Source organism: Anabrus simplex, chromosome 2, assembly GCF_040414725.1.
Source record: "Anabrus simplex isolate iqAnaSimp1 chromosome 2, ASM4041472v1, whole genome shotgun sequence".
NCBI classification, from domain to species: Eukaryota; Metazoa; Arthropoda; class Insecta; order Orthoptera; family Tettigoniidae; genus Anabrus; species Anabrus simplex.
In genome coordinates, this window is record NC_090266.1 from 1193913383 (window position 1) to 1195066815 (window position 1153433).

At 39.6% G+C, this 1153433-nt stretch overlaps 7 protein-coding genes across 14 annotated transcripts in view; 3 read left to right on the plus strand and 4 right to left on the minus strand.

Annotated features, from left to right (window-relative positions):
- Adat1 (Adenosine deaminase, tRNA-specific 1) overlaps positions 1 to 10347 on the minus strand; it is a 278918-nt gene extending 268571 nt beyond the window's left edge. Inside the window, exon 1 of one of the 2 annotated variants that reach the window (XR_011017860.1) lies at positions 10238 to 10341. The gene's annotated coding sequence lies outside the window, so the exon portion shown is untranslated. Of the gene's footprint in view, positions 1 to 10237 lie in introns of both variants that reach the window. The other variant, XM_068226422.1, reaches the window with a different exon arrangement.
- Positions 10348 to 62374: 52027 nt separating this feature from the next.
- Positions 62375 to 198666, plus strand: LOC136863831 (tektin-1). The gene is made up of 6 exons (XM_068226106.1): positions 62375 to 62409; positions 62857 to 63126; positions 67758 to 67980; positions 114482 to 114618; positions 176109 to 176190; positions 198400 to 198666. The coding sequence occupies exons 1-6, from the start codon at positions 62375 to 62377 to the stop codon at positions 198535 to 198537; spliced, it is 885 nt and encodes a 294-aa protein (XP_068082207.1). The 3' UTR covers positions 198538 to 198666.
- A 40546-nt stretch (positions 198667 to 239212) lies between these two features.
- On the minus strand, positions 239213 to 771291 carry LOC136864785 (phospholipid-transporting ATPase VD). The gene is made up of 21 exons (XM_067142172.2): positions 771158 to 771291; positions 769955 to 770881; positions 623757 to 623961; positions 486242 to 486434; positions 478962 to 479206; positions 478329 to 478478; positions 478119 to 478232; positions 458612 to 458773; positions 433748 to 434315; positions 432345 to 432500; positions 417011 to 417232; positions 409001 to 409253; positions 401200 to 401328; positions 353922 to 354076; positions 336862 to 337064; positions 321434 to 321557; positions 277914 to 278071; positions 277721 to 277825; positions 271134 to 271321; positions 270906 to 271046; positions 239213 to 243494 (listed from the first exon to the last, which is right to left on the minus strand). Exons 2-21 carry the CDS (start codon positions 770869 to 770871, stop codon positions 243437 to 243439), a joined length of 4446 nt encoding a protein of 1481 aa, XP_066998273.2. The 5' UTR covers positions 770872 to 770881; positions 771158 to 771291; the 3' UTR covers positions 239213 to 243436.
- LOC137498633 (putative nuclease HARBI1) lies at positions 390437 to 394634 on the minus strand. The gene is made up of 3 exons (XM_068226506.1): positions 394334 to 394634; positions 393519 to 393805; positions 390437 to 391026 (listed from the first exon to the last, which is right to left on the minus strand). The coding sequence occupies exons 1-3, from the start codon at positions 394549 to 394551 to the stop codon at positions 390437 to 390439; spliced, it is 1095 nt and encodes a 364-aa protein (XP_068082607.1). The 5' UTR covers positions 394552 to 394634.
- An 840-nt stretch (positions 771292 to 772131) lies between the features above and the next one.
- Gdi (GDP dissociation inhibitor) lies at positions 772132 to 774720 on the plus strand. The gene has a single exon (XM_067139811.2). It carries the CDS (start codon positions 772211 to 772213, stop codon positions 773537 to 773539), a length of 1329 nt encoding a protein of 442 aa, XP_066995912.1. The 5' UTR covers positions 772132 to 772210; the 3' UTR covers positions 773540 to 774720.
- A 73047-nt stretch (positions 774721 to 847767) lies between these two features.
- On the minus strand, positions 847768 to 885552 carry LOC136863402 (PCNA-associated factor). 2 transcript variants are annotated; one of them, XM_067139813.2, is made up of 4 exons: positions 885229 to 885552; positions 869876 to 869944; positions 865639 to 865910; positions 847768 to 848027 (listed from the first exon to the last, which is right to left on the minus strand). In XM_067139813.2, exons 1-4 carry the CDS (start codon positions 885260 to 885262, stop codon positions 847983 to 847985), a joined length of 420 nt encoding a protein of 139 aa, XP_066995914.1. In that variant the 5' UTR covers positions 885263 to 885552; the 3' UTR covers positions 847768 to 847982. The 2 variants fall into 2 exon arrangements, with proteins under 2 accessions (XP_066995914.1, XP_066995913.1); XM_067139812.2 differs by having other exon boundaries at positions 847768 to 848030; positions 885229 to 885544.
- A 65139-nt stretch (positions 885553 to 950691) lies between these two features.
- Positions 950692 to 1017865, plus strand: LOC136863403 (uncharacterized). Of its 6 annotated transcripts, XR_011017801.1 has the most exons (4): positions 952818 to 953026; positions 991113 to 991243; positions 1017169 to 1017323; positions 1017421 to 1017865. XR_011017801.1 is itself a non-coding variant. In XM_068225925.1 (3 exons), exons 1-3 carry the CDS (start codon positions 952857 to 952859, stop codon positions 1017477 to 1017479), a joined length of 360 nt encoding a protein of 119 aa, XP_068082026.1. In that variant the 5' UTR covers positions 952818 to 952856; the 3' UTR covers positions 1017480 to 1017865. The 6 variants fall into 6 exon arrangements, 2 of the variants coding, with proteins under 2 accessions (XP_068082026.1, XP_068082027.1); XR_010859214.2 differs by lacking the exon at positions 952818 to 953026 and adding an exon at positions 950692 to 950831 and having other exon boundaries at positions 1017169 to 1017853; XR_011017803.1 differs by lacking the exon at positions 952818 to 953026 and adding an exon at positions 950723 to 950765 and having other exon boundaries at positions 1017169 to 1017859.
- Positions 1017866 to 1153433: the final 135568 nt, after the last annotated feature.

Consider the following 1153433-nt stretch of genomic DNA (forward strand, 5'->3'; position numbering starts at 1 on the left):
ATATAATTTTATTTTTATAGGTAGATCTATTATAAAGAAATGCAATCCTTTAGGGTTAGTGTTCTCTTTTGATTCAGATAATAATAATAATAATAATAATAATAATAATAATAATAATAATAATAATAATAATAATAATAATAATAATAATATGGGAGTGACGCCATATTAGATTATTCAGCTAATAGCAGTGTTCCGTCACCCGCCTACTCTCCAAAATGTCTGCAGTTTCATGATATTTTACTATAAAAGAAAGAAAATGTTCCTTATTAGGGCATCCCTCTCTCCTACATATCACATGAAGTAAGATTTATAAGATTCCACATGGTAAGGGTAAGTTATGAATCACAATCTGGAGTACAATATTGTACTTCTACCAAGATGCATATTAGTAGTTAACATAAGTTAATTATATTATTTCAGTTTGGTATACAGTAAAATGCATTGATGATGACCAATTTTCTTTCCAACTTACCGGTAAATTCTTTTAAACTTTGGCTATCACTAATACATGTTCACATTTCAAACATGAATTAAACTTAAATGTGAATGTAGAACTCAATTACAATCTGATGGCACAAATGTGCATTGAGCTAGGAAGAGGAGAGAATTAAGATTCACCGGTACACTACTAACCAAACTGAAAGCAGAAGAAAGAATTAGTGAGGCAATCAGTTTTTGAAAGCATTTAAAATGAATGCTAGTGATTATCACTTTTTTGGCAAGCATTTTTAACGTCACACTAACACACACATTTTCGGTGATGAGAGGATGGAAACTGACTAGGATTGAAACAGATAAAAAAAATTTTTTTACAATCTGTTTTATATATCCGATGTAAGTCTTTTCAGGAGTTTGCTCTATTAACCAGCGTTTCGTCTTAGGTCTGACACTAGACTCATCAGAGTGGGATGTGTCAGACCCTATCCACTGACGCTGGGGTGTATGCAGGTGAACTTATCAGAAGCCCATATAAGAGGCAAACTGCATACGGGAGATAAATCTCCACAATGGAATTATTGCCCGCCTAGCAATTTTCCAATCTGCTTTATGTCGCACCAACACAGATAGGTCTTATGGCGACGATGGGATAGGAAATGGCTAGGAAATGGGAAGGTAGTGACCGTGGCCTTACAGCCCCAGCATTTGGCACGAGTGAAAATTGGAAACCACTGAAAACCATCTCCAGGGCTGCTGACAGTGGGGTTCGACCCACTAACTCCCGAATGCAAGCTGATAGCTCTGTGACCCAAACCGCACAGCCACTTGCTTGGTTCACTGGAAAAGTAATAGCTGTAGGCTATGATAATGTAGACCTATAGCCCCAGAATTTTCCTGATGTGGAAACAGGAAACCAAGGGAAACCATGTTCAGGGTTGCTGGTAGTAAGATTTGAACCCAGCATGTACCAAATGCAAACTTGCATTTATACAACCTGTACCACGTAATCTACACGCTCAATGATAAAAAAACTTTATGAGTAACGGCCATCATCACAAAATGGATAACGGTTCATAAAAGGGCAAGATTTGTTTTCTCTGAAATGTCTTACAGAAATTCCTGGGTGCCAGAATTTTATCATGAGGAAAGTTCTTATGATTTGCTACCAAATCTATAAGCACAGCCACAGATTTAATTATTGTGAAAATATCAACCATAGTCCTACCAAAATTCCACCCTACAAGCTTAAAGATGTGAAATGGGGCTCATGTAGCCAGTCGATATTTCACTTAGCACAGTACAGTATTATGAAAAATTAAGATACAGTGGAACCGTGGATTGCGAGCATAATTCGTTCCGGCTACATGCTTGTAATCCAAAGTGCTCGTATATCAAAGCAAGTTTTCCCATAAGAAACAATTGAAATGCAGACGATTCGTCCACAACACAAAAATATTTATTCGCATACCATTTCTAAAACAAAATATAACGTAAAACAAATTAACAAACAAATTTAAGTGCACTTTTCCTTACAACAGAATCATTGTTGGTGTGAGGGAGACGAGAGATGACATGAGAAGAGTTACTGTGTACCACGTATTTCACTAACGGAATCACTGTTATCTGTTGGCTCACTGGAATTGTTTTCTTTTCATGCAACTTTAACAAGGAACCTGCCCAATGACTGTTGCTTTTGCCTCTTTCTGAGGATTTCACGAAAATGCGACACTGCATTGTCATTGAAATGATTCATCGCTCCCACTGCTACAGCCTTATTCGTGTGGTGTTTTCTAAAAAAAAGTGCACCGTTTCCCACATTTTGCACTTCTCCCGAATCTCAGTTTAAGTGAGAGATTCCACTGACTTTTACTCCTTCTCTTCCCTGGACGAGATCTCCATAACCTCGTCCTATTGTTTGCGATGCAGGTCCATCTGTTCGTTGGTGGTCAGTTCCTGGCTATGTTCTTCCACCAGCTCTCGAATGTTCATGCCATTCACCTCCAGTCCCATAGTCTTCCCTAAGGATACAATTTCATCGACAATCGGCGGCTTATTGTCATCAACAATCCCCTCAAAGTCACGTCCAGGAACACAGTCAGGACCCAGCTTTCCCCGAGCGGAAGTGAGAGTTCTCTTGGTGACTCCATCCCGGGCTTCATCGATGATCTTCAAGCAGTTCACAATCGGGAAATGGTTTCTCCCAAACTCTCGCAGGGCAAGGTTTGTTCCTTCGGTCACTTCAAAGCATCGCTGAGATAGTGCTTTGGTGTATAGCTTCTTTGAGTTCGAAATGACTTGCTGATCCATAGGCTGGAGTAGTGTTGGGAGGAATGAACTTAACCTTAACGAACTTGAATTCCTCCAGTAAGTCGTCCTCAGGGCTTCACGGTCAGGAGGATGAGCAGGAGTAATGTCCATAGCCCGTGAGCATTTGAGCGGCAGATTATTTTCTGAAAGGTATTTCTTCACTGCAGGACCAAAGACCTCGTTCATCCATTCAACAAACAAACAGGGGAGGGGAAAACATAGGAACACGTGACGCTCGTATTGCGGAACCTCACTCGCTTATCAAGTTACAATTTATTTAAAATGTTTGCTCATCTTGCAAAACACTCGTAGACCAAGTTACTCACATTCCGAGGTTTCACTGTACAAGAATTTCCAATTACCAAAAAATATAAATCCAAAAGTTAAGATTACTATAATATGTATGTATGTATGTGTATGTTTAGTCCTCAGTCCAAAGGCTGGTTGGATCCTCAACACCTCCGCCATCAGCTGTCATAGATGGCTTAGGCATCACTGAAGAGGCGTACTAGGGAAATGAGGGGTGAGGTAGTTTCCCGTTGCTTTCCTCACCGAGCCAGAAGTTGCTATTACATACCAGTCTGCCATGCCCACGGAAATGCATGCACCAACTGACCCTATGAGCAACATTTTCACACAATTCTTAACAGGGATTGGCTGCATAAAGAATGGCATTATTAGCATCATTCATATCTCAGTCATTTTCATTTTGTCAAAGCTAAGGATAAGCTGAAACAGATCAAGAAAGTAACAAAATTGCTCTAGCCCATGTTGTTGTTTGAGTCATCAGTCCATAGACTGGTTTGATGCAACTCTCCATGCCACCCTATCCTGTGCTAACCTTTTCATTTCTACGTAACTATTGCATTCTACATCTGCTCTAATCTGCTTGTCATATTCATACCTTGGTCTACCCCTACCGTTCTTACCACCTACACTTCCTTCAAAAACCAACTGAACAAGTCCTGGGTGTCTTAAGATGTGTCCTATCATTCTATCTCTTCTTCTCGTCAAATTTAGCCAAATCGATCTCCTCTCACCAATTCGATTCAGTATCTCTTCATTCGTGATTCGATCTATCCATCTCACCTTCAGCATTCTTCTGTAACACCACATTTCAAAAGCTTCTATTCTCTTTCTTTCTGAGCTAGTAATGTCCATGTTTCACTGCCATACAATGCCACGCTCCACACAAAAGTCTTTAAAAACATCTTTCTAATTCCAATATCAATGTTTGAAGTTAACATTTTTCTTTTCTTAAGAAGGCTCTTCCTTGCTTGTGCTAGTCTGCATTTTATGTCCTTACTTCTGCCATCGTTAGTTATTTTACTACCCAAGTAACAATATTCATCTACTTCCTTCAAGACTTCATTTCCTAATCTAATATTTCCTACATCACCTGACTTCGTTCGACTGCACTCCATTACTTTTGTTTTGGACTTATTTATTTTCATCTTGAACTCCTTACCCAAGACTTCATCCATACCATTCAGCAACTTCTCGAGATATTCTGCAGTCTCAGATAAAATAACAATATCATCGGCAAATCTCAAGGTTTTGATTTCCTCTCCTTGGACTATGATTCCCTTTCCAAATTTCTCTTTGATTACCTTTACTGCCTGTTCTATGTAAACATTGAAAAGGGGAGGGGACAAACTGCAGCCTTGCCTCACTCCTTTCTGGATTGCTGCTTCTTTTTCAAAGCCCTCGATTCTTATCACTGCAGACTGATTTTTATACAGATTGTAGATAATTCTTCGTTCTCGGTATCTGATCCCTATCATCTTCAGAATCATAAATAGCTTGGTCCAATCAACATTATCGAATGCCTTTTCTAGATCTACGAATGCCATGTACGTGGGCTTGTCCTTCTTGATTCGATCCTCTAAGATCAGACGTAAAGTCAGGATTGCTTCACGTGTTCCTACATTTCTTCTGAAGCCAAATTGATCTTCTCCCAACTCAGCTTCAACTTGTTTTTCCATTCTTCTGTAAATAATACGTGTTAAAATTTTGCAGGCATGAGATACTATACTAATGGTGCGGTAGTTTTCACACCTGTCAGCACCAGCTTTCTTGGGAATAGGTATAACAACATTCTTCCGAAAATCGGATGGGACCTCTCCTGTCTCATACATCTTGCACACTAAATGAAATAACCTTGCCATGCTGGTTTCTCCTAAGGCAGTCAGTAATTCAGAGGTAATGTCATCAATTCCAGGTGCCTTGTTCCTACTGAGGTCACTCACAGCTCTGTCAAACTCTGACCTCAAAATTGGGTCTCCCATTTCATCAACATCAACAGCCTCTTCATGTTCCAGAACTAAATTATCTACATCTTTACCTTGATACAACTGCTGGATATGCTTCTGCCATCTTTCTGCTTTGTCTTCTTTCCCTAGAAGTGGCTTTCCATCTGAGCTCTTAATATTCAAACACCAAGATTTCCTTTCTCCAAAGGTTTCCTTGATTTTCCTGTAGGCAGCATCTACCTTTCCCAGGACCATACAACCTTCGACATCCTTGCACTTCTCCTTCAGCCATTCTTCCTTAGCTACCTTGCACTTTCGATCCACTTCATTCTTTAATCGCCTGTATTCCTTTCTGCCCTCTTCATTTCTAGCATTCTTGTATGTTCGTCGTTCATCAATCAGGTCTAGTATCTCCTGAGTTATCCACTGATTCTTAGTTGATCTTTTCTTTCTTCCTAACATTTCTTCAGCTGCCCTACTGACTTCATTTTTCATGACTCTCCACTCTTCCTCTATAGTGTTTCCTTCAGCCTTTTCATTTAGTCCTTGTGCAACATGTTCCTTGAAACAATCCCTCACACTCTTTTCTTTCAACTTGTCTAGATCCCATCTTTTTGCATTCTTTCCTTTCTTCAATATCTTCAACTTCAGATGGCATTTCATGACCAACAAGTTGTGGTCAGAGTCCACGTCTGCTCCTGGGAAAGTTTTGCAATCCAACACCTGGTTTCTGAATCTCTGCCGAATCATAATGAAGTCTATTTGATACCTTCCAGTGTCTGCAGGTCTCGTCCACGTATACAGCCGTCGTTTGTTGTGTTTGAACCAAGTATTGGCAAGGACTAAATTATGATCAGTGCAGAATTCAACCAGCCGACTTCCTCTTTCGTTCCTTTGTCCCAATCCAAATTCTCCTACTGTACTACCTTCTCTTCCTTGACCTACCACTGCATTCCAGTCTCCCATCACAATTAGATTCTCGTCACCTTTTACATATTGTATTAAATCTTCTATCTCCTCGTATATTCTTTCGATTTCTTCATCATCCGCTGAACTAGTAGGCATATAGACCTGCACTATTGTGGTGGGCATTGGTTTGGTGTCTGTCTTGACGACAATAATTCTTTCACTATGCTGGTCATAGTAGCTTACCCCTGCCCTATTTTCTTATTCATTATTGAACCAACTCCTGCATTTCCCCTGTTTGATTTTGTGTTGATAATTCGGTAGTCGCCTGACCAAAAATCTTGTTCTTCCTGCCAATGTACTTCACTTATACCAACTACATCTAACTTTAGCCTATCTATCTCCCTTTTCAGATTCTCTAACCTACCACAACGATTCAAACTTCTAACATTCCACGCTCCGACTCGCAGAATGTCAGTATCCGTCTTCCTGATGATCGCCCCCTCTCGTGTAGTCCCCACCCGGAGATCCGAATGATGCAGATAGCCGAGCCACAGGTGCAACCATATCGGATGGGTATCTGTTGAGAGACCAGACTAACGAATGGTTCATCGAAAGGGGGGTAGCAGCCTTTCGGTAGTTGCAAGGGCGGCAGTCTAGATGATTGACTGATACGGCCTTGTAATAATACTCAACATGGCTTAGCTGTGTTGATACTGCCACACGGCTGAAAGCAACGGGAAACTACAGCCGTAACTAACTCCCGAGGACATGCAGCTCTCTCTGTATGAATGATGTACTACTAGCCCATACCAGAAGACATAGAGCACTGAAAAACACTAGGTCCTGCCAGCAAAGGCTAATGTTATTTAAAATATTACTTATAAACTTAACACTGCTCTGATTCTAGGTCTTTCCCAGCAGAATGCAACTGCTAACATACTGGGCTAAACACTGATCTCGAACATACATTTGTGCCAGCTCTGGTGATTATTGTTTTAAGCGCAAGCACAAAAGAGCACCATCCTCTATACATTTGTATCATGTTTATCTCTTTAATCTTATCGATCAAACCTGTTTGGAATTTGAAACATTTTTGATATCTTAATTCCTCTGGTATTCATGTTGAGAGGAACAAATTTTAGCTGAGAAGATTAAGTGCTAGGTTTCTTTTATTTTTACAGTATTAATTGAATCGTATATTTCAGAAACAACCTAAGAGACACTTTTACCAAAATGGAATTTTTGACAGGATGTTACTATTCGGAAGTAAATACATTGTTTTTTTTTGCAGAAACAACGTATGTTCCATATAAGCAATGCTGTTAGGCAGCTATGTAAATAATGTGTTTATTTCAGAAAGAACCCAAGCGCCGTCGCTTTCGTTCTTTCTGCGGTAAATTCATTCCTTCACTCATGACGGTTGGTGGATTGTTAGGATAACCTGTTTTGTGACTCTTCTTTTGTTTTTACTGAGTTTGTTGTTGTTGTGACATTAAACACGGAGTGGTCGAGTGTGCATTTGTAGTGGAAATAATAGTGTATTTAGTGATTATTAAGTGGTGTTTAGTTCTTAAACCATCTCTGACAGTTCAGAAGATGAACGTAATCCTAAGCGTAAACGTGGTGTGAGACATGAATAAAAATACAAGCAGAACGTTGTTCGGAAAACTAGAGTACAAGAATTGAGGTAGGTGTCCCCAAACGGAAAAGAGGTCCCCCAGAAAGCCCCGCCGAACAATGTAAACTGTATGTGTAGCTTTAAACGTCATTTAAAACTTACTGACGAAATTATACAGGATCTCTGGAATAATTTTTATTCTTTGGAGAGTAAAAATACTCAAGACACCTACTTACAAACTTTGTTTGCGGTTATGCCAGTAAAACATAGGTGTAAAAACCTAACATAAAAGAACAAGCTCAAGATGAAATTCAAGAACACCTTAACATGCCTATTGATGAATTGCCTAACAACAAAAAGACACACTGTTATAAATACAACTTAAAACTGAATGGTGTTCTAACTCAAGTATATAGAAATGTTTTCTTGCAAGTTTTTGGCATTTCAGACAACAGAATTATGAGAATCATTAAATGTTCTCTTCTTGACAAAAGCCCAATGAACATGATGGGGAAGTCAAGGATTGGGAGATGTATTCCAGGTGAAATTTGTGTACGCATTCATAAACATATTGAGAAGTTTGATGTGAAAGTAACCCATTATGGAGGAAAACCCAAACAATACCTTGATGCAAGACTTGATGTTGTAAAAATGCACAATATGTTCATTCCAGATAACCCTGATCTAAAAGACAAAGTTAAGTACAGTTTCTACCACAAATACTTCAAAGAGAACTTCTCATATTCTTTTGGTGGGCCACAAGTCGACGTTTGTTCAACTTGTGAGAGATTATCTCTAAAATTGAAAGACAAATCTTTGAGTCAAAACACTAAGCTGAATGTAGCAGCTGAAATGGTTGTGCATAACAAAAGATCCAAAAAATATTATTCAGCTATGAAAGAAGCAACTCAGAACAAAGACGATGACACTGTGGCTTTGGCATTTGACTTTATGCAAAACCTACCTTTGCTTCATATACCTGTACAGGAGGTGTTTTATATGAGGCAGCTCTGGTTAAATGTTTCCTCAATACCCGACTTAAAAACTAATTGTTCGAAACTGTATGTGTACCATGAGGGAGAAGCAAACAAAGGTCCAGATGATGTCTGTTCGATGCTGCTACATTATTTTGACACTGAAATTCTATCTAATGTCAAGCACATCATATTGTTTTGTGATGGGCCAACAGGCCAAAAATAGAATCACACAGTTGTGGGTTTCTTATTGCATCTCAGTGACAGAGGTCGGCTTGAGACGATCACACATAACTTTCCTGTCCATGGGCACTCTTTTTGGCCTTGTGACAGGAATTTTGGGAGTATTAAACGGCTCTTGAAGAAGGTGGACAGAATTTATACTCCAGATGAGTATGCTGAGCTCATCTTAAAGGCAAGTGTGTCTGAATAATTTACCATTTATCATCTCACCTCGGACGATGTTTTAAGTTTTAAACATTGGAGGCCTACATCGTACAAGAAAATAACAAACTCTAATGAAACATCAGGCAGGGAAGTACCAAGAGAATGTAAGGAGCCATTCAAGGTTTCTAGTTACGAATAGTTTCTGTACTCTAAATATACTCCAGGACAAATTGTGGCAAAGGCATTTATTGGAGGATTTTCATCTACTTTTGCACTACTGAAAACTGACAGCCCACCTGAACTACTTTCCGAGAAGGCTTACCCTTGCTAAAGGAAAGTTGATTACAATAATATTATTAATGGGATATAAAATTATTGAGCAAGTAAAAACAACATTTTGCAGCCTATAACTTTATAAACTTTTACTGGGTTCTGCACAATGTAATTTTTGGTTTTAGGTTCCAATCAGCAAAAAGAACATTGAAGACTTGAAAAAATTAATGGACTACACCGATGGTTATGAAGACTTTTATGACAGCATCATTCAATGGCCAACAACCAAGAGAACAAGGCAAGGACATGCCAGAGGCTGAATAAAGCCAGAAAGCCTTTTATTGTTCTAATTTGTATTTTGTGGTTCATTAACTGATGTCTGTTAAATTTGAATGAATAGAACTGTGTTATTTACTTAACCTTTCATCTTAAAACTTGCATAGATTAATCAACTGCTATATAAATTAACAGGAAAAGTTGTTTATTTCAGAAACAACCTAAGTGCAATATTTTTTTTTTTTTTTTAAGTTTAAAATTTTTAAATAATTAAGTCGTGTTTACTACACTTTCCAGTTACATTTTTAAAAAATAGAAGGAGATCAGACTTCAACATACACTGCCACACAGTATTTATAATTTTCCCCACAGTTTGAAAAAGTGCACTTAGGTGGTTACTGCAATTAGCGATTCAATTTTTCCTGGCAAGGATTATTATTATTATTTTCTTTTTTTGTTAATTGTTTTACGTCGCACCGACACAGATAGGTCTTATGGCGACGATGGGATAGGATAGGCCTAGGAATGGAAGGAAGCGGCCGTGGCCTTATTTAATGTACAGCCCCAGCATTTGCCTGGTGTGAAAACGGGAAACCACGGAAAACCATCGGCTGCCGGCAGTGGGGTTCGAACCCACTATCTCCCGATTACTGTATACTGGCCGCACTTAAGCGACTGCAGCTATCGAGCTCGGTCGCAAGGATTATTAGTTATCTCATCTGTTTACAGAAGTTCATTGCTTTGTCAGTAAAATTTCTTCTGAACTTTTGTTAAGATATATTTTCTAGGATCTTAATTACCTAGTAGTACAGCGTGATGATCCAAAAGGGAAGAATCACTCTCAGACACACAATAACAAAAACGTTTAAATCTAATGACAAGTACAGAACTACCCAATGCCCACGTGACTGTACCTAATCAAAAAGCAATAATCTTCTTCTTCCTCTACTTGGTTAGTGTTTGGCACTGCCTGCTCGATCAGCATCCGATGGCTGCTTATCGTAGGCAACGCTGCTTATAACCAGCCATCGGATGCAGATTGAGCAGGCAGTGGTTTTTGGACTTTGTACCAAATACAGTATTTGTTCGTACTCACTGGTTTGGGGATTAGGTACTAAACTAACTTAAACAAGATATGAATTAGTGATGTGCGCGAGTGATGCCTGGAATCGCGGTACTCGACTCTTTCGAGTCCAGGCTCGGGCTCGTTTCGCTTGCGAAGACTCGATGACAGCATGACGTCACATGTTCGCACTCTCGCCCGCTCTTGGATGGATGGAGCGTGGTCGCCGAGGTTTTATGGGATTGCGATGGACCGGTACGATATAAATATTCGTAACGAGTGAGCAAATTAAATAATCTGAATTTGATGATGACTTGCGAAAGATAATACTACAACTATATACGCATAATAAAGTATGAAAATATCCGTTCACGGCGTCTCTCGCCGGGCTGAGTGGCTGAGACGGTTAAGGCGGTGGCCTTCTAACCCCAACTTGGCAGGTTCGATCCTGGCTCAGTCCGGTGGTATTTGAAGGTGCACAAATACGACAGCCTTGTGTCGGTAGATTTACTGGCACGTAAAAGAACTCCTGCGGGACTAAATTCCGGCACATCGGCGTCTCCGAAGACCGTAAAAGTAGTTAGTGGGACGTAAAGCAAATAACATTATTATTATTATTATTATTATTATTATTATTATTATTATTATTATTATTACGGCGTCTCTCACCCACTCCACTGAATATGCCCAATAATCTAACAATGATAGCATAGCCTCTCTGGCCTTCAGCCCAACTTGGCAGGTTCGATACTGGTTTAGTCCGGTGGTATTTGAAGGTGCTCAGATACGTCAGCCTCGTGTGAGTAGAATTGCTGGCACATGAAAGAACTCCTGGGTGACTAAATTCCGGCACCTCGGGATCTCCGAAAACCATAAAAATGTACGTAGTTGGACGTAAAAGTTGTGGTGGTGGTGGTGATTATTGTTTAAAGAGGAAGTAAAACTAGGCAACCATCCTCTATATAAGACTAATCAGAGAGAAAAAGGAAGGGATCCAACTCATAACATTGTTATTATTTAAAATCACTGTCACGGTGTCCGGCTCCATGGCTAAATGGTTAGAGGGTTGTATATAGTCACAGGGGTCCCGGGTTCGATTCCCGGCAGGGTCGGGAATTTTAACCATCGTTGGTTAATTTCCCTGGCACGGGGGCTGGGTGAATGTGTTGCTTCATCATCATTTCATCCGCATCATGATGCGCAGGTCGCCTACGGGAGTCAAATCAAAAGACCTACACCTGGCGAGCCGAACCCGTCTTGGGATCTCCCGGCACTACGCCATTTCTTTTTTTTTTTTTTTTTTTTTTTTTACTGTCACGGTATGCTTACAATCGTCCGAGGGGACAGGTGAATAGTTTATACCGACATCATACTTTCGGTAGATATAATGCAGGGTATTAAGATTAGGCGTCCGGAATGTGATGTATGTACACGAAGCAAATTATCAGACAGAACGTCATTCTGTTCTGGCTAAACAATGAACGCAGTGAACAAAATACACCCTCCGTTTTGACATTTATCATTGCAACACATGACTGTGCAAAGGAACTAAACCGAGTGTAGTCTTTTTAAGTTGAGCGAAGGCCGAATGATAGCGGCGGGAAGTAAGCAGTACTTTTTTTTTTTTTTTTTGCTTTACGTCGCACCGACACAGATAGGTCTTACGGTGACGATGGGATAGGAAAGGCGTAGGAAGTGGAAGGAAGCGGAAGGTATAGCCCCGGCATTTGCCTGGTGTGAAAATGGGAACTCACGGAAAGCCATCTTTAGGGCTGCCGACCGTGGGATTCGAATCCACTATCTCGCGGATGCAAGCTCACAGCCGCGCTCCCCTAAACGAGCTGCGTGTTTCTGTGGTAATTTGTAGTGTAGTGTGTTGCGTGAATATGAAGAGGAGAGTGATTAAAATCTCCGAACCGGCCGGGAATCGAACCCGGGACCCTCTGATCCGAAGGCTAGTACTCTGACCACTCAGCCAACGAGTTGGACAATAACAATAAGTGATACTACAGCACATGTATGTTGCTGAACGCCCTACACAATCATGTGTCTTTGCAATAAATTCTCTGGCAGTAATATTGTCACTATTTCGCACAATATGATTGCACGTATTCCTACAAGGACGTCGCGGGAATAATATTTCATAGCTATCAACAAATCCCTGGTGGCTACTTCCAGGCTGCACAGTAATAAAAGTAATAATAATATTAACAATAATAATAGAACGCTTCCGTTATCGACATTAGAAAAGGTCCCCACCACAGTGTGGACATTGTCACCATCCCATGCTCATCTTCGGTCCTACGTGTCTATCTTTCAAGTTGACGGTTTGTTAGTAAGTCATAAATGTTTTGCCTATAATGATAATAATTATCGTAACAATCAAATTATTGACGACCGATGACTCAATGAAACCAATCATCAGCAGCAAACATATTGCAATTCACATCACAAAAATATTCTGTGAATGACCCTGAATGCCGTGCAATCCAGTACAATAGATTATAGTTCTAAGACATGTCAACAGATAGCGAAACTAGTATGCTTGGACTCGAGTCTGGAGTCGAATATACCGATTCTAAGAGCACATTACTCGATTCCGTCGCTAGCCCATCACTAATATGAATTATATAAAGGAAAGGATAGAATCTCCTTGGGAATATTTCATGTTGGGGAAAATGGGGAAAATAATAAAAAACAGCTGATCCTCGGAATCTATACATATTCATGGAATGAATTCATAAACCAAAGAGAATACAATATGACATCACGATATGAGGGAATATTGAGCAGACTACCCATTATTATACACTGGAACAATAGCTGCACAATCAATTTCAACGTGTTCCTTCTTTTTTCGGAAGAATATTCCACTTGTATTGACTCTGTTGATGTTTCATGCGTTGTATTCAAGGATAACTGCCATGTGATATTTTCATCAACATTTGTAGGGGAAATTCCTAAGAGAAAAGTCGTGACTGAAAAAATAAGGAACGCGTTGAAATTGATTGTGCAGCTATTGTTCCAGTGTATAATAAACACATGGGTAATGTGGACATGCTTGACAGCAACGTGGGAAGACATCACAACAAAATGAAGTTGAAAAAATGGTATTGGTCTCAACACTCTACTCCAGCTAGTTAGCATGGAAAGCTTTGAAACAATTCTTTTCTCTGTTCAAGCAGAGGTTCACTTTGCATTTCTCACACATGATGAAGGTGTAAACCTTATATAAAGGCATCTTACAAGTTGTACGTTTCTTATTCCACAGGGGCCAATGATCGTTAGAATCCTTCCTTAAGCCCGGTCTCCACTGATTAACATTTAACAACAACATGTTAAATGTTAAAAGTGTTAAATGTTAACTGGTGACACCGTCAGCATGTTAAATGTTAAATGTGATAAACGGTTTCATTTAACATTGTGTCCACACTTAATAAACATGTTAAACTTGACATCCTTTGTTTATATACAAGTAGTTCATCATATCATTTTATGGTAATACATTTAGATGGTGTCTATTAAATAAGGACAATGGACTCAGATGAAGAGGAATTTGCCTTTGTTATTGCCACTGTTGCTTCTTGTTATGATTTAGAAATGCACTTTATTAGGCACATTTCCTCCCCTCACTCTGCTCATAGCTTCAAAAGCAAACCACTTTGAAGTACAGGGTATAAACTTCGTCCGCTCCCGACTACCGACTTTTCTGAACTTTCTGCAATTCTCGACTGTACTGGGAGCGGAGGGAAGCTAGTTTTTTTTTCGATTTACTCGCGGGAACAATTATAGATATTTTCGAGTTCCTGGAAACTGTCGGCTTTCTTCGCTTTATATCTGTATTCCTCTGATGAGACATCCCACAAATAAGGCCTTTCTATTATATCATTAATTAAGTCCAGAGTAATCTCCTTGCTCTACTCCATTTCTGACTATACATTTTAGTATAGTGCAGAGAGAACTACACACGTGCGTGTACTGTATTTGTAGCTTATAACAAAGAGAAGGAGTGTTGCGGAGTGTTGTAATTATAATCCTACTTCATGAGGAGCACGTCTTTTGCATCGTTTAGGTTATGTGTTGGCATGGAAACATCATGGAAGTTACCGAAGCTGTGCCGACAACGCACGAACAACGAATTGACTTGACATGTTTTCCACTTGGAGCGGAAAACACGCCAACATGTTAAAAGTGTTAACTCAACATTCTGAGTTAACATGCAAAGTCAATTGGAAGACACAATCACAATATACATGTCAACTGTAACATGTTAAATTTAACATGTTGGTGTTAAATGTTAAACAGTGGAGACCGGCCTTTACGTCAATCGATAGAATTGATGATCTTCGAAACTTTTTCTCTGCTCCTCAACGAAATCTGAACTTGGTCGACCTCGCCTAGAATTCTTTCTTCCAATTTTACACAGAGTTTGTGAAAGATCAATGCGGAATTGTTTCTGGTTGAGAAGCTTACCACTTGCTTGCTTACATTCGTTTAATTTCCTGTACATAATCCAAGCATTTATAACAGTTATGTCAACCAAGTGGAAAAGCAACGGAAAACACTTATATGTTGACATTGAATTTGATAGTTTAATTTTTGTATTTTATTTGGTGATTATTTACCATAATTGTTACTGCAAATAAATACATTTTTGAAATTAAAAAATTGCGCATTTAAGGGTACCCTAATAATTTTAATAGAGCCACTGGCTATCAATTAAGTAATACGTGATTGCTAGCATTAAGGATTTACGTTCTTTCACTATTGTTATCTCGTTTCGGTGTTTTCCAAATTTGTACGTTCCTCATCACTAGATGGTTTATTCCAGGCTATGTGTTACGTGTCATACATTCATAATGTTTGTTCACCTGTTATCCCGCCTCCTCAGACCGACTCACACTCGTTTTCGTCTGTTTCTTCTACGCACTTCCTTTCCATATTTCAGCACTGTTCTATTCCTCTAACGTGACAGTCCTTCGTTGCAATTTATTTTATTCCTATGTATATTTTCTACCAGATACTTCACTGATTCGTCAGATGACCTTCCTGTTATTTCACAGAGCATCTACAGTGTAACATGAAACATCTTAACTGGAGCATAGATGGTGTCGTTATCTCCCACGTGGAATGCTAACGCATATGCTAGGGTACAGTGCGTCGTCTGTGGACGAATGAGCGTACCACTTACTATAGACCAACGGGAAAGTATTCTTAAATTCAAACCTTCATTATTGGAGAAGTCTTCCTCGTTAACAGTCGAGATTTTCTTCTGAAGACGTGGAGCAAATTTTTCTGCGATGCGTAAACAATTTCACCTTGCTTTATTGACAAGGCAAAAGCCCAAAAATTTATGTCTACATTTACACAACATATTAGCATCACATTCTTTGTAAGCAGTATCCTGATCAGAATCAGCAGCTAAATTTATGGTGAATTGATCGATGATTTTCTCTGTTAGCTAGTTTCGTTCCCAGTATACATCCTCTGTTCTTCTCGCGTATCGGAGTACATCTTCCACCGCTCAGTAGTAATTGCACGTAACCCATCTTGAAAAATGATAACACGAGTTCCTGTGATAAATGTTGAATTCCGTTTCCGTATAATGTCTCAATAATGCTCATGTAAGCTCGATAACGTTAGATTCCCAATGGTACGGATCTAATCAAATACACTATATCTGAATTTTCCTGTACAATTATGTATTCCGTACGCTCTGTATTGCGGTTTAAACCACTGCGTTAATTCATATAATTTTGGCCTAACCGTATCCTCATCCGCACACGCCCCTATCCTTAACGCTTCCGTTCCGAGCTCATAATATTACATGGAGCACGGGCGCTGTAACAACCATATTCCAGAGACTGTTCCTTATCAGTGGCGGTGCGCTTGCGCAGGAGTTTAAACTTGCTCACAAGCCGCTGCTTTCGTCACAACTGCTTCTACTGTGATGAAGATTAGACGCTGTCGGATAAAGTATCCTCTATATAGGGCTCCTAGGCCACCTGTGAGGAGGAAGTTTATATAATTTAATGGCAACAGCAGTGGCGATGGTGTTTACTGTTTTAACATTGATGTTTCAGAGGATTGATCTGTTATTATGGGTTGGGACATGTGTATGGCAGTGTTAAAAGTAGGTGTTTATGGTTTAATGATTACTGACATGTTTCTATGTGTTTTAAGGATTTTCCAATTAAGTGGACTGATATTGACTGATATTAACAACTTCTTCATTTCCGCTTTAGAACTATTTCATGTGGATGCATTTTCTAGTTCGCAGGATTGACAGTTCGCATGTCTATCAAAGTAAAAGGCTTGAGAGTACCCTACATTGCGGATTAACTGCTCTTCAAACCAATTCTACCTTTTAAACCTATCATTTCTTCGCGGTAGCCTTCGGCAGATTTGGGCAGAAAAACAAACAGTCTGACTTCTAAGAAACTGTCTTTATTGACGGCACGAACTCCGATTATTCAAGAATATTTTCTAATGGGAACGTATAAGTTTTCATCAATAATCCACAATTTGCCTCGCGTGAGATTAACATTAACAAAATTTCTTGTTTACTCTCTCGTCTTCGTTTCATATAAAAACTCATTCCTCTTCGAAACGATATAAGTGCCTTCCATTAAAAACTTTCTGTTTTGAAGCGTTCGCTTTATAATAGAACCCAATCTCACGCAAATATTCCATAGAAATCATAGACTAATTTCAATATTTAACTTCCCCTTACAGGCAGTAAGTGTGTCAATTAAACTGGAAAAACCCTCCCCTATACATATCTAAAAATCTCAGTGCATCGGGATCAAAATCATCAGTATAAGTTGTATTGATTTATTGATTTATTGATTTATTGATTGATTTCTTAAAGGGGCTGTGAAGAGAACCGTTTTTCCGTTTCTCATGCAAATAGTTTATGTACCGGGCGGTACACCTCCATGCCGCTTATTTAAAATTTGCGCCAGTTGAAACTCCTCTGCTGGAGGAAGTCTGAACTTTATCTACGGTATTAATTTTCTACTTTCTCAGAAGATGTCACTACCTGGAAATTTTGGAGTTTTTGAACTGTGTCATTTTCGACGTATTTTTGTTTTGCTTGTAATAAGAAGTGTGAACTTTCTCTTCTAGAGGACACTACTGAAGATCAACAATAGTGCACCCTAGTGCGGAGTGAAAGAACTGTTTTTTTGGAGAAAATTTAATTTCAAAAGTTTGTTCTTTGCTAAATTTCCTTCAGTCATTGTTTAAGTTGGCAATATTAACCCTTTCTTTCCCCTTGTTTTGAATTTAGCCAATCCCGAATTTCTTGAATTAATTTTCCACCAATTATGTGTTTCTTCTTCATATTGTGTAGGGGTTTTCTTGGTTAGCCAATAAAGTTTTTGTGGGAGGGTGTTCTCATTCCCCAAACGCCTCGAACTTTCCGCGAGAGTATATAAACTGCTGATTTTAGGGTCTCCGGGCCACTTCTGTTCCATCTTTTCGTGTGTAAAGTACATAGCAGGGGGCGGGAAGCGCCTCTTTCTTCGGCGGCAGTCAACAACCAGGTAATGGCCGATTAATTACTTCTTTTCTTGCTTGCTCAGCAGTTTAACTCTCGGGGCGGGTCCGAAGTTTTTCCATTATGTAACCTTCCTTAAAATGTAAAGAAACTTGTATCTATTCTATCTTTTAAACTACATATTGGGATAGAGAGTGCTTTACCCTCTCGAGCTCCCACTCATATTGTTTTGAGGTGAACTTATTTTTTTCTCAACCTATTCTTCTTTAACTTAATGTAAATTGTTTCCTTCTTAAGTCACCTCTTTATTATGGGATTAGCCCTTGTATTAACGGCCTAGTGCCAAGTAGGTTTTAAACAAAGCGTATTAGGAGCGCAAGTTCGCCTCCTCTCAAATTGTTATTTTAGAGGTCATGTAATTAATCTTTTCTCACTTAATTGACCTCAGTAGGTTGGGTATTTTACCCCTGTGTCTATGTCCAGAGAGGACAACTTGAAGGTGGAGTTTGGTGTGGCCTTTGAGAGGCTTAAAGTTTGAGAGCGAGCGGCTCTTTCTGAAAATTGAGTGTTGTATGCCTCGAGGAGGCTTTTCCGTGTAATTTGGAGCAAGTGCTCCTGAGCATGAATGGGGTTTTCTGCCCCTCTGTTAATACTTATTTTGAAGTAAGGTTGGGCTGATTGCCCAAGCATTGTGAAGTCGGGGCGCGAAGCCCAAATCCTGTAAATATTGTAACTACCCTTTTTGACTTGCTACTCTGTACCTGCCATGCTTGTTATTTCTTTATTTTGAAAAGAAAATATAACCTTGTTAAATTTTAAATTAATTTTACTTTCGTAGCTTGAGACCTGTTCACCACCCCGCACCTTCTTTCACCTCTAACTACCGCAAAAACACGGTAACAGTTTATATTCCAACCCAAAACAATCTCGTATTTGTAGTCGTCCTTTTCCACACATTACTAACAGAAATGTGTGGTCTGCCGTATTTAGTGTTCTCGTATTCACTTTCGAAATACGCATGAATATGACACTCCAGTTCTTTCGTATTGCAATGCACTGTTTCGTCCTTCCTTCCAGGAAACACACAACAGCAACTAAACACAGCAAAAACAATGCCGAACTTACTTATCCATTGTTTTCATTTTGAAATACACCACTATAGTTTCATAATGACAGAAAATCACCTAAAAAATAGAAATATACTAACTTGCTATCACTATACACTGCATTGTCACTGACCAAACCACACTGGGTAAGTGAAAGTACAACTTCTTGTAGACGCTTATTTTCGCCCTCCCTGTCGATGTCTCTTAGAGGTGGTAGAAATTCTCCACTCTTCCTTGCCTGCCTCGTTGAAGTGGAAATCTTCAAATACTAAGCGGAAAAGTACATCAATTCAACAAGCGGACCATAGGTATTGTGAGACATTTAGCGTGTATCTATCTACTGTGAATGGCAGTCGTGTGGCCAAACTGCTTTCTCGTCTATCAGTTGTTTCCAAGTTGATAAATCCTTACTTCGTACACTTAGATGAGGAAATCACTCTTAAGGGCCGCCAATAAATTCCCGTAATACAAAAACTGCTGTTGTCTTAGGAGGGTAAACCAATAAGGAATTGATTCCCTCCCCATTTAATATTATGTTTATGGGGAATTTTGAACTATCAAACAATCAACTTTCTAAACGGCGACTAATGTCAGAATGTCCCTCTTACTTTCATTTCGGCAGTTACTAGGTGGAATCTCTTTAGGTATTTTAACAAGGCACAATTAAGGTCAGTACTATTGCAGAGAGTTATTTTTAAGGCTAGGCCATGGGTGCCGTATGTTACATTGAATATAACGATGATCGAAATACGACGGTACATGGAGGATGCTATTTTCATGCCAAACTGATTTAACAATAGTTGCCAGATTTGTCATAGTTGCACATTTTTACATATGCCATTATTTTAATATCAGGAAAATTGTCGTGGTGGTTCTGGTACGGTAGTTTTTTTTTCTTATTGCTTACACTTTATTACAAATTTATATTCTTTCCTTGCAGGAAAATGTCACACCTTAAGGCACCTACCAACTATTCTACATTGAATGAGTGGTATGATCACAATAAAAAACACTACAAGTTTGCCGATGATCTCCGCCAACTCGCAGGAAGAATCATCGCTGAATCGGGTAAACTTTGCAACGAAACAGAAGACGCAACCAAATTAAATAAAAATGAAGTTGACATGAGACTAAAAGAGAGAATTAGTGATATTGAATTTAGAAAGCGAGAACTTGATAATCAAAAGGCTGAATGTTGTAAAGAAGAGGAATCCTTGGTCACTTACAAAGAAAGGATTATTGGAGCCCTGGGAGCAATACAGGAACAAGGACTGACGATATGCAAGAAGTGCATTGTTATCAGGTATGAACACCGTCTGTAATATTTCATACTAAAGCACATCGAATGATGATTGAGTGTGGCGGTGAGAATATTTAGCTTAAAGGTTGTACTTACAGGTAAAATGCATGCAATTCGGAAGGGAAATTCAAACTATAAAACACATCGCAATGAAAGCTACACCAAACTGTACAATAACTTAAGTGAAGAAATTAACAAATGTACAGAAACTGGCACGCAGAAAGTGAAAAACATTACATGGCACATAGGCAAAGTAGTTTTCGGATCAATATTAACTTCTAAAATTATGGTCGACAGATGTAGCAGACACTATCACTAACGAAATAATTCGTAAAACATCAGATAGGTTTGAATACATTTTCATTAAATAATTTAAATGATGTTCTTGAATGCTTTATCATTTTTTACTTCAGGTATACAGTACTTCTTGCTTAGATTCTCGTTTATTTTAAAGCACATCACCCATTCTGTTGATGTGTGACATATCTTAAACTGTAGGTACGGTACTTCTAGTGTGTAGTAGAAATGACGAAGAAGTAATTCGCCGAATTTGCCCTTCCAAGATTTAAGGCTGTAAAATAAGTCAAACTCTCCAGTCCTCTCAAAAGTGCAACATCTATAAACTACTAGTGTCAGTCGCCAACGTACACGTAGGCTCTTCTGGAAACACCATCCTCTCTAATGGTGCTTCCTTCATCACGTCATTTTTCTTAAAAGAGTACATTTCTACCCAGAACAAAATTTACTTTTCTACCAGGAACGAATTTTCTTAAACTCTTTCGGAATCTGATGTTCATTAGTTTTTCATTTGCTGCGATCTTGGTAGAGACAATTCCCTGTTTTCCATATTCTGATTGCATATAGAGATAGGTATATAAATCAATCTTGCTGTTTTGCGGTACTGCTGGTTTCATAACCATAGCTATGAAACTCTAGTTTAATACGCAATCCGAGACAGAGGAACGTGAGTTTTCCTTTCAAAAATCCCGTATGCACTAACCAGAGAAAGGCCGTGGCCGTCCTGATGGAAAGCCAGAGACTATGTAATTCGGTTAACACGCCCATCATAAAGGGAGAAAATGTTTGAAGCGATTGGCAACTGTGCCCAACTTAATTTACATCCTCAGCCATTATCCACTTATGAAACTGATCTAGCTAAATAATTATCCCACACAGAAATGGAAATAACTGCTCATACGGTAGCATTTTCATATTTGTGTGTGACATTTCTAAAAGTACTTTTGCAACTTCCCAAAACTGACGTCAAGCAGCCATAACACTCTCCAAATTATAATTTATTCCGATCAAAAACTACTTATGCCCCTTCTTCTTAATATGTTCAATATCGGTAGGGTGGCTGAGAATATAGAATAAAGGTTCCGCAATTTTAAAGATTAAGTCAGTTTGAAAACTGTTTTGATCATATAACATAACAGCGAAACCAGTAGCGTAGGCAGGATCGTCCGAAATGGGGGGAGGGCTGGTATAGTCACAAAATGATGATAGAACACAATGAAGGTGTATGAATGACTTGTCATTATTAGGCCACTAATATAAGTGAATTACAGATCTGTTGTTTCTATAATTATGTCTCTGAATATTTACTTATTTTATTGTTTATTATCAGTTTCTGTGTTTTTTTTGTAAAAATTCCATAGGGGGTTCTAAACCACAATAACTATCCCCCCGACTACGCCCTTGAGCGAAACAGTTTTTAGCTGTGACGGTCAACAAAGAATAAATAACGCCAAAGAATTGTCTTCCAGTACTTCTGTCTTAATAATATCATGGTATATTTCCTTCATGTTGGTGGAACGTGGCCGCAATTGCATACAAGTAAAAATTACCAACACATCCCTAATTAAATTTCGCCTGTAGTCAACAGGCAAAAATTCGACAAAATTCTCCTTTATATTGCTAGACAGACACATATTCTATGCAACTGACATTTCTAGTGCAATAAAAGTTATGAGTAATAATTTGTCTCTTGATCTTCTTGAGGATTCTTTGTTCGGCACATTTTTCCGTCAGTTCAATTGCCTCCTTCCGGATAATTATTCCGAGAAAGTGGTTACGTAGGCCGATACTCTTCAATTCGCAGACCTTAGTGAAGCAGTCCATTAATCGTTGGGATTCGGTTCTCAGGATAGCCGAATCGATCAACATGTGGTCGGTGGCATTTATGGGAGTTTGTGAGGGGAAAGTTCGCTTTGCTAGCTTCTGGTAGACCGAAGAATTTGGAGACAAAGTTACGACACACTTGCGCCGGTGAAGTCCATTGTCAAAGGAACAGGGCGTTAAACACATTTTTACGTTCAATCCGTTTTAAGTGACCCGTTATTATATTAGGTAAAAATCAAGGTTTCTCCAGTAACTTACGTCACTAGCTGTAAAGGGAGATATATATATATATATATATATATATATAAGGTTTATGAAAGAACGACAAGAAAACAAACAAGTTTTCATTTTTCTTGCAGTATATTAACCACCACCTATCCTGTTATACGCTGTTCCTAAGATCCATTGTGCAACGATTTTGAGGAATATATGTTATTTATAATCACACTTCAAAATGAGTTTATTAGTTAGGACAGGACATCGGTGAATTAAACTGGTTATGACAGACTTCCTCCCCTGTGAACCATGTGACCTTGCCACGGTGAGGAGGCTTGGGCGTTCCAATGAAACAGATAGCCGAACCGTAAGTGCAACCATATCAGACAGGTATCTGTCTAGACACCAGACTAACGAATGGTTCATCAAAAGGGGGTAGCAGTTTTTCGGTAACTGCAAGGGCGGCAGTCTGGCCAATTGACTAGTATGGCCTTGTAATAATACTTAACATAGCTTAGCTGTATTGATACATCTACACAGCTGAAATCAACGGGAAACTACAGCCGGAACTAAATTCTGAGGACATGCAGTTATCTCTGTATGAATGAATGATGTATTGATGATGCTTTCCTCCCGGGTATATATTCCGGGGGTAAAATAATCCCTCATTGGGATCTCCGGGTGAGGAGTAAACGGGAGGGGCAATCATAAGAAAGATGAATACTGACATTCTGCGAATGGAGCGTGGAATGGTACAAGTTTGAATCGTTGTGGTAGGTTAGAGAATCTGAAGAGGGAACGAATTATTGTTGTCAAAATAGACGCCAAACCAATGCCATTCAAGATAGTGCCTTCTAGTTCAACATATAATGAAGAAATGAATAAAAAATGTATAGATAGAAGTTTTAATACAATATGTAAAAAACGACGGGGAGCTAATTGTGATGTGAGACTGGAATGCAATAGTAAGTCAATGAAGAGAAAGTAACACCGTAGGAGAATTCGGACTGGGACCAAGGAATGAAAGAAGAAGTCGGCTGGTTGAATTCTGCACTGATCATAATTTAGTCCTTGCTAATACTTGGTTCACACACCACGAAAGACGGGTGGACAAGGCCTAGAGACACAGGAAGGTATCAAATAGACTTCATTAAGATTAGGCACAAATTCAGAAACCAGGTGCTAGTTTGCAAGACGTTCTCAGGACCAGGCGTTGACTCTGACCACAACATGGTCGTCATGAAATGTCACCTGAAATTGAAATAGAAGAAAGGAATAAATTCAGAAAGATGCGATCTAGATACGTTTAAAGAAAAGAGTGTGAGGGATTGTTTCAAGGATAATGTTGCACAAGGACTAAAATGAAAAGTCTGAAGGAAACACAGTAAGGAGAAGAGAGTGGACAGTCGTGAATAATGATAATTATCAGTAGGGCTGCTGAAGAAAATTTTTGAAGAAAGGTAAGCTCAAGTGAGAACCTGTGGATAACTTGGGAGATGTTAGACCTGATTGATGAACGGCAAAAAATACAAAACTGAGAAAATAAAGAGTTCAGAAAAGAATACAGGCGATTAAAGAATGAAGTAGATAGAAAATGTAGGTCAGATAAAGAAGAATGGCGGAAAGAGAAGTGCAAGGATGTTGAAGGTTGCATGGTTGAAGGAAAGGTAGTTAATGCATACAGGAAATTCAAGGAATTATTTGGAAGAAGGAAATCCTGGCATATGAATATTAAGAGCTCAGGTGGAAAACCACTTCTCTGGAACGAAGACAAAGCAGTAAGATAGTAGGAACATACCAAACAATTGTATTAAGGGAAAGTAGTAGATGATAACATTCTGGAACAAGAAGAGGCTGTTGGTGCTAACGAAATGGGAGACCCAATTTTGAGGTCAGAATTCGACAGAGCTTTCAGAAACAGAAATAGGAACAAGCCACCTGGAACTAATAACATACCCTCAGAATTACTGGCCGCGTTTGTAGAAACCTGCATGAAGAGGTTATTCCATTTAGTATGTCAAATATATGATACAGGAGAAGTGCCGTCCGATTTTAGACAGAATGGTGTTTCCAAGAAATCAGGGGCCGTCAAATATGAAAACTACCGCACAATTAGTGCAGTATGTTAACACAGATTATTTACATTAGAATGGAAGGGCAAGTTGAAGCTGAGTTGGAAGAAGAGATCAGTTTGGCTTCAGAGGATATGTACGAACACATGAAGCAAACCTGACTTTACCTCTGCTCTAGAGTATCAAATGATGAAAGACAAGCCTGCCTGCATGGCATTCGTAGATCAAGAAAATGCATTCGATAATGTTGACTGGTCCAAGCTATTTGAGATTCTAAAGTTGATCGGTATCAGATTTCGAGAAAGAAGAATTATCTACAATCTGTACAAAAATCAGTCTGCAGTGGTAAGAATCCAAGGCTATCGAATAGAAGCAGCAATCCAGAACAGAGTGAGGTAAGGCTGCTGCTCGCCCCCTGTCCTTTTCAATGCTTACATAGAACAGGCGGTAAAGGAAATCGAAAAGAATTTGGAAAACGAATCACAATGGAAGGAAAGGCAATCAAAATCGTTAGATTTTCCGATTATATTGTTATTTTATCTGAGTTATTTCATCAGAGTGCAGAAAATCTGGAGAAATAGCTGAATTGTGTGGACAGAGTCTTGAAGGAGTGCAACATGAAAATAAATACGCTGACTGACAGAGCAAATGCAACACCAAGAAGGAGTGGTCAGAACTTTATGCCAATTGCAGGGTAGACTGACGTCACTGAGGTATGCTCATGATGTGAAATGCGCCGCTGTGCTGCGCACGTAGCGAACGATAAATGGGACACGGCGTTGGCGAATGGCCCACTTCGTACCGTGATTTCTCAGCCGACAGTCATTGTAGAACGTGTTGTCGTGTGCCACAGGACACGTGTATAGCTAAGAATGCCAGGCCGCCGTCAACGGAGGCATTTCCAGCAGACAGACGACTTTACGGGGGGTATGGTGATCGGGCTGAGAAGGGCAGGTTGGTCGCTTCGTCAAATCGCAGCCGATACCCATAGGGATGTGTCCACGGTGCAGCGCCTGTGGCGAAGATGGTTGGATAAGGGACATGTGGCACGTGCGAGGGGTCCAGGCGCAGCCCGAGTGACGTCAGCACGCGAGGATCGGCGCATCCGCCGCCAAGCGGTGGCAGCCCCGCACGCCACGTCAACCGCCATTCTTCAGCATGTGCAAGACACCCTGGCTGTTCCAATATCGACCAGAACAATTTCCCGTCGATTGGTTGAAGGAGGCCTGCACTCCCGGCGTCCGCTCAGAAGACTACCATTGACTCCACAGCATAGACGTGCACGCCTGGCATGGTGCCGGGCTAGAGCGACTTGGATGAGGGAATGGCGGAACGTCGTGTTCTCCGATGAGTCACGCTTCTGTTCTGTCAGTGATAGTCACCGCAGACGAGTGTGGCGTCGGCGTGGAGAAAGGTCAAATCCGGCAGTAAAGGTGGAGCGCCCTACCGCTAGACAACGCGGCATCATGGTTTGGGGCGCTATTGCGTATGATTCCACGTCACCTCTAGTGCGTATTCAAGGCACGTTAAATGCCCACCGCAACGTGCAGCATGTGCTGCGGCCGGTGGCACTCCCGTGCCTTCAGGGGCTGCCCAATGCTCTGTTTCAGCAGGATAATGCCCGCCCACACACTGCTCGCATCTCCCAACAGGCTCTACGAGGTGTACAGATGCTTCCGTGGCCAGCGTACTCTCCGGATCTCTCACCAATCGAACACGTGTGGGATCTCATTGGACGCCGTTTGCAAACTCTGCCCCAGCCTCGTACGGACGACCAACTGTGGCAAATGGTTGACAGAGAATGGAGAACCATCCCTCAGGACACCATCCGCACTCTTATTGACTCTGTACCTCGACGTGTTTCTGCGTGCATCGCCGCTCGCGGTGGTCCTACATCCTACTGAGTCGATGCCGTGCGCATTGTGTAACTGCATATCGGTTTGAAATAAACATCAATTATTCGTCCGTGCCGTCTCTGTTTTTTCCCCAACTTTCATCCCTTTCGAACCACTCCTTCTTGGTGTTGCATTTGCTCTGTCAGTCAGTGTACATCCAAAACAAGAATAACGACGTGCAGCCGAATGAAGTCAGGTAATGAAGGAAATATTAGATTAAGGAATTACAGTAAGTCTTAAACGAAGTATATTAATATTATTATTTGGGTAGTAGAACAACTAATGATAGCAGAAGTGAGGAGGACATAAAATGCAGATTAGCACACGCATGGAAGGCCTTTATTTAGAAGAAAAGGAATTTGTTCACTTCGAATATTTTGCATAGAAATCATAAAGATGTCTTAGAAGACCTTCGTCTGGAGCGTGTCATTGTATGGCAGTTAAACATGGACAATAACTAACTCAGAAAGAAAGATAATAGAAGCTTATGTAATGTGGTGTTACAGAAGAATGTTGAAGGTGAGATCGGTAGATCGATTCGCGAGTGAAGTGATACTTAATCGAATTGGTGAGAGGAGAACGATTTGGTGAAATTTGACCAGAAGAAGAGATATAGTTATAGGAAACACCTTGAGACACCCAGAACTTGTTCAGTTATTTTTTGAGAGAAGTATAGGCGTTAAGACCGGCATGGGTAGACCAATGAATGAATATGACAAACTGATTAGTGCAGGTGTAGCAGCTATGGTTGAAGTGAGTATGTTAGCACAGGATAGGGTGGCATAGAGATCAGCATCAAATCAGTCGATGTACTGATGACCCGAACGACAACAAGAATAACATGATAGACTTTATAAAGCCTGAAATGTGCTGGTTCTTCCAGGTAGGATCCAAACGATCGAGGACTTGGCGTATAGTTCCTTACTATAAATATTTTAAAACTCCGAAGCATAATTACCGCTAGGATGAATAAGTAAGCCCTTTTGTCACCGTCGATATAGCTTGACTGCTAGATGACCTCCATTCCAACAATTGTAATGCCTCCTGCAATTCTGATTTTACCGAAATTCGTGATACAAAATTCGTCCGGTCACAGTTTCATCCCTGGAAAGAGGTAAAATTCGTTTGGGGATACGTCGAGTAAATAGGCGGAATGCGAAGTGCAACGTTTAATGTAATGTAACCATGTTGCTTCAATTGAATGCAAGTAGATTTGAATACGTAAATTAAAAATATATTTTAACAAATGCAGAAATATAACATGGAAGGTATAAAGTAAACTGTAATATCGATCGTATATCAGTAATTATGAAGATAATGCAGTATCAGTTCAACATATTTTTTAAAATTTCATAGCAACTAAATATTGCTCTAGGGTTCTCAGTAATGATACACCCGTACACCGAGCTCGATAGCTGCAGTCGCTTAAGTGCGGCCAGTATCCAGTATTCGGGAGATAGTAGGTTCGAACCCCACTATCGGCAGCCCTGAAGATGGTTTTCCGTGGTTTCCCATTTTCACACCAGGCGAATGCTGGGGCTGTACCTTAATTAAGGCCACGACCGCTTCGTTACCACTACTAGCCCTTTCCTGTCCCATCGTCGCCATAAGACCTATCTGTGTCGGTGCGACGTAAAGCAACTAGCAAAAAAATAAAACACCCGTACAAACCTGTCACGGATCAACGGGCATGTGTTACTGTCTGTGAACACGCGTGCACAGACTACTCGAAATCATAGTGATCCACCTCCTCGCTTAACGGACTGCTGCATGTAGACAGTCAGCTATAAGACCTTGTTGTGATTGAAATGGGCACAGTGGCAGATATATTGAAGTACAGTAGTAGGATACCCACACTGATAATTACAGTATCAAAAGGTAAATGAGATCTATAACCGAACATTATTTGATACTAGTTAGGAATATTTTGTAGCTGCGTGATGTAAGGTCATATGTTGAAAACATCATTTACTGGCTCGTAACTTGGTTCTTGACGTTACTGAAGTTATACCATCATAATTTACCAACGCGGATATAGAATTACGATACATTCTAAAGATAGACAATTAATATGCTAAAATAAGATGTTGATTAATAAATTATTATAACTGTGTAAATATATCTTTATATAAATAACTGAAAATACATTTTACTTCTTCAACAATAAGACAATAAATCTGAAATCTCTTGTTATTTTATCTTAAAATATCCAACAAAAATGCTGTTGTTGCAAAATCTCGACATAAATATTTTCTTTTTCTTTGAGTAAGCACGGACATAAGCCAGTCGTGGTATTCTTGTGAGGGGTGTAGTGAAGTGAGTTATTGTGTCTTTCGTCAATTTATTTGTGAATAACGATTTTCATAAATATGTATGCCATCAAACAAACCTTTACGCGGAACAAGTTATTAGTGCAGCACCGCGCCCATTTCTTAAATGTTCTATTTTCAGACGTGGAAACCAGTCGGGGTAAATGAGATAAAAAAAGGTTAGGACAATTTTTTCTAACCGGAACAATTCAAAAACCAGATCTGAAAATGTACTGGACAGAGCACACTATTTTCGGCTCGCCGAGTTTTTCGAAAACCATGGCACGAAACCGGTTCGAAAACATATTGTCATTCTTGCACTTTAGCGTCAGCAGTCATTATGAGGGGAATCCTGATAGGCTATACAAAATTAGGCCGATTCTGGAAAGTTTCAGCGACCAGTTTTCAGTTGTGTACACTCTGGATCAGAAAATCGCCCTTGATGAAGGAATGTTAGCTTGTAGGGGTAGCTTGCGTGTCCGAGTTTGCAATCCAGTAAAATTTACCAAGTATGGGGTTTTGGTAAGGATGGTGTGTGAATCCCCTGCAGGGTACATATGTAAGATGAAAACCTATGATGCAAGTGGCATGATCATCAGAGACACTATATTTGACTTATCTGATCCCTACCTCAGCCAGGAGTATACAGAGAACATGGATAACGTTTACAATAGTGTAGGCTTAGCCAAGGAACTGCGTGAACGAGAAACGGCTCTATGTGGGACAATAAGACAGAATATGGTACTTTACAAGGAATTCAGTGAAAGGCAGGAGAAGCTGAATTCAGGAGAAATGACTTTCAATAGGGGCAATAAAATACTGCTATGTTCATGGAAGTACAAAAGAGTTATTATCAAGATTTCATCTGTACGTTCTGCAGAAATGGCTGAAGCACCGAACAGGTTTGGGAAAATAAAAATGAAACCTGTAAGCATTATTGAGAGAGAGATATTATTAAAGAAATAAATCGTCCGTCCTCCAATGAGGGTGACCATTTGGATCCGAAATACAGTTTCAATTCCAATGGAGTTTAAAAATATTAAGAAATGAAGATTTAATCGTTGAAGCTGTTATCTTCTTTTTTCCCGGGGTTGGTGGGGGAGAAATGTCAATCACGTTCTCAGGTACAAATGGAAGTGAATGATTTGCAGAGAGTCCCTCAGTATCTGTATTACTATTTTTTCTAACTCGCAGAATGGAACTTTCAAGTTTTGTAGGAAGTTCGATGTCTGACTAGGGAGGGCGCCTCTTGCTCCGAATAGCAGGCCTCTGACAATCCACCGATCGATAGGTATTTCATACTTAGATGAAAGGTAAGGTAGTTTATGCACGGAGTGGATACTGCCGACCAGTATTTGGCAATGTATCCATTCATGAGAAAAACAATGAAGAGGCCGAAAATAAATGTTTTTCTACATTTTTCATGCATTCAGGATTTCCCTAAAATCCAGTAACTCAAAAGCAACTTTCCTGACATTCATGCAGACAATATATAGAAACTCCTTACAAGAGAGTGAACATGAAGAATCATCAGAAGCCGCGAATATTTCTGTGTCGCCGGTCCCATCCCAGTCTTCAGCTGGCTCATCGGCACCTATGTGTAGTCCATAGGTTCAGCCTCATAAGCGAAATCCGGCTAATGACCCACCATTTCGACTTGATGGGAAAATAAAATAGCCTGTGCTTCATAAATTCCCAAGCATGAAATCGGACAATTTCCCAACTTGACGATGCAGAGTTTGCACGAAAAGCAATGTCAGGCGTGAAACCAGGTGGTTCTGTGGAAAGCGTGGCGTGCCTGTCCATCCAGGAAAATGTCAAACCCGGTACCATAGCCTCAAGAAATACTAGTAATCATCCTCAAGGTATGTTGAATATTTCAATATTGTACCTAAAATTGTTTTCGCACAGAAACATTAATATAAAATAGTGCGCTATAGAGATTAGAGGATTTAAAAAGGCTGGGCTAGAGGTTTAAATCACCCAATGAGGAACTGGTAGTCAACGTGATAATAAACTTAATGCACTGTCCCTATTTACTTAATTTCAGCAAAGAAAACATAAATTGTGAAATGTGAACTAAATAAATAAACATTTGCGTTAAATACTGACTTTACGATAAATGTAAGTGACGAGTTTCTCCTCCTTTCCAGAAAATTAATAATTAGTCCATGCGCCGTTGCTGTTTATCTCTTGCTTTAGCCGCTTGGAAATGGAATATATTAGATGTCGGAAAAAAGTCTGGTACATTCCTCAGATTCGCCCAAACTCGATGGCAGTGCAATAACAGAGCCTATCTTGTCCTCTCCTGATCTACTATGTTTAAATCAGCCTACTTGGAAGGCCAGAAACCACGTGAACGTCAGGATGCTATACAGTGTGAACAGAGCAGTTATCTTGCAAAAACCTCTTCCACGGGGTAAATACTGAAGCTTAAACACTATGAAGAACAGCAGCTTCTAAAATATCCACATCTTCCCGAACAAGCATATGTGATACATACTCTCCTGGACCGGCACCACTTATCCACCCCAATAAGCCACATGTTACGCAACCCGACTGATTACTTACCTGGACAGGCTTTCCAACTGGACGCTAGCATTTCAGCTGTTTACCTGGATCGGAGCAAAATAAGTTTCCATCCAACCAGATTGTAATTTCCCATTACTGTCGCAGAATAACACTTTCTTGCAGTGCAAATCCTACGCGAAGTTCTTTGTGGATAGGTGTCAATACAGCCTCATGTCATGTTAAACATGTGTGACCATTTGTAACTGACGTGTTGCTGTCCGGCGCCAGCTGTTGGTCATTTGGTGTACTTTATTTTGGTGCCAATAAAACCCCATGCCATACCAATCATGTGTATCAATTACTACCTCTCTACCTCCAATATTCCGTGAAGTATTGCCCCGTCATATGTTAACGGACTTTTGGGTCACGTTGTACATCAAAAATAACATGGCCATTTCTTGTTAAAGTGTCGATGCCCCTCGAACATTTTTTTTTTTGCTATGGTAGAGTCACTGAGCAGTACCTTTGGCAATCTGAAAACATCCGAAGATTTTCCCCTAACCTCTAACATAATTTAATATTTGTTCGCTGTTCTCAAAAATACATTAACTTATTTCGCAGTATAAACACACGAACGGTAGAGGGACACAGCTGCACTCGCAACTGTTTCACTGTTCACTGTATAAACAACTCTGATCGTAAAGGGTACGCATTGCAGGATATAACTAAGACACCATTACTTCGACTGCATGCCCGTGATTTATCACAGATACTCACGCCTCTTAAATCTTGACGCACAACTATCATGCCTGATAAACAATTAGTAGTACTACCGAATTAACCATGATTGACTTGTTTCGAAAGCATGCCCGTTATTTATCATAGACCTTCACTCCTGTTGAATCTTGACGCACAACAATCATGCGGTACGCATTGCAGGATATAACTAAGACACCATTACTTCGACTGCATGCCCGTGATTTTTCGCAGATACTCACGCCTCAAAGCAGGCGGTCAGTGTTCCATATAAAATGATTTTGCTCTAATATTGTAATCAACTGGGTACAGTACACCAACATTACAATCAGTCATATCGACGTAGACCCAGTGATGCAGCAAAAGGAAAACGCTACTTTTTATATATTCTCACTTAATACATACAATATGATAACACGTAGAAATATGTACACCGTAATTCACAATTGATCCACAGAATGGCATCGATACAACTGAACTATTACAACTCGCTATATAACATCAACTGAACGCACTGAACTCCACCAAGACCGACTCCAAACCTCAGACCTTAATGCTACTCTCGATCGTTCAAAGATGGTGAATCGAGTAGCCGAAATTGTTGGAAATCTGGGTTTGTTTTGGTTTGTTGTTATGGTATGTAGTCTTTGTAATTTTATGAAAGTTGTCGATAAATGTTTGTTTCTTTGTAGAATGTAAGTGTGCGAGTGTGTTTATATGAGTCATTGGACACATAGGATCTGTAATTATACGCAGTAATGTGAGAATAGGCTTGTTTTGATCGTGTTTTTACACAGAACATGAGTGCACTAGGTGGAGCAGGTTTTAGTCTAATTATGGCAATGCCTCTCATACAACTATTCTCAAGTTTCCTACGGAATATAACATTACGATAGAAATGGATTAGGAATTATCATCGTGATTATTTTGAAGTCCATGACAAAACTGTAGCGTACATACATCATTTTGAGAATAAATCCGAGGTTAGGTAAGCTATTTCTCTACTTCCAAATTATTCGTGCTCCTCGAAAAATTTAATTTAGATAAAATATAATTGATATTGTGTTATTCCGTCAGTGTCCATATGCTTCAAATTGTCGAGTGATTTAGATGCAAGTTTATTTGACAATAAACTGTGCTTTGCCTGCGTAAATGTTTGGGTGGATCTTGGAGTATAACAAAACTTATAAGTGTGGCAGTTGGAGCAATCTGTATACTGTTACACAGAAGAAATAGTGACTTAGAGGGATTAGCTGGGTTTGTAACGTATGGTTTTACACTGCCAACAACCTTCCGATTCATGTCGTGGCTATCTGCTATCAAGCAGACTGCGCCGAACTGAAGCTCGTGCATGTGGTTAAATATCAATGTTTAGTCAATAGAGTTTTTGCACTCATGTTCTTTAATGGGTAAAACCTATTATATCTTTAGTGTCTGAACGTTTCATTACTAAGGTTACTATCATTGTGTGAAGAGCTGTTATGCCACATATCAACATTATGTTAACATTACCAGGGCCGTTCATTGGGTTAACATAATCATTTCGGGTGTACTTGGGCTGAGTTAAAGCGCTGTCCTTCTGACCCCAAGTTGGCAGATTCGATCCTGGCTCAGTCCGGTGGTATTTGAAGGTGCTCAAATCTTCAAATACGTCAGCCTCGTGCCGGTAGATTTACTGGCATGTAAAAGAACTACTGCAGGACTAAGTTTCGGTACTTCGACGTCTCCGAAAACCGTAACAAATGTAGTTAGTGTGACGTAAAGCCAATGACATTATTATTTCGGGTGTATTTCCTATTCGTTTGGTGATGAATTTAAGAAATTGTTCACCACTTCAAAACTAAGGCAACAAATGGTGTTTCACAGTTCTCATGAGAGCGAATAAATCGAGGAATTTCGTACCTTAATTTATTTTGAGTCCGCCTCTGTGGTGTAGTGGTTAGTGTGATTAGCTGCCACCCGGAGGCACGGGTTCGATTCTCGGTTCTGCCACGAAATTTGAAAAGTGGTATGAGGGCTAGAACGGGGTCCATTCAGCCTCGGGAGGTCAACTGAGTAGAGGTGGGTTCGATTCCCCTTCAGCCATCATGGAAGTGGTTGTCCGTGGTTTCCCATTTCCCCTCCAGGCAAATGCCGGGATGGTACCTAACTTAAGGCCACGGCCACTTCCTTCTACCTTCCTTGTCTACCCCTTAGGAAACCTTCCCATCCCCCACCAAGGCCGCTGTTCAGCATAGCAGGTGAGGGCGCCTGGGCAAGGTACTGGTCATCCACCCCAGTTGTATCCCACGACCCAATGTCTCACGCTCCAGGACACTGTCCTTGAGGCGGTAGAGGTGGGATCCCTCGCTGAGTCAGAGGGAGAACCAACCCTGGAGGGTAAGCAGATTAAGAAAGAAAGAAAGAAAGAAAGAAAGAAAGAAATTTTGAAACATTCAAAATGATGTTAGAAGTATCATTTTAACAGTTTTATCGTGTATTTTCATCTATCCAGCGAAGTGAACTGAAATCTAAGAAAAAGCATTATTTGACGAATTGAAATTTGTTGGCCTCTTTTCTAGTGGAATATATGGGATTCTTGTTTGCGAAGCGTTTTCGTACGTGTAAAAGTGATTTTTCCCTATGATGTTACATTTTTTTATTAAGATAATTTAGAGTCACTTTAACCCTAAGGTTTTATCGTGACTTCTAACTGTAGAATTTACATTAAATTACAGTAGGGTGAAGAATGAAAAAAATATAAAAGATTTTGGTATTTTAAACTGAACAGTTAAATTTTTGAATACAGACCAGTGTCTTTGAAAAACTTGATAATTTGTTTGCACAGTGAAGGAGATGAGAGTGCCCCCTTAATATCCTTAGGTATACCGTGGTACTGGCGCCATTTGTCATACAGTGAACAGTCTGTTATGATGTGCTTCACAGTCAACACACTATTGCATGCTGTACAGATGGGAGGCAGTTTCTTCTCATGGAGGTAGCTGTGACTTATCTTGGAGTGGCCGATCCGTATTCTAGTTATGAGGACTTGATCTTGTCTGTGAAGGTTGTGAAGATAGTGTTGTACTGTAGATTCCGTTGTTACTTCGTGGAGTTTGCTGTTCGAAGTTTGAAGCCATTTTATCTTCCACTGTTGGTATAATTTTGTTTTAGCATAGGCAATAATGTCAGTGTGAGGGGTAGCTATTGTTAGATCGCCTAGCGGGAGGTAAGTAGCGTCTTTAGCTGCTTGATCAGCAGATTCATTGCCTTGAATACCTCTATGAGAGGGTATCCACACAAGGATGACTTGTTTGCCTTCTTTCATGATGTTGTTAAACAACAGTTGTATTTCTTGTACAAGGATGTGTTTCGATGATGGACTTTCTATTGCGTTTAATGCACTTTTTGAATCAGAAAAAATGATGGAGTTATTACAGGTGCTGGTTTTCAAAATATATAGCATAGCCTGCTTTACTGCGTACAGCTCATTAGAGAAGACTGTATAGTAGTCAGGCAATCGGTATAGCATGGTACGTTCAGGATATATAATCCCACATCCATTTCTTTCCTCACATTTTGATCCGTCAGTACAGATTGCAGTGTGCATTGGGTATTTATTAGAAATTTCAAGAAATAATTGTTGGTAGTGAGATCTGTCAGTTTCATCTTTGACACTGTAATTTATTTCAAAGTTAATTTTTGGAACCGGTCTAGAAAGCCAAGAATAACGGCCGAGAGGATTCGTCGTGCTGACCACACGACACCTCGTAATCTGCAGGCCCTCGGGCTGAGCAGCGGTCGCTTGGTAGGCCAAGGCCCTTCAAGGTCTGTAGTGCCATGGGGTTTGGTTTGGTTTTTAATTTTTGGAAGGGTAATAGTCCATGGTGGGACATTAAGGTTGTTGTCTGCGAGGAGTATTGGAGGGATATTTAAATTTAGTTCTTCAAGAAACTTGGCTATTCTGACATTGAAAGGCTGTGGTTGTGATCCTGATTTAATGAGTGTACCTTGATGCTTGTTAGGAAAAGCATACAACTTAATTCTTGATTCACTCATAGTTGCTACCTTGAGCGCATAAGTCAAACTTAGTTGTCTACGTCTAATTGTGAGTGGTGGTTCATTTGCTTCTATTTGAATGCTGGCTACTGGACTGGTACGGAAGGCTCCTAGAGCAATTCGAAGAGCTGTAGACTGGATGGAATCAAGGATTTTGAGTGTAGACATTCTTGCGGAATTGTATACAATGCTGCCATAGTCTAATTTAGCCCTAATAATGGCTTTGTACGTGTTCATTAGCACTTGGTAGTCTACCCCTCAGTTCTTTGCTGCCAGGATCTTCATTATGTTCAGCCTTCGCAAGCAGTCACCTTTAAGGTTTTTCAGGTGAGGTATCCAACTTAACGTAGTGTCGAATAAAACTCCTAAGATTTTCATAGTTGTTACGATTTCAATTTTGTGATTGTCCATGTACAGCTCAGGGTCTTGTACAGTATGTTTACATTTGGAGAAGAGTATGCATTTGGTTTTAGTTTTGGAACTTTACCCCATTTTTGGATATATTCTTGAAGTAACTGTTGAGTAGTTAATTTATTTCCTCCTGCACTTTGTATAGTCAAATCATCGGCAAAAAGGCAAGCCTTTACTGGTAGGTGAATGTTGGAGACAATGCCATTTATTGCAACGAGGAATAATGTGACACTGATGACTGATCCTTGGGGAACTCCATTGTCAATGGTTACTTCATGTGAAAGAGTTCCATTTGTCCTGACTTGAATTCGGCGATCTTTAAGGAAATTATAAATGAAGTGAAGCATGTTTCCTGAAATATTATGTTTCATCAGTGTTTCAATTAGATAGTCTTTCCACACCATGTCATATGCCTTCTCAATGTCTAAACTAACAGCTATGAGGTGCTGATTATTTAGGAAAGCTTCTCGGATTTCTGATTCTAAACATATCAGAGTATCTGTTGTTGAACGTGCTTGACGAAAACCATTTTGTGCATCACTAAAAAAGTGTATATGTTCCAAATACCAGCGTAATCTCTTGTTAACAATTTTCTCCAGTAGCTTACACATTGTATTTGTCAAGGCGATGGGACGATAATTATCTGGGATCAAAATGTCCTTTCCTGGTTTGAGTATAGGCACTACAATAGCACAACGCCATTGATCTGGAAATAGTTTGGAACTCCATATATAGTTGAAAATAGCAAGTAGATAATTGAGTGCACTATGTGGAAGCTGTTTTAAAAATTCATATGGAATAGTGTCTGGGCCAGGACTATATCTGCTGCATTTGTTGTGTTCTGTAATCATTTCTTGTAACTGTAAAGTATCATTATAAGCATAGTTCGGTGTAGGTACAGTTTCACTTAAGTCTATTGGATCTCGAGTTGTTTTCATGCGAAGAAATTCAGGTTCAAAATTGTTATCGCTAGAGATTTTTGAAAATGATTTAGCCAGTTGATCAGCTATTTGTTGAGGTTCATTTACAATTGACCTAGCGACTGGATCTCTTAGAGAGGTAATACAGAATTTATTGTATTTGCCACTTAGTCTTTGGATTTTATTCCACATAACTTTTTGTGAAGTTTGGCAGATTAAGGAGGAGACAAATGTTAACCAGGAGTTTTCTTACTTAATTTTATTTTATTTCGTGCTATTGTTCGGCATTTTTGAAAATTGACTTTATTTTCAGGCGTAGGATTTCTTTTGTATAGGTAGTAAGCACGGTTTTTATTTTTGATAGCCTCTTTACAGGAGTCATTCCACCAGGGAACCGTTTTCTTGAAGGGCATAGGAGCTGTTTCTGGGATGCTCTGGTCAGCAGATTTGATTATTACTTCAATGAAGTCTTGAACAATATCATTGATGTGCTTAGAAGGAAATTTATTTGTTGGAGTTAGATCATTTAAACAGTTATTTACAATCTTTCTAAATGATTGCCAATTTGCCTTATTTAAATTCCATTTACAGTATTGGGGTTTTGATGTGTTGTCTGGAGAACTTTGATCATCATTAATTATGATGGGGAAGTGGTCACTTCCTTGTAGAGTTGAATAAATGGACCAGTTAAATAGTGCAGCTATGTCTGGCGTATATATAGTTAAATCTATGCTACTGTATGTTCCGTGTGCTATATCAAAACGAGTTGGAGCAGTTGAGTTCAATAATACTAGAGTAAATTCATCTAGTATCTTCTCTATTTCTTTCCCCCTTGCATCAGTATTGCGACTACCCCATAAACTGTTGTGGCTATTAAAATCACCCATCAAAATGAAGGGTTTGGGGAGTTGATGTATTAGGTTTCTTAAACCATCAGCGTGAGATGTACTATTCGTAGGAAAATAAACATTACATACACATATAGCTTGTGGTAGGTATAATAAAACCGCGACTGCTTCTAAATCAGTAGTTAAAGGAACTTCTTGATGGTGTAAATTATTTTAACATAGGTGGCCACGCCCCCACTTGCATGATTTGGATTAATTCGGTTTTTATAATGTACGTTGAACTGTCTTAAATGGGAAACAAAGTTGTCTCTAAAGTTAGTTTCTTGTAGACAGACAACTGAAGGCTGATGTTTATTTAGTAGAAGTTGTAAATACTCTCGCTGTGATCGAAAACTGTTGAGGTTCCATTGAAGTAATGATATAGTCATAAGAATGACAAACAAGTGTAGAGGGAATTGTATCATAATTATGTGAGGGAAGTAGAGTCATCGCTGGAGTAATCTGGAACTAAACTGTTAATTGCTTCACCTCGGTTTTCACTGCTAGCCTTAAGCAGTTTCTTGACTATTCGAGTACTCCTGTTCTTAATGGATTTTTCAGTGTAGTATGGATATAGTTTTTGAAGGGCTTGGGCTAAACCCTCTAGATCTTGGGTGTAATTGGAAGCTATTGCTGCAATGTCATTAACTCCAATACTGTTTTCAAAAAGGGATTGGAGTTGTAAGTAATTGAGGGGAAAGGACTGAGGGTTGGCTTCTAGAACTTGCTTAATTGGCTTAAGCATATCACTAATAGTTGTGCTTTATTTTTCTGTCTTTGGTTTCTTGTAAGTTTGTTTTGTCTTGTGTTTCCCTGCCTGTTCACTTGTCTTAGGTTCAGTTGTTAGGGGAGGTTCCTTAATATTGCACCCGCCTATCGAGCGGTCAGTGCAAAGTTCTCCCGGTAACTCGATTTCTTCTCAGGGTATTCCATCTATCGCTCATGAAATCTGTGATTTTATATGTTTAGTTTTTTACGTGGTTTCGCAAGAGACTCGGTCTGTTGAGATGCACATCATGGGAATACCTATACGCTCAAGTAAGGACCTGTGGCCGAAAACCTCAAAAAGAATCTCTTTCTTTTTGTCAAACTCATCAATTACTTATATCTACAAAACTTATTAGTTTACAAACTAGCCGTTACCCAAAAGGAATTCAAAACACAGGCACTTTCTAAAAGAAAAATATAAGAAAATTTATTGAATAAATCATGTTCAATGTAAGTTAATGTGAATTCTGGGTAGTATTATCTTAATAATATTAAAGCATAAAGGATTAGAGTCAGCGCTGGCTCAAATAAAAGTAAAATAATTAAGCTTTAAATTATTTACATTCTTTCCCATTTAATGTTCCAGTTCATGTTAGTTATTTACTTCTATATTCGTAGCCATGTTCCGAAGTGAATTTGATTTACTCAAATTATATTCAAGAGATCACTGAGCAATCACGGTCTCCATATAAATACTCGTTGTGAATACTGTCACGCTAATTATATAAATTACTCTCACCACATTTAAGTCATCTCACTGTGATAAAAAATGGATAGTTTGCTAAATTGAAACGTAATAAAAATTAAATGGGATAAAGTCAGATTGCGAATGTAAATCTGATTATATCTTTACGTATGTATTTCCCAAACAAACTCTTGCGTGAGTATGAAATCGTAAAACTGCTCTCAAAATTTTCCATTAATAAATCTGAACTCTGATTATTTGGTCACTCATCTTGAATACGCATAAATAACACCTTACGGGCTAAGACAATACCTTCCTAGAGCCTACGACATATGGCTCCTAACTAACCATTATCATATTCTTTATATTTAAAACACTTCAACTGAAATCATATCTGCGTGAAAAGAAATGAACATCTATCTAACTGTTCAAGTAGTTTCCGATCCACACACTCCTCCACCAACGGCTCAATGTGCTTTAGCTAACTGCTCTTACTCAATATCTCTTATGTGTACGAGCTACTCAACTCGTATGGACAGTACAGAATGAAATTAATACGTATTATACTGAAACGTCACCGCACCAAGGAATATCACATGTATACTTAGTCATGAGCCTAGTAAACCGTATGTTAAAGAACTCTCTTGTACACGGCACATGCCTTTTACTAATGTCATATAAAAACTGTCATGATTCACAATTCTACCACAATACATGTCAATCTTACCTTAAAATGGTCATCTGCGCGATGTTCACACTTTGACATATTCTTTCCATTTGACACAGAAACTCACCTCATGCAAATCTAACACAACGTTTCCTCGGCGAATAGCAATTCTTTCTCTTACCGCAGAAATATAAACAAACATCTGTATTTCAAGTATTCCTTAATATGCTCCAAGAAACAACCACATTTCAACAACATTCCAATATACATTATCATACCACCGGCATACATATTGCCGTACGCATATAGCCGATTACACCCAAAACTATATGCCAAACATCTTAGAATTGCCTTATAATAAACGCATTTTAATAACCTCTTATCTTAAAAACAGCAGTTTGAGTTCAATGCCCTCTTTCTATGAAGAAAGGAATACGTAACTTAACTATATTCATCTGCGTCGCGCAGGTAAATTCGTGACGTAATCTTTGGACAAGTAAAACGAGATTAATCGAAGTTTCACTAGTTATATAGACTCATAGCTATTAGGTCTTCACAAGAAATACTTCTTTCATTTACTCATGCTAGTTTCTACGTTATGTATGCAAATGCGGTACCCTGTATATGATATAATAGAATTCTAATTCTACACTGCCATCTTATCTTATAGCCTTAAATATCTCACACTTCACTTTATGTTTCACACACGTTCTTAATTAATTCATAAATATCACCAATTATTCAGCACATGCCGAAGTTAGAGTGAGGGTGTAGATTGCAAGAAACTACTCAACTAAAAAAATGTATGGACTTAGCTCGTCAGATGCTACGTTTGGTCTGGTTGTTGCTCCATTCCTTGGTTGTGGTTAGACCCTCTGTTAGGATCTGGATCTCCGGTTGGATAACGTCTTCCCGGTCATCAGCTGGTCACATGGCTCGTCGGTCCAATCCTCATCGGCCGGTCCTCTGGCTCGCCGGTGCTCATCCTCATCATCCGGTCCTCTGGCTGGCCGGTCCAATCATCATCAGCTGGTCCTCTGGCTCGCCAGTGCTTATCCCCAGTTCAGTCCATCATGTAGATCTAGCAAGCAGTCATCATTCCAAATCTGCAGTCAGCGTAGAAAATTCTTTTTGCGGAGCAGTCATGATATATTCCATAGTTCTACTGCTATTCTAAACGACGAAGTTTTCTTCGGTTGGAATAAATTCTCCGTATATAGATATTAAGTTTATAACCACAGGGTTAACTTTCTTCTCATACGAAATTATCAGTTCTGTAATATGGTGTCTCCTTTTTCTTCAATCGCAGAGTGGCTGCTCACCGGATCCAAGTCAGTCGTATCTCACCACGAATTGCTTATTTCTATAATATTTCGTCTCTTTTATAACATACGCCGGTAAATTATTTTATCAGATGTTATCGCCGATTGTAAAACAGTCAATATCTTCCTCAGGAGTTTAGGATAATCTTGAGATGTAAAGCTTGGCTTGTATTTGCGTCTTACTTCTGCAGTTGAAATTTTTAGAGTATATTTTTAAACAATCATTCCGCTGCTACATTTTTTTTCAAAACAATTCAAAATGAGCCTCTACTGTCCTGCAGTGTCTTCCAAATCAGTCCGTTCCGTGACGTGCATGGTCTCCTATATGCCGTATTAATAAGAAGTTCATTGCCTTAATAGATCGCATGGGACATACCTTCCTACGCCGCCATTTTGTAAATGGTCTACGAGATGCGAACGGGCACAATATCAAGGTCTTTTCTGCCTGTAGTTTCACTGCTAGATAGTGATATTGGTCTCTTCGATCCAGCAAGATGGACACATGAGGGGTTTTGAGGGCATTCCAAATGAGAGGTTAGAGTCGTTTCGCCTGAGGGTAAAGGCCCACAGTTTTGATTTTGAGAACACTGAAGATATGTAGATGTAGCAGTTGTCTGAACAGTAGTTTGTGAGGGAGTACAGGTAATATTTTCTTGACAGTTTGTTTTAATTTTTTGTGTATCCTCTACTAGTTGGGGAAATTCTGTTAGATTGATCTTGCCATGAGAATGACTGTTTTGATTTAATGAGCCTTCATTTATTATTTCATCATTATCAGGACAGTTTCTAGCTAAGTGCCCCTCAGTTTTACAAAGAAAGCAGGTGGGTGTGTCAGAGGATAAATAAATCCAGTAATTGGTACCCTCATATTCGATTTGGAGTGAGTATGGAAGTTTGTTAAAGCCTTCATTTTGAATATAAATCTGTCTCCGAAAACTGAGAATGTCAGAAAATCCGGGGATTGTTAAACCTGCTCTAATAGGTGATATCTTTGACATTGGTTTAATGCCGAGTTTGAGAAATTCTTCTTCAATAACAATATTGGGAATCACAGGGCAAACATTGGATAGAATAACTCGTTTGTTTTTAGTTAGGAGAGGTCTTATTTCCAAGGAGACATTATTTATGAGAATCTTAGGATGTTTTGAAATTAATTCTTCAACACACTTTTAACGTGCAAGGAAGATACATACTCTTCCATTAGATATCCGTGAGACAAATCGGATGTTACTAGGGCTAGTGACTTTTCCAATTGCTTAGTATATAAGCTCGGATACTAATACCATCGCAAGATTCAATAACAATAGCTTGATCTTTGGTAGGGTAGGATTGCATTGCTGCAGAGTAACTTAACCTTGGATTGTTAGGAGATTGCTTAAGTGTGTTAGGAACAGTAATAGAGGTTGTCATGAGGTTACCTGGTTCACCGGTACGGGTGGGAATTATGCTTTCTTTATTCTGTCGATTCGTGAGGTTACTTGAGACTTGCTGATTTTCATTATTTAGATTCAGTGAGTTAGAAAAAACTTGCCGACCTCCATCAACAGAGGCGGCCATTATCGGTTAGCTAACAAGATGAGGTTATATGTATGAGATTGGTCCTTTAATGAACACTAATCTCCACAACGCAGATTTAAAACTACACTCACTACAAAAGTACTTAGCAGCTTCACTCTGGTGCTTCAGACGGTAAATTTTAGCTTAGAATGACCGATTATTCAATAGTTCCAAGCGACAATATTACACGCGAACATCATGTAAGTCACTGCCATCTTCAATAAAAATGATGTTACATTTATCATGTTAATTTACTGCCGTTTATATAACATGTACGTGATATTTTCGTGTTAGCCAATACCAGTAATCCGGCTACTTCGGCCACCATGTTTTTTAATATTACGGTCTGAGGATTGGAGTCGGTCTTGACTCCACCTACATCTAACTTAACAGAACCCATATACAACACACAGTGAAAAAATGGCGTATGGGTTTTAGTGCCGGGAGTGTCCGAGAACATGTTCGGCGCGCCAGGTGCAGGTCTTTCGATTTGACTCCCTTAGGCGACCTGCGCGTCATGATGAGGATGAAATGCTTATGAAGACGACACATACACCCAGCCCCCGTGCCAGAGAAATTAACCAATGATGGTTAAAATTCCCGACCCTGCCGGGAATCGAACCCGGGGCTCCTGTTACCAAAGGCCAGCACGCCAACCATTAACCATGGAGCCGGACACAATAAACATTAAAACACGACGATCGCGGTGATGATATAGCTGACTTACTATAGCTCGTTGCATAACGATACAACGGTTCCAACTCCACTCACTCTCTGTGCTACTTTTTTCAACTCTCCGCTTACGTTGCGCTCCCACGCCTGGAATAGAATACAGGCGTCCTTTAAAGTCTTCAGCGATCACTTACCCCGTCAGCACACATATAACTGGAAATTTCCTAGACACTTAGAACACAAAAACGATTATTTACAAATGATAAGCATAACGTGACCTCAATCCACAGTTCTTGAATTCGCACACATACAGCCAGATGTTACCTGAACAACTTAAAACATACAAAAGATTATTTACATGTGATAAACGTCCGCCCCTGTGGTATAGTGGTTAGTGTGATTAGCTGCAACCCCCGGAGGCCCGGGTGTGATTTCCGGCTCTGCCACGAAATTTGAAAAGTGGCACGAGGGCTGGAACGGGGTCCACTTCGGCCTCGGGAGGTCCCCCCCTCAGCCATCCTGTAAGTGGTTTTCCGCGGTTTCCCACTTCTCCTCCAGGCAAATGCCGGGATGGTACCTAACTTAAGGCCACGGCTGCTTCCTTCTCTCTTCCTTGTCTACCCCTTCCAATCTTCCCATACCCCCGCAAGCCCCCTGTTCAGCATAGCAGCTGAGGCCACCTGGGAGAACTACTGGTCATCCTCCCCAGTTGTATCACCCGACCCAAAGTCTGAAGCTCCAGGACACTGCCCTTGAGGCGGTAGAGGTGCGATCCCTCGCTGAGTCCGAGGAAAAAACCGACCCTGGAGAGTAAACAGATAAAGAAGACATGTGATAAACATTGCCTAACTTATACCTACAGCCCGGATGGTTAGGCTGTAATAGTTTAGAATGCAAACACTTCTTCTTCTTCGTCTCTCATACCACTTTTCAAATTTCGTGGCAGAGTCTGGAAACGAACCCGGGCCTCCGGGGTTGGCAGCTAATCACACTAACCACTACACCACAGAGGCGGAATAGAATGCAAACACACTAAAGGAAATAACAAGTCTACTCTACCCGGACGACAGTTCTGCTATGAGATTTGCATAAACAGCAGCGTCCTGGCAAATACTTTAATACACCAATACCGGACAGCTCTATCTCAACAGCATTGAGTGGAGTGCGAACAGCGACGGTGGTGACATCTAGCGTGTTGGTGTGAACTGCATACTTGTCTGTGCTACAGTCAAGACCAACGGAAGAGGAATGCACTACACTCATTGGAAATATTTTTGCTAAAATAATTGAATAATAATAATAATAATAATAATAATAATAATAATAATAATAATAATAATAATAATAATAATAATAATAATAATAATGAAATTTTAATATATGAAATGCCTCCTTCATAAACCTCCAAACGAGCATTATGTTAGCCGTGCCTTTCGCTGATATAGATGTTGATTCCCTTTCGCTGTCTTAAAAATTATAAAGCAGAATTTGTTTGAGGATCCACCCAGCCTCTGGGGGAAATATTTAACCTCTCTCCTCTTCTTTTTAGCATTTTCTCAATTACCTAGCGCAGGATTTTGTATGGACTTATCCTAGTTTTCCGGCCGGATGCCTTTCCTAACAGCAATCAAATGTGGAGGGATATATACCGTACTCACTATCGCGTGTTTTTGTGGTTGTTTTCTGTATGATGTGTTGTATATACTTGAAGATGCGTATGAGTACGAACACAAATACGTAGTCCTCGATCTACAGGAATTAACAGACGCGATTAAAATCTCCGACTCAGCCGGGAATTGTACCAGCGCCCTCTGAACCGAAGGCCAGTACGCTGACCATTCCGTGGTGATGATTATTTTAAGAGGAAGTACAACTGGCCAGCCATCCTCTATTAACACTAATCAGAAGGGAAATGGAAGAGGTCCAACACAGAATTCCTTCCGGACTATATTCCGGAACCTCGGCATCTCCGTAAAAGTACTTAGTGGGATGTAAAAAATATATTATTATTTACTTACAGTAAAAAAAGGTGACTGGATTCGAAACTCATGTCCTTCACTTTTCAATTTCAAGACTACCACGATAACCATTACGCTACAGGTCCACAAGCTTCCGATTGTGAAGTATATGGTACTGTTTAACAATGTGGACCCTCAAGTTTGAGTATACTAGAGTTCCATATTTGTTAATATTATTGGTTTTAGGTACCACTAACATTTCAGTAGAGTATTTGATTGATTTTCTTAATATAAGGAGCATAGAATGTAACCTCAACACAGATATGAGGTCATTACTTTTTTTAATACTTGCAGTCCTTATCAGTTCCCATGCCCATTATCTTGCTGGGTAATTTGTTCAGCGCATAACACTTTTCTTGGAATATAACTGCAATGTAAGATTATTTAGTGACAAACACTGATACATTATAAACAACACGGCAGTGCGCCAAGAATCATACATATGGCAATATGTTATTGAAGAGTTGGTCACACCAAGCTGTGTAGGTAGCAGCACTATCGACTTTCTCGCTGAAAACAGCAAGCTGTCCCGTATTGTCATATTAAAGTATTTGGTCCTGGCCTGGTAGAATCCCTGAATGTTATATTACACTCGCAACATTACGGAAAAGTGGATGGACGACAGTTTCTAACTAGCAGTTTGGTTTGCATTCTAACCTACCGTATTACTGTCTACATATAACTCACGAGCTAAACACAACTAATTAAAACTAAATATACAATCTAGCCTATAACGTATGAAAAATTATTATCAGTGATTCACACACACAACCTAACTTGAATCAATATAAGGTTTCATACAATTCCCACAGTTCTTTTCGGTGCCCGAATTTCTTTGCCAGGCAGTGCATATCCCAACCCACTGTCTTTATGATATCCTCAGAAATCTAATCAATTCCAGCCACATTTCTAGTTTTCAACATGTGTACCTTTTTGCAAATAACTTTTACTGTAGGTAACTTTCAGTACTTCGCTAGTATTATTCACCTCCTCTACCTGGACGATAACCTTATATACAACAATAATTACATATTGCTGTCTAAATACTTGTGCCTTATGTAATTACTGACATATATTGTAAAGACACCTTGTTTATTAATGATCCTGGAATGCCATTCCTGGAATCTGTTTCTGCCTTAAATATACCAATTTACCAGGTGGTTCACCAGCCCTTTATTTTTTTCGGAGGTAGGTAACCCAACTGTCCGCCTCTGTGGTGTAGTGGTTAGTGTGATTAGCTGCCTCCCCCGGAGGCCAGGGTTCGATTCCCGGGCCTGCCACAAAAGTTTTGAAAAGTGCTACGAGGAATGGAACGGGGTCCACTCAGCCTCGAGAGGTCAACTGAGTAGAGATGGGTTCAATTCCCACCTCAGCCATCCTCGAGGTGGTTTTCCGTGGTTTCCCACTTCTCCTCCAGGCAAATGCCGGGATGGTATCTAACTTAAGGCCACGGCCGCTTCCTTCCCTCTTCCTTACCTGTCCCTTTCAATCTTCCCATCCCTCCACAAGGCTCCTGTTCAGCATACCAGGTGAAGCCCCCTGGGCGAGGTACTGGACATTCTCCCCAGCTGTATCCTCCGACCCAGAGTCTGAAGCCCCAGGACACTGCCCTTGAGGCGGTAGAGACTGGAGGGTAAACAGAACAAGAAGGAAAACATTAGTATCTGCTTCTTCATGGCCTTAGTACAACCAATTATAATGCTCGCGAATATTGTAGAAATCATTAACGGCAGTGTTATTTCTATTATTTAAGCTATAATGAATGTGTAAAACGTTCACAGCTGCGAAAAACTCCTTTGGGCAGGAAGCGTCTTTAAGGACAGGGATGCACCGCGGCTCGCGGTAGCTAAGCTGGCTATGTAGGCTGTCACACTGAGCATCGATCGATTAAGAGCGACCGACTACCATCGAGCGGGATCGACTAACTTTTTTCTGCCTGTCACATAGGATAGCGATCGATGGCGATCATCCGCGTTGAAACAGCTGTACGTGTGCCTTGCGCGGGAACTTATGCGAACGGAGTCATGACTACTGAGAGTGATAGTTCTGGTGAAGAAATTATTTTGATTGCCGAATATCTTAAGAGAAAGAAAAGACGTAGAAGAGCACAGTGGACAAGACAGATATTTCTTAAACGCGAAAGCTTGGGGGAGTTCCACCAGCTTGTACCTTTCTTATGGGATGACGAGGAAAAGTTTAAGAATTATTACCGAATGTCCAGTAATGCATACAAGGAATTAGTGGAGAATGTGAGACCACTAGTAGATATTGGACATTCAAATTTCAGGAAAAGCATCAGTTTGGAAGAAAGGATGACTGTAACTTTAAGGTGGGTAAGCATTTTCAAACCATTCTGCGATTTGTGGTGTAGAAATTGAAGATAATCAACTTGATTTGTAGGAAAACAATTAGAAATAAAACAGTAAAGAAATATACTATTTTTTCTAATATTTGCTGTGAACTAAATAATAACGGTAATGGTTATTGGCGAAATTGTACTTTACCACTGCTTTGACCTTACCTGGATAATGCTGTGTTAGTATGCGCAGAAATTGTAGGTTAGATTAATGTTATGTCAGTATGGAAAGGACCTATTTAGCCAACTGAAATGGTCGTAGATACGTGAAGTATCATTTTACCATTTCTAACTTCTAGTCCCTACACCACAATTAATAACTGTCATATTTATTTATAGGTTCCTGGCAACCGGTGACTCCTACATGTCTGCATCCTATAGATTCAGAATGGCACACAATACCATCAGTGGATTCATCCCTGAAATTTGTGATGCCATTTATTCATCACTGCAGCCAGAATTCTTGGGATGCCTTAAGAAAGAAGACTGGGCAATCATCGCACAGAAGTTTGCAGTGAAAAAACAATTTCCCAATTGTGTGGGTGCTTTAGATGGGAAGCATGTAAGAATACAAAAGCCAGACAATAGTGGTTCGCAATATTTTAATTATAAAATGTACACGTCCATTATCCTTATGGCACTTGTATCTGCAGACCTTCGTTTCATCGTAATTGACGTTGGGGCATATGGGAGAAACAGTGATGGTGGGGTGTTTGCTAATTCGGCATTTGGGAAGAAAATAATAAACAAACAGATAGACTTCCCAGATGATAAGCCACTGTGTGAAGGAGGACAGCCAATGCCTCACGTGCTAGTGGCTGATGAGGCATTTAGATTGTTACCCAATCTTATGAAACCTTATCCAAGGCGAGGGCTCACTGATGATAAGCGACAGTTCAACTTCTGATTGTCACATGCAAGAAGCACAGTTGAGTGTGCCTTTGGGGTACTGGCTTCTAAGTTCAGGATTTTCCACTCACCTATATCAGTAAAACCTGTCAATGTTGATAAAATAATAAAAGCTGCCTGTGTTCTGCATAATATGATATTGGGTAGAGATGGGGAATTGTGTGATGAACTTCTGCCAGTTCCAGAAGCATTTGCAAACCTCACCAATGACACACCAGTACACAGCAACAAAGAAATGAATGTGAATGCATCAAGTCGTTGTTCAAGAGAAATTAGAGACAATTTCAAGGAATATTTCAACAGACTATATTATGCAGAGAGATAAGCAAACATTATAACAACTTTATCATTTAGACTTTCACAGCCCGTGTAACTATTCATGAGGTATATTTTTGGGCTTATGCCGTGTAATTAATTATAAAAAAACACTCAAGAAAGGCAAGGTTCCTTTCGAAACGCGTTGAGTGTGTTTTTATAATTAATTACATGGCATAAGCCCAAAAATATAACTCATGAATAATTATAACAACTTCCTGTTTGTTCACTCAGCCAGTTCTACTTTATTTTTTTCCATTAGCCCCATTGATATTGATAGCTCCCCTTCAAATTCCATTTCGTTCACCAAGTTGTTTCCAAGGAGTCCCTCACCTGTCAAATGGAAATGGGACTCTTGTTACTCCCATAGGTTCATAACTTACTTAAAATGTTCTGAGCATGCTTGAGAAAAATTCTGCGAAGCAGGTTGCTACCCTACTTACACTTTTAGTCAGAGTGACAATCTCTCCCAACAGGTTAGGGACCATCAATGGATTGTATAGTCCTAGCTGCTTGAGCACCAGGAGGGCAATGACTCAGAATATCAATAAATCAAGCAGGGAAATTGTTCCACCAAATTGATACTTGTTATTTTGCCTTTGGCAAATTTTATTTACAAGTAGTACTTATTTTGTTTAGCTTGACTAAATATCATCAACTTTTTGGTATAGGTAGAAATTCATAAAAGTAGAGACATGTAATTTTAGATGAATCTTAAAAAAATCTCTAACATATTAAGACTTTTAAAGGTTAGATCTTTAAAAACATTGGAAGGGGAGAGGGGCTGGGGGTGGGAGGAAGGTTAAGAACTCAGCTATATATGTTTTGGTTAAAACTCATGGCTAGTAAATATTTCTAAATACATGTTATAACTGATTACAAAAAAAATCTTCGCTCTCTTTGTGTTCCCATACCTTGGAACGTAGAATGTGACCTGTATTCTTATAGCACTGTGTTTGAACTGGAAATTCCTAGTTGTGTCTTATACGTTGAGAATGGTATTTATGGTGGAATTTAATACTGCTCCCAGAATTCAAAAGTTTGAGCATTGAATGGTTAGTTGGTTTGCGATACGACCCCGAATATAGAAGTGTTACCCCACGTTCTTACTGCTTTGGGAGTGGCCCTGCACTCCTAGCCTCAGCTTTTAAGATTGGTGGAAAATTTCTCTACTTGTTTTATCGATATGGACCATGAAGTTATCACGGTTGCAAAGTGGATGGTTTACAAGGCTCGTAATATATCAACTCCTGTTTCATAGCAACTGGTGTCCCAACTCTCAGGGCTACTCACTAGGCCAGGCCCATGTTCCTCATAGTTCACGAACTAGGAGGTGACTACGGTAACCCACACCACATATCACCTTTCCATTTTTTCACTAAACTTCATAAGACTACCAATTATGTTTGCTGTCATGGTATTCTTAGCCAAAAGATTTGATAAATTCAATTTTCTAGTAAGTTCCTTCGATCTCTCCTTATCACTCAATTACTAACACAGTTCCTTTTAAACCTGGATTTCATACTTGTTCTCTCCTACTGAAAATATTTCTGTTACAATATAGTGAGTCTTACCCATTACTTACCACCTGTGCTGTACATACCTGTTTTCACACTCTTCAACAGTAAATTATATATAGTTCATGCACCTTTATAGCCCCCCAGAACCTAATTTCGAGCACTTTAATAAATGGCACACAGGTTCCATCCCCCCTTCTGTTTATGCAACAAAGTTCATCAGTTATTTTAAAGTTGTATATAATTTTTGTTGGACAGTATTAATTTCTTCTGTTGGTCACACTGTCAACAAGCTGTATCAGTATATAAGAGCTAACATGATATGAAGACTGAAACAAAATAATGTGCAGACATATATAGAGGAGCCTTCATACATGCCTGTATCAAGTTAACGAAGATGTCCCAGAATTTGGACATCAAAATTGAACATTTCACTGCATGAATATAGGTAAACTTGATGTAATTTTTCCATTGTTTAATGTATATATCCCTTAAGAGTTAATGTAGCAAAATCAGGAAAGTTTGACTTAAAAAGTGAGAAAAATATATTAATTTTTTTCCTATTACACTCAACGATGGGACATTAAGTGGCTACCATTGCTAAGTGAGACTTAAAATGTCATCGTTTCCCAAGTAGTGTTAGTTAGTGACTTTAAAATTTGATATGACTTGCAATTTGAGTTACTTTACAATATAATTAATTCTTAAAATTTTTATTGCTAATAACCCTTGACCTCGTGGAAGAAAATACATCTTTACATTTGCTCAAAAGTGGTACTTTAAGGAGTAAGAACATCCCCATCAGTGAAGAATATTGTAGGTTAAGATTGATGTATTTGGAACTACTTAATAGGTACAAACCTCATCCAGCACTAGTGAAGCTACTGGTTCTGCTGTGGTGCAACTGAAAAAAGTTATCGTTATCACTTAAATTTTCCCATGCAATGTACTCCATATCAAGTCCTAAAATCTAATAATTGGTATCAAATTTCAAGAAGTAAATTACAAGTTACATTTTGTTCATTAAAAATAGACTGATACTTCACCCTCAACAAAAACATCTAGACTAACGTGACTAAAATTTGTCATATTATTGATAATATTTCATTATTTGTCGTGTAGGTATTGTTGTTTGTCACTCTGTACACAGACTGTAAATTGTATTTATTTTAAAGATATTCAATAAAATGTAAGTTTCAGCTGATAACTAGCTCTTAGCACATATTTCAGCTTAATTCAGTGAACAATGCTTTTCCTATGCTGTGAATGAGAATCATTATGATTAACCCTCTACTTTTCTCATAATGTATGGTACCAGTACAGTACACACAGGTATCTTGCTGACAAATTCACTCGCGTTCCATTTAATTATGCTTTAATGACTTTAAGAACAAGAGTTATACATGTTCTGTATGATTTTGTAATATCAAATATACTTTTGATTGTTTCTTAAGAGCCCTATGTGTTTCTAAATACACACCCTCTAGACTTGTGTATGAACTGACCCGAGAACCTTTCTTCATTGAGGACTTGCGACATACAATGACTCTACAATCAACAAAGGCATATCAAGAGCTCTTACATGAATTAAAATTAAAGACAAAAATTTGGAGTGATTTCTATATAACGGATGCAATGACAACAGTCAATTGGTGTCAGAGTTGCTTCGACCTCAGACATACAGCTGTCAATGGCTTCCATCACAAGGGATGTGTTGTACCTAGATTTCACGATCCAAACCATGACTGTGTATGTCGATGGTGTGAGAAGTTCTGTGGTTGTTACCACGCACTGGAGTGCCCGAAGAGACCGTGTTCTCTGACAAAACTTTGTATAAACTAAGTTTATACCCCTGCACATTGTGCGCTTTTCTGTGTAAATAAAATAAATTCTTCTCACTGTTACACACAATTTGGCATGATGTTTCATGGCAAAATAAATTTTTTCTTCAACTTGGCCTACTGCAAAAACTTTTAAATATAACCATAAGATAAACAAAGTGTAAATTGAGAAGCCTGTGCTACATAATGATCTCCAGAAGTGAAGAATAGTGTAGGCTAGATTAAGTTTTATGTATTTGGAAGTACTGAACATGTAGCAACCTTATCCAGAACTAGTGAAGCTACTGGTTCTACTGTAGTGAAACTGAAAAAGTTTTCTTTAATATGGGACCATCTAGCCTACAAGGTGTCTAATCTTCTTGCCCTGCTCAATGCAAAAAATAGTTACCTTTGACTCCGTCTGAAAATGTAAGACACTAGATTCATAAAAAGCAATACATTTATTAATTAATTAAAAAGAAGACTTTTATTTTAAAATCACAATACACCTTCAGCATCTAATGCATTGTTTAATAGTTCGCGTACCTCCAGCTGGAAGTTTCTTTGACCTCTCGCACTAAGTTTCTCCACGTCCCCAACTAAACTTTCAAAAAATAATAATGTATATGATTTTTTATTATTGCTATTAAGTTTTTTCTTTAAGTACTCGTTTAGCACATCACCATCACCTTTCTTCCTTTTTCCGCTGCACTTTCGCATATCTCCACTAGACACACGATTTGATGAGGTAGCAGAAGTATCTTCTATCAGAAGTTCTGTACCGTCATTGTCCTGCTCCTCATCTGCATCTTATGATGATAGGTCTGCTTCCTCCTCGGGGGCCTTCGATTTCACTGGGATGTTTGTTATAGCACTAAAAAGGTAATTTCAACTCATGGTCAGCCACAAACATTGCCGAGGTCCTCTGTCTCTCTTCTTTGCAATGCACATGATAAAGGATAAACACAAGATGTGTTACATAGAATACAAAAATATTTGTCTGTGGTATGAGACCCTTCTCTACTGCATTCATGGAAGTGAAACACTTTGCTGGCAAAGCAAATCACAATATGTAGCAGATCAGAATCCCCTCTAACCTATCCCAATTATTTTAGTTATTGGTAACTATGTACCGTAGTAAAAATAAATTGGGTTCTCCTGGATATTTTCCTAAATTTCTTATGGGATTTTAAAGAAATGAATCTTACCTTCTTCCAGCAAAAAATGGTTCCAGAAAACTCAGGGTATCAAAGTAAGCCCATTTCTGAATTTTTCGTGCACCAGAGCCTGATGGGTGCATGCTGCTTCTTCTACTTCTGTAGCCAGCTCTCAAAATTTGCCACTTTTTGGCACAAAGTTTTGCTGAAACAAAGATTTACAATGTTATTAAAGTACTGAAATTCATCTTGTTAGGCTACTTTTTGTCTTTAAAGGAAATACGGATGTCCATTAGATTTCTTAACTATGACAGAGGTTTAGTGTTAATTTTGTTTCTAATTTTTTAGGCCTACATTGAATGTACTGCGAGTAGTATATTATATCAATTAAGGAAAACAAAACTTTTTTTCACTTAAACGCTAAGATAAATATGATTACAGTGCTTACCATTTTTGGTCTGGATTCTTGACGCTATACAATTCCATATAAACTCTACCGTATCCCTGTTGCGGTATCCCGGAAGCTTCGGATTGTACAGCACTTCATTCTCTCTAACTAAACAAATTAATTGATCAATTTCGTCAACCGACCAAGTACTTTCGTCCGCCATTTTAGAATGTTGCATGCTTGTATCGGATGCAGAACACCAATCACAGATCATCGACTATCGCTTGAAAACGAACACGTCTGTTTTCACAAACCAGTCGATCGCTGTCGCTCCCTGTTGATCGCTGACGATCGATGCTATATGACTGCTGCCATTAGACACAACAGGTTTGTTTCTTTGGTCGGTTGATCGCAGTCGTTCGATCGATCCAGTGTGACAGCCCCCTATGGCATGCGTGGCTGCTATTGCATCAGCCAAGCTGTATAGCAGTGGGTTCGAATCACACGCTGGTACTTTTTTTTCGATGAACGCCGTTTACAGTGACTGTAATATGGCCGCATATCGTCCTGTTCCAAAAAGTGAATTTGTATTTGGTCTTGAAAAGGGCCGTTTTCATGCGATGATATGTAACCTGGTTGGACTACCACGTGATGGTCTGTAGGTAGGAAGTAGTACCCTGCACATTCAGAATAACAAGTGCGTGGCGCCGGGCTGAGTGGCTCAGACGGTTAAGGCGCTGGCCTTCGAACCCCAACTTGGCAGGTTCGATCCTGGTATTTGAAGGTGCTCAAATACGACAGCCTCGTGTCGGTAGATTTACTGGCACGTAAAAATAACTCCTGCGGGACTAAATTCCGGCACCTCGGCGTCTCTGAAGACCGTAAAAGTAGTTAGTGGGACGTAAAACAAAACAACATTATTTAATAACAAGTATTCGGAATGTTGACTATTTTACAGTGTTCATTTAACTTTTTACCATTACGGAGCACGTGGCATACATTTTAATTCGACCATACTTTCTTTCTTAATCTGCTTAATCACCAGGGTTGGTTTTCCCTCGGACTCAGCGAGGGATCCCACCTCTACCACCTCAAGGGCAGTGTCCTGGAGCGGGAGACATTGGGTCGGAGGATATAACTGGGGAGGATGACCAGTGCCTCCCCCAGGCGGCCTCGCCTGCTATGCTGAACAGGGGCCTTGGTGGGGGATAGGAAGATTTGGAAGGGATAGACAAGGAAGAGGGAAGGAAGCGGCCGTGGCCTTAAGTTAGGTACCATACCGCCATTTGCCTGGAGGAGAAGTGGGAAACCACGGAAAACCACTTCCAGGATGGCTGAGGTGGGAATCGAACCCACCTCTACTCAGTTGACCTCCCGAGGCTGAGTGGACTCCGTCCCAGCCATCATACCACTTTTCAATTTTCGTGGGAGAGCCGGGAATCGAACCCGGGCCTCCGGGGGTGGCAGCTAATCACGCTAACCACTACACCACAAAGGCGGACTCGACCATACTTTCTCCATAAATCAGCAACAATTCAACGTACTCTTCATAGGAATATATCGTGAGGAAATGAATAAATGCTGTGATGTGAACTGGTAAGTGTGGATTATTATTTGTGTGCGTTGGATTCGGTAGGTTGTGGATTCAAATCCCATGCTGGCCGTCCTGAAAACGGTTTTCCTCGGTTTTCCACGTTCACCATCAGGCGAATGCCGGGACCGTACCTTAACCCTGACAGTAACACATCTATAAATATCGCTTTAGTTACACCGCACGTCTCGAAGACGTGCCACTCAAAGCCTTTTATTTAAAGTTACGTTCCGGTAGGCGTTATGCTCTAGAAATTGTTCACGCCAATTGAAAGTTTTATTCATTTCTATCATTTTAATTTACAAGGAAATGGAACGACTGAAAAAGTAAAGGAATTGTTTCAGCTAGCATATCTATATTACCATTTGATATTGAACAATTTAAAACCTTTCGTTGTAAGAAGTGACTGCAATAAAAAGTCTGAATTTCATTTAGGCAAACGAGAAAATACTCGCTAGATGGCGTTCATTCGCACGACACGTCAGAAAGTCGTATGGTGTAATTGTCAGGGTTACTAAAAGACTAAAGCCGATTTCCTTCCCAATCCTTTCCCCGCCCATCTTTAGGTAAGCGACGCCAAATCAGAGTGCACTCCATAAAATCAATAGCAAATAAAGTATTGTTTACTATTGTATCCCCGCTAAAATGGAACACCTCTCTCGCTCAAAGAAACCAGCTTATGCTGGATTCGAACCACTACGCTGCCGATACTCACACACCTTGTGCCCCAGCACTTAATCGCTTCACCCACGCACTCAACACACTTAACCCTTGGTAGAGGTTCAGAACTTAGGGACGGCCGCTCCACCTCGAAAGCTAACATACGTGTCAAAGTTTTCAATGAAGGTTTACAGTGTTCATTTAACTTCCTTACGTTGCAGAACACGTGGCATAACCTATTAATTCGATCGTATTACGGGTACCTGTGTTATTTCAAGGTACAATAAATCACATGTTTGCAGAATGGTCCTTAGTGTTTGGCGCGGAACTGTGCATAGTAGTTTTTCCTTTGCTAGGCCCATGGATCAATTTACAGGATCCCTGCTTATCATCTCTGTAAATTGATCCTTCTTGATCGAAACATTTCAAGTGATTTGGTCTTCTTCTTCTTCTTCTTCGCCGTCGTCTGTTTACTCTCCAGGGTCGGTTTTTCCCTCAGACTCAGCAAGGGACCCCACTATACCGCATCAAGGGCAGTGTCCTGGAGCTTCAGACTCTGAGTCGGCGATACAACTGGGGAGAATGACCAGTACCTCGCCCAGGCTACCTCACCTGCTATGCCAGGGCCTCTCAGGGTGCATGCGCGTGGTGCATGCACTGTGCACGGTGCAAAAGACGACTTCGCTTGGTTGACCAGAGTGCAGACCCCCCACTCCTCTCTCCCTACACCTGTCTCCCCGTTCGGCCTGTCTCCGCGTTCCTCACCTTCACTGCTGTTTCTCCCCCACTGCGAAATGTTTACGTGTGGTGAGCGGAGACGCACAGTTGTATGGGACAAGGTTACCAGTGTTATTAAAAAAATTAAAAAAGTTAATTAGAAATACACATACATGTTTGAGAGGAATGTAAACATAATTTAAAGAAAATGCAGAACCTGTAACCAAAATGAAAATGCTACAGTACTGGAACAAACCTCATTTGTGGATATAGAATGCTCTTCTTCAAGCTGTTTCAACTTCCTTAATTCTTTCTCTCTGACGTCTCCTATGATTTCACAATAATTTTACGAATGTAGTCTGTTGTAGCGTCTTTCAATAGATGATTTTCTTACGCATGTAATTATCGTCCCACAGATTAAGCATTTGGCTTTATCGTCACGACAAACAAACAAAAAAAATACGAAAGTTCCCAGTTCGATTGAAATGGACTTTTGGAAGTCTTTGCTTTCTTCGAAACAGGTTGCTCCATTATTATGTTGTTGTCGTACGCTTGTCTATTTCACTGATAAACACGTCGTCTACCACCAAACGCTTCGTCGCTCTCAGCACACTACACCATCCGAGTCAAGCCGAGTTGAGGCGAAGCGTACCGATGCACAGTGCACAGAGCCTATGCACCTCGCTCTGCACGCGTGAGAGTTTGGGCGTTTGAGAGGCCCTGTGCTATGCTGATCAGGGGCCTTGTTGGGGATGGCAAGTTTGGAAGGGATAGACAAGGAAGAGGGAAGGAAGCGGCCGTGGCCTTAAGTTAGGTACCATCCCGGCATTTGCCTGGAGGAGAAGCGGGAAACCACAGAAAACCACTTCCAGGATGGCTGAGGATGGATTCGAACCCCCCTCTACTAAGTTGATCTCCCGAGGCTGAGTGGACCCCGTTCCAGCCCTCGTACCACTTTTCAAATTTCGTGGCAGAGTCGGGAATCGAACCCGGGTCTCCGGGGGTGGCAGCTTATCATACTAACCACTACACCACAGAGGCGGACTTTTGGTGTTCATAAAACGAAATTATACGGTGATAAAGCGGCCCCGGTCTAGAACTCTAAGAATAACGGCCGAAAGTATTCGTTGTGCCGATTACATGATACCTCGTAATTTGCAAGCATTCGAGCTGAGCAGCGGTTGTCTTCAAGCTGTTGTGCCATGAAGTTTATATTTTTAAATAAAGTGGGACCTTCTCATTATCTATCACCTTTTAAGGCGCATACCTAATTTCACACTCCTCATCAATTATTGCTCTAACCCATCACATAGGTTGTTTACATTTTTATTTACCGTTTCCCACCATCCATGATTACTTTTTAAAAACTCCTTAATATCTGTCATCAAGCATACGGTGCTGCTTAAAATCCTACCTTAAAAACCTCCCTCTCTATAGCATTTCTTTTAATTATGAAAAAATAGCTTCGTGATCGCTTATACCATCCAACATTTTACTTTAGTTCCTCTATAAAGCTCAGCTGGTTATTTCAGCACCACATCTAGCGGTATATGTCATCACTATACTTGGTTCTATGACTTTCTAATTCACCTGTCATTCCCAAATTAACCCATTTATCATTTGTTGGTCATGCTTTTTGTCATTTGCATTAGTTTCCCACTTAACGTTCGGTAAATTAAAATCGCCCGCTAAAATCACGTTCCTTTCTGTGTCGTTCCCCAGACAGCTTATCAAATAATTCAGCGTCAGCACCACACTCTCCAGGTCTGTACACCCCAGAAACATCATGTTGCCTATTATCTTCTGAGATGAGCCTTGCACCTAGAATTTCATGTTTCTCATTCTTAACTTCTTCGTGAATTAAAAATTAATTTTTCATCAGCTCGAATACCCCCCTCATACCGTTCCCAACCCGTCTCTACGATAAACACTCCAGTTCCGGGAGAAAATGTTCGTATCCGTTATCTCACAACTTAGCCATGATTCAACTCCTTACAATATCTGATATACATATAAATTACTTAATTCTATTCCATTCCTTATACACTTACATTTTAATACTAACAACTTTTTGTCATCCTTACTGGACTTCCTCCTTCCTACACTTTCATCACCGCTTCCTATTCCATCCAATTTCGTTGAAGGTAACTGCCTATAACTCGTCAAATCAAACCGCCTAGCTAATACGTAGAATTGGGGTCCAAGTGAGAACCCTCTGAGAGTATATCGCTATCTTATGCCCAGCCATTAGGCTCTACAATTCTCACTTCCAATCTACCACATACTACTCCATAGTCTCATTTAAATCCCCGATCACCTTCCAGTCAGTATCACATCTAAACAGTCTTCCACTGATAACAATCTCCACTTTTTAAAACAACTCCGGTGCTCTCATAACCGGTTCTAATGCATCCCCACCCATGTTTGTATCTATTCCTGCTTGCTTTACGTTTTAGGTACCAGCGTGGAATATTACCACTTTCTCTTTATCATCCTCCTTCCCTTCTACATTCATCAACATCTGCCTTAACGTAATTTCTGGATAGTGCACTCTGCTTGTTCCCTTTCGTCCAATCCATTCCCCACATACCTAAGAATGGAGTCACCCATGACCAGAGCCTCAACCCCACCCATCTCATTAGACCCCTCCTTCCCTTACCTCGCTTAACTTCCCTGACAGCTACAGAGTCTTCTTCTCCTCTTATTTTCACGAGCATGTTCACCTCCCTCTTTCTATCATCAAATCTACCTTTCCCTTTCCTACCGTCGCATGTCCTTTTCCCTAACCAATCCTCTATAAAAACTGCCCTGTTCGCCATCTTCCCACTGCTTTTCTATTCGCAGTGACTCAAACTGATTCCTCACGAATTCCTTTCTTGAACTCACTCCCTGAGGAGAACACTTATACTACATGTTCCTTCCCTTTGAAACATTAGCCCATATTTCTTACACAAATTCTCCCCTTCCTTCCACTCTCTATCGCTTACCTACTATAAAATTTGCATTGATTGGAGACATACCTTCCTTCCTGTCCTCAGTTAAAAGCCTAATTATATCCCTCAAAATCGCTATCCCTTCCCTCATTTTCCTCAAAGGCCGCTCATATCCAAAGTCTCTGCATGTGCCTCCCTCAGACATTCTTTCGCAGTATAATCCTCTTTTCCTGAGAACTTAGCTGCTTTCTTGTCTTGCACCCTTAGAATGGTAGTGGTACTGCAGTTCTTTCCCAAATGCCCTGCCGAATCGGGCTAAAATGTTGGAAATTCACGGCGTTCTATATTTGAGACTTTATAATTTGAAGTTTCGATCCTTTTCTCGAGAGCTCCTTTCACCTTTTAATTATGCTCTTGTACTGCTCCTTTTATGATTTCTACCTGCATTTGTATTGTATCTTCTTTCGCTCAGACTTCGCTATCAAGGTCTCACTTTAGATCCTTTACTTTCGAATTGTGTCGAGAACAGTTTATTGAATTTTCTCTATTAAATCTTTAACATGCTAAACTCATTAGTAATCTTTCCAATGTCATTCTTCTCATATTCGTGTGAAGAGTCCTATATTACAGCCATCTTAGCCTTTTCTTGGTATAGCTATCAATGTGACTGTTTGTACTCAAGATTAAGACTCTATCTCTTCAGTAACCCTTTTGATGTTCAATGTTATTTGTTGGAAATCTTTAATGTTTTCTATCAATTGGGTTCGAATGTCTTCTTTGACAGTTTCCAAGTGGTGTGTAAACTGTTTCTTAAGCTTAGCGTGAGATTCTTTCCTAACTGTAAGTCATCTTCACCAAATTTGCACTCTGAGTTCGCGTCTGACTCGGAAAATTTCTGCTCGGTTTTCGTACCTGCCTCATTACATCTGTGTTCTAGTTTAGTAACAGTTGGAGTAAGTCTTTGTTCAAAGATAACGTTAGTTTCTCTCAACTTCTCGTCCATACTAATCCTTAAAGCGTCTATGGCAGCCAATATATCATCCATCTTGTCTAATTATTCTACGAGTTATTAAATTAAAAATTTGAATAATCTACTCGGACAGGTGCTATTTGAAAGTTATAATCGAGGCCTACTAATTGGTCGCCAATTTTTACAACCTCCTCTCTGTACCAGGAAAAGACTTTAGAGTCGGCTAGCTTCAGCATGGAATCGTAGGATGTGCAGGGTGTGTGTAGCCCGCTATTGCAACTAGGTACAGTCAGAGGTTATCTTGAAATATCGTAAGGGCATCTCAGTTGTAGATAATTATTTATTATCAAATGCATTGCAAAGTTTATGAATGCTGTTTTTATATCACCCGTTACAGTAGATCTTGAAGAGACCCCAGCTTCGGGCCAGGCTCGATTTCTCCAACACTCGAACACCAAGTCACCATGAAGTACCAATCATCGTGAGGTACAATTAACGTGAAGTTCTGGAAGATCCACTCCATCACCATGAAGTTCCGATTACTATGAAGTTCTGGAAGATTCACTTCAATCACCATGAACATATTACATTAGTGACCAGCGTTACGATTCTTCAGCCATTCTTCGGAATAGACGTTCACGTAAATCAAATAAGTCACTATTCTTTTACATTGAACTCCATCACTAAGCTACTATGTGCAGTGTGTGATTCAGGAATAACTTTAATATGTTGACAATTATTTACACGACGTTAATTACACTCGTGTCACTTGAAAAAGTCAATGAGTGACTCCCGACATTAACACAGAAATGCCTCCTGGCGCCCTGCCTTATCAAGGCTCAAGGTCACTACAGATGCAAGCACAACCCTGTGCAGTCATCTGTTGTCACACAACAGAAGTAGTCCGTCAAAATTTGATCCAAACTTGTGTCTGCCAACCAGGGTATAATATTTCATCGTTTCGCTTATGTGCTTCAGGCAGTAGCGAGCCCATAATCCAAACAATATTTCAACAGCTATCAATAGTTGGGCGTTATATCGTCAAGTTATTTGGGCTACTCTGCCTTGGATAAAACAAGCACTTCTTTTGCATGTTGTTCTTGTACTGAAATGGTTACTGAATATGTCTTAATGCCGGAAGAATTTAGATTCAAACCCTAAGGACATTTTATATTTTGTTTCAGTTCAACTTACTTAGAATATTCTGATTAAGCTATCATTCTTATCCATTTCTAGCTAAATTCACATTAACACCAACCAATTAACAGGCATTTTATATTGTTAATTTCAGACAAAGTCGTCTTGCTATTGATCTCACACGTGACAAGGTGGATGAAGAGCTGCAGAAAGAGAAGGAAATAATCGAAGGTGTCCTATCAATTCTACGAAGGGCACTGCAGCAGACCAAGGAGAAAATTCGTGTGCTGCGTTCTTCCAAGTATTTCATTGACTGCGACCGTGAGGGCAAAGATAATGCCCTCGCAATAGATGATCAATGCGCAACATTCTGGTGTACTGACAACCAGCCCATTCTACAAATTAATTCTTCTTTAGATTCTGGGTATGTGTGACTATTTTTAAAACTCATTTTATTCATTAATGGATTATGTAAAATGCATAGAACCACGTAAATATGTGATGAAATATGGCTCCTTAATTCGTCCAAGCTTGTTTTAACCAACAACGGTTTTTAATAAATGAACATTTTACATGTATTAAAATTGTTATCAGGTTATCTAGCATATGTATTAAACAAGGAGTCGACATAGCGGTGTCAGAATATTGTCCCACGGAAAAGAAGGAAAGGAGATTAGATGGCATTGTATTTGCATTTCTTCCGTGGAGACCAGAGAAAACAAAAAGTTGTAAGAATATTTTTTTAGAGAAGCGAATTCGGAGATAAGAAGAATATGGAGTCAGTACTAAATTAATTTTGGTCTAGAATTAATAAATGATATAGTAATTTGATAACCCTGACGTGGTAGTGGAGATAGAATTTAATCTAGTGAACTGTGAGACGCCCGCCTCTGTGGTGTAGTGGTTAGTGTGATTAGCTGCCACCCCCAGAGTCCCGAGGCCACGAAATTTGAAAAGTGGTACAAGGGCTGGAACGGAGTCCACTCAGCCTCGGGAGGTCAAATGAGTAGAGGTGGATTCGATTCCCACCTCAGCTATCCTGGAAGTGGTTTTCCGTGGTTTCCCACTTCTCCTCCAGGCAAATGCCGGGATGGTACCTAACTTAAGGTCACGGCCTCTTCCTTCCCTCTTCCTTGTCTATCCCTTCCAATCTTCCCATCCCCCACAAGGCCCCTGTTCAGCATAGCAGGTGAGGCCGCCTGGGCGAGATACTGGTCATTCTACTTTGTTGTATTCCCCGACCCAATGTGTCACGCTCCACGACACTGCCCTTGAGGCGGTAGAGGTGGGATCCCTCGCTGAGTCCGAGGAAGAAAAACCAATCCTGGAGGGTAAAGAGATTAAGAAAGTAACAAAGATAGAACTGTGAGACTGTGAGTGTGAATTCAGCAATTCCAGCTGATGCACCATACAAGTTCACATAAAGGTAAATGATGTTTCAGGGTAACGAGAACATTAACTCCGGGGTAAGTAATAAGGAAGGAACGAAGAAAGCGAGCAAGGTGAGTGTGAAAATACAACGTTTTGGTTAAAACGTCCAAATGATTGATTCCGCCAAGTTGAGGCGCAATTCAAGCTTAGCGGAATTAAAATAAAATGCACTACCAGGCAAAGTTGACGTCATTGTAAGCTTCAAACTGTCAGAAATTATTTAAGGACTCAGATCATTTTTGGGAATGGTTAACTTCTACAGGAGATACCTTCCGAATGCTGCTGAGACCCAAGCTGTTCTACACTAATATCTAAAATGAGCAAGAAAACGTGACAAGCGAAAAGTTCAATGGAAACCTGAAGCAGTTAAACAGTTTGAGAAATGCAAACGGGACCTAGTTGAAGCAACAATGCTTACTTATCCCAATTGAAATTACACACTAGCTCTTGTGACTGACGCTAGTAACTACGCTATTAGAAGCGTCGTACAACCTTGAAGAATGGATGGAAGCCCCTAGCCTTTTATTTAAAAAAATTGAATGACGCACAACAGTCATACAGCATTTATGACCGGGAAATTCTAAGCATCTGCCTGTCTTTAAAACATTACAGACAGTACATAAGGTCATAATTTTGTGATTTATACTGACCATCGACCACTGTTGTATGCAATCAAGCAAAAGAATGAAAAGGCATCGCCTCGACAGCAACTACAGCTGCAATACATATTAAAATTTTTAACAGATATCCGTCACCTTAGTGGAAAATTAAATATGGTGACTGATATCCTGTCAAGGATTGATTCAAATACCACTCTCGACCTACGTCAAGTAGCTGATGCCCAAGGTAATGATTCTGAATTCATAACATTAAAGAATGACATTATATCTCTGAAATTCATGCCCTACAAACATACAAGTGGAGAAAGCTTGTGGTGTTATGTCTCGATGAACTCCATCAGACCTTTCATTCCTTAACAGTTTCTGTATGTGTGTCAACTAAGTACTGATATCCCTTTAAAATCCATATTATACGTCGTTTTGAGCCAGTTAAATTTTACCGACTCCTCCCTTTGTATCTGAAGTTGTTAAATGGAAATATCCAGCTCATCGAATGTAAACAAGAATTATATGTGTTTCTTATTACAAGGAATTTGAAACTAGCAAAAAATTAATTGTAATAATAATAATAATAATAATAATAATAATAATAATAATAATAATAATAATAATAATAATAATAATAAAGCTGTGTTAATTTTATTACCGTTAGAATGTTCTTGTCGGCCTTACTGTAGCCGATGCATAGTGCGTAGATCCTTCTTCTGCGTCTTTGAATCAAGCATTCTGTATCATATTTTTTTACTTCGTTGCTATACACATTTCCCGACAAAAATGGCTCACTGGTTGTGACGAATAACAAATGTAATGCTGATGTTTTAGGATCATTAACACTACAGTTGCAGTTCAATTAATAGAACCCATTTAAATGCATGCACTCTTATGTTCTGTTGGACAGATTATATGAAGGTCGTTCATGCTGTTTATAGACGACGTTGGAAAAAACGAGAAGTATTATTGTGAAGTGAAGTCTAAAAATCGGATTATCAGTTCCTATATATTAAAAATGTGTGTTGTGGTAGTTCCTTGACAGCACTGAACTGACTAGTTGCCTTTTCCCATTAAGCTGTGATGCAGCTCCCTCATCAGTATATTATGCGCCATATCTTACATATACAGATACTCCCATAAATATTCGGTCACTCTGATTTTTGACACACTTTTATTGGGTAGTTATTCTTACGCTATAATGATAACGTACAATACAACGAAACATGTAGGAAAACATAATAACACGCTATACAAATATTGTGATTAAGTCAACTCTTCTGACAGTCATTAGTACGCCATTTGTCTTACATTAAATAAAAGCAATTCCAGTGCCGCCTCAAAAATATTCGGCCACTATACACAAAGCAACATAAATTCGCATAATTCACAACCCTGTTACACATTCAGTACTTTTTAGGTCCACATTGATGTTTTATGACCTCTTCCAGTCGATGCGGCATACTGGCGACAACTTTCTTGATATAATCAGGGCTTAATGCCGCCCATTCTTTTAGCATTATCCTCTTCAAGTCTGTGAGGGAACTTGGCAGCCGCAATTGCAGAGCTGCCTTCATTCGACTCCACACATTCTCGATGGGGTTCATGTCGGGTAATTGTGGTGGAATCTCCAAAACCTTCGGGCAGTTGTACAGCAGCCATTCCCTGACAAGTTACGACTTGTGCTTGGGGTCGTTATCCTGGTAGAACTTGAAAGTACGCTGTAAACCAAGTTGTTCCACAGATTGTCACAAATTGTTTTCGACAGTATCCAAATAGCCCTCTTCTGTCAAAATATATTCAGTGAAACTCAGTGCACCACCCCCTTCGATGCAACACATCCCCACACAATTGCACATCCTCCGCTATATTTTACAGTTGCTTGTTTCCAGTTCCTCGTGACGTGTCCGCCTCTCCAATTGCTTTCCATCGGACCCGAAGATGTTGAACTATGACTCATCAACAAATAACACAACCTCTCACTAAGCACTGGGTTTGCTTACGTACGTTTTTGCGAACTCAAGCCGCTTCTTTTTATTTACCGCACTAATGCATGGTTTCCTTCTATGTTTTCTCCCACAGAACTCATTCCTTATCAGTATTCTTCGCTCGGTCACAGTACCCAGTTTCTTTTCACACTCCTCTAAAACAGCCGCTGCCAGTTTCGGAGCACTACATTTCGGATTTCTTTTCAATTTCCGAAGCACAAACTGCTCTTCTCGTTCTGTAAGCCTTCTTGGTCTTCCTATCTGGGGAACTGAATCAATTCTGTCTTCATTTTTGAATCCTCTGATTATATCTCCAACTATTATTCTGCTTATGTTAAGCATCTGCGATACCTTTCTATGCCATTTACCTCGAGCACGATGTAATATTATCACGAGCTGACGTTCTTCAGATATGGTATAGTGTTGTCTTCTACATACCATTTGATACCAGTCCGCAACACTGCAGCAAATGACTTTGGCACGGCGTGTCTTGAGGCACCGCACTACTGAACTGAACGTTTTGCAACGCTATCTGCCTTGCCTCTGTCAATGAACACAACGGCAATCCCGACCTTTCCGTGTGACCGAATATATTTGAGGCGTGTTATTTCACCCATGTGCGCAATGCCATTTCTTTTACAGCATACTGTATATCAATGCTCCGTGATTCGTCTTCGGCATAAGCAACCACATGTAGTTCCATTACTTAGACACATTTGGTTTCACATTCTGCTCATGGTTGCGTTATTGTCATCACTTTTTCGCGGATTTTAGCAGTGGCCGAATATTTATGGGCGTGACTGTATATAGGCTGACGGGGTAGCCAGTTGGTATTGTCGTTAGCTTCTCACCAAGGCAGACATAATATTAATACCAGTAAATAAATAAATAAATATAGAAGGAACGTACAGGAAATTAAGTCTAAATGGGTTGGATTCCAAGCAATGTAGGGAATCTCATAGCTAGCAACCACAAAAATAATAGTCACGGAAAACTGCAAGCTTGCATGCTTTCCTTTCGTATTTCAGAGACTTAACACTGGATGAATGGGCAAATTTCTCGGTCAAGAACATCGAACGTGCAGTAAAGGAAGTGAAAGACGGACGATCTTTACGCTCATATGTAGATATGTTAATGAAGCAGACGACTGAAGATTTGTGGAAACAATACAATACTACTAATGAAGCCTTCTACAAGAGGATAGAGGAGACCAAAACTGCAAAATCCAAACTAGAAATTCAGCATTATGAGGTAAGACATTTTCGTTCTTTAAAATCTGGAGTTGTCATTCTGTGTGCTTGTGCTAGAATTTTCACTAAATTGTTGATGGACTAGGTAAATGAAACATTGTCTATTTGAACTACCGATACTCAAAATAGAAATTGCAATGTCGAGATAGAATTGGTGGTTTGTGCAAATTATAGAGATCTGAAATGGTGTAATATAGGTGCTAAAGGAGACTGGTTTTAGCCCACTGGATAGTTTGTACGATGTAATTCTTCATGAGAAAACGATTTTCAGTATGTGGACACAGTGTACTGTACCAATAAAATATAGTCCAGATTTACTATTTAATTTATAATCGCACGAGTTATGTCTCAGGGCATTCCCAGGTAAATTATAGCTAGGGCTTGGTACAGGAGGAAGGGTCATATCTACAAGAAAACTTGAAACTTCTTTAAAGAATGACGTTTATTCAAATAAATGCATCTTGAATTGCATATCACCATGGTGTAGATTTTCGTCGTCTTCAACATCGTCTACCAGGTAACCCGTGCTCCAGGTCACCATGCTGAACTGGATTGGACCTCGTTCTGCAGGCCTCGTTCGTCACCATAGAATGGAGATGAAACATCCAGGTTGTCCGACAGGGTATCGAACTCGTACCTCTGAAGTTCTAGAAGGTCTCTGACGCTCACCGACTATCTTGCGGGGTAATCACTCGTTTTATTACCGTACTCGCACGAGCGTCCACAATTGCACAGTCCTCCGACACGTATTTGACACCAATGTTTGATTTAATATTGACGTAATATGAGGCCGACCCTCACTAGTCCCTTGTAGATAGAATTTAAATGTTATTTAAATATGAAGGTGGGGATAGCATCGAATTTAGAAAAGAAATAGATCACAGTCCATGAACATGAGCTTGTAGAAATGACGAAACTGAAGACTGATCACATATCATGTACAGTTCGTGGTGGCTTTCCACTAAAATATGGTCGCACTTGACACTAGAATAAACATACGATTGCTTAAGAGTTTATCCAAGAGACACTGCTGTCAGTAACGCACTAATACATTATTAAACACTTTGAGGAAACAATAGCATTGGAAATTATTCTGCACAGTTCAAAATTCAACTCAGTTTGAATTAAGTATCGTTCACTTCAACCCAGAATTTGAAGAAATAATAAAGTTAGCAATTATTATACACAGTTGTAAATTCAGTTCATTATGAAATGAGTGTCATTCACTTCTACCGAGAGTTAATCACTTGTGTCGAAGCACACGAGTATAAATTGTGTAATAAGCAATCACTTTCATTCATGGTATTGAAAATGTTTAAACACTTTCATGATCACTTCTACTTAATAAATGAAAGAATATAAGCTGACTGAGTTTTTAGAAATTCCACAGTTAAGAATATAATACAGTAGTGTGTCACTTTAACACTCGTTGGTAAGAGACTAACTTCCACAATTGTAAAGTGGTAAGAAACTAAGTTCCACACTAATAAAGACTTGTCACGTCTAAGTTTCTACTCGCGCACAATTTCTAAGTTTCAATCAACTGTCAGAATCTAAGTCCACTGTAAGACCTTTCACATATCGAAGTTTCTACACGCGCACAAAATCTAAGTTCCAATCAACTGACAGAATCTAAGTCCACTATGCAGACTTGTAGAATTCGAGGATAAATTTGGACAGCACTTTGTCTCGACGAACGGAGTAATGGTGCAGCGTGGTGAGTCAGACTGGACTCCCAGCTGTGACTGACTGACTTCGTTGGGTTGAGCTCGTCTTATATGCGATTTGTGCTTCTACGTCATCAGACATCATGACTTCTATGAAGTGGAATAACTCGAGAATTCCTTGAAGGATTTACTTGGAACTTATTATTAGAGACTTTTATATGATTATCTACGAAATGGCGTATCCCTCGAGTTGACACGATCATTATTATAGGAGTTTTGAAAATTTCCTAGTCGAACATTTGGGAAGGTGTGACGTTTCTTCTATACTGAGAGTCAACTCAAGACCTTAGCGGTCCCTTTGATGTTAGTCAGATTTCTGGTCGGTGAAAAGGCTTCCGCAGCGCCAAATAGTTCCCCAGGTTTGTTACTTGTTCCTGAAGTCAGGAGCTTTCTTCAGTTTGGTTAGATATTCTGGCGAACTGACTTGACGAATTAAAATTTTTGACATGTATAAATATGGGAAATATATCACAGGTTATATGTTATTCGGGTTCGTTACCAACTCTTATATTTCATACGTAGATGGCTATGAATAGTTATTGTTTTCAGTGGTGTATGTAGCAAAATAATAATAATTTAATATGATGTTGGTATCTTATTGCACTGTGTACTTAGTAAGTTTGTTCGAGTTCATTCCACTGCTGATAAGTTCGCATAATATGTGCGACGTGGAGGCTGGATCCAAGAAAACTGTTGGCAGTACTGGCTGCATCAGCATGTTGAGTATTCATAATGGCTGCCAGCTGTGAGCAAGACGTGTGTGATGCTGTGACGCTTGAGTCCCCTGTGAAATACTTTAAAGCTAACAAAAGTGGAGAAAAATAAAGTAGAAAATCTAAACCAAATTGTTTTAAACGTTTACAGTAGCCTACGAGATTAGAATCCACTGTGGACTGTGGAAGACGTGAAAAAGTCCGCGCAGCTGATCGGCGTTTCTGTGTACAGTGTTTACGCCGCTCGCGTGGAATTTAAACTTCACGGAAAATCCAAGTCCCGAGCGAAAGATCGATGTGTCAGCTCAGCATTCGCCGTAAATAAAACAGGAAGGGCCCTAACACGGTATGGGAATAGGATCCTTGGCTTATTCGATGATGATGGATGATAATAATAATAATAATAATAATAATAATAATAATAATAATAATAATAATAATAATAATAATAATAATAATGTATATTTACTTTATATTTGTAACCGCCCTCTACCTGCAGAAATGTTGTCATGAGAGGATCATGAGTTCGTTTTTACCTTCCGAATGACGAGACTACAATATTCATAACATTCCTGGAAGCATGTATTTTGCAATCCCACTCACGGGTGGGTTTTTCAGCTTTTTTAACTGTGAGAAACTGCCACTGACAGTCATTGCACGAGAGCGGAATCGTCTACTTATGTTGTAAGTCTCCATGTGCCTCACAAAAATTGCATTATGAAATAAAAATAAACCTTCTTTCTCTTGCCTCGGTATTCGTCAGTAATCTGTAGGTTTTACATGGCCAATAAAGGAATAAATATGTATGGTACGTAATCAAAGTACAGCTATGTGAAAGGAAGTGATTTCGTTTGATGCTTCACTATTTCAGAATGAAGTACTGTACTTGTCAGATGGACGCACGGCGTTAATGATAAGTTGGTTGTGACGGAGATGGAGAACGGTGACGAGACGGGAAGGGGGAACAGGGGGCATGTTCACATGCGGAAGGATACTTTTCCTAAGCTCTTGACTTGAATTTCAGTATAGAACACGCCAGTCGTTGCCGGGTAGCACGTGGCATAATAGGCGGGTAGCCTATCTTGCTCCTGCGTCCACGTCACTCGTACAGCTGTAGCTGCCTCAAGCCGGCTCGCTTCACCGAGCGTAGACAGATCAAACTCGCAGTAAATGTCTCGCGTGATGATTAAATATCATTTATATAAAAAATACGGCACGTACCGCACATTACCGGTACAATACTTTAAATGATAGACAAGCTGCAGACTATCAAGTAAAATGATCCTCTATCAAACATGCACTGAGGACCGAGAAATGCATGAATTTTCAGCAGACGAAATTTGAGAAACGCCAGGTAACTTGTCTTTGTGTGATTAGTTACCTCTAAGAACAGTAACTACACGTGTTTGGGTGACATGCATTTAAAGAACTCTGCATATGGCAGTAGTACTCAAATGAAGCCACACAAGCTGACAGACCTAGCACAAGATAAATTTTGCAGGCGACAGTGCGGAAGGATTGCCATATAATTCGGATGGACGGAAGGGATTCTCGAGCACCATTAGCACAAATTTTAGCAGTTCGATAACTTCACGTTACGCGACAAACTGTTAGTAATTGTTCGCAAACAAATGGATTAGGGTCCTCATCTCTGAAACAGGTGGTCAGTTACAGAGCTGTGTAAAACGACACGCAGAATCGTTCAAACTCATTTACAAGACAAGCGTCCAGCTCAGTCTAGACTCGTACAGAACTTCCTGCACGAGCACTCCCTTCAATGAGTATTTGGAAGGACCAACCTCCAAAAGACGGTCATATTCAGAGAATAAATGAGTCTACTGTCTGGTGACAATTAGCAGAAACGAGTGACGACACACCCAGCAGCTCCAAAACTCGGATATTCAAGTAACTAATTTATTGGTACACTATTGCATTCATTGGTTCTCCGCACATATTTCTTGTACAACCATTGCAATACTCGTAACGTATACGCGTGAAACAGAAACATGGCAATAATTCGGGATCTGATCATCCACCAAGTGCCTGAACAACTGAGTGGACTGTTATACCGAGGCTGTTGTTGAGTTTCGAGTTTAGGCTGGGTCACACTGCTTAGTGTTCACGTACAGCCCATGAGTCCGGTTAGAGTCTGCCCAGACACGTTCATTTATGATCCTGACTCTGTTCGTTCTAGCAGGGACTCGTTCTCTGACCTCACGAGCTGGGTAATAGAAGTGTAGGCGGAAAGAACTCCCCACAAGCTTGAAATGTAACGTTGGCCTGTTTTTGGGATAGATCACGCTGAGGCGGCAATAAAGGCATATTGTCGTCTTAAATAATGAATTGCACTTTTGTCTCGGCCGCAATCATCTTCACAACCGTGTCCAATGACATGCTATGGATAGGAGTTGAGGCGAGGTTACAGCAGGAAATCCACAGGTTCAACACCGGGTATTATGGTCAGGGAAAGCATAGGCTATTATGCGAAATCGCAACTGGTGGATGTTCAAAGTAATATGAGTGTTCGACAGTATGTTAACAGAGCGTAAAAGGCTGACGATGAACGTTAAAATGGGATATTTTAGTAGGAGATTGCTCGGACAGACACTTCTCCAGGGAAGCACTTTCATGACATCACGACATGACGATAGCCCCCTAAGTCTCTGATCACAAGTCCCATTGAACGTGTGTGGGATATGATGGCTAGATGACTAAACAACTCTCTTCAGTTTCCTCAAAATGTAGATCAACTGAACAACACTGTGCAGTAAGCACGGGTCAGAATCCTCCAGGATCTTATTGACACCATGCCTCGAAGATTTCAGCAATGTCTTGCAGCTCGAGTTGGTTATAACTTATACTGCTTTTTTCCAAACGTGAGCATAGAGGAACCAGATAACTTTATCACCGCATCACTGTCCAGTCGTCCTGCTACATGCTCAAGAGCAGCCTGGAAGTCACACACCTTGTATGATAATGCTATTCCAATTCTAGGTAGTGTTTATTGTGATTTACTTTAAAAATATAAATATATCACAACACTGACAGCAATATTGAGAGGAAGGCTTAAGAATCAGCTGGATCACCTCACAAGGCAAATCACGATTACCTTACTGATAATGAGTTTTCCATGCGAGGACACAATATTTTATCATTCTTCGTACATTAGTAATTGCCTTATACTGTCCTGAAATATATCTATCGGATGGGTGTACCCATATACGCCAGGAGGTCGCTGGTCAGGCATACAGTACTAACTCGGCATTTCTTTGTGTCATGTGGTAGATATTTATTTTGTCTTATACCAGTACCAGCCAAGGCCGCACTAGATAGACAGGCCACAAGGCTCGGACCGTGACGTCACGCCAGTGGCTGGCGTTCAGCATGGTAGTATACGGCCCGCTCTCACTGTCTCCATGATATTATTAATTTATTGAACCTTAACGATATAACTGAACACGCCTTCAATTGTGGTTTTATATAGGCTTGTGCACTACATGAGTTTTATGCGGGGGAAAACTAGCGGAACAGTTTATGTACATTTATTTGCGTAAAATTAAGCTGACATCTGTCATTTGTAACGGAACACGGTTTCATGCAAAAGATTAAAACCCATAATACGTATAAAATAGTTTTAATGTTACTATGCAAATACATGATAGCAATTCACAACAATAGTCTGGAACATTTCTTAGAAATTAGGCATCAACTTAAAAACTTATCTAACAATTCTTAAGGTTTCAGTTTATCAATTTTCCTTTTCTTTGCCGATTTATGGCTATCCTTACTTGAGGATTTCTTCTTCTTAGCCACGAGTTTGTCTGCGATAACTTTTCTATAGTTATTCAATAATATATTACAAAAGATGTATATACATTTGTCAACGTAATCTTTAAAACTACTTCTAAAATCACTGCATGTTTCAAACATGACGTTTTCATTTTCCAGAACTTTGTTGACAAGCAAAATCAGAATGTTTCTTTGAGAATCACCATGTAAAAACCTCGATTCAAATTTATCTCTTATAAGTACACTAAATAATTTAAACTGAATGATCAAAATGTTAACAATAAAATCTGATGGATATTTCAAAGCTCCCCTGTCAATTATATTGAAATAAAAATTGTCCTCCGGCTTTAACAAATCTGACGTTACATTATCATTATTTAACAATAAAATATCTTGACAATTTATACATGTACAATTTTTTTATAATTATTTTACAAATATATCCACCAATATAAACTAGACCTAACAAAATGTTTTCAGATACAATAACATCATTTAACTCAACTACCACATTTTCAAAATGTGAAATGTCTGTTGGTTTGAAGCTTTTACAATCTCAGCTCTTGCAATCCACATACTTACTTAATGAAATATCACTAATAGGGATGGCTGCATGTTTAGCAGAGTATGCATTTATTACCGTCAGGGCTTTCAATTTTCGTTCTGACTCAAGGATTTGCTTCACTGAAATATGGTAGCAGGCTCCACTCATTTCCCTGTACTGCCCAAATCTTCCTCCCAATTCGTCAGTTTGAAATTTTCCTAACAATACATACTTGAATCCTAAACTTGTTTTCAAGAAATGTATTAACTCTAAAATAGCTAGTTTTTGTAGTGTGAACTATGGCTGTTTGAGTTTCATTAGTAAGTTTTCCATGACGACTCTCTGTTTTTTGTGTAATTTCCCCTTGAACAGACAGATTATCCCATCAAATTAACCATGTTAAAAACTTGTGCAGAAATAAAACATTGTCGTCATGAATTGAAAATATTGTGTTACAGTGAGTGTCGTTAAATCTGTCGCCTTTGAAAGCATGCTTAACATTAACAATCTTCCACCACTGAAGAATTATTTCTAAGAATACAGCTGTGCTTTTAAAACCATCTCCATTTTTTATTTTATCAAAGTGTTTTAAAGCGGCGACATTTTTCTCATCGAAGAGCTTAGAACAAAGGTTTACATTTTGTCGCTCTAAAGAATTTGGGTACAACACTTTTTGGTTCAGGGCAGGAGCAAGCTTAACTACATCATTCTCCTCTGTGGAGCTGTTTAAGGTGACCAACACTAGCAAAACATTTTTTGTCTGAATCAGGGTTGTCAAAGTCAGGAAACAAGAAAGTTTGTAAGTTATCGGCTTGATTAAGCCAGTTATTTCTTAAGCTTTAAATAAATGAACAGTATCGAACATTACAAAAATCTTTTGTGCTTCGTCAAATGGATTTTGAAAGTGGTTTGTAAATTGCTTTTGCACAGCTTTTCAAACATTTTTCTATTAACACTGTTATTATCAGAAATTATGCATACTACCTTATAACCTATATCTGTTAATACTTTAAGGACTTGCAATGTTAGTTCTTCTAAGAAATGTGACGTTAGGTTTTTACATGGAAACAAACCAACGTCGTCTTTATTTTTTTTAAAGAATGGATGACAACATAAAGGCTTGTACAGTTGTAGCTAATGTTGCGTTATTTTCTCCACTTTTACTACTAAAAGCAACTCCCTCTACCTTTCCTCCTTTATAGTTAAGCTCAGGTTTTACATAGACTTCATCCAACAACAAGTTACCAAATCGTTCATGTTCATTTAACAATTTTACTTTCTTTTTCAAGTAATTCCAATGTGAATCATCTATACCCGAATTTTCGGTGCCTAGTTTTGAGGTAAAAGACTGCAAATACACAGGGTGAGGCTTTGTAAGGAACGTTGACTCTCTTATCTTCTTATACGCCCCAGGAAATGCGAAAAATATTGAAGCGAACCATGTTATTAGTATACAGGAGTAAGACACTTTCTTTGCAAAGGCTAAATTTAACTGCTCCTTGCAAAATTCTAATTTATCAGTAATGATACCGTCATCAACTTCACTTTCAATTTCATCGATTATTTTCTTCACAGTTTCTATTTTGTCGTGGACAGTCACATTTGAGTCACAAGCAAGACTAAACAGGAAGTTACAGATACTTTCCAAATTTGAACATTTTAATATCTTGCCCCCGTTACCTAATGCATGTATATCAGGGTTATCATTCATGAAAATACCATGTTTTATGGCTTTAAAATCAAGAGCCTCGTTTAATGTTAAAGAAGTACCAATTTTCGGAATATTTTCCTCAGTCATATAAATTTTGAAAATACGTAGACTTTGGCTGTCGAAATTGACAAAATAGTAGTGAAATTACCTTTAACGTCATCGAAGTCCTTGATCCTGACATCTTCTTCCTTAGCTTTATTTCTTTCTTCTTCCCGTTTTTCAATTTTTTCTTGTCCTTGAATAGGAGTTTTCCTCGGTCTTGGAAGATTTTTAGACAGATAGGCAGGCACATTTTCAAACTTAGTAGGAATAGCGTCGTTTGAGTGTTAGTAGGAATAGCGTCGTTTGAGAGTTTTAAATGGTTACGTTTTACTGTTAAAATAGACCCATCCGGTCTTTTAACAGAATCCTCACTAATTACGAAATGTTCGTCGAAATGTTTTATGCATACAACTGAGCTTGCTGAAGGGACAAATTCTGTTCGATGGATGGCTAAGATCCACTTTTGTTTCCGAACCAGGTCAGTAAGAAATTTAAAAATTGGAATATTGGGCTCTTTGGAACTACAGTTGCTTCTACAACCAGGTACACAACACGACGCGGGCATAATGTTCACACAAGTTTAAGTCATTCAACACCATTTATAGCCTTACTGCTGTGAGGTTCATATCAGCCTACATGTCACTGGCGAAAAGTGAAACGGATGGCTATTCGTGTGACGTAGCGCCGGAAGTGGAGGGGGAGCCTTATGGCCTGTATATCTAGTTGGCTTTGTACCAGCTCAATTGTGCTAGTATTGTACCGGGAAATGTAGTTTCAGCGTATTGTTACGTGCCAGTCCTTAAAAGGGCTATAGGTGGGCCGGCGTAAGGTTGCACATGACAGCTGCGCACAATATTGGTCACACTGCAGTGGCGCACGAAGCGATGTTGCCGCCGTAACAACAGCTGATTGCACGACACATGTGTTTTTAAAAACATGGGAGAAATGTTTTAATGTCATCGCGTTGATACACAATACAAATGAAATCTGCCGACAAAAATTGAACTTTCAACTCACCGATTATTCATCACACAAAATTATACGAGATAAATATACTACGAAGTTCTTATTATCGCGATGTTAAAAAACACGGAAGAAATCGGCCAACAAGGATCTCACTTCATATACACCTTCACCAATAAATGTTAGAATAATATACACCGGTGCTAACACAAAATGTTTCATGTAAATTCTATAAAATTTACGACAATTCAGAAAACTTATTTTCATACATGATTCACAAAGGCAAAGGCTCGATACCCTCCAGTTCACTACCATCTCTACCGTCGCCTTCGTTATCACTGTCATCATCGTCTAGGCAGATCATCAACTGAGTAACTGATGATGCCATGTATTGCCATTGCCGAATTAATGAATGCTGCAACATGGCTAAATTTCTTCCTACACAAAGCCGCATCCATTCGAGCAATACTCTCCCGGAACAGTCCTTCCACTTCAGTAACTGTGAAGGTCGTGTTATAAGTGCGTACGTAATGTTTTACTTCACCCCATACCGTACCAACTCAATGAGGTTGAAGTGACAGTGGTACGGCGGCAACCTAATAACCTCGTGCCCTTGTTACTTCGCTACCTCGTCGACTACTTTTTTTGCTATTTGCTTTACATCGCACCGACACAGATAGGTGTTATAGCGACGATGGGACAGGAAAGGCCTAGGAATGGGAAGGAAGCGACCGTTGTCTTAATTAAGGTACACCCCCAGCATTTGCCTGGAGTGAAAATGGGAAACCACGGAAAACCATCTCCAGGGCTGCCGATAGTGGAATTCGAACCCACTATCTCCCGGATGCGAGCTCACAGCTGCGCGCCCCTAACCGCACGGCCAACTCGCCCGGTGTCGACTAATTTAGTCATACACATATGCGCTGGGATATTTCTTTACTGCAGCCATTCCACTTACAGTTCTTTACGGGTGCTCGAAGAAGGGGTCTTGTTCATTATTACGGAGTGGTAACGTGCATTGTCCATAACAATGACAGAAGGGACTTTGAGCTGTAAAAATCGTACTCGTGTCTTCGTATTGCATCAGCCTGGAAAGAATTAATTCCTATTACAGGAGATAGCTTAAATTCGTTTCTTTCTCGGAGTGCTGTGAAACAAGTCCCTACTATCAGCCCCGTTTTCGCTATTGCTATGTACCCCCGTCACTTTTTCCTTCTGTTCTTGGAGGCGAACACCTGTTTGAATGGCAGTACGCTTTGAAAGCCCTAATGTTTGAGATTTGCGATCCACAACATGATCTATAGGGACGGAGAGACGGCTATACAAGTGTACGAATTTCGTCTCCCTCTCGTAAAATTCACGATTTCTCCGCACTAATTCTAATGCCTGACTATTAAGGGACACTCCCCGGCTCAAAGGATTATCACTTCGCGCTTCATGACTATGTTGTCATTTCCGAGACATCGCACTGCATTCGTTAAAATAAAATTTCACAATTATCTCAAAATGAAAACAAAACCTTCATAAACGCGCGAATCACACCTGACCACGTGCTAGCGGCGACAGACAAAACGGCAACACTTCAATACAGTAGTCAAGCTACTTATAGGTGGCACCACTATACTACCTATATTGCCAACAACAATCAACTGAAAATAGTTCGTATTTATTTTGTAGCTCGCTTAAACCTTATAATATATTTTAAATTCTCATATTTGTGTAGGCAAATAAAAGATTATGAACACTATACGGAATTAAATACGAATTAACATGAATAAAATGCGTAACTGTATCTGACTGTATCTGACATATGATTCTGACTGACGGGTGACGTTCTTCATTTCATTTTTGTAGTGGTGCCAACATGACTTACAACTGTCAAGTGCAACCTTGTGCCGGCCCACCTATAGTGTGTCAGAATACCGGGAATCTCCCCGCCGGCGTGTCGATAAGGGCCAGCTTTTCCGTGCAATGTTCTCGTCGGCTGATTTACCTTTGAGTTTCTGGGAGATGCAACGAGGATGTTCCGTCTCTAGCCACGTCGCTAATATGTTGGTACACATCAGCCGAACTATAAAAAGTGATGCTAGCCGCAAACAGTCGGTCAGTGTTGGTCTCCGTGATGGATTCAGTGCTGGATTCGGAGTCGCTGTTAGAGTCACTGTGGTACTCAGTGCGTTGGAGTTCGGTGGCTGGGCTGAGGGCTGTCGCTAGTGTCCCACCGAGATCTAAACGAGGAGTTGTGGTTGTTGTGTCGGTGTGTCAAACGGGCAGCTGTTCTGCAGACGGCTTACGGGACGGAAACTGTGTACTTACTGCCTTAGAGTACTGTGTGTGTGTGAACTATTGTACAGTCGTGTGTCAGCGATTGTAGGTGTTATCATGAGTGTAACTGGATCTGTGTTAATAGTCGCTGTTGAATACTGCTGGGCTATTGCTGTTTAGTTGTTCACTGCAAGTGACTGTGTGAATTACTGGACTGTCTCTGGAGTCGAACCAAGGGATAATCGTCGTGTGCTGTGCGGATAGTAGCTCTGTTTTTACATTTAGCTTTCTACACGCAGTTGCTGTGTCGAGTGTCTGAACTTGGAGAAGTGAAAGTTAAGGCGAGCAAGTGAGAAGAATTAAAGTAAAGACTGTTCGGCTGGAGTCCTGCTTTGAGACTTGTAAATAGAAGTTAGTGAGTGTGGTCATTCATGATTGAATATAATTATTTTGTGTATATATACTGAAACGGGAATGTCACAGCGACATTCATTATCAAGGTATTTCTGGTGCAAAAGAGCGCAACTCGTAACAACTGCTGCACGAGAGGTTTGAAAAGACCGCTCTGCGCGCAGGTGACGGATGTAGCAGCTATCACGTAAACTGCTTGCTGATGGAAAGCCAGCCAGGGACTACTTCCATCGCATGATTTCCAGAACCGAATGTGATACAAAAATTTCAATTATATCGTCGTGTAGCCCATAATAACAGAGGGTAGAATACCAAATTTCGTTAAAATCGGCGGTGTGATAACCGAGAAATTGAAGATCGAAGATTGATGAGTCAGAAGCCACGATGCCAGGACTACGAGTATAAAAGGAGCTAGTTGAGTTAGCTTAAATCAGTATCCGTGTGTGTTTCCAGCTGCCACGGAGTGCGGGCCAGCTGTGGATGATATCCATCAGAGGTAGTTACTCTGTTCGTCAGACTGCCGACGGTAGTTGTGTTTACGGAAAGTACAAGTGTTTGCGTCTGTGGGCGTACAAATGTCTAAGTGTCGAAGGTGGAAACTTTGAATTCTATTTTTTTTGCGAGATAGGAAGTGGTATAATATTCTGAGTCGTCAACGGCTGATAGACTTGTGTATGAGAACTTGAAAAGTTCGAGTAATTAACATTCTCGAGAACGGGACTAAATTCTCCAAGTGAATAATCATAAATTATTATCAACTTGAATAAACTGGGCGGACTCGCCACATAATAGTTTATCGTCATGTTATTGTACATATTCAGGCAAGTGAGAGTTCAGTTAAAAACGAGACCATTTGACTCATGTCAGTCTTTCGCAACGAGCTGTATCATAATAATTTCTAAAGACTGTGTCGTTATTTGTTGGACAGTGCTATTTTTTTCCTTCGAACTATGCTGATCACGTTCTAATCATAATTTTTAGTTTCATAAGAATGTGTCTTAATTACTTAATTTATTTCGTGAAAACAGTGCTTTAATAGCAGAATTTATTTTCATGAGACTGTGCCTTAGTGACAAAATTTATTTCGTGAAAACTGTGCTTTAATAACAGAATTTATTTTCATGAGACTGTGCCTTAGTGACAAAATTTATTTCGTGAAAACTGGGCTTTAATAAAAAAAAATTCCATGGGACCGTGCCATAGTGATAGAATAGACTCGAGGTTTCTGAACTGTGTTCGCTAAGTAGACTTGCTGCACTAGAACAGTGCATCGAACGACCTACATTTCATTTATGTTGAACTGTGTTAATCCTCTTCTTTCGTTATGAACTGTGGAACTTGTAATTTCTACGAACTCTGTTGAGTAGTAATATTCAGTGAAGGTACTAATTCGCAAAATGTGCAGTGCAGTAAAGAAATGTCGTACCATATCTCATTGACATTCTGTGCGATGCCTATGCACTTCTTTACTCCTTTCATGGGACCGAAGTGGCATCAAATGATAAATCAATAATTCCACATTGCACGTAATGGATCATCAGGCGTCAGACTCTCAGGTTCGATCCGGATCCTCATCGGACCTTCAAGACTTGTCAACCGCCTTGGGATAACGTGGTGCCATGGTGCTAAGAGGAGATCCATGGTGAGGGGAAAGGAGTCCGGCTGTTACGGTGTTACGGTGTTACGGTGCACTGTGGTGGTGTTATTCACCACAGCATGGCCCGGAGGCAACATTTGGATGATTTCAGACGGGGAAGAATCATCAGGAAACTGGAAGAAGGACGAAGTGTGACGAGTGTATCCCAGGAGTTTGATATTGCTCATAGCATTGTTTCACGTGCACGAAGAACATTCAAAAACACAGACAATGCTGCCCGAAGGAAAGGAGAGGGTCGACCACGGTCAATTACAACAGCAAATGACCGCCACATTGTGTTACAGGTAAGAAGAGACTCACGTCAAACAGTGGGTGCAATTGTATCCACATTTAACAGGTCTGCAAGGCACCCAATCTCACACTCCACAGTGGCACGGTGACTGCACGGGGGTGGTCTGTTTGCCCGACGACCATTACGTTGTGTTCCGTTGACAACCGCACATCGGCGGCACCGTTTGCTATGGTGCAAAGAGCATCAGGTCTGGACCGACGAGGAGTGGGGTCGCGTGCTCTGCTCAGATGTGAGATGTACCCAGAAACATTGTCGAACGTGATCATTTTGGTGGTCCAAGTGTTATGGTGTGGGGAGGCATAATGTTGCATGGGCGTACCGACATCCAAATCTTTGAATGGAGTACACTCACCGCTCAACGTTATTCAACGTTATTGTGACGGTGTACTCCTTCCCCATGTACGTCTTTTCAGGGAGTGTATTCGGCCCTGGCGTTATTTTTGTATGACAATGCACGACCGCATAGAACGGCGCAGGTGGAGGAGCTCTTGTAACGAGAGGATATTCGGCGAAAGGACTGGCCTGCCCGTTCTCCCGACTTAAATCCCATCGAGCACGCGTGGGACATGTTGGGCAGACGTATTACAGCACGTCTACATGCACCAACGACCTTCCAGTAGTTATCAACCGCGCTGCTGGAAGAATGGAACGCCCTACCACAAGAACTCCTTACCAATCATGCGGCAAGCTTGGGAACACGTTGCAGAGTATGCATCGCTATCCGTGGTGCACACACACACACACTTTTAAGGATCATGTCCCTTCTTTTGTGATGTCCATGGTGTCATCAAATTTTGCAGTGTCTTACGTGTAATTTATTCTATGTATAAGAGTGTCATTTATGTTCATCTCCTCGCATATTACTTTCAGTTGCCTACCATACCATACCGTAGCAGTTCTTTCTATGTATGGTTCAAGATTCATCGAGCTATGTTGCTTGACAGTGATACAACCTGCGAAAGTTAATTTCGTCCTTAAGTTTTGCACAGTAGTGTACTACTACTCTTGAACTTCGTAGCCAATCAACAACTAAACATCATTGGGTAGAATACTCAAGTAGTTGAGGAGTAGGTAAAAATTAAAGTATACAGATCCTTCAATGAAGTTACCGGTAATAATTATTCCTCACAATTAATGGGTTGTATATGTCTGCTGATAAAAAAAAACTTGAATGCGATAATAAAATCAGTTGCACATTCAAATATTATTAATGATTAAAAGTCAGGTTGTGAGTTTCACTAATAGGAAATGACTTCTCAGTTTTAGTTACTGCGTTGATGGTGTGAAAGTACCTAGGTATTAATATAAGGATACATTTTCATTGGGATAAACACATAAATGGGATTGAAAATGAAGGGTACAAATCACTTCACATGGTTGCGATGGTATTTGGGGGTTGTCGTAAGGATGTAAAGGTGCATATAAGTGCTCCTGGTAAGACGCCAATTCGAGTACGGTTCCAGTGTATGGGACCCTCAGCAGGATTACTTTATTCGAAAACTGGAAAAAATCCAAATAAAGCAGCTCGATTTGTTCTGTGTGATTTCCGACAAAGGAGTAGCGTTACGAAAATATTGCAATGTTTGGGCTGGAAAGACTAGGGAGAAAGAAAACGAGCTGCTCGGCGGGGTAGTATGTTCCGATCTGTCAGTGGAGAAATGACGTGGAATTACATTTGTAGAGTAATGAGCTTGAGTGGTGTTTTCAAAAGTAGGATAGGTCACAATATGAAGATAAAGTGGGAATTCAGGAGGGAAAATTGGGACAAATATTCGTTTATAGGAAGAGAAATTAGGGAATGGTATAATTTACCAATGGAAATGTTCAATAAAATTCCAAATTTTTTGCAATTATGTAAGAAAGGACCAGGTAAGCAACAGATTGGGAATATGTCACCTAGGCAACTGCCCTAAATGCAGATCAGTGGCGATTGATTGATTGATTGATTGATTGATTGATTGATTGATTGATTGATTGATTGATTGATTGATTGATTGATTGATTGATTGATTGATTGATTGATTGATTGATTGATTGAAGATAGTTTCGGTGGAAGCCTGGAAACTTAGAAGCCGCGGCTACTCACTTCACCAATGTTAGTTCATACTTTGATTAATAAATAACATATATTCGCTGCCAGTTAGTGGCAAGTGCCACTATATTGAGGACCAATGCAGTACCATAAACCACTATGAATTCTGCATGCTATTTAAAAACTGCATTTATCGCCTCGTTTCTTAGCTCCATTTAACCAGTAGGAGAATCGAAGACATAGCGATAAAGCTTTAGTGGCGTCATGCGAAACTGGCGAAAAAACCCTACTGCCACACGTTGAAACTTCGCTGAACTTAACCTTTAGAAATGGAATTTAAGCAGGTTTTAATCACTTTTTGTTCTTTAGTTCAATAAGTGGAATGAACAGCTCAGTTACAAATGGTCTGCGCCCGCTGCCAACTCTGCTTTGTAAGCTGGCGTCGTCACTAATCTTAGATTACCATCATGACGTTCAGATGGTTATTTATATGAACAGTCGAAGGATAAATCCGTGAAAGTCGTATGGCTATGAAGGGAATCCTTCATTGAAAGTTGGAGAAAGATATACACATAAAGAGCACCTTCCAAAGCCTGTGAAGTGATTCATGCTTGTTTGTGAAGTGTACGACTGTCGGTTGGCAAAATACTTCATGCTTATTACATGACATTACTCCAAGTTAAGCAAAAATCGTAGAATCTGCAAAAAAAAGTATTGAACAGAGTGACGTTGACTTTGTCTTCTTACCAACGCTACCGCTGTCCAAATCCAAGCCGATGCATATGGAAATTTTGAACATTAAAAGTCGCATCTTTGTGATTCGGATTTCACGTAAAGTTGGAGGTCCCATGACTACGGTAACTATATCTACAGGCACGTAAAACAACAAGTTTGGAATTATTATTATTATTATTATTATTATTATTATTATTATTATTATTATTATTATTATTATTATTATTATTATTATTGTACCGGGTGGTACACCTCCACGCCGCTAATTCAAACGTTGCGCCAGTTGAAACTCCTCTACTGGAGGAAGTCTGAACTTTATCTACTGTGTTAATTCTCAAGTTTCTCAGAAGATGTCCCTACATGTAAATTTTGAAGTTCCTGAACTGGGTCGTTTTCGAAGTATTTTTGTTTTGCCTGTGGTGAGAAGTGTGGACATTCTCTTCCAGATGGCACTACTGAAGGACTACAATTATGCACCCTAGTGCGAAGTGAAAGAACTGTGTTTTTGGAGAAATTTTGGATTCATAAGTTTGTTCTTTGTTAAATTTCTTTCAGTTATTGTTTAAGTTGGCAATATTAACCCTTTCTTTCCGCCAGTTTTGAATTTGACCAATAAGGAATTTCTGTAATTAATTTTCCACCAATAATGTGTTTCTTCTTCATCTAGTGTAGGGGTTTCGTTGTTAGCCAATAAAATGATTGTGGGCGGGTGTTCTCATTCCTGAAACGCCTCGAACTTTCCACGAGGGTATATAAACTGCTGACTTTCGGGTCTCCGCGTCAATTCAGTAACATCGATCAGTGTGTAAAATACGTATCAGGGGGCGGGAAGCGCCTCTTTCTTCGGGCAGCAATTCAACCACCAGGTAATGGCCGTTTAATAACTTCTTTTCTTGCTAGCTCAGCAGTTTAACTCTCGGGGCAGGTCCGAAGCCTTTTTACCATGTAACTTTCCCCTAAAATGTAAAGACACTTGGTATCTATTCTATCTTTTTAAACTACATATTGGGATGGAGAGTGCTTAACCCTCTCGAGCTCCCACTCATATTGCATTGAGGTGAACTTATTTTCACAACCGTTTCTTCCTTAACGTAATATAAATTGTCTCCTTCTATAAGTCACCTCTTTAGGATGGGATTAGCCCTTGCATTAACGGCCTAGTGCCAAGTAGGTTTTAAATAAAGTGTATTAGGAGTGCAAGGACGCCTCCTCTCAAGTTGGTATTTTGGACGCCATGTAATTGACCTGTTTCTTTACTTAATAGGCCTCAGTAGGTTGTGTATTTTTACCCCTGTTTTCATGTACTTGGAGGACAGCTTGAAAGTAGAATTTGGTGTGGCCTTTGATAGGCTTGAATTTAAGAGCGTGTTGCTCTTTCTTATAATTTGGTTTCTGTGTGCCTCGAGCAGGCTTTTCTGAGTAATAGGGAGCAAGAGCTCCTGGGCATGATTGGGGTCTTCTGCCCCGTTGTTGAATCTTGTATATCGTAAAGTTGGGCTTATAGCTCAAGAAGTGTGTGTCTGGCTCTCGGAGCCCAAATCCTGTAATCACTGTAATTGTACATTTTCGACTTGTTACTAGGCTACTAAGTACCGGTACCTGTTATATTTGTTTTTTCTTGATCTTAAAAAGAAAATATAACCTTGTTAAATTAACTTTAATTTCGTATTTTGAGACCTGTTCACCCCAGCACCTTCTTTCACCTCTGCACATCCACAATACTCCGTAACAATTATTGTTATTATATTATTATTATTATTATTATTATTATTATTATTATTATTATTATTATTATTATTATTATTATTATTATGGAATTATGGAATTATTAAATACAGAAGTATTACGGACTTCAGTTGAAATCAGTTTGGTGAGATGGAAGTCGAGAATATTGACCAAAGAAAGCTGTTTAAATAAAACCGGGTGCATTATAATTAATCCGTGAACTCTAGAGCAAAATAGTTACGCTGAATTCACCAACAGCTTCATGCTCGAACTGGCTCACACCATGATGTGGAAAGAATTTGTCCAAATGGTTGTAGATTTGGTTGTGGAAACCGCTGAGTAAAGTCATGATGAAGGAATGGTAAAATACGAAATGTATACCTAGAGGACTACACAAGTGGACAGCATACGCGTATTAAAATATTCAGCCATATGGATGTTCCAAATGAATCAAGAAAGAAGGGGAATCCGAAAGGAAAAGAAGGGACGTATTTATCGATTACTCTTATGTTGTGTATAAGTCAGAGAAAGAACATGGTGCTTGAATACCATCAGGATAGTAGTGTTATTTCCAGGGGGCATTAAAGGTGGTTCAAAACCGGAGATGGTCCTGTGAACGCTGGTGAGAATGCAGAATTCGAATCTGCGTCCTCATTTTTGGGATATGCAATAGTATGCAGTAATTCCTATTAATCCCCACAGCACGACTTTAAGGACAACCTGCCGGACTGAGTGGTTGAGACGGTTAAGGCACTGGTTTCTGAACCCAAGTTGGATGGTTCGATCCTGATACAGTCCGGTGGTATTTGAAGGTGGTCTAGTATGCCAGCCTCGTTTCAGTAGAAATAACTCCCGGGCGGTTCATTCCGCTACGATAATGGAGTAGGCCGTACAGCCAGGGTCTCTACGCCGAATGTCGGGCGGCAGTAACTAAGTCGGCTCCACAAAGGCGCCAGCTGCTTCGGGAGGATGAGCTCCTCTGGGTGGAGTGACGGTCCCCATATTGAAGGAAATTCCACAGAAATCCGTTTTGCAGTTTCTGTAAACCACGTAAGGAGCGGCTGCAAAAGGCGCCTTTACTCCATGTCAGGAGCGCCCTAGTATTATTGAAAACCATGTGACCACTGCTTAAGGGGTCCCCTTTACTAAGGTCCAACAGCCTCTTGGGAGGGTGGAGGAGTGGGTAGAGAAATCGCCCCTAAAGTTAGTTGAATCTATTCGAGGTCAACGGCATAGGATGAGGAAGGAAGGGGGAAACAAGCGCATTAAAGACTCTTGTAGTATCCCAAGTCCCACTGGACAAAATATATTTATATGGCTGTTTCTGATAAGCAATTAAATTCCGGAGAAATACGTCCTAAGTCGGATCTCCGGGTGGGCGCTCTATCAAGAGAACCATGTGTAATGCAAACTGAGCATGGGAAAAGAAGACATCTGAATTGTTGAGGATTGGTACTTGGAATATAAAAACGATGAATGAGAAAGCTAAACTGGATACTGTGAAGAAGGAAATGGAGAAATATAACATCAGTATTTTAAGATTGTGTGAAGTGCCATGGGAAGGAGAAGGAAAGCTTGTATTTGAGGTTTACAAGATGATTTATAATCGAGGAGAACCCAGACAAGAACGTATAAGACTATTTTGTAGCAAAGATCTAAATATAGTTAAGGTGATGCCTGTAAGTGATAGGGTATTGGCAATCAAGATACAGGGTGACCCTGTTGACACACTGATCATTCAAGTGTATACACTCACAACGGACCAGGACGAGGAAGACATAGACCAGGTTTATGAGCAGGTAGAGGAGGTGTTTGAGGAGAACGTAAAAGGTCAAATGAGAACTGTGATGATGGGAGCCTGGAACAGTAATGTGGTTGGAAATTATGAATTAGGGGGAAGAAATGAAAGAGGAGAAAAACTACTTTATTTCTGCAAAAGTCTTGACATTTGGATTGCTAACACATGTTTTAAGAACCATAAATGGAGGCTGTATAAATGGAAGTGTCCTGGTGATACAGTCAGATATCAGATAGATTTTATTATATTCAATCATAGGTTCAAAAACAGCATCAAGATGGCCGAAACATTCCCTGGGACAGATATAAGAACGCGACTGAAATATATCAGAAGAAAACAGCCTGAAAGGAAGTGGGAAGTAACAAAACTGAAGAATGAAAATTTTGGGCCTCAGGTAAGAAGGACTGAATAAAAGTCAGAAAACTCGGGAATGAGTATAGTTGTATTGCAGGAATGGGTTACCACCAGCACTGCAATATTAAAAGCCTTAGAAGAAGAAGTAGGTAAAGTGGGATGGAAAATAAATAAAAAGGAATGGATCATGAAGGATATGTTAGATAAAATCGAGGAATGCAAGTAATTGTAAACTGTCTCCACAGATGAAGAAAGAAGTCAGTACAGAAAACTAAATAATGAGCAGAGACGGAAAACTGATGAGGCCAGAGAAGAATGGATGAGAAACCAATGTGAAGAAACAGAAAAGTTGGAAAAGGAAGGAAAAATTGAAGAGATGTATCGAACAACGTGGTGTCTGATGCGCAGATATCCAAGGATTATAGGCAAGCACCGAATAATGAGCAAAGAGTGGTAGATTACATCAAGTTTAGAAAAAGTAAGGAGCTGTGGACGATATATATAAAATATTGATATGATTATCAAACTTTCATGGAACAATCCATTGGAAAATGAACAGGATTGTGACGAAGTGTTCACAGGACCCATAACAGAAAAATGGGAAGTGGAGAAGGTAATCCACGACCGAAAGGAAAGGAAAGCTATAGGCTGTGACCAGATACCCTCTGAATTATATTTTTCCAATTTGTTTTACGTCACACCAACACATATATGTCTTATGGTGACGATGGGATGGGAAAGGCCTTGGAGTGGGAAGGAAGCGGCCGTGGCCTTAATTAAGGTACAACACCAACATTTTCCTGGTGTGAAAATGAGAAAGCACGGAAAACCGTCTTCAGGACTGCCGACAGTGTAGCTCGAACCCACTATCTCCCGGATGTAAGCTCACAGCTGCGCGCCCCAACCGCACGGCCAACTCACCCAGTTCTAAATTATTAAAGGCCTTACGGAATGGAGGAAGACCATAGCTGTCTGCTATGCTTATAACGCCTTGCCATTTGCCTCCGCTTCCATGCTAAGCAGCGAACTGCTCGTAGTGAACGTTTTTCTCACAGGAACGCTGGGGGAATGTCCCTATTGACAGCCTTCTTATTCCACTAAACGCAAGCATTCCCTTTGTTATTGTATGAGTTTCATATTAATTAGCTACGACTGAATAAGTATCGTGCTTTAGAAACCTATGCAGGAATGTCTTTTCACGGTTTTCCAAACTTCAGATGGATTAAATGTTTCAATATTTTGATTAATCTGCGCGTACGTATGAATCCAGGAGACCCGATAATTTGTAACTGTGTTAGGTGGATGGTTATCTACAATGGTATACTAAAGTATGACATACTTCCGCAGCAAGAGCGGAAAAGTAAACGGGATTCAATTTCACGAATGTACATGCCATCCAGAGCTCAGACAGAAATGGGTCTGTGCTATTTCCACACAATTTTAAGTCATAAGCGGTACTTTCTTCATTCTGATTTCCGCCCAGGACTGAGAATAAAGAACCTGAAGGATAATGTTTCCCTCACTGTGTTCGAAGGTAGGATATGCAAACCCCCTAAACTAACCCCAGAAGGGAGAACAACTGTAAATCATGTGATCCGTCAAAGAAAACGGAAGTTGGACGATGACTAAAACCAGTACCGGTATATTGTCAAGTTGCGAATTACGTTAATACTATGGCAGAACAGGTCTTTTGAAGATCAGGCCGAAAAATAACGTTCACAATAATGCTAATTATTTAAGAGTGGCAAAGCGTTTATCGTCACAAAGAATCAAACTGTGGCATGAAAGTAATACGGTAACATTAAAAAAATAGAAACGGAGCTAGAATCCCAAGAGAGGCAGTTGCACTAATATAACAACCAGCATAGCACAGGTTTAAATTCGCGCTAGAAATTAACGAATGTAACCCTCCCAATATAAAATGTTCGTTAATTTTAGATCAAAATAGAAACTTAAGTTTTAAAAAATCGCAAAAATGGCCAGAAAATTCTTTAAAACAATGTGTAATCTGAGAAAATATTTCACCTAAACGTTATAGGTACGATCGAGAAAAATTGTTTAAAATTCCATCAAGGAGCACACTGAACCACTATATAGGGGATACGCCACGTGAAACAGGTCAAACAACCCTAGTGAAAGTCACGATTCTAACAGAGCGGGAAAGACTTAATAAAGTCCAAAGAATATTATTTTTTTTCTAATTATTGACGAGATGTCTGCTTGACAGTAGGTACAGTACAATAACAGGTTAGTTACATTACTTAGTCCTAAGCACACTTCACCACATACAAAACATCTTAAATGTGGAAATATATCCATTGACTTACCTATTCTTCAAGGTGCAAGAGAAAATAGGACAGTACGGTACTTATGAATAATTTATTATCATGTCTATTAAATTGATTATCAAACAAGTACCGAATCCCTGTGACGTATTTCTTCTCAAAAAATTGTCTTGTCTATAACTTCATGCCCTGGCGCTGTCGGTAATTAAATGAGGTTTGTGGGACAATTGCAAAACAAATGCAAAAATGATGAGATGATTGTCGAAAAGAAAAGCAATATAGATACAAATATGTCATCTAGAAGACCAAAACAGATCATTATTTATAATTTTAGACTAATGCTACATCTTAAATAATGTTAGGAACGTTTATCTTTAAAAAAGACTGCGACTGATGAACAGGAATAAATAACAAGAAGGCATCTAGAAACCTTGTATAAACTGCAATGAAAAACAATGTTTACGCCTGTTTCCGTCCTAGCAAGGGAAGGCGTTGTAGGATACCTACAAATTTAGAGAAGATGAATGTAAAAAGAGCTAAAGAAGTACTATTTACAGAGGTCATAATTGCTCTAGGCTATTTTCGCGTTTGAAGCAACAGTTTTCCAAAATTTTATTGAAATTCATAATGAAATGGTTCGGTGTTCAGGACATAAACAGCACGAATGCATGACACCATAAAGAGAAAATGCTATTTTCTACTTAAACGATGAGATACCATCTGGGTTGGAAAATTTATTACTGATGAAACCGGCGGAAATAAAGAAATGCAGTCAAGAACATGTTACTGGGTTTCTGGGTAAATAAATGTATGAAGCTATTCTACCGACTGCTTCTTCGATCGTTAAATGTATTCAGTACAGTTTGTCTTCTCCATTTCATTTTGCCCTAACTAGAACATTTTAGAGCTATTCAATAGAGACTTTGTTCAATAATCAAGACACATTTCATGAAGAATTGGTAGACAAGTACTGGATAGTAGGGCTGTTATTTTCAACATGAACTGGATACTGAAAAGAGGCTTATTTTTATTATCATCCCTCACACACCGAAATAAAGGACAAATTGATATAAATATCACATCAGGTAGGATTATGCACAGGAAAGTGGTTATACAGAGTTATATTCCAAGCTCAGGGACGAATATCGTAAATAACTTTAATGAGTCCGCCTCTGTGGTGTAGTGGTTAGTGTGATCAGCTGCCACACCTGGAGGCCCGAGTTCGATTCCCACCTCAGCCATCCTCGAAGTGGTTTTCCATGGTTTCCCACTTCTCCTAATTTAAGGCCACGGCCGCTTCCTTCCCCGTTCCTTGCCAATCCCTTCCAATCATCCCATCCCTCCCAAGACCCCTGTTCAACATAGCAGGTGAGACCGCTTGGGCGAGGTTATGGTCCTCCTCCCCAGTTCTATCCCCCGACCACAAGTCTCACGCTCCAGGACACTGCCCTTGAGAAGGTAGAGGTGGGGTACCTCGCAGTGTCCGAGGGAAAAACCAACCTTGGAGGGTAAATAGATTAAGAAAGAAAGAACTTAGGCCTACCGAACTCCACGTAACTTGAATTTTCGTCAAGTCTTGATTCGTATTCTGTTATGTTTATTGTAATTTACATGCATTCAACATTTATCTAAATGTCAGGTCTTCGTTTCGTTACTATGGAACAGGCATGAGTGGAGAGCGTTGGAGGATTCACAGTATGTCAAATACAAATGGAAACTCAGTGTAAATTGACGTAACGGCTGTTTGCCAAGAATAAAATTAGTTCCCCACTGATAGATTCTCTTCAATATGCTGCCTTATCCATTTGAAGTATTAGTGTGGGTAATGATCGTAATTTCCTCATTCGTGTGCGAAGCTGCGAAATTCGTGTCTACCAGAGTTTGTGGAGTAGCGACTTAAGTTTTCTGATTGTAATGAAAAATCTCCTTCACTAATCTGCACTTCATCTTCTGAATGCAATCATAACGTGCAGTTAAGCGAATTGAATTTAAAAATATGAACTCCAAACTTCTTGTACATCCTTGTAGCGCTCTGAGATGCATAGCAGAGGATTGTAGCACTACTGAGTGTGCGCGGTTCCGGCTGAAGTGGCGAGGCGTTATAAGCATAGCAGACAAGGCGATCAGACTGAGCAATCTAGTGAACACAATATACGACACTGGCATTTGGCAAGAAGACCTTCGTAAGACCATTACGGTTCCTTTGTCGATGAAAGGATATGTTTATAGTAAACAACGTATAGACTATAGAACAGTTAGATTTTTATGTCATGTTACAAAGGCTTATTACTATTATAGTGGTGAGAAGAAAAGAAAGGAAAATAGAGGAGAATATGGGAGATGACCAGTTTGGTTTTAGAGAGGGAAGAGGAACCAGATACAAAATGGGATGCCTAAGAAGGATAGCAGAAATGATATTAGAAGTGAATAGGGAAATGAATATATTTCAATGAATGGAAAAAAAGCGTTTGACAGAATGAACTAATTTATTCTGATGAAGATTCTGAAAGATATTGGTATAGACTGGAAAGACAGACGACTGACAAAAGATTGTATATTAATCAGAAAGTGATAGAGTAGAAGAATATGAAACAGAAGAATTGGGTATTGGAAGAGGAGTGATACAGGAATGTTGCATGTCAACGACGCTGCTCAATATACCGGGTGGTCCACCAGCCCCTTGTGATCTGTTTTATGCTTCCCTTCAAATTTACTACAATTCTGAAAGGTATCGGTCCCTCTACATAAACCGGGGTTTGTAATGAGATGTGTGCTTACGGGCTAGAAGACACTAGGAATCCTGAGCGCCAATATTAATTCATTATGGGTGCCTCTAATTAACCAGTAAAACGGGTACAGATACGCAGAACACGTATTTTAAAAAAGCAGGTGGACGCACAGGCCGGGAGCACGGTACTATATAGGCTGGGAAATGGGCGCCGTAATTCAAGTGTCAGAATAGCTAACATGGCCAGCGTGCGGGGAAATATGTGATAGTGGACAGTGCTCGAGGTAGGAGGTTCGAATCCCACATGAGAATTTTTTAACAGCCATTTGTCTGGGATGTGGTAAGGTTGCATACTGATAACTTCCAAAGAATGATTTGCTTATTTGGCCCTGTTAAAGACCTTATGTATCGTTGCATTGGGTGCCGGGCTGGACGAGGATGTGGAGATGATGGTCTGTAACCAGTATAGGCTGGGAAGTCGGCGCCATAGGTAGAATTTCGTAGTAGTTCACATGGCGAGCGCGGTAGGATGTGTGATAGTTGACAGTGCTCGAGAGCTAGAAGGTTTAAGTCCCATGCAAGAATATTTTAAGCCAGTTACGTGGGATGTGGCAAGGTTGTATACTTAATACCAGTATTTTTCACAAACTGATTTGTTTATTTGGTCCTGAGAAGGGCCGTGTGTATGGGGCTGGTTTGATAGAGGCCAGGAAACATGTGACAAGATTTCAGTTATCCATGTCGTCTAACGCAGCACCTGCTCGAACTGACGACCTCCGTGGTCGATAAAGAGCTCCGCGCCATGTTGTAAGGACCGTCAGGTCCGTTGCAACATCTCTGGCGAAACGGATCGGCATGCCTCGGCGATGAGCTGTCTAAGGTGACAAGGACTGGCTGGCTCTTGTGCATACACCAGTTGTTTTACATGGCCCCACAGAAAAAGGTCCAGGGGCGCACGATCGGACAGTCTGGCGGGCCAGGGGCATGTCCTCCCCTTCCTATCCTTTTATCAGGATACGTCGCATGGAGATGGTTCCGGACGACCACCGCCGCGTGCGGTGGAACTCCGTCATGTTGAAACCACATCCTGCAGCGTTTAACGAGTGGCAATGTTCCATAAAAGGTGGTAGTTCATCTTGGAGAAACCGCAGATAGCGTTGGCTGGTCAGATGGCCTTAAAGAAATGGGGACCGATGCGATGATCACCCATGATTCCACCCCATGCAATCACGCCCCACTGTACCTGAAAAGCTGTCTGTCGCACCCAGTGGTGATTATCCACACTCCAGTAATGCATAATATGGCGATTAACGGTTACATTGTTGTGGAACCGTGCTTCGTCCGTAAACAAGAGAGTCGATATAAAAGTGGGATCAGTGTAAACATGCTGTAGGATCCATTGAAAGAAGGCCACCCGGGCATCGAAATCATGACCATGGAGCTCTGCAATATCCGCATAACAGACGGTCGACTGATGTTCGTCTCCTGTGAAATGTCCCGTATGCTAGTATGATGGTTACGCCGGATAACGTCACACGTGACCTCTTAATTGTCAGCATACGTTACGGGATGATCTCGAACAGACTGTGTCCTTCCCAAGGATCCAGAATCCCACAGGCGTCTTTCCGCACTCCGAAATATCATGCCCGTCGGTGGTGGTCTATCCGGTTAGCTTTCTTGGTACAGTCGTTCTGCCTGGTACGCATTCTGTCTAGCTTCTCCATAAATAAGTAATATATCCACATACTCGTCACTAGAATACATCTCGAGGCAGTGAATAAACTTTGTGTTGTGAATTGCTTCGAAGGAGGGGAGTTCGCGCAGCTACATACTTAACCGCCATCGCATGTTTTTATCGTTCCAATGGGGCATACCTTGCCCGGCCTGTGATCTACGAAGCTTGGAACATGTACGACGTAGCTAACTGGCCACAGACCATCATCTCCTCATCCACACCCAACCCAGCACCATACCCAATGCAACGATAAATACGGTCTTTTACAGAGTCAAATAAACAGATCAGTCCGAGGAAGCCATCCAGTCTGCAACCTTACCATATCCCAGGCAACTGGATGTTAAAAAATTCTTATGTTTGATTCGAACCTACTACCTCGAACACTGTCACTGTCACATATCTGCCCGCACGCTTGCCATGTGAGCTACTGCGACACTTGGCCTACGGCGCCCACTTCCCAGCCTATACAGTACCATGTTCCGGGTCTGTGCATCCACCTCCTGTTTTAAAGTACGTGATCTGCGTATCTGTACTCGTTTTACTGGTTCATTCGAGGTACCCATAATGAATTAATAGTGGTGCTAACAATTCCTGCTGTCTTCTAACCCGGAAACACACATCTCTTTATATTACCTCGGTTTAGGGAGACAGACCGATGTATTTCACAATTGTAGTAAATGTGAAGGGTTGCATAAAACTTGATCGCAAATGGCTGGTAGACTAAGCTGTATATGTAGAAAAACTATTAGAGAAGGCCCAGAAAAATACAAGGGGCGTTGTAATGAGTGCAGAACTAAGAAAGACGTAACATACGCAGATGATGTGGCGGTATTAGCGGAATGAGCAAAATATCTGCATGTCATGTTGGAAAATAATGAAAGTGTGGGAAAAGAGTTCGGAATGAAGGTCAACATTGGCAAGACTAAGGTGATAAACGTAGGGAAGGAGGAAACTCCTGTTAATGTAACACTACAGGGAAAGAAATTGGAACAAGTAAAGTCATTCAGATATTTGACGAGTTCTTTTACATGGAATGCAAGTTATACAGAAGAAGTAAGAAGCAGAATATATATGGGAAAAGGAAGCTTTCGAAAAAGTTTCTTTTGTTAGTGGCTTTACGTCGCACCGACACAGGTAGGTCTTATGCGACGATGGGAGAGAAAAGGCCTAGGAACTGGAAGGAAGCGGCCGTGGCCTTAATTAAGGTACAGCATTAGCATTTGCCCGGTGTGAAAATAGGAAACCACGGGAAACCATCTTCAGGGCTGCCGACAGTGTGATTCGAATCCACTATCTCCCTGATGCAAGCTCAAACCGCGCGCCCCCAACCGTACGGCTAACTTGCCCGGTTTTTGAAAAGAGTGAGAGGACTGTTGAAGTCTAAGGCAATCCCTATTAATTTAATAAAGAAGTTCGCAAAATGTTTTGTGTGGAATGTGGTGTCGTACATAAACCTTAAGAAAGAAAGATACAAAGTATTTGTAAAGTATTGAAATATGTTTGTGGAGAACAGGAAAAGTGAAATGGAGAGATAAAATTAGAAGTGAGGAAGCACTAACAAGAGTAGCAGAGAAGAGACTCGTGATGAAAACTAAAAGGAAACGGAAAATATCCTGGTTGGGTCACATACTAAGCAGAAATTATCTTCAACAGAGGGTGATGGAGGGAAAAGTACATGGAAGATGAGAAAGAGGGAGGAGAAGGTTTGGAATGTTAACAGATGTCAAGTAAAGTAGAAGCTATGAACAAATGAAAGAAGATGCTCAGGAAAGAGAATCATGGAGGATGTCCAGTCGATACCAGACTCAAGACAGATTCACAGAAGTAGGAGAAGGAGAAGAAGAAGAAGAAAATAACTTCTGTGGCACAAAATTCCGGAACTTCGGCGTCTCAGAAACCGTAAAATTATTTAGTGAGGCATAAAACCAATTATGTTTATTATATATTATTATTATATTATTATTATCAATGGCAACAAGATTTTCTCACCGTGCGTATTTTCGAGTGTTAAGCTCTCTTTTGGGGTTCCGTAGGTTGGGAAGCAGGTAGGTGGGACCATTGGCTCCAACTCGCAGTGAGCGAATTATAAACAACGTTGTCTTTGCAGGGGGGTTGGTATCCATCGCTACAATCAGCATCGAGTGCCAGCAAAAGACGAGGAGGGAGACGTAATTGACAACTTGTTATAGAGCAGCAACTTGCAGACTGACAATGAGTGACATTGTCATATGCTAATCAATAATGCATGCAGTTTTCATAAAGTGCACTGCCGTTAGCTTAAGTAATCGAATTGGAATCAAAAGTGACAATAGAACAAATGATTACGGCAATTTTAGCATTGGATCCTAAACATCCTTGACAAGTTTCAACCCATTAATTTACATGTGAATTACCTGATCATGCTTATTTTGTTATATCAATCCATGTATTGTTATATAATGTATTTTAGTTCGTTCTTCGAGAGCGAAATTGGAAATGAAGAGGGCTTTCAATCTAGCATCGCACCCTAGTCAAAATAAGTACGCTCCCACCAAAACGTGTGATTATTACTAAAATGCCATTCTTCTTACAGCAGCATATATTATATTTTGTCGGTTTTTTGTAATTATAATTTACCTTCTACAGAATTTAAGGCTGAGATATTTTCGAAAAGAGTATTTACCTGTTGCTGAGGTAGTAGATACCAGATACAGTAGAGACAATACGCGACACTTCCGGATTTAGCCTTGTTAAAATGGGAGACAAGTGGCGTTCCTAGTGGCGTGACCTGAAATTTCGGGCTAAATTCAAATATCAATGGAAATGTATATACGGAAATGGATAAATAAATTACGTCTATAAAGAAAGTGTTGCTAAAATAATAACTTCAAAGTTTCTAAAGTAATTCTGGGTGCATGAATGAAGAATTATTTACCAGGTTATTATTTAAAGACTGAAATTGGCCATATAATCAAGATGTGAAAAGGACTGCTGTGAAAGGGCTTGATCTTTCATTTATGCATTACTTTTTTAGCTTTAGCATACCTGCCTGAACTTTCACGGCTAGATTTGTCTTTTTTCTCATTTAAAAGCATTGTACATCACATTAGGACACTTGGAAATAAAAATATCGGCACATTCCTTACACACATGATTCAATGAATTTACATTTAAGAGCTGGACTATTTTCCTTTTGAACTTGAAGCCTACTAACAGAAATAAAATCTGTAAATTTAGCCGCAAAACCATTCAAATTTTCCCTATAAGCAATACTTGCCATTACATTAGGGTAAAGCAAATTTGCATCATCATCATCATCATCACATTTCTTAAATCACCCATATTTTCTTCAGTGCTTGACAACGCATTACGGCATTCCAAATGGGGTAACTTGGAACACAACCAGCCACACACATATGCATATGCTTTTTCCTGAATTAAATCAAAACCCACAGATCACACCTACAAAAACACACCGGCGTTGAAGTTTAACTACTGCACTAATACAATAAAATAAGCTTATTATATTTTAAGCCATTTAAAATGTGTGTCGCGCAGGTCATATGTTTAGGAAGTAGGCCTTCTATAAAAATATCTTTGTAACTGGAAATATATATATGCAACCACAGTATTTACTTACATTTTCTTGTCACGAGGGAAACGGAAGAAAGACCGTGAATCCTTCTGCACTTCATAGTTATTGCAGCCAAACGCAGCACATATATTTCCATTGATATTGACAGGAGATATAAAGGTATGACACACGCTACTATTTACTTATGTCAACTTAAAGCAAACGCATAAATAACCACAAAATTTTGCAAACAAATACACGTACTCTTATGATAGAATCAGTAAGTCTCAGGTCACTCCACTAGATAGAGCTCTAATCGCTGTCCCTCGATATCTCGCAGAGTGTCGCGTATTGTTTCTACTGTATTTGTAGATACTAAACACCACTGAGTGAATTACTCGAAGATCAAAAAAGAGAATGTCATACGGACTTCAAGGAAGGATTCGGAGATCAAAACTACCAAGTTGTCCCAGATGAAAAGTTAGATTTGGGAATGCAACTTCAAACAACGGGAACTCTGCGACGACAACATTTTACTAATGATACTGTAGGTATCATTAGAAGCAATATTCATTTCCCAACCTGGTACAAGTGTATCAATAGCCGTTTCACAGAAGTCGTACCGTGTGCACGTAAAATATTATTGGGTAGCGTCTTTGACGGCTGTTTCATTGTTTTTCATTAAATGTTTAAAAACGTGGTGTTCAGTTAGTGAAAGTTTGGAAAAGCATGATGGATGAGAAAGGGACTCAAGTAGCATTGGAGGGACGCGCATAGTATTTAGTCATGCGTCATCACGCGGCTTTATAACTTAATATGTATTTACACATTTCTGTCACTTAACCCCTAACTTCTGATGCATTTCATCCAGCTGTGAGCCATACGTATCGGCATTAATTGCTTCATAACTTTGCATAAAGGAATAGTGATTAATATACGTCACACGCCACCGAACAACCGAACAGTATCGATCGATTGTTTGGTTTTAGAAAATGTTTTGGAGTCCCATCAACATCTATCCATGATTCAGATAAAAGAATGTGTACTTTTCGCATATTTGACCATCTTATTAAAACGAAATGTTTTGTTCGAGGAGAACAGAGAAATGTAAATTTAAAAGAAATGCAATCGTGTTTTTTCCGGCGATCGAATGGGGAACCATCTTATCATGTTTACTGTTTTTTTTCAAATTCTAATAATTAACAACTAACTGTCGAATAACAGTCGATCCAACATAGTTATGAGGGTATTTAGGGATTGTAGTGAGGATGTAAAGGAGAGGACATATAAGTCTCTAGTAAGACCACAACTAGTGTATGGTTCTAGAGTATGGTACCCTCACCAGGATTACTTGATTCAAGAACTGGAAAAAATCCAAAGAATAGCAGATTGATTTGCTCTGGGTGATTTCCGACAAAAGAGTAGGGTTACAAAATTTTTGCAAAGTTTGGTCTGGGAAGACTTGGGAAAAAGGAGACGAACTGCTCGACTAAGTGGTATGTTCCGAACTTCCAGTGGAGAGATGGCGTGGAATGACATTAGTAGATGAATAATTTTGAGTGGTGTCTTTAAAAGTAGGAAAGATCACAATACGAAGATAAAGTTGGAATTCAAGTGGACAAATTGGGGCAAATATTCACTTATAGGGAGGAGTGTTAGGGATTGGAATAACTTACCAAGGGAGATGTTCAATAAATTTCCAATTTCTTTCCAATCATTTTAGTAATGGTTGGGAAAACAACAGACAGCGAATCTGCCACCTGAGCGACTGCCCTAGATACAGATCAGTAGTGATTGAATATACGAGCAGTTTCAGTGCCATGTACCGTTCTGTTTGATGAGGATCAGGTGAAACAATTGGATACGTAATCGGAGATTTTGGAAACTTCACTGCATATGTATTTTACCAGCTCTAAATATTCTACCAATTGAGTTGTTGCCTTGCTTAAAGTCGTAACAAAAAGAGTGTCTACTTTTGCTCATGCTTATGCCGTGTCTATCCAATCACATCTTGCACTAGAACTCAAATGATCTCATGCACAGCCCCGGAGACGTGCTACCCATGACATTTGTACCATCTCGTGGTATTGTTTGATATGAAAAATATTTAATCCGAAAATTCATTATTTTGTGTACAAAAATTTGATAATGACATAAACTGAGGAGTAGAGATGAAATGAAACCGTCTGAACGCTTGACCGAAATGATGTATCGGAAACTGATCAACCAATTAGTTACGCTGAGGCCATCAATTCAATGGAACATCAACATAGCTGAACTGCAATCCAAAGGAGAATAATGTCATTAGAGGAAATATCAACCTGGACTTTGGTGAAGTTACCTGTAAACCAGAAGATGGTTTATATTCATTGGATAATTGTATCAAGAGCAGGGCTGCTAGTCAAGCCAGCTCTAACAAAAAATGATTGTTCTTCGTGGACATACCAGAGAAGCAACTTGTACAATGAAAGCTTCAACAGTTTTATTCGTTTCAATAGAATTAGTACAATGCTGGAAGCGTCCGCTCTCAGGGACGTGAAATCGACTCCCAAGAATGCTACTCTTGATGCAAAGATCCACATGTGAAGGTCTGAGTGATATCAGATGGTATCAGTTGAATCTACAAACTATATAGCAGAATGTATGGGCTGGAGACGTTAAAAATCTACTGGGACCGACACTTCAGGGTCATGCGGTTCAATTGTCCGATTCTCAAAACGAAATTCAAATCCTTCCTTATATTGTCGAGAATCTAGTGGGGACAAGCTCTATGGTTGGCAGCGGATGACTACTTTGTAGTAGTTACATGTAATACGATATCTAAATGTTATAATAGGAACTGGAGATGGAATTTAAAATCATAACTGAAACAACTGGATACTTATTAAATTACAAATTGAGTGTTAAGATGTTGGTTCAACAATAATTGTAACCGTACAAAAGTACGATCTCTCGACATTAGGTTAAGAATTTTCCATAAATTAATTAGTAATATTAATGTAGTGAATATCATGTAATTTTGTTAATTTAAAATGTAAGAACGTAATATTATAAGAACAATGCATAGTAGGGAATATTTTATCTATTTATCTTTATATTGTTGTAACTTTAATTTGGGGTAAGAGTCCGCACAGGGCATGGCAGTGTAGATTGCTCAAGATTGTACAACACGAAACCTGTGGTTATATCGGGAAAGACGGTTGAAGTCAGTTGAAAATGTTGCAACAAAGTGGCTTGGAAACCCGCGGTACGGCCGGGAAGTATAGGCTGAAGATTGGAATTGATCATTGTGTATGTACATGAGTGGACGTTCAATGCCGCATCGCCGCTCGATAGCCAATACGAGAGCTTAGTTTCGAGGCGGTTGGGTTGACCGAGTGACGAGTTAAGATGGGCCCGTGAGGGCGTTGCTACCCGTAAACTTTTCGCGACGCTGTAACTACGTGTAGAAAGCCTATATTTAAGTGTGTATGTGTGCGCGGCAAGTCATCCTGATTCTGAATCTCAATCGACACATGTGATACTATTCTATTGTCCTTCAGTATCCTTTGCAGAGTGAGCACTACTCTGTAACTACAGATGCTTGTAAGTTTGGGGTGGGCATTCTGTCAAAGGCACAACTGAGTGTTTATTTGTTAATCAAACTCTGTTTTATTCTTGGACGAGATAATGTACTGTGGGTGTGGTGGTGTACACCGCATGCACATTCTGGAGCGGATATGTTTGTTGTGCACAAAACTAATTCTAGCTAGAGAAAATTGACGGACGCGCATGCAGTACTTCGGTTGGAGAAACGTGACGGGCCACTTTAACCGGTGTTGAAAGCTGGGATGACTCAAGACATCGATGAAGGGGAGTGTAAATAAGGTTAGGGATGGCCTTCGTAAATAAGGGTGCATAAATACGTAAAGAAGCTCTAGTGCTTACCTTTACTAGATAAGGGTTTTCCTTCTTTAGCGGTTGGCAGAGCAGATGGACTGTTACCTGGAAGAATGTCATATAACATGCATATAGTGAAACTAATTGTATAGCCTACATATTGTTGGTAGATGACTCACTGGTGGTTTTTAGATGTTTGTATATTTAACTATTAGTAAACGGTAAAGACGGGTTGGTGTTTTTCTTTTGTTTTTGTTGTTTGTAGAGTAAAGGTGATTAGTGAAAGTTAGGGCAAATATTGCTTATTGGTAGAGAAAACAAAACCTGACATGTAATCAAGATTCAATTTCAGGGGTATATGGTATCAGGTAAGATAAAAAGCAAATCGTAGACCTCGTCAGCCTGATGATCGTCACCTTGGGAGAAAGAGTTCATTCATGCTCTACAGAGTCGATTATTCCTGTAAATTTTTCGCGGGTGGCAGCCAATTTTTTTAATTATTTACTTTATTAATTAATTCCAACGAACCAAAGGCTCATATACAGGAATTGTACAATACAGTTTGTTTAGCGTCTAAAATTGATATAATACATATACATTGGCTGCAAATAAATACATTGTTATAATGAACGTTACTCTAAATATTCCAATATTTCCTTTACGTTACAATTACACAAAGTCTTCTCAAAAAAATCGTCTACTTACTTAGGTACTGATTCCATAGCACATTCTTTACTTTCATTTTGAAAGATGACAGATTGGAAACTGACTTTAAATGGCTTAGAAAATGATTATTTCGATATTTATATTTTGTTCAAGTTAATATTTTAATTCATTATCCAGATTGAGTGTACAAATTTCGCCGTAAAATTTCATAATCAATGAAAGAAGATTAGCTGGGGCCATACGTGGACATGGCAGACGTAAATCCTGTTTCGGCTCGTGTTCAATAACATATAAAATAGAAGGAAGAGGCTAATACTAAACTGTCAACTGCTCCTTGTCGAGGGGCGACAAGTTCCTAAACGGATCTTGCAGCTCCAGCAAGGCTTGCTATTTTCTTTGGCGACATTTACGCACCGCAGTATCCGGAACGATCGGAAGGGAACCATAGGACATTGACAAAAATAACTCTCAACGTATCCCGAGGGTTTGAAAACTGTGAGTATTCGCTACCAGAATACTACTTTATCGGATAGAATTCAGATATCCATGGACTCCAATTATGCTGGTGAATCAGTGACTAGAAAGTTGCAAGCAAATTCACTAAATCCACCCTACATTTTCGGTTTGTTCGGTTGTGACATCCTGGATGGTTAAATCGCATGCTAAGTTTCGATTTTCGTATCTGCATAATGTGTAAAATATATGTTTTGAACGCATTAGTGGCTATGAGGGCAATGTACGTGCTACATTTATCCATAGATGATGTATTCACTTTGTTCTACTAAACGTATGTCCAGTCCCAATGAGCGGTTTACTGACAAAGCAAAAATACATTATAATGAAAACTTTCGATTCCGCCATAAAATTCAAATAATTATGTACCGGGGTTATACATTCTCCACCCCATTGAAGTGCGCGCCTTCTAGAAGGCCATCTGTTCTAGAAATCTCGAACTAATGTAACTCAAGATACTTGGACCTTTAACCATTAGATGTCTCTACCATCGGCATATGTGCCCACTCTGGCGGGAGTAAGGTCAATTAATTCTGAAGGAAATATCTATTTTTTAAAGGTGACAAACCTTAAGTTTTGTATATTGTTTTTTAAATGTATCAATGTTGTCAAAACCCCTACGGCTTCCTCCTTCCTTTACCTAATAACCAATTAGAAATTTTGTGCACATTTCTCTAGCTAATTCCAATTGGGGGTGTGTACAGGCATTCTGCCTATCTAAAGAGAGTTCTGGAATCTTCCCCTCTGATATGCTATAAAAGGTGGGCGCTTTAGGGCCATATGGTGATCTTCGTCGCTCCGATCTACTGTGTGTGCGGCGTAATAAGAAGGCAGGAGTTGCTTGCCGCAGTTGGGAAGGCCAAACAACTCAAGGTAATAGTAGTAATTTCGTAACATTGGGGGCTCAAGGCAGATAACTTGAGGGGAAGGTTTCTTCAATTTTTTTCTTAATGTAAAGCTCTAAATGCATTGTTTAGATATAAATTTTCGGTAAGTCTGAGGATTCTGTTCAAATCCCTGCTGGAAAACACGTATATTAAGGGAACAAAGAGTGTTCACCCTCTATTGATTCCCATTCAACATGGTATTGAACCCTTGAGTTACCATTCCATCGTTCGTCGGCCACAGCTGCTGCAGTAGAGCAATATTGAACTCTTAAATCTTGGGGTCGTAGCGGGAATAAATCGGTCACAATTTTAACCAAACGATGGGGTTCAGAAGAGAGCCTAACTACTTGAAATGAGGAGCAAATATGTGCTTACTAACTTTTATTGAATCAATTAACTGCACAAGAAATGTATTTATATAAAATCCTTGATCAAAAAATATTAAATGTTTCAAACGCAGTCACATTGCATGGTGTTATTTTTATTGATTACAATATCGAAGAATTTTCTTCGGAGAAAAGTAGAAATCTCACAGATTAGTGGACAGCGAAACTGAAAAAGTGAAAAGAAAACCTGAAAATCGGGCACCTATTGATCCAAACGATAACTGAGAATTAATCCACACGATCCGTGGAAAATCTGACCTTCAACAAGTAGTAGAATGCCGGATTTACTCTTAACTAAGGTTATCCACCAGTCAAATGCCCTGTCGGATATGGAAACACCCGCCGAATGGACCCTTAATCGAACCAAATTGACTATCAGTTGCTGTGGATGGATTGCGATATATTATTGGAAAGCATGGTGTTCACTACAAGTTAACAGCAGCATTCACAATTGAAAACAAAACTCCACCATGTATTGTCATTTCATGACACCCTTAAGTTATAAAATAATCCCTATGCTGAAACGTGCATCACCCAAACAGCTGTTCAGAATGAACAAACAACAACACGATCCGAGAGGATCTTACGTTACGTCGTTCGGAAGGAACAAAACTGCGAAATGCAGGAAACACTTATTCATCACGCATTTAGAAGAAATGCCAAACACTGAAATTAAATAAAAAGTGGTAAATCACTTCAAAAATATTATTATATAACAACTTTCAGGTTATAAATGGTTACGTTACGCTTAATAAAATTACAAGTCCACGTGGTAAAATAAAATGAAAACCTAAGAATTCTTTCCTTTATAACAATGACTACCATCACAGATCCATCTACTTATTGTTTGTCCTAACACACTACCTACAAAGTTATCAACTGACCACACTCAACTACGTAAAAAATGAAAGAACGACAAAAATTGAAAATAGAATATATTACCGGCTGACGAATCGAACCCGCATTCGTAACTCAAGTCTCACCTATTACTAAGTGTCAACACGCACACTAGCAAAGCACTCGGACGCCAGAACGACAAAACAAGTAAATCCGTAAAATAAAATACTGAAGTTCATTGAATTCAAACACGCGTGGAACTCTGCAGTAAATATTCAATCACCGTTAGCTCAATATCCAATATTGGACAACCCTCACGTTGAGGCCATTAGTGGTTCCATAATCTTAGGTAAACACCATCCAGCTGGTGAGGGCTGCGCGCAAGCATGGCATCAATATTAGTTAGCTAACACTCCTCGCATCGCATACACGACTGCAGACACTACCATCGATCAAGTCACTTCGCAAAAACATCTAATCTAAGACTTGAGTATATACAGCCGACATCCCAGACCTATCGTCGGGCCTACCTAATGTATCTGCACACCCTAATACTAACCTCTATGTACACACACACACCTTTCTAAACCTATCGTTGAGCGTGAACTAGGACGTCTCATCATCAATATACACCTAGAATAGCATGGTACGTCCTAAATCTATTGTCAAGCGGACATTGGGTCGTATACGCCTCCGCTAGCATATCAGGCGAAATCGTAACTTCAAATACACTCTTAGATATTTCAGCTGTAAACCTGGTCGAAACTAATAGCACACAATGAAACGAATCTTGCCACAGAATGAACGCAAGTCGAGGAAATGCAACTAAGTCCCTATCTTGTTATTAATAAAATATGAAATTGAAAATAAATAACGCGTGGCAAGCAATCCACAACTAAAACACGATCTCGGCATGCGCAATGAAGTTTGGAAAAATAATAATGACTTCCAACACACGTCTACGTGAACATCGCCAAAAACAGCAATCATCACCACCGCAAAAATCCACACTGTAATTCTAGGGTGAGGACCTCAAATCGCCAACCATCTTACCATTCCAAACATCCATATCCATTAACTATCCAGTGAAGCGAGATTCAATGAATCTACACAGCCAAACTATCGCTTTAAAAACGTCCAATACCTCATCCCACAATGTGTCCGATTTAATGATAAATTATCGTCTCGTAATTTATGAAATTTACTGATTGGAAACTTGTAATTACAGTCAAATAACACCAACCGTGTATTCAGAATTCTCTTCTACCATTGAGGTCGTATTACTATAATATTCATTATACTGACTTTACGTAAACTAGTCACTTGTTCTTTAACTACCACGAGCTACAAGCTTCACCAAAAATTGTTTTTCACTTGGGATTTTAACTTGAAATCTTACTGTGTGTCAGAGAGCACTCACTTCGAACCAACCTTCTGGCGTTGTCCCGGATTGTAAGCGGAATATACAACAGCCTGCCAGATACAGCCTGTCTCAAAAATTCTTAGCCATCAACAAATATAGCCTGTCTCAAAAATTCATTCTCAACGCCTCCCACGGCGGCATTACATGAAACACAGGCTTCCTATGCCTTCAACATCTATACAACTCTTATCTCAACATACATAAATTCTTCGCCATCAATCCCTTTTCGTATATTTCAAGACTTTTCAAACATCAATCCTCTCGTGACAAACAACTTTTATAAAAATTCTTTTTCATTTTTATTTTTACTACAACTTTCGGACCTCAGGAATACAACAACACACCGTGATTTCCCATATCACCGACATACACGATGTCAAAAAATTTAACTTCCCATGAATAAAACATAACTTTATCAGATTTTCCTGGATTTCGAGACACACGCAAACCTTATTGAACATAACTGTTAAAACCATTTTTAACACAGAAATTTTTTATCCCGCGGTAAACATTATTATTATTATTATTATTATTATTATTATTATTATTATTATTATTATTATTATTATTATTATTAGTTCGACAAAAAAATTCTGAATTCATACGATATTCAAAATTAAGACATTCATCACGACTACATGATCGTTATCACCTTCCTAATTTTACTCAATTTGGCCAATATCTCAAAGAATATTAACACAATATTTAAACTTCTCATTTTATAGTTTCTCGACGTGAATTTTACAGCCCTGAAGAGTTTCACACGACGACCATAAATGGAATACCTTCGCCTGATCATTATTAAATATCAACCCGACACACGTAATGAAAATTGGTTGGAACAAACAATATTCTAAATACAACATTGATACAAAGATATTTACAGACCTGCAGTCGTAGACATCATCCTGGATTCTGGCTGCATTTCAACCGGCAGGCGTTGTGCCTAGCCCTCCATGGTTACATTGGACATAATCTTCTTATATATATATAACTTAAATTACACAACAATTTACACTCGGGGTCGATTGACACCGCAAACATCGCACTTTCAACACGTTTAACAGGCGACGAGCACACTTCTCAAATGGCAACGGCCATTGTTTTCCCAAGATTCTGCTTTCGTTCACCCAACTAAGGGCCAGGCGTTCCAAACAGGTAAGAAACCAGACCTCGCGGCCAACCTCCAGACTTCTCTTTGACAAATATTAGACGCACACATTGAGTACAGAGAAAAACTCAACTACGTATTTAACCAAATCTCTAAACCTTCAAAGTTTCCATCGGCGGCAGCTCAGGAAAATTTCTATCATCTTCTACTTTAATATTATATTTGAACCATAGACACGAATATGTAACAAGTTACATGGAGAACAAATCTAAGCACTTTCCTGCTGACGAGTGACGTGAGCTTCGCCGCTCAGACAACCAGACAAAGTGTGTACAATAGACGGAGGGGGATTTCTTTTATACCCTATGGGAGGGACGCCACCCTTTCAACGAGGCTAGATTGCACAATCTGTTAATTCCACATCCAAGGGACCAATTTTCTTTAAATTTGTTCCATAACTTCGAACAGACTTACGATTCATTACGGTGTTAATTTCATATTTTTCCTATACTCGCAACGGGCGAAATGAATTATTTCTGCCCTGGCGTTTCGCGGCATCTTCTTCAGGCAATGACCTTGACTCGTGTCTCCGATCCGCGAGAAGGAGGCAAACTTTTCTCCAGGCTTAACTACATTTATATTTACCCTGGGGGTTCTATCTTCACATACGGTTCATGAATAATTTAGATCCTTTATTCTTCGATTTACCATGTCGCCAAAATCTCTCGTTATGAAGAATTTCTTGAATTTGACAAATTGTTCAATATTCGAAGTCCACCGAAGTGTCCCGGTATTTCACGAGCTTGTGGATCGCTCGTCACGGAGAGTTCGTTCCCACGAGACAAAGCCAGACTCTTGAAATAAAAACATGGCTGCTCTCAAAAAGTAGTTCGTAGCTGAAATAAATATTTGGAATAAAAAATTTTTTCTCATCGTAGAATTATGGGTTCAGTACGGGTTGATTAAAATTTTCTAAACATCTAAATTCTTCACTCGCCTTCGGCATTTAATAGTCTTCGTTTAGTAACACCTCTGTAGTATAGGCTTAGACTCTGCAACTTCGGGCTATGAGCCCATTTAGGATTTTAATTTTTTTTCTAAAAGGAATGAAAGTATTTCGCCTCCTAGCCTTTTGCTCATAGTCAATCGTCTTAAAACTTTTAATGTTACATTACGGGCACTTAGTATGGTCATTGCCCGAGGTTAAAGTGTAATTATTGATAAACGAATGTGTAACAGCCTGTCGACCACTGTGACGGCAAAAACTCTCTTTGAAAGTTATTGGACATAATTTTTTAAGAAGCTTGAGCCTCTTACAGACTGGACTTCAGTAACCTTTCGGAGCTAAGTGTCCTAGAATGTAAGTGAATGGAGCAAATATGCTCTTGTAAAATAGTGTTCCGTCAGAGCTACAATGCTCATCTCTTATATATCATCTTGTTGGTATTACTATCCAGTTCCTGCACCTGATATTTGGACTTATAGTCCACTGTAGTTATCAGAGCTGACGAGCTCATTGTTGTTCCATTTAACTGTTATTTGTTGTTCTTTACTCAGATTATCTATCAAATTTTAAATCAAGAAACGAAAGAATTACAATTTCAAAATTTAGTACTTTTAGGTATACTCTGGTCATTTCCCTGTCCACCCATTCACCCCGGCACCTTCTTACCCCTCTGCGTTCCACGAACTCCCCCGAAACAAATTCGAATAAAATATTAAATTGAAACTAATTTAAAATCGGAGAATCATTTAACATTATCATATACACTAGCGTTTTCCAAACACCATTAAGTAAGGCATGTAGAATGCGGACATTTTTGCAATATATTAATTGAGGTAATATATTCAGTTGATTAAAGGTACAAGACTTCAGGTTAATATACGCGCGAGAAAAGTCGTCGAAAGTGTGTCATCCTGGACCATTAATAACCAGTGTAATCGCCTGACTGTTGAATGCAGGCATGCAAACGTGCATGCATTGTGTCGTACAGGTGCCGGACGTCAGCTTGTGGGATAGAGTTCCGTGCCTGTTTCACTTGGTCGGTCCATACAGGGACGGTTAATACCGGTCATGAATGACGCTGGAGTTGTTGTACAACGACTCACATACTTGCTCGACTGGAGACAGATCGGGGTATCGAGCTGGCCAGGCAATATGTCGACACCCTGTAGAGCACGTTGGGTTACAACAGAGGCATAAATGCATGCATTATCCTGTTGGAAAACACCCCCGGTTATGCTGTTCATGAATGGCAGCACAACAGGTCCAATCATCAGACGGACTACACATCTGCAGTTACGGTGCGTGGAATAACCACGAGAGTGTTCCTGCTGTCATAGGAAATTGCTCCCCAGACCAGAATTCCCGGTGTAGGTCCAGTGTGTCGATGCCCCAGTCAGGTGGAATGCAGGCGCTCACCTGGCCTCCTTCTAACCAACACACGGCTATCACTGGCACCAAGGCAGAACAGCTTTCATCAGAAAACCCAATGGACCTCCACTCTATCCTCCAATGAGCTCTCGCTTGAGACTACTGAAGTCGCAGGCGGCGGTGATTTGGGGTAAGTGGAATGCACACCACAGGGCGTCTGGCTGGAAGTTGTCCTTCAAGTAACCGATTTAGAACAGTTCGTTGCGTCACTGTGATGCCAACTGCCGCTCGAATTGCTGCTGCAGATGCAGTCCGCTGTGCCACAGCAATACGCCAAATACGGCGGTCCTCCCTCTCGGTGGTGCACGGAGACATGCGGAACCCGGTCTTCTTGCGAGTGTATCTTCTCGTGACCACTGCTGCCAGCGCGCATGCAAGGTGGAGACATTCCTGCCCAGCCGTTTTGCAATAGCGCAGAAGGAAGATCCACCTGCACGTAGCCCTATTATACGACCTCGTTCAACTGCACTGAGCTGTTGATACTGACCTCTTCGTCATCGTAAAGGCATTCTTGACTCACTCATAGTCACTCCATCCAATCTCACAGGTAGCTAACGATCCCGCACAGTACAGCCCGTATTTAAAGCAAACCTGATGCGCAAGGTCATGGGGACTCTACAAGCGCTACGCTAAAGCGATTTGCGGGAGATTTGAAACAACGTCATCTTTCAGATGTATAAACACGTCTACCAACGTTCGTTAATCTAGCACAACCCCTTCTTAGTAATTGGATATTTCTTTCCGCCAGTGTATTTCATTTATTAGTTCTTGGTAAGAACCCTTACATGTCACATATAAACAGTAACATAGTTTTATCAAAGCCCTTTCTTTACTATAACGAATTGGGCTCGAATACATTTTCCAGTGTCTAAAACCTATAATGAAGACCATCGTAAAAAGGCTTATTATATAACTGTAATTAAACATGTAGCTTCGGCTACAAATAAGGACAACTTTTATATATGTATAACACAAAGTGATATTTTTGAGAAGTATATAAGAGAGGTCATGGAAAGGAATGATAAGCAACGGTGAAAAATTCAGGTGAAAAATAGACGAAGATTTTTTGGACATAAGTTATCGAATGTGTGAGTCAAAAATGATTTGCAACATAAGCATCGGAAATACAAATGAAAGAGAGCAGGAACAGAGGAGTACTCAGATTTTCGTAGATTGACTCAATTAAGATCAGCCGCTCGACTCTTTCGCTGAGTGGTCGTTGTACCGTACATGAGTTCCTAGCGTCCCGGGTTCGATTACCAGCCGGGTTGGGGATTTTAATCAATTCTGATTAATTCTTCTTGATCGGAGACTGCGGGTTTGTGTTTGCCCCAAAACTATCACCTCCATATTCAGACATCACACCACACTATCAGTCACTACATAAACACGCAATGGGACTTAACATCGCTCTATATATATGGTTGGCGTCAGGAAAGGTTTTCGGCCGTAAAACAGGGCAATATCCACATGTGTGACACAGTCGCTCCCGTTACCCAACATGTGAGGAAAAAGCTGTAGAAAAAAGAAGACCTAATTAAGATCAGCACATCACAGGCCTCTAAAACTGGTCGAGAACCGGCAATGTGACCCCCACCGTGCCCAGGACAAGCTAAGGGTCATTTCCTCCTCGCCGTATGTTTGCCTCTGCAGTTACGTCATTGTCTACTTCACAGCATTCACAGCCCTTCTTTCTTCACCGATCGAATGCAAGGTCCGCAATTCTACAAGATGATCGGCGAATCCTAGAAAACTATCAACGTGAGAATGTCTGCTCGAATTTATCAAAGATTTTCTGAAGGAAGATTTCCGCGTGCTTAAGATTGGCTGCCAAAATATTTAGTATGTTCGGTACTATGTATATATATGAACAGCTGTTTCTGGAGTGAAATAAGGTAAATGGCAAATCCGTTCGCTCATGTGAGATATTCACCTCAAAAAGAGTTTATTTTCGTTGCAAATAATAATAATAATTGATAATTGTACGAGACCCACCAGTGCGCAGAACTTGCCTTCGAACAATGAAAGACACTTCCAACGAAGAAAGATGCCGGACCTCTCAAAACAACCACGAACAAATGTGACATATACGTCATTGTGTCCACTTTTGCGTTTTATTTATTATTTTGTGCTGTAAGCGATACATTAAATAATATGTTCATAATTTTTTCATTGCCTTTGTTATTCACATGAGATTTCACTTGGTTCGCCGTGAATTAATTGTCACCACCTAACAATCCGGTAATCTAATTCACATAATAACTTCTTGCTTTTGTATTATGTAGCAGCTCGTATTGAAACCATACGTCCTGGAAACACTTTTCGTGATATGCACAGGAAGGAGACAGTTGTACGACTTCACCTCCTACAGGCGATTGGCGGCCTACGGCGGTGAAAATTCTGGACTGTTTTCTATTTATGCACTTCAAACTAACATAATGGAACTTCGATTAAACCAGAGTTTTTAAGGAGGAACAGTGAAGAAGAACCATATCCTCCTCAACCCTAGTGCATTTCAGTAATGGAAATAATGATAGAGATTAAATCTAGATATTTGCTGATCTCTAAACTCTCATACAGTTCCCCCGCAAAATTTCTAGATCGCTTTTCTATATCACAAGAGAACATAATTAATTACATTAATTACATTTAATTTAATTACATTTAATTACATTTCTACGCTGGAAATCTATAGTTTGATGCTATATTTCAGCTTTTCAGCGAGTTGATGTCACTCGCGCAAGCCAATTCAGGCAGCAACTAGATGCGTTTCTGCTTTATAGTACGAAGAACTTTAAAGAATCATACCTACAAGATTTTTATTCCTTTGAAGCTTGCTGGAATTAAGGAAGAAAGTATGATCGTATGTAAACATAATGAATAGGCTATGGAATCTATTAGGTAGCTACGAAAGAAACGTATGTTGTACTACTATGCGTATTTTTAGTGTCGCACACTTCTTAATCTTCTTCACTCTAAAAATAAGTTCGTGTTAAGTTTAATAAAGATGAAAGAACTAACTATATTTATAATATCTGTGTAAGGTTGATTTTGAACGAATACTACCTATATATATATATATATATATATATATATATATGTGTGTGTGTGTGTGTGTGTTATTGAGAAAATGTACGATATTTAATTATGTAGTTTCCTTCTAGGCCTGTATGAAATATTTCTAAAATTCTCACAAAATCATTCAAGTTTAGTACGAAATAATTTAGACGTTAAAAAGAAGCTTATATTGTATTTCAACGTTCAGGTTGAATCTCGAGCTACTGATTTGTTATTTTGTTTTTTACAGACATTGCAAAGGGCAAATGAGATGGTGCTCAGCATTGGAAAATTAGAGAAAGCTATTAAAGAGAAGGAAGAATATTTGGCACTAGCTCAAATTCGCCTGTCCAGCAGAAAACAACGGCCAAAAATTGAGCTTACTAAGTAGGTCATTAGATTAAGTGTTCACTCTCACTATATTAGTAATAATTTTTCAATACTTTGTTTATGAATTGATTACGTGGCATAATTTTCAGGCGTATAGTCATGAAGCAGAGGATTCTTACTTTTAGTTAGTATTTGTAACAGGGACCCTTGAGAGGTTTATATCAACAACATTATAATAATTCCTATACAAATAAAGTGTTATATAGGCTGCTAGCAATTTTGGACAGCATAAACTCTTAGGATAATCATTTACCTATACAGACGAATGCAAATTTGTACAGTATATTTCTCCGTCCTTGTTGTGATCTTTCTTTAAATGTGGTATAGTTCTCAAAAGGTGAAAATAAAATTGGTATTTCTAGGAAATGGACCTTTATGCGCTTGAATCTTATTTAACGATTCATCAGAGTCCTGCTGTCCGGAATAAGTTGACGTTCTAACTCATCACAAAGGTGTTCCATTGAGTTGACGACAGGACTCTGGGAAGGCCAGTCCATTTCAGGGACGTTATTGTCCAAAAAGGATTGCCTCGCATATTAAGCTTTATTAAAGGGTGCACTGTCATGCTGATACAAATAATCGTCTCTGACCTGGTCCTCTACTGTACGCAGTAAACAATGGTTTAACATTTGGTCATATCCTTCCGCATTTAGAGTTTTCTTAATTGCAATACGAGGACCACACCTAACCACGAACCCACCTCCAGTACCATAACCCCACCTCCTCCGTAATTCACTGTTGGCAATAAACAGGATTGCAGGTAACGTTCTCCATGCATTCATCAAACACGAACACTTCCATAGGATTGTCACAGAATATAGAGTGATAAATCGCTCCCAATCACTAATTTCCAGTCAACCACTATGCAGTGGCGTTGCTCTTTACGCCACCACAAGCGTCGCTCTTTACACCACCTCAAGCGTCACTTAATATTGACTACAGTAATATATGGCTTATGAGCAGCAGCTCAACCATTGTATCCCATTCTATTAGCTCCCGACGCACAGTTATTTTTCTGGCTGGACTGCTGGTAGCACATTGGAACTCATGCGTGATCCCTTCCGCTGATTTCTTCCGATTGTTTATAACAACCCACCACAATGCTCGCCGGTGCCCGTCCGTCATTAAATGAGGTCTGCCTCGTCTAGGTTTAGGTGCAGTTCTTCCTTCGCACCTTCCATTTCACAATCACATCATAAACAGTCGACATGACTGTGTCTACCGTGTCATCAGCATATGAGTTAATTTTTGCATTACAGTGTAGCTCACACAAATCACTGATATATAACAGAAAAAGTATTGGTCCTAACACTGTTCCTTAGGGTACTACGATTTTTTACTTGAGCACTTTTAATTAGGGTATCCTTGATTCTTACATTTTATATTCCATTCGAAAGAAAGCTTGTAATTAGATTTGGAAGAAATCCACGGATGCCTACTTTTTTAAGTTTTGTAAGGTGTTTATTGTGGTCTTCGGTATCAAATGCCTTTGTGAAATCCAAAAATGTAGAAATAGTCCTTTTGGAGCTATCAATGGTTTTATACAAATAACCAGTTAAAGAGAATATTGCATGTTGAGGGCTAATTTTTGGTCCAAAACCAAACTGGTTTGTCGACAATATGTTATACTTATTCAGGTAAATAAGTAATCTGTTTTAATGCATTTCTCTAATAATTTTGAAAGGTGAGTTGTGAGAGAAATTGGGCGATTCTTATCGGCTAATGTATTGATGATAGCCATTTTGAATGGGTCTGAAAATTGTACTTTAATTAGGGAGGGAATAAAAATATATTGCAGAGGCTGTAGAATATGTGAACTAATCGTTTTAAGTATTTTACTAGAGATGTTGTCATAGCATTGGCTGGGTTATGTTCTAATTCACCTATCCGATTCGATATTTGTTTTTGTTATGGGAAGAAAAAGATAGATTGTTGTTGAGGTATTGCATGAATGGCATATGTCTGTCATTAGGTTCTTTGCACGTATTTATTACTTTGTCAGCAAGTTCAAAACCGATACCACTGAAATAATCTACAAATTTGTCTGCAATGATAGTTGATTGGGTTGTTTCTTATGAGTCTGTAAGATTTATGCTATAACTTCTTTTCTCCTTCCTACATGTTATATCGTTTATGCTTTTCCAAAGGATTTTAGAATTGTTTGAGCTTGACATAATTTTATTAGAATAGTACTTCTCTTTTGCTACTTTAATGAGTCTGTTTATCCAGTTTCGGTACGTTTTATGTTTTTAAATAGCATTTGCGATCTCGTCATTATTTGAGGACCTCATCTTTTGTTTTACAATTGTAATAATAATAACAATAATTAAATAATGAATTAATAAATTTAGCAAGTGAATCATGATTAAGTTGAGAATTAATCTAATGGAATACATCAATTTTGTGAACACGATCGTGTGATCAATTTTGCCTAAACAATCCAGTGACAAATAATAATAATTAATTAATTGTGGCTTTGAAGTTGACCCATATTCAATATTAGGATTTCTACTGACTTCATTAACGAGTTTTACCTACCTTAAGTAATGTATTTGATCGATTACTAACAGTGACCACGTGTTGAATCACAAATAGATGAATGGAATTTTCAGTTTAAATTGTTTTTGAAATAATAACTGTGATAGCTCCAGCTGATTTTTGTAAATGCTACTGTGAACTATAGGAGGCTCAGGTTATATTTTCATTTAAAAATTTTAAAGGCAGTAAAGGCCTAATCTAAGCTGATATTATTTGATTTCAGTGCCAAATCGTTGTCTGCATCGACGGAGATCATTTTTGATTTTGTAAATTCACTACTGGAAGTCAAGAGAAGAGAAGCTCGCCTGTATAATTTCTGTTTACAATCAGGAGTCTTTCCAGCTGTATGGCAAATGGCCAATATCAGACTGTTCCTAAAGTTCCTTCTCCTCAAAAATTTGATGATTTCAGGCCTATCAGTATTTTGTCAATATTAGGTAAAGGATTAGAAAGGATTGTTTACCAACAACTCACTTCGTATTTAAATACTCATTGTATTATTAACACATTTCAGTCTGGTTTTCGAACAGGCCATAGTACTACGACGGCACTTCTCAAAGTCACAGATGATATCAAGTTTGCAATGGTACTATTCGATTTAAGCAAGGCATTTGATAGAGTTCATCATGACCTCCTTCTGACTAAATTACATACAATGGGCATATCTCTATCAGCTCTCTCTTGGTTTGAATCTTTCTTGAAAGGGAGATCTCAGCCTGTAGTATTTGACAAACAAATTTTTCTAAGTGATCTAGTGTACATTCTGGCGTCCCTCAGGGGTCCGTGTTGGGTCCCGTTTTGTTTTCGCTGTATATAAACGATCTGCCTGGAGTTTTACGCCACACGAGACATCATATGTATGCCGATGATTTACAGATCTATTAACATTTTCCTGTGTATCATGTTGTCGAAAGTATTAGTAAAATAAATCTAGATATAGAAAGACTACATCAATATACACTAAGTCATAATTTACTAATAACTGAAAACCTTAGCTATTTTTCTAGGATATCGAAGAAACTTATCAAATCTTTTCAACACGGACATTCATCCAGTAATTTTAAATGGTTCTGTAGTCAAGTATGAGGAATGTGTTAAGAATTTAGGTATTCTAATGGATAACACTCTGTCCTGGTCCTGTCATGCCAAGTACTTGGTCAAGAAACTGTTTGGCATATTGCAACAATTTCGACGAAACTTGCCGTATCTTCCTTTCTCGATGAGAAAGATGTTGATCCAAACTATGGTATTTCCTATTTTAGATTACGACGCTATAATTTACAGCGATATCTCCGAGAAATATAATAGCAAACTCCAGCGTATTCAGAATGTCTGTGTTCAATTCGTCTCCAATATTCGTAAAGACTGTCACGTAACATCTTACTACAAAGCCGCAGAGTGGTTGAAACTCAGGGATAGACGATCATACTCAGCTGCTTGTTTAGTTCTGAGAATTTTAAAATCTAATGCTCCCTCATATTTCACCAAGGTTTACAGCTAACGCCCTTCAGGTTCCACAGCATCGTACGGTAAAGAGCAGTAAGTCGTTCATTGTCACTGCCTCTCAATTATACAACGATCTTAAACTATATGAAATTCAGCAAAGTAGGGTGGGAACTTAGAAAAAATTCTTCAATACCGCTACCTTTCCACTTATTAAGCCACGTAAATGAATTTTCACCAAATTAATTAAATAGTACGAATAGGTACATTTTAAATGCTCAGTTTTACTCTTAATTCTTCCTCGGCTTTAAAATTCTTAGGTTTCTCTTTCGTCTTCTCTTCCTTGTTAGTATAGTGTATGTTTATGAAATGTTAAAAGTATTATTGTAATCTCCTAGATGTTCAGTTTTTAATCTTATTCTTATATCCTCAGTAGGAAAATGTATCTTACGCTTTTTATGCATTCTTTTATTAGATTTTGTATGTTAGGTGATACATTTAATTTAAAGTGGCAGTTAGTTACAGCCAAAGGGACCTCTGGTCCTACTTGTCATTAACTTTAAATTAATATATTTCTATTTCTATTCTGTGTCGATCTCATAAACACTCTGAGAATTATCTTGGAACAAAGTGCAGAATGGCAGAACACCCTCTACTTGACTTTCATTGATTTTGAGAAGGACTTCGACTCTGTAAATAGAAGAGTTGTGTGGCAAACACTTGAAGAATAAGGTATACTACAAACGATTCTGAATATTATAAAGGATATGTACGAGGGTTATAAATATCAGGCTCTGCATATGGGAGATCTTACTGAACCAATAGATGTGACCTCGGGAGTTCGACAGGGCTGTATTCTTTCTCCGACGCTTTTCCTACTTGTGTTGGATAGTGTGCTGAGGAGAGCGTATCGAGGTCGGAAAAGGATGATCCAGTGGGGCGTACAAGATAGCTTAGAAGACCTTGTTTTGCAGATGACATCTGCCTAATAGCTCAACGGTTCATTGATATGGAAGAGAAGGTTAAGCGGTTGAAGGAGGAGGCAGAGGATGCTGGACTTTAATTAAATATTAATAAGACCAAGGAGATGAGAGTCAGTTCCAAGATTGACGATAAATTGTCTATAGATTATAAAGAGGTAGAACAAGTCGACTCCTTCATATATCTTGGGAGTATGGTTACTACGACTGGAGAAGCAGAAGAAGATATTAAGATTCGTATCAGGAAAGCAAATGGTGATTTTGTTCAATTGTATCCTATGTGGAGAAACTAGAACATTTCCAGAAAAACTAAGCTGCGACTTTTTAACAAGAAATGCGAAGTCCGTTCTGCTTTACAGCTGTGAAACGTGGAAAGTTACCCAGAAGGCGACTAAACAACTGCAAGTCTTCGTGAATCGCTGTCTAAGACGTATCATCAACAGAAGATGGCCGGATGTTATTTCAAATGAAGATCTATGGGAAGAAACTAATCAGCAGCCAATTGAAATGCAGATAAGTGAGAGAAAATGGCGTTGGATAGGACATACTTGAAGGAAGCCCGCTGGAGCCATTGAAAAGACAGCGCTCGACTGGAACCCGCAAGGCGCTAGAAAGTGCGGACGTCCGAAGGAGACCTGGAAAAAGACGATCGAAGAGGAATGTCTAACAGTGGGAAAAACTTGGAATGAAGTGAAGAGGTTAGCCAACAATAGGAACAGATGGAAGTGTTTCACGTAAACCCTATGCTCCAGGAGGAGCAACAGGTAATAAGTCAAGTAAGTCAAGAATAATAATATAGCTTCTAAACTTAACTAGGAATGATTTTAACAGAAAAAAAGTTTTAGTTTTAACAGTTATTAGGGGATCCGAAATAAATAAATTATGAATTGCAAGTAAAGTTTGCCTGCCGATAAAATCGACACAGGAATTTGCCATATATAAAACTAAGATTTAAGTATACCAACAACAATTTTAGATCATTAATTTTAAGGTTCCGGAATCAACACTTAGTTAAGTAGAAATACATAATGGAATCAAACTACTACATCGGCGTAAGAAAAATAATTTGCCCAACATTAATAAACCTGCAAAACCAAATTTCGGCGGCTAGCGGCGACGAAAAGGCTTTTTCAATCCTGAAACCAATTGTGATCCTTAGTGAGAATCATAATTCACTCCTCTAGACATCCTTTTTGTGAGGAACACGAAATTCCGTCAGGCGCCGACTCCATGGTAGTCCAGACTACAAAAGTCATTCGTCTTTTGTCTGTATCAAATTATTGCCACATTGTCGCAGTTATGGATAGCTGCCGCCAGGTGGGCCACCAACTGGATGAAGCTTTAGTAATTAGTCACGCCAACAGGCAGCGTTGAAATGCACTCCAGCTGCACTTCCTCGTAACTTAAGAAATGAGACGACACAAATTTCCAAGTATTTCCTGAAATATTTAAGTTCTTTAGTAACGTTATATTATCCTTCCACGAAACTCGATCGAGGGTAAGACTAGGGAACTGACATGGGTTTTCTCAATGTAGAGATGAGTAGTTTAAACTTTTCTACTTAATATTCCAAACATTGCACCATAATAGGCAAAATAATTTCAATCAAGAGGTACCAAGTATAAAATTTCAAGCAGAAATGTTCACAAGATAGGACAATAATAAGTACAGAACAGTCCCCAACCAGAAAAATAACACTGAAGCATGCGTCTTACTTTAAGTCATCACAGGTTCCAAAATGGTATGTCAATATGGAAGGAGGTACAGGTTCGCGATGAAGATATGGCCAGTACGATCATCACATTGCCAATGTTGTTGTTAATTTATTTAAATATACCACAGAAGAAGTCCATGACGAGTTCAAGCAATTGCACCACCAGATCTTCGATTACTTCTTCAGAAGATATGATGTTAATTGGACGTCCATATAGCTACAACATAACCAGAAGGCAACAGCGAAGTGCCGGAGGAGCTTACAGTACCATTAAACTGATTAGGAAGTACTAGAATAACTATGGAAGTATCCTAAATTGTTTGTTGGACTAAATCCCATAGTACCAATGTCAATTAGTCTGCTTAATTCCAGTTTGGACAAGCAATTTCTTTTAACTGACTGTAATTTGAATATAAAATTGCTAATCGTCTACTAGTGCGATGACGTCACACAATCAAAGGTTACCTTGTGGATCCGCAATATTATTAATGAGGTATTAATACCTTTAACATACATTTCACATACAACTTTAAGGAATAGTAAATCAATAATTCCTTGTAATACTAATAACACACATCAAGTCATTCAAGATTATGTGACTGCTAATACAATTCAGTTCAAAGAAGCTTGAAGCTATAATCTTAACATTTTTATCTACACAATTTCAAGTACATTTGATTTGGCTAAGGTGAACTCGCCTAATACGCATAGTATTAGGGTCACCAACTAACAGAGTAACAGGGGTTAAAAATTCTAGTATAGTGCTAGGACCACTGAAACGAGGGACTAATTTAGAAGCAAATTTATTTACGGCCTTGCTATGTGGAAAAGTTCTCACAAAGACTTCATCACCGATAACTAATGTAGTAGGTCGCCGACCTTTATTGTATCTTTTAGCAACTCTTTGGTAAGAAACAGTTAATCTCTGTTTAGCCTTACGCCACATTTGGCGATTTTCATCAGGATTCTTGTTATCAGGGAGAAGCTGGTCAATATCCATTAGGTTAGACAGAGGAAAATTGGGTGTAAAATTAAACATGAGTACCATGGGAGTTTGCATATGCGATTCGTGTACCGCAGGGTTAAATTCATATTGCAACCAGTGAAGGGAAGAGTCCCACTTGGCATGATTATCACTATGAAGTACAATTAGAGCATAATTTGCGTTTCTATGCATCCCTCACTAAACGAAGGCTTAGGATAATATCGCATGGTGGTAACACGAGATATAGAAAGGTCAAAACAGAACTTTCTAAATAAATGAGAAGTCAACGATTTCGCATTGTCCGAAACAATGAACTTGGGAGGACAAAACGATGAAAAGAAGGAGTTTAAACAACCAATAATAGTGAGAGGGTTAGTAGAACGAGTCAGGAAGTTCCAGGAAAAACTGGTACAACCGTCAACGCAGACAAGCATAAACCAGTGCCGCCGGCAGTTCTAGGTAACCGTCCCATATGGTCTATAAAAAGCCTCTCAATGGGCCAAGTTGCATGTAATGAATCTAACATGCCGATACGAGTGTTGACAGCAGGTTTACTAATGGCACACGGATTACATGTTTTTAACAATTATCTGATCTCAGTATCCATATTTTTTCCAAATTAAGAAATGCCCGATCTTGTGTCTAGTTTTAAAAACGCACAAATGTCCCCCTGAAGGAGTATCATGATAGTATTTGGGAATATGAAGGCAAACGACTTTCATCTAAAGGTCATTTCGCGACTTACAACACAGAACGTTATTCTTGAGAAAATATGGTTTAACAGGTTTACCAGCGTTAAAACTGCCAATGATGGGTTTCAATTCAGAATCAGCATAATGAAGCTTAGTAATATCCTGATACAACAGGGGAAAATCAGTCATTAATGCATTAACACACCCAGATGAGCACATACATGAGTCGGAAATGTAGGGGTGTGAATTTCGTTGGTATTGTCCGAAACATCACCAAACATACGACTTAAGGCATCCGCAGTCACATCATCTTTCCCACGGATGTGTCGAACATCAACATTGAAAGATCCAATTCGAATGGCCCATCTGGTCAGACAACCAGAACTACGGGGTATATTGAGTACCCGAGACAATGCGTGATTGTCGGTCTCCAAAAGAAAATGAGAATGCTCAATATATGAGCGAAACATTTCCAATTAAAAGATCACAGCTAAACATTCCAGTTCATACACTGAATACTTAGATTCAAATTAATTTAGCGCTCCAGAAGCGTATGCGATTTGTCTCCTTCCAAGTTCAGTTTCCTGAAGAAAGGCGCCAGCAATAGCGGAGAGGGAGCAGGACGCATCAGTACGCACAATGAAAGGTTTGTTACAATCCTGGATGGCAAGGACTGGAGTATTAGTAAGAGAGAGCTCAATGTTTCAAAGGCCTTTTCCTGTGGTTGCTCCCAGATGAATTTAGTATTCTTACTTCGTAGGTAATTGAGTGGAGTAGCGATCTTAGAAAAATTTGGGACAAACTTTCGAAAAAAGTTAGCCACGCCAACGAAACGAGCAATACCTTTCTGATCCTTGGGTGGGGGAAAGTCGTGAATAGGTCGAGTTCGACTTTTATCGATGGTTACCCCATTAGGAGAGACAATGTGTCTAGGAAGCAAATATGTGGTTTAGCGAATGAGACCTTAAGCAATTTTACAGTTAGTCCAGCACGTTGTAATCTACTGAGGACTTCCTCGAGATGTTGGACGTGTTCCTCAAACGTCTTCCAGTACACGATTAAATCGTGCAAATAATTGTAGACATAAGATAATTTAATGTCCGATAAAATGGAATCTAAAAGCCTAGTGAGAACCACCTCACCTGCCGATAAACTGAAGAGGACACGTACGAATTCATAGAGGTTGAAGTCTGTACAAAATGCAGTTAGGTGTCTTGACTACTCAGCTAGCAGAATCTGACAATACGCTTGGTTCAAATCAAATGAGGTATAAAATCTAGCATCACGGAACCAGAAGAAACAAGTATTGATATCAGGAAGTGGTACAGATTGTGGAATTATAATTTTTCAAGGTTGTATAATACAAAAGTGCTCCATAACCACCTTGAGGTTTCGGAACCAGGAAAATAGGGGATGAATAGGCTGAGGTTTAGGTACGGATGACTCCTTCCTTCAGTAAATAACCAATTATCCAGTTTGATATCTTCATACGTGGAGGTGCCAGTCAATAAGGGGGTGATCTTATTGGAATGTTGTCCGAAATATCAATTTTATTCTAAAAGATTTGTTAACCCAAGACGATCAGTTAATACAGTTCCGAGGTATCTGTGGAACAGCAGAGGTGAAAGAAGGTGCGGGGGTGAACAGGTCTCAGGCTACGAAATTAAAGTTAATTTAAAATTTAATAAGGTTATATTTTCTTTGCAAAATCAAGAAATAATAAGCATGGCAGGTACAGAGTAGCAAGGCAACAAAAGTACAATTACAGTATTTACAGGATTTGGGCTTCGAGCCCCGAACTCACAATTCTTGAGCAATTAGCCCAGCTTTACCCAAAAACAAGTTTCAACAGAGGGGCAGAAAACCCCATTCATGCCCAGGAGCACTTGCTCCAAATTACACAGTAAAGCCTCCTCGAGGCACGCAGAACCAAATTTCAAAAAGAGCAAACCGCTCTCAACGTTCAAGCCTATAAAAGGCCACACCAAACTCCACCTTCAAGTTGTCCTCTAAGGACATAAACACAGGGGTAAAATACCCAACCTACTGAGGCCTATTAAGTGAGAAAAGGATAATTACATGGCCTCTAAAATACCAATTTGAGAGGAGGCGATCTGCACTCCTAATACATTTTGTTTAAAACCTAATCTGGCTCTAGGCCGCTAATGCACGGCCTAATCCCGTACTAAAGAGGTGACTTTAGAATGAAACAATTTACATTACGTTAAGGAAGAAACGGTTGAGAAAAAAAATAAGTTCACCTCAATGCAATATGAGTGGGAGCTCGAGAGGGTTAAGCACTCTCTATCCCAATATGCAGCTTAAGAGAGAATAGATACTAAGAGTCTTTACATTTTAGGGAAAGGTTACATGGTGGAAAAGCATCGGACCTGCCCCGAGAGTTAAACTGCTGAGCTAGCAAGAAAAGAAGTTATTAAACGGCCATTACCTTGTTGTTGAACTGCTGCCCGAAGAAAGAGGCGCTTCCCGCCCCCTGCTATGTACTTTACACACCAAAAGATGTTACTGGAGTGGCCCGGAGACCCAAAAATCAGCAGTTTATATACTCTCGCGGAAAGTTCGAGGCGTTTCAGGAATGAGTACACCCGCCCACAATCATTTTATTGGCTAGGGTTAAGCAACATATCCCCTTTGGGGAAGATACACCTGATTGGTCATAAATTAACTAAAGAAATTCGGGATTGGCTAAATTCCAAACAAGGGGAAAGAAAGGGTTAATATTGCCAACTTAAACCATGACTGCAAGAAATTTAACAAAGAACAAACTTATGAATTCAAATTTTCTCCAAAAAACAGTTCTTTCACTTCGCACTAGAGTGCACCATTGTAGTTCTTCAGTAGTGTCCTCTAGAAGAGAAAGTTCACACTTCTTACTACAGGCAAAACAAAAATACATCGAAAACGACCCAGTTCAGAAACTTCAAAATTTCCAAGTAGTGACATCTTCTGAGAAACTTGAAAATTAACACCTTAGATAAAGTTCAGACTTCCTCCAGTAGGGGAGTTTCAACCGGCGCAAAGTTTGAATTAGCGACGTGGAGGTGTACCGCCCGGTACAAATACATTAGGAAACGTGGCATATAAGGCGCGTATCTGATCAGCCTGTACCTTAGGTAGATGATCTAAATTGATTTTAGAAGGTGTAACCTCTCCCTCAAGTTCAGTAAATGAAATTTGATTGGCTGCAACTATGCATCTTCCAATTAATGGAATCACAGAATTAGGAGCAAATTTGAAAAATAAGATCCCATGCTGAAGGTTAATTATCAATCCAACATGAGGTAAAGAGAATCAGACCCCAAAATCATATCATAGCACAAATCCTTCACAAATATAAGCTTAAGTTTCCATGTGAAATTCTCAATTAGAATTTTGACATTAATACAACCTAAAACAGAAACATTTGATCCATTAGCAGTGAAACAATTTATTGACATGGGTTGAATTGAAGGTAGCTTGCAGGTTGACTTAAAACGGTTATACCACGACACATTAAGTAAGGAGAAAGCACTGCCAGAGTCAACAAATGCTGACACAGGTTCACTGTTAACCTCAGCTGAAATAAAAGGTAAATTATGGCACACATTAGATGAAATTCTTTGAAAATCAGCTTGACGTACGGAATCAGCACTAGCAGAGAAATTATTTAAATTCATTGAATTATAATGTAGTGAGTCAGCTTCTGGTTTATCTACAGTGGCAGCGCGTGACTTTTACAGTAAGGGAAGCACATATCATAAGCTAGGAAGATTTATAAAATAAATATAATAACTCACATTATCTTGTGCTATTTGAATGTTAATTCAATCCGCCTCTCCTTCTTGATGAATTCTTCTATGACATGGCTGTAGAATTCTTCTTCATTCTTTGATGACTTAAATTTTAGTAACGTCTTCTCAATCGACAGTAGAGATAAGTTCGAGAGTCTCTGTTGTCCCTGTGTGTTTCTGCAGTAGGTGTGGATTCTCCGAAGTGCCGAAAATGAACGTTCGGCACTAGCACTGGACACTGGGATAGTTGAAATCAACGCACATAACTTAAACAGTTCAGAAAAGGCAGAAGATGGCAATCCACTACTTTTTAAATAAAACAAAAGTTTTAGAACTCCCATCGTAAGATACTCATCGGAGGAATAAGCTACGCTGAGCTCGCTTCTGAGACGGGCGAAGTCAAAATGCTGACCGTAACTTTGTTTCAAAGAAGAGAATGCTGCTTCAAGAAAACTTTTTTTCGTGTTCCTTTGATCAACTAACTGTAAAAATGTTAATTTCTCGAGTGCTTGGAATCGAACTTCTAGTTGGGTATGTATATTGTCATATATCTCGCAATATATGCGACGGTAGTGTGAATTTATGTCGCAGGTTTCATTTTGACGTAGCCTCTTCTTTGGCAGCTCGCAGCTCTCTTGACATTTGTTCCATACTCTTTCAAATTCATTTCTTTTTCCCGGAATGATACTTTTTCCCCCTACTTTGGCAATACAGAAATTTACATCCAGTGCTTTCGTTTGAAGAATTTCAAAGAGAGAATCGGTTAAGCAAAATATCTCGCTGAAAACTAATAAAATGAAATTGAACTGGAATTCTGAGAGAACGCTTTTAAAACCTCGAGCTTCGTGATACGTTTGACTATCCCATTGCTCTGGATTATCAAGGATATTCTCGAACAACTGAACTAATTCTTCTTCTTGTTCACGAACTGTTTCAACAAGTCTTCCGTTGTAATTCCATCGTGTTGGACACACTTTAGGAAATCGTCTCTTGACTTCTTTATCTAATGCAGCAGTTCTCTTCGTCGAATTAGAAAAGAAAGAGGCCAAGCTACTCAGTCATGAAGAATATTTTACATTCCTTTATATTAGAAGTTGTCTGTGTAAGGACAAGGTTCAGTCTGTGAGCAAAACAATGTATGAATATAGCGTCGGGATATTTGTTTTTCACTCTTTTCTGTGAACCACTGAGGTCTCCTGACATCACTGCGGCTCCATCGTAACATTGAGCGACTAGTTTAGTACCACAGTTGAACTCGTCCATTATGTGGAACACGTGATCTGCAAGAGCAGGAGCACTGCGATCGGCGCTTACGTCGGTAAATCCAAGAAATCCCTCCTGTACTTCTCCATCAGCAGACGTGAACCTAACAACAGCTGAAAGTTGGGAATGGGCAGAAATATCAGTAGTTTCATCAATAATAATCGCCACGAATGGTGACTGTGATATTTCTTTCTTTATTTCGGTCAATAACACACTGGCTACTCCGTCAATTAAATCATTTTGTATTTGATGTGAAAGACCTGTGAACACAGTTGCTTTCTGCAAATGATTTGCCAGTGTGTCATCATACTTGCTCAGCAGCGTTATGATTTCTATATAATTTCCACGATTTAAGGAACTTTTATCTTCTGCAAGCGCTCTGAAAGGAAGTTCTTGTCTTGCAAGATACATTACAACGTCAATCAGTCGTTGGATCACCTTTCTATTCTGTTTTACCAACTCGTTATGTTTTATTGTCTCCAGTTTACGCTGCTGCTCGAGTTGCAAATCTATTCGGGTCGTTCCGAAAGTTGTTAACAGAATTTCAGCTCGGATATGTGTTTGTGATTGCTGATGACGCTGGGATGCTTTAAGCAAGTTATTCATATCATCGAAGCCTACACTATTCCGCACCCCCTTTTTATTTGAAAATAGAACGGAAGGCCAACAGTAGAGTTTTGATATGTTTTGACAACCACATAACCAGCCTATTTTTCCATACTGCTCTGTATTAAAGTGTCGAACACAACGTTTCGTTTTAGTTTTTACACCCGGTAAATCAGGCATTGGCCTGCCACCGGAAATTATATTACTCTTCTCCTGAAAAGCCCTCGAACTCATGCCCTGGATTAGGAGAGATTCTAATACGCATCCACATAACCCCTCCGCTCTCCTCACTCGCGGCGACAGTTGCCATGCTTCAGAGACTCAAAGTACGGAATGAACACAGTCAATGCATTCCCTTCTAAGCCGGCAGAATCGCAGTAGTTCCTTTAATTTACATGTGCGCACGTAAATTTGGTGTAATTTTCACAAATAACACAAAGTAAATTAAATGGTACAACTCACAGTACGATATTTCACTTCAGTTGGAAACACAAGCACAATTAAATCTTATTCTCACAAGTTTTATCACAATTATCACATACAAATATTCTCGAACGGAATGAGTAGTCAGATGCATTCCCTTGGCTCGCTCCACGAAGCTTGCCGAACCCAAACGAATAATTACGAAGGGACCATAGTGAAGCTAACGTCGAGTCAGGCAAGCCACTTGCTGACGAGCGGCCGTGATGTGAGTATCTCGCGAGCTCATGGAGACAGACGTATATTTGCAGCTCTCAACTGTCCATGCACACCGTCACGTTAAAATAAAGTTAATTATATATTATACCAAACGACACAAAACTTAAAATAAATACTGGTTGCTATAACATGCTTAATTTTTTTCTTTGTGTAATATTTTATAAGGGAATGACTCATTCCCTTCATTCCATTGAATAACCGCCCCTGTTTTTCTACATATTTCATCCTTTGTCACATTTGCGGTTTAAGCGAGGAATTACTGGAACAATTTTGGGAGGCCAAATGACAGAATCTCTTCACATGCTGTTTAGATCCACATAAATATCATGCAGCATTAGCATATAATTTACTGGTAGGATTCCTCTTTACTAAGGAACACGTATTCCTAATGTGATCCTTTGATCCACAGGGATAACATTTTCTTTCAGTAGCAAGCATAACGGGTTTACCAGGAACAGAACTCTTACTAAGAGGAACCAGCGGTGGAATGCCCACAGGACCACACAAATCACCATATCTAATACTCTCAGCATCAACATGTGCAGCTTCAAGTTCAATAACATTTTGAGGTTTTGAAAAAAATACGACCTATACGATGGAGAAATATCTCGTATAATATTATATAGCATCTCTTCTTCTGACATAGATACTTTAAAGACCTTGGAATAAAATTTAACATCTCGCGCATAAGATAACAATGTTTCATTCAACGAGTGTGGTCTATCACAAAAACGTTGGATTAATGTCCTTCTGGCAGGATTAGGGGTATATTTCTTAAGGATCACTTCATGAAAATCATTAATGGGACAACATTGTGATATATCGATCGATATCTCATCTTTTAACACAAGACCCTAAAAATAGTAGAAGAATTCAAGTTAAAAAACTTTAGCAGATTCTAACTGTTCCACCAAAAATCTTAGGAAACAGACAGTTTCTTCTACTGATTCTACAGTAAAATCAGAAATCATTTTTAAAAAATCCATAATTGATGATGGGACAGCGTTTAGTTTCATTAAGTCATGCTCATCTAAAGGAATAACACAGTACTTGGCATCTGTTCTACAAGAAAAATGGTCTGGAGACCTTGAAGCAGAATTACTTTCCTCATCACACTTATTATTCTGGTCACGTAAGGATTCTGAAAATGTTATAGAGAAATTTTGCAACTTAACATTCATAATTAATATGTCAATATCGCATGATTGATAGTAACCTCACTTAAAAACATTGAACATTTTTCTAGGTAACTGGGGTTGAGTTTCAATTTTAAGAGACCCCTTAATCTATTCAGGTAATGTGTTTCTAAGCAAGAAACACAACATCATATTTCATTCACAGCATCTGCAATAAAGGAGGTCGACTTACTCACCTCTTCCTCAGAGAGATCGGGGATGATAACAGGAACCTGCACAGAATCCTTGAGCAGAGAAATATCTCCCTGGTTAGTGCCAGTGGATTGCAGTTTACGATTGGTCAACTCAGAACAGAGTTCAGTTTTTCTTAACAGACAAGGCTCTGGAAACAAGCGTGTGCTCAGGGCCATTTTTACATGAACATAAAACAAATAGTATGAGACAAGTTACCATTGCCTTACATAACAATTTAACACTATCTTATGATATCAGTTCACAATTCATGGGAAAAATGAGCTGATAATATGAAAGATTTCAGGCGACAGGAGTGGCATCTAAACAGTAGTACAAGACAAGAAAATAATACCACCACGCTCTGCTACCAAAAATTACTGTCATGAAAACAGTACTATACTTACCAGTGACAATAATTGCATGTGGAAACGGCACAAGCTCTCTCTAGCGGGTAGACCTGAGAACCACTGATTCTGTCATAAGAGCACGTGTATTTGTGTGTGAAGTTTTTGGTGTTATTTATGCGTTTTCAGTAAGTTGACATAATTAAATAGTAGCGTGTGTCATCCCTTGATATCTCCTCTCAACATGAGGGGAGATGTATGTGCTGTGTTTGGCCGCAGTAACTATGAAGTAGAGAAGAATGCGTGGTCTTTCTTTCGCTTCGCTCGTGACAAGAAAATGTAAGTAATATTGTGTTTGCATTATATTTTTCCAGTGACAAAGATATTTTTATAGTACTTCATATACTTCTGACCTGCTCGACCCATGTTTTAACTGGCTTAAAATATAATACGCATATTTTATTGTATAGTGCAGCAGTTATCCTTCAATACCGATGTGTTGATGTAAGTGTGATCTGTGGGTTTTGATTTAATTCAAGAAAATGCATACGCATATGTGTGTGGCTGGTTGTGTTCCAGGTTACACCATTTGGAATGTCGTAATGTGTTGTCAAGCACTGAACAAAATATGGGTGACTTATACGAAATATACACATTTTGTTGAAGCAGTACGATGATGCAAATTTGCTTTACCCTAATGTAATAGCAAGTATTGCTTATAGGGAAATTTTGTATGTTTTTGAGGCTAATTTTATAGATTTTCTTTCTGTTAGTAGGCTTCATGTTAAGAGGAAAATTGTCCAGCTTTTAAATGTTAATTCATTGCATCATGTTTGTAAGGAATGTGCCGATATTTTTATTGACAAGTGTCTTAATGTGATGATAAAATGTTTTTAAATGAGAAAAAAGACAAATCTAACTGTTAAAGTTCAGGCAGGAATGCTAAAGCAAAGAAAGTAATGCATAAATGAAAGCTCAAGCCATTTCACAGCAGTCCATTTCACATCTTGTTTATATGTCTAATTTCAGTCTTTAAATAATAACCATTTAAATAATTCTTCACTCATTTATCCAGAATTGCTTTAGCAACTTCGAAGTTAATGTCTCAATAACACTTTCTTTCTAGACGTAATTTATTTATCCATTTTCGTATATGCATTTTCATTGATATTTGAATTTAGTGCGACTTTTCAGGTCAAATGGGAGCGCCACCGTCGAATTGTCTCCCTTTTTAACAAGGCTAAATCCGTAAGTGTCGCGTATTGTCTCTACTGTATTTGTTATAATTATACCAGAGTTGGCGCTTCCATCAATCATTCCCTTGTTTTGGAAAGATATAAATAATAGAAAAGTAACGTGAAACGATACCATACCTGAAATAATGTAGAGGAGATATCGTTCCTTTTTGCTTGCCAAGGACCGACCAATCAACCCCTAATCGCTATTGGCTTTACGTCGCACCGACACAGATAGGTCTTTTGGCGACGCAACCAACCCCAGGAAGCGTTCTTACTGGCATAAAAGAATTAAAAGGAAGACACTCAAACACTAACGGTACTGACCTGCATTTGGGGTAGGGCAGTCGTCCAGGTGGCAGATTCCCTATCTGTTGTTTTTCTAACCTTTTCTGGAATGATTTCAAAGAAATTGGAAATTTATTGAACATCTCCTTTGGTAAATTACTCCAACCCCTACCTCCCCTTCCTATAAACGAACACCTATTTGCCCCAATCTGTCCTCTTGAATTCCAACTTTATATTCATATTGTAATCTTTGCTACTTTAAGACACCATTCAAACTTATTCATCTACTAATGTCATTCCATACCATCTATCCACTCTCCACTGAGAGATCGGAACTTACCACTTAGTATTTACAAATCTTGTATTTATTATCCACACTAATTCAATACATAATGTATTGTACATAATGTAGGCCTATGAATTGAATTGTATTGAATTGGTGTGGATAATAAATAAAAGAATTGTAAATTCAAACGGGTAAAAACATGAAATTGATCTTATGCAACATACCACTTAGTCGAGCAGCTCGTCTTCTTTCTCCCAAAATTTCCCGCCCAAACTTCGCAGAATTTTTTAAATGATACTCTTTTGTCGGAAATAACCAAGAAAAAATCAAGACGCTTTTCTTTTGATTTTTCCAGTACTGGAATCAAGTATTGCAGGTGAGGGACCCATACACTGGAACTATAGGTACTCTATTTGAGGTCTTACCAGAGACATATATGGCCTCTCCTTTAGATCCTTACTACAACCCCTAAAAACCCTCATAATCCTGTGCAGAGATCTATACCCTTTATTTATGTGATTACCCCAATGAATATCTTTCCTTATATTAACACCTAGGGTACTTACCGTGATTCTCATAAGGATCTTTCACTCCATCAACACAGTAATTAAAACGTAGAGGACTTTTCCTATTTGTGAAAATCACAGCCTGACTGTTAACCCCGTTTAACACCGTACCATAGCCTGCTGTCAATCTCACAGCATTATCAAGGTCATTTTGCAGTTGCTTACCATCTTTTAACTTATTTATTACTCAATACAGAATAACATCATCCGCAGAAAGCATGGGCGCCCATATGAGAGTTTCTAGAGGGGGCCCAGACCTGGGGGTACGTAGTAATTTTAATATTTTGGAAGATAAATGGCTATTTCTATCCTGCGGTAGAATAACTCGCGGTATCCCCTGCCTGTTGGTGGGGGACGGTACAACCGCTTTTACGTAATACTGACTTTTAAGTCACTTACATGAAAGGAAAATACGTGACTACACTAGATTTTTGCCTTTCCGTGAGAGCTAGAGGGGGCCGCGGCCCCATCTTGCCCCCGGGTATGGGCGCCCTTGGAAGAAAGCCTTATCTCTGATTTCACTTCTTTACTCATGTATGTATGTACATGTTTAGTCCTCAGCCCGAAGGCTGGTTGGATCCTCAACATCTCTGCCATCAGCATCACTGCCTAGGCATCACTGAAGAGGTGTACTAGGGAAATGAGGAGTGAGGTAGTTTCTTGTGGCTTTCCACACCGAGTCAGAAGTTCGTATTACATATCAGTCTGCCAACCCCACTGAAATACATGCACCAACCAACCCTATGAGTAACAGTTTCATAGCATTCATAGCAGGGACTGGCTGCATAAGGAATGGCATTACTAGCATTGCACATAGGTCTACCTCAGTCACTTTCATTTTGTCAAAGCTAAGGATAAAGCTGGGACAGATCAATGAAAGTAACAGAATTGATCTAGCCCATACCAGAAGACATAGTGCACTGTAAACACTAAGTCCCACCAGCAAAGGTACTATTTACACATAACATATATATATATATGTGTGTGTGTGTGTGTGTGTGTGTGTGTGTGTGTGTGTGTGTGTGTGTGTGTGTGTGTGTGTGTGTGTTGTACCAGCAAGGCATAGGCCCTGGCACATATAAATTATAAATTTTGCTTTCTAGCATACAATTCAGTACCGCTGCATGAACAGCTGTGTGAGAGAATGATGTCGTACCTACTGCACGACACGAGGGAGAAGGCGAGTCAAGCAAGGTCAAGTGACGTCACCGCCGCCTGAAGCTTATTTCCCCTACCGAAGTTTCTCGATTATATTTTTACGAACATTTTAACGCCTGGACCGATCAGCACAAGACCAACGCCGAATTATAGATAATGTTCCGGAAGTAAAACACTGTAAATTTGAAGTAAATCCGTCCAGTGGTTTCCGAGATATGACAATTCAAAATTTGGGAGAAATACTCGCCCCTCATCACCTGATTCCAAGCGCTGCCCACCAGACGTGTATATATAGGCCTTGGACCAAGGCCATAGTCAGTGCAATCCCGTGTACAGAGTCCTGTGTGGATAGTGCGTGCAGAAAGTATGCTCCGTCGCGATTCGCGAAGACATAATAGTGGCCGTACTCAAACGCTGTTGTAATAGTAATAGGACGTCGTACCGTACGTGAAGTTTCCGCCACACAGCGACGACTGTAAGATTCTAGACGTTTTTCAAGTAGAATTAGCGTGATATAACACTTGCAAATTTATTATAAAGGTGAAGCTATAATAGGAAGTAACAATTGAGGTGTCTAATATTTCACTGACTAAAATACGACACCGTGAACTGTAGTAATTCCACATAATTCTAAACTGTTCTAATATCATAAATCATTGCGTGTGGTAAACTGAAATCGTAATTTAAAACCACTTCTAAGACATATTTCCCTTACAGTGAACTGTGTGAGACTGTATTTTCTCAACATTCGTCCCATAACAGGGTAAAAATTAACTATTTTAATTGTGCACTGTCTCGATCTTTCGATCACTGCGGTGAGAAATCCAAAGAACATTAAGGACATTTTTCAATAATACTAAGTAGTACGGACTAGTGTGGTGTGAATACAACCTTAAAACCGCCTAATCTGTTAATAATATTTGTTCAGAGACTGTGATAGAGACTGTGATAGAAACTGTGATAGATCACGTTTTCAAGTGCTTGTTAACTGTGTATATAAAAACTGTTTTCTACAGCATGGACTGTGAATGTTAATTCAACTTCCTTAAATCAACATAAAAATAGAACTGTGCATTACGACGGTGTGTAATATTAATAACCACAATATTTGTGAATTCAATAGTGCCAATTGAACTTTCCGTGTTCCGACATTACTTCCAAGAACAACGGAAATCTTGGTAAAAGTGCTATGAGATCCTGCTACATTAAACGTCGCTTCCAACGAGGGACTTACATGGTTTCTTCAGTTATGGTACCCATCGAGGGACGTCGACGAGGGAGATTGACGCGGTATCTTCACTGAACATCGCCGGTGCTGAGTTCGAGTCTTCGTCCGCACTCCGGGGAATGTTCCAGACACCGTACAGCACAACTCCAACATTAGTAAGCAGATCTTCCTGTAATCTGAGTGAATAATCACAAGTGACTGACTTTTTACCAAGCACTTTGTTCAGTACAGTGTTCTTAAAAGTGCTGCGTGTGGATATTAATTCATAATTTCATCGTCAGTTAAAAGTTCATATTTTGCTGTAAATTCCTTTCTAAGTCATTAATTAATTGAAGTGCTTTATTCGTTTCATTTTTTCAATTTAAATAAACAGAAAGACATACTCCAAGAGATCAAATATTTAATTTATCAAACTTTCCATGACAAGTGTGTGTTTATTTTGTGTTTCAAAATTTAGAAAGACTGTAGGTCAGCACCATAAATGATGAACTGACAATTTCCAAGGTGCTACGTAATACGTGTGTGGTTTAACATTTAGAAAGACTGTAGGCTGTTCATGATCTATAGAAGAACAGTAATTATTTTTGAAATTCTCAAGCATACAGACGTCAAGAAAATCATAACATAAATCTTTTCTTTTACATATTGGCAAATATTAACTACCAAATTGAGTTGCAAGTGCAGGGTGATACATCTGTGGCTATTATTAATAAATTTTATAGAAAAAAGGATTACCATCTATTATTCGCCCTGCGATATTATCCGTCTCTGTACCTGCTCCAAAAAACACCGGACACTACCTGAGATCCTTCCCATGCTAAAACCCCAAAATCATTCCCCGGTACAATATATATATATAAGAAAACATAACGGTCCAATTATACTGCCTTGAGGAATGCGATAAGAGAGTTAAACAAATATCGCCCAATTTCTCTTACAACCCACCTTTCAAAATTACTAGAGAAATGCATTAAAACAGATTACCGGCACTTAATTACCGGAATAAGTATAAGTATAAGTATCAAGTTAAACATTTAGACCAAAAATTAGCGCTCAAGATGCGATATTCTCCTTAAATGATTATTTGTATAAAACCACTGATAGCTCCAAAAGGACTATTTCTATCTTTTTGGATTTAACAGAGGCATTTGATACCGTAGACCACAAAATACTCCATAGAAAACTTGAAAAAAAGGCATTCATGGAATTCCTAAAATCTAATTATAAGCTTTCTCTCTAACAGAATACAAAAGGTAAGAATCAAGGATACCTTAAATAAAAGTTCTCAAGTAAAAATCGGTGTATCCCAAAGAACAGTGTTAGGACCAATTCTTTTTCTGTTATATATTGTAACCGTAAAAGTTTGTTTTGATGACTAGCTGAACACAAGACTCGGCCCAGGGGTGACCGGTCACTATCTGAATTCTTACAGAGGAGAGGGAAGTCAGATAAGTATAATGGAACACTAATTATTTTTTAAAAAGTTTATTCATGAAATAAAGTCAGATTTCAACATAACCTCAGCACAGCAGTTATAATGAGTACTTCTCCTTGGGGCGGAATTGGCCCTGATACATTGCGGGTCACAATGTCTGCTTATGGTGCCACCATCTTCCGAGCCGATCTTGAATATCTGGAAGGTCTCGAATATCTCGGAGGTCTGGATGGTCTAGGAGCAACCGTAGTCTTGGTTGTAACGTGGCACTGGGCATGAAATAGCTTCAAAGTAACTGGTCTGCACAAATGAGATAATAGTTAGTAGTGGTCTGCACTCAATTGTCTTCACGGTGGGATTTCACTAATGAACACAGTTATTGCTGATGGCTTGAACTGAACTCAAAATTAAACCTGTTATGTATCAGCCACGGAAAATAACAAGTCACTTTATCAAGTTAAATATGAGAACTTCGGCTGAAAAGTGACGTAGAAAATAAAATATTCCACTTCCAAACTTTACACAGTTCAAGTTCGAATTAATTCTAGAATTAAATGAAACCAAAGAATTTGTTCTGGGGTGAATTTAGTCCCGTTCACAAAATAAAGAAACACTGTCCTTTCAAGACCCGCCCTGGGTTCAACACAAGAAATGTTAACTGTACCAGTTTATTTAACCATAGTTCTAAATCTATGTTCTTTCGTTCGATAGCACTGTTAAATTCAACTACTTGTGTCAGTAGCTTGTAACATAAACGTATAGTTTGTCGAAATGTTCTAACACCTTGGTAGAGTAACACTGTCACAAAATTCGATCACCTGTACAGTTTGAAATACTGAATTACGTCTCGCTATTAGCACAGGTTTATCACTTGTTAGGGTTAAATACAAAATTATATACAGTTTTGAAGTTCCACTAACGACAAAGTTTTATCACTTTTAGCATTCAATGTTAAATCACTTTGTGAAGTTTAAACACTGTCATTCAAATCCTATCAACTCTTGTAATTTAAACAGTAAATTACATTTAAGTACTTGGTAGCGTGGTATCGTACTAGTTCGAATCACACTGTTCCTGTAAATAGTTAAACACCTTAACTGTTCACGTCTCAACTCATACACAACTTCTATTACCACACGCAAACGATGCTGCAATACTTCTAAGTCTTGTAGATGCGTTGTAGAATCAGAGTTCAATAGTACGCGAACTTGAACTTCCATCGGAGAGTCGAACTGGCGACCAACATCACGGCAGCAGAATGACCAACAGCCGACCGACCGGCCTCGACTGTGACACAAGATAGACTGGCTTGACAAGCGAAATGCCTGCCTATTTATTCAGTATCCCCTGGGAATTATAATTGCTAATATCTTTCGTACATTTTAACGGATCTCCATGAAACTTGGGAATTATGACTATAAAAAATTAGGTTACACAGTGATGTGATTCATTTCTTCATATTATTAATCCATATGGAAAAACTTAACGGTGGAAAAGAATGGAACATTCCGTCTGACGTAATACAACCTTGGCCAAGTTACCCAGTTGTGACGACTCACTTCCCCGCTGCTCACAGCTGACATGTTCGCCGGGGAAGCGTGTTCGGCGGGTAGCATAACTCCGCATACATCGGGGACTTTGAGTGAGAACCGTGTTACGCGTATAATATCAATGATCTGTGTGAGCTAAACTGTAACTTAATGCAAAAATTAGTTCATACGCTAATGAAATGGCGTATGGCTTTTAGTGCCGGGAGTGTCCAAGGACAAGTTCGGCTCGCCAGATGCAGGTCTTTTGATTTGACTCCCGTAGGCGACCTGCGCGTCGTGATGAGGATGAAATGATTATGAAGACAACACATACACCCAGCCCCCCGTGCCAGCGAAATTAACCAATTAACGTTAAATTTCCCGACCCTGCCGGGAATCGAACCCGGGACATTTGTGACCAAAGGCCAGCATGCTAACCATTTAGCCATGGAGCCGGACACTCATATGCTGATGACAGGGTAGTCACAGTCACAGGTGAAACTTGGGAGGACACTTTCAACAGAGCTCAAGAAACCCTAGTCATAGTACAGAACAACCTACTTACTTGAAATGAAAATAAAACAGAATTCCTCTGCTTTTCGCATAATAAAACAATGCAACCAACAGAAAACCTAACACTAACTCCACACACCAACTTCCAAAATAGTGAAAGCTGCAACTGTTATACTTTACAGAAATCAATAACTGTTACACACCTAGGAATAATTGTAGACAGGTATCTGAAATGGAATTTTCATGCAACAAATTTGATCATTAAATTTAAAAAACTTATTTATATATTTTACAGAATTAGAAATGTTATTTCATCAAAAGCCTTGAAGTCTGTCTATTTTGCCTCAGTTCAATCGCAACTGCAATATGGAATTAACAGTTGGGGTGGAATACTTGATTCACACTTGGCTCAGGTAAATACATGCCAGAACTACATACTGAAAGTAGTGTACAAAAAACCACTGATGTTTCCAACATATGAACTGTTCCAGCAAAGCATGGTACTTAACATTATTATTTTTTATTATTACTTTATTAATTAATTCCAACGAGCCAACGGCTCATATACAGGAATTGTACAATGCGATTTGTTTAGCGTCTAAAATTAATATGATTCATATACATTGGCTGCACATAAATATATAAGTTGTTACAGTGAACGTTACTCTAAATATTTCCTTTACGTTACCATTACACAAAGTCTTGTAAAGAGAGTCATCTACTTACTTAGGTACTGATTCCATAGCACTTTCTTTAATTTAATTTTGAAAGAAGACAGATTGGAAACTGATTTTAAATCTCTTGGAAGATGATTATATGATTGAATGGCTGAGAACTTAAAGCTACAGTTGCCATACTTATATGAGTGTATTTGAAAGAGACCTATGTCACCTGTTTGTCGTGTGTTATAATTATGAATATCTGAATTCAGTGTGTAGTTACTATCGTGCAGGACACTGTTTAGTTTAATTTTGTGAATTAATATTGATGATCTAAAAGCAGTGCACATAGATAAGGGCATAATTTTACTATTAGCGTATAGAACTCGAGTGGGTGTGTCAAAAGGAAGATTATAGATATTTTTGATTGCTCTATTTTGCATTACCATAAGTTCATGAAGGACTGTCTTTCTGCAACGAGACCAAATTACGTTTAGGTATTGTAAGTGACTGTGGATGAGTGAGTAATATACTGTAAGTAGAACTTCCCTACGGACAATATATCTTAATCTTCTCAAACGCCCAGATACTGGAGCTATCTTTTTTGCAATGTAATCAACATGCTCTACCCAGCTTAAATGTTTATCTATTATTAGACCCAGATATTTAAAGTGATCGACCTCACCTATTTCCGCGTTGTTAATATATATCTTTGAATGATTAATATTTTTTTATACTCGGCTTAGTTATAATCATATATTTAGTTTTATTGACGTTCATGGTTAATTTATTGATACTGAGCCACTTGTTTATTGCGATGATGTCTTCTTGCATATTTTTGATCACCGAGTCCACTTTGTCACCAGTGTAGAATACATTTGTGTCATCTGCGTAAAGCATAATTTTACCCTTTAAATTTAGAATATTTATATCATTTATGTATATCAGAAACAAGGTAGGGCCCAAAATAGACCCTTGTGGAACCCCACATTTCACCTCCTTGTCCGGGCTCTGATAACCATTGACGGAAACAAATTGCTTTCTTCCGCTAAGGTAGCTGCGGAACCACTCTAATGCAACACCACGAATTCCAGCGTCTTCTAATTTAGATAACAGAATTTCGTGATTTACCGTGTCGAAAGCTTTAGCGAGATCAATAAACAATCCGGCCGCAATCTGGTTACCGTCAACGCATTCCTGAAGCATCGACACAAGATCAGTAACTGCCAGTTCTGTGCTGGAATTCTCCCTGAAGCCATACTGGGATCGATAAAAAATCTGTGTTTGTTAAGAAAAGCCATTAGTCTTACCTTTATAATGCTTTCTAATATTTTGGAAATGATGGGTAGTATGGATATAGGTCTATAGTCCCCTGCGTTACTAGTGTTCCCTCCTTTGAAAATCGGGATAACTTTAGCAATTTTTAAAGCCTGCGGTACGACCCCAGTTGCCATGGATTCATTAATTAATGTAACAAGCTTAGTTATTAGCTGTTCATCAAAACTTTTGATCATAGTAGCTGTAATCCCATCTACTCCACAACTTTTTTACTTTTTAAATTTTTAATTATGCATTTGACTTCCGCGTTATCTGTTGGATAGAAAAAAAGGGCCTCAAGCTGGCGGTAACTATTCAGATCTATGATATCATGTGTGGTTATCTGTGATGCAAGATTATCGGCTATGCATGTAAAATATTTATTGAATTCGTTAGCAATTTCTTGTTTATCATTAATTACGACATTCCCTATTGACAGAGTTTTGCAAGTTTCTGAGCTGTGCTTTTTGTTATATATAATGTCATTCAAAATTTCCCACGTTTTCTTAGGATTCTTATCATACACGTTTCATTTTTCCGAATAATAATTTGTCTTAAGTTTTCTTTTTAGGAATGTTACTGAATTTCTACATTTAATGTATTCCTCTCTCAAAGGAATATTATCTTTGTGTTGCCCAATCTTAAGTTTAGAGTGGAGAATGTTCCGTCGCTTAACGAGTTTTTTCAATTCAGATGTTATCCAAGGAGTTGCCACATCTACTGTGAATGCGTTTTTCTCCTTTATGGTATGGTGATTGCGTATTTTTGTGTGTGTGTTTTTTTTGGATTTGAGTAATAAGGGAGTTGTACATCTGGTTCATCTTAATATCCTGGGCAGAATGTCTTGCATTCTCTGGCAGGAAATTAGTGTTATTTAAATTAATTTTATCCCTGCATTTTAAGGGTAAAGTAAAAGTGTTGTTTTGGATATAGCTTCTCTTATGTGGCTATACAGTATCTGTGATAAGGATGTTATGATCACTTATGTCATTATCTACATTCGAAACTGTGAAATATATTTTATCTGTGTTAACTGCTACATGATCCAGAAGAGTTGATGATTTATCAGTCGTGCGTGTTGCATAAATCTTGTTACACAGTGTGAACCCATAGCATGAAAGGATATTTATATACTGCTTTTTTAAATGATCTTCAGTAAAAGTGTCTATATTTGTATCACCAATAAAAAAACAAGGAGCATTGTTAGTCTGGCAAAGGAAATTTTCAAAAGATGTTAAAAATGACGTTGCATTGCCCCTCACAGGATTGTATCCTCCAACTATATGCAGACTATCTGAATTGGAATTACCAGCTAAGATGTCTCCCCAAATCTCAACCCAGATCAAGCTATGTTTCATTTCACATATGTTAAGAATTTTAAATTTCCACTTTTTATGGATAAATATCCCTGACCCACCACCCCCTTGTGTATCTCTGTGAGCAAACAAACATGAGTAGTTACTTAAATTGTAATATTTGGCCTCGTTGCTTTTAACCCATGTTTCGGATATAACCAAGACATCGATTTCGCCTAAGATATGGAGCAGTATTTCTAATTCGTCTAGCTTATTTTTAACACTTCTACTGTTAATATGGAGTATTTTTATCTTATTACAGTCAGGAAGAATGTTATTACTATGAATAGCGTAGTCATGCACACTCACAAATTTTAATTCCCTACAGTCGTAGGTATTAGTGTAGATAGTGTGGTCCGTCGGTATCGTCCCTGTCGTCATCGCCGTTTTACCGCCAAGGCCATCTTGAATGTCCATGGAGATGTTGTTTCTAGTTGCTGCTAATACGGCTTCCATTGTCTTGATAAGATGTCTTGTTCGTTATTTCTGGTTGGAGTTTGTAGATGTCATCTATGCAGGTAATACGCGTAGTCCTTCCACTGTCGTCCTTTTTAACATAAATTTTGCAGTCCTTCGTCCAAACATACTTAAATCCGTGCTGTCGAAGATCCCTTGCCTTTTTGTGGAGATATTTATTCTGGGATGTCAGGTGTTCGTTGATATATATATTCCGTGACTTAGCTTGAATCCCGGCATCAGTGGAGGTCAGTCTTGGTTTGTTTCTCTTTGCTGTTAGTATTTCTTCTTTCTTCAAACGACTGCAAAATTTTACCAACAGAGGGGGCGGTAGTTCTGTTTTATTCTGAGGAAGTCTGTGGCACGCGTCAATGTCATTGGTGTTTATGTCAGTGTCGTGCGAGCATTCAACCGAAGCAGATCGTTGATAGTGTTCGCTGTTCTTGACTGGTGCTGAACTGTTCGGAGTGTGTGACGCGACTACGTCCTGTCACTGGCTACCTATAGATAAGTAATAGAGTGCATAGTTTTACGGGATGTCTCTAGATAGTGGAGGTGGTGGTTTGGGTAGACCTCCAGATTCGATTCCAGTATCGAAAGAAAACCTAATCCTGGAACAAGTTTCTTTAGAAGGGATGATTGTGGATAAAGATATACCTAATCCAGAAGTTATGGATAGAGGCAGAGTTACAACTCCTAACACTAATAATAATACAGTGTCTCACAATGATAAACCCAACACTTATTCAGACATGCACATAGGGCCGTATATTGTCTATGTCGAATCGGATGATCCTGAAAAAAATAGGATACCTACACCCGATGGCTTTAGGCAGACTTTTTTATGAACAGCAGATTCCCAACATCAAAGCCATTCATAAAAAGGACCGAAATCGAATTCAAATTACTTTTAGCACTCGAAAGGATGCCAATAATTTTCTTTCCAACCCGATTCTTGCAGAGAAACGCTTGAAGGCATTTGTACCTTCCTCAAATATCCACAGAGTTGGTCTGGTGCGGGGGTAGATACAACTATATCAGAGACTGAACTATTACAGTACATTGATTCACAATACCCAGTGATCAAGGTTCAAAGAATGAATCGCAGATCGTCCAAAGAGGGTAAGACCGAATACATACTGTGCCCTTTTCAAGGCAACAACTGCGGTGATCTCTTCCTTCTTCTGTGCGCCGGCTGCTCCTGTAATAGATGACATGTACATAATACTCACCGCTGCATGTAGACTCTTCTTCCTCAGTCGTGCCCGTCCGTTATCCCCGGAGAGGCCACCCGCTGATTAAGGAGTGAGGAAATGAAAAGAGGGGGGGGTAAACTAACTAAAATGATGGTACCCAAGACTGAATTAAAATTTAAATAAAAGACTAATTTATTAAATAAAATGCAAAATGCTAAAATAATGAACGTAACTGAACTAGTGAAAATGTAAACAAAATGAAATAAGTGAGACTAATAAAATTAAAGATTGAGGATCTGCCTAAATAAAACAATCATAATCTGCCTAATAAACTGACTGAAGGTCAAACACATTAATTAACATTATTCCAAACTCAGCTGACACTGTCCTCAAATTAAATAACATGACTCAATTTAAAACTCTGGTCAGAAAGACCACCTTCTTGAAATACAGAATTACATTACGGAGAAAATAATATCTCTCAAAATAACTTTTAAAGTCATTGAATCATAATAAAGTAAATTAAATTCGTTACGTCATCAATCCACTGACTCATAGGAGTTATCAAATATTCTATCACATGTGGCTCATTTGGGAAAATACCCAAATTTAAATAAATCATGGACTGCACTAACCAAGTGTATCACATAAGGAATAATTCGAAGAAAAACAGCCATGAACATCACACTTCATTTCCTACATAACCTTTGTCTTATTCAACATCTCATGATTAAACAAAATAAATTATTGAAACATCAATCTGAGTGTATCCAACCACTCATCTAAATTTTTAAACTTCACTTGCATACCAGTGATAGACTGGACTTCTTAAGAATAAACCAAAATTTAGGCCAAGTGCCTGATGTTAACATTTCAAATGATAGCGATCCTTGTACATTAACATTTCTATTGGATTTGCCGCTGACTGCATTTCATTATCAACTCATATTGGGGTACCACCACTAGATGGAGGCAGATGCCATCTTGTTTATCTCGTTCATTGCGGCAGTTTATACAATTTATTTATTTTAGGATCGCTTCATTTCAAAATAAAATGTAGTGGATTTTAAAAGGAAAGTTTGGTAATTACTTAAATGCCTGGTATGAGCATACCACTACTATAGTTTCGACTGTGACATAATCGATGATCCATAAACCTAACATCTGAGATCTTATTTACATCATTACATTTAATTAACGGAGAAACACTGCTCCGACAAAGAGAATACAGAAATCAAAACTAGCCTATCTACACCTATCTATTTACATCAAATCAAATATAAATAATTCACATACGCTTACGTCCTACAAATGAACGGTAAAAAGTACAATCAAAATGAAAAACAAATAAACAAAACTAGATCCCACCATCGCGGCCTACTGGAAATTAATAAGGATGGAAGTGCGCAAAATAAAATCGGAGTCTCCAGAAAATATACCCCGCTGCGAGTAGCAAAAATATAAATATTGTGAATTTGACGGCAATCTGTAACCTCAGACGATAAATGTCTGGACATGCTACTATTTAACCTTGATGGACAAATTACTGTTATTTCATGGCATCCATGACTCTACATGATTATTCAAAACACATTGACTCGTCGCTCTGCTCACATTGTACACTGGCTAGCATAATTTGCCGAGCATCTACCTTCCCTGGAATTATTTAAACAAATACAGGCTTCTGCCTACTATCATAACCCATGTCGTAACACCTTTAACACTCGTGGTTAAATTCTTCATTTCACATTTCTATTTACTCATTAATTCTCGACGTCATTATTATTCATCATTCTCACAATACGGCCTCGCTCGTATCCGGCGGGCAAAATATCTGTCGTGCGCATTACGACTTCTTACAACAATTCATGACATGGTCCAAATCATATTTCCATTATCAACGTAGATCATCAGGGATATTAATCATCTAGCTCGATCTCTCGATCATTCTCTGCTTAACACATCACAAAAATCTCAGAGCTGACTCATCAATGGCACTCACTGCTTCTTAAAATAAAAAAAGTGACGAGATTGCCTCTCAAAACACAGATGTTGAAACATGCGTAACCGCAACTACACAGAAATAAATACTCGCGTCTACCAAAAATCGTCGCAAAATACACGGGATAGGTACAATCAAAACCGGTCATCTGAAGGATGACTCCACAAATAAAACAAACTGAAATGCGCAAACATAGCAAAAATAAACATTGAAATCATCGCGGCGGCGGCGTCTACAAGATCAAAACTCCAACAAAATGTGACTCAAAAACCAACGATCTAAACACATGATGAAAATAATAATAAAACGACATTACACTCAATAGATCAAATATCATAGCTGCCTAACTGTCAAAGTGACATACCACAAAAATAAACCAAAAACACGCAAACAAACATCTACCTAAACAAAGTGCACAAATAATCCTAGCTGAAAGTGCAACATTAACATTTTTTTTTGATTCGTTGTGCCCAGCTGTGGAGCGCGTTTGAACTTATTTTGCACAATGTTTCTTCTTATTTTCTTCCCAATATCTCTTCATTTTTCACTGTGTTCCTTTCTGCGTGTTTCTGTCCAGCCTGTATTTTTTCTTGTTGGTTTCTCTGCAAATTTATGTTTGTTTACTAAGCTTCTAAATTTCATTCTATCTTGAATGGTTTCGTCCTCAATACCCATTTCTTGTAGATCTTCATGTATTTCTGCTAACCAATTGTTGCGGATTTTCAGGGTTAGAGCTAGGTTTAGAATTTTCTTTGTCAGCCTGTTGTTATCCATTCTGTGTAGGTGTCCGTAGAATTTTAGTCGTCTCTTTCTGATGGTATCTGTGATTTTTTCTGTGAATTGAAAAATTTCGTGTGGTTTCTTTTTCATCCAAATTCCATTTTCGAACTTTGGTCCTAGGATATTTCTGAGAATTTTCCTCTCTTGTTTCTCAATGCTTTTCATTTGTGACCTGCCGCCAATGATCAGTGTTTCAGATGCATAAAGTGCCTCTGGTTTGATGACTGTATTGTAGTGTCGTAATTTTGCATTTTTTGATATACATCTTTTGTTGTATCTGTTCCATGTGATTTTGTAAGCCCTTTGCAGTTTAGCAGTTCTTTCTTTGTTAGCTTCCTGATTTAACCCTGCTGGCTGAATAATTTCACCTAGATACTTGAATTTGTCTACTTGGGAAATTATTCCACAATTGGTGATTAATGGTTGATTGTCGAATCTTGATTTAGTTCCTTCCATAAACTGCGTCTTTTCAAATGAAATTTGAAGTCCGGTTTTTGCGGCTATTTCATTCAATTTTTCTATGGATTGGATTGCTTCTTGTCTGTTGTTCGAAAGGATCGCAAGGTCATCTGCGAAAGCTAAGCAGTCAAGGTGAATTTTGTCTTTAAGAAGTCTGCCAATGTTTATACCTTTAGTTTCTTTTCTCCATTCACGAATCACTTTTTCCAAAACTAAATTGAATAGTAGTGGGGATAGTCCATCTCCCTGTCGGACGCCAGTTCTGATTTCGAACGGTTCAGAAATTTCTCCCAAGAACTTTTGATGTTGTGTTGGTCAGAGTTTGTTTAATCAATTCCCTCGTTTTCCTCTCGACTTGAAATTCCTCTAGTATGTTGAACAGGGTCTGCCGATCTATGGAATCATACGCTTTTTTGAAGTCAACAAAGGTGATTACTGTTTGTTTGGTTTTGCGAATCTGTAGTATGGTTTTTAGGTTTAGGATTTGTTCTGCGCAGGATCTCCCTTTTCGGAATCCAGCCTGATAATCTCCGATCAGGTGGTCTGTTTGTTTCTCTAATCTATTAAGTAGAGCTTTAGAGAAGATTTTATATACGAGTGAGAGGAGAGAAATTCCTCTGTAGTTATTAATATCTGATTTGTCTCCTTTCTTGTGAAGTGGGTGAATCAATGCACATTTCCAATCCTCCGGAATTTCTTCAGAAAACCAAATGTCCTGTAAGATTTTTTGAATACTCTGGGCCAGTTTGTCACCACCAATTTTCAACATTTCAGCGATTATTCCATCTTCTCCTGGTGCTTTGTTGTCTTTTAAATCTTTGATTATTTGTTTGACTTCTTGTAATGTGGGGGGTTCTGAATCTGGATTAGGTGTTGGTTTTTCATAGGTGAATTGTTCCTTTGGAGATTCACAGTTTAAAAGGTCCATGAAATGGTTTGCTAGGAGTTCACAATTTCCCTTATTACTTGTTTCTAAAGTCCCATCTGTACGTTTGAAACAGAGACTAGGTGCCTGGTAATTGGATAATTCTTCTCTGAATGTTCTGTAGAAGTTCCGTGTATTGTTTTTCTTGAAATCTTCTTCTATTTCTACCAGTCTGTTTTGATCATATTTTCGTTTTTCAGATCTGATGATTTTTGAGGTTTGTTTCTGTGTTTTGAAGAATTCATCACGATTTTGATCAGTTTTATGGGAACTCCAGTTTAGCCAGGACCTAATTCTGACTTCTATGGCCTTGTCACAGGTGTCATTCCAACACCTGTGTTTGCGTTTCCTTGGGGGATTGCTGATGTTTTGTGAAGCATTCAAGAGTGTGTCCTTGAGTTCTAGCCAGTTTGAAGGAGCATCGTTGGAGATATTCGCAAGGAAATTGTCTGAGTTCTGTCTCAGAAATTCAGGGTCGATTCTTGGGTTTCTGATTGTTTTGGTTTTCTTCCTGTTGGGTTGAAACTTTACTTTAACAAGAGATAGGTGGTGGTCGGAGTCAATAATTCCCTTTTTGACTTTAACGTTCATAATTTCTTTTTGGTTTTTCTTGGAAATAGCCACATGGTCTAGTTGAAATTCTCCTAAATGCATGTTCGGGGATCTCCATGTCATTTTCTTTTGTGGAAGTGCCAGGAAATGAGTTGACATCAATTTTAGATCGAAATTCTCGCAGAAGCCAATTAAACGTTCTCCATTTTTATTGGTTCTTTTGTGAGCAGGGTAAAGTCCTACAGTGGTCCTTAATTTCTTCTCTTTGCCAATTTGTGCATTGATGTCCCCCAGCAGAATTTTGACATGATGTTTTGGAACTTTGGCTGTAGTTTCTTCTAGTAATTCCCAGAAGTCATCTACCTTCTGTGGGTCTTTTTGATTGTAATTGTTTGTAGGTGCATGTGCATTGATTAGTGTATAAGCTTTGTTTCCTGATTTGATTGTCATTAGCGAAATTCTTTCAGAAGGAGATGCAAAGTATAATACCGAATTTGTGATATTTTTTCTCACTGCAAAACCAGTGCCAAATTGTAATATTTTGTTAGGGAGGAGGGTAGCTGGTTTACCTTTATAAATTCTATAGTTTCCTGATTCAAAATGATTTTCGTCACTATACCTAGTTTCTTGGAGTGCCAGAATTTGGATGTTGAGTTGGTCTAATGTGTCTGTTAAGTGCTTCAACTTTCCAATTTTGCGAAGCGTGTTGATGTTTAAAGTGCCAATAAAATGTTTTTCCTTTGGGCGAAGAGATTTGGGAAGCTCCGATACATTCCCGCATGATGTTCTCGGTCCCCCAGAATCCGATGACCGAGAAAACCTAGTATGAATACTAGGGCCTGGGGTAGTAGTATCATTAACTGACGTTGCCATCATGCTAGTAAGTTGAAGATAATGGGGAGATTGATCTTTGTCAATCTCATAGTTACAACTAAGGTATTGAGCCTCAGAGGTTGCCTCAAGATGTTTTCTGGCTGTGCCTGTTTTTGGTCCGCGAGAGGTATTTTATTTCCCTCAAGCCCTCCGGACAAGTCCGGCGAGCCCCCCGATCCGCCACCTGGGACGCGCCCGATAGGGGAACAGGCAAAACCCCCAACATTAACATTATTATTATTATTATTATTATTATTATGTTATATTTATTATTATTATTATTATTATTATTATTATAGTTATAGTTATCAACCGTGAATTATTTACAACCCTACCTAATACTCTAAACTACATTGATCATCGATTAGCCACGGTCCTACATATTTATTTACATTATTTATTGATGCTCATACCTGTGTGATGGAGGCGTGGTTGGCTCACCCTCCAGCCTCGGTCATGGTGAAATTAGAATTCCATCTTCAAGCTGATGTGGTATTCCAGATTTTTACACACGCAAATTTGACACATTTTTGCCATGCCGCGACACACGCTTATATTAGCATAAAACACTCGCATTTCTCTCACTCCAGTGAAAGTTAGATGATACCACTGCAGACTCCTGTACCTGTTGGACGGTCGTCTCGCTATCTACCTGGAAATCACCTGCTGGTCTGCTCGCCGGTCTCTCAGCTCTGTTTACACTGCAGCTTACAGAACATTAACCCCACCGGGACATAACTGTTTCCTCAAGGTTTACTACTGCGGCCTGCATTGAAGAAAGTCAATCTCCTCCCTGTCCGTCTTTACTAGTTTCTGGCCGTAAATATCTCGCTTGTTAAAACAGTTTATTGAATGGTAGAAACAAACTAAAATACAGTTTATGTTGTGGAGAAAATTTATGCTGTTAACACATGTGAAACTACCCGTTGGTTAGAGATGTTTTTATGTAAATATGCTGAAAACATGGACTTGTTCCTCTCGACTCGTAATGTGAGTTTAATTAAGTTGAAAGCGTAGCCCTTGCCTGTTCTCTCTGCATTTTACAGTAAAAGTCTGTTAAAGTGTTCATTTTCTGAAATGCTATTCTCCCAAGTAAATAATACAAGGCTTTCTAAAAATGCCTACAAGTGTCTAATCGCTTTCTTACCAGCCAAAAGTAGAGCTGACTAAATGAATTTGCTGACACACTCTGTCACTCTGTCAAACGTAGATACACTGAGACTATTACAGAATCACTGCGAAAATTAAAAAAAACACTGAGAATACTCAAGACAACAACTGAGAGTTCAAGAAACACACACTGAGAGTTCAAACCTCTGGTCGCTGGGTTTTGTAAAGAGTCCTCCCACCACCTGGAAAATAGTTCCGTGGAAGGGATGTGGCGTAATAATCTAGTCCTCGGGAGCGCTTTATCGTACATCCGTAGGTTGTAGTTTTCAAAATTTATATGCAGAACTTCCTAAATTTTGTCTGACTCACATGTGATATTGCGCCGCGGGAAATAATCACAGGATAATCCACACGACGGCGCGCGTCACTGGTGTTATTTTCTTCCGGTGGATGGCTCCATCCCGCCATGACAGCTCATTCTTCTAGGTCCTCTTACTCCTCCGTGTGAAGTTAAATTTTATTAATTAGGCACTAATTAACCACAGATTCGCACTGATAATTCACCAAATATTATAAAGAAATCAGGACACTGTTTCTCACCACCACAACGGGCTTCAGATCGCGAAATACTGACTGTAGATTTCCCGCTGTGACAGTTCATTCAAATTTAGAATTTTCTGATTGGCTGAGACTTTCGCGCTCTTCCAAACGTGGGTACTTCCACTTCCTCCCAAGGATTGGCGGTTATTGTCGTTGTCCCTTCTGTCCTAGCTAAGTAGGTCAGGCCTCAACGCGTGCTTTTCTCGTGAGAACCAAACTGCAAATCGCCACTCCTATGTGGTGTCATAAAATTTATTGGAAGGAACCCTTAGGTTGGTTTACAAGTTGGTCGTGCTTAGAGAAGAGTTTCATGGATACTTCTTGCCGTCTGACTGGCGCCAGAAAGTTCCTTTGTGACTGCTAGTTCCACAGCCTACTGCAATATCCCATATGCGAAATATTCAACATTCAATTGTAAATTAATTAGGCAAATTCGCTTATGGGTGCAATACCTACCGGTACGGTAAAGGTCATCTTTCAATCTCAACAACTACCAAAGACCGTTTCTATCTTTAATGTCATTCTGGAAGTCCAAGCATTCATTTTTGCACCTCTCATTTGTCGTAAATGCTAAAGATATGGCCATCCATCGACAAATTGCAGAGCTAGGGAACCTCGCTGCGGGAAATGTGCATTAACTCATAACACCCAGGAGTGTACACAGACATTGGTGAAATGCATCCATTGTGACGGAAATCATCCGGCAGGGGATGAAAGGTGTACCGAACATCAGAGACAGAAGGCAATTAAACGGATCATGAGTGTTGAGAATAAGTCTTTCTTGGAGGTAAAAAAATATTTTGCTCCTTTGGAACAGGATTTTAATCCTTTAACATTACCGCAACATTTCCCCTCGTTGGTACCTTCTTCTAGTACATCTGAACCATTAACCCCTCGTAAAAGGAAGTTTTCTGCTATTGTAACTAGCCCACCCCGAAAACCATGTACACCAGTTTTCGATAGAAGTAACTACATGAATTTGATAAGGGACCCTCCACGAGACCAACAATCTATTCCGGCAATCAGATCTCAGTTACTTTCTAACTCTGGGAATGTACCCCAAATTCATAGTTCTACTAGTACAGACCAAGTCCGTTCTGGGAACTGTGTTCCTGAGGCTTCTGTCTCTAAGAAGGGTGAATCTTCTAATGTACGCATTCAGTCTGAGGGGAAATTTCAAGAATTATCGAAAAAATTTGACTTCATAATGAATCAAATGGGACAAGATGTTCAGTGGCGTCATTTACTTAAAGTTTTACACGATGAAGTTATTACTCTATTAACACATCACTAAAAATGAGAATTTTGCAGTGGAACTGTCGGAGTATTTTAAACAAGAAACACGAGTTAATTCAGATTATACAAGTTTTTGATCCACAAATCGTTATCCTTAGTGAAACATCGCTCAAACGAAACTATCACTTCCGAGTCACTGGTTTCAATGTCATACGTTTAGATGGTTATGTTGCGAATGGTGTGTGTATCCTTATTAAAAATAGTATCGATTTCCAAGTCAGAGAGATCAAATATGAAATTCCCAATGTTCAAACAATCGCACTTACTATCAATAATTTAACCGTCGTTTCCTTATATTGTCCTCCTAAAATTAGACCGACATATGACCAATGGAAGAATTTCTTCGCACAATTCCCCACGTCCACTATTATTGGGGGAGATTACAATGCCCATAATCCAATTTGGGGAAGTGTTTCTTGCTGCAAAAAAGGCCGGGATATCGAGAACATCATAAATAAATCCCCTCTTACAATTTTGAATGATGGATCACCAACACGGATCACTGCGCCCAATACTAATCCCAGTGCTGTCGATCTGACTATTGCAACTATTGATTTGGCTCATAAGCTTTTGTGGCAAACAGGGAATGATACCCACCAAAGTGATCATTTTCCTATTTTTATTACTATCACATCCACCGAGCTCCGAAAGCAAAAAAATTTCCGAAGAGTGTACGACAAATGAAACATATGGATACTTCCTTATTTCAAAGGTATATTCAGGATAACTTGTCCATTGTCGATAACGAAGGGAATAATGATCAATACCAGAATTACTAAATATTATAACGCTGTATTTAGACACGTACCATCCACCTGAAATTAAATTCCCGTCTCAATATTCCCCACACGTTCGTTGGTGGGATGAAGAATGTTCGGCATGTGTACAGCGTCGAAAAAATGCTTTAAGGAAATTCCGGCATGACGGGACAATGGCGTCTTATCTTCAATACAAGAAAATAGCCGCCCAGACCCAAAAATTATTCAATGAGAAACGACGATTGGCTTGGAAAATGTTCACAACTTCATTAAATAGGCAAACTTCTCTTCAAGACGTCTGGTCTGCTATTCGAAATTTATGCAACTCCAACCGCAATAATCCACCCCATAACGACTGGGATAGTACGACTCTCCTTCAGTTTTATCACACTCTAACTCCTGATTATGTCGTACCTCAGCTCCAATATCCCATAACTGGTATTACGCATAAATTTCAAACCTTGCTGCGACCAATAATCCCATCGGAATTCGATGTTGCTCTATATCATACGAAAACCACTTCCCCAGGACTGGATTATATATCCTATCATATGCTTAAAAGTTTACCCCCACAAGCGAAGAATATCCTCCTTCACAAATTTCACTATATCTTGGAATTTGGTACTATACCTATGGAGTGGAACTATTTCGTATTAGTGCCTATCAAGAAACCTGGTAAACCGAAATATGATCCAACTAGTTACAGAGGAATTTGTCTAAGTTCTTGTATTCGGAAACTGTTTCAAAAGATCTTACTCAACAGAATAATGTGGGCTCTAGAATATTATGACTTACTACCGAAGTACCAGTTTGCATTCCTCAAAGACCGCAGCACGACAGATGCTTTGAATATCTTATTAGTCGATATATTGTTAGCAAAATCCAGAAAACAACACGTTATGGCTGCCTTTTTAGATATTAAAGGGGCTTATGACAATGTTCATATTCCCATCCTACTCCAGAAACTAAGTACTATGGATTTTCCTTCCACGTTGCTTAATATCTTGGGACAATTATATACGTATCGACGCGTAAGTCTCCCTCAAATCGCTCATCAAAGCAATTGCCGCTCTGTATCCGTTGGGCTTCCACAAGGGGACATTTTATGTCCGATTATGTATATGTTGTATACTGCGGATCTTGAAAAGGAAATTGTAAAAACGGCTCGGATACTGCAATATGCCGATGATATAGTCATCTACTGCACTCAAAATACCATAGAAGAATGTCGTCTTACTCTAGAGAAGAATTTAGACTTCCTGCAGACGTGGATGATACAACATGGTTTAGAGATAGCACCGGCAAAAAGTTCAATTCTCATATTTACCCACAAACGTATATATGATAAGTCTCCCATTAGATGCGGTGAACAGGAAATCTCCGTCAAAGAAACCGTTAAGTATCTAGGGGTAACGATTGATAATAAACTATCGTGGAAAAATCATATTGCAGAGATCTGTCGCAAAACGGAACAAAAGCTACATGTATTAAGATCCTTAACGAACAGAACCTGGGGAGCTGACCCAGCTACCCTTTTAACTGTATATAAAAACATTATCAGGTCTGTTTTTGACTATGGTAGTCAGTTTATTGATATGGCTTCGTTGGATCAAAAACAGCGATTAGACAAAGTACAGTACAAAGCTGCTCGACTGATTACAGGTTCAATGAATTCGACTCCTACAAATGCTTTACTAGCTGAAATTACCGAACCACCGTTACATTTACGACGCAAACATGTAGCTACTAAATATATTCTCAAGAAAATGGCCCGACATCATCATCCGATTCTTCCCAAGCTGCAGTTATTATCTGAATATTTTGGAAATGGACCTGTAGTACAACACAAATATCCGGCACTCCTGTGGGCTTATGTTCAGTTTATATATTTACGACCTCACGTTGTTCAAACAAGAACTCACCCTAAGTACTCTATCATGTTTCCTGCGACTGTACAGTTACCTAATATCATCCGTACAAAATTCGATGATTCCAGTATCTCCGAGAATTTAAACAGACTGATAGCAACTAAGTCATTCAAAATTATTATAGATCAATATAATCAATACATTCCATTTTATACTGATGGATCAAAACATCAAGACACATCCGACGTAGGAGCTGCTTTTTATTCCCCTCTGCTGCAATTATCCAAACAATTCATCTTACCCCAATACGCATCCATCTACACAGCTGAAATATTTGCAGTTCGTCAAGTGTTACTATATATTAAACATTCTACGATCCAAAAGGCCCTCATCTGTACAGATTCTCTCAGTGTTCTTCAAGCATTAGAAAATCCTACAAAGGCGGACAATTGGTATATAGAAAATCTAAGACAACTATTGTATGATCTAACTATACTAAATCGTTCCGTATTATTTACATGGGTGCCAGGACATTCTGGCATAACAGGCAATGTCATGGCCGATAAACTGGCCAATGAGGCAGCTGATGGACAAGGCCTACGCTACCATATTGCACTCCCACACAATGATGTATGGACAATTTGTCAGAAATTTCTCCGAGAAAAGTGGAACGAACATTGGCGTCAATCTGCACAATTTAAAGGTACACATTTCTACAATATTCAAAATAACATTGCTATTAAACCATGGTTCGCAAAAGGCAAGTACACTCGACGTCATATCACTACTCTAGTCAGACTTCGCTTGAATCATGCCTGTACACCGGAACATCTGTATCGTTTAAAGATTAAGGAAAACAACTTGTGTAATTGTGGTCACTATGTCGGCACTATAAATCATATTTTGTTTCAATGTGAGAAATATCCCCGACAGCAACAACATCTCATTTCCACTTTACTATCACTCGGATTTCAACTTCCTCTCACTATTTCTTGTTTAGTATACCATCCGACAGTTCGCTTAGCTGAGTTACTGACTAACTTTTTTCGCGCATGTAATATCCTGATTTAATCTGTACGATCCTGCCTCCCTTATTTGTGATCTGGTCATGTATGTCTATAGTAGTAAATCGCCGTGATAGATCACACTGGCGTGAAGATGTAGAACCCTGTGTCCCCGTGCTAAATCCCTGCAACGTAACACATGTCAACTTGTTCTGTTGTACATATCTGTAGTATTAGATAGGGATGGGTGCGACTGAAGCCTGGAATCGAGAGCGTCGACTGCATCGACTCCGAACACCGGTCTCGGTTCGCACAAATACAGTAGAGACAATACACGACACTTACGGATTTCGCCCTGCTAAAATGGGAGACAGTTCGACGGTGGCGCTCCTAGTGACTTGACCTGAACAAATCGCGCTAAATTCAAATATCAATGGAAATGTATATACGGAAATGGATAAATAAATTACGTCTAGAAAGACAGTGGTATTGAGATATTAACTTCGAAGTTGCTAAAGCAATTCTGGATAAATGAATGAAGAATTATTTAAAAGGTTATTAATCAAAGACTGAAATTAGACATATAAAAAGTTGTGAAATGGACTGCTGTGAAATGGCTTGATCTTTCATTTATGCATTACTTTTTTAGCTTTAGCATACCTGCCTGAATTCTTACGGTTGGATTTGTCTTTTTTCCTCATTTAAAAACAATGTATCATCACATTAAGACATTTGTCAAAAATATCGGCACATTCCTTACACATATGATGCAATGAATTAACATTTAATAGCTGGACAATTTTCCTCTTAACATGAAGCCTACTAACAGAAAGAAAATCTATAAAATCCCGGCTTTAATCTGAGAAGAGGGATAAAAGAAAGAAAAGTTTGAAAATGTTGTCGATAGTGATGCTTTGAGGAATATTTACGTACAATTAGAGTAAAAATGTAACATACCCTTGGTTGTATAGTCGAGGATTTTTAAAGTCGCTGGCCTGGAAACGATCTGAACAGATCTTATAATTCTCATACAAGCGTAACGTCCCTTCTTTCTTGTACACTTTATCCAAATCGCTTCTGTGACATTTCAAAACCCACAGATCACACCTACAACAAGGTTAACTGCTGCACTATACAATAAAATATGCGTATAATATTTTAAGCCCGTTAAAACATGGGTCGAGCAGGTCAGAAGATTATGAAGTACTATAAAAATCTGTCACTGGAAGAATATATATGCAAACACAATATTACTTACATGTTCTTGTCACGAGGGAACCTGAAGAACGAGCGCGCATTTTTCTCTACTTCGTAATTACTGCAGCCAAACACAGCACGTACCTTTCCCCTCATGTTGAGAGGAGATATCAAGGAATGACACACGCTACTATTTAATTATGTCAACTCACTGAAAACGCATAAATAACACCAAAAACTTCACACAAAAATACACGTGCTCTTATGACAGAATCAGTACCGTTCAGGTCTATCCGCTAGAGTGAGCTCCAATAGCTGTCCCTCGATATCTCGCTCAGTGTCGTGTATTGTCTCTACTGTATTTGGTTCGCATGAAGCCTCTCGACTCCAAGTAATCTTGATGCGCATTGCGGGGCCGCACGGTCGCTTCGCATGAAGCCTTGCGACTCCAAGCGAACTTTACTCTCATTGCGGGGCCGCTTGCGTGTCGAGGCGCGGAAAATAACATGAAATAACATGAAATAACATTCTTGTTGCTGCTCATTTGCCCATTGGGTTTTTTAAGAGTATTGTAGAGTGAAGTACGATATCGTTAACGAAGACGACGAGCGTAATGGTGTAGGTGAAATAAAATTAAACGTGTCATGTCAGGAAGCATCGGCATAGCAGACCACGGACATTTAATTTCACGCCTTTACTTGTCGTGATAAACAGATAAATCATTATGAATTGCACATGAACGATGAAAACAAATCTAATATGGGTAAATCCTCTAACATAATTCGAACATAGATTACACCATTACAAGCCTCCGTGGCTCAGGTGGCAGCGCGTTGGCCGTCTCACCGCTGGGTTCCGTGGTTCAAATCCCGGTCACTCCACGTGAGATTTGTTTTTCTTCGGGTACTCCGATTTTCCCTGTCATCTTCCATTCTAGCAGCACTCTCCAACATCATTTCATTTTTACTGTCAGTCATTCATCATTGCCCCAGAGGAGTGCGACAGGCCTCGGTAACCGGTACAATTCCTATCCTCGCCGCAGGATGGGGCTTCATTCATTCCATTCCTGACCCGGTCACTGACTGGAAAACAGGTTGTAGGTTATCATTATAATTCAAGGACCACGTTAAGTCTTGTTGCATTATTATTATTATTATTATTATTATTATTATTATTATTATTATTGTTACGGAGTTTTTCCGTGGTAGGTAGAGGTGAAAGAAGGTGCGGGTGTGAATAGGTCTCCAGCTACGAAAGCAAAATTAATTTAAAATTTAACAAGGTTATATTTTCTTTTCAAAAACAAGAAATAACAAGCATGGCAGGTACAAAGTAGCAAGTCAAAAAAGGGTAGTTACAATATTTACAGGAATTGGGCTTCGCGCCCTGATTTTACACAGCTTGGGCAATCAGCTCAGTTTTACCCCAAACACGAGTTTTAACAGAGGGGCAGAAAACCCCATTCATACCTAGGAGCCCTTGCTCCAAATTACACAGAAAAGCCTCCACGAGGCATACAACACTTAATTTTCAAAAGAGCCACTCGCTCTCAAAATTTAAGCCTCTCCTAGGCCACACCAAACTCCACCTTCAAGTTGTCCTCACTGGACATAGACACAGGGGTACAATACCCAACCTACTGAGGTCTATTAAATGAAAAGGGGCAATTACATGACCTCTAAAATAACAATTTGAGAGGAGGCGATCTTGCACTCCTAATACACTTGTTTTTAAAAACCTAATCTGGCTCTAGGCCACTAATGCAAGGGCTAATCCCATACTACCGAGGTGACTTTAGAAAAGAGCAATTTGTTTTACATTAACGAAGAATAGGTTGAGAAAATAAGTTCACCTCAAGACAATGTGAGTGGGAGCTCGAGAGGGTTAGCACTCTCTATCCCAATATGCAGCTTAAAAGAGAATAGAAGAAAAGATCGTTACATTTTAGGAAAAGGTTACATGGAGAAACGCTTCGCACCCGCCCCGAGAGTTAAACTGCTGAGCTAGCAAAGAAAGAATTTATTAATCGGCCATTACCTTATTGATGACCGCTGCCGAGGAAAGAGGCGCTTCCCGCCTCCTGCTATGTATTTTATACACTGAAAGATGGAACAGAAGTGGCCCGGAGACCCAAAAATCAGCAGTTTATATCCTCTCGCGGAAGGTTCTAGGTGTCAGGGGAATGAAAACACCCTCCCAAAAACTTTTTATTGGCTCGGGTACAGAAACGTATCCAAGTTGGGGGAAGATACATCGGATTGGTCGGAAATAACTCAAAGAAATTCAGGATTGGTTAACCGCAAAACAAGGGGAAAGAGAGGGGTATACAGCCAACTTAAACAATAACTGAAAAAAATTTAGCAAAGACAAACATTTGAAATAAAAATTTCTCCAACAAAATAGTTCTTTGACTTCGCACTAGGTTGCACTATTGTTGATCTTCAGTAGTGTCCTCTAGAAGAGAAAGTTCACACTTCTTACTTCAAGCGAAACAAAACCACATCAAAAATGACACAGTTCAAAAACTCAAAATTTTCCACGTGGTGACATCTTCTGAGAAAGTAGAGAATTAATAGCGTAGATAAAGTTCAGACTTCCTCCAGCAGAGGAATTTCAACTGGCGCACATTTTAAATTAGCGGAGTGGAGGTGTACCGCCCGGTACAATTATTATTATTATTATTATTATTATTATTATTATTATTATTATTATTATTATTATTAGTAGTAGTAGTAGTAGTAGTATGCACAAAAGCCCCTTTTTGCGACAGCTCTGGTAGGCCTTGGCCTACCAAGTGACCTCTGCCCAGCTCGAAGGCCAGTAGATTACGAGGTGACATGTGTTCAGCACGACGAATCCTCTCGCCCGTTATTCTTGGCTTTCTAGACCCGGTCTCTACCTCAACGTGATCACGAAACCTGAGATGTAAAACTCCCTGACCTGGCCGGAATCGATCCCGGGGCCTCCCTAGACTGCGGAGGCGGCTATTATGACGCACAATGTTTCGTAAGATATTTGTTGTAAAATGGTACTCTAAGCACTCGTTTCTTTTTTTCTGTTTTATGCCCCAGACCGGGGGCATTAATCATTTAGAATTAAAAACGTAACACCGCCGAGAACAGAACCCGGGACACCCGGGTGACAGGCGTACACGTTGCCCCCTACACCGCAGAGCTGAACTCGTGAATATTAACATTGGCGATTATGTAAACGTATACTGTCAGATTATTATTACCACTAAAATTATCATCATCGTCGCCAAAATAGACCTACAACATTAACACTAACGATAATAAAATCCCGAAACAATATTTAATGTTTGCTGGCTAATAATCACCTTGTATTCATCGTATCACGAGTTACCAAGGGAGGAACGTGGAACTATAATTCCAAGCAGTTCCGACAATAGTTGATAGATGGCGTTACTGCATCAGTGGAGTCGACACTGGAGTCGAGAGTGTCGGTTCCAGAGGTAGCAGTCTCGACTCTTCGCGACTCCGTTCGCAGCCCATTCCTAGTATTAGACGCCTCGAATATTCCTCATGTCTCTTTCCTACACAACCTCTCTCAATACACTAGTGTGTACTTCCGTTTCCCACTACCCTCCAATCTATCCCTTTTTGTAACAGACACTTTGATTGGTGAAGTTTAACACAACCCAGTGACTGGACGTAGTGCGCTGCGCAGAGTCCAAGAACAAACAAAAAAGTAGAAGAAGAAGAAGGTGTTTATGTCTACTCCTAGACACTTGGCAACATCTTTCACGATTTGGACAGGCTTCTCATTGATAACAATCAATCAATCAATCAATCAATCAATCAATCAATACTGATCTGCATTTAGGGCAGTCGCCCAGGTGGCAGATTCCCTATCTGTTGCTTTCCTAGCCTTTTCCTAAATGATTTCAAAGAAATTGGAAATTTATTGAACATCTCCCTTGGTAAGTTATTCCAATCCCTAACTCCCCTTCCTATAAATGAATATTTGCCCCAGTTTGTCCTCCTGAATTCCAACTTTATCTTCATATCGTGATCTTTCCTACTTTTATAAACGCCATTCAAACCTATTCGTCTACTAATGTCATTCCACGCCATCTCTCCGCTGACAGCTCGGAACATACCACTTAGTCGAGCAGCTCTTCTTCTTTCTCTCAATTCTTCCCAACCCAAACATTGCAACATTTTTGTAACGCTACTCTTTTGTCGGAAATCACCCAGAACAAATCGAGCTGCTTTTCTTTGGATTTTTTCCAGTTCTTGAATCAGGTAATCCTGGTGAGGGTCCCATACACTGGAACCATACTCTAGTTGGGGTCTTACCAGAGACTTATATGCACTCTCCTTTACATCCTTACTACAACCCCTAAACACCCTCATAACCACGTGTAGAGATCGGTACTCTTTATTTACAATCCCATTTATGTGATTACCCCAGTGAAGATCTTTCCTTATATTAACACCTAGATACTTACAATGATCCCCAAAAGGAACTTTCACCCCATCAACGCAGTAATTAAAACTGAGAGGACTTTTCCTATTTGTGAAACTCACAACCTGACTTTTAGCCCCGTTTATCAACATACCATTGCCTGCTGTCCATCTCACAACATTTTCGAGGTCACATTGCAGTTGCTCACAATCTTGTAACTTATTTATCACTCTATAGAGAATAACATCATCCGCAAAAAGCCTTACCTCCGATTCCACTCCTTTACTCATATCATTTATATATATAAGAAAACATAAAGGTCCGATAACACTGCCCTGAGGAACTCCCCTCTCAACTATTACAGGGTCAGACAAAGCAACCCATTCAGTCACTCTTTTGTCTAGTCCAATTGCACTCATTTTTGCCTGTAGTCTCCCATGATCCACCCTATCAAATGCTTTAGACATGTCAATCGCGATACAGTCCATTTGACCTCCAGAATCCAAGATATCTGCTATATCTTGCTGGAATCCTACAAGTTGAGCTTCAGTGGAATAACCTTTCCTAAAACCGAATTGCCTTCTATCGAACCAGTTATTAATTTCACAAACATGTCTAATATAATCAGAAAGAATGCCTTCCCAAAGCTTACATACAATGCATGTCAAACTTACTGGCCTGTAATTTTCAGCTTTATGTCTATCACCCTTTCCTTTATACACAGGGGCTACTATAGCAACTCTCCATTCATCTGGTATAGCTCCTTCGACCAAACAATAATCAAATAAGTACTTCAGATATGGTACTACATTCCAACCCATTGTCTTTAGTATATCCCCAGAAATCTTATCAATTCCAGCCGCTTTTCTAGTTTTCAACTTTTGTATCTTATTGTAAATGTCATTGTTATCATATGTAAATTTCATTACTTCTTTGGCCTTAGTCTCTTCCTCTATCTCGACATTATCCTTGTAACCAACAATCTTTACATACTGCTGACTGAATACTTCTGCCTTTTGAAGATCCTCACATACACACTCCCCTTGTTCATTAATTATTCCTGGAATGTCCTTCTTGGAACCTGTTTCTGCCTTAAAATACCTATACATACCCTTCCATTTTTCACTAAAATTTGTATGACTGCCAATTATGCTTGCCATCATGTTATCCTTAGCTGTCTTCTTTGCTAGATTCAATTTTCTAGTAAGTTCCTTCAATTTCTCCTTACTTCCACAGCCATTTCTAACTCTATTTCTTTCCAGTCTGCACCTCCTTCTTAGTCTCTTTATTTCTCTATTATAATAAGGTGGGTCTTTACCATTCCTTACCACCCTTAAAGGTACAAACCTGTTTTCGCATTCCTCAACAATTTCTTTAAACCCATCCCAGAGTCTGTTTACATTTTTATTTACCGTTTTCCACCGATCATAGTTACTTTTTAGAAACTGCCTCATACCTGCTTTATCAGCCATATGGTACTGCCTAACAGTCCTACTTTTAAGACCTTCCTTTCTATCGCATTTATTTTTAACTACCACAAAAACAGCTTCATGATCACTAATACCATCTATTACTTCAGTTTCCCTATAGAGCTCATCTGGTTTTATCAGCACTACATCCAGGATATTTTTCCCTCTGGTTGGTTCCATCACTTTCTGAATTAGCTGTCCTTCCCATATTAACTTATTTGCCATTTGTTGGTCATGCTTCCTGTCGTTCGCATTTCCTTCCCAATTTACATCTGGCAAATTCAGATCTCCCGCTACAATCACATTTCTTTCCATGTCGTTTCCCACATAGCTGACTATCCTATCAAATAATTCCGAATCCACATCAGTGCTACCCTTTCCCGATCTGTACACTCCAAATATATCAAGTTGCCTATTATCTTTAGAAATGAGCCTTACACCTAGAATTTCATGTGTCTCATCTTTAACTTTTTCGTAGCTTACAAATTCTTCTTTCACCAGAATGAACACTCCCCCTCCCACCTTTCCTATCCTATCTCTACGATACACACTCCAGTGTCGTGAGAAAATTTCTGCATCCATTATATCATTTCTCAGCCATGATTCAACTCCTATTACAATATCTGGTAAATATATATCTATTAAATTACTTAATTCTATTCCTTTCTTTACAATACTTCTACAGTTCAGCACTAACAATTTTATGTCATCCCTGCTTGATTTCCAGTTCCCTGTTCCCTTATCACCGCTCCCTAGGTCATCCCGTTTCCCTGAATGTACCTCCCTATTACCCTTCCAAACAAATTTCCTAACTTATACGTACCACTGCGGTTTAAATGAAGGCCATCCGAGCGCAGATCCCTATCTCCTACCCACCCATTAGGATCTAGAAATTTCACTCCCAGTTTCCCACATACCCACAGCCCATGAATTTCTAGGTTATTTATGCGAACATATTGGTGGAGCTCGTTGTTAGTTACTTCACGCTCGTTCTGAAGTGTTTGAACATGGTTTCGCAGAACAGTGATTTCCGTCATAGCTTTGTTGAAATTATCACTCAAACATATGGCAGCTATTTGTGCAGTCAGTGACCCTATGCATGCATAAAAATTTAAAGCTCTTCTGCAATGAACACAAGTCAAAAATTTGCACTAGGCTGCAAGACAGAACTGGAATAAGTATATACGACGCCAGAACACTTTATTTGGAGAAAGATATCTAAGTTGTCTAGGGCCACGGTTATACACTGCATTACCTGCGGACATGATCAGTGGCAACCAGAATACCCTGAAGAAAAGGCTATTCACATTGGCTCATTAACAATCATTACAAAGTACGGTAGATCAACTTATAAATTTCCATTATAATATTTAAATCAACTAGCACACTATTCCTTCCTACTAAGAAACCAACCTTCACCTTAACCCATGTCTCTCATTTCCAGCTTCCTGTTTATTACACCAAATGCTGAAAAACAGTTCATAAAATTACTGTAGTACAGTATCACTAAAATGATATTGGAGTAAATGATATTCAATAGATGCCATGGTGCACATAAACTACCTATTGTATTTTTGAAGCCCATACACAAGTTTATTTTATGTGGGATTCACACTGTATCTTTTACTACCTCTGTATGTATAATGTAAGATATTGATCGTGAATAAAAATGTTTAAAATAAAAATTTAAAAATTATCACAGGGTCAAATAAAGCTTCACCTACCCTAATTCTCTGAGATCTATTTTCTAGAAACATAGCCACCCGTTCAGTCACTCTTTTCTCTACTTCAATTGAACTAATTTTTGCCAGTAGTACCCCATGATCCAGCCTATCAAATGCCTTAGACAGGTCAATCACGATACAGTCCATTTGACTTTCTGCTATATCTTGCTGGAATCCTACAAGTTGAGCTTCAGTGAAACCTTTCCTAAACCTGAACTCCCTTCTATCGAACCAGTTATTCATTTCGAAAACATGTCTAATACAGTATAATCGGAAAGATTGCTTTCCCAAATCTTACATGCAATGCATATCAAATTGACTGGCCTGTAATTTTCACGTATACGTCTATCAACCTTTCCTTTGTACACATGGGCTACTATAGCAACTCTCCATTCATTTGGTATAGCTCCTTCATGCACACAATAATCAAATAAGTACAGTACTTCAGATATGGTACTATATCCCAACCAATTGTTTTTAGTACGGTATATGACCAAAAATCTCATCAATTCCAGCTGCTTTTCTAGTTTTCAACTTTTGTATCTTATTGTAAATGTCATTCTTATCATGGGTAAATTTTAATACTTCTTTAGCATTAATCACCTCCTCTATCTGGACATTATCATTGTAACCAACAATCTTTACATACTGCTGACTGAATACTTCTGCCTTTTGAAGATCCTCACATACACACTCCCCTTGTTCATTAATGATTCCTGGAATGTCCTTCTAGGAACCTGTTTCTGCCTTAAGGTACCTAAACATACTCTTCCTTTTTCACTAAAATTTGTATGACTGCCAATTATGCTTGCCATTATGTTACCCTTTGCTGACTTCTTTGCTAGATTAAATTCCTAGTAAGTTCCTTCAATTTCTCCTTACTTCCACAGCCATTTCTAACTCTAGTTCTTTCCAATCTGCACCTCCTTCTTAGTCGCTTTATTTCTCTGTTACAATAAAGTGGGCCTTTACCGTTCCTTACCACCTTTAAAGGTACAAACCTGTTTTCACATTCCTCAACAATTGCTTTAAAGTCATCCCAAGAGTCTGTTTACATTTTTATTTATCGTTTTCCACTGATCATATTTACTTTTTTTAAACTCCCTCTTGCCTGATTTATCAGCCATATGGTACTGCCTAATAGTCCTACTTTTAAGACCTTCCTTTCTATCACATTTATTTTTAATTACGACAAAAACAGCTTCATGATCACTGTGTAAATCTGATAAATGAGATCATTTTTTGTGTTGCTATTGGCCAGCTGTGATGAAGACTAGTTTGCTATTTTCTCCGATGGAGCTCCCATCATGTCTGGCCACAGAGCTGCCTCATTCGGTGAAATTTAGAAAACCAAGCAGTTTGAAGTTGTCACGGCGAACACCGGATGCGACAGCCCCATAGCCTTACATTTCGTCTTTATGTAACTTTTGTCACATTTTAGCAGGACTCCACGTGATACTAGAGGCCTGTAGGCCACTTAGCGTTCCTGACCTGTGGTCTAGCTCTTTGTTTGTCCTCAGACCACTGATCTAACCAATTGCCCAAGTCATATCTTGTTAGATCTCTAACCTATGATTTGCAAATTGTCAAGAAGAGTTTTACTGATGGCATTAAAACAAGTCCTTGCTTGTACAATCAGTGGAGGAGCCTGATAATGCTGGCAGAACATGTAAAGTTGCTGAAGACAAGGTTTATGTGATAATGCATAATCCCTGAATTGAATATGTTCATAAATGTTTGTGCAAAGTTAGCAGTTATACTCTAATTACAGTAACGTAATATAAGAAGTTCTTCATACTATAAAGAATGGAAAGCAACTTAAGCATCAAACCAACACAAGTAGCAGATCCCAGGGAGAGGACCACGATGTCACAAGCTTTCGTTCTAAGAACATGTACACACATAATCTTGAAGTGTACTGTGGAAAACAATCCATGTCAGGTATGCAACAAACCCGATTCAGTTGTTAGTTTAGCAGAGCCAGTTCAAGGGAGTAACCGGAAAATAACAGGTGATAACTGATTCTCATATCTACACTGGTTTTTGACCTAGTTTGGAACAAAAAACTTGCGTATATTGGAACTGTAAAAAAGCGTAGTCCGCCTCTCTGGTGTAGTGGTTAGTGTGATTTGCTGCCATCCCCAGAGGCGGGAGTTCAATTCCCGGCTTTGCCATGAAGTTTGAAAAGTGGTACGAGGTTTGGAATGGGCTCAACTCAGCCTCGGGAGGTCAACAGAGTAGTGGGGTTCGATTCCCACCTCAGCCATACTCGAAGTGTTTTCCCGTACTTTCCCACTTCTTCTTTGATGGTAACTAACGTAAGATCACGGCTTCTTCCTTCCATCTTCCTTGCTTATTCCTTCCAATCTTCCCATCCCACACAAGGTCCCTGTTCAGCATAGCAAGCGAGGCAGCCTGGGCAAGGTACTGGCCCTATTCCCCAGTTGTATCCCCAATGAAATGTCTCACGCTCCAGGACACTGCCCTTGAGGCGGTAGAGGTTGGATCCCTCACTGAGTCCAAGAGAAAAATCAACCCTGAACGATAAAAGGATAAAGTAAATAGTAATAATGAATAAATAACAGAACCCAAGAAACTTTTTGACAATAAGAAACTGAGAAGTAAACAACAGCTTGTTTGGATTTCAAAAGGCCCTTCCTATCTGCCGGAAAATAACAAGGTTGTTTTATTGATATCCACTATGCATCATGATTATGCCATTGATGCATATACCGGTAAATTGAAAAAAACTTCTCATGATCACGGATTATAATTCCTCGAGTGCAGAGTAGATGTTGTGGATCAGGTGTATTCTGTATCCACATGGCAAGCAATTCTTGAAGATGGCCTCTCACTGTCTTTTTCAATATTTTGAATATAGTGTACCAGGAAAAGTTGTGGGCAAAGGGCATGAGTAGGACCTCAGGGAGTGGAACTGGGTTTTGGAGCCGATACAGAGAAGGATAGTCTCGCAGAGCGAATAATAGATGGTAAATAATTTTTTTTCAAAACAATTTATTAATTTCTCACCCTGCGGTATGATTGTTGACTCAAAATTTATATTGAAATTAAATGTTGAAAATAATCTTCTTGAAAAAAAAAAAAAGGCATAAATATCATTGGTTTCAAAGTCTTTCATATGTGTGAATTTCCACCTAAAGTCTTTTTAAACCTAGGCACACTTTTATAATGGTAAATGGATATGAGAAATTATTAAAAGTTTTCAGTTCTCAGTTCGTCAATCTCGTTATACAGCACACTTGAAATCCTACAGTCTTTCTACGAGAAATGAAATTGAAATTAAATTTATCACTTTTGAGAAATTATGAAAATTGTTCACACGCGACACTGAAGTTTCACTGTTCAAAATAAATGAAAAAGTTTAGTCAGTTTGTTACTCACTTATGACAAGAACTGTTGTTACCAAATGTCGAAAGATGGACATCTGGAATGTTCCATGTAGAATCAGGATCGGCGATGTTGACGTTCCCGATGAGGAGATGACAGCTGGAACTGTTGAGTTTCGCACACGAAAATTCATTTAGTGCGACTGGTTATCACTTACACTGTTGAACACTATTTATGGCGTATGAAGAATCACAGTCCTTTCTGTACTAAATACTATTTACAGTCGTTATTGAAACGTTCTTAATCACACAGTTCACACTTGAAGAAAGAAAAAAAAAGAAAGCAAGTCGATAAGCACAGTCTGTGAACACAGTCATTAAGTTAGATTTTCTGCTAATCCTGTTATATTAACTCAGAAAAGTTCTTACTTTTTCACTCAAAATATTGATGTGACGTGAATAAAGAAATATAATGCAATACTCGAGAAAAAAAAAAAAAAGTTCTGGTGATTCTTAAGTATTAGGCTCTGTAGAAGTTTAATGTTACTTGACGTTGCCTAAGTCCACACGTAATGAAATAGTTAATATTTGTACTCCAATAAGTTCACTCGTGTTACAGTCTTAAATGTCTTTTTAGGATTATATTGTAATCGCGACGCGACATACTAACTGCAGTGCGACGTCCTTTATCGGCGATAGAATTTCGCGTTCTGGAGATACGACGAAAGTACTTCTACCGTGACTGCGCGAACATACTGTACGCGGGCCGGTCTCTTCACTATCTCATTCACACAGTTGTCTGCTTGTCCTTGTACGGTACTGTACTGTACTGCACTGGTTTGCGGGCTATCTGGCCTTGACATATATAGATACCAGCGCAGGGAGGGGTGGCAGCTCTCTCTCGGCCATGTGACCGTAATTACGTAATTTCGTTGAGACTTTAAATTGTTATAACTCAACAACCGTTTGATGAATTAATTTGAAATTTACAGGGATTAACTTTTATGATGTTTGCTATAATTCAGCGTTTGTCCCGTTGAAATTGGTTAAGGTGTTAAAAAGCTGTTAAAAGAAAAATTCTTTCGAGAAATATCTCTAGGGGAGGTGAGCTTCGAGCGACAGGTGACGTCACTTGATTCCGCCTAGCGTACTCGTAGGGTCTGGCACATACTGGAACATTCTTTACATGGATGTTCGTACGTCGGTCGGATCTTTAATGCTGGAAATAACATTTCTTTCAATTATTATGGACCAGGACCTAGGCCTTCCTGGTACAATAGGTGACATAAATTCATTAAAAATCTTCAAGGCAGCCCATGGGTAAAATAAGGTAGAAAGACGAGTATTCTTTTGTGTTCACTTTCTCTCAAATTGATGAAGCCAGAGATCATTAAGTTAATAATGAATGATTCTGCAAGAAATAAGATGACATAGACGCCTTTTTCCTAAACATCAAGTCCAGAAAACTATTCCAGGAAAAACAGCGAAAACAGGTCGCTTCTATTTGTGTGCTCATGGTAGGAACAAAATAACAAGAACGACCTGCTTGAAGTTTAAAGACTGGGTATGTCTTGAACATAAAAATGGAAACATGTGAGTCATATTTTGCAAACGAACACAGCGGTGAGGAAGGCATGAGTGAAGAAACTTTAGGGAAGTGAACGGTTGCAGAGCAATAAATGTGCCCAGATGAACTTGTATCATTCTTTTCCTAAGATATGATGGTGTTTCTTATTTCTATCAAGAAATGATTTATTATATTGCATACAATGCAATACATGAAAATAACTAAGGACCAAAATAGTGCTCCGCACATGTACTCACCTCATAATAAAATGTGCGTATTCTGGAGAATCAATCAATCAGTCAATCATCACTAATCTGCATTTACGGCAGTCGCTCAGGTAGCAGATTCTCTATCTGTTTTTTTTTTTTACCTAGCCTTTTCTTAAATAGTTGCAAAGAATTTGGGAATTTGTTGAACATCTTCCTTGGTAAGTTATTCCTATCCTTAATTCCCCTTCCTATAAATGAATATTCGCCCCAATTTGTCGTCCTGAATTCCAACTTTATCTTCATATTGTGATCTTTCCTACTTTTAAAGACATCACTCAAACTTATTCATCTACTGATGTCATTCCACGCCATCTCTCCACTGACAGCTCGGAACATACCACTTATGATATACAGAGTGAACAAAAAATTCCGCACTTGGAGGTCAGCATGTGATTCCTCATTCCATTGCAAGACAAAAGTTTCTATAGCCAAATCAGATCTGGTGCTGTTGGAAAACAAGTCGAAAACAAGAAGCTGGCAACACTGTCACACCCTGCAGCGCATTGGAATGTAATAGAGAAACGTGCATCATCCCACTCTACCACACCCGCCATCGCAGCTCACTGAGTAGACGACTGGGTTATCAAACCCACATGCACCATGGAGCTACAGCTCGAATCTACGTCAGGTTGTTTTTCTTTCTTTCGTGTGTGTGACGTCAGGTCCCTAGTTCCCGTCGTGTAACTGCGTTTGTAAGCATGACATTCTGTTGTCACATGACAATAGTCGAACATATGACAGTGTGATCCATTCAACTGAATGCATGAGTCGACGAACCACGCAGTGCACAACCATAACTGGTCCTGTCAAGTGCGTGTAGGGCGGCTTCCTGATGGAGTACACAAATGGCGAATACGTCAATATGCTTTTAGTGTTGGGTGCATCCGATAACCAAGCTTCTGCTGCTGATCGTGTGTATGCAGCACGGTACCCTCAAAGGCGCCATCCCGATAAGAATGTTTTTCGTCGCCTTGAGCAACGCCTGCTGGAAACCAGTAATTTTCGTCCACAAGTAGTGGACAGAGGTCATCCAAGGACTAGACGTACTTCACAAACAGAGGACGACATTCTTGAAGCCGTTCACCAATCACCCCTGCGAAGTACCCGTGATATTGCAAGGCAGTTCCTGGTATCTCAAACACTGGTTGTTGACGTGTTGCACGACAAAAAACTGCATCCATATAATTACATGTTAACTCAACACCAGCGGCCAGAATACCGCATTCAACAAGTACAGTTCTATGAATGGCTTTTGCAACAAGTTGAAGATAACGAACATTTTATAAAGAATGTGATATGGAGCGACGAGTGTCGCTTCACTCGGGAAGGTATTTTCAACCATCACAACAGCCATTGTGGTCTGACCACAACCCATATGTCACCCGTGAACGTGGCTTTCAGGCACGTTTTGGCATAAACCTGTGGGCTAGAATCATGGGAGGAGTGCTTTTAGGCCCTTACCTATTGCCGGACAAGTAGAATGTGCCCCGCTACTGTATGTTTCTGGGCAATACTTGCCTGACGCTTTAAAAAATGTTCCACTTGGTGTTGGGAGACAGCTATGTCTATGTCTGTTTTAATTACTGCATTTTTGGGTGAAAGTTCCTTTTGGGGATCATTGTAAGTACCTAGGTCTTAATATAAGAAAAGACCTTCATTGGGGTAATCACATAAATATGATGGTAAATAAAGGGTACAGATTTCTGCACACAGTTATGAGGGAGGGTATTTAGGGGTTGTAGTAGGGATGTAAAGGAGAAGGCATATAAGTCGCTGGTAAGACCCCAACTAGAGTATGGTTCCAGTGTATGGGACCCTCACCAGGATTACCTGATTCAAGAATTGGAAAAAATCCAAAGAAAAGCAGCTCGATTTGTTCTGGGAGATTCCCGACAAAAGAGTAGCGTTACAAAAATGTTGCGAAGTTTGGGCTGAGAAGACTTGAGGGAAAGGAGACGAGCTGCTTGACTAAGTGGTGTGTAATTTATCTCTAAGGTGGCCACTCAACTTTCATACCTTTCCAACATGATTCGGGACTCAGCACCATATGCAAGAGTAGGTACGAAAATCATATTGTAGATTTGGATCTTGTTTTTCTCTAAGACAACCTTCTTCCCAAATAGACATAGAATCAACCTAATAATACAAATTGTTAGCCCTCCTATTCATACGTTGACCTCTCCACTTATTCTGCCTCCTCTGTCCGTATTGCGCCAAGGTAGGTGAAACTAGTGACTTGCTCCATGGTGCTTCCTCACCACTTTATACCAACATTTCTTCTTTTTCTTGTCCTGTCTTCATCAGCTTACTCTTGCTGACTAGCAGGATGCTTGCCCATTCTGTGACTACTTCCTGCATATGCCATCAGCGTATCAAGTGATTGGAGATAAACTGCTCTCATTCTCAGGTTACCGAACTTCACTTGCTTTATCCTAGCTCTGCACTGACTGATCACTTGGCCCATGATCATGATGAAGAGGAGTGGACTCAAGCTGTCCCATCATTTCATGCCTCTGTCCATCCTGAATTGTCTACTTCTGTGGCCATCAAGTTTCATACGATCCCTTAGACAACCCTGCACACACTTTTGATTACTCTGAGCAACTTTCCTCTAGTCTGTAACGCATGCAATGCCTGTCATATTTCCCCTTTCAGAACAAAGTTGAACACAGCCGTAATATCAAGAAATGCCGAATGTCTTTCTTCTGCTGTTGGCCTGTCAACAAATACAATTCTTTGTAAAACATTCCAAATACGGTTGTGAAACCTCAACAATATGGCTGGCAGAAAGAAAAAGACTAGAGGAATCTGAGATCTACAGTTACAGGCAAATATTAGAAATCGCATGGTAGATTGTGTTGTAACAGTGAGGTACTCGGAAGAGCTGATGATGAAAGCAATATCTGCAAAACTATTCACAAAATTGAGCCAGGATGATAGGTCATACTCTGTGACATATTAACCTACTTAAAACGATAGTTGAAGAGGAAATAAAGAGAAAAGTATAACAGAGAAAGGAAATCAAGTTACAAAAACCAAATTATAAGCTGCCAAGAAACAGGCTCAATTTCTAGGCTGGTACATTATTTTTTCCTGCTTTATGCCATTTACAGTAGATGTGATATGGCCACATACTACTTGTTCCAACGAGTAAATTTTTATTTGGTCCTGAAATGGACCGTTTTTATTGGATGTTACGTAAGCAGGTTGGACTACGACTGATGGTCATTTGGTAGGAATCAGGGTACCCTGCATATTTAACGCAGCAAGTGCTTGACATGTTGACATCCTTGGTTTATGCATATTTCAGCATGGCGTAAAGACATTCTTGCTCATAGTAACACATGATGAGTAACAGCTTGGCATGCCTTGGTGTTCAGTTGCCAAAGGTAACCAGGACTTTCAGGCTCCTGTGCATACACTACCTGCTATATAAGTTACGCCACATGAAGAAGTCAAGTGGTGTAAGATCGGGTGGTATGGCGGGCCATGGAATGGGTCTTCCCCTTCCTATCCGTTTATTAGGATATGAAGCATGAAGATGGTTCTGGATGACTATTGATTTGAGAGGTGGGGTCCTGTCCTTTTAAAACCACATTCGTAATTGGTCAAGCAATGGTATGTTCTCCAGCAACTGTGGGAGTTCATTTAGAAGAAAATGAAGGTACCGTGCTCCCATTAGACGGCCATCAAAGAAATATGGTTGATTAGGTAGTTGTCCAGGATCCCACACCAGACATTTACTCCCCCCTACATTTGTAATGCAGCCTATTTCACACAAGAGGGATTCTCCATGGTCAATTAGTGCATATTGTGCCAACTCACAGTGTCATCGTGAAATTGTGATTAATTTGAAAACAGGACTCTTGACAAAAGAGGCTGTATCATTGGTCACACTGTGTAATGCCCATTGACAAAATGTTACTCAAGCATCGAAATCACATGTATGGAGCTGCTGGTTTTACTCCATATGGTACGGGTAAAATGTATTGATATGCAATATTTACATAACAGACAGCCAGCTGATGCTAGTCTGTCATGTAAACTTTCTTTATATAGTTATGAGGGTATTTAGAGGATGTAGTAAGGATGTAACAAGAGAGGACATTTAAGTCACTTGTAAGACCCTAATTTGAGTATGGTTCCAGCATATGGGACCCAGACCAGGATTACTTGATACGAGAACTGGGAAAGATCCAAAGGAAAGTGGTGTGATTAGTTCGGGGTGATTTTCGAAAAAAAAAAAAAGAGTAATGTTACAAAAATGTTGCAAACTTTGGGCTGGGAAGACTTGGGAGTACGGAGATGAGGTGCTTGACTAAACGCTTTGTTCCGAGTTGCCAGTGGAGAGATGGTGTGGAATGACGTTAGTAGGCGAATAAACTTGGGTAGAGCTTTTGAAGTTAGGGAAGATCATAATATGAAGATAAATCTAGAATTCAAGAGGACAAATTGGAGCAAATATTGATTTATAGGATGAGGAATTAAAGGTTCGATAAATTTATTTTGTTTTGTTAATAACCTATATTACATTGCTTTACATTGATTTAGACTAAAATACACATGTTATTATAGTAACATTTTGCATAAATAAAACATATATACTGTAAAAAGTTATGGAAATTCATTTTCCAATTACTTATTCAAGTGATATCTCTAGTGCTCAGTGGCAACTTTGGCTGCCATTAAATTTCTCGGTGTACCAGTGCCGAATTTTTCAAAAATTATTTTCTTGATAATACATGTAATCGTTACGACAATTATGAACTGCAATCAACTACAAAATACAAATAAAATAATTCTGAGCACTAATGGGTTAAGGCCATGGTTGCTTTCTTGTCACTCCTAGCCCTTCCCTATCCCGTCATTGCGATAAGACCTATTTGTGTCGGTGCAACATAAAGCAAGTTGTAAATGAATACAATTTAAACTGAAAGAAAAGAGTCTGAAAAAGATCCAAATTATGATGAATGGACTTAGGTAACAACAATATAAGGCAACATGACCTGAATTTCAAAGTGATACAGGAGGAAAAGTGATATAAAATACAGTAAATTGGAGAAAAGCCATACTTGAAATGATGATGAGGAAATATTAAATCTGGAAGGGTCAAGGTCTTACTGAAAAGTTTTCAGGCAATTTCTAGAAAGACAAGTATCAAGTCAATGGGATGGTTGTGCAATTGAATTCAAAAGATTGAAGCTAAAGTGGATAAACTATTTATTCCTTTCTTTAATAATATGAAAGGCTTGAATCAACACGTAGATAATTTCTTCAATCTTTTTTTTTTTTTCATGATTAGGAATCATCTTCGGAGTACTTTTACACTGTAATTTGTATTACACTGTGTGTGGGAATTCAGGATTGATAAACAAATATACAGTTTTAATGTGCTATACATTGTTTCCACATGAATGCAGTATTTAATTCTTTACATTTAAATCATTTCTCTTTGGGTTATGTGCTTTTGGTGATGACCCCAGTAAATCTGATGTATCATCAGAATGTTTGTAATAATGACTGATTTAAAAAAATGCAAAGTATCCTTGGGAAATGCTGTCTGTCCTTCTAGCCAAGGGTTGTACAAACATTTCTTGTATGGTTTGATTACAGGGATGATGTAGAGAGAAGTCTTTTAATAGAAGTTCAAGATCTTCAGGAGAGTATTTCAAAACTTCAAGAAATGCTGTATGAGGTAGGTTCCAGTAGGACATTTCCTTTAAGAAAACTAAAGTACTATAATGAAGCACAGTTTCACTGAAATGTAAACACAAAGTTCTTAATAGACTAGAAATTGTATCTAGAATATTCACACAGCATTTATTTATGATGATAGTAGGTAACATGCATTATAGTATTCAAAGGGTCAAGATGGTGGTGAGTGAGCGTAACTGTGTTTTTCCTCTATGTTCTTTTAGATGTTTTGGTGTCAAAACAAACAGTGTGTACAAAAGAATATACAGTAGTGATGTTCATCTAGATGATCCAGGCAGTGATTCAATGTGTTGTGAAGTGCTCAGAAATAAGTCTCTACAATTTAAATGGCTTTGTTTTTATTCCACGTGCTACGGCGGCTGCTGGCATACCCAAGCCTCCCCTGCCAGGAGTGTACGACTCGCCGTCTCGAGATGGAATATACCTCAGGTTGGAAACTGGTTGACTGCCGTTCGTGAGTTTCATTTTCCTTCACTGGCGACAGCAAACCTCCCTTGCATTCTTGTAGTACCGGCTTCAATTCCAGCCTCCAGTAAATTATCTCTGTTTTCTACTTGGTCTACTTTAAGTTTATTATTGACATTCTTACTGTTAGCTGGTGATGTGGAGGTAAACACGGGACCTGCGGCAGATAGTGCATTCTCATTTTACCATCAGAATATCTGCTCTCTTAAAAACAAAATTACTGACTGTGAGCTCTACCTACAAGAACTATCTTCTTTCGACATTGTCGCCTTTTCTGAAAGTTGGTTAACTGACTTTGTTTCAGACGCGGAAATCCTTCCCTCCAAAGAGTTTTCCATTTTCAGAATGGATCGTGGATCTCAGGGCGGTGGGGGGGGGTTCTCCTGCCTGTTAAAAATCCAAATGGCATGCTAACCTAGTACTGATTTAAGTAGTGACTGTGAAGCCGTCTGGGTAGAAGTGAAACTTCAGCATTCCAAATATCTATTTGCTTGTTTTTACAGACCACCTCGATCAACCCTCGATTATTCTGAAATTTTTTTCTCTTTTGTAATGAAAGCCATTAATCTGAATCCTAATGTAATTATACCGGGTGACTTCAACCTCTCTATATCTTGAAATTCCCCTGCGCAAGGTGTCCCTTGTAATAGCCTTGACAAGTGGTATCTCGACCATTATATTACGGACCTAGGACTCCAACAGTACGTCCATGAGAACACCTGCGGGGAGAGTCTTCTTGACTACCTGCTCTGCTCTGTTGAGCCTTCAGTTATTTCTGTGGGACGAAATATTTTTAAATCGAACGACAAGTCTGTAGAGGCAACATTCCCTGTTGCCCCTCCCCATCCCCCGAAATGTCATCAACCCTATAACAGGAACTGTGTACCCATGTGGCGAAAGGTTGATTGGCAGGCTGTCAATCACACCCTCTCTCTTCTACCCTGGCACTTGCTGCAAGTGGGTGAAGTCCAAGAAGCAGTGGACTTGTTCTTTGACTGGACTCTTGCTGTGATCTGTGACCTTGTTCCCACTCGTAAAACATCTGCCAGATGCCCACCATGGAAGAAAAGTGACACCAAAATGGCATAAATTAATAAAACGAAGAAAGCCTGGAAAGACTAGAAAAGGTCACCTTCTGAAGCTAGCTTTTTCTGACTTTCGCAAACACCATAAACAGCTTCTTAAACGGGATTACATGGACTACATAAACTCTGCCTGCCTAGAAATGAGAAGCAATAGCAAACGATTCTGGTCTCTGATAAACAGCAGGAAAAATGTAAAGAGTATGCCAGACACAGTAACTTGGGCTGATAATTTAGCCAGTGGTAGTAATAGACCGGAAATTCTCAACGATTACTTTGGGTCTAATTTTGTTGCACCTGTTCAGTTCCCAGATTTTCCATGTATTGATTGTTTTCCTTCTCATAGTCTCAGTAATCTTTCCACCTCTGAGTCAGAAGTCTATTCTTTACTTTCCTCCCTGCCAGAAAATAAACCTACTGGACCCGATGGCCTCAGTCCTGTCTTCCTTAAGAATACCACTACGACTCCTATTGCTGTTATATCGAACTGTTGCTTCTTAGCCGGCTACTTTCCTGACGACTGGAAAATCGCTAACATCACTCCAGTTTTTAAAAGTGGAAAGAGGTCTGATGTTAGAAACTATTGCCCAATTTCTAGATTACCAACCGTATCTCTCATCTGTGAAAAGATTGTCCACCAGCATCTTCTTTCTTTCACCCTTCCTTATATATCGTCCCAGCAGCATGGTTTTCTTCCTGGTAGCTCCTGCCTAAATAATCTGGCTGTTCTTCTCCATTGTGTAACATCTGCTCTTAATACCGGTTCTCAGCTGGACATGTGCTACATTGATATTGCAAATGCTTTTGATACCGTAGACCACGCACTTCTTTCCTATAAACTCTTAGAACGTTTTAATATCCATGGTCACTTCCTAACACTCCTGCAGAGCTTCCTCAATACCAGAACTCAGCGTGTGGTTCTTGAGTTCGACTCTTGTTATGGTACATTCTGGCATCCCACAGGGTAGTATCCTAGGTCCCCTTCTTTTCGTCCTATTTATTGATGATCTCATTAATACTATATCTTCCGTTTCATGTAAAATTCTATTATTTGCAGATGACTGTAAAATATTAAAACAAATCGATTCTTTATCAGACATAAACTCCTTACCGAGTGGGCTTAACTCACACTCTGAATGGTGCTCCACATGGCATCTTAAGCCTAATCCTACCAAGTGTTCCTCTATTTCGATCATGCTTTGTAAATCCCCTATTCTTACTAAATACTTAGTAAATAATCCCTCCTCGGTAACCCGTTCCCAACTCTAACAAAACAAAATGACTTAGGAGGGTTGTTTGACAGTAAATTGTTATTTGTGCCCATGTATAAAAGATAACCTCATGAGCAATGTCACTTCTTGGTTTGTTGTATAAATTTTCTGACATCACCAATATCCATGCCCTCAGAGCCTACTATGTATCTTGCATCCTACCGATTATCGAATTTGCGTCTCCCATTTGGTCTACCTCTTCACCCACTAATCTGAATCACATTGACCGTGTGCAGTCATTCTTCTGTGCTATTGTTAGAGTCAGAGTATCTGATTGTCGAAACTTGAGCAGTAATCAGATGCTGTACAAGTTAAACCTTCGCCCGTTGTCTGGTCGCAGGAAAGTAGCTAACCTTAGATTCCTATATAACACTGTTAACAGTTTATTTCATTCTCCTAAACCTGCATCCTTCTTTTTCCTACATGTTCCAACTCACAAAACCAGGATTAATCCAGCCCTTCATATTCTGTATTCCCGCCTCTCTCTCATCCAAATAACTTTATTTATCTGCATACCAACCCTCCTTAACTCTTGATCTTCTGACAGGAACTTGGATGTTTTTTCTTCGTATGCCTCCTTTAATCGATTCTTCCTTAACCTAGTTCATTTTCTTCATATTCCTTTCTTCTCTTCACATTACATAATGTAATATTTATTTATTTTTACTGTACTATATAATTACTTACGTGTTATATCTGTATTTATCTTACTGTGCCTAGCTATAAGTTCTTCTCTTCGTTTTACATTCAATCTTTAATTTTCCTTGTTGTTTCTTTTGCTTTCATGTTTTGTTGTTAATTGGTGTCTCTACAGTTAGGTACGGTATTTTATTAGTTTTTAAGTTTTTCCTCTATTTTTATCATTAAATGCTTTTTTTTCATTGTTCTTCCACTTATTATTTTATGTTGCTATGTCCTACTCCCTTTTAATTTTTTATCATTGCAGAACTCTGTAACTTGGCTTCTCGCTGGTTTAACAAACAAACAAACAAACAAACAAACAAACAAACAAACAAACAAACAAACAAACAAACAAACAAACTTAGTTTGAACAAAATCTACAATTTTTCTTTTGTAATTTTGATTTTGGTATCTAATTGATAAAAATACAGAGCAAGAAATATTTCCAGAAAGAAATCCCGGTTACAATGTTCCTTCAGTTTCATTAGCTAACTTTTTCTATGGTCATAACTATAGTGCAGACTTTTATCTATTCCTCTCCATTAATTTCTAGGATGAACATAATTTTTATAACCTGAGATCCTTACACTTTCATTCACTTCATCAGCAGAATGCCTCTCTTAATTAACCATCCACTCATTAACGTGAACTATCCTGATCATACCAATAGTAGACACTTCCCTGATTAAAAACATAAAAATTCATAAATAGAAGCTGATGACCATTCACTTGGTATATTTAAAAAGGAAGCATTCAATATTTCATTTTCAAAAAAGGCCTTGACTTTAAAAACATTTGGTGGATTACTCAGTCAACAAATCAAGTAACTATTTCTTTTGTTCTTTGCCAACAATCGACAAACTGATGGACATTAGTTACCAATTGCACTTGCAACTTCACATTATATTCAACAGCACTGCAGATCATGGACGCTTAGAACTTATCAAAATTTAAATGTTTTTCTTAAAAGTAATGACACTGTGGAATAATTGTTATAAAATAAGGATGTTGAGACATAACAAATAAAACACATGCTAACATTTCAGTTTTTATGAGTTCTAAGTACCGGGAGAGTTGGCCATGTGGTTAGGGGCGCACAGCTATGAGCTCGCATCCGGGAGATAATGGGTTCGAACCCCACTGTCGGCAGCCCTGAAGGTGGTTTTCCATGGTTTCCCATTTTCACACCAGGCAAGTGCTCGGGCTGTACCTTAATCAAGGCCACGGCCCCTTCCTTCCCATTCCGAAGCCTTTCCTGTCCCATTGTCGCCATAAGACCTATCTGTGTCGGTGTGACGTAAAGCAAATAGAAAAAAAATGTTCTAAGTGATAATATTCTCCGACCAATGCTTGTATTAAGATCAAATAAGGCTGATGATGCCCAATAAAAGAAGGACAAAACATGTCCCTTCAAATTTAGTAATTTCTATGTTTATTTAACCACATAACTGTGGAATTAATTTGTATTGAATAGGTGGGGTAATACAAATACTCTTTTTGTAAACTTAGTGAGATAGCTGTTTTTAATATGGAACAAAGATGAGAGTTATGGTTTGTAATAAGTGGTATGTACTTCTTAAAATTACAAATTATTTATTATATCATCCACCTATTCAATACAATAAAATCCTTGTGATTAAGATTCAAACTTTGTTACAGTTGTTTCTAATGGGACATGTTTTGCCTGTATTTCAGGTATCATCAGCCAGCATATCACCTCTAAGTTAGATCAGGATCCTGATATTGTTCTTACTGTATATGAGACTATCACATCGTTTAAAATCTTAACTACTTACAAATTTATATAATAAAATTACAAACAGTAGTGGTAAATTAAAAAATATAAACAATGAATAGCTAGGCTGTGATTGTGACTGACTAGAAAAAGCACATTGAATAATTCTAATGTAATGTAAGGTATTATGGAATGTTAAAAATTAATAAATTACAATAACTAAACCTTTCAGGAAACTCATTCCATCTAAACCTCTTTCAGAGAATGGTTATTGTGAACGTAGTACCAGTACCATTTAATTGCTACTGTTGTGAAAATCTGGTTAAAAACCTGTGCTAATATTTTATAGTAACAGTCTGTCATTAAAAGATACTTCTACACCACCACTGACAAGAATTATTTGTTGGAACCAATGTTAGACTCCCTTCTTAGTTGTATTATTGATGCTGTGAAATAAATGTGTGTTGAAGTTCTGAAATTAAAAGAACGCTGTGTAAATTTAAGAGTCAATAGGAATATCTGATTTAATTGGTGATGTTGATATTTTGTCACTTACCCCCTTGACTGTTGCAGTGTTGTCTTGCAGCGTTAACCGCACTGGAAAGTCTGACAGTCACTACGCTTCTGCTTCTCGTGTTATAGCAGTGTGAATGTTGCAACGGGGGGTTTGTTGGGGAAGGAGGGATGGGCGGGGCTTTGAAATCGCTAGTTGTGTGCGGAGGGGAATTGACGTAAACTGAAGGGGGGGGGGGGTTGCTTTCGCTGGTGTAGTGGGAGTGTTTATAGATGTAGAATTAAATGCTTAAAAAAAATCTTTATCCTTTAAATTAAATGTTTGTAATAATTCCGGACTCATAATGATAATGATTACTTGAAATAAGTGGTATGTTCCATGCTGTCAATGGAGAGATGGCATGGAATGACATGAGTAGACAAATAAGTTTGAGTGGTGTCTTTAAAAGTAGGAAAGATCACAATATGAAGACAAAGTTGGAATTTACAAGCACAAATTGGGGCAAATATTCGTTTATAAGAAGGGGAGTTAGGGACTGGAATAGCTTACCAAGGGAGATGTTCAATAAACTTCCAATTTCTTTGAAATCATTTAAGAAAAGGCTAGGAAAACAACAGATAGGGAATCTGCCATCTGGGCGACTGTCCTAAATGCAGATAAGTATTGATTTACTGACAGAACCTTGGACACATTCACACATGGTTGCCATGTATCCTGATTTAACCAGGATTCTTCTAGTTTTCTAGATAGGCCGACTCTTCATTACAGGCAGCTGCGATCAGTAAAAGGCTCATTTTCACTAACAATGGATGATATTTAGAATAAATAATGTAAAGGAATAGGTAAGTGAAAATCATACATTCGATTAAAAGGCAACTCAATTGGCAACAATATGACGAAACTGCTTACAACACAGTACTTCTCCCAAGTGCTGTCATAGCATGTTCATCTGTCTTGCTTTCTCTGGTCATTGCTCGCATAACATGGTACTAACCCAAAGTTCTGCATTAGTCAGAGCTATAAACAACACCAGTCATCAGCATAATGATTGCAAATTCATTTAATGACCAAAAAAGTTAGTAGAATGTGTGAAATGATACATTCTGCTGTTGAGTGTTAATGTGTATTCATATTTTACAACAGAGAGTCAATCAAAAGATTTACATGATACAGCTGGAATGGACAAAGCAAGACGGTCCTTGACTATGCCATTACAGATGAAGAAAGAAGTTAATGTTAATGTTATTTGGTTTACGTCCCACTAACTACTTTTACGGTCTTCGGAGACGCCGAGGTGCCGGAATTTAGTCCCGCAGGAGTTCTTTTACGTGCCAGTAAATCTACCGACACGGGGCTGTCGTATTTGAGCACCTTCAAATACCACCGGACTGAGCCAGGATCGAACCTGCCAAGTTGGGGTTAGAAGGCCAGCGCCTTAACCGTCTGAGCCACTCAGCCCAGCAAGAAAGAAGTAGACTTGTGACTGATGGCAAGGTGATTCCAGGTGAGAACCTCAATAGCAACTGCTGGTTATTATCAATCAATCAATCAATCAATCAATCAATCAATCAATCAATACTGATCTGCATTTAGGGCAGTCGCCCAGGTGGCAGATTCCCTATCTGTTGCTTTCCTAGCCTTTTCCTAAATGATTTCAAAGAAATTGGAAATTTATTGAACATCTCCCTTGGTAAGTTATTCCAATCCCTAACTCCCCTTCCTATAAATTAATATTTGCCCCAGTTTGTCCTCTTGAATTTCAACTTTATCTTCATAATTTGATCTTTCCTACTTTTATAAACGCCATTCAAACTTATTCGTCTACTAATGTCATTCCACGCCATCTCTCCGCTGACAGCTCGGAACATACCACTTAGTCGAGCAGCTCTTCTTCTTTCTCTCAATTCTTCCCAACCCAAACATTGCAACATTTTTGTAACGCTACTCTTTTGTCGGAAATCACCCAGAACAAATCGAGCTGCTTTTCTTTGGATTTTTTCCAGTTCTTGAATCAGGTAATCCTGGTGAGGGTCCCATACACTGGAACCATACTCTAGTTGGGGTCTTACCAGAGACTTATATGCACTCTCCTTTACATCCTTACTACAACCCCTAAACACCCTCATAACCATGTGCAGAGATCTGTACCCTTTATTTACAATCTCATTTATGTGATTATCCCAATGAAGATCTTGTAACTTATTTATCACTCTATAGAGAATAACATCATCCGCAAAAAGCCTTACCTCCGATTCCACTCCTTTACTCATATCATTTATATATATAAGAAAACATAAAGGTCCAATAATACTGCCTTGAGGAATTCCCCTCTTAATTATTACAGGGTCAGATAAAGCTTTGCCTACTCTAATTCTCTGAGATCTATTTTCTAGAAATATAGCAACCCATTCAGTCACTCTTTTGTCTAGTCCAACTGCACTCATTTTTGCCAGTAGTCTCCCATGATCCACTCTATCAAATGCTTTAGACAGGTCAATCGCGATACAGTCCATTTGACCTCTTATCCTATCTTGCTGGAATCCTACAAGTTGAGCTTCAGTGGAATAACCCTTCCTAAAACCGAATTGCCTTCTATCGAACCAGTTATTCATTTCACAAACATGTCTAATATAATCAGAAAGAATGCCTTCCCAAAGCTTACATACAATGCATGTCAAACTTACTGGCCTGTAATTTTCAGCTTTATGTCTATCACCCTTTCCTTTATACACAGGGGCTACTATAGCAACTCTCCATTCATCTGGTATAGCTCCTCCGACCAAACAATAATCAAATAAGTACTTCAGATATGGTACTATATCCCAACCCATTGTCTTTAGTATATCCCCAGAAATCTGATCAATTCCAGCCGCTTTTCTAGTTTTCAACTTTTGTATCTTATTGTAAACGTCATTGTTATCATACGTAAATTTCATTACTTCTTTGGCCTTAGTCTCCTCCTCTATCTCAACATCATCCTTGTAACCAACAATCTTTACATACTGCTGACTGAATACTTCTGCCTTTTGAAGATCATCACATACACACTCCCCTTGTTCATTAATTATTCCTGGAATGTCCTTCTTGGAACCTGTTTCTGCCTTAAAATACCTATACATACCCTTCCATTTTTCACTAAAATTCGTATGACTGCCAATTATGCTTGCCATCATGTTATCCTTAGCTGCCTTCTTTGCTAGATTCAATTTTCTAGTAAGTTCCTTCAATTTCTCCTTACTTCCACAGCCATTTCTAACTCTATTTCTTTCCAGTCTGCACCTCCTTCTTAGTCTCTTTATTTCTCTATTATAATAAGGTGGGTCTTTACCATTCCTTACCACCCTTAATGGTACAAACCTGTTTTCGCATTCCTCAATAATTTCTTTAAACCCATCCCAGAGTCTGTTTACATTTTTATTTACCGTTTTCCACCGATCATAGCTACTTTTTAGAAACTCCCTCATGCCTGCTTTATCAGCCGTATGGTACTGCCTAACAGTCCTACTTTTAAGACCTTCCTTTCTATCACATTTATTTTTAACTACCACAAAAACAGCTTCATGATCACTAATACCATCTATTACTTCAGTTTTCCCATAGAGCTCATCTGGTTTTATCAGCACCACATCCAGGATATTTTTCCCTCTGGTTGGTTCCATCACTTTCTGAATCAGCTGTCCTTCCCATATTAACTTATTTGCCATTTGTTGGTCATGCTTCCTGTCGTTCGCATTTCCTTCCCAATTTACATCTGGCAAATTCAGATCTCCCGCTACAATCACATTTCTTTCCATGTCGTTTCCCACATAGCTGACTATCCTATCAAATAATTCCGAATCCGCGTCAGTGCTACCCTTTCCCGATCTGTACACTCCAAATATATCAAGTTGCCTATTATCTTTAGAAATGAGCCTTACACCTAGAATTTCATGTGTTTCATCTTTAACTTTTTCGTAGCTTACAAATTCTTCTTTCACCAGAATGAACACTCCCCCTCCCACCCTTCCTATCCTATCTCTACGATACACACTCCAGTGCCGTGAGAAAATTTCTGCATCCATTATATCATTTCTCAGCCATGATTCAACTCCTATTACAATATCTGGTAAATATATATCTATTAAATTACTTAATTCTATTCCTTTCCTTACAATACTTCTACAGTTCAACACTAACAATTTTATGTCATCCCTACTTGATTTCCAGTTCCCTGTTCCCTTATCACTGCTCCCTAGGCCATCCCGTTTCCCTGAATGTATCTCCCTATTACCCTTCCAAACAAATTTCCTAACTTATACGTACCACTGCGGTTTAAATGAAGGCCATCTGAGCGCAGATCCCTATCTCCTACCCACCCATTAGGATCTAGAAATTTCACTCCCAGTTTCCCACATACCCACTCTATAGTCTCATTTAAATCCCCAATCACCCTCCAGTCAGTATCCCTTCTACACAGTATTCCAGTAATAATAATCTCCGCTTTCTTAAACTTCACCCGTGCTGCATTTACCAGATCCCACACATCTCCAACTATGTTGGTACTTATATCAGCTTGCCGTACATTGTTGATCTAAAAGACATTAATGTACTAAAGTTAACAACTATGAAATTACCTAAGATCATAGCATGGGATGTACAACAGATTGGAAAGGGAGCTGACTGTTGTCCATAGACTGGTTTGATGCAGCTCTCCATGCCATTACAGGCAGCTGTGATCCGTAAAAGGCTCATTTTCACTAACAATGGATGATATTTAGAATAAATACTGTAAAGGAATAGGTAAGTGAAAATGATACATTCAATTAAATGGCAACTCAACTGGCAACAATATGAAGAAACTGCTTGCAACACACTACTTCTCCCAAGTGCTGTCATAGCTAACGTTTTAATTTCTACATAACTGCAGCATCCTACATCTGTTCTAATCTGCTTGTCATATTCATACCTTGGTCGGTCCTACTGTTCTTTTCCCCTACACTTCCCTCAAAAACCAAATGAACAAGTCCTGGGTGTCTGAAGATGTTTCCTAACATTCTATCTCTTCTTCTGGTCAAATTTAGCCAAATAGATCTCCTGTCACCAATTCGATTCAGTATCTCTTCCTTCGTGATTCGATTTATCCATCTTACCTTCAGCATTCATCTGCAACACCACATTTCAAAAGCTTCTATTCTCTTTCTTTCTGAGCTAGTTATTGTCCATGTTTCACTTCCATACAATACTATGCTCGAGATGAAAGTCTTGAAAAACATCTTTCTAATTCCTACATTTCATCACCGTAAGACCTATCTGTGTCGGTGCGACGTAAAACACCTAGCAAAAAAAATAAAATAAAAATTTCTACATCAATGTTGGAAGTGAGCAAATTTATTTTCATAAGAAAGGCCCCCTTTGCTTGTGCTAGTCTGCATTTTATGTCCTCCTTACTTCTGCCATCATTAGTTACTTTACTACCCAAGTAACAATATTCATCTACTTCCTTTAAAACATCATTTCCTAATCTAATATTTCCTGCATCACCTGACTTCATTCAACCGCATTCCATTACTTTTGTTTTGGTCTTATTTATTTTCATCTTGTACTCCTTACCCAAGACTCTGGAGCTGACTATATGGACAGTATAAGAGGACAACTGCCTACAGGTAAAATAGAGAGCAGTGAAGTAGAGTGGACCCGATTTAAAAACACCTTGGTAAAGGAAGCAATTGAGGTTTGCAGGAAGATAAGTGGTCCGAGTAAGCAGGTAAAAAAGACTCTGGTGGAATGAAAGAGTAAGATCCTTAATAAAGGAAAGGAACACAGCACAAAAAGAGCAAGATAGAAATCCAAGCCAGAACAGATAAGGGACGAGAACAAGATCAAAGACTTCCAGCAAGTTTATCAGGACAAGAAACTGAGGTTAAAAGAGTTGTCAAAGAGAAGATGAAGTACTGGGAGAACTTTACTCAAAAACTGGAGAAGACAGCAGAGGCAATATGAAACTATTGCTTAGAGTGATCAAAAACAAAAAGTATGCAGTTTGATACTAACAAGGCAATTGAGGATTGCAAAGTAAACCTGGTCAGTGAAGAAGAAGACATTATGGTCACCTATTGAACAGGTCAGAAGCAGATCAAAAAACAAAAGAATATTTTTAGATTTATTTTTTGTACTTGTTTAACATCGCACTAACACATCAAAGGGTTTTGGCGATGGAGGGATGGGAAAGGGCTAGAATTGGGAAGGTAGCGACTGTGGACTTGATTACGGCACAGCCTCAGGATTTGCCTGGTGTGAAAATGGGAAAAAACGCAAAATCATCTTCACGGCTGCCGACAGTGTGATTCGAACCCACTATCTTCCGAATGCAAGCTCACAGCAGCATGACCGTAATTGTACAGCCAACTTGCTCGGTAGAAGAATCATCTGTTAAAACCTACACAGAAGAACTTCCCATTACATGGGCAAAAACAGAAGCAACACTTATGAAGTTGTCACATGGGAAATCGCCAGGAATCGAAGAAGTCAACACGGACATGATTAAAGCAGCAGGAGTCCAGGGTTTGCAGTGGTATCACAGGGTGCTCAATGCAGTGTAGAAGGAAGCATCATACCCACTGATTGGAGTACGAGTGCCATTATCCCCTTGTTGAAGAAAGGAAAACCGGGTGAGTTGGCCGTGCGGTTAGAGGCCCGCAGCTGTGAGCTTGCGTCCGGGAGATAGTGGGTTCAAATTCACTGTCAGCAGCCCTGAAGATGGTTTTCCATGGTTTCCCATTTTCACACCAGGCAAATGCTGGGGCTGTAACTTAATTAAGGCTATGGCCACTTCCTTTCCACTCTCAGCCCTTTCCTGTCCCATCGTCGCCATAAGACCTATCTGTGTCGGTGCGACATAAAGCCACTAGCAAAAAAAAAAAAAGGAAGAAAGGAAATCGCTAAAAATGCCCCAACTACCAGAGAGAATAACGTTCCTTTCTCATCGGCATAAACAATTCTCAAGAAGATCTTGGAAAGCAGATTGCAAGTCATCTTAGATCCACAGTTAAAAGAGGAACAGTATGGCTTCAGATCCAATACGTTACCAACAGACCTAATCTTCAGTGTCCAGTATGTTAATGGAGAAATATTGGGAGAAAGGCAAAAATCTGTTTGTGGGTTCCCTGGATATTGAGAATGCATATGACAACATTGCAACAGAGAAGATATGGGAATGCCTGAGAAAAAGGAATGTGCTGGAGAGAATGGTGAGGAAAGTTCAGATGCTGTATGAGCACTGTACAAGCTGTGTGCAATTCAATGACAAACATTCAACCTGGTTCCAGGCCAAGAGTGGAGTCCAGCAAGGCATTGTTGTTTATCACAGATGACATAATGAAGAACATCGAGAAAACCTCTGGTGAATTTAATGCAGTGTAGTGTTGGCTATTGAATGCATGATTTGAAGCAGTGTATTGATTCATTCAAGTGTCCGAGTGAATCGATTCACAGGAATGGCAAGCTCACAGCACACAATTCAGCTTACTCCCAGCGGACAGTGCTGAGTGGCGCATTCACTGGATGTTGACGGGGAGCTGAGCTTCCGCTGCAGCGAGACAGTGAATCATGGCACACAGAAAGAATCGTGAATGAGCGCGGCACAGTGAGACACAAGATACACACAGCTCCTTATCAGCACACTGGACACTGGCGGAGAGCCGAGCTTCCGCTGCAGCGAGACATATAGTGAGCCATCGCACACCGAAAGAATCGTGAACAAGCACGGCTCAGTGAGACACAAGATACACACAGCTCCTTATCGACACACTGGACACTGGCGGAGAGCTGAGCTTTCGCTGCAGCGAGGCATACAGTGAGCCATAGTACACTGAAAGAATCGTATGCTATAATGGACTCTCGAGCTCAGCTCATTTGAAAATAATACCCACTTGCAATCACTGTCCTCTTCTTACAGGGAGGTTTAAATAATAGATGGATTTATTTGCAGTGTGAAAAAGGTAGTCAAAACATAATTCTGAAGTAGCTTGTAAGTAGGTAGGCTATTAGATTATACTATTTATTAGTTTAATGAATCTTAGTATTATAACTTAGTTGACATTTGACAATTAAACTCGACTCTAGCCTGCCCTATGACTGTGAGTCATGCTCATGACCACTCAAAAGTACCTGTTTTATATTGGGAAGAAAGGCTCAGTATTCTCTCAGTTCATATGTCACATCGTTGCAAAAGACTTCAATCATATGTGGACAGTAAGTGAGCTGAATGACACAATAACTTAACCAACAGTATGTCGAATCAGAAAACCAGCAGGCTACTGTACATCTCGGGTAGCCTATACAAAATATGACGATTTAAAAAATCCTCAGCTGATACAAATACATATTTTCAAAAATGACTGAGCGAGTTGGACGTGCGGTTAGTATCGCGTAGCTATGTGCTTGCATTTGGGGGAGAGTGGGTTCGAATCCCACCATCGGCAGCTGTTAAGATGGTTTTCTGTAGTTTCCCCATTTTCACATCAGGAAATGCTGCGACTGTACCTTATTATGGCCATGGCTGCTACATTCCTAATCCCAGAACTTTCCCATCCTGCATCGCCGGAAACCTTCAATGTATTAAAGTGACTAGCATTTTTTTCTCAGAAAGGAGTTCATAGTATGGAGACCACATGGCAGCTGCGAGCACTGAATGCAGTTGCTGCTGTCCTACCAGTACATACTACACAGATGCAGTAGGAGCGGTGACTAATGTGCCGTGAATCAGATCACTGTATCAATTCAGTAACGTAAACGGAATCAAATGAATCTAATGTCCCATCACTAATGCAGTGGCTTTCGCTGATGACGGTTCATAAGAAAAATACAGTAAAGCACATGATTGCTGTGCCTTGTAAATCATTTGTTAACTGCTTATAAATAATGGTTTTTCCATAAAAATGAATTATTATTATTATTATTATTATTATTATTATTATTATTATATATTTTTCAACTTAGGATGACTTTCCCTGGGCAAAATAAAATTTAATTCTTCTTCTTCTTTTATGACCATGTAGGATCACGTTAGTCAGTCCATCATTCAGGTCTCTTTGAAGGGATTGTTTGGGCTTTGCGGTCCTCCCAGTACTTCTTCAGGCGTGTTGTTGGTTTGTTTTGTGTAAGGGTTAAGCGGAAGTTTGTATTCTTGAGTTTTGTATTCAATTTTATCTTATTTGTGGTGTCTGCTGTTGTAAGGCCTATTTCCTTCAGATCCTCTCTTGCTTCTCTGATCCATTTACATCCTGTTGTGGTATTTTTTGAGATGAGATTCTGTTGTACTAATTGTTTCAGAAGTCTCGAATCCTGCATCCTCATGATATGTCCAAATAATCCCAGTCTCATCTTACGCATAGTATCTGTAATGGGTTCTAGCTCTTTGTACATGACTTTGTTAGCTATTAACTGCCACTGTCCATCTTTCTGGTATTTTTGGTTGATGCAAGTTCTTCCAATCCTCCGTTCAATTTTCTGAAGTCTGTCAGTCTTTGATTGTTTATTCAGGTGAAAAAGTGTTTCTGCTGCATATGTAGCTGCCAGTTTTATAACTGTGTTGTAGTGTATTATTCTTGCATTTATTGATAGACATTTCTTTTTGTAGATATCCCATGTAAATTTTTGTGCTTTGTTCTTGTTTGGTTTGAGATTTTTTAATTTAGGTTATGTGTTATTACTTCTCCCAGATATTTAAATTGAGTTACTATTTTGATTTTATTACCATTTATGGTAACTTCTTTTAGTTGTGTTGGTTTTTGGGGCATAATTTCTGGGGTTTTTTCAAATGATATTTTGAGGCCAATTTTATTTGCAATGTTTTGAAGTTCTGATATCTGGGTTTTTGCTTCTTTTATGTCCACTGCTAGTAACGCTAAATCGTCAGCAAAACACAGGCAATTTGTTTTGATTTTTTGGCCAATCTTTATTTTGTGGGGACATTTCCTAAACCATTTCCTCATTAACATTTCTAGAGCACAATTAAATACGTAGGTGGACCAAAAGGTTAGTTGCACTAACGTGCCGCAGCAGCGCGCTGTGTGTCGCAAACGTGGGCAGCGGAGAAGGGGCAGACACTGCCCGCACGTCTTTTAGGCAGGTAGCTGTGGTGTCTCGTCTAGTATTGTGTGAATAGCAGCCAAATGCAACAGCGCGTCAAATGGACGTTTACTCCCAATATGAGATGCATGCGACAATCTGATTCCTATGGGCCAAAAGGAAGAATTGCACAGACATTCATCGTGAAATTGTGCTATGTATGGAGAGCAGGACATTTCCCGGCAAGGTATCGTAAAGTGGTGCCAGCAATTTAAAGCCGGACGCATGGATATCTCGGACAGCCATCGTGCAGGCAGGCCTGCAACGTCCAGGACCCGTGCAAAGGTCAACAGTGTGAATGCGATAATTAGACAGAACCGGCGCATTAAACTGAGAGAAATCGCGACACAGCAGAACATGTTGTATGGCAGTGTGTTCGCCATGGTTCACGAGGACCTTGGATATCGTAAGCTGTGTCAAAGATGGGTCTCACGTCTTCTCACCGATGAGCACAAGGGACAAAGTTTCCAATCATCCCTGGCATTTTTGCAATGCTATGCCACAGACGGCAACGGGTTTCTGCTGCGAATCGTCACAGGCGACGAAACGTGGGTCCATCACTTCACCCCCGAAACGAAGCGAACATCAATGGAATGGGTGCGCCCCTCATCACCACAACGAAAGAAGGCCAAGGTTCAACCTTCGGCCGGTAAGGTTATGGAGACAGTGTTCTTTGCCATGGAGGGTTTGCTGTACGTGGAATTCATGCCAAAAGGGACGACGATCAACATGGCATCGTACTGTCAAACATTGCACCGGTTGCGCAAAGCGATTAAAGAGAAGCGCGGGGGGAAATTGAGCGCCGGTGTGATTTTGTTGCACGATAACGCAACACCTCACAAGGCCCGCCAAATGAGAGAACTGCTGCAGCGTTTCAAGTGGGAGGTCTGGCAACATCCACCCTACAGTCCCGACCTAGCGCCATGTGACTTTCATCTGTTCGGTAAGCTCAAAACGGAGCTCGGTGGTCGACGTTTCCAGACCGATGAGGAGGTGAAGGCCGGTCTCTGAGTGGTTGCAGAACTCTGGAGGAAATTTCTATGCATCCGGCATCGACAAATTGGTTGTGCGTTCGCAGAAATGCTTGGAGTCTCTTGGAAACTATGTGGAAAAGTGACGTTACAGTGCATGTCGTTATAGTCATGTTGCTGTTGTATAGGTGGTGTAATAAATGGCCATAACTGGGAAGTGCAACTTTTTTCTGATCTGCCCTCGTAATAGTGGTGAGAGCCCATCTCCCTGCCATAGTGCAGTTTTAATTTCAAATGACTCTGATGTTTCACCCCTAAACTTCACTTTTGATTTGGTGTTAGTGAGAGTCAATTTTATCATGTTTATTAATTTGGGGTGTAGTCAAAGGTGTCTTAAAGTTTTAAACAGAGATTCTCTATGGATGCAATCATAAGCTTTCTTGAAATCTACAAATGTTATCAGCATATCTCTGTTTCTTCTCCTGTTATAGTCCATTATCAACTTAAGACTCGTGATCTGATCAGGACAGCTGCTCCAGGGTCTGAAACCTCCTTGATATTCTCCTAGTTCTTTCTCAAGTTGTAAACTTATCCTATTAAGAATGATTATTGAAAATATTTTGTATGTTATGTCTAGGAGCGAGATTCCCCTGTAGTTATTAGGGTCATACACCACGAAATTAAATATTATATGAAATGAAATCATTATATGAGTGTTTTAACTATTATTCTACTACTACTACTACTACTAATTGTTTTCATTTTTTACCCTGAAGGGGTATAGCAGGCCTCATAGAGTGTTAAGCCCTCTCTCAGGCCAGGAGATATGGTACGGTGATTTGTGATGTGGAGAAGAATGAGGTAGGTGCGGCCATGGCCCAAAAAAGAATCTGTCCCAGCATTTGCCTTAGTGCAGGAGAATAGAAAACCATTCTTAGGACAGCTGATGGTGGGGACCAGCCTCACCATCTCCTGAATGTAGAGCGACAAGGCTAGCCAAAACTAGCTGCTGTGCCGAAAACTTGGTGTTTTGTTCTGTAAAGTCCTACAATTTTCTTGAATTTTTGGATACCATATCCTCTTTTCTATTTATGATATCTGGTTGCCTTGGGGAAACTGAAACTGTAAAATGATGATGACGGTATACTTCCACAAACGGATTTGGTGTAAAATAGTGAAATTAGGACTAGTATCAGAAAAGAACAGTGAATAGTGCAAAATATATTCGTGGCTTAAAAAAGAGAAAAGTACCCTTTGGACACATCCAAGAAAGAGCACAGTAAAACACTTCCAGTTACAATTTTACCTATGAACTTTCTCATAAAAACAGTGAGTATATAGAGCTTCTCTCATTTTGTAGTACTGGCAGTGAGAATGCAACATATGATTTGGTTGCAGTAGAAATCAAGTGATCACAATTATACACCTGGATTTCCCCCACCTAATCAATACTTGATTTATTTTTGATGAATTTAATACATTTAGCAGTACAGGTTTCAGCCTCTATTAGAGGCCATCTTGAGCTGTTAAAGAACTTTAATTTGATAAAACAACTTACAATACTGTTAAAACACTACTTACTTCCATGTTTAAATAATACAACTACTGGCTAACAGGAGAGTAAGTCAAAACACACTTGCGTTCACAATGCACATTATATAAACATTCTCTAACAAAAAGCACTTTTCTCTTTCTTTTATTTAGATATCTGACACAACTCATTGCCACCTTCCAACAGATCACAATTTATGCAAAAAAAGTCAAAGTGATGTTTCACCATTTCACTTCCAAACATTGGACAATTAAACCCACAAGACAAATCTGATGTTGACATGCACACAATTTTAGTGATAAAAAGATTTTAACTCATTTTACCGAAGTTTGCATCCTTCAAAACATGCTAAAATACGTACTTGTTTTAATAGAGAAATGTACAATTCATCAAGTGTTTGTAAATGGAGCATCAAGGCCATACCAGTGACACTTCACAAATGAACTTTTAGGCATAATTTTAGACCTTTATAACTCGATGCATTGAAATAATGACGGTGCTCCGCATGACATTGCCCTGAAGATGAGCCGACACTCGTTAACAGATGCTTCATATTCTGAAATGCAATTCAGGTTACTAAAAGAACAATGTGCTCCGCAGTGTAAGATCACAGAAAAAGGATATTAGTGTTTTCAAATCAGTCGTACTATAACAGAAAGACACTTCCATTTGTCAAGTGCAAAATTTTTGACAATCATGTTTTTAAACTTCAGTTTGAAGTAGATTTTTAAACTGGATTATAGATCAATAAATTCTGTTACTTTACATATAATACTGTTCTTAGATTTAATCTCTCATTTCATAATCATTCAAATTATTTCATTTAGTTTATTAACTATCTTACTACGCTTTCGTAACTGGTTTAGGTTGTTTGTTAGTGTACATAAATTTTCGATTTTGGACTCTTCCTGGATTTTGTTACTCATTTTATAATTATTTGAGTTAGTTCATTTACTTAGACTAGTATTTTACTATGCTTTTGTAACTAAATTAGGTTAAGTTTGTTATTGTGTGTACTTTGAACTTTGTGTGTATTTTGAACTCTTCTTAAATTTCATTAATCATTTTAAGTTATTGAAATTAGTTGCTGCTTCAGTGCACTTTTAACTATAAAAATGATCCCTTTTAGCATCATTCTAAGTGCTTGGTGAAGAAGCAAATGCATAATATTACTATATAATAGTACAGTACTTTCTTACTGTACATCATCAATTTATCATACTGTATTTTGTACATTTGCTCATGTACCTCATATTTTATTATTATCAGAATATCAAACAGTTTATTCAGTGAACTTATCTTGGCTATGAAGTGTTCATGTTTCACCACACCACTGCGAGACACTGTCCAGGTAATGCGTAGAGGAACACTGTTTCTGCATAGAGTAGTAAAATTAGCATGGAGTGTTGGTAAGACACCTTCAGATTGGACAAAAGCAGTAAATGCACCTATCTATGAGCAAGGGAACAGGAAGGATTGCAACAACTATTGACGTATCTCATTGATTAGTGCTACTTTTGCTTTACGTCGCACCGACACAGATAGGTCTTATGGTCATTGATTAGTATCCAAACCAAATCAAACCCCATGGCACTACAGCCCTTGAAGGGCCTTGGCCTACCAAGCGACCGCTGCTCAGCCCGAAGGCCTGCAGATTACGAGGTGTTGTGTGGTCAGCACGACGAAACATCTCGGCCGCTATTCTTGGCTTTCTAGACTGGGGCCGCTATCTCACCGTCAGATAGCTCCTCAATTCTAATCATGTAGGCTGAGTGGACCTCGAACCAGCCCTCAGGTCCAGATAAAAATCCCTGACCTGGCCAGGAATCGAACCTGGGGCCTCCGGTTAAGAGGCAGGCACGCTACCCCTACACCACGGGGGCCGGCCATTGATTAATATACCAGGCAAAATATTCACTGGCATCTTGGAAGGGAGGGTGCGATCGGTGGTTGAGAGGATGTTGGATGAGAACCAGTGTGGTTTTAGACCACAGAGGATCAGATTTTCATTATGCACCAGGTAACTGAAAAATGCTACAAGAGGAAAAGACAGTTGTGTTTATATTTTGTAGATCTAGAGAAAGCATATTACAGGGTACTGAGGGAAAAGATGTTCACCATTCTGGGGGACTATGGGATTAAGGGTAGATTATTAAAATCAGTCAAAGGCATTCATGTTGACAATTGGGCTACAGTGAGAATTGATGGTAGAATGAGTTCTTGGTTCAGAGTACTTACAGGAATTAGACAAGGCTGTAATCTTTCACTGTTGTTGCTCGTAGTTTACATGGTCCAACTGCTGAAAGGTATAAAGTGGCAGGGAGGGATTCAGTTCGGTCGAAATGTAGTAAGCAGTCTGGCCTATGCTGATGACTTGGTCTTAATGTTAGATTGTGCTGAAATATCTTGGAACTTGAAAATAGGTGCAATGTGCATGATATGAAAATTAGCCTTTCGAGGACTAAATTGATAATACCAATATAAATGGTCCGTTATTGGACATTATAAATTTTCCAGCTAACTCATTCTTGGTTGCCAGCGTTTCGCCCTCGTGTGCTAGGGTGGGCTCATCAGTTGGTATCAGTTGGTTGAGTTAGCTGAAAAATTTATAATGTCCAATAATGGACCATTTATATTGGTATTATAAATTTACTCATTCAGGACAAATATTTCAGATTCCCTATGGGAATCAACATCTATATCATCTGATGGCCAAGCAGGCATCAATTTTTGGTAATGAGACAAAGTCTCTAAGTGCATTGGCACTGCCGGTGGCTCCAGTTAGCCTACGCAGTGGCCTCCACGGTATGCACTAGCCAGCGTATTGGTAGGTGTGCTAGGTACCAACTGATGAGCCCACCCTAGCACACGAGAGTGAAACGCTGGCAACCAAGAATGAGTTAGCTGGAAAATTTATAATGTCCAATAACAGACCATTTATATTGGTATTGTAAATTTACTCATTCAGGACAAATATTTCAGATTCCCTATGGGAATCAACATCTATATCGACTAAATTGATGTCAGTAGGTACGACATCTAACAGAACCGAATGTCAGATTGGTGATACAAAGCTGGAGCAGGTAGATAATTTCAAGTATTTAGGATGTGTGTTCTCCCAGGATGGTAATATAGCAAGTCAGATTGAATCAAGGTGCAGTAAAGTTAATGCAGTGAGCTCGCAGTTGCGATCAACAGTATTCTGTAAGAAGGAATTCAGCTCCCGGATGAAACTATCTTTGCATCAGTCTGTTTTCAGACCAACTTTGTTTTACAGGAGCGAAAGCTGGGTGGACTCAGGATATCTTATTCATAAGTTAGGAGTAACAGACATGAAAGTAGCGAGAATGATGGCTGGTACAAAGAGGTGGGAACAACGGCAGGAGGGTACTGAGAATGAGGAGATAAAGGCTAAGTTAGGAATGAACTCGATGGATGAAGCTGTGCGCATAAATCGCCTTCAGTGATGGGGTCATGTGAGGCGAATTGAGGAGGATAGGGTACCTAGAGAATAATGGACTTTGTTATGGCGGGTAAGAGAAGTAGAGGGAGACCAAGATGACTATGGTTAGACTCAGTTTCTAAAAATTTAAAGATAAGAGGTATAGAACTAAATGATGCCACAGCACTAGTTGCAAATAGAGGATTGTGGCGATGTTTAGTAAATTCACAGAGACTTGCAGACTGAACACTGAAAGGCATAACGGTCTATAATGATGTATGTATGTATGTATGTATGTATGTGATTATATAATCTCAAAGTGTAATTATATGTATGACTTTTAATAACAAAGGTATTTTTATTTTTCAGTCACAATCATCACTACGTTCCCTGCTGAAAGTGCAGATGCAACTAGAAGAGGATATCAATATTAAGACCAATACCTTGAAGATAGATGAAGTTGACTGTATGACGCTTAGACAGAGCATGGATTTTCACGAGTACTGATAATTCATTCTATGTTAACTCTTTCTCCTTTCATATGTTCCAGGTATGGTGACATACAGCATTACAGATAAGAGCATTCTTCTGTGTCACTAGTTAGGCAATGAATGTTGTGTTAGTATAATTCAGGATTTTAGCACCAATATCCCAGATTTATCTCATGTGAAACATAGAGTTGGGTATAAGCTAGAGTAAGTTTGCAGCTTTATAGATCTGTCTGTCTTATCTTTGATTTCAACAATGTAAAAGTAACTGAGGTATGAGGTTCATTCATTCCTTATTCAGCTAGTCCTAGATGAATGATGCGAAGATGTAACTCATAGGGTCAGATGGTATATGCACTTTAGTGGATTTGACAGATTAATATGTAATAGCAATTTCTGGGTCAGTGGGGAAAGCAATGGTAAACTACCTCACTTCCCTAGTATGCCTAGGTCATTTATGACAGCTGACAGTAGAGTTGTTGGGGATCCAACCAGCCTTCAGTCTGAGGACTCGACATACATACCATGAAGCAGTCTAGGGTAGTAATGATTTTGTAGTAGTAAAATTAAATGCCAACACCAAGAAGACATTAGTTTTTTTTTTTTTTTTTTGCTATTGGCTTTACGTCGCACCGACACAGATATGTCTTATGGCAACGATGGGACAGGAAAGGGCTAGGACTGGGAAGGAAGCGGCCGTGGCCTTAATTAAGGTACAGCCCCAGCATTTGCCTGGTGTGAAAATGGAAAACCACAGAAAACCAGGGCTGCCGACAGTGGGGATCGAACCTACTATCTCCCGAATACTGGATACTGGCCGCACTTAAGCAACTGCAGCTATCGAGCTCGGTGGACATTAGTTTACAGCAAAGGCAGGCACAAGTAGGTTCAATAAACAGCACTCCAGCTCAGGCAGGAAAAGGAGCAGAGCATGCACTCTGACAGAAGGTACAGTCTAGCACAGGGCCTCTCAGGGTGCATGCACTGTGCACGGTGCAAAAGACGACTTCGCTTGGTTGCCCAGAGTGCAGACCCGCACTCCTCGATTTGGAGCAATAACGCTGTCTTTCCCTACACTTGTCTTGCTCACTCCCCCTGTCTCCCTCTTCCTCACTTGCTCCGTAGTGCTCCAAATCCAAACCGAGTTGAGCCAAGATGAGCCAAGATGAGCCGAGCTTAGCCGAGTAGCCCAGAGACGAAATGTTGGTCCGAGCCGAGCCGAGTGGAACCGATGCACAGTGCACGGTGCTCTTCCGCCTCGATTTGCATGCGTGAGATTTTGGGCGTTTGAGAGGCCGTGGTCTAGCAGCTGCTTACAGAGCTCGCAGTTACAACTAGGGAAGGGACGCATGTCTAGACAGATTTAAACTTTTAACCATTTTATGGTACGGACAAACGACGTGACTTTTGAAGCGTCAGCGGTGTCTCGCCACTTCATTGTATAGCAACTTGACTTGTAACTTTTAACAGCAACACAGTATTTCGCAGTCAAGGAAATGGACATGGAAGAAGTAGCTGCTTTAGTGTATTTGACCCTTTTGCAGAAAAAGAAGAGAAGGAAGAGGAGGTTCTGGATTTATCCTATTAAGCAAAAGTTAACATTGATGAGCAGATTTTATACAATGTACTCTTTGTCTCAGAGCAGATGCAGTGGAATTCTTTAATTATTGTAGGATGTCCATCAGATCATTTGATGAACTGTATGTCATTCTGAAAGAAAGGTTGACTCGTCTCTTGTGAAATCTAAAACACAATAAAGTGATGAAAATTAGAGATGAAGATGAGGAATAGGAAAGGTGAATAGCTATTGAATAAAATTTGTAATATTTAACTATACCATTTAAGCCACTATTACTCTAAAGTTACTTTAATACAAGAACACTACAGGCCTTGAAGGGCCTTGGCTTTCAATAATGGCTGCTACCCAGCTCATCACCTGCAGATACTGGGTGGCTGTGTGGTCAGGACGACACATCCCTCAGTCATATTGCCTTGCCTCTGTGACCCCAGCTCATTGTAGTTTCCCAATTGTCCTCACGATTCTGGGTCAGCGATATTCCAGACCTCATAGCCTTCTAAATTACTGCCGGTACTGGAAATCAAACCCAGGCCACCTGGACGAGGTTTCTAAAGCAAATTAAAGGAGCCAATATTAAAACCTTAGTTTTACATTCATATGAAATTCAAGATTTATGCACATACCTGTTTACTGCAGTACTGGCAGAAAATAATCTTGACATCAAAACTCATCACTGGAAATTGTATAAGTGCACTCTTAGATGATTTCGTTTTAGGCATGATGAACTACATTCACTAAAAGATTTTCTTTCACTGGTGGCTTGACACAGCCTCTTTCCAGTCATTCGACCGGGTCAGGAATGGAATGAATGAAGCCCCCATCTAGCAGCAATGTTACGAATTGTGTCGGCTGCCAAAGCCTGTCGCACTCCTCCGGGGCAATGATTAATGAATGATAGATGAAATGATATTGGAGAGTGTTGCTGGAATGAATTATGACAGGGAAAAGTGGAGTACCCGGAGAAAAATCTGTCCCGCCTCCACTTTGTCCAGCTCAAATCTCACACGGAGTGCCCAGGATTTGAACCACGGAACCAGCGGTGACTGCTCCTTGTTCTTCTGAGATAATCCTCTCCCTCCCCCAGTCACTCAGCATTCTTTTGGAGACATTTGTCTGGGAAGATTCAAGTTTCTGTGAAACACCTGCCCTCTGCTGTTCTCATCTTTTTAGGGAAGTCCATTATATGATTGTAAAATTACAGAAGTTGAATTTTATTTTAAATGTATGAAATAGGCATTTTAGGCACTAAAATAGTAAAATAGGCTCTGAAGGTCCAAATAGGCATTTTTAGGGCACTATAAAACTCTACAAGTGTAAGGAATTTATCATCAAACATCAACATATTAAAACAAAATTCATGTTATTTCATAAGGAACAAAATAGGCATTTGTCTTTAAATCCCAGATCTCGTAATAAGTAAATATATATTATCACATTAATTTCATTAGGTTATGCATAGGAAACAAAATTAATTATTGTGATATCTAATAAAAAATACTCCTCTGACTACTACCTGTAGTCACGGAAATACAGTAGGCTTTCATAAAAGCTTGCTTAGGAATACAGCATAAACAATGAATGACAAACAAACTGGATGATTGTATTGCATAAGCATAATATACTCAGGCAAGTACATTGCTGTAGCTTTGAATGCAATCATGCAAATGTGCATGCATTGTGTCAAACAGATGCCATATGTCGTTTTGCAGTATGGAATTCCATGCCTGTTGCACTTGGTCACTCAAATCAGCAACGGTTAATGGTGGTATTGGTTGATGCTGGATTTGTAGTTCCATACATGCTCAATGGGCAAAAGGTCTGGGGAACTCTCAAGCCTAGGCAACTGGTCCACGCTGTGTAGAGCACGTTAGGTGATGGCAGCAGTATGAGGATGAATGTTATCCTGTTGAAAAACGTCCCATTGAATACTGCCAATGAATGGCAACATAACCAGTTCGGTCACCAGTCTGATGTACAAATCTGCTGTCAAGGTTTTTGGGATAATGCCAAGAGTGCTCCTGTTGTCAAAGGAAATTGCTTCCCAGACCATAATTCCTGGTGTACCGGACAAGTTGGCAATGTGGTTAGGAGCACGCAGCTGTGAGCTCTCATCCGGGAGATAGTGGGTTCGAACTGCACTGTCGGCAGTCCTGAAGATGGTTTTCCGTGGTTTCCCATTTTCACACCAGCCAAATGCTGGGGCTGTACCTTAATTAAGGCCACGGCCGCTTCCTTCCCATTTCTAGGTCTATCCTGTCCTATCGTCACCATAAGACCTATCTTTGTTGGTACGACGTAAAGCAAATAGCAAGAAAATTCCTGGTGTAGGTCTAGTGTGTCAACACTGCAGACAGCTTGGTTCCAAGTGCTCACCTGGCTTCCTTATCAACCTACAGCTGGCACCAAGACAGAAACAGCTCTCATCTGAAAACACAACAGATCTCCACTCCATCCTCCAATGAACTCCAGTTTGACAGTGATTCGGAGTTAGTGGCAAGAACACTACAGGACGCCTGGCTCGGAGTTGTCCCTCAAATATTCGATTTGTTACATTCGCTGTTTCACTCTGGCGCCAACTGAAGCTCTAATGGCTCTCCGTAGTGGCCCGTGTCTTCTTGAGACAGTTCCCCTTCCTGTGACCATTGTTGACAACACTGATATACTGTGGATACATCCCTACCAAGTCCTTCCGCAATATCATGGAAAAACATCCATCTTCTCGTAGCCCTGTTACATGGCCTCATTCAAACTCAGTAAGTTGCTGATACTACCTTATTCATCTCCTTAAAGGCATGTTTGACTCACAATCTATCTTACAATATCAACACCGGACAATGACTAACGTTCACGAACTATAGAGCGCGTATTTAAAGCAAACACTACTAGCACACAAATCTGAATAAGCGTCAACTTTCAGACATGCAAATGCCTCCCAAAGTTTGTTTATCTAGCAGAACTCCTTCTTGGTGTTGGGATTTCGTTTTCTGCCAGTATAGTAGTAATATTAGTAATAATCATCTTTCCTGTCAAGCAATCCTTATTCCATTTCTCACTCAGTACATAGCTAAGAATTTTCCCTACAATTATATGATATTGGGATCTTCCTTGCAGTAGAATTGTAAACTATTTACATAATTTTAAATATTGGTAAATATCAGTACTCTTATCTGGATTATTATTACTATTTACTGCATAGAAATGACATTTTTATAGTTACAAACTGGGATGTACAGTTGTATGTTAAGATAGAGAATATAGACAGTACAGTGGAGTTACAGTTAAAATCAATTGTGTAAGTCACATTTATTGGTTAAATGCAAGGCGGATGTCAAGTACCTCAAACTTTACCAGGAAAATATGCTACGTAAGGAATCAAACAGAGGTTTTATGATAAAATATTAAGCTTTTCAAATGTATTCAATCTATCATTTCCCAGGTAATATTTGTAATACGGTGTATTTCAGTTTAGTAGACCATTAATAAAATTTGAAAGTCTTTATTGTAGCAATAAAAGTTCGTATGGTATTTATTCAGTCTGAATTTTGAATGTTTTGTAACACAATTCCCTCCTGACTCCCCTCCCCCTCAATTTAAATTATAGTTTACTGATAAGGGGATATACTACAGAACTATCTTACTTGTTGAACACATTGTGGTAGCCAGGATATTAAGGGAAAGCATTCGAGATTCATTGAACTGTAGGCTATTGTGACAGACAAGTTTGAGTTTCTTCATGTTTACCACTGCTCTAGCTCAGACTGCAAGGCAACACCGTTTGGGGATATGGACTTTGAACTGCAGTCCTAATAGTGACCAAACTCTAAGCAGGTCATATGCCCGCCCCTTATTATCGAGTTTTATGAAACCCACCCAACAATAAATTTCTCCCGAAGGTCGATATTGCTCTGCATGTTGCCTACATGTCAACAATGTAAATGAGCCACACAACTAGCAAAGAAAAATGATTATACACAATTTCCCCACCCAATCCTATGAACCTTTGTGCAAACATGCAATTTATCACTCCCTAAAATAACACATGTATCCATAATACATTTGAATTAATAATTTATTCCATGTGATCTGTAATGATAGAAAGTTAAATAAATGCCGTAAACCATGACTGAAAACTATGGCACGGAAATTAACTTTCGAGGGGGAAGGGCCGTAGTTTAGTATTATACTTCTGGAAAGAATCACGTATGTTTTCTTTATGGCAGAGTTAGTAATGTGCTGATCGCCTGTGGTATATGAATATCAGGTAGTGTAGTGGTTCGAATCCAACCTTATGCAACTTTTCTTTGAATGACAGATCATGCTCCAGTGTAATGGGGCACAGTGTATATCCACACCTACTAGGGCATGTCATAACACTTGTTCATTCATTCATGATGTATTCCAGAGGTGGAAACGTTGATACGTTGCTAACTTATGGTGAAACAAGGCAGAACGCACTCAAGTCGCAAAGCCTGTATCACGAGTGGTTTCCTCACGGAAGACTACTGACCACCGATATATTCCAAAACCTTCAATGATGATTGCGGTCAACTGGAACTCATGGAAGGGTACCTCCTGTTAGAGATGCTCCTGTAACGTCTGGTTCAAATGAAGAGGCCGTTTTGGATGCTGTCTGGAACAATCCTCATATTAGCACACAAACACTTGCATGCCAGACCAGCATCAGCTGGTTATCTATTATATAAATATTGCATATCAATACATTTTGCCCATACCATCTACAGTTACACAAGCAGCTTCACGGACATGATTTTGATGCTTGATTAACATTTGTTTCAATGGGCATTACAGTGTGACCAAGTTTTTGTCAGAAGTCCTCTTTCCATATTAATCATGATTTTGCAGAAATGACACTGTGAATCCCCATTGTGTAAGATAGGACACAGTACAAGTGCAGTAGGGAATACATGTCTGGTATGGGAGGATCCGTACCCTGTCCTGACAGAGCACCCGATCTTACGCCACTTGACTTCTTCCTTTGGGGTCACTTAAAGCAGATAGTGTACACACAGGAGGCCAAAACTCCTGGTCATCCTTGCCAACTTATCAATGAGGCATGCCAAGCTGTTACACCCTGTGTTACAAAGAGCAAGAATGTCTTTACACAGTTGTGATGAAATCTATACAACCAAGGTGGTCAACATTTCCAGCACTTGGTTGCATCAACACTTGCTGGTTTTTGGTAACCCTGGGATAGGAAAGGTCTAAAGAATGAAAACATAGTTGCTGTGGACTTGATTAAGGTATAACCCTGGTATCTATCTGGTGTGAAAATAGGAAACCAAAGAAAATCATCTTTAGAGCTGTTAATGGTTAGGTCTGAACCCAGCATCTCAAGAATACAAGCTTACAGGAACACCAGCAGTGTCATGTAACATGTTCACTTGGTTTTAAAATATAATACAATATATAATATAATAAAATATAATATAAGAATATAATTTTTTGTGAATTTCTCCAAACTACTGTCATACTTTTAACAGTTGAAAGAACTGTCTTGGAATTAATGGAATGTTAGAAGTTTGTTACGCTGTTCTAGCCGTTTCCTTACTTCTATGTCCTCTGACTGAACTGACTTAGCTAAAAATCGGTTATAATTCATCAATGCTCAAATCAACGGTGTCAGCAGAATATAATACAAGCTTACAGGAACACCAGGAGTGTCATATAACATGTTCACTTGGTTTTAGAATAATCTAAAATGTCAACCGACTGATCTAATTACACAATCTCGCAACCAACAGTAGCAACTGAGTCAGGAGGCTTTGAAAGTGTAGCAGTTCCAAGACTATTGAAGTTGCACATTGCACACATTTTGACTTCATACCCTGAAGGTATTTTGGGCATGATACAGTAGTCTACATGTTGCCTTTTATTGTGAATTTCTCCAAACTAGTCATACTTTTAACAGTTGAAAGAACTTTCTCGGAATTAATGGAATGTTACAAGTTTGTTTTGTTGTTCTTGTCGTTTTCTTACCTTTATGTCCTCAGACTGAACTGACATAGCAAAAAATTGGTTATAATTCATCAATGCTCAAATTAAAGTTGTCAGTAATCCATTATTTGTCATTATTACGAGAGTAAAATTTTCTTGTGAAAAATCAGGAAGAGTTTTAAAATGCTGACTCAGATAATGAATTTACAACTTTTTGGTCTGCTGTTTTTATGATGTATTAACTTCAAATGTAATTACCTTGAAAATTGTGTGTGTTTTTTGCTCAGAATGTCCTTGCTATTTCATATTAGTTCAGGGATTTGTTTACTAATTTATAGAGTCACTGCTTTCAAATACTTCAAAACCTTCAGTGATATCCCTATTGGTTGAAAGCTGTTCTTTGATATGGATTGTTCGAAGTTACTATTTGCAATTACTATCTTGTGCAATTTTCTCTACAACATATCATACAACCACCATTAGCAAGAGCTTACAGCAAACTCAAGTGAGGCATGCATAGAGAGCAGACAGAAAGTATGCCATATTCCACCAGGAGACAGGCACAGTTCACTTCGACAAGAAGGAATAAGGAAACAGCCTCGTTATCATAAAAAACAGGGAAGAAATGAAAAGCAGGCAATGATTTTCCTTCACTTACCTCTATGTCATAGCAGCTGTTGAAAATGATTTCTGTTTTCATTCATCCAGATCTGGTATCTTGGAAGTAAATTCTGACACACATCGTAACTTGTCTTCTGTTATTTTACTTTGCACTCTCCTAATTTTGTTTCTCAAGGCCTCAGCTGTAAGCAGATTGTTCTGATAGATTTCTGTTTCAAATTTTCCCACAGTCACACATATAGAGATCTGGAGAACAAGCTGGCCATAAATCTACTACTAATTATCTGGTCACCAAACACATTCCTGATTGCCACCATAAAATTACATGCAGTGTGGGCTGTAGCACAGTCTTCCTGAAAGTAGGCATAGTCTCTCTGTTTCTCAGTCAACATGTTAAAGAAGGGATGCAAAATCGTGTCCAGGTACAATTCAGAAGTCAGTATTTCATAATTTTAAAAAAAAAGGTCCAATTATTCTTCATCCACTAACTGCACACCAAACACTGACTTTCAAGATGTGAAGAGGTACCTCGTGTATTGTGCGGGAATTATCAGTGTCCTAGTGTAGAATGTTCTGAGAATTAATGTACCCACTGAGGTGAAACCAAGCTACATCAGTCATGATCAAAGGCAAGGATCAAATCTCCATCATGCACTGGTTGTAGCACCCACCAGCATGAGTTAATATGAGTGTCATGATCTGCAACATTTAACTTGTGCACTACGGAAACTTGATAGGGAAAAATTTTCAGAATTTTAAGCCCTCTCAGGAGTGAAGTGGGCGAGATAATACAATCCTGTGCTAAACAGGTAGAGAGTTTGCAAGGGCTAACCTGAAGTCTGGCTTGCATATCTTGAAGTTTTTTGTCATTCAAGACTCTCTCTTTATAATGTATTTTTGTATTTAAAATGGATCCAGTTGTGTGCCACTTTTAAAACAAAGCATGGACATATGGTTTTGATAGTATACAATTTTCCATATATTGTTTGCAATACTTCCGAGCACATCTATAATATGATTTCTTTTTTAAAGGATATGTTTCAATAATAAATAATTGTTGCTCAATAGTGTACTTAACCATGATGGATAATTGTTACTGTGAACTTTTTAATCACAATCACCGAGCATGTCAAGTAAATCACATGTCTCACTTGCACAAGTAGAGAACTCTACAAATGACTGAGTCTTACAGGACAAAGGATGGGACAAAAGACAAATAAGCTGTTGTCTCCTGCCAGGGAGCTTCCTGCTCATCCCTTGAGAGGAGGAATACAGCCGCTCCTTCCTGTCAACTCACTATGCGCACTATTGTGGTGCCCATTTTGAAACTGGTGTGCTACAAAGAAAGTTCTAGTTTGTGCAAGCTGGTTTGATCACTGAGCAGTCAGCTGCACTCACATCATCACCGAGCCCAGTATATAAAGAAGAAGAAGGCACAGCAGGAGAGAGGAGATAGCCATCCAGCAGTTTTGACTACACTGTACTGCAGATGCGTAGGGCTACTCCCTATTCTGAAGTAGACGAAAGTCAACCAAGAGGTTTCACCTCAGGGCATGCTCATCGGCAACAAGAAATAACCGTACCTTTACAGATTTCATCTTAACCAGCAAGATATTTTCAAACATCTAGCCAAATATTTCCTTTCAGAGACCTTATACTTTTGCTACAAAACTATAGTTTGTGTTCTGCCAACACAGAATTGTGTACATTGTATACATATACAAGGGCAGATCAGAAAATAAGTTGCACTTCCCAGTTATGGCCATTTATTTCACCACCTATACAACAGCAACACAATTATAACGACATACACTGTAACGTCACTTTTCCACATAGTTTCCAAGAGACTCCAAACATTTCTGTGAGTGCACAACCAACTTGTCGATGCCGGATGCATAGAAATTTCCTCCAGCGTTCTGCATCCACTCGGAGACACCGGCCTTTACCTCCTCTTCGGTCTGGAAACGTCAACCACCGAGCTCGGTTTTGAGCTTACCGAACAGATGAAAGTCACATGGCGCTAGGTTGGGACTGTAGGGTGGATGTTGCCAGACCTCCCACTTGAAACGCTGCAGCAGTTCTCTCGTTTGGTGGGCCTTGTGAGGTGTTGCGTTATCATGTAACAAAATCACACCGGCGCTCCTCTTTAATCACTTTGCGCAACCTGTGCAACGTTTGACAATACGACGCCGCGTTGATCGTCGTTCCTTTCGGCATGAATTCCACGTGCAGCAAACCCTCCATGTCAAAGAACACTGTCGCCATAACCTTACCAGCTGAAGGTTGAACCTTGGCCTTCTTTCGTTGTGGTGATGAAGGGTGCACCCATTCCATTGATGTTCGCTTCATTTCGGGGGTGAAGTGGTGGACCCACGTTTCGTTGCCTGTGACGATTCGCCGCAGAAAGCCGTTGCCGTCTGCGGCATAGCGTTGCAAAAATGCCAGGGAGGATTGGAAACGTTGTCCCTTATGCTCATCGGTGAGAAGACGTGGGACCCATCTTTGACACAGCTTACGATATCCAAGGTCCTTGTGAGCAATGGAGAACACACTGCCATACGACATGTTCAGCTGCTATACAATAACAAAGTTTTATTATGAATCCACCTGTTCAATACATTATAATGTTGTCACAATTAAAATATTTTCATTAGTTAAAAGGTTATATATGGGACATGTTTCGCTCCCATACAGAGCATCATCAGCCAATCTGAATCTCAAATAATTGTTATGTACGTAAATAATGACTTAAGAACTATACATTGAAATTGTATCTTCCTATTAAGCACATGTAATTAAGGCATGTATACAAAGATTTTGTATTTTATGATATTCTAATAGAGTAAGTTTTAAGTTTGTAAAAAATGGCCTAATAGTTCTTAAGTCATTATTTACGTACATAACAATTATTCGAGATTCAGATTTGGCTGATGATGCTCTGTAAGGGAGCGAAACATGTCCCGTATATAACCTTTTAACTAATGAAGATATTTTAATTGTGACAACATTATAATATATTGAACAGGTGGATTCAAAATAAAACTTTGTTATTGTATATCAACAGATTTCAATACGGATTAAAACATGAGATTAGTCACTTGCAATGTTCAGCTGCGTCGCGAATTCTCACAGTTTAATGCGCTGGTTCTGTCTAATGATCGCATTCACACTGTTGACCTTTGTACGGGTCCTGGACGTTGCGGGCCTGCCTTCGCGATGGTTGTCCGTGATATCCGTGTGTCCGGCTTTGAATTGCTGACGCAACTTTACGATACCTTGCCGGGAAATTGCCCGCTCCCCATACACAGCACTAATTTCACGATGAATGTCTGTGCAATTCTTCCTTTTGGCCCATAGGAATTGGATTGTCGCACGCATGTCATATTTGGAGTGAACGTCGAGTTGACGCGCCATTGCATTTGGCCGCTATTCACACAATACTAGACGAGACACCACAATGACCTGCCTAACAGACGTGTGGGCAGTGTCTGTCCCTTTCTCTGCTGTGCCCACGTTTGCGACACACAGCGCGCTGCTGCGGCGCGTTAGTGCAACTAACCTTTTGATCCACCTACGTATATATCATTTGATAGAAGTATCATAAGACAGCAGTTTGTGCCACATTCATAGAACCTAAATTTGTATATAGTGAACCCATGACCTTTGTGCAGTAAGAATTTTAAGTATGAAAATTATTACAGGAGGCCTATGTCAATCGTAATAGGAAGCTTGAAATTTTTTTATATCACGGGAGTGACACGTGGCAAGGAGGTAGCTACTTTCCGTCCCACGCTGTAAGATGTGACGTCATCCACACGCGTCGAATGTGGAAGGATACAGAAGAAAGTTTATGTTGAATAAATATAATTAAATGAAAGAATTAGTGGTGAATGCAATATAATGAGGATCCTGTATTTATCTATAAGACAACTGGTCTTTAGTAAGACGGATTTAAGACTGCTAAGCCATTTCTGGGGATTATTTCAGATGGACGCGCGTGTCTAGCTTACCCACGCCAAGTCGACAAAAAGTAGTGTCTACCAAATGAGGTCATTTAACCAGTTAATTTAATAAGAATAAATTTTAAATGTCCAGGAACACTACTGTTAGCAATGTAGCAAGTATGTGGTTACATCAAAAACTCTTAAATACAGTTAATTTAAGTCGAAAAAGTTACACAAATTTCCTTGGTGGCAAAAGGAAAATGCCTGGAGAGAGGGGGTAATGGCTATAAATATAGAAGGGAATCCATGTTAAAACCCCCCTGCATTTTGTATCATGAGGCTGAAGACAGAGGGTTGAACTGCTCTGTAAATCGATCGACAAGTAGACTAAGTCCAACCAACAGATTTTAGCCAATGTGGCTGGGGTCTTGACTCCATGTGGAGATAGTTTTTCTTTGAGCAGAAGTAATTGTATAAAAAGGACGGTCAAGACACCGAAGAAGTTTTTATAAAATTGTTGTGTAAGTAATTCGTGTGCGGGAAATAAATACTATCAGTCGAGTGCGATCAACAAAATCAACAAGTGAAGGGCATTTCTTTTTTTTTTTAATGCTTCATTTCCAGGAAGCAGGAAGAAAAATGCTATGTAAAGCCAAAAATGTAAGTATGGCTAATTAAAGGAAAAGGGGTCGCCGGTGAGTCCAAAGATGAACGCTGGCGTGACTTTAGGTAGGTGACATGCCATCGTAACGCCTACTATATCTTGTTTCGTGATGTCAAACTTATATGTATTTGAAATGGATATTTATGACGCAGTTGGTCACCCATATGTTTTTTTGTAAATGTCAGAAATATGACGAAAAAGGGTCATCTGTTTTATTTTCTGCTTGGATAAAATTTTAAAGTATTGCGAGTGTCGTGTAATGTTGTAAAAGTTATTAATGAGGGTTTCGAAGTGATATCATGTCCAAAGTAGATCGTCATTTTCTGTGTATTTATTGCTTATATTTTGTGATATCAAATTAAGATGTTTATTCGATGTAAAATTTTCAGTTGGAATTTTGATGGAATTGGTGCAAAAGGGATCCGTGGTTACCCGTTTTCAATCGGATGGAAGCGCTGTACATAGTGCTGTGTAATGCAGATCGGTGAAATTTGTCACGAAGTGTAATGTATTCTATGTCCGTTTAAACCGTGTCTGAGTGAAATAATAACAGTAAATTTGTCAGTCACTTTCGTGGAAATCCAGTTTTAAAATACGAGATCATTTTATGCCAAGTTGTTCATTATTAAAGCATTGTGCATTATTAGGCGTCAAGGATTCTAGTAAGGATTTTTATTCCAGTTCTTTTGTTAGCGAGAGTCGTCGAGTTTGAGAAACAGAGATTAGATTTGTTGTATGAGTTGAGATAGGATTTGTGAATCAGGTGATTGGAAGCCTGTAGATGAAGCCGGGACTTTGTGGGAGCCCGAGGAAGATTTTATAATGTTTGGGATGGAAGGTAGAGTACGAGAATCCGCGCCGGTATTAATTTGCGATGTGTACAATTGTTGTGGGACATTTAAAGTAAATCTATGTGCATATTTGTTTGGTCAGAATATCTTATTTTGTTCTATTTTGCAAAGTCAAAGGGATTCATTCTTTGAAGCTAGTCATGTATGACCGCAGACATATGTTTCATGTCGAAACTGACAGACAGGGAAGGGTGGTTTGTGTCCAGTACCGCCCGCTGATCAGAGTTCACCGTTCGAAGGTAACGGGGATGGGCTCGTGCTACATGTTTAAAACGAGATTGCATTTCTTGGCAGTGAATATCATCAACTGTTGGATCTAGTTGAAATGTTCATCCGGGAATAACATGTAAGTTATTAGATACTGTGAATTTGTTTTTTTTTTTTTCTTGCTTTACGTCGCACCGACACAGCTAGGTCTTATGGCGACGATGGGACAGGAAAGGGCTAGGAGTGGGAAGGAAGCGGCCGTGGCCTTAATTAAGGTACAGCCCCAGCATTTGCCTGGTGTGAAAATGGGAAACCACGGAAAACCATTTTCAGGGCTGCCGACAGTGGGGTTCGAACCTACCATCTCCCGAATACTGGACACGGGCCGCACTTAAGCGACTGCAGCTATCGAGCTCGGTGTGAATTTGTTTAATGGAGATTGTAATGTATATCTGAAACCCTAAAGTTAGAATATAATGAGCAAGGTTAGCCAATTTCAGGGTTATCCAAAATATAGAGTGGTGGTAGTGATGATTGTTTTGTTTGTGAGGGTGCACAAACTTGATATGTTATGACAAGATATGATATCGTAATCGGCTTACATTATACGGCGAGATACTTTTGGTTTGTACTAGATTATTAGGGTTATCCAAGTATTAATAAAGGCTAGGGTTAGGTTAGATTTAAAGTGTGATGTCATGAAACAAGATAAATACTGGAAATGAATGATGTAAATTTTTTCAAGCTACATAATGCCAGAGGATAAACATTAAACACCGGGCGAGTTGGCCGTGCGCGTAGAGGCGTGCGGCCGTGAGCTTGCATCCGGGAGATCGTGGGTTCGAATCCCACTGTCGGCAGCCCTGAAGATGGTTTTCCGTGGTTTCCCATTTTCACACCAGGCAAATGCTGGGGCTGTACCTTAATTAAGGCCACGGCCGCTTCCTTCCAACTCCTAGGCCCTTCCTATCCCATCGTCGCCATAAGACCTATCTGTATCGGTGCAACGTAAAGCCCGTAGCAAAAAAAAAACAAAACATTAAACATGAATAGAACTGCGTCAAACGTTCAGTAGGGACCTGTGAAAGAAACCATTCATCCGTGGAGATAGAATTTGTTGTTCATTAAGATTTCATTAAATAATTTTTTATTTATTTAATTATTAAATTCAGTGGAACCGTATTTGTGAAATAACTTTAAAGCAAGCGAATAACTTGGAGATGCATTCTGGAAATCTTAGTTTATTTTTCACCGGGCGAGTTGGCCGTGCGCGTAGAGGCGCGCGGCTGTGAGCTTGCATCCGGGAGATAGTAGGTTCGAATCCCACTATCGGCAGCCCTGAAGATGGTTTTCCGTGGTTTCCCATTTTCACACCAGGCAAATGCTGGGGCTGTACCTTAATTAAGGCCACGGCCGCTTCCTTCCAACTCCTAGGCCTTTCCCATCCCATCGTCGCCATAAGACCTATCTGTGTCGGTGCGACGTAAAGCCCCTAACAAAAAAGTTTATTTTTCTGGGAATATTTAAATGTTAACATAACGATTAAGGGGACATATCTGAAGGTAATGGATTTTACTGCCGTAAAGTATTGTGAGCGTTGTTGTTGTTGCATTATTTGACTTAGATTGATTGAGCAGTAAATGTGCTGGGGTTAGTAAAGTGGAAACTTTGGTCATCAACTGATGTAACTTGTGTTTAGCCTTCAGCTTAGAAACTTGGATGGTCATGGGGTCATCAACCTCAGGGACTTAGATTAGGGCCATATGCCACTGTAACATCATTTTCCTTGCGGTCATCATCCACAATGACTTTAAAATACCTTAGAAGTTTAGAGGTTGGTCCATGACATAGTCACAGGTCACATCGATTCAATTAAGGGTCCGCCGTGTAACCACTGTGTGGCACACACCGATTGGACTGCCTTAATATATATATATTTTTTTTTTTTTTTTTGCTATTGGCTTTACATTGCCCCTACACAGATAGGTCTTACAGTGGCGATGGGACAGGAAAGGGCTAGGACTTGGAAGGAAGCGGCCATGGCCTTAATTAAGGTACAGCCCCAGCATTTGCCTGGTGTGAAAATAGGAAACCACGGAAAACCATCTTCAGGGTTGCAGACAGTGCGGTTCGAACCCACTATCTCCTGAATACTGGATACTGGCCGCACTTAAGTGACTGCAGCTATCGAGCTTGGTGGACTGCCTTAATTATACCCAGAGTCCAGAGTTCGTGTTATGAGGACTGGACCATCAAGAATCATTACGATGGTACATGTAGTCTCACATGGAAGCCGAATTTAAGGATTTCCAGACTTACTTTCTTTAGTTAATAATTGAGACAATGGTTTCTAGTAAGGATGCTCATCAGGCAATTAAGTCAAAGGCTCAAACCAGTGTTTGGTCCCTAAGTGTAAAATGATTGTGAGAGGGAGTCTGAATTATACATGGGTTTCAAATTATTAGTTTCTTCAGTAAATTTTTCCTAAATAAAATTACAGATATTTTATGAATAAGACCTTTCATTTGAGTAGATAGATTAGGATTACTGAACCCTACCTTTACCTCACCAAGTGACGAAGAACCCGATACGACCCAAGAGACAGATCTCATGAAATTTTGCTGATAGGTAAGGAAGGTAGGTATCCTTCAGAGTGGACCAAAGGGTTCAATAAAAAATAAAATATTTATTCATGTTGTACTTTGAACATTTCTATACAATACGCACCCCACTTCAGTTCATCGTAACTCTTGTTTGGTGATCACTACATATCATAAAGTCATCAAAAGCTTTACGTTCCTCCTCATCATCATCATATAACCTATGAGAATGTGAGTGATGTCTTGAGGATCTGTGTAATAATATAAGACATAAACACAAACAAGCAAATAGAATTGTAGGGTCTTTATTTTACAAGATCGATGATCTTAACACATGCTGTTTTTTTTTTTTCTTCTTTTGAAGCCATTTCTTTTCAGTTTTGACTCAGTCAATTTATAACTGTTAGGTTATTCAGTCTGTTAAAACTAATTTATGAATAAATAAAATTCAAAAACTATCTGAGAAAAGAAAACATACGAAAAAGAAATAACTAAATTTAAAAATGTTATTTCAGGAATGAAACATGTAATTCTATTTTTAATTAAGTTTTTTTTTCCCAGGTATAATTCTGTTATCATATGTTTTCTTATTCAGGTTGTTTCAAAATTTTATTTATTCATAAATTAGTTTCTACAGACTGAAGAACCTAACAGTTATAAATTAACACGCACAGACGTGACAGCGGAGTTATGTGCAGCTTCAGGCCAGCAGGTGAGTAGGGTGATGTAATGTTATTGTAAGAGACTGATAAATGAAGCCACCTTACTAACTTAGGAAAGAGTTTAGTATTGCTGCTATCACTCTATAGTTAACATGATTATTTTGGCAGTGCAGTTTGTGAATGAAGGTTCTTTAGTACAGTTTTGCTTAAAAAGGTACGTTATATTACACTGGTGTCCAATGAGTAAGCATGATTAAGATTTACAGAAATATTTAATGAAGGAACTGTCAGAATTATACACAACGTGATGAAAATTTATGACACAGTTCTCTGGTGTACAACAGAGTGAACATGAACCTAACAAATGTTTTCCATTGCAAAGACACACAACCAAAATAAGCATCATACTTCAACAAACAGAAAAGAAGTTAATATGGGGTGTGACCATCTCTCAACAGCCGAACACGCCTCACAACGACATAGCATATTATCTATGAGATGGTTCAATAGCTCTACTGGCGGCTGGTTCCATTCTTCATGGAAAACAATGTGGAGCTCTGGAAGTGTCCTCAAAGGAGACTGGTGGGCTACACCTAATCTCCCTAGCAAATCCCAGGCATGCTCCATACAGTTCATGTCTGGAGATCTTGGTGGCCAGTCCATGCGGCAGATATCTTTACCTCCAAGGAAATCATCAACCAGGTTGGTTCTATGCAGACATGCATGAAGGTTGAGTCTGGGCCGACTGCACCTCCAAAACGTCTTGCATGCTGTTCGAGTACCTCGTCTCTGTACCTCTGGCCATTAAGCATGTTCCCAGCCATGTATTGAGCATGATGCCCACCTACACCATTATGCCACCACCACCAAACTGATCCTTTTCCATGATATTACTGGGACTGAATTGTGCTCCATATTCTCCTCAGATGAATACACGATGGAAATCTATTCCAAACTGAATCTCGACTCAACTGTAAAGAGCACATTACTCCATTCATTCAGGATCCAGTTATGATGGTACTGAGTGCACAGTAATTGGGGGGTCTTCTGCGGTTTTGAGTAAACGGGACACATACTACTGGACGTCTGGCAAAGAGACCTGCTCTTCTGAGTCTCCGGTACATATGTTTCAAATATTATTACAATATTTTAAGTCCACCTATTCAATACAATACAATATGATCCACTATTTCATATGGTTAAAATTTTATACATAATACATAATACTTAATACTTAAAATATTGTAATAATATTTGAAACATACGTCAACTTCAATACGGAACCAAAATAAGAATAGTTACTTGTATCTCCGGTACATAGCCGAGAAATGCGAACTCCTGCGGCAACTGCAAGTTCTGTAGAGAGTTGCCTTGCAGGCATCATCTGGTTTTGTCGTGCAGTTAATGACAGATATTGGTCCTGTTGTAGAGTTGTAACTCTTGGATGGCCCTGTACTGGCCTATGATTAACATCTCATCTTTCTTAGAGCTGTTGCCAAAGCCAGGAAATGACACACTGTGGCACATTCAGGTCTACAGAAACTTCAGTCTGTTTCCAACCTGCTTCCATGCATCCGATGATTCGTCCCTTTAAATCCAGCTGGCTCCAACTAATGCCTACGTGCCATATTCTCAAAACACAGTACACGCTGTACCTCCTGAACACACAGAGGCGAATACAGAATGAAACACACATGGTCAAATGTACCTTGGTTTGTGTACCATCCAATCGGGAGGCTATGTGATATTGATAACACATTTGCGTATACAAGGAAGGCGACTTACACTCCATAATATATATTTATGGCAATCGTGCATAAGTTCCCGAGTTTTCCCATGCTTAATGTTTGGACACTAGTGTAGAACAATGGCACACAATGCTTGGTCCACAATAATAATAAAGGATATTTTCGAGGATCGTGTATTTAACCAGTTGTCATTAGCTTTCAACAACCCTTACACAAGAGAAGAACTATAGAAGAACATGTGGCAAGTTATATAGAAAATCTTAAAGGCTGAGATTCGCAGTATGTCTGTGAACCACCTCAGGAGGTGCCAAACCTGTTCGACAGCTGAGGGACATTACTTTGGGTATCTCCTTCAACGCCAAGCAAGTTTTTAGTCTCTTAGTCACACAAGAAAAAGCTTCTTCTGACTGTTATTTGACGCCAAGTAGCACGTGGACATAGCATGAATTTTACCAGGTGAATTTTTCTGGGCAGCTGACGAGTGCCAGTGTGGCAACCTGCTGTGGCTTTGGTAGTGCTGCTGCACAGTTATAAAATGAAGACCCTGTTATTTTCTGAACTAAACTGAAGCAGAATAAATAAAACAGCAGCTGGAATTTTATACGAGTGACAGTACAGCAGAATAAAGAACACCTTCCTAAAGAGTATTGGCAAATTGAATGAGGAAACTGTTTCATAAATAAAGGATTCCTGATAAGTTTCTGTGATATCTAACAACAATTGTAATAGTAATCAAGTAATATGAATGACTGGAAGTCTTTTCTAACTTCTTTATTAAAGACTGTTATGCCTTTCAGCATTCAATCTGCAAGCCTCGGTGAATGTATTAAATGCCTTCACAATCCTCTACTTGGCCTCATTTAGTTCCATATCTCTTATCTTTAAATCATTAGAAACAGAGTCTAATGATCGTCACATCTCCCTCAACTTCTCTTACCATCCGTGACCGAGTGTATTATTCTCCTAGGTAACTTATCCTCCTCCATTTGCCCAAAATGACTCCGCCACCGAAGCTGGTTTATGTGTACTGCTTCATCCATCGAGTTTATTCCTAACTTAGCCTTTATCTCCTCATTCAGAGCACCCCCTTGCCATTGTTCCCACCTGCTTGTACCAGCAATAATTCTCGTTGCTTTCATGTCTGTTACGTCTAACTTATGAATAAAATGTCATGAGTCTACGCAGCCTTCACTCCTATACAGCAAACTTGGTCTGAAAACAAACTGGTGTAATGATAGTTTAGTCTGGGAGCTGACATTTTTTCATACGAAATACTGTTGATAGCAACTGCGAGATCACTGCATAAGCTTTAGTGCAACTTGATTCAATCTCACTTACTATATGTACTGCCTAAGTTCTGTCAGTAAACTCTAAATGTGCTATAGTATGGTAACTGTGAAATCAAGAAGCATGGCAACATTGTATAGTTATTGTCCACAAGGTCACCTTCATGACTCCACCAGAAACCGGCTTGCAGTGTGCCAACAGCAGGCAGCAGTGAAAGATGAAGTGGGGATTGTATGAGAATTGCATCACTGTATGGCATTATTTCGTTGCAGAAAATAAGCTAAGGAAAGTTTTTCTATGTTGAAACTTCTCGGCATCGATGAACGATTTGCGTTTCGGACAATAGCACGATTTAAACAAACAGGTGCAACTGTTGATCGTGTCAGATCAGGCCGTCCTAGGTGTGTATGCAGAAAAGAAGTTGTGAATGCTGTTTGTGCAAGGATTCGACGTAATCCTTTGCGTAAACGAACAATTTTGTCTCATGAAATGAATATGTCTCCACGAACTATGTCACATATTTCAAAGGATAATTTACGTACTGGTGCATATAAAAGATACACACTGTACTTACTAACTGAAAAATTAAAGGAAATATGCCGGGTTCGATCCCAGGCAGTAGCAAAAACGGCGCAGCAGTGGTTGGCAACCAATGTCCCATGGTTCATCGCTGCTGCTGACTGGCCTAGATGAAGTTCCGACCTCAATCCATTGGATTATTCTCTGTAGCAGAAGCTCGAGGCGATAGCATATCAAAAACGGCATCGCAATATTGAGATGTTAAAAAGTCAATCACGTCAGCTGTCAAAATACTTCCACTGGACACGATTCGTCCAGCTATTAATGAGTGGCCTCAGTGTCTTCACCACTGTATTACCGCACATGGTGATCATTTCAAATACGAGTATATTCATTCTGTAGCATTTTTTGTGATTTTTCAGAATATATGTATATTAATGGTTTTGCGCAGTTTTACTTAGTAGTTATATGCATTCGAAGTACTGACAGAACTTATGGCAGTACTATGTATACAACAAAACTGGGAGGATACATCTCTAAAATACCTGAAATGATCTACCTGTTCTGATTTTGTATTCCCTACCTACCATGTATTTTCCTTACTGATATCACCTTAAGTCTTGGAATTTTCATATCATACTCACTGCATCCATTTCCAAGCTCAAAGATGATGATTTGTTTTTTTACAATCTGCTTTATGTTGCACCAACACAGATAGGATTTATTATAAGCTATAAATTTCATTTCTGTTCCGTATTGAAGTGCAATTATAAGAAATTGAAAAGGTGGACCCTCTTGTCAATTTATTTCTTATGATAAGATTTATGGCAATGATGGGATAGGAAAGGGCTGCAAGTGGGAAGGAAGTGATCGTGGCCTTAATTAAGGTACCTGGTGTGAAAATGGGAAACCACAGAAAAACCATCTTCAGGGCTGCCAATAGTGGGGTTTGAACCCACTATATCCCAAATGCTCGTTCGGTGTTCTCCCCAGAAATTTTCGTTAGCTGGTTGGCAGGAGTGAGTAGTTGGGCGAGGAATACTACGTAGAAAATGAACATGATGAAATTTCAACTTATTCCTCTCAGGCCATTAACAATAATATTAGACAGGTAAACATTAACTGCAAAAATGAACCATTTTAGTGTTATCACAAAGAAGACATAACAGAGTAGTTTGAACTAATAGTGTTCTACTGCTCGTTCATAATCACTTGGATGCTGTAGAGAGCCAGACGGGTTTGTTACGTCCCACAGAATCGAGTGCTCACATGCGATTCCACGCTAATCCAAACACCGCTTGCGCACAACACCGCCGGTTTTTCCAGTCATCTTCCATTCAAGCAACACTCTCCACTATCATTTAATTTCATCTGTCAGTCGTTAATCATTGCCCCAGAGGAGTGCGACAGGCTTTGGCAGCCGGCACAATTCCTATTCTCTGGAGTACCTGGAGAAAAACCTGTCCCGCCTCTGCTTTGTCCAGCACAAATCTCACATGGAGTGACCGGGATTTGAACCATAGAACCCAGCAGCGAGAGGCCGGCATGCTGCTGCCCGAGTCACGGAGGCTACACATATTTCAGTCATTATGTGTTCCAAATTAAAATGTAAACACTAAAACTGTTTATTTAAATTAAAAATCTTCATTATTGTCAGAATAATTGCGAGAGTTACATCAGACTTCAGCACTGAAGATGGTTTTCCATGGTTTCCCCATTTTCACACCAGGTAAATGTTGGGGCTGTACCTTAAGGCCACGGCTGCTTTCTTCCCACTCCTAGCACTTTCCTATCCCATCGTCATTGCAAGACCTACTGTGTTGGTGCAAAGTAAAGCAACTTGAAATATTATGTAACTAGCAGATATCTAGATTATGATAGCTGGGTGGTCAGTGAAAACGCCCATTAGAAAGGTCCTAGGGAGAACACTGTCTTGACAGCTATGTGACCCAAATTGCATAGCCACTCCCTGCTGCTTTATACATTTCAGTAGATAATCCATGTAAACTATGAACAGCAAAGGTGAAATATTACAGCCTTGTCTAACCCCTGTAAGTATCTTCAACCATGAACTTCTTCTACCATCAATTTGCACTGAAGTCGAATTGTCAACATATATATCTATGACTGCTCTTAATAATCTACCCTTAATCTCATAATTCCATAATCCCTCAGTACAGCTAACATCTTTTCCTTTGGTACTCTGTCATATGCCTTCCCCAGATCCACAAAACACACATAACTGTCTATTCCCAACTTACCTGACATGTACTGAAAATCTGATCCTGTAATCTGAAACAATACTGGTTTTCATCCATTTTACTCTCAACCATTAATCACACTCTCCCTTCCAAAATGCCAGTGAACACCTTGCCTGGTATACTGATCAATGAAATACCTCTGTAGTTGTTGCAGTTTTTCCTGTTCCCTTGATTATAGATCAGTACAATTATTGCATTAGTCCAATCATTCCACCAATTCAGGTATAGTTTCATCTATTCCTGCTGCTTTATGACAATGGAGTTTATTTACCATCCTTCCCACTCCCTCGATTGCAATTTCACTATCATCATCTTCCTCCTCCCGATTAGCTCGGTTGTTTGCAGTGTCAACAGAAAGATTTCCTCAAACACAGGGATAGAATAAACAGAAGGGAAAATATCTGGCTTTTGGTCATTAGTGAGTTTATGTACAATATTCATGGATGTATATGAGATAAAACATTCAGGCTTGGTTTCTTCAACTCACATGTTAAATTCTATTTAACACAACACTTTGGTTAAAAGTACCTTGTTTCATGAACACATTTCCAACATTTGTTATGAAACAATTGTTAAAGAAAAATTAAGACACTTATGTCAGATTTCTGAACACGTTTGGCAGAGAGCGTCTTTTGTCATACATGACTTGCACATGGTTGACATAAGTTATGGTGAGCAGAGACTGCTAAAATGTAAACAGGTCAAGTAAGGCAATAAGAGCGTTATTATGATGAATGCGAGACAAATGTTGTTATAGATTTAATTTGAAAATATGCGAGCATGATTAGCTGCCACCCCCAAAGGCCCGGGTTCGATTCCCGGCTCTGCCACAAAACTTGAAAAGTGGTACGAGGGCTGGAACGGGGTCCATTCAACCTCAGGAGGACAACTGAGTAGAGGTGGGTTTGATTCCCACCTCAGCCATCCTCGAAGTGGTTTTCCGTGGTTTCCCACTTCTCCTCCAGGCAAATGCCAGGATGGTACCTAACTTCAGGCCACGGCCGCTTCCTTCCCTCTTCCTTGGCTATCCCTTCCAATCTTCCCATCTCCCAACAAAGCCTCTGTTCAGCATAGCTGGCAAGGCCGCATGGGCAATGTACTGGTCATCCTCCCCAGTTGTATCCCCCGACCCAAATTCTCATACTCCAGGACACTGGCCTTGAGGCAGTAGAGGAGGGATCCCTCGTTGAGTCTGAAGGAGAAAACCAACCCTGGAAGGTAAACAGATTAAGAAAGAAAGAAAGAAAAAAAGAAAGAAAAAAAGAATATAAGAGTGTGATTGAAAAAAGAAAGAACAGACTGTTATATCACAACATTCAATATATTCTTATGTGAGTGCAATCTAAGGCTTCTACACCACCAAGGAAATGTAATGGTTGGATGGTTTTTGGGCATTCTTTTACTGTAAGGAAAATAATGTAATGCCTTGTTAATGCTGCAATGGCAACAGGAATTCTTGGCACAATTCTTATCTTGCAGTCATGAACATAGTCACCTACAATTATATGAAGGGAGTCTGATGCATAACATCAAACAATATTAATATAGGCTTAGTCCGGCCCCGCGGTGTAGGGGGCAACACGTCCGCCTGTCACCCGGCGGCCCTGAGTTCGATTCCCGGGTGGGTCAGGGTTTTTTAAATTGTAAATGATTAATATCCTTGGCCTGGGGACTGGGCGTTTGTGTCATCCTTAACGTTCCTTTCCTCACATTCAACACTCTACACTTCCTCCATTCCAATTACATGCAGGTTCATATCACATGGTGCAAGTAGGGGCAAAAGATCTCTATAGGTCGATGCCCCGAACAAATAGCATTAAAAAAACAGGCTTAAATGTTCTCACAGTTACTGCTGGATCTCTCTCTCACTCTATTAATTTGAGGTAGCAAATAAAGTTCACTGCAGTTTGCATAATAATTTTATTTGCAATTTTATCTTCTTTCAAATAATAATTTCTTTTGTAAAAAAAAAAAAAAAAAAAAATCACAGCTATGACAAGACTTGAACTCACATCGACGAGGTTCATAGACAAGTACCGTAACCACTCAGCCACCACTCCGCTTAACTATGTTGTAACTCTCCAAGTATCTATGCATTGCATTGCATTGGAATCAGGGATTAATTAACTTTTCGGAAATTATTAGGTACCGGACCTGACGTGTAAAGTAAAATGTGTTCACCTTTTAGTGTTCTAACACCTCACTTGGTCCGAAGCGGATCCTGCATCATGACATTTGTCCTAAATTCTTTCAAAAACAAAAGCGTATTGACCTAAACCCTTATAAATTAGTTAGGTATTGTTGAATGCCCCCCAAAAAAGTACATTGAAGTTCATTAAAATCAGTTGGACACAGGGTCTGGCCTCTCCTTGTAAGAACAACTGCTGCAATGGAGAACGGAGACTGCAGTTTCAATCTGTTGGAAACTCTAACCTATGTATTTTTAATTTCTTCTAGCACCTTGTTCATTATGGCTTTGGTAATTAGATATCTTTGTAGAAAACCTTCTCCTAACAACTCTCAAAAGTAGTTTTTTCTTAGTATGGGTCGCCCTTTGCCTTCTTCACTTTATAAACAGTCTTCATACAGCAGTAAAGCTTTAAACTTATGTCTTCTACATGCTAACACTTTGAAATTTTAACAGCTGTTAGGAGATTTAACACAGGGCTGATGCCGTGTTACTTTAACACAAGTATTAACAATTTGTTAGAATTAACAATTCTTGATGAGATGGGCCATTTTGTTAAATTATGTGTTAACAGCAGTGTTAACACTTAACATTCATTGAAGAAACAGGGCCTCAAATATGTTATGTGTGACACAAAAATTGAGGACCAGGAATTTGACTAATCACATAATATATTTACACTAATCCATAGTATTTTTCCTTATGCAAACTAGCCTATTAATTTGCACATTGGGATCAGGAGATACAGTTAATGGGCAGGTTAGGAAGAAAGCTTTTGTAATGTTTGTTTAATAAACTAAAAATACCATTTGGTTTTAGGAGAATAGTACGTTGAATAATGTTATTTTTAAACAGCAATGTATAATATAATAATTATGTTTTATTCAATCAGACTGTAGTAACAAAACATTAAAACAGAATGGTTGGAGTGATGGGCTTGAATGAATGCTCATTTTATTGTTGAGACATTGTAGTAGATTGTATAGTATTACTGTACTAGTATACAACCGCAAGCCTACAAACAGCTGTTATGAAAAGAGAAGAACTAAAAATTCCAAGAAAGAACATTAGTTACACACCAGTGATTCAAAGGTATGGCCTGTCAGCAGCCATCAGAAATAAAAAAAGAAAGTACTTTTGAAGAGATAACAAAAGAATAGGTCATAGGAACATAAAAAAAAAAGAAGATTAAAACAGCCACCATCACAATGCTCAAGTAAATAATACATCACTTGTTTTGCATAATAATACATTTTAAAAATGCTTTGGAAGGGAAACACTTCCCCACTACTCAGTCCTAATCATTATGGGACAATGCCAAAGTAATTTCAAATTGAACATACAGACAAATCTTTAAGATCAGACTTAGTACCTTGTCAATCAAAGAAAAAGAATTAAATTTTGCAAGATGCATCCAACATCCAGCATAAGCTAGATGGTGATGTGAATTTTTCATAAAAATACAATTAACTTCCACATTAGTCCTAACAATACACTACCCAGTATGAAAATAAAAGACATATATGTATATACAAAAAACTTCAAATCCCCACGAGTTGTCCTTGACTGCGATGTGATTTCAACTTAATTATTATGTACCTTCTTGTCATAATAATTAAAAACAAGCCACAGTTTAGCTATATCACTGTTTCTTGACCACATTCAGATACTCCTTTCATACAAAAATAATTAATGATATTCTCAATTTGCACACATCTAACATTCTACTGTAGTTTACAATTCCTGACATTTTAAACGATCCATTGAAAAGCATTATATTGTCTGGAAACATCTGAGTTAAATTATAAAAGGTTCAAGTAAAAATATTTTCTTCTTTTATACAGATTTTATTTTTATGACAATATGAACATCCCATACTGCCAGAAGTATTTTGGCTTTAAAACACAATGACCAAGGAAAAAACATGAAATTCCAATGGCACAATATTAATATTTTTAAAATTGTTCAAATTTCCTTGTTTAAGATAAGAAAGAACAGTAAGATGGACCCATATTTTGAAGCTTAAGTTTCCCACGCGCGCGCGTGTGTGTGTGTGTGTGTGTGTGTGTGTGTGTGAGAGAGAACAGCATGAATTGTTTTATAAAATTAAAATTGGAACACATTTTGACCAACAATTAACCTGGATTGGGAAGCTATTTATTGACATCAGGCTACTCATAGTGCCATTCTCAAGAAAATGAAACTACGAGTGGATTTCATGTGATGTATTCAGTCAAATATATGGTGGAAACTAATATTGCCAGTATTATGATAATTTTTAGCTAACATGTACGAAAAATAACTATTCATTCTATGGTAAAATTATAGAATCTTTTCTGAAAATTCATACCAAATAAAATTTTAATTACAGAAATATTACAGGAAATTTCTGCAGCAGATATTTTTAAAAATAAGCAGGAATGTTGAAAAAGTTCCCTATTTGGGAAAGTGTATCCAAAAAATGGTAAATTTGAGACAGGGAGTGTAGGAGGATCTTTCTTACCTTAAGCCCTGAAAAAATATTAGAAATATATTAAACATATGATAATTTACTAACATAAAATACTTCTCCAAAGTATGTTTTCTTTCTGAAATGCATAACTGAACTAGTAGCGTGGATTACTAACATATGCACAATGTCTATCACATCACAATACAATTATTGGACCCTTTAGAAATGTTTATTTACACAAGCAATGACTATTATCATCATCACTATAAGGCAATATCCTGTGTAATTTTTCTCCAATGTTAAGTACATTTATTTTATATCATATAATCAAACCACAAATTTATCACTGCTCTATGAAAGAATTGGAAAGTCTCTATTATCTTTCTAAACAAAAACATTTAATTATTTGATATACACACTGTATAACTCACATCGTTTATGTTCTAACTAGTACAAAAAACAAGATTTATATCTGTCACTGAACAAATCATATGCATCTTACTAAAAAAAAAAAAAAAAAATTCACAGCAGAATTTTTCTGTCACATGGAGAATATTACTACAATGGTATGACTAGATGATTTCCAAAATACAGTTCAAGTCCATTCCAAACAAAACATATCAATTCTTTGACCCAGATGATGCTAGATCTTTCCTTTGCACTTTTATTGTTTGTACAATAGTGAAAGGAGAACATCACTGAACACCTTTCAACTAACAGTAATTATGCAAGCAGGAATCTGATACTCTATAAACATTAGCGAGGGGAAATTACATTCCTCACAAGAGAAATAAATAGAAGAAAAAACAGTAGTAGTATTTATCACTATGTAATAGATATTAACAGCAGAATATTAAAGAATTAAGGAAATAAACATCACAGTTGAAACTTGTACTATATTATTAGCATACCATTCTATAGAAGAAGAGGATGGATGAGAACCATTACGTGGAGGAGATGTCACCATGGATTTTTCTGTTTATTGAGTACCAGATATTGTAGTAAATATTATCTAATAGGCAATAGCTTTTAATTGACGATAAAACAGAGGCACTGCACATACAAGTACAGCTTCCTTCCCCTTTCATGAACAACTTGAAGTTTAAAATCCAGGACAGAATGAGCAAAAATGTTTTAAAATGGATTTATTTTTGATCTTAACCCACTCTTTAACTATATCAATGAAGTCAAGTCTGCTTGAATATTAAATCATTACCATAAACCTGAAAAATATTTCAGTGCATACCTCATAACACTTCTATCTTTCCTGGATTTAAATCAGGAAATAAGAGTGTAACATGAGATTTTACCATGTCTGGTAGCATAACAAGCAGAAATAAATACAAAACAAAGTAAAAAAAAACAATGTATTATACCTTCCCCTATTATTATATTGATGGTGCTACGACAAAGTATCCAAAGCAAAATGTGAATCTCCCGCACACAAGTGTATGTTACAACCTCTAATCACTAAGTGCATATGTAAAAACTGCATTCACAGGTGTTCTGCTGTGCATACCATTATTATGTACTGTTAGTTAAATAAAAGACTGGTAGAAAAGAAATGCAAAATTTTACCGCATTAATTTAAAATGCTCTTAACGAACAAAATTTTTATAAGGAAAACCAGCCAATTCTTTTAAGAAACTAATTTGAAGTAGTTAAAAATTTAACACCTATCAAATTTTGATTAAAGGGAAGGAATGACATTCATCACAAAATTATATAATGATAATGAAATCGTTAGATACATTCAAAACCTTCACACTGGATTGAATATACTGATAATTATGATTATGAGTTAGGTACTAGAATCCATCATGAAAATGTTCATACGTATGTGACATCACAGCCATCAGCAAAATTCTAATAATTTTTTTTTTTTTTTTGCTAGTTGCTTTACATCGCACCAAGACAGACAGGTCTTATGGCGACGATGGGACAGGAAAGGTCAAGAGGTGGGAAGGAAGCGGCCGTGGCCTAAATTAAGGTACAGCCCCAGCATTTGCCTGGTGTGAAAATGGGAAACCACGGAAAACCATCTTCAGGGCTGCCGACAGTGGGGTTTGAACCTACTATCTCCCGAATACTGGATACGGGCCGCACTTAAGCGACTGCAGCTATCGAGCTCGGTAATAATAATTTTAAAAACTTTCCAAATGCATAATTCTCATGTTCCTTCGAGAAAATTTTGAGAGTTTCTCCAAGCATTATATCATGAAATAATGTGAAGCATTATGTATGTGGAGCATGTGAAGAAAAGTCAATGGAAACAAAAAACAAAACTCATCACGAGAAAATTAAGATACAGTTGTAATTCTTTTTAATTATTTTATTCTTAGATGCTTGGAACTACATGCTTACAGTTCCATGTATTTGCAAAGTGTGGCAGTTGTGAAATCTCCCGTATATTATTGTGCTTTACATACTCTTGAGAGGATGTGTAATTAATTGTAGTCAGAATGGGAATAATAACCAAGGAACAATAAATGAAGTAACATTCCTGCATTTACCAGAAGAGAAGTGGGAACTAATGTTCCAAAGAGTACAAAAATACATAGTTTGATATAAAAATGTTCACATCTTATAAGTGCAATACTACGTACTATCTAATTGAATGAATGATTGAATGAATGAATACACTTCTCTCCCAGTCACGGATGACCACCAACTGGGGAGAGAGTATTAGTTTATTGTAATCTAAAACATTATATGTAGTTAAATTTGACCGTACTCCAAACAAACCAACAAACCAATAAACGAAAGCAAGATACAAAAAATCCAAAGATATTCAAATCCGTTAACAGTTGTACTATTTGTACTATCTAATTACAGTGTACAATTTACCCACCAGTCCATTTCGTTAGGCAGCAGTGAAAACAATGGAGGTTGTAATACCAACTAATAGAGAGTCATTTCCGTATCACGTAAGAAAACCTAGCGAGTGGCTGTGTGGTTTGGGTCATGTAGCTCTCAACTTGCTTCCTTTTCGACCCTAGTCCCAATTAAATACACACTGGTAGAGAAACCTAGTAAAACAAAACAGTAAATCCCTAACATAGGTTTACCAAATGTCCCTGTTTTTCAGATTTTATTATAATTTTTTTTTTTTCTTTTTTTACATGCATGTTATAGGGTTTAATGTCTGATCAGTAATAAAATTATAATAATGAAAAAGAATAACGATATTAGCAAGAATGTCGGTAATAGCAGCAGAAAGAATAATAACTAAATTAACAGTACTGGCGATATAGTGATCGTAACATCTAGCTGACAAGTGTCCCCAGATTTCAGGTAAGTAATCTGGTAACTTTACACTACAGTAAGTAATAACTTTACCTGCAGGATTATTTTAGATGGTCCCAGCATATACTAAGCTGAGAGACACATTACTTTATTTAGAGCTTCTTCAAGATTATGTCGTTGCTTTATGAAAGGTTTGAGACAACATTCTTAATTGCTAGCGTGTAAAGGAATACCTGTTGCAAACCAGCTAAGTTGTTGAATGAAGCCATGAACTTACTTTGACCAAAAGCTGTAAAGTACGACAATGTATTGCTTCTACTTACCGATAGTGCTGCTTAAATGGAAAACATAGCTGAAGGCCTTTCTGTAAGCTTTCCGAAATTGGTACATGTAACTTGAGAGCCAAGAAACTTTTTTCTTGACCCTTTACTATATTTTCTGTCCTACTAATGTTGTGAGATTTTAATATGGTGGTCACAACAGATGGCAGTGAGATCATTCTTGTGATCTCTGTTGTCTCTGTTGGAATATCTTTTGTCTCCTGCAGGAATGAGCTACACTATTCTGTGAATTTTGCTAACTGATTTTGTCTTTTGCTGTCCCGATTGAGGATTGCGTTCCTTATATTGAATGTTACAATTCATAATCCGACTAGGATGGATGCTCTAATAACCTCCATATTTGTATGACATGTAAGGCATTATTCCAGGTGGAAGGCTCATAATGTATGCTTAGTAGTTTCTTCATCTGACGTGGAGTTAATGTTTTCCTTCTCGTCTATGCGGGTGTCATGCCAGGCACAATAACCTGAATTATTGTTTCCTTTTGACATTACTTTATGCAAGGTGTTTTAGTCATTTGGATTTTATTCTTTCTTTCATTATTCAGCCAGTCCATTCCGAGTGGCGGTGTCCTTGTTTTCCAATAATGGACCATTATATTGGTATTCATCATCGCCGAGCCAAAACTAATGGAGATAAAAAAATGAAATTTTGGGGATACATTCATATTAGGGTGTAGGTGCTCACTAAGGGAGGATTTTCGGGTATTCCATCGCTAAGGGGGTGAAATTTTTAAACGAGGATATCTATATCTCAAAAACTTAAAAGTTTAGAGATGTAAAAATTGGTATTTGGAATCCCCTTTTAAAATAGAAACACCAATTTTTCCCCGGAAAATACCATTAAGGGGGTGAAAAAAGGAACAAAAACGGGTTGAATACCTTTCATGAGGATACTTATATCTCAAAAACTAAAGATGTTACAGACATGAAAATTAGTATTTGGAATCTCCTTTAAAAAGAAAGAAACACTTATCTTTTTGTTTTTGGAAGATCCATTGAATAGGGGGTGAACGGGATTGAAAAACTGAGTGAATTCTTAAAAAGAATATATGTAGGCCTACAATATATCTCAGACATGTAACATGTTACAGACTTCAAAACTGCTATTTGGAATCTCCTGTAAAAGTAAAGAAACATGGATAATTTGTTTTTGGAAAATCCACTTAAGGGAAACTGAAAAAGGGGGGTGAATTCTGAAAAGAGCACTTGAACATCTCAAAAACTTAACATGTTACAGATGTGAAAATTGGTATTTTTAATCTCTTTTGAAAATAAAGAAACATGTATTTTTTGTTTTAGGAAGAAGCCACTTAAGAGGGGGGGGGGGGTAAAGGTGTGAAAAGAGGGTTGAATTATGATTATTAGGATAGTCATAACTCAAAACCCGAGGATGTTACAGATGTGAAAATTGATATTTTAAATCTCTTTTGAAAATAAAAAAACATGTATTTTTGTTTTAGGTAGAAGCCACTTAAGAGGGGTGGGGTGGGGGGGGGGGGGGTAAAAAGGTGTGAAAAGAGGGTTGAATTATTTTTATTAGGATAGTCATAACTCAAAACCCGAGGATGTTACAGATGTGAAAATTGGTATTTTAAATTTCTTTTGAAAATAAAGAAACATGTATTTTTTGTTTTCGGAAGAAGCCACTTAAGAGGGGGGTAAAAAGTTGTGAAAAGAGGGTTGAATTATTTTTATTAGGATAGTCACATCTCAAACCCGAGGATGTTACAGACGTGAAAATTGATATCTGGAGTCCCCTTTAAAAATAAGGAAATGTATTTCTTTGTTTTCGGAAAATGCCCTTAACAGGGAGTGGTGAAGGAATTGAAAAATTAATTGAATTATTTGCATGAGGGTACTTATGTCTAAAAAATCTAAAGACATTACAGACGTGAAAACTGGTATTTGGAATATCTTTTAAAAAAGAAACACATTTTTGGGGGAGAAACAACTTTGGGGGGGGGGAGTTGAATTCTTTTTATGAGGATACAATTATCTCAAAAACTGAAGCTGTTCCAATCGTGATAATTTGTGATAATTGGTATTTGGATGCTCTTTTATAAATAAACACTTTTTTCTTTATTTTTGGAAAATTCACTTAAGGGGTGAGTGCAAAAGGAAGTGAAAATGTTGAAAGATGGCAAGTGCAAATACTTAGGCGTGAGATTTGAAAGTAATTTGCACTGGAAGGGTCATGTTGATGACATTGTTGGGAAAGCATACAGACCGTTACATGTCATAATGAGGCTACTTAAAGGATGCAACAAAGAATTAAAAGGAAAAAGTTACTAAAGTATGGTTCGTCCATTATTGGAATATGCAAACAGTGTTTGGGATCCTCACCAAGAATACCTAATAAAAGAAATAGATAGTGTGCAGAAGAAAGCAGCAAGATTTGTAACAGGGGATTTCAGAAGAAACAGTAGTGTATCAGAAATGTTAGAGGAACTTGGGTGGGAAACTTTAAGTAAGAGAAGGGAGAAAACTAGACTTATGCCCGGTTTCCGGAACGTGAGATATCGAACCTATAGCGGTATCGAATGGTTAACTTGTGTTTTGGCGTTGCACGAACGTAAGATAGATCTATCGGTTCGATAAATCGCTTGCTAACTTAGAGGGCCCTGAGCAGGAGATATCTATTTGTTAACTTGCTGGGCGCGTGCGCAGTACTTCAGTATCAGCAGCTAACATTGTGTTTGTTAAAATTTTCTATGGCTTCCTCATCTTCTTCCGACGAACACTGTAGAACGACCACGATTATATCATTGTCGGCCTAATGATCTAATGAAGTATACAGTAGTGAAAATGAATTCAAAGACAGATTGAGGCTAAACAAATTACTGTCATAGGTTTGGTAGCGGTTACAGGCGACAATTTGCGTCCTGTGACAAATAATTTTCCATTGTCCCCTGTTGATCAATTATTAATTATGATACCCTTTAAGATTCAGTACTACTGAGTCTTATCGTATTTGTATCTGTGACTGCATTCGTGTCCATGAAAGCACTGGTACCAGTAACTGAGTATAACCGATAATTGCACATTTATCGTAGTAGGCCTACTGCAGGCCTACTTGCATTGGCAGTAAGCATGGTAATTTTATCATGTGATTGTTTTTAATTAACGATATTACATACAAGGTACTAACAGGTTATATTACCCGATATATATCCTTATGCTGTGATCAAACACTGTCCATATTTTGTAATAACAGGAAAGATATACGGTATACTTATAAGGCTCAGTGCAAACTGGATTGCGCGTGACATGTGTCACTCGTGTGCATATTTCATTAGGAATCCTCAAACAATGTCAAATTCTTCTGACAGTCCTTAAATACCACGAAACTGACACCCACGTCTGCAAGAACTAGTTGAATACCGTACCCATTTCTCGCTGCATGGCAAAGATGGGATAATAGGAGCTGCACAGAAAGCTCAAATGCGATGCATTACTTGTGCGCATGCGCCTGACAATATGGGGAACACACCTAACGCACAAAAACAAAGCAGTACGAGGGGTGGCATCTAGTGTGTATTTATGAAACTTGATCAACAAGCCAATAGTTGACAGTTCGATAAGTTAGCTGTCGTTCCGCTGTGCAACGCAGCGAAGATTTATCGAGTCGACAGGTCTAACAAAGCAATAGCTATCGGAAAGATATCCCACCATTCCAGAAATCGGACATTATAGAATTATAGAGAGCCTATACAGGAGAAGAAGCATGGGGAGAAATCCGTGAGAGGCTTCAGTTGAAAAATATTGGCAGAACTGACCACAAGTATAAAATTAGAAGGAATTTTAGCAGAAGCGACTGGGTAAATTTTCATTCATTGGGAAGGGCGTGAAGGAGTGGAACAGTTTACCAGGGGTAGTGTTTGATCCTTTTCCAAAATCTGTACAGGTATTCAAGAAGAGAATAAACAGCAACAGGGAAAATAAATTAAATTTTACAGGGCATTCGACCAGTGCAGGCTATTGTAAATAAAAAATGTGTGTTTAAAAAAAATTAATTCCATCCCCTGGTCCATGGAGTTTGGACAACCAAAGTAGGGGACTGCCTGTTGGGGTGAAGTACAGTGGGGACTTCGAGGGCCCTGGGACCGCTACGGTAGCTGTGAGGGCCCTTCAGGAACTCTGAAAAGTGGTGGCAAAAGGGGCTCTGGTTAAGACGCAGCAGGTCGTTATGCTACTTAGGTTCCAAAATGGGTAAAAAAAAAAAAAAGTAAATAAATGCAATGTAAATTTTAATCTTATACCAGTTGCATAGTATTATTTGAAGTAATTCCACATACTGTATATGAGTTGACTATATTTGTAAGTATAGGAGATATTATAAGTAGAATTTTGTAAACAATATAAATTTATTAAGGATGATTGTTTGTTAATAGAAAAAAATTGTTAGCATAAATTGTATATTATTGTATTCTAGAAAGTTTTTTTTTCTTCTCTTGTTAATTTAAAATTTAGTGCTTGACAATAATGTATTTTAGTGTACCATTTGCCACCGATGTAGACACCTCATTTGCAAATAAAGAGATTTTGATTTGATTTGATTTGAAACCTGGCAATCAGAATCTCCTCAAAAATAAACACATATTTTTTTTGTTTTTGGAAAATTTACTTAAGGAGTGACAAAAGGGGTGAATTTTTAAAATGAGTATATCTACAATATATCTCAAAAGTACCATGTTACAGAAGTGAAAATTGGTATTTGGAATTTCCTGTAAAAGTAAAGGAACACGCAAAATAAGTTTTCTGAAAATCCACTTAAGGAGAAGTGTTAAAGGGGATCAATGTTTAAAATGAGCATATCTACAGCATATCTAAAATTTTTTATGTATTACAGACATTAATATTGACATTTAAAATCTCTTTTAAAAATAAAGTAACACATATTTTTTGTTTTTGGGAAAACACTTAACGGGGGGTAAAAATGACTGAAAGCGGGGTTGAATTATTTTTATTAGGATACTGGTATCTCCAAAGCGGAGGTATATTGTAGCCATGAAAATTGGTATTAGGAATCTCCTTTAAAAATAAAGAAACACATATATTTCTTGTTTTCAGAAAATCATTTAACACTAGAACCGCCGGAGCGGTCAAAATGACCGCTACACATTTTCAAAGCCTTATTTTGACCACATTTTTTGTCCTATTATAAAGAGCTTCAGTGACTTTTCCTGATTACCGGTCAGAATCATCCGTATTAAATTTAATTAATTTTGAGTCATTGGATAGGACGTAGGTAACGAGTATACCTAGAACCGCCGGAGCGGTCATTTTGACCGCTGTATTGATTATCATAATAAAATGCGTTAGAACATGTGCTTATTCCTCTGGTTGAGATAAAATTTGTTTATAATTATTCTCCCTGCAATAAAGTAAGCACGACAATAAAACTCTGATGGTCTATGCACGGCCATTGTTCAATTTCCTCTTTATTCATTTATTGAAAGGCGGCTACGAGGGCTAATGGGTCACTCTCCTCTGAGAGTAGCGAACATTCTTCCGCTCTCACAATCCCCTTCAAGGCCTCCCTCATCCCTCCTCTCTCCGTGAGGCAAACACTACCTTGGGACAACTGTCCACTAATCTCTCTCGTCAGTCTGAAGCCACAGCTTCGTCAGCTTGTCACAGACCATGGCTCGTAGACCACCGACCCTTACCGATGAAGAATTACTCACTCCACTGCATGACATTCCAGATGATATGTCTGAAGTTGAATGTGACCCAGATGTAGAGGACCTATGAGAAGAAGCTGCGGACGAAGATTACTACCAACCAAGTGTCCATTCTGAAAGCAGTGATTCTGATGATGCTGAATACCAAATTGTTGAACCAGGTAAGTTACAATAATGATATACGTTATCTTGATGTCAACATTTCAACTTTGGTACTGAAATTCAACATTTAGACTGCAATTATGCCTGGTATAGGCCGAGAACTGAAAGTTATCAATTGTTCTATTACAGCAGCAGAAATTGTAGTACGAAAAGCTGGAAATAAGAGGGGACGAATCAACACAAGCCTCCCAGGAACAAGTAATACGTTACTAGGTACAGACGGCATCACGGAGTGGACTGTAGGAGAGTTTGGGAAGACTACACCTGGCAGGATGGCTTGTCACAACATCTTGAAAGAAAATCCAGGACCTACTCCATATTCAAAGCGGTATGTTTCTGACGACAGTGTAGCGAGTGCATGGCGTCTTGTTATTGATGAGTCTACATTGAAACACATCAAACACTGTACGGAAACGGAAGCAAAACGTATTCTAGGTGATGAATTGTGGAGTGTAAGTTTAGAGAAACTGGAGGCATTCATTGCCTTAGTGTATGCTCGTGGTGTTCTTGGAGCCAGTAACACTGAACTTGATGAACTCTGGTCTAAAAAGTGGGGGCCACCATTCTTCAGTGAAACAATGGGGAGGAATTGTTTTCGAGAAATTCAAAAAAATTTGTGTTTCGACGTCAGAACTACAAGATCAGAACGTTTGAAGACTGATAAATTTGCGTTAGTATCAAAAGTATGGAACAAATTCATTGAAAATTGTCAATTGACTTATATTCCAGGTGAAAATCTGACGGCTGATGAGCAGCTTTTCCCAAACAAAACAAGGTGTCCATTCTTAAAGTACATGCCGAACAAACCAGATAAATTTGGAATTAAGTTTTGGCTTCCTGTGGACGTTGACTCAAAGTTTCTGTGCAATGGGTTTCCATACCTAGGAAAAGACGATCTCAGAGGACGTGACAAGACTCTTCCCGAAAGTGTAGTAATGAAGTTGATGGAACCATTTCAAAAGAAGGGGTGAAACGTGACTACAGACAACTTTTTTACAACAGTGAAACTTGGTAAGAAGTTGAAAAGTAATGGTACGAGTATTGTTGGAACCATTAGACGATCAAGGAGAGAAATACCTAAAGCTGTGAAGGCTATGAAAGCTAGTCTTTACGACTCAACTCTCCTGAAACATTCCAATGACACACTTACTGTTTATCAAGGTAAACGAAACAAGAACGTCCTTCTATACAGTACTTTGCACTCAGAAGTTGAAATTCAAGCTAATCCCAAAAGGATTCCCGAAACAGTAGACTTCTACAACAATACAAAATATGGTGTGGACGTGGTGGATCAAATGGGAAGAAAATATACTGTTCAATCCACTACCCGAAGATGGCCTGTTCATGTATTTCATAATATTCTTGACTTGGCAGCAATCAATTCCTGGATCATTTTCAAAAAAGTGACCGGGAAGAAGATCAGTCGCCGAAATTACATCCTGAAGCTAGCAGAAAAGCTTCGTATGGTGTACATGGTATCGAAACCTAAGTATGTGGAAAGAGAACCCGAATTTAGGGAGCCTGTGGAAGGAAATGTACAGAGGAGGCAATGCCAAATGAAGAAATGCAGGAATAAGACAAACTTTACGTGCAGAAAGTGCAAACAGCGAGTGTGTGGTTCTGGCTCAAAGGACATAACTAAGGTCGTGGTATGTAGTTCCTGCTTCTAAAGACGCAGAATTGCATCAGCATGTGCAAATACACTAAAGGAAAAGAAAGACTGTGTTTCAAAAATATGGTGTGTTACGTGGATTTGGCAAACGTGTTTCAGGTCATAAATTACACTAAATAAAATGTTACAGTAATTTTCTTTTCTGTTAATGTGTAATAACTATTTTACAGTTTAGACTAAAAGAATTTGAAGTAAAAGCAATGTTTGTTTATAAGATAAGTGTGTTTTAGAGAAACATATCTGTGTTTGTAATAAATTACGAAAATATTACATTTGCAATACAATGAAACAATTTGTTTCTTTTCTGCTTTAGATCCCATAATTAATGTTTTATAAACTTAGTAACACATATTTGAAAGTATGACAATGAGTTACTATACATATTTAGAATAAAAATTATAATTCCAATACAGCGGTCAAAATGACCGCATCGGTGGTTCTAGGTATACAATATGTTCCGGCGGTTCTAGTGTTAAAGGGGGATATTTAAGGGGAACTGAAAAAGGGGGTGAATTTTAAAAAGATCATATCTACAGTATATCTCAAAAACTTAACATTGCTATTTTCAATCTTTTAAAAATAAGGAAACATGTAATTTTTGTCTTAGGAAAAAAAAATTAAGGGGCAGGGAGAAAGAACTGAAAAATTAGTTGAATTCCTTGTATGAGGATACTTATATCTCAAAAACTAAAGATGTTGCAGACATGAAAATTTGTATTTGGAATCAACTTTAAAAATAAACGCATTCTTTTGCTTTCAGGAAATCCACTTAGGTGCTGAAAGAATTGAAAAATTAGTTGAATTATTTGTATGAGAATACTTATATCTAAAAACCTAAAGATGTTACAGACGTGAAAATTAGTGTTTAAAATCTTCTTTGAAAATAAAGAAACACGCATGGGGAGGTGGAGTTAAAGAGGAGTTGAATTCTCTTTATGAGGATACATATATCTCAAAAACTGACTATGTTACAGTCGTGATAATTGGTATTTTGGATCTCCTTTATAAGTAAAGAAACTTGTATTTTTTGTTTTCAGAAAATTCACTTCAGGGGAAAGGTGAAAGGAAGTGAAAAAATTGAATTCATTTTATCAGGATACTTATATCTCAAAAACTGAAGGTGACAGATGTGAAAATTTGTATTTGGATTTTCCTTTAAAAAATAAAGAAACACGCATTTTGTGGGGGGGGGGGGGGATGAACTTAATGGGCAGAGAGAGTGAGAGAGAGAGTGTGTGTGTTGAATTATTTTTGTGGGGATACTTATATCTCAAAAACTGAAGATGTTACCAACGTGAAAATTGGTATTTGGAATCTCCTTTAAAAATAAAGGAACAATTATTTTTTGTTTCTAGATAACCCACTTAAGGGGCTGAAAAGAATTGAAAAATCAAATGAATTTTTAAAATGAGTACTGGTATATCTACAGTATACCGGTATGGTATATCAAAAACGTAACATGTTACAGACAAGAAACTTGGTATTTGGAAAGTACTTTAAAAATACAGGAACATGTACCTTTTTTTAATTTCAGAAAAGGCACTTAATGGCGGTGAAAAGAAGTGAAAAAAAGAGTTTAATTACTTTTTATGAGGATACATATAACTCAAAAACTGATGATGTTACAGATATGAAAACTGGTATTTGGAATCTACTTTTAAAATAAAGAAACAAGCATATATTTTTTACGGAATATCCACTTAGGTGAGTGTGGGGGAAGGATTGGTAAAGGGATTGATTTCTTTTCATGGGAATACTTATATCTCAAAAACTGAAGGAGTTACAGACTTGGAAATAGGTATTTGGAATCTCCTTTAGAAATAAAGAGGCATTTGGCACCTCCTTTAGAAATAAAGACATTTCTCTTTTTTTCCGGCTTGAGAGAAGACTTTCTCACATGTACAGTTCTGTCGCATGGTTGTCTTAGCCCCAAAAGGCAATACCACAAATGGGGTTAGTAAAGAGTTTGTGGGGTAAATTAAAATCAGTTTTTCGGTGAATTTTTATACTTCTGGTAGTTTCAGATAATGTCTTAGCACACTGCCAAGGAACAATTACTTTTATCAAATTTTGAAATCCACGCGAGCGAAGCCACAGGTAACTGCTAGTGTGTGATATAATTGTGTACCAAATCCGATATTTTCTTGTCTTGCTTATCTCCCAACTTGTGTGAATGAGATTTGAATGACTGTGTTAATGTCTCACCTTCTAATTTTAATACTTTTTTATGCCGATACTTAACCTTCCCTTTTCTTTTCTGGGAGGACATTTTGTTATTGTGATGTCAAACATCTGGGTAGACGTAAACATTTTCCTTATTCATTGCCCTTTCATTTTACTCCTTGTGGTGCTTTGCCCGCCCCGTTCCAAAATAGGCTTTACACCAGGAACGTTGTCTTGGAAACGAGAATAATAACTGATTATGTGGTGAACAAAAAAGAATGAAAGACAATGAGAAGAAACTTAAATTAGATTAATATTGTTCAACGACGTCTATCACAAGAGTGACTTCGAGAGGGAGAATTTCAGGTGAAAAGAATTCTCTCTTATGATCTTAAAACTCCAATAAATAAAGGAATCAGAGTCCGTAAGTTCTAGCCTACCGCCATCCTTGTATCGTTTATCCTGTGTATGCCATGTTATTAATGAGTGTTCACGGGCCCTGTGCTGCAATCTTTCAATTATGTGTTTGTATATATTAGTAATAGAATTACTGGGCTTCTTTTTTTTCTCAATTTCAACTGAATGATCATTAATTGGTGCCTTAATAAATACATGTGACTTCATCTTATCATTTCTATCAAGTAGACCAGTTTATTGATGCTTAGCATGGGTCCTAAGAGCCTGGATCCGGACAGTTTTTGGTCCGTTCTGAACCATGATCACAGCCATTTTATCTAACAATTTAGGTAGCTGGGTACACTTGCGTATACTCCGCATGGCTCTACTCCTAAATTGACGTTTTGGCAGATTTTGGCTCTGTCTGGTGGTTATGCGCTGAAGCATAGACATCCAACCAATCCCAAGCTGCCATTCATATCGATTTATATCGGCAGAGTACGATCTCGAAACCTAGTTGCCAAATCTAATATTTACATTCACCACGTGGTTAACCTATCTCGCTCAGCGTTTATGGTATTCGGTACGGCTCGTGATCTTTTGCATTTTCCTTCAATAATTAGTGTGTTTTTCATATTGTTGGAGGGTTCCAGTGACTCTGAGATCAGTAGTGTGTTCCCTTTGTAGGTCATAACCTCCATCCTGTGCCAGCCATTAGCGGTGAGTGATGTGTTATTTCCTCATTCTCTTTTATTCTTAATAAAATATTCTCTTTTAGTGTCAGATGTTGTTAGTAAGTGTATTTTTTGTGCATTTGTTTTCAATCCATATTCATTAGTTTTTCTGAGTACGGTATTACATTTGACAAGGGCTGTTTACCGCGGTCGTATTGCATCAGCTGTTCTCGCGGGTGTAGCGCGCTGGCAACAGAGAAAAGGCGATGCTCATTTGTTTTGCGAAACTTCAATTTAGAAGTAAGGCTGTGCGGAGTATAGTTCATGCTCTACAGGTTATGTGGAACTGTACAGGCTCAGTATCCTCTAGTGGATAAATTAGTGTCCAATTGTAAAAACAGTCAAAGCACCCTCAAGAATCGATCTTTTAAAGAGAAAAATCCAGGTCTTGCGCTTCCTCCTCCGCCTACTGTCATGCAGTAGGGTACCTGGCTTAGCGCTGTGGTATACTATGCAGACAATTTTGAATGTTTCACAACCATTATGAATGCACGAGATAAAAACTATGCATCGTCAATTGAAATTTTCCAAGATTTACTGAAAACAAGCTTGCTGTAAAACAATTTGGCGTTTATATTTCCTAATCTAAACTTCTTGTGTACAACCATAGATATACTTGAGAAATCCACTAACCTATGTTCCAAAACAGTGAAGGAAGTGCGTGCTGTTGAAAATGAATTAGATTCACACTCGGCTTCGCAGGTACAGGGACCGACACGGAAAGGGTTAAGGAGAACATCTGGTATTTATTTACCTCTTGAATGCAAGTGATTAAAATTTTTATCAAATATGTTTACGTATTTTAGCACATAAAATATAAATCTCACATTTTTAGCACATAAAAATCTGATCCCTTGTAATAATAAAGAGTAAGGTTTTTTTCTAATAGGGAACTACTTCTGTCCAGTTCACTCAGCTTATTGTCAGGAAGATTATGGGAGATCCTCATCTTGCACAAACAGACTACAGTTCATGGATTGCATTTTTTGTTTATCAGATGAGAAGTCAGTATGTACTTCAAGAGAACTTATGAAGTGCTGTGATAAACAAGAATATTGATACTATTAACGTCAAAAATGAATTAAACCCAGTATATTATATTTTGATTAAAGTATAGTCTACTTTCAGTAATGTTCCTCAAAATTTAAAATAAAATAATATGACAGCAAGGAATCTTTAGTTCACTTACCATATTTACATTGTGTGACACCAAACTAAAATAATCCTTCATTGCTAGACTTGTATATGAACAATGTTTTCAACATCTGAATATAAAATAATAATAAACAACAATTCATTGTTATAAAAAGAAAATCATTAAAAATAAAATCAGCAGCTCTTACTTGAAGAAACAAATAAATAAGAACTTATTTAACAGTAAGTACTTATCTGTAACTTTACTAAGTCCTGTTCTTGTAAGTTTAATGCTGATGACTGTGACACCCAAGCTAATTTATAAATATTTAATGGCTCTGTTCGAAGTAAAAGAAATGCCTTCATGGAGAGTCTTGAAGAATGAAGAAATAATGACCATTTTCATGACTGCAAAAATGATGATTTCTACAACAAAACATAATGGATATACCTCATACCAGTATCCATCCTTAACTATCTATTAAGAGAAGTCACAAACCTGTGAATATAGGGAATGATTAGGAGAGCTTGGTAATACTCTACATAAATATTGCAAGTACTAAGACAGCTTAATCTGATGCCAGTAGATTATCTTTACCAATATCACAAGGGTTTTATAATAAATCATCTTTGTTCATTTTTCAGTGATAGCTTTAAATATACTTCAAGTGAATCATCTTATCTATCTAAAATTGACCCTTCCTACATCCTGTGGATGTATAAACTTCCATTCAATGAACAACAACAGGTCATTAAGGAAAAATAATGTGTTCACAGATCAAGGGCAGTCACCACTGCACTTCAGGATTACACGTCCTCAGTTTGTTTTGTTCAACCATACTCCATTCTCAATTATTTCAAAAAATATTGATCTATTTGCACTCAGGATAACACTTCCAAAAAGAACATGAAACAGATCAAAATAAGGAGATCTGTTCAATAATATAAACAATAGCAGGCAAAGAATGACATGTATGAATTTAGGGATAGAACAGCAATTCTTTTTCTTTTTCCATATTTTTCAGATAAAGTATAAATTAACTTCCTCATCAAAAGCAAACTTATACTTTCAAATAATAGATATATCTACTTTGAAATTAATATTTCCTTCAGTGCAATGGATGTTACTCATTCACAGGTCAGGACTACTTTTTATCGAATTCAATGTACTAGATAAATGCATAGAAATTATATGTATACCTTTAAATTAAACTATGGGGAATAGGGAGAATATGGCCATGATTATTAGCTGTGGAGAATTATCATCACCTTAATTTGCAAACTGGCTGTATTCACATTCTCTCTATTCTCTTCATACTGCTTTAATACGACATATGGTTTCATAATTGGCAAACTGGTAAGTTAACAACACCTTTAGTCTGTCACTATCATTGTGTATTGTTTCTCTTTTGATATAAAGTAATTAGCTATGGTACACAATACCATATAACTGCAGGAACTTCATCTTTTTTCAACACAAAGAAACTGTTTTTCATAGCACCCATTACTTATATTCGATCAAAAATATTTATATATAAACACATTAGCAACTATGTACACAAACACACAAAATCATTCACACAGACACCAAACAACCAGCCAGCCAGCCGGCTGGCCACCCAATAACCCATATTCTCTCTCATTCAGCTCATCATTTAAATAACAATAGCAACAGTGACCTTGATTAACATGAGCCTCCAGCTTTAAAAGCCGGAGGCTTCAATCCTCCTCTTGATTTATCCAAACAAGGCTTGCCGCTATCTAGCAATTGTTTCAATGGTCCACTTGAACCTCACAGCCATGCTACGCGCAAACGTTTAATAAATAAATGCTGAATGGTTACTTCTTATCCAACAACAGCCAAATTCCTTGGATTCACATCCTTAGGTCCATAATCTGTGGTCCTAAAAGAAAAACAAGAGAGAAACAACCATAAGTTATGCAGGAGTACAAGCACAAAAAGTGACTGATCCCTAAACATAAGCTGCCTTTTTCATGATACAGCCATATAAAAACAGGAGAGAAACATTCAGCAACAAATTAACCATTACAAGGTTTCAACATAATGTCACAAAATCAATTAACTGAATGTATATATGGTATTAGACAATGACAGGAGCCTTAACTTCTCTGCTGATTGATTTTTATTAGAACAATTAATTGTTAATTTTCATTACTACTATTAACCCCTAAAAATGACATTGGATAAATACTAAATCAGCCCCACCTATTAAGGAAAAAATGATTAAGAAAGGATGCAACATATTCCAAGAGAAAGACACAGCATTTTTGTTCACAATGTATTCATGAAGGAGTATACTGGAAAGTCCCTCCTTCAATTCTTACGGTCACAATATTAAAATATAAGAAATCTGCATTTGGTTCCTGCAAATAAATTAAAGCAGAACTTCAGCATATCCCAGTTACCACTTGAATTGCCATAGCTATCGAAGATAATTTTAGGTTTTAGCCTGGGATTTAGAACTGGATCCTTTCTGGACACCACATAATTTTTGGGGAGAAAAATTTGCCTTCCAGTAATTCACCTTCTGGGTGAATATGGATTATAGTGAGTGAAAGTACATCAGGCAGACAGAACCAAGAATTGTTACAGAAACGAACTACAGAGATCAAGGATTTAAAAGATAGCATAAAAGATGAACTTGGATTCATTATGTATGTGTGCATCTCTCTCACTCACTCTCAGAAAAGCTGACATCCCAAGATGAAAAAGTGAGAAGTGTGGTGGAATAGGAATCTAAAAGGTTGTTTTATGAGAAAAAGAAGTTTAGAAGTGTATCATTGTCTACAATACACAAGAAGAGAGAAAAAGTGATTCTTCTGAATACTGTCCTTGAGATATCAAAAGACATGGAAACAAAATGCAAGGATTCAGCTACTGGAGAACTGTGGAAAACTGGCAAGAAATCAGACAAGCATCAAACAGTTACCAGCAATGAAAATGAACAAAATGAAGAAACCTCTCCAAGGCACAGAAGTATAGATAATGAGATGGACCTGAAAAAATTCAGTGAAAGAAGATACATAAACTTCCATTCAGGAGCAGTTCAAAATACAGGCCTAAGATCTCTCGTAATGGGTAAGTGACCAGTTACGATGGGAGATAGCTGGAAAAGATTATTCATTCTCTGTAAACCAGCTTCAGATGACTGCACAGAAAAGGGGAATGAACACTGATATTCGAGTGCCCCAGTAAGCTGTATGGAGACAGTGGATCCCACAATATCTGCAATGAGAAACTTACTTCTCTCCACTAAGGAATTAAGAGGTTTAAAAGAACATGCTGGCTTATTAACTCAAACCAATCAGCCAAATTTTGGTGGAAGTGCCTCCAGTTCCACATATATGGGTGAGGATTGATACAAGGAATAGTACTTAAAAGGAAGGGACCTGATGGGAAGGAGAACTGTCAAGCAAGGTGGACAAGGATTCATTGCACAGAGGCATAATACTAACAGGAAAGTCAATACTTGCTTCAAGTAAGGCATAAAGTGCAGCTGATTTAAAAAGAGCCAAATGTAGATAATATGGAATATAACTTTTTAAATACAGAAGCTTTACTCACTGAATTATAAAGTTGGATCATTACATATTTCGGATATACTACCCCTATCCTAGACTTCTAAAACATGGATTTGGGTGGGTAATGATCCTAGAATTTAACAAATTTTTAAGTTCATGAGAAATGAATGAACAGAATCGTCTACAAATGAAAGAAACCTGATTGAAGAACACAAGGAGGGAGGAGGAGTTGAAAAATCAAACCGAGCTTGATTGGTGTTGGTTTAACGTTGCACTATCACATCCAAGGTTTTTGGCATAACTAATCCCTAAGTGCACCAACATCAGTAAAGAGAATGCCATGGTAAACTTCATAATTTACCAGGGTAAAGTTGTATTTCTGTTACACCAAGCTCGGTTTCAAATTTACCAACTCCTATGAAGGAGCGGTTATCTAAGAAAACCGTGATAAAGTTTTAATTATTTGTGTTCTGTGGTAAAGATTCCAAAATAGAGCTTAACAGCTACAGGTTATATCTCCAAGTATCTTAATCAGTTTGAAAGGAATGAAGAGAGAATTATAGAAGAGGCAGGATTTATTTGAAGAACTAAGCAATGCTTTGTTCCAGAGAATATTTCGATTATGAAAGGAAACAGTGTTATATTTTAGATATAAATGGTGAACAATTGGAATTCCCTACTCGGAAAAGCTATCCGATATCACCTAAAAATTGCCTTCTAATAGCACTGCAGTTCTATCCAACTGGAACATTTGAAGGAGTGATCGGTGATGTCTGTGATGTTGACAGAACAACAGCATGCCGCATAATACATGAAGTTTCTGATGTAGTTGCCTTGTTATTGTCACAGTTCATTAAACTCCCACTTATGCAATGGGAACAAAGAGATGTTATGGAAAGCTTTCACAGAATTGCTGGGTTCCCCAATGTACTGGGTGTGCTGGACCACACTCATGTGAAAATACAGTCTACTGGAAGTGGAAATGGGTAGGTATTGGGAGGTAGGTGTGTGTGCGTGTGTGTGTGTGCGCGTGCGTGCGTGTGTGTGTGTTTTTTATACGAGAAGATTTTTAAATTCTTGCCTTTCTTAATTCTTACCCACACAGTATCATGAGCTTGCTAAGACCAACTCAAATAAATAAGAAGGTACCTTACTAATATTCTGTGCTAATTATATTACTCTGTAAAGCCATTTCATCCTCGTTTCCCACTATATTTCACAATTTCAAGTCTAATTTCATCTATTCCTGCTGCTTTATGACAATGGAGTTTATTTACCACCCTTTTCACATTCTCAAGTGTAATTTCACAAACATGAGATTGGTTATTCACAATGTCAACAGAAAGATTTCCTTCTATGTTCTGAAGATTTTTGAAGTATTTCCACCTGTCCTGTGATTCTCTGAGAGAGATCTACTATGAGTTCACCTGATTTACCTGAAACTACTAATGATTTCATTTTCCCCTCCATTTCTAAGATTTTATGTTACTATCCAGAAAGGTTTCCTTGCCACTTGACCAAGCCTTTCCATGTTATTACCAAGATGTCCACGACTTCTTTGGTTCAACAATTATTTGTTTTGCTCATTTCTTTCATCTGCGTACAATTCCCTAACCGCATCAGTCCTTGTTTGGAGCCAATTCTTATATGCCTTCTCTTTTACACATACAAGCTGCTCTCACTTCTTCATTCCACCCAGATGTTTTCTTTTTCCCATTTTTACACGTACATGTTCGTAGACATTCTGTTGCTATTTCTACGATATCATCCCTGTATGCAACCCATTCTACTTGTATATCCTGACCCTGCTTACTATCTATTGTTTGGAACATTTCACTGATCATATTCATGCACTTCTAATATCCTAATTCTGGGGATTCGCTACCCTTATTTGTTTGCAGACAGATTTCACTTTCTCTATCCTAGACCTAGACACACTTAGTTCACTATAGATCAGATAGAGGTTAGCATTATCAAAAAATCCTTAGAATACCTGCGCATTCCCAACATATTTCCTGAATTCAAAGTCGGTCATGGTATAGTCTATTACGGATTTGGTGTCCCTACCCTCCCATGTGTACCAGTGAATAGCCTTATGCTTTGAGAACGTATTCGTAACTGCTAATCCTATATTAGCACAGAAGTCGGTAAACAGTTCCCATTCCCATTAGCATCCATATCTTCCTTACATTTACCCATCACCTTCTCATATCCTTCAGTTCTATTTCCAAATCTCTCATTGAAATTGCCCATTAGCACTACCCTATCCTTTCTGTTGACCCTGACTATGATGTCACTCAGTGCTTCATAAAAATGTGAACTTTACCCTCATCTGCACCCTCGCTTGGTGAATAGACTGAGACAATTCTCATCCCAATTCCTCCAACTGTTAAATCTACGCAAATCATTCACTCATTTGCATGCCTAACAAAAACTATGTAGCGTGCTATAGTATTCCTAACATCACATTATGCACTTCCCTTTTATCATCTGTTAAGAACACTTTATAAGATCCTATCTGTTCCTCATTATCTTCTCTTACCTGAGTATCATTCTATTTTCTACTTTCTTTCATAACCTCCATTAATACTGAAAACTCCCAAACGAATTCAATTTCGTTTGCCAAGTTGTTTTCAAGGAGTCCCTCACCTGTCAAACTGAAGTGGGGCTTTGTTACTCCCATCAGTTCCAGGCTTGCTTAAACTATTCTGAGCTCAGTACACTCCGTGAAGCAGGATGCTACCCTACTTAAATGTAGCCCCAGTGAGAATCTCTCCTCTAACGGGTTAGGGACCATGATGGACTGTATAGTCCCAGCTGACTGAGCACAAGGAGGGTCAGGATTCAGAATGTTTGGGATACCACTCCTATTCCATACAATTTAGTATCACAACTCTCAGGACCACTTACTAGGCCACTCGGCCATTGCCCATGCTTCACGAATTAGGGCATGACTACGGTAACCCATACCAAGAACAATATCTATTAACATTCTATAGACTTCTATTACATTTACAAAACTAAATCAAATGGTAGACAGAAAAGTAATATAGGCCATGTGTAGAATTGTCCAGAGGAGTCCGTTGATGCTAATTAGTTTAAAGTTTTAACTGAGGAAATACATAATATGTATGAAAAATTTGAAAATGTAGTAACAGTAATTATGGGAGATGGGAGAGCAAGAATTAGTGAAGACACTACAGCTAACAGCAGTGCAATCTTAGCCAGAGCAATAGCAACTAAAACAAATCAAAGTAAAGAGCAAAATAAATACAGGGAAGAAAACTACTGAAATCATGTACTGCAGGAGACCAGTTTATTTTGAATGCATGATGAACTAAACTGAAAAAGGCAAAGTAACGTACTATTTTAGTAGCAGGAGTTACACAATATATTTTGGTCCTGAGATCTAGAGAAGCTTCTGAGGTAATAAAAAATACAGAACTCGAAAGTATGGGTGCTGTCGACATCTTCTCCCACAGTTATAAAGCTAACAGTAGGAAAAGGCAAACAGGCAATTGAGAACTTATTAGATGTCAATGGTAAAAGGCAATGCTCGAGAGTAGCTGAGCTAATATTTTGGTGATAAGGAATATGAGATAACCATGCAGGGTGCAGAGTAATTATGGGATAATCAAATACTTTTAATAATCGAATAAACTCTAATTATTTAAATAATCAAATGAGTTTCAAATATCATTCAGTTTAGTGATGGAATAATCAAATATTGTATAAGGGGCAGTTAAATGAAACTGAACACCCACCATAATACACATTCTGTGTGAAAGGTGGCAACAATGTTGTTACATATTGATACTGCCATCACTGTGGTAGCAGAACTATATAGTGACAACTCACAGGTGCATGCAGTTGTTGGGTTATGTCTTTGTTGGTGCACGGATTGGTCTAGTGTGTTCGTCCAGCTGTAGAAATGGAGGCAAGCAAAGAAGAGCAGAGAAGTGTGGTTCGCATTCTGGTGGCCAAAGGTGCTGGAGTATGCGAAACTTATCACAAACCTGCTGTGTATAGCAAATGCGGCATGTCCATGACGAGTGTACACGACTGGCATAGGAGATTCCGAGAAGGGCGCAGATCACTGCAAAACGATGCACGCTCAGGACAGGTCCATCGAGCCATTACTCCTGATGTGATAGGGCAGACTGATAGCCTTATCCGGGAAAACTGATGAATCATGGAGGAAGAAAGACATTCGAGGATGTCGATTTCATTCAGACGAGGAAGTGCAAGAGTGGGTGCAGTTGTGGATCCGTCGGCAACCTACCTCTTTCTACAAGACTGGAATTGATCATCTTGTCTCCCAGTGGGATGAACGTATTAACGCTTTTGGCAATTACTTTTGAATAAAACCATTCCATGGTCACGTTGTAGCATGTGTTCGGTTTTCATTTGACTGCCCCTTAAACTTTAAAAAATAAAATAAAATGATCAAACGAGTTTTGAATATCATTCAGTTGTATTGAACATAATAATCGTATACGTCATGAATAAAGTTTTCAGTTTAAGTGAGTCGGATAGATAAAAGATTGAAATAAATGAACAGATGAACTCTTATGAAAAAGGGAGATATATGCCCTTTCTTTTTCCAAATGAATCTTCAAATGTTGAAACTACATTATTAAATGAACTGTCTTAATCTTTAATATCTGTAAAATAAAGCTCCTTATTTAAGGAAATGCCATATTCTGAGTACATAACGGAAGTAAGTCCCAGTACTACCAATTGACAATTTCTTTTAACTAGCAGTAAGCAATATATCTACCTTAATTTTATGTAAAAGGAATATATATATATATATATCAGCTTTAATGTCACAGAAAAGTATGATGATGATGATGATGATTTTCCCCTGAGGGTTGGGGCGGTGGAATAACATCCACAATATCCCCTGCCTGTCATAAGAGGAGATTAAAAGGGAACCCAGGCGCTCTTAAATTATTTAAGAAAATACTAGGTAAACAACTGATAGGCAATCGGCCACCTGGGTGATTGCCCTAAATGCATATCAGTGGTGATTTATTGATGATTGATTAATTGATTGATTGGCCATTTTTTCCCCTGACTAGTATTAATAGAGAATGGTTGCCCATTTGTACTTCCTCTTAAAACAGTAGACTAATCACTGCCACCAACTTTTCTTTCATTGTTTTCAACCCTTACTGATTTTTATTGACCATATACACATTTTCTTGGCTGGGGAAAAAACCAATGTCACAAAATATCATCATCATCATCATGACCAACTGTAGTGATCTGGAGTCCTTTTGAAGTCATTTAGCAACAGAATTTCAAAGCTAGTGACTTTGCCATTTAGACAAAATTCTGGTGAATTTTAATTTATAACTTGATAAATTTGGTGAGCCGAGTAGTCAACACTAGCATTGCACTTTGTGTAATCGCGTGGGCACGTGAAGCAATATATTAATCAGTCTTGTGTCAGCATATTTACCGTCACATAAAAGAACTCCAGCGGAACAAAATTTCCAACATCTTGGCATCCCTGAAAACTATAAAAGTAATAAGTGGGATATAAAACCAGTAACATTATTATAATTGATACTGTATTACAGAAAAGAGCAAATAATATTATTTAAAAAAACTTCATTCTTTACCCTATTTGTTAGCACAACCGGATTTGGGCAACGGTGGGAAAGGAATGACTAGAAGTGGGCTTTATTTAAAAATTTGTCTGGCGTAAAAGTGGGTACCATGGAAAACAATTTTCAAGGCTGCCAACAGCGGATCTCAAACAAACATCTCTCAAATGCAAACTTACAGTTACATGACCTGTACTGCAGAGTCAACTCTGCCTCAGGACCAAAACGATTCTAATTATTTTATTGCTATTTATTTTATGTCGCATCGACACAGACAGGTCTTATGGGGACAATGAGATAGTACAGAGCTAAGACTGGGAAGGCAGTGACCGTGGTCATAATTAAAGTTACATCCTCAGTATTTGCTTTTTGTGAAAATGGAAAACCTCCTTCAGGTCTGCCAACAATGGAGTTTGAACACTTCATCTCCAGAATGCAAGCTCACCACACAGCTAGCTCATTCAGTGGATCAAAGGATTAAAGTATTAAAGTTCTTAGAAAGCTTGGAGAAAGAAGGAATCAAGAAATGAAAACTGAATTTTGTAAACTGACATTTGACATCATAAATCAGATAAAAAATGTGCCAAAACAAGGATTTATAGACTAGGTATATTATTTTAAGAAACTGTGTAGTTATCAAGATAGAAAGGCTCTCAAAATTCCTGAGAGAGTTGGAAATTCAAGGAAGGAAGGAAGGAAGGAAGGAAGGAAGGAAGGAAGGAAGGAAGGGTTATACAGTAGTTTTACATGGCTATATATATTTCTTTTGCGAGTGGTTTAACGTCGCACCAACACTTTAAATGTCTTTGGCGATGCAAGAATGGGAAAGGGCTAGGATTGGGAAGTAAGGGGCAGTGGCCTTAATTATGGTTCAGCCCCAGTATTTAGCTGATGTGAAAATGGGAAACCACAGAAAACCATCTTTGGTGCTGCCAACGGTGGGATTCGAACCCACCATCTCTCGAATGCAAGCTCACAGCTATGTGACCCTAACAGCAAGGCCAACTTGCTTGGTTATGCTACTATTGATATTGTGATCATAGTCACGGTACCTCCAGTTTTACGTGGAATCCAAACAATAGGCATGTGACTTTATTTTTTAAATCCCATGTGCATTGTCCAGGATTCAAACCACAGTCGCCCCTGGTGAGAAGCCAGTGACTATGCCACTCTGGTATCATGCTCAGAATTGAAAGTTCATCTCTTGTGTTTGGATCAAGTAATGTCTGTAGATAAGGTACTTGATGTCAATGATACAGTGAAACCCAGGAAGGCTTCATTGTTCAGTAGAACAACAAATGAATTCAGGAAAGCAGAAGCTAAGTATCAACAAGTGGCGAGTGTGATCACAAAATTACCCGTCATAATCAATTTTAAAAATGATAAAGGTTCTAAATTAATGAACCAACCACTGTAATATTATGGAACTTTTTCAGGAATGCACTGTTGCAAGCAAACATACCTTTAGTCAGTTAGCCAATATCTTTGAAATTCTACCATTGGAGTCTGACTATCCTCCACATATTACTCAATCAACACTGCGAGGTTCATTCTGAGATTGCAGTTATTTGGAGTGCTAGAGGCGAACATTTGAATGGCGTTCCTAATGTCACTGTACATGTCAAGCGTCAATGGAAGCCATCCTGTTTACAGAGGAGAAGTTATTACTTATAAAGATACCCTCCCTACATTGCTAAATTGCGTTCTATACAACTTGTAATCTCATGAGTTATTAGCCACAAAAGTGACTATTTTCAAAGGAATCCAATCCACAGTTATTCAGGTTTCAATTTTCAATAGGCTTATGTTCCGCCTAGCAAGTCGTCCTCTAACACAAAGACCACACATGCCAATACCAGGAGCAGTTCAGAGATTTATCCAACATATTCTGTGGTCATTACTTCAACAGTCCCTGCATAGGTGATGCTGACATTGCTTAAGGGCCAAAACAGATAGAATCCTTTGCAAGGTCTACATCTGAAATATTACACCAAATACCAGATGGCAGTCCTTTTATATATGTTTTGATTTGACATAAGGAGTATTATTTTTATACAGTATATAATGTTGCTCATTCTCTCTGGACCATCATGACATAATCCAGCATCTCTCTCAGGGTTATTCTTTTAACAAATCATCAGTGATAAACTTATTTCCCTTTATTTTAAGGGACTCTTAAAAGCTTCTACTGCATTAAGTTAATATTCAACTTGTAATTGAAATTCAGGTTTTCAGAAAAAGGTGACGAAAGAATGGAATTGTAACAATTATGATCCAGAACTCTAATTCAGTGAGACTAGTCCAGTTTTTTATTTCCATCATTTTCACTCAATACGGGTTGAAATAAATAATATCAATTTGAAATAGCTGTATGGACGACAGTCTGATGGATAATAAGACATCCATTTTCCCTGTCCCTTACACAATAAGTTAATAATAATGTTATTGCTTTAATGTCCCACTAACTACTTCTGAAGGTTTTTCGGAGACGCCGAGGTGCCAGAATTTTGCCCTGCGGGAGTTCTTTTATGCGCCAGTAAATCTACAGACACGAGGATATGAGCAGCTTCAAATACCAATGAACTGAGCCAGGATCGAACCTGCCAAGTTGGGCTCAGAAGGCCAGCGCCTCAACTGTCTGAGCCACTCAGTCCAGCACACAATAAATTGTATGATTTTGAAACAGAAAGCAGTGTTTGCTTTTCTTTGACATCATAAGTTGGAGGCCAACATGAAGCAAGTGTAAGACCTTCAATATTAACATAGTATAATAGTCTAACCATGATTTGGGAATACGTGTTTTATACTGAAACTTTCCAGAATTCCATCTCATGTCAAAATGTGCAACTGTGACCTAACATTGCCAAACAAAATTGAAGAGAAGATTTCACGAGTGAGATTTAAGAAAACAATAGCAGAATTGGAACAACTACACATAGCACACAGTCACAATTCCTTTCTAATTCTTCACTGAAACATATTTCACCATCAGAGGTCAGTTTTAAAATACAATCTCAATGGACTAAAGAAATACTTTTGTTTGTTAAGGACATGCTCTTGTTTAAAATAGGTTTCAATAAATACAAGTTTCAATGTAATTTTTACATTTAACAGTGCCATATCTTCTCTTATGATTCAGAATTGCATACATCAAAAAAAGTTTTGCCTCACCTTGGACCAAAGATTTCCTGACTTAAAAAAACATATTGAGGCATACAGAGGTACTGTACCATGAATGAAAATGAAAACCTACAACCTGTTTTCCAGTCATGGACCGGGTCAGGGATGGAATGAGTGAAGCTCCCATCTTGCGGTGCGGATAGGAATTGTGCTGGCTGACGAGGCCTGTCGCAATCCTCTGGGGCAATGATTAATGACTGAGTTGAAATGAAATGATATTGGAGTGTGTTGCTGGAATGAAAGATGACAGAGAAAACCGGAGTACCCGGAGAAAAACCTGTCCTGCCTCTGCTTTGTCCAGCACAAGTCTCACATGGAGTGACCGGGGTTTGAACCACGGAACCAAGTGGTGAGAGGCCAGCGTGCGGCTGCCTGAGCCATGGAGGCTTACAGAGGTACCATATCAGTGTTATTTATTACTCAACAAAACAACAAATGAGAGCCTTTACTACAATATAGCATTGGTTTCTCAATTTGAGTTACTGAATACAGCATACATCAGTACCTTTAATACTGGGCAACACGTCCCCATGCACTGATGCATGCATTTGTCTTGGCATACCGATCACTAATTCATCAAGGTAATGTTGGTCCAAATTGCTGCATTCCTCAATGGTGATTTGGTGTATACCTCGCAGAGTGGTTGGTGGGTCGTGGCGTCCATGCACAGACTTCTTTAATTCATCCCAGGCATGTTCAATACAGTTTATGTCCAGGCAACACAATGGCCATTCAAGTCAAATAATATTGTGATTACGAAGGAAGTCCTTAATAAGAACTGCATGATGGATGCATGCATTGTTGTCCATTAAGACAAATTCTCCAAAATGCTGGTGATATGGTGTCATCATGGGTCAGAGGATGTCGTTCCAGCATTGTACAGCCGTGACAATGGCCTGCATGAGTAGGAGTGGAGTATAGTGGCCCCACATAATACCACCCCAATATATCAGGGAATCACCACATTGCTGCATGTGACGGACAGGGTCCCGAGACATAAAGCCTGATCAGAATGCTTTCGAACATGTTTACGACAGTCGTCAGAAACAAGGCTTATGCGACACTCATCGGTGAAAAAGACCTTATACCAATTCTGAATAGACCATTCGGCATAATGTTGGGATCAAATGTAGTGCACCCCATGATGTATACGTTTGAGAGCTAAATCTCGACATGGGCATCGAAAGGGAAGTTTTACCTTGTGCAACCTATTTCTCACCATTTGAGTTGAAGCACAGAGGCATGTGGCTGCTTGAAGACCATTGTTCAGCGTAGTGGCACTGCAGTCGGGTTTCTGAACTGAAATTCGAAGGTAACAGTTATCTACTACAGTCGTAGCCCTTGGACTACCTGTACAAGGCAAATCATCAAAAGTTCCCGTCTTCCTGTACTGCTTCCATATTCAAATATTATCATTTTGATTACAGCATACACATTTAACAACTGCCCTTGTTGACCATCCTTTTTGATATAATGTGATTATGCGTACACATTCACACGTCGACAATGCACGTTGTGCCATCCAAGACGTTCACTACACAGCTTGTAACACACCTCTAATGCTTCCAAACTAGCGCTAGAACTTCAACTGAAATACTACCTCCCATTTGAGCGTGGCATTTACCTGTGGGTTGGTGTATGTGCAGTTGCAAGTATGTTTACAAACATCCTAACGGTCATCTTTCAGGTCTGCACGTGCCAGTCAAAGATGGCAACACAATTAAATGACACACAGGGATGATGCAAGAATTTTTTAAATGCGTTTATATTACTGCTCGTCATTATTTCCCCACAATAAATCATAATTTTGTCACACTTTCTCATGAAGTGATTTGATTAAATCTACAAAGGATCTCCTCCAGTCATATTTCACTGTCACAGCTAGAGAAAAACAAGTAATCCGTTGTTATAAATTTACAACACATATACCCAGATTACCATTGCTTTGGAAGGCTGAAGCAGCAGCTGCTGCTGCTACTACTACTACTACTACTACTACTTCATGGCCTTTATTGGGGCTGGCATTGGGATGTGGATCTGACCCAGTTTTATGGCCGGGTGCCCTTCCTAACACCAACCATCAATGGTGGGATGTAACCACTATTGTTCCTCTAGTGGTTGGTAGTGTGGTGTGTTGTGAGTGCATAAAGAGAATGTATTACGACAAACAGACACATACTTAGACCCCCAAGCCAAAGAAACTAACCATACATAGTAAATCCCCAACCCAGCCAGTAATCAAACCCAAGGCCCTTCGAACTGAAGGCCAGTATGCTGATCATTCAGCCAAAGAGCTGGACTTTTATAAATTTCCTTGTAAGTTGCCAAAAGTAATGAAAATATTTTAAAAAGATTTTCATTAACCAGTATTATCTGAGCACTTTTTATCAATAGATTTGTGTACGGGTTTGAGGAGTAAGGAGGGAGCAATTCCGGTTCCGTAAGTATTGCCAACTGAATGGAAATGAAATCTGAATTGAATCGATAATATGATCGATCGATATGAATTTTGCTAAACCTTTGTTATCTTAAGCCAACAACTGTGTCACACACACATTATATAACATTACATAACATTTCTCGATGCGAATCTTATTCCTAGAGTGAATTCTATAGTTTGGCTTTGCTGTGTAAATAACAACAGTACTAGTACGTAAAGTGTACGCCAGATGTTGCACAGCGATGTATAAGCGATTCATAGTTTGTGTTTCAAAGGTTGCCAGTACGAATCTCGAAGATTGCCGAGGTCGACCAATTCAGCACTAGGGTGTAAATCTATCCAGAAAAGGTGCGCAGATAATAAGGACTATACAGATTTAGTTTTATATTTTTGATATACACTTCCTCAAACAGAGTGAAGTGCCCCAGCAAAGAAATAAAGAGCCGATCGAGCACTGAGCAGGACAATGCTAGGGAGATGATACAAATTCCTACTCTGTCACAACATATGTAAATGACTCAAGCTGGAGAAATGAGACAGAGGGAGAAAATAAAGAGAGATGACAAACTGGAAATATCCCAGTTTGGAAACAACACACGTGTCATTGTTCTTACTGATTGTTTTTTTTTTTATTTCAGAAGAATGCATCAGCTATCCAGTTCCTTTTTCTCTCAACCAAAATGTAAATCTGAATCTGCCACAACCAATGGATCTTATTGTTTGGAATTTTTGCAGTACAACACCAGGGCACTGCTTCATGCCCTTAGATTCATTTCTATATGTACTGGTGATTTCATTACCCCCGCCTCCTTTCCCTAATTCTCTTAACTTTTTACCTATTCTTACCATCGTTTCTGTCCACCTATTTAATATCTTGTTCCCCCTTAAACCATCCTGATTCTATTTTTCTGTCTTTTTCATGGATTACTGCCCCTTCTTTTATTAGTCAGATGATATTTTCTAACTCACAGGTGAGAAAACAACAAACTACTGTTAAATGAGACACAGTTTCATGAACTACTTTTTCAAATGTAATAACGCCATCTGGTGACCAAAAGGATACCTATTTTATCAACAGAGTATTAGTCAATTGAGTTCAAACTTTTTGAAATTATTAGAGCATTTTTGATTGGTTGCGATTCACTTCTAAGGTGGTATAGTAAAATCCTTGCAAAACAAGGATTTCCTGCAGTTTCTCTCTCTTTACATGGACGAAATATTATGCCTATTATTTTAGGCTGTGAAAGCATTAATCTGAAACACAGTGTTTATCATTTGCTATCAAATGAAAATATTTTGTTGGTACACATAAAGGTAGGATGTTTCCCATAGCAAAAATCTCTAGTTGAGGGTTTGGAAGACAAGTTACCAGATTTGTTTTAGATAAACACACCTTCATTATTTCCAGGATTTCTTGGAAGTATATTCAAGTAAATGTAATGTTTATGACCTTTTACATACGCAAGACAAAACATAGCAGAATGTAATTCAAAGCACATATTATCAGTAGGGAATGAAGTCCGGACACCAAAGCATTGCCTAAAGGCAGGTACAGGTACAAAGAATGCTAGTTGAAGGATTGATGTCAGTTTACTTTAATGATGTACCTTAAGGCTAAAATGCAAAATGAAGGATGTTGCGCGAAGGGCATTCTGTTCATTCAAAGTTTAATGTACACAGTTGGACATTGCAACAATATTGGTGATATTGAAAGTACAACATTCATTTACATTTAAAATGTATCACCACTTTCTAGAAATAAGAGAATGAGGCGAGTCATTTTGTGAATGTGTCTCATACCCTAATCATTTTAGTCACCTAACTACACTAACCAATGTTTCGATTCAAGTAGAGAGGCGCTCTGTATATGTCCCAGTACCACCCCGAGTTGATGTAAACAACACAATTTGTATAACACATGGTGTACTTAATTTCATATGTTCGGTGTCCGAACTTTCATCCCTAATTATTAGTTACATAAAAACCTCCTACAGAATCCAATGCCAAGTTGGCTACAGGAAATTGTAATTTACCTGATGATTACTAATATGACAGAAGCTGCATTTTATGTATTATTAGTAGAATTAGATACTCAAGAAAAAGAGAGCTTTGAATAAAAGAGACTTGTTTAGCTGGAGGAAGATGGGTCAACTAGGTTTTTTTTAGTGGCTAAATACCTACCACAGTGTAAGATAATAGAACAATCAACAAGAGATGAGACTACGTGAAAGTTACCTGTTTGTCCTTACTCCTCAAGATCGCTGAAAATATGAAAGTACTGACAAGCACACAAGTGGGATGCACTAGTGCGCTAGAAAGCATTGTGAGAACTCTTGAGTACACTGTGTTACCCTAATGGAACGGACAACAAATCCCATAGCACAGCACTGAATTCTATGAAAATTCTTATTAAATGACCATCTATAATATCACAGTTAACCCTATTTAATATCATGTTGAGAAATAAAATTGCTGCAAACAGCAGTTGCTGACTGAAACCAGGCTAGAAATGCAAGTTTAACTATATCGATATCAGCACAAAACTAAAAGCAAGGGACAGAACAGCTGCAGTTTTTTCTCTAGTACATGCATGACTTCATGGTGATAGTGTCCTTTTAAGGAAAATCTGGAGTACAATAGCCCGCCACCTCTCTACAGCACAGCACTGAATTCTATTAAAATTCTTATTAAATGACCATCTATAATATCACAGTTAACCCTATTTAATATCATGTTGAGAAATAAAATTGCTGCAAACAGCAGTTGCTGACTGAAACCAGGCTAGAAATGCAAGTTTAACTATATCGATATCAGCGCAAAACTAAAAGCAAGGGACAGAACAGCTGCAGTTTTTTCTCTAGTACATGCATGACTTCATGGTGATAGTGTCCCTTTAAGGAAAATGTGGAGTATAACAGCCCGCCACCTCTCTACAAGAAGCAGTATAAAGTGTTATAACTAAGTGAATAGCCACAATTTATTAATATACATTAGTACAGTATATGGTCAATCATCAGATATGCTAATTTAGGTGAAATAATTAAAGATATCTACAAAAATAGTACCAGTTTATAAAATGCATATAAAATTATCATTGGGGTTGCATCTGTAAAGGAGGGAACCTTTCTTCTGCAGTTTATTATCATTATTATTATTATTATTATTATTATTATTATTATTATAAAGAAAAAAGAATCTTGGTTCTGGGCCATACAATGGTGGTGATGACTGACTGAACACCCTACAACAGGCCTGGCTATTTCAATCTCACGCCTTGCCGACGCCAGAAGGAAGCCTTGTTTCTGGTGTTCTGGAGAATATCAGAGCGCGTGAGAATGATGCCAGAAAGTGTCAGAGTGTTCTGGCAATTGCCAGAGGGTGTGAGAATGTTCCACCCTCATCTAAGACAATGCGAATGCTGCCCTGGCAAAACTCCGCATGTGAATGGTTGACTGGTCCCCTTGTTTTGGAAGGGTGATGCATGCAAACTGGGAGTTTATATCCTAAGGCAGGAGTTAGCACCTTTCATTCTGATCTTGATTCTCTTTGTCAAGGCAGACTCATCCACTCCAAGCTCTCATTCCACCTGGGGAGTTCCGGCCTACGTAACGCGATAATATAAGTTTTATTTTCCTTTACACAGCTTAACTTAATCTTTTCACTTGCAGGAATTTTGCGGGGCAGTCTCGCATCTTCGATGATTTAATTTAATAAAAAAAGTGCTTTTCAGCGCTTTGATGCATTTTTATTTGGGGGCATACAACCTTCCCATACACATTGTAATATTTAAGTTACCCAACTCACAACAAAAATTATGTTATTGTAGTTTTCTTTGTTTGCCTGTTTCTAGTAGAATGGGACTAGCCACTGCAATAAAAGAACAATTCCGAACTAGGTCTGTAACTGGATATGCCGCCGCCTCACAGTACGTATCCATTATATGGAAGTAATTTCACGGTCATGTTTATTAGAATCCCCCTAATACCTGCTAGCTTACTTGTGTATTCTAATTTGCTACTGTTTAACCTTTGTTTCTAAAATTTTAAATTCCTTTCTTATCACTTTTAAACCTGACTGCATTTATTTGGTGCATGGAATATCACTCGGGTTCTGAAGGCACGACTATCAACCCTCCTACACCTGCAAGCACGGCTCAAGTTGATGGGTTGCCTTCAATTGTTTTTTTTTTTTTCTTTTTTTTCAAAGTGTAGTATGTTAATGTTATATTTATTGTTCTATAATCCTAGACCTCAATTGTCATCTTATTCGTAAGGCAGACAATGATTTCGGTTTAATAACATAAATAATATCTTCAAATCATTTTGTGAGTGCCACCGAGCACTGTGTCAATGTCTGTTAATATAGTTAAGCTATGTAAGTTTTAACAACAAATTTATGAAGGTTATTAAGGAATTTTATGTTTAATAAAAGATATTTTAAGAAACCTGATAGTTCTGCTTGAGAATGCACTACCAAGTTATGGTCACGGTAGGGCTGTCCAGCATCTTCCACATCCTGTTGTCCATCTATTCATATTACTTTTAGTCGTCCTTGTTTTGTGTATTTTGTTTATCTTCCTCTTGTTTATTATTATGTTATTGTTTTATGTGTATAATGTTCCCACATGGTACAAAAATAATAAAAGCATAACTCAAGGGATTGTGTCTCCAAAAAACAAGCACAACCATCAGGGCTATGGGAAAGAGAGATCAAGTATTTAGAAAACAAAATCATGGCCATGTGAGCAGAATGTGAAGAAATCAATGACAATACTGGCAGAGTTCATCAACCTCAGGAAGAGCAAACAAAAATGGGCAATATATGAGCCACTGAGAGCCAAAGTGGTCAAGTCAAGAAATGTCAGTTTTTGAGTTATACTACTCAATACACTTATAACGCATGAAAATTTGTTGTGAAGAAGTGGTATAACGATAACTTTCATGGGAGACGCTGAGAGCGCTAGATGCATTCTTCCCATCACGCCAGAGTGGAGCGCATTTACAGGAATAGTGGTATAAGTCGAGCGTCATGGCCATGTGGTTGTGTTGTTCTGTGTTCATTAACCTTGTTATTTAGGTTCTAAAATCAAAAAGCCCTGGTAACTGTGCTAGTAAGTATCAGTATTCTTTTCTTTATTTAGATTTTTAACATTCAGGTGTTATTAAAGTAATTGGCATCAAAAGGCTCCCAAAGAAGCAGGGTCCTGCCTTCTAAAGCATGTTGAACTCCGTGCCCATGATGCTCATCATGTGATAGCATACAGTGATGCAGCAACTGGTCAAATTCGGAATTCAAAACTTGCACTAATTTGGATAGAGATTGTAAAGAACTCAAGAAATGAAATCCAAGTGGTTGACCATGCTATCAGGACACTCCTTTTTTCCAAACGATTGGGATTTTGGAGTTATCGAGAGAAATTCAAGAACTGCTCAAATTTTCACTGCGGATGATTGGTGTAATACCATTCAAAAGGCAAGAAGAAAACAACCCTTTGCCGTTTATAGAATGGCTCTGAATGACTGTCTCAATAAAGACAGAGAAAAGTGTAACATTTAGAAAGATGAACACGCAAAATGAAAAGTTCAGTTGGCTTCATGTTCGACGGCTTCGTTTTCAGAAAGACTCTCCTCATCTCATTCTCTACAAGGAATCCCTTTCAAAACATTGGACATTACTCCTTCACATCGTGTTCATGGCCATGCTTGTTTGTCTGGTGTTCAACTCATCCCTCTCAACAACGCTGTGCGACCTGTCACCGAGGCTAACAAGAGAGACACGATGACCCTTCTCCCATACATCCCTCCGGTACACCACACTTTCTTCAATCAACTGACAACTGTGAATTCGGCTGTGGAGTATGGACCTGATTATGTCGATCCATTACAAGAGATTGTTAAATTGAGTAAACTGCCATCTCCCATTATAAAGTCTGTTTAAATTTCAGCATGATAATTTAATTTTCAGAAATTTTGACATTTGGGCAAAACAATTTATTTATAATTTATGAGTGTCCGTACTGATGAACTATTAGACTAGATTGCGTAGCTAGCATTTAACAACAGAGCAATTATTTTAACTCAATCTGCGAGAGAAAAAGTTGTAATGGAAGCCGTATGTGCATTTTCACATCTACTGTACAACATTATGTTTCTATAACAATTACTTTATAAATACATTGCCATATTAGATGTTAAAACACAACCTATACATTTTCCTTTTACTCAACTTCGCCAAAACATTTATCGAAAGAGTGGTACAACTCTTGATTTGTACCACTTTACCTTTCGCTATGAGTAAACTGCTGACAGGAAAAGATGTACTCCAAATTTTAGGAACGATAAAAAGCAATTTAAGGAACAAATAACTAAAATGTCTTTATTAAATATAATTTTAATATATCGTCCGCATATTTCATCAAATGAATCATGAATTCTTGTAAAGCCTGAATTTACATGAAACTAAATGCAAAACCTTTAATTTCTCAGAATGGGAAAAAATTGACTTAGACCACTTTGGTTCTCAGCGGCTCATATATGAAAATGATAAGAAAATGTGGAATAAGCCTTCAAGCTAGAATATTGCAGTAAATCTAAGACAAATAATATGGCAGCAAATTAAAAACAAAGAAAAAAGATGATGGCATGAGAGAGTATCATAAGACAGGGCCAAAACATAGTTCACAAAAGTTAGAAATTGATTTACAATTAAATAAGAGAAAAATAAAAAGAGAATGAAAGGAAAAACTGCCTTATAAAAGGAACAACAGATTTATCATGAAGTCCAGATGATAAATAACGGATGAGGATGTAAACCAGTATTGTGGACATAGGATGACAGAACACATACATCATGCTGAGATCATAACCGAAAGAGGCCGGAAGATCAACAGAGACTAAAAGTCCTACGTAGCCCTAGGTGAGGCATCACAAATTAAGGGTATTATTCCACACGTACTTTGTTTTCTGCAAGAATGCTATATTATTCAGGGAGTGATTAAGAAGGTTTTTAAAAGAAAATAACTTTCTAATACTTTATAACAGGGCCACTCAGGGTGCATGCGCTTTGTGTATGCACTGTGCAAAAGACGACCGCTTGGTTGACCAGAGTGCAGACCCCCACTCCTCGAGCAATAGTGCGGTCTCTCTCTTTCCCCGCGCCTGTCTCGCTCGCTCCTCCTGTCTCCCTCTTCCTCACTTGCTGCATAGCGCTCCAAATCCGAGTCGAATTGAGCTGAGCTTACCCGAGTAGCCCAGAGACGAAGTGTTGGTCCGAGCCGTGCCGAGCGGGAGCGATGCACAGTGCACGGAGCTCTTGCGCCTTGATTTGCATGCACGAGATTTTGGGCGTTTGAGAGGCCCTGCTTTATAAGAATAACTCACAGTTATGAAAACGGTTGTCTTCAAAGGCCATTATGCGAGGGTTGCATGTTGATGTAAGCCTTGTCAAAACACAAGACACAATTGACTTCTTCTCATATACATACTGTGGGTGGAGGAGGAAGCATTCATTGCTCAGTCTGTATTCCTGGAGAAATCATACCATGGGTAAGATACTGTTTGATTTATAGTACTGGGAGCCAAACTCTGGTCAAATACAGGCCTTCTTTGATTCAACCGAAGATGCAGCAATGGTATTCTACTTCAATCAACTCTAGATATAAACGAGCACAGACAAGGCGTACGGCAGTCAGAACCTCAGTTTACTTATTTTGAGGGACAGTTGGTCCTCCCCTCCTCCAGCTCCAGAATTTACTGTATTCCTTATTCTTGTGGGATGGTGTATAATTGAATTACCAAGTGCAGTATTTTATTTTTCCGTGTGGCTATTTCTAGCCGAGTGCAGCCCTTGTAAGGCAGACCCTCCGATGAGGGTGGGCAGCATCTGCCATGCGTAGATAACTGCGTGTTATTGTGGTGGAGGATAGTGTTATGTGTGGTGTGTGAGTTGCAGGGATGTTGGGGACAGCACAAACACCCAGCCCCCAGCCCATTGGAATTAACCGATGAAGGTTAAAATCCCCGACCCGGCCAGGAATCGAACCCGGGACCCCTCTGAACCGAAGGTCAGTACGCTGACCATTCAGCCAATGAATCGGACTACCAAGTGCAGTACGACAACACCACAATTGAAGAACACAAGCATCAATGTCACCTGAACCAGTATGAGAAATCGGTTGTTACTAAGCAACAACTGAACGATCTGGATCAGGACATAAAATTTAAAGAAACGAATGTTCTGGTTTCTACATGCCACTTCGATACTCGTTTACGCTGAGATCATGATGTCTCATGAATGAGGCAATGGATCTTCTACTGCCCATTTCTAGGTCCTCCATTGATTCCAACTTCTAGCTTCTCACTAAGGATCTTACTATAAGCATTCCCATTATATTGTGCCCCTGGAGTAGTAAATGCGTACGCATTTCTTTAAAAAGTATTCATTCCTATAGTCGAGCCACCAGCTGTCCGGCTCTGACTTATTGTGATGTAAAGAAAAAAGAGAGGAGAGAACAGTATTGCCAACCTATTAGTGTTGGCTACTGAATGCATGATTCGAAGCAGTGTATCGATTCATTCAAGTGTCCGAGTGAATCAATTCACAGGAACGGCGAGCTCACGGCACACGATTCAGCTTACTCCCAGCGGACAGTGCTGAGTGGCGCACTCACTGGACGTTGACGGGGAGCCGAGCTTCCGCTGCTGCGAGACGGTGAATCATGGCACATCGAAAGAATCGTGAACGAGCGCGGCTCAGTGAGACACGATACACACGGCTCCTTATCGGCTCACTGGACACGCGGAGAGCCGAGCTTCCGCTGCAGCGAGACGGTGAATCATGGCACATCGAAAGAATCGTGAACGAGCGCGGCTCAGTGAGACACATGATACACACGGCTCCTTATCGGCTCACTGCAGCGAGACATACAGTGAGCCATGGCACACGGAAAGAATCGTGAACGACCCGGCTCAGTGAGACACAAGATATGCACGGCTCCTTATCGACTCACTGCAGCGAGACATACAGTGAGCCATGCTACACTGAAAGAATCGTATGCTATAATGGACTCTCGAGCTCGGCTCATTTGAAAATAATACCCATTTGCATTCACTGTCCTCTTCTTACAGGGAGGTTTAAATAATAGATGGATTTATTTGCAGTGTTAAAAAGGTAGTCACAACATAATTCTGAAGTAGCTAGTAAGTAGGTAGGCTATTAGGTTATACTATTTATTAGTTTAATGAATCTTAGTATTATAATGTAGTTGGCATTTGACAATTAAACTCGACTCTAGCCTGCCCTATGACTATGAGTCATGCTCATGACCACTCAAAAGTACCTATTTTATATTGGGAAGAACGGCTCAGTATTTTCTCAGTTCATATGTCACATCGTTGCACAAGACTTCAATCATATGTGGACAGACGCAATAACAGTATGTTGAATCAGAAAACCAGCGGGCTACTGTACATCTCGGGTAGCCTATACAAAATATGATGATTTTAAAAAATCCTCAGCTGATAGAAAAATACATATTTTCAGAAATGACTGAGTGAGTTGTCGTGCGGTTAATACCACGTGGCTATGCGCTTGCATTCGGGAGATGGTGGGTTTGAATCCCACCGTCAGCAGCCGTTAAGATGGTTTTCCGTAGTTTCCCCATTTTCACACCAGGAAATGCTGGGACTGTACCTTAATTCAGGCCATGGCTGCTACCTTCCTAATCCTAACCTTTCCCACCCTGCGTCGCCGGAAGGCTTCGATGTATTAAAGTAACTAGCATTTTTTCTAAGAAAGGAGTTCATAGTATGAAGACCAGACGGCAGCTGCGAGCACTGAATGCTGTTGCTGCTGTCTTACCAGCACATACTATACAGATGCAGTAGGAGCGGTGACCAATGAGCCGTGAATCAGATCACTGTATTGATTCAGTAAAGTGAACGGAATCAAATGAATCGATTCAGTAAAATGAATCAAATGTCCCATCACTACAACCTATGGCAATTTGAAACTATAGACATAACCTTGAAAACACTATTATGAATTATCATTGTGCCATATGATTTTAATATTAAATCACTGAAGCCAACACCCTTCGTCGATTTGATGTTATTGTTTTAATTAAGTTATTTTACAGCAAAATATACTAAGAGTTCTGCTAGTGGTAGAATAACTGTCACGGTTTGCAATGCCTGGCGTCACTGCCATGCCAGATTATTATTATTATTATTTTACAATTTTGCTTTATGTCACACTGCACACTGACATATATAGGTCTTATAGCAATGATGGGATAGGAAAGACCTAAGAGTGGGAAGGAAACAGCCTTGGCCTTAATTAAGGTACAGCGCCAGCATTTGCCTGTTGTGAAAATGGGAAACCACGGAAAACCATCTTCACAGCTGCCGACCGTCAGATTTAAGATATAACAGCAAGCAAGAATCACCGTTCAAGTTGCCAGGGTACCGTCTACTGCCGGTGCGGTGATGCCATCGGTTTGAAGATAAACATATGGCCTCATTTGCTCTCTAGCCTGCATGAAGTGCTTGTGTTCACGCTTTGTGTATACCATTCTTTTTTCTTAGTGTATCATGGCCAGTGGATCATCAGAAACGATTTTTAAAAATCAGTTATTATACAAGCTAAAGCCGTGAATTTATATGCCGGGTACGTGAATATTTTGAGAAAGAGGGTGATAACTGTGGGTCACTTCTTTCTGTTACAAAAGTGATGGATTGAGTTTGTGACTCTTTAAAAGTAGGTAAGATGACTGTGAAAAGTGTAACGAAAGAAAAGTGTCCAGTGGATCATAATACACCTTCTGAAGTGGTATGTATTCCTGAAAAACATAGACCAAGACATCACTAGATGCATTTCAGAAGAATGCTATAAGGTGACATTTAATATGATATGAGGAGGGAATTTCCCACACATGAGAAACTACTTTCCTATTTGGAGGAATCTCACTTATTCAGTGGAGGAAAGACCAGGTTAAGTACAGTACTCGAGAGAACTTGGCTTTCATTAAAGTGTGGCTTATTCCCTTTGGAATAGTTGATGCGAGTACATAAATTTTTTTCATTTTATTGCAATATTTTATTATTTCAGTGCTACTATTCCCAGGGTTTTACGAGGGCAGATCAGCAAATAATGTATAACAAATTTTTTTCCCAAAACATTCAATATATACCAAGGCCAAACAAATCACAAGCCTACTTTTCTACATAGTCACCAAGTCTCTCAACACATTTCTCCCATTGTGATACCAGTTTCAATATGCCCTGTTCGTAGAAGTCCGTTTGGTTGGAGTGTAAGTCATCTGCAGACTGATGATTTCACTTCCGCATCTGTTGCAAAGTGTTAGCTGGCCAGGAATTTCTTCATGGGACCAAACAGATGAAAGTCTGACGGTGCCAGGCCCGGATTGTATGGTGAATGCTGGAGCACCTCCCACCCAAAATTTGGCGAGTTTCTCATGAACAGGAGCAGCAACATGGAGACGGGCATTGTCATGAAAAAGTTTGACACCGTCGGCATTAATGTTGCAGCGTTTGTTACGAAGGGCACGATGCAACTTAACCAAGTTTTAATGTAGGCTGCAGCATTCAATGTAGTCCTGTGTTCAGCAAAGTCCATGAATAACACACCAAGCATGTCCCAGAATATTGTCACAAGCACCTTCCTAGCAGATTGAGTCACTATGAATTTTTTCATACTGGGGAATCAGCATGTTTCCAGTCTATAGAGGCCTGCTTGGTTTCAGGCGTGTAGTGGTACGTCCATGACTCATCACCAGTGACGATTCCCTTGAGAAAGTCATGCCCTCCTACGGCATAACGCATTAAGTGATCCATGCTTGTCATCATTTGCTGGCCCTTGTGATTGTCTGTCAGGTTCTTAGGCACCCAGCGAGCACTAACTTCATGGAATTTCAACGTGTCATGAACAATGTCATACACCGCACCATAGGAAATGTTGAAAGTCTGGGATAAGGTTCGCAGATGCACACACCAGTCATTCAAAATTGCTGCCTCAATGGCGCAGACATTCTGTGGAGTTAAAGCTGTTACCGGCCGCCCGGAGCGTGGCGAATCGCTAAGGTTCACATGGCACTCTTGGAAGAATGCACACCACCTGGAGACATTGCTACGGTCCAGACGGTCATCCCCATACACGCCATGCATGTCTCTGTGAATTTCACTCTGTGTATGCCCATTGGCCCACAAATATCGAACTACACTTCGCTGCTCTTCACACGTGGACGACAGAAACATGCACGCCATGCTTGTTTCATTGTGCAGGCTTTTCTCGCTAGAGTTGCACATGAAAACAAAATACCCTCTGCAGCACAAACTTCAAACTATATTGTCGTAAAATTTCAACATTCCAGCTGCAATACCAGGGAAGAAAAAAAAATTATTGTGTGTTACTTTCCGATCTCCCCTCGTATTTTTAAATCTGACTTACTTTAATTACAGTGATACTATTTACAGAGTTTGGGTTTATTATTACGTTTATAGTCTGCTATGATTGAGTTATTAGGTTATTCTATTCTCTTAGTGTGCTTAATTTTGAATAGATGTTTTGTTGTTATATTTATGCTATCCTTGGTGTGTGATTAATTTTGACTGGAACGTTTTAGTATTATGGTTATACTATTCTTAGCTTCCAATATATTGGAGGCAATTTTTTCATTTTTCCATATGAATTTCCACTGCATTAACACAGAATGTATGTTATAGTGTAATATTCATCTTTAACTTGTGTGTGTGACAGACCGAAAAGCTTTTAAATTACATGTAACTGAGTCAAAAATGGAAAGTATGACTTCCTTCTTAACAAATGCCATTTTCACACAATTATTTTGGCATGCAGTTCAAAACTAGCAAAAATAAGTTACTTTATAAATTAAGAGACAGGGGAAGTAATATTCATTCTTTCTTTCTTTCTTTCCTTCTTAATCTGTTTACTCTCCAGGGTTGGTTTTTTCCCCTTGGACTCTGCGAGGGTTCCCACCTCTACCGCCTCAAGGGCAGTGTCCTGGAGTGCGAGACATTGGGTCGGGGTATAAAACTGGGGAGGAGGACCAGTACCCCTCCCAGGCGGACTTACCTGCTATGCTGAACAGGGGCCTTGGTGAGGGATGGGAAGATTGGAAGGGATAGACAAGGAAGAGGGAAGGAACCGGCTGTGGCCGTAAGTTAGGTACCATCCCGGCATTTGCCTGGAGGAGAAGTGGGAAACCACAGAAAACCACTTTGAGGATGGCTGAGGTGGGAATCGAATCCACCTCTACTCAGTTGACCTCCCGAGGCTGAGTGGACCCCGTTCCAGCCCTCGTACCACTTTTCAAATTTCATGGCAGAGCTGGGAACCGAACCCGGGCCTCCGGGGGTGACAGCTAATCACACTAACCACTACACCACAGAGGCGGACGGAAGCAATATTACCAAATAAAATAAAAACTCATGGCAGCCATGTGTTTACATTCAGCAATCACCTATCGACAAAACTAGCATTCTGCAGCGGTGGAACATGTGAACTAGCCCGTGTCATCAGCTCACTATATTATTCTTTGGGCCGATGACCTTAGATGTTAGGCCCCTTTAAACAACAAGCATTATTATATTTTTTTTTGTTATGTATATAGCATTATTATTGCAATAATACAAAAACATGAAAGCCATACTATAAAAATATATTGATTTACAATTATTATCAGGTTTTAATTTCTCTGTTGACAATTTGTAGCCAAATTAATTTATATCAGAAACCTAGGTATTCACCTTCTGGAAAGTTTGGTAAACCTGTAACCTTGTGGCAGAATACAAGCACACCTGCCATGGAACATTTTTAGATCAATATTTACAGTAAAACCCAGAAAAGTGAAGGGTTAACTGAATATCATGATGATGTCAGAAAATACTACCATCTAGACGATGCAATCAGAATTCAATTGTTGAGTGAATATTTGCATAAAAATGCTGCAGTGTTAATGTTGTATGTAATTATTTGTTGAAATTTAACTGCTGGAGTTAATGTTAACCATTTCCCTATTTCTCCTGAAGTATACTCTACTGTGGATAATGGTTGATACAGTAATCATCTGAATGTTTTCTAAAGAGTTTATGGTAAGATGATACATGATACAAACTGGAGGAAGTATGGCCTTATGATCAAGACCAAGCCAACAGCCATGCTGTGAGTCTACTCCCAGCCATACTCAAAGACCATCAATATCTCTAACATCACTACAGGGGAAATACGGTGCATTATGACTGAATATACAATCTCAAGCAAAGCGTATCAGCTATTCTGAATACTACACAACTTTCTGACTGATGAGTAGAATGGTGGAAGAGCAATCAGGTTCAAGGCATGCTACAGCATGTAAATGCAATACACAACATGCAGCCTCCAAGTTCGAAGATAATCTTGAAAGGTCAGTGAAATACTTTGTCCTCTGCTTGTGGTGATGCTCAACTCCTCCTCGCCAACTGACAGCAGACTGCAGGTTGGATATTAGGACCATACTGTACCTGAAAATGGATGAAGTGGATGTGGAGCGTGACCATGACACGAGAAAGTCCTCACCTCGACGAGTGGCTCTTCTCTTCTCCAGTACGGCACGGGTTACATCACGAGGGAACAGACATGTCTCTACTGAACGCCAAACAAATCTAAAGCATGAGAATGATATCATTAGCTGCAATATAACTGTAATTATCTCTAAAAGCACAGGTCATCATCATATGAAAACACTGTACCTGGGGAGCAATGCTACGACAGTGGAGAGCACCACAACAGCCCAATATATAGCTGAGCCAATAGTCTGCTGCACAACGTAATAGTTGCTGGGAAGGCCAAAGCACTGGAGGCACACTGTATTATAAATCACAGAAAAGATGTAAAATGCAGAGATGGATGCCAGGATGGAGAGCACATGGATCACTGTCTGTAAATCACATTTAAAAACATATGTTACATAGTTGCAGACATACAAAAATAATCATTTTATTTTCATCTAGCAATTCTTAAATGGAATACAAAATAAACTTTTCCAACATTTCCCATATTATTTCCAAACTGAAGAGTGAAACACAATGCATCTAGTGATCACCTAAAGATAAATTTTTGAATCTGTTGTCCAACCTTTCCTCCACAGACAAGTTCTCTGGGCTAACTCATTTGGACAAGTCAGAAAGCAAGTTTAACTATTTTCTTTCTTCCCTTCTTTTTTTTCTTTCTTTCTTTCTTTCTTTCTCTCTTTCTTTCTTTCTTTCTTTCTTTATTTATTTATTTATTTCGGAAACCAAAACAGTGAGATGCCGAATGACACTTTAAAACAAAGGCATGTACTTCACTAAGACTTATGTAGTCCCCATTACAATGCTGGTTTGTTTGCCTTATTTTGAAAGGTCGGGAGGGTCGCAACAAAAAATTGAATTATGTTTTGTATTAACCCCTTTCTTCACTGCATTTTATCGCAGCGAGTTGTTTATTGCTCTATATTATGTGATGTAAATATTGTATATTGTGCTGTTTTTATTTCTGTCATGTGTCTTTTATTTTTTCATTTGTTCCTTCATTATGTTTTTTGGCACATTTTTAGCTTGTATTATGTAAATTACTTTACCCCCCCTTTTTTTACTGAAGATGGCTCAAACGAGTTAAAACATGTTTGAATTTGATTACTCCATCTAATGATGGAATTATATGATGTATTGAATTAGGAGAATACACTTAAATTTTCCTTTGTAAATAGGTCATTTACATTTAAAGAAAAGCTCCATGTTACTGAAGATGTTACTGAAGAGGCGAAGCAAATTGGTAATCTTGTGGTGTGAAGAAAATATGATGTATATGAGAGTTGCGGTATGATTGGAGGAGAAATAAAGCTTGTATCAAACAGTCGAACAACAACCACCGGACACTTCCAGGGACAAAATGCAGAGTTTCCAGAAATCAAAAATAGGATATGTGAATATGTCACTGAAAAGAAACAGTTTGGATGTGTGGTCATGAGTGAAATGTGTCTGTTGAAAGCTACAACAATAGCAAGAAAGTTAAAAACTATGGATTATAAGGCTAGCCATAGATTGCTCACAGATGTTTTTGAATGAAATAACTTCAATTTTTACAGGAAAACTAGTGTTGAGCAATATCTCCCAGCTAATTATGAAGAAAAGATAGTGGATTTCTACAGATTCGTTATTAGTTCATCATGGCGCCCAATACCAGCAATGTTATGCGCAGCTCCTGCAAGGTGTCGCTCAAGGAGAACGAAAATTATGTACAGTGTGATGGAAAGTGTAGTGAAACGCTCTATTTAAACTGTGCACGCGTTTCAAATGCTGTTTTTAAGGCAATGCTGTCAAATCCAGGGGAAATTTTGTGGCATTGTAAACAATGCAAACATAAGCCTACTGCTAAATCGCCTTCATACACTTTTCAGCGGAATAAAGTCAAAGCAGACAATACAAGCCTATGTGAAGCTGTGAACAACATGCAGCAAATCCTGAAAGATGTCTCCAGCTCACTGGAGTTTCAGTCCAGAAAAGTTTATGAACTGCTACAACAAAACGGTGAACTTAAAAAGTGCATAGACAATTTAACCAGCAAAGTGAACAGCAGCAAGGCTGAAAATAGTGCTCTCAAAGATCAATATAATCATTTGAAGGATCAAATCAATGACCTTCAACAGTATTCTAAGAATTATAATTTAGAAATCGCTGGCATACTTCTCTCTAAGGATGAGTATGTGTATGACATAGTAACTCAAGTTGCAGGTGCAGTTGGAGTGGAAATTCAACCTGACTGGGACAATGAATATTGCCACCGACTCCCAGCGGCTACAGATAAGGATGGAAGGAAGAAGATTCCTCTCATAACTGTGAAATTCTATCTGCGTAAAATAAAAAACATGATCAAGGACAAAAAAAGGAAAGCATGGGAAACTTCTCTGTGCAGATATTAAAGTCAGTGGGGGGCCGATGACCTCGATGTTAGGCCCCTTTAAACAACAATCATCATCATCATCATCATCATCATCATCATCATCATCATCATCAAAGTCAGTGGGGACACAACTGTATATTTAAATGAACATCTAACAAAACAGAACCAAAATCTATATTGGCTAGCCAGAAGTACGAAACACTCCACGAACTACAAATTTGTTTGGACCAAGAACGGGAAGATCTTCATGAGGAAAAATGAGAACAGCCCCATACTGCAAATCAAGACTGCAGCTGACTTACCAGCAGCTCCTACAAAGCAGAGAGACTGAGGATTCAAGTTAGGGTATGTATACCTGAGCCAAGTGATTCATAAATATACTTGCATTGAAATTCTCTCTCGAAGTGTGCACCAAGCAATTACAAACAGTAATACTAGACAATAGGCTATGAATATGAAACCAGATCATGAATTAGGGCTTACCTTACAAGATTATATCACCACAGGCATTGTTAACACCCCTCAAGACTTGAACAAATTAATCAACTATACTGCAGGAATGAGAATTATGCACCTGAATATAAATGGCAAGATAACAAATTTTGAAAGCATGCTAGTTATGTTAAATCAACTGGACCATAAACCAGATAGTATAATACTATCTGAAACCCAACTCATTAGGACTGTACCCTTCTCTATTTTAGGATATGATGAGTACTTCATACCCCCACAAAATTCGACACATGACAGTTTAAAGATATACACACATGTAACCCTCATACAAAATGTTGCAATATCTATTTTGAAAACCCTAAAAGTAGCAAATGGTAGCCTACCCAACTTAAAGTACCGGTATAATAAAGAAAGTTACTGGATACTTGCTATGTACAGATCACCCTCCACAAGCCCAAAGATATTTATAGAAGAACTAGGAAATACACTTCAGCAGCTACCTGCAGCCACACATTATATAACAATAGGAGACATTAACAGACATTTTAAACCCAACTGGTCAGTATGCTCAAAAAATTAAAAAGGAATACATGAACACCTTAAGTGCTAATGGTTTCATTTCATACATCAACTTTGCAACAAGGATAAACCAAAAATCTAGAACATGTACAGATCACATACACGTTAAATCCCATAGAAATAACAATTTTGAGTCATATGTTCTATATACTAGTATCACAGTCACAGTCCTATTTTTCTCATACAAAAACAATCCCAGAAATATCATATAACACAAATGGAAGGAAAAATACTGAATAATGCCAGAATAAATTATGAAGCTTTAAATAAAACCTTAAAAACGGAAAATTGGGAATCAGTCCTGAATGAACATGATGTCCACAAAGCGACTGGTAGTTTTATTGGGCTATTAACTCAACATATCTCTGAACACTCTACTAACACAAGACATGTAAGATCAAAATTCAGAAAGATAACACCATGGATCACAACTGGAATCCTAACTTCCATCAGAATAAGGGAAAAATTACACCAGACAATTGTAAAACAAAAGATGAGGTCCTCAAATAATGACGAGATCACAAATGCTATTAAGAAACATAAAACATACCAAAACTGGATAAACAGGCTCATTAAAGTAGCAAAAGAGAAGTACTACTCTAATAAAATTATGTCAAGCTCAAACAATTCTAAAATCCTATGGAAAAGCATAAATGATATAACATGTAGGAAGGAGAAAAAAAATTCAGATATAGACAGCATAAATCTTACAGACTCACAAGAAACAACCCAACCAACTATCATTGCAGACAAATTTGTAGATTATTTCAGTGGTATAGGTTTAGAATTTACTGACAAAATAATGAATACCAGCAAAGAACCTAATGCCACAATATATATGACATTCATGCAATACCTCAACCAAAATCAATCTTTTTTCTTCCCATAACAGAAACAGAAAGAATGAATCACATAGCTGAACTAGAAAATAACTCAGCCAATGGCTATGACAATATCTTAAGTAAAACACTTTAAACAATTAGTTCACGTATTCTACAGCCTCTGCAATATATTTTTAATCTATCACTAATGAAAGGACAATTTCCAGACCCTTCAAAATTGCTATCATAGTCCCAATCCATAAATCAGGCGATAAGAGAGAGTTAAACAATTATCACCCAATTTCTCCCACAACCCACCTTTAAAAATTACTAGAGAAATGCATTAAAACCAGATTACCTAATTACCTGAATAAGTATAATATATTGTCGACAAACCAGTTTGGTTTTGGACCAAAAAATAGCCCTCAACATGCAATATTCTCCTTGACAGATTATTTGTATAAAACCACTGATAGCTCCAAAAGGACTATTTCTATATTTTTGGATTTAACAAAGGCATCTGATACTGTAGACCACAATATACTCCTTAGAAAACTTGAAAAAGTAGGCATTCATGGAATTCCTCAAAATCTAATTAAAGGCTTTCTTTCTAACAGAATACAAAAGGTAAGAATCAAGGATACCCTAAGTAAAAGAGCTCAAGTAAAAAATTGGAGTACCCCAAGGAACAGTGTTAGGACAAATTCTTTTTTTGTTATATATCAATGATATGTGTGAGCTAAACTGTAATGCAAAAATTAACTCATATACTGATGACAAGGTATTCACAGTCATGGGTGAAACATCAGAGGACACCTTCAAGAGAGCTCTAGAATCACTAGTCATAGTTCAGAAATGGCTAAACCACCACCTACTTACTTTAAATGAAAATTTTTAAAAATTTCTGTGCTTCTTGCATAGTAGAACAATGCAACCCTCAGACAACCTAACACTAAGAGACTCCACACACAAACTTGCAAAAATACTGAAAGCTGTAACTGTTATACTTTACAGAAATCAATAAATGTTTCATATCTAGGAATAATTGTAGACAGGTATCTGAAATGGAATTTTCATGCAACAAATTTGATCATTAAACTTCAAAAACTTATTTATATATTTTACAGAATTAGAAATGTTATTTCAACAAAAGCCTTGAAGTCTGTCTACTTTGCCTTAGTTCAATCGCAACTGCAATATGGAATTAACAGTTGGGGTGGAATACTTGATTCACACTTGGCTCAGGTAAATACATGCCAGAACTACATACTGAAAGTCATGTACAAAAAGCCACTGATGTTTCCAACATACGAACTGTTCCAGCAATGCATGGTACTTAACATACAGCAGCTATTTGTGCAGTCAGTGACCCTATACATGCATAAACATTTAAAGCTCTTCTGCAAAGAACACAAGTCAAAAATTTGCACTAGGCTGCAAGACAGAACTGGAATAAGTATTCCACGCCAAAACACTTTACTTGGGCAAAGAAATCTAAGTTGTCTAGGGCCACGGATCAGTGATCAGTGGCAACCAGAATACCCTGAAGAAAAGGCTATTCACATGGCTCATTAACAGTTATTACAAGGTAGATCAACTTATAAATTTCCATTATAATATTTAAATCAACTAGCACACTATTCCTTTCTACTAAGAAACCAACATTCTCCTTAACCCATGTCTCTCATTTCCAGCTTCCTACACCAAATGCAGAAAAACTGTTCATAAAATTAGTATAATATCACCAAAATGATAATGGAGTAAATTATATTCACTAGATGCCATGATGTACATAATCTAGCTATTGTATTTCTGGAGCCCACACAAAAGTTTACCTTATGTGAGATTCACACTGTATCTTTTACTACCTCTGTATGTATATGTATGATATGATCGTGAATAAAAATGTTTAAAATGTAATGTAAAGTTTGAGCCATAGAAATTTGTATTTACTCTCGTACATTGGTAATGTCGACCAGACACCTGTATATCTCGAAACTTCGCTGGACTAGACTAATGACGATTACGATGCGACAAGTTGCTCCATAATTTACAACTTATTGTACTGTACAGTTGTCAATATAAATATTTAACAAAGCTATACAAATACATCATTTTTCCTTCCAATTTCAGCTTTCTAACATTAGGGTACAGGATTATTAGTGTACATTATATACAGTATGTGAGTCAAAAAAGCTACATAGATATGAAAACTAAAGTAAGTTGTGTAACTTTCAGGTTGGTATTCAATAAAAATAGGAGACAAGTCTTTATATATATTTTTAATATGTTACAGCAAGTGTGGTATTGTGTGGAGTATAAGATGAAATGATATTTGAATGATGGACTATCCATAGTACAATAAGAATGTATTATACAGCACGAAAAAGAAGAAAAATTGTTAAAAATCATTTCACATGAGAAAAACAACAAAATATTTTAGATTACTTTCCCAATTTAAGTACCACCACACTGTTATTGTATTCTCTGTTCACTGATGTATCATCACATCCAAATTTCTGATCATTAGGTTTTCTACTTACCCAAGACCTTGTTTCAATGGCCACATGGAAAAGCATAACAAACATACAAGAGGTAGTAACAGTCATCCCAAACTCCCAAATACCAACGTCTGTATCATGGTATGCCTGGCAACATAAGGACATGGAACAATTAGCTTCATAACACTGATACATTATACTCAACAATTATCTAAATAAGATATGAGATACATACAGCTTCACTGATGAAGAAGATGACTATACTTTGATAGAGTGAATCAGCCATTGTCAACCAAAAAGAATGAGGTTGATACACAAGACCTAAACGTCCTTGCCTATACAATAAAGGCTGAGCCAAAAGCAAATCTTCTGGAACATCTTGGTCATACACACCTGGAACAAAATGTATTACCACCATTAGAGTAATCTCTCAACAAATTTTTAGATTAGGGCTAGTCTCACTGATCTACATGCTAGTCCATTATTTGCATATTACATGCATAAGGCATAACTGACCACTAAGTTTGAGAATGTGTGTATACAAAACACTAAAGTATCAGGCAAATGTTTGTAATGAACAGACTAAATTGACGTGTTACAGTGTTTTTTAATTTTTTTTTTCAATTGGCTTTCCATCACACTGACACAGATAGGTCTTTTGGCGATGATGGGATGGGAAAGGTCTAGGAGTGGGAAGGAAGTGGCTGTGGCCTTAATTGAGGTACAGCATTTGACTGGTGTGAAGAATGGGAAACAGTGGAAAACCATCTTCAGGCCTACTGACAGTGGGGTTTGAACCCACTGTCTCCCAAATGCAAGATCACAGCTGTGCGCCCCTAACTGCATGGCCAACTCGCTCAGTAACAGTCTTTCTAGAGGTAATACCGTAATACAGTCAACTAATCATTAAATGAGAAGCTAGAGGAGTCATATGTAGCTTATGCACAATTTCTCTCTCTGTCAAAATTATTGGGTTGCTTTTCTCTTACTGTGCTTTTGCTGTGCTCCTCCCCTAGTACCACCTGCGTAAACCATTGATCATTTTGTTCTTTCTTTGTGTTTATCTGGTTTTCCCCTCGTCCTACACTTCCCACATCAAGACTGACGAGATCTCCAGAATGCTGTACATGTTGTTGTTGTTGTTGTCTGAGTCATCAGCCAAAGACTGGTTTGATGCAGCTCTCCATGCCAGCCTATCCTGTGCTAACCTTTTCATTTCTACGTAACTAATGCATCCTACATCTGCTCTAATTTGCTTGTCATATTCGTACCTCGGTCTAACCCTACCGTTCTTACTGCCTACATACATGCTGTACATAACTGTGTGAAAGTCTGATAGTGTGTTGGCTACAAATCATATGTCAGCTTCAGGTGGTGGGCTAGAGGATCCACCAAAATGTGATAGAAGTCACTGCAGATATCAATAAGATAGTGTGTCGAATGGACTTTCTTTGCCCTTCAAAAATCCAAATATCTCTGCTGGGTTTGAACCTGCAAACCTGAGATTCAGAGTCTGGTTTTCCACCAGTGATCTACAGAGAGAGCTATTGAAATGGTAAGTGTTTGAGTATGGAACTGAAGATTTGTATGAGTGCCTAAGATCACATACCATATTAGGTATTTACCAGTAGCATCTCCTGTTACAACTTTAAGCATCAATTAAGCCCATCATTGAGATACTGTATATTTGAAAAAAAAAATTATTACATGTCTCTGATGCATTGATCGACAGTGCTGTTTTTTTTTTTTTTTTTGCTTTACGTCGCACAGATATGTTTTATGGCGACGATGGGATAAGAAAGGCCTAGGAAGTGGAAGGAGGCTGCCGTGGCCTTAATTAAGGTACAGCCCCGGCATTTACCTGGTGTGGAAATGGGAAACCAAGGAAAACCATCTTCAGGGCTGCCGACAGTGGGGCTCGAACCCACTATCTCCCAATTACTGGATACTGGCCGGACAGTGCTTCAACCTACTACTATTAATTTCAATGGCTGCTATCATTCCATGAGAAATTTTGAACCTTTGTTTTTTTGAAGTGCAGTAGAGGGGAAGGTCAGCACAATGGACAAGTGTAATAATACCTTAGGAGGTTCATTTCTGAGGATTCAGACCTACCTGGAAACTGTAGAAAGGCAAGAAAATGTATCCTATAGCCATCATGAGATCATTCTATTTCCTAATGTATACAGAGTTAACTTAAATTCTTTTTGGGCCGATGGCCTTAGATGTTAGGCTCCTTTAAACAACAAGCATCATCATCATCATCATCATCATCATCATCAACAAGCATTGAAATTATTTTTGAGGGGAGGGCAGAGAAAGGGATGAGGAGGAACTCTTCAAATTACTCCGACTTGAAAAATTCTGGAAATAACCATTAACCTATGCCATTTAACAGATTTTTTTTTAAATGTTCAGCATTAAAGATCACCTACAGATTAGAATTTCTGATGTACTCAAAGATATCTTGGACCTTGTAAAACACTGCTATTATTCTTTGACAAGGTGTCATGGAAAGAATGTCTATAGACACAATGGAGACCTGCATTGTCAATGAACTAATATCTGGAGGCAGCTTGTGAGGTTTTAGTTGTTCAAAAGACAATGAACAGCATCTGTTTAATTAACAAACGTTCCTCAATAAAAATAATAATAATAAGGCCACAGCTAAGGCTCTGAAATGGCTAATATGAAGTGTTTACTGTTGGACTTAAATGATTATGCACCATTATAGCCATACATTAGAAATTTACACATCTATGCCACGAGTAGGTTGACTAAAAGCTACAGCTGGGCTTTTATTCTAAGATCTGCAATGGGGTGTGAAATATTACGAACATGTGAAGCTGGGATTGCTAAATGGGATTGTAAATCTTAAGTTGTGCATTTCAAAATGTTGATTATATTCTCTTTCAGTGAGTTGGTATTGCTTAAATGTTTGTCTCATTCTCCTCTTGCATTTCTGGAACAGCCTTTGCACAAACAAATTTCTTGTTTGTGTATACCTTAGGGACTGGAAATTGAATAATTTTGCATTTTCTTAACAAGTTGCCTTACGTCGCGCTGACACAGATAGATCATATGGCGACGATGGGACAGGAAAGGGCTAAAGAGTGTGAAGGAATTGGCCGTGGCCTTAATTACCGTACAGTCTCGGCATTTGCCTGGTGTGAAAATGGGAATCCACGGAAAACCATCTCCAGGGCTGCCGACAGTGGGGTTCAAACCCACTAACTCCCGAATACCGGATACTGGCCACACTTAAGCAAATTTTGCAATTGTATTACTTAGGCAATATTGTTTTGTAATGTTTGGTGTCAAGGTTAGCAAACAGATTGCCTGGTTGCCCCTGTATGATGATGATGATGATGATGATGATGATGATGATGATGATCATGCAGCTTACAGTTCCCATTCTCTGCATGGTGGTCATGTTTCAGTCATCCTTAAGATGAGGCCAAACCACCACAACTGGGCTCTTTGGTTAATGTATTATGAAATACATTAGAGGTAATACAGGACACACTGCAAGATATTGAGGGACAGCAATGTGAGCAGTATATCCAGGTGAAACTTTCCCTGTTGAAACAGCATGTACATCATGTTGGTAAAGTTTATGATATTATTTATGCGTTTCAAGTAAGTTAAAATCAGTAACTGACTGAGAGGGTGAGTCATTTATATTTCCTCTCAATATGAAAGGAAAGATATGTGCTTTCTCTGGCTGCAATAATTATGAAGTGCTGAAGAACCTTGTCTTTTTTCCTTCCATTGTGTCACAGACTTAAGGAATAAGTATGAGTTTTTCTATCTTTGGTGAAACAGCTTACCCAAGAATGTACAGAAAACATGCTTTCTGTAATTTGAAGTAAAGTTGGGAATAATGTGACCCCCGATTCACGCAAGTTTAGACCTGCTTCAAAGTTAGCAATGACAAATTAGTTATCACACTTTTCAGAGGATCATAATTGTTCATTACATGGCAGTACATTACTGCTAATGAAATCTAATTTAGAAAATGTACATTCTCCCCTATATCTATTCCCATTAAGTATAATGAACAGTGAAAAAATCTGTGAAGATATTTCGACAATCACTGGAAGGATGCTAATTAGTTTATAATATCACCTATTCAAAATATAAAAAATGTTAAACAATTAGGAATTTATCTTTATTTCCATATGAGACATGTTTCGCCTTTCATTGAAGGCATCATCAGTCACAGTACTACCTCAAGGATTAAATCAGGTACCTGAAATCAGGTACCTGAATTGTAATTGAATTGTAATTGCTAAGAAATAATATTGACATATTATAGTAGGGACAGTCAATGAGAAAAACATAATAATAATAATAATAATAATAATAATAATAATAATAATAATAATAATAATAATAATAATAATAATAATAATAATAATAATAATAATAATAATAATAATATTATTTGCTTTACGTTTCACTAACTATTTTTTCGGTCTTCGGAGATGCCGAGGTGCTGGAATTTAGTCCTGCAGGAGTTCTTTTACGTGCCAGTAAATCTACCAACACGAGGCTGACGTATTTGAGCACCTTCAAATAGCACCAGACTGAGCCAGGATCGAACCTGCCAAGTTAGGGTCAGAAGGCCAGCGCCTCAACCGTCTGAGCAACTCAGCCCGGCATGAGAAAAACAATGTTCATTGATAATATGAATACCAACATATCAGCCGTTGGCTGTAAATTACCAGTTGTGAAGGATAACAGCGTCAAAATGTTAGGGTATGTCTTACAAAGGTTAACTTAACATTTTACATGGGGGCAGTCTAAGGGAAAGACAAGTGACTGGCACCAATAGGTAAGACCACAGGGTATTTAACAGTGTCCAACAGCAGTGGTCCGTATGAAATATTGACGTTACACTATCAGAAATGTTAGGAAAATGTTAATAAAATTTCAATGAGAAAAACAATGTTCATTAATAATATGGAGTTAAAAAGGATTATATTAACATATTTACATGGGGGCAGTCTAAGACCAAAAAAAAAAAAAGTATTCGGCATCGATGCGTAAAGCCACAGGGCATTTTAACAGTGTCCAGCAGTGGTGGTCTGACATGAATTGTTGACGCTACTCTCTTAAAAAATTGAGGAAATTACAAAACTTATAATATATATTTACATGGAAGCAGTTTGGGGAGAAAGTATACAAAATGTCTGGCACCAATGTGCATAACAATAATTTCTGCCGTTGGTTGATGATCACAGTATTGACAGGGCAACTACACAGTAGGGTGGGCCGAAAAAACTCCAATTCTTTTTTCCAAGTCGTAATAGCGCGGAAAAGTTGCGAACTGAGGAGAATAAAGTGGGGTAAAAGAAGAAACAAAATAGGTTAATTTCTTTCGGTCGCGTACGTGCTCTAAAGTTTGCCGAAATTCGGAAAAATGTATATTTTTACGATAATTTCCTACCTTGCTTAACTTGTCAATATTTAAATATAATAGCTCTAGTGGACTATTACTAGAGCCAATAATGATTTAGAAAAAAGAATGGTTCAAATCGGTTAAGGTCTTCCGCTCGCGCAACAGCTGTCAAAAACCTAACAAAATCTCGCGCTCGTCGTAACTCGCTTCGGTCAAAGACTCTGACGCTCAGCCCACCTACCACTCTCGCCACCATGCCGTGCCATTGTTGTGTCAGTCTGCACTTATCCCTCGTGTTTGATGTGTGTTTCATTCGCTCTTCCAGTTACTATTGTGGCATTTGCACCTACTGTATTTCGATGTTTGTTTTGTGTTATGACATTTTTGTGTAACTTTGTGACTTCACGGTGGTATACTATGGCTGTACCTCAGAAACTCATCACAAGACAGGTATTTTATTGCCCTATATTTGCTGCACCTAAAGACTTTTCATCAAACAAGCTTCTTACAGGTGAGGACGTGATCTGGTGTTGTTCACAGAAGAGATACCACTTGGTGCTTAAGGTTAATAATAAGAGAGTCAGTTTTTCACACGTTGCAAGTACAGTAGCTAACAAAATAATTGGTTTGTATCAGAAAGCATCCATTCCAATGGTTACAGATAAGATAATTGTGCAACTTACAAAAGCGTTGCATGATAAATATTACAGCATTTGAAAATCATATACTCGGGATAAGAATAAAGATTCGTTTAAGCAGAAAATTGAGGAGTTTAAGCAAAAATGCTCACTGCTTTTCGACGTATCGGCTTTCAAATGTCCCTTTGTTGTTAATTGCATTTGTAACAGAACCCCTGATTTATGTAAATGAGATATAACTGTCAACTATGTACAAAATCACACAAAATACCTGCTATTGAGCTAAGATTTGTTTACTTATTACCAGCACACGGAATAGGTTTAATTGGAGGGTTGGACGTGTCCAAAACAAAGAAACGCATCAAATCATTGGAAAGGAGATCGCGTGACAGCCATTTAACTCTGGATGATGACTCTGAATCTCATCTGAAACCCTCGTGCTCATATTCAAATGTAAATATTGTTGAAACTGATGATCTGAAGACCAATATCTTGGTCACTATCGCTACCTTTACTAGAAGGATAACAAATTTAACTTTAGCTTGTTTGATGAAAAGTCTTTAGGTGCAGCAAATACACTGCAATCAAATACCTGTCTTGCAATGAGTTTCTGAGGTACAGCCATAGTATACCACCGTTAAGTCACAAAATTACGCAAAAATGTCATAACACAAAACAAACATCGAAATACAGTAGGTGCAAATGCCACAATAGTAACTGGAAGAGCGAATGAAACACACATCAAACACGAGGGATAAGTGCAGACTGACACAACAATGGCACGGCATGGTGGCGAGAGTGGTAGGTGGGCTGAGCGTCAGAGTCTTTGACCCAAGCGAGTTACGACGAGCGCGAGATTTTGTTAGGTTTTTGACAGCTGTTGCGCGAGCGGAAGACCTTAACCGATTTGAACCATTCTTTTCTCTAAATCATTATTGGCTCTAGTAATAGTCCACTAGAGCTATTATATTTAAATATTGACAAGTTAAGCAAGGTAGGAAATTATCATAAAAATATACATTTTTCCGAATTTCGGCAAACTTTAGAGCACGTACGCGACCGAAAGAAACAAACCTATTTTGATTCATTTTTTACCCGGTTTTATTCTTCCCAATTCGCAACTTTTCAGCGGTATTACGACTTGGAAAAAAGAATTAGAGTTTTTTTCGGCCCACCCTACTACACAGTAATATCGACGTTACTCTATTGAAAAGTTGGGAAATTACAAAGCTCATAATAACATATTTACATGGGAGAAGTTTGGGGAGAAAGGATACAAAATGTCTGGCACCTATGTGCATAACATTAATATCTGCCATTGGTTGACGTCACAGTATTGACAAGGCAACTACACAGTAATATGTAGCAGTGTTTGACCTCAGGTCATAATTATTTGGAAAAGCTAGGAACAATATTCCAACGTTTTTTGAGATTGCCAAATGAGGCTCTATTAGGAGAGTAGTCTGCTGAAAGTTGTCTGGTTGGAGTCCCAGGTTCGTGAACATGGTTCCATAAGCAACGGTGAATTTGGCTGGCGTGGAAGGAAATTTGATTGGGTGTTGTAATGTTTAGGCATAATTTCAGTGTAGTTTAAAAGAAAGGTCGTTAAGTACGTGGTGTATTGTGAATGGCAACAATGACGGCCATTATCTGTTGATAATGGTATTTTCAGGGAACATCTTGCAGGGTTAGAATCACTCTCTTAAATTGAGTTTTGTTAACTTCTTGATAATTTTGAATGCTATGTGAAATATACCAGCGTGAGAATGGTTGATGAGACTTTAAACGGAAGTATTGTCGTAATTGAAAACGTGAAGAACATCGGGATGAAGTTTTGGTTTGTAATGCTGGCCTAGTGAAATAGAATGGAGTTTAAATTTGGCATAATCCGCAGTGGAGGGATCAAATATGAAAGTACACACGACTGAGTCGGGTGTCACGGCTAGGATGAGTCATCTTCATTTCTGTCTGTGAAGTGGAGCTGTAGTGGCACGCCATGTTGATGCCGATGCGTGCTGGAGGCTAGCGTGTTGTTAAAAGCTGTGGTGAATGGAGTGGAAGTTATCCGATATGCCGCTGAGAAGCTACTTTTCCGAAGAATGCGTACAGTAGCACTCATAAATTTTTGACAAATAATTTGGCGCACTTCTGTGTAATTACTGTATAACGTCCGCCTCCGTAGCGTAATAGTTAGTGCTATTAGCTGCCGTCCTCTGAAGCCCCGGGTTCGATTCCCGGTACTGTCAGAAATTTAAGAATGGCAGGAGGGCTGGTATGTAGTTAAAATGGTACATGCAGCTCACCTCCATTGTGGGTGTATGTGAAAAGAGCTGCACCACCTTGGGATGAGGACACGAGTATACTACTTACTGTATAACAATACAATTCAGTGCAGAACGTATAAACAGTTTAAAAAAAACAATCTTTCTGGATTTTAAGAATGAAAAGTGAAAATAATCAGCATAAATATTTTGACAGTCACCGTAACTGTAATTATAATGTCATTTCTTAAAGTGAGTGCTATTCTATTATTTAATATGTTCCAGCAAAACCATTTGCAGTTATAACACCCATGCATTGTCTTAACATTGTGTCAGTCACGTTCTTCATGATGCAAGTAGATAACGCTTTCTATGCATAACACAAAGCATCAAAAAAGTATCTCGATCGGTGTAACTGTGGCATCAAAAAGGTACCTCGATTGGTGTAACTGTGGCATCAAACACATTAGTCTAACTTTGATCCTGATATGCTCAATGGGATTTAAGTAACTAGGGCAGTTCAGAACTTGAAACATTTTTTTAATTTTTTAAATATTTTTTTAATAGGTGATCCATTAACTGTGATGTATGTTTGGGATCACTGTCATGTTTTCCACAAAAGGTTCTTTAGGAATGTGACAACGTATGATTTTTCAGTATATTCCAATACTGAAAGTGATCCATTGTGCCATCGAAATGCACCAAGGGACCTGCTCCATGATGGGAACACCCGCTCACCAGACCACTGCCCTACCATGTTTTATGGTAGGAACTTGATATTACAAATTAGTTTCTATACTTGCTGGACCTCGAACATAATGAATTCCATCTGAAGGAAGTAAATTGAGTTTACTCTCATCACTCCAGAACACATGAGGCCACTTTGTAGAAGTCCAGTATTTGCAATTTTGAGCAAAGCTAAGTCAGCCCATCCTGTTCTTCATAGATATGAGAGGCTTCTTATTTGGTCACTGACCATTTAAATTAGCTTCCTGCAGGTGCTCTTGTGCCATGAAGATATGCAAGTTTAAATTACAATTTGCCTCCAGATCATCCTTATGTCAACAGCATCATGGCCTGGATTTGCCACAGATGTCCTTCTGATGAAATTATTTGTCCTTACAGAGGTTGGCTTATTGCAAACCGTACCCCTCTTGTTGAACAGATGTTTATATTTACAAACTGGCTTGAAATTGCAACCTACATTTGCTAGAGAACAGCCCTCTTGTAGAGCAGTGATTACAGACATTTTCAGGTCTTCAGAGAAACTTTTAGCATGATGTCAGCTTTTGCAAGTCTTAACCTGCAAACAACAAACGGTTTGATCATGGACAGTCTCTGCAATAGCATGCAGCCATGTTCATGTCCAGAGATTTTTGCTTGCAACATTTTCTTGACGGTACACTCAAGGAGCAACTTACCTATCTAATGAGGTGCAGTGAGTATTCTGAGTGGTCAGGTAGTCCATGAGTAAGGAGACACAATGAAATGTGACTGTTGTACCAGAAAGCATATTTAAATATCATATTCACAATATTTCTGAGTGATACTGTAAGCATATGTGTGCAGCTCATTATGTGTTAAACTACCCCATTTAAAATAGCATAATGTACTGTCAAGCACTGAAGAAAATATAGAATACATATTTTGTTCAAACAGTATGATGTCATTTTTATTTACCATAAGTAACAGCAAGTATTGCTTATAAGGAAATTTCTCATGTTTTGGGACTAAAATCATATACTTTCTAACTGTACGCTTCAAATTAAAAGGAAGGTAACCCAGCTTATGGGTGCTGATTCACTAATGCATGTGTGTAAGGAATGTGCCAATGTGTTTATTTATAAGAGCCTTACTATGATGATACAATGTTTTTTAATGAGGAAAAAGAACAATCTAACCATGAATGCTAAAGCAAAAAAGTAATGCATGAATGCAAGTAATGCTTTCACAACAGTGTACCTCATATCCTGAATATATGTCTCATTTCAGTCTTTTTTAAATACTATCCTGAAAAATTATTGTCCTTCCATGTATCCAGAATTGCTACTATAACTTTGAAGTTAATATCAGAATAACACTTCCTTTCTAGATGTAACACATCTATCCATTTCTGTGTGTGAACTTGCACTGAAATTTGAATTTGGTGCCAGGTTACCAGATGACAGCCAGTTGCGAATTGTCTCCCGTTTAATGAGGCTAAAGCAGGAAATATCTGGTATTGTCAATAATGTATTTGCTATTACTCCCAGTAGCTTTCTGTTGTTCCTGATACAGTATTTCCTAATCTTTGCTTTTCATCGCCCAAGGCATCTCATGTCTTCAGCCTACAGGTATATACATATTTTTGCTGTGTCCATGGTGCACGGCTATTTCTCCAAGTACATACTTTATAAGCCAACGCATTACAATTTTGATATTTTTATTTTCATGCAGTATATCCTCTCATACTTAGTTAATGAACTGATACCCTATGTTTCATACATGGAATTCCACAGCCTTGTATTCAGCTTCAAAAGTTTCAAAGAATGTAAGTTTTATTTATTTATCAGTTGTTCAATATATGACATGCAACTTTCACAAACATGTTGTATAAGGTCACTGAATGCACCATATTACCATGGTAACTAAAACCAGTTTAATTGAGAAGCTGAGTAACTGCGGAGTGAGGGCCCTCGCTGCGAGCCGGAGCTCAGTCGGTTTTTGTCCGCACACCAAATGGTTTCGCTCAACGAATTTCACGCAGTGTAAATGTGGTCCCCATAGTTGCACGAGGGATGAATTAAGAACAGTGCTTGCAGCTCATCGAGCTCTACAAAAATCGAGATTTTATGTGGAATCCAAAAAACAAAAACTCTTTCAATCGCAATAAAAGAGAAGATACGTGGAAGGAAATTAGTTCTCAACTAAACTTTCCTATTTCTACAGTGAAAGGGAAGATAAAAGCACTCCTGGATCAGGTAAGCAATTACTATTGGTGTACAATGCAAAAGTGTGTCATTTCATTACTTTTTTTAACCAACCAGTACCCATTTTGAAGCATTCTTGGGTCATTGTGAAGAACTTACACTGACCGGTACGAAAAATGCAACACTGCAATTTCTTACAAAAACTGATTTTCTTCTTCCCTTTCTTGATCAGAAATGACATTCATATGATGTCAAATGCGGCTGCAGCGGCTCCAGCGGCTGGAGGGACAAAACAAGTTTCTATGTTGGCTGCAAAACCAGAACTGAAGCTTTCAGGCTTGTCGAAGGCGGCTCTCCCCACTCGTGCTATGTTTTGCTCTGAATTGCGCTCTGTTTTGGGAAGTGCGAAATTTCACTCAAAGTGAGCAAGTTTCACCCGAGCAACTTAGGCGAGGGAGTTTCACTAGTGTAAATGCAGTTTAATGTACTGCAAATGAATATAACATAATTATATTAAAATTGGCCTCCCCTGTGAACCAAGTGACCTTGCTGCGGTGGGGAGGCTTGCCCATGCTAATGAAGCAGATAGCCGAACCATAGGTGCAAGCATCTCGGATGGGTATCTGTCGAGAGACCAAATTAACTAATGGTTCATCGAAAGGGGGTTAGCAGCCTTTTGGAAGTTGCAAGGGTGGTAGTCTGAATGACTGATGTGGCCTTGTAATAATATTTAACATGGCTCAGCTGTGTTAATACTGCTACACAGCTGAAAGTAACAGGAACTAACTAACTAACTAACTAACTAACTAACTAACTAACTAACTAACTCCAGAGGACATGTGGCTCTCTCTGTCTGAATGAATGTTGTACTGATCATGGCTTCCTCCCGGGTAAAATATTCTGGAGGTAAACTAGTCCCCCATTCAGATTTCCAGGAAGGGACTGCATGGGAGGGGAAAATCATCAGGAAGATTTATAATGATAATCTGAGAGTCGGAGTGTGGAATGTTAGAAGTCTGAATCATTGTAGTAGGTTAGGTAATCTGAATAGGGAAATGGATAGACTAAAATTAGATGTAGTAGGTATAAGTGAAGTATGTTGGCAGGAAGAGCAGAATTTCTGGTCAGTCGACTACAGAATTATAAACACAGAATCAAACATGGGAAATACAGGAATTGGTTTAATAATAAATAAGAAAAAAGCAGCATAGTGAATGAATTATTGTTGGCAAGACTGACACCAAGCCAATGAGCACCGCAATAGTACAGGTCTATATCCCTACTAGTTCAACAGATGACGAAACCAAAGGAGTGTATGAAGAGACATAAGATTTAATCTTATATATATAAATCTTATATATATAAAGCCACAAGGCTAACTGACTCACTCACTGACTGACATTAATGTTTGCCCACTTCCAAGTGAGCTAGGAACTTGAAATTCGGCAGTCTGATAGCTATTACGCTGCAACCCAAGGAAAAATTCAAAAAAGTTGAAATTTTTCATATTTAGCCCCCTTTCCGTCCAATCAAAATATCGGTCTGAAATTTCGTGTTCGACCCTTCCAGATGAGCTAGGAACTTGAAATTCGGCAATCTGATAGCTATTAGGCTGTAACCCAAGGCAAAATTCCAAAAAGTTCAAATTTTTTATATTTAGCCCCCCCACCGAATCAAAATGTCGGACTCAAATTTCGGGTTAGACCCATCCGTTCCAGATGAGCTAGAAACTTGCAATTCGGCAATCTGATAGCTATTATTCTATAACCCAAGGAAAAATTCCAAAAAGTTCAAATTTTTAATATTTAGCCCCCAAACGAATCAAAATATCGGGCCCAAATTTCGTGTTACACCCTTCCGCCCAATCAAATAATCGGACTCAAAATTCATCTTAGACTCTTCCAGCCGGGAAGCTGATACCTATTAGGCTGTAACCCAAGGGAAATTTCCGGAATGTTCAAATTTTTCATATTTTTCCCCCCTCCAACGCTCCATCAAATTATCGGACCCAAATTTCGTGTTAGACGCTTCCAGCCGGCAATCTAATACCTATTAGGCTGTAACCCAAGGAATAATTCCAAAAAAGTCAAATATTTCATATTACGCTCCCCCCACCGAATCAAAATATCGGACTCAAATTTCGGGTTTCACCCTTCCAGATGAGCTAGGAATTTGAAATTCGGAAATCTGATAGCTATTAGGCTACAACCCAAGGAAAATTTCCAAAAGGTTGAAAATTTTCATATTTAGCCCCCCTTCCGACCCATCAAATATCGGACTGAAAGTTCTTGTTAGACCCTTCCAGATGAGGTAGGAACTTGAAATTCGGCAATATGATAGCTATTATTCTATATCTCAAGGAAAAATTCCAAAAAGTTAAAATTATTCATATTTAGCCCCCTTCCGACCAATCAAATATCGGACTGAAGTTTCGTTAGACCCTTCCAGATGAGGTAGAATCTTGATATTCGGCAATCTGATAGCTATTAGGCTGTATCCCAAGGGAAAATTCTTTAAGGATCAAATTATTCATATTTAGCCCCCCACCGAATCAAAATATCGGACTCAAATTTCCGTTTAGACCCTTCCAGATGAGCTAGGAACTTGAAATTCGGAAATCTGATAGCTATTAGGCTGCAACTCCAGGAAAATTTCCAAAAAGTTGAAATTTTTCATATTTAGCCCCCCTTCCGACCCTTCAAATATCGGACTGAAAGTTCTTGTTAGACCCTTCCAGATGAAGTAGGAACTTGAAATTCGGCAATATGATAGCTATTATTCTATATCTCAAGGAAAAATTCCAAAAAGTTAAAATTTTTCATATTTAGCCCCCACCGAATCAAAATATCATATAATAATAATGTTGTTTTACGTCCCACTAATTACCCTTTTACGGTTTTCGGAGACGCCGAGGTGCCGGAATTTAGTCCCGCAGAAGTTCTTTTACGTGCCAGTAACTCTACCGACACGAGGCTGACGTATTTGAGCACCTTCAAATACCACCGGCTTAGCCAAGTTCGAACCTGCCAAGTTGGGGCCAGAAGGCCAGCGCCTTAACCGTCTGAGTCACTCAGCCCGGCAATCAGAATATCGGACTCAAATTCCATGTTACACCCATCCGCCAAATCAAATTATCGGACTCAAATTTCGTGTTAGACCCTTCCAGCCGGCAATCTGATACCTGTTAGCCTGTAGCCCATGGAAAAAATCCGAAAAGTACAAATTTTTCATATTTACCTCCCCCCCCCCCGCTGAATCAAATTATCGGACTCAAATTTCGTGCTAGACCATTCCAGCCGGCAATCTGATACCTATGAAGCTGTAATCCTAGGAATAATTCCAAAAAGGTCAAATTTCTCATATTTAGACCCCTCCCCGCCCAATCAAAATATCTGACTCAAATTTCAAGTTAGGCCCTTTCAGATGATCTAGGAACTTGAGATTCGGCAGTCTGATAAGTGTTAGGCTGCTTCCCAAGGAACAATTCCCAACAGTTCAAATTTTTCATAGTTAGCCCCCACCCCGCCCAATCAAATTCCTCTGCCCCCTTCCCCCAAGCAATACGGCGGATGCCATGATGCAGTGCCCTACAAAATTAATATTTGGCAATGCTCTAGATCCAAGCCTGTAACCGATGAAGAAATTTCAACAAGTTCAAATTTTGAATATTTAACCCACTGTAAAATTGAAATATGAAGCCAAATTTAATGACGTTGCAGACTTTCGTTTCGAGCAATCTTGTGTGTGAAGGGCTATTGCTATCAATAAAGGGATTGAACTTTCTTGCTTAAAATGATGAGTTCTTCAACTTTGGTCCTATGACGTTTTATCGTATCTCGATCCCTTCTATCTTAATTTGAGCTTCATTTCCCCGGTTTTGGTCAATTTTGTTAAATTTCCACATATTATTTTACTGATTAACACACTCATAAGACAGATAGATGCACTAAGTTCTGCACGATCCCTGGCACGACCATTGGCCATATGTAGACCGACTTTCATTATTCTACTGCCTTGAATGCATGGGAAACTGAAGGAATATGTAGAAACACTAACCTAATTTCAGCATAATGTATGTTACTTAATCAGTTTATGGTGAAGACGGTGGAGATACGGCAAAACCTCAAATAACCAAAATTGTAGGTCGTTGCATTGTCGTCCAACGTGCCAAGTTTCAAAGCTATAGCTGTCTGCTAAGTTGGCAAAATAATTTTTCAACTTGTTTAAAGCGGACGAAATTTGACATGAATCGAAACGTTCACCTCTTTTTTTGGTATACGTAGGCAAGATACCAGAAAATGCCTGAGAGAGTAATGTAGACGACTAAAGGGGTCGTCTGATGGCGCAATCCGTACTTTGATAGGACGTACTGTTTTGCCGAAATAAATTTCCAAATGAAAGTCTGCACTATTTAGCGTGCACATTGCCTGGCTCTATATCTTATATATATAAAGCCGCAAGGCTAACTGACTCACTGACTGACTGACTGACTGACTGACTGACATTAATGTCTGCCCACTTCCAGGTGAGCTAGGAACTTGAAATTTGGCAGTCTGATAGCTTTTAGGCTGCAACCCAAGGAAAAATTGCAAAAAGTTCAAATTTTTCATATTTGGCCCCCCTTCCGCCCAATCAAGGAAATTTCGTGTTAGACCCTTCCAGATGAGCTAGGAACTTGAAATTCGGCAACCTGATAGATATGTGGCTGTATCCCAAGGCAAAATTCCAAAAAGATCAAATGTTTCGTATTTAGCCCCCCATCGAATCAAAATATCGGACTCAAATTTCGGGTTAGACCCTTCCGTTCCAGATGAGCTGGAAACTTGGAATTCGGCAGTCTGATAGCTATTAGGCTGGAACCCAAAGAAAAATTCAAAAACGTTGACATTTTTCATATTTAGCCCCCCTTACGCCCCATCAAAATTTCGTAGTAAATTTTCGTGTTAGACCCTTCCAGATGAGCTAGGAACTTGAAATTCGGCAATCTAATAGCTATTGGGCTGTAACCCAAGGCAAAATTCCTAAAAGTTCAAATTTTTCGTATTTAGCCCCCCATCGAATCAAAATATCGGACTCAAATTTTGGGTTACACCCTTCCGTTCCAGATGAGCTGGAAACTTGGAATTCGGCGGTCTGTTAGCTATTAGGCTGCAACCCAAGGAAAAATTCAAAAACGTTGACATTTTTCATATTTAGCCCCCCTTCCACCCCATCAAATTATCGTAGTAAAATTTCGTTTTAGACCCTTCCAGATGAGCTAGGAACTTGAAATTCGGAAATCTGATAGCTATTAGGCTGTAACCCAAGGCAAAATTCCAAAAAGTTCAATTATTCGTATTTAGCCCCCCGTCGAATCAAATTGTCGGACTCAAATTTAGGGTTAGACCCTTCCATTCCAGATGAGCTGGAAGCTTGGAATTCGGCAGTCTGATAGCTATTAGGCTGCAACCCAAGGAAAAATTCAAAAACGTTGAAATTTTTCATATTTAGCGTCCTTCCGCCCCATCAAAATATCGTAGTAAAATTTCGTGATAGACCCTTCTAGATGAGCTAGGAACTTGAAATTCGGAAATCTGATAGTTATTAGGCTGTAACCCAAGGTAAAATTCCAAAAAGTTCAAATTTTTCGTATTTAGCCCCCCATCGAATCAAAATATCGGACTCAAATTTCGGGTTAGACCCTTCCATTCCAGATGAGCTAGATACTTGGAATTCGGCAATCTGATAGCTGTTATTCCATAACCCGTGGAAATATTTCAAAAAGTTCCAATTATTCATATTTAGCATCCCACACTGGATTAAATACCGGACTCAAATTTCCTGCTACACCCTTCCGCCCAATCAAATCATCGGACACAAATTTCGTAGACCCTTTCTGATACCTATTAGGCTGTAACCCAAGGAAACATTCTGGAAAGTTCAAGTTTTTCATATGTAGCCCCCCCAAGGCTCAATCAAATTACCGGACTCAAAATTCGTGTTAGACCCTTCCAGCCGGCAATGTGATAACTATTAGGCTGTAACAAAAGGAAAAATTCCGGAAAATACAACTTTTTAATAGTTTGACCCCCCCCCCGCGCTCAATCAAAATATCGGACTCGAATTTCGTGTTAGACCCTTCCAGCCGGCAATCTGATACCTATTAGGCTGTAACCCAAGGAAAAATTCCAAAAAGGTCCAATTTACATATTTAGCCCCCACCCCTACGAATCAAAATGTCGGTCTCACATTTCGGCTTGCACCCTTCCAGATGAGCTAGGAACTTGAAATTCGGCAGTCTAATAGCTGTTAAGCTGCAACCCAACGAAAAATTTAAAAAAGTTCAAATGTTTCATATCTAGCCCCCCCTCCAAGCACAATAATTTTATCGGACTCAAATTTCGGATTAGACCCTTCCAGATGAGCTAGGAACTTCAAATTTGGCAATGTGATAGCTATTAGCGTGTAACCGGCGGAAAAATTAATAAAAGTATAAATTTTTAATTTTTGCCCCCTCCGCCCAAACAAAATGGCGGACACCGTGATGCAGCGCCTTACAAAATTAAAATTTGGCGAAGTTCTAGCTCCTAGACCGTATCCGACGTAGAAACTGCAATAAGTTAAAATAATTAATATTCAATCCACTAAAAGATTCGAAATATTAAGCCAAATTTAAAGTCGGTGCAGGATTTTGTTTCGAGATCTCTTGTGGCTAAACCGTAATTGTTATCAATAAATGGACTGCACTTCCATGTCCTAAAATGAAGAAATATACAACTTTGGTCATATGACTTTTTGTCGTATCTCGACCCCTTTTACCTCAGATTGAGCTTCATTTTTCCGGTTTTGGAAAATTTTGTTCAATTTCCATAAATTAATTTACTGATTCACACACTCATAAGACAGATAGATGCACTAAATTCAGCACGCTCTTTGGCACGGTTATTGGGCATATGCAGACTGACATTCATTATTCTAGCTGCCTTGAATGTATATGAAAATGGAAGGAATATACGGAAACACTAATCAAATTTCAGCCTAATTTAATGTTCCTAAGCAATTTATGGTGAATCGCTTGGAGATACGGCAAAACCTCAAATAAGTAAAATTCTAGGTCGTTTCATTGACGACTTGCCTGCCAAGTTTCAAGACTGTAGCTGTCTGCGAAGTTGGAAAAATTGTTTTTCAACTGGTGTTAAGCGGACGAAATTTGCTATGGATCGAAACGTTCACCTCTTTCCATGGTATAAATATGCGAGATACGAGAAAATGCTTGATATATTAATGTAGGCGAATAAAAGGGAGGTCTGAGGGCGCAATCCGTACCTCGATACGACTTGCCGTTTGTCCGCAATCAATTTTCAAATGAAAGCCTGCACTATTTACCATGCACATTGCCTGGCTCTATCTTATATATATATAAAGCCACAAGGCTGACCCACTGTCTCACTGATTTACATTAATGTTTGCCCACTTCGAAGTGAGCTAGGAACATGAAATTCGGCAATTTGATAGCTATTAGGCTGCAACCCAAGAAAATTCCAGAAAGTTGAAATTTTTCATATTTAGCCCCCATTCCGCCCAATCAAAATATCGGACTAAAATTTCGTGTTAGACACTTCCAGACGAGCTAGGAACTTTAAATTCGGCAATCTCATAGCTATTAGACTGAAACCCAAGGCAAAATACCAAAATGTTCAAAATTTTATATTTAGCCCCCTCAATCGAATCAAAATATCGTACTCAAATTTCGTGTTAGACCCTTTCGTTTCAGGTAAGCTAGCAACTTAGAATTTGGCAATGTGATAGTTATTAGCGTGTAACCTACGGGAAAGTTCCAAAAAGTTTAAATTTTTAATTTTTGCCCCCTCCCCCCAAACAAGATTGCGGACACCGTGATGCAGTGCCGTATAAAATTGATATTTGGCAAAGTTCTAGCTCCTAGCCTGTAACCGACGTAGAAATTGCAAAAAGTTGAAATATTTAATATTTTATCCACTAAAAAGTTCCAAATATTAAGCCAATTTAAATGACGGTGCAGGCTTTCGTTTCGAGCTTTCTTGTGGCTAAACGGTAATTGTTATCAATAAACGGACTGCACTTTCGTACGCTAAAGTGCAGAGATCTACAACTTTGGTCCTGTGACTTTTTGTCGTATCTCGACTCCTTCTACCTTAGATTGAGCTTCATTTTCCCGGTTTTGGTCATTTTTGTTAAATTTCCATAAATGATTTTACTGATTCACACACTCATATGATGGGTAGATGAACGAAATTACGCACGCTCCTACCACCAAATAGACAAGACGTACGGATCCGATCATGAAGAGATCTCCAATTACTGACCGGGAATTTTAGTCGTATCTTGCTCCCTTATGCCTTACATAGAGCTGCATTTTTCAGATTTAACGTCAATTTTTTACATTTTGCGTAATTAATTTTACTGTGTTACACACTTATAAGACCGATAGATTCATGAAATTAAGCAGGCTCACTGGAACGTTCGTGGGTCACACGTGAGCAAAATACATTATTCTAACACCCTGTAAAAATGGAAACGCGAAAGTAAAACGGAAACACTGTACGCCTAATCCAAGGTTCTAAACCAATCTACGGTGAAAACGTTGCAGATACGACAAAACATCAAATAACGGAAATATAGAGCGTTTCAACCACGATAAACCTACCAAGTTTCAAGACTACAGCTCCCCGTTACATTAGGAAAATAATTTCTTATCTTGTGAGAATCGTACGCAATTTTCACCACGTCGAAACGTTTAACGCTATCTTTTCTATAAAACGTGAATGTACGGTACGAGAAAATATTAGAGGACCAAACATGTACGCGAATATATGGGCAGTCTGGTGGCGCAATCCACGAAGTACCTGTTCGTCACAGTAATTTTCCATGTGACCACTTGTAATGTAGAGGAATGGGGGGTTTGGGGGCGCAGCCCCCAACGAGCGAAAGCGAGTACAATATATAAAAGGAGACGAGAATCTAATTGTGATGGGAGACTGGAATGCAGTGGTAGGCCTAAGAAGAGAAGGTAATGTCATAGGAGAATAGGAACTTGAAAAAGGAATGAAAGATGAAGTCAGCTGGTTGAATTCTGCACTGAACATAATTTAGTCCTTGCTAATATTTGGTTCAAACCCCACAAACGAAGACTGTCCACACTGACGAGACCTGGAGACACAGGAAGGTGTCAAATGGACTTCATTATGATTAGGCATCGATTCAGAAACCAGATGTTGGATTGCAAGACCTTACCAGGAGCAGACATGGACTCTGACCACAACTCTGTGGTCATGGAATGTCATCTAAAGTTGAAGAAATTGAAGAAAGGAAGGAATGCAAGAAGACAGGATCTAGATAAGTTGAAAGAAAAGAGTGTGAGGGATTGTTTCAAGGAACATGTTAAACAAGGACTACCGTATTTACTCATGTATTAGAACCCCCCCCCCCCCCGCGCCCCCTGGCTTTTTGAGAATAATAAAAATAAAAAAGATCTCGCATTCAAGATCCCCCAAAGTAATTCGTCAGAGAAGAACGATTCCGCTTCGAAGCGGGTATAAGTTTTACTGCAGCTCTGACGACTTAACACACATTTGTGAATAGTTTCACCCGTATGACCCGTGCATTGCAAACACGTGTCAAAGTCATGCGGTACATCTGTGTTTTGTAGCTAAGAAATGTCCGCCCCTGTAGTGTAGGCCTACTGCAGCTCTGATGACGTTGCACAAATACAGTAGACGAATAGTTTCGTGTCCGACACATGAATTGCAAGCACGCATCAGTCATGCTGTATGTCTGTTTTTATGTAGTTAAGATTGTCCGCCAGCATAATGGTTAGCACAATTAGCTGCCATTCTTGGGGGCCTGAGTTCGATTCCCGGTACCGTACTGCCAGAGATTTAAAAATGGCAGGAAGGTTGATATGCAGTAAAAATGATAAATACAGCTCCCCACCATTGGGGGCATGCCTAAAAAGAGCTGCACCACCTCGGAATGAGGAAATTAGTTTACTTTAGTTAAGAAATATTCACAGTTGTTGCTATTAATATAGCAGGCGAGATCATTACCAAAGTGATAATTTAATATCTCGTAACTCAGGCCAATAAGTGAATATGCATAATTTTTGGAGGATAGTAGGATTTAAAATGCGACAAAAACAATCCATATAAGAAATAATGACAATTGAATATATCAGGTAAATAATATTACATCAGTCTTGGGACTAGTTTCAGCCACTTAGTGGCCATCTTCAGCCAAATAAAAATTAAACAGATTATGTGATAAGACAATGTTGCAGGAATAATTATAACATTAAAATACATATACATTTTTTAAAAGTTGCTTTACGTCGCATTGACACAGATAGGTCTTATTGCAACGAAGGGACAGGAAAGGGCTAGGAGTGGGAAGGAAGCAGCCATGGCCTTAATTAAGGTACAGCCCCAGCATTTGCCTGGTGTGAAAATGGGAAACCACGGAAAACCATCTTCAGGGCTGCCGACAGTGGGGTTCGAAACCACTATCTCCCGAATACTGGATGCTGGCCGCACTTAAGCGACTGCAGCTATCAAGCTCGGTAAAATACATATAATAACAAAAATTATGGTTATGATGATCTTGTCAAAATATGATGTCTTTAAATTGACTTAGGACCTCAGGCAAAGAAGTAAATCTGGAAATGATAGCCAGAATTAGGTATGAATAAACGTATAGAAAATAAATTTAAAAGGAAAAAATTATTTATGAGACTTACCTCTAATGTCTGATGAAGAACAAGCACTGATTTACTGGAGGAAGCAGGCAGGCCATGTAAAAGTAGTGGATAGGGAACAAGTACTGACTTGTTGCAAGAAAAATGCAATGTAAACAAAGGAGCAGATAAGGAGAAGAGGGGGTAAAGAAAGGAGGGAAAGGGGAGGGGATGGGATGGGGAAGGTTGTGGGAGGGGAGAAGGAGAGAAGAGGTGTCTAAGGTGGGACTGAAGGATGCGGAAAGAAGGCTGCTGCTGAGAGGGGAATTTAAAGAGATTATAAAAGAATTCTTTTTATCTGAGACATGATTACTAAAGATAGGAACTGAAAGGTCAAATAAAATGTTTGATTTCTCTGAAATTTCATTTAGATTGAAGTCAGGATTGAAAAATTGTTCCAGATGGATAAAACAATTTTCCTTTTTGTGTAACTTTGAGAATTTTCATGTCTTGGTTGATATTAGCGAACTTATGGTTAGTATCAGCCATGTGCTGTCCCATGGGTAAAATCTGTTATATTTCAGGGCGTTAACATGTTCTAAGTATCTTGTATGGAAGCTCCTACCTGTTTGACTGACATAAGGTGCGTTACAATTATTACAACTGAGTCTACAACACCTGACTTGGTGAACTTGTTGCTATGATTAATAGAATTGGTATTGTGCAAAATATCTGTGTTTCTGTTATGATCTCCGCTTACATTACGTATATTCCCTACCTTGCATGCTGCTTTTTCATCGAACATGTCGCCGCTGCTTCACGCATTCAACTACTCCGCTCACCTGTGCTTTGGCTGCTCCATTCATCACGTGACTCTGACGTCATCCTCTCTATGCTTTACCTGCTCCGTCATGTGTGTGCTGGTGCTTTCCTATTGGACATGTGATAAATACGCTTCTGGAACTTGCTGGCCTTTAGCCTCCTTACTTTTCTAGATCTTTATATACCGCTATATATTGCCACTCCGCTGCTCCACAATTTGAGTCTGCCTTCGTCTCGGCATGGTGGAGCATCAAAATAACCGTGCTACTTTGTATTATGTCACTTCCATCTGGACTGTTAATCTTCAAGCAATTTGGTGAGCAAGATTTATCATTATTGGGACATTAATTTTTCATTTGGGCCATCTGCCACTGCTGAACTTTTCTTCCGCCGACTTAAATTTCGTATTTTCAAATCTCATATGCAAGACTTCACTTCTACAACACCTTTTTAATTACAAACTGCGCTACTGACAATGCAAAACTTTGTAATCACTTCAGTTGCCTCCTAAGACGTATGCTATTTTGTATTATTAATATCATAAATTCTGTACCCGCAACATAGTAATACCCGGTGAACAAAATCCTTTCCCCGTTTTTGATCCTTTTCCCACTTCCCTTTTCCCTTCCTTTCGTACCTCTTTTCTTTCAGGTTTCGCTCCTCCTTTTCTTATTCAGCTTCTATATTCTTCAATGTATACTTGTATTTGGTCATAAGGCTTTTCTTTGATACATTTCTGATATTACTATTTGTAAATGTGGCACATTTTTCTTACTGTCTCAGGTTATACATATATATCTTTCACTATTTATTAAAATTTGTCTTCATTTATTTATCTTGTTGCAAAATGTTTCACTGTTAAATATATCTTATCCATATTGTTAATCTTTGGTTTTCCTCTTGTTCTCATATTCTTTCATTTCTTGGCCTACTCCTTCTTACTGCGCGTTTCCATGGTTTTAAATGATGATGATGATGATGATGATGATGATTATTATTATTATTATTATTATTATTATTATTATTATTATTGTTATTATCATTATCCGAGCCTCCTTTTTCTACGACCTTTTTGCCTAAGCTCTATACTATATTATATCACTACCGTATGTACATTTACCATTACTGCCGTGCAGTTCAGTTGATATTATTGTTTATCGCACGGCTCCAGCTCTGTAATATCGCACGCTACACCACAATATGGTAACAGAGCTCCCCACTGTATGGTAGCAGAGTAACTCTGGTTCGATTCCCGTATCTTATTTTTATTTTTGGTATCGTCTTTTGCTTTTTTGCTTGTCTTCTTACTATGTCTTACTTTTCAGACAATTTTTCTCCTTATCAATCCGACACTTCTTCTACATTTTCTTCTAATCCTGTCAATTTCTCGGCTCCAAACCCTTTTGTTGCTTATAATTTACTTTCTCATACTACTTCTTCCACTACGGATTCTACGCTGTCTTCTGACCTACCTTCTTCCGAAACTTCTTTACCGCCGAACGAACCATCTATTGATTATACCGCCTTTATTCCTCCTACAAAATCCCCTTTATGTCAATCGCCTCCTCCCCCTCCCAAACTTTTCTTAAACGCTTCCCCACCCCAGCCTACACCACCGCCTACTCCGTCTTCACAATTTTTGTATGAATCTCCTAGTCCCTTTTCTATCTCTTCTCATTCAGAAGCTATTAACTTCCATCTTATTAAGAAAACTTTAGACTTAGGGCCGGTTCTACCACCTACTGGTAAAGTAGCGCGTAACTTGCCCTCCGCGTAAAAGGATGTTTCCGTTCGACCACCCCCAGGTAGCGCTATCGGCAGCATAAATCGTAGTTACCCGGCGCGTAATTTTTCGGCCACTTCGAGTGCCTGATAAGAATTTACCTGCTGGGCAAGTTTTGAGAGCTGAACATTATTAGATGTATTTCTGGTGACATACTCAAATTAGCTTAGTATACTGAAAAAAGCATGATACTGTAACAGTGATCGATATTGTATTGCACGATTTTGAACATTAATGCTTCCTTTGAGTTGCAACGGTTACACCAGCCTTCTCGCATTGGTAGTGTAGGTAACACATTTTATACGTCACGTTTTCGCAAAGAAACTCTAAAAGGATATAAAATCAAAACCTATTTGGAAATAATTTAAAATGAGATTTAATTTTCTACTTTTTCAGTTTTCAAAAACCAGGTATAAGTCAGTGTATGTATCCCCATTACCCTAAGCTTCCTCGTAGCGTAATGGCTAACGCACTCAGTTCATAATACGAGGTTTGCAGGTTCAAATTTAATTACGACGAATCTTTTTTATTTTCATTATTAGCATTTTATTAATCTGTATGCCTCTTTTCATACATTCTTTTGTTAATAATATATTTTATTGAAATGTTTAATCACAATATTATGTCTACTAGGAAAATGCTTTATATGTGTGCTACTTATGGAAAGTAATGTTACGATTAATATAGCATATAGGACTGTCGCCCAGGTAGCAGATTCCCTATCAATTGTTTACGTAGTCTTCTTGTAAATGATTTCGAAGAAATTGGAAACTATTCCATTCCAGAATTCCTCTTCCTGGGAATGGATATTTACTGCGATTAGTTTAACAGTACCTTCCAACTTTATCTTCATAAAGTTAAACATTAGAATGAAATGCATTATCAATAAATGGAAGCACGTGGAACTAAACGATGTCACAGAGCTAGTTGCAAATAGAGCATCGTTGAAATACTTAATCAATTCACAGAAGCCTGCAGATAGAATGCTCAAAGGCAATAAGTCCGTAAGGAAGATGTGGGCGTGTATACGTATATGGAAGCGCGTAAAAAAGAGTTAAGAACAACGGCAGGGAACGAAAATAAATTTTTAAATGTCAATTAGAAAGACGCTGAAAACCTGCGTACCTTCTATTACGGAGCGAGCGACTTGACCAATCTACTACAAGAATACTTTCCAAAAACGCTGGCTTACATGACAGATTATAACTGGCATAAGAAAATATAATCTCGAGGTTTTAATCCCAATTAGGTATTGATTTTGAAGCTCATAGATTAAAATCACGAAAGCTTGACATAAATCGTTGTCCATTACTCTTAAGACTCCCATTATTAGGCTGTTTGATGATAATCAACAGATGCAAGCACAGGACAATAAGACAATCGAAATGAGCTTCATACATTTGACGATAGATAGCACCACACTCGAAAGCGAGAAGTCTCTGAAAATCAGTCTAGCCAACTCCGTATATTGGTGCCTAGCTCCGGGTATCTACCCAGCGCTTGCGCAGAGCTGGTTGCACGCAAGGCAAAGTACCAGCTGATTTACATCCTCCAGGTAGTTTACCTCCCGGGCAGCTGACAGCCACTTTACCAGCAGATGGCAGAACCGGCCCTTAGTCCCCCACCTCACTTCAACGCATCCACAAGTACTTACACTCTGGTTGTTTGCTGCTCATAAATTTTTAAAACTGACCTTGGCCCCATTTTCTCAATTACTTTCCCTTTTGTATTCTAAAACTTCTGGTCATTTTAGTAATTTTCTTTTACAACACATGTCTGATTGCCACGATTGGTTTCAATTTTGTTCCATTTTACACAATTACTTTCTTCCCTATGAAATTCGCCAACAGTTAAGCTCTGTTTTCTTACGTCACCATCAACGTTCTGATGAAACGACTTATGACTTTTGGATTCTCTCATTACCTTTGCTGATGTTCTTGCTATATCTGAACATCCTCAGGAAATCATCTCTCTGGTTCGTTTTTATGCTGCTCCTCCATTTCGGCAATTAATTAACCCTTTTTCTCCTCCCACATCTATTTCTCACCTCTATCATATTGCTCAAATGGACACTTTCAATTCTTATAGTAATGCTTCATATTATGCTTCTGTTCCCCCTCCTTTTTTTCTGGGGAAAGATTTTCTTCCCGGAGTGATTGTTTCCTTTCAACCACCCCTTTTTCTTGTGGGCCTTGTTCTTTGGTCCTAGCACTGTTCGGTTATTTTAATGTTTCCTTTTTTTTGGGTCCTTGGGTTTCCGACCTTTTTCTAATATATCTTTTGCTCATCAGATTCTGGTCTCCATCACTACGTTTCGACCCAGACTCCCCATGAGGCTAAATAATTTTCTTTTCTCTTTCTTACTTTGCCCTCATGGAATTTATTTTGGAAACCTATGTATTCTTAACTATACTTATATTATGTTTTTCTGTGCCACATATATTTTTTATATTGTATACTTTATATTGTACTACTTATGTATCGTTTATATATCACCGCTCTATTTTCTGAATCCCTTTCCTCCTTCTTATTCCCTTTTCCTCTTTTTGGACCGGTCCATCTCCTTTCTCTCCCCCCCCCTTTTTTTTTCTTCATTTGGGTACACCTTTTCTCGCCAGTCTGCTTTCTCCTTCTAGTGCACGTTCTTCGCTCTTCCAAGTTGGCACCCCTTGTGAAGACCGCTACGCTATCGTCTCTGCATCATCTCGACGCTCCGCTTTCACTGGCACGTGGGGAATATGTTAGATCTCCGCTTACATTACGTATATTCCCTACCTTGCATGCTGCTTTTTTGTCGAACATGTCGCCGCTGCCCCACGCATTCAACTACTACGCTCACCTGTGCTCTGGCAGGCCTGGGTTCATATTAACTCATTTCTTTCTTTGTCTGTTAATAAACATGATGAGTTTTTTTTAGTGTTTAAGCTGATGCTGAATTAGTTCACCAAGTCAGGTGTTTGTAGACTCAATTGTAATAATTGTACAGCATCTTATGTCGGTCAAACAGGCAAGAGCTTCCATACAAGATACTTGGAGCATATTAAACACCCTGAAATATAACAGATTTTAGGCCATGGGACAGCACATGGGTGATACAAACAATAAGTTTACTAATATCAACCAAGACATGAAAATTCTCAAAGTTACACAAGCCCCCTGCTCAATATTATGGAACAGTTTTTTTTCAATCCCAACTTCAATCTAAATGGTATTTGAGAGAAATCCAACATTTCATTTGACCTTTCAATTCCTATCTTTAGTAATCATGTGTCAGATAAAAATAATTCTTTTTTTTATATATTCTCTTTAAATTCCCCTCTCAGCGGCAGTCTTTCTTTCTGCATCCTTTAGCCCCACCTTAGACACCCCTTCTCTCCTTATCCCCTCCCTCCCCCTCCCCAACCTTCCCTCCTCTCCTTATCCCCTCCCTCCCCCTCCCCAACCTTCCCTCCTCTCCTTATCTACTCCTTTGTTTACATTGCCTGCTTCCTACAACAAGTCAGTGCTTGTTCTACATCAGACATTAGAGGTGAGTCTCATAAATAATTGTTCTCCTTTTTATTTTTTGTACGTTTATTCATTCCTAATTCTGGCTATCATTACCACATTTACTTCTTTGCCTGAGGTCCTAAGTCAACTTAAAGACATATTATGACACGACGATCATAACCATAATATTTGTTATTATATGTATTTTAATGTTATAATTATTCATGCAACACTGTCTTTGTCTGGTATACATATGTTTCAGTTATCATATTATCTGTTTAATTTTTATTTGGCTGAAGATGGCCGCAAAGTGGCTGAAACTAGTTCCAAGACTGATGTAATATTATTTACTTGATATATTATATTGTATTACATGGCCTGCCTGCTTCATCCAGCAAGTCAGTGCTTTTTTTTTTTTTTTTTTTTACATCAGACATTAGAGGTGAGTCTCATTAATAATTGTTCTCCTTTTCAATTTCTTTCGTTTATTTCTTACTAGCAGTTACCCGCAGCTTCACTTGCATGGATTTCATTATTTGATCAAAGTAATCATTCCTCGGTACTGTACTAAGACATTATCTGAAAATCCCTAAAGTATAAAAACTCACCAAAAAATTGAGTTTCATTTACCACAGAAACTCTTTGCAAACCACATTTATGGTATTCCCTTCTGGGACTAAGATGACCATGTGATATAGAACTGTACATGTGAGAAACAGTCTTCTCTCAAGTAAAAAAAAATTAAAAATAAAATATACAGGTTTGTGTATTTATTCTTAAAGGAGGTTCCAAATACCTATTTCCACACCTGTAACATCTTCAGTTTTTGAGATATAAGAATCCCCATAAAAATAATACTACCCCTTTATATATATAAAATCAAAAATCTCTTTCTTTGCAAATGAGGTGTCTACCTCGGTGGCAAATGGTACACTAAAATACATTCATTGTCAAGCACTAAATATTAAATTAACAAGAAGAAAATTTTCCTACAATACAATATTATACAATTTACGCTAACAATTTTTTCTATTAAAAACACAGTTCATCCTTAATAAATTTATATTGTTTACAAAATTCTACTTATAATATCTCCTGGACTAATTACAAATATAGTCAACTGATATACAGTATGTGGAATTACTTCAAATGATACTATACAACTGGTATAAGTTTAAAATTTACATTCCATTTATTTACTTATTTTTTTACCCATTCTGGAACGTAAGTAGCATAACGACCTGCTGCGTCTTAACCAGAGGCCCTTTTAAAGTAATAAACTTTTCTGGAAAGTTCTGAGGGCAAGTTCCACGATGGCGCAAAGGGAATTGTCCAATATGACCAATATAGACTTGACGAATTGAGAAAGCTGGACTTGTTCTATGTAGCTTAAGCAAATGCTGTGTTTAAAGGAAGTCTCAATTCAGAACTTTCCAGAAAACTAAGACTTCACTTGAATTTAAATGTGCAACACGAGTCCAACCGTCAACCTAGACTTTGGCATCAAGAAATTTTAAACATCACAATTATTTTATTCATTTGTTAATTTTAACATTCTGATAATATTTATTGTAACTTATGTATAAGGTTTTTACTTGTATGTCATTCCACTACCATCAATCCTCTTGTTCATCCATATTAATTTAGTTTATGTCTTTTACTTGCAATTTCGGCTTGGCTGATGATGGTCCGGGATATGGACCGAAACTAGTACTTGACACTATCATATTGTGATGTTTTGTTAAACGTTGTATGATTTTAAGTATTGAGAAGGTGGAGCAATAAATCTTCTATTCATTTTAAGTTAGAGCCCCTTTTGCCACCACTTTTCAGAGTTCCTGAAGGGCCTTCACAGCTACCGTAGCAGTCCCAGGGCCCTCGAAGTCCCCACTGTACTTCACCCCTACAGGCAGTCCACTACTTTGGCTGTCCAAACTCCTTAGACCAGGGGATGGAATTAATTTATTCACACACATTTTTTATTTACATTAACCTGCACTGGTCGAATGCCCTCTAACATTTCATTTATTGCTACTGATGATGCTTGTTGTTTTAAGGGGCCTAACATCGAAGGTCATCGGCCCATTTCATTTATTTTTCCCTGTTGCTGTTTATTCTCTTCTTGAATACCTGTACAGATTTTGGAAAAAGGATTAAACACTACCCTTGGTAAACTGTTCCACTCCTTCACACCCTTCCCAATGAATGAAAATTTACCCCAATCGCTTCTGCTAAAATTCCTTCTAATTTTATATTTGTGGTCAGTCCTGCCGATATAATTATTTTCCAACTGAAGCCTCTCATGGATATCTCCCCATGCTTCTTCTCCTTTATAGGCTCTATATAATCCTGTAAGTCTAGTTTTCTCCCTTCTCTTACTTAAAGTTTCCCACCCAAGTTCCTTTAACATTTTTGATACACTACTCTTTCTCCTGAAATCCCCTGTTACAAATCTTGCTGCTTTCCTCTGCACACTATCTATTTCTTTTATTAGGTATTCTTGGTGAGGATCCCAAACACTGTTTGCATATTCCAATAATGAATGAACCATACTTAAGTAACTTTTCTCTTTTAATTCTTTGTTGCATCCTTTAATTAGCCTCATTATGACATGTAACGATCTGTATGCTTTCCCAACAATGTCATCCACACGACCCTTCCAGTGCAAATTACTTTCAAATCTCACACCTAAGTATTTGCACTTGCCATCTTTTGGGATAACTACCTCATTCAAAGTATATTCAAATTCAGTTTTAAAGCTCCTGTTTGTAAATGTTGTAACAGTTGATTTGCCTCCATTAACCTTCTTATTATCAGTCTCCCCTGCCCCCCACAACCTTAAGTGGCTTTTCCGAAAACAAAAAAATACATGTTTCTTTATTTTTTAATCCTCAACCCGTGTTGTGGGGACTTTGGTTCGTAAACGATGTTGTAGGGTCCTAAAAGATACCACATGAAAATAAACACAAATAACTATTATTTCATATTTTTATGGAAATTAAACACATATTCCTTTAATTTGAACTTTTTAGAGCATAAGTACCGACAACAAAATATTGTTAATGTTTGCAAAATTGGATTACGAACTCTTGATTTCATGTTACTGAAATTAATTAAAAAAAAAAAAAAAAAAAAAATCACACTTCAATGAACCACACTTAAATGAAACCAAATTTAAGCCTTTCATTTCTCCGAGACATATTGAAAATTATGTTAAAATACCATTGCCTATTAACAAATCGGAATTATCAAATTTCAATGACATGTCATTTTCACAAATACTATATCTCGTCTTCTCCACGCTCGTCGCACACCGCGGAACAATGGTTAGACGTTCACATTTCACACAATACTGATTTGTCTTTTGCGACGTAAAGCAAATATTTTAAAATAATCTTTTTTCAGCAGAACGGGGACGCAGTGCACATCACTTCCTAAGTGTCTTTGTTTACTAGTTCCTTTGGAACAGTCTTTCTCAAAATTCTTGAGGTTAACATTCGTAGTTCATTCGGAAGTTGACCATTGACGAAGTCTTTGATTGAGATAGGGTTCAATTAGTTGCCTGGCCAATGTTTTCAGAAATTCGAAGCAGGTGAAAGACGTGTAGTTCTTGAGTGATAATGAAAGAGTTCACCCCAATAATATTTGGGATGGTAAAGAAAATCGCGAGACGCCATCTGCAGGTCTTACTTGTGTTATGGATAACACTTCTGGTGAAGAATATCCACTCCCCCTTTGGTATTATGGCCATGTAGATTCTCTACTGAACTCTCTTCTTCTTCTTCTTCTTCTTCTTCTTCTTCTTCTTCTTCTTCTTCTTCTTCTTCTTCTTCTTCTTCTTCTTCTTCTTCTTCTTCTTCTTCTTCTTCTTCTTCTTCTTCTTCTTCTTCTTCATCATTTTTCTCATCTTCATCTAAATTGGTACTGTATCATGCTCAGAATAATAATCCGGATCATTTTAATACGCGAGATATCTGGCGCCACTTCCTTAGTCATCTTCCTCTAAAGCATTGCTTATGAAGTCTATGATCCTAGGATCAGACATTGGCTTACCAGTCCAAGATGTAGAAGCCTCACATTAACAAAAAAAGTACCAAAACAGACGCTTCAAATGAAATTAATAACACTTATCAAAACTTCCCTGTCAAAACAAACTTTGTAACGTAAATGGCATTGTGCGGTCTTAAACGGCACCATGCAGTATTTAAATAGAATCACCGAGATAACTACTGACTACTGAGCATTTTCATTCCGGCAGTGAGTTGGCCTTAAACTGAAGGAAAGGGCAGAGCAGTAATTTGGAGGGAGTTCTAAGTGTGTAAATTTTTCCTCGTTTCCTTAAAGATCCCACAACACCATTTGAGGGTTAAAGGAGATTCCAAATACCAATTTTCACATCTGGAACATTTTCAGTTTTAGAGATAAAAGTATCCTCATAAAAATAATTCAACTCTTTTTTTCCTTCTTTCACCCCTGCTAAGTGCCATTTCCGAAAACAAAAGATGTGTGTTTCTTAATTTTTAAAGGAGGTTCAAAATACTAACTTCCACGCCTGTAACATCTTCAGATTTGAGATATAAGTATCCTCATAGACAGAATTCAACTCCTTTTTCAATCCCTCCCCCCCCCCCCCTTGTGCCGTTATGTTGATTTCCTCCCCCAAAAATGCGCATTTCTTTATTTTTAATGGAGATTCCAAAAACCAATTTTCACGTCTGTAACATTTTTAGTTTTCTTAGATATAAGTATCCTCATGCAAACAATTCAACTAATTTTTCAATTCTTTCACCCCCCCCCCCCTCCCTTAAGAGGATTTTCCAAAAACAAAAAATATGTATTTCCTTATTTTTAAAGGAGACTCCAAATACCAATTTTCATGTTGGTAACATCTTCGGTTTTTTGAGATATCAGTATCCTAATAAAAAGAACTGAACTACCTTTTCAGTCCTTTTTACCCCCTGTAAGTAGTTTTCCAAAACAAAAAATAAATGTTTATTTTAAAAAAATACCAATTTTCACGTCTGTAACGTGTTAAGTTTCTGAGATATACTGTAGATATTGTCTTTTTTAAAATTCACCCCCTAGTGTCACTCCTGTTCACCCCCATTAATTGGATTTTCCAAAAACAGAAAAACAGAAAGGAGATTCTATGTGCCAATTTTTATGTCTGTAACATTTTCAGTTTTTGAGATATATGTATCCTCATAAACTGGATTCAACCCCTTTATCACTTATTTTTATCCCCCTTTATCGGATTTTCCGGAAACAAAAAAATACCTGTTTCTTTATTTTTAAAGAGATTCCAAATACCAATATTTACGTCTTTAAACTGTTAAGTTTTTGAGACATAGATATACTCATTTTAAAAATTCACCCCATTTTCAACCCCTTAGTGATGGAATATCCAAAAATCCTTCTTTAGTGACCACCTACACTATAATATAAATGTATCCCCAAAATTTCATTTCTATATATCCAGTAGATTTGGCTCGGCAATAATAAAGCAGTCAGTCAGTCAGTCAGTCAGTCAGTCAGTCAGTCAGTCAGTCAGTCAGGACATGCTATTTCATACATATAGATAATTACACTTCATCTTTGGGAGTGGCGACCCCATCGTAATAATAGCCTATATATGGTATGGTACTAGAAATCAACCTTGGGAAAGGCTAGGGTTTCCCCTCCTTAAAGTGACATGCAGTTCTCAGGATACTGGGGGAACTATGAGAAATGGGCAACCAGTAACCAACATTCAGACAGCAATAGTAAATCTTACGACCCTGACAGGAAAGGCAGAGGAAGTAGTAGATTTCATGGAGAAGGAGAAGGTGGAAATGATGGGGCTGAGTGAAGTGAAATAGAAAGGTAACAGAAGGAAGAAACTGAGGAACGGACACACATTATACTGGAGTGGTGGCCAAGAGGCAATAAATGGAGTGGGACTAATCATTTCAAAGTAATTGGGGGAGTATGTTGAAGTAGTAGAATGTGTTAGTGACAGAAAAATGAAGATTAGGTTATAGATGACAAATGAAGTGATGGACTTCATACAAGTGTATGCACCAAAGACGGGAAATAGGGAAGAAGATATTGAGGGATTCTAGGAGAAAGTAGAAAGAGAAATTTCACATGTGGAAGTAGTGATTATGGGAGATCTGAATGCACAGGTCGGAAACAAGAGAAAAGGAAAGGAAGAAGTCATTGGACCATATGGATATGGGAAAAAGAATCGAGAAGGAGAGAAACTAGTGGACTTCTGTGAAAGAAATGGTCTTTTAGTGGGGAATACATGGTTTTGAAAGAAAAACAGCAGGAAAATTATGAGATATGGGTGGGGTGACAGAATAACAAAATCAGTAATCGACTACTTTTTGGTGGAAAGGACTAATTGCAGGAAGTTGATGGATGTGACAGCTTTACCACGAGAAGCATTTGATGGGGACCATAGAGTTGTGATGGAAAAATTACAGTTGGGAAAAATGGAAAAACTAGAAGAGATAAGAGAAAACAAAATAAAAGTATGGAAATTAAAAGACAAAAATGTACAGGAAGATTTTCAGGAGAGATTGAAGCAACAAATCCCAGTTACTGAAGTGGAAAATGTAGAAGAGGAAAGGGCCAATTTTAAAAAGGCAGTTGTTAGTGCAGCAGAGTGCTTGTGGCAAAACATCTACAAGAGTGAAGGAAAAGGAGACACCATGGTGGAATGAGGAAGTGAGAAAAGTGGTGAAAGAAAAGAAGACAGCCTGGCGAGAATGGAACCGAGATCAAACAGAAGAAAGCAAAAGGAAGTTATCTCAACAGCAAACGGAGATGTAAGAAGGTGGTAGGAGAAGAAAAGAAAAAGAGTTGGGAAGAATTTACACAAAAAATGGAAATGGATGTAAGTGGCAGTAAAAGGATGCTGTATGGACTTATAAGAAGTAAGTGGACAGACAGAGTTACCACAAAGCTAGTGAAAAAGGAAGATGGAGAATTGTTAACACACCCAGAAGAGATAAAAAGAAGAAGGAAGGAGTATTTTGATAAGCTATTAAATATACACAACTGTACAGGGGAGATACAAGCAATACAGTGTGAGGACTCAACAACAGAGGATGATAACAATGCGGGAAGTGGAGGTAGCGGTACAAAAGATGAAAATGGGAAGTGCAACAGGGATGGATGAGATCAGTGTGGAAATGATAAAGGCTGCTGACCTGTTGGTATGCAATGGCTGTACTGCCTACTAAAGTGTATATGGAAACAAATGTGTACCAGAAGACTGAAAAAAAAAGGGATAACAATACCAGTGTTTAAGAAAGGGGACAAGAAAGTTTGCGGTAACTATAGAGGAATCACGCTTATATCGCAGGTAGTTAAAACACTGAAAAGGATATTGGAAAGAGGAATGAGAAGAAAGATTGAAGGCGAGTTACAAGAGGAACAATATGGCTTCAGGAATGGAAGATCTACAGTGGACCCAATCTTTAGCATGAGACAGCTGATGGAAAAGAACTGGGAATATGGAAAGGATCTGGTTATGACTTTCATCGATATAGAAAAGGCATATGATAGTGTCTCCAGAGAGAAGGTTTGGGAAACCATGGTTAAAAAGAGACTCGCAAGAGAAATGTTAGAAATGGTGCAATCAATGTTTAACAAATATGTTAGCAGAGTACTGGCCCCAGTTGGAAAGACAGAATGGTTTAGGAATAAGACTGGACTAAGACAGGGGAGTGTGCTGTCACCTCTTTTGTTTATTATGGTCATGGACAAAATAGTAAAGGAAACAAAGGAAGCCTATGGAGATAAAGAGATGAAGATACTGTTATTTGCAGATGATGATGTGATCTGTGGAAAGGACAGCAAAGAACTGCAACAACAACTAGATGTACTGAATGAAAAAATTGAGAAGTATGACATGAAAATCGGTACAGAGAAAAGCAAGACTATGGTGATGTCGAGAGGGAAAAGGCAAGGAAAGAACACTATGAAAATTGAGAGTCAAGAGTCTGGAAATTGTGGACAGCTTTAAATACCTAGGAAGTGAATTAATGCAAAAATGCTAGGGTGGACATGGAGATTAGCAGGAGGGTACAGCAGAGTAATGTATTCTATCAAAGTGTATGCAAACTTGTTTGGAGCAAAGAAGTACCGAGGAAAAGTAAAGAGATAATGTACAAAATGTGCTATGTACCCATACTGACGTATGCAGCTGAGACTGACTTTGACTAGCAGGCAAGAGAGTAGAATTCAAGCAAGTGAGATGAAATTCCTAAGAAGTATGATACGAAAGACAAGGAAAGATAGAGTGAGAAATGAAGACGTTAGGAAGGAAGTTGGGATAGGAAAGCTAAATGAGAGAGTTGAAAGAATAAACTAAAGTGGTCTGACATGTAAAGAGGATGGAGTAGAATAGAATTCCAAGACAGAGGCTGGAGGCAAAGTGCGAGGGCAAGAGGAAGACCTAGAACAAGGTGGATTGAATCAGTGAAGAGCGGCATAAGAAAACAAAATTTAGACTGGGACAAGATCGTGGAAGAGGAGTGGTGGAAGGAAAGAGGAAAATTGAAAAGTGCCATAAATACCGCAACCTGGCAGGAGCTGGATAAGGGAAAATGATGATGATGATGATGATGAGATAACTGCACTTCAATACGGAACAAAAATGAAATTTATGGCTTATAAAAACAATACAATCATAACGATTGTTTTACTCACCAATGTACTTAAATAATCTAGGACTATACATGTAAAATAAGAGTTTTGTCTGTACATGGCTCAGAATTTAAAAAGAATGGTATTTCTGTTTTGGTCATGTCCACAATAACTTTTCCGTAATTTCTGTCTGTCTGTATGTATATACGCACATCACGAAAAAACGGCTGAAGAGAATTTAAACAAAAATCAGCATGTAAAGTCGGGGAATGAGCCACTACAATCTAGGCTATAAGTCATTTTATTCACGCTGAGTGAAATGGTAATTTAGGGGAAGGCCTGAAATGTAATACTCAAATATTTACGTTATTAGTTGTCCTATTGATAAATACTACATAACTAGATGACCTATGGGGATTTCAGTAGGGAAAACCACTAAGACAGTCTTTCTGAAGATGTAAAAAGGCAGGGGGAGAGTAAGTGTCTGCCATTATAATGAAAACTCCCCAGCTTGATTGTGATTGATGGTAGGTAAGAGGGCCTACCATTACAATGACAATTTTCCAACCCAGTCTTCGCATAAGAAAAGTTTGGTGATTTCCCTGTCATGTTTTTAGGGTAATGTTAAGAACTATGCAATTTAATACAATCTTACTCACAATGTGTACACTACCTGACCTAGAAATCTGTATACAGTATACAATTCCTTAACAAAGCATGGGTATATCAGATAATAATAATAATAATAATAATAATAATAATAATAATAATAATAATAATAATAATAATAATAATAATGTTATTGATCTTACATCCCCGCTAACTACATTCATGATCTTTGGAGACACCAAACAAAACATACTATGCGTTAATGAAAAGAATGGAGATGACAAATGTACCAAATTAAACATTTGACAATAAAACACATTTAAAACACATTACCGCCACACCTGTAGATATCCATAAATGTGGCAAGCTTTCCTGTTATTTTTATTCTTTCTGTCATGGAACTTCTGGCACTATCCGGGCACTTGATAGCATACCTAACTTAAGAAAGCGGTCTCTCTTATCTCAATTACAGCTGTTTAGGTAAATCCTGATGTGATAGACCTAGAGAACAAGCATGAAATGTACACATAAATAAAGGTCTAGCTTTTAACAGTCGCAGTTATCCAAAGAATGCTTCCAGTCACTATGTGTTACTTTCGGAAGTACAACTCACAACATGTGCTAGTTATCAGCTGGTGGGTTGGCATGCTTTCTACAGCACGATTTTATTCGTCTGCAGCGTGGCATTGGATGGAAGTGAACCATGGATAATAACAAGCTCAGAAAGAAAGAGAATAAAAGCTTTAGAAATGTGGTGTTACAGAAGAATGCTGAAAGTGAGATGGGTAGATTGAATCAGGAAAGAAGAGATACTGAATCGAATTGATGAGAGGAGAACAATTTGGCAAAGAAGAGATAGAATGATAGGACACATTTTAAGACACCCAAGACTTGTTCGGTTGGTTTTTGAGGGAAGTGTAGGCAGTACGAATGGCAGAAGTAGACTGGGGGGGGGGGAGATGATGATGATGGTAATGCTTGTTGTTTAAAGGGACCCAACATCAAGGTCATTGAACCCCAATGGTACAAGACGAGACTAAATGTAATGAGAATTAAAATTCCAAAATTCATCCACTGACCAGAATTCAAAACATAATGAAGAATGAATGAATGAAAATGAATTAAAAATAATCAGCAGACCCAACTCACAATACTGAAAGTTAAAATAATTCCAAAATCCATCCAATGAGTAGAATTCATAAAGACCACGATGAACAATTATTATTCTTCATCATCATCATCATCCTCATCATCATCATCATTTCACATTATCCAGGTGTAGTCGGATAGGGGCAAATATGATTCCTCTTCACTTCCTTCGGTCTTTCCACCACTCCTCCAACACTGTGTCCCAGTCCAGGTTTCTTTCTTTAATACTGCATTGGATTATGAACTTAAAACAATCAGTGGATCTGAACCACAATACCGCACCTTCCCATAAAAAAATAAAAATAAAAAAAAAACCTTAAAACAATGGTATAAACTGAATAAGGGACTGCTTCCAAAGCAAATTCCTAAATGGATGATACATGTTGTCTAAAGGAGTCTAGAATCCATGTCACCGGCCCCTCATAATGGTACTAATCAATGGTAAAGTAGAACCATGGTGTTCCTCATGTAGCGGAACTAATCACAAGTTCAAATCAAATCAATCACTACTGATCTGCATTTAGGTTAGTCGCCCAGGTGGCAGATTCCCCATTTGTTGTGTTCCTAGCTTTTTATAAATCATTTCAAAGAAATTGGAAATTTACTGAACATCTTCCTTGGCAAATTATTCGAATCCTTAACTCCCCTTCCTATAAACAAATATTTTCCCCAATTTGTCTTCTTGAATTCCAACTTTATCTTCATTTTGTGATCTTTCCCATTTTAAAGACACCACTCAAACTTATTCGTCTACTAATGTCATTCCACGCCATCTCTCCACCGACTGCTTGGAACATACCATTACAAGTAACGAAAATCATTTTCTCTGCATTGAAAGAATCTTAACTTATAATAATATAAGAAATTTATTTTAACACTTTAGCGTCGACGTGTACATTTGCTTTTTTCGTGGTAAACTGCTGAAATGCGATATACGTTTTTCAGGTTGTTGTCGGCTACGGATGTTCGTAATTTCATTCGTAGATGATAATCAGAGACATAGTTCATGTTCAAATTTACTATTTTTGTGTCCCCCCATTGGGGTGACATACGGTTAACAGGTTGACTATGGAACAGAGAAAGCGCACGTCACCCCTACAGGGGTGACAGCCTTTTTACCTTTGTTGTTGTGGAACACTGTGCTCTGTGTTGTGAGCTGTTGATTTACGCGCATTTCAACGAGTTCCTTGTAATTTACAGTTTTGTGACAAGAATTTAATTCATGTTATGTGTTTCTGTGTTGAGTAAGCCATGATTACCGATGGAGAGATAGAAGAACAACTTGAAAAGGGTTCGAATGTTGAATCAAGAGATGTTAACATTTAGGATTTGCTATGTGATGCCACCTTTTCCAAGTCGGAATTCGACAGTAGTTTGTGTAGTGAGGACACTTGCAAAGATTCCGGTGCTGCATCGGGCAATGATTCAACCACATCACCAGCCAGTGACAATTACTGGGGAACATTCTCAGGTTTGCAGGAACATTGTATTTATTTACGCGTAGTCCCGGTTTACAATTTCATCTGAGTGCTAAATCTCAACCAGTATGTAAGAATAAAGCAATAATAAACTCCAATCCACATTATTTTCCTTGCCATTAATAATTGAATTCTGATGGTTGCGTATGTCCAGAGAAATTCCCCTGTCTGTTGTGCAATGCACAGCATGCTGAGAAAGGAATGGGCACTGCGCTGCACTCCATCAACACCTTACCTGAACAAGCAATGCATTACAACAGCGAATGGTAGCGCTAGTTTCGTGCGACAGCCTGAAGTTGAGAGGCCTGGACACACTACCGTGTCACCCCACGAGGGGTGACATACTATATTTTGTATGAGGGTCCGTCACCCCAGATGGGGTGACATCGTCTTCAAAGTGTTAACTCAACCTATTCAATACAATACAAGATATTAACATATTAGTTAAACATCGTTAAAAATAGTTGAGACATGTTTTGCCCCTACAATGTAAAATACGCGTACAGTAAATTGTAATTATATGTATTCTGCATTCATTCTCAATATTTGTATATACATTTTAAACTGTCATCGAACTTAGCATCAAATAAGACTAACTACCACTATTGTCAATACTGTACATATGACGGCCTTGATTTGAGTGAAAATTCACCAACATGTTCACTAGTGTAACATTTTTTAATCAATTTGATATTTTGTTAATGATAAGATCTTGTAAATGTTTTTAATGTATTCACTCATGCAACATATTTTTATAATTTCCAACCGGACGTCTGGTAGAATTTTGAGGTATTTGATATGACTGATGATGCCCCACAGAAGGGGCGAAACATGTCTCAACTATTTTTAACAATGTTTAACTAATATGTTAACATCTTGTACTGTATTGAATAGGTTGAGTTAAAATAAATTTCTTATATTATTATAAATTTACATACCACTTAGTCGAGCAACTCGTCTTCTTTCTCCCAACTCTTCCCAACCCAAACTTTGCAACATTTTTGTAACACTACTCTTTTGTAGGAAATCACCCAGAACAAATCGAGCTGCTTTTCTTTGGATTTTTTCCAGTTCTTGAATCAAGTAATCCGGTGAGGGTCCCATACACTGGAACCATACTCTGTTATATGCTCTCTCCTTTACATCTTTACTACAACCCCTAAACACCCTCATAACCATGTGCAGAGATCTGTACCCTTTATTTACAATTCCATTTGCATGATTATCCCAATGATGATCTTTCCTTATATTAACAAATAGGTATTTACATTGATCCCCATTAGGAACTTCACCCCATCATGGCAGTAATTGAAACTAAGAGGACTTTTCCTATTTGTGAAACTCACAACCTGACTTTTAACCCTGGTTTATCATCATACCATTGCCTGCTTTCCATCTCAAAACATTATCGAGGTCATTTTGCAGTTACTCACAATCTTGTAACTTATTTATTACTCTATACAGAATAACATCATCTGCAAAAACCCTTATCTCTGATTTCACTTCTTTCATTTATATATATAAGAAAACAGAGTGTCACTGTGTTTCTCACATAGTGGTACTAATCACAGGTAATGTACTACTCACAGGTAACACAAACCTATGGTGTTCCTCACATAATGGCACCACTCATAGGTAACACAGACCCAGGGTGTTCCTCACATAGTGCTACTAATCTTCGGCAACATAGACCCATGGCGTCACTTATATAGTGGTACTAATCACTGGCAACACCCAGACCCGTAGTGTTTCTCACATAATGGTACTAATCACAGGTAATGCCCAGACCTGAGGTGCTCCTCACGTAGTGGTACTAATCACAACAGGCAACGTAAACCCATGGCGTTCCGCACATAGTGGTACTAATCACAGTTCATGGTGTTCCTCACAGTGGTACTACTCGCAAGTAAAGTCGACCGATAGTGTTCCTCACGTAATGGTACTAACTACAAGTAGTCTCATGGTTTTTATTCCATCATCCCTTGGTCGCCTCTTACCGCAGGCAGGGAATACCATGGGTGTTTTTTTCATCTGTGTCCCCCACCCACAGAGGGTCACCAAGGTATGAATACGACAAACGCATTAGAATAGAAGTAGTAGTTCATAGAAATGAAAAGGTTAGCACATAACAGGGTGGCATGGAAGGCTGCATCTAACTAGCCTATAGACTGATGACCCAAACAACAACAATAAAATTGGAGGGGATATTTAGAGGCGAGGATGAGGGGAAAAGTGGAATGTGAAGCATGAAAGTACCAGGAAGGAGGTGGGGTTGTGTGTTATCGCGTCCGGAAATTATTTCCTACGGGAGAAGAGCCTGTACCTGCTACCCAATTTATGGTATAATATCTAGAATATCTAGACTGTGATTTCAGATAACCCTGCCACCACAGTGTTTGGCATCGAAATTCAACATCAAGCTGTTACTTTATCCCTTATAGGCCTCAAGATACATAAATCTTCTTTGAGGCTCAATTGCCATAGCTTCTATTATGAGGGCATCTCAATGAACCTCATCTGAAAATAGGGTGAGGTCCATTAGAATCCCAGTTGTATGCTGTGAATGATCGCATTATATTTCAGTTACCATACACAGTGGAGACGAGGAGCATAATATAAAATTTCCTCCTTCCTTGCCAATTAATACCATTTTGGTAGCTGGACAATATTCAGAAGAACAAGAAAATATTGTGTGATTACACTTAGAACAACATTTTAAAATAAAGTTAATCCACTTGCTACAGAAGAGCTAGTTTCCAACTATTTATTATCAAAGATCTAAGTGGTGGCACCTGTTGGAGAACTGCACAACTCCATTTAATTGTTGTTTTAAACATCCCAACATCAGCCATCAACCTTCAACTTCATTTTAGTGACTGATATCAATATTTCACAGGCAAATACTTTTTCTACAATCTTCAGATGCAAGGAGGCCCACTGGCCACTTGGGTGCTGAATGAGAATGACAGGAAGCCATAACCGAATGGACATATTTTCCAGCGTCAACTTAGTTAATGTAACTTTAAAGCTTTTCAGTCTGTCGAAAACAGTAATTATAATACATATAACACTATAGTATACCTGTAAAAAAAATGACACACTATTAAACAAAGAATGACATGTTTCATTCTACAAGAACATCCTCGGATTCTGTTAAATCACTTAAACCCCTTGACACAGACACCCAGACATTGTATAGACCTCCTTTCCTTCACATCCTGCCAACCTCCATTCATGATATAGACCCCCGTTGGCCTAAATTAATTTTCTTCTAGCTTGTAAAGTTTTAAACTTGTCGAGATGGAAATGGTATATCTTTGAAGGTGAAGGTGCGTGCGTGCCTTATATGTATGAATCAGCCCAAATCAGTGTGTGTTTTTTCTTTCTAAAGAGTTTTAAATATTCTGACCTCTTCCCATTTGAGAGCATATAGACTTAAATTTCTGCTGTATTCTAATGGATGGATGTAACACTACATGATGTTTCCTTATGTATATTGATAGCATTCATCACCATCTTTTCACCGATATGTATGTTGATATCATCTGGTGAGGATTCTCATAATTCTTTCAATGCCTTGAAACCTTTTACAACTATTAATTACTTGACTCACTGTCACTTTGAAATATGATATTGTGTGGCGCAGAAGCATGGCCCGGTGAAGTTTGAATGAAAGATAAGTTTATTTTAAGTTGTTGTTATGTAATTTATGTTTTAATTGAATTTTGCTGCTATTGGCCAACTATTTTAAGTAGGCACTGCTACCAGGATGTTTCTCAACTGCAATGTATTTATAAACAAAAATAATAATAATCACTAAGTTCAGAATTCTTCAAAGGCACAAAATTGTGGAAACTATAAAACAATACGCTACTTGGTATGTACTCACCGATTACAATTGGTGGCAACGATGTAAAGAGCAAGTTATAGAGCATCAGGTACATTTGGTCTATCATCACAGAACCCGAGAAGCCACAATAGAGTTGGTACCAGAAGATGAGAAAAACAAAAGTCTAAAAAAATAAAAAAATGCACAAAATAATTAAAACAAAGGGAAGACTATATAATACCAGCACAATGGATATTAGGAAGCTTAAACAACATATCATCTCTAAAGAAATTGACATATTACAAGAAGAGATGGACGATGAACATCGAACAATGTCTTTGTGAACTGCCAATCAACTCACAAATAAACATATTATAAATGCTCCATTTGCAAGCAGGGGTAAAAGTCAAAAAATACTGTTATTAAAAACATGTTCTGATACATGCATTCTTTTCCTTATTACAATTTATCTATAACTACATTAAACACTACAATTAAACTTGTTAACTATTTTTACCCAATTTCTAAATTGTAGTTTTTTTAAATGTATTTATTTCACTTTTGTCCTAGACTTTAAGAGGGCGGGTAGTCTAGGATAAACATATATCTTACACACACTAAGTTGCATTAGTGCTTACTTTTGTGCCACAATCCTCATAGAGTTTTCTTACAATTACAACATACATTATGAATGAATGAATGAATGAATGAATGAATGAATGAATGAATGAATGAATGAATGAATGAATGAACACTCTTTTTACCCAGTCATTAATAGCCACCAACTGAGGAGAGAGTAATCATTAATGAATGAGTGACTGAGTGAATGAATGCTCTCAGCCTACTGCTGCAGAACCCAGCAGTCAAAGAGAGAACATCAGGACATGAATACATGATGCATTAACATTATAAGACAGTGGTGAAGTCAGTTTAATTTCATACAATATTTATCACCACCATGTAATGGGTGTTAACACTGAACAAATCTTTAATCTTGCAAGTGTGGCATCAAAACAGGAGAGTACCACAGTGTATATGGCAACAATACATCCATTCAATGCTCGGAATATGAGGTAGAGTACCGTGGCCTATAATCTTTGTTTCTGGTGTTTGTACAGGGAACAATGAACAGAGTACAGAACATCCAGAATACAGCTTTGCTACTATTCATGCAATAACAAGGGAGATGTGCCATTTCAACAGGACAATATTCATCCATATTCTCTTGTGCAACCCAACATTCTCTCCAAAATTTTGTCAACTCCCCCGGCCAACATAATCACCAGACCTGTACGCTATTGAACATACAATGAGTGGCCAAAAGTCACGGGAAGGGATGTTCCATTAGAAAATGTGCCGTGTATGATCCCTGAGCATTGTGGCTAGTTGTGGCGTAGGTGAGCAGCCTGTCACAGACACCAGTGTCGTGAAGATGTCAACACGTCGTGAGTTAACCGACTTTGAAAGTGGGATGATCATCGGCGCACAGTGCATTGGTCATAACATTGCAGAGATTACACGCGCATTCGGGTTTCCAAGGTCAACAGTGTCGAGGGTGGATCTTCAATATCGCAGAGAGAATGTTGCCACCCACGTAAACCACCGTACGGGAAGAAAACAGGTGTTTAACGAACGGATCGTGTTGCCTCTGCAGAACCATACTGGACGCCCGACGGGCTACTGAGAGTCAGATCACCGCCTAGTTGCATGCTGAGAGTCAGAAACCCATTTCTACCAGGACTGTAAAGGAGGCAGCAGCACCGCATAGGCTTCACCAGCTGACGAACAACTCATGTCCCTTTGCTGACACCTCGACACAGAGCTCGACGTGCATGGGCCCACGAACACATCAGCAATGAACCATATAACAGTGGCAGCGTGTGGTATTGTCTGATGAATCCCAGCACCAGTTGTATCGAACTGATGGGCACGTGAGAGTGTGGCGTATGCCCCATGAAGCTATGGATCCTGCGTGTCAACAAGGTGGTGTCCAGATGGGAGGTGGCTCAGTTCTGGTCTGGATGGCGTTCTCATGGCTGCAATTAGGCCCCACTGTCTGGCTGCAGGGAGTGCTGACAGGTGCACGTTATGTGGATATTCTTTCAGACCATCTGCATCCCTTTTTGACCCTAGAGTACCCTGATGGAAACGCCATGTCACCGCTCTGTGGCAGGTGGTTGGAGGAGCACTCCAGTGAAGTTACGACCATGGATTGACCCTCCAGATCCCCCGATCTTAATACAATTGAGCATTTATGGGATGCTGTCATGGCTGGTGTACGCTCCATGAACCCCGCACCAACTACACAAGACCAATTGTGAGTAGCAGTGCAAGATGCGTGGGTCCAGATCCCTCAAGAACGATTCCAACACCTTGTAGGGTCAACGCCTCGCCGTATTGCAGCCAATTTGAGGGCTCGTGGAGGAGCAAGTCGTTATTAACATTACATGCAGAGTCTTCCCATGACTTTTGTCCATTCGGTGTATGTAGAACTAGGAGGAACTTCAACTGGCCTAGTCAGTGACAAACCTTGCCCAATGTATCACCAGGTTAGATGAACATGGAATTCCATTCCACAGGACGATAACTATAACCTCTACATTAATTTCCATGCAGGAATCTTCCAACACAAGGTTGAGTATGGCCTTGAGTGCAGAACTGAGTATGGTATTCAGAAAGTCATTCGGGATCTCTGGTGACAAGTTTGAAGGCTACTGGTGGCACTGTTGTCAACTTGAGCACATCAAAATGCGGAGTGATGATTCACATCAGTACTGAGAATGTGTGTGTAGAGTTTCATGACATTAGCTGCCAAAGCAAACTGACCGTTACTGGGAGGGCTACATAACAGCCCTTTCTGATGCTAAATATAGCTATTCTGCAATCCAAGGAATGTGCAAGAAGCATGATATCTTGATATCAAAGAACTGGATCAGTGTTGTATTGAATAAAACAGGCAAAGACCGACTGGGCTTCAATTCCAGAGGGGAAAACAACAGGCAAATCCATGACCAGCCACCACCTGTGCATCAGAAGTGGTGAGGAAAGTGAAGGCCCTCGTCTCAAGTGATAACCCTGCTCCCCAAAGCACTACTGCACATAAGTTAGGGATGTCTGTTTTAACAGTTAACACCATATTCAACAAGGAACTGCAATTAGGAAAGCAGCATAAGCGCAGAGTTCACAAGCTGTTGCCTTGTCACATTTCGGAACATCGCATTAATGCAAGAAAGCTGTATGAGAGCTATCTGGCAGGGGACAGATGAAAAAAATGTGGTGACATTAGATGAAGCATATGTGTACCTTAGTGACTGTAACAAACCCAACTCAATTTACTACCACCCTAGAGACAAAAAACAAACTTATAAAGAATGCCAAGAAAGTTTTTCAAGGGGTTTCATGATCACTGCTGGATATTGCTACTATGGCAAGTTAACCATTTGCCGTGCTGCTAATAATGTGAAGATGAACTCTACATACTATCAGCAAGAGGTTTTAACATCCATTTACAACACAGATATCCCAACACTGTATTGGGAGGGCAAAAAATCAGGTAGGGGTACATAAAGATAAAGCATCTAGCCACACCTCTCATTCGACTCGTCTGTTCTTAGAATAGAGAGGGAAACTGGAATCCGTGCAATTACTTTTACTGACATTCTGGTGAAGGTACCCAATGGGTCACCCATGGACTTCTGTGCATTTGTACTCCTAAAAAGGGCCTTAGGAAATAGATGTCTACGCACTATCAATGGCGTCTTGAAAACCTGTCAGGAGTGGGATAAGATAGACATGCTAGCTCTGCGAAAAAGTCTGCTGCAATAGAAATTACATTGTTGGCTATAGCTAGAAATGCTGGCTTTCCAATTGAGCATGATCATTGGTGGAGACATGGCTATTCATAAGCTAATTACCCTTCAAACATCGTCCCCATAGATCCCGAAAGACCTGTATACCACCAATAATGTATCTAAATAAGATTTCCATCTCCTTAAACAGGGACATCATTGTATTCTTCTTTTAATTTTCCATGTGATTATCGCACCACATAACAGCAAAGTACACAACAAAATTAAATATCTAACAATAATAACGAATACCGGATGTGGGAACGACTTTAAGATGCGTCAACCTTTCTACTAACGCAGAGGAAGGACCCCAAAGGGATATAAGATGAACACTTTTATTCTGTAGAGATACAATGGATAGGACATAGCACCAAGACATCTGCATCATGTTGGACAATTTAAAGAATGTAAAAGATCAACAAATTAGTGACCAACTGATATCCTTACTTTTATTAATCATTCTTGTTTTTCTCCACCCAGAAACCTATGAAACCCCAGAATACCCGAAGTCTCAGTGACTACATCTGATACGAGTCATTACACCTATAGACAGAAGCAACAGATCTACTGATGTCTTCATCAGCCCATGGTCCAATGTAACAACTGCTGGACATCCAAATGCAGTCTTAATTCACAACCTGTCCCTGGACAGGAAATGCCTTGAAACCTCTTATAATTCATAATTACTTGACTTATTACAAGTAATGAAAATCATTTTTGGTTCGTACTGAAAGTATTATATAATGTATATAAGAAAATACAGTATTTGTTATTTTACCATTTATTCAATACAATGCAGAATGTTAACATATGAGTTAAAACATTGTTGAAATATAATGAGACATGTTTCGCCTCTTCTTATTAGGCATCTTCAGTCAATATCAAAACCTTATTTTACCAGGTACCTGGTTAAAGATTATTCTAAAATGCATTGTAAAATGATGTATGTAGAATAAAATTTATAGTTCATATATAAAAATGTTTCTGAGATAATTAAAACTCTAATACAATGATAAATTTGTGCGTAGCTTCACTTAAAGAAGGAGGTGTCATTTGATTAGAGGTAACATGATTGATGGCTTGAAGCTGTAGTCAATGTTTGATATAGAAGGAAATTGACAAGTTAATACATAGTAGAAAAAGTATAAAATAGGTTCAATGTTGAGTATAAAATGGGAAGGAAAAGCATTCCAATTATTGAGCCAATGTAATGTCGTTATTCGACATTGGCGTGTATTACCCGAAACATTTATAAGAGATTAGTCAACAGTTCATAAAGTTTCTTTATAATTTAGCCTGGCTTTATGAACTGTTGACTGATCTCTTATAAATGTTTCGAGTAATACACGCCAACGTCAAATAATGACATTGGCTCAATAATTGGAATGCTATGTCTTGTAAAATGGATTAGAGGCATAGTTTTTAACAGTATTCATAAGTCATTCCCAATCAGGTACCTGATCTATTCCTAAGGTAAAAAATGGCTGATGATGCCTACTATTGATAGGCAAAACATGTACCATCCAATGTATTAATTTTATGTTAACATTTTGATAAGGACAAAGTCCTAATTTTTAAGATTGTATTGTATTGAATAGGTGGGAGAACAATAAGAACATACTAGTGTTATTTATACAAATACTTTCAATACGGACCCAAAAATGAATTTTATCACATGTAATAATAGTACTATCATAAACAGCCGAAATAGCCCGACATAAAAAACTTCACAATTCCTCGACAAAAATTTCTTAAAAAAACATTTTAAATTTGACAACAAACACTCTAAAAATTCAATAGAACTATGCGAAACCCTTAATAAATTTAATTTAAAACCTAATCACACAATGTGCTTCTTTGACGTCACCAGCATGTATTCAAACATCCCTGCAAAAAAAACTATAGAAATAATAAAAAATAATCTTTCCAAACACAGCACGTTAAGCTTAATAGAAATAGAAGAATTCATAAAATTATTAAATTTTGTCTTACAAAATAACTATTTCACTTTCAACAATAAGATATATAAACAGGAAAGCCTGGCCATGGGAGATCACATCTCAGGAATGCTTGCCAAAATTTATATGGACAACCTTGAAAACAACAAAATAATAAAAAACATCAATAGATTAAGTCTCTGGCTATGCTATGTTGATGACACGCTAGTAATAATTGACAAAAGTCTCAACAATAGTGAAAACTTACTATCATATTTAAACAACCAAGACAATAGTATTAAATTTACTAAAGAGGATGAGGACCACAACTCAATTAACTTTCTCGACATCACAATAACAAGAACTACTAGTACGTTTGATTTCCAAATTTATAGAAAACCCTCATTCACCCCCACAACCATTAAACAAAATCCCCTACATCCACAATCACACAAACAAGCTTCTTTTTACAGTCTGGTGTACAGAGCTCTAAGAATTCCCCTTTCAACCACCAATTTAAAAAAAGAAATAAATACAATAAAAGAAATAGTCAACTTCAATGGATATAATTTCACAATCATAAACAAACTAGTTAATAAAGTAAAATTAAAACTAACCACAAACCTCTCCCCAATAAAAAATAACAAATCAATTCACGCAACCTTTACCTACACCAATCCGAGCATACACCAAATAACTAACACCTTAAAAAAAACAAGAAATTAAAATAGCTTTTAAAAACCCAAAATTCAAACCAAAAAATGTTCTTCAACCACATTTTTTTTTTTTAAAAAGCACTTGTCCCAATAAATTTTCACACAATAAGTCAACAGTCCAACAACACCAAAAAACCAACCACTAACAATAATTGCAGCATAATTCAACAGCCCCAATTCAACCATCAAATCAATACAATATTCTTCAACAGCGTAAGTTTTACAATCAATGTTAAAATTTGTCATTTGGATGAAGAAAATAACAACAACTATTCAACAACCGTTTTTGAGATATCAACTAAATTACAAAACATTCCATTTGAAGCAATGAATATCATCACCCTCTTCGCATCAAATCACACCAACGTAGCGAGTGACGGCCCATTATTATTTCAGCAAACTCGCATGGTTGACTCACAAGAAATTAGTCCAACTACAAGCATCTGTTGAACACAATCTTGTGGGGCTAAATTATAAACAAACTTTATGAACTGTTGACTAATCTCTTATAAATGTTTCGAGTAATACACGCCAATGTCAAATAACGACATTGGCTCAATAAATGGAATGCTCTTCCTTCCCATTTTACACTCAACATTGAACCTATTTTATACTTTTTCTACTATGTATTAACACATTGGAGACCGTGTCTTAAGGTGGCATATTGGCAGGCAGACCGCCATATTTTGAAGGTTTTTAAAACATTGTAGAAAATAGTAGGTAGGTTGCAACTGTAACAGATATATATCATTTAAAAAATTAAAAGGGTCTATTCTACAGATTAAAAAGTTGCATTAAGATCTATTGAATACTTTTCACATTACACAATTTCCAACAGCATACCTTTTGCAACAACAAAAAAAGTCTGACAACAAAGTCTTACACATAATGAGCTTTAGTGTGGAATAGTTTGAAGCATTCAGAGACACAAAGTGCTACAGAACATACTGAATACCACCAGCATGTCTCTTTTCTCATTACTTTCCCCTTTTACACTTTTCATTTATCTGCACAGACTTTGCAAGTGCATCCAAATCACCAAAAATACCCGGCGAATGTGAATCAGTCCTTGCCTTTGAATTATCACTTGCGTCACTTCATTCTAAATGAATCTCCAGTCATATGAAGATCATGAAACATTAGCTAAATAAACTACAAAGTGCAAAATCACACCTGGGTGAAATATGATAGAATAGGTTATAAATACCTTCACCACTAACATGAAGTTCGAAATCAGGGTCTAGATCTGAATCATCTGCCTCTTTGTCTGAACCACTGTCATCAAAAATCTCTTCTAAAATCTCTACAATTCCACTTTCATTCAATGATCTAATCAAAATAGCAGAAAAATAAAAACACAGTCTAAACACTTCGTACGATGTAAACAAAACTCTTAAAGCGTGCGCCTTGAGCAGCCGGAAGCAAGGCTGGAAGCATGGAGTGTAGAAGTGAACTTGAGCAAAAATAAGCTGCTATAAATTCGAGAAAAATAACGACAGAGGACATGAACGCACGGTATAGCTGTTATAAAAGTTATTTAATGTAGTATGTATAGTTTCCGCTCGATTCTCGTCCTGGCAGTGTTGAAAATATACGAAATATGCTTGCCCGAGTTAGCATCGGGCGCGGTTAGTCTGCGCTGTTACCCCACCCCGATGCACACTTGGGCTCAGTCTCCAATGTGTTAACTTGGCAATTTCCTTCTATATCAAACATTGACTACGGCTTCAAGCCATCAATCATGTTATTTCTAGTCAAATGACGCCTCCTTCCTCAAGGGAAACTACGCACAAATTTATCATTGTATTAGAGTTTTAATTATCTCAGAAACATTTTTATATATGAACTGTAAATTTTATTCTACATACATCATTTTACAATACATTTTAGAATAATCTTTAACCAGGTACCTGGTAAAATAAGGTTTTGATACTGACTGCAGATGCCTCATAAGAAGAGGCGAAACCTGTCTCATTATATATCAACAATGTTTTAACTCGTATGTTAACATTCTGCACTGTATTGAATAGGTGGTACAATAATAAATATTTTCTTATGTACATTATTACTTGACTTGCCATCAATTTGAAATATATTGCATAGCATACAAACAAGGCACGGTGCAGTTTGAATGAAAGAGAAATAACACAAGCTCCTCTGGAGTCGAGGGCAAATAGATCTACAAAAATTGGGATTGCTGAGGGGAGAGCCCCTCTATGAAGATGGTAGTGTGTGAAGACGAGGAGTTCGCCCTTGTTCTTATATGTTTTCATGTTTGTCCTTGTGTTTACTATCTGTTATTCCCTCTGCCAATACTGACAATTAGGGTATTTATCTTTTGTATGTTCTTATCCTTCCTCCTAGCTCTTATCTGTCATGATTTTTATTTGTAAACTTGTGTGTTCCATTTTCATTACTTCATTTTCTTTCAGCTGGTGTGTATCAATTTTAAGGCTTCAGAAATAAACAATTAAAAAAAGAAAAGCTGTCAGCATTGTCATGGTCTGGCTTAAATATTAAAGAAAACTATGCCATAGCAGTGAGCAAAACAAAGGACTTCAATTGCTGCCCAAAATCTTTTCCCATTTCCATCTTATATGTGATTTCAAGTATTAAACCCTCAAGCTGGTTCAACATCAATTGTATGTCTGGTGGACTGCACTCGTTCAGCCTGTTTGACATACCACGAACGGCCAGTACAGTGAGAAGTTAGAACGCCTATTACGCATGCATTACTGCTCTTTTCTGAGACTTCCCCCCCCCCCCCTTATGAATTGAGAAGTTTTGTACTTTCCTGCCACCTCTGTTTTGTAATTAGGTTATTATTATTATTATTATTATTATTATTATTATTATTATTATTATTCACAACAGTCGTGTCAGTGCACTATATTATTACATAACTGGTTTTTGGACTCTTAAGGTCCATCATCAGTGTTAAAACTATTTAAACATTTAAGTCCACATGAGTGTGTCAAATTGAAACAACCTTAGCTACAGGACCAGTCAACCTTTCCCTATGTACTGATCTCAACAGGGCTCCATTTTAACTTTTTTTTTTTTTTTTGCTAGGGGCTTTACGTCGCACCGACACAGATAGGTCTTATGGCGACGATGGGACAGGAAAGGCCTAGGAGTTGGAAGGAAGCGGCCGTGGCCTTAATTAAGGTACAGCCCCAGCATTTGCCTGGTGTGAAAATGGGAAACCACGGAAAACCATTTTCAGGGCTGCCGATAGTGGGATTCGAACCCCCTATCTCCCGGATGCAAGCTCTACGCGCATGGCCAACTCGCCCGGTAAACTCATTTTTAATTAAATCTGATGACATACTCATGTGGACTTTAATGTTTAAATAGTTTTAACACTGATCATGGACCTTCGAGTTCGAAAACTGTTATATAATATTAGTGTGCTGACATGACTGTTGTAATTAATAATATATTAATAAATACTATCATCAACACTGTTGTTAATATGGCTTTGATATTTTATAATGATCATAATTAGAACTAATATGAAGTTGACTGACTGAAAGCAACTACCTTGCAAGTACTTTTTGCTTCACAGGTTAGATGTTACTCAGTTGAAGAAGAATGGCCGAGCAGTCTCATTCTCTTATGGGCGCAGAGATCACTCCTTTGATACATGACGGTAATGGAAGTAATGTATTGGGAAGCGATATTTTCGGTAGTGATACGACAGTGACTATGCAAAGCAAGAGGTTACTGTAGAATTGGTAAACAGCGCAAATGAAGAAGAAACAGCTTAAGCTGTAACAACTTCATCTACTGTTCACTGGTTGTGGCAAGAGGTAGATTTCATCACGAGCACACAAAATATCACTCTCAAATACCAAAAACCATTTTGAGGCTGTTTTAAATGATTTTCTACTGTTTTTTTTTTTTTTTTTTTTTTTTTTTGCAACAAAGTGATTGACCTAATTGTTCAAGAGACAAATAGGTCTGCGGCAGAATGTGTACTTAGCACGCCCTTAAAATCAAGATCAGGCACCAGGAAGTGGGAGCCAGTGACAGGGGAGGAAATTTCTGTGTTTTAAGGGCTTGTAATGTTGATGGGGATAATGCAGAAACCCACCCTGAAGAGCTATTTCACCAGGGATAGATTTTTAAAAGCCTCTGCATTCTCTCAGACAATAATGAACTGAGCATTGCAATAATGCACAGAATGTACCAAGAGTGGATCAATGTACCAAGAGTGGATCAAGGAAAGTAAATAAGCCTCTGTGAATTCTGCCACATTAAGGCAATACCTTGATATATTCAACCAAGAATGTAATTTGGCATTTTTGCAGCCAAAAAAGAGATTGGTGTGAACTATGCACACTTTATACTAGTTCTTCTGGAAGAGGAGAAAGAAAACTTGGCAGAGATATATGCTTCTCTCCTTGAAAATAAAGAAATTGTCAGGAACTGGAAGAAAATTATAAAGTCACTTCAGTCTCAGGTAAGTCCATTTTCAGTGCGAGTTTCATTCTGCAGAAAGTTGTGGCTACACTTCAGTCTGATGTGAGTCTATATTACTACAAATGGAAACATTCCACTTACAGTTTCACAGCAAATGATACCAGAAACAAGGAAGGCCAGTGCCATGTTGGTATAAGGCCACTGCTCATCGAGGTCCATATGAGACAGCAAGCTGCCTTTACCATTTCTTAACAGATGCAAGCTGGCAACGGTGGTGAAATATTCAAACTCTACTCGGATAGCTGCAGAGGGCAAAACAGGAACAGACAGTCCTATTTTCTGTGTTCATCGTTGCATGCAGAGGCTTTGTAATTTCAATCACACATCGCTTTCTTAGAACAGGGCACTCCCAGAATGAAGGACTCCCTGACTGAAATTAGAACCAAACTGTGTATGTTCCAGATCACTATCAAGGTCACTATCAAGCCCTAAACAGTCCAAGAAATGATACAGGACATCAAAGTGCAGAAGCAAAACTGGATGCACAACACCAAGAAAAAAAATTTTTTTTTTTTTTTTTTTTTTTTGCTAGGGGCTTTACGTCGCACCGACACAGATAGGTCTTATGGCGACAATGGGATAGGAAAGGCCTAGGAGTTGGAAGGAAGTGGCCGTGGCCTTAATTAAGGTACAGCCCCAGCATTTGCCTGGTGTGAAAATGGGAAACCACGGAAAACCATTTTCAGGGCTGCCGATAGTGGGATTCGAACCTACTATCTCCCGGATGCAAGCTCACAGCCGCGCGCCTCTACGCGCACGGCCAACTCGCCCGGTACCAAGAAAAATTAAGATGGTGTAGAGTAAAGTACAGGAAATTTCAGTCTTAGAAGGGAAAGAAGCAAAGTGCATTTTTGTCCAGAAGCGGTCTAGTGGAAGGCAGCCATCACCTGCAACATTCTTGAACAGGCATACCATGGGTTCCTGCCGATCAGTGATCAGAAGTTGAAGGATCTGTTATCCTTATGCGATAGCAAATGCATCCCAACTGCTTATCATCACTTTTATCAAAGCTCAGTTTCAAGACAAATTGGTACGCCAGAATACAGTGTTGATGAATGAGCGTGTTCTTGTAAAAAGTGGATGCCGATGTCTGACAATGTTGTTATCATAAAGAGAAATGGGAAACCGACCTAGCACTAGTTACAATCTACATATTTTCCACGTATTTCCTGAGAAAAACATTGTAAGTCTGCAAAGTCCATTTTTGAAAATTATTAGAGCCAATGCTTACAGGTTGTTTAAATCCCTACATTTGTAACTGATCATCTATGAACATTAAGGGGAGTACGTACCCAAATTTTTGCAAAAATTTAAGTGTTTCATTTTAATGCATTTTAGTATTCTTTGGTAGGTGTACAATACAGTACCATTTTTTATTTCAGCAAAATTGTGTTACAAGTGCCCATAATTTGGATATTCCATGCCCCCCCCCCCCATTTACAAATGGGACTGCAGGCTGGACTTTACTCTTTGATAACTTTCTAGGAAACGCAAGTACATTAGTGAACATGGTCTCATTTTGAAGGTAATTTGTTGCTTAGCTATTTGTACTACTGTGAGCCATGTGTCATGCTGCTGTGTTTGTTTATATTCTAATAGTTTAGCACATGTTGAGAGATACCTTTACTTTGCGTGTTTACTTTCAAAATGCCGAGGATTAAAAAGTTCGGCAGAAGTAAGTGCCATGGGAATCAATATAAGAACAGGAAGACATGCTTGAATGTTAAAGGTGTTGCTATTAGGAGTAGTGAGTACTTACCCACCACTCCCATAACCTCAAACAACAGTGACGCAAGTCCAAGTAGTACTCCTCCAAGTTCGTGTCGTAGAAAACTGGCCACTTCCGAAAGTGTATATAAAGAATATGACTCAGGTAGTGCATTTAGTGGTGTAAATATTGAGAACATTTCAGTAGGATACCAGTTTATAGATATTCAGCTCTTGTGTGCTGCTGTGAAATCTTTTGTGCAGTGTAAATGTTATAAAAATGTTGAGTGTGTGACTGTCTGAAAGGGCTTCATTGCATAAAGGCCTAGCTTGCGCCATAGTTCTTTCATGTGAAAGTTGTGGAGAAGAAACAGAGTTTTCCACCTCAGAATATGTGAATGGTGCGCATGAGGTGAACCTTCGATTTGTATATGGCCTTAGATCAATATGGTAAGGGCAAAGCACGGGGTGACATGCTGTGTGCTGTTATGAATTTGCCTAGTCCTCCCACTAGATTCAATAGGTTTGCAAACATTATTAGTAAGGCAGTAGAGGAAGTCAGTGGACACAGCCTGAAGGAAGCCACTCAGGAGGCAGTAATAGAAAATGAGGGTGTTAGTGACATAGCTGTTGCTCTTGATGGTAGCTGGCAAAAGCGAGGCCACACCAGTCAGAATGGTGTGGTTACTGTTACTGGTGTCGATACTGGTAAAGTAATTGATGTGGAGTGTCTCAGTAAACACTGCCATACATGCAAATCGAAAACTAAGCATGTGTGTATGACAAATTATGCTGGGTCTAGTGGGGGCATGGAAGCTGAGGGTGCATTAAGGATTTTTAAGAGGTCAGTTGCTACAAGGGGTGTGAGGTATGTGCAGTTTTTGGGAGATGGAGACAGTAAAGCCTTCAACAGAGTACTGTCTGAAAAACCATATGGTGAAAGTGTAGCAATTACCAAGTTGGAATGTGTAGGTCATGTTCACAAGAGGATGGGTTCAAGAATGCGGAGGTTAGTCCATGACATGAAAGGGAAGAAATTACAGGATGGTGGGGCACTTGGGGGTAGAAACAGACTCACTTCTTCTGAAATAGACAGGCTACAAAATTACTATGGCAAAGCTATAAGAGAGAATGTTGGTGACGTGAAGAAAATGAGGGAGACTGTGTGGGCAACTTTTCTTCATAAGATTTCTACTGATGAGAAGCCCCAACATAGTCTATGCTGTTCTTGGTGCAAGTATAATAAAGGCAAGGAAACCTACAAACACCATGGACTTTCTGAAGAAGTGATGCTTATGATTAAGTCCATTTATAAGGATCTTGCCCATCCCGATTTATTGAAGAAATGTTTGCATGGGAAAACCCAAAATGTAAATGAGTTTTAACAGTTATTTGGAGCCGTGTACCCAAAAATATTTTTGTTGGATATAAAACCTTAAAATTAGGAGTATGTGATGCTGTATTATCATTTAATATGGGAAATGCAGGCAGAATTAAGGTACTAGAACAGCTGTGGATCCAACCAGGGTGGAATTCGCTTGGTGCGTTTCAAGTTTTTGATGTTCGTCGGATCAAAATGGAGCATAAAAGACTGTTTATATTGGAAGCCAACATAAGGAAGTCAAGAAGAGCAATGAAAAGGAGTCTGGAGGACAAGGAGGATGAAGAATACGCAGCAGGAGGGTTCTAGACTACCTATGAAGTAAGATTTATATAATCTAAACTTTAAAGTTAATTTTCTCTGCTTTTGTTTTTTTCCTTATATAGGTATGCTCAGTCAAAAACTATAAAATGTAGAAATCTGAAATAATTATCAGTGATACTTCCATACCTTCTCCCTGTAAAGATTCCAGTTTATCTTAGATATGTTAACATATGAGACCAGAAAAAATTATTATTCCTCAAATTTTTCATCAAAATTTTTGAAGTTTGGAAAAAAATACCAAAAAAACAAAACAACTATGCACCTGATCCTAAAACTAAAGACAGAAATGTAAAGTACAAAGTTCATACAATAACACAATAAAGTTTCAAATCTGTAGGACAAAGGATCTTTAACCTGATCGTACCTAAAAATGGAGAAATTACCATTGTCAGCATAGGTAGTACGTACTCCCCTAAATAAAATTGTAATAAAGCTGGATTTACAATGTTTTTTTAAACCTCTTTTACATAGTTTCGAGAATTTGAAATTACGATGTTAATACTTGGAGCCGTTGAGTTCAATTATTGACTGCTACTCACATCAATATGAATTAAAATTGTTTCATTCATTTAGGTCCTGTATAAACACAAGGGTTGTTAAATGATCCACTAGGCACCTTGCTCAGGAATGAGGTTGTGAGACTTGCTAGAAATGTTATGCTCTGAACGAAGACAGACATGTTAAGGTACATCTTTCAACTTGAAAAATTCAAGAAAATGTTTTATAGACATAAATAAAAATTATACAAAACAGTGTTGGGATTTGAACCTTGGATTCACACAAAACACCTATGTTTTAACTGTTACACTATAAAAGAATCCAGAACATAAAAGCATGGAAAGCAGGAATAAACATTTTGTGTTTGCCCCAGTCCATAGCATATTGTTTTACAGTAAACCATTTACTTCCGTTCACACCTGGCCACATTCTCTACTACACAATATATCAGTACTTGAATTCTGGCAAGTATCTAGTAGGGTGGAATTGCATAACTTCTTGATCAGCATAAGTGAACACTTTTGCATGTAATGGATAAACTTCAACCACTCTGGAACACATCACACAAAATTGAGGAGACAAAGCCACTTACAGCATTTTTATAGAAGAAGTAAAGCACCATCCGTGCAAGCCGGTCATAACACCAATGGCCATGAACAAGAAGGAATCGCTCTAAATGTTTGAAGCGTGAGATAGCAAAATCAGATGCCATTACGGCTTGTCTGCCCTCTCGACCGGATATGCCAATACCCACATCTGCTGTTTGAATCATGGACACGTCATTAGCACCATCACCTGCAAAATAAAAACAATTAGAAAATCCTCACTCCACAATAAAAATTAGTGCTGCATATGATGTTCTTCACATCTTGGCACCAGACAGAGGAAAGTTCTACTAGCAGAAGGGAGAGGGAACAGTCCATAATATGTAATCACCTTAAGTCTAGGTTCAATTCCATGCTTAACTAGTCATATATCTAGGGAAGTGGGATGATAAGAATTTATGAAAAACCCCAGCTTTTCAGAAGGAGTGTGTAACTCCTTTCTTCACACTACACTACACTCTTGTTATCAGTGACAATTAGTGGCACAAAAACTGCAAATACACTATCCAATCACAAATATCCAGACACCTACATCACACTGAAGACGGAGTTTGCTCGAAACATACTCTCTAGGACACTAATGTGATGTTCACTCACTTTTTGCCTTTTTCACAGCCCTGACTCTGCTGGAGATACTTTTCACCCTGCATTGGACTATTTCCATGGAAATGGCATCCCATTCTCCCCAAAGAGCTATAGTCAGAGGAAGTGTTGATGTTGGATGCTGGGGTCTGGAATGAAGTTGCTGTTCTAAATCATCCCACAGGTGTTCTATGGTTTTAGGTCAGGACTCTGGGTGGGTCAGTCCAGTTGTAGATCAGCGTCTTTAAACCACTGGCTTACAGAGACTACTTTAAGACTCAGAGCGTTATCATGTTGATATAAACAATGGTAACTTATTTTTCATGACAGGCAGTACAAAAACATTCAAAATGTGTTTGTATCCTTCTGCATTTACAGTGTCATGCAGTCCTATAAAAAGGCTGAATCCATGCCATAAAAAACATCCCCACACCATAATGTCACCTCCTCCTAACTTCATTGTTGGTACTAAGCATTCGGGTAGATAGAGTTCCCTGGGTATTCTCTATACCCACATACTCCCATCAGATTTCCACAAGTTATAATGTGATTCATCATTCCAAATTACCAGTTTCCACTGTTCCAGAGTTCAGAGGCGTCGCTCCTTACATCACGCCAGGTGGCAATTTTTATTAAGGGAACCTCTCCCTGTACCGGCCATTTCCCAGTAATGGCCGCCAAGTGTTCTTTTGAAATGCTGCGAAATGGCAGATGTTTACTGTGTCTACTACTTAGATACAAAGACAAAGGGATGCCCTTCAGAATCCCTTGCGCCTGTATTCAGTTGCTTGAGACCTGTAGTGATGAGAAGTTGTCATTGTGTTTTCAGTCTGTATTTGCTGAACTTTCAATCTTTGTGTATCAATCTCTGGTGAGCTGATTTCCATTTATTCATGTTTATGTTATTTGTAGTTAGATAAAGTATACATAGTAATCATAACTGCATTATTGGAAGACATGTGATTAAATTTAAAATACCACTGTATATGTTGGCGTGTATGTTGCCCAACACCACCCACGTGTCATTTCCCCAGTACCGGCCATAAAATTAATTTATCGTATAATTGCAATATCGTATTTTCCTGCTTTCCAGAACTATTTTATTGATAATGGAAGGCAAATGTAAAGGGAAATATTTAGCAGAAAACATGAAAGAGGCAATTCAAATGGTTATGGATGGAAAATTGTCAGGGAAGTTTCAACGCAGTATTCTTTTCCAAGAAACATTTTGGGAAATAGAGAAAGAGCAATAAGAACTGGTGGCGATATGACTGTGGCTCCAAGATAGGAACATTTAAAAGGACATTTTCGAAAGAATTAGAGGCTCAACTTGAGTATCTGAAACACTTGGACAGTATATTAATGAAAGAAAAAAAAACAAACAAAAAACAGTTCCTTCAATTTCCTTTTGCACTGGCTAAACACCTGAAAATTAACTATCAATTTAATAAACATAAAATAACTGCAGGACAGAAATTTTACTATGAATTTATGTCTGTCACCCAGGAATGTCTCACCGCAGTAGAGAATCCACAAGTCTCCAGAGAACTGTCGGGTTTAACAAAGCCTCAGTGGGCTTATTCTTCAGCAAATATGAGTAGCTTCTCATTAAATATATCTTTGATGCTACAAAGATTCTCCATTGTAATCAAAGGCAGCTGTACAACTGTATAGGATTGTATCCACTGAATAAGCATGTTTTTCCAGACTTGAACTTCATCACAGCATCTTATTTTTGCAGAGATAGAGAAGAGCCTCAACAACGTTATGCTCTAATTCCAGGAACATCTGCAAATGACACATCAACTCCAAGAATGAATGATGCTAAAAAAAGATCTTCCAGCAGAAACAACTTCTTCTTCCAGAATTGAAATGCCATCTATATTTCAAGACTTGATGAAGATTGTAGAAGAAATCTCCCCGCAATCAGACTTGACAGAAAGGAAAGAGGAGAAGTGGAAAGAGTGAAATTCTAACATCCACTCCCTACAAGAAAATGTTGGAAGAAAAAGACCAGAGATTGAAAGAAACACAGGAGAAAACTGACGGGAAAAAACAAAACAACAGAAAAACAAAAGTGTTTTCAAAAAGACAATTGAGCTGTGAAGAGACTGAACTTCGAGTCAGAGAGAAATCGGAATGGCATATGGGAATCGGGCGATGAAGAAACAAAAAGAATCATTTTTCTGGAAACAACGGACGAAGCTTGGATTCAGTGTGTTTCTTGTCAGGGTTGTGTGCATCTTTAATGTGCAGATCAAAAGAACATTGACTTTTACAAATGTGACCTACCGGGCGAGTTGGCCGTGCGCGTAGAGGCACGCGGCTGTGAGCTTGCATCCGGGAGATAGTAGGTTCGAATCCCACTATCGGCAGCCCTGAAAATGGTTTTCCGTGGTTTCCCATTTTCACACCAGGCAAATGCTGGGGCTGTACCTTAATTAAGGCCATGGCCGCTACCTTCCAACTCCTAGGCCTTTCCTATCCCATCGTCGCCATAAGACCTATCTATGTCGGTGCGACATAAAGCCCCTAGCAAAAAAAAAAAAAAAAATGTGACCATTACATTTAGGAAATTGTTTGTGTATTCCATTGAAGTTTTATAACATCTTGATTGGACTTTGATCTGTAGGATTATTTGTTTATCGTATAAAATCTGCTTTATGCATTTTTGTTGTTAATTATAATTGTTTTATAATGTCTCACTGAAGTTTAAAATGGGTATTTGTAAGATATCAATTCCACATTTTTAAGCAATAAGCAAATTTGTGTGGCTGGCCGATACTGTTAAACAAATTTTTGTAATCTGAGGATTTGTAAGAATTCTATATTTTGTTGTAATGGACATGCACACTCATTTTCTTCGTGTCTACTCACAGCAATAGTAACAATACTGTAATAGGCTTCTTTTAACTTCATTAGATTTATTGCTGACCATTCCATTTTCGAACAATAAAGAAAAATTATTAGGTGGCAGGTACTGGGAGAGGTTCCCCTAAGACGGAAAATTATTTGGTTTATGGGGCAGCTGCTCAACCATGCAACTCCATCATCACTTTCATTTCCCGTTTCCAGCTCCCGGGTCGTTTTGTGAATCAAGGACCTCCATCGCTGGCTGCCTCTCCACCACTCTTCTCCATTTTTAAGTACATCTTCTGGTTTTCCTCCCCTCCTCTCTAAGCACTCCCACACTGAATCTGTCCATCTCTTTCAGGGTCGTCCTCGTGGTCTCTTTCCTGTTAAATTCTCTGAAAAAGCTCTTTTTTTTTTTTTTTTTTTGCTGTCTTGAAGTTTCAAGATTCCTGTCCTTTTCCTTATCTCTTCATTTCTAATTCTATTCTTTCTGGTCTTGCTCTCAATAACTCTTAGGAATTTCATCTTCGCTGCCTGTATTCTATTCTCCTCTCGTTTTGTTGTAGTCCATGATCCAGCTGCATAAGTTAGTAATGGGTTCATAACAGGTTGAATATAATACTTTCTTACATTTCTTCGGGACATCTTGGTTCCACAAAATACCCCTTACACTCTGGTAGAAGCTGTTTCCTTGTTGTTTTATTTTTCCAATTTCCTCAGTAATCTTTCCATCTTCTGTGATCACACTTCTCAAGTACTTGAAACTTTTTACCACTTCCAGAATTTTACCATTCAGTTTTATCTTTCTTCTTCCTTCCTTCCTTCCTTCCCCTTGTCATCACTATTGTTTTACTTTTCTCTGTGCTTATTTTCATCCCAAATTTTTCTATCTCTTGATTCCATACATCTACTTGTTTTTGCACTTCTGTTTCATCACCACCCCATATCACAATATCATCTGCAAACAACATGGCTTTTGTTGCCTGTCTTCCCAATCTCTGTATAATGTCTTATGAATTTCATCCATGACTATGATGAATAGTATGGGGGATAGTACACTTCCCTATCAGAGACCAGTTTCAACTTTAAACCATTTTGTTTTTCCTATACTAGTCTTCACACTACTAACACAATTTTTGTACATAGCTTTTATCATTTGCACTTCCACTCTGTTAACTTGTTTTTTCCTAATGTGTCCAACTGTCTGCACTCACTGTCATAAGCCTTTTCAATGTCAATAAATGTCATCACTATGTCTTTTCCAAACTCCCATCTTTTCTCCATCATACGTCTTAATGTAAATATCAGGTCAAACCTTATCTGTCTTTCCTAAAACCATACTGGTCTTCTTCCATTTCTCCTTTTAGCTTCCTCCCCAGTCTTCCTTCCAATACTCTCTCAAATATCTTAGCTGCATGGGCAATAAGGGTGATCCCTCTGTAGTTATTGCAATCCTTTTTATCACCTTTTTTTAAATATCAGGAAAATTAAACTCTTTCCCCACTCTTCTGGGATCTCTTTCTTCCTCCAGATTATTCTGACTAATCTATACAGCCACTGTAGCCCTATTGGTCCTGCTGCGTTTATCATTTCCATAGTTACATCATCCACTCCTGCTGCTTCACTGCTCTTCATCTTTTGTATGGCTTCCTCTATTTCTTTCCCCATTGTTTCTTCTTGCTCCTTCTCATCTACTCGTTGACAGTATTTAATATTTAACAATTCTGAGAAGTATTCTTCCCATCTTTTTAGTACGTCATCTCTTTGCATCAATATCAGCCCTGTTTCAGTTTTTACAAATTTTGTATCTTCCCTATTTTGTAAACTATTCTTCACCAAACCATACAAAACCTTTTTACTCTCCTTTATACTTCCTGTAAAGTTTCTGTGAAACTTTCCCAGCTCTTCTGTTTCTCTTCTTTTATTATTTCTTACATACCTTTTTGGCTTCTTTATATTTCTGCCAATTCTCTGTACTACTGCTGCCTATCCACTTCCTCCAAGCCATTTGTTTCTCTTTAACTGCTTCCTTTACCCTGCTGTTCCTAAAAGGAGTCTCCTTTTCCTTTTTCCTCCCTGATAGTCTTCCACAGGTGTTTACTGCACACTTTACAAATCCATTTCTGAAACATATCCATTCCTCTTCCACACTGTTCAAGTCATCTTTGGGAATTTCTTTCTTCAGAGCCTCTTGAAATTTTTCCCTTATTTCTTTCTATTTTAACGTCCATCCCTTTATTTTTCTTTCCTTTTTTTCTATTAACTTCATTATTTTACCAAGTCTTAATTTGGCTACCACCCCTTTATGGTCCCCTTTGAAATCTGCTCTTGGCATTGCTGTCACATCTTCCAGTTGTCTACGTTTCTCCCTCTCCATCAGAAGAAGATCAATCATTGTCTTTGTCTTTCTATCTCCCCAACCATATCTAGTTATTTTTCGTGAGTTCTTTTTTCTAAACCAAGTATTGCCAACAATTAATCCATTCCTTCTACAAAAATCTATTGCCAAATCTCCTTCTTCTTCTTGGTTTCCATAACTATAGGGGCCAATTATCTCTTCTTTTCCCTGTCTGTCTGTTCCAACATGTGCATTCATGTCTCCCATTATTATAACCTCCTTGTCTTCGATACAACTTTCCAGTTCTTCCAGAAACTCTTCTAAACATTCATCTGCATTCCCCGACTGGGGTGCATAAACCTGTATAAAATCCTTGATTCCACTCTCAACTCCAACGGTAATTATCCTGTCACTGATCTGGTCAATTTTGTCTACATATTGCGCTAGGACTTCTCTCAATATAACACCAACACTATTTGTTGCCATCTTTCCTCCACTCCAATATAATTATACCCTTTCTTCAATTCTTTTTGACCTTTCCCCTTCCATTTTGTCTCACTTATTCCCATCATTGCTAGGTCTTTCTTCTCCATATACTCTATCAGTTTTTCTACATTGCCATTCAAAGTCATGCCAATGATGATACCGATTCTTGTGATGTCCGGTAGCCCACTTCTCACAGTTCCCCCAGAGCACTGGGAACTGCGCATCACTTCAGGGTGACGCCCTAGCATTTTCTGAGGCCTCAATTCACTTGCACTCTTTTTATAGGCTGTTTGTACAATGGGTTCGCCACTCCCAAAGGCATTTTATTACTTTCTGCCAGGTTCAAATTAGGCCGCCCCCAACATGGAGTCAGACGCTTTTTGTAGCAGTCCTCTGGGGTACAGACGGTACAGGTTTGCCCCTTCCGCCATCTCCACCGTACCGAAATCCATCTTCTCCACCATAGATGCCGTTGAGGTCTTCAGCCATAACCCAGGGCAAGGGCCCTCCATCTTTACGACTCCTGGAGAGAGGGTTAACATGTACAGTACATAAAACATCAAGTTTACTTTTGTTATACAGTATCTGTACAGTCCTGTTTCATAGTTAAAAGTGTTGAAAACTTTAAGAAACTATACTTATGTTTTGGTAATGAATTACACAAATGAAATCTCTTACAAGTAGTCTCCTAGGAGGAAGAGTTCAGGATGGTCCTTCAGTAGATTGTCCTTTATCCACACCAATAATGAGCGTACAGTCCATGATTTATCTTTATCTGGCAGCATCACTTGTTTCTTTATTTTGTTGAACAGCAGCTTGGCTCCACCGCCAAATTCCAGGGTTATACGTAATCCACTACTTTCGCCTACCATATTCAACAATTTTCAAATTTGCCAGCTTCTTTTTCTTCTTTTCTTTTGTTTATTGGGCTTCGCATTGTGGTTTACCCAGCCACTATTCGTTGTGATAAAGGATATCCGAAATTTGCCAGCTGATTGCTAAACGCAAGTAAAAGAAACAGTCAAATGTGTCAGCTTCCAGCAAAAAGCACAACATGGCCAAAGTACTTCAGTAAAATTTTACAAATGTCCTTTCCTTTGTAAGCTGACTGTTGTACATTCTCCCTTAATTATACTAAAGCAAATAATGGGAATAATGTATTATTATTATTATTATTATTATTATTATTATTATTATTATTATTATTATTATTATTATTATTATTATTATTATTATTTACATAGTTATGTACGGACTTTATTTGGCATAAATCATGGTCTATCATTTGTTATTTGTGTGTTGTATGATCTGCCTTGTGTAACAAAGCATGTGAGGTTATGTCATGATATGTCTACTGTATGTATATTAATAAGACTTTGTTTAATGTAAGAACATGTAATTAATAGTACATAACTTATTATTACCAGTAAATAAGATGTATAAATCCAATGTAATGTTATGCGACACAGGGTAATAGTCCAGAACAATGCATCTTTTTCACTAGAGTTTTACAGAATATTCTATCCATTTGTACCTAGGTTATAGGAGAATCAAGAAGATAAATGAGAAATCATGTTGTGTCATAGAAACCTGGCCAGGCAAGGTATATAAAGAGACAGTCTTGGGAGTTGAGTTGAGTTATTAGCGAGTTGTTGCTAGTGAAAGTCGTTAGTCAAGTGTGTGAACTCATGTTGTGATTTTGTTGTGGTAGTAGTGGGTTGACATGCTAATGTGGCAGTCTTCTTCTTCTTTCAACTTACTTGACTTACTTCCTTCAATTCCATGTGGAAAATAGGGCCTCGACGAAATTTCTCCATTAATGAGGGCTTTCACGGCCGGTGTCAATATAATAAAAATCTTCCGGGCTTTTATGCCGTGGTCCACTCCTCTCGCTTCTCCCAGACATTTCGACTGTTGCTGCGGTATTCATCTTCTGTGGCGTCGTGTAGATACGCTCTCCTGTATCCAGCGGAAGATTTTTATTATAGAAATTTCTCCAGCTTGTTCTATCTGCCGCCAATGCTTTCACCTCCCTCCATGTCTTGTTAACTCCAGCAATCTCCTTGTCTATGGTTCTCTTCCAGGTAATCCTCTGTCTGCCTTGCCTGCGACTGCCTCGTGGATTCCAACTTAATGCCTGCCTTGTGATACTCTCTTGTGGTCTTCTCAGGGTGTGCCCAATCCATCTCCATTTTCTTCTCATTATCTGTTCCTGTATGGGACTTTGACTTGTGGCCTCCCAAAGGTTCTTGTTTGAGATGGTTTTGGCCACCATATTCTCATAATGTACCTCAAACTCTCAGTTCAAGATGGAGGTTTATTAATGTGTGTGTATAATGTGTATATAATTTGTAAATAAAACAGTGTACACAATTGATAGCATCTCGTGGGTGTTTGTGAATACGATGAACAAGTGGAAACATGAATGGAGATTTTTCTTTTTTAACTTGCAACTATTCTTTTCAGTTCCCGCACACAGTCATAGGACTAGCTGTACTTTGCGTTGCTCTTTGAAATTCCCCGGTGTTCTTTCTACAATCAACGAATTTCTCGCACCACCCTCTTTAAAGTTCATTAGTTTCTGGGTGGCCAACCAGATCATGGTTGTACCTTTATATTTCCACTTTACAATTACTTCACCGACAATCGACCTGGGTACATTTGTAAGGTTAGAAATGTTTCTTACAGTTTTCTTGCTTGTGTGGCAACCAATGAATACGTAGCCATGTTGCTGTTCCACAGTCGTACTGAGCAATACAAACCCCCCTGCCTCCTTTTATACTGGTATGAAGTGTCATTTATTGTTGCTGACTAGCGTACAGGGATGCCCGCATATTTTTGATCAGACAGTGTAGTGAAGACAACGGATAATGTGTAACATTCAGACATGCCAACTTTCAAAAGTGAAAAATCAGGAGAAATTTTGCAGCGAATCGCGACGTATTACGACACATCACTGATGGCAGAACATGTACAAATTCAGTATAATTCAATTCATTAACAATTCTATTTGCCCATATATATATTTTTCATCATTTACATGTGAATACTAAATACTGGACATACCTGAACTGTAGGAACATGTGACTTCTCATCCTTCAACATGGTGATCACATTACGACTAATTGTTGTTCAACACACCAGTAGCTGACTTAGCCCTCTTCAGAAACTCAGAACTAAATTTTTGCTCAAAGCACTAGCTTTGCTGAACTGATTTCAAGGTTAAAAGTTTCTCCAAAGTTTGTTCAGACAGCAAGGATCTGAACTGTGTTTTTGTCTTTGTAACTCTGCTAAAAATCCTTTCACATTCTGCATTGCTATGTGGAATTGATAAAACAGCAAGCATTACCTTAGAGAGTCTGTCATATTTAAGTACACCATCAGCCGATTTCATCTAACCTACCAATGCCCACGGAACATCAATTCTTCCTTTTGCCAGGTCTGTTTCTTCGAGCTGAAAGTTACAGAACTAGGAGTGCAGAATATCAGTTTCTTTATCCAAATGTTCTGTTTCACTAGTCAAAATGTTCGGACAATTGTTAATTGTTAATGCCTTACTTATAGCAGAAATATTTGCAACTTCTGAATTAATTAAAACTTTGTCTTTGAATGGAAATTTGTGTACCATGTAGTCACACAATGAAGAGAAACACTTTAAAACAGACTTAAAAAATATGCACTTTTCCTCAGACTTCAAGGTGCTCACTAAAACAAACGCAGAGTTCCCTATCATCAGATCACAATCATCCTTTTGATTTGCTGGAGTATGATAATCTACATCAAGGAGAGAGGAGGATCTTTTAATAACGTCTGGTTTCACAAATCTTGCCATCACATTCTTCAATAGTTCCTCCAAAACTGACCTCAATAAGTGGATGTGCGGCATACTTGACTAAAGAGCTACGTTTGGATTCTCAAAGATATCCATAAAACTTGAGAGAAAAATGCAAAAAGATTTATGTAAATTTGATGAAAGGAACATGAAAAGTCATTCTTCACATGACAATGCATGGCTCTTAGTGTCATAAGGAGTTTCATTTTTTTTAAGTGAAACTGATGACTGGGTTTTCCTTTTTTTCTAAGGAGTGAGGTGAAATGTTATGACAATCCTTAATGTTTTCAGACAAAGAAGACACATCTGCACTTAAACTGTGCTTTGGAATTTTGTAAGTCTTCGAAGTTCCCATCTGAGAATCCTTACTCACAATTTCGCTCCTGAATAATGTAACCAAAGGGTCCCACTGAAGCAAAATCCCATCTAAATACCTTCTTAGTGATAACCACGGAGTAGGCACATGCTTCAGAATTTTCCTGATCTCTGTGTTGTGTAAAGTCTGAAATTCTCTGAACTTTTCTTTCCTCTTTGAACTCCTTTCCAGATAATAATAATATATATCAATTATACCTTCATCTACATTTACGGGCAAGCACGCCGCACCCTTCTCGGCAGCAAGATTAATTAGGTGACAAGAGCAGCCTACGATAATTATCTTACTATTTTCCCGCTTCAAACATCCTGCCACACCATTACTGAAGCATTATCAGCACCAAGAGCTAGGCAGTTTTTTAATGGAATGCAGAATTCCCGAAAAGTTGAGAGCAAAAGATTGGCAATGTTAGCTCCAGTAGCATCCCCTTCTAAATTAGGCACAGAGAGTAGACAACTCTGAATTTCATTGAGTTCAGGCCTAAAAATTGTTACAACAATTGGATATATCTTCAAGTCGCTTTTATTGCTACCATCAGTAGCAACAGAAAATGCATTCACCTGCAAATGTGATACAATTTTCGCCCTTTCTTCCATGCACATTTCTGTAATGATAGCCGCCGTTTCTGTTCTAGCACACCCATATAGTTTAGCGATTTCCGAATCAAGAAACATTTTTTGAAACAAAGGTCCCGCGTGATCGGCACAATTTACAGGCAGGTTATGTTCTACTATAAATGACGTAAATAACGCCTCGGCATTCGTCACAGGATTTACATCTTGGGTTTTACATGAAAAGTTCAGTTTCTGGTTTCTTTCTACACACTGGACACTCTCCTTATGTTTTTTCGTTTGCATAAGGTTGAGTATATCGCATTTCCCGCCATGTGCAACTGAAAAATCACACCTACATATAGTACAGAATGTGAACGTTGGTCCCTTTCTGGATTCACTCAAACATGGAAACTCTTCCCTATAAGCACTTTTAAACACTGCATCATATTTCTTTTTTGACATTTTGGCCAAAACAAATATTAAGGCACAACACGAGCACTTCTGCAGGTCTTGCCCCAGGTAGAACGAATATGGTGTGCTACTTCTGAGGTTAGGTTACTCCAAAGAGAATGTTACTCGCTTGACTCACTTGCAAAGAAAATTACTGTATTATATACACCAAAGAGCAACACATGACTGGCCACTGTGCCCCGTACTGCCATCTGGTATCATTATTAGAACTACTATCGATCAGCCATACTCAGCCATATATTGATAGAACGAGGAAATCTGCGGGAGTTTAACATAATACGAAAATTACGGATATTGCTCTGAAAATCGGGAGATTGGACCTAGCGATCGGGAGATCAGGAGGAACGATGAAAAATCGGGAGTCTCCCGCTCAAATCAGGAGACTTGGCACGTCTGAACATTAAATTGGAGCTGATCATTTCAATATACAATATCTATGAGAAATATCTGATTAAAATTCACAAATTGTCACACAATTATTTAATGTCAGCACTGTAAAATAAATTTTCTTTCGCATAATATATCTACTAAAGTAAATGTTTATGCAGGAAATAAACACACTGAAACATCCTGAACAAGGCATTCAAATACTGTCACAACCAATAACATGATGCATTAAATTCACCAAACTTCCCAAAGATCTATTTGACACATATTATTATGCCACTTATTTTCATGTTTTTTACTCTTAACTAATAAGAAATATCCAGGTTTTTTCCTTCCCATCTTTTAGCAATTTAAAATTGCGCTAACAGGGATAGGTTTTTGGTGATACTGCGATGAAAAAGGGTCAGGGCAGGGAAGGTGGCTGTCAAGACCCTGAAATTTGCCTGGTATGAAAATGGGAAACAACAAAAAGGTACCTTCAGGGCTGCAGACAACAAGATTCAAACGTACCATCTCCCAAATGCAAATGTAAAGCTACACAAAATGTACCATGCAGTTAACTTGCTTGGACATCCAGTTGTACATGCTGGCACCAATTTCAAAGTCTTGGGAATAGATAACTTCATACCAAGGGAGTCGGCTGCACTGTTTGGGTCATGTAGCTGTTGGCTTGCAATCAGAAGATAAAGAGTTAGACCCCAAAAATAACTAGTCACTCAAAAAGTCAAAAATGCTAGTTTAACTTTGCCATTTTAGATATTCATTCATGCTGTAAGCAATAGAATAGTCTTTCACGTTTCTGTATAATTGTGAATTATCATCAACACTACATGTTTACGTTCTTTACTCACCGTTGGGTTCTATCTGAAACCAACAAATATGGTCTACTGTAGATAAACACTCTCTGAATTGAAATAAACTGAAAACTGCAGCCAAAAGCAGCAGCAACACCCAAGGTTATCATCATTACACTATATCTACTGTTTATGAGGTAGGAATCTGCAACACATGCCTAGGATGTACAATCAAGTGCACTAATATTCTGTATGTACTTCCTTGAAATTAATGCATATGCACACCCACCCACCCTTTGCTCTGACACTGCTAGGAATCCGCCAACTTTTTAGTATGCAACCTGGGTGTTACAAGCTTTCGATTAAAACAGTATAGTGGGTGATCGACTGCGCGTAATATCACGGGACCTGTTTTATATTATTGAGAAATTCCACACTATTGTTCATGTCACAAAAAACAGAAGAATACAGAAATATAACACACAAAAAATCCCTTTGAAATCTTAAATTTTTCATTAACTTATCTCACCTCGGAAGTTCTTTAGTGTGTGTTATGACCTTAATTATACGACATGAGCCTAACATTTGTCTGATTTGGAAATAAGGAACTAATGGGAAACAAATCACGAGTAAGCGAATGATGAGATTCGAACCTATATCCCAAATACGAACTTACAGCCGTATGTTTCACTTGGTGTATTATTATTATTATTATTATTATTATTATTATTATTATTATTATTAAGATTCAGTCTGAGGATCAGTGGTAAAGTGTTCACATCCAGGTACCAAGATTGTAGGTTCAAATCCGGCAGTCGCAATCGGATCTTGAGGGGCGGGAGAAAGTTCATTCGGCATTCCATGTCGTACCATATTACTACGCGAAAGATCTCTGGTTATATATTTCGTGTTCATTCATGCACAGGATCACTAATAACTTCTTCCTCACTAACACTGCTGAAATCAGAGCCTAAACATCAAATATGCTTTGAATTTCGCTATTACTGAGCATTTCGCAACTTCCTTCTCAGCCATCTTGTCAACAACAGAATACAGATTTCTCGATCGATATTTTAATCAATTTTCCTTGCCACAGAAGCATACCAGAGCACTCTGGTGACACTTTGAGACACCAAGAACAGATTTCAATTAGAAATGTTTCCGGAAAAAATCAACAGATGTCACAAATGTCTCCAGTATGCGACCTTGCATCCCGGCGTACCAGTCTGCTTGTAGAGTCCTGGTCTAGCCGCTCGAGCACGTACCAGTCCGCTTACGGGTGCATAGGGGTTAAAAAAAAGGATGTATTCACAGTGCAAACAACTAATGTGCAAACTATCACGAGTCTTTTGTACAGTGTTGCCAGATTTTAGAAATGCCAAGAAGGGATACTTTCCAGCATACATATACTTAAGATTGGTAATGCACAAGGTTGACAGTTAAAATAAAACCTTTGTATAAATAATAAATAACACAATAATCTACAGTTCTCTATGTATGAAGTACTTATATTAATCTGGACTGTTGTTTGCTTAAAATAATAGCATATACTTTCAGAGCTTACTGTGTACATATTTATCACTGTACTTTGCATTTTAAAAGGTATTTTTTTCCATTCTCAGAATTTAAAAATTGCTTAAATACAAATTGTATTTAACTTTTACCAATAACTCATTATCAAGACTGCCTATGCTTACATTCCTTTCTTTTCTCCAAACCATATTTATCCAACTGAAAACTCTTTTTGAAGAGACATTAGAATAAAGTCTGGAAAATGCAAAGGAAACAATTTTCCATAACTATAGGTGGGCCAGCGTAAGGTTGCGCATGACAGCTGCGCACAATATTGGTCACACTGCAATGGCGCATGAAGCGATGTTGCCGCCGTAACAACAGCTGACTGCACGACACATGGGTCTTTAAAAACATGGGAGAAATGTTTTTAATGTCATCGCGATGATACACAATACAAATGAAATCTGCTGACAAAAATTGAACTTTCAACTCACCGATTATTCATCACACAAAAATTATACAAGATAAATACACTGCGAAGTTCTTATTATCGCGATGTTAGAAAACACGGAAGAAATCGGCCGACAAGGATCTCACTTCAAATACACCAATAAATGTTAGAATAATATACACCGGTGCTAACACAAAATGTTTCAAGTAAAATCTATAAAATTTACGAAAATTCAGAAACCTTATTTTCATACCTGATTCACAAAGGCAGAGGCTCGATACCCTCCAGTTCACTGCCATCACTACCGTTGCCTTCGTTGCCATTGTCAGCATCGTCCAGGCAGATCATCAACTCCTGAGAGTCACTGATGAAGCCATGTATTGCCATTGCCAAATTAATGAATGCTGCGACATGGCTAAATTTCTTCCTGCACAAAGCTGCATCCATTCAAGCAAAACTCTCCCGGAACAGTCCTTCCACTTCAGTAACTGTGAAGGACGTGTTATAAGTGCGTAAGTAATGTTTAACTTCACCCCAGACCGTACCAACTCAATGAGGTTGAAGTGACAGTAGTACGGTGGCAACCTAATAACCTCGTACCCTTGTTCCTTCGCTACCTCGTCGACTATTTTTCTTTTTTTTTTTTTGCTATTTGCTTTACATCGCACCGACACAGATAGGTTTTATAGCGACGATGGGACAGGAAAGGCCTAGGAATGGGAAGTAAGCGACCGTTGCCTTAATTAAGGTACACCCCCAGCATTTGCCTGGAGAGAAAATGGGAAACCAAGGAAAACCATCTTCAGGGCTGCCGACAGTGGAATTCTAACCCACTATCAGATGCGAGCTCACAGCTGCGCGCCCCTAACCGCACGACCAACTCGCCCAGTGTTGACTAATTTAGACATACACATATGCGCTGGGATATTTCTTTACTGCAGCCATTCCACTTACAGTTCTTTACGTGCATTGTCCATAACAATGACAGAAGGGACTTTGAGCTGTAAAAATCGTACTCGTGTCTTCGTATTGCATCAGCCTGGAAAGAATTAATTCCTGTTACAGGAGACAGCTTAATTCGTTTCTTTCCCGGAGTGCTGTGAAACAAGTCCCTACTATCAGCCCCGTTTTTGCTACTGCTATGTACCCCAGTCACTTTTTCCTTCTGTTCTTGGAGGCGAACACCTGTCTGAATGACAGTACGCTTTGAAAGCCCTAATGTTTGAGATATGCGATCCACAACATGATCTACAGGAACGGAGAGACGGCTATACAAACGTACGAATTTCGTCTCCCTCTCGTAAAACTCACGAGTTCTCTGCACTAATTTTAATGCCTGACTATTAAGGAACACTCCGCAGCTCAAAGGATTATCACTTCGCACTTCATGACTATGTTGTCATTTCCGAGACATTGCACTGCATTCGTTAAAATAAAATTTCACAATTATCTCACAATGAAAACAAAACTTTCATAAACGCGCGAATCACACCTGACCACGTGCTAGCGGCGACAGACAAAACAGCAACACTTCAATACAGTAGTCAAGCTACTTATAGATGGCATCACTATACTACCTATATTGCCAACAACAATCAACTGAAAATAGTTCGTATTAATTTTGTAGCTCGCTTAAACCTTATAATATCTTTTAAATGCTCTTATTTGTGTAAGCAAATAAAATATTATGAACACTATACAGAATTAAATACGAATTAACATGAATAAAATGCATAACTGTATGTGACATAAAAAGTAGTGGATTGGTGATTCTGACTGACGGGTGACGTTCTTCATTTCATTTTTGTAGTGGTACCAACATGACTTACAACTGTCAAGTGCAACCTTGTGCCAGCCCACCTATACGGAGCTTCAAGTTTAGAAAGAAACAGCATCCATTTTATGCCGGTTTCCTCCCAACAAAATCTTTATTTTGATTTATTTTAATGATAAACTTAATTAAGCTAGGTATTCTTCAAATGAAGCCTTTCTTTTTTTAAATCTGGAACTCTGACACAATTTGAGAGAGTGCAAAATCGCAAAAAAATTAAATGCTCATTATTCTGTAAATTAGATATGTGATGACATATATTTGTAATTATGAAAGAAGTTGCAATGTTACAGGGGATGACAAACATATTAATATGATAGTTTTCTAAATGCATGACATTTTGAATCACGCCTACATTCGAAGAGGGATGCAGGAATTTTATCTGGAAATGAGGGGATGTCCTGCCAAATCGGAACGTCTGGCAGCCTAGCTTGTGTATAAGGCAAATACACATGTAATGCAAGAAAAGGAAAATATCCACAGAACTAGTGAATGCCTAACATGGATGTCATATAACATGTATTATAACATCCCCTCAGGAATGATCCCACATTGCAATTTAAGACTAGAACCTCACCTACTGCCAAGGTCCTCATCCTAAGCTGCTCTTTAACCACCTTTACAATGTAAGCTTTCTGAAGTGGTGTCGATCGGCAGCACAGAACTGAGCTACAGTATCTGGTCAGCTCCAAGAATGGTTTTTGTAGGTTTGAACGTCGATCCAAGATGTACCTGCAAGAAATATACAAACTATTATTTTAAAAAATTGATTTAAATGACCTGGATTATTATTACTCATCATAGAAATATCAACATACTACAAACTAGCAGTCTGTAAAATGCCCTTAAAACATATGGTTGAAGTAAAGCATAAAAGCTCATGTACAACAGGAATTACAAGCAGATTTTCAAGCATCATCACATTTGGAATCATTATTAGAAAATTAAGAAATAGGAAGGACATTCATGAGCTAGAAGACGTTATTTATGGTTTGTAAACTTTTAGAAAGGGTACAAATTTATCACAAAACATTGTATCAAATACAGTAACATGCCAATAACAATATTAAAATATTTCTCAGTCTGATGAAAAAAAAAATAGGGGTTTTTTTTTTTTTTTTTTTTGCTAGTGGCTTTACGTCGCACAGACACAGATAGGTCTTATGGCGACGATGGGATAGGAAAGGCCTAGGAGTTGGAAGGAAGCGGCCGTGGCCTTAATTAAGGTACAGCCCCAACATTTGCCTGGTGTGAAAATGGGAAACCACAGAAAACCATCTTCAGGGCTGTTGACAGGGGGATTCGAACCCACTATCTCCCGGATGCAAGCTCACAGCCGCGCGCCTCTAACCCCACGGCCAACTCGCCCGGTCAAAAAATTATGTTAGAACTCGGCAACTCCAACTGAGACCCCGCAAGGAATGCGAACTTGGAATAACTCCCTCCTACCCTTCTGTCCATAGTCATGCACGACCAATAGTGTGTACAAGGGTGTGTCTCCTCACGAGCCAATAGAAGTGAACATCACCCAATGTTGCTGATTAGCGACTGCAATTCAGTGCTTGCCTAGGTCTCAAGGGAGACGTTTCCGTTATGTCAGCATTGAAGTGCTCTAGCTCCGTGCTTTGTCTATCACTGCGCACGGCTTGGCAACACCGAGCGTGAGCCAGGTCTAAACCAGGCATACCCACCATCCTCCCTCTGTCACTCCTACTGACGAAACTAGCGCTTACATTGCTCACATACCAGGGCCTTACTTCAACTTGTCGTGCTATAGCTTCAAACAGCGGATCATAGATATGCTTAATATTCATCTAGAGGGACTTACAGACTGCTGAAAGGCTAATATGTATGTATGTATGTATGTATGTATGTATATTTTCACAAAAAAACTTCCAATATTTTAGGATCTGTTAACAATATATGGTGTTTTCGTGGCCTGATTGATACACGTCTCTGTTTAGGAAGAAATGACATTCGGGAACAAATTTATATTTTTTAAACAGACCATCAAAAATGAGGGGGGTTTCTGAAAATTTTAAAGAAATATACAATGCTTTCACTAACTCACTTTCACATTTTTTCCCATTCTTTCACGCTACAATTTTACAGGTTTACTGATATGCCAGACTGCAAGTATCTTAGTACCACTGTATCCCCTTAAGATGGGGTTTCCATGCACAAGATCATTAACTTTTTTGCTGTACTTAAAACATTTTAAGAATCCTATAACTTTCCTGTTTTTCAACCAAAATACTTCATTTTTTATTTATTTTTCTACAAAAAGCCTGCTCATTCTCTAGTTTTCACTAACAATTCAAAATCAGTGCATTACCAATACATGACAGGCAGGAGGAAGAAGTCACTTTATGAGTGGTGTCTATTGTTTTTACCAAATTGTTTTGTCAAATAGGTTGCATGCTCAGTACAGTACAGTACAGTTGATAATGTTGAGAAAATTAAAATATTACCCTAAGTCACACGAATCAACATCTCAAAATTGGGCATCAAGCCATCCAAGCTTTTGATAAATGAATCTACCTTGGCCACAATATCCAACTAGGAAGGAACAACCAAATCACAGAAATTCTTCGAAGAACAGGACTGAGTTTGGTCGGCGTTCAGAAACAGTAGCGGCGATTGGGAATTAAAAGTGCTGGGGCAAAAAATATACCGACAACAAACAGTACCCAGGTTACGGGATATAGCAGATGGGTGGTGGGGGTTGGGGTTGTATGTATGTTCAGTCCTCAGCCCTAAGGCTGGTTGGATCCTCAACAGCTCCGCCATCAGCTGTCATAGATGGCCTAGGCATCACTGAAGAGGCGTACTAGGGAAATGAGGAGTGAGGTAGTTTCCCGTTGCTTTCCTCACCGAGCCAGAAATTGCTATTACATATCAGTCTGCCAAGCCTACTGAAATGCATGCACCAACCAGCCCTATGAGCAACATTTTACACCATTCATAGCAGGGACTGGCTGCAGAAGGAATGGCATTACTAGCATCGCTCATACCTTAGTCACTTTCATATTGTCAAAGCCAAGGATAAGACAGCGACAGATCAATGAAAGTAACAAAATTGCTCTAGCCAATACCAGAAGACATAGTGCAGTGTAAACACTAGGTCCTGCCAGCAAAGGCATGGGTTGGGGTTATATACATCAAAACTGAAGAAGCAAGCTACAAAATGATAAGTACCGGGCGAGTTGGCCGTGCGCGTAGAGGCGCGCGGCTGTGTAGCTTGCATCCGGGAGATAGTAGGTTCGAATCCCACTATCGGCAGCCCTGAAAATGGTTTTCCGTGGTTTCCCATTTTCACACCAGGCAAATGCTGGGGCTGTACCTTAATTAAGGCCACGGCCGCTTCCTTCCAACTCCTAGGCCTTTCCTATCCCATCGTCGCCATAAGACCTATCTGTGTTGGTGCGACGTAAAGCCCATAACCAAAAAAACAAATTATAAGTTTTTTGGTGCTCTCTGAGTAAATTTCGTCAGAGAGGTAAAGGTTGACAGTTTACCAATTTAAGTGCGGTAATAATAGTTTTTTTTTTAAGATTTTGATTCAATTTGTGATTTACTACACAATAAAACTTCCACCAAAGGAATAATATTATACGTTTATTACAATTAAATAGAAGTATGGTGTAATTATACAATTAAAATCATTTAGTATTTGACTACACACTAAGAAACTAAGAGACACTAAAGACTTCAAACTGATGAATGCGCGCGGCAAGCGGATGAATCATACCTCCGTAACTGCAAAACAAAACCCGACTAGTAAAGAAACAGAAAAAGACCTAGTAGAATTAAAAATTATAGAAAATTCACTATTTGATCGAACAGCTACTAAAGTAATGACTATAGACGAAAACATAAGGTTCCAAGACAAATCTACGTTATAAACCAAATCTGATATCTTGGAAGATGTGAGAAAACTAAGATCAGAAACAATGAAGAAATACTGGGCACTAAGAAAAGAACAACACACAGAAATGATCCATTCAACGTACCCCAAAGAGGGTGAAACAAAAGAAGAAAATACCCCTGTTACCCTTCCTCAAAGCATGTACAATGTCTACACTACTTGCTGTAGCGCTGTACAAATCGGTTAGCCGTGACAAACGACATTTTGTGCGTATTTCTGCTAATAATTTTGTTAACAATTGAAGAAAATAAAGGAAAGAATTAGCTGATAAAACAATAGGCTTTGTACAAATTGCTTTTTTAAATAATTCCTATAATTGCTAGTTTCAGCCGGCTAAAATGCGAACAAAATTGTAATATTTCCTACAAAAAGTACCCCCCCCCCCAAATCCCTTATCGTCGCTACTGTTTAAAAACCTTGGATTCGTCCTAACTACAAGGATATTCCAATTAGCCTGAAGACCAAGACATGCAACAAAAGCATCTTACCAGTTACAACTTATGATCCAGAGACTATGGCTCTAACAAAGGCAAGCACTTTAAAGCAACGCACACATGTTACAGAAAGACAGGTGCTGAGTATCAATCTTGGGGACAAAATTTGAGTGGAGAAAATACGAAGGAAAATGCAGGTGACAGATGTTCTAGAGAGAACTGTTAGATTTAAATGGCAATGGGTGAGACACGTGGCAAGACAAGACCCCAACACATGGATCCCAACGATTGCTCACTGGAAACTGTGGGAATACACGAAGAGTACTGATGAGATGGCTTGATGATGCAAAGAAGGTAGCAGGAACACAGTGGTATCAGGTGGCTAAAGATTGAAGAGACTGAAAATAATGGAAGAGGCCTACATTCAATAGTGGATGAAGGCTAAAAAGAAGAAATGTGATATACAGCACACAGCATTATTACTGGTTGTTTTCTCCTGATACTATAGTGTGGCACTCATTATCTACGAACAAATGCTATTAAGGGTATTTTTAATAGAATTATGGCCACACAAATGTTCAAAAGACAAATTTTTTGGTTAAATATTCACTGTGGTTATGGTGCAAATCAGTAAGAGATCAACATGCCTCAATGATGCAATATACACAATTTATTATGAATAAGTAAAAGAAGTAGGTTTACTACAAGCCCACCCCATATCCACATTATTGGAAACCGCAATGCCATCTCTAATAGGCAAGACCACCACTGCCTAGGATGAAGGAGGAGGGATTTTCATAGGGTGAGAGAAAGAACCATGACAGAAGAACAGAAGGCTTAGATACTATCAACAGTAACCCCTCTACCATGTTATAAAAGCTGAGGGCTAATATCCCACTCATTCAAAACAACAAATACAGTATTTGCAGAAAAATTAATGGAAATGAGTTTGAAAGATAAAAAGGATTTAACCATTAGCATGGAAACAGAAACTCAAACCAGGATATGGAATCTCCAGGTAACATGGCAGACAAGAGTAGCAGAGTTAGCACACACACTGCTGTTCTCAGGGGGAGAAGACGATGAGCAACATGGTAAAGGAGTCAGTCTCCTGCTTGCTCAGAAAACAAGGGAGAGACTACTGGACTGGTGTCCACTATCAGCAAGGACCAAAGAGCCATTATTCGCTTCTAGAATCAGACCAGCAACCATAGTGACCCAAGGTCAGAGAAGAGTATCAGGAGGAGGATGAGGTGTTCTATGGTGAACTAAACCAAATCATGGTCAAGGTGAAAAAGAAGAAAGACATTCAGGTTGGAAAGAAGACCTGAATGCCATAGCAGAATGGAACAACCAAGGCCTGGAGCATATCCCAGGAAGGGTTGGCATCAGCAGCAGGTATGACAGTCGACCTTCAGTGAACTTGGAAGCAGCTAAGAGCTTGTGACAGAAGATACCACATTTCTTTGCAAGAGCATCCATAAGGTAACCTCTGACTCTCCAGAGCCAGACAGACTGCTTTACGACCAGTAAGATCTGGTGCAACATGCTGCTTGTTATCACCTGCTCTATTCCTCATGATCTTGGCAATGAGGACGGCAATGAATCGATGCAGAGGAATCCATTGAGGACCGATAGATTAGTTGGAGGACCTTGAATTCACATATAACCTGTACTTTCTGGCAAATAATTTCAGACATGGAAGTAAAGTTAAACACTCTAAAAGTAGAAGCAGCAAATGCTCAGCTGAAGATAAGTCCCAAGACAACTACCGTATGTACTTGCATTATGCCCCCCCCCCCCCCCCCTCTCCCAGCAATTTCCCCACCCCACCTTCCAAAATTTTTAGGACATATTTTCTGAATCTTATTATTCTTGCATTTTCGTGTGCCAGGTAATTTCCACTAGCATCTTTGGCAAGAAAATGGGGACACCCTTTGCATCTAACAAGCCTATTTTCTGGATTCCAAACATCTATAAATACCCCTGCAAGCAAAAAGTCCAAGATCATTAACCATCCCTTCCAATTAGCTGCTACACTGGCCTGCCTGCAGCCAGGACCAGAGATAAGGAAACAAACAGCTGCATTGTCTCTTATAGCAGCAAGATGAGTGTGTTGTAAAGTGGTGTGCAAAATAAGATGAAAGAATAGTAATTATATTGTGCAGCTTAAACATACAGTTGTTTATTTTGAAGAAAAACATGGAATCAGTTGCGCAAGAAGAAAGTCTGGTGCAGAACCAACATTAATTCACTATTGGCAGGCTCAGAAAGAAGAATTCAAGAAAGCTAAATCCATGTCTCGATATTTTCGTGGCCTAACATGCGGAAAATTTCCAGAGGTCGAGAAAGAAGTGATTGACTATGTAGCGGAACTGGGAACTGACAGGACTGCTATATCGTATGAAATGATGCAGACAAAAGCAAAGGACATAGCAGAAAAACGTGGCATTAAAAGTGCACAATTTAAGGTGAGCATGGGATGGGCTGTTCATTTTATGCGGAGACAGGGACTTAGTCCGCAAAGACGAAGCATGCTGGCTCAGCGTTTACTGTGTGATTACACAGACAAAGTAATCGAATCTCATAAGTTTGGCATCAAACTTAAATGAGAAAATGGTTTTCTTCCTTCTCAAATTGAAACACGGACCAAACTCTCATTTATTTTGATATGCCATAAAGTATGACAAGTGTGTACAAATGGCGTGTCTAGCATATTCATTAAAATAACAGGAGCAGAGAAATTATGTTGTACCATCATACTGGCTGTTATGGCAGACTGTAGAAAACTACCACCCTTTGTCATTTTCAAACGAAAAACTCTGCTGAAGTGCGATCTTCCAGCTGGCATTGTCGTTCGAGTGCAGGAACAAGGATGGATGTCACCTGGTGTGTAATGATGATGATGATGATGATGTATGTTGTTTAAAGGGGCCTTAGATCTAGGTCATCGGCCCCTAATGGTATGAAATGAGACGAAATGGAATGACAATTTAAAAGTTCAAAATCATCCACTGACCAGAATTTAAAAAAAAGCGATGATGAAGAATGAATGGATGGACATGAATTTAAAACAATCAGTGGATCTGACCCAAAAACTATCATAAACAATAGTATTACTGACCAAGGGACTGCTTCTAAAGCACAATCCTGAACTGAGGATGCTTAATTTCTAAAGGGGTCCAAAATCCAGGTCAACGGCCCCTCATAATGGTACTTATCGCTAGTAAAGTAGAACCATGGTATTTGTCATGTTGCGATACTGATAAAAAGTAGCGTAGACTCACGGTTTTCCACACATTATGGTACTACTCACAAGTTTGTACTTCGCACAGGTTACGCAGACCTATGGTGTTTCTCACCTAATGGCGCCACTCATAGGCAACGCAAACCCATGGTGTTCCTCACCTAGGTGTACTAATCATAGGCGCCGGTATTCCCGTGGTGATCCTAATATAGTGGGTAGTAATCACAGGCAACGCACACCCACGGTGTCGCTGATATATTGGTACTAATCACAGGGAACGCCCAGACCCGTGGTACTAATCATGGGTACTGGAAAACCCATACAGACTCTCATTCCGTTGCTACTAATCACAAACCTATTGCGTACCTAACATACAGTAGTGGTACTACTCACATGTAAAGGCAACCCATGGTGTCCCCGCGTGATGGTACTAATCACAAGTAGTTTCATGGTTCTAATATAATCATCCCTTGGTTGCCCCTTTTAGTCGCCTCTTACAACAGGCAGGGTATACCGTGGGTGTATTCTTCGTCTGCACCCCCCACCCACAGGGGGTCTGGTGTAATGAATGACTGACTGAAAGTTGTGTGGGATCGGTGCCCTGGAGCTTTAGTTCATAAATAATCCATGCTTATTCTGGACACTCTTCGAGGACTTTTAGCAGAGCCCGTTAAATATGAGATGTCCTGTCTTAACACCATTCCCATCATAATACCAGGCGGACTAACATAAATTTTACGGTTGCTAGACATCTCAGTGAATGAGCTATTTGAAGATCATCTCTGCCGCTATTATGGGGAATGGATGGCATCTGGTTCCTTCAGACCAACAAAAAGAGGCAGCATTAAAAGACTCTGCATCAAGCAATTGTGCTCTTGGATTCTTTGAGCTTCTTTGAATCTTATCACGCAAGACACTGTCACCAAGAGCTTCAAGAAATAATAATAAAAATAATAATAATAATAATAATAATAATAATAATAATAATTAAAAAAGCCCCTTTCATCTACTTGCACAATTAAAAACAATGTGAACTGGTAGTATATCATGCTTGGAGACTAATTCACACTTGCTTTACATGGATTACAGTCCTTGAGTACAGAGGTGCATAAGTATGAACTTTATTGGCGAGCAATATATCCAGGACTACCGGTATTATGGTATGGGCAGTAATCTCCAACGATTCTGTTTCCATTGGCTGTACCTGAGAGAGCATTAAAGGTGCAGCAGAACGATTAGGAATTATATGGACTTCTCCACTTCATGAAGCAGCCATTATGTCCATTTTCCAGCAGGATAACTCCTACCCACAAACAAGATGGGCTTCCCTGAACTACATTTATGTTGTCAATACCTCCCGTCTTGTCCATTCTCCGGATTATTTGCCAAATGAATATATGTGAGATCGATCAGGACAGCAGCTTCAGCCATCATTACTATTAGGAGCCTAAAGCAGCAGTTGCAACAGCTACAAAAGGAAATTCTGCAACACAGCAAAACATATTTCATATTCCACATCAGACTGCACTAACACATGATTACATACCAAGTGTGGATATGATAATTTACATGTGGTGTTCTGACTAAAAAAATTCATCCCTTTGCCTCTGTAAAGGGTAATTCCATTTTGATGATTGCTTCTGACAAAGAGTCTATGATCTTCAAACCATGTTAGTTTGATGGGAAAGTTCTTGACATTCTGATTCCAGAGCAAGAGTCATGCTTGTGATGGATTTGACACAAAACCATACACATAAGAGTCTTGTATTCAGGTGATTGTAACTTAACATGCATAATTTAAAATATATATTCCTTTCTGAAATCTACAATGATTTAGCCTAACATACCCCAGTACAAATTCAAGAGATAGAACAGCCTACGGTTGGCAATTTTACACAGTGTTTTTTGTGGTAAGAAATCTTAGAAAACAGCAGTAACTATCACACAATACATGATATTTACCTGTAATGTCAAGGATGTATTTTCCATGACAGTACAAGTGTGAAACTTGCAATGATTATTGGACCATCTGAAATGAATATCTCAAAGAAACTCTACAGACACTGGAAGTGTGTACTGGAATGTAAGTTTCTTTTTGTGTGCATGTTGTACGAAAGGTTGGCGTTTGTGTCAGCGATTGGCCGCATGAATGGGTAAGTGTCTATGTGCCTTGTGTTGGCATGATGTGTATGTGGCTTGTAACCCAGCATGCCCTTATTGCAGGAATGTTTTGGCAGAATATTATTTTTTGCTTCTGGAATAATGTCAGGGCAGTATGCTCCTTTAAGTGAATTTTCCTTGGGGAAAAAAAATAAAAAACACACTACATTCCACTCTGAATATCTTTGGTTTGCAACATATAGGGTGGATAGATGTTTTCCACTTTGGCTTAGTTGCTAAATTAACTCTTCAGAGCTCCAATGTTTGTACCTTAGTTCAGTATTTGGATTGTACTTACTTTGCTGTTCTGTTATTCAGCAGTTTACACTTATGCTTATACCCAAATTGCTGTAAAGATTTATACACATTCTTGTTAATGTGCCTACAGAATTTACAGATGATAAACAACTTTATGGTTGTTCCTTTTATCAATCCATATCCATGTATCTCTCTATACTACCATCACAGGTCTTGTGCTACCATTTCAGCAATTTATTACAAAATTTATGGTGGTCGGTGAAAGTTCAACCTCAAAAAATTCAAATCGTAAGTTGGTGTCCTCGTCCCGAGATGGTGCAGCCCTGCAGGCACATGAGCTGCATGTACCATTTTAACAACATACCAGCCCTCCTGCCATTCGTAAATCTCTGGCAGTACAGAGAATCAAATCCAGGCCTACGAGGACGGCAGCTAATAATGTCAACCATTACACTACAGAGGTGGACAAAATTCAAATGAAAACAACAGATCAAGACTTCATAACTTTAAAATAATATGTTAAAACAACACTAATACAGAAAATGTATTATTATTATTATTATTATTATTATTATTATTATTATTATTATTATTATTATTATTATTATTATTATTATTATTATTATCATCTGAAGTTTTTAACTTGAATGTTGTCTATCTTCTTGTAAACTGTTGGAATTCATACTAAGGAGTGCTGGGTTAAATCAATGTACAAGTCAACAAGGAATATTTCCTTAGAATGATAAACAGTAAGTTACAAACAACATTTATACACAATCACAAGGAGCTGGCCTGACAACTGAGAGGCTCAGGAGTAGGTAATGGCATGTTTAATAGCAACCACAAACTTAACAATGTTGTGATTCATTTGTGGTTGCTATTAAAAATGCCATGTCCCTTATAATTATTTACCCCTGAGCCCCTCAATTGTTGGATAAAAATGTGAGACTAGCTTCGTCAAGACATAGGTGCTGCCATGGCATTTGGGATTAGGAGAGCAATATACCAACCAACGCACCCCATACTGACTAGGAGGGGAAAAAAAATTCTGAATTAATATGCACACTAACTTAAAAGACATAGTATTTTGGTTACGCCATCATTAACATACAAAATGACAATAATTCAAAATATATCTCAAAGGGCTATGCTTTACATTAACACCTTGAGCATTATTCAAACAGCCATGATTTCTGCTAAGAACTCGAGACATACCTCTTGGTAAAACTGTCTAATATAGTAGTTTGCATTACTTATAAAGCATAAACTTGTAAGACCTTCGAAGTCTTGGACTCTGAGCTGGGAAAGTCTTCATCAGAAATATAACTGTATGTTAAGTTCTCAGCCCGAAGGCTGGTTGGATCCTCAACAGCTCCACTATTAGCTGTCATAGATTGGCCTAGGCCGAACTAGAGAAATGAGGAGCAAGGTAGTTTCCCGTTCTTTCCTCACTGAGCCAGAAGTTGCTATTACATATCAGTCTGCCAAGCCCACTGAAATGCATGCATCAACTGACCCTGTGAGCAACATTTTCACACCATTCATAGCAGGGACTGGCTGCATAAGGAATGGCATTACTAGCACCACTCATACCTCAGTCACTTTTATATTGTCAAAGCCAAGGATAAGACAGACAGATCAATGGTAATTATGTAGTTTAAAGCTATACCAACTCTTTATTTAAAGCAGAAACTTTTAGCCATAGGCTCATCTTGGTAGTTTGATATTCCTTCCTCAATTTCTTCACTTCTATTACCGGTACTTCATTTGCAAAGCTGAATGATTTTTTAATGATTTTCTCATTTCTATTTAGAAAGTTCTTATTTTAAAAATATGTTGAAATAATACATTAAAAAAGAGCTCTCTGAAAAGAAATATTATCTAGGAAAATTTGGCACAGATGTGTATATCTGTTTTTCTTCAAAGTCCATACTGATATAGACATGTCTCTTGATGTAGGCTATTTCTCTTGTTCCTCTTTATCTTCCACTACATGCTTCCTTTCCACACCCATACAAATTTTTAACAAGACATACATTCCACTATCATCCAACACTTTTGTTAATGAATTTACCTTTCAACACCTGCTTTTTCTCAAACAAATGTTGTTACTAAGCTGATGTAAGATTTAAAAATGATAGGTCACACGGGTGATTAATAGAAAACAGGGTTTTTCACTTCTCAGTAACTAAGTAGGAAACGATACCAGTCTTTTGAGCCAACACAGCACCAGCTTTCACAGTATGATCTTTGTTATGAGCATCCTCAACCTCCTTCAAGCCCACGATCATCTTGAAATAGCTGCTGCTTAGCACAGGGTAAATAACGTCCACATCTAGCAAGGTAAAAAATTAAGTTAGCAGTGAATATTATTTTGATCATAAAGCCCTAAATGAAACCATTTTTTAAAGTATGATTCTTACTAATGCACAGTCATTTTTCAAAAATGATTACTGTTCTAGTCCTAGAGCCATACAATTACTTTATAAAGGAAAAGGAGATATTTCTTGAGGTAAGGACACAGAAACACACACAAGTAAATACATAATGAAAATGTAAATATTTTGATGTGAAAACCTAACCAGAAAGAGCCAAAGAACAGACATGAAGTAAAAACGAACCTATGGCATGTGTTTCATATGGTATATGCCAGTCAGAAGCTGGTGTACTAATGGCAGGGAATGGTGCTGCGAGATACCGTCTACCAGTGAAGTATTCATCAAAGGAGTCATTGCAAAAGCACAAATGAGTGAAGTTATTATAATATTTAGACCACTTCTGCTCTCCCCTGAAGTTCAGTATGAGCACATGCTGCTCGATTCGGTGAATGGATGGAACAGTGCTGGAGATATATAATAATAATTAAAAGATGATTTAAGCTGAAAAAAAAAAAAAAAAACAGGTATTTTTTTTTTTGCTGCTAAGACAGCAGACTTGATTACAAAAGCCAAGCAATAAGGCTGAAGGTGATGTTACACTGACAATGTGGCACTCAAGTACTGCAGCCCATCTGGCTAGGCAGCAGTCATCTTGGCAAGCAAAGGTCATTGGACTGTTTGTTTATTCCTGCTAACAGGTCATGCTACTGAAGTTAACTAGTCAGTGCTCCTAACACAGTAAACTAGAACTCTATGCAGGTGGATAAGGATACTGAGAGAATTTTTGCCAATTGAACACCGAACATGCACATGAGTATTGATTGTTTTAACGATGAAGGTTCAGTCTTTTGAGCCAACACAGCAACATAAAATGTAAAGTACTGACTACAAGGAAGACTGTTTTCATAGACTGCAAGTACATGAGGTTTATACTGCCACAATCCTTAGCACCGCAGATCATTTTTCTTTTCTTCATATATCCACCAAATTCATCCAGGATTGAACCCATTAGCTTGGTTACAAGAAGCTAACACACTAACTACTCAGTCACTGGCATGCTCTTACTATTCCTCACAAAGGTGGAAAGGGCAGTAGATTTAAGTCCTGCCCTGCTTACTACATTAATTTCATGCTTACATCCCTGTTAACTTTAGTGACAATACCAACACATGCAACTATACCAACACTGCTCATGATTTACTCTAACAATATCTTTAATAAGCACTTCGCTACCAGAAGACCATATACGGTACATCTCGAGCACTATTCCACCCCTTCACGATTCCAACAGCATGCACTCACACTGAACTAGTTCAGGTTTTTACAATGTTCTTCAATTCTTCAGTTTATTTCCACCATGTTCTTACATCAGCAGATCATTTAATTACTTCTTTCTTTATAATAATAATAATAATAATAATAATAATAATAATAATAATAATAATAATAATAATAATAATAATAATAATAATAATAATAACAACAACAACAACATTGCTCTACTTTTTGTGTTATAAGTTACTCTACTCAATTTACTAACCACAAACTAGAAAGGCCAGTTAACTGTTCTTATAACAATGACATTTGTATCATATATACTACAGCTCTCAAATTTAAAATATCTTGCAAGACTTCCTGTTGAGAGTTACCAACTGAAGTGTATATTGGTGTGTATTGTGTGTGTGTGTGATTGGTAATTGTAAAATTAAAAATTGTTTCTGTTAGTTTTATATAATGTAAACGTAAGGGTAGTTGATAAGTGTGTACATTGTAAGTGTGTGTGTGCGCAAGTGTCTGTGTGAGATAGAAAAGAGGACTGAATTAACGAGCTAATAAGCTGCATATTGTGTGGGTGTGTAACTTAAACTTAATTAGGAAATAGTATAAGTAGTATAATTAGTAATAGACAGCCTTAATATTATTTGTTGTATTGCGGTTAAGTGTAAGAGAGGGTCGTGTGCCCTAACTTCACCACATGAAAGAAGCCAAAATAAATAAATAAATAAATAAATAAATAAATAAATAAATAAATAAATAAATAAATAAATAAATAAATAAATAAATAAATAAGCAAATAAATAAATAAGCTCTGATGGAGCACGGTATTTACAGTAATGAGTTCAAATGAAGGAGAAAATATATGAAAATATATTAGGTAAACAATTTAATCAATCTGAAGCAGTATAATATCCTTAAAAGTTCACCTGAAAGTCATACAAAATTCAGCGTTTCAACAAGGTCCACAAAACTCTTAAAATCCTTACAACCTACAGAAAAGGGACATTTAATAATAATAATAATAATAATAATAATAATAATAATAATAATAATAATAATAATAATGTTATTTGTTTTACGTCCCACTAACTACTTTTCTAAGGTCTTCGGAGACGCAGAGGTGCCAGAATTTAGTCCCGCAGGAGTTCTTTTACGTGCCAGTAAATCTACCGACACGGGGCTGTCATATTTGAGCACCTTCAAATACCACCGGACTGAGCCAGGATCAAACCTGCCAAGTTGGGGTTAGAAGGCCAGCACCTTAACCGTCTGAGGCACTCAGCCCGGTAAAAAGGGACATTTATAAGAATAGTTTTATTGCAGCCAAATGGCCATGTAAGTAAGTACATTAATTCTAACATTTCCACATAGGTCTCATTCTTCTGAACAGAATTTAGTCAATGATTTCCCTCTATTAGGACATGTTAAGACGTGGTATCTATCACATTCACGATCGCACAATTTACACATGCATCCAAAGTCAGGTTCATGAAATGTTTTGGTTTTGCAAAGCTTAAAGTGAAAGCCATGAACAGCCAATCTAATTACAATATGTCTTAATTCGTAGTTCGCTTCCATCCATCCCCGCGTTGTCATAGCATCTGTTGCATAGAAATCTAACCAAATGTCTTCTCTTTTCTGCTTCAGTTCCGTAAGTAGTCGATCGTAATTTGTCGTGGATGGTAGTGACATCTTGAAGCGTAGCTCTTCGATCAGGAAAGATTCCCTTGTCAGAACATACACAAGTCGAGATAGTGTATACTTCGAAAGCCCCAGAGCTCTCTTTAAGTATGCGGCTTTGACTTTCTCTATTCGTCGTAGACCATTAATATTTAGGTATTCCCCGACGAGTTGTAGACCATAGGTGATTATAGGCACAACTTTAATATTGAAGAGCTGTATCGCTGCTTTAACTGACATCTTACATAAATCTTTGATTTCATTCACTGCTTTAAATGCCAAGATAGTCCTATGCTCTATGTGTTTTGTGAAAACATCACCTCTGGTTTGGAATATGACTCCCAAGTATTTGAAGTGACTAACCCTTGTTAGTTCTTTACCAATGTAATGGACTCTGTCAGTCACTGCTGGTCTTCCCCCTTTTCTGAAAATCATGTGGACAGTCTTTTGGTCATTTATGCTGAGATCAATTTCATGTGCCCATGCTGCCAGAAGATCAAAGGACTCTTGCAGGTCCTCCAGCCGTTCTGCAGCGAGAACCATATCATCTGCATATACATACAACTTTACACCATCCTTGATGCATCGCGTCACATCCGAAGTGATTATTGAGAACAGAAGAGGACTTAGAGGATCTCCTTGTAGTACACCATTGGTCTGTGCTATTGCATCTGATATTGATATGTTATCCTGTATAAATACTGTATTGTTGGAGAGAATGTCTTTGATTATGACCGTCAGGTAGTGACTCTTACCAATTAATTGTTCCAACTTTGTCAGGAGTATGTTCCTATTGAGCATATCGAAAGCTTTAGAGAAGTCAACAAAGATTGCGTGGAGCTTTCCACCTGGTACTCTTAGTGCTTCCTCGATATCTTGTTTTAAACACTCCACCGCTTGCAGGGTAGATCTACCTCTTCTGAAACCAAACTGTTGCTCTGGTATATATTGATCCACAAGTGTTGTTAGCCTGTCAGTGAGAATTTTGGTCATTACCTTAAAAAGAGTGCATTCGAGTGCGATACCTCTGTACGAGTCTGGATCTCCCATGTCCCCTTTGCCCTTGTATACCATTTTGATGTAGGATCTCCTCCAGCTATCTGGTATTCTACCTCTCCGAAGACACTCGTTCATCAAATAAGACCACGTTTCTTTCAAAATTGGAGTCACCGTTTTTAAATGTTCGTAGTAAATCTGATCAGGTCCACAAGCCTTTCCATTTAACATTTAACATCCTGTTAAAATTGGAGAGCACTACAAACATACCAATTTGGTGGTGAAGTCTTCTTTTAGAGAATTTCTTAAATACCACAGGATTGTTAAATAAAGTAAACTTCTGATATCAGGGTGGCTCTTACAGACAGAAGAATAATACAATATATTTAATGCTCCTTCAATTATTTTCAACCTGAAGAAACTCTGGATTCCAGGAATTTTACCTTGGAAAAGTTTTTAACATGCCAATACTGACATTTAAGCAACTGATTTGATCCAGTAGGTTTAAGCATAGTGGTGAGCCCCACTCCAACTACGTTATGCAGCCAGACACAGGTAACCGAGAGATTTGGCATGCTGCTTGGGTCACGTAGCTATGAGCTTAAAATCCGCAGATAGTGGGTATGAACCCCACTGACCGCAGCCCTGAAGATGTTTTTCTGTGGTTTCCCATTTTCACACTAAGCAAATGCTGGGGCTGTACCTTAATTAAGGCCACGGTCTCTTCCTTTCCAGTAATAGCCCTTTCCTACCCCATCGCCATCATAAGACCTATCTGTGTCGGAGCACAGTCAGAGACAAAAGAAAGGTATTATCATAGAGAGAAGGAAAATGGCAACTTTACCACCCCCAAGAATAACTGGAAGAAATAACAGTGGAAGGAAATATTGATACTTATGCACATTAAATAACTACCTCTGGTTAACCACAAATTAATTTACAAAGAATTTTGCTTCAATCTTCTTTTCCTCTTTTTCTACCACTTTTCCCACACCTGTGGGGTTGCAGGTGCAAACTGTGTCACACGTGTGGATTTGGCCCTGTTTTACGACCAGATGCCCTTCCTGACGCCAACCCTACATGGAGGATGTAATCACTATTGAGTGTTTCTGTGGTGGTTGGTAGTGTAGTGTGTTGTCTGAATATGTAGGGAAAAGTGCTGGGATGAACACAAACACCCAGTCTCCAAGCCAGAAGAATTTTGCTTCAATGAATACTGATAATCACCTAGTAATTTACAAAGTTCCCTTCTGTGAAAGAATTGGCATATGGTGTGCTGTACCTGCATGAAGAAGGGTCAGTATTTCTTGGACATAATAGTAAACTATGAGAGAGGGGAACTTCCTACAGCTTATCCTTATGTTTTATGTTTTCTTATGTATATCAATGATATGTGTAAAGAAGTGGAATCAGAGATAAGGCTGTTTGCAGATGATGTTATTCTGTACAGAGTAATAAATAAGTTACAAGATTGTGAGTGGCTGCAGGGTGACCTTGATAGTGTTGTGAGATAGACGGTGGGCAATGGTTGATGATAAACGGGGTTAAAAGTCAGGTTGTGAGTTTCACAAATAGGAAAAGTCCTCTCAGTTTTAATTACTGCTTTGATGGGGTGAAAGTTCCTTTTGGGGATTGTACCGGGAGGTACACACCAACGCCGCGCATTCAAATTCTGTGCCTAAATGAACTCCTCTATTGTCAAAACGTGAAACTGAAACTACACCAACTTAGGAATTTACTCAGAAGATGTCACCACAGATACAAGATGTAATTTTGTTCTTGTGAAGTTTCCTGAACCGAGTGAATTTCTACTAGTTTTGTTTGCAATCCATCAAGAAGTTTGAACATTCTTCCACAGATGACACTACTAAAACTATGATCATGCACCCTGGTGCGAGGTGTAAGAACTTATAATTCAAAGAAGTTTTGTATTCATAAGTTGTTTTTTTTCTGATTAATGTTCATTTATTTTTGGGTTGGCAATATTTCCTTTTTATTTCCACCAGTTTTGAATCCAGCCAATCCCTAATTTCTGTAATTAATTTTCCACCTATCACAGGCTTCTTCTCCGATTCTGAGTGTTACTTTTGAAATCTACCAATAAAATTCAGAGGGTGTGTCTTGATTAATCGTGAATGATCTCGAAACTTGTCTGAGGGTTTATAAACTGCGGCTTTTCTCGTTTCTGGGCCAATTGATTGTCATCTTACTAAGGGTGTGTAACAAAGCAGGAGGCGGGCGGCTTCTTTCTTCGGTCAGCAGTTCATCTACAAGGTAATGGCCACGTGACATCTTTCTTTCTTGCTAACTCCGCAGTTTAACCTGAGGGAAAGGTCCGAATCATTAATTATGTATCCTTCTTTTCTAAAAATGTAACTTTCTGCCGGCAAATGTAAAACCTTCATAAACCTTTAACTCTAAATCGGGGATAGAGTGATGTACCCTCTCGAGCACCCCTTCATCTTGGTTTGAGGTGACTACATTTCATAACTGTTCTTCATTCTGTATTGTGGTAATGTAAATTCTATACGAGTCACCTCAGTAGTTTGGGAGCCCCTATTTCATCAGCCTAGAGCCCCTCAGGTTGTTTTAATGTTCATATCTAGGAGTGCAAGTATACGCCTCAATTCAGTTTGTGTTTCGGGTCATTTACTTAACCTGTTCTTTCCCCCAAAGGCCCTGTAGGTTGGGTACTGGATACTCCTGTATAACATTACCTTTCAATTTGTAAGTTGTGCCTTGATGGGCGAGTGATTGTAATTTTCGGATATTGCCTTGAATAGGCTAGAAGAAACGGAGAGCCTGTTAGTTCTCTTCCAAGTTTTGTAACTGTAAAGTGTGCCTCTGGGGAGGCTAGATATTGTGAGTTAGGGAGCAAGTGCTCTTGAATTAGGGGATTTCTGCCCCTCATTAAATAATTCCTCTTCCTTCTGTAAAATTGTAAAACTAGGGGCTTAAAGCCTAAAGTGTTAAGGTTCTGTATCTTGGATTTTTCCCAATCTTGTTTAATGATTGCTACTTGTACCTGTAATATTGTTGTTTTTTTTTTTTTTTTATGTTAAGTTTGAGGTTCTAAAGAAATATAGCCTTTGTTAAAGTTTTAAACTAACTTTGGTATTGTAGATATACCCATTTCCCCCCGGCACCTTCTTTCACCTATGCGTTCCATGGGAAACCCCGTCACAGGGATCATTGTAAGTACCTAGGTGTTAATATAAGAAAAAACCTTCATTGGGGTAATCATATAAATATGATTGTTAACCCAATCGCATCATTTGACGACCCTAGCTCGTCATAGTTACTCGTGGCATATGAATCAAATGACGAGCTCTGCTCGTGGCGATGCACAGCTGTACATCAATCCATATAGTTTAGTCACTAACCCACAGACGCCACTTGTATGCATTCTGAGCTGAAGTTTACACATGTGGCTTCGGTTTTTTCCCTTTCACCAGGTTCTCGCACGTTTCCGGAACAAGTGATAAGAGAATCTTTTTTCACATAATTTCGCTCTTGTCAGTTGCCATCATGGCATCAAGCAGATATGCTGGTGTTGATGAAGAAGGAATACGGAAGCTAATAGATAGTGTTTTATAGAGTGATATTGAAGGCAGTGATTTTTGTGACGACGAAATAGACCCTGAAGTCCTTAGTTCGAGTACTAGCGATACGTATAATAGTTCTGATGACACGGAAAGTGAAGCAAATAACGACAGTGTGCCGAGTCTTTCGAAACGAGCTCGTACCTCGGCACAGACTAACTTGACTGACTGGAACTGGACAAAAAGTGACAATAAACCTGTTGTACATAAAGTTTAGTGAATACAGTGGGGTTAGTGAAAATTTATTGAAAAAGTTTGATACGCAGCCACTATCTGAACTCTCAGATTTTTGTGAATACATGAACCCTTTGTTTGACAAAATATCTGTCGAGACAAATTCATATGCAGCAAAACAGTTGAGCAATCCTGACAGAAAAAAGTTGAAAGACGATGACAAATGGTTTGAGACTACACCCGACGAAATTACGGCATATTTTGCGTTAGTTATACTAATGTCACAAGTGTGAAAGTCAAGAATACAGTTATACTGGATTTATTATAATTTCACTATTTTTACATTTTGTTGACGATGAACAAGTCGATAGTAGTGACAAACTAAGAAAGATTAGGCCTATAATACAATATTTCTGCTCCAAATTTTCAGAATTATATTTACCTTCACAAGACATTGCTCTAGATGAAAGTCTAATGAAATTCAGAGGCCGCCTTTCATATGTCCAGTGTAATAGGTCTAAACGTTCTAGGTTTGGAATAAAAATTTACAAAATTTGTGAATCAAGTTCTGGCTACTATCTGTCTTTCAAAATGTATGTAGGTGATGATGTAACGGATCCAAGTCTGCCAGCAAGTACAAACGTTGTTCTCAACATGTGTGAACCGAGGACATACATTGTTTTTAGGTAACTGGTATTCTTCCCCAGATTTATTCAAAAGGCTACACGACAAGCAGATGAATGTCATTGGAACTGTTAGACAGAACCGAAAAGACATGCCTCGCGATATTAGTAAGACTAAACCAAAACGTGGAGAGTATGAGACGTGGACTGCCAACAGAATGTTGTGTGTGAAGTGGAACGATAACAAGGATGTTTGCTTTCTCACCACTAAACACAAATCAGCTGACATGACAGGGACAGGCAAACTCAGACGAAAGAGAGGACAAACCCCTAGGGAAGAAGTGATAAAGCCCAAGTGTGGCCTTGAATACCAGAAGGGGATGGGTGGTGTTGACCTTCAGGATCAGGTTACAGCTCTGTTCCCCGTCATGCGACGCACAGTGAAAGGATATAGGAAAATATTCTTTTACCTCCTAGATATGTGTATTTTCAATTCCTTCACTGTGTATCACAAGATCGCTGCTAACAGAAAGACGAGCTACACAGACTTCCGAACTAGCATTGCGCAGCAGCTACTAGAGACTGTTCAGTTGCCGGAGTACTCGGTTCGAGGTCGACCTTCAGCGAGCACCACCCCAACCAGATTACAAGCTAAATCATGGGCCCACTTTCCCATGTGTATTCCCCCTACAGAGAAGAAATCAAAAGTCACAAGAAGGTGTGCTGTGTGCTACAGCCGGGGTAAAAGAAGCGAAAGTTGCTGGCAGTGCAAAAAGTGTGGCGTAGCTCTTCACTTGGGGCCGGTTCTACCATCTGCCGGTAAAGTGGCTGGCAGCTACGCGGGAGGTAAACTACCTGGGGGTGTAAATCAGCTGGTAATTTGGTTTGCGTGCGACCACGCCCGCGTAAGTGCCAGGTAACTACCTGGAACATTGCACCACAATACGTATATTGGCTAGACTGATTTTGGTCTTCGATTACCGTGCACTCTATCGTTAGGAATATTAAACTCATTTCGATCGTCTTATTTTCCCGTATTACGCCTAGTTTGCATCTCTTATTCTCTTTGGTTTGAATTTGTGGTTTGTTTGTGACTTGTGAGTGACCACGTTTACTGCGCATATAAAAATGGCAAAAAGAGAGCATGGTTCAAATTTTTCTCTACGAGAAATCCATTTATTAACCGATTTAGTTTTAAAATATAAAGACATTATAGAGAATAAGAGAACAGACGCAGTAACTTGGCGGGAAAAGGAAAGCCAGTGGGAAAAAATTAGCCAAGAGTTTCACGCGGCTGGATTTTTGCGATCGGCGAAGAACCTTCGTTCCAAGTACGAGTGTATTAAAAAAAAAAAATGCGGAAGGATGCAGCTGAGAGAAAAATCCAGTTATATGGTACTGGAGGCGGCCCTCCGCCAAAAGTGAAGGATGTGGAGCCTTGGGAGGCGAAGCTTGCTCCACTACTATCCTTAAGTGTGGGTGGACTGGAGCCTTGTTTTGATTCAGATGACATTGGTGTAGAAGTAGAAAGTAAGTTGAACAGTGTTATAGCTTTATTATGGTATAGTTATTGAAAGTAACCATATTATGATTTGAATTACTGTAATGTTTGAAATTTACTTTATAGGTTAAGTACGTATTTTGGTCTTGCGTTTCTAATACAAGTTTTCTTTTATTTTTCAGTTTTAGAGGCTACTGTACCCATCGAGGAAAGTGCCGGGGAAGGTGCCACTGTAATGGGATCAAGTATACTATGCACGAGTAAAGTGGTAAGTTCCTTCTTTAACATATATTTCAAGTGCTGTGTAAGTACCTCAAAATATTAGGGACAATGAAGGTGTGGGCTTTTCTTTTCTTTTTCAAATTCACAGTACATTTCCGAAGAAAATATATGGTCGTATGCTTTTGCTGCTACTGTACTGTACAAGAATTGTGAATGATCGCCAGGTTATAAAGAAGTTTTGGTTTACCTTACCGTTGTTATAAGGAGATAACTTTCAACCTTATTTTATTGCGACCACGAACTAGCCAATACTTAAAGATAAATTATCATGTTTTTAGGTGGCCTCTGGACCTGCGGAGGAATGGACTGCATTTAGCCCTAGTAATTTGAAGATGCCACTTCATCCCGCTCTGAAGGTACAGCCTCATACAGAGGTGGAAGAATCCTCAGGTAATTTTTATATTCCATTTATAAGTAGTGACTTCATAGAGTACCATTTTCATAAACTGTGCTGTGTCCTAACCATTTTGTTGTAGGGAAGGGAGATATGGTTCGATAATGTAGGATTTTATAATGCCCCTGGGAATCTAATTTCTTAGATCTTGATGTGTAATTTATAAATGGTTAAAGATTTATTCACTAGAAATTAGTTATTTCCAGAAAATGAGGGATGGATAGCAGGTAAAAACAGAAAATGGAATACATTAGCCTTTGCATAGAAATTCTTGACTATTTTTAATACCTACTTCTGATTAGTGCCACAGTCATTGACTGCAGAGATGTACCCTAATTTATAGCTCCTAACTCCGTCAGACTGGTTAGAGGGGATATACATAGGTCTGAATGTTCATGGCCAGTAATAAAATATATTCAATTGTTACCACTACAGGTATGCTTTGGGAATAGTTATTTACTAGATGTAGATTTTATTGTAGTAGTATTCTTCTACACACAGTGTACTGATTTCATACAGTTTATATTAGTTCCTAACCTGGCCGTTGTATCTCCATTGTGAACAGTATCTCGAATTTGTTTCTCGACATATGTGCCATCAATTATACTTGTTGAAGACTTGTCACCGTAGGATTATTTTCAGCTTACATAACTCGTTTAGATTAGGTATGTGTGTGCATAATAACTTGACACATTGATTTATTAGTCATAAGAGTTAGAAAACATGTCACCATTGGTTTATTTGCAACATATACGCCAGGTGGAATGGTTATTTGTAGCACTTCACTTGCGGGAGTGCAGATCATTAAAAAATTATGTGAAACGATACCTTACGTAGCAGAGATCCTTCCTTTACTGTATGCTTTTCGCCAGAGAACCAACTAACCACCCCGAGAACTATTCTTACGTATATAGAAAAATGCAAACTGACACTATGTCATTCCGTGAAATGTGACTATTTTCTGTGCTCCTATTGGCTGAAGAGCAGTTTCCTATTGCCTCTGATAGCGCTTGCATCGTGTTGCCCAGGGCTGCGTGAAAATAATGATTCCGTGAAGTTTGAATGTGATGTGTGCAACTGTGTATCCATGTTGATGGTATATTATGTACATGAGTGAAATTTTCATATTTTTTACTTGGCCGCAAGTTAATTGATTTGAATCGTAATGAAGTTTGTGGTAGAGATCTGGAAGCTTAAGTGTGAGAAAGTAAAGTAATTTTCATGTGCCAGAAACATACCTGCAAGTTCAAGCTCTTGGCCAAAAAGGGCACATTTTTTGAGAGGAAGCACTCTTATTCTCACTAGTCAATGGTCTAAATTATCCAGACCAACATTCTCGTAACTGGCTGATACTGTTGTAGGGAATATTAGAGGCCTATGGGTCATTTTCCCCCGTGCTAGACCAATGGTCTTTTCTGTAGCCAATTTAACTAAACCAGACCAGTGGTCTTGTCACTAGCCGCACCCAAATCAGCAGCCTTGCGTAGTGTGTTGTGACGTGCGAGCCATGCTAAGTTGGATTCCTAACCTCTCTTTTGCATCCAATTAGTAAAGTTTTATCTGCTATTTTCAGCATATACAGTATGCTGAGTAAAGGTGTGTGTATGAGTTTTATCACCCTTGGTGTAGTACTTATTACGCTGCAGTTGAATTCTGAGTCTGGCATCATATTGCATCAATTTCAGCCATTGATAGTGGCTAGAGACACCAGTGACACCGAGAATGCCCTATGATTTGTGATATGTTATAAAATTAATTCAATTTCTGGAAAGGGGTTGGTGGATTCCTGGGTTCCATTCTTTCAACATTTACATGATTTACCTTTGCAAATATTGTGATCAGTGTTCTCACTAGGACCTTTTCAGTCAGTGCACCATCCAGCCGTTTTTTCAGACCACCTGGCTAACATAACCGAGATATGTGCTAGTTGAAAAACCTACTATTATTTGCTCACTTTTTAGCGATTGATTTTTGTATAGGGGTGAGAAGTAAGGAGGGAGCTCTCCCAGTTCCGGTAATACTCCCAACTGAAATAGAAATGAAATCTGAATTGAATCGATAGTATGATCGAGCGATATGAATTTTCTAAACCTTTATTATCTTAATCCAACAACTAGGTCACACACACATTATAGAACATTTCTCGATGCAAATCTTGTTCCTAGCATGAATTCTATAGTTTGGCTTTGCTGTGTAAACAACAACAGTACAAGTACATAAAGTGTAGCCTGTGCCAGATGTCGCACAGCGATGCATAAGCGATTCATAGTTTGTGTTTCAAAGGTTGCCAGTATGAATCTCGAAGATAACCGTGTTCGACCGATTCAGCACTAGGGTGTCCATGTATCACTAAAAGGTGCGCGTACTATACCTGTTTTCCAATCAGTGACCAGGTCAGGGATGGAATTGACGAAGCCCCCATCTTGTGGCGAGGATAGGATTTGTGCCGTCTGCCAAAGCCTGTCGCACTCCTCTGGGGAAATAACGACCGACAGATGAAATGATATTGGACTGTGTTGCTGGAATGAAAGATGACAGGGAAAACCGGAGTACTTGGAGAAAAACCTGTTCGCTTCCACTTTGTCCAGTACACATCTCACATGGAGTGACCGTGATTTAAACCATGGAACCCAGCGGTGAGAGGCTGCCGTCTGTGCCACTGAGGCTTATATGTGCTAGTTACATAGCATTAATACACATTTGACTCGTCGGATGCTTCAGATTAAAATGTAGGCCTAAATGCCATAAAACTGATTATTTAAATATTAAATCTTCATTATTTTGCTGTTAAAGTTTGCCTGTCTGATATTACTGAGGGGAATAGATTGAAATTTTATTGTATTAATTTTTTTTAATGTAGTATTCCCCGCCCAGCTGATGAAAATTTCTGGGGAGAACACTGTGACCTATGTTGGGAAGGGCATCGTTAGGTTGTACCGCACAATCCTCCTGCATAGTCAACATTTTTCCACACAGTACTCGCCTTAACCTATGAACATGCTTCTCTTTTACTTTCATAGCTTTTTAACTACCGTACATCGCATAAGTTAGAAATCTGATCTGAACAATCAATTTGTAGTACACAGTCTCACAGATTTTCATGTCTCTTATGCCTAGTTTTACACGATACCAGTTGAGACAATTGTCAGAGGACAGTTGACTAGCTTCGTGTGAACACTCCGATACAGTTGTCTAGTGAATTGCCTTCACAATTGTCCAGGCAATCGATTGTCCCCAGGAGTAGACTGAGGACAACCAACTGGGCCCAGCTGCAACCCCCACCATCTGGAGCTTAGTATAATCGGAACAGTTGGCGCCGTGTGAACGTCTGAGGCCAGTAACTGTACATTTATTTTTTGCCAGTTCACTTGTGTCAACCGAGAGGTGCAGCCACCTGAATGATCTTGATAATTTAAATACTTTAATTTTTAAATTATTTTTATTATGGCTCCAAAGTAGGGTGACAATACTAACATAAAACTTGTTGAGCTGTATAGAGAACAATGATGTTTGTGGGACCAGCATGAAGATCTGTACAAAGACAAAAATGTTCGTCAACCAGCACTTTCTGAGATTACGGATAAAATTAACAGCAGTGAATTCCTGGCACATACATTTACTAAATAAATTTAATTTCTCACGGGATACTCCAGACACTGCACACTCAGCCATTTCTCGTCATCTACTAGTGTGGCAATAGCTTCCTCTTGTGAACGGGTTCTCGTTCAACTGGTCTAGCTAGCGATTGTCCTGCAATAATTAGAAGACAGCTATCGCTAACAGTTGGCTCATCAACTGACATTGTGTAAACTAGGCATTAATCTCGGCCCACTATTAAGTTATTCAGTTTCCCTCTATACAATAACTGTTAGTCTGTTATTCCTCACTTCTTAAAATATTGAGAGTGAACAATAAGGCACTTGACACGCACTATAAAGTGTGAGGGTTGTACTGCTCTGAGGTACGTCCTTTCTTCTTTAATGGGCTACAATGGTTTTGTCAGTATAGGTAAACAGAGATTATTTAAGAAACAGGCAGTGTATCGTATATTGACAATTTTACTTTTGGCTGGTATTGCCATTCTTTTGGCAAGAAGGATAAAAATTTATGTTTAAACTTTAGGCAGACATGCATGCTTCCATTACCAAATTTAAGTGCTTTTACATCAAAATGTGACAAGACAGGTGTAATATATTATCATTTTGTTTTCAGATAAAGTTACTCCGCCTATTACACCATCCAGCCACAGCCACAAAAAGAATGTGCCCACGAGGAAGCAGACTAAATGTTTGAAGTCCAGCCACAACAGTCTCCTGCAGGCAAAGCTGGACTTGGTCTCACTCCAGGCAAGGATTTTTAAACAGCAAAATAGGAGACATCTTGCTGAGCACAGAATGCGAATGAAGCTGCTCAGATTGAAATATATGGCTGCCAAGAAAAGGCAGATGTAACATTATTCTTTGCTAAATATATTGAAACCGTACAGTGTCCTGTACAGCTCATGGGAATGATATGGGCTTTTATACTCCATTAAAATTACTCCTAAAGGTCGCGTCATAGGTAGCAGTATGGGCGAAGGGGATCGAGCGGCGTCCTGCCAGAACGGAACCCGCGAAAAGAGCGCCTGCGAACAAAGGGAGGACAAAGCAACAGCCAAGCCCCCGCGGAAATACGCTCTCAACTCGCAGAGAGAGATAGAAGGGGACGCGATGCTGGAGTAGTCAGATACGCCCCGAGGTGGAGCTTAGCTTCCCAGAGTGCCAAACGAACACAAGGAACTTCCGGTTTTTTATGCACGTGTCACGGGTGCCAACGTCGGATTTTGGCGCGTAAAAACGGGGTGATATTTTTAATCCAGACATAGGAAAATTATGTGAGACACACCATTGAATAGAGCGGAATTTTCTGCGTTCCCCAGTCTAAAAATATGTAATAACTTATGCAGGGGAAGAAATGAGGTCACCAGCTGTCAAGATGTAACATATCGCTAACACATGTGGATACAGCGGCGTCGCCCAAGCCAAGAGTCGCGCTCAAAATTGACTCCGCCTCCCGAGGGACGCTAATGAATTAATCAAAGGCGGGAAGCAAATTAGATAAAAACTGCTGATCGTAGGTCCAGCACGCTTGGCTCAAATGAAAGAGGAGACAGAGGGCTACAAGATGCAATATTTAAATATCTTCAATTCTTGGTGTGAAAGGAGCTCTGGTTCTTAATGAACCGTGAAGGTTTACACCCCCAAGCTTCCAGCGGGCGAGATAATATAGGCCGAGCAGGCCCTTGCAGAGACAGTTGTTCTTTCACGGGTCGTGAGACGGACACTGCGTCCCGCGGTGCTCCAGTTACAGTCAGAAACCCTTGTACAAAAGCCTTTGTGTAGTGAACGGGAGGCCAAACGAGCCTAGGTGAATTGTTTCTGTGCTGCGTGTCAAACTAGTAAAAAACCGCGAGCATATTTTACGAACAAGTATGAGAATTCGGCTGAGAAACTGCCGGTTTAATGAGTCAGTGAAATTCATAATTAGGTATCACCCAAAGTGTTACTTTGAATCAGGGGCTCGAGTCTCGTGAGCCACCCGATTCTTACTGTGAACGCGCTCGCCGTGGTTTGAAAGGCCGTCTTATTCGTGGGTGTAAACTCTGAAATAGAGGACGTGTGACGAGTGTAAAAGTGTTACCCACTTGGATTACTGTAAGATTTCAGCTGTGACGAGTTCCCCAGGATGTCGGACTTGTATGGACCAGGGATGAAGGACTGCACGCCCGCCACCTACCGAGTGGTCATGGAGTACTAAGAACTTCACCATGGGTCTCCCGTGGGGGGAGAAACAACGGCCACCAAACAGATGAGTGATGTCCAAATTTAATTTCTAAGCATGACATAACCCGGGGATAGGATTAGCGTTCTTTTGTAAATATTAAAATGTTGTAAGTTAATGCATGTCCTATATGGAAATTTTATTGATTTTTATAATGTTGGAGTAAATTCAAGGGGGCTAAATTCCCGGACGACTCATATTTCTTTCTTAATGATTAGCTTATCGTGAGGGGTATATTTTTAGTAACATGTAGAATGTCCTAGCAAATATGGGAACAAGGTTAGGAGAATATTTGAGTTTCCCGTAGGGGCGGTTGGAAAAATAGTGCTGGCAAGCAGGGAAACATGTCGAAATATTGGTAGTCACTGTCCCACGAGGTTGTCAAATATGCCAGGGAAACTCATGGGTCAGTCAGACAATGCATGCCTAGCTTACAGATATAATCAGTGCATGGACTGCAAGAAAGAAGAAATCCCGACCGGGAGAGGTACATGTTGTGTGATTTAGATAGGTGTGTGGAACCATATGCAAGTTTCCCGTGATTTTGATTAATTGGCCAAAATGGTTGGGAGTGTTTTTTTTTTGTTATCTATAGCCGGGGCGAGACCCAGGGCAGGAGTCCCTTAATCTTTGGTCAGAAGGTTGAAATATAAGTGTATTTATGTGGTATGAACGAGGAGCCATGAGAGCCATAGGCCCAAGGGAAGAAGATACGCGATATGAGACGTAGTGAGAAGGCCGAATAGGAATTTACGATGAGATGATTGAGAAGTGATCGTGCCCCAGTCTCAGTGATAATAATGAGAAGGGAGTGAATAAAAAGAGTATTTCATGGGAATTCCATAATGATATGAATAAGCAAACGAAGCGGGCCATGGATATGTGTGTCCCCGAGATGAGAGGGTAGACGTGTGAGCGAGAGAAGAATCAGAACGGCCGTGCGAAGTGAATGACCGCCCTCCCTTCCTTGTTTTTTTTTTTTGTGTATGTCTAGCTCTCGCCCTCGGGACAAAGGGGTCCCGTATCCCCTTGTGTGAGGGCTTGGAGCCTGGTCTGCTCGCGTTCTTTGGTTTGGGTTAAATGGCTTAGCTAAGAATACTTGTATGACGATAATATCACGGTAACTTCTTTTAAAGGTATTTAATAAATGAGTAGGGATCCCCCCCAGATGTCCGGCGAGATGAGATTGTAGCTATTCTCGGGATCTACAGAAACCCACAGTACCTCTCGGTCGGGAGCCTGCCAGTTCGACTCCGGGTTATGACGGCGCCCTTGAGCGAGCTGCTCCAAGCTTGCGCTCTGGGCCGGAGACATTGATAACCATGCTGTTTTTTTTTTTCTAGGAATGGCCCTCCTGTGTGCATGAAGTGTATATATCTATATATATCTGTGTATGTTTCGTAATTATGTGCACATATTTTTGAGTTCAAACAGAACCTATGTGCACGTTGCGTGGTCTTGGTGATAGATGAGTAGTCCGGGGTTTAGCAAAAATGGTATTTGTGTTTGTTTGTGCATTATGCAAAAGTGTCTTTTAATATGATATTATATAGTGTAGGCCCCGGTTATGTTCGTGCTTAGAACAGCTAGTAATATTTGTGTATAGGGACATCAGATCATCTCACGGTGTGATAGACAGAATAATGTACAAATTTCATGAACGGTATGAATTAATGAGGACAAATGAACGATAGCAAGTCGCAAAACCTCAATCATGCCGTTATGCAGGCGACGCCCATGGGCGATTCGTATTTTTAAAGTGATTATTATTTTCTTTTCCTCCCATATGTGGAGAGTCATTGTATAGAGAGCTGTATCAACTTCTTTTAATTGTCATGTTTTGAATAAATTCATATTCGTAACCCCTATTTTATGATTCTTGTCATTTGTAGCAGTGTTAAGCAGTATCCAATAGGCATTTGAACCCAGAGATCCTACTTTCATATTATAGACCTAAGACTCCATCTTAAGTAGTTGTTGTTTTTGTTTTTCTTGAACGTACCACTTCCCCAAGTGCTCAGGCTGCCGGGCCGGCACAGAAAGTAGGAAGGGGAGCGGTCCGAAGCTCGTTAAGCAATTCGACCCGCTCTTCAATCCAATCTCATCCGTGGGTGTTTACCCCGTTACGTGGAGGCATTCTTATGCGTGGGTCATCCATTCGACGCCCGGTAGGGTGTAATATATACTCTATAAACAAATGTATTTATTTAAAAACTGATTCCCACTGAAAACATTCTGAGCTTGGTAACTTTCTTTGAAGCAGGATGCTACTCGGCTTGCCCCATGCTGTAGGGATAGTGTGACCGCCTCTCAACTGGAGGTCCTGGGTTCGATTCCTGGCCAGGTCAGGGATTTTTATCTGGATATGAGGGCTGGTTCAAGATCTACTAAGCTTACATGTTTATAAATGAGGACCTGTGAGGAGATAATGGCCATGACGATTCATCGTGCCGACCACACGACACTTCACAATCTGCAGGCCTTCTGGGCTGTTGTGCTACAAGTTTCTTGTTTTTTTTTTATGCTACTCATTCCACAGATAATTTATTTTAATGATTTATGGACACCCCCCAGTGGATTGTATAGTCGTAGCTGCCTGTGTACAAGAATGACCAAGGCTCAGAATAATTCAGAGGTGCCCACCTGTTTTCCATAGCAACTGGCATCCCAAATCTGAAGAAAACTTACTAGGCCATTGTCCTGCTCTTTGGCTGAGTGGTCAGTGTAGTCTCCATTGGTTAAGAAGGTCCAGAGTTCTATATTTTGACCTTAGATGGTTAATTACCCTGGCTTTGGACTGGAAGTGTGTACTGTCCCGATCATCCCTGCAACTCTCACACCACTATCCTTGACTACAGTAACCTGCAGTTTCCCATCACAGCTGTTGCCACCCATCCTCAAAGGGTCTGTACCAGACTAGCAATAGCCACACAAATTTCTAAAAAATATTAACTAGGCCATTCAGCCATTGCCTGTGGTTCACAAGCTAAGATGCGACTCCAGTCAACCTCATCTTGGTAGGAGGTAGAACTGGCTGAGTCAGCAAGGAGGATGCACAGTTTCTGTTAGACCAGGGCCTCTCAGGTTGCATGCACCAGTGCACAACCTTTATGATCAGAAATCTGTGGCTTCTTTCTAAAAGGGCCAATGTCAAAAAACCTGTTTTTGAGCTACGAGCATTTGAGGTTTTGCTTATAGTTTTCCAATTTTTTTTTTTTTTTGACAACTAACTTTAAATAACTTTATACTTTCTTTGTGGAAGTCACCTTATTAAACGCTAATTTTTTTCTATCGTATTCTTTAAAAATTGCCAGGTCTCTAATCTTTATAGGTAATCTATTATTATTGGCAAGGGCTTATTTAATTAAATGTTAACTGTTCGTTTAGTATTTAACAGAGACATTGGCCCTTTTAGAACCAAGCCACAGAAATACTCGCACGCAATGTAGTTTTCGTACAAGTCAAAACAGAAAAACGTTTCACATGTGCATATGGAACAAAGCGTAGAAACAATCTTAGCTGCTTCTCAATGCAGGTTAGGAAAATCTTCCAACACATTGTGGTAGAAATCAGCAAAGTCTTTGTATTGAAAAATAGATCTTTTTGATGATCACATAATTGTCTCACAGATTAAGCATTTGGCTTTATTGTCATGACTGACAAAAAAGATGTGAAAGTTCCCAGTTTGATTGAATGGACTTTCGTAGGTCTGTGCTTTCTTCAAAACAGGTTGCTCCATTATTATGTTGTCTTGCACTTATCTATTTCACTGATAAACAAGCTGTCTATCACTGAGCGCTTCGTCGTTCTCAACGCACTACACCACCCGAGTTGGACTGATGCACAGTACCTCTGCGCCTCGGTTTGCACGCATGAAATTTTGGGCGTTTGAGAGGCCCTGTGTTAGACACTTGAATGCTGTGGATAGATTTGTTGTACAGAATGTTATCTTTAGAAAATATATAGACTTTTCAATGCTATTGTATTTCAGTCTTGTACTCTAAAAATTGAGCTTTTCCTCATGATTAGAATTAAACAAACTGTATGTCTCTCTTTTGAGCCTTTTTCAGCTGAAGGACAAAAATCTTCAATTTTTAGAGTAAGAAATTGAAATATAATAGAACTGAAAGCCAGAAAAGTCTATACATTTTCTAAAAAGAAAATTTTGTACAACGATTTTGTCTGTGAATGCGGAACAATTATGAAGTTCATTACTTGTGGACAGATTTAGCGTTAGAGGAATTAGGACCGTGATTGTCTCAGTGTATTCATCACATGAGGGAGCACACGAGGATGAAATAGACAAGTGTTAGGAAGCACTGAAAGACATCGTAGTCAGGGTCAACAGCACGGATAGGATAGTGCTAATGGGTAATTTATATGCAAGAATTGCAAGTAGGAATGGCAGCATTTGCTGGACTTCTCTGCTAGTATGGGATTATCGGTTACGAATTCATTCAAGCATAAGGCTACTCAACGTTGCACGTAGAAGGGTAGGGGCAGCAGATCCGTAACAGACCATATTATACCTGAATTTGAATTCAGGAAACCTGATAGGAATGTATTTGTATTCCAAGGATTTTTTGACGATTACCTGATCTTCAGGGAACTAAGTTTTGCTTTTTTTTTTTTTTTTTTTTTTTACGTCGCATCGACACAGATAGGTCTTATGGCGACGATGGGACAGGAAATGGCTAGGAGTGGGAAGGAAGCGGCCGTGGCCTTAATTAAGGTACAGCCCCAGCATTTGCCTGGTGTGAAAATGGGAACCACGGAAAACCATTTTCAGGGCTGCCGATAGTGGGGTTCGAACCTACTATCTCCTGGATACTGGCCGCAATTAAGCGACTGCAGCTATCGAGCTCGGTAGGGAACTAAGTATCACTGGGTCTAGGGTAGAGTCTGGCCACAGAGAGATAGGAAATCTTCAGGACAAGGAAACGAGACATGTACACATATGATTTCTGAAACGCTCCAAAGAACAGTCATTCAGTTCAGGATTCAAAGAGTGGGTGGCATACAGGGGTACTATTCAAGAAATGGTGATCAAATGCTCAGATAGAAAAAAGTGAACATCTTGGTGGAATGATTTATAAATAAAATAAAATATAGTAATCATAAATGTTTGTAAACGTTGGCATCAGATTTGACAAAAATGGATCCCTCAGATTATAAAAGGCATGATTTTTTTTTTTTTCTCTCAGGGATTTGGTACTTGCGCTTCAGGCTGTACCTAACCCACTGAAAATGACTAGGAGGACGGGAACTGCAGCAAGGTATACCTTAAATGAAACCTCCACAATAATTTGGAATAAACAACTTATATTCTATAATGACTTTATACATAGAGATTCCACTCATCAAACACTTGTAAGATATATACAAATAAGACTGAACAGTTTCTCCCCACTAACACGTGAACATATAACCAAAGCTAAGTCTGAAATAAAACACGACTCCTCCTTGATGAATTTGCATAAGCATACACAGATCTTGAAGTTCATAACATTGACACATGGTATTCTGATTCTAATCAGTTATATGCTGTATCTTAAGAGACAATTGCTGATCTGTGAATATATTAGAATTTCTGAAGTACAGTACACATATATACAAATAATATCCCACATAGAAAACCTTCCAGCTTCTACATGTAATATATGAAATAAATTAACACTTCAATTGACGTTATATTGTCGTTTGCGCCTGCAAAAACTATGTAAAATATTTCAACTGTGAACTTCAGCCAATGAGGTTATGTCATTTAAGGTTCAATTCTGAACGAGTAATGTCAAACAATACTTGCACTTGATGTATGTGCTGCGGATCAGTATTTCCCCCACAACTTTATCACACGGCAGTTTTTGCAGGCTCAAAGACGATAAATATTGAGGGGTTGTGATGCGTGAACTATCACTCAACACCCCCATGCTGAACCACATTGTGATTACACAAACCCTCCTCATGAAATCAACTTTAAAACGTAGAAAGAAAGTGTGTAAAAATGTAGGTAAGGAACTGCATACAGATGAAAGAAACAAGTCATTGTAGAGTCCAGGAAATATTCATGGGAAGATTTTGGAAATAAACTGGAAAGGACTGGTCAAGCGGCAGGGAACTATGGTATTGTGGACTGTCAGAAAGGGAGGGAAATTAATAGCATTTTGGGGAAATCGTGTGAACTCATTGTAGGTGCTAGGGAATCACTGGACATACTGAAGGAATATTTTGAAGAGGAGCTGAATGCAAAAGGGAATATTTCTGCTGAAGTCCCCAACAACGGAGTTCATGGGGAGCAGCACAATGATGACAGTGAATTATAGTTGAAGTGGGAAGGAAAAGCAGCAGGAATAGATGAAATTACACCTGAAATCAGGGACTATGCAGGAAGGCAGGGATAAAACGGGCTTATACAGTAATTAGATTAGCATGGAATGCGAGTATGGCATTGGGTAGAAACGCTTGAACAGTTTTGATTACGCTAACTTGGTCCTAATTGCAGATTGTGTTGAAACTCTGCATCTATTCTGGAGCTTAAAAAGACGTGCAGCAAATATGATATGAAAAATAGCATTTCCAAGACTAAAGTAATCTCAGTAGGGAAGAAGCCTAAGAAAACAGTGTCACGTTGGAAATACAAAACTGAAGTTTTACAAGTGTATTCTTGCAGGATGCTAGGATACTTCAGTAAAAATGAATAAAGATGCAGCAAAAGAAATGCAATGAGCTTGCAGTTGTGATGGACAATTTTCTGTGAGAAATATGTAAATGCACTCCTTTTTTTTTTACAATTTCCTTTACGTCACACCTAAGGTCCAATGTCGACAATGGGATAAGAAAGGCCTACGAACGGGAAGGAAGCGTCCGTGGCCTTAATTAAGATACAGTCCCAGCATTTGCCTGGTGTGAAAATGGGAAACCATGGAAAATCATCTTCAGGGTTGCCGGACAGTGGGGTTCGATCCCACTATCTCCCGGATGCAAGCTCACAGCTGCACGTCCCTAACCACAGGGCCAACTCGCCTGGTCAGACTATCTTGACATTTGTATGTTTTTAGACTAACGGGAGTGAAGGCTGTGTGGACTCAGGATTTCTTATTCATAATATCAATGTAGTTGACCCGTTATTGGACATTATAAATTTTCCAGCTAACTCATTCCTGGTTGCCTGAGTGTGCCAAGTTGGGCTCATCAGTTGGTAAACAGCACACCGACCAAGACGCATGGCTAGTGCATACCATGTAGGCCACTGCGTAGGTTACTTGGGGCTACCGCAGTGCCAATGCTTTGTCTCGTTTCCAAAAATTGATGCCTGCCTGGCCATCAGCTGATACAGATGTTGATTCCCATAGGGATCTATAATCTATCAGCTTCATGTCCGTATTGATAATTTGAGCACACAAGTACGAAGGATGAGTTGTCCACCTAATCAATACTTTATTTTACAAAGTGTCTAGAATATTTACATTAAAAGACAGTACCAGTTTCGACCTGTCAATAAGTCATCATCATCATCATCATCTGTTGATGAACCTGCTTAATAGCGATTGCGCAGGATAAAGCACTACTAAAATTAAACAAGAATGCCACTATTCTAATAAAATACTTACATAATGTTATATTTACATATGGTACAATAAAGGGCTTTGACTTGCTAGAATTCTATGAATGACCGGGCGAGTTGGCCGTGCGCGTAGAGGCACGCGGCTGTGAGCTTGCATCCGGGAGATAGTAGGTTCGAATCCCACTATCGGCAGCCCTGAAAATGGTTTTCCGTGGTTTCCCATTTTCACACCAGGCAAATGCTGGGGCTGTACCTTAATTAAGGCCACGGCCGCTTCCTTCCAACTCCTAGGCCTTTCCTATCCCATCGTCGCCATAAGACCTATCTGTGTCGGTGCGACGTAAAGCCCCCTAGCAAAAAAAAAAAAAATTCTATGAATGCCACATTTTCCAAAAACAGTATTGCTAAAAGGTTAAAAATAGGGTACCGTACTTAGGGAGCTGGAAAATTTATAATGTCCAATACTGGACCAAGTACATTGGTATTATAAATTTACTCATTCGGGACAAATATTTCAGGTTCCCTATCGAAATCAACATCTATATCTTATTCATAAGTTGGAAGTAGCAAGCACAATCAGGTGGGAAGAATGGCAGTATGGTACTCAGAATAAGGAACTAATGGCTAAGGTAGGATTAAACTCTTTGGGTGAAGCTGTATGCATAAATTGGCTGCAGTGGTTGGGTCATAGGTGAATAGAGGAGGATAGGTTACCTAGGAGAATAATGGAGAAGATTGTAGAGGTGCATGGCTAATTCACAGAAGCTTGCAGATTATCTCCCCTCATTTAGCAACTGGGAAAAATACTCGTTCACAAGCCTCTGTCGGGAACATACATTTCCTTGTTCATTGTTGTGCAAATGCGGAATCACTGGCACGTTATCATCGAGAACTCTAAGGTCAGGATCAACTGGTGGCTCGTCTTCTCTTCTGTCACATGCCATATTGTGTAGAACAGCAGTAGCAACGACAATGGCTTGTGCTTTCTCGAGGGACACTCTCATTCCCAGAGATAGTGCTGGAAATCGCCGTTTCCAAACTCCATATTGCCTTTCGACAACACTCCTCGTTCTAATTTGTGCTTCGTTATAGAGGTTCTCAGCGGCTGAGTTGGGATTAGCGAATGGTGTTACTAAATATGGTCTATTTTCATAGCTGCTGTCTGCCAATATTAAAAGATTCCTCCATTCATTCCTCTCAAGTCTGGCTTTCAAGTGGCTGTTATTGAAAACAACCTGGTCATGGGCTGATCCAGGCCATCGCACGACAATATCCCGGATTTTCAGACTTCTATCACTCACTGTTTGCACATTGAGTGAAAAGAAGCCTTTTCTGTTCCGGTAATATTCTGCGTTATCACCCCCTGCAAATGAAAAAGAAAATGCCATTAATATCAAGCCATTTTTTATTCTTTCCACATCTACTGCACCTCTTAAGTAATTGAGGATAGGGTATACTAAAAAAAAGGAAAAGATGTAATTTAGGTATTGGTTTAAGTAATCTGTAGGGAAATCACATCTATTTGTCGTTTGGAGTTACTAACTTTTCTACATTTACTATTCTGGCTTCTTTAACATACACTAGCATGAGCTTTCTATCCTCTAATGTCAAGGATTGGTTGTGGTTGTACAATGCTTTAAATTGTATTTCATAAGGCCTTGTAGGGTATTGCAATACAGTTTCTTTCATTAAAAAGATGCCATTAAAAATTTCATCTGGAATATATGATTTAATTTGCACTGTATTGACTGCTTCTTAAAAAAGGTAACAGTATTAGCCCTATACTGAGTAACCTACCTGTTACTTTCTGTCAGTAATATTGTATATGCAACAAAAACTGCTTTGTAATACCCCACATTTTTGCCTCTAATAATAAGGTATGATACAATAACGGATTCATCCAGATGATCGCCTTGAATGAAATCTGAGACAACAGCTTTCTTAATACGTACTCTTCAGCTGCTTATTGCATACCAAATTGTGAATGCAGACAACTTTATAACTATTATAAAGGTTGCATGCTTTTACAGGGAAGAACCTTTTTCTTCGTATACTGAGTCTGGTCCTCAAACATTAATTATATGCATGAATATCAAAGAAGATATAATACTGAGTTACATCTTTGTTAGACTACATATGAGTAAAGATGAAAGAAGCATGCTTAGATCTGACAAGTCCAATTAGTAATAAATACCAGTTGATAGACTTCCTAATGCAGGATATTGCTTGTTTCATTTGATCAACCTTGGTAAAAATGTGATAGTGTGCTGAGTGACTTGTATATCTAGGATCTGCAATGTGTATAGCAGCTATTTAGTGGTAGAGGAAACCATAAAGGTCAGTGGGGAAACAGTCTGATCACTAACAGCATGTCAAGTACAAAGTGAAAGAAGGTCAACTGCCTGGGGGTGGGAGTTGGGAGGGGTTAAGAAACAAGAAATAAGAGAATTTTTACAGCTTCAAAATGTAATCATGAGACACACTTTCCCCCATGGCAGCATTGCATTAAGGTTCCAATATCACCATATTCCATAGGCTGGGCATATCTAGATCAAAGAACTCATTCTCACAAAGTGCTACATCTAGACTCTGGAAAAGGCTATATCAGAGCAGGAATATTTATGTGATATTCTAAAAGTGTCTGTGTACTTGCAACACAGTAAATTAAGATCTGAGCTTCATCGCCAACTATCAGTGTAGCAGGTATTCTTGCTCGGCAACCCAAGTTTACACAGTTTCTAGGATTGAACATCTACAGCCTGTTTACAGTCATTCGACCGGGTCAGGAATGCAATGCAATGAAGCCCTCATCTAGCAGAAAACCGGAGTATCCAGAGAAATAGCTGTCCTCCCTCCACTTTGTCCAGCACAAATCTCGCATAGAGCGACCAGGATTTGAATCACGGAACCCAGTTGTAAGAGGCTGGTGCAATGCCGCCTGAGCACGGAGGCTCCTAGACAGTGTGTAGGATTATTTGTAAAAATAAGTAGGCCTAGGTGAGCAAAGGTCGTCTGCAATATTCATCCCAGTAATCACTGGCCTCAGAAGAGCCATGTTGCCCAAACAGTGAGAATATGTTCTTTCTCCAATATATTGCTCACCAGCATGAGGTACTTTGTAAATCTGACAATATCCTAGAAGTAAAACATAATGCTGGGTTGATATAAGTTGAAAATTGATAGCTTACCATGTTCTTCAGCAACAACATTTACGGTAGTTCAGAGATATAGGAGATGTACGATTACCCTATACTGTACAGATGGTATCTAAGAATTAACAATTATCATGGTTAAATTATGAAACCAATCAGGTACTTGGAATGATAAGCCTCTTCTTTTATTTTATTTATAAGCACGTACCAATATGGGATAAATCCGGTCAAGGTAATTTGGGACGTTAAATACTGTTAAGGACTTCTTGAAAAGGTCAAGTAAACATAGCTTTGGATGAGTGGTATTCTCTATGATGGAAACGGTAAGAGAACATTGTGAACAATATGTCGGCTCACTGTAATTTATGGCTGTACACCAACGTATATCCTTGATTCACCACAACAGTTCATAAGTAGCAACAGGCTAAGTTGGTCTAATCCTGGTCTAAGTTATGTGAAAATATTTCAGCAGGCCTACATGTTCAGTACCAATGAAACATAATAACGACAGAGAGAAAAGGATAATGGTAATGTATTTGCGATTGTATGGATGCACAATAGCTGAATCTAAATTCACAAGAAATTAAAGTAATAACAGGTGAAAGGGCAGCAAATAGGATAAGGGAAGAAGCAGAAGTGAGGTAGCCTCACATACCAGTAATGTGTAGATGGAGAATACTACTGTATAACATTGCATATTTACCTGGAGATTGAATCCTTATATGAGTACAGTCCAATGCCCCAACAACTTTGGGAAATCGAGCAATTCTGTAAAATTCCATCTGTACATTCTGGAGTTCACGTTCGGTGTGTGGCATTCTAATGAACTGAGGTCGCAGCCGTGCAATAGCCCAGGTGACTTGTTTTACAATTGAACATGCTGTTGATTTACTAACACCACTAAAATCACCAGCTGCTAGGAACATTGTCCCAGTTGCATAAAACCGCAAAGTTAGCAATAGGCGGTTCATGGGTGAGACTGCAAAATTCCTACAAAAAGAAAAAGGATACACTTGATTTCAAGGGAAAATAGGTATCCATACTTCACATACAGGCTTCCTCAGCACAAAATGTAACTTATTAGGCATATGAGTATTAAGATAATTTAAAGTATGGTATCTGAGCACGTAACAGTGACAAAAATAGTTGTAATTTAATAATAATATGTTAAATAATCTGAATCCTGGAACCGCTCAATTTTCACCACTCTACCAAAACTAACTCCTTGCAAGCTGTAACTTAACCTGTCCTTGTTGAACCATGTAACCTAAAAGTCGTTCAACACAAACATGAACACAAATATGAGCAAGGGAACAAGCTAAATGTTTGATCTTTCCGTAAATCTCGGTTTGTTGCGAATGTATACGGTACCCATCTTCGCTGAACAAGTTCTCAAAATACTGTAATTAAATTTCACTTCAGAATAACACTATATAGCGTCGATTCTTAAATCTCGTGAGTGATAATTGTGTGGCTCCAAGAATTATGTCGAACTACTAATACAATAACATAACTTACCGAGCACTGACGTTTCGTAGTTCATCTTCAATTAATCCCAAAAGGTAGATTACAGTCGGCTTTTTAAGCCTGAATCTGCAAAAAAACTCGGCGTCAGTCCAGATACAGAAATGATCTGGTCTCTCTCGTATCCGGCGTAGGGGACGCCTAATTGGTACTAACTGTTCATCGTCATCATAATCATCAACAAGATCAACAATCTCAAGAAGCTCATCCATGATTAAAACCTGCTAACCTAAAATCATATGGAATTACGAAACAAAATTACGTATACCATGACATACAATCTTAAATTAGTGTATCCTGCCGAGTTTTTACTTACTGCAATGCAATACCGATCCCGAATGTTGTCACTGTATCTTGTTTTTTATCAACAACTTGAGATAATAAGATGCAAGAAGCTTCAAATACAATAAACAGTTTTCAGCTCTCAAGACTTGCCCGGCAGGTAAAGGTTTATCGGCAGCTTCGAGAGGCCGATAATTTATGCGCCGGGTAACTACGATTTATGCTGCCGACAGCGCTACCCGGGAATGGTCGAACGGAAATATCGTTTTACGTGGAGGGCAAATTACCTGCTGCTCTACCTGGAGGTGGTAGAACCGGCCCTTAAAAAAATGTTTTGAGGTGTACCACACCCAGCAGACGTACTAAAATAGCGGCATTGGTAAGTTTATTACTTCTTTATCATGCATGCAAATTTTCAGAAAGGAATATTTACTGGTTGGTCTTGTACGATTTTCTAAATAATAGTGTGACGACGATGGCCGTAGAGCGGTATTTAAATGTGATTTCTTAGTGAACTCCTATGGTATTTAAATGTGAGGTGAATGGGTTAATAAAGGGTACAGATCTCTGCACATAGTTATGAGGGTATTTAGGGGTTGTATTAAGGATGTAAAGGAGAGGGCATATAAGTCTCTGGTAAGACCCCAACTAGAGTATGGTTCCAGTGTATGGGACCCTCACCAGGATTACTTGATTCAAGAACTGGAAAGAATCCAAAGAAAGGCAGCTCGATTTGTTCTGGGTGATTTCCGACAAAAGAGTAGCGTTACAAGAATGTTGCAAAGCTTGGGCTGGGAAGACTTGGGAGAAAGGAGACGAGCTGCTCGATTAAGTTGTATGTTCCGAGCTGTCAGTGGAGAAATGGCGTGGGAGGGCATCAGTAGACGAATAAGTTTGAGTGGTATCTTTAAAAGTAGGAAAGATCACAATATGAAGATAAAGTTGGAATTCAAGAGGACAAATTGGGGTAAATATTCGTTTATAGGAAGGGGAGTTAGGGGTTGGAATAACTTACCAAGGGAGATGTTCAATCAATTTCCAATTTCTTTACGATCATTTAAGAAAAGGCTAGGAAAACAACAGATAGGGAATCTGCTACCTGGGCGACTGCCCTAAATGCAGGTCATTAGTGATTGATAATGATATCTTGTAATTGATAATGAGAGGCGATTAAAATCCATGGCCCAGCCGAGAATCGAACCCAGGATCCTCAGATCTGAAAGCTACTACGCTGACCATTCAGCCAAGGAAGCGGACAAAGAATTTTGCTTCAATGAATACTGATAATCACCTAGTAATTTTCAAAGTTCCCTTCTGTGAAAGAATTGGCTTATGGTGTGCTGTAGCTGCATGAAGAAGGTCCGTATTTCTTGGACATAATAGTAAACTATGAGAGAGGGAACTTCCTACAGCTTATCCTAGTTACCATATTTCCTTGCGTATTAGACCCACTTTTTTATTTCACACCTGCCAACTTTCCAAAAGACCTATCAGTAAAATCCCCGTACGTCAAAATATGCAGGAAACCAGTGTACCAAAATGTAGTGAAAAACGACAAAATTAATGTATTGTCTTCACTTCAGATAATTACGAATTGAACAGCATCAGGCTAATATCAAACACTATATGCAACCAATGACATTATGAGGGACAAAATAATTCACCTCAGTTAAACTAACACAAATATCTTTAAAATGCATCAATGAAATCTACTTACACAACATAATTTCTTTATGCACACGACAAATTAAAACTCTGAAGTAAAGCGTATGCTGCTGCACATAATTATAATTAATTAATTGCTATTTGCTTTACGTTACACCGACACAGATAGGTCTTATGGCGACGATGGGACAGGAAAGGCCTAGAAATGGGAAGGAAACAGCCGTGGCCTTAAGGTACAGCCCCAGCATTTGAATGGTGTGAAAATGGCACATAATTATATGCACACAAGTTATTTACATTATTTACACCATCACATGCACATCTTCATTCTGATTTAACAGCTGAAGTTGTAGCTTGCTTTGCTTTCTTCAGAAAATTAATAGAATACATGTTTGTATAACATGCTTCAGAACTTTTGGTCTTCAAAATGGAAATGGCTTTGAGAGTTCCATTGTACATCAATGACCTGAACTGTGTCCAGTTCTTCTTAATATGGCTAAAAATTTGTTCACACTCTGCATTACTATGTGATACGGTAAGAACAGACAGAATGAATCTAGAAATCCTGTCATATTTATAATATCCATCAGCTCCACAGATATGCAACAACTGTGCGCATTTTAAATCATTTATAGCTTGGTTATACAAAATAACAGGTAACTTCTCCAAAAAGAAACTAAAAGAACAAAACTGCGATTCTTCAACATCACCAAGTTTAGCAACCCGTGCATGTTTTAGCACATCATAAAAGAAAAACATTCTTGTGGGGAAGCACTCTGAAAGACAGTACTGATCTTATCACATGATGGGATAGTCGCATGTAAAAAGAGTACAAAATACCATGTTTAGGTCAGAGGAAAGAAACAAACAGCTTTTCGAAACCGAATTTCAACCTATTAAGTCGTGTTACATACATTTAGTACGTGCTGAAGAGATGTTAAGTACAGAACCAAAATGGCATACCAGACACCCGTGGGATCCGAACCCACAACTTCCTGATTTTGCGTCGGTTGCTCTGCCAATTGAGCTATGGTGGCCTAGGCCATCTTTGTTCTGTTGGAAAGGATCTGAGCTACAGGTCTGGCAATATTGCCATCACACTGTAGAGTGCATTTAAGTTGTCCGTTGAGGGCCAAGTCTATGAATATTGAATTTTCACGACTGCATTGTAATCAAAACCGACTTTCAACCTATTAGGTTGTGTTACGTGCATTGAGTACATGTTGAAGAGATGTTAAGTACAGAACAAAAATGGCCAACCGGACACCAGTGTGTAAAAAGTTATGTTCTATGATAGGAAAGATGACAACAATCATGGTAATGTTAGCGGGTGCTTTGGTTTGTAGCCATGAACTAGAGCATGGATAATATGCATGTTCTTGTTTTGGCCTCCACATTCGTCTGCAAACAGCCTGATACAGATGATCGATTTATCGAAATGTATCTCATCTAAAAACGAAGTAACAGCTGATGACACTTCGTTTGGCCCTCTTTCAGCCTAAGTCTCATTCCATACATAAAATGTTGGATTCTGAATACTGACATCACTAACACACAGTGCGCAAAATGATATTTGGAGCAAACAGAACGCTCCGCCAATTGATAATTTAGAAAGCGGTTGTACCTGTTGTAAATCAAAGCAGAATAACATTGTGTTAGCAAGTCGTTCCCTCATAAGTTTGTGAAAACCCTGTGAACGAATTTTTTCTGCTCCCATATCTGCTAGTGAAAGGTTCTTTTTATCACTACCTTTTTCATATTTAATCTGAAAGAGCATTCGAGCACAGTAACTACGAGCATCTGTGGATGGTGTCCCAAACCCAATGTTGAACTATGTACGGAAAAGATTCTGGAAGAATCACTTTTTCACTTTCAGGTCCGCGGAAACATTCTCCAACGGGTAGGTAGCCCTCCATGGTGATCGAAAGTGAACGGTCATGCAAGCAATACCACACAGTGAAGTACGATATAAAAATAGAGGGAACAGCCAACAAAAGAGCGGGATAAATCAGGCTGGGAAACATTATCGTGAACATAATACGTTTTGAACCGTTCGCCGTGGTGCACATAATACGATTTGTTCCGAATCATGTTTTTCAGCACTGAATTCCTATGGGAAAGAATAGGAAATGACCCGATCTAACTCAACAGCGTTAAAGAGCATATCCTAATTGGCGGGAAACCGCATCAAAACATATTCCGACCTCGACTGCATTTAATACGTTTTGAAACGATGCTCCTCATATATCTGAGTCCATTAACTGAAGTACCTTCGCTTTACTTCTGGTCAAATTGTAGAAAAATGCATCATCCAGAGACTCAAACTACACTGCAACACGGTGTTCCTCTTCTGAAGTCCATGCTGTATGTCGGAACATAAGAAAAACTGCAGGATGCTGTTCTTCGCTTTTATGAAGTCGCACATTGTCGTGTTTCCAACATCATATCATCTGCCAAACTAGCCACCAACTCCCCAGAGTAAAATCTTTCAAATATTCCAACTTTTGTTTCTGTAATCAATTTGAATAAAGGAGGTACAGGAAATTCGAAATGGTTTAGTACTGGCAAGGTGGACACCATTTGCAATTTATTGTACCATATGTATTCAGATTGTAGTTAGTGAATATGGAACAACATAGACCGTAACAACAGGCAAATGAAGAAAATTTTGTTTCTATGCTGGATAGTTGCATTTTCTTTTATTAACTTGTTCTGAAGACATTGTGTCACAGAAAACGTTTATGCAGGGCTGCCGACAGTGGGGTTCGAACCCACTATCTCCTGAATGCAAGCTCACAGCTGCGCGACCCTAACCGCACGGCCACTTGCTGACTGGCGGAATGTAATGTGGTCTGACGAATCAAGTTTTTGCCAGTATTCCAATGACATATGTCGTCGAGTGCACCGAAGGCCAAGTGAAGCATTTCATGCTAGATGTGTGCGAGGTCAGGTTCAAGCCAGAGGTGGGTCTGATGTTTTGGAGGGTGTTTTTCATATCATGGATTGGGCTCGCTCACTGAGGTGACTACTAACATGAACCGGCAAGTTTATTTAAACATTCTGGATGATCAGGTGTTGCCTTTCAGTAAACATTTGCATGATGAGTATGCTACCGACACCCTGATTTTTCAAGATGACAACAGCTAAGTTCATCAGGCTAGACACATGTGTGACTGGTTTTATGAACACTCTGCCACACTATTACATCATGACTGGCCTGCAAAATCACCTGATTTGAACCCCATTGAAAATCTGTGGGACATGTTGGAACAGCGGGTAAAACACCAATATCAGCATCCCCGCAATTTGGTGGAATTGCACAATCAAATCCTCATCGAGTGGCTTAACCTGGATGCGACGTACCTGCACAATCTTGTGGATTCTCTTCCTAACCAAATCTAGGTGATTATCAAGTCCAGAGGCAGAGTTACATGGTATTAAATGATGACTGTAATGCTACCTCCAGGGATGACTGATTTTTTGTCTGGTGAGCTTATAAAGATGTATTCATAAATTTTAAACATGTAACTGCACTAGAATAGTAGGGATTAATAATTTTGTGAGGATATTACAGCCTGGTTGTGTTTGAATCCTTGGCTGAATGATCAGCATTAATACCATCGGTTCACAGGGCCCCAGGTTTGATTCCTGGGCAGGTTGGGGATTTTAATCATGTCTGATCAATTCTTCTGGCTTGAGGACTGGGTGTTCATGTTTACACAACACTCTCCTCTTCATATTCACAGAACACACCACACTACCAACCATTACAGAAACATGCAATAGTGGCATCAGGAGGGGCATCCAGCCATTTACCCTGCTGTTCCACCAAGGAGTCTCCTTTTCCTTTTTCCTCCCTGATAGTCTTCCACAGAGTTTAATATTGCCTCTAATAAAATTGTGTCTCTTTTTGACTGTTTCACCACTGGTAATACAACTGACCCTTCCCGGGTAGTAATGAACTTAACCATTATTCTGGGAAAACCTAGTGGTGATCTGAGGGGTAAGTTAATACAGACGGATGGGGCATGATGAAAAGACATGCAAAAGGAAATGCAGAATATGCACAGTTTCAACAATCAACACCCCACACTAACATATTTATAGCTTATAAATATTTAAACTTCTTTTCAATACCAGCACAGTAAAAACATCATAATTTGGTAAAGAATCTATACATTAAACTTTTATACATTATATATATTTCCACTGATGTGATCTGAAGAATCTGAAGAACTCCACTAAAGTGGAAGGAAAATGTCAGTCTTATGTCTTAATCTTTTGTTTATGCAATAAATTGTGTTTGACCAATTGGAAAAATGTTCTTACATTTTCAATATTAACAAGCTGGCACTGAAAAGTGTGGCTTGTAAATAATCAGATAAATCATGAAAGCTCAACTGTAAATGGGACAGAGCTTGATGACTGTCCATCTGGTGTTTTCAAATCATGTTTGAGAGAGTGAGATGGTGCATTAGCTAGAAATACTGCCACTTTCTGTGGAAGACCTTCAGATGATAGGAATTCCTTCAGCATGCTTGTGCAACAAACTCAGATTGGAACCACATTTTCAAAATATTCTGGAGGGAATAATGATGACAACTACTACAGTCATAGCCCAGTCAATCTCTACAAGGCAAATGCTACGGTAGATCATTAACAAAAAGCATAGGCCTGAAGGGACTTTCTTCCTGCTACTTTTTTCATATAAGTGTCAAACAAGGAACTTTTGAACATCTAACAACTGTTCATCGCTAGTAACTACACCTTTCAAAGCAGTCAAATATATGTATGGGTAAAGCCACTGGTGATCTAAAGAGTTATGGTAATATGGAAAAAAACAACACTAATTCCCACAGCTTTAGCAACCACAAGAATAAGAAGCAATCTGGCTCTAATTACAATATACTCACGTAAGAGTTTTGCCATCAACCACAAGTGCTCTCTTCTTGCCAGAATGCTGCAACTGAGGTGTATCACCAGCTCCTCGATGATAAACCCCTACTTGATTTAAACCTGGTCCCACCAACGTAGTACCAGAACTGCCACCCGGCCTGTTGAAAAAAGTATGTATCACAATATTTTCTACCTTTACCAAGAAGGAGATGCTCATTCATCTCTAGAGTTTCAAATTTAAAATTTAAAAAAGAAGTCATATTTCGAAACAAGTATGGATTAAACATATTCATTATATATTAAATAAATTGCAATACATTAGTATTCTTATTAAATATAAACTAAATTGAATACAACTTCAAGGGATCCATCTTCACCACTACCACCACTGTGATCATATATATTGCCCATGGAATAGTTCCTAGAAGCTCACAGAAAATACAGTACATGGCTCAGTAGGGTCCACAACTACCATTACTTGCTAAACACAAACTGAGATTATAAGAAGCATGCAGGCTTAAAAAGAAGCTCCATATTACAACTGGGACTTTATAGAAGGCAAAAATCCAAACCAAACCCCATGGCACTACAGCCCTTGAAGGGCCTTGGCCTACCACCTACCGCTGCTCAGTCCGCAGGCCCGCAGATTATGAGGTGTCATGTGGTCAGCACAACAAATACTCTCGGCCGCTATTCTTGGCTTTCTAGGCCAGTGCCGCTATCTCACCGCCAGATAGCTCCTCAATTCTAATCATGTAGGCTGACTGGACCCCGAACCAGCCCTCAGATCCAGGTAAAAATCCCTGACCTGGCCGGGAATCTAACTTGGGGCCTCCAGGTAAGAGGCAGGCCCACTACCCCTACACCACGGGGCCGGCTTATAGAAGACAAGGTATAGGTAAATTAAAATACGTTCACTGCTGTATATTTTAAGAGAATCTATAACTGTGAAGTTTCCTAGTCTGTTGACACTATTGTAGGATTTAAAAAATTACAAATTACCTGAAAAAGAAAAAAATTAATAACATATCTGAGGAAGGTAACATTTAATTAAAAACATAACGACACTAGGGCGTTGGGGATTTTGTCCCAAAGGAGTTCATTAACGTGCAAGAAGCCAATGAGGCAGAGCAGTCGCATTTAAACACCCTCAAATGTCACAAATAGAATCTTTGTTGGGAACAGGACAACAACAAACCAACTGCGCCATGAGGTTGGAAAGCCACAGATAGAAGTGATTACCTAGTGCACCTCAGCTACAATCAATTGTGCTTCAGTACGTCACCAAGTGATCACTCTGCCAGCCTCTGTCATCATTCTCATATCACAGCAAAAATGTATCCTAGAATGAATGAGCGCTTGTTAACAAGCAAACGACTTCAGTGTGTGTGAGTGGCAATTGAAGTGATTAGTTTTCCATAAGAGAAGAGGAAGTGAAATGTGTTTATTCTGCTTTCCTAATAATATTAAATTGGTTAATTTGTACCCTAAAGAACAATAAGTAGGCTGCATTTAGTAATTTCAAAACAATGTTAATTACACCTATTATAGCTAATCTGGACAAACTATGAAGTTGTTTCTTATTGTGTTACGATAAGTGATAGCGTGAGAAGTATTCATTTAGTGAAGGCTTGGTAAACAGATTTAGTGACTGCAATATTAATTATAATTAAGACAATGCCACCTGTAAAATCAAAAGTAAAAATCAAGAAGCTGCATGCACAAGGGAGGGAGGTAATTTATAAAGTGACTCAGTTCATTGAAAAAGAAGCCACTGCAATCAGCTCTAGTGATAATTTTGGGAGCAACAGAAGAGTCTAAGCACTGTGGCAGTAAAATTAAGTGTGAAGGCATTGATGTTCAAAGTAAGGGGGCTGATTGTATAACACTGAAACTGGCAGTTATATTTTTTTTAATTTATCTATAAACTGTAACACTTGTTATGTTCAGAGTTTTGAATAAGTTGTGCACAATTTTTCTTGTGTGTGTGGTTATTCCTATTTTGTGCTAATTTTTTCTATCACACCTTGAACAATAAGCTAATGCAAGACTGTGTTAGAATAAGGTCAGTTATTGACCAGTTTGAATGTAATGGTGATGACGATTACATGTGATTCAGTATTAATGTGTGTGTTTTATGTAGTGTTTTGTTACAACTATTATTTATTGTTTTTTCATTTGTTAATGAAATAACCTTTGTTATTAAAATATTACAAAGTAGGGGACCCATGCGAGAAATCTTGCATGTTCATCAAATATGTCGTTGAGAAGCCCCCTGGTGAAATAATGGTGAACTAAGGAATACACAAATCAGTACAATATTAGACAGTATTACTTACCACTTGGGGTAATCTTTGATTTTTTAACATTTATGGTATCCACTTGAATGGAAGCAAATGTAAGTGCATTATTATACTCACAAATGTTCCTGAAGTAATTTTTGGTTTTACTATCATTCTTTTCTTAACTGATAATTACAGCATATTATAATGACATAAAACAGGCGTCCCAGCAGCCAAAATTTGAAGTGGAAGCAATTATGGCGTGTATTTTTCTACAGCAACAGTATTTGCAAACCACACACTTTGTACAATTTTTTAAACTCATTTTACAAAGGTATTATCAATATTTATGAAATGAGAGTGCAATTCGTCACTGCTAATGTCTATTCTCTTTCTTTTGAATGCTCATTTGTCACAATCGATTACTTGTGAGTGCCGCAAAAGGGATTATACTACTGAAATGATATACAGGATGAACCAAAATTCGCACACTCAGACTCCTCACATGCCAGCAATAAAAAAAATGTCTCTCACAAAAGTTCGTCCTGAGAGTATATCCGGCAGAAAAAGGACGTTGAAGAGTGGCAATCTGGCAAAACTAACTACATGGAGGGTAACTACCTCTGTCAGCACGTATTAGTCATGCTGTACAGTTGGTGCAGTGGATAGAGTTTTGGGTTAGCATGCAGGAGGTCGAGGGGTCGATCCTGGGTTGAGGCGTATGTTTTTTATTTCGTAAATGTAGTCCAGGTGGTACGGTATCTGGCATCTTAATCGTCAACAACAAATGCAGCGGGTCCTCTAGTAACCATTTGCACTTACATACTACGATCCTAGAAATGGACGAACAATCGTTTTCATTGGTCAGCTTTGAAAGACGCCCTTTCCATGTTGTGGGCGTGAATTTATTTGCTGTTAACAATTAAGATGCACAAATAATGAATAACAGCTCCAAGATCAATTCAAAACTCAATAATACTTGTTTATTATAATGACCCTGGCATAGTCCAACAACACCATAACAGATTTAATGTGTTATTTTAATTCCAATTTTAAATGTGCAGTCTGACATTTCATCACTGTTTTAGACCAAGACTTTACTTAAGACATACCAATTTGTAATATTTTATTGGTGGTTATATACAGAGTGGCCCACTTAAAATTTTCCCCACAAATATATCTGGAACAACAAGAGAGATTGAAAAATGACTTTCACAGGCATGAAGGCAGGGAAAGGGCTAATTAAAGTACTGTAAATACTAAGAGCCAGTCAAAAACGTAAGATAATATAAACGTAAAACTTACGGTTATGTTAATTGCACTGTTATCAAGCGGGATGAAAATAAGAATAGGGTTTTCCTGCCACAGCAAAGGGATATGTAAACAACGGTTTCTCTCTTGCGTGTTTTATTTACCTACACAGTACAGTACTCTGTATTGTACTACTTCAGAATGTACATAATTCATACAGCAAAATTACATGTTTGTGTGTTACTGAGAAGTTTGTTTGTTTTGTACGTACTACTGTACAAACATACATTTATGTCATCACTTCACCATGCGCAAAATTTCAATCGAAATGTAGTACTTAAAAATGTTCAGTAACATGTCCTGTACTTGCCATGTAACATTATGTAATTGACGTACAACTACGTACAGTAAACAAGCATTTTTCCCCTCTGCTAGATCCTTGGTCAGCGATTGATTTTGTAATACCCCGACCGGTGATATTCAATTTTGTTACCGTTATGTCCATTCTAATACAGTACAGTAGTAGATATCAATAGAACACGAACGAGCAAATCCTTTATTTTCCATTGTGTACGACTGGAAATAGGTATTGTTTCAAGCCTCTTCATATCAATGGACAGAACTAAGTACAGCGCCTGTCGCATCGTAGTACGTCAATCATATCGTGATTAAGAGGAACGTGAGGTTCGCGCTTGAATCTTGGGATGTGCAACTGCTGCACATTTCGTTTATCTAAAGCGTCAACTTCACGTCACAATACCTCTGAATGTAATTGACCTACTGCGATGAAACAAATGCCATTCCTTATCTGATTTTTCATGTGAACGATTGCGGAAGGAATAATACAGGATGTCCATTTAAAGAAAGTAAGTTTAAAAGAAAGTAAGTTTATGTTGAAAATAACATTTTCTTACGTTTTTGACTAGCTCACAGTATTAACTTTCATTAGCCCTTTCCCTGCCCTCATACCCGTGAAAGTCACTTTTCAATATCTCTTGTTGTTCCAGATATATTTGCGGTGAAGGTTTTAAGTGGGCCACCCTGTATATGTAAGTATTTCCAATTCTGATCACGGCTGAAGATGACCTAAAGCAGCAAGGTCGAAGCTAGTAAAAAACTAATGCTATTGAATAGGTGGGCCTTTCTCTACCGTTTGATGGTGATCAAATGTCAATAAGGATCATAAGGAAATTCATAACTTAAAGAGTCAATAGCAGGGTCATGAAGGTGTTTGGTCATGCAAAATTTATAACAGAAGCCATGGACAGCGTAGCACGTAACGATGCGACTAAGATTGCAATTTGTTTGTTTCTTTTTCCTAGTTGCTTTACGTCGCACCGACACAGATAGGTCTTATGGCGACGATGGGACAGGAAAGGGCTAGGAGTGGGAAGGAAGCGGCCGTGGCCTTAATTAACGTACAGCCCCAGCATTTGCTTGGTGTGAAAATGGGAAACCACGGAAAACCATTTTCAGGGCTGCCGACAGTGGGGTTCGAACCTACTATCTCCCGAATACTGGATACTGGCCGCACTTAAGCGACTGCAGCTATCGAGCTCGGTTATTTGTTTGTTTCCAATTTGGCACTGGCATAGCACCTATTGCACCGAATTCACTCCAGATTTATTTTCTTCTTTCATTGTCGTCTTTCATTTAGCACCTTTGATGAGTTGTCAGTGGATGCGAAGGGGTACTGTACTCTGACATCTTCCATTAGGAAGGATTTCCTTGCTAATTCACCGGCCAATCTTGAGGGAGTATATTTTGATAGGCCAAGGGGAGCTTAATGGAACTCATCTATGTCTCCTATCAGATTGGTTGGTGCAAGGAGTGTACTTCTTTTCTGAACCCCAACTGTCCTTTTGGTTTGAAACAGTCTATTTCTTACATGAGCCTGAGAGTGATGAGTTAAACGAGTATCTTAAGCCTATTACTTTCTAGAGCTAAATTTCTGTGGAAATTTGGATTGTCGATGTTGCCTTTGCCTTTATAAAGTTTTTTTTTTAGAATTAGCTTTACGTCCACCGACACACATAGGTCTTATGGCGACAATGGAACAGGAAATGGCTAGAAGTGGGAAGGAAGCGGCCGGAGCCTTAAGTAAGGTACAGCCCCAGCATTTGCCTGATGTGAAAATGGGGAAACCACGGAAAAACATCTTCAGGGCTGCTGACAGTATGGTTCAAACCCACTATCTCCCAAATGCAAGTTCACAGCTGCACGCCCCTAACCGCACGGCCAACTCGCTCGGTCGTTTATAAAGTATTTTGATCATTTTGGTCCTCCAGCTGTTGGAAAAACCTTGTGAATTATTATAATATGAAGGCAAGTCCAACGTAAGTGAACTAGCCTTTCCCATGGTTAAATGGTTCAACTCACTGCCCATAGTAGAGATTTATATTAACCAGTCAGTTTGTCATGTTTTTAATAGATAAATGGTAGTGGGGGGATTTGTAAGGAAGATTAATTTCATTAAGTTGAATATTAGCCTCTGTAACAATGGACATTCCAAGAGGGGATAATGAATAGTGGTTGAATCTTTTATAGCTAAAGATGTTTCACAACACAATCACCTCATGTACACAATTATCGTGAGAATTTAATTTCACTCGCCACAGTGAAACAATAGAGCAAACCCTCTGAGGAAGGACATCAAAGCTTCAGAGTTAACCCAAATTTGGGTATGTCTACTTGTCCCAATGAATTTACAAATTTCTACAACAGTAAAAAATTACAATCCTTCCTCTTGTCTGAATTTCTAATTTTTGCCTGGAACAATCTTACATTTTTCTGACTCCCTAAATCATCTATAAACCCTGATGTTTGTAAAAGGGGTAAATTCAGTTATCGCAGTGATAGAAGTGGTGGAGTGAGGAGGACAATTGTACTTTTTAATATTCCAATGGAAGAAAAGTGTGACCAATAGGGAAGATACATTCCAAGACCTCTATTTTATGAGGAAGTACGAAAGGCTTCTTTAAGATTTGTAGGTTACACAGAGAACTGACAGCTCGTGACCATATTCTGTAGGTACCAACAATTTATATATTATATAGTAAGATCTCATTAAGGCGTTTTAGCACGGGACAAGGAAAAAGAAATTAAGCGAGAAAACGAACTACTGAATACACGAATAAAAAATATCCAACAGAGATTTGGAAACACTAGATACAATTTTTTCAGACATGAGGGCATTTTATGTTGTGTATCCATGGGTAAAGTGAAAAATAAATCTACCATTTCTAAAGATGAGAGGGGAGTATTAAAAAGCAAGAAAAACAGGAGAGGAAAAAATGAAAACCTTTTCCGCTTGGACTTATACAATAACAGTGCACTGAAAGGTGCGAAAAACACGAGACAACCAATATGAAATCATCTGCATGAAACTCAAAGGTGCAAGATTCAACATTCGCGCAACCTCTGCATCCTTAAAGATGCAATGCCAGTCCACTTTCTGGCAGATTTTAATTTTGGCCTTATCTGTAAGGATTTTCATGACTTTTTCCAAATCCATAACTAGGCTATCAAAAGACAAATATGCACCACGCTAGTCAACTTCACATGATTATCTTCCTAATCCAGATGTAGGCTATCACATGGCAAACATTCATTACCCTTCACTGTACCACTCAACACAAATTTCTAACTTCTGAATGGAATGCGAAGTACAAGCACTAACAGGCTCACTGTGTTATTCAGCAATCTCGCTGCAAACCAGCAAGCAAAACTGAACATTCCTGAGGCTAACAGCTTGCTCTTCGAAGATGCAACTTATCCTGTGAAATTCAGGAATTTAAGGCCTTTTCCCGTTATCATGCAACTGTAACAAGGGCTCTTACCTGAGTTGGAAATCGTGTTCCTTTCACAAGAGATGACAAATAACATTTTCAAGACTAGGAAAAATGTGACCATACTAAGCGGTAATAGCGAAAATTCGTGACTAGATAAGTGAGGTATTTGTGTGTAGATTCAATATGATGAGAATTGAGACTTCGAATTTACAACGTGCTAAGCAGGAAATCATATTAATGAGGAATTCACGAACGAGGTTTCACTGTATGTTATTTCAGTTACTTCTAAATAAAAGTACTATGACTAGAACTGGAACAATGTTATGCTTAATTATATTCAAAATAAAACAACTGAATTCAAAAAATTCTAATTCTGTATGACTCCCTACAACCAGTTGAATGTGCTTACTGTATATGAAACAATCCTTATAATTTGTTTCTAAAAATATATTATGTAATTTAATTTCTAAAAATGCTTAAGTGTCCAAAGTCACCTCTGATCCTGAGGAGAATCTCGTTGGATTTCAGAAAGATAAAACATGATAGTGCGCTCAGCAGCATCTTTAGACCGAGCAGATAACTTGAGTAACTCCATCTGAGGTGAGAAGAGGCGTGCTGAATATGCTACATTGATAGCAGTCTCTGGTTTATCACCTGTCAGTACCCAAACCACAATACCAGCACTGATAAGAGCAGCAATAGTTTCAGGCACACCATCCTGTAGTCTGTCTTCAATTCCTGTTGCACCTGAAAGAAAAATCAACTAATGTTAACTCCAGTAAACAGAAATAAAAGTAAGGAAAAATAAACACTAAATCATATGCTATGAACACCACTACCCCCACAGACAGTAATTTTTAAAAAAGGACAAATTAATGGAAGCAGTAGGGATGAGGTGACAGATGAACTTAAAAAAGTAAAAAAATTATTCTTGCTTTAAAGGCTCCAGTGTTAATTTTTTTTTTTGCTAGTTGTTTTACGTTGCACCGACACAGATAGGTCTTACGGCGACGATGGGACAGGAAAGGGCTAGGAGTGGGAAGGAAGCGGCCGTGGCCTTAATTAAGGTACAGCCCCAGCATTTGCCTGGTGTGAAAATGGGAAACCACGGAAAACCATTTTCAGGGCTGCCGACAGTGGGGTTCAAACCTACTATCTCCCGAATACTGGATACTAGCCGCACTTAAGTGACTGCAGCTATCGAGCTCGGTCCCATTGTTAATTCTTGATGATTCATGGATTCAAGAAAGCCAAGCAACAGGGCTCAGAAAGTCATCACGTTGATCCTGTGGCACACTAATATCTGAAGGTCATCTACAGTAGCTGGACAGGAGATGTTTTAGCAGGCCAAGGCTCTTACCGAGCGACATTTGCTACCGAGTTTTGGTTTGGTTCAGAGATTGGAAATACATGCAACTTTAATTGGAGATAGAATGCATTTTTGGACTTCACATTAATTTCATCCTGAACTCGGGTCCTCTGTATGCTCTAATCCAGTCTTCCACAATTTTTTTTTATCTCCGGCAAACACCACCCATCTCTTCTGGAGCATAACATTTCTTGCGCCCTCCTTTCCTCTCCCTTTCTTCCCTCCCTCTCACTACTCATTAGACTGCTCACGAGAACTTAATAAATATATCTTTTTTTTTTTTTTTTTAACATCATTATGCCCTACTCAGCAGCACGGTTAAACTTGCTTAGCTGATGTGTTGGCCTTCTTTTCCTCCCAAAATCTCTTCATCCTCTCGCTGAGCTTCTTCCTTCGTTCTTCTGTCCAAGTTATAGTAGCTCTGGTTTTGGGTTTGTCTCCAAAGTGGCGATTGTCGATTTTGGTTCTAAATTTACACCTGTCCTGTACAATGTCTTCTGAGATGTTGATTTCCTGGAGATCTGTTTCAATTTAACGAAGCTACCTGTTCTTGGTTTTTAATGAAAGGGCCAGGTTGAGAATTCTTTTAGTTAGCCTGTTAGTGTTCATTCTGATAATGTGTCCATAAAATTTCAATCGTCTTTTCCTAAAAGTGTGAGAATTTTTTTCAGAATGACAATATATCTCCTGGGATGATTTTTTTCTCCATATTCCATCTATACAAACTGGGCCAAAAAATTTTCGTAAAATTTTCCTTTCTTGTTTCTCAATGTCTTTGGTTAAAGATCCGCCACCAATGATTAAGGTTTCTGAGGCATATAACGTTTCAGGTTTGATCACTGTATTATAGTGTCTAAGTTTTGCATTCCGAGATATTGATTTTTTATTATACCCTTCGCGGTTTAAACCAGAGGCCTGAATAATTTCTCCCAAATATTTAAACTGGTTCACTTGAACAATTTTGCCGAATTTAGTTATCATGTGTTGTCATCTAAGTATCGGCTCCTTCCATGTACTGAGTTTTCTCATACAAAATTTGAAATCCCGTTTTGATGGCAATTTCATGTAGTTTTTCAATGGAATGAATTGCTTCATGCCTATTATTGGAAAGGATTGCTATGTCATCAGCAAAGGCCAGACATTGCACGTGAATTCTGTCTTTACGTAGTCTTCCAAGGGTTATTCCTTTAGTTTCCTTTTCCCAGGTCCTGATTACTTTCTCAAGTACCAAGTTAAACAGTAACGACGATAAACCATCCCCTTGACGGACCCCGGTGTTAACAGGGAAAGGCTCAGATATTTCGCCTAGGAATTTAACTTTTGAAGTAGTGCCAGTTAATGTTTGTTTGATTAATTCTCTTGTTTTTTTTTATCCACTTGAAATTCTTCTAGAGTACTGAAAAGTATTTGACGGTCTATAGAGTCATATGCTTTTCTGAAATCTACAAAAGTAATGACTGTTTGTCTGGTTTTGCGCATTTGGAGGATAGTTTTGAGATTAAGGATTTGTTCTGTACAAGATCTTCCTTTTCGGAAACCTGCCTGGTATTCACCAATTAGATGGTCCGTTTGTTTCTCAAGTCTAGTGTACAGGGCTTTGGAAAAAAAATTTGTAAGCAACTGGTATCAAGCTAATTGCTCTATAATTATTGATGTTCGTTTTATCCCCTTTCTTGTGTAGTGGATGGGTTAGCGCACATTTCCAATCTTCCGGGATTTTTTCAGTGATCCAGATGTTCTCAAGAATCGAGTGGATTTTCTGGGCTATGCTGTCACCTCCTATCTTCAGCATTTCGGTAATTATACCATCTTCCCCCAGGGCTTTGTTATTTTTGAGTCCATGGATTATTTCTTTGACTTCTTCCAGTGTTGGGGGTTCTGAATCTTGATTAGATAAGGGTTTTTCAAAGGTGAGTTGTTCTTTGGGGGATTCACAGTTTAAAAGATCCTGGAAATAAACTGCTAGAAGTTTTCAGTTCACTTGATTATTAGTTTCCAATGTCCCATCTGGGCGTTTGAAACAAAGACCAGGAAATTGTCACAAGACCTTGACTTGAACTCATTTTGTAGGGTTGTGTCACTTGATAGCTCTATTAGCTGCTCCTGTCCTACTACTGTCAAGTCAGATGTGACATTTGTATGAAATGGACTTTGGATCCAGTCATTTTTAGGTAAATGTTCTGGAAATTTATCCTAGAATTTCCGGCAAAGGTTTTGAAGATGTCCTATTAACAATGACATTATCTTACTTAAGGCCAACTCAGTTTCTTCCTGGAACTCATTCAGGCACGGAAACATTTCAGTTACCTTTCTCCAATTGGTTTTTCCACAGTTCGTGTTTATTCTCTAACGCAAGCACTTTGTTACTTGGCATGATATTACTATAACTGTATTCCAACCTTGAAGTGATAAGTTCAGTTTCTCAAAAACATGAGTTAAATAGCACAATATAAGAACCCATTTTTCATCCATGAACAGAGCTGTAAATGCACGACTACCATCCAAGATGAAAAGGCAAAGATCATCCTTCATCTCTACAATGTAACAAAGGACTTTACCACGCAACAACCACTGCACCTCCTTGTGCAATAGAAGTGTATCAAGAGTAGAACCCATCTCATCACAAAGAGTGGAAAACAGCCAACTGTTTACAGCTCTTGCTTTTACAAAATTCATGATACTGCATCGCTTGGCTCTTTAGTGGCTTCAGGTTATACGTAATACTTTTGAAGTCAGTGCCTCCCGATGTATCGTGCAGTGCGTGAATGTTGCAGATGAATTCCATTAATAATGTTATTGCTTTACATCCCACTAACAACTTTTGCAGATTTTGGAGATGCCAAGGTGCCAGAATTGAATCTGTGGGAGTTCTTTTACATGCCAGTAAATCTACAGACGCGAGACTGACGTATTTAAACACATTCAAATACCACCAGACCGAGCCAGGATTGAACCTGCCAAGTTGCGATCATAAGGCCAGCGCTTCACATGAATTCCCTTTTAGTCCCAGTAAACGCAATTATTCCACAAGAGATTGTCTGTGAAAAAGGAATTCACAGGAGGAAAAATATCTTTTCCTGTAGTCCTCCTTTTGAGAGCTTCAAAAAATAAAGTGTCCTCATGGATCATTTTTATGACAACAAAGAACAAATACAAGAAGCTAGATATGATTTACAACATCCATGCTTTCCTCATTGCAAGGCAAATTTTGGGCTGTCAAGAACGCATGTTAATAATTGTATTTTTATATCAGGAAACACTGCATCAGTACACTGAGCCACTGTCTCTCCTGACCAGGGTTGCCAAATATACAGTTTTGTCCAGAATGGTAGGGATTTTCCTTGTTTTGTTCAGCGTATGACACAAATAATATGGAAAATTTACTGATTTTGAAATTCATCAGCATTCCAGTTCATGAACTCAGTCTTCAAATATGGTATGAATTTTCAGTGGTTCTATTTTGTAGTTGGCAACGAGTATAGAAGATATCGACATCCTGCAGTTTGTGTCTTATACGTTAGGGTGATCATGTATACATAGGAACGACATCAGAAATATGTTTCAAGAAAAGAAGCACAACTCTGAAGCCAATTAATTTGTGATGAAGATTAGAAAGCGACTGTTGTGTGTGTTGTGCATATAATGAAAAGTAGTGTTGATAAGCAAAAAAAAAAATGTATGATAAAAATGAAAATTCAAAGAAAAGGGAATTACAACAATATCGGCCAAACTGGGAAAATGATTGTTGCAAATTCCGGACAGTACGAGAAGATACACAAGAAGCCAAGTGCATTTTATGTATTAGGAAAGCAGGAGAAGGTTTTTACTCCAAATATGGTGGCATTGGTGATGTCGGGCACCACTTCAATAGTATGAGTCATACAGAGAGACAGAGATCATCACTGCAGACAAACCTAATGAAATCTTTCTTCAAGCAGGATTCTTCAGAATCAGACAAGGTACGTGAAACATTACAAATCCAACTTTTAGACAAATCTTATGGCAAATAAGAACTACAAGTTGAGCACTTCTTTACAGTCCACTTTTTTGTTCCATATAACTGCTTCTGAGCTCACACTTGAGTACCATGCTAGTACAGACTGCAACATCAAGCTACTGCCACAGATAGTATCCGATTTGGTCGTCGTAAATAAACTAATGTGTGGAAAGATGAAGTGTGAGGTAATACTAAAGAGAGTGTTAGATCCCAAAAAAAGTGAATAATTTAACTGAAAAGCTGGAGGAAATGTTTTCTGGCATTGGATTCGATGTGTCCAACTATAGAAATCAAAAGTGTTTCCCCACTGCAGTGAGGTACTTTGATGAACAAGTAGGTGTGTGTCACGGAGTTCTAGATTTTTATGAGGACTCTGATGGATGTGCATCAGTAATGTGTGAGCAGATTATAAGTAGGGTCACAAACCATGATTTAAAACCATCCCAAGTGTCAAGTCTTACAGCAGACAGTCCGAACGCAAACTCTGAAAACAAAAACATATTCATTAAAATAAATTTAAAAAAGGTAGTTTAGTAAGAGCTGTACTCATATCGTCCGTAAGTCTGGCACAAATCGTATGTCTATCGATACTGAAATGTGAATAATTAGCAATTCAATTATTTTTTCAATTCAGCAAAACCAGTACTGAATTTCTCAGTTCTTACAGAAATTAAAGATTATGGATCTGGCAGTGGCATAAGGTTTCTAACAAGTCACTATAAAAATGTGTGTGACATTCTTTTCCAGACTGAAAGGAAAATTGATGAAAAACTGAGCTCTTCTAGGTCGATTGGGGGGGAGGGGGAGGGGGGTGATATTTTCTTTACGAGTGTCTTGACTCAGTTGATGCTATTTCAGTTGTGCCGTCAGGAGCTGGCTGTTGTATTGAACACACTCTGAACATTATTCCCAAACTGATCTACCACTGTTTAAAGTGCTAATTCTTCATCAGAGCAAGAGAAATCCGCAGAGATCATCAAGCTCGACAATCTGCTAAGTCTTCACGTAAACTATGAAAAGTAGCCTCAAACTAGTTTTGGGGAGAAATTTACTTCATTTACTTTATTTGAGAAAAGTGTCAGTGTTATTTGCAATCTGGTGTATGTTAAATGTTTTATGTGCTTTGTTTAAAAATATGTCCTTCTTTAAAATTATGTAGAGCACAATATTGCTTTTGGTTATGTTCCATTTTATCTTGTATGTTCTCTTATTAAAGTCCAAGGATGTGGACTGTGAAAATTTATTAAAATTCTCTGACAGTATTATTCATAATTCTAAAGAATTGGATGTTGCATTTGGGTATTTGCATATCAGCATAACTTCCATTAACGCAGCTGACCGTGTAGCATTAATGTTATGCTCCATTAGCACCGCTCTGTGGGAGCGCGGTTGAACTCTGTGAGTGAACTCTCTATGTACTCTATTCATCATGACATTATATTAGTTTAGGACATTTAGTCTTGTATATGAGACATCTTCAATTAACAAATTATCTAAAATTGACATAGACAGTAAAATATGAAGCTAACATTTCAAAAAGTCATTTAAAACCATTTATGTCACTGGTATCTGCTTGTTCATGATGATTCATGGCGTCTTTTTCTTCTAATTTAAAAGTTCTTATTGTTGATGCTGCTATAGTAAAATGGTATATTGTATCCAATTTTTGGGCTTAAAAACCTCTTAATATATAAACTGCTGTTGCTTATTTTCATTATATTGGAAGGATATTATAGTGGGCTGGGGAAAGACTTACATACGAGTCAAAACATGTCCTAAACTAATATAATGTGTTAGTCGTAAGTATATGCAGGCCAAATAAACTCTCTCAATTAAAGCTGACAAAGTCAATACGGATCCAACAATGAAGTTTATAAACTGTAGTTGATCACATGGTATTGGATCAGCAGGACTGGGGTTTGTCATAAAGTGCAAAGATCGAAAAATTAGCAAAAAATGATTTATACTCATATGAGTAGAAACACACCATTTTGAACAATGGATTAGTTTTCTAGTAACCCTGAAGGTAAGGAATTCATATTGTGACTATGTGAAACAAAAAGCCTAAAAAGGTTTGCATTTCACTAGTGGTGACGTTTTTCTCAATCAGTTTTTCTGGTTTCTTCCTTGACACCTGAAAGAAATACTACTTCTGCACATGCATTTACCTTTCTTACAGATGTTATGAAAGTCATCAATCACAAAAAAGGTTGAAAAAATCAACTGGATCATTCCCTGACAATGGAACTTTTCATTCCAGGCACACCAGTGAAGTTAATTTGTTTTAAGGCTGGGGTTAAATATGACCAACCTATATCTGAATTTGTTGTACTTAGAACTGATGCTCGAGGAGTAACTGGGGATGTTGTTGAGTCATCACTTTCATTTTCAGAACCATTGCTCCCTTCACTGTCACTACTGAAATCCTCGTCAAACCTACTTCACGATGTTCCTAGGAGATCGAGAATGTTATTTTAGTTACGGGTTTTCAGCAATCTACCATGCAGTGTCTTAGAATATGAAGGACGAGGAGAACAGTCACTACTGCAGTCATCAATTATTTGATCACGTTTGAAAGCATCAATGATGCCTGTAGCTAACTCTAACCTTACTATGAGTGCTGCTGAAGCAGGGCAAAGCCCACTCACAGCACCAACCATTAAAGGAAAGCCAAACTGGATCATTTACAATGAAATGTATGGCATCACTGGCATGTAGTGTGAGAACCAAATGATGCACAAGTGCATCCGACAGCAGTCGGAGTGTTAATGTGTATTTAAGTAACATACGTATTCAGCCATTTCCACACATAGGTGGCAGTGTAATACAGAATGAGATACTCAGGATATAAGCTGAACTTCAGTTTAGCTCCAAGTGAGTACTATACCTTCCTTTACAGTTATGAGTGCTAAGACATAATCCACAAGAAAGCCGAGCTGAGAGGTATAATCCTTGATCATAACTTTATGAAATTTAATGTGTTATACACTTGAGATTTCCCCATACTCACTATATAACATTCAGATGTTATGTACTTTTAAGTCCTAGAACAAGGAGGGGTGGAGAATAAGTCTCTCCAGCCACTAAATGAAGCAGGAGCAACAGTGAGGCAGAACAGTTTAATATAGGTTAACTTACCTATCAATGTCAGATTGGTTTCAAGCCTGGCAAATGACTCCCTGATGCGCTTTTCACGGTTTTCCTGAGCCAATTCTGCTTCACAATGTCTGCGTAGCCAGTCGTTATAATCAAGATCTGAAAGTACTCGTTTTGCCATTACAAGCACACGCAGACCCTGTCTTGCATAAGAATTAAGATGTTGTTGGGTGCGGAAAACCAGTTGCTGGGTAGCAGGATCATCTGTAAATGAAAAACGTATTGATACAACAAATGAAAAGTACAAAGCACGAAAGATATTATTTTAGCTTCAGCTCATCAGTGAAAAAAAATAAGCTGCATCACAAAATGGATACAGTTACTACTAACAAGGAGACCCTCAGACATTTGTGTCACCAATTTCATCTATACTCTGTGTATTAATAGGAGATACTGGGTATAACGAAATGTTGAAGGAATAAAGCATACCTCTACAATTCGCAAGAAAATAACAATAAAATATGACAAAGTAAATGATATGACACAACTGTATACTTATTACACTCCCATGGCCAACTGGTCAGCAGCAGATTTCATTCCAGTTGTGGAGGAAAGTTATGCTAACAATTTCTTTATTTCTGTGTACTTGGGGCATAACTGTTCTCCCATGTACTGTATTGAAACACAAAGCTTCATGAAATAAAGTACTGTACATCACAGCTTTGTAAGTGAAAATATCGTATGTAGTAGACCGAGCTCGATAGCTGCAGTCGCTTAAGTGCGGCCAGTATCCAGTATTCGGGAGATAGTAGGTTCGAACCCCACTGTCGGCAGCCCTGAAAATGGTTTTCCGTGGTTTCCCATTTTCACACCAGGCAAATGCTCGGGCTGTACCTTAATTAAGGCCACGGCCGCTTCCTTCCCACTCCTAGCCCTTTCCTGTCCCATCGTCGCCGTAAGAACTATCTGTGTCGGTGCGACGTAAAACAACTAGCAAAAAAAAAAAAAAAAAAAAAAAAAAATCACAAGTAGTTTCATGGTTCTAATTCAATCATCCCTTGGTCTCCCCTTTCAGTCACTTCTTACGACAGGCAGGGGATACTGTGAGTGTATTCTTTGTCTGCGTCCCCCACCCACAGGGGGTAGAGAGAGAGAAAAAAGAAGGGATCCGCACTTCGAAAATGAAGTAACAGACGAAGAAAGGCAAGGGCCATGAAGGGCGTGAAAATGAAAGACTCCCTAGGCCTCAAATGCTCTAATGCCACTGGGGTCAGAAAAGAATAAGAGTTGACCAAGGGAGGTCGGACAGGATAGATGAAAGCGAGGAGTCTGGTACAAGTAAGTGGAAACAATGCCAGGACTCGGTTAAGGGCCCTGTGGTCGCCAACCCACGCTCCCAAGTTGAGAGCCCCCGGGGCCCCTTTTAGTCACCTCTAACAATAGGCAGGGGATATCATGGGTGTATTCTTCATCTGCGACCCCCACCCAAAGGGGATCATTTACAAAAACAAAACATTAATAATGTAGAAATAAAAACAAAATCTGAGACTGAGATTTGAACCTGCCATCCCAGGATCCGCAGAAGTAATAACCGTTATGTTAGCATGCACTAACTGCGAGCATGAATAAACTGTAAAATAGATACAGTACAAGTTATTATTTGAACTTGAATTGTCGCTATTTTCTCACGAATGATTCAGAAGCACACATTATTATTCTATTACTCCATTACTTTAAAATAGTGATGTATATAGAGTCTTCAACTGATACACAAAGAAAATGTAATCTGAATGTGTAAGGGTCTTTTTGTAAATAGATAAGATAATATAAGACCTGTCTCCCATGATACTGGAAACCTCAGATCAGGGAGAGGGTATTGTTTATTGCAATCTTTACTTATTTTTGACACATGCAGTTTACAGAAGTTTATATTCTATAGCTAAACATGCAGTGAAATTCTTGTAAATATTAATAAAATACTGCTGTAATATTTCAAAATTCTTGGAAGTGAATTAAATTTATTCAACACTTTTAGCTACTTTCTTCACTTTTCCCATATATTTTGGGACTTGGTTGGAGGCTTTTTAAGGCTGGATGTAATTCCTGAAGCGACATGATTTTTCCGACAAAAATTTCAACCCAAGATCAACCAGGATTCGAACCTCGGCTGTCAGGTGGAAATTATAATTTAAAAAAAAAAACTTAAATATGGAGCTTGATAACAATATTGTTTCCTGAGGGAGTTTATTTCAAAATATTTCTCCCTTTTTAAAAGGATACTCTTCAGCATACTGTTTATTTACCCTTACTTTAGAACAGTCTTCTTGACCTCTAGTTTTATAATGGTGCATGTTTCGGTTGGTTATCATTTTACCAACTGTATAACAGAGCTATAGTTGCAAACTATATTTGGTTACTCACATGCCAAGGAACAAAGTGTCTCGTCGCCATAAGACCTATCTGTGTCGGTGCGACGTAAAGCAAAAAACCCAAACAAAGTGAAAATGGCTTAAATGTGAAGTGAGAGAAGAGGAGTGTCACACTCATCATAAACAATACAACATTTTCTCTGGATTCATGCAAATCAATTGATCAAAATGTGAAAGAACAGTTTGTAAAATTTCAAAAGTTACTATGAACAATAATCATGAAGTACCTTCTACAGCATAATCTTTCTTAGCAAAATTCAATGCAGAAACCAGGATCACTTCAGACAGTGCCGCCAATGATATCACCTCAAATACAAGACTTTAGTTCCATCTAGTCCATGTCAACCTCATATTGAAGTCTTCAGTTTCTGCAATCAATTATTTCTTCACAATGCTGTTATGGGGCCCTTTATGGAATCTTCCTAAGGAGGCCTCTCCATAGGGAAATAGCAGGGAGATTTCCTTCGGTTACAAAGATGGTCCCATCATTTCTGCCTATGTACTAGCATTGCTTCAGTCATCAAGGTAATTCTTAGCTTGGTCTAAAATACATACCATTACTTCAAACTAGTCCCGCATATTATTCTTGCCACCACCATACCTGACTTACACCGGGTGGTTCACCAGCCCCTGCAATTTAGTTCTATGCATCCTGCCGCGTTTACTACAATTCTGAAACACATCGGTCCCCCTCCCTAAACCGAGGTAATATAATGAGATGTGCGGTTACGGGCTAAAAACCAGCAGGAATCTTGAGCGCCACTATTAATTCATTGCTAGTACCACAAATGAATCCACAAAACGAGCACAGATACGAAAAATATGTACCTTACAACAGGAGGTGAACACACAGACCAGGAAAAGCAATAGCTCACTCGGCAGGGGTGCAGTAGGAGTTGTGACAGTGGATGTTACTTGAAGTTTTGAATCCCACGCAAGGTTTTTTTGTTTTGGTTTTTTCTTCCAGTTGACTGGGATGTGGTAAAGTTGCATATTTAATCATTTCCACAGACTGATTTGTTTATTTGGTGCTGGGCTGAGTGGCTCAGACAGTTCAGGCGCTGGCCTTCTGACCCCAACTTGGCAGGTTCAATCCTGGCTCAGTCCAGTGGTATTTGAAGGTGCTCAAATACATCAGCCTCATGTCGGTAGATTTACTGGCATGAAAAAGAACTCCTGCGTGACGAAATTCTGGTACCTCGGCATCTCAGAAAACCGTAAAAGTAGTTAATGGGACGTAAAGCAAATAACATTATTATTATTATTATTATTATTATTATTATTATTATTATTATTATTATTATTATTATTATTTGGTCCTGAAAAGGGCCATTGGTATGGTGGCATATGTTATGGAGCTGGGTTGGAAGAGGCTAGGGAACAACCTCTTCATTGTGAGCAGACATAACGGGATGGTCTTGAACAGACCGTGTCCTTTCCACGGACGCAGTAGTCCGCAGATGTCCTTCCACACTCCGAAACGTCATGCCTGCTGGTTGTAGTCTATCCGGATAGCGTTCTGGATATAGGAGTTGTGCCTGGTATGCATTCTGTCTAGTTTCTCCATAGATGAGTAACATCTCCACATACTTGTCGCTCGAATACATCACGAGACAATAAATAAGCTTCATGTTGTGTTGTGACCTGCCTCAAAGGAGGGGAGTTCATGCAGCTACATTCCTACCTGCCATCGCATGTTTTTATCATTCCAATAGGGCACACTTTGCCCTACCTGTGGTCCACGAAGCTTGGAACATGTACGACGTAGCTAATTGCTTGCCTGTGTCCTAGCCACAGACCATAACCTTCTCATGCTTGTCCAACCCAGCTCAATACCCTATGCCACGATAGGGCCAAATAAACAAATCAGTCTGTGGAAGCTATCAAGTATGCAACTGTATCACATCCAAGGCAATTGGTAGCAAAATGAAAACCTTTGAAAAAATACTTGCGTGGGATTCGAACCTTCAAGCATACTCCCACTGTACCCCTGCCAAGTGAGCCATTGCGACATTTGACATGCAGTGCGCAGTATCCTGCTTCATTAATTAATAGTAGTGCTCACGATTCTTGCTATATTCTAGCCCGTAAACACACATCTCATTATATTATCCCAGTATAGGGAAAGGGACTGATGTATTTCAGATTTGTAGTAAAAGCGGTGGGATGCATAAAACCAAATCGAAAGTGGCTGGTGAACCACCCGGTACACACAAGGTACCAGACTGATTCCACCATTTTTGGTGTGAAGTACAGAATGATTATCAAAAACTAAGTCTCTTCACCCGGTGTTGATGGAGGGTCAAAGAAAATATCTTTCTAATACTGTCCCATAGTACCAAACACTCTTTTTGACAACATTAACTTATTTTCATTCATGAACTTTATATGTAGCATCCTGAACATTAATCTCTGCACAAGATTTAATAAAATCTTGTCCATATCAAACCCAATAAAATTAAGTAGTATACCTATATTTTGACAGCTTACACCCTTATCATGCCAAATGCTCATGTTATCCTTTGGCCAAGCCATGCAAGGCAAATAGACTCTCACCATATTTCTCATCCCAAGACTAAGATCATCCACCACTATATTGCACTTACCATCTACACCCAATCTAGTTTTAATAACTGGCCTGCTAAATACTGTTTGCTATCCAGTACCACCCTGGAAAATACAGGATCAATCACTCTGTTTACTAAGAATTCCAGATTCTCTCCTCTTCCTCACACCATGAGCCTTCAGCCAGAGATCTACCAGAATCTTTCTGATTTGAAGGATGTTCTGACCTACCTTCATCTCAACCCTCAAACATGGAGCAATATTTTAAGAATAAATGAAGTATAAAACCTCTGACTTCCACTAAAGTAGCACCACCTTCATCAGACTTCATTTTACCTCAGAGTACAAAAATTAAGTACAATGAAAGGCTGCAGTGATTGTTCTAAGAATGTCCAGTCATCTTACGATGCGATGATAATTTGGTCAGTAATCATATCCTCCGTATGAAATACTGGATACCGAGCTTGATAGTTGCAGTCGCTTAAGTGCGGCCAGTATCCAGTATTCGGGAGATTGTGGGTTCGAACCCCACTGTCGGCAGCCCTGAAGATGGTTTTCCATGGTTTCCCATTTTCACACCAGGCAAATGCTGGGACTGTACCTTAATTAAGGCCACGCCGCTTCCTTTCCAGTCCTAGCCCTTTCCTGTCCCATCGTCGCCATAAGGCGTATCTGTGTCGGTGTGACGTAAAGCAAATAGCAAAAAATACTGTATACTTATACGATCCTAAATTGTTTTAAAATAAAAGAGGGCATTAACATTTATCTTCCCAGTTCACAGCCTTACCCTTTTGAAGTACATCTGGTAATTATTGCTCACTAATTTTGAAAGATCAAGTGTACTGGTCTCTATTCGAAAGCCACTATGTGGGAAACACACTGGAGGGTAGTTAAAATCACAAATCCACTAAAGTCAAGCTTAAACCCCTTGATGTTCTGCAAGTGCCAATAGTATGCAAGCAAGACGCTGTCATACTACACAGCCAGCGTGCTTAACAGAGCCGATCTAGCACGCAGCACTCAGGTGGAACAGCTTAAATGCTTTTTCTTTCTTTTAAGGAAAGAGTTATTTGGAAAATATGCTCTAATATCTCAGTGGTGTTTTTCAGAAGCTAATGGCTAGCAACAACTTCAAATGTATCCATAAAAGGCTCTTATTAGAAATATAAAACAATTTGAATATATAACAAAATTACATGAATAGATTTAGAAAACATACCTTTCATGGTACTATTTCCCATTTCAGGGCCAGAGCTAGTGGTATGTCCTCATCCTTGCCACCCGACTCGTTGGCTGAACGGTCAGCGTACTGGCCTTCGGTTCAGACGGTCCCGGGTTCGATTCCCGGCCGGGTCGGGGATTTTAACCTTAATTGGTTAATTCCAATGGCACGGGGGCTGGGTGTGTGTGTTGTCTTCATCATCATTTCATCCTCATCACGATGCGCAGGTCACCTACGGGTGTCAAATAGAAAGACCTGCACCTGGCGAGCCGAACCCTTCCTGGGATATCCCGGCACTAAAAGCCATACGACATTTCATTTTTTTCATCCTTGCCACCATCAATATCTTTATCATCATCAGTGTCACCATCACTGTCATCTTATAGTTAGCAATAATTGGTTCCCAAAATTTCTGCCTTCCTTCACAAAATATTTTTTTATTTGGAATTTCTTTGAATGTTTCACACAAGCAATCCAGGTTTCCCTAGTCAAGTTGTTCATTTTGTCATTAAGAAATTTTTAAACATCTGAAATTTTGAAAGTTGTGTTTTTCTTAGCGACTTTCCTTTTCATCTGTGGCTGAACAAGTTCTATCGCATTACACCTGCAATGAAAAGACGGGAGTCTTTATGCCCCCTCTCATTGGTCAGTTGAAAAAGTTAATATATTTTCATATTTTCTTTCATTTGCAAAAGCTCAAATTTTATTTTTAAGGCCCTACACCTACTTGCTCTCAGAAGTGAAACCTGTTTAGGTCAATCATACATGACAAACAATTAATTTGCCCCCCCACCCCCTCTCCCTACAGCCTCTTTCAGAACCCCCATTTCTAGCTGAGTCCTGCCAAACATATTTCATGGTATGGATTTTGTTGATCTACACTTGGTCAAAGTAAAATATAAGGTGAGTGTCTCCTAATTCATTGTTGGTGTGCATTGGGTGCGAGAACTTCAATCCTACCGCAACTATGTAACTTTCTTCAATTAGGAAATTTTATCCGTCATGAGTTTTTCTGTCCCAGAATCGCAGTTGTTTCAGTAGTCTTTTAGTGGAAGAAAAAGAACCATTGTAAACCATATTTTCTCTGAGTGGCTGCATTAATTTTTTGCCTGTCAGGCATTCTCATCTTTTCTGAAATTATCTAAATTTGTTGCTCTTTTAAGAACATTTATATCCTTTTGAGGTGACAAGAACAACTTTTTTGGACCCTCTGTTTTTGAATTTTCAGCTTCTCTGCATACATATGACACAATTGATACACTTACCAAACATCCACTGGCATTTAAACTTTGGCACGAACAAAAATTAAGCTGTCTATGCTTTTCTTCAAGTACATATTTTTTTGAAAAAAAATTTAAAGACAACAACAAGAAAGGCTTCATTACTGATCCGACCATCCGATTCGAGCACCATGTCGGCCAGTCTACCGAAGTTTATCTTGAAAAGCAGAACATTTACGCGCCCACCATCCCGTTCTACAAAAATGAATGAAGGTGAATGAAGTAGAGATTATCGGCCTAATGGTTGGTGCTCGTGGCACAATACCTGCCTTGTTGACATAATTCTGGAAGAAGTTCGACCTGCCTATGAACAGCATTGAAAGAATAGTTACAGTACCAACACCATACGTGGATCTGTACACATCCTGAAATCCCATTTGTTCGGACCTCCATTATTTTAAAAAATCCGTATTACTGCTATAATTCTATATGATAAAACAGTCTGTATCCTGATATGCTTTACTTTGTCCATTGTGGCAAGCCGTAATTGTGCGAAGTCGTTGACTCGTTCAACAAATATAAATATATACATACATACGCCATTTTCTGAACTTTGCTACCAATATCCACTGCATCTATCTTTTCCACAAGTACTAAATATGCCGAGCAACAAAATTGTGTTCAGTTCTAAACTTACAATAAAAACTTAAATTCAAGGATTCAATTCCTTTTCACTCTTTCACTCAACTTAAACAAGACAGTTCACAAGATAGACAGAAAGCAGATTAATATTCCTTTTAGTTCATGATCCTCCTGGCATCGGGCATCTTACCAATACTACAGTTCTGTCAACATCCCGTGCCTCATACGCAACAATTTTCCCTTTAGAGCAGCATGATCAGATGTCCTATTTGTAACAGGATTGTCCTTTTTTTTTTTTCTTTCCCACTGAATGTTCTGTTGTTCAGTTAATATGGTGATATGAGGAAGAGGAAGCGAGTCTTCACAGATAGTTTGAAAAAAAAATTTCCATTCTCAAAGGTAGAGTGCATTAAGTTCAATCTTTACTACTGAACATGGAGGTTGAACAGATATCATACGACACTTAAAGAAGAAGCATAAGATGGTTGTCTGTTCCAGGTGTGATCCCACTTCATTTGTTATCAGGAGTCAGTGAAGTGAAAACTGCAGAGGAAAAAAACTGCTCCACAAGAAGGACTCCTTGCATTCACACAACGAAACACAACCATTCATTTTGATCAATAAACTGCACATCGGAAATAATACAGGACTTATTTGAAAGTTTTTATGTTTATGGACAAAGTGAAAAATCTATGTTAGTTAAAGTTTTATCACCTTATGCAGTGCATGAAATTAATTTAGAACTGAAAGACGCAAAATATGTGTCTATGTTGGTTGATACTTCCAATTACACGAGTCTAAACTTGGCGCCAGTGCTTTTAATTTCATCCATAATAAAGATGTCTGATGCAGTGTTATAGATTTCCACAATGTAAGAGGAGAAACAGCTGATTCGCTGGTTAGTCATATATTAAATATTTTGGAGAAACATAATTTAAATGACAAGGTAATAGCATTTTGCACAAATAATTGTTTGCTTAGTGGGGTGTAAATTGAATCCAGGATCATGCACACAAATTAACACTCAGCAACAAAAATCTTAATTTAAGAAATGATATAGGGTCTGTTTTCCTGAGGAAATAATTCGGACTATATTACTTGTACAGAATCAGAAATGAGGTGAACTAGATGCCCTTTGTTAACACTAGAACGGCCGAACATTCCTCATACCTATAAAGGCCACAGGCGGTCATTTTTACCGCTGCCGCTTACTGACATATACCTAGGATGCAGGATCTGGGAAATATGAGAATGTTAAATAATTTATTTTAAAACAACAGTTAAGCATTAGGATGTATTGTATACAGATCAATCCATTCTTAAATATTAATAATTGTTCATGTTCTCTCACTTCTAATAGGTAATAATGAAATATTTCGGCAGACTTGCTATTGAATGCCTTTGTGAAAAATTATGATAAAAATAACAGTCTCTATTTGTTTACAAGCCTATTTAGGCAAGTTATTACCTTACACGAACATTTTCCACAGACTACTTTGTTGCACGAAGGACATGTGTCAGAGGTTTTGTTCTGTTTACAATTGAAGTTCACTTGATATTGTCGTCGCTTACGACTGGTATATTGAACCTGAATCTGAGGCTCAGGCTGAAGTGTAAGGAGTTCAATCAACTGGGATCTTGTCTTCACAAAATCAGATCTTAGTTCTTGTATTACTTCAAGAATATAATCACGTCGAGAAATTCTCTGTCCCGTAACTTCCTTGTAGACTATCCATGAATTTATTGCTGCTAAATCAAGTACATTCTAAAATACATGTACAGGCCACCTTCGGCATCCAGCTCTAGTGGAGTATTTACGCACCATTTGATCAACTACATCCACACCATACTTAGTTCCGTTATAAAATTCAGTAGTACTAGGGGGCTTCTTGTTATCTTCACTGACTTGAACGCTTGGGTGTAGAGTGCTTAGCAGAAGCACATTCTTGTTCACTTTTCCTTGATATACTGTGAGAGTAGTGTGATCTTCCAAATGACAGTCTCGTACAGATTCATACGTAGTGCTTTGATTGACACCGGGATTTCCTTCCTCACTCGATTGATTGTTCCAACAATACTAGTTTTCTTCTCTTTCAGTCTCTCAGCCAACTTTACCGATGTAACAAAGTTATCAGTGGTCACGTTACGTCCTTTCATGAGGTATGGGTCCATAAGTTTCATGTCAATATTTTCAGGCAGTGACTCATTGGCGGGTCGCATTTCATCTTTCCCAAGATAAGGAAATCCACTGCACACATACTTAGAATCAACGTCTACCAGTAGCCAAATTTATCTGGCTTGTTCGCCATGTACTGCGTGAACCTGCACCGAGCTTTGCGCAAATACCTTAGAATTTCTTTGAACCTGTTTCTTGCCATAGTGTTAGTGAAAACAGGGGGACCCCATAAAGAAGACCACATATGATCTACAGCTAGACTAGTAAGTTTATAAGCTCCACAGGTGTATAACAAAGCAATAAGAGCATCTAATTCTTCCAAAGAAATAGACCAATTATTATCCGTTGTCTGTCTACAAGCTTCGGTCTCTGTGCACACTTTATATGCTTCAACATGGATGCGTCAATGAATAAATGCCAGGCACTAACCTTGCTGTTAGTCTCTACGTTACGTTTAGCGTGAGAAGTAGGCCCAGCTGCCTCTTTCAGTACATTCTGAGCAGCCATCCTTCCAGGGGGGTTCCCACTACTGTCGACAACAGTCCAAATAGTTGTTCCATCATTACCACATAACTGATCCCCTGGTGCAAATGAATAAGACTTTACCAGTTCATGACCTCTCCCACCTCGTCCCCTTCCACTTCGAACAGGATGCCTGCTGCTAAGAGATCGTCCTCTGGTGCAAGATTGATCACGGCTGGTTGAAGGAGTAACTGCGTCTATTGTAGGTGCGAAGTCCACTGTGTGCATATTTTCATCAGCTGAATCACCATCACTATCCGACATATTATCACACTGTTGAGGTATAAAATCCTCATCGTCACTCATTGCGTCTATATCTGATAATGTACCTTCATCACCCGATTCGTCTTCTCCTAGCTTTTCAAGTTCTGCTAATAATTGAACAGGAGTAAGTTTTTGCTGCCGAGCCATTATTACGCACTATACAACACAAGGGACAGGCACTAACTCGTCCACTCGCAACTACTGCTAGAGGCATACTATTTAGTTACATCATACGCCCTTATAGCGCCACTTGTAAATATATCACAGGAAGCAAGCAGTGAGCAGAATAGAGCCCTCCGTATCAAGGAAGTGAAGTGGTCAAAATGACCGCTTATGGCCTTCCTAGGTATAAGGGACAATATCGGTGTTCCCTTATTATCTACGGATGTAATTTTTGGCGTGAATGTACATAACCCTAAAAGATTAAAACTTACAAAAGAACAACCTCGTGCGTAAAAAATTACAAGCGTGGAAATACCTTGAAATTCGCTAACGGTCAAAATGACCGCTCTGGCCGTTCTAGTGTTAAACAAATTTTTGCTATCTGTCACTTATAGAGTCTGAATGAACATAACTCCCTGATGATATGCAATAAACATAATATATATTTCTTAGCATGAATGCATTAAATAGACAGATGGAATTCTTTCATCCTTGATAATACAAACCCTGAATTAACTCCAAAAATAGTCAAAGGTACAAATTAAATGTATATGTCAAACACGAAAATAACCAAAGGTAACATGATTATGATGATGCTTGTTGTTTAAAGGGGCCTAACATCGAGGTCATCGGCCCCTCAAAGGTAACATGAAAAGAACCGAACGTAGGCTGTGACAATTATGAAGTGGCTCAGTTGGAACATTTGTTAAAAATATAGGAGAATAGAGAGATCATGATAAGGTAGATTAAATATACAGAGCAGTAAGCTTTTTTGTATTTCCATTAATTTCAAGTGAGATGTCTCACACACTCGTACCCAGAGAAAGGATGTCTAAGTGAACCTAAGAAAGGCTATTTACTTTATCAGAGTTGAGCTTAGATAGGATGACCGGCGAGTATGAACCCTTGCACTTGAAAACAAGTCTGTTTAACCCATAAGGATGCGGGTATGGGTAAAAATTACCCAGGCAAAATTGAAATGTGTATTTCAGTTATTTCTAATGTGCTCTTCAGGCCTCTTCTCTCAGTATGTTTCGAGTGAACACTTCCAAATGCCGTGACCCTGAATCAGCTGTGCGGCCTTGTTAGTTCGCTCATGGTATGAAATAAATTTTGACTGTGTAAATTTCACCTGTACGCACGCTCATACGTTTCAGAATGCCATTCTTGTTTATTGTTAATTATTTTGTTTTGCAGTAGGTTGTTTCTGCCAGTCACATTCACGTGATGTAGATAATTCAAAGTTCTGTTAAAAGATATAATTTTCAGTCATAGTGGCAGAAGTATGGCCTCACTCCAAGTTAACGGTGCAGGCCTCACTGTCGAAATAAGCTCTCTGAGGTACAGAGGGGAGGGAAAGAGGGATATAAATTCCATGTTAAATGACCGAAATTTCTATACTGTGGACAGGTGAACAATTTTTCTTCATCCACACTTATACTAGTAACACCATTCCTTATGTGGCCAACAGTAAAATGTGTGAAAGTGTAGTTTGGAGAGGAACTTGGTGTATAAATTTCAGTGGGCTTGGGAGGCTGATAAGTAACAGCACCTTCTAGCTCAGTGAAGAAAGCAGTAGGAAACTATCTCACACTCCCCATCCCCTTGCATTCCCCTTCACTGGCAATTGATGGTGGAACTGTTAGGGACCCAGCTGGCCATCAGGCTGAGGACTCACAGCAAGCCAGCCAGGCAGCTAATATACATTTCAAGCATAATCATCCAGAAACAAAGAGTAAAACATGTAATTTTAAGACACCAGGAACACAAATGTTAATTTTATGACTAATTCTTGCAGGATTATCTGGACTTTTCATGCAAAAGTTGACAGTTTGAAAATTAGAGAACGTAAATTTCAAACTGTGAAAAACCAGCCTGCTTCATTATGCATTGTATTTGAACCACATACACTGTTACACAAAGGAAAAACATTACTTGTATAGCCATTCAGAAAAAATAAAATAAGTGCATGGTATTGTATGTCTCTCAGACTTAATTTTAATTATTATCAAAATATAATTCACCTCCCAGGTGAAAATACCCACAGTAAACATTATATCTATAGGTTTAACAATTTCTAAGAAACAATTACCTGCAAGGAACTTACACAATACCATGCACTCATTTTTTTTTTTGATCGACTGTACAATTGTTGTAGACATTTTTGGAGATAATCAATGAAGTTTTATTTCTATGCAGCACAGCTATTCAGATGCTTGCCTGCTGTGCTCAATGTTGCAGGATCAAAATGTAGTATACTGTTTGGCATTTAAGTGTGCATAAATTCAAGCAATGATGCTAGTACATTCCCCCCATGGCGCAACAGACCCGAAGGGCCTTAGCCTACCAAGCGACCGTTGCTCAGCCCAAAGGCCTACAGATTACGAGGTGTCATGTGGTCAGCACGACGAATCCTCACGGCCATTATTCTTGGCTTTCTAGACCGGGGCCGCCATCTCACCATCAGATAACTCCTCAATTGTAATCACGTAGGCCGAGTGGACCTCAAACCAGCCCTCAGGTCCACGTAAAAATCCCTGTCCTGGCCGGGAACCGAACCCGGGGCCTCCGGGTAAGAGGCAGGCATGCTAACCCTACACCGCAGGGCCAGCTGCTAGTACAGGGTGTTTCAAAAAGAATATATGTATTTCGAATGCATATATTTATTAAACTGTAAGACATACGAATATGAAACTTTACACACACATTTATGAACCTCTCAAGTTCAGATTACAGATGTTCAATATGTCCTCCATCAGCGACAAGAACAATATCACATTGATCGTCAAATTCCTCCCATACTCGGGCAAGCATGTTCTTCGTCACTGATGTTATGGCAGTACAGATCCGGTTCTTCAACTCTTCCAGGTTCTATGGGCATGGTGGTACATAAACGTTGTCTTTAACGAAGCCCCACAAGGAGAAGTCACAGGGTGTCAAATCCGGTGACCCTGGAGTCCAGCTGAGACATGCTAAGTTGCCAGTTCCTTGACGACCAACCCAACGGTTCGGTAGAGTTTCATCGAGATATTCACGCACCTGGCGACTCCAGTCTTGTTGAAAAATGAAGTTGTCTTCGTGCAGCCTCAGAAACAACCAGTTTTGTAACATAGCGAGATACTGCTGATCATATGATATAGATGTTGATTCCCATTGTTGTCCAATAACGGACCATTTATATTGGTATTATACTGCTGATCGTTAACCGTGTTTCCATCAAAGAAGAATGGGCCGTAAACAGATGATCGGAATATCGCACAAAACACATTGACTTTGGGCGAATCTCGTACATGTTCAATGACTGCATGTGGGTTCTGTAGGCCCCAAATTCGAACGTTGTGTTTGTTCACCTGACCACTAACATGGAAAGTCGCTTCATCACTGAACACTATGCGTTGTGCGAAAGTGTTATCATTGTCAATAGCATCAAGAATCTTGTTACAAAATGCCACACGTTTGCGTTTGTCATCAGGACGCAGAGCTTGTAACAGCTGTAACTTGTACGGCTTCATAACCAACCGACGTCTCAGAACACGCCAAATTATTGTTGTAGGCAGTTGTAACTCCCGACTGGCACGACAAGTTGATTTTGAAGGACTACGTTGGAAAGCAGTTTCAATTCGTGCAACATTTTCTTCAGGAACACGAGGGCGGCCAGGACTCTTTCCTTTACATACACATCCTGTATCTACAAACTGTCAATACCATCTGCGAATGTTCCACCCATTTGGAGGATCAATTTGGTACCTCAACCTGAAACGTCTTTGCACTGTAATCATGGAATTGCACTTCGCAAACTCGAGAACACAAAATTATTTCTGCTGTGGAGTAGCCATTTTAAACATATGACGGTTACCAAGAAAAACAGAAGACAACTGACATCTAGCAGCTATTAATATAAACTAGACTATGAATTCGTTTCTCCAATAGCCGAGCCGAGGCGCAGCGATCAATAGTTTGGACAAAATAATACTTTGTAATACGTATATTCTTTTTGAAGCATCCTGTACATTTACTAACACATAAAAGAACCCCTTTCGAAGCAAAATTGTGGCACCTCAGCATCTCTTAGCAATAAAAGGAATTTAAGTAGCACACAGCATTATCATTACTCATTTCCTCACATTTGTATTGAAACAACCCAATTTTGAAGAAAATGCAAAAGAGAATTTACCTGTTTGTGCCAGTTGAGATAAAATAGTTGAATCTGCTCCCTTGCAGTACAATATTTTTTCATTGGTAAGTGGATGTTGGACTAATACTGACATACATTTCCTAGATGAGTCAAATGGCAACACGTGCAAGATTTCCAGTTCCATTAAACTGCCACCTGTCAAGTAATAACAGTTGATAGACTCATTACTTTTTAAAAAGACAATATATATCACTAAAATGATCGGCTGTGAAAGTTATCATGAATAAAATACCTAGGTGATCAAATGTAACCATAAACCTCCATGAATCTTGAAGGCCTTTCTAAAAAGAAAAACACCCCTTTTTACAGCCCTATCAGTTTCAACCAGCAATTTGCTTTGCAAATACTGATAAATATTACAGAACATTTATTAGAGAACATAGAATATGATTAACTCATGAACTCTTCCTGACACAAAAATCAAACAATTTTTAATGGGAGAATCAGCATCAAACTTTGTATACCATGTTCTGTGCTATAGTCTTGCATAATAAAACATTTCTTACCTTACTCTTGAATATATAATTGTGCAATACACACTTAATCAAACTTGCATAGTTCTATTACATTAGTAAATTTCTATGACATTGAGCACCTTCCTTTTGATTGTGCTTGTATTGGGGACTCGGAAAAATAAATTCTGTGTCAGGAAGCGTACAAAACTTTCGGTCATAAGGGCAGATAGGAACTAAATACTATTTCTGAAACATAATTAAAGAAAGGATTTTTTAGCATATTTGGTTTAAATACTTCTTCAAAAGAAACTGAAATTTAATTACTGTACATAAGAAAGTGAGTGAACAAGTAATTTATAAGTGGAATGTCATCTATTTATATTCAACAGGAAAATAAGCATTACAGGTTACTAAAACAATCATTTTAAAATCACAAATTATAGTTTTGAAATGCCCTCTCATTTCAGGAATAGAACTAGAAAATCTGCAAACTAGAAGGAGGGTTACTATATTAAACTCTAACTTGTGGAGATCTACGCCTTTTAACTATCTGAACACTATAAGTAACGGTTATTCATGGTAGTTTTTTTGGCATATGGTGTGTAAAACAATATAAAATGCTATAAAAGTGTTAGTGGTGCAAGATCTTCATGAAATTCCACATCTTTTCTGGCAGTATTACATGTTTCACACAGTATAAACCCAAAAGACTATCACATCTGATTTTCTGGTTTATGAATGCATAAAGCAAAATCATTATATAAATCATTAAATGTATAAATCGTTCAGTAATAAAATGTTCCGTATTGATACCAAAAAGGATTGTTAGCATATATTACCTGAACTTTAAAATTTAATGTTAATTAATCAAATAAATTGAAGTAAGTAAAACTGTTCTATAAGCAATGCTGAAGAGTTTGTTCATACCTGGAAGGGATAAAGTTGCATGTTGAGGGGTTCTCTTGATTAGTTTGCAATTATAGCTATAAGCAGCATTGACTAATGCCAGCTCATCTGGGCTTTCAGCTTCATAAAATGGCTTCAGCTCCCGAGGTGATGGTGTGACTGATTTCTGCTGACGCTGGTGTGGATGGTGCTGTGGAGAGGATCCTTTCCTGTGGTTTGCACCTCGCAGTATAGATGGTACATTCAACATTCTAGGACGAGGGAGACGAGGACGGCTAACTGGGGGCGAGTCTGGTGGTGATGTGGTTTCTGTAGAAGACAGAATGGGTGAAAGCTGAGGTCTCTGATAGGGCTGAGGAGAATGAACTGAGGACCCATGCAGTAAAGGTGGGGATGGGGTGACTGACCGTGACTCAGAAAGACGAGAATATTTATCAGGTTTGGCACTTCCAAGTGTAATGGAATGTGGACCTCGCAATGTGCTACTTCGAGTGTTGGTGTGAGGAGTTCCAGTCAGCAATGTATCTGGGTTTATATGACTTTCTGTCAACAAACTGGGAGAAGTTTCAATGATGCCACTTGCATTCATCTGTAACAGTAAAAAAAAGAGAAAAAAAAAACTTTAACTGAAAAATTCCAATACTTACAATTAGTGAGACATTAACTATGAGATAATGGCTAAGTATTCTAAGTAGAATTGAGATGATAACATTGAATGACCTCAAACCAAAATAATCTTACTATATTTAGGACACAAACCTTCAAAGACCTAAATGTGTTAAATTGTGGCATTACAATTATTTGGCAAAATTGTTATTATTATTATTATTATTATTATTATTATTATTATTATTATTATTATTATTATTATTATTATTATTATTATTAAATAATTCAGCAGTACCACTTGTCAATTTTATTTCAAACCTGTAATGAAATAATGCCAGATGAACTGTGGACTTGTTATTGGCTTAATTTGTTATTCATTGTTTGGTTGTCACACCCTAATCAGTGTAATTGCTATTAATTGTGCCCGGAATGCTATCATTAGTTAGCACACAATTGTTGTCTACCTGACGCCTTCTATGAACGAGTGTGGAACTGGGCATTCTCGCAGTGACTGTAAAGCAAGCAAACTGCAGGCTACTTCTCCTGGTGCTTAAATGGTCAAGTCTGGGACAAACAGCATATTCAAACCTCCTTAGTGAGAGTTAAAGGTTCAGTTCTATGCACTATTCTTCAAATTTTTGGAAATATATGGTGTTTAAATATTTTTTTAACTCTTTCTTGTGAACATCATGTGACGCCTTACCTCAAGCGGTAATCTACACGCTATGTATGGAAGAAGGCAAATTTGGATTATACTGTAACTTTTAAGTAAAAGGAAATGGATACGTAATCAACTGCACAACTTCAGTAAGTCTACAAGTTCATCATTTATACATCAGATCTGAACTTTTCAATTCTCCTGCATGAGGAAGCCATTTGTTTCACTACAGAAAAATATCAGACTCTGGCGCATCACAATTCAGCTTATAACCCAAGTGCCATGATGAAAGAAACCTTTTGAGAATAACCTGTTTGATATTACTGGTTTTATCTGTGAAATCATATTTAAGAGATTTTATATCGGCTACCCAAAAGAGGAAAATTAAGTTGTAAAATTATTTCAGTCATATGTAACATGCCCGTGATACTTGGAAGTGATATTTTATTTTAATTTTTCTTTCTCTTGTATGTGTCAAGTCATATTTACCCTCTAAGTTTCATTCTTCTCTATCTCTATTGAGATATTAAGTTTGTGATTAACTGATTTTGTGTGTGCATTTGTGATTGATTTTGGTACCTGTTCTTGACTTCGTACTTTATTTGTCTAGTTGTTTGAAGTTTTACTTTTCTTGAGGTAGCAGTGTGGTTCATTAAATTTTCCTCAAATGTAATTTTAAAATTTTAAATGCATATTACGAAGATGTTATACAGCATTCGTGTAAGTCTGATATAGGTGTTGTAGTCCGCCTTCAAGGTTGGACTAAATGGTAAAATTTTGCCAAAATGTAATAGTTAAGATTTTAATTAGGGTAAAATTTAGTTAAATCTGAGGAGACACCGAAGGTAGTTTGTTTTTCATATATTTGATTGGCATTTTGCCTTGATAAATTTATGCCTCTTTTTCTCCTATTTTAACATTTCCTAAATTTTGCCTTCCCCTCTGATGCCACATTTACTGCTTTGTTGCCTTTGCTTACCAGAGGTAAAATAACATCAAAAATTAAGAGCGAGTTGCTTTTGCTTTCCGGAAGTGAGTGGACGGGTTTGAGAGGAAGCATCCTATTATTTTCTGACTTTGCTGTCATTAAGTGAATATTGTCTTGCAGTGACATTTTCTTTTTGAGTGTTGATTATGAGAAACATTGGTCACAGTAATGTATTTCTTTCATTTAATTGACTCTACATTTTTCTTTTGAATTCTCTACAGTTTAATTCAATATTTTATTGAGTTATCTCAATAATTCTTGGCATCATACCTTGTTAATGGCTTGATAGTTTATCTCAGATTTATTTTCCTTATTGTTAAAATTTCCATGGTTTGTGGTCATGTCCAGTGGCGGCGATAAGGATTCCGCAGACCCCGTGGGCCAAGGGCGGCCATACCTTGTGAGGGGCCCTTGACTGTTTATTAATTCATTACCTGAAGAGTGATTTTACATATTGATAAAGATACAGCATACAACACAATATCATTTGTATTACAGAGGGTTATTCCAAACTTACGCTGTCGTAGTTCAGAGCTTCTTTCGTCAATAGGAGTACGGTAGTTATTTCTGAAAGAATGTGGGTTTCCCAGCCTGTTCCAATAATAACCATCCCTTGCTGCCACTCACAACAATTGACAAGGCTTTTGAAGTAATTAGCTAGTTCTGAGAACCCAGTAGTCAGCGAAGATGCGATAACAAAGACGTCCTCCTTATCTATATCTGTACTATAAATACTGAAGTTTCGAGCCTGTTTATAACTCTCGGCAGTCAGTCAGTGTAGCTAAGTAGGCCTATGATGGATGGTTGAATTGTAAATAGTAGTAAATTATTTGGTGCTCGGAATGAGATTATTTCTTAATATCGTGATGGTCAGCGTGTTTTGGTTACTATAATTGGAATATGCATCTCTTGTGTGTGTGTGTGTGTGCTACAAAACAAACTTGTAACTTTCTTTATCTGGAAACAAGGAGCGCAATTTCAATGATTGTGGAGGGCGGAGAGAGCTTCTTAGCACCGCTACTGGTCACGTCCTAGTTCGTGAACCATGGGCACAATGGCTGAGTGGCTGAGTTAGTGGTCCTGAGAGTCGGGATAGCACCTGCTATGGAATGGGAGTGGGCTTCTCGGACTTATTCTGAGTCATGGCTCTCCTCGTGCTCAGGTGGCTAGAACTATAAAATCCACTGGTGGTCCCTAACCCATCAGAGGTGAGATTCTCACTGGGACTACGTGTAAGTAAGGCCAGCATCCTGTTTCACAAAATTTTCACCGAGCATGCTCAGAACATTTTAAGCAGGCCTTGGATCCCTGGGAGTAATGGAGTCCTACTCCAATTTGACAGGCGAGAGACTCCTGGGAAACAACTTGGAGAATGAAATGGAATTTGATTGGGAGCTACTGCTACACTGGGGAAATCGCTGGTAATTTCACAACTGCAAAAGCCTACAGAGCTTGAATGTTCCTAACATTTGCAATCAATGAAATTAATTGTTTTCTTCTGGGAACTTAATTTTTTATATGAAGGCCAAAGGCAGGGATTTTACAAGTGGAGGCATATGCTTAACTAGTACGCCGTCACAGCACTGTCCAGCATAGAAGGCTTGCAATTGTGTCTAAACGGTGCACTAGCTGCTACCATCTTGGAAAGGTGTAGCAATCCAACTGATGAGCCCACTGCTACATTGGAGCAAAACACTGGTAATTTCACAACTGGAAAGGCCTAAAGAGCTGGAATGTTCTTAATATTAATGGGGCTTATGGAAGAAAGAAAGTGGAACTAGCTGAGTCAGCAAAGAAAATGCACCTGGATGTGTTAGAAGTTAAAAGATATTCAGGTAAGGAGAGAGAACGAGAATGAGGTAGGAGATTATAAGGTGTACCTGACAGGTGTTAAAAGGAGAAGGAAAAAGCATAGGGTAGGAATGTTCATAAGGAATCCTATTGCACGTAACCTAGTTTCTGTTAGGCACATAAATGAGCAAATGATGTGGGTAGATTTGGCAGTTGGAGGAATTAAGCTGAGAACTATCTCAGTGTATTTGACGTGTCAAGGTGCAAATGAGGATGAAGTTGACAAGTTTTATCAAGCACTGAGTGACATCATAGTCAGGGTCAACAACAAGTATATAATAGTGCTAATGGGCGATTTCAAAGCAAGAATTGGAAATAGAACTGAAGGATATGAAAGGTGATTGGTAAATGTGGAGAAGACATGATAGCTAATGGGAATGGGAAGCGTTTACTGGACTTCTGTGGTAGTATGGTATTAGCAGTTACAAATACATTCTTCAAGCATAAGGCTATTCACCATTACACATGGGAGGGTGAGGGAACCAGATCCATAATGGATTATATCTTAACCCAATTTGAATTCAGAAAATCTGTTAGGAATGTGCAGGTTTGCAAGTTTTCTGGTGATTTTTTGATGATACGGACCACTACCAAATCTGTAATGAACCTAATATCTCTAGGGCTAGAAGAGAGAAAGTGAAATCTGTCTGCAGACGAATATGGGCAGAAAATCTCCAGGAAGAGGAAATTAGACAGAAGTATATGGATGTGAATAGTGAAAAGTTCCAAACAATGGACAGTAAGGAGGTTCAGGATATAGAAGGAGAATGGGTGGCATACAGGGATGCTGTAGTAGAAACAGCAAGGGAATGCCTAGGAACAACTGTGTGTAAAAATGGAAAAAAGTGAACATTGTGGTGGAATAATAAAGTTAGGGCAGCTTGTAAATGTAAAAAGAAGGTGTATCAGAAATAACTGTGGGCTCGCAGTTGCAATCAACAGTATTCTGTAAAAAGGAAGTCAGCTGCTGGATGAAACTACAGTATCTTTACATCGGTCTGTTTACGGAACAACTTTGCTTTACAGGAGTGAAAGCTGGGTGGATTCAGGATATCTTATTTATAAGTTAGAAGTAACACACATGCAAGTAGCAAGAATGATTGCTGGTACAAAGAGATGGGAACAATGGCAGGAGGGTACTCAGAATTAGGATATGAAGGATAAGTTAGGAATGAACTTGATGAAGATGTATGCATAAACTGGCTTCAGCAGTGGGGTCGTGTGAAGCAAATGGAAGAGGATAGGTTACGTAGGAGAATAACAGACTTTGTTATGGAGATAGGTCTTATGGCGATGATAGGATAGGAAATGCCTTGGAATGGGAAAGAAGCGGTCGTGGCCTTCAGTAAGGTACAGCCCCAGCATTTGCTGGTGTGAAAATGGGAAACCATGGAAAACCATCTTCAGGGCTGCCGACAGTGGGGTTCGAACCCACTATCTCTCGGATGCAAGCTCACAGCTGCGCGCCCCTAACCGCACGGCTAACTCGCCTGGTAAGAAAGAGATGTAGAGATGATGATGGTTAGACTCAGTTTCTAATAATTTAAAGATAAGAGGGTATAGGACTAAATGAGGTCAAAGAATTAACTACAAATAGGGAATTGTGGCGACGGTTAGTAAATTCTCATGGGCTTGTGGACTGAACGCTGGAAGGCATAGCAGTCTATAATGATCATGTAAGTATGTAAATTTTCCACAATTTTCATTTTTCTTCATCTTGTAATTTTGTGTAAATTTTGTATTTTTCTGTAGATGCTTTTTATACACTTCAGTGTTTACTAAGATTCATTTTAACTTACTGAGAATATGACATCATATTAATTTATGGCTATTACTAATTGTTTATGTATTAAGGAACCATCATTTGATGTCTGTAAATTATCAACCTAAGTTTATTTAAAATGAATTGCTATTCTGTAAAACCCCAGAACAGCTGTATTCTTTCATACAAAATTAACCAAGTTCGCATAGGATCCTCGATTTGGTAAATTTTCATATTTCATATTTTAATTCCATAGTTTTTTACTAGCCAAATGCTGTTGAATTCATTTGTACGCAGATTTTCTATTTGTATTATTTCACCACCATTCTCTTTGTTTTATTAAATTGCTTTTAATTTTAAACTATTCTATGTCTTGTCCACTGTTGTTTCCAGAAAAATTATTCTGTTCCTATGGGTCTATTTTAAAACAATGTCCAACCTCTGTTATTGTCCTTTTGTATGGTCCCTTCCATGCGTTCCACCTCTCTTGATTCTGCCGTGTTGTAACATTCTTGTGTTCCTGTTTTCCACTGTTGTTTTCTCTTTCCATTCCTTCCTTCTTTATTTGTGGAGTGTTACAAAAAAAAGTTGATAATGGGATTTCATAATTGTTTTGTTCAATTGTGTGATACCCACTACAAATTCATATGCTATTTCAAGTGTCTCCTGCCAAATTGAAAGTCTCTACGACAAGCAGCATGATCTGAATTAATAGCAAGTTAAAGTGAATCTGAGTCACTTGAACATAATCACTAGAGTTCTGAATTTTATGTAATTACATATTTCTTGCTCTGTATGTATCTGTCTGAAAACTTAAAATGTTTACAAATTTGACTAGTGGAACCACCATATTTAATTTTAATGCTACATATTTCTACATATTTTGTACAATATTACACATTTTAAAAATAATTATATGTTTTTACATAAATCAGCACTGATGTCAAATACTGGATTATAAAATATTATTTTTAAGTTTTTTGATTTTGAATTGAAAGTTGTCAGCATATTGATGAAATACATATTCCTGCTTTCATGGTGTGACGAGTCAACTACTCAGCTATAATCTCATATTTTCAGACTTATCCTTTCATCTTCTACTTTCTAATTAAAGAGCTCATTTCTAAAACTCACTGAGTCAGTTTTTGACAAAGTTGAGAAATCCTTTGGGCAGTGGTAGGCCAACGAAGAAAATGTAATGCAGTAGGAGAATTCGGATTGGGACAAAGGAATGAAAGAGGAAGTTGGCTGGTTGAATTCTGCAATGATCATAATTCAGTCCTTGCCAATACTGTACTTGGTTCAAACACCACAAACGACGGCTGTATACGTGGACGAGACCTGGAGACACTGGAAGGTATCAAATAGACTTCATTATGATTAGGCAGAGATTCAGAAACCAGGTGTTGGATTGCAAAACTTTCCCAGGAGCAGACATGGACTCTGACCACAACTTGTTGGTCATGAAATGCCATCTGAAGTTGAAGAAATTGAAGAAAGGATGGAATGCAAGGAGATGGGATCCAGACAAATTGAAAGAAAAGAGTGTGAGGGATTGTTTCAACTAAGATGTAGCACAAGGATTACATGAAAAGGCTGAAGGAAACCAAATAGAGGAAGAGTAGACAGTCATGAAAAATGCAGTCAGTAGGGCTGCTGAAGAAATGTTAGGAAGGAATAAAAGATCAACTGAGAATCAATGGATAACTAGGGAGATACTAGACCTGACTGATGAACGACAAAAATACAAGAATGCTCGAAATGAAGAGAGCAGAAAAGAATACAGGCGATTAAAGAATGAAGTGGATAGAAAGTGCAAGGTACCTAAGGAAGAATGGCTGAAGGAGAAAAATAATGATGTCGAAGGTTGTATGGTCCTAGAAAAGGTAGATGCTGCATACAAGAAAATCAAGGAAACCTTTGGAGAAAGGAAATCTAGGTGTATGAATATTAAGAGCTCAGATGGAAAGCCACTTCTAGGAAAGAAGATAAAGCAGAAAGATGGCAGGAACATATCAACAGTTGTATCAAGGTAAAGATATAGATTATTTGGTTCTGGAACAAGAAGAGGGTGTTGATGCTGATGAAATGGGAGACCCAATTTTGAAGTCAGAGTTTGACAGAGCTGTGAGCGACCTAAACAGGAACAAGGCACCTGGAATTGATGACATTTCCTCTGAATTACTGACTGCCTTAGGAGAAACCAGCATGGCAAGGTTATTCTATTTAGTGTGTAAGATGTATGAGACAGGAGAAAATGCATCCGATTTTCAGCGGAATGTTGTTATACCTATTCCCAAGAAAGGACAAGCCCACGTACATGGCTTTTTTAGATCTAGAAAAGGCATTTGATAATGCTGATTGGACCAAGCTATTTAAGATTCTGAAGGTGATTGGGATCAGATACCAAGAACGAAGAATTATCTACAATCTGTATAAAAATCAGTCTGCAGTCATAAGAATCAAGGGCTTTGAAAAAGAAGCACCAATCAACAAAGAAGTGAGGCAAGGCTGCAGGTTGTCCCCCTTCCTTTTCAATGTTTACATAGAACAGGCGATAAAGGAAATCAACGAGGAATTTGGAAAGGGAATCGCAATCCAAGGAGAGGATCTGCCAATGATATTCTTATTTTATCTGAGACTGCAGAAGATCTCGAGAAGCTGCTGAATGATATGGACGAAGTCTTGGGTAAGGGGTACAAGATGAAAATAAGTAAGTGCAAAACAAAAGTAATGGAGTGCAGTCGAACGAAGGCAGGTGATGCAGAAAATATTAGATTAGGAAATGAAGTGTTAAAGGAAGTAGATGAATATTGTTACTTGGGTAGTAAAACTAACGATGGCAGAAGTAAGGAAGACATAAAATGCAGACTAGCACAAGCACAAAATAGCTTTCTTAAGAAAATAAATTTGCTCATTTTAAACAATGATATAGTAATTAGAAAGATATTTCTGAAGATTTTCATCTGGAGCATGGCATTGAATGGAAGTGAAACATGGATGATAACTAGCTCAGAAAGAAAGAGAAAAGAAGCTTTTGAAATGTGGTGTTACAGAGGAATGCTTAATTTGAGATGGATAGACCGAATGACGAATGAAGAGATACTGAATCCAATTGGTGAAAGGAGATTGATTTGGCTAAATTTGACGAGAAGAAGAGATAGAATGATAGAACACATCTTAAGACACCCAGGACTTGTTCAGTTGGTTTTTGAAGGAAGTGTAGGCGGTAAAAACAGTAGGGGTAGACCAAGGTATGAATATGACAAGCAGATTAGAGCAGATGTACGATGCAATACTTAGGTAGAAATGAAAAGGTTAGCACAGGATAGGGTGGCACGGAGGGCTGCATCAAACCAGTCTATGGACTGATGACTCGAACAACAACATCTATATCACTAATATTTTATTCCAGAACTCACTAACTTGTCGTAAAATGTGGAATTGGAAATCATATCCTAAACTGTACTAAGTCTAATATGCATGCTTACAAGATAGCATGCATTTCCCATTTTAGGTAAGGGAATAGCGTTTTTCTTTGAAAAAAAAAAAAAAAAAAGGAAAGAAATTATTCCAGGAATACCTACAATGGAGATGACTTCAGTGAATAAGAGAGACACATCAGATAAGAAATTGTACAGAAAAACTAAAGTTGATGATTTCTGGACTTACCTTAAATCTCAGTTCAATTGTTCGATAAGTGAAGGGAGTAATGTGGATACATTTTGGGCAAACTTTAAAGGAATAATTTGGAAAGGAGAAAAGAGATTTGTACCTGTTAAGGAGGATAAAATGACCTCAGACCCTGTTTATTATACAAGGGACATAAGAAAATTAAAAAGAAAATGTAGTATAGTGAACAGGAAAATCAAAGAGGGTAGGGACAACAGAGAAACTAGAAAACAGCTAATAACGGAACTTAATAGAGTGAAAAAGGATGCAAAGAATGGCATACTTCATGAGGGTAATGGCCACAAAGGCAAATCGAGGAAGTTGTATTCATATATTTGAATCAAAAGGGAAATGGAATCCAAAATACACTTTGCTACAGATAATGAGAAAGCAAATCTATTTAGTAGGGAATTCATAGATTCAGTAAAAGATCATCAGGACTTGGAACCGAAACATAAGATACAGAGGGAGAGACACATAAGGAAACAAGAAGCTTCTCATTCACAAATGAGGATACAGCCTCTCGCAAAAATATTCGTCTGCGCTCATCATGTGAGGACAATAGCCAACAGCACCAATACAATACAGAAGTTAATTGTAAACAAGTAATAGTATGTTTTATTTGCCATCTGAATATCTGAGGACATAATTTATAGCACCCTAAGCACTGACATTTGGAACAAATAAAAAACAATCGGCAAAGTCACGTTGCAAAAGTATTCATCCACAAAAAGAACTCAAGGAATGTTCAGTCATTTCCTAAGTATCAGTAGCACGTCGAACGTCCTTTGGAATCAATCACGGTTTGAAGGCGTTTCGGCATGGATGTCACCCGTTTTTCTGTCACTTCCGGGCCTCTTTTGTGCTATTCTTCCATGAAGTATTGCTTCAGAGCTTCTTTATTTGGAATAAGCTGCTTGCTCAGTTTAGACTTTAATTCTGCCCATAAATGCTCTATGGGATTTAAGTTTGTGGAGTGGGGTGGTGTCTGCAGCACACGAGGTGTATCGTAGGATAGCCATCCTAACAACCCGAGCAGTGTGCTTAGGGTCTTTATCTTGCTGGAGGAAGTACCCACTACCAAGACCTAATTTTGCTACGCTGGGTGTTAAGTGTTGCTTTAATACATTCAAATACACCATCTTATCCATCCGTTCAGGTATTATATGGCAGTTGCCTATCCCAGCCGCCGACATACACCCCCCATACCATTGTGGAACCTCCTCCATATTTTACAGTTGGTTGCAGATTTTGACTTTGGAGCTCGGCGTTCTTCTTTCTCCATACACGTCGCTTTCCAGAGCAATTAAATAAACAGAATTTGCTCTCGTCCGTATACAACGCGCGTTTCCAAAATGATGGTGGCTTCATAACGTACTGTTTGGCAAATGCCAGCCTCTTCTTACGGTTCACCTCACCCAGGGCTTCTTCCGACTTGTATGCCCCTGCAAACCAGCACTGTGTAACACACGTCGTACGGTGTCGGTACTGATGTTCTTCCCAGTGGAGGTTTGTGCTTCTGTTCGAAGCACAGATCCAGACACATGGAGATTTTTCTGGACGGTGCATATAATGCTTCACTCTTAGCGTGCTGTCAGCTTCCTTGGCCGCCCAACTTCTTGCTCTGTTGAGTAGGCCTACTGTAAACACAGACATACTGCTGGCCAAATTAAAATCGCTTCATCTAAATCAGACTGCTTTACAACTCTTTAGCTCTTACCTCACGAACCACAGACGACGAGTCGTTATAAATAACAAGACTTCTCAATGGGCAATGAAACATACAGGAGAGTCGTTATAAATAACAAGACTTCTCAATGGGCAATGAAACATACAGGAGTACCCCAAGATTCTGTACTTGGACCATTGCTTATTATTTTATACATAAACGACATCGCATCTCGATTGAAATATTGCAATTATCATATGTATGCAGAAGACCTCCAAATATATTACCACACAGAACTGGAAGATATATGTATAGCAACGGATAGAATGAATGCTGACTTACAAAATATATCATCATATGCTTGTGAAAACTCTATATTAAGAAATCCCTCCAAGACAAAAGCTATTATAGTTGAACAATCGAAATTAATAAACATGACAAAGACCTTAGACATCCCTTCACTCACTCTATCTTGTACCAAAATTTTGTATGAAAGTTTGGTAAATAACCTATGTGTTGTTATAAATGAAAACCTAAATTCAAATGAACACATCACATGTATCTGTAACTGAGTATATGCCTCACTCCATCCTCTGAAATACCATCATAACATTTTACTGTTAAAAATGAAAGTCAGGCTTATAAAAATATTAGTTCTCCCTTTATTCTATTATTGTGATGATTACTAGCAACTTTCCCTCCTGAAATTTGAAGTTGTGGACTAAAGTAGAATATGGCAGCAGGTCAGCTGCCTGTAATCGCTCATTTATTGTGACGGGAACTAAATTATGGAACATTGTTCCAAATAACATCCACAGCAGTAACTCACTAGAGTCTTTCAAGCCTTCCTACAGAAAGTAAAAAAAAAAATCAAATCAAAAATCTCTTTATTTGCAAATGAGGTGTTTACCTCGGTGGCAAATGGTACACTAAAATACATTATTGTCAAGCACTAAATATTAAATTAACAAGAGAATAAAATTTTCCTATAATACAATATTATATAATTTACGCTAACAATTTTTTCTATTAAACACACAGCTCATCCTTAATAAATTTACTTTCTTTACAAAATTCTACTTATAATATCTCCTGTACTACTTACAAATATAGTCATCTGATATACAGTATGTGGAATTACTTCAAATGATACTGTACAACTGGTATAAGATTAAAATTTACATTGCATTTATTTACTTTTTCTTTTCTTTACCCATTCTGGAACCTAAGTAGCATAGCGACCTGCTGCGTCTTAACCAGAGCCCCTTTTACCACCACTTTTCAGAGTTCCTGAAGGGCCTTCACAGCTACCGTAGCGGTCCCAGGGCCCTCGAAGTCCCTACTGTACTTCACCCCTACAGGCAGTCCACTACTTTGGCTGTCCAAACTCCTTAGACCAGGGGATGGAATTAATTTATTCACACACATTTTTTATTTATATTAACCTGCACTGGTCGAATGCCCTCTAACATTTCATTTATTTTTTCTGTTGCTGTTTATTCTCTTCTTGAATATCTGTACAGATTTTGGAAAAGGATCAAACACTACCCCTGGTAAACTGTTCCACTCCTTCACACCCTTCCCAATGAAAGAAAATTTACCACAATCGCTTCTGCTAAAATTCCTTCTAATTTTATATTTGTGGTCACTCCTGCCGATATAATTATTTTCCAACTGAAGCCTCTCACGGATATCTCCCCATGCTGCTTCTCCTGTATAGGCTCTATATAAACCTATAAGTCTAGTTTTCTCCCTTCTCTTACTTAAAGTTTCCCACCCTAGTTTCTTTAACATTTCTGACACACTACTCTTTCTCCTGAAATCCCCTGTTACAAATCTTGCTGCTTTCCTCTGCACACTATCTAGTTCTTTTATTAGGTATTCTTGGTGAGGATCCCAAACACTGTTTGCATATTCCAATAATGGACGAACCATACTTAAGTAACTTTTCTCTTTTAATTCTTTGTTGCATCCTTTAAGTAGCCTCATTATGACATGTAACGATCTGTATGCTTTCCCAACAATGTCATCCACATGACCCTTCCAGTGCAAATTACTTTCAAATCTTACACCTAAGTATTTACACTTGCCATCTTTTGGGATAACTACCCCATCCAAAGTATATTCAAATTCAGTTTTAAAACTCCTGTTTGTAAATGTTGTAACAGTTGATTTGCCTCCATTAACCTTCATGTTATTCTCTTCAACCCATTGTTGGATACTCTCAAGGTCCCTTTGTAATTCTGAACAATCCTCAATGGTATTTATTTCCCTATAAACAATTATGTCATCTGCATACAATCTCATTTTTGATGTTATATTAGGCCACTATCCCTCAAAAAACAGATGACGCGGTCTGCTGACTGCTCGTCATCTCAACTTTGCATTTCCTTGATGGAATGTTTTTCATTGAGATTGGAGGTATTTTGGATGCAAAATGTCCCCACTGCTTTCTCTGAAGTCGTAGTGGTGTTTCCCCTGATATTTTTGGCAGCTGACTCCAAAAATGAATTAGTGAAAGCATTGGTTTTCCTAGTTACTTGCTCCCAAAACAGTTCAGTCAGAAATACATTCACAACTTCTAACTCACTAGGAGATTTTCCTAACCGTCTTTGAATTATGGCATCAATTTCATCAATAACACTGCAAGTATTATGCTGTAGAGAATTACTTATGTGCCCCCACTGCCACTTATTTTCATCCAAAATACAACCAGAAACAGCTGGTGATACATTGCCAGCAAGAACAATTCACTGGTGTTCTTACTGGTAAAATTGTATTTTGTTCTTTGTCACTGGCAATACATCACTGTCATTTACAACCCAATCTTCAATATTTATCTCAAGTTCTATGTCACTTTGTTCTAAAAAACTTCCAATATCTCTCCTTCCTTGTTTTGTTTGGAATCTGCCATCTTCAGAGACATGCGTCAAAGCCATGGTTGCTAATAATAATAATAATAATAATCTTATTTGCTTTACGTCCCACAAACTACTTTTATGGTTTTCATAGATGCCGAGGTGCTGGAATTTTGTCCTGCAGGGGTTCTTTTATGTGCCAGTTAATCTACCGACATGAGGCTGACATATTTGAGCACCTTCAAATACCACTGGATTGAGCCAGGATCGAACCTGCCAAGTTGGGATCAGAAGGCCAGCACCTCAACCGTCTGAGCCACTCAACCTGGCATCCATGGCTGCTTAGATGTGAGATATTCCACTCAACTCATATTATTTTCATTGCGAATATTCAACGGAAATTGTATATGTTAAACATTATGTGATCTATGGAGAAGCTCTCTTAGTTAAGCGACATTAACAAACAAAAGGCAGAGGTCAAGACAGCATTCATAAATACGAGAGGTCCCAGGACGGTACTCTCTTTCTTAGTACGAGAACACACAGCATAACATGGACGGAGAGATCTGTCTTTGTACAGGACTGGGTTAAAATCAAGCATATTTGGCATGAGATACGTTTCAATCACATGCCTGTAAAGCTCAGAGGTCATAGCAGAAGTTATTCCTCCAAGGAGCTGTCTCATAGGAGAAGCAGCAGACCCAGTCGTGATAGTGAAGCAATACGGCTGAGGATGTCATTATGCTGACCACGTGGGACTCCTATACCTGCAGGCATCCGGCAATGCAGCAGTTTTCTTGCCAGGCCAAGACACTCAGTATGGCGTATGTACCACAAGTTTGCTCGGGATTTTAGTTGCTTCATTTTCAAAGAAATATGCTTAGATTATTCTGATAGCCAATACGGCACTCCAAACTGTCATTTTCAGATCATGAAGAGGTCACTGATGAAATTAACTGGGATTTTCAGCAGCTCAAATATCTAAACTCACACTACATTTTCTAGTGTGCACACTGAACCTAGTTGACCAGGCAGGAGCCATTTTTTTCATGCCAGTCTTCATGCCAACGTTTCCCCCTTCGATGAATAGCAACATAAAGAGCATCGCAATGACTTAATTCTCTTCAAAATGCTTGCTGTGATTGCATAAACCTGTCTGACAATAAGCAAATTATACCTGTTTGTTGTTTCTACTAGACCCTGTGCAAGATATCTTTCCTTGAGTACTTAATCCAGTACTACTGAATATGGCTCTAAGTGAGCGCAATCTATTTTCTGCGAGTTCACTTTGTGCAGTTGGTAAGTACAGTAGGTCAGTTAATACCATGAGACATACCATAATAGTGAAGTACAATCACTACTGTAATTTCTTAAATTTAAACAACCACAGCAGCAAAAATAAGAAAAGGCACTTAAGTAATGTGACTTATAATATGTTTCAAAAATATGAACAAGTAACATATTGAATTGGTTAACAATCAACAAATTTATGAAAACTCTGATGATGATGATGATGATGATGATGATGATGATGATGATGATGCTTGTTCGTCTAGGTCATCGGCCCCTAATGATACGAAATGAGACGAAATGTAATGAAAAATTAAAAGTCCAAAATCCTACAATGACCAGCATTCAAAACATGAGGACGAAGAATGAGTGGACGGATATGAATTTAAAATAATCGGTGGATCCGACCCGCAGTGCCTCACATTCACAGTTACTGACGTAAAACAATAGCATTACTGACCAAGGGACCGCTTCTAAAGCACAATACTGAATCAATGGTGCTTGCAGTCTAAAGGGGTCCAAAATCCAAGTCATAGGCCCCTCATAATGGTACTTATCGCTAGGAAAGTAGAACCATGGTATCTGTCATGGTGCGATACTAATCAAAAGTAGTGCAGACTCGCGGTATTCCACACATTATGGTACTACTCACAGGTAATGAAATTCGCATATGTAATACAGACGTATGGTGTTTTGCACATTGCGGCGCCATTTACAGGCAACGCAAACCTATGGTGTTCATCACATAAGTGTACTAAACGAGTCCACAGGGACTCGTACTATCCCATGGTGTTCCTCATAGAGTGGGTACTAATCATAGGCAAGCCAGAACCATGGTGTCACTCACCCATGGTGTTGCTCATATAGTGGTACTAATCAAAGATACTGTAAAAGCCGACAGTGCACTCTAAGTGGGGGGCTGACCGCACGGTGCTCTTGCGTGCTACTAATCACAAACCTAATTGGTACCTAACATAGTGGTACTACGCGCAAGTAAAAGCGACCCATGGTGTTCCCCGCATGGTGGTACTAATCACAAGTACATTCATGGTTCTAATACAATCATCCCTTGGTCAACCCTTTTAGTCGCATCTTATGATAGGCAGGTGATACCGTGGGTGTATTCTTTGTCTGCATCCCCCACCCACAGGGGGTTGTGTGTGTGGTCTGTGAGAGGTATTTTATTTCCCTCAAGTCTGCCGGCAAGCCGGTTAGGACTGTCGTATTGCTGATATTATTCATTATATTAAGAACTAGCTGATTTACCCGTGCTTCGCTACGGAATTCTAAATTTTATACAGAATTCTAGGTTAGGTAGTGTAAACGTTGTGAGCAAGATTGTATTAAGTTGCATAGCTCTTAAAGTTGCCCTAGAAGCACGACGGGCAAGTCACCAACGTCTTTTCTCATATGAAGACTGAGTTAGGGAATTTTCATTGTAATGGTAGGCCAGCTTGCCTACCGTCAGTCACAATCAGGTTGGGGAGTTTTCATTATAATGGCAGACACTCACTCTCCGCCTGCCTTTATAGATTCTCAGAAAGACTCTCTTAGTGGTTTTCCCAACTGAAATGAACATGGGTCATTAAAATGACGTCAGTAGGAATGGTGCGATTAAAAGCAATGCCTTCATATGAAATACTCGATCAAATGAAAAACCACACATTTTCTCACTTTTAACGAACAGTACTATGCTGCTAAACTAACAGTCCAAAGCTACAGAGCTGGAATGACCAAGACGCAGGCATCCTGATCCGTGAACAATCTTCGTCCTTTTTTCGACGGGGGTGGGGGGGTTTCAAATAGTGGATAGTCCCAGGGCAAAATCTATGCCTGTTTACTTATCTGTTTCCTGGGAGTACCCGATGAGTCGGAAAATCTCAATTCACTACACTCGTGGGGGAAAGAACTATCTGACGTGGAGGCAATTTTTCCTCCACGCCAGAGAAGAAACCACATCTTCGCTGCTAATTTGGAATAAAATTAATGTAGATTTAATGAAAGTGAAGAGGAAGAAGCCTTTCCTAAGAAACGGCTCTTTTCAGGGTTGAGTTTTGAGTTATTTGGTGAATTGTGGTACTATAATTTGGAATAGGGCTAAATTGTAATTCCAGACCAGTTCATACTACTACTACTACTACTACTACTACTACTACTAACTGAGCCTCTGACTTAAGTGCGCACACTGCTCATTCAAAACAGCGCGTCAGAGTAGGTATCGAATAGCTGGCATACTATGATGAACCAGTGTGTTACGTACCAGCAGTATCAGAAAATGTATGAACCAGAGAATTGGCATGCTAAAGAAGAAAGTTATCCAACTCCTCGGCTATTTCCCGCCAATATTCAGTTAGACTGTTATACTCAGTACGCAGCAGTAATCCCATCTATCGGAGTTGAATGTCAGCATAAGAGACAAAGAACATTACAACAAACAACGGTCAGTGCAATGTTATTGTTGATCTCTGTTACGCGCTTCCAATATTGTAGGCCTTCACATTATTAATTGTCTTCCGGTTCTGAAATACCACTCTTATCATAGTCGGCACGGTAAAACTGAATAAAACATAAATGATCGGAAATTATATTCTCTAAAAGTTTTGTTATGTAGTACTTTTCCATAGGACCAAGAACATAGGTATTTAAAAATTAAATTTTAGGTGTCTTCCCCCTAAACTACCATTTCACCCAGGGTGAATAACATTGTTTATAGCTTAAACTGTAGTTTCTTATTCCCGACTCTATATACCGATTTTCATTAAATTCTGTTTACCCATTTTGTCCGGGCTCGGCGTTGATATGGACTTAGCAACAAAAATCCAAATTCATGAATATCTATATTATCATAGCCGGTACGGTAAAAATGCATAAGACGTAAATGATCAGAAATTTAATTTTATATAACTTTAGTTATGTAGTATTTATCGATATGACCACTAATAATATAAATATTTGAGAATTGAATTTTAGGCCTTCCCCTAAACAACCATTTCACTCAGCGTGAATAAAATAATTTATATCCTAGATTGTAGCGGCTCATCCCCCGACTCTACATATCGATTTTTATTAAATTCTCTTCAGCCGTTTTCTTGTGATGCGTGTACAGACAGACAGACAGACAGACAGACAGACAGACAGAAATTATGGAAAAGTAAAAACTGCATTTTCTTATTACTGTGGACATGATCGATACAGAAATACCATTCTTTTCAAATTCTGAGCAATGTACAGACAAAACTCTTATTTTATATATATAGATTGTATATATTTTAGTTTTGTCATTACTGTTTCATGTTATCACTAAACTCTCTATCATTGACAAGTTTACGCTACGTAAACAATACTGTACATATATAAGCTTGTTTTTAAGTGATTTGATAGAATCTGAGGATGTTCCTGTAGAATGAAACATGTCATTCTTTGTATGTTAGTGTATATTTTACAGATATGTTTATAGTGTTATAATTTACATTGTATTTGCTGTGTGTTTGACAGACTGAAAAGCCTTTGTTACACATACAAGTACACAGGATTGCGATATTTACCCAGTCAAGGGGCAGAGAATGAGATGTTCAGAAACGCACGTAAACCAAAAGAAATTTCCGATGTTCGTCCTAGAACAATTGAGAAGGTTCAGAATTTCCTCAGGGAGGGATACCGCTAACCAATAGGATCACGACAAATCAGACATACGCAAGGTTCAAAGTCTGCAGGGCTTGGTAACAGCAAAACCACCGAAATGACTTAAGGAAGGACACAATGAAATAGTGGATGAGTCTTAGCAGAGAGTCTTGAGGGAGAAGTATTGGGCGACAGGAAAGTAGTTGGGATGGTAACTGGGCAGGGTGACAATCCGATCTAGCCGTGAGTAATTTCAAGTGAGATATTAAGTCAGATCACGGTAGCGAGTAATGATTACCTAGGAACGGTCAGCAGGGAAATCACACTTATTCTAACATTAAAGTAACCATGTGGAGAGAAGATTCCTAAATGGGTTGCAAAGGGTTCTGAATTATAAGAAATCTCACAGTAAGGGATTTAGTCCAGGTAGCCACACAAGAAAGCTGTGTAGTTATGATAAGCAGTAGGAAGTCACAGTGGGTAAAGAATGTCACACAGGAGGAACTGTAAGAACCGCAGTGGTTCATGCATATGGGTGGAGGTCCTTGGAGGAGTCCACATGCTAAAGGCTAGCTGCAGTTTGACCGGAAGTTGGGAAGCGGAAACCACGGCATTTATTAGCAATCAGAACACTATTCGAGGATAATACTACGGGAGCCACACACACTGTATTAAGTTGAGGTATCAGTACTGCATCCGCTTGGGTCTATAGTGAAGGAAGCCAGTGAATACAGTGAAGTGATAGTGTATACGAGTGAAAGCAGAACCTCAAGAAAGAAGACTTTGCGGAAGGCATCATCATCTCGGAAGATAAGTATCATAAAGTAATTAGAACTAAACTAGGGGACCCAAGAACTTTTAGCTAGAGAGAAAACTGGTAGATTAGGCAGTTCCCTAATTGCACAATCGAGTCTTTATTTAAAAAGTGTGTAAATTTTGTATATTCTGTACATAATTCATTCTCAGTAATTCTTCTTTTGCTAGTTGCTTTACGTCGCACCAACACAGATAGGTCTTATGGCGACAACGGGATAGGAAAGGGCTAGGAGTGGGAAGGAAGCGGCCATGGCCTTAATTAAGGTACAGCCCCAGCATTTGCCTGGTGTGAAAATGGGAAACCACGGAAAACCATTTTCAGGGCTGCCGACAGTGGGGTTCGAACCTACTATCTCCAGAATACTGGATACTGGCCGCACTTAAGTGACTGCAGCTATCGAGCTCAGTTCTCAGTAATTCAATATATTTAATATTGGCATTAAGCCGCCTTAAACTGGAGTTTTCATTGTAGTGCATTTGAGAACCCTTTCCAGTTCCCAGTTTGTCACATCCTTAGGATATGACAAGACCTCCCTATCCGCCATCTGGGATGCGCCACGCAAGCCTCAACAACTAAATGGTTTTTAAGGAGCATAGAAGAAATCCAAGACATCAAGGTCCAATTCCCTTTATATTAGCCTGAGTTGATGCAAAGTGATTAGTCATACATATTTCAGTTTCAATGCTTATACCTTTTAGTACAAATAATTGAGTAACTGACTCATAGGCTATACTGAAGGGTAGCCATTCTTTAAGAAGGCACATCTATCCCTAGAGAGATTCTCTCTCTTATTTAGCAACAAGAGAGAAACTATTTTTTTTTTTTAAATTATGGTTCATGTTTGTGGGTTACTGTAGTCACGTCCTAGTTCATGAACCATGGGCAACGGCTGAGTGGCCTAGTAAGTGGTCCTGAGAGTCGGGATACCAGTTGCTATGGAATGGAAGTGGGCATCTCGGACATATTCTGAGTCGTGGCCCTCCTTGTGCTCAGTCGGCTAGGACTATAAAATTCACCGGTGGTCCATAACCCGTTAGAGGAGAGATCCTCACTTGGACTATGTGCAAGTAGGGCAGCATCCTGCTTCATGAATTTACCGAGCTCAGAACACTTTAAGCAAGCCTCGGACCTATGGGAGTAATGGAGTCCCACTTCCATTTGACAGGCGAGGGACTCCTTGGAAACAACTTGGCGAACGAAATGGAATTCGATGGGGAGCTATCAATATTAATGGGGCTTATGGAAGAAAGAAGGTAGAACTGGCTGAGTCAGCAAAGAGGATGCATCTGGATGTGCTAGGAGTAAGTGATATTCGGGTAAGGGGAGATAAGGAGGAAGAGATAGGAGATTATAAAGTGTACTTGACGGGTGTCAGAAAGGGAAGGGCAGAGTCTGGGGTAGGGCTCTTTATCAGGAATACCATTGCACGCAACATAGTTTCGGTTAGGCACGTAAATGAGCGAATGATGTGGGTAGATTTGTCAGTGGGAGGAATTAGGACGAGAATTGTGTCCGTGTATTCACCATCTGAGGGTGCAGATGAGGATGAAGTTGACAAGTTTTATGAAGCATTGAGTGACATCGTGGTCAGGGTCAACAGCAAGGATAGAATAGTGCTAATGGGTGATTTCAATGCGAGAGTTGGGAATAGAACTGAAGGATACAAAAGGGTGATTGGTAAATGTGGGGAAGATATGGAAGCTAATGGGAATGGGAAGCGTTTGCTGGACTTCTGTGCTAGTATGGGTTTAGCTGTTACGAATACATTCTTCAAGCATAAGGCTATTCACCGCTACACATGGGAGGCTAGGGGTACCAGATCCATAATAGACTATATCTTAACAGACTTTGAATTCAGGAAATCTTTTAGGAATGTACGAGTTTTTCGGGGATTTTTCGATGATACAGACCATTATCTGATCTGTAGTGAACTAAGTATCTCTAGGCCTAGGGTAGAGAAAGTGAAATCTGTCTGCAAAAGAATAAGGGTAGAAAATCTCCAGGATGAGGAAATTAGACAGAAGTACATGGATATGATTAGTGAGAAGTTTCGAACAGTAGACAGTAAGCAGGTTCAGGATATAGAAAGTGAATGGGTGGCATACAGGGATGCTGTAGTAGAAACAGCAAGGGAATGCCTAGGAACAACTGTGTGTAAAGATGGGAAAAGGCGAACATCTTGGTGGAATGATGAAGTGAGAGCAGCCTGTAAACGTAAAAAGAAGGCTTATCAGAAATGGCTCCAAACAAGGGCCGAGGCAGACAGGGATTGGTACGTAGATGAAAGAAACAGAGCGAAACAAATAGTTGTTGAATCCAAAAAGAAGTCATGGGAAGATTTTGGTAATAACCTGGAAAGGCTAGGTCAACCAGCAGGGAAACCTTTCTGGACACTAATAAAGAATCTTAGGAAGGGAGGGAAAAAGGAAATGAACAGTGTGTTGAGTAATTCGGGTGAACTCATAATAGATCCCAGGGAATCACTGGAGAGGTGGAGGGAATATTTTGAGCATCTTCTCAATGTAAAAGGAAATCATCATGGTGGTGTTGCAAACAGCCAAGCTCATGGGGAGGAAGAAAATGATGTTGGTGAAATTATGCTTGAGGAAGTGGAAAGGATAGTAAATAAACTCCATTGTCATAAGGCAGCAGGAATAGATGAAATTAGACCTGAAATGGTTAAGTATAGTGGGAAGGCAGGGATGAAATGGCTTCATAGACTAGTAAAATTAGCGTGGAGTGTTGGTAAGGTACCTTCAGATTGGACAAAAGCAGTAATTGCACCTATCTATAAGCAAGGGAACAGGAAGGATTGCAACAACTATCGAGGTATCTCACTGATTAGTATACCAGGCAAAGTATTCACTGGCATCTTGGAAGGGAGGGTGCGATCAGTCGTTGAGAGGAAGTTGGATGAAAACCAGTGTGGTTTCAGACCACAGAGAAGCTGTCAGGATCAGATTTTCAGTATGCCCCAGGTAATTGAAAAATGCTACGAGAGGAATAGGCAGTTGTGTTTATGTTTCGTAGATCTAGAGAAAGCATATGACAGGGTACTGAGGGAAAAGATGTTCGCCATACTGGGGGACTATGGAATTAAAGGTAGATTATTAAAATCAATCAAAGGCATTTATGTTGACAATTGGGCTTCAGTGAGAATTGATGGCAGAATGAGTTCTTGGTTCAGGGTACTTACAGGAGTTAGACAAGGCTGTAATCTTTCACCTTTGCTGTTTGTAGTTTACATGGATCATATGCTGAAAGGTATAAAATGGCAGGGAGGGATTCAGTTAGATGGAAATGTAGTAAGCAGTTTGGCCTATGCTGACGACTTGGTCTTAATGGCAGACTGTGCCAAAAGCCTGAAAATAGGTGCAATGAGTATGGTATGAAAATTAGCCTCTCGAAGACTAAATAGATGTCAGTAGGTAAGAAATTCAACAGAACTGAATGTCAGATTGGTGATACAAAGCTAGAACAGGTCGATAATTTCAAGTATTTAGGCTGTGTGTTTTCCCAGGATGGTAATATAGTAAATGAGATTGAATCAAGGTGTAGTAAAGCTAATGCAGTGAGCTCGCAGTTGCGATCAGCAGTATTCTGTAAGAAGGAAGTCAGCTCCCAGACGAAACTATCTTTACATCGGTCTGTTTTCAGACCTACTTTGCTTTACGGGAGCGAAAGCTGGGTGGATTCAGGATATCTTATTCATAAGTTAGAAGTAACAGACATGAAAGTAGCAAGAATGATTGCTGGTAAAATCAGGTGGGAACAATGGCAGGAGGGAACTCGGAATGAGGAGATAAAGGCTAATTTAGGAATGAACGTGATGGATGAAGCTGTACGCATAAACCGCCTTCGGTGGTGGGGTCATGTGAGGCGAATGGAGGAGGATAGGTTACCTACGAGAATAATGGACTCTGTTATGGAGGGTAAGAGAAGTATAGGGAGACCGAGACGACGATGGTTAGACTCTGTTTCTAACAAGTTAAAGATAAGAGGTATAGAACTAAATGAGGCCACAACACTAGTTGCAAAGCGAGGATTGTGGCGACGTTTAGTAAATTCTCAGAGGCTTGCAGACTGAACGCTGAAAGGCATAACAGTCTATAATGATAATGTATGTATGTATGTATGTATGTATGTATGTATGTATGTATGTATGTATGTATGTATGTATGTTATCATTATTATTTGGCTAAATCTCTATGTCAGCATCATCAAAAATGGCCACTGGTGGCTTTTGCCCTCATTTTGCCACAACCTGTACCTGTAGTTCTTCGTGCCCCAAGGTCAGTCCTCTAGCCAAGGCAGTAGTAAGTTATTTAAACATAGCATATGCTTAAATAACATATATCAAATACTAGCATTCATCCTTTATGTCATTATCCTAAGATTGCAATTGTTGAATAAAAACATTTGGAAATGAGTAAGGATTTACACTTGGACATAGTCATGTATTCATCCTGTTATGCATTCTCTCTACTTGCTGAATCTGCTGATGCTGTACCATCTGCCCTGAACTTTCACGCTTGTGTTGTATGCGTTCTGGTGGTATTTGAGCTTGCCATACTTGCTCTATGTCATGAGAAAAATCGCCTCACAAAAGTACAGGTCCCCATGCATGGTTCAAACATAATGAAATAACAATGCTAGCTCAGATTTTCACAAGACAAGCAAGAGTCTGCTATTTATCATGTTTCACTGCATACTCTATAACGAAGCTGTATTAAATTTGGGGGAGTCTAGTTAGCTCTAACACAATCAATCATACATTTTCAAAGAACTTCTAAAACTTTAATTTCTCCAAGATGGTTTATTCCAAAATATATCATGACAGAAAACACACTTGGAAAATTGTGAATTAACAACTAAGGATGTGATTATAAGTATGCTCATTTAATGATATGGTTTTAATTTTTACATCTTTCATTTACAGAGATAATTTACTACTTTTCAACTTTCTTTCTCCTCACAATGTATCATGTTCACTCTTTGTTAGATTTCTTTCAACATACTTAAGCTATTCATATTAATTATTTTAGAGCTACCGTAAGTTAAATTTTAAAACCACTCTATATGTTACTCACCTCATCATGATGTGGATGGCAGGAAACTACTACCGTGTTACAAACTGCCATTAATACTAAGAATTCTTGAATGTGTTGACTGGAACATGGATTTTGCATATCTTCTCTTAACCGTGTATTCACTGACAGAGGCACAAAGGTATTAAGACCCACTTGCACATTCTGAAACAGCAAAAAGACATCTTTATCAATGAAAAATGTTTCACTACTGTGTGTTCATCTTTAATGTCTTCAAACCACAAACTGTTTGGATATATGAAAAAATGTAAATGAAAATATTAACCCTCTGTGGATGACTGTCAGGCATTTCCCAACATCCTAGTTTCCTGTTCTGGACGTGTGTCAAGATATACCCGCCAACTGTTTCTACAGTAACTACATACACATAAGAAGCTATTATTATTTTAACCATTGTGGTCTATTTTCATCCGTATTGACTTTTATCTAATAATTACAACGCTGAAAACACTGGTGATGTGAATATTGTAAAGCTATTATGCATGCTGCTGCCATCTATAGTTACTGTATAGAACTTCTAGCAATTTAGCAGCCTTCTAGATGCATTTAAACTCTGTAAACAGAGTTTTATACAGGTAAATAAAGAACAAGTTGTTGTTACATTAGTCGACTGTGAAAATGGTGGCACGCAGACAGGATAGTGCCACTTCGTTTGATATAGGTAAATTTTTAAATGAAATTGACAGCAGTGATTATAAATATCTGTTATAGACGGTGAGTTTGCTGTTTCCGAGGGTGATAATGATAGTTCTAGCGAAGTAGATGTGGTTGAAAGTGAGAATGAAGGCGATACAAATGGCAGCGATTCAGACAATGGTTGGAGAGTTTATCACCCAGCTGACTCAGACTTCATAAAGAAACCACACACTTCAATGGAATGCCTCATTTCATATATTTTAACTCCAAGCGAAATTCTAAAAACTGTGTAGTTTGCAGGGCCAGCCCCGCGGTGTAGGGGTAGCGTTCCTGACTCTTACCCGGAGGCTCCAGGTTCAATTACTGGCCAGGTCAGGGATTTTTACCTGCACCTGAGGGCTGGTTCGAGGTCCACGCAGCCTATGTGATTACAATTGAGGAGCTATCTGATGGTGAGATGGCGGCCCCGGTCTAGAAAGCCAAGAACAACGGCCTAGAGGATCCATCGCGCTGACCACACGACACCTTGTAATCTGTAGGCCTTCGGACTGAGCAGCGGACGTTTGGTAGGCCATGACCCTTCGGGATTGTTGCACCATGGGGTTTGGTTTGTTTTTTGTGTAGTTTGCAGCAATTGGCAAAAGAAGGGCGGTAGAAGAGAAACAGTGTATTTTTGCAATACCTGCACCAAGAAAGCTGGACTTCATCCTGGAATTTGCTTCGAGAAATAAAACAGAAGAAGAAATATAAGTAGGAAAGGGGCAAACTGTCAAGTACAGGTTTGTTACTTATAGATTGCATCTTGATTGTTGAATTAATTCATGTTGTAGTAAAGAAGACTTATTATCTTCATTTTGCCTTCATTGAAAACATACCGCTTTCCTGAACAAAACAATATGACTAGCACAGGACCACACAAGAAAAAGAAAAGGTCTGCAAAGTGTCACAATGTTTAACAATCCACAATAGAAGTTAAACCACCTCTCCACTCAACACTCACACAGCGAATCATTCTAAATGCTATTCTAAATGGGCCAAAGCAGTCTCATCTAGATAATCAAATGAGCAAGTAGTGTTTTACTTGAAAATTAGATCACATTTAAAGAAAGGAAGGGTGAAAAAAGGGCTTCCTTTCAGGACAATCAAGAACAGACTTTCCCCTCAAGTTGAACATAAAGGATTTCTTTTTATGTGTTTAAAACTGCACCAACTCAATAATATTAATATGAGTAATAACAACAAAAACGTGACCTCAGCTACCATGTGTAGGCTTTTTAATTTGATGCCATCTGGCTGCCACTTTGTCAATTTTGACATTTTGTTTCACTCTAGGCTTACTAGATGGCAGAGTAAACCAAATCTCCCTTGGGTGTCTGTGGCTGAGTTTTTGATACATTATGTCAAGTAAACACCAAATGTTTCACCAGAGATTTTTTACATGCTGACATTGTACAACAATACAAAACAATGAATTAGTTGTACAGGATCCACTTTTTCAATACAAGATGCGTTGTTGGTTAAAATTACAACCTCATTTATTTATGGTACCGGTTTCAACATCCATGGACGTCATCATCAGCTAAGTTCAGTACTTATACAAAGATACATAGTAAAGTTTAAACACACAAAAAATTGACCCTCATAATTAAAACTGTCTATAACAAGTTAAAATACAAAGCATAATAATGGTAAATGTCCAGGTTTGAATACACAATTTGTACAAGTTTGACAACTTGTTAGTCACAAATGAAAAACTGAAGCTGAGGAGCCTTGCAGAAAAAACAAGCTCAAAGTCTTTGACACTCTAAATTTTTTTTATAGATTTGGGTCCTTTGTACAGCATTGGTTTCCACAACATACGCAGAGAACTGTATGCTGAGTGCAATGCGGTAATAGGTTAAAAGAGTACTTGGTGTTCCTCTGTGAGTATAAATAAGACACTAAGTCAATTAGTAAAATATATGAAAACTATCTTCATAAAATACAATGTTATGTTATATTATACCGGAGCGTGTGGATCTTGTGGCCGGAACTGTGTGTTGAAGATGTTAAAAGCAAAGGTGCTCGATCCAATGCGGGTCTGTAGTATGAAATATAAAAACGAGTTGAAGTTGGAGAGTGGAAATGGGGCAAGAGAGTAAAACTTTATGAAGGGACTCACCTTGGTGGGCAGGTTGCGTGTGCTGCGGAGTAGAAGAGGAACTGGCTAGGAAGTCGCGTGGACTGGCTAGGGACGGAAGGGGAGAGGGAAGGACTGTGTTGGGGAAGAGGAGGGGCAGGTTGTAACTCTTTCCCCCTCATCAAAACACTTGGGGAGATGAAAGTTATTATCTTGGGACACATGAAATTCAAATAAACTATTTATGGCTTGCCGGCAAGTTGCCATGCAAATAGAAACAATTAACATTCCATGGTTTCCCATTTCTCTATGTGATGTTTGGGCGCCAGGATTACAGTTTTAAACAAAACTGTAAACCAAAATTTATATTTACTAGCATAGAGACTTATACTTAAATCACAGGGGTAGGATTTTAAATAATTAACCATTAATATTCGCTTAAGAAAGAAAATTAATGCAATATAAAATACAAATGAATTTATTATACAAAAAAAATGAGATGAATCGGAAAAGTTTCCTTAAAGCGTGGAGGAATTTAGAATTTACTTTACTGAATTTACTAATTGCTTGCTTTATCTAATTGAAGCTCACCAATTGCAGCTTCCGTTGAAGTCATCTGGTTTCCGTGGTTACTCGTTCTCTTCTTCTCGATGTAGAATTTGCTCCATGGGCATCCTTCCTTCCTTCTCTGATGTAGTATGGGCTATCTGGACTAACACTCCCTAATTGCCTAGTCTTTAAATTAGACATTGGCCCTATACTTGTAAAAACTGATCAGCGTTGATCGTATGAGGAGAAAATTCAGAGATATGAATTTTTCCATATTAGTAGAAATCTCAATCCAACTGAGCTATACTATTTATACGGTACCGACTTATACCAAATTCCATGGACTTGAACTAAACATAGTTCTTCGTCCAGAAGATTTACTGAAAATAACACAAGCCGTAAGCTTGTTTCGTCTCGCGCAGATCCGATAACATTACCGCACCTAAGTACTGTATCGAAGCGATAACACATTGTACAAAAATAACTATGTCGCGGAGCGACCACACACTGTTTCAAAAATCAAATCACGTCGTTCAAAGTAGATGTTTTTTTTTTGCTAGGGGCTTTACGTCGCACCGACACAGATAGGTCTTATGGCGACGAACAAAGTAGATGTTCACAGTAGAAGTAGTAGTGATGGAGTCTCTGTAAGTATCTCGCTCCGCACTTGACAATATCACCGGGCTCCCCCACTCTAGGTAACAGCTTAATCTCAGATCTCTATATAATGAAACATCTGATTCGTAGATCGCATAATCATCTCCCCTTCTCTTCTTCCTTGTCGAGTCCAGTAGGCGTGGCGATGATGTACTCTGCTGGTATGCAAGCCTCGCGCGCGGGTCGCTGTTTACTGCCTTCGCCAAACCCATGAGTCACACAAAATCCCAACTTTAAGAATAACTTTCCGTATACACAAACATGAGATGAAATGAAAACAACTATGTCTCAACATATTGACCGTATTTACAACATAATGAATTCCTATCCTACATAATATAATAATAAATAATAAATGATGTTATAATATATACAATATGATTCCAAAAGGCCTTGATTACAAATGATTGACGTTGAATAAATACGTTATTACGAATAATAGCCGATGGCGGATAAACTTGATATCAAATGATATCGCGTAAAATGATATTATATTAAATTAGTAGGGCTGGAGAAGCCTGGACAGTTACAAGGTTCAGGGGGTTTTCGATGTTGGAGGGGATATTGCATAATCAATCAATTTAAGCATAGCTCTAAATCACATTTAATAAAGGATAAATCAAAATCAAAATTGTTTTCGACTTTCACTTTTGATAAAACCATACATAACGTCAACATTATGTTTCTTAAATATATTGGTAACATATCTTTCAGAACTAACAATAGAAGTTCTGACGTTCTACACAATTCCAACCTGATCAATAGATGTAACCTTTACTCAAAATCAGGTGTATACAGATTTCGAATCAATGACTGCGGCAGCTCATATCTCGGGCAAACTGGTCGGAGCATAAAGTTCAGGTACACAGAAGATACGAATGCAATTGGTATAATAGATTTTCTGCGGTAGGCCAGCATATACACGACGCTAAGCACAAATTTTATGGAATAGACCAGGATATTGAAATCCTTGACATGCTTAGCAAAGGCCCCCTTTTAGATACCACCCAAAACTGCTACATTCACTTAGACCAATTTTTAAATCCAAACTTTAATTTCATGGTTCATGTTTGTGGGTTACTGCAGTCACGTCCTAGTTCGTGAACCATGGGCAACGGCTGAGTGGCCTAGTAAATGGTCCTGAGAGTCGGGATACCAGTTGCTATGGAATGGGAGTGGGCATCTCGGGCATATTCTGAGTCGTGGCCCTCCTTGTGTTCGGGTGGCTAGGACTATACAATTCACCGGTGGTCCATAACCCATTAGAGGAGAGATCCTCACTTGGACTATGTGCAAGTAGGGTAGCATCCTGCTTCATGAATTTACCGAACTCAGAACATTTTAAGCAAGCCTCGGACCTATGGGAGTAACGGAGTCCCACTCCCATTTGACAGGCGAAGGACTCCTTGGAAACAACTTGGCGAACGAAATGGAATTCGATGGGGAGCTATCAATATTAATGGGGCTTATGGAAGAAAGTAGAACTGGCTGAGTCAGCAAAGAGGATGCATCTGGATGTGCTAGGAGTAAGTGATATTCGGGTAAGGGGAGATAAGGAGGAAGAGATAGGAGATTATAAAGTGTACTTGACGGGTGTTAGAAAGGGAAGGACAGAGTCTGGAGTAGGGGTCTTTATCAGGAATACCATTGCACGCAACATAGTTTCTGTTAGGCACGTAAATGAGCGAATGATGTGGGTAGATTTGTCAGTTGGAGGAATTAGGACGAGAATTGTGTACGTGTATTCACCATGTGAGGGTGCAGATGAGGATGAAGTTGACAAGTTTTATGAAGCATTGAGTGACATCGTGGTCAGGGTCAACAGCAAAGATAGAATAGTGCTAATGGGCGATTTCAATGCGAGAGTTGAGAATAGAACTGAAGGATACGAAAGGGTGATTGGTAAATGTGGGGAAGTTATGGAAGCTAATGGGAATGGGAAGCGTTTGCTGGACTTCTGTGCTAGTATGGGTTTAGTTGTTATGAATACATTCTTCAAGCATAAGGCTATTCACCGCTACACATGGGAGGCTAAGGGTACCAGATCCATAATAGACTATATCTTAACAGACTTCGAATTCAGAAAATCTCTTAGGAATGTAAGAGTTTTCCGTGGATTTTTCGATGATACAGAGCACTATCTGATCTGTCGTGAACTAAGTATCTCTAGGCCTAGGGTAGAGAAAGTGAAATCTGTCTGCAAACGAATAAGGGTAGAAAATCTCCAGGACGGGGAAATTAGACAGAAGTACATGGATATGATTAGTGAGAAGTTTCGAACAGAAGACAGTAAGCAGGTTCAGGATATAGAAAGTGAATGGGTGGCATACAGGGATGCTGTAATAGAAACAGCAAAGGAATGCCTAGGAACAACTGTGTGTAAAGATGGGAAAAGGCGAACATCATGGTGGAATGATGAAGTGAGAGCAGCTTGTAAACGTAAAAAGAAGGCTTATCAGAAATGGCTCCAAACAAGGGCAGAGGCAGACAGAGATTTGTACATAGATGAAAGAAACAGAGCGAAACAAATAGTTGTTGAATCCAAAAAGAAGTCATGGGAAGATTTTGGTAACAACCTGGAAAGGCTAGCTCAAGCAGCAGGGGAAACCTTTCTGGACAGTAATAAAGAATCTTAGGAAGGGAGGGAAAAAGGAACAGTGTTTTGAGTAATTCAGCTGAAATCATAATAGATCCCAGAGAATCACTGGAGAGGTGGAGGGAATATTTTGAACATCTTCTCAATGTTAAAGGAAATCATTCTGGCTGTGTTGCGAACAGCCAAGCTCATGGGGAGGAGGAAAATGATGTTGGTGAAATTATGCTTGAGGAAGTGGAAAGGATGGTAAATAAACTCCATTGTCATAAGGCAGGAAGAATAGATGAAATTAGACCTGAAATGGTGAAGTATAGTGGGAAGGCAGGGATGAAATGGCTTCATAGAGTAGTAAAATTAGCATGGAGTGTTGGTAAGGTACCTTCAGATTGGACAAAAGCAGTAATTGCACCTATCTATAAGCAAGGGAACAGGAAGGATTGCAACAACTATCGAGGTATCTCACTGATTAGTATACCAGGCAAAGTATTCACTGGCATCTTGGAAGGGAGGGTGCGATCAGTCGTTGAGAGGAAGTTGGATGAAAACCAGTGCGGTTTCAGACCACAGAGAAGCTGTCAGGATCAGATTTTCGGTATGCGCCAGGTAATTGAAAAATGCTACGAGAGGAATAGGCAGTTGTGTTTATGTTTCGTAGATCTAGAGAAAGCATATGACAGGGTACTGAGGGAAAAGATGTTCGCCATACTGGGGGACTATGGAATTAAAGGAAGGTTATTACAATCAATCAAAGGCATTTACGTTGACAATTGGGCTTCAGTGAGAATCGATGGTAGAATGAGTTCTTGGTTCAGGGTACTTACAGGGGTTAGACAAGGCTGTAATCTTTCACCTTTGCTGTTTGTAGTTTACATTGATCATCTGCCGAAAGGTATAAAATGGCAGGGAGGGATTCAGTTAGGTGGAAATGTAGTAAGCAGCCTGGCCTATGCTAACGACTTGGTCTTAATGGCAGATTGTGCCGAAAGCCTGCAGTGTAATAATTATCTTGGAACTTGAAAATAGGTGCAATGAGTATGGTATGAAAATTAGCCTCTCGAAGACTAAATTGATGTCGGTAGGTAAGAAATTCAACAGAACTGAATGTCAGATTGGTGATACAAAGCTAGAACAGGTCGATAATTTCAAGTATTTAGGTTGTGTGTTCTCCCAGGATGGTAATATGTTAAGTGAGATTGAATCAAGGTGTAGTAAAGCTAATCCAGTTAGCTCGCAGTTGCAATCAACAGTATTCTGTAAGAAGGAAGTCAGCTTTCAGACGAAACTATCTTTACATCGGTCTGTTTTCAGACCTACTTTACTTTACGGGAGCGAAAACTGGGTGGACTCAGGATATCTTATTCATAAATTAGAAGTAACAGACATGAAGATAGCAAGAATGATTGCTGGTACAAACAGGTGGGAACAATGGCAGGAGGGTACTCGGAATGAGGAGATAAAGGCTAATTTAGGAATGAACTTGATGGATGAAGCTGTACGCATAAACCGGCTTTGGTGGTGGGGTCATGTGAGGCGAATGGAGGAGGATAGGTTACCTAGGAGAATAATGGACTCTGCAATGGAGGGTAAGAGAAGTAGAGGTAGACCAAGACGACAATGGTTAGACTCGGTTTCCAACGATTTAACGATAAGAGGTATAGAACTAAATGAGGCTACAACACTAGTTGCAAATCGAGGACTGTGGCGACATTTAGTAAATTCACAGAGGCTTGCAGACTGAAAGCTGAAAGGCATAAGTCTATAATGATAATGTATGTATGTATGTACTTTAATTTAAATGACATTTCTGAGAAATCGAAAATCCTGTTTGATGTTCTCATTGCAGTGTTTAATATGTTTAAAATTCCAAGAAATTGCTCAGTCTTTCATACAGGACATAACACTTTGACACGATAGCCCCTCCTACCTTCAAAATCCCGTAATCCCACCCCTCCTCCTCCCTAACACACTCCTTCCCTCTCCCCTTCTGTCCCTAGCCGGTCCACGCGACTTCATAGCCAGTTCCTCTTCAACTCCGCAGCACACGCAACCAGCCCACCGAAGTGAGTTCCTTCATAAAGTTTTACTCTCTCATATTACAGGCCTGCATTGGATCGAGAACCTTTGCTTTTAACATCTTCAACATACAGTTCTGGCCACAAGATCCACTCGCTCCAGTATAATACAACATATCATATTTTATGAAGATAGTTTTCATATATATTACCAATTAACTTAGTGTTTTTTTATGCTTGCAGAGGAACACCAACTACTCTTTTAACCTATTACCGCATTGCACTCAGCATACACTTCTCTGCATATGTTGTGGCTACCAATGCCACACAAAGGACCCAAATCTATAACAAAATGTAAGAGTGTCAAAGAACTTGTTTTTCTGCGAGGCTCCTCAGGTTCAGTTCTTTTATCTGTGACTAACAAGTTGTCAAACTTGTACAAATGGTGTCTTCAAACTTGGACATTTATCATTATTATGCTTTGTATTTTAACTTGTTATAGACAGTTTTAATTATGAGGGTCAATTTTTTGTGTGTTTAAACTTTACTATGTATCTTTGTATAAGTACTGTACTTAGCTGATGATGACGTCCATGGATGCTGAAACCGGTACCATAAATAAATGAGGTTGAATGAGGTTGTAATTTTAACCAACTACACATATTGTATTGAAAAGATGGTTCTTGTACAATCTAAATCATTGTTTTGTAATCTCTATTCAATATGAACCAGACATGAAATTCTTGACTTTAAACTGTACAAGATGGTGTGCCGAATAGACCCGGTATCTTGGGATCCAGAATCACATGAAAACAAATATGGTAGATGAAGAGAGAACATGGGCAGCTAGAAGACTATAGCGACGTGTGTTTTCTCAAAAGATGCTGCTGAGGGTCACAAGAGCCAAATAACCTTGTCACCAGCTTCTCACTAAGAATCTCAGCTAATGCATGTAGGTCTTATTCTTTTAATGAAAAGTCACATCTCTGTTCAGATTCCTCATAGAACTGGGATTGATGAGGAAAGATACCATCTATATAAAGACGGCAGCATATGAAAGTGTGGAAATTGTCCTTGACCTTCTGTGTTTTCGTATTCATCCTTGCGTTTCCAATCTGTTGTTCCCTCTTCTCATGATGACCTGTCATTGTGTTTATTCTATTGAATATCCCTATCCATGTTCCTCTTATGGTTGTACAAGATGATCTCATCATACAATGCTATTTTATATCAGTATATCATTGATTTCAAAAAATTAAGTAATAATGTAATAACAAATTTAGAATTTTATTAAAATTGTTGTTGATATATTTATTCACTAGGAAGGTGTATTTTACATACCTAATTTGAAAATAATGAGACAAGGCACTTTACAAATAAACTGTAACAAAGCTTACAAAATGTGACTAAGTTTAATCTAAGTTTGTGTTGAAATATCAATTTATGGTAATGAAACTTTGGATTTGATTTCACTTCAGTCTAGTTACTGTTAATTATAAATTATAAATGAAGGTAAAGATACGTTTGATCACAACCACATAATTTAATCCACATAGGAAATTTGCCAGACTGTAGAGCTTGGGAGAGCAGAATCTAGTAACAAAGATTCAAATACACTCACTGACAAAAGAAAATAAAGCACCTAGGAGTAGTGGAAATGAAACCACATGTGATGAAAGGTCATGTGACTGTATTGCAATGACTTTTATTTCAGATAAAATTGGCAACAGTGTTGGCAGTACGAGGATACTGCTTGTCAAATGTTGGTAGCAGGTAGTAGCAGCCCCTGCATTCTCTCCTCGGGAAAATCTTTAATTGATGTGGTCTGTCTTGGTCAAGTGAAACCTTCACAATCTGACTGTCCTACGTTCCAGGCAATTGCACGATACAACTACCCTGTCTCATGGAGAGTCACATGTGGCCCTTATTGAACTCTATCAAGTGTAGGTAAAATTGCTAATGCATCTACGAAGCATTTACTCTCTGTCCAGTGACCTTTCCTCTTTGTGTTGACTTGACTGTCCGATGTTCCACACATGCCAGATAATACTATCTCTAAAACCCAATGCACTCAGATGGCCATTCTAGACATTACAGATGATCAAAACAAATTATTTACACACCCAGCAATAGTAAGCATGTGTACAAAATTGCATTCAAATTGGACCATTCCTTTCTTTTTTGTCAGGGAGTGTAGACAATTTTATCTTATAGGTGGTTCCGTAATAGCAATGACAACATACCGATAAATAATATTATTGGGTTTGGGAGATTGTGGGGTTTGAACCCCACCGTCGGCAGTCCTGAAGATGGCTTTCCGTGGTTTTCCATTTTCACACCAGGCAAATGCCGGGACTGTACCTTAATTAAGGCCACGCCCACTTCCTTCCCACTCCTAGCCCTTTCCTATCCCATCATCACCGTAAGAGCTATCTGTGTTGGTGTGACGTAAAGTCACTCGTAAAAAAAAAAAAAAAATTATTGGTTTTACATCCTACTATTGTGGAGGCGCTTAGAGAATGCTTCTGATAGTTTTAGAGTGAATGAGAGGGAGAATACTCGGGTAGCTCGCTTAGCCAGTCCCGTCACAGGTATTTACTTAGGTTTCTATGTCAACAAATCACTGTTCCCAACATTTAGCCTCAGCTGGTCACATGACACAGTTGTGTTTCTCTCCTATGTTGTGGTACTCACATTTCAAGTCTCTGTAGTGTAGCACAAAATTAAAGAAAATGTGTGAAATGCTGTTTAATTAGGGCAGTTCAATTATTGTAGGGGTGTGTTTCTATTAAAAGTGTTTACGTTCATTTAACTCATTGAGTGTAGAGAGAGTGTGATTTGAATGACCTGCATAAGCAGAAACATATCAGAAGAAGAAGGTGTGTGATTTAATAATAATCTTATTGGTATAAAGCCTTACTAACTACTTTTACAGTTTTGGGAGATGCAGACGGGCAAGAGTTTTGTCCCACAGGAGTTTTTTTATGAGTCAGTAAATCTACTGACAAGAGGCTGGTACATCTAAGCCTCTTCAGATACCACTGGACTGCACCAGGTTCTAACCTGCCAACTTGAGCTCAGGAGACCAGCACTCGACTGCCTGAGCTACCCAGCCCAGCGATGTGTAAGTTTTAAATTAGTTTAGTTACCTGTGGATTTTTCTATTATTTTGAAGACATAGTCCGATAGTGGCAAAAAGGAACTTGGTCGGGGCATGGCTCTGAATAGACAATCCAGACAGTTTGTACATACTTTAAGACCATAATTTGAAGAATAATTCAAAAATGGTGGTTTTCTCATCCCTATATCAAAGGTACTGTAGTAGAAAGAATTGCTGTGGCTCTGAAAATTGGATAGACGATGGTGAAAGAAAGAACAAGGGATAAGTGTCCAAATCGTTTGAATGAGCCTAATGAAGAACTTAGCATGCCTGTTAAATAGCAGTGAAGAGGAAGCCCAAAATCACATACATACAGCTTCCACAAGGAGGCTGTTTAGCATCATATGTATGAATATTATGTAAGAAAAGAACTTCCAACGTGGAATAACCTTCTTTCCTCACTGTGAAATGGTTAGGTTTCAAATGGAAAACATTTTCAAGCCGGAGAGTGTTACTGGAACATGGGGACATTGTAATTTGGAGATGCCAGTTTCTTACAAAAGTGAAGACGTCGTTTGGATAGACTAAACATTTGTCCGTTCAGGACACACAAAGCTCCAATCACGAAATGATGACACGGTGAAGAGTACAATGAAAACCATTAACGGGAAAGGAAATTGCCAAAAATTGCTTCACGCCAGTTCAGATATGTTTATTCCCAACTCAAAGCTTATGTTCACATCGACTAAAAGAGGATATTACCATGAGATGATGACAGTATATAAATTTGAGCACTGGTTTAAAACATTCTTATCCCCAAATATTAAGGAAAATATCGTAATCATGATATATAAAGTAGTCACATTCCATAAGGTTTATAGGGCCCCAGTTCTCAACAGCAGGAAGAGCAATATTCTGGACTGGTTGTGAAGGAATAGAATTGAAGTCACTGAGGAAATCACCAAGGTGGAACTAATGCAGACTGTCAGATGACAAAGCATGATCTGTTAGGTAGTTTTAGATGAATTAGCATAAAAACATGGACACAAAGTAATGTAACATTGTTATTTTAATGCTACAGAGCTAACAGGGAACCATGTGAAGAATTACATTGCAGAAAATACTGAAATAAAAGATTTAAACATTGCAGTAGAAAACTTAATTTTAAGTCATATAGTGAATGATGGCAAAGGACTGGAGAACCATAACTGATCACACTTGGAGGGTAATAAAGACAGACTGAGGCATGGACGCTTTCTGCAGGATAGATTAAGTGAACTGATATTTAACGTGGGAAACAGTGAAAGTAGCAGGAGCGATAACAGTGATGAACCAAAGGATAAAAGATACACATCAGATAGCGAACAATGGCTGTAAGCAGAATGTGGGATATTTCCTCTCCCATGAAATAAGGTAAGCTCTGCACTGTGAATTTCCAGTTACTATCCACAACTTGATTTCTCTTTAGTTTATTTTCAAAATTCTGTTGTGGTGGTCGTACACATGACATAATTTAACGTTATCACTTCATTAATTATCCTCCATTTTTGAGAGTACATCCTTGAAATACAGTATTTTGAGATCTACCTGCATTCCTACAATCACCTTGCTGGCTTAGGAAGTCCCTTTTGTCATTCAGCTAGTGACCTTGGTTGGTTGCCCTTTCAAGGAAACAAAGATTAAGCCTACACAGTAGTCACTTCCCCCTCTTCTATGTGCTTTTTTTTTTTTCCCCCTATAAGTCGAGTGATGTGGAAAATAGCTCTGCTAATTTCTGAGTCCAGCTTTTTGTTGAGGAGAGAGAGGAATTCGCACTGTAAAGTTCTATGAATGATGTGTAGGGTTAAATTCTTAACATGATAAGCAGCATTAAATACTTCAAATTAATGCTAATAATAATAATAATAATAATAATAATAATAATAATAATAATAATAATAACATAGATACGATATTAGTGATTAGTTATTAAATAGTTCAATAATTACAGCTCCTAAAATCACACCTAAACTCTGCTTCATTTACCGCATGTGTTTTAAGAAGTCTATCTGCGATTTTAAAAGAACTCTGCTCTGAATGATTACAAACACCAAGTAGGTTATTTGTATTTTGTTCCAAGTTTGAATTGGTGCGATAAGATTGTGGACCAGCGTTCACCTGCTGGAGCTCTAATGAAGAGCACGTCTCCCGATAGGTAGCTTTGCAATGCCACTCACAAATGTCTCAGTCATTCTCTCAGCAGCTCAACAATAACTACTAGTTATTGAAGATGCTGTAATGCTGGAATTTTCTCCAATGGGAGTTCCTTTATGTCCTGGTAAATTTACTAAAATGAGGTCAACATATTTGAGCACCAGCACACACACCATCGGACTGAGTTGAGATCACTTTCTAGTAAATTCGGAAGTGTAAAACAATAATTGACCAGTAGTAACCATAATGTTACCAATTTATAGAAAGTTAATTTAGCATCAGACTGTATGTCCGGTATTCAGCCAGAAGGCTGGTTTGATCCTCAACAGCTCTACCATCAGCTGTCATAGATGACCTAGGCATCACAGAAGAGGCATTCTAGTGAAATGAGAAGTAAGGTAGTTTCCCGTTGCTTTCCCCGCCAAGCCAGAAGTTGCTATTACATATCAGTCTGAAATGCCCACTAAAATGCGCGCACTAACTGCCCCTAAGAGTGACATTTTCACACCATTCATAACAGGGACTGGCTGCATATGGCAAGACCGGGTGACACGTCGCATGTTTCTATTAAGTGCATGGGGTTTTTTTTGTAAGGGTATAGGATTGACAATTTTTTTGCAGAAAGGGAAGAAAAACATGTTCACTTGATTATTTAACTCTTTGTTTGCTATATAAAACTCGTTTAGGTCCACTATGAACCAAAGAATAGAAGGGTGTGTAACGGGAGAGTTGCCGCAAGAGATGATGCACTGAGTAGAAATGGTAAGACTATTCATAGAAATATGTAATTTTATAATGTCTAGTGTGGAGAATATGTACAAAACATTTGATAAATATGTTCTGTATTATTAGAGAATGATTACATATAAATGCAATAAACAATTTAAATTTGAATTAAACTTAATGATTGTACTCAACAACATTACCCAGTGGACAGAGCTGATTCAGGTGTGAGCACTGAGAAAATGCAGGAATCTCTTTAAAAAATCCTTGTTACAGTAGTTTAGCTCATATTATTTTAAAACATTTACAGTAGAGACTCAAAATAATGTATTTTACATTCACTGACTTTATATTTACCTTGTAGCCAACTAATGGAGAAGAGACCTTCCACATTTTATACGGAATGAATGCGACATGCTTGCATTTGCATGGGTTGTTTCACACAAAAACTAGAATAACTGCTGCCTTGTAAACTTTGAGCGGAAGAACTGGGAACAATTGTTCAAAGATACATTTAACACAATTCCCATGTTAATGGGATGATTAGTTCATGAGAAAGAGGGCATGTACTTCAGTGTATTCTGTTGTCCGTTACTTGGTTGCACGCACCATTCCTAATGTTATGCATACGCTGTCACTTCGCTCAGTTCAGTCTGGTTTTGGAGCGTTTAGTCTGATTTATTATAACTTAATTACTTCTCTTTCATTCACGCTGCACCCCACCATACTTCCGCACTGTGCAATATCATATTTCAAAGTGACAGCAAGTGAAGTAATTACAAGCTGTAAGAGGTTTCAAGGCTTTGAAAGTATTGTAGGAATCCTCACCAGATGATGTCAACATTCATATCAGCGAAAAGATGGTGATTTATATCATCAGTCTACATCGGGAAATGTTTTATAGATAAAGACAAGATCTTTCCAACCCACTGAATCTAAATAATGAATACCTAATCAATTTCCTAAAAACCCAAGGTTAAGTTACTCTGCAGCAATGCAATCATATCCTACAAAATATCAAGCTATTGTTACTGAATCTTGTGATGTATCAGTATGTGAGATTATATACTAGCAATTGGAAAACTGACTAGCCCTAGTGACATCCGATTTGTTTCACAGATATCTATCTTCCTTGCAAGTCAAAAGTGTGTTGAAAAATGAATTTCAGAACACCCCAAGATTCTCATAAATACTGTTTCCTTGGAAATAAGACCTCTCCTAACTAAAAACAAATGAGTTATTCTATCTAATGTTTGCCCTGCGATTCCTAATATCGTTATTGAAGAAGAATTTCTCAAATTCTGCATTAAACAAATGTCAAAGATCTCTTGAATTAGAGCAGGTCTACAATCCCTGGATTTTCTCACATTCTCAGTTTTCGAAGACAGATTTATGTTCAAAATGAAGACTTTAACAAACTTCCAGACTCACTCCAAATCAAATATGAGGGTACCAATTACTGTATTTATTTATCCTCTGAAACACCCACCTGCTTCCTTTATAAAACTGAGGGGCACTTAGCTAGAAACTGTCCTGATAATAATGAAATAATAATTGAAGACTCCACATTAAATAAAAACAGTCATTCTTATGGCAAGATAAATCTAGTGGAATATCCTCAACTAGTAGAGGATACACAAAAAACAAGAACAAACTGTCAAGAAAATATTACCTGTATTTACTTACAAACTACTCTTCAGGCAACTGCTAAATCTACAACTCTTCAGTGTTCCCAAGACCAAAATTGTGGTCCTTTACCCTCAGTCAAAACTACTCTAACCTCTCCTTTGGAATGTCCTCAAAACCCCTCATGTGTTCATCTTGCTGGATCAAAGAGGCCAATATCACTATCTAGCAGTGAAACTACAGACAGAAAAAAACCTTGATTTTACGAAACCTCCCCTAACAACTGAACCTATAACAAGTGAACAGGCAGGGAAACAAGACAAAACAAACTTTTAAGAAACCAAAGAAAGAGAAGGAAAGCATAACTCTTAGTGATATACTTAAGCCAATTAAGCAGGTTCTAGAAGCCAACCCTCAGTTACTTACAACTCCAATCTTTTCTTGAAAACAGTATTGGAGTAAATGACGTAACAGCAATAGCTTCCTATTACACCCAAGATCTAGAGCAGTCTTTATTCTTCGAGACTCCATTTGCAACCCATCCCTAGTTCAAAATACTCTAATTCTCAGAAATAGGTTTCCTAGAAATTTAGCCAACCATTCACTCCAGTCCAATAGCCGTTGTTTTCATCACCACTCTCCCATGATCTATCCTATCAAAAGCGTTGGACAGGTCAATAGCGATACAGTCCATTTGACCTTCTGAATAGAAAATATCTGCTATATCTTGCTGAAGTCATGTAAGTTGAGCCTGACTGGAATAATCTTTCCTAAACTCAAGATGCTTCCTAACAAACCAGTTAGTAATTTCACAAACTTGTATAATGTAACCAGAAAGAATGCTTTCTCAGAGCTTACATGCAACACGTCAACCTGACTGGCCTGTAATTTTCTGCATTGTGTTTATCACCCTCTCTTTTATACACTGGGGCTACTATAGCTCCTTCACGCAAAACAGTAATCAAGTAAGTACTTTATACTTTCTTTTTTTTGTTAATGCTACTTGTTGGGGGCATCGACCCATGTGGATCTTTTGCCCCTACTGGCACCATACTGTACGAACCTGCGTGTAATTGGAATGGCGGTAGTATGGAATGTTGTGTATGAGGAAAGGAAGATTAAAGACGTCACAAACACCCAGTCCCCAGGCCAGGGATATTAATCATTACAATTAAAAACCCTGGGGCCGCCGGGTGACAGGCGGACGTGTTGCCCCCTACACCGCGGGCCCGGAGATGCTACATCCTAACCCACTGCCTTTAGTATATCCCTAGATATACTATCAATACAAGCTGCTTTTTTTAGTTTGCAACTTTAGCATACTTTTGTAGATATCTTTATTACTACAGGTGAATTTCAGTACTTCACTAGTATTAATCACATCCTCTACCTGAATATCACCCTCATATCCAACTATCTTGACATACTGCTGACTAAATACGTCTTCCTTCTGTAAATCCTCACACATACACTCCTCTAGTTCATTAATGATTGCTGGAAAGTCCTTCCTGGAACCTCTTTCTGCCTTAAAGTACCTATACAAACCCTTCCATTTTTATTAAAACTCATATAACTGCCAATCATGCTTGCCATTATGTTATCCATGCCTTACTCTTTTGCTAAATTCAATTTCCTAGTAAGTTCCTTCAATCTCTCCTTAATTCCACAACTATTCCTAGCTCTATTTCGTTTTAACCTACACTACCTTCTTAATCCCTTTATTTCTTTATTATAATATAGTGGACATCTACCATTCCTAATCACATTTAAAGGTACATACCTGTTTTCACACTCCTCAACGGTGCTTTAAAACCATCGCATAGGCTATCTACTTTTTTGTTTACCATTTTCCACATATCAAAGCTTTCCTTTTAAACTCCCTCATGTCTCTCTGACCAACCATACGGAACTGCTTAATAGTCTTATTATAACCTTTCTTTCTATCACATTTACTTTTAATTACCAACTAAAACAGCCTCTCAATCACTTATAAGATCCATTACTTTAGTTTCTCTTTAGAGCTTATTTGGTGTTATCAGCACCATTGCTACAGTATTCTTCCCTGTAGCTGACAGCATCACTTTCTGATTCAGCTGTACTTCCCAGATTAACTTATGTATCCTTTGTTGGTCATTTGTTTCAATTACCTTCCCATTTAATATTTGGTAAACTGAAATCATCCAGGCCAATCACATTCGTTCCCCAAACAGCTGACTATCTTATCAAATAATTCCACGTCAGCTTGATGATAAAAAGTAAACTCGTGCCCTCATCCCGAGGTGGTGCAGCTCTTTTCAGGCACACCCCCCATTGGAGGTGAGCTGCATGTACCATTTCAATCACATACCAGCCCTCCTGCCATTCTTAAATTTCTGGCAGTACCGGGAATCGAACCCGGGCCCCCGAGGACGGCAGCTAATCACACTAACCGTTACGCTACAGAGGCGGACAGCTTGATGATGATGATGCTTGTTGTTTCAAGGGGACTAACATCGAAGGTCATCGGCCCCATTCCAAGTCAGTGCTACCCCTTCCAGGTCTGTACACCCAAAAAACATCAAGCTTTACAGCTAGAATTTAATGTTTCTCATCCCGAAATTTTTCATAGTTTACAAATTATTCTTCCAGCAGAACTAATTAACCCCTCCCCCACCTCTTAATGATTCTATCCTGTCTCTGTGATGAACATTCCAGTCCCAGGTTTTCTATTTTTATCAATTTAAAAAAGTTTAATGTACTTATGGAATATTTTACTTATATAAACACATAAATAGATTTACTTTCTGCATTAGTGGAACTAGTATGAGAAAATAATCTTACAATCTCTATCAAAATGAAGTATAAATTTGAGTTTGTCATGTACCGATTAGAGTGAATCATGTATTTAACTGTATGAAGTTCAATGAAAGTTTGTTCCATTAGCAAGTCTTGTGCAGTTCCTGCAATAAAGTATTTTATATTTTCCAATCTGCTTTGCATAACACCAACACACCAAGGTCTTACGGCAACAATGGGATAGGAAAGGGCTAGGAGAGGGAAGGGAGCAGCTGTGGCCTTAATTAATGTACAGCCCCAGCATTTGCCTGGTGTGAAAATGGGAAACCATGGATAAAAAACAATATTGAGGGCTGCCGACAGTGGGGTTTGAACCCACTATATCCCAAATGCAAGCTCACAGCTGCACACCCCTAACCACATGGCCAACTCGCTTGGTAATGAAGAATTTAAACCATGTCTAGTTTGACACATCCACACAGCAATATACAGAAAAAACTTGCCTGTAAATTGTCAGGTGTAGCATGATTGTAATCCACTCCATTAATGGTACATCGTCGAAATATCATTTTATTTTCAGTTAAGGTTCCTGTTTTATCAGAGAATATGTACTGGACCTGCAAAGATACAAACCTTAAAACATCTACTGTTCTATATTCTGTATTTCTGTATGAAAAGTAAAAACCAAATCTCCATTTAATGACTCTGCTTACCTGTCCTAATTCTTCAGGAATATTTAATGCTCTACATTCAATACGTTTGTTACTCTCTGGATCGTAAAGATTTATATCATTGTGGATATGATACACTTGCATTAATTTTGACATTTCCATAGTGACATAGAGTGATAATGGGATCATCACCTGTAAAAAGCAAATGCAGGATTACTGATTCTAACCACTAGAGAAATTCAGATTTACTGAGGAAGACATTCAAATATTAACCAACTATCAGCATTTCCTCACTACTTTTATTTTTACACCTCTGGCTGTCTAAGGCCCTTAATGGGCTGCTTGTATCAGGAGGCATCTTCCTTTTAATATTTTTACCTTAATCCTTGCCTTCTGTAAACATGCTCAGTTTCTCATCATGTATTTTCAAGTAAATTCCCTGATTGCCTACATAAGGTAAATAATAATACAACAGGTAAATTTTAGAGGAAGTTTTACACAATGAGCCAGGTACATGACAACAGTCGACAGTAACCATGGTAAAATAGAGGAGCGGTTTCTCCATCAAATGTGACATGAATATATAGTGACTTTAGAAGAACAATGATGCAAGTATTTAATCTGTAAGAGCAAAAATCTTATTTCTACTTTCTGGGAAAAACACACAACTCTCACCTGGAGAATAATAACAAAGGTCCAGAAACTCAGCAGTCCCTCATATGCAGGTTCCTGGAAGTCAGGAATAAAGGGTGCACTTGGATCATAGGAAGACAACCAGAGTTTACAGCCCACGGCACCAATAACACACAATACAACGAGTATCAGAACACACCAAATAACATCCAAATTCATCTGCCTCTCTAGGCTAGAACGTTTATACCGTGGACCTCCATTGTTAAGCATAGCTTTTGTCTCATGACCTGAAACAGAATAGAAAACTATCTATAATATGCTTAACTGATTTCCTTTCTGCATCAGGCAACTTAACCTATTTAATGTGAAGTACAAAACGAACATAAATGAGGAATTAAAAAGGAAAATTTTTACTCAAAAGTGACATGCCTATATATAAATTTTAGAAAATGATCAATATACTGGGACGCCAATCACAATTAAAACAATCATATCTAGTCTTTGTCCACAGATTCAACAGAATCAAAATAGTCTGAAAACATGTATAGCCTCAGAATCAAAGTAATCTGAAAACAATGACAACAAATGTTAAAATGTCACTGGCTATATGTTTAATATTTTAAATATTGTAGAAATAAAACAGATCATATAGACTTCATAAGGAATATCCGTTCACATAATTTACAAAATAATCTAAGTGGCTTGTAGTCAACTTTTATAATTATCTCAACCATTGGCCATTCTTTTCTTCTCCCATATAATAAAGCTGTAATGAATACATATATTTGTAAGTCCAAGTATACATAATCCAATTTTACCACCACCTAAAATATCTATGTTTTCACTACTACAAAGAAATATTTTGGAATTAACAGTTTTATAAAAATTAGGGAAAACATCAGTGCTATCTTCTAACAGAAATTTAAAATCCATTCACTGTTAGAAAATACAGCATTATACACAGAACGTTCTTATGTAATCTTTTGACACAAAAACTATCTACAATATCAATCATTTGTAACAATTAAATGATATAGAAAGAAAAGGATGATACATATTAAACAATAATCTGGTTGTAGTACGCAAAATGACATAAAAAGGGTCTGTACTGTGGTGAGAAGCAGATTTTCCTGACTTACTGAGATCAGTCCTATGTTTTAAGTCATACATGGAAACACACATGGGAAATGACACAATGACTGGTCAGCATTGGAAGAGGGAACAACATGAACAAGAAACCAGTAGCTCATGGTGTCATGTCATAGCTCTTTCAGCCTTGGACAGTGTCTTTGCTGTAGTACACGATTACCTTCTTCAGGCCACCCTGAATCTGCAACACCACCAATCATCCATTTCCTAAATTGCTAGCATCAGTGTAAACAACCAACTTTTTCCCAAGCTTGGAGTAACACAGGGTAGGTATTGTGTATAGACTCCTTCAGCAACCTGAAAGCAGCATTTGCCTCTGGATCCATTGCTACAATTTCTCTGCTTCTATTTGTTTTATGTTGCACTAAAACAGATATGTTTTATGGCAATGATGGGATAGGAATGGGCTAAGAGTGGGAAATAAGTGAATGCAGCTTTAATTAAGGTACAGCACCAGCATTTGAGTGTTGTGAAAATGAGAACCAACCATCTCCCAAATGCAAGTTCACAGCCACATGATCCAAACCGGACGCAAAACTTGCTCTGTTTGGTACAATTTCTGACCACATGATATGGGCAAGGTTGATGTAGTCTTGAGATACAGTAATCTATTTCCATTTCAAGCTGAAGTTTAGAGTCTTTTGAACACATTCTGACAGTTCTCCATGTAATTTTAAATGTGTGTCCCACCATGATGATGTCATCCAGAATTCACAAGGCAAACATTGTGTATGAGCTCCCTCAGAAAACTATCAGATGCTTAAAAGTTGTAGGTAAGTTTCAGATATCAATGGCATTAGTGAATTACCACAGTTCTTGGCTATTAGAGATATCATCGAAGTGTAAAGCCACTTTCCAATATACCAACTTCAGGTCTGAGAAACATCGGCTCCAGATAATGAAATGGTGTCATCTGTCTGGGGTAATGGGATGCAGTCCTTCTTAGTGTTGAACAATTAAGATAATTGATACAGACACGAAGTTCATTATTACTCTTTATCAACATTATCGATGATGACCCTCAATCATTTGTTTCCTTCATGACTTGTCAGTGAGTCATACTGACCAGCATGTGATCAATTTCTGCCTTCTCAGTTACTGGCCTGGTCAGGTAAAAATCTGTGTTGTGTTTGGCCATTCCGATTCTACTAATACATTGTCTTCCTCAAGGGGAGGGGTGATGTACAAGTGTCAGTGTCATCTCACCAAGGCAGCTGCAAATCAAATGCATATAAGATATTGGAAATGAAAAATCACATCTAGGTGGTTCGGATTTCAAGTAAAACAGTCACATGAAACTACAAGCTTGCTTTTTTTTTTTTTTTTTTTTTTTTTTTTTTTTTTTTTTTTTTTTTTTTTTTTTGAGGTTCTCCGAGCCTTGCAGTCCTACCACCTTGCTGTGGGAAGGTATCACTTTGTTGCTGAGGAGCATTGTAGTCTCTACTCAGAGGCATGCTAAGGGTGACAGTTGCCACATACACCAGAAAGTCGCCAAGGCCCAAGATATCCTCATCGGTGATGTCCGTGATGAAATACTCCTCTGCTCTATCTATATGGCATCACACTGGTATCCCAGCAAGGCTCCTGTGATTTGAATCCCAGCCAGTGCAAGCAGGGTTCTTTAAAAGAAAAGTCACATTCCTGTGATTTAAATAAGAGTCCTGCAGAAACTGGTTTAGTCTCAATTTGACTTCAACCAGTCTTGAACATATGATTATACTTGGCTGAACATTTCATAGCTGACCAATTTTACCCCATGCGAATACCATACCTTGAGAAACAACACCATGTAGCTAACAGAATACAGCCAATACTGTGTAACTAACATGGGCAAATACATACAGAAATGATTTTTTTTTTCTCATACTCAAAAGTTAGCTGAACTATTTAATTATGAGAGACCAATTTCTAAGACTTCTGGAGCATTTTTACAGTAATGCACTTTTTTTTTTCCTTGTGGTGTAAACTTTGTGTTTTGTCCTTAAGTGGTACTGATTCTTCAGTGACAATATACAAGGGCTACATTTTTTTAAGCATGGACCTTTTAACAATCAAATGAAAATTAGCAAATGTGGTGGTGGTGGCAGCAGTACAGTTCCAGTCAAATAAAATTAAGAGCTTCTTGCGTTTTGTTTAGAGGTGTCTAACATCTAGGTCTTTGGCCCACTAAAAGGCTGCTTGCTTTTGTAGCACATAAGGAAGTGTCTGGATCCCACTCCGGTTGTCCTTTGGAAATTTCTACCCTAGCAACGGTTAGTGGCGTCCCTGTGTCTGTCTTGATACATCGTGGCTTGCCCTCGAATCAGTGGTATATGATCAAGCTGTTGTCACTCCACTCGGAGACCGCTTTTGTTCTGAAGTGAGTGGATGATCAACAACCCCCAGGCTTCATGCCGGCCCTTACTCATTTTCCTGAGTTAGGTTGCTTTCAGTCAACAGTACTTCCTCAGATGACTGCTTTCACTGCATTGCCAGTGTGGTGGCAGTGTGAATTGTTCCAACTGGGAAGGGCAAACTTCCGGTACTCCTTTGCCCTGACAGATCGATCTCTCGCTGATTGTACCAAAGTCCATTTGACCGCTTGCATTCTTGGAGTGACTGTCAGAGATTTCCTGAAACCATGTTTCTCCTCTGAGATTCAGGTATTGTTCAATCTCAGAGTTGGTCCACAGGGTCCTGGATGCAAATGCCAGCGATTTAGTGGACAGCGTAAGACCCCTCAAGTGCCTCAATGGTCTCTTCCTAAAGTGCCCTCTATGCCTTCCATTTCTCTACTACCACAGCCTCTCATCTACGTAACCCTGAAATGAAATGTACATCGCAGGTGCGGAATCCTGTTGAAATATATACCTACGGCCTTCCATTGTGTATGCTATCTATCCAGGGATTCACAATTATCTCCAGCACCTCAATGTAGTCAGCAACATTCACCGAAGGCCCTGTGGAAAGAAGTGGGATGGCATGATGTGGCTATTCACTACCTCTACAACCATCACCGTTGTGGTAAACTTGGTGTTCATAACTTGGGGGGACATCAGAAGGATTTACATAACCACCTACCACTTCTCCAGCTCATCATTTGATCCTGGTAGGTTTTCTATTCACCGGAAAAACAAAACACAACTCATAACAGGCTAGGTACTTCGGGAAGTTTCAACTTGCTCAGCAATCGCTTTGCTCAAAACAGCCGTTGTTCATGTGTAATATACGACTTATATCAATTGTGCCCTCGGACACATGAAGATCTAGACAATGGCCCTCGTAGATACTGTAAGGTTTTCATCGATACGTCCTGCACTTACTGTATCTACTGGAATGTCTTCATAATGTCTGGACACTATGATGATTTTTGCACTTTGCTACATGTGAAACATACCAACGAAGGCTTCCAACTCCTTCCAAACTTTCTGCACAAACTATCTGGCATTTTTCAAAACAACGCAATCTTAACATTGATGTGTTTTGGTTGTATCGCAACAGTCACAGTATGCCTTTTTATCTCTTGCACTAGCTGATAGTCTGATACTTTTATTCTGTAAAGATAAAAGTACAGCAATTATTTTGCCCTTGATTTCCAAGTGCACAATTACGTATCCAGCACTGACATACACCACCATTCTAATCCCACTTCTGAGATATGTTGTAAAAAGTTAGCTGGGTGAAGAATAAAATAACCACATAGCTGGACAGTGTGTGCTTTTATTAACTAAACGTATTCCAAAGAGAACTAAATTAAAAGTTTGGTACCAAAATGTTAAAGCTTCACATAATTAGAGTACTTGGCTAGTCACTTACTAAACAAGCACTGTACAGTCACTCAAAAAAGGAATAAGTGCATTGTATTGTATAAGATCCTCAAACATACAGTTTTCTCAGAAACAACTTATAGACATGTTTGTAGCGGGTATCCACAGGGTGTCAACAAGGCAGGTGAATTGTATTTTGATAACAATTAAAATTACGGCCAATAAAAAATTAAATGCAAGGAATATACAATTCTATACCATGCGCTCTTTTTTTTTTAAACTACTATACATATCTACTGAATAGGATAAGGTCGCAACTTTCACTAGTCACCATTTTCTCGTGAGACTCTTACTTCGACTCGCTAGCCCCGTCCAGTGCTATCTATTGTTGCTCATGAACACTTAATAATATGATGGTCACTTCATTAATTGAATTGAACTGCACTGCAATTGCTGGCTTGCTGCCTTGAATGACTCACTTGCTCTGGTAGAATTTAAATACAGTTATGGAAATTTTTGGTAACTTCAAGATGACATCATCCCTATACACTGCTCCAGAACTTTAGTGAAAGTACCCATCTGTATCTTCAAATATTATGGTTAGAGTATTTCACACAAGACGACATAAGGGTGGGTCGAACTCGAGTTTTTGGTCAACCAAAGCAGATCTCTACTGATCATGCCCCTCATACCCCGCATGACCAGCTAGTTGCTCGACAGAGCCAAACCACTCTGTCTCCCACAATAACTAATGTGTGCATAGTTTTACCGATAAATGTTACCACCAATCTAGTAATGAAACGAAATGAACATACCAAACAGATTGTACCAATGGTTTGAATAGTGACATAGAAGCACAAAACTAAATAATGACATTTCAACTTACTAAACACTACAGACTGGGAGCAAGCCATTGACATACAAAGCGCATAAGCTTTTCCTTAGGTTTGGAACTACTAATGTGAGTCAAATGCCTCCAGACAGTGATGTTATTTCAAAGAGAATTTACGGATGACCTCAACCGGATACACATTCAAATTCAGTGTAGCCTATACAAATATATAATAAAAGCATTTCTTGTAGGGTGCAAATTTCTTGCTGTTCATTGTTTTCTTTTTAGAGATGATAATACTAAGTTCAAGACTTTACTAGGTCAATCATAAATGTATTTTCCATGACTGTGATTGGTCTACATTTTAAAATGGAGAATTTCCTTTTTTTAGAAGCCCATCATTTGGGTTCTTCAATCTAATTTGGTTTTGGTTGAGATCCAAGACTCTCATTTCATTGGGTAGATCACAGAACACTACTGACAAAATTTAGGGCTACTGGACTACACAAAAGAATGACTGAATGGGTGGCTAAATACCCAGAAAACATATCTCAGAGATTATGAGTAGGTGAAGCTTTATCTGATCCTGTAATGATAAAGAAGGGGTTCCACAAAGTAGTATTACTAAACCTTTAAGTTTTCCTATATATGTAAAATATGAGTAAAGGACTGGAATTACAGATTATGCTTTTTGCATATGATGTTATACTGTAAAGAGTAATAAATAACATACACAATTGTGAACGAATGCAAATACACCTTGACAATGTTGTGAGATGGACAGCAGACAATGTTTTGATGATAAACGGGGAGAAAAGTCAGGCTGTGAGTTTCACCAAGAGCAAACGTCCTCCAAGTTTTAATTACTGTTACGATGGAGTGGAAATACCTAGTAGGGATCACTGTAAGTTAGGTGTTAACAGAACAAGAGCTCTTCAATGCAGTAATCACATTAATAGGATTGTAAATAAAAGTTACAGATCTCTTCATTTGGTTATGAGGGTATTTAAGGATTGTAGTATAGCTGGAGAAGGAGACGGCATAAATTCAAGACCCCCAATTAGAGTATGGTTCCAGTGGATGGGACCCTCACCAATGGGCATTGTTTAGAATCTTTAGAAAGCTTCAATGTCCTCATTTTTGCAGATACTGTAGTCTTGCACTGGCACAATGATACAAAGAAAAACTTTAAATTCAAGACAACAAATTGGGGCAAACATTCTTTCAAAGGAAGAGGAATTAGGGATTGAAATAATTTACCAAAGGAGATGTTCAATAAATTTCCAACTTATTTAAAATCATTGAATAAAAGACTAGGTAAACAGTGATAGGGAATCTGCCACCTGGGCAACAGCCCTAAACGCATGTCAGTGGTGACTACTTGCCAGTGTACTGTGAGAGAACCCAGAAGCAAAGTAACAGATTCCAATCTCCGTCATAGTGAACTTCCCCGTTCTCATTTCAGAAAGGTGTTGGGATAATATTGATGAGGAGAGTTGGTATTAAGTATTTAAATTGCAATAAATACTAAATAATGTGATTATCTCAATAGTATACAACTACTTTATTCGATTTTTTTTAAACTGTCTACTCACCAGCATAGACAACTATGCCCTCCACGAAGTCTGTGTTTTTGAGCATACATTCACGTAGGAGTAAATTGTCCGTACTAACAGGAATACGTTCTCCAGATGGATGTACGATGGCACCATGGAAGCGATATATTTTGGTGGTTGGTGGATCTACTTCTACCACAGAACGAAAAAGGCTTGGCTGGAATGAATTTTGCTGTAAAGAAGAAAAAAAAAAAAGAACAACAAATATTGTAAAACCTTGCAGAGCACTAGAGCACAACAGTAAATCAGAACAATTATAAAACAGCATTATCATTAGTAACACTGTAAGAAAAATGTTGTATGTCCGGCGCTCCCTTCTCGCTCCGTCAGCCAGCTGCACGCGCGCCTGTGTATCATTCTGCTAGCTTCGACGCGCAGCCCTCAGTGCGCGTGCCTGACCATCGAGTGTACTATAAATAGGAGCTCCCTGTCTGCTCACTTGCCCACTTGCCCCGGTGTCCAGCTCCAGAATACACCCTACGTCGAGCACGGAGGCTACTCCTCTTGAAAATGTGCTTCGACCAGGTGGACTGAATTTCTGGCAGTACGAGGTCTCACCTCTGGTCACCGTTCCCTTACCTGTTTCCGCTGCCTATGTCCCGTAATTCTTTTACAAGCCATTTTCATTCCCTAACTTATGCAAGCTCCCTTAGTTTCGCTAGGTGGAATTTCTTCAATCAATTGAACTTGCTTTTTAGGAATTCAGGCACTTCAACAAACAAGGACTCTCATAAACATTTATGTTAGTGTGCCAGATAGTTCTCGACTATCAACGTGTCAATTCACAAAGACTATCTTTTCAAGATAGAAGTGTATATAAAGACTGCAAACCTGTACATATTGTATAAAGACAGACTTTTCTCAAGATTCAATATTACTTTTTGCTTCAAAATAAATTTCAGTTATTTGTGTAAATATCATAAAGTGAAGCAAATAAAGTTGTGTATTGTAAACTTCAACCTTGGTTACAACACAAAACATAGGAGTTTCATTCAGATGTCGTTAGATGTTGCTGAAATACATGAGCCAAATGGAAAGATACTGTCTTGCTAACAGTCTATGCCAGATTATAAATGAGATCCATGGAGCATCTATAAGACTAGAAAAATCTTAAGTGTCAGTCCATGTGCCAATAAAAATTTCAACGGCATGAAAACACAAACATTAACATGCTATGCTACATACTGTAATCAAGGCCCCCAAGCCTGACCTGCAACCACAATTTCTTTTAATGTCATGGAATTCGTGAAATACCTACATAATTCAGACATAAAACCAGATAACCAATTCAACTGAATTTGAAAAAATAAGCAATGAATTACACATTAGCAAGACCACTGACCCTGTAATTAATTAAGAAATCCAGCTAGGACAACATTTTAATTGGCTTCCTAAATAATTAATGAAGTAAAACATTCACTTATCTTCTCTCCCTCTCATATTCTTAAAAATCTTCCTCCTCTAGCTAGTAGCAACCCTAGATGATAAATGAATGTATTGTGAAGTGTAATTGTCATCTGCAAGCAGAGTGGAAATGAACTGAATCCTGTGACCTTATATGATACCAGCCTTGATGATGATGATGATGATGATGATGATGATGATGATGATGACGACGACGACGACGACGACAATAATATATTTTTTTTTTTTTTTTGCTAGCGGCTTTACGTCGCACCGACACAGATAGGTCTTATGGCGACGATGGGATATGAAAGACCTAGGAGTTGGAAGGAAGCGGCCGTGGCCTTAATTAAGGTACAGCCCCAGCATTTGCCTGGTGTGAAAATGGGAAACCACGGAAAACCATCTTCAGGGCTGCCGATAGTGGGATTCGAACCTACTATCTCCCGGATGCAAGCTCACAGCCGCGCGCCTCTACGCGCACGGCCAACTCGCCCGGTAATAATAATAATAATAATAATAATAATAATAATAATAATAATAATAACCAAAACGTATTTCAATTCATTGAGTAACGCTGCAATTCCATTGTGCTAATCAATTATTCAGGGAAGCTTTTGTACAGTATTAGTCTCAGTAAGTAGCCTATATGTGCAAGTGGAGGGAGGATAAGAGAGATCCCCAGCGCCATTGCAGACGAACTATTCTGGGCTTCTACAGTTCTGTAGATATTAAAATGGCTGCAGACAAGCAATATGCAATAGTGGGTATGTACCTCCTTGGAGGATAGTTGCGTTTTACCGCCAACTTCTTGTTTTGTATTTAGGTATGATCTTCATTCTGTTAGATTACCGTAAGATTAAAAACTGGACGGGTTAAACACATATCAATTTTATACACAAATATTCTTTGCGAAGAACCGATTTTCAATATTAATACGAAAATATGCCCCCCCCTCCCGCCCCCACAAAGAGTGGTCTCCTCTTTTTTCTTGCATCTCACTTCGACATCGCAAGAAGCGCTTTTCCTGACGCGCATTCGGTGGGGCGAGATATGGCGACCAGCCAGAACGGCAACTTCTGCTATTGAATTACATTGTTTGTCGCGTAACATCGACCTTTGGCTTACCCTCGTTCCATCTGCACACTTTACTACTTCAATCTCACCGCAGCGGATGCCGTGTATTTTTAAATGTTTTATGTGCTTACGTGTTAAATCTCCTTTGTGCTTTGCTACGCCGTACTTACACATTATACCGGGCCGATGACCTTCGATGTTAGGCCCCTTAAAACAACAAGCATCAGCAGCATCATCACATTATACCAAACCATTTTAATGTAAGAATTACATATAATAGCAAATGCTTGCACAGAAGTTAAGAGGCGATTTTGAACAGAATCCCCAAGTTTACCTGATTATTGTACAAAAACTTGGAACGAACTGAGAGAAATCGGACATATTCTCGATAAGAAGCGAAGGGAAAAGTGAGGTAAAGGAGGAGAAAAGCTGAATAAATATTGGAACTTACTCCTAGAATTCCTCCAAAATCCTCTAAATAGAAACAAAAAAATTGATATCCACAGCGTGGTGAGCTACTAAACTTAAAACTGGAGCTGTTCAAGGTTACTCATGTCTGGGAATAGGATATATTTCCACCATTTGAGTTCTGGGGAATGCTAACGACAGGTTAATTGATCTACTCTTAAATTTCTTCTCTGATTCAACTTAAAAGGACACGCGTCGCTAAATAGCAGGTATTTATCATCAACCCGTGTACTTACGGAGTTTATATAAGGAATGATCTTCATATCATTCGGGTAATGACATTAAAGAGGCTGTGAGGAATTTTTTTTTTTTTTTTTTTGCTATGGGCTTTACGTCGCACCGACACAGATAGGTCTTATGGCGACGATGGGATAGGAAAGGCCTAGGAGTTGGAAGGAAGCGGCCGTGGCCTTACTTAAGGTACAGCTCCAGCATTTGCCTGGTGTGAAAATGGGAAACCACGGAAAACCATTTTCAGGGCTGCCGATAGTGGGATTCGAACCTACTATCTCCCGGATGCAAGCTCACAGCCGCGCGCCTCTACGCGCACAGCCAACTCGCCCGGTGAGGAAATATTACAAGCACTTCACGTGGTTATGGGTGTATTCAGGGGTAGTAAGGATGCAAAGGAGAGGGCGTATAAGTCTCTGGTATGACCCCAGTCAGCGTGTGGTTCTATTGTATGGGATCCACACCAGCACTGAAAAAAGATCTATGGGTAAGCAACACGAAATGTTCCCGGTAATTTCCGACAAAGGAGTGGTGTTGCATAAATATTGAAAACATCGGGCTGGGAACCTTGGGAGTAAGGAGACGAGATGCTCGACTAAGTTACGAACTTCATAATTGTTCCGTACTGACTGTGAGATACTCTATAACAGGGCCTCTCAAAAGCTCAAAATCTCACGCGTGCAAATCGAGGCGCAGAGACTCCGTGCACTGTGCATCAGTCCGACCCGACTCGACTCGACTCGCCTCGACTCGGATGGTGTAGTGCGCTGAGAGCGACGAAGCATTCGATGATAGACGGCTTGTTTATCAGTGAAATAGATAAGCTCAAGACAACATAATAATCGAGCAACCTGTTTCGAAGAAAGCAAAGACTTCCGAAAGTCCATTTCAATCGAACTGGGAACTTTCGGTTTGTTTTTTTTTTTTTTTTTTTTTTTTTTTTTTTTTTTTTTTTTTTTTTGTTTTGTCAGTTGTGACGACAAACCCAAATGCTTAATTCGTGGGACAATAATTATGTGATAAGTTAATATAAACGACCTAGTTTCCAATACAAAGGCTTTGCTCAAATTCTACGAAAATTCGTCGAAGAAAGATTTTCCTAGCTGCATCGAGAAGCAGCTCAGATTATTTCTATGTTTGGTTCCACATGCATATGTTAAAGGTATTTTTTCCTGTTTTGACTTGTACGAAAACTAGATTGCGTGCGAGTAGGCTTATTTCTGATTGTAATTTAAAGAAGGCTCTCAGAATTGCTGTCAGCCGGTCCCTTGTTCCAGGCATAACTGGTATCATTGCAAAGATAAAAGAAAAGAAGAGCTAGAGAAGATAAATTGTCAGCTCAAACCAAATTGAAAGAAGAGTAATTTACCACCGGTAACATTGTCCCATACAACAGTGTCACCGCTCACCGCACATAAACATTTCGCAGTCAGGGGAGAATTACCGGGGAAGGTGGCGAAGGCGAAGACAGGCCGAACGGGCGAGACAGGTGTAGGGGAAGTGGAAAGGGGGTTTGCACTCTGGTCAACCAAGTGAAGTCGTCTCCTGCACCTTGCGCCGTGCAGTGCACGGGCGCATGCACCCTGAGAGGCCCTGTTCTATAATAAAAGACTCGAGGATTTTCACCTCTTCCATACAATTCTAATCACATTTTGCGATTAAATAACATTATCAACCTTAACAGTACATGTTTCGTCTCATGAGAGAAATCTTCAGCTGCTTGTTAATAATGTAGATTACCGGGCGAATTTGCCGTGCGGTTAGGGGCACGCAGCTATGAGCTTGCATCCGGGAGATAGTGGGTTCGAACCCCACTGTCGGCAGCCCTGAAGATGGTTTTCCGTGGTTTCCCATTTACACACCAGGCAAATGCTGGGGCTCTTCCTTACATAAAGCCACGGCCGCTTGCCTCCCGATCCTAGCCCTTTCCTCTACCATCGTCGCCTTAAGACGTATCTGCGTCGATAAGACGTAAAGCAAATTGTAATATATATAGGCTATACTAGTAAATTACCCGCGGCTTCGCTCGCGTGGATTTCGTAATTTGATCAAAGTAATCGTTCCTCGGCAATGTACTAAGACATTATCTGTAAATTCCTAGAGTAAAAAAACTCACCCAAAAACTGAGTTTCATTTAAGTTACCCCAGAAATTATTCGTAAACCATGTTTGTGGTATTACCTTTTGTGGTAAAGACGTCCATGCGACATAGAACTCTACATGTGAGAAACAGTCTTTTCTCAGGTCGAAAAAATTAATACATGTTTCTTTATTTTTAAAGGAAACTCAACATATCTATTCCCACATCTGTAACAACAAGTTGTTGAGATATACAAAAAAGAAAAGAAAAGAATAAAAATAATTCAACCTCCTGATCAGTCCTTCCACCACCCTCACCCCATCTAACTGTATTTTCCAAAAACAAAAGTAAATGTTTCTTTTTTTTATATGGAGATTCCAAATACCAATTTTCACGTCTGTAACATCTTCAGTTTTTAAGATATAAGTATCCTCATAAAAAAGAATTCAACTATATTTCACTCCTTTTCACCCCCGTGAATTGCCTTCTCCGAAAACAAAAAGGTACATGCTCTTGTATTTTTGAAGGACTTTCCAAATACCAATTTTCTTGTCTCTAACATGTTAAGTTTTTTTACAAATAGATATACCGGTACTCATTTAAAAAATTCACCCTCTTTTCCAATTCCTTTCAGCCCCTTAAATGGATTTTTCAAACACAAAAAATACGTGTTTCATAATTTTTAAGGAGATCCCAAATACCAGTTTTCATATCTGTACGTCTGTAACACCTTCAGTTTTTGAGATAAATGTATACTCATAAAAATAATTCAACTTCGTCGTCTTACTTCTTTCCACCCCTCTCCCGCCTTAAGTGGACTTTCCGAAAACAAAAATACGTGTTTCTTTATTTTGAAACGAAATTCAAAATGCCAACTTTCACGTCTGTAACAGCTTCACTTTTTAAGATAAATTAAACTCATAAACATATTTTAACTCATGTACTTATTTTCAACCCCACACCCCCTTTCCGTCGATTTTCAGAAAGAAACAAATGCTTGTTTCTTTATTTTTAAAGGAGATTCCAAATACTAATTTTCACGTCTGCAACATCTTCATTTTTTTGAGATGTAAGTATCCTCATAACAGTAAGTCCTATTTCACCCCTGCCTGTTAAATTGATTCCCCCCCCCCCCCACCTCCAAAAATTAGTGTTTCTTTATTTTTAAAGGAGATTCCAAATACACATTTTCAAGTCTTTAACATCTTTAGTTTGTGAGATATAAGTATCCTCATACAAAGAATTCAACTCATTTTTCAATTCATTCAGCCCTCTTAAGTGGATTTTCCGAAGACAAAAGAACACGTGTTTCTTTACTTTGAAAGAAGATACCAAATTCAATTGTTCATGTCTCTAATACTTCAGTTTTTTATATCAGTGTCCTCAAAAAAAAAAAAAAGAATTCAACTCCATTTTCACCCAGGCCCGTTAAGTTGATTCCACCCCACCAAATAATGCGTGTTTCTTTATTTTTAAAGCAGATTCCAAATACAAATTTCGTGTGTGTGACATTAAGTTTTGAGATATAAGTTTCTCCATAAATTTTTTTCACTTCCTTCACCCTCCCTTCTTAAGTGAATTTTCTGCAAACCAAAAATACTTGTTTATTTAATAAGGAGCTTCCAAATGCCAATTATCACGACTGTAATATCTTCAGTTTTCAGATATACGTTTCCTCATAAAAAGGAATTAACTCCTTTTTCACTGCCCCGCCCCCAAATTCTTCCCACCCCGAACCCCCACCCAAAATGCGTGTTTTTTATTTTCAAAGGAGATTCCAAATACTAATTTTCACGTCTTTAACATTTTAGGTTTTTAGACTTAAGTATCTTCACATAAATAATTTAATTAATTTTTCAATTCATTTACCCCCCCCCCAAGTGGATTTTCCGAAGAAAAAAGAACACGAGTTTCTTTTCTTAGAAAGAACATTCGTGGGTTCGAGCCCCACTGTCGGCAGCCCTGAAGATGGTTTTCCGTGGTTTCCCATTTTCACACCAGGCAAATGCTGGGGCCGTACCTTAATTAAGGCCACGGCCGCTTCCTTCCACTTCCTAGGCCTTTCCTATCCCATCGTCGCCATAAGACATATCTGTGTCGGTGCGACGTAAAGCAAGTAGCAAAAAATAAAAAAAAATAAAGAACATTCCAAATACAAAATTTCATGCCTGTAACATCTTCAGTTTTTGAGATAAGTATCTTCATGAAAATAATTCTACTCCTTTTTCACCCCACCCCTGCCCCCTTAAGTTGCCCCCCCGCCAGAAAATGCGTGTTTCTTTATTTTAATGGAGATTCCAAATACCAATTTCCACATATGTAACCTCCAGTTTTGAGATATAAGTTTCTCCATAAAAGGAATTAATTTTTTTTTACTTCCTTTCACACTCGCCACTCATGTGAATTTTCCAAAAACAAACAGTACCCGTTTCTTTAAAAGAACTTCCAAATACCAATTATCACGACTGTAACATCTTCAGTTTTGGAGATATAGTCTACGTATCCTCGTAAAAAGAATTCATCTCCGTTTTCATCCCCCCTTCCTACCAAGTTGATTCCCCACAAATGCGTGTTTCTTTATATTTAAAGGAGATTCTAAATACCAGTTTTCACGTTTGTAACATCTTTAGATTTTTTGGTATATATATATATATATATACACACACACACACACATTCTCATACAAATAGTTGAACTATTTTTTCAATTCTTTCATCCCCGCCCTCGTTAAGGGTTTTTTCCGAAAACGAAAGAACACGTGTTCCCTTAATTTTAGAGGAGATTCCAAATACCAATTTTCACGTCTGAAGTTTTTGAGATATACTGTGGACACACTAATTTTAAGAATTCACCTCCTTTTTCAGTTCCCCTTAAGTGGATTTTCCGAAAAAAATATTTATGTTTATTTTTACAGGAAACTTCGAATACCAGTTTTCAAATCTGTAATATGTTACCATCCCCCACAATGGGATTTTTCGAAAATAAAAAAATACGTGTTTCTTTATTTTGAAAGCAGATTCCAAATAGCAATTTTTACGTCTTTAAACGTTTAAGTTTTTGAGATATAGATATCCTCATTTTAATAATTCACCCCCCCCCCCCTTTTTCACCCCCTTAGCGATAGAATATCCGAAGATCCTCCCTTATTTATGTCCAGTAGTTTTGGCTCGGCGATGATGAGTCAGTCAGTCAGTCAGTCAGTCAGTCAGTCAGTCAGGACAAGCTATTTTATATATATAGATATTTATATTGAAGTAGAGGTTCATGAATTTTTTTTAATTTGTGGTTGTAGTAATTATTGACCGGGTTTTTGGCTTCTTCTATACATTAAAATCTACTTGTCTGATGGTAATGAAATGTTTGTTATAACCACATGTATTCTTAGCGTAATACTAAAGTTTCATTTTCTTCAACTTCTGATAAAACCAGATGAGCTCTATACGGCAACCGAATTAATAGATGTTATTAGTGATCACGCAGCCGCTTTGTCGTAGTTAAAAATAAATGTGATAGAAAGGAAGGCCTTAAAATTAGGACTATTAGGCAGTTTAGGGGCAAAATTTCTCTATAGGTCGACGCCCCGAACAAATAGCATTTTAGAAAAACATATGGCTGATGAAACAGGCATGAGGGTGTTTTTAAAAAGTAACTATGATCGGTGGAAAACGGTAAATAAAAATGTAAACAGACTGTGGATGGGTTTAAAGCAATTGTCAAGTGAGTGTGAAGTAGTTCTTCACAGCCTGTATGACTATGGTGCTTGTAGGCCTATTGATAAGTCAAGTCAGTAAACGGGTCTAGGACTCGGAAGGAAGGGACCGTGGCATACACGTTACATAGCATCCCAATCCGTCTTGAGTCGAAGTGGGAAACCACGGAAAAACACCTCCAGGGTGACCGACAGTAGAATTTTATCACTCTTCTCAAATCAGTTATGTTGTTTGAGGATGAATTAAGTTCCAGTAGCAAAAAGTGTTAAAATTGTGGCAGAGTAATCCTTCCTTCTTAGATCTGCTAGTAATTCAACGTCGCACTATCACATAAAAGATTTTCGGCGATGCAAGGATGGAAAAATGTTACTATTGGGAAGGTGGCGCCTGTGGCCCTTAATTAAGGCACAACTGCAGAATTTGCCTGGTGTGAAAATGGGAACCAACGGAAAACTTTCTTTTCTTTTACTATCTACTTTACGTCGCACCGACACAGACAAGTCTTATGGCGACGATGGGACAGGAAGGAGCTAGGAGTGGGAAGGAAGCAGCCGTGGCCTTCATTAGGTACAGCCCCAGCATTTGCCTGGTGTGAAAATGGGAAACCACGGAAAACCATCTTCAGGGCTGCCGACAGTGGGGCTCGAACCCACTATCTCCCGAATACTGGCCGCAATTAAGCGACTGCAGCTATCGAGCTCGGTCACAGATATGTCTTATGGCGACGATGGGATAGGAAAGGACTTTTTTTTTGCTATTTGTTTTACGTCGCACCGACACAGATAGGTCTTATGGCGACGATGGGACAGGAAAGGGCTAGGACTGGGAAGGAAGTGGCCGTGGCCTTAATTAAGGTACAGCCCCGGCATTTGCCTGGTGTGAAAATGGGAAACCACGGAAAACCATCTTCAGGACTGCCGACAGTGGGGTTCGAACCCACTATCTCCCGAATACTGGATACTGGCCGCACTTAAGCGACTACAGCTATCGAGCTCGGTAGGAAAGGACTAAGAGTGGGAAAGAAGCCCCAACATTTGCCTGGTGTGAAAATGGGAAACAACGGAAAACCACCTTCAGGGCTCCTGACAGTGGGATTCAAACCTACTATCTTCCGAATGTAAGCTCAAAGCTGCGCGCCCCTAACCGCACGGCCAGCTCGCTCGGTCCACGGAAAACCATCTTCAGGGATGCTGACATTGGGGTTCGAACCCACTATCTCCCGAATGCAAGCTCAGAGCTACGTGACCCCAACCGCGGAACAAACTCGCTGAACTGAATCTACTTTCGACTTTTGTACGGTTATCTAATCCGAGATAAAAACCAACTATGAGGTAAAAATTTGAAGTGTAGGAATAAAATAGTAATTTTATTACGAATTTAAAATATGCTACTGATTATGATAATTAACTTTTAGGATTTGAGGACTACTCTCTCTCCTTTTTAAAAAACTACAAGTGTCTCCGAATCGCCGTCTACTTCTTGAAGTTATGGCTTAGTTGTGCATGGAGCGACGGTAATGTTTGCTGCATGTTACAGGGGTTTCAGGGATGGTAAAAATTACTGTACATTCAGTCACGAGTTGTAGCTCTTTAAATGTGTTGTGTGTGTTCGTCAAAATAGTTGTGAAGATCTTTAATACGACTAATGAAAATACGTTAAATTTCGCCGAATTCAATGAATGTGGTGTATACTACAGGCAGTGCAAGTTGTTTGTTAGAGACAGTGCTGACACAGCGCGCATTCTAAATGCAGCTTTTTATCGTTAATAAATTCTGAGGTCAATATTTCTCAATATCGGACTTCTAGCTTAAGTGTATATTAATGGAGATGACTGATGACCACCAACAGGGGAGAGATTATTCATCTATTGTAATAATAAATACATGCAGTTTCATTATAATACGCAATAGTAAAGGTAATCCAACTAAGAACATAACACAAAACTATTAAAACATAATTTACTAATACTGTATATCCCATAAATACTTCTTGGATGTATCTTTAATTAATAATCAGATGAACTTAGTCTAGGAAGTACATCAAAGGCTAAGTCGTACAGGCTAGGATACCTCCACCACATGATCCTTACTAGTTTCGCTGTTCTCCCTGGTGTCTTGAATTATCTGTTTAATAACGTAACAAAAGAGCAAAGTTCAGGCTCATTTTCGATCTCCTTCCCATCTATATAATTCTTTCTCATCTTTCTAGTTTCCTTACAGTCTTTTAGTAGGTGTGCCACTTCCATATCGCTATTGCATAAAATGCATCGACTTATCTCATTTTTTGTCTTATGGCTTTGTTCTTATATACTCCCATCAGCCACCAAAGTATCCCTCTCATTTCCCTTTTTGTTAACACTTCAGTCCTTACAGCTATATTTTTACTTATTTTACGACATCCTACTAGTGTTCTGTTGCTATTACATTCAGCCCTTATTATTTGTCTTTCAATGTCATTCACCATTTGGACCACCTTCTTACACAATCTCATATCATCCCTTGACAAATCTATTTCCCAGTGGTACCCATTCGTATGCCATCTGCCCGTAATACTCACCCCTTCACATATCATTCTCCATTCTTTGCAGTACAGTTTGACAATCCCATTAATATTTTGACAAATTTACTTACGACTACAGTGGCTGCCTGGCCGAGGTGGTAAATGCTTGGTTCACCTGGAAGGGCATGGGTTCGATTCACCGTCAGGAAGTCCACAAATTTAAGAAACGAGATTTCCATTTCTGGAGGTGCACATGGTCCTGAGGTTCACTCAGCCTACATCAAAAATGAGTACCAGGTTAATTTCTGGGAGCAACGGCGGCCGGGCGTAGAGCTAACCACTTTACCCCACTAACAAGTGCCGAGATTACGGATAGTGGAAACCTTTACCTTCCACTCCTCCCAGGGCCTTCATGGCCTCTAAGGAGAAGCAATGCTTTTACTTATGACTACATCTAAATGTTACAATTCCATCACCTACTCCACAAATTTCTGTTTCGTTTTAATTACTGAATTAAATACATGTTTCTGAATTTTATATTCGATATTCGGCATCTTTTTATCTGCTCTGTCCATTTACTATTCCTGCTTATAATCGTCCCTAGATATTACAGTTGTTAAACAACTTCTAGTTTTGTCTTAACCATCCATCACTTTTCACTTTTTTGACAGTCACGCCTTTTGCACACCATAACTATGGTTTAGTGTGAATCAATTTTTAGATTCCACTCCTTACAATAATTTACTATCTCATTAATACTATTTTGCATCTTGACAGGTGTTAATGTGTGTAGAAGAAGACCGTCCGCAAAGATCAGACCGGAATATTTTAAGTGTATATGAGTTATTAGTTGTAAGGGAGACGCTCTCAACCGCGCTCGCTTGAGAGAGAGAGCGTGTGCATCCAAAATGTGACCAACCCCTAAGTTGCTTAACTGTGTGTAGTTCGTACCCTCTCACTGTACCACAGTTGTGAGTTGGGGAGCGGGAGTTCTCTTTCAATTCCCATGTAGTGAAGCGGTCACCTTTCCACTAAATTGGCCACCAATGTTGCTTAACTGCTAAGAGTCCGATGCGTTGCTATTATCTCGTAAGAATTAATATTTTTTACAACCTACATCCGCCTCGGTTTTTCGCTTATTTCCATTGCAGAAGAAAGGTTCCCTACAACCCTCGAACTACTTGTACCATTGCTGTGTATTCTTCATATGGCTACGTCTTCGTTATGTCACTGTTGTAAGAGGCCCTAGCATGAGAGAACCATCGCTTTTATACCCGACGGGAATATTCTTCTACAATAACACGAATGTTTCTCAAGACGCTTAGAAACAGGAAATAATTACGTAAATATACGTATGAATTACAGGTTTAAAAATATATAGGCAGAAGCGGGATTCGAACCCGAGACATGTCCGTTATAAACTCGCCTCCCTAACCACTCGTACACAAAGAACAGCTGCGGATCTGTAGGTCACAGTCGCTACCTAACATATAATCCTGAGATTTCGGATCATATCGGACGAGACGTATTATTATTATTATTATTACCACCAACGAATATGTCATTAGTATTCATATTATTAACATTATAGTACAATAATTAACATACGTCGGTTAGACCGATGTAACAAACAAATATAAGGCACCCCAGTATAATACACTTAAGAATACCAAAAAGCCAGTTTCAGATAAAAGGAACTGAAACGAAAGCAAGTATCCCTACTTAATGTAATGTAAAACAGTAGGGGCTTTAAACGAGCGACTTTATGCTGTCATTCGGGTTGCCTATCCGAATAGAGTGGACGGCGATTCGGGAATACCATGTATACTGTGCATATCATTTCCTCTTCTTATTCTTATTCTTTTCCCACGCCTGTGGGGTTGAGTGTACGAACTGTGTCGCACATGTGAATTTGGACCTGTTTTACGGCCGGATGCCCTTCCTGACACCAACGCTATGTGGAGGGATGTATTCACTACTGCGTGTTTCTGTGATGGTTGGTAGTGTGGTGTGTCTGAATATGAGAAGGATAGTGTTCGGACAAACACAAACCCCCACAGCGCGAGCCAGAAGAATTAATCATACGCGATTAAAATCCACGGGAATTGAACCTGACACCCTCTGAACCGAAGGCCTTAACGCTAACCATTCAGGCAAGGAGTCAGACATACAGTAGAAAGAAAACGGTCATGGCCTCAATTAAGGTGCAACCCCACCATTTGCCGGGCGTGAGGGAAACCATGAAAAACCATTTTCAGGGCTGTCGACAGTGTGGTTAAAACCCAGCACCTCCCGAATGCGAGCTAACAGATACACGGCCCCAACAGTGCAGCCAACTCGTTCGGTTTTATTAATATTATTTCATACTTTACGTTATTACGGTACCTACATTAGTGCACCTTGTATTTGGGACTAACGTGCATAAAAATGTATCGTATCTTCAATTACGTTAGTATCGCAGCACTGCTTAGTATTAATATAAAAAAAAAGAATCCAACATCGGAAGGGATCTGCCGATTTGGTAATCAAACTGTACTTCCAGAAGTGCAGTATCACTATCTGGCATTCTAGCCGCACATATTTATGAAGTTTGGATCACAGTTTTCTCCATTTCCTGCTGACATAAGAGAGTTTATCTCTGAAAACAGAACCTTGCTGCTATTTAATAGTAACTTCCGAGGCTCAGAGAAGTGGAAATGTGTGAAATCTGCCACTCCAATGGACGCAAATAAGGCACGTAAGTGGTGTTCGTCAACTAAATTCACCGAACAGTCTAGGTTCGCATACTTCTCCAGTTTGCAATAGAAAAGTTCCGGTATGGCTGATATCGACCTTATCGGCTTGCTTTAGCTAGTAACATACTGCAGATAAAGTTAACTACCACATACATTCAATACTGCCTTGACGTCATCGAATTACAGATTCCTTACCAATGCGTGTACAAGTACAAATTGTGCTTAGTGAACTCAATAGTCGGTAGTACGGATTAAACATTAAGACTTCCTTACTCACAGTATTATGATCTTAAAAATGACCTCGAAAATACACATCAACGTTCACGACGACGTAAACTAAACACCAGTCATTTCCAGGACAGGTCCTCGAGTTCTTCGGCTGAGTGAAACTTTTAATATTTACTGAGATTTCCTTAGCAAGTGTGACTGGCATATTCGGGGTTGGTGATCTAGTCTTTCTGAATGAGAGATACGAACCGCATTTGCTGGAGAAACATAAGTAAAAATTAAGAATACGGACTAACAATCTCAAATCCCGTTCTCGCTATTACGTACATGAGCAGTCCAGATAAAAGAGCATCTTTAATATTAACTGAGTATCTCTTACAGTATATCTGCGGCAAAAGCCTCTGTGTTTAAAGTTATCCGTAAAAGAGGGAGGGGGGAGGGGAAGAACATGGAGGATTTTAAGCCTATTATCACCTGGAATATCAAATTAATTTCCAAATATGAAAAGACGTAGTGTAATAGTGTTTGTTAACTTCATAACACTTGGAACACTGCATAGTCAACTAACCTGGTTTTCCCGTTTAAAACCATCCACTCACGGGATAAACTAGTGCACATTCCTTGTTCATAATGTCCTGTTGCAATTAAGACTTAACATTTTCCCCCCGCAAATGTAGAGTTCCTGACACAAAAGATGATAGGTTGAAAATTTCTAAGACACAAGAACACGCACGACCGAAACGAAGGAAAAAGTTTATCAAAACGATTTATTGGCTAATTTATACACGAAAGTTATTTACCCTTTGCCAGGAACAGTGTGCACTTAATGTTTTTGGAGCGTAATGACATATTCTCAACAAACTGCCCTAAAGCTCTGCACTAACTTCCCCAGCATAATAGAATTACATAAGTTTATTGGCAAAGTATGTAGAATGTACTGGAAATGGACAAATGTATATTAGAGAGTAAGAAAGCCTTTCCATTTTTATTACGAGAGACCATAGCACGAGACGAGGTGCAAAGGTTTTCAGCTGATTCTTACGTGCAAGAAGAGTCCACTCACTTTTGTTTTGTTTTGTTTTGTTTTGTTTTGTTACGAAGTGTACAACAGGAACACGGGACTGTTTTCTTGGATATGGAATGTGTCTCGAACAAACCTTACTTTCAAGCGAAAAAAAAAAACCCCAGAAGAAGAAAAGACTCGAGGGACAGCTGACAGGCATTTTAAAATTATCTCCGTAAAACAATCCGAGTTAAGACTGGCCATACAATTACTCTTTTCACTTATTCAAGGTTGTATTACCCAGTATCACGCGCACAACTGCGCTGTCATTTCTGACGCGCCACGAACGAACAGTTAATGAAGTTCGAACGTTGGTATTCTAAGGAAAAAGAACTGGGAAACAAATTATAATGACAACTGCGGGTAGTGCAGGAAATGAGAATAGTTACCTCCTAAGGACCTGTAACACTGCGATTAATAGCTCACGAGAAACCCATCCCACTTCCCAAGGTTGAGAAAGAACAATGTTATTGATATCGTTCAAAGCGCCGGACCACACCTAGTTCGCATGTTGGTGTGGTAAACCAATTTCTTTTTTGCTATGGACTTTACGTCGCACCGACACAGATAGGTCTTATTGCGACGATGGGATAGGAAAGGTCTAGGAGTTTGAAGGAAGCGGCCGTGGCCTTAATTAAGGTACAGCCCCAGCATTTGCCTGGTGTGAAAATGGGAAACCACGGAAAACCATCTTCAGGGCTGCCGACAGTGGGATTCGAACCCACTATCTCCCGGATGCAAGCTCACAGCCGCGCGCTCCTAACCGCACGGCCAACTCGCCCGGTATGTTTGTTTTTCTGCGTGTATTTGTAATTAATTGAACTGAGAATTAGATAACCAGCTGTGGCTTGGCATTTCCATGGAGTTGATAGAGACCAAATATCAAAAAGATGTAGTTGGTATTTTCAACTCACCACCAGCGGAGGCGGGGTGTAGATGAATACAATGCCATTATTTATACCTGTCACACACTGTTGGAAAATAGTCCTGACATACATTTTCAAAAGAACGTAAAAGTTCGCTAAAGAAAATTCAAGTTTGAAACGCAATTTTGAGCAAATCGCGAAGTCATTTTCAATCTAGAGAAACAAACATATTGCTACTCCTGGTACCTAGACCAAAGTTACCACACACACAAGGTAAAATTGTCCCATTCACAAAGGGGCGTAACCAGGGAGGGTGAATACTGGGGGTTAGAAACTCCTCATGGAAATTTTAGAAACAGAAAATGACAAACAATAAACTACATAAACATTCAGAGAGACAGTTGTAGAACCAACAGATCTGTTGAATATATTTTCTAAGAAGCCTCGAAAGTTGGATTTTGGATTGTAAACTGAACATACCATTCGCTGTAAAACTGTTGACCTTGATCGTACTTTTCTTGTTCTGTATCATAATGTAAGATTTGGTAGTGTACTGCAACAATCTGAATGTCGACATAATTCACTTGTATCAGTTTCCTTATAATGACAAGTCTTGCATGCGCGACCCCCCCCCCCCACACACACACAAACAAACAAAAGCACCTTCAATGTGTTCTACCATCATCATTTTGTAACTACAACCACCCCCCCCCCCCAATCGGCCAATCCTGGCTACGCTACTGCATTCACACTCACCAGCGCAGACGTTTTTGGTACATAAATTACGCAGCAGCATTTCGAAAGTGAAATAATGAGATAAGACCTGCTCAATATAAAGGGAAGTTCTCAATATTATCACCATCATAACGATCATCAGCCTTCGGCCGGGTCTACAAAGCAAGCAAGTTCTCAATTTTACGTGACTGGTGGCATAGTCACAGGATTTCCAGTTTTACGTGAAATCCGAATCACAGTGGCATGTTTTCGTTTCAGAGATTCCACATGCACTGGCCGGAATTCGTCCCGTTGCCACCTTGTTGAGAAGGCTGTGAAGGCCTCTCTCGTCAACCGTTGTCCAGTTTTCTCGTTTTTCTTCTACATACTCATTTACTGCTTTTAGCTATCTACTCCTACCTCTAGGGCTCCATCTCTTCAGTACAGAATAATGAAGATGTCAAAATGTCTGCCAAGTAAAGCAGTTCTGCAACCAGACAGGCTATGTACTGAATACTAGAGTAAGAGTGACATCTGGTAAGTCATCGCACTGTCTGAACCACTGTTTTAAATTAAACAACGCTAAGAATTCGATTTGTCTTGTTAATTATAAGATTCTCTGTCATACGTAAAGCTCCGTCAAATATTTTCTACGAAAGATACACCCACCCCTCGCCTAGGCAACATATCGCATAGTTTTTAAATAGTGTACGTTCACACAGCGTTTTTTTAAGTTTGTTAACATTTTCGGGCATGTAACTGAGCCACTGCACCTCCTTTAACCTTCTAATGCAAAGTGACACAAATGTACGACGCGTTCATCGACCCATGACAGTACTATGTGTTCTTAATACCAAAAACACACAAAAATTACATCACCAATATTTTGAAAAGTTAGTGATATTCAACACTAAAATGGTAGCAAGACATGTAAATGAAACAATCTCAACAGAAACCCCTGCGTATAAAAAATGTCGGCACATCGAAGTCTCCGAAAAGCGAAAAATAGTGGGGGCGTAAAAGCAATAACATTATCTTTATTTTTACTATCTCACATGAAGATCACAGGGTACCCTACACAGTGCCAATTTATGTTCCCTTCTAGTCTTGTAAACGCTCTCAGCATGATGGATGCCATGATATTACACGAAGCTATGCTCATTCCCACAAAGTGCTCGACAATTGAAAAAAGTATAAATAGCACGGCGATGACGTATTTCAGCACCTTCAAATACTAACGGACTGAGCCAGTATAGAACCTGCCACGATGAGGTCAGAAGGCCAGCGTCTCAAACGTCTGAGCCACTCAGCACGGCAGTTAGGCCGGCCGCAAAATGAGACGCAGGTCCGTGAGGTTACGCAGGGTGACTCACGTCGAATTCTTCGCGGCAGAGTGAGTCACGGCGACAATGTCGCAAGTTGATCGCAGTTTATGACCTATCTGTGTCGATGCGACGTAAAGCAACTTGTGAAAAGAAAAAATACTCATAATTACTTCCTTCTCTCATACCTCCTCGTCATACCTTCGTCACATTATTTGTTACTTATTTTTTTCACTAAAACTCGCGTTTTCTGATTGGAAATAAGTTGTTTTCAATTAGTATATCTCAGTTTAGCCATTACAAATAATTTGTATTTGTCACATGAGTTTAATTTTGGAATTCTTCATTTCAAAACAATTATTTTTGCATTCATCCATAAATAAAACATTTAACTGCAATAAATTGGTATTTTGTTGCTTTATATTGTATATTATTTCTTCCTCAAGACATAATATATAGTTTGTGGTGGTTTAGACAAAAAATACATTTAATATGATTTTTCAAAAAGAATTCCTGAGTCAGTAAAATGGTTTAGCAACAATATGAACAACCAAAATCACCGTGAGTCTTGCAGAAAACTGCGGAAGAGAGACTGTGGTCCGCAGCGTCGCCACGGGCAGCAACTACGTCACGTCACCTTGCGCCGTAACACGCGCGGGTCCAGTCAGAGTTCTGTTAAAGTTGCGCCGAGTAAAAGTTGCGCCGTGGAGATTCTCCGCCGGGAGTAGAAGTGGTTTGACAGCCGTCTTAAGCAACTGCTACCTGCGCTGCACCGCAGGGACTTATTTCCAGGTTCAACGAATGGTGTGAATATCTGTACAACTGAGATTTTGAAATCTCTCTCTATATAAAATAACATGTCCTGACTGACTGACTGACTGATTCATCATCCCCGAGCCAAAACTTCTGGACATAAAGAAATGAAATTTTCGGGATACATTTATATTAGGGTGTACTTGCTCACTAAGGGAGGATTTTTGGATATTCCGTCGCTGAGAGGGGGGAAGGGGGTGAATTTTTAAAATGAGGATATCTATATCTCAAAAACTTGAAAGTTTACAGACGTAAAAATTGGTATTTGCAGTCTCTTTCAAAAATAAAGAAACACGTACTTTTTGTTTTCAGAAAATCCCATCAAGGGGGTTAAAAAGGGGGGAAAAGGGGTTGATCACCATTAATGAGGAGACTTAAAAAGTTACGATGTTACAGACGTGAAAATTGGTATTTGGAATCACCTTTGAAAATAAAGAAACACGTATTTTTGTGTTTTTTTGGATAATCCGACGAATAGGGGGTGAACAGGAGTGAGAAACGGGGTGAATTTTCTTAAAAGACTATATCTGCAAATTATCTCAGATACGTAACATATTGCAGATTTGAAAACTGGTATTTGAAATTTAATGTAGAAGTAAAGAAACATATTTTTTCGGAAAATCCGCTTAAGAGGAAGTGAAAAAAGGGAGTGAATTTTTAAAATTAGCATATCTACAGTATATCTGAATAATGTAAGATGCTGCAGACTTGAACATTAGCATTTGGATTCTCCTTTAAAAATAAGGAAACACGTATTATTTGGTTTTCAGAAAAAACCTTGACGGGGGTTGAAGATTAGTGTTTGGAATATATTTTAAAAATAAAGAAATAGGGGGTGGGAAAACAGCTCTCATAACTGAAGATATCACAGTCGTGATAATTGGCATTTGGAAGCTCCTTTATAAATAAAAACAGGGTATTTTTGGTTTTCGGAAACATGACTTAAGGGGGGGGGGCTGAAAGGAAGTGAAAAATTAAATTATTTTTATGGAGAAACTTCTATCTCAAAAAACTTAAGGTTACACACGTGAAAATTTGTATTTGGAATCTCCTTTAAAAATAAACGCGCACTTTTTCGGAGGGGGGAATCAACGGGTAGGAAGGGGGGTGGGTGAAAAAGGAGTTGAATTACTTTTATGAGGATTCTTATATCTCAAAACTGAAGATGTTACAGACGTGAAAATTAGTATTTGGAATTTCCTTTAAAAATAAGGAAACACTCATGTGGTTTTTTTTTTTTTTTTTTTTTTGGAAAATCGACGTAAGGGTTGTGGATTTGAAAATAAGTAAATAAGGAGTTGAAATATATTTATGAGGATGAATTATCTTAAAAACTGAAGCTGTTACAGACGTGAAAGTTAGTATCTTCAATTTCCTTTCAAAATAAACATGATTTTTTTTGTTTTCGGGAAGTCCACTTAAGGCGGAGAGGGATGAATGATGATGATGATGATGAAGAAGAAGAAGAAGAAGAAGAAATTGAATTATTTTTATGAGTATAAATTTATCTCAAAAACTGAAGGTGTTGCAGACTTACAGACGTGAAAACTGGTATTTGGAATCTCCTTAAAATAATGAAACACGTACTTTTTGGTTTTCGGATAATCCAGTTAAGGGGCTGAAAATAATTGGAAAAGCGGGTACATTTTTGAAAATGAGTACCGGCATATTTACATTATGTGTCAAAAAACTAACATGTCAGAGACAAGAGACTTGGTATTTTGAGACATATACGTTACATACATTATCATTATAGACTGTTATGCTTTTCAGCGTTCAGTCTGCAAGCCTCTGTGAATTTACTAAACGTCGCCACAATCCTCAATTTGCAACTAGTGTTGTGGCCTACTTTAGTTCTATACCTCTTATATTTAAATCGTTAGAAACCGAGTCTAACCATCGTCGTCTTGGTCTACCTCTACTTCTCTTACCCTCCATAGCAGAGTCCATTATTCTCCTAGGTAAACTATCCTCCTCCATTCGCCTCACATGACCCCACCACCGTAGGCGGTTTATGCGTACAGCTTCATCCATCGAGTTCATTCCTAAATTAGCCTTTATCTCCTCATTCCGAGTACCCTCCTGCCATTGTTCCCACCTGTTTGCACCAGCAACCATTCTTGCTACTTTCATGTCTGTTACTTCTAACGTACGAATAAGATATCCTGAGTCCACCCAGCTTTCGCTCCCGTAAAGCAAAGTTGGTCTGAAAACAGACCGATGAAAACATAGTTTCGTCTGGGAGCTGACTTCCTTCTTACAGAATACTGCTGATCGCAACTGCGAGCTCACTGCATTAGCTTTACTACACCTTGATTCAATCTCACTTACTATATTACCATCCTGGGAGAACACACAACCCAAATACTTAAAATGATCGACCTGTTCTAGCTTTGTATGACCAATCTGACATTCAGTTCTGTTGAATTTCTTACCTACCGACATCAATTTAGTCTTCGAGAGGCTAATTTTCATACCATACTCATTGCACCTATTTTCAATTCCAAGATAATTATTACACTGCAGGCTTTCGGCACAATCTGCCATTAAGACTAAGTCGTCAGCATAGGCCAGACTGCTTACTACATTTCCATCTAACTGAATCCCTCCCTGCCATTTTATACCTTTCAGCAGATGATCCATGTAAACTACGAACAGCAAAGGTGAAAGATTACAGCCTTGTCTAACCCCTGTAAGAACTCATTCTACCATCAATTCTCAATGAAGCACAATTGTCAACATAAATGCCTTTGATTGATTTTAATAATCTACCTTTAATTCCATAGTCCCCCAGTATGGCGAACATCTCTTCCCTCGGTACCCTGGCACATGCTTTCTCTAGATCTACGAAACATAAACACAACTGCCTATTCCTCTCGTAGCATTTTTCAATTACCTGGCGTATACTGAAAATCTAATCAATCATGACAGCCTCTCTGTGGTCTGAAACCGCACTGGTTTTCATCCAACTTCCTCTCAACGACTGATCGTACCCTCCTTTCCAAGATGCCAGTGAATACTTTGCCTGGTATACTAATCAATGAGATACCTCGATAGTTGTTGCAATCCTTCCCCTGCCCTTGCTTATAGATAGGTGCAATTACTGCTTTTGTCCAATCTGAAGGTACCTTACCAACACTCCATGCTAATTTTACTACTCTATGAAGCCATTTCATCCCTGCCTTCCCACTATACTTCACCATTTCAGGTCTAATTTCATCTATTCCTGCTGCCTTATGACAATGGAGTTTATTTACCATCCTTTCCACTTCCTTAAGCATAATTTCACCAACATCATTTTCCTCCTCCCCATGAGCTTGCCTGTTCGCAACACCACCAGAATGATTTCCTTTAACATTGAAAAGATGTTCAAAATATTCCCTCCACCACTCCAGTGATTCCCTGGGATCTATTATGAGTTCACCTGAATTACTCAAAACACTGTTCATTTCCTTTTTCCCTCCTTTGCTAAGATTCTTTATTACTGTCCAAAAAGGTTTCCCTGCTGCTTGAGCTAGCCTTTCCAGGTTGTTACCAAAATCTTCCCATGACTTCTTTTTGGATTCAACAACTATTTGTTTCGCTCTGTTTCTTTCATCTACGTACCAATCCCTGTCTGCCTCGGCCCTTGTTTGGAGCCATTTCTGATAAGCCTTCTTTTTACGTTTACAAGCTGCTCTCACTTCATCATTCCACCAAGATGTTCGCCTTTTCCCATCTTTACACACAGCTGTTCCTAGGCATTCCCTTGCTGTTTCTACTACAGCATCCCTGTATGTCCACCATTCACTTTCTATATCCTGAATCTGCTTACTGTCTACTGTTCGAAACTTCTCACTAATCATATCCATGTACTTCTGTCTAATTTCCTCGTCCTGGAGATTTTCTATCTTTATTCGTTTGCAGACAGATTTCACTTTCTCTACCCTAGGCCTAGAGATACTTAGTTCACTACAGATCAGATAGCGCTCTGTATCATCGAAAAATCCGCGGAAAACTCGTACATTCCTAACAGATTTCCTGAATTCGAAGTCTGTTAAGATATAGTCTATTATGGATCTGGTACCCCTAGCCTCCTATGTGTAGCGGTGAATAACCTTATGTTTGAAGAATGTATTCGTAACAGCTAAACCCACACTAGCACAGAAGTCCAGCAAACGCCTCCCATTCCCATTAGCTTCCATATCTTCCCCACATTTACCAATCACCCTTTCGTATCCTTCAGTTCTATTCTCAACTCTCGCATTGAAATCGCCCATTAGCACTATTCTATCTTTGCTGTTGACCCTGACCACGATGTCACTCAATGCTTCATAAAACTTGTCACCTTCATCCTCATCTGCACCCTCAGATGGTGAATACACGTACACAATTCTCGTCCTAATTCCTCCAACTGACAAATCTACCCACATCATTCGCTCATTTACGTGCCTAACAGAAACTATGTTGCGTGCAATGGTATTCCTGATAAAGACCCCTACTCCAGACTCTGTCCTTCCCTTTCTAACACCCGTCAAGTACACTTTATAATCTATCTCTTCCTCCTTATCTCCCCTTACCCGAATATCACTTAATCCTAGCACATCCAGATGCATCCTCTTTGCTGACTCAGCCAGTTCTACTTTCTTTCTTCCATAAGCCCCATTAATATTGATAGCTCCCCATCGAATTCCATTTCGTTCGCCAAGTTGTTTCCAAGGAGTCCCTCGCCTGTCAAATGGGAGTGGGACTCTATTACTCCCATAGGTCCGGGGCTTGCTTAAAATGTTCTGAGCTCGGTAAATTCATGAAGCAGAATGCTACCCTACTTACACATAGTCCAAGTGAGGATCTCCCCTCTAGCGTGTTATGGACCACCGGTGAATTGTATAGTCCCAGCCGCCTGAGCTCAAGGAGGGCCATGACTCAGAATATGTCCGAGATGCCCACTCCCATTCCATAGCAACTGGTATCCCGACTCCCAGGACCACTTACTAGGCCACTCAGCCGTTGCCCATGGTTAACGAACTAGGACATAACTACAGTAACCCACAAACATGAACCATAGTATTTTGAGAGTCCTTAAAAAATACAGTAACATGCAACTTTTTGTTCTCGGAGTAGCCACTTAACGGGGGATGAAAAGAAGTGAAAAATAGTTGAATTATTTTTATGAGGATACTTATATCTTAAAAACTGAAGATATTACAGACGTCAAAAATTGGTATTTGGAACTTCCTTTAAAAATAAAGAAACACGAATTTAATTTTTGGAAAATACACTTAGATAGGGGTGGGAGTGGGGGCAGGACTGATCGAGGGGTTGAATTATTTCTATGGGGATACTTTTGTATATCTCAAAAACTGAAGATGTTACAGATGTGGGAATAGGTATTTGGAATCTCCTTTAAACATAAAGAAACATGTATTTATTTTTTCGACTTAAGACTGTTTCTCGCATGTACAGTTGTATGTCGCACGGTCGTATTAGCCCCAAAAGGTAATACCACAAACATGGTTTACAAATAATTTCTGGGGTAAATGAAACTTAGTTTTTGGGTGAGATTTTATACTTAATGAATTTTCAGATACCGGTAATGTCTTAGTACAATGCCGAGGAACGATTACTTTGTTCAAATTTCAAAATCATCCCGAGCGAAGCCGCGGGTAATTGCTAGTTAATACATATAAAAATAATGTTATTCACTCTATCAATGTTGGTTTCTTGCACATTTAAAAGACCTGCACCGTATTCATATCGGTGGGTGAAATGTGTACAACTACGTAGTTTGACTTTATTTACAAACCAAGTGTGGAAACATGGAGACAGCTTTTCAGTCTCATAAAGAATATCCACAGCCTGTCTGTAGCTAACTGACAGGGTCAGGAATAGAATGAATGAAGAATGAAATACCACTAAATGAAGAAATGCTGCCGAATTCGAGGTCTGGCGTGCTTTTCCGGACAAAGATTAATGGATGGCAAATAAAATGATAGCGAATTTCTTGAATAAGGAATGACCGGTGAAAACAAAAAAAAAAATAAAAAAAAAAACTGTCTCACCCTACGTTTCCCCTGACATGCACCCCTTATGAAGTGATAGGGGTCAAGAATGAACCATAGCTACTGCCAAGGAAAGGAAATTGTGTGGCCTGGCGTGGGTATAAAAGATTAATAAATGACAAATGAAATTGTTTCAAACAGTGATGCTGATATAAAAATGAAGAAATCAGAAATAATATTTTGAAAACCCTGATAAGTGTTAAGTAGGCAGTGGACACTGTCACATTCGGAAACACGAAACTTCCCTGTGGAATTCCCAAACAAGACCTCTCGCTAATGAGATCCTAGAATGATTAATGACCACGGCGCATGTTTTACTGATTTTAACACAGCGCAACTTTTATTCGGCGCAAGTTTTACGACACCCCAGTCAGTTTTCTGGTTCGCAGAAACTCACCGTGAATCACCCTGCGTCACCTCACGGACCTGGGTCTCATTTTGCGGCCGGCCTTAGAGGTTTATCGCCGCATGTAACTCATATGTTTTTGGCAACGAAGGGAAAGGAAAAGCGATAAGACAGAGAAGGAAGCGGCTGTGGCCTCGATTAAGGTACATCTGACAAGTGTGAAAATGGGAGACCTAAACAAACGATCTCCAGGGTTGCCGATGATAGTGTTCGAGCCCACCGTCTCCCGAATGCAAGATCACAGCTACGCCAGTCAGATCTCACTGTTACGAGACATTGGGAGTGAACTCCAGCCTTTACGTGAACTCATTATTGCTAATAATTATTGGAGTCCGCACGTCTACTTGACTGTATGTCGACAGGAGTTACCAAGCCAAGGATTGTCCCTCCTATGTTTTCAGGATATTAACACATGGATTTTTGTTCATCATATGCCATGCATTTGAAGGGATGCTCTGCCAGGCAATGCATCTTCGAATTATAACCTCAGTTCCTGGAATCCAAGATCTACTGAAAGGGGGGTATGAAATATATATTGATTTGTTCATCGCGTTTTATTCCAATTAGGGAGACCAGATGCCTTACTTGTCGCAGAATACTCCTTTGTTTAACCCCTTATCCAGCGGTCCACAAAAAACATCGAATGTCATTAATGTATCTTGTATTTTTAATATTATATTGGTGAAAGTCCTGCGAAATATGATTTTAAGTTCCGTCTTGTATATTCTCTACGAAATGTATACAGAAGTTGACAAGAGCATGAGTTACTTTCTATTCTCTAGGGTGAAGATGGAATATGAAACACTTACTGTACTGGTTTCTATTAAAATCACCAATATGCACATCACTACACAGAAGACAGTAAATCTGGTGTGATCTGAGAGCGATCGTGACCATGCCGAAAATTAAAGACAAGTGTGTTTTGAACATAAATAACATTGGTTCACTGATTGTCGAAGGATAATCGCGCTGTATTACGTTTCTTTAGTGTCTATGTCCGACTCGTTGGCTGAACGGTCAGCGTACTGGCCTTCGGTTCAGAGGGTCCCGGGTTCGATTCCCGGCCAGGTCGGGGATTTTAACCTTAATTGGTTAATTCCACTGACACGGGGGCTGGGTGTTTGCGTTGTCTTCATCATCATTTCATCCTCATCATGACGCGCAGGTCGCCTAGGGGAGTCAAATAGAAAGACCTGCACCTGGCGAGCCGAACCCATCCTTGGATATCCCGGCACTAAAAGCCATACGACATTTTTCATTTAGTGTGTATGAAAACTGTGAGCATGAATATAAATATGTAGGCCTGTGAATTTATACACCTCCACAACAAGATTACATTGTTTCTTATGGTTATTAACAGTTAGGCCTACATTACTTATTTTGTTAAATACTGCGTGCCTTTACTTAATGTTAATTATTGCTTTATGAATGCAGTTTAGGTATTGTGATACAATACGAAAAACAAAATGGCAAACATCCGTGTGCATTTCACTTGACCACTTTCCGGAATAGATCCTTCCTTCTAACACTGTCTGAAATACTTGTCACCCTAATTACTACATACAGTATAATTTAGTACTCGACAGTGTTAGTTGTACGCCAAGTGTGTTTTACGTTGTTGTAGTTGTTGTATCCATTTAGATAATTACGATTACAAATAAGAATCCTTTCCATCTCGACTCTCTTTTCCCTTATCGCCGTCTCCAATTTACTATAGCGCACTGAATAAAGAAAGGCAGAAATATTGCAGAACTTCATTTCTGTTTTAAGGGCAAAGACAACGGTGAAGTCACCAATAATTTTCACCAGAAAAGCATTCCATTTGTGTGCAAGACTCATCCCGATACTGTTGTTGCTTCTGTTGCTGATGCAGCAGCAACAGCAGTTCTGATTGTTAATACATTATACAAGGGTTAAGGACATTATGGTCATCAGCATAGTGCACTGATAGTGCAAGAAATTTGTCTGATAATCAGAGTTACTGTGGTGCCTGACCTGGTGGATGTATCTTTTACTAACTTAATGGTCGGAATTATAGAAAGGCTTGATATATGGTATGATTCAAACACTGCCACTTTAACTTCTGAATTAATGCAATGGGTAGAAAATTAGCCTCTGTCTGTCGATGCTTCATACCGCTGAAGCGATTTCATAATTCTCCCACGGCATGTGTAGTAACAGGCACTACTGTGAATGAAAGTGTTCTATTCCAGAGCACTATTCTCATTCGTATAAGGAAATATTTAAATAATCAACAGAGACGGCGATTCTGTGAGGTTCCACCAAGGGGTGAGTTTCTTACTTCTTTGAAAATTGCTATTTCTGACAATGGACGACTGAGACATTTCCAATTCATTAGTTAGGAATTAACTGGAAACGAAATCACCACGCATGGCTCCCCAGAGATGTTCAATACTAAGAGAAATGAAGAATATAATTGAGAATACATCCTACATAAAAATATGCCCGTGGTTAAAAATTGTAGGCTATATTTGAAATGCTGGATAAATACGGATTTGTATCTCGAGCATGGATGCAGTCAAGTCGGCCAGGAAGTGATAAACTGAAATATAAGGAATATTTCAAATTAAAATGTACTGACCGAGCGAGTGGCTGCGCGGTTTGAGTCACGCAGCTGTCAACTTGCATTCGGGAGATAGTGGGTTTGAACCCTACCGTCGGTAGCCCTCAAGATGTTTTTTCTGTGTTTTCCCATTTTCACACCAGGCAAATGCCTGGGAAGCTGTACCTTAATTAAGGCCACAGTCGCTTCCTTCTCACTCCTATCCCATCATCGTCATAAGACCTAACTGTGAACGTGCGACATAAAGCAAATTGGAAAAAAAAATAGTACTGAGTGAATGTATCTACCGACATGCGTTTCTTAAATGTGAACAGACACAGGTAGTAATCATCTCAACTATGATCACGAAAGGTGAGCAACTGATCAACTGTGTTACACTGCCGAGTTTATAAGATCTAAATACTGTTGAAGCAAATATACCTAGTTAGTTTATAAAAAAATATTCTTCGCCTGGCGTCCAGCCAAGGGTTATCTTAGCCTCGTGGCAACTAACCAGCCTGTGATAAGAAATCCAGCAACATTAACGGCCACTGGATTCATCACGCTGGCGCGAGAATGAACATTATTATTGAGTTTGCAACATATTTGACTATTTCCATTGATAACGTGAGTAATCGTGGATATTGGGGAATACACGTTAGGGTAGAGTGGGGTAACCTGGTGGTATGAAACAGTTTCAAATGTACCACATTCGAATGAAAACGTTAATTCCCTAAAAATTGTATTGTGAAAACTACGTCACTGCTGTGCTCCACTCTTGATTACATGTTTCAATACGATGGCAATTAAGCAGAAATATATTTCATGTTGCCAATACTTACTAAACCACACTTTATACCTGCTGGTCCAAGGTACAAAATCATGTTGTACCTTGGACCAATTGACACGTTTTTGTATCTATTGTCTACTACAATGATGCAATTTGATAAAAAAAAAGAATGTCACACAAATTATCTGATTTATTGTAGATAAGGAGTGTATCACTAAAAAACATTTAATTTTATTGAAAAATAAAGAACTTGCAGCAATTTAAAAGACAACCCTAGGTACAGCGATTTCCCCTGCCACCCATTTATCCCGAAAACAGTAAATATTGGAAATGGAAGCAAACAGTCACAGCAAAAAATTATCCCGTGGTAGGGACATTTGGATATTTCCCACTACATCTGAACATTCTCATCTATGTGAACAATTTAGGGTTAAAAATGTACCACCCCACTCTACCCTATATTATTTCTTGGGAAAGGTACTGGAATGAATATATATTTTACGTCGCACCGACACAGATAGGTTCTTACAGCAACGACGTGATAGGAAAGGGCTAGGGGTGGGAAGGAAACGGCAGTGGCCTTAAATTACAGCCTGGTGTGAAAATGGGAAACCACGGAAAACAATATTCGGGGCTGCCGACGGTGGGGTTCAAACCCACTACCTCCCGAATGAAAGCTGATACCTACGTGACCCAAACCGTGCAGCCACTTTCTCGGAAGGATTGGAAAAGTTGCTAGTTGCTTTACGTCGCACCGACACAGATAGGTCTTATGGGGACGATGGGACAGGAAAGGCCTAGGAATGGTAGGGAAGCGGCCGTGGCCTTAATTAAGGTACAGCCCTAGCATTTGCCTGGTGTGAAAATGGGAAACCACGGAAAACCACCTTCAGGGCTGCCGACAGTGGGGTTCGAACCCACTATCTCCCGGATGCGAGCTCACAGCTGCGCGCTCCTAACCGCACGGCAAACTCGCCCGGTGGATTGGAAAAAGAGTCCTGGTCAAAATTCAAAAGAAGACTAGCAGTTTCTTTGCAAAGTTTCGAGTTAATGAAATAAAGCACATGATCTGCTGTGGTAATAAAATATGTCAACAAAACACTTGAAAATACATCACACAAAGAAATTGAATTAAACGTTCCTTGGAAAAACACTACGCGCCGAACTGTTAAAAAGTCCTTCAAAGATCTTCGTCACGGAGACAAATGTACTCGTAACTTTTGTCAGAATCTACCAATTTAAGTAGTTATTACCTCGAAAGAAAGCGCTTGATCTACTGAGTGTTTTTAGACATCCACTGAGTGTTTTTAGACCAAAACGAACTGCGAACCTCAATTAGAACGAAAGATATGATTGCTTCAATGGGAAGAAAATGTTGAAGAAATGAGATGTCAAATTGAATGTGCACTCATAACTTTCCTCAGAATCAATCAATTTGAATAGCTAAGAACTGAAATAAAAGAGCTTGATCCACTGAGTGTTCTTAGGCCAAAACGAACTCCGTACCTCAATTAAAACCAAAGATATGACTGCTTCAAAGAGACAAAAAAATTGAAAAATTGAAAAATCAAATAATTTGAGGAAGGCGGAAGTTAAGTGATTTATAGTACCTGATGACAAATCTGTGCATGAATACCTTTCAGTTTTTAAGAAATGAAGGAAATCGACCGGATAGAATGGCCGGACTGACTGACTTTAGTTTTCATAATTTTTTAATATAGCCTATAGATTGGGACAGAGTCCGTGCACTTGTAAAAAGGGGTAAACCTCGGTGGATAATATTACTCCGAATAACTGTTGTTACAGATGAGATTTTAAATTCAGATTCCAGAACGATCCATTTGTCCCGTAGAATGCGACTTATTGCACTGAGCTAAGAGAGAAGTTCGCTTGGGAGGTGATAAATTACAAATCAATATTTTGTCACAGATAAAAATTGCCATTTTTAATGTGTTACAAAATATCAGTCTCGACCAATATACAATATTTTTCTCTCTCTCGCTCTCATACACTGACTGACAGAGCAAATGCAACACCAAGAAGGAGTGGTTCGAAAGGGATGAAAGTTGGGGAAAAAACAGAGACGGCACGGACGAATAATTGATGTTTATTTCAAACCGATATGCAGATTACACAATGCGCACGGCATCGACTCAGTAGGATGTAGGACCACCGCGAGCGGCGATGCACGCAGAAACACGTCGAGGTACAGAGTCAATAAGAGTGCGGATGGTGTCCTGAGGGATGGTTCTCCATTCTCTGTCAACCATTTGCCACAGTTGCACAGTTGGTCGTCCGTACGAGGCTGGGGCAGAGTTTGCAAACGGCGTCCAATGAGATCCCACACGTGTTCGATTGGTGAGAGATCCGGAGAGTACGCTGGCCACGGAAGCATTTGTACACCTCGTAGAGCCTGTTGGGAGATGCGAGCAGTGTGTGGGCGGGCATTATCCTGCTGAAACAGAGCATTGGGCAGCCCCTGAAGGTACGGGAGTGCCACCGGCCGCAGCACATGCTGCACGTAGCGGTGGACATTTAACGTGCCTTGTATACGCACTAGAGGTGACGTGGAATCATACGCAATAGCGCCCCAAACCATGATGCCGCGTTGTCTAGCGGTAGGGCACTCCACAGTTACTGCCGGATTTGACCTTTCTCCACGCCGACGCCACACTCGTCTGCGGTGACTACCACTGACAGAACAGAAGCGTGACTCATCGGAGAACACGACGTTCCGCCATTCCCTCATCCAAGTCGCTCTAGCCCGGCACCATGCCAGGCGTGCATGTCTATGCTGTGGAGTCAATGGTAGTCTTCTGAGCGGACGCCGGGAGTGCAGGCCTCCTTCAACCAATCGACGGGAAATTGTTCTGGTCGATATTGGAACAGCCAGGGTGTCTTGCACATGCCGAAGAATGGCGGTTGACGTGGCGTGCGGGGCTGCCACCGCTTGGCGGCGGATGCGCCGATCCTCGCGTGCTGACGTCACTCGGGCTGCGCCTGGACCCCTCGCACGTGCCACATGTCCCTGCCCCAACCATCTTCGCCACAGGCGCTGCACCGTGGACACATCCCTATGGGTATCGGCTGCGATTTGACGAAGCGACCAACGTGCCCTTCTCAGCCCGATCACCATACCCCTCGTAAAGTCGTCTGTCTGCTGGAAATGCCTCCGTTGACGGCGGCCTGGCATTCTTAGCTATACACGTGTCCTGTGGCACACGACAACACGTTCTACAATGACTGTCGGCTGAGAAATCACGGTACGAAGTGGGCCATTCGCCAACGCCGTGTCCCATTTATCGTTCGCTACGTGCGCAGCACAGCGGCGCATTTCACATCATGAGCATACCTCAGTGACGTCAGTCTACCCTGCAATTGGCATAAAGTTCTGACCACTCCTTCTTGGTGTTGCATTTGCTCTGTCAGTCAGTGTATAATGGAGAGCCTTCTGCTATCATATTAAGAGTCATGTGAACACAGAACGTGACATCCCCTGCTTCATTTGTCTTTTACCTGCATTCCGTACCGCTCTGTATGTAAGGGCTTGCGTATTGCGTTTACGTTTATTGGCGGCAACAGAAATAAACTAGGTGCTGCAGTGAATTCTTTTCTGTTCGCTCGTTTGTTCCGTTTACGAAATCTGATGACAAATAAGCAATACACGACATATGTCACTTTGAACGTACATTCTTATTTCAATCATAAATCTGATTTTTTTCAGGGAAATGATTAATTTATTGTTTTTTCTTTTTTACAAGTTGCTTTACGTCGCACCGACACACAGAGGTCTTATGGCGATGATGGGACAGGAAAGGGCTAGGAGTGGGAGGAAAGCAGCCGTGGCCTTAGTTAAGGTACAGCCCCAGCATTTGCCTGGCGTGAAAATGGGAAACTACGGAAAACCATCTTCAGGCCTGCAGACAGTGGGGTTCGAACCCACTATCTCCCGAATATTGAATACTGGTCGCACTTACACGACTGCAGCTATCAAGCTTGGTATATTTCTTTTCCATCCAGAGGACATGCCACATTACCGGTATATTGAGAAACACAGAGCCCTGAGATTCAATCACATAGGGTAGAACAAGGAAAAGAAGAAACCAAGGCGACGATGGTCGGACTCAGTTTTTAACAACTTGATGGTAAGAGGTGTGGAACTAAACGAGGCCAAAGATCTAGCTGCAATGAGAGGATTGTGGAGGCTTTTAGTTAATTCACAGAGGTTTGCAGACTGAGCGCCGAAAGGCATAACAGTCTATAATTATGTATGTATGTATGTATGTATTATCCGCACACTTTATGTTGGTGCATTTACTCTCTAGTGCTGAATCGGTCGACCTCGGCGATCTTCGAGATTCGTACTGGCAACCTTTGAAACACAAACTATGAATCGCTTAAGCATCGTTGTGCGACATCTGGCGTACACTTTACGTACTAGTACTGTTGTTGTTTACACAACAAAGCCAAAGTATAGAATTCGTGCTAGGAACAAGATTCGCATCGAGAAATGTCTTATAATGTTATATAATGTGTATGTGACACAGTTGTTGGCTTAAGATGATAACGGTTTAGAAACTTCGTATCGATCGATCATATTCTCGATTCAATTCAGATTTCATTTTCCTTCGGTTGGTAGCACTATCGATACCGGGACACCTCCCTCCTTACTTCTCAACCCCGTACACCCAGTCATCTGTTCAGACTCAAAGTCATAGACTCCCCAAATTGTCCCTCTGACCCCAGTCAAGAAGCAGACCTCAACCATACAATTTTAGGATGCACTAGATACAAACCACAAGTGACCAATTTATATCAAACGCTTATACAACTGAAAGTTCCACTTCCCACTTCCGTTTCGTCGTTGTTCAGCAGCTATGACATCCGTATATATCAAGCAATAGCCAAATTTTTAAGTGAAGCCAATTTAACATTGTGATACGTTTGTTCTGTAGTCTGTAGTTAAACTGTTCTCATCCAACCAAAGTTCCTGTACCGTGGCTTTCCATCACCAATTAGTCACAATGCCATTAACGGTCCCATGTTGTAAAGATGTTGCTCTTTGACTTTCCTGTTTTCTAAATGTACAGAGCTGGCAGCATGGTCTTACGGACCAAATGCCAAAATGCTAAATAAAAAAATAAAAAAAACACCGTACACAAATGCACCAACATAAAATGTGCGGACTATATGTATGTATGTATGTATGTATGTATGTATGTATGTATGTATGTATGTATGTATGTATGTTGCAACGGTACTCAATTTCAGGAGGTGGTAGAGGAGACCAAGACGACTGCCCCTAGTTTAGAACAAATAATTATGTTACTAAAATTAATACCGAGAGGATTATTAGTCTGCTAATATTAAATTATAAATGAGGTAGGCGATTATGTGTAGTGGCGTGTAATGTCACTTTCATAATAATAATAATAATAATAATAATAATAATAATAATAATAATAATAATAATAATAATAATAATAATAATATAACCTACGAAGTGTCATCTCCATACTGGACATAAAGGCATCCACCATCCACAATCTCGACACTAAATGGGACGGACTGTTCAGTTCTACTGAATGTCCGGCCCCAAGGAATTACCCTGATACTTATTTGCGATGTAGGCCGAGTGAAACCCAGGGCCGTATTGTTGTTTGAGTCATCAGTCCATAGATTGGTTTGATGCAGCTTTCCATGTCACCCTATCCTGTGCTAACCTTTTCAGTTCTGCGTAACTACTTCATCCTACATCTGCTCTAATCTGCTTGTCATATTCATACCTTGGTCTACCCCTACCGATCTTACCACCTACACTTCCTTCAAAAACTAACTGAACAAGTCCTGGGTGTCTTAAGATGTGTCCTATCATTCTATCTCTTCTTCTCGTCAAACTTAGCCAAATCGATCTCCTCTCGCCAATTCGATTCAGTATCTCTTCATCTGTGATTCGATCTATCCATCTCACTTTCAGCATTCTTCTGTAACACCACATTTCTAAAGCTTCTATTCTCTTTCTTTCTGAGCTAGTTATCGTCCATGTTTCACTTCCATACAATGCCACGCTCCACACGAAAGTCTTCATAAACATCTTTCTAATTCCGATTTCAATGTTTGAAGTGAGCAAATTTCCTTTCTTAAGAAAGCTCTTCCTTGCTTGTGCTAATCTGCATTTTATGTCCTTACTTCTGCCATCGTTAGTTATTTTACTACCCAAGTAACAATATTCATCTACTTCCTTTGAGACTTCATCTCCTAATTTAATATTTCCTGCATCACCTGCCTTCGTTCGACTGCACTCCATTACTTTTGCTTTGGACTTATTTATTTTCATCTTGTACTCCTTACCCAAGACTTCATCCATACCATTTAGCAGCTTCTCGAGATCTTCTGCAGTCTCAGATAAAATAACAATATCATAGGCAAATCTCAAGGTTTTGATTTCGTCTCCTTGGATTGTGATTCCCTTTCCAAATTTCTCTTTGATTTCCTTTACTGCCTGTTCTATGTAAACGTTGAAAAGGAGGGGGGACAAACTGCAGCATTGCCTCACTCCTTTCTGGATTGCTGCTTCTTTTTCAAAGCCCTCGATTCTTATCACTACAGACTGATTTTTAAACAGATTGTAGATAATTCTTCGTTCTCGGTATCTGATCCCAATCACCTTCAGAATCTTAAATAGCTTGGTCCAATCGACATTATCGAATGCCTTTTCTAGATCTATGGGCGTGTCCTTCTTGATTCGATACTCTAACATCAGACGTAAAGCTAGGATTGCTTCACGTGTTCCTACATTTCTTCTGAAGCCAAAATGATCTTCTCCCAACTCAACATCAACTTGTTTTTCCATTCTTCTGTAAACAATACGTGTTCAAATTTTGCAGGCATGAGATACTAAACTAATGGTGCGATAGTTTTCACACCTGTCAGCACCGGCTTTCTTGGGAACAGGTATAACAACATTCAGCCGAAAATCGGATGGGACTACTTCTGTCTCATACATCTTACACATAAAGGGAATAACCTTGCCAAGCTGTTTTCTCCTAAGGCAATCAGTAATTCAGAGGGAATGTCATCAATTCCAGGTGCTTTGTTCCTATTTAGGTCGCTCACAGCTGTCAAACTCTGACCTCAAAATTGGGTCTCCCATTTCATCAGCATCAACAGCTTCTTCTTGTTCCAGAACCAAATTATCTACATCTTCACCTTGATACAACTGTTGGATATGTTCCTGCCATCTTTCTGCTTTGTGTTCTTTCCCTAGAAGTGGTTTTCCATCTGAGCCCTTAATATTCATACACCTAGATTTCCTTTCCCCTAAGGTTTCCTTGATTTTCCTGTATGCAGCATCTACCTTTCCTAGGACCATACAACCTCCGACATCCTTACTTTTCTCCTTCAGCCAGCCTTCCTTAGCTACCTTGCACTTTCTGTCCACTTCATTCTTTAATCGCTTGTATTCTTTTCTGCCCTCTTCATTTCTAGCATTCTTGTATTTTCGTCGTTCATCAATCAGGTCTAGTATCTCCTGGGTTATCCACTGATTCTTAGTTGATCTTTTCTTCCTTCCTAACATTTCTTCAGCAGCCCTACTGACTTCATTCTTCATGACTCTCCACTCTTCCTCTATAGTGTTTCCTTCAGCCTTTTCATTTAGTCCTTGTGCAACATGTTCCTTGAAGCAATCCCTCACACTCTTTTCTTTCAACTTGTCTAGATCCCATCTTTTGCATTCTTTCCTTTCTTCAATTTCTTCAGCTTCAGATGGCATTTCATGACCAACAAGTTGTGCTCAGAGTCCACGTCTGCTCCTGGGAAAGTTTTGCAATCCAACACCTGGTTTCTGAATCTCTGCCTAATCATAATGAAGTCTATTTGATACCTTCCAGTGTCTCCAGGTCTCTTCCACGTATACAGCCGTCGTTTGTGGTGTTTGAACCAAGTATTGGCAAGGACTAAATTATGATCAGTGCAGAATTCAAGCAGCCGACTTCCTCTTTCGTTCCTTTGTCCCAATCCAAATTCTCCTACTGTATTACCTTCTCTTCCTTGGCCTACCACTACATTACAGTCTCCCATCACAATTAGGTTCTCGTCACCTTTTACATATTGTATTAAATCTTCTATCTCTTCATATGTTCTTTCGATTTTGTCATCATCTGCTGAGCTAGTAGGCATATAGACCTGCACTGTTGTGGTGAGCATTGGTTTGGTGTCTATCTTAACGACAATAATTCTTTCACTATGCTGGTCACAGTAGCTTACCCGCTGAGCCATTTTCTTATTTATTATTAAGCGAACTCCTGCATTTCCTCTGTTTGATTTTGCGTTGATAATTCAGTAGTCGCCTGACCAGAAATCCTGTTCTTCCTCCCAGCGTACTTCACTTATACCAACTACATCTAACTTTAGTCTATCCATCTCCCTTTTCAGATTCTCTAATCTACCACAACGATTCAAACTTCTAACATTCCACGCTCCGACTCGCAGAATGTCACTATCCATCTTCCTGATGATCGCCCCCTCTCGTGCAGTACCCACCCGAAGATCCGAATGGGGGACTAGTTTACCTCCGGAATATTTTACCCGGGAGGAAGCCATCATCAGTACATCATTCATACAGAGAGAGCTGCATGTCCTCGGGAGTTAGTTACGGCTGTAGTTTCCCGTTGCTTTCATCCGTGTAGCAGTATCAATACAGCTAAGCCATGGTGAGTATTATTACAAGGCCATATCAGTCAATCATCCAGACTGCCGCCCTTCCAACTTCCGAAGGGCTACTATCCCCCTTTCGATGAACCATTCCTTAGTCCGGTTGTATTATTCTCAAGAAAAGGAAATTTCAATTCAAATGTATCGATTTCTTGACGGAGAACCGAACCCTCGTCCTTCTGAGTGAACTAAGCACATTTTAATCGCCATCGGCTAAACAGCACCTTTAATACGAGGGGGGATCAAAATATAAACGGGATTTTATTTTTTATTCAAATTCATTTATTGAAAAACACAAGGCAATTACAATTTATTTTTCCACATAGTTTCCTGCTTTGGAAATGCATCTGTCCCAGCGTATAGGCAGGTTTTTTATGCCCTCATCGTAAAAAGAACAGGGTCGTGTCACCAGCCAGATGCGCACGAAGTCTTGCACACTCTCGTCATCTTCAAATCGTTGCCCTCCTAGAGCTGCTTTAAGCGGTCCGAACAAATGGAAATGGCAGGGCGATAAGTCCGGGCTGTAAGGAGGATGATCAAGTGTAGTCCAATGCATTTCCTGTAGCTTGGAGACAGCTGCAGTATGAGGCCGCGCATTGTCGAATCGGTTGGTCTCGTCTTTTGCGGCGATATGCAACACTTGCCTTGTTCAAAAGCTCGCAGTAATAAGCAGCATTGATTGTGCGTTACTCATGGAAAAAATTCATCAGCAAAATGCCTCGCCGATCGAAAAAAACGGCTGCAAGAACCTTGCCAGCTGACAGTCGAGTCTTTGCTTTCACTGGTGCTGCCTCCCCTTTCTTCCGCCACACCTTACACACACGCGTCCTCGACAATGTTTGATCACCGAGCTGTGTAGTCAATCTCTGGCGAATTTCCGCCGCTGTAACTCCTTCACGAGCAAGAAATTTTATAATTATGCGTTGCGCAGTGGAGGGGTGCACCTGTTGCTCCAACATCGTGAGTAGAGATGGGGAGATTCTGAACGAGTGATTCATAATGAACGAATCATTGCACTGAACGGCTGAATCATGATTCAGTGAACGAAATGAACCGACTCGTTTGTGAATCGAAAGCTGAATCGAGTGATGGCAGCCACAGCTCGTTCCTTGGTTTCTCGTTCGTTCTGATTCATATCGCCAAATCGGGTATCCACCATTTTTGAATCAATGACAACATGTGAAGAACGACTCTGTTACTTTTTATTTACCCTGAACGAAAAGTCCGGTTCACAAGTCAAACACTCCTAACCTAACCTTACAGGATTTTTTAAAATAAGAAATTATCACGCCATTTCAAGTCACACACTTCACGGAACTGTAATATAGGCCTACATTCAAATTCCAGCTCGTTGCGAAATGATAGGTTAAGTTTACTTCAAGTTTCCCGTTCCCGTTCTCGTAAACTACTGTGAACTAACGTGTGGAACATGGAAGCCTCCCCGTTCGGGTTCTCAGCCCTTAGTAAGAATCAATTTTATTGTTTAAATCTTGTCATGTCATGAAATGTATATGCAAGTAGAAGTGGAATAGCTAACCATGATTTCTTTGAAGTATATAGGCAATACAAGACTATTAAGGTGCAATACTTTAAGTAATTTTCATTGTGATGACGAAGGGAGCAAATAAAGCAAGGCATAAATGCTCCAAGTGATAGATTCTTCTGAATGTGATACATACACCAGTTATTATCTGACACATAACCTCAATTATTTCTTAAGCATTTTCCTAAATTGTTCCATACTTCCCCCTTTGGCGTTCGCCTTTCTGGTTTCTATGGTTACTCTGAGGAGCGGCAGTACATTATGGGACAGCCGTACAAAAAAAAAGGCAAGTCACCGAACGAGTGGCTGCGCTATTTGGTTCACGTACCTGTCAGCTTGCATTCGGGAGATAGTGGTTTGAACTCCACTGTCGGCAGCCCTGCTTCCTTCCTAGTCCTAGCCCTTTCCTATCTCACTGTCACCATAAGACCTATCTGTGTCGGTGCAACGTAAAGAAGATCGTAGGTATTTTTTTAAAGACAGTCAGATGCTTTACTTCGATAACGCATTGTCTTATTGGAGGCAATGCACTATTTAATAATAATAACGTGTTGGCTTTACGTCCCACAAATTACATTTTCCCTTTACGGAGACGCCGAGCTGCCGGAATTTTGTCCCGCAGGAGTTCTTTTACGAGTCAGTAAATCTACCGACACGAGGCTGATGTATTTGAGCACATTCAAATTTCACCGGACTGAGCAGGATCGAGCCTTCCAAGTTGGGGTCAGAAGGCCAGCCCCTCTACCGTCTGAGCCACTCAGCCCGACATAGTCATCCGGTATTTACTGTTTATGAACCGTTAATCTTGCCAAATTGACCATGATCCATTTGAGGATGACATTACATCCATTCCATAGTCTTACCTTTGGGCACAGATTTGTTTCCTATTATTTCACTTCCTACTACATTTGGTTTCATATATTTTAAAAATAATTCTTCAGTAAAAAAAATAAAGAACTTATGGTGAGCTGCTGTCAATATTCACTTTCGAATTGCCACAAAAATGTTCATATCTACTATAAATTTCAAATTCGATTGTCGTATAATTTCGAATGGTAGCTTCTCAAGTTTGGAAAGGATTGGTCGGACAGTGCTGTAGCATTTTTCGACTGTGACCTCTAAAAAGTATATTAATCTAGTTAAAATGCTAGCGATTACCTACATTTCACTTCTTGTAACTTGTAAAGCAGTAGCAGTTATAAATAACATAACGGAATGGTTCATCAGAGTCCATAGTTTCGCTTTCGGTTCTCCGTCACGTGGTGATCGAATGAACGAATCAAATGAACGAATCGAATGAACGAATCATTTTGGTGAATCGATTCAAATGAATCGGTTCTTCAAAATGAATCGGATTCCCCACCTCTAATCGTGAGCATTACTGACGGAACAGCGGGAAATATCTAAGAACACGCTCTCCCCACTCCTAACGGTCCCGCCTAAGCACAGAAGAAGCGCGGGGCCAGTCCTACCAACTGTTGATGTTCAGGAACAAAAATCCCGTTTATATTTGATCGACCTTCGTACTGTAATCTTACTGTTCAAAAATCTTTGTCTTCTCAATTACTTATAAAAACTTTCTCCATTTCTTCCTCCTCTTCTTTTCTTTTTCTTCAGTGCTTACGTTTCGCATTCATGGTTTAACTAAAACATTTGCTTTAATAATAATAATAATAATAATAATAATAATAATAAGTTATTAATTTTACGTCACACTAATCAATTTTACGGTCTTCGGACAAACCGAGGTGCCGGAATTTTTAGCTCCATGCATTCATTATCGTACTGATAGTCTACCGAAGAGGGAGACGTGTTTGAGCACCATCAAATACCACCGGGTGAACCAAGATCGAACTCGCCTATTTGAGCTCAATAGGCCAGAGTCATAACTACTTAGCCCGGCAACACAATATCGTCATTCTCACCGCAATGAAAGGAAGGGACTGAAAAGAGGAGCAGTCGTTGCTGCTAGGGTGTTGAACGTCGTAATAGCCCATACAGTTTTTCGGTGGCAGAGGGGTGGGAAATGGTTACAACTATGACTGTAGAGGCCACGGTTATGATACATCTCAAAACTTGCCTGGCATGAAAATTGAAAACTATCGAAAAAAATTATTCAGAGCTTCCGAAGGTTGGGTACGAACACCCTAGCTTCAAAATGCAACGGATGAGAATCGTGTTTCCTGAGAAGCGGGAGCATTAGCGATTACGTCCAAGGCCAGCATGGCCAGCACTTTAATGGGGTGAAATAACTTTATCGGCAATGTGCAGATAAACATACGTTAACTGGTCAATAAATATCCATGATAATAACTTAATTCCTTTCGGTTGCGTTTGTACTCATGGATATAGTGTAGTATCAGAGACGACACAGGGCGCTACAGCATTTCATTTTTAGCAGATGTATATCATGCTTATTTATGAGATGTTATAATTTGTTAAACCAGAAACGTTTTTCTTTTCTTACAATTTGCCTTACATCGCACCGACACAGATAGGTCTTATGGCGATAGGAAACGAAATGGCTAGGACTTGGAAGGAAGCGACCGTGGCCTTAATTATGTTACACTCGAGAACTTTAGCATCTCGTGGCCAGAAATATTCATTTCAGGCAAGAAATCAGTACAGCCTTCAGAACCGCCCAGTACCTGCTTACACATTCTCACTGGTCACATTCACCAGACACGTAACACATGCACACATCTGAAGAGTGAAGGGGAGGTGGAGAGAGTGAAGTACGGGATATCTAGCATGAACGAAACACGCAGAGGAGAAGATACTTGCTCCCCGCCTGCCCGCACGACCCCACTTGCTTGTAAACGACGAGAGAGGGGAATGAGGGGAGTCCTTGAAAGCAATAGACATACTGGGTGTATCAGCTCATTGAGGGTCAAATTCTCCAGTTTCTTTGTAATTCTTGTGTGCGAAGGCTGGCTAAAATGATAGAGCGGTCTCGACCATGACTTCGCTATCATCGCGCTCAACCACTGTAAGAAAGAATGACCCATATTTTCGTTAATATTGGCCCTATTAAATTAAACTACTTTAATGCTCATGCAGTTACTGTCAAAAGAAGAATTAATATACTTTGCACTAAAATATACACGGATATCAAGATTGAACGCAAGAAATTAAGATGAAAAAAGGTAACTGTTTCATATAAAAATTTAGGGCCTACCCTTTTACTGAAATATTATACCATTCGTTTTTCTTAATATAATTATGGGATAGAAATTAAATGGGATAAAAAGACGTATAAAATACAAGACAGAAACAGTGCTTACATTCAAAAGACATGTCCGACTCGTTGACTGAACGGTCAGCGTACTGGCCTTCGGTTCAGAGGGTCCCGGGTTCGATTCCCGGCCGGGTCGGGGATTTTAACCTTCATTGTTAATTCCAATGGCCCGGAAGCTGGGTGTTTGTGCTGTCCCCAACATCCCTGCAACTCATATCTCACATAACACTATCCTCCACCATAATAACACGCAGTTACCTACGGATGGCAGATGCCGCCCACCCTCATCGCAGGGTCTGCCTTAGAAGGGCTGTACTCGGCTAGAAATAGCCACACGAAATTATTTATTTATTCAAAAGACATGCACATGAGGAATATTATTCACAATCCAAAAAATAATGGTAGGTAATAATAAAAATAAGATATTCTCATAATATCAGAGTAAAATATCTTAAAAGAAACAATGGAGTGCATTTTGTGAGAAAAATGTAAATAAATAAAATGAACGCTTCCTGCACACGAAAATAGTGTACTAGTTTTCAATAGAAATAATAACTTTCTAGCAATTCAAATGATTGGAGGAAACTAATCAGGGAAAAACGGAAGGAATGGTTCTTCATTACTTTGTTAATAGCAAGGGTGTTTCGAAAACCGTTTCTGTGGAGTTATTGTCAGCGCTGACCAAACAAATGCCACACGTACTGGGGCGGGATTACATCTTGCATATTTTTTACAAGTAAATTACAGTTAATTGTTTTCCTTGATTAGGAGAAGCTAGTATTGCCAGAATATCTAACCATAGAAACATCTTAATCGGGGACAGACCACACCTCCTGGACGAACAAATGAGACGTTGCATACCTGCCAACTTTACAAAACCAAAAATCAGGAAAAATCAGGAGATTGAAATGGTCAAAACTGCTTATTCTACATGTCTTGCGCAATACAGGCGTACTATGGTACATGTAATAACTAGACCTGGGATTTTAAGGCAAATGCCTACTTCGTTCCTTACGAAATAACATGTTTTTTAAAAATATGTTGACGTTTCATGATAAATACCTTACATTAACAGAGTTTTATAGTGCCCTAAAATGCCTATTTGGACCTTTAGAGCCTATTTTACTATTTTAGTGCCTAAAAATGCCTATTTTCTACATTTAAAATAAAATTCAACTTCTATAATTTTTACAATCACACAATGGACATCCTGGAACGAGCAGAACAGGAGAGGGTGGGTTTTTCACAGAAATGTGCTCTTCCCAGACAACTCTCACCAAAGGAATGCTGAGTGAAGGGTGGAGGTGGAGGATTAGCTCAGAAGAACAACGAGCAGGTAGTAAAGGACGTACTGTGTCGAGTGACGGGGTGAGGGGAGGGGGGAGATTATCTAGGAAGAACAAGGAGCAGGTAGTAAGAAGGGACATTCTGTGTCAAGTCTCCAGTGAAAGAACATTTGTTTAAGTGAATATAGTTCATCATGCCTAAAACAAAATCATCTAGGAGTGCACTTATACAACAATGGCTTGTACAATTTCCAGGGATGACTTTTGATGGCAAGATTATTTCCTGCCAGTACTGCAATAAACAGGTATGTGCATATATTGTAAATTTCATATTAATCTAAAACTAAGGTTTTGATATTGGCTCCTCTAATTAATTGTAGAGACCTAGTACAGACGACCTGGGTTCGATTTCTAGTACCGGCAGTAATTTAGAAATCTATGAGGTCTGGAACGGTGTTGACCCAGCATCGTGAGGACAATTGAGAAGCTACAGTGGGCAGGGGTCACGGAGGCAAGGCAATACGGCTGAGGGATGTATCGTGCTGACCACACTCCACCCATTATCTGCAGGCCATGAGCTGGACAGCAACCGTTATTGAAAGCCAAGGCCCTTCGGGGACTGTAGTGTTCTTGTTCTTAATTATAGAGTAATAATGGCTTAATTTAAATAGTACAAAATTACAAATTTTATTCAATAGCTCACCTTTTCTATTCCTCATCTTAGTCTCTAATTGACATCACTTTATTGTGTTTTAGTTTTTGCATGAGAAAAAATGCCACCTTCAGCAGCATGCAGATACTGCCAGTCACAAAGCGAAAGCAGCCATGAAAAGTAACATTAGACAGACTCTGCTCACACAAACTATATCTCCTACAACCCATAATGGTTTCTATGCTGATATGTGTAGAGCCCTAGTTGCAGCAAATATCCCCTGGAATGCTGTGCATAATCCGGTTTTCAGAGATTTTTTAGAGAAATACACCAAGCAGCACATCCCATCAGCATCTACATTAAAGAAGAACTACTTAGATATTTGTTACAATGAGGTCATTTTGTCAATCAGGGAGGATATTGGGGAGTCTTGCATATGGTTGTGTGTGGACGAAACCACCGACTCTGTGGGCAGGTACATTGCTAACCTTATAGTAGGAAAACTGGAACCCAATCAGGCATCTACCGCTCACCTTCTTTGCTCTAAACAGCTTGAGAAAGTCAATAGTCAAAGCATTGCATACTTCATCAACAAGGGGTTGTAATTGTTGTATCCTGGGAATGTTGATGATTCCCCAAAGTCCTTCTCCTTGTCTCCGATGCTGCTTCCTACATGATTGCCACTGCACCTCTCCTCAAAACTTTCTATCCTTCTTTAATTCATGTTACTTGCATGGCCCATGCCGTGCATAGACTCGCAGAAACAGTTAGGGCCGAGTTTCCTGCAGTAAATACTCTCATTTCAACAATGAAGAAAGTGTTCTGTAAGGCTCCATCAAGAATAGCCATCTTTCGAGAGAAACTCCCCTCTATTCCCCTTCCACCACAGCCAATCATCACCCGTTGGGGTTCCTGGATGGAAGCTGCCCTGTATTATGCAGAACATCTTGAGGAAATCAAGACTGTGATAGACAATTTGCCTTTAACGGACAACTCTGCATGTGTGTCGTCTGTCAAAGAGCTGTTAAATGACTGTTCCAGTGTTCAGAGAGACATTGCGTATATTCAGGCAAATTTTTCATTTCTTCCAGTCACCATTACAAAAATGGAGGAAAAAGGAAACAGTCTCAAACAGCAATTTTCTGTAATTGAGGAAGCTGAGAATAACATACAAAGTGCTAGGGGCAAGGTGGGGAACAAAATAAGAGACAAGTGGTCTAGTGTACTGCATAAGAACTCAGGTTATTCAGTGCTGAAAAGGGTACATCAGGTAATGGATGGGGAAAAGGTAGACTTACCAAGTGAAATTGAATTGAAAAATGTAGATAAATTTTCCTATGCTCCTCTAACATCTGTGAGTGTGGAGCGCACTTTTTCTGCTTTCAAAATGATTTTAACAGACAAAAGACACAGCCTGACTGTGGAAAATTTGGAGAAGATTATTGTTATGTACTGTAAAGCAAACTACGAATGAAAGTACTGTAGGAATGTTCCTCACAAATAATAAACACATACTCCATTCGCGTTTATGCCGTTATTGGATGCCTACAGTGCTGTAATTGTGTACAGTGATTTTAGTATTAAGGTTTTAGATCAGTACTGATAATGGTATATCATATAATCCATAACTTTTTTGTCACATTACTTTTTATATTGTTTTTGATAAATGTCTTTTTTATTATGTCTTAATTTTGCTGTTATTTCGGTTAAGAATAGGGATACCACGTTTGTTAAAGTAAAAAAGTATCACGTTACAGTTTAAGTGTATATTGTAATATTTTAAACTCTATTTCCTGCCTATCCACACATTTTTAAAACATATTTTAAGTGCCTGTTTTCTCTTTTAAAAGCCTATTTACTTGTTTTAAAAGCCTATTTTAGGCGCCTAAAACTAATTTTTTTAGAGCCTAAAATCCCAGGTCTAGTAATAACACTTGTCTCAAAACCGGATCGTTGCTATGAGAGGCTACAAGGCTAAAAATTACATATCTCTATTCCCTCACGGGAAGTATGTGAGTGGGATGATCGGTCTCTGATAAGCCTTCCGAAAATATTATAAACTCATGCTCCACGCGTGTGAATCAGTCATGCACACAGATGCCATTACTTAGCAAATGCATATATTAATATGTTGCATCACATGCCCACGCGATTATGCGAAACGCAATGCTATTTTTATCAAGTAATAAATTAAAATTCGCCAGAATTGTCTGCAAATCAATCAATCAATCAATACTGATCTGCATTTAGGGCAGTCGCCCAGGTGGCAGATTCCCTATCTGTTGCTTTCCTAGCCTTATCCGAAATGATTTCAAAGAAATTGGAAATTTATTGAACATCTCCCTTGGTAAGTTATTCCAATCCCTAACTCCCCTTCCTATAAATGAATATTTGCCCCAGTTTGTCCTCTTGAATTCCAACTTTATCTTCATATTGTGATCTTTCCTACTTTTATAGACGCCATTCAAACCTATTCGTCTACTAATGTCATTCCACGCCATCTCTCCGCTGACAGCTCGGAACATACCACTTAGTCGAGCAGCTCTTCTTCTTTCTCTCAATTCTTCCCAACCCAAACATTGCAACATTTTTGTAACGCTACTCTTTTGTCGGAAATCACCCAGAACAAATCGAGCTGCTTTTCTTTGGATTTTTTCCAGTTCTTGAATCAGGTAATCCTGGTGAGGGTCCCATACACTGGAACCATACTCTAGTTGGGGTCTTACCAGAGACTTATATGCACTCTCCTTTACATCCTTACTACAACCCCTAAACACCCTCATAACCATGTGCAGAGATCGGTACCCTTTATTTACAATCCCATTTATGTGATTACCCCAGTGAAGATCTTTCCTTATATTAACACCTAGATACTTACAATGATCCCCAAAAGGAACTTTCACCCCATCAACGCAGTAATTAAAACTGAGAGGACTTTTCCTATTTGTGAAACTCACAACCTGACTTTTAGCCCCGTTTATCAACATACCATTGCCTGCTGTCCATCTCACAATATTTTCGAGGTCACGTTGCAGTTGCTCACAATCTTGTAACTTATTTATCACTCTATAGAGAATAACATCATCCGCAAAAAGCCTTACCTCCGATTCCACTCCTTTACTCATATCATTTATATATATAAGAAAACATAAAGGTCCGATAACACTGCCCTGAGGAACTCCCCTCTCAACTATTACAGGGTCAGACAAAGCTTCACCTACTCTAACTCTCTGAGATCTATTTTCTAGAAATATAGCAACCCATTCAGTCACTCTTTTGTCTAGTCCAATTGCACTCATTTTTGCCAGTAGTCTCCCATGATCCACCCTATCAAATGCTTTAGACATGTCAATCGCGATACAGTCCATTTGACCTCCAGAATCCAAGATATCTGCTATATCTTGCTGGAATCCTACAAGTTGAGCTTCAGTGGAATAACCTTTCCTAAAACCGAATTGCCTTCTATCGAACCAGTTATTAATTTCACAAACATGTCTAATATAATCAGAAAGAATGCCTTCCCAAAGCTTACATACAATGCATGTCAAACTTACTGGCCTGTAATTTTCAGCTTTATGTCTATCACCCTTTCCTTTATATACAGGAGCTACTATAGCAACTCTCCATTCATCTGGTATAGCTCTTTCGGTCAAACAATAATCAAATAAGTACTTCAGATATGGTACTATATCCCAACCCATTGTCTTTAGTATATCCCCAGAAATCTGATCAATTCCGGCCGCTTTTCTAGTTTTCAACTTTTGTATCTTATTGTAAATGTCATTGTTATCATATGTAAATTTTATTACTTCTTTGGCCTTAGTCTCTTCCTCTATCTCAACATTATCCTTGTAACCAACAATCTTTACATACTGCTGACTGAATACTTCTGCCTTTTGAAGATCCTCACATACACACTCCCCTTGTTCATTAATTATTCCTGGAATGTCCTTCTTGGAACCTGTTTCTGCCTTAAAATACCTATACATACCCTTCCATTTTTCACTAAAATTTGTATGACTGCCAATTATGCTTGCCATCATGTTATCCTTAGCTGCCTTCTTTGCTAGATTCAATTTTCTAGTAAGTTCCTTCAATTTCTCCTTACTTCCACAGCCATTTCTAACTCTATTTCTTTCCAGTCTGCACCTCCTTCTTAGTCTCTTTATTTCTCTATTATAATAAGGTGGGTCTTTACCATTCCTTACCACCCTTAAAGGTACAAACCTGTTTTCGCATTCCTCAACAATTTCTTTAAACCCATCCCAGAGTCTGTTTACATTCTTATTTACCGTTTTCCACCGATCATAGTTACTTTTTAGAAACTGCCTCATACCTGCTTTATCAGCCATATGGTACTGCCTAACAGTCCTACTTTTAAGACCTTCCTTTCTATCACATTTATTTTTAACTACCACAAAAACAGCTTCATGATCACTAATACCATCTATTACTTCAGTTTCCCTATAGAGCTCATCTGGTTTTATCAGCACCACATCCAAAATATTTTTCCCTCTGGTTGGTTCCATCACTTTCTGAATCAGCTGTCCTTCCCATATTAACTTATTTGCCATTTGTTGGTCATGCTTCCTGTCGTTCGCATTTCCTTCCCAATTTACATCTGGCAAATTCAGATCTCCCGCTACAATCACATTTCTTTCCATGTCATTTCCTAAAATCTCTAGAAAAGTCACTAGTCACTATCTTTGAAATTCTGTCAATACATTACTAAAATAGACCCCAAATCTAGTGACAAGTCTCTAGAATCGACTAGACTGATGTGAACGAACACGAACATAGCACGCGAGAACGAGAGATTTACAATTTATATACGCGTCGCGATATACAGGTTTCAATAGACATCGCACATTCGCGCGCATTTCTCATATCAATAAACGTCGATATTTAATTTAAAAGCGGCCAATGAGCGAAGGACTTTCGGCCACTGGCGTACAATGCTGAAATGGCGGAATCTGATAATAAATGTTTGAAGTTCACCAAAAAATTAAGCTAAAATCGGGAGAAATAATACAAAAATCGGGACGCGGGATAAACAGTCGAAAATCGGGGAGTCTCCCATCTAAATCGGAAAAGTTAGCAGGTATGCGTTGCTTTGGTTGCTTCTCCTTCATTCTCAGGGTTAGCCAAAATCTTAGCTCGAACGTTACTTGCTTAATTTTCCATACGGAATTCTTGTGATCGCGATTGTACAACCTCAGCATTTCACTGGTGTGAAAATGGGAAACGATCTTCAGAATTGTCCACCGTGGGGTTCAAACCCACTATCCCTCGAACGCAAGCTGACAGCTACGTGACTCAAACCGTGCAGCCACTAGCTCGGTCACAAACCAACTAGACAAGTACACAGCAAAAGAAATGAGAGACTTTCGCCGATAAGAGTACGTTTCATTTCAACGAGCATACTGTTATGTGCCAGCCCTTTGGGCATTTCCTGGAAAGAATAAGCCAGGCCGGGGGCCTCCCAGCCGACTCGAGGGCACGCCGCGGCCTCTCGTCGGGTTCTCTTCGCCTGGTTTCCTCGTGCGCCTTCTCGAACACGAAACGAGAATATTTCCATTCCGGCCAAGCTCCGAAGTTTCTAGTACTCCATCAGTATATAAAAAGGAGACTAGCTGCGAACAGCGAGTTAGTAGTTGGTGTGGGACGGCAGTATTACTGGCTGTCGTCATTGATGGTGTTTTGGGTGTCTCACCGGGGTCAGTGTCAGAGTATCGTCATGTTGGAATGTTTTAGGAGTACTATGTGTGCGTGCGTGTGTGCGTGCGTGCGTGTGTGTGTGTGTGTGTGTGTACTGCCTTGGGGTACTTTGTGTGTACTGCCTTTGAGTATTGTGGGTGTACTACCGTGGACTGTGGACCGACGTGAATCAGTGTGCGATACAGTTGGTGTGAGTAGAGTTGGAAGAGTGTTAATTGACGCTGTTCAAGAGTATTGTAGCGCTGGTTAACACTGACGAGTTGTTGCTGTTATGCGAGCGCCGTTTAGTTGTCAGTGTTGAGTAGTCCACTTTGTGGAGTGGCCATGTGAAGTGACTGGTTGACTGTGAGTTAGCGGTTTTCTCTGCAGTCGAGCCAAGGGACAGTCGTCGTGTGTTGTGGTCAGCAGCCTTGTGTTCGAGCCTGTCTGCGTGCAGATGTTGAGTGAGGCGACATGAACGTGCGCAGTGAAAGTGGTGGGTAGGGTTGAGGCTCTGGTCATGGGGGATTCCATCGTTAGACACGTGGGGAAAGTGTGTGGAGGAAAGGGAACCAGGGTAGAATGTTATCCAGGAATTAGGTTGAGGCAGATGTTGAGGAAAGTAGAAGAGATGGAGGAGGGGAAGGAGAAGGTGGTAGTGTTTCACGTTGGTACCAACAACGTAAGGCAAGTTGATATAAGTACCAACATAGTTGGAGATGTGTGGGATCTGGTAAATGCAGCACGGGTGAAGTTTAAGAAAGCGGAGATTGTTATTAGTGGAATACTGTGTAGGAGGGATACTGACTGGAGGGTGATTGGGGATTTAAATGAGACTATGGAGTGGGTATGTGGGAAACTGGGAGTGAAATTTCTAGATCCTAATGGGTGGGTAGGAGATAGGGATCTGCGCTCGGATGGCCTTCATTTAAACCGCAGTGGTACGTATAAGTTAGGAAATTTGTTTGGAAGGGTAATAGGGAGGTACATTCAGGGAAACAGGATGGCCTAGGGAGCGGTGATAAGGGAACAGGGAACTGGAAATCAAGTAGGGATGACATAAAATTGTTAGTGTTGAACTGTAGAAGTATTGTAAAGAAAGGAATAGAATTAAGTAATTTAATAGATATATATTTACCAGATATTGTAATAGGAGTTGAATCATGGCTGAGAAATGATATAATGGATGCAGAAATTTTCTCACGGCACTGGAGTGTGTATCGTAGAGATAGGATAGGAAAGGTGGGAGGGGGAGTTTTCATTCTGGTGAAAGAAGAATTTGTAACCTACGAAAAAGTTAAAGATGAGACACATGAAATTCTAGGTGTAAGGCTCATTTCTAAAGATAATAGGCAACTGATATATTTGGAGTGTACAGATCGGGAAAGGGTAGCACTGATGCGGATTCGGAATTATTTGATAGGATAGTCAGCTATGTGGGAAACGACATGGAAAGAAATGTGATTGTAGCGGGAGATCTGAATTTGCCAGATGTCAATTGGGAAGGAAATGCGAACGACAGGAAGCATGACCAACAAATGGCAAATAAGTTAATATGGGAAGGACAGCTGATTCAGAAAGTGATGGAACCAACCAGAGGGAAAAATATTTTGGATGTGGTGCTGATAAAACCAGATGAGCTCTATAGGGAAACTAAAGTAATAGATGGTATTAGTGATCATGAAGCTGTTTTTGTGGTAGTTAAAAATAAATGTGATAGAAAGGAAGGTCTTAAAAGTAGGACTGTTAGGCAGTACCATATGGCTGATAAAGCAGGTATGAGGCAGTTTCTAAAAAGTAACTATGATCGGTGGAAAACGGTAAATAAAAATGTAAACCGACTCTGGGATGGGTTTAAAGAAATTGTTGAGGAATGCGAAAACAGGTTTGTACCTTTAAGGGTGGTAAGAAATGGTAAAGACCCACCTTATTATAATAGAGAAATAAAGAGACTAAGAAGGAGGTGCAGACTGGAAAGAAATAGAGTTAGAAATGGCTGTGGAAGTAAGGAGAAATTGAAGGAACTTACTAGAAAATTGAATCTAGCAAAGAAGGCAGCTAAGGATAACATGATGGCAAGCATAATTGACAGTCATACAAATTTTAGTGAAAAATGGAAGGGTATGTATAGGTATTTTAAGGCAGAAACAGGTTCCAAGAAGGACATTCCAGGAATAATTAATGAACAAGGGGAGTGTGTATGTGAGGATCTTCAAAAGGCAGAAGTATTCAGTCAGCAGTATGTAAAGATTGTTGGTTACAAGGATAATGTCGAGATAGAGGAAGAGACTAAGGCCAAAGAAGTAATAAAATTTACATATGATAACAATGACATTTACAATAAGATACAAAAGTTGAAAACTAGAAAAGCGGCTGGAATTGATCAGATTTCTGGGGATATACTAAAGACAATGGGTTGGGATATAGTACCATATCTGAAGTACTTATTTGATTATTGTTTGGCCGAAGGAGCTATACCAGATGAATGGAGAGTTGCTATAGTAGCCCCTGTGTATAAAGGAAAGGGTGATAGACATAAAGCTGAAAATTACAGGCCAGTAAGTTTGACATGCATTGTATGTAAGCTTTGGGAAGGCATTCTTTCTGATTATATTAGACATGTTTGTGAAATTAATAACTGGTTCGATAGAAGGCAGTTCGGTTTTAGGAAAGGTTATTCCACTGAAGCTCAACTTGTAGGATTCCAGCAAGATATAGCAGATATCTTGGATTCTGGAGGTCAAATGGACTGTATCGCGATTGACATGTCTAAAGCATTTGATAGGGTGGATCATGGGAGACTACTGGCAAAAATGAGTGCAATTGGACTAGACAAAAGAGTGACTGAATGGGTTGCTATATTTCTAGAAAATAGATCTCAGAGAGTTAGAGTAGGTGAAGCTTTGTCTGACCCTGTAATAATTGAGAGGGGAGTTCCTCAAGGCAGTGTTATCGGACCTTTATGTTTTCTTATATATATAAATGATGAGTAAAGGAGTGGAATCGGAGGTAAGGCTTTTTGCGGATGATGTTATTCTCTATAGAGTGATAAATAAGTTACAAGATTGTGAGCAACTGCAACGTGACCTCGAAAATATTGTGAGATGGACAGCAGGCAATGGTATGTTGATAAACGGGGCTAAAAGTCAGGTTGTGAGTTTCACAAATAAGAAAAGTCCTAAGTATCTAGGTGTTAATATAAGGAAAGATCTTCACTGGGGTAATCACATAAATGGGATTGTAAATAAAGGGTACCGATCTCTGCACATGGTTATGAGGGTGTTTAGGGGTTGTAGTAAGGATGTAAAGGAGAGTGCATATAAGTCTCTGGTAAGACCCCAACTAGAGTATGGTTCCAGTGTATGGGACCCTCACCAGGATTACCTGATTCAAGAACTGGAAAAAATCCAAAGAAAAGCAGCTCGATTTGTTCTGGGTGATTTCCGACAAAAGAGTAGCGTTACAAAAATGTTGCAATGTTTGGGTTGGGAAGAATTGAGAGAAAGAAGAAGAGCTGCTCGACTAAGTGGTATGTTCCGAGCTGTCAGCGGAGAGATGGCGTGGAATGACATTAGTAGACGAATAGGTTTGAATGGCGTCTATAAAAGTAGGAAAGATCACAATATGAAGATAAAGTTGGAATTCAAGAGGACAAACTGGGGCAAATATTCATTTATAGGAAGGGGAGTTAGGGATTGGAATAACTTACCAAGGGAGATGTTCAATAAATTTCCAATTTCTTTGAAATCATTTCGGAAAAGGCTAGGAAAGCAACAGATAGAGAATCTGCCACCTGGGCGACTGCCCTAAATGCAGATCAGTATTGATTGATTGATTGATTGATTGATTGATCAGGTAAAGACTGTCCTGTTGTGAGAGACTTTGTACACGGACAGCAGTTAGTCGAGTGTGGTCATTCATGGTTGAATATAAATGTGTGTATATCCTAATTGTATCATCCTGAATTTAATTAAATCGATAGAACACACGACGACGATGATGGACGAAGGAGAAATTATTATTATTATTATTATTATTATTATTATTATTATTATTATCATCATATGAATATAAGACGACATTATTTCAACTAAGCCATATACTGATAACATGGGGTATGACCTCCGAAGAGTCCTAGTGCAAGTTTCTCGAGTTGACGCCGGATAGGCGACCTGCGCGTCTATGAAAATGGGGCCCTACATATGATGAACTGTAATGATGAAGACGAGGAAACACACCCAGCCCGTCTCCCCCCCAAGAGCCGTCGGAATTAAACAATGAAGATTAAAATCCCCGACCCGGCCGGGAGTCGAATCCGGTACCCCCTGCACCAACCTGGACCAAACGCCAGCACACTAACCATTTAGCCATGGAGCCGGAGAGCCATATATTGATGAACACATGGTAAGCCATCGAAAGATTTCCCCCAGCAATATCTGTTTTCCCACGTAAGGCAGCAAACTAAGCTTTTCTACTGTACAATTTCTTTTGTCTTCGTGCATTATAAGGAGGGCTCGGAAGTTGAGGAAAATTCCTCTCTCTCTCTCTCTCTCTCTCTCTCTCTCTCTCTCTCTCTTGCCTGAAGATGAGGCCCAACATAATATTTTCTTCATTCTGGGTCATTGTAGGCCAGAAAATGGTGGATTATATTTGTCCTTTTTGCCTTTTTTTCTGCAGTTTTTGGCTTATAGGTCCTTTTTTGGCTAATTGCTTTACGTCGCACCGACACAGATAAGTCTTATGGCGACGATGGGACAGGAAAGGGCTAGGAGTGGGAAGGGAGCGACCGTGGACTTAATTAAGGTACAGCCCCAGCATTTGCCTGGTGTGAAAATGGGAAACCACAGAAAACCATTTTCAGGGCTGCCGACAGTGGGGTTCGAACCTATTATCTCCCGAATACTGGATACTGGCCGCACTTAAGCGACTGCAGCTATCGAGCACGGTAGGTCCTTTTTCAGCCTCGTTTAGGTCTTAACAGCTTATTTTGCAACTTACCTTCTTTCGACTACATTTGTATTGCCCATCCTCAATTCGAATCATCATTAGTTCATCCATTACCTATTAAACTTATTTTCTGTATCAAGAGAGATAATGAATTGAAAATGAAATGAAAAATTAAACTAATGCTTAAAAAACAGGGGTATAGAATTATGTGCAAGATAAGCGAAATATTGAACATTTTGATGCGAGTGTTTTTGAAGAGGAAGATCTCACTTGCTTCAAGAAAGAACAAGTAACATCAATTGATGTAGAGCGAAGTTTCTAGATGTTTTGCAACGTGCTGTCTCAAAACCGACGATCCTTTACACCTAAGAAGCTGGAGATAAAGATTGTGGTATACTGCAAAGCCAACTCAGGAAAGGTTTCCGAATTCCAATTTCTGTAACCCTAGTGTGTGGTTAAGACAAATATGATGGCAGTTACAGCAATTTCATTTTCTTTCTCCAGGACGTCCATTGCGAGTTCGCTGAACTCATTCTAGGCGGAAAACACAGTTCATTATAAAGTCTGCAAGTACTTTTAACAAACACGGAATTCTATTTTTAAAATGATATTAATCTAAAAATATATAATGTCTGAAAGAAGAACTATTTCACTGATATATTTGCACTGTATGTTGCATACCACCAGAACATTGGATTTTAAAACATTATATTCCCTCATTAAATATGTAATTAAAAATAAAATAAAAATAAAATTGCGAAGGAATTTGGATCGCATTTTTACATTTTCTGGCAGTTTTGAGGGATTTTTGGATATTTTAGGTCCAATTACAGGTCCTTTTAGGCGATGTATAGGTCTTCAACTTCCCGAGTCATAATTATAAGACACTGTGACAGAAAAGTTTCCTTTGGACTCAGACAAGAGCATTAAGGAAGATATCACGTATTGAGATGTTATACTGAGACATATCATATATGCCCCTTGTATATTTGTTTGAAATATTGAGCAACACTGTGGGTCGTTATATTGGAAAGCTTTGTAGGGAAGACGGTTAGCCATCGGATTCATTCTGGACCGCGCGGAGTTAGAGGACAATCAGTAGCAAACCTGGAAACCGTGAGTAATTTGAAAGTTTGAACGAGGCTGCAGGGAATGTCGCGGTATCGCCTGATGCGCGGCGTGTTTAAAGGCAGCCAACCGCGAGCTAGTAGGCGTGGTTTACGGTCATGGTCAAGCCCAATACAATTTTTTTCAGACTACCAACTTCATCCAACGCAGTGCTGACTTACTATTATCTTACGGGAGAAATCTGTTATTTAACCTACGCTCCACGGTTTTCATATTAATACTGAGTTGCAGTTTAATTTACAGACACATATCTGTTCATATTTCGGCTACTTTCAATCAATGTACTGAATTGCTGTTTCCCAACGGTCCCGCGCTTTGTCTTCAGATAGCAGTTCAGCCCTCAAGCTATAGTCCTCAGGGGAACCCCCTTTTTTGAATAAAACCACGATCCCACGAACCTACTACGCTGGCGTAGCAGGGGGAGAGATGATACTCCCACGTGGCGCGTCCCAGGTGGCGAATAGGGGGGTCCTAACCGGCTTGCGGGCGGACTTGAGGGAAATAAAATACCTCTCGCAGACCAAACACACAACCCCCTGTGGGTGGGGGACGCAGACGAAGAATACACCCACGGTATCCCTGCCTGTCGTAAGAGGCGACTAAAAGGGGCGGCCAAGGGATGATTGGATTAGAACCATGAAACTACTTGTGATTAGCACCACCAAGCGGGGAACATCATGGGTCGTTATTACTTGCGCGTAGTACCACTATGTTAAGTACCAAACAGGTTTGTGATTAGTAGCAGTCAAGAGCACCGTGCGGTCAGGCTTTTACGGTACCTGTGATTAGTAGCACTATATGAGCGACACCAGGGTTCTGGCTTGCCTATGATTAGTACCCACTATATAAGGAACACCACGGGATAGTACACTGATGTGATGAAGACCATAGGTTTGCGTTGCCTGTAAATGGCGCCGCTATGTGTGAAACACCATAGGTCTGTATTACATGTGCGAATTTCATTACCTGTGAGTAGTACCATAATGTGTGGAATACCGCGAGTCTACGATACTTTTGATTAGTACCGCACCATGTCAAATACCATGGTTCTACTTTCCAAGCGATAAGTACCATTACGAGAGGCCGATGACCTATATTTTGGACCCCTTCAGCTTGCAAGCATCATCACTTCAGTATTGAGCTATAGAAGCAGTTCCTTGGTCAGTTTCCGTCAGTTTCGGAGACCGAGGCATTGCGGGTCGGCTCCACTGATTGTTTTAACTTCATATCCATCCGTTCATTTTTCGTCCTCACGCTTTGAATTCTGGTCAGTGGAGGATTTTGGATTTTTATTTTGTCATTGCATTTCGTCTCATTTCGTACCATCATGGGCCGATGACCTAGATGTTAGGCCCCTTAAAACAACAAGCATTATCATAAAACCACGAGCAGCAGGGGAAGCGTGCTCATTCGTTTCTCACTCGGTCGGCAGTGTCCATGTCAGTCGTGATCGCCGTATTCTTTGTTATGTATTTCAACAGTGACGCTATTAAAAATATAACTTTGAGAATAATGTAATGAATAGTGAGGCTATTTTTGAGAACTGTGTTAAAATTCACCATCCTGGTGTGAATTAAGTCTTATAAATCTGGGAGTGAACAGTCTGTTATTGTGGCAGTTATCTCTGCCCGTGTGACGAAACACTATTATACCAAGTGCGGGAGGCACAGTGTATGTTGAAAATTCGAGAGACGGTAAAAGACGGTAAATTGCCCAAACCGATATGACTCTCGTGAACTGATTTAATATTTGTTACATGCAAACATTTATCGGGTCGCGTATCGTGATCGCGGAAGTAGCGTGTACACTCGATACGATCATTGCTCTTGTATACGAACTAGTACGGGATCTATTCCGTTAAACATTAACTCTGGACGAAGCTCAATATTTTATTGGTTTAATTATTTGTACTGAGTGATATTTGCATATGTAGAGTGCGCGTATACATAGAGCAAGTGAAGAGTTATTAACTATCCATTTATTCTAGGAGTGTTATCTACTAGGACTATGATGGCATCATCCAGTATTAATCCAGTCTTTTGTGACAATATCCAGTGTGTCATGATGGCAGAGTAAATCTACAGACGCTGCAGTCATGTAACTGGTGCGGAAGCAGAGATCGACAAAGCTAAGTGAAATGCCCATATTATAAGCATGTTCCTAGACAGAAGGAGTCATCTTAGTTTCATCCTATATAGATTTCGTGTTAACATTAAATGTCAACTCGCTAGAGCTGAGCTATGCTTTATTTTATGTTACGTAATTGGTGATCCAGGGCTAATGCATGCTAGTGCCCTTATTTTTCTGTGTTACTTTAGTATTGGGAAAAGTGGAGATGATTATGTATAGAAAGGAGTGTGTTTTACTTGTTTATATTTCAGGGTATTCCGATATCCGGAGGTAGCTCCTTCATTACCGAGGCTATGCGCCCTTAATGTTGTGATGGATAAGTATATTCAAAGCAATGTAGGTTCCTTTAATTACTATGCTAGGTGTATTTTGGCCGCCGGAGAAGTGTAAGGCGTTGTTGAGAAGTAAGAGTCTTTTATTTGATCAGAGAAGGCAAGCGATTCGGGTAGGAGAGCTACATAAGTACAAAGAAAGGCAGATATCGCCTAGAATATTGTGAGGGTATTGAAACAAGAATAGAGGCCTGTGAAAGTTCAGTGAAGGAAAAATATGAGAGACAGCTGCTTAGAAAAAGACGGGCTTGAATACGCCTGGATTTTCTTTGAGAGAGAATTGCGCGGTCATTAACTTGCGATATGGAGGCCTAGTGTTTCTGTTAAGACAGAATATTTTCATGAATGGGAGAAGGAATTATTTTTGTGCAGCGAGGCAGCAGAAGTAGCAGGGACAAAGCATCCCTTGTAATGCGAGAGGACGGCAGGCTTAGTACCACAGTGAATGAAAGTAAATGCCCTTGAAAAGCCTCGTATGAATGTCCACCTCGAATGAAAGTAAATGCCCTTGAAAAGCCTCGTATGAATGTCCACCCGTTCGCTCTGTTATCTCCCTGTTAGGCAGAATTCTTGTGACGTTTACAGCTGACTAACAGTAAGAGTGAAAGTGAAACCGCCCGCTGTGACAGGAAGGCGAAATTTACGGAGCCCAGGCCTGGACTGGGTCGTGCATTATCAGGACCTCGATTATTTCTCCTGTATGTTTTTATTTCAGGTATCCAGTGATTTTGCCTTTGTTTTCAGGATTGTATTGTTTATTTTATTTGTCATGTGTTTTTGTACTATTGTCGTTGTCCATATCTTTGTGCCGGCGTTGTTTAAATTATTAGCATCTTTATTTTAGCCCGGAGCTAATTTTTAAGGGAAGTCGTCCTCAGTCCTGATCCACTTGCGACAGAACGGTCTGTCAGTAGAAGCAGTGTAGTTTATAAGATTAGGAACCCTGGATATACCTTATTGTGTTTAATTAATCTGTTTATGTAAATATGTAAATAATGGATGGAAACTAGCGTGATTTTCTTTTGTCGAGGAACATCTTATCGGACAATCGCAATTTCACCCCTTCGGGGATACCGCCATATTTACTTGGCGCCGGCGTTCTCATGAAACATGTAGATCCTGCCAAGATTTAATTATGTGCTTATTTGTTTTCTTTTGTGCGGCATTTGGTCCAAATAACGTTGTTTGTATTCATTTGTAATTAATTTCAGATGTGCTCGGCACATAATTTTAATTTATTGATACTTTGAGCCACGTTTACTTATTTTATTATTATGTCATTTTCGAATAGTATGGATAATTATTCACGTGCTTAGTTAAATAAATCCATTTTACCCCCCGAATTTGCTTCTTATTCACACTAAATGACATTGTTTCTCATTCATATACCATTGGTATTTACTTCGTAAGAAGTTAGCTTTAGTTTTAACGCCCAATTTTTGACCGAACGTACCGCGAGCTCTCCGACTTAGTTTGGCATATTTATATTTTGGATGGGAACGGTTCAATACAAAATACACCATTACCATATCAAGAACACGAATAAACAATGGTTACTACGTCTCATTTACCGCTAACGTCTTAAGCTAGAAAAGGAAAAAAGGACTACTTGAAAAGCACTGGACGCAAATGTAAAGGATTTCGTAACATGAAAGAAATTTGAAGCTATAGCTGTATTTCAAATAAAAAAGGAAATATTTCATCACTTGTCATATACCAGTACACAAATTACTACATTCTTACAATAGGTTACTAAAGGACGAAAAAGGGATTAAGAATACAAGAGAAAATTCATCGCGCCCGATGAAGTCACTTCAACAAGTCTGTAACAGGGAAACAAATCTCTTGCTTATGCTATGCACAATATAAAGTTTCTCCAAAATAAAATTGGTGCTATGCACATAATTAAGTCCTAATTTCCGTATAATGTTGAATTTTTACACAACTTAATATTTACAAGAAAAGAAGGGTGAGACAATCCGACTGGTTGTGTTCCATTTGTGATCAGTCCCACTTGCGACCACAGCAAAATTTGTGACACTCTCGATCATTCCAATACCAGAAGAAAAAAGAAAGCGAAGAAAGACTAGTCTGTATCCCACTTGCGATTACTGTAAAATTATCAACAGCTTATCTGGATTCTCCGACTCCTATGCCGCAGGGGGGAATGCTCTCTCTTGAACTATTTTTCAGCATGGTTATTCCAGCTGTTAACGTAGCTTTCGTTGTTGCCTGCGTGCTTGCTTACGACATGGAGTTTATTACAACGACTAAATGCAAGCCTTGTGCTTATATAATGGATAGTCTTACAGAAAGTTACGGGGATATCAAGGATGCTTGGTGCTATAGGCGTGTTTAAAACAGAAGAAATCGCAGTGTAAAGGAAGTCTAGTGTGTCAGGACAATACAGTGGTGAGAATGAACGATCATCAGTGCGTTCCTGACAATGAGAACTTGGATGTATGGAAGGCGATATTTCGAGCGAAGAAGCGAGCCCGGGAGTACAAAAATGCGGCAGTTCCTCGGGAATGTGGCGAAAAACTTCAGCCTTAAGTAAAAAGAGGTTGCGAATTCGTTACAAGGGCACCTCAATTCTGCACTTCGCTGCACCGAAACAGAAACCGTGCACAGGGAGTACAGAAAGAGCCAAGAAGTTCCAATGAGGTTGTTCTTCGTGAGGAAATCCTAAGAATGCATGACGGGGATAATTTTCTCCTGGCTGATAAGTGTTCGGTGGGTGCAGAGGAAAGGAGATTTTTAGAAGAGCCTTTCGTCTGGGCGGGACATTTAAAAGCTGCAGCAGTTAGTTCCATCAAAGCTACTCCATAAACGTCGACCTTATATGCGCAGAAGAAAAAAAAAACGTTGCACCAGTCGTCTTTACTCTTCTGATAGAAACATATTTACGATTGCTTCTACTACAAGAAACTTACTGGAAGCATCAGACGGTATACACTGATTCTATCTCCGCCTTAACGGAGATATCTCCACCAGTTAGCATCCGCGGATTTCTTTTCATTTTACACAATGTCTCTGGAGGAGGGTTCGGTATATTAGTATGACTTCACTATACAAAGAAAATAAAGACGTTCGACTGTTTGTACGAATGTGCGCTGCATTTGCTCTTTCCATGCCTGAAAGTGTTAAAGAAGGCTGGCTATATATCCACGGGCAAACACCTGATGAAGAAAAGCTCGTCTAAGTCCTTGACTACTTTGTGAACCAATGACAAGAACATTCTGAAGTTCCACCTGAATTATGGAACTGCTACCGCCGACGTCATAGGATGAATAATTCCGCAGAGGGATGGAATCATAAACTGAACATTCAGATTGGAAGACCACACCCCAGAGTGAACGACCTCATCAAGTTCTTAAAATATGAAGCTGAGAAATGTATCCATAAGATTTTGAGGACGGACTTGAATTTAGGAGTGGAAAGGAAGAAGCTATATAGGGAGATGGATGGAGGAATAGCAGGCATTACAGAACGGTACGAAGAAGATTCTGATGTTGGAATGTTTCTTACGACAATGTCGTATGTTCTGAAACTTGACTAGTTAATCAGTTTCAGGCACTTATAAAGTATGTATTGCCGAATAATTGTAGTGATTTAAGAGATCATATTTGCAGTGTAGGGAAAAATGGCAGAACTATTAAATAACCATCATCTCGGAAGAGGCCTAGACCACGGGCACTTAAGCAATAGTTTATCAAACACCAACTTCGATGGGTCGGCCACATCGGCCACATCACCCACATGCCTAACACACACGGTCTCAACACCAAGTGCTGTATTCTCAACTGAGGGGAGGAAAACGTAATCACGAGGGTCAGCAGAACGATACGAGGACGTTCTGAAGTCTAGTATGAAGAGATACTAAACTTACATCGACAATACGCGGTTACAGCACTTGATCGGCCAATGTGGCGATGTGTTGTCCAAGACGTACACAACGTTTTAAACAACAGCGACGAAGGTACAAGTCCGGTATTTAAAAAAAGCTCTGCAACCACAAGGAGCTTGGTAAATCTGATGAACTCTCACTGCCGCAAAGCATATAGTTCTAGAATTGGTCCCTTCAGGCATCTAAGAACTCATAATCGCCAAATGACGCACTCGGAAGATAATCGTTATACTCGCCAGCGAGTGGATGGTGATGACAAGCTTTTGAAATAAATCATGAAACTCACCAATATTGACTTAATTTTCTCCTTTCAGGAAGCGTTGGGAAGTTTACTTTTAACATATACAGGTTTTCCTCAATACTATACTAGAGCTAACAGATATTTCGGTTTGAACTAATAATTTAATTTTATAGGACTTTATAGGGATGTTAATCATGAGGAATGCAGGCATATGTATTAATTCCTTGTATTTCAGCTTATCTTGATAATAATTTCCAACGTTTTCACCTGTGAGAAAGGTAGGAATTTCTAGCGAAAGCACCGAAGATTGTAATAAATGTCTCATGTTTTTTAGCTACTATGGCTCCGTATACGTATGTTAGCATTATACAACTGGTGTCACAGTACCACTGATCCTAGTTCCTTTCTTTCTAAGTCCTACCAATCCACAATTACTCCCATTAGTTGTAATGTCACGGCATTGCTTTCAACTTCCATGTCGAGAAACTGTGATAATACATTAAACACGCCAATAGTTACGATTTCTACTTAATGTAGATTCAAGAGCTCCTTATTGTCCTGAAAAAAGATAAGAAGTTGATTAATATCAGCTATATCTCAAGAGATATATCATCAAGAGGTAAAATATACAGTTGATTGAGTTCTTTTTAGATGATGATGCTTGTTGTTTAGAGGGGCCTAACATCTAGGTCATCGGCCCCTATGGTACGAAATGAGACAAAATGGGATTACAATTTAAAAGTACAAAATTCATCCACTGACCCGAATTCAAAACGTGTTGATGAGGAATGAATTGATGAATATGAATTTAAAACAAGCAGTGGATAAGACGCGCAATGCCTCACATTCCCAGAAAAAAATGTTACTGATCAAGGGACTGCTTCCAAAGACCAATTCCCAATCGATGAAGCTTGTCTGAATGGGTCAATATCTATGTCAACGATCCCGCATAATGGCACTTATCGGTAGTAAAGGAGAACCATGATATTTCTCAAGCTGCGGTACTAATGAAAGGTAGCGTAAACTAACGGTGTTCCAACATTAAGGTACTACTCACAAGTATTGTACGTCGTAAAGGTAACTCAGACCTATGGTGTTTCTCACACAATGGCGCCACTCATAGCCAACGCAAACCGATGAGGTTCCTCACCTAGGTGTACTAAACACGGGCGCCGTCATTCACGTGGTGTTCCTCACATAGCGGGTACTAATCACTGGCAACGCAGACCCACGGTGTCGCTCATATAGTGGTACAACTCACAGGCAACGCACAGACCCGTGGTGTTGGTCACATGGGTACGACTCACAGGTACTGGAAACCCACACTGAACACCGCTTGAGTGCTACGAATCACAAAACTATTCAGTACCTAACAGAGTGGTACTACTCGCAAGTAAAAGCGACCCATGGTGTTCCGCACGTGATGGTACTAATCAGAAGTAGTTTCATAGTTCTAATACAATCAGCCCTTGGTCGCCTCTTTTAGTCGACTCTCACGACAGGCAGGGGATACCGTGGGTGTATTATTCGTCTGCCTCCCCCTCCCACACGGGGTGTGTGTGTTTGGTCCGCGAGAGGTATTTTATTTCCCTCAAGTCCGCCGGCAAGCCGGTTAGGACCCCCCTATCCGCCACCTGGGACGCACCACGTGGGAGTATCACCTCTCCCCCTGCTCCGCCTGCATAGCAGGTTCGTGGAGTTCTTTTTAGTGAACATACCATCCCAGAAAATGTTTTGCTGCACTTCTGAAAGATGCTGCAAACCTGCAGAAAATATTCTGCTTAGCTCTTGCCTATTTAGCTTTCAACCACTCATTTTCAGCCCACCCTCCCAGAAAACAGGCATCTTTATTACGATGGGTAGAGTTATCTTTTTTTCACAATTTGCTTTGCGTTACACCGATACTGATAGCTCTTGTGGCGACGATGAGATAGGAAAGGGCTAGGAGTGGGGAGGAAGCGACCGTGGCTTTAAGGTACAGCCCCCGCATTTGCCCGGTGTGAAAATGGGAAACACAGAGCTGCCGACAATGGAGTTCAAACCCACAATCTCCCGAATACAAACTGTTAGCTGCGTGACGCAAACCACGCAGCCATTTGCTCGGTCAAACAGAAAAGAGAATGTGAAGAAAGGTGGAACGACAATATTGCGAGAAAAGCAATATGGCTTTCGAAATGGAATATCAACACCCAACCCCATCTTAAGTGTGAGGCTAGTTAACGGAAAAATATTCGGAATACTGAAGAGATAGGGTGTGAATTTGTATATGATGATGCCGGATTTAGAATGTTAAACTAGTAGTATTTCTTGTAACATTTTCTTTCCGTGATTTGCTTGTACTTTTGTTGTAGTAGTTTTGTTGTTTTTTAATTGTTTTAACTTTATTATCACACTACTGTAAGTGACCATTGCCACCGGGATATTTCCTAATTGCGATGTAGCCTATTTGTTAATAATAATAATAATAATAGTAATAATAATAATAATAATAATAATAATAATAATAATAATAATAATAATAATAATAATAATACTCCTTGATTAAGGAAAGACTTACGGGTGTGTACCCAGAGCAAAGGTATGGAAAGTAATGCAACAGAAAAAAATTGGAAAACAAATGATAGAAGATGTGCAAGCAATGTACAATTTTTGCAGCACCAATGTCCAGACATGCGTGGGGAGGACAGAGTTGTTTTGAACTGAAAACTGGACAGTGGCAATGCAGTGTACTGTCACCGCTGTTATTCATAACAGTTATGGACGTATTTGTGAAGGGAACAAAGGTAAAATATGGGGAGAGGGACCTGAAAGTAATGCAGTTTCCAGATGATATTGAGGTGTGGGGATTAAACAGAGGGGAAGTACACGCACGCACATTAATGGTGTCCCGACGTAAACAATCAACACTGCCCCACTCCAGTACTGAAAAGGAGGGGAGAGAGTAAAGAGATAGTGTTGAAGGCCACTCCAGTACTGAAGATGAGGGGAAGGGAGTGAACACGTAGTGCTGAATACACAGTGTGTGTATTCCGGCGTTATACTGTAACATTGTAATAAGATGGCTCCTATCCTATCGCAGGTGAATCGAGGCCGTATTATTGGCATGTGGGAGGCTCACATGGTCCCCCAAACAATAGCACAAGCAATACCATGCAGTCTTCAGACAGTTTGGTGATTGATAGAAATATGGCAAGAACGAGGTGAAGAAGGATTGGTAGACCCGATATAACGCAGCTACAAAATATTCCTAACTACTGTAGTATAAAATACTTTTCGGTTAAAAACCCCCTTTACCTCTTAATACTATAATTATCAGAGTAGGTTACTTTTTTAATTGTTTATGTTAAAATGCTATTTGTTCGGGGCGTCGACCTATAGAGTTCTTTTGCTCCTACTTGCACAATATATGAACCTGCATGTAATTGGAATTGCGGAAGTGTTGAGTGTTGAATGTGAGGAACGTTAAGGACGACACAAACACGCAGTCCCCAGGCCAGGGATATTAATCATTTACAATTAAAACCACCTGACCCGGCCGGGAATCGAACTTGGGGCGGCCGGACGCGTTGCCCCGTACACCGCGGGGCCGGACGAGTAAGTAACCTAATGCTGTACTTCAATACATCCGCCACTGTGCCCATTTCGATCACAACGAAGTCTTGTAGCGGGCTGTCTGCAAGCAGTCCATGCAGCAATGCGTTAAGCGAGAAGATGAGTCATTGTGCCTTCGACACTATCCCTTCACTCTCTTCCCCCATGTTTTGTACTGGATTGGCCTTCAACACTACCCCTTTACTCTCTCCCCTTCTTTTCAGTACTGGAGTGGGACAGTGTTGATTGTTTATGTCGGGACACCATTAATGTGCACGTCTGTACAAGGGGAACTTAACATGTTGAGTGAGATTATTGAAAATTATGGAATGAAAATCAACGTGACAAAGAGTAAGACAATGGCGTTGACTACAGGATAAAAGGAAGGGAAGGGAAGGGAAGGGAAGGGAAGGGAAGGGAAGGGAAGGGAAGGGAAGGGAAGGTAAAGAAATTATAAAAATAAACGGCCAAAACCTTTAAACTGTAGAGAGCTTCAATACTTGGGAAGCGAACTGATGCCGAATACAGGGCATGACATGGAGATCAGTAAAAGGATTCAACACTGGGAAATGCATTCTACCAGAATGTGAGGAACCAAGTGTGGAAGAAAGAAGTACCAATGAAGTGTAAAGAGGTGATGTATAGGATGTAAGAGTAATGTTCTAAAAGGATATCGGGAAATTATACACCGAAAGCAAAACCATATGGAAATAAGCAATATTTTTCGTATTATTCTCACTTCATAGTATATCAGTCCTACTTGTGAAAATACGTGACCCGAACCGCGCAGCCACTCACTCGGTCAATACTTTTTAATTTGAAATATTTCTTATCTTGATTCCTTCCTGGCAGACTTTACTGTACCCATGCTCCAGAATACAAATCCGTATATACGGGGGCAAAAGTTATTGCAACTATTCTTTTCTTGCAGACGTGTGAGCGGATCACAAACTGTTATTTGTCGCGCGGAAGCACTGCAGGCATAGTGTGTATTCACAACAACAGATGGGTCTGCGATTGCTGGTAGTACCACAAAGAGCGCTGTGAAATAAGCTGTGTGGCGAGCGTCGTGCGAGATGGAAGTAACCCGTGTGGAGCAGCGCACATACACCAAATAGGCGTTCTCCGGGGGAGAAATTCAAGAGAATGTCACAGTGAATTGGTGGAAGTCCTTGGGAATCATGTCCTCTCATACCGTACAGTAGCATGGTGTGTAGCAAAGTTTCAGCAAGGACATGTGGCAAACGAATCAGCAACGCTCGGGACGACCTGTCAGTGTGAGGACCGACGTGGCCGGCACGTGCTATCATCAAGCAGGTCCTGGAGGAAGACGGACGATGGACTCTTGATGCTTGTGCTGATGATGATGCTTGTTGTTTAAAGGGGCCTAACATCGAGGTCATCGGCCCACGATCGACTCTACGGGAGTTACAGATGCAAGTGGCATCGCGAAACGCACCATCCACGAAAAATTGGATACAGTTGCTTCGTTTAAAACTATCTCTTCTGTCGTTTCGGTTCCTGAACCTTCTGTTTCATTCTTCAGTTTTCGAAACTGCACATTATACACGATGATGTTTATTGTTTAAAGGGACCTAACAACTAGGTCATCGGCCCCTAATGGTACGAAGTGCAACGGAATTAAAATTAAAACTTCAAAATGTATACCCTGACTAGATTCTAAAACGAATGGTGATGAAAAAATGAACGTGAAACAAAAACAATCAGTGGATCTAATTCACAATGCCTTAATTACTGGGATGATACGTATTATGGATTATGTTTAAAACAGTCAAAGTTCGGTATTTCAATATCCATGCCATGTCCTTTGTTACACAAAGACTGAAATTCTTCTTTATACAGTAGGTCCTCGATTCAGCGAACCCTGATTCGACGGACTTCGAATTTAAGACCTAATTTGACAAGTAAATGAATATATATATATTTAAATTATTGAATGGAAATGAACCAGAATGTTGTTACATTTGCGGCAATTTACTTTCCGGCTAGAGTTAACTTTACGCCCGATTTTTTGGCATGCGGGCATTACGACTGCACTCAGCTACTTGTTCAATGATTCACTCCCTGTCCCTATTTTGTTGTATTTGCGGTTGTTTCGAATGCAGCCAGGCCTTGGCTGTTCGATGGTTCACCCCTTTCTTTTTTTCTCACAACCCTGCTAACAATTTTTCGTTTATTGACGACCGAGCAAGTTGGCCTTGCGGTTAGGGGCGCGCAGCTGTGCGCTTGCTTTCGGGAGATAGTGGGTTCAAACCCTACTGTCGGCAGCCCTGAAAATGGTTTTCCGTTGTTTCCCATTTCACACCAGGCAAATGCTGGGGCTGTACCTTAATTAAGGCCACGACGACTTCCTTCCCATTCCTAGCCCTATCAAATCCCATCGCCGCCGTAAGACCTATCTGTATCGGTGCGACGTAAAGCAACTTGTTTAATGAAGATGCCATTAAAGACAGAATGCCCGTTTTTTGTAGTTATCGGGAAAAACAGATGCTATTTAGTGGGAAGAAATGCTTTATGGATGGTACTTTTAAGAGCTGCAGTTCACATTTTTCCAAACTGCACATTATACAGGATGTTTATTGTTTAAAGAGGCCTAACAGCTAGGTCATCGGCCCCTAATGGTACGAAGTGCAACGGAATTAAAATTAAAACTTCAAAATGTATACCCTGACTAGATTCTAAAACGAATGGTGATGAAAAAATGAACGTGAAACAAAAACAATAAGTGGATATAATTCACTATGTCTTAATTACTGGGATGATACGTATTATCTAAAAAGGTTCAAAGTCCAGGTCACCGGTCCCTCAAAATGGTACTATCACTGGTAAAGCAGAAGCATGGTGTTCCTCCTATAGTGGTACTAATCACAGGTAACGTAGACTCATGGTGTTTCTTGAATGATGGTACTAATCACAGGTCAGGGTGTCTACGGAGTTCCATTTTCAAAAACTTCCAGTATATTTCCAGTATATTCATTATAATTATCAGCAATATTCCAGTACCTAATGCTATGAATTTTTAAAAGTTTTTTAGGAAGAATTACACCCTTGATGATTTCAAATTTGTAATTTTTGCCAACAAATGCAATTTTGTTTTTAATAAATTCAGTTAGCCTTGATTTTTTAAATACAAACAATAGTTTAATATTCTTTACAGGGCCTCTCAACTCCCCTCACGGCCCTCCACTCCACCCATTGCTTTTAAATCTCTTTAATTAGAAAATGTATACAACTCTTGCTTTGGAAAAAGTTACAATCCCAAGGAATACAAAATTGTTAGTAAGACGATTAAAAAATTACTAGACAAAAATTTGAAAAATTGACAGTTTTATATAAATGAAAAATTCGTTGTATTTATAGCTTGATACTATGTAACTGTTCGTTTTCAATTTGCAATGCTATATCACACACGCGCGCACACAATATAGTTAAAAAGTCTTATCTAACATCACTTTTTTGTTTGTTTTGTGTGGCTCTATCTAGCCAGATGCAGCCCTTGTAAGGCAGATCCTCTGATGAGGGTGGGCGGCATCTGCCATGTGTAGGTAATTGTGAGTTATTGTGGTGGATGATAGTGTTATGTGTGGTGTGTGAGTTGTAGGGATGTTTGGGACAGACAGCACAAACACCCACTCCACGAGCCAATGTCAAAATCTCCGAATCGGCCGGGAATCGAACATGGGGCCCTCTGAACCAGCCAGCACACTAACCATTTAGCCGTGGAGCCGGACATCTAACATCACTGCTTTTAAGTGACAATTAACTTTTGACTATTTGGATCACTTCGTTAACACTTACATCCAATAAAAACAGCTAAAGAAAGAGTATCACATAACACGCACTGTGGAAGTAAACCGTCCTTGAATAGATTCTGTACCAGGTTTATTCTCAGTAAAAACTTGTTCTAGATAATGTCACATGAAAGATATATATGAAATCAATCACTTGTATATGCATCACAAAAAAACATATGTTACTCCATATATAGCAATTTTTATGCTGAGACAAGATGCACAACTCTGCCTCTGTTATGACATAATGACAAAGAGCGATATTGTCGAGAAAATGTAAATATTTAATTCCCATTTACATAAACTGTACAACAAACACGCACCAAAGCGTAATGTTAGAGTAACACGTCCGCCCTGTCCTTGGCAGTACACCGACACTTTAAGAAGACTCAACTAGCCGACGTACATGAACAGTACCATGTTCTTCGAAAAAGGAATTAAGCTTGTAATTCGCAATAAGAAATTTAATTATTTCCAGCATTTAAACAAAATTATAACACTGGTTCCACATAGCGACAACTTCGGTCACTGGATATTAGCAAACCACTTGCGAAGCATACTGATCGCGAGATGTCCCTTGATGAATTAAATACATATTTCTCCACGGAACGTCTCACTCCTGACACACCGACAGTACAAAACACCATTGACAATATATTAAGGCAACAATCTCCAGTCCGTCCTGTACTTGAATTTGATACAGTTACAGAGCATGAAGTAAGAAGGGAAGTTATGTCAAATTTCACGCAACAGGAGCTGATGAAGTTCCCATTTCATTCTTGACCTATATAATCGACATAATATTGCCCATTATTACGCATTTATTTAATACCTGCCTTAATTCAGGCAATATCCCAATTAAATGGAAAGATGCACTCATTGTGCCAGTCCCAGAGAAAACTCTCCTGCAAGCAATACATCTGACTACCGACCTGTCTGCACTCTCACAGCACTTTCTAAGGTTCTGAAGAAGATAATGCGTAAACAAATAGTTAAATACTTGGAAAAACATTCTGTACTTGATCCCTTACAGTCTGGTTTGAAGAAAGGACACATTACTGCTACAACACAATTCACGGATGACATTAGACAGGCTATGGACGAACGAAAACTGACTATACATATCCTTCTAGACTTCAGCAGTGCGTTTGACACAGTAAATATAGACATAGTGTTATCTAAGTTATAAAAAAAACTTCACATGACTCATTCTGCTATTCAGCTCTTGGGCTCATACCTCAAAAATAGACGACAGTCAATTGTATCAAACATGGTGACTACAGAATGGAGGACTAAGCTATCTGGTGTTCCCCAAGGGTCTATTCTTGGACCTCTTATTCTTAATCTATATTAATGACATTTCTTCTCATCTGAATGACTGCAACTATCACCTTTATGCTGATGATCTTCAGATATACTCACAATTTAAAGTCTCCGATATTGACCAGGCAATCCACCAAATGAACTGGACAAATTCAATTAGCTCGTATGCAAAAGAGAACTACCTATTAATTAACCCGAAGAAAACGCAAGCAATCATAGCAGGACAATTTTTGCTTTTAAATACGCTAAACATCACACAACAGCCTACTCTTATGCTCTGTGGTGAAGCTATACCTTTTCAGAAGTCTGTAAAACCCTAGGCGTTATCATTAAACTGGAATGACCATATAACAAGTGACTGCAGAAAGTTATGTGCATCTCTTCACCCCCTAAAAATGAAACAATCTATTCTTCCACATAGATTGAAAATAAAACTCATTCAAACTCTCATTTTTACTCTTTCGATGTGCCTTTTGCCTTTGGCATGAGATCAAACTGAAGACACCCCCATGTAGCTAATACTAAAACTAGTGTTACACACAGAGCAATACCCTTTATAGTTATCACTTTCCACTCTCTGAAGCCAATTCCAATCTGAATTTATTGTTCTGTCCAACCAGTCATCTTTGAAAGAAGTCTTTCATCTTATTTTACCCATTGTCTCAGAAAAATAAGTGCAACACCAACGTAAATAAGTAAACAGATACATAAATAAATAACATTGGATGAATTATATTACATGCATAATATAAGCTACTTCAGGTATAGCATATAATATAATGCACCCATTGTTATTATGCTTGAAGTATTGTATAAAAGAAGAATGACGGAAAAGGGAACGGAAACTGAAAACCGTATTAGCAGAAAAGGGGAAGTTAGTGACTGTCTATAACACCAAGAGAGATGCTGGGCGATGAAGGCGTCAAATCCCAACGCCGGGATATTAGAGAAAATCACAAGTTACTAGAATAGTAACTGTACTGTTACTACTGTACTACGTAAGTATTACTTTTCAATAAAGTCGCTTTAAGTTATAATGGCAACCTAAACAATTATTCTTATTGCCTGGACTTTTGGAATGCAAATATCCAGGGTAGATTAAAAAGAATGATAATATTTGTTCCGGTATATTTTATAATTTTTCCAGTATATGGTTCAAAATTCCAGTATATTTCTAGTGCCTACAGTACATTAAATTCCAGTATAATTCCAGTACTTCCCGTATTTTCAGTATCAGTAGACACCCTGCAGGTAATGTAGACACATGGTATGTCACGCACAATGGCGCCACTTGCAAGTACGTAACACAAACCCATGATATTTCGCACATAAGGGCACTACTCACAAGCAACGCAGATCCATGGTGCTCCCCACACAGTGGGACTAATCACGGGCGCCGGTATTTCCGTGGTGTTCCTCACTAGGTAGAACTCATCAACAGGCCACGTATACTCATGGTGTTGTCGCTCACATAGTGGTATTAATCATAGGCAATGTAGATCCACGGTGTATCACACATTACGGTGACGCCCACAGGCAACAAAAACCCATGGTGTTCCTAACACAATGGTACTAATCTCAGGCAACGCAGACCAATAGTTTCCCCTCACATAATGGTACTAATCACGGGCACCAACAAACCCGTGGCGTTTCTCATAAAGTGGTACTACTCGTAGGTAACGCAGACCCATTCTGAACACAGCGGAACCGAACAGTGGAATACAAAAATGATCTCCAAAATCGTACTTATCACAAGCAACGCCCAATCCCGTAGTGGTATTGCTTCTATATACTGTAGACCCATGGTTTTCCTCGCAGGGTAGTCTAGTTGCAAGTAACATCGACCCATGGTGTTCCGCATGTAATGGTACTTATCACAAGTAGTCTCATGGTTCAAATATCATCACATGGTCGACCCTTTTAGTCGCCTCTTAAGAGAGGCAGGGGATACCGTGGGTGTATTTTTCATCCGCGTCCCCCACCCACATGGGGTGCACATTATACATGTGGATATAAGGAGTACATCAGAGAAACGAGAGAGGTACGCCTACCTCAGATTTTGCATTATTACCAAGCAAAACGAGAGAGACCTACAAGCGACTTCTTTCGAAATTGAAACTTAACTTGCCGAACCAGGAACCAACTGACGTGACAATGGACTTCAACATTTAAGGAAGTGTACGGCGTTGGCTTCTCTTCCCATGGAATACACTGATGAAGGCTGACTGTTTTCAGGACAGTGGTTCCAAATTCCTAACGTACTAGTGGAGATGCGGAACTCTAATGCGAAGAGCCATAGGTCCAAAAACAGCGTAGATGGCTGGAACCACTTTGAACTCTGCCGAAGGCAAGCAAACACCAAGTACGTTTCACCTTCTTGACTCAAAAGTCCACCACTGAATATGACAAACCCACCCTGCTCAATTTTTTAGAGAAGAATCTTAAGCCAATTTACAGGAAACCAGGTGGGAAAAAAAATTGTCCTGGACGGGTTCGAAAGAGGTAAGAACTTCAGGAAATGTCTCCAAAAACCTTACTTTCAAACAACAGCTACAATAATATACAAATAGCATTTTTTAAATGTAAACAGATGTAAATGGTGGACTAGCAACAGAACCGGACCTAACTGACCAACGTATTATTATAACCTAAAAGCTTTTCAGTCTGTTGAACATACTATGGCTTCCTTCTTAACAAACTGTATTATTACAAGTAATGAAAATCATTTTCTCCGTATTGAAAGAATCTTAATTTGTAATAATATAAGAAATTTAATTTAACTCAACCTATTCAATACAGTACAAGATGTTAACATATTAGTTAAACATCGTTAAAATAGTTGAGACATGTTTCGCCCCTTCTGTGGGTATCATCAGTCATATCAAATACCTCAAAATTCTACCAGACGTCTGGTTGGAAATTATAAGAATATGTTGCATGAGTGAATACATTAAAAAACATTTACAAGATCTTATCCTTAACAAAATATCAAATTGATTAAAAATTTCACACTAGTGAACACGTTGGTGATTTTTCACTCAAAACAAGGCCGTCATATGTACAGTATTGACAATAGTGGTATTTAAAGTCTTATTTGGTGCTAAGTTCGAAGACAGATTAAAATGTATATACAAATATTGAGAATGAATGCAGAATACATATCATTACAATTTACTGTACGCGTATTTTACATTGTAAAACAATATGGAAAAGCATTCCAAATTTGTATTAATTTCCATTAAAAAATAAAACAATTTAAAAAAATTTTGTAAGTCATTATTGCGGTCCTAGTGCAGTCTAATCAGAAATGGCTTCAAGATGTGCAATATTGTATGTGATTTATAACCAGCTCATGTAAAAATGTTGCATTACGTCGTAATTCAACTTGGATGTCTATGATGACTAATTATATTTTAGACTCAAACAAAATAGTTCGTCGAAGTATCCATGGGCTAATCACCTCTGTTGGACACTCTCTATGAAGACGGAGTGCCTAGTGCATGTAAACAACAGTTGGTATTAGATTCAAAATGAACTGTGTTGAAAAAGTTAAAACAATGGGTTGAAATAGGGCGGTTGAAATGTCGTTAAATCTTCCCAATTGACTGGTGTTTTTAAGTTTTTCCGTGTGTTTATGTTGTTGAAGTATGGGATTTCAGTTTTATTGGTTGAATGGGCGACAGTCGAAAACGTTATGATGTAATTAATGTTGAGCTGTCTTACGTATGTGAAAATCTGAAAGGAAGGAATAAGTCCTTAATTAGTTGAGTGAAATGACGGGAAAAGAGAAAGAATGAATGGGTTAAAGAAATGAGACTGTGAAGTTAAAAACTTACCTTCAGTGTTGTTGGGCTGTTACCTTATTGCTAAGAGGTTTGTAAAGCACTAGCTGTCACTAACGTCTTGCTCCTCGTATATCTAATATCAACTGTTGTTTACATGCACTAGGCACTCCGTCTTCATAGAGCGTGTCCAACGGAGGTGATTAGCCCATGGATACTTCGACGAACTATTTTGTTGGAGTCTAAAATATAATTAGTCAACATAGACATCCAAGTTGAATTACGACGTAATGCAACATTTTTACATGAGCTGGTTATAAATCACATACAAAATTGCACATCTTGAAGCCATTTCTGATTAGACTGCACCAGGACAGCAATATTAAGGTCAAAAAAAATTGTTTATTTTTTTATAGAAATTAGGAATGCTTTTCCATATTATTTTACAATGTAAAATACGCGTACAGTAAATTGTAATTATATGTATGCTGCATTCATTCTCAATATTTGTATATACATTTTAATCTGTCTTCGAACTTAGCACCAATTGTCAATACTGTACACATGACGGCCTTGTTTTGAGTGAAAATTCACCAACGTGTTCACTAGTGTAACTTTTTTAATCAATTTAATATTTTGTTAATGATAAGATCTTGTAAATGTTTTTAATGTATTCACTCATGCAACATATTTTTATAATTTCCAACCAGACGTCTGGTAGAATTTTGAGGTATTTGATATGACTGATGATGCCCCACAGAAGGGGCAAAGCATGTCTCAACTATTTTTAACTATGTTTAACTAATATGTTAACATCTTGTACTGTATTGAATAGGTTGAGTTAAAATAAATTTCTTATATTATTACAAAAAAAATGTTAACTGTATTATTTACAAGAATTATTTTTCACTAATTTCAACACACCTAGATTACAATAATGCATTATTTATGTTCGAAATAAACTTTCAACGTATTAGACCGTGTTCAGAATGTACAGTGGTGTTGTGAAAATTCAATATTCATCGAATTCACCCATAACGGGCGATCTGCGCGCACTCTACAGTTGTGATGGCGGTAGTGGGTCGTGGGTAGTGCCGGACCTGTAGCTTATAGGCTTTCTAGCAGAACGAAATATCACCTAGCCACCATACCTCAACTGGTAAGAGCATCCGACGCGAAATCGGAAGTTTGTGGGTTCGAATCCTACTGGTGTCCGTTTGACAATTTTTGTTCTCTACTTAACATCTCTTCGGTGCATTCTGTATGTAATGAACACGACCTAATACGCTGAAAGTTTACTCGGAGTACAATGCGGTCGTGAAAAATTCAAGTCCCAAGCCTGAATAAAGTGCGAGGTGAACTGCTGCAAAATGTTGCAAGAAGGGTAATGTTCTCACACTCAACATAAAGCACAGCTGATCCTTCCTCACGTCTCTCAACCCTGTCATTAAAATAAGTCTCTTTCCGAGGAAGAAAGATACTGGCCGTGAAGTCAACATAAATCCGGACCGGCCGCAATGGCAACGACTCGGGCTGGTTTGATAGGCAGCTGTCTCGTACCTGCACAACGCGGTGAAAGATGGGACAAGAAAGTCGCATGTTGTGATGTCTGAATTTAAATCAATATAAAACCTAAATGTGGAGTCAAAACGATAACTGGAAAAAAAGAAAAAAAAGAAAAATAACAATACATGCAAGGGAAATTTAGTTTCGTGTTTGTTTTATTTATTCAGTTTATAAGATTTACTTATTAATCTATATTTGTCAACGATTTCTATTCCCCTACTCAGAAACAGGAGAAACATCACGAAATCTCAAATATTTTCTAGTCCGTATGCGTTAAATAAAACATGTATGTTACTGGTGTGTGATCAATATAAACTGCCTGAGCAAATGTCATGGGATAGCGGAGCACTGATGCGCAGGTGCATTGTCTACGCACCACACGCCCCCTGTGCCAGCGGCAGTTGTATAGGAGACCTTGTGAGCAGTGGCTGTGCATGTGACAGGTGTAACATGGAACGTCGTCGTGAGCTGACACCGTTCGAACGGGGTATGGTGGTCAGTCCCCGACGGATGGGAAGTGCGATTTCGGAAGTGGTGCGGGAATTCGGCTTCACACGATCAACCGTGTCCAGGGTGTATCGTGAATGGTTGAATGCGGGTGTCACCGTCCACAACAGATGAACGACCGGCCGTCCAGCCACCCTCGAGGACCGTGACCGGCGACATCTGAGACGGATGGTCAATAGTGACAGACGGGCAACCGTGCAACAAAGCACGGCTCAATTCAACACAGGCCGTGCTAGACACGTCTCCCAGTGGACAATCCGTAGGAACATGGGTTCTATGGGGTATGGGAGCCGGCGCCGCACACGGGTGCCACTGTTAACCCAACGTCATCGGGCACAACGACGCGCATTTGTCGCCAGTCACCAGGGATGGACACTGGAACAATGGCGTAACGTGATATGGTCGGTCGAATCACGATTTCAACTGCACCATGCCGACGGGAGGCACCGTGTATGGCGCAGACCACATGAAGTGATGGATCCCGCCTGCCTCGAAGGTGTGGTCCAGGGCGCTGGTGTCTCTGTTATGGTCTGGGGTGCATTTTCCTGGTATGGAATGGGCCCCCTAGTTGTTCTGGAAGAGATTTTGAATGATACGTGGTATGTTGAGCTGCTCGGAGACCACCTCCACCCATTTTTAGCCTTTCAGCGCCCAGACGGTTCTGCGCACGTCGCCCGGGAATGATTCCAGGAACATGCAGCGGAGGTCCAACGACTGCCATGGCCATCCAGTCGCCCCGATATGAACCCTATCGAGCATATCTGGGATGTCCTGGAACACAGGCTCCGTGCCATGGATCCTGCACCCACGAACAGACCAGCATTTGGCGGCCGCTCTGCAAACGATTTGGTGTCAGCTGCGTCCAAAGGACTACCAGGGACTTGTCGACTCACTTCCATGGCGTCTCACTGCAGCTCGCAGGGCCAGAGGAGGCCCCACACGCTATTAGGTGACTATCCCATGACATTTGCTAAGTCAGTGTACACTGAATCACGAAAGTATTCGACCGCCCTATTATGTTTTGTTTTTTTAATTTGAAGTGCTCTTCCAACATTTGAAGCCGAAAAGAAGCAATTGCCAGTCCATTTAGTAATGCGAATATTGATGTATAATGTAGCACACACGTCACCGTAAAATGTAATTAACTACTGTATATGCAATTTTAATTTTAGTTATAAGGCACCACAATATGCAGCAACGTAAATATTCGGGCACTTGCTGCCCAGGCAGGAACAGGTGGGAGTGGGGGGGGGGGTTAGTAGTAGGCAGAACAAGCTCATTATAGGCTTCGTTCCTATTCTGTAAACACAACCTTTTACTACGATGGGGCGGAAAGGAAAAAATACATCATTTGAAAGGAAACAACTTGTTATTTTCCACCATGCTAAGAAAGAGGTACTGCCGCATTTTACAAATAAGTAAGAGTACTGTAGATGATAACATAAGAACATTCAACAGAGAAGATACAACTGAAGACAAACCTACAACAGGGATACCAAGGAAGCTGAGTACAAGAGAGGAAATGGGAGTAATAAGAAAAATTAAGAAAATCCAAAGTTACTGGCAACGAAAATTTCTGCCGCAGTGCTGTAGGAATACGGGAGGGAAGTTCACCCTGAAACTGTGCGGAGAATTATCAGAAGAGAAGGGTATAATGGCAGAATGAGCAGGAAGAAACCCATGGTAAATTAGAGAAATAGTAAGAAAAGATTGAACTTCGCGAATCAGCACATAAATAACCTGTCGGTTGGTGGGCCGAAGTAATTTTTGTAGATGAAACAAACAGAAGAACTATGGTTTGGAGAAAACCAAATGAAGAGCTTCAATCGAAAAATCGACAACCGGCAGTTAAACACGGAGGTGTCATGATTTTGGGCCCCATGTCTTCATCTGGGGTGGGCGAATTAGTATTCATTGAAGGTAAAATGGACAATATTCTAGAATATTCTAGAAGAGAACTTATCGAAAAGTGCTGAAAATTTAGGGCTTTCATACAAGTTCAAATTATATCAAGAAATTGACCCGAAATATAAATCGGATATTGTGAGACTATGGACGCTGTAAAATTGCCGTAAAGTTTTGGATACATCTCCCCAGAGTCCGGACTATATCCTATTGAAAATGTGTGGAATGAACTGAAGAGAAAAGTAAGACAAACGCCACTGTAATCAAGGCAAGCTTCAAAGGATAGATTAATGGAAGAATGGAGACAAATAAGTCCAGATTACACGAGAAAACTCGTTCACAGCATGTCTAAACATTTGGAGGAAGTGATGAAGCACATGGGACTTCATACAAAGTATTTAAATGTACTCTCGTGTGTTTGATTCACATGTCGCCCGAAAACTTTTGTGCCTGCGATATTGGGCATGTTTCTTTAATTATTATTGTTTATGTTGTTTTTGTAAGTTTGCAAATAAGAAATGCTGTTATGTTATTTATTACGTGTGTCCCATTTCAATTTATGCCAAGATTGTTCCTATATTATTTTTTTCTGTCAAAGGTCCAAAAATAGCACAAAACACTACTGGCCGATTACTTTTGTGATTCACTGTAATTTCAGTTATTAAACATGTACCGTACCATTATACACAAGTTCCCCGTCTCTTTTTCCACAAGAATATGAACAAATATCTATTATTTATACACATTCATTATAATTTTGAGGGGGAGATCATCTAAGCAATAAGGATGTTTATATCACAGTTTCTCCGAAATTCCATAAAGTAATAAACGGCGTGTCGCCTCCGGAGAAGCCTAGTTCAGGTCCTTTGAGATGACGCTTATATGCGACGTGTGCGTCAGCGTGGATTGGGATGTTGAAGACAGCCCCCGAGCCATCGGAATTAATCAATCGTTAAAATACCCGAGCAGGCCGGGAATCGAATCCAGGACCCCTTGAACCGAAGGCCAGCACGCTAACCATTTAGCCATGGAGCTGGATATCCCATTCAGTGAAATCTTACACAATATGAATTGAACGTAAGAACGCTCATTTCAAGGCTATAGTGTACAGACGTCTGTGCTTGCAGCACACTGATCCAGGCCATTTACCATGTCTGCCACGCTTGCCGCGATCCTCTCGTGGTGGTCATCGTCCTTGACAAGCCTTGCATTAAACGGTAGACTGTCTGAAGTTATGGAACACTGGGAATAACTGGCATAGATGATGAGGATGATGATGCTTGTTGTTTAAAGGGGCCTAACATCGAGGTCATCGGCTCCTAATGGTACGAAATGAAGTAACAAAAAGTTCAAAAAACATCCACTGACCAAAATAAAAAATGTCAAAGAATGAATGGATGGACATGAACCCCCAAAAAACACCAAAAAACAGTGGATCCGACTCAAAACGACCATAAATAATAGTATTACTGACCAAAGGACCAACTATAAAGCACAGTCCTGAATCGAGGATGCTTGATGTCTAAACGGGTCCAAAATCCAGGTCAAAGGCCCCTCAGAATGGTACTTATCGCTAGTAAATTAGAACCATGGTATTGTCATGTCGGGGTACTAATCAAAAGTAGCATAAACTCACAGTGTTCCAAACACTATGGTACTACTCACAAGTATTGTACTTCGTACAGGTAACGCTGACCTATGGTGTTTCTCACACAATGGCGTCACACACAGCCAACGCAAACCGATGAGGCTCCTCACCTAGGTGTACTAATCACGGGCGCCGGTATTCCCGTGGTGTTCCTCACATAGTGAGTACCAATCACAGGCAACGCAGACCCACGATGTCGCTCATATAGTGATACAACTGACAGGCTACGCCCAGACCCGTGGTGTTGCTCACATGGGTACGACTCACGGGTACTGGAAACCCACAGTCCACACCTACTGCTGCTACTATCACAAACCTATTTCGTACCTAATATAGTGGCACTACTCGCAAGTAAAGGCGACCCACGGTGTTCCCCGCGTGATGGTACTAATCAAAAGTAGTTTCATGGTTCTAATACAATCATCCCTTGGTCGCCCCTTTTAGTCGCCTCTCACGACAGGCAGGGGATACCGTGGGTGTATTATTCGTCTGCGTCCCCCACCCACAGGGGGTAGAGAGAGGAAAAAAGAAGAAAAACGAAGGGATCCGTAACTTCGAAATATGAAGTAACGGACGAAGAAAGCCAAGGGCCACGGAGGGCGTGAAAATGAAAGACTCCCTAGACCTCGAATGCACTAATACCGTCGGGGTCGGAAAAAAGAACAAGAGTTGACCAAGGGAGGTCGGACAGAATAGACGATAGTGAGGAGCCAAGCACAAGTAAGTGGAAGCAATGCCATGACTCAGCTAAGGGCCCCGTGCTCGTCAATCCACACTCCCAAGTTGAGAGACCCTTGGGCCCCTTGTAGTCACCTCTTACGACAGGCAAGGGATACCGCGGGTGTATTCTACATGTGCGTCCCCCACCCGCAGGGGGTAGTGTGTTTGGTCCGCGAGAGGTATTTTATTTGCCTCAAGTCCGCCGGCAAGCCGGTTAGGACCCCCCTATCCGCCACCTGGGACGCGCCACGTGGGAGTATCACCTCTCCCCCTGCTACGCCAGCGTAGTAGGTTCGTGGAACTGGCATAGAATCCAAAAATATTTGGATGATTGAAGTTAAAAATAATAATAATAATAATAATAATAATAATAATAATAATAATAATAATAATAATAATAATAATAATAATAATAATAATAACAATAATAATAATGTTTTTTACATCCCACTACTTTTGACGGTTTTCGGAGACGCCGATATGCCGGAATTTTGCCCCGTAGGAGTTCTTTTACGTGCCAGTTAATCAGCCGACACGAGGCTGACGTATTTGAGCACCTTCAAACACTACCGAACTGAGCCAGGATCGAACCTGCCAAGTTGGGGTCAGAAGGCCAGAGCCTCAACCGTGTGAGCCATTCAGCCCGGCACATTGAAGTTGATGTTATGTCTTCAACGTCTATGGTTGCGTGCTGCTCATGAGATCACATCGATCATTCTACGCCTCGTAATACTGAAATGTGTACCTTGTTATTTAGGAGCAACAGAAACATTTATTTCAACGTAAAGAGTAGAATCGATAGCAGGACATGTTGGAACCAAATGGGTCGTGTCATACGAGTACGTAAATACAAACATTACATGCTAAGGATTACACAAGAAATGTGTACACAAATTACTGTATTGCTTCAGTGCATTAAGTCAATATAAGAATGAAGACTTCGTCCATATTAGAAATCGGGGTTATACTCTGGAAAGAAGGGGGCGTGGAAATGCAAGTATAATAGGGGAAAGGTCCTTGAAGCCTTACAATATTAAGCGTGGATGGCTCGACACGGGGTATCTTTTTTTTTTTTTTTTTTGCTATTTGCTTTACGTCGCACTGACACAGATAGGTCTTATGGCGACGATGGAATAGGAAAGGCCTAGGAGTTGGAAGGAAGCGGCCGTGGCCTTAATTATGGTACAGCCCCGGCATTTGCCTGGTGTGAAAATGGGAAACCACGGAAAACCATCTTCAAGGCCGCCGACAGTGGGACTCGAACCCACGATCTCCCGATTACTGGATACTGGCCGCACTTAAGCGACTGCAGCTATCGAGTTCGGTACGGGGTATCTCATACATCCACTGAACATTAGGAATTTGAAGTGTAATCCATAGTTTCCTTTGCCACATTTTTTTACACTCGGACACAATCTGCTTATATTTAAAACCTCATAACCTCAGTCGAATGGTGCCAATTGCATCTGCAGTTCCTAAAATCCAAACTAGACATCATGCAACTCTTACAAGTGTCAATACATAGTGTAAAAAGTATTCGAACACAAACATTTCTTTACAAAAAGACTCTGTATCTGCTTTGAAGCAAATATATAAAACACTGGCACAGCAAGTATTCGAACCGTCCAAATTTTCGAAAGTATTTACATCTGCAGACTACGGAGGAGTTTGGTGGTACCTGGGTGTGTTGTAGAGGACATTCTTGTATTTCAAGCTGTGTACTTGGAAGAGTTATTCTGCAGGAATACATAATTGTACTTAAGAACCACTTTTTCTGCAGTAGGGACGAGACGAAGCTTTAACACATTAATGTAGTACTGGTGATCCATGTTTCTTTAAATAATATGACGGGGTCCCACATCTGCGGCATTCACACAGCCGCATACCACTACGGAGCGTCCACCATGTCTTACTGTAGGAGAGAGGTTCTCCTACTTCACCTCGGTGTTGATCTTTCTCCCTGCCTTGCATCTCCCATCAAAAGTAAAGATATTCAATTTACTCTCATAAGTGAAAATAACCCTATTCCACAGGTCGATGGAGGAGTTTTACATGTGATTTTGCGATCTGCAACCCCTTCTTCCTGTTGATCTCACTGACGTAATACTTTCTACGGGCAACTCTTTCCAAATTAGTCTCTCTTTCTAAGAAAAATGCGAACCGTGCTGTGAGATGCATTGATACTGAAATCTGGTTTAAGTCCGCTGCGATAGGGGTCCACTGATATTCGGGCATCGTTTGATTTTTCTTAGAATACCTCGGCCAAGAGCGTCACTTATTCTCTTGGCCAGGCAGTTCGTGACAAACTTTGTAACGATTTTCGTTTGCCGAACCTGTTGGATTGTTGTTACAGGTCTATGTACTACCCTACAAATGTCTCAATGATTTACACTCGTTGTGAAATCTAATAATTACCTTTATTTCTTTCGAAGTCGTTTCTTTCGCCTTCCGACCCATTTTACAAGGAAGTTCTCTATAATAAGCTAAGAGCGCAGCAACTGAAACATCACACAGGTATAAGAACACGTGTGTAACACTGTCCCGTTCACAAAATCCGCACTGAAGAGAGTAAAGGGCCGAGATGCATGCATACAATTTTACTGTTCGAGTACTTATTTCACTTGTATAATTGTGCAGATATGAATTTGTATATCTTCTTGCGCGGCCATGGTAATATTCCTGCTTAGTTATCTGTAAAAAATAGTCTGCACGCTTAAAGGAATATTTATATTATACTAGCAGTTACCCGTGGCTTCGCTCGCGTGGATTGCGTAATTTGATAAAAGTAATCGTTCCTCGGTACTGTTCTAAGACATTATCTAAAATCCCTAAAGTAAAAAAAAAAAACTCAGAGAAAAACTGAGTTCCATTTATCCCAGAAACTCTTTGTAAACAATCAATCAATCAATCAATCAATCAATCAATCAATCAATCAATCAATACTGATCTGCATTTAGGGCAGTCGCCCAGGTGGCAGATTCCGTATCTGTTGCTTTCCTAGCCTTTTCCTAAATGATTTCAAAGAAACTGGAAATTTATTGAACGTCTCCCTTGGTAAGTTATTCCAATCCCTAACTCCCCTTCCTATAAATGAATATTTGCCCCAGTTGGTCCTCTTGAATTCCAACTTTATCTTCATATTGTGATCTTTCCTACTTTTGTAAACGCCACTCAAACTTATTCGTCTACTAATGTCATTCCACGCCAACTCTCCGCTGACAGCTCGGAACATACCACTTAGTCGAGCAATTCTTCTTCTTTCTCTCAATTCTTCCCAACCCAAACATTGAAACATTTCTGTAACGCTATTCTTTTGTCGGAAATCACCCAGAACAAATCGAGCTGCTTTTCTTTGGATTTTTTCCAGTTCTTGAATCAGGTAATCCTGGTGAGGGTCCCATACACTGGAACCATACTCTAGTTGGGGTCTTACCAGAGACTTATATGCCCTCGCCTTTACATCCTTACTACAACCCCTAAACACCCTCATAACCATGTGCAGAGATCTGTACCCTTTATTTACAATCCCATTTATGTGATTACCCCAATGAAGATCTTTCCTTATATTAACACCTAGATACTTACAATGATCCCCAAAAGGAACTTTCACACCATCAACGCAGTAATTAAAACTGAGAGGACTTTTCCTATTTGTGAAACTCACAACCTGACTTTTAACCCCGTTTATCATCATACCATTGCCTGCTGTCCATCTCACAACATTTTCGAGGTCACGCTGCAGTTGCTCACAATCTTGTAACTTATTTATCACTCTATAGAGAATAACATCATCCGCAAAAAGCCTTACCTCCGATTCCACTCCTTTACTCATATCATTTATATATATAAGAAAACATAAAGGTCCGATAATACTGCCTTGAGGAATTCCCGTCTTAATTATTACAGGGTCAGATAAAGCTTCACCTACCCTAATTCTCTGAGATCTATTTTCTAGAAATATAACAACCCATTCAGTCACTCTTTTGTCTAGTCCAATTGCACTCATTTTTGCCAGTAGTATCCCATGATCCACCCTATCAAATGCTTTAGACAGGTCAATCGCAATACAGTCCATTTGACCTCCAGAATCCAAGATATCTGCTATATCTTGCTGGAATCCTACAAGTTGAGCTTCAGTGGAATAACCTTTCATAAAACCGAATTGCCTTCTATCGAACCAGTTATTAGTTTCGCAAACATGTCTGTGGTATTGCCTTTTGGGGCTAAGTTGACCATGCGGACAAAGAACTGTAAATGTGAGAAACAGTCTTCTCTCAAGTCGGAAAGAAAAAAAGTTTCTCTATTTTTATCTAAGTGGATATCCCAAAAACAAAGAAATACATGTTTCTTTATTTTTAACGGAGATTCCAAACACCAATTTTCATGTCTGTAACATCTTCCATTTTTGAGATATAAGTATCTTCAAACAAAATAATTCAACCCTTTTTCACTTCTTTTCACCCCCGTTAAGCGCCTTTTCCGAAAAAATATATATGTTCCCGTATTTTTAAAGGACTTTCGAAATACCAAGTTTCTTGTCTGTACCATGTTAAGTTTTTGACATATACTGTAGATATACTGGTATTCATTTTAAAAATTCACCCACTTTTTTCATTCGTTTTAGCCCATTAAGTAAATTTTCCAAAAACAAAACAATACGTGCTTCTTTTTTTACAACTTGCTTTACGTCACGCCGAAACAGATAGATTTATGTCGACGATGGGATAGGAAAGGTCTAGGAGTGGGGAGGAAGTGGGCGTAGCCTTAATTGAGATATAGCCGCAGCATTTCCCTGGTGTGCAAATGAGAAACCACGGAAAACCATTTTCATGGTTGCCAGCTCTTTATTTTTCAAAGGAGATTCAAAATACCAACTTTCACGTCTGTAACATCTTCAGTGTTTGAGATATAAGTATCCTCATAAACAGAATTAAACTCCTACTTTATTTATTTTCACTGCGCCCTCCCCTTAAAAATCGATTTTCCGAAAACAAAAATATGTGTTTCTTTACTTTTTGAAGGTGATTCCGAATACCAATTTTCGCGTCTCTAACATCTTTAGTCTTTTAGATATAAGCATCCACATACAAATAATTCAACTAATTTTTCAATTCTCTCACCCCCGTAAGTGGATTTTTGAAAACAAAAGAAGACGTGCTTTTTGATTTTTAAAGGAGATACCAAATACCAATTTTCACGTCTGTAACGTTCAGGTTTTGAGATATAAGTATCCCATAAAAAGAATTAAATATTTTCACTTCCTTTCACCCTCCCCCCTAAGTGAATTCTCCGAAAACAAATAATGCGTGTTTCTTTATTTATAAAGAAGCGTCCAAATACCAATCATCACGACTCTTACATCTTCAGTTTTTGAGATTAATGTATATTAAAGAATTCAACTCCTTCCCCCCACCCCACGTTGATTTCCACCCAAAATGCGTGCTTCTTTATTTTTAAAGGTGATTCCAAATACCAATTTTCACGTCTCTAAAATCTTCAGTTTTGGAGATATCAGTATCGTAATAAAAAGAATTCAACTCCCTTTACAGTCCTTTTAACCCCCCCCCCCCCCAAGTATTTTTTCCGAAAACAAAAAATGCATGTTTCTTTGTTTTTAAAAGATTAAAAACCAATTTTCACGACTGTAACATCTTCAGTTTTTGAGATATCAGTATCGTAATAAAAAGAATGTAACCCCCTTTTCAGTCCTTTTTACCCTCCTTAGGTTTATTTTCCGAAATAATACACGTTTCCTTACTTTTAACAGATTAAAAATACCAATTTTCACGTTTGTAACATGTTACGTTTTTGAGATATACTGTAAGATATACTCATTTTAAAAATTCATCCCCGTTATTCAGTTCCCCTTAAGTCCATTTTCCGGAAACAAATTATCTCTCTTTACTTTTACATGAGATTCCTAATACCAATTTTCACGTCTGTAACATGTTACGTTTCTGAGATATGCCGTAGATAGTGTCTTTCTAAAAATTCACACCCTTTGGCACTCCAGTTCACCCCCTATTAACTGGATTTTCCGTAAACAAAAAATAGTTGTTTCTTTTTAAAGGAGATTACAAATACCAATTTTCATGTCTATATATATATATATTTTTTTTTTGCTAGTTGCTTTACGTCGCACCGACAGGAAAAGGTCTTATGGGGACGATGGGGCAGGGAAGAGCTAGGAGTGGGAATAAAGCGGCCGTGGCCTTAATTAAGGTACAGCCCCAGCATTGGCTGGTGTGAAAATGGGAAACCACGGATAACCATTTTCAGGGCTGCCGACAGTGGGGTTCGAGCCCACTATCTCCCGAATACTGGATACTGGCCGTACTTAAGCGACTGCAGCTATCGAGCTCGGTTTTCATGTCTGTAACATCTTCAGTTTTTGAGATATAAGTATCCTCATAAAAAGGGTATAACCCGGTTTTCACACCCCCCTAATGGGATTTTCTGAAAACATGCTGTAATTTTTAGATGAGATTCCAAAAACCAATTTTTACGTCTGTAAACTTTTAAATTTTTGAGATATATACTCATTTAAACAATTCGCCCCCTTAGCGACGGAATATCCAAAATTCCTCCCTTAGTGAGTACCTACACTCTAATATAAATCTATCTCTGAAATTTCATTTTTTATGTCCAGTAGTTTTGGCTCTGCGATGATGAGTGAGTGAGTGAGTGAGTGAGTGAGTGAGTCAGTCAGTCAGTCAGTCAGTCAGTCGATCAGTCAGGACATATATATGTATATAGTACCAGGAATGCTTATGACCTGAAACACAGTTTTTAATTAGAGGAATATTTGCAACGGGACAGCTCAAACACATGACTAGAACGCTCGCGGTAACGGAACGGCATGGAGCCGCAGGCAAGAAGCGAGCAAAGCTACAGTACGTCACAGGCTTCAAACATGCGGAATGACGCAATCGTCATGGTTTTTTTTGCCAGGGGCTTTACGTCGCACCGACACAGATAGGTTTTACGGCGACGATGGGATAGGAAAGGCCTAGGAGTTGGATGGAAGCGGCCGTGGCCTTAATTAAGGTACAGCCCCAGCATTTGCCTGGTGTGAAAATGGGAAACCACGGGAAACCATCTTCAGGGCTGCCGATAGTGGGATTCGAACCTACTATCTCCCGGATGCAAGCTCACAGCCGCGCGCCTCTACGCGCACGGCCAACTCGCCCGGTCAATCATCATGTGAACTTCGCCTAATCGTCTAGAACGGGGCCTCTCAAACGCCCAAAATCTCACGCGTGCAAACTGGTGCGCAGAGTTCCTGTGCACAGTGCATCTGTCCCGCTCGGCTCGGACCAACGCTTCATCTCTGGGCTACTCGGCTAAGATCGGCTCAACTCGGCTTGGATTTGGAGCGCTACGGAGCAAGTGAGGAAGAGGGAGACACTGGAAGCGAGCGAGACAGGCGTGGGGAAAGCGAGAGAAAGCGCTATTACTCCAAATCGAGGAGTGGGGGTGTGCACTCTGGTCAACCAAGCGAAGTCGTCTTTTGCACCGTGCACAGTGCATGCACTCTGAGAGGCCCTAGTCTAGAATGTACCAGAAGTGTTTTTATATCTTAAACCTTTCAGGTATTGAGTAATGAAGTACATCTTCATGTAGCTCGTTATTTAAATGTCAACGTGCTAAAATTTCATGTAAATCGGCGCACAGATTGTCGAGATACACAGCTACAAAGAAATTGCATTTTTCCACGAGGACAAGCAGCTGACCTCGACATTCTGTATAAAAGGACAGGGCCTGGCGAGGTATAGGCAGTTACAAATTGCAACTCACCGATGACAGATCGCATGCTGTCTGCACTTGCGGGTCTCGAACCTAGTAACTTCGTCGCATGTTATCTTTGACATAATCGTCGTCGTACTTGTAGAAGTTATACAGTACTTCGGAACTTAGAAAAATTTCAGTGTGCTTCAAGACGAACTTTAACATTTCACAGTGATAGTTCCTGGCTTATAATATTTTGAGATTCACGAACTTAGTATTTTTCGTGACAGAAAGTGTACAACTTTACTTAGCTTTGTCTTATTGAAACTCAAACTCGACTTATTTTGAAATGTGATAGTGCATAACCAATTGAATATTAAGGTCATTATTTGACATTTTTGTGGAATACTACCTCTATTTACTGGAAATATTCCATATTATCTCCTTAGTTCGCGTGCAATGAATAGTTAGGGACGTTTAAACTACATCATACGTGTATTGCGAGTAAACTGAATTTACACCTGGTAACACGATAATTATTCGAATTCGTACCTTATTAGAAACCAATCATTCGTCATACATCGAGCTTTAAAGACAGCGATGTGACTTACGTGCGGAAACAGAATGAACTGTGTGATAAACTGTGCCTTGAACTGTGCTTCTAAGCTATTAATTATTTTGAACTGTGCTTCTAAGGTATAATTATTTTGAACTGTGCTTCTAATCAATCAAGCCATAATTATTTTTTGAACTGTGCTTCTAATTTTTAAACTGTGCACGATAAACTGTGGTTCGAACTGTGTTTCTAATTACTTTCTACTAGTGATTTAACATTTTCACTTAGTCAAAATCGTGCTTATCCGACACTCGTAACTTACACAGTCAGTTGAACTTTCTCGTGTTCGCGGAACTCATTAGTGACACCAGAAAACCTGACCGAGGGTCTACCTCACCATATAAACCTGATGTTCGAGACGACGAGGGAATTAACGTGGTACAGCGTGGGATTTAACGTGGTACATCGTGGGAGGTGGTACGTGGTTCTATGGTGGACATCACATCAGAGGAATTCCAAATGCGGTTCGCTGAACCGCATTTTTCATGTTCCAGCATCAAGACTATTCAGATGATATGGGTGCATTTACCAACAAACTTTTATCTCAAAAACTGAAATGTAAAGACAGTGATTACTTCATTTTCTATAAACATTCATTACCAAGTAGAGTAGGTGAACTCATAATATATCCTAGGGAATCACTGGAGAGGTGGAGGGAATATTTTGAACATCATCTCAATGTAAAAGGAAATCATCCTGGCTGTGTTGCAAACAGCCAAGCGCATGGGGAGGAGGAAAATGATGTTGGTGAAATTATGCTTGAGGAAGTGGAAAGGATGGTAAAAAAAACTCTATTGTCATAAGGCAGCAGGAATAGATGAAATTAGACCTGAAATGGTGAAGTATAGTGGGAAGGCAGGGATGAAATGGCTTCATAGAGTAGTAAAATTAGCATCGAGTGTTGGTAAGGTACCTTCAGATTGGACAAAGCAGTAATTGCACCTATCTAAAAGCAAGGGAAGGGGAAGGATTGCAACAACTATCGAGGTATCTCATTGATTAGTATACCAGGCAAAGTATTCACTGGCATCTTGGAAGGGAGGGTGCGATCAGTCGTTGAGAGGAAGTTGGATGAAAACCAGTGTGGTTTCAGACCACACAGAGGCTGTCAGGATCAGATTTTCAGTGTGCGCCAGGTAATTGAAAAATGCTACGAGAGGAATAGGCAGTTGTGTTTATGTTTCGTAGATCTAGAGAAAGCATATGACAGGGTACCGAGGGAAAAGATGTTCACTATACTGGGGGACTATGGAATTAAAGGTAGATTATTAAAATCAATCAAAGGCATTTACGTTGACAATTGGGCTTCAGTGAGAATTGATGGTAGAATGAGTTCTTGGTTCAGGGTACTTACAGGGGTTAGACAAGGCTGTAATATTTCACCTTTGCTGTTCGTAGTATACATGGATCATCTGCTGAAAGGTATAACATGGCAGGGAGGGATTCACTTAGGTGGAAATGTAGTAAGCAGTTTGGCCTATGCTGACGACTTGGTCTTAATGGCAGACTGTGCCGAAAGCCTGCAGTCTAATATCTTGGAACTTGAAAATAGGTGCAATGAGTATGGTATGAAAATTAGTCTCTCGAACACTAAACTGATGTCAGTAGGTAAGAAATTCAACAGAATTGAATGTCAGATTGGTGATACAAAGCTAGAACAGGTCGATAATTTCAAGTATTTAGGTTGTGTGTTCTCCCAGGATGGTAATATAGTAAGTGAGATTGAATCAAGGTTTTCCGTGGTTTCCCATTTTCACACCAGGCAAATGCTGGGGCTGTACCTTAATTAAGGCCACGGCCGCTTCCTTCCTACTCCTAGGCCTTTCCTATCCCATCGTCGCCATAAGACCTATCTGTGTCGGTGCGACGTAAAGCCCCTAGCAAAAAAAAAAAAAAAAAAATTGAATCAAGGTGTAGTAAAGCTAATGCAGTGAGCTAGCAGTTGCGATCAACAGTATTCTGTAAGAAGGAAGTCAGCTCCCAGACGAAACTATCTTTACATCGGTCTGTTTTCAGACCAACTTCGCTTTACGGGAGCGAAAGGACTCAGGATATCTTATTCATAAGTTAGAAGTAACAGACATAAAAGTAGCAAGAATGATTGCTGGTACAAACAGGTGGGAACAATGGCAGGAGGGTACTCGGAATGAGGAGATAAAGGCTAATTTAGGAATGAACTCGATGGATGAAGCTGTACGCATAAACCGGCTTCGGTGGTGGGGTCGTGTGAGGCGAATGGAGAAGGATAGGTTACCTAGGAGAATAATGGACTCTGCTATGGAGGGTAAGAGAAGTAGAGGGAGACCAAGACGACGATGGTTAGACTCGGTTTCTAACGATTTAAAGATAAGAGGCATAGAACTAAATGAGGCCAAACCACTAGTTGCAAATCGAGGATTGTGGCGACGTTTAGTAAATTCACAGAGGCTTGCAGATTGAACGCTGAAAGGCATAACAGTCTAAAATGATTATGTATATATGTATGTATGTATGTATGTATGTACCAAGTAGAAGTCATATAATTCACGTAATTTTTCAAAGTGTTAAACAGTACTCGTAAATTATAGAGTAATGCTAAAATTCGCGAGAAAAGTAACTTTCTTTTTTTCTCAAGTGTTAACTTTAGAAAGACTAGGAATATACAGGAGAATTACTTTTCCATGTGAAGTGATATTTATTTTGCGAACTGTATAAACTTAATGAAAAGAGTGATTATTTGTGAATTTCATTTATTTTTAGCATTCACTAAGATTCATAATATTGCTGAAATTGGGCAACTTTAAATCGAACAGAAGACATTTAAAATTTAATTTCTATTTTCAAATGCTAAATAATGAAGGAATTATTTATGCCATAAACAAGTTGAATAAACCTAATGTTTGAAAAATAACATCCATTATTTCGCACTGCGAACACCTTTCTCTGTACCGGCTCCTAGAACTGAAAACTCCCTTAGATGAGTCTCATGCCCCCTTTTCCTATGACTTTTCCTGGCACAACATAAAGGGGCTAAAATTTGACGGATATGTTACGGGGATATATTGCCCTTTTAGTACACATCGTTATAATGTTCGAATACTTATTACACTCACTGTATATCTGATGGCGATCGAGTTCGGCTAGTGTTTTCACGACGATAATTAATGGAAACAGGAAAACTGAAGAGAGTACACATAAGTTTGCGATTCACTTGCGTCTATGCAGTAACGAAGATATGTGGAAGCGCTTTTCACAATATTTAGAATCTCATAAAAATTACGCATAGAAGCACTCAAAAACGTGGTGTCAATAGATGGATTTGTAAACTGAAGAGTGAAAATGGAAAAGGGTGAAAGTGTCACAATGGTGACTTGTCTTCTCCAGCCTTCACCGTGGTACGCCGTACGGTCCTTTCAGCCAATTCCCAGCCAAAAAAAAAAAAAAGACAATTCACCATTGTGACACTTTCAGAGTTTTCCATTGTTCACTCTTCAATTATTGTATTTGCAGCATTCATTTGTCCATAAACTATGAACAGCAGCGTACACATTAACCTCATAAGGCAACTGTATATTCAAAATTAATGTTTAAAAATCTAAAGCTTGTAAGTGTTTCTTCATTAAAGAACCCATAATTTAAAATACCAAGCACAGAAAACATTTTTATTTTGTAACACATATTGTGATACTTTCAGCTACTAAGCAGACTATAAACTGTCAATACAAATTCGGATTAATTTCAGAACTGAGGCGCTTAGAAGTGGTACAAGTTACGCACGTCTTAAAATACTTCATTTTTGGTACACACACACCAAAGATTTCAGGAAACATCCAGTATATGCGTATATGCTATCTTACGCGGACGTACGAGAAATTCTAACATAGCCCTGAACGTGCATTAGGCATGGGCCTCTGCCTGCTTTTGATTATGCATCACAGTAAGTATGTTGGTTATACGTTATTGTAACGTTGTGTATGTTCATTTGGTAGTTCCGTCTACATGCCTGCGCTACTTAGCTGCCTAGCTGCATTGTTGTTGTGATACAGTCGCGTCGTGATTGTCTGGCGGGGTTGCAAAAACCCGAACCGTATTTTACAAGTCACCATATACCGAGGAAAGTGTTTAAGATTTCCCATCAACATCAGATATACTTCTAGGCAAGGATGGCTACAAATGGTCATCAAACGTACTGTCCAACATTGGAAACACAAAATCTAGAAATGTAGATTCTCATCTTCTTGGACCAAAGGGAGTAGCAGGAAACATTTGCAGCTCAGGTAAAGAATGGAATCTGTAGGCGACGGGCGATATTATTGATACCATTGTTACTCAAACGAGCAAACTGATAGATTTATTCTGACTGAAAACCAACAAAGTTATCATAAGCAGGTGGGTATTTTTCAGGGTGTATGTATTGAAACGGGAATGCCCTTACGACATTCGCCGTCAAAGTATTTCTCACGCAACTCGCGTTAACACCCGTTTACTATGGTTTGAAAAGACCGCTGAGCCCTCCGGCAGCGGATGTGACAGCGAGGTAGGTGATCGCTCGCTGCGGGGAACCAACCAAGGCCAAGTGACGTCACGATGGAACATTCCACTGTTTCCATTTCATCACCTCCAGAATGGAATGTCCAATCAAAATTTTAACCATGTCATCATGTAGATCCTTATAACAGATAATAATGTACCAAGTTTCAAGAAAATCGGCAGAAGAATAGCCGAGTTATTAAAGGTTGAAGAATCTTGTATTTGAAACTTCGAAGGCAAACAGGCCCCTCAGGCACAGGCGCTTCACGAAAAGAGAAACCAGGCCCCAAGGTAAAAACGACCCCTCAGGTCCCACAGGCCCTTCAGGCACAATGGGCCATAAAGAAGGCCCACCAGGCAAGCAAGGCTCTTCAGGCGGAGGTATTTTAAATTTCAAGCCAATACGGACGGCGGGCAAAAACAACTCCGGGCCCTCAGCCCAACCAGACCCTACCACCGTCCAAGTCAAAGCCTCCAACACTAACAGAAACAAGGCCCAGCCCCAAACAACCAACAAAAGGCAGGTTAAGTCCACGCAAGCTCCCCCCCGAGCTGCCCCAGGGCCCGCCCCAGGCCAGCTTCACCCCCCGCGGGAAACCTGCCGCTAGCAAACCAGCATCCGCACCACCGCCCCCTACGCCCACCCCTCACACCACACCAACCCAGCCACCTACACACGAAACATTGAAACAGGTACTGCAGCCAGAAAGGAACATGGCAGAAAGGGCGTTCAAGGAAAGGATAGAAGAAATCCTGAAAACATCTTCCCGAACTTGAACACGGAAATCATAACCACTGGAGTTTTGATAGCCAACATGCTCATATTCCCCTGGCTAATGCGATCTCTGACCTCCTGACCCAAGATGTCTGAACAACACAACGATGGCAATAATAATAATAATAATAATAATAATAATAATAATAATAATAATAATAATAATAATAATAATAATAATAATAATAATAATAACACGCAGGGGCTGGAACTGCCAGGGCGTCAGGTCCAGAAAATTCGAACTCGAAGCCTTCCTAGCCGCGAATACCATACACGTAGCACTCCTAACAGAAACCTTCCTGCCACCGGGGAAGAAGTTCACCATAAGAGGCTACAAATTACATAGAAGCGACAAGGCTAATGGAGTCGGAGGGGTGGCAGTTCTGGTAAGGAAGGACATAAAACATATGGAACTAGACTTACCAGAGCTGGTCGAGCTGGATGCATGCGGAATTGCCATGTCAGTGCGAGGAACACTCATCAACGTCATATCGGCATACTCCAGACCGAAAAGCCTAAACACACAAGACATCGAAGCGGTACTAAGGCTAAACCGAAATACGATTCTAGGAGGGGACCTAACTCGAAACACGTCAGCTGGGGCTGTCTGAGACCTAACTCAGCAGGCACAAGGCTGTACAACCACATGCTATCCCAGGACTATGTGGTAACAGCCCCCAGCGAACCCACCTTCCTAGCGCCAAACGATCAGGTCTCCGATATACTAGACATACCCCCCTACTGCGACATATTCCTCAAAGACACAGCACAGAAGTCATAAACGACCTCCGATCGAAGCACCAACCAGTGATATTTACACTGGATGCGAACCCAGAGGAATATGATCAAAACCCAAAGCGCCGGCTCAACTATAAAGCAGCTAAGTGGGGTAAATTCGAAAGAAAATTCGATTCACTCCTACAGGGGACTGAGGACATACAAATAGGAAACCCAGCCCAAATGAAAGAATCAATAAACACACTCATATATGCGATCCAGGTAGCCACAACAGCGAGCATCCCAGTACACAAAACCTAAACACCACACTAACATCGAGATATCGGCCTACATTAAAGATGTAATACACAAGCGCAACTGGGCCCGATACCACCACGATTAAGACGGGGAACTTTAAAACCAACTCAAAACTGAAATCGAAACCGAACTAAAGGAATACAGGTCGCGGATCTGGAATAACAAACTGAGTACGTTTGACACAAATACTAGACCGGTGTGGAACTTAGCGAGATATTTCACGCGAGAACCACACCTGATCCCAACAACTAAGGGACTTAACGGACCAGTATACGAAAACCAAGATAAAGCTGAGTTTATAGCTGACTCACAGGAAGCGGCTTTTACCCCCAACGACGAACCGTCCGATCCCGCCTTCACTTACAAACAGAGGCCAAGGTAGCGGAATCCCTAGCAAACGCACCTACGCCCGAGGTTAAGAAGACTAATATCCACGAAATGAAGTGGATAATAGATCACCTTAACCCGAAGAAGGCACCCGGCTCAGATGAGATTCAGAACATAATACTCAAGAAGCTAACCCAGAAAGCCCTCGCCCTACTCACCAATACACAATGCAATGTTACAATTGCAGTATTACCCAGAACAGTGGAAAAAGGCGAGAATCCTTGTGTTTGGTAAACCAGGCAAGGACAAATCTGACCCCAATAACTACAGGTCCATCAGCCTCCTGGACGCCCTCAGCAAAGTATTCGAGAAAATACTGCTGAAAAGGCTAATATCACATATCAAGAAAAAAGGAAGCATACGAAATGAACAATTCGGTTTTAGGAACGGCCACTCCGCCCCGCAACTGCTTACCCGGGTCATAGAACAAGCGACCATCGGACTAAACAAGCGGAGGGACACAGGCACGGTATCCCTTGATATCCAGAAGGCATTCGATAAAGTGTGGCACGAAGGCCTACTAGCAAAATTAATAGACCTCGAATTCTACCCAGGGTACATAAGACTAATCAAATCATACCTAGAAGGCCGAGAGTTCCAAGTAGATGTTCACAACACACTGTCAAGCACGCGACAGATTAGGGCGGGCATAGCCCAAGGGTCACTAATAGGCCCAATCCTGTTCATCCTATTTACGAATGACATGTCGACAGTGGAACTCACTACCACGCACCTGTACGCAGATGACACTGCTATCACAGTACAACACCCTCAGTTAGCATGCACCCGAAAGAGACTACAAGTAGCATTGCGAACTCTCGAGCCCTGGCTTACCAGTGGCGCATTAAGGTCAATGTTGACAAATGCCAAGCTGTGTTGTTCACTAGGAAGAACAGACGCACACACAGGCCAGCCAAAATCAAACCGCTCAAACTATTCAACCAAGATATAGCATGGCACGACAAGATCAAATATCTAGGAGTATTCCTAGATAGGAAACTAACCATGCTACATCACATAAAAGATATCCAGCGGAAAACACACGCACGGATGTCACAGCTCTATCCGATACTGAATAAAAAAATCCAGTATTAACAAGAGAGTAGCAATCAACATGTACAAGACCTTAATTAGGCCAATAATAACGTACGCAGCCCCCGCCTGGGGCCACACTGCTTTGACGAATCTGGATAAGCTGGAATTAATACAAAATAAATGCATTCGAGCAGCGGCTAGACTCCCGTCTGACATACCAATACGCCACCTACGCGAAATTGCGAAAGTTAGCTCGATAAGGCAAAACATACGAAAACAAACACTCCGAAAGTACACGAAGTCATGGGGGTAATAAGATCAACCCACTAGTCAGTGGAATAGGACACTACGACGTCGATCTATACACCAAATACCCCACGCCGAAACACATTCTGTTCAGCCACAGGGTTAAGAGGCCGGAGGTCCAAAAACGCCCCCCCCCCCCCCTCTTAAGCTGACACCAACTCACTACACCGCTCCACTTAATATCACGCCCACACACCACACTGCCAAACACCTGTATATATGTGCACGTTGACATGGACATGTCATTGTGTTATTCCTCTTCCTAACTACATTTTCGAAGTAGCCTAAGGGCATGGAAATTGTGTCAAGATTTACTCTACCCTGGTGGTCGTTTTCAATTCTGTTTCGTGGTATATCAGGGTTCACTTTTCCGCTACTAATCTGTGTAGGCGCTCAAGTCTGAGCTCCTCGTACGTACTGACATCTGAACTGTGAGCTAGAACTAAGAGACTCCGCCCATTAACCAATTAGAGCTCACTGCCGAACGAACTCTGCCTTGTCGATTCTTGTTTTGGCGAGCCGACGATTATTATTGTCTGGACTGTGGTTTGAGATGGACGAGGATTTGGCGTGTCTCATCTGTGAGAAGTTTGTGGCGTTCGCAATGGATGTAACTTGAAGGAAGGAGTAAGAGGGTTTCTCCCTTGCCCTCATTATGTGTTTCTGTTTCAACCAACGCGGGATATTCTTCTCTAGTTTGTATGCTTCATGCATTTGTTCGCTCAGCCTCTTCAGCCTGTAAGTAATCTTTAAAAATGGCGTTGGCGTCATTGCTTCGATGAAGATTTTCGGCATTTTTAAGTATGTTATCCTCTTCAACTTCGGACAATTTTAGTATCTGTTTGGTGACGTCTGTGAACTCTAAATTTCTGGTAAAGCAAGATCTCGAAGCTCCTTTAAAAAAAAAAAAAAAAATTATTATCTTTTCGTAATGTAACTTTTCGTGTTATTAATTATGAAAATTAAGATGTATTGGGGGAAGTTGAGTACTTTATGCTGATGTGAAATATCCTTGGTACGTCTTGAAATGTTTTACAGTATTGCTACCGTATCTAACATCCCAAGTAAGTTTGTTTTAACCATGTGAGTTCTGACCAAGCGGACGGCATTAATTTATTTTTCTCTGATTCTTAATTTTGCTTGTGTTCCTAGTTCTTCGTCTTTTCTTTCTTTTCCCTTGTTTTGCGGACTTTCGTTTCCGTGGTTACCTGTTAACATCTTTTTTTCTTGGCGTTTGTTGGTTACCTTGCCAACGGTTTTGTTGATGATTGTTAAGTTTTGAAGTGAGATTTTTGTCCCTGATCGTTGATGCTGTTGGATTATTGGGCAACTTCTTCCGTCTTGAAGTGATGATATTTAATTCCGTTTAATTTTCCTTACCTTTGTGTCGTTGTGATCGCGTTGGGGTGATTTTAATTATTTTTATATCCGGTCACTTCCTTTTCTTCCGGGTATTAAGTGTTGTGTTTTTTTTTAATTTCTATTATTTATCCCTTGGTGAGAACTCTGTGGTTCAGAGAAGTTTAAAAAGAAAATTGGTACATTGTGATCTGATACTAACTTGAAACTGTCATTTTCTCTGGAATGTTGAGGCCTCGTTTAATTAAGAGTTTTGTTTGTTTTTCAATTTTCTAGTGATCGATCACCGTAGATTTTAAATCAAGTTTAACTTAGTTTCCTAATTTAAGTAACTTTTCCTTATTTATTGTTCCTGCGTTGTTGATTTCTTTTCCTAATATTCTAAAAATTTATTTAACTAAATAAATCCCTTGTTTTAAATTTCCTAAGAATGTGTTCTTCTTTCTTGAAGTAACTGATACCAGGTATGAATTTCTTAGCACGAGTTCTTGGTAACACTTCTTCGTCCTTTAATGGTAAGTTTTCTGTTCTTGTCTAGTAATTTAGTCTGTTTTGGGTGACCCTAGTTACGCTTCCTGTTTGAACTTTTCAACTAGCGTATTTGTGTACCAGCTAGTTGCCCCCCTTTGCTGCCCATATCGTAGTGTTCGGGTTTGACCTACGTTACGGGACAACGTCTATTTACTTGTGACTTTATCCTAGATTATGTTATGTGATGTTACAGATCTAGCCACCACAGGGAACCAAGCGAGGGAGGATTGAGAGAAGAAACACACCATTACGAAGGCAACACAGCCATAATATGAGACGACCCAATCCACCCCGCCTCCCGCCGGTGACAATGGAGTGGACAGAAAACCCACCCCTGCAGCTATTATTATTATTATTATTATTAACTATTCAATGGCTTACTTGTTTTACAGGACACGAGAGCGGAAGAGCGGCCCGCACTCTACCGAGAAACGTATAAATGTATATATGATGTATGTATATAGTTGCAGACTGCAGAGACAAGTGTGTGCCACCAACACCGCAAAGAAGGAACGTCATCAGGCGAGAAAGAAGAAGCCCTTTACCAAGTAACGCTTGGCTCTACTCCCCTTCTCCTTAAAGGAGACTTGACACCAGGGACCGCTGGCTGCTGGACCAAAGGACTAACCTGTGACCCAAAGCCCAGACGCTAGCGGACCCGAGCCGTACCAGGCAGTGACAAGAAGGACTGATTCCCCATAATAATTGACAAAAGCCAGGAAAATGGACTTTTACAGCCCACATCTTTGCATATGATATCAAAAGATGTCAGGTTTTACATGTAGGCTCTTTCTCTTTTCTGCCTATGTGGTTTGTCCCTGACCCTTCAATACTACACCTTAACACCATCCTACCAATACAAAGTCGCCTGGTAACGTGTCTAACATGCAAACAGGCAGATACTCCTTGTATCACTTCCCACTCTTCCCTACTATCTCTTTCTACTTAGAAACTAATAGCATGTCTGTGGCAATGTAGATTGAGTCGATTGCCACGATGGGGGAGCGGGCTACGCCCCCCCCCCGTAAAAAAACCAGTAGAATTCAGTGTGTATGTGTCTTCGTATCCCAGCTGTCACGTCGTGCGGCCCAGCTGCGGAAGTTGTACTCGAGATTGTTACTCTGTCCGGCTGAGTGCCGATGACAGGACGTGAGTGATACAGTTAAATTTCCTAAGTGTTAGAAGTGCGATCTTAGGACTTTAACTTCGTGCGAGATTGAAGGAGGCGAATTATCTCTAGTTACTGGTAGTGATTAACTTAAACAGTGATACAAGAGTAATCAAATTGGTTTCATAAAGTGTCGCACTGAAAGGGCCTAGATGACTGATATTTTAAACAATCACGAAGTGACTTGTGAATTTAATTTCAGTTCGCAAAGACTATACCTCAATTTATTTTACGGGACTGTTCCTCGTAAACTTTTCTCAAAAGACTGTTTTTCGTAACCCAAACAGCGCAGCCACTCGGATGATAATCCTGTTGTTGCAGTGAATGGTAATTCCAATCATACAGTTCTTAAAACATTAAATAAAGAGCAAGGGACTTAAGAACGAAGTCATGTAAAACTACAAGCTTTCTTCTTTCTAAACGTTTCTCCAGTTTCTTACCAGAATACATTAACCTAATGTAAGATGTATTCATTATGTTTTTACAATTGGCTTCACGTCGCACCGACACAGATAGATCTTACAGCGACGATAGGAAAGGGCTAGGAGTGGGAAGTGGCCATAGCCTTAATTAAGGCGCAACCCCAGCATTTTCCTAGCGAGTAAATGGGAAACCAAGGCAAAGCATCTTCACGGCTGCCGACAGTGGGGTTCGATCCCACCATCCCCCGAATGCAAGCTCACAGCTGCGCGCTCCTACCCGCACGCCAACTCGCTCGGTCATTTCATGTATGTATGTATGTATGTATGTATGTATGTACACATATATGTACGTATGTGATAATGTTATTGGTATTACGTTCTACTAAATACTTTTACGGTTTCCGGAGGCGCAGAGGTAGCGAACTGTTCCACAGATATTTTTACGTACTAGTAAATCTAGCGACACGAGGCTGGCGTAACTGAACACCTTCAAATACCACGGGACTGAGACAGGATACAAAGCGCCAACATGAACTCAGAAGGCCAGCGCTCTACCATATGAGCGACACAGTCCGGTGGTTGTGCTGTATTACAAAATTTTATTAGTATTATCCGCCCAAGACAAGAGTACTATCAAAATTATCGCGTTAAATAACTGAAAACTATGGATATTTTCGACAAGTTTAAAATGTCTTAGACCGGGCGAGTTGGGCGTGCGGTTAGGGGCGCGCGGCGGTGAGCTTGCATCCGGGAGATAGTGGGTTCGAATCCCACTGTCGGCAGACCTGAAGATGGTTTTCCGTGGTTTCCCATTTTTACAACAGGCAAGTGCTGGGGCTGTACCTTCATTAAGGCCACGGCCGCTTCCTTCCAACTCCTAGACCTTTCTTATCCTATCGTCGCCATAAGACCTATCTGTGTCGGTGCGACGTAAAACCACTAGCAAAAAAAAACGTCTTAGCATCGATGTAGCAATAAAAGTTGAATATGGCGAAGACACTGCTTAACGACGATTAACACACAGTACAATGGTTAGATCGACACACAGGCAAGTCCAAAGTCGCCTAAGCCTATAATCCTACCTCTCTGACATGATCGATCCAAAGATCATAATTCTTAACACAATAAAGATGCTTATCATGAAGAGCTCTGTTCGTATCAGGCAGGTTGTAGGCTGAAAAATGGAATTTACCGATAATAAATAAACTCGATTGTATTCGATGACAACAGCTGGAGCTGTCATCGGAGAGAAGATAATCCTCATTCCATGCGTCATAAAGTCTCATGAGAAAAATGAAAAAAAAAAACATAAGTTAGATGTAACACAATTTAGACGGCTGTGATGACAGAATATTAATATTTCTGGCTGTGAAGTACCCAAATTAACATAAAGCCGAGCGAAGGATATCCAGATCTTGTAGCAAGAAAGAATTGAGGACAAAGTATACATTACTCTGAGCAACGAGTGTACTACTACTACTACTACTACTACTAATAATAATAATAATAATAATAATAATAATAATACAGAATGTCCAACTGGATTGCAGTGAGAACTGATGGCAGATTGAGTACTTGGTTCAGGGCACTTACAGCAGTTAGAAAAGGCTGTAATCTTTCTTTCACCTTTGTTGTTTGTAGTTTACATGGATCATCTGCTGAAAGGTATAAAGTGACAGGGAGGGATTCAGTTATGTGGAAATGTAGTAAGCAGTCTGGCCTATGCTGACGACTTGGTCTTAATGGCAGATTGTGCGGAAAGACCGCAGTATAATATCTTGGAACTTGAAAATAGGTGCAATGAGTATGGTATGAAAATTTGCCTTTTGAAGACTTAATTGAAGTCAGTAGATCAGAAATTCAACAGAATTGAATGTCAGATTGGTGATAGCTGGAACAGGTCGATAATTTCAAGTACTTAGGATGTGTGTTTTCCCAGGATGGTAATATAGTAGGGCCTAAGTGAGATTAAATCAAGGTGCAGTAAAGCTAATGCAGCGAGTTCGCAATTGCGATCAACAGTATTCTGTAAGAAGGAAGTCAGCTCCCGAACGAAAGTATCTTTACATCGGTCTGTTTTCAGACCAACTTTGCTTTACGGGAGCGAAAGCTGGGTAGACTCGGGATATCTTAATCATAAGTTAGAAGTAATAGACATGAATGTAGCGAGAATGATTGCTGGTACAAACAGATGGGAAAAATGGAAGGAGGGTACTCGGGATGAGGATATAAAGGCTAAGTTAGGAATGAACTCGATGGATGAAGCAGTACGCATAAACCAGTTTCGGCGATAGGGTCATGTGAGGCAAATAGAGGAGAATAGATTACGCTGAAAGGCACAACTGTCTATAACAGTGATGTATGTATGTATGTATGTATGTATGTATGTATGTATGTATGTATGTATGTATGTCCACAGGCTGTAATGTTAGTTGCGCATATCATTCAGCCCTGCAGACAATGGAATACGGGGGAAAATTCATGAAGGAATGAAAGAAGACACTGCTAAGGAAATGGACAAATGATTGCAATTACAAGTCAAGAAAAATGTTGAAGATGCACTCCAGTATAGATCTTCAGTAATTTAGGCCCGAGGGATGTAATTTCAGAGGGACGACACTGGGTTCTCACCGACAAGACCGCAGTTCAAATACCAGGTAATGCATGGGAGATTTTTGAAATGAAAAGTCACGTCCCTGTGGTTCGGATTCCACATTAAACTGAATCCGTGACGATGATCACGATATCACAAGTCATCTAAAAAGACAAGTCTCCTTTCTATTTTAAGCTCAGCCACATCTTATGAACAGAAAGAGACCCGACATTAATCTGAATGAAATTAAGAGATACATTCTAACAGTTCTTAACATTGCTATTACGTATTATTCTGACAACCGAGAAAACACAAATACCTGTGTACTGAAAATAGCCCACCTGGTCCAGTTCAGTATCTCTCATCTATGTTTCAATCATTTGAGTCACTTCCCGATCGACATTACTGTCTATCTAGAAATTATGTCTACAAGAACAGTATACTCTGAAGGTCTGCAATAATGCTCCATGTAACCCACTAAGAATTCCTCCCAGAAAAAAAACTGTAAATATGTCAAAGCGATGGTTAAAATTAGAAGGACCGAGCTCGATAGCTGCAGTCGCTTAAGTGCGGCCAGTATCCAGTAATCGGGAGATCGTGGGTTCGAGCCCCACTGTCGGCAGCCCTGAAGATGGTTTTCCGTGGTTTCCCATTTTCACACCAGGCAAATGCCGGGGCTGTACCTTAATTAAGGCCACGGCCGCTTCCTTCCAATTCCTAGGCCTTTCCTATCCCATCGTCGCCATAAGACATATCTGTGTCGGTGCGACGTAAAGCAAATAGCAAAAAAAAAAAAAAAAAAAAAAAAATAGAAGGTGCTTTATCACAGTTCATTTATCTGTCTTTCATTTTTTCTCCAAACAGATAATCTATAACTGTTAGGTTGTTAGGTTCTTGAGTCTGCCGAAAATTATTCTGCTTAAATACATTTACAAACTACCTGAAAAGAAAACATATGGTACCAGAATTACACCGGAAAAGGAAACAACTTAACTGAAATAGAATGGCATGTTTCGTTCTTGAAATAACATCATCAGATTCTATCAAATCACCCTCAACATATTTAGAAATGTTTGAACATGTATTTTTACTTCTGTTTAAATTCAGAAAGCAATGACATTTTAACTCATCTTCATGAAGTAATCCCTTCTCCTCTAGCGTAGAATGCGAATTGTTCCAAAACCGTTGCTCTGTCGGCGCGAGTCCAGCTGGGTACTCAGTCCGTTGACCTTCCGCCCTGCCACGACCCCCGCACTGGCCAGGTAAATGACACACTGTGTTTTATTTTAGTACTCCCCTTATTATTATTATTATTATTATTATTATTATTATTATTATTATTATTATTATTATCCGCGTAATAAAATAGTTTTGCAAACGATGCACGGGTCCTTAACGTGTGCTGCCTAGTTTACCGGTCATTGTCCCGTATGTTACTTTCGCTTACGTCAACCTTTTTGGAACTGTACTTGCAGTCTTATTATTTTATATAATCTGGTGTGGAAATTGTTTTCTTGGCCTATTCAGATTACATTTACCAATTTGTTTTTGCAATGTGTCGTTTGTTCTGAATGCTATTTTAAATCTTTCCTTCTTTGAACACGTTTAAATCCTTTCTTTTTGAAAACGATAGCGATTTTGCACGTATTTTTATTCTAGAAATTAAGAACCACATATATATCGTTTACGGGTGGGGGGTTTGTTTATTGTTCAATTGTGTTTTAGTAGCCGGTCTACTGTGTTGGGAAGATGGATTTTTCTAACGGCGATTTGTTTTATTGTTTGTATTTCACTGTTAAACTCAGGCTGGCTCTGTTATAGCTAAAAAACATTAAAAGGTAATAAAAATACAATATTTCTATATCAGGAATTTATTATCTCAAATGCCAAGAATCGAACTGTAATTCCACGTGGATCGGCCAGACGAAACGTAAAATCACACCAGGTACAAAGAACACAAAAACGCAATTAAATACAAAAGACACTCTGCATTCGGAGAACACAAAGGGTCTCTCATATAAACTAAGACCGTAGAAGCAGCGTTTTTACTCTCCGATAGGTAAGCTGCATTATGGGAGGCGCGCGCATAGTTCTTGACCTTGCAGGCAGCCTGCACGTGTTCGACCTGGCAAGCATCAGTCGCCAGTCTGAATCTCAGCTGTTAAGACAGTGAGACAGTTATCATTGCAGCACTGTATTTTCGTATGTAAAAGTTCTGGTTTCATCTTAATGGACGTGTGAACAGTCATAACTCTTGCTAATGATGTGCAGAAAACCCTAATGGTGTTTATGCAGTCCCTCATTGTGATAGGAAGATTGGTGTTTGGTGTGCTGTTACTGCAAGACAAATAATTGGACCTATTTTTTTTCGAGACGACGGTAAATGCAGAGAGGTATCAAGATTACATTTTGACGCCGTTCTTCCGTCAATTAACGGAAGAAGAAAAATCGCGTGGGTGGTTTCAACAAGATTCAGCCCCTGATCACACAGCAGAAGATTCCCTTCTTACAATCTCGGAGGTGTTTGCAGACAGAGTGATTAGTACTGGTCTATTTCCCCCTCGTTCTCCACATCTAACAGTGTGATTTTTAATTGTGGGATAAACTGAAAGAAAAAGTGTATCGAACAAATCCTCGCACATTGGAGGAATTGAAAGAAAACATTACGAATGAAATCAGAAACATTACAGTGGCAGAACTCACTCGCGTCAGCCAGAATGTGGTTACCGGATACAATGCCTGCATAACCCACGACGAACGACACTTCCAGCACCTTTTATAAGGCAAGATTTCATATAAGATTGTACTCCCCTTAAAGCAGGGCGACCACGCGCGACATAAATTCAGCTAAGGCAGCTGACCTATCGCAGAGTACAAACACCGAGCGTTCGGCCCTAGTTTATATGAGAGACCCTGCATATTAGACTCACGCCACTTCACAGACATCAACACAGATCTAACAATTTCACACATCGAAGATAAAAACAAATCATTGAATGTTAAAGAAGGTATCGAAATTTACATGGCAAAAACCAATCAAGCAAACCCAATGACCACACACATTTAAAATTCACTCCTATTCGCACTATTCATTATAAAAAATATTCCACACAGTTTGCATTAGCGCTTAACTAATCCCACAAGGAGGTTACACTGATTTAACGGTCTGGAATGTGCGTTCGGATATTCTTATATGTAGTAAATTATTTGAACTTACGCAGCGTCTTGGCCACTCAAGACGTTTTACTACGTTGACTTTTATCAATAAAAATAATGTCTTACAATATACGCTTTAATTCAATTCATACTTCGCTCAAGCAAATCATTAGCATAAATTTAATCACAAATATACAATAACATTATTATTATTATTATTATTATTATTATTATTATTATTATTATTATTAACACTGCGAATATATTTCTGCTGAGGATGTTCACAAATGGAAGGAAAAACAACAAGCCTATTAAAAGCTCATTATGCAACACCTAAACAGTTTTCAAAAACAATAATACAACAATAAAAATGGTAGCTTAACTTGAATGAACTGAAATGTCAAGTAAAACATTGCAGCATCACATATATAAACCAAGCAAAACAAAATGTCCACACCAGATTATATTAAAAATAATAATAATAATAATAATAATAATAATAATAATAATAATAATAATAATAATAATAATAAAACTGCTAGTAAAGTTCCAAAAGAGTTCACGTAAGCGAAAATGGCATAACGGAAAATGACCGGTAAAACAGGCAGCCCTTCAAATGCTAATTAAGATTATGATGATGCTTGTTTTTTAAAAGGGCCTAACATCTAGGTCATCGCCCCAGATGCTAATTAAGAAACCCTGCATAATTAACAAAACAATTTTAATACGATAATAATAATAATAATAATAATAATAATAATAATAATAATAATAAGGGGAGCATTAAAAATAAAAACACCTAAAATAAAATACAGCGTGCCATTGACCTAGCAACGATTTTGGAAAAACTCGCATTCTATGCTAAAGTGAGGAGAAGAGACGGCTTCATTAAGGTAAATTCTAAATTTTTGAAGGATTTAAACAAACATAAATGTTTATACATTTTTAAGTATTTTGAGAGTGATTTGATAGAATCTGATTATGTTCTTTCAAGAATGAAACATGTCATTCTATTTTATTTAAGTTGTTCCTTTTCAGGTATAATTCTGGTACGGTATGTTTCCTTTTTTCAGGTAGTTTGTAAATGTATTTATTCAAAATAAGTTTCGGCAGACTGAAGAACCAAACAGTTATTGACTGAGTCAAAACTGAAAACAGATGACTTGAAATATCACAAACCAAACAGATATATCAACATTCCTCTTTTTAAGGACAAGACGTCTTTTATCAACTCAGAATGCATTTCATCCCATTGAAATTAACGTTTTCCTATTGCGGTTCCAAACAAAACTATTTTCTTCATAGCCTATCGTCGAAAAAGCTAATAGTTTTCGCTTTCAATCAATCAGTTTTTACTGAACCTCGCATATACGTTCCTTTAACGGCTTTCCGTCCCACCGAATCAGAGAGGTTTTATGCCCACAATGGGATAGGAGAAGGTTAGAATCGGGAAAGAATCGATCGTGGCTTTCATTAACATAGACATGTGTGAAAATTGGAAACTAGGGAAAACAATCTTCACTTCAGGACTACCGAGAGCGGCGTTCAGATCCACCATCTCCCGAATGCAAGCTACACTACCCAAACCATTCAGCCAATTCATTCAATTATCACATCCGCCTGCTCGTCAGATTGTTTCTACAACGTGGTTAGCTCCCGGGTTATCATGCAGATGGTCGTGAAACACTGGGTCTACCGTAGTAAAGAAAAACAGTACACTGAAAACACTGAAGTGAAAACATGTGAAGAGCTGAACAATTAAGGAAACTGCTGATGAAAGCATTGAACAGTATCTCCGTGAAAATACCGAAACATGGTGGTGAAAGAGAGAAGAAAAACAAGTATTAAGTTCCCAAAAGATAAAAACATGTATGTGGTGTGTAAGAACAATAATGTTTTCATACAAGGTAGAAGCTATAGACATGTTGCATCCTTGATAAAAATATCTACTCTCAACTGTATATCGTAGAAACTAAGCATGTACTTCATCGTAACCATCTTTTGTCTTTGCAGTTAAACGTGACTATGGCTAAAATATCGCAACGAGGTGTCATAACAGGAAGAAGGATTATCAATTATTTGTTCCGTTAATGAGAAAAACTTTCAGCAGAGGGAAAGTTCTTGTATGTAAGGTAAATTGTCTTTTGTTCTTCTCCCATTATATAATGAATCTTCAGGAGTAAAAGCAAACTTCTTGCACTCAGACATACAGTAGGACATGGCAGGAGTACTGTTAAAATACTGTCACAGTCTTAATATTGCACTTAAAATACAATGGAATGTTTTTGTATGGTAAAAGAATACTGCGTTTATTTCCAAATGAATTTATCGCAAACAGCAGCAACAACAACAAGAATACAATTTGCTTTATGTCGCACCAACACAAATATGGCGACGATGGGACAGGAAAGGGCTAGAAGTGGGAAGGAAGAGGCTTTGATTAAGGTACAAACCCAACATTTGCCTGGTGTGAAAATGGGAAACCACGGAAAACTATATCCAGGGCTCCCGAACAGAATGCAAGTTGACAGATATGTTATCCAAACCACGCAGTCACTTGCTCGGTACTATTTATTTATTTATTTATTTATTTATTTATTTATTTATTTATTTATTTATTTATTTATTTATTTATTTATTTATTTATAAGACCACTATCAATAAAGATATTCAAATTACATTAAACTTTAGGCCTTCCTCTAAGCTACCAGTTCATCCAGCGTGAATAAAATTATTCACAGCCGAGCTGAGTAGCTCGGACGGTAGAGCTGAGCCCAACTTAGCAGGTTCGATCCTGGCTCAGTCCGGTGGTATTTGAAGGTACTCAAATACGTCAGCTTCGTGTCGGTGGATATACTGGCACGTTAATGAACTCCTGCGGGACAACATTCCGGCACCTTCGCGTCTCCAAAACCCGTAAAATTAGGTAGTAGGACGTAAAATCGTTATTGTTATTATTATTATTATTTATGAATTATTTATAGCCTAGGCTGTAGTGCCTTATTGCCCGACTTAACATACGGATTTGCATTATAATCTGTCATCCAATTTTCTCGTGGGTCAGCGATGATATGGACTAAGCAATAAAAGTCGAAATTCGTGAATATCTGGTATAATAGACGGTACGGTAAAACTTTATAAGACATAAATGAGCGGAAATTGTATTCATTAATCTTTTGTTATGTAGTATTTATCGATAGGCCAATTAATAACACAGATATTTGATAATTTTTTTTTTAGGTTTTCCCCTAAACTACCATTTCACTCAGAATGAATACAATTATGTACAGCCTAAAGTGTAGTGCCTATTCCCCGACTTTAAACATCGATTTTCACTGAATTCTTTGCAGCCATTTTCTCGTGATGCCAATACATGCATGCATACATACATACATACATACATACATACATACATGATGGAAGAATAAAATTTGCATTTCCTTCTTTCTGTGGACACGGCTGATACAGAAATATCATTCTTTCTTAATCTTGAGCAATGTAGATATATAGATAGATAGATAGATAAATAGATAATTATTAATGACCCAGATGTGAGCGTGATGACCAACCTCAAAAATGAACACCACTGCTGCAGCATTTTCTTCTATCATGTGTGAACTGACTTACGTTGCAATCTTCAGTATAAATTAAAGACTGCAGCTGCAGCATTGCCTTCAGTCATATTATTCGAACTGTCTGAACTGTAATCCACAATGTTTGTTCTATACTATACTTCTAAATCTTCTGATCTCAACAAACCATGGCGTCGTTTTTGAGAAGCAAGAGGGCAGTAAAATGTCAACTTAGGTTTAATTAACGAAATGTATGACTGTAACTCAAATCAAGTGCTGTAATCAATCCCTTGAGCTGAAAAATGACCATTCGTGGATGCAACCATAGCTCTCGAACCGAGAATGACAAGGATTAAACTTGCGAACAATATATATTTTCTCGTCAAACTTCCATGATTAAACGTTCTCATTTTCGAGAGAGATGGTGAATTTTTTCCATTTATGGTCTTTCATCCCTTTACACTGGCGTACAAATCTTCGATAGAATGTGGAGTTTTTGTTTCGGAGAATTGGGCGAACATCTGTCCTTAAACCTAAACAACAGCGAATCAATACCTGCTCTAAGAAGATTCCGACAGAGTTCGCAGCAAACAGTAGATCAATGCTGAAGTTGTTCCCACACATGAAAATATTTACTTTTTGAGGTAAATGCCAACGTTTGACTATATCTGTAACGCAGCAGTGTGTGCCATGCAGAATGATATGCAATCTTTCCATATCCTAATGAGCAGGGTTGGGATTTCTATGTAAATATACCTTTTCTCATTAGCCACAGTCAAAACTGTGTTATATCTTCACGAATTGGGGTATTAGGAGTGATTTAAAACATATTTTATTTTCCATATTTCCAGCATTAGTACAGGTTTTTACATATTTGAAAAAACTCGCATAATATTGACATAATTCAACATTTTATTTTCAATATCTTACGTATGTTATGGTTTCAACATTACTCTTCTCAGTAAATAATTGCAAATGTATTTTACTAATTTCATTAATTCAAAGCTGAATTCTGGTAAAGTACTTCTAATGAAATATGGAAAGCAAGTTCTGCTCTAGGCATATGCTTTCTTACTGCTGGCTTTGGCCCAGTCACTCAACGCAGTCTCTCATATCAAGAACGTTTAGGTCTTATTCTGTGACTTTAATGTGAATTCTTTTTTGGTGGCTTTTGTGTTTAATCGGTAAATCTTTAAGTGTGATATTTTATAAGTATTAAAATTTGATACAATATACAGTAGATAATTACTCTTTACATACCGTTACGTGCCAGCCCCGTGGTAGCCCCTTTCGGTACTTCCAGGAAGGGGCTGGTGACTCAGACGACCTGGAATCTCCCAGTCGGCTTGTGGGGCGGGGCCGGCCTTTCCGTATATTGTTCTCGGCGGCCGGCTTACCTGTGAGTTTCTTGGAGATTCAACGGGAATGTTCTGCCTCTAGCGACATCGCGAAATTTCTGGGCCAAATCACGCGAGCTATTAAAAGGGAGGCTAGTCGCGGACAGTCAGTCAGTGTTGGACTCCGTGTGAGACTCGGTGTGTTGGGATTCGGTAGCTGGGCTGAGGGCGACAGAGGTGTTGGCTGTCGCCAGTGTCCCACCGAGGTCTGAACGAGAAGCTCTTGTGGTGTCGAAGAGACCAGTGGGTGCGTGAACTGGAGACGACAGAACGCAAGCCTGTACTGTATGTTCGTGTAATTCCGTGGACTGATGATCGCCGTGAGCCAGCGAGGAAACCCGCTATCGTGAGTGCGAGGATAAATGGACCTGTGTTAATGTTCGTTGTTGTATCGTCCTGCTGTTGAATTCTGTTGAGTGTGTTGAGTTTAGTTGTTCGCTGAATGTGACTGTATGAAGTACTGGACTATCTGTGAAGTCGAACCAACGAACAGTCGCCGTGTATCGAGTGGCCCGTAGCCCTGTGTTCAGACCCAGCGGTCTACACACAACTGCTGTGTGAGGTGACTGAACTTGGGGGGGGGGGGGGGTGAAAGTGTGGATTATCGTCCAAGGTAAAGGAACGGGCTGTGCGTAAGGAAGAGAGGCTTGTGAACAGACTTGTAATTAGTGTGGCAATTCACAGCTGGTTAGAAGTGTGTGTGTGTGTGTGCATTTATTAGGTCATATTAAAATAAATTAGAGTAATGAAACATACGGAGTTTTATTTGTAACAATAGTTTCTCGCGGTTTTGACATCCTCCCAGTACTTATTGAGCCCATTAGCACTTTCTTACGCTTCACAGGTAAGCGGTCCTCTCCGTCTTTTGAGTTTTGATTCCACCTTAAAGCCTTGGTACCTCTTTACCATCTGCCTACATCTGACCCTGTCATTAATTATACGTCCTGTGGTACCAATCTGTCTCAGATCCTTGCCATATTCCCGGAACCACGTCGGCCTTGTTGACTTTGGTTTGACGAAATTCTATAAAAATGTTATTAGTCGGTCATCTGTTATCCTGAAAATGTGTCCATAGAATAGCGGCCTTTTCGTCTTAATCGATACTGTGATTGGTTCTACACCCCTCAAAACAAGTTTTGCACCGCCTAGAGTTCTGAGTTTCTAGGTTGCTGATGACGCCAGGGAATGTTTGGGGTGCAATACGCACTTCATGTCAAGCAAAACACGATTGATGTAAAGAAAATCCAACGACAGGCCCAACACAAATACTATTCTTCGGCAACGTACACCAGCCTATCGAACATGGGAATCTGATTCTGCCTGCCAGTACGGTGTTAATCCATCCCGTGCAATGAAGCATGATCGAACCGCTCGTGACACGCTGTCCACAAGGCGGTTGAGGCTGTCCTGGTCGATCTAGTGCTACTCTTCGACAGCAGCCGTCCGGAGGTTGGCCAGGGTGAGAGGTAGGTTCGTTCCTCGTTGCACTGCCTGTTTCAGCATATCCCAGGCATGTTCAATTGGATGTCCGGAGACATGTACTCAACGTCAGGTAATAACAATAAGAGTTGATCAATCACAAATCAATCAAAAATCGAAAGCCAACAGAATAACAAATTAATAATGAATGACTGTGAAATATGTAATCAGTTTTCATTAAGTTTTACAACGGGAGATGGATCTCCAGGACTTTATTCAATCTAAACGATTTATCAGTGTTAAATATTTTTAATTATCCAGAGTTTTCGTGCATTTGTTTATATGGTTTTAACAAGAGTCATTAAAATCTTTTAAAAGTTTTATGCTTACCATTTGCCAAGAAAATGCATCCTAAATTTCCTCCGTTCACTTAAGCCTGTAAGTTAGATTTTAACTTAGTTATACTTAGCCGCGGACGCATTACGGCCCTGGGAGGCCGGTGTTCATATCTCGGAACGGAGGAGGTGCGGTAGACCTCGCACAGACATAAGGGCATTTGTTAGCTTTTCAGTTCGGATTATATATGGGAATCCAGATGAGAAGACATTTGTCTCTAGACAGAAAAGGTCCCTTGACTATCGATCTCTGTGGCGTGTGGTCCCATGTGATCATTTCGCTGTCACATGGTCCCATGAGCTTTGGGGGTTGATGAGAAAAGTCCCAATATGTACGAGTATCATTTATTTTAGCTTTGAAAACTTACATTGAGAAGAGCTGCTTTGGAATTCCATTCGTCGTTCCAATTCGATAAAATACATCATCGACATCCTCCAGTACCACGCCAAGGATAGATCGAGCATCTCCTCTACCGCGGTCAAATTCGCGGACAAGAATTCGAACTGATGTTCCTTTTTCTACTGGCGGATGAATGTGATCTGAGTTTCTTTCCATGCATTTACCTTGTTGTTCTAGACAGTACACAGCTTCTTTTCTCTGTCTCTTGATGTCCTGAGTAGACTTGTCCAGGTCAGTGAGGACATAATCACTATCGTCAACGAGCTCTTCACCACTTGATAAATTTTGGTTTGTTTCATTTTCATCAAGATTTCCATTCTCGTTACTTTGAATTTCGTTTCCTTATTGTTGCTGAATTTGATCAATTGCGCATTTAAGATCATCTTCTGTTTCTAAATTTGCCAGCACCTCTCAGTTGGTAGTTTTGAACTAGATAAGCCGTGTCTCGGGGGACAATCGAACATTGGATCAGACGGGATCTTTTTATCTCACTATGCAATGCACTGTTTTTCATACGCTGAATAAATTTTAAGCCTTCACTCCATTTCGATGTTTTGTGGTCTTGCATCCAGGTGGTTATCATATTATCTATGTTCTGGTTGGCTCCTTCGACGCTACCTTCACTCTGACTATGTCGCGGTTTGTCGTGCACCATTTTGAAGTTAGACTGTGTATTAACCAGACTGTCAATAATTTTAATAACAAATTCTCTGCCATTGTCCGACTGCAAAAAAACAAGGAGGGCCTAACAAAGTAAAAATATCAATTATATTATTACACACTTCGTCTGCAGTCTTTGATTTCAATGGTCTTAACACAAGAAACTTTGTCAAATAGTCTTCATCAGGTTGCGACTGAAGGTTAATCAAATCCACTTGACATCGTGAGTTCATTTCCTTTAATAATAAAGGCTTTACAACCAGTCCTTTCTTCTTACTGTATGTTTCAATTTTTGAACACAAGGTTCGAGCGAGCTTAAAAATAGTAAAACGTCCTTTGTAGTAGCATATTGAAATTTTCTTTTCAATTGCTGAATCATACGATCTCTTCCTCCATGTCCAGTGGATATGTGCGCTTCATTAAGAACTCCAAACAACTCTTCATTAAAACATAACATCTTATGCTGTCTTGGTCCGTGACAGGTGTGTTAGTTTTGTAATACAATTTACTTCAATAATGTCATATCGTCTTAAAAATCTGATATCGTTACTTTCTTTTTATTTCCAGTTTTTAGATTTTTCACTTTTAGAATGTAGCTATCATATTTCAATTTGGTCAATGTTAGTGAATCTACCTTGGATGTCGAGCGTTCCTGCTTCAGTTTTTCAAGAAACAGTTCTGTCGTGGGGTCTGACATAATTATTACACACTTAACTAATTATTTAAATTTAAATGCATATTTTGTCACTATTGCACAACAATACAGAGCCGAGTAATGACGATTGGTGAATGCCTGTTTTGTGCTGGGGTAACCAAAACAAAGTTCCAATAATAGAAGTACGATTCCAAACAATTGGAATGTTTTAATAATCACAACAAAGGTTTGGCGCGCGCGGTTACATTTTCCGAGCAGCATCTGCGATTTAAGTTTTACTAAACCACATCAGGCATAGTTAACTCTTTCTAGGAAAAACTGATCCCTTTGTTTTCAATCAACTGTTACTGATACTTAAGAGTTGGATCTGCCTAAGAAGAGTCAATTCTTACTAAGAATCGACTTACCCTGTAACATATACATCATTTACTGGGTTTCCAAACATATGTGCCTTAAAACAAGCATCTACTGAAAACATCACCAACTTAGGTACCTAAGGTACCTGTTACCTAAGACGATATCAAAGGTTTTAAATGATACAAATTTATCATAGTAAATTTGCATTCACATAAGAGGGAATACCTAGCCGTCGGAAGAAGGCGAAGGAACTCTGTACGTCAACAGCTTAAGAATCGTATGTAGCGCATGTCTTAGCCGCCTGTTTGGTGATGCATTTGAACAGGGTGGTCCTCCAGCTATCGTATGAAGAACGTCTGAAGACAATTCATTTTCTCAAATAAGCTTGCCATATTTTTTAAATATTCCCCGAATTTAAAATGTTCGAAAATCTAATGCTACGAGAAGAAAACAGTGTAGTTCCATTTTACAAAATAGCACCGTTATCCTGGCAGATACCGACTCCGGAAGAGTACTGCACGTTCGAATATGAGCCCTTTAGTAACATTACTGAAAGTAAAAACAGATTTTCGATTTCGTTAACTGGTTTGCGAGTTATTTAAAGTGCACATTTTAGCTGCTCTACGAGGAATAATCATTGGGTAACCCGAGGAGCGGCTTGCCATGAATAAGAGTGTTGCATGCCAAGGTTAGTAAATAAGAGGTTACCCCCAACGAGTACAGAATAATATAGAGATGGCGATGCGTACTGGAATGCAGAATTTTGCGCGCCTCGCCATATTGGCCTATCACCTGTGCCAGTTAATTCTTATGAGAATCAGTCATTTCAAAGGCATTTCGGTGTTACTCCGACTTGTTACCAATTTGACGCAATAGAAAAGCATTTTAGTCGTAATAATACGCACTCGACAGTCCAGAACACATTTAAATCGTAGTAGCTTAAAGATTCGGAATTGTACGATCAAATAACTTAGTATAATATCAAATTGTACTAAGCTCAAACGTACTGCAGTTTTGCTAGGTATAGCTAAAATAATGGAACATTTTTACAAAGGCATATATTAGGTAAGAGAACAACACTGTAAACGGTTCATGAGGATTTATGCCATAGGTGGGCAATGAGAGAGCCCCGCTCCTATAGAGCCAACTGCATAAGCGCGGGCAGAGCCGAGGAGCCGGGAGCAGCCGACTTCTAATAGTTCATGCTGTAAAGATTAGACGGCGGAATACGCAGTCAAGGCGCAAGCATAACTACAGCATTGCACCGGGCTCAGTAGAGGTGGGCTAAACTGTTATTTTCCAATAACATGTTCCAACATTCCAGTTCCACTGAGGTAACATGTTCCAGAAATATGTTGGCCGTGGCCTGAATTAAGGTACAGCCCCCACCCCCAGCATCACCATCACCTGAATATGGCTTTCCGTGGTTTCCTATTTTCACACCAGGCAAATGCTTGGGCTGTACCTTAATTAAGGCCACGACCAGTTCCTTCCCACTACTAGCCCTTTGCTATCTGATCTTAGCCAAAATACTTATCTGCGTCGGTGCAACGTAAAGCCAGATTAAAAACGCAATAATCACATATAAAATCAGTGAACATACAGTGCATATGGCATAAATTAAAATGGTTAAAAATGCTTTTTATCGTGAAAATCAGGTCTCGAAATCGTACACAAAACAAATAAGTTGAAACAATTAACAAACTTACCGCACAATATGCGTAATCAAATTCTTCACTTGACAATCGTACTTTAAGATCACATTCGGCGATCAGTAAATCAAGAAGAAGAAGGCAATACACAATATCACACACTGGTACAAGACCACACATTTTAGGAACAAATTTATCAGGATGAATGTTTTAAAAACAACGGATGTCCGTTTCCCTGTGACAGGTTGTGGTGGTGATTGAGATGACTAGGGGTTTCGCCTGAGGATGCGGTGGGTATAATGCCAATGATTGTTCCAACATTTTCATTAAAAACTGACGGCATAGCAGGCCCTAATTGATGCAGTCATCTTCGTTACATTGTGAGTACCTACCTGTAGAATTTGAAGAGGCTGAGTTTGAATAGGCTCCCAGATTTAGATTGAGAATTTTGAAATTAGTGACTGTAGATTTAAAGCGAACACAATGTTATTAGCCTTACGTCCCACTAACTACTTTCGCGGTTTTCGGAGACGCCAAGGTGTCGGAATTTAGTCCCGCAGGAGTTCTGTTACTTGCCAGTAAATCTGTCGACACGAGGCTGACGTATTTGAGCACCTTCAAATACCACCGGACTGCCAGGATCGAACCTGCCAAGTTAGGAACAGAAGGCCAGCGCCTAAATTGTCTAAGCCACTCAGCCTGGCAGACTTAAAATAGCCTTGATCACGAATATCATACGAAGTGAATTTATTGTCATTGCCATTCACTCAGAAATATGCCTTTATGTAGGCTAACCTGTGTTCTACCTTTTATTCATTATAAACCTCAGCGGAGTTCTTTCGAATCGTTACGACTTTACAGAATAACGATTCGCTTCAGAAATTATAATACTGTGGCTGTTACCTGGACGTAATACTCGGTTGTGGTGGAACAGTGTTCCACAGAGCTTAGGCTGTTGCCTCGACAAAACATTCATTGCGATGGAACAGTGTTCCACAAAGCTTAGGCTGTTACCTCGAGAGAACATTCATTGCAATGGAACAGTGTTCCACAGACCTCGGGCTGTTATCTCGGCAGAGCATTCATTGCGATGTAACAATGTTCCATAGAATAACAACGAAACGTATTAGGACGCGCGCTTCGGTTGTTACCTCAGCAGAAAACTCGTTACGATAGAACAGTGTTCCAAGTTCACGGTATTCAATCAAGAACCATGCTAAGTTGTAATGAACAAAAATAACTTCAGTAATTATCAAGTAATGTAGAATGCTGCCTGCTGTCATTTCTTGATGGATGCAGTACTTTTGCATCCATCTCTTGGCACAGGCCAGAGCAAAGTGTAGCTTCCACTGAAGTCCCAGTCTCACCCATGGCTGCGACAACATGGAAGCTGCTGGGGTGTCGGTCGTGCTGAGTAATGGCATTCAGAGCACAACCAGTGCGTCTGGGTGTTATGAAAGGTGTTGCTCACTGGGTCAGTTGTCTTACAATAGCACTGCCTGGCCCAGTGAGGAAAGCAATGGCAAACTACCTCACTCCTCGTCTTGCCTAGTACGCCTCATTTAGGTACTGCCATTGGTTTCTGTGGTTTTCCTATAACTGCATAGCCTTTGGTGGTACTATTTGGGGATCCAACCAGCCTCTGGGCTGATAACCTAACAGACAGACAATGTAGAATGAAGGAATGACTAATGAAATAATGAAGGGTTAAGGAAGAACAGCTATCTGTTACAAATATAACAGGGTTAGTTGAGTAACATGTTATTCCGGTAACATGTTACCAGGCTGCAACACTGTTATGTTAAATACCGCTCATCGCTAGGGCTCAGTATATTATGTTTATGCAATAAAATAGCACAGTATGGTACAGTGCGTTGTGTAGTTAAAAATGGCCAGCCAAAGCAATGCGGTAAAGCGACGTTCTATTTTACAGTTCAACTCCAGTTGGGAGTATAATTACTTGTTCATCGAAATCGAAGGAGCACAATGTTTGGTATGTGGAAAAGTATTGGGCATAAAAGAGCACTATTTAGAACGTCACTACAGAACACGTCACTTCAAGCAGTATGGAAGTGTACAGGGTGAAATGCGACTTACTCTTCTCAATCTACGCGAGGAAGGAACTAAAGTAGAGGCATGTATTATAATGCTGTACCTACATACGATTGCGGTGCCTAATAAACAACTTTTTTTTTTTTTTTTTGAGATTACAAATCCGTTAATTTCTTACACAGGAATTTGATGCCACCTCTTCCGATGCAGCTGTTCGTGCTACTTACAGAATAGCTTTTGCTGATCGCTCGCTCTTTCCGACCATTTTATGACGGAGAATTTGTGAAGCAGAGTTTGGAAGTCGTAGCATACGAACTGTGTCCACAATATTATCATGTTCTTTCGTAAGTTTGAGTCTTTCGCGGCGCACTATTACGCGTCGTATCGAACGTTTGTCAGGTGATATTTTGGAACAATTAATGGATCTCATTTCGAACTTCATAGTGTTTTCTATTGCATTAGATGAGAGTACCGACTTACCGGACACTGCCCAGCTGGTAATATTTAGAGGTGTTGAAAGAAAGTTAGTACTAAGGGTAGAACTCCTTGATTTATGTCCTCTCAAAGACACCCCGACAGGTGATGACATATTGCAGTGCGTGGAAGATGTATTTATCAGGCTTGGTCTACCATGAGAAAAACGCGTTTCAGTTGCCACTGATGGAGCACCCTGCAGGGTCGGATGTAGAGCAGGGCTTATACAGTATGTAACTTTGCTATTCATACACACCCCATTTCGTTATAAAGCGTTCCATGTGCCTCTATAGTTATGGCAATTATTGGTGTATAGTTGTGTGTCGTGAATGTAATAACAAAACGTAGCCACTCAACGGACAAGTTTTTGTGAGTGCAAATAATTTGTGTTTACACAAATAAAAATTGCACACACTCCAAAACTTCAAGTCACTTACACTAGTATAGATGGCGTCATCCGACAGCATTGAACGGGGCATAGGCCTACGTAATTAGGTGTGGTGCGAGGAGAGGTATTGCTGGTTGTGTTCGTCTTAGACCTGTGAGAGTGCTGGTAGAAATGGGCAAGGGTAAAGAGCTAGACTAGGAGCTGAAACAGACAATTGTCAATTTAGAACTTGCAGGATACTCCCTGCAAAAAAATAGGACTCATGGTGAAAGAAAGTCGTGCCACTGTTCAATATGTCGTGAATAAGTTCAAGTACGAAGGGTCAGTGAAGAATGTGCCAAGAAAACCTAAACAAAAGACTTATTGTGAGGCGAGTGAAATCCAACCCTCTCATAAGAGCTCCCAAGCTGCGGGCAGAGCTGGAAACTGCTACTGGGAAGAAAAAGTTTACTCAGACGGTCCGGCGAGTTTTACATCGACACGGTTACCATGCCCGTGTACCAAGGAAGAGGCCCTATGTCAGTAAGAAGAACCATGCTGCAAGACTGCTCTTTGCGGAAGAACACGAAAACAAGGGCCAAGAGTTCTGGAATAATGCCATCTGGTCCGATGAAACTAAAATCGATCTGTTTGGTTCCGATGGTGCCCGCAGGGTGTGGAGAAATACCAATACGGACAACGATATGGCCAATACAATCCCCACAGTGAAACATGGAGGTGGATCGGTTATGATGTGGGGAGGGGAGGGGGTGTATATCGGCACAAGGTGTAGGGAATATTCAGTTTATTGAAAGCACGGCGGACAAAGTAGTGTACAACAATATTTTGAAGAACAATGTTAAACAAAGTACCCAAAAGTACCCTACATGTTTCAACAAGATAACGACCCTAAACATACCGCTGCTCTGAGCAAGGATTGGTTAATTCGGAACATTCCAAAACAATTAAAAACACTTCCCCAGTCTGCTGACTTAAACCCTATTGAACATTTATGGGCGTTTTTGAAGTCTAGGGTTCACAGTAGAAAGGTTTCATCCAAAGATGAGCTAAAACGAGTGGTGACCCAAGAATGGTACAATGTCATCCACGAAACGTGTGCGAGGCTAGTAAATTCCAAGCAGCGTAGGTGTCAAGCCGTCATTAAAGCCACGGGTTACTCCACAAAGTGCTAGGATTGGTGCTACGGTTCATTTCATTCATATATTTACTTGAACTGGCATCTGAATGAATAACAATGTGACGTAGAAAAAGGTCATGTTTTGTTATATTCACGAGTAATTTGTACTATATGTTGTTATAAATATTATTTTTGTATGGCATTGTAAATAAATCTACCAGAAATAAATTTCTCAAAAGGCAATTACTATAACATCCATTTGAATGTCCAAATTATACACTGCTCCTTTCACAATATGAAACTGTATGAATAAGAAAAAGACATACTGTAGGTCGGCTGAGAAACAAACTACTGCAACACGAAGTGAGGTTCATACCTGTGCAGTGTTTGATTCATCAACAAAGCCTGTACGCAAAAAACGTCACAATGGCAAATGTCATGACCATAGTAGTGAGAACAGTTAATGTTATTAAGTCATGGACTGAACCATAGGAAATTTATAGCTCTAATGAAGGACATCGAGTGTGAATTTGGTGATATTGCGTACTTTTGTGAAGTTCGATGACTCGGTAGAGGTAATATGTTGAATCGTTTTTTTTATTTGTTGGACGAAATTGTTTTATTCACGGAAATGAAGGAGCGTCCCGTCCATGAATTCATGGATCCTAAATGGATTAATGAGTTAGCATTTCTCACCGACATCACATCCCATATGAATAAATTAAGTTGCAGGGAAGTAACATACTTATTACTCATTTTGTAGACAGTATTACTGCGTTCAAGATGTTGAGAGGTGAGTTAGCCCATTTTCCCAAACTGTCAATGCGGAAATCTAGTTTAACTCAAGATCAATTGCAGACATTTTCAGGTACTCTTGCGAGTCTTGTGAAAGAATTTTCCATCTGATTTAGAGACCTGGACGATTTATCAATTGATCTGAAAGTGTTTGTTGCGCCCTTTCCAACTGCTATAATAATTGATGACGTTCCGTCTGATATCCAGTCGAGTGGCTCACAATTCGATGTTACAGTGAACTGAAGGCTAAATGTGAATCACGAACAAGCGTATCACATTTTTAAAAAAAACGCAAACAGATTTCCAAATATGCGTAAAATGGCTGCTGAACTTCTATCAATGTTTGGCTCAACGTATCTGTGTGAGAAACTGTTCTCTCTAATGAAGATAAAAAAATCTCCACGAAGTGCCACTCTAACTGACGCACATCACACTGTCGTTATTCAAATTGCAAGTGCAAGATCGATCGCACCAAATATACCTCGTCTTCTTCAATGAAAAGGTACGCACTCCTTATCTGCTGATTAAATTTCAGATATATAAAAACACATAGGCCTATGTTTTGTTTATGGTGACATATTTATTCATGTATTATTTCTGTACTTAACCTAGAGCTAGTGTTTCGTTCATTGTTTATACCGTGTTCTAAACAAGTTTTAATGTTGGCTTATTGTATTTTCAGGACTATAGGTAGTAGTCAAATGGGTATTTAGTTATCAGATGTCAAAGTAATTAATTTTGTTTCTTACGCACAACCTAATGAAAGGAGTATAATTAAACGTATTATACTTAACACCATTATCTAATGCACTGAATAAAACGAGACATTAGACACAACGAAAATATCAAAAGTTTAAATCTGTTTTGATACGCGTCTTGTCCCCAGTTGCAAGGGCAAGCTGTGCAATAGCTACAAGGTTAACTTCGGTCAGAGCGCATACTCTGCTCTTTTTCTTGACTGAGCTGGAGCGCTGTTCATTGAGCCGAACTGTGACCGCCTCTGATTTAGGCCCATATAAATACTATACACACACACACACACACACACACACACACACACACACACACACACACACACAACAAAAAATACACATATTACGCATAAAATTTATTACAGGGCCAGTAACGAAAATTTCCTACATTTCGTATACTAAACAAAAAACTGTCAACTACCATACTAACCCTACACAATTATAAAATATAAAGGTATTTAAATATCAGTATATACATTTGATTAAATATACATCCGGCTCGATGGCTGAATAGTAAACTCGTGTCCTCATCCCGAGGTAGTGCAGCAGCTCTTTTCAGAGGTGAGCTGCATGTACCATTTCAACCACATACCAGCCCTCCTGCCATTCTTAAATTCTTGGCAGTACCGGGAATCGAACCCGGGCCCCCGAGGACGGCAGCTAATAACACTAACCGTTACGCTACGGAGGTGGACGATGGCTGAATGATCAGTGTCTTGACATTCGGTCCTCCGAGTTCGATTCCCGGCCGGGTAGAGGGACTTTAATCGTTAAGGTTAAATTTCCCCGGTTCCGAGACTAGGTGTTTGTGCTGTACACAATATTTCTGCAACTCATGTACCACACGTCATTCTACCCTCCACCGCATTCACACACACACACACACACACACACACACACACACACACACACACACACACACACACACACACACACACACACGACACCCTTAGAAGGGCTGCACCAGGCTAGCTACACGAAATAATCACTAAATTAATTAATTGACCTTGTGGGTTCAATTTTAATACAATGAAACTGAATTCTCGGAAGTATTTCTCACAAATGTGTACCGGTATGCCCTTGGAGAAAGAAAATGAAGGATAGTGGCAAATGGTTTTAACCTATTGTCACACAGCTTTCGCAAATTGGCAGCTGAAGTCTTGTCTTGCTGTCGTGTATACAATGATGTAGGCCTATCTTACAGAGCACTTATCATACAGTACTTTAATTGCTACTGGTATTAACGTCACAACTAACACATCGACAGTTTTCGGCATCGGAATGATGGGAAAGGTCTAGGATTGGGAAGGTAGCGTATGTGGCCTCATACAACACTATATCTATCAGAGCCTTCATAGTGTCTTTTCATTCATCTCTTTTTTCTGACGCAATAATTGTATTGCATTTCTGTAAGCAATACCCTTAGTCTTCTGCTGGTCTATTTGGGTGCTAACACAAGTTTCTCCAATTGCATTAAAGACAGAACGTTTTATATCTGGTATTTCCTATACTGCCATAGAGGAGTGTAATGAAATACTTTTAGAGGGAAATGATCCTTTGATTTTGCTGGCAAATACTTGGGGAAAGCAGTAAAATAGAGAGCACAACCCACTTCCTCAGCCGCACGACGCACAGCAAATTTACAATAAATACAATATAGATATTGTGTTTGTTTACAGCAACTAACTTCCAACGTTTTGGTACAACCAACATGGCGGCCGCACTTGTCCGCTGCCTTCAATTCTGACAACGTATCGGCGACTCTATAATATTATTCTGTGCTGTGCTGTGCTGTGCTGGGTTGCCCACAACAGGGGTTTCTGCGTTCGGAAGTCTTCGGCTACACTCTTTTTGACGCCATGGAGAGACCAGCTGATATATCCCACCCGCCGCCAGTCTCAGGTGTGTACCGAACACTTTTCTGATAGTGATTCTGAACGGCATCTAAAGGGCGAAACGTCAGGACGTATGCTTAAGAGACACGCTGTCCCTTCTATAAATTTGGGTCACAAAATCGACTTCAGTCATCTAAACTGTAGGGGTAATAAAAGGATGAACGAAAGAAAAGCTGCAGAATTAATGTCGCAGAGTGTAGCTACACCATTACGAAATTTGAAATTATGATGATAATGCAACTGTTGCTGAAAGCACGAGTGAATTCATTGAAACTGTTAATAACTGGAATGATCCCATGAATTCTTACAGTTCGGCGATTTCTAAAGACCCTAGCAAACATGTATATGGTCTTTATTTAAAATTTCGTCTTGTTTTAACTGAAGTATGTGGCCTGATTAACATCTGATCTCTGAAGTTCAGAATCTTGGAATGAAGTACATTTTAACCCACCTACTGAACCAAGATTCACTCGAGAATTTGTTTTCCAAGATCGTTCTCGAAGAGGATTATATGACCGCCCTACACTGCTGAACGCTCTTGATCGTCTTCGGATGATTATTCCCGGAAATAATGCCGGTAAAACACAGAAACACATGAACATGTGAACAGAAAGCAGTCACAAATGCTCCGGAAGTTCGGAGTAATGCGTCATGAGTTAGTAGATTCTTCTGTTGAAAGCTATTTGGAAAAAGACACATTGTTCCCAACATTTGCCGGTGAAACAGACACTGAAATGGAGGTCGAAGGTTTGAATTACAATGCAGATTGGAAGGCTAAGGAACACAAAAGCACTCATCCACACTTAGGTCTCCAAGCAGAGATGGGAGAATAGATCACAACACGTATTGTTCGGGGTCCTGGATTCGAAGTATCATACAGTGGTCTTAATGACCCGACACCTCTGTGGTCACAAACCGTACGACGTACAACATATGGAGAAACGTTTCAGTTCTTATTACGGACTACTGCCCGAAAGTACTACAGAACCTGGTTTCTTTAATATGTGAAAGTGATCCTAATTTAAGTCGTGATCTGGTAGCCACGTTTGTGAATATGAGGACATATGCTCGTCCGCCTATAACGTTTTTAAACAAACGCGAGGAATAAGTGGAGACAAACGTGTTTACGTTACGGAGGATGAAGTCAAGAAGATTAAGAAACTTACAAGTTATGGTAAGATCCACTTTATAATAGCAGCACTGCTTGTCCGTTCTTCCATTCGCTTGCTTGTTTATTGGCAATATTTAAAGACTGACGTTTTATTTTGCTCAGAATGCCTTATTTAGTTTCAGTAGCGCAGTGTGTTCACTATTAGCAATAACCACGGTTATATGACACGATTAACTGTATTGTATTGTAAATTATTGTGTTCGTTGTCCACTATTTCCAAAGTCAGTTTGAGCAAGTACAGGAGCTAATGATTATCCGATTAAAATATATCGAAATATCTGAATTCTCCTGCTATCAGGAGCAGACGACGCTCGAACAGCCAATGACCGTAAGTTAGCCGTTGCAAGTAACCTGAGTGTAAGAACCTTTGTTCCATACCCTACACGTCCCATAATACATCATTTCCAGAGACTAGTAGAGGTTCGGACAGGTGTTGAAGTGTCGATCGATGCACGAAACAGTGAACGGTTAAGGTGTACATGAACATGACAACATCGTTATACCAGGTGGCTCACGGACGCCGTACTTTCTACTTATAAATGTCCCGCATGCATAAGTGATGTGTGGGGTGTCTACCAACTGATTTTAACAGGGGAACTACTGCCAGCGGGCAGGTTACGTCAGAATATGAAGAGATAAGCAACTGAGTCACACTCGCATGTTACTCAGCGCTGGCGGTCGAATGCACCCCTTGCATTAGTAAACATCGTTTTCGACCGCATAGTTCTAGGCTGGTGTATGGTACAGCCGCACTATATTTACAGTCTGCTTATCGCCAATGGCTAGTGTGTTCAGCAGCGACGAATACATAGACATTATTTTAATCTGGACAACCCGGTCGGAATGCAACCGAAGCTCCAATCAGCTGTATGCCTTCTACACAAGTATTTCACCGAACAGTATCGTTTTTGTTTCATACAAGCAACTCTTTTATCGAGTGGAATGTCTACACATGTATAATTTTTTTTTTTTTTGCTACGGGCTTTACGTCGCACCGACACAGATAGGTCTTATGGCGACGATGGGATAGGAAAGGCCTAGGAGTTGGAAGGTAGCGACCGTGGCCTTAATTAAGGTACAGCCCCAGCATTTGCCTGGTGTGAAAATGGGAAACCACGGAAAACCATCTTCAGGGCTGCCGATAGTGGGATTCGAACCCACTATCTCCCGGATGCAAGCTCACAGCCGCGCGCCTCTACACGCACGGCCAACTCGCCCGGTCATGTATAAATTAACAAGTGATTAAATTTCCTTTTCTGCATCTTTGGCATGTTAACAAACAGTAGCGGCGATTAGGGGGTGGGGCGTGAAGGGAAAGTCTCCCCCGCCCCTCGCCACTTTGTGGAGTAAACATTACATATTCACTTTAGCCACCTGGAACTAGGAATTATTATTAATAATAATGTTATTTGCTTTACGTCCACTAACAACTTTTACGGTCTTCGGAGACGCCGAGGTGCCGGAATTTAGTCCCCCAGGAGTTCTTTCACGTGCCAGTAAATCTACCGACATGGGGCTGTCGTATTTGAGCACCTTCAAGGAATTATTATTATTTGTTTTGCTAATTGCTTTACGTCGCACCGACACAGATAGGTATTATGGCGACGATGGGATAGGGAAGGCCTAGGAGTTGGAAGGAAGCGGCTGTGGACTTAAGGTACAGCAACAGCATTTGCGTGGTGTGAAAATGGGAAACCACGGAAAACCATCTTCAGGGCTGCCCACAGTGGGATTCGAACCCACGATCTCCCGGATGCAAGCTCACAGCGAATTATTTGTAAAAAGAAACGTTATCTGCACAAGCCTTTGTGTCTTTCCTGCTAATTCTTTCCTTTATTTTCCTTAATTATTAACATAATTTTTGGCGGAAATAAGCACCAAATGCCGTTCGTCGCGGCTAACCGATTTGTATAGCGCTACGGCAAGTAGTGGAGACTTTGCATGTGCTGTGGGGAAGGGTAGTAGGGGTATAATGTTTTTGCCAAGGTCGTGGACACTGAGTTATAATTCACCGGTATGCCGCACGCATTCGTCAGTCTGGCAGCCTCTTCAGTGTCTGTTAGTTCCTTAGTATGTATTAAAATACTAAATAACTTTTCATTGCATGATCATGCCGTACTTCTATTTAATTGTACCGGCTGAGCTAGCCGTGGAGTTGGGGCCGCGCAGCTGCGAGCTCGCACCCGGGAGACAGTGGTTTCGAATCCCACTGTCGGCAGCCCTGAAGACGGTTTTCCGTAGTTCCCCATTTTCACACCAGGCAAATGCTGGGGCTGTACCTTAATTAAGGCCACGGCCGCATCCATCTCATTCCTAGGCCTTTCCCGTCCCATCGTCGCCATAAGACCTATCTGTATCGGTGCGACGTAAAGTAAAATAGTAGAATATTTTTCTACAATTGGTTTTACATCGCACCGACACAGATAGGAATTATGGCTACGATGAGACAGGGAAGGGCAACGCGTGGAAAGGAAGCGGCCATGGCCTTATATACGGTACAGCCCCAGCACTTGCCTGGTGTGAAAATGGGAAACCACGGATAACCATCTTCAGGGCTGCCGACAGTGGGATTTGAAAACACTATCTCTCGGGTGCGAGCTCGCAGCTGCGCGGCCCTAACTCCACGGCTAGCTCAGCCGGTACAATTAAATAGAAGTACGGCATGATCATGCAATGAAAAGTTATTTAGTATTTTAATACATACTAAGGAACTAACAGACACTGAAGGGGCTGCCAGACTGACGAATGCGTACGGCATACCGGTGAATTATAACTCAGTGTCCACGACCTTGGCAAAAACATTATACCCCTACTACCCTTCCCCACAGCACATGCAAAGTCTCCACTACTTGCCGTAGCGCTATACAAATCGGTTAGCCGCGACGAACGGCATTTGGTGCTTATTTCCGCCAAAAATTATATTAATAATTAAGGAAAATAAAGGAAAGAATTAGCAGAAAAGACACAAAGGCTTGTACAGATAACGTTTCTTTTACAAATAATTCGCTGTGAGCTTGCATCCGGGAGATCGTGGGTTCGAGTACCACTGTGGGCAGCCCTGAAGATGGTTTTCCGTGGTTTCCCATTTTCACACCACGCAAATGCTGTTGCTGTATTTTAAGTCCACGGCCGCTTCCTTCCAACTCCTAGGCCTTTCCTATCCCATCGTCGCCATAATACCTATCTGTGTCGGTGCGACGTAAAGCAATTAGCAAAACAAATAATAATAATTCCTAGTTCCAGGTGGCTAAAGTGAATATGTAATGTTTACTCCACAGAGTGGCGAGGGGCGGGGGAGACTTTCCCTTCACGCCCCACCCCCTAATCGCCGTTACTGTTTGTTAACATGCCAAAGATGCAGGAAAGGAAATTTAATCACTTGTTAATTTATACATGTGTAGACATTCCACTCGATAAAAGAGTTGCTTGTATGAAACAAAAACGATACTGTTCGGTGAAATACTTGTGTAGAAGGCATACGTCTGTTTGGAGCTTCGGTTGCATTCCGACCGGGTTGTCCAGATTAAAATAATGTCTATGTATTCGTCGCTGCTGAACACACTAGCCATTGGCGAAAAGCAGACAGTAAATATAGTGCGGCTGTACCATACACCAGCCTAGAACTATGCGGTCGAAAACGATGTTTACTAATGCAATGGGTGCATTCGACCGCCAGCGCTGAGTAACATGCTGCGAGCGTGACTCTGTTGCTTATCTCTTCATATTCTGACGTAACCTGCCCGCTGGCAGTAGTTCCCCTGTTAAAATCAGTTGGTAGACACCCCACATATCATTTATGCATGCGGGACATTTATAAGTAGAAAGTACGGCGTCCGTGAGCCACCTATGTCCTTAAATGTCAAGCAACGCAGCTGGAGAATAGCAGACGACCCCGTATCGAGACTTAGGATAGTCACAGCAAGAAGCTTTTACAATATGCTGACGATTGTTAGATGTTGGACTGTGCAACTCGCAAGTCTGCGAGATGCACCACAATGACTACTGTCGAGAAACAAGACTATTAGCGTGGTGTAGTGCAGACCATTTCAACCCACCGTTTGAGGGCTTGGGAGCCCTGACGCATATCTCTCTCTCGCTGTGGTTGTTACACACACTGCGTTTTTGGCATTACCTTTTTAGCCGAATTGCAAACCAGTTGAATGATTTAAATATTTTTTTGCAAGGCAAAAGTATTTTGATTTATACTCTGTGGGATAGAATGTGTGCTTTTAAAATGGAACTTTGGCTATTCGATAAACTATTTGGGAGAAGGATTCTGATGGATTCCCATCCTCAGAACCACGTGACCTGTCCGATTGTAATTCTGACAAAACTGTGAATCCCTTAAACAATTCGATAATGGTTTAGAAATATCGAAGAAATGTTGCCTGCTTTAAATATTCGTATGTATGGCTCTACAGTATATACCTTTGCTAACACACATTCTCAGTCATGAACCTAGTAAAGAGTAAAACTAGGTCATGGATGCTCGACGTTGCGTTGGAAGCAGGGTTAGGCATTCAATCTGTTCAGGCAATTTTCCCTGACATCACTACGTTGGGGAAATAAAAATGCCCGGTGTTTTCCTAAATGCAAAGAATGGACTGTTTTCTTTTGTTGTATTTTCTTAAATGTTGAGAACATATCAGCGGTAGCCTGAAGATTAGTTTCCACGGTTTCTCATTTTCACGCCAGCGAAATTATAGGGCTGTACCTTAAGGCCACGGTCGCTACCGTTTCAGACCCAAGCCTTTCCCATCTCAGTATGGCCGGCAACCTATAAGAGTTAAGTGCTAAATAAGTCTTCGTAGAGATTCCTGGCGTGTTTACATATGGTGGCATCGAGGTATAGTCAAGGTAATAAGCCTACAACATCTTTATTGTTTGAAAGGCTGTGAGCTTGCATTCGGGAAGTAGTTGGTTGGAGACCTGAAGATAGTTTTCCGTCGTTTCCCATTTTCACACCAGGTAAATACTGGGGCTGTACCTTAAGGCAACTTCCTTCCCACTCCTTGCCCTTTCTTATCCTATCGTCACCATAAGAGCTATGTGGGTCGGTGCGACATAAAGCAAAAAATGAAGTCTTAAATGTACCCGACAAAGTTACAGTACAGCCACTTGCCCGGTCATTTAAGGCGTATTTGATCGACCTACTGCGGAGTGTGAAGTATCACTACCTTCGTACAAGAGTGGAACTCGCTACTCCAGATACTGCTAGTAGCTGGCCATACACGGACAGATTTTTTCGCAGGCCTCGCCTTTGGGGCCAGATCCGACAGGTCGCCTGCCAGGCGTGACCTTCAGAGACCCGGCCTGCTGCTCGCCATCAACTGTGACACCAAGCCTGTCGTGTTGTGCAACATAATTTATGTCAACATTTCAAACCCTCCCGTTAATGGAATGATCCCTTTGTTCTCTGCAGGCCAAGCCTCATCCACTGGCTTTTCAAACTAGTTTGAAATCCTTGCCGATCGGGTCTGCCGTACTTAGAACTGTGCGATGGACATCGAAGCAGACAGTGTCCAGAGGGGAGAAAAAAATGTGCATTTTGCTATACCGGTATGGTAAACCATGCAAACAGAAAAATCGATCGAAGTGGATGAATTCATGGATAGGAGAGCGAGACAGCTTTAGTCACATGAGTGTGATACAACACCTGAGAGAAAATGAACCGGAAGATTACAAGAATTATTTACGAATGGACCACAGCGATTATGATATGCTGTTAGGTAAGCATGTACTGGGCGAGTTGGCCGTGCGGTCAGGGGTACACGGCTGTGAACTTGCATCCGGGAGATAGTGGGTTCGAATACCACTGACGGCAGCCCTGAAGATGGTTTTCCGTGGTTTCCCATTTTCACACCAGGCAAATACTGGGGCTGTACCTTAATTAAGGCCACGGCCACTTCCTTCCAACTCCTAGGCCTTTCCTATCCTATCGTCGCCACAAGACCTATCTCTGTCGGTGCGACGTAAAGGAACTAGCAAAAAAGAAAGGTAAGCCTGAATGGATTTTTCTCGTTATTACGTTAAATGTTTGATCTGTGTCAGTCTCATCCTTGGCTTTGACAATATGAAAGTGACTGAGGTATGAGCGATGCTAGTAATACCATTCCTTATGCAGCCAGTCCCTGGTATGAATAGTATGAAAATATCACTCATAGGGTCACCTGGTGCGTGCCTTTCAGTGGGCTTGGCAGACTGATATGCGAGCAACTTCTGACTCTGTGAGGAAAGCAACGGTAAGCTACCTCACTCATTTCCATAGTACGCTTCTTCAGTGATGCCTAGGCTATCTATGACAACTGTTGGCATAGCTGTGGAGGATCAAAGCAGCCTTCGGGCTGAATGCCAAACATACACAACACAGACATAATGACTTGTTTACCGGGCGAGTTAACCGTGCGCTTAGGGGCGCGCAGCTGTGAGCTTACATCCGGGAGGTAGTAGGTTCGAATCCCACTGTCGGCATCCCTGAAGATGGTTTTCTGTGGTTTCCCATTTTCACACCAGACAAATGCTGGGGCTGTACGCTAATTAAGGCCACGGCCGCTTCCTTCCAAATCCTAGCCCTTCCCTAACCCATCGTCGCCATAAGACCTATCTGTGTCGGTGCAGCGTAAAGCCACTAGTAAAAAAAAGACTTATTTTGCGTAGCTATTACTGGAGAACAGTCTAGTTGAAAGCGTATTTACTGTAGATATTGTAGCTTCTAAGCTGAAGGAGGAGGAAAGGAGGACACTGAAGAACGCTTGATTGCGACACTGTGGGACCTCATGTTTTAATTGTCAGAGAGACGGCCGCTCTTTGTACATTTCAATAAATTTCTCTAGCAGTGCCTTTGTCCACTCCATGCTTTCCTTACAAGAGGCTTGATCTGTGAGGCGAGGTCTTTCCGTTGAGGCGCTGACAGCAAGTCTCGCCTGTAGCAGATAACGCCTCGAACTGATCTCGCTCACTAACGAGCAGTCCTAGCCTGTCGGAACGCGTCACAAAAGGCCTCGTCTGTCACAATTCCTTTCCGTGTATGGCCAGCTGGATCATTCGCCAGGCTGAGAGGCTCAGACGGCAGAGCGCTGGATTAGTATTTAATGGGACACAAAACTAATATTGTCAATATTCACGGTATGGAAGCCTGTTGTACTGAGTCAATGTCGGGGTGACCCCGTTGTATTGACTCTTTACCGCAGTACACCACGTCGGTGGGCTGAGTCAGACGTCTTGAGTTCTATTGGTACCAGATGTGTCGTGTACCGAAACACTTACACGACTTAGGGCCGGTTCTACCACCTACTGGTAAAGTAGCGCGTAATTTGCCCTCCGCGTAAAAGGATGTTTCCGTCCGACCACTCCCAGGTAGCGCTATCGGCAGCATAAATCGTCGTTACCCGGCGCGTAATTTCTCGGCCACTTCGAGGGCCCGATAAGACTTTACCTGCCGGGCAAGTTCTGAGAGCTGAACATTATTAGCTGTATTTCTGGTGATATGCAACTCAAATTAGCTTAGTATACTGAAAAAAGCAGTATACTGTAACAGTGATCGATATTGTATTGCAGGATTTTGAACATTAATGCTTCCCTTTAGTTGCAACGGTCACGCTAGCCTCTCGCATCGGCAGCGCAGGGAACACATTTTATACGTCAAGCTTTCGTAAAGAAACTCTAAAAGGATGTAAAATCAAAATCTATTTGGAAATCATTTCAAATGGGCTTTAATTTTCTACTTTTTCAGTTTTCGGACACGAGATATATATTACTGTATGTATCCTACCTAACCCGAGCGTTTTCGTAGCGTAATGGTTAACACGTTCGCTTCGTAATACGAAGTGTGCGGGTTCGAGTCTTTATTATGACGAATCTTTTTTATTTCCATTATTAGCGTTGTATTAATCTGTATGCCTCTTTTCATACGTTCTTATCACAATATTATGTCTACTAGGAAAATTGCTTTATATGTATGCTACCTATAGCAAGTGATGTTATGATTAATAGCACATAGGACTGTCGCCCAGGTAGCAGATTCCCTATTAGTTGTTTACATAGGCTTGTAAATTATTTCGAAGAAATTGGAAACTATTCCATTCCCGAATTCCTCTTCCTATGAATGGATATTTATCCCGATTAGTTCTTTACATTTACAGTACCTTCCAACTTTATCTTCATAAAGTTAAAAATTAAAATGAAATGCTTTATCAATAAATGGAAGCATCTGGAACTGAACGAGGTCACAGAACTAGTTGGAAATAGAGCATCGCGGAGATACTTAATCAATTCACAGAAGCCTGCAGATAGAATGCTCAAAGGCAATAAGTCCGTAAAGAAGATGTGTGTGTATATACGTATATGGAAGTGCGTAAAAGAGAGTTAAGAACAACGGCAGGGAACGAAAATACACTTTAAAATGTAAATTAGAAATACGATGAAAACCTGCGTACCTTCTATTACGGAGCGAGCGACTTGACCAGTCTATTACGAGAATACCTTTCAAAAACGCTGCCTTACATGACAGGTTATAACTGGCGTAAGAAAATGTAATCTCGAGATTTTAATCCCAATTAGGTATTGATATTGAAGATCATAGATTAAAATCACGAAAGCTTGACATGAATCGTTGTCCATAACTCTTAAGACTCCCCTTATTAGGCTTTTTGGTGATAATCAGCAGACGCAAGCACAGGGAAATAAGACAATCGAAATGGGTTTCATGCATCTGACGATAGATAGCACCACACTCGAAGGCGAGAAATCGCTGAAAATCAGTCTAGCCAACCTCGTATATCGGTGTCTAGCTCCGGGTAGCTACCTAGCGCTTGCGCCGAGGTGGTTGGACGCAAGCCAAAGTACCAGCCGATTTACACCTCCAGGTAGTTTACCTCCCGGGCAGCTGACAGCCACTTTACCAGCAGATGGTAGAACCGGCCTTAATAAAAAGGAAGCTTCTGGATCACTTAACACAGGCTCGCATTGGAATATATATAGACTTGTCTTGGTGAAGGAATTTACACAAGATAAAGTCCATCTGGTCAGAGATAAGCATTCTCACCTGTCCGGTCTAGACGAAAAGTATAACATAGTTATCAACAGTTCATGACCATGTCAGCAACCCCACCCCCACCTCCATTTAGGTAGGAATTGGAATAACCATTAGCTACCGCAAAGTTAGCATTAAAGAAGCTTACCGATAAAACTACCAGCCAACAAACAGTATAAAGGGCAAGCCCATTAAATAAAGGATAACAGAATCACCACAAAACTGTATAATAATAATAAGTGGTTTTACGTCCCACTAACTACTTTTAACTACTTTTACGGTTTTCAAAGACGCCAAGGTGCCGGAATTTTGTCCCACAGGAGTTCTTTTACGCGACGGTAAATCTACCGGCACGGGGCTCACTTATTTCTTTTTTGCTAGTGGCTTTACGTCGCACGGACGCAGATATGTCTTATGGCGACGATGGGATAGGAAAGGGCTAGGAGTTGGAAGGAAGCGGCCGTGGCCTTAATTAAGTCACAGCCCCAGCATTTGCCTGGTGTGAAAATGGGAAACCACGGAAAACCATCTTCAGGGCTGCCGACAGTGGGATTCGAATCCACTATCTCCCGGATGCAAGCTCATAGCTGCGCGCTCCTAACCCCACGGCCAACTCGCCCGGTCACTTATTTCAGCACCTTCAAATGCCACCGGACTGAACCAGGATCGAACCTACCAATTTGGGCTCAGAAAGCCAGAGCCTTAACCGTCTAAGCCACTCAGCCCGACCCCAGAGAACTGTAAACAAGTTCAGAAGGGTCATCTAAACTTCTGGTAAAACTCACTAGGACGCAGCATCGTCCAAGCTACCAGAAGTTGGACAGTACATCAAGCGACTCGCGGACCAATAGCGAATCTAGGCACACCCACTCCCGAGGTGGAGGGATAGGACGCTTGTCTTACAAAAGTCCTTAACTAGACTTAGAAGTAAAGATTGCGGGTCACTGGTTTCACTCCAGGTCTTTGGGGAGACCATCTACTGGATTTCAGTCCGTGGGCTTCGAGTTTTAGAGTGCCATCGTTGGGTCAAGTCTGGATCTGGTGCTAGTCTTAGGTATCCATATTTCAGGATTCGAATCCTGGCTTCTGGTCGTTCACTACTTTTAGACGTACCTTCATATCTTTAGAACTCTGAACAGTTTTACGACACTAGTATCAGAGTGTCGGCAGTCTCATCCCGATACATTGGAGCCTCTGTTTACTGTTCGTCATTCCACAGTCCATGGTCACCTATTATGAGGACTACCCTGTATCGGTAGGCGTTAGAGAAGCTCCTTTTTGGGGAGAGGTAACTCAAGTAGGCCACGAAAGGTGGCGATCATCTGCTTCGTTGCATGAATTAATTTTGTTTAGAACCTCTGTTATTTACACATCCCTTCTAGGAGACCATATGAGTTTTCACTCTTAACCACCACCTTACCTGTGTCCATATTTTACCAATCCCTCTAATTCCGTACTTAAATTAGTCTACATGTGGATCGAATCACCGCCCGACACATCCACCTCCAGGCAAGAATACGGCAAATGGCCTATCCGATAAAGTTCTGCTATCGATTTCTGTTTAACTAAACCGACAGTTTCTTGTCTTCATGTCTGGAAATGCATGGTAATCCACGTTACCCATGTTTCTTTTTAAATACATGCAACACATTTCACAAATTGTAGAATTCAAGGTTCCTACTAACGGAGTATCTAAGGTCACGCTATTGTTTTAATTTCATTCCTGACCCCTAATACAGTACACTTCCTCTTTAGTGAAATATAATTCATATACCTCTCATGAAGTGTTTCAAAAGGTAAGCGCATTTACTCATGAGGCTGTAAAACATTACATCTAAATTTCGATAAAATGGATAGTTATGTGAATTACGCGCTGTAAAACCATTCACCGTACACTTTGGGAAGTTGGGTTGGATCTGGGATTCGACAGTGGGTAATCGTGGAATAAGCATTGCTCTACAAAGTATATTATACTAGACGTCACTCAGGTGAGGACAGTAAAGATATACTTACACGTTCTACGAAGCCCTTCACGACGCAACGTTGTTTGAGGTTGGTTTCCCCATCAAGATTACATGTATCGATGTAACATAGGCCATGCGGGTCGCTGGAACGGAGCAGCAATACGTCCGCAGGTATTTGCTCGTTGTTCGAGAGATGGACCAAGTCTCCTACGCGTACGTCTTTCCACAAAACACGCTTGTAACGTTCAGCTTGTCTGAAAAAAAAAACACGTCAAGTATACAATAACGAGTATTAAAATGAATATATGACTTTAAATCATGAAGGAACTCCAGTTTCAATGGTAGTGATAATTAATGTTTTGAGGGAAAGTACAAACAGAACTTCCTGTAACATTTGGAACAATTCTACACGGAAACACAGTCAAAATTTGCAATGCTAGCTGGAAACATGTGAAATACGAAAGGTAAGCACAATAAATGAACTTACATTAAATGTATTTAGCATAGAATGCAAACAAGGGAAGAACACTGATTATTGTTATTTTTATAACAACCATCACCACCAACTACCACAATCACCAGAACTTACTGACTGTATTTGTGTCTTTGCGATACACCCAGGTTTTGGCACTCAACGACGATGATATCTGTTCCATGCCTTTCCACACAAAGGAGCATGAACACTCCACACATGGTTCGTGGCAGATTTTATGATGGAAGCCATGTACTAGAAAACCAGTTACAAAGTGAATTCGGAAATATGTGGTCAAATGAAAAGGTGATGAAATACACGTACAGTCACACTGCCATGAGACCGTACGTAATTAGACCATTTTTCCTAAGTTCAAATACGAAACACTTAATCAAGATAGGGATGGAAGACGGGTCAATTTACCGGGAAAAATATAATTCAACTCTTAACCCAACATTTTAATCATTAATCTACCGCCAGGGAAGCTTTAGTTGTCCCTACGTCTGGTCCGCCGGAGAGGACTTTCTATGCAGTTGACCATATATGGTTCTTGCTTTTAGAGGTGGTTACCCACCTCAAGGGCAAGAGAGTGTCCCAGCCCCTGCCAGCTCATCAGCCTTCATAGGAAGCCGTTGGTGTAGCAGAGGGGGACTCCTTATCCCGGGAGTCGCTCGGTCGCCAGGGCCTCGTCAGTCAAAAGCAGGGTGCACCACGTGAAGGTGAGGTTGACATTTGAGTAGCACAACCTTCTGGCAAACATGAAAATAATTCAACCAGTCTCCATACATGTTTATGTGGTACTTCCGTCCATTTTTCATCAGTAATAGCATCTGCTTCCTTCCATTCTCGAAATATTTTTTCAGACAAAAGTGACGTAAGATCTCAATGAACAGTTCAGTTTCATTTACGACTGACTTTATATTAGGTCTTTTCGACAAAATGCACTCTAATGTTGACTATCTCAAACTAATCTGGTTGTTTTTGAAGAAAAATCCACCGTCGTTTCCCAATGTTGTCGCAGTGACTGGTCCATTCATCCAAATAATCAACGCAAGTGGTGTAGAAAGATGCCACAGCTCGCTTGAAAGAATATTAATCAATGCTGCGCCCTCCTTGCCGGTCGTACTCATCTTTCTACAGGGCGAGTTGGCCGTGCGGTTAAGGGCCCTTTCACACGATCCACTGCTTGCCACGCCACTCCACTCCACTCCAGTCCACTCCACTCCACTCCACCAGAGGTGTGGTAAAAGGCCGGTAGCGTTCACACGAGACACTTCGTGTGGCGCAACCTCCGTCCACTCTCGTCAACAGTAGGCTGCTGTCGACCGGCCTGAAGTGTCTTCCACACTGGGCGACCGGAAGCTCACTCATCACTGAATCAGATTAGCTCGTTCAGACAGTCAACATATAAATGAGCTACAAGTTCGAAGATTTCGTTTCAAAATGTCGGTTCCATTCATAGATACTGAAAAGTTAATAATAGAAATACAAAATCGGCCTTGTCAGTGGGATTAACGAACGACAGACTATTCAAATAAAATAAAAGGCTTCAAATGTGGAATGAAGTTTCCCATGAAGGGATTCCACTTTCTGCCGAACTGGACAACTCCAAAGAGAGAGAAGTTGATATCTACAGTAATAGGCTATGTGTGTTATATGTTAACAATTTTCGGTATTACAATAACATGGGTCATTGAAAAATAATTAATCAAGGCTTTTTAGCAGTCTTCATTTCAAAAGAACTGCTTCCAATTAAATTACATAATAACATTTTCTTATTCGGACCGAACATGATAGCCGCAGTCGCTTATGTGCCGCCATTATCCAGTATTCGGGAGATAGTGGGTTCGAACCCAACTGTCGGCAGCCCTGAAGATGGTTTTCCGTGGTTTCCCATTTTCAAACCAGGCAAATGCTGGGGCTGTACCTTAATTAAGGCCACGGCCGCTTCCTTCCCACTCCTAGCCCTTTCCTGTCCCATCGTCGTCATAAGACCCATCTGTGTCGGTGCGACGTACAGCAACTTGTAACAAAAAAAAAATCTTATTCGTGAGAACTACCATAGGTGTAGGTAGCAAGGCCATACTGGTAGCGCACTAAATCAGTCGTTCAAACGGTCAACATTGTGTGCGTCAAAAGTTTGAAGTTTTTGTTTCAAAATATCGGCGGAATACATTTTCTCATGTTGGTGTCCTGACGCTGTAAACTTGCTTCAAGGACTGACAACAATTCAAACAAATTCCCACTCATACGAAAGTAATTATGGAACATTTTTAGATCATTGGTACATTCATCTAGAAGAACGATGAGTTCCTCGTTCTAGGCGATATGAATTCAATGGATGGACTTAGTACTGTTCTTTCACCTCAACCTTCTTTTCGGAAGAATAAAAATCCCAAGGATAATGTGCGCGTCCATGGACCAGATTCAAACCGAGACGCAAATGTGAGGTGGGGACGAGAAGTTGCCGGTAAGTTGACGGAAGTGGACGGCAAGTGTCTGAGAAGTGGAGTGGAGTGACGTGGCGTGGCGTGGCGTGGAAAGCAAGTGGACCGTGTGAAAGGAGCCTAAGGGCAAGCAGCTGTGAGCTTGCATCCGGGAGCTAGTGCGATCAAAACCCACCGTCGGCAGCCATGAAGATGGTTTTTCGTGGTTTCCCATTTTAACACAACACAAATGCTGGGGCTATAAAATTACAATTGAGGAGCTATCTGACGGTGAGAGGATGGCCCCGGTCTAGAAAGCCTAAAATAACGACCGAGAGGATTCATCGTGCTGACTACACTACACCTCGTAATCTGCAGTATTCAGGCTGAGCAGCGGTCACTTGGTAGGCCATGACCCTTCGGGGCTGTTGCGCCATGGGCGGGGTTGTGTACGGAAACCCGTTCGATACTTCAGCATTTAAACAAACGGCAGTTATCATTTCTATTAGAGCATAGTAGGATAAAACAGTACTAATATTAATCTGTCTACGCATTTAACTTGTTTGGTAAACATTGAGTAGTTCTTACGAATTTCAAACTTTCTTTTTTTTTTCTTTACGTCGCACCGACACAGATAGGTCTTATGGCGACGATGGGATAGGATGGGATGCGATAGTGTTAACTGTAGAAGTATTGTAAAGAAAGGAACAGAATTAAGTCATTTAATAGATATATACTTACCAGGTATTGTAATAGGAGTTGAATCATGGCTGAGAAATGATATAATGGATGCAGACATTTTTTTCACACAACTGGAATGTGTATCCTAGAGATAGGAAAGGAATGGTAGGAGGGGGAGTATTCATTCTGGTGAAAGAAGAATTTGTAACCCACGAAGAAGTTAAAGATGATAATAGGCAACTTGATGACTTTGGAGTGTACAGACCAGGAAAGGGTAGCGCTGAAGCTGGTTCGGAATTATTTGATAAGATAATCACTTATGTGGGAAACAATAAATGGAAAGGAACGTGATTGTAGCGGGTGATCTCAATTTACTAAATGTCAACTGGGAAGGTAATGCGAACGACAGGAAGCACGACCAACAAATGGCAAGTGAGTTAATATGGGAAGGAAAGCTGATTCAGAAAGTGATGGAACCAACTATAGGGAAGAATGTTCTGGACGTGGTGCTGGTAAAACCAGATGAGCTCTATAGAGAAACCGAAGTAATATATGGTATTAGTGATCACGAGGCTGATTTTGCCGTAGTTAAAAGTAAATGTGATAGAAAGGAAGGTCTTAAAAGTATGACTACTAGGAAGTATCATATGGCTGATAAAACAGGCATGAGGGAGTTTTTTAAAAGTAACTATGATGGGTGGAAAACGGTAAATAAAAATGTAAAGATACTCTGGGATGGGTTTAACGCAATTGTTGAGGAATGTGAAAACAGGTTTGTACCTTTAAAGGTGGTAAGGAATGGTTATTTATTTATTTACTTATTTATTTATTTATTTATTTATCATATGATGAACATATGCAGTGGCTCAAAAAAGTATTGGTCTGCCCACAGCCGTGGTATGAATGGAAGAATATAGTACAAAAATGGTGCATATACTGGAATTACACGTATGTAGGTACGTTGGACAGTCCAGTACATCAGTAGGTTCAATATGGAACCAAATACAGTAGAGACAATACGCGACACTGATCGAGATATCGAGGGACAGCTACTGGAGCTCTCTCTAGCGAGTAGACCTGAAAACTACTGATTCTGTCATAAGAGCACGTGTATTTTTGTGTGAAGTTTTTGGTGTTATTTATGCGTTTTCAGTGAGTTGACATAATTAAATAGTAGCGTGTGTCATTCCTTGATATCTCTTCTCAACATGAGGGGAAAGGTATGTGCTGTGTTTGGCTGCAGTAACTATGAAGTAGAGAAGAATGCGCGGTCGTTCTTCAGGTTCCCTCGTGACAAGAAAATGTAAGTAATATTGTGTTTGCATATATATTCTTCCAGTGACAGAGATCTTTATAGTAGTTCATAATCTTCTGATCTGCTCGACCCATATCTTAACTGGCTTAAAATGTAATACGCATATTTTATTGTATAGTTCAACAGTTAACCTTCAATACCGATGTGTTGTTGTAGGTGTGATCTGTGGATTTTGAAATGTCACAGAAGTGATTTGGATAAGGTGTACAAGAAAGTAATAATAATAATAATAATAATAATAATAATAATAATAATAATAATAATAATGTTATTTGTTTTACGTCCCACTAACTACTCTTTTACGGTTTTCGGAGACGCCGAGGTGCCGGAATTGAGTCCCTCAGGAGTTCTTTTACATGCCTTAAATCTACCGACACGAGGCTGACGTATCTGAGCACCTTCAAATACCACCGGACTGAGCCAGGATCGAACCTGCCAAGTTGGGGTCAGAAGGCCAGCGCCTTAACCGTCTGAGCCACTCAGCCCGGCAGTACAAGAAAGAAGGAACGTTGCGATTATATAAGAATTATAAGATCTGTTCAGATCATTTCCAGGCCAGCGACTTTAAAAGTCCTCGACTATACAGCCAAGGGTATGTTACTCTAATTGTACGTAAATATTCCCCAAAGCATCACTATCGACAACATTTTCATACTTTTCTTTCTTTTATCCCTCTTCTCAGATTAAAGCCGGGATTTTATAGATTGTCTTTCTGTTAGTAGGCTTCATGTTAAGAGGAAAATTGTCCAGCTATTAAATGTTAATTCATTGCATCATATGTGTAAGGAATGTGCCGATATTTTTATTAACAAGTGTCTTAATGTGATGATACAATGTTTTTAAAAGAGAAAAAAGACAAATCCAACCGTAAGAGTTCAGGCAGGAATGCTAAAGCTAAAAAAGTAATGCATAAATGAAAGATCAAGCCATTTCACAGCAGTCCATTTCACATCTTGTTTATATGTCTAATTTCAGTATTTGAATAATAACCTTTTAAATAATTCCTCATTCATTTATCCAAAATTGCTTTAGCAACTTCGAAGTTAATATCTCAATAACACTTTCCTTCTAGACGTAATTTATATATCCATTTCCGTATATACTTTTCCATTGATATTTGAATTTAGCGCGATTTTTTCAGGTCAAGTCACTAGGAGCGCCACCGTCGAATTGTCTCCCATTTTGGCAAGGCTAAATCCGTAAGTGTCGCGTATTGTCTCTACTGTATTTGATGGAACCAAGGAGATCAGGCTGTTTGCCAACCGACCAGTAATACAACTGCGTGCGTCATTACACGCCAAACAAGTATTGGTCTAGTAAACAATATCATCGTGACATCGTGCTGTCTGCCGCAACTCGGGTTCATTATGTCTGTGCTGACACGTTGAAAGGTAATATTCAGCACTGTTTTCCCATTCAGCTAGCAATGGGAAGGAAAATGATACAAACAACCGTGGAAGAGAGGAGGACTGCAGTGCGACTATTTCAAAAAGGTAAATCCTTCAAGGACATAAGTGAAATTATTGGAAGAGCTGTTACAACTGTTAAAAATATTGTGTACAGGTACAAAAGAACAAAGACGATAGAAAATAGACCAAGAAATGGTCGCCCCTCGAAGTTATCACTATAAGACAAACGGCAAATTGTGTGTGAAGTGGCCCAAAATCCTCAACTAAGAGCGCCGAAGATAGCAACTGCGTTACAACAAGACGTAGAAGTGTAAGCATCATCTAAACCAGTGGTTCCCAACCTGGGGGCGATCACCCCCAAGTGGGCGTTTTGGTTATCAGGGGGGCAATCAATAAATGGGGGGCGATGAGAATTCGAAGGGGGAAAAGTAAAATAGTATTGTACAGTAGAAGTTGCCGGGTAGCACGAGTCACTGGCTGTTCTCAGCTGGCGAGTTCACTGCACTCACCCCTCTCCACAGTCCACAACTCTCGTAGCTCAGCGCTGCCGACTGGTGACTCAACCCCACCCACTCCTGCAATCACAACACACTTGCCATTGACCTAAATACGTCTTCAGTCTTAACTAGCATTTGTGTTCCTCACAATCAGTGTTTGTGCCTTTGTATTAAAGTGTAGAAGTTCATGCACAATGGATTCGAAAAAGAAGTGTCGTCAATAATCAGCTGAGTATTTAAAATTCAGCTTTATCGCGTCACCGCAAAATGTGCAGTTTCCGCATTGTGTATTGTGCGATGAAACATTTATTAGTAATGAAGCCATGAACCCTTCGCGAATGAAAGATCACTTATCAAGAGTACACAGTGATAAAGAACTTAGTTATTTTCAACACCTCAAAGCTAAAGCTGATAAACGGCCTAATGTGAGTGAATTATTTAAAAATCCATCAACCGATCTTGCTTCTTACGAGGTGTCTTTATTGATCGCTAAATGTGGTAAACCTCAAACAATTGGCGAAACTCTTGTTTTACCGGCTACCAAAAAAAGTTGTTGAAATCATGCTAGGCGAGGGCTCTAGTAATAAGATCAATCGGTTCCTTTGAGCAACAATACTGTTTCCAGGCAAATTGACGAATTGGCCACGGACGTTGAATCCAAATTCACCAATTTGTTGAAAGGAAGTAAATTTGCTTTGCAGACTGATGAAACAACTGTGATTGATAACAAAGCAATTGTATTAGCTTATGTGAGGTTTATCAATGAACAAAAGGAAATTACCGAGGAAATGTTTGTTAGAAATTTGATCACTGATACGAAGGGTTCGTCGATATTTAAAGTGGTGCAATATATTTTGAGGAAAAAGATATTCCCTTAACAAACGTGAGCGCTTGTGCAACAGACGGTGCTCCTGCCATGTCAGGTTATTTTGCTATGTTTCTAGCCCACCTTAAGAAAGAAGTGCCAGAGGTCATCACTATTCACTGTGTCATTCATCGCCAACACTTACGTAGCTGCGAAAAAATTGAGTGGTGTACTGCACGAAACCCTACAACTGGTTATTACAGGTATCACCAATATCAAAGCTAATTCCCTCAATGACCGTCTGTTCCGACAACTTTGCCATGAAAAGGATAAAAAATTCGAACGCTTGCTCCTACATACGGCCGTGAGGTGGCTTTCCAAAGGAAACGGTACGCACCGTTTCTTCGATTTATTTGACACGGTTACTGAGTTTCTCGACACGTCTGATCCTGTTTTAAGTGAAAATTTGAAGCAACGCAAGTTGGAAATTGTGTACCTTACAGATATTTTTGAAAAAAAAAATGAACGAAGTCAATATAAGGCTTCAAGGAAACAATATGAACCTTGTCAAGGCCAAAGGAGTTATTTCATCATTCATCGCCAAGTTTGATATTCGTAAGGTAAATATTGGCCGCAAAGCGCTGATTCAGTTTCCGACCCTGAAGACGTGTTCATTGTCAGATAAGAAGACTACTGAACTCCCAGAAGACAAAATACTAATTTTTACTGATCACCTTGACCAGTTAAAAACTGATATGGAATCAAGATTTGAATATTTGACCAAGTTGCAAATTCCGGATTGGATTCTAGATCCATTCGCGTTTGAAGCTGTGGATAAGCTTGATAAATCTTTGCAGGCAGAGTTTCTAGATCTGAAGTATGACTGTGAGGCGAAAATCATTTTCAAGCAGAGCGGTTAGGAGTTAGCCTGGGTGAAGCTTATGGACACATACACAACTGTGTGGAAAAACTGAACCACTTCTCATCTCGTTCCCGTTGAAAAAAGAATTTAGTTCTGTTGTCCAGCTCCTCACAATACGAAGAAATAAGTTGGAGATTTGCCTCAAAGGAGACTTGCGCCTGAACTTGACGAACATGAAGCCGGATATTCGAGCTTTAACTGAAATCCACCAAGCACAAGGCAGCCATTGAAAACGTAAAATAAAACAATACATTTCATTTATTTTTTCAAATGTTATTTGTCAACTTAATTCTTCCAGATTCCAATTTAAAAATGAAAACATATACTCCTGTTTTTAAATGCCAATGATCTTAGGTAATTATTTCACATATTTGTTCTTAAAAAGTCTGTAAAAATGTACATTTGAATTTTTTCCTATTTTATTTAAGAGTGACCGGATAAATGCTTTTGTTGTTTTTATGTACGGTAATACAATTGTTTAAAATATTACAACTGCTTTATTATTTACACTTTACTTCAAACGAAAATTAGGCAAACACTGAAAATGAAATGGGGGCGATATGTGTTAGTCAGCCTCCACAAAGGGGAGATGGGCCACAAAAGGTTGGGAACCACTGATCTAAACCATCCGAAATGTGCTACGCAGAAGAGAATATGCGGGCAGAACAGCCCGTAGAAAGCCGTACAGCAGTAATGCTAACAGGAAGAAGAGGTTTGCGTACGCTAAAGAGCACAAAAATTACAGCTATGAGGATTGGAAGACAGTCGTTTTTTACCTATGAGAGTAAATTTACCCTCTTAAGGTCAGACAGACGAGTGACTGTGGAGGAAAACGAATTCTGAATTTGAAGAGAAGAACCTGACAGCTACCGTGAAACATGGAGGTGGTTACTTGATGGCGTGGGGTTGCATTAGTGCGAATGGTGTAGGTGAATTAGCCTTTATTGAAGGGACTACGGACCACAAAGCTTGCATGAACATCCTCAAGATATTCCATCAAGTGAACAAAAAAATGGGACTCTCAACAAAATATACGTTTACGCAAGATAACGACCCCAAACACACAGCCCTGAATACGAAGCTACGGCTGTTGTATAATACACCACGCTGGATGGAAACTCAACCACAATCTCCCGACATCAACCCCATCGAGAATTTGTGGCACTATTTGGAGCAAAACGTGAGAAAGCATGCAATACCAAACAAAGCTGACCTGACCTGAAAGAAGCCTTACTCACCGAATGGAATAGCATACCATAGGAGACTACGGAAACCTTGGTACGATCGATGCCAAATAGGTTAGATGAGATTATAAAGAGGAAAGGAGGATCTACCAAATACTGAAGCGTTCACGAAGGATCAAGAAACTGCGTCATATTAATTCAGACCTATACTTTTTTTAGTTATATGGACATGTAAGAATTATGTTTCTTACAATGCACGTGTTACACAAGGTGATAATCAAGGATTCTAGTATATGTATATTTTTATCAACGTTTCATTAGATTCATCGTCCTCACATGTAGCATACCTCGACAGACCAATAATGTTTTGACCCACTGTATATATATAGTTTCAGTATAAATGTGCGTAGTCACAAGTCCGTACAATGCTACAACAGTCTAGCATAAACAAGCAATGAAAGTGGATGTGCTGAGTGGCGAGTGCAGAGAAATGATTGCAGTGGAGCAATATCGAGCCGCAATTGGAAGATGGCAGAGGAGTTTGAAGAGGAAAACAACAAAAAGAATGGAGTGCAAGGGTGATCTGGGAAGTATGAGTGACATGGTTTTGGTGGCAGTTGTGGTAACAGTGCTACTAGATATTGGAGTCGTGGAATTGAATCCCGGCCCGAATACAAGTGGAAATATTAGTTGGGATGATATCGAATCCATTAAGGAGGTGGTTAAAGAAGCGTGCCAATTGGACCAGATCAAGGAAATGATTCAGGATCAATCAAAAGAGTTTGACGAAATGAAGAGGTGGATCCAGGAAAAAATGGGTGAGAAAATGTCCAAGGTGGGGAGTAATGAGGAAGCTATTGTGCTATTGAGGAAAAAGGTTAAAACGTTGTAAGAGGAGGTGGTTAAATTGAAGAGAGAGGAAGCAATCAGTAGTCAGGAACGTACGAGGAAATGTGTATTTATATATGGTGTCCCGGAGGGTGTGAAAGAAAATAAAGTGGACATAGCATACAAAGTGATGGATATGGTTCAAAACAAAATGAAGATTAACTTCACTGAAGTTGACATTGATGATGTGGAAAGGGTAGGCAAAGTGAGAGGGCACAGGCCAATTAAGGTTAGGTTGTTATCTACCTTGATAGCCGAGAATGTGGTTAGAAACACTACGAGTTTACAAGGAGGTATGGGTGAAAAGATACTTCAGAAGTGAAGGTAGCAAGAGCTTGAAAATTTTACGGAGACATTTAATGAAAGCCTGGCATCAAGGACTGAAGGCGTACATCAGGGGCCAACAGCTGGTGGTGACAAATTGTAGATGGGTGAGAACGTGGACAGTGCCTATGCTTCAGGAAATTGATGAGAAGCTCAAACACGAAGAGTGCATGATAACGAGGCAAGGTGACAGGCAGGTCGCGGAGCGAAAGGAGGGACGTGACGAGGCAAGAGGTGGGCGCACGGCAGAGGTCAGAGCCTGGAAGATAGGATTTGTAAATATTGAAGGATTGTTGAGTAAGATGGGTAATGGAGAAGTAATAATAGTACAAAGTTTCGGTATTGTGGCGCTCCTAGGGACGTGGTTAGAAATAGGGAAGGTGTTTACGTGGAGGGGGTTTGTGGTCAAGTACAAATCTAAAAGAAAAGAGCGGACCAAGGGCAGAACACCGGGTATTGTTTTAATAAAGGAAGAGAATAGTGAGTTAACCGAAGACATTGAGAATGAGATGGAAAAGGTAGTCTGGGTCAGGTTTTAAATGGGGAATGAGAAAAGGAGAGAGAAGAAGGTATGCTTGGCTTTTTTAAACTGTCACCCCCAGAGCTCCACATACGCTAATGAAATTTTTGTTGAGGATTTTAAATTCTGAATGGCTGGTGGAAAGGTGATGGGAAAGGGAAGTTGACGTATATTACCTCGCAGGGTGGAAGTGTTATAGATTTAGTAATTAGCTCGGAAGACATGTTAAGGAGAATTAAGAGGATTGAAGTAGGGGACTGGGTTAAATCCCACCATGCCCGGTGTGGCTGATGATGGAAAGTGAGAGAGGAAAAGGAACGAGGGAAACAGGGAAGTGTTGAGAAGGTCAGAAGATGTATTAAATATAAGTGGTCAGAAGATGTAAAACGGGATCTAGATGCTCTGATAAAAAAACGAACTGCAATTAAGTGTGGATGGGAGGCAGCACCGCGAGAAGATAATGTTGTCAGAGCAAAGGAATTAATTGAATACCCAATTAAGAGGGTAGCCCAGATAGCTAGATGCAAGAGAAGAAAGACTGGAGGGGAAGAAGGGTGGTACAATAAAGAGTGCAAGAAAATGAGGAAAATAGTCATGAAGTCTCTAAAAGATTATAGAAAGCATGCAGGGAGTGCAGCAGTTTTTGTGAATTAAGAAAATAATACAAGCTTAACATTGCTTAGATGAAGAAAGTATGAATGAGAGAACAAGTAGAGTCAATAAATAGGGAGTGTACGATGGAACAACCTGAAAGGGTGTGGAACAAAATAAATAAAATTAATAAGGGGGAGAGAAGAGGATTGATAAACCGAGTATTGACTACGATCAATGGGTGGACTATTTCCGAGAATTATTAGGAGGGAAGGATAGATGGAAAGATACAGGGGGGAAAAGGTCATATCGAGGGGTGTGGATATACAGATAAATAAATATCAAAAGAAGAAGTGATAGGGGTGATAGGAAAACTTACGGGAAGGTCGGATGGTGGAAGCAATGGCGTCAATAACTAGTTTTGGAAAGAAATAGGTAAATATAGACAGATGAGAGAGGGCATAGTGAAACTATTCAGCAATATTTTCGAGGGTGGTAGGTTGCCAAAGGAGTGGCAAACGAGGATCATATACCCGATCTACAAAAGAAAAGGTGAGAGGAACCTCCCGAGTAACTATAGAAGTATAACCTTACTGGACTCCTTGAGTAAGATTTATACAGGTGTACTAGCGAACAGACTGAAGAACTGGGCGGAAGAGCAGTCGATATTATCAATTTTTGCAGAGTGGTTTCAGAAAGGGTAGAAGCACGACAGATAATATGATGACAGTCAAAATGATTCTGGAGAAATATCCGAATAAGGAAGGAGGTAAAATATATCTAGCTGCCATATGTTTTGAAAAAGCTTTCGAAACAGTCAGCAGAAACGCGCTAGTAGAAAAATTAGGAAGGGAGGAGGTTTCAGGAAAGATTTTTCGAGCGATTGAGGCTATATACGATAAGGTCTGTTGCTGCATTAAATTGGAAGAAAATTGAGTAAGCAGTCCGACTGAATGTACGATGGGATTAAAACAGGGCTGTAAGCTATCGCCGATTTTATTTCTATTATCCCTAAATGATATTTTGCAAGGTCAAGGAGAGAATAACTGGGCATCGCAGGTTGTAAACGATGTAGAGATCCCAGGACTGATTTTTACTGATGATGTGATATTAATGACATAAACAGGGTGGGGTTTTCAGAGAAGTTTAAATGCGAGTTCCGAATATGCTAAGAAGTGAAACCCTGAAAATTATCTGTAAGAACTCGAAGGTGATGGTAGTCGGAAAGAACAAGGCGAGAAAGGAGAGGAAAGAGGTGGTCCAGGGGGAAATGATTGAAGAGATAAAAAAGTTGGATATCTAGGAATGTTTATAAATAAAAGAGGAGGATGGGAGGATCAAATTAAGACAGCGAAAAGGAAGAGGTCGGCGGCTCTCAGTTGTTAAGATTTTGGAGACAAATTACCTGGGTATAAAGTATATAACTCAAAGAATGGCGTTAAAGTCGTTAGTGTTGAGCAGAGCACTGTATGGGGCTGAACTATGGGGCCTAGGGGAAAAAAGAGATATGCTAAATCAGATTATTTGTAAATATAGTAAGACGTTGATGCGCCTCCCGCAGTGTACATCAAATGCCGGGGCGATAGTAATTTGTGGGGAGTATATAGAAGTTGATTGTGTGAAGAGGGTACTTAACTATTGGATGCGATTAAAAGGAGGGGAGGGGGCATAGTGCTACAATCGGCTTACCAGCATTAGCTGAAAAGTACGTATGTACGCTGGGAGCTGGCTGTCAAAGATCAAAATGTATGTGGAAAGGTCGGGTATGGGATATATATGGCATGAGGTTTGGAATAAAAGGGGTAGCGGAAGTCTGAAAACGATTTTAATGAGAATTAAGGATATGCAACGGCAGCGTCAGATGGAGCAATGTAGAAAGAAAGCATTCCTAAGTATATTTAACAACGTAAGCCAAGTATCTAGTATAAATATTTGTAATGTGGACAGAACTGTGAGAGGAGGTTTACGGTTGTGCATTTTAGGCTTATACAAAAATATGGGGTGGATATGAAATAAAGGTAATTCATTATGTATTTTGTGCGGTAAAAATATTGAGGACCTGCACTTGTTGGGACGATGTAAAGAAACAGAAATATGAGAGTGGAACTTTTGAGTGTAAGTCAGCAAGAGCTATTAAATCAGAGTGACGAGCATTGGGTGGGTGATTAAAGAATCGAATAGAGTAGGGAATCTGAAGTGGTATTTAAGTGCTGTTAAAAAGGTGTGTACCGGGCGAGTTGGCCGTGCAGTTAGGGGCGCGCAGCTGTGAGCTCGCATCCGGAAGATAGTTCGAATCCCACTGTCGGCAGACCTGAATATGGTTTTCCGTGGTTTCCCATTTTCACACCAGGCAAATGCTGAGGCTGTACCTTAATTAAGGCCATGGCCACTTCCTTCCCATTCCTAGGCCTTTCCTGTCCCGTTGTCACCATAAGACCTATCTGTGTCGGTGCGACGTAAAGCAAAATAGCAAAAAGAGGTATGAAAAAAATTAAAAGAAGTGGTCCTGTAGATTCATTTGGATGTGTTAAAAATGAAAATGGTCGTGTAAGTGGGCTAATGAGACAATTGGACAGGAAATCAAACAAGTAGAACAGTGTGTGTAATATCTTGTGTTGCTGATATTGGGTGCACAGCAAGTAAGTTAAAAACAAAGAGGAATGAAGGTAAGACACTCAGGAGATGAAAGAAATGAAAAAGCTGAGTCAGTAAGGCTTAATACGCTGAGGTAGGTCGCGGCAAGGTGTAAGTAGCCTTGTCGAGTAACAATGTATCATGATTCAAGGACAAGGATTTACGTGCTCTAGCGCGTGGCGTGCGAGTATGGAATGATCAAGACTTGCTGATTCAACCAGGAGTAGAGAGGAGGTTTTATTATTTGTTTTGTGTTGCCGTGTTACCATTATTCTGTTATTCTGTATTTATGTTTTGTATTCAGTATTATTTGGTTCTAGATAATTAAGAAAAAAGTATGAAATTATATATAATGGTGATACATTATATTGTTAAGGTATATGAGTAAACGGGAATTTTATGAAGTTTGAAGAAGCGAGATGGTAGAGTGTATGACGTAGCTGGGAGAGGGAGGAATAGGCCTGATCTATCCCAAGAAAGTATTGATTCAGAACGTCTGCACGGGTAGAGTAGGTGATATGAAGTAAGCTGCCAATGTGACAGTGAAAGACGAGCCGAGTCATCCGTCTTGGCAGGAGAATAGAGTTGCGGCGAGCCACGTGTAGAGCTGCTAATCCGCTCACATGTGAGCTGTTGCATAATGAAGTGGTGAGGAATTAACACAGTTAAGGGGTCTATGAGGCCGCGGTTTCCGGCCTCACGATACATGGCTGGTCGTGGCATCCCAGGGAAGGGTGGCTTAGTTCCTCACCAGGGTGGGATGCCAAGGTCAGTCAGGTTTTTTTTTTTTTTTTGCTAGCGGCTTTACGTCGCACCGACACAGATAGGTCTTATTATGGCGACGGTGGGATAGGAAAGACCTAGGAGTTGGTGTGAAAATGGGAAACCACAGAAAACTATTTTCAGGGCTGCCGACAGTGGGATTCGAACGAACTATCTCCCGGATGCAAGCTCACAGCCACGCGGCCCTGACCGCACGGCCAACTCGCCTGGTGCCAGTCAGATTTAGAATAGAATTAGTATAAATTTAATGCAGGTAAATAATGAGTTTAGTCAGATGTAGGGGTAGCGTCTTACATGTCGAGCTGGATATCCACCCATGTGTGAGATGCCACATAGTAGATTTAGTAGGAAATTAGTTAGAGATGTAGTGGAATTAAGTAGTTAGTCCTGTTAATCCTCAAATATAAATTGGGTAGTTCATTTTGTTTTTTATTTGTATCCTGTATGTGTTTATTTTTGAGTTTAATTTTGAATTTTGTATATTTGGAACATTCCAATTGGGCGAAAGCCTGTTATGTTCAATAAATCAATAAATACCTACAATACTACAACTCTAGATCCAGTTTTCTGGCCCAATCAAATGCTTCATCCGATGTGTGGTGAATGTCCATTAGCCTTCCTTTGAAAGATCGAATTGGGCAGTCAGCAACAATGTGGTGAATTGATTGAGAAGGGGCACCACAATCACAATTTGCAGAGCTAGTCCAACCCCATTTGCATAATAGATAAGGGCATCTGCCTTGTCCATTTCTTATCAGATTCATGATTCTACACTGTCGACTTCGAAGATCAAATACTTGTACACGTTTAGAAGATTTCTCAACCAGATGTTTGCCGACTACTGAAGACTGATCCCACTGGGCTTTCCGTAAACTGTTAACATGAAAAAAGTTCCTTTCAAGATCTGTTGCTGTTCGCCAGAGTGGTTTATTTGATTTCAGTCGTTGATGTTCAGTGTTTGTAATATCTTAATGGATGGGCAGTTGCTGAAAGTTCTTCCAAACCATTACGAGAGCTTCCGATGGTCTTAGGGCTGGACGCGGAATGTTGCTGAGAACAAGGAAGCCATAGCGTGTTCGTGCTCCGAATGCATCCCGTGATTATGTGCATTGTCTGATTGAGTTGTGCATCAATCTTCTTAATGTGAACACTATTGATCCAGGAGGGGCAGCAGTATTAAGCAACAGAATATGAAAAGGCTAATGCTGTTGATCTTAGAACATGAGTATTGGCTCCCCATGATGTACCAGCAAGTTTCTGAAGAATATTATTTCTAGTTTTAACTTTAGCAGCTACAACTGAGAGATGTTGCTTGAAAGTCAAAGTTCTATCAAGTGATATTCCAAAGTATTTTGGTGTACTGCAGAACGGCAACACTTGATTTCGGAATCTGATTGTTGGTTTGTAATTAGACTGCCTGTTGCGTAAGTGGAATGTAATGTAGATATAACTGCTTTTTTTTAGAATTTAGGTGCAGGCACCATTTCTTGAAGTATACGTTGCTTCACGTCCGTAGGTTTAACCACCACACTGCCCTACACGTGTCCTCCGGTTGGTGCTAAGAAAGCAACAGTGATAAGATGAGACCGGACTGTCGGAAACGACCTCTCAGTCGAAGAGGGAACAAGGAGATGTGTGGTCCTTTTCAGGGCCCTCAGGTTCGTAGAACTGGACCATCACTGAGCATTTGTCAATTAAATATCGAAGGGATTAGTCGGGTGAAATGTATCTTTCCAGGATTGCACTGAAATATGCAGTTGATGTCATCGTGCTTCAAGAAACACTCACAGCAAACGAACTACAGTTAAGCAGTAGGGGGAAAATTAAAGGTTTTAAATTCATAGCGTCTATCATCAAAATTACGGCCTTGTAATTTATTTCAGGAATTATATAACAAATTACCAATTACTATCAGTAAATTCTGAAAAATGACATTTTCCTACTACAGTTAACATTGAAAACCTGACAATAGATAATGTGTACAAGCCACCAGATATTACTTGGCCTAATTCCCCTACACCTACTCTGCAGTATCCTACTATATATCTAGGTGATTTCAACAGTCATCATCATCATCAACTTGAGCGATATAACATGGATGACCCTGCTGGTGAAGTTCTTGTGGGCTGGATGGAAACTGAGAATTTGAATCAGATTTTTGATGCCAAAGACAAAAGAGTGACTGAATGGGTGGCTATATTTCTAGAAAATAGATCTCAGAGGATTAGAGCAGGCGAAGCGTTATCTGACCCTGCAATAATTGAGAGGGGAATTTCGCACGTCAGTATTACTGGACCTTTATGTTTTCTTATATATAAAAATGATATGAGTAAAGAGGTGGAATCAGAGATAAGGCTTTTTGCGGATGATGTTCTGTATAGAGTAAAAAATAAGTTACAAGATTGTAAGCAACTGCAAAATGACCTCGATAATGTTGTGAGAGGGAGAGTAGGCAATGATATGATAAACGGGGTTAAAAGTCCGGTTGTGAGTTTTACAAATACGAACTTTTCAGTTTTAATTACTGCGTTGATGGGGCGAATGTTCCTTTTGAGGATCATTGTTAAGTACCTAGGTGTTAATATAAGGACACATCTCCATTGGCGTAATCATATAAATGGGATTGTAAATAAAGGGTACAGATCTCTGCACATTGTTATGAGGGTATTTAGGGGATGTAATAAGGATCTAAAAGAGAGGGCATATTAGGTCTCTGGTAAGACCCCAACTACAGTATGGTTTCAGTGTACGGGACCCACACTATACTCCGCACGACCTTACTTCTAAATTGAAGTCTCGCAAAACAAATGAGCATCGCATTCCCTCTGTTGCCAGCGCGCTACGCCTGCGAGAACAGTTGATGCAATATGACCGCGGTAAACAGCCCTTTTAAATTGTAATACAGTACTCAGAAAAACTAATGAATATGGATTGAAAACAAATTCACAAGTGCTATACTTTCTAACAATATCTGGCACTAAATGATAATATATTAACAATAAAAGAGAATGAGGAAATAACACATCACTAACGGCTAATGGCTGGCACAGAAAGGAGGTTATGACCTACAAAGGGAACACTCTACTGATCTCAGAGTCATTGGAACCCTCCAACAATATGAAAAACACACTAAATATTGAAGGAAAATGCAAAAGATCGCGAACCGTACCGAATACCATACACGCTGAACGAGATAGGTTAACCACGTGGCGTATGTAAATATTAGAGTTGGCAACTAGGTTTCGAGATCGTGCTCTGCCGATATAAATCGATATGAATAGCAGCTTGGGATTGGTTGTCTATGCTTCAGCGCATAACCACCAGACAGAGCCAAAATATGCTAAAACGTCAATTTAGAAGTAGAGCCGTACGGAGTATAGGATTACTTGATTCAAGAAATGGAAAAAAATCCAAAGAAAAGCAGCTCGATTTGTTCTGGGTGATTTTCGACGAAAGAGTAGCGTTACAAAATGTTGCAAAGTTTGGGCTGGAAGACTTGGGAGAAAGGAGACTAGCTGCTTGACTGAGTGGTATGTTCGAAGCTGTCAGTAAAGAGATGGCGTGGAAGGACATTAGTAGACGAATACGTGTGAGTGGTGTCTTTAAAAATAGGAAATGTGAAGATAAAGTTGGAATTCAAGAGGACAAATTGGGGAAAATATTCGCTTATAGGAAGGGAAGTTAGGGATTGGAATAACTTACGAAGGGAGATGTTCAATAAACTTCCAATTTCTTTGCAATCAGTTAAGAAAGGCTAGAAAAACAACAGACAGGGAATCTGCCACCTGGACGACTGCCCTAAATGCAGATCAGTAGTGATTGATTGATCACTACGTAAGTCTCTTTGCAGCTTGTAAAGTGCATTGTTACTCCTCCTAGCAACTCCACCAAAACTGCAATTGGTATTGTCAGCACACAATGCTGAAACTGCACTCTAATGTGTCATGAATGTACTTGTAAAGAATATATGAGGTTTCGCCTTTAACTTCATGGACACCAAGGACTTTTACCTGAACTCCTTTCTCAGGTAGAAAGTACCTTACTAAAATAGGTCACACTTTAATATCTCCATAGTTTCAACAGTCACAAAAACTTGTCTCAGAAAGGTCTATCTTGAGGGAATCGAGTTACGTGTAAAAAGGTTACACACATTTTCTTCTCTTTTGGTTTGCGCATAGGAATTACTTTTCATAAAATATTTTCTTTATCAACTTTGAAGTACAGTCTGATAATCGAAAGTAATGATTGTGAACAATACAGTTCCATAAGCCCACATACCTTCAGCCGTATATACCCAAGAACTGAGCGTTTTCATAAAAGTTTGATATTTAAAAAATGAAGTCACAATTCTACACGAAGAAGCATTTACATCTGGTGCCTCGTGTTAGTCCGTCCTTAGGTGCGGCACGATATCACCTTTCCCTGCATGTGCAAATGGAAAGGAACACCGTCATTTGAAACAGAACACCGTAATATCACAAACGTATTTCTTGATGAACGGGTACTCATTTTCAACTTATTCACTGAAAGCACGGTTTTCTTTTCGCATTTCAGAAGAAAATAATGTCTAAAGACTAAAGGCGAATTATACGCACAAGCCCACTGCACAGACTACAGAACCAGTGGCCACGAACTGTTAAACTGATTGTTGACGCCAGGTCAACCGCTCTCGCTCTGAATCAGAGATAGAGTTACTTCTCTCGTTCCAGCATGAAATGTCCTCCCTTTGGCATTTAAAAAAATACTGCAGTTATCTTTATTTCCGGGACAGCGGTGATCACAAAGATGGCAATACGGGAAACTTATTTTAAAACATGGGACTTTTTTTGCTAGTTGATAGAGGTCACCTGCACTGGCAAACAAGTCACTGGCGTTCCTGTGCTGTTCTCTGATGAATCCCGGTTCGCGTTATATCGTTCAGATGGTCGTCTGAGAGTCTACAGAAGACGTGGGGAGCGATTTCATCCGACAGCTGCACTATATACCTTTTTTATGAAAGTGGACCTGTTATGATGTGGGAGGGTACGTCTTGACACGAAAACCGATCTCCTCACCATTCCTAATGGATCCGTAACTACTCAATGGTACACCGATGAGATATTAGTGCCACATGTGATTCCTCACGTGAGGCAACTTGGAGGAAACGCAGTATGCATGCATGATCATGTTAGAGCGCATGATGCCAACATCATTTGCTGATACTTTAAAGAGCATTACGTGCAACGAATGGAGTGGTTAACCAGAAGTTCCGACTTGAATCCATCGAATTAGCCTGGGACCAATTGAAACAAAGCATCCGAGCGAGAAATCAATCACCCAAAACACTACAAAAGCCCTTATTAAAGACGCCGTCCTGGAAGAGTGGGGACGTCAGCCTCATATGAACAAGCGGTGCCTTGTCAGAAGCCTGATAAGGCGGTGTGAAGCTGTTATCCATGCGAGAGATGGCAATACCCCTTATTAAGAAGTTTAATTACCACGGAATCATTGTGGTGTATGAACAGGGACCACTTTGTTTACAACACGCTGGGTAAATGACGTCGAATGCGGACGGCGAAAGAAAGCTTTGCAATTTAACTCTTAACTGTTGCAAAGAAGGTGGTTGGTTTTCATTGTGTGTGCGCGTTTTCATTTCAATATGTACAGTCACTCCCATAAATATTCGGCCACTGATAAAATCCATGAAAAAGTGATGACAATAACGCACCCATGAGCCGAATGTGAAACCAAATGTGTCCAAATTATGAAACTACATTTGGTTGCTTAGGCCGAAGAGGAATCACTGAACATTGATGTACAGTATGCTGTAAAAGAAAGGCCATAGTGGACATGGGTGAAATGACACGCCTCAAATATATTCGGTCACCTGAAAAGGCCGGGATTGCCGTTGTGTTCATTGACGGAGACAGGGCAGATAGCGTTGCAAAACGTTCAGTTCAGGAGTGCGGTGTCGCGAGACACGTCGTGCAGAAATCATTTGCTTCAGTGTTGCGGAATGGTATCATATGGCGTGCAAAAGACAACACAATACCACTTTTGAAGAACGCCAGCTCGTGATATTCCATCGTGCTCGAGGTAAATCGCATAGAAAGATATCGCAGATGCTTAACATAACCAGAACAACAATTGGAGATATAATAAGATGATCCAAAAATGAAGACAGAATTGATTCAATTCCCCAGACAGGCAGACCAAGAAGCCAGACACAACGAGGAGCGGTTGTGCTTCAGAATGGAAAACGAAATCCGAAAATTAGTGCTCCGAAACTGGCAGCAGCTGTTTTAGAGGAGTGTGGAAAGAAAGTGTGTACTGATACCGTGCGAAGAGCACTGCGAAGGTATTAGTTCTTTCGGAGAAGAGCTAGGAGGAAACCATACATTAGTGCAGTAAATAAAAACAAGCGGCTAGAGTTCGCAAAAACCTTCGTACGCAAACCCAGTGCTTGGTGGGAGGCTGTGTTATTTGTTGATGAGTTAAAGTTCAACGTCTTCGGGTCCGAAGGCAAGCAATTTGTGTGGCGGAAACGTCACGAGGAACTGAGAACAAGCAATTTACAAGCAACGGTAAAACAATTGTGGAGGAAGAGCAATCGTGTACGCATGTGTAGCATCGAACGGGGTTGGTGCACTGAGTTTCATTGAAGATACTTTGACAAAAAAGGGGGTATTTGGCTATCCTCAAAAACAATTTGCGACAATTTGCGGAACAACTTGGTATACAGTGTACTTTGAAGTTCTACCAAGATATCGACCTCAAGCACAAGTCGTAACTTGTCAGGGAGTGGCTGTTGTACAACTGCCCGAAGGTCTTGAAACTCCACCACAATCACCCGACCGGAACCCCATCGAGAAGGTATGGAGTCGAATGAAGGCAGCTCCGCAATTGCGGCGGCCAAGTTCCTTCAGAGACTTGAAGAGGAGACTGCTACAAGAATGGGCGGCATTAAGCCCTGATTATATCAAGAAAGTTATTGCCAGTATGCCTAATCGACTGGAATAGGTCCTAAAACATCAAGGTGGACCTACAAAGTACTGAATGTGTAACATTGTTGTGAATTATGCGAGTTTATGTTGCTTTTTGTATAGTGGCCGAATATTTTTGAGGTGGCACTGGAATTATTGCTTTTATTTAATGTACGACAGAGGGCGTACTAATGACTGTCAGAAGATTTTGAATTACATCACAATGTTTGTAGAACGTGTTACTGTGTTTTCCTACACGTTTTGTTGTATTTAACGTTATCATTATAGTGTAAGAATAACTACCCAATAAAAGTGTGTGAAAAATCAGACTGACCGAATATTTATGGGAGTAACTGTATGCGTATCATGGAGGTATGAACTTATAAAACAGTGACCGAATTTCGTTCTTCAGCAGTGTACAATAAACCATTGATCTATACTAGTTCTTCGACTTGTCCCGTAACTGTACAAATGGTATGTGCCCACGCCATCCTGTTATGTCAACAACATTCAACATAACTTCTGAAAATAGAATGGAGCCGCAAAACTAAACGTTACTCACCCTCCGGTTATGTGACTGCCGATATGCTGTCCTCTAGTTACACCCTCGTGCAAATATGTTTTCTCATTCACTTCCTCCATTGTACTCTTATTCCATCTTCCCAGTGCAGAACTTAAGACATAGTGTTCGGGTGAATGACATTAGGCACAACAGAATCTGTTACTTCTGACCATATTGCAAGGTGAAGGAAAATGGAGAAGTCTACTTTCACTGAAATATACAAGTTGATAAGCGACAAGAAAACACACTAATAATGGAACGGGTTCTAACTTCGTAAGGTGAACGTTCTCAAGAGTATTTAAGGAGATACCCGGTGTGGGCTGTATTATCCCTTGAAATATCGGGATTATTGCCTCGTAGATAATTAGCAAGATTAAATTCGTTCAAGTTAAAAAATATAGCATTTTACAGGAAAGGCTAGTGTGTATACCGAAAATTAGCCTCTGAATCATCGAAGTTCTTAATTGCGGAATTTTGCCTGAATTCGCTAACGTAATTAGCTATTCATTTTGACCCATCCACCCATCCATCCACCCTCCCACCCATCATAACATAATTATAGTTTGTAATGTCTCTCAGCGTTCAGTCCAGCCTTCAAAGCCTCTGTGTGCGAACCTCCATGAACCCCATTTGCAATTAGCACTTAGCATCTCTTCTTGTTGACAACATCCTCTTGACATTATTCCGACTTGTTAGTCTGGCTCCTTGGCTGAATTAGTCAACGTACTGGACTTCGGTTCAGAAGCCTCCTGTTCTATTCCCGGCCAAGTCGGGGATTTTAACGCGTTTCGCCAATCCCTCAGGCTCGATGATCGAGTGTTTGGGTACGTTTTACTAAACTTCCCTTCATCTACATACAACAACAACAACAACACTACCAACCACAACAGAAATACGCAATAGTGAATATCCCACAGAGTTGGCGACAGGAAGGGCAACCGGACGTAAAACTGGACCGAATTTACATCTGGCGCCGACCCAAATAAATTGGGTAAAAAGTCCAGAAGATTTTTCCCGCCTACTGACGCAAACAACAAATATTTTCCTCAAATTATAAGTAATAAAACACAGGACTGTCAAATGACCCACCATCGTATGAGCCGAAAATAATTTCAACCAAAATGTTGCTTGCTATTGCATCAACAACACAGTGCCTTTAAAGAGAGCAAAACATATCAGAAATGTATTTACAGACACAGAAGTACTATGTTATATCGCCAACAGTTCGCTAGTAAGGCATAAACTTAAGCTGTCCATAAACTAAGTCCAAGCTACAAAATGTGGGGCACCAAAAATAACTCTAGTCTGCATAAAATTCCCGACCCGGTGTGCAATGTAGAGAGCTAGGCTGTAGCTGATTCATATTAGATGTCTTGAACATCAGCCGCCAGTACTTCACAGGTCGAGTGGCTCAAGACGGTAGAAGCACTGACCTTGAGAGCCCAAGGCGGCGTTTTCGATTCCACTTCGGTACGGGGGTATTTAAAGGTGATCAAATTCGCCATCTCAATGTCGGAAGATACACCTCTACGTACAAGAACACCCGCGTACAAAACTCCGGCACTTAATAATAATAATAATAATAATAATAATAATAATAATAATAATAATAATAATAATAATAATAATAATAATATTTATTATTATCATCATCATGAATAGATGATTAAGGTGTGCATTTCGATTTGGTTTGTTTCGGTTTGTTTCACGCGCAAAACAATTTGTATAAAAATGGACCAATATGAGGGTTAATAATTTTTTATCTAAAAATCTAAATGTAAGTTACGTTTAATTCTGCTACAGAGTCATTTTAATAAGTTTAATCACTTTCGCTAGCAGCTTAAATAACAAACTCTAACCGTAGGGTAGAATAAACTTCTGCAAAAGACATATGGGCCCAACACCAAAAACCAGTAATTTAGTTTGTGGAACGTAAAACCAATAACGTTATTAACACATGGTATTCGTGCATAGAAATGTGTAGCAGTGCTACCAAGGGATCAGAGGCAGTATAACTAACTAAACAAAAATGGCATCGGAGGAATAGGGTGTAAATTGCGGAGTTTCAGTATTTGAAAGTCTCGCTTAGGGATGGGGGTGCAGAAGCCGTTCTCAGCACTGGGATTCGAACCACTAATTAAACAATTCTGGAGTTTTGAAGTCCTGTCGTGACTTAACATGTTCTGCTACGAAGGTGGATGATTACTTTCTAAAAAGCGGGACACGAACAGCAATGTGGAAAACTAACTCAGATTTTTATAAAACATATTCCTATCTGTATTAATGAACGCGGTAAAAATAACTGTCCTTGGTAGGCTACAAAGTCACAAAACATGAAATGATGCACCTGCTGGACAGAGAATTTCTAAGTCCATGTCATCTTCAATTCTTCACAGGCAATAAAAGACCATAGTGTAAACTTGAGGAAGAAAAATCAATTCCTTACTCCTCTACTAAATACCATCAGTGATTACAATGTGTCCTCTCTAAATTGCTATGAAGTGACAACTATCGCAGATCAGGATAAAACTTATGAAATGCAGAGGTAAGTACCCTGACACAGGACATACTAAAATTTACGGACTAAAAAAACCTGGTGCAACAGCCCACGATCTGTAGCAGTGTGATACTGTAAAACAGTAACTAATCAAGAATGACGTCGGAGGAATAGGGTGCAAATTGCGTAGTTTGAGTGATTTCAGGTGAGTGAAAAATATCAGCTGGGGATAGAGGTCCCTCCGTAACACCGCTACAACTTTATATGCCCTGCCTGAATTAATTTCCGGATAGCCTGCAGATATTGAAGTTCACGTGGTCAACGTGACGACATCCTCAGCAGTATTGCTTGACTTCCTCGATCGGATCCACTGCCTCTTGAATCGAACAGTTCTCAGTCTATCTCAAGATGATGAGTGAATCCCGTTCTAACCCAGAATTAAACTCCTGGACAGGCCGGAAATGGAATCTGGAGCCTCCAGAGTAGGAGGCGGACATACTAGCCCTACACTATGAAGCTGGCTACGGCCCTTGTAGCAAAGTCGAGAAATTTCCAGAATGTTCGAAAACGTGTATTTGTATGCTAGAAAAATAGTAACAGCCTGCAGGAGCTGCTAGGTGAACTGAGTAGCTGAGCAGTTGCTGTTGCCGGTTCCCAACCCCGGAGGAGCGCTGGCGTCAGCCAGGGAGCCCTCGGTAGAAATCTTGTCAAATCTAGTATGGATCAGTCTCCAACAGTACTAAGTCCAAATGCTAGAGCGCCACCCAGAAGCGACGCGCAAGAGCTACCTCACAGGTCTGGACGTGTGAGACTAAAGAAGAAAGTTCAGAAGATCATGACTGCAACACAGAACATCGAAACCCTAATAGGAACAATTTATAAGCTTTGGGAAACTCTAGCAAGAAGGAAAACCAATATTTCTTGCATCCAGGAGACTTGATGATCAAAACACGTGGGGTTTTAAACTCATATATATGGGTATTGATTAGTGTCATGCAATACACGCTCTATGCTCGGTTCATATTTGTCGAGTATGACCATGGCCGAACTTCGCTTAGAAGCGAGGCGAGCTATGTTCGCTCGACCTTACCCCTTGATACTCGCTCCTTCACGCGCTGTCTGATTTACAAGTGCTCGCATCCCTCTGTTCTTGTTTAGCCGTACTTAAGTTCGTCTCGCGTACCGTTATCTCTCGAAATATTACGCCTGTGTTTGCTATTTGCTTTACGTCGCACCGACACAGATAGGTCTTATGGCGACGATGGGATAGGAAAGGCCTAGGAATGGGAAGGAAGCGGCCGTGGCCGTAATTAAGTTACAGCCCCAGCATTTCCCTGGTGTGAAAATGGGAAACCACGGAAAACTATCTCCAGGGCTGCCGACAGTGGGATTCGAACCCACTATCTCCCGGATGCGAGCTCACAACTGCACGCCACTAACCGCACGGCCAACTCGCCCGGTAAACATTACGCTTTTGTCGCAATAGTAGACTCATGACTGGACATGAAAATACCAATTTTTAGACTGTTTCTGCTTCGTATGTAAGAAAAACTGGAAATAATGTAGTAATATCACTCCTGTCGGAAGTCAATTAAGTTCACGTGCTGCTACGTGTATTTCTCCCGGCTAGCGTACTTCACTGCTCTATACGCGTTAACTAAATACACATTATTAATGCGTAAGCCATATATCCGCCGGCTGCCATTTCTTGATGGATGCAGTATTTTTGTATCCGTCTCTTGGCACATACCAGAGCAAAGTGTTAGCTTCCACCGAAGTCCCAGTCTCATTCATGGCTGTGACAATATGGAAGCTGCGGGGGTATGGGTGGTGCTGAGTAATGACATTTGGAGCACAACTAGTATCTGAGTATTATGAAAGGTGTTGGTCATAGGATCTGTCGTGCCGCAGTAGCATCTTCTGATCCAGTGAGAAAGCAATGGCAAACTACCTCACTCCTCGTCTTGCTTAGTACGCCTCATTTGGGCTCTGCAATTGGTTTTTGCGGTTTCCCTATAACTGCATAGCCTCTGGCGGTACTATCGGAGGATCCAACCAGCCTCTGGGCGGATGACCTAACATACAAGCCATATATTTCACTACTAGCCATACCAATGACATTCTATACAAACTGTGCAAAATCATATAAAGTTAAATATAAACCTCAAAATTTATTTTAAAAATCCTCTTTGCTCAAGGTTTCTATCCAAGGAGATATGGCTAGTGCAAACTCTAGCTCAAATCTGAGAATGAATGGCAAACTTATTATTTATTGTTATGATTGTTATGAATTAATAACAAGTCATTGACTTTGAGTATAACTCCTACGACTCCTTAAAAGCATCCCCGTTTTACTGAAGTTTCTCTCGCTGCCTGCTGGAATGCACAACGTACGTCTGGCAATTACTGACAGAGTAGGTAGACTAATTTCATGCTCCTTCCACCGGGAGAATGGGAAACCACGGAAAACCATTCTCAGGACATCGGACAGCCGACGATGTGGACCGGCCCCTCTCCGTCTCCCGAATAAAGTGACGTAGAGCCACGGTAGAGCCGTGGCCACCCCTCCTTTGCTCGGTTGGCCGGTCTGAGTGCAGAGCTGTTGGACCACGGACTACATGGCCACTTGTGGGCCGAGAACCACTCTGCATCCACCGACCCTTAACCAACCATTCTATCACCCTTCTGAGCATCCGTGGCTCAGGCGGCAGTGCGTCGGCCTCTCAGCGCTGGGTTCCGTGGTTCATAACCCGGTCACTCCATCTCAGATTTGTGCTGGACAAAGCGGAGGCGGGACAGGTTTTTCTCCGGGTACTCCGGTTTTCTCTGTCAACTTTCATTCCAGCAACACACTCCACTATCGTATCATTTCATCTGTCAGTCATTAATTAGTGCCCCAGGAGTGCAACAGGCTTTGGCAGCCGGCACAATTCTTATCCTCGCCGCAAGATGGGGGCTTCATTCATTCCATCCCTGACCCGATCACTGACTGGAAAACGGGTTGTGGGTTTTATTTTTTCATTACCCTTTTATACCTCTCAATTCCCGGCCTTTGCTCTTTGCAAACAAGGACTTACTCATATCTGGATAATAATGTGTGTGGCCTCCGAAGAGGCCTGGTGCAGGTCTTTGGAGTTGACGATGTATAGGCGACTTGCGCATCTGTGACGAATTCTAATGATGAAAACGGCATACATATCCAGCCCTCGAGCCATCAGAACTAACCAATGAAGGTTAAGATTCTCGACCCGGCCGGGAATCGAACCCGGGACCCACTGGACCAAATACCAGCATGCTAACCATTTGGCCATGGAGCCGGACTCATATCTGGATGAACCACATTGATCGCAACGTCAGAAAAGCAAGCAAGGTCATCCTCCCTTCGCTTCGAACATGCCTTGTCGAACGAATTGGAGCAAACTCGGGCAGTTTAGTTTACACGCTCCACTAACGCGTGATAGTGATTGCATATGCAGCAAGGCACATGTTGCTTTGTTGTGGTTATCTGTTTCAAGTTCGAACAATACACGCCACTAGTACTAATAGGAAGAGGAACGGAAATGGCATTGTGCTTCACCAAAACTTCAAAGAGAAACTGGTGGAAGTGGAAGAGAGTGAATGACCGAATCTTAGCTATCAAAGTGAAGTACTAAATGTAGTTACAGTGTATGCCCCACAAGTTGGATGTGAAGTACTGAATGCAGATAGTGTTTATGCCCCACAAGTCGGATTTCACTCGAGTATCAATAAAGAATTCTGGTCTCACTTAGATGCAGTACTAAGCAATATTGCCCAACATTACAGTACTAAGCGATACTTTTTTTTTTGCTAGGGGCTTTACGTCGCACCGACACAGATAGGTCTTATGGCGACGATGGGATAGGAAAGGCCTAGGAGTTGGAAGGAAGCGGCCGTGGCCTTAATTAAGATACAGCCCCAGCATTTGCCTGGTGTGAACTAAGCGATACTGCTTGAGATCTGAATGATCATGTGGGGCGGTAAATATTAGAGTTTAAGAGACCCCATGGAGGAATAAGTGGTGGGGCAATATCACAAATCGGCTACGTTTTAGCATGGAGATAAGCCACTCGGAATGTCACGAATTGTAAGGTCATCTCAGGAGAAGCCCTGATTCCCGCCATTACTACTTGTTGCTGACAAAGATACTTGGATGTCCACGTAGGAAGACACGAATGGTGCCCGTAAGAACTAAGTGGTGGAGATTACATGGGGAACTGATGGAAACTCTCATGCTAGAACTTCGATAAACAGGTGTCCTAATGGGTTTTGATGAAGGCAATGTTGTCATCAGTGGTGAGAAAACCTGCAAAGTTACTGATCAAACAAAGGGATAGAGTTTCTTTAAAAAAACTTAGTGGTGGAATGCAGAAATCCTACTTGAGTTAGAGAAGACGACCTGTTTCAAAATGTGGCAAATTTATGAAGATCCACAGGACCACCTAAAATACCATGAAGACAAGCGAGAAGCCAAGTAAGCAGTAAGTATGGCCAGTGATCATGCTTAAGTATAATTGTACAAATATCTAGAAACGAAACACGAAGGAATGGGAGATTTTTATACTGGCAAAACTAAGGGAAAGAACAAAGAAAGGCACTGCCCATATTACATGCATTAAGGAAAACCGAAACACTGTTTTGACGGAGGAGAAGGAAGACCTGCTCAATGAAGAGATTTCCAGAGTACCCTGTGAAGAACTCACAATCAGCCTATGTCTTGTGCGCCCAGTACCTTTTTAAGATGTGGAAACAACTATGGGAAGAATAAAGAATGGAAAGGCGCCGGGCCCAGATGATCTCTCCATTGAAGCCTGGAAAAAATGAAATGGCATATAGCTTTTTGTGCCGGGAGTGTCCGGGGACATGTTCGGCTCGCCAGGTGCAGCGTCAAGATGAGGATGAAATGGTGATGAAGACAACGCATATACCCAGCCTCCATGCCAGCGAAATTAACCAGTGATGGCTAAAATTCCCGACCCTGTCGGGAATCGAACCCGGGACCCCTGTGACCAAAGACCAGCACGCTAACCATTCAGCCATGGAGCCGGACGAAGCCTAGAAGAGCATGAAGGACAGAAGAATTAAGTAGTTAACAAACATTTTCAATAAAATCCTGCTGGGGGGGGGGTCAAAGAGTTGGAGCGAGAGGATTATTATCCCAAATACAAAAACAAAGGAGATGCATCAGATTGCGCTAATTTGCCATGTTCCAAGAGTGTCGGAGAGAGTTATCGAAGGGAGGCTAAATGACTTACATTTCAGAAAATCAGTTTGAGTTTATGCCTGTTAGAACAACGGATGCCGTATTTGCCCCTCAGAATTCTCATCGAAAAGCACCGCCGGCACAGGAATGATCTGCACATGGTCTTTATAGATCTGGAAAAGGCCCATGACCGATTGCCACGGATTTGATTTGGTGGGCCCTTAAGAGAAAAAAATGCCCCGCATTAATACACAAAGTATATCATAGTATAAATTAGCACTGCACTTCCATGTATTTTTTGTATTTCGAACAGTGGATTGTTTACAGACAAATTCATACAGAAACACAATTTTAGATCAATTACATATATTTTAAGTTCAGTGACAATATACACGTTTGAAATACACAATTCGCCACCCAATCTCATCAGTGAAAGAAATGGAAGGTCTCCTTTTGGGAAATACTTTCAGTGAAGTGCGCGAAATTCTAGCAGTGGTTAAGCAGTCCCTAAAGCGTTCACGAGTTATTCTGGAGCAAGACTTTTTTCACAACATTCATGTTGGAAATCATACTTTCATACATATATGTAGACACCAACACTGTCATCACATATTTCGAAAACTTGCGCAAGTTAGGGTATGCATCTCCATCGAAAGCCGAAACGAGACATCAATTTTCTCTACCCTTTCTTCTGTCATCTGCAGCTGTAGCATTTCTTCTGTAATTTTGCCTTGTCAAAGTTCCATAAGTCAGTTGCGTTGGTACACCATTTTCCCCGAGTACCAACGGAAAAAAGTTTCATCACAGCCTGAAAAATGTCTTCCAATTTGATGAAATTCTTGAATCATTCATCAAATTCACTCTTCAGCTGGTACAAGAAGTATGATAATTGTCGCTACAAACGTTCGTTACAAGGTACCGAACGAAGTGTGGGAAAATGAATTATTTCTTCCTTCATGTCTTGAATACATAGAGCAAAGTTAGCTCGAAAGAGTCGTTCAGCTTCATGTCATTCCATGTATCAATTTTCCTGGTCCCTGTAAAGATGATTCGTGGTAAAATCTGTCACCAAGAAATCAGTTTCTTCATGATCGAGGACGTTGAATAAATGGCGTTTCTGGTAACTGCATTTAACGTCATAGCCATCGGGAAAACTTCTGATTTCGTCTTTCAGTTCGAAGAATATGGAAAGCAAGTTTCCCTTGTTAAGCCAGCGAACACTGTTGTGAAGCAAAGATCTGTGTACATGGCACCAAGTTCCTGAAAATAGATTCTGAAAAGTTTGTGTGTCAATGATGATCTCTCGCATAAAAAATTAACCACAGGAATGGCTGTACCCATAACGTCGAACGACTCAGGAGATAACTTACTGCACAATGCATTTTCGTGAGTTATACAGTGGCAAAACACAACGTTATTATTTTGATCTCAAATACGATGCACCATGCCACTCTTATCTACCACCATGCTAGGACCATCAATTGTTATCACCGATAACAGATTTTTCCATTTCATATCATTCTTGGACATAATAGCGCATAGTGTTCGATACATGTCTTCCACACGACTGCGTTCAATATCCTTGAAGCCAAGCAATTCTTCCTCAAATCGAACACCATTAAGGAAACTAATATAGACCACAGTGAGTGCAGTCAATCCTATCTGAAGATACGTTCAGAGCCACAGAGAACACAAAGGCATCACTTATTTTCTGTTTGAGTTTGGTACGAACATCCATTGATAACAATTCTACCCTGCACCATTCGTAGCAGCATACAACGGTGTACGTTTCACGACTTGAATTTAATTACTATCGCATCGCTTGAAAATGACGGGCTAGCCGTTTAAACAAGATACACTTTCACTCTGAGCTCACAGATGACTTATTTTCCCCAAACTAAAATCGAGGATAATTTTAATTACGCCTCAGTTGCCTTTTCCTGTTCTGTGGTAACTCGTCTCATGCATTACTGATCAGCCTCCAATGAAGCTTTCAAATGCTTAACCGTCTGGTGTCTTGCGTCACTCAAAAGTGGAAATTATTGGTCGTAACTGAAATGTTTACTGTTGAAATGCCGCTTTAAATTCCCTTTAATCAAAGCAACTGCCTGGTTGTTTCTTAAACATCTTGGTTTCGCGTCTGTGCGTTCGGGCAAAACGAAAATGATTTGCAGTTCCCATTCAGGCTTGGAGATGCGATTTCCAAAGTTCATTTTACGTCTCCCTTAGTCACTCATAACCGAAAAGTTGACTGAAATAACTGAAAACTTACATTGGTCTATCAACAATGCGTTATTTTTAAATTTGTGTGTGGAGCAAGTAGCAGTTAACTAGCCTAATAACGAAGGGAGGGAAGAAGCCACAGACTAGACAAAAATAAAAAAATCGCTGCCATCCGTGGAGCAAATGGGATACCTGTTCATTCTCATATCTTCAAACTTCGGTATTGCCATATGTGAAGCAAATACCGGTACTGTTTTAGGCCCGGGGAACGTATGTATAAGTCGTACATTACTCTCTAAGATATTGTTACTGTTTTAACTGCATTTGTCATTTACTTCCTTACTCCTGACATCGTATAAAACGTGCAGGTCTGTGAAAAAAAGGCACCGGGGTCTGGATCCAGACCAGAGCCAGCCATTTGAAATCCCAGAATTACAATATTCAGTAGAACAAAACATCCACTTATAACTAATTAAATAATAACTACGTAGTGCTATGTCGCATGATAGACACTGCGGCCTTAGCATCCTAAGCATCGAAAGGTGGTATCAGTGAAATTGTGACCGGTTTGCATCTCTGACAACTCGAGGTGAAGTCTAATTCCATGAGATCTACCCAGAGGCGTTTAAAATTAAGTATCGAACTGAATTAATATAATAGGTCTTTCATCGTTCTTTTGTTTGTTTTCTTGCATTTCGTTAATTTATTTTTAATAGACTTACTTTTAAAATAACTGGTTATGTTTAAATATAAGAACATATTTAATAGCACAGAATGATTTTAAAAATATCTAAGCATTTTTTTTAATTTTTAGAATTAGCTTTACGTCGCACCGACACAGATAGGTCTTACGGCGACGATGGGATGGGAAAGGCCTAGGAATGGGAAAGAAGCGGTCTGGTGTGCAATTGGGACACCACGAAAACCATCTTCAGGGCTGCCGACAGTGGGGCTCGAACCCACTATCTCCGGATGCAAGCTCACAGCAGCGCGCCCATAACCGCACGGCCAACTCTACCGGTAAAACATTTTATTGGCTTCATTAATATTACGTAAATATAAAACAAATTATCGAGCGAGTTGGCATCACAGTTTGGGACAATGTAACTGTTAGCTTACATTCAAGCCTGTGGGTTCGCATCCCATCATCGGCAACCCTGAAGATTTTCCGTGTTTCCCACTTTCACACCAGGCAATGCTGGTGGATTACCTAAACTAAGACCACGGTGCTTCTTCCCCAGTTCTAGCCCTTTCCCATTCCATCGCCGACAAAATTACCTAAGTTGGTACAACATTAAATCACAAGAAAAAAGCACCAAATACAAAGGGGGTCGATTAATTCTCGCAGGCAGAATAGCATGAATTAGGTATTCTACTGATGGGATTAGTGTTATATATCGGGCATGTGCATTTCTGACTGCCATATTAAGCAGGGCAGAAAATAATAAGAATTATAATGGATTTACGTCCCACGAACTACACAGTTCAAAAAATTAGGGAAACATATCTTGTAGCGTCTGGTATGTGAACGTTAATTTGGTAGATGGGATTCCAATTGTCGTACAGCATACCTTGAGACCTTAACTACTCAGGGTATGTCAAATCGAAGCTATACTCTATCTGTAGCTGTAGCCATGCATTAAATTGTCAGGTGACCCCTCAAAACAAAGTGAATAGCGGTGCGTCCGTGTGTCGTTGTGAGGTACACAGACTACTGCAGTCGTTTGAGCACGTTGTACGTCAACCAGCACATCCCATGAGAACAACACAGGTCTCCATTGGCGAAGTTGCCAGTTGACGTGGGTAGGGGCAAACAGAAGGTGAGCTGCGCAATGCTGCTGCGTTAACGAGGTTCAAGTCGCAAGGGTCGTCACTTTGATCAAGGAAGGATGGACATTTCGTCGTGTTGCTGCAGATCTCAATGTCTCTCCGTCAGTTATTCACCGCTTGTGGAATCGCTACAATGAGACAGGCCAGTTCACAAGAAGGGTTGGACAAGGTCGTGGACGCATGACAACCCCACAGGATGACCGATATCTGACCACATGTGCGTTGCGGCGTCGTTCAGCAACTGCCAGTGAATTGCAATAAGACCTCAGGAGGGTCACTGAAGTCACGGCGTCTGACCAGACAGTAAGGAACAGATTAAGAGAAGTGTCCTTACGACCCAGACGTCCTGTTCGAGTGCTCCGTTTAACGCAGCAACATCGCGTAGCTCGCCTTCTGTTTGCCCCTACCCACGTCAACTGGCAACTTCGCCAATGGAGACCTGTGTTGTTCACAGACGAGTCCAGATTTCCCCTGCCACAGCGTGATGGATGACAACGTGTATGGAGACGCCGTAGTGAGCAGCACATGCTAAATGTTGTCCAGGAAGGCGACAGATTCGGACAAGGTTCTGTGATGATGTGGGGTGGCATCAGTATTGATGGCCGTACGGATCTTGTCATCGTCCGTGGTAATCTTACCGCTGCGAGGTACATGGAGCAGATACTGCTACAGCATGCGTTTGTTGCTGCATACCGTGCTGGCCCTGAATTCGTACTCATGCACGACAATGCCAGGGCTCATGTAGCGCGCATCACCAGAGCTGTCTTGCGAACAGGCTCTCATTGAAGAATGGACCTGATTCCGCAACGTGACTACAGTCTACTTATGCGGAGCATGCCACGTAGGTGCCAAGCTGTGATAAATGCTCGTGGAGGACATACACCATACTAATCTCTCCAACTGTGATAAAAGTCCATCCTCGAGGACTTATCACTGTTTTCGCCCCTATTTGGACATTTCCGTTTGTGTTCTGAAAATGAACGCGAATCCATCGATGTTCCTTCGTATACTTCAACGGTAAAGAATAAAGGTTTAGTTGGTAATATAACCGGGTGTGAGGTATTGTTTTGTGGAGCATGGTATACGTTTAAAAACATGTTCCTATTTTTTAACTGTGTACTTTTTATCGGTTTTCGGAGACGCCGCGGTGCCGAAATTTAGTCTCACGGGAGTTCCTTTACGTGCCAGTATATCTACCAACACGAGGCTGACGTATCTGAGTACCTTTAAATACCACCGGACTGAGCCAGGATCGAACCTGCCAAGTTGGGGTCAAAAGGCCAGCACCTCAACCGCCTGAGCCACTCAGCCCGGCAGGAAGAAATGTAGAATAATAGTTACCTATGAACAAGTTGCCAGTGGAGAATAGGTGATGCACAAACTGATGTGTTAGCAAAGTACCGTACCATATGTTTTATTTGGTTTCACATGTAATAGGCAGGTATTTAATTATTGTAATTTTTGCCAACAGGATTGCTTGTAAGGCAAGAATCATAATATGTTCGATTGCAGAAATAAGATCCCTAGTATTCCAAACATACTGAGGCTTAGTTGATTTAGATTAAACTGACTGAAAATATCAGTGACAATCAAACTGAAGAGATAAGAACAGACTATCAACGACAAATAACAAAATATTTTTGGTTTTACGTCCGTCTAGCTATTGTTACGGTTTTCGCAGACGCGAAGGTCCCGGAATTTTGTCCCACAGTAGTTTCTCGAACGTATTATCGTAGTATATTTCCTGCCACAAGGCTGGCATATTTGAGCATCTTCTAATCGTCTTCTAACACCAGAATGTGCAGGAATCGTACCGACGACCTTGGACTCAGAAGGTCAGTGATCTTCCGCATGAGCCACCCAGTCCAACACCCAACTGTCGCAGAATGAAACAAATGGCCTCGCTGGCTTATGCGTAAGGAGATTGATTGTAAGGTATGGAGCAGCTTCGACAGGATGTGTATGGGAACGGAGGCCGTGCGAAAAGGAAGCACAAAATATATGTTAAAACACGCTCACAAATCGTATAATAATAATAATAATAATAATAATAATAATAATAATAATAATAATAATAATAATAATAATTGTACCGGGAGGTACACCTCAACCCCGTGCATTTAAATGAATCGCCTGAAGAACGCTATCTAACATACAAAACTTGAAACACCTAGTGAAAGAAGTTGGGACGTTGATCAACAGATGTCACTACTAAGTGATAGAGTAATGTGTTATTTGATGGTTTCCTAAACTGACCGGATTTGTTTTGTTTTGTATTTTTTTGGTGTATCACAGTTTGCAACAACTATTTCAAGAAGTTTGGACTTTTCTCCATAGATGTCTATTCAAGAACTAATGTCATGCACTCTGATGCAAAGTGGAATAACTAGAAATGTAAAGAAATTTTGTCTTCATAGGTTTTCTAAATTGAATCTATTATTCCTTATTTTGATATTTCTAAGGTTGCAACACTTCTAGCCCTTCCCGCCGATTTAGGATTTCAACCAATAGGAAAATTCATGTATTTATTTTCTGCCAATCACAGGCTTCTTGTAACTTTTCGAATGTTCAATAACAATGAAAGGGTGTGTCCGGATTTAGTCCAGAGCCTTCTCGAACCTTCCTCTCGGGTATAAAAACTGACGCCTTTTCGAGCTAACTTGTCTTATTGATCGTCGCATTACTGAGTGTGTGTGTTAAGAGTTGAGGCGGGGTTCCTAATTCTTCAGCAGGCAAAACACCAACCCAGGTAATTGCCACCATATTTCTATCTCGGTAGTTACGTCCGCAAGCCGATCCGAGGGGAAGATTCCTTATCTTTAGTAATGTAACCGTAAATTTTCTAAGATGTAAACCTTTCTTTCTTCTCATGTAAAAATTCAAGTTAGTCAAAAGTACTTAAAACCGGGGATAGAGAGTGCGTTACCCTCTCGAATTCCCCTTCAATTAATTTTGAGGTGACTAAGATTTTGTAACTGTTTTTCTGTTGTAAACTGTACATTAACTTGTCCATCTAGTCACCTCAGTAGTTTGGGATTCGCCTCTGCATCATCGGGCCGCAAGCCCAAGTAGGGTTTTAAGCTTTGATTTCAAGGATCGCAAGTGTACGCCTAAATACATTTTTAGTTTTGAGCCAGTAATTTAACCTGTTCTTTTTCACGAAAGCTCAGGTAGTATGGTTAATCGATACCCTTGTATTATTTCTTAAAATACAACTGCTACAGTCTTGTCAAATGCAGGTTGTGCCTAGAGAGGCCAGACATTATAAAGATACTGTGCAAATGTAAAAGTTAAAAGTTGCCTTTAGTAGGCGGTTAGGGTTTGGAGGCGCAGTCTCCTTGGTTGAATTATGGAGCAGAGAGGCTCTTTTGTAATGTAATAAATATATGTGTGATACTGAAGGATGCCTTTGGAAGGCCATACCTTGTAACCGTTGGAGCAAAGTGCTCTTGAAAATTGTGTTTTGGGAGATTTCTCTCCTTGTCTACCTAACTAAACGCAACATTAGTGATGTTCCCTTTGTAAATTGTGAGCTTGAAGCTCAAAATTGTAACTTACTAATTCTTGGTTTTCCTGTTTGTCGATTTTGTACCAAACTAGCCCTGTACCTAAAATCTTGTTCTTTCACCAAGTGAATAGTTTTGTTTAAATTTAATATCTGAAAAGAAATATAACCTTTATTTTAAAGTTTTAAATTGATATTTGACTATCGTAGACAGGCCCATTTCCAGCATCACCTTCTTTCACCTCTGCGTTCTACAGTTAACCCCGAAGTAATAATAAAAAAAAAAATAATAATAATAATAATAATAATAATAATAATAATAATAATAATAATAATAATAATATGCACTTGTCTGTACCACGTACAACTTCGATCATAAAAATGTTTGTGAGAGTTTAATGAGATAGGCTCCTGTGGTACTGTCATGGAATTCAACACAGGAAGTGCGGAACGGTCTTCCGCAATCTTATCATGAATATACCATTGACTGTGTGGGACGTCTGGAGCCTGCGAGGGAGAACTGCATTATGAATTTCTTCCGTAATACAAGCTGAATTCCCAAATATAATTCTCCCGTAATCGTACAGATTAAAACACGTGGGAAATGAACAGGGTGATGATATGAATCTTGAGTCTGCTCGGATGAGAAAAGTCTATGCTATGAGTCCTTAGGGTCATTGATGGACAAAACTGGATATAACATATACAGTTTAACAGGTCAAGTAAGCTATGGGCTTTACGTCGCACCGACACAGATAGGTCTTATGGCGACGATGGGATAGGAAAGGCCTAGGAGTTGGAAGGAAGCGGCCGTGGCCTTAATTAAGGTACAGCCCCAGCATTTGCCTGGTGTGAAAATGGGAAACCACGGAAAACCATTTTCAGGGCTGCCGATAGTGGGATTCGAACCTACTATCTCCCGGATGCAAGCTCACAGCCGCGCGCCTCTACGCGCACGGCCAACTCGCCCGGTAGGTCAAGTAAGAACAGCCATAAGATGTGTTTTGGAGTCAGCGTGTATCTAAGCGAAGAAAAAGCGTACTCATCTGAACGGTGGTTGAAAGTACTATTCTGACAGGAATGTTTGACATTCAATGACAAAGGAATAAACTGAGCCAGTTGAAACGAATGGCTTACGGCGTATTACGATCACTCATGAACGAGTTTGTAATAGCAGAGATAAATGCTGAGGAACCGTGACCAACAGAATTGAAAATCAAGCACTAACATAGTACGGATTCTTGGAAGGATGGATGAACGACAGCGGCCACAATTGTCTAACTTGGTAACCACCTGGAAGATGGTATAAAGGGAGCAACCTGGAGAGGTATTAACTCAAAAATACACTGGCGAAAAATAAAATCTAACACCAAAAAAGACATCAGTTTAGAGGAATGAAACTTAGGCTAAGCAATTGGCTAGGTAACATACTTGATTAAAATTTCCACGTCACAGGTTTAAGTATGCGCGAGAAGACACGTTACACGGCGGTACATTAATGACCGCTGTAGTCGCCACAATTTTCAATGCAAGCATGCAGAAGTGCATATAATATGTCATAGACGTGCCGTATGTCATTTTGTGGGATAGAGTTCCACGCCTGTTGCACTTGGTCAGTCAAATCAGCTAATATTGGATGACGCTAGATTGGTCGTCTCGTACGTGCTCAAAGGAAGAAAGGTCTGGTGATCACGCAGGCCTGTTATTCAGACGATGATCATTATCATAATGACGAGCAAATTCCAGTTCAACCAAGAACTGATCACGCTGGACAGAGCAATTATATTAGTCCTCACGATATTGCACCTATTCCCATTCTGAAGAAAGAGACAAGTAACAGGGGACGAAAGGCATCAGTAACCACAGTAATCACAAGTTCGCCTTACAAGGCTGCACTGGCGTTTCTCAAGAAAAGAAGAATTCCGAAGATACCCACCAAAATCAGGGCACCAGATAACTTCGAAAAACTCTTCCCGTGATTCAAACAGGCAAAAATCAACTTCAAATGGAAACTTGGTTACATTAAAGAGGAAGACAAAGCATAAGCTTCAATAATAATCTCAGCGTGGAAAGAGACGTCTTCCATGCAGAGAAGAATCTTCTGACTGAGAAGACACTGATGTGTCCATATCAGGGGAATCAGAATTATCCCTTCCCCCTGAAGATTTAACACCAGGAGAAGGTAATGCAGAATGCATCTTCTGTAGTGAAAACTTTAAACTCTCAAGCGCGAGAAATGTGGATTAGATGCACAGGTCGTAGAAGATGGGCTCATGCGGATTGCTCTGCATGTGAACAAGCTGATTTTATTTGTGATTTCTTCACACAGACATTTAGTTTCTTTAAACAATTCTGGTGTCTTTTCGTTCCGAAACTTCTTGTTATAACAGTTGTCTCTTTAAAAAATGCGAAAAATCAAGAAGTTTGAAAGACTCAAAAATTTGGCTTTATTGTAAAATGTATGCATTTTTTATATTCTAGATTTGATAACTGCAAAATTATAGTAATGCTATATTCTAATGAAATTTCACTGTGTGTCCCATACTTTAATCTGTCATTTTTAGTGCTCATGTTTGCAGCATGTTCACACTTGTTTTGAAAAAAGGACGATAAATATTTGTATAATTTGTTATTTACTTGGAGGTATGAAGTAATATGATATTTAGATTGGGATTTACAACCAATTACTTTATGTAACATGTACATTTTGAGTTATTGACACAGAAAAACGTGTCTCCCATCCTTCCACCTTCTACTCTACGATTTTAGACCCAGCAGACATTAGTGGAAACCACCTGGTTTTACTGTGTCCCAGTATGTCTTTCCACTCCACTTCTACGAATTCCGTAACTCCGTAAGAGTATGAACATGACCAGTGTAAATGTGAAAATGTTGAAATTTTTTTGTCTACAATGAACTGAATGTCGACCAGTAAACAGTCGGGAGCTGTCTGTACAGCATATAGTATGTGTGGTACACAACCCACACCGACTGATTCCATCTTCATTTCGTTTGTAAGTTTATGGTATAGGTATATTATTAGTCCGTTTCCTTTTTGCTCCCAAAAATTAACGCCGAAAACGACAATTTTATGGGTTAGCTGATCATCACCAAGCACTTGCATCATGTGACCCGTTAGCATGACAGATGCTTCACCCTTCAAGTCCGAGAAGCTATTTTTATTTTAATCACTTCGAACCGAACACAATAACGAACCAATGCAGGAACAACGTTTATATGCTAGCAATTAGATGAGTGCACCATTACTGATATGTATTTGGCTTCAGCAAGTTCCTCTTTTGAGTGTACGCTAATTGAGCAAGAACATTTACAATTACTGCTTTAATCTTAATCTGTGCACAAGTAGGGTAAAGCAAGGTAATTTGGTGATAATTTTAGATTATAGCAACAAAAAGGGGGAAAATACATTTATTTCCTTTAAATTCCATGTATCATGTAGAACAGAACATTAACTATAGGTTTTGATCAGGAATGTTTTCTAGAAATTGCTTCATCTTGAACTCTTGTATGATTTTGTGCAACTACATTGAGTCAGGTTATTTGGTGATAGTAGCAAAGTAATTTGGTGATAGTTATTTTAGAACAATTTTTACTTTCAAGAGTTGTATAACTACATTTCACAGGAATTTTCGCCTTATGATGAGTCTTCACAGCACACGTGACACATACACACAATTATGTCATCAGTATCCTGCGATTATGCCTTTGCTGGCAGGACCTAGTGTTTACAGTGCACTATGTCTTCTGGTATAGGCTAGAGCAATATTGTTACTTTCATAGATCTGTCTCTATCTTATCCTTGGCTTTGACAATATGAAAGTGACTGAGGTATGAGCGATGCTAGTAATGCCAATCCTTATGCAGCCAGTCCCTGCTATGAATGGTGTGAAAATGTTGCTCATAGGGTCGTTTGGTGTATGCATTTCAGTGGGCTTGGCAGACTGATGTGTAATAGGAATCCTGGCTCGGTGAGGAAAGCAACGGTAAACTACCTCACTCCTCATTTCCCTAGTACGCCTCTTCAGTGATGCCTAGGCCATCTATGACAGCTGATGGCAGAGCTGTTGAGGATCCCACCAGCGGAATCGCTGACGGACTGAACATACATACATACATACATACAAACATACATACATACATACATACATACATACATCCTGCGATTGGCAATCTTCATGCTTAGTATGTAGACAAGAGCTGCACTGCATCCACTTTGACTCAGTTTTGCGTTTTGAATCATTAGAATACGATTTCTTGCATATGACGCATATCCAATCATCATCTAACTTTACAAATGAAGGTCCAGAAATCAGTAAGTCGAAATCAACCTGCTAGGTCTTCTCTCCTCCTACTGTCGCTGCTCGGAAGGGGTGTGGCACTTTGCGGAAGTCTCTCTTCTGCTTTTTGTGATTCTTTCACGTCTTGGTTCACTGGGAAGCTGAAGGAAGTGACGAACATTGGAATTTGAGTCTGCATATTCACTTCTTTCTGAGAAAGGTCTCTCAGTTATGAGAGATGAGGCAATAGCTGCAGAAGATATTATATTCTGGTTAAAAGGCACTATTCCAGCCTTTCTAAATCCACCTGTTATGTTGGCATGGAAGAATCTTGAAATAAATGCAGGATTGAACAATGAACGGAAATTAAACTGGTTTGGTTTATCGTTGGGATGATTTCGCATGTAATCCAAGATTGGGTAAGAAACCTACTGCAATACCTTCCTCACTGTTTTGGATCCATCGTTTGAGAGAGGACCATCGAACACGTTAGAATTTTGAGGATCGGTGCACTGTCATTTCACCTTCAGTCACTAATCTAGCAGCCTCCACTAAGTCTGCACTGTTGTACTGCTTATACACTTAAGGATTATTATCTTGTCCAGGCTTTCGTATCATGTTGTTTTTTTTCCGGCATTTTACCGTAAGGTAATTTGGTGATGGCCTATTTTCTGAAAATGATGATGAAATTTGTTAATTTACACTACGGTACCTACAACTGAAATATATATAAAATTCTCATTCCTTCAGACATTCAATGAACCAAGCTGGAAGTAGAATATAACATTATTATGGGTTACCATCAGCTGAGTAGAAACTGCTTAAATATTTCGGTATTACCTTAAGGTTTGTGCCGGAAATGACTATGGCATTAAACTTTTCTCTCAACGCAAAAAGTAACACCTTAGGAATAGTTTGACACCGATACTAACTAAAATAAACGATACATTTCCACAGTTTATTCCACTTGAATAGCACACTGCATTTTCAACTACATAGTGCTTAACAGTTATGATTTGATTGTACAGGCGCAGGTGGCTAGTGTTATAACAATCACGTGAACATGAGGCAGATTTATTTTTGTTCTTACTTGCTCCGTTCATGGACTCGAATCGCTAAACTAAATGGACGCTGCATAATATAACGAAAATAACAAGACCAAAGATGTATATATATTTCACAAAATGCCTTAAGTCGCACCGACACAGGCAGGCTTTATGGCGACGATGGGATAGGAAAGGACTAGAAGTAGGAAGGAAGCGGCCGTGGCCATAAATAAGGTAGGGCCCAAAATTTGCCTGGTGTGAAAATGGGGACCACGGAAAACCATCTTAACCCCTTCGGTGGTGGTTTTTTTTTTGCTAGGGGCTTTACGTCGCACCGACTCAGATAGGTCTTATGGCGACGATGGGATAGGAAAGGCCTAGGAGTTGGAAGGAAGCGGCCGTGGCCTTAAGGTACAGCCCCAGCCCTGGTGTGAAAATGGGAAACCACGGAAAACCATCTTCAGGGCTGCCGATAGTGGGATTCGAACCTACTATCTCCCGGATGCAAGCTCACAGCCGCGCGCCTCTACGCGCACGGCCGTGGCGGGTTTTGGCAGACCTCCTGTGCCAGAAAAGTGAGGTTTTTCGGAGGAAATTGTTTATTTTTTAGGAAATAAGGGATGAGTAACAATTATTAAGCGAACACATTCATATATTATTGAAGGTTAATAAAATATTATTTTACACTCTATTTACACTTTTTTACAGCAGGCCTGTGATATAGTTCCATAAAATATTGGTGTTTTGAGTATACTGTCCTGTGAGCAATACATTTTTATTTCAGGGTTTTGTATTATTCCCATCAGCAACACTAACGCAATAAACTGCTAAATTTTGTAAGAGTTTTTTTTCAAAACTGTGTCCTTGCATGCGGAGATTTATTTACAAGTATTTCAATGCACTTTTAGCATAGCGCCAACGAATTTTTTCGGTCACTGTCAAATTTACAACGTCTGTTAGAATCAGTTCAAAACAGTCAATCGCACTCACCTCTGGTAATAATCCAATCCTCACACCAAGATTTCCCGTAAATGGAATAATATTAGGTCGCACACTATCCCCAGGCTTACACTTTTTCCACACGAATGTATATTTAACATCTACTATCACCTTAGCTTCTGACGTAATATCTTCTTCACTTTCACTAGAATTACTAAGGTCATCATCAGAAGAATCAATAGAATCATTATCGCTACTATCAGAAATACTAATGCCACTTAGAGATTTATCTTTGATGTAGTTCCTTATTTTGTCTTCAGACAAACTTCTCTTCCGTTTCGCGCTCGCCATTTCTGTTTACCTCGTCAGCCAGCCAGAGGTTGTATATGTAAAGTAGAAAAGATAAGGCATATTTTAGGCTGGACGCTTCGTGAATACAGCTGGGAATCCTCCCGCCATCTGTTGAGAATGTTGGGAAATATTTTCCGAAGAGATTAGAGTACCCGAGAAATTATTGGGCGTCGCGAAATGAACGCTGCAGCTAAACGAGAATTTCTCGGGCGTGCCACTGAAGAGGTTAAAAGCTGTCGACAGTGGGGTTCGAACCCACTATCTCCCGAACGCAAGCTCACAGCTGCGCGCCCCTAATCGCACGGCCAACGCCATAAAAATAACCTGGGTTTCAAGTTAGCTCATGAAATCATAAAGCCTAAAACAAGATACAGAAAAGAAACATTAAAACAGTACAAATACAGGTCCCGCGCGACCTCTAGGCGGGACACGTGATCAAGATTTCCAAATCGATATTGGGATCGCTATATGTATCCCACCGGTGAAATACAAATATGCCCATCAGGTCACATCATGATGGATACAAAGAGCACTAGTCCCTACCCTTCATCCAAAGTAACCTCCTCATGAGAGACACTTGTGATATCAGATGCACGTCCTCTCTCGACATGCGGAAGTTCTACCGGCTGGCTACGTTCTCAGCCAGACTGGGTCTACACGAACTTGGGTTCTCGCCGTCTTGTTCCGTACATGATGATGACGATGATGATGCTTGTTTAAAGGGGCCTAACATAGAGGTCATCGGCCCCTAATGGTACGAAATAAGACGAAATGTTAATACAAATTAAAAGTCCAAAATCCTCCACTGACCAGAATTCAAAGCGTGAAGACGAAGAATGAATGGATGGATATGAATTTAAAACGATCAGTGGAACCGACCCACAGTGCCTCACATGCACAGAAGCTGGCACAAAACAATAGTGTTTATGACCAAGTGAGTGCTTCTATAGCATTATGCTGAATCGATTATGCTTGTAGTCGAAACGGGTCCAAAATTCAGGCCATGGGCGCCTCATAATAAATGGTACTTACCGCTAGGAAAGTAGAACCATGCTATTTGTCATTTGGCGGTACTAATAAAATGTAGCGTAGACTCGCGGTATTCCACACATTATGGTACTATTCATAGGTAGTGTAATGCGCACATGTAACACAGACCTATGGTGTTTCGCACATTGCGGCGCCATTCACAGGCAACGCAAACCTTTATTTTATTTTTTTGCTAGTTGCTTTACGTCGCACCAACAAAGATAGGTCTTATGGCGATGATGATATAGGAAAGGGCTAGGAGTGGGAAGGAAGCGGCCGTGGCCTTAATTAAGGCACAGCCCCAGCATTTGCCTGGTGTGAAAATGGGAAACCACCGAAAACCATCTTCAGAGCTGCCGAGGGTGGGGTTCGCTCCTAACCGCACGGCCAGCTCGCCCGGTACGCAAACCTATAAAGGCAACGCAAACCTATAGCGTTCCTCACATAAGTGGACTAATCACAGGGACCCGAACTACCCCGTGGTATTCCTCACATAGTGGGAACTAATAGGCAAGGCAGAACCATGATGTCGCTCATCCCATGGTGTTGCTCATATAGGGGTACGAATCTCAGGTACTGTAAGATCCTCATCCTAATTTACACACTGTCGCTACTAATCACAAACCTATCGCATACCTAATATAGTTGTACTACGCGCAAGTAAATGCGACCCATGGTGTTCCCTGTGTGATGGTACTAATTACAAGTAGTCTCATGGTTCTAATTTGATCATCCCATGGTCGCCCCTTTTAGTCGCCTCTTACGACAGGCAGGGGATACCGTGGGTGTATTCTACATGTGCGTCCCCCACCCGCAGGGGGTAGTGTGTTTGGTCCGCGAGAGGTATTTTATTTCCCTCAAGTCCGCCGGCAAGCCGGTTAGGACCCCCCTTATCCGCTACCTGGTCCGCACCACGTAGGAGTATCACCTCTCCCCCTGCTACGCCAGCGTAGTAGGTTCGTGGTTGTTCCGTACAATTTTTCAGTAGTGGTGGTCTGTAGTAGTAGGGTTTGCATATGTAAGTAATATGGATTTATAACTGAGGCATCTGCCCTTAAACTAATAACTTATTATCGAGGATAAGAAAGGGATATAATTCAAATAATAATAATAATAATAATAATAATAATAATAATAATAATAATAATAAAGGTTTTACGGTACTGTAAGTGGAGAGTTCGGCAGCCAACGCCACCACACGCTCTCGGGAGAGGCCTCCACCACAGGCCACAGGGCCTCCGCAGAGGCATTACAATTTCAGAAGCATGCTACCTTTTCGTATCGTCATATCGTTATAAACCATCGTCAGTTTCACGTCGCATCGACACAGATAGGACTTATGGCGACGATGGAATAGAAAGGGTTAGAACTGGCAAGGAAGCGACTGTGGCCGTAACTAAAGTACAGCCGGGTGTGAAAATGGGAAACCATCTTCACGGCTGCCGACAGTAGGTTTCGAACCCACTATCTTGCGAATTCAAGCTGACAGCAACGTGACCCAAACCACGCAGCTACTCGTTCGGTGAAATAAGTCGCAGATTGCAATGAAGAGAGAGAATTCCAATTAGTTACAATTCGTTACAAATTTTGTCTAAATAGATACTTTTCGTCAAACTTTAATTTCCACATCATATAAAAAGAGATCATAACCAAGCAGTAACCAGGGTGTTAAAAAAATCATGATTTTATTTAAATCAAACTTATTTGATTTAAATCGGATTTCTCAATGTTATTTTTACTAATCATGTGATAATCATGTGATTCGTGTATGCATCATCAACTAAGATGAATAATGAAAGATCAATTTAAATTCTGTATTTTAACAATATTTTGAATCAGGGTATGATACTGTATATTAAAATGTACATTTTAAACCAGAGATTCTGTCTCGTGACATTCTTTTAAATAAATAAACAAACACAAACTGGAAACTATTCTTAACACCAAGCCCGTTTCTAAACTAGTTTATCTTCGGTCACATTTATAGCTTCCTAATTTACTGTAGGTGCTTATACAAAAACACAAGCTTGGAAGCTTTGTCTACACCAAATCTATTTCTTTGAATGAACAACACCAAATGTAGAAATCACACATTCTACACCTGTGGATGATGTTCTAGCTGTTAAGACTTCCATAACGTTGTATATTACCAACTTGCCAATGACATTTTCTTGACATTTCCATCTCTGCAAAGCAGACACCTTGAACCGCTTCATTGGTGAACATCGTTGGAATAAGGTTCATTCATTCCTGTCCCGGTCGAATGACTGGAAACAGGCTGTGGATTTTCAGTAACATTTCGTAAAAATGACTGAAGCATTGGACTCCACTCTACATAAAATTGTACAGTGCTTATGAAATGGGCCTCACTTACTGCCTCTTGTGCCGTTTTTTCATTGTACGGGGAAGTTTATATCGGACTAACTGCACATAAAACTGCTGTAAGATGCTGGGCAAGATAGGACTTAAAGACATTTAATTCCTAGCTGGTTGCATATGTTTGGGAAAAAGTAGGGGCAGCTGTTCCACCCAGTATATATAAAATAAGAAGTCCTGACTGACTGACTCATCATCGCCGAGCCAAAACTACTGGACATAAATAAATGAAATTTTGGGGATACGTTTATAATAGAGTGTAGGTGCTCACTGAGGGAGGATTTTTGGATCTTCCGTCGCTAAGGAGGTGAAAGGCGGGGGGGGGGGGGTGAATTGTTTATATCCATATCTCAAAAACTTAAACATTTACGGACGTAAAAATTGGTACTTGGAATCTCCTTTAAACATAAAGAAACATGTATTTTTTTTCGAAAAATCCCATTAAGAGGAGTTAATAAAGGTTAAAAGGTGTAGACTAACTTTTATGAGGATACTTATTTCTCAGAAACTGGTATTTGGAATCTCCTTTAAAAGTAAAGAAATACGTAATTTTTTTGTAAAACTCAATTAATGGGGGGGTGAACAGCGCGACAAAGATGATGATTTATTAGAAAAACTATATAGTATATATCAGAAACGCAACATGTTACAGACTTAAAAAGTGGTATTTGGAATCTCCTGTAAAAGTAACGAAACATAGATACAGTAATTGTTTTCGGAAAATCCACTTCAGGGGAACTAAAAAGGGGGTGAAGTTTTAAAATGAACATATCTACACTAAGTTTGTATCTAAAAATCTTAACATGTTACAGAATTGAAAATTGGTTTTAAAATCTCTTAAATATAAAGAAACATTTTTCGGAAAAATCACTTGGTGGGGGGCGGGGGTAAAAAGGACTGAAAAGGGAGTTACAAACGTCAAAATTGGCATTTGGAATCTCCTTTAAAAGTGAGACTTTTTTTCCGCAAAATCCACTTAAGGGGCTGAAAAGAATTGAAAAAGCAGGTGAATTTTTAAAATGAGTACCGGAATATCTGCAGTATATGCCAAAAAACAGACATGAAACTTGGTATTTGGAAAGTAATTTAAAAACAGGGACACGTATTTTTTGTTTTCGGAAAAGGCACTTAACAAGAGTTGAATATTTTTTATGAGAATGCTTACAGTATATCTCAAAAACTGAAGATGTTACAGACGTGGAAATAGGTGTATTTGGAATCTCCTTTAAAAACATAGAACACCGAGCTCGATAGCTGCAGTCGCTTAAGTGCGACCAGTATCCAGTATTCGGGAGATAGTAGGTTCGAACCCCACTGTCGGCAGCCCTGAAAATGGTTTTCCGTGGTTTCCCATTTTCACACCAGGCAAATGCTGGGGCTGTACCTTAATTAAGGCCACAGTCGCTTCCTTCCCACTCCTAGCCCTTTCCTGTCCCATCGTCGCCGTAAGACCTATCTGTGTCGGTGCGACGTAAAACTAGCAAAAAAAAAAAAAAAAAAAAAAAAAACATAGAACATGTTTTTTCGACTTGAGAAAAGACTGTTTCTCACTTGTACAGTTCTATGTCGCCTGGTCATCTTAGCCCCAAAAGGCAATACCACAAACGTTGTTTACAAAGAGTTTCTGGGTTAAATGAAACTCAATTTGTCGGTGAGTTTTTATACTTTACGGATTTTCAGATAATGTCTTAGTACAGTGCAGAGGAACGATTACTTTTATCAAATTACGAAATCCACGCGAGCAAAGCCGCGGGTAACCGCTAGTTTATTATAAAATTCAACTGATTTAAATAATAGATTTTTATTATAAAACATGCCAGATGTACCTCTCCCAAATAATGTTCCCATCATACATAAAATTATATTCATGTAAGGCTTATAACAGAACTGTACTGTATACATGTTCAAAAAAGAGAGCTGAAATATTAAGAGAGTTCAGATTATTTAACGATTCCAAATAGACGCTACGACATTCTCTTTACCCCGGCTGACGGGCGATGTGCGAGTGCAACGAGTAACAAACAAACCCTATAGTCACCATAGTAACATACAAACACGTCGATGACGACAACCCTGACCTTATGACCCAAATCAGGCAACCCTGAATACAATAACCAACAACATTAGACCGAATCGGAAAAGAAGAAAATATAAAGGCATACGGTAACATTGATTTTAGAATTCACAGAGAGCTCGCCACCTAAACAATTAACAATCGTGCAGACCAGTTTCTCCTAAGCCAAAGTATAACACAACTAGTTGCACTCTGAACTGAGAGGAAATTAGAGTACGCCTATGTAGAAAGTCGAGTACACAGCAAATGGTTTGTTATGATCACTGTGATCTACTAGGTAATGTGTCTGTCTTCTGTCCATAGGGTCTTGGGTTCGATTTGTAACCCTGTTTCGTATTCTTTCTTGGCAGAGCGGGGAAAGGAATAGGATTAATTCAAATCTCGTGAGGACAACAGATGGGACCCTAAAGGTAGAAAACCCGGTTTTGTAAAGAGACATTCACGCTGGGAAAATTGAGACGGTGACGTGATTCACAGACGGTTCGCGGGTTGTCCAAGGCCTCAATAGTAGTTCGTTGTTACTGTAATTCATTTGCAAAAACTTCAGTTCTCGAAAGAAAAAATAGAACAAAAATTATGTTTTTTCAAATACTTCCTTAAACATACGTTTTGTCATAAAAAAATTAGGAATTCATACATTGTCTATTAACCGTGTAACTATGGCATCCGTGATAAAGTAAGAAAAAAGTATCGTTCCTAAAGATTTCTCAGAAGGTTCGTCTTTTCATATAGACTCTGACAATCATTACTGTCATTTATTCTAACTGATTCTCCTCACATTAGAATGTCTTCGCCGGGCTGAGTTGCTCAGACGTTTGCGGCGCTGGCTTTCTGGCCCCAACTTGCCAGGTTCGATCCTGGCTCAGTGCGGTGGTATTTGAGGTGCTCAATTACGTTAGCCTTGTGACGGTAGATTTACTGCCACGTAAAAGAACTCCCGCACGACAAAATTCCGGCACCACGGCGTCTTCGAAATTCGAAACAGTATTTAGTGGAACGTAAAAACGCTATTATTATGATGATGACGATGATTATGATTATTATTATTATTTCTTTCAAAGCTGTTGTTGCCCTTTATACCATCAGTATACCATTGATGAAGCCCTCCATGTAACCTTATCCTGTGCTAACAATTTCATTTCTAAGTACTACTGCATCCTACATTTACTCGAACAGCTACTCCAGCTGTTCTCCCCCCGCCCATACTACTTTCAAAAACCAAAACTAACAGAACAAGTCCTCAAGATGGTTGCCTCAAGATCGATCAATCTTATCAATTCGGAACTAAGGATAGCTTAAAAGTGAGCTCGTAGTTCGACGTGACTGTTGATATCGTTGCCACAGCCACGGAACTTCCAGTTTTACGTGGAAACCGAACCACAGGAACGTAACTTTTCATTACAAACATCTCGCATGCTTTGGCCATGATAAAAAGCCAATGATTTTGCCACTCGTCTATTACGCCACTAGGGATAGTTTAATTCATATCGGAGATTATCAACAGCTCGGTTACTCGCCTTTATCTAAATACATATATAATAATGATAATAATTCATTCCATTTCATTTCATCTCGGATTATGTTGACATCAGGAAGGGCAACCGGTGGTAAAAATTCGCTTCGAAGATTCATCTCACTTCATACCCGACTCCATAGCGAAACGAGACAAGTGTGGGTCACACCCACAAAAGCCTTTCACCTATTATCAACTTTCAAGAGACGTCACACTACCGAAATTTTGCCCAGAGGAGGGGTTATTTGCTATGTCAGTAAATCTACTGAAACGAGAATCTCGTATTTAAGCACTCGTAAATGAATTCAGTCTTGCTATTTCACTCGCCTAGTCTGATCACACGAAAGAAACCCGGAAAAGGATTTTTGGAGCGCATCGCCCTCTGAAACGGCGGAGGGATGTTTTTCTATTTGAGCTAAAGATCAAACTAATACAGACAATGGTTCTCCCTATTCTTAATTATTGTGACGTTGTTTTAGTTGACATAACAAAAACACTTCAACTTCAACGAGCACTGAATTCCCGCCTGCAATTTATTTACAATATCGGGTATGATGTTCATATCACCCCATACTATCTGGCTCACTCATGGCTGAAGCCTGACAAACGTCGGCGGCTACACATTTTAACGATGGCGTTTAGTGTGTTAGCTCAAAATCAGCCACTGTATATTTCTTCTAAATTCACCTTATCATCATAATTTCACAACTTAAATACACGTTCCAGATCCTTTCTTTCTATTCCACCGCACCGCACAAATAAAATTAATAGATCATTTGTGGTGACTGGCGCCAGATTATGGAATTCCCTGCCAGATCAGGTCAGAGAAACTAGCTATTTATCAAGATTTAAGGTCGCCTGCCGAGACTACCTGCTGAAGACAGCTGACTGAATGGTTGAAGTATAAATGTATGCGTGCCTGAGGATTAGTCAGTTTTAAGAGTTTTTAAAATTAGTTTTAATATTTAGTTAGTAATTTGTTTAAATTCATTTCAATTCTATTAATTTATGTACTTTTAACTATTTTAAGTACCTTAGCATTTTATTTAAGATTTTACTTAGTATGTGGTTAAATGTAAGAAAGGGCCTCGAGCCCTAACTTCGCCACTGTAAAAAAGGGCACTAATAAATAAATAAATAAATAAATAAATAAATAAATAAATAAATAAATAAAATATAACTGTAAAATGTTTGCAAGATTGAAAGTTAGAACTTAATGTGTTAACATGTCTGAATATCCCAATGAATCTGTGTACTTCAGATACGCCTATGATCCAGTGAGAATATCAAAACCATTCAGGTGAATGATAAATCTGGTATGAAGCATGGTAATATTACTACGAACACAAATGTTTACCGAAATATTCGAAAAGTTCAGATAAAAATTCAACTAATATTTCTAACATCTCACTACATAACGGAATTAATCAACTAAATCAAAATAGGCAATTCAGTTTCTGTGCAGAAGACCTGTTTATTCATTCGGAACAGATATTCCTTGCGTTCAAAATGTTTATGGACTTCGACTATTAACCCAGACAAGGATACCTAGGGTACAATCTTTACCATGGATAAGATTACCATATACCATATGCGACAAGTGTACTGTCATGCTAATTCCATACCCGCCAACCTTTACGGTTTTTCCGTAAAATTTACAGCTGAACTATATTATTTTACCATTTCACGTACCAGGACCTTCTTTTAAAATTCGTGCCAGAACAAGCTACCCAGGACGCCGATATATGCTGTGTGACCAGCGAATATTTAATACACCTCTCTGATTTATATTCATCCGATCGTTACAGTCTAGGAATAAGAGATGCGTCCTCAATCCTAGTCGATCGATATCGATTGGTTTGTGTTGAAAAAGACTGACCCTTGGATAACCGTTCACTTGTTCGTTAATGTATTGTTTGTTAGATAACCTTTATCTTCCTGTATTAAAAAAATGTACATTTTGTTCTTCACACCAAGGACAAGTTGTAGCTACGTAAAAACAAGTGAATTATGTTCGTCGCTTGATGTGCTCCATTTATTGCCACGTGTTGCGAAGCTGAGGGTATGCAGTTTTGGAGAAACGTGAATTGTGTTCATTGCTATTTTTTCTTATGATCGTGTTGTTTTTCGGTAATCATGAGTAAATCTACGAACAAATATCATCAGGTGTTTAGGAAAACTTATTCTTTGAGTTTCCTATGTATACTGAAATCTAGAAAATTAGACACATTTGCGTTTCGTACCGTGTGCTCTTGTGATATTGACATAGCACATGGCGGCAGACAACGATCTGACTAATCATGTAAAGTGTGTTAAAGACTTCTTGGTAATTTGAAAGGTAAGAAAAGGAATTAGAAAATAAACATATTTTTGCCAAAGCTGGAGATGTTTACGATGAAATCAAGGCCGAGTGTTTGTTTACTTCTTTTTTTTACTAGTGACTTTACGTCGCACCGACACAGATGGGCCTAATGGCGACGATGGGGTAGGAAATGCCTAGGAGTTGGAAGGAAGCGGCCATGGCCTTAATTAAGTTACAGCCCCAGCATTTGCCTGGTGTGAAAATAGGAAACCACGAAAACCATCTTCAAGGCTGCCAACAATGCGATTCGAACCTACTATCTCCCGGGTGCGCGCCTCTAACCGCACGGCCAAATCGCCCGGAACTTCTTTTTTAACGGAACACAACACTTCATTTAGAGCAACAGATCATGCAAGAAGTTTGTTTCAGAAATTATGTTTCCTACGTCGGAAATCGCAAAAAAGTGTGGTTGTTGTAGCACAAAAGCGTGTCCTGAACGAAATGGCGAGTACTGCAAAACACGATATTGTTAACTGTTTACAGAATAGCCCATTTTATTTGTCGACAGATGGAAGCAATGATACCGATTCCAAGATTTATCCTATAGTGGTTACTTTTTATGATACCGCTCGAGAAAATATTATACGTAATGTTCTATCGGTATCAGCACTGGAAGGGGATTCGACAGGGCGCGTCATAGGAAAGCTGCTATTGTCGCAGTTGGAATTAAATGAAGTGCCAATTAAGATATGTCTGACATTCTGTTCCGATGATGCTCCTGTTATGATCGGACAGAAAAGTGGAGTCCTAGCAGTTTTGCTCATCGGGATATTTTTGGCATTGGTTGCAGCTACCATCCAATTAACTGATCTGCTGAAAAATCTGCTGCAACTTTACCAGTTAGAATTGATGAGATTCTTGTTGATATTGTCTATTCCTTGCAGAAGAGGTGTTTTGTTTTTGTTTTGTAGAATTGGCTTTACGTCGCACCGACACAGATAGGTCTTATGGCGACGATGGGATAGGAAAGGGCTAGGAGTTGGAAGGAAGCGGCCGTGGCCTTAATCAGGCCTGGAGTGAAATTGGGAAAACACGGAAAAACCATCTTCAGGACTGCCGACAGTGGGGTTCGAACCCACTATCTCCCGGATGCAAGCTCACAGCTGCACGCCCCTAACCGCACGGCCAACTCGCCCGGTGGATAAGAGTGCCAAAAGAAAAGAAAGTCTTCAGAAATTTCATAGTATGCATGGAAAAGAAACTACGTTACTGAAGTCTGTGTGCACACGATGGTTATCCCTAACCAAGTGTTTAGACGGAGGAGGGCCTATTAGACCAGTGGGATCCACTTCTTTCATTTTTTTACGAATGAGGTGTTAGTGTGTGCCAGTTTATCTTTTTTACTGTTCCCAAAGCAGATCAGTTAGTGGAGTGTGGTCGTCCATGGTTGAAAATGACTGTATATATAAGTGTGTGTGTACTAACTGGATCAACCTAGAATTAAATTAGACCAATAAGAGAGACAGTATTTTATTCGTAACAATGATTTCGGCAACGCTTGTCCTAGGCATATCTGGCGAACGCTACTGAAACTGGAGTTCTCCACGCCTTGCAATGCTCTGTGGAGAAATCGACAGAATAAAAATCATTCATACTAAGCGGAAGCAGAGTTATTAATTGCCCAAAACTACTGCTAACGAACAAATTTCTGAATACGTACGTCTAATCAGTATATATTTTAGCTTTAATGTCCGGTGAATTATTATGCAACAGGCTGTTCGTATTCCTGTCGCTGTTACATTCTATTTAACACACATTTGAACCTCTACTACTGCTGCCTTTATCGCTATGACTATTTTGCTTAACGTCGCACCGACACAGATATGTCTTATGGCGACGATGGGACAGGAAATGTCTAGGAAGTGGAAGGAAACGGCCATAATTAAGGTACAGTCCCGGCATTTGCCTGGTGTGAAAATGGGAAACCACGGAAAACCATCTTCAGGGCTGCCGACAGTGGGGCTCGAACCCACTATCTCCCGATTACTGGATACTGGCCGCACTTAAGCGACTGCAGCTATCGAGCTCGGTCTGCCATTATCAGACAGGTTTTATCGCATTCTCAGCTTTATCCTTGAAAGGAGGAAGGAAGTGTCCAAAAAAGAAGGAGAAGCGGTACGTTGTAGTATATTATTCTTAAAAGCGTGTAATGCTGTAATCCTGACGGGTTGAGAGCAATGTGTGTGTGTGTGGGGGGGGGGGACTCCTAAGAAATCGATAACAGAAGTCCCAGTAAGTTCAACAAAAGCTACGGAACTGCCTCCTACAAATTAAACATAATGTTCTCTTCATAACACCATCGGCAGTCATTATTCATGAATAACGAAAGGACGATTCGGAACATTCATTGGGAGTATTTCCATCATCCGATGTTTTGTTGAGATTTGATAACACGAATGCAGATGAATGTAACATGCTTCTATTATCACTATAGGAATGCCGTTGGTTGAATGCGTTACACCAAGAGAGCGTCCACTTTTTCTTTCCACCTAAACAGTGGCACACGATATAGCCGAGTGATGTCACAGGCTTCTCATCAAGGCAGCCGCGGTTCGAAACCCGGCCAATGCATGTGGGCCAATGCATGTGGGATTGAGATGAAAAGTAATGCCCCTGTTGACTACGTATTTATATTCAAACAGTTGAGGTAAGCAAGCACAGTGGCTGTTTTACGTAATTGTAGATATCATTATCTCGGAGATGCAGCGGTTAGACCTCCTTTTGTATCCAAATCTAGAAGGTTCACACCTGGCTAGGTCGGAGGGATTTGAGGATGTTTAAGTGCGAAAACCCCGTGCCCTTAGTTTCGGCACGTTAAAGAAATCGTGTCCTACAAATGTCCAATATTTAAGGAAACAAAAATAAATATTATTATTTATTATGAATGTGGTCTAACAGCAACAGCTAAATGGAAGCTACCGAAGAATCAACATCATTGCTAGATTGATTTCAACGGAAACAAAAAACCATTAAATGGCTTGGAAATAACATCTAGATTATATTATATCATATCCGGTAGAATAACTGTGAGGTTCGAAGAAGGGTGGAGTGTAACAAGTGTCAGCCAGGAGTTCGGTACTAACCATAGCATTTTATAGCAAGTGTAACGTTAAGTACGGCTGCCGACGACACGGAGGAGGTCGTCAACAGGAATGTCGAATTAAGAGAGCTATTGTCTACCCCCAAGACAAGAGGGATTTGTGCCAAAAAGGATTATCATTGCATAAATGCACAAGACTCGCAACATACTCATATATTGATTTACTGCAGCCAGGCGACTGCACAATAGTGGACTGTTTTGCCCTGTGATCAGCATGATTCGTTTCAGAGTCCACAGAAGCGGTTACAGAGAATGTAAAGACAAACGAGTGGGGCACTTTTTTTTTTGCGTCGCACCGACAGATATGTCTTATGGCGACGACAGTATAGGAAAGGGTTAGGAGTGGGTAGGAAGCAACCGTGGCCTTAATTGAGCTACAGCCCCAACATTCGCCACGCGCGAAAAAGTGAAAGCACGGAAAACCATCTTCAGGGCTGCCGACAGTAAGGTTCGAACCCACTATCTCCAGAATGCAAGCTGACAGCTATGTGACCCAAATGGCATAGCCACTTGCTCTGTGAGTTGGGGTACCGTTTAACGAAAAGAGTAGGTGTATATAGTCTCAGCAGGCATTCTGATATGAACTAACCACGTGACATGTTAGTACATGGTGCTCAACCGCTACCGAGCGAGTTGGCCGCGTGGTTTGTGTCGCGTAGCTGTAAGCTTGCAATCGGGAGATAGTGTGTTCGAATCCCACCGTCGGCAGGCCTGATGGTTTTCCGTGGTTTCACATTTTCACACCAGGCAAATGCCGTGGCTGTACCTCAGTTAAGGCCAAGGCCGCTTCCTTCACTATTCTAGCCCTTTCCCATTCTTGCGTCGTCGAAAATCTGTAGAGTGTTAAAACCAATAACAAAAAAGTTCAACTTTTAGCGATTTTACATATCCAAGGTTTTCGGCGAAGCAAGGAAGGGAAAGGTTTGGGATTGGGAAACTAGCGCCAGTGGCCTTAATGAAGAAGCAGTCCAGCATTTGTCTGGTGTGAAAATGGGACACCATGGAAATACGTGAAATGATCTACCTGTTCCAGTTTTGTATTCCCAATGTGCCATTCAATTCTCCTGGGTTTTTCCCTACTAACATCACTTTTCACAGTCTGGCAATAAGACTAAGTCGTCGGCATAGGCCAAACTGCTTACTACACTTCCATCTAACTGAAAACCCTCCCTGCCACTTTATACATTTCAGTACATGATACTTCCTCAAATCTAATTTCAGTAACATCACTGTCCTCCTCCCTATGAACTCTGTTGTTCGCCATGTTGAAAAGATTTTCAAAATAATTATTCCACCTGTCCAGTGATTCCCTGGGATCTACTATCAGTTTGCCTGATTTACCCAACACCTTATTCATTTCTAGACATGATATAGGCTTTTTGGGCTTTTGCCGTGTCAAGAAAATAAGGTGTAATTCTTTACGTTTCGCGTAAAGAATGTGGATGTGTAAAATCGCTAACAGATGAACCTTTTTTGCTATCGGTTTTAACACATTGATGATTTTCGACGACGCAAGAATGGGAAAGAAACCCCCTTACCTCTTCCCAGTTATCTCCCCTTACCCGAATATCACTAACTCCTAACACATCCAGTCACATCCTCTTTAATGACTCAACCAGTTCCATTTTATTTCTGCCATAAACCCCGTTAACATTGATAGCTCTCTATCGTATTCCATGTCGTTTGCCAAGTTATTTCCAATGAGTCCTTCGCGTGTGAAATGGAAGTGGGACTAATTTTCGTTACGTTTCGCGTAAAGAATTTCACCTTATTTTCTTGACACGGCATAAGCCCAAAAAGCCTATATCATGTCTATAAGTACGGACCGTTAAAGCATCAATGGTAACTATTCATTTCCTTTTTACCCTCCCTTTCCAAGATTATTTATTACTATCCAGAAAGGTTTCCCTGCCACTTGATCTAGCCTTACCAACATCTTCCAATGACTTCTAGTATTCAACAATTATTTGTTTCGCTCGTTTCTTTCATCTACATACAATTCCCTGTCCGGATCACTTCGTGTTTGGTACCATTTCTGATACGCCTTCCTTGTACGTGTACAAACGGCCTTCACTGTATCATTCCACCGCAACGTTCGCTTTTACACATCTTTACACAGGACTTCCAAGGTATTCCTTTGTTGTTTCTACTGCAGCATCCCTGTATGCCACCCTTTCTCTCTATGTATCCTGAACCTGTTTTGTGTGTATTCTTTAGAACGTTTCACTAATCATGTCCATCTACTTCTAATTTCTTTGTCCTGCAGTTTTTCTACCGCTATTCATCTGCAGACAGATTTTACTTTCTCTATCCTAGGCCAAGAGATACTTTGTTCACTACAGATCAGATAGTGGTCTGCATTACAGAAAAATCCCCGGAATAACCGCACAATACTAACATATTTCCTGAATTCAAAATCGGTTTTGATATGGTCTATTATAGGTCTGGTGCCCCTACATTCCCATGCGTCACAGCAGTGAGTAGCCTTAGGCTGCTCGTCCACTGGAAGCGACTACGCGCGATTACGATATTAAATCAAATCAAAATCTCTTAATTTGCAAATGAGGTGTCTACCTCGGTGGCAAATGGTACACTAAAATACATTATTCTCAAGCACTAAATTTTAAATTAACAAGAAGAAATTTTTTCTAGAATACAATAATATACAATTTACGCTAACAATTTTTTTCTATTAAACAAACAGATAATCATTAATAAATTTATATTGTTTACAAAATTTTACTTATAATATCTCCTATACACACATAGTCAACTCATATACAGTATGTGGAATTACTTCAAATAATACTATGCAACTGGTATAAGATTAAGATTAACATTGCATTTATTTTTTATTGTTTTACCCATTTTGGAACATATGTAGCATAACGACCTGCTGCGTCTTAACCAGAGCCCCTTTTACCACCACTTTTCAGAGTTCCTGAAGGGCCTTCACAGCTACCGTAGCGGTCCCAGGGCCCTCGAAGTCCCCATATCACGATATCAGGCGACTACGTGCGTACTAGCGCGACTGATCCCAAAGCGAAGATTGTAACGGAACCGCGTCCACCGCAAACGATCTCGAGCGGCCGACTCACGCGATTATAGGCGATAACAGGCGACAAGCGATGTATCCCACTCCCACTCGAATGGGATTTGCCGCGTGTAGTCGCCTGTACTCCACGGTTCGTGCAAGGTCTCGGTTGTCTGTCGTCGTCATATGCAACATTACTTTTATCATTACGACATTTGTCATGGATGTAGATAGTGAAAAGTTGATAAGTGCGGTTTGCGAAAGAACACCACTATGGAATATGAAAGATAAACGCTATCATTCTCGAGATATACAACGCAAACTATGGTCGAAGGTTGCAGTGAAGTGGGTATTGATAATGGTAAGTACTCTAATCAAATTATTTATTTATTTATTTATTTATTTATTTATTTATTTATTTATTTATTTATTTATTTATTTATTTATTTATTTATTTATTTATTTATTTATTTATTTATTTATTTATTTATTTTACTAGCGGCTTTACGTCGCACCGACACAGATAAGTCTTATGGCGGCGATGGGATAGGAAAGGCCTAGGAGTTGGAAGGAAGCGGCCGTGGCCTTGATTATGGTACAGCCCCAACATTTGCCTGGTGTGAAAATGGGAAACCGCGGAAAACTATATTCAGGGCTGCCGACAGTGGGATTCGAACCCACTATCCCCCGGGTGCATTTATTTATACAGTATGCTGGACTGAGTAGCTCAGACTGTAGAGCGCTTGCTTTCTGAGTCCAACTTGACAGGTTTATAGCCTAGGTACATTTTAATGTGTAATCATTTACAGAGTGAAATAACATTAAATGTTTTTGAAAAGGCGACGGAGCGGCGCCAAAAAGCCCTCCATACACGAACCGCCACTGATTTAAAGGTGCTCAAATACGTCAGCCTCGTGTTGGTAGATTTAATGGCACGTAAAAGAACTCGTGCAGGACAAATTCCCATACCTCGGCGTCTCCCAAAACCATAAAAATGTAGTTAGCGGTACATAAAACAAATAACTTTATTATTATTTATAATATATTATTTTTTACAATTTCAATACGGGAACATATGCAGCTCCTGTTGTAATATAAAATGAAAAGGAAATGAAAAAAGCAAATTTAAGCGGAAACAGTACCTAAACATTTTCAATTATTCGGTTTGTGTTCACAGAAGTACGCTACAAATTTTTCTCTGATCATATAAGCAGTAGTAACACTTCTATTTTCGCCTAGTGCAGCAAATCTGGTGGGCGCACCACTGATTTCGAATTGTGACTGTTGACGTAATACTGCCACAGCTTGTTCACCTTCTTTATCGATGAAAATATTATGCAGCAAGCATATACACTTAAAAATCGCATCGACGAAATCGGGCTCAACCTCAATACATTTCTGCAGTATTCACCACTTGGTGCTGATAATACCATCTCACAGACTATTTAATACGTTTAATAAATTGACCAAGTCTACTACGGAAACACACAGAAACCTGTACGGAGTACAGATGCCAACTGACAGCCGCGCGAAGTCGCCTGCAGTGGACGACCCCAGTCACGTGTAGTCGCTTGAATCAAAGTCGCCTGTAGTCGCCTGATCTCGTAATCGCGTGTAGTCGCTTCCAGTGGACGAGCAGCCTTAGGGTACGAACATGCCGAGTGGATTACTCCTCGCTCAGCGCTCATCACTCCTGTGTCTTCACACAGGAAGCTGAGAGATGCAAAACAAACCCATACATTTCAATAGTAGCGTTCATGCCGGCACTTCACTCATCCCTCTTTTCTCGGCTCCTCCCTCAAGAATCAAATCGGTTTGATTTTGGAGCGATGTGCTTCTTGAGCGCTGTTCTGTGATTGGTTGGCTCAAGGCCACGGCCGCCTACTCATAATATTATCGGCCTGCGTTCACTGAAGGTAAAATATCCATGTTGAATATTATCTTTATACTCGGTAAATTTAATCTTTCGATGAAGTACAGATTGCTTTATTGAAGTGGAGAATAATATTATATTACTACTGCTTACGTTATTGTAATGACCAGTTCTTCTTCAATGCAAATATGACTGACATGATAGCTGCTGTACTTCCATGGTTTCATATTGCCTTCAATTCCTTTCAGCAAATATTGAAATGTCTGCATTCTTCTTCTTCTTTTTCTACCGCCTTTTGCCACACCTTGTGGGGCCGCGGATGCGAACCGTATCACACATGTTGACTGACGCTGTTTTACGGATGGATGCCTTTCCTGACATCAACCTTATGTGGAGGGATGTAATTACTATTGCGTGTTTCGGTGGTAGTTTGTAGTATGGTGTGTTGTCTGAGTATGAAGAGGAGAGTGTTGGAACAAACGCAAATAACCAGTCCCCGAGCCAGAAGAATTAATGTTGCCAATAAAATCTCCGACCCGGCCGGGAATCGAACCCGGGATTCACTGAACCGAAGGGATCAACGTTGGCCATTCAGCCAAGGAGTCGTATACCGAAATGTCTGCATTGACATTCTTCAATAGTCATGACATTTCTGTGGGTCTTTCTTCACTTCTTGGTATAAATGATGGAATTCACCCAATCTGCCTTCTCTTATTAATTGGATGAATGTGTGCTGTATCTTCTGTCAGAACTTGCAGTCAAGTACAGTTTGCTTGCTATCATAAGTTCATCATCACTTATGCTACTATACTTAACTATTATGTATGCTATTTTGCTTTTCGTCGCACCGACACAGATAGGTCTTATGGCGACGATGGGATAGCAGAGGCCTAGGAATGGGAAGGAAGCGTTCGTGGCCTTAATTAAGGTACAGCCCCAGCATTTGCCTGGTGTGAAAATGGGAAACCGCGGAAAACCATCTTCAGGGCTGCCGACAGTGGGATTCGAACCCACTATCTCCCAGATGCAAGCTCACAGCTGCGCGCTCCTAACCGCACAGTCAACTCGCCCAGTACTATTATGTATACAGAGGAGTATGAACATTTTCACGAAACAAAATTACATTTAAAGAACACAACCCTATCTTCTCGTGTATGCTGCACAATCATAACTGGATGGAAAAAATTTCCTCATTAATGAAGAAAGAGCGAGGGTCTCCTACCCGATATGTGCGCCTTTGAATGATGAGTGATGAGTGAAGAGCACTGCTATGAGCACTGAGTGAGGAGTAATCCACTCGGCATGTTCGTACCCTTAGGCTTAAAGAACGTACCGGTATTCATAACTCCTAATCTCATACTAGCACTGCAGTCCAGTAAACGCTTCCCATCCCTATCAGCTTTAATATCTTCCCCACGTTTATCCATCACCTTCTCATATCCTTCAGTTCTATTCCCAATTCTCGCATTGAAGTCGCCCATTAACACTATCTTATCCTCGCTGTTGACCCTGATTACGATGCCACTCCATGCTTCATAAAACTTGTCTCCTTCATCCCCATCTGCACCCTCAAATTCTGAAAACACCGAGACAATTCTCGTCCTAAATTCCCCTAACTACTAAATCTACCCACATCATTCGCTCATTTACGTGCCTAACAAACTATGTTGCGTGCAACAGTATTCTTAATTAACAGTCCTACCCTACACTCTGCCCTTCCCTTTTGACGCAAGTATAAGACTGATATAACTTGAAAACAATATTCTTTAACCCATGGGTAAATAATGCCAATATCCAGCGCGAATTATTATTATTATTATTATTATTATTATTATTATTATTATTATTATTATTATTATTATTATTATTATTATTATTATTTGCGTAGTCGGACGATCGCGTTGTTTGTGAAGTTATGCCATGAAACATGTGCTGTGTATATATATGAGTTTAGTTAATGTAAGAACCTGTAATTAATAGTATATATTTTATTACCTGTATATATGATGTGTAATCCACTACAGTATTGTGCAACACACTGTAATATCCAGAATGACACTAGGTACGACGAAAACTATGTAAAACCTTCCTTACAACTGTAACTATGTATTAGGCACTCTAGAATTTACTAGAAGATATGTTGTGACATATCCTTCTAGAAGCCTGGCCAGGCAACCTATATAAAGAAACAGTCTCGATGGTGGAGTTCAGTTATTGTTTAACAGGAGCTGTTTTTGTGAACACGTGTTGTGTGTATGCCGACATGCTAATGTGGCAGTCAGCAGTCAACTGTTAAAGATGGCAGCGTAATCTTCTGATGTTTCCGTAGTAGTGTTTTGTTTGTGACGGCAGTTGATTTGGTTGTGTGTGTTTGACTTGTAAATAATTGTAAATAAAATCCGTGTACGCAAGTGACAGCATTTTGTGTGCGTCTTTGTGAATACATCACTTTCTAACACCTGTTGAGAACACTTTATGATCTCTTCCCCATTATCTCCCCTTACCCGAATATCACTAACTCCTAACACATCCAGCCGCATTCTCTTTGTTGACTCAGCCAATTCCACTTTATTTCTGCCATAAGCCCCGTTAATATTGATAGCTCTCCATCGAATTTCATTTCGTTCGCCAAGTTATTTCAAAAGAGTCCTTCGTGTGTCAAATGGAAGTTAGTCCTATAGGTCGGAGACTTCCCTTAAATATTCTGAGCTCGGTAAGTTCTGTGAAGCAGGATCTACCCTACTTACACATAGTCCTTGTGAGAATATCTCCCATAACGGGTTAGGATTGTATAGTTCTAGCCGCCCGAGAACAAGAAGGGCCATGACTCAGAATTTGTCCGAAATGTCCAATGCAATTCCATAGCAATTGGTATCCTGACTCTCCTGACCACTTACTAGGCCACTCAGCCGTTGCCCGTGGTTCACGAACAAGGACGTGACTACAGTAACCCACACCACGAACAAATTCACTCCAATAAAATATATATTTCACATCCATAGTATAACAAATTGTCTCGTTTGGTAAATTTGATTTTAGTCTATTTAAAAAATTTACAATATGACAATACTGAATATGGTGCTGTTCGAAATCCACACACTCCTGAGAATTCCGACCTTTGTCCAGATGTGTTTGTTTAGTTTGGTGAAACTCGTGTGTAAAATCTGCTTCTGTTTCCATCAATAGGAACAGGATAGATTTTCAATATATTCTGTACACTGAATGATCCATATTTTAGTCCATTTTTCTCAACCAAGAACTCACGACTAGTATAAAAATCAAAATTAATAAGGGAAAATAACTGAAATATAAAATTTGTCTATTCAATTTACAGGCACATTTACTTAGCTAAGAAAAAGTTAAGTACATAGATCTACAAACACGCTCTCTCCACTGCACCGGGTATTGGTGAACATTTTTTGAAACATTTTTATTTTTCCAATTTCAACCGTATCCTTTACACTGAAAGTAGGGACCCTTAAATTCATAAAATACACAGTATTCACGAAAAACCATCCTCATGACAAACACAAATCTTGGATGCTAACAAGAAATACAAGCACTTAAATGATCTAAAAAAAAGAGGTATTCAACCACTGCAAATGTTAAAAAAAGAAAAAAACGCATCAGAAAATGTAGACTATACGGTATTTGACAATATTCAGGAGCATTTCAAGTCAAACTGGGAAGCTCAGAAGAAAGTCTTCTCGCACTTGTCATGTTAGTACTGGAAGTGTTTTACTGCATATTCTATTTGATTAATGCAACATCAAGGCTGACAGAAACAGCAAAACTCCTGCACAATACGATACACAGAAAATTATAGCGGTATCAGCCAACAATTAGGAAAAATATGAAATAAAGAAAACAGCTTGCAAAGAATAATTTCCTTGCCTAACAAGGTCAACAGAGAACCGGTTGTCACCGTATTCACTACATGCTAGCGCATAACACCTATACATGCGGCATATTTTCTCAGATATTCAGTAAAAACTCGGAAAACAATTTAGATGCACAGCAAGATTCCTATAGATACAGTAAACGAATATACTGTAATCAGGCTTATCCCTAGTAACTTAACCTTCGTAATGCATATTATTTCCAGAAAAACTGACTCTACATAAGAGAACCATAGTTTTCATTAGTTGTCATAATCGTCCCGCGCATAAAACCACCTTCAAACGCGACCGATGAAATGTTGGCGGGGGTGATGTACAGTATCAATAGTACTGAAGTGCACGAGCAATGTACTTAGAGCGTCATCCTCTTTGATTCTCGACTAGGACTTGCTTACCACGCATGGCTAGATTTAACTTGACGTTACAGACCACCGTGCGACATACAGTACTCGAAGAATAGCCCAGCGCTATTAATACGAAGGACGAGCAGAATATCAAGCCGCAAAAAATATAATTTTAACGATGATAATAATGATAATAAATTCTGAGTAACACAGATATAAAAATATGAATTTCTTTGTTTTTGTTTTTTACCAATTGATTTAGTCGCACCGACAAGAATAGGACAGGGCTGGGAGGGCAAGGAAGCGACCGTGGCCTTAATTTATGGTACCACCCCACCATATGCCTGGTATGAATATAGGAAACCACGGAAAACAATCTTGAAGGCTGCCGACACAGGAGTGTGTATCGCAGGTAGATAGGATAGAAATGGTGGGAGGAGGAGTATTCATTCGGGTGAAAGAAGAATTTGTAAGCTACGAAAAAGTTAAAGATGACAAACATGAAATTCTAGGTGTAAGGCTCATTTCCAAAGATAATAGGCAACTTGATGTCTTTGGAGTGTACAGACCGGGAAAGGGTAGCGCTGACGCTGATTCAGAATTATTTGATGAGATAATCAGGTATGTGGGAAACGACGTGGAAAGGAATGCGATTGTAGCGGAAGATCTGAATTTACCAAACGTCAACTGGGAAGGTAATGCGAACGACGGGAAGCATGACCAACAAATGGCAAATAAGCTAATATGCGAAGGACAGCTGATTCAGAAAGAAATGGAACCAACTAGAGATAAAAATATCCAGGGCGTGGTGCTGATAAAACCAGATGAGCTCTACAGAGAAACCAAAGTAATAGATGGCATTAGTGATCATGAAACTGTTTCCGTCGTAGTTAAAAATAAATGTGATAGAAAGGAAGGCCTTAAATGTAGGACTATTATTCAGTACCACATGGCTGATAAAGTAGGCATGAGGGAGTTTTTAAAAAGTAGCTACTGTATGATCGGTGGAAAACGGTAAATAAGAATGTAAACACACTCTGGGATGGGTTTAAAGCAATTGTTGAGGAATGTGAAAATAGGTTTGTACCTTTAAAGGTGGTAACGAATGGTACAGACCCACCTGATAATAATAGAGAAATAAAGAGACTAAGGAGGAGGTGTAGATTGGAAATAAATAGAGTTAGAAATGGCTGTGGAAGACAGGAGAAATTGAAGAAACTTACTAGGAAATTGAATCTAGCAAAGAAGTCAGCTACGGATAACGTGATGGCAAGCATAATTGGCAGTCATACAAATTTTAGTGAAAAATGGAAGGGTATCTATAGGTACTTTAAGGCAGAAACAGGTTCCAAGGAGGACATTCCAGGAATCATTAATGAATAAAGGGGGGTGGGGGGTGGGGATGTATGCGAGGATCTTCAAAAGGCAGAAGTATTCAGTCAGCAGTATGTAAAGATTGTTGGTTACAAGAATAATGTCCAGACAGAGGAGGTGACTAATACTAAAGAAGTATTAAAATTTACCTATGACAGCAATGGCATTTACAGTAAGATACAAAAGTTCAAAACCAGAAAATCTGCTGAAATTGATAAGATTTCTTGGGATATACTAAAGACCATGGGTTGGGATATAGTACCATATCTGAAGTACTTGTTTGATTACTGTTTGTTGCATCAAGGAGCTATACCTAATGAATGGAGAGTTGCTATAGTAGCCGCTGTGTATAACGGCAAGGGTGATAGACATAAAGCTGAAAATTACAGGCCAGTAAGTTTGACATGCGTTGCATGTAAGCTTTGGGAAGGCATTCTTTCTGATTGTATTATACATATTTGCGAAATTAATCACTGGTTCGATAGAAGGCAGTTCGGGTTTAGGACAGGTTATTCCACTGAAACTCAAGTTGTAGGATTCCAGCAAAATATAGCAAATATCTTGGATTCAGGAGGTCAAATGGACCGTATCGCGATTGACCTGTCTAAAGCATTTGATAGGGTGGATCATGGGAGACTACTGGCAGAAATGAGTGCAATTGAACTAGACAAAAGAGTGACTGAATGGGTTGCTATATTTCTAGAAAATAGATCACATATAATTAGATTAGGCGAGGCTTTATCTGACCCTGTATAATTAAGAAGGGAATTCTTCAAGACAGTATTATTGGACCTTTGTGTTTCCTTATATATATAAATGATATGAGTAAAGAATGCCTTTGCTGGTGAGATGTAGTGTTTACAGTGCACTATGTCTTCTGGTATGGGCTATATCAAATTTGTTACTTTCATCTACCTGTCTCAGTCTCATCCTTGGCTTTGACAATATCAAAGTGACAGGTATGAGTGATGCTAGTAATACCATTGCTTATGCAGCCAGTCCCTGTTATGAATGGTGTGAAAATATCGCTCATAGGGTCGGTTGGTGCATGCATTTCAGTGGGCTTGGCAGACTGATATGTAATAGCAACGGCTGGCTCGGCGAGGAAAGCAACGGGAAACTACCTCACTCCTCATTTCCCTAGTACGCTTCGTCAGTGACGCCTAGGCTATTTATGACAGCTGTTGGTGGAGCTGCAGAGGATCAAACCAGCCTTCGGGCTGAATACCCAACATACATGGGTAAAGAAGTGGAATCAGAGATAAGGCATTTTGCGGATGATGTTATTCTGTACAGAGTAATAAAAAAGTTACAAGTCTGTGAGTAACTGCAAAATGACCTCGAAAATGTTGTGAGATGGACAGCAGGCATTGGTATGGTGTTAAACCGGGTTAAAGGTCAGGTTGTGAGTTTCAAAAATAGGAAAAGTCCTCTCTGTTTTAATTACTGCGTTCATGGCGTGAAAGTTCCTTTTGGAAATCACTGTAAGTATCTAGATGTTAATATAAGGAAAGATCTTCGTGGAGGTAATCACATAAATATGACTGTAAATGAAGGGTACAGATCTCTGCACATGGTTATGAGGGTGTTTAGGAGCTGTAAGAATGTAAAGGAGAGGGCATATAAGTCTCTGGTAAGACCCCAACTGGAGTATGGTTCCAGTGTATGGGACCCTCACCAGGATTACTTGATTCATGAACTAGAAAAAATCCAAAGGAAAGCAGCTTGATTTGTTCTGGGTGATTTCCGACAAAACAGTAGCGTTACAAAAATGTTGCAAAGTTTGGGCTGGGAAGACTTGGGAGAAAGAAGACGAGCTGCTCGACTAAGTGGTATGTTCCGAGTTGTCAGTGGGGAGATGGCGTGGAATGACATTAGTAGACAAATAAGTTTGAATGGTGTATTTAAAAGTAGGAATGATCACAATATGAAAATAAAGTTTGAATTCAAGAGGCCAGATTGGGGCAAATATTCGTTTATAGGAAGGGAAGTTAGGGGTTGGAATAACTTACCAAAGGAGATGTTCAATAAATTTCCAATTTCTCTGAAATCATTTAAGAAAAGGCTAGGAAACAACAGATAGGGAATCTGCCACCTGGGTGACTGCCCTAAATGCAGATCAGTATTGATTGATGGACTGATTGAACCCACATCTCCCGAATGCAAGTTGACAGCTACGTGAACCAAACCGCGCAGCCACTCGCTCGGTAATTCCTATGGTTCCGGAGCTGGCTGCGTGTGCCGCCTCGAACATGAGAACTGATCGTAGGTAGAGCCCCATTCTCACATATCCGCAGGTCGCCTAACAGGCCTGCATGAGGCCTCTTCGGAGACCACACGCCGTTATTATTATTATTATTATTATTATTATTATTATTATTATTATTATTATTATTATTGTCATCATCATTATCAATATCATCATTCGATCACTACAGATGACATATAATCAACTTTTCCATGCTCATCCACTTTGTTCGCTAATAACGTCATTTCCGTACCATACGCACGCCTCAGTTTGAAATATTATGTAGTGTCCAAACAGTGAAGTCCTTTGATTTGTGACATCGTCAACAGGAGAAATTCGTTTCCAGCACACGGGGAGGAGGAATGGTCCAATGCAATTGATTCCGTTCTAACACGCCATTTCACATTAAACGAATATCATGCATCATGTATCACGTGCAGTAGCGAAGCCTGAAACAAGACAGAGTAAGCCGAGCTTTTCCAAAAATATTTTGAAGAAATAAAACCTAATGTCTTATTTAAATTTAATATATACTACTACTGAAAGACGTACGCAGCGAAGGCCTACTAGCAAGCGAATAGTGTTTTGTTGTTGCCAAAGCCCAGGATAAGAGTGAGTTCGGCCTAGGAATGGGCAATTATCTCGCCCAAGACCCTCGAGACTGCGGATCTCGAGAATATCTCAAAACCGATTTTCCCGTGCTGCTATCTGTGCGACGTCCCAGTACCTACAAAAGTAGGCGATGCCCGAAGCTTCATAGTTGGCAAACCATCGGCGATCATTGCCTGAAATGTCCTCATAACGTGTATGCCGAGAGACGGTGTCGAAAACACACAGTCGTGTTCTGAATTGTTATTCAACGATACATAGCCATGGGCAATCTTTAGAACTGGTGCCTAAATATTACAAAACGTGTAATTTACGGTACCAGTTCCACGGTATGTTACATTAAATAAAGCATCTAAAACAAATTTTATACTCCTAATTTGTGTAAATGAATAAATATAAATAAACCAATACACATTCCAGATAGGCATTTTTCTCGCTATTACGAAGCTAATACTGTTGCGTACTTTGCAAATTCACTGTTTATGCCCTATGACCTATGCAATCTCATTTCGCGGCATCAATAAACTAAAAAATCACGTACCGTAGAAGGAAAAACTTTATCTCCTGCCCCTATCACTCCGCATATTTCTCAGAAATGTATCTGATCATCAGTAGAAACAACATTCTCGCCAAACTGTGAAACAATTTTCCTTCAAACGACAGATTTAGATGGCTTTATCACTGGCATTCAAACATTTGCAGTGAATCCACACACGATTAAATAAAACACGCACTGTGTAAAACAAAACTAAAAAGCACGTATATGTATGTCAGTACTCGGGCAATTCAACAACCTGACCTTAAATGTAAATTTGTACCTACCACAGTGATATAACCTCCCATCCAGATTAGGAGCAATGTCTCGTCGCTCGCTAGGGATGTAGATTTCCAAAGAGTTAGAAGGTTACTTCGCACGACCATTTCTCATTCACTGGCCACGCCAGATTCTTCTCTCCCTCACACGTCCAGCCTTCTCATCTCGGGGACATATATCCATGGCCCACTTCATTTGTTTATTCATCTTATCGTAGAATTCCCATGAAATACTCATCTATTCTATACCTTCTCATTCTTTTCATGAGCACGATCACTTCCGAATTATCTCATCAGAAACTATCTGGACATTCGGCCTTCTCATTACGTCTCCTATCGCGTATCTTCTTTCTTTGGGCATAGAACTCTCATGATTCCTTGATTCCACGTTCCACAACTTCTTCGCTTACCGCCCAGAGTTGCATATATTTATATTTCTATCGTACATAAGACTCTGGCTTCCCTGGATCTTTGAACTTAGTGCTGAACGTTTGATGACTGAGTATTCTCGTTTATTGAAAGCTCGTATAATATCCCGATATGTTGATTACCCATCCAACGTAAAAGCATAAGTCCAGTATGACTAAATAATAACGCAGAACAACGAAAACATAATGTAATAATGTAACAAATTGCTGCAAATGACAAAATAATGCGGCAAAATTGAATAATAATTTTTTTGCTTTACGTCCCACTAACTACATTTTTACGGTTTTCGGAAACGCCGAGGTGCCGGAATTTTGTCCCGCAGGAGTTCTTTTACGTGCCAGTAAATCTACCGATACGAGGCTGACGTATTTGAGCACCTTCAAATACCATCGGACTTAGCTAAGGTCGAACCCGCAAAGTTGGGGTCAGAAGACCAGCGCCTCAACCGCCTGAGCCACTCAGCGCGGCAAAATTGAAAACATGTCCTACAAGTAAAACATGGCAAAAATGACGAAAATTTCCGTAATCAAGGGGTCATGATCATGATTTATATACAGAATAGTCGGAAGCAAAATGAACCGGATATACGAGCGTTATAGGATTGATCACATTGGCAGATAGTTTGAAAAAACATAATTCGATATCTCGTGCCGTTGTAATTTTTTATCAGGCGCTGAAGTTAACCAATCAGAACGCTTTCCGGGCGAATTCAGATGAACTATGTGAGACGGTGTTGCAAAATCTGCACGTGGCCAAATACCGCCTTGAGAGCCATGCCGAAATATGGGCACCAAAACACAAACACACCGTAGGTTTAATAAAAATAATAATAATAATAATAATAATAATAATAATAATAATAATAATAATAATAATAATAATAATAATAATAATGTTATTTGCTTTACGTCCCATTAACTACTTTTAGGGTTTTCGATGACACCGAGGTGCCGGAATTTTGTCCCACAGGAGTTCTTTTACGTGCCAGTAAATCTACCGACACGAGGCTGACGTATCTGAGCACCTTCAAATACCATCGGACTGAGCCAGGATCGAACCTGCCAAGTTGGGGTCAGAAGACCAGCCTCAACCATCTGAGGCCTCAGCCACTCAGCCCAGCCACCGTGGGTTTCAGCCAGTGTCACCATAGTGTACTTGCTATGGCGCGACCCTGTCATCTTCCTTTCCCTTCGATTGGTACTTTGAAGCCGGTCTTAACTCACGAGTCAGATTTACCAACACCGCCTCGCAAAACCTATTTGAATTCGTCCACGAAGCGATCTGATTGGATGACTTCAGCAGCTGATAAAACGACAGCCGCGCAAGATATCGAATTATTATTTTCAAATTATTTTTCAGTATGACCAACCCGTTAATGCCCATACACCCGGTTCACATTGTTTCGGACCACCATGTATAAGTTAGCAATGTGTATGACGCAACAGCTATAAAAACGACATATCAAAATCCGGGTCCTGGTCATGGCTAGAGGCTGTTTGGTGATAACGATATCCAAGATTTCTTTGTGATTTAAACTGTGCGTAGTACTTTTATAATTTGGCTTACGTCACACAAACACACATAGGCCCTAAGTCATACGGCGACGATGGTATAGGAAAGGGTATAGTCTGGAAAGTAATAAAATATCGGTTAAGATTAAGAAGGGGAGAAGGGAGGGAAATCCTGAAGTTAGCATACCAACCGATGGAACACTTAAAGGATGATTCCACGCTATTGAAAGTGAAAAGGATGCTCGACAGAGTAGAATGGGAAGCTATGGGGTAAAGAGATTCAGTATAAAGAGAAGGAATTCAGTAAGAAAGTGGTGGTTAGAGTGAAGTTTATTGAAAAACAGACGATTATGGCAGAATGTGGAACTAAAAGGACACTGCTGGAATTTTGTAAAATCATACAAAATATGGCAATAAGGAGAGAAAGGCTTCCTAACAGAGAAGTAAGAGGCATGGCGTGGTGGCTAATGGGAATATATAAAAATAAGGGTAAGAGAGAGAAAGAGAAATAACGAAAATCAGTGTGTACTCTGTGGAGAAGAAACGGGCGAAGAGCAATTTATTAAGTGTAGGTAGGGCAACCGAAGCACTGAGAGTTAAATATCTGGGAAGTGAACATAAAACAAAAATGGAACGAGAGAGAGAGAGAGAGAGAGAGAGAAAATTCTATACAATTGTTAAAACTATTAAATAAAGAGAGGATTACACACCCGGAAGAATAGCAATTTTTTTGTATATTAAAAAAGTATGTGGAAAAAGGAAATAAGAAAAAACAAAACAAATACAAACAAGAATAATGAAGGATAAGAGGCATGTCTGTCCTAGAATAATGAATACAGTGACTAGTAGGTTAAATACACTAGCGGAAAAAATATCCAAACACCAAGAAGGGGTTGTTCTAGATTAACGAAAGTTGGTAGGCGTGTTTATACATCTGAAAGATGACGCTGATTCAAGTTTCCCGCAAATCGCATTAGCGGCCCCATGTCGTTGCATATCAGGTATGCTTTAAATACGGGCAGTACTGTGCGAGAGCGTTAGTTACCTGTGAGATTGGACGGAGTGACCGTGAGTGGGTGAAGAAGGCATCTACGACGACGAATAGGCCCATATCAAATAGCTCCCTGCGGTTGAACGAGGTCGTATAATAGGGCTACGTGAAGATGCATTTTCCTTCCGCGCTATTGCAGAACGACTTGGCAGGAATGTCTCCACTGTGCGCATGCGTGCTGGCAGCAGTGGTTACGAGAAGGTACGTTCGCAAGAATACCGGACTCCGGACGTGCCGTGGTACCACCGAGAGGGAGGACCGCCGTACTCGGCGCATGGCTGTGGCGCAGCAGACTACGTCTGCAGCAGTGTTGGCTACTGAATGCATGATTCGAAACAGTGTATCGATTCATTCAAGTGTCCGAGTGAATCGATTCACAGGAACGGCGAGTTCACGGCACACGATTCAGCTTACTCCCAGCGGGCAGTGCTGAGTGGCGCACTCACTGGACGTTGACGGGGAGCCGAGCTTCCGCTGCAGCGAGACATACAGGGAGCCATTGCACACCGAAAGAATCGTGGACGAGCACGGCTCAGAGAGACCCAAGATACACACGGCTCCTTATCGGCACAATGGATAATGACGGAGAGCCGAGCTTCCGCTGCAGCGAGACATACAGTGAGCCATGGCACACCGAAAGAATCGTGAACGAGCACGACTCAGTGAGACACAAGATACACACGGCTCCTTATCGGCACACTGGACACTGGCGGAGAGCCGAGCTTCCGCTGCAGCGAGACATACAGTGAGCCATGCTACACTGAAAGAATCGTATGCTATAATGGACTTTCGAGCTCAGCTCATTTGAAAATTATACCCACTTGCATTCACTGTCCTCTTCTTACCAAACCAAACCAAACCCCATGGCACTACAGCCCTTGAAGGGCCTTGGCCTACCAAGCGACCGCTGCTCAGCCCGAAGGCCTGCAGATTGCGAGGTGTCGTGTGGTCAGCACGACGATTCCTTTCGGCCGTTATTCTTGGCTTTCTAGACCGGGGCCGCCATCTCACCGTCAGATACCTCCTCAATTCTAATCACGTAGGCTGAGTGGACCTCGAACCAGCCCTCAGGTCCAGGTAAAAATCCCTGACCTGGCCGGGAATCGAACCCGGGGCCACAGGCACGCTACCCCTACACCACGGGGCCGGCTCCTCTTCTTACAGGGAGGTTTAAATAATAGATGGATTTATTTGCAGTGTTAAAAAGGTAGTCAAAACATAATTCTGAAGTAACAAGTAAGTAGGTAGGCTATTAGGTTATACTATTTATTAGTTTAATGAATCTTAGTATTATAACTTAGCTGACATTTGACAATTAAACTCGATTCTAGCCTGTAACTGTTTTATATTGGGAAGAAGTATCCTCTCAGTTCGTATGTCACATCGTTGCACAATACTTCAATCATATGTGGACAGTAAGTGAGCCGACTGACGCAATAACTTAACCAACAGTATGTTGAATCAGAAAACCAGCGGGTTACTGTACATCTCGGGTAGCCTATACAAAATATGAAGATTTAAAAAAATCCTCAGCTGATAGTAAAATACATATTTTCAAAAATGACTGAGCGAGATAGACGTGCGGTTAGTATCGCGTAGCTATGCGCTTGCATTCGGGGGATGATGGGTTCGAATCCCACCGCCGGCAGCCATTAAGATGGTTTTCCGTAGTTCCCCATTTTCACACCAGGAAATGCTGGGACTGTACCTTAATTAAGGCCATGGCTGCTACCTTCCTAATCCTAGATCTTTCCCATCCTGCGTCGCCGGAAACCTTCGATGTATTAGTGAGACTAGCATTATTTTTCTAAGAAAATAGCTCATAGTATGAAGACCAGATGGCAGCTGCGAGCACTGAATGCCGTTGTTGCTGTCTTACCAGTATACACTACACAGATGCAGTAGGAGCGGTGACTAATGCGCCGTGAATCGGATCATTGTATCGATTGAGTAACGTGAACGGAATCAAATGAATCGATTCAGTAAAATGAATCGAATGTCCCATCACTAGTCTGCAGCAGCAATTCGAGCGGCAGTTGGCACCACAGTGACGCAACGAACTGTTCGAAATCGGTTTTTTTAAGGACAGCTCCGAGCCAGACGCCCTGCGGCATGCATTCCACTTACCCTAAACCACCGCCGTCCGCGACTTCAGTGGTGTCAAGCGAGAGCTCATTGGAGGATGAGGTGGAGGTCCGTTGTGTTTCCCGATGAAAGCCGGTTCTACCTTTGTACCAATGATGTCCGTGTGTAGGTTAGGAGGAGGTCAGGTGAGCTCCTGCATTCCACCTGTCTGGGGCGTCGACACACTGGACCTACACAGGGAGTTCTGGTCTGGAGAGCAATTTACTATGACAGCAGGAGCACTCTCGTGGTTATCCCACGCACCCTGACTGCAGATGTGTACGTCCGTCTGGTGATTCGGCCTGTTGTTCTGCCATTCACGAACAGCATTCCCAGGGGTGCTTTCCAACAGGATAATGCACGTCCGCATGACGCTGTTGTAACCCAACGTGTTCTGCCTAGGCCTGGTCGATCTCCCGATCTGTCCCCAATCGAGCACGTATGGGACATCATTGGACGACAACTCCAGCGTCATCCACAACCGGCATTAACCGTCCATGTATTGACCGACCAAGTGCAAGAGGCATTGAACTCCATCCCACAAGCTGACATCCGGCACCTGTACGACTCAATGCATACACGTCTGCATGCCTGCATTCAACAGTCAGGCGATTACACTGGTTATTAATGGACCAGCATGGCACATTTGCGATGGCTTTTCTCGCGCGGATATTACCCTGTAGTCTTGTGCCTTTAATCAATTAAGTATGTTACCTCGACAAATATACTGCCAAAATTTCTGTACTGCACATTCCTTTCATCATGGTGTTTGGATTTTCTTCCGTCCAGTATATAATATCAAATGTAGTAATACCGGTATATAAATTGTTGCATTATCGTGTCATTATCTTCTATCCTTAATTCAATCGTTAAGTACAGGTGAACTGAATGAGAACATCGTTTCACTCATCAATTCATTCATTCATGCATTCATGAAACTCCCCAGTGACTGAGGGAGAGAGCCTGGAATCCAGTCCATTCATTCATGCATTCAGCCTTCCATCAATTCATTCATTTATTTAGGCAGTCGGTATTTCTTTCATCCACAATTAAAAGTTCAAGATTTCCTCAATTCACAATCAAGCACGCATCCTCTACCGAATGCTCTCTCCCCTGTAGGTGGCTATCCGTGACTGGGAGAGAAGAGGGTTTATCCGTTTACTCTGGCATGAAATTCAATCTGGGAAGCATATATTCATCAATTTATAATGCATGAAACTCTCTCCGTACCGGTGCCTATCTGAAGCTGGGAGAGAGGACCTGGAATCCAGTCCATTCATTCAGACACTCATCCATTTATTGATTCTTTCATTCATTTAGGCCAGGGCCTCTCAGGGTGCATGCGCGTGGTACATGCACTGTGCACGGTGCAAAAGACGACTTGGCTTGGTTGACCAGAGTGCAGACCCCCCACTCCTCTATTTGGAGCAATAGCGCTCACTCTCTCTTTCCCCACGCCTGTCTCGCTCGCTCCGCCAGTCTCCCTCTGCCCCACTTGCGCCATAGCGCTCCAAATCCGGACTGAGTTGAGCCGAGTATAGCCGAGTAGAGCCGAGCTTAGCCGAGTAGCCCAGAGACGAAGCGTTGATCCGAGCCATACCGAGCGGCAGCGATGCACAGTGCACGGAGCTCTTGCGCCTCGCTCTGCACGCGTGAGGTTTTGGGCGTTTGAGAGGCCCTGATTTAGGCAGTCAGGATTTCTCATAATGGAATGCTCAATGGAGTTCATTACAATTCAACCTTGAAAGTATCCATTTACCAATTCATTCAGTCATCCACTCATTCAATTCAGTCCTAAGGTATGTTGTCATGGTAGGATACTCCATTGTGACACAAAAGTATCCACTAAATAAGCTAAGGAAGGGGAAGATATATGTTGTCCTAGACTATATACAGTAGTATTGTTAACGTCTTTTTTTTTGCTAGTTGCTTTACGTCGCACCGACACAGATAGGTCTTATGGCGACGATGGGACAGGGAAGGTCTAGGAGTGGGAAGGAAGCGGCCGTGGCCTTAATTAAGGTACAGCCCCAGCATTTGCCTGGTGTGAAAATGGGACACCACGGAAAACCATTTTCATGGCTGCCGACAGTGGGGTTCGAACCTACTATCTTCCGAATACTGGACACTGGCCGCACTTAAGCGACTGCAGCTATCGAGCTCGGTTTGTTAACGTCTAGGACAAGATGAATTATATTTTGTGTAAATTATATTTAGTGTAGTAACAGTCAAATAATTGTAAGAGGAAAATGTAATGCATATATCGAACTTAATGAATTGCAATAAAAGAGTGCTCTCTTTCCAGTTTCAGGCGATCCGGACTAGGGGATGACAGATTATATTATATTGTATTATATAGGAAAAGGCTAGGAGTGGGAAGGAAGCGACCATGGACTTACTAAAGGTACAGCGCCGGCATTTGCCTGGTGTAAAAGTGAAAACCTACCATCTTCCGAATGCAAGCTCACAGCTACGCGACCCTAAGCGTGCGACCAACTCGCTCCGTACACACTTTCTCTCTCTTCACTGACAACTACTACTGCGAGATCAAAATTATATAGATTTAGTATAAATCTGTGTAGGATGACATGCTTAGGTATACATTGGGGTTATCCAGTAGCTCATATTAATTGAGGGGTCCATTGGAAAAGAAGCACATTCCACAAGGCTGGCGGTGATTCGGAGATATTTGTAATACCGTGTAACCCGTACCATCATCTGCTACAGTTACAAATGACACCTATGTAGTTCGTATCCATTCCCTGTAAATAAGCTGGCCAAAATGCACTGTATGATCTTCGGACATCCGTACTGGAAGGGGTACCGTATGGAGACCAATGAACAAATGATTCGAAGGAGAAGAACGTTGCGTATACTTCGGATATTCACATAATCTTCGTAAAACAACGGTAAACGAAAATGTACAGAAATTCGTAGTCGTCATTTCAGGCTGCAAAGTTCATAGGCTACCACCTATTTGTACGTATGTTGGGTATTCAGCTCTAAGGCTGGTTTGATCATCCACAGTTCTGTCAACGGCTGTCATAGATAGCCTAGGCGTCACTGGAAGAGGCATACTAGGGAAATGAGGAGCGAGGTAGTTTCCCGTTGCTTTCCTCGCCGGGCCAGAATTTACTATTAGATGTGTCTGCCAAGCCCACTAAAATGCATGCACCAACCGCCCTCATGAGAGACGTCTTCACACCATTCGTAACAGGGACTGGCTGCATAAAGAATGGTATTCATAGCATCACACATACCTCGGTCACTTTCATATTGTCAAAGCTAAGGATGAGACAGACAGGTCAATGAAAGTAACAAATTTATTATAGCAGATACCAGATAACACAGTGCACTGTAAACACTACATCTCGCCAGCAAAGGCATACCACCTATTTATGCTCCACGTAAAAAGAATGCGTATCAGAAATGACTCCAAGCAAGGACTGATGCCGATAGGGAATTAATAGTACGTAGATGAAAGAAACAGAGTGAAACAAATATTTATTGAATCCAAGAAGAAGTCGTGGGAAGATTTTGGTAATAACATGGAACGGCTAGGCCAAGCAGCAGGGAAACACTTCTGGACAGTAATAAAGAATCTTACAAACGGAAGGAAAACTGAAATGAATAGTGTTTTGGGTAAATCAAGTGAATTCCTAATAGATCCCAGAGAATCACTGGACAGGTGGAAGGAATATTTTGAAAATATTCTCAACTTAAAAGGAAATCTTCCCGGTGACGTCGCAAACATCCGAGGTCATGGGGAGGAGGACAATGATATTGGTGAAGTTACGTGCGAGGAGATGGGAAGGAAGGTAAATAAACACCACTGTCATAAAGCAGCAGGAATAGATGAAATTAGACCGGAAATGGTGAAGTATAGTGGGAAGGCAGGGATGAAAAGGCTTCAGAGAGTCTTAAGTAGAGGGCGCATTTTTTGAAATGTCATCTCTTTTCTCTTTGCATTAAACGTTGCTCAGTAGTACAGAAATTCATTCTGGGATGCGATATAACAACAATAACAAGTTTTTATTTTGCATCCTTTCGCATTTTTTCCCATTTGAAACGATCAGTCATTATTTCAACTTCAAGGAAGGTTTTAGGTAAATATATAGCATTCTGAAGCATGTCTAGATCATTTTAAAATGCTTTTAATGTATGCATGCATAACTTATTGCCCGACTGATAAAAGTACACAAGTGACGATATAAAAATTATAATTTTCTTTGATGATGGTGCTTGTTGTTTAAAGGGGCCTGACATCTAAGGTCATCGGCCCCATAATTTTCTTTGACATATGGTTAAATTTGCTAAATATCTTTCATGACCAAGCAAACTGACCAGCAGCTGTTGACGAGAAAGAAAGCGAGTCTGATGTCTTAACGTGTTTCAAGCACAAGGAATGCACAAGTCTTCGCACCCGCCTCTACAGTTAGTCATTCAACCCCTCGTACCTCAAGGCGAAGTATAAACGGAAACGAGAGGGGATTGGAAACAACAGTTATATAACTTTCCGCTTCACAGAATTATCCTCCCAAGTTGTACTAGTTCTGCGCACGAAAAATGCCAAAAGTGCAACAATCACAAGATATTCCTTTAAATCATCCAGTGAATGTATTTGAAAAAAAACGTCTTTACAACAGATGGGAATGTTCTATTTTTTTTTTTTTTTTTTTTTTTTTTTTTTTTTTTTTTTTTTTTTTTTTTTTTTTTTTTTTTTGTAAATTGTGCAGTGTTAACGTGAGTGCGGAAAGGAAGTTTGCTGTACAACAGCACACTAACAAGAAAAAAAAAAATCTGAAAGCTGTAACGAGTGCGAAGAATAAGGGTTTCCAGGTTCTTCGAGGGGAAACCGCTAGCACTACATCCAGCAAATTATTATGTCCGTATTTTATATACACTTCAAGTAAATTAGGAAATAATTATTTCTGTGTAGTGAATATAACAGGGATATACTGTATTACTTGAAAAACCATTGTTACACGTTCACCAGAATTCAGTTTGTTCAAATATTTTAAAGTAATTTTTTAACTTTTTTTAAAACTTATTTTATAACATCTTTCCATACATCTAAGGGCACTGACATTGATCATTTTCAGTAAATTTTTAGGTCACTAAACATCCGCTCCCTAGCAATAAGATTAGCATGGAGTGTTGGTAAGGTACCTTCAGATTGGACAAAAGTAGTAACTGCACATATATACAGTATTAGATAGAGAACAGAAAGGATTGCATCGACAGTAGTGATGAGACATTCGATTCATTTTACTGAATCGATTCATTTGATTCCGTTCACGTTACTGAATCGATACAGTGATCCGATTCACGGCTCACTGGTCACCGCTCCTACTGCATCTGTGTAGTATGTGCTGGTAAGACAGCAGCAACAGCATTCAGTGCTCGCAGCTGCCGTCTGGTCTTCATACTATGAACTCCTTTCTTAGAAAAAAATGCTAGTTACTCTAATACATCGAAGGTTTCCGGCGACGCAGGGTGGGAAAGGTTAGGAAGGTAGCAGCCATGGCCTGAATTAAAGTACAGTCCCAGCATTTCCTGGTGTGAAAATGGGGAAACTACGGAAAAACCATCTTAACGGCTGCCGACGGTGGGATTCGAGCCCACCATCCCCCGAATGCAAGCGCATAGCCACGCGATATTAACCGCACGACAACTCGCTCAGTCTTTTTTTTAAAGTAGTTTTCTATCAGCTGAGGATTTTTTAAAAATAGTCATATTTTGTATAGGCTACCCGAGATGTACAGTAGCCCGCTGGTTCTCTGATTCAACATACTGTTATTGCGTCTGTCCACATATGATTGAAGTCTTGTGCAACGATGTGACATATGAACTGAGAGAATACTGAGCCGTTTTTCCCAATATAAAACAGGTACTTTTGAGTGGTCATGACTCATGAGCATGACTCACAGTCATAGGACAGGCTAGAGTCGAGTTTAATTGTCAAATGTCAACTAAGTTATAATACTAAGATTCATTAAACTAATAAATAGTATAACTTAATAGCCTACCTACTTACTAGCTACTTCAGAATTATGTTGTGACTACCTTTTTAACACTGCAAATAAATCCATCTATTATTTAAACCTCCCTGTAAGAAGAGGACAGTGAATGCAAATGGGCATTACTTTCAAATGAGCTGAGCTCGAGAGTCCATTATAGCATACGATTCTTTCAGTCTAGCATGGCTCACTGTATGTCTCGCTGCAGCGGAAGCTCGGCTCTCCGCGTGTCCAGTGTGCCGATAAGGAGCCGTGTGTATCATGTGTCTCATTGAGCCGCGCTCGTTCACGATTCTTTCGATGTGCCATGATTCACTGTATGCCTCGCTGCAGCGGAAGCTCGGCTCTCCGCGTGTCCAGTGAGCCGATAAGGAGCCGTGTGTATCATGTCTCACTGAGCCGCGCTCGTTCACGATTCTTTTGATGTGCCATGATACACTGTCTCGCTGCAGCGGAAGCTCGGCTCCCCGTCAACGTCCAGCGAGTGCGCCACTCAGCACTGTCCGCTGGGAGTAAGCTGAATCGTGTGCCGTGAGCTCGCCTTTCCTGTGAATCGATTCACTCGGACACTTGAATGAATCGATACACTGCTTCGAATCATGCATTCAGTAGCCAACACTAATCGACAGGAAGGATTGTTGATGATGATGATGACGATGATTGTTGTTTAAAGGGGCCTAACAGCTAGGTCATCGGCCCCTAATGGTACGAGGTGAACTAAACGAAAATTAAAACTTCAAAATGTATCCACTGACTAGAACATAAAACGGATGATGATGAACAAATGATCGTGAAACAAAACAGTCAATGGATCGAAATCACAATGCCTTCATTCCTACGATGACACTCATTATTAAAAGTGGTCCAAAATCCAGGTCAACGGCTCCTCATAATAGTACTAATCACTGGTAAAGCAGAACCATGGTGTTCCTCCTATAGTAGTACTAATCAGAGGTAACGTAGACTTATGGCGTTTCTCGCATAGTGGTACTCATTACAGGTAATGTAACCCATGCTATGTCACACTCACAGGTAATGTAAACCTATGGTGTGTCGCATATAAGGATACTATTCACAAACAACGCAGGCCCGTGGTGTTCCTCACATAGTGGTACTAACCACGGGCGCCAGAAAAACACGTGTTTTTTCTCACTTAGTGGCCCTAATCACAGGCAACGTAGACCCATGGTGTTTCTCGCGTGGTGGTACTAATCATAGGTAATATAGACCCATGGTATGTCACACACAATGGCACCACTCACAGGTAACACAAACCTATGGTGTTTCGCACATAAGCGTACTACTCATAGGTAACGCAGACCCATTCTGAACACAGTGGAACCGACCGGTGTAAAACACACGATGACCATTATCACAAACAACGCCCAAACCCGTAGTATTTCTGATGCTGCTGCTGATGATGATGATGATGCTTGTTGTTTTAAGTGGCCTAACATCCAAGGTCATCGGCCCTTAATGGAACGAGATGGACGACATGATATATGAAGTTAAAATTTTAAAACGTATCCACTGACTAGAGTTTTAAAAAATGGTGATGAAGAAAAGTGAGTAGGAGATTAAAACAATCAGTGGATCTAATTCGCAATGCTTTATTTTCTTATAAAATAAAAGAAAATAGAGGAGACAAAGGAATAATGCATTGCCTGGTAGTACAGATATATATACATAATTTACATAGGCATAAACATAACACATTAAAATACGCAACACAAACTAAAATGAAGTCAATAGGATAAAAGCGCTATTGACACAAATACACTAGCACAAAGGATATCATTACACACGATAAAACAGACCACTATCCCTCATAAGGCGGATGACGAGGTCTGCTGACTGCTCGTCATCTCGCAAGGTAAGGGAGATTGTACTCGGGAGGTTAAGACTACGACGCAGATGGACCAGGTCCACACACTCCGTAAGGATGTGTACCACGGTAAGATAATCGCCGCAAGTACAAACCGGATGGGGTTCTTCTTTCAATAGATGGGAACCGAGCTTGATAGCTGCAGTCGCTTAAGTGCGGCCAGTGTCCAGTAATCGGGAGATAGTGGGTTCGAACCCCACTGTCGGCAGCCCTGAAGATGGTTTTCGGTGGTTTTCCATTTTCACACCAGGCAAATGCTGGGGCTGTACCTTAATTAAGGCCACGGCCGCTTCCTTCCCATTCCTAGGCCTTTCTATCCCATCGTCGCCATAAGACATATCTGTGTCGGCGCGACGTAAAGCAAAATAGCAAGAAAAAAAATAGATGGGAGTGAGTCAGGATACAGTGACCGGTCCTTAGACGACATAATACCACTGCTTCCCTCTGCGAAGCCCGAAGCGAAGTCCTCCATACCTTCGTTGTTCCTGTTATCGCTCTCAGCTTATTTGGAAGTGGAATGGCCTGCCACTCCATCTCCCAATGGGACAAAACCAGATGCCTCAGCTGAGTGCGAATATCCCTTGCTGGAACCTTGAAAGGCAACCGGGGCAGTGTAACTGCCTCCTTGGCAACCTTAACTGCTAATTCATTTCCCTCTACACCCATGTGGCTTGGGAGCCACATAAACGTGATTCTGGTGCCGGCATCCGAACAACCGGCCAGCAGGTCCTGGATCCGATGCACCAGAGGGTGCTAAGGGAAACAAGTATCAATAGACTGTAGCGAGCTCAAAGAGTCGGTACACAGAAGAAAGTGTCGGCGCTCATCGGAGAGTACGTACAGCAGAGCTTCGCAGACGGCATAGAGCTCTGCTGTGTACACACTACAGGTTTCCGGGAGAGCAAAAAGAAACTTATCATTGTCTACAACGAACGCACAGCCCACACTCGTTTCTGTCCTGGAACCATCCGTGCAGACGACGACTGAACCTGGATATCGGCCAACAACGGACAGGAATAGCCTCCGATAAATCGAAGGGTCCGTGTTTTCCTTCGGGCCAGTGTGCAGATCCAGGATTATTTCAGGACGTCGTACTACCCACGGAGGTACCTCACTTGGTTGTCTGACAAGGCAAGGTACCGAAGGTACGTGAAACAATCTGTAACTGCTATCCAAGCGTATTCCAACCGGCCGCGTTGCTTGAGGACAAGCAGCGTACAGCCGACTTTTCCCATTGTTGAATACGCAAGGATAGCTTGGATGAAGTGGCATGTGTCGCAAATTTGCAGCATACGATAGAAGCATTTGCCGGCGTCTCAGATATAAAGGCAGAAAACCAGATTCAGCGAGCAGGCTGGCAATGGGGCTTGTACACAAAGCTCCCGTCGCCAACCTAACACCGCTGTGGTGGATGCTTTTCAGCTTCGCAAGGACGCTTGGTCTTGGGTGAGCCATATGCTGTACTGCCGTTGTCTAGCCGGGATAAAATATGTGCCCTATAGAATCGTAGGAGCACGGTGCGGTGAGCACCCCAATTAGTGCTGCTAAGAAACTTCATGATATTCAGCTTCCTAGTGCATTGCACATTTAACTGCCGCACGTGTGGCTCCCACGATAATTTTCTATCGAAAAGGAGGCCAAGTAAAAGGTAGGTGTCAACAACTGGAAGAACGAATTTCCTAAATAAAGCTCAGGTTGTGGATGAAGAGTACGGAGCCAACAAAAGTGGACAACAGAGGACTTTGCAGTGGAAAACCGAAAGCCATGTTCTAAGGTCCACTGCTCCACTCCCCTAATAGCTTGCTGTAATTGTCGCTCTGCGACTGCCATATTACGCGAACTATAGTACACAGCAAAATCGTCAACATATAGCAACGGTATTACTGCTGAACCAGCAGCAGCGACAATACCGTCTATGGCAATCGCGAACAGAGTAACACTAAGAACCGACCCCTGTGAGACTCCATTTTCCTGACGGAATAAACGGAGGGACAAAAAATTCGCAATAAATACCGGCAAGTTACCTCGGAATCTCCATTGATGCAAGACTGAAAGGATACCATATCGCCATGTGGTGTCGTAGGCCTTCTCCACGTCAAAGAAAACAACTACCAAATGCTGTTTGCAGAGAAACGCATCCTGGATAGAGCTCCCCAGGCGTACCAAGTGGTCAGTGGCCGATCGAGCTGCTCGAAAACCACACTGGTACTCGGACAATAGTCCTTGTTTCTCCAGACACCACACAAGTCGGCGATTTACCATCCTCTCAAATAGCTTACACAGGCAGTTTGTAAGACAAATCGGTCTGTAACTTCCTGCATGGTTAGGATCTTTCTCAGGCTTGAGGACAGGAATGACTATGCCCTCTCGCCACTCAGACGGAAAATCACCCTCTATCCAGATTCGGTTGAACACAAGAAGATATAAACACTAAGGTGTTTCGACATCTGGTTATGGATGTTGTCTGGTCCATGAGACGTGTCCTTGCAAAGCGCTAAGACGCTGCGAAGTTCCCATTCCGTAAAGGGCACGTTGTAGTCCTCTGAAGCTTGAGTGGCAAAACTAAGGTTATGATGTTCTGCCTCTCGCTTTAGAGCGAGGAAATCACGATGGTAATTCCCGGAGCCAGATACATCCGCGAAATGACCAGCAAGATGGTTAGCAATCAAGAGAGGTACAGTGAAGACACTGCCTGCAATGGAAATGAAATGGTCACTGTCACAAAGATCGTCGCGTGTATTCCACCGAAACAGCGGAACCAATGTTTGGCTGCATAAACTTACGTCTATGCGAGGATATGTGCCATAACGTACACTAAAGTGAGTTGGTTCCCCTGTGTTCAAAATACATAAATCCAGCTGTTACTAATGTTTTCAGCTGGCTTCTCCGGGGGCAATGCGTCTCAGAGCCCCATATGCGACGATGAGCGTTAAAATCTCGCAATAAGAGGAAGGGAGGTGGAAGCTGATCTATGAGATCAGTGACATCATTTATGTTAAGAGGCTGGCCTGGTTGAAATTGAACATTACACACTGTTGCTATGACAGGCAGCGGAACGCGAACAGCTACAGCTTCCAGCGGGGTTCTTAATGGAACCTCCTCGCTATAGGTATCAGAACGAACAAAAATGCCAACGCCACCGGAAGCCTGGTGAGCATAATGTCGTTCTGTAGAGTATAGTCGAAAATTTCTCATGACGTATGATGACCTGGTCTGAAATTTGTTTCCTGAATACAGACTATACGCGCCGAATATTCGCTAATGAGCTGGCGCAGCTCAGCAACATGCCGATCATAACCATTACAATTCCACTGTAACAGTGCCATATTGTGGGCGTGGACTTCTGAGGTTTAGGTTAGGAGCAGCGTATTGCTACCCAACCTAACCTACACCCACATCCCCATCCGAAGATCGAGCTCGTTCTCTTTGCGGCGTTGCTCACAGGAGCAACGGCCGTTTTGGGCACAGCAATCTTCTGGGAAGGTGTTGCAATGGAAAATTACGAACCTGGGAGAGACTGTGCTATCATGCTGAAGTCTAGTGTCTTGGCCGGTGCATTCAGAGAATGAAACTTACGGCGCGCTTCCTGGTAGGAAAGACCATCCTGGGTCTTGATCTCCTGGATCTTCTTCTCACTCAGATAGGTCGGACAGTTCCGATCTCGAGGAGAATGAAGACCAGAGGAGTTAGTGCACTTGTACGGATGTGTGCACTCCTCTGCGCCGTGAGCTACTTTCCCACATGTACTACACACAGACTGATTCGAGCAACGAGATACCATGTGTCCGAATCTCTGGCATTGATAGCATCGCATGGGAGGCGGGATGTACGGCCTCACATCGCAACGATAGGTTGTTACCTTGACTTTCTCTGGCAACAGTGACAATTTGAAGGAGACTATGAACGCACCCGTGGCAACGTCTTCACCGTTGACTTTGCGTGTGATACGCCGGACGTGGGTCACGCCACGGTGCTTCATGTCTTCCATCAATTCATCGTCATTGTTCAGAACGAGAGACCGCGGTGGAAAATAACTCCACGAACCAGATTCAAGGTTTTGTCCACGAACCAGATTCAAGGTTTTGTCCTCTTCCACTTTGAGGGGGATTTCGCCAAAGTGGTCGCACTTCAGCAACCGATCTGCTTGCAGCGCAGTACTCTTCTTCAGAAGCAAACCACCATTGCGGATTTTCTTAAGATCCCCCAGTTCGCCGTATACACCTTCGATGTGTCGACTGAAGAGAATCGATTTGACCAGCTTGAAATCGTGCCCATCGGTTCTGGTAGCAACCAGGAACCTAGTGAAGCTGTAACCCAGACTAATACGCTGCGCTTGTTCCCAAGGGGTTGACCCCCCCCCCCACTTAGAGAATCGAAAGTTAAAGGCTTGGGTAGCGAACTACCCGAGGTGGCAGGCGGTTCGACGCCATGCCCGAAATCATCCTCTCCAAATGTCACCCACTCCGATCAGGGGTCTCTGTAGCCGAACCAAGCAGCCAAGGCAATACCCACCTGGTCATAGCCGGTACTGCCCGGGGTCCGATGTTGGACGATGCCTAATACGGGAGGACCGAGGCAATGAGCACAAGGACTCCCTTCCTCCAGTCACCCGCAATAGCATGTACCCCATAGCGTGTACAGAACACTAAATATAGGAAAAAAGAAATAAAAATAATTATTAAGAATATGGCCTTCTGGCATTCGGCTGTGCGGGGACCTGCGTTGTCAGGCGGATACTACTGCCCGGGTACATGACACTCCCACCCGCCGCTTCCTGGGTGGTTACTGACACGGGCTTTCGAGCGTAGTCGTAGACGTAGGAACTCCATCTCCCAGCAACACGCACATCAAAAATTTAGAATGATCTACATCTAACCCTAAAAAATAAAATAAAAAATAAAGAGGGGACCATGGCCACATAACCAATTAAGTCGCCTTCTACGACAGGCAAGGATTTCCTGTGAATGTATTCAGCCCCTCCCATCAACAGGAGGTCCAACACAATATACCAAACTGCAATCCATGTCCGCGCCTAGGTCGCAACTTTTAGTCGCCTCTTTCGACAGGCAGGGGATACCGCGGGTGTATTCTACATGTGCGTCCCCCACCCGCAGGGGGTCGTAGTGTTTCTCGCATAATGGTACTGCTCCTATGTAACGCAGACCTATGGTTTTCCTCGCATGGTGGTACTAGGCGCAAGCAACGACGACCCATGGTTTTCCCCACGTAATGGTACTAATCACAAGTACTCTCATGGTTATAATTTCATCATCCCTTGGTCACCGCTCTTAGCCGCCTCTTACGATTGGCAGGGGATACCGTGGGTGTATTTTCGTCTGCGGCCCCCACCCACAGCGGGTATGAAGGATTGCATGAACTATCAAGTTATTTCAATGATCAGTATACCAGGCAAGGTGTTCACTGGCATCTTGAAAGAGAGGGTGCGATCAGTGGTTGAGTGGAAGTTGGATGAAAACTTGTGTGGTTTCCGACCACAAAGAGGAAGTCAGGATCAGATTTTCAGTATGCGGCTGGTAATTGAAAAATGCTACGAGAGGAATAGACAGTTATGTTTGTGTTTCCTAGATCTAGAGAAGGCATATGACTACCAAGGGAAAAGATTTTCGCCGTATTGGGTAGGGGGGGGGAAGACTATAGGATTAAAAGTACATTATTGAAATCAATAAAAGGCATTTATGTTGACAATTGGGCTATAGAGAGAATTGATGTTAGAATGAGTTCTCGGTTCAAGGTACTTACAAGGGTTAGACAAGGCCGTAATCTTTCACCTTTGCTGTTCAAACATCATCTGCTGAAAGGTATTAAGTGACAGCATACCTGCCAACTTTACAATACCAAATATCAGGAGATTTTGATATGAAAATCAGGAGATACAATTGGCCAAAACTGCTTATTCTTCATGTCTTGTGCAAAACAGGAGTAAAATTCGCCAGAACCGTCTCCAAATGGCTCCTAAAATCTCTAGAAAAATTTCTAGTCACTACCTTTGAAATTCTGTCACTAAATTACTAAAATAGACTCCAAATCTAGGGACTACAGTCTCTAGAATCGACTAGACTGATGTGAACGAACACGAAGCTAGCACGCGAGAACGAGAGATTTACAATCGATATACGCGTCGCTATATAGAGTACAGGTTTCAATAAACATCGCACGACCGCGAGCATTTCTCGTATTAATAAACGTCGATATTTCATTTGAAAGCGGCCAATGAGCGAAGGATTTCTAGCCACTGGCGTACAATGCTGAAATGGCGGGATTTGAAAAAAATGTTTGAAGTTCACCAAAAAAGAAGTTAAAATCGGGAGAAATTATAGAATAATCGGGAGGCGGGAAAAATTGTCGAAAATCGGGAGTCTCCCACCTAAATCGGGAAAGTTGGCAGGTATGTGACAGGGAGGGATTCACTAAAGTGAAAATATAGTAAGCAGTCTGGCTTATGCTGACGACTTTGTCTTAATGGCAGATTGTGGTGAAACCCTGTAGTCTAATGACTTGGAACTTGAAAATAGGTGCAGTGAGTATGGTATGAAAATTAGCCTTTCAAAGTCTAAACTGATGTCAGTTAGTAAGAAATCCAAGAGAACTGAATGTCAGATTGGGGATACCAGGCAGGTTTAGATAGATAATTGCAAGTATTTAGGATGTGTGTTCTCCTAGGATGCTAGTATAATAAGTGAGACTAATCAAGGTGCAGTAAAGCTACTGCAGTGAGCTCGCAGTTGTGATCAACAGTAATCTGTAAGAAGGAAGTCCAGCTCCGGGATGAAGCTGTCTTTGCATGGGTCTGTTTTCAAACCATCTTTGCTTTACGGGAGTAAAAGCTCGATGGATTCAGGATATCTCATTCATAAGACAGAAGCAACAGGCATGAAATTAGCTAGAATGATTGCTAGTACTCAGGTGGGAACAATGGCAGGAGGGTGCTCGGAATGAGAGAAAATAAAATTACGTTAGGAATGAACTCGATGGATGAAGATGTTCGCATAAACCGGCTTCGGTGGTGGGGTCATGTGAGGCGAATGGAGGATACGTTACCTAGGAGAATAATGGACTCTGTTATGGAGAGTATGAGAAGAGAGAGAACAAGACGACGATGGTTAGATTCAGTTTCCAACGATTTAAAGATAAGAGATACAGAACTAAAAGAGGCCACAGAACTAGTTAGAAATAGATAATTGCGGCGGCGATTAGTAAATTCACAGAGGCTTGCAGACTGAACTCCGAAAGGCATAACCATCTAATGTATGTATGTATGTATGTATGTATAATGCCTTTGGCTGGGGACACGGTTTTCTGCCATCTTCAGCATTAGAATTCATCTTAGGTAGCGCCCCCATCTTCACAGACCGGCCAGTCACTTTTAGGGCGTCAACCCGAAAGACCATCACCAGGCCTCTCCAAAAGACACACGCCATTATTATTATTATTATTATTATTATTATTATTATTATTATTATTAAAATGTGATTATATTTTAGCCAATATATAATAGACTGAAAATAATTGTGTCCCTTTTAAGATCATGTTTCAATAATTTAAATTCAATGTCTCATTTATACACAATAGAGGCTTACACTAACTCCTCTTTCCTATAAACCTATGGCTTTGTGACATGTGTCTTTTCCAGCGTGCTCCTCAATTTGAAAATACGCTATCTGTTAAGACAATACTAAATAATAATAATAATAATAATAATAATAATAATAATAATAATGTCACTGGATTGAGCTGGGCACAACTTGGGCACTGAAAAGCAGCGACCAGCCCCTTGAGCCACTCTTCCTGGCATCTGCCCAGATATAAATGCGTCTTAATCTCTCGAGTCCTACTGAGCCCTTATTGAAGTTCTCATTTAATTAATCAGTCATTTATTCGAATGTGCAGTGAATATTCCATTTTTATTAAGTACTAGTAACTAGTAACATCTACATTCAGCAGCACATGTCGCAATTTCTGTAGGGACCTTGGAGCTCGGATTTGTTTGCTCACCAGCTAAGTTTGGAAGGTGGAATTTCGACATGACGCACACAAAGCCGAACAAGGGAACAATAGAATTCCAACGGACAACATTTCGGATGCCCGGGCGAGAGGCCAGGATCACTTATGAGAAAGGTTTGAAGTAAGCGTCAGGTACGCGATGCGTCGAGCCAATGAAACGATAGAGCCACCGTCGATATGGCTAGGCATTGGTCAAGGGAAAAAATGGCCCCAATCGAGGATACGACGGCGTCATTGAGGACGAGTTAATAAAAACGATGACCGCGACAGTTAGTTACCCTATTATTCGGCGAGATTCTGTGCAGGTAACATCGTAAGAAGAAGTTTTTTATTTACGCGAGTGATCGTGTGGGGACTCATAAGATTTTGTTGGAAGACGCTCAGTCTACATTTGATATACTTAAGTTTTCTAATACTGGGAGAATGGAATTTAACTTACGATTACCAAAGGGAGGGAACAGTTCCATTTAATCATTTCAATGTGCACAGTAGCCTGCCTGTGTAAATCGTTTTCCGAGGGCATAAACTTTACCATTTTCAGTTCAGCCGTTTATAATATTGGAAATATTTGACCTAGTTACGGGAGTAGATAAGAGAAGCGGTTCCGCGACCGAAAGGGAACTGGTTTCACGGTCGGCGGAATTTACCCCGGATGTAGTATTCTTGTAACTGGCCGGTTGATCTTGACCTAATTTCTACATCGTAAACGAGGGGATGTTTTAGACGACATCCTGAAGCAGAAGCAGCAACGGAAAATACGGCATCACCTTTCTACCCCTCGATGGAGACAAGTCTTTTCTGAAGGCAGCATTATCATCGATATGGAGGGCTAAAAAGCAAGATGGGGTCGGCTGTCTCCTGAGGACGAGCGCCCATGAGCCAACATAACAGATGAGAACAGAGTTTTTAATGTAATTAATGTGAGTGTGAACGTGTTCAATGTTGCAAAAGGGGATAGTTTAGGTTGATATTTAATTTCTGTAGATGTAGCTTTGTTTGGAAGGACCACGTCCTATTTACAGTAAATGATAGGAAGCTCCTTAATGTAAATATAAATTTGTAAAATACATGTGGACCGTTTGCATGAGGTCGCAGCTTGTTTCCCTACATTTTATTCTGATTTGTTTAGCTGAGTGGTTAGCGTCATTTCTTTTACGAGTCAGTTTCTTATTTTAGCCTCATATATTTTGATTTGTTTTGTTTTTGTGTTTGAGACGCTGTGTACGTCTCGGGGCTTAGTTGTAAATATAAATAATAATTCGAATTAAAGTCAGGAAGGACTAGGTTAATGTATTATTAATGGGAGCCCAAAGTGTACGGAAACATGCCGTCACGTTTTCTGGGATTTAGTGCATGATGTGTGAATGAGAGTGTGTAAGACGGTGAAGTGTGGATCCATGAAGTTGTTAGCGTCATCTTCACGACTATTTTGTATACCTAGGTGGTAAATTAATTATTGATTCACGAGTTCCACGAACGCAGTTTTGTATTCCGAGTTCCGAATATTAGAATAAAATTTCTGTAAAATGTATTATTGTTATTATCAATTTAATATTTATTATTATTATTATTATTAATATGAGTTTCGCGCGATGTGGATTGAGATATTTCAGTAACTTTCCGATGTTCAGACATGATCGAGTGTCAATGTGGCAATTTCTTGGTTTCAGTTTAACATATTTATTACAGAGTTGGCCAGTTTATTTTTCATGTTTACTTTGAGCGCGACTGCTTTGACTTGTGACCAGCGCAGTCGGGTTTCTTTCATGCGAGCGAATGTTAGACTACGTCCTCCATATTTCTTCAGTTTTACGCAACTTTAGGACATGAGATATTATTTTGTGTGATTTTGAGTAAGAGGACGCGTTCCTCATCTGGAAGGCCTACATTTTCTTGATTGCGTAACTTGCCTCGGGTAGACTGTTGAGCAGCGTGTGTAAAGGGTTGGACCCTGTGGTTTTGGTATTGCTGCTTTATTTTGGGAGACGTCGATCTCCACTTTGAGTCATTCCGCCGTGTGTTGGCGAGGGTGATACGTTTGTCTACCGAGGAGAGTTTTATTTGAGCGGCTTATACTTCGTGATTTTGTTGTTTCTGTCCATGTCTCTACAGTTGTTGTAGTTGACGAGAGTTTTATATCGCGACATCTGTTTCGGATTTTCTTTTACGATATAACCGCGGAGGAATATTTTGTGTCATGTCATCTCTTCCAGGTTACAACGTTGAAATAGGTGTTGGAAGGTAAAGCCTACTCTGTTACATTTTTATTTTTTAAATTGATTTTGTATCATGTAATTTTCAGGAACCTGCGTTGAATAGGAAGTGTTCCTTAAAGTGTAATTATTTTTCCTTTATTTCCATTGAGGCTTTGAGTGGATGCGTGTTGCCTGAATGCCGCATGCTATTCTTAGTGAGCCCTGGAAAAAATGATATGTTTTTGTTTCTTTGAATATATATATTGCCATTTACATGTTTTGTTTGGTGTGGTTCCTATCCACATTGTTTGCTGTGCTCATGAGATTGCTCATTACTCCAGGATGTATATATGTTGTGCGTAGGATGTTTTACCACCCAGCGTGTTATATATTGTACCGTTAGGTTAGTTCCCCCCACCCCTTTTGCGCATTAGATCACGTCTTTTCTTAAGGTTAGGAACCCCACTGCAATGTCAAGTGTGCAGAAATGGGGAACGTACTCATCTACAGTTAAAAGTGTTAACAAAAAAGTAAAGCCAGGAGGGTGGTGCGCGCACGCAAGCCCGTGTGTTAAAATTATTTTTTTCTAAAACTTAAAAATTTGATTTGATATGTTAAGTATGTGTGTCGACATACATTATAAATCTGTAATATATTCTTATTCTCAAGATGGACTTTATCCAGCTGGAAAGAAAAAAAACAATCTGAGTCATGTAAATCTGGATTATTTGATACTTTTCTATTTTTAAATATACAGTATTTATCATGTTAGTTTTTTTAATAAACAGATTTTCCTCCAAAACTGACGTCATGCTTTGCCTTGCTTTATTTGTAGTTTTAATTGACCTCACCGTGTCCGTATTTAGTTATATGCTCCCCATCAAGATCCAGGGTGTATGTATTTGAGGACATTATTTTTATCATATTTTGGACTGAGCACGCCTGGGATCGGTTGACTAGCCTGGGGCAAATTACCTTGATGGTAAAAACGGGGACACTATTAACATCACGTTTAATTTAAAATAAACTGAATAAATATTTGCCGAGGCTTGTCCGTTCTTATAGCACCTCATTCCAAAAACAGTACAGGGTCCGGCGGAATGAATAGCCTGATTCAAGTCACGTAGTACGGCGCCACTGTTGCGCCTGCGCGCGACGAATTGAGGAAGGACTGTCATTTGTAAGTAGTGACGGGCAAAACTCTCGTTCGAGATACTCGAGACTGACGTCACCACTCTCGATGCATCTTCGAGGTCTACGTAGGGATGGGCATAACTCTCGTTTGAGATACTCGAGCCTGACGTCACTATCTCGATGCATCTCGAGGCACGCTCCAATTGGACCTCAGCCAGGACGACAATGGTAGAAACAGAAATGATTAGTAAACATTGAAGCTGTTAGCACGGCTCAGTTAGCTAAATAGCAGCGTTGGGTATTATCCTCCGCTACGTTTTGTGGTGGTTCGAATCTTCTCTTCAAATATTGTTTGTTTTTGTTTTGCAATCGGAGTTTCGGCTAACAAACACACGCCTGTTCGTGTATAAACAACCAAATCGCTAATAGAAGTAATTGTAACGTTGCTGAATATATAAAATAACCAACAGATAACAAAATCTCTTCCACTTGAACAGACGCAATATAAACCAGTCATAATGTAAACAAACCTGATTACCTCGTGACCATGTCATCAGATCAGTTAGCTTTGAATCTGTATTGCACTGAAAATAGTACTCATAATATTGTAATTTGTTTTACGTCCGTCCTAAATGCTAGTTCTTGACAGACGCCGGGGTGTGGGAACTATGTCCCGCAGGAGTTTTTTAACGTGCTGGAAGCCAACGACATGGAATTGTTACCTTTAAAACAGTAGGTACACTGACAGAAGATATTGAACACACTGTGATAAACATGTACGAGTTTCGACAGAGGGTTATCGCATTACTCTCTGTTTTGTGTTGTACGTTTTGGTTATTACATATTACAGGCTTTGTTACTCTGGGTTTTGTGTTGTACGTTTTGGTTATTGAATATTGCAGGCTTTTTCTCTGTTGTGAAGGTATTTTCACAGAAATAAGGTTGTTTGCGGTAATGAAACCGAATAAATCATATTATAAATACCGGTTCTACTCTATAACGAGCCACCGGAGACCACGGGTCCCTTGTACCAATATACACAGAAGGTATCCCTGAACAATTTCCGAAAGCTTGTCGATGGAGTTCGGCTTCATCCTGTATATGTGCCTTCAGGTCTGATAATATTGTATCTGGTCTTGAATGATCCATTTCATGGAAACGATCTCTTTGTTATCACACTTATATAAAAAAGTATCGATAGTCCAGAAGGAGAGACAACCCGAGAACGAGTCCCTTTTCAGATACATGCACACATATACCAGTATCTTTATGCCATTTCCGGTATATTTTCCTTTCTGTTCAAATTATTATACAACTCGATGCGTCGTAAAAGAAATGGTTTCAATAAAATCTTAAATATATGTCACACTCTTCATTACTATTTATTTCACATGTTCAGTCCCCGAACCATAGGAACTAATCAATGAAGGATAAAATATCTCTCCTACCCAAGAATCGAACCCGGAAGCCCTTGGACAAAACGCCAGCACGCTAACCATTTCGCCGTGGAAGCGGACAGTGAATAAGTAAAATGCAGGAAGTATAGGTAGGTAAGTTGACTGCGTGTAGATTATAAAGAAGTGGGCGTATCGTCATTAGTTGATACAATGATGTTACTTGCTATACGTCCCACTAACTACATATTCAAGTTTTCGGAGACGTCATTAGTTGATCAGCAGGCGAAGTATAGTTGAGCGATAACATACCGCATGTGCATCATGTTCCGATTCAACTTCGAGATAGGATTACGAGTCATGGACTGCATCAGTTGCTCGAAATGCATCGTGAGCTCTCGATACTTTTCCCAGCACTACCTCGAGACAAAGAGCTCAATCGCCTGACGTCACTATACGACATCGAGATAGCATTACGAGGTACGTACTGCATCGCTTGCTTAGAATGCCTCGAGAGCTTTGCATCACGCAACCCATCACTATTTGTAAGTATGGCCTTGTGGAATTCGGAGCATCGAGCATTCGTCCTTGAGGCGTATTTCAAAAATAACGAGTCTCCCATCACCGTTCAGCGACTCTTTCGTCGCAATTTCCAGTTGGGCCGACATCATAAATTTTTTTTTTTTTTTTGCTAGGGGCTTTACGTCGCACCGACACAGATAGGTCTTATGGCGACGATGGGATAGGAAAGGCCTAGGAGTTGGAAGGAATCGGCCGGGGCCTTAATTAAGGTACAGCCCCAGCATTTGCCTGGTGTGAAAATGGGAAACCACGGAAAACCATCTTCAGGGCTGCCGATAGTGGGATTCGAACCTACTATCTCCCGGATGCAAGCTCACAGCCGCACGCCTCTACGCGCACGGCCAACTCGCCCGGTCGACATCATAAAGTCCCGGTTCATCGAACGATTGTACGGTGGGAGCAACAATTCGAGACTACTGCATCGGTGTAAAGAAGAAAAGCTCGGGGCGACGAAAGACACAGCGGACCCCGGAGCGAGTGGAGGAGACCCGACAAGCACTTATCCGAAATCCTTGGCGTTCTGCTGCCAGACATGCCTTGGTGCTGAGAATGTCAGATCGTTCCCTGCGGCGCATTATCCATGACGACTTGCACTACCACCCATACAAAATGCAGGTCGCACAGAAACTAAACGAACAAGATACAGTGCCCGACGAACCTTTGCCTTGAGTTTCGTGAAACTTTTAGCAGCCGAGCAGCAGATGCAAAACAACATATTGATGTCGGATGAGGCTCATTTGCATCTACATGGCTCAGTCAAAACAGAATGAGGGTGCTTAGGTTATGAGGGTGTTTAGGGGTTGTAGTAAGGATGTAAAGGAGAGGGCATACAAGTCTCTGGTAAGACCCCAACTAGGGTATGGTTCCAGTGTATGGGACCCTCACCAGGATTACTTGATTCAAGAACTGGAAAAAATCCAAAGAAAAGCAGCTTGATTTGTTCTGGTTAATTTCCGACAAAAGAGTAGCGTTACTAAAATGTTGCAAAGTTTGGACTGGGAAGAACTGAGAGAAAGAAGACGAGCTGCTCGACAAAGCGGTATGTTCCGAGCTGTCAGCGGAGAGATGGCGTGGAATGACATTAGTACACGAATAAGCTCGAGTGGCGTCTTTAAAACTAGGAAAGATCACAATATGAATATAAAGTTGGAATTCAAGAGGCCAAATTGGGGCAAATATTAATTTATAGGAAGAGGAGTTAGGGATTGGAATAACTTACCAAAGGAAATATTCAATAAATTACCAATTTCTTTGAAATCGTTTAAGAAAAGGCTAGGAAAACAACAGATAGGGAATCTGCCACCTGGGCGACTGCCCTAAATGCACATCAGTATTGACTGATTGAATTAGAGATACTGGACGCCATTTAATCCTCTTTGGCTTCATGAGCAAAACCTGCACTCTGAAAAAGTGCGATGGTGTGGGTCGGCGTGGCTTCGTTTGGCATCACCAGTTCATATTTTTTTAGGATCTTCATGGCCGTGCAGTAACGGTTAATAGCGATCGCTAAACCCAAATGTTAAATTACTTTCTCCTTCTAAGGGTGAACGACATAATTCCAAAACGACGGGGCAACAGCTCACACGGCGCGCCAGTCCATGACTGTCTTGAGGCGTCATATTGCTGGTCGATTGGTTTCCCGATTTGGCGACAATCGCCCGATTTGAATGCCTCCGACTTCTTCTTGTGGGAATACTTGAAAAGTCAAGTGTACGCCACACGTCCTCATACCGCGGCTGAACTGAATGGAAGGATACGTACCAGGTGTATGCATAAGTCTTTGTCGGTTTTTGTGGTAAAGAAAACACGTAATTTTGAAGGGAAATTCAGTTGCTTGTTTAATCAAAATATTGGCCATCGGCGTCTACACACTTCGTCCATCTTTCAGGTAGGTTATGAATACCATGTCAGAAAACTGCTGTCTTTTGCAGCAAACCATTCGTCGAGCCATTTTCCAATTTCCTCAAAATTGCTGAAGTGCTGCTCAGAGCACGTGCCCCATTGATGCGAAGAGGTAATAAATGGCGCCAGGTCAGAGAGTACGGCGGGTGGGCGCAGTGTCGTGTGACAAAATCACTTTACAATGTCTTCTGACCCATTCCGGTTGTCTTTCGGTCAATGCGTGATTTAAATTAATCATTTGTTAGCGATAGTGCTGTGCATTAACGATTTCGCCGGGCTTCAAGAGTTCATAATACACAATACCGCTCTGGTCCCACCAGACACAAAGCACAGTCTTTCACACTGAAATCACCACGTTTAAACTGTCGAAACCATGACTCACGTTTTCTAATCGATGGAGCGTGTTCACCAGCAAACGATGACTTTCCACAGCTTTTTTTTATAAATAAGAAAAGCAATGTGTGCCGCAAATGTTCTTTTTCAGGCACAAAGGTCGACATGATCACTGAACGATAAAACACAGACGCTAGTGTTTGGCGGACTCAACTTGTGTGTGTTGGTAGGTTAATGTCAGACCAACAAACTGACGTACAGTCACTCCCATAAATATTCGGCCACTGATAAAATCCACGAAAAAGTTATGACAATAACGCAACCATGAGCAGAATGTGAAACCAAATGTGTCAAGTAATGGAACTACCTACATGTGTTTGTTATGCCGAAGAGGCATTGATGTACAGTATGCTTTAAAAGAAAGGACTCTGCTCACATGGGTGAAATGAAATGCCTCAAATATATTCGGTCACCCGGAAATGCCGGGATTTTTGCTATGTTCGTTGACAGCGAAACGTTCCGTTCAGTAGTGCGGTTACGCAAGACACGTCGTACCGAAGTGATTTGCTTCAGTGTTGCGGACTGGTATCAAATGGGGTGCAAAAGTCAACGTTTGAAGAACACTGCTCATGATACTCCATCATGCTCGAGTTAATTCGCTAGAAAGATATCGCAGATGCTTAGCATAAGCAGAACAGTCGGAGGTACAATAAGGCTATTCAAAAACGAAGACAGAATTGGTTCAGTTCCCCAGACAGGCAGACAAAAAGGCTGGCGGAACGAGAGTAGTGGTTTGTGCTTCGGAATGTGAAACGAAATCCAAAAATTACTGCCCCGAAACAGGCAGGGGCCGTTTTAGACGAGTGTGGAGAGAAAGTGGGTACTGAGACCATGCGAAGAGTAGCCTACTGCGAAGGAATGAGTTCTTTGGGAGAAGAGCTAAGAGAAAAGCATACATTAGTGAGGAACTAAAAAGATGCGGCTAGAGTTCGCAAAAACCTACGTAAGTAAACCCAGTGCTTGGTGGGAGGATGTGTTATTTGTGGATGAGTCAAATTTCAACGTCACTGGGTCCGATGGAAAGCAATTGGCATGGCGGAAAGGTAACGAGGAACTGAAAACAAGCAATTTACAAGCAACGGTAAAACATGGAGGAGGATGTGCGATGATGTGGGGATGTGTTGCATCGAACGGGGTTGGTGCACTGAGTTTCACTTAACATACTTTGACAAAAGAGGACTATTTGGCTATCCTAAAAAACAATTTGAGACAATCTGAGGAACAATTTGATATACAGCGTACTTTCAAGTTCTACCAAGATAACGACCCCAAGCACAAGCCGTACCTTGCCAGAGAGTGACTGCTGTACAACTGCCCGAAGGTTTTGGAGACTCCACCACAATCACCCGGCCTGAACTCCATCGAGAATGTGTGAAGTCAAATGAAAGCAGCTCTGCAATTGCAGCGAAGTTCCCTCACAGACTTGAAGACAAGACTGCTACAAGAATGGGCGGCATTAAATCCTGATTATATCAAGAAAATTATTACCAGAATGCCGAATCGACTGGAAGAGGTCATGAAACATCAAGGTGACCTAAAAAGTACTGAATGTGTAATAGGGTTGTGAATTATGCTAGTTTATGTTGATTTTTGTGTAGTGGCCGAATATTTTTTAGGCGGCACTGGAATTATTGCTTTTATTTTACGTACGACACATGGCGTACTTATGACTGTTAGAATAGTTTGACTTACATCATAATGTTTGTAGAACGTGTTATTATGTTTTCCTACATGTTTCGTTGTATTATACGTTATCATTAGAGTGTAAGAATAATTAACCAATAAAAGTGTGTCAACAATCAGAGTGACCGAATATTTATGGGAGTATCTGTATGTATCAAATTCATGCGCTGCATACTCCAGTGCCTCTATGTGTACAGTGTGGCCAACGAGTGCTTCATTCTGATTGGCTCCGCCATGCTTTAGCCAAATGTCCCGTCGGCTGATTTAAACGTATGCATTCCGCACAGTGTAGGATCAATCTATATGCAATTTCAGCGAAGTACAGGCTACCTGTTTTAACTTTAATACTACCGAAAATATGTTTTCATTAAACACGGGAGATTATAGAGTATTATTAGTTTTGAAATGTGTGTGAATTTACGTATTTCTGAAATCTGAGTTTTGAAGAAAATTATGCTTATTGAAGCACAAACATCCAGAAAGAGTTTTAAAGTGAAACTGGACACGCTTGTTTTCAGCTCTGAAAGTAGCACGTTATAAGACGTTCCCACCAACGAGTAGAGTTACCTCAAGCAATGATAACAATAATAACAAAATGGGTTCGAAATTTTATGGAGGCCAGGAGAGTAAATGTCAAATTTTCCCGTTAATATTCGCCACATCGAAAACCTGTACATAACGAAAGTTGTTTAGAATATAATTTACGACCTTTTACGTTTCGTGCGATTTTACAGTGAAAGGAAAAATAACAGATTTTCACGATTATAATTTTTTAACAAATTTCTAAATATACCCGAAAATATATACTTTATCTACTACCTGTATATAACAAAAGTTACAGGAAAGGTCGCTCATGACCATTTATGTCACATTCATTTTCACCCTATGAGATATTATGATTGATATATTTTCGAATAATTCAAGCTTTTATAGCTATTCATCTCTTAAAGGGCGTGGTTATAAGTGCCGCCTAGCATCAAGTTGAGGTTTCTCATACATTATAATGATAATAGTCCGACTACGTGGCTGAATGATCGACGTACTCCCTTCGGTTCAGAAGTTCCCGGGATCGATTCCCGGCCGGCTCGGTTAGGCTATTTCAATAGCTCGGGCTTGGGAACTGGGTGCATGTGTTTGTCGCAACACTCTCCTCTTCCTATTCAGACAACACACCACACTACAAACCATTACATCGCTCCATATAAGATTGGCGTCAGGAAGAGCAACCGGCCGTTAAACAGACAAATTATTTATATATATACACGTGACGCAGCATTTCGCACCCACAAAACCCCAGTTGTGGGAAGAGTGGTAAAAAGGAAGGTAACTTAACAGTAATGACAGTAAGTACGAGTAAAATGGTACAGTATTTTATGTTAACTTTACTATTTTACCATAGATGGCCTAGGCATCATTGAAGAGGTGTACTAGGGAAAGGAGGAGTGAGGTAGTTTTCCGTTGCTTTCCTCACCGAGCTAGAAGTTGCTATTACATATCAGTCTGCCAAGCCCACTGTAATGCATGCACCAACCGACGCTATGACCAACATTTTCACACCATTTATAGCATGGACTGGCTGCATAAGGAATGGCATTACTAGCATCCCTCATACCTCGGTCACTTTCATATTGTCAAAGCCAAGGATAAGACAGAGACAGATCAATGAAAGTAACAATGTTCTAGCCTATACCAGAAGACTTAGTGCACTGTAAACACTAGGTCCCGCCTGCAAAGGGAACTATACCGAAAAGTAAAAAGGTACCTTTCTATGTATAATTTGATGATACTGCGTTGTAACCATGTAACCTGGAATATGGTAATGTTAATTTTTAAATTTAAATTTAGGCTAACTTTAGTCATCACGTACATTATTCAAGACAATGACTGCACTACTTTATGTCACATGTTATAATTATATAATTATAGGCCTAGCTACCAATACAGAATTTCTAACCTCTTAAATAACTGTGACTTGTATACCACGTATAAATCTAAATGTTGAAGTCTTACGTCAGGTACCGGTAGTCAGACTCTCATTGTAACAAATACTGATAGGTCCATACACACACTGTATAAGCAAAATAAATAACATATTAAAACAATGAACTAGTCAATTCTTTATTGAAAATATAATAATATCACTACCGGGTGACTTGGCCGTGCGGTTAGGAGCGCGCAGTTGTGAGCTTGCATCCGGGAGACAGTGGGTTCGAATCCCACTGTCGGCAGCCCTGAAGATGGTTTTCCGTGGTTTTCCATTCTCACACCAGGCAAATGCTGGGTCTGTACCTTAATTAAGGCCACGGCCGCTTCCTTCCCACTCCTAGCCTTTTCCTATCCCATCGTCGCCATAACACCCGTCTGTGTCGGTGCGACGGAAAGCCACTAACAGAAAAATATAATATCACTCTCCTCCATCTATCAGCTGATTGAGTACCTGGCTAAAACATGGCGGCTGGACTGGACTTGGCCACAACCGTACATATAGAGTCACTGTGCTACCTACTGTTCGCTGGCGCCATCTCTTAGTGAAACCGGAAAAGACATGCATACACCTGGTACAGCTGAGAAGGAGATCCCATTGGACATGGTGGAGCGGGTGATGCAACCTTTCGTTCGCCGCCTGGAGGAATGCGCTGGACGTCATGGCGACCGTCTACCGGGTGTTACATTCAAAACCAAGTAAATGACATATTATATTCTTTGTTTTCAATGTGTATTTCAATAAATCTTTCTATTTGTTTCGACGTTCTATCCTTTTTATATCATACTATTATTCCGCCGGACTTTGTATTATGTATTGCTCAATCTGCCGGGCTGAGTGACTCAGACGGTTGAAGCCTCTGGCCTTCTGACCCCAACTTGGCAGGTTCGATCCTGGCTCAGTCCAGTGGTATCTGAAGGTGCTCAAATACGTCAGCCTCGTGTCAATACGGCACGTAAAAACTTCCGAGAGACTAAATTCCGGCACCTCGGCGTTTCTTAAAACCGTAAAAATAGTGGGACTTCAGCAAATATCATCATCATCATCATCATCATCTAGTATTCTACGTTCTAACCTCTACATTATCGACGGTACCCTCCGTTCCAAGCACTCATTAGGTGACCTGCCTCTCCTAGGGTCGTGTTCTATATCAGTCAAGAACGAAGCAAAATGAGACGAGATAGGCCTCGAAGCAACTAATCAATCCGACTATTACACTTCGTCAAATAAAGATGATTTTAAGAGTATCTGATTTCCAAATTCGAGTAAAAATTACAACCTAAATAGAGACCTATAACAGGCATAATTGCCCAGGACACTTAGTAGCACGTTATACTGTATTGTCATTGAAAATTTGATGCGATAACAGCAGGCAATTACATGGAAGTTTCGAAGTGTGAACCGGGAATTTTTACTATCTACGCCCTAAGTCTGTAGTTAGTAGTATTGAATCAGTTTATGTGACAGGCACGAAACTGTCTGAGGGCAGAGCAATTCCCATACATTTATATTTTATTATAATCTTTACCGGAGTTCCGGAAGTAATGATCGCGATATCAAGTCCCGTAAAGCACAAGCTTAAACCTGCTACTGGTATTAAAACGTATTTACAATTGGCCTTACGTCACACCGACATATAACTTATAGGTCTTATGGCGACGATGGGATAGGAAAGGGCTAGGAATGGTATTTGCCTGGTGTGAAAATGGGAAACCACTGAAAAGGTATTAAACTCTAGTAGGTGATCAAAATGCAGAAGCGGTGTTTCGGATTCCGTGTTAACAATAATAACAGTTTTACATAATCCTAATGGTAGAATACAATGACGAGAAATCTGTCTTCGTTTTTTTTTTTAAGAGTCCGAATATACAACAGTGCTTCACTACGTGCGCTTCCTTACGAAGAGTGTTCATTACATGAATAAGTGCTGCAACGCCAAGTACACTTCGAAGTACTATAATGAAAAATGGCACAATCAATAAATGCTCGATTTCCGTCAAACAGACACACTCCAGAGAATCTGCAGAGTGATTAAACTAATTTCAAGGACCTTCTAATATACGGTATACTATGCCATGCTGGGTCGACTGAATCGCAATAGCGTAGTAGCAGAACTCATTTTAAGGGAACCATGCAATGAAAATACGCCGAAATAACTATTTTTAAAATTGCATTAAGTTATACGCCACTCCTCCCTGAACACGAATAGGTATGTTGTTTTTTTTTTTTTTTTTTTTTTTTTTTTGGTAGGTTTGCTGCATACTGACGAGAATGAGATCATTTCCTAACAGTGACATTTACGCCACGGCCCCTTCTGTCTGTCGATCGTTCAGCTGTCGAATTTCCATGTCTTTATTCTACGGCCACTTCTTTTCGTGTTGATTATCCTGGTGTTAAACGACTGTAGGTAACAGCTGAAGATTATTTTTAAAACCTGTTTACGCAGCGCTTACTTTTTACTCGTAAATATTTCAAGCAGGATCTCGAATTGAGAGGGTGATCTTATTGTGTTTATACTGTAGTTATATTTTTACCTATAAATGCCCTGAATATGGGCAGAATAAGGAAGTTTAATAGTAAGAATAGAGGTAACAAATACACCAGAACGGGGAGTGTATAGTAGGGCCCACGAGAGTTGAAGTCTGACAGGTGAGCGGCGAAAGCTGTAACTACGAAGTACGGTACGTTGTCATAGTTACCTCCATTTGCGGCCTACCACCCTTTCAGACAGGCTGAGTGTTTAATAAAACATGTAGGCCTAGGCCTAGGCCTAATACAATTCATTTACTCTTGACCGGTTACTAAGCTAGTGTTAATAATTCCAGCATTTAAGACAGAACACGACATTACCGGGCGAGTTGGCCGTGCGTGTAGAGGCGCGCGGCTGTGAGCTTGCATCCGGGAGATAGTAGGTTCGAATCCCACTATCGGCAGCCCTGAAAATGGTTTTCCGTGGTTTCCCATTTTCACACCAGGCAAATGCTGGGGCTGTACCTTAATTAAGGCCACGGCCGCTTCCTTCCAACTCCTAGGCCTATCCTATCCCATCGTCGCCATAAGACCTATCTGTGTCGGTGCGACGTAAAGCCCCTAGCAAAAAAAAAAAAAAAAAAAAAAAAGAACACGACATTATCGATATATATAAAAGATTTCATAATCACTAACAAAATCATCAGTTTCTGACAATAACCTCAACAAATGCACATGTTAATCACAGAATAGAATAACACTACCCACATTGATAGTTTTTTATTATTTAACTCGCATTGTTAACGGTACCTGTACAATTCAGGAATAAACTACGGTATAATAAACACAATAGGAAGACGATACTTCATCGAGAAAAGAAATCAGTCAGAATATGAATGACAAAAGTGACAGAGCAAGCCAACCCACGTGGTGATAGCGTCCTAAAATGTTGCAACTCTGTTATCGTTGCCATAGCAACAGGCCATTTTCGAGCAGCGTTAGTCAACTTTTTCTCGCCGGTGGCGCTAAACGTCAGACTTCAACTCTCGTGGGCCCTACTGTAATAAACTCTCCTACGGATAACTGAGGGTATCCAACCAGAATTCACATCGGCCTAAAAGTCCATTTGCTAGTAAGAAGCAGCTTTTTTGTCTAGACTCATGAATGCGAGAACACTAGTATGTAATTGTGATGGGATCGTTGAAGCTAAGAATATTAGTGGGAACATTATAGCAGACTATTTTGGAAGTAGTAAAATTGCTACCAAATGCAGGTGTTATGACAACGATGACTGTATGGAGATGTGTGAACATATAAGGAAGACAAGGCGACAGGCCTCCAATTTGGGTCTCAGTACCGTAGAAACTGGTGTCATGGATGCATGTTGTGTTTCAACCGTTGTCTACGTTATAATACAAGGTCTGGAAATAGAGCCCGTCAAAACGCTATCGAAGTGGTCACACTGAAGTTCAATGCCGAGCCGCTAGGTTCGCTTTCTTCTGTCTACCAGGTTCGCGCCTTAAGAGTTCATTAACTGAGTTGGTTGTGAATGTATTACGTATTCGTCTGATGTTAAACATTCGCAGTTCCAGTCATGGCTTATTCACGAGAAATTAAAGGTAGTGGAATTTCGTTTCACAAGTTTCCAGTGAATGTTCAATGTTCGAAACATTATGCAGAGGAAGTATTACTCATGAGTAGAGCCCGGATTTCCATGCAAATGCATGTTTTTAAATAAGCTAGCTACACTTCTCAAACTTTGCAAATATTCGTTTTACGGCTTAACAATTCCAAATAACCATTCTTTTTTTGTGCATGTTTGCATGTTTTGGCATTTTTCGGAGAAAAATAATGCATATTTGGAAGATTTTGGATTTAATAGCGCATATTTGGACGTTTAATATTGCATAGTAAGACTTTTATTCTGACTTTGACGCATATATGTTGTTAACTTGCATCATAGTGCATTTTCTGAATGTTAGTTTGCAGAATTTGGGACAATTTTTCACGTTGTAGGCTACAGTATGTCTATTACTGAGAGACGGAGAGAATGTACTCCTGGCATCCTATGTGACAACCATAGTTAGTAGCCTACATACGGTACAGGTCCTACAGTATAATGCAATTAACCAAACACTTTCTTATCTGTTGCTTGAGTAAACAATGACGTAAGTTGGAAGGCCCCACGTCGAAATCTAATTCTTAGGAATAACTTGTCCCAGTTTTACAGTTGTACATTGCTATAAATTGAACCGTAAATTGTGCATTAATCATTGACGGCTCATTTTTCGTTTCTCTTACATGATCCTTGTTTTTCGTCTGTTAGACGAACAAAAGAAACCTTGTATCGCACTTCTGTGGCGCCGCGTTACTGGGATAGCAGCTTACAAACTCTGGTTTTTCATTGAACCCTCTACCGTTGTTATCCTGGAATGTCCTACCCGGAACTCTCAATCGTCACACTCCTGTGTTATCGCAGCAAGCAATCGTTACAACTTATTGAGGACATTCAAATGTGTCTGCAATCATCGGATGGAGAAGTAGCTGACGCAGATAGAGATAAGTTGAACAAACTAATTCGTTCAAATCCTGATTTTGAATTCGTCAAGCTTATAAAAGACGTATTGTGATGAAAATGCAAAAGACGTACAATTTGACCTCACTTTGTCCAAATGTCTTCATTGAATTATGCATCTATCACTTCTCGTGACGTAAAAAGATAATTTTCTGTGCTTAAGTATGTGCTGAATGATACACGGATGAGCTTAAATCAAGACAATTTGGAGAAATTAGGGTAGTTTTTGTTCATGTTTCAAAAGGAATTGAATTTTGATAGTGCATATTTTCCAGTTTATTGTGCATGTTTTGCCATATGATAGTGCATGAATGCATGCATATTTTGAGATTTGATAGTGCATGGAAATCCGGGCTCTACTCATGAGATACGACTTCAAGCTGATGAATTAGGCCCCTGTTCCTAAGTTTTGATCCGAGTTACGTCATAAGAATATGGCGATCCCAAAATTTGTCACTGGACGTTTTTGGAAACAATGCTACCGTGACCGGCGATCATTTGAGAGGCTTCTTCAAACTCAGAAATCTTAAATTAGGATACCAACCCGAAAAATAATTTGCCCAACAAATTTGGAGTAAATGAATGTAGCAAGAGCAAAAAATATTGTATTTTCCCCTGAAACAATCTCTGGTTTGAAAAGTGTGGAGGTGGTTTGTCCCGAGAACATTAAATACAGTTTAAAATAAACCATTTGTTTTATGAATCATTTTATGAAATTGTTCGATGCTCATGACGTCTGCAACACCTCACATGGGACATATTCCAGGAATGAGAACAAACGAGGATCTTTTAGTACTGAAGATGAATGATTTCCTGGCATATATAAAGAAAATTCAAATGCATTCAGAGAAAGTAAAAAGAGATTCATGAGGGAAATGTATCAGGCATAGATCTTGACTACCCAATCCACTGTGGCCTGCGTAAAATACCTCATAAGTATACATTTGCATTATGCATTGACGAGGAACCTGACAAGCGGTGACATCGAGCTCTTCTTCAGCTACCCCCTAAGATGCCAAGCGGAATACAATGACATTATGGTTCGTGTGGCAAAAGAACAAACAGACTGTAAAGGTTGTTTAGAACATATCTCTTCTCCAGCTATTCAAAGTCCAACGTTGTGTCTTATTCATTTTCAAGATAGAGGAGCCGTCAGATACAAAAAATCATCGTCTGTGGCACTTCTGCAGTGAACGACGGAATTTGTCACGTCCGCTACGCAGTACTTGCCCCGAAGAGAGTTACTAAAAGGTGTACGGTTTTTCTTTTCGAAAGACGCGTTCAACAGTGAAATTAAGTGTAGAAAGTGTAAAGACGACAAACCACCTCTTTTTCTACTCTGAAAATTTCCGAGACCACTATGTGACAACATTGCTTTGAGCCACTCAAGTAGAAGAGAGAAAGTTTTGAAACTTGATAAGAAGCCCCTCAAAAGTAAAGTTTTTAAACTTCAATGACATATCCAAGCCAATGCAGCACCGCTCTATAAATAAAGTACTGTTAATACTTGCAAAAACATTCAGTTCTTTTTATTTCGGATATGATTTACTTATTGACATTTACGGACATGCGAATACAAGGGGGCAATAACGCGATCCTAGCGACTGAATGGTGAACTAGGATGTCACCCGTTTCCATGAGTGCATTTCAAGGCCTTGTATTATAGCGTAGGCAACGGTTTCAACGATGGATCAGTCAGCAGATGAAAGTTTTCAGTGATAAGTAGAGCTAGGAATTTCAGGTGCAGGACCTTAATTCTTTTTGGCTATTAAAATGCCAACATTGGCTTGTCTTGGAAAGAAAACAAAATTAACACCCCTAACTGTTTTAGTTGCATTTTTTTTTTTTTTACACATTTTCTCAATGTAGCACCTTTTCCTTATGTCAGCACCTCTTCCCACTTGCTTAAAACCTTTTTGTGACTCTTTTGCCACATTTTGTTCCTAAATAAATTTAACAAAAAAACCGAGCGTTTCGTCTGTAAAGCTTGGTTCTATGTAGTTCCTCGATTCGCCGCTAGGATCGTAGATTCCCGATACTGCACTAACCGGGATCTGAAGTACGAACCTGATGATTGTTGAACTACGCCGCCCTCCGTCAGCTGCTTATCTCCCGGGCTTGTAAATATTACGTCGATGACAGTTCAGAATACGCTTTGATTGTGTGTGATACCATTATCCTATCATCAGTATGAAATATGCTGAAAGAGAAAATGAACGCCGAGAAAATACGTGACAGTGCTAAACAGTTTAGTGCAGACGGTATTCAAAGCGACGGGTCTGTTCTGAGGTGCAATGTTTGTGATGTATCAACAACATATGATACACACAAAAAAAACACCATAATCATGTAATGCAGCAAATTGCTATCGCAAAACGTGAAGAATAAGGAACTACAATGTAGTAAGGGTGGAGTATGACAATTTATTGACGAGGCAATGGCTTCTTCAAATTCAAGAATTTTGTTTTTATTTTATGCCGAAACAGCAAAGACATTTGCGGCATGTGGTATTCCTCATTCGAAGCTTAACAAAACTATTATACAAAAGATATTTGCATAAATATACTGGGAAGTCTGTTCCAGATGACAACACCATATGAAAATCATATATTCAAGCCTAAGCATAAAGAAAAATAACAGAACAGACAAGTTATAGATGAAAATCCGGTATATTTTCTACTTGATGAAACAAGTAAAGGGCGAAACAGATATATTCTATACATCATAAGAGCACCCCATAAATGGACAGAAAGTGAAACCCATGCTGTTGAAAATGCACTTTCTCAATTAAACCAACAATCCCAATCCAACAATCCAAAGTTTTAGTGATGCATGTATTGTATTATGATCTGAAGGAATACAATATGATCGAGTGTGGTTACTACTTACGGAGCAAGCATTTTACAAGTTATCGGCATTTGCCAACCTGAAACCTATGTACAGTAATCTAAAGCACATGGTCTGCACTGCATCGAGTTTGTAAAGCATTAAAAGATGAATATCCATGAGCAAATACATTTCTGACTTGCATTAAGAGCTTACTAAAAAAAAGGCTCCTGACTGGAAACAAACATATTGTTACATGCCAGCCCCGTGGTAGCCCCTTTTGGTTCTTCCAGGAAGGGGCTAGTGACTCAGACAAGTGGGAATCTCCCAGCCGGCTTGTGGGGTGGAGCCATCCTTTCAATGTATTGTTCCTGTCGGTTGACTTACCCGCAAGTTTCTTGGAGATTCAACAAGAATGTTCTGCCTCTAGTCACCTCGTGAAAATTCTGGCTCAAATCACCCGAGCTATAAAAAGGGAAGCAACCGCGGACAGTTGGTCAGAGTAGGGCTCCGTGGAGGAGTCAGAGTGGGTGCTGGACTCGGGTCAGTGTTAAGACACTGTGGTGAAGTCAGTGTGAGGCTTGGTGTGTTGGGGTTCGGTGGCTGGGCTGAGGGCGACAGAGGTGTTGGCTGTCAATATTGTCAACCGAGGTCTGAACAAGGAGCTGTTATGGTTTCGGAGAATCCAGTGAGTAGGTAGGCTAGAGACGATGGAATGGAAGACGTGTACTACCTGAGAGTATTGTGTGTGTGTATTTCTGTGGATTGAGGATCGCCGTGATTCAGTGAGGGGAGCCACTATCATGAGTGTGAGGTTAAATGAACCTGTGTTAATATTCGCTGTTGTATCAACCTGCTGTCTAATACTGTTGAGCTGTTGCTGTTTGGTTGTTCACTGCATGTGAATATGTGAATTACTGGACTGTCTCAGGAGTCGAACCAATGAACAGTCATCATGTGTTGAGTGGCCCGTAGTCCTATGTTCAGATCCAGCGGTCCACACACAGCTGCTGTATGAGGTGACTGGACTTGGGGAAATGAAAGTAAGGATTAACTGTCCGCAGGTATAGCAATGGGCTAGACCGCCTGCTGTGCCGTAAGGAAGAGGTACTTGTAAATATACAGTAATTAGTAAGTGTGGCCATTCATAGCTGAACAGAATTGTGTGTGTGCATTTATTGGGCCATCCTGAAATAAATTACAAGCACTAAAGCAGTCGCAGTTTTATTCGTAACAGTTTGTTGAAAATACAGGACATCATCTTCTGACGTCCCCAATTCTTACTAGACGGGATACTTGGGTAAAGGCTGCAGTGTTTATTTGTAACCATTTTGAGGCTATATGAAATTTCATAAATGAGCTGTTGTGATGGATGTGAAGAAAGTGCCAAAGGGTACTGCAAAACAGATACTAGAACAGAGATTAGCAAAGAAATTAAATGCTAAGGATGTTGCAACAAACTGGCATTTAATACAGACTGCAAACAAAATATGCACCACTTGTGTCTGTTGATGTTGAACATTCCTTTTCCATATATCAGTATTTACTTAGTGACCTGAGATGCAACCTCACTGGAAATAACACTGAAATATTAAATGTTATCTGTTTTGACAGTTTTCCAGACATGCGATTGTAACATAGTGTTCTGGGACTTGGTTTAGGCAGATTTTAAATCCATGATAGCATGAGTGAATTTTGTGTCCTTTTATATGATGTAAAATTGCTGTTGTTGATGTTTGTATGAATATTTTCACTTAAAATTTGCACCTTATTCAACTAAATTAAAGCACCTTTTTAACCAAACTTTTGCACCTAGAATTCCTACCTCTAGTGATAAGGGCATCATTGAACCTGAGGTGAACATGAAGAATGCAATTCTGTCAATTGACTGGCTGAGGGTATGCAAAGATGAGAAAAGTGCCCTGCAATGACAAAAGAGGTCAGAATTCAACAGAGGGCCTGATGGTCTTTGAGTTGTGTAGGCCTAGTAGTTTTTCACCTGGTTGGCTCAGTTTCGATCCTCAGGGAAAATGACTATGGGTTCGAGTATATTTGGGTTAGGGCGCAGGTGAGCCAAGATTTTATTCACCAAAGAATTCTTGATTTGGAGTGACCATCGTTAAGTTCTGTGTTTGCGCGATGATAGCTCATGGTCAAGGGAAATGGATTGGTGGGTTTCCAGTATGGTGTTTCACATCAGTGGTACCATCCTTGTAATTGGTTGGGTTTTTTGTATGTTTTTTTTTTACAGGCGAGACTTAAGTAAACGTTTAAATAAACTGATAGAACTGGGTTTCAAGACTTGCGCCGCCGTCTATAAAATGCACATTTTACTGGTGAAGGCTTAGAGCCACACTTGATGGTGTAAAGAGTGCTGCTGCTGTTCCATGGACAACCAGATACCCCTGATTTGGAGTGATAAATCATGCTATACCACGTGGCAGTCAGATGGGAGGGTCTGGATGTGGTGGATACCAGGCGAACAATACATGCCAGTCTGTCCAGTGCCCACAGAGAAATTAAATTTATTGCATTTAATTTGGTATTGTATCATTTTACACTGAGTGGCCAAAAGTCATGGGAAGACACTAAATGTGACGTTAACAACGGGTTGCTCCTCCACGAGCCTTCAAACCGGCAGCAATACGGCGAAGCATCCACTCTACAAGGTGTTGGAATCATTCTGGAGGGAACTGGACCCATGCATCTTGCACAGCTACCCACAATTGGTCTTGTGTAGTTGGTGTGGGGTTCATGAAGCGTACACCAGCATCCCATAAATGCTCGATTGGATTAACATTGGGGGATCTGGAGGGCCAATCCATGGTCGTAACTTCACTGGAGTGGTTCTTCAAACACCTGCGTGCCGCCACAGAGCGGTGACATGGCGCAGTGCCCTGCTGAAACATGGCATCCCCATCAGTGTACTCTAGGGCCAGAAAGGGATGCAGATAGTCTGAAAGAATGTTCACATAAAGCGGACCTGTCAGTGCTGCCTGCAGCCAGACAATGGGGTCTAATTGCGACCATGAGAACGCCGCCCAGACCAGAACTGAGTCATCTCCCGCCCGGACACAACCTTGTTGACACGCATGATCCATAGCTTCATGGGGCATACACCACACTCTCACGCACCCATCAGCTCGATACAACTGGAACCGGGATTCGTCAGATTATACCACATTGTGCCACTGTTCCATGGTCCAATGCTGATGTTCGCGAGCCCACGCACATCGTTGAGCTCTGTAATGAGGTGTCAGCAAAGGGACACGAGTTGGTTGTCGACTGGTGAAGCCTATTACAACCTATCGACTTCATAGCCGTATTGATGATATGATCTAATGGTTTAGTAAGAAAAATATTTTCCACTTAAATAAGGTATTGATTAGGTGGAAAATATTTTTCTTACGAAACCATTAGATGGTGAAGCCTATGCGGTGGAGTTGCCTCTTTACAGTTCTGGAATAAATGGGTTCCTGACTCCCAACATTCAACTGGACAGTGATCTGACTCACAGTAGCCTGTCGAGCGTCCAGTATGGTTCTGCAGAGGTGATGTGATGTCTGTTCGTTAAATACTTGTGATCTTCCCATGTGGCGGTTAATGCACGTGGTAACATTCTCTCTGTGATATCTGTCCTTCCCGTGACTTTTGGCCACTCAGTGTATATAGACAAAACTTAATCTTTAAAGGCTTACTTTGTAAAGGATGATGTAACATTGCTTTAATGGTTTCAAGACAAAGATATTTTAGCATTGAAATATAACTATACCTCATCTTGAATCTTCATTTCATACTTTGGCAAAATTTTCCTCATATTGCACCATCTCTTATTATCTCTATTCATACTGATTTTTAAATAAATGAAGAATGTTAAAGTAAGTTACTGTATGCATACTTTGCTTTAGATATTATTATTAACTTTCCTTGTAAATATTCATAAAGAGTAGTGTCTGGTTTATTTCTTATTTATCTTCATTAATGGATTATGTCCATTAAAGTATTTGAATTCTGCCCTTAAGTTACTTAAATTAGCTGGAATTTTGTGACTAAGCACATTGCCAAGGATGAGTAATACCTTATGATTCTTTATTCTCATGTCATTGTTGAAATCTTTTATTCATTTTTCAAATTCGACAGTGACCATCCATGCCTTTTTATTTTTTCTATACTCAACGTAAACCGTTGGGTTGGCTGATATAACGATCACAGCCATCGTTATCACTTGTGTCGGCATTGGTACAAAACACAACGTGTATTTATGTCATTTCTTTCTTTTTTGTACCTGAGACTGCTGTATTGGGTTGCACGCAATAAAATAAAGCAGTTTCATGCATAATGCACACATCTCTTGTGTTGTACTTAATGACCGCTAAAAGGATCTTGCAGCCTCCTTCTACAACTGCCAGGTCAACTTTTGCCATCTCACCGTGCTTCACATGCTGCATCAGCCCACAGCGATATATATTTACATACGAAATAGCCAATTATTACTGTATGCCAAGTCTGTAACACCTAACTGGTCACCAAAAAGCTTTGCTTGTTCCTTAATCGCCTCATCAGTTGCAGTTCCGTCTATTGCGCTCACTTGGGATATCCAAATAATCAAAGCGTCTTCTAGCTTATCACTTGAGTTTCTGGCTGAGAGATGTTTCATCTATCCACTTACGTTTTTCACTTAGAATGTCTCCAACACTTCATCTGCTTATGCTTTTCCCCCAAAACAATGAAAAATGATTTCTCATGTTCCGATGATGAACACAAAGATATTATTCTTTATAAGCGCACACTTCTCACATTCTTTCAAACTTAAAGTAATTTGTTTATTAATCGTAAAACTTGCACGCACAAGAGACACAGACACAACTGAAGATCAATACAGAACAAGATGTACTACTGTTGAGCTCTTTATCCTCATGCTGCTTTGTCCAGGGTTCCAAACATTTTTTCGGAAACAACTAATCGCAATAAACCATAAGGAATTTCTCATCTATGACAAGACCATTCAATCCCAGTGCAAGTAAATTCGTAGCACCATGCCACTGGAGCAAATGAGCTACAGGTATTGAGGGTTGGTAGCATACCCAGCCTGCTCACATTCCTGAAGGATCAGGCAAAAGCCAAGCTTTGATTCAAAGAAGAAGATTCCAGGTTCCTGCCAATAATTTTAAACCAAATAGTTGGCAATATATCAAGAACATTCATAATACTGTATGGCACTTCTGAGCCTATGTCAGAATTGCTGCGTGCTGGTAGGCAGAAGTGGTATTATACTGAAGTAGTCACTATACTATTTTCATGAGGAATATCTGTCGGTTGTGGTGAGGAATAGCTGGGGTGGCAGAATATCAGGTGATGATATATAGGTGGTTGACTGTATAGCGTGCCTTTGCTGGCAGGACGTAGTGTTTACAGTGCACTATGTCTTCTGGTATGGGCTAGAGCAATTTTGTTGCTTTCATTGATCTGTCTCAGCTCTATCCTTGGCAGTGGCAAAATGAAAGTGACTGAGGTATGAGTGATGCTAGTAATGCCATTCCTTCTGCAGCCAGTCCCTGCTATGAATGATGTGAAAATATTGCTCATAGGGTCGGTTGGTGCATGCATTTCAGTGGGCTTGGCAGACTGATATGTAATAGCAACTTCTGGCTTGGTGAGGAAAGCAATGGGAAACTACCTCACTCCTCATTTCCCTAGTATGCGTCTTCAGTGATGCCTAGGCCATCTACAACAGCTGATGGCGGAGCTGCTGAGGATCCAACCAGCCTTCGGGCTGAGGACTAAACATACATACATACACACACGACTGTATAGCATTCACATGACAATTTCAAGAGTGATAATGTGTTTCACATAAATACAAAGAATCTATTCTGTCTGTGGTAATTCTTGGTAAATTCATGCTATTTGTCACATGTTAGTTTGTAATCCTAGAGAGTCAAACCACAACTCCTCATTATGTGTACTCTAGGTTCTCTTAACCACTATTTATTATATGATTTTCAAATGCATTTAACCGATTAATTGAATTTTAATCAGTCTTTAAAATGTTGAAAGTTTAGAGAACAAACAACAAAATATTATTCTAACTGAGCAGGCATAAAGCAGTGAAGGTGATAAAATAACCAAATTATATTTGCTATTAATTTGGTGCACTGTTAACAGGACTAGATTATTGAATTATTATTATTATTATTATTATTATTATTATTATTATTATTATTATTATTATGACAAGTCAATAAGTATCTGCAATTTTGCTCTAACTGTCTTCAGGTTGGCTCCATGGCGTGTGCTCACTAGTTGCTAGATGGCACCGTTGTCTACATCTGTGGTAGATTTCAGCGTTATCAGATCAGAATAGCTTGCGCTGTTGTGACAAAGACTGCCGCGCCACTCTGTTTGCACCAAGGAAGAATAGCGTTCCGTAATCAGTTTTTTGTGGTCTGAGGGTGTACCAGGAGTAGAAATTCATTGAAGACTTTCAGCACAAAACGGAGACAAGGTTTTGCCACAGAGGATGCTTCCATTCCATGCTCTGACGTTTGCTCTCCGGTTCGAAGTGGTGAACCCATGTTTCATCTCCAGTGACGATCAGTTTGAGAAACATTTCACGTTCATTAGCATTACAATAAAGGAGGTGCTGACAGATTCTCACACGATTGCGCTTCTGCTCTGCAATGAGTTGTTTTGAAACCAATTTTAAACAGACTTTGTGCAAGTTAAGCCTGTTATGCATGATTTCATATACAGAACCATGGCTAATGTGCATATGGTTTGCCACGTCATCAACAGTCACTCGTCTGTTATTCAGGATCATATCGTGAACTTGTTCAATATTGGCATCAGTTACGGCTGCAGATGGACACCCGGATCTTTCCTCATCCTTCACGATCGTGCAACCTCTTTTGAACTTTGTAAATTACTCATTTACTCCCCATCAAATCCTCCACAAGAGACATTTTAACTGAGGCTATATACCCAGCATCAACATCAAAAGAATTTAAACATTCTTAAGTGTATTACTGTTGGCAATACAACACTTGCAATCACATTACTTACTACCTTCAAGAAGGTCCTATTTTTCTAAACATGGTTTAAAACAGAGAATCCATTTTTCCATCATTTTCCATTCGAATGTAGTCAACATATTATATCAGAGAAGTTGGTGAGGAGTGCAACTCCCCTTTTGGCATTCAAAAGACTCCCAAATGTGAAATGTGCACTATTGCACCTAGTTAATATGTCCTATTTCAATATGCATGCCTCAAGCACCAGTACTTTAGTTACCTATCAAGTTTGTTTCCTAGACAAGGAATGTTTTCAAAACAATCCAACATTTTCCTACATATAAAATATCCACACAAGCAGCCTTAATAGCTCTAGTTAAACTTAATTGTAGAATATGGACAGAACAGCAAAAGTTTTTGTAATATGCTTTTCCAACTCCAAGAACAAAGTTTCTGGCACTGTCAAAACCAATACCAACAACTTTTATTTTTCTGACTTACATTGTCATATTCTACAGAGCATGTAGTGGCATTATGTTCTCTGTGACCTACTTAACTTGTAGAGCTGAACTACATTATCTCCAAGCCCAAAAATTCTCAGTAAGATGAATAAATTCACTATGTTTCAGTTTGTGAAATAATTTCAAACTTTCAACATCATACAATTTAACAATTCTTTTTATTACTGCATCTCTGTATGGGAGGCTGTAAAGGTTCAAACCAGGAGCTTCTCATAAAAACCTCTTCAACACAATGTTCCAAGACAATGTTGATTGGTCCACTGTCTTGCACAATTCACTTCAAAAGTTTATTAGTTAATTCTGTTTCTTTCATAGAGGATACTGGTTTCTCTATTAGCTGTTCCAACACTGACTAATGTGTACCAGGAGTAGCAATATCAGTACACGTAGATCCACTTTGGAAAGGTTGAACTTGCTTCAAATAATATTGGAGACCACTTGTGCTTCTGCTATAACTGAACAACTTTCCATATTTCTTACAAAACACAACCTTTTGATCAGTCACCTTTCCGTATTCATACATACAGTTTCATTACAGACCGTTATGCATTTCAGTACTCAGTCTGCAAGCCTCTGTAAATTCACTAAATGCCTCTAAAACCTCTATTTGTAACTAGTTCTGTGGCCTCAGCATCATGGTCTTCCTCTACTTCTCAGATCCTCCATGACAGAGTCCATTATTCTCCTCGGTAACAAATCCTCCTCCATTCATCCCATACGACCCCACCACTAATGCTGCTTTACTGTATGCATACCTCCAAGTTAATTCCTAACCTAGCACTTATTTCCATATTCCAAGTACACTCCTGCAATTGCACTAATAATAATCCTGAATCCACTCAATTTTCATTCCTATACAGCAAAGTTGGTCTGAAAACAGACTGATGTAGAGATAGTTTTGTCCCGGAGTTGTCTTCTTTCTTACAGAATATGGTTGATCGCAACTGTAAGTTCAATGCACTAGCTTTGCTGCACCTTAATTCAATCTCGATTACTATACTAGTATCCTGGGAGAATACACATCCTAAATACTTGAAATGACTGGCCCTCTTCTGATTTTTATTAAATTAGTAATGTGTGTACCGAGGTAAAAGGAATATCAATACAGTCGTTTGTTTTGAAGCTATTCCTATCTCAAATTAATGAAAGGAAAACTCTAATAATAATGTTACTGGCTTTACACCCCACTAACTACTTTTCTACGGTTTTCAGAGACACCTAGATGCTGGAATTTAGTCCCGCAGAAGTTCTTTTCCGTGCCAGTAAATCTACACGAGGCCGGCATATGGAGCACCATCAAATACCACTGGACAGAGCCAGGATCGAACATGACAAGTTGGGGCCAGAAGGCCAGCGCATCAACCGTCTGAGCCAGTCAGCCTGGCAGGAAAACACTATACTCCTCCCTGAAAAAGCTTTCAGTAAAACGAAGAACAGAGTTACTTTTAAATATTACCTCAGTACAATCCTTATCACAACATGCATCTTATTTGAAAATAATAATAATAATAATAATAATAATAACAATAATAGGTATAAATTTATCTGTACACCAGAAACTTAAAGCAATGAGGGCGCTGAGGAGTGAAATTTTCATGTTTCATCATCAAAATTCACTCTCTTATTTTTTATCACCTCTGTTCATGCAAATATCAACCAATATTCTATGCTTGGGAAGCAGTAGGTTTTAGTCCTATGGCTTCTCATATTCGATATACAAATCTTCTAGGTATTTATTTACATGTATTAGGAAGCTGCAGTTTAAAGAACTGTGATGAAGATACTTCTATAGTGTTATCCTGGTGTGATGATAAACTGTGCATCGAGCATTGTGTTCTTCAGCTACATTACCATGAAGTGCACACATCGCATTACATTTCCATTCTACAGGTAATTACTATTATTCAGACGGTGAGACACAGTGCACAAGTAGAATATGGTACACGTACATTAGCTCTTCTCATATCCATGTGGATACATCAATGACACGTGCTATACCTTTTCCATTATCATTAGGACATCATCTTTCACATCTCTAGGATTGCATATGAGCGTACAAGCCCTCAATGTCCATAACGCGGCATAGCAAAAATTATATGCAAACGTGCCGCACCGCTGCAGTACCAGTGCTGGATTTGGAACCCGCTGTTAGCAAACTTTCCTGGATCAATTCACGAAGCATGGCGAGTATTCTGTTGTGCCTCATCATGCGTTACTAGCATGTCAAAGTACCCGTGGTTTGGATACACTACCATCGTCCATACACTGTTACTACATACAATTTACCAATAATAATAGTGTGCACGATCCTGCAAATTCAGAGCAATATTTGTAATTGGAACAAGAAATAACCGGTTTCATAGGCAAGTGAAGTTTCCTTCACCCCATGATTAAATTTAAGTAGTCTGATTAACCGATTTTTAAATTACAAGTTCCTTAATAACAAGTAATAAATCTCATTGTAGACCGTATTGGGCATCAGATATGAACATTAATACAAGAATAATAGTTAACACCACCTTTCCAATACTTATCTTTCCTATATTTAGGAAATAAACATTACAACAGGCATTGTAAGATGGGACATGTTTCGCTTAACAGTAGTAAGCATCATCAGCCGAAAATAAATCTTAGCCTAAAGTTAGGTCAGGGCCCTGAACCTAGTGTCCTTAACATATATGGCACCCTAAGAATCAACATTTATATTTATAAAATGAAAATAGGCTTAAAACTAGTGTGAAAAAACATGGAATGTTACAACATGGCTAAGAGAAAAAACACAATCGAGTTGAGACAGAGGATAAGAACAGAAAATAGGCTATAATACAGAGCTGGTAGTGAAATAATTAAAATCATTAGGATATCATTGTTACCAGTCAGTCAATCAGAATGTTCAAACAAAAAAACAAGCGTGAAAATATATAAGTGTGTTCATCATGGCTGAGTTAGAAAAAACACGCAATCATGTTGCCAGAGGTAAAAACATAAGGTAGGCAAGCACACAGATACAACACACGCAGCAACGGGCATAAATTTAACAGACCCCCTTGAACGGCTAATGTCTCCGCTCAACGCTCATCCAACATAAGAGATTTCAGTTCACGCACTTGGCATCTTATTTTTTTTCCTTTTTGGTCTTGAACTCCCAGCAAAAATGAAGCGGCTTCAGGCGTGATCAATCCTGTTTGAAGTGTTACCACTCCATGTCTGCTACAACATATGATTTCTCTCGCCCGTTCTCACGTATCTATACAAGAGTAGGATTTAATTATTTCTTCACTTAAAAGAATATAACCATTATGTTTTGTTATATATGAGCATTCTTATTAACTGACTGGCAGCCAGGAGTTTGATACTACACTGCCAACTCTATGTTGTACCTTATGTTTTTACCTCTGGCAACACGATTACGTGTTTTTTCTAACTCAGCCATGATGAACACTCTTATATATTTTCACGCTTGTTTTTATGTTTGAACATTCTGATTGACTGACTGGTAACAATGATATCCTAATGATTTTAATTATTTCACTACCAGCTCTGTATTATAGCCTACTTTCTGTTCTTATCCTCTGTCTCAACTCGATTGTGTTTTTTCTCTTAGCCATGTTGTAACATTCCATGTTTTTTCACACTAGTTTTAAGCCTATTTTCATTTTATAAATATAAATGTTGATTCTTAGGGTGCCATATACGTTAAGGACACTAGGTTCAAGGCCCTGACCTAACTTTAGGCTAAGATTTATTTTCAGCTGATGATGCTTACTACTGTTAAGCGAAACATGTCCCATCTTACAACGCCTGTTGTAATGTTTATTTCCTAAATATAGGAAAGATAAGTATTGGAAAGGTGGTGTTAACTATTATTCTTGTTTTAAAGTTCCTTAATGCCGCACTGACATATATAGGTCTTATGGCAATAATCGGATAGGAAAAATACTAGAAAAAAGAACTCTGAGAATTAAAGTAGGTGAAGGTTTATCTGCTCCTGTGATAATTAGGAGGGGAATTCCTCAGGGCAGTATTATTGGACCTTTATGTATTCTTATATATGTGTAAAGAAGTGGAATCAGAGATAAGGCTTTTTGCAGATGATGTTATTCTGTACAGAGTAATAAAGTTACAAGATTGTGAGCAACTGCAAAATGACCTCGATAATGTTGTGAGGTGGACAGTAGGCAATGGTATGGTGATAAACGGCGTTAAAAGTCAAGTTGTGAGTTTCACAAATAGGAAAAATCCTCTCACTTTTAATTACTGTGTTGATGGGGTGAAAGTTCCTTTTGGGGATCATTGTAAGTACCTAGCTGTTAATATAAGGAAAGATCTTCATTGGGGTAATCACATAAATATGATTGTAAATAAAGGGTACAGATCTCTGCACATGGTCATGAGGGTATTTAGGGGTTGTAGTAAGGATGTAAAGGAGAGGGCATATAAGTCTCTGGTAAGACACCAACTAGAGTATGGTTCCAGTGTATGGGACCCTCACCAGGATTACTTTATTCAAGAACTGGAAAAAATCCAAAGGAAAGCAGCTCGATTTGTTCTGGGTGATTTCCGACAAAAGAGTAGCGTTACAAAAATGTTGCAAAGTTTGAGCTGGAAAGACTTTGGAGAAAGGAGACGAGCTGCTCGAATAAGTGGTACGTAATATCAATATAGATGGTCCGTTACTGGACATTATAAATTTTCCAGTTAACTCATTCCTGGTTGCCAGCATTTCGCCCCAGTGTGCTAAGTTGGGCTCATCAGTTGGTAAATAGCACACAAGACGCATGGCTAGTACATGCCATGGAGGCCACTGCGTAGGCTACGTGAAACCACCAGCAGTGACACTGCACCATGAGAGATTTTGTATCATTTTCAAAAATTGATGCCTGCCTGGCCATCAGATGATAAAGATGTTGATTCCACAGGGAACCTGAAATATTTGTTCCAAATGAGTAAATTTATAATACCAATAACGGACCAACTATATTGGTCTCCACGGCATGCACTAGCCATTAATCTTCGTGGGTGTGCCATTTACCAAGTGATAAGCCCAACTTGGCACACTGGGGAGAAACGCTGGCAACCAGGAATGAGTTAGCTGGAAAATTTATAATGTCCAATAACGGACCAACTATATTGGTATTATAAATTTACTCATTCGGAACAAATATTTCAGGTTCCCTGTGGGAATCAACATCCTTATCATAAGTGGTATGTTCCGAGCTGTCAGTGGAGAGATGGCATGGAATGATATTAGTACATGAATAAGTTTGAGTGGTGTCCTTAAAAGTAGGAAAGATCACGATATGAAGATAAAGCTGGAATTTAAGAGGACAAATTGGGGAAAATATTCGTTTATAGGACGGGGAGTTAGGGATTGGAATAACTTACCAAGGTAGATGTTCAATAAATTTCAATTTCTTTGCAATTTATGTTGACAATTGGGCTTCAGTGAGAATTGATGGTAGAATGAGTTCTTGGTTCAGGGTACTTACAGGAGTTAGACAAGGCTGTAATCTTTCACCTTTGCTGTTTGTAGTTTACATGGATCATATGCTGAAAGGTTTAAAATGGCAGGGAGGGATTCAGTTAGGTGGAAATGTAGTAAATAGTTTGGCCTATGCTGACGACTTGGTCTTAATGGCAGACTGTGCCGAAAGCCTGCAGTCTAACATCTTGGAACTTGAAAATAGGTGCAATGAGTATGGTTTGAAAATTAGCCTCTCGAAGACTAAATTGATGTCAGTAGGTAAGAAATCCAACAGAATTGAATGTCAGATTGGTGATACAAAGCTAGAACAGGTCGATAATTTCAAGTATTTAGGTTGTGTTTTTTCCCAGGATGGTAATATAGTAAGCGAGATTGAATCAAGGTGTAGTAAAGCTAATGCAGTGAGCTTGCAGTTGCGATCAGCAGTATTCTGTAAGAAGGAAGTCAGCTCCCAGACGAAACTATCTTTACATCGGTCTGTTTTCAGACCAACTTTGCTTTACGGGAGCGAAAGCTGGGTGGACTCAGGATATCTTATTCATAAGTTAGAAGTAACACACATGAAAGTAGCAAGAATGATTGCTGGTACAAACAGGTGGGAACAATGGCAGGAGGGCACTCGGAATGAGGAGATAAAGGCTAATTTAGGAATGAACTCGATGGATGAAGCTGTACGCATAAACCGGCTTCGGTGGTGGGGTCATGTGAGGCGAATGGAGGAGGATAGGTTACCTAGGAGAATAATGGACTCTGTTATGGAGGGTAAGAGAAGTAGAGGGAGACCAAGACGACGATGGTTAGACTCTGTTTCTAACGATTTAAAGATAAGAGGTATAGAACTAAATGAGGCCATAACACTAGTTGCAAATCGAGGATTGTGGCGACGTTTAGTAAATTCTCAGAGGCTTGCAGACTGAACGCTGAAAGGCATAACAGTCTATAATGATAATGTTTGCAATCATTTAAGAAGAGGCTAGGAAAACAACAGATAGGGAATCTCCCAGCTGGGTGACTGCCCTAAATACAGATCAGTAGTGACTGACTGACTGAAAGGGCTAGGAGTGGGAAGGAAGCAGCTATGACCTTAATTAAGGTACAGCCCCAGCATTTGCTTGGTGTGAAAGTGGAAATCCACGGAAAACAGTCTTCAGGTCTGCCAACAATGGGGTTCAAACCCATTATTTCCCAAATACTGGATACACTTAAGCGACTGCAGCTATCGAGCTGATTGGTTAATTGGGTGAATTAACCAATTAATTCCATGTCACTAGTAACTAGTTATTTGTCTGTTCGATAATCAGGGAATGAAGTTTAAATATGTAGATTGTGGCATGAAACTTGGCTCATAAGTTAGGGAATGAACTTAGAAATGCAGATAGGTTATCAATAAATTATATGTGCAAACTCCCTGAAGTGCAATAATTATAAAGGTAAGGCAAATAAATTCACATTTAGTTACCCATTTTCTTTTATAAATTATCTGCCCAATATTGGTTAAAATTTTATAAGTAGTACTGATATTTAAAGTCACAAGCATACTGAACCACTTCAAAATTAATTTTACCTACTTTGATAATTACAAAATTTATTGTATACAAATCCAGCTCCTTTCATAATTTTGTACGGCATCTTTGTGAAAAACCATAACTTTTAACCTGTATCACCAAAAGATAGGCCTCAGATAATGCTAGTAATAAAATCTACACAATGAGTTATTTGCTGATGAATTAGGATACTTCAATGTAAACAAGGGAATAGCAGGCATTCCAGTTCAAGTACAGAGATCAGTGCTGTTAGTAATCGGTAATTATGGGACCTTTACAATGTTACATAAAATCCAAAAAAATCCTGGACAATCCTGTCGGTATGAGTGACAATAAGGGAGATTCATTCTCTGTTTCAATTTCCAATTATTCCAGGCCAATATCTCCATTATATGACTCATGGGACCATTGTTTTATTTCCCATTAACAGTCAATACTTAAAAATATCATACTATGTTAAGATGTCCTATTAAATGTAATTGATTTGTCAGGACCATTGTTTTATTTCCCATTAACAGTCAATACTTAAAAATATCACACTATGTTAAGATGTCCTATTAAATGTAATTGATTTGTCAATGTTCATGATTTTGATTTTAAGTGATTTTAGTTTCTTGGATTCGTAATTTTTCTGACTGGTCGAATAATTTTTTAAGATTCATAATTATATAATAAGCTATTATTATTAACATCAAATTTTATAAAAACTGAATATAAATATATTAGTGCACAAAAGAGAAGAGGATAATCAGGCTAATATTTACCATGACAACCAACTGAAGTAATGAGGGAATAAAAATACAGAATTGAAGAGGAAATATAATGAAGAGTCCAGAGGAATAAAGATGAGGGTCCACTTTTTATGAAAAATTAGCTTGCAGTGAATTTGTATAGTTTAACCCCAACAGAATATGTTACACTACTCCTAGAAGGCCAAAAAGATTAATGTCTGCGGATACACAGCCAACAAAAATATATGATGTAGGCAAGAAAGTTGAGGGTGCCATTGTATGTGAGCTACAAGGACGAGGGTCCACTTAGTTGGCAGTGCTGAGTGCACTGCTTTCAGTTCACCCAGCTGTTGATGGTTTAATGTTGCATTAACTGTTAAAGAGTGTTACCCTAGTGTTGGTTTACTGGTTGTTGTACCCTGATTGGTCTAAAACATATTAATGGAATGTTGGATAATGAAGAGGATATAACCTTTAAAAATAGTTCAAAGAAAAAATCCTTTGGCCATATCAAATACTTTAATATGACAATACCGGCCAGCCTACCGTTATCAGCGAGAAAGTCGATAGTGCTGCTACCTACATGGCTTGGTGTCACCAACTCTTCAATAACATATAGCCATCTGTATGATTCTTGGTGCACTGCCGTGCTGTTTATAATGTATCAAGTGTTTGTCACTAAATAATCTTGCATTGCAGTTATATTCCAAGAAACGTGTTATCCGCTGAACAAATTACCCAGCAAGATAACAAGTATGGGAAGTGATAAGGACTGCAAGTATTAAAAAAAGTAATGACCTCGAATCTGTGTTGAGGTTACATTCTATGCCCCTTATATTAAAAAATCAATCAAATACTCTACTCAAATGTTAGTGGGATGTAAAACCAATAATATTAACAAATATGGAACTCTAGTATACTCAAACTTGAGGGTCCACATTTTTAAAGAGTACCATTAATTTCACAATCGAAAACTTGTGGGCCTGTAGCGTGATGGTTATCGCGGTAGCCTTAAAATTGAAGGCCATGAGTTTCGAATCCAGTCACCTTTTTTTTTTTTTTACTGTAAGAAAATAATAATAATAATTTTCTCCACGTCCGACTAAGTACTTTCAAGGTTTTCGGAGACGCCAAGGTGCCGAAATATAGTCCCGCAGGAACTCTTTTACATGCCAGTAAATCTACCTACACAAGGCTGACGTATTTGAGCACCTTCAAATACCACCGGACTGAGCCTGCCAAATTTGGATCAGAAGGCCATCGCATCAACCATCTGAGCCACTCAGCCCGGCGTAAGAAAATTATTTCAGTTTAATCGTGAGTATGGTAATTCTTCATGCATAAATATGTGAAAGAGACTTTACAAAATTCTGAACACTTCTTCCTTGTCGGGAAGATCGAAGTTCACTCACGTAACCCCAATATGTGTTATATATTATGTATTTCTGTCTTCAGAGGTAAAACAGAAAATTCAAAGTACAGCAAAAACGAGGTAGCAGCATGAGGTGAGTTCCCCCGTAGAGTTCAGGAAGATCGGTAGTTACATGTTATAAACCTCATTTTAGGTCCGTATTGAAAGTTTAACAGTTAAACAATAATAAAGGTGTTTTAATTTGTTCCACCTATTCAATACTTATATTTTCACTAATAGTGGTTACATAATTAGATTCTTAGTTACATGGGACATGTTTCGCCCTCAATTAAGGGCATCTTCAGCCTAAACACAATCATCAAAAATACAAGTAAAATAAAAGTGGAAGTTAAAAGTTTAGTCAGTTATTAAAATTCAGAACATAAAAATGTGAAAAGTGAAAAATATAAAGATGCTAATGGAAAACTGTCTTATGATTAAATTATAATCTTGTCGGAGACTAAAACTTCTTCTATTAAAATTCTAATTAAAACAGTTCATATAAAATATTAGTGGAAAATCAAAATGGTAATAATATAAAGCCAACGACATGAGGGCGTGAACACAAGCATAAACTTGATTGTCATGAATACAATCTTTCCAAGGCCGCTGATGAAATTTGTCAGCAAGTGAGGCAGAAGCATCTGTTGAAAAACTGTAAGTGGCCGTTAGCACCGGTAGGTAATAAAATGGCTGAAACCTTGCCAGAAAATGTCAGTAGATGCAGAAATAATGTTTTCTGTAAGAGAAGGAAAAGAAGAAATAAGAAATTGAACATAAGGAGAGAATTGGTTTACATAAAATTGAAACAGATGAGGACTTACATGTAAGTGAAAGTTGTTATTTGTTATCTACTGTTGAGTTGGTTGCTGCCCGTCTGTTGGCTCTGAGTCTGGTGTTGTAACTGTGCTGCAGAGGCGGCAGTGAACTCGGAGGGGAAGGAATAGGGGAGTACGGAAGGGAGGAGAGGATGCGTGGAGTCAATTGTGACGAGGCTGACAAAGGGGCGGAGTCAACCGCATTGCTGGAAGTAGGCCTAATATCTGTAGGTATGGGAGGAGTATTAGAGTTTGAAGAATTAAATATATTAGGTATCCTAAAATTATTCGAACTAACTGACTTTAATAATTTCGGCATTAATTCATGTAACATACTTTTATTGTCCGTGGTTTCATTGAGATTCTGTTGCTTATTGTACATCTGATCTAAATAGATGTATAAACTTTCTAATTCGTTCAGCATTCTTCCTTTTTGTATGTTTCTAATTATCGCTAAGTCTTTCTCTATGGATTCAAATCTGTGACCAGTCTCCCTCATATGCAAACTCATCGCTGAGTATTTCCTATGTTTTTCCGCGTTAACATGTTCCATGTATCTTGTCATAAAACTTCTCCCAGTCTGACCAACATATGAAAAATTACACTGAGTACATTTAAGTCTGTATACTCCCGATCAAAAGTGTTAACCTTACGCGTAACTGTTATATCTAGAAAATTCATAATTTTTTGAAAAGACATTACACTTTTAATAATAAAACAACCATTAAGAAATTCCATTGACTTATGTGACATTTTGCTTAAATTTGGCGTGCTTCCAAACCAGATGATGTGTTCGTATGACGTAGTGAATACGTTCCCGAATATTCCGACAGATAAAACTGTTAATATCATTCATGATAATATTTGTAAACACAGTAATCTTAGTAAAATGGAAGTAGAAGAATTCACTAGATTGTTAAAGTTCGTATTAGACAATAATTACTTCACATTTAACAATAATATTTATAAACAGAATGGATTAGTAATGGGGACCCAATATCCGGCATCCTTGCTGACATATTTATGGATTCAATCGAACACAATGAAATAATAGCAAAAATTAAAGGAATTGATTTATGGTTGAGATATGTAATCATAAACAAAGATGTCACTAATAGTCAAGAAATCTTAAAATAAATTAAATGAAATCGAACCTAATTTGAAATTCACAAAAGAGAACGAAGTCGATAACTCATTGAATTTTCTAGATATAACAGTTACACGTAAGGTTAACACTTTTGATTTCCAAATATTTAGAAAACCGATACAATCATCTACAACTATAAACAATTCTTCTTTACACCCGAGTTCACATAAACAAGCATCTTTTCACAGTCTGATTTATAGAGCACTTAGAATCCCTCTATCTCCCAAGAATTTGAAGAAAGAATTAAATTATATTAGATACCTCGCTAAACAAAATGGTTTCAAAATAGAAATGATTAACAAATTAATCAATAAAATTTTAGAACAAATTATCTACGAATCTGATACCAGAAAAGACCAAAAAAACTGAGTATGCTACATTCACTTTTAATAATCCAGCTATACACCAGATTACTAACGTATTCAAGAAACATAATTTTAATATAGCTTTTAGAACTACTAATACTAACCAGTCCATATTCTTTAATCATAAAAAAGTTAATTATGATAAAAATCGTTATTTGGGATCGGGAGTCTACAGACTTAAATGTACTCAGTGTAATTTTTCATATGTTGGTCAGACTGGGAGAAGTTTTATGACAAGATACATGGAACATGTTAACGCGGAAAAACATAGGAAATACTCAGCGATGAGTTTGCATATGAGGGAGACTGGTCACAGATTTGAATCCATAGAGAAAGACTTAGCGATAATTAGAAACATACAAAAAGGAAGAATGCTGAACGAATTAGAAAGTTTATACATCTATTTAGATCAGATGTACAATAAGCAACAGAATCTCAATGAAACCACGGACAATAAAAGTATGTTACATGAATTAATGCCGAAATTATTAAAGTCAGTTAGTTCGAATAATTTTAGGATACCTAATATATTTAATTCTTCAAACTCTAATACTCCTCCCATACCTACAGATATTAGGCCTACTTCCAGCAATGCGGTTGACTCCGCCCCTTTGTCAGCCTCGTCACAATTGACTCCACGCATCCTCTCCTCCCTTCCGTACTCCCCTATTCCTTCCCCTCCGAGTTCACTGCCGCCTCTGCAGCACAGTTACAACACCAGACTCAGAGCCAACAGACGGGCAGCAACCAACTCAACAGTAGATAACAAATAACAACTTCCACTTTCATGTAAGTCCTCATCTGTTTCAATTTTATGTAAACCAATTCTCTCCTTATGTTCAATTTCTTATTTCTTCTTTTCCTTCTCTTACAGAAAACATTATTTCTGCATCTACTGACATTTTCTGGCAAGGTTTCAGCCATTTTATTACCTACCGGTGCTAACGGCCACTTACAATTTTTCAACAGATGCTTCTGCCTCACTTGCTGACAAATTTCATCAGCGGCCTTGGAAAGATTGTATTCATGACAATCAAGTTTATGCTTGTGTTCACGCCCTCATGTCGATGGGTTTATATTATTACCATTTTGATTTTCCACTAATATTTTATATGAACTGTTTTAATTAGAATTTTAATAGAAGAAGTTTTAGTCTCCGACAAGATTATAATTTAATCATAAGACAGTTTTCCATTAGCATCTTTATATTTTATCACTTTTCACATTTTTATGTTCCGAATTTTAATAACTGACTAAACTTTTAACTTCCACTTTTAATTTACTTGTATTTTTGATGATTGTGTTTAGGCTGAAGATGCCCTTAATTGAGGGCGAAACATGTCCCATGTAACTAAGAATCTAATTACGTAACCACTATACGTGAAAATATAAGTATTGAATAGGTGGAACAAATTAAAACACCTTTATTATTGTTGAAGATCGGTAGTACCGAAGAATAAGTCAAAATAATGGACCAAAACTCCTGTTCCTTAATTACAGCTTCTCTTTCCCAAAATCTTAATAAATCATGGATGTTGTTAGGTTATCTGCACCCTCTGGCGCTTTGGCTGATTATTTAGCGCTTCTCGTGCCCCTCCCCCCTCCTTTTATGATACCTTCATTCTTCGGAGTGTAGGACCTCTTCCATTTCCCTTCTGATTAGTGTTAATAGAGGATGGCTGGCCAGTTGTACTTCCTCTTAAAATAATCAATAGCACAGAATGGTCAGCATACTGTCCTTCAGTTCAGAGGGCCCTGGTACAATTCCCGGCTGAGTCGAAGATTTTAATCACGTCCATTAATTCCTGTAAATCGAGGGCTACGGGTTTGTGTTCGTATTCATACGCACCTTCAAGTATACACATCATACGAAAAACAACCACAAAAACATGCAATAGTGAGTACGCTATATATCCCTCCACATAGGATTGCTGTTAGGAAAGGCATCCAGCTGGAAAACTAGGCTAAGTCCATACAATATCCTGCACTAGGTAATTGAGAAAAGGCTAGAAAGAAGAGGAGTGAGTAGTTGTTAAATATTTCCCCCAGAGGCTGGGTGGATCTTCAAACAAATTCTGCTTTATAATTTTTAAGACATAGCGAAAGGCACAGCTAACATAATGCTCGTTTGGAAGTTTTTGAAAGGGGCATTTCATAGTTTAAAATTTCATTCGTAATTATTATGATTATTCAATTATTTTAACAAAAATATTTCCAATGAGTGTAGTGCATTCCTCTAAACTGTAGCACAGGCAAGTATGCAGTTCACACCAACACGCTAGATGTCACCACCGTTGCTGTTCGCACTCCACTCAGTGCTGTTGAGGTAGAGCTGTCCGATACTGGTGTATTAAAGTATTTGGCCGTATGCAAGATGTAATGAAGAAGTAAAGGTTAAGTAGCCATGAAACAGGACCAGATTGTAAGTGCTTAAGACTAGAGTATTTTAAAAACAAGTGCAAGTAAACAAAGTGATATTATTTTGAAGTTTAATCAGATAGAATCAAACGAAAAACAGTCGGTGTATCTTTGTGGATTAATACAGTGCTCTCCTGTCGCTCGCCATCGGCCTAGGAAACCAGAATCTAAGGCCGATTTTCACACAGATTCATATTCTTATAAGGTAAGAGTAGTAAGGAATGAACAGGTTTGTGAAATCCTTGTATGTTACAAATCATTTGTATCACTTGATGGCATTACAGCTGCAAAATTTACAAAAGAGTCTTAAAACAACAGGTTTACCACCAGTTAATATGTGAGGAAAGCACAGCTCCAGGCCTAACAAGCTTCCTGATGATGTTGTGAATTCTGTAATTGAACACATTCAGTCCTTCAAAAGCAGAAAGTCGCACTATGGTTTAGCTAAGTCTCAAAAACGCTACTTACCAGAGGAACTTCATGTGAGTATAAAATGTTTTGTCTCTATACAAAGGCTTTCCCATACAATAAGATATCACTGGAAAAGTACATAGAAATATTTAACAACAAATTTACCTGTATCGCCTGTGACAAATTTACTGTGGAAAATACAATCTGTTCATTCAAAACTAAGCCTGCCTACTAATATTCAGAATGAAGCTTCAAAAATTAACTCTGAACTAAAGAACCTACTACAGCAACAATAATTAGCCTACACTTAAAGTGAACTTATTCTTTTTACAAATTGAAGAAAATTGCTAGGCTTGCAACACAAAAAGACAAGACCAATGAAGCAATCGCCATGGACTTCCAGAAAAACCAGCCTCTTCCAAATATCACCACCAACGATGTTTACTATCGACGGCAACTATCATTCTACATGTTCAACATGCACCAATTATCAGATTCTGAAGCTATTTTCTACACGTATCCTCAAATCTCCGGCGCAAAAGGAGAAGATGAGGTTTGTTCCATGCTGTGGGATTTAATTTTTAATCATCTTGAATCTGAAGTAAAAAAACTGTCAATTTTTTGTGAGTCGTGTAGTGGTCAAAACAAGTACTACTCTGTGTTTACTACATGTACTACATCGTACATAACGCCAAACGACTAGATACAATAGAAATGATTTTTCCAATAAGAGGGCATTCGTATTTAGAACGCGATAAAAATATGGGTTTAGTTAACAAGACCGAGCTCGATAGCTGCAGTCGCTTAAGTGCGGCCAGTATCCAGTAATCGGGAGTAGTGGGTTCAAACCCCACTGTCGGCAGCCCTGAAAATGGTTTTCCATGGTTTCCCATTTTCACACCAGGCAAATGCTGGGGCTGTACCTTAATTAAGGCCACGGCCGCTCCCTTCCCATTCCTAGGCCTTTCCTATCCCATCATCGCCATGAGACCTATCTGTGTCGGTGCAACGTAAAACAAATAGGAAAAAAAAAAAGTTCTCCAAAACTCGAGAAACAAACCAAGACCATTTAAAGTCATTTCTTGTGACAATCAAGAAATATTCAGATTGTGGACCACCTTTCTTTCCCCACTATACGTAAAACAATGTCTCTTTAAAACAAGTCCAGTGAGGAAACTGAAGGTCGTCCGTCACCATCCTAGAATGATCTTACAACGGCAAACTTACAATGGCATGGATGATGAAGGTGTTGTCACCAAACCGAAGAGAAAACTCGGTATCTCTACCAGAAGGCAGCTTTCACCTTCCTGAACTAGCACATGATGGACCTATACCTGTCCCAAAAGCAAGTTTGATAACCTTCAGCACCTGAAAAAATTCTGTTCTGTCAAAGCCCAAAAATGTTATGCATCATTCCCTCATTTGTGAAGTGTACTGTGTATTTAAGAAGCCTATTATTAGTTTCAGGTAATGATGAAGGCCAATACACAAGTGACATTTTAAATGTTCCCAAAACCACCACACGAACAATATATTCATGGATTTCATTACAAATCAATGGACATTCATCCTTTTTGCATAGATTTTTGTGACATGAACTAATTATAATATTATTATAATACTACATAAATGGAAAATGTCTGTCTACATAATAAATATGTGCCAGATATGTTATTCAGCAGTGTAACATCAAAATAACACTTGTTTATTTGTTTACGATTTAGGTATTTTGTTTTAAAATTAAACCTGCTGTTTTCTCCAAACTTTGTTTTCTGGACCCTCATCTTTATTCCCCCAGACTCTTCATATGTTAATTATTCAATGTAGCCTCCAGGTAAGAAGGCAAGTTACCTATACACCACATGGCTGGCTAATTAAGTACTTAAAAAATAATAATTTAGGACAGAGGTTCTTAAACTTAGGTCCATGAATGGGCTTCAAGAGTTCATGAAAATTTAACAGTTATATTCACTACACATTTAACATGAGCAGCAGAAGGATATCTGACAAATTTTAATTTTAGCAATGTATGGCAACAAAGCATCACAGTTAACTACATTTGCCACAACATTGTACTGCAGAAGCCACCACATACCTCCATGAAGTAGGGTTTTCAACACTTGTTTTTATCAAATTAAGAAGTTGAAATGGATTGTATGTCAAAAATGATATTTCTGTTGCCTAGTCAGACACCATTATACAATTTCAGCTTATTCATACCAAACAGCATCAGCATCATTCTCAATTAAATGAATATAAAAAGAGAATTAAAGGTTTGTTTTGATCAATTTGCACCTGATGATTGTATACCTTTCTTTTTCTACATAGAATGGTCTTTAATTTTTGCACGAAAACAACTAAAAACATTTTTTGATTAAGATAGTTTACTGTATTCATAAATTGTATGAGGCAATCAGTTTTCTATAAAATAATATTTATTCATTTTTCTACAAAGTTGGCTTTATGTGCTTCAATGTTCATTTTTATATGGAATGGGTCCATGGGTTTCATTAGATTTTCAAAGGACTGGGCGAGTTGGCCGTGCGGTCAGGGGCATGCGGTTGTGAGCTTGCATCCGGGAGATAGTGGGTTCGAATCCCACTGTCGGCAGCCCTGAAGACTGTTTTCTGTGGTTTCCCATTTTCACACCAGGCAAATGCTGGGGCTGTACTTTAATTAAGGCCACGGCCACTTCCTTCCAACTCCTAGGCCTTTCCTATCCCATCGTCGCCATAAGACCTATCTGTGCCGGTGCGATGTAAAACAATTAGCAAAAAAAAAAAAAAAAAAAAAAAAAAAAAAATTTCAAAGGGGTGCAAGAGTCCAAAAAGGTCAAGGTTCCTTGATTTAAAGTATCAACATCAATATCTTTCAGAACTGTTCAAGAGGGATATTCAGGCCCGGTTTCTTCAACGAATGTTAAGTGTTAACTCTGCTGTTAAGGAGACTTAACACACAATTTAACAAAATGGTCGTCTCATCAAGAATTGTTAACTCTAACAAATTGTTAATACTTGTGTTAAATTAACCTGGCAGCAGCCCTGTGTTAAACCTCTTAACAGCTGCTAAATTTTCAAAATGGAGGCAGTTAGAAGACGTAAGTTTGAAGCTTTACTGCTGTATAATGAAATGGCGTATGGCTTTTAGTGCCGGGAGTGTCCGAGGACATGCTCGGCTCGCCAAGTTCAGGTCCTTCGATTTGACACCCGTAGGTGACCTGCGCGTCGTGATGAGGATGAAATGATGATGAAGACGACACATACACCCAGCCCCAGTGCCAGTGAAATTAACCAATGATGGTTAAAATTCCCGACCCTGCCGGGAATCGAACCCGAGACCCCTGTGACCAAAGGCCAGCACGCTAACCATTTAGCTATGGAGCTGTATAATAAAGACTATTTATAAACTGAAGAAGGCAAAGGATGACCCATACTAAAAAATAACGGCTTTTTAGAATACTGCAGAACGTTCTGGGACCCGTGCAACATAGCGCCATGGAGAAATCTATAATGCAGTCTTTGGACTTAGCAATCTGCGGAACTTCATCGTACACACAAGTACAGAACCTAGAGCACAAGCCACACTTTTCACCTTAGACTTTGTCCACGCATTCAACAGTTTTTCACATAAATACTTGTGATTAGTACTCCATAAATTCGCCTACAAAGTCCATATAAAGGAGCTACTTCCAGAATACAAGTAAATGGTCACCTAACCCAAGCTATACAAATTAAAATGTCCATACGACAAGGATGCCTGCTGTCAACAATTTCATTTGCTCTCCGCATTGAATCTTTTATAAGACAACTTGTGAATCAGCTCCCAGGAATACAGCTCGGACCGTCAAACATCAGCGCGCAAGTGTAAGTAGATGATGTCACAGTCATATTAACTCGGCAGGAAGTGCGCGCTCTGTCGAGACGTAAGGACCCAATTATATGTACGAAAACTGCCACTGCTGCCATTCACAGCATGCCCATGTGTAACAACATGGATATCCACTGTCAACAGGCCCAAAATACTGGGCATTACCTTTTGTAATAATTTCCAAGCCATGGTCACTGAGAATTGGAGCAGAGAGCTACAAATAGTACAGACAGCAATTCATGCATATAAACTACAAAATTTAAATGTAATACAAAACGTTTGAGTTATTAACATTTTCACACTCAATAAATTGTGTTGCCTTGCTCAAATTCTTCCAGAACCTACAGTTATTTATAAGAAAATAACGATGGTCACGGGGTAATATTTGTGGGGGGAGAAAAACCTACAGAATAGGCAGAATGCAACTACACTGGAAAGCCCAGCAGGGCAGACTAGGTCTTGTCTGCATCTAATCCAAATGCACCCCTTTATTAGCACATAACTTAATTATATGCAAGACATTACCAAATATTAACTACACAAAACCTGTCTTGAATTTGATTGCAAGTGTTAACAGCAGCTTCCCACAAGCCATTCAAACAATCATCATGTTCATAGAAGGACTTCCCCAATACATCCACCAGACCTGCAGGACAAACATGAGAATTATACACATACACCATGACCCAGCACACAAAGTAACCTGCTATACAGGTTAAATACCCCTTATGGCAATGGAATATTTTATTTTGAATTTATTAACTTGAGCCTTTTCATGAATGGCTTGTGGGAAGCTGCTATTAACACTTACCATCAATTTCAAGACAGATTTTGCATAGTTAATACTTGGTAATGTCTTGCATACGTCAGTATTGACTTTTACGATTAATCTCATTACATGTTACGAGTCTCATTTATAATCTCATTACACCGAAAATCAGGAGTTTAATATAGTCCACCTTGGCAATACTATATCGACTCCTATTATATGACAGAAATATAAACCTGATTTGTAAGTAATTCTTAATAATATTTAAAATCTGCTGTTCACTTTGATATATGTATAACTCAGGTTCGACTGTATTACTTACATTTATTTTTAAACATTAATAAATGCAAAAGATAAAGTACAATCGGGTACCAAGAACTGTTGAACAACATGGATTGCTAACAAGAAAATGTTTATAGAAACACTTCCATTTTAACTCTGAGAATATGTCACCACTGCAATGAAAAAAAGAAAACAGGATTGATGAGATGGGTTTAGGCCAATGAACTGCAACCCATGTGCTGTCATGAGGTGAAAGATGTGAAGTGAACTTTCAGGCCTACTGTATTGTCAAGTACTATTATTAAAACTTTATCACAGTTGCAGTGATTCATATGCTTTTATTTCATTCTCTGCCACAGCACTGATAAAATAACATGATGTTTGTTAAATTTTTATTACATATCGCATATTTTTATGTCCTCCTCTCCCCTTATCCAGCTCTTGTCAGGTCGGGACATTTCGGGACTTCTCCACCTTCCCCTCTCCTTCCGCCGTTCCTCTTCCATCATTTTGTCCCAGTCCAGGTTTCTTTGTCTTCTTGCACTCCTCTTTAATGAATCTATTTTTTTTTTTTTTTTTTTTTTACAATTGGCTTCATGTTGCATCAACACAGATAGGTCTCATGGCGACGATGGGATAGGAAAGGGCAAGAAGTGGGAAGAAGCAGCCGTGGCTTTAATTAAGGTACGGACCCAGCATTTGCTTGGTATGAAAATGGGAAACGACAGAAAACCATCTTCAGGGCTGCCGACAGTGGGGTTCGAACCCACAATCTGCTGAATGCAAGCTCACAGCTAAGCGCCCCTAACTGCACGTCAACTCGTTCGGTCTTTATTGAATCAATTCACCTCGTTCTAGGTCTCCCGTTCGCTCTCTTTCCCTGAAACTTCATTTCCATCAACTGTTTTGGTATTCTTTTCTCCTCCATCCTCTTTTCACACCCAAACCATCTTAATTTATTCCTATCAAATCCCTCATTTTGGTTTTATATTCCGATTTCCTTCCCAATTTATAACTGTTAGGTTCTTCAGTCTGCTGAAACTAATTTTGAATAAATACATTTATAAACCACCTGAAAAAGCAAATATATGGCAGCAAAATTATACCTGAAAAGGAACCAACTTCATTAAAAAGGAATGGCATGATTCGTTCTTTAAAGAACATCATCAGATTCTATCAAATGACAAGAAAAAATATTTAGAAATGTATAAACATTTATGTTTAAATTCTTAAAAACTTTTAAATTTCGAACTTATTTTAATGAAGTCACTTGCTTCACTCTAGTATAGAATACAATGGTATCTCCTTACACTTTCCTGTGCGCAGATTTTCGTACAATACTTTTCAATTTTATCGTTCAGTGCATCAAGTTGTCTTTTAGTTGTTCATTCACCAGACCACAATATCGTCTGCAAATAGTAATAACTTCATCTCCCTGTTCCCATATGCTTCCTTTGTCTCTTATAATTTTGGACATAAAGAGGTGACAGCATACTCATCTTCCTTAGTCCAGTTTCATTCCTAAACCATTCCGTCTTTCCAGCCAGAGTCTGTACGCTGCTTATAAAGTTGTTGTACATTGGTTGCACCACTGGGATTTTTATGTATTCCATGAAATTCAAGATACATTATTTGCTTACACATTATCACTATATTGCTCATCGGTATATCTTTACTTCTCGCCTCTACATCTGTGCTATGAGGCTTCTTTACTATTGTTACTACATATTCTGTGTACATACTTTTCCCAAAACCCTAGGACTGCCAAAATTTTACCTATCCTTTATTATGTTGTTTTGGTAGTTGTCCCTGTTCATTAGGGCTTCCTCCGTAGCGCAACGGTTAGCACTATTGGCTGCCTTCCTCAGAGGCCTGTGTTTGATTCCCTGTACTACCAGAAATTAAAAAATGGCAGGAGGGCTGGTATGTGGTTGAAATGGTACATGCAGCTCACCTCCATTGAAGGTGTGTCTGAAAAGAGCTGCACCACCTTGGGATGAGGACACAAATTCACTTCATTACTTTCTTCATATATACTGTTTCACTGACCCAATGTTACACTTCCCTTTGAAGAGTATAGGTCCTGTGTCTTACAATTATTTCAGTTCTATCGCAGCTATGCTTTGAAGTAGTCCAAAAATTGTGATTCCTGGTCAGCCTTATTATTTTTCTATTATTATTATTATTATTTGATTGCCGGGCTGAGTGGCTCGGATGGTTGAGGTGCTGGCCTTCTGACCCCAACTTAGCAGGTTTGATCCTGGCTCAGTCCGGTGGTACATCAACCTCATGTTGGTAGATTTACTGGCACGTAAAGGAACTCCTGCGGGACTAAATTCCGGCACCTCGGTGTCACAAAAACCCATAAAAGTAGTTAGTGGGACGTAAAGCCAATAACATTATTATTATTTTTATTATTATTATTATTATACTATTTAATTTTTTCAAGATGGATAAATTATTGTTCTATAGACAAGTACAAGCAGTGAAAGCATTGAGCCAAAAAAAAGAAACAAAAATTAGTGCACTGGCAGTCATCATCGGCAGTTACTCGTTTCAGAGTTTATAGATTTCCCGGCTAATAGCTCACTTCAATCCACAGCAGTTTAAACTTCCAGTGGCTGTACAGGCGAATTCTTCCGTAGAACATACGTCTACATATTGCGCAGCTGAGGGACGGGGTAGATCTTGGCTTGGTAATATAGTGATAATTATTGATGATGATGATGTTTGTTGTTCAAATGGGCCTAACAGCTAGCTCATCAGCCCCTAATGGTAAGAGATGAACGAAACGAAAAGTAAAACTTCAAAATTTATCCATTGACTAAAATCTAAAACGAATGAAGATGAAAAAAATACAGTGAAAAAAAAGAAAAAAAACCAATCAGTGGATCCAATTCACAAAGCCTGAATTACTGAGATGATGCATTATTATCTAAAGGGGTCGAAAATCCAAATCTCTGGCCCCTCATAATGGTACTAATCACCGGGTTGTAGAACCATGGTGTTCTTCCTATATTAGTACTAATCACAGGTAATGTACTCATGGTGTTTCTCTAATGGTGGTACTAATCACAGGAAATGTAGACTTATCGTATGTCGCATACAATGGCATCACTCACAGGTAACACAAACCCATGGTGTTCCGCACATAAGGGTACTACTCACAAGCAACGCAGACCCATGGTGCCCCGTACATAGTGGGACTAATCATGGGCGCCAGTATTCCCGCGGTGTCCCTCACTAAGTGGAGCTAACCACAGGCAACGTATACTTGTGGTGTTGCTCACATAGTGCTACAAATCGTAGGCAATGTAGACCCACGGTGTATGACACATTATGGTAACAACCACAGGTAATACAAACCCATGGTATTCGTCACATAATGGAACTATTGTCAGGTAACGCACACCCATGGTGTTCGCACATAGTGGTACTTACCACGGGCGCCAGCTAAACCCGTGGTTTTCCTAATATAGGCTAGTGGTACTAATCACAGGCAACGTACACCCATGGTGTTTCTCGTAAAGTGGTATTACTCATAGGTAGTCCAAATCTATTCTGAACCCAGGGGAACCAACACATTCCAGCACAGCGTTATGGCACATGGACATTAGTTCGCGCAGCCGAATGCCTGCTCCCGCGCTTCGGTGGAATACACACCCTACAAAGCACAGAACCATGGTGTTCCTCACATTAAGGCACTATTCATTGGTAACGTACATCTATGGTGTTCCTCACATAGTTCCCAGTAAAATGAAATGACATCAATCAACAAAACATTATTTTCCATAAAGTGAAAGTTGTGCTGGATGTAGTAGTAAAAGTCGTGAACCTTGTCAAATCACGAACCCTAAATACGCAGCTATTTTTCATTTTGTGTTGGGAAATGGGATCCGAACACACTATACTCCTGCTACATATAAAAGTACAGTATTTATCACAAGGAAAAGTTTTAATGCAAATATTGGAACTTAAAGACGAGGTATGTGCATTTTTAACTGTTGACAGGCACAAATACATGGATTTCTCTACAGATGGTGAACGGGTAGGCACCCTGGTGAATCTTTCCAATACTTTTGTACAAGTGAATGAACTGAACAGAAAAGTGCAAGGTAACAGTGAAAATATTCTTACTAGTATGGATAAGTTTCAAGGATTTGTGATTAAGTTGAATTTGTACATACTAAGTAGTGAAAATGATTTGTCTGAGATATCCTCGACTGTATGACCACTTGCTTGAAGTAATGAAGTGAAGATTGACCTAATTAAAGAACGGCTTCTCGACGCTGACTGAAATGAAAACACCAACAAGGGAGAGACTCAGACCTGTTGATGAGGAAATGAGACTTGCATTGTCAACGATTCCACCAAGGATTAGCCAGCCGCCTGTATGCAGTTTAAGTAGGTGCAAGTATCACAGTGAAAACGTATGAGAAGAATTATTTATTTTAATATCCTAATAGAAAAGTGTACTTTCTACACTCTACGGTGAATGAAAGTTTATAAATTATAATAAATACACGAGTCTATTTTTCTTTATTATAAATTATAATAAACTGATGACATTACGTACTTTAATAAACAGTGTCATATACTTTTATGAGAGAAAAAGGTTGTGGAACACTGGTTTAGTTGGCGGAAAAACGGTGAGATTCTTAAAATCAATGGCACCTGACTGGATAAATAATTTGCCAATCCTTTCTAAACATAAATGAAGTAGAATGACCAAGTGAAGCTAGAACTTGATAGAGATTAGTACACAACTTAAGAATCCTAGGGAATGGTGAGGTGCATGCAATTATCAATGAAGCAAAGACTGAAACATTCATCACAAGCAACACAATGACCATACACATATATATGAAACAATAATTAATATTAATCCACCTGATTTTTAGCCCAAGGAACAGCTTAAAAACTGGAACTGGAATAAGATTTTTTTTTTTTTTTTTGCTAATTGCTTTACGTCGCACCGACACAGATAGGTCTTACAGCGATGATGGGGTAGGAAAGGCCTAGGAGTTGGAAGGAAGTGGCTGTGGCCCTAAGGTACAGCCCCAGCATTTGCCTGGTGTGAAAATGGGAAACCATGGAAAACCATCTTCAGGGCTGCCGGCAGTGGGATATTGTTATATCGAGAATCATGTTTAGTAGATAACCTATTGGCTATCAAGTCCATAGATGTTAGATGAAATGTTTGAGTATCTCCTTGACACTCATACTGCTGCAGGCAGCCAATATCCACCCACTATCTCCCGGATGCAAGCTCACAGCTGCATGGCCTTGACTGCACGGCCAACTCGCCCGGTAATAAGATAATCTATCCATACATCTTCATACAGTGTTATACCTTTCAGCATTCAATCTGGAATCCTCCGTGAATGAACCAAATAACTGCGCAATCCTCTATATGCAAGTAGCACTGCTGCCTCTTCTTCTACCCCTCTTACTATAAAATGATTAAAATCCAGGTCTAACAATTAACTTCTAGGTCGCCTGCTTTTCATACTTTCTATGGAAGAGTGTATTATTTTCGTAAGAAAGAAAAGTTGGTGTACAAGAAAAAATCCTCAACGTGGGCAAAAGGCTGGCACGAAATAGAAACCCCGCATCGAGAGGCTCTCTGCTAAACACCCGATGGGTTAGTAGACCAATGGTTTTTAGTCACTAGCCAGGATGAGCACAGACTACAAAAACTGTACCATATTGTTCAGAGACTGTTGACAATCGTGCTCTGACATGCGGTGGCAATATGGACATGGTAAATTTAGCAACTGGTATGAGCAACCATTGTTCAAGTTACAAGTAGCTTTACATCGCACCGACACAGATGGGTCCTATGGCAACGCTGGGACAGGAAAGGGTAAGGAGTGGGAAGAAAGCAGCCATGGCCTTAATTTACAGCCCCAGTATTTGCCTGGTGTGAAAATGGGAATCCACGGAAAGCCATCTACAGATTTGTCGACAGTGGGGTTCGAACCCACTATCTCCCAAATACTGGATACTGGCCGCACTTAAGCGACTGCAGCTATCGAGCTTGGTCAACCAATGCTCAACCTACATGCAAATGTTATCATTAAACATTTCAACGGGAAGATTTCCTTATAAAATGAATAGATTTTGAAAATATTTCTTTTGCAAGTCAGATTCTGAAAATATTCCATCTAAAAGTCCAGTGATTTCATAGAATCTACAATGAATTCACTCTACTTACCCGTTCAAAATGTAATCAGAACAATGACCATACAAAATGAGTAGATTTTGGAAACATTACTTCTATCAATCCAGATTCCATAGGATCTACAGTGAGTTCACCTGAGAAACCCAAAGCACTATTCATTCTCATTATCTTTTTAATTTTATACTCCCAAAAGGTTTTCCTGCCATCTGCCCTAGCCTTTCCAGATTGTTTTCAAAGTCTTTCCAAGAGTTTTCCTGCCATCTGCTCTAGCCTTTCCAGATTGTTTTCAAAGTCTTTCCAAGAGGTTCTTTTCGACTCAAATATATGTCTGGCTTTGTCTATGTAATGTTCCCAGTCTACATCATTTCCAGTTTGGAGTGAAACTATCCTCTATTCTACAATTTGAAAATTAACCTTCCAACACAGATAGGAAAGTCACTGCCATGGTGCACTCAGCTGATTTACTGGCTTTTAAAGAAAATCGTGAACGGCAATATTCGGTACAGCATGGAGGCTCACAGTAGTGCGATGCTCCTTTGATGTTACTTCACAACAGTGCCCACAGGAGCGTTGTTAGTTTACCAGATTACCAATAGGAAGTGCCATTAAGTCCTACCGACTGCTGAAGGAAATTAGGTTTCTGTGTACAGAGGTTTATTCAGCACTGCTTTCATGCACATGCAATAAAGGGTTAGGTTTTGTTTTCAGCTTTTCTTTATTGGTTTGTGCATGACTTGGATAGTGATAAAAGTACATTGGTCTAAGACGCAGGGGTGCTTACCAGAAAGCCTCTCAAAGGGAATGAGACCTTGCATAATGGCCTCTGTTTTTTTGTCGGCCACTGGTCCACATTGTTGACGCCCGCGACTGTTTTCTTATGATCAATTAGTGGCACAATGTGGCCAGTAAGTATAACTGCGATGAATTATGGGAGCTGTGCCATGTTCATAAAATGCATCCATCAGATGTTTGTGGGTAATGGCAGAACATTCTTCTGTGTTTGCCAGGCTGAGTGGCTCAGACTGTTGAAGTGCTGGCCTTCTGACACCAACCAGGAAGGTTCGATCTTGGCTCAGTCCGGTGGTATTTGAAAATGCTCAAATATGTCAACCCCGTGTTGGTAGATTTACTGGCATGTAAAAAGAACTGCAAGACTAAATTCTGGCACCTCAGCATCTCCGAAAACCATAAAAGTAATTAGAGGGACGTAAAACAAATATTATTATGGGGTTGGTTATAAAAATAAGTTTCTTCTGGGGGTGGGATGGTGGGATTCTAGCACTGGCGGTGAAAACATCTCTCCTCTAAAAGCATTCCCAGGTATCATTCATGGCTCTCATCTCACGCCCCCCACCACCACCTAAAGTGCTACGCAATATTCCTGTAGATGATTTTTTTTCTTTTCTCAAAACCAACAGCAGGTGCACTGAAAGTGTCTCAGAACCCATCTCCTTATGGCATATAAAAATAAATATGCCAGGGTTTGAACATACTGAATTTCCTTCATTCATACAAACTGTAGGAAGAACATGCACATCAGTAGAACATAGCTTATTATTGCACAGAACTCACCCATTGTAAACACGACACGTAGAATTGTTGATCCGCTTATCGCTTGCATGACGTCTTCGATCTTCAAACAAATCCTTCACAGCAGTGACACCCAGAACAAATATCACTGGGATCATTGCTATCTCCTTACCAAATGCATTGATAGCAGGAAACCAATTGAGTAACACAATAAAAATAAAGTACAAATTTGCCACTCTGTGAAACTGCTCAAGAAGGTTCTTCGGTAAAAATGAAAGCAACGTGTACTTTGTTGTTCGAATACGATTATCAGGCCTACGACCATTAGGATGGGATTTCTTTGGTGTGTGTGGTGGTACCAAATGGTTCGGCACAACAGTTCGATATCTAGGTTCTTCCGAATCTGGTTTATCACCATGGCGGAGCACATACTTTTTAAACTGCGTCCATAATGACCGAGTACCACTTTGACGTAATGTGTATATTGATTCGGACCTTGATGCCTGGCGAGAATGTCCATGGACTTTAGTCGCACTACTTGTTACACCAACACCACTATCAGACTCTTTGTGCCCTGGAGGAAGGATAAAATCAGTCTTTGAGCCAACCCGAGCATGACCTCTTTGAAAACCTACAGAATTTGAACTGTCTTCTATTTGTCCCTGAGATAGTGCCCTTTGATGGCCACGGTTTTGTTTCAGAGCTGAAGGCCGACCCACTACACCGGCAGAACTGGCAGAGGCTACAGGTTTTGCACCAATTCCACCATGGCTTGCACTTCGTGCATGACCTTTCATTGCAGATGCTGGACCAGGTGCAGATACTGAGCCTCTCGTGGTGCTGGAAACATCTCCAGAAGAACTTGGCGGGACAGCTGTCGGTGGAAAAACATAGATGGCACATTGCTGGCTTTCCTCCTGCTGAGGCTGGGAATTCTCTCCACTCCCTACAGTAGGCATCTTGGTGCATCTGTCAAAAAAGAATATTCGATTAAGTATAATTATCACCTGACGTACTAGTCAGACTTAACCAAGTCTGTCAAACGAAACAAAACGAAAACAAGGTGTAAACCATTATTATTCAAATAGAAACATAATCAGATAATAGAAGACATGCAAAATATATTCTTTTTAAACTTCAACACTACATAACTTGCAGTAAATGTCATTCCCTCCGTAAAGGGGCTTCGTTTTCTTACTCACTTAAATGTCAACAGTAATATACCATGACAGAAACACTCGTTACCTTTTTCCTCATTACTTCTTCTTACACAAACTCAAATTGAGGCCACATTTATAGCACAATCGGCATGTAATTCAAATTTCACGTAAATGTCCAAACTGCACACAAGATAACAAACCACTTAACTCAACCTCACACGTCTCCAAACCTGCCAAGACACTGCCAACTGAAATGGCGAAATGCACCCAACTTACTATCGAGGCGTGTTTGCTACCAACCACACGACATGTCATTTGTCTCCCACAGCGAGTACTGTACCCTCTTGTGTGAAAACTATAAACCTCACTTCAGATTTCACCACAGTTTTCAAATCTAATATAGGCCTACTTCAGTGACCAATATATAGACTTCGTCAATATATTATCGCTACTTAACCAAGGGTGTGAGTGTATATTAAGGGCGGGAAAATGCATTTCGTTTGCTTACTGTTCATTTCGGCTCGATATATTATTCTATGACATAAATTTCTGTGAATAAACTTTACTCCCTAGAATTCTAAGAAGTTTTATATCATTCGAAAGATTGGTGGAAATAATTTACTCACCGAAAAGTGTAGCTAGATAACATAATATAGAACAGACTTACATAAAAAAATTTCAAAGTCATATCCCATAACGTCAATCGGCATGAAATTTGAAGTCTCATTATCGTGAAACTCAAAGAAGTGACAAGCAGTACCGCAATCTTGGGCGTTGCAGTAACTAACATCTGCACTTGAGTTAAACTCACCAATAAATAGGCTACAAAGAAGTGCGTGTGAATAAGCCACACATACTAACATTATTAGTAATTTTAGTAATACATGCGATATTTAACCGAATTTTAAGACTGAACATTGCTCAAGGAATATCTATGCTTTTGACACGTTTACGTTTTACAGGGAAGGAGATGACTGATGTCACGTCTGTTCTTTAGGGACTTTTTGTTGCGGACAGTTTGATTATTTGCCGCTCTGAAAATTGACCTACGATTAGCGTTGCACAGGAAACGGGTGTTAGTTGGAGCCAGCTGAATTGATAGTGTTGGTTTACTAGTGCAATTTAAGTTTTTGTCGAAATGGATGAAGAGTATGATGCTATTGTTCTCGGGACCGGACTCAAGGAGTGTATCATTAGTGGTATGCTCTCTGTTTCGGGTAAGAAAGTTCTTCATGTAGACCGCAATAAGTATTACGGTGGAGAGTCGGCCTCCATCACTCCGTTGGAGGAACTTTTTACACGTTTTGGTGCCCCACCACCGGATGAGAGTTACGGTCGAGGTAGAGATTGGAATGCGGATTTGATTCCGAAGTTTTTGATGGCTAATGGATCCTTGGTTAAATTATTGATTCACACAGGGGTTACCAGATATTTGGAATTCAAATCTGTGGAAGGTAGTTATGTCTACAAAGGTGGCAAAATTTCGAAAGTTCCTGTTGATCAGAAGGAAGCTCTTGCTTCGGATTTGATGGGGATGTTTGAAAAACGGCGTTTCCGAAACTTTCTTATATATGTACAAGATGTCAAAGAAGATGATCCCAAAACATGGAAGGATATGGATCCTAACACATGCACAATGCAGCAGATCTATGACAAATTTGGGCTGGATAAGAACACACAAGATTTCACAGGGCATGCACTAGCATTGTATCGGGATGATGACTATCTGAACAGAAGTGCTGTAGAAACTGTGCGACGAATTAAGTTGTACAGTGACTCCTTAGCAAGATACGGAAAGTCACCCTATCTGTACCCAATGTATGGTCTTGGTGAACTTCCCCAAGGTTTTGCTCGTCTTAGTGCCATCTATGGGGGCACTTACATGTTAGACAAACCAATTGATGAGATAGTATTGGAGAATGGCAGGGTTGTGGGAGTCAGATCTGGTCAGGAAGTTGCTCGTTGCCAGCAAGTATATTGTGACCCATCTTATGTACCTGACAGGGTGAAGAAAACTGGTCAAGTTATTCGATGCATCTGTCTGTTGGATCACCCCATCCCCAACACTCGTGATGCCCTCTCAACACAAATTATCATTCCTCAGAAGCAAGTTGGACGCAAGTCGGATATCTATGTTTCGCTTGTCAGCTATACTCATCAGGTGGCTGCTAAGGGATGGTTCATTGCCATGGTGTCGACAACAGTAGAGACTGACAACCCAGAATCTGAGATAAAACCAGGCCTGGATCTGCTAGGTCCAATTCGTCAAAAGTTTGTCAGCGTTAGCGACTATTTTGAGCCGACCGATGATGGATTGAACAGCCAGATCTTCATTTCTGCTTCGTATGATGCAACTACCCACTTCGAAACTACTTGCTTGGACGTGCTCGACATTTTCAGACGAGGTACGGGTGAGGACTTTGACTTTTCTAAAGTTAAACTTGATCTTGGAGATGAAGAACAGTAAAGTTTTTTCTTGTTAAAACATGTTATCAAATAGGGGTGAAATTTTAATGGCATGTGCTGAAAAATAAGCATTATGAATTGCTAATGAAATTTTTGTTTTTAGAATGAGTATCGGATGAGGAAAGGGTCTCGCATGATCTAGATATTTTGTGAAACGTTCTTCACAGTCTTGCAGCTTGACTTGTACTGTTTTACCAGTCAAATAGCCTAATGATCAAGAACATTTGAGCCTGTTGAACTGTAATGCCAAAGTAATTACAGTGTTGCTTAAAGAATTATTTACTTTTGGCAAAAAAATAATGGAGATAATACTGATAGGCTGTAGTGTAATAGAATATTGTCAATACATTTTTGGGTGTAGGATTTCTTGGAATGCTTATGCTGTATCCCACTCTCAAGCTTATTGTTCATTTATTCAATATCATTCTTGCACTATCGTATCCTCCATTTTTTTAAATATATAAAGAAATGCTTCAAAAATAACGTATCCCAAAATACTTGTATATTGAATACTGCTGTAGAATGGTTAATAGTATTATTCTTTGTGGCAATGAATTATAAATGTAATTATGTATGGATGTGACACAGAAAAAATTTTAAAACACTTGAAAAAACAAAGCAGGTGGTAGGAGAAATAATGTGATGTCCTAAAAGATATTATATGAATAAATGTTGTTTATTTAGCTCATGTGATACAGTTCATTGCTGAGATAGCCTAATGTTGGTTTATGACCAGAATATGCATTTAGTGTACTGGTATAATTTAAACCAGTGGTCAGTTAACAAGTTGACCTCAGTTTCCTTGCGAGGAAAAAGGAACCGTTCTTTAAACATACCATTGAAATTGGTTAAGTTATTGTTAGTTTATATTGCATAAATCGTATTCTTTTACATATGTTAATTTCTTTAAATTATTTTATAATGTAAATATATATGAGATAATTTATCTCTTTATTATTGCAAAATATAAATTTAACTTGCAGTTGTGATTGTGAGGTCAGAATATTTGACAACTCTTGTAATGTGAGCATAAAATTGGCTTTGCTGTACATGGTGTGTAATTTGGTGGAGTATGTATCTAAGTTTTCTTCAAGATTTGAGATATTTATTACTTCAAAAACATTCAGAACCCTTGATTTCATTCATTGTAATATAAAAACTAATAAAAATATATAAACCATTCTCATCTGTGACTTACTTGGTAACTTAAGTATCGTCAGTTTGCGTATATTCCTTTATAGTGTCGCATCACAGTAAAAATCCTGTGTTATGTAACAAGGGAGCTCTTTTAACTGTCACTAGTCTGAAATGCAGTGTTTGACTACTTATGTGTAATTAACCTTTGAGGAAGTCAAAGGGATTTTTAATGAGTAAGTATACTGTCGATGGTGAGTTTGGTGTACTAAAACAAATTCTCCGACAGGAAATCCAATTATACTTCAATTGCTTATTTTTTTTGTAGTTTATGAGCCAATTCAGCTCAGTTTTCCCTGGAGGTTGTTTTATTAAATTTAGTGCAAATTCATACTGCATAACATTTATCTAAACTGTTTCAGGGTACAGGTTATCCATAAAAGATGTCTCCTTGATCAGTAGGTCTAGGAATTTGATGACTTGCCTGTATTCCGTTAAATTGCTTCATAATCTTAAATTAACATTAGAAAATAAAAGTTTTCTTCATACGTCGCATTTATTCCAAAAGTTCATGTTTGGAAGGCATCTGCCATAATTCCTGTATCAGATTATTGAAACATCCTCTGAATATAACATAGTTTACCTTTTCAAGTATTTGAAATGGGAGTATATTCCAGTGTTAACTGTCACTTAAATACATGTTGCATCGTAATATTTTCTCCTCTAACCCGGAATGAGTCACCAGTCCATTAGTTCAACCTTTGAAACAATTCTCAAAAAAGACTGTTTGAATTGAAGTTTGGTGCTTTGAAAATTATTTTGCAGTTTCTGCATGGATCTAAGTTCAATGAGAGGAAATAATGTTAGGAAGTGTTACTACTAGTAAAATTACCTCATGGTTTTCTTGATAATTGGCTACTTTTAAAACAAGTAATATTTCTGCTGCCATGATCTGAGAATTATTGCAGCTTCTTCCTCATTTGGCCTTGAATTGAAAGAAATATGCTAATATCTTGCCCTTGGTCATCCTAGATGTAGTTTCCTATAGAGACACACACACACCCATATCATCTCTAGGGAAGTGCCTGAGTGATACCTACAGTACGCAAAACTTTTAGTGATACTTCAGCTCCCTAATGCTGAATCGGAAGACCTCGGTTATTTTCGAGATTTGTATTGGCAACCTTTGACACACAAACTATGAATCAATTATGCATTGCCGTGAGACATCTGGCCTGTACTTTACTTACTAGTACTGTTGTTTACACATCAAAGCCAAGGCGATATTTCTGGGAATTTCATGCTAGGAACAAGATTCGCATCGAGAATGTTATAGTCTATAATGTTACATAATGTTTATGTGTGACACAGTTGTTGGCTTAATATAATAAAGCCATGCGGTTAGGAGCGCGCAGCTGTGAGCTTGCATCCAGGAGATAGTGGGTTCGAATCCCACTGTCGGCAACCCTGAAGATGGTTTTCCGTGGTTTCCAATTTTCACGCCAGGCAAATGCTGGGGCTGTACCTTAATTAAGGCCACGGTCGCTTCCTTCCCACTCCTAGCCCTTTCCTATCCCATCGTCGCAAGAAGACCTGTCTGTGTCGGTGCGACGTAAAGCCACTAGCAAAAAGATATATAATAAAGGTTTAGAAAATTCATATCGATCGATTCAATTCAGATTTAATTTCCATTCAGTTGGCAGTGATGGGTAACCACAGTAGTAGACACCATACAGGACCGTACTCCTCACCCCCGTGTAACGAAGTACCACTAAAAGTTTCGCGGACTGTAAGATACAGGCCATGGTAACTTCCTTCCCAATCCTACCTCCAATTCATTACAAATACAACAGGAAGAACACCACAGCAACACGCTCGTGCATGCACACTCAAAGTACATGTAGCCTTTGCCCAAGATTTCAATCACTGTTAACCCGCCAGTGGTCGCTTTATGAGCAATATGCTCACAATCATTGAAAATCATCTGCTCTTTTATACAGCATGCATTTTCGAACTTGAGCCCTGATGTACCTTCACACTGCAGTTTTGAGGGAAGGACGGATGCATTGAAAGGCACATGTGATATTGAGAAGGGAAAGGGACGGAGGAATTATCAGTGACCGTCAACAGTGAGCATTTTGCTTCACACGCGACCAGTTACGTATTGAAAGAGAAACTTCATTTAGTTACGTATTGAACTGGGATGTGATATATACTTACATCAATAAACATTCATTGTATTGAAAAGGTGGACCTTTAACATTTTTCATTTTATCAGTCATGCAGGCGCTAATTTCTGTGTGTGTTATAATTTCGCTAATGTTGTTTCATAGTTGAAACAGTTATTTGCAACTTATTGTATTAATGTATTGTGTACTTAGTGCAGCGTGACGATGGCTTCAAGTCGTGACATTTTAACTTGGTTTGATGAAATTCCTAGTGATCAACTCGAGAGCAAGAACAGTGACTTGGACTGTGAAAGTGAACATAGTTAACATAAAACTGATACTGAATAGTTCGAGACAGAAGAACATGCTGATGAAACCATACCTGGTAAGCAATCTGTAGCTGGCGAACAACGTATGTTGGAGGTAAACGAGAATTTCATGTTTAGTGACAATGCTTATATAGGGAAAGATAAAGTGACAAAGTGGGGCAGACACCGACCAAATCCACGCTCACGTACTTGTGCTGAAAATATAGCGACTCATCCTCCTTGTGTAAAGGACGTTGCAAAAGACTTGCACACTATTTTAGAAACTTGGGAATAGTTTTTTCCAGATACAGTTATAACCATTTGAGATTTATTCTTATGTTCATTTAATGTTAGAATACATTTACGCTTGAAATCGGTCGGTAATTATTATGTAAACACGTCATATACCGTGAGCATTTTGCTCAACACGCGACCACTCGCGTTACTTTCATCCTAGCAACCACTGGCGGGTTAACATAAAAGCAAATATGAAATTAGTAATTCAGCCTTAAAAAGGGCGTGATAGTAAAGAGTGGTACACTCGCTGGGTTATCACAAGCCTCAGTTAAAATCCTGACCAATGCATGTGGGATTCCACATAAATCTGGAGAGCCCGTGGCTATGATCGCAATATCAAGTCGCGTAAGACCACTAGCTTTTAATTCAGTATTAAAGTACAATAGGCAAATTCGAGGCTTTCCATATCTGTTAAGTTTACAGGTTCTTGATTTAAGGCTTAATTTATGTGATTACTGTTAAATAACACCTTTGATTGACTTGGGTTATCCAAGTCTCAACAGAACTGCAGAACATGACTGGACAGTCTGGGGAGGGTTTTCACATATTTGTATATCATTATATACCAGTACATTCACATTTCAAAATTGGTCATCTACTGATGGTCAATTATTGGTTCAGCTACCCTGTTGTCCCATAAAGCTGAAAATTATACCGGCCTATCCATTGTGAACACATTTTCATAACACTGTTATGAATCATTTCAATTAATTTGTTGATTTTGTTTAACATTCAGAAAAATGAATATGAGAATTAGTTATGGTAGATACAATACTAATAGACTTCGGCGATAGCTGCAGTCGCTTAAGTGCGGCCAGTATTCGGGAGATAGTGGGTTCAAGCCCCACTGTTGGCACCCAGATGTTTTTCGTGGTTTCTCATTTTCACACCAGGCAAATGCTGGAGCTGTACTTTAGTTAAGGCATGGTCGCTTCCTTCCTACTCCTAGCCCTTTCCTATCCCATTGTCGCCGTAAGACCTATCTGCGTTGGTGCGACGTAAAGCGACTTGCAAAAAAAAGTAGACATACATAAATTATCATTACAGACTGTTATGCCTTTCAGCGTTCAGTCTGAAAGCCTCTGTGAATTTACTAAACGTCGCCACAATCCTCGATTTGCAACTAGTGTTGTGGCCTCATTTAGTTCTATACCTCTTACCTTTCAATCGTTAGAAACCGAGTGTAACCATAGTCATCTTCGTCTACCTGTACTTCTCTTACCCACCATAGTAGAGTCCATTATTCTCCTAGGTAACCTACCACCTCCAATCACCTCACATGACCCCACCACCCGGCTTATGCGTACAGCTTCATCCTTCGAGTTCATTCCTAAATTAGCCTTTATCTCCTCATTCCGAGTACCCTCCTGTCATTGTTCCCACCTGTTTGTACCAGCAATCATTCTTGCTACTTTCATGTCTGTTACTTCTAATTTATGAATAAGATATCCTGAGTCCACCCAACTTTCGCTCCCGTAAAGCAAAGTTGGTCTGAAAACAGACCGATGTAAAAATAGTTTTGTCTGGGAGCTGACTTCCTTCTTACGGAATATTGTTGATCGCAACTGCGAGCTCACTGCATTAGCTTTACGACACCTTGATTCAATCTCACTTACTCTATTACCATCCTGGGAGCACACAACCTAAATACATGAAATTATCTACCTGTTCTAGCTTTGTATCACCAATCTGACATTAAATTCTGTTGAATTTCTTACCTACTGACATCAATTTAGTCTTTGAGAGGCTAATTTTCATACCATACTCATTGCACCTATTTTCAAGTTCCAAGATATTAGACTGCAGATTTTCAGCACAATCTGCCATTAAGACCAAGTCCTCAGCATAGGCCAGACTGCTTACTACATTTTCACCTAACTGAATCCCTCCCTGCCATTTTATACCTTTCAGCAGATGATCCATGTAAACTACAAACAGCAAAGGTGAAAGATTACAGCCTTGTCTAACCCCTGTAAGTACTCTGAACCAAGAACTCATTCTACCATCAATTCTCACTGAAGCCCAATTGTCAACATAAATGCCTTTGATTGATTTTAATAATCTACCTTTAATTCCATAGTCCCCCAGTATGGCAAACATCTTTTCCCTTGGTACCCTGTCATATGCTTTCTCTAGATCTATGAAACATAAACACAACTGCCTATTCCTCTCGTAGCATTTTTCAGTTACCTGGCGCATACTGAAAATCTGATCCTGACAGCCTCTGTGTGGTCTGAAACCACACTGGTTTTCATCCAACTTCATCTCAACGACTGATCGCACCCTCCCTTCCAAGATGCCAGTGAATACTTTGCCTGGTATACTAATCACCGAGATACCTCGATAGTTTTTGCAATCCTTCCCCTTCCCTTGCTTATAGATAGGTGCAATTACTGCTTTGTCCAATCTGAGGGTACCTTACCAACACTCCATGCTAGTTTTACTACTCTATGAAGCCATTTCATACCTGCCTTCCCTCTATACTTCACCATTTCAGGTCTAATTTCATCTATTCCTGCTGCCTTATGACAATGGAGTTTATTTACCATTCTTTCCACTTCCTCAAGCATAATTTCACCAACATCATTCTCCTCCTCCCCATGAACTTGGCTGTTCGCAACACCACCAGGATGATTTCCTTTAACATTGAGATGATGATCAAAATATTCCCTCCACCTCTCCAGCGATTCTCTGGGATCTATTATGAGTTCACCTGAATATTACTCAAAACACTGTTCATTTCTTTTTTTCTCTCCCTAAGATTTTTTATTACTGTCCAGAAAGGTTTCCCTGCTGCTTGACCTAACCTTTCCAGGTTGTTACCAAAATCTTCTCCTGACTTCTTTTTGGATACAACAACTATTTGTTTCGCTCTGTTTCTTTCATCTACGTACAGATCCCTGTCTGCCTCTGCTCTTGTTTGGAGCCATTTCTGATAAGCCTTCTTTTTACGTTTACAAGCTGCTCTCACTTCATCATTCCACCAAGAAGTTTGCCTTTTCCCATCTTTACACACTGTTGTTCCTAGGCATTCCCTTGCTGTTTCTACTACAGCATCCCTGTATGCCCACCATTCACTTTCTATATCCTGAACCTGCTTACTGTCTACTGTTCGAAACTTCTCACTAATCATATCCATGTACTTCTGTCTAATTTCCTCGTCCTGGATATTTTCTATCTTTATTCGTTTGCAGACAGATTTCACTTTCTCTACCCTAGGCCTAGAGATACTTAGTTCACTACAGATCAGATAGTGGTCTGTATCGTCGAAAAATCCGCAGAAAACTCGTACATTCCGAACAGGTTTCCTGAATTCCAAGTCTGTTCAGATATAGTCTATTATGGATCTGGTACCCCTAGCCTCCCATGTGTAGCGGTGAATAGCCTTATGCTTGAAGAATGTATTCGTAAAATCTATACCCATACTAGCACAGAAGTCCAGCAAACGCTTCCCATTCCCATTAGCTTCCATATCTTCCCCACATTTACTAAACACCCTTTCGTATCCTTCTGTTCTATTCCCAATTCTCGCATTGAAATCGCCCATTAGCACTATTCTATCCTTGCTGTTGACCCTGACCACGATGTCACTCAATGCTTCATAAAACTTGTCAACTTCATCTCATCTGCACACTCACATGGTGAATACACGGACACAGTTCTAGTCCTGATTCTTCCAACTGACAAATCTACCCACATCATTCGCTCATTTACGTGTCTAACAGAAACTATGTTGCGTGCAATGCTATTCCTGATAAGGAGCCCTACCCCAGACTCTGCCCTTCCCTTTCTAACACCCGTCAAGTACACTTTATAATCTCCTATCTCTTCCTCGTTATCTCCCCTTACCCGAATATCGCTTACTCTAGCACATCCAGATGCATCCTCTTTGCTGACTGAGCCAGTTCTACTTTCTTCCTTCCATAAGCCCCATTAATATTGATAGCTCCCCATCGAATTCCATTTCGTTCGCCAAGTTGTTTCCAAGGAGTCCCTCGCCTGTCAAATGGGAGTGGGACTCCATTACTCCCATAGGTCCGAGGGTTGCTTAAAATGTTCTGAGCTTGGTAAATTCATGAAGCAGGATGCTACCCTACTTGCACATAGTCCAAGTGAGGATCTCTCGTTTAACGGGTTATGGACCACCGGTGAATTGTATAGTCCTAGCCGCCTGAGCACAAGGAGGGCCATGACTCAGAATATGTCCGAGATGCCCACTTCCATTCCATAGCAACTGGTATCCCGACTCTCAGGACCACTTACTAGGCCACTCAGCCATTGCCTATGGTTCACGAACTAGGACGTGACTACAGTAACCCACAAACATGAACCATTAAAAAAAAAAAAAAAATTGACTTTGATAAAAATATTTTAAAGAGTGTGATGGGTAACCACAGTAGTAGGCACACTATAGGAATAATGATCACCACCTTGTTAACAGAATCTTAACAGTGGCAGAGTAAATCATTCCAGAACATCCTAGTTTAAAAGATGTATTTGTCTGGTGTACTGATAGCATTCCATCCTTTAGCACTTAGATTATTATACTTTAATGTATTATAATCTTAAAAGAGAATGTAATTGACGTTAGAACAGATCTATTTAAGGAACTAATGGCAGACATACAGTACAAAAATCAACGAAGGGGATTAAGTGAATGAAATGTTAATTTATGAAAAGTGTTGTCCTGCTCTAGTATACATTTGTGTTTGACATATGTGCTGTTACTGATTACTCTTCCTTCACATATTTCCTTTCCAGGCTTTATATTTCTGTAATAATGTTAGTAAATCAAATAGTTGAATGATAGAACACAAAGTACACATTCAGAAATTGCCAGCACTAACTCTATACATTACATATTCTGCAATGGGAATTGGTATCAAGGCACATTCAGGTACATTGTCATGTCATTAATGGATGTGGATATTGTGACCTCTGTAAGACTGTTACAGCATGTACACATTCCTATATGTATAATATTTTAATATAATAATGAGGAAAGCTAATGTGCATATGACTTTGTTTCTGATCTGATCAGAGACTTCATCTCCAATTGCAGGCATTCTATTGTGTGATTTGTACAAAATTTTAAAGCATATTAGTTTCGGAAAACCGAGCTCGATAGCTGCAGTCGCTTAAGTGCGGCCAGTATTCGGGAGATAGTAGGTTCGAACCCCACTATCGGCAGCCCTGAAAATGGTTTTCCGTGGTTTCCCATTTTCACACCAGGCAAATGCTGGGGCTGTACCTTAATTAAGGCCACGGCCGCTGCCTTCCCACTCCTAGCCCTTCCTTGTTCCATCGTCGCCATAAGACCTATCTGTGTCGGTGCGACGTAAAACAACTAGCAAAAAAAAAAAATAGTTTCAGAAAAGCTTTCTACATTTTATCCCTTCCCCAGGAATAATGGTAAACATATTTCATCCCTCTTAGCCTTTTACTTGAAATATGAAGACTTAAAGTGTACACTTTGAAATAAGATAAGAACAGTGTGGTACATTCCATGAATTTTTAATCCAGTTTCATGTTTCATTTTTGCACTCCTATTTGTTGAACACTTTCCTTCTCCTACCACTAAATAACAATAAAGCAACTGACACATCTAGATACCAGCCAGAAGGCAAGGACATTGCACCTTAATGATATCTGGGAATTATAGTTTCAAATTTAAGTATGCCTAAAAGAATTATAACTTTATATTGAAAATAAATTTGATTATTTTTAGCTACCTTGCTTATCATGGCTGTAATGTTTAGAGAAGAGAAATAGGTGAGACTATGTGTAATTATCTTATCCAGTGGATGGGAAACAGTTGCATCAGAGACCAGTATCACACACATGAATTAAATGTGTATTTTGTTCTGTTTTGACGTGTAAATTTCATTGCATGATGGAGACATAGAAATTTTGCAGATCTTTTGAGGAGACTGGTTTTCTATGTCTCCACCAGAAACTCCCAAGTACATTGCAAATGCACAGTTATAATCCACTTCACAACTGTTTAGTTTTTATCAAAGTGTAGGTGGAAGAATTTGAACAAGAATGTCCACTACATATGGATAGATAGATAAGAAATGGGTGAGCCCTGTCTTCGCAGAGCTCCACACGTAGGTCTATGAAGACCCTTTGTGCCCCTTAAACAGGTTTTCCTAGTCCAGCCCTAGTGCTTCTATAAAGGATACCAGTGTCCGGATATTGGCATTCCTGATGTCTTCCAGGCTCACAAAATGTGAGCCAAGGTATCGATGTCTAGTGCTTGCAAGAGCCTCGCACTGACATAACACATGCGTGGAGGTCTCCTCCTCCTTACCGCATCTTGTACACATCGGATCCTGGGTGATTTTCATGATGTGTAGGTGTCTCTGTATCCACTACATATACCTGTTCACTCTATGCTTTTATTGTTAACATATAGAATTCTGCTGCTAATAAATTGGTTAATTCCAGTGGCTGGGTGTTCGTGCTGCCCCCAACATCCCTGCAACTCGCACACCACACACATAACACTATCCTCCACCACAATAACACGCAGTTACCTACACGTGGCAGATGCTGCCCACCCTCATCGGAGGGTCTGCCTTACAAGGGCTGCATTCGGCTAGAAATAGCCACACAAAATTTAAAAATTATTAAACGGTCTCAGAAAACCACTTTGTCGGTATTTTCCCAAACTCTTACTAACCTTGTCTGTTTGTTCCAAGACACCTTTTTAAAAATTCTGTAGCCTACCTTGTTTAAATACATCTTAAAATTGAGGGAGTCAATATTATAAGTAAAAAAACTATGTGCTGTTTCCCATTTATCAATTTAATTATAAGATTGTAAACAGGCTGTATCCATGTATTAAAGGGGTTATAAGCTTGATCGTTGTGGATAAATTTGACGAAAAGAAGAGATAGATTGATAGGACACATCTTAAGACACCCAGGACTTGTGCAGTTGGTTTTTGGCGGAAGTATAGGGGGTAAGAACGGTAGGGGTGGACCAATGTATGAATATGACTAGCAGATTAGAGAAGACATAGGATGCAGCAGTTATGTAGAAATGAAAAGGTTATCATAGGATAGGGTGGCATGGTGAGCTGCATCAAACCAGTTTATGGACTAATGACTCAAACAACAAGCTTGCAGGGAGCTGTAATAAGACTACACCAAAAATATATCTATTACATAGTATTGTGCATTCAGGGCTTGGTTGCAATTCAGGAAGTTTATTTGCTCAACACCACAAACATTTCTTGTCCACATAGCACAATAACAATAGGTTCTTGACACATCAGCTAATGGTAACCAAAATTTACTGTCATCATAACTTGCCTATCTGGATACATAGAGACAAGATATTTTGTCTTAGTGATGATACATCAGGAGAAGAATTTTTCATATGTGTAGAGAAAGAGAAACCTGCTGTTATTTGGTCCCTCTCCTGAAGAAAGCCTATGCTAGTCTGTATTGCTTTGTCTTTGTAGACTAGGGTGATAACAGTTCTAAGTAAAATAATAACTTGAGGTTTTCAGTCAGTTAATACTTGATAATATTTGAAATTGAACATTACTGAGATTAATTCGGAACGTACGTTTATCGCCTAGGCTTCCAAACAAACATTGATACAGTTCTATTCCTGTATTGAATTATCATATAATCTGCACAATAGGACCAATTTTACATGAATCTCCAGAAGACAGGAAGACTTGGTATTCTTGAACAACTTGACTATTCATTTAATATCAAGAGCTTTTAATAAGATTCAGATGTGTTTCCCACGTAGGAAGGCTGTTAATTTTTGCAGCCGTGTACTCTTCTCAGCGCTGTTGAAAGTTTTGGTGAAATTAACTATTAAAATCATTTTAACAGTATTGATTATGTGTATTTAAATCTGTAAAATATCAACATTTTATTTAGCCAGTTAGTATGGTACAAGTTTAACTTAATATTTTCTCTCTAATTTAACTTTCATCAATGATATTGTCTCGTTGAAATGTCCAGTATAATTGTGTTTTGAATAATTTTCTAACAAGTACACAGTAGAAGTACATTGAAGTACAGCATGCAGACAGTCTGATAACATTTCCAGCAGAAAGCATCCACCAGAAAACCAAAAGTAAAATGAAGCAGTACATTTGTCACTCATGACAAAGGAGTGGCATATGCATTGTTTCAAATTCTAATGCACTCTACTTCTCATTTATAAAATTGATGCACAATAGTGACATGTGTGATTATGATTACAGAAATTGTAGAATTCAGCTGTTTTATTCAAGATTTGAAAGAATTTTCTGAAAATGTAAGATAAACTGTTTAAAAATACATTGTATGAAAATGAATGGAAAATGAGCTTGATATTATGAAAGTTCATGCTAACTTATTAGATAGTGTCAGGCTGAGTGGCTCAGACTGTTGAGGCGCTGGCCTTCTGACCCCAACTTGACAGGTTCGATCATGGCTCAGTCCAGTGGTATTTGAATGTGCTCAAATACATCAACCTTCTTTCGGTAGATTTACTGGCACGTAAAAGAACTCCTGCGGGACTAAATTCCGGCAACTCAGCATCTCCAAAAACCGTAAAAGTAGTTGGTGGGATGTAAAGCAAATATTATTATTATGTAGTTGGAGAGAGAATGGTGCCCGAGCTTCATCTTGGAATGGAGGCACAAGTTCTATGAATTAATAAATTTCCATTAAAATATTTAACATCATTAAACACATTCTAAGAAGAGGCCCAACCACTAGGGATGAGAAGTTTTCTCACTTAAGGGTCTCCAGGCCAGCAACCAAAATGTGGAGAATGTTGTAACACCTCTGTTGAAGTAACTAGCACTGCACTCTATGTTCACATGTGAGAATCACGTGTTGTAAACATTTTTGTCACAAAAGCTCAGGAATTCTGTTTTTAAGCACATTTTTTGTTATCTGTCCCAACACATGCACAACATATTTTTAGAATTTCTTGCCTTCACAGTACTGTGTCCTCTTTATTTTCATTAGGAAACTGCTAATTTGCAAAAATAAATTTAATGGAACTAAACCCAGATTGGGAACTCTTTGTAAACAAATAATACTTCATCTGTTTCTAAACATACATCTTCATTATAGACCATGGATTTCCAAACTGTGCATTGTCATCTTAGTCCTAGACGTTATGATTATAAGGAAAAATGAAAACACATGTTAAAACGTGCCAATTTTCAAAATTGATGCACTGCATTGTTCGGCTTTATTCGATATATTTTTACAGTTGAAAATATTCATTACAACTGAGCCGCTGTGTTCTAAGAACTGTTTATATATGATAATTGAGATGTATTTAATAAAAAAAGTGATGTACAAGAAGTTGCGGGTTGTTTTCCACAGGCAACAAAAAAAAATTTATGACTTTAATGAAGATCTCTTCTGTAAATTTTCTTGTTGTAAAAGCACTCCCTTGTTATTTAATCTCATCGTCTTTGTAACCTGATGTGTCTTCTTGTAAATCTCATTGCCCTTCAGTTTGAAAATGGATGTGGCCCATGTCAAGTAGTAACGTTCTGCCGCCGTAAACCTGGCATGTTGTCATGTAGACCTCTTTCCCCTACAGTTTAAAAGTGGACTTAATCCACATCAAGCAATAATGTTCTGCCACTGCATTGTTGGGCATCATTCTATATATCTGTATGGTTGAAAACATTTGTTAGAACTGAGCTGGTGTGCTATAAGAACTGTGTGTGTAATTATATTGGTTTATATATGATAATTCAGAAGTTTTTAATTAAGAAAACTTGATGTACAAGACATTGCAGGTAGTTCTCCACAGGTGACAGGCAGGAAGCAACAAGTTCAGAAAATGATATGTACTTGGATTTCAGATTCACATGTACTGTTGTATAGAATGAAGAACATTCTAATTGTGTGATTTGCCTGAAGTGTTCGCATCTGAGAGTACCTACCAAATAACATGGAACATCACCTGGAAACCATACACAATACTTTAGCCAGTAAGCCCAGAGATTAATTTTCATGGAAGTTGTAACAAATGTGTGACCAGAAGACACCATTCCGTAAACAAGTCACAACCTCCAGTGAAGCTCTCCTTGCATCCTACAAAGTGGCAAGCCAAATTGCTCACAGCAAGAAATCTCACAATTGCAGAGTTAATTTTTCCTGCTGCTCTTGATATGGTGTAAATTATGATTGGAGAGTCTGCTGTCAAACAACTTTCCAGTGTTCCATTATCATACAACCTGTGACAAGAAAGTTTGGTGAATGAAGTCAGAACGCTCGATTCAGCAACACTGGTGCCGTGTAAGACCTGTTTGACACAGTGCATGTTTAGTGCATTGGTTCTGAACTGCGAACAGGAACATGAACGACCAAAAGATCAATGTACAGTTTTGTTTTAAGCTTGGCAAGACACCGAAAGAAACGCATGCGATGCTGGTACGTGTTAAGAAGATCAAGCAGTGTCCTTAAAGTGTGTGTACGAATGGTTTGCCCGTTTTCGAGGAGGCCGGGAGTGTGTTTCAGACACCCCCCCGTAGCGGAAGACCGGCGACCGCCACCAGTGACTAAAACATTGAGAAGGTGGGGACATTAACCACGAACGATCGGCGATTAACTGTGCGCATGATAGCAGATGAACTGCAGATTAACCATGAATCCATGCGACAAATCGTTACCCAGAAGTTAGGGAAGAAAAATACGTGTTCTCGTCTTGTGCCACATCACTTGACTGACATCAGAAGCAGGCACGTTTAGAGGCTTCACAGGATTTTGTCGAAAAGGCGGATGCGACCCCAAATTTCTTGAACTGTATTGTCACTGAGGATGAAACCTGGTGTCTCAGGTATGACCCTGAAACGAAACGGCAAAGCGTGGAATGACTTTCTCCGGGATCCCCTCGTCGGGAAAAGGTCAGAGCCGAAAAGTCACACATCAAACTCGCTTTGAAAGGAAAGAGATTTGATGATATTCCTGACATCCAACGAAACGTGACGAGGCTTTTGAACACCATCCCAAATTAAGCCTTCTTGCAAAGTGTCCAGGACATCTCGCCAATCTCAGCAGTGCATAGTTATGGGAGGGGACTATTTCGAAGGACAGATAAGAGATATATCAGAAGGGATAACTAATTAGACTGTCAATAAATTAAGAAACAGAGATTTTAGTATTCTGTTACATGTGGCAAATGACCACAGTGATGCCCCATTTCATATTGCATGCATTTCATGAATGGCATAGACTTTCATGAAGATCTTCTAATTCCTGAAGGCAGGTGCCTCCAAAGCTGTTGATTTATTTAAAATCACAGACAATTTCATAACAGAAAATGGTATCAATTGATTCAGATGTATAGGTGTAAGATCTGATTTCAATGAAGTACTGGAAACTATATCAGTTTTGAACTCCACCAAAACTCAGCCATGAAAGGCTCGATTCTTTACGAATATGTGCATTGACACGAGGGCCGAAACACACTTCCACGGTCTACTATTGTACATCTCATTGGTTTCTTGTGGCAGTGTGATGTTGAAACTGCATAATGAAATTTTCTTGTACCTCGCAGAAGTAGCACAGAGTATGACATTAATAGTGACTTCATTTTGAAGTTGATGTAATTGTGTGATATGAGGGGTTGAATTCTCTGATGAGAGCCTCCAGGGCAGGAAATCACTCATAATTCAGCTGTCCAACTTGATTCTGGCATTCCAAAGAAAGACTTTAGCGGAATAACAATACATGCTCAGGTGATCTTGACTGTTTTCGAGGGCACCCTCCTTTCCGCAATGCCTGTAAACGCCATGCCTGGTATACTGTTCCATGAAATACCTCAATAATTGTTGCAATCCTGCCTGTTCCCATGCTTATAGGTAGGTACGATGACTGCTTTTGTCCAATCTGAAGATGATATTGCCTCAAAACTTATTGGCCCCTGAAAGCAAGTCTCGTAAGCTGAAGAGAGTCTCCTTACTTAGCACATTGTCCTATGTTGCCTGCTAATCTCCTTGATGAATGTCAGTCATCAGAAGTATACACTTGTGTCTGCAAGAACAAATTTATTCACTAGATAACTACTATGTAACATAATTTATTTTGCATATTAAAAACTAGGGATAAATATATATAGAGAGACACTAATAAACATATAGTTATACTGTATTAACCATTATTAATCCATTCATTAGCAAAGCAAATAGTAAAGTATTTTAAATCTTCCTTAAAAGGCAATCAATATGCAGTCGCTGATCATCATCTGAGGGTTCAATTCCAGACATTTCACTGTAACTTTCATCAGGTTCACTTCCACTGCCATTGCTGCTTGTCATCATCGTCATTAGTTATTATGACATATTCTCTCTCTGCTAGTCCCTCTGTTGATCATACTCATTTTCATTTCATATGGCCTGAAACGCTAAACCAGTCGCTTTCCTCTAGTTCTGAAAATCGGGAGATAGTAGATTCGAACCCCACTGTCGGCAGCCCTGAAAATAGTTTTCCGTGGTTTCCCATTTTCACACCAGGCAAATGCTGGGGCTGTACCTTAATTAAGGCCACAGCCACTTCCTTCCCACTCCTAGCCCTTTCCTGTCCCATCGTCGCCGTGTGTGTAGGTGCGACGTAAAACAGCTATCAAAAAAAAAAAGTTCTGAAAATCGCTGTCTGCAAAAGGCGGTTTAACATCATCACTTTTAAAGGTGACATTTTTAGCACCAACCTATTGTTTTACATTAGACCAGATGAGCTCTGTGGGATTTATCTGCATGGTATGGAGGCAGTCTCAGTATCATATGTCCACTAGCTGCCATTGTTTCATTAATTACGTATGTTTTGTGTTGCGGCTTATGAACACATGAATTTATGTAAGTTCATATAGTTGAACTTTCAGCATGGAATCATAGAATGGCAGGTTTTTAATCCACAGCCAGTTTTTCATAGTGTCCTTATTAGAATTTGGTGTCGGGGCCTTCCCTTTCTGCATGCTGTGGTATGAGGCATTGTCAATAACAAGCACTGAATTGGGTTCCAAATTAGGGATCAACTTTTCTTTTATGCAACTAATATAATATTCACTGTTTTATGGTAGTCTTCACTTTTCTTGTAGGACTGATAAATTAGCAGCACATTGGGAACAAAACCTGCTACCATCAGCATGCAAAATAATCAGTCATTCTCCTGGGGGGGATGGGGGTGTCGCTCCTAATGACAAGAATGTTTCCATGAGATTATTCTTCCCTACATAGGCTCCATTTCTGTGTGCTTCACTCCTGAAATACTATCGTCAGTCCAGGCTGTAGGAGTAGAACAACTACTGTGTATATAGCTATCGTCTTCATATACAATGGGACGGCCTGTTTCCTTGTACTTTTTTACAGCTGCAAGGTAAGATACTTGGATGCTTCTTGTATCGTGTTTCTCAATTAAAACCCTTCTATTATTTCTAGTTTTCTTCCGTTTGAAGCCTAATTCTTTTACAAAACTTCTCAACCTCTTTAGAATCCCTCTTCTGATACAGGCTGTAATTTAGGTATCGCTGGAGTTTTTTTCTGATGAATGTAAAATTCATGGATTGTGCATCGAATAACACACTTATCAAAATCATCAATGTCAGTTACACGATTTTTCCCTTTCTATGCTTTTCCTGCCGAACCAAATTAAGTTTCTTCTGCCTCATGTTGTCTATTCTACAGGGTCTTTTTTTTTCGTTAGCTCGCTCCGCAGCACCACTCCAAGCACGGCACAACTGGTGCAATGACACTCCATTGCTAGCCAGTATAATGCACGCTTTCCCTCCCCACTACTCACGGCAATTCACACTTATAGAATTCCATTTCTAGTGAAACTATTAGTCTAAAACCTACCTGGCATTACATTTGGTGTTCAAAATATTGTCCCTCAGCTGTCAAACACACCTTGTAAATAGGTCTGCAGACACTCAGCGAATCTCAGCCCGTGTGATGTTTGAAATAATTTGTGTAGTGTTCTCTTGTAGTTTTTCTCTTTTGTGAGGGTTGTTCACATGCACTTTTCCCTTCAATATCCCCCCACAGGTAATAATCACAGGGATTTAAATCAGGAGATCTAGGGGGATAATTAACCACACGATCTTTGAAAACTTCCCATATTACCTCCATAGACCGATTAGCAGTGTGTGCCGTCGTATAATCTTGCATGAAGTAACCATTACTCCTTTCTTCTTCCGTCAGCTCTTGAAAGAATGGTCTGAGAATGAGTTCTATATATCGATCCGCATTTATTGTTTCACGGAAAAATATAGGCCCTATAATTCTGCAAGCACTTATTGCGCACCAAACTCCTATCTTTACATCATGAAGTGGACGAATATGCAGCTGGTGGGGATTTTCTGCACACCAGTAGCGATTGTTTTGACTATTTACATAGCCACTTAAGTGTAGCCATGCTTCATCACTATAAAATAAAAGTTCTGGGTCAACATACCCATCGTGAACTGACTGAAGCAACCAGTTAAAATAACGAACCCTAGTGAAACTGTCATACATACATACATACATATATACATACATACATTATCATTATAGATTGTTATACCTTTCAGCGTTCAGTCTGCAAGCCTCTGTGAACTTACCAAACGTCGCCACAATCCTCGATTTGCAGCTAGTGTTGTGGCCTCATTTAGTTCTATACCTCTTATCTTTAAATCGTTAGAAACTGAGTCTAACCATCGTCGTCTTGGTCTATCTCTACTTCTCTTGCCCTCCATAACAGAGTCCATGATTCTCCTAGGTAACCTATCCTCCTCCATTCACCTCACATGACCCCACCACCGAAGCCGGTTTATGCATACAGCTTCATCCATCGAGTTCATTCCTAAATCAGCCTTTATCTCCTCATTCTGAGTACCCTCCTGTCATTGTTCCCATCTGTTTGTACTAGCAATCATTCTTGCTACTTTCATGTCTGTTACTACTAACTTATGAATAAGATATCCTGAGTCCACCCAGCTTTCGCTCCCGTAAATCAAAGTTGGTCTAAAAACAGACTGATGTAAAGATAGTTTTGTCTGGTAGCTGACTTCCTTCTTACAGAATACTGTTGATGGCAACTGCGAGCTCACTGCATTAGTTTTACGACACCTTGATTCAATCTCACTATATTACCATCCTGGGAGAACACACAACCTAAATACTTGAAATTATCGACCTGTCCTAGCTTTGTATCACCAATCTGACATTCAATTCTGTTGAATTTTTTACCTACTGACATCAATTTAGTCTTCGAGAGGCTAATTTTCATACCATACTCATTGCACCTATTTTCAAGTTCCAATATATTAGACTGCAGGCTTTCGGCACAATCTGCCATTAAGACCAAGTCGTCAGTATAGGCTAGACTGCTTACTACATTTCCACTTAACTGAATCCCTCCCTGCCATTTTATACCTTTCATCATATGATCCATGTAAACTACGAATAGCAAAGGTGAAAGATTACAGCCTTGTCTAACCCCTGCAGGTACCCTGAACCAAGAACTCATTCTACCATCAATTCTCACTGAAGCCCAATTATCAACATAAATGCCTTTGATTGATTTTAATAATCTAGCTTTAATTCCGTAGTCCCCCAGTATAGCGAACATCTTTTCCCTCGGTAACCTGTCATATGATTTCTCTAGATCTACGAGACATAAACACAACTGCCTATTCCCCTCGTAGCATTTTTCAATTACCTGGCGCATATGAAAATCAGATCCTGACTGCCTCTCTGTGGTCTGAAACCACACTGGTTTTCATCCAACTTCTTCTCAACGACTGATCGCACCCTCCCTTCCAAGATGCCAGTGAATACTTTGCCTGGTATACTAATCAATGAGATACCTCGATAGTTGTTGCAATCCTTCCTGTTCCCTTGCTTATAGATAGGTGCAATTACTGCTTTTGTTCAATCTGAAATAGTGGTGGTCATTTCTGCTGTTTTAGAAAAACGCCAACGAACTGTTTGTTTGTTAAAAACAACTGTTTTCCCAAACAGTTTGAATACAACAGGTCATTCGTTCATAACGAGACTGTGAAAGACGAGTGAGTCACACGCACTAGGGGGCTGCGAGATCGGAAATGAGATCTTTCACCACCTTTCGCTCTAACTTGCTTCGTAATATCTAGGCAGGCAGCACAAGCTGAAGGCTGATGAAATACCTGTATGAAGGATACACGGGAAGAACGATAAGACGAGTGAAAACTCCACTCTTAAGCAAAGGATATAGTCTGTATTTAAAACAGAAATTTCAAAGACATTTATCATTAGGCTATCAACTGACATTAGCGTTTTGTGATCGTGGCGGTCTGCTCATCGATACGGTTCCACACACCCAGAGTTTTTGTTAACCAGTCTATTTTTAGTGAAGTATCTATAGTATAGCAGTATCATGACGAATATTTTGTGGCAGTATTATTATACAGCATCTACTTTCGTCATATAACATAAGATTATTGTTCAACGAGAATTACTGTAAAAAGTAGAAGTTACCGAATTTTATAGATAAGAGATATAAATACACACACACACACACACACAAAAAAAAAAAAAGTATTCATAAGATGCCCAATATTAGGAAAACACTTAAAATTAATTATTCATATTTACATTAAGGAACATTCATGTTTCAACCTCTTTTTATGAGAGCTTGGCATTAATTACCAATCCAATTTGGAAAAATAGGTCTTCAATATGGCACTGATGTGATCACTATGCTACACTTTATTATTCTGTTCACATGGTACTCGAGCACTAATTCTTCATATTATATTGAGGAACATCAACATTTCTACCTTTCTTGATGGCAGCCTTGTTCTCCTTTCATTAAAAATCATTCCAGTTCGGGAAAAAAGTCTTTCACAGGGCACTGAAGTGGCCACTATGTTACACTTTGTTATGAATATTTGTGCGAAATTGGGGTACACATGTTGGTGATTTTTCTACCAGTCTAAGGGGCATTTAGATTCCCCTGCTTCATTTAAACAAGGTAAAATGTCATCTTTCAAATACAAATCCAATTCCTTGTTGGCTCATGACAGAGGGCTGGTCCGAGGACATTTATCTCCAATAATGTCGTTGAAAATGTTCCAAGCGCTTATTGGACAAAAGGGCTGAAATGCACCAGTTGTAGAAGGAGTGAGGAGGACGGAATGTCAGTAATCTGCTTCTCGCTGGTCTGGGCGTTCCTCTCTATTAGGTCTACTACTAAATTACGCACCCTCTTTTTGACGTTATCTAGTGCCGCAGGGTCTTGAGAAATGTGGTCTTTATAGCGTGGATCTAACAAAGTGCATAAGGCGAAGGTGCTGTTGTGTTCAATGTTCTTGAACCTTTCTCCTAACCCTTTAAAAAGACTAGCAATTATGGCCCTTGCTCCTTCTGTGTACTCGGCTGATTGCCCGAGTTTTTCGCAAAATACCTTTTAGGCACCTGACGACCACAATCACAGAACTTCCAGTCATATATGCTTCTCCACTCAGAGAATTAGGCATTTCTTCAAACGGAGCTAGCAGATTGCCAAGTTGACAACAAGCTTGCCATCTTCGCCAGTTATTACGGGCAGATGTTTACCTAGCAGAGCAATAGTGGCCCTGATAGCTTCCTCGAGTTCTACAAATCGACGCAGCATATAAAACGTTTAATTCCAGCGCGTCATGATGTCTTGGGAAAGGCGTTTAGGCACTGCATGTCCACTTGATATCTGGTACTTCAGTAGTTTTTCGCTTGCTAGTGAACTTCTCCTGAAGTAGCTGACAACTTTTTTTTATTTTCTCAATGGTGACTTGCATTTCCTGAAGAGAACCTTGGACAATCAAATTTAATTTATGAGCAAAACAGCCATAGTGTTCCCATTGCAGAATTTCCTCAAACGCATTTGTTATATTACTAGCGTTATCAGAAATTGAAAAATTAACTTTGTCATGCAGCTTCCAATCGATTAATGTGCACTTAACTTAGTTTGCCAACGCAACAGACGTATGGCTTCCAAAAAAACTACAACAGTCAGTAAACCAGTCTTGAAGGAAAACTCCTTCGTAATGTAATGCGCTGTCACGGCAGTGTAACTCTGCAACTAACGATGTCCACAAATCGGTTGTTATGCACACACTTACTGCTTCATTCGTCACTGTGTCCCTTATTAACGAAAACTTTTGATAATATAGTGCTGGAATCATCACATTTGAAATAGTCTTTCTGCCAGGTAATTCATAGCTAGGGATCCACTTCATAAGTTTAGAAAACCCTGTATCCTCAACAATACTAAAGGGCTGATAATCTAAAATAAATAAATAAATCAGTCAAGATCACTTAATTTCTTCTGGGCAGATGAAACATTTTTAGTGACGTAAGACCTAATTAATCTTTGTCTTTTGGGCGCAACACATGAATCAGCAGTCGAGGCTTCGCTATCAGGCCTGCTAGTGCTAATACTAGGTTCCTCTCTATCCTCTGTAGGCCTACTTGGCCGTTTTTCCACTGAAGGTATTTCCTTAACACTATGACACATTAGCTCAGTATAAATTGCTGTATGTTTTCTTTGCAAATGTCCTTTCAAATTTGTAATAGTTGACTTGTAAGAAATAAGTAGCTTGCAGATAGTGCAAAGCACCTTATCATTGTCACTTTTCATGATATAATCCCACACCTCGCTTCGTTTTGACATGTTATAAAACAACTCGCCTCACTCGGCAAACGTAACACCGTTCCGTTTAAAAACTGGTTTGAGAACACCAGTACATCACCCGCCAACAGCCCGCAAGAAGCGAAAACGTTGAAAAACTGTTCGGCTAAAAAAAGCTTTTCCAAACAGCTCTTGGCTCACTGCCAACTATATACGAGACAAACAGTCGATTTGACAGCGAGGGAATGGGAGTGGTTAAGTACTGAACAATGCTGATTTTAGGCCGAATAGCTCCGAACGCGCGGGTAGGTACAAGGTTACATCAGTGTCTACTCACTAGCGAACAGTGAAAGACAAACTGTGGACTGTATTGAAAGAAAAAACTGTTTGGTGGAACTTATAAAAACAGTTCGTTCGTTTTCCACCGGAAAACTGTTTTCTCCAAACAGTTGGGCGTTTTTCTGTCCATCACTAATCTGAAGGTACCTTACCAACACTCCATTCTAATTTTACTACTCTATGAAGCCATTTCATCCCTGCCTTCCCACTATACTTCACCATTTCAGGTCTAATTTCATCTATTCCTGCTGCTTTATGACAATGGAGTTTATTTACCATCCTTTCCACTTCCTCAAGCGTAATTTCAGCAACATAATTTTCCGCCTCCCCATGAGCTTGGCTGTTTGCAACACCACCAGGATGGTTTCCTTTTACATTGAGAAGATGTTCAAAATATTCCCTCCACCTCTCCAGCGATTCCCTGGGATCTATTTGAGTTCACCTAAATTACTCAAAACACTGTTCATTTCCTTTTTCCCTCCCTTCCTAAGATTCTTTATTACTGTCCAGAAAGGTTTCCCTGCTGCATGACCTAGCCTTTCCAGGTTATTACCAAAATCTTCCCATGACTTCTTTTTTGATTCAGCAACTATTTGTTTCGCTCTGTTTCTTTCATCTACGTACAAATCCCTGTCTGCTTCAGCCCTTGTTTGGAGCCATTTCTGATAAGCCTTCTTTTTATGTTTACAGACTGCTCTCATTTCATCATTCCACCAAGATGTTCGCCTTTTCCCATCTTTACACACAGTTGTTCCTAGACATTCCCTTGCTGTTTCTAGTACAGCATCCCTGTATGCAACCCACTCACTTTCTATATCCTGAACCTACTTACTGTCTACTGTTCGAAACTTCTCACTAATCATATCCATGTACTTCTATCTAATTTTCTCATCCTGGAGATTTTCTATCCTTATTCGTTTGCAGACAGATTTCACTTCCTCTACCCTAGGCCTAGAGATACTTAGTTCACTACAGATCAGATAGTGGTCTGTATCATCGAAAAATCCCTGGAAAACTTGTACATTCCTAACAGCTTTCCTGAATTCCAAGACGGTTAAGATATAGTCTATTATGGATCTGGTACCCCTAGCCTCCCATGTGTAGCAGTGAATAGCCTTATGCTTGAAGAATGTATTCGTAACAGCTATACCGATACTAGCACAGAAGTCTAGCAAACGCTTCCCATTCCCATTACCTTCCATATCTTCCTCACATATACCAATCACCCTTTCGTATTCTTCAGTTCTATTCCCAACTCTCGCATTGAAATAGCCCATTAGTACTATTCTATCCTTGCTGTTGACCCTGACCACGATGTCACTCAGTGCTTCATAAAACTTGTCAACTTCATCTAATCTGCACACTCATATGGTGAATACACGGACACAGTTCTAGTCCTGATTCTTCCAACTGACAAATCTACACACATTGTTTGCTCATTTACGTGCCTAACAGAAACTATGTTGCGTGCAATAGTATTCCTGATAAAGAGCCCTACCACAGACTCTGCCCTTCCCTTTCTATCACCCGTCAAGTACACTATATAATCTCCTATCTCTTCCTCGTTATCTCACCTTACCCGAATATCACTTAATCCTAGCACATCCAAATGCATCCTCTTTGCTGATTCAGCCAGTTCTACTTTCTTTCTTTCATAAGCCCCATTAATATTGATAGCTCCCCATCGAATTCCATTTCGTTTGCCAAGTTGTTTCCAAGGAGTCCCTCGTCTGTCAAATGGGAGTGGGACTCCGTTACTCCCATAGGTCCGAGGCTTGCTTAAAATGTTCTGAGCTCGGTAAATTCATGAAGCACAATGCTACCCTACTTGCATAGAGTCCAAGTGAGGATCTCTCCTCTAACGGGTTATGGACCACCGGTATTGTATAGTCCTAGCCGCCTGAGCACAAGGAGGGCCATGACTCAGAATACGTCCGAGATGCCCACTCCCATTCCATAGCAACTGGTATCCGGACTCTCAGGACCACTTACTAGGCCACTCAGCCGTTGCCCATGGTTCACGAACTAGGACGTGACTACAGTAACCCACACCCTCAGGTCCTCTTAAATATTGGGCAGGGTGGGTTTGTACGGCTTTGCTTTTAACAATTAGCTTGTACCGCGAGACGCAACAGGGATTTTGTGGGAGGTCTTTCCAAGAGAGCTCCTATTTCGTCAAACTTTTCCTCTGTTAAAACGGTTAGTCTCCTGCGTGATTTCTTGTTAAGAATGGACCTTGTGGTATGGAACTTCTTTACTAATTTACGTACTGTACTCCTATGTGGGGGGGGGGGGGGGGATGCCAGGAAATTTGCAAATGAATCGAAAGTGATACTCTGTATAAGAATGCTTCGCATAGCACAACACAATGAATACACGCTGTTCTACTGTATACATCACTCACTAAACACACGATTACTTTAGTGTTTCTACAGAAACTACGTTATTTTATAGCGAACACATTGAACATGCTACCAATACCACAGATGTTAAACTAAACTATTGCTGTGAAGCAATGGTTATTGCTACCGTACGGCATTAGATCATCTTAGCTGGTCATGAAGCAATATATCTCTCGGTAAATGAGTCGCCCGTCCGCTCTATCGCCTTCCGTGCATGTTCCCCTGACACATGGAGCGAGCTAAAAAAAAGACCCTGTACAAAAATTCTCTTGATAATATTCAGTGACACTTTATTTGCATCTGCTACTCTTTGTTGTACTTTCAACAAGTCTCTTCTGTACTGTTCTTGCATTTTATTCTTAGTCTCCTCAGCGTCTTTCTTCATAAAAATATAAATATTTAGAAAAATCTCTCGTGTTTGCCTCCCTTTGTCCTAAACTTCAGTTTGGGATTTACAGGCAGCATAAAAAACTTAGATTTTCCATGTTGTCTCCTGTTCGCGAGAAAAAAAAAAATAGTTGCCATGACTTATGATTCAACCCTCATATAAACATGCGATTTATTGCTCCCTGAAATAACACACCCATAATACCATTGAATTAATAGTTTATATGCCATGTGATCTATAATGGTGGAAAGTTACATAAGCACTGTAAATCATGATTGAAAACTCTGGTACAGATAATAACTTTCGAGTTTGAAAGACTGTAGTTCACTGTTGTACTACACGTCTAGCAAATCTCCTGTATGTTGTATTTGTGGCGGAGTCAGTAATTTTCTGGCCATCTGTGGTATCCTAGTATTGGTAGTGTAGAGATTTGAATCCAAACTAGTGCAATTTTTAACATCAGATCATGCTCTGCTGTAAAGGGGACATAATGTTTATACATACTTACAAGTCACATCACATCACATCACAGCATTTATACCAGGTGTATGCACAAGTCTTTTCCGGTTTCACTAAGAGATGGTGCCAGCAAACAGTACGCAGTGTGTGAATTTGACACATACGTCAGTTTGTTCGTCTGACATTAACCTACCAACACGCAAAAGTTGAGTCCGCCAAACACTAGCGTCCGTGTTGTATCCTTCAGTGATCATGTCTACGTTTATGCCTGAAAATGAACATTTGCGGCATGCATTGCTTTTCTTATTTAATCAAAAGAAAAAAGCTGTGGAAAGTCATAGTTTGCTGGTAGAAACATATGGTAAATATGCTCCATTGATTAGAAAATGTGAGACATGGTTTTGACAATTTAAACCTGGTGATTTCAATGTGAAAGACAGTGCTTTGTGTCTGGTGGGACCAGAGCGGTAAATGAAATGGCGTATGACTTTTAGTGCCGGGAGTGTCCGAGGACAATTTCGGCTCGCCAGATGCAGGTCTTTTGTTTTGACGCACATAAGCCACCCGCACATTGTGATGAGGGATGAAATGATGATGAAAAAGACACATACACCCAGCCCCCATGCCAGCTTAATTAACCAATTATGGTTCAAATTCCCGACCTGCCAGAAATCGATTCCAGGACCCCTGTGTCCAAAGGTCAGCACGCTAACCATGTAGCTATGGAGCCGGACACCAGAGCGGTATTGTGAACTCTCGAAGCCTGGTGAAACCGTTAATGCACAGCGGTATCGCCAACAAATGATTAACCCAAGATCGGTCGAGGGGGGAGCACAGCGCTAACAAAAGATTTTAACTGGCCGCTGTTTGTTTTCCTTTTGTTCTGCTGACGTGTGCTGCTATCTAACTGACCGGTGATATGTCAACAATCGAATAGTGCTGTTAACGGCTGCCTAGGTGTCATCAAAGTGACCTAGACTGCTTATTTGTGAAGTCGTGAGTGCTGCGCTAACACCTCGACCGATGGTGTTCGTTTGGATTCTAAGTAATGTTGTCGTGATTATTGAATTAGAAGACTCCGAGTAGATGTTTTGAGTTCATTGTTCGCTATTTCAGTGCATGTGAAGTTACATGTAGTATTCATCAGGAAGTATGGATCGTTCAGATGCTCAGGTAATCCAGTGGCTGTTGGAAGAATCTGATAATGACACTGAAATAGGCCCATCTCAAGAGTTAGATGATTCAGTTGATTCAGATGCAGAACACTCAAATAACAGTGACCATGATAGCGGAAGTGAACAATCTGCCGGTGATGAGCAGGACATAACAGAACCTCGAGTGGAGTATATCGGTAAGGACCAACTTACCGTTTGGCATGCTCATGCAGCACGCCAACAAGTACGTAGGAAGCACAGAAATATAGTTATTCATCTACCGGGAGTCAAAGGAGAAATTGTAAAAAAAAAAAAAAAACTCTAGCACTCTTCTTGATGCATGCAAAATATTTTTCCCTGACGAAGTGATTGAAGAAATTACAGCGTACACAAACGAGTCTTCATAAAATTTGAAGTAACTACAGCAGGAAAAGTGGTGTTATAGATACAAATCCTGATGAAATAAGGGCAGTTCTAGGTCTCTTGTATTTAGCAGGCTTGCAAAAATCGTCACACCAGATTGTGGAGGATTTATGGGATAAGGATGGGACTGCTCCAGAATATTTTTGACTTACAATGAGTTATAATACCAATATAATGGTCCGTTATTGGACATTATAAATTTTCCAGCTAACTCATTCTTGGTTGCCTGCGTTTCGCCCTCGTGTGCTAAGTTAGGCTCGTCAGTTGTGACTTAGCACACCACCCAAGACGCAAGGCTAGTGCATACCGTGGAGGCCACTGCATAGGCTATCTGAAGCCACCAGCAGTGCCCATGCACTATGAGAGCTATGTCTCATTTCCAAAAATAGATGCCTGCCTGGCCATCAAATGATGTAGATGTAGATTCCCATAGGGTACCTAAAATATTTGTTCTGAATGAGTAAATTTATAATACCAATATAATGGTCCGTTATTGGACATTATAAATTTTCCAGCTAACTCATTCTTGGTTGCCTGCGTTTCGCCCTCGTGTGCTAAGGACAAAGAAATTGATTTAACTACTGGCGACAAAGAGAAGCCAACAATGGTGACATTGTACAACCTCACGAAAGGAGGTGTAGATGTCGTTGATAAGATGAAATCACAGTACACTCTTGCCAGAGTATGTTGTCGTTGGCCACTCAGAATTATTATTTATTTATTTATTTTTTTTAAATTTTTTTTACACTTTTAGATGTTGGTGCAATCAATGCTCAAGTAATCCTCTTTTGCAACACTAACAGTAAAATGGAACGAAGAAATTTTTTGAAAAGTCTGGCATTGGGTCTCACAAGAAATCATATGGTGGCAAGTCTTTCAAAGGAAGGAGTTCAGAATGACCTGAAGATTCGAATAAGGAAATACCTCCAATATCCAGAAACAAAGTGTACTCCTCAACCTGTTGCAAACAAAGAGAGGGTGAGATGTGGCTTTTGCCCGAGAAGAAAGAATCGTTTCTCCATGGTTCGGTCCATTTCTTGTCAGGCTTCAATTTGTGGAGAGCATACAATAACCATGTGTCATCAGTGCTATGGTGAGAAGGAAGCCAGGGATGTCAGCAGCAGTGAATGAAGTTGCAAGATACCAAAGACAATATTCAGAATATGGATGAACTGTACATAATGCAATAATTTTGTTCTCTCATTGGCATATTGTACATTGCTTTGTATATTACATCGTTTGATATCATTTGTGAATAGATTCTCTAAATTTAAAATTATAATTTTCATCATTTATTATGGCACTCGTCGTTCATTTGTATAATAAGGCATTATGACTTACGTTACTTTGGGGTTTGAGGCCAAATGTGATAAAAATAAATTAAAGTGCTCCATAAGGTGACAAAAGAATAAAAAAATAGAAACTTCCTGTCAAGATAATTTCCGATTGATATACATAACTTCTTTTTCATTAGCGTGAGCGCCGCGCTAACACCTCGACCGATGACGTGACGTTACTAAGTTCGACCGATGTTGGGTTAATTTAAGTCATGCCTTGATCGAAAGACAACCGTAATGGGCCAGAAGACATGGCAAAGTGATTTTGTTACATGACAATGCGCCGTCTCGCACAGCAAAACCAGTGAAAGACACCTTGAAATCGCTTGGATGGGACATCCTTCCGCACCCGCAGTACTTCAGCAATTTCGAGAAAAATGGAAAATGGATGGGTGAAGTGTGTAGAAGCCAATGGCCAATATTTTGAATAAACAAAAAATTAATTTCCCTTGAAAACTGCATGTTTTCTTTACCACAAAACCAGCAAAAACTTATGCATACACCTGGTACATTCACTCACAATGTATTGCAGAGACAAGTACATTGATATGTTGCTAATTTATACAGAAAACAAGGTAGAATGCATTTTGAGTCTCAACGTGTGTATCACAAATAGTTTCCTGACGGAAGACAGCCAATACGCTCCGAAAGGTGGAATGACAAATGAGTCAACTGGGACACTTGGAAGGGTACCGCCTATTACAGATGCTCCTATAACATCTGGCCCAAACAAACAGGCTGTTTTGGATGCTGTCCAGAATAATCCTTCCACGAACCTACTACGCTGGCGTAGGCGTGGCATGTACCAGGTGGCGGATAGGGGGGTCTTAACCGGCTTGCCGGCGGACTTCAGGGAAATTAAATACCTCTCGTGGACCAAACACAAAACCCCCCTGTGGGTGGGGGACACAGAGGAAGAATACACCCACGGTATCCCCTGCCTGTCGTAAGAGGCAACTAAAAGGGGTGACCAAGGGATGATCCAATTAGAACCATGTGACTACTTGTAATTAGTACCATCACGCAGGGAACACCATGGGTCGCATTTACTTGCGCATAGTACCACTATGTTAGGTACGCAATAGATTTGTGATTAGTAGTGACAGTGAGTGAATCAGGAGGTGGGTCCTACAGTACCTGTGATTCGTACTCCTATATGAGCGACACCATGGTTCTGCCTTTCCTGTGCTCACTTCTCACTATGTGAGGAATTCCACGGGATAGTACGAGTACGTGTGGTTAGTCCACTTATGTGAGGAGCGCCATAGGTTTGCGTTGCCTGTAAATAGCGCCACAATGTGCAAAACATCATAGGTCTATGTTAAGGTGCGTCCACACCAAGATGTTTTCGTTAACTTTGTTAATAAAAATTGTTAATGAACAATGTTCATGAACATTTCTGTCTGTTAATAAACAAAATAGTGTGTTCATTAACTTTTCGAGCATGTTGATAAACAAAATTTCTTTAACTTTTATGAATGAAACTTTTCATTAACATTTCGTGTTTTCATTAACATTTCAGTTCGCAAATGCGCAAAGACGCAATTAAAACACGCAAATTCATAGCGCGGAATACAATACCTTTTTTTATTTTTCGAAATCGACTGTCGAATCGCTGTCAACTCGTATACACCATACAAATACATAAGTGAAGTGTAGGAGTATTTCTCTTACACTCTTACATGATCCTTGGTAGGAGTCACCAGTCGCTAGGAATCTTCAAGTTATACTTAGCCTAACATTACTGCAGATGACATTCCGATAAATTTGTATCATTTTTTGTAATTTTAGACCCAATTACTGTCAACAAGAATTGAAAGTCTTGTGGGGACATTCTCAGAAAGTTTTGAAAGCCTGTTGCATCATGAATTGAAAGTTCTGACATAGGCCTAAGTGTCCTCTCCAAACTTAATTCTAAACGCTTTTCCAATATTTTTCTTTGCCACACTTTGTGTCTGCGTTTTTCTAATTGCACTCATTAAAATAATGAAAGCTGCAGCTGTATTTTCTTCTTCCTGACCCTATCCATTGTAACCTCACAAACAGATATTTTGGTGTGGACACAATGTTAAAGAAGTTTGTTAACAAAAGTTTATTTGGTGTGGACACAATGTTAAAGAGGTTTGTTAACAAAAGTTTATTAACATCTTGAGAAGTGTTTTTGTTAACATTGTTTATTAACTTTGTTTCGTTAACTTTATTTATTAACTTTGGTGTGGACTAACCATTACATGTGCGCATTACACTACCTGTGAATAGCACCATAATGTGTGGCATACCGCGAGTCTCCGCTACTTTTGATTAGTACCGCAACATTACACATAGAATGGTTCTACTTTCCTAGCAATAAATACCATTATGAGGGGCCGATGACCTGGATTTTGGATCCGTTTCAACTATAAGCATAATCAATTCAGCATCATGCTATAGAAGCAGTCCCTTGGTCAGTAATACTATTGTTTTGTGCCAGCTTCTGTGCATGTGAGGCACTGTGGGTCGTTTCCACTGATCGTTTTAAATTCATATCCATCCATTCATTCATTCATTCTTCGTCCTTACGCTTTGAATTCTGGTCAGTGGAGGATTTTGGACTTTCAAGTTTTCATTTCATTTTGTCTCATTTCGTACCATTAGGGGCCGATGACCTCGATGTTAGGCCCCTTTAAACAACAAACATCAATCAGAATAATCCTTATATTACTACACGGACACTTGGCACAACAGACCAACATCAGTCACTTGCCTGTTATGAGAATACCGAATATTAATACATTTCGCCCGTACCATCTGCAGTTACACCAGCAGCTCCACGGATGTGATTTCGATGCTCTAGTAACGTTTTGTCAATGGGCACTACAGAGTGTGAACAATTTTGCAGCCTTTTTGTTAAAAGTCCTGTTTTCAGATGAATCACGATTTCACAACAATGGCACTGTGAAACGAAACAACATGCACTATTGAAGTCCAGAAAATCTCCTCTGGGTAAGACGGGATGCATTTCAAATGCAGTAGCGAGTAGATATGGGATCGTGGGTGACTGCCTAATTAGACCATATTTCTTTGATGACTATCTGAACTGGAGCACACTACTTTCATTGTCTTCAAAATAAACTCCTGCCGTTGCTGGAGAATGTGCCACATTACAAATGGTGTGTCAATAGGACAGGGCCCAACCTCAGAGCAGTAGTCATCCAGAACCATCTTCTTGCTTCATATCCTATTAAATAGATAGAGGAGCCATTCCCTGGCCTGCTAGATCACCTGGTCTTATGCCATTTGACTTCTTCCTGTAGGGTAGCAGGTAGTGTATGCGCAGGAGCCTCAAAATCCTGGACACATTTGGCAACTGATCACTAGGGAGCGGATTTTTATGTGCTAAAAATGTGAAAAAATATTTATTTTTTATGTGCTGAAAAACATTAAAATATGTGATAAAAAATTGAAATTATTTTCCTTTAAATATCACATAACTACTCACGCTCAAGAAGTAAATAAGTATAATGTTTTGTATTAGAATATAGTGCTACCAAACGTGCTCCTTAAGGCAAAATGATGTCTGTGTATGGAAACGTGCTGTATAGTATATTCATTTTTGATATTCCAGAGTAGATATTATGAATGGTTATTTTTTAAAGGTAATGATTTGTTTATATATGGCAAAAGCAACCTATCATCTTTGAAAAAATAGTACCAGTTCGTACTCACCCATCACACGCTGGAATATTATTTGCTAGAAGTAGTCTCAGAATTGCAGTGAACAACAAAGGTCATCTCCAAATTGTCCATCACAAATGCATGCCGATTATCTCTAAAGAACACCTTATACTGCGAAAACGATCGCTCCACATCACAGGAAGTCAGACGAGCATAGTTAAAGAGAGGAATGTCACCAACAATAACGCCATCAATTTTGCCAACATGAGCACCCTCTAATACATTAGAAATTTGGCACATTGTTTGAAATCCTCTGTTTTTCCTGAACAAATTTTGATATTTGACCTTTAACAGTCCCTGTACCTGCGAAGCCGGGAGTGAATCTAATTTATTTTCAACAGCGCGCACTTCCTTCACTGTTTCGGACAACAGGTTAGTGGATTTTTCAAGTATGTCTATAGTTTTGCACAAGAAGCTTAGATTGGCAGATATAAACACCAAATCATTTTTCAAAGAGCTGTCTTTTAGTATCTCTTGAAGAATCTCAATTGACGACGCGTCGTTTTTATCTAGCACATTCACAATGGATGCAAAACTTTCGAAATTGCCTGCGTAGTATACCACAGTGCTAAGCCAGGTACCCCACCGCGTAACAATAGGCAGAGGAGGAAGTGCAAGATCCGGGTTTTTCTCTTTAAAGAGATCGATTCTTGAGGGTGCTTTTACGAAGACTTTTTTGCCATTAGACACTCATTTATCCACTTGAGGATACTGAGCCCGCACAGTTTCACATAACCTGTGTAGAGCATGAATAACGCAAGTTACGTGTATCATTTTCGGAAAGCTCACAGAAAGGCCTTCGGCTGCCTTTTTCATGTAAGCTGCACTGTCAGTAAGGAAAAGCAATACATGGTCATATTTTATACCTTTTGGCCAAAGTAAGTGCATGGCTTCATTGAATAACCTAGCTACAGTGACATGGTTTGCAGCAAGCATTTCTTTACACGCTAGCAAATAAGAATGTTCGCAAGCAGTTTTGTCGTTCTTCAAAACACCAACTACAACATTTCCTACTTTTCTGCCACTTGAATCAGTGGTTTTGTCAATGCTCACCCACAGTTTTTCGCTATCACATACTGCCCGAATTCTCTGTAAAGTTTCTTCGTACCATTTTGGGAGATAGTTTTTCCTTAATGTGGATTCGTCTGGAGGCTCAAAATTAATGTACTTTTTTAGGAAATTTCTCAGTCCCGGATTATTTATTTTACCAAGAGGAATGTCGGCACAAACAAATGCTCTGCACACATCTAAATAATACTGGGAATATTTAGATGGGCCTGCATTTGAAGTAGCTGGTTCAACTATTAGTAATTGTCGCGAACGCACACGCGAAGCAGCCGCAGTATGCTTATTTCCAGACAAATGCTGGATTACTTGAGAACGTTGATCTGCACGTACTGTTTTACCACACGGTTGGCAAAATAATACTTTTCCATCGGTAGTGAAAATGCTTTTAAATTCCACTACATATTGTTGAAGACGCGACCATGTACTCGACTTCTCTTTTGGCATTATTTTGCAGGTTACGACACACGCATTTACGGTGAATCACTGTTTCAATAAAAAGAATAGCAGCGGACACTGAAGGAAATATTTCTTATAAATCCATACAAAATCACACGACCACGGGAATGATATATGGACCCGAACAGCTAACCTTACTCTTAGGAGTGATGAAATTCCACTACCTAATGGTAGGGCAATATTCTTCCGAGTCTCACATGTCGTAACGGAATTACGTCACCTTATCTCTCCGTGATTGCCTTTCACTGATATTCTATAAACAAAACCCGAGAGGGCTGACTCATAAAGAGTTGGAATGACATCATGCAAGGAAACATCTTGTGCAGCAAATCAAATCGCTGTCTAAATGTAACGACGTAGTCAGTGACCAGCAAGTTTTAGAACTTATGGAGGGAAGTCCATAAATAGCCGAAACATTCAGATACATTATGTTAAATACACTGTTAAAAACAATACCGTAATCGTAAAATGAAAATATGAGCATTGTTTTACAACACAGAAGCATTTTAAATTTTATTGATCAACAAATATTGGCGATTTATGAGCTTATTATAGATTTTCTTAAAATATGTATTTACATTTTAAAAATGTGAAAATTTGTGTTTTCATGTGAAATAAGATTCAGTTTTTACACTTGGGGATGCACAATAGGAATAATGAACTTCGTAACTTGCGTTAAGACTTACGCAAAAAAAATATGTAATTACATAAAAATCCGCTCCCTACTGATCACCGAGACATGCTAAGCCGTTACACCTCACATGTAACGAGCAAGAATGTATCTGCAAAGTGATGCTGAAATCTGTATAAACCAAGCCGGTCAACATTTCATGCACTTTCTATGCTTAATATGCAGGGTACACTGCTTCCTACTTACTGACCATCATGTTGTAATCCATCCTAGCTGTGTAACCTAATAAAAATTCATTGGGTGGAACAAGTACTTATGTGGCCATATCACATCCACTGTAAACAGCATAAAGCAAAAAATAAAAAGTGTATCAGCATAGGAATTTAACCTGTTTCCTGGCAGCTTGGCTCTGCAATAGCAGTGCTGTGTGATTCAACCATCTTAGCTATGATGAACCATGATGTATGACTGGCATTTATAAAATCTGTTCATAGTCCAAACGTAAGGTAGTGTTATTCACAGCTGTGATAGTTTTAAACATTAATTCTAGTTTACGTCATTGAAATAACATTGGTGCTAACGATTTCATGTATATTTTCAAACATGAACTGTGCTGTATAGCTGTAGTACAGCAACAGAGGATCAGGTATAAATGTTTCTAGGTTGGCTATAATATACATGTTCGTTGGGTTGCCTATCTCCAAAAAAAAAATAATTTGCTTTACGTTGCACCAATATAGATATGTCTAATGGAAATGATGGGATAAGAAAGCCCTAGAAGTGTGGAGAATGCAGCCATGACCTTAATCAAGGTACAGCTCCAGCATTTGCCTGCTGTGAAAATGGGAAACCACAGAAAACCATCTTCAGGGCTACCGACAGTGGGGAAAATAAGGTGCGGGCAGGCCACCTGGTATATACAGATGAACCCGAATTGTACACATATCAAGGTGAAGAACAGATTTTTCGCATAACTTTTTTTTTTTTTTTTTTTTTTGCTAGTTGTTTTACGTCGCACCGACAGATAGGTCTTACGGCGACAGGAAAGGGCTAGGAGTGGGAAGGAAGCGGCCGTGGCCTTAATTAAGGTACAGCCCCAGCATTTCGCATAACTAAGACTTACAATGAAACCCCTCACTTTGGACACCATTTAATTCCCTATACTCTTACATGTTTAAAATTCTCTGTACATTGAACACCCCTCAACTCTGAACATTGGACAGCCCTTAAATGACAGTTTGCACAGGTTCAAAACTTGATTTTATTTTGCTATTTTATAATGGTTTAGTGTAAACAGTTTTATCATTGCCATTGGAAATGCTGCCTGTCCAAAAGTATTTTAAAACAGTAATATTAAGACAGTCTTCCTGTATTTTGGTGTCACAACAGAAAAGAGCAAATGACAGGTTATATATTCGGTGACTGGTTAAGAGAAATCAATCTAAAAATGAAGAAGACTATGTGTAAAATACTGTTGCTTGTTGATAATGCTACAAGCCACGTGGACCTAAATCTGTCAAATGTCACAATAAAATTTATGCCTCCCACCAACGTAACTAGTGAAGTGCAACCTCTAACTAAAGGGATAATTCAAGATGTAAAATTACTGTACAAGAAACAGTTAATGCGGACCCTCCTCACCAATGCATCAGGTAAGTGTAACTATGCAATCGAATTTGCGTGGAGTGTGATGGTCCTCGACACAATTCTCTGGATCCATGGTGCTTGGATGTACGTGTCTATCATGCAGAATGTGTGCCCCAGTCAACTGAAGAGAAAGAAATAACTCACAGAGGAACTGAGATTTCTCCCCGATGTCATTCGCAGCGAATCGTCAGACGGAGTTTTTAGTGATTTTGATAATCTGTTGGAAGTCCATGATGATGTTCCTGGAACAGTTGAAGGAGTGTTACAAAAAGTGTTATCGTTGTTATCATCTTCTTTTGCTGCAACCCCCCCCCCCAAGGAGCCACCTACTCATCAAAAAGCTGTGCAGTGTATTAATGAGTTGGAAGGGTGTGTGTTTGTGTATAACCACCCAGAAATAAGTGAAATTATATTTTGATTACATCGGAAAATTGAATCAGAATGGGCACATTCAAAAATCAGGGAATCAAAACTAAGTCTTGTGACAGATATTTCACTTAGCTGTAAAGGGTGAGTTCTGTACAGTATAATATGTGAAATAAAACATAGGACAATATTGTAGAGCTTTTTAAGTAATTTTAAAACTGAAATTTGGGAAAAAGCTAAACTGCATAATTTTCCCACCATGATTATGCAAGTTTTCTGTCGACAGGTTTTTTTTTTTTTCCGTGGTGAGCAGTATGCCGTGGCTTGATGCTACGGATGTTACCATGCAATATCAAAATACAAAGATGTCCTCAAAGTGAGCATAGACTAATGAATCGCAGGCCATACTCTTCTGGTAATGGGCACAACATTTAGCAGCTACACATACTTAAGTAACGTACTGTTCCTGTGACCAGTTATTTGATATATCCACCACTTTCTCTACCATTTCTCTTTATAACGTTGCATGGCAACCAATAATGAAGCAGTTGCTTTTGATGTAACACTTAATTCCATCATGGCATTTCAAAACACTTGATTTCTTTTTTTTTTTTCTTTGCAAGTTGCTTTACGTCGCACCGACACAGATAGGTCTTATGGCGACGATGGGACAGGGAAGGGCCAGGAGTGGGAAGGAAGCAGCCATGGCCTTAATTAAGGTACAGCCCCAGCATTTGCCTGTTGTGAAAATGGGAAACCGCGGAAAAACATTTTCAGGGCTGCCGACAGTGGGGTTCGAACCTACTATCTCCCGAATACAGGATAATTAATTTTTAACAAAATATATTCTTCAACAAATATCATTTCTTTCCTTTTTTTGTCTCTCCCTGGCATCGATGCCCAGTGGACGTGCCCTACTTGCCTCATCCTACACAAGCCTCAAATTCAAACATAGCTGTCAATATTTATTGATTGAAAGGTATCACTTTCAAGACATTGAGATAACGATGCAGTTTGTGTTATCACAATGAAGCCACCCACCATCATCTGGTCAAGATGTAGGGTAGCAAAACAAGTTTTATCTCTTATCTTCTTTTTTCTTCCTTTCTCTCTTTTCTTTAATCAGACCTTGTTGTGTTTAGACTATGTTACAAAGTACCCTATGTTTTTTTTTCTCTTTTTAGATACTTCTATTAAAATCCTGGCCAGATGTATTGTATTAGTGCTATCCATCAGTGGTTACTAGATAATGATCTTTCTGATGTGGTGTGATAGGACTATTTGCAGTGTGAGGAATTTCACCCATGGTGTGAAGTATTCTCGAGTCCAAGTGGAGTAAATTAGGTTACAGTCGCCATGCTGAGGGTGGAGAGAAAAATTGGCAAGCGACACTTCTGTGTGCTACATTAAGCTCGGTTCTAACGTATTTGATCTTGCTGTGGCAAGTAAATGATGATTGATGCTTTATGGTAAGATTTGCTGGAAATTGCACTTCATTATCTTGATCTCCAACAGTCAGTTGATATGCAAAACTGAAACAAATATCTGGTTGTTTGAAATGGCCTAGTCATCCATTTGCCAATCATGTTATTGCTTCTCCAGTTTTATAACAGTAAGACCAGTGCACTATTAACATAACCGTTACCATACTGACTAGTAACTGGGTTGATTTTGAGATAGAGTTCTGAGCAGGTCTTGCTTTCCCACTTGGTAAATTTGTAAAATTTTAAGGCTGTGTAAACTTGTCTCAATACCCCTATTAAAGTTTCTTCTTTTTTCAAAAATTCAGTAATATATTGCACATGAAGTTACTGTCTAACCAAAGAACAAACAAACATTTCCCAATAGCGCTGCCCTTCATATCACATTTTTGATGCAATGCTCCTGCACCCAGAATTTAAAAAATACCCTAATTTGATTTGGTGGTATTTCTGTAGAAGGAAACAAAATTATTTATGTCAGCAGCTTGTCTTCTTTGGAATGTAAAAATTCAAAAGCAGAAATGAATAAATAAGAAGAAACTGAATGTGAGAGTTGGTTATGCAGTTCAATTCATATAGCTATGAACATGCATTCGAGAGATAGCGGGTACGAACACTGTCACGGTAGTCTTTCGTGGCTTCCCATTTTCATACCATGCAAACGCCGGGGCTGTACCTTCATTTATGATGGCCATGGTTACTTCCTTCCCAGTCCATATTCTGTCCTATCCCATCGTCACCATAAGACGCATCTGTTTAGGTGCGACGTAAAGCAGATAGAAAAGGAAGATGTTGATGAGATATAGGCATAATTTTGTAGTACAAGACCTTGTGCGTACAGTTGATTCATAATGACAAAACATTTCATCATTTCACCTTCACCTTTTAACTAACCTTTAATAATGACTAGGTGTAGTACCCATTATTGATGGGACAAACACGTAACATGTGCATATTACATTTTTGTCCAATCCTCACATTGTTCCCCAGATTCTGAGGCACATAAACGGTAATTTTTCTCCCTGTCAGCGGCTAACCTTGATGTACTCGCTTCCTTGCTCTCTGGAGCCCTTTGCACTTTCATATTTCTTTTCATTGTAGCTGATCTTGATTTGATATCTTTCTTCCGGTGTAAAACAAAGCCAAGTATCGGATTAATATTTTTACCGAACAGGTGTACAAGGCCTTTAAAACGTTGCCAGAACTATTTCCATAGCAATTCACTTTACAGACTACAGAGCTAGTTACCTATTCCTGGACTTTCACAAGAATGCCTCTGATATTTACCTTATTTTCCACTTTATCAAAAAAAGGTATAGAACAGAAATTCCCCTTGTGAAGCACCCCACTTCTGATGAAATTTTTGGACAACTTATAACTAAGATCCTACTCAGTCTGTAATACCAAGTTTCATTAAACTCGACCTATCCATTTTCCCCTGATGCTGTAAAAGACGCAGAAAAATATTTAACTGAACTTGACATAGCTCATTATAATGACATCAGTATTGTCTGAATACAATATTAACTCCCAGCAATGTCTGGGTTAAAAGCAATGGGATCATACAGAATGCTTGATCAAATGAAAAACTGCACATTTTCTCACTTTAAACTAACAGTACTACACTGCTGTTCTAACAGTACCACGTTCCATAGCTGGAATGACCAGGCTGGAGACAGTTGTGAACACTCCTCTGCCATATTTCGTTAACTGTTCACACTGCTCATTCCAATTAGCGCTTCAGAGTAGGGATCGAATTGTATGAAGGCCATCCGGAAAGTCGTACCCGTTTGCGCAATAAAGACACAGGAGTAAATATTAACAAATATACACATTTTTATTGGAAAGAGCATACTTTACACAACTTCTCCACATAATCTCCAAGCAAATTTAGGCATTTGTCATAACGTGGGACGAGTTTTTGTATTCCAGCGTCATAGTCCTCCGCCGCCAGCATATTGAGATACGTAGTCACGGCTCGTTTAAGTTCTTCATCGCTGTCAAATTTTTTTCCTGCCAGAAAGTCTTTAAGCTTCGTAAAGAGATGAAAATCCGAAGGGGCCAAGACCGGGCTGTACTGGGGATGGTCGAAGGTTTCCCACTTGAATTGCTGCAAAAGTTGTTGTGTTAACGCAGCTGCATGAGGCCTGGCATTGTCATGAAGGAGAATGACGCCTGTAGACAATAGACCTCGCCGTCGATTTTGTATTGCCCGCCGTAATTTCTTTAATGTTTCACAATACGCATTAGCATTAATTGTGTCTCCACGGGCCATAAAATCAATGAGCAGTACACCTCGGCGATCCCAGAAAACGGTTGCCATGAGTTTCCTGGTGGACAGAACTGTCTTGAATTTTTTTTGTTTGGTTGGTGAATGAGCATGATGCTACTCCATTGACTGTTGTTTACTCTCAGGTGATGCATAACAAACCCATGTTTCATCCCCAGTAATGATGTGAGTCAGGAAAGAGTCTCCATCGGAATAACGTCCCAGAAACGTCAGTGCTGCAGCCATACGCTTGGTTTTCTGCTCCTCTGTAAGCATGCGAGGGACCCACCTTGCACAGATTTTTGAATAATGCAGATGGTCTTTGACAATTTCATGAACAATTGTTCAAGACACATTAGGAAAATGTTCACAGAGTTTATCAATTGTGACGCGCCGATCGTTCCTCACGCATTCGTCTACTGCGCTCAGCAGTTGGTGTGTAATGACAGATGTCTCCCTGAACGCTCCTCGTTGTGTGTATTCCCCCTCCCTCAGCTTGAAGTTGCGACACCAGCGCCAAACAGATGACTCGTCCATCACATTGTCTCCATACACCTCCATTAATTGGCGATGAATATCACAAGGTCGAACATTTCGTGCATTAAGAAATGTAATCACGGCCCTCACTTCACAACTGGCGGGGTTCTCAATTTGTTTAAACATTTTAAACGATCACAGACACAACACAGGCAATGCTAGCGTCACGCAACCTCGCACGGGGCAGGCAGACAAGCCACTGACGCGGTCTGACCTTGCCCGGCAGCTACCCGAGTTGTCAGCGCTTCATGCGGCGCTAACGGGTACTACTTTCCAGATGGCCTCGTAGAATACTATGATGAACCAGTGTGCTACATAATAGTAGTTATCAGAAAATTTATGAACCAGAGGAATGACACACACATACACAAAAAAAAAGGTTATCTCACTCCCCGCCTACTTCCTGTCATTATTCAGGCTGGCTGTTTTACTTGGAACGCAGCTGTAATTCCATCTATCGGACATGAGCGGCAACAGAAGAGACAAAGCACATCACAACAAACAATGGTCAGAGAGAGAGATTTATTAAAGAAATAAATCATCCGCCCTCCAATGAGGGTGACCATTTGGATCCAGAATACAGTTTCAATTTCAATGGAGTTTAAAAATATCAATTTTATCGTTGAAGCTGTTATCTTCTTTTTTCCCAGGGTAAGTGGGGAAGGAATGTCAATCACATTCTCAGGTACAGATGGAAGTGAATGATTTGCAGAGTCCCTCAGTATCTGTATTACTATTTTTTCTAACTCGCAGAATGGAACTTTCAAGTTTTGTAGGAAGTTCGATTTCTGACTCTGAATAGCAGGCCTCTGACAAATTACAGGCCAGTAAGTTTGACATGCATTGTATGTAAGCTTTGGGAAGGCATTCTTTCTGATTATATTAGACATGTTTGTGAAATTAATAACTGGTTCGATAGAAGGCAATTCGGTTTTAGGAAAGGTTATTCCACTGAAGCTCAACTTCTAAGATTCCAGCAAGATATAGCAGTTATCTTGGATTCTGGAGGTCAAATGGACTGTATCGCGATTGACATGTCTAAAGCATTTGATAGGGTGGATCATGGGAGACTACTGGCAAAAATGAGTGCAATTGGACTAGACAAAAGAGTGACTGAATGGGTTGCTATATTTCTAGAAAATAGATCTCAGAGTTAGAGTAGGTGAAGCTTTGTCTGACCCTGTAATAGTTGAGAGGGGAGTTCCTCAGGGCAGTGTTATCGGACATTTATGTTTTCTTATATATATAAATGATATGAGTAAAGGAGTGGAATCGGAGGTAAGGCTTTTTGCGGATGATGTTATTCTCTATAGAGTGATAAATAAGTTACAAGATTGTCAGCAACTGCAACGTGACCTCGAAAATATTGTGAGATGGACAGCAGGCAATGGTATGTTGATAAACGGGGCTAAAAGTCAGGTTGTGAGTTTCACAAATAGGAAAAGTCCTCTCAGTTTTAATTACTGCGTTGATGGGGTGAAAGTTCCTTTTGGGGATCATTGTAAGTATCTAGGTGTTAACATAAGGAAAGATCTTCACTGGGGTAATCACATAAATGGGATTGTAAATAAAGGGTACCGATCTCTGCACATGGTTATGAGGGTGTTTAGGGGTTGTAGTAAGGATGTAAAGGAGAGTGCATATAAGTCTCTGGTAAGACCCCAACTAGAGTATGGTTCCAGTGTATGGGACCCTCACCAGGATTACCTGATTCAAGAACTGGAAAAAATCCAAAGAAAAGCAGCTCGATTTGTTCTGGGTGATTTCCGACAAAAGAGTAGGGTTACAAAAATGTTGCAATGTTTGGGTTGGGAAGAATTGAGAGAAAGAAGAAGAGCTGCTCGACTAAGTGGTATGTTCCGAGCTGTCAGCGGAGAGATGGCGTGGAATGACATTAGTAGACGAATAGGTTTGAATGGCGTCGATAAAAGTAGGAAAGATCACAATATGAAGATAAAGTTACAATTCAAGAGGACAAACCGGGGCAAATATTCATTTATAGGAAGGGGAGTTAGGGATTGGAATAACTTACCAAGGGAGATGTTCAATAAATTTCCAATTTCTTTGAAATCATTTCGGAAAAGGCTAGGAAAGCAACAGATAGGGAATCTGCCACCTGGGCGACTGCCCTAAATGCAGATCAGTATTGATTGATTGATTGATTGATTGATGATTGAGGTATTGTTGGTCAATTTTATTAGCTTTCGATATAGTAGGCCTTCACATTTAGTTTTCTTCCAACTCTCTGATGTTAGGGCACCTAATGTAAAGGGAGTCCTTCTCCCTTTCATGACTCACTATTGTCTTATTCTTCAAGTGATCGTTCCTTTACGATTTTTTCTCATTTTTATAATCATCTTCAAAATTTTCCTTGTCGATACGGGCCGATGACCACGCGGTTTTATACCTTAAGACAATCCTGACAAAAACCATCGCCAGTTAACACGATTGAACAATATTTCCATGTTAGCAACGCTTGGCGTTGATTGGACTAATCAACAAAAGTCTAAATTCTGTTACTGTATGAAATTTTGAGATAGAAGAATATGGAATGAAGTAAGTGTGAAGAAGGGTAAGACAGTAGTGGTGACGAGAGGTAATAGAGAAGGAAGAGGGAATATTGAAGTAAATAGAAGACAACTAGAAGTTGTGAAAAGCTTCAAATATTTGAGGAGTATACTTGCATAAGATGGGAAAATAAATGAAGAAATTGGAAAGAGAATTGCAGAGAAATGCAGGAAAATTCTTTACTCAGTGTATTACACACCAATTTTGACATATACAGTGGGCACTTGGACAACAAGAAAACATGATGAAAGCAGAATCCAAGCAGCTGAGATGAAATTCCTTAGAAGAGTAATTGGGAAGGCACGAAGGGATAAAATCAGAAACATAGATATCAAAGAGAGAATTGAATTCCCTAAACTGCAAGACAAGATAGAGACAAGTAAGCTGAAATGGTGTGGACACATGATGAGAATGGAAGAGGATAGAGTTACAAAGTGAGTATTTATGGAGAAAATAATTGGAGGAAGACAACTGGAAGGTCCAGAAATAGGTGGAAGGATATGGTGAAGGACAGTATAGAGAAGAGAGGAGTAGAAGTTGAAGAAATATTGGAGGAAGAAAGGGAGTGGTGGAAAGATAGAAAATTGTGGACCCAGAAGACTGGAAACAGGAAATGAAGGAGAAGATAGTCTAAGCTGCAGTGCCTTGTTCCCTGACTTTACATAATTATTTTCATTAATTTCTGTTTACCTATTTTCTCATGGCTCGGCGCTGATATGAACGTACCAACAAAAATTGAAATGAATCTCTGTTATCATAACCAGTACAGTAAAAATGTATGACATAAATGATGTAAAACAAAAGTAAAGGTTTCCACCTATTCAATAGATATGGAATAATATGAAATTTATGACCTATGATTATGATAAATGATAGGAAATTTAATGTTATATAACTTTAGTTATGTAGTATGTATCGATAGGGCGTCCGATAGCAGATTCTTGAGAAATAAAATTTAGACTTTCCCCAAAAGTACCAATTCACTCAGCATGAATAAAATTATTTATAGCCTAGATTGTAGTGCCTTATTCCCCAACTTTACATACCGATATTCATTAAATTCTCTTCAGCCATTTTCTCATGATTAGTGTACATACATACATAGTGTCTCCTATAAACCTAGACCATCCAGCAGCATTTCTACTCTCAGAGACCTAAGCAGCTGTATGGGAGGCGTGTGCACGTGTTCGACCTAGCATCAGTAGCCAGTCTGAATCTCAGCTTTTAACATGGTGAGACAGTTATCCTTGCAACACCGTATATTCACATGTAAAAGTTATTTTAAGTACGAGTCGGCTCGACGGGTATGCAATGCATTGGTTCAACAATTTCCTGGAGGAGTGCCACTTTCATGAGCACAGATTCACGTAATTGTAAATAAATTTGAAAATGTGTGTGCACACGAACAGTTTCAACAGAGGAAAAGCTAGATGACATTGGTGCAAATCTTGAACGGTCACTGACTAAATCACTCACAAAATTACCACAACAAGTAGGGGTTTCGGTGTCTTCTGCACACAGAGCTACAAAGCTGTTACACATCAAACCGTACAGGTTTGCACGGGCCCACCTGCCGATCCAGCCACAAGAATGAGATATTGTGAGTGGTATCTTGCATCATTGAATGATCGTTTATTTGACCAACAGCTTGTGTTCTTTTCGGATGAGGACTGGTTTCATCTTAATGCTCGTGTGAACAGCCATAACTCTCGCTATTGTTGTACAGAAAATCCTAATGGTGTTTATGAAGTCCCTCATTATGAAGGGGTGACACTTCCAGCATCTTGTATAAGGTAAGATTTCATATAAGATTGTATACACGCTTAAAGCAGGGCGGCTGTGCGCGACGTAAGTTGGGGTGAGGCAGCTGATGCAGCGCTGAGTACAAGTAACGTGCGCTGAGTATGGGATTATAAGAGAGACGCTGTACATACATACATACTGTCCCCTTCAAATTTGGCCTAAAATAAATATTTTATTGTACGTTATAAATGGATGGTATCATTCCTTCATTGAGTGTAATACGTTACAAGTTTTTTCTGACCCAGTCGTGTCTTCACGCAGAAACCCGGTTTGAACAGGTAGGGTGGAGAGTGTATTGATTTTTAAATCGACTTGCTCGTAGTCATGTGACCAGCCAGGAATTTCTCAAGGCCGCTCCAATTGATAGCACATGGCGAATGTTCTCGAAGTAATACTTTCTCGAATTATGAGAACCTATCAGGTGAAAGTACGATGTCCAATTACGAGGCATTGTAAGGCCACACCTCCAAGTGTAAATGCATAAATACCTGTGCTTGAGGAATAAACGCTCTCTGCTACTTCGACGTGTTTTGATTCTACTTCGATGTGCTTGTCTTCTACTTTGACGTGACTTTCTATTACGACGTTCTCCGAGTGAAGCAGATTTTCGAGGACAAGTTACGTATAATTCTACGATAATTTCCACGTGGTCATGTGTGTGGTCACATTCTAAAACTTTTGTGTCAGTTTCAGCTCTCATCTAGGCAAGAAAGAAGAGGACCTTTACATACTCAATTATCTCACCCATCTTCTGGAAGAGCGCTCTACATGAATCTGGGAATGGACTTTGATGTCAACATGCAGTGTTAAAAATGTAGGCACCATCTGACATGGGGAGATAACGACTGAACGCAGAGTACCATGTGAGCAGATTCCTTCAATGATGGCGAGATCCAATTTTATCAGAAATTTAAAGACCTTTTTATAATAATTTCTATGTTCATCTTTGTAGAAGTAGTACGATGCTATTCATTGATGGTAGTATTTCTGTTAGCTAAGAGCCTGTTGGCAATATTTCCATTCTTCTTTCTGGTGGGTTAATGGTAGTGTTGTTACATTGTGTGTGAATGATTTGTTGGACTCTATTAGCGTAGTTAGTCAGTGAATGTCTTCTAATATTGTTCTAAATGTCCCTCCGAATGCATAGAATGCTATTTAAAAATCCTAGAACTCTCCGATAAAAGATAATTTTATGTGAGATTAATTTCAAATGTGTGAACTCGTGTGGGACAAAATCACGTTGTATCTGATATGTTAAATTTCAGAGTATATTTCACCTTACGCATTTCAATGGATTTATGCAAGGTAGTGTCATCAGTTCCAGTGACGAATTGAGATTTTTGGCAGAATTAATAATCAGCACTAATAATAATAACAATAAAATTGAAGGTCGGGTTAAACTGAAATTTAATGGTCATGAGTGGTAAATGTTATTGGCTATTATTGTGTTATTTTTGATGTGTGCTCTATTAGTGGATTATGAGCCTGGAATACGACAGATCCTGAGGGATTAATTGTGTAATTTTATTTGGTGAAGCATTTGTCTAGAGAACCATGCGTTCTCTTGCTTCGGAACACGTGTTAAATAATGTGGATGAGATTTAGGAGTAATAATAGTTTATCCCGACTCATGAACCATATGTCCGATGACATTAACGTTTGACCAATATTTTTGTGCGTGGTATTTGTCGACCAATTCTTCTGAATATTGAATCGCTGATTTTCTAGATGATCGAAGTTGTAATAACTCTGCTATTTTTCTTTCCAAGTGATTGCCCAGATTCAGTCACGTTTCTATGAGTGTCGAGTGCTATGATTTATCAGATATCGTCATCTGAATATTCCATGGATAGGAAAAAAAAATTGAAACTTAAATTTAAATTCCAGAATCCAATTGTAAAATATGTAAATAATAATCGTGTGTCATTTGTGTGAGTGTGGAATGAGTGCTGTAGTTTGTGATATTTTTCTGTGATTTATTGAAATGTGGTTCTGACCTGGCCACGTGTTCATCATGTTGGGCCCAGGTTATTTCAGCGTTGTTTGTGATGACTTATTTTGATAGGATTAATACCTTTAGTAAATTTTATTTGAATTTTATGTAAAGTTGACATTAACGTACTGGTCAAAAATGAATAGGTGCGTATTATTTCAAAATCGTATGAGCAAGGTACCAAAATTTTAAATCTTGTAAAATTAATTTTCAAGGTGTCGAGTAACATAAATGAATTAATGTTATACATTATTCAAAGCAGTTTAGAAGGATTTTCGTGGAAATAATAATTCTTGTGAACGGCTTAAGTGATTGTGGTACGAGGTAAGGTGATGAGTGTTATCCAGGACCTCATGCAATAATCACTCAACCTTGTGGAGAACTGGTGTCGGGAAGAACAATTATCAGTCAACCCAAAAAAAATAACTCTGGTCCCTTTTACAAGAAGGAGAAAATTATAGGGAAAGAGATCACCGAAGCTCTTTGGGCAAGATGTATAAATGGAAGAACAGGCACTGCACCTAGGTGTAGTGTTAGATAAAAATATAACCTGGAATCCACATGTAGAAAGGAACATAACCCGGGCCAAGAACTTGCTGTATGCGTGTAAAAGAGCCGTTGGGAAGACATGGGACCTAAGACCATCAATGGTAATGTGGATCTGGTGGCAGAAAGCAAGTTAAAGAAAGGTCGGCAGGAGTTTGGACAGACTACAGAGAATGGCATGCATAGCCATAAGTGGAGCTATGAGAACTACGCTGATAGCAGCCTTGAATACTTTACTAGACTATGGAATTTCATAACAGGACAGGGTAGAATGAGTTCATATAGATTGGCACAATCAGAATGCTGGAATGCACAAAGACCCAATCTAGGAAACTGTAAAATTAACAGAGTAATAACAGAGGAAGTTCTACACATGCCTTCTGATCATATGAGACCAAAGTACAACTTTGAAAAAACGTTTGAGACCCAGATAATAAGAAAAGAAGACTGGGATATCAACAAATGGAATACTGAAAAAGAAGATATAGTGTGGTGGACTGATGGCTCAAAGACTGTGGATGGCACAGGAGGAGGGATCAATGGGGGAAGACCTGAGAGATCAATCCAGATGAACTAGCCAGGAAAGGGGCAGAAACACATTTTGTAGGCCCAGAACCTGTATGTGGGATTTCCTATGGACAAGCCCGACACTACATAAGAAAATGGGTACAAAAGAAACAAATGGAAAACTGAAAAATACTCCAGGATGCAGGCTTGCAAAGGAACTGATAGAAGGACCGAACGAGAAGCATACTAAAGAATTGTTGAAACTCAGCAGAGAAGATATAAGATGGGTAGTAGGACTGTTGACAGGACACTGCCATCTGAAAAAACACCAACATAGAATTGGAGTAATAAGAGACAACATATGTAGGAAATGCAATGAAGCAGAGGAATCAGCTGAACACATACTTTTCAAACGTGAGGTGCTGGGTAGAATCAGACTCTCCAATCTACGACTAACAGGTGAAGAGAGAAAAAAAAAATCCAAGAAGACCCAATAAGAACAACCTGCAGCTTTGTGAAGGGAGCAGGTATATCTAGGAAAAACATGGTAGCAAAAGATCTTAGAGGTCGACGCTAATTAGGAAGTAATATTTAGAGGCCCCATGAAGAAAAGAAGATGATGTTCCGAACTGTCAGTGGAGAGATGGCGTGGAATGACATTAGTAGACGAATAAGTTTGTGTGGTGTTATTAAAAGTGAATATGAAGATAAAAATTGGAATTCAAAAGGACAAATTGGGCCAAATATTTGTTTATAGTAAGAGGAGTTAGGGACTGAAATTGTTTACCAAGGGAGATGTTCAATATATTTCCAAATTCTTTGAAATTATTTAAGAAAAGACTGGGAAAACAACAGACAGGGAAACTGTCACGTGGGTGACTGCCTTAAATGCAGATCAGTGGCGACTGATTGATTGTTTGGATTGATTGATTTGGCGCACTTCCACAGGTGTGTTAGAGTCCCGGAAGAAAATCTCATTTTCAGTGTGGAGTCTGCAGAAATGTCTATCAACTCTTCCTGCTCAGTAATAGTGGACCTGTTGTAAATGGGTTTGTAGCCCACCTTCTGGAAGAAAATATTGGTCAGATTAAACACAGAGTTTAGATAGATGTCCCAAAATTACTTGATAGAATACAGTTTTCTTGTATAGACTTGTTTAACGTAGGAAAATGGTCAAAACCACCTGTGTGCATATTGTTATTTCACAGAAGTAGGTTTTTTTAAAGCCGGAATCTTGTTGGATAGCTGCATTATGTTGCGATTCCCTGCCCTTGAAGCTCACATTCAGAGAATTCAACCTCAGACACAGCACAAATCACATCAAATTTAAAATGGAAATGAAATGAATTGGCATGTAGCTTTTAGTGCTGGGAGTGTCCAGGACAAGTTCAGCTTGCCGGGTGCAGGTCTTTTGATTTGACGCCTGCAGGTGACCTGCGCGATGTGATGAGGATGAAATGATGATGAAGACAACGAGTACATCCAGCCCCCGTGCTAGCGGAATTAACCAATGATGGTTAAAATTCCCAACCCTGCCGGGAATCGAGCCAGGGACCCCTGTGACCAAAGGCCAGCACGCTAACCATTTAGCCATGGAGCCAGACATTTGCTTGATAGGATTTTTTCATTATACAATGCATGTTTTAGTTTTAACTGTGATGCCCTGGACAATGCACTGTTTGGGAACTCCTGTTCTTACTTCAATGTAATCATTTTCCATCTAGTTCTTCTTTCTTTCAAGTGGATACATTACTATAGGAAATAAGGTAAATTATATCCTCTCTCAAGTTTTAATGTGTTAAAATCAGTTAATGAGTTTACTTGTGGAGTGGAGAATTACAATGATGATCAATTGAATTAGATACACCTGGCTAGTTACACATAGCACCATCTTTCATCCTGATGACAATGGCAGTGCGGCATGACTGGGATTCCACAAGGTATCGGAAGCGTGGGAAGTAATACTGTTACGCGACCACTGTACAGCCTCCTGTAATGCACAGAGATTGTTCAGAGCAGGATCAGCAGGGCCTCGAAAGTATCCTAAACATGTTCAGAGAGGTCGAGTGACCTTAGGAACCAGACAGGTATCCTCATTGAACCAATCAGCCACAATTCAGGAGCGAGTGCATTGTTTTGCTCTACGTACAGGTCCTCCGCAATGTGCTGGAGGTGAACAAATGGATGCACATGATCCGACAGCAATTTCTTGTATCGTTCGTCGGTGAGGAACTTCGTAAGATATGCCCAGGGCTCCACTTCATCTCACATAAATAGTCCCCATACAATGATATAACCACCTCAAGCCTGAACTGTACCTTGCTGACAAGACGAATCTATTGCTTTGTGTGTTTGAAGGCGCATTCGTACTCTGGCATCAGCGTGTGCATGCTGGTACCATGACTCATTTCTCCAGGTGATCTTTCCCTATGCTTTAAGTTTAAAAAAAATGTTTTTGTGACATCTGAAGCTATCTCTTTTCATGTCAACTCAGTTAATTTATAACTGTTACGTTCTTCATTCTGGCAAAACTAATTTTGAAAACATTTATATACACTACATGAAAAACAAAACATTTTATGAGAGTGGAGAGGAGTGAGGACTTCATTAATATAAGTTCCAAATTTCAAGTTTTTAATGATTTAAACCGAATTTAAACATAAATGTTTATACATTTCTAAATATTTTTGAGTGTGATTTGATGGAATCTGATGTTCTTTCAAGAACGAAACATGTGATTCTATTTTAATTAAATTGGATCTTTTCCCGGTATAATTCTGTTATGTTTTCTTTTTCAGGTAGTTTATACATTTATTTATTCAAAATTATTTTTGGCAGACAGAAGAACCTGACAATTATAAATTATGCTGTAAGAGTTCAATACTTGTGTTCCTGTGCCAATGTTATTCTTTGTGGCTTGTGACATACAGTGAGCAGTGGTACCTAAGTGGGATTATGGCATCTGTAGCTCATTGTGAGGAGGTGGTCCTGAATGGTATGGCTGCTCACACTGCATTGTTAACCAGCATTGAATTTGCGAGTAATCTATTACCCTGTAACCCATCTAGCCGCTCTTACTACCCAAGTCAGCCGACGTTGATCTCTATCATCAATATGTTGTACTCAACAGCAGTTAACCCTGGCGATGGTGGTTTTGCCTGAATCTACATATTCATGGTAAACTCTGGACACAGTATCCCATGGAAATCCCATTGCCTGCACAACTTCGGTGATGGATTAGCCTATATGTATGGCACCAACAATAAATATATTATATATATATATATTAAATATTTATTCTTTCAGATGAAAATAAGGACATAAATTAACATATAGAGATTAATTTAATAGATTTCATTAATTAGGAAAATTCCAGTAAAATCTGCAACAAATGACATAGTAAATAGGAAAGGTGAAACTAAGAGAAATTATTGTAACAATTTTCAAAATTCATATATACTTGTTATATTATACCATTTTACCATAGTCCAAGGATCAATTAATGTTTGGCACCGCTGAAGAAGAGAGCGGTGGCTCTCGAAACATGTACATGTACAGTAATTAAATAAAATAAAATGTATAAAGTATTGACAAGGCGGTGAAAATATTTTTTACAGAAATTAGTACCACTATGTTAGGCACACAATAGGTTTGTGATTCGTAGCAAAAGTGTGAATCAGGATGGGGTTTACAGTACCCATGATTAGTACCACTACATGTGGAACACCACGGGTCTGCGCGTTGCCTGTGATTAGTACCTACTATGTGGGGAACACCACGGGATAGTACGAGTACCTGTGATTAGTACACCTATGTGAAGAACACCATAGGTTTGCACTGCCTATAAGTGGTCCCACAATGTGAAAAACACCATAGGTCTGCGTTACATATGCATATTACACTACCTGTGAGTAGTACCATAATGTGTGGAATACCGCGAGCCTATGCTACTTTTGATTAGTACCGCAACATAACAAATACCATGGTTCTACTCTACTAGCGATAAGTACTATTATGAAGGGCCAATGACCTGGATTTTGGACCCCTTTAGACAAGAAGCATCATCGATTCAGGATTGTGCTTTAGAAGTAGTCCCTTCGTCAGTAATACTATTGTTTTATGATAGTTTCAGGGTATGTGGGGCATTGAGGAATGGATCCACTGATTGTTTTGAATTCATATTCACCCATTCATTCTTCATCATCACGTTTTGAATTCTGGTCAGTGGATGATTTTGGACTTTTAAACTGTCATTACATTTTGTCTCGTTTCATACCATTAGGGGCCAATGACCTAGATGTTAGGCCCCTTTAAACAACAAGCATCATCATAATCATGTCCGACTCGTTGGCTGAATGGTCAGCATACTGGCCTTCGGTTCAGAGGGTCCCGGGTTCAATTCCCGGCAGGGTCAGGAATTTTCACCATCATTGGTTAATTTCCCTGGCACGGGGACTGGGTGTATGTGTTGTCTTCATCATCATTTCATCCTCATCATGACACGCAGGTTGCCTACGGACGTCAAATAAAAAGAGCTGCACCTGGCGAGCCGAACCCGTCCTGGGATATCCTGGTACTAAAAGCCATACAACATTTCATTTCATCATAATCATCATTCTTGGTTGCCAACGTTTCACCCCAGTGTGCCAATTTGGGCTCATCGATTGATAACTAGCACACCTACCAAGACGTATGGCTAGTGCATACCATGGAGGCACCTACTACTACTAGTAAATTGTTTTCATTCCTCCCCTGAAGGGGAAGCGGCCCTTTTAGACGGTGATGCCGTCTCTCAGGCCGGGAGATTTGTTACGGTGAAGGAGATGCTCAGAGAAGGTGTGGATGGTGGTGGGGTTGGAGACCGTGGCCTATACTAGGAAGTGTCCTGGCATTCGCCTTAGTGCAGGAGAATGGAAAACCACGGAAAACCATTCTCAGGACAGCCAACGGCTGGGGCCAGCCGTGAGGTCCAGCCCTGTCCCATCTACTGAATGCAGAGGCGTTGAGCTGTGGTCACCCCTCCTCTGCTCAGTTGGCCGGTTAGAGTGCAGAGCTGTTGGACCACGGACCAGCCGTGGCCACTTAAGGGCTGAAACCCACTCTGCATCTACCAACGCATGGAGGCTGCTACTACTAAACGTTTTCATTCCTCCCCTGAAAGGGGAGGCGGGCCTCTTAGACGGTTACGCCGTCTCTCAAGCCGAGAGATATGTTACGGCGAAGGAGATGTGCGGAGAAGGTGAAGGAGGCAGATGGCCGTGGCCTATACTACGAACTGTCCCGGCATTCGCCTTCGTGCAGGAGAGTGGAAAACCACGGAAAACCACTCTCAGGACAGCCGACGGTTGGGGCCAGCCCTGTCCCTTCTCCCGAATGCAGAGGTGTAGAGCCACGGTAGAGCCGTGGCCACCTCTCCTCTGCTCGGTTGGTCGGTCAGAGTACAGAGCTCTTGGACCACAAACCAGCCGTGGCCACTTAAGGGACGAAACACAAGGGCCGAAACCCACTCTGCATCTACCGATAGCATGGAGGCTATCTATCTATAAATGCTTTCATTCCCCACCCTAAAGGGGTGGGGTGGGCCACCTAGAGGGTTACGCCCTCTCGCTGGCCAAGAGACACGGGCGGGTTGGGGAGATGTGATGGAAGAAGGAGGTGGGTAAAGGATGTGAAGAACGAGGAGATGGGAGAGGAATTTTGCCTATGCCTAAGTATTTTACAATTTATTTATTTATTTCATCTTTTCTTTTTTTCCCCCCCCCTTTTTTTTTTTGAACGTACGTACAGTATACAGTTTGAACAAATTTTATACTAGGAATTTTCTTGCCATCCTACGCCTGGAAGGATATGTATGAAAATAGAAACCTGAATTTCAATACAAAAATATTTTTTTTCCTAGCACACTGACACACCAACAAGTTTGTATCATAATTTTGAGTGGTTACATTTATGAGTGAAGAAATGAATGAAAGATGGAGGTTATTGCCTGGAGTTAGAGAATGTGGAGTGCTTTTAGATGAGAGTTTCAAGAGGTGTGAAAATGAAGTGGGAGTTTAAGCCCGAGTAAGTGGTTGAGAAATGGAGATTGAATGTTTGGTTTGCCGCGGCTTGTAGATGAGTGAGGATTAATGATCTGTGGTAGGGATAAATATTCTGTAGGGATATGGTTAAGAAGCGGAGAAGATCTTCAACTGTAGGTGGTGGGAAGAGGGAATGGTTGAATGGTGTGGGCCTATAATACCAATATAAATGGTCCGTTATTGGACATTATAAATTTTCCAGCTAGCTCATTCTTGCTAGCACATGAGGGCGAAACGCTGGCAACCAAGAATGAGCTAGCTGGAAAATTTATAATGTCCAATAACGGACCATTTATATTGGTATTATAAATTTGCTCATTCAGGACAAATATTTCAGATTCCCTATGGGAATCAACATCTATATCATGGTGTGGGCCTGTCGATGGTTCGTATTGGAGCTATGAGCTCAGGTCGGTTTTGGTGAGGTGCAGGCCGGCTTCTGCAACGGCGTGAATATGCTGGATGTTTGCCTCCACAAGTGTGACAGAGGGGAGGGTGATGGGAGTTGTGACAACTTGATGTTGAGTGCTGTTGGCTGCAATGACCGCGTACAGGATGTTTTGCTGTGCACTGAGTGGTAGGGTGGTTATTATATGTGAGGCATCGCTCACACCTGATGGATTGTAGTGGCGGGACTCAGGATGGCTCCACTTTGTGATGGTGTCTGTAGATTGAAACTCCGCTGGCCAGTACTCGGTCCATGTCTTCAGGTGTCGGCAGTAGGATTCGAACCATGTAGGTGGGTCCTGTTGAGTTCTTTATCCTGAAAACCTTTTTCGCTGGGATGCCTTCGGCTTTAAGTTCGGCGAGGATGTTATCTTCTGTAATAGTGGGGTCTACACCTCGTATTATGCAGCTGAGGAGTCGATAGAGTGTAGGAGAAGGCGGAGCTTTAATCGGTGAGGGTGGGAGGCGTTGAAGGGTGTGCTTAAACCGAGATGATGATGTCCTATTGTAGTGAGCAGGTTGGCAGCAGCATCCCCGTTGACCTGGGTGATGACTCCGGCCGTAGTTTTCTGGATGTCTGCGATACCCTCCCGCCGCATGTTGAAGCGGAGCAGAGTGGAAAATATGGCGTGGGGTGATTGGAAAGCCGGGGAGGGATGGGAAAGTAAAAAGGAATGAGTACCTGACGGAGTTGGTTTAAGAAAACGGGAGTGATTAATAGGGCGTCTGGTGCCAGATTCAGCAATGAAGGAGAGCTGGGGAGGAGTAGCTGTGGTAGTGGTGGTGGTTGTAGTTGCAGATGGAAGATCTCTCTGCGTGTTGACTTCCATGGCGAGCGGCGGGTCATGCAACGTGGCTGGTTGATGGATCCTTTCCGAGGCCACTTCCAGGTGCCACGTGGCTGGTATTTGTTCTGAAGTTGATCTTGGAGCCAGACTCGTAGAGTGACATTGAGGTCTTGAATTATCTAAAGGTGGAGATGGTGTGGCAGGAATATATCTGGCTTGATAATTAGGAGCAGCATAGCTGGACATCACAGCTGAATGGTAGGCAATTTCAGCTGTTTGGTTGAAGTTGCTAATGGTGTTGGTGGTGGTGGTGGTGGTGGTGGTGACATTAGTCATTGAAGAGGTGGTGACCGGTATATGAAACGGGTATGGAAACATGGCGACTAATGATATGGAGTTCACTCAAAATATGGTGAATCAGAAATGCAGTAGTCGTCGATGATGGGCTCGTCCCGCACACGGATTTTCTTCAGTCCACTTGATCAACACACTTTTTTTTATAGGGAATGCCCTACATGACTGATGTATCAGTGTAGAAAACCGTTGGACGGCGAAGGATGTCGGCACGGAGGCAACTGCATAGGCTACTTGGAGCCACAGGCAGTGCCAATGAACTATGAGGGACTTCGTCTCATTTACAATAATTTATGCCTGCTAGGCCATCAGATGATACAGATACCGATTCTCATACGGTACCTGAATTATTTGTCCTGAATGAGTAAATTCATCATTCCAATATATTTGATGCATGAAGGTTAATCTGTTAACAGGTGACCCTTCACTGATTAAATGAAGTATTGAATATGTGGATCTATGTATAAATTGTGAAGATGAATATCAAAATGAGAAAAAAAAAATCGCAAAGGAACGATTGCTTTAAGGGTGGCGTGCACCAACCAAGAGTAAGTTCTACTTCCGTAGAAAAGTACCTACTCTTGAAGTCAGCATTTGGCGACTTCCATACGAGAGTAAATTACTTCCGAAGTATTTTAGTCCTTTCAGATACTCCTGGACTAAATTACTACGAGAGTAAAATGTTGAAGAGCACCACCTTGTAGTATATTACTAAAGAAGTAAATAACGTACGAATATAGGTTAGAATTTACTCTCACATCGTGCCTGGAGTAAGCTAAGTTTAGACTTGTTGACTAATGATAATATCGTGCCGTACAGTCGCTCGCATAAGTATTCGTCCATCTGTCCTTTTCATATATTGAACACCAAAAATGCATTACAAGGCTTCGGGTACGTTCAGAAACAAATACGTAGTGAATATGCAATATATTCGTACAGTAATACCGGCACGTAATACTCTTTAATAAAAGATAATGAGTGTGGTTGGGCTAGGAAATGGCAACGTAAAAGTATTCATCCACCTTGTGCACTGTCTTGTATAACGAACACAGCATTGAGGAAGTGAGACACATAACCAAGCTCAGTCCATCAGTGATACGAACAGTGTCGGTGAGTCAACATCTAGTGCATGCCTTGAATATAATGGGTAAGATTAGGGAACGAACTGTTGTTGAACGCCAACGAATTATCGAACTCCACCAACTTGGTAATTTGCAACGAGTAATTGCTGAGAAAACCGGAATACCGTGAACTACAGTCACAACTATCATTCAGCGATATAAGACCAGTGCAACTGTACTCAACAGAGCAAGAACTGGGCAGCTGAGGAAGCTGACAGCACGCGAAGACCGAAGCATTATACGCGCCATCCAGAAAAATCCCCATGTGTCTGGAGCTGTGCTTCGAACAGAAGTACAAACCTCCACTGGGAAGAACATCAGTACCGACACCGTACGACGTATGTTACACAGAGCTGGTCTGCAGGGGCATACAAGTCGGAAGAAGCCCTGGATAAGTGAGGTGAACCGTAAGAAGAGGCTGGCGTTTGCCAAACAGTACGTTATGAAGCCACCAGCCTTTTTGAAACATGTGTTGTTTACGGACGAGAGCAAATTCTATTTATTTAATTGTTCTTGAAAGCGACGTGTATGGAGAAAGAAGAACGCCGAGCTCCAAAGTCAAAATCTGCAACCAACCGTAAAATATGGAGGAGGTTCCATAATGGTATGGGAGTGTATGTCGGCGGTTGGGGTAGGCAAAAGCCATATAATACCTGAACGGATGGATAAGATGGTGTATTTGAATATATTAAAGCAACACTTAACACCCGGCGTAGCAAAATTAGGTCTTGGTTGTGGGTACTTCTTCCAGTAAGATAATGACCCTAAGCACACTGCTCGGGTTGTTAGGGAATGGCTACTTTACAATACACCTCATGTGCTGCATACACCACCCCAGTCCCCAGATTTAAATCCCATAGAGCATTTATGGGCGGAATTAAAGTTTAAACTGAGCAAGCGGCGTATTCCCAATAAAGAAGCTCTGAAGCAATACTTCATGGAAGAATGGCACAAAATAGGCCCGGAAGTGACAGAAAAACTGGTGACATCCATGCCAAAACGCGTTCAAGCCGTTATTGATTCCAAAGGACGTTCAACGCACTACTGATACTTAGGAAATGACTGAACATTCCTTGAGTTCTTATTGTGGACGAATACATTTGCAACATGACTTTCCTGCAAGCAGTGCGATTGCTTTTTATTTGTTCCAAATGCGAGTACTTAGGGTGCAATAAATTATGTCCTCAGCTGTTCAGATGGCAAATAAAACTTACTATTACTTGTCTACAATTAACTTCTTTATTGTATTGGTGCTGTTGGCTATTGACCTCACATGACGAGCGCGGACGAATATTTTTGCGACCGGCTGTATATGAGAGGAAAGAAGTTTCAAACGTGTTTGTGGATTACTTAGATTATATTGACGATCTCGGCGCAGTAAACGATGGGAAATATAATAGTGCGTAGGCCTACAGTGCGTGAAAGGCGAGAGACGTGTAATGTGAACACGGCGAGTTTCAGGAACGTTTTTGGTCTTAGGAAGGAATCCTTTACTTTCTTTCTAAATCTACTTGGAGATCACTTACAGCTGAATTCTTGTCTTAATTTTGTTGTATCTCTCAAATTACAGTTGCTGTGTGCCCTACGAGTGTTTCGTGCCGGAACATTTCAGTACAGTTGCCGGTGATCTAATTATCGTTTACCGCACAACTGCTAGCCGTAGGGTATCTTTCATTGCGTGGTTAAAGCACTAGTTGAGGCTAAGAGGGAGGTACGCCTGGAAATGATGATGATCGTTCGGAAAATAAAAGGATATTCTTCACGTTGGCAGGTTTCCACACATCGTGGGTGCAATCGACTGTGACTGCGCGCATATTCCCATTTATTGCCCTCTCGGTGACAACGGTGAACTTTTCAGAAATAGGAAGAGGTTTTTTTTTTTTTTTCAATTTGCTTAACGTCGCACCGGCACAGATAGGTCTTATGGCAACGATAGGGCAGGAAAGGCCTAGGGATTGGGAAGCGGCCGTGGCCTTGGTAGGGCCTACAGACCTAGCATTTGCCTGGTGTGAAAATGGGAAAATTTCGCTGTGGATGTAGGCCATCTGTATGAAGAAACCACCATCAGTTTTAATTTTTCCCGGGTGTCCGTGACATTCTGCTTTGCTTCCGTCTTCGCTTTTAAGTCCTTCTACAGAATCTTAACTTGCTTTTCACTGCGTTTTCCGTTACTCGAAGCATTGAATTCTTTCGTCACGACTTTCCATGAATTTCTTTTCTTATCCAGCATCTTTATGTTGTGTTTCTTACACCTCATATCCTTTGCATAGATCGTCCTTATCTCTATTAACAAGCATTTATCTTTTTCGCTTACGGTTTTTCCCCGTTTCCTATCGCATATAACCTTATCTATTTAGATTTCTTTGAAGAAGATACACGAATACAGCACTACTCCGCGAGTAACGAACACTACCTGTAGTAGTAACTAAAAGAGTAAATTGTACTTCAACTCTCCGACGTTACTTCAGGAGTAAATAACTCCCGTAGTAATTTACTTCTGTAGTATGGACTTCTTTAGCAAACGCTACTTCCGTAGTAATTTACTCCAAGATTGTGCACGCCACCCTAAGACAGGAGGAAGAAGGACTTTCTTTGCATTAAATGCCCTAATATCACAGAGATGGAAGGAAACTAAATGTGAAGGCCTATAATATCGATAGCCCATAAAACTGATCAGCAATACCATCACATTGACTATTGTTTGTTATGGTGTGCTTTGTTTTTTCTGCTGCCATTGATCTCTGACAGAAGGCCACGGCCACTTCCTTCCCACTCCTATCCCTTTCCTGTCCCATTGTCGCCATAAGACCTATCTCTGTCAGTGCGATGTAAAGCAACTAGCATCTCTGACAGATGGGATTACTGCTGCGTCCCGAGTAGAACAGCCTGCCTGAATATTAGTGGGAAGTAGCTGGGGAGTTGGATAACTTTTTTTCTTTAGCATGCCATTCCTCTGGTTCATACATGTTCTGATAACTACTGGCAACACTGGTTCATCATAGTATTCCAGCTACTCGATCCCTGGTCTGAGACTCTGATAGGAATGGGGAGTGTGCACACTTTACAGGAACGACTGAGCAGTATTCATCACTGTCTGCAGCTGAGCCATTTCAGCTCTGGATCTTAGTGCTGTCAGAATGTCAGTGATTGTTCATGAAAAGTGAGAATCTATGTCATTTTAAATTTGATTGAGCATTTCATATGATAGCATTGCTTTTAACCACAACATTCCGCGTCATTTGACCAATGCTGAATTCAGTTTAATATTTGTCTGTGTCTGTTACAGCATCATGGGAGAATGGATGGGTGGATTTTAATGGAACTTGGTATAGTTCTTGCAGTGTCCTCATTAATGCCCAGCATGCTTTTGAAGACTACACTGTGGTCCATGTGGAGTCTCACTTATGAAGCAGGCCTGTTGCTGGTGAACAGTTGAGTCATCCCACAGGCAGCCGTATATGAGCCATCTGCTATTGGTCAACTGTTGAGCTGGCAGGTGGTCCTACTTAACGTTTGAGACGCCAGTTGTTAACGGGGAAATAGATACAACTACAATTTAGAATGAGGTTGAGTAGGATATTAGTTGTAAGTTGTCCAAAATATTTCATCAGGAGGGGGTGCTTCAGAAGGGGCCTAAAGCATAAAACTCTATGTAACTAGCTTACAGTTGGTTTTAAAAAACAGCTCATGACGACTTTTTGTTCAATATTTTTTCCCAATACAATGAAAAATAAGGGGAATATCAGTGGCAGTCATGTGAAAGTTTAAGTCCAAGTGCCAGTAAATAGCTCTATAGACTGTAAAGAGGGTTGCTATGAAGATCGTTCTGGCAATATTTGAAAGGCTTCATACATCTGCCAGTATTTTTCTAATATTAACCCGATACATGGCTTTCTTCTATACCAGAAGGAAGAAATCAAATTAAGATCAGCAATTATGCATACAAAAAAAAAAAAAAAACACTCAAAAGGCCACAGTATGTCACGACAGTTACTGACAGGGAGAGGTATGCCCACTTGTATGCCTCAGAATCTGGGGAACAGTGTGAGGAGTGTACAAAAATGTCATCATGCATATGCTAAGTGATTGTACTGCAGTTAGTTAATGATAAACTTTTTTCCAAAGGAATGAATAATTACTCTTATAATGTAATCTTTCACAACTTATAAAATTCAGAATGAAACTTTGGGGCTGTTAGGCTATAACTATACTGGCCAGTTCCAAATCTGCTTTCCGATGTGTCGTCAAGGTTAATAACAATCAAGTGACCATTGTGCATTTACTTCCATACAGGGGAATACTGTAGAAATAAAGTTCATTACTCTGCAACATCCAGGGAAGCAATGACCTGCTTAGTATTGTTACGAGTAAAACAGAGTCCGTTTTATCAATCTAACTTAATTCTTGGGTGGGTTAAATTAATACACACACCACACACAATTGTATTCAACCACAAATAACCACAATCCACTAATTGCTGTCTATTTACAAAGTCTCTGTCCTCCTCACAGCTGGCAGTCCGGCTCTCTGGTATTACCTGAAAGACTGTAATCCTGATGACAACCCACCTTCCATTTTTGCTCCATCACGCTCAGTTACTTCACACAAAACAGCTGCTAGCAAACAGGCTCGAACGCAGGGCTAATGCCACTACAACACTTGACTGTTCCTCGGCTTGACTCCAGAGAAAGTCTGCCACTCACACAGTCAATTCCCATGGCCACTCCGGTTTGGCACAAAAAAGAGTGCCGGAATTTAGTCCCACAGGAGCTCTTTTATATGCCAGTATATCTACCGACATGAGGCTGACGTATTTGAGCACCTTAAAATACCACCGGACTGAGCCAGGGTGGAACCTGCCAAGTTGAGGTCAGAAGGCCAGTGCCTCAACCATCTGAGCCACTCAATCTGGCAATATTTGCAGGTGTAGCAGTCTCTGCCTCTTTTCACAACTGTGTGAAAAAATATTGTCTCACAAATGACAGACATTTAATTAATAAGAATTTGATGATCATTATGACTTTTTGGTTGGCTAATTCGTAAATGCCTGCAGAGTTCTTGAACACTTGTTTTCATCTTCTTCTCTGTCTGGCCAGCATAAACGCACCTGCAGGAATTAGGAATCAAATTTATTCAAATATATTTCAGATTGGATAAGACTAATGGGATCTTTGGCAGATCATAAAGTTTGTTATAGTGGAAGCCATTTTTGTTCAGATTTGACTAATTTAATTTATAACTGTGAGGTTCTTCAGTCTGTCGGAACTAATTCAAGGATAACATAGATTTAGAAAATACCTGAAAACAAAAACATTTAATAACAAATTATACCTGAAGAAGATACCATTAAATAAAACAGAATGACATATTTCATTCTTGAAAGAAGCATTGCACCACATCACACTCCTAGCTGGACTAATGAGAAGAGAGACAGCACAAGAGGAGTACTTCATTAAGATGAGCGTTAACATTTCAACAATTATTCGAAGGGTGTACACAGAGTTTTAACATAATTGTTTTTAGACTTCTTAATAATATTCATTAATTCATACCAATTAATAATTTGATGATGTTCCTTCAAGAACGAAACATGTCAATCTGTTTTAATTACCGGTAATAGTATCTTTGTCAGGTATAATCTGTTATTAAATGTTTCCTTTTCAAGGTATTTTCTAAATTTATTTTATCCTGAATTAGTTCTGGCAGACTGAAGAACCAAGTAGTTGTAAAAAAAATAGTTCAAAAAGACAATCAAGTATCCATGGTAATACTAAGCTTTAGTATGGTCTTGATATTGTGCCTTGTGAGACTGTTGCTAATCTTGCCCATGATATTACACAAATGAAGTAAAAACTTGCAGGTGAAGAAATTTGTGATAATCTGTCTCAGTTTAAGATGCACCAGTTCAATAAACTACATCTCAAGGAATAGCCATTCTGCTGAAATGTCGTGATCGGGAACCTGAGTTTTAACAAACAAGGGCAGTATGTGAAAAGGATAAATTTCATTCTACAGTCTCTTAGTCCAGGATATCAAGATCACAAGCTGACCCACAGGTCTGCGTGCACGAGAAGCAGCTGTTACAAGCGCTAACCCAGGACATTATCAGACAGTACATGTGTACAGAGGTGTACTTTATATGTTCCTAACTATGGTAGGTCATGGAATACATGTATATTTTATTTCATATAAGGACATATATAATTAAATGTGTTCAACATGGCATTTGTAAAAAATGTGTGAAAACACATGCTTTGTTATTACTAGGATTCTGATGAATTTGCATTTTTTAAAAAAATTTTTTTTGTAAGACTCACACGTTTCTCAAATATATATCGTCATTGCCGGGACAAAACCTCCTATGTGATATGTTTCGGAGATATACTGACCTGCAGCACATACATTGTGAAGAGCGAGAATGCCTTGACAATATGCACACGATATTGCACCTTAGATGACAGAACCTTACCAGCCAATGTTCTAAGCTAAAATTATTTCACATAGGAGGTTTTGTCCCGGCAATGACGATATACTGTATATATCATTAAAGAATTAGTTCAATTAAGTATTTTTGAAGGATAGGGCATTACTTGGGGAGATTTTAGGTCAATTTGGTCATTTTTCTATTATTTTCAAGAAAGAATAATAATTTTTATGTTTAGTTATTTTAATTCTGTATTTTACAAAATTTCTGTGTTGAATATTTTCTTTTATTTCATACAAGCATAACATATATTTTCCAGGAAACGCATACTCTCATCCCCTATTCCCAAAATTATGCGTATAATAGACTCGCCCGTACAAGGAAGTACATTTGCCTTTCACGTAGGTAGAAGGCTGCAGCTAGCAATGAGTCATTGAGTTCACGATATTTCTTCAATCCGGAAGTTGTTCTATTAGACGCGAAGTTACGATATACCTAAAGTGAAGCAAGGGGTGTCTGTTAAACTAAAACAATTTGCTTTGCAATATGGAGAATGGGTCTTCACCACTGACGCGACAATACTTTACTGCAAACTTTGTGACGTGAGAGTGGCCGCTGTAAAAAGATTTATGGTGGAACAACATGTATCCCATGAGAAACACAAATGTGGTCTGCAACGACTTCAGGATGAGGGAACATTACTACAACAGAAGCTTCTTGGAGAAACCCATTCATTCTTTTCATCATTCTTTGAAGAACTGTCTGAAGTGTTTCTCTGTGCTGATATCTCATAGAGTTCGTTAGACCACCCTAAACTGTGCACTTTCTTAGAGAAGACCACAGGCAAATCCATAACGGATTCTTCTACGTTAAGGAAAACCTGTGTTAGATGATGCTATTAAAACACTTTGGAAGAAATCAGGAAAAGAGTTGGAAATTTAAAAAATATGGGTATCGATAGACGAGACGACAGACTCTTCAGGACGATATGTAGCTAACGTGGTGGTAGGAATACTGGACGAGGATGTTCCTGAGGAACACTTTCTACTCTACTGTGAGCATTTGCAAAAAGTGAACTACTCAACAATCTGCAAAGTTCTTGATAAATCGCTGACATTGTTGTGGCCTGATGGCATTCGGCATGACAGTGTGTTGCTCTTAGTAATGGATGTAGCCCCCTACATAGTCAAGGCTGCTAATTCACTTTGTCTTTAAAATGGTGCATTTAACTTGTTTGACCCACGCGTTACACCAAATCGTGGAGGAGGTTCGCGGTCATTTTCCAGAAGTTGACCAATTGATAGGATGTGTGAAAAAAGTATTCTTGAAGGCACCCTCTCGAGTTTCAACTTTCAAGTCAGAAGCTCCAGACATTCCACTTCATCCTTCTCCCATTTTAACAAGATGGGGAACCTGGATTGAAGCCTGCACATATTATAGCGAGAACTTACAAATGGTGAAACAGATTGTGCATTCATTCGATAACACTGAAGCTGCATCAATCAAAGCAGCGCAAAAACTGATGGCAGATAGTGAAAATGCAGGGAAACTTGCTTACATAAAAGCAAATTTTTATTTCTTCCTACTGCCAGAACCGCTCTGTAGAAGTTGGAAGTGCAGCTAGTGCAGCAGTTACAACTTGTGCTGAAAGTTGTGAATGATTTGGATCATGTGTGTGACAAAGTGGGACACGCTGTGTCTGAGAAGATGGAAAAGGCATTGGAGAAAAATAAAGGGTAGCAGACAATGTGTTCAATTGCTAAAATTTTGTCACGTGAAACATTTTCTCTTTGTGATGTTGACATCAGTGAATTAAATTCAAGTGACATTGTTTCCTTTAAATATGTTCCTGTTGTGTCGGTGGAGGTAGAAAGAAGCTTTTCTATGTATAAAGCTTTGTTGGCTGATAATAGATAATCATTTTCATTTGAAAATCTACACCATGTATTCGTTATTCATTGCAACTCACACATTTTGGAAAGCATATATATATATATATACATACAAATCAAAGTAAAAGGTGCACTGAACCAGAATATGCAACCCTTTTTTTAAAACCACTAGTATATATAGATCATTTATTTATTTATTTGACTTTTTGAAAGTACACAGGCAGTAAGCCCAATACAGTACCTTCTTAACACAACAGTACTTATAATGCATACATTTACTGAAATGTATAAAATGGCAGGGAAATATTATTGTGCTGAAAGCCTGCATTGTAATAGAGCTTGAAAAGAGTTGTAAAAATGATGTGAAAATTAGCATTTTCAAGACTAAAGTGATGCCAGTGGAGAAGAAACCTAAGATGTTAGGTCAGGAATACAAGAGAGGAACCGGTTGATAATTTCAAGTATTTAGGATGTGTGGTCTTCCAGGATGGTAGTATACTAAGTGAGACTGTATACAGGTGCAGTGAGCTCACAGTTGCACTCAATGGTATTTTGTAAGACAGAAATAAGTTCTTGGATGAAACTATCTTTACATTGTTGTTTTCAGGCCAACTTTACTGTATGGAAAGTGGAAAATAGCAGACATGAAGGTAGAGAGAGTGATGCTGGTACAAAAAGATGAGGACAATGTCAGAAGTGCACTGGAATGAGGAGTCAAACGATAAATAAGGAATAAACTGGATGGAAGAATCTGTATGCATAAACAGACTTTGGTGGTGGGGTCATGTGAGACAAGTGGACGAGGATATGTTCCCTAAGAGAATAATGGTCTTGCCCAAGGAGGGTAAGAGAAGTACTGTAGAGGGAAAACAAGGCAATGATGGTCAAATTGAGGATTTTTTTTTTTTTTTTTGCAAGTTGCTTTATGTCGCACCGACACAGATAGGTCTTATGGTGATGATGGGATGGGAAAGGGCTAGGAATGGGAAGGATTTGTCCGTGGCCTTAATTAAGGCACAGCCCCAGCATTTGCTTAGTGTGAAAATGGGAAACCACGGAAAACCAGCTTCAGGGCTGCCGACAGTGGGGTTCGAACCCACGATCTCCCGAACACTGGATACTGGCCGCACTTAAGCGACTGCAGCTATCGAGCTCGGTAAGGAAGTACTCAAAAAGCATAACTTCTATTGGACTTTGCAGAAAACTGTAGGACAATAATGACCATATCATAGTAATTGGAGACTGGAATGCCCAGATAGATAATGATGCAGCAGTTGGTTTTGGCTGTATGGGAAATCATGAGGTTGATGCTACACAAAAGAGGAATTGTAATAGAATGGTAGAATTCTGCATTTTTTTCCCCCACACAAAACCATACACAAAATAACATTTGCTGCTTATGAGAGTGGGGTATGGAGTGCAATAGATGTTATTTCAAGTATATGTCACTACGCATTAAGCTATACAAGATGTACGAGTATTTCGCAGTGCAGAATTCAGTACACAGCACAAATTACTGGTCATGAAGCCATCTGCCATGTGTAGGTAACTGCGTATTATTGTGATGGAGGATAGTGTTGTGTGTGTGGTGTGAGTTGCAGGAATGTTGGGGACAGCACAAACACCAGTCCCCGGGCCATTGGAATTAACCAATAAAGGTTAAAATCCCCGACCCGGCCGGGAATCAAACCCGGGACCCTCTGAACCGAAGGCCAGTACGCTAACTATTCAGCCAATGAGTCAGACAGGACTCACTAGTGACCATCACACTTCACTTGTGTCGCCTACATGTGCCCTGGCATTGTCATGCATGAGAAGGAATTCAAGACAAACACTATGGAGCTGCCATCACAGGGCTTAGCAAGATCTGGTTGATATACTCTCTAGCGGAAAGGCAGCCACAGACAACGATAAGATATGTACAGCCTTCAACACTAATGCCAGCATACACCATCACAGGGCCTTGTGAACCTGTCCACTTGCTGTGCAACATGTACACGGCCATCAGTTTGAGTAGGCGGGGAAATCAAGAACATGTTTGTGAACTACACAGCTCTCCAATGGTGAAGCTGCCAATTGATGTGGCTATGGATGAACACAAATCGAACAAGTTCCTTCCGTGTAACTTGTTCTTTACTGTCTGCTCGCATACCATGACACCTCCTGCCCTTCTGAGTCATGTTGCATTTCTCTGGCAGCGGCAGTATGATGCACTACAGAAATGACCAGATATTGGTCATCTTTTGGGTTGAGATGCATTGACAACCTTGTTCAATCTGCCTGTCTCATACCGATTCCATAACTGATAAATAACACATGGGGAAACACAGCAGTCCTAAGCAACATAACAAAAATGCCACCCCTCCTGGGTCAAAGTGACTGCTCTTGCAACTTTTACAACGTTCAGGTGTCTCATTGGACGTGCTCAATGGTATATGAAATCCGCAAATGATAACTCCTGTCTGTTTACCTCAGTCAGACACACTGGTATTTCCTTTGTTCTGAAGGGTCTCCTGGCACTGCACTGCAGGATTAAGGCTACAAACACAGTATGAATTGGATGTTTCCTGCCTTGAATACATAACGTCTCAGTCTTTTAATGAGCGACTTCACATGTAACCTGGTAGAGGCTTGCCATACAAAAGGCAGCAAGTGAGGTCCATCTTAAAAACACTGTATGCTTTCATGTCGAGTGGAGCCCAATTTTCTCAACATTTTCATGAAATGATACTGCACTGAACAAACCATATCCATCTGACAGCTGTTGCTGGAGAACTGCATATCTGATTGGTCCAAGGGCCCACTTCTGTTTCAGAGAAACGGGCAAAGTCGTATCATACAAGACATGATAGTAAATCAATTAGATAATATCATCAGTTTTGCATCACACTTACTACTTTTACAGGTTTTGGAGATGCTGAGGTGCCAAAATTTTCTCCTGCAGGAGTTCCTCTAAATGACAGTAAATTTACTGACATACCACTAATTAGAGACGTGCCTATTCACCCCCACTGAAATGTTCATCCATCATCATTATAGACCATTATGCTTTCAGCGTTCAGTCTGCAAGCCTCTGTGAATTTACTAATGATTGCCATAATCCTCTAGTTGCAACTAGAGCTGTGGCCTCATTTAGTTCTACCTCTTATCTTTAAATCGTTAGAAACAGGTCTAACCATTGTCGTCTTGGTCTCCTCTACTTCGCTAACGCTCCATAACAGAGTCCATTATTCTCCTAGGTAAACTATCCTCGTTCAATTGCCTCACATGTCCCCACCACTGAAGCTGGTTTAGGTGCACAGCTTCATCCATTGAGTTCATTCCTAACTTAGCCTTTATCTCTTCATTCTGAATACCCTTCCGCCATTGTTCCCACCTGTTTGTACCAGCAATCATCCCCCTACTTTCATTTCTGTTACTTCTAACTTATGAAAAAGATATCCTGAGTCCACCCAGTTTTCACTCACATAAAGCAAAGTTGGTCTGAAAACAGACTGACATAAAGATAGTTATTTTCGTCCAGGAGCTGACTTTCTTCTTACAGAATACTGTTGATCGCAGCTGCGAGCTCACTGCATTAGCTTTACTGCACCTTGATTCAATCTCACTTACTATACTACCATCATGGGAGAACACACATCCTAAATGCATGAAATTATCTACCTGTTCCAGCTTTGTATCACCAAACTGACATTCAGTTCTCTTAGACTGAAATTGATAGAAAAATGTTTTTTCTCAACTTAGGTACAAACTATGGCAAGAAAATGACATAGCTCATGCCATATAATTACTACTGTTAAGAGTGTTCAATACACTCCTTTAGGCTAGCAACCCGTCGGAAGGACATTTGATTGCTTTCAAGTCTTGCAAAAAGAAAAATGCAAGTCAGTAATGGGACACACGGCCCAATACTTGGAAGGAAGATGATGATGATGATGATGAGAGTGTTCAATAGAGGAATAAAACCCATCCATAAGGCTTTGACATACATTTTAAAAATGTCTTGCATCACCTCAGACCAAAAAATTCCCAAGACTCTTAAAAAAAATTATGAGACACATACAGAGTTATTGCCCAACCAAACAAGAAACGAGAGCCTTTACAAAAATACTGCTTTGCTTTCTCAGTCTAAGTTACTGAATAGAGCACATTTCAGTACCTTTAATACCAGGTAACATGTCCCCTTGCATTGATGCATGCCTGAATTTGTCTTAGCATACTGTCCACTAGTTCATCAAGGTAATGTTGGTCTAAACTGTCCCAGTCCTCAATGGTGATTCGGCATAGTTCTCACAGAATAGGCTCACATCCATAAACAGCCTTTTTTAATTTATCCCAGGCATGTTTCATAGGGTTCGTGCAAGGCAGCACTAGATAGACAGGCCACAAAGCTCAGACCATGACGTCACGAAAGTGGCCGACGTTCAGCATGGCAGTGTATGGTCCGCTCTCACTGTCACCAGGATATTGTTCTTTTATTGACGCCTTCAATTGTGGTTTTATTTAGGCTTGTGTACACTAGTTTTATGGTGGGGGGGGGCTGGCATGGCAGTTTATGTGCTAATATTATCTCAAGAGACATTACTACGAAAAATTAAGCTGACATCTGTCATTTGTAACAGAACACTGTTTCATGTAAAAGATTAAAACTCATGATACGTATAAAAATAGTTTTAATGTTACTAGGAAAATACATGATAGCAATTCACAATAATGGTCTGAAACCTTTCTTAAAAATTACGCTTCAGCTTAAAACTTATCCAACAATTCCCAAGGTTTCAATTTATTAATTTTTCTTTTCTGTGGCGATTTATGGGTGCCCTTACAGTACTTGAGGATTTCTTCTTCTTAGCCATGAGTCCGTCTGTGATTAACTTTTCTATAGTTATTAAATAATATATTACAAAAGATGTATATACATTTGTCAACAAAATTTTTTTTAAACTACTTCCACAACCACTGCATGTTTCAAACATGACAATATAAACTAAGGCCTAAGAAAATGTTCTTTTTAGACACAATAACATCATTTAACTCAACTGCAACAATTTCAAAATGTGAAATTTCTGTAGGTTTGAAGCTTTTACAATATGAGCTCCTGCCATCCACATACTTAATGAAATATGACTAATAGGGATGTCTGCAGGTTTAGCAGAGTATGCATTTATTACCATTAGGGCTTTTAATTTTCGTTCTGACTCAAGGACTTGTTTAACATATATGGTAGCAGTCACCCCTCATTTCCCTGTCTGCCCAAGACTTGCTTCTAATTTGTCAGTTAGAAATTTCCTAAACTGTTTTCAAGAAATTTACTAACTCCAAAATTATTTTTATAGTGTAAAGTAAGGCAGTTTGAGTTCCATTAGCAAGTTTTCCATGGCAACTTTTTTAATTTTGTGACCTCCCCTTGAACAGGGGAAACATGGAAACAAACCAACGCCTTTATTTTTTCTAAGAATGGATGACAACATAGAAGTTTGTACAGTTGTAGCTAATGTGTTATTTACTCTACTGTTACTAACTAGATGCAACTCCCTCTACCCTTCCTCCTTTATAGTTAAGCTCAGGTTTTACATAGACTTCATCCAAAAACAATTCACAAAATCTTTCGTGTTCATTTAACAATTTGTTTCTTTTTCAAGTAATTCCAGTGTGAATCGTCTATGCTTGTAAATACACAGGGTGAGGCACTGTAAGGAACACTGACTGTCTTATCTTCTTATATGCCCCAGGGAATGTGAAAAATATTGAAGGCATCCATGTTATTAGTATACAGGGGTAAGACGCTTTCTTTGCAAAGGCTAAGTTTAACTGTTCCTTGCATAATTCTAATTTATCAGTAATGATTCAGTCATCAATTCCACTTTCAATTTAATTGATAATTTTGTTCACATTCTCTATTTTGTCGTGGACAGTCCCTTTATAGTCACAAGCAGGACTAAACAGAAAATTACATATACTTTTTTTCAAATTTGGCCATTTTAACATCTTGCCTGTCAGTTAATGCACGTATATCAGGGTTATCATTGAACAAAATATAATGCTTTATGGCTTTAAGATCAAGAGCCTGGTTTAATGCCAAAGAAGTATCAATTTTTGTAAATTTTCCTCAGCCATATACATTATGGAAATACTGAGACTTTGGCTGTTAAAACTGACAAAACCTTTGTCAAAATCTAATTTACATTTCATACTGACATTACCCATAACGTTGTCGAAGTCCTTGATCATCTGCTTCCTCAGCTGTCTTTCTTTCTTTCTTCTTCCCATTTTTCAATTTCTTCTTGTCTTTGAACAGGAGTTTTCCTCGGTGTTGGAAGGTTTTTAGACAGATAGTCCGGCATATTTTTTAACTTAGTATGAATAGCGTAGTTTGAGAGTTGTAAATTATTACGATTTACAGTTAAAATAGACCCATCAGGTGTTTTAACAGAATCTTCCCTAATTATAAAATGTTTGTTGAAGTGTTTTATGCACACAGCTGAGCTTGCTGAAGGGACAAATTCGGTTCAATGGATGGCTGATATACATTTTTTTTTTCCAAACGAAGTCAGTAGGAGATTTAAACACTGAAATACTGGGCTGTTTCGAACCACAGTTGCTTCTACTATCAGGTACACAACACGACATGGGCATAATTCATTATGTTCACACACTTTTAAATCATTCAAGACCATATTGCTGTGAGGTTCAGCTCAGCCTAGAAGTGAAGAGGCCGGCCACTTGTGTGACATAGCGCCCGAGGTGGAGCCTTATGGCCTGTCTATCTAGTTGGCCTTGGTTCATGTCCAAAGTCAGTCGATACTGTGATTTACAAGTTACAACTCTCATATTTGTTCCGTATTGAAGTTAACCATACATCAAGAATATTACCAGAATATTTAATAAGACCACATATTCAATACATACCAAGAATCTTATGGTTAAACTTTTACATAATATCAGAGTGTCTTATTAGGTAGATGTTTCACCCTCTATTATGGGCATCATCAGCCTTACCTCAAAGTTACAGTCATTGGTCTTGGACCTTAACAATCCTTGTAAGATATAAAGTTTACAATTCACAACCTTTTTAACATTGTGACATCTTAAAATTAACACAGTAGAAAACATCTAAAATACATGGACAGAACAAATGATGGTTAATGGAGGACACTAGTGATAAAATACACTTTTTTATTAAAATTTAGAACATGATCAGTCCTAACTTACGTCTAAAACCAAAATGGATCTTCTTCAATTTACGCTACCATTATAACATTAAAAGAAACGACACCTTCTAGGGGAACTTTCGTAGTTTAAAACCTGAGTATAACATTAACTCATGCGTGATGTGACCGATGCAACATCAACTTTAAGACAAGAGGCATATGGAAAATTCTAAATTCCCATGAAGCATGAACTGGACTATTTGAAAAGTGGTTTGTATTTACCCTAAATGTAATATTTTTTTAAAAACAATTTTCTGCCCTTTTAAATGCCCCTCAAAATATCAAAAATATGTTTTACTTACACATCAAATATAAATGACTGATCATTTTTTCTGAAACTTTTTAAAATATAAATTTGTAGAGAAATTAATTCTGATGATATACATGCAAAGTTTAAGTTAATTATTGCAGTGCATAGCTGACGAGATGGCAGTGAAGATGACGTCACTTGCAATGACGGCACACCAGTAAAAGGGAAGTTAGCGGCGCAAGACAATTAAATTAATGCAGTGCTCAGATTTACTGTGTGGTAGGCCTGCTGCTCAACTGAAAGAGACAAATGACTGGCCATCGAGTGATTTTGTATCAATATTGCATAATATAATACGATAGATACGGTACATTTATCCCTTTTCTCTAAGGGGTCGAGTATGAAGTGTGGCGAGTTTTTACGACCGTATGCCCTTCCTGACGCCTACCTCATCAGAGGAATTAATGACATGAAACGAATGACATGATATGAGTAACTAAAACGGGTTATATTTACTTTATATGTAGGCCTGAAAGTAGTGTCCACCATTTATTAACTTTTTACATTTAGAAATACTGCCTTCTAACGAAAATAGCCGAGTATAACTCAAATATATTTATAGGTTTGTTAAAGAACAGTGTAGAATGTTTACATGTACAATTTATAGCTCTTTATAGCCTAGAAGTAATGTGTTCACTGCACAAAATTTGAGGTTATCGCATATTGGAACCCCCCCCCCCTACTTTTTTTGGCTGTAAAAGTAGGGGGAAAAAAGGGTCTAATATGCAAGTAAATACAGTATATCTGTAATAACAAAATACCATGTGCTCATTCTGTTTTTTGAGCAACTGCACATTAAAAATATAAGTTAGTTTTATTTCCTACATCTTCACTTGTGTGGAATTTAACACTATACAGGGATACTGTAATTTGTAAAAAATTAATACATAACTAGAGTATATAGAGCCAAGAAATCCACCCTCTTCAGATCTGATCCTATGAAATTGTTTAGCAAAAATAAACAGGAAAGAGGTAATAACATAAAAATAATTATGAATACACAGTTTATAGAATTTATTTAAAAAAGTACAAACGATAATATACAAGTATTTGTGGAAAATATTCACATTAATAGATTCAAATTAACAATTCCCTTGTCATAGTGTCTCAAGGTGTTTGTTGATGAGAATTCTTTCCATTTCAGTAAAACAGAAATAAGGAACTATGGAAAAAAAAAATCTTCAGAAGGAGAAATGTAAAAATAATATCATTACTTATGTAGCCACAGCATCATCTTCCACAGGCATTTCCTCTTGAGGCTGCTGAAAATTATTTAAAAAAATTATTTTAAAAAATTCAGTTGTATAATGGATACTGAACAATTGAAATTATGACAATTTATAAACAAAAGATTAGTCTAAAACAAGTTGTCATGCAATATTTATTACTATTATATCTATGGTACTTAAACAAATGACTTAATTCAAAGGGTCTAACTGTACAATTAGCAGCAATTAATAATGTTCTTTTTTTTTTTTTTGCCATTGGCTTTACGTCGCACTGACACAGATAGGTCTTATGGCAACGATGGGATAGGTAAGGCCTAGGAGTTGGAAGGAAGCAGCCGTGGCCTTAATTTAGGTACAGCCCCAGCATTTGCCTGGTGTGAAAATGGGAAACCACGGAAAACCACCTTCAGGGCTGCCCGACAGTGGGATTCGAACCCACTATCTGCCGGATGCAAGCTCACAGCCGTGCGCTCCTGACTGCATGGCCAACTCGCCCGGTAAATTAATAATGTTAAGAGGCAATGTATTTAGCTTTCAGTTGTCGAATCATTCCATGAGCATACCCCACTTAACATCATCCAAGGTACACAAGCTCCGTAGCTTTTTTAGTCGACTATTACAAGAGGTAGGGGACTACCATGGATATTACCTATTTCTATCTGACAGCTAAGAAGAATGTGAGTTTCAAAGTAATACAGAAGAATAATAAAAAGTAGGAAAAGTAAAGATCATAACTGAATTTAAATTCAAACAACACAGTTTAATAAAATGTTACTGTGGAAGGCAGTTTTTTTTTTTTTTGTTTTTTTTTTTTAAACATTTAGAAACAAGGAAGTACAAAACATAATGCATTTGTTTTAAACAAATGAAAATTTGCACTGGGAGCTTAGATGCAAGTTACCAACGTGTTGCAGTTTACAGCACATTTGAAAGCTGCAATAAAATACCAGGATTAAATGTCACTCCGATTAAGCACAATGCATGCATTGTTCCTCTATACTGCATTGATGTGTAGGAACAAGGATTCCTTGACCTTTGTCCTATGGGTTGTATAGGCTCCCCGAATGGGTCTGATGATAAAGGCATTCATCAGACACAATCCCTTGCATGACCCGTACAGTGAGGGAAAAAAAACAACCTAGAAAGCTGTTTCACTAGATATGAAGAGAAAAATCATTGAAGTAGTATATTCAAAAGAACTGCAGGGTGCGACCATTACGTGGAGAATTTTCAATACCAATATTTGTATTACTCAAAATAATTGGTAATTAAATTGTATTTGATGTAAGTGTAAGATGCATGTAATAGTTGCGTATATACATCAAAATAATTCAAATACTGTAGTCCAAATAAAACGTATAATCATTTGACTGCAGAATAAAGGCAGAAATATGAAAAGCTTTGTTACTCATAGATAGAGGCACCTGTTTTTTGCCAAGTGCAAAATCGCAAAATTTTTGCAAAATTTTACAAATTAGGCTCAAAAACACGAAACTATTTACGTTTAAGCAAACTCGCAAAATCTTTTACGAAATTATTTGGAATTGCATCATTTAAAGTTTATGACGGAGATTCGAAGCAAGTTGTGGCAATAAAATCCGATAATCGATGCCACAATTGACTTTATACGCTTTCAATATATATCGAAAGCTAAGATATAGTATATCGATTATCGCTAAATGTCCTGTGAAGCAAGAAATTTATCGTATTCATCAATCCCTGGTATTCAATTACGTGTAACTCGTCACTGTGTATTTCCTCTTGCCTGTTGAAATTCGCTGCTGATTGGAACTTTTAATTTCCTATTTTGTGCTCAGTTTATTAAAATGGTTGCGACAGTTTTTGATAGAGAAAAAGAATTTGCATCGGAAGGATTTTACGTGTTTGACAAAACTAGAAAGATTCTGATTGTGCAAATACTGCAATGTGCGAATTGAGTGGCAGAGAAAGGACACATGCCTGAAACATATTAATAACAGAGTTTCACATAAGAAGAACAAGGAACAGGCGCTAACGACGACGGTCATCAGAAGACAAGCCAGTCTCATAGACACTAGTTCAGCAGCAAAACGAGCGAAACACGATACGATAAAGACACATTCATTATATCTACAACTCGAGCTTTACTGGAGGCAAATATTCTACTGGAAAAAGTTGATCATCCAAAGCTGAGAGAGTGGATGGAGAAATATATACCAGGTTTGTGCAATACTATAAATTTTTTCTGCGGAAGAGATGTGAGGTTATGTTTTTCTGTTAACTTTGTACTGTTATGATAGTTTTCTTGTTTAATGTTACTTAGGCCTAGATAATGCATGCTAGATCCCTCATTTACTTAGAATTATAAATCATTTAATTCATTCAAATGATGTTAAATAGCCCTCTGATAATAGGCCTATTGATTTTTTTAAGATGCTGGAGGCTTGCCCACAGCTGGAAGACTGAGAGAAGGTTCTGTACCTCGAATCATCGAAGAGGAGGAAAGATTAAAAGAAGCTGCGAAAGATGAGAGTTTCAATTCTTTGTGATGAAACTACTGATAAAAAAGGGCAATGTGTATTTATGGTTCTGATAGAAGTGCTTAGTTGTGGCGATAGTTCAGTTCAGAAGTTATTTGCAGGGGGAGTGAAAGTTATTGAAATGCTATTGCTACAGAATGTTCACAAGCAATTATGAGTGTAATTCACAAACTTGAAATTCGGTACCAGAATGTAGTTTCTATAACTTCAGATTCAGCACGTTACATGGGCAAGTGTATAAACGCAATTAGGGTTCTAGTTTCAGAAGGGTTCATACACACACAGTGCTGGGCTCATAAACTGAATTTGGTGGGCAGTGTGTGGGCTGTGGAACTTAGTGCTTTGAACCAATGTGTTGTACAGGCAAAACACATCTTCCTTAACCCGATAAGTGCTACGCCCGTCTATAGACGGTGCGCGAGAATTTTAATTTTTTCGAGTTTCCCGGTTCACTTTCGAGTGCGAATTTGATCTCTGACATGTTCTGCCATCTGTTGGGCATTATGTAGAACTAACTGATCAGAGATTATAGCTTCGGGAAGTATCTTACAGAGCTTTTTGTAGACGTTTGTGGAGTTCATCTGTGATGTAAACAAACATGGCAGAACAACAATTTATTTGCCCTTGCAGCAATGTTATTTCGGATCACAGAATCTTTCAGTTATTAACCACAGCGGAAAGTGATGATGGAGATAATCATTTTAAGGAATTGTTAAGCAATTTTGAAAGTGAGAGTGATTGAGAGAGTGCCGAAAATATTGTATGTGAGAGAGCAACAGAGCCTCCTTCTAAACGAAAGAAAAAAAACACGGTTAGTACAAGAGCTATTTTATTGCTAATTTTGTGGCGGATGGATTACTTTTCTTCACCAGAGTTCCAGGTAACTGTGACAGGCTCTGAAGGCCAAGTAGTGTTTGATGACAACCCGAAAATCATTGACGTTTTAGAAACTTTTGTGCCATTGGTGTTGGTGCAGATAGTTGAACAAATTGGCATCACCAACAACCAGTAGAAAACATTTAACTATCCCCACATTCCAGGTTTGGAAAGTATTTTAAAATATCAACTTATATACTTCTAAGAAGTTACATGTATTAGTTGCCTGCAGATTTTAGGAAATAATATTATTTTGGGCTCTTTACTTTGTATAAAGATAATGCACACATGTGCACATAAGTGTAATTTTGTTTTGTCCCAAAATAATATTGAACATAAGTGTAGGATTTTCCATTTCCATTTAGATTTATAAACAACCAATATTTATAAACATTTTAAGCTAATCACCCCACTGATAAGTTAAAAATGGAGGCTTCTACAAAGTTTTTTAAATACGAATGAAAAAACTCAGCACTGAGGTACCAGTCAACTGGTAACTCAGCACTTAAAAGGTTAATACACGAAAGAGAAAGCATGCATACATTCAATTCTTGAAGCACAAATATGAAGACGAACCCAGTAAAGCTCAACTCTTCCCTATTTCTGTGATCACCAGGTGGAACTCATGGTTTAAAAGTGTTGAGTACCTTGGAGAATATCTTCATGATCTAGTAGACTTTGTTGAAACTATTGAAGACGAGAGTGTTGCAGTGAACTATTTCAAAGCCTTGACCCCAAGCGAAGTAACAAAAATTCATTGCCTAGCTATTTTTCTTGTTGAGCATTGCTCAAAATGTTGTAACTTGCTGCTCACATAAGAGAGTTCCAACATGCCGTTAATTCATGTACTTAAGTCTAAGCTTAGCGACCTTTCAAAGGGCTTTAAATTACTAGAGGATGCATTTTTTTTTAGACAACGTTGGATAAACTTTCCAAACTACCAAAACCAATGCAGACACAATTAACATCTTTGTTTCAATCTGTAGGAAGAGCAAGCCTGAAAAAGCTGAACCAATTAATAGAGTTTGACACAGGAAAGTTTATCATTTCTTCTCTCGGTAAACTGTTTGATCCAAGAAGCATAATGGAAGGGGATTTAGAAAATGATGAATTCTCTTGTCTAATAAAGCAAATTCCCATCTTACGAGAACTTTCAATGTCAGAATACATTGAACCATACACTGTGTTTAGGGATCTAGTTACTAGTTCATGTAAAGCAGGTAGAGATAGGTTGATGTAATTGCCATTCTTCTTTCCATGAAACCAGAATATGAGCATTCTGTGGAAGCTGCAGTGAAGGCTTTATGGATCCCTGTCAGTAATGTTGATAATGAGAGGGCATTCTCAACGTAATGTCTGACAGGAGAACAGCTCTGACCTCAAGTAATATGGAACTCATGGTATCTCTGTCTTTTTCAGACTGATATGTAAATTATATACTTAGGCTAGGCCATACTTGTTAGTGACAGCTGATACAATTTTTTCAAACTTCCATGTTTTGATATAATGTGTAATACTGCATGTGTTTTAAGCAGAAGCGTAACTCATGTATTTATAAACTCTTATGCAAAAATATGTTGTTATACTGCAAATATGCAATCAGCTAAGTTACTGGTTTACCTTTTATAGCTGAAAAGTGGAAATAAAATTTAGCAAAATTATTGACGAAATAAAATAAAAGTAGTTAAAAATATACCCAAATAGCTGTTAAAAAATGATGAAATTAGGCAAAACTTTTCAACACAAACAGGTGCCTCTACTCATAGATAACTGTTTAGTGCATAACAATGTATCATAACACTTAGAAAATAATGTTTCTGCCTCCAAACTGTACTTCGATTTTATAATCCCTAGATCGAGGCATGATTCACAGAACGAAGATAGCTTATAGGTTGCATCTAGTGAGACATATGCGATTGAAAATTTCAATGGAACGTGATCTGAATGTAAACATTTTAGAGGCCATTCAAATATTCACTGCTTCATGGAAGTCATTAAACTCTACAAACAACTATGAATTGTTTCCATAAAGCAGGCAAAGAGAGGGAAGATTTTGTGACTGCCAGAAGTGGAATGTGTAGCTGTGGACCCTTAATTAGACTGACATTAGAAGTAACTGGTGTATTTATGCCTGAAATTTAATGTAGAAGATGATGAATTTAATTCAGACAAAGAAACAAATGTTGTACAAACATACTGAAGATTATGATATTGTGTCTGAAATAATGGAAGCTAAAGTTGTCAAAGAAAGGGATGGTGATGAGGAAAGTGAGGAAGAAATTTAATACCTCTGTGCAAAAACTGGTCAAGTCCCAATTATTCTGAAAGGCGACAATTTATGTCCACAAGATAGAAAAAAAATGTGCTGCGCACTTATGAAAGAAATCAGACGTGTTCAACTTTAAGTAACCTCTCTACTATTGAGGACAACTTGACTGCATCTTCAATATGCACCAAAAAAGAGAGAAGTTTTTTATCAACAGAATCGATACTTCTCCAATTACAGAAACTGTCTGATTAATGTATTGAAGGCCCCAATACATCAAAGGGTGGTGGAGAAACAAGAAGGGGAAGTGATTTATTCAACAGTACAAAAACATCTGCAATGGGTAGAAGGCAACTGTGAAATGAAAAAGCATGGAAAATTAACGTTTTGAAACCCAAGAGTGAGATTAGCAAATTATTGGGGTAAAAACTGTTGGCCCGGACTGCAAGTGTCAAAGAAAATGCTTTTCAAAAAAAGTGACGTAAAAAAAAAATTCCTAGTTCTATGAAACTGGTGACAAAAATATGCAAGGTACTGTACGCATCTCAATGGACTTATTAGCGTTTCTGGAGTTCAGCACAGAAGACCAAGATGCAGAAGGGGTTGTGTAAGGTAAGTAAATGTAACTTACCTCTCCCTTGGCCACTCTTCTTAATCTTGGCTCCAAAGCCAAACTGTATTACATCATTTATTCATAAACTCACTAATCGATCATTCTCCGTAACCTAATATTTTTGCTCACTTCTCCTATGTTTCAGATTTGTTTGGGAGAAGGTGAAGCCACTGTTTGTAAAATAGCCACAGGGTAATGAAAACAGGGCAAAGACTGGTGACCAATAACCTAACATCTCTGCCCAGTAAGTGTGGAAAACAAGCAAACAGAATGCCAGAGAAAATTGTTATGGACATTAATGAATACATTAGAAGCTTTCTGAGAAGAACATTGCGTTATAGCAGGGGGGTTACATAAGGCGTATTACTTATTTCCAGAACTAAAAATACCGAAATGTATATTCTATAACAACAACATTTTGAGCCTGACCATATCTAATGAAAGAGGAAGGAAAGCCTATTTCTCCCACAGTCACATACGATGACTATAATATATATTTTAAAACCAACTTTAACACTTTCAACACTACCATATTTTAATGTGGACCCTAGCAGTGAACTGGGTCTTCCCTTAATTTGATAGATTTTGTACTGTAAAGCCCAATGTTCTTTCACTGCCTGTGCAACATTTATAACAGGGTCCATCACCAATCAGGGCAAATACATTTGATGATGATGCTTGATGTTTAAAGATGAATAACTTACATCTAGGTCATCAGCCCCTAATGGTACAAAATGAGATGAAATGTAATGACAATTTGAAAGTCCAAAATCATCCACTGACCAGAATTCAAAACATGATGACGAAGAATGAATGGGTAAATATGAATTTAAAACAATCAGTGGATCCGACCCCAATGCCTCATATTCCCAGAAACTATCATAAAACAATAGCACGAAGGTCGATCAAATATAGATGATGATTATGCTTGCTGTTTAAAGGGGCCTAACATCGAGGTCATCAGCCCCTAATGGTACGAAATGAGACGAAATGAAATGACAAAGTAAAAGCCCCAAAATATCCACTGACCACAGTTCAAAACATGAGGACGAAGAATGAATGGATAGATATGAATTTAAAATGTTCAGTGGAACCAACCCACAGTGCCTCACATGCACAGACGCTGGCGTAGAACAATTGTAGTACTGACCAAGGGACTGCTTCTATAGCACAATACTTAGAGTTTGTGATTTTTAGCATTTGCGATAAATGCGAAATATGCCGAAACTTTGTCAGTGTATGTGCCTTCATCTTATATGACCCGTACGGGTGGTTTTTAGCGATTTCGAATTCGCGATAAAATGCGAAATTGGTTCAAAATGCAAAATTATACAATTTATGCTAAATAGATGCAAAACTCTCAGTTTTATACGAAATAAACATATATTTTTAAAAAGTATGCATTTTTCTTAAAAATAAGATATAAATGTTATTTATTTCAGGAGAAATAATTATTACGGCGCCCACTACGATCGTAAAGCGGTAACATGCTTTGGCGGACACTTCCGTCTTGGTGCACGGAACATCTATAAGTTCATTATCGCAGTTAGCTGGTCGGAGAGATTTATTCTCTTTGTTTCGCAGCCTAACCGATTGATGTCAGATGATACCTGAAGCTATTTTCTCTGTGTAAAAAGTAACTCTGAGCTGAAATACGGAAAATAAAAAGCACCTCATTTTGCCGCTCGTTGTAAACAATCATGGCGGCATCCATGCGCGGCATGGAAGAGTTTATTCGTAACTGGCTTGAAAATAGTGATGTTGAAAGTGGAAAAGATTCTTTGGAGAGTGAAAATTCTTCATCTTCAAATGACAGTGATGAAAGTGATTCCGAGATGATAGTGCCAATTGAAACTACGTGACAAAACCAGAATGCAACAAGAGCGAGTCAGAAGTCTACTTTTTTTTTTTTTTTTTTTGCTAGTTGCTTTACGTCGCACCGACACAGATAGGTCTTACGGCGACGATGGGACAGGAAAGGCCTAGGAATGGGAAGGAAGCAGCCGTGGCCTTAATTACGGTACAGTCGCAGCACTTGCCTAGTGTGAAAATGGGAAACCACGGAAAATCATCTTCAGGGCTGCCGACAGTGGGGTTCGAACCCACTATCTCCTGGATGAGCTCACAGCTGCGCGCTCCTAACTGCACGGCCAACTCACCCGTTGAGAAGTCTAGTAAAATGATACTTGGAATTATGATCTTGTTGACAATAATGTAACATCTAAACCAGTTTTTGAAATTCACTCTATAGTGAGGAGGGGGTTGGGTAATAATCCGAAAGAAATGGACTTAGGGAATGAATATCTAAACCCACAGTTCTGGGATCACGTTACTAAGGAAACCAATACCTATGCCTCTACATTTCTTGCTAATTTATCTGCTTCCCTTGAAACCAGTAATACTTACGAACAAAAACATTGGTTTCCTGTTACGATAGACGAGCTAAAAGCTCACTTTGCTTTGTGTATTCTTATGTAGCCTATGTGATTAATCAAATTTATGTTACAGTGACGAAAAAATAAATAGTATGTAAGGGAATATTTCCTTTCACAAGTAATGGCAGGCCAAAGGGTTAAATCATTCAATGTGTGGAATTCCTTTCACTGGCTAAAGAGCACTGCAAAGACCAGTCAATCAAACAGCAAATACACTTTCAAGCACCACGTTCATTCTCTTTGTGTGTTGACCCTTGATCTTAGTCGGTTATTCTTGACATTGGTGTTGAGTAGTAGTTCCGTTTAAATGTACGGTAGCGATTTATTTTATTGTCTGTTAGTCATGGGTCAAAGAGAAGTGACGATCAAACAGTATGCCGAAAGTCACAAATCGGGACATATTTATGTAAGGATACAGATGGCCTATATTGATGTGCCGACTCTGCAACCAAAACCTTGAAGAAGAAAAAATGTTTTGCAGGCTTTCCTTTGCCTTGGCAGCACTTCTGTGCATTTGGGCCTCTACGAACAGTGTCGATGTAGAGTTTTTTTTAGCAAGTACAACATAATTGTAACTGATAGGCGGTCTCAAATGAAGGAGGACACCTTTTAAATAATTGGCATATTGTACTTAAATCATCACTGAAATTCCTCTTCCTTGTAGGTGTGTTGTACTGTGATAAATAAATACGTTCAGAATAGTATTTTTCACTTTGAAATTGTGTTTGTAAATTTGAAAATAAGCATATTCCTGTGTGTTCGTTAATACTTCTTGCAGTCTTATGTTGATGTTTGTCTTATTTTCCATAGTGAATTCAAAACTGCATGATGAGCAATGTGTGATTAAACAGCATGATTTTACTCCCAACTGTTGTGCGTGCAATTTAGCAAATTTTGCCTATTATTAACCAATTTGCTACAAAATGCTAAATTTGAGAAGTTTAGATGCTACAAAACGCTAAATTTAAAAATCAAAACGCTAAATCACTGATTTTTAAATGCTATAAACCACGAACTCTAACAATACTGAATCGATGATACTTGTAGTCAAAAGGGGTCAGATATAAATGATAGCGCAACAACGGATCACTTGTGATTATAATATGGGCACTTACGTTAATTTTTTAAGATTAATAATTATTTGAGTGAACAATTTGAGTAAATATAGGTCATGCCACTTCGATCATGTTATTTTTAAAGAAGTAATGACTTAATGAATTATCTTTCTCTCCATAATACCAAAGAATTTTGAAATGATTGAAGAATTTTGAAGTGACATAGATGTTGATTCCCATAGGGAACCTGAAACATTTGTTCCAAATGAGTAAATTTATAATACCAATTGCCATATCTAATGAAAGAGGAAGAAAAGCCTAGGTGTGCTAGGTACCAACTGAGGAGCCCAGCCTAGCACACGGGGGCGAAACGCTGGCAACCAGGAATGAGTTAGCTGGAAAATTTATAATGTCCAATAACGGACCATTTATATTGGTATTAAGAATTTTGAAGTGATCGATGAGTTTTGAAATGAATGTGAGAATTTTTTTTATTTTATTGAGAAAACATTTTCCTGATAACAAATGATACGGATGGTAATTGAGTATGAACAGTTTCGGTCAAATGAATCTATCGCGCTGTGATGTAATTAGGAAAAATTTTGTAGAAACAAGTAGGAGTTTAGGAAGCATTTCATGTGACGTTTAAAGAAAGAGGACGTGATTTTAATTTTTACTTTTGACTTAATTAACTTCAAGGACTTGCGTCAGACACATTTTCATAACTCCCAATCGAGATTGTATACAGACTGTAATCATGTTTATTCATTTTATTTATTTGGAGGCCTCTAATTAGACAACATTTTAAGCTTAATGGATGAGACATGAAGTCAGTTATTTATTATTTATTATTCAACATAAGATTCAAAGCATTTAATACACCTTTTAAGACTTTTTCCTTATTTTTAATATATAATATTATGTAAAACTTAATTATTTCTTTCAATGCCTTCCTAGGTTAAGTGATTATTAGTTAAGGATTATTATAAGCCATGCGGAAACTAACCAGCTAGGTGGTTTTTTATTAAATTATCCTTGATATCTATGCCTAACGTCATCTTCAATACGGAACAATAATGAGAGTTGTTACTTGTAACCAGCTATCGAACAGGAGACGTCCATTATGAGGGTTAGGTTTAGCCGACAGCGTATCCCGGTGATCTTTTCTCGATGCGGAACCCATAGCCCAGAAGTATGAGTTACTTAGAAATCTATATGGTATTCGAGCTAGCCTGGATCTCACGCGACTCGACCTGGACGTGGGAACGGCGCAACGTTTTCTTTGTAAGATGGGATTAATACCGACATTGTAAATAACAGGAGTTTTTCATACCTATACCCTCTTGCTGGCCCAGCCCAAGTCCCGTACAGGGACGGCAGAGTCTACTGGTACAGGCAGAATGCAAGGGAAGTGTGACCCTGGGTGGATACGCGGCGCTGAAGTAACATGTAGCAGTGACCCACTAGTGGGTCACACTGTCCCACACTGACAGTCACATGGTGCTAGATGTGTTTAAAGATGGGCAGAAGCTTTCAGAACAGTATGTACCAAAATATTATCAGGAGTACTACCCAAATATTAAGTCATGCAACCCTTCAGAACAAGAATAGACTAAAGATCCTAGCAAGGTCTACAAGATACAGGAATGTTTTCATTTTTAAATGCTGATTTGAATCAGTTTTGTTGCATCTGTCACAAATATGTATCAGCCTTCCATTTTTGCTTTGATAACCAACCTATAACTGCCAACCTTTAGAAATCAAAAACAGGAATAAATTTTAATTCTTGGATTTCATCACATATAATGCGCCATGGTCTAAGTGGAAAAAAAAAAAGGATAGGATAAAAGGCATACAGTACATATCTACAAGTGAATTAACCATTAAATTTAAAATCTTAAACTTAAAAATCAAAAACAGTTACAAGAAAATTTACCAATCACTCTCATTTATGACACATACATACGAATAATAATACAGTTGAATGTTGATATCTCAAACCTCCATTACTCGAATTTTCAGTATCTCGAAGTAACTTAAATTATCCGGCCGTTTGTCCTATTCTTCAAGTGTATTTATTTCTCTATTACTCTAAATTCAGTTACACGAATTTCTCGAAGCAAACATTTCCTCCTTTGAAGCACAAAATACTCTGCAACTCGAATTTTCTCAACATTAACTGTGCAATACGGCATTTGTGGTTTGTGAGGAACAGTTAACAAGTAAAGAAAGGGTTACAGTGAATCTGAGAACTAATATGACGGGAACCGAAATACTTGAACTTCTAGTGATCGGACAATTGGTAAAGCCTCGAGGTTTCTCGGGTGTCAATTTATTACCGGTCACGTATGAAAGTAAGCCCAGAAGTCGCAGATGACGAGCTCCATTTACGAAACTCAGCTGTCTGGTATTGACAAGAAGTTTCAATATGAAGTTTCTGCAGCCAGCAGAAGAGACTAACGGATTATTTTCCAAAGGTGTTAACGGAGCTATGGTTCTTGTATCACTACTGTATGTAGTTACTATAAGTTACTAAAATAAGGCCCGGTTTCATCAACACATGTTAAATATATACTAACAAGTAGTTAGTTAATACGGAGTTAAAAATTTAACATCTTGTTAGGTTTCTTGCGTTTCATCAAACTTTTCTTGTGAAATGTTAACTAATCAACTGTTAACTCTCCCAATATTGCGAACTGGTGCGAATCAAGGAGGCAGTGGTACGAACATGCTGTTTTACAGCGCGCTCCGATGCGCTTTTGTTTGAGTACAGCTGTAAAATATGAAAAAAAAAAAGTGAAACGAAATCGTAGTTCTAATCTTTCCTCCGTCGAAAAAGAGTTGCTAATTGAATTAGTTAGTAAATATATATGTTAATGAGTGCAAGTGCACAGACGGCTTGACGATAAAAGAAAAAGACGAGGCGTGGGAGAAAGTCCGCGAGGGTTTCAATGGGGTTATACTTTTTTAGCGGGTATCCACTGTCACCTAACAAAATCACTTCGTTAATTGTCCCACTTCAAACTGTGCTCTGATATGGGAGTTATTAAATATTGTATTGTCGTGTGCAGTACCAGGCCACCTAGCAAGTATATCCCTGATTTGGAGGTTAGGTTCACTAATCACCTGAACATTAACATTAACAGAGAAATATCCCTTCCGATTACGATATATTTCGGCCCAACTGCCTCCAAGTGATTGGATTTTTACGTGTGTGCAATCTATTTCACCTAGAACAAACACCAGGAAAACGACTTATTTCATAGATAATTTGCTGACGCTCTTCTACTGAAGGGAATGTTATATACCTCCTTCTCATGGATGCTATTGCTGCAGACACTCGACAAACAACTCTACTAACAGTGGATTTAGAAATTCCAGCATTGTCTCCGACCATTATGTGAAAAGAACCAGTAGCAAAAAATCGTAATATTATCAGTACCTGCAACATTGGAGAAAGAGGTAAGTTTCTCTTCGTAAGATATTCCAACCTCACTAGAGTTTTGTCAACAACCTTAGCAACGATTATTTTCGATAACCTGTATCTATGAAGTAGTTCAGCATCTGGCAAATTTTCGAAGTCATTACGTCGCTGAACTCTTCTTCGATCAGGATTGTTTTGTAAAAGATCTAAATAGAGCAGTTCCGCATCGAACGAGAGATTCACAGCAGCCATTTTGGAACAGGTTGCTAAATGCTAATGTTCGCCATTTAACATTGGAAATGGCTGATGTTAACTTTAATACACAGTTTAACATTTGTTAATGTTAACAGTTGTTGATGAAATGCAAATTTTCTTAAATCGTATGTTAAAATGATTTTTTTTTGCTAGGGGCTTTACGTCGCGCCGACACAGATAGGTCTTATGGCGACGATGGGATAGGAAAGGCCTAGGAGTTGGAAGGAAGCGGCCGTGGCCTTAATTAAGGTACAGCCCCAGCATTTGCCTGGTGTGAAAATGGGAAACCACGGAAAACCATTTTCAGGGCTGCCGATAGTGGGATTCGAACCTACTATCTCCCGGATACAAGCTCACAGCCGCGCGCCTCTACGCGCACGGCCAACTCGCCCGGTTTAAAATGATTTAACACCTTGTTAAGTATTAACATGTTTTGATGAAACCAGGCCTAAGTGTTATAATTTATTAAAGCGATGCCATAAAATAGTTTCTTTGGATACTTTTAAGTGTTGTTAAAAATAATGTATTCAGTAAAAGACCGTAGATACATATGACTCAATTAAGTGCTATACATGCTCAAAAACAGTATTCTCTATATATCGAAATTTCAATAACTCGAAATAAAATTTATCTCCCGAGACGATTCGAGATATCAAGGTTCCACTGTATTTATATCGCACCGATACACACAACAAAACGCATAATTGTTTCCTTTATTAGACTGTAAAATGAACGGAAATTTAATTTTATATGTATCTCTGAACACTTGGAGATAACGTTTGTTCAGTTTTTTGGCCACAGCGTGAAGAGAAAATACCAGAAACTGTCACCGACACAACTCCCTTGAAATACATTCAACTCATTAAAATTGTGAAGTAAGAATGAACAAAAATGCACTGAAATATGCAAAACTACCACATACAAAACAGATCAGTATGTCTCACATTATTAGCATACGACTTTGACACGGGGAAAAGCACAGAACCGCAAGAAAAAACATGTGGCTTACAACTGCAATGAAAGTACGCACAGAAACGCTGTTAATAGTGCGCGAACCACACAATAAGAAACTCATTTTTTCGTCCCGATTAACTGAGTCGCTAGTGCGGGATAGCCTCTCTCGCTTGTAGGAAGATTGCCGTCCCGAATCCCCAGCCGTAAAGCGCACGTGCTGCTGTAGCGAGCAAGAAACACGATACCCGAAGGCGACGGACGATACACTCGCGAAATAAATACGCTTGAAAATGCTGTTGGGTAAATTACACAATCACATAAGAATTTTGTCCTAGGGGAAGAGTATTGACCCTACTGGAGGTTATATTGCTCAAAAATAGGAAGAATTAAAAATAAATCTGAAAATCGGAAAACTAGTTAAAAAACGGAAAGTATCTGGGTAAATCGGAAGAGTTGGCAGGTATGCCAACCAAATGGTCTTTTTGGAAATTAAATTGAGGAAAATATATCGTATGGTTTTGCTTTTGAGTAATAAATAAATACAATTTAAACATGACCAAAACACCATTGTTTCTTCTGGGGCAAACAATATTAAGTCCATCGTCCTAAAGAATAGAAGCCTCCGTGGCTCAGGCAGCAGCGCGTCGGCCTTTCACCTCTGGGTTCCGTGGTTCAAATCCCAATCACTCCATGTGAGATTTGTGCTGGACAAAGCAGAGGCGGAACAGGTTTTTCTCCGGGTACTCCGGTTTTCCCTGTCATCTTTCATTCCAGCAACACACTCCAATATTATTTCCTTTCATCTGTCAGTCATTAATCATTGCCCCAGAGGAGTGCGACAGGCTTCAGCAGCCAGCACAATTCCTTTCCTTGCCGCTACATGGGGGCTTCATTCATTCCATTCCTGACCCAGTCAAATGACTGGAAACAGGCTGTGGATTTTCATTTACATCCTAAAGAACGTCTATGCACAAAACAAACCTTACAAGAACATTGCTAATCACATAAATTACTCTATATTTACCACAACTGTCATGTGAAGAAGATGATTTGAATGACTGAGTGAACATTTGAATGTTTTGGAATGTTGTTCTTGTCTCCTGTAACATTTTACTTTTTGGACTTAACCGGTTTTTCTGCCGACATCTTCAATTGGAAGACTAACTTTGACGCAGTGAATATGACGTGAAACCTTTAACGCTTTATTCAGAGTAAGAAGGATGTGCTGGGCAGTGTGCCTGAAAGCTGTGAAACACTCCAGACAATAATCCAGCAATCAACACAGAAGAAAATTACAGACTATTCTGCTACACAACACAAGTCAAAAATGTTAAAATCACCTAAAACATCGTAAATAATTGGAGGGTTTCAAACCTGAACCCTCCCGATGAATTATTATTATATGTACAGCATTATTAATCTCAGCAAATATTAGGAGTAACATATTCAGAACTGAACTCTAGTATTTCGAGACATCAATTTGATGACTGTAAATGCAACACAAAACCTATAAAACCCTGATCAACATAATTTTTGCCATATAAAACATAAACTTTTTTTTCTACTGCCTTTAAGTCGCACCGACACAGATAGGTCTTATGGCAACGATGGGATAGGAAAGGGCTAGGAGTTGGAAGGAAGCCGCCGTGGCCTTAATTAAAACCTTATTGTAAAAGTTGGCACGGTGAAAATGTCGGAAGAATATATTCGGTTGTCGAATAAGCATAACTAACATTATGGTACATAATGTTGCAATATAATATTATACACCAGCCCTGTGTCTGTAGCCAGTATTGGTCGGTCTGGGTTCTACTTAGCATAGTATTTAGGACTGAATAATCCGATGGGTCATGAGACTCAGTTAATGGTAAGCAACAAAGGAAATAATAACCGTAACAGGACTATATTTTAATCTGAATAACTGGCAAGATTTTGGAGGTTTCATTTGTCAAAGTTTTGTTTTATGATAATGAAGATGTTTTAATATGAACTTTCAGTGCAGTAGTAGAGTTCCGTCAAAGAGGCTTGCAAACTAAACACTTAAAGACACAATAGTCGCGTTCAAAATGGCGACCAAAGTAATTCTCTTGCACGTGGGCAAGTGTAACCTCCGAGAAATTCATAGTTGAAGTGTGTGGCTGAAAAATGTTCAACAACCCAGTGATCTGAAATATAAGGTTTTAACTAACAGCTGAGCACTACACTTGTTTTAGAAAGAGTGTGACTTATAATAATCCAATATAAATTTTCCAGCTAACTCATTCATGGTTGCCAGCGTTTCGCCCCCGTGTGCTAGGATGGGCTCATCAGTTGGCACCTAGCACACCTACCAAGACGCTGGCTAGTGCATACCGTGGAGGCCACTGCGTAGGCTAATTGTAGCCACCGGCAGTGCCAATGCACTGTAAGAGACTGTCTCGTTACCAAAAATTGATGCCTGCTTGGCCATCAGATGATATAGATATTAATTCCCATAGGGAATCTGAAGTATTTGTTCCGAATGAGTAAATTTATAATACCAATATAAATGGCCCGTTACTGGACATTATAAATTTTCCAGCTAACTCATTCCTGGTTGCCAGCTTTTCGCCTTATAAATCAATATCGATATCATTATAATAATCCAATCAATAGTTTTACGGGTCCTAGTACGAACGTTTTCATATTTGTTGTCTCGTGTTCCTCACAACATTTAATACAATGGTATTTCATAAGCCTCAGTGGAAAAGTTTTTCAGTTACTCTTCTCTAATCTGCAGAAATGGTAGATAGCTTTTACTGTACCTGTATTTACAAAGCTTAAAATGCACACATAAAAAAAAAAAAAAAATCTCATACTCAATAATACGTTTCCTCGAATAACACGTCCTTTCTCCTCGCCCCCTGCAGAAACGTCTTAACGAGGTTTTACTGTAATTACAATGTTACTCCAAATCACATTGTGTCGTACTCTTTTACCCTTTCTTGTTCGCTAGCTGTATTTTACAAAGAGACTTCATAGTGCCAGCATTCTTCCCCTTCCATGACTCCCCCACCTTCATGCACTATATGCGTAAAGCAACACGACCTATACTAAAATTCAGTGACAGATAAAGAGTGGAGGAGAGATAGGATAATATGGAGAGAAGCCAAATCTGCCCTGAATTGGCTTCATGATTATGACATTCCACTATATAATGAATTTTAAAAAATTTCCAAAATAACAGCACAGTATATACAGTTCAGAAAAAATTCAGACATCATACCTTTGACTGAGAATTAGTGGGGCTCTCCTGATCACCCTCTGCTATTTTCTCCTTCACTTCTGGACAAGGTGAAATAGAGTCATCGGTATTTATCTTCTCGATATGAGAGCTTGTGCTTGCATGGTTGCTGCCAGACTGTGAGCTGCCATCACCATTAGACTGTTGTGCATCTTCTGTAACTCGGTCAGGTTTTGATGTAAAGAACTTAGTTATTTCCTTCTGCCATGATGGAGTCTCCCGAGGGCAATATGGATTTCCGCCACCATGTTTGGCTGAAAAATTAAAGCATACAAGCTCCATAAACGTGCTTTTAATATTTTTATATGATCTTTATTCCCTTCCATAATTTTAACACTACATAAATATTCTGCTGTAATCTGACTAACATGTTTTTCTTTTCCAGAAAGAAATGTATTTAAACTCTTCTTTACATAATATTTATTTTTTAGGGCTGATGACCTCTACGTATATGTTCTAGAAAGGAATTAACAAACCAAATAACCAATCAACCTTTTAATATTTCAGAGTTGTGGTCTGTTTTTTTGTTTTCAAACTCCTTAACTCCTTTTCTTTTGACAACTGAAAATTTCTGTGCACCTAGAAATCTGTCTATATCAGAATTCAGTGATTCAGAAGTCATTTCCATTACAAGAAAGATTGTGGTGAACATAGGTAGTGCTTGAAAAGAACTCTGAAAAATGTAAGTACAACCCCATCTGTAGATATTCCTGAAATAAATTTGGATACTTCTGTGGAATAGAAAAATGAGAGAATAGCACTACTTTGTAAACTATTCATCAGGAACTATCAACCACCTGCGCATGGACAAATACCGATACAAAACACATTCAATCATGGTTGATAATAATGGACACAACATTCAATCTTAACCTTTTCACTCCCAAGTTTCTTTCAGCCTTATGCATGCCCCATACCAGATTTTCTGGACATTTCGACAGTGGTTGTAATAGGCCATAAATACTTTGTATTTACACAGCTACTGAAAAGTCATGGAACGACAATATCAGCAATAGTTTTCTCCTAACACTTTTCCCAAAACTTTAAAGAACTTGGCGTGAAAAATGTCGACAGCTTGTTTCACTAAAACTTATCTCCACTATATTCATAAAAAATCAGACTCATCACTGCCTAAAATTTCTAAAATATAATCTTTCGTTATGCTTTCTTTACACTCCCGTGCACCCATCTCAGAAGACAGCTGTGAAAGAAAAACACAAAGCACATAATTATCGTCAAAAAATGGCAAGGCGATTAATGAATCGTCCGTCGTCTGAACAAAGCATGTCAACAGCGTTGGACTGAACTCGGAAGTGAACAAGAACGCATTGCTTTAAATCCAAAGCAACTGGTGTTTGGGACAGCAGGAGAAATGTTGACATCCGAGTTAACTCGGGCATGGGATGGAAAAGGTTAAGGTAACATGTTGCAGATTCTTGCTGTAATTCATCAGTTCTTCCTAAGAATTACCATAGTACAATAACAAAGAAAAGTGTGAACTTTCCTACTTCCAGTGCATCAATAATGTATGAATTTTCCAATAATTTTACACCTGCCAACCCTTTGAGGAGCATGAATATCCTCACAGAAAAAGGCACATAAAATTTATCACTCTCTTTGGAAAGCATACTTCCAGTACATCTTTCCCTTTCAATGTTTGCTTTTCTTTTTTTCAAGGTAATGCCATGAAAAATAGTCTTTACTCTTCACAATCAGCAATGTTTCTTCAGGGATGTCTCCCACTGTCTTTCTTTCTCAATGGTTTCAATAGGCTAATTTTTTCACCTGAAATACAAAAACTACACATTTTTTTCCAGAAGTGAACGTAGATAACGAACTTCACAGTATTATTGAACAAACAAAGCATTGCCTTTTATTACTTGAACTTAAGATCGATTGCCACCCTCTCTACTCCTGCATCCCATTAACTCAACATCCTTTTAATAAATAATGTAATCAATTTTTAAGATCTCCAGTGTTAGGTAGAGTACATAACTGAATGGGGTCTGCAAACTTCTGGCATCAAGTATATGCCAATTATCCATAAACAACACTGTTTGGGAGAAAACTATCACTTCTTCCCAGTTATCATAGTGAAATTTCATGATGGATCCACATTCAACAGGTTCTGCTAAATATTTAAAATAGACAATAGCTAGCCATACACGGAAAGGAATTGTGACAGGCGAGGCCTCTTGTGACGCGTACCAACAGATTAGCACTGCTCGTTAGTGAGCGAGGCTAGTTTGAGGCGTTACCTGCTACAGGCGAGATCTGTTGTGAGCACCTCAACGGAAGGACTTCGCCTCACAGATCAAGCCTCTTGTAAGGAAAGCATCGAGTGGAAAAAGGCACACTGCTTAAGAAATTTATTGAAATGTCTGAACTGCAATTCCTGTTGTAAATTTCAAATCTTTGAAAGACCGTCCGGTAGCTAAACTGCTCAGTGTTGCAATCACCCATTCCTCAGGTGGTATGCTTTGTCACATTACAGTATCCTCTTTCTTCAGCTTAGAAGCTACAATACCTACAATAAATATGCTATCACCACATCATTTTGTTTCAAATCAAACATTTAATGTAATAACGAGAAAAATCCACACATGCTTACCTAACAGCATATCATAATTGCTCTGGTCCATTCGCAAATAATTCTTGTAATCGTCCGGTTCATTTTCTCTCAGGCGTTGTATGAGGCGCATGTGACTAAAGCTGCCTCGCTCTCTTATCCTTTATTTCATCCACTATTTTCTTTTTGCATGATTTAATATACAGCGAAATGCACAGACCAACAAACGCAACAGCAAAATTTTCTATTCCTCTGGACACTGTCTGCTTCAACGTCCATCGCACAGTTCTAAGTACGGCAGATCCTATCAATAAGGATTTCAAACTAGTTTGAAAGGCCAGCGGATGAGGCTTGGCCTGCCGAGAAGTCGCAGATCATTCATTAACAGGAGGGTCTGGATTGTTGACAGATCATGTTGCACAACACAACAGGCTTGGTGTCACAGTTGATGGCGAGCAGCAGGCCTGGTCTCTGAAGGTCACGCCTGACAGGCGGTCCGTCGGATCTGGCCCCAAAGGCGAGGCCTGCTAAAAAGTATTTCCACGTATGGCCAGCTAAAGAACCGTAAATGGACAAATACAATCACCCTGCTGAAAATGTACAGATACAACATCCAGGTTCAAGCTTGAAATAATCTCAACTCTAAATGTCCATTACACAGAAGAATGGATATAAAGTACAGTGAAAACCGGCACCCCTATCCATCACTAGAGTACGCTCTATTTCAAGATCTACTCCTGCACCGGCAAGGCAAGAACAACTTCATTTGCCCTTCACGAGATTAAACACCATAAAGCATGTACGAAGAAATCCAAAACCACTTCATTCGCAACCCACAAAGAAAGAAAACACCATGTAGTTTGAAATAAACTAGATGGGGGCACAAATGGACAATGAGCACACAGGTGGTTACTGATTCTGACACAAGTACTGATGATATACATGCATTTTAGAGAGTAAAAACAAATAATAAGTTAAAATATTTTACTTTTAATTAAATTTCTCTTACATTTGCAATTATTTCCTTAAAAATCTAGGATTATTTTAACCACTAGAGTTTTTCAGGTTTATGATTCGAAAGAGTGATGGACAAACGAACACTACAAACCCCCCCCAGTGCCAACTCTTGCAGCTTCTGCCAAGGTCATTGGTGAACCAGAAATGCCTGTGCATATCAAGGTAACACATACAGCCTCTCAAGTGGCAGACAGTTCAATTTTGTTAATAAAACTAGACTTTCGAGATCAGTCACCACCTTTCTGAATTCCTCCGCGTTATTATTCAATAGATCGCTCATCAATATAGAAATAATAACTGGAGGTGTAAAATAATGGGATGCTTAAAACTTGATAAACCAATTTCAAATGGAATTCTGCAAGAAAGGTTGGTAATAAAGGAATTCAAACCCAATACCCTCCTAATTATATTATTTCCAATCAAACCTATGTTGTGAATGCTGAGATGTACAACTTCTGAGAGTTTATTCTTGTAGTACCAATGTTTAGTTGGGCTAATCAGATACTTAATATACTAACCCCTTTGCACAGTTGGAAACTTCACAAAGTTTGTTGGAGTCTATCTTATAAATAGCTCAAAAATGAAAAATATTGCATAGAAGTAAAGCTGAAAAATTCAATTTAATTATTTTACCTTTATTATCACTACTTCCTCCTGCAGATGATGGTGGTAATGGTTTCCGAGTCGATTTTCCTCCAACAGCTAGAAGAAAAATGTTATGTGAAACATTACAATTGAGAAATAAAACACATTTTAAAAATTCACTTCTCTCTTAAGAACGGAATGAAGCAAATTAATGTAATGGCAACTTTTGGGGCCTTATTAAATACCACACAAAAATTGCTAAAAAATTTAAAACTTTGGTCAAATAAGAATACTCTTAGCTTCATACCTATCATGACTTTTTGCTAACAAGATAAAATTATGGCTATGCTACTTTTTTAATAGATGAAGAAATAAGGAGAAAAACAGGTGGGAACAATGACAAGAGGATGTTTGCAATGGAGATATAGAAGATGTAAAGGCTAAATTAAGAAAGAACTTGATGTATGCATATGAGCCAACTTTGGTGATGGAGTCATGAAATGCAAATGGAAGATATATTTTCCAAGAGAATAAGGAACTCAGCAAAGAAGGGAAAGAAAGGTAGAGGTAGATATAATAAATAAATGATACTCAATTTTTTAATGATTTTAAGAGGTATAAAAGTACAAGAGGCCACAAAGCCCGCTATAAATACATGGAGGCACTCAGTTTATTTACTGAGGCTTGCAGACTGAGGACCTAAAAGCAAGTCCATAATGATCACGATATTTGTAGTATGAGTTTTCTTCTTGAAATGCCATTTCCTCAATGAAAATTGGCAGTCAATCTGGTCCAGGCATTCCTGCTAAATGCTGCTGGACCACTGGTGTAGGTTTCCTGACCAGGAGATGCATCGTCGCCCAGGGCCTCTTCTTCCTGAAGATTGCTTAAGACTGAATTTCTCATTACAAATAATGTGGTCAAAGTATATTACAGTATCTTCCTTTCTTTGATGGTTTTTGTTATTTCTAGTTGTTTTCTCATTGTCTGCATAACCATGTCATTCGTTACATATTGCATCGAAAATATCCCCAGCACATGACAACAGTAGCAGACCTCAACGGCATTTACCCGTTCAGTTATGGCCATGAGTGTCCATGCCTCTGCACCATAAAACATAATGTAGAAGACGTAACATTTAAGGACTCAAGTTCTCAGATGAAGGTTTAAGTTTAGACTGCATAATATTTACCTCATAGGATAAAATACTGCTCGTACTTTTTCAATGCAGATTTTTAATTCTTGATATTGATCCTATCTCTCATTTAGGCCTAACAACATACTAAAGAACTGATCTTCTGTACACTTTGCAGTTGTTTCCCCACAGACATAAATCGAATTATAACTGCCACAGCTCTTAGTAACGACCATCATTTAAATTTTCAGTGTAGTAAGATGCATTCGATGTTTTTCTTTGACACCTACTACATAATCAACTATTCTTTGCTGTCCTGCTGTATCAGCGAGTAGCACCATGTCATCAGCATAGCTAAAGTAACTATTAATTTTTTTTCCAGGTTGAACCGGGTCGTCGTTTTATGTACAGGTTGCAGACGTTTCAAATACATTGCAGTATTATTTTCAAAGGTGACTGATATACCCCTACCTGATCTGAAGTAATCAGTCTCCCCAGCTAAAATCAACTACGGAGGTGGTCACTATGCCTCGCCTTAAATATTAATTTGTGAAAATCTTAACCATGGAACATTTGTGGTTAATATTTTCACAAGTTAATACTTTTTGACAATATGGGCTCAAATATGAAATTTATCACTTGCAACTCACCTTAAATAGTCACTCCTCCTCCGTCTACCGCCAGCCCCAGGGGCCATCTTGAAACATCTGGAACGTACCTCTCACTTGGCAATCAGCTGGGAGTTACTAGTGCCGTTACATACCTTGAGGGTTTTGTCTTGTATTTTCATGGTCAGACCTGCATTTTGGTAGCCTGTGAAGAATGGCCAATTTTGTAGCCCTCCTCTAAATTCATACTTTTTGGTTGTTTATTAATTTCTATAGCCTCTTGAATTTTTCATTCAAGATTCCAGGAACAGCTGCTAAAATCTTTGTTCTGTTGAATGAAATTTTGTGTCCTTGTTTTGCGAGAATGCTTAGCAACAGCTGAAATTTCTGTGTCTTGGTTCTTGGTTTGACGGATATGTTCCTTAACGTTGCAAATGATAAATATCATTATGGATCCGTATTGAATATACCATATGTAGGATGCTAATTAGTTTATAATACTACCTATTCAATACATTAAAATTTTAAACACTAACAATTAGGAATTTATCTTTTATTTCCATATGAGACATGTTTTGCCTTTCATTGAAGGCATCATCTGTCACAGTACTACCTCAAGGCATAAATCAGGTACCTGATTTGTAATTAAATTGTAATTACTGATGATGCCTTCAATGAAAGGCAAAACATGTCTCATATGGCAATAAGGATAAATTCCTAATTGTTTAAAATTTTAATGTATTGAATAGGTGATATTATAAACCAATTAGCATCCTACATATGTTCCTTAAGTCAGCTAGAAATGACGACGCTTTGTTTCACGTACAGGGTGTCTGAGAAGTCCCCATACCCCTACATCAAAACATTACATTGTATAGTGGAGTGCTTACATATAAAAACTATGAATCCAGGGGGATCTGTATGTGCACCATCGTGCCTTACACAGAATTCTATCTGTCTCCAAGTCCTCACTTGACTTCTTGCAGAGCATCTCAAGAGTTACGGTTCGAAAAGAGTCCTCCACACTTTGGTGCAATTCTTCAATAGTCTTGTACAGGTGCTGAGCAACATGGGACTTGATTACTCCCCATAATGGATTGTCTGACGTGGTAAGGTCCGGGCTTCGTGGTGGCCATTTCAATAGGGTTAGAGATGATGGTGAACCACACCCAATCAAGTGGCCTCTAAATTGTTCATCAAGGAATTCATGCACTTGAATAGCAAAATTTGCTGGAACCACATCCTGCTGTAATCACACAATTATGATTCCCTTGTCTTGGAGCTGAGGTATTAACCAAGTCTGTAACATTCCAAAAATTTCCATTCACGTACCCTTCAAAATGGTACGGTCTGAAAAGGTGACTTGATGAAATCCCTGCCCATACCATAACATGAGGCAGGTTCCTTTCCAACTCTTGTATATAATGGGGATATTAGAAAACCAATGTTCTCATAGGACCTCTAATGGACACACTGCCCTACCATTTTTACAGAGCGCCCGGCTAACATAACCTAGATATGTACTAGTTACATAATATTAATACGTATCCGAGTCGTTGGGTGCTCCAAATTAAAACATAAATACTGTCAAACTGTTTATTTAATAATATTCATTATTGTCAGCAAAATTGCATCAATTGACTTTTGCGTAGTGTCGTGCGCAAGCGGTGTATGGATTTAGCATGGAATCGCACACAAGCACTCGATTCTGCAAGACGTTACAAACCCGTATGGCACTCTGCAGCAACCAAGTGATAAGCCCCGGAGTTGCACGATTATGAACGAACAGTAGAACACTAGAAGTTGAAAATACTCTTATATCTTTATTCATGAAAACACTAAAATAGTTAAATTTAGCAGTTAATGTTAACCTGTCTGGTATTATTGTTAATACCCTGAGGGGGATAAATTGAGTTTTTATCATATTCATTTTTTACGTAGTATTCGCCGCCCAGCTACTCATTCCTGCTGCCCGGCTGATGAACATTTCTGGGGAGATCACTGGAAAACCACATTCCTCCTCTGTGAACTGCAATATACTGCATATTCATCAAAAAATAACATGCATGAGCAAGACACAGCAAATGGAAATGGTGCCAACAAAGCATGGCAGGCTGCATCTCACTGCTCCATGTCATTGTCAGATAATTCATTCTCAAACATCACTCTAAATCCTTCTTTCAAATCTCCCTTCATGGTGTCACGCATTGTTGACCACGGTACTTGAAGTTCAGCTGCTCTTTCGCGAATGGATTTAATTGTAGACGGCTCAGCTGATTGACCGACGGCGGCACACATTTCTTCCCGTGTTTTCTTACGCCTACTAATTGGCCTGTCTTTGACACTGTCTGAAGCAAAAGCATGTTTGTGCCAATCAAGCAGAGTAGCTTTACAAGGTGGGGGCTCTGCCAAAGCAATCTCTAAACACACTCATTATCTCTGTCATTGTTTGCCCTGTCTGTCGTTCTTCCACCCACACACACACACACACACGCCACCAATCGCTCCTTAACAGTGTAACTGTGTCCGCTCACATCAGCCATTGCTTCATAACTGAAATAAGGCTGACAACAATGCTTTTCGAGAGCTTCAAAGCAGGGATACCAATACAACTATGAAATTCCTCAATTACACAAACTCAATAGTCCATGCCATAATATAACAAAATAATAATATGAAACTATGGGTACGGGGACTTCTAGGACACCTTGCATGTAGCACATACTGCAGCTACGCTCAGTATGGTAAACTCCAGGGGCCTGAAATTCTATCGTGTCCTTGACTGATTGCAGATAATGAAATAATGTCATACATTGTTAGTAAAGGTTTTAATGTCATATGTCATCTTCCCCATCTTCTCTGTTGTGTTTGATACATGGAAGTATCACTGTCTTCAGACATCATTCCTTCCTCCCAAGCGTTCTCTTCCACCGTGGCTCTTCTTTTACTTTGTTCATTTCCCTAAAATCTCACAGGATGTAATGTAAGAAATATCCATTTTCCTTTGAGGGTTCCAGTGAGGTGTCATTTCTTCAAGGTTTTCTGCATCTGATATCACTATAGCCCTATTAATTAGTTATTTTAGCAAAATATGTTTTTGTGACAGGCAGTTGTGAGAAGAACCATGCAGCTACCTGTGTGTGTGCATGTGCATGCGTGCGCGTGTTTCCTGTATCTTCTACATCTTCCAGAGCCTCTCTGAACAACTTGGAGTAGACATTAAACAGCAATGGAGACAATATGCACCCTTATCGAACTCATCAATGAATGAAATTCTAGTGTTTAGTTCTGTATTTGCACCCTAGCTCTTTGGTGCCAGTACAAATTAGCAATAATTCTAACACCTATGCCAGATACTTCGAGAATTTGTAGAAGCTTTCCATGTTAGACCTTGTCAAAAGCATTTTCAAAGTCTACAAATCAAGCAAACACATTCTGATTTACATCACAGCATCTTTCTACCAATACTCAAATGCACCTCTTGTACCAAAGCCATTTCTGAACCTAACCTAGGTGTCTCCAATTCCTTCTAATTTCCTGTATATGCGTACATGGATCATTCTTAGGAAAGATCTTCAAAATATGGTTCATCAAGCTAATGGTTCGTGTTCTTCACAATTCTTCACGGGCTGATGACCTAGATGTTAGGCCCCTTTAAACAACAAGCATAATTTATTTGCGTTATTTTTCTTCTATACTGGTATACATGTTGACATCAACCAGTCATCTGGCATATTACCTGAATTATATATAGCATAAAATGGTACATTAAAATATCAGCATGGTCTTCTTTGAATAGTTTATAAGAATTTCACATTGTGTATTTTCAGGAACAACTACTTTGACATTTTATATTTTCTTTATGGCCTTCCTTTTTTCTTCACTTGTGAAGGGGGACCCACTCTGCCATCTACTATAATATGTCTCTTTGTACACCTGCAAAGAGATTAAGTTTTCTTCCCATCCTCATACTGTCTTCGACATTGTATATGGTGTTGCCCTCATGGTCTGTAATCATACTCATGGTTCTTCCTTTCCATAGGCCTGCAGCATCTGTTTGTTCCTAACCATGCGTTGTATCCTCATTATTATCCAACTGTAGAATGAAATAAGATGAATAAGATGTAATTCATCAATTGTAGTACATTATTAGGCATATTCTGTGTGTTCCTGATAAAAAAAATGGGCACGGTCTATAAAGCAAATGAATGTTCCCAAGGAAAAGTTTCTCAAATATATGACCAAATTCCTTGTCTTACAAGGAATCCATATGAAAACTCAACAAATGTGCACTGGGTTAATTAGAAAGGTGGAAAAGTAGGTCTTAACCCTCCGTCGGTCGCTACTGATCTTACAGGCACAGGCATTAGCCATCGGTCACTACTGCACCACTGCATGGTCCTAAAATTGTCATCCTCTCACTAGCCTCGCTCCTTACCACATTCGTCAGTCACGTGGCAGCCCGAGTTCACTCGCTCTATAAGCCAGAAGTGTTTCATCTGATCTGGTAGATCATTGTGATTTTCCGTTGTGATTTGTGTTTCAAAGAGATGCAAACAATTACTGTTCTCTGTAAGTACTTAAATTAATTGTTTACTCTAAATTTGGTGTAATTTCCCACGTAAGCATATAGATAGTGCTGTACAAGCCCAGTGCCTCACAGGCACATTGCAACTACTTTCGTCCAAATTTTATTTTATATTTATCGTCCGTTATGGCCAGTAGGAAGGAACATTTCAACTTAGAGCAGAAGATGTAGAGATGTCAAATGACTGTTGCTGGATGATGATGACAATGATTACACGAGAATTTTGAAGATGAAAGTGACACAAACAATAACAATCTTCTGGAAACAAAAGATGGTGACTCGGAAACAGAACAAGAAGATGACAGACATGATACTGATGAACAATACCATTAAAACCCGGTGTTAATTTTTATGAAGGGAAAGACAAGACAAAATGGTGTACAGAGCTGCCATCCCAATTGGGTCCACGCCAGGAAGAAGCACAGTCTCTTAAAATATCTACCTGGAGTTATAGGACAAGGAAAAGCAAGCTCCATCACCGCTTGACACCTGACTGTTTATTTATGGAGGAGATAATAGACACTATTGCTACTTACACAAATCAATACGCAGAATACACGAAACAAAACTTTACGTGAGAGAGGGATGCTGAGCTTAGACCAGACAGAAATAAAAGCACTCTTTAGCCTATTGTACTTGGCAGGATCTTAGAGGGAATAGGCAAAGCCTTGAAAATATCTGGGGCACTGATAGAAATGGTACAGAGAAGATCTGTGTGTTAGTCGATGCAAAAATGAATTATATTTGCAACTTATACCCTAATATTTAAAGAGGCATTCTAACAGCTAGGACTGGAGAAAGGAGCATTGCCCGTGCTGTTGCACAGCATTACCACATTCCTGCAATCCGTTCTCCTTCCCCTTCACTTCTGGCTCATTTATTCGTTCATTCAGACCGCTGTGTTCTGTTGTAGATTACCTGGCCAAACTATGACTAGCTTGGTCTCATGTTCAGTTATCTTCAACAGCGGCCGGGCTGATAAGCTCAGACGGTAGAGCGCTGGGCTTCTGATCCCAACTGAGCAGGTTCAATCCTAGCTCAGTCCGGTGGTAATTGAAGGTGCTCAAATATGTCAGCCTCGTGTCAATAAATTTACTGGCACGTAGAAGAACACCTACAGGACTAAATTTTGGCATCTTGTCCTCACCAAAAATCATAAAAGTAGTTGACAGGGCGTAAAATCAATAACATTATTCTTTAACAGGGGTGGTACCTACAGCCTGTCAAGTAGCGAATAGCATCCTATTTACACGGATCCAGCTTTGTAATTCTGGAAGTTCTAGGCCTCTTCTTTCCAGGCGTGGACAGTTTAGATGAACTCTCTTCTGAGTTGCGTTTCTCCATCATAAGTCTTGTCACAGTACTTTTGCTAATACTAAGAGCTTTAGCAGTGCGTTTCTGGATTCGCTGGAATGGAATTAAAGAACATTCCTTCCCGAAAAATTCGCAGCTTCCTCTTCAAAGAATTCAGCTACATCATTTCCCTTCCTTGGTGATGAATTGTCATATCAAGGTAGGCAGTATATTTTTCACGAGGTGGACGAGTTCTGGACCTCCCTCTCCCTTGAGGAGTATTCATCATGCTCGATATATGTATTGAAATAAAATAATTGTACGGAATTTGTATTTAAAATACTATTAGATACTTAACAACGGCCACAAAACAGAAATAGAATATAACTCACACCGAACCACTTGTGACAAGATCTAACTCAGAAGCGAGAGGTTTGGCAACTCCCAACAACACGAGCTGGCCAAGAAGCTTATCTCCATTGCAACCACAGTGGGCCATTCTCGTTTCCATTGCAACCACACCCCCCACTCCCTTTATCCGCCCCAGCAGGCAGTAAACGGACCTCCCTGTAAGAACTCATCTTTTAGTACTACGACCTCCGACGGGACTTCAAGTAATACCAATATAAAGGGTCCGTTATTGGGACTTCAAGTGTCGGCAACAAGCCTACAGATATTGTTAAAAGGCTGACAGAACCACTGAATGAATCTGGCTGCAACATTACTGCTGATAATTGGTTTACCAGCGTACCTATGGTTGAAGATTTATCTTACGTGGGAACAGTGAAAAAAATAAGACAGGGCTGCTGCCTGAATTTACTTCAAGAGGAAGAGAATGATATTCCAGCTTCTTCAGATTTCAGGCTTCTATTATTTTGGTATCATATGTTTCAAAGAGAGGCAGAACTGTTTTACTGAAAACTCAACAACACAGTGACTCTGAAATAGACCCCGAAACAAACGAAAAATGCAAACCTTGTATCAATACATTTTATAACCAGATGAAGGGAGGTGTTGATAAAGCTGACAAAATGTGTGCTACATATAGTGTAGTCATAAACACTCATCACTGGCCTATGGTGATACTGTATGGCATGCTGAACATAGCAGGCATCAACTCCCAGATTACTATTTAGGAAGCTGCCAGATATTGTTCAAAGGGCAGGAGTATCTGAGACAGCTTTCAAATGAGCTTGTTCTACAACTTTCTATAGGAGGAGTTTGAAAACAACTGGCATGCCATTAAGTCTGCAGGTAAGATTGAAACGATACCATCCAGTAAAGCCCGAGGATGAGGATGAAGATAATAGGCCAGGACCAGAACTAAAAAGGCAGATATGCTTCATGTGCACAGCTGAGACTGGCAAGAGAAGATTGTTGAAGTATGAATGCAGAATTTGTTCCCCGGCAATCTGTTTACAACATACAGATTTTGTTTGCAGTGGGTGCTAATGATGTTAAGAAAGGTTGAAACATGGATTCTGGTATATTTTATATTCAAACTGATAATTACATAGTGAATGTGGTAAGATAAGCTGGAAAGAATGTCATACTGTTTACAACAAAACTTCAGACACCACAGGTTCTTTTTCATTATGGTGCCAATGCGTATTTTGCCATGTTTGATTCAGGAAACATTTTTGTATTACGTGTTATCACAATCTGTAGTATAACATAAAATGCTAGTGCTCTCTAGTTACTGCCCACTTAAATGACATGGATATTCCTTTGTGTCGAAAATCTTTGTGTTCTGGTAGAATCCTTAATGATGGATATTGTCCCCACTATGGCAAACTAGCAAAAGCGACAAACTAGGAAACCTGTAGTTCTTAAGTTTTGGTCTAGGTTTTATTATATAATGTCTGCCCTCTGACAAAGTCTCATCTGCAGCTCATTCTGTAGGGTTAACACATAAAACCAATCATTAAATATAAAAATTGATTTTACATGAGTAATCACAACTTCTTTCAGCCTCTCCAAATTTTGGACACTTTACAGATTCGTTAGTTTGCTAGAACGGGGATGATACATGATCAATTTAGCCCTGTTTATGATATTTACTATGTTTGCTGTTATTGCCGAGACCTATTAACAGCCAGTACACGGTTTGATCTGCGATTAAAATTGCAAATACTGCAAAGATACCTAAAATTTTGAAGAAAATAGTTATCAATCGCAGCTAATTTTGGAATCAGACTTTCGCTAAACCCTTTTTAACCGACTCCAATGCACCTATAAAACAAGTAGTTCTTCACAGCTGCCCACATGAACTTCCAGATACTTATAAATGCAGGGGATCTCTCAGGCTCATTGCAACCTGTCTTAAAACTTTATATATCGAGACTGACAGAGGGTTAAATAAAAAAATATAAACACTGACAGTACATTAAAGTTCTACAAATATCTTTTCTATTACTTCAACAGAGAAGTGACCACACATTTCATCAAATAGGCCTATATGTCTTCATTATTTGTTTTACGCTGCACCAACTCAGAGAAGTGTTATGGCGATTCATCCCGTTTACTATCATACAACTGTCTGCAGTCCACCTCACAATAATGTCTAGGTCTTTTTGTAGTTGCTCACAACCCTGTAACTTCTGAAGTAGCGATGGTAGTATTTTTTTAAAATGGTCCTATGAGTTATGCTCTGGGAATGGCAGTCCATACTCCAATTTTTTGTGTAGTTGACAACAAAATACACATATCCTGGCTATTAATAAATCTAGAAAGGCATCACTGAAAAAAAGCTCTGTCTAAAACACCTAAGTGATTGTCAATTGATGAACAACTGGAACCACTGACAATTTTGTACTCTCTTCGCATGATCTGCTTCTTTCAATTTGTGGACAACTGTAAATTTAAGGATGCAATTTAAGTTCCTTATGTACAGCTCTATGTCCCGACCTCACAGAAACATCCATCTCCTACGCTAATTTCTGTACTGATTTAGCGGGATTCCTCAACATATCAGAAGTTCTGTCCAGTTTTGCTTTGGAAAATGTTCACAAAATTTAAATTTTACATTTTCCAAACACTTACAGCCTTCAAGGAAGACTTACTCCAATACAAACACTGATTTCAGTCATTACCATACTGACTTCAAAAGCACAACCACTTGTTAAAAGCACAACCTTCACACTGAGCTCGAATGCTATTCAGTTCAAGGATAGTACCTGCTCAATGTAATAAGTCAATGCTCCGCTGCCAACTTATGCGCACCCGCCATATCTCCGAGTTTATTGCAGACAATTCAACTATACACTGTATTTTCCATGCCATCAAGAGAGTTGTCTATGTGGTATGGAAGTAGAACTTCAGTAACTGTGTAAAACTAAATACAAGAGAAAGCTGCAAACAGGAATGAAAGATGATGCTCTGCTGTTCTTAGCGGCTTACTGTAGTCACCAGACAATGCTAGCTACTGCTGACATAAGCAGAGGTTGCAATATGAAGATAACATTTCATCATTGGTTTCTTTACTCTTTCATTAAGGGGTTGGACTTCATTTAGGAGTGTGGGTAAATTAATTTATCACCACTAGTTTATTTTTGGTGTAAGGGTTTAGAAAATGTAGCACCGGTGGTTTATTATCAGGCATAAGGAGTTAAACTTTGCTTAGGTGTGTGTATTAATTTATCACCATTGGTTTAGGGGTTTTTAATGCCCCATAGTTAGTAATGACATTATCATCATAAATGAAATGGCGTATGGCTTTTAGTGCCGGGAGTGTCCGAGGACATGTTCGGCTCGCCAGGTGCAGGTCTTTTGATTTGACGCCCGTAGGTGACCTGCGCATCATGGTGAGTATGAAATGATGATGAAGACGACACATACACCCCGGCCCCCATGCCAGCGAAATTAACCATGATTAAAATTCCCGACCCTGCTGGGAATCGAAGCCGGAACCCCTGTGACCAAAGGCCAACACACTAACCATTTAGCCATGGAGCTGGACTATCATAATAATATGGGAGTGATGTCTAATTGAATAATTTCAGCCAATAGCAGTAGTTATTCACCAGGTTATTTTGGAAAGTAATGATACTTTTTTTTGGGGGGGGGGGGGAAATCCCGTACTGAACACTCCTTTCTCTCCTACATGTAAATAACTTGCAAGGTAAAATTTATAATTCACTGTTTAATTTATGCACTTCATTTCTTGTACTGCTTTTAAAGTAATACCAGTATGGACTCTGTTTCTGTAAGCTTGCATTTGGGAGACTACAGGTTCGAAACCCACCATGGCATTGTCAGCCTTGAAAACGGTTATCTGCGGATTCCTTGTTTTTATACCACACAGATGCTGGGACTGTACCTTAATTAAGGTTATGGCTGATACCTTCAGAGCCTTAGCCTATCCCCAACCCACCATTGCTGAAAACCTGTATGTGCTAATGTAAAGTAAAACTGCTAGACAAGAAACTTTTGCATGACCAATGTTGCTTAACTTTGAACTTTTAGGAAGATGATTCAGATGAAATAAAGGATAATGTGGAACAGATTCCTGGACTGAAATAAGATCAAAGAAAAAAAAAAGTATGAACAGAAAGAAGTCTTGAGATCTCGACATCAGTACCAGAGTGACTGATACCGAAGCAATGATTAACCCTGACAGTAACATGTCTATAAATATCGCTTTAGTTACACCACACGTTTCGAAGACGTGTCACTCAAAGCCTATTATTTAAAGTTACATTAAAGTTACCAGATGGAATGAACAAGGAATAGAGGTGGTGGAGGGGATAACTCTCCGCTCCTTAAGAGGAATAAATGGCATTCATTCGCACAACACGTCAGAAAAACGTATGGTGTTACTGTCAGGGTTAATACGATCACAATCATTATTTATTTACATTCTTTCGTGAAACTTAATTTAGATGAATGCTGTTACTGAATCTAGATTTTTCCCACATCCAGAAACCAGCAACTGTCATACACTATCAATATTTGAAAGGAAAAAAAAAGTTTATAGTATCCTATTTGAATAATTAAAAAATATGGAATTGACTGCTAAATAGTGATTATTAAAATTATAATAAATAATAATGGTATTGGTTTTACACCCCCTAACTAATTTTCTTATGTTTTTAAGATGCCAAGGTGTTGGAAAATTTTCCACAGTTCTTTTACGTGCTGGTAAATCTATTGGCATTGGGCTGACGTATTTGAGCACCTTCAAATACCACTGGACTGAGCCACAATCGAACTTGCTGACATGGGATCAGAAAGCCAGTGCCTTACTCAGTCCATCAATAGTTTTTTATTTTATTTTTTATTACAAGTTGGTTTTCACTGCACCGACACAGATAGGTCTTATGGCAACGATGGGTTAGGAAAGGGCTAGGTGTGGGAAGAAAGTGGCCATGGCCTTAATTAAGGCACAGCCCCAGCATTTGCCTGATGTGAGAAACCATAGAAAACCATCTTCAGGGCTGTCGACAGTGGGGTTCGAACCCACTAAATACAAGCTCACAGATCTGCACCCCAAACCGCATGGCCAACTTGCTCGGTCTGAGTAAAATTGATGAAGATGATTATTGTTTAAAGGGGCCTAACATCTAGGTCATCAGCCCCTAATGGTATGAAATGAGACGAAATACAATAACAATTTAAAAGTCCAAAATCATCCACTGACCAGAATACAAAACGTCATGACGAAGAATGAATGGATGGACATGAATTTTAAAAAAACCAGTGGATCCGACCCGCAATGCCCCACATTCCCAGAAACTAGTGTTAAACAATAGTAGTACTGATCAAGGTACTGCTTCTAAAGCACAAAACTGAATCGATGATGCTTGTAGTCTAAAGGGGTCCAAAATCCATGTCACTAGGAAAGTAGAACCATGGTATTTGTAATGTTGCGGTACTAATCAAAATAGCAGAGACTCGTGGTATTCCATAAATTAGTGTATTACTCACAGGTAATGAAATGTGCACGTGTAACACAGACCTATGACGTTTCTCACACTGTGGCGCCATTTACAGACAACGCAAACCTATGGTGTTCCTCGCATACCGGTAGGTGTACTAATCACAGGGACTCGTACTACCCTGTGGTGTTCCTCACATAGTGGGTACTAACCATAGGCAAGGCAGACCCATGGTGTCGCTCATACAGTGGTACTAATCAGAGGTACTGTAAAACCCACCCTGATTCACACACTGTCGCTACTAATAAAAAACCTATTGTGTATCTAATGCGGCGGTCCTAATTACAGGTAGTCTCATGGTCCTAATTCGATCATCACTTGGTCGCCCCTTATGACAGGCAGGGGATACCATGGGTGTATTCTTCGCCTGTGTCCCCCACCCACAGGGGATGTGGGTTTGATCCACGAGCGTTATTTTATTTCGCTCAAGTCCGCCGGCAAGCCGGTTACGACCCCACTATCCGCCACCTGGGAGTATCACCTCGCCCCTGCTACGCCAGCGTAGTAGGTTCGTGGGTTAGCAAAATGAACATGAAACTTATACACTCAATAAGGTGACAGCAACACAAAAATGGCCTACCACACAGGTCAAGAACTCATTTCAAAAATAAATAGGCTTATCATACAGATGCATAATTTAAATATCAATAACAGTATAGCGAAAGAGTGTACAAAAATATGATAAAGAACAAATAATTAATAGAGCATTTACTTTTATCAGCGCTTTTTACTACGATTCCAAATAAAATAGAGCCAAATGCGGCAAAGACCATAGTTAGAGGTAAGTTTGAAAGAAAGAGATAAAATGCCAAGAAGCAAAGTGTCTGAAGGTATAATGGGCAACCTATTTAGAGATAATGGCATAGTAAAAGAATTACAACCTAAACCCCTCATGCTATTTTACAAAACAGAGGTCTAAACAAAATCTGAGACATTCTATCTGTGCACAGTGCAATCTTCAACTACCAAAAGTATAGTATTGGGTTTCGTTATATCGTTGCTGGCAGGTTATTCCTAATATAGTTCAGTTTGAAGAACTACAATTTACCTTCAAACAACCAGCATGTTCTTCACCGATGTAACTAACACTTGGGGAAACTATGAGAGAATGTCAGCAATAAACTACGGTGAAACTGAATGTCTCTCGACACTGATTGAGGCCAGCCAAGCCGCAACAGTAAGTTAACTGGGACAAGTAGGCTGCTTTCAATATCTCCTGCAAAATCCAAAAGAAAATGTCCTCATCATTATTATGATTAATGTAAAATCCTACATATTGGTCCAAGTGCGGATGAACTTCTAGCAATCAAGAGGGAATGATAAAAAATAATATCGGAGGTTAAAATGTACAGCAACGGACATAAACACTAATTTGATAAGAAAACAGTGCCTGTTAACACGTCCACGCATACTCTAACAACGCATAATCACCAACATAATTTCTTCCGACTAGGTTCTGTAGAAATTCCGCAGTGGCAAAAAGCATCCTGAACAGCTGCAAGGCATGTCGTCAAGACAAATATCAGCGTTAATTTCGTCGTCACACAACAAACTGTCCGCTTCCAGTAACGCGAAAAACGAGGGCATAATTAACTAGTTAAGCAATATGTTATGTTATATAAACAAAAAGTAAAACTGGAACATAGACCCGAAAATCGACACACACAAAAACACGCTTGCGCATTTTACTAAATCCTAAATCACATACCAAAGTTTTAGAAACATAATCACTCCACAAACCTTCCGTATGACTACTTCCTTAATTTCAAAAATTCACGAGATTACATATTTGGTTTAAGTTCCCGGAGAATTATAGCGGGTAAATAAAGACATAATCGTACCTTTCGCTCCAGGATCAGCCTTTGTTCGGACCATTTTTCAAGATATAATCAGTACTATCAACCAAGAACAAGTGATTCTAAATTATGTCTACTGCTGCAAGACTATGAAACTATAAAAAACTATCCACCAGTCTTGTCTTGTCTTGCGGATATTTATTTGGGATTCAAAAATCCACCAGTCCTCTACAACTCAACTTAATTCGCGTGCCTTCACAATTCTACAACACAGCAGTACACTATCACCACTGTAGCCCGCGCCGCCACAATGAAAATTTCCCTCCCTTTTTTCCACACGATCGACATTCCAGATAGTCGACAATTGATACTCTCAGATCGAAACATATTGTCAAACGAGGAATCGCTAATATAATCAACAGAGGATGTAGCAAGGCCAACTACAATATCTCAGACATTAACCGACCTATCGAAACTGCCCACAATGGCGATAGCTGGAGGGTTAGCATGCTTTTGTTTTGGTTTGTTGTTACAAAATATTTACGGAAATTTGAATATTATTAATCGTTCATTATATTTACTTATAGTCCGGCTCCATGGCTAAATGGTTAACGTGCTGGTCTTTGGTCACAAGGGACCCACGTTCAATTCCCGGCACGGTCGTACGTGTCGTCTTCAACATAATTTCATCCTCATCACGACGCGCAGGTCACCCACGGGTGTCAAATCAAAAGACCTGCATTTGGCGAGCCGAACGTGTCCTTGGACACTCCCGCCACTAAAAGCCATACGTCATTTCATTTTTATTTATTTATAGTCGTAAGAAGGTTATAGATCCTCTTTCAGTGCCGTAAGAAACTGTTTGTTCTCAAAGAGCTTATTTATTCCACAAATATCGGTGGTGATTAGGTTAATGTTGATTCTCGTGTTCTCCTCCGAAGGTATTTTCTTCATTTTTAGTTACCTATGCAATATGTTTATAGTTTAATGTGCTCTCTGCCTGGATGGAAGTAAGATCTTCAGTGTTCTCGTTTCCAAAATACCTAGTAAGTTAGTAAGGCAAAATTGGGTTAAGAGCATTCGTAAGGAGAACTTCGAACCGAATCATAGGCTTAATAATGTTGTGTGCATTAATCATTTTATCATTTTTGAAATCAAATGTATTGTTAGGGAAACATTATATACCGATAGAAGGTGGTGATCTAATTCGAGTGACGCGCAAACTTCGGAAGTTAAAACTAGTGATGGGTCGCGTGATGCAAAGCTCCCGATGCATTCTGAGCAAGCGATGCAGTGCGTGCCTAATGATGCTATCTCGATGCCGTATAGTGACGTCAGGCGAATGAGCCCTTTGTCTCGAGGCAGTGCTGGGAAACGTATCGAGAGCTCTCGATGCATTTCGAGCAAGTGATGCTGTCCATGATTCGTACCGGTAATCCTATCTCGAAGTTTGAATCGGGACATCATGCGCATGTTATCCCTCGACTATATTACGCCTGCTGATCAAGTAATGACGTCTCCTAAAATCTTAATAAGTAGTTAGTGGGACGTAAAGCAAAACACATCATTATAACAACTAATGACGATACGCCCACTTCTTTTTAATCTACTCGCAGTCAACTCACTACCTGTACTTCATGCATTTTACTTATACACTGTCCGCTTACTTGGCGAAATGGTTAGCGTGCTGGCGTTTGGTCCCAGGGCTTCAGAGTTCAATTCTCGGCTAGATAAGGCATTTTATTCTTCATTAATTAGTTCCTATGGTTCGGGGACTGGGTATGTGAAATAAATAGTAATGAAAAGTGTGACATATTTTTAACATTTTATTGAAACCATTTCTTTTACGACGCATCAAGCTGTGTAATAATTTGAACAGAAAGGAAAATATACCGGTAATGGCATAAAGATACTGGTGTATGTGTGCATGTATCTGAAAAGGGACTCGTTCTCGGGTTAAGTCTCCTTCTGGACTATCGATACTTTTATATAAGTATGGTAACAAATGGATCGTTTCCATGAAAAGGATCATTCAAGACCAGCCACAATATTATCCGACCTGAAGGCACATACACAGGATGAAGCCGAACTCTGTCGACAAACTTTCCGAAATTAATGAGGGAAACTTTCTGTGTATATTGGTAGATGGTACCCGTGGTCTCCGGTGACTCGTTATAGAGTAGAACCGGTAAATAAATTATGATTTATTCGGTTTTATGACCGCAAACAACCTTATTTCTGTGGAAATATCTTCACAACAGAGAAAAAGCCTGCAATATACAATAACTGAAACGTCCAACACAAAACCCAGAGTAGCAAAGCCTGCAATATGTAATAACCAAAATGTACAACACAAAACACAGTAATGAGGTAACCTCTGTAGAAACACGTACACTTTTATCACAGTGTGTTCAATATTTTCTGTCAGTGTACTGTTTTAAAGGTAACTATTCCATGTCGTTGGCTTCCAGCACGTTAAAGAACTCCTGCGGGACATAATTCCCACACCCCGGCGTCTGTCAGGAACTAGCATTTAGGACGGACGTAAAACAAATAACATTATTATGAGTACTATTTCAGTGCGTCCGCCTCTGTGGTGTAGTGGTTAGTGTGATTAGCTGCCACCCCCAGAGACCCGGGCTCTGCCACGAAATTTGAAAAGTGGTACGAGGGCTGGAACGGGGTCCACTCAGCCTCGGGAGGTCAACTGAGTAGAGAGGGGTTCGATTCCCTCCTCAGCCATCCTGGAAGTGGTTTTCCGTGATTTCCCAATTCTCCTCCAGACAAATGCCGGGATGGTACCTAATTTAAGGCCACGGCCGCTTCCTTCCTTGGCTATCCTTTCCAGACTTCCCATAATCACACAAGGCCCCTGTTCAGCATAGCAGGTGAGGCCGCCTAGGCGAGGTACTGGTCATCCTCCCCAGTTGTATCCCCCGACACAGAGTCTGAAGCTCCAGGACACTGCCCTTGAGGCGGTAGGGGTGGGATCCCTCGCTGAGTCAGAGGGAAAACCCGACCCTGGAGGAAAAACAGATTACGAACGAACTATTTCAGAGCAATACAGATACAAAGCTAACTGATCTGATGACATGGCCACGAGACATTATGATCGGTGTATATTGCATTTGTTCAAGTGGAAGAGATTTTATTATATATTGGTTATTTTATAACGTTCAGTAACGTAACAATTACTTCTATTAGCGATTCGGTTCTTTCTGCACGAGCAGGCTTGTGTTTGGTAGACGAAATTGCGATTGTAAAACAAAAACAAACAAAAATATTAGAACCACCACAAAACGTAGCGGAGGATAATACCCAACGATGCTATTTATCCAACTGAGCCATACTAACAGCTCGTGTTCAATGTTTCCTAATCATTTCTGTTTCTACCATATTCGTCCTGGCTGAGGTCCTATTGGAGCGTGCCTCGAGATGCATCGAGATAATGACGTCGGGCTCGAGTATCTCAAACGAGAGCTATGCCCATCCCTACGTAGACCTCGAAGATGCATCGAGAGTGGTGACGTCAGTCTCGAGTACCTCCAACGAGAATTTTGCCCACCGTTAGTTAAAACTAATTATTTCTATCCTAACATTTGCCCTATCAGCCAACGTACCTTACTACAAAGAAAACTAAATTAGTCCCACAAAGATACGGAAAATCTTGGCCAAGATTTGTGATTTAGCGACTAACTTAGTCCTAAACGGTGGTGCAAGAATGATGTAATTAATTTTCAACGTTTTACAATGAACGTGCGTGAACTAAACCTAACCCTATTTCCCGTGAGTGAAGATGAAGATTATGTTCATTTTGTATATAAAATACAATTATGCCATCAATTCTGGTGAATTTTAATGTGACGAGTGCTTTAGACGGTCAAGCGTATCATACAAATATCGCTTGTACCTACTCAATAATACATGTGGATTTTGGAGGGTTGAAATTTTGTTGGAGAAAAGTGTTTGCGTGTTTTATATAATGGGCTGTGGTTAATGGTGGTGTTGCATACAGTAGTATTTCATGTAAGGTTAATAATGTTCTTTGTTGACATCCATATATCGTATTTGCTGACCGGAGATTCATGTGTGAAATATTTTTATACTCTGTGTCTCATTCAACCTGACGGTACAATAATTCTCCCTTCGTTATTTTCCCCTCTGAAATTAAAATTAGACTTACAATACGCGACAATGCTACTTCTGGGGTTTAATTAATCATATTTTGAGTTAGTGAGTAGCATATCATGACGTTCGACTTGTGATCTTTACTTTAGGTGACTCGGAACAAACATGTATAAACTTCCCTTCAAACTCTCACATCGCCCAACGATGTCCGCCATGTTTTTTCTGGATTACGGTCTGATGCAATTGTAGTTGGTCTTGGATGTAGCAAGACCGACTCCAATCCTCAGACCAAGGCCAACTACAATTACATCAGACCGTAACATAGATAAAACATGGTAGACATCGGTGGGTGATATGAGAGGTTGAGGAGTAGGTTATGCGTGCTCGTTCCTAGTTATCTAAGGAAAACGTCACAAGTCGAACATCATGATCATGAAATGCAAGTAACTAACTCAAAATACGAATAATTATACACCTAAAGTAGCGTTATCGCGTAATTCTATTCAAAATCCAATTTTACTTTCCGTGGGAGAATTACTTTTTAAACGTCAAGTTGAAACAGACACACCATAAAATAATTTCACATATGCAACTCCGGACGGCAAATATGATAAATGGGTGTCAACAAATAGCATAATCATCCTTACATTAAATACCATGCAAAACCACAAGTACCCACTCAAATAAAAATACATTTATCGTACAAAATGTCGATGATAATAATATAAATAATAATAATAATTATCAAATCAAATCAAAATATCTTTATTTGCAAATGAGGTGTCTACCTCGGTGGCAAATGGTACACTAAAATACATTATTGTCAAGCACTAAATTTTAAATTAACAAGAGAAGAAAAAATATTTTCTAGAATACAATAATATACAATTTATGCCGAAAATTTTTTTCTACTAAACAAACAGATCATCCTTAATAAATTTATAAAAGAAGGCTTATCAGAAATGGCCCCAAACAAGGGCCGAGGCAGACAGGGATTGGTACGTAGATGAAAGAAACAGAGCGAAACAAATAGTTGTTGAATCCAAAAAGAAGTCATGGGAAGATTTTGGTAATAACCTGGAAAGGCTAGGTCAAGCAGCAGGGAAACCTTTCTGGACAGTAACAAAAAATCTTAGGAAGGCTGGGAAAAAGGAAATGAACAGTGTTTTGAGTAATTCAGGTGAACTCATAATAGACCCGAGGGAATCACTAGAGAGGTGGAGGGAATATTTTGAACATCTTCTCAATGTAAAAGGAAATCATCCTGGCTGTGTTGCAAACACCCAAGCTCATGGGGAGGAGGAAAATGATGTTGGTGAAATTATGCTTGAGGAAGTGGAAAGGATGGTAAAAAAAACTCCATTGTCATAAGGCAGCAGGAATAGATGAAATTAGACCTGAAATGGTGAAGTATAGTGGGAAGGCAGGGATGAAATGGCTTCATAGAGTAGTAAAATTAGCATCGAGTGTTGGTAAGGTACCTTCAGATTGGACAAAAGCAGTAATTGCACCTATCTACAAGCAAGGAAACAGGAAGGATTGCAACAACTATCGAGGTATCTCATTGATTAGTATACCAGGCAAAGTATTCACTGGCATCTTCGAAGGGAGGGTGCGATCAGTCGTTGAGAGGAAGTTGGATGAAAACCAGTGTGGTTTCAGACCACAGAGAGGCTGTCAGGATCAGATTTTCAGGATGCGCCAGGTAATTGAAAAATGCTACGAGAGGAATAGGCAGTTGTGTTTATGTTTCGTAGATCTAGAGAAAGCATATGACAGGGTACCGAGGGAAAAGATGTTCGCCATACTGGGGGACTTTGGAATTAAAGGTAGAATATTAAAATCAATCAAAGGCATTTATGTTGACAATTGGGCTTCAGTGAGAATTGATGGTAGAATGAGTTCTTGGTTCAGGGTACTTACAGGAGTTAGACAAGGCTGTAATCTTTCACCTTTGCTGTTCATAGTTTACATGGATCATCTGCTGAAAGGTATAAAATGGCAGGGAGGGATTCACTTAGGTGGAAATGTAGTAAGCAGTTTGGCCTATGCTGACGACTTGGTCTTAATGGCAGATTGTGCCGAAAGCCTGCAGTCTAATATCTTGGAACTTGAAAATAGGTGCAATGAGTATGGTATGAAAATTAGCCTCTCGAAGACTAAATTGATGTCAGTAGGTAAGAAATTCAACAGAACTGAATGTCAGATTGGTGATACAAAGCTAGAACAGGTCGATAATTTCAAGTATTTAGGTTGTGTGTTCTCCCAGGATGGTAATATCGTGAGATTGAATCAAGGTGTAGTAAAGCTAATGCAGTGAGCTCGCAGTTGCGATCAGTAGTATTCTGTAAGAAGGAAGTCAGCTCCCAGACGAAACTATCTTTACATCGGTCTGTTTTCAGACCAACTTTGCTTTACGGGAGAGAAAGCCGGGTGGACTCAGGATATCTTATTCATAAGTTAGAAGTAACAGACATGAAAGTAGCAAGAATGATTGCTGGTACAAACAAGTGGGAACAATAGCAGGAGGGTACTCGAAATGAGGAGATAAAGGCTAATTTAGGAATGAACTCAATGGATGAAGCTGCACGCATAAACCGGCTTCGGTGGTGGGGTCATGTGAGACGAATGGAGGAGGATAGTTTACCTAGGAGAATAATGGACTCTGTTATGGAGGGTAAGAGAAGTAGAGGGAGACCAAGACGACGATGGTTAGACTCGGTTTCTAACGATTTAAAGATAAGAGGTATAGAACTAAATGAGGCCACAACACTAGTTGCAAATCGAGGATTGTGGCGACGTTTAGTAAATTCTCAGAGGCTTGCAGACTGAACGCTGAAAGGCATAACAGTCTATAATGATAATGTATGTATGTATGTTTACAAAATTCTACTTATAATATCTCCTATACTTACAAACATAGTCAACTGATATACAGTATGTGAAATTACTTCAAATAATACTATGCAACTGGTATAAGATTAAAATTTACATTGCATTTATTTACTTTTTTTACCCATTTTGGAACCTACGTAGCATACATAAAAGTAGAGGTAATCAGTAATACTTGACATGCCAGTAATTGCATCAAATATTTACTGAACATTAGGGATGTTAAAGGCCTCATTAGGTCTATTTAACCAATTGCCCCTAATGCACTTTATATTAAATGTACGTTATCAAACAAACGAAATATGCACTTTGATGAATCCTATGGGTTAGTTATGCATGGTTTTAAGGAACCACCACATAAACGTTCAAACATTTTCCTGTTGATCCTATGATTGTCACATATTAAGCAAACAACATCAAGTCTTACTTCATGCATCACTTTTATAACTTCATTAGTTACTGTAGATTCAAAAGGTTGTCAGCATTCATGTTCTTCACAGGGAAAAGACCTATCAGATCCTTTATATCAGGAGATCAGGAAGATTACTTGAAAATCTGCATTGTACTTGCTGGGTCTACTTGGGAACAGTTTTCCGCCACTGCAAAAATCCTTCCTGCTTTGTACGAGAAATTAGAATTTACATACATCTAGTCCAACACCACTGTTACTTCTCCTTCATGTTCCTTAAGAAGTTTTACTTTTTCTTGCAAGAATGCTTTCTGTGAAAGCCCAATATATGGACAATTTGGGCCTATTTTAGTCAAAAACTTCCTCAATTACACAGGGTGAGGCAAAGTCATCACATTTGTAAACCTGAGGAAATGATATGCACCGGGGAGTGAAAATGAATTAGTTGCAGCCCATACAAATAATTCTGCAGAATAAAGCACCTGATTTGTTTCACATAATTCCAGTTGCTGTAATGCACTTTGAGAGCATCTTTTACAAAATATATTAACATAATTAGTCTTTCACTGACTGTAACACTAGATCCTGAAAAATTTCCAAGGTGACTTACCAATGAATCAATCTTGCTCCATCTATTGCTTTTCAAAACCTCCTGTCCTTCACTCTCCAAAATCCATCTGAACTGTTCAGTGGGTATAGTGATGTTTCTATGGTACAAATGAACATTTAAATCAAAGAAAGGACAATAAGTTCCACCTTTTCAATACTATATATTGTGTGAAAGTTTTACATTACAGTTAAAACATCACAACTTTTGTACATTCGGTACCGATTTCGACAGATTCCCTGTCATCATCAGCCGAGAATAATTAAACAAAGACAAGTATAGATCATGATTCTTATGGTGTGATTACAATGGTGGATTAAAAATATACATTATATGATTAAAATAGTATATATATATATATACACAAATAAAAGGTAAGTGAAATGGGAATGGTCATTATTCTATGAGGTGTACACCTTAATATTTCTAATTAAAAGGTTAATTTGTTAAAAGAAATTTTGTTCTTGTAATATATAATTAGGGCCTATATGAAATTTGATTGTAGGCTTAAATCTGTAATATTTTTAACTTTTTGACCAGTCAATTCATTGAAGTTGTGTAGCCATGTTTGACACATTAAAAAGGTAAACAAACATTTAATCGAATGGTGTTCCACATAAAATATGTACAATAAAATTCGATTGGAGCTTCAACTTGGACTTAAGAATGGAAGAATTATATTAATGTTCAATGCAAGCAGAAATAAATGAGTTAATGTTTTCACTATGTATTGATGTTGATAGTTAGAATGTCCATTGAACAGTTCAATATGTCGATTTGTATTCTGGAATGGTTTACATTATTTTGAGAAATAGTAATTGAGGTTCTTGCTAAGGTGGTACTTGAAGATCTTGTGTTGTAAGTTGTGAATACATAAATGATTTGGAAAGATCCTGATCCAAGTCGGAACCTATAAGAAATAAAATGCTATTTAAAGTTATATGAAAATCGGAAGGAGTAAAAATTCGCGAAATATTAGCGAAATGAAGGACTCATCTCAGGTGCCAAGTTGGTAGTAGATGTATCGGAGTGGAACTAACAGGCTGAATGTGAAGAGACGGATCTCCGAAGGAAGCAAGGAGCGGCGGAGTTACTGAGCGAGGGGAAGAGGGAGCGCGGTGGAGGCGGGACTATAATCGGGTGAGCGCGGACGGCGGTAGGGGTAATATGTAAGCGTGTTATGGATTGTTTTGAAGATAGATCGATTTTTGGGGATTTTAAGATTGTTCAATATTTTGATAAACGTATCAAATAAAATCGTAGGTTTGTCGGATAAATCATTGAGATTCAAATTTGAATTATGGTACTGATCAAGTGAGATGTAAAATTGTTCAGTGAAATCAAGTATTGGACCTTTATTTATTATTTCAATGATGTCTATATCGTGGTCTATGCCATAAAATTTGTGTTTATAGTCGTGTATATGTTGGCCCACTGCGGAGAATTTTCTGTATTTAATTGCATTTACGTGTTCTGTATATCTAATTTTGAACGATCTACCGGTCTGTCCGAGGTAGGTACTGAGGCAGTCGTTACAATGAAATCTATAGACACCTGACTTTTCAAAGGGGTTGGAAGGGTTGATTGAGTTAGAGTTGTGTAGAATGTCTAGGTTTCTATTATTAGTTCTGAAGGAAATGTTAATATTCTGCTTCTTAAATATATTTGTAATATTATGGATATTGCGGTTATAGGTAAAAGTTGAAAAAGTTTTTGATTTAGTAGTTTGTTTAATTAGGTTCGATTTTGGGCGATGTCTGAATTTGCTGATTATATTTTCTATAAAATTCTTATTGTAGCCATTATGAAATGCGATATTGCGTATAGTGTTTAATTCTTTATTAAGGTCTGATTTTGACATTGGAATATTGAATGCTCGGTGTATCCGACAAACTTACGATTTTATTTAATACGTTTATCAAAATATTGAACAATCTTAAAATCCCCAAAAATCGATCTATCTTCAAAACAATCCATAACACGCTTACATATTACCCCTACCGCCGTCCGCGCCCACCCGATTATAGTCCCGCCTCCACCGCGCTCCCTCTTCCCCTCGCTAAGTAACTCCGCCCCTCCTTGCTTCCTTCTGAGGTCCGTCTCTTCACATTCAGCCTGTTAGTTCCACTCCGATACATCTACTACCAACTTGGCACCTGAGGTGAGTCCTTCATTTCGCTAATATTTCGCGAATTTTTACTCCTTCCGATTTTCATATAACTTTAAATAGCATTTTATTTCTTATAGGTTCCGACTTGGATCAGGATCTTTCCAAATCATTTATGTATTCACAACTTACAACACAAGATCTTCAAGTACCACCTTAGCAAGAACCTCAATTACTATTTCTCAAAATAATGTAAACCATTCCAGAATACAAATCGACATATTGAACTGTTCAATTGACATTCTAACTATCAACATCAATACATAGTGAAAAAATTAACTCATTTATTTCTGCTTGCATTGAACATTAATATAATTCTTCCATTCTTAAGTCCAAGTTGAAGCTCCAATCGAATTTTATTGTACATATTTTATGTGGAACACCATTCGATTAAATGTTTGTTTACATTTTTAATGTGTCAAACATGGCTACACAACTTCAATGAATTGACTGGTCAAAAAGTTAAAATATTACAGATTTAAGCCTCCAATTAAATTTCATATAGGCCCTAATTATATATTACAAGAACAAAATTTCTTTTAACAAATTAACCTTTTAATTAGAAATATTAAGGTGTACACCTCATAGAATAATGACCATTCCCATTTCACTTACCTTTTATTTGTGTATATATATATATATATATATATATATATATATATATATATATATATATATATATATATATACTATTTTAATCATATAATGTATATTTTTAATCCACCATTGTAATCACACCATAAGAATCATGATCTATACTTGTCTTTGTTTAATTATTCTCGGCTGATGATGACAGGGAATCTGTCGAAACCGGTACCGAATGTACAAAAGTTGTGATGTTTTAACTGTAATGTAAAACTTTCACACAATATATAGTACTGAAAAGGTGGAACTTATTGTCCTTTCTTTGATGTAAATCTTGTTTCAATACGGAACCTAAATATGAAATCCTTAACGTTAAACAAATGAACATGTAAAGAACACTTCACCTTAAAACTCACCGAAATTGATGGCGCATCATCCTCTTGTAATGTATAAAAGAGAACATAATCCTCATTTTCACTTGCAAGAAATGGGGTTAGGTTTCGTTTACACACCTCAGTTGTAAAACACTGGAAATTATCAATTATATCACTTTGCACCACTTTTGAAAATTGTTTTCACCTCTCAATCGTACCTCTTGCTTACGAATTTCCGGATCTTTCCGGGCCTGACTAACTTTTGTAGAAAGGTTCGTTGGCTGATTGGGGAAAATGCTAGGATAGGCATCAGTAGTTAACTTTGGAATTTTGCGTGGCACTCGAACTGGATCACCACCTTCTATAGGTATAATGTCTTCCCTAACAATACATTAGGACCAAAATGATTAATGCACACGACACTATTATCACTTGGCTCGAAGTTTTCCCTGTGAATGCACCCAACACATTTTTGCTGAAACGTGTACACTACCCATATAATTGGACTTACATCCAGGCACACAGCACATACGACCCATCGTATTAAACTGTACACATATTGCGCAGTTAATTGAAAATATAATGAAAACACTTTTAGTAAAGAACACTAGAACAATAACCTAATCACCACGTAAATTGTTCATCTAAATAAGCTTTTTAAGAGTAAATAGCTTCTTACGGTATTAAAAGAGTCTATATAGCTTCTTTAAGGCTACAAATATATAAAATTTACGATTAATAAAATTCAAATTCCACGTAATTATTTAGCAACAACACGATTTCTACAATCAAAGAAACATAACAAACACATGGTACCACACCGATATCCGCCATATTGGATAGTTCGATAGGTCGGTTAAGGTCTGTGATATTGGAGTTGGTTTTGCTCAGACCCTAATGCCACTCTCGATCGTTCAAAAATGGCGAATCGAGTAGCCGGATATGTTGGAAAATTGGGCTTGTTTTGGTTTGTTGTTATCGTACGTAGTAGGTGTAATTTCATGAAATTGACGATAAATGTTAGTTTCATTGTAGAATATAAGTGTGTGAGTGTATTGATATGAGGCGGTGAATACATTGGATCTGTAATCAAACACTGTAGAGACAAACTCGACATTTCCGGATTTGGTCTTGTTAAAATGGGAGACAATCCGCAAGTGGCGTTCCTAGTGGCGTGACCTAAAAATTCGCGCTAAATTCAAATTACAATGGAAATGTATATACGGAAATGGATAAATAAATTACGTCTAGAAAGAAAGTGTTATTGAGGCATTAACTTCAAAGTTGCTAAAGCAATTCTGGATAAATGAATGAAGAAATATTTAACAGATTATTACTTAGATACTGAAATTAGACATATAACCAAGATGTGAAATAGACTACTGTGAAAGGGATTGATCTTGCATTTATGCATTACTTTTTTTAGTTTTAGAATCCCTGCCTGAACTTTTACTGCTCGATTAGTCTTTTTCCTCAATTAAAAAACATTGTATCATCTGATTAAGACACTTGTCAATAAAAAATATCGGCACGTTGCTTACACACATGATCCAATAAATTAACATTTAAGAGCTGGACAATTTTCCTCTTATCTTGAAGTCTACTAACAGAAAGAAAATCTATAAATTTAGCCTCAAAAACATTCAAAATTCCCCTATAAGCAATACTTGCCATTACATTAGGGTAAAGCAAATTTGCATCATCAACTTGTTTCAACAAAATATGTACATGTCTTAAGTCGCCCATATTTTCTTCAGTGCTTGACAACGCATAACGGCATTCTAAATGGGGTAACTTGGAATACAACCATCCACACACATATGCATTGGCCTGATTTAAATCAAAACCCACAGATCACACCTACAAAAACCTATCGGTATTGAAGGTTAACTACTGCACTATACAATAAAATAAGCTTATTATGTTTTAAACCAGTAAAAATATGGGTCGCACAGGTAAGAAGATTAGGAAGTACTGTAAAAGTATCTTTATTATAACTGGAAGAATGTATATCCAAACACAATATTTACTTGCATTTTCTTGTCACGAGACAAACAGTAAAAGACCACGAATCCTTCTGCACTTCATAGTTATTGCGGCCAAACACAGCACACCTATTTCCACTCATATTGAGAGCAGATATAAAGCAATGACACACGCTACTATTTACTTCTGTCAACTTAAAGCAAAGGTATAAATAATGCCAAAAACTTCATAAAAAGTACACGTGCTCTTATGACAGAACCTGTAACACCAGGTCACTTCTCTAGGTAGAGCTCTAATTGCTGTCTCTCGATATCTCGCAGACTGTCGCGTATTGTCTCTAATGTATTTGCTGGAATTATATGCAGTAATGTGAGAATGTTACTATTTTGATGGTGTTGTGAACCAGGGTTAAGTTTAACTATGACAATGCCTCTCATACAGCTCTTCTTAAGTTTTCTGCGGAATAAAACATTAAGAGAGGAATGGATTAGGAATATACATCGTAATTATTTTGAAGTTGATGACAAAACTGTAGTGTGCATACATAATTTTTAGAATAAGAGTGAGGTAGGTAGATTATAACGGATATTGTGATATTCTTCATTGTCTATGTGCTTCAAAGTGTCGAGAGAATTTTTATGCGAGTGTATTTTACCATAATCTGTATTTGCCTTCAGATGTGTTTTGCTGGATATTGAAGTATAAACAAAACTTATAAGTGTGACAGATGGAGCAATCTGTATACAGTTACACAGAAGAAATAGTGACTTGGACGGATTAGCTGGGTTTGTAACGCAGTGTTTTATACTACCAAGACTTTCCGATTCATGCTGTGGTTATCTTGTATCAAGCAGAATACACCGAAATGAAGCTCGTCTATGTGGACAAATAACAGTGTGTAGAGTCAATAGAGATTTTGCACTCATGTCCTTAAATGGGTAAAAACCTATATATTTAGTGTCTGATCGTTTCATTACTAAGGTTTCCATCATTGTGTGAAGTACTGCACTGCCATATATCAACATTATGTTAGAATAACCAATTGGGTTAACATAATCATTTCGGGTGTACTTGGGCTGAGAGGATTAGACGGTTAAGGCGCTGGCCTTCTGACCCCAAGTTGTTAGGTTCGAACCTGGCTCAGTCGGGTGGTATTTGAAGGTGCTCAAATTCGTCAGCTACGTGCCGGTAGATCTACTGGCACGTAAAAGAACCCTTGCGGGACTACATTCCGGCACTTTGGCGTCTCCGAAAACCGTAAAATAGTAGTTAGTGGAACGTAAAGCCAATAACATTATTATTTCGGGAGTACTTCCCTTAAATTGGGTGCCTAACATAAGAAATTATCCACCACTTCAAAACTACGGTAAAAAATTAAGTTTCATAGTTCTCAAGAGAGCGAATAAATTGAGGAATTTCGTTCCTTAATTAATTTTGAAACATTCAAAATGATGTCATAAATATCATATTAACAGTTTTATCATGTATGTTCGTCTATCCACCGAAATGAAATCTAAGAGAAAACGTTATTTGACTAATTGAAATTTCTAAATAATCAGTTTCTTTTTCTCCTTTCTAGTAGAATAAATGTGATTTTAGTTGATTATATGCGATGCGTATTTGTTGCTGAATCGTTTTCATACGTGAAGACATGATTTTCCCTATGATGTTGCATGTATCATGTTAAATTACCACCGTTGGTGTAATATGTTCGTGTTAGCCAGTACCAGCAGCCCGGCTACTTCGACCGGCGTGTTTTTTATATTGCGGGCTGAGGATTGGAGTCGGTCTTGGATGTAGCCAGTACTAAAGAAAATATAGCACAGAAATTTTACCTCGTTGATTCAGATAGCAGGACTACAGTATATACTGTAATTCGTCGCATATATAGCTCAATTCATCCACTGATTTTTAATTTCTAAGATAATGTTATTGTTTTTACGTTCAACTAACTACTTTTAGGAATTTCGGAAACGCCGAGGTACTGGCACTTTTACTTGAACTAGTTCCTGAGAGTGCCAGAAAATCTACCGACACGAGGCTGACGTAATTGAGCACCTTCAAATACCACGCGACTGAGCCAGTGTCGAACCTGCCAAGTTACCTCAGAAGGCCAGCAATCTAGGCTACCGTGTAACTACTCAGTCCGGTTATTCGAATTTCTATTCGTCCTCATATACGGTACGTACAGATTAAGGTCCATATTACCCAGTGGCGAAGCGTGTTAGTATCCACTGTCACCATTGGAAAGAGTTTGAAAATATAAAAATTTAGTATTCTTTAATATTTTGTTTCTTCACCAGGACGTGTCCCGAGAACACTATTGCAGTAGATAGCTACCGTCAAAGCTGTGATTGAGACTGTTACCAACTCCACACATTGGATACGCGTTGAATACCTTCTAACAGCTAGGCGGGCATTACGGCGCCTGTGCCAAGCAAAGAACCTCTCCCTCAACATTCAGATGTATCCTACTGCGTTCTCCGGTCGTGTTACCACAATGCAAAGTGGTAGAGAAAGCTTACAACGTTGGTGCTAAGCAGTTCTGTCCGTTCCTTCAGCCTTGTTCAACAGTGCATTGTTAAAATTTGTGTTAATTATTATTTTCTATTATAATGGAAAGATATGACACGACATTACAATACAGTATTTGAACCAGAAGCACTCTATGCTACGGATACACTCAACCTACAGCAAAAGGGATTAAAGGAACAATTAGAAATAAAAGAAAGAGAAATAATGGGAAATATCTTAGGGCCAAGAATTATAAACGGAACTCTATACTCTAAACCTAATAGTGAAATATAGAAACACATTTTCAAAATTACAGATGAAATTCGAATGCGACGAACACAATTTGCAGGGCATTTGGAATAAATGAACCCTAACAGACTATCACATCTAATTTACAAATTTTTCCAAAACAAGGGAACTAGACCAAAGTAATAAAAATGATTAGAGAAAGATCTCACAGTATTAAGATCGCCAAATCTAAAAGATCGAAAGGAAATACAAAACATCCTATAAACACGGGGATTTGAGAAACAAGAATGGAAACCCACACGATTGGTATGGTTGGAGGACCGGAGACGTGCACAATCATTGGGCATACTTTTGGGCGAAAAACACGGCCGAAAAATGTGAATTCCGCGTGGGCTTAAGAGACCCATTCGCGAAGGAGAAGAAAACGACCTGACATTTCTGGTTAAAGAATGAACATGTATTTAATTTGTTTTAGATAAGGATAGCGTATAGTACCGCTCAACGTACTAAACGTTAAAAAAGTGCTGTCGCTTCCTCCTCGAAAATTAGATGGTGGGCCCAGAAAGTATAATAGAAAGTTTAATGAACACGCCAATTTCGTTAACAATCTTTGAAGAAAAGAAAACATATTTGAAAAAGTTAGACTCACGCATTCTCTTAAAAATGTAGTCAATGAATCGGAAAGAACAGCACGATATATTCATGACTCGTGGTACAGAGAACTGCTTCAGTAATGTGGTTGAGCAAAAATGAATAAACTGTTTTGTTGTCCATGCATTCTATTTTCCTCAGAATCGATGCTGAAATAAAGACGGTATGAAGAATATATAATATGATTTCAGAGTTTTAAAGAGACGCCATGAGGTGTCATCGAGAAACTGAATAATCTGATAATATAGGTAATTACAGGGAGTTACTAGCGTTAATTCCTAAGAAATATTAAATATATCCGCACAACTTAGAACCATCTGCACTTTTCTCAGGACTTCCATCTGACGTAAAAATGATATTATTGAAGCCATAGCTACATTTATCATCAACGAAATTTAATGTGAGGTTACGAAATAAACTTTACTTCCGTAATTTCGGATGAAAGTATATACATTTCTAAGAGAGTACAAAACTCTTGAATGTATTTAAATATGTTGGTCCGAAGGCGAAATTCAGGAGAGATTTTTGAGATTCAGTGAAGTAAGCGGCGACAGCCCTGCTCTTTCTTTATCTAAACATCTCCTTGGAGTGTTACAAAAATTTCAGTGCGGTGAGAAGTTTGTTGCAGTGACATTTGATGGCGCAGCAGAGATCGCAGGACAGCTCGGGGGTTGCAGAAGATAGTCATATATAAATATGATCAGACTATATTTGTTCACTGCTATGGCCATAGACTCAATTTGGTATTACAGCAATCTGTAACCACATCAAAAATGCAAAATACACTGACTGACAGAGCAAATGCAACACCAAGAAGGAGTGGTTCGAAAGGGATGAATGTTGGGGAAAAAACAGAGACGGCACGGACGAATAATTGTTGTTTATTTCAAACCGATATGCAGGTTACACAATGCGCACGGCATCGACTCAGTAGGATGTAGGACCACCGCGAGCGGCGATGCACGCAGAAACACGTCGAGGTACAGAGTCAATAAGAGTGCGGATGGTGTCCTGAGGGATGGTTCTCCATTCTCTGTCAACCATTTGCCACAGTTGGTCGTCCGTACGAGGCTGGGGCAGAGTTTGCAAACGGCGTCCAATGAGATCCCACACGTGTTCGATTGGTGAGAGATCCGGAAAGTACGCTGGCCACGGAAGCATCTGTACACCTCGTAGAGCCTGTTGGGAGATGCGAGCAGTGTGTGGGCGGGCATTATCCTGCTGAAACAGAGCATTGGGCAGCCCCTGAAGGTACGGGAGTGCCACCGGCCGCAGCACATGCTGCACGTAGCGGTGGGCATTTAACGTGCCTTGAATACGCACTAGAGGTGACGTGGAATCATACGCAATAGCGCCCCAAACCATGATGCCGCGTTGTCTAGCGGTAGGGCGCTCCACAGTTACTGCCGGATTTGACCTTTCTCCACGCCGACGCCACACTCGTCTGCGGTGACTATCACTGACAGAACAGAAGCGTGACTCATCGGAGAACACGACGTTCCGCCATTCCCTCATCCAAGTCGCTCTACCCCGGCACCATGCCAGGCGTGCACGTCTATGCTGTGGAGTCAATGGTAGTCTTCTGAGCGGACGCCGGGAGTGCAGGCCTCCTTCAACCAATCGACGGGAAATTGTTCTGGTCGATATTGGAACAGCCAGGGTGTCTTGCACATGCTGAAGAATGGCGGTTGACGTGGCGTGCGGGGCTGCCACCGCTTGGCGGCGGATGTGCCGATCCTCGCGTGCTGACGTCACTCGGGCTGCGCCTGGACCCCTCGCACGTGCCACATGTCCCTGCGCCAACCATCTTCGCCACAGGCGCTGCACCGTGGACACATCCCTATGGGTATCGGCTGCGATTTGACGAAGCGACCAACCTGCCCTTCTCAGCCCGATCACCATACCCCTCGTAAAGTCGTCTGTCTGCTGGAAATGCCTCCGTTGACGGCGGCCTGGCATTCTTAGCTATACACGTGTCCTGTGGCACACGACAACACGTTCTACAATGACTGTCGGCTGAGAAATCACGGTACGAAGTGGGCCATTCGCCAACGCCGTGTCCCATTTATCGTTCGCTACGTGCACAGCACAGCGGCGCATTTCACATCATGAGCACACCTAAGTGACGTCCGTCTACCCTGCAATTGGCATAAAGTTCTGACCACTCATTCTTGGTGTTACATTTGCTCTGTCAGTCAGTGTATTTATTCAGACCTTGTCCCGGCCAGCACGTTTTTCGTCTGTCTTAAGTGGGCCAGTGCCCGTCATAAAGTAATAATACAAAGGCATTTAGCAACAGTAGCACCTCTCCGATGGATGTATGCTGGTAGGCTGGTTGAAGTTCTGTCCTATATCTACACAGACCTACTTGAATTCTTCAGAGAATTGAAAAATAACGCTGACGAATGGGACGGTGGGACGAAATTTCAAACTAAGACCAAGACTTTGATTTCTAGTTCCTATTAAATTTATAGGTGAGTACTCCCTCAATCTGATGTTCTGTATAAAAATATGTAATACAGCCTTCTGTTCCAAATAAATCCAGTAGTTTAAAGCGTTCTTGCAGACGAACAGAAATCATTTTGAAACTATATGGTCAAAGTTGTATGACAATGAAGGGAGAGAAGGTAACCCTCAAAAACGTCAGAAACGTGATTTTATAGCAATGAATAAAACATCGTACCTTCGATTGTATTTGGAAATAATTGACATCATGTCCGTGCAACTGTCAGACAGAATTTCTTTCGGTTAATTGGGGTGCGAGCGACAATATACTCTCAGGGAAGAGTGTAGTAACACTTTTCAAAATAACAAGCGTCGCCACTGATATTACCATCTTCTTCTTCTGTGAATCTGTCTTGAGACAGGTATCAATTGGACAGCCTCCATGATTCTCTGTCCTGAGCATCTTGCTTCAGTTGTTCATAGCTTCTCCCTTGTTTGACATCTGTTAACACTCCAAAACTTATTCTTCCTCTTCTTTTCCTTCCATCAACTTTTCCCTCCATCACCCAAACTTTGCAACAATTTTGTAACTATAACCTTTTGTCGAAAATCACGCAGAACAAATCGAGCTGCTTTCCTTTGGATTTTTTCCAGGTCTTGAATCAAGTAATCCTGGCGAGTGTCCCATAGACTGGAACCATACTCTAGTTGGGGTCTTACCAGAAACATATATGCCCTCACCGTTACATCCTTACTACAACCCCTAAATACCCTCATAACCATGTGCAGAGATCTGTACCTTTTATTTATATTCATATTTATGTGATTACCCCAATAAAGAACTTTCCTTATATTAACACTTATATACTTACAATGATCCCCAAAAGGAACTTTCGCCCCATCAGTGCAGTAATTAAAAGTGAGATAACGTTTCCTATTTGTGAAACTCACAACCTGACTCTTAACCCCGTTTATCACCATACCATTGCATACTGTCCATTTCACAACAATATCGAGGTGCTCACAATAATGTAACTTATTTATTACTCTGTACAGAATAACATCATCTGCAAAAAGCCTTACTTCTGATTCCACTTCTTTACTCATATCATTGATATACATAAGAAAAATTAAAGGCCCAATAATACTGCCTTGAGGAATTCCCCTCTTACCTATTATAGGGACAGATATAGCTTAACCTACTCTAATTCTCTGAGTTCTAGATTCTAGAAATATAGCCACCCATTCGGTCACGCTTTTGTCAAGTCCAATTGCACTCATATTTGCCAGTAGTCTCCTATTATCTACCGTATCAAACGACTTAGATAGGTCAGTTGCGATACGGTCCAATTGGCCTCCTTAATCCAGGATATCTGCTATAACTTGCTGGAATCCTACAAGTTGAGCTTCAGTGGAAGAACATTTCCTAAACCCAAACTGCCTTCTATCTAACCAGTTATTAATTTCTCAAACATGTCTAATATAATCAGAAAGAATGCTTTCTCAATCCTTGCATGCAATGCCTGTCGAACTGACTGGCCTGTAATTTTCAGCTTTATGTCTATCACCCTTTCCTTTATACACAGGGGCTTCTATAGCAACTCTCCATTGATTTCGTATAGCTCTTTCAGACAAATAATTACAATATAAAGGACTTCAGATATGGTAATATATCCCAAGCCATTGTCTTTATTGTATCCCCCGAAACCCTATCCATTCCAGCCGCTTTTTAAGCTTTCAAATTTTGTATCTTACTGTAAATATTATTGTTGTCGTAGGTCAATTTTAATACACCTTTAGTATTAGTCACCTCCTCTATCTGGATATTATACTTGTAACCAAAAATCTTTGCAAAATGCTGACTGAATACTTCTGCCTTTTAAAGATCCTCGCATACACAATACCCTTGTTCATTAATGATCCCTGGAATATCCCTCCTGGTACCTGTATCTGCCTCAAAGTACCTATACACACCTTTCAAGTTTTCACTAAATTTGTATCACCGCCAATTATGCTTGCCATCATGTTATCCTTAGCTGACTTCTTTGCTGGATTCAATTTAATAGTAAGCTCCTTCAATTTCTCTTATTTCCCCTGCCATTTCTAACTCTATTTCTTTCCAGTCTGCACATCCTTCGTAGTCTCTTTATATATCTCTATTATAATAAGGAGGGTCTTTACCATTCCTTACCATATTTAAAGGTACAAAACTGTTTTCACATTCCTCAACAATTGCTTTAAACCCACTCCAGAGTCTATTTACATTTTTATTTACCGTTTTCCACCTAACATAGTTTATTTTTAGAATCTCCCTCATGCCTATTTTATCAGCCGTATGGTACTGCATAACAGTCCTTAATTTAATATCTTCCTTTTTCATATTTATTATTAACTACCACAAAAACAGCTTCGTGATCACTATTACCATCTACTACTTCGGTTTCTCTGTAGAGGTCATCCGGTTTTACCAGCGCCACATCCAGAATATTCTTCGTTCTGCTTGATTCCATCACTTTCTGAATCAGACACCCTTTCTATATTAACTTATTTGCCATTTGTTGGTCATGATTCCTGTCGTTCGTATTACCTTTCCAATTGACATTTGGTAAATTATGATCACCCGCTACAGTAGCTCTTTTTGAACAGTTCACCCGCCACCTCTACCCCCGGCTCTCGAGAGAGGCCTCCGCGTCATTGACCTGTTGCAAGGTCATGACCACGTGCACTTGTTTGTAAAGAACGAAGCGTGCTTTTTGACAACTGTCAAGCTGACAGCCACGTTCTTTTTTGACAGCTGTCAGCGGCCATATTTAACCAACAGAGCATCGTGCTGGCATCTTTACGGCACTAAAACTCACGGCTACTACATTAGGTACGCAGAAGCAGGCAATTCGAAAAATTCCACGTGCTTTTTTGACAGGTGCCAAGTTGACATCTGCAATCTTTAAACAACAACGCATCACTAACCACAGTGCTGCCATCTTTACTGCACTAGACCTCATGGCTACTACATTATTCACGTAGTAGCGGGCAGTTTGAAATTCCACGTGCTTTTTTGACAGCTGTCAGCGACCATCTTTAAACAATACACGATGGCAAACTTCAGTGCTGGCAGGGGCTAAATCCACATGCCTGCAAACTTAGGCATGTAGTGGCGGGCAATTTGAAAAATTCAACGTGCTTTTTGACAGCTGTCAACAGCTGCCATCTTTAAACAACAACGCATCACTAACCTCAGTGCTGCCACCTTTAAGGCACTAAACTTCAGGGCTACTACTTTAGGCACGTAGTAGCGGGCAATTTGAAATTCCGCGTGCTTTTTTGACAGTGTCAGCGACACTTTTAAACAACAGACGATCGCAAACATCAGTGCTGGCAGGGGCACAATCCACATGCCTGCAACCTTAGGCATGTCGTGGCGGGCATTTTGAAAAATTCCATGTGCTTTTTGACGGCTGTCAGCCACCATCTTTAACTACATGCACATGGCTTACTTCAGTGCTGCTATCTTGACGGTAGTAAAATTTATAGCGTGGAATTTAACAGGACAAGCAAGCAAGCTGCCCTTCTCAACTTACTAAGATCATAGTTATAAAGCAAGCTGCCCTTCTCAACATAATATTATCTTATTTTTTAAACCAAGATGCATTTAGAGATGCCGGGCATGGGCGATTGCACAACATTGCGCCTATACATGAGGTCTTATGAGGCGGCCTAGGGGCGATTGCGCAAGATGGCCGCTATACACAGGCTCTTATGAAGAAAGCTAGGTTGGAGGCTACTGCAAAAATGGTGGCTATACATAGGCTTTTATGAGACGGGTTAAGGGTGCTTACGCAAGATGGCGGTTATACATGGGCCGTCATGACCTCCTCTTCCTCCTCCTCTGTCAAGTCATAGCGTTTTGTCTCTATCGAACAAGTTTAAACATGCATTATTATAACGACGCGATCTTATGCTTAAGGCAAGAGTGAGCACGTGCTATTATTCCGTTTTTAACCTGCAGCGATGACGTCGTCATAGTTGTGCATGTTCAGACTTGATCGTTAAGAAGGTTACTCACTGAAGAAAAGCTTTAGTCTTCGAGATAGAATGATAGTGAGTAGAGCGCAAACATGACGAGGACATTAATAGTTGATGTACAAGGCTTTAAGGTAAAAGGCAACAAATTTTTGTACAAAGAGGTGGATGTGTTTGATTGCGGTGTTTTTTGGGTGCCAAAATTTGTTAGATTAGTATTTAGTCCACCTTTCCCTTACTGTTTGCAAATAGATGAAGTTAAAATGCAGAGTCAATGGATCGAAAAAAATTAGGTTTTCAGTGGGAACTAAAAGGAATACCTTATCATTTTCTGTATTTAATTATGAACGCACACTTGTCAAGAGCAGAACTTGTTTTTTTTAAGGGTTGGGAAAAGAAGGAGTCGTTGCGTGAGTATCTACCATCATCATGTGAAATTATCGACATGCATGAATTAGGTTGTCCATCATTTAAAATTCTTCCGAAGGAGCATAGTGGAGAAACAAGTAAACATTCCCTACAACATGTGTGCATGTTCTTTGATTGGTTGTGTTGCAGTGGATGCCGGGAGGTGAGCAACATATGTAAACTGCAGTGTCGAAATAACGTTAGTGTGAAATAAATATTTGTAGAGTAAAGACATCATGTCATTTCTAACTGATATTAAGTGTAATGGAGTTGAAAAGGCAATCGTATAGTTTTATGCATGCAAAAAGAAACTAAACACTTTTACTGAAGAAGAGTTAAATGCATTACCAAAGGTATTTTTGGTTAATGTAGATGCGAATGCTGTAAAGAAGATTTGGGATAAGGTGCCTCGTGAGTAGACTCAAGATCCTTTTTTGTCAGAGCTTGAAACGTGTAGTTTACATCATGAACAAGTGAGTTTAGGTAGGAGACCTTCTGTCAGACAGTGTCGTACATGTCAACTGATTAAACTTTAACACGAACCTAAAACTAACGAGTTGTCTTCGCTTATACACACTTATCATGGCAGCGAAAAGAGTAAACAAGAAAAAGGTGAAGAAACATTCTGGGAGAAGGTGAGGAAACATGCTGTGCATGGGCTCATCAATAAAGTGATTGATCTTCTTCCCCTCGAGTTTCATCTTCCCAGTTACGAGTACTACGGCCCTAGAACACGAGTTGACGTTCGCTTGGCACGTGGTGTTTCTGGTATTAATATGTTAGATGCTGCCTGCAAAGACCATGACTTTGCTTATCGAGAAAACAATCCTAAACGAAGACGTGTAGCTGATGAAAATCTGCTTCGTAAAGCTACGCTGCGTGTGTCGTCACCTAGTGCTTCAGTTGCTGAGAAGATAGCAGCACTTGTTGTTGTCAGTGCAATAAAAGGAAAACTGTTGCTAGGTAGTGGCAAATATAGTAAAATAAAGAAAGAATAAAAGAGATTTATATTCTAAAATAAATATGAATTTTCGAAACATATTACAGGTGGTTTTTAATATTAATCCTACAGCATGTCCTATTAATAATGTTAACTTAGATGAAAGGAGAGGTAGAGGATCGAGAATTATAAAACACACACACAAGATTTAAAGTACATCCTCTTTATTAATCCATGAATTAAAGCTGTTATTAAAACCAAGCCATTTAACATACAATTTATTCCCACGATGTCGAATAACACGTTCAATTAAACTGTGATCAGGATATTTTGTTTTCAGTAGTTCTTCGATGTAGAATCCCCCTCTGAGATCGCGAAGTAAATACGTAACTGGATTAGTAAGCTTAACATTTCTGATTTGAAAAAATTCAGTGCTCCAGTTGGGAGTGTATCCTTTTGCAAAGATAGACTTGTGTTTGCTGATGCGAACAAAATCACCTTCTTTAAAACGATAGCGGCGTGGATAAGCTGTTTTAATTACATGATGGATAGCATCTACTTGAGGTGTATTCCTTGTAACAAGGCGTGGCTTTGTTTCAATAGTGCGGTGAGGTGTACCGTTGTAGGTAGATACAAGTCCAGGTAGCAGATCAATCCAACGATAAGAACATTGTGCTGTAAATTCTTGCCACATCATTGTTTTGAGTGTACGATTAAAGCGCTCTACAACACTTGCCTTGAGATTGCTGAACGTATAGTAGTGTTGAATGGCAAGTAACATGAAGTAAGAAGAAAAATCCTTGTTGTAAAACTTTTTACCTTGATCAGTTTGAGAAGCCTTCGGCAGCTTTTCGATTCCTCAAAAATATGTTTAAATGCTTCTTTGACTTGAGCTGCTGTCTTAGAATGCACAGGTTGTGCAAAAGCAAACTTCAAGTACACATCGATAACAGTGTCTCTCTGTCTGTTAGGTCATCAGCGCAAGGGGTGGTAGGATCCTCAAATAGCAACACCAGAGGCTATGCACTTATAGGGAAACCGCAAAAACCAATGGCAGCACCAAAATGAGACCTACTAGGCAAAATGAGGAGTGAGGGAGTTTGCCTTTGCTTTCCTCACAGGACCAGAAGGTGCTACTGCAGGACGACTGATCCTATGAGCAACGCCTTTCATAACACCCAGACACTAGTTATGCTCCAAATGTCAATACTCAGCACCACCCATACACCAGCAGCTTCCATATTGTGACAGCCATGGATGAGATTGGAACTCTGGTGGAAGCTACACTTTGCTGTGGCCTGTGCCAGGAGACGGATACAAAAATGCTGCATCCATCAAGAAATGGCAACAGGCATTTTGATAACAGTAAGTAGATACTTATAGGTACCCCTTATTGCTAGAGGCATGTGGAATCATTTCTACTAAATCTGCTTGTCAGAGATCATCTTTTCCTCGTGTAATAACGCGTCTGCGACAGTAGGTGCGACGTGCTGGTTTATGTAACTCATGTGCAATGTTTACCTTTACAGGTGAGATCTTCTCTTGACGAGCCGTTACAAAATAATACCGGCATATTGTAATTCTCTCCCTATTTCTAGAATTTCTGATTCGTAACCTGTGTGATTAGCATCTTGAGATGCTCTTAGAAGATGTAATCGTTCAACGAGTAAGTTTGGGTCATTGCAGTATCTTAGGTGTATATACGGCAACAAAGGCTTGTAGATAACATAAAGCCCACGTGCAATAGGAAACAGCTTAGAAATAAACTCACGAAACTTGTAAGTCTTATTTGCATTTACAGCTTCTGTTCTCTTGTAATTACGTCGTGTTGGGTCAGTAGCAAACAGTATCGCTTTATATTTTTTAAGATCATCTTGTAAAATTATATCCTTGTCAGGTATTCATGAGAAAAGAAGTTCTAAGTGTCCTTTCGTACGTTTATAATGTACCGGGAAAAAATGTTTGTGTTTAGGGCCGCTGACGCTAGCTTGTAGAGCATGGAATATTTCTAAGGGTGTGGCATGAAAACATTGGAGTTGGTACAGAGAGGATTGTCCCCGTGGGGACACGTTATTAGCCTTTCCCCCCAAACATTTTTGGCCTAGGTGACCCACGTTTGAAATTTGTATCACCTTGGAATTTTTGCCAACTGTGTTTTAATTTTATTTCCTGTGCAACTTATGTCGCTGAATTTAATTACATCTTCTCCGCCCGCGGGGTTACACTCCATCGTCCATATACGATGTATTCTGCTCCTAAACTTGTTATTTTCTGGTCCAGTGTTGGACCAATCCTAGAGCGAGTCTATCTCCCGCAGCTCGTTCGCTATCCAGCTAAGTTCGGCTTCGCGTAGCTTATTGGCGTGAGGTCAGTTCATTGTCGTCCATCATGGATGTTGGATGTGTTTTGCGTTGACTCATTGCTAGAGCACCGATGTACCACAGCATGCCTGGGTAATTCAAAAAGTATGGGGGCTTATGCCCTCAAAAGTTGTATATGATTCTTCTGGGAGTGTACGTTCACAACTTACGTACTAATTTTATTCATTTGGAAACGCCATACGTTAGCTTATGTGCAAGGACCAAATGTAAGTTATGTTTTCATGATATTTTTTTCTTTTCTCCTGTTCCTCGATTGCCTCGCCTCAAAACTTGATTAAATTTGTGGATATTATTCCGTCCTACGAATAACATTCTGATTAATCTTCTTCCGAATTAACTTGGAAATTTGGTAAAGTGAAAAGTACTCGGCTTACTGACTGCACATTTTCAAACTCCGTACCGCAGGAAGAACTCTATCAAAACCTGTTTATCTCTCTGCATTTTTCTGCGAGAAATAACTTCATTGTAAATTTTAACTACTTTTCGGATCATGTAAAAGATATGTTGTTAATAGGAAATGACATTATTTTACTAACGCGTAGTCGTTTGCTGTAAAACTTGAGACCACGCGATTTTCTCAGGAAACCCGAATCTTCTTATTCTTTTAATTTCCATTCTCTAGTTCTCCTTTTCTATATGCAATATATATATGTATATTAAAAGTTATGGTTTTTGCTCCTGTTGGTTTTTTCAATGGCAACCGTTGCTCATGGTGATGTGTTGTTGGCCTGATGTTGATGATGATTATTTAAAAAAGGAGAGATTAATGTAATAATCTGGCCGTGGCCTGAAGTTCGAGCTGTTGCTCTTTCCCTTTCGTTTATTATTTTATTGGAGTGCATTCGCTCTGTATGAATGATATATGTAATTGTGTTGATTTGGGCGTGGTTCTTGTGTTGATGTGTTTAAAACCCTATGGGCCGATTGCAGAAACAGCATTTAGACGATGTCTACGGTTAAACAATGCCTAAGCATGGCTGCCGCATTGCAGAGACATAATTTATCACTTAGACACTGTCTAAAACAGATGTTCAACCGGTCATGTTTAAACACTGCCGAGAGCACTGTTTAACCTCAAATGAGAGGAGTGAATCACAATCAGAGGTTATGTATCATGAAGTATGTCATTTGTATTATCATGTTGAGACGATTCCGGGAAGAAAGGTTAGTCCGACGGCCTCTCTGTGGGTCGCCCGCTGCTAAATCGCAGCAATTCGTTTTACATGCACGGGAGATAATCATAAAATGAGGTTTCGCTTTACGAGACACTTGTTTCTTGAGACTGACAAAGTGACAGTCCGGTAACTCAACTTGAATACAATTCTTGGCAATCGATATATTTTATTATTATGTACATGGGGTAATTTCCATGGAATTATAGGTCACTTCGACTACATACACATCGGAATGACGTGTCCCGATCGTCTGAGGGCTGTCACATAGATCAACCAGGAGGGATTCACTTATATTTACTGCCAAGTACACACACATAATAGTGAAAACTAAAAAGTAGGTTGTACGGGATTTTTATATATATAATCGTATAAGTTTTCGGCAACTATCAGATAGGAAAAGGCAAGTGGTGGTGATTATCGTGTAAAGAGGACTGTGGAAGAAGAGCCGTCGCCATAACAACAGCCCTAGTATTTGCCTGGTGTAAAAATAGCTAAACTACGGAAAACAATCTTCAGGGCTTCCGATGATGCGTTTCGAACCTGCGATCTCCAGAATGCAAGCTACATCTATATAGCCCGTACAACACACTCGGTTACACATTACTATTGCTTCATCTTCCCTTCGTCGAAGCTACCGTATTTATGAGTAGATTACACTCACTGTAACAACGCTATAATGAAAGCTACACTTCCCCGTACGGTGGCGTGTCGCTTTAGTGTCGATAATATGAGATTTAATTTCCACCGAAAGCGATACTCTTATCTGTGAGCAAGTCATGCTCAGCCATATTTGAGTAATGTGTAGGCAAACAAACAGCTGACTGGCGTTCGGCGCGCGCACCGACGCATTTCATTGGTTGCGACAAGCAAAGAGTCGCATGAAAGATACTTCTGTCTCCATTTTCAAACCAAAATTGAAACTTTAAGGGATGTATAGTTAAATATCGGCTGAACGTTGTTTATGCAATGGAAGATCGTGAACGATTTAGACGTTGTTTAGGTAGACGATGTCTACGGCTTAAAACTAGTCATCGTTTCTGCAATCAGCCCAATGTCTTTGGGGTTTGATGATTAATTTGCGCGGGCTGTCCCCCAAATTTAGGAGGTACCTGGTATCATTTGTGAAGCGCGGTGAATTTTGGATCGTGCTGGTGACCTGTTTAAAGCTAACATTTGTGTTTCTTTTGGTTTTGACCGAGTACTCGGTCCTCTTTCATTTACTTTTCCTGGAGTCCCCTTGAGTTCTGGTTTCTTCGAGAGAATCCGCGGCCTCTCATTTTTAAGTCCGATAATTAATTAAAGGGCAAGAAATCCTGTAATATTTTGAAATTAATGTGCTAGAAAAACTGTTTATTTTAGGGGCTTCTGCCAGGAGATAATTTTCCCCATTAATCATTTTATTCTTTAATGTTAATTTTCTTTTTTAATTTATAGGGAGTCGCTCATCTAAGTGGAAAATGTTTTGACTTAATCCAGTCTTTTTTATTTAATTTTAAATTGAATTTGTCTTAAACGGTGCACCGTAAGTTTTAAAGAAAAAAGATATTTTTTTCAAATAATTGTAAAGTTCTTGCAAATGAATTATTAATTAAATTTTAATAGTTTAGAGATGAATTTTGCTGTTTTTCTTTCATAACTTTATTCGTTTCATACCGAGCCTATACTTAATTTTGGATCCAACTATTATCTGTGTTACATGCCGTTGGCTAACTAGTTGGTGAGTATTTACTGAACATTTTGTTGGTTAATTTCTTTTGGGTTTCTGGTCATCTTTGTTCTTTGTTTACTTGTACCAGTAATCGCCGGTACGGCAGGTATAGTAATTCGCAGCAGAGCGTGGTTTCAAGCAATTTAAGTACCGGTAGTGCATTTATACTCTTACGCTGGCACGGTATCGAATGGGGGAAGTTTTGGGAGAAGCACAAAACGGTAGATTAAGGAAATATTTTGTGAAAAGGAGTGCAAATTTTTGTTTTAATATCTTCTTGTTTTTTCTCTCTCATATCCGTTTCATCTATGGCTTGACAAGTATTGTTTCACCATTAACTCCGGAAAGGGGAGTTGATTTACAACTTGTTAATCAGAGGACAGTAACCTGGGCATACTCATGCTGAGTGCATCTCCTTGTTGTCAGACTGTATGCAAGTTCCCATCAATTTATCCCCTCTTACTCCTGAGAAGTTGAGTGAGCCTTTGCATGATATTGAAACCGCGTTGCCTGAAAATTGTCTTTTCAAAAGGGAGTTTGCCGAACAGGCCCATACTAAAGTTCAAATCAATCGGCTCGGAGCCAGGACATGCCACTTTATTAACAGAATACAACATTTATTAACTATCAAACTTCAAGCTGAATATGTATCTGAATGAGTTAGACTTTTATCTTTGTCCACGAGTATATTCGCCGACATAGAAATTATACTTGCCAGTAGAGAAATGGAGAATTTGTCTATTACAAGCAATCAAAACTGTTCTAGGCCTAATCCTGAGTGTGACTCTAACCAGGTTGCCTCTAATTGTTGACACCATAATGCATGTTGTGTATCTACTCCTGTATTAGAGACTTTATTGTCACGCGTAAATGTCATCCCCCCACATAACCCGCCGAAAGAGTTATTACATGGAGTTAAGAATTTCTCAGTTAATTCTATTGATGAGTGTATTCCATTTTTGTGGTTTCTTGTTGAAATGACGGAATCTGGGAGAATGTGTTCTGTGGATGATCTGCGTATGTTTAGGGCATTATTTCCCCATTGTGAGGATATTCTAAAACGAGAAATTACTGAAGCTATATCTAAGAAATTAAAAATAGATGAATTTCATGACTTAGTCCTTTCAAATTTCATCCCCTCGTTGGTCCTCCATTGTTTGATTCCTCAACATTGTTTCAGGGTTCAACTTTTGCATGAAAACTTGCTGACATATATCCTTGACTTAAAATTTTATTGTTAAGTTTTTAGAATAGCTGTACCAGAAGAAGTGATGGTGACTAGGATTATTAAAGGCATATCACCTGCATACCGATCTTATTTATCGTTGACAAAATGCCCAACTACTTTTGCGGATCTTGAAGTTGCTTGTTCGTTTGCGGAAGATGTCAAGCATGGGGATGCAACGCGACGAATTAATTCAACATCCTCCACCCACTAATCTAGTAAACCCTGTTCCACATCCGCTTGCTAAAAACCACTCGAATGTCAAAAAATGCTTTAATTGTGGTAGTAGGGATCACCTAAGAAATACTTGTCCTTCGGTGAAGCGATGTTCTGGAATTTGCTGTTATAACTGTGGTTCGATGCAACACTCCAAAAATAACTGTCCTTCTTTTTCTCGGAATCAGGGTCATTGACTAATGAATGATCATAACAATAATAAAATTGAAAAACTTAAAATCCTTGATAATTGTGAACAATAGCATGTCCTCATGGATGTAACATGATCTCAGATAATATTGGGTCTAAGGGAACTTTTGTTCCTGTAGAAGTTATTCATGAACCTCTAGTTGCCTTAATTGATTCGGGTAGCGTTGTTAACCTTATCGATTTTGGTTGGTATTGCCAAAAGTAGTCACCTTGTAATCTGCCTGATCTGCAGTGCGTTAATGTCGAATGTGTCACTGCGGATGGTAAGAAAATGAAAATTTTAGTATATGTTAATGTTAAACTTCGAATTGGAAAGTTCACTTGGAAAACCATGTGTCTGGTCACTCCTAATCTTTCATGTAGCATGATTCTTGGCACCAAGTTTATTTCTAGTGTGGGGCTAGTGTTAGATCTTCAAGACAGAAATTACTTCTTCAAATTTGCCCCTAATTATAAATTTGATTTAATTGATGCCCCTTTTAGGACTGTCAGTGTTTCTGGTGTTGCTAATCCTACCCCATAGGAGAGTATTGATATCAATCAGCTGAAAGTTAATCATTTGAGTGACAAAAAGGCAGAGCAAATTCGTAATCTTTGCCAACAATTTCCAGAGGTGTTCACTAGTAAACTAGGTCTAACTGATGTCCTAGAGTATGACATAGTGTTGACTGATAACAAATCTGTTCGATCTCCTCCTTATCGACTCTCACCTCCGCGTATGTTGGAACTAAAAATGATTATTGAGTAAATGCTCAAAGAAGGTGTCATTCCGCCTTCCACCTCGCCTTATGCTTCTCCGGTATTCTGAGTGCCTAAACCCTCTGGTGACTTCAGAGCGGTCGTTGACTACCGTTTACTCAACCATAAGGTGGCTCTCGAGTCTATACCATTGCCTGATTTGCATATTTGTTTTGGATGGTTTTCTGCGGCTAAATTTTTTACAGTATTGGTCTTAACCAGGCTTACTACAAATCCCTCTATCTAAGCGGTTCATACCGCTTACAAGTTTTATTACTGATTGGAATCTGAATTAATTTGTTCGTCTGCATTTTGTATTGAGCTCTGGTTCGGGTGTTCTAACTCGTTTACTTGATTCTATACTCACAGATGTTAAATTTAAATTCGTTTTAACTATATTGATGATCTCGTGATTCTTCAAAAACCTTTGAGGAACATATAGACCATGTCCGTGAAGTCCTTAAGCGCCTGAGAAAAGCTGGTCTCACTGTTAAGCTATCTAAGGTAGCCTTTGCTCAGTGCAGTATGTACTTTCTTGTGAATGTTGTATCGTCAAATGGAGTTTCTATTGATCATTCCAGGACCCAGGCTATTCGAGAATTTCAGTCCCTTAAAGGTGTAAAAAGCTTTGCACGTTTTGTTGGAATAGTCAATTTTTCGTAAATTTATTCCAAATTTCGCTGAGGACCTTCTGGGTAACTTACCAACAAGAAGCTTTGGTGAAATTGAAACTAGCCCTTTCGAACGCTCCTGTTTTGGCCATTCCGGATTTTAATCGCCGCTTCATAGTTCAGACTGATGCTTCTGGTAAGGCTATAGCTGGCGTGTTGCTTCAAGAGTATGAGGATGGACGAAGACCCTTGGCATATGTATCTAGGATCCTCACGGATCTAGAGAGCAAGTATTCTGTTTATGAATTGGAATGCCTCGCCGTGCTGTTTGCCCTTGAAATGTTTAGGTCTTTCATTGAACATGTTGTCTTTGATCTTGAGACAGATAATCAGGAACCGGAAGAATTACCAGATGGGCTCTTCGAATCTCCGCTTTCAGGTTCAATGTTAAACATTAGGGGAACCGAGAATGTTATCGTCGACAGCCTAAGTCGAAGGTTTGATGGTCATGAGGCGGTAGAGGAAAAATCTGATTCAAATGATCTTGTAGTAATTAACATGTTTGAGTTAATGCTTTTCTTTCTGATATAGCTTTACTATTCCATGAATTTGGCGATCATCAAAAAGCTGATTCTGAATTGAAAGAAATCATTGATAATATTCATTGTCTAAAGGGGTCCTTTGTTGTAAAGGTCGTGATGACCGCAACCTCAAAATTTTTGTTCCTAACGTTTTGGTACCCATGATTTTTTAGATACTATCATTCTCCCATCTTGCCGGTCATTTAGGCATCTTTAAAACCAGACAAAGAATTAGGGAATCCTTCATTTGGTAAAGGATGGATCAGGATATTCGGAACATGGACAAGGCACGTACTTCTTCTGCGATTAGCAAACCTTGCATAAACTCCAAGGTTGGTTTATTATCTTCCTCTCAAGCGACCCGCCCACTAGAGAGACTATTTATAGATTTCGTGGGTTTGTTTCCTTCGTCCGCCTTGGAGAACACTCACATTTGTGTGTGTGTGGTAGCTTTCTCTCGATTTTCTTGGATTATGCCAACTAGATCAACTAATTCACGGACACCTATCAATTGCATAAATGCTATTTTTGCTTTATTTGGCCCTCCCAACTTCTTGGTTTCGGACAATGCCAGTGCGTTCACCAGTCATTCGTTTAAGAGATACCAGTTTGAGTTGTGCATTTCCAATTTCACTACTACTCCATACTACCCCAATCCATCTTATGCTGAGAGAATCAATAGGAACCTGAAATCTGCCTTGATCGCCTACCATCCTAATAATCAGACCAAGTGGGATACCTGTTTACACTGGTTGGCTTATGCTTTTAATTCAGCCTGTCATAAATCACATGGCAAAACCCCTATGTCCCTCATTTTCTCCTACACAACATATTCTCCTATCTCCAACCTCCTTCGGATTGAAGATCTTCTGCCTAACCGGTCAAGTCCTAATGATGTTCAGAAGATATGGAACAAAGCCAGAAAGAAATTGTCTGTATCATATAAGAAGACAGAGAAAAGATACAGCAAGGGTAGGAAACCTACTAAGTTAAAGGTTGGTGATCAATAGGGCTCGGATCTATATGATCGATAAAATCTCCAGATATGCTCGAAAACCATGTGTTATATGCTCGATAGATATGCTCGAAAAACCCATTATATGCTTCATAGATATGCTCGAAAACATTATATGCGGTTAAATATGCAGAATATGCTCGAAAAACACCGTTAAAAACTATAGAAAGGAAAGTGAAACGAATAAACCAATAACATATCTTTATATACCAGCGTTATTTTCTAATTGTATGTATGATACACTGCGATATACTCGCATTCAAGTTTCAAGTATATATATGAGAAGTTTTCTTATAAAAGTTACAGTTTAAAAGTAAATTTACAAGATGTTCAGGATTAGGTGTGTCATTGAAGTAGATCTGCATTGCTCTGTTCAACAATATTTTTCTCTATGTTTTCAGTTTTGAATGATTTTCTTAAATCAGTCAAAAAAGTTTCAATGATGAGAACGATTTTTCGATGTCAACTGAAACGAGAGGTAAATACTTGAATGATGCTGCTTCTTGTGCAGAGTAGTTCGGAAAATCCTCTGACGGTGCAGACTCGCCACGCAGCATCCTCTCTAAGTCCAACGCTGCAGTCCAACCGGGATTTCGAGCCAGCACGAACTCCAATTTTTGTTTCACAGTTCCCAGTCTCTCCAGGCCACGAGTCGGCTTCTTGGGTGACCCTTTGTATTGTAGCGACCACTTCAACCAACTCCATCCCTCGCGATTCTAACTTTAGGATGGCCTCAGGAATAACGCTCATGTAGGCTTTTATGAAAGTCAAGGATGGCATCAAGCCCTTGATCTTAAAAGCAGCCTTAGCGTTCGCGATGTACTTGCTGTCTGCCTCATCAAACGCATTGATCACCTGGAAAAAATATAAATGGAAAACATTAGCCGAGGAGAATAAATCAGAAAATTACAAAAATTGGCGCCGTATGATGGAGTAAATATAAAAGATATGAAAGGAATGATAGAGGAAACCTCGAAAATGAGAAGATTTTAAACATTTCAACTAGTCTACCTCTTCAATTGCCCTATGATTTTCAGCGTAATACAAGGCAGCCAATATCCAATTTCACCATCGCGTCAATATGGGCTCGGGAGGTAAAGGGAGCTCTGGATGAATAGTCTTGAAGGCACGGACGCGAGAAGGAGCCTTGACGAATATTTTTTCACTGAGGAAATGACGCTGTTCACGCTGGGCGAATTTTCGCGCAGCTCCTCAGCAACTCTGTGCATTGCATGGGCAAGACAAGTAACATATAACATCTTCGGGTAGAGAAGCTTGAAGCTCTTCCCAGCCTTAATCATGTAGGGAGCAGCGTCAGTCACCAATGCGAGTACTTTGTTTACCTCCTCATCTGAAAAGGTTGGCCACAGCAAGCCTGAAACAGGAATGCATAAAATGAAGGGTGAACCGTTCAGTTAATGGGATTCTGACATGTCGTACGACTGTAAGAGATATTTAACTATCAGAACTACTAGTGTCTTAACTGAGCATACGTAGAATGCATTGAAATTTTAGCCAGACTGTACTTATTCTTCTCAAAAATAAATTTAAAAATATATACTTACGCAGAGCTGCTTGCGCTGTTCGCACAATGGTACCATGTTTTGTCACATCTAGCCCCATGCACAGAATTAGGTGGTCCTTCCCCGGTTCACTGGGACTGAGTTTTCCAACAATAACGTTGGCCATGTATCTTCCACAACTGTCTGTGTTAAAAATGAAATGGCGTATGGCTTTTAGTGCCGGGAGTGTTCGAGGACATACTGTCTGTGGTCTCGTCGGTAGATAACCAAATTGGGTGGTTCTCGATGTCGTCCCTGATTACGTGTAGAAACTGGTGAAGAAAGTACCTGAATGAATATTCTTCGTGGAATGAAGGTATTATCGAGAGATTACCTTCATTACGACAGAGCCAGATCCACGTTAAAATTACTTCTAAATTGTTTAAACGAAAATGCGGAATACGGCAATCGTGCATGAATTCATACCTTTTCATACTCTGAAGAAACGTAACTTTTACGTAGGGTAGCTCATGAGGCAACCCTCTTCCTGCAAAGTCCTTGAAGAGAGCTCTAATCTCAGCATGTTCGACCTTGTAGAGGGGTACGTTGGCACTTAAAAACGCCCTACAAACTCTGGAAGAGAACTCGTCCGAGTGCTGATGCTGATTGAAGAAAGGTTGTATCAGCACTTGTTGCTACGATTTCCTTTTTTTAAATTCTTCAAGTTTTGCTGAGTGCCCACTTATGGCTTTATGTTGAGAAAATTGAAAACCCTTCGAAATCTTGATCTGAAAAATATGTAGGTACGCATAATTTAGAAAAAATACATTGAATGAACAAAAATAAAGCATTGTGGACTATGAAATTATTTTCAAATATTGCAGTAGAAATATGAGCACCCTCTCAACGATCCCACGAAAAACCAGCAAATCCAAACGTCAATTTCCGTCTCGGAAATGTAAAATCTCAGGATCTAACGGATCTACACTCCGAATTCTTAGAATTCTCTCTACTTATCTAGCAGGTAGGCACCGTATGCTGCACATACGTCTTACTTGAAATTTCAACCGTTGGACCAGTAATATCTTTAAGAACGTAGATATGAAAATGTCAATAAGAACTTACCTCTTTTTCGCACATTTTGTAGAAAAGAATTTTTCCGTCAGTAGAAAATAAGTCAGGGTCTTCCTTTGTACATCGTCGGAGTAAAACACTCAGAGATTCCTTAACTTTAGGCATCGCGTACTGGAAATCACAAGAACTCGATAGGTACGTACGGGTACGATTACGAACTGAGAACTGAGAGTAGAATGTAGAAACTTCACTTGACCGGGTCGGATCTTCCACCACTTCATGGGAAAAGCCACCTAAACAATACTGGTTCCCAAAATAGGCACACCACTAAAGTACCTCACATTTCAAAGTGAAAGGATTCTTGGGGCTTCCAGAGCTTATCTGACGAGTCGCAATCTAACCCGGCAGAGGCCAATTAGGGTGTGTGAATGACATCACTAAAGGTTAAAAACCTGCGGTTCTATTATTCGCACCAGATAGGTTTTTCAATAATTACTTCTGTCTTACAACCTTAAGGATGGTCAGGGCCCGAATTCGGGAGGGAATTCGAAGAAAAACAAACTATTTAGACGAAAACCACAAGAATATGCATTTATATGCTTCTTTTCTGAAAACCGCTGTTTTATGCATTTATATGCTCGATAAATTTAAATTCTGTTGGCCCCAGAGAGATAAAAATAGTACCGAAAGGCTTCTTTCAATGTGTACTATTCAGGAAAAAATATGCTAATATGCTCGAATCCGAGCCCTAGTGATCAAGTTTTCATCAAATGCTGTTAACAAGATTTCGGCTAAACTTGCACCCAGGTATCAAGGTCCTTGCACTATGCTACAGTTCCTGTCACCGGTATCTGTGTTGGTGAGTGACCCCGTTGTCAAGTGAATCCGTCGGATTCACCTCTCTCAGGTAAAGCCGGGTTAATGTCCAGTGTACCGTTGCTGATATTAAGTAAATGTACCCAGATAGATTTTTCTGGTTCTACTTGAGAACTGTATGTGCAGACTACATTTCAGCGATCCGAATAATTAGTATCTGTTTGGTAAAGTGTATTGAATAGCCTGGTTATAGTGATTACTATCTTGATAATAATTGAACTACTGTTGAAACTGGATCTGAAATATCCTGCAATATCTCTGCCATGGAGTAATATTTTGCTCATTTTGCTTGTGATAACTATCGTGCCTATTCGTGGTAGTATGTGTAAGATCAACGTATAGTAAGATATATTATATTCATCTGTTTTCAGTATGTCTGTTAATATGTATTGGTTGATAATTTCTAAGTAAATGCCAGTTAACTGCTTTGGGTGAAAGATTGTATAATTTCTAGTTACTTGCATACCTAGTCCTGGGTCTCTTCGTTAAGGGAAAAGGTCACTCTTGTGGGGTACTATCGATCGGGAATGTGGAACGGTAACCTGTTTGCATTGTGCATGGATTTTTTAAAAATATTTTACTGTATTTCCATTTCAGGTTCCCTGTTATGTGTGCTTCGCAATGGTGGACCTTATTTGTAGCCTCTCCCTATTATCTAGTATTCACCGATCATACCTTCTGCAATTTCTGTAGACCCTCATTATGCTCGTTAGCACATCTGTAATTTGCAAAATTTGAAATTTTTATCTACTCATCAGTAAACGATTGTTACCTTCCTAACATGGTTGTAGTTAAAGTAATGATCTATTATGGCTGTTGATTCTGTGCTGAAGTAGTTCTGTGCCTTATTCAAATATTCAGTTGCCAGGTTGATTATTTCTGAGTCTAACTATTATTCAAGCGTGTTGTTCCATTTGGGTTGCAGTTACCTTTAATGTGTGCTATGCTTTCCCTTCATACTTGTTTTGGTGTGTGATGCAAAAAGGACCTTAATCCTGAGGAGCTGGGTTCTCTTTTAAAAAAATTGTTGGATGGTCCTGGGCCTGTAGTTCGTAGACTGTGGTAAGATATTGTGAGATTATTGGGAATTGCATTTTGACTTTGGACCATCCTGCCGAGGTGGTCATACTTTTATTCCTTTGGCAGACACATGTTCTATGAGTATTCTTAGCGTTGTACATTGTGATAATTAGTTATTGGTGTTATTTGGGTGTATGGCGGTGTTGTATTTAATTTACTGATTGTCCCTGTAATGTTGGAGAGCAAACTCTTGTACCATTCTGCTACTCATTTGGAACGACGCTAGCTTGGTGTAACTTATTGGTTTGGAGTGGCTGATTTCTTAATTTCTTCATCTTTTATGCCTCACATATGCTGCCAAGCTGATGTCTTCTAGGAATTTCATTTGAAACCTTTTCCGACTCGTTGGCTGAACGGTCAGCGTACTGGCCTTCGGTTCAGAGGGTCCCGGGTTCACTTCCCGGCCGGGTCGGGGATTTTAACCTTAATTGATTAATTCCAATGGCACAGGGGCTGGGTGTATGTGTTGCCTTCATCATCATTTCATTCTCATCACGACGCGCAAGTCGCCTACGGGAGTCAACTCGAAAGACCTGCACCTGGCAAGCCGAACATGTCTTCGGACACTCCCGGCACTAAAAGCCATACGCCATTTCATTTCATTTCATTTCATTTCATTTCATTTCATTTCATTTAAAACATTGTAAAGTTCATTTAATTTTAACTTACCACTCTATGGTGTTTCACTTCTTAGTGGATTTTGTGTCTCTTGACACAGTAGACTAGTCATCTTGCCGTTCTGTGGACCACTAGTTAAGTATGGGATTAGCCTGTGGTTCTTTGGCAGTACTGAATTTGCCCTGCTGGCAGATTATGGGATCTGTTGGTTGGTGTCCTTTCTTCTTTATCGTCTTGTGTGTTTCCTAACACGCTGCATCATTATCTACCTTTATTTTTAATTATTTATCTGGCCTCCGGTGGATTTGGAGGAAGGTGCCTGCTCGCTGCGAGGCGATACGGTGTTTGATATAACTTATCTTTAGGCCGATTAACTACCGAGGCCCTATGGGCAACAGGTAGATTGTGCTGCGTGTGACATTAATAGTAACTCTCTGGGTTATCTGGTTTGAAGGTATCTTAATCCTTATTCTTAAAATTTGATCAGATATTCTTGGCAGAGGGTAATTGTTGTAATTATGTGAAGCTGGGAGGTTTTGTAACTTCTAACCTTTCTGTTATACTGAGGTTATTCTTCTTATCATTATGCTGTCCCGTTTTTCATCGAGTCTAAGGTGATTGGGTAATCATGTTAAACTGAAACTGTGATCCATTTTTGGGTTGATTCTGGTGGATATACCTTTGTTTATGACAAACCTATCCGGACCCCACCATCTTGTAATACGTAGAGGTCTCCGAAAGGGTTTTTCCATGATCATCCTTGCCTAAATATATATTACCTTAACCATAATGTTGATTATTTTTCCAAGCTTGTAATTCTGTATGTTATTTATCAGTCAACATTACTCTTTCGTAGTTCTACCTTTTTCCTAAGCAGATGGGGTATTGTGCATGTGAGATGATCAAACTTCGTTCTGCTGCAAAATTGTTAAATGGTCATTGTGGTTAACGTTGAAGTTTTGGAAAAGATTGGGATAAATGATTTGTAGTTCTGCACAGCTAAAATTTTACTTTATTCTGCAATTCTAATTTCTTGATCACTTTAGATAATTTGTGGAAACCTATTTCGATGGTTATTGGGTTTATGTTTGGTAATCATGTAATGGTGATTAGTCTACTCTTGGTTGAGATACTCCTCCTTTAAACTAATATATCTGGGAGTTTCGATGATGAATTATCTGTGCATTTGTGTATGCCTGCTGATGGGTGTAAATAAACTATTTCATTGAACCTTGTGAAATATGCATTCGTATGGTAAGTGTGAAATAAAGGATTTTTGGTGTATTTTACTCTATATTATTTAATTGCCTTGTAGTGTTTAAGCCATTTTATTTTATGGTTTCCCTTATGTTTCTTGTGCATTTCACCTATTTCATTATGTGTTGGTGCGAACTGAGGATGAGTCGATTGATTTGTATGCCGAGGTATGTTTAAACTAATTTATGGTAATGGACGTCACGCGGTGACTCATTTACCTATTTTTCTGCCCTTCGTTCTTTTTACTAAAGATTGAGATGCCATTATCTGCAATTGGTTAAACGGAAAAGTGTGTTTCTGGTTTTACATGTGCTTTGGGTAATTAATGAAAGGTGAAGATTTCCTTGTAAACACTGATTTGGTTAGAATTATACTGAAAATAGTAACCTCTGGTGGAAAATAAGTGAGGAAGTGAAAAGGAATTAGCCTCAATGAATGCAAAGGAGGTTCAACGTGTATCAATTACATTAGTTTACGTCATGGTTTTCTGTAGTAAATGTGGTGCTCACTGGAATTTGAATTGCTATTATGAGTTGCAATTGATATTTGTGATTGAAAATGTATTGAAACGGGGTGTTCTAGTGATATATTGTGATGGTTTTGGATTCAGTGATCATTATCCTTTATGGACCTAGTGTTTTGAAATTTTAGCTTGTTTTTGGATCACTGTACCAGATCCTGCATTACAGTTTGTAGAATAGTGTATAGCGGTTGATAGAGGGACTTTGCGAGAACGTAAATATTCTCGAAGCGTATACCATTTAAAGAAGTAATAATTGTAAGTAAAAGATTTGTTTCCCCGCATCCCGACGGGCCTGATATAATACATCGAACAGTAAAAGGAAACAAAGTTCCATGACGTTTTCTTGTAGTTGTACTAGATCTAGGAAAGAGATGTGGCACAATGTCACTAACACGTAGTGCGTATTGCTGCTTTATAATCTTCATGATAACTGAATCATAAAATAGGCAATAGTAATATATATATTAATCGAAACAAGAGGTAACGGTTAGTTTATCATTTGCTCTTGACGAGTAAAGTCATGCACAGAATGGTGAAACAACGATATCCAAACGTTATGAAGAAGAAGAAAGCGAAAACAGTCGATTGGAAGGATGTTATGAAGGCTGCACGCAAATCTATTCGAGGGAAATACAATCCGCATGTAGCTATTACTAAGGCACTACGCGCAGCAAGATTGAGAATTTCTCCAACGTGCAGAGCAATGTTTAGCAAATGTGCACGAATTATTCCTGTACCAAAACGAGGAAGAATTCTTCCTGCGCTGTTTGCTGAACTAGCAGCTTTAGGTTCATTGCTGGGTGGTGCTAGTGCTGTAGCATGAAATGTTAAAGCTGTAGAAGAAGCGAAACAACAGTTGAATGAGAGTGAACGTCTTAACAAGATGGAGACAATTGCATTACGATGCAAAGGCGTACACATGAAGCTAGCACCATACAAAAAAGGGTTTGGCATCTACATATCTCCAAAGAACGTCTACTGAATGCACTGCCACATCGAGCTCTGACGCATGTAGATGTTTTTACCTTTGCTAAACAACTAGGAATTCATTATTTTCGATGTGTGTATATGCGCGATCGACTACCAGCGTGCCCACGTGACCGTGAAAATACTGTAATTAACTTAGACAACAATCGCGGACCTGGAACTCATTACGTTGCTTATGTAAAACGTAAATCTAAGGCATGGTATTTCGATAGCTATGGAGACTTACCTCCTTTCTTTGAGCTCACATGCTATATCGGAAGCAGTGCAGACATTGTTTACAATAAAAACCGTGTGCAAAAATTTAATACACGCATGTGCGGACGATTATATATTATGTTCTTATATCAAACCCAGACAGTAGAGAAGGAGCATTAGTGTGCACGTGATGACTAACAGTGAAAGAACGTTTGCTGTACGCGGAGAAGGACCTGAAACAACCGTCTATTTTAATCCGCCGATCGAACTTGGACATCAGCTACATAGTCTTGTACTAGAATCGTTTGAAAGCTACAATAAAATCTATAATGTTCGTGATGGTGTAAACAAGCTCTATTACGATGAGTACGTGCTAATGCTACCCTCAGTCAGTTATTCAGTAGACGATATGAATGACTATATTGAAAGTACGTTAATTCATCAGTTTGGAGAAGAGAGTTTTAGTAATCATAAATACAAGTTCTCAACTACTCTAAGCAACATTACATATAAATGTGTTATTGAATCATCATTTAGGATTGACTTCAAATCACAACCTGATTCGATTGGACCATTGCTTGGATTTTCATCAAGGGAGCTCCTACCGAACGTACGTTACGAGTCTGATCATCCTGTAATACTCTTCGATGATTGTCATGTGAACATACTTGCAATATTAGTACAGACTTCAATAGTAATCAATATCCTTCGCACGTCCTGCACGACTTTATTATTACAGAGGATTACTATTCGTGAGAAACCCGCAGTAATACTTTATCATCTGTGTCTGTAAAACACATTAGTAACATTACAGATAGGCTTGTAAATAAACATAATCAGCGTATTCATTTAGATTGGCACGCGTAAGTACCTTACGAACTTCATCCCAAACCAGTATGAAAAACATCTATAAAACACGGTGTACATTCTGAAAACATACTACACGTTTGCGAAAACTCATCGAGTCAACAGATAACCATAAGCAGATATTCCAAGATAGGTTATACGCTACAGCAAAAAAGTTGAGGAAATGCTAGACATTATGAATACAGTAGAAACCCCTGACGGTGTAGTACGAAGTGGTTAAAAATTCAACAACCAACATGAATGAAATTTATTTCATCATCATTATTATATGTTTTAATCTTCGAGCCATTTTATCATATCTTTTAGCTTTTGTATCATCATAACATCAATGTATTTTAATTGTCTTGCCATTTTATCAAATGTTAGCTGAAGATGTTCCATAATCGGAACGAAACATGTACTAGAGATTATATGGTTTATATTATGTAATTAATAAGCCTATTATATAGAAATTGATAAGTATTGGAAGGTGGGAACCTACTCATAACTTAACCTTAGTTGTGCTGAGCCAATACGGAATAAATATGAGATTTATAAGCTGTAAAGTAACAATGATGAAATTGACTTTATTATTAATGAGAAAGATATATACACCTTACCACATGAGAGCTACATCTATATTGAAGACGAAGATAAGTCAGATGGAAGTGGACCAAGCACACTACAACTAAATAACCATGCTCTAGCTTTTCTATTTTCTGAAGCGCGATATGAAGTAAATAATGTCGAAATAGATAGAACGAAGAATGTTGGTATTACAAGTGCAATGAAACTCTACCCTTCTTTTTGTGACGAAGAAAGTAATATTTTGCCGATGGCAGGTTGGTGTCCAAAAGCTACTAACAACTGGATGATTAATGAGGACGGAACTTCTACAGGTATATTATGATTGAAACATATTTTTGGCTTCGCAGTAGAATTTACACTTATTATAATCAACGCAAAAAAGAGCTTATTCTAATCCGTGATCGAAGAGATTACAATTCATTTAAAACCGCAGAAACACCAGTGGATTCGAAAATTACACTTCATCGTATATTGTGGAGGATTCCACATGTAACATTATCTGATCGTGAATAACTTCGAGTGCTGAAGATTGTAGAAAATGATACGCCATTACCTATACATTTTCGAAGTTGGGAGCTACATGAATATGCTGTGTTACCTCCTACAAACAAGCATGGCTGGGCTTTCAAAGCGTCACGTTTTACTGAGAAGCCATTGTATATTATTTTTGGATTTCAAACCAATCGTAAATTCAATCACGAAAAGGATAGCTCATTGTTTGATCATTGTAAATTAAGACATGTTAATTATATCTCAACTGAATTACTTATCCCTACGAAAACATAGACATTAACTTTGAGAAAAATAAATTTGGGATGCTCTATGACATGTTTTGTAAATTCCAATCATCGTATTACCCGAAAGAATATCGTCCGCTATTTTCGCCTCAAGAATTTAAAAATGAAGCACCGATTGTGGTTATAGACTGCTCTTATCATGAAGAATCTATAAAAGAATCTCCTATTGATACTCGTTTAGAATTTGAAACATCTGAAAGCATTCCTGCTGACACAGCAGCCTATTGTCTTATTATGCATATGAGTGATGTTACTTACCAACCCCTAACGAATATTGTTACCAGACTATGAATAAGGATTGCCCTTTATCATCAACATTAGTGTGTGCTTCGACATCGTACGCTATGGAACAGGAAGTGTACAACAGAGAAAACTGTAAATGTGCATGCTGGTCGCATGCTCATACGCAACATCTTATTTATCTCACACGAGTAAGTGAGGCTATTAAGATGTTCTATAAGCATAGAACCTTATATGAGATGCCATACATCTCATTCAATATTTACCGCCAGCATTTTTATATACGTACGCTGTCCCTTACGTACACAATTTTTGGGGCAGCATTCCTCTACACAGTAAGATGTCAATCGATGTTGCTTTATGCAGAAGCTTTCAACGCCATTACAAGCATCAAGGAGAAAATGGTGATGATGATTGGGATGGAGCAAATCCGAGGATTGAACACTGTACACAGTGTATGGATGAACTTTTCTAGTACATAATGATGATGATTAGGAAAAGGAACAAACCACATTAATAAAAAAGGTAAGAAATGCATTATCTACTTTATAAAGCATAGCATAGTTAGTATAATATATTTCTAAATGTTTTGATAAATTTCAATGTTGCAGGATGCACTAAATTTCGGAGGCATGCTACCTCTTCGCAGAAGGCTGCTAAGAGGCATACCAACCTTGTCAGCAGCAAAAGGAACACTGCTGTAGTACATTGTAATTAAATATTTTATTGCATTTAAAATGTTGTACTTATTGCATTCGTTTGCCTACTTACACCTACTTGTTCTATCTATAAAAGCATAAGAAAACGATCCAGTCTAAACATGCACAACTATGATGACGTCACAGAAAACAGAATAATAGCACGTGCTCACTCTACCCTTAAGCATAAGGTCGCGTCGCTACAGTAATGCATGTTTAAACTTGTTCGATAGAGACATAACACAACGCCTTGACACAGGATGAGGAGGAAGAGGAGGTCATAATAGCCTATGTATAACCGCAATCTTGCGCAAGCACCCTTAACCCGTCTCATAAGTGCCTATGTATAGCCGCAATCTTGTGCAGTAGCCCCTAAGCTAGCTTTCTTCATAAGAGCCTGTGTATAGCCGCCATCTTGCGCAATCGCCCCTAGGCCGTCTCGTAAGAGCTCATGTATAGCCGCCATTTTGTGCAATCGCCCACGGCCGATGTCAAAAATCACGTGGAATTTTTTTAATTTCCCGCAACTTCATGCCTAAAGATGCAGGCATGTGCATTTAGCCCCTGCCAGCACTGAAGTTTGCGATCGTCTGTTGTTTAATGATTGTCGCCGACAGCTGTCAAAAAAGCACGTGGAATTTCAAATCGCCCGCCACCACAGGCCAAAGTTGGCAGCCATGAGGTTTAGTGCCGTAAAGATGGCAGCACTGAGGCTAGTGATGCGTTTTTGTTTAAAAGCTGACAGCTGCCAAAAAGCAAGTGGTATTTTTCAAATGTCCCGCTATTGCGTGACTAAGGTAGTAGCCGTGAGGTTTAGGTGATAGCACGATGCTCTGTTGGATAAAGATGGCCGCTGACAGCTGTCAAAATGCACGTGGCTTTCAGCTTGACAGCTGTCTAAAAAGCATGTGGCTTTTTTACAAAGAGCACGTGATCATGACCTGGCCAGAGGTCAATGAGGTGGAGGCCTCTCCCGAGAGCCGGAGATGGAGGTGGCGTGTGAACTGTCCAAAAACAGCTACTCGCTACAATCACGTTCCTTCCCTTATCGTTTCTCACATAGCTGATGATCTTATCAAATAATTCTGAATCAGCTCCTGCGCTACCCTTTCCCAGACTGTACACTCCAAAGACATCAGGTTGCCTATTATCTTTAGAGATGAGCCTTACACCTAGAATTTCATGTTTGTCATCTTTAACTTTTTCGTAGCTTATAAATTCTTCTTTCACCAGAATGTGCCCAGGTGGCAGATTCCCTATCTGTTGCTTTCCTAGCCTTTTCCGAAATGATTTCAAAGAAATTGGAAATTTATTGAACATCTCCCTTGGTAAGTTATTCCAATCCCTAACTCCCCTTCCTATAAATAAATATTTGCCCCAGTTTGTCCTCTTGAATTCCAACTTTATCTTCATATTATGATCTTTCCTACTTTTATAGACGCCATTCAAACCTATTCGTCTACTAATGTCATTCCACGCCGTTTCTCCGCTGACAGCTCGGAACATACCACTTAGTCGAGCAGCTCTTCTTCTTTCTCTCAATTCTTCCCAACCCAAACATTGAAACATTTTTGTAACGCTACTCTTTTGTCGGAAATCACCCAGAACAAATCGAGCTGCTTTTCTTTGGATTTTTTCCAGTTCTTGAATCAGGTAATCCTGGTGAGGGTCCCATACACTGGAACCATACTCTAGTTGGGGTCTTACCAGAGACTTATATGCACTCTCCTTTACATCCTTACTACAACCCTAAACACCCTCATAACCATGTGCAGAGATCGGTACCCTTTATTTACAATCACGTTTATGTGATTACCCCAGTGAAGATCTTTCCTTATATTAACACCTAGATACTTACAATGATCCCCAAAAGGAATTTTCACCCCATCAACGCAGTAATTAAAACTGAGAGGACTTTTCCTATTTGTGAAACTCACAACCTGACTTTTAGCCCCGTTTATCAACATACCATTGCCTGCTGTCCATCTCACAATATTTTCGAGGTCACGTTGCAGTTGCTCACAATCTTCTAACTTATTTATCACTCTATAGAGAATAACATCATCCGCAAAAAGCCTTACCTCCGATTCCACTCCTTTACTCATATCATTTATATATATAAGAAAACATAAAGGTCCGATAACACTGCCCTGAGGAACTCCCCTCTCAACTATTACAGGGTCAGACAAAACTTCACCTACTCTAACTCTCTGAGATCTATTTTCTAGAAATATAGCAACCCATTCAGTCACTATTTTATCTAGTCCAATTGCACTCATTTTTGCCAGTAGTCTCCCATGATCCACCCTATCAAATGCTTTAGACATGTCAATCGCGATACAGTCCATTTGACCTCCAGAATTCAAGATATCTGCTATATCTTGCTGGAATCCTACAAGTTGAGCTTCAGTGGAATAACCTTTCCTAAAACCGAATTGCCTTCTATCGAACCAGTTATTAATTTCACAAACATGTCTAATATTTTCAGCTTTATGTCTATCACCCTTTCCTTTATACACAGGGGCTACTATAGCAACTCTCCATTCATCTGGTATAGCTCCTCCGACCAAACAATAATCAAATAAGTACTTCAGATATGGTACTATATCCCAACCCATTGTCTTTAGTATATCCCCAGAAATCTGATCAATTCCAGCCGCTTTTCTAGTTTCCAACTTTTGTATCTTATTGTAAATGTCATTGTTATCATACGTAAATTTTATTACTTCTTTGGCCTTAGTCTCTTCCTCTATTTCGACATTATCCTTGTAACCAACAATCTTTACATACTGCTGACTGAATACTTCTGCCTTTTGAAGATCCTCACATACACACTCCCCTTGTTCATTAATTATTCCTGGAATGTCCTTCTGGGAACCTGTTTCTGCCTTAAAATACCTATACATACCCTTCCATTTTTCACTAAAATTTGTATGACTGCCAATTATGCTTGCCATCATGTTATCCTTAGCTGCCTTCTTTGCTAGATTCAATTTTCTAGTAAGTTCCTTCAATTTCTCCTTACTTCCACAGCCATTTCTAACTCTATTTCTTTCCAGTCTGCACCTCCTTCTTAGTCTCTTGATTTATCTATTATAATAAGGTGGGTCTTTGCCATTCCTTACCACCCTTAAACGTACAAACCTGTTTTCGCATTCCTCAACAATTTCTTTAAACCCATCCCAGAGTCTGTTAACATTTTTATTTACCGTTTTCCACCGATCATAGTTACTTTTTAGAAACTGCCTCATACCTGCTTTATCAGCCATATGGTACTGCCTAACAGTCCTACTTTTAAGACCCTCCTTTCTATCACATTTCTTTTTAACTACCACAAAAACAGCTTCATGATCTCTAATACCATCTATTACTTCAGTTTCCCTATAGAGCTCATCTGGTTTTATCAGCACCACATCCAAAATATTTTTCCCTCTGGTTGATTCCATCACTTTCTGAATCAGCTGTCCTTCCCATATTAACTTATTTGCCATTTGTTGGTCATGCTTCCTGTCGTTCGCATTTCCTTCCCAATTTACATCTGGCAAATTCAGATCTCCGCTACAATCACATTTCTTTCCATGTCATTTCCTACATAGCTGACTATCCTGTCAAATAATTCCGAATCCGCATCAGTGTTACCCTTTCCCGATCTGTACACTCCAAATATATCAAGTTGCCTATTATCTTTAGAAATGAGCCTTACACCTAGAATTTCATGTGTCTCATCTTTAACTTTTTCGAAGATTACAAATTCTTCTTTCACCAGAATGAAAACTACCCCTCCCACCTTTCCTATCCCATATCTACGATACACACTCCAGTGCCGTGAGAAAATTTCTGCATCCATTATATCATTTCTCAGCCATGATTCAACTCCTATTACAGTATCTGGTAAATATATTTCTATTAAATTACTTAATTCTATTCCTTTCTTTACAATACTTCTACAGTTCAACACTAACAATTTTATGTCATCCCTACTTGATTTCCAGTTCCCTGTTCCCTTATCACCGCTCCCTAGGCCATCCCGTTTCCCTGAATGTACCTCCCTATTACCCTTCCAAATAAATTTCCTAACTTATACGTACCACTGCGGTTTAAATGAAGGCCATCCGAGCGCAGATCCCTTTCTCCTACCCACCCATTAGGATCTAGAAATTTCACTCCCAGTTTCCCACATACCCACTCCATAGTCTCATTTAAATCCCCAATCACCCTCCAGTCAGTATCCCTCCTACACAGTATTCCACTAATAACAATCTCCGCTATCTTAAACTTCACCCGTGCTGCATTTACCAGATCCCACACATCTCCAACTATGTTGGTATTTATATCAGCTTGCCTTACGTTGTTGGTACCAACGTGAAACACTACCACCTTCTCCTTCCCCTCCTCCCTCTCTTCTACTTTCCTCAACATCTGCCTCAACCTAATTCCTGGATAACATTCTACGCTGGTTCCCTTTCCTCCACACACTTTCCCCACGTGTCTAACGATGGAATCCCCCATGACCAGAGCCTCAACCCTACCCACCTCATTTGATCCCCTCCCTTCGTGGTCAGCCCTATCTTTCCTGATAGCTGCAGAAGCTACTTCCTCCTCCCTTTTCTACTTCCCATGACCCTGTTCCACCTGTCTTTTCCTATCCTCTACTCTACATTTCCCTTTCCTACCTTTTCCCTTCCTCCTACTTCCACGCATCTCAGCAACAGTTCCCTGTCCCTCATCTTCCCTCTGTTGTTCTACCTGGAGTGACTCGTACCGATTTCGCACAGACACCTGTCCTGAATTCTGATCCTGAATAGAGCCCTTGGCCTGCAATCTCCTTCCCCTTAGAACATTAGACCACCTGTCTTCTACAACTCCTCCCTTTCCTTCCCCTCCCTCTTGTACACCTACTGTAACCCGTACATTGTTTGAGGGAGTCCTATCTTCCTATCTCCTTCCTATCTCTATCTCTACGATACACACTCCACTTCCGTGAGAACATTTCTTTATTCATTATATCATTTCTCAGCCATGATTAAACTCCTATTACAATATCTGGTAAGTATATATATATTAAATTACTTAATTCAATTCCTTTCATTACAATACTTCTACATTTGAGCACTAACATGTTTATGTCATCCCTACTTGATTCCCCGTTCCCTATTCCCTTATCACCGCTCCCTAGGCCAATCCGTTTCCCTGAATGTACCTCCTTATAACCCTTCTAGACAAATTTCCTAACTCATATGTACCACTGCGGTTTATGTGAAGGCCATCTGAGCGCAAATCCCTATCTACTACCCACCCTTTAGGATCTAGGAGTCTCACTCCCAGTTTCCCACATACCCACTCCATAGTCTCATTTAAATCCTCAATTACCTTCCAGTCAGTATCCCCCCTACAGAGTATACCACTGATAACAATCTCCACTTTCTTAAACTACACCCGTGCTACATTTATCAGGTCCCACACATCCACAAGTATGTTGGTACTTATACTTGCTTGTCTTACGTTGTTAATACCGTCGTGAAACACTACCACCTTATCATTTCCCTCCTCCTTCTCTTCTACTTTCCTCAACATCGGCCTTAACCTAATTCCTGGATAACACTCTATCGTGGTACCCTTTCCTCCACACACTTTCCCGACATGTCTAACAGTGGAATCCCCCATGACCCGACCCTCAAACCTACCCACCTCATTTGATCCCCTCCCCTCTTGGTCATTTCCATCTTTCCTCAAAGCTGGAGAAGCTACTTCCTCCTCACTTTTCTCCATCCCATGACCCTGTTCCACCTGTCTTTTCCCAACCACTACTCCAGAATTACCTTTCCTACCTTTTCCCTTTCTCCTACTTCCACACTTCTCTGCAACAGTTCCTTGTTCCTCATCTTTCCTCGGTTGTTCTACCTGTAGTGACTCATACCGATTTCTCACCGACACCTGTCTTGAATTCTGATCCTGAATGGAGCCGTTAGCGTACAATCTCCTTCCCCTTAAACATTGGACCACTTATCTTCTACAATTACCCATTTCCGTCCCTTCCATATTTTACACCTACTGTATCCTGAACGTTGTTTGAGGGAGGCATATTTTCCTTCCTCTCCTCTGAGAGAATCCTAATTATCTCCCTCAAACTCTCCAACTCCGCCCTCATACTCCTTAACGCCTGGCTACACCCACAGTTCCTACACTTGCACTCCTTAGTCATTCTTTACTAAATAATGAAAAGAAAAAATAAGATAACTAATTCCGTGCAAAATAAAAATGAAAGGAAAGAAATATTATCTAGGATAGTGTGGGTGCTTCGGCTTCGAATGAATGGCTCTTAAGGTAATTTTTACAGTTCCTTGCATGTTTTCGAATTAAGTCATATCTGTTAGTTGATCAGTTTTAGTATTATATGTGACGGTGTGTTAATATATTGTCAAATATTTTCAAGGAATGTGGAACCTTATGTATGGCAGTCGTTGAATTGACCGGTAATATTAAACGGAAGTATGTTAGGCTTTATATGGGGGAATGGAAAGTTATTCACGTGGATGAATTAATTGCAGCCTTAATTTGTACCGATCGCTATCAGAAGGGATCTAGTATTTCTTTTCACATGTGAGTAGAAATTGAACTGTTATAAAATGGCATTCAATTACCATAATCGGGAACGAAACAGGTTATAGGGTGGTTGATTCAGAGAACGTGTGGACATAACGTTTAGAATATTTAGGCTTGTTCTTCTTCTTCTTCTTCTGCCAGCCTGATTGGCTCAGACGATTGGAGCGCTGGCCTTCTGACCCCAAATGGCGGGTTCGAAACTGGCTCAAGCCGTTGGTATTTGAAGGTGTTCAAATACATCTGCCTCGTGTAGCTAGATTTACTAGCAAGTAAAGAGAAATCCTGAAGGGCAAAATTTCGGCACATCGGCGTCTTCTAAAACCGAAAAAGTAGTTTGTGAGACGTGAAGCCTATAAAATGATATTATCTTCTTTACTTCTTGACCTTTTTCCAATTCATTAGGATAAATTCCTTTGAATTAAACAGCTGTTCGCAAGAAACATGCATATTTTTCATACAGACTGTGTACCGGTATTACAAGTTTGATATAAACTTGGGCCTAGAATCCGTAAAATATGCGCGTTCCTTCTTCGTCTTTAGAATTCATCATAGGTAGTGCCCCATCGTCATAGAGATGCAAGTCGCCTATACGGTGTGAAATCGAAAGACCGGCACCAGGGCTTTTCGGAGGCCACACTCTTATTATTATTATTATTATTATTATTATTATTATTATTATTATTATTATTATTATTATTATTATTATTATTATTTGTTCTTACTGTGTTATCCCCTGCCGTAGGAATAAAAATAACCTGTCTAAGGGTGTTTTTATGTGTGCGTAATGTAAGGTAGTGCATGAATTCCATACTAAGATCTCCTCGTCAATCTGAGGATCGCCCACAATATGGCGGTGCGCTCATGGACATATCTTCCACAGTCATACTCTTCTGCGCAGCCAGTGGTGTGGGACCATGAACCATACATGTTTCGACCCCTTTTAGGGTTATCTTCGGTGGAAATTAAGTCTTAAAATCATGTTACAATAAAACACTATTTCTGAATAAATTATTTAAATCTGGCTTATTAAAATTTAGCAGTGGTATCATGGTTACTTATTATTGATACCAATGTTATGAAGCTAAAATAATAAGGAGTACTCTTAGATTCGGAGATCTAGCAGCACTATAGACTATCAAGGCTCGATTCATGAAAAGTGTGCTGGGAATTGGAAAACTTCGACATCGAGACTGAAATAGTGTATGATCTAATGAAGGGATATTTTCATATAAGATATGAGATTGGAAATGCTTCAGAATACAAGGGCACCTGAGAAAACATCTCAGTTGCCATATGACAATAGGGATGTCGTCTGTAGTTTTTTACCCAACGGATGCTATGATGACAGATGCTTAGAGAGAGAGAGAAAACAACAGTGATATACAATAGTGTTGGCTACTGAATCCATGATTCGAAGCAGTGTATCGATTCATTCAAGTGTCCGTGTGAATCGATTCACAGGAACGACGAGCTCACGGCACACGATTCAGCTTACTCTCAGCGTACAATGCTGAGTGGTGCACTCACTGGACGTTGACGGGTAGCCGAGCTTCCGCTGCAGCGAGACAGTGAATCATGGCACTTTGAAAGAATCGTGAACGAGCACGGCTCAGTGAGACACAAGGTACACGCGGCTCCTTATCAGCACACTGGGCAATGACGGAGAGCCCAGCTTCCGCTGCAGCGAGACATACAGTGAGCCATGGCACACCGAAATAATCGTGAACGAGCACGGCTCAGTGAGACACAAGATACACACGGCTCCTTATCGGCTCACTGGACACTACGGAGAGCCGAGCTTCCGCTGCAGCGAGACATAGAGTGAGCCATGGTACACTGAGAGAATCGTGTGCTGTAATGGACTCTCGAGCTCAGCTCATTTGAAAATAATACCCACTTGCATCCACTGTCCTCTTCTTACAGGGATGTTTAATTAATGGATGGGTTTATTTGCAGTGTTAAAAAGGTAGTCAAAACATAATTCTGAAGTAGCTAGTAAGTAGGTAGGCTATTCGGTTGTACTATTTATTAGTTTAATGAATCTTAGTACTATAACATAGTTGACATTTGACAATTAAACTCGACTCTAGCCTGCCCTATGACTATGAGTCATGCTCATGACCACTCAAAAGTACCTGTTGTATATTGGAAGAACGGCTCAGTATTATCTCAGTTCATATGTCACATCGTTGCACAAGACTTCAATTATATGTGGAGAGTAAGTGAGCCGACTGCCACATTAACTTAACCAACAGTATGTTGAATCAGAAAACCAGTGGGCTACTGTACATCTCGGGTAGCCTATACAAAATATGACTGTTAAAAAAATCCTCAGCGATAGAAAAATACATACTTTCAAAAATAACTGAGCGAGTTGGACGTGCGGTTAGTATCGCGTAGCTATGCGCTTGCATTCGGGGGATGGTGGGTTCGAATCCCACCGTCGGCAGCCTTAAGTTGGTTTTCTGTAGTTTCTCCACTTTTACACCAGGAAATGCTGGGACTGTACCTTAGTCAAGGCCATGGCTGCAACCTTCCTAATCCTAGACTTTTCCCATCCTGCGTCGGGGGAATCCTTCTATGTATTAGAGTGACTAGCATTTTTTTCTAAGAAAGGAGTTCATATTATGAAGACCAGATGGCAGCTGCGAGCATTGAATGCTGTTGCTGCTGTCTTGCCAGTACATACTACACAGATGCAGAAGGAGCGGTGACTAATGTGCCGTGAATCGAATTACTGTATCGATTCAGTAACGTGAACGGAATCAAATGAATCGATTCAGTAAAATGAATCGAATGTCCCATCACTAATATACAAAGCATGTTTTACAGCAAATGGTTTCCATCATAATATATGTGCCAGTGGCGTGGGCAGATGCTAGGAGTTCCCCGAGCATAAGATCTGTATGGGACACATATTCGATTGCCAAATGTGATTTCAGGAGTGTTTATTCTAGTTTAGATATACCGGTACATTTCACTTTATTGTTAATGAACATAACAGGCGTTCAGCCCAAATACATGTTCAAAATGCAATAATAATAATAATAATAATAATAATAATAATAATAATAATAATAATAATAATAATAATAATAATAATAATAATAATAATAATAATAATAATAATAATAATAATAATAATAAACAAGAATCTACATACTAATTTGATACAAAAAGACTAATCTAGCCCCACTCTGACCTTGTATTCACCACATGACCGTCTTAACAGATAGTTGCCAGAAGAACAGCTGAGTTCACGTTACAACAGATTCAGCTCATGTCCTTGTATACACAGCTGCTTACTTCGCATTCTTTGTTACCTGATCCATTTTCTCTGGATTCAAGTACACCAAATGACAACAATTGCACACTATCCTACAATATCGCAATCCGTAAGGCCACTACATATTCCAACATACCATAACATTTACTTACTCAACTAATTCGGAAACTCAACGCTCTTTGTTATCAGCAAAAATCAGTCCTGGTACCTCCACCCCATTAATTACCGGGACGGTCCCTTTGCTTGCCCCATGCCCCTCCAAGATATCGTTAATAAATAAAATAAACAATATTGGCGATAGTTTGCACCCTTGCTTTAAACCCACCTTAGACTCTAAGGGTCTGCTCAACCTACCGTCTCGCAATTTTACACAGAACCTGACTACCCTATACATTCCCTCCACTGCCCTCATCATCTTTAGCGAAACCCCCAACGTGCCCAATTTCTCCAATAGAACCTCTCCATTCACCTTATCGAACGCCTTTTCAAAATCGATTGCTGCCACATACACCTTCCTTTTTGACAGACTCCCATACTTCTCCAAAACTGTCGTCACTATCATTATATTATCCACTGTTCTTTCTTCTAAATGCACCTTGGTAATCTGTCAATACTTCATTTCTTTCGGCCCATTCACTCAACCTGTTCGCCAACACCCACGTGTAAATTTTACTTAAGGAATCTAACAGAGATATTCCTCTATAATGATTCAAACTGTTTTTTCTACCCTTTCCCTTATATATTGGACATACAATTCCTGTTTCCCATTCCTTCGGGTACTTCCCCTGATCAAGGATCTTATTGAATAGTTTGACTATGCCCTCTATCATTGTTACATTTTTTTCTAATTTCTTTCCGAAACTTATTATTGATCCGATTACAACCCCCCGCCGACCTATCCCTGATTCATCTTATCACTCTCAATGTTTCTTCCCTTGTAATTTCCTTGTCCAGTTCGTAATTTGCCACTCTTCTATTCCTCCATATTACTGCTTCCCCCGTCTTCCTCCAGCATTCTTCCCCCTTTCCCCCGAGTAATTCACCAAAGTAGCTCACCCACTGTACATCCCCAATGCTCTTTATCTCTAGACTCCTTCTACCGTTAATTATTCTGTTAATCCTTTCTCAAACTTTTTCAATGCTGTTAGTTTTGCATTCTTTATTTATGGCTTCAGTTTGTTCCTCTAACCACGCCTTTTTACCACACAAATTTTCTTTTTATAATCTTTCCTCAACTTACAGAAGACCTCCCTTTCTGCACTCCCACCTTTCTTTTCTATACTCTCCTACCGCATCCAGCACCCTCTTCTGCATTCCTTCACACTCTCTATTAAACCATTCCTCACCCTCGTTTTTTTTCTCCTTCTACATTTTACCTTCTGCACTATCATCTTTATAGGATGTTGCAGCAATTCCAAGGCTTTATCAATATTATTCTCCTCTAACGCTCCTTCCTATCCATATTTCAGAAATCGTAATTCCTCTTTTGCTACCCTATCCCAGTCCCGTTACACGTTCTCTGACCATTTGTACTTATTATATCCACTCCCTAGTTCATCCTTCATCATAACTTCCTTCCTTATATGCTTCTCCTCCCCCCTTTTAACATAACCCACACCAGGAAATGGTGTGATTGAATCCAGTCTCCTACTTCCAACCTTACAATATCCTCAACACTCCATCCGACCTTAAACCATATCTATTACACTACCTCCCTTCTCTGTAACATAGGTCAATTTCCCTGTACTGTCTCCCTCCTTCCATCCATTCAGAATATATACAAATTTCCCGCAGCGCACATCTCTAGGAGCTTCTCTCCATAACTGTTTATATTTTTATCCTCACTTCTTCTACTTTTCAACAAATACCTCCCATCTTTTTTATTATATACTGGGCTCTGTTCCCCTATTCTCGCGTTCCAATCTCCGAATAGCAACATATCTTCTTCTTCTGCAAGCTTCTCTCTTATCATACTAATATCCACCAACAGCTCTTCAAAAAGATGCTTATATGCATATGCTGAACTACTAGGATGACAATAAACGAACGCTAGAATTATTTTCTTCATCCTTCCCTCTTCCCATCCCATATTAAATCTCAACCATATGTTTTCTTTCATATCTGTCTCGATATCCTCCACTAGTTCACTGATTTCTTCCCTAATTAATAATAATAATAATAATAATAATAATAATAATAATAATAATAATAATAATAATAATAATAATAATAATAATAATAATCATATTTATCCATATGTTAACATTTTTGCTGGGGACTTTACGTGGCACCGACACAGATAGGTCTTATGGCGACGATGGGATAGGAAAGGCCTAGGAGTTGGAAGGAAGCGGCCATGCCGTTAATTATGGTATAGTCCCAGCATTTGCCTCGTGTGAAAATGGGAGACCACGGAAAACCATCTTCAGGACTGCCGTGAGTGGGATTCGACCCGCTATCTCCCGGATGCAAGCTCACAGCCGCGTGACTCTACGCGCGCGGCCAACTCGCCCGGTGTTAACAATTATACATACATAATACACAATTTGTGTTTAGAATCATTCAATCAATCAATCAATCTATCAATCAATCAATCAATCAATCAATCAATCAATCAATCAATCAATCAATCAATCAATCAATCAATCAATCAATCAATCAATCAATCAATCAATCAATCAATCAATCAATCAATCAATCAATCAATCAATCAATCAATCAATCAATCAATCAATCAATCAATCAATCAATACTTATTTGGATTTAGGGCAGCGCGCATGTGGCATATTCCCTATCTGTTGTGTTCCTAGCCTTTTCTTAAATGGTTGCAAAGAAATTTGAAATTTATTGAACATCTCCCTTGGTAGGTTATTCCAATCTCTAACTCCCCTTATAATAAACGAATATTTGCGCAATTGGTACTCTTGAATTACAGTTTTACCGTCATATCCTACTTTCAAAGACACCACTCAAACTTATTCGTCTACTAATGTCAGTCCACGCCATCTCTCCACTGACAGCTCGGAACATACCACTTAGTCGAGTAGCTCGTCTGCTTTCTCCCAAGTCTTCCCAGCCCAAACTTTGCAACATGTTTATAACGCTACTCTTTTGTCGGAAATCACCCAGAACAAATCGAGCTGCTTTTCTTTGGATTTTTTCCATTTCTTGGATCAAGTAATCCTGGTGAGTGTACCAAACACTGAAACCATACTCTAGTTGTGGTCTTACCAGATACATATATGCCTTCTCCTTTACAATCTTACTACATCCCCTTAATACCCTCATAAGCATCTTTATTTACAATCATATTTATGCACTGCCTGCTCGATCTGCATACGATGGCTGCTTATACTGCCTGCTTATTCCATATTCAAACGTGTAACAGGACTTACAAACAATCTGCCGCTAGATCGCAGCACCAGACGTACCCAGTTTCCGCGTGAATACAGCTAGATAAGCATACAAGCAAAATTTTAAATCTGAAAGTAACAGAAAAATTAACGAATTGTACGCATAAAGTGGTGCTCTAGAGAGTGACTGCTTCAGGACTTTTCGAGAAAGAGATTTCGACGAACAAGAAAACCTGGAAACTTTGTGTGTAAGGTACTTCCTACATTACTAAGTAGAGGTTTCACGAATTTGGCCATCACAGTTTCTGACACAAGTTCCTGGTGCTTATTGTTACTAAAACACTTTAAAATCTTACAGTGGAACAAAGAGGGTAGAAAATAGCTTTTTGTAGTTTGGAACAGACTTGCCGATTTCTTGCAGTACGGTAGAGCCGCCTCAACCAATTTCTGTAGCCCCATAATTAGGCCAATAAATCGTTGCTGGGGATAGCGCAGGCCTCCGCTATCGACTGTCTGATTAAGTTCATCAATGGGGATGCATTAACTGAGGTAGAAACGTTACTCAAGCGCGTGTTGCATTGTTTTTTCTCCGATTACACGCACTAAATAACCACACACTAATACATTGGAAGTGGTTTCCAAAGTGACACACACTGACTCAGGGGACTCACGAACATCTTCCAGTAAATCAAATACATACTCAGCGGGCATCACTCGTTCTGTTTCGTCAAGTCCGGGAGAGGATACTGAGGCAGAAAATTTTGAATTTTGTTTGTGGATAACGTTAGCACCATCAGCACCATCGGTGGACATTGAAATACCGGATTTCAGAATTCCCTTTATGGAATTCTGAGTTGCCCCGGGGTCAGTCATTTCATTACACTCTCCTCCCATTCTTATAGAACTAAACATGGCTTCAACTGGATCTCCTGATAAAGCCCGTGTCATGGAATGAAATACCACGGCATTCTGGTTTCCCTTTCTTTGATTTGCAGAAAGGCACGCAGCTGTGATCTGAATTTGCCAGATGTCAATTGGGAAGGAAATGCGAACGACAGGAAGCATGACCAACAAATGGCAAATAAGTTAATATGGGAAGGACAGCTGATTCAGAAAGTGATGGAAATGCGAACGACAGGAAGCATGACAAACAAATGGCAAATAAGTTAATATGGGAAGGACAGCTGATTCAGAAAGTGATGGAACCAACCAGACGGAAAAATATCCTGGATGTGGTGCTGATAAAACCAGATGAGCTCTATAGGGAAACTGAAGTAATAGATGGTATTAGTGATCATGAAGCTGTTTTTGTGGTAGTTAAAAATAAATGTGATAGAAAGGAAGGTCTTAAAAGTAGGACTGTTAGGCAGTACCATATGGCTGATAAAGCAGGCATGAGGCAGTTTCTAAAAAGTAACTATGATCGGTGGAAAACGGTAAATAAAAATGTAAACAAACTCTGGGATGGGTTTAAAGAAATTGTTGAGGAATGCGAAAACAGGTTTGTACCTTTAAGGGTAGTAAGGAATGGTAAAGACCAACCTTATTATAATAGAGAAATAAAGAGACTAAGAAGGAGGTGCAGACTGGAAAGAAATAGAGTTAGAAATGGCTGTGGAAGTAAGGAGAAATTGAAGGAACTTACTAGAAAATTGAATCCAGCAAAGAAGTCAGCTAAGGATAACATGATGGCAAGCATAATTGGCAGTCATACAAATTTTAGTGAAAAATGGAAGGGTATGTATAGGTATTTTAAGGCAGAAACAGGTTCCAAGAAGGACATTCCAGGAATAATTAATGAACAAGGGGAGTGTGTATGTGAAGATCTTCAAAAGGCAGAAGTATTCAGTCAGCAGTATGTAAAGATTGTTGGTTTCAAGGATAATGTCGAGATAGAGGAGGAGACTAAGGCCAAGGAAGTAATAAAATTTACATATGATAACAATGACATTTACAATAAGATACAAAAGTTGGAAACTAGAAAAGCGGCTGGAATTGATCAGATTTCTGGGGATATACTAAAGACAATGGGTTGGGATATAGTACCATATCTGAAGTACTTATTTGATTATTGTTTGGTCGGAGGAGCTATACCAGATGAATGGAGAGTTGCTATAGTAGCCCCTGTGTATAAAGGAAAGGGTGATAGACATAAAGCTGAAAATTACAGGCCAGTAAGTTTGACGTGCATTGTATGTAAGCTTTGGGAAGGCATTCTTTCTGATTATATTAGACATGCTTGTGAAACTAATAACTGGTTCGATAGAAGGCAATTCGGTTTTAGGAAAGGTTATTCCACTGAAGCTCAACTTGTAGGTTTCCAGCAAGATATAGCAGATATCTTGGATTCTGGAGGTCAAATGGACTGTATCGCGATTGACATGTCTAAAGCATTTGATAGGGTGGATCATGGGAGACTACGGGCAAAAATGAGTGCAATTGGACTAGACAAAATAGTGACTGAATGGGTTGCTATATTTCTAGAAAATAGATATCAGAGAGTTAGAGTAGGTGAAGTTTTGTCTGACCCTGTAATAGTTGAGAGGGGAGTTCCTCAGGGCAGTGTTATCGGACCTTTATGTTTTCTTATATATATAAATGATATGAGTAAAGGAGTGGAATCGGAGGTAAGGCTATTTGCGGATGATGTTATTCTCTATAGAGTGATAAATAAGTTACAAGATTGTGAGCAACTGCAACGTGATCTCGAAAATGTTGTGAGATGGACAGCAGGCAATGGTATGTTGATAAACGGGGTTAAAAGTCAGGTTGTGAGTTTCACAAATAGGAAAAGTCCTCTCAGTTTTAATTACTGCGTTGATGGGGTGAAAGTTCCTTTTGGGGATCATTGTAAGTATCTAGGTATTAATATAAGGAAAGATCTTCACTGGGGTAATCACATAAATGTGATTGTAAATAAAGGGTACCGATCTCTGCACATGGTTATGAGGGTGTTTAGGGGTTGTAGTAAGGATGTAAAGGAGAGGGCTTGTAAGTCTCTGGTAAGACCCCAAGCAGAGTATGGTTCCAGTGTATGGGACCCTCACCAGGATTACCTGATTCAAGAACTGGAAAAAATCCAAAGAAAAGCAGCTCGATTTGTTCTGAGTGATTTCCGACAAAAGAGTAGCGTTACAAAAATATTTCAATGTTTGGGTTGTGAAGAATTGAGAGAAAGAAGAAGAGCTGCTCGACTAAGTGGTATGTTCCGAGCTGTCAGCGGAGAGATGGCGTGGAATGATATTAGTAGACGAATAAGTTTGGATGGCGTTTATAAAAGTAGGAAAGATCACAATATGAAGATAAAGTTGGAATTCAAGAGGACAAACTGGGGCAAATATTCATTTATAGGAAGGGGAGTTAGCGATTGGAATAACTTACCAAGGGAGATGTTCAATAAATTTCCAATTTCTTTGAAATCATTTCGGAAAAGGCTAGGAAAGCAACAGATAGGGAATCTGCCACCTGGGCGACTGCCCTAAATGCAGATCAGTATTGATTGATTGATTTTTCACTGTAAACAAATACAGTACTGCCCTATTTCCCGCTACTTCATGCCGACAGTTCAGGAGCCGGTTGGTGCTGCCACTTGCTGTGGGTATTTGTAAACGGAGTGTTTCATTTATTGCCATGTTAAAATGTTGTAACGAGCAGGCAGTATAAGCAGCCATCGGGTGCAGATCGAGCAGGCAGTGATTTATGTGATTAACCCAATGAATCTGCATAAATGTTAAAGTTCTTTGAAAGAATTTAAAGAAAGGCTAGGTAAACAATAGTTAGGGGATCTGTCACCTGCGCGACAGCCCTAAGTACAGATTGATTGATTGATTGATTGATTGATTGATTGATTGATTGATTGATTGATTGATTGATTGATTGATTGACAGTCTACAACAACTGCACAGTATAAATTTCACTTTGTACTGGCTTCTTTTCAATTACATTTATGTAAATGTTAAAAATCGTCCTATTCAATACATTGTAATATATTACGTCTATGAAGATGGTTTAGGTATCTCTGTTAACCATACTAAAGACTTTAATATTACTTATCTAGACTCACTGAGCGCTCTGATGCTATGCGAAGTTTGAACAAATACAGTAGAGACAATACGCGACACTGAGCGAGATATCGAGGGACAGCTATTGGAACTCACTCTAGAGGATAGACCTGAACAATACTGATTCTCTTCTAAGAGCACGTGTATTTTTGTGTGAAATTTTTGGTGTTATTTATGCGTTTTCAGTGAGTTGACATAATTAAATAGTAGTGTGTGTCATTCCTTGACATCTCCTCTCAACATGATGGGAAAGGTATGAGCTGTGTTTGGCTGCAGTAATTACGAAGTAGAGAAAAATGCGCTGTCATTCTTCAGGTTCCCTCGTGACAAGAACATGTAAGTTATATTGTGTTTGCATATATATTCTTCCAGTGACGGAGATTTTTATAGTACTTCATAATCTTCTGACCTGCTCGACCCATATTTTAACTGGCATAAAATGTAATACGCATATTTTATTGTATAGTGCAGCAGTTAACCTTCAGTACCGATGTGTTGTTGTAGGTGTTATCTGTGGGTTTTGAAATGTCACAGACGTGATTTGGATAAGGTGTACAAGAAAGAAGGGACATTACGCTTATATAAGAATTATAAGATCTGTTCAGATCATTTCCAGGCATCGACTTTAAAAATCCTCGACTATACAGTCAAGGGTATATTACATTTTTGCTCTAATTGTGCGTAAATATTCCTGAAAGCATCACTATCGACAACATTTTCATACTTTTCTTTCTTTAATCCCTTTTCTCAGATTAAAGAAGGAATTTTTTAGATTTTCTTTCTGTTAGTAGGCTTCATGTTAAGAGGAAAATTATCCAGCTTTTAAATGTTAATTCATTGCATCATGTGTGCAAGGAATGTGCTGATATTTTTATTGACAAGTGTCTTAATGTGATCATACAATGTTTTTTAAATGAGATAAAAGACAAATCCAACCGTAAAAGTTCAGGCAGGAATGCGAAAGCTAAAAAAGTAATGCATAAATTAAAGATCAAGCCATTTCACAGCAACCCATTTCATATCTTGTTTATGTGTCTAATTTCAGTCTTTGAATAATAACCTTTTAAATAATTCTTCATTCATTTATCCAGAATTGCTTTAGCAACTTCGAAGTTAATATCTCAATACCACTTTCTTTCTAGACGTAATTTATTTATCCATTTCCGTATATACATTTCCATTGATATTTGAATTTAGCGCGATTTTTTCAGGTCAAGTCACTAGGAGCGCCACCGTTGAATTGTCTCCCATTTTAGCAAGGTGAAATCCGTAAGTGTCGCGTATTGTCTCTACTGTATTTTGTTTGAATGAAGCCGGCTTTACATTTACGAGTAACTCGTATACGAGGGCTCGTATACGAATAGGAAACGCGTTTACATTTATGGTGCTTACTCGTATACGAGTACAGTTTCCAATATGGCTCCAAGCAGACGAAAACGTCTTGTTATGGCTGCTATCGTGCTGTTGTGTTTTAAAACAAGACAGCAGAATGAAGCGAAAAATGTCAGGGGCTTTTGGGTTAAAGAATCCTTGAAGAAAAGACCCGTTTTTGGAATACAGGAACATTTACTAGTTGATTTATTAAACGAGGGAGGAGATGGTTATAGAGACTTTTTAATGATGGATTTTAGTACATTTGAAATGTTGTACCTTTTGGTAAGTGGACGAAATGACTTTTATAATACCGGTACCGATATGCTAAATACTGGCATATTATTAGTAATTCATTTTTTCTAGGTTGCCCCTCATATCCCCAAAGAAAACACTCAGATGAGAAGCTGTATCATTTGTCAGCTGCAACTGGCAGTGACTCAGATTTTTAGCTACTGGAGATAGCTTCAAATCATTAGAATTCTTGACGCGTATATCAGCCTCCAAAAGTTGTTGATTTTCTGTTTAACTAGATCCGTAGTTATGTTTAACTTCATAGGCCTTATTTCTCGCATTGATGTCCCGATATTGAGAACACTTGACATTCCACAGGCACTCCGCTCTGTAGTATAAATTAATGAACTCCTCCAGATTTTCACGAGACATCCTGCAGTATTTAGTCTCCGCCATTTTTAAAACAGTCTAATTCGGATGCAAGTCGGTAGCCTCTCTACTTTGATTGCTATTCGTATACGAGCTACGAGTACGTACGAGTCATCGTTTACATTTACGATTTCTTATCCGAGTCAGTCCGAGAAGCCTACTCGTATGAGTTTGACTTAGCTTTCATTTGTTTCAAAAGTTGGCAGACACGTCGATACAAAGATTAACAGGTTCAGAACAGGTGTTTTTTTTGGACTTAAAGGTCTTACCATGCTATTATTGTTATATATAACAGGCTTCGCGTAGGCCTAATAAAAATACTTTTTTGATTGTATAAATTAATTGAACAGTCATACGAATAAAATGGCTAAATATTATTTAATGTTGCTAGTAAGTTATGTATAGTATAGTAAACCTTAAAAGGATATTTTTATGTAATAAAAACAAGGACTAAAATACAACAAATCTTAAATTCCAAATATTGTTTATATCCATAGCCGACTACAGTAGATGGCTACTGTAGATGGCTCTGTTTATATCACACGTTTGAAATTATTTGGAGAGATTGGTTAAGTTGGCATGATAAGGATTTTCCCAGGGAGTAAAGACCCTGTAAATGTGCCCCTCTTTCAAGGAATGTTTATAGTAGTTTGACAGATTTTTGTTTGCATGTGCTATTGGTCTTGTTGTGTTCGATGGTTTAATTTTTTTTTAAATTTTACGTGTGATGTTAGTATGTGTTGCGGTTTAGTTATTTATTTTGTAGTGGATTAACGTTTTGCCTCTTTTATTTGTGTAAGTAGTTGTATGGTTAGTGCTGACCCTTCTATGAATACTAAATTGACGAATTCAGGTTCATAACCTATAGAGTGTTTGAAGTTTCCCCTCTTACTTTTTTTTTTATTTTTTATGACAGGTGTTCTGCTTAAAAGCGTTGATAGATAATTTCTAATTGTTTTGTATGAAAACAATAGCTGATATCTGTTACGTTTATTGATTATTGTCCTATTATTGCATCCGCATAAGAAAACACCTTGCCCGTCAAGTGTTGTAACCCGTATATCTAGTTCTCCACTTGTTTGTTTTACTTCCAGTGGCATAGAGTGATTCTTAGTTCACGTTCTACCTCGGCCTTTGTTATCTTCTCATTTAACTGTTGGCAAAAGAAAGTAGCCTTCCATCTGTTAAGAACATTATACTGTTAATGCTAAAGTGCCCTTCAAATAGTAGCATCACTCGAAACTTTCAAAGGGACATTGGCGGGGAATTAATTTGAGTTGGATTTTAATCTCTTACGTTTTATATGCGCTGTGTGGACTGGCTAAATGTAGAACAAGCAAATCTCATTGAATAACTTTGAATCATTTTGGTTGAAATATCCAGCACTATTCCTATTATTATAATTCTGGATTTGTGGTAGATATGTCTATTATTTTGGGTTGTAGTGAAATAAGGCATAATGCACCCTTATACAGAAATAATCCCCTCCTTACAGAATAATATTTTCTCCTTGAAACTGTTGAATCAAAGGGAATGAAAGATATTTTCCGTACGAAAGAATTGAAATCTCACCTTATTCTTTTCAGCTGTTGTGAACATCCACTGGATTGATAATCATGAGGCCCTGGCACAGTTACTTATGTCTGTTCATAAACCTGTTATTTTGTATCAATAAATTTATAAGTGTGGTTGTTCAAGCAACTTGTTCTTGTTTGGTTAATAATTCATTTTGTGTTTGTTAGACAATTTTACCTTTGATAGGTTCTTAAATTACTAGGTTCATGTGTAGTAATATGAATTGATAGATACTGTTTTTTTTTCCAAGTGTTCTTTGATTCTTTTTCTCTTTGCATGTGTATTCTGCACACAATTATTATATTTTATATTCTAATTTTTTTTAATATTATGAATTCTTTTACACGTCTGGTAACTAGTGTGAAAATACTTTTGCTGCTGTAATTAATTATGAATTGCTTGTTCCTTATGCCTTACGTGTAATATAAACTGTCTATGGTGCAGATATGTTTGTGTGTCTGACAAGGAATGAATTGTCGTTTAATGCGTTGACTTTATATTTGGAATGTATATACCTTTATTCTACGACTACAGAAGATTGGTCGGTTAATATCTGACCGATTGTGCAATGCTACTACCACGTGGTGAGTGACCGTCGGAACTATAGGCCTATGTCTGCTGTCATGAGCATTGTTGTGTCTGACTGTATAGATGTGTGAATGTGCCATGAAATGGCACGAAAAATCAACCGTTATCGGGAAGGGTGTGTTATGGCCCTTTTCCGTCGTCGTTTTTTCATACATACACACAGACACACACACACACACACAGTAAAACACATCTGGCAGGGCCAAAATGAAAGACGGTCAGCACAGTGGATGAAGCATACATCCATCTCACTGGTAGCGGTCACATTTGGGCAATTACATTTTGTGACATTGATGCCGAGGGGTGCATTATCTTCGACACTGCTGGGTCAGTCTCCCATGTGGGTTTATGCTTGTCGCAGGGTTCAGTTATGCAAATAAGTTGAAAGAGACGTGAAAGTGATTGCAAAATATTTGCAGAATCCATTGTGGCACCTACCTATTGGACAGGCATCCCACAATTGTATGGGGTGGGCTCCAACCAGGTGATGATCCATAATATGGCTTCAAGTCATACAGCCAGAACATCTCTCTGTGCTTAATCAGGAAACTGATCTAGGATTAGGAATTTTTGTTTATTCCATTTCAAGACATTCCTGTGAAGACCCCTGTGAAAAAAGATGTCTCCAACATTGCCATCCATGGAGTGAAAAAAAAGATGTTTTTAACATCGCTGTCCATGGACCGTAGATGGTCTGTAAAAAGCTTTCGAGGAGGAATGGGACTGAATTCCTATGCCAGTAGTCCACCAAAATTTGCTTCAGTGGAATCTTCGATGTCAGGCGATAGTCTACAGTGCTGGGGTCTAATAGAACACGACCTCAAAAGGTGAGTACCCTTGAAATCGGTTGGATATGAACCGAACAACCTTCTGTAGGGAATTGTTTTAGTACTACTTTGTTTGTATTTTAGATAAATGTTACAAAATTCTTTTTTTTCTTTTTTTTTTTGTAAGAAGACATTTTTGTTTCCAAAAAAAAAAAAAATCATTTTTGTTTTGTAAACCAGCCCAAATATTGCAGATATTTTATTTGTCTGGAATTATCATATAGTGCGGAGATGAATAATAGCCTATGTAATTATATATATTGATATATTTTGTTGTTATTTTAGTAGACCAAAATTGTATTGTCATTGTTCTTCATTAATGGTGACGATTAGCAAAGAAAAAACTATACTAAAAGAAAATTATATGATCTGTGTGCAGAGTTATTGCTTCCAACAAGAAGGAATATTGACTTGTATACTGCCTATATTGATATTGAGAACATCGTCAAATTTCCTGTCAGCTGTTTGAAAAATGACTCTCAAATAGTTCTACTTGAGAGAGAGTTTAAAAAAAATTAATAACTTGCTGTTGTAGTTTCAAACAAAATAATTAAGAGTAGTGGAAGATTTCACTTTCACTCCTCTTCACATAAGGTACACCTATAAACAAATGACCCACGAACCTACCACGCTGGCGTAGCAGTGGGAGAGGTGATACTCCCACGTGGTGCATCCCAGGTGGCGGATAGTGGGGTCCTAACCGGCTTGCTGGCGGACTTGAGGGAAATAAAATACCTCTCGCGGACCAAACACACAACCCCCTGTGGGTGGGGGACACAGACGAACAATACACCCATGGTATCCCCTCCCTGTCGTAAGAGGAGACTAAAAGAGGCGACCAACGGTTGATTGTATTAGAACCATGGAACTACTTATGATTAGTACCACCATGTAGGGAACACCATGGGTCGCTTTTACTTGCGCGTAGTACCACTATGTTAGGTACCAAATAGATTTGTGATTAGTAGCAACGGAGTGTGTTGCCGGCTTCTACAGTACCTGTGATTAACACTACTTTAGGAGCGACACTATGGTTCTGGCTTGCCTGTGATTAGTACCCACTACCGGTATATGAGGAACACCACGGAATAGTGCGTGTCCCTGTGGTTAGTACACGTGTATGATGAACAGCATAGGTTTGCGTTGCCTGTAAATGGGGCCGCAATGTGCGAAACACCATAGGTCTCTATTCCATGTGTGAATTTCATTACCTGTGAGTAGTACCATACTGTGTGGAATGCCTCGAGTCTATGCTACTTTTGATTAGTATCGCAACATGACAAATACCATGGTTCTACTTTCCTAGTGATAAGTACCATTATGAGGGGCCGATGATGTGGATTTTGGACCCCTTTAGACTAAAAGCATCATCGATTCAGTATTCTTGGTCAGTAATACTATTGTTTCATGTCAGTTTCTGTGAATGCGAGACATTGCGGGTCGGATCCACTGATGGTTTTAAATTCATATCCATCCATTCATTCTTCGTCCTCACGTTTTGAAGTCTGGTCAGAGGTGGATTTTAGACTTTTAATTTGTCATTCCATTTCGTCTCATTTCGTACCATTAGGGGCTGATGACCTAGATGTTAGGTCCCTTTAAACAACAAGCATCATCGTCATTATAAACAGATGTGAAATAATTTATGAAATTCCGTCCTGTCCTATGACGTTACAAGTCCTGGAGAAGTAGTAGTATAACATCAGAAGGAGGTGATTTGCATTGTGAGTGCGTATAGAAATCAATAATTTAGGAGAAATGTAAACACATTGCAGCCACACGGATCAATGTATATGTCTGAGTGTGTTGGCTGCACGGTTTGGACTGTTAGCTTGCATTCGGGAGATGGTTCACTTCGAACCTTACTGTCGTTGGGCTCTGAAGATGGTTTTCTGTGGTTTCCCATTTTTACACCAGACATCAGACCTCAATATTAAGACCATGGTCACTTCTTTCCCAGCCATGTCCTATCCCACCGTCGCCATAAGGCATATATGAACCCGTGTAATGTAAAACAGTAAAAGAGTATAACTAAGAAACAATGCATTGTTCGTAAATTGTAAGAGTATGTCGACCAGCATATTCAAGTAAGGGGTGGGGGAATATTCTTTTGCTGTGATGGTGGATGACTCCTGTAATCAAGGATGTGTCTAACTTATTCTAGAGAATAAACGGTAAGGAATTAGTATAATTGCAGTCCCTATATTAGCATACCAAATACCTGTACTGTGACTTTGTAGCAACTACACTCTGAATTGAAACTACAGGACAGCCGTATTATGTACGTCAATAACTATAAGCACTTAGTCAGTTATCATAGACAGAAATGGAGACTTTAATTGGGATATCGCCTACCAGATCATGAGATGTATACAGAAGCATGATATAACCAACAATGCTCTAGGGCAAAGAATACTGATCATTGAGGAAAGTTCAGGAACAAAAGCCGCTTGTCATGGAAATAAGGATGTTAGGATAGATGTGTGAAGTGAGATTCGGTGTGACCCAAATAAACGGCAAACTTGAGAGAATACAGACACTGCTGGTTTAGATATGTTCAAAGAAGATGCCAGCAGCATATAACTCCAGCAAGAATGCAAGGGGGATTGGGACTTTCCAAAGAAGACCCGACTACAGTGCTTAAGGAATGACATGCAAGCCCATCTGTAGCTTCCCATCTTCACATCAGGTAAATGCTGAGGGTGTACCTTAATTAAAGCCACAGCTGCTTCCTTCCCAATCTTAGCCCTTTCCCATCCCTGCATCGCTGAAAATCTTCTATGTGTTAGTGTGACGTCAAACCACTTGCAGAAAAACAACATAAAAAACACGCAAGCCTGCAGCATTACAAAAGGGGTTGACAAACAACAGGGTGGAATGGAAGAAGGTGGAAAAGCTATTTATCTACTTTACTACTGCATACCATAATTCCCTCTCTTTTGAGACTATGTTTTGTGACCCTAGCCCCTAAATGAAACGGTTATGTATCAAAACTTCAGGTGATATGTATCCTGTCATTCACCTTAAGAAGGGTAAATGTTTGTCTCCATGAACATGATGGTACATATGTTACATAAGTAGGAATTAATTGGTATTGCTTTCAAAATATTTATGTTGTTGAAAAACAAAAATTCGTACAAATGTGTGAACAGATGTTGCCATATATAATTGCCTCAGAATAAATTGACCTGTGAAGTCCTTAGATAGCAAGGTGAAGAGCGAGTCACCAACTTACCTCAAAATGCTGCCTTGCCAGCTCGTTCCTAGTCTGTCTTCCTTGCAGATACTCTTTGTCAGCCATCAAAAGTACGCTCCCTGCCCACTCTTCGGTGACACTTTTGTTACTTCTGCTGCCCTTACTTGCACTTTCAACAGCTTTCTGCTTTCTTATACTGGTCTTGTGTCTTATTCTTTGACTCCCTGCTTCTTTCTTCATAACATATGAGAGAGTTACTCTCTGTTCATAAATTTATGAGTGACTGTACCTGTGGCATACACAAGGGGGAAGGGTACCAAGTTTAAGTCCCTATTGGCTTTACATCCCATTAACTACTTTAGACACCAAGTTGCCGGAAGTTTTTCCTGCAGGAATTATTTCTCATGCCGGTAAATCTTCAGTCATGAGGCTGACTTATTGGAGTACCTTCAATTACAATCATACTGAACCAGGATTGAATCTGACAACTTGGGCACAGCTACCATCTGGAGTACTCAGCCCACCTATATAATAAAAAGAATACTGTTCAAATTGTTTTGTTGGTTTCTCGTATTCAAAGTAACTCCTGCAAACAGAAATAATAATAGCCTAATAAAGATAGTAGGTTATAAGATATAATAAGAGTATGCCACAAAACAAGCAGTATTAAAATTACAAACATGCTCAGAACATTAAGATACGTCATTATAACATGCTAGGTGACAACATCAACACGTATTCAACTGCATCGGTGCAACATGTGTTCGTCCTCATGTCTCGCACATTGTTCATAACCATCTTGTTGACTGTCGAACATGTTGAGGAACACAGGTTGTCGCAAGTACACACAATAGTGATTGTATGACTTAATCTTCTCTCGTAATTCGGGAACATTCTTAGGTGGGTCATCTGACCGGATAACTGATTCCTTCAGCATGTCCCGTATGTAGGCATCTGGGGATATGGGATCCGAGGAGTCGGGATGGTAGAGAAATTAAGCTATCTCCATCTCCAAAGCGTTGTTACAAAAGGGCAATTGACCCCCTCATGGTGTGAGTTGTAGCTCCATCTTGCTGCATCCATTCGTATTTCAGTGGCAAGTTTCTGGCAACATTCATTACTCTTTGAGGTTCAGAGCATGTTTGTAGTTATTTTAGAACTGTTTGTTTTGCCACATACTGTAAATAAAATATCAGTGAATTGTATTTGAATAACCAGTCTTAAATATGACCTCCCTTCCTCCTTCCGAGGAATATCTACATACACCACTGGACTGTATACAGTTGTCAACCTATACACTGACTGATAATGCTTCTTGTAGTAAATAAGCCATAAGCATTTGTTTTAACATAGCTTCCATGTAACAGATGTATAATAAGTTTGTTCACAGAACGAATCCAGGATAGTTCGATTTACTGTCCATATGCACACGTGCGGTTGGCAACTATTTTGAAATGTGACAAGCTAATTTCTACTACGAACGGAAGTGGTTGGAGACATCAACTGTTCAGAACCAACGTGTTGTGTACTCTGAGAGCTTCAGAAATTAACTAGGATTTTTCGTAACTTCAAGTTCAAAAATGGATGAACACTGAAAGATGTAACGTGAATTGACTAAATAGTATTAGTTGAAAGTCGGAAATATACGCTTAAACATAAATACAGAAGTGGGTTATACTGTGTTTATATTTGGTTAATTCTACTTATTTTGTAGGTTACTTGAGCAACTAATCACGTCCATGAAGTCATTCTCAAGTCACTTATAAAATAAACATAAATGGCACTGGGTATGCGCGTGCATATTCTGACTCGCTGACTGAAAGAGTTTTTGTCCAGGATCAGAAACTGTTCCAACAGTTTGCTGATGGTTTCCAATGGTTTGAAAACCTTGTACAAAGAACACATTAGTTGTCAGCAACTCTGATGATCTCTACTACAAACGCGAATTTGAATGTTCGCATGCGTCTGATAGTTGGCAACAGTTTCTGACTACTATGAATGTACTGTGAACAAAGCTAATATAACTTCAGTCTCACAAAGGAGTTACGAGAGAACATAGTGATTTAATGTTTGTTTCCATTTTGGATAAAAATCCTAGTTGTTTAAATGGTACTTTTACAATAATTTGAATATGGATAATTTCCCTATAACATAAAACAAGGTATCCATTCATGCATTCGTTTAGAACAGGAACACAAAATTAGGGAACAGGTGGATTGGGTGCCTTGATCCGACAAATTTGGTTTGAAACTGGCAAAATTTACTCTTGGTGTTCTTTCTTACCCTTCTGCATAGTGTTTTAGTTGTTCTGTAGTGAACCTGAGCTTAAACTGTACTGGTGAAATAGCTCAATTTGTGTATTAATGTCATGAATCCATATTGCAGATCTGCTTATTTTAAGCAGCTGGTGGTACCTCTTTCTCTGTCCAGTCCATCACTGTAAATTTCGCTTTCCCTTCCTGCGAATCCTTTTTGGGTCCATGCTCTGCTTCTGGGACATGTGTGGTCTGTTGGTTAGCTTCAGGTAGGCCTACTGTGTAGCTTTGCTATCTTTCCTAAGTGCCAAATAGATTGGAGGGAACAATACCTTAGATATATTTTTCCAACTGGTGTTATGGGATTAAGTTACCTCTTGCAATTTTATCAGCAGTAAAATGATTAAAAGAAACAGTGTTTATATCATAGGAATTACATCCATATGAATATCACCCTGACCCCCTATGGGTGGGGGCCGCAGACGAAGAATACACCCACGGTATCTCCTGTCTGTTGTAAGAGGTGACTAAAAGGGACGACCATGGGATAATGAAAGTAGAACCATGAGAATACTTATGATTAGTACCATTACGTGCGGAACACCATGGATCGACATTACTTGCGACTAGTACCACCTTGTGAGGAAAACCATGGGTCTGTGTTACATAGGAGCAGTAACATTATGCGAGAAACACAACGGGTCTGGGCATTGTTTGTGATAATGTTCATCGTGTGTATTCCACCGGTCTGTTCCACTGTGTTGAGAATGGGTCTACGTTACCTATGAGTAGTACCACTTTATGAGAAACACCATGGTTCTACGTTGCGTGTGAGCAAGAAACACCACGGGTTTGGCTGGCGCCCGTGATTAGTACCACTATGTGAGTAAATCCCTGGATCTGCGTTGCCTGAGAGAAGTAGTACGATTGTGTGAGGAACACCGTGGGTTTGTGTTGCCTGTGGGCATTGCCATAATGTGTGAAGCACCGTGGGTCTACATTGCTTATGATTAGTACCACTATCTGAGCAACACCATGAGTATACTTGGCCTGTTATTCATTCCACTAAGTGAGGAACACCATGGGAATACCGGTGCCTGTGATTAGTCTCACTATGTGAGGAACACCACGGGTCTGCGTTGCTTGTGTGTAGTACCCTTATATGCTATACACCATAGGTTTGTGTTACCTGTAAGTGGTGCCATTGTGTGTCATACGATGGGTCTACATTACCTGTGATTAGTACCACCATGCAAGAAACACCATGAGTCTTCGTTTCCTGTGATTAGTATCACTATAGGAGGAATATCACGGTTCTCTCTAGGTGAGAATCTAGTGATGATGTCATTTGACACTTATCAACTGCTAATACCATGTTAGCACAGAAATCCAGTTAACACTTTGCGTTTCCATCAGTTTCCATATCCCTCCGTGCAGTATCCAATCAGTTATTTACCTAGTCTTTTCTAAAGTGATTTCAAAGAAGTCTGAATTTTATCAAACATTTCCCTTGATAAGTTAATTCAATTCCTCTTCCTATAAACGAATATTTGTCCCAATTTGACCTTTTGAATTACAATTTTATCTTCATATGATGATCTTTCCTACTTTTAAAATCTCCACTCAAGCTTATTAGACTATTAATGTTATTCCACGCCATATCTCCGCTGACAGCTCAGAACATACCATTTAGTCAAGCTGCTCATCTCCTTAGTCCCAAGTTTTCCCAGCCCAAACTTTGCAACATTTTCATAACATTCCTCTTTTATTGGAAATCACCCCGAACAAATCGTGCTGCTTTCATTTTGATCTTTTCCAGCTATTGAATCAAGTAGTATACTATATCAAAGCCCATACAGTACTGACAATTAAACAGTAAAAGCAATAGCATTTATTAATGCTAGATCTTATAAGGTGTGTAATGATCAGAGGGAACTTCAGTTTGTAAAATATCTTGTACTGATTACACAAAGTTCCATGCTACTTCCACATCTGGAAATTCTATAACATTTGTAAGAGTTACCAGTAATCTTTAACACATGACTTTATTCTAGTAATTGTAGCAAACATGTAAAAGAAAAATACACATTCCAACCCTTGATTGGAGGTTTATTAATTTCTTTCTTACAGAAAATGTGATCACAAGATCAAGATGTTCATCAAATGTACATCACAAGAAGTACTGCACTGAGTCCATACAATAATTGGAATCTTACCGGAGACTTATACACCATCTCCTTTACATCCTTACTACAACCCCTAAATACCCTCATAATCATATGAAGAGATCTGTAACCTTTATTTAATAACCTCATTAATGTGATTACTCCAATGAAGATCTTCCCTTGTATTAACACCTGGGTACTTGCAGTGATCCAGTGCAGCACTATCATGCCATATGTAGGTAAGTCAAACATAAACAAGCCTTTTGGATTTTGGTGCCTGTTTGGTGCGCATATGGTTCGAGGCCAATAGAGCACACAAGAAGGGGTCTCTGGGAGGGGCATCGTGTCTCGGGATGTCTCGTCCATGCTGTATTCAGTCGCCCTCACAATGAGTGAGAGAGCTCTCACAATGAGTGAGAGAGAGGTACACTTGCGTGTTGTGCAACACATCATTAAATTTTCGTCGGAGAAAATGTTAAAGCACACGCACCCTGCACCAACATCACAGTGCAGAGCATTGCGGCTGTTCGAGAGCTTATTGAAGTTGATACGCGAACAGCTGTGCTTCAGATCAGCCATGGGAGTGTTCTGACAATCGTCCGGAAGAACCTAGGATTCCGAAAGGTGTCAGCTCGTTAGGTCCCGAGGCTGCTGAATGAAGAGCAGGAGGCTGCACGGCTTGCAATTCCTCGCGAGCTTCTGACAAGACATGAGGCAGAAGGTGGCACCTTTTTGAGATGAATCGTTACTTGTGATGAGACCTGGGTCCACCATCACACGTCAGTATGGAGTTGCGGAGGTACAGCGAGAGGCCGCTGGGGAAAGCCAAGACGCGGTTGTCTGCAGGCAAGGTCTTGGCCACGGTCTTCTGGGACTACAGAGGAGTACAGCTGGTTGATTTCCTTGAGGAATGTCAGACCATTACTGCGGCCTACTACTGCAATCTTTGTCAGGTTCGCATTGCCTACAGGTCATAAAGGTGTGGCGTTCCAATCAGATCTGTACTGCTCCTTCATGACAATGCCAGACCCCACACCGCTAGACTAAACCAGCAAATATTCATACAAATGCACTGGACTGCCCTGCCACATCCATCCTGTAGTCCAGACTTGCCACCATGTGACTTCCACGTGTTCGCGCCACTGAAGAGCGCTTCATAACCTACAGGGAGGTGAAACAGTTTGTGCGCAATTGGCTTCAGACACGCCCGGCTACCTTCTTTGAAAATGGGATGAAGAAATTGCCTATCCGGTGGCAAAAGTGCATAGATAGGGTGGGGACTTATGTCAAAAAGTAAAATATACACAATTTTGGTAAATAGTTACAATAAAAGGCTTGTTTATATTTAACTTGCCCTCATATATAAGAAAACATAGAGGTCCAGCGATACTCTCTTGGGAATGTCCTTCCTAGAGCCTGTTTTTTCCTTAAAGTACCTATACATATCCTTACATTTTTTCCCTAAAATGCATATGACTGACGATTATGTTTGCCACCATACTATTCTTAGTTGACTCTTTTGCTAAATTCAATTCCTACATTCCTTCAGTCTCTCCTTACTACCACAACCCTTCCTAACTTGGGCCGTTGACCTAGATGTTAGGCCCCTCTAAACAACAAGCATCATCATCATCATTCCTAACTCTGTTTCTTTCTAACCTGCACCTCCTTCATCAGACACTATTATAAAATTAAAAGAAACATCATTTGCCTTGGAAGGAGCAATTGAAGAGAACATCCTTGTAAAATATAGAACACCGGGCGAGTTGGCCGTGCGCGTAGAGGCGCGCGGCTGTGAGCTTGCATCCGGGAGATAGTAGGTTCGAATCCCACTCTTGGCAGCCCTAAAGATGGTTTTCCGTGGTTTCCCATTTTCACACCAGGCAAATGCTGGGGCTGTACCTTAATTAAGGCCATGGCCGCTTCCTTCCAACTCCTAGGCCTTTCCTATCCCATCGTCGCCATAAGACCTATCTGTGTCGGTGCGACGTAAAGTAAATTGTAATAATAATAATAAAATATAGAACAGTGGCAAAAGAAAAAAATGTCAAAAACATTTTATTAGTAGACAAGCACAATATAATAAATCATAGTGGAAAGTGCTGGAAACAAAAACATTTTTTATAACATCTGTTCCAATGAATAGATATAGTTTTAAAATAGGCTAAAATAAGTAAATCCATTTCACCACCCCCATTCAACTATCCACATTGATTTTAATTTATTTATTTCAAATTTTTAAATTCACATAGATTTTAAGTAAAACAAGGTACTTATTAAGATGTTCTTAAGAGGGTAAGTACTTTGTAATTTCACCTAAGCGTTGTAATACAGCTGAAGATGTTCCAAATGGAATGAAACATGTACTGTGTTTGATTGATTGATTTATTTATTTGCTTAATGCAAATATAAGTATTAAAAAAATACTGTTTTTGATTCATTGTAAATAGGATTTGATACTGGAAATGAAGGTGATTTCTTGCAATTAATTCACACCTGAGAAACCGCGAGGCTTCGCCGATTTTCCAGTCACTAGAAATTTCAGTTTTTTAATTCCTGTCATATTAGCTCCCAGCTTCACTGTAACCCTTTCTTTATGTGTTAACTGTTCCTTACAAACCACAAATGCTGTATTGCACAGTTATGGTTGCACAAAATTTGAGTTACAGAGTATTTTTTGCTTCAAGGGAGGAAATGTTTGCTTTGAGAAATCAAGAAATTTGTGTAACCGAATTTCGAGTAATAGAGAAATAAATATACGTGAAGAATAGGAAAAACAGCCGGGAAGTTTAAGTTACAATGAGATACTGAAAATTTGAGTAATGGAGGTTCTAGATATCGAGGTTCGACTGTATATATCTATTTAATTACTTAATTCTAATCCTTTATTTACAATACTTCTACTGTCTAACACTAAAAATTTCATGTCATCCTTACTTGATTTCCTGCTCCCTATATTGTCATCACCGCTCCCTAGTCCACCTCATTTCCCTGAATGTACCTCCCTATTCCTCTTCTAAATAAACTCCCTGTCTTATATGTACCATTGCGGTTCACCCCATAGAAGCTGGTATCCCAATTCCGTGATCATTTACTTGGCCCCTCAGCCATTGTCCATGCTTCACAAACTGGAATGTGACTACACAAACCCATTCCATGAACCTCTAATACTAATGATGATGAAAACATCAAAGTAGAAGAAGAAGAAGACAATCCAACCCTTACTGTGAAAAAAGCTCTTAGAAGGCATTACAGTTCTGAATTTCTTCTTAGCAGCAGAGGAAGGAGCAGTAAAATTACATTGTAAACCATTGGCTTAAATCACGATTTATGCAAAGTGGACCATGCAGCCTTCCGTCTTGTGAAGTAACACACACACACATCATTACTTCACAAGGTGGAAGGCTGCATCAGCCGTCGCTCCTCCAAGGAGAAGATAAATGACTGATTATTGTACTTTAGTTGTTGATTTTTGTGAACTCTTGTTACGTGCTATTACAAATGTGAAGTTAAACTTATATTAAAGTATACTCGAGTTTTTAAATTCCTATTGACTAATTGCATAACCTATTCACCTCTGTTACTGTGACACTCATCTTTAACAACATAATATTTCTGGTCCCTTGGAGACATTAGAACTCTGTTCTGTTCTGGTAAATTCATGTCCTCATCCCGAGGTAGTGCATGTCTTTTCAGGCACACCCCAAATGGAGGTGAGTTGCATGTACGTTCTTATCCACATAACAACCCTCCTGCCATTCTTAAATATTTGGCAGTACTGGGAATGAAATCTGGGCCTCCGTGGTCAGCAGCTCATAGTGTTAACTCTTGCATTACAGATGCAGACTCTGCTCTAGTGATTGTTGTAGTAAGGGGCAAGACGACAAGATTATCAGCTGCCTAATTTCCTAGCTTAAATTTTTAATCACTGGACATCCTGACACTAAAATTTATGAGAAATGAAGTATTACTCCTGCAGGAAATTCATATGTATACTTTGTGGGAATCTTATATATTTAAAACACTCGGCTGATTTTTGTTACCGCGAGTTTGGGATAACGGCTGAACCGATTGACATCGTAAAATTTCTGACGAAAGCTCTTGGCCAGTAGATTTGCAGTGTGTCTTTAAAAGCATAAAAAGTTCTTGCCGTATGTTTTTAAATTATTAAAGTAAAATGTAGCATTCTGATTGGGCAGAGCACTCACCAGTGCGCATACAATGCGAGAGGGATGGTGGAAGGTAGCAAGCACGCATGTGCACTCAGACGTCTTTTTGGTCAGTTGTTCCAGTTTGTGTTGTGGTGCAGAGAGTTGCTATTCACGCAATGTTACCGTCTCTTTGTAGCTCTCCTTATATTTGCAAGCTTGAAGTGATGTCCGAGAAATGTAAAATCCTTTTCTACATGTCATAATCTTAACACTAAGGCTGTAAACCACTTCTACTCCAGGACGTAGGAAAGTGAGTTGAACCTCCGTGTCATATTTTATTGTCATAGAAACCCAAAGGACTGTACCTTAACTACGAGCAAACTGCTAATGTGCCATTTTAAAATTCTGATTTGGCCGACATTGTGCTCATAGAAAACCAGGAGCAACTTTCAGTTATATTAATGAAATCCTTGATGTGCCCCAACAGAACAACGTAAATGTCAAGAATACATTTTTCATCGATGGTCCTGTATGCATTGGGAAAACATATATATATATATATATATCAATGCTTAATAAAAAAGTGCTTCAATTTAGGGCTTCATGTTATATTAGTAGCATGGACAGGAATAGCCACCATTTTGCTTCCCAACAGTCGATCCATGCAGTGTACATTCAGAATAGGCAGAGCGCTGGGGCTGTACCTTAATTGAGGCCACGTCTGCTTCCTTCCCACTCCTAGCCCATTCCCCTCCCATCATCGCCAGAAGACCTGTCTGTGTCGGTGCCACGTAAAGTCCCCAGCAAAAAATGTAAAGCAACATAAAGCAGATTGTAAAATTGACATTTCAGACAATGAATCGTAAGGTGAGCCTTTGAACGTTATGTTTGATGAAAAATACATCAACTTTCAGATATTGCCACAGATGCTAAAATTTTATATTCAGATGGTACGACCTGGGTAGTTGGTATATTGAGTGATGTTGCAGTTGCTAGACATGCACACTATAATGTGTTAACCATAGCCCCACTCCACACGTAAAACACTATGTGAATGAGACTTGCATCATTTCCCGTTACATAGCGCATCGGCAGCATGGGATTGCCTGCACTTTGCAGTTCAGGTCCATACTTAGAACGTGTTTTAAGTGTTGATCTGCCGCTCCAACTGTTCTCAAGTTGTGAAGTGTTACTTCGGGGTATAATTCTCATAATGCCTCCACGTGTGTACACAGTAGGGGAAAGGGTATTTATGTATGCTAATTATGTGAAAACAGTGTCTAGCAGGGAAGTTGTTGGGCGATTTGTAACACAATTTCCAGGTGTACGCCTCTATGTAGAGAGACCATGCGGAAACTCGTTAACAAATTGAGAGGAACCAGTTCTTTACTCTATAAGAAGCAATGTGTTAAAAAATGTACCTAACAAGCAAAAAGTAAATGAAATCTCAGAAAGATTAGAACATTTGCCTACAAAATCCCTAAGACGACTTGGACAAGAAGCCAGAGTTTCGTAGAGCTCCGCATGGCGGGCTATGAAAATATTAAAATTAAATGTTTAAATTGAATTATAGGACCTATCTTTTTTCAGGCCACAATTAATGCACAAAGATATAGGAATAATATACTAAAACCATTTTTTGATGCAAGACTCTGCCACTGCGCATACAGCTAATGACACATTAAACTTAATTGAGGAAATTTTTGAAGACCGTGTTATTAGTACGGACTTATGGCCATCACGGTCTCCAGATTTAACTATTGGGGACTTTTATTTATAGGGGAGCTTAAAAAATAAAGTGTACTGTATGCAAGAAACCCTCACATGTTGGACGAACTGGGAAAACATATCCAGAGAAAAATAGCTTCAGTTACAGAAGACAAACTTATGTGTCTGAATCGGAGTTTCCTAAGACTATGCCAGAAATGTGTGGATGCAGGAGGAGAACATTTCCAACTCTCCTGTCATAAGGTACAAGCTTATTTTCTTAATTCTTAATTACTGATTTTAATTGTTATCTCATGTCATGCACAGAGGAAGTGCTGTCCTTTTGTTGCTATGCCATGGAGCAGGGAGTAATGAGTCAGTGGGAGGCAGATAAGCTGGGTGCCTGCCAGCCAACCGATGAGAGAAACTCGCTGTATAACTACTGATGAGAAAGTCTTTCCTTCTAAATGTCACTGCAGATTTATACAGTTCATGGCCTCAAAATCAGATAAATACAGACAGAAGTATGTTGAAGTATGCTGTGAAAACTTTCTCTTATCTTGGAAGAGATGACACTAGATCCAGAGGTGAGCATCTTGGTGACTTTGTTGTAAAGAAACTGATGGAACCTTCCTTGTACAAAGGAAGAAATACCACATGTGACATTTTCTTTACCTCCATGTCTCTAGCTGAAACCTTGAAAACCAATTCAATTACCCTTGTTGGTACTATGAATAGAGCTTGTACAGAAGTACCAGTCTTTGTTGAGAAGATGCAAAGGAAAAGCTGAAGACCACAAAAATGTTCTCGTTCTGAGTACTATGAATCCAGGTGTACAAATCGAGGGTTGTGAAAAGAAGAAACCAGACACTGTAACTTTTTATCACAGGTCGAAATATGGAATTGATGTGGTTGATCAAATGTCCTGTAAGTACTCAGTGAAAGCACCGTCCAGGCGATGGCTAGTTTACACTTTACAATTTATTGGATTTGGCAGGAATAAATTCATGGGTGGTGAGCAATACATTGAATGATACTAAACTTAAGTGTAGAGAATTCATCCTGCATCTGGGAGAGGAACTAGCTGAAACATATGCAGCAGGTAAGGTGGTAAACATCAACTGACATCCCTGAAAAAATTCCTTACAGAGAAGAGAAGCGCCCTCGTCAAGTAAAGACTAACTGTACTGGAAACAAGTAATTTTTTTAAGTGTCTTGCCTGCAGAAAAGTGGTTTGTAGCAAATTCACAGTCAGAGGCTTCTGATGTGACAGTAGACTGTAAAGGCAACAATGCATGTTCAAAATTTGTACTGTAGTTCATGCTAAGTTTTTCATTTTCTGTTTAATACTAAATAAATATGTTATAATTCTCAAGAATGTAATATTTAGTGATGAATAACTCCATTCCTTAATCAAAAGTCCATGGTTCTAGGTGTGAGCCAAACTGTCGCGGTTCTAGTGTTAAAAAAATCCAGCTATACTCTATCCATGAAGTCTATGAAGTGCTTGTGTGAAAACATGTCGTCTGCGCATGGAAGGTGTTGACTGTCTGGTCCCATGAGGCCCTGGAAGGAGTTGTGCGGGAGGGAGGCAGACCTTGTCTTGGCTTAGATTCCCAAATTTGGTGAGCAGTTGTTCAGCCGCTTGACCCACCCATTGTGTTCACTCTCTCACTTCCTTCATGTGGTTGACATGTGTGAACCTACTTTGCAGACTCGGTGGATGAAATTTACCTCTGCCACCTTTGAACTTGTGATTCAGGAGCTGACACTACCACTGATCCATAGAGGAAGCTACAGTGCACATAAGCGTTGTATTTTGTTATCATGGAAGCTATTTCTTTTCAGTTTTGACTCGGTTAGTTTATAACTGGTAGATTCTTCAGTCTGTGAGAACTAATTTATGAATAAATAAAATTTAGAAAGTCCCTAAAACGCTCTTGACCCTGACATTGAGTACACCCCAGAGTCTGAACTTCATCAGTCCCCAAATTACATAGATTTAAACATTACCCGACATTTGGATTGTTTACCTAATAATATTTATAGAAAAGCTTCTTGGACTGCTAATACCATTCAGCAGCATTCATTAAACCCCAGGTCACGTAGAAAAAAGCCACTTATTTTAGCATGACACATAGAACTTACACCTTCCCTTTAATCCAAAGGGGGCTTTAGAAAAGAATTGAACATCATTCGGACCATAGCTAGACATAACAGATACAATAAGCAGTTTATTGATAAAATAATTACTAATGTTGTAATAAACTCGATCTGACTCCATAAATTCAATATATTTACTGTTTAAACTCAATAACAACACATAATCGTGATAGATTACAGACTTAGACAACAACACTAATTCACTTCACTGGTCCAAGAGTCGCCATGATACACTGTAAACATGTTCCTGAGGCGCTGACTAACTTTTGAAACATATATAAAAGTGCATTTAACTTGAAAAATCTGAATATCTGCATTTAATATGAAAATTATGAAAATTAACATTCATTAAATAAAATACACACTCGTTGGACCTTGTACTCACACTTACTTGTTACCTGCTTACTTACACATACGTTATTTGAAGGGCGCCAGCTACCACTCAGTGCAGCAATAATAGAATGAGACTCTTGACTATCTCTAGGGTGTGGGGTAATAAGCTTACTTTTGACAACATACCATATAAGTTCTGGGAAAAGGAGATTGGCGTTCGGTTTCCCCATTAATTTTGAGGTTAAGATATTTTACTGTCATCGAAATAAAACTATGAATTCGTTTGATAGAACAAAGCATATTCTTTAAATAATATATAAAAAATAGTGAGTCTTGTTGCGATAAAACAGATGAGAACATGAAATTATGACATTGCAACTGAAAGAAACTAGGCATGAATTTGAATTCTTCTTGACCGGACATTTAACAATTTATACGAAATATTTCCCTCACTGATTCACTTGATTGTACCTTGAACACTTTGAGTGTAATTACGACGTATTCCTTTGATCTGGTGTTTACTGTAGATGTGTCACGCCTAACTTGGTGATACATCCTTGTGACTGCTTCTTCTCCATATCATCTGACTTCTTTGTAAGTCAATATGGTATTACCTCTTGTCAGGTCCAGGGTTGCCCTCTCCGACTCCATGGTAAGCCCTTGCGTCCGTGTCTTCCACTAAGTGACGGACCAACTTTGTCCTCACTCTCTCAATGACCAATAATTAATGGCTCACCGAGTCTTCTCCATCTCTCGTTCACACTCGTTGACTGACCGACTGAGGCCTCTTCATCTAGTAGACTACTTCACTGTTCAGCTTCCGTTTAACTAATGACTGACGCTACAATATGCATCCACCTTATATAGACGTTGGTTGACACAGCTACGTAATCTCCAGAAATAACAATGACATACTCCCACAACGCGGCAAACCGTTGCATGTAATGGTGAAATCCCCCGGGGCGGCTGAGTCTCTGAGCGAATATTCTAAAAGCTCACGATGACGTAGCCATGACTTGGCAATGACTTGGCAGAAATGCCAGCAATATTGCACAATGTAAGGATGTCACACTCAACATCTGATATATCGAAACTCTCACTGTACAGGTATTTAATGATAATCTACATATACGTATATATGCATACACTCAATTATAAATAATAATTATAACAAAATAATAGTAATCTCATAGATAAAATAATAATAATACGGACATAATAATAATAATAATAATAATAATGAAATACAGATATCATCTTGTAACGGGATTTGAACCGTTACAACACAACCAAAAACAAAAGAGAGTAAAAATACTACACAATTCAAAACAATTTAAATTCTCAACATTTCTCCCACCCTGAAATTGTGGGAACTTTGATATCACAAATAACTTATGCCTGCGAATATCACAGGACCCTTTCTTCAGCACAGTTCCATAGTCTGTAAGTATTTTGGATTGGGGACCATTCTGCAACCACTACGGGTTCTGTACCCATGGGGAATGTTATCAGGAGAAGAGGCTTCGGAAACTAAGGGGTCCTCATGAGTGTCTATCTCCAGAGGGTACAGTCGTTCAATAGGTCTTATCATTGTTCCATCTTTGAGTCTTAACTTGGCTACCCGAGATACACCGTCCTTGCCAGGAAAGAGAGACACTATTCTTGCTAGTGGCCACTCCACTCTCTTTTGTTGCTTGCAACCAACCAGAACCACATCACCTTCCTTCAAAGTCAATGTTCCTTTTCCTTTGGGACTCTGGATCAGCTGGGACAGGTATTCCTTCCTAAAGTGTTGTTTCAGTTCTTGCATCAGGCGTTGTCGGTAGCGCAGGCGTGCCTGGAACTTCTCGTTCACCGGGCGAGTTGGCCGTGCGCGTAGAGGCGCGCGGCTGTGAGCTTGCATCCGGGAGATAGTAGGTTCGAATCCCACTATCGGCAGCCCTGAGGATGGTTTTCCGTGGTTTCCTATTTTCACATCAGGCAAATGCTGGGGCTGTACCTTAATTAAGGCCACGGCCACTTCCTTCCAACTCCTAGGCCTTTCCTATCCCATCATCGCCATAAGACCTATCTGTGTCGGTGCGACGTAAAGCCCCTAGCAAAAAAAAAAAAAACTTCTCGCAGTATCTTGCACAAAACCCTCTCCAACATCGTTAAGAAACATTGATGGTGTCAAAGGATATAAATCCTCAGGATCCTCTGATATATAAGTCAGTGGGCGTCCATTAATAACGGCCTCTACATCACAAAGCGAAGTCAGTAATTCTTCATAAGTGAGTACAGACCTTCCGAGCATTTGTCTCAACAATTCTTTAATGGAACGGACCAGACGTTCCCACCATCCTCCCCACCAACTTGCAGTAGGGGGGTTGAACTGCCACTCCATTTCTTGAAACCTAGATTGTTGCTGAAGTTCTTGGAGATCTAGGCCTTTTAATGCATTTGAGGCCCCAACAAAATTAGTACCATTGTCAGAATAGATAATGGATGGACGGCCCCTTCTAGCGATAAATCTTCTCAATGAAAGAATGAAAGCTTCAGTAGTTAATGACGAAACTAGTTCCAAATGGACTGCCCGGAAGACGGCACGGGTGTAGAGAACAATCCATACATTAGAATTACTTCTCAAAATTAATGGTCCTGCCATGTCAATGCCAACCACTTCAAAAACATTGGCATCCTTTACTCGATCGTTAGGTAGAGGAGCAGATTCTCTTTCAGCATTCTTTACTTTATGATGTTTACACTGCAGACAACTTGCCATCACTTTCTTTACAGTCCTCCTAGTTTGCACTATCCAATACCTTTTCCTCAAATAGGCCATTAAAAACTGCAAACCGGTATGACAATGAAGTCGATGTTGCTCCATAATCAGTGCCTCAACTATTTTATGTTCCTTACGTAGCAACAATGGGTATCTCAAGTTCATTAGATCCTCTCTCATCACAATCTTGGTGTTCACTCGGATGAGACCTTCCTCGTCTCTGACAACATTTATCCCATTGACGTTATCACCTTCAGCTGGGAATGAATCTGATTGAATACCTTTGATGACAATCAGCTCTGCTGCCTTTATTTCTGAAAAGTGTAGGGGACCTGCATGGCAGTTAATCTTCCTTGCATTACTACAAAATCTAAGAATCCATGCCATAACCCTAACTCGTTGAAAAAACTCAAATTTCTTGTCATTTCTAGACTTAGCATTGTCATAGTGCAGTGCAACTTCTTCTTCCTTTCTGCTAGGATTGTGGTTTCATCCTCATTGTCTTCCAGCTGATTAAATGGCCACTCTTCTTCTGGTCGTTTTAACCATTCCGGACCTTTCCATCACGACGATTCCTTCAGCTGGGTCGGTTGATATGAGATCATGTGATATAGATGTTGATTCCCATAGGGAATCAGAAATATTTGTTCCGAATGAGTAAATTTATAATACCAATATAAATGGTCCGTTATTGGACATTATAAATTTTCCAGGTAACTCATTCCTGGTTGCCAGCGTTTCGCCCCCGTGTGCTAGGCTGGGCTCATCAGTTGGTACCTAGCACACCTACCAAGACGCTGGCTAGTGCATACCGCGGAGGCCACTGCGTAGGCTAATTGTAGCCACCAGCAGTGCCAATGCACTATGAGAGACTTTGTCCCACTATCAAAAATTGATGCCTGCTTGGCTTGATATGAGATCAGCCGGATTGTGTATTCCTGGAATATGTTTCCAGTCCTCTGAACTTGTTAAACTCCTGATCTCTTTTACTCTGTTGCCAACAAATGTAGCCCATGGTTTGTCTCTTCTTATCCAGGCTAATGCGGTTGAAGAATCACTCCAGAAATTTTCTCTCACATTTTGTAGATGTAGAGCAGACTTAACTGTTGATGCGAGTCTACTTCCAACTAGGCAGCCTAATAATTCCAGCCTGGGAATAGTGATGGTCTTAAGTGGGGCTACCCTGGCTTTAGCTAACAGCAGCTGCACTGAAACTTCCTGGTCACTTTCAGTTCGTAAAAAGATCACAGCAGCATAAGCGTGTTGGCTAGCATCTACGAAGGTATGAAGCGACCATCGATTCCTTTCCTTCACACCGCCCGTGATTAATCGAGGAACTTCCACTTCCCTAAAGCAGTTTATTTCCTGATAACGCTTACGAAATTCATTAGCGATACTCTCAGGTAATGGTGTGTTCCACTTCTGTTTGACCTTCTTGGTTTCATTTTCTACGCACCATGCCTTCTGGAACAACAGCTTGAATGGGAGAAGTGCTGGAGTGAGAAATCCAATGATATGAAAAATCTTGTGTATTAAGGAAAGTAAGATTCTCTTCGTCAATACTTCTGGGAGAGGTAAAAACTCTGTATTAAATTCAACACTCAGTGTGTCCAATCTTCTGTTCCACTGTAGTCTGAGAACCTTTGTGATGTATCCCTTCTCAGTTTCACTGTCCTCCATCGCTGTGATTCCTTCTGTTGAATCTTCCCAATTCCTAAGTTCCATTTTTGCATCATTCAGCAGTTTAACGCTCTCAGTTCGAAATGTATCAAATTCTTCCTTCGGAGCTACCGATGTCACACAGTTGTCGACATATATCGACTCCATCAATTTTATGTGCTGTTGATTTGTCTTCCTTACGTACATTGGTAATATGGTGTTCTATTACAGCACCTAGTATAAACGGACTGCAGGTAGTTCCAAAAACTATTCGTGAGTGTCTGTAAACTGATTTTCTTCATATCACAATTCTCCCACCATAGGAAACGCAGGAAATCACGATCTTCTGTCACAACCTCAGTCATTTGGAAGGCTTTTCCGATGTCTGAAGTAACTCCAGTTACGTTCTCCCGAAATGTGAGGAGTACCTCTGGAATTAACTGAACATGATTGGGCCCTTTCTCTAGACAGTCATTCAGTGAAACACATTCTTCTGTCTTGCAGGGTGCGTCGAAGACTGGAGGAACAGGAGTTGTCAAGCTTGTTAATTTAATTACTGGCCGATGAGGAAGATAATGACAGTATCTTTCCAATTCTTCATTTGGTACCTCTTCTATGAATCCTTCTTTCTTTCACTCAGTGAAAATCTGATCGTAACTGGTGAATAAGTTTGCCTTCATTAGCTTGCCAGTTGTAGATTCAAGTCTCTTCTCTGCAATATGCTTATTGCAACCGATCTCGGCGTGACCTTTTCTCCATGGGAGGTTCATTATATAGCGACCACTGCCATCTCTTTTCAAAGTGCTAAGGGGATTCTGTTTGACCTCTTCAGTCGTTTTGTCTTTACCTGATCACAGATACCAATAGTCTCCTGGGTCCAAAGCTCAGATATGGTTCGCATATCGTCACAAGCCATTGAGATGGTGAGGTTACTCAGATTAACATCAACAGACTGGTCTTGCATCTCACCAGCCAAAGTCCATCCGAGTTTCGTTTCCACAGCTAAGAGTCCATTCTTCAATTGGACTGTCTTTCCTGTGAGAATCTTGGCGTATACATCCATTCCTATGAGAAGCTCAATCTCGGGGAAATCATCACCCAGGTCACTGATCCATATCCTCTTCATTTTCAACTCTTGCAACAAGTCCGAAGATCTTGACACTCGTGGAATCGACTGACAAATTCTAGGATGATCCCGTAACTCTATTTCACAACTGAATTGTCCATCATTTCTTCCTATGTTGATTTTGTATCTTTTGTGTTTAATGCTAGAAGTTTGATCTCCGCTACAAAACATGGGTTACTATTTCTTCTGCACAAGGTTCTAGCCTCAACTCTTTAACTGTACTCTGAAGGAGGTAACTTCGTTGTGAGCCACAGTCTAAGAATGCTCGTACTGTTTTCTGTTTACCATTCCCTTGTAATTTGACCATCAGTGTTTGTAGGACAACTTGATTTATACAAGTATGGTTAGCTAGGTCGGGTGTAACTTGAGTTGGTTTCGTTTCCTTCTCAATCTTAGATTCACTCTTCTCAGCTCATGATAAATCAGGACACATAACAGTAATGTGCTTATTTCCACAAAGAAAGCAGTGAACGGAAGACTTGCAGTTCTTAGCTAAGTGGTTAGGTTTTGTACACAAATAGCAACGACCTTTTTCTTTCATTTTTGATCTCCGGTCTTCTATACTCATTTTCCTAGTAGAAGAACATTTATCACTTTCATGAGATTTACTACAGAAAATGCACGACACTGGAGGACTGTTGTTATAAAGTACAGCAACAGTAGGAACGGGTCTATCTACAGGGTTTTTATTATGTTTTTTCTCCGTCCTGGTAGATCCTAACGTCTCTCATTCTTACTTTTCACAGCCAAATTACTAAATCCTGCTTGTGCTAAGAGAATCTGCTGCTCGTTTTGGACTTCAGTACGTAGAAATTCCATGAGGCACTCCAGTCGAGACCCTATTTCTCCATTTGTACTTCCTTTTTGTTTTGAGAACCGACTTCTTTGCCAGGCTCGTAATGTCTCTTCTGGGAGGCTAGATTCGAATAATGGAAAGAGCCATGTACTTGGGTCTGCAGATGCTAGATTCAAACTACTGAGGGATCGAAGGTGAGACTCTAGCTTGATTAGCAAGGTGGGTAATGGAAGCTTGTCCTCTTGCGTCTCATTTGAAATCACTAACTTCAGTAATTCCCTAACATACACTTGTAATAGAAGATCCGCTCTTCCAAACCGTTCTTGTAGAGTTTGAATGACCTTCGGGTAATTTTCTGACGTCTGTGGATAACTAAGCACAATTTCATGAGGTTCAGTTCCTATTTCTATAACTTGCAATAAATACTGAAATTTGTCACTGCCATGCAAACTATCGTCTTCGTGAATCTTCCGAAATTGCGACCAGAAACTTAACCACTCCCGTAAATCACCATTAAATTTCTTAATTTCAATCTTAGGAAGTTTATAAGTTCTCCTCCTGTCCTGACTGTGACATGAGGCCTCTTCATGTGTCTCACCTAAAGAACTGTCTGATCTACGGTGCGTCAAAACATTATTCACCTGTACCCGTATAACCTCAGATTCGTCGTTATACTTCTCGGAAGTTTCTTTTTCTGATACAATTACTGTCATATCATCACTGCTATCTAAAAGTGCATCCATTATTTTGCTGTCTAATTCACGAAGCTCCGACATTAATGCCTGTAAACGACTATGTTGTAATAAACTCGGTCTGACTCCATAGATTCAATATATTTACTGTTTAAACTCAGTGACAACACATAATCGTGATAGACAACAACACTAATTCACTTCACTGGTCCAAGAGTCTCCATGATACACAACCAAAAACAAAAGAGAGTAAAAATGCTACACAATTCAAAACAATTTAAATTCTGAACAACTAAGGTAAAGAACCGGTGCATTTCCACTTTAACTAAAGAAACAACCCCCAGCAAGATATGTATATTTTTTTACATTTAACAATAAGAACATATATCAGATTACTAATATTTTCAAGAAACATAGCCGAAATATAGGATCTAGAACCAGTAATAATTATTCCTCCATATTTCACAACACTCATTTAGTCAACCCTGTTGATAGATTTCTTAACTCAGGAGTGTATAAAGTTATATATATGGTGAACGTGAGGCAACATTTGTGGGTCAGACAGGGAGGGAATTTCTCTACACATTGTTTAGTACACATCAATGCAATAAAATTTAATTGCTTTTCAGCTATGAGCCAACACATATCTGACTCAAATCACCATTTCACGTCCATTAATTAAGAGCTGGACAAGGGCACCTTGCTCAATATCTTTGAAAATTGCTACATTAATCTAAAACAATACCTCAACCCTAATTGCAATCTTAATTAAATATCTGAGAAGCCTAATATTTTATTCAATATAATTATTCCTATTCTTAAAGAACACAAATCCAATAAGAGAAGAAGCTACAATGCCCCCACCAATCCTCCATTACCCCTACTTCCCCTTATGACTTCTCCTTTCTCACTCCTCCTGCAACCTGAGCCCCTATCGCCAGCCTCAGTGTGCTGTACTTTGTCACTGGCATAAGACTCCCTTGGAGTTGTGCAAGTGTGAGGGTAGGGTAAGATGTCTTAATACATTTCTCTTTATGTTTCACCATAGCAGTTCAACTTTTTCAATTTCTTCCTTTCCCTCTTTCCTTACAGGCATATGTTCTGTTCCATGTTGTTGTTTGTTTGAGTCATCAGTCCATAGACTGGTTTCCATATTGACAGATTTAATATCCACTAGGCCAACTACTCATCTCTGTAATAATATATAAATCTCCCCCTCAATAATTTACAAGTGTTTATCAAGGTTATCTTTCAAGACCAAGCAAGTTTAAGATCGAACATTACAATATAATACAGGGTGGGGCGTGGAAATTTCCTGTTTTGAAAATGCAATAAAACACACTACATGTTTCATTCAACTTTATTGTTATTTTCTGCCTACCACACAACATTGGAAATTTGAATTTACACAGTTTTAAACACAATGTCTGTTAAATGTCGCCCTCCATTGTCAGTGCACTGATTCAGTCGACTTCGAAAACTTTGAGTCACCTTTTCAAGCATATTGACCGGGATATCGTCAATTTCAGCTCGGATGTTGTTCCGTAGGTCTTCCAGGGTGTTGGGTCGATCTTTGTAAACTAGGGACTTGAGATAATCCCATTTGAAGTAATCAGGAGGGGCTAAATCAGGCAAGCACGCAGGCCAGTTTACATTCTCTCGCAGGGAGATCAGTCGTTCAGGGAAGGCTGCTCTCAGAACACTCATGGAAACCCTGGAGGTGTGGGCTATGGGCTCATCTTGTTGAAACCACTCATTGTCAAGATTCATTTCTTGGAGAGCGGGTAAGAAGAATTGTTGGATCATTGTCACATAAGGGTCTGAATTGACGGTAACATCACGACTGTTTCCTTAAAAAAAGTATGGACCAATGATTCCTACTGTTGATATGGCACACAATACCGTGACACAATCTGAACGAAAGGGGCCTCTCATAAAGTTCTTTGGGATTTGTTGCATTCCAGTACCACATGTTCTGTTTATTCACACAGCCACTGAGGTGAAATTGTGCCTCATCAGAGAAGAACACTACTGCGTCATTCGGCAAGGTGTCATGCAGCTGCTCATAGGATGTTTGTCGGGTTACATAATCCTGCTCCGTAAGTTGTTGGACACCAGTCATTTTGTACGGGTGAAAATGGAGCTCATAATGAAGAATTCGAGAAAGAGAACGAGACAGCATCCCTAGGGCAACCCTTTACGCGCAGAACGCTTTGGTGACCACAGAATAGACACGAACTCTGTCCACATTTTCAGGTGTTCTAACGGTCTTCGGAGATCCTTTCATTTCTGTGGAGACACTCCCTGTTTCTCTGAAGGCATCCACCTACATTAAAACACATTTCCAATCAGGAACACAACCTCGCAGAGGAATATCGAAGTGACGACGAAAGGCACGTTGCACTGCAATCACTGACTGACCGTTAGAGAAATGCGTCTCCATGGCAAAAACGCGCTGCTGCTTCGACCAAAGCATGCTTGCGACTGAGACTGGCGGGAACACAAATATCCTACTCCGCCCCTTCCAATGAACCCCTTCCCACGACCTTCACTGCGACATGTTCAAAACAGGAAGTTTCCATGCCCCACCCTGTACCTTGCCATTAATTTAATTTTTGCTGTGTAATACTGTGATGTGTGGACATGAGTTTCATCAAGTTTTTCATCAGACATTTTAATGTGTTTTCTCTCTTTTGGGCGTCTTTGTATATTCCAGTGTTTTAATTATGCCAATTTTTTAATCTGTATGGCTAAAGATGGCTGGAGTTGGCTGAAACTAATCCCATATGCAAATGCTGTGATGATAATATAATTAATTATTATGGAAATATAGTTTATCTGTCATTAGCCTTGTGTTGAATATGTGAACCCATTTTACCTTCACGTTGATTGGTACAGTTATTGAATTTGACATACCTTCCCTGATCCTTTTGCTGATTCTCTCCTGCAAATAAAACCCACTTATTACCTGAATTTCAGGAAATCTGGTTGCCTAATTTTTTTAAATGCTGTTTCCCTATGCTGCTGTGGTTTGTTCATTGTACTCGGCATTTCATCACCGGGAAGCCTGCCTTATTGCCGTGATTGTTAAGGCGTCAAGTCTGTATGTCCTGGCACTGTGGTTATCCTGTTCAAGTCCTGTTGGTGAAAAAAAATTCAGCATCAGATTGTTGGCCTGTAGGGTAGGAGAGATGGCGATACACCATTTGTAATTACTAGAGTGCGTGCCAAAAGCCTGGTTTCAGTTCCAAACCTCTGTGCAGTGTTCATATGGAGTGGGGACATATGATGCTGTTGATAGTGATTTGCCCGTCGGATGAGACCATTGTCTTGAGCAGAACCCTTGGTGTTATTGGACAGGAGTAGGCTGTGCACCGACACCGTGTTTAGCCCTCTCCCTACCTCCTTATCATCATCTCACATGTACAGGTTGCCCATGGGTGTCAAATAGAAAGACCTGCACCAGGCGAGCCAAATATGTCCTTGGACACTTCTGGCACTAAAAGCCATAAGCTAAATAAATAAATAAACACCAAAAAGGATTTAATTTAAATTTGGCATGTTTCTTATAGAATATTTCCTCCATTTGGCTTTTGTTATATTCCCCATGTTGTAGAAAGTCATGTTTTGTATGTCTTCTTTTCATGTTTATACACCATCTATTCGGATGAAAATTTTTCCCATCTTTGCACATAATTGTTCCAAGACTTCCTGTGCTATTTCTTGCTCAGCGATGTTGTATAACCTCAATTTCACATCAGTATCCAGGGCCTGTTTACTGTTTATTCATTGGAACTTCTCACTGATTATATCCATGTACGTTTGTTGAATTACCTTATTCTTAAACATTTTTCTCTCTTATCCATCTGTAGATAGTTTTATTATTGAAATGAAACCTCAAAATAAGTTTTCTTGAAAAATTATGCAGTATAGTACCATAATATGTTCTTTAATAAATGCCCCGACACAGCAGGAGCTGGATAGGGGGAAGGGAGGATGATGATGAGTACCATATTATTTTCTTTATCTAGAGTATCCATCAAATAAGTTTATATAACTAATACTTTGTGAAATGGAATCCCTTTATGAAAATGCATGGTGAGTAACACTCATTGAGGCAAGTAAGGCAAAAAATTAGTTCTTCAGAATAAGTCAAAGTGAGATATTAGATTGATGACTAGTTTTATATTAAGGAAAGAAACATAGCAGAGGAGATAACTTTTGAAGCTTTTTGGTGTGAAAAAGGACCCATATCTACAGGAAAGAACAACCAAAACCTAATGGTGCTACAGCCATCGTGGAATGTGGCCTACTAAGTGACTGCTGCTCTGCCCGAAGGCCTGCAGATTAGGACGTGATGCGAGATTAGCGTTACAAATTCTCCTGGCCATTATTCTTAGCTTTGTAGACCAGGGCTTCTATCTCACCATCAGTTAGCTCCTCGGTTGTTCTCATGTAAGCAGAGTCGATCTTGAACCAATCCAGGTAAAAATCCCTGACCTGGCTGGGAATCAAACCCGGGGCCTCCCGGTAAGAGGTTGGTTCACTACCTCTAGATTGTGGTGCCTGCATACTGGAACGAACAGCCTATATGAAATTCACACCATCCCTCGAGTGTCACAGAGCAATACTGTCTTCACTTTCATTAAAAAGTATCCCAGCATTTATGTTCAGCCTAGAACCCATGTTCACTTGTGTCTTGGGTTTTACTATATTTCTTGTTCTTGTAGGAACTGAAGGATACAAAAGGGTGATTGGTAAATCTGGGGAAGATATGTAAGTAATAGGAATGAGAAGCATTTGCTGGACTTCCATGCTAGTATGGGTTTAGCAGTTACGAATACATTCTTCAATCATAAGGTTATTCACGGCTACACATGCGAGGTTAGGGGTACCAGATCCATAATAGACTATATCTTAACCGACTTCAAATTCAGGAAATCTGTTAGAAATGTACAGGTTTTCCGGGGATTTTTCGATGATACAGACCACTATCTGATCTGTAGTGAACTTTCTGTAGGCCTAGGATAGAGAAATTAAAATGTGTCTGCAAACAAATAAGGGTAGAAAATCTCCAGGACGAGGAAATTAAACAGAAGTACATGGCTATGATTAGTGAGAAGTTCCGAACAGTGGACAGTAAGCAGGTTCAGGATATAGAAGGAGAAAGGGTGGCATACAGGGATACTGTACTAGAAACAGCTAGGGAATGCGTAGGAACGACTGTGTGTAAAGATGGGAAAAAGCTAACATCTTTGTGGAATGATAAAGTGAGAGCAGCTTGTAAACGTAAAAAGAAGGCTTACCAGAAATGGCTCCAAACAAGGGCTGATGCAGACAGGGAATTGTACATAGATGAAAGAAACAGAGCGAAACAAATAGTTGTTGAATCCAAAAAGAAGCCATGGGAAGATTTCGGTAATAAGCTAGAAAAGCTAGGTCAGGCAGTAGGGAAACCTTTCTGGACAGTAATAAAGAATCTTACAAAGGGAGGGAAAAAAGGAATTGAATTGTGTTTTGGGTAATTCAGGTGAATTCATAATAGATCCCAGGGAATAACTGGACAGGTGGAGGGAATATTTTGAAAATCTTTTCAACATAAAAGGAAATTTTCCTGGTGGTGTTGTGAACAATCGACCTCATGGGGAGGAGGAAAATGATGCTGGTGAAATTACGCTTGAGGAAGTGGAAAAAGTAATAAATAAACTCCAGGGTCATGAAGCAGCAGGAATAGATGAAATTAGACCTGAACTGGTGAAGTATAGTGGGTAGGCAGGGATGAAATGGCTTCATAGAATAATAAGATTAGCATGGAGTGTTGGTAAGGTACCTTCAGATTGGCTAAAAGCAGTAATTGCACCAGTCTATAAGTAAGGGAACAGGAAGGATTGCAACAACTATCGAGGTATCACTGGCATCTTGAAAGGAAGGGTACAGTCAGTGGTTGTGAGGAAGTTGGATGAAAACCAGTATGGTTTCAGACCACAGAGGGGCTGTCAGAGTTTCAGTATGCACCAGGTAATTTAAAATGCTATGAGAGGAATACTTACTTACTGGTCGGCGCTACAGTCCTTGTAGGTCCTTGGCCTCCTTTATCACCTGCCTCCATTCATCTCGATCCTCAGCTTTTCTTCTCCAACGTTTAACCCCTAACTTCCTAAGGTCATCCTCAACATCACCAATCCATCTTTTCCTGGGTCTTGCTCTCCTCCTCTTTCAAGTTTTCCTATAAACACCTTTTTAACGGTGCAGGTTTCTGCCATTCTCTGAACATGACCGGCCCACCTAATTCTTCCCTGCTTAATTTTAGTAACAATATCTGGCTGGCCAAACAGTCCTTGCAGCTCTACATTTGTCTTCATTCTCCACCCATCCTGATCTCTTACTGCACCGAATATCTTTCTCAATATCTTCCTTTCCCACCGTAACAGCCACTGTTCTTCTCTGGTGGTCATCACCCATCATTCTGATCCATACATAACTATTGGTCTTAGTACTGTTGTGTATATTTTAATTTTTGTATTCCTGGTGACATTCCTGGATTTAAACATATTTTGCAAGGCGTAAAAGCATCGGTTTCCACTTGTTATCCTCTCCTGTATTTCCACGGAGGTTTTATTGTCCTCTGTTATTATAGATCCTAGATATTTGAAAGATGTGACTCTTTGATATTCCTTCCCATTTAATCTTACTGTGGTCCTTCCTCTTACTCCCTCTGTATCTCCCATCTTCATATATTTTGTTTTGTTTATATTCACTTCTAGTCCTAGGTCCTGTGCTTTCTCTTCTAATACTGAGTAGCTCTCTTCAAGAGCTCTTTCATTTCTTGCAATTATTGCTACATCATCAGCAAATGCTATCACTTGTACTAATCTGTTCAAAATGGTTCCCCCTGGGTTGATGGGCAATTGATGGATTACTTTTTCCAATGCTAGGTTAAAAAGCAGTGTGGAAAGTACATATCCCTGTCTTAGTCCTCTCTCCACTAAAAACTCCTCTGACAGATCTTGCTCCACTCTCACCTTGCATACTGTTGTTTTCAAGGTCGTTTCTGTTAATCTAGACTGTCATATGCCTGTTTAAAATCAACATACAGCTGATGTAGCTGTTTGTCATATTCATAAAACTTCTCTAGCACTTGTTGTAATGTAAATATCTGATCCAGAGTAGAGTGGTGTTTTCTTAAGCCTGCTTGGTAATCCTCTAATATTCTTTCCATCCATAATTCCAATCTTAAGGCTAGTACCTTACCAAAAACCTTGTACGTTCCATCCAGCAAGGTGATCCCTTGATAATTTCCACATACTGCCTTATCTTCCTTTTTATGTATTGGGTAAATTATACCCAATGTCCAATCCTGGGGTATTTCCTCCTTTGTCCAAACCTCCTTAATCAATTCATAAACAGCCTTTTCTATTCCCTCTCCCCCATATCTCAACAGCTCTGACTCCATTCCATCTTCACCTGGGGCTCTATTATTCTTTAATGCATTAATTGCAGCTTTGACCTCTTCTAAGTCTGGCTGTTTTACTGATTCCTCTTCCAATTCTCTTTCTTCCCCATCATCATTGATATTTTCCTCCTCTCTATCATCTTCATTATTTTCGTTGAGTAACTCTTAAAAATACTCCTGCCATCTTCCAAGCACTTTGCTTTTATCACCCAGAAGGTTTCCATCTTTATCCTTGAAGAAAACAGCTCTTGGTTGAAATCCTCTCTTAAGGTCTTTTGTTCTTTCATAGAACTTTCATACCTCGTTTCTATCCTTCATTTCATCCAGTTCTTCAATTCTCTTTCTTTCAAAAGCTCTTTTCTTATATCTACATATCTTATCTGCTCTTCTTCGTTTCTCTCTATACTCTTCTACTTTTTGTCTTGTTCTCTTTTGAAGCATTCTGTTCCTAGTATCATTCCTCTCTTGGATTAATCTTGAACATTCCTCATCAAACCATTCTCCTCTCTTTACCAATTTTTTCTTTCCCAGGGTATTATCTGCAACTTCACTGATAGTTGTTTTCAGCCACGAACCTGCTACGCAGGCGTAGCAGGGGGAGAGGTGATACTCCCACGTGGCGCGTCCCAGATGGCGGATAGGGGGGTCCTAACCGGCTTGCCGGCGGACTTGAGGGAAATAAAATACCTCTCACGGACCAAACACACTACCCCCTGCGGGTGGGGGACGCACATGTAGAACACACCCGCGGCATCCCCTGCCTGTCGTAAGAGGTGACTACAAGGGGCGACCAAGGGATGATTGAATTAGAACCATGAAACTACTTTTGATTCGTACCATCATGCGGGAAACACCATGGGTTGCCTGTACTTGCAAATAGTACCACCAAATTAGGTACGAAATAGGTTTGTGATTCGTAGCAGTAAAGAGTCTGACCTGGGGGTTTCCAGTGCCTGTGCGTCGTACCCATGTGAGCAACACCGCGGGTCTGGGCGTAGCCTGTGTGTTGTACCGCTATATGAGCGACACCGTCGGTCTGCGTTGCCTGTAATTGGTGCCCACTATGTGAGAAACACCACGGGAATACCGGCGCCCGTGATTAGTACACCTAGGTGAGGAGCCTCATCGGTTTGCATTGGCTGTGAGTGGCGCTATTGTTTGAGAAACACCATAGGTCTGCGTTCCCTGTACGAAATACAATACTTGTGAGTAGTACCATCTTGTGTGGAACATCGTGAGTCTTCGCTACTTTTGATTAGTACCCCAACATGACAAATACCATGGTTTTACTTTACTCGCAACATGTACCATTCTGTGGAGACATGGATTTTGCACCCCTTTAGACATCAAGCATCATTGTGCTTTATAAGAGGTCCCTTGGTCAGTAATACTATTATTTACGATATTTTTGTGAGTCTGATCCACTGTTTTTGTTTGTTTCTTTGTTGAGTTCATGTCCATCCATTCATTCTTCATGACATTTTTTATTTTATTTTGGTCATTGGATGGATTTGTACTTTTTTTAATTTCATTTCGTACCATTAGGGGCCGATGACCTCGATGTTAGGCCCCTTTAAACAACAGGCATCATCATCATCATCATCATCATCAGTTGTTTTCAGTATCTCCCATTTATCTTCCACTTCTCCTTTCTCCCATAATTCCCTTGTTATTTCCAAAGATTCAGCCATTTTCTTTTTGTATTTCTCTTGCAATTCCTCATTTTTTAGACCTTCAATATTGTGCTTTGCCTTTCTTCTTACTTTTTCCGTTCTTGCCAGATCTATTTTTTGTCTGTACTTGACTCTCACAAGATAGTGGTCTGTATCTGCATCAGCACCTCTGCAGCTTCTAACATCCATAATATCTGATGCATGTCGCCTGTCTATGATAACATGGTCTATTTGATTTCTTGTCACACCATCTGGTGAAATCCAGGTCTCCTTGCGAATGTTTTTCCTAGGATGCCAAGTACTTTTAATTATCATCTGCTTTCCACTCACAAAATCAATCAATCTCAATCCGTTATCATTACTTACTTCATGCAGGCTTTCTATCCCTACTAAGTGTTTGTACACCTCTTCTCTTCCAATTTTTGCATTTAAATCTCCAAGGATAATTTTCACATCGTGTCGTTGAACTTTAATAATTTTTTCCTCCAATTTAGTATAAAATGCATCTTTCTTCTCATCTTCTGCCTCCTCAGTAGAGGCGTACACACAAAACACAGTTACGTTGAAGAATTTTGCCCTAATTCTCACAGAGCACATCCTATAATTTATTGGTGTAAAGTTGATCACGCTTTGCTATACCGACTTATGTATGAGGAATCCCATCATCATCCCTTGCCCTTTCCATCTTAGTTCCTGTAGAGCTACTATTTTCACTCCATACTTATCCATTTCATTCCTTATTTCTTTCAACTTGCCAGGTCTCTTCAATGTCTTAACATTCCATGTTGCTAATATAATATCCTTTTCCCTTCTCTTTAGCCTTTTTTCTCGCCGGTTCGTCACCAAGTTTTCCAGTCCTGCTTTATTCATTCTTAAGGTATCCGTAACAGTTGTTTTTTTACGAGGTGGGGGAGTTTACCCTATGCTCAACCCCCAATCTGGATGACCAGGGTATTACTCTTAGTCTGGATCATCACCTTAGACCTATCCAGCTTGGGTGGCCCTACCAGGAGCAGATGTTCCTGCCAGCATAGCTCTAAGGATCATTTGACCACGCAAGACTCCAATAAACACCCGGCAAAATATATTTTGCCTTCGTCAAGGTGGTGATACTTTCGGGAGGTATGAGAGGAATAGACAGTTATATTTATGTTTCGTAGATCTAGAGAAAGCATATGACTGGGTACTGAGAGAAAAGATGTTTGCCATACTGGGGGACTACGGGATTAAGGATAGATTACTAAAATCAATCAAAGGCATTTATGTTGACAGTGGGCTGCAGTGTGAGAATTGATTGTAGAATGAGTTCTTGCTTCAGGGTACTTACTGGGGTTAGACAAGGCTGTAATCTTTCACCTTTGTTGTTCGTAGTTTACTTGGATCATCTGCTGAAAGGTATAAAGTGGCATTGAGGGATTCAGTTAGGTGGAAATGTAATAAGCAGTCTGGCCTATGCTGATGACTTGATCTTAATGGCAGATTGTGCCGAAAGCCTTCAGTCTAATATCTTCGAACTTGGAAAGAGGTGCAGTGAGTATGGTATGAAAATTTGCCTTTTGAAGTCTAAATTGACGTCGGTAGGTAAGAAATTCAACAGAACTGAATGTCAGATTGGTGATACAAAGCTGGAACAGGTACATAATTTCAAGTATTTAGGTTGTGTGTTCTCCCAGGATGATAATATAGCAAGTGAGATTGAATCAAGGTGCAGTAAAGCTAATGCAGTGAGCTAGTAGTTGTGATCAACAGTATTCTGTAAGAAGGAAGTCAGCTCCCGGACGAAACTATCTTTACATTGGTCTGTTTTCAGACCAACTTTGCTTTATGGGAGCGAAAGCTGGGTGGGCTCAGGATATCTTATTTATAAGTTAGAAGTAACAGACATGAAAGTAGTGAGAATGATTGCTGGTACAAACAGGTGGGAAAAATGGCAGGAGGGTACTCGGAATGAGGAGATAAAGGCTAAGTTATGAATGAACTTAATGGATGAAGCTGTATGCATAAACTGGCTTCGGTGATAGGGTCATTTGGGGCAAATGGAGGAGGTTAAGTTACCTAGGAGAATAATGGACTCTGTTATGGAGGGTAAGAGAAGTAGAGGGTGACCAATACGATGATGGTTAGACTCAGTTTCTAACAATTTAAAGATAAGAGGTGTAAAACTAAATGAGGCCACAGCACAAGTTGCAAATAGAGGATTGTGGCAACGTTTAGTAAATTCACACAGGCTTGCAGACTGAACGCTGAGAGGCGTAACAGTCTATAATGATGTATGTATTGTAGGAAGATGTACACTCAAGCACAAAGAAAATTGGCCTTCACAGAAGACAGCTTTCTTTCAAAATCCTCTTGTTTGAAATAGGATGAAGATATTGTGCAGTTGGTAGGATTCCAAGTATCGGTCATCGTGTATCTACACTTTTCAAATATCATACATGTTTCTAGAATGTAAGAAAGTAAATATTCCTTTGCCGGCCAATTTGTGCAGTTGAGTGTACATGTGACTTTCACCAGAAATGGTACATTAAGTTAGAAAATGTAATTTTTTGTTTATTGTCTATTTTGGCAGTACATAATATCTGGTAACAATTTTTTTCTTGAAAATCAGAAGTCTCTAACTTGAAAATTGAACATTTGTAGTAAGTTTAATGTTGTTGGATAGAATTTACTGAATTTTGAGAAAATCAGTTCAAGTTTTGGTGTTCTGATGCAACAACTTAGTTAACATTTAAGGGAATTAGACTGTTTCATTCGGTAAATGGATACCACTATTAGGTGTTGAAATATCATAAATATTAAGTTGTTTTATTCACAGAAATTTTAATAAATTCATATAAAATAAAAATGAAATGGCGTATGGCTTTTAGTGCTGGGATTGTCCGAGGATATTTTCAGCTCGCCAGGTGCAGGTCTTTTGCTTTGACGCCTGTAGGCGACCTGCATGTCGAGATGAGGATGTAATGATGATGAAGACAACACATACACCCAGCCCCCATGCCAGCAAAATTAACCATTGATGGTTAAATTTACCAACCCTGCCAGAAATCAAACCTGGGACCCCTGTGGCCAAAGGCCAGCATGCTAACCATTTAGCCATGGAGCCAGCCATATAAAATAGAGAAAAAATTGAACAGAACTGTTTGACAAACTGTAAAAGTCTGAATTGGTTCAGTGTTTACGTATAATAGAAACCATATTGTGTAATATATTAAGAAAATATGAATTTAATAATAATGAATCTATTGGAAATGAATAATAATAATAATAATGTAGGAAATAAATAAAATCAGTTTGCAAATTGATTTTTAGTACCAAATTGAAGTTTATGTCCATTGCCGATCATAATTTTGTGAACTAAACTATAAAGACATTGTCGTCGTCATAAAGTTTCCATAAGTTTGTCCAATATTTTGTTAACATTGTCTCCTGCATTTCATCACTATCACAGTCAAGAAATGGTAAAAAGTAATTATTATAAACTTTCTGAATATCATCAGGAGTATTGATGCATCTAAATAAAGGTACAGATATTTGGAACACCTTACTCTCACTCCATATTTCTGCCAGCTGAAAACTTTATCTTTAGTCAAGCATGAACTAAACCGTGAATGCCTTGGCCTCATAGGTGTAACAGGCCTCACCCATGGACAGGGAGTGAGCTTGAGTAAAGTAAACAGTGAGTAAAATATGCACCCTAGATAACAAAGCCTTTCATATTAACTATAACATGCTGTTTACATAAGATATTTAATGTTATAGTGCAAAATGACTTGGCCGAAACTTCATAAAAGAAACCATTCCTCAAGTAAAATTTCCGTTGTGACTAAGGTGTTATTTTCATTAGTGTTTAGGGCTGTTTAGAGAATTTCTGGTGCAGTTAACAGTGCTGTTGATGCTACCATCTTGTAGTTTAAGGATCAGACTAACAGATGGTGCCTAAATAATAATAAAATATTTTTCACTCACATCTCATTTTTTGCTCGTCCTGTAAAATCATTCAGCGCAAATTAAGGTATGTTTCCCTGGAGAGCGCCACACATAGAAACTGCCAAGCTGAATATTAACTGCAGAATAGAGGAACACAAATGTCAGAGTTGTCTGAACAACCCTGAGAAATCTGCTATAGCTGATCGTGCACTCACTCAGCTTAAGCTCAGCTGGTTAAGTGCTTGTCTTGTGTGCTGCAAACTGTATCATGGTAGATAAATGAGAGCATACTGAATGAGAAAAGTAGTTTATTTGTATAGAACTAATGTATACCATAGTTGGTTACGTGCCACCTCTTAAGAAGAATCACTAGATTTACAGATACCACGAATAACTCTTTTGCAGGGCAAAATTCCAGCACTGTGTCATGTATAGTCATTGATGGATGGTGGTGGTTATTATTATTATTATTATTATTATTATTATTATTATTATTATTATTATTATTATTATTATTATTATTATTATTGACTGTTACATCTTTCAGCATTTCTGCTAACCTTCGTGAATGCAGTGCAATCTTATTTATCACTGTGGCCTTGTTTACTTCCACCCGTCTTACTTTGAAATCGATGAATAATGAGCCTTACCACCTTCTCTGAGGTCGTCTTCTGCTTCACTCATCCTCTAGTGCCTTTTCTATTACTTTCTTAGTAGCCTTGCATCCTCCATTTGGTTAGCCAATTTATACTAGAGTTTTGCTCAATGTTTTCACTTTTAACACTGTATTTACCTCTTCATAATGAATACTGTCTTTCTGTAGCACACACTTGTTTTTCTCTGCAATTAGTCATGCTACCTGTATGCCTATCACTTCCTGTTTATGAAGAGAATCTCTCCAGAGACACCACAGCTGTCCTTCCCATACAGTAAAACCAATTTGAAAACTTTTTAAAATTTTTATTTTTTAATGCTATTTGTTTGGGGCGTCGACCCATGTGAATCTTTTGACCCTACTGGCACCATATTGTATGAACCTGAATGTAATTGGAATGGCGGTAGTGTGGAATGTTGTGTGTGAGGAAACGAAGATTAAGGACGTCACAAACACCCAGTCCCCAGGCTAGGGATATTAATCATTACAACTAAAAAACCCTGGCCCAGCTGGGAATCAAACCCGGGACCGCCGGGTGACAGGCGGACGTGTTGCCCCCTACACTGCGGGGCCGGACATTTTGAAAACTTACTGAATTAATAATTTATTATGTGAACTGACCTTTCTTCCACAGAATACTATCAATTATGTACTTCTCAGTGCACTACATTAGCTTCCCATTAACTTGTTTCTCTGATTATATTGCCATTCAAGGAGAATAATAAGCCTAAATACTTGAAATGGGGCATCTTACTCTCTGCATCTCCTTCGTAACTCTCAGTACTGTGTAGCCATGTGTCCTCTTGAGGGTTGCCGATGTGAAACGATAAGCTATGTATTTTAAGAATTCATGCATTTAATTCACCTGTCAGTATGTGAACCACTATTACAAAGTATCTGTAAACTCGTTATCCTATTCAAGAAATAGTTTGGTTGCTTCTTTTGCTCTAAAATTTTCTGTACATTACTTCTCTACTCCTGTTATACCCAAGTACCACACAACTACTCCGTAACTTAGGTGTATTAAGATACCCTGCAGTTTTGAAAAGACTAAATATTGGATCATTGACCTTTACTGCATTTCTTCTGAGAATCTGTTCGTTTTTCTTTTTTTTTTAACAATTTTTAAAACTGAAATGACTTCTGCTTATATCCCCTTTTAATGTTATTTAATCTTAATCTGTATTATAATGAATTATACTGACTTACTACTAACTTGCTGATGCTGGCTGTTTAGAAACCAATTGAAAACTCTCCAATGGGGTAATTCATACGAGTCAAAACCAGTAGTGAAGTTGGTGTAATTTATTATAATTGTCACCATCAATACGCATTGAATGTCAGCACTGAAGAATTTTATTTTTAATGTAGGCTTTGTGAAACAATGGGCAAAGCAGAACAACACTTTGAGGCCCAACGCAAGGCTGCTCTTGGAAGTCCACATTCTGAAGCAAGCCGAATGCTGGAGGCTGCACTTCAGCAGATGGATGGTATAATTTCAGGTGAGAATATATCTTTATTGCATTTCTTCTGAGAATCTATTCTTTTTTTTTAAACGGTTTTTAAAACTGAAAGGATTTCTGTTTATATCTTCTTTTAATGTTATTTAATTTTAATTCATTGCTCTGTTTCAAATACATTATTTTTCAAATGTTTTTTCTCCTATAATCTTCCTTATCTAAGTAACTTCCCTGAAAATCTTTATACAGGTTACTGATATGTTATAGAAGTAACAGAAAGGAACCCTATGAACTAACAACACATTTGTATTTTCTAAAATATTGTTAGTTTTTTGCTTGGTGGGGGGCATGATTAGCTCAGTGGCTTAGCTGTTGTTTTTTGCCAAGAAAGCTGAGGTTCAAATCGTGGTTGATCCTTGGTTGAAATTTTCATCTCAAAAATCATGTGGTGTCAGGAAGGACATCTGGCCTTCAACTTCTGGCCTCAAACAAAATGAGCCTGGGTGCCTTCACCAACCTCAAATATATCTGGGATAAGCTGAAAAAAGTTAGTCCAGCTCCTTGGCTGAAAGACCATTTGCTCAGAGGGCCCCGAGTTAGATTTGCGGATGTGGCAGGGGTTTTATCTTCATTTGGTTAATTCCTCTAGGTCGGGATGAAGTGTTTGTCTTAATTAACTTCCCTTCATCTACATACAACACACCACGCTACCAGCCACCACAAAAACACGCAATAGTGAATACGTAGATGGTTTGAAAAGTTCTCGGAATGTACTATAATTAAGTATCTTACCTCGGTGGAACTGCTTTTATTTTTCAACATAGTCTCCCTGTAGACTAATGCATTTGGTCCAGCGATGTTCCAGTGCCTCGATCCCATCTCGAAAATGAGATTCCTCCAGGCCTGCAAAATACCTCTCCAATTCGGCTGTCAGTTCTTCCCTTGTAGAAAATCTCCGTCCACCGAGGAAAATTTTCAGCTTGGGGAATAGATGAAAGTCTGGTGGTGCCAAATCTGGTGAATAAGGTGGATGTGGCAACAATTCGTACCCCAGTTCATGAAGTTTTGCCATGGCAATAACACTTGTGTGCGGCGGAGCATTGTCCTGATGAAAGATGACCTTTTTCCTTGCCAAACCAGGCCTTGTTTTGCATATCTTTTCCTGTAGTTGGTCTAGGAGGTTTGCATAGTATTGCCCCGTAATTGTTTGGCCAGTAGGAAGATAATCTATCAGGAGAATGCCTTTTGCATCCCAGAAAACTGAGGCCATGACCTTTCCGGCCGAACGCACTGCCTTTGCTTTCTTTGGTGGTGGTGAATCAGCATGTTTCCACTGCTTTGACTGCTGTTTTGTCTCTGGGGTATAGTAGTGGACCCAAGTTTCATCTGTAGTCACAAACCAGCGCAAAAAATCTTGTTGGTTGCACTGAAAACGGGCCAGACTTTGTTCGGACATTTCCAATCTGGTGTGTTTATTGTCCAATGTCAAGAGCCGCGGCACCCATCTTGCGGATTTTTTCATACCCAATTCTTCGGTTAAAATATAATATACCCATTCAGAAGACATCCCTACAGCTTCAGCAATCCGCACTTTCAGTCGACGATCCTCCATGACTATTTTATGCATTTTTGCGATAAATTCTGGGGTCAAAACACTTTTTGGCCATCCACTACGCGGATCATCATCCAAGCTCTCCCGACCAAATTTAAATTTGCTGGTCCACTTGGCAACAGTTAAAAATGAAGGAGCAGAGTCCCCCAGTGTGTTCTGAAAGTCGGCATGAATTTCCTTTGCTTTCATACCTTTCTTTACAAAGTATTTAATCACTGCTCGAATCTCAGTTTTTTCCATTGTCACAAATCACTATGCGGGAACAACAACAAAGAGTCGTCACTACCGCACTCCTGCAGCTAGAGCACTGACGCGCCACGTGTTCACTCACAAAGGATGTGTGATTATTGCGCGGGAACCTTGTTGCTCTAGCACTGACATCTAGCGGTGATTCCGAGAACTTTTCAAACCGTCCTCGTACATCCCTCCAGATAGGGTTGGCATCATGAAGGGCATCGAGCTTTGAAACAGGACCAAGTCCACATGTGCGACAAAATTTTTACTCACAACCCTACCAGGTTTTGGGAAAAGCAACATAAGAAGAATAATGTTCGTTTGTAGCTGCTGTTTCCAGTTAGTATATCTTTCAGCAGTGAACTTGGCAATTGAGACTGCTGACCCCATCATTATATTTTTAGTATTTTCAACCATGAATTGGTGGTAGAATGAGTTTTCGGTTCAAAGTAATTACATCAGCTAGACTCCTTTTTTCATAGTATATATGGATCATTTACTGGAAGGTATAATGATGCAGGGAGGGATTGCTGTAAAATCCCGAATACCACCCGCCACCGAATAAGACCCGCACCCTAAATTTGAGATGGCAAAATATGGAAAAAAATAAAAAATCAAATAACTTGCATACTTATTTAATTTTCTTCAAGTATACCACAAATATAAATTCAAACAGCTTACAATTAATAAAATCATCACAAAAATCGTAAATAAAATCGGTCCAATACTCAGATCTTTCACATTTCACTGTCATCATCTGAAGTTTCACCATAGGAATTTTCGTCGCTGGCATCTTTCCACAAATAGTCGTCCTCACCACCTTGCACTGAATTTGAAATTTCACATTTCTTAAAGCTTTTGGACACTAGATCGTTGGGAATGCGCGCCCGTGCAGTCTTGATCCAGCTGCATATTAGTCCCACTTCAGGCCTCTTCACTCGTCCGGTTGGTGTTAACGCGCGATCACCATCAGACATCCATTCGGTGTACAACTGTTTCATTGCAGTTTTGAAAGGCCACTTCACGCACACATCCAACAGCTGTAGAATAGAAGTGAGTCCTCCGGGAATTATCGCAAGATCGGTTTTTCCTTTCCTCATCATATCTTTTACGGCGTCAGTTGTATGTCCTCGGTAACTGTCCAACACAAGCATGTTTCGTTTTTGTAACAAAGGTCCTGGACGACATTGCCAAGTGCACTTCACCCAGTCCTCAACTAACGCACTGTCCATCCAGCCAGACTCATGTGTTCTAACAATAACACTGGACGGCAAGTTTCCTTTCGGAAGTGTTTTCCTTTTCAGAACCACATATGGAGGGAGTTTGGTTCCATCCGCTAATACGCACAACATTACCGTGCATCGTTGCTTTTCTTTACCACCTGTTCTGATGGTTACACTTTTAGAACCCTTCGTATCCACTGTATTTTTCAACGGCGTTTCAAAATAAACGAGTGTCTGTGACAGCAAATAATAATTTTATTTCCTCAAATGAATAATGTGACGCTGAAAAGCTGTTAATTTTTCTTCATGCGCCCCAGGGAGACGTTGTGAAATAGACATATGTCTCCGAATGCATAATCCCTTTCTCCAATAAAAGTTTCAGATCCATCCGCGGCTGGCAGTAAAACCCTGTGTTTTGAGTTCTTTTGAGATCTCTAGTGCTTTCAGTTGACACATTTCACTAGAAACACCATATCCTAACTCATGTTTTTCTGTCACAAGTTTGTGAAGTCATTCTTCAATTTCCGGAAACACTGCACTCCGCCCGCTGAATGCTCTGCGATCGCCGTTACTTTTTAGAAGTTTTTCCTTCTTCCACCAATCACGAATACATGATTCATCAATATCGTACTTTCTGTCAACGGCACGATTTCCGTTTATTTCAGCTTGGCTTACAACTTTAAGTTTCTTATGCATAGTAAATGACCGCAGACGCGGTTTTGAATCCATCGCTTACTATCGAGACAGTACATTCACGGGACAGATACAGAACTCGAATGTGAGCGAGGTAGACTTCCATAACCAACAGTCTCGACTCTTGCACCCAGCATGCCAGCAACACTTGTGAAACAAATGACGATCGAGCATCCGCAGCAGCGGCTTTTATATTTACCGCATATTTACCCGTATTCTTTGATTGACCGTATTTCATTACCTTATATTTCGCGTTTACATGCCACTGTAACCGTATTGAGAAAAAATGGATCTAGTTTTCTAGAAGGCAACTAAAACACAATAAGACCTGAATGCCCGTTTACATGTGGTATATTGAGTACGGTAACTCTATTCAGATCTATTTCAATACTCCATGTAAACATACTAAATGTTTATGAGAATGAACGCCTTGAATATGACCCGCACCCAAGATTTAGAACCAATATTTTGGAGAAAAAAGTGCGGGTGGTATTCGGGATTATACGGTAAGTAGGGTGGAAATGTAGTAACTAGTTTCGCTTGTGCCGGTGGCTTAGTCTTAATGCAGACTGTGCTTAAAGCCTGCAATCTAATGTCTTGGAGCTTGAAAAGAGGTGCTTCAATTATGAAATGAAAATTTTAATTTCCAAGATCTCTTATTCTTACTTCCCATGTCCAGGAGAGACACTAAAATTTTCCTTTCCAGAACTTCGCATCTCTTATCCCTCTGTCCATGCCGAGCATGAGATCTTCCTGAGTGCAGGAGTCATTCACCTCTTGGCATGTGAGTAGGTGCACTGGGGACTGGATCTCTCTGCTATCACATTTTGCGTGTAAAGACTAAAGTGATTTCAGTTGGTGAGAGGACTGAATATCAGGTCAGGGATATGGAAGTGGAACAGGTGGGTCATTTCATGTATTTAGGGTGTGTTTTCTTCCAGGATGTTAGTATACTTTGTGAAATTGAATCCAGGTGTAGCAAAGCTAATGCAGTGATCTCTCAGTTGCGATCAACGTTATTCTGTAGGAAAGAAGTGAGCTTTCGAACAAGACATTCTCTTGCATCGGTCTGTTTTCAGACTGGGTTTGCTTTATGGGAGTGACACCTGAGTGGACTCAGAACACCTTATACATAATTTGGAAGTAATAGACATACAAGTAGCATGAATGATTTCTGGTACAAACATGTGGGAACAATGGCAGGAGAGTACTGAGAATGAGCAAATTATGTTGATGAAGTGTGTATGAACTGGCTTTGATGGTGGGACCATGTGAGGTGATTGGAGGATAGGTTACCTAGGAGAATAATGGGCTCAGCCGTAGAAGGTAAGAAAAACAGAGGGAGACCAAGACAACTAATGTTATACTCACTTTTTATTGATTGTGTATAACATAACAGGACCACAGAGTGAGGTTTCAATAGAGGGTTATGGGGGTGTATAGTTAATTTACAAAGGCTTGCAGACTGAACACTGAAAGGCATAATGGTCTGCAATGAAGTGTATGTACGATTGTATTATCAACTTAATATAACATCGTCATGTCTCAAAATACCGTTATGTGACAATGTTGCCGGAGAAATACAGACTCGCAGCACCTGTATCCCTTAGAACAAAAATTTGTAGATATAGTTCAGGAAATACTGAATCTTAGATGACAGAACCTTTCTGATCAGAGTTCAAAGCTGAAAACCGAGTGAGTTGGCTATGCAGTTAGGGGTACGCAGCTGTGAGCTTGCATTCGGGAGATAGTGGGTTCGAACTTCACTGTCGGCAGCCCTGAAGGTGGTTTTCCATGGTTTCCCATTTTCACACCAGGCAAATGCTGGTGCTGTGCCTTAATTAAGGCCATGGCTGGTTCCTTTCCACTCCTAGCCCTTTCCTACAACATTGTTGCCATAAGACCTATCTGTGTCAGTGCGACATAAAGCATCTTGTTTGTGTCAAAGCTGAAATATATCGCATAGCGGTTTTTCTAGGTGCAATGACAATAAGTATTTTATTTGTTTCTTAAGGTAATGTTGCTGCATCTAGACATAAAAGAAAGTGATACAAGAGTTGTAACCTGTATGGAAATGACTAAATGTGTTCAGTGTATGGCAACCTAAGATCAGTTCTGATCTGAACTGCATAAATGATCACTGTAACTTTAATACTTTTCAGCAGTCTGTCAAACACAAATTATAACACTACAGCATACCTGTATGAAAATTAAAAAAATAAAAAAAAACACCATTAAGCAAAGAATGACATGTTTTGGTTTTGAAACAAATTCGTCAGATTCAATCAAATCACACTATTTTGTTATTATAAATTGATGAAAATTGTTTAAAAATATTTATGTTTAATTCCTATTTATACCCTTTTTGTACTTGAGAGTTATAACTTATCTGAATGAAGTGCTCAGTGGTTCATCCTCTCTCCTTGCCAATCTAATGAGTACATTGCAATGCTCTATCATTGGTGTGAGGCCAGCTGGCTACCTTAACTGTAACATTTCATTACATAATACTGCACTTCTGAAAGTGGGATTGTTGTCAATTGGGTTTTTCTTCTATACAGCTCAGTTAGTTTAACTGCCATTGTGTAGACTTTCTAAGGGATGCTTAAAATATCTTTGTATTGAACATCAATTTTCCTGTATAAATGAAGTTATTCGTCTGTGTTTAGTTCACATTTCAGAATAAACAAACCAACAGTTGCATTATTTATGTGGATCATAAGCTATAATTTTTGTTATCTATGCAAAATGCTATTCCATGGCACACCTTTATGGGCAAATGCAATTTGCTATGTGACTGTCTGATTATCCATAAATGTACAAACATAGATTAAATTGTGAGTTTCAAGCCCATTTTACATTTTGAGACTAGAAGATTTTAAAATTTGAAGAGTAAACTGAGATTTTAGTCCAAATTCCTTTCTAATCATTATATTTGAGGTGGTTGAATATGAAGCGAGTTGGCTGTACGGCATGGGAAGTGTAGCTTTAAGCTTACATTCAGGAGATGGTGGGTTAAAGCACCCACCATTGGCAGTCTTGAATATTCCCATTTTAACACCAAACAAATACTGGGGCTATACCTTAATTAAGGCCACAGTCACGTATTTCTTGGCCCTAGCCCTTTCCTATCCCATCGTCGCAAAAAAAAATATGCATAAACATTCCACAAACTATCTCCAAGGGATCCTGTTGGTTCACCAACAGTATTCTCTTCCTTCCACCTTCAAATATTCTTTTAATTTTTTTTCTTTTTTTTTTTTCAGTATAACATTTCGGGGTTTATAGGCTGTAGAGTATGAAGTTCTTGGTTTAACCCTGGGGAGTACATTTGACATTCTCACAGGCTCAGCTGTTTCTTATCTCTACAGTTGTCAGTATTGGATTACAGCTGCTTGCACCTGTCCACCATTTTGTTGCAAGAGGAGCTCACAGCTGATTGATGTACTGTGAAAAGGAGTGCTCACTGCTTGGTTGGAGGTTCTCCTTGTCCTTTCTAGCCACTCTAATATCTAGGCCTTTTGTTTTTGCATATATGAATGGATGCTCTGTTGAGATTCTTTCTTGGGATAAAAATTGTTTTTTTGATGATTGCAGTGGTTACGTATAGTGATAGAAGCTGCTTCCATGTCCATGTAATATACCTCATGACTGTGACAGATGACTTCTCTGTCTTGTTTTGTTGGCCTTTATAGCCTAGTAGCTATGCTGTTTTACTCTCCTAGTTAAACACAGGTTGTTATTTATACCAGTGGTGTAGCCATGTTGAAACAGTCAGTCGTATGAGAACTCCAGTGTTAAGCAACATTGGGTGTGGTCAACAGTTGAATGGGTAACCACATGCTGTCACCTATAGGAGGAGCAGGAAGGAACTGGCCACCCTATCACAACTGAACTCCGACTCAGGATGTCTGGTTATTGGCCCCTGGCTTAGCTGGGTGCGCTGACTAGGTTTCCAACGTCCAGGTTTAGTTAAGGCACGTTTTTTTAAGTGTTCAGTAATATTATTTGATCTTGTAGTTGATACCTTAAATGTACAATTATGAAAGAGTAATGTACTGAATTGTTTTGGTAGAGATTGAGTAGTCTAGTCATACATACATTCATTCACACATACATTTTTAATTAGACTGATTGCTTAGCTCGGTTGGTTAGGTATGTGTGTCTTGTATGCTTTAAACTGTATCATGGCAGATATATCAAGGAGGTTGACATGTCTTTGTAAATAAGACCATTCCATTCGAGAGAAGAAATTAATTTGCATAGACCAAACAGACAGTGCAGTTGGTTAAGCGTTGTCTCCTGTGCCCGAGTTGTGGGATATAACTGTTGTACCTAGTGGTGTTTCAAAGGAATCTGTAGATTTACTGGTTCCATGGAGAACCCCTTTTCATGGCAAAAATTTCTAGCATTCTGCCAACTATAGTTGTTGATGGAATGATGATGATGATGATGATGATGATTAGTAAGGCCTGGATGTTGATGACGTAAAGAATATTAAAGCATGCATGTAAAAATGTTAAAAATGACATTATTAAATGACCTAAAAGTTAAGAAAATGCATTATGAAATGTAAAAAAGTTTAAAAATTAATGTTTAAAACTCCTTCAGAAAATAATATTTTGGATACAAACTTAAAAGGACATAATATAGACCTTTTGTTTGGAGGCTGCTCGAAGACAAAAAATACACAACGAATATTGATTGAAAAATACATAATTTGGAAAGAACTCGAAATAATAAAAGATGATTTGTGAAATTGAAGTCTACAAAAACATTTCAAAAATGACAAGAATCAACTTAAGAACTTAATGTCCACAAAATTTAAAATATAAATATGATTCGGAAACAATGTCTTGAAAGAACAAGAATAAGACTACTTAATAATATGTTCTTTTAATTCACCTTAATCTGAGTTGCACTGAACTAAACATTTTTTTAATTTTTTTTTTTTTTCAAATTCTGGAAAGTGAAGGATCTGTGATTATCTGCCAACAAGTTTTTATACCTTGAAAAGCTGCTTTCTACATCAGCTGATGTGATTGGAGCATACTTGAAGTGGGGAAGATCGTTGGCTGTTTAATCTTTCTGTCCCATCTATGGAGTAGTTTTTGCCACAGAGTATATCTTTGATTTGACATAAAGTTTCATATCCGGTATTTCTGTCCAGCACGTTTTTCAGTTTAAATTCAATAGCTGTAGCAGTTTCACCATGAGTGTTGTTGATATCAGATTCCAGCTGTTTAATTAATGAAGTGGAACCTACCATTCCCTCACCTTTCTTTTCCAGTTATTTATTTATTCGTGTCAGAGGTACCAATATATACAAGGAAGAGATGCTGAATATATGTACTGAATATGAAAGATGTACATGAACAAATTAATCGTATATAGTTATGAATGAAGCACTTGAAAAATTTGCATATGAAGTATAACAAATGGAAGAACATACATAAAAATAAACAAAGGAGAAAGGAAGTATTACATGAAAATATCTACACTATATACACTGACTGACAGAGCAAATGCAACACCAAGGAGGAGTGGTTCGAAAGGGATGAAAGTTGGGGAAAAAACAGAGACGGCACGGACGAATAATTGATGTTTATTTCAAACCGATATGCAGGTTACACAATGCGCACGGCATCGACTCAGTAGGATGTAGGACCACCGCGAGCGGCGATGCACGCAGAAACACGTTGAGGTACAGAGTCAATAAGAGTGCGGATGGTGTCCTGAGGGATGGTTCTCCATTCTCTGTCAACCATTTGCCACAGTTGGTCGTCCGTACGAGGCTGGGGCAGAGTTTGCAAACGGCGTCCAATGAGATCCCACACGTGTTCGATTGGTGAGAGATCCGGAGAGTACGCTGGCCACGGAAGCATCTGTACACCTCGTAGAGCCTGTTGGGAGATGCGAGCAGTGTGTGGGCGGGCATTATCCTGCTGAAACAGAGCATTGGGCAGCCCCTGAAGGTACGGGAGTGCCACCGGCCGCAGCACATGCTGCACGTAGCGGTGGGCATTTAACGTGCCTTGAATACGCACTAGAGGTGACGTGGAATCATACGCAATAGCGCCCCAAACCATGATGCCGCGTTGTCTAGCGGTAGGGCGCTCCACAGTTACTGCCGGATTTGACCTTTCTCCACGCCGACGCCACACTCGTCTGCGGTGACTATCACTGACAGAACAGAAGCGTGACTCATCGGAGAACACGACGTTCCGCCATTCCCTCATCCAAGTCGCTCTAGCCCGGCACCATGCCAGGCGTGCACGTCTATGCTGTGGAGTCAATGGTAGTCTTCTGAGCGGACGCCGGGAGTGCAGGCCTCCTTCAACCAATCGACGGGAAATTGTTCTGGTCGATATTGGAACAGCCAGGGTGTCTTGCACATGCTGAAGAATGGCGGTTGACGTGGCGTGCGGGGCTGCCACCGCTTGGCGGCGGATGCGCCCATCCTCGCGTGCTGACGTCACTCGGGCTGCGCCTGGACCCCTCGCACGTGCCACATGTCCCTGCGCCAACCATCTTCGCCACAGGCGCTGCACTGTGGACACATCCCTATGGGTATCGGCTGCGATTTGACGAAGCGACCAACCTGCCCTTCTCAGCCCGATCACCATACCCCTCGTAAAGTCGTCTGTCTGCTGGAAATGCCTCCGTTGACGGCGGCCTGGCATTCTTAGCTATACACGTGTCCTGTGGCACACGACAACACGTTCTACAATGACTGTCGGCTGAGAAATCACGGTACGAAGTGGGCCATTCGCCAACGCCGTGTCCCATTTATCGTTCGCTACGTGCACAGCACAGCGGCGCATTTCACATCATGAGCATACCTCAGTGACGTCAGTCTACCCTGCAATTGGCATAAAGTTCTGACCACTCCTTCTTGGTGTTGCATTTGCTCTGTCAGTCAGTGTATACAGTACATTATTTACACAAGTTGTGACCAAGGTTCTTAAACACTACTAAAGGTTGGGCCCAACGCGAGCCGAGCTGCTATTGGTTAATGAAATGACGTCACAGTAGGAGCAAAGCAGCCATGCGCAGAGCGCGCAAATCAGTAGGAATCTCATAATATCAGCAAACATTACAGTTTCTCAGAACTAATTGCACACCAGACATAAAGATTACTGCTGTTATAAGATTGAAAAAGAGTACAGCATAGTAACTTTTCATTATTTCCATTACGAATAAGGCGTAAATGTAACGTGACCGCACACTGACCAACGCTTGAAATTTATTAACATTTCCAAGTTCCTCTATTTAGTTTGAGGAAGGTTGCGCGCTTTCAAATCTGTAAACATAAATATTTAAGAGATATGAAATCTTTGTCATATTAAATCTTTACAGCAGAAATTCCGTTATGGAACTACCGTATGTTAACATACGATATACTGACTCACTTCCGCAGGTATCGAGTTTAAAGCTTAACACATATTATAACAGCAGCAGAAGTAAGTTCATATTCGAAACCATGCATAGATAGTCCTGGAAAACTTACAACCTGTTTTCCATTCTTTTATCGGGTCAGGGATGTAATGAATGAACCATATATAGGCTATTATTACAATGGGGTCGCCACTCCCAAAGTGATTTATTAATGGCTGATAAATGCTATGAAATGATAATGGAGAGTGTTGCTGGAATGAAAGATGACAGGGAAAACCGGAATACCCGGAGAAAAACCTGTCCCGCCTCCACTTTGACCAGCACAAATCTCACATGGAGTGACCGGGATTTGAACCACGGTATCAGTGGTGAGAAGGCGACGCGCTGCCGTCTGAGCCACGGAGGCTCCGCATAGATAGTCTACTTTTAAAAAATTAAACAATAAGAAAGAATAGGAAAAACACTTCATTAGAACACAGTCCTACCTGTGAGATTGGATGTCATGACGTGGTTGCTTTTGAAGATGAAATCCACTGTCGTGCCTTTCGCCGATGAGCTGCTATGGATTTTTCAGTTCTTGTCCGAATATTCATTTGTTGTATGCGTATAAATATTCTCGTTCTAACATACATTTTTAATATTTCTGGTGGTACAGCGGGGACTTTACTTTACTGCTAATTATTTGACACACTTTGCGTGTAATATTAGGTATGCGTCACAGTTCAGCTCGTCCGTGAGTGTCCCTGAAAATTAACTCAAATTCCTTTATTTGGTTTACCATTCTAACGATGGAACGAGTAGACCTCCCCGAGATAACTTTTCTATCCATCCCACAGGGGCTGTACCAGAAGAAATGGAAAGCATTTCCGCAGTGGGACTTCGCATTGAACTGTCATATTTTCTTTCACGGTCGGCGATGTAGCCGGCGAGGTACCGTACCGAAATCGCTCTGCTGAACAATCAGGTGTCGCTGTAGATTGCGGTGACTCTTTTTTTTTGCTATTTATTTACGTCGCACCGACACAGATAAGTCTTATGGCGATGATGGGACAGGAAAGGCCTAGGAATGGGAAGGAAGCGTCCGTGGCATTAATTAAGGTACAGCCCCAGCATTTGCCTGGTGTGAAAATGGGAAACCACGGAAAACCATCTTCAGGGCTGCCGACAGTGGGGTTTGAACCCACTATCTCCCGAATACTTAAGCGACTGCAGCTATCGAGCTCGGTCGATGAATCATTAACGGCACAGTTTTCTATCACAATGATACTGTACTACGAACACACAAATTTCACTCCAGCTACTATTACACTGTTCACGCAACTAACGAAAAGAAAATAAGTGCACCTCAGTGCACGAAACACAGCAACTTAACAGAGATCTCACAGAAACGAACTACGACACACACACACTACGCAAAATACAGTAGGCCACTATATAAACCAACAGCAATATGCGGAAAGAAATTACGTATAGTTATTACGTGGAAATCCTTTCTTTATAAGACAGACATATATAAACAACGAAATGAGATACACGTGCGGTTGTGTGCTACACAGTCACGGTGCTCCTGTGATGACGTCACGAGCAGGACGAGGGAAAACTAACATCTACTGCGCAACCAATCTGGGCCACCCGTGGTTGTGACCAGTTTTTGGCTACATTGATGGCATTGTTTCCAGCCAGTGTCAATTCCAACCCTGTACATGAATCTGGGCATAGACGACAGTGCAAGAAGTGCCTAGAAGTCTGCTCCTCTCCACATTCGCATAACGAGTCCCCACCATGCACGATGCCCCATTTCACAAAGTTGTCTTTAGATCTTGCAACGCCAGTCCGCAGTCTGTTTAACGACTCCCATACACACCATCCATCTTCGTGACCAGGTGGCAACTTTTCTTCAATTTCAACACGTTCCGGATGATCTGGGTACCTCTGTTTCCATAGCTTAACCCTGGCCTTTTTTGGATCAGAATCAAGTGGAGCAGAAGACTGTAGAAAACTCTTCCTGGACTTCAGTCGAGCTGGTGGTGGCTGATGTTCATGAAGGGGATGGGCTGAGATGCTGCAAACCTTTTGTCTCTCGATATTAGCGGCCACCTCACATCTAATATCAGGTGGGGCTATACCTGCAAGTGAATACAACTTCTTTTCCAGTGAAGTGATATTTGTCAAAAATAATGTGAAGTTTGACATAGTAAATGCCAAACTGCCCTCCATGTTTGGTTCACAGAGCATTATATTGAGCAATCTGTATTGAAACAGCTTCTTCACAGTTAAAACTCTGTACTATTTTTTTCACTACCTGGAAATTTTCACAATAATACAAGCACACATTTAACCACGTGCCCCAGCGTGTGATTGTAGGTTGTGGTGGTAATGCGATGTCCGGCGCTTCTGCTTTGAATTGTGTAACTCATGAGGGGCTTTTAATAAAAATTTGCTTGCATTCTTCACAAACCCTATTTAGGCCTTGAGTTAGGCACGTGGTATGTACCCTTTTAGAGTTAAGTGCCTTCAATGAATTACCTGCTCATACCTTATATGGTGCTTTGTTACTTAAAAATAAAAGCACATTATCATATTTGATGCCTTCAGGCCACAGAAGAAACATAGCACTGTCAAACAATTTGGATATCATTGAGTAATAGACTTTTCTACCACTTCAGCAGTCAATGAAAATATTTCACTTGCTCTATCTATTTCTAATGTTCCAGTCACAACGTTGGCTACATAACGCCCCACAGTTTCAGTTGTCTCATCGATAGAATCCCACGAATACCGCACCTTATTTTATTTAATGTTTCTTCGTAGCACTATGGTAAATAATTCTTACGTAAAGTCGACTTGCCTGGTATTTCTTGGTTTGTTCGTTTTTCCAAAAATGGATGTAATTTTGGATCAGTTAGATTAGGTAATTGTTGGAATATTTGCTGACACTAACACCTCGCACAACTCCTTACTATACTATTAAGACTTGGGGCAAGATCAAAGCAGCTGCAGCTTTCTTTGATGAACGCTCAGGAGCATGCACATATTTCTCGTGACCAATATGCTGTGTCACAGTAAACCGTCTTTCAGCTGATAACTATGGTTTTGCACAGCTTGCAATATAGTATACTTTCATACTGGCGCGTCCCAGGTGGCGGATAGGGGGGTCCTAACCGCCTCACAGTGAGAGGCGAAACATGTCTCATCTGAATAATGTTTTAAAGTAAATGCCAACTTCTTGTAATGTATTGAATAGGTGGAAATAAACAAAAGATATTATCCTATATACAGTTTATGAAACTTTCAATACGGACGAAAAATTATTTTCATCACCTGTAATAGGGGGGTCCTAACCGGCTTGCCGGCGGACTTGAGGGAAATAAAATACCTCTCGCGGACCAAACACACTACCCCCTGCGGGTGGGGGACACACATGTAGAATACACCCGCGGTATCCCCTGCCTGTCGTAACAGGCGACTACAAGGGGCGACCAAGGGATGATTGAATTAGAACCATGAAACTACTCTTGATTCGTACCATCATGCGGGGAACACCATGGGTTGCATGTACTTGCGAGTAGTATCACTAAATTGGTACGAAATAGGTTTGTGATTAGTTGCAGTAAAAAGCCTGGCCTGGTGGATTCCAGTACCCGTGCGTTGTACCTATGTGGGCAACACCATGAGTCTGGGCGTAGCCTATGAGTTGTACCGAGCGGCACCGTGGGTCAGCGTTGCCTCTGATTGGTACCCACTATGTGAGGAACACCACGGGAATACCGGCGCCCGTGACTAGTACACCTAGGTGAGGAACATTACCGGTTTGCGTTGGCTATGAGTGGCGCCATTGTGTGAGAAACACCATAGGTCTGCGTTCCCTGTACAAATTGCAATACTTGTGAGTAGTACCATCTTGTGTGGACCACCGTGAGTCTTCGCTACTTTTGATCAGTACCCCAAAATGACAAATACCATAGTTCTACTTTACTCGCGACATGTACCATTCTGTGGGGCCTTAGACGTGAATTTAGCACCCCTTCAGACATCAAGCATCATTGTGCTTTATAAATGGTCCCTTGGTCAGTAATACTCTAATTAACTACCTTCTTTTTGAGTCTGATCCACTGTTTTTGTTTGTTTGTTTTTTTTTTTTTTTTTTTGTAGGGTTCATGTCCATCCATTCATTCTTCATGACATTTTTTATTTTATTTTGGTCAGTGGATGAATTTGAATTTTTTGTTATTTCATTTCGTACCATTAGGGGCCGATGACCTTGATGTTAGACCCCTTTAAACAACAAGCATCATCATCATCATCATCATCATCATCATCAAACATAGGCCTAAGTAACTCATTTCAGTTGAACGCAGGGGTACTGTTAACACCAAAGTATCACATGCTATTAGAGATGTGTCACTGAATCATTTCACATAATCAGTTTGGTCCATTATTCGTGTAAGAAGAAATGGATACTATAAAAATAGACAGTGGTTTGTGATGGATGGTTCCTTTCGCCTTTGGTCAATAAAACTTGTTCTGGTTCCCATGTGTCGCTCATATAGTGGTACTAATCACAGGTACTGTAAAACCCACCCTGATTCACACACTGTTGCTACTAATCACAAACCTATTGTGTACCTGACATAGTGGTACTACACGCAAGTAAAAGCGACTCATGTTGTTACCCGCATGGTGGTACTAATTACAAGTTGTCTCATGGTTCATTTTCAGTTGTCTTTATATTTTTCATACAAGTATAGTAATTCTAATTTATTAAGCTTAAGAAGATTTACAAGATTGATGAGTATTTAATCTTTCTCTATATCTGGTGCCAGAAAATGATGAAATGTATTTCCATGATGCACATAAACCTGCGCAAACATCACCCTTAGATCAATATTACTGTTCAGCCGTTGTCGGCGTTGCTTCAATTAAAACAAATATCAGCTTCCATATCTTCCCCACATTTACCAATCACCCATTCTTATCCTTCATTTCCTACAAGAACAAGAAGTATAATAAAACCCAAGACACAAGTGATTGTGCATGAAAAATACACAAATAAAGCTTTTTTGAGATCCCATCTACGTTTTTCCTTTCCCCTGTAAATTTACATTTTGGCTGCCAAAGTGAATGCAGGTGAAGAATACACCCGCGGTACCCCCTGCACGTCGTAAGAGGCGAATAAAATGTGTGACGAAGGGATGATCGAATTGAGACTAAACACAGTCACATAATCCTACTTACAAATAAAGGATTGTGGAGGTGCTTACTTAGTTAATTCACAGAGGCTTGCAGAGTAAAGTCTGAAAGGCATAACAGTCTGTAATGAAGATGTCTAGATGTATGTATGTAGGTCTATTTGTATAAAAATATTTATAAATAGTATGTTGTGTCTTGATCCTGATTGTTTTTATTCATAAAAATTGATTAAAATTTCTGAGCTGCTGATATAGTCCATCATCATGTATTGTCACTCTCTCTGCACAGTGTTATGACGACCTTACACAGTCACAGTGACTTATTCCTCCCCCAAAACTCACTTGCCGTGCACCTTACAAATATTTTTACATATCTCTGCCGAGGTTTTCCTCTGCTTTTTGTAGATGAATACTAACGCTTGTAGGAAATACAACTTTCACTTATTCCTGTTGAAACTTGGTAAGAACAAACTCCCTTATTATCACAGTCATCTTCTTTGTGACATACATACATACATATATACATACATACATCATTATAGACTGTTATGCCTTTCAGCGTTCAGTCTGCTAGCCTCTGTGAAGTTACTGAATGTCGCCACAATCCTCGATTTGCAACTAGTGTTGTGGCCTTATTTAGTTCTATACCTCTTATCTTTAAATCGTTAGAAACCGAGTCTAACCATCGTCGTCTTGGTCTACCTCTACTTCTCTTACCCTCCATAGCAGAGTCCATTATTCTCCTAGGTAACCTATCCTCCTCCATTCGCCTCACATGACCCCACCACCGAAGCCGGTTTATGCGTACAGCTTCAGCCATCAAGTTCATTCCTAAATTAGCCTTTATCTCCTCATTCCGTGTACCATCCTGCCATTGTTCCCACCTGTTTGTACCAGCCATCATTCTCGCTACTTTCATGTCTGTTACTTCTAACTTATGAATAAGATATCCTGAGTCCACCCAGTTTTCGCTCCCGTAAAGCAAAGTTGGTCTGAAAACAGACCGATGTAAAGATAGTTTCGTCTGGGATCTGACTTCCTTCTTACAGAATACTGTTGATCGCAACTGCGAGCTCACTGCATTAGCTTTACGACACCTTGATTCAATCTCACTTACTATATTACCATCCTGGGAGAACACACAACCTAAATACTTGAAATTATCGACCTGTTCTAGCTTTGTATCACCAATCTGACATTCAATTCTGTTGAATTTCTTACCTACTGACATCAATTTAGTCTTTGAGAGGCTAATTTTCATACCATACTCATTACACCTATTTTCATGTTCCAAGATATTAGACTGCAGGCTTTCGGCACAATCTGCCATTAAGACCAAGTCATCAGACAGCTTATTACATTTCCACCTAACTGAATTCCTCCCTGTCATTTTATACTTTTCAGCAGATGATCCATGTAAACTACGAACAGCAAAGGTGAAAGGTTACAGCCTTGTCTAACCCCTGTAAGTACCCTGAACCAAGAACTCATTCTACCATAAATTCCCACTGAAGCCCAATTATCAACATAAATACCTTTGATTGATTTTAATAATCTACCTTTAATTCCATAGTCCCCCAGCATGGCAAACATCTTTTCTCTCGGTACCCTGTCATATGCTTTCTCTAAATCTACGAAACATAAACACAACTGACTATTCCTCTCGTAGCATTTTTCAATTACCTGGCGCATACTGAAAATCTGATCCTGACAGCCTCTCTGTGGTCTGAAACCACACTGGGTTTCATCCAACTTCCTCTGAACGACTGATCGCACCCTCCCTACCAAGATGCCAGTGAATACTTTGCCTGATATACTAATCAATGAGGTACCTCGATAGTTGTTGCAATCCTTCCTGTTCCCTTGCTTGTAGATAGGTGCAATTACTGCTTCTGTCCAATCTGAGGGTACGTTACCAACACTCCATGCTAATTTTACTACTCTGTGAAGCCATTTCATTCCTGCCTTCCCACTATACTTCACCATTTCAGGTCTAATTTCATCTGTTCCTGCTGCTTTATGACAATGGAGTTCATTTACCATCCTTTCCACTTCCTCAAGCATAATTTCACCAACGTCATTTTCCTCCTCCCCATGAGCTTGGCTGTTCACAACACCACCAGGATGATTTCCTTTTACATTGAGATGATGTTCAAAATATTCCCTCCACCTCTCCAGTGATTCCCTGGGATCTATTATGAGTTTACCTGAATTACTCAAAACACTGTTCATTTCCTTTTTCCCTCCCTTCCTTTCTTTATTACTGTCCAGAAAGGTTTCCCTGCTGCTTGACCTAGCCTTTCCAGGTTGTTACCAAAATCTTCCCATGACTTCTTTTTGGATTCAACTGCCATTTTATACCTTTCAGCAGATGATCCATGTAAACTACGAACAGCAAAGGTGAAAGATTACAGCCTTGTCTAACCTTGTTTCGCTCTGTTTCTTTCATCTACATACAACTCCCTGTCTGCCTCGGCCCTTGTTTGGAGCCATTTCTGATAAGCCTTCTTTTTACGTTTACAAGCTGCTCTCACTTCATCATTCCACCAAGATGTTCGCCTTTTCCCATCTTTACACACAGTTGTTCCTAGGCATTCCCTTGCTGTTTCTACTACAGCATCCCTGTATGCCACCCATTCACTTTCGGTATCCTGAACCTGCTTACTGTCTACTGTTCGAAACTTCTCACTAATCATATCCATGTACTTCTGTCTAATTTCCTCATCCTGGAGATTTTCTACCCTTATTCGTTTGCAGACAGATTTCACTTTCTCTACCCTAGGCCCAGAGATACTTAGTTCACTACAGATCAGATAGTGGTCTGTATCATCGAAAAATCCACGGAAAACTCGTACATTCCTTACAGATTTCCTGAATTCGAAGTCTGTTAAGATATAGTCTATTATGGATCTGGTACCCCTAGCCTCCCATGTGTAGCGGTGAATAGCCTTATGCTTGAAGAATGTATTTGTAAAATCTATACCCATACTAGCACAGAAGTCCAGCAAACGCTTCCCATTCCCATTAGCTTCCACATCTTTCCCACATTTACCCATCACTCTTTCGTATCCTTCAGTTCTATTCCCAACTCTCGCATTGAAATCGCCCATTAGCACTATTCTATCCTTGCTGTTGACCCTGACCACGATGTCACTCAATGCTTCATAAAACTTGTCAACTTCATCCTCATCTGCACCCTCACATGGTGAATACACGGACACAATTCTAGTCCTAATTCCTCCAACTGACAAATCTACCCACATCATTTGCTCATTTACATGCCTAACAGAAACTGTGTTGCGTGCAATGGTATTCCTGATAAAGAGCCCTACCCCAGACTCTGCCCTTCCCTTTCTAACACCCGTCAAGTACACTTTATAATCTCCTATCTCTTCCTCGTTACCTCCCTTACCCGAATATCACTTACTCCTTGCACATCCAGATGCATCCTCTTTGCTGACTCAGCCAGTTCTACTTTCTTTCTTCCATAAGCCCCATTAATATTGATAGCTCCCCATCGAATTCCATTTCGTTCGCTAAGTTGTTTCCAATGAGTCCCTCGCCTGTCAAATGGGAGTGGGACACCGTTACTCCCATAGGTCCGAGGCTTGCTTAAAATGTTCTGAGCTCGGTAAATTCATGAAGCAGGATGCTACCCTACTTGCACATAGTCCAAGTGAGGATCTCTCCTCTAACGGGTTATGGACCACCGGTGAATTGTATAGTCCTAGCCGCCTGAGCACAAGGAGGGCCATGCCTCAGAATATGTCCGAGATGCCCACTCCCATTCCATAGCAAGTGGTATCCCGACTCTCAGGACCACTTACTAGGCCACTCAGCCGTTGCCCATGGTTCACGAACTAGGACGTGACTACAGTAACCCACAAACATGAAGAAGATAATATAATACCACCTTACAAGTGGTTACATTATCATGTGCTTACAAACAGTACAACAGTGTTCAGATTACTCAAACACACTTTTCAACCTGAACTCTTCATTTAACTTGGTAACAGCATGTTGGTAGAATTATTGTTGTACAGTAGTCTCTTTGTAATTCGAGGTGGATGGGACCGAGACTACCTTGAACTATAGAAGAACTTGGAAGTACAAAATTAGATGGAAAAGCCTATGTGCTCCAAAAAAAATGTACTTTCGTTAAATATTATATCACAGTAGTTTAGAAAACAAAAGCATACAGTTTGTCTTACAGTAAAATAAACTGTCGAGTGTCTTTTGAAAATAAATAACAACTTAGTTAAACATTTTAGGGCCTATTTCAGTAGTGATGAAAACAGTAATTCATTTCATTACATTTTTTAAAAATTGTCAAGTGTCTTCTGTTTTAATGAAATTCACTGTTTCTGAGCAGCAATGTCACACCACTGTGTGAACAGCATGCTGTCCGTTGGGGTCGCCTTGGGTTGTTGTTCAACTTAACTCATAGCTTCTTCTAGTGCAGTGTGTCCTTCACTATAGCTCATCAGCTGTACAATATCTGTCACATCCTCATCACATTCATCTGTGTTCGTGCGACCAAGCAATTGGCTGCGTAATTTGGGGCACGTAACTGTCAGCTTGCATTCGGGAGATATTTGCTTTGAACCCTGAAGATGGTTTTCCTTGATTTCCCATTTTCACACCAGGCAAATGTTGAGGCTGTACCTTAATTAAGGCCATGGTTGCTTCCATCCAACTCCTAGCTCTTTCCTAACTCATTGTTGCCATACGACCTATCTGTGTCATTGCGACATAAAGAAAATTGTAATGGTAACAGTGTTGGTGCACTCATCATTTCTATGATAGAGGCATCTGTAATTTCCAGTTGTTCACCTTTTGTCCACTCCACAATGTCAGTCTCATAGGTGCTTTCACAACCGGGAAGTCTTTTAAGAAGGTTAGACCATGAACCTACTACGCTGGCATATTGGGGGGAAGAGGTGATACTCCCACGTGGTGCAAGCCAGGTGGCAGATCGGGGGGGGGGGGTCCTAACCGGCTTGCCGGCAGACTTGAGCGAAATAAAATAGCTCTCACAGACCACACACATCCCCTGTGGGTGGGGGACGCAGCACAAATAGTCTCGCACGGAAGATCAGATCAGGCCATTTAGCATTTTGTTTTTGAGAAGCATGCCTCCGGCCGAACACTGACCAAAAAAAAAGAAGTTAAAGTTGCGGAAGGGTAGGGGGGAGAGTTTTTGGGTCAGCCACCCTATCTCCACGTCAAACTGGTACAGTCTGTGCAAAACAAATAGGACCTGGGAGAAAATCCTGTGACATGACTAATTGAAGGTTAAAGCTTTTGGTCTGTTGAAACGCTAATTACAAAGCATATAACATTATAACATACTGTACCTGTAAAAAATAATGCACTTTTTTGTTTACAGGTATGTTATATATGTTATAAGAAGTGTTCTGATGGACTGTAAAGTTTTGGAATTACTATAGAGAGACATTAAAACATCCTTTTCCGTGTCGAATCCTCACATCTGTGGAGAAAAACAAAAGACCCAACTACTTGGATTTCGAAATAGCGATGGACGATTACTGACATACATCACTGTGAACATCGTCTTTAAACTTATAAATTACGAAGTGTTAACAAATCAAGTAAATACAATATCATTAAATACTTCTTAATTTTTAACATTCTGTATTGGATTACCTGAAGAAATTACATCGATGGTATTATCTGTAATTTCCTTTCGTTTTCACGCCTGTCTAGGAATTATTTCCAGGCAAATATTTATGAATGTGTCCACACTGTCATAGAGAACAAAAATTTTATTGTACAGTTCTCAGTTTAGAAAAGTAACTAATTCCTGAATCTTTAGTAAGTTCATGAAACATTACAATATCCTCTAGGAAGACTACAAAGAGTGCAGAGCTTGTCAGCTGATCACGCCCACTGCATGCAGTTCTGTCAATGGTTATTACACCTGGACAAGAATGGCATGACTTTCTTTTAACACACGCTAAAGATGGACAAATCTTGCAATCTAGTGTTGTACAACCACAGTACTCATTTCTAGGCCCATAAAAATCCTCTTGTGACTCATGAATTAAGTCATCAAGGCATTGGATGTTAAGTATTTGGGCTGGTGTTACTGTATTAGTATCAGAATAGGTGGACCATCCGTTTTACAAAGGTTTCTGGTGGGTTGGATATACGGTATATTCATCTTAAATGTACTTTCTATCCTGGATGATATTTCTCTTTATACGTGCTGGGCTGAGTGGCTCAGATGGTTGAAGCGCTGGCTTTCTGACCCCCACTTGGCAGGTTCGATCCTGGCTCAGTCCGGTGGTATTTGAAAGTGGTCACATGCATCAGCCTTGTGTCGGTAGATTTACTGGCACTTAAAAGAACTCCTGCTGGACTAAATTCTGGCACCTCGGCATCTGTGAAAACCGTAAAAGTCGTTAGTGGGATGTGAAGCAAATAACATTATTTTTATTATTACAGTTATTATTATTAATGTCTTTTGACATGTGAGGTGATGTGGTTGCAGTGTAACGGTGTGCTGTCTCCTTACAGTTGAGCAGCAAGGTGTGTAGTTAGATGTCAGTGTGAAGCAATGGGGTTTGGATGCAGTGGATCTGTCCAAGATTGCTGGATCTTATCTCTTTAGACTTTTTCTTGTGTGTCTTTTTTTTCCTACTGGGAGGTGTTAACCTATCCAGCTGATATAATTGCATGACTTGAGACTGTTGTTGCCATGGTCAATGGAGTTGCAGTGTGTTGAGGCACCATTTTACACCGCCTTAGGAATGTTTATGCAAGTATAGAGGACGATTTGAACACCTTTCAGGCTAATCCATTTTGTTGGTTTATTTTTTGGGAAAGAAAACTTAACTAGACTTTACCACCATGACGGTAGCTGTTAATGATTATGCGTAGTTAAAACTTATTTTTTGAAGTTGAAAGCAATAATATTTCCTACCACTAATATACTGTACATATGTTCTGTATTTCAACAGAAATGAATGCACCCTGTTTCATGTGCAGTACTTTTCCAACATCTCTGTTAAGTCTGTTGATTGGTTTAAGTAGCATTGTTGTTTATATCTTAGAAGAGTCCTTTTGAAGTATTACCATCTTTTCCTGAGTCCCACCCATTTTTATTCTTATTTTTACATTTTTTATCCCAGAATACGGTTGTTTTGGCTGAGGTTGTATCATTTGAGGGTGTTCAGATGCGGAAACTCAATATCATTGGCTGCTAGCACGTCAGTGAACTCCTGTTGGACAGAATACTGACACCCTGGCATCTTATAAAATCTGTAGACGTTGCAGGGATATTAAGCTAATAAGTTTGTTTTTTTATGTTTTTATTCTGTATATACAGTAAAATTGAAATATTACTCCAATGAATCATGTTAAAAAAATGAAACGTATAGTTCCAGGTTAAAACAACCTTTCTTTTTTTTTTTTAGAAGAAATATCAGGCTATCTTTCTTATCCTACAAATTAATCACTTACCTGTTCATTGACTCTAAATGAAACAAGTTTATTGTGAAAGATTACTCTCTGTGTTACTTTCATAAAAAATATGTCTAAAATATATTTTCTTTAATTTTATTCCACAGCCCACCTTTTTTCTATTTTTCACTATATTTACAATACTATCATGTATAGTCAGTGAGAAGAGGAGGGAGAGAGAAAGAGAGAGAGGCAGGAGGTAGGTGGTGTGTTCAGTGCAGGTTTTCTTTTTCTGCCCCCTAGGGAATTCCTTATCAAACTCAGTGATCATTTTAGTTGACATATATTCTTAATAATTGCTGATTTAGGGCTATTATCCTGTCATCAGCTTTTGGTTTTAAATACTGAAGATTCCTGCTTATTCGACATTAATGGGTCAGCAGGACGTTGGATTGGTGGAAATGTTAGTTACTGGAGAAGGAGGAAAAAACATAATGAATTCCTATCGATGTCGTTTTATTGATACAGTTGGTATTTACATACACTGTACAATACAGTTAAAAATTTGGGCGTAAAAGTATGTCGATATGGATTAAATTTGTTTTAAAAAGTTTGCAATAGACTTTTACTTGCCGGCCGACTATAATTTTCTCACTACCATGGCACATATTCTCTGTAGAAGTAAGACAGCAGTGCTGAGTGTTTCTTCTTGTTTCACATATTTCAATGCTGCTTCATGGTATTTGAATCCTTAATTGTGTGTTTTGACACCACCGTCATCAGCTACATTTTTTCTGTTTCTTTTCCCCATTGGTAACATTGATGGTAGCATCTTCATTAGTCACATTAAATCCCAGCTGAGTAGCTCAGATGGTAGAGCACGAGCCTTCTAACTCCCGGTTGGCAGGTTCAGTTCTGGCTCAGTCTGGTGGTATTTGAGGATGTTCAAGTACACTAGCCTCATGTCAGTTGGTTTACCAACATGTGAAAGAACAACTGCAGGACAAAATTTTGGTACCATGGCATCTCTGAAAACTGTAAAGGTAGTTGGTGGGTGATAAAACCAATAACATTATTATTAGTCACTTCAAACTAGTCATCAAGGGAAAACCACTCTTGGAGATCTCCATCACTCACATCTGCACATCCAGGGAATTGTTTCAGCAAAGTCAGTATATTGTCCATGTTTTCCATGTTAATTTCTTCATTGTCAGAATTTTTCTCTTGACTCTTTCTCTTATAGCAACATTTTCCACAATTTTGCAATTGTACCTACATCAACATTTTCCCAACATTATGCCTCTAAGTACACCACATCTTTCAGATTTAAACAGCTGTTGTTTGGTGTGTTGGAGTACAGTCTGGGCTACATACGAAAGACACAGGGAAGGAACGTACATTTTTTTTTTAAATTCTTGTGCGTAATTTAGTGTTTAAAAAAAAAAAAATTGTCATATAAAACGGAATGTTGGGCAAGTGAAGGTCAGTTAACGGGACTGTACTGTATGTGTTTCATAATATTCTTTGCAAGTGAAATTCCAGCTGCTCTATATGAAGGAGTTTAAATATCGAAATAGTAAAATTGCAGGGTTTTTAGGTTTGGGTTCATTTCTACCTGCATTTCTTACCTGATTATTTTTTCTCCCTCAGTATCATTTGTACAATTAGATTCCCAATTAATAAATCAATTAGGATTTTTGTTGAGACTGTTCTTTATACTGAGAATTCTATCCTTCCAAAGTAACTTTTATATCACATCTGTTTTGAGTTTCTCTGTGTCACTTCTGAAAGAATTACTTTTTTCCTGTTCAGACAGTTTATCATCTTATAGAATATCTTTCTTTTTTTCTGTTTCAAAGTCCTTACATTGTGCTAAAGAAGCATAATAACCAGTTTATATCAGCATTTTTCCTGTTATCGTTTCAAATTTCATCATTACAAATATTTTCTTTTGTACCAAGACCATTTTCATAGCTGGTGAAATTCCAACCATGTTAAATGAGCAGATATATTAATGTTGCATTACATCCAGTATTTCATTGTTTTAGTGAATAATTTCAGTCTTTCCTTCAATATAACTGTTCCTGTGCCCTCCTTATTCAGTTTGGAATTATCACTTAGCATACCATAATGTATTAGTATCTCTCTAATACAGTTGGTAACTTAAACTAATTCTTCTTTTATGAAATGCAGGTAGATATCATCGAAGGTGTGGAAGAACCCGAGATACTCGTTCCATCATGGAATAAGGAAGAGGAACACATTGGTTTCTGATAATGGTACAGAGTCACAGATAAGAAAGTTTGCCTTAATCAGCTTATATTTCTTCTGTCAAATTTTCAAAACAGGTAGATTTTCTTTTACACCCAGACGTCAGTATAGTACTTACGTTGTTGTTAAAATATCGAGTGGACATTTAGTTTTTCCGTATTGCAAATTTTTCAGAAATACTTTATTTCTATGAAGATTCCATCTTCTTCTCAGCCATATTGCCAACCAAATGAATTGAATGTGGGCAGGAGAAGAGCAGAACAGTGGTCAGCTGGCAACAGAAAAAGATCCAAGATTTATTTATAAGGAATTTGTAAAGTTGATATGTATCGTAGTTACACACAACTTGTCATTAAATAGAAAATGATGAATGTACAACAGAAAATCAAACTTGACATGTTATTTATTTGTCTCAATAAATGCTGTATATTTATATGTAATTAGATTGTTTTTAGAAACTTTCAAATTAGACAGTAAGTAAATTATCCCTGCCCTGTGTAGAACATCCACGCTTAAAACCCATAGTATCTTTTTTTGTGGTGGATAAATTATTAGAAACTGAATGTATATTTCATTTAAAGTTCTTAGCTTTCGCAGAATTTCATTCGCATTCCTAAACCCTGCAACAAACTTTTTTTAATTCAGCACAAATTACACTCCAATGAACATCATTGTTGACTGAAATTTGATTGTCAGTAAATACTGTATTGGAAATGAAAATAGTAATCATTTAACAATTAAGGTCTGAGATTTACCCCTTCTTGTTGGGCATGTGCTAATGTACTGGTGACCACCGTAAGTGAATTTTCTGGGATGCGGAGAACCTGAATTTCCCACTCTCTGTGTGGATGCGCTAACTGTTCCTGGTAAGACAGTCTACACACTACAGTATCATACTGAACTCTTTGATACTGAATTGACTTGCAAGGAATTAAAATAACAGTACCCTAAACACTCTTATCAGCCTTACCAGAAACTAAAAGTTTGGAACTTGAATGGTTTTAAAGGATAGCTTCTCTTAAAGGTGTATTTATCCAAGATATGATATCCTTTAAGTACAATTTATTGTCCCTTTTTATTGTTTATGCTGCCTAAGAGTTTTTGTCGTACTATATAATCAAGTCACCTAACCACATTCCGAGATTTTACTACTTTCTGGATCACTGAATATTGTTGCAAGAGACAAACCTCTTTTATAAGTTGTGGAAACTTGGTTATTGCATTGTAAATTGATTAAGGGCCGATTGCAGAAACGTTATTTAGACGATGTCTACGGTTAAACAATGCCTAAGTATGGCTGCTGCATTGCTGAGATGTTATTTATCACTTAGACACTGTCTAAAACTGATGTTCAACCGGTCATGTTTAAACACTGCCGAGAGCACTGTTTAACCTCAAATGAGAGGAGTGAATCACAATCAGAGGTTATGTATACCATGAAACATGTAATTTGTACTATCATATTGAGACGATTCCGGGAAGAAGAGTTAGTCCGACGGCCTCTCTGTGGGTCGCCCGCTGCTAAATCGCAGCAATTCGTTTGACATGTACGGGGAGATAGATCTTAAAATAAGGTTTCGCTTTTCGAGAGACTTGTTTCTTGAGACTGACAAACGGATAGTCCGGTAACTGTCAACTTGAATACAATATTCTTGGCAACAGATATATTTTATTATTTACTTGGGGTAATTTCCATGGAATTATAGGTCACTTTGACTACATACATATCAGAATTATCAGATTGTCAGAAGGCTGTCACGTACATCAACCGGGAAGGATTCACTTATATTTACTGCCAAGTAAACACACATAATAGTGAAAACTAAAAAGTAGGTTGTATGCTTTTTATATATATTGTTACCTCTACTACAGTGGTAACACCAAACAAGGCACAAACACAGTTAAAAGGGGAAGGTAAGAGCACAATACACAATATAAGAAAACACTACACACTCGGAAAAACAGTAGCTGGCATTATGCGGATCTCCAACAAAACATGTACGTAAATATCAGTAGGGCCAACTAGTGAACAATAAACCGGGAAGGTGAAAAGGCTGGGAACCTACCAAAGGCATGGACATGGCTTAGATAGCGGATTCCGAAAATAAATCGCCGTGATCCTTGGATTTGAAAAATATTATTTACAAAATAATTTTACAAATACATTCCAAATACAATTCCAAGTTACGAGCTATAAGTTCAGTGATATACGTAGCTTATTTCGTAGCAGTGTAAATTCAAATTTCAAATCAACTATACATTTAGTTACCAATGCAGTTGTACAATGCAATTTACAGTGATGTGAAAAGGGTTATCCAAAATCTAGCGTACCTAAAGTGATACAGAACTACCGGAGCCAAACCTCAAGGGAAATAATATGAAACTACAATCTACATATTTTAGTGAAACAAGAAATGGGAATGCCTCGGAAACGAACAGGTAAGCCCAGCTGAAAAACTAAGGCGTCATAAGTAAATAATTTGGTGAATCTAGGCGAGGTTAGGGCAGACTCCTGTATGAAAAGCAAATCGGAACATTACGGAAATTTTAGCAGGAACGGAATTCAAGAGTGCTTACCCGAGGAGAGTGCCATCCCGGAAACCGAGGGACGTCAACCAGATAGGCTGCTCGCAGACAGATAGACCAAGACCGACGGAATTCAGGATACAGAATTTATTCGAACACTGCCTCGCTCTCTATATATAGGAATTTCCGGCCTTGGAGCAGCCAATCAGCGTACACGAGTTCCCCATCGCCACCTAGACTCATCAATCACAACCTTTCCTTCGATCGCAAACTTTGACTAACATTCTAGAATACGCCTGATCGCGAATGTCGTATTTCCAGAACAGTCAGAAATACTTTCTAGAATACATTACCCACAAAACAACACACCCTGTTCCATAATTCATGTGACTTTCTGGATCCTTCCAGGAAATATAGAACAGAATTCTACTATGCACGTCACCAATCTTACACAGTACAGGTTAGGACATAATAAATAAAACCTCATATGTACTTCACAAATAAAGTCTTAAAAAAAAAAAACACTTTCCACTTGCACTACATAGTTCACTTGTGACATATATATATAATCGTATAAGTTTCCAGCAACTATCAGATAGGAAAAGGCAAGTGGTGGTGATGGTGGTGATTATTGTTTAAAGAGGAGGACTAGGGAAGAAGAGCCATGGCCATAATAACAGCCCTAGTATTTGCCTGGTGTAAAAATAGGGAAACTACGGAAAACAATCTTCAGGGCTGCCGATGATGCGTTTCTTACCTACGATCTCCAGAATGCAAGTTACATCTATATGGCCCGTACAACACATTGGTTACACATCACTATTGCTTCATCTTCCCTTCATTGAAGCTACCGTATTTATGAGTAGATTACACTCACTGTAACAACGCTATAATCAAAGCTACACTTCCCCGTACGGTGGCGTGTCGCTTTAGTGTCGATAATATTATGATGAGATTTAATTTCCACCGAAAGTGATACTCTTATCTTTGGGCAAGTCATGCTCATGCTTAGCCATATTTGAGTAATGTGTAGGAAGACAAACAGCTGACTGGCGTTTGGCGCGCGCACCGAGGAATTTCATTGGTTGCGACAAGCAAAGAGTTGCATGAAAAATACTCCTGTCTCCATTTTCAAATCAAAATTGAGGCTTTAAGCGATGTCTAGTTAAACATCGACTGAACATTGTTTATGCAATGGAAGATCGTGCTTGATTTAGGCGTTGTTAGGTAGTTGTTGTCTAAGGCTTAAAAGTAGTCATCGTTTCTGCAATCAGCCCTAAATGTTTTGGTTATAGAAATAGTAAGAGTGCATGTTCAGAGTGCTTTAATGTATGTAGCTTTAGCAGAGTTATTATTTATAATCTCTGCTGATTTTGGCAGTTCTACCAAGATTGTATTTCTGTTCATAATGCAAATGGCTTAGGTAATGTACCATTAACATGTGTCAGTTGATTTCGAGTCATATTCATACTGTTTTGGAAATTTGAGGCTGTAAGAGATCATGATTTTTTTAAATATTCTCGTGGTTTTAGACACAAAGGCACAGTTCTTGACATACGTCATCTGTAGGTGGAGTTTGCATCAAAAATACAGTTTGTTGAATAGTTATTATTATTCTCAGAATGTAGTAAACTGAATCCCATTCCCATTTGACAGAGAAACAACTTGGCGAACAAAATAGAATTCAATGGGAAGTTATCAATATTAATGGAGTTTATGGAAGAAAGAAAGTAGAACTGGCTGAGTCAGCAAAGAGAATGCATGTGGATGTGTTAGGAGTTAATGGTATTCAGGTAAGGGGAGATAGCGAGGAAGAGATTATAAAGTGTACCTGACGGGTGTTAAAAAGGGAACGGCAGAGTGTGGGGTAGGAATGTTCATTAGGAATACTATTGCACACAACATAGTTTCTGTTAAGCACGTAAATGAGCAAATGATGTGGGTAGATTAGGCGGTTGGAGGAATTGTCTCACTGTATTCATCATGTGAGAGTGCAGATGAGGAAGTAGTTGGCATGTTTTATGAAGCATTGAGTGACATTGTAGTTAGGGTCAACAGCAAGGATAGAATAGTGCTAATGGGAAATTGCAATGCGAGAGTTGGAAATCGAACTGAAGGATACGAAAGGGTGATTGGTAAATATGGGGAAGATATGGGAGCTAATAGGAATGGGAAGCATTTGCTGAGCTTCTGTGCTAGTATGAGGTTAGCTGTTACAAATACATTCTTCAAGCATAAGGCTATTCATCGCTACGCATGGGAGAGTAGGGGCATCATATCCATAATAGACTATCATAACCGACTTGGAATTCAGGAAATCTGTCAGGAATGTGAGGGTATTCTGGGGAGTTTTGATGATACAGACCACTATCCGATATGTAGTGTACTAAGTATCTCTAGGCCTAGGATAGAAAAAGTGAAATTTGTCTGTAGACAGATAAGGATAGAAAATCTCGAGAATGAGGATATTAGACAGAAGTACATCGATATGGTTAGTGAAAAGTCCAAAACAGTGAACAGTAAGCTGGTTCAGAATATAGAATGAGAATGGGTGGCATACAGGGATGCTGTAGTAGAAACAGCAAGGGAATGCCTAGGAACAACAGTGTATAAAGATGGGAAAAAGCGAACCTCTTGGTGGAATGATAAATTGAGAACAGCTTGTGAACGTAAAAGGAAATGGCTCCAAACAAGGAGTAATGCGATAGGAAATTGTATGTGGAGGAAAGAAACTGAGCGAAATAAATGGTTGTTGAACCCAAGAAGAAGTCTTGGGAAGATTTTGGTAATATCCTGGAAATGCTAGGTCAAGCACCAGGGAAACCTTTCTGGACAATAATAAAGAAGCTTAGGAAGGGAGGGGAAAAGGAAATGAACAGTGTTTTTGGGTAAAACAGGTGAACTCAATAGATCCCAGGGAATCACTGAAGGAATATTTTGAAAATCTCAACATAAAAGAGTATCTTCCTTGTGATATCGCAAACAACTGAACTCATGGGGAAAAGGACAATGATGTTGATGAACTTACACTTGATGAAGTGGAAAGGATGGTAAATAAACTCCATTGTCATAAAGCAGCAGTAATAGATGAAATTAGACCTGAAATGGTGAAGTATAGTGGGAAAACAGGGACAAGATGGCTTCATAGAGTGAAATGATTAGCATGGAGTGTTGGTAAGGTACCTTCAGATTGGACAAAAACAATTATTGCACGTATCTATAAGCAAGGGAACGGGAAGGATTGCAACATCTCTCGAGGTATGTCATTTATCATTATACCAGGCAAAGTGTTCACCAGCATCTTGGAAGGGAGGGTGCGATCAGTGGTTGAGAGGAAGCTGGATGAAAACCAGTGTGGTTCAGACCACAGAGGGGCTGTCAAGATCAGATTTTCAGTATGCACCTGGTAATTGAATAATGCTACGAGGGGAATAGACATTTATGTTTTGGTTTCGTAGATCTATCCCATCGTCGCCATAAGACCTGGTTTCAGCATAGGGCATAAAATCGTATATCAGATCCCGGTCATAACTGTCTTGTGACTGTAGAGCAGACATTTAAAGTATGTGTATCGTAATGTTGCCGTTGGCCGTCTTTCTTGGAGAAGAGACCTACTGTGGTAAGAGACCCTCGGCCACATATCTGTGGGCCACATACAGACTGTGGTCGAGAAGGGTGATAGGTGGCTCTCAGGGAAAAATAGAGCTAATTAGTTCGTTAACATATATTTCTAAATATGTCATTGTTTGATAATTATTAACCATACCAATGACTACTGCGGAGTAAAGGTGTTTCTCTTCATTAAATAAAGACATTCATGAGAAATGCACTGGCTATGCTTTTCATGGAAAAGATGATCATGGAATTCCAGATTTCAGTAAGCAAGTGATAGAGAGATATGCCACAGCTAACGAAAGAAGGATGCATCTGACATAGGCCTATCAATTATATGGTAAGTGTAGGTGTGTCCTGTCATATTGTCCTTTAATTATTATACTTGTATGTGTACATTTATGTGGAGTTTTCACTTGTAAGTTGTTATCCGTGTCCGTATTTAAAACATAATTTGACCCTCCTATTTGAACTTTAGGAGCTGCCACTCTCTAAAGAAACCTAGTGTTGCTACAGCCCTGACGGGTTACCATGTGACCGCTTCTCAGCCCCGAAGTCTTGCATATTACGAGAGGACATGTGGTCAGCGGGGTGAATCCCCTCTACCATTATTCTGGGCTTTGTAGACCGGGGCCTCATATCTCACTGTCAGATAGCTCCTCAGTTGTTCTCACATAGACTGAGTGAACCTCGAACCAGCCCTCTGATCCAGGTAAATATCCTTGGCTTGCCATGGAATCGAACACGGAGCCTCGGGGTAAGTGGCAGACTTGCTATCCCTAGACCATGAGTCCAATGTATATTGACATTAAGAAAATAAAACTAGAAGAAATAGAATGTCAGTGTGGGTTTTTCTTCAGGATTCTAGTATAAGTACTTTACAAACTATCGTAGTTTGAAAATTGTAAATACTGCAATCGTCTGCTCCATGTGTTAGCACTAACTTAAGGAAAAAGAAATGAAATGGCGTATGGCTTTTAGTGCCGGGAGTGTCCGAGGACATGTTCGGCTCGCCAGGTGCAGGTCTTTTGATTTGATGCCCGTAGGCGATCTGCGCGTCGTGATGATGATGAAGACAACACATACACCCAGCCTCCGAGCCAGCGAAATTAACCAATGATGGTTAAAATTCCCGACCCTGTCGGGAATCGAACCCGGGACCTCTATGACCAAAGGCCAGCACGCTAACCATTTAGCCATGAAGCCGGACAACTTAAGGAAAAAGTGAATAAACAAATTCGTTGGTTTACCGAAGAAGAAAGAGAATTGGCATTCAAAGGTTGTGTTCAAGATTACGACCACCACTTTCAATACAAGCTTCCAGTATGCCATGTAAAAGTTGACAAACACGTTCTAGCATTATCAGTCACCGGTAATACATCGTTTTATATCATCTGGTGTAATCGGTATGTCCTTGTAAACAGTATATTTTAGCTTTCTCCAGAGAAAATATCTAAAGGGTCCAAATCTAGTGAACGGGCCTGGCCAAGGTACACGTCCTTTGTGTCCAATCCAACGATTTGGAAACAATCGGTCAAGTTAAGTTGTAGTTCGTCGTGCACAATGCGCTGGACAGCCATCATGCTGATACCACATGACGTTCACCTTGTCTGCAGTGGAACGTCTTCTAACATCTGTGGAAGTTGGTCCGTTAGGAGATTGAGTTACTTTTGAAAATCTAGTGTTCCTTTTATGAAAAATGTGTTCACTATTATACACCACACATTTAAATTCCATGGACTCTGACGTTCCACCTGACGAAGCCAATGGGGATTGTTTACCGACCGTTAGTGCATTTTTCGGAGGTTTACTTGACCATGATTTGTAAGTGTTGCTTCATCGCATGATAAATTTGGTGTATCTTGTCTTAATGCCCATGTACAAAAGTTACCACGATTCTCAGAGTCGTTTACACGCAGCTCTTGATGGAAACAGACATGATACGGATGGAACTTATGACGGTGGAGAACGCGTAGTATACTTGCTTGACTCTTCTCCAGTCACTCTTTTGTTTCTGTTACGTTTTCTAGGTGTTAAACGTCCAGTTTCACGTAATTGCTTGAAGAGCTTCAGAAATAATTGTCGAGATGGGTGACGTCTATTGTGATATCTTTCCGCGTACAGAACACAAAAACGAACAGCATTCTTCGTACATTCTCTATAGAGATAGTAGGTTCGAATCCCACTATCGGCAGCCCTGAAGATGGTTTTCCGTGGTTTCCCATTTTCACACCAGGCAAATGCTGGGGCTGTACCTTAATTAAAGCCACGGCCGCTGCCTTCCAACTCCTAGGCCTTTCCTATCCCATCGTCGCCATAAGACCTATCTGTGTCGGAGCGACGTAAAGCCCCTAGCAAAAAAAAAAAAATTCTCTATATACCATTAACATGTCAGCTTTTTCAGCATCGGCAAATACCATCCTTCACCACGTCCTACTTCTGAAACTGTCACAAAATAACTGACAAGAAAGTCGCAATGCAATCTGTGTACTATAAAGGAAACCTACATAAGATCATCATAGCCTCCTAACTACACAGTTGAATGGAGCATAAAACTATCGGTATTTACAATTTTCAAACTACGATAGCTCGTAAACTACTCTGCTTAAAAAAAAAAAAAAAAAAAACTCCATTGACATTATACGCTGGCGGAAAATGAAGTCCCGTCACCAAGAAGGATTTTTGCTACATAAACGAAATTCGGGAGGCGTGTTTGCACACCTGGAAGATGACGCATATTCAGATTTGTGCTCTAGTCAACGAAGATAGCTGCTAGTAGCGCCACTGTGACCTTGCAAAGCAAGTTTGCTTTAATGCGCGCTGTACACTCTTCGTGAGAGTGTTGACGTTATGAGGTAGGTGTGAGTCAAACATGCCTTTGAGGAGACGTAGAAGGCGGTATCAGTAGTTTATTTAGTTTGAACGAGGCCGTGTAATAGGGATACGAGACGGTGGATGTTCTTTCCGCGATGATGCAGAAAAACTTGGTAGGGATGTATCCACTATGCATCGGAGTTTGGAATAATGGTCACGGAAAGGCACTGCCTCAAGAACCCCGGGGTCCGGCCGCACACGGGCCACTACGGAAAGGGAAGACCGCTGTATTTGCCGCGTGGCTCTCGTGGATCGTATTACATCTACAGCAGCCATCAGAGCTTCAATCGGCACTAGAGTGACACAGCGAACTGTAACAAATCCATTACTTGAGGGACGGCTCTGAGCCAGACGTTCTGTAACGATCATACCATTAAGTCCGAATGAATGCTGTCTCCGACGTCAATGGTGTCAAGGAAGAACTCATTGAAGAGTGGAGTGGAGATTTGTTGTGTTCTCAGTTGAGAGCCCTTTCTGTCTTAGTGCATTTTCATTTGGGCCGGGCTGAGTGGCTCAAATGACTGAGGCGCTGGCCTTCTGACCCCAACTTGGTAGTTTCGATCCTGGCTCCGTCCCGTAGTATTTGGAGGTGCTCAAATACGTCAGCTTCATGTCTGTAGATTTACTGGCACGTAAAAGAACTCATGCGACACTAAATTCTAGCACCTCGGCATATCCGAAAACCGTAAAAGTAGTTAGTGGGACGTAATGCCAGTAACATTATTTATTATTATTTTCGGTTGGTAATGAGGAGGCCAGCTGAGCGCTTGAACCGGTTGTGCTTCCATTCATTCGCAGAATTCAAGGGGGTATTTTCCAACAGGATAACGTGCGTCCTCATACCACTGCTGTCACCCAACGTGCTCTACAGTGTCTACCAGTTGTCTTGGTGTGCCAGATCACCATTGAGCACGTATAGGTTACTAGCTGATGTACCCGTGCTTCGCTACGGGATTCTCAGAAAGACTGTCTTTGTAATTTTCCTACCTGAAGTCGTCAGAAGGAATGTAGTGATTAAAAGCAATGTTATATAAAATACTCGATCAAATTAAATTTCTCACTTCTAACGAACAGCACTACTGTGTCGATCTGACAGTCCAAAGTCCCAGTGCTGCAATGACCAGACCGCAGACAGCCGTGAACACTTCTTTGCCATTATTCCCTTAAATATGCACACTGCTCATTCCAGTCAGTGCCTCAGAGTAGGAAGTGAATAGCTCGAATGCTATGATGAACCAGTTTGTTACGTATCAGTAGTATCAGAAATTTAACTCCCCAGCTACTTCCCGCCAATTTTCAGACAGGCTGGTATACTCGGTGCGACCGGGTGAGATGGCTGTGCGGTTAGGGGCGCATAGCTGTGAACTTGGATCCGGAAGGTAGTGGGTTCGAACTCCACTGTCGACAGCTCTGAAGATGGTTTTCCGTGGTCTCCAATTTTCACACCAGGAAGTACTGGGGCTGTAACGTAGGGGCTGCTTCCTTCCCATTCCTAGCCCTTTCGTATCCCATTGTCATGAGTCCTATGTGTGTCGGCGCGACGTAGAGCAAATTAAAAAAAACTCGGTATACAGCAGTAATCCCATCTATCGGAGATGAATGGCAACAGAGAGACAAAGCAAATCACAACAAACAATGGCCAATGTAATATTATTGTTGATCAATGTTATGAGTTTCCTGTATTGTAGGCCTTCACATTCAATTTTCTTTCGACTCTGTAATATAAGGCCGTCTTATACAATTAATTATAGATTGCTACCTACATTTTAAATAGGAACTTAATAGTTGAAGAACTGGTTTAGAAACTCCAGACTGATGCAACTTTGTCAACATAATTTTGTGGTGCACTTTATTGCAGGCCTTTTTTAGATCCATGTATATTACATCGGTTCTTCTATTCGAGTCTAATGCATTCCAAATCTTTTGAGTAAAACTCAGCAGGTTAGTAATGACAGATCTGCCGGGCATAAAGCCATGCTGATATTGTGATAGCTCTACCTTAATATGGTCGCAAATTCTAGAATACAGTATATGCTCATATATATTTGCTATACCATTAATTAATAAAACAGGGCGATAGTTTGCTATAATCTCTGAGTTCCCTCCATTTAGGATTGGAGTAATTTTTGCCACTCTACTTTTCCGGGAAACAGGATGTCTGTAAAGAAAGATTTAACATGAAGGTTAATTGAGCAACCAGTATGTCAGCACAGCCCTTGATTATGTATGGTGGAATCCCATCAGGTCCACTGGATTTCTTTCTTTTTTTCAAGTTGCTTTACGTCGCACCGACACAGATAGGTTTTATGGCGACGAAGGGACAGGAAAGGGCTAGGGATGGGAAGGAAGCGGTCGTGGCCTTAATTAGGGTACAGCCCAAGCATTTGCCTGGTGTGAAAATGGGAAATCACAGAAAACCATCTTCAGGGCCGCCGACAGTGGGGTTCGAACCCACTATCTCCCGAATACTGGATACTTGCCGCACATAAGCGACTGCAGCTATCGAGCTCGGTCGCTGCATTTCTTAGGGCTTAACATTTTATTGATAACTGTACTTACTTCATCTATCGGTATGTGAGTGGTGTTCATTTTATCGACCCTGGAAAGAACAAAAACTTCATTCAAAGAAAGATGTTCCACATTGTAAGTAAAATCCGTGTTGAAATACACCGATGAGAAATACTCGGCAAACACGTCTGCAATGTTTCCAGGTGTATAACAATTTTCATTCCAGTAGAAATGAGTTGTCACATGAACGTGATTCCCGGTTACTTTTAACATATGTCCAAAACTGACTAATATTATTCTTAACTCCATTTTCTAAATTATGAATATAACCAGCATAAGCCACATGTAATTTCATTTTCAGTTCCGACCGAATCTGCCTAAATCTTGTTTCGTAATATTTAAAAAATCTCCTTTTTATAGCACATTTCTTCTTTATTTTATGGACTGAATAATATCACGCGTGAACCAAACTGGATATTTGGATTTTCAAACGACTCTCTGCTTAAGAAAGCAGTTTTCGAAACATTTGTATAGCGATGTATAAAAGAAATCCAAGGGCAAGATCAATATTTTTGCAGGAATACAATAAACTCCAGCTGAAGTCCCGTAAGTTACAATACAGCTGCAAAAAGTCAGCCTTTTTTAAAGTTAATTATCGGAGGCAACGGAACATTTTAACGGGTGGTAAAACTAGGCTAAACAAAATGCAGGTTGATGTAAGTCTTCAGGTACTAACGTGAATTCGTCATACTTCAGTTCAACGTGAATATTACCTAATACTAAAACTAATGTCCTGAAATTACAATTTTGAATATTGTTACGTGATGTTAATCCAAGATATGAGATGAACTGAAATAGACGACGACTGGTCATTGATCCTTCATTAAAGTTATAACTGGCATTAATTACTTCAGTTATGTCGAAATCACCGAGAGTAGGGCAATCAGATGTTATAAGTAGGGAGCGGATTTTTATGTAATTACATATTTTTTTTGCGTAAGTTTTAACGCAAGTTACAAAGTTCATTATTCCTATTGTGCATCCCCAAGTGTAAAAACTGAATCTTATTTCACATAAAAACACATATTTTCACAATTTTTTATGTAAATACATATTTTAAGAAAATCTATAATAAGCACATAAATCGCCAATATTTGTTGATCAATAACATTTAAAATGCTTCTGTGTTATAAAACAATGCTCATATTTTCATTTTACGATTACGGTATTGTTTTTAACAGTGTATTTAACATGATGTATCTGAATGTTTCGGCTATTTATGGACTTCCCTCCATAAGTTCTAAAACTTGCTCGTCACTGGCTACGTTGTTATATTTAGACAGCGATTTGATTTGCTGCACAAGATGTTTCCTTGCATGATGTCATTCCAACTCTTTATGAGTCAGCCCTCTCGGGTTTTGTTTATAGAATATCAGCGAAAGGCAATCACGGAGAGATAAGGTGACGTAATTCCGTTACGACATGGGAGACTCGGAAGAATATTGCCCCATCATTAGGTAGTGGAATTTCATCACTCCTAAGAGTAAGGTTAGCTGTTCGGGTCCACATATCATTCCCGTGGTCGTGTGATTTTGTATGGATTTATAAGAAATATTTCCTTCAGTGTCCGCTGCATTCTTTTTATTGAAAAGTGATTCACCGTAAATGCGTGTGTCGTAACCTGCAAAATAATGCCAAAAGAGAAGTCGAGTACAAGGTCGCGTCTTCAACAATATGTAGTGGAATTTAAAAGCATTTTCACTACCGATGGAAAAGTATTATTTTGCCAACCGTGTGGTAAAACAGTACGTGCAGATCAACGTTCTCAAGTAATCCAGCATTTGTCTGGAAATAAGCATACTGCGGCTGCTTCGCGTGTGCGTTCGCGACAATTACTAATAGCTGAACCAGCTACTTCAAATGCAGGCCCATCTAAATATTCCCAGTATTATTTAGATGTGTGCAGAGCATTTGTTTGCGCCGACATTCCTCTTGGTAAAATAAATAATCCGGGACTGAGAAATTTCCTAACAAAGTACATTAATTTTGAGCCTCCAGACGAATCCACATTAAGGAAAAACTATCTCCCAAAATGTTACGAAGAAACTTTACAGAGAATTCGGGCAGTATGTGATAGCGAAAACTGTGGGTGAGCATTGACGAAACCACTGATTTAAGTGGCAGAAAAGTAGGAAATGTTGTAGTTGGTGTGTTGAAGAATGACAAAACTGCTTGCGAACATTCTTATTTGCTAGCGTGTAAAGAAATGCTTGCTGCAAACCACGTTACTGTAGCTAGGTTATTCAATGAAGCCATGCACTTACTTTGGCCAAAAAGGTATAAAATACGACCATGTATTGCTTTACCTTACTGACAGTGCAGCTTACATGAAAAAGGCAGCCGAAGACCTTTCTGTGAGCTTTCCGAAAATGATACACGTAACTTGCGTTGTTCATGCTCTACATAGGTTTTGTGAAACTGTGCGGGCCCAGTATCCTCAAGTGGATAAATTAGTGTCTAATGGCAAAAAAGTCTTCGTAAAAGCACCCTCAAGAATCGATCTCTTTAAAGAGAAAAACCCGGATCTTGCGCTTCCTCCTCTGCCTATTGTTACGCGGTGGGGTAACTGGCTTAGCGCTGTGGTATACTACGCAGACAATTTCGAAAGTTTTGCATCCGTTGTGAACGTGCTAGATGAAAACGACGCGTCGTCAATTGAGATTCTTCAAGAGATACTAAAAGACAGCTCTTTGAAAAATGATTTGGCGTTTATATCTGCCAATCTAAGCCTCTTGTGAAAAACTATAGTCTTACTTGAAAAATCCACTAACCTGTTGTCCGAAACAGTGAAGGAAGTGCGCACTGTTGAAAATAAATTAGATTCACTCCCGGCTTCGCAGGTACAGGGACTGTTAAAGGTCAAATATCAAAATTTGTTCAGAAAAAACAGAGGATTTCAAACAATGTGCCAAATTTCTAATGTATTAGAGGGTACTCATGTTGGCGAAATTGATGGCGTTATTGTTGGTGACATTCCTCTCTTTAACTATGCTCGTCTGACTTCCTGTGATGTGGAGCGTTCGTTTTCGCAGTATAAGCCGTTCTTTAGAGATAATCGGCATGCATTTGTGATGGACAATTTGGAGATGACCTTTGTTGTTCACTGCAATTCTGAGACTACTTCTAGCAACTAATATTCCAGCGTGTGATGGGTGAGTACGAACTGGTACTACTTTTTCAAAGATGATAGGTTGCTTTTTCCATATTTAAGCAAATCATTACCTTTAAAAAATAACCATTCATAATATCTACTCTGGAATATCAAAAATTAATATACCATACAGCACGTTCCCATACACAGACATCATTTTGCCTTAAGGAGCACGTTTGGTAGCACCATATTCTAATACAAAACATTATACGTATTTACTTCTTGAGCGCGAGTAGTTATGTGATATTTAAAGGAAAATAATTTCAATTTTTTATCACATATTTTAAAGTTTTTCAGCACATAAAAAATAAATATTTTTCACATTTTTAGCACATAAAAATCCGCTCCCTAGTTATAAGACCCTCTATGTTTTCAACATAATTGAAGTATCTTTCATATACAGAAAGTTTAGAAGAGGGAGTAATGTACACAGCGTTTATGAATACGGAATATGACCCTGAATGTAATGAGTTATTGACTCACACCGTTGATCGTTATATTTAGAACACAGTTTGGATTTGTACCCCTTTTTGACAGCTACTAAAACTCCACCACCTCTAGTCTTCCCAGATAAAAACAGATGCCTGTCATTTTTGAACACTACATAGCGATCAACACAGAACTCCCTATTCATGATATCCTGACCCAAAAAACTCTCTGGGAGTACATCATAATCACCACATATAAGATTTTCAAGAAATACAGCAGTTTTTGTTCTTACACCACGAACATTATGATAATAAATGGTTAATTCATTCTCAGACATCATCAAATATTAGTAGAAGATTATAAATATTTAAAAAAAGCAAATATTTACACGCAAATAACTTCAAAGAATAAATAAATAAATGTATATGCAAATGCATATAGATCACAGCTTACTCAGGTCCTCATTATTACTGATAAAATGTATAGGACTTCCGTCTACCTTCCTAATCATGATCTTTCCACTTCTACCAACCCAGAGGTATATGGTCCTAACAAAAATTAAAAAATGCATTTCCTTGTTACTATGGACATGACTGATACAGAAATACCATCCTTTTCAAATTTTGAGCAATGTACAGACAAAACTCTTCACGTATAGGTTATTATGACATGACAAATCCAGCGTCATCCGATACCAGAAGTAACTGTTGCTGATCTGTCTGACCAAATGCAACAGGCGTGGAACTCCATCCCACAAAATGACATACGGCACCTGCGCGGCGCAATGCATGCATATTTGCACACTTGTATTCAAAATCGTGGCGACTACAGCGTTTTTCTAATTGTACCACCATGCCACATGACGTCATGGTTGGCTGAAGTCGGGTCAAGCGAACTTTGTCCACAACTCGGCTCGGCGTGTCTACTCCCAACCCAATCTATATCAGTCACTTGCCCCAACTAGAAGAGTTTTGTTTACACAGGCGAAGCATTTGCAACGTGAAAAGCATGAGAACATTAATTTCGTTACGGATATTGAGGAAAATTTTGAATGGAAAAATTGACTGTCAAGAATTACTTACCTTCATCCCGTTTCGTGTACCACAAGTAACATCACGACAGCAAGTATTATTTCACATCCCAAGATCTAGAAGTGTTCATCACTCTAATTCACAACTAGTTATCAGTTTATAATTCAGTTAGTGCACAAGTTGATTTATTTGCTGGCACTAGATTTTCAGTAAGCGAATAACGGCATTTTTTACTAAATCATAATATTAAATTCCTTTTTGCTGGAATGCTAGATAGTCATGAGTTTTTTTTTGTTTGTGAGTAGTATAAGTCACGGGTTCGGCGGCCGCCACCGCCACCGGCCTTCCGCAGAGGCCTCCTACTCCCGCGGGAAATTTGAATTTTTGCGGGAGATTTGAATTTTGGCGCGAGATTTGATTTTGTAAACAAAACTACGTGCTTTTCGACAGCTTTCATCCGCCATCCTGCATCGCTAACCTCAGTACTGCCATCTTAACGGCACAAAACCTCAACAACAACAACAACAACAACAACGCATCGCTAAACTCAGTGCTGCCATCTTGACGGGGCTAAACCTCAGTTCTGCGATCTTTACGGGACTAAACCTCACGAGCTGGAAATTTGAATCTTAGCGCGAGATTTGAATTTGTAAACAAAGCCACGTGCTTTTTTGACAGCTGTCATCCGCCATCCTGCATCGCTAACCTCAGTACTGCCATCTTAACGCCACAAAACCTCAACAACAACAACGCATCGCTAAACTCAGTGCTGCCATCTTTACGGCACTAAACCTCACGAGTGGGAAATTTGAATCTTAGCGCGAGATTTGAATTTGTAATCAAAGCCATGTGCTTTTTTGACAGCTGTCATCCACCATCTTGCATCGCTAACCTTAGTGCTGCCCTCTTTATGGTACTAAACCTAATCGTGGTGATGGTGGGTAATTTAAAATCCGCGTGCTTTTCTGACAGCTGTCATCCGCCACCTTGCATCGCTAACCTCAGTCCTGCCTTCGTTACGGCACTACCTTTGAAATGTGGTGGCGGCAATTTGAAAAATTCCACGTGCTCTTGTTTGGAAACAAACCCACGTGCTATTTTGACAGCTAACAGCAGACACCTTTAATCAACAGGGCATCGTGCTGCCATCTTTATGGCACTAAACCTCATCGTGATGGTGGGTAATTTAAATTCCATGTGCTTTTTGACAGCTGTCATCCGCCATCTTTAATCAACAGAGCACCATGCTGCTATCTTTACGGCACTGAGGGCAATTTGAAAAATTCCGTCAGCTGTCATCCGCCATCTTGCATCGCAAACCTCAGTGCTGCTATCTTTAGCTACTACCTTTGAAATGTGGTAGCGGATAATTTTAAAAAATTCTACAGCAGCTCTCTTTAATCAGCAGAGCACCGTGCTGTCATCTTTAGGTACATACCTTTGAAATGTGGTAGCGTGCAATTTCCACGTGACAGCTGTTATCCGCCATCTTTAATCAACAGAGCAAACAAAGCCACGTGCTTTTCTGACAGCTGTCATCCGCCATCTTACATCGCTTACCTCAGTGCTGCTATCTTTAGCTACTACTTTTGAAATGTGGTGGCGGCAATTTCTACATGCTCTTGTTTGGAAACAAACTCACGTGCTTTTATGACAGCTGACAGCAGCCATCTTTAATCAACAGAGCATCGTGCTGCCATCTTTATCGTTATAGCGAGCAATTTGAAAAATTCCATATGCTTCTTTAACAGCTGTCATCCGCCATCTTTAATCAACAGAGCACGTGCTGCCATCTTCAGCTACTACCTTTGAAATGTGGTGGCGACAATTTGAAATTCTATGTGCTTTTTTGACAAGTTGCCATCTTTAACTACATGCGCATAGCTTACTACAACTATCTTGATGGAAGTTAAACATTATAGCGCGTGACTTAGCCACGCCGCAAGCAAGGAAGCTGCCCTTCTCAACATACATACCGAGCTGCTCTTCTCAACATACTATTATGTTAGTTTTTTAAACCAAGATGCTGTTAGAGATGGCAGCTATAGGCGATTGCACAGAGGCTACTGCGCAAGATGGCGACTGCTGTTATGAAGAAAGCTGGCTCAGAGAAGGCATATCTCTCTATCGAACAAGTTTGGACATGCGCCGTGAAAGCAAAAGTGTGCACATGCTGCAGCGATAACGTCATCATAGTTGTGCGTGTTTAGACTTGATCGTTTTTTTTCAAGAGTGAGTAGGTGTAAGGAATGCAATAAGTACAACATTTTGAATGCGATGGAATATTTATTTACAATGTACTACAACAGTGTTCGTTTTGCTGCTAACAAGGTTGGTATGCTTCTTAACAACGTTTTGCGAAGAGGTAGCAAGCTTCCGAAATACCTCCTGCAACATTCAAATTAAACAAAACATTTAGAAATATATTACACTAAGTATGTTATGCTTTACAAAGAAGATAATACACGTCTTACCTTGTTGTTATTCCTTTTCTGAATCATCATCATCATCATCATCATCATGAGGTACTAGAAAAGTTCATTCATACACTGTGCACAGTGTTCAATCCTCGGATTTGGTCCATCCCAATCATCACCACCATTTTCCCCTCGATGCCTGTAATGACGCTGAGAGGTTCTGCATAAAGCTACATCGATTGACATCTTACTGTGTAAAGAAAGGATGTCCCAAAAATCATGTACGTAAGGGGCAGCGTACGTAGATAAAAATCCTGGCGGTAAGTATTGAATAAGATTTTTTGGCATCGAAGTTCTATGTTTATAGAACATCTTAATAGCCTAACTTACTCGTGTGATATAAGTAAGATGTTGCGTATAACCATGCAAACAGCATGCACATTTACAGTTTTGTTCCATAGCGTACGATGTCGAAGCACACACTATTGTTGATGATAAAGAGCGATCCTTATTTATAGTCTGGTAACAATATTCGTTAGCGGATGGTAAGTAACATCACTTATATATGAGTAATAAGACAATAGGCTGCTGTGTTAGCAGGAATGTTTTCAGATGTTTTAAATTCTAAACAAATATCAACAGGAGATTCTTTTATGGATTCTTCATGTTAAGAGCAGTCTATAACTACAAACGGTGCTTTATTTTTAAATTCTTGAGGTGTAAATAGCGGACGATCTTCTTTCTGATAATATGATGATTGAAATTTACAAAACATGTCATAGAGCATCCCAAATTTATTTTTCTCAAAGTTAATGTCTATGTTTTGTAGGGATACGTAATTCCGTTGTGATATAGTCTAACGTGTCTTAATTTACAGTGATCAAACAGTGAGCTATCTTTTTCGTGATTGAATTTACGATTGGTTTGAAATCCAAAAATAATATACAAGGACTTCTCAGTAAAACGTGATGTTTTAACAGCCCACCTATGCTTGTTTGTAGGTGGTAACACAGGATATTCATGCAGTTCCCAACTTCGAAAACGTATAGGTAATGGTGTATCATTTTCTACAATCTTGAGCAATCGAAGTTTTTCACTATCAGATAAGGTTACATGTGGAATCCTCCACAGTATACGATGAAGTGTAATTTTCGATTCCCTCTGGTGTTTCTACTGCTTTAAGAGAATTTTAATCACTTCGATCACGGATCAGAACAAGCTCTTGTTTTGCGTTGATTATAATACGTATAAAGTCTTCTGCGAAGCCAAAAATATGTTTCAGTGATAACATACCCGTAAAAGTTCCATCCTCATTAATCATCTAGTTGTTAGTTGCTTTTGGACACCATCCTGCCATCCGCAAAAGATTACTTTCATCACAGAAAGAAGGGTAGAGTTTCATTGCACTTGTAATACCAACATTCTTCGTTTGATCTATTTCAACATTATGTACTTCATATCGCGCCTCAGAAAAGAGAAAAGCTAGAGCATGGTTGTTTAGTTGTGATGTGCTTGGTCCACTTCCATCCGACTTATCTAGTCGTCCTTCAATAAGAGGTAGCTTTCATTTGGTAAAGTGTATACATCTTGCTAATTAATAATAAAATGAATTTCATCATTGTTATTTAATCCAAACGTAAAAGGTTGATAGGAATGAAGCTCACTTCGTACTACACCTTCACGAGTTTCTACTGTATTCGTAATGTCTAGCATTTCCTCCATTCTGTTGTAGTAGCGTATAACGTAAATCTTGGAGTATCTGCTTATGGATATATGTTAAATCGATGAGTCTTCGCACACATTAGTATGTCTTCGGAATGATCACCGTGTTTTATAGATGTTTTTCATACTGGTTTGAGATGAAGTTTGTAAGCTACGTATGCGTGCCGATCTAAATGAATAAGCTGATTACGTTTATTTACAAGCTTAAGAGTAATGTTACTAATGTGTTTTACAGACACAGGATGATAAAGAACTATTGCTGGGTTCTCACAAATAGTATATCCACGTTCCTCTGTAACGATAAAGTCGTGCAGGACGTGCGAAGGTTGTTGATTACTATTCAAGTCTGTAATAATATTACAAGTAATGTTCACATGATAATTATCGAAGACTGTTATAGGTTGATCAGACTCGTAACGTACGTTCGATAGGAGCTCCCTTGATGAAAATCCAAGCAGTGCTCCAATCGAATCAGGTTGTGATTTAAAGTCAATCTTAAATGATGATTCAGTAACACATTTATGTGTAATGTTGCTTACAGTGATTAAGAACTTGTAATTATCATTACTAAAACTATCTTCTCCCATCTGATCAATTAACGTACTTTCAATATAGTCATGAATATAGACTACTGAATAACTACCTGAAGGTACCGTTAGCACATACTCATCGTAATAGAACTTGTTTACACCATCACGCACATTATAGATTTTATTGTAGCTTTCAAAGGATACTAGTCCAAGACTATATGCCTGATAGCCAAGTTCGATCGGCGTATTAAAATAGACGGTTGTTTCAAGTCCTTCTCCACGTACAGCAAACGTTCTTTCACTGTTAGTCATCACGTGCACACTAATGCTCTTTCTCTACTGTCTGGGTTTGATATAAGAACATAAGACATTATCGTTTACACACGGTTTTTATTATAAACAATGTCTGCACTGCTTCCGAAATAACGCATGAGCTCAAAGGGAGGAGGTAAGTCTCCATAGCTATCAAAATACCATACTTCAGATTTACGTTTTACATAAGCAACGTAAAGAGTTCCAGTTCCGCGACTGTTGTCCAAGTTAATTACGGCACGTTCACGTGAGCGCGCTGGTAGTTGGTCGCGCATATACACACCTCGAAAATAACGAATTCCTAGTTGTTTAGCAAACGTAAAAACTTCTTCATGCGTCAGCTCGATGTGGCAGTGCATTCAGTAGACGTTTCTTGGAGAAATGTACATGCCAAGCCCTTTTTTTTGTATGGTGCTAGCTTCATGTGTACACCTTTACCTCGTAATGCAATTGCCTCCATCGTCTTGTTATGACGTTCACTCTCTTTCAACTGTTGTTTCGCTCTTCTACAGCCTTAACAGTTCTTGCTACGGCACTAGCACCGCCCAGCAACGACCCTAAAGCTGCTAGTTCAGCAAACAGCGCAGGAAGAAATCCTCCTCGTTTTGGTACAGGTATAATCCGTGTACGTTTACTAAACACTGCTCTGCACTTTGGAGAAATTCTCGCTCTTGCTGCGCGTAATGCCATAGTAATAGGAGGTACACGAGGATTGTATTCCCCTCGAATAGCTTTTTGTGCAGCCTTTATAACATCTTTCCATCCAACAGTTTTTCATGTCGTTTGGATATTGTTGTTTCACCATTCTGTGCACGACTTTACTCGTCAAGAGCAAATCATAAACTAACCGTTACCTCTTGTTTCGTTTAATATATATATTACTATTACCTACTTTATGATTCAGTTACCATGAAGATTATAAAGCAGCAAGACACACTAACTCTTACCGACATTATGCCACATCTCTTACCTAGTTCTAGTACACCTACAAGAAAACGCCATGGAACGTTGTTTCCTTTTACTGTTCGATGTATTATATCAGGCCCGTCGGGATGCGGGAAAATAAATCTTTTACTTACACTTATTACTTTAAACGGTATACGCTTCGAGAATATTTACGTTTTCGCAAAGTCACTCTATCAACCGCTATATACTATTCTACAAACTGTAATGCACGATCTGGTTAAAGATGGAATAAGATATTTTGAATTTAATTCGCATGAGCAAGTACCATAACCGGACGATGTGCTTCCTAATTCTCCTGTGATCTTTGACGATGTCGCAACAGAACAGCAAAACGTTATTCGTGAATTATTTAGTATGGGACGACATAAATATGTCAGTTGCATCTATTTATGCCAAACCTATTCTCGTGTGCCTACGCAGTTGATACGCGACAATGCAAATGTTGTTGTGCTTTTTCGGCAAGATGAGCGCAATATGCGATATGTGTATGACGATCATGTTAACACTGATATGACATTTAATCACTTTAAACGTATGTGTGCTACATGTTGGTCATCACATCGTTACAGCTTTTTAGTTATTGATAAAGAAAGTGATGTTCTGCATGGACGATATCGCATGGGTTTCGATCATTTTATATACATTTACACAGAATTACAGTAACTACTTGATCAAAAACCATCATCATGTTAACATCTAGCAAGGAGATTACAAAACATATCATCCAAGCTCGAAACAATATTCGACGGAAATTTAAAGAGCTTAAACGTATTCAAGCTGACACGGATTTATTTTTTAAAACGCAACTAGGTACACCACTCAAAGAAATTTTTAATTCTACTTCATTAAGACAGTCTACTTCAAGTTTTGCTTCTATGCAAACATCATATCATAAAGAGAAGCATGAAGAAGAAGAAAAGCATAAACAAGATAAGCAGGATGGGTAAGAGGAGAAGCAAGATGTAGATCAAGAAGAAGAGGAGGATAAGGAAGAAGAACTTAATGATACATCACCATCTAAGCGTGTTGAGTTTTTAACTACAGATGTTATTGCTGAAACACCTACTACATCGACGCAAGATCTGAGGTTATGATTACGCCAGAGTATCGTAATCAGTTTTGAACTTTTATTCAAGGTACCTATGGATCTCTCTTTGCACCTTATATAGAAAGACGTTTTACAGGACAAACTGACACTACGTATGGTATTCGCTACGAAGATGACTGTTTCTGGATAGGAAATTCAAATGTTAAGATTAATACCAACAAACTTATTGTAAAAGGTGTTACCTATAAACGTACGAAAGGACTCTTAGAACTTATTTTCTCACGAATACCTGACAAGGATATAATTTTACAAGATGATCTTAAAAAATTTAAAGCGATACCTTTTGCTACTGACGCAACACGACGTAATTGCAAGAAAACAGAAGCTGCAAATGCAATTAAGAGTTACAAGTATCATGAGTTTATTTCTAAGCTGTTTCCGACTGATGTTATCTATGTTATCTACAAGCCTTTGTTACCGTGTGTGGAAGTAAGATACTGGAATGACCCAAACTTACTCGTTCAACGATTACAACTTTTAAAAGCATCGCAAGATTCTGGTCACACAGGTCACGAATCAGAAATTCTAGAAATAGAGAGAGAATTACGACATGCCGTAATATTTTGTAATGGCTCGTCAAGAGAAGATCTCACCTGTAAAAGTAAATATCGCACATGAGTTACATAAACCAGCACGACGCACCTACTGTCGCAGACGCGTTATTACAAGAGGAAAAGATGAACTCTGGCAAGCAGACTTAGTAGAGATGATTCCATATGCCTCTAGCAATAAGAGGTATAAGTAACTACTTACTGTTATCGATGTGTACTCGATGTTTGCTTTTGCACAACATGTGCGTTCTAAGACAGCAGGTCAAGTTAAAGAAGCATTTAAACATATTGTTGAGGAATCAGAACGCTGCCCAAGGCTTCTTCAAACTGATCAAGGTGAAAATTTTTGCAACAAGAATTTTTCTTCTTACCTCAAGTTACTTGGCTTTCAGCACTACTCTACGTTCAGCAATCTCAAGGCAAGTGTTGTAGAACGCTTTAATCGTACACTAAAAACAATGATGTGGCGAGAATTTACATCACAAGGTTCATATCGTTGGATTGATCTGCTACCTAGACTTGTATCTACCTACAACGATACACCTCATCGCACTATCGGAACAAAGCCACGTCTTGTTACAAGGAATAAACCTCGCCCAGATGCTATTCATCTTGTAATTAAAACAGCTGATCCACGTCGCCATCGCTTTAAAGAAATGTTCGCATAAGCAAACACAAGTCTGTCTTCGCAAAAGGGTACACACGTAACTGGAGCACTAAAAGTTTTCAAGTCAGGTGTGTTAAGCTTACTAATCCAGTTACGTATTTACTTCGCGATCTCAGAGGGCAGCCTATTAAAGGAGAATTCGACATCGAAGAACTGCAAAAAACAAAATATCCTGCTCACTATTTAGTTGAACGTGTTATTCGACATTGTGGAAATAAACTATATGTTAAATGGCTTGGTTTTAATAACAGCTTTAATTCATGGATTAATAAAGAGGATGTACTTTAAATCTTGTGTATGTTTTTAATCCTCTACCGCTCCTTTCCTCTAAGTTACTAGGACATGCTGTAGGATTAAACAACATCTGTAATATGTTTTAACAATTCATATTTATTTTAGAATATATACATTTTTATCCTTTCTTTATTTTACTGTCTTTATCACTCAATTTTCCTTTTATTGCACCAACAGCAACAAGTGCTGCTATCTTCTCAGCAACTGAAGCACTAGGTAATAACACACGCAGCATAACTTTACGAAGCATATTTTTATCAGCTACACGTCTTAGTTTAGGATTGTTTTGTCTACATACTCTTTGCAGGCAGCATCTAACCACGTGCCAGGCGAACGTGTTCTAGGGACGCAGGGAAGGTGAAGCTCGAAGGGGGGAAGATAAATCAATTTTTTTTTTTAATGAGCCCATGCCCAGCATGCTTCCTCATTTTTTCCCAGCCCTTTTCTTCACCTTTTCCTTGTTTAGTCTCTTCGCAGCCATGATAAGTGTTTATGAGCGAAGACAACTCGTTAGTTTTAGGTCCGTGAAACAGTGTAATTAGTTGACATGTACGACACTGTCTCACAGAAGGTCTTCTACCTAAACTCACGTGTTCATGATGTAAACTACACGTTTGAAGCTCTGACAAAACAGGATCTTGAGTCCACTCACGAGGCACCTTATCCCAAATCTTCTTTTCAGCATTCGCAGCTACATTAACCAAAAATGCCTTTGGTAATGCATTTAACTCTTCTTCAGTAAAAGTGTTTAGTTTCTTTTTGCACGCATAAAACTTTACGATTGCCTTATCCAACTGCGTTACACTTAGTATACGTTGGAAATGACATAATGTCTTTACTCTACAAATGTTTCTTTCACACTAACGTTATTTCGACACTGCAATTTACATATGTTGTTACCTTCCGGCATGCACTGCAACACAACCAATCAAAGAGCATGCACACATGTTGTAAAGGCTGTTTACTTGTTTCTCTATTATGCTCCTTCGGAAGAGATTTAAATGATGGACAGCCTAATTCATGCATGTCGATAACTTCACATGATGATGGTAGATACTCAGGCAACCATTCTTTTTTTCACAACCCTTCATGTTTGTGGGTTACTCTAGTCACGTCCTAGTTCGTGAACCATGGGCAACGGCTGAGTGGCCTAGTAAGTGGTCCTGAGATTCGGGATACCAGTTGCTATGGAATGGAATGGGCATCTCGGACATATTCTGAGTCATGGCCCTCCTTGTGCTCAGGCGGCTAGGACTATACAATCCACCGGTGGTCCATAACCCGTTAGAGGAGAGATCCTCACTTGGACTATGTGTAAGTAGGGTACCATCCTGCTTCATGAATACACCGAGCTCAGAACATTTTAAGCAAGCCTCGGACCTCTGGGAGTAACGGAGTCCCATTCCCATTTGACAGGCGAGGGACTCCTTGGAAACAACTTGGCGAACGAAATGGAGTTCGATGGGGAGCTATCAATATTAATGGGACTTATGGAAGAAAGAAAGTAGAACTGGCTGAGTCAGCAAAGAGGATGCATCTGGATGTTCTAGGAGTAAGTGATATTCGGGTAAGGGGAGATAACGAGGAAGATATAGGAGATTATAAAGTGTACTTGAGACGGGTGTTAGAAAGGGAAGGGCAGAGTCTGGGGTAGGGCTCTTTATCAGGAATACCATTGCACGGAACATAGTTTCTGTTAGGCACGTAAATGAGCGAATGATGTGGGTAGATTTGTCAGTTGGAGGAATTAGGACTAGAATTGTGTCCGTGTATTCACCATGTGAGGGTGCAGATGAGGATGAAGTTGACAAGTTTTATGAAGCATTGAGTGACATCGTGGTCAGGGTCAACAGCAAGGATAGAATAGTGCTAATGGGCGATTTCAATGCGAGAGTTGGGAATAGAACTGAAGGATACGAAAGGGTGATTGGTAAATGTGGGGAAGATATGGAAGCTAATGGGAATGGGAAGCGTTTGCTGGACTTCTGTGCTAGTATGTGTTTAGCTGTTACGAATACATTCTTCAAGCATAAGGCTATTCACCGCTACACATGGGAGGCTAGGGGTACCAGATCCATAATAGACTATATCTTAACAGACTTCGAATTCAGGAAATCTGTTAGGAATGTACGAGTTTTCCGCGGATTTTTCGATGATACAGAGCACTATCTGATCTGTAGTGAACTAAGTATCTCTAGGCCTAGGGTAGAGAAAGTGAAATCTGTCTGCAAATGAATAAGGGTAGAAAATCTCCAGGACGAGAACATTAGACAGATGTACATGGATATGATTAGTGAGAAGTTTCGAACAGTACACAGTAAGCAGGTTCAGGATATAGAAAGTGAATGGGTGGCATACAGGGATCAATCAATCAATACTGATCTGCATTTAGGGCATCGCCCAGGTGGCAGATTTCCTATCTGTTGCTTTCCTAGCCTTTTCCGAAATGATTTCAAAGAAATTGGAAATTTATTGAACATCTCCCTGGGTAAGTTATTCCAATCCCTAACTCCCCTTCCTATAAATGAATATTTGCCCCAGTTTGTCCTCTTGAATTCCAACTTTATCTTCATATTGTGATCTTTCCTACTTTTATAGACGCCATTCAAACCTATTCGTCTACTAATGTCATTCCACGCCATCTCTCCGCTGACAGCTCGGAACATACCACTTAGTCGAACAGCTCTTCTTCTTTCTCTCAATTCTTCCCAACCCAAACATTGCAACATTTTTGTAACGCTACTCTTTTGTCGGAAATCACCCAGAACAAATCGAGCTGCTTTTCTTTGGATTTTTTCCAGTTCTTGAATCAGGTAATCCTGGTGAGGGTCCCATACACTGGAACCATACTCTAGTTGGGGTCTTACCAGAGACTTATATGCACTCTCCTTTACATCCTTACTACAACCCATAAACACCCTCATAACCATGTGCAGAGATCGGTACCCTTTATTTACAATCCCATTTATGTGATTACCCCAGTGAAGATCTTTCCTTATATTAACACCTAGATACTTACAATGATCCCCAAAAGGAACTTTCACCCCATCAACGCAGTAATTAAAACTGAGAGGACTTTTCCTATTTGTGAACCTCACAACCTGACTTTTAGCCCCGTTTATCAACATACCATTGCCTGCTGTCCATCTCACAATATTTTCGAGGTCACGTTGCAGTTGCTCACAATCTTGTAACTTATTTATCACTCTATAGAGGATAACATCATCCGCAAAAAGCCGTACCTCCGATTCCACTCCTTTACTCATATCATTTATATATATAAGAAAACATAAAGGTCCGATAACACTGCCCTGAGGAACTCCCCTCTCAACTATTACAGGGTCAGACAAAGCTTCACCTACTCTAACTCTCTGAGATCTATTTTCTAGAAATATAGCAACCCATTCAGTCACTTTTTTGTCTAGTCCAATTGCACTCATTTTTGCCAGTAGTCTCCCATGATCCACCCTATCAAATGCTTTAGACATGTCAATCGCGATACAGTCCGTTTGACCTCCAGAATCCAAGATATCTGCTATATCTTGCTGGAATCCTACAAGTTGAGCTTCAGTGGAATAACCTTTCCTAAAACCGAATTGCCTTCTATCGAACCAGTTATTAATTTCACAAACATGTCTAATATAATCAGAAAGAATGCCTTCCCAAAGCTTACATACAATGCATGTCAAACTTACTGGCCTGTAATTTTCAGCTTTATGTCTATCACCCTTTCCTTTATACACAGGGGCTACTATAGCAACTCTCCATTCATCTGGTATAGCTCCTTCGGCCAAACAATAATCAAATAAGTACTTCAGATATGGTACTATATTCCAACCCATTGTGTTTAGTATATCCCCAGAAATCTGATCAATTCCAGCCGCTTTTCTAGTTTTCAACTTTTGTATCTTATTGTAAATGTCATTGTTATCATACGTAAATTTTATTACTTCTTTGGCCTTAGTCTCTTCCTCTATCTCGACATTATCCTTGTAACCAACAATCTTTGCATACTGCTGACTGAATACTTCTGCCTTTTGAAGATCCTCACATACACACTCCCCTTGTTCATTAATTATTCCTGGAATGTCCTTCTTGGAACCTGTTTCTGCCGTAAAATACCTATACATACCCTTCCATTTTTCACTAAAATTTGTATGACTGCCAATTATGCTTGCCATCATGTTATCCTTAGCTGCCTTCTTTGCTAGATTCAATTTTCTAGTAAGTTCCTTCAATTTCTCCTTACTTCCACAGCCATTTCTAACTCTATTTCTTTCCAGTCTGCACCTCCTTCTTAGTCTCTTTATTTCTCTATTATAATAAGGTGGGTCTTTACCATTCCTTACCACCCTTAAAGGTACAAACCTGTTTTCGCATTCTTCAACAATTTCTTTAAACCCATCCCAGAGTCTGTTTACATTTTTATTTACCGTTTTCCACCGACCATAGTTACTTTTTAGAAACTGCCTCATACCTGCTTTATCAGCCATATGGTACTGCCTAACAGTCCTACTTTTAAGACCTTCCTTTCTATCACATTTATTTTTAACTACCACAAAAACAGCTTCATGATCACTAATACCATCTATTACTTCAGTTTCCCTATAGAGCTCATCTGGTTTTATCAGCACCACATCCAAAATATTTTTCCCTCTGGTTGGTTCCATCACTTTCTGAATCAGCTGTCCTTCCCATATTAACTTATTTGCCATTTGTTGGTCATGCTTCCTGTCGTTCGCATTTCCTTCCCAATTGACATCTGGCAAATTCAGATCTCCCGCTACAATCACATTTCTTTCCATGTCGTTTCCCACATAGCTGACTATCCTATCAAATAATTCCGAATCCGCATCAGTGCTACCCTTTCCCGATCTGTACACTCCAAATATATCAAGTTGCCTATTATCTTTAGAAATGAGCCTTACACCTAGAATTTCATGTGTCTCATCTTTAACTTTTTCGTAGCTAACAAATTCTTCTTTCACCAGAATGAAAACTCCCCCTCCCACCTTTCCTATCCTATCTCTACGATACACACTCCAGTGCCGTGAGAAAAATTCTGCATCCATTATATCATTTCTCAGCCATGATTCAACTCCTATTACAATATCTGGTAAATATATATCTATTAAATTACTTAATTCTATTCCTTTCTTTACAATACTTCTACAGTTCAACACTAACAATTTTATGTCATCCCTACTTGATTTCCAGTTCCCTGTTCCCTTATCACCGCTCCCTAGGCCATCCCGTTTCCCTGAATGTACCTCCCTATTACCTTCCAAACAAATTTCCTAACTTATACGTACCACTGCGGTTTAAATGAAGGCCATCCGAGCGCAGATCCCTTTCTCCTACCCACCCATTAGGATCTAGAAATTTCACTCCCAGTTTCCCACATACCTACTCCATAGTCTCATTTAAATCCCCAATCACCCTCCAGTCAGTATCCCTCCTACACAGTATTCCACTAATAACATTCTCCGCTTTCTTAAACTTCACCCGTGCTGCATTTACCAGATCCCACACATCTCCAACTATGTTGGTACTTATATCAGCTTGCCTTACGTTGTTGGTACCAACGTGAAACACTACCACCTTCTCCTTCCCCTCCTCCCTCTCTTCTACTTTCCTCAACATCTGCCTCAACCTAATTCGTGGATAACATTCTACCCTGGTTCCCTTTCCTCCACACACTTTCCCCACGTGTCTAACGATGGAATCCCCCATGACCAGAGCCTCAACCCTACCCAACTCATTTGATCCCCTCCCCTCCTGGTCAGCCCTATCTTTCCTGATAGCTGCAGAAGCTACTTCCTCCTCCCTTTTCTCCTTCCCATGACCCTGTTCCACCTGTCTTTTCCTATCCTCTACTCTACATTTCCCTTTCCTACCTTTTCCCTTCCTCCTACTTCCACGCACCTCGGCAACAGTTCCCTGTCCCTCATCTTCCCTCTGTTGTTCTACCTGGAGTGACTCGTACCGATTTCGCACAGACACCTGTCCTGAATAGAGCCCTTGGCCTGCAATCTCCTTCCCCTTAGAACATTAGACCACCTGTCTTCTATAACTCCTCCCTTTCCTTCCCCTCTTGTACACCTACTGTAACCTGTACATTGTTTGAGGGAGTCCTATCTTCCTTCCCGTCTTCCGTGAGAATCCTAATTATCTCCCTCAAACTTTCCAACTCCTCCCTCATACCCCTCAATGCCTCACCACACCCACAATAAGTACACTCGCGCTCCTTAGCCATTCTTTACGGGGGGAAATTTTTAAATTAAAAAATAAAATAACTTATTTGCAAAAAAATAAATGAACGGAGGGATATATTGTCTTGGATAGTAAACAACAATAAGGTAATTAATATACGACTACACTACAATACTACTTAGTCGTGCTCTATTATTATTATTTTTTATCCTACAACCCCTAACAGGATAAAAGCTGCTGTTAATTACTGTAGAATGTAGTAGAAACAGCAAGAGAATGTCTAGGAACAACTGTGTGTAAAGATGGGAAAAGGCGAATATCTTGGTGGAATGATGAAGTGCAAGCAGCTTGTAAACGTAAAAAGAAGGCTTATCAGAAATGGCTCCAAACAAGGGCAGAGGCAGACAGGGAGTTGTACGTGGATGAAAGAAACAGAGCGAAACAAATAGTTGTTGAATCCAAAAAGAAGTCCTGGGAAGATTTTGGTAACAACCTGGAAAGGCTAGGTCAAGCAGCAGGGAAACCTTTCTGGACAGTAATAAAGAATCTTAGGAAGGGAGGGAAAAAGGAAATGAGCAGTGTTATGAGTAATTCAGGTGAACTCATAATAGATCCCAGGGAATCACTGGAGAGGTGGAGGGTATATTTTGAACATCTTCTCAATGTAAAAGGAAATCATCCTGGTGGTGTTGTGAACAGCCAAGCTCATGGGGAGGAGGAAAATGATGTTGGTGAAATTATGCTTGAGGAAGTGGAAAGGATGGTAAATAAACTCCATTGTCATAAGGCAGCAGGAATAGATGAAATTAGACCTGAAATGGTGAAGTATAGTGGGAAGGCAGGGATGGAATGGCTTCATAGAGTAGTAAAATTAGCATGGAGTGTTGGTAAGGTACCTTCAGATTGGGCAAAAGCAGTAATTGCACCTATCTATAAGCAAGGGAACAGGAAGGATTGCAACAACTATCGAGGTATCTCATTGATTAGTATACCAGGCAAAGTATTCACTGGCATCTTGGAATGGAGGGTGCGATCAGTCGTTGAGAGGAAGCTGGGTGAAAACCAGTGTGGTTTCAGACCACAGAGAGGCTGTCAGGATCAGATTTTCAGTATGCGCCAGGTAATTGAAAAATGCTACGAGAGGAATAGGCAGTTGTTTTTATGTTTGTAGATCTAGAGAAAGCATATGACAGGGTACCGAGGGAAAATATGCTTGCCATACTGGGGGACTATGGAATTAAAGGCAGATTATTAAAAGCAATCGAAGGCATTTATGTTGACAATTGGGCTTCAGTGAGAATTGATGGTAGAATGAGTTCTTGGTTCAGGGTACTTACAGGAGTTAGACAAGGCTGTAATCTTTCACCTTTGCTGTTTGTAGTTTACATGGATCATCTGCTGAAAGGTATAAAATGGCAGGGAGGGATTCAGTTAGGTGGAATTGTAGTAAGCAGTCTGGCCTATGCTGACGATTTGGTCTTAATGGCAGATTGTGCCGAAAGCCTACAGTCTAATATCTTGGAACTAGAAAATAGGTGCAGTGAGTATGGTATGAAAATTAGCTTCTCGAAGACTAAATTGATGTCAGTAGGTAAGAAATTAAACAGAATTGAATGTCAGATCGGTGATACAAAGCTAGAACAGGTCGATAATTTCAAGTATTTAGGTTGTATGTTCTCCCAGGATGGTAATATAGTGAGTGAGATTGAATCAAGGTGTCGTAAAGCTAATTCAGTGAGCTCGCAGTTGCGATCAACAGTATTCTGTAAGAAGGAAGTGAGCTCCCAGACGAAACTATCTTTACATCGGTCTGTTTTCAGACCTACTTACGGGAGCGAAAGCTGGGTGGACTCAGGATACCTTATTCATAAGTTAGAAGTAACAGACATGAAAGTAGCAAGAATGATTGTTGGTACAAACAGGTTGACACAATGGCAGGAGGGTACTCGGAATGAGGAGATAAAGGCTAATTTAGGAATGAACTCGATGGATGAAGCTGTACGCATAAACCGGCTTCGGTGGTGGGGTCATGTGAGGCGAATGGAGGAGGATAGGTTACCTAGGTGAATAATGGACTCTGCTATGGAGGGTAAAAGAAGTAGAGGTAGACCAAGACGACGATGGTTAGACTCGGTTTCTAACGGTTTAAAGATAAGAGATATAGAACTAAATGAGGCCACAACACTAGTTGCAAATCGAGGATTGTGGCGACGTTTAGTAAATTCACAGAGGCTTGCAGACTGAACGCTGAAAGGCATAATAGTCTATAATGGTAATGTATGTATGTATGTTAAAAGAACAAGATCTGCTCTTGACAAATGTGCGTTCATCTTTAAAGATAGAAAACGATAAGGTATTCCTTTTTCTTCCCGCTGCAAACCTATTTTTATTCAATCCATTGAGTCTGCTTTTTATCTTCATCTGTTTGCAAACAGTAAGGGAAAGGTGGGCTAAAGAAAGAAACTAACAAGTTTTGGTGCTCACAACACACTGCAATCTAACACAGCCACCTCTTTAAACACAAATTTGTTGCCGTTTACTTTAAAATCTTGTGCATCAACTATTAATGTTCTTCTCATGTTTGCGTTCCACTCTTAACACTGTATCTCGAAGACTAAAGCTTTCAGTCAACGAACAGGTTTAAACATGCACAACTATAATATCGTCATCGCTGAAACACGTGCTCACTCTAGCCGTGGCGATGCATGCTCGATAAAGCTATGTCTTGACAGAGGGAGGAGGAGGTTATAACAGCCGCCGCTATGTTGTGTAGTAGCCTCTAAGCGCTAATTAGCGTCGGGAAGGGCATCTTGTCGTAAACTAAGGATAGTCTCCTTCAAGATGGTAGATGAGAGGTTAGGTTCACGTATGCACTAAAGTTCCACTGTTTAATAATAATAATAGCTAACGGAATTTTTTTAAATTACCCGCCACCACATTTCAAAGGTATGTAGCTAAAGATAGCAGCACGGTGCTCCAATGATTAAAGATGGCAGCTTGTCAAAAAAGCACATAGAATATTAAATTGCCGTCACCACATTTCAAAGGTAGTAGCTGAAGATGACAGCACTGTGCTCTGTTTATTAAAGATGGCGGATGACAGCTGTTAAAAAGGATATGGAGTTCTTCAAATTGCCCGCTACTATGATAAAGATGGCAGCACGATGCTCTGTTGATTAAAGATGGCTGCTGTCAGCTGTCAAAAAAGCACGTGAGTTTGTTTCCAAACAAGAGCGCGTAGAAATTGCCGCCACCACATTCCAAAGTAGTAGCTAAAGATATCAGCACTGATGTAAGCGATGTAAGATGGCGGATGACAGCTGTCAGAAAAGCACGTGGCTTTGTTTGCTCTGTTGATTAAAGATGGCGGATAACAGCTGTCACGTGGAATTTGCCCGCTACCACATTTCAAAGGTATGTACCTACAGGTGACAGCACGGTGCTATGTTGATTAAGGATGGCTGCTGTAGATTTTTTAAATTACCCGCCACCACGTTTCAAAGGTAGTAGCTAAAGATAGCAACACTGAGGTTTGCGATGCAAGGTGGCGGATGACAGCTGACGGAATTTTTCAAATTGCCCGCAGTGCCGTAAATATATTGGATGGCAGCTGTCAAAAAAGCACATGGAATTTAAATTACCCACCACCACGATGAGGTTTAGTGCCATAAAAATGGCAGCACGATGCTCTGTTGATTGAAGATGGCTGCTGTAGATTTTTTTAAAATTATCCCCCACCATATTTTAAGGGTAGTGCCGTAAAGAGGGCAGCACTAAGGTTAGTGATGCAAGATGGTGGATGACAGCTGTCAAAAAATTACGTGGAATTTAAATTACCCGCAGTACCATAAAGATAGCCGCACTGAGGTTAGTGATTTAAGGTGGCGGATGACAGCTGTCAAAAAGCACGTGGCTTTGTTTACAAATTCAAATCTCGCGCTAGGATTGCCCGTGAGGTTTAGTGCGGTAAAGATGGCAGCACTGAAGTTTGCGATGCGTTGTCTTTTAAAGATGGCGGATGACAGCTGTCGAAAAGCACGTGGCTTTGTTTACAAATTCAAATCTCGCGCCAAACTTCAAATTTCCCGCGGGGGAGGAGGCTCTGCGGAGGGCCGGTGGCGGTGGCGGCCGCCGAACCCGTATCTTATACTACTTTTGTGTTCTTTTTAACTTGTTTAGTAATTTTCTGTGGCGATGTATAGCCTGTGTTATTATGGTTTTCATTTGTAGTAATAATTTTAAATTGTGTTCTGCTTATTAGTTTTCTTCTTTTACTTCTGCCGGGCTGAGTGGCTCAGACGGTTAAGGCGCTGGCCTTCTAACCCCAACTTGGCAGGTTCGATCCTGGCTCAGTCCGGTGGTATCTAAAGGTGCTCAAATACGACAGCCTCGTGTCGGTAGATTTACTGGCACGTGAAAGAACTCCTGCGGAACTAAATTCCGGCACCTCGGCGTCTCCGAAGACCGTAAAATTAGTTAGTGGGACGTAAAACAAGTAACATTAAATTATTAAAATTAATTACTTTTACTTCTTGCTATTATTGTTACTATTGTTATTATTTTTGTTTGATATATTTCAAGTTTAAATCCTATATCTCATGAAGGAACGTAATTGGGCTTCGTACTATCAAATAAATACATAAATAAATAAATAAATAAATAAATAAATAAATAAATAAATAAATAATTAAATAAACAAATGAACCTGTTACCTGGAAACTTTAATCAACTAAATATGTTACCGAGAAAATTACTGCCGTGCTGAGTGGTTCAGTCGGTTGAGGCGCTGGACTTATGACCCCAACTTGGCAGGTTCGATCCTAGCTCAGTCCTGTGATTTTTGAAGGTGCTCGAATACGTCAGTTTCGTGTTGGTAAAATTACTGGCACGTAAAAGAACTCCTGTGGAACAAATTAGTTAGTGGGACTTTAAAACAATGACATTATTATTGAGGAAATTGCTTAACCTTAATTACATTCCTCTGATGTCTTGTTGGTGTTGGGATTTTATTTTCTGCCAGTGTAATGTACTCTAATTTTGTGTTTATGTCAATAGACATTGTTCCATTTGGGAAATTTAACTTTCTAAAATAATTCACGTTCTGATAATTATTAAAATCTGTGTATGGGCTACAATTATGAGCCCTTGGTTACAGCAAAACATCACATCAATAGCACCTTCCTTTTCAGAAATATTTGAGGTGCAGGTTGTAGGTAATTCATCCTATATACTGTAGGTATAATACGACTTTTGTATGTACTTTGCTCATAATTAAAAAATGATGGTAGGCTATTTCTGCATAGGTCCGAGTCCACAGTAAGAAAGAAATGCTTAATTTCCCGTCATCTATGTATGCATGTATGTATGTATGTGCGTGCATCATGAGAACATGGACGAATATAATGCGATGAAAATGTGTGTGTTAAATCAGGGAATAAGGCACTACAGTTTAGGCTACAAATAATTTCATTCACGCTGGGTGAAAAGGTAGTTTAGAGGAGGGCGAAAGATGTAATTGTCATATATCTATGTTATTAGTTGTTCTGTTGATAAACGCTACATAACGAAATATATAGAGAACACAATTTCGGATCTTTTACGTTTTATACCGTTTGTCGTGCCGGCTATGATTACGGAGATATTCATCAATTTAGTTGCTTACTTCGTATTAGCACAGAGCCACGTGAAAATAGCTGAACAGAATTTAATGAAAATCAGTACAGCATGTGAAGTCGGGGAGTAAGGTACTACAGTCTAGGCTATAAATAATGCTATTCAACTGGATGAAATGGCAGTGTAGGGGAAGGCCTAAAATGTAATTCTAAAATATCTGCATTTATGGTCCTATAGAAAATACTACATAACAAAAGTAGGCCTATAGTGATTACAATTTCCGATCATTTATGTCGTGTACAATTTTATCGTGCCCGCTATTATATCAGAGTCATTAATGAATTTTGACTTTAGTTGCTTAGCCCATATCAACATCGAGGATCGCTAACGTGGAAATATTGTGTAATCGTGTTAACTGGCGATGGTGATGGTTTTTGTCGTTATTGTTTTAAGGTGAAAACCGCGTGGTCAACCCATATTGGCAAGGACAATTGTGAAGTTGACAATCAAAATTTAAAAAACGTGAAGGATCGATCGCTTGAAGAATAAAACAAGGAGTCTTCAAAGGAGGAAGAAGGGCTCCCTTTACATTGGATGCCCTCATATCACAGACTCGAAAGAAATCTAAATGCGAAAGCCCATAAAATTGATCGACAGTAACAACATATTGACTATTTGTTGTGGTGCGATTTGTATCTTCTGCTACCACTTATTTGTGATAGACGGCATTACTCCAGCGAGCCGTGTGATCCAGAGGAGTTACTTACCCTAGTAAAACAGCCCGCCTGAATATTTGCGGGAAGTAGCTGGGGAGTTACGTAACTTTCTTCTATTAGCCTGCCATGCCATTCCTCTGGTTCATACATGTTCTGATAACTACTGGTACGTGACACACTGGTTCATCATAGTATTCCTGGTATTCGATCCCCGTTATGAAGTGCTCTTAGGAATGGGGAATATGCACCCTTAACGGAAAATGACAGAGTAGTGTTCACAACGTCTGTGGCCGGATCATTCCAGCACTGGAATGTCAAGTGAAAGTACGCCAGCGTAGTACTATTCGTGAAAAGTGAGAGACTTTGCCGTTCTTCATTTGATCGAGCAGTTCATATAATAGCATTGGTTTTAAGCCCGACATTCCATTCGATTAATACAGGGTTATTCATAAATCAGTGTCACAATTGGATAACATCGTGATGCTTCTGTATGAGACGTGCCAGTCCGAATCATGTACGTATGGAAACAGAAACTCTCCAAGTTTGTGTCAAATAAAGCGCGCGCATGTTGTGGTGACGCCGTTGGCCGCTAGGCGGTAGAAGTATTCAAATTGGTGTTCGCAGGCAACGAGAAGGCGTTTTGTGTTGACAGATTTTGCGAAAACAGAGGCGACTGTGGCTGTTCAGCGGCGATTTCTCATTCGTTTTCACAAGGACGCACCAGATCGCAGGACGATCATGAAGTTATCAAACGTTCGAACTTACGGGGTTGTTTGTGTCCACCCAAACGGCCCGGAAGGCCGGGGCCGCCAGAGGCCACTGTCTTAGGTGTTCGTGAGTTGTTTCAGCGCAGCCGTCTGAAATCTACAACTCGTGGTAGTCTGCAGCTGGGAATGTCACAACCGACTGTATGGCGGATTCTTTGCAAGCAACTGGGGATGAAACTGTACAGACAGCAATTCCTGTAGGCGCTCACGCATGGTGACAAGGAGGTTCGCACACAATTTGTCACCGACATTCAGGCTGCAATAGCAGCTAATGATGATTTTTGTGACAGACTCGTCTTCAGCGACGATGCATCGTTTCACGTGTCGGGGAAAGTGAACCGTCACAACATGTGCATTTGGTGGACAGAACGCCCAAATGAGATAATCGAGCATGTGCTCAACTCCCCAAAAATCAACGTGTTCTGCGCCCTGTCAAAGGACAAGCTTTACGGACGTTATTTCTTTGCCGAATCCCCAGGGACTGGCATCATGTTAGAACATGTTAGAACAATGGCTTATGCAGCAACTGTGTACAGACAGTGGCGACTTCGTTTTCCGTGTACCCGAACGAGACCCTACCGCAACGTTGGATTGAACGAACTGCTGACAATGACATCGCAATGTTGCGGTGGCCGCCTCGTTCCCCAAACATAACCCCGTGTGATTTCTTTCTCTGGGGATATGTGAAGGATATGGTCTACATTCCACCACTTCCTGCTGACTTGAATGACCTCCGAGATCGCATTACAGCAGCGATAGCAACGATCGACCGTAACATGCTGGCGCGGGTGTGGGCGGAGTTGGACTATCGCCTGGATGTCTGCCGTGTATCCGAAGACACACACATAGAACATTTGTAAGGTATGTCAAACAAACTTGGAGATATTCTTCCTCAATTGGTAAAGTACTTATTTCACAATACATTTCAGAAATGTGACATTGATTTATGAATAACCCTGTATTGTATTCTGACGAGAATACTGACGTCATTGTGATGTCCTATGTCGAGTTCAGTTTAATATTTGTCTGTGTCTGTTACAGCATCAGGTGAAGAGTGATGGGTAGATTGTAGTGAAAGTTGGTATTTCAGTTTAGAATAAGGTCGAGTAGCATCTTAGCTCAAACAAACAGTTATCACTGATCTGCACATAGGGATGTCGCCCAGATAGCAGATTCCCTATTAGTTGTTTACCTAGTCCTTTCTTAAATGACTTCAAAGATTAGAAATTTATCGAACATTCCCCTTGGTAAATTATTGCAACCCCTAATTTATCTTCATGCAAGTGAATATTTGCCTTAATTTGTCCTCCTGAATTCTAACTTTATCTTCATGCTATGATCTTTCCCACCTTTAAAAGCTCCACTGTAGCTTATTCACCTACTAATGTCACTCCACGCTATCTCTCCACTGACAGTTTGGAACTTCCCGCTTAGTCGAGCTGCTTGTCTCCTTACTCCAAAGTTTTTTCCAGCCCTCAGTTTGCAACATTTTCCTAAATCGGAAATCGCCCAGAAAAAATCGTACTGCTTTCCTTTGGATAGTTTCCAGTTCTCGCATCAAATAATCCTGGTGTGTGTCCCAGTGACACTGGAAAACCATACTCTAATCATGATCATGATTAAAACCGACTTAAGGGGATCAATCAGTGAAGAAAACACGAACTTAAGGGGATCAATCAAGGAAGAAAACGCGAACTTCCGAACTTACAGTAGGCTACAGTACGGCGATAGCGGCTGAAACTCACGATGTGCTTGTGTTTGATGATGATTTCTCGACATGACACGAAAGCCGGCGTTAATCCACGTGCAGATTTATGAAGATTGCCTCGCAAAGCTCATTTGAATTCGCCCGCGAAACTCTCTGATTGGCTAACTTCAGCAGCTTACAAAATGACAGCGGCGCGAGATATTGAAGAATTTTTTTCACATTATTTATCGGTATGACCATCACTCTAACGCTAATATACCCGGTTCATGTTGTTTCCGACCACCCTGCATACACCCTCTCCTTTACATTCTCTGCTGTCCTTGTCACAAAATGTTTGAGGTCTTTTTGCTGTCGTTCACAATGATGTAACTTATTTGCTACTCTATACAGTATAACATTATCTGACAAATTCGTATCTATAATTACAGTTCTTTACTTGTATCATTTAAATACATTAGAAAACAAGTTTCCGCTAATACTGCCCTGTGGAAACCCCCTCTTAATTGTTAAAGGTTCAAATAATGCTTCTCCTACTCTAATTCTCGGAGGTCAGTTTCCTAGATATTTAGTCACTCATTCAACCACTCCTTTGTCTAGTCCAGTAGACCTAATTTTCACACCAGGAAAATGCTGGGGCTGTACCTTAATTAAGGCCACGGCCGTTTCCTTCCTACTCCTAGTCCTTTCCTATCCCATCGTCGCCAGAAGACCTATCTGTGTTTAGTCCGACGTAAAGTAAATTTATTGTAAAAAAGGAAGAACATTTCTGCCTTCTGTAAGTCCTCACACACACACTCCCCTTGTTCATTAATGATCTCTATAATGTCCTTCCTTGAACCTGTTTCTGCCTTTAAGTATCTGTGCATACCTTTCCATTTTTCAATATAATTCATTTGACTAACAAGTGCGTTTGCCATCATGTTATTGCTAGTTGACATTTTTGCTAAATTCGTTTTTTTAGTAAGTTCCCTTTAATTTCTCCTTCCTTCCACAACCATTCCGAACTCTATTCTTTTCTAACGTGCACCTCCTTATTAATCTCTTTCTTTGTCTGTTATAATGTAATCGGTCTTTCCCATTCACCACCTTTAAACCCATCCCATAGACTGTTTACAATTTCATTTGTCATTTTCCACCGATCATAAATACTTTGTTGTTGTTGCTTGTTTATAGGGGCCTAACATCTAGGTCATTGCCCTAAATAGTAAAACTTCCCCGGTGCCACTGTTATCAACCATATGGTTGTGCCTGATAGTACTACTTTTAAGACCTTTCTATCGCATTTATGTTTAACTACGACAAAAACAGCTACTTCTAGAAGCATCCTTAGAAACATCCCTCGTGAACAGCTCATACACATGGTGTAGACCGGTTTCCTCAAATTAGGTCATGCGTTGTGTTGTGTAACGTACTAGAATGGAGCGATAGCTTTCATGATCATGACTGACAGGGAGAAAGGCAAAGTAATCAAGATGAATTTGATCGAGCTACTTCAAAATAGCATTTTGTTACATGAATGATAAAATGCGAAAAGAGTTCAGTATACTCTCATCTGTTCCTCTCGTTACTCCGTACAAGTTAATTGCCAGGCACTTGAACGCCTCAAGAGTCACTGAGGGTACCCAGATATACGAGTAAAACGCCGGCGGTTCTCATATTGGTGAACTATATGACCACAAGGGGGTGAGCAATTTTGTGCACATGCGCACATTTATTGGCTGACTAAAAGAGAACCACATGTCCTCTTCCGAGTGGCCGTCTCTGTGAATCTAATTTGTAAGAGCGCTGAGTGAGAGAGGTGAGTTTCAGTATACGATTCTCTGCAGTATAGTCATGCATGCGTGAAGACCCGTATGATGGATGAAACGGAGAGCGACAATAGTATGTTGGCATTGATGCGTTCACGGCCTGTACTTATAGACATGATACTATATAGGCTTTTGGGCTTATGCCGTGTCAAGAAAATAAGGTGAAATTCTTTACGTTTCGCAGAGAACTGTGCTCTGCATCATCAGAAGAAAATCTCGACTGTCCGCGAAAAAGGCTTCTTAAACTATGACTCTTATAAATTTAGACGTTATAATAGAAGTGGAAATGGTACGTTCATTCGCCACCAGATGGCTCCCCGGACGTGGCACAGCGCTAGCGTTCGAAGCGGAAGCTGACCGAACCATCAGAATCAGTCTAAGAGGTTCACATAGCATGTGTACATAACATATGACATTGACACAAGCCTGGAATTAAACATCTGGCGATGAGGAACGTACGAATTTCGAAAACACCGAGACGAAATAACAATAGTGAAGGGACAGGGAAGGGAACTAGGGGTACCAATGGATCGGCATGTTTGGCCGATGTATACCTTACCGCAAGTATGGATTTTTCTTTGACCTTAAAGCAAAAAAATAAATCGCAAACTCGTCCGTAAACGGGAATTTTTTTCGAGAAGTGACTGTGGAAAAGTGCTGAAGGAATAAAGCATATGCTTCTTCGCTTAGTCCTCATCAGAATTATCGACGCAAACAAGCCGAAAAGGTCTGGAGTCCTTTTCTTCACATACCGACAATGGTTAACGTTAACTGCCTTGGAAAAAGTTTATTGGATAAAAATAAAATTGATAACATGGTGTTGAACGAAGTCGGGTGATGTGGGAAATAAACGATTAGCAGTCGTACAGGAATATTACTTTTAGAAAATAACCAATGATGCCAGAAATTAGGAGTATCCTGGGGTATATGAAATTCCCTGTACTTGCGGTAAGGTATACATCGGCCAGACATGCCGGTCCATTGGTACCCGTATCAAGGAACATGAACGTAATATTCGTCTCAACCAGCCAGACAAATCGGCAATAGCTGAGCACGCTCTATCGTCGGGGCATGATGTCATGTTCCAAGATGCTCGAGCTCTTACCCACACTAGACACTACAGGTCCAGGATTATACGGGAAGCTGTGGAAATACGCAGAAATTCTATCAGTTTCAACAGGGACACTGGCTATCAATTAAGTAATACCTGGTTGTCAGCCATTCAGAATTTACGTAGGTAGTTCCCTTCCCTGTCAGTAGTATAATACAGGGATTCTGCCGCCACCTCCACCTACGGCTCCCAGGGGCCCGCTCCACCTCCTCCTCCCGAGGGGCCTTCCCAGGGGCCCGCTCCACCTCAACCTCCCGAGGAGCCTTCCCAGGGGCCTGCTCCACCTCCTCCTCCCGGGAGGCCTTCCCAGGGGCCCGCTCCTCCTCCCGCGGGAAATTTGAATTGGTAAACAAAACCACGTGCTTTTTGACAGCTATCATCGACAACAACGCATTGCTAACCTCACTGCTGATATCTTAACATCAATGCTGCCAACTTAACCTCACTAGCGCGAGATTTGAATCGGTAAACAAAGCCACATGCTTTTTTGACAGCCACGTGCTGTTTGACAGACAACAACGTATCGCTAACCTCAGTGCTGCTATCTTGACGGGCCTAAACCTCAGTGCTACCAACTTAACCTTACTAGCGCGAGATTTGAATCGGCAAACAAATCCACGTGCTTTTTTGACAGCTGTCATCCGCCATCTGTAACCAAGAGAGCACAGTGCTGCACTCTTTAGCTACATACCTTTGAAATGTGGTGGCGGATAATTTGAAAAATGCTTTTTGACAGCAGCCATCTTTAATCGACAGAGCACCGTGCTGCACTCTTTAGTTGAAATGTGGTGGCAGGCAATTCCACGTGACAGCAGCCATCTTTAATCAAGAGAGCACCGTGCTGCACTCTTTAGTTGAAATGTGGTGGCGGCAATTTGAAAACTTCTACGTGCTCTTGTTTGGAAACAAAGCCACGTGCTTTTTTGACAGCTACCATCCGCCATCTTTAATCAAGAGAGCACCGTGCTGCACTCTTTAGTTGAAATGTGGTGTCGGCAATTTGAAAAATTCCACGTGCTCTTGTTTGGAAACAATGCCACATGCTTTTTTGACAGCTACCATCCGCCATCTTTAATCAATTCATTTCTGAATTTAAATAAATGGAGAACTAGTACTTCTCTGTCTGATGCGGACTTAGAGGCTGTACTTAGAATTTCTACTGCCAAATCGTGCTGCACTCTTTAGCTAGATACCTTTGAAATGTGGTGGCGGCAAATTCGAAGTGCTTTACAATATCACGTGCTTTTTGACAGCTGTCATCTGCCATCTTTAATCAAGAGAGCACAGTGCTGCACTCTTTAGTTAGATACCTTTGAAATGTGGTCGCGGCAAATTCGAAGTGCTTTACAAACTCACGTGCTTTTTTGACAGCTGTCATCCGCCATCTTTAATCAACAGAGCACCGTGCTGCCCTCTTTGGCTACATACCTTTAACATGTGGTGGCAGACAATTTGAAAAATTCTTTTTGACAGCAACCATCTTTAATCAACAGAGCACCGTGCTGCTATCTTTATCGTAGTAGTGTGCAATTTCTACGTCACAGCTTTTACTATCCCATCATCGCCATAAGACCTACTGCAAAAAAGAACCCACAAAGATAATTATTTTAATTATTTTATCTCCTTGTCCCACAGATACTTGAACCCAATACTTTAGAAGGCGCAGTTCGAACACGTTATGGGCTATTGTTGCTCTGAAAATTGCAAAAAAAAAAAGTTTTCATTTCTGAATTTAAATAAATGGAGAACTAGTACTTCTCTGTCTGATGCGGACTTAGAGGCTGTACTTAGAATTTCTACTGCCAAATCGATTGTACCCATTATTGGTAAATTAGTTGCCGCACAACGATGTCAGCAATCGACTTAAACGCTAAACGTACATTAAGGCAAACGCAAAATATGTGCAGAATAAATTGTGTTTATGTGTTCACAGAACTGTCATAAATAATATTGTTTTCATAAGCTGCGCGCTGATTGACGACCTGTGGTTCTGCCTCTGTCACTTCCCCTCCTTGCCCCACCACTTTAACGGTGTTATAGCCGTAGATGCTCTAGGGAGCCGGTGTTACTTGCTCCGCTCGGGACGGCTGTTAGTCACGTGACAAGGGAGCAGCGGACAGGCGGGTTGCATACCGTGGCGGTACTGTACTTGCCGCTCGGAAATGTTACCATCTGAATAACAGCAATGGAATACATACCGGTACATAAATAAATCATCTCTGAGGAATTAGGGAAAAGTATAATATAAATGGAGTTGAGTAGGGTAATACCATGAAATGTACGTACATCCTCAAATGTGGCATTTTTAAGTTTTTCTAGTAACGCTGTCCTTTCTCGGCCTTCATATTTATTATACTTGTTGGCATGACATACGGAACAACGATGCTGTAGATTAAATTTTTTAATGTGATTCAGTATTTTATTACATATTATACATTTTGTGTGTTATTTTCTTGAAGTATCAAATACTCTTCTTCCCAAGAAGGTTTGAAACTTGTTGGTATCGATGGCCTTCGCTGTGCTGAACTCTCTTCCATAGTAAATGCAACATTTACCGACTAGGCTTGGACGTCGTGCGGTGTGAGGTTAAAGGCGAGAACACACTACTGTCGCCTCACGTGAGTTCATGCGTTCCAGAAAGATGTGCTATACCTTTGTTGTTGCTATTTCGCTTTACGTCGCACCGACACAGATAGGTCTTATGGTGACGATGGGATTGGAAAGACCTAGAAATGGGAAGGAAGCGGCCGTGGCCTTAATTAAGGTACAACCCCAGCATTTGCCTGGTGTGAAAATTGGAAACCACGGAAAACCATCTTCAGGGCTGCCAACAGTGGGGTTCGAACCCACTATCTCCCGGATGCGAGCTCAGAGGTGCGCGCTCCTAACCGCACGGCCAACTCGCCTGGTGCTGTACCATTGCGCCACTGACCATTGCGTACTACGTCATGCACTTCCCCTATTTGCTCGCTAAGCTGCTCTCATTCCTCAAGAGCGGGGAGCAAACTGGCTCCGAAGGCATTTCCCTCTCGATTCATGGTGCCTGCGCTGGGCAGTTATTAACAAGAACCAGGATCTTTCCTTTCTGAACTCCAAGCTCCCAATTCCAACGCCTCATTTCAGCTTCACATAATTCGAAAGTCATCCAGAAATGTTTATTAGCACTGTAGTGTACAGGCAGGTTTTTATATGCTTAAATCATCTAGGATTTTTTTGATTTGCCAATCACGAACAGTTTTCTCTTCTCAGATCCGTCTGCATTAGCACAAACCAGAACTGTTATTCGCTCTTTATATAACTTGCCACCAACACATTTTTTCGCCTTTGAATTTCAGAGTTTTGTCCGGTGTTAGTCTAAAGAAAATCCCAGTCTCGTCTGCATTAATGATGTCACAATCGGCATATCCTTCGCGCACATTAGGCCACATGGTAATAAGCCATTCGTGGGTTATTTCGTCATTCTTCGCCGCTCACTTTGTCGAAACTAATGTTGTGACGCTGCTTGAATCTTTCAATCCAGCTTCTGCTGCACACAAATTCTTCATCTTTTAATTTCTTGGCAAATTGTTCTGCTTTCACCATAAGCCGAGTTCCACTAATGGGTACACCGTAGCTTCTCTGTTGCTTAAACTACTTAAGCAGCGCTTCATCCACATCGCTCTGTTGAGGTTTTCGTAGCCGCTAAATTTTCGAACCAGTCTGTTCAAATGCAGCAGTTTTATCTTGCTCTTCCAACTCGTTTGGAATGTGGAATTAACAAGGCCAAACTCGCGACACACGTCAGCCTTTTAAATTCCATTCTCAATTTGGTAAATAATTTTAACTTCTTCCAACCTTAAAACTTTTTCTTTTAGTAGTCATACTGCGTTACTTAGAGGAAACTTCCAGTTGAAACCGACCGCACGGAGGTACCGTTAATACCGCAAGAATTCGGAGTGGTTACAATGGGGTGGGTAATCTTCCTGCATTCCCGAGGTCCATGACAAAAGGGGACAGGAAATAATTGGCCGGATTGCCAGATTTCAACAAAATATTTCTGAAATTACTTTGGTTCTTAGAAAATCTTATTCCAAACTGAGGTTGAAAATGACGTTATATGCGATGTAGACGCAAATACGTTTGTCGTATTAAGCAAGACTGAAAAATACGTTTCTTATGAAGAATATATCCATACCACAGAAAACATGACGTTATAGACGTGTTGTTACTGAAACCGATGTCGTTAAAACTAAGTTCAACTGTACGTACAAAAATCAAACATTTAAGTAAGCATTGATTTTGATACGATTGTATCTTTTGGACCGTTATCTCCTCTGAAATGTGGCCAAAGCCGAACAGATCCTCCTAGTATGGAAGGTACAAAAATATAGGTCTGAACTAAAGCATGCATGTCCTAGTGGTGAACCCGAGCACATGAGGACATGTCCGAACCTCCAATCACAGGCCGAAAATTTGTCACGTGACTTCCTGCCTCCCCGCTTTTTTCCCCTGCTTAAAGGAACAAGTCCTACTAGCGTCTGATCTGAGCATAAAAGAACAGGTCCTGGTAGCTTCTGAGCATAGACAGATCAATCTCATGTGGTTTGGTCAGAACCAAGGATGTCCCTATTTTACACATGGAATGATTTGTTATGTTTTTGATCACTGTCACCAATATTGTCCATTATGCTTATTAACGATACTTTTTATAATGAAGGGAAGGAGAATACTACAAGCCCATGTCTTAACAATAAATAAATTCCTGGCCTGGTTTACCCAGACGACATCCTTCCGCTCTCTCTAACATAAGTTAGTATGCAAAGCAGCGTCACAAAATCTGCTGAATATTTCAGAAATGGAGTTTTAAAATTAACATTTAATAAAATAAAAGTAATACTATGTAAAAAGGGAAATGAAGTAAACAGAAAAGAAAGGTGGTTGTTGGATGACTTGGAATTAGAAGTTGTCAATAAAACATAATATGTAGGAATTATACTAGCATCTAATGGTAGGTGGAATGAACACATTAGACGAGCAAAAATGAAAGGGCTGGCAGCTCTATCTAGCACCAGGTGTTTGGAGAGAAACACGCTAAATAGTGAACATAAGCTGCATAAAATATTCTAAATTCCTTTGTAAAATCCAGAGCTTTGTATGGGATAGGTGTATGAGGCTTTAAGGGAGGCAGTTAAGAAGTAGATGTAATAGGTAATAAGTTTTGCAAAATAATAATGGGTCTACCAAAATATACAACTAATAGTGGAGTTAGAATTATATGTGAAGATATAAGTATACAGACAGATATAACTGGAAAGATAGGAAAATATTGGTTAAGATTAAGGAGAACCTGGAGGGAAATATTGAATTCAGCTTACCAACATCAGGTAAAACATTTAAATGATGGATTACTAGCTAAGCAAAGTAATTGGAATGGGAAAATGTTGGGATAAAGAGATTCAGAACGAAGATAAGATGAACAAGAAAGTAATTATTAGAGTGAAAGATATTCAGAATCATAAATGATCATGGCAGAATGTAAGACCAAAAGAACATTATTAGACTTATGTTGTAAAGAAAGAAAGAAAGAAAGAAAGAAAGAAAGAAAGAAAGAAAGAAAGGCTTACTCATAGAGAAATAAGAGGTTCGGTGTGGCGGTTAATGGATATATATCAGAAAAAGAGCCTCAGAAACATGAAGAAATCGTTGTTTTATTCTGTGGAGAATCAATGGTAGGGGCTCATCTGTTGAGAATATGTAGCGAAGCTGAATCACTTAGGATTAAATATTTGGGTAGTGAATATAAAGCAACAATAGAAAGAAAGAAAGAAAGAAAGAAAGAAAGAAAGAAAGAAAGAATTCCATACAATTGTAAAATTATTAAATTAAGAGTTGATTGCACCTGGAAGAACAGCAATATGTTTCTGTATTCTAAAAAATATGTGGCAAAAGAAAAAAGAGAAAACAAAACAAGTACTAACTTAATCATTGAAGGAGGACACATGCATGTCCTAGAATATACCCGGGTGGTCCACCAGCCCCATGCGAACCAGTTGTATGCATCCCTTCACATTTACTACAATTCTCAAAGACATCGGTCCCTCTCCCTAAACCGGGGTAATATAACGAGATGTGTGTTTACAGGCTGGAAGACAGCAGGAATCGTGAGTACCTCGTGGGTACCTCGAATGAACCCGTAAAACGAGTACAGATACGCAGAACACATACTTTATACCAGAAGGTGGGAGCACGGTACTGTATAGGCTGGGAAGTGGGCGCCGTAGGTCAAGTGTCGCATAGCTCACATGGCAACCGGGCGGGGAGATATGTGATAGGGGACAGTGCTCGAAGTAGAAGGTTCGAATACCACATAAGATTTTTTTTAACAGCCTGTTGCCTGGGATGTGGTATGGTTGCATACTTGATAGCATCCAAGGACCGATTTGTTTATTTGGCCCTGTAAAAGACCGTACCGGTATGTACCATTATATTGGGTATGGTGCTGGGTTGGACGACGATGAGGAGATGATGGTCTGCTTGTAGCCTCCGGGAATCGAACCTAGGACACCCTGGACCAAAGGTCAGCACGTTAACCGTCTAGCCATGGAACCAGAATTTTAAATTAATCATTTCATATGTTAACTATAGAAACTGGAAAGTTTTCCATAGTATTTTAACATTAATATTATTGGTCTTACGTCTCATTAACTACTTTTTGCTGGTTTCGGAGACGCCGAGGTGCCGGAATTTTGTCCCACAGGAGTTCACTTACCTGCCAGTAAATCTATCGACACGAGGCTGACGTATTTTAGTACCTTCATATGCCACCAGACTGAGCCAGGACCGAAGCTGCCAACTTGAGCTCAGAAGGCCAGCGTTCTACCGCCTGAGCTACTCATCCATAGTAGTTATTGTGTGAATATATGTGTACAGTATTTGGGAAAGTCAAGGCTATCTATAACCTGAAAAGTTGGACGAGTCATCGGAGAGAACGCAACGCCCGCGATTCTTGAGCGTGGCAAGTCCGTGGATGTGATCGCCGTAGCTAGTCACTTACATGCGCTGGAGATTGGATTGGACAGCAGTTACCCACGCTATGTACGTCATGACTGTTTGGAGGGGGAAGTTGGAAGCTTATGTAAGTGTGTGATTGACGCAGTCCAGTGTCAATTATCAATTGTATATTATCAAATATATAGACTCCTATATATATTCAAGGGTTCATTGTTTAGTGTTCTTTGTCCAGTGTACAATATCTGTTATGAATCGTCTTTCGTCTGTGGACGAGCGTATATCGTCAACGGCCTAGTGTCATTTGTCCATTGTACAGTGTTCATGGACTGTCTGAGGTCCAGTATCTATTGGCTGATATGTTGTATGTGTTGTTGAACTGCTACATTCTACGGCTTGGTTTCAAGGCGTAAGTGAGTCTTGTGCAAGAGACAGCCTGTGTTTTTAAAAAGTGAACATTATCATTATGGTACTAGTGTTAAAATCACTGAGTGGCTAAAAATGGTACAGTATAACAAAGGTGACCAAGATGAGGATACCATATGTCGGTGGAACAATCCCTGAAAATTGTATGTGTTACACAAAGTATAGAAGTGTGTTGCCGTTGTCATTGTTCGCCATTGCCCATCCGATTATTACAAATAGCAGTAGATCTTTGTACTTGACGTACCATGTATTTATTTCAGCTTTGTGTTCATATATTAATGTATTAGAAGAAAACTTTGTCTTTCGTTTTGAAGAGTTGTTTATGAAACGGATGTTTGATGAATCGGATTTTCGTGGATAATGGCATTTTTAGCTAGTATATTCGAAATGGTCGGCCTCTGTGGTGTAGTGGTTAGCGTGATTAGCTGCCACCCCCGGAGGTAGGGGTTCGATTCCCGGCTCTGCCACGAAAATTTGAAAAGTGGTACGAGGGCTGGAACGGGGTCCACTCAGCCTCGGGAGGTCAACTGAGTAGAGGTGGGTTCGATTCCCACCTCAGCCATCCTCGAAGTGGTTTTCCGTGGTTTCCCACTTCTCCTCCAGGCGAATGCCGGGAGGGTACCTAACTTAAGGCCATGGCCGCTTCCCTCTTCCTTGTCTATCCCTTCCAATCTTCCCATCCCTCCACAAGGCCCCTGTTCAGCATAGCAGGTGAGGCCGCCTGGGCGAGGTACTGGTCATTCTCCCCAGTTGTATCCCCCGACCAAGAGTCTGAAGCTCCAGGACACTGCCCTTGAGGCGGTAGAGGTGGGATCCCTCGCTGAGTCCGAGGGAAAAAGCCGAACCTGGAGGGTAAACAGATACAGATGATGATGATGATGATGATGATGATGATGATGATGATGATATTCGAAATGTCAAACTCTGTATTGGAACAGTTAGCGCTATGAAGTACCGTCCTCGGAGGCCCGGATATGATCCCCGGTACTGCCACTGGCATGGTGTCTGGTAAGTGGTTAAAATGGCACATGCTGCTCACCTCCATTGGGGTTTGCCTGAAAAGATACACCACATCGGGACGAGGACATGCATTTACATTAATTCGAAGTCAGTGTGGAGGTTTAATTAAGATAGATAATCTTGGTGCAGTTTCCACTCGTTTAATCATTTTCAGGGTGTTAGAAAAGGTCCGTAGCTTATGTATCAGTACACAGCCTCATGTACACGCCCTGGAAGAGAAGATTCATTATCATGCTCTATCTAAATTCGATGTCTCCATTTTGGTGAACTCTGGCACCCAAACTACGGACATTTTAGATTAAAATAATAACTTTTTTCCGAGTTCATATTAAGAACATTTGTTAATGTCACGCGGCACGCCTAGCTGTGAGGCAGGTAGAATCAGTAAAGTCAACTTTTAGTACCTCTACGCAGTGCTTGAAAGAGGGGAAGTGTGGGACTGAACTACATGTATTCACCAACATTACCAGTAGAGGAATGCATTCATTACGCTAGTAGCCATTTACCCTCCGCAACCCACCCCATTTCTGCCAGTCATTCGCCACCTGTTGCATCCTGGGAACTGCCTGTTGAATTTCACATTGTCGTGTTGGAAAATAAGAGTAGACTATACCATAATTTTAAACTTAGATACGGTGTTATTAAACCGTCACCTGGCTTGGAGTAGGATACGATATAGTGTGTACGCAGTAATAAAGAAAATTCAGTAGTTGAGGCTGCTGCCAGACCTTCGATTTTGTTGATTAAAAAATGTATTTTGGCTTTTTGCCAAACAACCATGCAGCCAGCTGTACAGCTGCAGAATATTAACATGTATGACACTGATTAATCTGTGTATACGATTGTGTTGTTAGCTGTGCTGTTCTGAAATTTAGTCTAGTTCTCAGAAGTAGGTATCCAAACTACGTCGCTTCTATAGACTTGTACTTTTTTTTTAAGTTTTGATTTCAACGTGACTATGAATATTGTCATAGGCTACGGGACTTAGTGGTACGTAGAACCACCGTGCTTGCTGTATTTTATATACTGATTACGGTATTTTGTTCAGTAAATATGTAAACTTATGTCGTCCTGTGCTCGAGGTGGTGCAACTCATTTCAGGCACACACTCCATGGAGGTGTGTTGAATGTTTTTTAACCACATACCAGCCCTCCTGCCATTCTTTGATTTGTACGTCCATGTTAAGAAAACAGTGTTGCTCTTAGGACAACAGGGTTGTCATATCGAACGGCTCTGCTTAACAACATCACGGGGAAACGGCGGCACATAAATGTGTGTGAAACTCAATATTTACGTTCAAGGTAAAAGGGAGCTGAACGAGTGGCTGTGCGGTTTGGGTCACGTAGCTATCAGCTTGCATTCGGGAGAGAGTGTGTTTGAACCCCACTGTCGGCAGCCCTGAAGATGGTATTCCGTGGTTTCCCATTTTCACTCTAGGCAAATGCTGAGGCTGTGTAGTTCTATCAATTTCCTCGTTAACGATCGGCGTTAAGCAGCACCCTTCCCTCCCCCTCCCTCCCCAGGACAGTAACCAAATTTATGACTGCACTCGCCTCCGTTGTGATCAATAGCAGATGACTATTAACCAACAGCATGCTTGCTTTGTCAGTGACAATCCACGTGGATTATTTGAAAAGCGTGCCTGTCCTGAAGCCGGCTTGCTTGTCAGGTCCCTCAGTGTTGCACAGCTGCACGCAGATCTGTTCAGTCTCGCTGCTCGCTCTGTGAGGCTTAGTTAAAACGGAGAGTTGACAACACTGCAAGCGGACAAGGAATGTAAATGCAACTGGTCAGCTGTGCTTCAAAATGTTGCCGGTCGTGAATGAGGAATTTGCAAGAACTATACATTAATTAAGGCCACGGTTGCTTCCTCTCCGCTGCTAGCCCTTTCCTATCCCATCGTCGCCATAGGACCTATCTGTGTCGGTGCGACGTAAAGCGTATTTTAAAAAAGATAAAATGGGGAAGAAACTGCGAATTATTTTAATGAACTCAGGGGTCTGGGAGTTTAAACGTGGTGATTTCTATGTGAGAGACAGTGCGCGCTCTGTTAGACCACAAAAGTGCGAAGACGAGCAATTGCAGGTGAAACCATAAATGCACAACGGTATCGCCAACACATGATTAATTTAAATCACGCATTGATAGAAAGACGACCGGAATGGGCCGGAAGACATGGCAACGTGATTTTGTTACACGACAATGCGCCGTCTCACACAGCAAAATCAGTGAAAAACGCCTTGAAATCGCTTGGATGGGACCTCCTTCCACACCCGCCGTACTGCCCCGACCTGGCGCCATTGAATATCACCTCTTCGCATCAATGGGGCACGCGCTCGCAGAGCAGCACTTCAGCAATTTCGAGGAAGTTGGAAAATGGCTCGACGAGTGGTTTGCCGCAAAAGACAAGCAGTTTTTCTGGCATAGTATTCGTAACTTACATGAAAGATAGGCGAAGTGTGTAGAAGCCGATGGTCAGTATTTTGAATAAACAAAAAATGAATTTCCCTTTAAAATTACGTGTTTTCTTTACCACAAAACCCGGCTAAAACGTAGACATACACCTGTCATAAACAGTCCTCTCGGAAAAGCCTGTTGCTTCAGCTGCTTTTTGTAATTACCCAGCAGAGACTTTTATCTGGATTCTTTCTAGAAAAATAATTACATTAAGCACAATTTGCTTTCGTTTCTAAGTACCTGTCCCTGCTTATTTGTATGAACAGCCTCAGCTATAAGGCAAACACATCATTGTATTAATGCTAAAGAAGGAAATCGTAGTCGTAGGCTATTTAATTACTTTACACTCACTTAATACAAGTACGCACTGATATAAAGGCTAAAAAACACAAGCAACAAATAAAACGATGACTACTCTTCAACTGTGATAAGCTGCCGGCGATTCACAGAATAACGGGCGATGGCTGTTACCACAATTGTGCTTCCTCCCTGCGAATGTATTTATGAAATAGAAAATGTTAAGTAGTTGTAATAACTCACGGGCAAATATGCCTATTTTTTCTTTATTTCATTATGGAATATAAAGCACATTATATTTTTTAAACATGAGGAATAACTGGTGTCTAAGGTCCTTGAAGGTCCATGAGAGCAGTACTGTTTTCTTAACATAGAATGATCTGTAGCAGTACTAGGAATCGAATCCGGACATGTGAGGACGCTACGGAGGTGGACGTTCAGTAAATGAAGCCTATTCAAGGAGTGGATTCGTTTTAGAAAAGTATCCTCATTTGTAAACCGAACATACAAATAACCTAGAAAGAAACCTTTATCTACCAACGTTTCCTGTCACCCAAAGTTCGATAGAAGCCCTTGTAAGTAGTAGTAGTAGTAGTAGTAGTAGTAGTAGTAGTAGTAGTAGTATTTATTGTACCGAGCTCGATAGCTGCAGTCGTTTAAGTGCGGCCAGTATCCAGTATTCGGGAGATAGTAGGTTCGAACCCCACTGTCGGCAGCCCTGAAAATGGTTTTCCGTGGTTTCCCATTTTCACACCAGGCAAATGCTGGGGCTGTACCTTAATGAAGGCCACGGCCGCTTCCTTCCCACTCCTAGGCCTTTCCTGTCCCATCGTCGCCGTAAGACCTATCTGTGTCGGTGCGACGTAAAACAACTAGCAAAAAAAAAGTATTTATTGCCATTAACTTTAGCTAGAGACCATCTAGTATGCTTTACTCTAGCGCTCGGTTTTCACATAATGGGCGAGCGCGCGCTCGTTTGCCGCGTTCGGGTCGAGGTCAGTAGCGGGAAGATGAACCATACAACAGTAAGACAAACAATTTTAAGAAGTTTAATAAGTTACTTACCTTGCCAAATTATGAAATGAGGTGTTGAAACTGCCCGCTTTCATTCCCCACAGTTTTTTGGCACCTCGTTAGGAAATTATTCATCACCTGCTGTAGTTTACGGTGAGGAATCTCGGTAATTTCCTGACGAATATTATGTTTCAGTTCTTTTGTGATGTGTGGGTTCGTCTTGTACACGGCATTGTTAATTTGGTTCAGTTTCATATTACTGCGTTGAGAACAGTCACAACCCAGTTACAGTACTATTGTTGTCGTTTAGCAGTTAGAGCTATTTTCAGTATCGTTCATGCTTCGGGTAAATTATTTCAGCAATAATTGTTGACAGTTATGTCAAAGTAGAAGGTTGCAGGTTGGCATTCGTTCGATCGCATCAACAAGAACTCGGAGCTGATGGTTGCAAAGGTTTGATGGACTTTATTAACACTGATGCTGAACAGAGAGGGGCGATTGGGGGAATCCCTGTTATTGTTCCTTCAACTTATATTGGCAGCCCTCGAAATATGCTTCAAAATGATCAAGACGCAATTGCCATTGTTGCCCGTGTAGGAAAGCCTGCTCTGTTTGTCAGAATGACTTGCAACCGCAAAGGGACTGAAATTACCTCTCAATTGGAACCATATAGAAGAGTTGAACATAGACCTGACTTAGTTACTAGGGTGTTTCATTTAAAATTGCAAGCGTTATTAGATGATCTTTTAAAAAGCACGTACCTATAGTCATTGGTTATGTTTGTTATTGAATTCAAAAGAGAGGTCTCCCTCATGGACACATTCTGCTCATTCTGTCAAATTATGATAAATTACGTTCAGATGAAGACGTAGTTGTGCAGAAATTCCAGATAAAGAAACAGACCCTCAACGTTTTGGAGATATTCGGGAATGCATGGTACACGAATCTTGAGGTACTATCAGTCGAAACAGTCCATGCATGCAAGAACAAAAATGTATTAAAAATTATCCAAAAACATTCAAGAGGAAACTAATTTAAATTTTAATGGCTACCCTATTTATAGACGACAACGGCAGTTCGATCATTTATCATTGATAATCGGTGGATTGTACCATATTGTAGATTTCTCAGTAAAAATACCGTTGTCATATCAATCTCGTGCATTGTTCTTCAATCAGATCTGTTAAATATTTGTACAAATACGTGTATAAATTACATGACTGCGTAGCTTAACGATTGAATACATATTCTGAAGGTCAACAACAACTCACCGTTGACTAAGTGAACATTTGAACTAACGTTATGTGAGCCCACCGGAGGCTGTATGGCGATTGCACGAACGCTGACTTTTCCATCGATCACATACAGTCGAGCAAATCTCTGTCCACTTACCGGGAGAACAAATGGTGTACATTCAGGCCGGATACGAAGCTAATGTTAACATTGACGGGAACTCCAAACTCATGGCATTTTTTAAGTTGAGTAATGAGAATATTACCACCCGCAAGTACCTTTACCTCGAAATTCCAGAACATTTTATGAGTTCAAAACGACGATGGAATGTTCGGAACAAAAGAAAGAAAAAACCAAACGCTTTGGACGAATCTACACTGTCAATCCAGCCGACATCGAAATATATTACCTCCGAGTACTACTTCTGCACCTCAAAGGACAACAGTCGTTTGACGATTTACGCACAGTTGATGGAATACTGCGCAACTAATTTCAGCAAGCTGCAGAAAACTTACACTTTGTCATTAACGATGCCGAATGGAAAGAATGCTTGCAGGAGGCTGCCAGACACAAAATGCCAACGCAATTGAGATGGCTTTTCGCTACTATCTGCACATTCTGTTCTCCTGCCAATATGCCTGAGTTGCGGACAACATTTCAGGACGCACATGCAGAAGATTTTTTTTTTTTTTTGCAAGTTGCTTTACGTCGCACCGACACCGTCGTATTGCGGTATTGCGACGATGGGACAGGAAAGGGCTGGGAGTGGGAAGGAAGCGTCTGTGGCCTTAATTAAGGTACAGTCCCAGCATTTGCTTGGTGTGAAAATAGGAAACCAAGGAAAACCATCTTCAGGGCTGCCGACAGTGGGGTTCGAACCCACTATCTCCCGAATACTATCGAGCTATCGAGCCCGGTCAGAAGATTTTCAGAGACAGCTTACGCTACCTTAAGCCTACAACCTCTCACTGTGCAAGAATTGGAGAATCGTTTTAGATATCATGGCAAATCTTATAAAAAATTCAAGCTACCGACCCCTGTTGTGACCGTCGCACAACATACAACGCAGAAGAAGAACGTACGAACGGCAAGACAGCTTATGAAAAGCAAAACTTAGAACAGAAGGTAATAATTGAGAAAGTCTTACATGCAGTAAGAAATAGAATTCCCAATTGTTATTTCATTGACGGCCCGGGGGGGGGGCTCCGGTAAAACATTTGTCTAGCAAACATTGTGCCACATTTTACGAGGTGAAAACAAGGTGGTTTTACCAATGGTATGGACACGTACAGTATTGTTGCCAGTCTCCTACCAGTGGGACGCACAACACATTCGATTTTCAAACTACCTGTACCCACCTTGAATACATCGGTCTCATCGATTCGCACTCACACCAAAGACGCACAACTTCTTCGTGATTCAGATCTCATCATTTGGGACGTGATTTCAGTGGTTGCGAAAAACGCCCTAAGCGTTGTCGATCGGCTTTTAAATGACATTTATGGAGGCAAAACAATTATGTTTGGTGGAGATTTCCGTCAGGTGTTACCCGTTGTTAGACATGCCATTAGAACAGCCATCGTTGAAAATATAGTAAAACGATCGCCCTTATGATATCGTGTTAGAATTCATAAGTTGACTCAAAATATGAGGGCAAATGATGATCACGTTTTCACTGAATAGTTACATATATTGGGCAACGATGATTTAGACATTCAAACATATTACTGCAAGGAAGCGATCAAAATTCCGAAACGTTGTTGTTGTAATTACCGTAGTATTAACATCCAATTTCAGTGCCACAGAAATCAATGAACAAAATCTTTCGCATTTCTTTTCATCGGAGATTTTATGTCCATAAAACGATGATTGTACAACAATTAATGAATATGCCATTTCTAATTCGTTACCTGGAGAGGAAAAGGTTTACCCCAGAGAATTCTTCAATTCCTTATCCGTCCTGTTTATCACCTCATAAATTGCGTTTAAGGAAAAATGCTATTATTATGTTAATTCTAAAACTTAACGCAAATCAGCGAGTAATTAATGGTGCAAGATGAGCGGTAACTCACTTAGGCGAGTACATCATCACTGCTAAATTATTCATTCACTCCAATAAAACTGTGTTCATACCCCACATTAACCTCACACCTTCTGATCCAACCGTGCCTGCCCAAATGGTAAGAAAACAATTTCCAATAAAATTAGCCTTCGCTATGACCAATAATAAATTAGAAGGTGAAAGAGCTACCAAGGATATGATTGTATTTAACAGAACCTATTTTTTCACATGGACAGTTATAGGTGGCTTTTCACGTGTTCGTAGATTCAGTGATATTTATATTTGTGTTAAAGAAACGTGCGGTCAAAAAGTAAGCGATTATCACATTATAACTGCTAACATTGTTTTCAAATAAGTTTTGTAAAGTAAAGAAGTTTGAAAACAAAATTTACATCAGACAAAGACAATATCTATTTTATTAATATCTACTTTTTAAATGTTTTCAATTAAACATATTGTATATGTAATTATATGACTTTTTACAATGAGACTGATATTTGTCAATCCTCTTCATTAATAAATACTTGCATTTAATTATTTCCACATCTTACAATTCGGTGACAGATCACGATACTGTGCGAAATATTCCCATGGGTCAGTTAGTATAAAAGAGGTTCTTTTTAATTTTCTTTACGTCGCACCGACACAGATAGGTCTTATGACGACGATGAGATAGGAAGGGGCTAAGAGTGGGAAAGAAGCGGCCGTGGCCTTAATTACGGTACAGCCGTAGCATTTGCCTGGTGTGAAAATAGGAAACCATGGAAAACCATCTTCAGTGCTGCCGACAGTGGGGTCCGAACCCACTATCTCCCGAATGCAAGCTCACAGGCCTTAACTTCACGGCCAACTCGCCCGGTATATTCAAGAGTAGACGAGAAATATTGTATTACGAAAGACTCTAGTACGAGACGAGGTACACAGCGTTTGGCGCTGGTTCTTTCATACAATAGTCCGCTTAGATTCTGTGTCGGGAAACGTAAGCCCGAATGCATTAGTTGAGACTGTGTTAATTTGATTTTGTATTGTTAGATTCTTCTCAGTTGTCTTTCTAAGATTCCTGGCATGAGCTGAGATCGAAACCGTTAACTCTGGTTACGTTCACAAGTAGCGAATGCTCGTAGTTACTGAACTGCTGACTTTCATGCTGATCGGAAAGAAATCGGGAACTAATGGAAGGAAGTATCAATTTTGAAAGAAAAGCAGCGAGATGCACTGGCCCGTACCCTCCACCATTTCACCTGTTGCTCGCAACCATTGTGTGCGACCAGTGCTTGCCGAGGCTCTTACGCCAATTTTAACAAAACTACGTACATTTTTGCCTCAACAACACAGCAGACGTGTGCTTCATTCTCAGTTCTGCACCTTAAAATCCTGTGGTGGTTTTCACTTTACTCCTAGCTCTGAATATTTTCGAGGCGTGTACGCTCATTTTTCGCAAGTTTAGATTGTACGTCTGTTATACTTTAATCCGCTCTTCGACGTTTTATTGACAAGTGATAGACGATCTATGGAATTCTCTCGCCGGTGAGACATATTCTTCTTCCGTCTCCTTTCTTAGGGATGGCGAAACGGATGCCAGAGAAAGAGGCAAGGGAAGGAGAACGTTTGTAATAATTGGATATCTTGCCTCGTCGAAGAAGACGAAGTTTTGTATTTCGTTGTTTTAGCATTGCCGCAGTTTATTACCTCTCCTCCTTTAACAGTAACGCAAATGGAATTTGGGTTGATGTTGAGTGGTAGAATATTGTTTTCTGTTGGTGAGAGAGGCGCGGCGTGCTTGGGAACTCCACCGGATGCTCGCGCATGCACGAGTCGTCCCGCATCGACCCGCAGCATCCCTTGCTTTCCATGAGATGAGCCGTTTCGTAGTCCACAGTTTGTGCCAAGACAAGCCTGGGTCTAGCGGGGTCATGTTTGTTATCATCGTCCGGCTGTGTTTCAAACGTAAGAAGACTGTGTTAGCGGAGTGCTTACTGACGTGGAGAGCATGCGTGCGTGAGTGTGCATGTGGCAAACTACCCTATCCGTTTTCCCAAAAACTGGGTCACTCTTCCTCTAGTACAGCGATGATCTCTATTTATGAACTTGCCCTGTCAGATTGGTTTCTAAGCTTATTCTTTAATTGGGTTAAATTCTTCTTTAAATTGCGAAAGGGAGTAATTGGCCCTCGAAGAAATAATCTGTAGATGGGAATTTTGGGTATGAAACCTTTATAGTTCCCAATAGGCGACTTGTGGAAAGTTTTCGAAGTGTTTGCTTCTTGTTTAGTCAGAAGCAAACTTCACGGAGCGTCACTTGTTTCCCTATCACTTATCATCTGCTGTGTTGCAGTAGGACTTTTGGTATTATTTTTTCAAGAATGACGAAGTAGACTCATATTAACAGAGTTACAACGGGAACTTTTTCAGACTTATCATTCGGAAGATGGTTCACCTGTTTTCTTTATTGCTTCGATTTAGTAAATTTAGAGCAATCCAAGCAATCATTTTACGTTTCGTGAATTTCATTTATATCCGGTTGTGGAATTCATATCTTTATCTTTTATGGTATTTTCTCTATCTTTCAGTTCCTTGGAGGCGTTTCGTTTGTCTGTATTACTTGGAGGCGGGTGTGTTACTTCATTTGGTAAAGAGGTCTTAGTATGCATTACTTTCCTTCTCGTTTCTATGAATGGATCTTTTAATGCCAATTCATAGATTCAGAATAGAAGTAACAAGCAATATTAAAATATACATTTGTTTGTTTGGAATATACTGAACCATTTCCGTTTTGAACAAAACTATGTCCGAAAAAGACTTATCTTGGTCGAAATCCCTACCCGTGGGTATGGTGATATATCTCAGAGTCAGAAAAAAGAGGACCTATTCAATTCATATCAGTTAACTTCCCATGGGCAATATTTACGATATGTAACTTCCGTAGCGTTGTCCAGGCCTGTTTTGGTCATATTATTTCTGGACATCAGAGGTAAACTATCGTGACATTTCACTGACATTACCGGAGAGCAGTTCGACTCGTTGGCTGAATGGTCAGCGTACTAGCCTTCGGTTCAGAAGGTCCCGGGTTCTATTCCCGGCCGGCTGAGGGATTTTAACCTTCATTGGTTAATTCCAGTGGCTCGGGGGCTGGGTGTTTGTGCTGTCCCCAACATCCCTCATCGGAGGGTTTGCCTTACAAGGGCTGCACTCGGCTAGAAATAGCCACACGAAATTATTATTATGCCGGAGAGCAGAAGGAAGCTGCTGAGGCGCATGTATTACTAACTTTAAGGCAAGTCGAATCGACAATTCTGACCATGGTAAACTATCGCAAGGTCCCGTACGATAAGAAGTGAGGTGGACGGCATAAGGCTGAACAGTTGTATGATCATTTACCATTGTTTATCGCTGGTTTCTCCTTGCACATACGATAGTCTCACATATCTTATCTTCATTCCTGCGAAACATACACATTCAATAATTTACCCATAAGAAGGCACGACCAAAACAAGTCATATACGATAAAAATCTCAAAATCGTCGTTTTTGCATTTGCGATAGTTTGCCTCTGACGACCAGATTTAGCTTTTTAACAGACCTAAAACAGTGGTTTACAGAAAGTTACCATTTTTGACAATTTCAGTTCCAAATTAAGTAATGAAGAATTGTTACATTATTATCTATCAGTACTGACGTTGCTTTCACTATGACACTTTTTTTATCTTCCTTTCCTTTAAGAACCTCTTTCTTCAAGCAACTTTCTGTTACCTGTCAAATATTTATTAAATTCTGAACAGTTTGTTCGAAATTTTGTTAGATACCTACTATTAATTTTACTGTATCTGCTTTAAATTATTTCTCTTTTGTCCATTGGACATTAATTCAAAACAGTCTTTTCACATAGTGTATATGATTGAATGTTCTTTGTTGTGGTTATATCGTTGGCGGGAGGAAACGCCCGCAGTTTAAATGAACATTTTGATCCCAATCCCAAACAAGTGAATACTGCTGAAATTTCGAAAAATCCGCCCGGACGTTTTTGTTTTGCTTGATAAAAGAGGACGTGTCCGGGAAAAAAGAGGACGTAAGATCAGTCACCCTACCCATGAATTACTCGGGAGTCTGTCTTTCTGACTTCTTTCGTTTTCGAGAATCTCACATACATTGTCCGTGATCTGAAATGCCAGCGCTTTGATGTAAAGACATTGGCGATGTCACTGAGCTGTCACGCCCACCTGCTTACTTGCTGGTAGAAAGGGAAGGGGTAGACCTCTTTGCATTCCTATAGAAACCTATTTATTGTAGAGAGAGTTTCTCTCCCTCAACGTGTGCTCCTCTCTGTCAAACCTGACGTTCAAAGCCCCTTTCTGACACTTGTAAACGACAAGTAATAAAACCGAGACTACTAGCCCTATCTGACATGCTGTAGACGCCCGCGTCGCATTTTTTTTAATATTCCCAACCATAGCCTTGGGAAAGGAATTTTTTAAATTGTTCATACCGGATGAATAGCGTAGTCGGTTAGACTTTCGCCTTCCTTGTTCAAGGTTGCTTTTTGGAATCGCGGCACAATCCACTGGTATTTAAGGGTGCTTCAGGACGTGAGAACCGTGTTTGTAAACTTAATAGCTCGTTTAAAAAGCTTTTCAGGACAAACTTCCGTTTCCCTGGATTATCTTAAAAAGCTGTAGGAACTGAAGGGATGTTAGTCAAATAATAATAATAATAATAATAATAATAATAATAATAATAATAATAATAATAAAGTGGACTCGTGTCCTCCTGCCGAGGTGGTGCACCCCTTTTCAGGCACACTCCCAATGGAGGTGAACTGCGTGTACCGTTTGAAGCACGTACCAACCCTCCTGCCATTGTTAAATCTGTCAGTACCGGGAATCGAACCCGATACCCCAAGGACGGCAGCTAACAGTACTAACCGTTACAGTAAAGAAGCGAACATAATAGTAATAATAATAATAATTATTATTATTATTATCATCATCATCAACAACAACAACAACAACAACAACAAGAACTATACCAGGAAAGGCAAAGATTGTTTGAGTCAATGAGGAAAAGAAGACTCAAATTTTATGGACGTCTGTTTAGAATGGATGAGAGGAGGAGGCTTACAAAATAGATTTTTAAAACACTTGATAGTAGACCCTAAGTATCCGACACACCGAGCTCGATAGCTGCAGTCGCTTAAGTGCGGCCAGTATCCAGTAATCGGGAGATAGTGGGTTCGAGCCCCACTGTCGGCAGCCCTGAAGATGGTTTTCCGTGGTTTCCCATTTTCACACCAGGCAAATGCCGGGGCTGTACCTTAATTAAGGCCACGGCCGCTTCCTTCCAATTCCTAGGCCTTTCCTATCCCATCGTCGCCAAAGACATATCTGTGTCGGTGCGACGTAAAGCAAAAAAAAAAGTATCCGACAAATGGTTCAGTGAAGAACGAAAGGATCTTGAGCAAAGTATAGATCAGTGATAGACAGCTTCAGAGGCTTTTATGACGAACAGAAACTGAATAGGGGATGGACAGAAGAAAGAAGACAGGTTGCCAGAGAAAGAATGCAAAGATTTGGGCCATAAAGAAGGTTTCCACTAATGAGTGACTGTTGCTTTACATGGTCTCAAATGACAGTAATCGGGTATAATAATAATAATAATAATAATAATAATAATAATAATAATAATAATAATAATAATAATAATAATAATAATAATAATAATAATAATAATAATAATAATTGTTGTTGTTGTTGTTGTTGAACTATAATTGATAAATCCTCAGATTCTTGCCCCAATATTCCCAATATTTTATACAGTTACAATTTTATGTTAAGAATACGGAATTGAAGTTAACCAGTTTGAGAACTAATTCACCGCTGGAACCTACATATTCTGTAGAGTAAAGGATTTGTGAGTTAAGTCTATGTTTAAGAGAAGGAAAATACTAAAGCCATCTCTGTATACGCCACAAAGGCTTCCACTATTCATAGCCTTGGCATTAAGTGATAAGTTCTAAACCAGATCACCTTTGATCCTGTGAATTAACCTTCGTACTAACTCATATTGTGAGCCAAGTAAACCCCAAGCCCGTGCGTCCTTCCGGACGTGGTTGTCTCGTTTCTACATTTCTCGACTTGGTTACGGACAGTTGAACCCATGCCCTTCCTTGTGAGCCATGCATGCCTTTACTGCCTCGGAAGTCCCCCCAAAAGGAAAGTCTATCTGAAAAACTTGATGGAGAAAGGAAAGCGATTGCTTCGTACTTCGCTAAGCGACAAAATTAAATGAACGAGTGGCTGCGGGGTTTGGATCACGTAGCTGTCAGCTTGCATTCGGGCGCTAGTGGGTTCGTACCCCACTGTCGGCATCCCTGAAGATGGTTTTCCGTGGTTTCCCATTTTAACACCAAGAAAATGCTGGGGCTGTACCTTAATTAAGGCCACGGTCGCCTCCTTCCCACTCCTAGCCCTTTACTATCACATCGTCGCCATAAGACCTATCTGTGTCGGTGCGACGTAAATCAAACTTGTAAAAAGAAAAACATAAGTTAAACGGATAGCTTTAAATCATACGGAACAATAGAATTCTGAAGGTTTTTCCTAAGTAATAGAAAAGGTAGGCAGTTTCAACCTATTAATACATGATTATGAATGAAAATCCACTTTGGTACATTATTGTTGTTTATGTTTTCTGACCATGCCTAGGTTCGAGAAACTGCCAAATTACCAAGGAATCCGTCAAAGATACTTTAAATCTGCCGTTGCTGGCGAGACCGAATGTTTCCAGTGCCCCTTGTCTTCTGGTATGGGCTAGAGCAAGTTTATTACTTTCATTGACCTGTCTCATTCCCATCCTTGGCTTTCTTTTAAAACATTTCTTGGCTTTTTGTCTTACGACCATGCAGCCATCATACACATATACATGAATAGGGCCAGAAATGGGAAAAATAGAAGAAGCCAGTGATAAAACAAGAAGTCAGGCACAACTGAAGGCATACGAAAAAACAACTCAGGAGACATTAAATAAACATTCAGCATTGTGTGGTGGTCCCAAAGACGTTTATATGGGCAAATTCCTTTCGCGGAGATATTACTCTAGAGCAATTCACAGTTAAAAGAGGATAGTAGCACTGTAACGCTGGTAAGGAGGGTGATTCGAACTTCGTATAGCCTTTTCATACAGTCGGTTTTGTGCGTTTTGATGATGTTTACAAGCCAGTATTATGTGGTTAAGATGTACAACACATGGCTGGTCACAGTCACACATGGGAGAGTTCAACACATTGACTCGATGTAAGTGGCTGGGGTAACAGCCGAGGCCCAAACGTATGCGCATGAGTGACATCCTTGGCGTTGAAGGTATGAACGTGATTGAAGTATGAGCAATGCCAGTAATGCCATTTCTTATGCAGCCAGTCCCTGTGATGAATGTTGTGAGAACATACCTCATAGGGTCGGTTGGTGCGTGCATTTCTGTGAGCTTGGCAGACAAATATGTGACAGCAACGTCTGGCTCGGTGTGGAAAACAACGGGAAATGAGCTCACTCTTCATTTTCCTTGTACGTTTTTTCAGTGATGCCTAGATCATCTATAGCAGCTGGTGGCGGAGCTGTTGAGGATCAAACCATCCTTCTGAGTATCCAACAAACAAACATACGAGTGCATGCAGATAGAGACACATACTTTAAATGTAATTTCTTGCCGCAAAGTTATAATTTTTTTACCTTATATCGTAAAACGTTGATGTTCATGGAAAATGGTGTTTTAATTTTATACGTTGGTTGAAATGGAGTATATCTACTTTCTCGTGCTCCTATTTGGAAACATATTGCATAAGCAGAATTAGAGCAGAGTTATCCGATGTTCCAGTGACACCATATCAAAAGTCACGAGTTTGGTACCGAACAGTAATCACAGGAATGTTTTGAAAAATAAGATTAAGATATGTGGAAACTTGTTTCCAGATGTTTGGTCTGAAGGAGATCGAACTTTTGGCCTTTCTGACCACTGCGGATGTCCGTCACGACGTTTTCATTATCTGAAATATTTTCACTGGGCTCGGATACTCTTGCTGCTTTTATATGTTATCTTTGAAAATATGGTACTGATCTTTAATATTATAATTTCGACGTAGTGATCGACACGGGACGTAAAGAACTTAATCATTAATCATTATGTTGGGTAGCACATACCAAGGTTCCTTCGATGACGTGTTGTGTTGTGACATCGTTTAATACACACCCCTATAACCTTACTTTCTTGATACCTTCTTTCAGTCAGTGTCATTTCTGTAAACTGAAAGTGAAGAAGCACTACCTGAGGATTCGGGTTCAAGTTCATGGGCTGCTTTACTTTCTATCGTGAATGCTCACAGCTTTTACTCCCATACAGAAAACTGGGTCTCAAAATAGTGACATAAGGTTAATCACTTCTTTTCAAAATCCTGAGGGGTATGATACCGAATAGCATTGTTCGGGCTCTCAACAAGGCGTTCACGGTTCTAATCTAGGTTAATACGCGTAGGATTTTTGAATGAAAAGTAATGTCCCAGTGGTTCGTTTTCTATGTAAAATTAGGGGTCACTAGGCTATGACCACGATGACAGCAGTCGCATAAAACTACGAGCGTAACATTTTTTAAGTTTTCAGCTTTTTAGCTGTAGCTTAGGTGCCAACAAGACAAAAATGACCGAGGCCATCGTAGTTCAATCGATAGAGCATCGGAAACGAAATTCGAAGATTGTGGATTCGGTTCCCATCGGTGATCAGTTGACTTTTTTTTCTTCTGTATTTAACATCCCTTCGGCATGAACTATAATTATGTCCCCCTATTTTGTCCTCTATCGCTGAATCCACTATTCTCCTACCTAACGTATCTTACTTCATTCATCTCACATGTACCCATCATTATTCTTATTGTATTATTGTAGTTTTTCACAATAGCGATGATAAGAAAAATGCTTGTACATTTGTATTTTAATTTTTGGCAACTTATAAACCACTTTTAATGTGTTTTTGAAAACGAGAGTACACACTGTGTTGATAGAGTGAAAGTACCTCGTAGGGATCACTGTAAGTACCTAGGTGTCAATATAAAGAAAAGTCTTGTATGAGGTAATCACATAGACAGGATTTTAATGAGAATTTACAGATCTCTCCATACGGTTATGTTCCGTGGTTTCTCATTTTCACACCAGGCAAATGCTGGGGCTGTACCTTACTTAAGGCCACGTCGCTTCCTTCCCACTCCTAGCCCTTTCCTATCCCATCGTGTCGGTGCGACGTAAAGCAAAACTGCAATACTCATATGATTATGAGGGTATTAAGTGCTTGTAGTAAGGATGTAAAAGAGAGGGCGTATTTGTCACTGGTAAGATCCCAGTTAGAGTATGGTTCCGGTGTATGGGACCCTCACTGGGATTACTTGATTCGAGAACTGGAAAATATCCCTAGGAAAGAGGTTTGATTTGTTCTGAGTAATTTCCAACAAAAGACTTGGGAGTGAGGAGACGAACAGCTCGAGCTGTCAGTAGAGAGATGGCGTGGAATGACATTAGCAGTGGGAGTTTTTAAAAGAAGGAAAGATCATAGTATGAAGATATAGTTGTAATTCAAAAGGACAGATTGAGTCAAATATTTCTTTGTAGGAAGAGGATTTAGAGATTGGAATAATTTACCAAGGGAAATATTCGATACATTTCAAAGTTCTTTGAGATCATGTAAGGAACGACTACGTAAACAACTGATTGGGAATCCCCTACCTGGGCTGCCGCCCTATATAAAGATCATTGGTGATACTTACTTAAGTTGCGGTCGTATTTAGTCCTTCAGCAGTATTACATGCCTCATGTTAATTTTTTTTTTTAATTCCGATTTTGCACCAATATTTAAAAATAACCGGGCGAGTTGGCGGTGCGGTTAGGGGCGCGCAGCTGTGAGCTTGCATCCGGGAGATAGCGGGTTTGAACTCCACTGTCGGCAGCCCTGAATATGGTTTTCCGTGGTTTCCCATTTTCACACCTTGCACATGATGTACCTTAATTAAGGCCACGGAAACTTACTTCCCACTCTAAGCCCTTCCCTGCCCCATCATCGCCATAAGACTATCTGTGTCGGTGCGACGTAGAGCAAATTGTAATAATATTAAAAGTAATATGTGCTATACTTTTGCCTATATCATAGCAAATGTGCATTTTTGTTATAGGCTACTTAATGCATTTTTATTTTACTATTAGCCCGATGAAAATGTGATATTAGTTCAACGTTAATATTATCAAGCGACCTATATATCCGAATTAACTCAAATTCTATGTTTTCTTCAGAACGCTGTTAAACGCTAAATTACAAGTGTATAAAAGCTACAGAATGCTGCGTTTCTGATTTCAAAACGCTAAAATATCCCCACCCCTAACTATGCACTCGGCAAGACGTAATATGGGAAACGTCAATTTTAAGTTTCAAAATATTGTTGATTAATTACCATCCTGTAAGAGTACACATCCTAAGTACTTGAAATGAACCTTATGCTCCAGTTTGGTACCTTTTCCTGCTTTTGGTTTTATGGGTCTTACGGGGACGATGGGATAAGAAAGTGCTAGGGCTGGGAAGGAAGCGACCGTGACCTTAATTAAGGTACAGCCCCAGCATTTGCCTGGTGTGAATATGGGAAACCACGGAAAACCATCTTCAAGGCTGTTGGCACTGTGGTTCTAATCCACTATCTCCCGAATGCAAGCTGATGTCTACATGACCCAAACCGCGTATATAACTCGCTCCGTTTTTTTTTGTGCTCCCTCCCTGTCATTCAAACCTCCTAGGTTCCTCCCGTACCAATATCTGACATTCGAGGCGTGGATTTCTGTATTCACGTCCTTGTTCGTGGTCGTTCTGCTTAGCCTGTTAGGACCACCCAAAACTTCAGTGATCCCTAAACCATTAGAGTGAGAAATGGGACTGTGTCTAAGTAAAACCAGCACACCGCTTCAGAGAATGCAGTGAGCACGCTCGCAGTGCATTTATTTATTATATAATTTCTTACCTGAGCTTAATCCAAGATGAGAAGTGTTATCATCGTAGTGCAGTATCATTAATGTACATGAAGAAGAGAACGTTAATGCACCAATTGTTTGATTGTCTGTAGTTTGTGGTCGGTCTGTGTATCCATACAGGGGATAACGCGCTGTTGAAACGAACCCCTCTAATGGATTTGCTCGCATTACGAGAGGATTGGATTTCGCTGCATTTTCCGCCTACAGAGGCAGCACGACTCTGCTCTTTGTTGTGTCCCTACAACCGGTAAGTTAGTGAAGCGCGAAGTGGCATTTTTCAGCATTTAATCATCCGCGCACCTTATGTGACATTTTGTCCTTTATTAATCCTCCTAGCCATCTAGCCATAGTTTGATGTAATCATATGAGAAGCTACTCGGCAGATCAGCTGGAATGTGCCCGACTAATGATCGCAAGTTTGTGGGTTCGTTCCCAGCCTAGGTAGCGTGCAAAAAACTTGGTACTTCATGCTCTAATTGTCGGCACACTCTGCGTCCATCTGACAAAGTTTATTATTATTATTATTATTATTATTATTATTATTATTATTATTATTATTAAATACTTTCTTGAGGTTACCCCAGGTATTTCTAGGGTCGCTGAAACCACCCTTGCTCATTTTGAGTTTTGACCGGGGCTACCGGTGCTTAATATATCAGTTTCTACCGGCATACGAAATAAATTAACTCCTACTTATTTTATGTACAAAGGAAGTAACTAAGTTACGGCCGAGTGAATGGGCTATGCGGCACAGGTTGGGTAAATTTGAGCGTGCATTCAGGAGATAGTGGGTTCGAGTCTTACCGTCGGCAGTCCTGGATATGCCCATTGTTTCCCATTTTCACATCAGGCAGTTATTATTACTAGGATTCCTTGCGAAACGATGGGGAATGCTCCAAATGTAAAGAAGGCATTGAAAACCTTCACTGTAACCATATGGGAGGTGTAATGTAACTTAAATTTAACTTCTTAACAAATCATATGGGAGTTGAGTATCGAGAGAGCTCAGGAGCGTATGCTATGTTTGTTTGTTTGTTTGTTTGTTTGTTTGTTTGTTTGTTTAGTCTTCAGCCCAAAGGCTGGTTGGATCCTCAACAACTCTGCCATTAGCTGTCATAGGTGGCCTAGGCATCACTGAAGAGGCGTACGAGGGAAATGAGAAGTGAGGTAGTTCCGCGTTGCTTTCCTCGCCGAGCCAGAAGTTGCTATTACATATCAGACTGCCATCCACTGAAATGCACGCACCAACGGACCCTGTGAGCTACAGTTTCGTGCCATTCATCACAGGGACTAGCTGCAGAAGGAATGACTCTCCTAGAATTGCTCACGCCCCAGTCACTTTCATATTTTCAAAGCCAAGGGGAGTGTGACAGGTCAAAGTGACAATCTTGATCTAGCTCATACCAAAAGACCGGTAGCTGTACATTTTATCCGATATGGATATGGTCAATCAAGAGTGTAAGAATAACATTATAGAAGTTTAAGGGAAACTGCATAAGTTATCTACATTAGTTTGAAATATGTATCGTCGCTGTCGGGACAAAACCTCCTACGTGATAATATTGTCGGAGATATATTGAGCCGCAGCACATACATTATGTAGAGCGAGAATGCCTTGACAATTCTTCTTTTTCTACCGCTTTTCCCACACCTGTGGGGTCGCGGGTGCGAACTGTGTCGCATATGTGGATTTGGCCCTGTTTTACGGTCGAATGCCCATCCTGACGCCCACCGTATATGAAGGGATGCAATCACTATTGCGTGTTTCTGTGGTGGTTGGTAGTGTAGTGTAGTGTGTTGTGTTGTGTTGTATTGTGTTGTGTTGTGTTGTGTTGTGTTGTGTGAATATGAAGAGAAAAGTGTTGGGACAAACACAGACACCCAGTCCCCGTGCCAGAGGAATTATTCAGAGGCGATTAAAATCTCCGACCCGGCCGGGAATGGAACCCAGGATCCTCTGAACCGAAGACCATTCAGCCAATGAATCGGGCCGAAAATGCCTTGACAATATTCACCACAATATTGCACCTTAGATGATAGAACCTTACCGGCTAAAATTCTAAGCTAAAATATTTCACACCGGGCGAGTTGGCCGTGCTGTTAGGGGCGCGCAGCTGTGAGCTTGCATCCGGGAGATAGTGGGTTCGAACCCCACTGTCCGCAGCCCTGAAGATGGTTTCCCGTGGTTTCCCATTTCCACACCGGGCAAATGCTGGGGCTGTACCTTAATTAAGGCAACGGCAGCTTCCTTCCCACTCCTGGCCCTTTCCTACCCCATCGTGGCCATAAGACCTATTTGTGTCGGTGCGACGTAAAGCAACTAGCAATATATATATTTCACATAGGAGGTTTTGTCCCGGCAGCGACGATATATTAATTGAGGCCACGCTCGTTACCTTCTCAGACTTAGCCCAATCCTACCTTTGCCGAAATCTTACGTGTATTTGTTTGACGTTTAACTGCTAGGGAAAGAATGCTTTGAGGAAATAAAATATAATTCGCTAAAAGGAGAGACATTGGGGTTGACTGTAGCCACGTCAGTTGTCTGTGAGTAGCTAGCAACGATATCGAAAGTGCTGGCAACAACTGTCCATTCTGTATCTGTAGTATAGCTGTCTGAAGGCGCCGAAGTCCGTCAGTTTTGACTTTCCAGTCCTATCGTGTGCCGTAACGCGCTTGGCGATGGAAACAAGTATTGGGTCCCTCTGCGAACATATGATTTCAAATTAATACCTCTCTATTTGCGCTCCAGTTCTTTAGTTTTATGATTTCCCGATATCCGATACCGGTGTTTGGAGACAGCTCTTGAAAGAACTGTCGTGCTTGGCATTGATTGAATTGGCCGATGGGCGGGCCATTGTGTTCCAGCTCGCATTTCCCTTTACAATTGAGAGTTGATTGCGTTCGTTGCTTCGTGGAGAACGTGAGCTGTAATATCGTTCTGATACGATGCGAATTAAATTGCGATTTACTGGGACAGATCGCCAAAGCTGTCGCTGAAAGCAGGAAAACTACCGTTGTACCGTTAGCAGTACCTGCCTACCTAGTATAATTACTGAAAGATATCCATATCAGGATCACGTTGTTGGTTATATTATCAGTCTCCTTGCAGTTCAACAGGCTCCATCCAACGGGAAGGGTGCCAGCGTTGGAACGAGCGCCATCTTGAGCAGAGGTTTCGGACCGTTTTCGACTCGAGGCACCGTATATCCGCCAAACCCCAGAAAACAAACTAACGTATTTTACAGCACACTATATAATTCGTCCATCTAATACTATACAGCTAATGTGATTTTATTGTGTTAACGCCCAAGGTTCATTATTATAGCCTGCCTGGTAGTTATGACAGTTAAGGCGTCAAGTCTATATGGTCTGACACCGTCGTTAGCCAGTTCGAGTCCTGTTAGTGGAAAAGAAAACATCACCATCAGAATGTTGGCCGGCGGGGTAGGAGAGGTGGTTATGGTGTACAATTATAATCACTAGATTGTGTGCCAAAATCCTGAAACCAGTTCCAAACCTCTCCGCAGAGTTCATATGGTGTGAGAGCATATGATGCTGTTGACGGTGACTCGTCCGTCGGATGGCGACGTTAAGCCTTAAGCCGACCCCTGGGTGCTATTCGACAGGAGTGAGCTATATGCCGGCACCGGGTTTCACCCTCTCCTCCCTTCCTTTTATCATATATCACGTTATTCATTTCATCTCATTAACGCCTCTGATGAGGTTGACGTCAGAAAGGGCATTCGGTCATTAAAACTGGCTGCGAGGATTCATCTCACTTCATACCCAATCCCGTTGAGAAACGAGACAAGGGTTGGACACACAAACACAAGATGCATTATTATGAGATTACATTATTGCAAAATTAATTCGAAAGTCTTCTTGAAAATGAATCGTATCTATGTCTGAGACACAAATTATAGGCTAATAATAATTAAAATAATACTGATTTTGCATCCCACTAACTATTTTTACGGTTGTCGGAGACGCCGTAGTGCCGGAATTTTATACCATAGAAGTTCTTTTACGTGATTTTTTGAGCATCTTCTAATTCCACCGGACTGAGCTGGGATCGAACCCGCAAACTGTAGTTCAAAAGTCCAGCACTCTTCCATCTGAGCCACTCAGTACGGCTGTTATATAGTTGATGTGACTATTGTTGCTGTTATTGGATGGTTCAGTATTTATTTTTCAATTCAACTTCACCGTCTCCCCTCGATTTTACGTCTTTTCGCCCGTAAACACTACTCTGCGACCTTCCCATCCTCTTAGCAGCGGTCAGCACGTTTGACAATTCGTGTATTAGATAGCGTGTATTGCAAGCTGCAAAATAAGTCAATATTTAATTGATGGCGTTGTAGTTAATTTTGAACTTAAGCATCCAGTAAATGTGTTTTTGCATTTTAACTCGCCTTCCTTCCGAAGTTCGCGGCACACATAATGGGTCTCAAGGTACCATTTTGGTGCATCGGCATCCTGGTTAGTTATCCTGATCGGAAGTGTGGCATCCCACGGATTATTTTCGTTTTCATTTCATTCCATTCCTCTCCCCAAATAATTGCAACAGCACACTAGTACAGATCATGAGACAGCATTCATATAATAAATAGCCCGGTGTTAAAGCCACTAACCACCGCTTAGTGAGAGTACTCTGTTAGCCTTAAACCGCCTTCTGACATTGCCTATGTTTTCTCTGATTCCTCCGTCACTTAAGATCAACGTCGTTTCTGCTTACAGAAAGCATTGCCCGGCTCCATAGCTAAATGGTTAGCGTGCTGGGTTCGATTCCCGGCAGCGTCGGGAATTTTAACCATCATTAGTTGATTTCCCTGGCACGGGGGCTGGGTGTATGTGTTGTCTTCATCATCATTTCATCCGCATCACGACGCGCAGGTCGCCTACGGGAGTGAAGTCAAAAGACCTGCACCTGGCGAGCCGAACCCGTCCTGGGATCTCCCGGCACTAAAAGCCATACGCCATTTCATTTCACAGAGGGCATTATTGGAATAGGTTAAATTGTGCTATCGTCTAGTAGGATATTATTAACATTTATAATGAAGGGAAGTGTCCGGTGTGGGCAGTTTGAGTAGAACTCTCGAGACAGGACGGGTAACAGGTGGTGGATGGAATTCTCTTCCCCCACTGTCGCGCCAACCACTTGTTGCCGCAACAGTGTAGCACACATTACACTGAATGTTGAATGCATACTGCTGAGTAGGTTCACTGTGATTCTAACTCGTCGCGAATGACTGTAATGGCAGGATTCAGTGCTATCCGTGGTGGATAGCGCTGGGCAATTGAAGTTCTCTAAAAAGTCCCCTTTCGTGTGTGCGTACACACTGGAACTCACGAGGCAGGTGGCTGTCGATGACTTCAGTATTCCTTTAGATTCTTCAGGTGCGACTCAATATGCCAGGAAAGAAAGAAGAGGCAGGCTTGTTATGAGGCTCACATTGTGATATTGTTGAGACACCGAAGTTGAATGGTTCGATCACAGGCCGCGGAGGGATGAGGTTTACACTACTCACACGAAACATTGTGTGATAGAACTTATTTCCTATCGCGTAGCATCCGTCTGTATCTAAAACCCTGTTCTTTTCAGGTATGTACTGTACCCTTATGTGCAGCAGGTTCAGTATTAATATACGTTATCGGACCATGAACTTACTCATAAGCAGTAAATAAAATATTACAGAGCGAGTGGCCGTGTGGTTTCGGGCACGTAGCTGTCAGCTTGCATTCGGGAGATAGTGGGTTCGAATCCCACAGTCGGCAGCCCGAGATGTGGTTTTCCGTGGTTTCCCATTTTCACACCAGGCAAATGCTTAATTAAGACCACAGCTGCTTCCTTCCCGCTTCTAACCCTTTCCTATCCCACCGTCGTTATGAGACCTGTGTGTGCCGGTGCGACGTAGAGCAAATTATAAAACTAAAATAGAAATATTATATGGAAACTGAAATTAAAACTGAAATGGCTCCAATTTCCAAATTCTGCTGGCGATTTTCAGTATTCGTTTTCTGTAGTAAAAATGGGGGACCGACATTGTTAAATTTATTTGATTGTAAACATGGTCTGTTTGGTCATCAGCCCAGAGCATCCTCATATGACAATATCGAAGGTTATGCAGTTATAAGCAAACCTCAAAACCCGATGGCGGCGCGATAATAAGGAGGCAAGATGAAAAGTGGGATAGTCTGCTATTGCTTTCCTCAGTGAGCCAGAAAATGTTATTGCAACACAGCCGACCCATGCATTTGCATCTTTCACAGCATCGAGACGCACTGATCGTGCTCTGAATGTCATTACCACTCATCACCATCCGGAGCTCAGGGCTTCCATATCGTTACAGCCATAAATGGGACTGAGACTTCCGTGGAAGCTGTATGTGACTGTGGCCTGTGCCAAGAGTTGGATGCACCGAGCTCGATAGCTGCAGTCGCTTAAGTGCGGCCAGTACCGGTATCCAGTATTCGGGAGATAGTTGGTTCGAATCCCACTGTCGGCAGCCCTGAAGATGGTTTTCCGTGGTTTCCCATTTTCACACCAGGCGAATGTTGGGGCTGTACCTTAATTAAGGCCACGGACGATTCCTTCCCACTCCTAGGCCTTTCCTGTCCCATCGTCGCCATAAGACCTGTCTGTGTCGGAGCGACGTAAAGCAACTTGTGTATGTAAGAGTTGGATGCAAAAATATTGCATCTAGCAAAAAATAGCCACGGCCGAATTGTAGTTAACATTACTGGGCATTTTAAAGCAATATTTTGATTTTCTTTTGTTTGTCAGTTGTTCGCTAAATACTAAATAATTGTATACGTGAGTGATTTGCATCCCGTTCATTTCATGACACACTGAGATTCTTACTGCAAATTTCGGTATACCGATCGTACGTTGCGTACTCTAAGGGCTAAGTTGTGGCCAAACACTGAAGACAGCGTTCTGGAATTACACACTGTTATGGCCGGCTACGTTGCGCATTTAGTTGCTAAAGTTCTGAGCTGAAAATGTGAAGATCGATAGGACTGATGGTATTGAAGATATCTTTAATGATTATAATGTTACTGATTTTATGTCCCACTGCCTACTTTTGCGGTTTTTGAGATAACTAAGTGCCGAAAATTTTGTTCCGCCTACTGCTACTACTACTGCTGCTACTACTTTCTGAGTTCAAGTTGCCGGGCTTGATCCTGACTCACTCCGCTCAGTCCGATGTTATTTCAGAGTTCACAGATATGCCAGACTCTTGTCGGTAGATTAGCATGTGAAATAACTTCTATGGGGCAAAATTCTGGCACTTTAGCATCTCTGAATCCCGTAGAATTATTATTATAACCATCGCTTAAATACCGAATGCATTTTTAACTATCATTTTCCAATGTCACTTCTGCAAATTCCTTAGGTATTTACACACCACGGTAAGGGAAGACCATCAACTCTGCCCACTGGGGAACCTCGTAATTATTATTAATCTTACTTTTATATAACTTCTTCAGAAGTTACAACAAAGGGTTAGAGCCTTGCACAATTTTGAAGAGATACTGAAAATTTGAATATTTACACCTATCAGGTGAAACTTCAAATGTTACAAATATTCTCATTCCTTTAACTATTTCATACAGAGTAGCCTATATCATCTTCTGTCCAATAACGAAATTATCCTGAATCGGATTCTGCAACTAGTCCTTAAATGAAACAACTTACTCTTGAGCTCCGTTATTGCACTAATCATAAATTGGTTGTATGTCAAATCCTCTACTGCTTACAATAACTCTTATTTTCGAACTCAGATACGGAGGTTTATCATCTTCCTCTCATTCTCTCATTTGTTTTCTACGTATCGTATACTTATAATGCTGCCAGCTCTCAGACTTTGATCGAGACTTCTCGCCTTACTTTTCTCATTCTTCTGTCCTCAGTCAGCCAGACATCGGAGGTTTTATGTGGAAAGGGAGGGATGTACGTCACTGGTGGAGGCGACGCCTTGTTTAGCGACTTTTGACTTGCGCTATAAGAGGGTCATGAAAGACCAACTTCAGCCAGTTTTAGGAGAATAGTTTCATGAAACCCAAATTGAGTTTGGTTCGCCCAGTAAGATGTGGGCTTCCCGTTAGGAAGTCTGAAAATTTAGAAATGAGACTTCCACTTCTGTATAGGCACATGGCTCTCTTGTGTTCACTCAGCCTGCAAATAAGTACCAATATTTCCTCAGAGAAAAGTGGTCTGATTCATTTGGTTCCGAAATTGGGAAAAGTTAATACCTTCACGTTTTACTCCTCCGAGGGCCTGCCTGGGCTGTAACGGAGATGTTTCAGCAGTTTTCTATTCTACATAAAATGCGTGGAAACTAAATTACAGTAAAAACTATATTTTACATTTCTTGTACAGAAAAAAAGAGGAAATATATCTTACATATTTGAGAATCTGTTAAATATTTGTTGCTATATATACAGTATACATTATAATATAAACTGTTTTGGACTTTAAAATATAAATATTCACCACCACTTGTGTACCGTTGTGCAGATAACTAAAATCACAAGTTTAATAATATTGCCAGAGTCCTAGGTTCCCATGATTACTTGGTTTCTCCAAAGACTTCAAAGCTCAAAGACAACATTCTGAATGTTAACAGCTCCTGCCATGTAGTGAATATTTCGTAAAGTTTGGATTTCTGCAGTAGATCTGATATCTTAAGTGTTGCAGGAGCCCAAAAGGAATGCCGTGACCTCGTGCTCCTTGCATGAGAAGGTTAATGTGGAAAGCATTATTATATTCCATCATATGCTTAGAGGAAACCCGATGCATGTCAGTGAATCCATGCTTTGGGCTGGAAACACTTCCTTGAAAGCTGAAATTGCCGCAGCTTCAAAATCTACATTAACTATCTTGGGCTTCCATCCTGGCCCAGCTTCTAAGATGTCGCGAAAGAGTCGTTCTTAAGTATATTTCTTTTTGTTCGGCAACAATGCAAACACGATCGGATGTATGTTCGTCTCTTCGTTGCTGCTCCCAAAATCGGCGTGAATTGTGTAAATTTTGCGGAACTGTTTTGTTTACATGAACTTTCAAACGTTCCGTATATGAAAACGTTGTCATAAATCTGTAAGGTCTCTCTTCCCTTTTCACCGACCAGAATAGTAATTCTTTTGCATGAAGTGTCATCTTTTTGTAGAAAATTGTGTCCATCTGTCATTTTTAACATTTTTCGTCAAAGACGATTTCCTCCCGAGTCTTCGATTCCTTCTGGTTGCCTTGTGAGTAGTATAATGCAGGGATTCGGCGGCCGCCGCCGCCGCACGCCTCCTCCTCCGCCGCCTCCTCCGCCGCCCGCGGGAAATTTGAATTTTGGCGGGAAATTTGAATTTTGGCGCGAGATTTGAATTTGTAAACAAAGCCACGTGCTTTTTGACAGCTGTCATCGACAACAACGCAACGCTAACCTCACTGCTGCCATCTTGACGGGTCTAAACCTCACTAGTGCCAACTTAACCTAACTAGCATGAGGTAAACAAAGCCACGTGTTTTATGACAGCCACGTGCTTTTTGACAGACAACAACGCATCGCTAACCTCAGTACTGCCATCTTGACGGGCCTAAACCTCAGTAGTGCCAACTTAACCTCACTAGCGCGAGGTAAACAAAGCCACGTGCTTTTTGACAGCCACGTGCTTTTTGACAGATTTGTAAACAAAGCCACGTGCTTTTTGACAGACAACAACGCATCGCAAACCTCAGTACTGCCATCTTGACGGACCTAAACCTTAGTGGTACCAACTTAACCTAACTAGCATGAGGTAAACAAAGCCACGTGCTTTTTGACAGCCACGTGTTTTTTGACAGCCACGTGCTTTTTGACAGACAACAACGCATCGCTATCCTCAGTACTGCCATCTTGACGGGCCTAAACCTTAGTAGTACCAACTTAACCTAACTAGCATGAGGTAAACAAAGCCACGTGTTTTTTGACAGCCACGTGCTTTTTGACAGCTGTCATCCGCCATCTTTGAGCACTGTGACCTGCCCTCTTTTATCACCTGTCATCGGCAGTGCTGCCATCTTGACGGGTCTAAACCTTAGTGCTACCAACTTAACCTCACTAGTGCGAGGTAAACAAAGCCACGTGCAGCTGTCATCCACCATCTTTGAGCACAGTGCTGCCCTCTTTAGCTACTTACCTTTGAAATGTGGTGGCGGATAATTTGAAAAATGCTTTTTTGACAGCAGCCATCTTGCATCGCAAACCTCAGTGCTGCCCTCTTTAGCTAGATACCTGTGGTGGCAGACAATTCCACGTGACAGCAGCCATCTTTAATCAAGAGAGCACCGTGCTGCCCTCTATGTGGTGGCGGCAAATTCCACGTGGTCTTGTTTGGAAACAAACTCACGTGCTTTTTTGACAGCTACCACCCGCCATCTTTAATCAACAGAGTATAGTGCTTCCCTCTATGTGGTGGCGGTAAATTCCACGTGCTCTTGTTTGGTAAACATAGCCACGTGCTTTTTTGACAGCTGTCATCCGCCATCTTTGAGCACCGTGCTGCGGGCAATTTCGTCAGCTGTCATCCGCCATCTTTGAGAACAGTGCTGCACTCTATGTGGTGGTGGTAAATTCCACGTGCTTTACAAACCTATGCGCTTTTCTGACAGTCGTCATCCGCCATCTTTGAGAACAGTGCTGCCCTCTATGTAGCGGTGGCAAATTCCAAGTGCTTTACAAACCTATGCGCTTTTGGTAAATTCCACGTGCTTTACAAACCTATGCGCTTTTCTGACAGCTGTCATCCGCCATCTTTGAGAACAGTGCTGCCCTCTATGTAGCGGTGGCAAATTCCAAGTGCTTTACAAACCTATGTGCTTTTCTGACAGCTGTCATCCACCATCTTTGAGAACAGTGCTGCAATCTATGTGGCGGCGGCAAATTCCACGTGCTTTACAAAGCTATGTGCTTTTTTGACAAAAAAAAATTCTGCTCTCGAGATACTTACCGTACATGACGATACTATACTTACGAAACTGCTCATCACCTTCTTTCTTCTATGAGTAATAAACAAAAACTCTATCTTGCAAATAAGGAGTGGGAGGAAGGTAATACCTAACCTAAAATAAAAGAATATGCCAATTCTACATTATTTATTTACATCTTGTATGTACAAGTTTTATCTCGAATCATTTTACCCTAGTGATGTTTTGCGTACTTCTCGATGCAATTCTTGAATGTACAAGTTTAGACTTGCCGTACTACACTCTCAGCGTACCTCTTTGTGATGTAAGACAGCGTAACGTAAGTACACACACCTCTAGCATAATGTTTATGTAAAGTAGTACCTATCAATACTACTATGCCCCCAGGCTAGCGTGTTGGTAGAATTTGGAATGACAAACCGTTTACAATCATCGCTATTAAGGGCTACCTTACTAATTAAATGTGTGTACAACTGGTGCTTCTTGCTTCTAATGACAGACATTTGCTTATGCAAAACAGGTGGATTACTTTTAATGCAATTGTTATAGTTTTCAAAACTTAGCTGATTCTGAACGACATTCTTTTTAACCCCCTTCAATCTCTTTATTTGTAATTCATTTAAGAGTTTTATGCAATATGACTTGGATTTAGTACCTACAAATGAATCGATAATATTCCCAGCACATTCATCTTTCATTTTACCTAGAACCTTTTTGTTCACTAGCGGTAGATGATATTGATTATCTGCAGGATAGTTACTTGTATCAAACCTACCCAAGTCAGGCTTTATATCATTGTAATAGTCATCAGTTTTGATTTGATAAATAAACGAATCGGTATCTGTGTAGAGCAATTGCGCATTATGCGCGTACTTCTTCATCATATAATCGTAATGGAATTCATACATGAGTGTTTTAGCCAATTCAAGTACTGCAAAGCCGACGTAGGTAGGTTTGTCATACTTAACCTTGACACGATTCATCTGTATAATAACTAAATTCTCATGTATGATGGTGCAGCTGTGGAAATTTGGTTTACTTATTAAATAGTTAGCACCATACCTTTTCTTAATATTATCCCAGTTTGTAATCAATTTTACATCAACGCGTTTGTCAACATTCTCCATAGTCTTACCAAACACACTGTTATTCATGAGCTTGTAGAAATCTTTTTCAAACTCGTTAACCGCATTCGTTCTTAAATTATTGTTCAGATCGATATATGGCTTTAGCCACGGTGACTGATTAAATTCTAGTACGCGATGAATTTTGGATAACTTCAAACCATGCTGCAAACACTGTTTTAAATTTCGGTAATGAATGATATACTTAGATTTATCGCATAAATTAGCAATGAGCATTTTCGTCGTTGATGCAATGTACGGGGGCTTCATATTTTCAGGGCAGAACGGTAGGTCATTATGAGAAGTGTGTAACTCTTTAGGATACTGTAAGTCAACTTCGAGGAAATAACCTTTATCAGCTTCATCACCTAGGGCGTGTAGCTGTAAAGCATCAATTTCGCACTGCGTCAGCCAGCGGAAACCACTCACCGTTAGATGCTGACTCATCGCCCACCCATACTGATTATTAGCATCCAGATAAACGATATACTGAGATTCCTGACTAGAATCGAAACTCGGCATGTACTTATTATTAGCCCTCGAATGTCGGCCGCTGCACTGACTCAGACCGCCTCGAATGGATGCTTTTATAAAGTGCACCATATCGATATCGGTTAGCAGTTCCAAATTCACACGCGTGTATTTTAACATCGCGTCCCAACTTAACCCAGGTGCAGTAAAATACTGACATGGATCAAGGCTGTAGGTGTTCATGCAAACACAGCGAAAATTTTCAAAAACATCAGCTAACAAAAGTACATCTGTCTTTAAATATAAATCGGAGTATTCACCCAGCGTTTGAATGTGGAACTGCTCCCAGATATGTTGTGCATGTAAATAGTCATCATCACTAATATCTGCTGAATTCAGCGAGCTGTAAAAGGATTGTTTCGATGGTAAGGCACGTTCTTCGAGGCGGTCTAAGCAGTCGAGATATTCATAACAAAAAACACCCTTACGCCGAAGTAAATTAAACTGCGCTTCTTCGGGGAAAACGCGTCGAATTTCCGTAAATTGTTCAGGCTGTAAATGACTAGAAAGTTTATCGAGGCTACTCGCCATAAAGCGAAACGAGTCAAGGAATCTCAGTTTTATAGAATGCTCAGCATCTACTTTTACAGACTTTGCAAACGCAATGTACCGCTCTTTATTCTGAGGGATTATATCTACTTTTTCATCTGAAGCTCCAAATTGTGAAATGATGAAATGAGAGTCGTAACCAGATAAGTTATGAAAAATTACAGGGATAAATTTAGGAACTCTATACTTAAGATTACAGCTATAATGAGCGGCACATCTGTAGAAACCAGTTAAATGATCATGATCAAAAACTTTAGGGTCATTTTCGGAAAATTCCCCATCACAAATGCTACACTTTGTAGCACGTTCATGATCATTTAACTGAATTTCGGTGAGTGGCTTCATAGGAACATTACTATTCAGAATACGACCGAGACGAACTGCATCACTTTCAAGTCTTTCTAAAAATACTTTAGCAGCATCATGTCCTCGATACAGCTCTAACTTGTTAAGCGTACTATCGTAACTACACTTGATGTAATACGCGAAGCTATACGGGACATGCATGTGCGTAGTATTAGTGAAAGAGTTGTCAGGATTAGGTGAGCATGTGTTGCATGGCGTGAGGATGGCTTCAAAGTCTGCATAAATCACGAACGGTACCCACATCTGCTTGTGAAAATTTGTAAATTTTAAAACATTATTGCCTGTAGTAGGTATCTCTGTACGTACATGATTGCAGTCATTCTTGGAATGCTTCGTTAACTGATCTTCAGTTCTAAAATACTGCAAGCATCCATCACATAGCCACTTTTTACACCTTTCTTTGGATAACTGACTGCCAACAAGTCTACTCAGATTTTTAATCCAGCAAAAGTGGCTATTCTCACTGTTTTCAATATAGAGTAAATTAACGTGAGTACTCTTCTTATGACATGTATAATACAGAGGACCTACTACAGACTTTTTCTCTACACCATACACATTAATACTAATGTTATTTAGTTCCTCAAAGCGCTTAATATCTTTTAACTGTACGGGAAATTCTATACTATCGAAATTTAGCTGCGTTGAATAGTGTGGATAGGATGATGTTCTCTTAGCTACGTCTGATTTCGCAGGATTTAAAGCTGACATCACCGCCCATGCAAAACATGCTTCGTCATTGTTTTGGATGTTTACAACAGCTTCTTTTCGCTGAATCCATGTCGGCAGCTCAATGTGCGAAGATCCACGCATAGGATTGTACTTATTGATGTTAACTTCTAGATACATTATCTCAACTAAAGCCCACCCTGATTCCTTTTCCTGAAATTCCTCGCTCTTAGTTGAAATAATGTTAGAGACATCCCTAAGTACATCGCCAAAATTAGTCGACTGACTTATGATAAAATTCTTCGTATTAAATGATTTAATGTCCGTTATTTCGGATTCATCCGTGCTTTTAATGTACAAGGCGAAAAGTTCAAAATTAACTTTAAATAAACTATGATTGGACAAAGATTTAGCAAGAAGCTGTTGTACATCCGGTTGAACGCAATTTAAAAAGTTTGAAGTGCTCTGAAACTTTTGACTGGTGCGAATTCGGTAACTAGCAATCCTACTTTTAAATGCTGTATTAATTTCCTCGATGTTTGCGTTACTACCACTTCTACACGCATTATTTTTATGCGCATTACTCCGTAAGTGCCCCTGAAAATGCGAAGATGGTACATCAGTGTTACAGTGCTCGCAGTGAATAGTTTGAAGTTCATGATTTTTTCTAGGTTTTTTACTACTAGTACTTTCTACAGCTACATCAGTAGCTGCACGCTTTTCCCCTACTACTACCTGAGGGCAAGTAGATATTTGATGTACCTCTGCTAAGTGATCCTCATATCGCTCTACGTTAGCGAAATACACACTACAAACTTTACATAAAGCTGATGTTATGCTAGGGTGTTTTGATTTCATATGGCGCGTGAAGTTATCACGCCTTGCAAACGTTACATTACATTCCTCGCAGCAGGGGGACATCTGTTCATGATTTTTTCTAGGTTTTTTACTACTAGTACTTTCTACGGCTACATCAGTAGCTGCACGCCTTTTCCCTACTACTACCTGAGGGCGAGTAGATATTTGATGTACCTCTGCTAAGTGATCCTCATATCGCTCTACGTTAGCGAAATACACACTACAAACTTTACATAAAGCAGATGTTATGCTAGGGTGTTTTGATTTCATATGGCGCATGAAGTTATCACGCCTTGCAAACGTTACATTACATTCCTCGCAGCAGGGGAACATCTGAAAAGAGAACGACCGATAGAGATTAGGTGAAAGTTACGGAAGAAACCAAGTTTCAGCGTATAGAGGTTGGACATGGCTGTGAGTTAGGCCTATAGCATGAGGATTGAAGAGAACGACTAAAGTTACGATGTTCGGAAGAAACCAAGTTTCAGCCCGTTGAGGATAGACATAGCTATGTGTACGTGTTTGAAATTATACCACGTCTATAGTATGAGGATTGAAGAGAACAACTATTTATCAATAGACTAAAGTTACGGAAGAAACCAAGTTTCAGCCCGTTGAGGGCAGACATAGCTATACCTCGTCTATAGTATGCAAGAACAACTATTTATCAATAGACTAAAGTTACGATGTTCGGAAGAAACCAAGTTTCAGCCCGTTGAGGGTAGACATAGCTATGTACACGTGTTTGAAATTATACCACGTCTATAGCGTGAGGATTAAAGAGAACAACTATTTATCAATACTCTAAAGTTACGATGTTTTAGAAGAAACCAAGTTTCAGCCTGTTGAGGGCAGACATAGCTATGTGTGCGCGTGTTTGAAATTATACCACGTCTATAGCACGAGGATTAAAGAGAACAACTATTTATCAATAGACTAACGTTATGGTGTTTTAGAAGAAACCAAGTATCAACCCGTTGAGGTCAGACATAGCTATGTGTACGTGTTTGAAATTATACCACGTCTATAGCATGATGATTGAAGAGAACAACTATTTATCAATAGACTAAAGTTACGATGTTCGGAAGAAACCAGCTTTCAACCCGTTGAGGTCAGACATAGCTATACCTCGTCTATAGTATGCAAGAACAACTATTTATCAATAGATTAAAGTTACAATGTTTTAGAAGAAACCAATTTTCAGCCTGTTGAGGGCAGACATAGCTATGTGCGCGTGTTTGAAATTATACCACGTCTACAGTATGCGGGTTGAAGAGAACAACTATTTATCAATACTCTAAAGTTACGATGTTTTAGAAGAAACCAAGTTTCAGCCTGTTGAGGGCAGACACAGCTATGTGTGCGCGTGTTTGAAATTATACCACGTCTATAGTATGCGGGTTGAAGAGAACAACTATTTATCAATTGCTTAAAGTTATGATGTTTTAGAAGAAACCAAGTTTCAACCTGCTGAGGGCAGACATAGCTATGTGCGCGTGTTTGAAATTATTCCTCGTCTATAGTATGCAGGTTGAAGAGAACAACTGTTTATGAATAGCTTAAAGTTACAATGTTTTAGAAGAAACCAAGTTTCAACCCGTTGAGGTCAGACATAGCCATGTGTGCCTGTTTGAAATTATACCCCGTCTATAGCGTGAGGATTAAAGAGAACAACTATTTATCAATAGACTAAAGTTATGATGTTTTAGAAGAAACCAAGTTTCAACCCGTTGAGGTCAGACATAGCTATGTGTACGTGTTTGAAATTATACCACGTCTATAGTACGCGGGTTGAAGAGAACAACTATTTATCAATTGCTTAAAGTTATGATGTTTTAGAAGAAACCAAGTTTCAACCTGTTGAGGGCAGACATAGCTATGTACGTACCCCGCGTGAGAATTAAAGAGAACAACTATTTATCAATAGACTAAAGTTACGATGTTTTAGAAGAAACCAAGTTTCAACGAATAGAGGTCAGACATACCTTAAAATCTTCGCGCTGCAAACTGTTACTCGGATGTATAAAATGCGTGCGTTCAAGCCTGAAACTCGAATGATAATATTCTGGTCGTACCTAAAAAAAAGAAGAAACATATATGAATGTAGTGTAGGGTGCATCATCTAACCTAATTATCTTTACAACTCAAAGTTCGAAAACATACCTTTAAAAAAATGCACGTGCTGCAGGCTGTTACTGGGATGAATAAAATTGCGTACTTTCGAACGGTACCTAAAAAAAGAATAAACATATATGAATGTAGATGTCCAGCGTAGAAGTTGCTTTGCAAATAAAAAAGTAACCAACAGTTCTACCTTACCTTAAGATAAAGGCTGAAGAATAATATTCACAGCAGACGGGAGATGTGTGTGTGTACGTAATAAACGCATACAGAGAACTGTGAGCACTTCGCGCAGACTGCAGCGGCTAAATATTCTGCTTGTTACCAAGCGGATGTGGAAAAATCGCTGAGCTGACAACTGCGGTACAGTCGGAACGAATGCAACAAGAGCTCCCACCTGCAGGCTGACGTATTCGAACCTCCTGTTGATGCCGAGGTGTCAGAATTTAAGAGTTCGATCCTTGGAAAGTTAGCGTGTGATCCTCGACTTCTCGAGGGTACATACGCGGTATTCCTTACCTGTAGGTATCGAGCTAAAGCTAGATCATGTAATGACGATCGCGCAGGCCCCTCGCCTAGCATTTACGGCTTCTAGTTCGAACCCGCTATCTACCGAAGTAGCGAGAATGATTGAAGAATGTTGAGGGTGATTCATTTGTCGGATGGAGGCGTTAAGCTATGTGCAGGCTTCTTCTAGTCGGGGTACGCGATTCAAATCCTGGTAACTTATGCCGTCGGGAAGGGCATCCGGCTAGATCATGCAATGACGATCGCACAGGTCCCTCGCCTAGCATTTACGGCTTCCAGTTCGAACCCGCTATCATCCGAAGTAGCGAGAATGATTGAAGAGTGTTTGAGTGTGATTCATTTGTTGGATGGAGGCGTTAAGCTGGCTTCTTCGGTAGGAGTAGGCTATGTCGGGATATCGATTTAAAATCCTAGTCAGGAGGGGCAACCGGTCGTATAAAACTATGGTGTGAGGAAGTTAAACCTTGTGCAGACTCCTTCGAAAATGATTTTTTGAGTACAAGACTTGACGGTGATTCATTTGTCGGATGGAGGCAATAAGCCTTGTGCAGGCTTCTTTGGTAGGAGTAGGCTATGTGTCGGTACCGGGATATCTAGTTATAAAACCCGCTACAACAAATTTATCGCGTATACTGCGATTTAAAATCCTAGTCAGGAAGGGCAGCCGGTCGTAAAACTATGGTGTGAGGCGGGGTGTGCAAGAAAGCCAGCATTAAGTAAGGGCTGTTGATGGGGGCGCGTTAAACTTTGTGCAGGCTCCTTCGAAAAATGATTTTTGAGTACAAGAGTGTTGGTGGTGATTCATCTGTCGGATGGAGGTAATAAGCCTTATGCAGACTTCTTCGGTAGGAGTAGGCTAGAATCGAACTCGGACCTCCGGGGGTAGCAGCTAACTACTACACCACAGAGGAGTACTATTTCAGAATATTTTACAACCTTAATTAGTACTGTGTTTTAAGAGCTTACATGCTACTCAGCTAAGAAGACGTTCGCGAGTTACAAGCCGCTGATCAGCACACCGTGTCTTCGTTCAAGGTTGAGCCGGAAGATACGTGTACAATTTCAGCTAACACACGCATTCCACAACTCGCCCAGAATGACTGTGCCGATACTTCAAGGACTGTAGAACAAACCTATAGCCTACAGTATGCATGCCTCTCACCCGGTAGTCTCGGGTTCGATTCTCTTGGGAATAAAAATGTGTTTAAATCGCATGAATTTGTTGAGTTGTCCTTCCTGATGCAAAACTAGCAGTATCTAGCCTCTTACACTATTGTTTTCGACCGGTTGCCCTTCCTGACAACTCGGATTAAGAATCTGTTTTACAACGTCTAACACGGGAATCGGGGATTTACAGCTAGATGCACTTCTTAGATTTTAAATCACGAACTATTGTTTTACGGCCGGATGCCCTTCCTGACTAAGATTTTTAAATCGCAAGAATTTGTTGAGTTGCCCTTCCTGACGCAAAACTAGCAGTATCTAGCCTCTTACATCATACACTATAGTTTTCAACCGGTTGCCCTTCCTGACGTCAAAGAACTCGGATTAAGAATCTGTCGAGAATCGGGGATTTACAGCTTAAAGATGGCGGATGACAGCTGTCTGAAAAGCATATAGGTTTGTAAAGCACATAGAATTTACCGCAACCACATAGAGGGCAGCACGGTGATTAAAGATGGCGGATGACAGCTGCACATGGCTTTGTTTCCAAACAAGAGCACGTGGAATTTGCCGTCACCCGGCAGCACGGTGATTAAAGATGGCGGATGACAGCTGTCAGAAAAGCACATAGGTTTGTAAAGCACTTGGAATTTGCCACCGCTACATAGAGGGCAGCACTGTTCTCAAAGATGGCGGATGACAGCTGTCAGAAAAGCGCATAGGTTTGTAAAGCACGTGGAATTTACCACCACCACATAGAGGGCAGCACTGTTCTCAAAGATGGCGGATGACGGCTGTCAGAAAAGCGCATAGGTTTGTAAAGCACTTGGAATTTGCCACCGCTACACAGAGGGCAGCACTGTTCTCAAAGATGGCGGATGACGACTGTCAGAAAAGCGCATAGGTTTGTAAAGCACGTGGAATTTACCACCACCACATAGAGTGCAGCACTGTTCTCAAAGATGGCGGATGACAGCTGACGAAATTGCCCGCAGCACGGTGCTCAAAGATGGCGGATGACAGCTGTCAAAAAAGCACGTGGCTATGTTTACCAAACAAGAGCACGTGGACTTTACCGCCACCACATAGAGGGCAGCACTATACTCTGTTGATTAAAGATGGCGGGTGGTAGCTGTCAAAAAAGCACGTGAGTTTGTTTCCAAACAAGACCACGTAGAATTTGCCGCCACCACATAGAGGGCAGCACGGTGCTCTCTTGATTAAAGATGGCTGCTGTCACGTGGAATTGTCTGCCACCACAGGTATCTAGCTAAAGAGGGCAGCACTGAGGTTTGCGATGCAAGATGGCTGCTGTCAAAAAAGCATTTTTCAAATTATCCGCCACCACATTTCAAAGGTAAGTAGCTAAAGAGGGCAGCACTGTGCTCAAAGATGGTGGATGACAGCTGCACGTGGCTTTGTTTACCTCGCACTAGTGAGGTTAAGTTGGTAGCACTAAGGTTTAGACCCGTCAAGATGGCAGCACTGCCGATGACAGGTGATAAAAGAGGGCAGGTCACAGTGCTCAAAGATGGCGGATGACAGCTGTCAAAAAGCACGTGGCTGTCAAAAAACACGTGGCTTTGTTTACCTCATGCTAGTTAGGTTAAGTTGGTACTACTAAGGTTTAGGCCCGTCAAGATGGCAGTACTGAGGATAGCGATGCGTTGTTGTCTGTCAAAAAGCACGTGGCTGTCAAAAAGCACGTGGCTTTGTTTACCTCATGCTAGTTAGGTTAAGTTGGTACCACTAAGGTTTAGGCCCGTCAAGATGGCAGTACTGAGGTTTGCGATGCGTTGTTGTCTGTCAAAAAGCACGTGGCTTTGTTTACAAATCTGTCAAAAAGCACGTGGCTGTCAAAAAGCACGTGGCTTTGTTTACCTCGCGCTAGTGAGGTTAAGTTGGCACTACTGAGGTTTAGGCCCGTCAAGATGGCAGTACTGTGGTTAGCGATGCGTTGTTGTCTGTCAAAAAGCACGTGGCTGTCATAAAACACGTGGCTTTGTTTACCTCATGCTAGTTAGGTTAAGTTGGCACTAGTGAGGTTTAGGCCCGTCAAGATGGCAGCAGTGAGGTTAGCGTTGCGTTGTTGTCGATGACAGCTGTCAAAAAGCACGTGGCTTTGTTTACAAATTCAAATCTCGCGCCAAAATTCAAATTTCCCGCCAAAATTCAAATTTCCCGCGGGCGGCGCGGCGGCGGAGGAGGCGGCGGCGGAGGAGGAGGCGGGCGGAGGCGTGCGGCGGCGGCGACCGCCGAATCCCTGCATTATACTACTCTTGTGCTGTACGAGTACTCCTATGCTGGTATAGGATCCCTCCTGGCAGCAGACTGGCTTGGCATTTCGGTCACGAATTCTTATTCCTTGTTATGATGATCTCCCAGCTCTTCCGAGTAAATGTTTGTTATGTGAGTGTCTTCTTCTTTAGCTCTTTTCTTTGCCTGTAATCAAATTAAACAATTTAAAACGTGTTAAAATATGTAAAATTGCGAGTGTTGAAGATGCTCAATGACTCAAACAATCAAACAAACAGGCACCACCTGAATTTCATTGTAGGAGCTTATACATAGACTAGCAATAACCCGCGGCTTCGCTCGCGTGGATTTCGTAATTTGATCAAAGAAATCGTTCCTCGGCATTGTACTAAGGCATTATCTGAAAATTCTTAAAAAGTATTAAAAACTCGCACAAAAATTGAGTTTCAATTACCCCAGAAATTCTTTGTAAACCATGTTTGACCGAGCTCGATAGCTGCAGTCGCTTAAGTGCGGCCAGTGTCCAGTATTTGGGAGATAGTGGGTTCGAACCCCACTGTCGGCAGCCCTGAAAATGATTTTCCGTGGTTTCCCAATTTCACACCAGGCAAATGCTGGGGCTGTACCTTAAGTAAGGCCACGGCCGCTTCATTCCCAGTCCTAGTCCTTTCCTGTCCCATCGTCGCCATAAGACCTATCTTTGCTGGTGCGACGTAAAGCAAATAGCAAAAAAAACATGTTTGTGGTATTAACTTTTGGGGCTAAGACCACCATGCGGCATAGAACTGCACATGTGAGAAACAGTCTTCTCTCACGTCGATAAAATATATACATGTTTCTTTATTTTTAAAGGCGATTCTAAATACCTATTCATACATGTGTAATATCTTCAATTTTTGAGATATACATAAGTATCACCACAAAAGGAATTCAACGCCTTGATCGGTCCTTCCCCCACCCCCACCCCCCATATAAGAGTATTTTCGGAAAACAAAAATACGTGTTCCTTTATTTTTAAAGGAGATTCCCAATACCAATTTTCACGTCTGTAACATCTTGAATTTTTATGATATAAGTATCCTCATAAAAAATAATTCAACTATTTTTCACTTCTTTTCGTCCCCCGTTAAGTGCGTTCTCCGAGAACAAAAAGGTACATGTTCCCGTATTTTTAAAGGACTTTCATTTACTTCTTTTCGACCCCACACCCCTAACGTCGATTTTCCGAAAACAACAAATGCGTGTTTCTTTATTTTGAAAGGAGATACCAAATACTAATTTTCACGTCTGTAACATCTTCAGTTTTGAGATATAAGTATCCTCATAAAAGTAATTCAACCCCTTCTTCACCCTCCCCCCCCCCTCCCATTCCCTACCCGTTAAGTTGATTCCATCCTCCTCAAAAGTGCGTGTTTCCTTATTTTTAAAGGAGATTCAAAAACCAATGTTCACGTCTTTAATATCTTTAGTTCTTGAGATATACGTATCGTCATGAAAAGAATTCAACTAATTTTTAAATTCATTTAACGAAGACAAAAGAACACGTGTTTCTTTACTTTGAAAGAAGATTCCAAATACACATCTTCATGCCTCTTAACATCTTCAGTTTTTTAGATATGAGTATCCTCATAAAAAGAATTCAACTCCTTTTTCACCCCAACCCGTTAAGTTGATTCCCCACCCCCCTCCAAACAATGCGTGCTTCTTTAATTTTAAAAGAGATTCCAAATACAAATTTTCACGTGAGTAACCTTAAGTTGTAGAGATATAAGTTTCTTCATAAAAATAATTAATTTTTTCACTTCCTTTCACCCTCCCCTATTAAGTGAATTTTCCGAAAACCAAAAAACTTGTTTCTTTATTTATAAAGGAGCTAAAAAATCCCAATTATCACGACTGTAACTTCTTCAGTTTTGAGATATACGTCTGCTCATAAAAAGGAATTATGCTCCTTTTTACCGCCCCCGCTCCCAAGTTGATTTTCCCTCCCAAAATGCGTGTTTCTTAGTTTTTAAAGGAGATTCCAATTACTAATTTTCACATCTGTAACATCGTAGGTTTTGAGAAATACGTATCCTCATACAAAGTATTCAACTAATTTTTCAATTAATTCACCCCCCCCCCCTTAAGTGGATTTTCCAATGACAAAAGATTACGTGTGTTTTTACTTTGAAAGCAAGTTCCAAATACAAACTTTCATGTTTGTAACATCTTCAGTTTTTGAGATATAAGTATCCTCATTAAAAGAATTCAGCTCCTTTTTCACTTCACCCCCGCACGTTAAATTGGTTTCCCCCACCCAAAAATGCGTATTTCTTTATTTATTAAAGGAGATTCCAAATACCAATACCCAAGTCTGTAACCTTCAGCTTTGAGATATAAGTTTCTCCAGAAGAAAGAATTAAATTTTTTTACTTCCTTTCAAACTCCCCACTCAAGTGAATTTTCCCAAAACAAACAGTACCCGTTTCTTTAACAGAGTTTCCAAATACCAATTATCACGTCTGTAACATCTTCAGTTTTTGAGATATATATCCTCGTAAGAGGAATTCATCTCTGATTTCATCCCCCCCTCTACCAAGTGCCCCCCCCCCCCAAATGCGTGGTTCTTTATTTTTAAAGGAGATTCCAAATGCCAATTTTTCACGTTTGTAACACCTTTAGATTTTTTGATGTATATATACATTCTCATACAACTAATTCAACAAATATTTCAATTCCTTCACCTCCCCCCCCCCTCCCCCGTTAAGGGTTTTCCCCAAAAACCAAAGAATGCGTGTTTCCTTATTTTTAAAGGAGATTCCAAATACTAGTGTTCACGTCTGCAACATGTTAAGTTTCTGCAATATACTGTAGATAAGCTAATTTTAAAATTTCACCCCCTTTTTCAGTTCCCCTTAACTGGATTTTCCGAGAAAATATTTATATTTATTTAATTTTACAGGAAATTCCAAATACCAGTTTTCAAATATGTAATATGTTACGTGTCTGAGATAATATGCAGATATAGTCTTTTTTTTTTTGTACACTCCGTTTTCACACCTGTTCACCCCCTATTCTTCGGATTATCCAAAATCGCCAAAATACGTATTTGTTTATTTTCAAAGGAGATTACAAATTACAATTTTCATGTCTGTAACATATTTAGTTTTTGAGATATAAGTCTCCTCATAAAAGGTGTTCAACCAGTTGTCCCCCTTTTTCCACACCCCCTTAAATGTGATTTTACGAAAACAAAAATATACGTGTTTATTTTTAAAGGAGATTCCGATTATCAATTTTTACGTCTGTAAACTTTTAAGTTTTTGAGATATAGATATTCTCATTTTAAAAATTCACCCCCCTTTTCACCCCCTTAGCGACGGAATATCCAAAAATCCTCTCTTAGCGAGCACTTACATGTTAATATGAATGTAACTCCAAAATTTCATTTCTTTATGTCCAGTAGTTTTGGCTCGGCGATGATGAATCAGTCAGTCAGTCAGTCAGTCAGTCAGTCAGTCAGTCAGGACAAGTTATTTTTTATATATAGAAGATTGGTTATCTACATATCCATTGTGATAATTTATTCCTGAATATAAACAAATGTTGGATATGTAAGTTATTAGCTCATCTGATGTAAGCTGTTCTCTACTTCGAGGTGTGCTTTACCCGGGGCTCCACCTGAATGTTTACTGACACGTATCACTTGGCTGTCCCTACTTTTCGGCGTCCCGTAACACTTCTTCAGATGCTCCCTTAAGACATCGCCAAATGATAAAGCCGTTTGTTGTACTCTTGATAGTTCACGCGCGGCTTACTTTTGGTCGTAGTAAGAAACTTCATAGTGCACTACACAGAATTTACACCAGAAATCAAATGAAACATAGTTGATGACGTGACGAAGCGGTGGGTTTAAAATTTGCTCCCAGAGTGGTAAGTCATACGCAGGTGCGCTGCAGGACCAGAAGGCAACATTCCATTTGAGCGAAATATTCACAACATTCCATTTTAGTGGAAGTTTTACTGAGCCCGCTTTTCATAGAACCAGGAATGTAGTTCTCTCAGTCTCCTCCTTAATGATCGGCGACTCAAACACTAAGCAGTACCACCCCGCGACAGTAATCAGATTTATGACTGTTTTTCACTCGCCTCTGTTGTGACCAGTAGCATGCTTGATTTGTCAGGGACGGTTCACGTGAAGTACTTCAAAAGCGTGCCTGTCTTGAAGTCGGCTTGCTTGTCAGCTCTTCAGTGTAGCACAGTGCGGCTTCATGGCTAAATGGTTAGCGTGCTAGCCTTTGGCCGCGAGGGTCCCGGGTTCGATTCCCGACAGGGTCGGGAATTTTAACCTTAATTGGTTAATTTCGCTGGCACTGGGGATGGGTGTATGTGTCGTCTTCATCATCATTTCATCCTCATCACGACGCGCAGGACGCCTACAGGAGTCAAATCTAAAGACCTGCACCTGGCGAGCCGAACTTGTCCTCGGACACTCCCGGTACTAAAAGCCATACGCCATTTCATTTCATTTCATTTCAGTGTAGCACAGCTGCACGCAGTTTTATCCAGTCTCGCTTCTCGCTCTGAGAGGCGAAGCGGTTAAAACGGAGAGCTGACAACGCTGTGTCTCGAGTTGGGGAAATCCTGGCAACTCGCGGACAAGGAATATGAATACAGGCGTCCAGCTAGGCTTCAAAAGCTTGCCGTTCGTTAGCAAGGAAATTGCAAGAACTATACCAGGGCACTCAGTTGTCCAGTCACTCAACGAGTGATCAAACTGCAAGTTGTTGCCTTGTTTTAGCTTTTCGTGAGTGTGTTACATTCTGTGGCTGTTCAAGAAAGATGTTCGGAGTACCAGTGCATGTTGCAACAGTGTACCATTGAGTGACTCTCTCGAACATTCCAGACACGTGTTTTGCTCATTGTCATCAGGCAGCAGTTCGGTACTCATTTGTTCAGTGAAGTTGAACACCTTTTCGAGTTTGATCCTTCCTAATGCTCATTGAACAAAGTGCTCTAGCAGGAAGGTCTGATCGAGTCTAAAATGAGCGGGACCCATTTCTCGTATAATGAGTTTGAGCAGTTCTACACGTCGTTTTGCACTACTCTAGTGCACATTTCAACCTCACTTCTAAGATCAATGTAAGCCAAAGGAGGAGTGGAGTGGAACAGTTGTTTACTATCGCTTGTGCTCTTCATCTACTTCACCCTTTCTCACCGCAATACTTCTTTACTAAGCTGTGTAAACGTCGTTCAGTCTTGACGTCTGCCTCTGCCTTCAAAGCTTGGCGTTGTTGAACCTGTGTACCACAATCCTTGCGTGACAGAAATGAATGCTCGAGGGCATGGATATGGTAGATGAGGAAAATTCGACGAATTCATATGGCGATAACTTCTGCGTTTTGTTCAGTTTTCCCTCGTGTTAAAACTGTGCCGCACAATCCAGTGGTAGAGAAACATCCACCTTCATCCATAATAAATAAGCCAAAGAGCATTACTGGATAATGCCACATCCAGCTGTGTTCAACCACTCGGAACGTTTGTTTGATTATTGTAAGAGAGTGTTCTCCTCCTTAGTAGACTGACGTCACGCCTCTCCTGAGCAATAATTCCTTCGGAGTGATATCAATGTTTCGGAAATGCTAGGTTCTCATATTTTTCTTCATAGCTTAAAATGGATTAGATTTGCCAAGATAACTTCATTGAGGATTATTTTATATGCTATTTAAGTCCCATTCATTGACAAAAATAAATGCAAAATTGACCGAAACGTTACCGCAGTAAGGAGGGTCAAATGTAATTAATTATTTCAGGAAATATATTCCTTCATTTGGGAAATATCGTTATAATTTCCACGGGGGGATAACATTTCCATTTACCTGCAAAATGTGTTGAATAATTTTTAAATTTACCCTGTCTGCGAATTACGAAAGCGGATTTCATTGCAAGTGAACATATATGGGTGTTTTCTATTATTATTATTATTATTATTATTATTATTATTATTATTATTATTATTATTATAGTAATTTTGCATTGTACCACAGAGCTCGATAGCTGCAGTCGCTTAAGTGCGGCCAGTACCCAGTATTCGGGAGATAGTGGTTTCGAACCCCACTGTCGGCAGCCCTGAAGATGGTTTTCCGTGGTTTCCCATTTTCACACCAGGAAAATGCTGGAGCTGTACCTTAATTAAGGCCATGGCCGCTTCCTTCCCACTCCTAGCCCGTTCCTGTCGTATCGTCGCCATAAGACCTATCTGTGTCGGTGCGACGTAAAGCAGCTTGCAAAAAAAATACATTGTACTAACGTTTATATATTTTTGGCAGCTGTGGCTGTAATTAAACTATAGTTCCGGCATTTGCCTGGTGTAACAATGGTATACCACAGAAAACCTTTTTTTTTTTTTTTTTGCCGATGGTGGAAGTCGAACCTGCCCTTGGAGCTAGTTGGACACATACCATGTAGCTAGCTCGCGCAATTTAAATTGTATTTATTTATTTATTTATTTATGTATTTATTTATTTATTTATTTATTTATTTATTTATTTATTTATTTATTTATTTATTTATTTATTTATTTATTTATTTGACAGTTCGTATTAATATGCAGATATGGACGTTGATATTCGTACAGCCACTCGGAAACAATCAGAGTATTTGTGGAACTCTCAGTACATACAAGCATAAGTACTTCAGATATACATTAATATAACTAATCACTTGAACGTATGGACACGATAATGAAACTATTTTAACGTGCTTTATACAAATAACTTTTAAGCCGGGCAAAAATACTCGTACACACACGTACTATTAACATTCCCGAACGGAAAACCAATGTTGACTTCTGTCCCTCGATCGTCTTCTTTTCCTGTGCTTGCATCTGCTGATTATCACCGAGCCTAAGAAGGGTATAATTATATAGTGTTACGGACAACGATTCATGTCTAGCTTTCGTGAGGTTGTCTATGTAGGTTAAAAATCAATACATATGTGGGCTTAAAAAATCTCGATATATTAACGTTTACATTTTCTTACACCAGTTATAAGCTGTCTTATAAGCCAGCGTTTCGGTGAGCATTCTCGTAACAATGGTCAAGGCGCTCGCTCCGATTCTCAGTTAGGCTTTATCTTTTTATTTAATTTAAATTCAAAGTTATTTTTGTTCCCTGTTCTTAACTATGTTTCTTACGTGCATCCAAATACGTAATTACATACATCTTTCGTATGGACTTACCGCCACGATCCTCTATTTTCTACTAGCTGTGTGGCTTCGTTTAGTTCAACATACTTCCGTTTTGGATAATGAATGTTATTTCTAATGTTTAACTTTATGAAGATAAAATGGGAGGTCTTTTTTTCAGTCTTTCTTAATCTGTTTACCGTCCAGGGTTGGTTTTTCCCTCGGACTCGGCGAGGTATCCCAACTCTACCGCCTCAAGGGCAGTGTCCTGGAGCGTGAGACTTTGGATCGGGGTATACAACTGGTAAGGATGACCAGTACCTCGTCCAGGCTGCCTCACCTGCTATGCGTAACAGGGGCCTTGTGGGGGGATGGGAAGATTGGAAAGGATAAACAAGGAAGAGGGAAGGAAGCGGCCGTTTCATGAAGTTAGGTACCATCCCGGCATTTGCCTGGAGTGGAAGTGGGAAACCACGGAAAACCACTTTTAGGAGGCCGAGGAGGGAGTCGAACACCCCCCCCCCTTACTCACTTGACCTCCAGAGGCTGAGTGGAGCACGTTCCAACCCTCGTACCACGTTTCAAATTTCGTGGCAGAGCCGGGAATGGAACCCGGGCCTCCGGGGTGGCAGGTAATCACACTAACCATTAAACCACAGAAGCGGTCCAAAGTCTGAATTCAAAAGGACAAATTGGGGATGATGTTTTTTTATAGGAAGAGTACTTTTTAGGGATTGGAATAACTTATCACGGGAAATGTTCGATAGATTTCCAAGTTCTTTGAAATCATTTAACCCTCAAACACAAGGGTATGGGGTGGAATCCACCCTAGTTCATTTTATTTCCTAGTGAAATGTACAAATCACTTTTCTGTGCTCTCCCCGCTCTTGTACATTTCTGGCTGGATCCCTGCAGAAAGAGTCATTCTTACATAATCCATCTTAAAATCTCCAATTAATGCAGTAATTCATATTTTACACTACAATAATACGTGGGGTGGAAAGCACCCCCACGCGTATGTCTGCGTCCTAAGATCTGGTGCGTGTGCTTGAGGGTTAAGAAAAGACAAGTTAAACAATTGATAGGGAATCTACCACCTGGGCGACAGTCTTACATACGGATCAGTGATGATTGGAATTCATCGTAACATCATTTTTTATAAGTAGCACATATATAAAATAATTTTCCTATTAAATACAATATTGTGATTAAACGTTTGAATGAAATGTATATATTGTCAATAAAGGAACGTACGAAAAAATGCATGCAGATGAATAAAACAGGTAATTTATGAAGGTAAAAGAATCCAGCATGTCCGACTATTGGCTGAATGGTCAGCGCTGAAGCCTTCCGTTCAGAGGGTCCCGGGTTCGATTCCCGATCGGGTTGGGGATTTTAATCGTCTTTGATTAATTCTTCTGGCCCAGGGACTGGGTGTTGTGTTCGTCGCAACACTTTCCTCTTCATATTCAGACAACACACTACACTATCAACCACCACAGAAATACGCAATAGTGATTACATCACTCCATATAGGGTTGGCGTCAGGAAGGGCATCCGGACGCAAAACAGGGCGAAATCCACATGTACAACACAGTTCGCACCCGCGACCCCACAGGTGTGGGAAAAGCTGTATAAAAAGAAGAAGAAGAAGAAGAAGAAGAAGAAGAAAAGAATCCAGCATAACGATGGCTCGAACCGAGGTGTCTATTGTTACAGAGCGAGCATCTTGGCCATTACGCTACGAGAACGCCTGAAACTGTGATTGTACTGTAGATATAACGATTTATACCTGGTGTTCGAAAACTGAAAATTTCAAATTCGGGAATTAAGTCCATTTAAAATGATTTCCAAATAAATTTTGGTGTTGTACCCTACCTTGTAGAGTTTCGACGCTGTAAGTGCTACGCGCTAGAGGGTGGCGTGGCAGTTGCAACTCAAGGGAAGCATTCATAATTCAAATATTGCAACACAAAACCGATCACTTTTACGATATCATGTTTTTATCAACATTCGAAACTAATTTAAGCCGAATGTCACCACCATAAATACAGCTAATAATGTTCAGGTCTCAAAACTTGCCCGGCAGTTAAAGTCTTATTGCATCCTCGAAGTGGCCGATAAATTACGCGCCGGGTAACTACGATTTATGCTGCCGACATCGCTACTCGGGAGTGCTCGAACGGAAATATCCTTTTACGTGGAGGGTAAGTTACGCCCTACATTACGCGTAGGTGGTAGGACCGGCCCAATGTCTCACATTTGCCCTTTTTATTCTGTACTCTTTCGAGACAAATGAAGAGTAATTTATTTCAGTTTCCATGCCACCTTTCCCAAAGACAGCCTATACTAAGTAGATATACTGACCCACCGACACTAACTCTACAAGAAAGTACGTTTTTGTTGGGAGTGATTGTCGCGTTCATGTCTTGGCCTCCCTTACTGTTCTTACTCTACACATTCTTCAGAAACGAACTGATCTGTGAGTCTCAAGATTTGTCTCATCAATCTCTCTACTTGTGGTCAGTTTTGCCATATCATTCTCTCATACCGTCAGTATCTTATCATTTGTGGTCCTGTCGTCTATTTCACTCTGTTCAGTATCTCCACATATTAAAAGAAAGTATATTTTTTCCTTCAGTAAGTGCATAGAACAAATGAACATACTATCCGTGAATTTCTTATAAACAGTGATAATGTGATTTGTTTAGTCATTTCATGGCCGATGACCTTAGATGTTAGGCCCCTTTAAACAACAAGCATCATCATCAAAGTCATTTCAGTTGCTATAGATTTCCAGAGACGTCGGAATTCTGTCCCTCAGAAGTTAATTAAGGTGATGGAAGCCAAAGACAAGGGGTTATCCCATTCAAACACCTAAGTACCTTTTCGATCTCTGCCGAGATTGAACACTGCTTAGGAACACAAAAACAGATAGGCTGCTAAAAGTTTGTTCCAAGCTAATTTTCCTTAGATGTAACTTCTATTTGATACATATTTTGTGTCGGTGCGACGTAAAGCCACTAGCAAAAAAGATACATATTTTTTTAGTGTCCCATAAATCCATTTTGTCATCGCACGTTACCTGTTGAATAGCCCTTTCTAGTTCAGTTCAATTCAGTTTCCTCACAGTGCCATCATCTTTGTAGTCTGGAATTCTTTGAAAGTGGTGCCAGGCTTCCTCTTCTGAGATGTTCGAACAGGGCTTGTATTGTCTAACTCGAACAGATGAATCATCCCTACACGTACTGGTTAGTTTGGTTGGAAGCGGCGTGCTGTGGTTCATACGTTCCTTTGTAAATTTTCATTATTTCGTATAGTGGGAGTGAATCACATTATTCTGACGATTGCTGTTTTTTAACTGGTTGCCAATATATTGAATTTGAAGTCCAATATTAAAGTTCGGTTCGATGGGTAACTGGTTGGCATGCTGTTGGTTGGCTCTAGGGGTCCAGGGTTCAATTCCCTCCCGGTTCGGTGATTTTAACCTTCATTCGTTGTTTCCTCCGTCTTGGGGACTGGATATTTATGCTGTCTTTAACGTTAGTTTTCACCCTAGGGCCCCATCCTCACAGACGCGCAGGTCGCCCATGGATGTCAACTCGAAGGATCTGCATCAAGGCCTCTCCGGAGGCCACACGCTATTATTATTATTATTATTATTATTATTATTATTATTATTATTATTATTATTATTATTAATTTAGTATTATTATTATTATTATTATTATTATTATTATTATTAGCGTATTCTCCCAATAATGGAAGACGTTAAGCAAACAACTCAATCAAGCTTTCTTTGGGTTCTTCTTGTTCTTCCAATAGGCTTTCATTCTCTTTGAGAAGGCTTGTTTACGTTCTTCCGACCATTTCGGTCTGCACTGTTTTTGCTTTGGTTGCTCTGATGTAACTTCCCACTTGTTGACTTTGTGTCTGAAGGTGTCTCTTTCTAAAATGTCTGTTGCACATATGTTTGCGTTTTTGAGGTCCTTTCTAAGTTCGTCCAGCCAAGGTGTTGAATTCTTAAGTGAGCTAACATAATTTAATATTCTTTTTGACAGTCGATTTTCTGGTAATCTTGTGAGGTGTCCAAAGAATTTCATTCGTCTTTTCTTAATGTCAGTTTCAATGTTTGAAACTTTTTCTGTTGTTTTGATTGATTGTAGCCTGTAACCATCTTGGGTATATCTTGCTCCTAGGATTTTCCTGATGATCTTCCTCTCTTGCTTTTTTATTTCTTCTAATTCTTGTTTACTGTTAAGTGACAATGTTTCACTTGCGTAAAGGACTGTTGGTTTTATGACTGTGTTGTAATGCCGAATTTTTGTCTGTCTTGACATGCATTTTTTGTTGTAGATGTCTTGAACTAACCCTAATGCCTTCTTGACTTTTTGGAGACGGTTTTGCTGTGAGATCTTCTAGAGGCCTGTCGGTTCGATGAATTCTCCGAGGTATTTAAAGTACGAGACCCGGTCGATTTTACCGTATTTTGTTCTCAGGCTCGTGATATCTGTCTTTGAACAGAAGAATTTAGTTTTCTCAAATGAAATCTGTAGTCCCACTTTTTCTGCAGATTCCTTAAGTATCTCAAGCTGCTTGGTGGCAGTCTCCTCATCCTCTGTTAAAATCGCCAGATCGTCCGCAAATGCGAGGTATGGTACGTAGAGGTTGTTTTTGGGAAAGCCCAATCGGATCGGTTTCCAGGATTCACGTTTCTTGAGTTCCTTCTCCCATTCTTCCATAACCTTGTCTAGGACGACGTTGAACAGAATAGGAGAGAGTCCATCACCTTGTCTCACACCTGTTTGAATGTCGAAGGGTTCTGAAATTTCTCCCATAAATTTCACTTTAGATTTTGTGCCCGTTAGTGTTTGTTTTTATGAGTTCTAGGGTTTTGGGATCTAGTCCTCTCTCTTCTAGAATTTGGAATAGTGAGGGTCTGTCTATCGAATCATATGCCTTTTTGAAATCTACAAATGTGCATACTGTAGGCTTTTGTCTGTGGGCTCGTAGTTTAAGTATGGTTTTGAGGTTGAAAATTTGTTCTGGGCATGACCTGTTTGGTCTGAATCCTGCTTGAAATTCTGATAATTTGGGTTCTAATTGTTGTTGTGTTCTATGCAAGAGACAGGCTGATAGTATTTTGTATGTGACTGTGTAACTGTTCCACCTCGTCAAAACACTTGAGGAGATGAAAGTTATTATCTTGGGACACATGAATATTAAATAAACTATTTGTGGCTTGCCCGCAAATTGCCACGCAAATAGAAACAATTAACATTCCATGGTTTCCCATTTCTCTATGTAATGTTTGGGCGCCATGGTTACAGTTTTAAATAAAACTGTAAACCAAAATTTATATTTACTAGCATAGAGACTTACACTTAAATCACAGGGGTAGGATTTTAAATAATTAACCATTAAGTATCGCTTAAAAAAGAAAATTAACGCAATATAAAATATAAATGAATTTATTATACAAAAAATGAGATGAATCGGAAAAGTTTCCTTAAAGCGTGGAGGAATTTATAATTTAATTTACTGAATTTACTTATTGCTTGCTTTATCTAATTGAAGCTCACCAATTGCAGCTTTCGTTGACGTCATCTGGTTTCCGTGGTTACTCGTTCTCTTCTTCTCGATGTAGACTTTGCTCCATGGACATCCTTCCTTCCTTCTCTGATATGGTACGGGCTATCTGGACTAACACTCCCTGCTTGCCTAGTCTTTACATTAGACATTGGCCCTATACTTGTAATAACTGATCAGCGTTGATCGTATGAGGAGAAAATTCAGAGATATGAATTTTTCCATATTAGTAGAAATCTCAAACCAACTGAGCTATACTATTTATACGGTACAGACTTGTACCAAAATTCCGTAGACTTGAACTAAACATAGTTCTTCGTCCATAATATTTACTGAAAATAACACAAGCCATAAGTTTGTTTCGTTTCTCGTAGATCCGATAACATAACCGAAGCGACAACACATTGTACAAAAATAACTATGTCGCGGAGCGACCACACACTGTTTCAAATATCAAATCACATCGTTCAAAGTAGATGTTCACAGTAGAAGTAGTAGTGATGGAGTATCCATAGTTAGGTTGTAAGGTTGTAAGGTCGTAAGGCTGTAAGGTTGTAAGTTCCCGTTCTCGTGGTGAGAATCAGTATATATCCGGGCTCACCCCCACTCTTGGTAACAGTTCAGTCTCAAAACTCATATACAACGAAGTATCTGATTCGATAGATCGAAGGATCAACTCCCTTTCTCTTCTTCCTCGACAAGTCCAGAAGGCGTGGCGATGATATAGCTGACCAGCTTGCAAGCCTCGCGCACGGGTCGCTGTTTACTAGCCTTGGTGATAAGATAAACCCATGACGCACGCAAAATTCCAAGCTTCAAGAATAACCCTCCGTATACACAAATATGAGATGAAATGAAAACAACTATGTCTCAACATATTGACCGTATTTACAACATAATGAATTCTTATCCTACATAATATAATAATTTAAATAATAAAACGATGTTATCATATATACAATATGATTCCAAAAAGCCTTGATTACAAATGATTGACGTTGAATAAATATGTTATTACGAATAATCGCCGATGGCGGATAAACTTGATATCAAATGATATCGCGTAAAATGATATTATATTAAATTAGTAGGGCTGGAGAAGCCTGGACGGTTACAACTGATACAAGTGAGATTCCTCTGTAATTGTTTACGTCTAACTTGCTGCCTTTTTATGTAGTGGATGGATTAGAGCAATCTTCCAGTCATCCGGGAGCTTTTCGGTTTGCCAAATGTTTTGGATTATTTGTGTAATTTCTCTGAGTGAATTTGGGCCTAAATTTTTCAGAAGTTCAGCTAGAATTCCGTCTTCCTCTGATGCTTTGTTGTCTTTAAGTTTCTTGATATGTGAATAAATTTCTTCTTGAGTTGGTGGTGACGAATTTTCCGGTATGATTTCTGGCTGCACTTTCGGGAATCTCTTTTTGGGTTCTGGACAATTTAAAAGCTGTGAAAAATATGTAGCTAATTCTTGGCAGTTTTCCTTATTTGTCAAGGCTAGTTTACCATCTTGCTTCCGAAAGCAAAGGTTCTGTGGGGAATATCCTTTAATTTGGTTCGCAAAGGTCTTGTAGACATCGTGTGTGTTGTAATTTTTGAAGTTGTCTTCAATTGACTTCAGTTGGACATTGACGTATTTCCGTTTATTTTGTCTTAAAATCTTGGATACATGCTTGCGAACTTCGAAGAATTTCTTCTGTGTTTCTTCTGATTTGTTACAATTGTAGTTTTGAAATGCCTTTTTCCTTTCTTCTAGTGCGGTCTCACAATCTTGATTCCACCAAGGATGTTTTGGTTTCTTGCGAAGAGGGATTACGTCCTTCGCCGTTTCGATTATTTTAGTCTGGAAATTCTATTATTATTATTATTATTATTATTATTATTATTATTATTATTATTATTATTATTATTATAAATACACTTTCCACAGGAAATATGGGCACTGACGGGGCACAGGATGCACCAAGTGCCTTACTTTAGTTAAAGTATTTACACATTATAATACAAACATTGATGTACAGGTATATACAAAACTCTAGATCACGGGATCTTCATTCTTGCGAGAGGAACGATCACACAGTGTTGCATGTTGACAGGAGGACAGAATGTTGCATAATTTTGTAGATGTTCGGTGGAAGACTCAGTTCTTGCACACTCTTGTGAAGTGTATGTGGAATGAGGCCGTTGGTTGACAGAATCACAGAGACTATCCGTACCACTTTCATCTTCCAGATCCTCTTGATCTCTTCTGCATGTTCTTTGTACTTGCAGATGTTTTAATGGTACTTCCTGTCGATATTGGTGTTATTATTATTATTATTATTATTATTATTATTATTATTATTATTATTATTATTATTATTATTATTATTATTATTATTATTATTATTATTATTATTATTATTATTATTATTGCCGAGTTTGTGTGGATCACAGAGGTGAAAGAAGGTGCGGGTCGATCTAAGACAATCAAAGAGTATTTAAAACTTTAAAATTATAGTTATATTTCTTTTCTTTGTTATCTTTTGGTTTCTTTTCAGATGTTAAATTACCGAGCTCGATAGCTTAAGTGCGGCCAGTATCCAGTATTCGGGAGATAGTAGGTTCGAACCCCACTGTCGACAGCCCTGAAGATGATTTTCCGTGGTTTCCCATTTTCACACCAGGCAAATGCTGGGGCTGTACCTTAATACTGGCCACGGCGGCTTCCTTCCCACTCCTAGCCCTTCCCTATCCCATCGTCGCAATAAGACCCATCTGTGTCAGTGCGATGAAATGAAAAGTCGTATGGCTTTTAGTGCCGGGATATCCCAGGACGGGTTCGGCTCGCCAGGTGCAGGTCTTTCTATTTGACTCCCGTAGGCGACCTGCGCGTCGTGATGAGGATGAAATGATGAAGACAACACATACACCCAGCCCCCGTGCCATTGGAATTAACCAATTAAGGTTAAAATCCCCGACCCGGCCGGGAATCGAACCCGGGATCCTCTGAACCGAAGGCCAGTACGCTGACCGTTCATCCATGTAAAGCAACTAGCAAAAAAAGATGTTAAATTTTAACAAAATAATTTCGATATGCAATATAAAAACAAGATTTCAGCGTACAGAACTAGCTCGTTAGCTTAGGTACAAAGTTGGAAAAGTCAGAATGATCAACAAATTGCCAATTAACAATCTGAGCTTAGAGCTCCCAGATTACAACTGTGACAAGCACGACTGCTACGTTCACTCCATAATCAAGGAGACGGATCTTCCAATTTTTTTACACCATAGTATGAGCCTCCTGGTTCTACACGTTTGTCTAGGAGACTACTCTCCAAACCTTATAACATTACAGCCTTCCAAAGGCACCATTCAGCTTTTACATTAATAAACAGAGTCACCGAGCTCGATAGCTGCAGTCGCTTAAGTGCGGCTAGTATCCAGTATTCGGGAGATAGTAGGTTCGAACCCCACTGTCGGCAGCCCTGAAAATGGTTTTCCGTGGTTTCCCATTTTCACACCAGGCAAATGCTGGGGCTGTACCTTAATTAAGGCCACGGCCGCTTCCTTCCCACTCCTAGCCCTTTCCTATCCTATCGTCGCCATACGACCTATCTGTGTCGGTGCGACGTAAAGCAAGTAGCAAAAAAAAAAAAAAAAACGGAGCGTCTTTGCTGTATAAAATTTATATTTTCAGAAATGTCCAGGCCGATCAAAGGCACAACCTACATTTTACAATCCAAACAGTATTCTCTGTGTTAGATGCTCAACAGTCTAACATCTTAACATACAAGGAATGCATACAAAACAACAGGGTCAAGTTACTAGCCCAAAAATCAAAATGTTGAGGAGGTGGAGACTTGCGTTCTTTGAAATGAGAAATGAAAAGCTTAAAACCTTACTTGGGCTTCTGGCCCGAAATTACAGAGGCTAAGCCTATACTACTGAGGTGACTAGATGGAGAAAATGTTTAAGTTACAGAGATTACAAACAGAAAACGGTTACAAAATCATAGTCACCTCAAAATCAAGTTGATAGGGAACACGAGAGAATATCTCACTCTCTATTCCCTGATTTCGTCTGAGTTCTTTTGGCTTGTTAGAAATTTACACTTTAGGTTTGAAAGTTACAGTTTAGAAAATTAAAGTTACCTTATTAAAGATTGGAAACCTTCCCCTAGAGCTAGCTTTCAAAGACTATCACTTAGCTAAACCACGACTGCCATTGCCTTGAGCTGATGGATTTCTCGACGATGGACGAGGCACCCCCGCCTCCTTTATTAACACACACACTAGACTGGAGCGATGAATAAGACAACCTGGTCCGAACCTGTGCCAGCTTTTATACCCGAGAGGAATGTTCCAGAAAACTGTGGGCTAAGGCCCGACACACTCCCAATTTTCAATGGGCAATTAAATAGATACAAGACAATGCTTATTGGCTGAAAAATAAACATACAAAATTTTCTGTTGGCCAACATCTTAAGTTGGCGGGAAGAGGAAGAAGTATTGTAAACTTTAACATACCAGAAACAAAGAATAATCACTTCAGTTTGGGAAACCTTACAATACAAAATTACTTTAAAATTTTCCTGGTCAGTCTTCACACCAGAGGGCATAACATACGTTACAGTAGAGACATGTCCAAACTGCTTGAAGTAGTTGTTGCAAGTTTTAGATTTAAGATGGCATTCTTTAAGGCACTTCATTTGAATTAACGGGGTGGGTGTACCTACCGGTACAATTATTATTATTATTATTATTATTATTATTATTATTATTATTATTATTATTATTATTATTATTATTATTATTATTATTACTAGGCTTATATTTGAAAGTACATACACACAAGACACCGAAAAATAGCACTGTCGTGGAGTTCATATATCTGATTTGTGTGGAGAATTTGTCGGACTGTTTCTGTCGAATTGCAGTGGTGTTCTTTGTATTTCCGCAACCATGATTCAACTTGTACCATTAGTTCAAGTTGCTGGTTTATGTAAGGTCTTGAAACATTCATCAGCCCTTTGCATTTACTTCATGTTAATGTTTTCGTTACCTATGTCATTGTAATAGCTGTATTTATACTTAATTGGAATTAGGACAATCTCGAAAGGATCGTGGTAAATTACGTCTGGAATTACAATGGAAAATCTTGGAAAACTATTCAGAGCATAATCATTAATGCGATCCACATCAACCGTCTCCCGAGTTTGTGGCTGTTTGCTAGTAATTTATTTGTTTATATAATCTGTGAGAGTCACTGTCGTAGTTTAAGATTTAGTTATATATTATTGTGCAGGGCGGGATTCTTTAAATGGAAATTGTTGAAACATTGCGGCTTATTTTAGGAACTCCACTTTAATGACAGCATCCATTATAAACGTTCAAGCTGGGATTAAGAAATGAGCTTGTGCATTCCCAAAGCAGCACTGCTGTCAACTGGAAATATATCTTAGTGGATTGAGTGCCACGCAGGAGAAATAAAACCAGCTCAGTTCGATGACTAAGTGCCTGGTATGTTCGTTCTTCCAAAACGTTCTTGTAATAACGTAAATGCAAGATTCTGAGAATGTCATGTGTTATCTGTTCTTTTTCAGAATCTACGATCTATGTTAGACTGTAACAGAAAAAGTTACATTTAACTGTTGGTATAGCACAGTTTAATAGACGTTCACCTCTTGATTTTGCTGGTCCAAATGTGAGGATTGGATTATCTCTAATAATCGGCCTTGTGTACTGGTGACGGTAGAAACTGTTTAGATCTTGACAGTCACATTGAGGGCAGGAATGGATCCTCTAACACCTAATTTCCATCCTGATTCAACCGGGGCAATTAATGTAGGTCGTTTTAGACGGGATCTGCTGCCCAAATGCCTCGAAAGGATCCTCCATGGCTTCTTATATCACAGTTATATTGCAAAACCCTCTTTTGCTGTGTTTGTTTTGGGGCAAATATTCGTTTATAGGAAGGGGAGTTAGGGATTGGAATAATTTACCAAGGGAGATGTTCAGTAAATTTTCAATTTATTTGCAATCATTTAAGAAACGACTAGGAAAACAACAGTTAGGGAATCTGCCACCTGGGCGACTGCCCTAAATGCAGATCGTAGTGATTGATTGATTGATTGATTGATTGATTGATTGATTTATTCGTATCAGAAGCATACATTTTACATTGCATAATGGTACTTAATGACATACATATCAAATAGTGTCTGCCCAAAATTTTGCCAAATCACGGGCATTAGGTGTTGCAGCCATCAAGTCCTCTATTGTGCATCTTAAAGGACACTTACTACAGTTCATGAAATGGGCTGTGGTTTGGTCTTCACCACATTCGCATTGCCTGGATGTGCCAGGAAAGCCCCACTTTACCATATTGGTTCTTGATCTACCAACCCCAGTGCGAAGCCTGTTCAGCGATTTCCACGTAGACCAATGTTCCTCGTGTCCTGGGGGGAGATGTTCAATTGGTAGCATCCAATCAGCAAGTTGAGGATTTCTAGTTCTCCATAATCTCAACCGTGTGGATTGGGCAGATTCGTTTAAATCTTCGGTTGTATTCAGGAAACTCCTCCTAGACCTCAATCTTCGGTGGGCAGGTTCATATCCATTTAATGGGTGTGCACATGAGGCAAGTGCTTTAGTTCTCTCATTCATGGATGCAACTTCTCTTCTTATATCTGGTGGGGCGATTCCAGCCAAACAGTAGATTCTATCTCGTGGAGTTGGTCTCAAGCAGCCAGTAATGAGTCGACATGTTTCATTTAGAGAAATGTCAACTTGTTTAGCATGACTTGATCTGTACCAAACAGGGCAAGCGTACTCTGCAGCGGAGTAACACAGAGCCAGGGCTGTAGTTCTCAACGTCTTTGGATGTGTACCCCAATTGGTTCCAGACAACTTGCGAAGGATGTTGTTTCTAGCCGACACTTTCTGCTTGATGTTCATGCAGTGTTGTTTGTAGGTGAGAACACGATCCAATGTTACACCTAGATATTTAGGTGTTGGGCAGTGATGTAGTTGAGTATCTTCCCATACTACCTGCAATTTCCTTGACGCCTGTCTGTTCTTTAAATGGAAGGCACATACCTGAGTTTTAGATGGGTTAGGCTTCAATTGATTTCCTCTGTAGTAGTAGGATAGTTCAGAAAGAGCCTCTGATAACTTTTCTTCTACAACCTCAAAGCAGTTTGCTTGAGTAGCAATAGCTCGATCATCCGCATATATGAAACTTCTGGTGCCAACTGGAAGAGGTTGGTCATTCGTATAGATATTAAAGAGCATAGGGGCGAGAACACTGCCTTGTGGCAGACCATTCTTTTGTTTCCTCCATCGACTTTTCTGATCCTGAAATTCAACGAAGAACCTACGATTTTGGAGAAGATTGCAAATTACTTGAGTCATCTTGTAATCTTTTGTCATGTTGTATAATTTGCGCAACAGTATACGATGATTAACTGTATCATATGCAACAGATAAGTCGATAAAAGCCACCCCTGTGATTTTATGATTTTCATATCCATCTTCGATATACTGTGTCAGATGGAGGACCTGTGAAGTACAACTTTTTCCTTTACGGAATCCTGCTTGCTCTGGAATAAGAAGTGGTTCAATGATTACAGTAAGTCTTTCCAGGATCATCCGTTCTAAGATCTTGTACAGATGACACAACAGTGAGATAGGTCTGTAATTTTTTGGATCATTTGGGTCTTTTCCTGGTTTGAGAATTGCGATTACTCTGGATTTCCTCCACACACGTGGTAATTTGCAGGTGTTTATACAATTGTTGTACAGTTCCAGTAACCATTGTTTAGCAACAGGTCCAAATTGCTTAATTTGCTCAACACATATTTCATCTAGGCCGGCAGCCTTACCATTCTTACACTGATTTATTGCTCTGTTCAGCTCAGATAAAGTAAAAGGTTTAGTGAGTGTATCTGTCTCCTGCTCATAATCCCTCTCAATTCCTTTATTCTGAAGCCGACATGGATTTGATGGTTGTCCATTTCGTAGAAGTTGATGTGCTATTTGGTTTGCTGTGACACTGGAATGTGTTGAAGTTTTATTAGGATCACTACTGAGTCGTCTAAGTAATCGCCAAGCTTTTTGACTACTTCTACCCATGTCAATCTCTTCCATCAACCTTGACCACTGTGCCCGTTTTACTTCAGAAATAGAAGAGATTACTTGTTGTCCCATTGTGATGGTGTCATTGCTGAAAGGGTTTTCTTCGAAGAGTTTATGATACTCTGTTAAGAGGGCAGAGGTTTCTTGAGTTAGACCTTGTATGTAGTTTGTTCTACATCCTCTAGGGATTGTAGCTCTAGAACACTCCCTGATGATATTATTAAACTGTTCATACGCTTCTGGAATTGGATTGAGTGGTTTGATCTTCTCTTCCAGTAAGTTGGTGAATCTTTCCCAGTTAGCTTTCTTAAAATTATATCTCCTTTTAAAGTAGACCTCTTGAGGTCTAATGGCAGCTACCAGTTGACACATTATTGGGCGATGCTGTGTATTCGGAATAGGAGCACATACAGATTTAACACACTGATGTGCTATCTTTTCGCTCACAAATATTAAGTCTGGATTATAACCCCGCTTCCATCTACCACTGTTAAAAGAAGAAGGGAGCTTGCTATCATGGATAAGAGACAGATGGTGTTCCTCAGCCCATTCTAAAACATTCTCACCACTCTCGTTGTCTTGTTCGTAACCCCAAATACTGCTGTGGCTGTTGAAGTCACCAATGAAGAAAGATACCTTCCAATCATCGAGATTGTTAGGTGGCATGAATGAGAATGTTACATTAGGAGGTTTATAGATGGAAACTATAACCGAATTGCTCAATTCCACTGCGATCAATTCTATATCATTTTTTTCTGTAATTGATGTGGAGAGAATCTGGAGATCTGGCTTGACGAAGACTGCACTACCATATCGTCCATGCGGTCTCTCTGCTGCCAATTTCATACCTGGTATTCTAGGACGTGGTTGGTGTACATCCCTGTGAGTTTCTTGTACACATATTACATCACAGTTTGTTGTTTGGCAAAGTTCTTGTAAGAGCTGTTGTTTACAAGTTGACATACCTTCTATGTTTATAGATATGATGGTCATTTTCGGTTCTGAAAAGAACCTTTCCCGACTTATGAATGTCATTATATAATAGTTGATGTTACTTCTGGATTGGAAAGATCAGCCGGTGTTAACACCTCACCGTTGCCCAGGGAACGCCCGAATGTAAATCATACACTCTTCGGGGAGGCTCTTTCCGTGTCCCCCATTGATTGATTGAAACATCAAGATCCGTCGAATGTTTACACGAAGGCAGTACGCCCTTTTCTCACACATCGCTCAAAAGAAAATCATCGAACTGAGACCAAGCAGAACGACCATTGAAGTCAACCTGTTGTGGGTACTAGATCACACAGGCACTGAGGGAAATGAAAAAGCTGATGAACGTGTTAGGCAACGATAAGCATCATGCTTATTATGACCAGAAACAGTCCTTGCAATACCAAAGTTTTCCATTAGCGAAGTTATTCCACCTAAAAACGTGGAAAACCCCAACCGACATCAAACATAGAAAATTATTTATTAAAGAACCATGTATGAAACAACTCGAGCACTGCTTAGATGCAATTGAATTCAGTTAAGATTTATAGTAGCTCTCCTCACGGTTGATGCACCTGTAAAGAAGCATTTAAATAAAATGGGAATTCTAAGGAACAACCTAGAATGCAGACTGCGCAGGAAGGAGATAGGAATATCCATCATACAATCTGTGCATGCGAAGATCTAGCCCGCAAGAGTAACAATATGTTTGGGACACAACCATTAAACCAAAGGGATTTAACAAGGACTCAATAGTGGGACTGTAACTGTCCTGATCATGATGTAGTTGTGGGCTTGCATTCGAGGGTGGTGGGTTCGAACCCCACTGTCCGCAGTCCTAAAGATTGTTTTTCATAGTTTCCCATTTTCTCATTAGTCAAATTCTGGGGCTGTACCTTAATTAAGACCACGGGCACGTCCTTTCCAATCCTAGCCATTTTCCATCCTTATGTCGCCGAAAATCGCCAATATATTAGTGCACATCAAATCAGTAGCAAAAAATAACTGTCCTGATACCCTGTGTCACGGTCTGTGACTATTAGACGGCATATTTCCTGTACCCTGTATAGGTGTGATGCCTGTAGTAGTGTAACTGTATTTGAAACTAGGTTTAGGATAAATGGCCAGGAACTTCGATTTTGGAACTATCACAGCAATTCCTGGAGTCTTTATGGACAAATTCTGGGGTAAGACTCTATTCAGAAGAGCGGCTTACAGCGTCCGAACACAAAATTCAGCTACCTGAACTACACTCCTTTAACACCGAGTGATTTGATTGCGCGTTTTGGATCATGTAACTGTGAGCTTGCATTAGGGATATAGTGGGCTGGAACTCCAGTCTCGGCATCCCTAAAGATGGTTTTCCGTGGTTTGCTATTTTCGCACCAGGCAGATGCTGGGAGTACACCTTGTCCTATCCCATAGTCGCCATAAGATCTGTTTGTGCTGGTGCCAACGAGCTTGAATGTAATACATAGAGTGGCTATCGCGTTGCAATCTTTGAAGAAAGTTGAACTCGCGACCGCAATTTCTTAAATGTACCTCAGTAGGCGGAGCGCTGGGTAAGCGAGTGCGGAACAGAGCGTGAAAATGATTCACTTTCACACAGATGTTATTCATTAGGTATAACAGAGATTGAGTTGATGATTAAAATATCTCAACACTCCTCGCATATAAAACGTAACTTAACTATTTGATGCATAGAGGTTCCTTACAGAGTCACAATGTAGGCAAATTTAGCACATTAAGCTTGCAGCTTAAAATTGAAGAAAAAAATATGTAATAGTTTGTTTTACTTGAAGCAATGTATTGTTGAAAATGATTAAATCAATTATTGTTTTATCACAAAGATGTGAAGATATCCATACATCTCCAATTTATCAATATCCGGAAGAGCATAGGCCTACAGTACAAGATTACCCATTACGATGAGTATGTAAACAGCCAAGGAAATTAAAAACACGTTATTGAATTATCATACATTACAAAGGCAGCATTTCTACGTAAACATTTTATAACATAGACCTGGATATAAAATTTACAATAAACAATTTGATTTTTTATTGATGTATTAACAGTCACATTTCTCGATTCGAAACAGCTCTCTCATTCACATGAACTCATACGGTACGTATTTACTAGCTCTGATTCATTGTCCCTTAAAAATGATTTATTTTCTGTACATCTGTCTTATGGTTTCTCGGGCTGAGTGACTCAGTCGGCTTAGGCGCTGGCCTTCTGGCCCCAACTTGGCAGGTTCGATCCTGGCTCAGTCCGGTGGTATTTGAAGGTGCTCAAATACGTCAGCCTCGTGTCGGTAGATTTACTGGCACGTAAAAGAACTCCTGCGGGACTAAATTTCGGCACCTCGACGTCTCAGAAAACCGTAAAAGAGTAGTTAGTGGGACGTAAAACAAATACCATTATTATTATTATTATTATTATTATTATTATTATTATTATTATTATTATTATCTCCTTTCAGTTTTTGCGTAATATGTCTGCATCAATGGTGCAGACTAATATTGTAGAATACTGAAGAAAAGTTTTGTCAGGCTGACGTAATGGGATTCCTCACTGAGATCGATAGCAGTACATATATGATCGTTGCTGTAAAACAACTGCCCTGCAACTGACGAGAGGACTTCAGTCTGTAACTTTAACATAATGTTTTTGTTACATCTTCGCGACAGTGACTGCTTTTTTTTCTGAACACTTTTCAAGCCACGTGGCATAATTTCACGCCATCATGAACTAGATAATAGAGGTCATGATTTACATTTTTCAAAGTGATAAAGACTTTCATCTTTTCGTAATGCTGAGGAAAGGCAACCTTCAGACAGTCGTGGCATCAAATATTTTATTTTACCATAAAATATTTGGTGGCATTTAATTTTATTTCCTACCTCACGGGAGACATTTCCTGCTAAGCACTCAACAGCATTTTCGGAGTACTCGGTGAGTGACTCGTAATCTTTAGCACAGTAATCATGATCAGTAGAGGTGCCTTCTTGAGAAGGAAACGTAGTAGATAAGAGAAGAACATCACTTCCTGGCGGTTTACAATTTTCAGTGGTTGATAGTTCAATCTGTCCCAGTAAACACTTTCTGTATGCTGATCTGAATTGATTATTTCTCTTTCTTCCCCTATTACGTATATATGAGAAGAGCAATTCTAAATTGTCGGTAGTGCCTCGGGCAGCAAACGTCTCCTGCTATTAACTGAACACCCGACCCCGTAGAGAAACGGAACAAGGGTTGGACACACACAATGTTCTGAAAAGAGAGTACTTTGCTTCTTGGGATACCACTTGTCTTTCTTCATGTTGTTCACTCACTTCGTGGTCAGGCGGGAATCTGTGACGAGAACTTGTGCTTTACAGTGGTGAAAATTAAGAATATCTTTCAATATAGCCTTCTTATAATAGAAAAGAAGTTTCCTTACCTGAAATAAGATACAGTGTTTTGTTGCTTTGGTTCGAACAAAAGCATGCCTAACAGAATGCAAACATATTCGCGTTTCAATAAATTAAGTCAAATTATAAAAGATGTCTTTCAACGATGAACCACATGCGAGATTACTCAAACTCTGATGGCTGTTGTCATTAGCTAGTACATTTATATAATGGCGGCCGTATTGCTGCTTGCCTCAGTCCGGAGCGTCAATCGAGCTGGTATAGCCACTCTGTGTATTATATTCTAGCTCGTTGGCCGGAGCGACGTAAAACAAATATCAAACATGTTTTTCTTCTATAAAACTGAGCTAAATTTAAGACATCACAGTCTTATGAAGGTCTGGGACAATTTGCTTCCTTTTGAATGGTGGACTTGGGCATCACATGAACGACATAATCCGTTCCACTCTAAATCATCGTTACCGTAAAACAACTGCTCTTCAACTGACGAGAGGACTTCAGTATGTAACTTAAACATGAGGTTTTTGTTACATCTTCGCGACAGTGACTGCTTTTTTATGAACATTTTTCCAGTCACGTGGCATAATTTCACATCATCATGAGCTAGATAGTTTTTCTACAACCGCTACGTAGCTCCTAAGCTGTCCTTACATCTTCGAACCTAAAACTTATTGATAGTTCGGAAATGAATTCAGTCCGAGACTTTCCGATCGTAAATTTTTGGTTTCTACATTGAGGAAATTATATTTTTTTATTCAGTGCCACCTACTCACGTTTATTATGGGGTCGGCAGAGCACCCAGGTTCAGTTCAGGACAAGGCGGGGGTGTAAGGCCGGGTGCCCTTCCTGCCGCTGCATGCTGGTCCTATTGAAAATCTCATCTGAAGTCGCTGCAATTCGCAACACCCCGAGGGAATGAGTCTTGTTATATAAAATACTATAAAATTAAAATCTAACAGATTGACTAATCCACCACTGCGATTTAATTGAATCATGTGTGTGTTTTTAAGAAAAAATATTGCCTACTAGAGCAAGCCAGGCTCGTGTTTGAGAATGAGAATCGCCCTTTTTTGTTGAGCCGACCACGTTCGAAACGAACTCGGCCCACTAAAGTTGTTACTGGTATGGAATTATAGTGTACGTGTACAGCCAAGATAGCGCGAGTTATTCGTTTGCGTGATATCGGTGCCTCACCTGTTGTGATTTATTAATTGTGTTTTATGAAACAGTATGTACGAATCCTTAACTCCGATAGAGTGGGGAGTTTTTTGTGCAGTGTAGACATAGGAGTGTATGAATAATTTACACCCATAGTGAGGAGATGGGGGAAAAGCTACACCCTTCTTCACTGGGGTATCTATCCGCTATATCAGGCGTCATAAATTTTCTGCTCTACCTGGTGCAATCTCCTGTTGGACGCGTCCTTTCTGAAATGGTTTGTTGGCATCGACTTTTACAAAATCTAACGTCCACTGATGTGTATCTCGTTTATTGCTGTGAGCACGTGGACACTCCTGAAGGGTTGGTGGGTCTGAGTACTGACATTACAATTGATAACTCGCACTTTTCTGTCCAACTTCCTTCACCATCCAAACGCAGGTTAGGAATGGAATTCTCAATGAGTATCATTTATTTTTTGCTAGTTGCTTTACGTCGCACCGACACAGATAGGTCTTGCGGCGACGATAGGATGAGAAAGGGCTGGGAGTGGGAAGGAAGCGGCCGTGGCCTTAATTAAGGTACAGCCCCAGCATTTGCCTGGTGTGAAAATGAGAAACCACGGAAAACCATCTTCAGTGCTGCCGACAGTGGGGTTCGAACCCACTATCTCCCGGATGCAAGCTCACAGCTGCGCGCCCCTAATCGCACGGCCAACTCGCCCGGTAGCATCATTTTTGTTCCTAGGGAATTCAAGAGGGTGAGCAAGTGTGAAATAAATAGCATTTTTGACATCAGCATTTCTGGAAAAGGCGTTCTTCTCTTCAGGCAATCGAAAGAATTTCTCCCAACGATTCGTTGTCTATCAGTACAGATGTTCAGTTAGAGTTGCGGTAATGCATTTGCATGACAGCCACTATTCCTGTAGGAGTGTTTCAGCTAGTAGCAGATGTAATTTCATTAACTCACGTAAGACCGAGTTCAGTTTATTTCCGCTGTTTCTGACTTCAGTCAAGCAAGGGAGCGGTACATGCAAGCTGATTGATTCTCCCAGCGACAGAAGTATTGAGAATCTGCTTCAATCTAACGCAGTCAGAATGGTGCTTTTATCGCGGTTTCTCGAAAGGAACTAGACTGGGAGAACATTGTAATTCCCTTATTGAATTTAGATGCTAATATGAGCATCTATTCCCCATGTGAGTTTCTAATATTCTGAGCACTTGTAGTCATCGGGCCATGAGCTCGTGCTCGAGAATGTTCAAGTTCTCACACAAGAAGCACGAATTAAAGGACTACGATATAAATTCGAAAGAATAGCAGTATTTTCTTAGATATATTGGTTATCAGTTGAATAATACCTCGTTTCAGGCAAATGAAGATATATTCTTATGGGAATTTCCTCACTTACCGTGTCTCCCTTGTCCTATTTCTTACATTATGTTCCTTACTCCGTACTTTTAGACTCCATTTGTTATTAAAATAGAAGAACCATCGTTCAAACTCGCGGGCATTGTTACTAATAGTTAGGTACTTCCCGCTCTATTTTTTTCGATGAGGGTGGGCAAGGTATTCTGTGAAATTCGATGTTTTCAACGCCACAAATCTATAGGACTTTATGATGTCTACTGTATTCTCTGCTTCACTCTTCATGGCTCATATGAAAAAGCGCCAGCCCTATTTGAAACATCAGAAACAGTTTATCAATTCCTAATTTACAATTCCGTGATATATAATAATGTTTCGGCTATGTTGGTTTAGAAATGGACCAGGACTGGGATGTTAGTTGCCGGGCCTTGTTACCGATTTATAACAGCCAAAACCTTTAAACGAACATATATGCAGTACATAGAACTTAACAGAACTTAATCTCTCACTATGCTATTAACAAAATCCTACGAAGTACAGAGTTTAAACTCATTTGTTAACGGAACAGACAACCACATCAACAGGAAGCTATTCACTGTCGTGTATATAAGAAAACAGTGCTGATGATCGACAATCGCCACTACAGGATACTGTTTGTGTTAGTGAAGGCTCAGAGTGGCAGTAATGCTTCTCTACGTCCGTCTGTGTGAGATCTCAGAAATTAGAAATCCCTTGAAGGCACATAAGATCGTCTTGGAATTTTAAAATTCACGTTGTTTCTGCAATTACTTCAATCTTAAAAGGTTGCATTTCCTATGTGTCATATTAATTTATAGTTCCGTAAAATGTAATATTTTTAATATTTATTCGGAGCAAATTAAATAGTAGTATTGCTCGGTAATTTCATGTTTAATACTTAAGTCGTTAACTACTTTACCATAATACCCTTTTCATGTTCAATGCGATATTATCCGTATTCTATGATATTCATGTAAAATTTACTTTATTTTATAACTGAAAAACCTGAATGGGTAATATTTATACTATCCCTGAACCAGTTAAGCTCTTTTCATGTCAAATGAATTTTGTATTTCTAGTCCTTTAATCTGATTTTACAGTCCTGCTAAGGAGAGGATATATGTTAACGAAGTATTCAGAGTTGTAAAATGCCATTCAAGTACGAGGAGAGGTGTAGTATTATATTTAAAAATGCATTGCTATCTAGGTTTTAGATTTTATGAGAAGTTGGGAAAAAATCGCATTATTTCATAAGCGACTGTGAATGACGTCATTGTCAGAGCGCTGGCATAGCGCATAGAACAGAGCGAATAGCCTCAACACTATCGACTTTTCAAAATTAGATTGTATTAATTTTATTTTTTAATGAATGCAATGATATATTAAATACTACTTTGGTCAGACTGATTTCAGGTGCAGGTACCATGTACAATACATTCGGCGTGTTTTGATGTATTCTCTGTCTCAAAAGCTAGATCACAGGTAAATTACGTATGGATTGCCATCCTTTTAAACGATGATCTTTCGTATAAAATATTTTATAATCCGTCCGATTACTCTAAAATTTCAGTTACTTAAAACCGACGTGCCTAATATCTAGGGATAGTAAATAACGTTGTGTTATGTGGTGCTATCACCCCAGGATGACTTGGGACCTATTTTCATTGTGAGGGGGAGGTTTTGTCATTCACCACGGTCAGCAGCTCAGGGCACAACAACGTTTGTTATCAGACTTTGAACAGAGTATGATTACGTTGAAACTTTCAGTTTTTGAACTTGTGGAGACATTCAGTACAGCATTTTTCGTTCCCCGGTGTGATGCGTGTTTCGGGAGAATTTCATTAAAGGCATAACGATCCACTGATGACTGCACAACGTTCGACCACAGATTCTTAATGATCGTGACCAGGGTTGTCTGGCTACAATTATTTGTGGGATCAGAGCAGCAATACGGGCTCAGACCATGAACCACAATGTAGGAGCTACCAAACACATTTCCAACCGATCTGTACAGTACTCTTTAGCTTCGGTGGGATATAAGAGTAGAACACCCACCAATATGTTTCTATTAATAGTACGGCATGGGACACAGAGCCTCACCTTTGCTCATGACGTCGTTAATTGGGCTCTGGAGGATTGGAAACATGTGACGCGCTCCGATGAATCAAGTTACAAGGTGTGAGATTATCGCAAACCTGATGAGACCATGGATCTAAATTGTGAACAAGTCACTGTACAGGCTGGTATGTTTCCATACTACTGTGCTATGATTACGTGGCATGAGTTGAGTACACTTGTCTGCAAAACCACGTCATTGAAGTATGTCCGATACAAATCCCTCGCTGGAGAAAATTTGAAGCAATCAATAGACTTCATGTTTCTTGACAGCAAGGGTTATTCCAAGCGGATAATGCATCGTCTAATCTGGGTGAGGTTGTTCAAGTCTCGTTGGAAGAGCATTATGAAAAGTTCCAACAAGTGATATAGTCACCACATTCGCCCGATATTAACCCAATCAAGCATTCATTTCACATGATTGAGAAGTCTGTACCTGCAGAAAGTAGGGAATTAATGGAAGGAATTCAGACATTGCAGCTTAAACATCTCTCTAGAGGTCCCCCACCCTCTTGAGGAATACCTTCTGCGTCGAGTTGCTGCGTTTTTCTGGGCAGTAGTTGAAATAATGTAAAATTGGTCCCTAAAATGCAAGTTATTCAGTTCTTTATTGGATTCACTTACCTGAGTTATTTATACGTAAAACTTGAAGTATAACCAACTAAGTTATTATATACATAATTCGTACATGTCACTATTCTGCTTACTTGATATTATCCTGATAGCCCAAAGAAAATAATATACCGGGTGGTTCACCAGCCCCTTGCGATTTAGTTTTATGCATCCCGCCGCTTTTATTACAATTATGAAATACATCGGTACCTCTCCCTAAACCGAGGTAATATACCGAGATGTGTGTTTACGGGCTAGAAGACACCAGGAATCGTGAGCGCCACCATTATTTCATTATGGTTACCTCGAATGAACCCGTAAAACGAGCACAGACACGAAGAGCACGTACTTTAGAACATGAGGTGCACACAGAGACCAAGAGCAGGTATTATATAGGGTGGAAACCGCGCGCTGCATGTTAAGCCTCGCAGTAGCTTGCGTGGCAAGAGCGCGATGGGATATGTGATAGTAGACAGTGCTCGAAAGTTCGAATCCCACTCAAGTCCCTTTTTTTTAGAAACAGCCAGTTGCCTGACATGTGTTAAGGTTTCATACTTGATTTTTGTAAATACTGATTTGTTTATTTGGCCCTGTAAAAGGCCGTATGTATCGTGGCACGTGGTATGGTGCTGGGTTGGACGAGGATGATGAGGTGATTGTCTGTGGCTAGGACACAGGCAACCAGTTAGCTACCTCGCACATGTTCCAAGCTTCATAGACCACTGGTAGGGCAAAGTGTGCTCCTTTGGAACGATATCAACATGCGATGGCAAGTATGTAGCTGCGCGAACTCCCCTCCTTCGACGCAATTACAACACAACACAACACAAAGCGTATTCACTGCTTCGTGATATATTCCAGCGACGAGTATGTGGATATCTCACTCATCTGTGGAGAAGCTGGATAGAATGGATACCAGGCCCAGCGCCTGTGTCCAGAACGCTATCTAGATAGATGACAAGTCATAGGCATGACATTTCGCATTGTGGAAAGACCTCTGCGGGATACTGCGTCCCTGGGAAGGACAGAGCCTGTTGAAGATCACACCGTGACGTCTGCTCACAATGAAGAGGTTGTGTTTGACGCTATCCGGCATAACCCTCATGCTAGCACACGGGACATTGCACTGAAGACGAACATCAACCAGGCGTCTGTTATGCGGATATTGCACACCCATCGATTTCACCCGTACCATGTGCACTTACATCTGGAGCTCCATGGTCATGGAACCGTTAATCGCCATAATATGCATTTTTGCCCCATTGGGTACTACAGCAGCTTTTCAGGTACAGTGGGGTGTGAACGTATGGTGTGGCATCGTGAGAGATCACCTCATCGGTCCCAATTTCTTCAAGGGCCATGTGACGGGAGAACGCTATCTGCAGTTTCTACCGTTCTTGGAACATGTGCCACTCATTGACCGCTGCAGGATGTGGTTTCCACCATAACGGAGCTCCACCGCACGCGGCGGTGGTCGTCTGGAACCATGTCCATGCGATGTATCCTGATAAAGGGATAGGAATGGGAAGAGCTGTCTCCTGGTCTGCCAAATCGCTCGATTTTACCACCTCTGGATTTTTTTTGTGTGGGACCATGTAAAACAACTGGTATATTCACATGAGCCGACTAGTCCTGGTCACCTTAGACAGCTCATCCACTGAGGGATGCCGATCCGTTTCGCCGGAGATGTTGCAACGTGCCAGACAATCCTTACAACGTCGCGTGCAGCTTTGTATGACCACGGAGGTCGTCAGTTCGAGCAGGTGCTGCGTTAAAGGACGAGGATAACTTAAATCCTGTCACGTGTTTCTTTGCATCGTCCATCTTAGCTCCATACGACATGTCGCCATACCAACGGCCCTTTTCATGGCTAAATAAACAAATCAGTGTGTGAAAACTATTAAGTATGCAACCTTGCCCTATTCCAAACAACTGGCTGTTAAAAGGAATACTTGCATGTGATTCGATCCTCCTACTTCCTAACCCTCGAACACTGTCCACTATCACATATCTCACCGCACTGTTGCCATGTCAGCTATTGCGAGGCTTGGCATGCAGCGTGCAGTTCCCACCGTATACAATACCTGCTCTTGGTCTCTGTGTGCACCTCCTGTTTTAAAGTACGTGTTCTTCGTATCTGTGTTCGTTTTACGGGTTCATTCAAGGTACCCATAATGAATTTTAAGTGGCGGCGCTTTTGGCTGTCTTCTGGCCCGTAAACACACATCTCGTTATATTACCCCAGTTTAAGGAGAGGGACCGATGTAATTCAGAATTGTAGTAAAAGCGGCGGGATGCATGGAACTATATCGCAAGGAGCTGGCGAATCATCCGGTATTACTCTGTAGTATACTTCGACATGTATCAGGAGTGACTTTCATAGTCTGAGAATTTGAACGTTGGTATTATGTCGACTCCGATTAAGTCACGTCACGTACTGGTAACGTGCGTCGTAAGAGTAAGAGGTAGTTCTATCGCTAGCTTAAATTTAATAACATTCCATTTTTTTATAGCAGAGAAACTACGAGTTTTGCCTAAGCAAGATTTTCGTGCTTAATTGCTATTCATGAAATTCTGGTAAGATTTTCAGAAAGCTTCTGCAGGCTGGATATTTTTCCATACTGCTGTGTGATATGATTACAGTCCATGGCATGAGTTGAGTACATTCGTCTGCAGAACCACTTCATTGACGTATGACCAATACATACCGATACCTGGAACCATTTTATCAAATTTGTATATATCTTCTTTTTTTGCAGTTATATGTGGTTTGCACTATAAATGATCCAATTGGTTAAGTATTTACAATTCTTTTGCTTAAATGATGTAAAACCTTATCCAGAAATATTCTAGAATCTCGAAGATTATTATTATTTCATGGCAGTTTTACAATTATATGGGTTCAGCGCTAAAGTGGATTAAGCCCTGTTTTACGACTGGATACCTTCCTGACGCCAACCCTATGTGGAAGGATTTTATCACTATCACATAATGAAACGGTAATTGGTAATAGGTCAGATATTTTTTCTCTTTTGCAATGCAATGAAATGAAATGGCGTGTGGCTTTTAGTGCCGGGAGTGTCTGAGGGCATGTTCGGCTCGCCAGGTGCAGATCTTTTGATTTTGACACCCGTAGGCGACCTGCGCGTCGTGATGAGGATGAAATTATGATGAAGACAGTAATATGGGGTTTGCACAATAAATACTCCAATTCATTGATTATTTCCATGATCGTTTTGCTTAAAGCTTATTATTATCTTGTGTAGTTGAAGAGGTGTGTGTTGAGACGAACACTAACTCGCCGTCCCTGAGCAAGGGGAATTAATCATACACAGTTAAAATTCTCTGATTATTCAGCCAAGGAGCTGGACCATCGTTACCTTTCAGATAAAATTTTCTAATTTTTGCATTACAAATTATTCTTTAAAAATCATATTATCCGTGTCAAAAGAACAGTTGAAAACCATATCTAAAAATGAAAATGTCTATGTAACTACTGCATCTTACATATACTCTAATCTGTTTGCCGTATTTGTGCCTTGGTCTACCCCTACCGTTCTTACCGCCTACACTTCCCTCAGAAAGTGACTGACCAAGTCCTGAATGTCTTAAGATGTGCCCTATCATTCTTCTGATCAAATTTCCCCAAATCGTTTTCCTCTCACATAGGAACTTTCCTGGCATTTGCCTGGAAGTGAAAACGGGAAACAACAGAAAACCATTCTCAGGACAGCCGACGGTGGGGTTCGAACCCACTCGTCTCCCAAATGCAGAGCTTGGCTCCATAGCAGTAGCGCGTTAGCAAGCGCGGCCACTGCGCTCCGCTCGGTCCAGCATTCTTCTGTAACACCACGTATTAAAAGCTTCTATTCTCTGTCTTTACGAGCTAGTGATTGTCCATGTTTCACTTCCATACAACGCCACGCTCCGAACGAAAGTCTTCAAAAGCATCTTTCTAATAGGGATGTATAGAACTAGCACCGATAGAGCGCACTGCTGTTGTACTGCGTAAGCGCAATGCGCTCTTCATTTGTTTCCTGTGTACTCATGCCGCTAAATATCCACGAATTTAAGTTGCTTAAGTTGTTATTTTCGTGACTATGCCGAGCTGTTGCAGTGTTCCTCTTTGAAAAAATCAGGGAAGCCCATTTTTTCGTTTCACCTGTTTCCAAAAAATAAAGAAATTAGGAAGAAATGGTTACATACTATTAGAAGGAAAAATTTCGGTGAGAAGAATCTGACCGAAAATATTAAAGTGTGTTCCCATGATTTTAAACCCGGTGACTTCACGAAAACTTTGATGGGTAAGTGCGATTTACGAAAGGAAATAATTCCTATATCCTACCTATAAACTGATTAGGCATTTTGATACCAGCGAATTTATGCGTTTGTATTTAAAGGTGAGAGAGCAAGATTAAAAACGGGCGCTGTTCCATCGTTTTGTCCATGGACCACGAACACAACAAAAACAAGGAAGAGGCCATACACCAGAAAATTGCCGGATTACCACGATAAGCCTAAACTATCGGAATATGCAGAAATGACCTCCTTTGAAGTACGGGAAGAAATCGTAAATATACCCGAAGAAGTGAATGTTACATTTGTGACTCCCATTTTCAAAGACATCAGCAATCAAAAAATACTACAGGTAATTTGGTTGTTGAGTAAACAATGCTTAATCGTGATGTCATATTGCTTTATACAAGGTTTGTAGACGTCCAACATTGTAATATGGTGGTGTTTGCTGTTCTGGGAGAAAACAGACTGTGTTTCTTCTTGACAGTTATGAAGCTAAGGACCAACAAATCTGACGAAGAACTAGGCCTTAACATCGGAATCAATAATACTACTCTTGGAAGAATATTTAATGTTTGGATTAATTTCATGTACTGCCAATTTAAAGAGTTGAACATTTGGTCTGATAGAGAAAATGTCCTTGAAAACAGCCCCCTTGCTTTTACACAGAAATACCCCTCGACTAAAACAGCCCCTTTGCTTTTAGACAGAAATACCCCTCGACTAGAGTTATAACTGGTGCAACTGAGATTATACATAGCAAAACTTGTTCCAAGGGCAAACATTCCACTTTCATAGGGCTAACTGGCTTCAACCGTTTGGCAGGGGGATGCTGAAAAGTTTATACATTTTGGTTGCATGTTTCTGAACACTGAATAATACCAGTCTTGGGGAAGTGCTCTAATGCGTAGCTTACAGCAGCAATATTATTACAACATGCCTTGGGGCCTGCTCCAGAAAAACGTTCACATTATCCTCCTGTAATGTCACCAGATACTCCTAAAATAAGCTTCACATTATAGGTCTTATGTTTTGTGTACTCGGATTTCACAGCACTGCATTTTATAATTTCACCCGATTGAAATTAACCTTTTATAAACTAAACAAACTTTTCACTGAAAAGTCTGTATCTAAAATAACACAATGATTTGTAGTTGGAAACGGTGCTCCATCTATTTCCGATTTTCTGAATACGAAATAATCCATCAGATGCAAATTTGTGATAGTGATCTTTATCTTATGGCTGATGGTTAAATATTCAAAGGAACCGGCACTGGGAAACACAATATTCACATGCCTTTGGTGGTGGACAAAGGCTGTTACCTTCAGTTTCATGTAAGCCATCAACCTTAAAAGAACATGCATGATTCGAAGTCTATAAGCCACGGGAGCAAGTGCGTGTTTAAATATCTATTTAAGATTTAAGTCTTGTGGAGGTACATTTATATATTTATCAATGTACAATACTCAAGTAATTGTAATCTTCAGAAAAAGGCATGCTGAATCCTATTTATTATTTGAATAATAAAGCGTGTTAGAATTTTCTAACTACCGCTGTACTAATTCTTCCTTCCTCCCGCTAGTTTTAGCGTCTCTGGTCCGTAGCTCATTTTGCATCTGTTTAAGGCTTAAACGCTGAAAATCGTCCGTAATATTCTAGGGGATATACCTATACAATTAATTATAATAGTCTTGGAGTAAAATTAGAGAAGATACAATCGGCTTTAGCTCAGAAAACTCGGCCACATTCTATACATTACTCGCAGCTGACTGGGGGAAACATAAGACGATCGCTTTGCGCTTACCCAGTAGTACACGAGCGCTATCTGGCGCGAACTTTCTCTGCCTACATCCCTATTCCTATATCAATGTTCTAAGTGAAAGGAAAGTCCTTTTGCTAGTCTGCATTTTGTGTCGTCCTTACTTATGCCACCGTTAGTTATCCTACTACGCATGTGAGTGAAGTGACAGTATTCATCCATTTCCTTTAAGACTTCATTTCCTAATGTAATATATTCTGTATCACCTGAATTCGTTTTACTGCACTCCATTACTTTTGTTTAGAATTTATCCATTTTCATCTTCCACTCCTCCAAGGCTGTGTCCATACCATTCAGCAATTTCTCCCGATCTTCTGCAGGCTCACATAAAATAATATCATCGGCAAATTTCTGAGTTTCGATTTCTTCTCCTTGGATTGTGATTCCCTTTCCGAATTTCTCTTTGATTTCCTCTCCTTGAATTGTTATTCCCTTTGCGAATTCCTCTTTTGCTTTACTGCCAGTTCTGTATAAACATTGAAAAGGAGAGGGGACAAACTGGAACCTTACGTCACTCCTTTCTGGATTACTGCTTCTGTTTGATAGCCTTCGATTCTTATCACTACAAATGTTTGCACAGATTGTAGATAATCCTCCCTCGATATCTGATCCCCATCACTTTCAGGATCTCAAGTAACAAGATCTCAAGGATCTAATACTCTCATTGGATTTACGGTTCCACTAACTACTTTTTAACGGTTTTCGGAGACGGCGAAGTGCCGGAATTTGTTCCCGAAGGAGTTCTTTTACGTGCCAGTAAATCTACCGACACGAGGCTGACGTACTTGAGCATCTTAAATACCACCAGACTGAGCTAGGATCAAACCTGCCAAGCTGCGGTCAGAAAGCCAGCGCCTCAACCGTCTGAGCCACTCAGTCCGGCGTTAGGATCTAATCCCGACTTACGACCATGGCATTTATCTGCCAATTCATCAGCTCGAAGGCTGGTTGAATCCTCACATAGCGCCACCAAAGGTTATGGAATTATAGGGAAACCGTAAAAACAATAATGACGCCATAATGAGATGTACAAAGTATGAGAAGCAGTGAGCTAGTTTGCCATTGGTTACCTCAGCGAGCCAAATAAAGTGCTGTTGCAGCACGACCAGTCCTATGAGTAGTATTTTTCATAACATACAGACACATTAGTTGTGTTCTTTTTTCGCAATTGGTTTTACGTCGCACCGACACAGATAGGTCTTATGACGACGATGGGATAGGAAAGGGCTAGGAAGTGTGAAGGAAGTGGCCTTAGCCTTAGTTAGGCCCAAGGTACAGCCCCAGCATTTGCCTAGTGTCAAATTGGGAAACCAGGGAATACCATCTTCAGGGCTGGCGACAGTGGGGTTCGAATTCACTATCTTCCGGATGCAAGCTCACAGCAGCGCACGTCCAAGTCACCCGGTCTTACCGAGTGTAATAGCCTGTCTGAAGTAGCTGGGGAGTTAGATAACTTTCTTCTTTAGCATGCCATTCCTCCGGTTCATAAATTTTCTGATAACTACTGGTACGTAACACACAGGTCCATCATAGCATTCAAGCTATACAATCCCTACTCCGAGGCATTGATTGGAATGAGCAGTGTGCATATTTTACGGAATAATGGCAAAGGAGGGTTCACGGCTGTTTGCGGCCTGGCCATTCCAGCTCTGGAACTTTGGACTGTTAGATCGGCACCGTAGTACTGTTCGTTAAAAGTTAGAAAATGCGCGTTTTTCATTTGATCGAGTATTTTATATAATAACATTACTTTTAATCGTTACTTTCCTACTGACGATTTTGTAATGACCTATGTTGACTTCAGTTAGAAAAATCACGAAGTCAGCCTTTCTGAGAATCCCGTAGTGAAGCACGGCTATATCATCTAGTTAAAAGATAGTGTCTTATTTCCGGTCCTGAGGCGCTATCCCAGAGGGCAAAATACCTGAGTGACTTCATAGCCAGCTTATCATCAAGGCGGCTGTAGTTCGAATCTCTGCTTAAGCAAGTGAAATTTTCCACGCTACATTATTTCCGATACGACGTAAAACTGTAAGTCCATTGGCATATGGCGCCGGCCACGCGGTTTAAGGGCAGCGTTCCTGCATCTTACCCGGAGGCTAAGGGTTCGATTTCCGGCCTGGTCAAGAATTTTTACCTGGATCGGAGTGCTGGTGGTCCACCCAGCCTACGCGATTACAATTGACGAGTCATCTGACGGTGAGATGGTGGCCCCGGTCTCGAAAGCCAAGAATAACGGCCGAGAGGATTCGCCGTGCCGACTACACGACACCTCGTATACTGCAGGCCTTCGGACTGAGCAGCGATCACTTGCAATGGCATGACCTTTCGGGGCTGTTGCGCTGTTGGTTCTTGGCGTGTGGCTTATGACTTGCCTCTGCACCGTCCTATATAGGCCTAAGATGCGGCGTAGTTAACTTCATGCATTCGGTGTTCAAACACCCAACCCTACCGATACCATATAATTCGTTAGATGAAAATTCCACCCCGAAGGTAAAGGGCACCGAGATTCGAATTTCGGTTGTTACGATGGAAACCCGGAATTTGAAGTATTGTGCCATCACGCCGACCCTCATCCCCTCTCCCCCTCCTTAACCTCAAGATTGAATTTTGTGTAACTTTAAATCTCGAGATCAAACTGCAGAACTTACAGCTTTACGTGTAATTTGAACCGCAAGGGAGCGACTTTCCGTTTAAAAATTAAAATAAAGAAACCTCCTCATTTACATCGTCTATTGGTTGACTCACGACCTTGGTGACAAGTTCACCACCGATGATGTAACTGAGCTCCCACTCCCTGCCTATCAAACATTGGACAGGTCTCTCTCTCGTGAGGATAGACAGGTGGATGTCCTGAACGACTGTCCAAAATGGCGCTACTCTACATTTCATAGGAAGAGAATGAAAGGCGGGGTGTGACGTCACGGTGGAGTGCATTGTCTCCTTCCAGAGTGTATGGTTGTGAATGAGTGGAATACTTATTGTGTGACTAGGGCTGTGGTAGCCGCGATGTGAGGGGCGGGCATCATGACTCGCTGGTGGTGGCTCGCCATGTGCAACCCGCAGGCGCCCCGCGAGGACACCCCACACTGTGAGTACCTTCATTATTTTTATTACTATTAGTTGTTAATTGTAGATGTGTTTATTTGAACATGTGCCGATGATTTTCTTTCTGTACAGGCGTCGTCAGTGATGGCAGGTCGATATGAATAAAGTAAGAGTTCCCGGTGCGTGGCCTTGAAGGGTAAACAGGAGTGTTGAGGGGGTGTTATGATGATGATTATTCGAGTGCATTGGCGGGCATACTATATAGAAGTTTAGGATTTCGAGATTATTAAATGCATGGCATGTAGGCCTACAATCCGTTTTAAACAATGAAGAACAAGCGCATAATTTGTTCGAAAGAAAACAATTTTTCGAAACATCAACCATTCAAATGAAAATAATTCACCTGCATAATAATTCTACAAGAAATTAGAGATGGGTCGATACCAGTTTTTGTTGATACCCGATGCCAATATTTTTTTGGTTTCGATACTCGATACTCCAGTTATTTCATTCTTGAAATAAAATAGTAAAATACAAATTTCTAAATACAGTATTACTATTAAATATGCATTTTTATGTTAACACTTTATAAATGTATAATTATAAATTAAATTAAAATATATTGTAGTGTGTACTTAGTTGCGCATCTTCCACAAACCAAATATTAAAAAAGTATTTGAAACAATTTAAAAAGATCAAAATCAGGTTAATGATACAACAGTAAATGGAATGAAATGGCATATGGCTTTTAGTGCCGGGAGTGTCCGAGGTCAATACAACAGTAATTTTATTGTGTCATAAAGTTTTGTTCAAAATACAAGCATTCTCACTCTGTTGGGGTCGGTCCTACTTCTTTTCTTTTTGTCACGTATGAGCCCTGCTGTGCTAAACAGTCTCTCAGAAAATACTGTTGCTGGTGGTGTATGTAAATATTTCCCAGGTAGTTTTTGCAGCTTTTTGAAACTTTGTACTTGTTTTCCAGTAATCGTAGTAAACTCTCGAAAGAGGGGAAAACAGATCTTCTTTCAGGTATGTGCTGATTTCATTTTCATTAGTGTTAACTGGCAATGAATTTGTTTTGTCATTTTCTTGCACAATGGTACCGTACACGCAACAATTAACAAACAGCTTTGCTTGCTTCGAAGAATGTCCCATCTGAAGAAAAAAGTAATCCATATACTGTTTTTAGCAAGTATTCAGTGCAAACTATAATTTCGCCAAAGGTTTGAATCCACAGCATATTAAAATGGAGTACAAGCTTACCTCTTCAGTTGTAGATTCAGGATCCTCCTATTGATTAGCAAGTTGCAGCAGTTGGTCTGTAGCAACAGCGAGAGCACTTGGACTCCAAAAAACTCGTTCTTTCAAGCGGGGGTCTAACAGCGTTGCGATGGAACACATTTCGTTCTCTTCATTGTCTTTGAACCGCAAATTAATTGCATTCAGCAATGACTGTGTTACTGTCGCAATTCCGGATCCACTGTGTGATGGCATCAGAAGATGAGATATGACACGGTTCACAATGGAGACTGTCTCGGACACTGTCGCTGTAGAATAAGTTAGGGCGAGTGTTGCTGGATCGAAATTGTTCAGTGTATTGATGAATAAATCAGTATGTTCCCATTGCGATTATGTAAGATTTACAGTACGGGTGAGATCGACAGATTCCAATACAATGGATCTCTTCTGTTCCTGAAGTCTTTTTTTTAGAATATTAAGGGTTGAATTCCATACTGTAAGTTCATCTTGAATCAGGTCGTGTTGTGGTAGAGAAATATTCCTCTTCCCGAACAAGTTACAGTGTATGAGCTACACACGGCAGATGGGGACATTTCCGCGAAGTCATGGCACTTACTACATTTCAACCGCTGTCATGAATCACAGCCATTTCTTATCCAGTAGATATCAAATTTATCATATCTTCTTCAAGATATGTGCATTATTTTCACCTTTGTGTCTCACTTCTTCAAATGGTGCGTATATGCTGAAGTTTCATAGTCCTGGTCTACTGTGAACGGTCATAATTAGTATTCGAGTGCTATTGATGTCAACAAATTCGTCGTAATAGCTATGCCATCTGCATTTCGGAGCTCATCTTTTATCCCTGTTTCTAGTTCTTGATACAGTTCTGGGAGGATGGCCTTCACTTAAAGCGCAGTGGTACGTATAAGTTAGAAAATTAGTTTAAAAGGGTTATAGGGAGGTACATTCAGGGAAGCGGGGTGGTGTAGGGAGCGGTGATCAGGGTACAGGGATCTGGAAGTCAAGTAGGGATGACATAAAAATGTCAGTGTTGAACTGTAAAAGTATTGTAAAGAAACGAATAGAATTAAGTTACTTAATAGATATATATATACTTACAAGATATTGTAATAGGAGTTCAATCATGGCTGAGAAATGATATAACGGATGCAGAAATGTTCTCACGGAACTGTAGTGTGTATCGTAGAGATAGGAATGGTAGGAGGGGGAGTATTCATTCTGGTGAAAGAAGAATTTGAAAGCTACGAGAAAGTTAAAGATGACATACATGAAATTGTAGGTGTAAGGCTCATTTCTAAAGATAATGGGCAACTTGATGTTTTTGGAGTGTACAGACCGGGAAAGGTTAGCGCAGACACGGATTCAGAATTATTTGAGAAGATAATCAGCTATCTGGGAAACTATATGGAAAGGAATGTGATTGTAGCGGAAGGTCTGCATTTACCAAATGCCAGTTAGGAAGGTAATGCGAACGACAGGAAGCATGAACAATAAATGGCAAATAAGTTAATATGGGAAGAACAGCTGATTCAGAAAGTGATGGAACCGACTAAAGGAAATAATATTCTGGACGTGGTAGGGGGGGATAAAATCGGAGATGAATTCCTGTTACGAGGATACATATATCTCAAAAACTGAAGATGTTACAGTCTTGATAATTCGTATTTAAAAGCTCTTTTAAAGAAACGGGTACTGTTTATTTTTAGGAAATTCTCTTAAGTGGGGAGTGTGAAAGGAAGTGAAAAAATTGAATTCTTTTTCTGGAGAAACTTATATCTCAAAACTGAAGGTTACAGACGTGGAAATTGGTATTTGGAATCTCCTTGAAAAATTCCTTACCACCTTTAAATGTACAAACCTGTTTTCAAATTCCTCGACAACTGCTTTAAATCCATCCCAGTGTCTGTTTACATCTTTATTTACCGCTTTCCACCGATCATATATACTTTTCTTAAACTCCCTCTTGCCAGTTTTATTACCCATATATCTTACAAGATGCCTAATAGTCCTACATTTAAGACCTTCCTTTCTATCACATTTATGTTTAACTAGGACAAAAACAGCTTCGTGATTACTAATACCACCTATTACTTCGGTTTCTCTATAGAGCTCGTCTGGTTTTACCAGTACTTACTATACAATTCACCGGTGGTCCATAACACGTTAGAGGGGAGATCCTCACTTGGACTATGTGTAAGTAGGGTAGCATCCTGCTTCATGAATTTACCGAGCTGAGAACATTTTAAGCAAGCCTCGGACCTATGGGAGTAAGGTGGGGTGAAACCAACTTAACGGGCGGGGTTGGGGTGAAAAAGGAGTTGAATTATTTTTATGAGGATACCTATATCTCAAAAACTAAAGATGTTACAGACATGAAAATTTGTATTTGGAATTTTCTTACAAGGTAAGGAAACACGTAATCTTTTGTCTTTGGAAAATCCACTTAAGGGGGTGAATTAATTAAAAAATTAGTTGAATTCTTTGTATGAGGATACTCATATCTCGAAAACTAAAGATGTTACGTGAAAATTTGTATTTGGAATCTCCTTTAAAATTTAACACGCATTATTTGGAGGGGAGGGGGGAATCAACTTAACGGGCTGGGGTGAAAAAGGATATGAATTCTTTTTATAAGGATACTTAGGCCCTATATCTCAAAACCAGAAGACGTTAGAGGTATGAATATTTGTATTTGGGATCTTCTTTCAAAGTAAAGAAACACGTGTTCTTTTGTCTTCTGAAAATCCAATTAATGGGGGTGAATTTTTTGTATGAAGATACTTATATCTCAAGACGTGAAAACTGAAATCGGTATTTGGAATCTTCTTTAAAAATAAAGAAACACACACTTTTTGGTAGGGGGAATCAACTTAACGGGTAGGAAGGGGGAAGGGGTGAAAAAGGATGTGAATTACTTTTGCGAGGATACTTATATCATATTCGCCATAAGACCTATCTGTGTCGGTGCGACGTAAAGCCACTAGCACAAAAAACTTATAGCATAAGGCTATTCACCGCTACACATGGGAGGCTAGGGGTACCAGATCCATAATAGACTATATCATAATAGATTTTGAATTCAGGAAATCTGTTAGGAATGTACGAGTTTTCCGGGGATTTTTTGATGATACAGACCACTATCTGATCTGTAGTGAACTAAGTATCTCTAGGCCTAGGGTAGAGAAAGTGAAATCTGTCTGCAAACGAATAAGGGTAGAAAATCTCCAGGACGAGGAAATTAGACAGAAGTACATGGATATGATTAGTGAGAAGTTTCAAACAGTAGACAGTAAGCAGGTTCAGGATATAGAAAGTGAGTGGGTGTCATATAGGGATGTTGTAGTAGAAACAGCAATGGAATGCCTAGGAACAACTGTGTGTAAAGATGGGAGGCGAACATCTTGGTGGAATGATGAAGTGAGAGCAGCTTGTAAACGTACAAAGAAGGCTTATCAGAAATGGCTCCAAACAAGGGCCGAGGCAGACAGGGATTTGTACGTAGATGAAAGAAACAGAGCGAAACAAATAGTTGTTGAATCCAAAAACAAGTCATAGGAAGATTTTGGTAACAACCTGGAAAGGTTAGGTCAAGCAGCAGGGAAACCTTTCTGGACAGTAATAAAGAATCTTAGGAAGGGAGGGAAAAAGGAAATGAACAGTGTTTTGAGTAATTCAGGTGAACTCATAATAGATCCCAGGGAATCGCTGGAGAGGTCGAGGGAATATTTTGAACATCATCTCAATGTAAAAGGAAATCATCCTGGTGGTGTTGCGAACAGCCAAGCTCATGGGGAGGAGGAAAATGATGTTGGTGAAATTATGCTTGAGGAAGTGGAAAGGAGGGTAAATAAACTCCATTGTCATAAGGCAGAAGGAATAGATGAAATTAGACCTCAAATGGTGAAGTATAGTGGGAAGGCAGGGATGAAATGGCTTCATAGAGTAGTAAAATTAGCATGGAGTGTTGGTAAGGTACCTTCAGATTGGACAAAAGCAGTAATTGCACCTATTTATAAGCAAGGGAACAGGAAGGATTGCAACAACTATCGAGGTACCTCATTGATTAGTATACCAGGCAAAGTATTCACAGGCATCTTGGAAGGGACGGTGTGATCAGTCGTTGAGAGGAAGTTGGATGAAACCCAGTGTGGTTTCAGACCACAGAGAGGCTGTCAGGATCAGATTTTCAGTATGCGCCAGGTAATTGAAAAATGCTACGAGAGGAATAGGCAGTTGTGTTTATGTTTCGTAGATCTAGAGAAAGCATATGACAGGGTACCGAGGGAAAAGATGTTCGCCATACTGAGGGACTGTGGAATTAAAGGTAGATTATTAAAATCAATTAAAGGTATTTATGTTGACAATTGGGCTTCAGTGAGAATTGATGGTAGAATGAGTGTTTGGTTCAGGGCACTTACAGGGGTTAGACAAGGCTGTAATCTTTCACCTTTGCTGTTCGTAGTTTACATGGATCATCTGCTGAAAGGTATAAAATGGCACGGAGGGATTCAGTTAGGTGGAAATGTAATAAGCAGTCTGGCCTATGCTGACGACTTGGTCTTAATGACAGATTGTGCCGAGAGCCTCCAGTCTAATATCTTGGAACTTGAAAATAGGTGCAGTGAGTATGTGTATGAAAATTAGCCTCTCGAAGACTAAATTGATGTCAGTTGGTAAGAAATTCAACAGAATTGAATGCCAGATTGGTGATACAAAGCTAGAACAGGTCGATAATTTCAAGTATTTAGGTTGTGTGTTCTCACAGGATGGTAATATAGTGAGATTGAATCAAGGTGTCGTAAAGGTAATGCAGTGAGCTCGCAGTTGCGATCAACAGTATTCTGTAAGAAGGAAGT

Coding starts and splice junctions, on each gene's coding strand:
- LOC137498633 (XM_068226506.1), bottom strand. CDS start 394,551: ATGGATGAGCTTCTTGAGATTGTTGATCTTGTTGATGATTATGATGAC. Junction 393,806..394,333: donor CTACGAAACGTCAGTGCTCG/GTAAGTTATGTT, acceptor TTCTTTTTGTAG/GAATTTTGCAGTCTCACCCA. Junction 391,027..393,518: donor TATAAGGATTCAATCTCCAG/GTAAATATGCAA, acceptor TTTCATTTGCAG/GGGGTGATAACGCAGAATAT.
- LOC136864785 (XM_067142172.2), bottom strand. CDS start 770,871: ATGCCTACTGTAGGGAGTGGAGAGAATTCCCAGCCTCAGCAGGAGGAA. Junction 417,233..432,344: donor ATCTCAACTGGCACAAACAG/GTAAATTCTCTT, acceptor TTTCATTTACAG/ATGATCCTGCTACCCAGCAA. Junction 271,047..271,133: donor GTCGTAGCATTGCTCCCCAG/GTACAGTGTTTT, acceptor CTCATGCTTTAG/ATTTGTTTGGCGTTCAGTAG.
- LOC136863402 (XM_067139812.2), bottom strand. CDS start 885,262: ATGGTCCGAACAAAGGCTGATCCTGGAGCGAAAG. Junction 869,945..885,228: donor GGCTGATCCTGGAGCGAAAG/GTACGATTATGT, acceptor TTTTTCTTCTAG/CTGTTGGAGGAAAATCGACT. Junction 848,031..865,638: donor CCACTAATTCTCAGTCAAAG/GTATGATGTCTG, acceptor AATAATTTTCAG/CAGCCTCAAGAGGAAATGCC.
- LOC136863403 (XM_068225925.1), top strand. CDS start 952,857: ATGTTTTTAACATCGCTGTCCATGGACCGTAGATGGTCTGTAAAAAGC. Junction 953,027..991,112: donor ATAGAACACGACCTCAAAAG/GTGAGTACCCTT, acceptor TTTTTAATGTAG/GCTTTGTGAAACAATGGGCA. Junction 991,244..1,017,420: donor GATGGATGGTATAATTTCAG/GTGAGAATATAT, acceptor CAAATTTTTCAG/AAATACTTTATTTCTATGAA.
- LOC136863831 (XM_068226106.1), top strand. CDS start 62,375: ATGCCTCCTGGCGCCCTGCCTTATCAAGGCTCAAG. Junction 67,981..114,481: donor TAGAAATTCAGCATTATGAG/GTAAGACATTTT, acceptor TGTTTTTTACAG/ACATTGCAAAGGGCAAATGA. Junction 176,191..198,399: donor TTCAAGAAATGCTGTATGAG/GTAGGTTCCAGT, acceptor TTTATTTTTCAG/TCACAATCATCACTACGTTC.
- Gdi (XM_067139811.2), top strand. CDS start 772,211: ATGGATGAAGAGTATGATGCTATTGTTCTCGGGACCGGACTCAAGGAG.